Genomic DNA, 986,470 nt, shown 5'->3' with positions numbered 1-986,470 from the left:
CGGGATTCAGTTTGAGTTGATTCTGGCTCATCCACTGGAGAGTGTGGGACATAACCGCCTGAAGATTAGTGATAGCAGAAGAAGAATTGAGAGGAAAGATGAGTTGCAGGTCGTCAGCGTAGTTAAAGACGGTGACGTCCCACTGCCTCAGAGAAGAGGTCGAAGATACAGGTTAAAAAGAAGGGGAGATAAAGAGGAGCCCTGGGGAACCCCCCGCAATGTGTTCGTTCCTTAGGTGCCCTGAAGGTGCCTAGACTAACTGTCTGAGACCTCCCGGTCAGAAAGGATTCGACCCATGCCAACGCCAGGCCCTGGATGCCGGCCTGCTCGACACGATGGAGAAGGATGTCATGGTCCACCGTGTCGAAAGCGGCCGACAGATCTAAGAGAACCAGGGCCTGGGGGTACCCCTGTCAGCGCCGCCTCTCAGAGCATCCAACACGGCCAAGATCACTGCCTCCGTGGAGTGGTGGTCTGAAGCCAGCCTGGTTGGCTTCAAGAAAGTTGGAGCTCTCGATGAACTGTGAGAGGCAGGCGGTGACGTGGGCTTCCAGAATTTTAGAGAAATAGGGCAGAAGAGAGATAGGCCGGTAGTTCGCCAAAACTGCGGGGTTAGCTCCTGGCTTCTTCAGTAGAGGCACCAAAACGGCCTCCTTGAAGGAGCTGGGCACCGTGCCAGAAGAAAGAGAAGAATTCAACAGAGGTAGAATGCAATCAGGTAAGGTAAGGCAGATGTCCCGTAGTATAGATGGTCCGACAACAGTCGTCAGGTGAGCCAGACTTGACACGAGCGGCCAGTCTGGCCAAAGATTCTGGATCAAGAGGAGGGAAATGTGTGAAAGAGAGTGCATTATGAGGGGGACAGACAGTGTCAGTGCCAGGAAAGGTGACCGGAATAGTATCCTTAATCATAACAATTTTTTCTAGTAAGACGTACTGAGAGCATTGCATGATTCCTGAGTAGGAGCCTGGTTCGGGAGCGTCCTAGAGTCAGAGGTAAATTCATCGAGGACTTTAAAAATCTCCTTCGACTTACAAGGGGCTGACAGAATTCTCTTGGAGACATATGCTGTTTTGGCCGCAATGATGGCTTTTTTATATTTATTACGAGCGGCCACGTAAGTGTCTCTGCCTGTGGTGCAGTAATCTCTCCTCCACTTACGCTCCAATTGGCGTAGCTCCAGATGTTGGGTTTTTAATTGGGAGTCAAACCACTTATGGGAGTTGCTATGCCGAGAGCGGGGAAACTTGGTTAAACCTGCCACCCCTACCTGTCAAAGGGTACAACCGGTCCAATAGTAACGAGAGCAGTTACGATATCTGGAGTATTTGAATCAATCAGATTTAATGGAGCTTACATTTCTGTTCTCCCAACTACAGGAGAAATAGTTATTGGTTCTTTTAATGCTTCAGGTATCAAGGGAGCATTCAGTCCCAGATGTGTAGTTATTTGCATCAGGTCTCTATTTGGAAATTAATGAGATGGTAGTGGACGATTTAAACAAAAACATGTCAAATGGCTATTCCTTAATGGCCATCAACATCATTATCTCAGATGCCATCTTAACCTACTTCCATCATCTGTTTGATAGTTCTCTATACCTTTTGTTCAAAGTGTATTAGGTTTCTCATCACGTGTCCGTTTGATGTATTGCTCTGCTGGCACTTTGAAGGTCCCACTAGATGGGCTGATTGAAATGGATCACATTTACTATTTTATTATTATGTGTCCTTTTGATTTATTGCTCTACTGGAACCTTACAGGTCCCAGTAGATGGGCTGATTACAATGGATCACCTTTATTATTTTGTTTTCCCTGTGCTCCCCTATACCTTGTTATTTTTCAGGTACTTAATATGCTTTTTCCGAACTATATTTGCCCTTCTTTGTACAGCGCTCTGATATCCGCATGGGTCATGTTTGCTTTTTATAAATCTTTTCAAATACATTTTACAAAATAACAATAAATAGTTTTAAAGTTTGTCATCTATGTCACTCTCTTCTCCCTCATTTACTACCTCTCTTTTGTATGGTTCTAAATGCTTCTTTTTCTCTCTTCTCTTGTCTCTAGAATCTTCCTCAACCTCTAACACTGGATACAGTCTTGTTCTCTGTATTACATTTGCTTTCCACAATTTCTGTTGTGCATCCCATCTAGCTTCTGAATAATGATCTATGGTACTCCTATTCCTCCCTTGTATTTCTCCTTGTCATTCTTATGAGCAATATGCTCCCAGGTATCTAAAGCCTCGTTTATAGTGGTTCTAACAGGATCTTTCATTTTGTAAAGTCTCCTTCTTAGATTTTCTAAAATTTTCAAATGAAATGTCCCATAACGAGGAAACTGTAATTGCTTGTCCTTCTCAAGAAGTGTGTGCCTCGACTCGAGCCATAGACATGGATGTAATGTTTTGTCCTTCATAACAATATTTCCTGGTGCACCCTCGGGTGGTACCTCAACCTTTGTTTTGGCAAATGCTGTCTCATCTTTCTTTACCAATATTTGGAAAACTTGGCAAAAAATCATTTATATTCAATCTTGTATTCACAATCTATTTCCGTAAATTCAAAAAATGTTATTCTCCCACCATCAACCTGCTCTGTATTCTCAACCAATAACTGTTTGACTTTTATGATGTAGTCAATTAGTCACAGCATGACTTTACACCAACCAACCAACCGACCAATCACAGCGCAACACTCTGTGACATAAAACTCACTCTTTGCAGCAGCTCACTCTCCTTCACGATTTCGCCTGCGCAATTTCTCCAAAATTACTACACAATGCAAGCAACAAATAAACTGTTTACAGCACTAAAGGATATCTGTACTCACAAAGTAACTACATCTTTTAACCCTTTCACCACGGTGAAACCTCCACTAGCGGGATTCCACCCTTAATTGATGTATTTAGTCACTGCACTTGACCCCAATTACATCAATCATTTACTACTAACACACAAGAAAACCGTTACCAAAGTTTTGTCAATGACATCGCATGATCAACTACACAACAAACAATGAGAGGAGGGTCTAAGGGCAGGTTTAACGACCAACCAGGTACACACCCCAAACACAATATCATAACACTAGATAATACCTGGGGGTCAAAGAAGGTAAGTCATTCAACATGGATCACAGAACCAATATCATGCAGATAACACCAGTGAGAGAACACCATGCATACTAATTTATGCTGGCCAAGTAAAGACTCAAGAGCATATGGAGAAAAATATTCCCATCAGAAGCCACATTGTACCGCCCTCTTTCTCATCATTTGGGTTCTCCTTACCCAGGAGACAAAACGGCCGGTCTGATGTTACCGTGACCGATAGATGTGGCAAGTGGGTAGTATGTGTTGTTACAAGGAATGGCTACTGAAGAAAAGCAGTGTATAGTGATAGGAGTGAAATAGTGAGGGGTTATACTAAAATTAGGTGAATCGGGTAGAAAAACAAATTTTATTAGTATCTCCCAATCCCTAAGGTTAAAAAACAAGTGTAAGTGCGGGTTTGAAATAATAACCGTACTTAATGGTGGTCAACATGTTTCTGCATCTATAGAAAAAAGTTTCAAATGCATTCTTCAGGACCTTGTTATGTTAAAACTAATGCTTTATGTGAAAAGTAATAAAATGATATCACCTGAGGATTCCAGGTAATGTGTTCAACCATATACTGTTACCGCATCATACCAAACGGTATTGGATCCAAACAGAAAGACAAACAAACAAGAAAGAAAAAGGAACATGAATGTGTCATATTCACGTGGTTTTTGTCAGAGTTAGAACCACAGTGCGATCGTTGCGCATTCACACATATCAGGAGGTGAATTCTAATATGGACACTCACCCATACATAGTGGTTGAGAAGCTTCACCCCACCTGGCTGCGGCTCAGGTTTATGGAGCACCGCTCTAGAAAATGAGTCGTTTTTTGAAAAGAGTTTAAGTAAAGGGAAGAACAATTATGGCTCAATTGCTCCATCAAACAGAAAGTGGTTTGCTAAGAAGTAACCTTGCTTATACCGATCCCCAACAATCGGATGTTTAACTACGTTGCTCAAATTAAAACTCAATGTGCCGCGCAAACGTCCAGTGGTGTAAAGAACATATACATGAGCTGGACTCAAAATGTGTATGAGACGGACTACCTGCGCTGCCTGTCTCATTCGTGTAGATTGACGAATATCGTTAGACGCGTGCTAACTTGCATGACGCGAGCATGGCTCGACAGATTGATCAAAGGTGTCTTTGAGGATGTGATGCAATTTAAAAGCGTTAATCCACTAGACATTGTGACAGACCAGGCTTAGAAAAATACTCATCACGGATTTTAACAATGTCTATGAGACTTACTGCCTACACTGACTGTCTCATGCGTTGAGTGACGAAGATTCGTCAAACGCGCGCTAGCTTGCAGAAATCATATAGCCAGCTCACCTGACCGTCGGTGTCTCCTGACAGTCGTCCCAGCTGTCTGGGGGGGCACCGCTTGTTGCAACGAAGAGATGTTTATGCGTTCGCTCTCAGTCAATGGAATCACATGATCAGATGCGGTCATGTGATTCGGGGAGCGCTGGGAAGTGTAGTTTCAGAGTCGATGTTTTCGAAAACAATGCTTTGGAGATATAACATCGCGCTGAGTGGACTGTATTCGTCCATGAGACGCTGTAAATGTGTCATAGGAAAACAAATTGAGAGTACTCATTGGTTTTACAATGGGAGATGGTATTAGGATTTTTTTTTTAAAAAGAGAGTTATAGCACTAGATGACCTGTGTTCGTCCATAAGACATTGTAAATGTTATTATTAGAGGAAACTGTATTAACTAACAGGAAATGGACTCTTACTGATGTACTTGTTTGTAGGAGTGCGTATTTGGGTATTCTAAGCCTTTAGCATAGGTTATGTATACGGTGTTTTAGTATATAACATAACCAAGCTGCAAGAATGTTATACTAAGGCAGACCAAATTTAAGACTGTGAGTACTGAACAGAATGAGAAACTGGTCTAGAGGGACTTCCAGGGTATTGGCTCATTGAGTCCCTCTTTGTCACTATTTAATCTGTAGACCCATTTCTGTTCAATCTTGAATACAAAACGACTGATGTCAGTACAAAGTTCGGGAATTTGTGGTTGTTCAAGTACTGTCCAGCAAAATTCATCAGGGCCATGTCCTTTCTCCAAGAAGTGTGCAGTTAGGCGAGTAGCCTGTTTCCGACATCGTACTGTGCTCTTATGTTCTTGTATTCGTGTCCTTATTTTTCTTGTAGTCATGCCAACGTATCGGAGTTGGCACGGGCATGTTATCAGATAAATGAGGTTACTACTATTGCAGTTAGTAAACCTAGTTTGTGTCCATGGTCTGTTTGTCCCTATGTCAATGCTGGTGGATTTGCAAGTCTGGGGACATACAGTGCACGCCCCACAAGGATGATGACCTACGACAGGTGGCAGGTCCCACAATGTGCCCACTTGTCTTGATTCTTTGTTCCGTGGACGTGTGTGGACTAACTGGTCCTTGAGATTTTGTCCTCTCTTGAAAGCAAAAATTGGTAAAGGGATATCATCGCCTCCAGATTTTAAAATCGACCAGTGTTTTTTAATGATCTTTTGTACTTGGTTCGATCTGCTGTTAAATGTGTTCACGAAGGCGATCCGATTGGTTTTTTCTTTTGGAGGATGTATCTCAAGTAGAGACTCTCTGTTATTATTGGATGCCCCCTTTTTGGACTGACGGATGATCTTCTTTGGATAGTTCTTCTCGCTCAATTGTATTTCCAAATTCTGTGAGTGGATCTTAAAGGCCTCTTTGCTGGAACAGTTCCTTTGCACCCTGAGAAACTGGCCAAAGGGTAAGTTATCTCTTAGTGCCCGAGGGTGGCAGCTGTCGTATCTCAAGAGTGCATTCCTGGCCATCGGTTTACGATACAGTTCTGATTCTATACCGTTTGGAGTTGCATGAATCTTCAGGTCAAGGAACGCCAGGGACGTCCGGCTGGGTTCAATAGTAAATTTGAGATATACATTCCTGCTGTTCAACCACTCATGGAATGACACGAGATCTTCTTCCGTGCCTCGCCAAACCACCAAGATGTCGTCAATGTATCGTTTCCATACATGCAAAGATGGTAAGTAGGGGTTGGCGGGCGTCAGGACTTCTTGCTGTTCAAAATTATGAACGTAAAGATTCGCCAGGCTCGGCGCGAAGACACTGCCCATACTGGTACCAGATGTTTGCAGGTAGGTAGTGCCCTCGAAGCGAAAGTAATTTTCTTTCATAGCAATTTCTGCTAAATTCATAATGAACTGTATTGGAGTAATGGACTGGTGATCACTCTGTTCAAGTAGATTACCCACTACCTCCAATGTTTCAGTTTGCGGAATCGATGTATACAAAGACTCTACGTCAAACGATACAAGAATGTCAGTGTCGATGTTGAATTGTACAGTTGGAAGGAGTCTAAGGACGTCCTTCGTATCCTGAAGGAACGTAGGCATCGCCTTGACCATGGGATTCAAAAAGTGGTCGACAAAAGTCGATAAAGGTTCCAAAACAGAGCCAATGCCTGAGATAATGGGCCTTCCAGGTGGCGGCCTCAAAGGTTTATGGACCTTAGGGAGGCAGTAAAAGTAAGGAATCGTAGGATGTTTCGTCAGTAAGTATTGTCCTTCTTGTGGTGTTATCCAACCCTCAGAGGTTGCTTCTTCTACTAGGTTGCTTATTTTGGTTTGTAGTTTCTCTGTGGGGTCTTCCTTAAGTGGGAGATATGATTTCCGGTCACTTAACTGTCTAAGACATTCATTCCTGTATGTCTCGATGTCCAAAATAACAATTGCTCCGCCCTTGTCAGCCGGCTTAATGATTATCCTGTCATTGGATGTCAATGAACGCAGAGCCAACTGTTCCTCTCGTGAGAGATTGATGAAGGGCCTGATCTCTGTTTTGTAAAGACGCGTGATGTCATTCTCCACGGCTGTTTCGAAAGTCAAGACCTTGGATGGTAGACCAGCACTGGGTGGGTTAAAAGTGGAAGGCTTTTTGAGACCAGTATTTTTGTCTTCAACGGCTGTTCCAACGTTTCCTGGTTTAGAAAAGAAATAATGCAGTCTTATTTTCCTAAAAAGTTTAGCTAGTTCAACTTGGGCTACGAAAGGATCCCCTTTCTGGGTAGCCACAAAACCCAGGCCCTTGTTTAGAAGGCGTTCTTCACTGGGAGAGAGAGTGTGTGAGCTAAGATTCATCACGAGGCTGTCTGGTTGCTTGTCCCTGCAGCTTCTTGTGGGACTTTCTTCCCGCTGCGAAGGTCCATCGTGGACTTCGGCGTGGTGTTCCAATGTACCTGTGGTGTCATGGTTCCTTGTCTCCTCCTGCCCCTGCCTCGTCTCTGGCCAAACCCTAAAAAAGGAAAAGATCCAGGGCCTTGTTGCATTTGGGGGGGGCCAAAAGGTCCCATTTGTGGAGGATAAGTTGGACCAAACATCCAAGGATTAGCCGGCCACCATGGTTGGAAGTTATTGAAGTTTTGTGATTGTTGTCCATTCCTCCAATTCCTTCTGTTTCCTCGACCTCTGGGAATTTGATTAGCCGACCCATTCTGTGAGGTGTCTGAGTCACTGGAGGCTCCGTCTGAGCTTGATGTGCCACATGACGAGCCACCCTTTTTGCCACCTCAATTAAATGTTGGTGCTGTGTATGAGTCGCTCGTGTAAGGATATACTCTTTCCATTGAGAATTTCGCTAAATCTTTTTTAAACTTTTCTAATTTGGTAAAAAGGATAGATTCCTTGAAGTCTTTATTATTTTTATCAGTGTCATCCTGTCCCTTTTTAAACATACCACTTTTAAGTGTAGTTTTTATTTGGCTTTCGAGTACCTGAATCTCAATCAGTATATTATCCGCTACTCTTTTTGCGGTTTTGATGATTAGGACCAGCCAGTCCCTTGTGCACCTCCAGGCTATCATTGACCAATCTTTTAGAAAGTCTTTATCGTCAAGAAATAGCCGTGGTGCATTGTTAACAATGAGGCCTGAGGGTGCACAGTTGTCTCGGAGGTATTGTGCCATGACTATTCCATGGACTGTTGTCCTGGAATGTGATTTTTTAAGGACCAAAACTTTTGCCCAACCCTCATCATTACTTGTCACTTGGACTGGAATGCTGTCTAAGAGACTTGGGTTTTCATCTAGAATGTTTTGAACCTCGGCGCTCTCAAATGCCAAGCCCCAGTTGGTAGCCATATCAAAGGCCCGATAGTAAGAATACAAGTATAAAGCAAGGTATCCACAATGATGGGAGCCAAAGAAACTCAACTCACAATAAACTCAGTTGTGAAGGAGACCAAAATGGTCAAACTGTATTAAAAAGACCCACAGCCTTGGCTGTACTGTTCACATACACAACAAACAATGAGAGGAGGGTCTAAGGGCAGGTTTAACGACCAACCAGGTACACACCCCAAACACAATATCATAACACTAGATAATACCTGGGGGTCAAAGAAGGTAAGTCATTCAACATGGATCACAGAACCAATATCATGCAGATAACACCAGTGAGAGAACACCATGCATACTAATTTATGCTGGCCAAGTAAAGACTCAAGAGCATATGGAGAAAAATATTCCCATCAGAAGCCACACTGTACCGCCCTCTTTCTCATCATTTGGGTTCTCCTTACCCAGGAGACAAAACGGCCGGTCTGATGTTACCGTGACCGATAGATGTGGCAAGTGGGTAGTATGTGTTGTTACAAGGAATGGCTACTGAAGAAAAGCAGTGTATAGTGATAGGAGTGAAATAGTGAGGGGTTATACTAAAATTAGGTGAATCGGGTAGAAAAACAAATTTTATTAGTATCTCCCAATCTCTAAGGTTAAAAAACAAGTGTAAGTGCAGGTTTGAAATAATAACCGTACTTAATGGTGGTCAACATGTTTCAATAAATAAACAAAGTGGAATCCACTCAAGGTGGTAGTGATCCCTAAAGTGATGGGGAAACACACAGTGTTGTTTAAATGCCCCTCACACACCAACAGGCCCCTTGGTGTCATGCTTCATGATCGGGGCCTTCGCACCCCTCTACGGGATGCGGCGTGCTACGACTCGCGGATACGCAGGAGCACTTTGAAGTGAACTATGTGTGGGGGTGTGTGTATAGAACCAAGGTGTGAGTGAGGTGAGGTGAAAAAAGTGAAAGGTTAAAAAATACCTGGCACGTGGGAGGAAATTTTTTTTAATTTATTCCCCGGCTGGTATTATTAAAAGAAGTGCAGGGCGTGGTTAGGTAGATACGAGTTAAGGTATCGAAAACCACTATTAAAGTGTCAACATGTTTCGGAGGTCACAGCCTCCTTCTTCAGGACAAGGGTTATGCACTTACCCTCCCCTTACTCACATGCAGAATGTTAAAGTGTATTAAAAATTTACAAAATTACCACAATGTGTAATATTCCTAACAGTGTTTTTAGTGTTAGCGAATGCAGTTGCGCCCAGTTGGCGAAAAAAACCTGCGAAAAGAAATGCATAGATAAATACATGCAAATGTCACAGACAAATCAATGGAGAAGAAGAAACCTTCTCTGAGTATCACCAGGTCATACCAAAAATAATGGGACCCTGTGAGGAAAAGAAAAGACACAAGTGGACATAACAATGCTGACACACACATATACAAAACACAGAATTACTCTCTGCTCTGATGGAAAGAGAGCACATAATAAGAAGGAGAAAGTCTTACTTAGAGTTCTAAAGTATAAGACCTCATGAGCCTAAGCGTATATTGGGGATCCTTCCTTCCTGCTCAGAAAAGACCTAAAACAACATTAATGAACGAGGTTCAGTTGGAAAAAAGCATGATACTGAATCTACCAGACTGATGGAAAAAGCTTGTCTTTGTCACCCATAAACTCACGGTTACTGCAATGGCAATTCGCCTGCCTTCCCTCAACGCGGCTCCGATGAAGTGAGCCTGTGTAGCGTCAGGGCCCTTATATACACTATCCCTCACGGTAATTGGTGATGGTTAATTAGTTGATATGGATCGGTATATGCCCAAATACGGAGATCGCAATCACCTAAGGTCCGGTGTTGCGCTCCTGTTGAACACTAAAGGCGCGCATGCGCACAACAGCCTGTCTAATACGCATGCGCGGCCAAAAAAGGCGACCGCGCATGCGTGGAGCAGAGGCGCTACAAGTGATACCGCGAAAGCCGAGGAGGAACAGTATACAGTGCCTCCGCCTTGCTTAAAAGAGCGTGTACTCCAGGGCTGAACTGGGTTCACAGACGGGCAAATATTTACTGTTACAATACGGAGGGACAGCAAGATATGCTATTGAATAGGTATTTGTTTAGCACAATACTATAAATTAGAAGCGTGTACTATACAATAGTGCCTATACCCCAATAAATATCTAAAAGGGGCTCACGTTATCTAATAGGTTTCAAGGGGAAAAAAACTAATAGAATTAACGCACAGATGAGTCTCAGTTGCAGGGCATAGAGGCCATGTGCACGTGGTGAGGTGATGGCAGTATGACCTAATAGACCAAATGCATCATGATTTAGGATATGGACAACATAATGTATCAGAGACAGTTATTATCTCAAGAGGCTCCAAGGGATGGAGTCATTAAGCCCCGTTGTGTCAGTTCCCAACCTGAACACCCACCGTTGTTCTTTTTCCAAGAGACCCACCTCTGAGGGTAATTGTTCAATAACCGTCCACTGCAGCTCATTCACACAGTGTTGGTGTTCGATGAAGTGGGTTGACATTTTGGTAGTGAGTTTCTTACATCTGATGTTACTTTTGTGTTCATTTAATCTCACTTTAACAGGTCTTGTTGTCATACCAACGTATTCTTTTCCACAGGGGCACGTGATCAGATATACAACATTCTTGCTGTTGCAATTTGTGAACACACGTTGCTCCCATTGTGTCCCATTTGAGAAGGTCAAGGTCAGGCTTTTTTTAGTGAGGTGGCAGTTGTTACAGTTACCACATGGATAGTGACCATGTATGCCCTGAAGTCTTGTTTGATCCTTTTTCGTGGGAGGGGGTCTTGTGTGGACAAGCATGTCTCTCAAGTTCCTGCCCCTTCTATGGGCAAACAATGGCTTCTCCAAAGTTAGACCGCTACTCGTCAGAGTGCGCCAGTGTTTGTTCACCAACTTGGTCACTTGGTTGGTAACTGGACTATATGTGGTGACACATACTGTTCTTTTTTCGGCTTCCTCCCTCCGAGGGTTATCCTCTAGGAGGGCCTCACGGTTGTTGTTCTTGGCCCTTTTTGATGCTTTTCTGATTACAGTTTCCGGGTATTTCCTCTGTCTCAGTTTCATACTTAGATCCTTAGCCTGAGATTTATACTTAGCAATGTCACTGCAGTTCCGCCGAAGACGCAGGAACTGTCCATAGGGAAGGTTCTCCCTCAGATGACGTGGGTGGAAGCTGTCAAATCTGAGGAGGCAGTTCCTAGCCGTTGGTTTGAAATGTGTTTCTGTTTTGAGGACTCCTGCTTCGTAATAGATGTTTAAATCCAGAAAGACCATGCTTTGGTTAGACACCTGGTGAATAAATTTTAAGAAGGCATTTTGGTTGTTAAGCCAAACGGTAAAGTCAGTTACCGTAGTCATATCTCCTTCCCAGATGACCAAAATATCGTCTATATACCTCCGCCAGGTACGAATCCTCGTCCTGTATGGGTTGTCTGGGTGGAGGATTCTTGTGGACTCTAGGTGATGGACATATAGTCCGGCCAAGCTCGGGGCAAAAGTACTGCCCATACTGGTCCCATGTTTCTGCCAGAAGAGGGTGCCCTCATACTCAAAAAAATTCTTGGTAAGGGCCAATGAGATGCATTCCAGTACTACATTTCGTGGGGTATGGTATTCCCAGTTTGTAGAGTGTAGTACCTCCTCAATGATTTGTAAAGTCTCCTCGTGTGGGAGGCTCGTATAGAGGCTCTCCACATCAAGACTGAGGAGCATCTGGGAGCTGGGATCAAAAGTCTGGTTATTCAACAATTGGAGTACTGCCTTTGTGTCCTTCAAATATGTGTCAGTGGCCTGCACAATTGGTCTAAGAAAGGCATCCGCAAATTTGGACAATGGTTCCAGAATAGATGAGATGCCAGAAACAATGGGGTGACCGGGAGGATTATCAAGGTTTTTGTGCACCTTGGGTATGGTGTAAAAATATGGAGTCCGTGGATTCTTTTGTATCAGAAACTCCAACTCCTTCTTGGTAATCCAATCATGGGTAAGTGCCTCTTCCACCATGCCTCCTATCTGAACTCTCAGTGATTCAGTTGGATCTTCAGTGAGGATCTGATAGTTCCTATTGTCAGAAAGGAGCCTCCTGCACTCTTTATCATAGGCTAAGGTGGTTTGGATAACTACTGCCCCACCCTTATCCGCGGGTTTTATGATCAGGTTCTTATTCATCCTCAATTCCTTAATGGCCTCACTTTCCATTCTTGACATGTTCTGAAAAACCATCTGTTTATTTTCTAGACATTTTAATTCTTGCATTACGGCTTTTTTGAAGGCCAGAACCTCAACCGGGAGTTGATTATCCAACGGTGTAAAAGTTGATCTCGGTTTTAAACCGGTGTCTGAGGTCTCTGTGGATGGCTCCTTATCTTTGAAAAACGCCCGCAGTTTAATAGTTCTAATAAACTCCTGCATTTCTTTGTGCAATAAGAAAATGTCTGGTTTGTTCGTGGGGACATATCCCAGGCCTTTGTTCAGTACCTCCCTCTGTAAATCAGTAAGGGGCCAGGGAGTTATGTTAATGCAAGAATTAAAATGTCTAGAAAATAAACAGATCCAAACAGAAAGACAAACAAACAAGAAAGAAAAAGGAACATGAATGTGTCATATTCACGTGGTTTTTGTCAGAGTTAGAACCACAGTGCGATCGTTGCGCATTCACACATATCAGGAGGTGAATTCTAATATGGACACTCACCCATACGTAGTGGTTGAGAAGCTTCACCCCACCTGGCTGCGGCTCAGGTTTATGGAGCACCGCTCTAGAAAATGAGTCGTTTTTTGAAAAGAGTTTAAGTAAAGGGAAGAACAATTATGGCTCAATTGCTCCATCAAACAGAAAGTGGTTTGCTTAGAAGTAACCTTGCTTATACCGATCCCCAACAATTGGATGTTTAACTACGTTGCTCAAATTAAAACTCAATGTGCCGCGCAAACGTCCAGTGGTGTAAAGAACATATACATGAGCTGGACTCAAAATGTGTATGAGACGGACTACCTGCGCTGCCTGTCTCATGCGTTTAGATTGACGAATATCGTTAGACGCGTGCTAACTTGCATGACGCGAGCATGGCTCGACAGACTGATCAAAGGTTTCTTTGAGGATGTGATGCAATTTAAAAGCGTTAATCCACTAGACATTGTGACAGACCAGGCTTAGAAAAATACTCATTACGGATTTTAACAATGTCTATGAGACTTACTGCCTACACTGACTGTCTCATGCGTTGAGTGACGAAGATTCGTCAAACGCGCGCTAGCTTGCGGCAATCATATAGCCAGCTCACCTGACCGTCGGTGTCTCCTGGCAGTCGTCCGAGCTGTCTGGGGGGGCACCGCTTGTTGCAACGAAGGGATGTTTATGCGTTCGCTCTCAGTCAATGGAATCACATGATCAGATGCGGTCATGTGATTCGGGGAGCGCTGGGAAGTGTAGTTTCAGAGTCGATGTTTTCGAAAACAATGCTTTGGAGATATAACATCGCGCTGAGTGGACTGTATTCGTCCATGAGACGCTGTAAATGTGTCATAGGAAAACAAATTGAGAGTACTCATTGGTTTTACAATGAGAGATGGTATTAGGAATTTTTTTTTAAAAAGAGAGTTATAGCACTAGATGACCTGTGTTCGTCCATAAGACATTGTAAATGTTATTATTAGAGGAAACTGTATTAACTAACAGGAAATGGACTCTTACTGATGTACTTGTTTGTAGGAGTGCGTATTTGGGTATTCTAAGCCTTTAGCATAGGTTATGTATACGGTGTTTTAGTATATAACATAACCAAGCTGCAAGAATGTTATACTAAGGCAGACCAAATTTAAGACTGTGAGTACTGAACAGAATGAGAAACTGGTCTAGAGGGACTTCCAGGGTATTGGCTCATTGAGTCCCTCTTTGTCACTATTTAATCTGTAGACCCATTTCTGTTCAATCTTGAATAGAAAACGACTGATGTCAGTACAAAGTTCGGGAATTTGTGGTTGTTCAAGTACTGTCCAGCAAAATTCATCAGGGCCATGTCCTTTCTCCAAGAAGTGTGCAGTTAGGCGAGTAGCCTGTTTCCGACATCGTACTGTGCTCTTATGTTCTTGTATTCGTGTCCTTATTTTTCTTGTAGTCATGCCAACGTATCGGAGTTGGCACGGGCATGTTATCAGATAAATGAGGTTACTACTATTGCAGTTAGTAAACCTAGTTTGTGTCCATGGTCTGTTTGTCCCTATGTCAATGCTGGTGGATTTGCAAGTCTGGGGACATACAGTGCACGCCCCACAAGGATGATGACCTACGACAGGTGGCAGGTCCCACAATGTGCCCACTTGTCTTGATTCTTTGTTCCGTGGACGTGTGTGGACTAACTGGTCCTTGAGATTTTGTCCTCTCTTGAAAGCAAAAATTGGTAAAGGGATATCATCGCCTCCAGATTTTAAAATCGACCAGTGTTTTTTAATGATCTTTTGTACTTGGTTCGATCTGCTGTTAAATGTGTTCACGAAGGCGATCCAATTGTTTTTTTCTTTTGGAGGATGTATCTCAAGTAGAGACTCTCTGTTATTATTGGATGCCTTCTTTTTGGACTGACGGATGATCTTCTTTGGATAGTTCTTCTCGCTCAATTGTATTTCCAAATTCTGTGAGTGGATCTTAAAGGCCTCTTTGCTGGAACAGTTCCTTTGCACCCTGAGAAACTGGCCAAAGGGTAAGTTATCTCTTAGTGCCCGAGGGTGGCAGCTGTCGTATCTCAAGAGTGCATTCCTGGCCATCGGTTTACGATACAGTTCTGATTCTATACCGTTTGGAGTTGCATGAATCTTCAGGTCAAGGAACGCCAGGGACGTCTGGCTGTGTTCAATGGTAAATTTGAGATATACATTCCTGCTGTTCAACCACTCATGGAATGACACGAGATCTTCTTCCGTGCCTCGCCAAACCACCAAGATGTCGTCAATGTATCGTTTCCATACATGCAAAGATGGTAAATAGGGGTTGGCGGGCGTCAGGACTTCTTGCTGTTCAAAATTATGAACGTAAAGATTCGCCAGGCTCGGCGCGAAGACACTGCCCATACTGGTACCAGATGTTTGCAGGTAGGTAGTGCCCTCGAAGCGAAAGTAATTTTCTTTCATAGCAATTTCTGCTAAATTCATAATGAACTGTATTGGAGTAATGGACTGGTGATCACTCTGTTCAAGTAGATTACCCACTACCTCCAATGTTTCAGTTTGCGGAATCGATGTATACAAAGACTCTACGTCAAACGATACAAGAATGTCAGTGTCGATGTTGAATTGTACAGTTGGAAGGAGTCTAAGGACGTCCTTCGTATCCTGAAGGAACGTAGGCATCGCCTTGACAATGGGATTCAAAAAGTGGTCGACAAAAGTCGATAAAGGTTCCAAAACAGAGCCAATGCCTGAGATAATGGGCCTTCCAGGTGGCGGCCTCAAAGGTTTATGGACCTTAGGGAGGTAGTAAAAGTAAGGAATCGTAGGATGTTTCGTCAGTAAGTATTGTCCTTCTTGTGGTGTTATCCAACCCTCAGAGGTTGCTTCTTCTACTAGGTTGCTTATTTTGGTTTGTAGTTTCTCTGTGGGGTCTTCCTTAAGTGGGAGATATGATTTCCGGTCACTTAACTGTCTAAGACATTCATTCCTGTATGTCTCGATGTCCAAAATAACAATTGCTCCGCCCTTGTCAGCCGGCTTAATGATTATCCTGTCATTGGATGTCAATGAACGCAGAGCCAACTGTTCCTCTCGTGAGAGATTGATGAAGGGCCTGATCTCTGTTTTGTAAAGACGCGTGATGTCATTCTCCACGGCTGTTTCGAAAGTCAAGACCTTGGATGGTAGACCAGCACTGGGTGGGTTAAAAGTGGAAGGCTTTTTGAGACCAGTATTTTTTTCTTCAATGGCTGTTCCAACGTTTCCTGGTTTAGAAAAGAAATAATGCAGTCTTATTTTCCTAAAAAGTTTAGCTAGTTCAACTTGGGCTACGAAAGGATCCCCTTTCTGGGTAGCCACAAAACCCAGGCCCTTGTTTAGAAGGCGTTCTTCACTGGGAGAGAGAGTGTGTGAGCTAAGATTCATCACGAGGCTGTCTGGTTGCTTGTCCCTGCAGCTTCTTGTGGGACTTTCTTCCCGCTGCGAAGGTCCATCGTGGACTTCGGCGTGGTGTTCCAAAGTACCTGTGGTGTCATGGTTCCTTGTCTCCTCCTGCCCCTGCCTCGTCTCTGGCCAAACCCTAAAAAAGGAAAAGATCCAGGGCCTTGTTGCATTTGGGGGGGGCCAAAAGGTCCCATTTGTGGAGGATAAGTTGGACCAAACATCCAAGGATTAGCCGGCCACCATGGTTGGAAGTTATTGAAGTTTTGTGATTGTTGTCCATTCCTCCAATTCCTTCTGTTTCCTCGACCTCTGGGAATTTGATTAGCCGACCCATTCTGTGAGGTGTCTGAGTCACTGGAGGCTCCGTCTGAGCTTGATGTGCCATATGACGAGCCACCCTTTTTGCCACCTCGATTAAATGTTGGTGCTGTGTATGAGTCGCTCGTGTAAGGATATACTCTTTCCATTGAGAATTTCGCTAAATCTTTTTTAAACTTTTCTAATTTGGTAAAAAGGATAGATTCCTTGAAGTCTTTATTATTTTTATCAGTGTCATCCTGTCCCTTTTTAAACATACCACTTTTAAGTGTAGTTTTTATTTGGCTTTCGAGTACCTGAATCTCAATCAGTATATTATCCTCTACTCTTTTTGCGGTTTTGATGATTAGGACCAGCCAGTCCCTTGTGCACCTCCAGGCTATCATTGACCAATCTTTTAGAAAGTCTTTATCGTCAAGAAATAGCCGTGGTACATTGTTAACAATGAGGCCTGAGGGTGCACAGTTGTCTCGGAGGTATTCTGCCATGACTATTCCATGGACTGTTGTCCTGGAATGTGATTTTTTAAGGACCAAAACTTTTGCCCAACCCTCATTATTACTTGTCACTTGGACTGGAATGCTGTCTAAGAGACTTGGGTTTTCATCTAGAATGTTTTGAACCTCGGCGCTCTCAAATGCCAAGCCCCAGTTGGTAGCCATATCAAAGGCCCGATAGTAAGAATACAAGTATAAAGCAAGGTATCCACAATGATGGGAGCCAAAGAAAGTCAACTCACAATAAACTCAGTTGTGAAGGAGACCAAAATGGTCAACCTGTATTAAAAAGACCCACAGCCTTGGCTGTACTGTTCACATACACAACAAACAATGAGAGGAGGGTCTAAGGGCAGGTTTAACGACCAACCAGGTACACACCCCAAACACAATATCATAACACTAGATAATACCTGGGGGTCAAAGAAGGTAAGTCATTCAACATGGATCACAGAACCAATATCATGCAGATAACACCAGTGAGAGAACACCATGCATACTAATTTATGCTGGCCAAGTAAAGACTCAAGAGCATATGGAGAAAAATATTCCCATCAGAAGCCACACTGTACCGCCCTCTTTCTCATCATTTGGGTTCTCCTTACCCAGGAGACAAAACGGCCGGTCTGATGTTACCGTGACCGATAGATGTGGCAAGTGGGTAGTATGTGTTGTTACAAGGAATGGCTACTGAAGAAAAGCAGTGTATAGTGATAGGAGTGAAATAGTGAGGGGTTATACTAAAATTAGGTGAATCGGGTAGAAAAACAAATTTTATTAGTATCTCCCAATCCCTAAGGTTAAAAAACAAGTGTAAATGCGGGTTTGAAATAATAACCGTACTTAATGGTGGTCAACATGTTTCTGCATCTATGGAAAAAAGTTTCAAATGCATTCTTCAGGACCTTGTGGTGTTAAAACTACTGCTTTATGTGAAAAGTAATAAAATGATATCACCTGAGGATTCCCCGTTTGGTATGATGCGGTAACAGTAACCTGGAATCCTCAGGTGATATCATTTTATTACTTTTCACATAAAGCAGTAGTTTTAACACCACAAGGTCCTGAAGAATGCATTTGAAACTTTTTTCTATAGATGCAGAAACATGTTGACAACCATTAAGTACGGTTATTATTTCAAACCCGCACTTACACTTGTTTTTTAACCTTAGGGATTGGGAGATACTAATAAAATGTGTTTTTCTACCCGATTCACCTAATTTTAGTATAACCCCTCACTATTTCACTCCTATCACTATACACTGCTTTTCTTCAGTAGCCATTCCTTGTAACAACACATACTACCCACTTGCCACATCTATCGGTCACGGTAACATCAGACCGGCCGTTTTGTCTCCTGGGTAAGGAGAACCCAAATGATGAGAAAGAGGGCGGTACAGTGTGGCTTCTGATGGGAATATTTTTCTCCATATGCTCTTGAGTCTTTACTTGGCCAGCATAAATTAGTATGCATGGTGTTCTCTCACTGGTGTTATCTGCATGATGTTGGTTCTGTGATCCATGTTGAATGACTTACCTTCTTTGACCCCCAGGTATTATCTAGTGTTATGATATTGTGTTTGGGGTGTGTACCTGGTTGGTCGTTAAACCTGCCCTTAGACCCTCCTCTCATTGTTTGTTGTGTATGTGAACAGTACAGCCAAGGCTGTGGGTCTTTTTAATACAGGTTGACCATTTTGGTCTCCTTCACAACTGAGTTTATTGTGAGTTGACTTTCTTTGGCTCCCATCATTGTGGATACCTTGCTTTATACTTGTATTCTTACTATCGGGCCTTTGATATGGCTACCAACTGGGGCTTGGCATTTGAGAGCGCCGAGGTTCAAAACATTCTAGATGAAAACCCAAGTCTCTTAGACAGCATTCCAGTCCAAGTGACAAGTAATAATGAGGGTTGGGCAAAAGTTTTGGTCCTTAAAAAATCACATTCCAGGACAACAGTCCATGGAATAGTCATGGCACAATACCTCCGAGACAACTGTGCACCCTCAGGCCTCATTGTTAACAATGCACCACGGCTATTTCTTGACGATAAAGACTTTCTAAAAGATTGGTCAATGATAGCCTGGAGGTGCACAAGGGACTGGCTGGTCCTAATCATCAAAACCGCAAAAAGAGTAGCAGATAATATACTGATTGAGATTCAGGTACTCGAAAGCCAAATAAAAACTACACTTAAAAGTGGTATGTTTAAAAAGGGACAGGATGACACTGATAAAAATAATAAAGACTTCAAGGAATCTATCCTTTTTACCAAATTAGAAAAGTTTAAAAAAGATTTAGCGAAATTCTCAATGGAAAGAGTATATCCTTACACGAGCGACTCATACACAGCACCAACATTTAATCGAGGTGGCAAAAAGGGTGGCTTGTCATATGGCACATCAAGCTCAGACGGAGCCTCCAGTGACTCAGACACCTCACAGAATGGGTCGGCTAATCAAATTCCCAGAGGTCGAGGAAACAGAAGGAATTGGAGGAATGGACAACAATCACAAAACTTCAATAACTTCCAACCATGGTGGCCGGCTAATCCTTGGATGTTTGGTCCAACTTATCCTCCACAAATGGGACCTTTTGGCCCCCCCCAAATGCAACAAGGCCCTGGATCTTTTCCTTTTTTAGGGTTTGGCCAGAGACGAGGCAGGGGCAGGAGGAGACAAGGAACCATGACACCACAGGTACATTGGAACACCACGCTGAAGTCCACGATGGACCTTCGCAGCGGGAAGAAAGTCCCACAAGAAGCTGCAGGGACAAGCAACCAGACAGCCTCGTGATGAATCTTAGCTCACACACTCTCTCTCCCAGTGAAGAACGCCTTCTAAACAAGGGCCTGGGTTTTGTGGCTACCCAGAAAGGGGATCCTTTCGTAGCCCAAGTTGAACTAGCTAAACTTTTTAGGAAAATTAGACTGCATTATTTCTTTTCTAAACCAGGAAACGTTGGAACAGCCATTGAAGACAAAAATACTGGTCTCAAAAAGCCTTCCACTTTTAACCCACCCAGTGCTGGTCTACCATCCAAGGTCTTGACTTTCGAAACAGCCGTGGAGAATGACATCACGCGTCTTTACGAAACAGAGATCAGGCCCTTCATCAATCTCTCACGAGAGGAACAGTTGGCTCTGCGTTCATTGACATCCAATGACAGGATAATCATTAAGCCGGCTGACAAGGGCGGAGTAATTGTTATTTTGGACATCGAGACATACAGGAATGAATGTCTTAGACAGTTAAGTGACCGGAAATCATATCTCCCACTTAAGGAAGACCCCACAGAGAAACTACAAACCAAAATAAGCAACCTAGTAGAAGAAGCAACCTCTGAGGGTTGGATAACACCACAAGAAGGACAATACTTACTGACGAAACATCCTACGATTCCTTACTTTTACTGCCTCCCTAAGGTCCATAAACCTTTGAGGCCACCACCTGGAAGGCCCATTATCTCAGGCATTGGCTCTGTTTTGGAACCTTTATCGACTTTTGTCGACCACTTTTTGAATCCCATGGTCAAGGCGATGCCTACGTTCCTTCAGGATACGAAGGACGTCCTTAGTCTCCTTCCAACTGTACAATTCAACATCGACACTGACATTCTTGTATCGTTTGACGTAGAGTCTTTGTATACATCGATTCCGCAAACTGAAACATTGGAGGTAGTGGGTAATCTACTTGAATAGAGTGATCACCAGTCCATTACTCCAATACAGTTCATTATGAATTTAGCAGAAATTGCTATGAAAGAAAATTACTTTCGCTTCGAGGGCACTACCTACCTGCAAACATCTGGTACCAGTATGGGCAGTGTCTTCGCGCCGAGCCTGGCGAATCTTTACGTTCATAATTTTGAACAGCAAGAAGTCCTGACGCCCGCCAACCCCTACTTACCATTTTTGCATGTATGGAAACAATACATTGACGACATCTTGGTGGTTTGGCGAGGCACGGAAGAAGATCTCGTGTCATTCCATGAGTGGTTGAACAGCAGGAATGTGTATCTCAAATTTACTATTGAACACAGCCGGACGTCCCTGGCGTTCCTTGACCTGAAGATTCATGCAACTCCAAACGGTATAGAATCAGAACTGTATCGTAAACCGATGGCCAGGAATGCACTCTTGAGATACGACAGCTGCCACCCTCGGGCACTAAGAGATAACTTACCCTTTGGCCAGTTTCTCAGGGTGCAAAGGAACTGTTCCAGCAAAGAGGCCTTTAAGATCCACTCACAGAATTTGGAAATACAATTGAGCGAGAAGAACTATCCAAAGAAGATCATCCGTCAGTCCAAAAAGAGGGCATCCAATAATAACAGAGAGTCTCTACTTGAGATACATCCTCCAAAAGAAAAAAACAATCGGATCGCCTTCGTGAACACATTTAACAGCAGATCGAACCAAGTACAAAAGATCATTAAAAAACACTGGTCGATTTTAAAATCTGGAGGCGATGATATCCCTTTACCAATTTTTGCTTTCAAGAGAGGACAAAATCTCAAGGACCAGTTAGTCCACACACGTCCACAGAACAAAGAATCAAGACAAGTGGGCACATTGTGGGACCTGCCACCTGTCGTAGGTCATCATCCTTGTGGGGCGTGCACTGTATGTCCCCAGACTTGCAAATCCACCAGCATTGACATAGGGACAAACAGACCATGGACACAAACTAGGTTTACTAACTGCAATAGTAGTAACCTCATTTATCTGATAACATGCCCGTGCCAACTCCGATACGTTGGCATGACTACAAGAAAAATAAGGACACGAATACAAGAACATAAGAGCACAGTACGATGTAGGAAACAGGCTACTCGCCTAACTGCACACTTCTTGGAGAAAGGACATGGCCCTGATGAATTTTGCTGGACAGTACTTGAACAACCACAAATTCCCGAACTTTGTACTGACATCAGTTGGTTTCTATTCAAGATTGAACAGAAATGGGTCTACAGATTAAATAGTGACAAAGAGGGACTCAATGAGCCAATACCCTGGATGTCCCTCTAGACCAGTTTCTCATTCTGTTCAGTACTCACAGTCTTAAATTTGGTCTGCCTTAGTATAACATTCTTGCAGCTTGGTTATGTTATATACTAAAACACTGTATACATAACCTATGCTAAAGGCTTAGAATACCCAAATACGCACTCCTACAAACAAGTACATCAGTAACATCCATTTCCTGTTAGTTAATACAGTTTCCTCTAATAATAACATTTACAATGTCTTATGGACGAACACAGGTCATCTAGTGCTATATCTCTCTTTTTTAAAAAAAATTCCTAATACCATCTCCCATTGTAAAACCAATGAGTACTCTCAATTTGTTTGCCAATGACACATTTACAGCGTCTCATGGACGAATACAGTCCACTCAGCGCGATGTTATATCTCCAAAGCATTGTTTTCGAAAACATCGACTCTGAAACTACACTTCCCAGCGCTCCCTGAATCACATGACCGCATCTGATCATGTGATTCCATTGACTGAGAGCGAACGCATAAACATCTCTTCGTTGCAACAAGCGGTGCCCCCCCAGACAGCTCGGACGACTGTCAGGAGACACCGACGGTCAGGTGAGCTGGCTATATGATTTCTGCAAGCTAGCGCGCGTTTGACGAATCTTCGTCACTCAACGCATGAGACAGTCAGTGTAGGCAGTAAGTCTCATAGACATTGTTAAAATCCGTAATGAGTATTTTTCTAAGCCTGGTCTGTCACAATGTCTAGTGGATTAACGCTTTTAAATTGCATCACATCCTCAAAGACACCTTTGATCAGTCTGTCGAGCCATGCTCGCGTCATGCAAGTTAGCACGCGTCTAACGATATTCGTCAATCTAAACGCATGAGACAGGCAGCGCAGGTAGTCCGTCTCATACACATTTTGAGTCCAGCTCATGTATATGTTCTTTACACCACTGGACGTTTGCGCGGCACATTGAGTTTTAATTTGAGCAACGTAGTTAAACATCCGATTGTTGGGGATCGGTATAAGCAAGGTTACTTCTAAGCAAACCACTTTCTGTTTGATGGAGCAATTGAGCCATAATTGTTCTTCCCTTTACTTAAACTCTTTTCAAAAAACGACTCATTTTCTAGAGCGGTGCTCCATAAACCTGAGCCGCAGCCAGGTGGGGTGAAGCTTCTCAACCACTACGTATGGGTGAGTGTCCATATTAGAATTCACCTCCTGATATGTGTGAATGCGCAATGATCGCACTGTGGTTCTAACTCTGACAAAAACCACGTGAATATGACACATTCATGTTCCTTTTTCTTTCTTGTTTGTTTGTCTTTCTGTTTGGATCCAATACCGTTTGGTATGATGCGGTAACAGTATATGGTTGAACACATTACCTGGAATCCTCAGGTGATATCATTTTATTACTTTTCACATAAAGCAGTAGTTTTAACACCACAAGGTCCTGAAGAATGCATTTGAAACTTTTTTCTATAGATGCAGAAACATGTTGACCACCATTAAGTACGGTTATTATTTCAAACCCGCACTTACACTTGTTTTTTAACCTTAGGGATTGGGAGATACTAATAAAATTTGTTTTTCTACCAGATTCACCTAATTTTAGTATAACCCCTCACTATTTCACTCCTATCACTATACACTGCTTTTCTTCAGTAGCCATTCCTTGTAACAACACATACTACCCACTTGCCACATCTATCGGTCACGGTAACATCAGACCGGCCGTTTTGTCTCCTGGGTAAGGAGAACCCAAATGATGAGAAAGAGGGCGGTACAGTGTGGCTTCTGATGGGAATATTTTTCTCCATATGCTCTTGAGTCTTTACTTGGCCAGCATAAATTAGTATGCATGGTGTTCTCTCACTGGTGTTATCTGCATGATATTGGTTCTGTGATCCACGTTGAATGACTTACCTTCTTTGACCCCCAGGTATTATCTAGTGTTATGATATTGTGTTTGGGGTGTGTACCTGGTTGGTCGTTAAACCTGCCCTTAGACCCTCCTCTCATTGTTTGTTGTGTATGTGAACAGTACAGCCAAGGCTGTGGGTCTTTTTAATACAGGTTGACCATTTTGGTCTCCTTCACAACTGAGTTTATTGTGAGTTGACTTTCTTTGGCTCCCATCATTGTGGATACCTTGCTTTATACTTGTATTCTTACTATCGGGCCTTTGATATGGCTACCAACTGGGGCTTGGCATTTGAGAGCGCCGAGGTTCAAAACATTCTAGATGAAAACCCAAGTCTCTTAGACAGCATTCCAGTCCAAGTGACAAGTAATGATGAGGGTTGGGCAAAAGTTTTGGTCCTTAAAAAATCACATTCCAGGACAACAGTCCATGGAATAGTCATGGCACAATACCTCCGAGACAACTGTGCACCCTCAGGCCTCATTGTTAACAATGCACCACGGCTATTTCTTGACGATAAAGACTTTCTAAAAGATTGGTCAATGATAGCCTGGAGGTGCACAAGGGACTGGCTGGTCCTAATCATCAAAACCGCAAAAAGAGTAGCGGATAATATACTGATTGAGATTCAGGTACTCGAAAGCCAAATAAAAACTACACTTAAAAGTGGTATGTTTAAAAAGGGACAGTATGACACTGATAAAAATAATAAAGACTTCAAGGAATCTATCCTTTTTACCAAATTAGAAAAGTTTTAAAAAGATTTAGCGAAATTCTCAATGGAAAGAGTATATCCTTACACGAGCGACTCATACACAGCACCAACATTTAATCGAGGTGGCAAAAAGGGTGGCTCGTCATATGGCACATCAAGCTCAGACGGAGCCTCCAGTGACTCAGACACCTCACAGAATGGGTCGGCTAATCAAATTCCCAGAGGTCGAGGAAACAGAAGGAATTGGAGGAATGGACAACAATCACAAAACTTCAATAACTTCCAACCATGGTGGCCGGCTAATCCTTGGATGTTTGGTCCAACTTATCCTCCACAAATGGGACCTTTTGCCCCCCCCCAAATGCAACAAGGCCCTGGATCTTTTCCTTTTTTAGGGTTTGGCCAGAGACGAGGCAGGGGCAGGAGGAGACAAGGAACCATGACACCACAGGTACATTGGAACACCACGCCGAAGTCCACGATGGACCTTCGCAGCGGGAAGAAAGTCCCACAAGAAGCTGCAGGGACAAGCAACCAGACAGCCTCGTGATGAATCTTAGCTCACACACTCTCTCTCCCAGTGAAGAACGCCTTCTAAACAAGGGCCTGGGTTTTGTGGCTACCCAGAAAGGGGATCCTTTCGTAGCCCAAGTTGAACTAGCTAAACTTTTTAGGAAAATAAGACTGCATTATGTCTTTTCTAAACCAGGAAACGTTGGAACAGCCATTGAAGACAAAAATACTGGTCTCAAAAAGCCTTCCACTTTTAACCCACCCAGTGCTGGTCTACCATCCAAGGTCTTGACTTTCGAAACAGCCGTGGAGAATGACATCACGCGTCTTTACAAAACAGATATCAGGCCCTTCATCAATCTCTCACGAGAGGAACAGTTGGCTCTGCGTTCATTGACATCCAATGACAGGATAATCATTAAGCCGGCTGACAAGGGTGGAGCAATTGTTATTTTGGACATCGAGACATACAGGAATGAATGTCTTAGACAGTTAAGTGACCGGAAATCATATCTCCCACTTAAGGAAGACCCCCCAGAGAAACTACAAACCAAAATAAGCAACCTAGTAGAAGAAGCAACCTCTGAGGGTTGGATAACACCACAAGAAGGACAATATTTACTGACGAAACATCCTACGATTCCTTACTTTTACTGCCTCCTTAAGGTCCATAAACCTTTGAGGCCGCCACCTGGAAGGCCCATTATCTCAGGCATTGGCTCTGTTTTGGAACCTTTATCGACTTTTGTCGACCACTTTTTGAATCCCATGGTCACGGCGATGCCTACGTTCCTTCAGGATACGAAGGACGTCCTTAGACTCCTTCCAACTGTACAATTCAACATCGACACTGACATTCTTGTATCGTTTGACGTAGAGTCTTTGTATACATCGATTCCGCAAACTGAAACATTGGAGGTAGTGGGTAATCTACTTGAACAGAGTGATCACCAGTCCATTACTCCAATACAGTTCATTATGAATTTAGCAGAAATTGCTATGAAAGAAAATTACTTTCGCTTCGAGGGCACTACCTACCTGCAAACATCTGGTACCAGTATGGGCAGTGTCTTCGCGCCGAGCCTGGCGAATCTTTACGTTCATAATTTTGAACAGCAAGAAGTCCTGACGCCCGCCAACCCCTACTTACCATCTTTGCATGTATGGAAACGATACATTGACGACATCTTGGTGGTTTGGCGAGGCACGGAAGAAGATCTCGTGTCATTCCATGAGTGGTTGAACAGCAGGAATGTGTATCTCAAATTTACTATTGAACACAGCCGGACGTCCCTGGCGTTCCTTGACCTGAAGATTCATGCAACTCCAAACGGTATAGAATCAGAACTGTATCGTAAACCGATGGCCAGGAATGCACTCTTGAGATACGACAGCTGCCACCCTCGGGCACTAAGAGATAACTTACCCTTTGGCCAGTTTCTCAGGGTGCAAAGGAACTGTTCCAGCAAAGAGGCCTTTAAGATCCACTCACAGAATTTGGAAATACAATTGAGCGAGAAGAACTATCCAAAGAAGATCATCCGTCAGTCCAAAAAGAGGGCATCCAATAATAACAGAGAGTCTCTACTTGAGATACATCCTCCAAAAGAAAAAACCAATTGGATCGCCTTCGTGAACACATTTAACAGCAGATCGAACCAAGTACAAAAGATCATTAAAAAACACTGGTCGATTTTAAAATCTGGAGGCGATGATATCCCTTTACCAATGTTTGCTTTCAAGAGAGGACAAAATCTCAAGGACCAGTTAGTCCACACACGTCCACGGAACAAAGAATCAAGACAAGTGGGCACATTGTGGGACCTGCCACCTGTCGTAGGTCATCATCCTTGTGGGGCGTGCACTGTATGTCCCCAGACTTGCAAATCCACCAGCATTGACATAGGGACAAACAGACCATGGACACAAACTAGGTTTACTAACTGCAATAGTAGTAACCTCATTTATCTGATAACATGCCGGTGCCAACTCCGATACGTTGGCATGACTACAAGAAAAATAAGGACACGAATACAAGAACATAAGAGCACAGTACGATGTCGGAAACAGGCTACTCGCCTAACTGCACACTTCTTGGAGAAAGGACATGGCCCTGATGAATTTTGCTGGACAGTACTTGAACAACCACAAATTCCCGAACTTTGTACTGACATCAGTCGTTTTCTATTTAAGATTGAACAGAAATGGGTCTACAGATTAAATAGTGACAAAGAGGGACTCAATGAGCCAATACCCTGGATGTCCCTCTAGACCAGTTTCTCATTCTGTTCAGTACTCACAGTCTTAAATTTGGTCTGCCTTAGTATAACATTCTTGCAGCTTGGTTATGTTATATACTAAAACACCGTATACATAACCTATGCTAAAGGCTTAGAATACCCAAATACGCACTCCTACAAACAAGTACATCAGTAAGAGTCCATTTCCTGTTAGTTAATACAGTTTCCTCTAATAATAACATTTACAATGTCTTATGGACGAACACAGGTCATCTAGTGCTATAACTCTCTTTTTAAAAAAAAATTCCTAATACCATCTCCCATTGTAAAACCAATGAGTACTCTCAATTTGTTTTCCTATGACACATTTACAGCGTCTCATGGACGAATACAGTCCACTCAGCGCGATGTTATATCTCCAAAGCATTGTTTTCGAAAACATCGACTCTGAAACTACACTTCCCAGCGCTCCCCGAATCACATGACCGCATCTGATCATGTGATTCCATTGACTGAGAGCGAACGCATAAACATCTCTTCGTTGCAACAAGCGGTGCCCCCCCCAGACAGCTCGGACGACTGTCAGGAGACACCGACGGTCAGGTGAGCTGGCTATATGATTTCTGCAAGCTAGCGCGCGTTTGACGAATCTTCGTCACTCAACGCATGAGACAGTCAGTGTAGGCAGTAAGTCTCATAGACATTGTTAAAATCCGTAATGAGTATTTTTCTAAGCCTGGTCTGTCACAATGTCTAGTGGATTAACGCTTTTAAATTGCATCACATCCTCAAAGACACCTTTGATCAGTCTGTCGAGCCATGCTCGCGTCATGCAAGTTAGCACGCGTCTAACGATATTCGTCAATCTAAAAGCATGAGACAGGCAGCGCAGGTAGTCCGTCTCATACACATTTTGAGTCCAGCTCGTGTATATGTTCTTTACACCACTGGACGTTTGCGCGGCACATTGAGTTTTAATTTTAGCAACGTAGTTAAACATCCGATTGTTGGGGATCGGTATAAGCAAGGTTACTTCTAAGCAAACCACTTTCTGTTTGATGGAGCAATTGAGCCATAATTGTTCTTCCCTTTACTTAAACTCTTTTCAAAAAACGACTCATTTTCTAGAGCGGTGCTCCATAAACCTGAGCCGCAGCCAGGTGGGGTGAAGCTTCTCAACCACTACGTATGGGTGAGTGTCCAAATTAGAATTCACCTCCTGATATGTGTGAATGCGCAACGATCGCACTGTGGTTCTAACTCTGACAAAAACCACGTGAATATGACACATTCATGTTCCTTTTTCTTTCTTGTTTGTTTGTCTTTCTGTTTGGATCCAATACCGTTTGGTATGATACGGTAACAGTATATGGTTGAACACATTACCTGGAATCCTCAGGTGATATCATTTTATTACTTTTCACATAAAGCAGTAGTTTTAACACCACAAGGTCCTGAAGAATGCATTTGAAACTTTTTTCTATAGATGCAGAAACATGTTGACCACCATTAAGTACGGTTATTATTTCAAACCCGCACTTACACTTGTTTTTTAACCTTAGGGATTGGGAGATACTAATAAAATTTGTTTTTCTACCCGATTCACCTAATTTTAGTATAACCCCTCACTATTTCACTCCTATCACTATACACTGCTTTTCTTCAGTAGCCATTCCTTGTAACAACACATACTACCCACTTGCCACATCTATCGGTCACGGTAACATCAGACCGGCCGTTTTGTCTCCTGGGTAAGGAGAACCCAAATGATGAGAAAGAGGGCGGTACAGTGTGGCTTCTGATGGGAATATTTTTCTCCATATGCTCTTGAGTCTTTACTTGGCCAGCATAAATTAGTATGCATGGTGTTCTCTCACTGGTGTTATCTGCATGATATTGTTTCTGTGATCCATGTTGAATGACTTACCTTCTTTGACCCCAGGTATTATCTAGTGTTATGATCGCATGATCAACACCATAAACCAGCAGCCAACTTTCTCAGTGTCTTTTACACTGAAACCAAAGTAAGTAAATATCTTGAGGTCCTAGGCCACGACAAACCCGTATACAACTTTAACTTTGTAATAAAGTGCCATACTCACACATGGAATTTAACTATGTGGAGGTTAACCACTTCACTCTGCTCAACAACACACAGCCAATCTTTAAGCATAGTAAATAGCAATGCACATCCTTATTGCTACTCACACTCCTTTGCTGCTAAACGATGACTCTATCCAGAGCGATACTCACATCCGTGTTCCATCAGTTCTTCTTCTTGCCAAACCAAAAATTGTGGAATCTTTGGGATTGGGCAAACAACTATTTTAGAACCATAACTCTTTTGTCAGATTTAATGCAGCATAAGCGTGTATATGAAATTTATTTTCACATTTTATTCTTAATCCACTCCCATATTTCTTCTCTAACTGTACTGAGCCCTTTACGACTAGATGATCAATTCAATTTAATTTACCTCTGAGGCAATGATCCTCTGATGAATGTTTCTCCACCGATAGGAGGGGTGGAAATTAGGATGACCAAAACACACTGTTACCTGTCCAATGAGGACCATTAATTGACAGTCAACTCTGGTTAGGTTTCAAATTTAGATACACCGCTCTCAAGACCATACTGTAAATATATGGAATATCAACTGGAAGTCCCAACCGCTTAAGAAGTTAGGATGAGTAAGGATCATACAAACCAATATCTCTTTAGTTGCTACACATGATAAAAGAAGCAATACTTGATGTGCAGTCAGAGCTTACTGATTCTTCCTACAATGCATTTAAAGCATTAATCAAAATCAAATAGCGAATCAATAAGACTCAATAATAGGCTCAGACAAATTTGGTTATGGTATTAGAGATGCAAAATTCATCATAATCAGCAATTGCTTAAGAAGATCAGTTAGAAATAGAACAGTTTTAATAATAGTGCAAAGCATTTAAGCGGGCCTTCAAATCAGCAATAGCCACACAATTACAGAGTCCAATCACCAAATAGGCAGAAGGATAGTTCGTAGACTAACAGCTCAAATTCAAAAGGGATAGAAAGGTTCAATTAAAGTCTATTAAGGAGAAGGTCATAGGCATAGTCTGAATTTTTAACTAAGTAAAGTTCGGCAAAGAGGCTTAGTCTGTATGCACCTGACTGTAGAATAGACCAGTCAGTCCAAAGTTAGTAAAGAATTCAAAAATCGAAAATCATTCAAGACCTCAATGAAATATATTGTAGTGTGGTTCAAAAAGAATCTCAAAGAAGAAAGGTTTGTGAGCTGTGTGCATTGATTGTGTGTACGTGTGTTGCATTGCGGCCTGCCCCTCCTTTGGGTTTCTTCTTTTATATGTTCTTTGGTAAAGTTCTAGAGGCGTAGAATCACACTACCATCGAACGACCATCACATGGCTATGGTCACATCATGTCACCTGAGATGGTTGAAACATCGAGCCAGTTCCCAATGCCTGTCATGAGAAACTTAACTTTGCAAGGACACACAGGTCTAATGTTACTAGAAAAGAAATACAAAGTTGCAGCTTACGGTCATAGCTAAAATTCTATTCCCGCAGGAACATTTTGCTTTGAACATTTGAAAAAGTAATGAAATAAGTCAAGTCAGTAGTGTTCAGAACAAACTAGTTGCATTTTGCAACAAAATATCCATTGTATTAAATCCCTGCAAAGGTCAACCCCAGAGAAAAAGCATCTCGAAAAGAAGGCCCTTAAGTTAGCATTGCACAGTTAAATGAAATAACCCTTTAAACTCTACCTCAATTATAAAGAAATGAAATGGTTTCACACAAAAATGCATAAACTGTGCAAAATATCATTACATGGAAATAACTAATGTAAGAAATATCCTACAGCCACATATTTTTGTACTATTCATATAAATGCATGTTTTTCAAGAAACATATTTCTAATATCGTTAAAAGGTCTTCATAAACTATATCTCTAATATCATTCTGCAAAAAAACACGTTTATACTTAATTGTTGACACAATTTTGCACGGTTTTTGTCCAACTGGTGCATATTAGCAAAAAGCATCAAAACACTAGGACACTTTACTTTGCTTAAACTCCATTAATAAGCCTAAGTTTCATTAGTGCAACTTTGTTTATATGCATTAATATTACCTTATGTATGTTTTCTTCATCTTACATTTTAAAGCCCACGTTTGCAGTGCTTCTACTACACTTGTCTGTTTCATGTATCACTGCATCTGCCGGGTCAACATATACTTTCAACTTTTTGTGTTCTCTATGTATAAATTTGTTATGGTTTTTCATAATCTAACCGGATCACTATTATGAATAATCTCAATACAATTGTGTTCCAGACTTGACTCTAGCCCCAGTCACCACAGCAAAGTTTTCAGGACAGGTGAGCACATTTAAGTCTGATTGGGGCAATTTTGCTTATGTGGAAAGTCACGGTAACTACAAGGAGGAAGACTATCTCCAACTCGGGGTGAGATAAAAAGAATATATATATTGACACAATGATCTATGGCGATAACGTTAAAATTTGTGGCACTAAGTTAATTGGACTACTGCGCATAAATGTGTTTTAGTTTCTGTAGAAAAATAAAAAAACATTTTTATTTTTCTCGCTAGAAAAATCAATGTCCCTCCCCTCATCGGACACCGTAGCGCGTGCATTTTAATGCGGCATTGACTCCTCCTTTGCTGATACCATGATTAGATCAGGCGAGAATCGCTTGTATATGGTAGATGATAACCATTAAGCGTTTGACGTATGCCTGACCCCAACATGTCCGTCATAGTGGAGTCGCTACTGGCCATGCGCCGTAGCACATGCGCAGTTCGGTGCGAGTGATGTCCTGTCGTTCTCTGGATGTGTGGAGTGGTCTCTGTTAGCTGCTTCTGAATCTTCTAGCAGTGCCCGAGTAACTACTGCCATGGCGGCCCCTAATGGCAACGGGGCACATGAGCCCCCAGAGGAGACAAGCAGTGGGCCGCAGAGGCGTAGCCGTCGTAGGGCGGCCGCACGTCGGGACAGCGAGAGCTTGCAGGCCCCCGGTGATAGGAAGGAGCTCACCGCGGTGCACAGGGATGTGGTAGAGGAGGCTGGTCGTTCTTCTGGCAGCTTAATCCTCGGAGAATGCTGTCCTCACAGCCCATCCAGCAGCAGGCAAGGCAAGGCAGAGGGTCTGCCGCCACCATCAGGGAGGAACGGTGGAGATAATGAGGAGCACAACGGCACCGGCCCGGCAGCCTCTGGTGGAGACGATGGTTACGGAAGTGGAGGAGGAGGAAGCGGTGGAGCCCAGCATGGCAGAAGAGCTAGTCTTGAGATCTCCTCTGACGGTGAACCACTGAGCCGCATGGACTCGGAAGACAGGTCAGTGGGGGCGTGCCAAAGAGAGCTGTGCGCACTTAATAGTAGCTCTGCACCCAATGTGCCGGTTGTGACCCCTTGACACTTGCAGTGGCTATCTCCCAGTTGGACACTCTTACTATACCTACCACACCTGTGCACGCAGAAATAGGATGAGAGCAAATTGCACAAATAAAGGGTGACTGTGCGTGGGGGAGAAATCTGACCAGGTGTGAAACTGTCCTCGACACCATTGGAACGCTCGTTTAATCCGAGCTAGATGGTGTACTTGAATGCAGTTTGTTTCCGAATGTGGTTGCAAGATGTGATCAGTCTGTATGTGCAGATGCATGAGACTGATTTATGTAAATGTTGTTCATGCAATGCTTTTTATTTAGCACTGTATGCAAATGCTGATAATGAGTGTCAGGAAAAGTCTTAGGCTGTTATTGATATTTTAAAAAACGTATTTAATATGCAGTGTGCTTTGACGCCTATAATGACGCCTCTTGTTATATAGATACACGAATTACTGGAAACATATTCCCTCTAATCTCTCATATATGTATCAAGAATACTCCTGTTTTCCATCAACAGTGAATAAACGCAAAAAAAAAATATTAGAAGGGAGCATGTTGGCACTCCGAGTCTACGTTTAGTTTGCAAACTGTTTCTTAGATGACCACGACCCTTTGATGTTCCAACACAGCCGAGCTGGGCTCTTAACTTTGGTCCTGGATGGGCCTTTCATCTTTTACCTTATGTCTTGCAGCTGATTTAGTGACACGCCTTTTTTGGTTGCACCAAATACTGCAACCTTGTACCCTGAGAGGTTTTGAAAACGTGTGCTGTTTGGGTGAACAGCGATTAGCCTTTAATGCATATTTTTGTATTTATTTACTACTGTTTCATTGGCATAAGGTGATAAACTAGGTATGTATAGTATGCGTTTTTAGAGTGCAAAATGAAGTGCACATGTCTTTTTTTGTTGCTTTTTAATCTATCACCTAACCCTTTTTTTTACCTACAGCCACAGTTCAGTGCGTGCCCGATAACATTTCTAAACGCCCAGGCATCGTTTTCCTTTGATTCTGGTTTTGTAACTAGTATATGTTTTTGCTGATCAAGCTTTTACCTTCAACGAGGGATCGACATGGACGTACGCTTTTAGTAGTTGTACTATCGCAATATTTGTTTTCAGCCCGCATGTAATTAACAATTCATGAAGCCACTTTTTTAGCTGCTTGTAATGTTTATTTGAAATGGAAATATGCCGAAGGATCCAACGTGCCTTTGCCTTCTTCAGTCACACCTCATTCAATGATTTGCCGAGAATATAAATTCGCGTCTTTTTTTTTTTTTTACTTCGGCGCCACAGTTCCTTTCTGTATTACTGTATTAGAATATTTGAACCAGGCCTCTTTATTTTTTTTTTGTTTTTTTTTGTTTAGGAAGCATGTTTGAAAGTACTGAAATAGGCAGGGTTTGCATCTACTGTAACATTTACATATTGCTTAATTACATGAAACTGAATACATCCTTCTATAATGCTTCAACCCTTTAAATGTTAATGTTTTCCGGGGCTAAGCATAAAGAACCACTTTGGTTTTTTGGCTGTTTTTTTTTTAACGAAGTTTGCATTGCTGTTTTTTAATACATTCTTGCGGGCTAAAATAGTGTTGAAAACAGTGTACGCCTGACGACTTACAATATGCGGGCAGTCTTTTTTTAACCTTTTTATTAACTTTTACATTTACCTCGTTGCCAGATGCAGCTTTAACTCGCAACGTTGCGATCTAAATTTATAACGGACCTTAGGGGTTTTCAGGCCTACTAACCACTGTTCTGTAATTTAACACGTTGTAACCAGTTGGTGCTTTTATATTATTTTTTGTAAGTAATAATAATCTAAAAAAAATCTAAGTGGTGCAAGTACGCTCGAGGCAGTCTAAGAACCGTAAACTGTTAAAAACTCGTGCATTTCTAATGCGGCACTCGCTAGAGATGCCCGTTCGTTCAGAAGTGTTCCTATTCAAGACAAAATATTGTTTATGAACAACAACTGTCTGTGTCAGGTGACAGAAGAGTAGACGCGACTGCTACATCTTCAGAAGACCATGCCCTACCCGAACTTCTCCGTTCTACTTAGACGTGATTGGAATTGCTAATAAATGTCATGCACCAGGATACTTTGTGTAGTGATGCTGCTCTTACTTGCCCCGAAAGAAAATTAGACCCGTTCTTCGTGTACTCTGTACTTTGGTACTGATCATTTACTTAGCCAAACCTGCCTTCCAAACATGCTCTTGCCTGTTTAACTCTTTTTGATTAATGGATAAGCGATAGCTAGAAATCGATGCGCATTTAATTTCTTTTTACATCGTGCACCTTCAGCGTAACATACTGTATGAATATTGCACATTTCCTATTGGAAAAGTTGGCACAATTGTTATAGTTAATATTTTAAGTTAAGCATATCTCGTGGAAAAATATTTAATTAAGCATGTGTTTAACATGCTGAAGAGCATTAGCACTTGAACATGTACATTGTTTTGACCTTCACAGGTTCGATTTCTGGTAATTTTCCACGAAACTCGGTAGTGGATTTGTGTGGCTTGATTGCTCAGTTGTATGTGAAAAACTGTTTCCATTGCTTTTAAAGTATACATAACCGTGGGCAGTGATTCCTCCCAGAGAAGTATTACTTTCTCTCCTCATACAGCCTACTGTTAGTGTTTTCATCTGTCTCCCAAGGAAGTCTTGGGTTGCAATGCACAAGGGACTATTTTACATCTCAAAAGTACATCGAAGACGCACATTACATTATTTTTCTCACAGATGTAAGTGTTTTTTGTTTTTCCACTGCGGAAGGATTTTTTATGTTTTAGTGAAGCCTCGATACAAGCTAGATCAATTAGTTATACTACGGCTTGCTTATTCAAGGAAAAGAGATGTGCTTACAGGTCACATTAACAGGCTTCATTCCTTTCTTTCAAGACGAAATCATTTTCGTCTTCGGTTAGTCTGTTGCTGTGTGTTTACACTAATCAACACTAAAGCAAATGAAAGTCAAATTAGCAATGTGGCTTATGTCTTAAATTTATAAATGGTAAGTGAAACGTGTTTCTTGGTCATTGCCATTCATCAGCAGAGAATTGAAATTTGAGTTTGGCGATACTTGAAATGCTGCTTATAGTCTTTGTTAAAATGCCCCTTCAGTCATGGAAGTACATCTCATGACTCATCAGTTTCTCAGCGAGTTTGCAGAATAACTTAAACCAAATTCCCCTTTCTCATGTAGTTATTGGACACATTTATAATAAGATACATCATACATTTTTTGCATTTTCAAATTCTAATTTTGCCTATAAGCAGATAATGTTGAATAAAAATCGTTTTAATATTTTTACAAAGGTTTAACAAAAACAAATGCTCTGGAGCTCCCATTATCTAAAATAGTCCAGCATGTCTTGCAGTGCAGACTTCATTATTCAAATACATGAGGGAGTTTAAATAAAATATTAGGCTTTTGCAAGCACCTATTGTGGTTCTTTGATTCTAGGCTTTCCTTAGTCTCTATCAGCATAGCTTTTGGAATTTGTGAAAGTTTATTAACATTAAAACTGGCCAAATTCTTGGGATTACGCTTTTTTTTCTGCTCTAGAAGGATGTCTTCTCACACAGAAAGTGTTCTTGCTATGTCATTCCTTGTAAATAAAAGAACATGGTTTACCTGCATGGTTGATATTAGCTTCGGACCTAGTTCCTGCTTTGTTGTACCTTATGTCTGCTTATCTAAAAATCTTGCGTACGTTCATATACTGTCTTTTGAACCGGTTTTTATAAAGAAACATCTCAACCTGTGTATTGTAATGAACACGACGACGTAGGATAGTGCTCACATGGTTGTGTGAGAAAATTGACTTGGAAAAATATAGTCTATGAAAAATCATTGAAATATAGGCTACCAATATCGCTCAAAAGTGTCTATTTACAAAAAAATGACCTGTTTAAGCTTCCTCAATTTATCGACCAACTATATAGCTAGACTGGGTTCTCAATTATTATTCTAATTCTACCTTAAGAAAAGTGTAGGAAACTGCTTTATGGTGATATTAGTTACATAGATATTTTTGTCATGCACTGTTTTGTGACAATTGTTGTAGTCTTTTTAATTTCCAATGTTTCTCCCCTATTCGGACACAATGAAACAAATCACTGAATTTAATTTACTTGTAGTTGGCTTTGTGCCCAATGGTGTCAACTCCATTTCATGATTCAATGGATGTGGCTAACAAAATGTCTTCACCTCTGTTGTATTCCCACACATTTCCTTCAAACATACAAAATACAATTTGTAGTAGCACCTGAAATTTCATACCACCATTGAGGACATTTTCCCTTCATTGGACCGAACAAGCCACCATACAACAGTTTACTGTAAGCGCCCAGTAGTGTTCATAAATTATAATTTTGTTGCTAGTCTAGATTGTTTTAATTATACCAGAGGATGTCATGACGTGACGTTCTTCTGTGATTGGCTCGCTTAGTAACCAGTTGATGTGTTTGGGGTTTTTGCAGTGTCAAAGAATGTCAGACATTAGAAAAACTGTATATTGATTCAAAGCATAGTCCGGCTTGAAAGATGAGACTACGTGGCTCGGCCAGGTCTAAGCTGTGTCTGATTGGTAATTTTAACAAAAGCATTTTATCTGGAGAAAGGATCATGGGGAATTTTAACAAAGCATTTTAATCTGGAGAAAGGATTGGTGTTTTCTTACTGCGTATTTGCACATTGCTCTGCCCAGGCACCCCGGTCCGTCACAGCAAGTGCCGATTGAACGGAGGGTGCAGAGGGAATAGAGCGTTTTTCACACTTCCGGGCTGGGGGCATTTCCGGCGCTCCTCGCTCTAGTCGCTCGCCGCCCAATACTGCTTAAAAGCCCTGGGGTAGAGCTGACGCGAGTCAGATGAAAGACTATGTGGCTCAGCCTGGTCTAAGCTGTGTCTGGTAATTTTAACAAAAGCATTTTATCTGGAGAAAGGATCATGGGGATTGTAACAAAGCCTTTTAATCTGGAGAAAGGATTGGTGTTTACTTACTGCGTATTTGCACTTTGCTCTGACCAGGCACCCCGGTCCGTCACTGCAAGTGCTGATTGAACAGAGGGTGATGAGGGGATAGAGCGTTTTTCACACTTCCGGTCTGGTGGCATTTCCGGCACTCCACGCTCCAGTCGCTCGCCGCCCAATACTTATTTAACCCAATGCCAGAACAGACGTGCAGCGGACGCGTGCAGCGGATGCGCGCAGTGGGCACGCCGTTGGCGGGCCTGGACCGGGCCCAGGGTCACAAACCTTATACAAAAAGAGACCGGCCCAGAGAGGATTAGATATTCTAGTCTTGAGTTGCTCACACTCAGAACTAGGTCATGTTGTCCCACAATTGTGATGCGGATGGAAACCAAACAATGTCCAACCTGCCAATGTGCTTTCAAATTTTCACCTATTGAGTGGCGGATCACACCCCAGACACATCTTAATAGGTTAAATAAAAATATTACTAAGGCGGGACTAATCAACTCCAGATCCTTAGTTAAGCACAACACCGAAATGGCAGAACTAATAGAAACCCAAAACCTTGACCTCATATTCTTTACTGAGACTTGGGCAGATGAGACCTCGGATATAGATTTATCCTTAGCCATTCCGGAGGGTTCTCTATAAACAGAGCAGACAGAAAAGGGAAACGGGGGGGGAATGGCCTGGCCATCATATTTAGAAACAAACTGAGGGTTAAGGGCTCAGATCATGGCTGTGAGACTCTAGCCTTTCAGATTAATATCACTAGCAGCTATACCTTTAATGGCCTTTTGATATGTAGACCTCCTAGGGCCAAAACACCTCTCATCCAACTACTTAGCCCATTTCTAGAATCCAGCGTGAAGAGCTCAGACTTTACCATCCCGGTGGACTTAAACCTGTATTTGGAAAAAAGCTCTGGCACAGCCACAACAGTACTTAGGGATGCATTGACCAACTTAGCCATGGATCAGTTGGTCAAGCAGGACACTCATAGAGCAGGTCACACTCTCGATGGGATCTTTACTTCCTTTAGTGGCATAGAAATAGTGGAAACCTTGCAAGTCCCGTGGTCAGACCATAAGGTGATTACTTTCTCCATAGAGGTGAAAGAGGAGGCAACCGCACCCGCTCCACAATCCAGGAGCGTCACATACTGTGGCTGGTCTAGGACCAACTCCCCGAAATTAAAGGAACAACTTCTTCTATCAGTCCCTGAACTGGCTCCAGACAGTAATACGGCCACATATCAAATTACAGACTGGATAAACTCAGCAGTTAGAGTTGCAGTCCCTCAAAGAAAAAACATTTTTAGGAGGAAAACCCCCTCTCAACCGTGGTTCTCTGAATCTCTTAAGACGCAAAAACAAAACTGTAGGAAGGCTGGAAAGAGATGGAGGACAAACTACGACCAAGGACTCAAAGAAGACTATAACATCTCCCTTGCCTTCTACTAAAAATTATTTTAGCAGAAAAAAGTAGATATTTCACTCGAAAAATTAATGAAGCAAAAATCTCCAGCAGAGAACTCTTTGCCACCGTAAAAAAATTAACAAACTGACAGTAACAATGTGGTGGTAATGAGCTCCGATTTTTGCAATAATCTGGGCCAATTCTTCGTCAATAAAGTGACCTCAGTCTATGAGTCTCTTTTTTAAAAGCACCGATAAGGATCTACCCGTACGGCAAAACACTGAACCTAACAAGCTAACAAGGGACCTCTTCTGATGAAACAGGATCCCTGGTTTCATTTCTCGCAACCCTCAGTGGAACAGATTCTGCAGGTGGTTAAGACCACCATATCTGGCGGTCCAATGGACCCATGCCCACCGAAAGTGATGCAGTTATTTCCCAAACTGCTGAGCGAGCAATTAGAAAAGATATTTCTACAAATATTAAAATCAGACCTCTTCCCTGATGCATGGAAAACAACCTCAGTGATGCCACTATTAAAAAAAATCAAACCTAGACCCCCAAGAACTTGGTAACTATAGACCTATTACAAGGATACCCTTCGCTGCAAAAGTTCTAGAGAAACTATTGAATAAACAGCTAGCCTAATTCCTCTCGGATGGAAACGCATTTGACCACTCGCAGTTTGGTTTCCGAGAGGTACATGGAACTGAAACAGCTCTGCTTATGGCAGTGGAAGAACTTAAAAGTGTTCTCGATGCCGTCGGAAAGGCCGCCTTGGTTCTTCTGGACCTCTCGGCGGCCTTCGATACGGTCAACCATGGAACACTCCTGACCCGGCTGGCCGGAGCCGGAGTTCATACTTCGGCAGGTACACTACTGGCATCATATCTGTCTAACAGAACTTTTACAGTTGAGCTGGGGGAGGCAAAATCCAAACCATTCAACTTACCATGTGGTGTACCCCAGGGGTCTTCCTTAAGCCCCACCCTTTTCAACTTGTATGTAGCACCTTTAGCGGCAATTATAAGGAACTGTGGTTTCCTTCCGGTTTCCTATGCCGACGACACCCAAATAGTGGTGTCCATTGCTAAGAATGCTAAAGAGACTGCTGATAAATTTAAAGACTGCATGACGCAAGTCATTCAATGGATGCAGAGTAACTGCCAGAAATTAAATGGAGACAAAAGTGAAGTAATGTTACTTGGGTCAGATCCAGACATCTGGTCCTCGGAGTGGTGGCCAGACAGTCTGGCCATTTGCCCATCTCCAGTAAACAAAGTGAAAGACCTAGGTATGACACTGGAGAACAAACTTTCATTTGATGCCCAGTCAAAAAAAATGGTATCCTCGGTTTGGTACATATTGAAAATGATAAGGAAGCTCCTCCTATTTATTCCTCTTGATGCACGGAAAACGGTGGTAACAGCTCTGGCCTTATCAAGACTAGATTATAGGAACGCCCAATACCTAGCAAAACTTCAGCGGTTGCAAAATGCAGCAGCGAGAATGGTGCTGGACGTTCCTAAGTATGAGCCAATTGCACACAGAATAAATTCCCTCCACTGGCTCCCTATTGACAAGAGTGAAGTTTGAATCTGTCTGCCTGGCCTATAAGGCTCTTCATGGATGTGGCTCTCAGTTTCTAAAAACTCATCTTAAACTGTATGAGCCTTCCAGGACTCGTAGATCCAGCCAAGCCACATTGATTCAGGTCCCAAAACACAGAAAGGCCAGGTGGGGAGGAAGAAGCTAACTGTTGCATACAGCTAAGGCCTGGAACCTTCTCCCAATTTCTATCAAAAATAGTCCATCACTGCTCTCCTTCAGGAAAGAAGTGAAAACATGGCTTTTCACTGCTATCTAGATCTTAATCCTGTCGGATCCAGAGTCTCTTTGAATCTACCCAACGCGAAGACGCCCATGGGCAATCGCGCGCTTTATAAATTTATAAATCAAATCCTCTTTAAAACTTGAATAGGTGCATTTTAGGAAGCTTCCTAAAAATAACTGCAGCAGAACCAATCTGATTGATAATTCAGTGCATAGTTGATCTTTACAATTATAAGCAGTAGCATTTATAAAAACGTATAGAAAATTTCTTCAATGAAGTTGAAGGAACAGGTCAGCTTTAAAATGCATCCATAGCGTGCACAAAGGACATATTAAAAAAGTTGGAAATGTTTGATCTATCAGGACTCTTGTTACACCAAAATTTGTACATTATTAAGTAAACCACCTGAAGCGTTCATAAATTGTATAGGAGAGCATTACATTTTGAAAAGTAGCACAACACTGCTTGCAATTGGATAAAATGTTGGGAACCAGCAAGAAGGATGTCTTCAAGATGGTATTCTATGAAAGGGATATATCCCTCTGTCTGTATCTCTCCTTCGTATTTCCAAACTTAATTGCTAAGTTTCAGAAAGATGAGCCACACGATGAGTTCTTTTCCATAATATTTTTACTGGCACCTGCAGAGAAAACACAACGTGTTTCGGCCGTACTCTGTCTTGATTAAGACCGAGTGCGGTCGAAACACGTTGTGTTTTCTCTGCAGTTGTCAGTAAAAATATTCTGGAAACAAACTCATCGTGTGGCTCATCTTTCTGAAACGTAGCAGTTAAATTTGGAAATATGAAAACGGCTTGATGTCTACCGTCGGAGCCCTGGTTCGTAGGCTGGGCGTCCATAGGCATTTATTTTGTTGACTCCTCTATCTGTATATCTATGTGTATATCTATCTATCTGACTTTGCTCAAATACTCAAGTCAGGAGCTGAAAGATCTACATCATTAATTTCTTAGACATTTAGCTGCACTAGGAGATACAACAACCAGCGGGGTGCAAAGAACATTAAGTTGTAACACATTAGCTCCACTCAGAAAAACTCAAACATCATGTAACCCTAATCACACCAATACCTCCGAATCATTAACTCGTTTATTGTGGCCCCGATTTTCCCGCAGTGCTGCACTTCCGCCAAACGGGCGGGGCCGCGTCGGCCATTGGCCGACGGCAGCACTGGGGAGGTAGTGCTGCCGTCGGCCAATGGCCGACGGCAGCAAGGAAGGGGTTAAAAGCAATATATTTCAACACATGTTCTATCCCTAAACATGCAGTTGAAATATAGAGCCTCATGGATACTGAATTACCAGTTAACTGTTTCATTACTGAAACCTGGTTACATGAGTATTCCTCCACAGATGTGAACACAGCCTTTCTGCCACAATACAACATAATAAGAGTGGACAGAGAAAAGAATAGAGGAGGAGGCCTACTCGTAGTCACTACCCCTGGCGTATGTATTACCTCTCTAGACACCATAAGTACTGACAAATTGGAACTATGTGTCTTTAAAGTGGAGGGTCTGTTAGGAGGGGTATGGAGAGAAGCATTAGTATATAGACCTCCTGGCCCGAAAAAGACTTGCCACACAAGGGGAAACAGCCATTACAACGCAACTAAAACACACTACCATTAAAACAAAACTTTTACAACGCAGATCCATTACAACGCATGCCATTACAACGCAGGATCCATTACAAGGCAGCTGCTATTACACCGCATGCCATTACAACGTAAGTATGGGTAAGTATTTAATTAAATTTTAACCGCTACACCATACAACACTTACCCAACTATTGCGCCCCCCTGGAGTTAGAATAGTAATTTTAACCCCTACACTATCCAGCACTTACCCTACTATTACACCCCCTGGCGTTAGAATAGTAATTTTAACCCCTACACTATCCAACAATTACATTCCCATTAATTAAAAAAAAATACTTAGCCATACTTACGTTGTAATGGCATGCGTTGTAATTGCAGCTGCGTTGTAATGGCATGCTTTGTAATGGATCCTGCGTTGTAAAAGTTTTGTTGTAATGGTATGCGTTGTGAATGTATGCGCTGTAACGTCATACATCCCACACAAGCTACTCGAGACAATTGTCCCATCGGTATTGGCCTCCAACCTTTTCCTTTTAATAGGAGATTTCAACTACCACAGTGAACTTTTACATGATCCCGACACAGATCAACTAATCTCAGGTGTGAGCACCTTAGGACTAGCCCAATTGCTAACAGGACCCACACACATCGCTGGTCACACACTTGACCTGCTGTTAACAAGTTCTACAGAGGTTAAGGTTGAGCCACCAATACGATTATTATGGTCGGACCATGACCTACTCAAATTCGTTATACCGGTCGACACCATTAAAACGGCCCCCAGGAAAGAACCAATCTGGCGAAGATCATGGCGTCAAGTCACCTTACCCCTTTTTACTGCCCACTTTAGCTCCACCAAATTTAGTCTAACAGATAACATTGAACAGGTAGCAATTTCCTTTGAAACAAGCATTTGCAATGCAATAGGTCTCGCATTTGTAAAAGTTTGAGCTATTGGCATTGCTACAAATAATGCAACGCCAATAGCGCAAACCTTTAGTAATGTGAGACCTATTGCTTTGCAAAAGCATTGGGGAGCGGACACAGGAGTAACCGAGGAGAAAGACATTTTAAGTAAATGAAAAAGTATATAGCGCAAACTCGACCCGAAGGTATCTGAGCGCTACAGAGCGGGCCGGCAGTAAAAGGCAGCCACCAGTTAAACCTAATAACATTGCAAATATATAATTTCTGGCCTATTCTCCATTTTATTTTCACTGTCTACGTTACATTTCGTTGAAAAGTGCAAATTTCATGCTCTCCCACAGACATGTGTTGTTGTGTACAGTTCAGTTGGTTGCGCTGCAGCTGTAGAGGTGTGTGAATGTGTCTGTCTGCCCCCAGGAGGTAACATATTTAATCCCGCCGACCCAGCTTTTCGTCCCCTACAGGGGCATGTAAGACGCTCACTCTCCCAGTGTGTTGTACATGTCCTTTGGGACAACATTTTGTATAAGTATCATTGTGAGTAAAAGCTGTGGCATATGCCCCTTTCAGCTGTGGTAGTTACAGCAGACCCACGATAGTGAAACCCTAAGTTTGATTTGCCAGAATTGAAAACCCTGTTCTCTGGAGTGAATAAACGAGGGCGGGAGTTATCACTGTTTCACTTAATAAATGTCTAATAAAAGAGAGAGGGACCCTCTACCAAAGGGATGGGGTACCAACTATTGACTTTGTCAAGAAAGCAATTCCCTTTGGCCACATTAATCAAAACAACATAACATACAGCAAAAATGCAGGCAAGCTAAGAGCAGTGCAGTAGTGACCCAAATTCTGAAACAACAAATAAATTTCCAAATGCATAAATTTATTAAAAATATAGTTAAAAACTGAATTAAAATTGTATTAATCACAATCAAGGGAAAACAGACAATATAAGGAACAAATAATCTTCACAATTCATCACACAAGTTCCTAAAGTTCAAAGAAAGGAGGAACTCAGAAAGGTTATATTCAGCTTCAGTCAGAATAGTCCTTTGTTAATACTGTGAATTCTCTCCCCCAATCCTCAACGCGTTTCGACGGGCCAGAAAAAATGCAGCCGTCTTCTTCAGGAAAAATATTAGCTGTCTTCCCCAGAGATACTTTAGAGAGGACTTGATATAATGATAAGGGGCAAATAGCTCCCGCTGTGTTAAAGGGAAAATTTCCTCTTCTCTTTGCCGAAAATACGTGCAGGCGTAATATCAAATTTAGTATGTATAATACACTCCTATCAAAGGGAGACGCACATGTTCTTTTCAGTGTAGACCAACGACTGGTTATTCATAGTGTATTGCATCTAATAAAAGTCTCGAAGTCTTCTAAACACGCGGTAGTTAGAATATGTCGGTATCAAAAATCCCATTAGGGAAGCAATTATCAGCTGATAGTACTCCAAAAGAGAAGACACGCGGGAAGTTTACCGGTTCCACCCTAAAGGAGCAGCATCTACTAGTGAGTGGGAAGACGAAGGCAGCCCCATTTCATCTAGGAGTTGGTGTAAATATCAAATAATTGCTTCCCTAATGGGATTTTTGATACCGACATATTCTAACTACCGCATGTTTAGAAGACTTTGAGACTTTTATTAGATGCAATACACTATGAATAACCAGTCGTTGGTCTACACTGAAAAGAACATGTGCGTCTCCCTTTGATAGGAGTGTATTATACATACTAAATTTGATATTACGCCTGCACGTATTTTCGGCAAAGAGAAGAGGAAATTTTCCCTTTAACACAGCGGGAGCTATTTGCCCCTTATCATTATATCAAGTCCTCTCTAAAGTATCTCTGGGGAAGACAGCTAATATTTTTCCTGAAGAAGACGGCTGCATTTTTTCTGGCCCGTCGAAACGCGTTGAGGATTGGGGGAGAGAATTCACAGTATTAACAAAGGACTATTCTGACTGAAGCTGAATATAACCTTTCTGAGTTCCTCCTTTCTTTGAACTTTAGGAACTTGTGTGATGAATTGTGAAGATTATTTGTTCCTTATATTGTCTGTTTTCCCTTGATTGTGATTAATACAATTTTAATTCAGTTTTTAACTATATTTTTAATAAATTTATGCATTTGGAAATTTATTTGTTGTTTCAGAATTTGGGTCACTACTGCACTGCTCTTAGCTTGCCTGCATTTTTGCTGTATGTTATGTTGTTTTGATTAATGTGGCCAAAGGGAATTGCTTTCTTGACAAAGTCACTTAATAAATGGAAATGTGACACTTCTTTGATTTGTGTGTGTGTGTGTGTTCTGTATTCTGAGAGCCTCTGCCTTCGGCAGATAATTGCCACGAGAAACACGGATGAGGTGCCCAAGAGCACACAGTTTGGTCATGCATGATGGGGAAGTAGAGATTTGGGTCCAGGTCTCGTGGTTGCTTGGTTCACGCTGGGGGCTATCTGCTCCAGCCTGTGCCCTTTTCAACTCTGTTCACCTGTCGAGTCTGCGATCTGATAAAGAGAGCTATTATGAGCACCACGGACACCCCCACCATCACACGCGCTAGACACGGAAGGCCACACACAATCCTTACTTACCATGTGTGTTTGAGTACCCGCAGAACAGAACACACTTGCAATGCAATCCCCCAAAAACTCAGCAAATGCCTGCTCTCCTATCACAAACCACTGTTAACAGATCACTTTAAACAACTGGTTTCAGTGAAGCAACTGAATACTACAAGTACCAGAATGCACCGATTTGTGACATAAAATCCGATGTCTCTAGGCATGCTGTCATGTCAGCAACTTTTCCAAACCTCAGAAGCCAGTCTGCATGGCTCTCCGGAGCTGCTGCTGGGAGAGATGAGGGGGGATGGCTTGCTTGCAGCCACATCTTCATGACAATGAGGAGGTGGTGGAAAAGGGAAGGGGTGTTTAACAATGACAATGACCTGTCACAGGCAGGAGCCGCAGGATTAGCTTGAAGTCCCGTGAAGAGGCCTAGACCCTGAGGCCCTGAGAGGCAGGCTAACAGATGGGGGAAGTGTGTGCCCCCCTTCCAAGGAAAGGTAATGCAAAAGGCTATCTTCACTCTGAGGCCCTTCCCCAAGGGTGGGCAATGGCCCTGCCAGCTCCGGGTCAAGGGATCACTATCTGTGTAAATCCCGACCGGAGCGACCCCAGTGCAACCCCCCCGGTACATTGAAACAGGCTGTCTCCGGCTGCCCCTGGGACCCGGAAAAACCGTCAGACGGGGCAGCTTGATCCATCGAGCAGGATCGGCTAGAAGGACGCAAAAGTCCTTCACGATCTCCTGGTTCTTGCTCTGGAGCACCGCCCCGCACCCCCACACCGCAAGCAGTGAATGCCCCCCCCTCTCTTACCGGGGGTTAAGCAGCAGCGGAGAGCCATCCAGAGGCGGTTCCACCGGGACACCCAGGAGCGGTGCCGAGCCGCGAGTGGAAGTGCCCGTAGGCAGTGGCAACAAAGGGACGCCTTCGCATCACCCAAGCTCCGCCATTTGACATCGTCGAGAGGCGGCAGACCTCACATCAGAAGGCGGACCTCGCGCCAGTCCCTACGAGCATCACCAACAGGGCTGCCTGGCCCCAAGATAGCAGACCGCCCACAACTGCAATCCTATTAAAGCCACAGGGGAGCCCTAAACCGGAAAAAAATGCCCCCGCTCCACGAGACCGCTGCCGCAGCTAGTGGTCCCTAGCGTCATCCCACAGGGGCCCTCCACGCTAATACCTAACACTCGCTCTCATTCAGGGCTGCCTGACTTTAATATGGCCGCCACCCGGGACATCGCTGTAGCAGAGAAACTGGACCTGATTCGCCCGTTCTAACCCCTTTCTGGACTTGACTCGACCTAAATATTTGAGCAGGGCTCATGGACCTGCTCTACCCATTTTAGTCTCTTAGACCGCTTGCTTTACCAGCTCCAAGACTTTAACTCTGGTGAGCTAAGATCACTCCGGTCAGCTAACTGAGCAGAGAAACCGGTCTGACAAATGCACCTACATCAGCGTATCAACTTCTCACAGCCTAGGGACCTCAGAGGCCCTAATTGACAGTGCCTCCCACCAGTACCGGCAGCAGACCACTCACAACATTCACCTGGCCTCTCTCTCCAAGGGCCACCTGTCCCCCACCTAACTCAACACCACGCCAGTCTTCCTATGCCACAGCTCGCCCCGGGACATGCTGACCACTGCTCTCTGACTCCTAATGTCCCCAGGACCCCGGCGCTAACCCTCTACTTCACTGGACAGCCCTCCCCTACCCCCCCTCGTGAACACCGACCACACCCCTTGCAACCATCCCCGATACACTATTCCCCTAGCGCACTCCCGCTACTCCGATTCTACCTCTACACCGATTCTTTCAACCCTCCACCCCTCAGTCTTAATCACCCCCCTTTCCTGCCCCGGAGGTCTCGCCTCCCCCTCAGCCCAGCTAAGATGCCCCCGAACGCACAACTGGACACGCATCTCTGCCCGTCCTCTAACCACCTATCTTCTCAAGGGCAGAACACCTTCGCTATAACATTCCCACGCAGCCTCTCCTATAAAGCAAAAAAACGCTTCAAACTGAATATAATTAGGCTACACCCCGAAACGCTAGTTGTTGACACTTACCACTGCACAACTAGAGGACAGAGGAAAATGGACTTCATTTTCCACACCAACAGACCTGACGTTTGGGCAACCATCTTTTACTCATCCCTCCCCGTCTCCAAAACCACCTTCACCGAACATAATCTCAAACTAACTATCGCCCCTCTGATCCAACATTCTCTGACCGGAGACATCTCCTTCACCATCTATGAGAGTGGCACCATTCTAATTCAGGCGAAAGACGAGAACCTAGAGTTCTTAGACTTTCTCTTCCCCACACTTAAGATGGCTACTATCCATTACCCCACAAAATCCCCCTCCCCACCTATTGGCTCCTTACAAACTCCCAGTCCTCAGAGCATGCCCCCGCCACCCTGACGTACTCTCACTACTCTACTTAGTCACTCTACCAAACAGACAACACCATCAGCCCTAGCTACCCCATTTCACAACTCCCGTCCTTCACCCTTCACTCCCAACCTCCCACTATTCAGCCACCCTCTCATCCCCAAAGGACCTCCAACTCCCCTCTCCCCAGCTCCCGAAGCACCCTAGCTACCAATCCTACGCCCTAAGAGATCCACCCCAGTATCCCCACCCTTCCTTGCTCTTCTATTCTGCCAATCCTACGTCCTCTCCCGCCCCAGCTCCCCCTTTCCCCCTACCCCCGTCCTCCTCCCATCACTCCCTAACTTCCAGTATACAGCCCCCACACATCCCCAAAGGACCCCCACCCCCCCATTCCCTAGTTCCCAAACCACCACTAGCTCTCAGCCTCCCCCCCCCCCTTAGAGATCCTCCCCCCCACAGAGGTCCTCCCCTCCTCTCCCCCGATCTGTCCCATCGCCTCGACCTTATTGAAGCGCAGATTGTGACCCTGATCCTTGGCCTGAAGGAAACCCTATCTGCCCTAGGGAATCTCCAGTTGCCCTCCCATCCCATCCCCACCACTCCACATCCCTCCTCCTCCCCCTAGGAATGACTATCCCACCACCAACTGGGTTCATCCACACCCAAGGTCCCTGCCTCCTCGCATTAACGGCCTGATGGAACCGCGAACAGTCAATCCCCGAAGAATTATAACCTCCCTCTCCCCCCAGGAAGTGAGCGCACTTGTCGCCTCGTACGAACTCCCCCTGAACCAGTCAGCCCAGGCCCCACTCACGAACTCGACTCTCACCTCTGCAATACAAGTCATCACCGGAGTAGGTAGAGACCTCCCCCCCCCCCCCCCCCGTAGAGCCACTAGACCTCCACTGTTTCTTTCCTCCATACCCAGAGCCAAGCCTGACAAGTTAAAAGCGAAAGAAGACCCCCCACATGAACTGTATGCTTATCAACAGCCGGTCCGCAGTCAAACATGCAACGGAAATAGCTGAAGCCATCCTCTCTCATGACCTGGATGTAGCCTTCATCACGGAAACATGGCTAAACACCCTATCTCTCCCCATTCTGGACATGCTGGTCCCACCCGGTTTCTCAATCATCCGCAAAGACAGGCCCTTACACAAAGGTGGGGGCATAGCAATTATCCACAAAAATGCCCTCTCCATCTCCGAAGCTCCCTCCTGCCTGTACAGTTTCTTTGAATGCCTGTCGGTCAACATCAAATCTCACTGCCAGAGCTCACGTCAATGCCATCTCCTATACCATCCCCCAGGCAATTCCAGCAAATTTAGAACTCAGCTGTCGGATCTCATTACCCAATCAGCACTTAACAGCGACAACAGTTTAATTCTAGGTGACCTCAACCTCAGATGGAATGAATCCAATAACCCGCTGATTCAATCTCTCAACACCCTTCTGCAAGACAACGATCTGAATCAACACTGCTCAGAGGAAACGCATTACAGAGGAGCGACCCTGGATGCCATCATTGCGAACAAAAATGCAATCTCGATTGACCACATCATCCCGGTGGACTGGTCAGACCACCACATCATTCTCTTTAATATTATTCAGCCGGCCCTATCCCTCTCACCCTCCCAAGCCCCCTATAAGTGGGTTAGGAACACTTCCAGAATCCCCCGAGACAAGCTAAAAGAAGGTCTCAGCACACTCCTCCCGAACACGACTGAGTTCCTCTCAACCTCGGATCTCACCTCGCTCTACCATTCCAAACTGGAGCTCACCCTGGATCAGCTGGCACCTCTGAAACTAAAAAAACCCAGAAGCATCCCCTCTAGGTCTTGGTTCTTGACTGATATTAATGAGGAAAGAAGACATCTAAGATCCTTGGAAAGAACATGGAGGACCAACCCCACCGCCCTCCATCGAGACCAACTCAATACAGGACTCTGTTGGTGCCTAGCTTAGCCTTGCCGACGGATGCCGCAGCCCGAGGAATCGAGTGCAGAGTTGATCTTCAGCGTGTGACCGCCACGCACGCGAACGGAGAACGGGAGACGGCGGGCAATTCGTGGGGGGTATTGAGCCCCGAACATTTTGGAGACCTGTATTGTCTCGTGTGCCCAGCCACCCCTCAACCACCCCGCAGCCCCGCGAAAAAACCCAAGTAGCGGGTGAGCTTATAGGTGCACAGACGGGAGCTACCAGCGCTGCCAGGGGGAGGCAAGTACAGTTTGGGTGCATCATTTCCGACGGCGAGATAGCACTCGAGGAGCCAAGGAACGAAGGCTACAAACCCTGGGTATATAAGCGCTGCTGTAAGGAGGAGTCTATTTGCCCATAATACAGGGAAAAGCAGAAAAGCCCCTGAAAAGCCCCTGGGAGAGGATAATAAGTGCGGCAAGGCAGGCTGGAGGACTAAAGGCACAACAGAGGTAAGTGAAAGAATTAGCATATTTACAAGTCAATTCTGAACTGTGAAAACAATTACAGCAGCACCGGAGATAAGTGTATTACAATTTTAATAGATGGCCCGAAAAGAAGGCAAAAACCGCGCAAAGAAGAAAGCCCAGGGAGGAGTGGGTTAATGGAGGGCTCAATGTCACCAGAAGAGAGCCAGGAAAGCCAGGCCTCTGCCGTGGATAATAGTTAGGGGCGACGTAAGAAAAGAAAAGTTAAAAGGGTCATTAAAAACGTCCCGCTAGCCAAAAGGGATTGTACCTCAACTTCCAAGCGGAAAGACAACACAGCAGTCTCAAAATCTATAAAGGACTTTGTAGGGAAACACTACAAATCTGCAGAGCCGGTAATAAATTTGGGACACGAGGAAGATGAGGAGGAGTGTTGTGCGGAGAACAGAGAAAATAGAGAAAACACGGGGGTAGAGGAGGAGAAGTAGATAAGGAAAGAAATGGGAGAATACCCCGAAGAAGAAATAGAGGAAGGAAGGGAGGACCCCATACTGATAAACCTCACCCTTTTGAGTCAAAATCTTCAAATAGCAGCCCCTTGTCTTTCATCATCGCCAAAAATGTACTCGCTGCAAACCTCAGAAAATGAAGGGCAAAAAGGAAATGAAAGTCAGAGCCCGAGCTTTGTCTAAGGGGGGTGCATCAGATCAAGCTTTGCAGCATCATCCTTGCCAAAGCCGAGTACTACGAATCCCGTCTAAGTAAGGCAGTCAACGTGCAGAAAGAGACTTTTAAGATCCTGTCGGAGTTGACCAAAAAACCAGACAGCGTTCAGTCTCCCATAAACTGCAATTGCTTTCAGGATTATTTCTTGGAGAAAGTAAGAACCATCATCCAGGACATAAAAAATGGGCCGCTTAATGGAATGGCTACACCTATAATCCCCCAAAATCAAACTGACTGTGCTATCACACTGTTTCCAGAGATTGACATCTTGAGCCTGCAGCAGTTGATGGCCAGAATCAAATCTGGATCTCCAGCGGACCCTTGTCCACCTAAAGTTTTTCAGGCAGCCCGTCCACTATTGGAGGAGCAAGTCATCCATCTCCTAAATAGATCCCTGGAATTAGGACAACTACCAGCAGCACTTAAGGAAGCGCGGGTAAGACCGCTGTTGAAAAAACCTGGTGCAGACCCCGCAATACTAAAAAACTATAGGCCGATCTCTCAGCTACCATTCCTCTCTAAAGTACTGGAGCAACATGTATTAAAATCTTTGTCCATGTACTTGGAGTCCCACTCCCTGCTTCACGAACGACAAGCAGGGTTCCGAGCACACCACAGCACCGAGTTGGTGATGCTCTCGGTGCTGGATGAATTGAGAGGCTTGGCTGACGGTAAAAAACCGAGCGCCCTGATTTTATTAGACCTTTCAGCGGCGTTCGATACCGTCAGTCATGCGCTGCTACTGGAAAGGCTGAGTGACTTTGGCATCAAAGGCCGGGCTTTCGAATGGTTGCAGTCCTTTCTGTCAGGAAGGACACAAAGAATACAACTCGGAGAAGAAATCTCCGCAGTGGGAGAAATAGAATGTGGGGTACCTCAGGGCTCGGCCCTATCCCCACTGCTGTTTAACCTATATCTGCAGCCTCTGATTGCCTCCCTGGCGAGTATGGGCTGCACAGTATAGAACTACGCAGACGACACGCAGCTGCTGCTGAGTTTTGACAATACAAACACCGCCCAACTCCACACTCAGAATATCTTGAGACACACGGTCCAGTGGATGACAGGAAGCCTCCTAAAAATCAATCCAGACAAGACTGAGGTCTTGGTTATTTCATCTACCACCTCACCATGGTGTGACCTCTATTGGCCCGCAGAGTTAGGTCCAGCCCCAAAACCCAGTTTGAACGTGAAGAGCCTGGGGATCAAACTGGATTGTGACCTCTCTATGGTCAGCCAAATCTCTTCAGTGGTGGGCAGCTGTACTAATATCATCCGACAGCTACGGAAATTAGTGCCTATCATTTCCCAATCTATGCTACGTTCCATCGTCGCAGCTACTGTGATTTCACGCATAGATTATGGAAATGCCCTCTACCTTGGCCTACCAAAAACCTTGATAAATAGGCTACAGGTGGTGATGAATGATGCCGCTCGTCTTATCTTCAGACAGCCAAGACACACTAAAGCATCCCCCCTGCTACAAAGCCTCCACTGGCTCCCTATTAAGGAGCGAGTGGAATTTAAAAATCTGTGCATCGCCCATAAAGCCATCTATGGCATGGCACCTGCTTACATCAAAGATCGCCTGGCAATGTATAGCCCAAAGAGAGCTCTTAGGTCCTCAGACTCTCAGCTATTAGTCTGCCCTCGGTACAAACTTGCCACCAAGGGCGGTAGAGCCTTTTCGGTGCTGGTTCCGCATTTATGGAACACACTACCTGAGCCACTACGAAAGGAAGGAAACCTCCTACGTTTTAGAAAGGGGCTGAAAACGCTGTTGTTCAGGAGAGCCCTGTGAGCCACGTAGGCTAGTGGATGCCCTCTGTACTGTCAAAGTTGTTGTTTACCATCGATTCCCAAGCGCTTAGAGGCCTGTAGGTGATTGAGCGCGCTACAAATCAAAAATAACAATAACAATGACAATCTAACCCAGCAGGACGCAAAAAGAACTGAAAGTCAAGTTAATTCAGAAAGAAATAAACCACAGGACTCTGTCCTCTCTGTAACGCCCACAGCCTCCTTGATGGATTTAATATTGATGTTACAGAAGACATAACAAGGAATTCTGGAAGTAACGTTATCGAACAATGGAGTGTTAAAAGCACAAACTGTTTTTAAAAAAGATTGAAGAGGAATTGGTGGGAATTAAGAGTCAATTGCCAAGTATGACAAACCAGTAGACACCCCCCAGCCCATAGAAGAAAGCATAGAGGATGAATCTGCAGAGGCAAATGTAGCAAAACCAGTAGCTACCCCCCAGCCCATAGAACAAAGTATAGTGAGTGAATCTGGAGAGGCTTTAGATAATGTATATATCTCTAGACGCCCAATGCTGATAAAAAGGCGTGGTGTGTATGTAGGGGTCCCCACTAAGAATAGGGTAGGCAAGAAGCGGGTCCCGAACATAGTCACAAAGAAAAAAGGGAAGTATTTGGAGGGGGAGACACAGGCAGGCCTAAATGCATCTGCTTTGACCTATGTACCGATTGGACCCTTGCAATCGGAGAGTAAAATTACAAAAACCCCAATAGCACCAAGGAAAAGGCGGAGTAGAAAGGAGTTGAAGGAGAAACCCCTAACAACCCACATCTTAAACCAGAAAGTAAAGATATTCTCAGGAGAACAACCCAAAAGTCGCCAAGAGTTAATAACTCACAATTTCGAGAACCAGCAGGTGGGGAAAGCAAAGGGAGCCCCCCAGTGAGGTCAAAGGGTAGCCAGTTAAAACACGAAACCCCCAAGAAATTATTAGAGGTGGATAACAATAAATGGGTGTACCTGGAACAGATACAGGCAGTTCAAAGGGGAAAGCAGGTGAGAAAAATTAACCCTTTAAATAGGACACAGATTCTGACCTCCTTCGCCAAATGCAGTAGCCTGTGTGGGATCAGTACAAACGATTTGAGTCAGGTAGGCTTTGTTGAAAATAAAAATGGTAAGGAAATAACAAAAGTGTCACTCCATTCGGACCTGGTAAAAATGGCAATTTTAAAAGCTACTAGTGAGATAACCCAAGTGGGAATAAGGGTAATACCAGAGAGGGAAGTAAAGGGCCTCTCAGGCAGTTCTTTTTTAAAGTACCACGCAGGTCTAGGGAGGAGACAAGTGAAGTTATTAAGAGACAACGAAGAAGACAGTAGCCGCCTAAATATAGTGATAAATAATACAGGAAATGATGCCTCATGGGATAACTGGAGCCTAAGTCGAAGCTATATGGGGGACCCAACGAGAGATATACGGATGAAGGGGCCGAAGAGGGTGGCTTAAGTGAGGTAGAATAGGATTGGGGGGTGCCGCAATGTCTAAGTCTCTTAACATGGAATGTAAATGGCCTAGGCAATGAGTTAAAACGAGAATATATAAAGGAAGTAGTAAATAAAGTGGAAATTGCCTGCCTACAAGAGACTTGGACATGCGACGAAACCCCACTCATCGAGGGATATCTACAATTGAGTCGTCTGGCCAGGAGAAAAAGGTTTGGTCGCCCATCGGGGGGGGGGGGGGGGGGGGTTAATGACTCTCGTCTCAACAAAAGTATTGAGAGAAGTAACATCGTTAAAAATGAAATGTAAATGGCTACTGGCTTGTAGACTAGAATTATTGACTTTGGAAACGAAATATAAAATGTTGACTGTGATAAATGTGTATATGCAGTGGAATAATGCAGCATAGTATGAGACTGAGATGGGTCATTTTAAAGAGGATGTTGACTTTTTATTAGGAAAATATGTATCGGATGTAATGATAATTATGGGGAATTTAACCACAAGCTAAACCCTAGAAAGGCCGATCTCTGGAATAAAGAAATGTTAGAAGTATATGGAATAAACCACGCTAGCTTTCCAGTATGTGAGCCCTCGAAACAGGAGACAGAATTAGTAAATTTTCTAGGAGGTAGGGGTCTCCTCTGTCTGAATGGCAGAGTGAAGACAGATTGCCCAGCAGGGAAGACCTTCAAAATAGGTTTACAGAATTGCCCAATTGATTACATATTTATGCCAGCATGGAATTTCCCTCTGGTATGGGAATTCAAGATAGAGCAAAAAGAATTCAGTGACAATAATCCACTGCACTTAATGATACTTGGGGGAAGAAAGATGCTTAGAGATAAAGTGATGCCACAGGATGTTGATTACCCTAAACGTGTAACGACACAATTTACTGAGGAATACCAGGAAAAACAATGTTTTTCAACTTCAAGTTGAATCAGAAGATTTAGAGAGTAGAAACTTGGAATGGTTTATAGAGAAGATAGACCAAGTAGTTCAGTGCCTAAGAATAGAATTAAAAAAAGGACAAAAGGAATAGTATAAAAGCCCCGGTCAGTCGAGTAAAATGGTTCTTCGTCGAGTGCCAATCTAAAAAAAGGGAGATAAGGGCAGCACAAAGAAGGCAAAAAAAGAATTTCACCCAAGAGAGATATAAATGTATAAATAAGCTGAAAGCAGAATTTAAAAAAATGGTAAATGATGCAAAAAGGTCATTTAAAGAGAAATGCTGGTTAAACCTGTTAGAAGCAATTGAAGATAAAAATCTAAGACAATTCTGGAAAATGGTAAAGGCAGCGTCTGATCCAATAGACTGAAAAATGAAATGTGTTGTCAGTGAGGCAGCCTGGGAGGAGTACATAAGGGAACTGAATGGGGCACGAGTTCCCCGAGGACATGTAGAGCCCCGACAATGGCAGGAAATATCTGAAGATTTTAAATCAGACTTTAACGAAAAGCAAGTAGAGCATATAATAGAACTGAAGCTAACTCGAGCAGCAGGCCCAGACAATCTTCCCGCAATAATACTAAAGTCAGAGGTAAAGTGGTGGGCAAGATTCTTTGCCCAGATGTTCCACATAATACTATCAGAAGGCATAATGCCATCAAATTTGAAGGGTGCAGTAATCAGGCCAATCCGTAAGAAAGGGAGTATGGATGCACCACTAAACTACAGACTGATTAACCTCCTAGATATAGGAAAGAAGGTATTTTCAAAAATCGTGTTAAATCGACTTAACTCATGGGTTAAGGAGTTTCAGATCGTACCCATAGAACAGGGAGGATTTAGGGAAGGGCACTCCACGATAGATCAAGGCTTTGCATTGTGGGCAATGGCAAAGAAGTCAATTGAACAAAACGGCAAGTTATGCTGTTGTTTCGTTGACTTCCGAGCAGCCTTCGATTCAGTAGATCGGGACTGCCTATGGGAAACACTAATGAAGGAAAAAATTCCCGAAGACCTACTGACAATAATAAAAGAACTACACAGAGGGAACTGGGCCCAAGTAATCCGGGAAACTGTGGGGTCATTGACACAAAAAATACCCATTGCAAACGGCCTGAGACAGGGTTGCGTTTTGGCCCCACAGCTATTCTTCATATTCTTGTCAGACCTACCTGCCTACTTAGAGGCTGAGGGTAGTGCAAGCCCCAGAATGGACGGAAAAAAGGTCCCCTGCCTACTTTATGCAGAAGATCTGGTAATAGTAGACCAGACCGAGATAGGCCTCCAAAGAAAGTTAAACTTATTTAACCCCTTCCATGCTGGTGACGAACCCCAGCCGTCACGCTCTGCGGCGCTCGTGTGCTGATGACGGCTGGGGTTCGTCACGGCCCCGCCCTGTTCTTTTGTTTACCGCACAGCGGCGGAAACGGCCCAGCATGGAAGGGGTTAATGTATACTGTGCTAGGAAATTCTTAACAGTAAACCTAGACAAAACAAAAATTTTATGCTTTGGTAAAAAGGCAATTAAGTTCAATTGGTTCTTAGGTGATATTAAACTGGAAACGGGTAAGGAATATCATTACCTAGGGATATGGTTCGATAAGACACTAAACTGGCACACTCATTTGGAAGCCCAAAAAGCAAAAGCTCATACTTCAATTTGTGGGCTAAAAATGTTTAATCGGGATTTGTCACACCGACCACTATTAAAAGCTTTTAGTGTAATGATACCCCCACAAGTCCTTTACGGAGCAGAAATCCTTTATCTGAGCTGTAAGGGAGACTGGGACTCGTTGGAATGTAAATGCCTGAAAAGCCTCCTATCTCTCCCCCAATCATCCATGGCCCAAGCAATAAGAACAGAAATAGGAACAAAGTCTTGGGAGGTGCAAGCACAAATTGCGGTAATCAGACTTTGGAAACGATTAGAGGATATAGAACGTCAAAATGTTGCACAATGGTGTAGGAAAGAAATTCAAAATAGTGACCTAAAATGGGCAAAAGCTTGTAGGGAAAGAATGGTGCAGGTTTGTGAAAGGCTAAAGGTGGAGGTGAGCCAGGAAACACAACAAATAGTCTGTACTAAGAGTGAGTTGAAATTTAATGGGAAAGAAGTATCCAGAAAGACTGATATGGGCTATTTGGCAAAGAAAAATCAGTAGAATTCATGAGGAACTCCTGGTCAAATGAAAATTGGTTTCCCTATTTAGATATCCTACCAAATCGCTGGTACAGGCAGGAGATATTCAGGTTACGGATTGGGATCAATCCATGGTTAATAAATAAAGATCTTAAATTAAAAATGTTAGATCACAAAGGATGTTGCAGGTGTAACCTGGGCACCAAAGGAGATGTAGCGCATATCCTTCTCGACTGCCTAACATTATTAGAACAGCGTAAACTGTGGTTGCACCCAATATTTTTAAAACACAATATAAGAACAAGGGCACAGGCGGCCAACCTCCTAACAGAAATGCCCACTATTGAAATAGCTATTGCTCTAGGGAAATACATAAAGGCGGTCCAGAGCCTCCTAAGAAGCCAGGAGTAACTTTTAGGATTTTAGGAATTTTAAATTAATGAACTATGTAACTTGTCAAAGGAAAAGTGGTTTAATGTAATAATACGTTTTAATATAAGTGCCATTCTACTGGTGGTGTTTTGTAATGTATAAGGGTGTGTAAGAGTTTTAATTGAAAATTGAATACTTTTTAGAAAGTTTTTATCACCTTTTATGTAGAATATTTTAAATTTGTGGTACTGCCTCTTACACTTGTTTAAAGATTACGATCATAATAAACATATCTTTTGACTTGACTTGAAAAAACTGAATACAGCACGCAAAAACTATTATACCCACATCAAAAGCAAAAAGTCATCCTTCTTCTGCTCTGCCCTAGACAATGCCAAAAACCGCACCCAAAGAACTCTTCGACATCATTAGGAACCAAACTTCCATCCCTAAGGCAGCCAACCTAGTAGCATCCAAGACCCTGTGCGAAAACTTTGCAAGCTTTTTCAATGAAAAAATCGCCAAAATTGAACGCTCATTCAGCACGAGTCCTACACCCAACCACAACCCCCCAGTAACCCCGTCTATCCACTGGTCATCCTTCCAGCCGGTTAAGGAAGAAATGATAAGCAATGTTATCGCCGCTGCTAAACCCTCATCCCACTCCTTCGATCAGCTTCCCTCGAGACTGATAAAGGATTTGAAGCTCACTCTAGCCCCTATCTGGGCCAAGATCATCAACAGCTCCTTGAACGAGGGCTTCAACCCCGACTGCCTCAAACTAGGTCAAGTCGCACCACTTCTAAAAAAAACCTGGACTTGATCTCATGGACCTGAACAACTTTAGACCGGTCTCGAACCTTCCGTTCCTAGCCAAAATTCTTGAAAGATGCGTGCTTTCACAATTAACCCAACATCTTGAGAATTCTAATCTATTGGACCCACACCAGTCAGGGTTCAGGAAGGTCTGCAGTACTGAAACCGCAATCCTAAATGTCCTAGATGATCTGCACATGTCACTCGACTCCAACCAATGTAGCCTTCTCATCCTCCTTGACCTCTCTGCTGCGTTCAACACTGTGGATCATACCCTCCTACTTAATGCCCTCTGAGAGAAAGCGGGCATCGAAAAGACAGTCTTAAAATGGTTCTCCTCTTTTCTTAACAACCGCACTCAAAAAATAAAGATCAACAGCTTCGAAACTGACCCCCTCCCCATCAGCAGAGGAGTCCCTCAAGGGTCAGTACTCTCTCCACAACTCTTCAACATCTACATGGAACCCCTCACCTCACTTCTAAGGAACTCCAACATCCCCTTCCACCTTAACGTGGATGACACACAAATATATTTAAAAAACACTTCGAAGCCAACCACCACAAACTGAATGAAGAAAAAACGGAAGTTCTCCTAATTTCGAAAAAAGATGAAAACCCACAAATAGTAGAATGGCTCAAAGCCTTAAATGCCCTCAATGTCTCTCTAACGCCAACGGACTCCGCAAAATCCCTAGGAATCACTCTCGACCCCAAACTGGACATGAATAAACACATCTCTAAAACCGCCAAAAGCGCGTTCCTGAATCTTCTATACAAAATTAAACCCTTCCTCCCCCCCCCCCAAAGACCTGAAACGGGCCACACAGGCACTTGTGCTTTCCAGAATTGACTATGGCATCGCAGTGCTGACTGGAACTGCCAAGCCGCACCTGGGACCTCTCTCCTCCACCCTCAACGCAGCAGCAAGAATGGTCACAGGAACAAAGAAATTTGACCACATCTCCCCAGCACTCAAAGAACTGACATGGCTCCCCATTGACCAACGAGCCAACTTCCGCACAACTTGCCTCACTCATAAAGCCCTGCATACAGGCAAACCGGAATACCTGGCCTCCAAACTCAAAAGGGCGGGTCAGTCCAGAAACCTCAGAAGCTCCAAAAACTTCAAATAAATCCTTTGCGGGGAATGCCCCCGGATTTGGAACTCCATCCCCCCCATATCAGAATGACTGCCTCCTTCCCCCTATTCAAATCACTACTCAAAGCCCTCTTCCTTGAACACTCTGGTGCCTAAGGAGAACCCCACGTCTGACGGTGGAAGTCCGCTTTCTCTCTGAACCCAGAGCCGGTTGATTCACTCCAGATCTCCGTCCCTTATTGCGCTCAAGTTACTGTCGCACAGACTCTATTTCCTGCTTGTTGTTCTTATTCTTCTTTTTTTTTTTTTTTCATATGCTTATTTTTCTTTGCTGCATATCTGTATTTGCTGTGAAGCGCTCTGATACCCCCGGGTCCAGAAAGCGCTATACAAAACTTGTGCTGCTTTTTAGTCGTGCGGACTTCCAAGACCTATTGATACTTGCATTTTACACTGCCTTATTTTTATTGTGAAAGATGGTGCACAAAGCTTGTGTGCACGTGCGCTAGTGGTTGTGAAAGTAGGCATTACTGTGCATGCGTGAGAGTGGCCCAGAACAGAGAAAAGGGTACATGTTTCGGATGACGAGTTTCCCTACTCCGGCCCACGCCACTGATTCCTTTACCCTCCTAATGAATCCACTGATGTCCTCGAAGGGTGTCCAGACACGGCAGGGGTCAGGGTGTGGGGTTGGCAATGAAGCAGAGAGTTTCACCATCTGAGGCTACAGCCTTAGTGTCGGTAGCTTTGTTTACCTTCAATAATACAAACCTCTCCTCTCTTAGACTCTGCTTGGAGGTCGTATGATAAACTAGCCCACCCTTGCACTCCTGTCACTTGTCCTCTGTTAACAGCCCGGTGCGAAATGACCACCTTCCTGGTTTAGAGACAAATACAGTCTCGCCCCTTGCATCCGGGCTTCGTTGTGTTAACAAAGGTACACAAATCCCAGTGCTGCAGCATTGTCTTTTAAGGTCGCTAAAAAGTCAAAGCATCTGCCTGTCACTGTGGCTGCCAACCGGAATCAGTTTTCAACAAATTTCACAAGGAGTATTTTTGTGTGTGGACGTATTCAAACAAAGCCTGCCCTCTCCTAAAGTATTGTGCATGATATATGAAGCACATCACGGGTGGCTAATTACTGAAACTATCTGCAGTTCTACACAAATCTTGCGCGCACTAGGAAATGAAGTGCATTTATTGTTAATGATGTATGCTGCCATGGGTACCTTGTAGAGAAATGCAACGAACCTGCACACGTATCGGAAATTCACTTTTAGACCAAGGGCGCGGAAGGTCATCTGCCAGAATGCACAGGTTATTGGCATATTGATGCTTTCCAATGCAAACCTTCCAGCTGGGGATAAGATATAGAGAGGGTTGAGGGATCTGAGTGGCAGGTGACTGCCAAGCCCCAGTGGCTCCCAGAAGATGCGTGAAACAGTGTCCACCTAAGGGTACACACGGAGCCACGTCCAGACCTGGCAGGATGTTGTATCTGCCAGCAAGTGGTGTCTGTTCGCAGCTGCTGCTTGTCCGGGAGTGACGGTGTGACGTGTGTGCTCGGCTCCAGATTGAACTCTCAAGGGTAACATTCACCCTGCGACCACCCCGTCATTTTATTTTTTTTAAAATTCTTTTTATTTTAGATTAGTGAGAACAAACGCGGCCAATGAATTACATGTTAGTCTGTTACAACACCGGAAATACAATGACAATATGGTACATTCATGACATATACAGCTGTGGAGAACCAGTTTTCATTCTACATCTTCTACGCCAGTCTGTTGGGCCCGCGGGGACTCGCAGATGTTACCTCTGAAGTCATTCCAGCATGACCACACCTCCCCCCATTTCCGAGGGCACCCTCGTGCCGCGTACACAGTCTTTTCCTGCAGCATGCACCAGTCCATGTCATTTTGCCAGTCTACCAGTTTCGGCGGGGTAGGGGCACCCCAAAATCTGGCGATGTTTCTTTTTGCCACCATTTGTCCAAGTGTTACCCAAATTTTCCCTTTTGTAGGCAGGTCTGTAGGCTCCCAGACGTTCAGGAGACATCTCTTAGCCTCTAGGCGTATATCTACCCCCCATACTTCTTGCATGCATTGCTCCACCGGTCTCCAGAATCTTCGCACCTTTGGGCAATCCCACAGTATATGGAAGAAAGAGCCCGTCTCACCACGACCCCTCCTGCAGAGCCCCTCTAAACCCCCTCCCCCCCTCCCCCACATCAACTGTAGTCTTGTGCAGGAGAAGTACACCCTGTGCAATATTTTCAGTTGGATTAGCCTCAGTCTGGCCGAGATCGCCACTTCCTTAGGGGAGGCCAGCGCATACATCCATTCTTCTTCGTCAATCTCTAGCCCATCAGCAACCCACTTCTATTTAAGGGGAAGAAGCGAGTCAGGGGGATTATTAATACATTTTTTGTATGTGAGGGAGATGGCGTGTTCTGGCATGTGTCCATCTAGCAGTCTGTCTTCGAGCGGGGAGGCTTGAGGTAGTTTTGTCCCTGGCAGAATGTTTGACTGGAGGGAGTGTGTTACTTGCATGTACCTGAAATATTCAGTTTGTGCTAGTTCGTGTGTTTCTTGCAAGTGGACAAAGGAATGAATCCCTTTGGGGCCCCATAAGTCTTTAATTTGCGAGATACCTATAAGGTCCCAGTTGTGGAACCCTTTAGCACTTCCCAAGTTGCCTAGTTTTTTGGACGCCCATAGTGGAGTAGCCATGGTAAGGATATTTGACCAACCATGCTTCCGCTGTGCTATGTGCCTATTTGCACTGAGTGGTTTGTCGGTCCCGTGAGTTGGTATTTACCAGGTTTGGAGTAGAGTGCAGCTTCATAATTCCCCCCAGGAAGTAGCCATCTGTCCATCCCATACCCGGGGTCGTTACCGTCGCTATATGTCCCTTGGTTAATCGCAGAGAGGTGAGCGGCCCAGTAATATTTACGGATGTCAGGGAGGGCTATCGTACCATCCCAGCGTAGCAATGCAATTCTAGGAGCACCTGCCCAGAGGAGGTCCCGCTGCGCCGCTTCACCCAGTCATTTCTAATTCCTGCACCCCCTAATCCAGTGTCAGCAAGTCCATGCTCCTGGCCTCTTTTCACAGCTCCTCTGTAGGCTGAACTCCTTGATAACAGCCGCCGAAAAACTGGCGAGTATTTCACGAATAGCGTGATTTACTACTAAGCACTTTTTTCTATAAAGCAGCAACGCTGTGATTGAATAATCTTTCAATTGAAACCCTTTTACGGATTGCAATGATTGAAATGGGGTTCTAACCTTAAGTGTCACATAATGAGAAAGCAAACACTGCATAACAAGCGAGGCCTAAATCGCTCTCAAAGGAAAAACAAGCCTATAGCATTGCAGATATTCACAGTAGAAAAGGTCCTATTGAAAGGGGCGCGTCAAGTAGAAACGAGTGGTGCGCGCATGCGAGCCGCTGCAACACACATGACCACATGGCCTATTGGTGTCTATTACGCGCACCAAGAGCGTAATAGACACCAATAGGCCATGGGCGGAGCAATGCGCCCGACTGGCCTATTGTGTGCAGTCTTTCATTAAAAGACGCACGCAAAGGCCAATATCTGCCCACAAAAGGAAAAGCACACGCACGAGCGTGTGCGATTCCTAGGGCAGCTTACAAACCCCGTTTTTCAATTACTAAATGCCTCGCGATGCACGAGCACTGCTGCGCAGTGCAACACACAGGGCGCGAGCCCTAAAAACAATAACCGAGGTGCTTGATAAAATTCACAAAGGTAATAGCCGCTCCTTGGTTCACAGAATAATTGAAGTCGGCAAAGCTCTCCTGTAGGACAGCGGAGCGGAAATGGAGAAAAACCAAAGATCCAACAGAACGTGAAACATATAAATGTATCCACCACAGTTATGTGGAAAACATCAGACAAAACAATTTCTCCTAAATCGAATTGAAAAGGCAGCAAACTCTTAATAAGGAGCTCTATGAAATCCTAAAAGAATTCACAATTCCACCCGTTCAGACACAAGCCTCTATCTCACAAGACTGCATAGATTCCCTCTCTAAATTCTTTGAAGACAAAATCATAGCAATCCATAACACCTTTCCCCACAAGACATCGTTAATGTCTCAGGAAATCCTCCCTCGACAGCCTCAGACCTCCCCCCCCCCCAAATCCCCCCCCCCCCCCCCCCCCCCCCCCCCACACACACACAAAGACATTCTGGATGAATTTACCCAGTGTAATTCAGATGTAGTGACCAAAGTTATGTATAAAATAAAATCTGGCCCGCCCTCGGACCCCTACCACCGAGATTTCTTTCAATCCTAGCCCCAGTGTTGCTAGATAACTTTACAGATCAATTTAACAAGTCATTGTCACAATCTGAATTCCCTAAGATATGGAAAACAGTCAGTTAGGCCAATACTAAAAAAATCTACAGCAGATCCTAAACTTCTTTCCAACTACAGCCCAATATCGCTGCGCCCTCATCTTAGGAAGGTACTTTAGTCGGTGATTAATCAACAGCTCGTTGTCCATCTTGAGAGCCATGGATTGCTAGACACCTCATAATCGGGTATTAGGGCAGTCCATAGTACTGAAATTGCTCTGCTGGATGTAACTGATAACATCAGACTGGCATTAGACGGAGGGCAGTCACCTATCCTCGTCCTCCTAGACCTTTCAGCAGCGCTCTACACCATCTCCCACAGCATTCTTGAACATCGGCTCTGAGAGATTTGTGTAAGGGGGAAGGCCTTACAGTGGCTCAGAAGTTATTTAACACCTTGGCTGCTAGGTGTTTTCCCCTCCTGTGCTGGAAATTGCCATTCTCCTGGATTCATGACGAGCTCAGCTCGTCATCAGCACAGCTCAACTGTGCATCATGACGAGCTGAGCTCGTCATGAGCATCGAAAGGGTTAACTGATCGAACTACAATAGTACAGGTGGGAAACACCATCTCGTGCAGCAGATCAGTCAGGATGGGAGTGCCACAGGGCTCAGTTTTTAGCCCGACACTCTTTTAACCTATACGTGACCCCACTGGCCAAAGGGATCAGGTCCTATGGTTTTGATGTTGTCATATGCCGATGACACTCAGATCCTGATCACTCTTGGCCCAGATCCTATGGAAATTAAGTCCTGTTTCAAAAACTGCATGTCCCACATTGAAAAGTGGATAAGCACAAATCATCTGCAACTAAATGGAGGAAAAACTGAGGGCTTGCTTTATAGCAAGGCTGATGAGCATTGGTCAAACGACTGGTGGCCTTCAAGACTTGGCCCCTGTCCAACCCCAACACAGACCTAGGCTTCCAAATGGAAAATAAACTATCAATGAAAAACCAGATTAATAAGACAATCAGCTCCTGCTTTGGCATCATGCGTAACTTCCGCAAAGTCTTTAAATGGATTCCGATGGAGGCGAGAGAACCCCTAGTCCAGGGACTGATTATCAATCAAATGGACTATGGAAATGCCCTGTTGGCGTCAATAAATGAAAACCTTTTTCAAGGCTGCAGGTTCTGCAGAACACCGTAGCCAGGTTAGTACTCCATCTTCCACCAAGATCCGCCTCGGCACCTAACTTGAAACTTCTACACTGGTTGCCTGTAAGAAAACGCATACGTTTTAAGATTGTATGCTTAACGCACAAGAATATGTTCGGGAGAGGCCCGGGTTTTTGGGCAAAAAAGTTACGTTGGTACTAACCCGGCAGAATTCTTGAGATCTAGTAACCAATCACTTTTCTCATCTCCCAGAATTCGCACTACCACAAACTGAGGGCGATCTTTCTCCTTCCTTGCTCCGACTCTCTGAAACAAACTGCCCCAGCACCTATGCATCATCAATGACCATAACTGTTTCCACAGGAAGTTAAAGACATGGCTGTTTGACATCTAACTGTATCAAATCAGACTTATCTTTAAAGTCATCCGCTAACGCCATGAGACTTTCAAGTGATATGTGCGCTAAATAAATATCCAATGATTTGATATGTAGTAGATAGTATCTTTTCTAAGCAGCGTAGAGTTATTAGAAATAATCATGTCAGCATGATAATTTCTTCATAACTTAGGCTTTGTGCACCAGGTATATTAACCTATGTACATGTGCCTGTTTTGCTTGAGAAGATGGGCTATCTTTTAAGTGTTTACCACCGTATGAAGGGTTCAGGTAGTATGATGTTTAGCACCCTCAGACCTTGATTATCTTTTTTTATCGATTGGTTCATAGAGAGTACACCGTTCTTGGTAGATACTTTTTAATACTCTGTTCTTTCAAACCCGCCACCTCTTTTACAAAAACAGCAATTTTTAAGACCAGTTCCCTCATTGCTATATTGTTATGGCTACATTGTTGTGCAAAGCTCAACAGTGTAGCCATAACGATATAGCAATGAGGGAGCTCACCTCGAAAATTGGCGTTTTAGTAAAAGAGGTGGCGGGTTTGAAATGAAATCCTTGATGGCTTCACTTGAAGGACAAGAGGGTAACATTACATAGCAAGAGCAGGGAGGTGACCTGCAGCGTTACCTAAATCACTTCACCCACAGAGACCAGACCCACCTTCTATATATTTCAACCAGTTGGCAAAATCTGCCCTGCTGTGTCCTAACTCGTCCAGACTCTCAACTAGCAGGCATGGCGATCGTAAACTGCAGCACCGCTTACAAGAGGGACGCAACAAGAGGGAAACATAAAACCAGTGGGCTGTAGCGCCCTGACAAGCCAATGCCACTTATGCAACCGAGACCCCAAATACTTATCAACACCTATGCGACAAATCAGAACTGAGAAAATATTGCCTAGTACGGCCCTGTTCTCTAGGGGCTCCAATCCTAACACAAGCTACTTTAGTGAACACGCTGGCAAAGCTGGGTAATATAGAGTGTACATGGTTAACATCCCCCAAGATAATACAAGGGAGCTGGGAGGATGGGGATTTGTTAAAAAAACAAGATGACCCACTGCATTGGGCACAGCTGACATTGCCTGTTGGTGGTGTGTTTGTATATAGTCAAAGCAGAAAAACTACCCACTGGAGATGGAATCAATGATAGTATTGCTCTCAACGTTAACAGCAAGACCATAGTTGACAGTTTAATCAACATGGACCTAAGATTGTGCCCATTATTAAATTCATCAATAAGATTCAAGCTGAATAGACCAACCACCAGGGAGATTTTCTATTGGGCAATCCTTCGACCCGGGCCAATCATTCCTCAAATAGTCACAACATGGTAAATCTCAAGGCTGTATAGTTCCTGCCTGAATCCTTCTCACCTCTGCACAGTGATCTTAATAGCACGTGCCAAAGGAACTAAAGACATAAACTATAGTAGGGCTATCAACCAGGTAACTTGGGGGGTGGTGTAACGGTAAGCACCACCCAAACATCAGTATGGAAATGGGACCAGAGTCTGTGTTACACAGTTTAGACAACCCAAGGTTGGAATCCATACACTTAGTTTCCTGGAATGTGGCAGGACTAAGGCAAAAGTAAATAGACTCAGACAGGCTAGAGTACCTCAACCAGTTTATCTTCCTCTTCCAGGAGACTTGGCTATTGGAACAACCATACAAGTTAGGTTATAACACCTTTGATATCAACGCAACTGCCTCAGCGAGTGACAGGTCATTGGGGTGGGTGGGTGGTTTTGGTTCTCTAGATTAATATCTCCCTAAACGACTCTATAGCGTGCTTCCCATAGACTCATTATGCCTATTGGGCACAAGCATAAAAAAGGTAATGGGAGCCTAGCCCACTTTTTTAATGTTTCCTAGACCAAGGAGAAGCCGTTTGTCATCCCAGGTGGTAGAAACATTAGACCGTGCCAATTGTTCTATAGTGCCCAAAGATACAATCATCATAGGTTTTGATTTTAATTATATGTTCAAGCCAATCAGTGGTATGGACCAGATCCTGGTGGAAGAAGACATGGTAAGAGACAGTCTCACATTAGCAACCGGCCCACCGATACCTAGCCCAGTAGCAGCCATGCACTCATACTAGAACACAGACTGAGAACCTGCAATGGAAGGATGACCTCTGATCTCCCCAACTCATACACATTTAAAAGAGGCAACACACAATCAAAAATTGATTTATTTTAACATAGTGTAGCAGCTTGAAATAGGTTAATTGATTTTAAAAGAGATAGTCGGGGGGAGGAGCTCCGACAGCAAACAAGATCCTGTCACCCATCCTGATTTTCCGCCACATATCCGTGTCCATGAACTAATCTGCAAATTTGTTTTGCTTTTATTGTTTCTATGGCCTTTTTTTTTTTTCTCTTTTGTTTCCTTTCTTTGTCTTTTCTTTCGTTTCTTCATTTTTCGGGTCAGCATAGTGGGTCCACTCTTGTGTTAATTATCGATCCTTCTTTATTTGTGCCTATACTTTCTACAGTATAATCAGTGTCAATGGGCGGGCGTTTAACTGGTGCGAACTTGTGACTGTATGCTTGTTTATCCTGAATCATATGCCTAAGCGCCACTGTTCTAACTACGATCGTTCTAACTGTGGATGTTTTGCTATTTTGCCCGCCCTTTCAGCGACTCTGTGTTATTGTATGGCACCTGATCCTTTAATTTTTTATATTATAAAATGGAGCCTTTTTGAATTCTGTAATTTATTTGGTACGCTCATTAATACATTTTAACCGAATCTATGGTACCTCCGATTCATGGGCTGCCGAATCGTGTCAAAACTGACTTGCTGTGATGGAACTGATTAGCGGCCGGCCCTGGTGGTTGTAGGCCCATACTTGTAACCGTTTGAAGTAACAATAAAGGTTTTCCAAAAAAAAAAAGATAGTCGGGATGATAGTGATCACTGCTTGCTGTGCCTAGGGATTTTCAAGATGTCTCCCAGAGTTGCGTGCGAATAATGAAGGGGATCCATCTCTAATACAGCCATCAATTGGGAACAACTGTAGATCAGATAAGTGTCCGTACATAGTGAGCAATATGTGGAATATGGCTAGCATTTACAACACTTTTTCTACTTCATTGAGCCCATTTGTTAGTTATTCTCCATCCCAGAAATTCACCATTCCCTGGTTGAAAATCTAAAGCTGCTATTAACCAAGTGACCATTCCAAAAGGTAGGGCAAGGGACAAACTGCCGCTCCTCGTGTAATCCGTGGTACATGAAGGATTGAAGGGAGGCTAAGAAGTTATTAATGCCTTAAAATCTAAAAGAGCAAGAGCTGTGCAAAAGGCTAGGACTAATTATAAGAAATAATTACATAAAGCTGAGAGAAGCTGGGAAGAGACAAACAGGTCCGATTTGGTTCACGCAACCAATTGTAAGGACACCATCACTTTATAGAAAATTGTTGCACGCGGAAGTAAGTGCCACCAATTGCACAAAGCACTACCTTTACCCATTCACTCGGTTCCGGCATTTCTCCAATCTTTACTCTGACCCTGAGAAACATACTGTAGATCTGCAATGGCTCCGCAATTTCTACCCTTATAATGGCATGGAATACACAGTCCATTTTAGTTTACAAGAAACAATGTAAGCTATAGATGCCATAAGGTTGGGAAAAACCGCACGACCGACCAAAATCCCAGATGACCTACTTAAGCACTACAAAGACGTATGTGTACAATACGTTAATTTAATCTGCAATGCTGTGGCCTCAGGAACACCAGTACCCTCAACATGGAGAGGGGCAGAAATAGTTCCATCCACAAGAAAGGGAGTAGACCGCAGGGATGTGTAATTCTTATAGCCCGACACCCAGGACACATTATGTTGGGTCAAGGCAAACAATTTGTCAAGTGTATTTTGTCCTTGAGACAAGTAAGCCCACCCCCCTGCAGCACAAACCCTTTGGCTGCCAGTTTGCACCACCGCATTATGGATCAGGAAAGGGCACTATCTGCAGTTAAGATAATATTTTTGTTCATATGTTAATGCTGTTCAAATTTGTATTTATAGTTCATTAATTGAAAGCCTTTTTTTAAGGGTCATTGTTCTAAGTAAATGTTGTAAGCTCTTGACTGCACTACTGACAGTGGTTCCAGTATAAAAATGTGTACACACGTTTTCAAAGTTTAGCAACATGAGGTTATGTATAATGCTCCCAGAATGCTCTCTGATTTGATGCAAATATTTGCAGAAACATGAAAGCAAGATTGATGATTATTTACTTTCAAAATAAAATGTTCATAAAAAGTGAAAGCAGGAAAAAAACATTTAGCTAAACTACTGTAAAACGTCAGGTACCATTTCAGCATCATTTAGTAACGTGTTGATGCATGCTAGTGTTTCCCAACAATATTCATAATGGAAAATTAGTGTAACCAGTTTCAATAAGATTAAGGGAAACGAAAATAAACATACATTGGCAAAGCCAGTAGGTCTGAAATTGGTCAGCTTTTTAATATTGTCAACGTGTGACTTGATTTGGCGTGGTGTTAGTAAATCCTAATTGGTTTGGGAGCTGCCGGGCTTTGGCAAAAGCAAAAATAGTTTTGGTCTCAAAAAGCACACACTGCCACAGTAGTTACTGACACTGAACAAAACTACTTTGTGTGCCGATATGCTCCTTGTAAAAGAGCAGAATGTTGTCATTCACAGTGAAGCCATCTGATAACAGAGAGAGAGAAAGAGAGACTGGATTTTAATAAAAGCAAAAGGTCATAGTGTGCCAGTCCAAATTAGGGGCACAATTATTAAAGAAAGTCTCAAAAGTGCACCCATGGTATATGTCCTTGCATTAAGTGCAGCTATATGGTTTTGTGACTTCTAAAGAATTTACAGAAGTTGGACAAGAATTAGTACTCCTAGAAAATATTTGTGAACCCCATTTTAGCATGAGCAAATATGCATGTGTAGATTTGCTCATGCGAAAGTGTTTGCAAGTTCACTTTCTCCCCAACAACTTTTTTCCTAAATCTGGAAGAAGGTTTACATCTGCCATTGTCAGGAGTAAATTTCGGGGACAACTTTGGACCGAGCTGAGCCGGTACCGATTGCAGTAATCCATATTGCATTTCCGGGGAGCACGTGATTCTTTGACACGTTGCCCTTTGACGACTGATGGTTGCTGGTATGCAGCTTATTGGCAGCCATCAGGTCATGTGAAAATTAAGAAAAACAGAACCCGAATTAGTAAACCCCAACTTTGCCCTGATGAATTTGCTGAAATAATAGCAATGAAACATGTCCGCATCATTCAAGCATGGGATAATTTGAAACATTTTTAATCGGGACCACTCGCAGCAACAGAATAAAGTCAATACAGCTAGCAAGTGGTTCCCAGTTTTAACAGCATTGGCCATTTTCCTGCACGTTGGCCATTGCAGGGATTCTAGGTGCACTCACTGATCTTTGGTCACTTTTAGGAGACAGACGAGTGGTTGACCAGATCGTTTATTTACACGGCACTTTTTGATAGTTTGTACTCCCACATCTACAATTATTTGGGTGTCCTTTTCTGTTGTTTCTCTGTTTGTTTTGTCACAACAAAGAGAGAGCGACCAATGATGAGAAGTGGGTAAATTGACAATACCAGGTCAGGAACCCCCTCGGGTGTTACTACAGTGAGGCGCTCTCTTTTTGTTTCCACACGTTTTTGTTCCACGGGTGGGAATGAGATAAGACCTTATTAAACGTTGCAGCATTTACACCACGACCTGTGGATTAGTGTTAAGGATACACTTTTTTGAGTAAGAGTATGACCCCTTGTGCTACTCTGCTTCAGGTCTGCTTGATTTGTTGGTGTCTGTTGGAGGAGGTATTCTGTGTTTGAATACTGATTTAGTGGGGGGCTGCCTCCTCCTCCTTAGTACCTTCCCCCTTGAGCTCCTTTTGTTGGTTATAGGAGTAAATTTCCAACATTTCTCAATAAGGGAAAAGATTAGAGAAGAGTTTTTTTAAAACCCTGAAAACTTTCAAGTTAGTAGGTTTGCACAGACTCAAAAGGGCATTCTAACCCTGAAACTATTGCTTACCACTACCTTCAGTCCCAATATGTGGATCTGCGGAAACGTGGCAACATAAGGGGATTGCAAGTATTCAAACCCTACTATGGTATGAGTCCCTGCATAATCAGAGAGGCTATATCGAAGCTCTTATATAATGAGATTGCTACCATAAATTGTCGCCTCACTTCATGGCACCAAAGGGACAAGTGAATTTTGTTACAGGACAAGTAGATTTATGAAGCAACCTTCCCCATGGACAAGTAGATATTTTATTAAATTCCACACCCCTGAGACAGGAACCCGGCAACTATAGGTCAGTAAGCCAAATAGATACATTACAAAAAGTATATGCCAGGCAGGTCCCGAATAAATTTAATGATAGGATGGATGAAAACCACATCCAATTAGCTTATCAAGAGGGATTCAGGACACGTACCAGTGCAACTAACCAAGTCTTTAGGCTACTATTCGTTTTGTGGAAATGCATCAATCTAAGGGGAGGGCACATGTATATTGCATTTGTAGACCTAAAGGTTGCATTCAACCTTTTTCCAAGAGGTCTTCTTTGGGCCACACTAAAATAACTAGGTGTACCTGTTGAACTGTTAACACAGATAGCAAAGCTACACCAAGGAAGTTAGGCCAAAGTCTACTTGGGTCCGCGTGGGGAAATCACAGAACCCATCCCTATTAAAACAGAGTGAGGCAGGGATATGTTCTTGCGCTTACCCTGTTCTCCCTCTATGTTAACGATGTTTTAGAGTACTTGAAGGAATGTAACCATAACTCCTCAAAGCGCTGCGGGGCTCCAGTTCCTGCACTATTGTTTGCAGACTATACGATTCTGAGGCCTGCAAAAATTACTTTACAGTTTTCATGAGCATTGCAGAGTCAAAGGCCTAGAAATCAACTGTAGTAAAATTAAATACATGACTACCAGACCTCATTAGGCCTTTAAAAAAACTATTACAGCTTGGGAGCAGAAGCTTTAGCTAATTAGGTATAGTGATTCCCAAACATAAATAAAGCTAAAGCCACCCTTGCTCACAGCTTTGGGCAAGGGCTGCTATCATTAAAAAACTCCACATCTAAAGTAATTTCACCAGCCCTTGAGGATATAAACACAAGGCCCAAGCAGCAGCTCTGAATGGGGCAGAACTATGTGATGTAGATAACCTCAATCAACTAACATTAAGCAAAGCAAGTTCACAAGGAGACTTCCCACGTCAACACCATTAATACCCATGTATCAGGATTTTAATCTTAAAAGACTAGGTCAAATAGCTTTCCTGAGATCTTTGCTGTACGGGTAAGACTATGTGTCACGCAGGAGCTGGCACACTATAGCGAGAGCCTAAGGGAACTAATGGGTCTTGATAAATCCATTATATTTCCCTGGTTTCGTCATCTCCAGAAATGGGTCGAAAAGGTAGGCCTATCCTCTTTTTAGAGTGATCCTCCTGCACGAACACCTCAGTCCTAAAAACCTCTAAAACCGATATATTGGGAGCTCGCTTTGGATACCCTCCATCAAAAACCTAGATTAAGCAGGTTGACCATACAATTTCTTACTGCTAAACCAAACCCAAAATTTGAAGAGTATTTGGATGTCATTCAACCTCACTTGGCAAAATGAAGTGTATGAAGTTTCGTTTTGAAACTCTTCAGATTTAAGATTCTGTAAGATGGAAACCTAATAACAATACTGTTAATGAAGAATCCATTTGTACTATGCACGTTGGGTACTACTGGAAATGTTGCACAAGTTTTATTCAGCATGTGTTAAGTTTAGTAGGAAATTGATACGCCCGAACTGCTGTAATATTGGGTTTAGAAAATATTCCGATGCCATGAGTTCTAAAGAATGACACAACCCAGCATTTAGTTTTTTTGCTTAAGTAGATATCTGTTTTATAAGTAGGCTGTGTACGGAAAAAATGGGGATTGAATTGTAACTGTTATGCTCATTATTTAAATCATGGTTTTATTGTTTAACTTTTCAATTGATTGTATCTTATTGCACAAAGGATTGGTGTGAATGCACTTTATTAATATCCTTGGATTTTGCATTGTGTGTTGTTACAACTGTTTGTTTGCTTTTTATGGCTTTTAACCAAAATAAAAGCTAATCAAACTGAAATACTGTGTAGTGTATTTTTCATGAGTTTCTCTATCTCCAAACACAGGGTACAGGGTAAACTCTCTCCATAGAGTGAATACTTATTTTTGCAGTACCCCCTTCTCTACTCATATCGACTTCATTTCTCAATGTAGGTTTGGTGAGTGTCAGGGATTTTATACAGATAAAAGCTGTCCATAGTAGGACATTCGTTTTGGAACACTATTTTTAGAACCTCAGCTTTGGCTGAACAGTTGTTATACCATACTCAGAGGGTTTCACATAGATGTGCGGATGATTGATAATGGGAACTATGCTACATGTGCAGTGTATGGTAAATGGTGCTCATAATGGTTGTTTTCTATACGTAAGCGAGTTGTATCTGTGATGGCAGTAATGATGCCTGATGGTCTTCTGAGCTATTTTGTACTTCCTGTCAGGGTTCTAATGCCATAGTAATTTATAGAGCAATATGCGGGACAATGAAGCTTGGATTATTTCATCAGTGATGTCATTCTAGATGTCATCAGTGATGTCATAAATGATATAACAAGTCATGAGTGATTTAATGTGAGGTCATAAGCAGTGCATGGTGTTAGTGCTGCTAACTATAACTGGTGAAAATCTGTGTTTTTAGTTCAAAATATTAATGTTGTCACCTATTTGTTTTTACTTTTCAGTGAGTGTGTGTACGTATATGTGTGTGTGTATGTATGTATGTATGTATATGTATATATATATTACCTACTGGCGGTCGCCAGTAGGTATATATAGTTAGGATTTTTTCTCTATGGGATTTTTGAAAATTCTATGTCTAATAACTTTGGCGTTTGTGGACGGAATTGGCTGAAATTTTCAGGAAAATGGAACATTTTGTTTCTGAGCAGCCCCTGACAATTTGGGGGGGTTTCATCAAGGGGGGCCGAGAAAAAAGGGGGGTCCCAAAACGCGTTTTCCCCATGTTAATTTCCATAGGGCGGTTGGCCTCACTTTTAGCTCGAACGGCTGAATGGATTTGCACGAAACTTGACAAAATTGTAGGGACTGGTAGCCCGATGTGCCTTTGCTAGGTCTCAATATATGTGCTCCAGTGGATTTTGAGTAATTTAGGTTCAAAAAAAGATATATATCTGGGCGGAGCCTAACCACACATCTGATCTGATTGGCTGTCAGCACTTCATCCAAGAAGTGTTGGCAGCCATCTTGGGACCAATATACATGATAGCACCTCATTAAAAAGCATTGTACTTAATAGAGGGTTTTAGGACTTTAGTTACATTATAAATCATTTGTTGATGGTACCATACTCGTTTTAGGAATTGTGGTGGGTTCTAAGGTGATTTTACCATGTGAAAAAACCTTCTGCTGTGATATCATGAATATTGTTTGAAAGAAAACTAATATCTCATGATTTTCCCACAGTGGTTTGGAAGGGGATCTATAAGCTAAACTGAAAGCATATTTTCTGTAAATTCACATTATCTTTCTCAGTCATGTGAAAATGAAGTCTGACATTCTCAGTAAAACATGTACATCCAACAAGGACAGAGACTGTCAGTTGATTCCTTTGTGTTCTACTGCAGCCTCCTAGAGTGTTCTAAAGAACAACTAGAGCGCTAACAGTCCTACTTATTACAAAGGTATGGCACACCTGAAGCCATCTTGATTGGAATAAAGTGGTAACTCTTAAAACATTTAATTTAAAAAGAAACAACATGAGGGGGTATATTTTGCCATAGAAAGTATGATTAGTGCTGCAGAATGAAAAATTAGGGCACATTTTGAGTGACTTCTCAAATCCTTTTCTATTTCATTAAAACATTCTGACATGCAGTCTCCCAAAATGGCCACCAGAGACAAAAGAGCCCAAATGTAGCCCAAATATCACCCAGATGTAGCCCAAGTATAGCCCAATGACAGAATGTCCCAGAGTGTTCTAAAGAACAACTAGAGCGCTAACAGTCCTACTTATTACAAAGGTATAGCACACCTGGAGCTATCGTGATGGGAATAAAGTGGTAACTCTTAAAACATTTAATTTAAAAAGGAACAAAATGAGGGGGTATATTATGCAATAGAAGGTATTATTAGTGCTGCAGAAAGAAAAATTAGGGCACATTTTGAGTGACTTCTCAAACCCTCTTCAATTTCATTAAAAAATTCTGACATACAGTCTCCCAAGATGGCCACCAGAGACAAAAGAGCCTAAATGTAGCCCAAATATCACCCAGATGTACCCCAAGTATAGCCCAATGACAGAATGTCCCAGAGTGTTCTAAAGAACAACTAGAGCGCTAACAGTCTTACTTATGACAAAAGTATGGCACACCAGAAGCCATCTTGCTTGGAATGAAGTGGTAAGTCTGAAAACACTCAATTTAAAAAGGAACAACATGAGGGGGTTAATTTTGCCATAGAAAGTATGATTAGTGCTTCAGAAAGAAAAATTAGGGATCATTTTGAGTGACTTCTCAAATCCTCTTCTATTTCATTAAAAAAATTCTGACATGCAGACTGAAACATGCACTTTGAATACCAGCAGCAGACGTCCCTGGTGAGCAGTAGCTTTACTACAGTGATCTAATGTGCAACTAGAGTGCTAACATTCAGAATTTATGGCAAATGTGTGACACATCTGAATGCCTTCTTGATGGAACCAAAGTAAACAAGCATTGAAAATGCAATAGATCTCGCCCTCGTTTAAGTTAAAGCCATTCTGTTTGTAATGAGGTGGCTTTTTAGCTTTGCTTTTATTAGTGTTTTTTCAACTTTCATGTAAATAACATGCATCTGTATGCATATAAGTATATGTATGCATGCATTTATGTTTGTATTTATATAGATATACAGATGATATATGTATGTATATATATATATTCACTGAAAAAACCATAGGTTATAGACCATATATAGTTAGGAATTAGCATTTACAAAACCTTGAAAATTCACTGAAAAAACCATAGGTTATAGACCATACATAGTTAGGAATTAGCATTTACAAAACCTTGAAAATTCACGGAAAAAACCATAGGTTATAGACCATATATAGTTAGGAATTCGCATTTACAAAACCTTATTTTACTCACACAAAACCATTGAAATTCCATATATAGTTAGTTGCACTAACTATATATCGCGCACCCGCAATCCACTGCTGATGATGTCACATATTACATCATTCATGACATGGTCAGTGACATCACTGATGACATCACTGATGACATCTCAAATGACATCACTGATGACATCACTGATGACAACATCCAGTGACTGTATGTTTCTGTAAAGTTAAAATATGTCTTACATATTGAAGAATGAGTGGATGTATAAGTGTCTGGATGAAGGATTTAGTAGGTGCATGACTGACTGTATGAGTGAGTGATTAAATGTGTCTCACTGAGTGCATGGGTTAGTGACTAAACTGTCTTAATTTGTGCATCATTATGTCTGTTGTTCTGTAAACTGTTGCATGTGTTGATAAGTAGCTATATGAGTAACTATATGGGTTATTGATTGGTTGCCCAAGTATTTGTATGGGAGACTGAGTGTGTGTGTGGGTGGCTGGGAGGTGTATGACTCTGTGCATAGATGTGTGAGCAGTTGATTCACTAGATGTATGGTTTCAAAAGTGCATGTGGAAACAGCTGTATGGGCGGTTGACTGTGTGCATGAGTGTATTGGTGAGTGAATGGATATCTCAGTGCTACATGTCAAAGTAGGTACATATGTAAAACACAGTACATGTGAGAGTTGACATATATAAATAACTGTGCATAAGAGCCAGTGAATGTGTGAGTGGCTGTATGGATCATTGTGAACTTGTATCAGGGATTGTATAAGAGAGTAAATATGTGTTAGTATATGTTTGAATAAGTAAAGTTTGTATAACTGTATAGTTGAGGAAATGGAGGTGTGATTGATTTTTTGCATGACTGACTAGGTGTGTGAGTAACTCCATGGATGAGTGACAGTCTGTGAGTGTCTGTTTACACTGATTGTATCTAAGGTTATATTAGAGTCTGAAGAGGTTCATCGTATTATCACATGAATGATATCATCAGTGATGTGATCAGTAATGTCAAATGAGATGTCATCAGTGATGTCATCAGTGATGTCACTGACCATGTCATGAATGATGTAATATGTGACATCATCAGCAGTGGATTGCGGGTGCGCGATATATAGTTAGTGCAACTAACTATATATGGAATTTCAATGGTTTTGTGTGAGTAAAATAATGTTTTGTAAATGCAAATTCCTAACTATATATGGTCTATAACCTATGGTTTTTTCAGTGAATATATATATATTTATATATATATATATATATATATATATATATATATATATATATATATATATATATATATATATATATATATATATATATATATACATATACACTGAAAAAAACATAGGTTTCACACTAGTTATAGTTAGCTGGAAATTTTACTGACATAAAACCATTAAAATTCCCACGTTATAGTTAGTTGGACTCACTATAACTTGCGCGCCTGCAATGCACCGCTGATGACGTCACATATTACATCCCTCATGACATCACTGATGACACCATCCAGGGAATATGTGTCTTTCTGAAAAATCAATATGTTTTATATTTTAGTTTCTATTTTTGAATATGTGTTTCAAGGGTTACATTACACTGAAAGGATGTCTGTCACTGGGTCACAAGGATGGTGTCACTGTTTTTTTTATTCTTTTTTGTTTTATATTTTTTAGTATCAGTATGAGTGTCTGTCTGTATGGTTTGGTGGGGGTATTACTTAGCACATAGATGCATCAATGACTGACTCTCTGTATGTGTTTTGAAGACAGCATATTTGCAGGACTGTATGGGTAGATGAGTGTGTGTATATGTGTATGTTATTAAGTGAATGACTGTCTCACTAGTGTCTTTATCAGTAACTACATATGTTTTTAATCTAGTATATGTGAGTATTGATGTATATAAGTGAGTATATGTGAGTGAGAGATTGTAAGAGTTCCTGTTTAAATAAGTATGTGTTTCTATAAGTGATTGTTTAAGAGAGTAAGTATGTGTAAGTTTCCTTAGAAGTAAGGTGGTAGTGTGTGTATAGCTGTATATGCAAATAAATGGATGATCAATAGTTTATTTGCATGTGTGATTGTGTGTGAGTAACTTTTGGATGACTGTCGGTGTGTAACAGGATGTATAGGTGTTTCACTACATATGATGAGTGAATATATGTATGAGTGACTATATAGAACTGTTGGTGAATGAGTGGATGTGTATACAGATGGTGGTATTACTGAATTGGTTGTTGAAACTGGTATGGGTATCTATTTTTTTGAAAATTTTAGTTTCTATTTTTGAATATGTTTCAAGGGTTACATTACACTGAAAGGAGGTCTGTCACTCTGTCACAAGGATGGTGTCATCAGTGATGTCATGAGTGATGTCACTGACCATGTCATGAGTGAAAGACACATATTCCCTGGATGGTGTCATCAGTGATATCATGAGTGATGTAATATGTGACGTCATCAGCAGTGCATTGCAGGCGCGCAAGTTATAGCGAGTCCAACTAACTATAACGTGGGAATTTCAATGGTTTTATGTCAGTAAAATTTCCCCCTAACTATAACTGGTGTGAAACCTATGGTTTTTTCAGTGAATTTAATAGGTTTTTTAAATGCTAATTCCTAACTATAACTAGTGTGAAACCTATGTTTTTTCCAGTAAATTTCATAGGCATTTAAAATGCTAATTCCTTTCTATATCGAGTTTGTAACCTACAAATCTTTTATATTTGCTGTTTTGTGTGAGTATTAATTGTATTATATTTTTTTTATAATAATATTTTTAAAACATTTTTTTAAATCATTTTTTCTTGGGGCGCTCTGGGTCCGCGCACCGGTAAGCTCTCCGGAAAGCGCACCCAGAGCGCTACTTGCGTTCGTGTAAAAAAATATGAATGAAAAGTAAATAATAACGCAAGACATTTAGTACCATACATATAAAAGCAGTTTTTTTGAATAAGGAAATGAAAATAATTTTGCATTTCCATGAAACTATCAAAATGTCACTTTGGCGCGCCGCGTAAGCGCCTATGTTCGCGCCGCATATGCGGCTCAGAAGCGCCTACGTTCGCGCCACGTATGCGCCCTGGAAGCGCCTACATTCGCGCTGCGTATGCGCCCATGTTCGCGCCGCGTATTCGCCCCGGAAGCGCCTACGTTTGCGCCGCGTATGGGCCCCGGAAGCGCCTACGTTCGCGCCGCATATGCGCCCCCCGGAAGCGCTCCGGTGCGCGCAGCGTCAGCGCGTCAAGTCCTGTGACCTTAAAATAACACTTTTCATTGGTTGCTAAGTTTTTTTTACAAAGAATGAAATCCCCACCCATTTTCTTCACTTCTTATTTCACTTTTGTGACTGAAAGACCTGCCTTTTTTCTCTTCGATCTTTCTTGGATAATCATGGCTGCCAGACCATCCAGTAGTGAAGATGAGCCTGAATTCATTGATGAAGAGCCTCCTCAGCCGAAGGTCAAAGAGCATTTCATCTGGAATTTTTTTCCATACCAGATGACCAAAAGAAGGTCAATGCTCCAAAAGTGGAGTGCAGGATCTGCCACACAGTCCTGTCACGGGGTGACCCCACAAAGAAATATTCTTTTAGGAACTCCACAATGCTTCGCCATGTGGAGAGGAGGCACCCCCAGAATTTTGCCCGGGAAAGTGTCAGGGCTCTGGCACAAGAGATTCCCAGTGATGGGGCCTCTAGATCCACCAGAGGAGCAACTACTTCAGTGAGGGGGCGATCGCAAGAGCTGGTTCCAAACATTCAGCCTGCTTTCAACAAAGGCGTCCTAAAATGCAGATACTGCGATCAGCTACTTACCTTTGGGGAGCAACGTGTTCTGCTCATGGTTCGAGCATTGGAGAACCATCGCTGCCGTTCCCAGCCCTAATTTTTTTTGTGTTTTTTTTTGCTCCTGTTGAGCAGTTTCCATTCCCTGTTTTTGTTTTTGTTCTAAAAAAAAGAAAAAACAAGAAAAAATAAGTTCTTTTAAGAACTACCTCCAATTCTCATCAAAGAGCTATATTCTTAAAAAAATGAAAAAGAGTAAGTGAAGTTGAGTGCATTGATAAAGGAAAGGAAAATGAGTAAGAAAGGACATAGGTATGAGAGGAGAAAGGAAGTGAAGTACGGGGACTGAAAGAAGGTGAGTGTGGGGAAGGAGAGTGAGGAGAAGGAGAGTGAACATGGGGAATGTAGATATTCAAAGAAAATGTAGTAAAGGAACGGGGGTGTGGAAGGGTAAGAAAAGAGCAGTGATATCTGGCTGATATTTGGGCTCTTTTGTCTCTGGTGGCCATCTTGGGAGACTGCATATGAGAATTTTTTTTTAAATGAAATATAAGAGGATTTGAGAAGTCACTCAAAATGTGCCCTAATTTTTTCTTTCTTCAGCACTAATCATAATTTCTATGGCAAAATGAACCCCCTCATTTTGTTCCTTTGCAAATTAAATGTTTTAAGTGTTCACACTTTATTCCAATCAAGATGACTTCAGGTGTGCCATACTTTTGTCATAAGTAAGACTGTTAGCGCTCTAGTTGTTCTTTAGAACACTCTGGGACATTCTGTCATTGGGGTATAGTTGGGCTACATCTGGCTGATATTTGGGCTACATTTGTTTTTTTTGTCTCTGGTGGCCATCTTTGGGCTACATTGGGCTACATTTGGGTTCTAACATATATATAGCCCAATGTAGCCCAATATATATTTTTTCAAAGTTAATTTTCGTAAAAACCACTGGAGCATATATCTTGAGACATAGCAAAGGCACATCGTGGTACCAGTCCCTACAATTTTGCAAAGTTTGGTGGAAATCCATTCAGCCGTTCGGGCTAAAAGTGAGTTCGACCGCCCTATGGAAATTAACATGGAGAAAACACGTTTTGGGACCCCCCTTTTATCTCGGCCCCCGCTTGACGAATCCCCCCCACATTTTCAGGGAAGGTGCGGAGCGGGCCCCGAACTTTGAGAAATTTGGTGAGTGTGTGGATGGGTTTGTTAGTGAGAGATTGGATGTCTCAATGGTACATATCCAAGTAACTACAAAAGTAAAAGGCAGTGTATGTGAGAGTTGAAGTATATAAATGACCATACGTGAGAGTCCGTGATTGTGAGAGTGGCTGTATGGATGAGGGTGTACTTGTATCAGTGAATATATAAGAGTAAGTATGTGTTAGTATATGTTTTAATAAGTGAGGTGTTGTGTGTATAACTGTATAGGTGAGGAAATGGGAGTGTGATTGATTCTTTGCTTGACAGACTAGGAGAGTGAGTAACTTGATGGATGAGTGGCGGTGGGTGAGTGTATAGGTGTAGGAGTGCATATGATAGTGTTGTATTGATGAGTGACTGTATGTATGAGTGATTGTATGGGTGAATGAGTGGATGTGTGTGTAGACATAGGTATCAGTGCGTATGTAGTAACTGGTATTGGTGTGTCGATGGTTTCGAAAACTGTAGTCTGTATTTTACAGTGGTTGTATCAAAGGTTATATTAGTGTGTGAGGTGGTGCATCAGATTTTGACGTCGATGATGTCATCAGTGATGCCACTGACCATGTCATAAATGATGTAATATGTGACGTGATCAGCAGTGCATTGTGGGGGCGCGAGTTAGTTAGCTGAAATACCTATATCTGATAGACACCTAGCCGCAGATTCCTTTTTCCACTGGCCTCTTCAGTTGCCATTGGGTTATCTCTCAAGGGGGTTCAAATTGGGTTATCTCTCAAGGGGGTTAAAATTGTGGAGTGGTGTGGCTCACTGGTTAGAGGCGGCAGACCCGGAAGCAGGAGTGGTCCCGGGACCAGGGTTCAATTCCCGACACGGCAGGGTCGTGGACCAGGGTCAGCGGACTCGATAATTCTCGCCTCGGTGCCTACTCTAACCAGGGGTCCCACTCGGCAACTCTGGGCATTAGCTTGCCTAATCTCCACAACGGCCCCATCAACGCCAGGGAGGCCTGGCTCCACCTTGGGGACTCCCAGTAGGGACCATCCCACAGGAAATGCCAGGACGGGTTCAGCTCGTCATGAGCATGGAAAAGGTTAAACTCTCGCAAAAATGAGACCTATTGCATTGCAAATGCTTGTTTAAAGGACGCCCCAGACACTACTTCCCCAACCTACCAACCTTCAGCTATAGGACAAAACTGCAAGCTTATCTTAACAAGTCCATACCTGAATACATCGTGCTTCGAAGAGCAGCACATGCGCTGCTCAGGAACGACCTTAAAAGACTCTGTTTTAATAGCATTATACAATATGGTCGGGTATACAGGGAAGAGCCGATTCTGCAGCTAGGATGGCTAGAATGTTCAGGCAGTGTTAGATAGTTGTCAGGGGCTATTCATTCGTTGCCTTTTAGAGGATAAAGAACATTCTTTTCTGCTCCTAAAAAATGTAATAGGTGTCAGTTATAAAGGGCTTTTATGTTAATCACTACACATGGAACATTGTTTAATGTAATGGATATCTAGTGTTCCTTTTTTTCAGTGTCTTTGTGTGCATGCGTGTGTATGTATGTGTGCGTGCGTGTTTATGTGTTTGGGTTTGTTTGTGTGTGTTTGTATGTATGTATGTATGTGTGCGTGTGTGTTTGTGTGTGGGTGTGTTTGTATGTGTGTGTGTGTATTTATTTATGTATTTGTGTGTGTGTTTTTTTCTCCGCAGATTATAGGTTCACATCTCTGCTGGGCAGCCTCTGCCTTTCATCCTTTGGTGTCATTGTCCCTCTGACACGTCATTGGTTTTACACGAGGAGGGACTTAATACCACTCAATCTTTAAAATCATTTCAATTGATGACTAATCGTCATGGTTACTTATTTGCGAGGGAATCACGTTAAAATATAATGGCCTAAATCTGCCAAATGATGAGAAATGGCACTGTACCATTAAAAGTACTGCGTTCTTGTTAAGAAATGTTAGTACTGTTAATCAAAAGTATACCAGGCTTCTTGAAACGAGCCGACTGCAAGATGGCTGTGCTACGATAGCTTCTTAAACTTAACTGTACCTGTCAAACTGCCTCATATCACGTAGCCCCATCACCTATCCTCTCACAATGTCAGTGAAGTGCACCTCCATTTTATTAGTACTGATAGCGCAGGACATATTCCTGGGCATACTTAAAGCTCCTAAATTACAAAAATATAGGAAGTAACTTGCCCCTCTAACCCTTAAAGCCAGAATTAGATCAAATCCCTGTGCAGTTTCTTGCTTTCCATTCCACAGTATTGTGACAGGAAAAGCATCGCCAAGAATGTGAAATGTCTTTGTGTGACACAAACCTGTATGTCTCGGGTTTGCAGTGCTCCAATAGGGCTCCCAGGGGGGGCATGTTCGCGCTCTCTCCAGGCACTGTCACTTAAAATTAAAAATTAATAATGGCCAAATCAGCACGTGGCTGTAAGGGATGGATTGACTGGTCGATTTGAAGGTTTCGAGGCCACGCTGCGGGCCCACACAACTCGCCCTTTCACTTACTACTCGGAAACGAACAAAGGGATTAGTGAGGAAGTCGCAACTGCCACACAGAATGCCAGAAAAATGACAAGAGAATGTAAAAGCCATTTTCTGGGTTGTGGGATATATATGCGTTTCCGTGGTAACTCCTGTTTGTTTACAATAACACCACTCAAAGCCCCTTCGCATACAAGCAATGGTGGATTTGCTCCCACCTCCTTAAGATGGTTAAATGTCTTTATTAGAACACCAGAAAACATGGTTACAAAAAGAAGCAAGCCATTTACTGTATACAACAGTGCCTCGCAAGAGAGACGCATGGTCTCGCTGACTCGAACCTAAAAATAAGTGACCTATACTGAAAAAACAGTGACTCGACTATCGAAAAAGATAGTGACTCGAAATCAGTATTTCAACTCAAGGAAACTCCTTTTACAAGAAGCATTAGTTCGGAAAGTTATTCAATCCTTGTACTGTGAACACAAATGCTACAGGTAGTCAAACTATTTACTTGACTGGTAAAAGAGACTATGCAATGGCCGAACAATGCATAAGCTTAGAAGCAACTCGGATGCCCTTATAGGCAGCAGGAACACACTCAGACTACAAAGCACATGCAGCTGAATAATGCAAAAGGGTGTGTGCTGATGTCCTTGTTTGTTTTCGAATGCACCCGTTATTGTTATGTTCGCATGTGATTTGTAACACACTCCTCCCACAGCACGAATCAGAGTATAGATTATTAGTGACTGACAACAGATCTGCAGAGATTTGAATGGCTCGGCCCACATATGCCCCTGCATATTAATAATGTTCGGGAAGAGAAGCTTCGAGGTATGCATACCGCTTGATGTATGTACACTCGTGTCCCAGTCACATTCCCTGATGACATTCCACAGAGCCAACTCCCTCCTTCGCTTAGGTCGGTCGCCCTTCGCTGTCTGCCCCTAGCCCGCTCCCTATCCGAGAGACCTGAAGAACAATCGACTTAGGCTGATCCTCGTAGCCCCACAATGAGGGGGTCTTTACCTGGTCTATGGGCAGCTGCACGGCGTTGCTGATGGGCTGCAGGAGCGTGGACCCGGTGGTGGTCGTCACCATGGTGATAATCCCTCCGGTGCAGGAGGCGGCTGAAAGATGCAGGGAAAGACGACGAGGAGCTGCGCTGGAGGTGACATTAGAGGGCGACGTGCTTACTTCATGCTGGTCCCTGAATGGAACGGTCGGATCGCCCATGCAGAGTGCTCCCGGGAGCTGGCGAGTCCCTGCTCTGCCGAACTCTTGTAAATCAAAAGGCAGGCAGCCAGGGAAGGCAGAGCAGGGGGCGGGCGTGAGCCGCGGCTACAGGAGCTCGCGAGGCACATTTCCAGGAAAGACGATTCGCAAAATCCCTCTGCTATCTTTTTAGCATATATCTGAGATATTCAGCGTTTGCTTTGTTATCCAAGACTCGCAAAAACAGCCATAACAAGTTTCGTATGGGCCAGGTGCGAGGAGGCGCAGAGCTGCTTTGGCTGGAGCGTCTGGTCACTGCGCATGTGCATTTGAGCCAGTTCCTTTGGGCGGGACTTCCGTCTTCGTAAGTCTCGCGCACGCGCCCACGGAGTGCCTGAGAGCGGGGCTCCCATGCCCGAGGGAGAGCCCCGGCTACCGAAGTCCCGAATGGCGGTAAGTGGGGCTTAGTTCTAGGGGGGAGGGGGTGCGCTTGTGTGTGTGTGTGTGTGTATGTGTGCGATGGCGACGGGGATCTTTGTATGTGTGCGTGCGTGTGTGTAGGTGCGCTGGTGTGTGTGTGGGCGGTCTCTCTGTGTGCGTGTAGGTGCGCTAGTGTGTGTGTGTAGGTGCAGCGGCGACGGGGGTGTGTGTCTGTGCCGGTGTATGCGTGTGGCTGTGTATGCGTGTGGCTGTGTATGTGCGCATGCGTGAGTGTGGGTGCGCGTGCACGCAGTCAAATCCAGCAAAAGAGAAGTGCGTGGCACTTTCTTGTCCTTCATTCCCCCGAGTCAGGCAGCTATAAGTCTCCAGCCTGGACGCATCCTTCGGATGCTAATTCCAGGCGAGACCTAAAAGGGAGCAAGCAAAAAACAGAGATTGTAGGCCAATTAGCCTAATACATGCATTCCAAAAACCTTATGCTAGGCCAAATAAATGGATAGACAGTAATAACATATTGTCCCCATACCAGGCTGGATTTAGAGCTCTCACAACCACAGTAGACCAAGTTTTTAGACTCCTGTGCATCCTTTGGAAATATACCAAGATTAAGGGGGGCCATATCTACATAGCATTTGTAGATCGAAGGGCAGCATTTGATCTTGTACCTAGAGGATTATTGTGGGCCATACTGGAAAAACAAAGAGAATCCACAGATATCCTAGAACAGATGACAAGGTTGCACCATTATAACTATGTGAGAGTCTGCTGGGATATCAGTGGAGAGCTCACGGAACCAATACCTATAGATAGAAGAGTGAGACAGGGATGCATGCTTGCGCCCACCTTGTTCTCACTCTAAATCAATGATGTGGTCGATTTACCTTAAAAAGTCCAGAAACGATCCCCATAAGCTCAGTGGGAACTCTGGCCCAGCGCTACTATTCGCAGACAATACAAATTTTGATTTCGCAGACACCGAAGGGTCTACAAAATCTACTAGATGATTTAACCATGCATTTTAAGGAAATAGGCTTTGAAATAAATATTGGGAAAACCAAATACATGGCCATAAATCCCCATAAGGACTTTAGAAGGAAGCTTAGGGTGAGTGACCAGAAACTAGAACATGTATCAAACTTTACCTACCTAGACAGAATACTTGATTCAAAGCTGTCCTGGAAAACACAGAAAAACCACTATACAATGGCCATTGCACAGGGGTCTAGGGCCAGCCTCAAAAAGTATAGCCTATCCTCAAGTAAACCAATTACACCATTGCTAGATATTTATAAATGTAAAGCACATACAGCTGCCCTATATGGATCAGAACTGTGGGGAAACTAAGCAGACAACAACCAGCGAGAACAGGGTTGTGAGAAGAATTCTGGGGCTGCCATTTGCAACACCACTTATCCCAGTGTCCGTGGCCTAAATATAAAATGGATAAGGCGAATTGCAGCATTACGTCCACTGCTTTATTGGATTGGGCTATGGACAACACCAGAGTTGATGCCCTATAGAGCGGGTATCCAATAACTTTTAGTTATTGACAGATGCCTAACCTTCCTCTGTCTTAGATATGTTAAGAAATGGCTCCTAGAACTAGGTCTTCTCTCCTATTGGACTGAGCCACACCAGCTGGTGCACAGCTCCAAGAATATCCTGAAGCAAGTATATTGGGGATATGTCTTAACCCCTTCGCTGCTGATGATGAGCTCAGCTCGTCATCAGCTACGGCGCTCGTATGCTGATGACGAGCTGAGCTCATCATGTAAAGTGGGTTTTTTAAATCTGCAGCACACCGCGGTTAATCGTACCGCGGTTAAGGTGTTAAATGTCTCTTATCAGGACCCTAATTTGGGCAAAAGAACAATGCAATTCCTCAATGTTAAACCTAACCCATGCTATGAAGATTTCCTTGACATTATCCAGCCACATCTGGCAAGAATCTTGTACCTGAAATTCCGGTTCAAAGTTCGCCAGATCAAGATCTATACTGCAAGTTGGGAATCCCACAGCATGAATCAGAGTATAGATTATTTGTGACTGACAACAGATCTGCAGAGATTTGAATGGCTCGGCCCACATATGCCCCTGCATATTAATAATGTTCGGGAAGAGAAGCTTCGAGGTATGCATACCGCTTGATGTATGTACACTCGTGTCCCAGTCACATTCCCTGATGACATTCCAAAGAGCCAACTCCCTCCTTCGCTTAGGTCGGTCGCCCTTCGCTGTCTGCCCCTAGCCCGCTCCCTATCCGAGAGACCTGAAGAACAATCGACTTAGGCTGAGCCTCGTAGCCCCACAATGAGGGGGTCTTTACCTGGTCTATGGGCAGCTGCACGGCGTTGCTGATGGGCTGCAGGAGCGTGGACTCGGTGGTGGTCGTCACCATGGTGATAATCCCTCCGGTGCAGGAGGCGGCTGAAAGATGCAGGGAAAGACAACGAGGAGCTGCGCTGGAGGTGACATTAGAGGGCGACGTGCTCACTTCATGCTGGTCCCTGAATGGAACGGTCGGATCGCCCGTGCAGAGCGCTCCCGGGAGCTGGCGAGTCCCTGCTCTGCCGAACACTTGTAAATCAAAAGGCAGGCAGCCAGGGAAGGCAGAGCAGGGGGCGGGCGTGAGCCGTGGCTACAGGAGCTCGCGAGGCACATTTCCAGGAAAGACGATTCGCAAAATCCCTCTGCTATCTTTTTAGCATATATCTGAGAGATTTAGCGTTTGCTTTGTTATCCAAGACTCGCAAAAACAGCCATAACAAGTTTCGTATGGGCCAGGTGCGAGGAGGCGCAGAGCTGCTTTGGCTGGAGCGTCTGGTCACTGCGCATGTGCGTTTTAGCCAGTTCCTTTGGGCGGGACTTCCGTCTTCGTAAGTCTCGCGCACGCGCCCACGGAGTGCCTGAGAGCGGGGCTCCCATGCCCGAGGGAGAGCCCCGGCTACCGAAGTCCCGAATGGCGGTAAGTGGGGCTTAGTTCTAGGGGGGAGGGGGTGCGCTTGTGTGTGTGTGTGTGTGTGTATGTGTGCGATGGCGACTGGGGGAGGGGGATCTTTGTATGTGCGCGTGCGTGTGTGTAGGTGCGCTGGTGTGTGTGTGGGCGGTCTCTCTGTGTGCGTGTAGGTGCGCTAGTGTGTGTGTAGGTGCAGCGGCGACGGGGGGGTGTGTCTGTGCCGGTGTATGCGTGTGGCTGTGTATGTGCGCATGCGTGAGTGTGGGTGCGCGTGCACGCAGTCAAATCCAGCAAAAGAGAAGCGCGTGGCACTTTCTTGTCCTTCATTACCCCGAGTCAGGCAGCTATAAGTCTCCAGCCTGGACGCATCCTTCGGATGCTAATTCCAGGCGAGACCTAAAAAGGGAGCAAGCAAAAAACCGAGATTGTAGGCCAATTAGCCTAATACATGCATTCCAAAAACTTTATGCTAGGCCAAATACATGGATAGACAGTAATAACATATTGTCCCCATACCAGGCTGGATTTAGAGCTCTCACAACCACAGTAGACAAAGTTTTTAGACTCCTGTGCATCCTTTGGAAATACACCAAGATTAAGGGGGGCCATATCTACATAGCATTTGTAGATCGAAGGGCAGCATTTGATCTTGTACCTAAAGGATTATTGTGGGCCATACTGGAAAAACAAATAGTATCCACAGATATCCTAGAACAGATGACAAGGTTGCACCATTATAACTATGTGAGAGTCTGCTGGGGTATCAGTGGAGAGCTCACTGAACCAATTCCTATAGATAGAAGAGTGAGACAGGGATGCATGCTTGCGCCCACCTTGTTCTCACTCTAAATCAATGATGTGGTCGATTTTACCTTAAAAAGTCCAGAAACGATCCCCATAAGCTCAGTGGGAACTCTGGCCCAGCGCTACTATTCGCAGACAATACAAATTTTGATTTCGCAGAAGCCGAAGGGTCTACAAAATCTACTAGATGATTTAACCATGCATTTTAAGGAAATAGGCTTTGAAATAAATATTGGGAAAACCAAATACATGGCCATAAATCCCCATAAGGACTTTAGAAGGAACCTTAGGGTGAGTGACCAGAAACTAGAACATGTATCAAACTTTACCTACCTAGACAGAATACTTGATTCAAAGCTGTCCTGGAAAACACAGAAAAACAACTATACAATGGCCATTGCACAGGGGTCTAGGGCCAGCCACAAAAAGTATAGCCTATCCTCAAGTAAATCAATTACACCATTGCTAGATATTTATAAATGTAAAGCACATACAGCTGCCCTATGTGGATCAGAACTGTGGGGAAACTAAGCAGACAACAACCAGCGAGAACAGGGTTGTGAGAAGAATTCTGGGGCTGCCATTTGCAACACCACTTATCCCAGTGTCCGTGGCCTAAATATAAGATGGATAAGGCGAATTGCAGCATTACGTCCACTGCTTTATTGGATTGGGCTATGGACAACACCAGAGTTGATGCCCTATAGAGCGGGTATCCAATAACTTTTAGTTATTGACAGATGCCTAACCTTCCTCTGTCTTAGATATGTTAAGAAATGGCTCCTAGAACTAGGTCTTCTCTCCTATTGGACTGAGCCACACCAGCTGGTGCACAGCTCCAAGAATATCCTGAAGCAAGTATATTGGGGATATGTCTTAACCCCTTCGCTGCTGATGATGAGCTCAGCTCGTCATCAGCTACGGCGCTCGTATGCTGATGACGAGCTGAGCTCATCATGTAAAGTGGGTTTTTTAAATCTACAGCACACCGCGGTAAATCGTACCGCGGTTAAGGTGTTAAATGTCTCTTATCAGGACCCTAATTTGGGCAAAAGAACAATGCAATTCCTCAATGTTAAACCTAACCCATGCTATGAAGATTTCCTTGACATTATCCAGCCACATCTTTCAAGAATCTTGTACCTGAAATTCCGGTTCAAAGTTCGCCAGATCAAGATCTATACTGCAAGTTGGGAAACCCAGGGAGAGTTAACCTGCACTTTAGGCAACATCAAAAACATTGCGCTTACCCTCTTCTCTTGTCCAGTATATGCCAGGGAAAGAAAGAAATGGATTCGCTTACTGTGCAACAGGCTAGGGTTCAGGTTCATGACGCCCTTAGAGCGTTGAAATCTAATACCATATTTAAGATTTGCTATATCTAAATCCTTCTTAGCAGTAGGATTTGCACAGAGCAAGATGGGGTAGAAAAAATTTAAACAATTGGTTACAAATGCCATTTTAAATTATTGCACTAACAAGTCATGTGGAAAAAAATTAATTATATGTCAATTTCTTTTGTACAATTATACATAGCGCTTAATTTTCATAAATTTTTCCTCCTTGGTGAGATGTACATACATTTTGTTACGTATTTTTTTTACTTTTTTTGCACGTTATCTTAAAGTGTTTTATCTCTCTGGAACTTGAATTGTTTGCGTTGTTTGACTCTTTCTTCATGTTTTCTAGATTTCTCATCTCTTATTTTAGTTTGTTTCTCAAAGTCCTATTTTCTCCAGAGACTCTTCTAGTCTCTTAAGATCATTTTGGATGTCACTGGGCGCTTTTTTGTGAATAAATATATATATATATATATATATATATATATATATATATATATATATATATATATATATATATATATATATATATATATATATATATATATATATAGTTATAGTTAAGACCTATTTTCCATAGGACATTCGCAACATTCTATTCCCAATTACTTTGGCGCCGGTTGACGAATCTTAGCAACATTTTTTTTTTATTTTTTTTTAATCCTCATCTGCCCGACACACGTCCCTTAGATGCGGAAGGAACCGACCAACCATCTCACTGCCTCTGGGAGCAAGGCCCTGAAGATTGAGCCGCTTCACAACTTGGCAGAGAATTTTATGAGTTGATAGGAACAACCATACATCTTACGACGATGTCTCAAAGCAACTTCGTGCCTAAATATTCAGTATATATATGTCGAAATCTGGGCAGACCACAATACTGAACTATTGAGTGGGTGGGCTTAATCATCGGATATTAGGGGGGAAAAAAAAAAAAAACCCAAAAGGACCTCACTTCCACTCTGTTAAAAGTTTCCAAAATGTGAGGTTCTGGGCTCTACATGATCTTCTCAGATCTACCTTTGAGGTTTCATATAATGAATTTAACCATGCTGAGTGGGTGGGAGGGGTGGTGTCCACCCAGTGCATGCATATCTGCCGTCTTGCCAGCAGAATAGCGTAAAACAGAAAGGATCGTGCTGACCCAGTTATGTTCTGGTCTACACCAAGAATGACAAGTGGTAAAGATAAGGGGATGTCGGTTTTGATAATTGAGTCCAAAGTAACATTGATCTCTGTCCAGAAAGTAGCTAAATGGGGGCAATCCCAGAACATATGAATGTCAGATGCTGAGGGCAGTTGGCATTTGTTACAGCATTTCCCCTCTTGAAATTTGGATAGACGTAAGGGAGTGAGATATCCCCGATGCAGGGTGAACAGATGGTTTCGTCTAAGCCAAGCGGGTTTTACCAATTTATATAAAAGAGTAAAAGATTCTGTCCAACTGCCCTCTTCTATTGCCGCAATTTCTCTCCCCCATAGCTGTTCTGTTCGTTTTATCCATAAATAGTTGGTATATAGGACCCATCTTAGCTCTTGATTTAATTGCTTCCAAAATTTCTATATTGTTAAGTGTAATCTGATTTTGTGTTATTTTCTGCACTATAAAACTCCGTAACTGAAGATATTTGAAAAAGTCAGTTCTGATTAGTTTGTATGTCTTCTGTAAATATTCAAAGGATGCCAGCTGGTGCCCCTGAAATAAGTCTCCCATATTACTTATTCCAGCACTATACCATCTAACCATTACCTGATCTCTAAATATCTCCAGTAATAAAAGACAATCCTTAAATGGATTATAGAAATTCAGATTAGTACCAACTCCCAAATATTCTTTTGTTTTTCTCCATACTTCTGATGCGGACATAACAACTTTGAATTTTGTTCTCTTATAGTAGCTGGGGTCGATAATCCGAGTAAGACATTGCCTCACCTCTGATCCCAATAACATCTCGTATATAGAAGGAGCTGCACAGTTTTCTGTGGGATCTTCCCGCAAAATTAACACCCCCATGTGCTGAAGAATAGCAATCCAATGATATAAACGAAAATTGGGAACACCCCAGCCTCCTCTTTCTCTGGGTAGCATACTGCATTTGAGGGCTCGCCTAGAGCGATGATAGCTCCACCAAAACCTCGAGCACATTCGCTCAATAAGGAATAGCACGAAATAAGTATAAAAATTTTGGAAAAATAAGCATTTTTAAAACATTACTACACCCGTAAAAAGATAAATGTAAATTATTAATCCTCTCTAATGTCTTGTTGACTGAACCTATAATTGGGTCCAAATTTATAGGAATGATATCCTCACCTTTAGCAGTTATTTTGACACCTAAATAAACTGCCTCAGATTCAAAAAGCAGAACATACTACCAATTCCATCCCTACATTTTTCAACAATCCCCTATTTGCCCAGGCCACATGTGTTTCCTGTAAACATAATAAATCAGTATGTAACAGCTGCACAATTTTAGCCAAGACCTGCCTCTTCTTGGGATCATTAAGGCCACATACATTCAAAGTACAAATCTTTCATTTTCTATCCATAATAAAAAATAAACAGTACACTATATGCCCTCGGTCCATAGTGTAGAGAGTCGGCTCTCCTAAATCTTTCGAATAACCTACCCCCTTGCCTAGTCTTTGATATAAACAAAACGACTTTCAGTTTTGCCTGATCTGTTGCTGAATTTTCACCCCCCACCACCAAACCCCCAAACCCAACACCTTACCCCAAAGACCCCCCCTTTCCTCTCCCACCCAGCCCAGCCACCCTACCCAAAATATGAGACCCAGGGACTAACAGTCCCTGCAATATATGGAGTGCCGTACCCTCCCACTCCGGGAACCATAGAGGAAAAAATATATTAGAAGAGGAATAACAACCCACCCTATATCATAGATGCAGAACAAATTACAAAACCTGCTATGACATCGTTAACCGTTTTTACAAAGATTCCAAAAATTCTTTAGCCTGAATTTCAGACAAGAAAAATAATTTTTTTTAGCTTTGCAGGATTCTGCAGATACACAATAGCCCCCTTTTTTCTTTTTTTTAGATCCGGTATCAGCTGGCGCAGATGCCACCGTTTAGTCACTGTGGCCTGACAAAAATCTGGCCTTACAAAAAAAACCCACCCCTTAGCTAGGGCTAATTTCTCAGGCCTAGCTAACGCGTATATCTCTTCTCTAGCAAGAAAGTTATTAAAGCATACTAAAATTGCCCTTGGACGTTCTTCCTCACCCTGGCGCGTCTTCCTTACAACAAATGGAAACCAATGTGCTCTTTGCACTTCTCTTAACCAATCCCATGATGTCAACTCTGAAAAAGCTTCAGCTAATAATTCGGCGATAAATTTCCTCACATCAGCCTTCTTCTCAGGAATTCCTAAAAAACGCAAGCTATTCTTATGGGCTTGGTTTTCTAAATCCGACAATTTGTGATAGAGATCGTCCCGATGGGCTCTAATAGACTCAAGTTCTAATTTTTGGGTTATAGTCTCTTCTTCCAATGCCAAGATCCGTCTCGGTTACTCTATCAGCTGTTTCAGTACAAATTTTAATTGCTCGTCTGACAGCATTCTTCACTTTAGAGCAAGTTGCCTGTGTACGTGAATTTTCCGCTTTACTTTCAGCACGGTGCCTCATCATTGTGTTGTAAATTGTTGTCAGAGTAATCTCTGTAGGAGTTTTTGAGTCATTATCATTCGTCTCTACCTCAGACCTATTTCAGGTCTTCCTTCCTCCGGTGTTTTTCATTACACCTCCTACGTTTACCTTTATATCTTCAGGGATAAACTCTGTTTTTAGACTTAACACGGTGCAACCCTCTTTTCTTTCGTCTTCTGACCGTAGAGACACTGACATTTGGCGAGGTTGAATTGGGTCTTAACTCCTCCTCCACGGAGCTGCTTTCAACACTATAATCTGCCCAGTCTTTACTCAAGTTGGTGCTCTCATCTGATGAGGGATCTGATGGAGAATAAAAATTATCTCCAGTTTCTTGCAAGCCCATCACTTCTCGTGTAAGACTGCCTTCCATGAAACCCGGCACATTCGTTTCCAACATGAAGCTGTCCGAACTTCCAGCCAGATCAACATTATCCTGAACTCCATTTCCCATAATGCCATTCTTAGCATTCGCATTATGTATAACGGTACTTTCCGGATTTATAGTGGCTTCAGAATTTATATTGCTCTCCTTAGACTTATCTGTACTATTAAAAGACGTGCTCATCTCCACCATGAGTATGTTCAGCCGTCATCCTATCTTTATCTCGTAGTTCTAAACCGCTGGGCTGAGTCACAAGTTTTTTTTTGCTGACTGCTGCTCAAACATCGCCGGGAGGGTGTGAGTTCCTTGTTTAATAGTACGTGGAGGTGCAACTGACTTTCCAGAGGACTCACCCCCCCTTTTAACATTACTAGAAGCACCAATTTGTAAACAGTTCTCAACTCTTTCGTCAGTCCCCCTGACCGCATTCTCGGTCACTTCCTTCATTACGGGTTGCTCCTTTGTTTTGCCACTCAGAGTGCCGGTTTTTGTTTGCGTCTTCGGCTGCATTTTTTTCGCGGGCACGTGCTCCTCCTTGTCCACGTACAATACTCCTCTGCCAGCCAAACAACAATGCAGGGAACCGCCACAGCCAAGCTCGCTGCCGAGGAAGCAAAAGACCAGCCAGCATCCGCGGAACCACACAGCCCCCACAGGTGCACCGCGCCACTGAAAATCTCCTCAGACTCGAGCTCTAAACACACGCCGGGGAAGAAAGTGTCTCCTCAGCCACGGATGTCTCCGCTAGGGAACCAACACTTTGCCGTACTTCAGTCCTCAGCCCTCCGTACCAGCCGGCACTGTAGTGTCCTCTGCAGCGTCTAACTTTCCAGGAGTTACTCGTCGATTTTCCACCGCAGCAATCAGCACGAAGAGGAAAAAAGAACAGTCTCGGTCTTAACGTGCACTATGGAGCCGCCTTAAAACCACGGGTAGGTCGAGCAACACATGTAAAGCAGACTCCTCTTGGAACCCGGAGCTAGGGACTGAGCTTCTCACACAGCCCACGCCACGGCCGCCATCTTGCCTCTTGAATTGTTGTTAATTGTTTTTAAAACTGTTCTATGTGAGGCCTCGAAATTCGAACCGCTCTAATGTCAACACTGGTACTGTAACTGTGTAAAAACAAGGGACCGCTAGACTAGCGCTCGCTCTCCCTTGTCCTCTTCTCTTTTATCTTTCCTCTTTCTTCTTTACACCTCTCCTCTTTTCTGTTTTATTGTTTACTGGGGTTAGGCCCTTTATACTCCGATGCCAGTAATAACCTCACCTCACCTCACGTTTTGGTATACGTTATGATTGCCTCACAAATATATTATGATAAACCTGGTACAGTATTACTTTATGTATGTTTCTTTTGAAAAACCATAAAAATATTTTTGGGAAAAAAAAAACCTGTTCGATATGAAAACTTTTGTGTGTAGAATATAGGGGTTGCAGGACTGCATTTTAGACTATTTGAACAGGGATCATGAATGCCAAGTGTGTGTACCAAGGTTATAAGTTTTAACATTTTGTTTAGGAGGCTATCTAGAGAGTACACTCAATAGGACGGTATGGTGTGTTGCATTGTTTGTGTGCAGGTTTTCACATTATTTTAGGGCCATATGATGTATCTAGAACCAATGTATCAGGCCTCTTTCCACAGATTGAATGTAGAATCCACCCGACGCTCCAGGGTACCACTTAGACTTTACTGGCAATTACATTTTACTTGTTGTTTATTTTCATGACTACATTGGTCTGCATCAGATCTTTCTTTTTCTATGAAAAGAAGGCATTGCGAAATCCTGGGCTGGATTTGGTGCCAGTTTTTAACTTTGACAGTTTAACACCATAATGCACATCTGGTGCTATCCCTTTACCTCATGGATTGAATGCAAGGCAGGACGGTGCTATTAACAAAGATCATACAAAAGATGAACACCATACTTAGTTCACACCCAAACAGAAGATTGATTTTTAGGTTTCCCCTGGCGACCAAAGCGCTGTCGCCAGCGAGATTTATTGCTACTGACTTGCCTCGGAATGGATACAGGAGAGTGGCACGTGCATGCCGGACTGGAAATGTGAACGTGCCGTGCACATCTCCTGTCCCCCTTCCTCGCAAGCCTCCTGTAGTTTCACTTTTGTTTTGTAGGCGCATGTGCGCTCAACTCTGGATGTGACCCCCGCACAAATAAGTTCCAATACTTTGTAATACTTAGCTTTGGGTGGGGAGGAAGGTGTCGCCGTGTGGAAAAAAAAGGAACAGCAATTGCAAATGCAAAGGAAGCGCGGGACGGGTCAGGGAGGACTTCAAAGGAAACTTTGAGCAAGGAGTGCAATAAAAATGTATGGCGGATGTAATTATTAGCGCCAAGCAAACAGCAGCTCGTAAATCTCCCGGCGCAAGTTCCCTTTAAACAAGTGCTGGGGAGGGATCCCTGTAGCCCGGGCCGCCAGCAGGCGGGGTTTACTTACGCGTGGTGACATGCACATTCTTCATCCAGGCATAGACCATGGGCTCCTTGCCAGGGGGAGCTCGGGTGCATCAGGGGGGTCTGGCTGCGGCGACAGCGGGCTCGGGGTCCCCGACTCGCAGAGGGGGCTTGCTAGCGCCCAGACACGAGGAGTAGCTCTGCTCCGGGCACGCCGGGCAGAAGGACACTGCGATCGGCTGCTGCGGGAACCTGCTGCCGGCGTCTCGCCTCTGACTGCTGTACAAGTACGGACTGTGGCTGCTGGGAAGGTAATCCATCTGGCAATATTCCTCACAGGGAGGGATCTTGGGGTCCACATAGTTGGATTTGACCGAAAACGAGCTCATGGCCATTAATTTGCCTCGGCATGGCACGCACACAACCCCCAAAATGCAGTAAAATGTATTCCTGGACCCTGCCTCGTTTTCCCGTTTACCCTAAACCGTCCTCCCTGCACTTTCAAGTCAAGAAAGTTAGCTTTGCATGTAACGGCGGGAGCCAATGGCAGCCCGCCTGCAGTCCCGGATCAGGAAGCAGGTTGGCGAACACCACAGGTCCGAAGGCATCAGCAGGCAGGGCAGTTGTTTTTTCCCCAGCAATATTTACATATTTTCAGGCTGCTGAATGTCAAGGGGAGGTGGGCTGGACCAAGTCCGTGCAGGGGGCTCCACTGCAGGTACCAACAACTTGTAGCTCTCCCTAGGGGGACCTGAGCGAGTACGGCCCAGCGAAGACGCCTCTCTATTTCCCATTGATAGCAATATTCACAGAATAATCTGTCCAATGCAGGGAGCTCTGCAGGGCGCACAGCTGACTCCACGCGCAAGGTCGGGCTTCTCTCCCTGGTGAGGGTTTACAGATATAAAACACCAGGACTGGGGTGCTACCTGCTTCCCAGCTGGTGGCCTTGCACAGGGGACTCGGGGGTTTCTCCCTGGTGAGGGTGTACAGAGATGAAATCCCAGTGTCCCAGATATTTCCAGGATCCACGAAAAGGTAGGAGATTGCTGCTGGGGCCTTCTACCCCCACCCCCCTTCCCTCCCCCAGCATTTATGGTAGTTTAGACCCCTCTGTGGTGTGGGCAGTCTGAAGACTTCATCTACAGTTGTGAGATCCATTGTGTCTTCGCTCTTAAAAATGAGGAATGCTTGTGGTGTGGTGGGCATACCCACCTCTCCATGTCTGTGTGCTGCACACACTCGCAAAGCCTGGATTGGTTTACCCATCCATAAAAGGAACAGTTATAATTAAGCAATTATCCTTGCTTAATGAGAGGCTTCCCTGTAATAGCTATGATATATGTATGAGGTCTTTTTCCTCTTTTTGTTTTCTAAGGAAAATTTCACACACACGCATTCTCTTTCAGCACCCTTTTTCTCTTCTCTCTCTCTGGAGCGACCATATGTAAATATTGGGAATTTCACAGTCAAGTTGCACATAAATACAAAAAAAATCAAATGCATTGACTTCTATGTGTGTGATAAGTACTGATATCATTTAATTTTCTCTTCCACATTGTTGAAAGTAATACCTTACACACTACCTCTAGGTTGAGGAGTCTGGTTTGTACATATACAATTCAGGATACATTAATTTGTTAAATCTTGTCCTTCCTGTTGGCCTATCTGCTTGGACCATTGTTTTCGGGTATCCGGTTTAGACATGAGCCCTTATTATTAGTGGCACAGAAATTGATTTTATATTTATTGCACCCGGTAAGAATTCGAATTTATCTGGTGCGGTATATACCATCCAATTCCAAGATTTTGAGGAATAGCATGAGGATCTTTGTGCTTACTACACCAAAATTTGCATGTTCTGGTTAATAGGTGTAACTTTCCACCGATGATTATTGGCAGATTTTTACCTGCTAATATATGTACTACAAAACTCATAATTGCGAGATTTCAAAATAGCACTTATCGCACATAGTTCAATTAACTGGGCTGGTCGTGATGAGAGCAATGGGTGTGCTGGTTTTCACATTCTGGTGCATAAACTAGTGCTGTGTATCTGATCTACAGTAAGTCATCAGGTGGGCAAAGTTTTTGTCAAATATAAATGCTTTTGATTAGCCATTTGATAATGAAAAAGGAGTAAACTTTTAACACCTTTCTTTAATGCTCTACTCATGATATGGTATTAGTCTACTATAGAATAGACAAACGTTATGACCTCTTTGACTGATCCTTAGAATTGTCTTTGCTGATGGACACGATGTCTCCACCGAAAAGACAAGAAAGCTGAATGCTTTCTCTCCATATCCACAGTATCTTTGGAGCCTTTCACCCTCCCTCGTCAGGTGCTATGTCATAAATTGGGTTCCTTAAAAAGCTGCAGGGTGCCCACATTTGTTAGTAAATAGGATGAACAAATAACGCCCCAAAATCCTGTGCTGTATGTGGAACAAGTTTACTTATTAGAACCCCTGGGGTAAACTATTGCATCAGTGAGAAATGGGATGGGAAGTGACAAAATGCTTCCAGCCTATTCCCAACAGCAACAAGCATTTGCAATGCAATAGGTCTCGCAATTACGTGAGTTTGAGCTATTAGCATTGTAAATGATAATGCCTTTTATTTTTGTTCTGGTTTTTAAAACCTAAATAAAAGGCTTTGTTATTTATAATGACAATAGCTTAAACTTGCGTAAATACGAAACCTATTGCATTGCAAATGCTTGTTATTTCTTTTTGCGCTAGACTGGAATTGGGGATTTAACTGTTGTTAAAAAAAAAAAAACACAATGCTGGCAAAGTTCTGTTTAATTTAACCACTTGGCTGCTAAGGCATTATTCTTGTGCTCATTTGTTTTCCATTGAAATCAATGGAAAGTCCATGACGAGTTACCCTTGTCATTAGCGGCGAAGAGGTTAAGCATTTTTACTTGGTTTGACCCAAGTGCTTCTCAGACGAGGCTTTGTATCACTCTTGGCTTACTATTAATCCACTATCATCTTTTGGAAATGTAAGGTGCTAGTGAAATGCATTTTTTCTTGCTCTCTGTCTTCTATCACAATGATACAATACACTTGATTAGATCGACCTTCTGTCTTAATAAATAAAATATGATATGGAACTTGCCTGGCTGCGTTGAGTGATAACAGCTAAGTTAGTCTTCTAATTTTGACTTCGGTATCCTTCTAACGGTCTATTCAGTACGACAGGACACCACAAGAAAGATTCTCCAAAGCCCAACGAAATGAACATATCCTGTTTTTTTTTTTGTATGAGCAATAGTTTATCATTGTTTTAGTTCTCGTTTTAATAAATGTAAATAAAAGTAAGCATGTAGATTCTATAGTGAGGCACTATTGCACCGCAATGCCTTTAAACCATCCATAAAGAATGATTTATGTACTGCTACTTGAATGCTACCATTTACTCTGTTCAACATCCTGAGGGTTTCTGCAGTTTGTCCTCAATGTTTCTTTAAAAGTTACTGGATAACAGAATACCTTTGAGTATCTTTTCAAGATCTGTTTAATCCCCAGTGTTGCAGTTTAAATAAATCAATGTTTTAAAAATTGATCCTAGCATCCTTAAAGTCTGTCTTCCAATCCAAGGCAACTGAACCTATTAATTATACATATAAAGCAAGGCCAGAGCATTTCATGTTGACAAGTCGGCCCTTAGAAGCCATTAGCCGCATACGTTACTGTATGCATGCCTTTATCTGTATGGGGTCAAATTGACAATTTATTCTACAATAAGCAACATAAGGAGTTTGTTACTTCTTTGGGGCTCTGGAGTTTACTTTTTTAGCGCTTTCTCCTGCGTAAGTCATGAATCTCCCAATCAGAAATATTCATAAATCACTGATTCATATAAATAGGAGTAGGAGACTTAAGCAGCTGTTTAAAATATATATGAAAGCTCAGTTATTTGAGAGGCTGAAGATGGTCCAGTGACTTTACTTCATATCTTATTATTTGAAATTTTCTTTTGGGGGGGTGGGGGGGAGAAGATAGGGAGATATTTTTAAAAAAAAAACTGCAAATCCATCTTATGCAGTATGTCAGTTGAAGTTTCCTTTAAAGCTCTACAACATTTGTCAGAGGACAAGTAGGAGAGGGATGAGGCTTTTAACTTATTGTTGGACAGGCCACATGAAGGGCCGCTCTCCTCCGGCCCAACCAGGCCTGAGTCCAGTCCCGCAAGTACCACACACCACCATTGCACGTCCTCCGTCCCCTCAGGGACCCCTGCCCTCGAGCCTGTCGACCTCGTGGGTCCGATCCACTGCCGGCCCACGCGCCCAGCCTGGGGCGCCATCTTGGACACTCCACCACGAGGCCGCCTGGCCCCCGATCGACCTCAACCCTGGGCCTGGCCCGGCCTCAGACATTCCGGCACCACCCTCCACCCAGGAGGTGAGCGGGCTACTTGGCAAGTCAATGGGAGAAAGAGGTGCCGATGGCTCTCCCCCACCAAGTGCCGCTCGCCCATCGCCTCCCCGGGCGCTGGCTCCACCCCCCTGCTGGGTGTCTGGACTCCCTCATCCCGGACCTCCCGACCTCCAAGTGCGAGGGTCCGGACATCAAAGCACGCCAGCCCTATAACTGGGGCAGCTCCAGAGCAGGAAGGCAGTTGTATCTTGGAGTCGAGAGACGTAAAGAGGAACTCATCCTAGACAGACTACTGGCGCTGCCATAGCTCTGTCCTGTGCACCATCGTCCTGCCTGTTGGCGCTGCCACAGCCTTCGCAACCTTCATCACCTTCATCGTCGTCGGGACCTGCTGGCGTGGCCGCGGACCGTTGTAACCGTCATCTTCACCGGGACCTGCAGGCTCCGCCGCGGACCGTCGTTTTCCTTCGTCCATCTCGGGACCTGCCTGGCTCCGCCGCGGCCCGATCATCTAGAACGCCGAGCTCGAGGATTGAGAGCTATTTTTCACTCATTGGTAACAAGACTGTCCCGCTACCCTTTCCCCAAACCAGAGACTAGAATCGAGGGGACCCCTGAGTCCAGACCTCCTTGTATCATATCATCGTAACCTAAGAATTGCATATAAAGTCTCGTTAACCTTCAACCTTGTGTGGTGTCCGTCTGTGGGGGGGAAGTTACTTGTCTGTACAGTCGTTGGAGACGGCTCTCCCTGGAGACCTCTCCCCGTAACCTCGGCCGACCCTCCCGGTCCGTCTAACACTTATCAAATCTATGCCCAGTGTAGACAAACAAACAGTGCATAATGTGCCATATGTGTGGTGCAGACAAACCAGCAGTGCTTAATGCTCCTGATGCACTACTGGTTTATGGGATTATTTTCCTGATGAAGGTTCAATGGCCTAGTCAGAACTGTTAAGTGGGTGAACCCTGCCACCGTTACGAGTTCTACGTCCTGTAATTTTGTCAACAAAGATGTCATATGAGTCACTGTAGATCTAGAGTAAATTGTAGGAATTTTTTCATGATAATGGACATACACAAAGGGCTCCACATCCGAGTGCCAAAGACCAGAAGCCGTGGGGGTAAAGTGTTGTTTGTGGTGGTGTACCCTAATGAAGTGGGAATCTAGGGAACCTGGTCAAACTAGAGCTGCTTGTAGGGTGAATGCAACCCGTAAAATTGTTTTCCAAGGCAGAGGGACAGAAACCCAAATAAGGGGGCTATCTCAAATTATTAATTAGTCCAGCTTTCCCATGATTTCCTTAATCGAACAAGCATTTGCAATGCAATAGGTCTCGCATTAGGAAAGTGTGTGCTATTGGTATTGTAAATGACAATTTTTTTTAAATGTGTTGGCTTTGAAAATATATAAATTAATAGCATTGTTATTCACAAAGCCAATAGCTTACACTTTCCTAATGTGAGCCCTATTGGCTATGGCAATGCTTGTTGATAGCAAGCAAGGACAGTGCTGTTGTGGTGCTGAGCGATGATGTTGTAGGGCTGAGTGATGTGGTGGTGTATTAGAGATGTGGTGGTGTATTAGTGAAGTGGTGGTGCCCCCGAGTGATGTGGTGGTGCCCCCGAGTGATGTGGTGGTGCCCCCGAGTGATGTGGTGGTGCCCCCGAGTGATGTGGTGGTGCCCCCGAGTGATGTGGCAGTGCCCCCGAGTGATGTGGCGGTGCCCCCGAGTGATGTGGCGGTGCCCCCGAGGGATGTGGCGGTGCCCCCGAGGGATGTGGCGGTGCCCCCGAGGGATGTGGCGGTGCCCCCGAGGGATGTGGCGGTGTCCCCGAGGGATGTGGCGGTGTCCCCGAGGGATGTGGCGGTGTCCCCGAGTGATGTGGCGGTGTCCCCGAGTGATGTGGCGTGTGAGGGTGAGAGTGTGTGGAGGTGTGAGGGTGAGAGTGTGTGGAGGTGTGAGGGTGAGAGTGTGTGGAGGTGTGAGGGTGAGAGTGTGTGGAGGTGTGAGGGTGAGAGTGTGTGGAGGTGTGAGGGTGAGAGGGTTGTGAGGGTGAGTGGTGTACCCTAATGAAGTGGGAATCTAGGGAACCTGGTCAAACTAGAGCTGCTTGTAGGGTGAATGCACCCCGTAAAATTGTTTCCCAAGGCAGAGGGACAGAAACCCAAATAAGGGGGCTATCTCAAATTATTAATTAGTCCAGCTTTCCCATGGTTTCCTTAATCAAACGAGCATTTGCAATGCAATAGGTCTCGCGTTAGGAAAGTGTGAGCTATTGGTATTTTACTATTTGTTGGCTTTGAAAATATATAAATTAATAGCATTGTTATTCACAAAGCCAATAGCTTACACTTTCCTAATGCGAGTCCTATTGGCTATGGCAATGCTTGTTGGTAGCAAGCAAGGACAGTGCTGTTGTGGTGCTGAGTGATGATGATGTAGGGCTTAGTGATGTGGTGGTGTATTACAGTGATGTAGTGGTGTCTTAGTGATGTGCTGGTGTCTTACAGTGATGTGGTGGTGTCTTACAGTGATGTGGTGGTGTCTTACAGTGATGTGGTGGTGTCTTACAGTGATGTGGTGGTGTCTTACAGTGATGTGGTGGTGTCCCCGAGTGATGTGGTGGTGTCCCCGAGTGATGTGGTGGTGTCCCCGAGTGATGTGGTGGTGTCCCCGAGTGATGTGGTGGTGTCCCCGAGTGATGTGGTGGTGCCCCCGAGTGATGTGGCGGTGCCCCCGAGTGAGAGTGTGTGGAGGTGTGAGGGTGTGTGGCGGTGTGAGGGTGAGGGTGTGTGGAGGTGTGAGGGTGAGGGTGAGGGTGTGTGGAGGTGTGAGGGTGAGGGTGTGTGTGTGTGGAGGTGTGAGGGTGAGGGTGTGTGGAGGTGTGAGGGTGAGGGTGTGCGGAGGTGTGAGGGTGAGGGTGTGCGGAGGTGTGAGGGTGTGCGGAGGTGTGAGGGTGTGTGGAGGTGTGAGGGTGAGGGTGTGTGAGGGTGTGTGGAGGTGTGAGGGTGAGGGTGTGTGGAGGTGTGAGGGTGAGGGTGTGTGGAGGTGTGAGGGTGTGAGGGTGTGTGGAGGTGTGAGGGTGTGTGGAGGTGTGAGGGTGTGTGGAGGTGTGTGGTGGTGTGAGGGTGTGTGGTGGTGTGAGGGTGTGTGGAGGGGTGAGGGTGAGGGTGTGTGGAGGTGTGAGGGTGTGTGGAGGTGTGAGGGTGTGTGGAGGTGTGAGGGTGTGTGGAGGTGTGAGGGTGTGTGGAGGTGTGAGGGTGTGTGGAGGTGTGAGGGTGTGTGGAGGTGTGAGGGTGTGTGGAGGTGTGAGGGTGTGTGGAGGTGTGAGGGTGTGTGGAGGTGTGAGGGTGTGTGGAGGTGTGGAGGTGTGAGGGTGTGTGGAGGTGTGGAGGTGTGAGGGTGTGTGGAGGTGTGAGGGTGTGTGGAGGTGTGAGGGTGTGTGGAGGTGTGAGGGTGTGTGGAGGTGTGAGGGTGTGTGGAGGTGTGAGGGTGTGTGGAGGTGTGAGGGTGTGTGGAGGTGTGAGGGTGTGTGGAGGTGTGAGGGTGTGTGGAGGTGTGAGGGTGTGTGGAGGTGTGAGGGTGTGTGGAGGTGTGAGGGTGTGTGGAGGTGTGAGGGTGTGTGGAGGTGTGAGGGTGTGTGGAGGTGTGAGGGTGTGGAGGTGTGAGGGTGTGTGGAGGTGTGAGGGTGAGGGTGTGTGGAGGTGTGAGGGTGAGGGTGTGTGGAGGTGTGAGGGTGAGGGTGTGTGGAGGTGTGAGGGTGTGAGGGTGTGTGGAGGTGTGTGGTGGTGTGAGGGTGTGTGGAGGTGTGAGGGTGAGGGTGTGAGGGTGTGTGGAGGTGTGAGGGTGTGTGGAGGTGTGAGGGTGTGTGGAGGTGTGAGGGTGTGTGGAGGTGTGAGGGTGTGTGGAGGTGTGAGGGTGTGTGGAGGTGTGAGGGTGTGTGGAGGTGTGAGGGTGTGTGGAGGTGTGAGGGTGTGTGGAGGTGTGAGGGTGTGAGGGTGTGTGGAGGTGTGTGGTGGTGTGAGGGTGTGTGAAGGTGTGAGGGTGAGGGTGTGAGGGTGAGGGTGTGAGGGTGAGGGTGTGTGAAGGTGTGAGGGTGTGAGGGTGAGGGTGTGAGGGTGAGGGTGTGTGGAGGTGTGAGGGTGTGTGGAGGTGTGTGGAGGTGTGAGGGGGTGTGTGGAGGTGTGTGGAGGTGTGAGGGTGTGTGGAGGTGTGAGGGTGTGTGGAGGTGTGAGGGTGTGTGGAGGTGTGAGGGTGTGTGGAGGTGTGAGGGTGTGTGGAGGTGTGAGGGTGTGTGGAGGTGTGAGGGTGTGTGGAGGTGTGAGGGTGTGTGGAGGTGTGAGGGTGTGTGGAGGTGTGAGGGTGTGTGGAGGTGTGAGGGTGTGTGGAGGTGTGGAGGTGTGAGGGTGTGTGGAGGAGTGAGGGTGAGGGTGTGTGTGGAGGTGTGAGGGTGTGTGTGAGGGTGTGTGGAGGTGTGAGGGTGTGTGGAGGTGTGAGGGTGTGTGGAGGTGTGAGGGTGTGTGGAGGTGTGAGGGTGTGTGGAGGTGTGAGGGTGTGTGGAGGTGTGAGGGTGTGTGGAGGTGTGAGGGTGTGTGGAGGTGTGAGGGTGTGAGGGTGTGTGGAGGTGTGGAGGTGTGTGGAGGTGTGTGGTGGTGTGAGGGTGTGTGAAGGTGTGAGGGTGAGGGTGTGTGGAGGTGTGAGGGTGTGTGGAGGTGTGAGGGTGTGTGGAGGTGTGGAGGTGTGAGGGTGTGTGGAGGAGTGAGGGTGAGGGTGTGTGTGGAGGTGTGAGGGTGTGTGTGGAGGTGTGTGGAGGTGTGAGGGTGTGTGGAGGTGTGAGGGTGTGTGGAGGTGTGAGGGTGTGTGGAGGTGTGAGGGTGTGTGGAGGTGTGAGGGTGTGTGGAGGTGTGAGGGTGTGTGGAGGTGTGAGGGTGTGTGGAGGTGTGAGGGTGTGTGGAGGTGTGAGGGTGTGTGGAGGTGTGAGGGTGTGTGGAGGTGTGAGGGTGTGTGGAGGTGTGAGGGTGTGTGGAGGTGTGAGGGTGTGTGGAGGTGTGGAGGTGTGAGGGGTGTGTGGAGGTGTGAGGGTGTGTGGAGGTGTGAGGGTGTGTGGAGGTGTGAGGGTGTGTGGAGGTGTGAGGGTGTGTGGAGGTGTGAGGGTGTGTGGAGGTGTGAGGGTGTGTGGAGGTGTGAGGGTGTGTGGAGGTGTGAGGGTGTGTGGAGGTGTGAGGGTGTGTGGAGGTGTGAGGGTGTGTGGAGGTGTGAGGGTGTGTGGAGGTGTGAGGGTGTGTGGAGGTGTGAGGGTGTGTGGAGGTGTGAGGGTGTGTGGAGGTGTGAGGGTGTGTGGAGGTGTGAGGGTGTGTGGAGGTGTGAGGGTGTGTGGAGGTGTGAGGGTGTGTGGAGGGGTGAGGGTGTGTGGAGGGGTGAGGGTGTGTGGAGGGGTGAGGGTGTGTGGAGGTGTGAGGGTGTGTGGAGGTGTGAGGGTGTGTGGAGGTGTGAGGGTGTGTGGAGGTGTGAGGGTGTGTGGAGGTGTGAGGGTGTGTGGAGGTGTGAGGGTGTGTGGAGGTGTGAGGGTGTGTGGAGGTGTGAGGGTGTGTGGAGGTGTGAGGGTGTGTGGAGGTGTGAGGGTGTGTGGAGGTGTGAGGGTGTGTGGAGGTGTGAGGGTGTGTGGAGGTGTGAAGGTGTGTGGAGGTGTGAGGGTGTGTGGAGGTGTGAGGGTGTGTGTGGAGGTGTGTGGAGGTGTGGAGGTGTGTGGAGGTGTGGAGGTGTGTGGAGGTGTGAGGGTGTGTGGAGGTGTGTGGAGGTGTGTGGAGGTGTGTGGAGGTGTGTGGAGGTGTGTGGAGGTGTGAGGGTGTGTGGAGGTGTGAGGGTGTGTGAGGGTGTGTGGAGGTGTGAGGGTGTGTGGAGGTGTGGAGGTGTGTGGGTGTGTGGAGGTGTGAGGGTGTGTGGAGGTGTGAGGGTGTGTGGAGGTGTGAGGGTGAGGGTGAGTGGAGGGGTGAGGGTAAGGGTGTGTGGAAGGGTGAGGGTGTGTGGAGGGGTGAGGGTGAGGGTGTGTGGGAGGGTGAGGGTGTGTGGAGGGGTGAGGGTGAGGGTGTGTGGAGGGGTGAGGGTGTGTGGAAGGGTGAGGGTGTGTGGAGGTGTGAGTGTGAGGGTGTGTGGAGGTGTGAGTGTGAGGGTGAGAGGGTTGTGAGGGTGTGAGGTTGTGAGACGGTGTCAGGTTGTGAGGGTGAGGGTGAGGGGGTTGTGAGCCGTTTTGGTAGACTTTTCTTTTCCGCTTACTGTCATCTCGCCGGAGCAATGCGCAAGCGCATTGGCTCAGACGAGACCTAAAAAGTAGAGCTCCCTCATTCTCAGAGGGTTAAAACAAAGAATTCCAGCAGGGACTTATTTAATTGGTGGCTGCCAATGAGCTGCAAATTTCTCCTATTAACCCTTTCGATGCTGATGACGAGCTCAGCTCGTCATGATGCACAGTTGAGCTGTGCTGATGACGAGCTGAGCTCGTCATAAATAAAGTAAAACAGCAATTTCCAGCATAGGAGGGGGAAAACACCTAGCAGCCAAGGTGTTAATAGTTAATCTGGTGACTTACCTGTTCTATAGACCAAGTCTACAAGAGTCAATTAAATGACAGAGAAATGTTGGGATAATAAGCTGCTTGCCTGCGCCCATCATATGTCGTACTGGGCTCTAGTCAGCCTTTGCCATGCTTTCTAGTGTTCCTGTTTGTAGTCTCAGTAGTACAGTGCATTGGTTGTGAAGAATTGTAACCCTAATGTTCCTTTATTATGGCCCAGGACGTCTTTCAGAATGTTTTATAACCACGCATGACCATGATATATGTATAAAGATACAAGCAGCTTAGTAACATCTCCAGAAGTTTGTGGAGGCTGTGGGTAATGTTTGCTCCACTTACGCAGAGGTTAATCACCACTGATAAATCATCTTATAAGCTAATTCCCTGTTGGAGAGGCTTCAATGTATTCTTCGGATACCATGCCACAATTGTACACAGTGTTTTTCCAGGGGGGACTCCCCGATGATCTGCTTACCAGCGAACCTGAAATGAGTTTTTATTGATGGATTTGGACTCTTGAAGAGTGCAATATATTTTAGAGACATGTTCATTTTTGTCTCCTCAAATGTTCATATCAGCTTTTCAAACGGTGTAAGGGGTCTCATGGTATGTCTAGTGAGAGTGCAAAGCACAGTGTCGAAATTGGAGATATTGTTTTTTTTCCGAGAGTTGAAATTCCTACTTCTATTGTCTAAATGATTTTATATGCCCACCCTGGAAGGTAACACTCGGTGGCCTACAATCACCCGAAACGTATTCTGAAAATGTCATAGAGGCTGCTGCTGCGGTGAAACTTGGGTTCTGAGAAATTGGGGTGTTTGGTGAGGGAACCCCTTTTTAGCAGAAATTTGGTCCAAATGTCTAATACTGTTTTTATTGGTGTGGCGATGTATGCTGTCTTAGGTTTTCTATGTGGTGAGAGAGAGAGAGACCAAATCCTAAAGTGATCTGAAGGCTTCCGCTCAGTCGAAGTGAGATCATATTTTTTTGCTCTCCCCACTACACATTCTGAGGTAAAGCGAAAGTGCGCTGCTCTGTAGTAGTCCCATAGGTTTTGACAGGCAAATCCCTCTTTTTCGCTTGGAAGCATGAGGTTTTTGGTTGCAATGTGCGGTTCTTTCCTCCCCAAATAAATGTTCCTTTTCAATTCTGTGGGTTATTTACATCTGATAGATGGGTGGGGGGTTGGGAGGAATTGAAACAAGTATCCTCAGTAGGGCATTCATTTTGATTACATTGATGCACTCCATCCACAAGATTTAAAGAAAGCCCATTGTCTGAAGTCATGCAGTGTGTTTTTGCAGTATTTAGGCCAGCTAGGTCCACCTATCGAGTAACTAGTTATCTTAAGGCCATGATGTCTGATGGTGCGGTTAGCCCTTTGAAAGGGGCCGAAGTCTGTAACTGCAGGAGCAATTGATGCCCCACACTTTTGGGGAGTTTCTAATATTAATTGCCAGAGGTTCCATGACGAGAGCAAATAAAAGGGGGAATATGGGACACTTCTGTCTGGTTCGCTTGTGAGTTTGACAATGCAAGACCATTAAAAATTAACTCTGATTGTTGCTGTGGGGATGTACATTCTGTCTTAATCTTTTTTCATCACTGGTCCTAGTTGAACTTTGTCAAGAATGGTGTGTAGGAAGGCCCAGCTAACCTGATCAAATGCCTTTTCAGCATCTAAATATAGAATAAGGGCTAGGACAGAATAGTTACGGACCTTCTCAGTTAGATGTGCATGTCTCCTAATACTGTCCCTCCCCTGACAATTGTGAATAAACTCGATTTGGTCCGGTTTAATCAGGCCAGTGAGGAGGAGGAGGGGGTGGGGGAAATCAATTGGTAAGGCAAGAATTATAGTTTACATCTTTGCATCTGTATTAGGGAGTGCTATGGGCTTATAGAAAGCACAGTTTGTCGGGTCTTTGCCAGTTTCAGATATTAAGTGTCTCTCTGCTTTGCACGTAATTGTTGTGAGTCACGTGTCCTGTTAAAGAGTTCAGTGGTGTTTTCATACGAGCTGGAGTAATCGTCTGTAAAAAAACACACTCGGATGCCGTAAGGGCCTAAAACTGATTTAAATGCTCCAATTACTTTCCTGGGATCTATGGGTGTCTCCTTTTCCTTCATTTGTAAGCTTATTTTACATTCAAGAAGAGAGCCAACCTTATCTCCTTTGCTGTAAATAGGTTGCTCTAGAGAGAGTAGGGTGCGGTCTACCCAGTTAATGCTATGTGTTTGAAGTTGCTCTCTAAAAATAGCTAACTGTTGTTGGGTCTATTTAGTAGGGGCCTGTTTATATTTCGTTCCAAGAGATTTAATGTCAATAGTCGGGTTTTGCTCCAAGAGACAGGACTCTTATGCTCCATCAATCTCAGTGGTCATGAGGACATCGTTTACAGTAGCATTGAAAGCGTCCCAGAATAAAAGTGGTGAAGTATCCGGTTCAGTGATAAGAGAGAAACATTCTTTGATTGAAGTTTCGATTGTGACAATATTTACGTGTCTCTGAGTATTATATTTCATATGTCAACTTGTTTGAACCAGAGATGACTGTGGATCATCTCACCCTGTAAGTTCCACGTCTGTGATATGAGATTGAGATGTCCTGAAAGACCGGGTCCAACGAGCGACGCAAGAAATAGGTAACAAATACATAATCGATACAGCAGTATGTAGAGTGAGCGTGTGAATAATAGTCCAAAGATCGTGGTGCAATATCGGCAGGCATCGACTTCACCTAGTTCAGCTTTTTCTTTTATGAGGATTGCTGACATTGCTTTATTCTTCAAGTATGTGATGTGGTTTCTGTCCCTGTCTTGGCCCCAAGCTAAGTTAGAAATACCTGCTTAGTGTTATTCCCCCTTGAATGTTGCTCAGTTGATTTTTAAGTAGTGTACAGCATAATCAATGATGTTCCGTTGTGTTGAACATGGATTTTCAGAAATCTCTCCTCTTTGTTCATATTCGCTACTTGGAGGTTTTGACCATTGCTAAATATGCAGTAGATAGCAACTCCAACAGTTTTGTTTGACATGGATGCCCAGCATTGGTGGGGGTATTTGACGTGTTGTATTAATATGTGATCTTTCGTCAGTAAATCGGTTTCCTGTAGAAAAATAATGTTGGGATCTTATTGCAGCAGGTAACACCATATCTGGTGTCTTTTGTTAGGAGAGTTAGGACCTCAAATGTTTAGTGAGAGGAGTTTAAGGCACGATATGTTTCCTGTCATGGCACAGTGGAGGGTTTCGGAGTAGTGCTAATGTGGTGCTTTGTAATAGATGGTAACCTGTATTTTGAATCTTCCTGTCTCCCCTCACTCTCATGATAGAAAATGTAAACCATATTAAAGAACAAGGAAGAAACAACATACCGGCCAAAGTAAATGTTTCCATCCATTGTGCGAGGATGAACACACTGTGTTGCTTCCAGTGGGGTAGCCCTTACCAGTGAGTGAAAGAATAGGAGAGGGCGATCCACCAGGTGTATAAGCATGACATATAAGATTTTGGTGGTCATATGTGATAAACTTGAGTGTACCATACCCATAACCCTCTTCGGGCCTGCCCTTCGCCCCTGAATGGAAAGAACTGTACCCGTGGCATTTTAGGTGTCAGTTGGGTTCCCCTCTTCATTACTTTCTTGGAAGTGTTAAGGAGATGTCACCACTCATTCTTCAAATGAGTGATGACATCCACCTTCGCTGCGTCAGAGGCTCTGTCCTGACCTCTCTTAAGGCAAGATGGGCGACCACCTGTCTACCATTCGGAACGTAGTTTGTTGCGATCCATTGACGTACTCTTGCAAGAATCCGGTTATTCAGCATCTTTAAAAAAAAGAAATGTCTATTGACTTTTCAGTAATACAGTTAACAACATTGTTGAGTCGTACCACATCTCCATCACAATATACATCACATATCTTACAATTTCCTTAACTGATCCCCATCTGACATGTCTTCTCCCTCTCGGTTGTTTCCGGGTTGCACATTGCTTGGGTTTGCAATGTTTGAGTTTTCCAACAGAAAGGTTGTTAGTGGTTCCCAGAAGTCTTTTGGCCATGACATTATAGGCCGTTATTCCTCCTATGTCTTCAGTGTGTCCCTACAGTACACCATGTCTTTTATCCATTTCTGGCAGGTAGAACTTAGTTTGCTGTACCAATATTTTGATACTCTTCGCTTGGTCATCAGCAGGGCTATTGCCGTTAGTTTCCTCTTTGCTGGTGGTATCTGGTTTAGTAAGCAGACTTTAACTGAGCACTCTAGATCACATTTCGTGATATTCCATAGCATTTTCACAACTTGCTCCCAGTATTCCATGACTTTCTGACAATTCCAAGTTTGGTGTGCAAAATCAGCTTCTCTTGTGCCACATCTGCACAGTTTGCATCTGCCCTCAGACCGTATCTACATAATTTCGCAGGTGTGTGGTATGCTTGGTGTATGTGTTTATAATGTATGATGCGTAAATTTCTGTTCGGAGTAAGCATTACCGTTAATGTGCAGCAGAACTGCCATTCATCTTTATCCAGGGGTGTCTAAAACGCAATTCCAGATTTCATGTGCCTTAGTGGTGCTTTGAGCCAGCTCCACGTGCATTGCTCTGTATAATATGCCAACTATATGTTTGTTCGTGGTATCTCTTATTATCATTTGTAGTGGTACCAGTGTGGGCGGTTCTGCTGGAAAGGTTGGGTATAGTGCCTAAATTGCTGCCTTTAATCTATGGTATGTGAACTGAAATAATAGTGTTTGGTTGCTCACATATTTTTGGTCAGCAGCCTCTATGAATTTCCCATCTATACATGTCACCCATGGTGCTCACCCCAACCTGACGTACCTTTTCTATGCTTCCTTTATCTTGTGCGACAGATATGGCTGGGTGGTTTGCTAGTGGTAGCGCTGGCGCGTATAGTGGCCACTTTCGTGCCATGTGACCCATTTTGCGCCATGCCTCTGTTGTAGCCTGCACTGTGTTTATTTATTTGCGCGCTACTTCTGCACGTTTGTGGGCCAGTATATTGCTTAGTGGGGTAGGATGCAGGTCTCATGCTTCTACCGCTCGATGTGGCATGTACCGTACTGGATGGTACTAGTAGTGCGCATATTGCGCTTCGCTTGTGCACACAGATAGTATAGCTGCATATCTGGTGCTGCGAAGCCCCCTTGTTCATGCATTCGAGTTGGTGTCTTCCAGTCCATTCTCGGTTGCTTTCCGGCCCATACTAGTCTGACCATCTATGTTTGTAATTCTTTGAAGACGGATGTAGGTAGTTGTATTGGGATGTTATTAAATAGATATAAGAATTAAGGCAATGTGACCATTTTAGCTATGGATATCCTATCTGCTAGTTTCAAGGGAAGCTGGTGTATTGTTGTCCCGTAGTTTTTCATGATCACTTCTGTTGGGTCCCTGTGGACCCATATTCCTAAATATTTTACTGGGTCACTCTGCCATGTGAGAGGGAATTCCAGTGAGCATGTTTTGGGGTTTTCAGTAAGCAGAATTACAGTGGATTTGATCCAGTTTATACTAGGTCCGTAGTGTCTACTAAACTTTATATTCCCTTAACAAAGGTGACAAGTTATTCTGGGGATCCGGGACATAAAGCACCATATCGTCTGTGTATAGTGATATACCTATTGGGCGTTGATCGAATCCAAGTGCTGTATTTGCATATTTCTGCCTTACTTTGCATGCCAGCTGTTTGAGTGCGATTTGATATAATAATGGGGAGAGCGGGCATCCCTATCTTGTGCCCAAAACTTGCCCATTGACCCTGATGCGTGCTACCGGGTCAGTGTATAGAATATGTATCCATTGTATTAACACAGCTGGCAAACCCATTCTCTGCAGGATTGTGAATAAATAAGCCCATTCTATAGAGTCAAAGGCTTTGGCGGCATCTTACAAGACAGCCGCTTCCTCTAACTCTGGGTTGAGTTGATGCTGGAGTGCAGATATAGTGCGAATGTTGTTTGTATTGCCTTATCAATCTGGGTTTATACCTGACAGATCAACATCAATCTTTTGCATTAGTGGCGTTAGTCTCGTAGCTATTATTTTGGCCAGTATTTTAGCATCTGTGTTAATAAGCGACAGCGGTCTGTAGGAGTCCCATCGGTCCTGTGGCTTGTCCGGTTTTAGCAGCGCTATTATCAGGGCTTCTTTTAGGGTGGGTGGCAATATCCTTTTTGTGTACGCATCTTCATACATGCTCACTAGGTGTGGGCTAAGCAACTCGGCATACTCTTTATAAAACTCACCCGTGCAACAGGTCCAAGGAGATCTGTCATTCTTGTTTTGTTGTAAAGTGCTCAATCGATTCCTCCCACTCTTAGGGCATGGGTTTCGAATTGGTAAGCAGGGTCAGCTTGGGGGAGTGGAGCTATTGATTGATTACGACCAGCTGGGAGGCCCAATAATACGTCTGTACGTTTGGGAGTGCAATGCCACTGTTGTACCAGCCTTTAACTAATTTAGCCATTCCTATCCTAGCCGGCTTCCCACTCCAAAAGAGACCATTCACCTCCATCTCTATTGCTTGAAAATATGATGCAGGAACCCAGAATGGGGTATTATGTGAGGCGTAAAGGAATCTGGGGCGTGCCATCATTTTGAAGAGTGCCGCTCTTCCTAGCAGGGTGAGGCGTAAGGATTGCCAGTGTTTGGCATCTCGACGCAATCTGTTCAGGGGTTCTAGAAGATTTTTGGTCATAAAGGCATCTGGGTGTGATGTAATATGGATCCTGGGTATTTAAAGCTGCCTGCTACTACCTCCACCTCACATCCTTTAGGCAACGCAGGTGGGGGGGCGGGCATTCAGGACACAAAAACTGATTTACTGCAATTAATGGTGTATCCAGAGTATCTTCCGTATGTTTTGCTTATATTTAAAAGTCTATGTAACTAGCGTTTTGGGTGTGCCATGTATAGCAGAATGTCATCTGCATATAAGGATATGTGATCCTCCCATCCCTCTGTCCAACAGAGTCCTCGGATAATCTTGTCTTTCCTTATCCCGGCTGCTAGGAGAGCCTCTGCATTATTACTGTTTATAAAATGTACCGTTATTTTATACTGTATTTTGAAAAATCATGAGGTCCAGTCAACTGTTGCGAATTCTGAAGTTCATAATATACTTCATTACAGTTCTTTAAAGCAAGTAATTCAATTTAATAAAATTTCAAAGTTTGATGGAGCAGACCTTGAAAGCCACCTCTACAGGAAAGAAAATGGACTTACACTTTAGATTAATTTTCAAGATCTGCATTTGATAACATTTTTGTTATCAGTCATCTTAACTCCTTCGCTGCGGCGGTAATTCCGCTGCAGCGCTAGGGGTAGGGGGGTCCGCGAGGCGCTCCCATGCTGGTGACGGAACTGCTCCGTCACAAGCCTCGGGCGCGCTGTGCGTGTGACGGAACGGTTCCGTCACGGCCCCGCCCGCTCAATAGAACGCGCTGCGCAGCCGCGAAATCGCTGCCGGGCGGGCCGTGACGGAACCGTTCCGTCACCAGCACAGCGCGTCCGAGGCTGGTGACGGAGCGGTTCCGTCACCAGCATGGAACCGGTTAAGATCGGTACAGGATCACCTGTTGTGAATTTCAAGATTTACAATATAAGTCATATTGATAGAGATTTCAGAGGCTAATATACTGAGCAAAGCCGGTGAGTCTCACCTTTTGGTTTTGCTGTTTGTTGATGCAATGCATCGGCCAAAAACTCGCCTGGAAAAAAAGCAAAAGCAAAAAAGGTGTGATAAAGCCTACGCTGTTGTTTGTCTCGTCATTCTGTTGCTGCACACATTCATCACCATACTAGTACGCACTCACAGAATGATTGGATACCATTTGAAAATTTTTTTTAAACATCTAAGATTGCAGATGCAGCTTAGATTGGTTTTTAAAAAAAAAGAATGTTACGTGTACAAAGCACTTTATTTGTAGTACAGTGGCTGACAGCAAATGGCAGCTGCTGGCCCTCCAAAAACAGAAATAACTGTATTTGCTCTTAAGGAGTGGGAGAACAACAGAGGGGCACGACAGGGGAGGACATTGGGGCATGGGAGGAGGGGTTTGGGAATAAAAATAAAGCCAGGTGAGGGCAGAGGAGACCAGCAGCACATGGGCTGATAACTTGGAGCGTGGGGGTACAAGCATATGAGGGCGAAGCAGGCAAGGGAGAGGGCAACAAACAACACATTTTGTGGGCAGGGAGTATGGGGCAGGGAGTAGCATACCAGAAAGTAAGAACACATGGTCTGCAGGGTTGGGGGGGGGGGGGGGGAGTCCGGTGTTAATAGAGGAAAGCTGCACACGAAAGGGAGATCAAGAAAGCACATGCATTCTTATAGAGTGCATTAGGAGAAGTTAAAAACTAGTTAACAAAAAAGTCAGCAGTGGAAGAATACAAGTCTGCCAGTCAAAAGGATGATAACGAGGCTATGCACCAGATGAGGGCCAGACATGATGTAGAAGGCAAGTAATCGAATGAGAAGTCACCAAATGAAAGTGACCATAAAGCCATCCAATGCTAGGTGGAGCATTTAATTTAGTTCTGCCCATTTAGTCCACCAGGATTATTTTCTTGACTACCCGGTTTTCGGGCTGTTGTGGGTGAGACTCACTCACGGTAAATTCACAAGAATTGGTCTCAGCATGTTAACTGCCAATGCCTGCTTTTTAAGGTGAGGCTGCTGTGTTGCGCTTAAGGTAAGAGGCACTGGGCATGTTACACATGAACATTTGTGCATACACATATACAGGTTGCATGCGTGAAACAGTCTTGCACAGCCCTGTATCTGCACACACTGAGTTTGTCGTTGAAGGGACTCTGCAATGATTGGTGCTGACCTTGTGTAGGCCTTATATTATGATTGGGCATTCATAGTGTAGATCTGTACGCTTAATGGAAAGTCTTTTCTGTTTTCACTGCATTATAAACATAGGCGAAATATGCCCTAAAGTACCGTTTTGCTCTACTTAAACCTATAGGGTCCACCAAGGTACTAAACTGGGGGTAATACACTCATGTCGTGTATGAATTTGCAGTCCCGAACACATTTCATCCACATCTTGTGAGACCTCAGGAGATATCCCATTTCTCTAGCTCCGCTCCAAATCAGATTCCAGGCCTGTCTCCCCCACACCAGCACATTTCATCCACATCTTGTGAGACCTCAGGAGATATCCTCTTTCTCTGGCTCAGCTCCAAATCAGATTCCAGGCCTGTCTCCCCCTCGCCCCGCCCCCCCACGTTCCCCCCTCTACTCCCAGCTGGACTCTGTTTCCCAGTAGAGGGGATAAAGATCTCTTCACACAAAAGGAGCAATTACCAGTGATTGACTCAGTTCCTAAGAAGAAAGGGATGAGGAGGAAATCGGCATCAGATAATTATCCTGTCTCTGGGACAGCTCGGCCCACTGGAACAAATGAGGACCCCTGAAGCCAACACAGAAGGGGCTCGCCTTTGATGTTTTGGAGGGAAGAGATTAGGCAATAATGTCAGTTGGGGGCTTAGCTGATGCCCATTGAGCACCTCTTTCCAGAGAAAAGTTGAAGAAGCCATCTTTGATTGTCCCAGAATGCTGTGCAGCAGGGATGGGTCATGGGTTGAGGAATGATGTTTCATTTTAGGATTGGCAACGGGTGCCTTGCCCCTATTACTTAAACCAAAACCTGCTCAAGGGAGGGGACGCAGGATCTTGGAAGCAGTGGTGGCTGAAAGGATGCCTAGCTGAAAAGAACAGCTACCTGACTAAAGATTGTGACTCCGCTAAACCCTGGGACTAGGATGGGTCTTTCTAGTGCCAGTGATGCTGGAACCTATTGAGTCTTCACCCCCGAAGGACCAGTTGGGGGGGAAAATAGATAGACTACAATGCCCACCTTAGCCCCCACCCCATCAGGTGCCCTGCAAGACAGTCAGATGGCTCCGGCTAAGGCAGTGAGAGAAATAGGGTGTTCAACTGGCTGGTGGCAGTGCAAGATATCCCCAACAGCAGGAGAGGTGCAACAGGACCCTGGCAGAGGAGAAGGCTGTCGCAGGGAGGCAAAAAAATCTAGCTCTACCATAAAATGAGCCCTTTTAGAGGACAAGAAACCTGATCAAAATGCTACTGGTAGTTAGGCCTAACCACCAGGTACAAAACGAGCCCAAGAGTAAGAAAATGTTCCCTACTGGGCCTGAGATATGCATTAGAAAATATTTACTCACTTTAAAAGACATAACAAAAAAGACTTCACTGCAAGAACTTAATTATCCTCCCAGGGTAGGCCAGGGTCTGGACGATCGGTGCTCATTATTTTCACAGGAAGGTGGAATGCGTTGGGCCCCTCTCAAATCTAGATTTCCCCTGGGGACTCTCAAACTCCTCCGGGGCTGGCGCATTGATGGCTGACCCTGGGACCCAGAAAAACACAGGAGGCTAAACGTTGGAACTTCATACTGCTCCCGGGGAGGCCAGAGACTAGGGTGGATGTGTGCTGCCTCTTCTACCCCCTTCATGTTTCTCGGGGGATGGCACAGAGGGCCCAGAGCCGCAGAGAGGGAATGGGCAGGCTGTTGGTGCCCCAGGTGGGAGTAGGGCACCAATAAACTAAAAAGAGGTAATACTGAAAAGTACATGTTGGAGTCCGCTTTACTTGCTGCTCCTCATTAAGTATTCAGAAATGCCGGCATGGAGTGCTCATAAATCCCTGCAAGGTAGGTTGGCCTATTTCTTTTTATGTGTGATGCAGCAATGTGGGGCATGAGCACCACCAAAAGTATATACACAAATTGTTGGGGCTGCCAGGAGTGCAGCAGCCTCCCTAAAGAATTCTTAAAGAACTAACTCTAAATCTTTTGGGGCCTTGTGCCAGGACCTCAGGAGAGGGTTTCCTTGTAAGTAACACTCCCAGAGCTGGAGCTTTTGGTCTGGGGTGCGGGCCCCTTGTCTTCGATCCTATGGAAACATTGTTTTAAATTGAAATGTTCTTACTTTCATACTGCTAATAAACAGTGCTATATTTATGCTTAGAATGAATGCTTATGTCTGGTAATAGTGTTACTGTTGATGTTAATGGTATTTTAAGGTTCAAAACTGACATGTGGCTGATTCTGTTAATGTGTCACTGTCAAAGCCTGTAGTCCTGCCTCATGTATACAGACGCCCCTTGTAATGTGTTAGTTTCATGGGCAAAGTATAACATGTAGTTATTATATTAATGTGATGATTCATTACTGTGGCTCAATGCTCGGAGTCCTCGCTAGTTATGAAGGGTTGTTATTTATTTTTTTATTTCTCTACTTCCAAATTATTGGATATATTTTTTGTAATGGCTATTTTTTGTTTTAGTTTTCAAATCTATGGCTCCATTTATTCCACTCGAAGCACAAGAAATTTCAAAAGTAAACAAACATCGTCTTATCTGTTCACTCAACGATTTTAGCATCATATCATATTATTGTCTGCAATATATTCTTTCTCCTTTGCACCTCCATATGAGGTTTCTGAATTTTCTGTAACTAGTCCTGTTACCTGGTCTGTCTGCTTTTTGTGTGTCCGTTCAAATTCAAGTGTAACACTGCCTACGATGTCTGCAATAGAAGAATAGAAATGGTGAAAGCACATGGTTATGTTCCAAAGTCTAAGTTGCACCACAAGGAAAAAATTACTAAATAAGTACCTGATCTTTCTGCTTGTAGTCACGTCTGCCATTTCTAATCTAAGAGTAGCACTGTCTAAGAAGCCTGCAAAATAAGAAAGATGGTTGAAGTACGTTGTCATATTACAATGTACAAGGTGCACCACAAGGGAAATCTACCAAATAATTTCCTGATCTTTCTGCGCCTACTCCCGTGTGCCTATTCTGATCTATTGGTAATAGTGTTTGAGATACCTGCAATAGAAGAAGATGTTGTTAAAGGATGCTGCCAAATGACACTGTACCAGGTGCCCCACAACGGAAATCTGCTGAATCAGTGATCTTTGTGCTTCTAATCATGTGTTCATGTTCACGTCTATGTGTAGCAGGGTCTAAGATGCCTGCAAAAGAAGACAAGCATTTGCAATGCAATAGGTCTCGCAGCATTAAAGTTTGAGTTATTGGCATTGTGTATGACAATGCGTTGCATAAAATTTTTAGCATACTTTGAATCACATCGCTTAAGCGCTCTCGGTTGTGCAGCCACCGGCGAAAGAAGTGGAGCGTTTGCATTGAGGAGGAGAACGGGACAAACCGGGAAAAGAGATGGCCAGATGGACAGCAGGCGCAGCACGGCCTCCATCAGGATGGTGAAGCAGAGCGCGGTCAGGAAGACGGCGTTGCTGAGCGCGCCCACCACATCGGCGCGCGTGTAGCCGAAGGTGGCGGCTGGACCGCGCAGCACCCGGTGAGACACGCACGAGGCCGTGATGCCCACGCACAGCGAGATCAGGTCGGACAGCATGTTGAAGGAGTTGGACACCAGCGCGATGGAGTTGCCCAGGTAGCCCACCACCAGTTCCACCACGAAGAAGACGGCCGTGATCACCAGCTTGAAGATGAGCCGGCAGGTGCGGCCCGGTTAGCGCCCCATGGCCCGGAGCTGCGCGCAGCGCTCCTCTTTCTAGCTCCTGCCCTGCTGTGCACCTACCCCCGCCGCTGTCTGTGCATACACCGCAGCCCCAGCCCCGCGGGCTCTGCACTGCATAGCTGCCAAGACCTGCTGGTGCAACAGGATACCTGTCAGTGCAGCGCGCTCCTCCTCGGGCAGTATCCTGCTCTGGAGACCGGTCAGTGCAGTGTCCTGCCTGCTCCTCTGACCGGAGAGCGCCCTGCCCAGCTCCTCACTGTGCCCAGCTCCTCGCTGCAGTGTTCTACCTGCTGCTCTGTCCTGAGGGTCTATTCTGCTCCCTAGTGCCTTGCCCCGCTGCCACAGACCTTCCAGTTCCCTACCCTGCTCCCCAGACCCTCCAGGGAAGTGCCCCCCTTCTCTGCTCTTTTCAGTGCAGTTCCCTGCTCCTCAAACCTTGCAGTGCCCTCCTTCCCGGATCTTTGAGTGCAGTGCCCTCCTCCCCGAGCAGTTGGTGGCTCTCAGGCGCGCTTTGCACTCCTCCACCATAAGTGCATTCTTCTGCAGCTTTAGTGCACCGCTCTAAAGCCACCCCTGGCACCGAATGCCCCTTTTGTAATAGCCTACCTTCAGGTGGATGACCTGCTCATAGAAGTCTTCTTTACAATAGATATCCTTGTCGCCTGCGCTGCCCTGCAGTGACCTTCTCTCCTGCTTTACCATGGATGCCCCTTTCTCCTACCCCGCTATACAGTGAATGCCCCTCTCTCCTGCCCCGCCTCACCGTTGGTTGCCCTGTCTCCTACCCTGCTTTACATCGGTGCCCGTGGCCGACATTAGTCTGCGCCTCCCCCCGCACCTGTTTTGCTTTAAATACCTCCTCCCCTGCTTTGCTTGAAGGTAAATACTTCGTTTCTGCAATAAAAGCCCTCATGCCCTGGTAAACAACATAAGCCCCCTCCGTCAGCGCGAGTATGCCCCCGGGTTGCCGCTGGCCTCCTCGCCCGCTGGATCCGACGCTCTAAGAGCTTCCGCCGCCTCAGCGATGCCCTTTTAAACGGTTGCGATAAGATGCCCGGATGCCAGGTTCAGCCTCCCTCGGCCGTGCCCACTCCTGGTCACCTGGCAACGGGAAGTGAATCTGCTGTGTTCAGTCTCAGGAGATAGTGTCCTTTACGGTGACTCACACGGCCGAAAGTCACGGGGCATCACGTAGGCACTCACATAACACAATAAAACCCTACAGTTCGAACTAAGGCCTGAACTTCGAGATTGACATTCGTAAAAAGAGGTTTGCAAATAGCGCAACAACTTTTTGCAAATGGAAAAAAAATGTTGGTTCTTTAAATTCAAAAAAGATGGGAATCCCAATCCGACCCGTTGCAGCAGTATTCTTGTGATCGGGTGCAAATCACAGATCACCAAGCTTGGATGCCATTACTGAGTTTGTGCGCACGCAAAACGAAACCTAGCGTGGGGCGGGACTTCCGTTTTGTGAAGCCCGCGCCCACGGAGTGCCTGGAGGAGCAGTGGTGACGCGGGGCCGATCGCCTTTTGCGAGATGCGCGCGGCCAGGTATTGTCTCCTGGGAAGTACAGTCAGTAACAAAAGATCTCTGGCGAGACAGCGCTTACGCGCTGTTATCGCTACGAGACCTAAAAAAATGGTTATATTATCTGTTTGTTACATTGTTACAGATGCACCACAAAGACAAAGTAGGAATTAATTACCTGCTCTTTCTGCTAAACTACTCTTGTCTGCCTCTTCTAATCTATGAGCAGTACTGTATGAGATGCCTGCTATGGAAGAAAAGTGGTCAACAGTAGGTTACAGCATGTTGTTATAATGTGCCAGGTGACTCAAAAAGGGGATCTTCCAAATAATTGCCTGGTCCTTATGCTTCCATACACTTCAGGCCATTCAAATCTATACTTGCACTGTCTGCCAAACCTATAATAGAAGAAAAGGTGTGGATCATGAACTTGATTTAACAGGAGGCCCCTACTCCCAACTGGAACGTCTACCGATTCCGTGGTCTTTGTACTCACTCCTGCCCCTTCAAATATAAATGATTACCGTCTATAATTGGAAACCAGATGTTTAGCGTGGGTTCTAGATGTTAACAAGCAATATGTATGACAGTTACAGAGGATCCACTAGAAAAAGCAACTGAATAGTTACCTGAGGTTGCAGTTTAGACCAACTCAGGTGAGTGCTCAAATGATTCCATATTATCATCTGTTTAAAAACCTGCATCATACGTTAGACCTTCTGTGGTGCAGCCTTTACAGACCTCAAGTGATCTGCTCGCCCACTCGCTATGACTTATCCGATATTATGTGGGTGAGCTAATTTAAGGCCTGCTGACCTGTTCTGGCGAGCTGACAAAAACCAGGTGTTCTATTCATTCGGAACGTGAACAAGCAATAAAGGTGCATTTAAATCTTGTTTTTATCTTGTCACATTTGATGTCGGCTTAAAGACCGAAATCCATGCCAACTTAATTTTTTTGTTTTTACAATTTGCTGCTTACTTTATTCTAGAGATTACTTGTGCAAACTTATTTAAGAAAATCTCTGAAAATACAATAGCTAAACGCATCTTTCCATCCCTAGAGTAAAGCCCTTACATTTATTTGCATTTATTATCAGTGCCGGCTTTAGTGCTGGTGGCACCAGGTGCAACAATGTTTGTTGGCACCCCCCCAATGGCCACCTCCACCACGGATTCCCTCACTCCCACCCCTTAAGTCTTCAGAATCACTGTCTCTCACATGCATTTAATTCATTTTATAGTGCCACTCATACCAGCGAATGGTGTCAGAGCACGTTACATCACACACATACATTCAACAGAGACAATCAATGATATGTTTAAATCCATGGTACATAAGGCAGAGGACTACACGGTGAAGAAGTCACATGTTGTTCATACTGGTAGGCAGTATAGTTAAGAATGCTTCGTCTGTAGAAGCACAAACTCCGAATTTAAAATGGAACACCATGGTTGGAGGTTCTCTCTAATAATAAGTATTGATTTCTACACAAATGAACCCTTTTTGCAACATAAGTATAATGGAAGACTGGAAAAAAATCATAACTCTCTAATCTGTATCTTGCAATTTACTTGCAGCTCTTTGATTAAAATGATTAGGTTTCTGTTCTGTATAAGTATTGTGACTTAAACGGCAAGCAACAAAAGGATCTCTCTGAAAAAAGCAGTAACCCACTGAACTTTTTACATTACTTTGTGATCTTCATGGTACACATTCTTTGCTGCAGGCCTATTAACCCTGTGCAATGAGTAAGAACTTCCACTAGACAAAGCTCCATCTCTCTCCAGGAAGAACATTAATCACCGGAACTATCTTGACATTTTTAATGTTGCCTGAAAATTGCTGGAGGCTAGGAAAGCAGCAGCAGGTGCTTTAAAAAGCATAATATACTGCGCCCTCTGACAATCTGGGGGAACGTGTGTGAGGGGGAGAGAGAGAGTACTTGAACAACGTTATGGGGTATGAGAGGAGCAGTCCTCAGCTGGACACTGAGTTGACCAATACCGGGGGCAGAACAGGGGCAATTAGGAAACGCTAATATCTCCAGTGCTAGGCGGGGGAAGAAGATGGGGTATGAGCTCTCTGCCGAGAGCACGCCCTCCCCACTGCTCTCCTAACTCACCTGGGCCACCTGTGAACGCCGCACTGTTGCTCCCGACCTGTTGCAGTGGTGGCGACTGCTTTTAGCAGCGTTCCTTCCTGGTTTGGTATCATTGGCTCCGTGCAGGTGGCTTAGTGGGCATTTTCCCGGCCCACTCGCTCTTTTGCGGATGCTTGGCAGGATTCACCACCGAGGTGGGCTGAGCTTACTGGCAGGAATTCTCTTGCCGGTCCCTGGTCTAATTGCAAACGCTGCCGATTTTGCTTCATAGTAGTGGCTCTTATTGACCTTGATTAGCGTGACAGTCAAGGCACCCGATCTCTGATCTCCCCTACTGATAGATGTGGCAGCTGTTTCAGTTGGGTCAACGTAATTTCCTGCCCCCTGTGTGGATCTACTGCTCGGCCCCTCTTACTTCTTTTGTTGCTGGGGGTTGGTCTCTGTGTTACAGAGCCATGGCATCCGTGCGCCCCTGTGCTTCCCTTGGAGGACGCAGCACACAAAACACAGTAAAAGGACCAGCAGAAATCAGCGGTGAGATGGAGGTTGGCCCTTTGGGGCCAGCGCAAGAAGGTTCATTGGTTGGATGTCCTATTTTGAGGCTGGTTTGGTCTGGCTCTGCCATTAACTTGCTCCAAGCAACCCCCCTGGAGACGGAGATGCCGACGGAAAGGGTTGAGACTCTCCTGGCAGATAGACTAATGGCAGCCGCCACAAAAGGTTAAATAAATTATCCCCTGCTGACATGATGCTTGCATCGTGTAACAGTCACAGAACTCCCAGAAGACATCACTCTTCAGCCAACAACATTGAAATGTATCTCTCTCCCCCTCCTTTTACTATTAAGGCTGCACCTGATCAGTACTCCCTCGATTTTATGGTCCCCGGCCTCACTGATCACAATGAGAGTACTCCGTGGGGGGCTCATTTAAGTGCCTTCGCTGCAACAGGCCTCTATTACACTACCAGGGTGGTGTGACTCCAGTGTGCACACTCTTCTATCCGCTATCTGGTATACCTGCTTTGATATTTATACTGTCTCCTCCATTACCATCTGTTCGTACTCAGTCTGTGCTGAACACAACGTGGGCTTACACGTAGTTTGTGAGGAGATGATGGGGGATATGCGCTGGTAGCTGCTTCCCTACTACAATGAAACATAATAAAAATCCAACCTTGGGTGCTGCTTATACAGTGCAGGAAAGATCAGGAGCTCCTGATGAGGGGCATTTTTTGATGGAGATCTTTTTCCAAATAGCCGTTTGGTGATATATGTAGTGAGTGTAGATGAATACGTGGTGTGTGATGTTTATGCAAGTTAAAACAAGGTTGGGAGCACCAGCAAAAATAACTTTAAAATATTAAAATAAAGAGGAAAGGCGCAATGCTAAGTTAATGTCTTAGGTGTGGCGTTCTTCTGTGTGGTTGGTCCACATGTATCTTCACAATTCTACAAGTCTAGAGGTGATTTGTCAGGACCTAAAGTTAAAAAAACTATCTACACTGAAGTGGCGCCGGCCAGAAGAGGAGCAGCCCGATGAGGAAGCATGACACCCAACTGGGTGTGTGAGGGCATTACATTCCAAAGAAATGGATTTCCATCTCTTTGACTCTGTAGCCTACTGTCCCTTGTATATTGCCAAATTCTAGATCATTCAGGAACAGCACAACTTTAATTTTCATATTGCGTTTGGGCAACTGTGCTGGACCTTATGTATAAAAGCCCTTTGTCCCTCTATTTGGGAATATTGATGAGCACGGGTCTCCCGTGGGACTCAATTTGATGTTTTGGTGGGTAAATACTATAATTTGTCCTCCTACACTTTCGGTTGGCAAAACACGTTCGGTTGGATGTTTGCCACTCATTATCTTTCCTAAGTTTAAGTTTAAGTTTAAGTTTAGGAATTTGTATAGCGCACTACTCACCCAGAGGGTCTCAAGGCTTTTTGGGGAGGGGGGTGCATTATTTATCGAATAGCCAGGTTTTAAGTTCCTTCCTGAAGGAAATGTGGTTCTGGGTAAGACAGAGGTGAGTGGGGAGAGAATTCCAGGTCTTGGCCGCCAAGTAGGAGAAGGATCTTCCTCCCATAGTGGATCTTTGGATGCGTGGAACTGCAGCGAGGGCTTGATTGGAGGATCTTAGTTGGCGGGTCGGTGTGTAGAAGGACATTCGTGTGTTGAGGCATTCGGGTCCTAGTTTGTAAAGGGCCTTGTGTGCGTGGGTGAGGAGACGGAACGTTATTCTCTTGTTGACGGGAAGCCAGTGGAGGTCTTTCAGGTGACCGGTAATGTGAGCTTGGCGCGGGATGTCCAATATGAGTCTGGCTGATGCGTTTTGGATGCGTTGAAGTTTTTTCTGTAATTTGGAAGTGGTTCCGGCGTAGAGGGTGTTTCCATAGTCCAGTCGGCTAGTGACCAGAGCGTGGGTGACAGTCTTTCTTGTTTCGGTGGAGATCCAACGAAAGATTTTTTTTGAGCATACGAAGTACGTTAAAGCAAGAGGATGAGACAGCGTTGACTTGTCTGGTCATCGAGAGGGAGGAGTCTAGGATGAAGCCTAGGTTACGTGCGTGGTCTGTGGGTATGGGTGCTGTGCCCAGGGCCGATGGCCACCATGAGTCGTCCCAGGCAGATGGGGATGATCCTAGGATGAGGACTTCCGTTTTGTCTGAGTTAAGTTTTAGGCAGCTGTTCCATCCATTCGGCTACTTCTTTCATGCCTTCATGAAGATTTGTTTTGGCGGTGTTAGGGTCTTTGGTAAGGGAAAGGATCAGCTGGGTGTCATCGGCGTAAGAGATGATGTTGAGGTTGTGTTGTCGCGCGATGGATGTGAGGGGGCTCATGTAGACGTTGAAGAGGGTGGGACTGAGTGATGATCCTTGTGGTACTCCGCAGATGACTTCGGTGGCTTCTGATTTGAATGGGGGGAGTCTGACTCTCTGGGTTCTTCCGGCGAGGAACGAGATGATTCAGTCTAAAGCTTTTCCTTGTATGCCGATGTTGCTGAGGAGTTGTATGAGGGTGCTATGACTGACTGTGTCGAAGGCGGCTGAGAGGATGAGGGCAACTGTTTCTCCGTTGTGCAATAGTGTTCGGATGTCGTCTGTCGCTGCAATAAGGGCTGTTTCGGTGCTGTGTTTGGCTCGAAAGCCGGACTGTGAGGAGCCGAGGGAGTTGTTGGATTCAAGGAAGGCGGCGAGCTGTCTATTGACGGCTTTCTCAATGACTTTGGCAGGGAATGGGAGGAGGGAGATGGGGCGGTAGTTCTTGAGTTCAGAGGGGTCCGCTGTGGGTTTCTTCAAGAGGGCGTTGAGTTCGGCGTGTTTCCAGCTTTCTGGGAAGGTAGTGGAGTTGAAGGAGCAGTTGATGACATCACGGAGATGGGGTGCGATGATGGAATCTGCTTTGTTGAAGATGTGGTCGGGACAGGGGTCGGTTGGCGAGCCTGAATGGATGGAGTTCATTAGGCGGGTGGTGTCTTCAGTGGTGATTGGGTTCCAGGCGTTAAGGATGTTAGGAGGCGGTTTAGGTTCGGAGGTGGTTGGAGTGGACTGTTCTTTGGAAATGTTCTCAAAGCTGTTATGTATGTTGGTGATTTTGTTGTAGAAGAAAGAGGATAAGGAGTCGCAGAGTTCTTGGGAGGGAGTGATGTCGTTTGAGGCTGCGGTGGGGTTGGTAAATTCTTTGATGTTGAATAGTTCCTTGCTGTTTTGGGCGTTGTTGTCGAGTCGATCCTTGAATGCTGATTTCTTGGTGGATCTGATCAGTTGGTGGTGTTTGCGGGTGGCTGTCTTGAAGGTGATCAGGTTGTCAGTGGTTGGGTTTCTCCATGTTTTCTCGAGAGTATGGCATAGTTTCTTGGATTTCTTAAGGTCCTCGTTGATCCAGGGGGCTTTTTTGCTACCCTGTTTGGTTTGGTGGTTTTTCAGGGGTGCTAGTTCGTCAGCGCTGTGAGTGATCCATTGTTTGAGTTTGGTGGCCGCTTGGTTTGGGTCCGATGAGAGGGCGGGAGGGTTTTGATTGAGCGATGTGAGGAGTTGCTCGGTGGTGATTTTGTTCCAGTTTCTTCGTGGAATAGTTTGTGGGGGGTTGTGGGTCGAGGTGGTTTTGTAGTTGAAGTGAACACAGCTGTGGTCCGTCCAGTGGAGAGCTGTGGTGTGATCAAAGGAGATGTGCTTACTGGAGGTGAAGATTGGGTCGAGCGTATGTCCGGCTATATGGGTGGGGGTGTCAACAAGTTGTTTGAGACCAAGATTGGCCAGGTTGTCCAGAAGGGTGGAGGAGTTGCTGTCGTTTTTCTTTTCCAGGTGGAAGTTGAGGTCTCCTAGTAGAATGTAGTTCTCGGAGGCGAGGGCATGTGGGCTGATGAAGTCGGTGATGTCTTTGTTGAATTGTGTACGGGTTCCTGGTGGTCTGTAGATGAGGGTGCCTCTAAGCGTGGTCCTGGGGTCGGTGAGGATCTGGAAATGAAGGTGTTCGGTGGTCGCGAGGTTATCGTCGGAGCTGGTCGTGATTCGGATGGTGTTCTTATGGACGATGGCGATGCCTCCTCCTGTTTGGTTGGTGCGATCTTTTCGGATGATCTTATAAGCGTCCGGGATGGCTATGGCGATGTCGGGTGCTGAAGAGGCGTTCATCCAGGTTTCTGTAAGGAAGGCGATGTCCGGTGAAATAGTGTCGAGTAGGTCCCAGAGTTCTGTGGTGTGTCTGTGGATGGAGCGGGTGTTTAGCAGGAAGCACTTCAGGTGATTAGGGTCGGAGCTGTGTTTGGAGTTAGTGGATTTCGTGGGGGTGTTGATGCAGGCGAACTTGCAGGAGTGGCAGGCGAAGGAGCCGTGGGTACGTCCTGGGGCAGCTTCCTAGCATTGTGATGTGCTTCCGGGGTTAAGGGCTAGGAGGGTGGCGGTGTCGTACGTTATGCGGGATGAGTGCGGGTTGCGGGGGCGAGGGGGTCTGGCGCTGGGCGCGGTCCAGGCGCGGACGGGCGTAGACTGGTTTACCTTTGGCGCACCTTCGGCGCGCATGGGGCGCGACCGCTGCGCGTGAATGCTGCGCGAAAAAGCATCTGTCATATGTGGACAGTGGAAGGGTAGGGGCGAGGGAGGAGCAGCTGGGAGGCGGGAGGCGGGGTGGATAGCCGGGGAGGGCAAAACAACAACAAACAAGGTAAAATGGCACAGCCAAAAGCGATGCAGGTTTGGGACACAAATGGTAAAAACGCTAATATAATGACACAGTCAGGCACACAGTGAAAATAAAGGCAGCACAGATTACAAGAGCGTTGCAGCGCGCTATGGGCGACTCGCGCTACGGTGATATGCTAATTAGTCAGATGTAACAGGTTTAAAGGCGATGTCTAGCGATCTGGCGTACGATGCTGATTATAATATTATAATATGCGTCTACAATGCAGGCGGAGGGCTTGTAATAACGATACCAGTCTCGAGTCAGGTCAGGGAGCAGCGTGAGGAGGAGCGACCGTGTCTGGGGAAGCACACCTATATCCTCAGCATCATGGAGGAACAAGGACTAAGCTTCAGGGATGATCAAGCTGCAGAAATTTTACGAGCTCCCTCTATTTTAGGAACAGAGAGTAGCGCTGCCACAGGGAGCCAGTCTGAAGACTGGCAATTTCTGTCCTCTTTGAAACGCAAATGGGTAACAATAACCTTACATGGCGCATTGATGACGGAATATCTGAGGGCCAATATAGCACCTAAAGGCCTTTTTGTACGTAATTTACCCCGTCTATTCCTGGAAGATGGGACATTCAAGAAAGAATGTTCCTGGTATCGTGGAAGTGTACTAGTGATCTTTTGATCTTGATAATCAACACCGCAAAAAGATTAGCGGATGTGCGATTTATTGGCCAGAATTCAGACAGCAGAAGCAGCCCTTAAGAGCACCATGTCTACTACTGTTGCCTTCAAGCTCAAACTAACTGAGCTAAACAATTAAATAGTAGAACACAAAGAATACCTAATGTAGCAGAAAGTAACTAAGCTACAAAAAGATATTCATAATTTCGATAAGGAGAAGGTTTATCCTTATCTAAAAACAGATTGTCCTCCCAGATTCTAACAACACCTCTGATGCGAGCTCCAGCTAAACTAGAAGAGGGTCATCTACTAACAGCGTCTCAAGTACAGAGGAGTGGGGCCTTAACCAGAGTAGAAGCGGAGGCCGACAAGGCTTTGCAGGATTCCAAGTACACCAATATCAGGGCCCTGGATTCTAGCCATAACCCATGTACCCTCAAGGACCCCCACCGTTTTACCCTACTGTCAACAATCAGCCTTTTTTAGAAAGAGGTTGAGGCAGAGGGCGCGCAAGAAGAGGGAATCGGCAACAACAGAAGAAGACAGTCCAATGGCGGGAATCCAACCAGAATGTGCTGGAATCCCTGAGCCACACCAAAAGGAGACCCCGATGGTCAATCTCTCTCAAAGGACTCTGACAGATATTGAGACGAGTCCTAGAAAAGGGTCTTGGGTAGGTTCCAACTCCCAGGATAGACAGGTTTCAGGAACAGTGTGAACTACAAAAATTCTTTAGGAAGGTACGCTTTAAAGCCTTCTTTAATGAGACACCGACATCACAACAGACTGATTCGGGCTTACATAATGCCTCGACATTAAACCCCAACAATGGGATGGTATCCAACGAAGTCTTGACCTTCCAAAAAGCCGTGCTTAAAGAGCTTGGAAGCGGGGTAACCAAGAAATACTTTAAAAACCTCTCTAATGACGAGTAGTCGGCTTTTAACTCTCTGGCCAATGACCCCTCCATAACCATCAACAGGCAGATAAAGGGGAAGCAAAAAAACAAAATTGAGGCTACCCAAAGCACACCTTATCAGTCTCTTTCATATTTCAACTAAGTAATAAATCATTCAGGATCAATAAACCCTCTACTGGACAATAGGACAAAATGTAGCAAACAATCTTCAGATGCAGAGATCCAGACGATTCAAAAGTAAGTTCACTGTCAATCTTCTTGTAATTTCATCAGTTCTTTATTGAAAAAAAAGTATTCATATAAAATCTCCCAGCACGTGATTTGCCAACACGCGTTTTGTCTTGCACTAAGACTTTTTCAAGGCATGAGTACTGGTGGTGAAAATCCCAATTCAGATGAAGAATAGACGCTTAATCGGTCCACTCGTCCGGACCCAATTGGAGAAGTCCTCACCGGTTCCCAATAAGGAATCTGATTGTGGGTGGTGGAGGATATAGGTTCAATCTCCACGAATGCCTGCTGTAAGTCACACAGACTATAACACTTTAATCATGTAAAGCAGAAGCCCGCCCCAACTGTATACGTGAGCCGGCCAAAGGTCAAGATTGATAACTTGCAAATATGGCAAGGTCGTGACGTAATTTCCAAGGTAGGAAAGGAATATGCGTTGCAAGGTTTAATTTTAAAAACCAGAATTAAATGTAGAGTTCCGGTAAGATAAACCAAGAGAAACTGCAAGTTCGTTGTTTTAAGTAGGAACAGTAAAACTATCCGGTACCACAAACATAATAAGTTGTGAGCAGGATTGATACGACGACCACTACAGATCCTCCAGTAATAGGGACCTTGCAGTATCAGATAAAGGGGAAGCCACTGTGATAATGGCTACACGTGACTATGACCTAGATTGCCAACGGCAATTCGAGAATCGACAGTCCTACACGCCTATCGCTAGTAGTCCCGAGACACAATTGCACCAAACCATAACATCAATGGTCTTCTCTGCAGAAAGCCATGGGTGGCTAAGCAAAAAGTAGGCAGAATTTTTGGTTAAAAAGGATTCTAAAACTCCATATTTATATACACTGCCAAATATCCATAAGAGCGTTCAACCAGTCCTGGGTCGTTCCATAGTATCCTCGATAGACTCGATACTTGAACCCCTGTCCAAGTTTCACGATCACTTGTTAGAGCCATTGGTAAAACAGTCACATATCTACAGGACACCACAGAGATGCTACTTCTACTAGCGAACTTCCTGAACGCCAGTAACATCAGTTTATTGGTCACCCTAGATGTAGAAGCCCTCTACACTAACATCCCGCAGAGGGACACTTTAGGTGTGATTGAGGAAGCATTCAACAAAACAGCCTGGGACTCATCCATACCCAGCAGTTTTGTTTTGGAACTAGCAACACTGGTTTTGACCGAAAATATTTTTGAAGTCAAAGGTCAATTATACCATCAGACCCAGGGAACTTCCATAGGGGGGGCACCATGACCCCTAGTGCAGCTTGTTTGTACATGGCCTCTTTTGAAGAGGAATTAATTTTAAACCACTCCAACTGATACCAGGAAAATCTATGCCTCTGGAAGAGGTTTATAGATGATATAATCATCTTCTGGCGAGGCAATGTGGATACGTGTAATGATTTCTGCGTGTGGATTAATAACTTTAATCCATAACTAAAATTTACAAGCTCCATTTCAGACAACCAAATTCCGATCCTTGATCTCTTGATAAGGCTAGATAATGGTACCTTGAGCACAGCAATATATAGGAAGCCAACGGTCGCAACATCCTTCTACCTTAAAGAGAATCTCCCTTTGGGACAGTTTCTGAGACTCCACAGAAATTGTAGCCAACTGGAGGACTATAAAACAGAAGCAGAAACATTGGCAAAAAGTCTTGCACAACATGAATGTCCCGCACGCAGTATTGCCCTTTCTAAAAAACATGCAAGAAACAATAACCGGGAGGCTCTATTAGAACCCGGGACAAAAAGTAGAAATAGAGATGTTGACATGTGTAACAACATATACTCCAGCCTCCAATAGGATACAAAATGTCATCAGGAAACATTGGGGCGTATTAAATAACGGGAGCATGACCCTTGAACAACCACGCTTTGCCTTCAAGCGATCAAAGAATCTGAAAGACCTACTGATCCATACCAGGCCTCAGACACGAACGGTTAACACACAAAGACAACTGTGGGACCTTCCGCCTGTTCAGGGTCACTACCCCTGCAGCCCTTGCACAGTCTGCGCCCTCACAATTGTGACGAAGAATGTCATCTTCAATGCAACCTTCACATGGGAACATCGCAGAAATTTCCATTGTCATAAAGTGAATACCAATATGTGCACCCACTTCTTTAACACCCAACATTCACCAGACCCTTTCGTTGGGTGATTCTTGAAACACTCACTAAAATCTGCAAATAAGCTTTGTTTTACAAAGAACAAAGATGGGTGCATTGTCTTGTCTTCTGACAGACAAGCACTGAATGAGGACATTCCTTGGAGCGCTTTACGCACTTAAAAACTCCCTTGGAATAGCATCTTATCACTGCATTACTGACATCTATTGCCCTTCATTAGACCCAGTACACTAAGATTCACATTTATGCGATACTACATATTGGGGACACTTTGCAGGAGATGATAATGAATTCTTATTGTGACCTTTACTCCACTCCAAAATGGCCCCCAAGTTCTCCAAAGATTACAAAATGGCTCTCATCCATCTTTAGTAGCCGAACGTCCAATCACCATGTATATAACTTTTATTTAAAATAAGATGGATGCCCTTGCAGTTGAGTGCTTTTATTAATTCCACTACCTCCAAAACCCTGTACTTGATCAGGGTTGTTTCCATAGCCTGCAAATGTAGAAACTGACTAGCTGCTCAAGTCAGGGTACCCACTCCAAGATGGCGCCAGCCGTAAAATGAACACCACAATGGCTGTACTCTCTCACGCGAGAGGTCCAGCAACAGCTGGTAGCAATCAGGAGTTAACGAGGAGGAGCAACTGGTATTTAAACCGGGCCTTTTCACTACACCATACCTCCCGGTTTCGGCAGCAGTGGGTAGGTCCTTGGACACATTTCGTACTACTGTGAGCACTATGTTAATCTTTATGGTCTGTTGATGTTCTGCACTCCCAACCTCTGTTAAAGGGTTTCCCAGCCAGTTTAAAACATTCTACTAGGTACATGCACTTTCCCTACCTCCTCTACCATTTTTTGTTTCTTTATCCCAACTTCAGTAACCAATATGAAGCCTGTGTTCCACCATAACTGAGATTATTTTTTAATGATGTGGGCAATGTTAATGAACTACCCCTGAATGATGTGCAGATAGTGTGATGTAGGAGCATGTCACTATATGTTCTAAGGAGGCCCACATATCCAATCCTCTAGTTTATTCAATTAAAACGCTATTAACTTTGCATGCTGGCAGCTTTTAACTGTTGCTTTTTATCTGCATACCCCTGTATTATATGGGGAAGTTCCTCATAACTTGACCTGCCGGGGATTGATGAAGCAGTAGTATATCCCAATTAGGGTGAGTTTTGTGCTCTTTCTGCAGTTTTTGGTTTTTAATACATGGATGTGGTCACTACACACATGAGTAATAATGTTACCACTTCAATATTTGGCACCTGGTGTTTATATGCCTGTAACACCTCACCACTGTGTGCGTGATTTAGATCTACAGGTAACAGGACAGTAGTCTTTGGTACTTGTGATATTGGTTTGATATCATACAAGTGATTTTCTCTCCATATTAGGTAGAACTAGCACAACCAGCTATTAGACAGAGTAAGTCATGGTGGCTTAAATCCCAAACATTAATTCATTATTGTTTTCCGGTCCACCTTAGTTTAGATAGTTTTTTAACTTTAGGTCCTGACATATCGCCTCTAGACTTGTAGAATTGCAAAGAAACATGTTGACCAACCACACGGAAGAGCACCACACCTAAAACTTTAACTTAGCATTGCGCCTTTCCTCTTTATTTTAATCAGGGTAGGAGACTCCACAATTAAAGATATCTTTGCTGGTACTCCCAACGCTGTTTTAACTCACATAAACATCACACACCACTTATTCATCTACACTCACTAAATATCTCACCCCCACGGCACCAAACGGCTATTGGGAAGAAGATCTCTGCCAAAGTGCCCCTCATCGGGCACCCGTCAGGCGCCGGCCAGACGAGGAGCAGTCCGATGATGAAGCATGACACCCAACTGGGTGTGTGGGGCCAAAGAAATGGATTCCCATGTCTTTGGCTCTGTAGCCTACTGTCCCCTGTATATTGCTAAATTCTAGATCATTAAGGAACAGCACCACTTTAATTTTCATTGCATTTGGGCAACTGTGATGGAAAAGCCCTTTGTCCATCTGTTTGTGAATAAAGATCATGAGCTACCAGAAAGCTCAAGGGCTTCCAAAAAATCACCAGTAGGAAAGTCTGCGCCACTGCAAGGGAGAGGATGGGCCCTTAGTAGCGGTCCTAAAAGCAGATTTCTACGTGCTTGTGTGATGTCAAAAGGAAAGGTAAAAACATTAATCACGAGACACTAATCTGTTACTGCTCATGCTCAAGAGGGAATGCAGACTTAAACAAAAGGAGATAAGCAAGGCAGGTATGCTCACCAATGCCTTGATATACCATCATCTTGCGTCTCATGCTGCTATGACGACCCAGATCTATCCAAGAACAGCCCCAAGTCTCCAAACAATGTTCCTAACAAGAGCCCTCATTGCCACACAGTCTCAGAAGTCTCAGAAATTTCCCCAGGTCCCCTTTCCTTGAATCATGAGCAGGACCCTTCACTGATTTCCATCTTCCATCTTTTACAAGCACAGCATGCAGAGGCTCTGCAACATTATGCCCAAGTCAGGGAGGACAGTGCCTCTATCCAGCAATCACTCGCCGAGATCACCAGCAAGGTCTCCACTATTTGTACAGATAGGGCTGAACTCCAGCAACGTGTCTCCAATATGGAGCTTTTACAAAAAGACTATCGAGGGTCATGACAGGCATTTGGATCAAATTCATTTCAAGATTGAAGACTTGGAAAAACCCTCAGACATATAATAATCTGCGTGTTCTTGTTATACCAGAGGTAAAAGAGGGTGATGACCTCCGACAATTAATTGTGAAACTTTTTGGGAGTGCATTTCCGGATCTATCAGACTGGGACATGGATTCGTAAATTCAGAGGGCACGCCTCCTCCCCCTTAGTAGATCTAACAAAAACATGTTCTTTTAGCTCCAATCTTAGACAAATCAATCCAAGACCAATTTTGATCCTCATGATTTTTTTTACTTAGGCAATTTCAATCATGGCACATCCATCCTCTCCAGTGGCTATTGAGTCTGTTAATATCTGTTCGCTCTAATTTGTGCAAATCTGCTATGGAAAGACATTGGAAATTTAGGCAATTAATCGATCACTCTAAAGCTGCTTGAGCCCAGGTCTTACTCCAGTAGCCAGCTTGGCTCAAGATTATCAAAAGTGGACCAACCCGGTTTTGTTTTACTGATCAGGATGCTTCACAGATCCTTGATTCCCTGAGAAGGGGGACTCTTAGTCTGCATCAGACTTTTACTGTCCTCTTACAGTGAGGGAAGCGCTCTTCTCTTTTCTCAACCCCTTCTTTGGCTCTTTTTCTCCATGATTGGCTGATTTGTTCTTGTTACTAGAAGGGAGCCATCTGCTTTTCTTTTCTTTCTTCTTTCCTTTTTTCTATGGTTTCTTTTTCTTGGGACGGTGGCTTGGTTGCACAGCATTGTATGGTCTTTTGGAGAGCTTGGGGAGCTCTGCTCTCTAGCCTGCTAATTCCAGCAGCAGCTTGGGCTGGGGATGATTCTCCAAGCCAGAGAGGTGTATTTTTTGGGAGGAGGTGGGGTTTGGGTTTATGGTGGGGTGACTGGGGCTGACACCCGGGGGTAAAATAAGTCTGAATGGTGAAAAAGTACTTCTTAACTTCAAATATGGGTTGCTATATCTTACAATTGTTGGACAATCGATACAACAGAACGGAACTTCTAAGCCGATTACTTTAAGTTTAACATATGGGGAGATTCACTTGTCTATGTTGGAACGTATCCGGTCAAAACTTTTCTAGCAAGCGACAATTAGTTCGCAAAGAAATAAGAACGTATAAACCCTAGATGGTGTTTCTGACAGAAACTCACCTTTCCTATAAGGATTGAACAGTTTGATCTCCTCAACCCTCATCAATCAGGCTTCAGAGCAGGACACAGTACCGAAACTGCTATGACTCGCATAATTGACGACGCCCTCCAAATTTAAGATCAAAATGATACCTGCCTCCTCATCCTTCTTGATCTCTCCTCAGCATTCGACACGGTGAAACATGAGAACTTACTCGAACTCCTAAACACAAGAATGGGTCTTTCTGGGACTGTTCTTCAGTGGTTCACCTCCTTTCCACACAACAGGACTCAGAAATTTAAGAGCAATAACCTGATGTCCTGTCCTGTACCTGTATCGTTAGGTGTCCCTCAAGGATCCTGCCTATCCCCCTACTTTGTTCAACCTAGTTATAAAACCTCTCACCGCATTGCTACAAGCATCCAATGTACACTTTCACATGTACGCCGATGACACTCAACTATATCTCAAACTACAATCACCCAAAGACATTATGCGTCTGAACTCGACAATCAGAAGCACACAATCCTGGCTGGCCGATAACCACCTCAAACTCAATGCTATGAAAACTGAGTTCCTTCTGATCTCACCTCCCGCGAAAATCGCTACCACTCAAATGTGGCTTAAACACCTAACTGCACTCAATGTCCAACCGACCATAGTGGATTCAGCAAAATCTTTAGGCATAACACTTGACGCCAATCTCAACATGCAGCAGCATATCAGCAAGGCAACTAAGAGAGCAAACTTCCAAATAAATACCTTGAGGAAACTTAAACCCTTCCTCCCAGCCGAAGACTTCCAAACTGCAGTACAAGCACTAATCATCCCTCGCATAGACTACGGCAGCATCGCCCTCTGCGGTCTCCCCCTATCCACAACTGCACCCCTAAGAGCTTCACTAAACGCGGCAGCGAGACTCCTCACTGGATCAAAAAAACACTCGCATATCTCCCCTGACTTTAAATCCCTGAATTGGCTGCCGTTTGAAGCCCGAATTCATCTGAAAATTGCCTGCATGACGCACAAGGCTATACACCTGAACTCTCCTGGCTACCTCACTCAGAAGCTGACAATTTCCGGCGGCTCCAGATCAACCAGAAGTACAAACAATCTTCTGCTGAAACCTCGAAGATTCCGGAAGGAAAGAACTTACAAACACTCCTTCTCAGGAATGGCGCCTAGGATCTGGAACTCACTCCCTCCTGAAATTAGACTAATCCCCTCCACTTTTCTTTTTAAGAAAGAAGTTAAAGCTATCCTCATGACTAAACACACTTGAACTACTACTGCTGATCTTTGAAGACTGTGCGTCGATCTGTACTACTTGTTTGATCCCTTGCGCATGTGTATTACCGACCCTACCCGATTACTCATGCTCCCTCCCATTTGTATTACTTGCATTACCCACCCTACCCCTTACCCCTTGCCTGTGTAAAGCGCTCTGTTATCTGCAAAGATCTTGTTCGCGCTATATAAAACTTTCAAAATAAAAAAATAATAAATAAATTGAGTACTATTAAAGCACTTAGGTTATAACACCATTGTATGTACCTCCCAAGCAGTCTCCATCCAGGAACTGACCATTCTCGCAGATAGAATTCTACAATATAAGGTACTTAAAACCGCTGCGATCCCGAGAGACAGATTGACCATTGCCCAGCTATCCCTTTTCGGATTTAAAATTGTGTTTTGTACAGTTCATGATACAAATAAGGACAAACCTAGCTTGATTGATGGCTTAACATAGCTATTGGACTAGCCTGGTTGAATCTTAGTTATGGATGACTTTAACTACATCCTTGATTAGAATATCAACATCACTAACCATGGTGCTACACCCCAGATGGTGAAAAACTCGGGCCCCTATTTTGGAGCTTGCCCATTTGCATCAGCTGACAGACACTTGGTGTCATATAGATATACATTGCCTATATGCTGGGTTAAGTTAGCATGAGCTTATTAGGAGTTTAAACACCATTTTACCTTTCTGCTGCTTTTGCACACGATACATAGCTGTTGCTTTAGCTTTGAGCCTAGTAAAATGTTTTCGATTCATAAGAGAATAATATGTTACACTAATATCAGCCTTGCTTGACGAGCTGTGTCTGTACAGTGAGTGCCGAAACCTTCAAGGATATCTCAACACAGTGGTTGTTGTGAGGTCTGATCTTCGCACGTTCCTAGACATAACATACATGCAGCTGCCGCCAAGTTCTGGCTTTAGGCGTGTTTTATATTGCTTTGCACAAGAGCATAGAAACACACTTGATGGTGCTTCGCATGCAGAGAGCTGGTGGAAGATGATGTGATCCCTTACCACTAGGATCTTGAGGTATGGGGCCGCCCTGCTAAAACCCAAAAAGACCTTCTTAGATATAATATAATATACTAGCTAGGGAGGGTGAGAATTCGGTGTTACTGAACCCTATTCGTTTTAGCATAATACCATGCTTTCACCTTTTGTGTTCTACGGACTAGTGACTATGCTGATTACTTTGTTTCTTATTATGTTTGCTTGTACTAGCTAAGATACTGCGTTTGAGAACACTGCATTAGTGAATACATATTTCAAATATGCACGTGTCCTCTTTTACTCCTTGTTCTGGATTGGAATGATTGTATAACGAAAGAGTGTTCATGTGTTCCACGTTACCTGAGGTGTACTAAGTCCATGTTCTGGTTTGTCTAAGCATTGGTAGTTTGTGATAACCAATGAGACACTGTAGCTAGTCTGATAGGGGATTTTTTTTACTAAGGTGAATTTTGGCACACCCTAATTCACTGAGGTTCCAAGTCTCTATGCACAGTTCTGTTTGAGAACGGAATCCCTGTGACATTGGAGGGCGTTTATAACCGACTGAACCAGGCTACACCTATTATTCTGCACCCCATTGACATTAGTCAAGGATTGACATGATCTTTGCTGGTTGTAACTACTTACAAGCTTGAGCTATGGAAATATGCCCCCAAGTTAACTTCTGATAATAACTCCATAAATTTTCGTTTAGTTTACAAGCCGCTAGTACCCAGTGGCGTCCATTTTCCTTTCCGTGCGACCCACTCGATAATCTGGACTGGAATTTATATTCATAAATGACTGCACAGCTTCTCCGCCAATAGTTTGGGATGAGATGAACACCTTTACTCGCAGTTCTACACAGTTGTTTGTTCTCTCTCCAAACAATATGCAACAGCTCGGCAAGTCAATTACAGCAATAGAACTATCACTTGCTTCCAATAAGACAATATATTTTTCTTTAATCGAAAAGTGGTCAATTCTGTGGCAGGTACTGCGAGCTTCAGTATGAAACGGGCCTCACAATATGAGTATGGGGTGCAGGTTGGAAGTGTTAGCCCATCAACTATCAGATAGGAGGTCTAGCAATCTCATCCAGCAATTAAAGGGAAATCGATTTTGTCCACACTAAGTGTGGGAGGGTATACTCAGACGTGAGTCCCTTGCTCATTGCACCAAAATAAAACAAGCATTTACAATGCAATGGTTTTGCCTTTGTTAAAGTTTGAGCTACTGGCATTGCTCTTGACAATATTTTTATTTGTTTTTTTAACATAAATAAATGGCATTGTCATTTACAATGCCACTAGCTTTATCTCTCGCAAATGACACACACAAACACCCACAGAGAGCCCCCCCAACACACTCAGAGGCCTCCCCACACACACACCCACACAGAGCCCCCCACACACACACCCACACAGAGCCCCCCACACACAGCCACACAAAGACCCCCCACACACCCACAGAGCCTCCCTACACACTGCGAGCCCCCCCACACACTGCGAGCCCCCCACACACTGCGAGCCCCCCCACACACTGCGAGCCCCCCACACACTGCGAGCCCCCCACACACTGCGAGCCCCCCACACACTGCGAGCCCCCCCACACACTGCGAGCCCCCCCACACACTGCGAGCCCCCCCACACACTGCGAGCCCCCCCACACACTGCGAGCCCCCCCACACACTGCGAGCCCCCCCCACACACTGCGAGCCCCCCCCACACACTGCGAGCCCCCCCCACACACTGCGAGCCCCCCCACACACTGCGAGCCCCCCCCACACACTGCGAGCCCCCCCCACACACTGCGAGCCCCCACACACACTGCAAGCCCAAGCGTAGTTACAGGCAAATAGAAGGGGGTCACGTAAATGAAAAGGACGAGAGTTCGTAATGATACAAGAATAATAATAACAAATCACTGTTGAAGTGAAGGAGAGGTTATTGGCTGATGCGTCTGTTTCTGCCCACCACAAAGACAGACTACATTTTAACACCATCCCTGTGACTGTTCCACGCCAAAAGAAGCTGGGCCACGAATCAACATTAGTCTGCACAGATGAGGCAGTTTCATAAACACAAGGCTGTACATCATTTACATACAAGCAAATCAGCAAAATAGTGTGTTTTCAAAACAATAAATTATTTGCGTACTCTGCACATTTGCACAGATTAGGTCAGTCTTACTCGGCTGTAGTGGCTCCCGAGATCTCCGTGTCTGCACACACTTATTTCAGGGTGGAGGTTTCCAAATGTACAGGCCAACCTTATGTTTCACAAGCGGCTAAAGACAGGATTACAGCACGGAATATTAATGTGACCCGTGCCTTCAATGCGCACAAATGAGTTACAAAGCCGCAATCCTACACCAATTAGAAAAGCATTACACCTTCAACAAATCTCACGTGTACTGTCACCTTGGACTCCTGGATTCTTACACTTTAAATTCTGAATGCCAGTATTTAAATGGAGAAAGAAAACTTAAACACACAACAAACAAGTAGAGCAAATAATTAGAATGATATACATGTGGAAAACCAGTGGACTAGACCACGATATAGTGGCGTTCATGCTTGTGGGCCATAACAGCTGTTCTTTTCCCTCCCTTCAGTTATAGGCCGGAGCCACAGGTGAGAGTATACAACAAGGGAGGTAGTAATCTGCTGTAGCAATAACACTATCAGCAACACACTACCCAAACAAAAAGACCGTTTTTTTACGTTTTTCTATTTGTCTTTGGATTCAATGAGCATCAATCTCTTCAACAGCAAGAAAAGGAACCCTGAAAGCTGTGCATATGACCCAACGGCTGGTTGTGTAGAGCAGTGGTCCACGGCGTGTACCTTGGGAGTGCTCGTAGCACCCTACATACTGCTCAATATATGGTCCACACCTCTGTTTATGCAAATGTCACACTGGGTCGTAACTTCTTTCCTTTGAGGGAGCGAATAAGGAGGTCTTCCTCTGTACCACTACTCTCCTAACAAACACTTATTCCACATGGATTGTCCGGCACAGCGGCAAGGCACCAAAGCACCAAGATCTCGGCTGGATCCTCTTAAAAGACATGTTGTCCTATCTGCAGGGAACTGCAAGCTTCCTGAATAAGGCACCACTGGAGTCATGAACATAAGGCATAAAGCGCCCACTGACAAGAGACAGAATACCTCTCTGTCCACAATGCCCAGTCCTGCCAGTGCTGTTCTGAAAGCAAAGGGAAGGTAAGTGCAATGCATGGTCAGTACTAGACTCCATACATACCACTAAGAGTTGGATACTGTTCAAGTCCCTTTGTACAGTGACACAGGTCTGTCTATCCAGAAACACTGTGCTAAATTGAGCTTTTCGAGCTTGAGAAGTGTACGTACAATGTGCTTTTCTTATAACAGAAGCCTGCTGGAGTATTTTGGAAATCTGTAAAAGTCGTGCAAATGAGGAACCTTGATGAGTAGAATAGCTTTCTACTTCTTAATCATGAACTGGGTTAACGGAGCATTATAGAACTGGTAAATACTCCATTACAATTGTAGAGGTTTTTAAAATTAAATTAATCTGAATTATGGAAACATTAAAAGCCGTAGTATTGGCATTTTTGAGAAATAACGATGTGTGCTAGTTGAGGGCTGCAGACAAATGAAACGCTTATTGGCAAAAGCAATCAATCTCGATTTGTCTGTGCACGAAGAAAGATAGCAAAATACACCAGAGCCTCTGAAATGCTGGGGACAGCGCTGCGCTAGAGCTGCTGAGCCCGGGCCGATGACAGGGAGGGAGAGCCACGGGGTCCTAGCGCCGGGTACTTCCGTCCGAGGGACGGGGCATTCCAGCAAAGAGCAAGCACTGCCGACCACCAGAGAGCCGGGCCTCCACTGGAAGCTGGCCTGAGTCGGGACGAGGCTGCAGACGACGACAGCCGAGCTATGCCAGCCTGCAGCAATGAGGCGTGGGCACGGAGGGCTGCGAGCAGAGCGAGGAATGAGGGAGCAGCGTCTGGCAGGCAGGGTGACCATGCCGGACCAGATTCGGGGGCGTTCCCGGCTTTTGGCTGACGTAGCGTGACGTCGCCAAAAGCCAAAAATTCTCGGGAACGCCCCCGAATCTGGTCTGGCATTGACGCACAGAGCCCTCTCCCAATGGCTAGCCTCCATTTATGGAGCTAGCCAATGGGAGGAGGGGAATGGAGGGGGCGTATACCCGACCCCACACACAACTCATAAGGTTTTTTGGCGCATGCGCACTACGTGCGCATCGCCAGTCAAGACCTAAAAAATCTTGGTAGTTTGGTTTGCCCTGTTCCCATCATGCACTGGGACAGGAACAGACTAATTTGCATGTAGCCAGGTTCAGAGCTGGGATGGTGCAGTGAGCTAAAAAACGGTGATGGATCAAGCCCTGATCTCTTGACTGGGTAGGAGTATTCTGCATCATTCAGAAACTCTGTCCATCACCACACCCTTTTCCAAAACAGACCCACACCAACCTACTCGCAATCACAGAACAATTGTTAGCTTTTTATCAGGACCTTTATAACCAGCCTGACGATTTTGATGCTGTGGGGTTTGGGCGGTTACTTCAGGGCTCCTGCTTACCTGTGTTATATCCGACTCATTCCACAGCCCTACAGGCAGAGATCAGTTTGGGTGAAATTACCACTGCTCTGGCCATGCTTCCCTCTGGTAAGGCTGCTGGGGCTGATACCATACCCTTTGGAACGTAATTTTTTTAAAAACTACATTATTAACCTTCCACTTCTTTGTGTTATTCAACATAACAATGCTAGTTGTGAAGTCCCCGAGTCTTAGAATATGACCTATATCGTTATTTTTATTTAAAAATTCTAAATCACCAGAAAAATGAGGTTCATACTGCCTGATCTCTCATCATTGCTGGCGCAAAAATATCCGCAAATATCTTAGCAGTCCGCATTGCCCGTCTTATTGCTGGTCTGGTTACACAGCAGCAGCATGGTTTTATACCTGGGTGGGACACCACCTGTCATGTTGATCCTGTATTTTCCGCATTTGATGCAGCATCAACATCTGGCATGAATTTTGGTATGTTTCCCTAGGACTCTGAAAAACGTTCGACTGGGTGGATTGTGCATGTCTCTGGGCAACAATGACTGCTCTAGGTATCAGGAACTGCTTTCAAAAATGGTCATAGACCCTATATAACAACCCCAGTGGCCAATTACTTTATGATGGGTGTTAGAACCGGCTGTCTCTAGTTGGCAAAGGTGTACACTTCTGACAAATAGGGACACACCTTTTCTAGTCAGGGCAAGGGGATCACACCCTTCGATAACCCCTGCTCACCCCCTTGGTAGCTTGGCAGAGCAGACAGGCTTATCTCAGAGGCTGTGTGTTAAGCAAGTATGACCACATTCAGTAATAAAGTGAATACACTACAAATGGACACGACACAGTAGTATTATAAAAATAAGTATTTTTATATAAGGCTTAGCACAAGACCAAATAACGGCAAAAATGTACACAATCTTAATAAATACTCTGGGAAGGGAAATAGGATAGTTCAAAGGTAGGTTCTTCTTTAGCACAAAAGTCTTTAGTATCAAGCAAATCTTCTTCTTGGCAATACAGTTCTTAGCAACAGGGTAACCCACACGGAGGCTACACGACGTCGAGGCAAAGTTAATCCAATGGTTCGGCGTCGACCGCGAGGAGCGCTACGTCGAGCCCGGAGTCACACGGACCCCCAACAACACAGTACCTTTAGGAAAACGAAGCACACGATGATCAGCGGCGTCGAGCAATCCGGCGTCGCGTCTTCGGTGCCGATAAGGCCTCAGCAGGCGTCGTCGTCGATGATGCGGTTGCACAGAGTGAGCAGCGCTCACGGCGTCGAGAGGGCACGAGGGCGATGCGATCAGCAGCGGTGCAGACACGAGGTCCCTTGGAGCTGGAGCCGTACTCCCACTCACTGGCATTGCTGCTGGCGTCGGTCGGGCCCGGCGGCCGGTCGTCGAGGAAGCGGGACACTGGGGCCGTTACCCACTATGTCGAGCTGGATTCGGCGTAGTCCGTCGGCGTGGAGGTTGCCGGCTCTTTCAGAGGTGCTGGATTCACAGGTTCCAGCGAATAGCACTTTAAGCAGATGAAGTCCTTTAGCCCTGTGACTTCAGCAGGAGACTGGCACTCTTCCAGTCCTTGGAGATTTTCTTAGCAAGCGTGAGAGTACACACACAGTTCCTCTCTCCTGGTTTCCTTGGCAAAAATAAAGAAGCACTGCAGGATTCCCCCCAGCAAACAGCACACTGGCAGAAGGGGTAGGCAAGTCCTTAGATCAGCAGGCCTCTTGTCCTTGGTTACAGGGTTCCTTGTCAGAAGTGATCTAAATTCTTGGTTCAGGGGTCCTTCTCTTATACCCCTTTTTGGCTTTGATCCCTTTGTCCATGCAGGGGAATTTCCCAACATCCTGGGTCTGTTGTGGGTGGAACCAGGCAGAAGCATCTGGCCTATTCACTGAGCAGGGCTGGGTCCTCAGACGCCCAGCAGGAGGTGGAGCCAGCATTGACACTGGCAGGAGCAGCGCTATCGGCCTCCTGGCAGGAGGTGGGGCTAGGATCGTCCATGGCAGGCACAGAGCCATCAGCCGCTTGGCAGGAGGTGGAGCCAGCATTGTATCAGGCAGGGCAGGCTATCAACAACTACTCTTCCCCCTACTCTCAACGCAAATGTCCCACTCATCCCACACTGACTCATCCAGACCTGTGGAGCCACCCAGCTCCTGTCACACACACGCAAGACCAGCAGAAACCAGAAATGGTTAGACAAGAAAATAGACACTTTCTAAAAGTGCTATTTTCAAACCCAGAGTCCAAAAACCATCCACACCAACGGATGCGTAATTAAACCCCGAGTTCAGGGATACCAAACTCGACATTGCACCATGCTCCCCGAGCCAGCTAGGATCATAGCATTAATAATCCCGGCGGCCCATTCTAACTAATGGAGAGCAGGCTACCTCGCAATAGTGAAGAACGAAGATGGTGGTAGTTCACTATTAGGACATGCCAACTTGGTCAGGCGTGTCCTACCTTATACTTACAATGCACCCTGCCCGTGGGCCTACCATAGGGGTGACTAACATGAAGCCAAGGGAAGGTTGGGGGACTGGCAAGTAGGTATACTTGCGCAGCCGGCGTGACAGCACTAGGCTGCACGTGGGTCTCGCAATGACCGACCCGTAGACATTCTTTTACGAGGCCGCTCCTGTGGGTGGCACAACACGTGCTGCAAGCCCACGAGCGGCATTTGTATTTACAAGCCCCGGCACTCTTGGTGCACTAGACTAGGGACTGACAGTAAACCAAATAGGCCAAACATGGATACAATCGATACATCAATTTAACATAGGAAGCACTTGCGCTGTGGCACTGATCAGCAGTGACACCGCGCCCAAAGCATATACCAGCAAAACATCGTAAAACAGTGGAGGCAAACGGAAAAAATGGAGGAGAGACTCAAGCCAATGATGTCAGGTCTAACACGTGTCCCCTCCAGCTGAAATGTGGGGAGAACTACCCTTGACCGAGGGAGTCCTCATCACTAAGGCGGAAAAATCTGGACAGACCATCAGCATTGGTGTGATCGGTACCAGGGCGGTGTTCCACCGTAAAGTCCATCCCCTGTAGGGAAATGGACCACCTCAACAGTTTCGGATTCTCACCCCTCATCTGCATCAACCATCTGAGGGGCCTGTGGTCTGTCTGAACCCGGAAGTGAGTCCCAAACAGGTAGGGTCTCAGCTTCTTCAGCGCCCAGACCACAGCAAATGCTTCTCTCTCTATCGCACTCCACCTCGTTTCCCTGGGAAGTAACCTCCTACTGATGAAGGCTACAGGCAAGTCTCGGCCCTCTTCATTTACCTGAGCTAGAACAGCCCCCACGCCATGCTCTGAAGCGTCCGTCTGGACAATAAATTATTTCGAAAAGTCGGATGCCTGGAGTATAGGTGCTTTGCACATTGCAGTTTTCAGGGTGTCGAAGGCCGTTTGACAGGCATCAGTCCAGATCACGTTTCGTGGCTGCTTCCTGGAAGTCAGCGAAGTCAAGGGGTGCACAATGTTACCGTAATCCTTGACAAACCTCCTGTAGTAACCCGTGAGTCCTAAGAAGGCTCTCACCTGAGTTTGGGTTTTGGGTGGTGCCCAAGCCAAGATGGTATCTATCTTGGGTTGCAGGGGGGCAACCTTGCCGCTCCCTACTTGGTGCCCCAAGTACACCACCGAACCCTGCCCAATCTGGCACTTACTGGCTTTGATTGTGAGGCCTGCTCCGCGCAGGGCCAACAACACTTCCTGGAGGTGGCGCAAGTGTTCCTCCCAGCTGGCACTGAACACTGCGATGTCGTCCAGGTAGGCGGCACTGAAATCCTCCAGTCCAGCCAAGACCTGGTTGACCAACCTCTGGAAGGTGGCAGGGGCATTCTTCATCCCAAAGGGCATCACCCGGAACTGGTATAGCCCATCTGGTGTGGAGAATGCGGACCTCTCCTTTGCCCCATCAGTCAAGGCGATCTGCCAGTACCCAGACTTTAGATCAAACGTACTAAGGTACCGGGCAGCCCCCAACCGATCGATGAGCTCATCAGCTCTGGGGATGGGGTGCGCGTCAGTCTTCGTGACCGAATTGAGTCCTCGGTAATCCACGCAGAACCGGAGTTCTGGTGAAGCACCAGGCGTTGCAGCCTTCGGGACCAAGACCACTGGGCTGGCCCAAGGACTGCTAGAGGACTCAATCACCCCTAACGCAAACATTTTGGAGACCTCCTCCTTAATGTATGCTCTAACCTTGTCAGTCACCCTGTAAGCCTTCACAGGAGGGCTGTCTCCGGTGTCAACGTCATGGACACACCAATGAGTGACACCCGGAACCAAGGAAAACAGATCCGGGAATTGTCCCAACAGGTGGCGACTATCCTGTTTCTGTTCAAGGGTCAGTGTGTCAGAGAGGACAAAACCATCCACTGACCCATCTTGCTCTTTAGCACACAGGAGGTCAGGAAGAGGCTCACTCTCCTCCTCCATTCCAGCATCTGTAGCTAGGAGCATGCCCACTTCTGACCTCTCTAAGTGGGGCTTCAAACGGTTGACATGCAGGACCCGCAAGGGGTTCCTGGGAGATTTCAAGTCCACCAAGTAGGTGACATCGCTCTTCTTCTCCACAACCTTGAACGGTCCAGTCCACCTGTCCTTGAGCGCACAAGGTTCCACAGGGGACATGACCCACACTTCCTGATCAGGCTGAAGCTCTACTAGAGTGGCATTCCGGTCGTACCATCGCTTCATCTCCTCCTGGCTGGCCTCCAGATTTGCCTGAGCAAGTTCTCTGAAGCGCCGAGTCTGGTTCCGAAAGGCCAGCATGTAGCTGTATACATCCTGGGGAGGTTTCCTGGGAGATTGCTCCCAGCCTTCCTTGACCAGACTCAAAGGCCCTCTTACCGGGTGACCGTACAAAAGCTCAAAGGGGCTGAACCCTAGAGACTTTTGCGGCACCTCTCGGTAAGCAAACAACAGGCATGGCAAGAGGACGTCCCATTTCCGCCTCATTGGTTCTTCAAGACCCATAATCATGCCTTTAAGGGTCCGGTTGAATCTCTCAACCAGCCCATTTCCCTGAGGGTGGTAAGGAGTGGTGAACTTGTAGGTTACCCCACACTCCTTCCACAGAGACTTCATATAGTTCGAAATGAAGTTGGTGCCTCGGTCCGACACCACCTCTCTGGGGAACCCCATCCGGGAGAAAACACCCATCAGTGCCCGTCCCACCACGGGGCCGTCACTGTTCTGAGAGGGATGGCTTCCGGGTACCGTGTGGCGTGGTCCACCAAGACCAGGATGAACCTGTTGCCCAGGGCTGTCTTGGGGTCCAGGGGCCCAACAATGTCAATACCCACCCGGTCAAAGGGGGTGCTGACCACTGGAAAAGGTTGGAGGGGAGCCTTCTGCTTCCTTCCGCTTTTCCCACTTGCCTGGCAAGTGTGACAAGTCTTGCAAGGGATGTCTACATCCCTTCGCATCTGAGGCCAATAAAAATGGGTGACAAGCCTGTCATAGGTCTTGTCCTGCCCCAGATGTCCAGCTAACGGGACGTCATGAGCCAAACCCAGTAGGAAGGCTCTGAAGCGCTGGGGTACCACCAGCACACAGGCTGACCCAGGTTCAGCAGCCTTAGGCTCGCTATACAGGAGGTCGTTCTCCCAGTACACAAAATGTGACCCTGACTGATCACCTGAGGATTGGGCTGAGGCCTGCTGCCTCATGCCCACAAGAGAAGGGCATACTTTTTGTTCCGCACAGAATTCCTCCCTGGAGGGACCACCATCCTGCTGCCAATGGGTCAGCTCGGGCAGGTCTCCCAGTTCGGCAATTTGTTCCCCTGTGGGCTCCAGGGCATCCCCCTCAGGGTCTACCTCCTCCTGGACCACGGGAACTACGGGGGACGGTTTCCCGTGCCCCCTGCCTCTTCTCTTCACAGCTGGGTCCTGGGCCGTACTTTCAGGCTCCGGGACCCCATCAACACCCTTACTCGCTGTCATCGATCGAGTGGTTGCACACACCCACTCTGGCACGCCCAACATTTTCAAGTGCGCCTCTCTCGCCACCTTCACCCAGGGGGAGTCTTCTAAATCATTGCCCAGGAGACAATCGACAGGCATGGCGGGCCTCACAGCAACCTGAAGAGTACCTGAAACTCCCCCCCATTCAAAGGAAACCTGAGCCACCTCACACTCTTTCTGGGAGTTGTCGGCAGCTATCACGGGGTAGAATGCGTGGGGAACCACCTGCTCTCGGGACACTAAGTGACACTTGACAGCTGTCACACTCGCTCCGGTGTCTCTGAGAGCTTCCACTCTATGGCCATTAATGGTCACCCACTGCCTATATTTACTAGTGTTACTAGGCAGAGGGGGTGGAGGGACCATTTGCATGTCTCCTAGCGAGACCAGGGACATCTCTGCAGGACCCCTCCCACCATGGACAACTATCTCCTCCCCTCCCAAGGCTACACTCGCCAACTGAAGGGGGGGTGCACGCGGCGGTGCATTCGAATCCTTTTTGGGACACTGGGGGTCGTAAAACCGGTGTCCCACCTGCCCACAACCGTAGCAGGTTAGGGGGCCCCTATGAACAGGTTTACCCGTCGGGGCCCCTGGCTTCTTCTCAGGGGGAGGCTGGGAACCTTTCCCTTGGTTCCCTTGGGGACTACTTTGGGGCCCTTTCTGAGACTCCTTCTGTTTACCCTTGTCCCCCCCACTCTTCTGCTGGGGACCCTGCCCACCTTTGGCTGAGTCTCCCACTGGACCCTTGTGGACCCTGGTACTGACCCAGCGGTCCGCCTCTTCAGCAAGTTTTCTAGGGTTAGATATCTTGCTATCAATCAGGTGCTGGCGCAGCTCTGGAAAACAGTTATTAGACAAATGCTCCCAAGCAAATAAATCATAAAGAGCTTCATAACTTTCCACTTTGCTGCCCTTTACCCAACCATCCATGGCTCTGCAAAAATAAGACACATATTCAACCCACGTCGTACCAGGCAACTTCTTACATTCTCTAAAAGCTTGTCTGTACTTCTCGGGGGTTAGGCCATACCGCAACATTAAAGCATCCTTCATATAAGCATACGACATCCTATCCGCAACAGGCATGTCTAACAAGGTATCTCTCCCCTCATTCACAAAGCGACCCCACAACCCCGCTCCCCAATTCTTCTCAGGGACCTGGTGGGCCAACAATGCTAGCTCATATGCTTTAAACCACTGACCAATATCTTCGTTCCTATGATAATCTTTTATCACATCTTTGGGAAAGTAAAACTTACTTTCTGCAGGCCCAGATGGAATGCTGCCACCAGAGGGATTCAATTCTAACTTTTTAGCCTGGATGTCCAACTCCCTCAACTTGGTATCACGCTCCAAAGCTAACTTCTCTCTTTCAAAATCTAACCTTTTGGTCTCCAAATCAGCTTCTCTTCTACCTCTTGCATTTTCTAACTCCAACTGCCCATTTATCTTTAGCCTTGCCATCTCCATGTTGTATGCTCGCTCCTTCGCCCTTTCTTCTCGTTCTTCAGGGGAAAGACCTTTGGAGGAAACACTGCTTCCGGGAGAGGACTCGGGCCCATTCGCTGGCGCCTCCTCATCCCCTTCCACTGGCGGTACCACCACCCGATCAGTGGGATCTCTGGACTCCAACCAAGCCTCCAAAGCTTTGAGATATTCCTCCTTCAACGAGAGGTCCTTGGTGGGAACTTTAAACTGCTTGCAGAAGGATTTCAGTTTCTTCAAGCCGTAGTCGTTTATTTTCGCTCTGTCGAATTCCTCCACCTCAACAACAACAACAGGGGCAGTGACTCCGTTGTCACTCATGGTCAAAACTGGCAGTGTTAAAAAAATCAAGCTTCAGAAAAGCGGAGAACCAAAAATAGGATCCTTCCAAATTGGATTGTGACTGCGTTATGGTCTGCTTTCACTATGTAGCGCACACTAATCACTGCACATGGGTCATAAATGCAAGGTCCAAATCCTCACCGCTGCATCCAATGTTAGAACCGGCTGTCTCTAGTTGGCAGAGGTGTACACTTCTGACAAATAGGGACACACCTTTTCTAGTCAGGGCAAGGGGATCACACCCTTCGATAACCCCTGCTCACCCCCTTGGTAGCTTGGCAGAGCAGACAGGCTTATCTCAGAGGCTGTGTGTTAAGCAAGTATGACCACATTCAGTAATAAAGTGAATACACTACAAATGGACACGACACAGTAGTATTATAAAAATAAGTATTTTTATATAAGGCTTAGCACAAGACCAAATAACGGCAAAAATGTACACAATCTTAATAAATACTCTGGGAAGGGAAATAGGATAGTTCAAAGGTAGGTTCTTCTTTAGCACAAAAGTCTTTAGTATCAAGCAAATCTTCTTCTTTGCAATACAGTTCTTAGCAACAGGGTAACCCACACGGGGGCTACACGACGTCGAGGCAAAGTTAATCCAAAGGTTCGGCGTCGACCGCGAGGAGCGCTACGTCGAGCCCGGAGTCACACGGACCCCCAACAACACAGTACCTTTAGGAAAACGAAGCACACGATGATCAGCTGCGTCGAGCAATCCGGCGTCGCGTCTTCGGTGCCCATCAGGCCTCAGCAGGCGTCGTCGTCGATGATGCGGTTGCACAGAGTGAGCAGCGCTCACGGCGTCGAGAGGGCACGAGGGCGATGCGATCAGCAGCGGTGCAGACACGAGGTCCCTTGGAGCTGGAGCCGTACTCCCACTCACTGGCGTTGCTGCTGGCGTCGGTCGGGCCCGGCGGCCGGTCGTCGAGGAAGCGGGACACTGGGGCCGTTACCCACTATGTCGAGCTGGATTCGGCGTAGTCCGTCGGCGTGGAGGTTGCCGGCTCTTTCAGAGGTGCTGGATTCACAGGTTCCAGCGAATAGCACTTTAAGCAGATGAAGTCCTTTAGCCCTGTGACTTCAGCAGGAGACTGGCACTCTTCCAGTCCTTGGAGATTTTCTTAGCAAGCGTGAGAGTACACACACAGTTCCTCTCTCCTGGTTTCCTTGGCAAAAATAAAGAAGCACTGCAGGATTCCCCCCAGCAAACAGCACACTGGCAGAAGGGGTAGGCAAGTCCTTAGATCAGCAGGCCTCTTGTCCTTGGTTACAGGGTTCCTTGTCAGAAGTGATCTAAATTCTTGGTTCAGGGGTCCTTCTCTTATACCCCTTTTCGGCTTTGATCCCTTTGTCCATGCAGGGGAATTTCCCAACATCCTGGGTCTGTAGTGGGTAGAACCAGGCAGAAGCACCTGGCCTATTCACTGAGCAGGGCTGGGTCCTCAGACGCCCAGCAGGAGGTGGAGCCAGCATTGACACTGGCAGGAGCAGAGCTATCGGCCTCCTGGCAGGAGGTGGGGCTAGGATCGTCCATGGCAGGCACAGAGCCATCAGCCGCTTGGCAGGAGGTGGAGCCAGCATTGTATCAGGCAGGGCAGGCTATCAACAACTACTCTCCCCCTACTCTCAACGCAAATGTCCCACTCATCCCACACTGACTCATCCAGACCTGTGGAGCCACCCAGCTCCTGTCACACACACGCAAGACCAGCAGAAACCAGAAATGGTTAGACAAGAAAATAGACACTTTCTAAAAGTGCTATTTTCAAACCCAGAGTCCAAAAACCATCCACACCAACGGATGCGTAATTAAACCCCGAGTTCAGGGATACCAAACTCGACATTGCACCATGCTCCCCGAGCCAGCTAGGATCATAGCATTAATAATCCCGGCGGCCCATTCTAACTAATGGAGAGCAGGCTACCTCGCAATAGTGAAGAACGAAGATGGCGGTAGTTCACTATTAGGACATGCCAACTTGGTCAGGCGTGTCCTACCTTATACTTAGAATGCACCCTGCCCGTGGGCCTACCATAGGGGTGACTAACATGAAGCCAAGGGAAGGTTGGGGGACTGGCAAGTAGGTATACTTGCGCAGCCGGCGTGACAGCACTAGGCTGCACGTGGGTCTCGCAATGACCGACCCGTAGACATTCTTTTACGAGGCCGCTCCTGTGGGTGGCACAACACGTGCTGCAAGCCCACGAGCGGCATTTGTATTTACAAGCCCCGGCACTCTTGGTGCACTAGACTAGGGACTGACAGTAAACCAAATAGGCCAAACATGGATATAATCGATACATCAATTTAACATAGGGAGCACTTGCGCTGTGGCACTGATCAGCAGTGACACCGCGCCCAAAGCATATACCAGCAAAACATTGTAAAACAGTGGAGGCAAACGGAAAAAATGGAGGAGAGACTCAAGCCAATGATGTCAGGTCTAACGCTGGGATATCTCATTCTCCTTTTCGTATCTACCTTGGCACCCGGCAGGGTGCCCAATATCTCCATTAATATTATTACATCAGTCACAAAGCTGATACTTTTGGAGAATTTTCTGACTGTAGGCTTAATACCACCAAAACACAACTTCTCCTCAATTTTGACCCCAAAGGTCTGATACCAGGGGTTTGCTCATCTGCCACTTATCATGGCATCCATCTGACATTGCAAGTGGCACACACCATAAAGTTAAACAACGAGCCTCTTGTAACATTTGTTCAAAAGAAACGTAGGTCTTGGAATTGTCTATCTCTATTATCGGCAGAATTAATACCATCAAAATGAATGTCCTGTTTACATTTTAAGACCTGTTTCGGTCTGTTCCTCTATGGGTTCCTAACTCCTGCTTGAAAATTCTTGATGAAACGATCTGTCATTTTATCTGGGGCTACCAGCGCGCTAGGCGAACAATCAGATTCATTAAGTTATAGTATAATCAAGGAGGTTTTCTTTTCCCTGATTTGAAGCTCTATTTTTGGGCGGTGTTTGCTGGACGAATTTGAAGACATTTGATCACCGGTAACCCTGACCCAAATGATTCTTTTTCCCTTTTTGTACTAGGATCAGATTTTAAGATTGTTCCTCTCTAGATTAGGGGATCCCATCTATTTTAAACGGGTTAGATTTAGGTTCATTCGGGATATAGTCAGTATATGGGGAGAAATTTCCATTAAATACATGTTTACGCTTATACATTCGGATACACCATTCTGGGACCACCCGATGTTTCCCGCAATATTTAGTGAGCAGGTGGGCAGAACCTGGTCCCAGTACAGCATTAATTGGCTTGGCCACATATATGATCTCAACGGTTTTGGTATATTTATAGGGCTTCGGGCATCTTTCAATCTTCCAAACAGTTTCTTCTTTGAACATCTACAGATTAGGGATTATTTGATGAATGGCTGCAAGCTCACAACTTTGGCTGTGAAATAAGATGCAGGAACCGGTTCTTAGAAGATGAAGCGTTTATTGGTACAATACCCCACACACTACACGGAGCAGCCTCCTAGTCCAGTGATTGAACGGCAATTAACCAAATGCCATTCGAACCCCGACCACTCCATGCGTGAGCCACATTCAAAGATGCACAAGAATATGGCTTTAATGCAGATCGCTCTAGCCGCGCTATGCAATATCACCAATACTACAACACCTTCCCCCTTGCAAAAAAGAAACAAGAACATTTAATATCACAATGGCAAAGCATTATGTAAACAAAACATCTAAACAAAACATTAAATTGATGAAACAAAACTTGAGACACTATAATCTTAATAGCTAATAAAATCCTCAAACCTTTTTGGTGTCTTAATGACACGCCCCCTGATTGAACTGCCAATATACGTATTAGTGTCTGCCTGAGATGGGGCAGAAACTTGAGGTGGGAGTAAATCGGATGGGATCCATCCAATTGCAACCAATGTCCCCAATCAAGATAGTCTTCACTACTTTTCCTACGATGATGCATGATCTCAGCTTGCTCAGGGGACACTTTTACCAGTTATCTTTTGTTCCACAATCCTTTATTTCCCACGAAAGCAGCCCCCTTACTGACCTTAGTCACCCATTCAGGCATCAAAAAGGTTGACTCTCCTTTCTTTATCTTGTCTTGCCTCTCAATAAGAACCCAGTCCCCGACCAAAACATCCTCACAATTCAAACTTCTTTTCTTTTCAAAATTTTTCTTCATGAGGGTCTGTTTCGCAGTCGCCCTGTTGGATACTTCCTTTAAGTTGATTTTGCCACTACTGGATATCTCACTCAACCACATTGGAAACAGAGGGGTATGTGCCTCTCTGCCTTTCAACAAGGTAAAAGGAGATGCTTAAGTCGTTCAGTGAGGAGGCGTATTGCAAGCCAGACGCTAATGCAGTCTGAATTCCTTCTTTTACATCCTTGTTCCCTCTTTCCACCAGACCATTAGATGTGGTACAATGCAACTTTTAAGTGTTTTATATCTGTCTTACTCATAAATTTGCACATTTTCTCTGAAACAAAATGTGTGCCATTGTCCGTAACAATAACTTTTGGAGCCCGAAAATTGTAATATATCAGTTTTGAAAAATAATCAACAGCTAAAATGGCATATTTCATTTTGTGATTGAGTACAGAACAAAAATCTAGGCCTACTTTTTCCCATGGCATACAAGGGAACGGCGTTGGATGTAAAGGTGTATTTAATGCCCGCTAATCGGAAAGGAGACATTCAGACTAATTGTCAATTCCACTTTTAACCTGAATATCCAAAGAGGGCCACCAGTAATGTTGTTTTATCTTCATACCAGTCTTGATAGACCCAAGGTGTGCCTTGTTTCAGATGTGGATCAAAGAACCATATTGGTAATTTTGCAGGTTGTCCGGCTATCTCTGTAAGAAAATAGGTCATTTTCAGGGGGTGTGTAGAAACATAAAAACCTGTAAATGTAGGCTATATTGAATCTGATGTGGAGTCATGTGCGAATTCATTTAATTTTATATTAACTCTAGATTGTGTGGGAGATCAAGGACCTATAAAGGGTCCTTTGTGTTCGGCTTCGATTGATAACATACCTCTTCAAGTAATGGCCAACTCTGGTTCGCCAATTACCATTTTAAGGGACACCACATTTAATGACTTTTGGAAAAAGAGGGTTAAGTTATTACAATCTGACATTAACTCTAAAGCTTTCAGAGAGAAGGATATCAACATGATTAGAGATTTCTTAGGAGTGCTGCAATGTTTAGGAAGAGAGACTGAAACCAAGGTTCATGTGGCTGAAAAAAGGAAGAACATTATCGGGTGGAGAGATTTGGCTCGCATGGGTCTGTATTTAGTTGCAGGGGACGAAAATCCAATCAAAGTGGGGGAATTGCCTGTGTGCCAAGTGGAGTGTACTAAAGCGGAAGTTGGTGGCGATATATTGAAAGACTTATTTTCTGAGTACGAATCTGTGTTTAGTGAGCAGGTTGGTCTGGTCAAAGGAATGGAACACCACATAAGATTACTACCTGATGCCCAGCCTGTGGTGCATGAAGTACGTTCCGTCTCCATGAGTGTCCGGGAGAAGTGAAGTGGTACGTTACAAAGCTTATGTGCGCAGGGCATCATTAAAACCACAGATTCATCTCAGTGGATGGCTTTCATTGTGGTAGCGCACAAGAAGTCTGGTGAGATCAGACTTTGTGCGAACTTGCGCGCTCTTAATAAAAACATAATCGTGGATTGCCAGTCACTGGCCAGAATACATGAATTATTGGCAAACCTTGAAGGAGCAAAGTGGTTTTCTTTGATTGATCTAACATCAGCCTACCACCAAGTAGCTTTGTCGGTCGAGTTGCACGACCTGACCATATTTGTGACTCCTTTCGGTGCCTACTAATGTTTGTCTACCTTTCGGCTCGCATCGGCTGGTAGCGTGTTCCATTAACTTATGGACACGTTATTTCATGCTATTAAGGAGTACAAGCGTACTTGGATGATATACTGATTAATGCTCAATCTTTCAAAGAACATAATGTTATTTTAAGACGAGTGCTATCTATTTTGAGGACTAGTGAGATGACAGTGAGGGCAGATAAGTGTAAATTTGCCGTACAAGAGTTAAAATACCTAGGCCACACCGTGTCATGTCATGGAATTAAACCACATTTTTCAGTGGTAAGAGCAATTGAAGAGGGAAAAGCACCCACAGACAAGTACGCATTACGTTCATTCCTCAGCCTGGCTGAATATTAAGCCAGATTTGAATGTTACGCACAAACAATATAACCTCTATGGGTATTACTTAGAAAAGGCAAAAGTTTTAAATGGACAGAGGATTCCGATGAAAGCCTGACAGGCCCACTGGCCTCGATTTCCTGTTGAGCCCGGCAGCAGTGCACGGCCCACCTTAAAGTTGAGGAGTGCCCCTCCATTCACTTATCTCGGGTGCCCCTGGCCCAGCAGAGCACTGGGACCCCCTGTTGGCGGGGGGCTTCCACCATCCTTCCAGGCCCGCTTGCACCTTCTGGCGCCCCGTAGTGGTGGTGGATGACCCGGGTCCCTGGAGGACCTTTCCTCCGGAGTGGACACCTGGCAGGGCCAATGGGTGCCCCTGTGCTTCTCGATCCCGAGGCAGGTGCTGGGTGGTCCCGCGCCACACAGAGGGGTCGAGGTCCCCTTCCACTGTCCTGGTGCTGCTGCGGGGTCTGCAGGCCGGAGCTTCGAGCCAGCACCAAGGACCACAGCCTGCCCCGAGTCAAGGACGTCCCGAGGGCCTTCGGGAAATGTGAAGCAGGCTCAGCTGCCTACCGGTTCTCTGGCGACGCAGCTGGGGAGAGTGAACGTTGCCGCAGTTAGTGGGTGGTCATCGAGAGAGGGCTGCTGCAGCCTGTGGAAGCGGCCTAGCAAATCTGGGTGCGGTTTGTGGGCTTGCTGCGGCCCCAGCTCTCGCTCTCCTTCACAGCAGTGATGCATCTGCCCGTTCCGTGAGCGACTGACACCTGGACGACTATCGACCGGCAGCCAGCCGGCCCTCAGCTAGGACAGGCCGCGGAGGCCAGCTCAGACAGGTACGGAGTTGGGGGTGGTTTGGCGCGGGCTGTGGTGGCGCTTGCCGGCTGAGGCCAGCTGCGGGCTTGAGTGGCGCTGCTGGACTTTGGCATGACCCCACCTGGCCTCGTACTCTTGGCACCCCGCTGTGCGAACAGGGGGTCGGCAGTTGCCCCTGGGCACTGAAATAAGGACTGCGCATCCTCACAGTGCTATGGCCTCCTCTACGACCCTGCACCTGGGGGCAATCCACTCTCCACCTCTGTCTTACGGGATACACCCGCTCAACGGGCTGTTAACATCCTGTGACATAGATACCATCCCGACCCATACCTGGGGAGCACTGCAGGAGGAGTGGGCGGCTGACACCCCAGAAGGAGCTGGGCCCTTGGCACCTCGGACTCACTGGTCGGATTCGTAGCCGCGTTCCTCTCCTAGCCAGTATCCAGACCTTAGACCTCCTTGCCCTGCACGTTGCCAGTCCTGTCTCGTCATTCTTAAGCTGCCCTTCAATCAGTCCCCACGAAGGGTGGAGGGGCATGGGGCGCAGGATTATGTCTGTCCTCCACGAGGGCAAAGAAAGAAAAATTACTGAAGGACATATTTGCTCGCCAGCTGAGCAGCTCCACAATGGCGGAATCCGTCCTCTGTACGTCAATCTCCGCGAAGAGCATTGGCTCTGGTGAGGAATCTGTAACACAGACCTTCCTGGAGTCCGTCTTCTAAGAACGTGCATAGGGACATGGATAGCATTGGAGAGAGGGTTGCAGCCTTGGAGGGCAGAGGACACAGCGGAGAGACAGAGATGTCCACCCTCCAGCAGGAGGTGATGCGGATCCAAGACCAGCACCTTGACCTGCAAATCCACCTGGAGGATCTCTAGAACCGCTCCCAGAGGCACAACATCCGAATCCAGGGAGTGAGGGTCACAGCAGACACCGCTGACCTTCACATTCTCCAAAGACCTATTTAATCATATCCTTGGTGACCCCCCCCTGCAGTCGACATAAAGCTAGACCGTGCCCACAGCATTGGTCCTTCTCGGAAGGGTACTGCCCCTCCAGCAGACATACTTGCCTGTGTACCCCCACACTCACAGCGTTACCTTACTCCCTATGAAAAATGGCACTTTACGAGCACATCCGTTGTTCATAGCTATCTCTACAAAATGTTGCTTTCCAAGCACACACACACACACACGCACGCACACGCACGCACACACACACACACACACACACACACACACACACACACAGTAGTGTGGCTCACTGGTCAGAGGCGGCAGACCCGAGAGCAGAGGACGGCCCGAGACCAGGGTTCGATTCCCGGCGCGGCAGGTTTCTGGACCAGGGTCAGCGGACTCGATAATTCTCTCGCCTCGGTGCCCACTCTGATCAGCGATCACACTCTGCAACTCTGGGCATTAGCTTGCCTCATCTTCACTAACGGCCCCACCAGACCGCCGGGGATGCCTGGTCTCACCCTGGAGATACCCATTAAGGGACCATCTCTCAGGGAAGCCAGGAAGGGTTTCGCAGCGGTCGAAGCGCCTTGGGACCCTCCGGGTAAGTAGTGCGCTATATAAATGCCTATACATACATTTACATACACTTACAATGCTAGTCGCACGCGTTGGGAGCGAGAGCTAGGTCGGACACTTAGCCATAAGGAGTGTGGGAGGGAGTGTACCATAGGGCTCGCCACTCTGCATATCACCTGGGGCTGACTGAAACATTGACGAAGGTAGCCACTTACCGGTACTACACTCCTGCTCGCATCCACTAAGCGGATCCGCGGCCGAGCGTTGACTGTTGGCAGGGATGTGGGAAGCCAGGCACCTTAGTTCATCTCCTTTGGGACTGTGAGCACCACCTAGTCCTACTGGTCTCAGATACTGAACTAAAGTTGATAAACACCTAGATACCCAAATACCGAGACTACCCGCCTATGTTTTGTTAGGCATCCCAAATCCCTTAACATACCCCCTTAAATCCAGAAGGGGCCGCCTGATAGCAATCGCCCTTGGCTTAGCGACCCAAAACACACTAACCCATTGGCGAACCTCGCTGATCCCTACGTTCACGTGCTGGCTCCTGTGCCGGTGTCATGTTTTGGGAATGAAGAAAATTACTCTAACGTTAGTCTGGAAATGCTCCGAGTTCGGAGAGCTTTGGTAACCTTTCATGTCCCTGCTTGCCTCTGAATTTCGAGAGGTTACCTGCCCACGGTATTTACATCTCTTACGTCTTTCCGAGCCACAGACACCAACGAATTAGGTCTCCCAGTCGCACAATCTAAACAAGCCAGCATTCAGGGTTTTTCCTTGGTAGTGGGTTAAAAGGTAATCTATTTAATAGTAACCAAACAAACCTGAAGAGTCAGTGTTTTAACTGAAAGAACACCAAAACCAGAAGAGTAAATCTCAATCGACTACCAAGTTTATCGTTAAAATTATTTTTATTGTCATTTTAACTTCACCAGCATGCGTGAAAATTACACTTACGTTTAGTAATCCTGGCTGGCTGTGCACTAACAACATCATTTTAATTCCTCTTCCCTAACGGCTGTCTTTGTTTCCATTATAATCGAAGTGAGGTATTTCTTGTTCTTATCTATATCGTATTTTTGTTATGGTTTCCTCCCGTCTCACACTGTAAGCTGCAAAGGCTGATGTTTCTATGCTGCAGGAAGGTCTAAAGCCACATTTAATTTTTTTTAAACCCCACAGCAGATCATTGGATTTATTTTTGTTATATACTTAGTGTATTGTTTTCTTGCCATTTTTTATATACATATTTAGAACGTGATCCAAAGGAGTTACAGCGCTAAAGAGATAGTTAAATTGGTACAGTGACGAGGTACATATATGTATGTAAGTTAATTATAGATTCCAAATTATAATTGCAAATGTCATTAAGGGTGACCATTTGAAAGGAATATTTTACCCAGGCTGGGAGAAAGCAATAACAAGTAACTGAAAGTGCAGTAAACAAGACTGAAATATGTAAGAGGCATAAGGTGAGCAAAGTTAGATAAAAGGAATTAAAGAAGAGGTAGTAACTGCTATAAAGTATCATAAGAACGTGGTGATTAGACTTGCAGTTAGAGGGATACATTTCTCAAATGTATTTAAACAGCAGTGTAGGACGTTCTTGAAGGTTTCAAAAGACGCGATGATACACAAGAGTAAGATGGTTCCAAATTCTAGTTAGCGTTCCTGTTAAAGACTGAGTGAAAGTGCACATTGTGGAATATCAGATGTTCTAGCAGTAGGAATTCAGCACTCCTTAAAATTTCTCCAGAGATTTTCAGCTTGTTCGCCAAATACACGAGAGTGCAGGTGTGCAACACTTTGAGTAAACCAAGCCTTCCTTTTGGGTGATCTAGCTTCAGTGGGAAGAGTTTGACAGGTATCTAAGACGCGATTTAGAAGGTTATTTTTTTGTTGCTAGCAAAACCCCAGCTCACTACATTCAGCACTGCCCACTTGGTGTGAGATGCACATTTGCCAGCCAAATTAAGAGTTAATTGCCATGAACTATTTTACATAGAACAAGATATCAACAATGCCCTTTCAGTGATCTTTTCCAGGAGAGACAGTTGTATGTTGTCATTTGACTATACACCATTTAATTTTAATTAGTGCTGACATACTTTAGTAGAGAGACAATTTCAGGCTGATTTTGAACACATGAAAGTGTTATGTACAAGAAATGCATTCACAATGTTCAGTAGTGAAATGACTGCTGCTTTCAATATCATCTTCAAGATATGGGAGAATGATGTCTTTGTAAAATATTGTTTATCAGTGAGTCGGGTAATGTGAGGCAATGTAGACATTTGGATGAGTTTCTTTGCTGAATTGTCGTTTTAGTAACCAGAGCAAGGGTGGTGTCATCAATATGATGGATCTTGCAGGTTGTTCTTTAAGGTGAAGGCACTATAATCCTATATTCAATACATAATCTACTTGTTTATTTATATTGCTCTAATTCGGCCTTATAGTGCCAAAGGCATTCAGAACCTTCTCGCCATGATTTTGAAGATACTTTCATGTCAGATTCTGGTCTATCAAGGTTGTAATTTCTTGAAGAATTTGTAAAAATTGATTCGTTTTTGGCGTAAATTAGCTGAGGTGTTTGTTAGCTAGGATGGTCCAAATTCTAGTCAAGATAATTGCTTGCACTTTAATTGGTTATTTGGCTTGCACATTGGTAAATTAGCATTTTAGGAGAACGTTGTTTGTCTTTTATGTTTTATAGATTCATTGTTTCTGATGGATTAGCAGAAATTGACATTACTATACACATTTGTTTAACTTTATTCTATGATTTGGATGGTGTCGAAGTAATAACCAGCAATTCTTCTTTTATTTCCACAGCATAAGCAGTACTTTAATGGATGTAGACAGCACCATTTCCAGTGGCCGTTCAACTCCAGCAATGATGAATGGCCAAGGAAGCATAACTTCGGCATCAAAAAACATATCCTACAACTGCTGTTGGGACCTGTGCCAGATCTGCTTCAACTCCAGCCCTGATCTTGCCGATCACATTCGTTCAATACATGTGGATGGACAGCGAGGAGGGGTCAGTTTTTATATATTTTTTAAAAACATATTTATTAGCAGAAATATTACTCCATTCCGTATACAGCTGTGGTGATATGAAGTTTGTATGCAAGTTCATATACAAACGATATCATGGAATACCATTACTTAAAAACCATATCACCCAATCTGTTTAATGGAAATTTTCAGAAGGAATGGCATTCACCAATTCATTTAATGTCTTTTTGTTTGAAATTGACTTTTACATGCTTACTTTTCAAGGTGTAAATGCAATGAGTGAACGTCATATTTTCAGAAAGAAATAGTATTGTTTGAGGTTTTTATTTTGAGTGCTTTATTGCGGGCAAACCTCATACCAGAGTAGTATCTTTTCCATTGTCAAACAGTTACTTTGGATGCTTGCTGACCCCTCACAACCCCTAAACACCATCCATCCTCACCTATCGCAATCCCAAATCACCATCCATCCCTACCCCCAAAATACCTCTTGTCATGCCTAAACGACACCATCCCTGAAGTCTTAAAAACCATTTCTACCCCTAATCTCCACTCATCCCAGAAACCTAAAAAACCCTCACTACACCTAAAGTGCACCCATCTATGAACCTTAAAAGCTCTTTCTACCCTTTCACCCCACCATTTCTGAAGCCTAAAAACCCCTCACCACCCCCTAACTCCACCCATTCCTGAATCTTAAAAAGACACACCACCTTTAAACTTCACCCATCCATGACCCCCTAAAAACCTCTCACCATCCCTAAACTCTACCCATCCCTAAATCCTAAAAACTCCTTTCTACATTCAAACTCCACCCATCCTTGAACCCGTAAAAACCTCTCTCCACCCTAAACTCCACCCAGTGCTGAAACCTAAAAACGCTTTACCATCCCTAACTTCTGCCTACTGAACCTTAAAACCATGCACTAGCTTAACACTCCACCGATCCCTGAACCCTTAAAACACTTCACCAACCATAAACTCCACACAGCCTTGAACCCTAAAAACTCCTTACCTATCCCTAAATTCCACCTATTTCTGGACCCTAAAAATGCCTTTCTATGCTTGATCTCCACCCATTCCTGGCCCCTAATCACCTCCCCCTCATCACCCCTAAACATTACACAATCCCTGAACCCAAAAGCATTTCACTAGTCCTGAAATCCTACCAAGTTTATTGTTATTGCAAGTGTGTAGTGACTGGTCCTGTTACCGGGTTATGGATCCTGAAGATTATTCCATGCTCTGAACTCGCAGAGGGTTAGGGGCTCTTTCCTGTGGGGAAATGTTAGGCCGAGCCAATGGCCACAGTCTCTTAAGTCGACTTGGTCCGGTCGGTCAGTCTGGAGAGCAGATTGTCAGATTTTACACTTTGTGTTTTTATGTAGAGTTCAATATTATTCGTGTTGGCAGTCGATGCACTGCTACCTAAATTATTACTGTGTGTTGATGGGAAAGAGACGTTGACTAATTTTAACTTGCCATGTAATATAGCTAATCGTAAATCTGTGGTTTTGAAAGTAAGCATATATTTATGTAATGGAGACTGAGTAGACTGCATTAAAGGTACATGCAACTCTTGTTTGATCTATGAATATTAACATTGAGGTGCAAGGGCTGATGCAGGTTAAGCTGGCAGGAGCGGCAAACGATAACAGTGGGTTCTCAGCTATGTTAAAACTCCAGCTCGGAGAGGTAAACTTTCATGGGTGATATTGAGCATGAGGTTAGGAAGAGGCTGCTTTCAAATATCATGGAAACATGTTCCATGAAATGAGTCCAGGAGAGGTGCACAGTTTTTTTCCAAGGGGAAGGAGTACTGGGGAATGGAAATCAGGAGACTATTACCGTAGTTAGGTTTACTCATTACCAACATATTAATGGATGGTAAGGTTAGAACTGATCTTTTAGATATTTAATACCTGCATCTTAATTAGTGTGCAGCCACAGTTCCTGGTCGTGGTGGAAGGAGTTAGAATGTCGGGTGCAAAACAAAAGGGAGGTTTTGGGGAGCTCAATGTAGTGAAAGAAGGACATTCCAGTGTTTGACAGCTTCTAAGTAGTCTGAGATTTGTGTCTGGGATGAAGTAATGGGAGGAAAATAGGACGGATAACTAGGTTTGCATATTGTCACCATAGGAATGGAAGATTCTACTGATTACTTGGCATGTACAGAAATGTGGTTTAAACCCAGGAAGGAAGAGTAAAATGAGATCAAATTCAGGTAGGATTAGGTGATACTTTGAGAGGTTATGTTTGATACCAGGTAGGGTGATTGCCCACACTGACTCAATTCAATTCAGTTGTCTTTATTTCGATGATTTCATCATAAAAGACTTTGTGCATATAAAAATACATCCATGGAGAAAGGAGTACAATGAGTCATATAAAATAGAATAAAATACAAATTCATGAGCATTAAAAAAGCACTAACTTTAAATATTTGGTATTAATGCGATAAAAACATAGTAAAAATACAGTGGTTACAATGGAAATAAAACTGAATGGAATCACTACACAACTATGGCCTGGCCCGAATGATCCAAACCCAACCTAGAAATGTTGCCACAGCAATTACTATCGGTTCGCTCGTGTCGTACCTCAGGATCCTTAATGCTACAGACCCCACCCTTGTGCCCAAATTTCTACAAATGGGTTTTAGCCATTTAACACGTGGGGCTTCATAAGCCGGACATTCAAAAAATACATGACCAATGGATTCCCTACGGTCAGTGCGCCAACGACAGAATTCGGTCACCTGTCCCTTCCAGTTTTTGGTGAAAGCTCGAATGGGTAGGGAACCAACCCTTAGCTGGTGATAGTTTCCTGTCGCTGGACCTGGTAATAATGTCCCAATATTCTTCTAGCGAGGGGTCACTTTTGAACTCCAGGAACATACCAGTAAGCGAGGTAGCTGACGATTCTTTGAAGAGATTCTGGCCTATCAAGGACCAGTATAAGCTTTTGTATAGTTTTTTGGAGGGGAAGGGATTATTAACAGGATCAGACCACAGATTACCCAAGCCCATTGACTCCAAGAGCAACCTAATTTGCTTAAACCATGGTAAATTTCCCGAACCCAAAATAGATCTAAAGTCTAGTATTGCCTTAGCGTAAGGTGCTAGTTCAGGGGTGGTCCAGATCCTCCTCCATAGGGCCACTGGTTTGAATCGTGCAATGTCATCAATAGAGTGACAGCCTAAATCTATTAATAGTGGACCAGTGGGGCTAGAACAGGGAAGACCTGTAAGAGTCCTTTAAAATGTGTTTTGTATTTTGACCAGAGAGGATAGGTCCCCAAATCCCCATAGGTCCGCTCCGTACAGGATCGCTGAACCTATCCTGGAGTTATAAATCTTCAACGCGGGGCCAATCCTTTTGGTCTGGGACATTCTCTGTTCTTTAACCAAACACCCTGAATGCTGGGAAAACTTGAGGGATAGAGTATCAATTTGGGGCTTCAAACTCATCTTGCTCTCTAAAACTATCCCAAGGTAGGTCATTACATTAGTCTGTTCAAGCTTGGTGTTGTTCAGCATGACATGGCCTACCACGAGTCTCCCCTTACTAAGGACCATAAACTTGGTTTTGGTGACATTAACCTGGAGCTCATGGTCTTGGCAGAAAACATCAAACCTATCCAAGGCAGCTTGCAGGCCCCTCTGTGTCTGCGAGAGTAGGAGGGTGTCATCCGCAAACATTAGTAACGGATACGTTATGCCACCCAAAGAAGGGGCGTCTGTCGAAAAAGAAGAAAAATACTGCACAACCCTGTTTATAAATAACGAAAAAAGGGTAGGTGCCAAGACGCATCCTTGTCTTACACCCCGTGACACTGCAACTCTGTTAGTTACCTGCTCTTGTTTGCCCCAACAAACTTGGGCGTAGTTTGCCTCATGGAGCCTAACTATGACATTTAGAAGGTCCGGAGGCATCCCCAGGCTATCTAGGACCCCCCATAGTTTGGCCCTGGGAATAGGTCAAATGCTGACCTAAGGTCAACGAAGGCAGCAAACAGAGTGCCACCACCTAGGCTGACTGTTTTACAATATATCAGCTGGAACCTAAGGACCAGCTCGATGGTACTGATACAGGATCTAAACCCGGCCTGTAGGGGTGATAGAATATCCTCCAACTCTATCCAACTCTGTATTCGAGCCAGGACCATCCTGGCCACAGTTTTTTTTAATACAGTTGATTAAACTGATTGGGCGATAATTCCCAGGGCTAGAACAATCACCCTTCTTATATATTGGCAGTATCTCGGCTCCTCTCCATGTGTCTGGGACAGCAGCCCCCCTGGCAATGGCGGTGGCCAAGAAAGCAATGTAGAGCACCCAGTTGTTTAGATCGAATTTGAAGAGGTCCACCGGGATGCAGTCAATACCTGGAGCCTTTCGGCTGGGGATCTTACTCAAGGCTTCCTCGACTTCTCTACAGTCAAATACGAGGTCGTACGTGTTAGCCGTAGGGCAGGAATCTAAAAGAGAGCTTTCAACTTCCAATTGAGGGCCACGAAACTGGGACTCAAAGTGCTCAACCCAAGTCTCCGCTGGGACATAGTTTAAGGGAACCTGAAAGTTGGAAGGGTAGCCCCATTTAACAATGTGCCAGAACTTGGTCAGGTTTTTTTTTGTTTGCTGGCAACAAGAAGGTCCGGCCAGTGTTCATTATCCCATTCTTTTTTATTTTTGTATTTTATTGAAGGAAAAAACAATACACAAGGCGATAGTACCATTCGCACGGACATGTGTTCATAAAGGAGGGACTTCTGAGTATAGTGTTATACAGTATATAAATAATACAGGGAGCGAGGGGGGTCAGTGGGGAAGCAAGTTGATGACGACACAAAGCGGAAGATACATGGAATGTCGGATCATGGGGAGAGGGAGACATCTGGGATCTCAACGAAAGGGGACGTACATATGTTTCCACGGTAAGCATTCCACTGGCTCCAGATCTTATTCCATTTCCTGGGTTTACCCCTTGCTACATATACAGTCTTCACTCTAAACATACACCAGTCCATATTTTCCTTCCATACCGATACCGTGGGCGGCTGCTGGGAACCCCACAACTGTGCTCTCTCTTAGCAATCATGTTTCCAAGGGTCGCCCACTGGGTCTGAGCAACATTATAATCATTCGGCTCCCACATATTCAACAGGCAGCGCCTGGCTTCAGGCAGTAATACCACTTCCGTGACCCTTTCCATCACTGCATGTACACGGTTCCAGTACGCAACCACCTCCGGACACTCCCAAATTAAATGAAGGAAGGTTCCAACCATTCTACAGCTACGCTTACATAACCCATCGGGGGAATAACCCATACGAACCAAGCGCGGGCCAGTAACATACACACGGTGGAGGATTTTAAGCTGGACAAGGCGGAGACGGGCAGGTATAGCCACCTCCTTGGGCGAAGATAACGCAGATTGCCAGTCCTCGTCGTCCAGCTCCAAACCGTCACCAGTCCAGACCTCCCTGAGACGTACAAGTAGATCAGCCCGATTGTTGATCAACTTCTTGTATATTAACGAAATCGTGCTATCGGGCACATGACCATCAAGCACCCGATCTTCGAGCGGGGAGGACTCAGGGATGTCGGCGCCCGCAGTGAAAACCGAGGTCAAAGCATGGTGAATCTGCGCATACCTGAAAAACTCCCTGTCACTCAACTCGTATTCTATCTTTAACGCCTCAAAGGTCTTTATTTTTCCCTTTGCCCAAAGGTCACCCACCCTGCTAATACCAATCATGTCCCATTTCTCAAAGCCTTTCGTTTTCCAGAGACATCCCAATCTTTCAGACGCGTATAACGGGGTTGCACGTGTCAGTCGGTCTCTCCATCCCAAAGCCACATTCGCATCATGCCAGACTCGTACAGCAATCTTGGTAGGTCCAGATAATTTCCCCCCTATTGCCTTAGAATAGAGCACTCTGTTGTAGTTCCCGCCCGGTAGCAGATACTTGTCCATCTCGAATGCTGGGTTAGGACCAGGAAAGGGGGGTGGTGATGAACAGAGTGTCTGAATTAAGCAGACCACGCTTACCCAGTCCAAAGATCAGGGCTTGATCCATCACCGTTATTTATCTCACTGCACCATCCCAGCTCAGAACCTGGCTATATGCAAATCAGTCTGTCCCTGGCCCAGTGCATCATGGGAACAGGGCAGACTAAACTACCAAGCCAATTCTTCACAACCCCTTGTTGTTAAATATTTTGTCCACCATAAGCGTGGAAGGGTATACTCAGATGCGAGTCCCTTGCTCATTGCACCATCAGGATTCAAGCAAGCCGGGCTGAAGACGGCTGTAATGCCAGAAACCGGTCCCCGGAAGCTTGTTTCCTTCCCAGTGTAAGAATTGGCTTGGTAGTTTGGTTTGCCCTGTTCCCATCATGCACTGGGACAGGAACAGACTAATTTGCATATAGCCAGGTTCTGAGCTGGGATGGTGCAGTGAGCTAAAAAACGGTGTTGGATCTAGCCCTGATCTCTTGACTGGGTGAGAGTATTCTGCTTAATTCAGAAACTCTGTCCATCCACCCCTTGTTGTTAAATATTTTGTCCACCATAAGCGTGGAAGGGTATACTCAGATGTGAGTCCCTTGCTCATTGCACCATCAGGATTCAAGCAAGCCGGGCCGAAGACGGCTGTAATGCCAGAGACCGGTCCCCGGAAGCTTGTTTCCTTCCCAGTGTAAGAATTGGCTTGGTAGTTTGGTTTGCCCTGTTCCCATCATGCACTGGGACAGGAACAGACTAATTTGCATATAGCCAGGTTCTGAGCTGGGATGGTGCAGTGAGCTAAAAAACGGTGTTGGATCTAGCCCTGATCTCTTGACTGGGTGAGAGTATTCTGCTTAATTCAGAAACTCTGTCCATCACCACCCCTTGTTGTTAAATATGGGTTAGGACCAGGTGCCTACATTGCGTGGTTTATCGCACTCAGCTCAGAGGCCCAATAATAGCTCCTGATATCCGGAAGCGCTATACCTCCGTCGTACCAGGGGAGCGTTAGCTTAGCAAGGGCGATACTCGCACGTCCGTCCCAGACTAGCCGCCTCTGTAAGCTCTCCACCTCTCAAATAGCTCGCAGGAATAATATCGAACGTATTCTGGAGAGCATACAAAAATCGTGGCAAGGACATCATTTTCAATTTTCAATTCAATTCAATTCAGTTGATTTATATAGCGCGCTACATACCCAGAGGGTCTCCAGGCGCTTGAAGAAGGGTGGGGAATTACTTGTCGAATATCCAGGTTTTAAGTTGCTTTCTGAATGCTAGGTGGTTCTGAGTGAGGCGGAGGTGGATGGGAAGTGAGTTCCAGGTTTTAGCCGCCAGGTAGGAGAAGGATCTTCCTCCCATGGTGGTTTTGTTGATGCGAGGTACAGCAGCAAGGGCTTGGTTGGAAGAGCGTAGCTGGCGGGAGGGGGTGTAGAAGGAAAGTCGTGTGTTGAGGCATTCGGGTCCGAGTTCGTAAAGTGCTTTGTGTGCGTGGGTTAGGAGGCGGAATGTTATCCTCTTATCGACGGGGAGCCAGTGGAGGTTTTTCAGGTGATCAGAGATGTGGTCTTTACGCGGATGTCTAGTATGAGTCTGGCTGATGCGTTCTGGATGCGTTGGAGTTTTTTCTGAAGTTTTGCGGTGGTACCGGCGTATAGGGTGTTTCCGTAGTCCAGGCGGCTTGTAACCAGTGCGTGGGTGACCGTTTCTCTAGTTTCGGTGGGGATCCAGCGGAATGTTTTCTTGAGCATGCGAAGCGTGTTGAAGCAAGATGATGAGACGGCGTTGACTTGTCTGGTCATCGAGAGAGAAGAGTCTAGTATGACGCCCAGGTTCCGTGCGTGGTCCGTCGGGATGGGTGCTTTTCCAAGGGCCTCTGGCCACCAAGAGTCGTCCCAGGCGGAGGGGGAGGTACCTAAGATGAGGACTTCTGTTTTGTCTGAATTCAGTTTCAGACGACTGAGCTTCATCCAATCAGCTACTTCTTTCATTCCTTCATGTAGGTTGGTTTTGGCGGTGTTAGGGTCTTTGGTGAGAGAGAGGATCAGTTGAGTGTCGTCTGCGTAGGAGATGATGTTGAGGTTGTGTTGGCGAGCTATGGCCGCGAGGGGGCTCGTGTATACGTTGAAGAGGGTGGGGCTGAGTGAAGATCCTTGTGGCACGCCGCAAATGACTTCAGTGGCCTCTGACATGAATGGTGGAAGGCGGACTCTGAGTTCTTCCAGCAAGGAACGAGGTGATCCATTCCAGTGCTTTTCCTTGGATTCCAATGTTTGAGGCGTTGTAACAGGGTGCTATGACAGACTGTGTCGAAGGCTGCGGAGAGGTCGAGGAGGATGAGGGCGACTGTGTCTCCATTGTCCAGTAGAGTTCGGATGTCGTCCGTTGCTGCGATGAGTGCGGTCTCAGTGCTGTGTTTTGGCTCGGAAGCCGGACTGTGAGGAGTCGAGGGATTTGTTGGTTTCGAGGAAGGCGGCGAGCTGGTTGTTGACAGCTTTCTCAATGACTTTGGCCGGGAATGGAAGGAGCGAGATGGGGCGGTAGTTTTTGAGTTTGGTGGGGTCAGCTGTGGGTTTTTTAAGAACGGCGCTGATTTCGGCATGTTTCCAGCTTTCCGGGAAGGTGGCGGAGTTGAGGGAGCAGTTGATGACGTCTCGGAGGTGTGGTGCTATGATGGAATCTGCTTTGTTGAAGATGTGGTGAGGGCATGGGTCTGTGGGGGATCCTGAATGGATGGAGTTCATCAGGCGGATGGTGTCCTCAGTGGAGATTGGGTTCCAGTTATTAAGGATGTACAAGGGGGGTGAAGGTGCGGCAGAAGGTTGGGTGGGTTGGTCTCCAAGTTGGTTGTCGAAGCTGTTGTGGATGTCTGCGATTTTGTCGTGGAAGAACGAAGCTAGGGAGTTGCAGAGGGCTTGAGAGGGAGTGATGTCGTTGGAGTTGGCAGTGGGGTTGGTAAACTCTTTGATGAGTTTGAATAGTTCCTTGCTGTTGTGGGCGTTGTTGTCTAGTCGGTCTTTGAATGCGGCTTCCTTGGCGGACCGGATCAGTTGGTGGTGTATGCGGGTGGCGTTTTTGAAGGCGTCCCTGGTGCTGGTGTTTGGGTCTTTCTTCCAGGCCTTCTCAAGGGAGCGACAGAGTTTCTTAGATTTCTTAAGATCATCGTTGAACCAGGGGGCGTTTTTGCTGCCTTGTTTGATTTGACTTTTTTTCAGAGGTGCTAGGTTGTCGGCGCTGTTGGTTAGCTAATGAGTGAGGTTAATGGCTGATTGGTTGGGGTTCGAAGAGTGGGCAGGGGGGGGTTTTGAAGAAGCGATGAGGAGATCTGGTCGATGGTGATTTTGTTCCAGTTTCTTCGCAGAGTAGGTTGAGGATGGTTGTGGGTTGTGGTCTTTTTGTAGATAAAGTGAACGCAGTTGTGGTCCATCCAGTGGAGAACTGTGGTGTGACTGAAGGAGATATGTTTGCTGGAGGTGAAGATAGGGTCGATTGTGTGACCTGCGTAGTGAGTGGGGGTATTAACAAGTTGTTTAAGTCCGAGGTTGGCGAGATTGTCCAGAAGGGTGGTGGTGTTGCTGTCGTTGCTTTTTTCCAGGTGAAAGTTGAGGTCTCCCAGTAGAATGTAGTCCTCGGAGGAGAGAGCGTGTGTGTTAGACGGACCGAGAGGGTCGGCCGAGGATAAGGGGAGAGGTCTCCGGGGAGAGCCGTCTCCAGCGATCGTACAGACAAGTAACTTCCCCCCCACAGACGGACACCACACAAGGATAAGGTTCAACGATACTTTATAGGCAATTCTTCGAGTACGGTAAAATGATACAAGGAGGTCTGGACTCAGGGGTCCCCTCGGTTCTGGTCTCTGGTTTGGGAAAAGGGTAGCGGGACAGTCTTGTTACCAGTTGAATGGATGAAATAGCTCTCAATCCTCGAGCTCGGCGTTCTAGATGATCGGGCCGCGGCGGAGCCAGCAGGTCCCGAGATGGTTGAAGGTAGCGACGGTCCGCGGCGGAGCCAGCAGGTCCCGATGAAGATGGTGGTTACAAACGGTCCGCGGCCACGCCAGCAGGTCCCGACGACGATGAAGGTTTATGAAGGTTGCGGCAGCGCCAGCAGGCAGGACGATAGTTCGCAAGGCAGGGCTACGGCAGCGCCAGTAGTCCGTCAAGGATGAGTTCTTCTCTGCGTCTCTCGACTCCAGGATACAACTGCCTTCCTGCTCTGGAGCTGCCCCAGTTATAGGTCTGGCCCCCTTTGATGTCCGGACCCTCGCACTTGGAGGTCGGGAGGTCCGGGATGAGGGAGTCCAGACACCCAGCAGGGGGGTGGAGCCAGCGCCCGGGGAGGCTGGGGGCGATCGGCACCTGGCGGGGGAGAGCCATCGACACCTCTTTCTCCCATTGACCTGCCAAGTAGTCCGCTCACCTCCTGGGTGGATGGTGGTGCCGGGATGTCGGAGGCCTGGCCAGGCCCAGGGTTAGGGTCGATCGGAGGCCACGCGGCCTCGTGGTGCAGTGTCCAAGATGGCGCCCAGGTCGGTCGCGAGGGCCGGTAGGGGATCGGGCCCATGAGGTCGAGATGTTCAGAGGCAGGGGTCCCAGAGGGGACGGGAAACGTGGAGTGGTGGTGTGTAACACTTGAGGAGCCGGCCTCGGACCGGGTCGTGCAGAGGGGGAGCGGGCCCTTCATGTGGCCTGTCCAACATGCGTCACCCCCAGCTGAAGGCGGGGAGAGTCACCCATCCTCTTGGGGACTCTCCTCGTCGAGGCGGAAAAAGCGTGACAGGCCATCCGCGTTGGCGTGGTCTTGCCCAGGTCGATGTTCCACAGTGAAGTCCATCCCCTGTAGGGAGATGGACCAACGTAGTAGTTTCGGGTTTTCCCCCCGCATCTGCATCAGCCACTGCAGGGGTCGATGATCGGTCTGTACCCGAAAGTGTGTGCCGAAGAGATAGGGCCGGAGCTTTTTGAGGGCCCATACCACGGCGAAGGCCTCCCTCTCGATGGTGCTCCAGCGTTGTTCTCGGGGCAGGAGTCGCCTGCTGATGAAAGCCACTGGCTGATCAAGGCCTTCGGGGTTCAATTGAGACAGGACCGCCCCAATGCCATGGTCGGAGGCATCCGTCTGGACGATGAATTCCCGGCTGTAGTCGGGGGCCTGGAGCACAGGGGCGGAGCACATGGCGGCCTTCAGTTGACCGAAGGCTGCTTGACAATCTGGGGTCCAGTTGACCTTCTTGGGTTGATTTTTGGACGTGAGTTCCGTGAGGGGCCCCACTATGCTACCATAGTCTTTCACGAACCGTCGGTAATAGCCTGTGAGTCCCAAAAAGGCGCGTACCTCGGTCTGGGTGATGGGGGGCTGCCAGGACTGGATGGCGGCGATCTTGAGCTGCAGAGGGGCCACCAGGCCGCTTCCCACCTGATGTCCGAGGTAGGTCACGGACCCCTGACCAATTTGGCATTTGCTGGCCTTGATCGTGAGGCCAGCTCGCTGAAGGGCCTGTAGCACCTCTCGGAGGTGGTGGAGGTGGTCGGACCAGTGGTGGCTGTATACAGCGATGTCGTCTAGGTAGGCGGCACTGAATCCTTCGAGTCCTGCCAGGACCTGATTAACTAGTCGCTGAAACGTGGCTGGGGCATTCTTCATGCCGAAGGGCATGACCTTGAAATGATAATGGCCATCAGGAGTGGAAAACGCAGAACGTTCCTGGGCCCGGGATGTGAGGCCGATCTGCCAGTAGCCCGCCGTCAGGTCGAAAATGCTGAGGTAGCGGGCAGCGCCCATGCGGTCGATTAGTTCATCTGCCCGGGGGATGGGATGTGCATCCGTTCTGGTGACCGCATTCAAGCCCCGGTAGTCGACGCAGAACCGGAGTTCCGGTGTGGTGCCGGGGGCGGCCGCTTTGGGGACCAGTACTACTGGGCTGGCCCAGGGGCTGTCTGAGGGCTCAATGACCCCGAGCGTGAGCATTTTGGCCACCTCCTCTTGGATGCAGGCCCGTACCCGATCTGGTACGCGGTAGGCCCGGTGGCGGATAGGGGGACTGTCCCCCGTGTCCACGTCGTGTACACACCAGGAGGTGACCCCTGGGGTGAGGGAGAACAGGCTGGCGAATTGCAGCAGAAGGTCTCGACATTCTTGGCGTTGTTCCAGGGTGAGGGCCTCCGAGAGTCGGACCCCGTCCACGGAGCCGTCTTTCTCCCGATTCCGTAGGAGGTCAGGGAGGGGTTCGGAGTCTTCCTCGGCTCCATTGTCTGTGGCCATCAGGAGGCTGAGTTCTGAACGCACGAAATGGGGTTTCAGTCTATTAGCGTGAAGAACCCGGAGGGGGTTCCGTGAAGATTCCATATCGATGAGATAGGTGACAGGGCCCTTGCGCTCGATTACTTTGAAGGGCCCCGTCCATTTATCTTGCAGGGCGCATGGTTCGGTGGGGGACATTACCCATACTTGTTGGCCGGGTTCAAATTCGATGGAGGAGGCATTTTGGTCATACCACCTTTTCATGTCCTCTTGACTGGCCTCCAAGTTTGCTTTCGCCATCTCCCTGAATCGTCGGGTCTGGTTGCGGAGAGTTAGGAGGTATTTGAAGACATCTGGAGGGTTCTTTAGAGGGGGCATTTCCCAGCCTTCCTTGACTAGGCTGAGCGGCCCTCGTACCGGGTGTCCATACAACAGTTCAAACGGGCTGAAGCCGAGGGACTTCTGGGGGACTTCTCGGTAGGCAAAGAGAAGGCACGGTAGCAGCACATCCCACTGGCGACGGAGGGGCTCTTCCAACCCCCCAATCATCCCTTTGAGCGTGCGGTTGAACCGCTCAACGAGTCCGTTTCCTTGAGGGCGATAGGGGGTCGTGAATCGGTAGGTGACCCCACACTGTTGCCAGAGGGACTTCATGTATTTTGAAATAAAGTTAGTGCCCCGGTCACTGACGACTTCCCGGGGGAAGCCCACCCGGGAGAAGATCCCCATCAGGGCCCGGCCGACTACCGGAGCTGTCACAGTTCGCAGGGGAACAGCCTCAGGGTAGCGGGTGGCGTGGTCCACCAGTACCAGGATGAACCGATGTCCTTGTGCTGTACGGGGGTCGAGGGGCCCCACAATGTCTATCCCCACCCTCTCCAACGGGGTGGTGACCACTGGAAATGGTTGCAGGGGGGCTTTCAGTTTGCGGCCGCTCTTCCCACTGGCTTGGCACGTGGGGCAAGATCGGCAGTGCTGGAGTACATCATTCCTCATCTTAGGCCAGAAGAAGTGGGTCACCAGGCGGCTGTAGGTTTTATCCTGACCCAGGTGGCCAGCCAGGGGGACATCGTGGGCCAGGTTTAGCAAGAAGTCTCTAAAACGGAGGGGCACTACTAGCACTCGACTGGCCCCTAACTCCGCGATTCTTTGTTCACTGTAAAGCAGATCATTGTCCCAATAGACCCAATGTGTTCCGGAAGTATCCCCTGCGCTCTGAGCGAGGGCTTGTTGGCGGAGTCCCTCGAGGGAGGGACAGGTCTTCTGTTCTTGGCGAAACTGCTCCTGGGTGGGCCCCCCCTCTTGATGCCACTGATCCAGGCCGGAGAGGTCCGGAGGTTGAGCGAGTCCCTCGGGAGCTTGTTCTGGGGGGACGGCACGGTCGGTGTCTTCTACTGGAGCGACCGGGGGAGGAGGTGCCGGCCATTCAGGTTCTTCGGGTCGGAGATTGGCACGGGCGGCCATGGACCGGGTGGTGACGCACGCCCAGTCCGGGATGCCCAACATCCCCAGGTGTTCTCTTCGTTCTACGGCTGTCCACGGAGAGCTTTCAAGGTCATTCCCCAGGAGGCAGTCTACGGGAGCGTCATCTCGGACTGTCACCTTCAACATGCCGGAGACTCCTCCCCATTCGAAGGGGACGCAGGCCATCCGACACAGACTCTCCGAATTATCGGCTGAACGGACAGGGCAGAGAATGTTTGGTAGGATCTGTTCTGGGGTCACCAGGTGACAGCGGACGGCTGTTACGCTGGCCCCGGTGTCTCGGAGGGCTTCGGCCCGGCGTCCATTGATGCTCACCCATTGACTGTACTTCCGGGTGTTAGCGGGTAGGGGGACCCGCGGGACCATGTCTTTCCCCCCTAAGCATGCTAGAGCCATGGCGGCTGGCTCCCATTCTTGGTGTTCTTGCTCATATTCTTCCTGTTCCTCGGAGATCTGTTCTTCCCCCAGGGCAGCAGCAGCCACCTGGCGGGGTCTCGGGCTCTGGTTCTGTGGGCAATTTGGGTCGTTTGCGTAGTGGCCGACTCGCTGGCATCGGTGACACGTGACATTGGCTCTATATCCCGGTCGTGCCGGGGTGCTGCCCCGGTTGGCCGGGGGGGTGGTGCTGGTAGTGGGGGCGGCCGGAGCGGTGTCTCTTCCTCGTCCTTGGCCCCCTCCTCCTCCTCGGGGACGGTTCTGACCGTGGTGGTTCCGGTTCTGTTCATAGGACCCATTTCGGCCCACTCTGGTGATTTCCCACCGGTCAGCCTCGGCTGCGAGCTGCCGTGGATCAGTCAATTTGCTGTCGAGGAGGTGCTGCCGGAGCTCGATGAAGCAATTGTTTGACAGATGCTCCCATACCATGAGATTGAAGAGCTGTTCGTAAGTTGTGACATTGCTTCCTTTGATCCAACCCTCGAAGGCTCGGCTGAAATAGTTCACGTACTCCACCCAAGTTGTACCCGGGATGCGGGTGCAGTCTCTGAACCTCTGACGGTACATCTCGGGTGTGAGCCCATAGCGGGTGAGGAGGGCCGCTTTCATGTGGTCATAGGAGGTCATCAGATGGTCCGGGAGCTGTAGCAGGGCATCGCGGCCCTCATTGAGGAATCTCCCCCATAGACCGGCTCCCCAGTCGCTTCGATCGATCCGGTGGGAGGTCATAGCTATTTCGTAGGCCTTGAACCATTGTTGCATGTCGTCCTCTCGGAAGTATTCTCGAACGACATCCTTGGGGATGTGTACCTTCTTATCTGTTGCCCCTGGGGTGCGGGGTTGCTCGGGCACCCCTAATTCTTTGTTCTGTTTGCGTAAGTCTATCTCAGCTAATTTGCGCTCATGTTCATATGCCAGTCTTTTTTCCTCGAGCTCTCTTTGTCTCTGTTTTTCCTCTCTTTCTTCCCGGAGCCTCAGATGTTCTAAGTTCAGTTTCTGTTCGGCCAACTTGAGTTCACCATCCATTTTGAGCCGGGCCATTTCTAGTTCATGTAGTCGTGTTCTTTCTCGTTCCTGGATCTCGTCTTGCGAGAGACCCGTTCTTCGCTCCTCGGGAGCCGTGGTGTCTTTTTCTACTGCTGCGATATTTTGGTCCGGGGGTCTGACGGCCCCGGTTTCTGCCCAGGACTCCAGGGCATGCTTGAAATCGTCTTTGGTACTTAGACCGGTGGTAGCGATACCTAGTTCGATGCAGAATTGTTTTAATTCACGATGGCTGTATTCTTCCAATTTCTCCATCTGAAATTTCTCGGTGGATCCGCTTTCTTTGGTTGTCATCGTGATTTCGTCGTGGGGTGAGCTACTCTCTGTACGATTATGCGGTGATTCGGATCGCGCCGCTGGCCACCAATGTTAGACGGACCGAGAGGGTCGGCCGAGGATAAGGGGAGAGGTCTCCGGGGAGAGCCGTCTCCAGCGATCGTACAGACAAGTAACTTCCCCCCCACAGACGGACACCACACAAGGATAAGGTTCAACGATACTTTATAGGCAATTCTTCGAGTACGGTAAAATGATACAAGGAGGTCTGGACTCAGGGGTCCCCTCGGTTCTGGTCTCTGGTTTGGGAAAAGGGTAGCGGGACAGTCTTGTTACCAGTTGAATGGATGAAATAGCTCTCAATCCTCGAGCTCGGCGTTCTAGATGATCGGGCCGCGGCGGAGCCAGCAGGTCCCGAGATGGTTGAAGGTAGCGACGGTCCGCGGCGGAGCCAGCAGGTCCCGATGAAGATGGTGGTTACAAACGGTCCGCGGCCACGCCAGCAGGTCCCGACGACGATGAAGGTTTATGAAGGTTGCGGCAGCGCCAGCAGGCAGGACGATAGTTCGCAAGGCAGGGCTACGGCAGCGCCAGTAGTCCGTCAAGGATGAGTTCTTCTCTGCGTCTCTCGACTCCAGGATACAACTGCCTTCCTGCTCTGGAGCTGCCCCAGTTATAGGTCTGGCCCCCTTTGATGTCCGGACCCTCGCACTTGGAGGTCGGGAGGTCCGGGATGAGGGAGTCCAGACACCCAGCAGGGGGGTGGAGCCAGCGCCCGGGGAGGCTGGGGGCGATCGGCACCTGGTGGGGGAGAGCCATCGACACTTCTTTCTCCAATTGACCTGCCAAGTAGTCCGCTCACCTCCTGGGTGGATGGTGGTGCCGGGATGTCGGAGGCCTGGCCAGGCCCAGGGTTAGGGTCGATCGGAGGCCACGCGGCCTCGTGGTGCAGTGTCCAAGATGGCGCCCAGGTCGGTCGCGAGGGCCGGTAGGGGATCGGGCCCATGAGGTCGAGATGTTCAGAGGCAGGGGTCCCAGAGGGGACGGGAAACGTGGAGTGGTGGCGTGTAACACTTGAGGAGCCGGCCTCGGACCGGGTCGTGCAGAGGGGGAGCGGGCCCTTCATGTGGCCTGTCCAACAGTGTGGGGTGATAAAAGCAGTGATGTCTTCACTGAATTGTGCACGGGGTCCAGGTGGCCTGTAGAGGAGGGTTCCTCTGAGTGTGGTCTTGGGGTCGGTGTGGATCTGGAAGTGAAGGTGTTCGGCGCTAGCGAGGTTGACGTCTGAGCTGGTTGAGATGCGGATGGAATTCTTATGGACGATAGCGATGCCTCCACCTGTCTGGTTAGTACGGTCTTTTCGGATGATTTTGTAGCCTTCCGGGATGGCAATGGTGATGTCTGGGGCTGAGGATGCGTTCATCCATGTTTCTGTTAGGAAGGCGACGTCCGGAGAGATGGTGTCTAGTAGATTCCAAAGGTCGATGGCGTGTCTGTGGACCGAACGGGTGTTAAGCAGGATGCATTTAAGGTGGTTGGTGTCAGATCTCTGTTTGGTGTTAGTGGATGAGGAGTTGGTCTTGGTGCCGTCGTACTTGCAGGAGTTGCATGTGAAGGGTCCGTGGGTGTGTCCAGGAGCGGCTTGGACGCAGTTGGGGAGTCGACCGGGGTTAAGGGCTGTGAGGGTGGATGCGTCGAATGTAATGCGGGTGGGGTGGGTGGGACGAGGACCAGGGGGTCTGGCGCGGGCTTGGCGCGGACGGGCTTACCTTTGGCGCACCTTCGGCGCGAAAGGGGCGCGGTCGCTGCGCGTAAACGCTGCGCGTGGGTGCATCTGACATAAATGGGGAAGTGGAGGGGGGTGGAGCGTGGGAAGGGGAGCTGGGAGGCGGGGGCGTAGGGGGAGGGACGGGCTGCAGGCACAACAAAATGGATACAATAACAACAAGGCAATAGGACGCTGCGGGCGCCGCGCGCCCGAGCGGTGACACTGGCAACCTACGCCAGCGCATAACATCCAGTTTCAGCCTCTGAAGAGGGGGGAGTAGATTGCGCTCGTAGCGAACCGCGGGGTCCAGAGATATGAAGATCCCAAATACTTGAAGCCAGTCTGCGAGACCTGGATGGGAAATCTACGAGGCAAAGGGGGGAGACCACCCGAAAGCACATATACACAGGATTTAGTCCAATTGATAAGGAGACCGAAGTTCTTTCCAAACGAAGTAAGCACGTCAAACAACACAATCAGCGATTTTCGGGGGGCGTGAGGTACAACAAGATATAGTCTGCGTAAAGCGATACGCGATCCTCAAAATCCGGGGTCCACTGGATACCCTTTATCGATGGCTCCCATCGCAGCCAGTGGTTTCAGAGCGAGGGCAAAAAGCAGGGGGGACAACAGGCACCCCTGCCTCGTGCCCCTCCCAAGGGCAAAGGAGTCTGATACTCGGCCATTAACAACTACCTGAGCGTGCGGCTTCTCATATAAAAGTTTCACCCACCCGATGAACCCGGAACCAAAACCAAATTTCGCGAGGGCGGGCCAGAGATACTGCCATACTATTGTGTCGAAGGCCATCGTGGCGTCCAAGGAAGCCAAGATGGCCGGCTCATAAAGAGACGCCGCCCTCGCTAGGACGCCGTGTAAGCGCCGCAGGTTAAGTGCAGTGTTGCGATGCGGGATAAAACCAGACTGATCCGGGTGGATCAGGTCACTAATTACCTTGATCAGTCGGTTGGATAATAATTTGGCTAGAATTTTGGGTTCGGCTTTTAAAAGCGAAATGGGCCTATAGGAAGCGCAGCGATCCCGCGGCTTCCCCTCCTTGTGGATAACCACGATGGTAGCGAGACTCTGATCACGAGGAAGGGGGCCGAAGTCTCGCGACTCCAGGAACATATCCCGAAGATACGGTGCCATTTTGTCCGGCCGCAGTTTGTATAGTTCAATGGGCAGACCATTGGGACCCATAGCCTTGCAGGAGCACATGGAACGGATAGCGGTGGCAACCTCATCCGCCGAAAGTGGTGAATCCATCAGGTCTCTATCGACCTCCGAGAGGCGCGCAACAACAGATGAGTCTTCCTCTGCCCTATCAGAGACCGGAGAGTACACCGTTCGAAAATGTTTCACAAAACACTCCACAATCTCAGCCGGGTCCGTCACACACACTCCATCAAGTTTCTAAATCACGGGAACGACACGACTCGCCCATTATTTCTGATCAAGCCACACGATCAATTTACCAGCCTTGTCAACAACATCATACAATCTGCCCTGTTGCTCCCTATTCATCACTTTGACAGCGTCAGTCACCAGGGCTCTAATCTAGCTGCTTCAGGCTGAGGGAATGAAGTTTAGCACGAGTCACGCCAACCTCGAGGTCACTCTCTAGCTCGGCAATATCTGTCTCAAGACGAACAATTTCTTCATACTTAGTTTTCTTAGCACCAGCAATTAGCGACAGAGCCTGTCCACGGATAACCGTCTTGAAAGCCTCCCACAATGACACAGATGAGGACACAGACCCCACATTTTCAAGAAAATAGTGATCAAGGGACTTTATCCAATCAGCGCGGGTCTTAGGATTGCGAAGATACCAAGGGTTTATAGGAGCGACCCGTCCTTCGCTACACACTTTAGTGTCCATGCAGAGCCACAAAGGGGAATGGTCTGATATACCCCGGGCACGGTGTCGAATTTCTCTAACAGAGGAGGATTGCGCCGCCGACATCAGAACATAGTCAAGTCTGGAAAGACTGCCGTGGGTCCCAGAATGGAAAATGTATTGTATCTGCTCAGGGTGCATCTACACACAGTCTACCTCACCAAAAGTTTCCAAAAACCCACTCAGCCATGATTGAACTTAGTAAGATCTCTGGGGGGGTGGCGATCTACGCTGCCAGGGACAACAGAATGGAACTCTCTACCCATCACCAGGATGCCATCAGGAAGGCCCAGCACAACACGCCCAATATCTGCAAAAGTAGAGGTCTGTAGACCCGGCGGGACATATACGGTGATGAGTGAAACAGTCCTTGCCTCCCATCTGCCAGTGAGAGCGGCATAGCGCCCCCCTGTCGTCAACGATAACATGGTCTATTTCCAAAGGGAGAGAGGACCAGGCCCAGCACAACACGCCCAATATCTGCAAAAGTAGAGGTCTGTAGACCCGGCGGGACATATACGGTGATCAGTGAAACAGTCCTTGCCTCCCATCTGCCAGTGAGAGCGGCGTAGCGCCCCCCCTGTCGTCAAGGATAACATAGTCTATTTCCAAAGGGAGAGAGGACCGCACAAGGATGCCCACACCCCTAGAACCAGAAGTAAATCCTGAATGTGCAGCAAGACGATAGCCCCGCCTGTTCATAGCGTGACACATGTTCCCAATCAAATGTGTTTCCTGTAGGAGAACGACATTGGGGGGAAAAGCGTCGCAAGAACTGTAGCACCACCCCCCGTTTTATCCTATCACCCAAACCATTGACATTCCACGACATTAGCCTCAACCCACTACCCCCCATCCCGGTAAGGAATGCAGAGTCCACCCCAGAGAACACAATGACCGGTTCAAAGAAGAAAACAATACGTTGCCTTGAGAGAAAATAACAAACACACAAACCCCCCCCTACACCCTCCAACTTGAACCCGTTACAACACTCCCCACCCTGCACCCCTGCGTTAGACTCAAAAGCCACCCCAACTTGCAGTGTGCCTGTCGCCCTGACATTAAACTAGTCTACGAAAAGAAACCCGGAGGAGGAAAGAGTCTTATTCCCCCCCGCCACACTCGGGCATACATCAGTGAAACTCAATAGTAGTAGACTCATCGAACCCAGCTGTGTAATAAGTCAAATGTTCGGAAGTCAGGAACCACAGTGTCATTCTTGCTCCGGCACACCACCCTCAGCACTACCAGGGTGCTCAGTTCGATCGTTCTGAGTAGGTAGAGCATCCAGCCAGTCACTAACACTTTCAGGGCGGTCAAAGAAAAACGTCTAGTCCTCTTATTCGACACGAAGCCTAGTTGGAAATAGCATCACATATTTCAGGCCCACGTCTTGCAGTCTTCGCTTCACTCCCTGAAATCCCATCCTTTGCCTTTGAACAAGGTGGGTGAAGTCCGGGTAGAAGCTCACTGTTGTGTTTTCGAACTTTACAGGGCCGCTCACCCTCGAGGCCTGCAGGATAGCGTCTCTGTCTCTGAAATGAAAAAGCCTGGCAATGATAGGCCTCGGAGGGGCACCCGGCCTAGGTTTCCCACCTGGCACTCGATGGGCACGCTCCACAGCAAAGAATTTGCTCAGACCTGTAGGGGCGAGGTGATTTAGGACGAGGTCTTCAACAAGGAGATCTGTTGCGGGATTTTCGGGGGTTTCAGGGACACCAATAATGCGTACGTTGTTGCGTCGAGCCCTGTTTTCAAAGTCTTCCATGTTGGTTTGGATCGGTCCCCCGCATAGAGGCGTCTTGGTTTTCCGCTTCTCATTGTCAGCTCTGTTAGCCATCTTGGAACGTGCGCCCGAAGGGGCCTGCGAGACCTGGTGAAAATGGGCGTTCACGAGCAGACCACCAGAGTCTTCAAAAGTGGGCACAAGTGGCAAGGGTAACAACGTAGCTCAATACAAAAGCACTCAAGACCGCCGGCACACGATGAAGAGGCAGAGCCGGGCTGGGCCTCGGGCAGACTGGAACCGTCTTGTGATCTGATAGTGCCAGGACCCAAAAAACGAAACTGAAAGTTAGTGCGTGGCTGTTGGGCGGAAGTCCCTCAGGCTGTTGTTGTTCAACTACTTCCCGGCGTCTTAGCTGGTCGAGCCCCCCGGCTTTGCCACGGGATGGGCCTCAAAAGTTCAGATCAACGTAACTGCGGTTCCCCAAGTCCAAATTAAATTTTTAAAAGAGCAAAAGTGTCAGCCGAAGTTCATCTCCGATAACCCATATACAGAATCAGGATATCTTCCAGGATATGTGCGAAGGGTGGCGAGGGTCTCTGGAGCCCTGTGCTCACGCGGCCATCTCGGATGCCCGCTAAGCCCCTCCCATCCCATTCTTGTTTAGCTCGATTTATAGCTTTACGGTAGTTAAACCTAGCTAGTCTGATATTGGCCATGTTCTTGGTTTTAATTGCAGAGGCCAGTTTACCATAGAAATCCCGGCACAGTTTGTTGTACCAATGTTTGCACCTTGGTTAACTGTTTTTGTTGTTAGGGGTTAATGGGTCTGGAAAAGTGTGTTTTAAGGCCAGAAAATAGATCTTCATGAAGTTTTGTGATCTCTCTATTAATATCTTCCTGGGTTGGGAGAGAGTGCTAAACTACAAGGGCCCGTGTGACTTCCGTGCTAATCTCTGCTAGAGCCCCAGGGTCAACAGCGACCCTTGCCCAGCGAACCCTACGTAAGTTGTTGGTGAGTAGGGCATCAGCAGTGACTAACACTGTGTGAGCTTCACGTCTGGGGGCACCGTTTAGCTGGAGGCTGACTACAAGCCGGTTGTGGTCACTTTCCAGGCGGTCCAAGATCTCCATATTCCTTAAAGTTGACCAGTATTCGATTTTTAGGAGGGCGTAGTTTATTCGGCTTTTACGTAGGCCGTTATCAAAGGTGTTCCTGCCTGTTTTGTCGGAGACAGTCCGTCCATTAGCCGCCCTTTAACCGCGCTCTAAACAGAGGCCCATCCACTGTAGGGCCGATACGGTCCATTTCTTGATGGGTATAAGATCAAGGATGGGGATGTTCCATTGGGCATCCGTTCTGTCTGCAGAGTTTCCCTGTCTACACTTCGAGGCTCGAAAGAGCAATTTAGGTCCCCTACTAATATTACATTAATATCGGTGCTAACTGAATCCAAGAACCCATCCAGTTTTAGGAAGGTCTCCGTACCACGCCCTCCAGGTTGGCCTCTATTGTATACGTTGACGATGAGGATATCAGGACAATCCTGGAAGTGCAACTGAAAACTAAAAGTCCAAACTGTCAATGACTAATTCTGTGGGTCTGCAGTTAATACTTCGCCTCACCCATATGCTAAGGCCACCTGAGGGTCTGCCCTTTGCCCCTCTAACTGCTGCTTTATAAAAGTTAAGATAACCAGGTAAGTACACAGGATCCACTGCCCAAGTCTCCTGAAAGGCTAGAATGTCGTAATTCTCCACCCAGGTAGACCTCTCTTCTATGGGAATTTTACTCCTTAACCCTGCAATGTTCCATGAAACCACAGTGAGCAAATGGGCGTCCCTGTCAACAAGCTCTTGGGGCAGAGACGTAACGTGTTGAGTATTCAAATCGTCGATGTTACCATAATTTAGACACCCATGCTCGCGAGAGCTGGGTTCCTTGGACATATGCTCTCCCATTTTCAAGGGTCCTCCCCAACCAGTGGAACTATAACGGGGTTCAAAGACAAAGAGCTAAATGGGTTCGTACCCAGAGCGCTCACTGAGGGAACAGAGCTGGATTTAGGTCCCAGTCTAAATTTCGACACAGGGTGTAGAGGCGGGGCAATGTTGGGACACTCTTTCCCTACACACAATTTCCTCTCCTTTAGGCTGCTACTAATTAGGTTCTCCTCCACGACAGTACAACCTTTCCCCCGAAGCCTAACGGGGCGTATGCGTTCAATGCTCACCACAAAAAGATTTGGGGTAAAAATATCGCCAATCAAGAGTAAGAATTCCTCTAACACTCAGATTTCTAGGGTGGTGACAAATGTGCCTAACCACTCTAGGGTCCCTAAAATTTATAATTATACAATCGCCCTCCAAATCCTTTGGTCTTGTACCCAACCAGTTCACCCTTCTACAGAGCAAAATTTCTGCGCTTGTGTAGGGAGGGAGAGACCTGTTTTCATTTAACCAAAAGGTGACCTTATTCTTGAGCTCCCTATGGGACTCTAGCTGCTCTTGTTTAAGCTCTGGGACTCCTGTCATAGTTACGGTATAGGGTGCTGACTCTGGGGGTAAGTTAATACATCGGGGCTTTGATGATCCCTCTTTTCCAGGGGGCTTATTCTCTCTATTTTGATCGCTACTATAAACTGTGGTAACCGACTTCCTTCTGCCATCTCTGGCAGGAGGTGTAGCTGCCTCATAGTGGAGACAGTGACAGAGGAGATTTCTTGGCCTTTGGGGGTAGCTGTATGGTGGTGTTGGGCAAGTTGACTAGGTGGAGTGGGAATGGGTGTACCGGTCGTTATATTCTTAGGAGGTACAACCACGCCTGGGGGTGGAGGGGCCCTGAGACCAGAGGGGAATTCTACAGCTTTTTCCAAGATAGCCGTGTTTGCTAGGACAATTCTTTCCAACTTCCCAACGTTCTCATTAAGTTGTTTAACTCTCTCGAGTAATGGAAGCAATAATGATTTCAATAATTGTTCCAGGGATTCCAGTATTCCTATAGGGAGATCGACTTCTACAGAATGGGAAAGAGTTGACTTATGGGTCCTACATCTAGAATCGTTTGTGGGTATTGGGTGCTGTGCTACTGGAGGAATAGGATGTGGCTGGTGTAGTTTTTTGAAACTTTGGCACATCTCTCCTTTTGGGACCCTCCCCCACGTTTTCTTTTACCAGCAATCGACTAGGATGGGTTTCCCTTTCCTATAGGTGGTGCCGATGGTGTAACTACTTGTGGCGGAATGGACATGACGTTAGGATTTGGTACAGAAGATCTATTCCCTAATATGGAAATACTATCTGAGGTGGAATCTAAAAAAGATCTGTTAGAAATATCATCCCCAACCTTCGCCAAGCTAGGGCATGAACTAGATTCACTGTCTAACTGCATCTTCTTTGTGGAAACAGCTGCCATAATTTTAACCCAAGAGGATCTCTTCGCCAATAGCTCTAGAGACAGCCTTTTTTCTGTAAGTGCAATTTCGTGCTCAAGGACAACAGCTGCTCTTGACATAAATTGGTCGAGCGTTCCTGACGAAGGAGCAGGGGGGCGGAGCCAAGCCTTGCCGTGGGGAGAAGACAAGGGAGCCAGAAGACGACACCTCAGCACAATCGAGGGAACAGCAGCAACCAATAGTCACTATCAAAAAGGAACCAGAGTCAAACAGTAACAGGCCGCTCCAATGCTGTTCAATTCACAGCAGGTAAGAGCAGTGGCGGCTGGTGACATTTGAAAGCAGTGGGGCGTAAAATCATTCTCATACTGCACTGTAGCAAGCGAGCGGGAACAACCCAAGGGGTTTTGGTGGGATAACCCCCCAAGAAATTTTTGACAAAAGAGTGGACAAATGTTGCATTTTCAAGCAAATTTGATAAACCAGGGAGGTCAAAGAAAGCAATTGTGAAAGTGCAGTTATTAAATTAATAAAGAGATGTCATAACATGCATAGCTGCGTATTCAGTATAACCACAGAGCTTCTTAACAGACTTTGAGATACAATGCATTTTTGAGTACAGACCCAGACATAGAAACTGCACCAGACTATGGGCCCCCAGACCAAACTACCATGCAGCAAGAATGCATTTATTTCAATTTATATCTAGATACTAAGCTGAGCCGTCCAAAAGAGACTACAAAAGTTACAAATTACTAATTTAATTATACCCTGTCAAGTCTCTTTTCTCATTCCATTACCATGTTTGTTCATGACACCTCAGGCATTCAAATTTCGGGGTGCACACATAGAATATTGCAAAGGAAGACTGTGCGAATGAAAACATAGCTTATTGCTGGTCTATAAGGAATCTTCCTCAAATAGTGCGCGATGGCGCGCTGTTGGTTACAGACAATGTGGTGATGTTAGCGTGGTTTCCATGCGATTGAGGGCTCGCGTGCTAAGTGCCAGAGTCAATGCTGACAACACCTTTGTGAGGGGAAGTCATTTCATTCCTTCTAATTTCCTGAAAACATGCAACACAGAAATATTGGGTCTCTCGCACAACTACACATTTATTATGCTACCAGCAAAGTTTAAAGAAACGAGTACCAACTCTGAAGGTATAGCTTCAATATCACAACCCATAGAGCTCAACAGAGGTTTTCATGCATTGGTGTGGCGTTTCATTGTACAGTTTTCACCAGGCATTATTTTGATACATTTCTGTTTTAGAAAAAAAAATTGTACTTTCACTTTACTTGTAAATCCCGATTCAAAAGCAAGCACCTGTTGGCGCCTAAAAAAGGATTATCGAGCCCAATAAAATATTGACCTATGAGTCGAAATAACTTTCAAATGGAGCTACATGTGTCAGTGTCTCCCATACAATCAGTTGACATTCTAATATACCAACAACTTTCAGAAAGTGCTTCAATTTAAGTAGATATAAGCGGAGAAGCCTATTAAAAAGCAGTTTCTCACTCATCGGATGTTGGTGGATATGGGGACAGCAACAGGTATGATCAAGGCATGACAGTGCTAAGCTGCACAGTTTGAGAGAAGCCATCAGTGCTGTGTTTGTGATGACGGCCTGAACATATCGCTAGTGCTCCGGTGTACGAAAGAACTGGCAGTATGTGGATGGGCTGCTAGGAATCGTAAGTCTTCAGCTCTGACTTAACCCGACCGCACTGTCAAGACAGCCATAACAAGAAGACTGTACACAGTTACATGATGACCAGAAATTCCTGAATATCACTCAGGGTCAAGGATGTCAGCCTAGTTCATTATTAATATTCACTCCCAGTCCCACTCATTACCGCAGCGCTGACCTTTCCACCTGTACTCGTTGTAGTTGCTCCTCACATCTCTCTGAACTCAGATCTCCGACTCTAAGATTAATAATGCATCGCCCGGCACCCTATGCAAAACTGTCTCGTCTCCATACATGATTTCAATGAATGTGGTCCCGGAGCAATGCATGATGCTTGCAGGGATTCAGGATAACAGCCAGGCCAGACTTACTTTGGACCTAGGGGGAATCAGTATACTGGAGTATAGGTAAAGAAACGCACGAGTCAGATGATTTACAGTACGGAACGAGTGAATAAGTATTTGATTGCAAAAAAAAACTGAAATATGAGTAAGCAGAACTGTAGCCAGACTCAGACACGGTTCATTCAACAGATCGGCGAGTCTCGCCTACGCACAGACAAGACGAGCATTGCATCACAATTGCACAACAATAGCCACATGGCTTACTACTGGGCCAGACCCCGCCACATAAAATATATATTTAAACAATCCTACCTGAGGTCCGACTCCTGAGCAGGCCGCGGGTCCGTTGGCGCCACTACAGACCCTCTCAGCTATATGACTTTCAGTTTCACACTTACTCTCTTCCGAGCAGCCAACACCCACGCGCTGCACCATCCTGCTGCAGCAGCCAATCCTGGCGCCACGTGAACAGCGCCACTGCGCCAGGATTGGATTACGAGCAGGACACTATCTGCCCTACATGAGACCGAGGCCCCGGGTCCCCCTATGTATCTGAGTGCTAAGGAGGGAGGGTGAGGGGAGGGAAGGTCTACTGTACGCTTGCGCGGGTCAGTCAAAAAATTGACTACTCCGGGATTCACAATGCGCAGTCAGCACCTCGCTGCCTGTCTGTGTGACCTGCCTGCCTGTCACTCTGCTGCAGCCCCGCCCCCCTCGGCCCACTTCCTTATGGATGCCAGATTCGGCCGGGCTTTTCCCAAAGCAGGTAGCGCGCAGTGCGCTCGGCTCAAATTTCATTTTAAAAAGTCTGATTTATTTTTTTAAAGTCATTATTCATGGCAGTGCAGTCGTCCATGGCTAGTGGGGCAACGCCCCAACGCCCCCAATGGACGCACCGCCACTGGGTAAGAGCGTGTTCATAGAAAGGTTCCTAACGCTGTATTTTCCAGCACAGCGTGAAGTTAATTACAGCCCCACCCGGTTCAGGAAGCCACTGGAGGGTCTGCTTACTAAATGCGCTGCGTGCAAGTAGCGTGCACAAGCAAAATCCAAAACCAAAGCAATATTGCAGGAAAAAGTACTCGAGAGAAGCGTTCTGACACTTCTCTGTATAAGCTAACATGGTACCTGAACGCCGCCCTGCAGGATAACACACGGGTGCTCCTCTGGTCTTTTGAAGTCCTCTGCTCGTTAGAAAATGCGGCTCTGTGGGGTGACGGTTGGTAGACGGTCCGATTCAGAAGAAGCACGCAAGTGCTTAATGGGTCTTTTGAAGTCCTCGGAGAATCCCAAAAGGAATGCTGATACCAAATCCCATACTGACTCAGTAAGGTGGTCAAGGTGCATATGGATGGCCTGTGAGACATGGGTGATGATTGGATGGAAAGGAGTGTTCAGTTACAGTTTGTTGAGTGAAATATGACTGTTGCAGGTTTGAAACATTGTAGGCATGTGCCAGAGAGGATGGTATGGTTGCATTTTGAAGTGAGTCAGAATAATACTCTCGGAGATGGTGAGCATAGGCTTGATTTTTAAGAGTTGTTGAAAGATGTAGGGCTGAAGGCAGGCTTAAATATGATGTCATGCTGCCTTTGCTATGCCCTGGAAGTGATGAATGGAGCCACATATAAGCGCTACCTATGTGCGCACATTTCAGTTTTTCTTTCTGCTCCTTCATACTCTGATACATAGCTTGCTCCTGCTGTTTTCTCATCGGAGTTTTCTTCTCTACAATTTTTCTAAAAATACGGTTCAAGGTGAACCCCCCTGGAGTTTGATCCTTCTCTGGTCATTTACAAGCAAATCTCTGTGACAGACCTGCACAAGGTATACTTCTTGTGTTTGGGCTCAGGGCACGACTCCATGTTGTGTGAAGTGTGCTTTCATGAATACAAAAGCGATGTGGGGAGTGTGAAACAAAGGTGGACATTGGCGAGCACCGTAAGAAGAAATGTAAGTCCCTCTAGAAGTTGAATACACAGACCTACTCCTGCTCTCTGGCACTCTGTATAACAGGTCCTCGTCGTAGTCTAAGTCTTCCTATAAGTTGAAGTGGATGCTCAAGAAGGCTAAGTGGGATTTGTCTCAGTCATGCCACCTTCTGCTAGAAAAGTTGTAAGGATGTCAGGGTGAATAAATTACGCAGCTGATTTGGGCCGTCAGTGACATGGCAACCGATTGCGGTCTTTACAGAGAGGTAGAATTATTGTAAGATTCGTAAGATCCTCCCTTTTCTCTGGGAGAAAAGGGAGGATCTTACGAATCATTTTAAGTATAAAAAATACTGATGATGCTACAGCGTTGACCTGGGGCCTAAAGGTAAGTTGGTCGTCAACTAAGACGCCTAGGTTGTTCACCTTGGTTACCGGTAGCGGTAGGGAACCCATCTCTTCCGGCCACCAGCAAGGGCTCCAGAAGTTCCCCTTTGCTCCAAAAATAATGACTTCCGTTTTAGCTGTATTTAATTTCAGGCAATTATCGGCCATCCATCTCCCTACTGACACCATACATTCCTGAAATTGCATGGCTACTACTTCTTCCTTGCCAGGCAGCAGTGACACCACAATCTGTCTGTCATCTGCATAGGAGGTTACATCAAAACCGAATGACCTAACAATAGGAGCCAGCGAGGTAACATATATATTGAACAGTGTGGGGCTAAGTGAAGAGCCCTGCGGAACACCGCAGGGCAACACAAATGGTTTGGATACAAAGGCACCCATCGCTACCCGCTGCTCTCTATTGGTTAAGAAAGCTTTCAAGATGTCCCATGCTTTCCCATGCATCCCACATTTCTTCAGCCGATCCATCAAAATCCCATGATATACAGTATCGAAGGCAGCGGATAAGTCCAATAGGACCAGAGCCGCTCTGCTTCCGAGGTCTAGTACTTCTCTAATTTCCTCCATGGCTTTGATCAGCGCGGACTCAGTATTGTGTCCTGCTCTGAACCCATGTTGGCCCCTAGAAATGCGCTAAGTTGATGGTTCATAATTTTTCCATTAATTTGGCTGGTAGTGGAAGCCTAGAAATGGGGCGATAATTATTGGGGTCAATTAAATCCAGATTTCCTTTTTTCAGCAAAGGAAGAACTGAAGCTTGTCTCCAGCACGAAGGAAACTGTCTGGACCTAAGCATGTTGTTAAAAATCGTGGTTAATACTGCAGCAATGGGTGCGGATGCCATTTTGGCTACCGTAGACTGACACAGGTCATGGGGAGAACCAGAGTTTGCTGTAAGAAGCAATTTATCTCCTCTGTGCTTACCGGTGTAAATTTCTGCAACTTGGGTCTTCGAACCTCTCCCTCTCCCACTACCACATTCTGGCCAAGGGTAGATAGGACGCTCCTGCCTGCGTCCCCAAAGAGTTTAAAAATAGTATTTATTTTAGTCCGAAAAAACTTGACCAGGGTCTCGCACAACTCTAAACTAGGTTGGGATCCCGGAACTTTCGGGGTAGCAAGGCGAGCAACTGTTCTAAATATTTCCTTTGAAGAATTACTGGCCGAGTTAATCTGGCTTGTAAAATACTCTTGTTTCGCCAGGAATATCATTTTCTTGTATTCAAGGAGGCTCTGCTTTAAATTCAGCTTATCTGATTCATTATAATCTTTGCGCCAATCCCTCTCCAACCTTTTACAGCCTAATTTAAACCTTCTAAGGTCATCCTTATACCAAGGAGCCGAAGGTGCAGCTCTGTGGGAGCGACCCCTATTTAATGGCACAAGCGTAGCACATGCTTGTTCTATTCATCCCGTGTAGGCCAAAGCGGCTTCCTCCACTTCTGATGGTAGCTCGTCCATGGATGCCAGCAGGAGAGTCTCCAAGCTCAACCCTAACAGCTTCTTCCACGCTCTCCCTCCTTTTTCTCCATCTTGGGGGGTTTCTTGAGTGTAATTTCAAACCTAACGGCCCTATGGTCAGACCATGAAACTGGCCATGTTCCCAAGAAAGCAAGTGATGGATGGTTAGAAAATATACCATCCAACAGATGTCCTGCGCTATGGGTGGGTCCCATCACATGTTGCTTTAGATCAGCTCCTGCCATCAGATCAAAAAGAGCAATGATCTTGGGGTCATTTACATTTTCTAGATGGAAATTAAAATCCCCTATCATAGTAAAGGCCTCCTCACACAGCCCCACCTCTAACATAGTTCCCACTGATGTTAGAAAAGCATTTTTTGGCCCTGGGGGTCTATATATCAGACATCCTTTAAATGAATGGTGGTTCGTGAGAAAAAAAGTTTCTAAGGAAAGGGCTTCACAGGTCTCTATCTGAATATATCTGAATATGCTGGAATGTAGCCTTTAGGGAGTTATGATATATAACCGCCAGACCACCTCCTACTTTCCCTTGCCTATCCTGCCTGTAACATAGGTAATCTGCGGGAGTAGCCTTGATTATATCCGGGCCAGAGGCTGCGTCCATACATGTTTCAGTGATGAATGCAATTTCAAGTTCTTTCTCAATTAACAGGTCAGCCCAGTCCAGGCTATGTTTCGCCAGCGACCTGGCATTTATAGATAGACATTTATAGATTAATGCATCTTCTCCTAGTGGCCCCTGTTTTACCCTCCTTCTATCCTGAATAGGAGTCATTAAGATTTTGGGGAATGCTCTATTACAAGACGGGCAGAACTCAGTCATAGTTGCACACCAACTGTCAGGATCGTATCGGATACAATCTACCTCCCCGTCAGTTTTTCTAAGGCCAATCAGGGTATCCCTGTCATAGGCAATGACGGGGGCCTTACCGGTTAATGAGTAGTCAGGGGTCCCGGCGCCGGGCGCAGACGGGCTCACCAGCTGCGCTTTCGCACCAGCCGAACTTTATTCTCTCCTAATGGAGAAAGACTAGAGCGCTACCCTGGTCGGTCATCAAAATGGCTGCCCTCCGCGGTAGAACATAAAAAATTACTCCCTGAGGCAACAAGACTATCTGTAGGTGTCCCTCTAAGCAGTTAACAAGTTGGTAGACTAAATAAACATTAAAAACAGGTCGCAATTAATCTTGACCAACAATATGTGCAAAAAAGCATTTTTCCTCCGACTGTGTGCAAAATCATCAATGTAAATTTTTGAAAGAACGGGACACTAGCTAGGATACTGCCACCTCTCCCGGCTCACGCCTCAGGGTATTCAAGGCTGCGCGTTCGCGCCAGCCCGAGATTTATTCTCTCCTAATGGAGAAAGACTAGAGAGCTACCCTGGTCGGTCGTCAAAATAGCGGCCCTCCGCGGTAGAACATACAAAATTACCCCCCGAGGCACCAAGACTATCGGTAGGTGTCCCTCTAAGCAGTTAACAAGTTTGTAAACTAAAAAAACATTAAAAACAGGTCGCAATTAATCTTGACCAACAATAGTTCTAAAAAGCCACCGCGATTTGTTGGAAAACTCTGCTTCAGCAGTCACGCCTCACACTGCTGCACGCCACACACTGCTGCACGCCACACACTGCTGCACGCCTCACACTGCTGCACGCCTCACACTGCTGCACGCCTCACACTGCTGCACGCCTCACACTGCTGCACGCCTCACACTGCTGCACGCCACACACTGCTGCACGCCACACACTGCTGCACGCCACACACTGCTGCACGCCACACACTGCTGCACGCCACACACTGCTGCACGCCACACACTGCTGCACGCCACACACTGCTGCACGCCACACACTGCTGCACGCCTCACACTGCTGCACGCCTCACACTGCTGCACGCCTCACACTGCTGCACGCCTCACACTGCTGCACGCCTCACACTGCTGCACGCCTCACACTGCTGCACGCCTCACACTGCTGCACGCCTCACACTGCTGCACGCCTCACACTGCTGCACGCCTCACAACACCACCACATCACTCAGGGACACCACCACATCACTCAGGGACACCACCACATCACTCAGGGACACCACCACATCACTCTGGGACACCACCACATCACTCTGGGACACCACCACATCACTCTGGGACACCACCACATCACTCTGGGACACCACCACATCACTCTGGGACACCACCACATCACTCTGGGACACCACCACATCACTCTGGGACACCACTCAGGTGCACAACCACATCACTCGGGGACACGGCCACATCACTCGGGGACACGGCCACATCACTCGGGGACACGGCCACATCACTCGGGGACACGGCCACATCACTCGGGGACACGGCCACATCACTCGGGGACACGGCCACATCACTCGGGGACACGGCCACATCACTCGGGGACACGGCCACATCACTCGGGGACACGGCCACATCACTCGGGGACACGGCCACATCACTCGGGGACACGGCCACATCACTCGGGGACACGGCCACATCACTCGGGGACACGGCCACATCACTCGGGGACACGGCCACATCACTCGGGGACACGGCCACATCACTCGGGGACACGGCCACATCACTCGGGGACACGGCCACATCACTCGGGGACACGGCCACATCACTCGGGGACACGGCCACATCACTCGGGGACACGGCCACATCACTCGGGGATACCACCACATAACGGGGATACCACCACATAACGGGGATACCACCACATTACGGGGATACCACCACATTACGGGGACACCACCACATCACACGGGGACACCACCACATCACTCGGGCACATCACTCGGGGACACCACCACATCACTCGGGGACACCACCACATCACTCGGGGACATCACCACATCACTCGGAGACACCACCACATCACTCGGAGACACCACCACATCACTCGGAGACACCACCACATCACTCGGCATCACAACAGCACTGTCTTTGCTTGCTACCAACAAGCATTGCCATAGCCAATAGGACTCACATTAGGAAAGTGTAAGCTATTGGCTTTGTGATTACCAATGCCAATAATTTATATATTTTCAAAGCCAACATATATTAAAAAAAATTGTCATTAACAATACCAATAGCTCACACTTTCCTAATGCAATACCTATTGCATTGCAAATGCTTGATTTCTATTCCTTTCTCTCGCGTCTTCTCCGTCTCTCTCTCTCTTCGCAACATCAACCCAGTTAATATTTGGCATCCCCAAGCTTCGCTGTCATATTATGATACATCCTTCCTTTAGTTGTAAGCAAACGGTTTACACTTTGCCACTGCTCTGTAATAGACAAACCGAATGAGTGAATTCTGGTATTATATTTGACATGCTTTGCAGTGCTTTACGGTTATATCCTCTTTCTCTTCTAAAATAATAAAAACCTGTTTGAAGAAAAATGAGCTGATCACCACGGCAGTCACCAAAGCGCTCTCATATTTCCTAGTTTGTTGCTTCTCTGTAACATGAGTTCTCATATTTGGGCGCGCTTTGCAGTTAGGTGTGACAATCAGTCTTTTCAGAATAATGTGTTCTCCTTTACTCTTTATAATGGGATGTGGGCAATTAGTTCTTAGTGCGTTTTATATAGATTATATGCGATGATGGAATTTGTTATATTCATGCCGAGAGTTTGAACCAATTACCGTTAATAATGTCCCTTGGTTATTTTGCTAACACAGTTATTAAAATGATTCAGACATTTTTCATGCGTGTGAATGATAGGTTTACGTCTGAAATCGTTGTAAAGTAATTGCTAGAATATCGAATTGAAAATAAGCTCGTAAATAAAAAATAGTTAATGTAAATATTTTTTCTTTACCAGGTTTTTGTTTGTTTGTGGAAAGGGTGCAAAGTATACAACACACCTTCAACGAGTCAAAGCTGGTTACAGAGGCATATGCTGACCCATAGCGGGGATAAGCCATTCAAGGTAAATTGTATGACTGACTCTTAGTGTGCTATAATATTAAGTTGGTCCTTTTGTAGCTTTCTTTCAAATTGTTGAAGTATTTTTTTCTCTTTGCTATTCCCAAAATATTCTTTTGTAAACAGTGAAAAAGTGGAAATAATAGTCTGATAAAATATGAACCAAGGGAAATGGTGTATAGTTGCTTGAAAATAGACGGTGGCCTACTTAGAAATAATGCAACAAACTATACCACAGCTGAGACAGTCCTTCCTAATGACTGTCGCAGGGTTCTCTGGGATAGGTTTCTGGAAGATCCTGGTATTATCGATAATATATCAGTAGAAGTTTCGGCAGCGACCAAGAAGGCAGAGCCACTACTGGATGATGTGGGGTCACTTGAACAAATTGGCGTAATCCAGGAGTCCCTTTTTACCAAACTTAAAAACTTTTTTATTAAACCAGGTAGTTTTAGAAAAACTGGTATGAACCACTTAGGAGCCAAATGGTATGACAAGTCCTGCCGTAAAGCACACAGTTCCCTGATAGCTGCCATCAAAACCAGGGTAACAATGGATATTAAAACAGAGAGGGCAAATTACAAAAAGGCGCTAAAACAAGCTAAGACAGAATGGGATGATCAACGCTGGCTAGACCTATATGAGGCTAGCCTCTCTACCAACCAGCTCAAATTTTGGCAGGTAGTGAAGTGGGGTGGGACAGGGGACCTGCAAGCCCCAGTTAATCATGTTGCAGCCGAGATCTGGGTTGAGCATTTCTCGGCCCAGTTCAGCAGTAAGGAGATGGGAATCCATATTACAGGGGGGAGTAATCGGCCTCCGACACCTGTTGCTTTTTGTGAATGCATAGTCTTTAAGGAATCTGAGACAGTGAATGCCTTAAAGCAGGTCCAAAATGGTAAAGCCCCCGGTATGGACTGCGTCCCAGCGGATCTTTTTAAGTATGATATGGAAAATTGGGTCCCCTACATAACCATTCTGGCTAATGCTATTGCCAAACGCGCTAGAATACCAGATTCCTGAAAAGGGTCTGAGATCCTCCCTGTGTATACAAAAAGGTGACAAGACTAATGCGGTAAATTACCGCCCCATTAGCCTTATTGACGCTCTGCAGAAGGTAATCGCTAGAATGTTGTTGGGCAGAATTCAGTTTTGGATGACTGAAAAAAATATTCTGTCCCCACTGCAGGCTGGTTTTAGGGTCAATATAAGCACAGTCGACCAAGTGCTTAGATTTGTTATGATCTATTGGAAGACTGTGTATTTAGGCGGAGGCACACTATACGCAGCGTTCGTGGATCTTAAATCTGCGTTTGACCTGGGCCCGAGAGAAAATATGTGGGCAGCGCTAAGGAGAATGGGAATACCATCTGACCTACTTGAGTTTACTATCAGGCTACATGAACAAAACTTTGCCAGAGTAAGATGGGGTAGCCAGGGTCAGGTGACAGAATCCTTTCCAGTGACCCGAGAAGTGAGACAAGGGTGTGTCTTGGCACCAACCCTGTTCTTACTCTTCATCAATCAAGTAGTACAGTTTCTCTCAGCTACACCGACAGATGCGCCAGTATTGGGTGGGACCAGGTTTCCTCTTTTAATTTTTGCCGACGATACCCTAATCTTGGCAAAAATGCAGGTGGGTCTCCAGACAGCAATAAATAAGTTCGTGGATTTTTGTAGTCTAAATGACCTCGAAATTAACGTTTCAAAAACAAAATTTATGGTTCTGACCAAGAACAAACCATCAAGGGGTCATGTAACCATGAATGGGACCACTTTGGAACAAGTAGAGGTAATGACGTACCTAGGGGTAGTAATAGACTACAGGCTACGCTGGAAGGAACAGATCGAGGCACTTAGCCTAAAATTTGCCCGTTTATCAGGGTGTCTTGTGAAAGAACAGCGTTGTTCCCAGACAAAAAGAGTTTTGCCTGCGCTTAAAATCTATAACGCAAAAATTAGCTCAGCCATACTCTACGGCTCGGATTTATGGGGAAACGGCGATCTAGTTGTTCTGGATAAAATCCAGAATACGTTTTTTCTTAGTTTGGTTAGTCTCCCTTTATCGACACCATCACTTCCCCTTATGTTAGATATGGGTTGTCAATCCATCAAACATCATGCCCAATATAGGACGGTTGCTTTATGGAGACGTATCTGGTCCACGCCGGAACTATCTATGTTTGCCAAGGAGATTCTGGATGTGAGATCGATACAAGGGGCAGGGAATATATCCTGGTTCACAACAATAAAGACTATACTTTTTAGAATGGGTCTCCATATGCAGTGAACAGATCCTGGAAATTATACTTTCCCGTCTAAAAAAGAATTTAAACTTTTATTCTGGGCCACAGTAAAAGAAGATCTGGTCTTGCTCTCACAGAAACCTAATTTGACAGGTACATTCCTGGTCCACAAAGTGGTTCCGCACATTGAGACCTATTGGGACACTATTACTAAAAGTACTGACAGGAAACTGTATCATCAATTTCGAGTTGGGACGTTGCCATTAAGGGAATTTACTAATAAGTGGCATAACCAACCGTTTCTGTACAGTTCCTGGTGTAGTGAGCAAAGCGAATCTTTAGGCCATTTTCTTTTTGCTTGCCCAGCATATTGCGTACCACGCCGGAAATGGCTAAAGCCCATATGTAGAAGGGTCAATACACGAGTGTGGGAAGAAGCGCTGTTAATTCTAAGATCTAATACAGCAGAATGGTTGTCCATAGGTATGGCAAAATATCTTGGATGGGCTTGGACCATCAGAGCCAGGTATCTACACGGTGATAAATGAGATATACTATTACTTCTGTCCAATTGATTGAACTTCTGTATTTTTATTAATCAGGAAAAACGTCTTTCTATGTTATTTAATTGACTTTTTTTAAAAGGATATGTGATTGTTTATATTGTATTTTTAAGATTTGTACTTATGTGTTTTACTTTTGTATACATTTTATCTGTTGTCTTTTATGAAGAAAACTTCGAAAAAAAGACGTTAAAAACTGGAACTGAACTGAAAACTGTGTATAGTTGCGAATATTTGAAATCACATTCTACATTCAACACACGTTAATAAGGGTTTCATATTAATGTGAATTTCAGATGTGCAGAAGTGGCGACTGGATGTCTGATTTCAGCATTTTATTAAATAATAGCGAGTTTACAATCCTCAATAAGGAACCACAAAACTAAATCTACTGCCACCCCCTTGGAGCACTATGATTTTTTTTAATAGCGACGGGCATTTAACAATTGTGTTATAAAATATTTTTTGCCTTTTTTCGTTTTTTCCGTTTAGATTTCTTAGTAAAATTTGTCATTGTCATTTTATACTAGTACTTTCATTTCTTACACAGTGTGAATTTCACATTTATATATGGTATGTTTGATTAGTGCTTCTGTTGGCACAGCTAACTTTATTATAAGTTGTATCCTAGTCTACTACAATGGGTAATTTTCTCTACGAAGCGTTAAATAATGTTAATATACAGTTCTAGTGTCTTCAATATCTGGAAATAATATTAATGTGCTTTTTAAAATTTTTACCTGCTCTTTCTTTTTTTACTTACCCTACTTTTATTCCGGAACTACGTTGTCATTGCAGATGTTGCAGACTAATGGTTTACCTCCTATCTCTCTGAGCCTTCTTTTTACGTCGAAGCCTGGCGTTCACTGCGCAAGCAGTGTCGCGCAGGTGAGATTTTTTGATACCCAGTATGGGGCTTTAACACGCCTCTCTCTTCCATTGGCTAGCTCCATAAATGGAGACTAGCCATTGGAAGAGAGATATGGTAATCATTCTCGGAGCAGATTCGTGGGCGTTCGGTTTTTTTTTTAAGCCCAGCGCCTTTTTTCCGTCATGAAGTTCTGCTGGCCGTTTTGCTTTTTTTTTTTTTTTTTTTACACCGATGTTTTTCTTCATTGTTAACCTCGTGGTTGTATCCTGACCACCTTCCTGCTGTTCGTCCCCACTCCCGCTGTCCTTGTCTTTGTTCCCGCCCCCCTCGCAGATCACTACAGTCGCCGCTTGGGCAAGAGGTGTCTTTGTTCCCGCCCCCCCTCGTTCCCGCCCCCCCTCGCGGATCACCACAGTCGCTGCTTCGGGCAAGAGGTGCTGTTAACATAACCGTGCGGGGAAAGCGGGGGGGGGGGTTTGTTTTATCCCTGCTTTCTCCCTATGTTAACGTTTTACCGTCATTCTCTTTATCCGTCCTTACCCCTTTTCTCTCTCTTATTCTGGGTGGAAGGCTGGCGTTAAAACAATAATAAGTGCGGGTTTCCAAATATGAGCGCTGGCGGACCCCTGCAACCAGCTCAGATGCTCAAAGTAAGCACGGTATAATCTTCACATTAGAGAGGAGCAGGAGCCCGGCAGCTCCGTTAAGTCTGGCTGGGCCCTGCCTATGACCTTCGGATCCAGAGCGCGCTTGCTTTCAAGTGACAGCGTCATCATTGAAGACGCTATAGTCAGGCCGACTCCGACTGTCAACAGGTAGAAGAGCAACAGATTCGCGGGCGTTCCGTTTTTTTTTTTTAAGCCCAGCCCCTTTTTTCCGTCATGAAGTTCTGGGCGTTTTGCTTTTTTTCAGTATATAATAAATACCAGGTACAACTTTCATTGTGACACTAATATAACCCGATCTTCTTGACCTGATGGTGACAAGAGTCTGACGGAGAGGGAAGACAATGCAGGCAGACACGTGCAGCGTGAATAAATGCGCCATCTTAACCACACCGCGCGCCATTATGCTGTGAGTAGAACTGATTTATTCATACCACATACCAATTGCTGTCCGTAAAAAGCACGTGACTTGTTGGAAGTTGCATTAAATTCCGAGTCCCATTCATAGCAATAGACCCGATTAATGCCTCGCCCTCAATGGAAGTTCGATGAGAGAAATACATACAACGGGTACGTTTTTTTTTTTTTTTTTTTTTTTTTTTTTTATCTCCCGCTTTCCTTTTTTAAAATGTTAACATGTATGCTCTAGGGACAAAAGCAAGTAAAACTGGAAAACAGGTGAATAAAAATCTGCACACCTCATTTTAAGGGTTTTACCCGAAGCAGCATAGAAAAGTTGCATCTCTAGTAGTGCCGAAGTCGCCAGTCAGCAGGCAGAGACTCCCGCCAAGTCTGATACGCTTACAAAATACCCACAATCCCCCTTAAACAAAAACTCAAAACAAGTACAGCCCATAAAAGACGCGGACTACAAATGCAGCTCCATATGCTAGCGAACAATGGTTAATGATAAATGAATGTATTGTTGTATAAGACTATGAGATAGACAACACTACCCAGCCATGTTTTGTGACTTAAATACAGACGGAAGAGAAGAAGGACATAGACAAGTGATGACAAAAAGAGAAAAGGGAAGCTGAAAGACTCAGTAAAATGGCAACGATCTAAATACAGAGGGAATTGTAATTTGTCAATTATTTTTCGAAAATCTAGTTGGCTCCTGCGATGTATGTATTTGCCATTTTAAACTGTGTTCGCCAAACGTCCATTGAATGGAAAAACCCATCCATCATGGCGCAAGTTTGTTTGTAAAGTAAAGGTTTCCATTCTGAAATGGCTGCCGTCATCGACAATGAATATAACGTCCACTGTTCCAACATGGACGCGTTAATGTGTCAAGAGTGAAAAGTCTGCATTATATGAAGGTCGCCATGGCTAGCCCGGTTGCGACAGAAGGCGAGCCTCGCAGGTCGTCCCTTAGCAAATGTTGGAGCTGTTGATTGTTGGGAGCCGCAGGGCTGTATGCGGCAGCGGGGTACGTCTTCCAGGCGGCGCGCCGGACCATGGCGAAGGGGGCGGCTGTGGGACCAGCACAGTCACTCAGATCGTGTTTAGTCTCTGTGAGTATGAGGGACTGCTAAAATGGGAAGGCGGGAGGATGGGAGGGACCTATCTCAACCTGATGGCTGTAATGAGGGTGATGTCGTGTGTTGCCTTAGTTTGCCATGTGTTGCTTGTCGTAGGTTCTCTTGTGTTGTTTTACTGACCCCATTAGTTGTCTGTGTTTGCCGTGTCGCTTTATTCAAGGCCTGCAATACCTTAGGTTGCCCTGTGTTACCTTAGCTTGACTTGTTGCTCTACTTTTCTATGTGTTGTCTTTAATCGCTCAGTTCTTTCTGTGCAATATGGCTTTGCTGGTCTTATTTTGCTTAAGTGAGCTCTAGTTTTTGTTATGTGCCCCTAATTTGCAGATGTTTGTCTACTGTGCTATATGGCGCCATCGTCTAAGCTTGCATTGTGTGTGTGTGGAGCTCTCTGTGTGTTTGTGTATGTGGGGCTCTGTGTGTTTGTGTATGTGGGGCTTTGTGTGTGTGTGGGGGGCTCTGTGTGTGTGGGGGGCTCTGTGTGTGTGGGGGGCTCTGTGTGTGTGGGGGCTCTGTGTGTGTGGGTGGGGCTCTGTGTGTGGGGGGGGCTCTGTGTGTGGGGGGGGCTCTGTGTGTGGGGGGGGCTCTGTGTGTGTGGGGGGGGCTCTGTGTGTGTGGGGGGGGCTCTGTGTGTGGGGGGGGCTCTGTGTGTGGGGGGGGCTCTGTGTGTGGGGGGGGCTCTGTGTGTGGGGGGGGCTCTGTGTGTGTGTGGGGGCTCTGTGTGTGTGTGGGGGCTCTGTGTGTGTGTGTGTGTGTGTGTGGGGCTGTGTGTGTGTGTGGTGCTCTGTGTGTGTGGGGCTCTGTGTGTGTGGCTGTGTGTGTGTGGCTGTGTGTGTGTGGGGCTGTGTGTGTGTGGGGCTGTGTGTGTGTGTGGGGGGGGGGCTCTGTTTGTTTTGGGGGGCTCTGTGTGTGTGTGTGTGGGGCTGTGTGTGTGTGTGGGGCTCTGTGTGTGTGGGGCTCTGTGTGTGTGGGGCTCTGTGTGTGTGGGGCTCTGTGTGTGTGTGGCTGTGTGTGTGTGTGGCTGTGTGTGTGTGGGGCTCTGTGTGTGTGGGGCTCTGTGTGTGTGTGTGCGGGGGGGGCTCTGTGTGTGTGGCTCTGTGTGGGATATGGATATGGTTCTCTTATCACCTTTGGGCTGACAATATTCCACATATTTTTCCCCTTTTCGACTTTTAACACCTGCTTCAATCATGTATCATAAGCTGTCTCATAGACTTCGACTTTAGATGATGCACAAGTCACACTCATGCTCAACTTTTCAAAAAGAGAAGTGTCGTATTTGCTTTAACAATTAGACTCTCCCATACTGATTTCATCTGCTTTTGCTCTGCCTCCTCGCTGAAGTACAGCTATTTAGCCAGAAACCTTGGAGTTCTTTAAAGCCCATTCATGGAAATGAATTCCTAAATTACAGCTATTACTACACAATTTCAACCACTAAATGTGCACATTTACACAATTAATAAATTCTAAAACACTAATCTACTCATTGGCTTTCAGGGGAGATGACTGCTGTAATATTCTTAGTGGCCTACTCAACCAAAATGGTGCATGAAATCTGTACAGTTTACCCAGACATACCACCATCAAGCAATACACATGGATGAGATCATGAGGCTTTTGTACGATGTTCCAGTGTTCATGGTTGTGCCTTTTGACGGGTTTTGCCTTTTCAGTGAGAAGGCCGGCTCCTCCCTCGAATGCTTTAAAGAGAGTAGAGTCACTGCGTGCCCCCTGGGTCTTGCCACACCCACAAGGCAAAATCCACTACAATTTTGGCCCTTTTGAGGCATTGATAGGGACTTCAACTACAGGCAACGTCAAGGTCAACCACCCCGACAACATGTACCCCAGCTCATTAAGAGTCAGGATAGGGGATCCAGAAGAAAAGGCAGGTACATCAAACCTCCTGTGTCCAGCCCCTTCAGCAGAAGCCACTTTACCTTGCCCTTAGCAGCACACATCCATTCTGTGTGAGGCAGGGTCAGACTTTTTCTCAAAGGGTGGCGGGGGCAAACTATAACATCCAACAGTTGGGTCCTACAGATAGTCCGACTGGACAATGCCCTGCCATTCCTTTCCTCACGCTGCATCATCCTCCCACATCAGAGCATCTGATGTGGGAGATGACTATTTGTTCATTTTGCTGTAGGAAGTTGATGCTCTTATAGAGAAAGGAGCCATAGAAAGAGCCCTAGCCTCGGAGATTGGAACTGTATGTTATTCCTGGTATTTCCTAGTGCAGAAAAAAGGCAGAGCCTTTGTCCTATTTTAGATATTTGACTTCAGTTTATTCTTGTAGAAGGACAAATTATAAATGCTCACACTGGCCCAAGTTCTGTCTGCTCTGGATCCCGGAGCCTCTATGGTGGCATTGGACCTATAGGAAGCCTATATCCATATACGTGTACTGCAGGTCACAGATATTACCTGTAGTTATTGGCATGCTACGCTTTTGGTATCGTATGTGATCAAGAGAGAACTGGCCTATTAATATGTGGTACAGGACTCAGGACTGTATGCGGAAAGGAATTTGTTGTGTTTCCTTATGAAGCCCTCACCCACCAACCTAGTTGGTGGCATGCTTCATCATCGGGCCCACCCAGTGACACCGAATGTGTCCCGGGTGTGCTTTAACGCCTGCGTTACAGCGGAGCAGGTATTTTTACTGAGTGTGCAGTGATAGTGAATTGAAACGTGAAAGAGCTAAAAGCTATCCATTGGTCCCAGTACCCACTGGGTTGTCTTTAATATCTGGGCCTCTGGTAGCAGTAAAATAAAGGCAATGGATGAGCTGCTGCAGCCCAAAAGGTTTCACACGGGTCCTGAACATCAATGCTGGTCTGAACCTCTGCCGGAAATCTCTATAGGTATGCAAGAGAGGGGTCCCAATTGTAGGAGAGTAGGGTCTGCTATCCTATGATCACCCCAATTTTTGCTTTTTGCTTCACTGGTTTTCGACTTACTGAGGCTGTGGGCCTGCTAATCCGACCCCCAGCCTGCTGTTTTCTCTCTAAATTCGTAATACATGTGCTATAGGTACATACCACAATTGGAAATGGACTCCTTGTCAGCCCCTGTACCATGCACTATAGGTGCTCAGGGCATAGGTGCCACCAAGGCCTACCAGGGGCTGAAGCATAGCTTTTGCAACCCCTGGCTGGTTCTTAAAATTGACACAACTGGCTGATCACTCAGCTGGGGCAAGTGGGTGTAATCACCCCTTGCTTAGATATAGTATACCTATATCTAACCCTATATCTGGACACATATAAACCTGTGAGCCACTCCTATGGGAAGGCCTTACCAATCCTGGAGGCAGAGTGCGTGGTTTAATGTGAGATGGAGCTCTGGCATGAGCTGAGCCTGTCTGCAGCTGTCGGGAACAACTCCCTAAGCTGATCCGGGATAATGCCATACCATATACTATTAAGTGCCTTATAATCCTCGCGGTTATATAGCAACTTTGGTTTGGCTTTATCAAAACATGTTGTGTAAGGTGTCGTACGATTTGGAATACTATCCCCTCGACAGTTCTGTCGACTGGGATAGCATTCCACCCCTCTAGAGGGATAAGGCATGTTACGTGGTTGATTTTTAAAAGAGCCTCAAATCCACAAAATGGATGCTTCTGCCACAGACACAAGTCTGACCTCCTGCTGACGACCGAAACTCAGCAGAGGAGGCCTGGACAAAGGGTTTCCTGTCGCAGGGCGGTGTTACACCACCCCAGACAGGAGATGGTGGATTGTAGCAGGGAGGTTTGAAAGAAACCAGACACTGCCTGGGGAGTACAAGGCTGCCCCTTGCATAATCCGGCCAAACCGGTTCTGGGGCACACCAGCCCCACTCCCAGCGCGGCCTGGATCAAAGGAAAGGGGTGTATCCACCCCCTTCCTGAGTCCCACCCATAGGAGGGGACCTAGCAGGTAATCCAGCCCCCTAGATTGGTATAAGAATGGGAGCAGTGCCAACGCACTCAGATTATCCTGATGAAACATTTGAAACGAAACTCTGGACCCTTCGACATCCTACTCAACGTAGAAGACTGAAGAATCTCCCTTGTGGTCAAAGAGTGACCACCCTGTGCAAACAGGCATCATCCAGCACCTCGACGTCTGCTTTGTTGCAGTTCCCGCCGGAACTCGAGCGACAGAGATCGACGAGATCAAGCTTGCCTGCCTTCTTACAGCCCGATCCACAGTCCCTGCAGAGCTGAGACCCGTGGAGGCAACCGGAAGCGTGGGACACGCCATCTTGAAAAGACCACGAAACTCTGACCGTGCAGCCCACGAGTGACCCTCGAAGCTGTACACTGGGGTTTGAGAAGCCCCAACCCTGAGCCACTCTTGCACCAAAGCTCACCCCTCTACACTCGACGAGTGCTGCGTGGGGCCCTTCTGCTTTCTTTGGCTCAACGCGTTGGCCCGGTCACTTGCCAGCTGGCTTGTGGACTCTGTGCCGACGAAAACCTAAAACCGACTTGCTATTCTGGCTGCTCCAGACGTGCACCAGCTCCTCTGAAAAGGAGCACCCGCTCTGACCCTCCTGGTCTGCGTGAGAAGCAATCCCCCGCTCCTGCGTGGATTGCTCTTGCCAAGTTTTGTTTGCTCCAATCTTAAAGCTGACTGCGCCGACGGTGAGAGCCTGCGTGGGACAGATCGCGACCTGCTCCTGGACGTCGCAGATGCCCCAGAGCCCACGAGACAGGGGAGAGAAGCTCCTCGACAACCACCTGATAGCGCCCGACATTGCCTGGTTCCGTCCTGGTTCCACCCTGGTCACTGCTGAGTGACCCAGACTCTGTCCCGTCTGCTTTCAGGTACTTTTCTACTCTGATCCACCCTTGGATCCCACCGGACACTTCTCCTTCACATCGCCTGCAGCATCTTCAGCTTCAAGCATCAAGAGCCTGCGTGTCAAAACCCGACGCCACTTCGACCCTATTCACCCGCTTCCTGTGGGTGAGGTAACATTGCAACGCCGGTGTTCCCACACTGGTACACACCTCTAGGGTCTGTGTCTAAAGTTTGGTTCCTCTAGGTTCAGCGGAAGTGTCCTTAAACTCTATTTGTGTAACTTTTACGCACCATTGACATTGCATTGGTGCAAGCCGCACTTTAAGTGCTGCACCCGAATCCCGCGGGCTTTTCCCGACTTCAGCATTGCTTGTCCCGACTGCTTCCAGCGATTCCCTAGGCCTAACCACTGTTCGATTGGTATCTCTTATACCACTTTCTTAATATATGGTTTGAGTGGCCACCCGCCCTCATCCATAATTGTGCAACTTTGTATGTTATACTGAGCTTTTGATTTAACGCTTGTGCCCCTTTGCTCATAAAGAGTACTGGGGATTATTTTTAGTAATAAACACATATATTTTTATAATATATACTTGTGTGGTGTCCTTTCATTTGATATTACAGGATTGTGATTGGTAAAACAGCTCGCTTAACACGACTTCTTGAGCTAAGCCTTTAAGGCTGCTTAGTCCATGCTACCCCAAGGATAGCTTGTCTAATAAGGTTGACTTACAACCAGACACCATAAGGGATTGTTTGGACTAATACAAGGTGGTTCCAGAGTTGGAAACATCATATATCAGGCCAACTTCTCACACCAATGTGTTGAAATATTTACATAAACAAGGGAAAAACATAAATCAAGGAAGTTTTCAACAGTTTCAAAAAGGCGAAAGGGTGATAAATTTACAGCCAATGTTTAATCACATCGGTGGAAGCATTTTTCTCAAATATGAATTCACGAGAGAACAGCATCACATAATTGATCAATCACATGAGTGGTGCCCAGGAGGGAAGGGTGGGAAAGTGTAAGGTAGTTAGTGATGGGGAAGAAAAGTTGAGTGGTGGCGACATCATATCACAAACAGTTAAGGTATACAAATCCTTATATACCAAATAGCCGAAGTCTAAACATCATAGACATATTGCCATATAACACACGAAAATTCAGTTTTTTAATCACTGTTGAACGGTTGTTGGCAGGTATTCTAAAGTCGACGTTTCGACCCCTTGTCCGTAGTTGTCTTTAACCTTACTAGTGGGGTCTTCATCAGGACTAGAGTGATGTGAGGGGGACAGGGGGCACCTGGGGAGAAAGGACGGTGTTAAAATACCGGACTCATAAGGAAAAATTAAAAAAGAAGTCCCAGTAGGCTGGGCAGAACCAATCTAAAGAGGAGCATAAAACCAGCTATGATTGTCTATTATAACATAATTCCCAGTAGGGAAACAGTAATGATAATGCGTGAGTAGGGTGGCCTGAATGACTAGGCGATGGAGTGAACAAGCAGAAGACTATGGAGTGACTGTTTTAAAACCAAAGTTGTTAATGGTAACATAACGGAAGCATAAGGGTGTTTCAACGCTAAAGGAAATGTCAGTGTCACATGCATGATCCCTATTCTTAAAACGAGGTGTGGGCGAGTGACGCTGCGGGTGGTACTAATACTAAAAAACGGGTACCAAGGGCAACCTTCCTGGAGTTGCTACTAAAAATGTTCCAATGAGGCACAGGGTCAGACTGATTTGCATATAGCCATGTCTGAACTGTGTGGCAGAGTGGGCTAAAGAACGGTGATGGATTAATCCCAGATCTTTTGACTGGGTGCGAGTGTTTGATTGATTCAGATGCTCCGTCCATCACCACCCCCTTTTGTACCACTAAAAACACAGCGCAGGCAAAGGTGAATATGCCCTATGTAGAAGGCGATCCACTCGATATGCGGCAATCAAATGAAATAATGCTGTCAGTTAACAAAACGCTTGTGAAAGTCAGGTAAATGAAATAAATCGCGATAATCGGTTCAGTAAGAATGCCGGAATGAGCATAGCTAAGTCCTCTGTCTGTAAATGGCGAACCAATCTATAGGCAACAGTCGAGTGAAGTCAAAAGCCAAGGAGCTGAGTGACCGAAGCAAATCGGAAATAGAAATTTTACATAGAAAAGCAGAATCAGCAATAGTTGGATGCGACGTATTTAAATTATGCCTAAAGCCGGGTCGCCATTGTGTGTCTAAACTGGGGAAAGCTTGATTAACTCAAGGAAAGGACCAGCGTGCACTAGAATCCAGTGGTGAATATTTCATCATGTGACTTGAATGAGGATGAAGAAAAGGTGCTGTCTAAAGGGCTAACATTTGTACCTACTAATTAGCCGAATGTTTTTAACATCAAAACGGAACTCTGTGCTTTGTTCAGAAAAATCCGCTTAAAATATTTCTTTAGGAACACGGATACTCCTGCTTAAAATCGCTTACTGGCCTCAGGGTTCCATCAACCTTTTTTCCACCGACCTATGCCATGTCTAACACCATACTGGCCTATGAACATATTGTGGCCAAGGATGTCCTAAAAACACTGGAAACATACAAGCACACAGTCCAGAATATCAGTAAATTAGAGAAGGCAGCACTCACCAGCCTTAGGAACAACAAAAACATAGTGATAAAATCAGCAGAGAAAGGCGGAGCTATTGTGGTCCAGGATACTACAGCGTGCAAGTTGGAGATTCCAAGACAACTGTAAGATGGGATCAGCTACATCCAACTAAGAACCGATCCCTCAAAAGATCTGGCTAATGAAATTTTGAACATCACTTCTGAAGCCTTAGACCTCGGTTTCTTGAGCAAACTAGAGTTTGAATATTTGAACCAGTTGCACCCACGCCTACCTACGATCTACACGCTACAGAAGATCCACATGATATGTCTAATCCGCTCGGGAGGCCGATAGTATCTGGATGTGGTTCTCTCCTTGAACCCCTCTGCAAATACATTGACTATTCCCTCAAGCCTATTGCAGAGAATACGATGGCATACCTAAGGGACACTATGCAAGCTATAGCGCTTATCGACGAATGCCCATACAACCCTGCGAAGCAGTTGCTAGTAACCTGCGATGTGGTCTCCCTTTATACTAGTATCCTGCAGGATCCTGCACTGGAGGTCATAACGAACTACCTTGATAGACGCCCTGCACCGGTGGAGGTGCCCACCAAATTCATCATCGACCTGCTTACCATAGCAATGAAGAAGAATTTTTTTGTATTCCAAGGCCACTACTACTTCCAGACTAAGGGTGTGGCTATGGGGGCAGCCTTCGCTCCAGATTTGGCCATTATTTATATGGACCATTTTGAACAATCCTTCATTTTTTCCAACGACCCTCACCAACAAAGGATAAATCTATGGAGATGATACATAGACAACATCCTGCTGATATGGACAGGAAATGAAACTGAGCTTGATATCTTGTACAAGTGGCTTAACCAGTGTGACACTGACATCAAATTTACAAAGCAGTCAGGCCCCAATGAAATTGCCTTTTTGGACATCAAGATCTGTAGTGAAAACAACTAACTGTACACTACTCTACCGTAAACCAACGGAAAGAAACTCACTGAGTTTCAGCACTCATCACCCCAGGGCACTATGGGACAATCTCCCAGTGGGCCAGGATTTGCGCATCAAAAGAAACCGTTCCAAAAAAAAGATTACTTAAAGGAATCAGATGTCCTTAGCGCCAGACTCATGGCCAGAGGGTACCCAAGAAGAATGATCAGGAGGGCGCAGAAGAGGGCGTGGTTTAGCCCACGGGATGACCTTCTGACTCCACGAAACAGACCGGATCCTGCTATACAAAGACAATTCTGCGTGACCACCTTTTCAACAAAAAGTAAAGCTATAAAAAAAGTGATCAACAGACTGGGCGTTGGTGGCGGATGACATCAAACAACCAGAGCCACCGATGCATGCTTTCCGTAAAGCGAAAAGTATTAAAGACCATGTAGTCCACTCGGTTTTAGCTACAGACAAGAATCCCACAATCCAATCAATGTGGAATCTGCCACCTTTAAAAGGCCTTCATAGATGCGGGCAGTGTAAAGTGTGTGCCACTACATTACAGACAAAAAGCTTCACACACAATGAGCAAACACTGGACCTAAAAGAATTCACAAACTGCAATTCCATAAATGTGATCTATGGAATCCTCTGCCCGTGTTACCTACTATACGTGGGCCAAACCCAACAGAAAGTCAAGGCAAGGATACTCCAGCACCAAAGCAGGATACGTTGCCAGGTGCCGGGAGCACCCCTTGTCGAACACTTTGTTAACCAACTGCATTCCCCAGATCAAATGAGATGGCTTGTTCTGGAAAAAGCAGAGTTAGGTCCCAGAGGAGGTGACATAGGTTCCATCCTCAATGTAAGAGTCAAAATGGATGATAACATTTGATTCTATTACGAATGGGCTCAACAAACAAAACACTATCAATGCCCAACTGGCGTGTTTGTTGGGCTTACGTTAAATACTCCTATTAGGTTGTACAATATAATGTTTAGGAATTCAACATCTGTATTTACCTGTTGGAACTTGTCTCTCCACTATGTCCTTGTCTGAACCAGGTACCCCTGATTCCTAATAGATGGACATTGCTATTTCTGAAATTGACTTCCAACCATGGAGTTGTTACCAATGACTTTAGATTGCAGATGAGATGCAAAGTTGTATTTTTTTTTCTCTCCCAAGGTTCTATGTATACAATACTGTATATGATTGCAGACGTCAGAAACAAAGTTTTTCAATTTCCACATGTGAGACTGTATGATGTCATTATTATTATGTTTTTGTTAAAAATCCCCCCCACCTTGGGCACTGCTGGCACGATAAAATGAGGATATTATGCCCTATTTGTATAGACTAGATAGTAGCCTGAATGGGTTAGGTTTTTCTCACTGCAATGGTGTTTCCAACCCCCTTTGGCTTTAAGCGCTGCTTCAACCTAGTACGGCCACCCTAAATGCCACACTCTATGTTCCCTGAAAACACACTACACGAGTGTTTGGAATTCATTCAAGTTCTCTTTTTTATTAACCAAACAGACGCTTTTTCCAATCCTTCGGCGGTCCGTGAAGTCTCTTCACTTTTTGACCACGCTTGACGCATCATGCTTAATTCGAGCGTGCACACCAGAATCGTAGCTTTCCCTACATTAATCAGCGATGCTTGCAGCACTGGCTGTTGTGTAGGACGCCGCAACGCCGACAAGCAGGTAAGCCAAAGCGCGCACGCTAGTCCTTTCCTTGAGTTAATCGAGCTTTGCCCAGTTTAGACACACGATGGCGCCCCGGCTTTAGGCATAATTTAAATACGTTGCTTCCAACTATTTACGATTCCGCTTTTCTATGTTAAATTTCTATTTCCATTTTGTTTTGGTCACTCAGCTCCTTGGCTTTTGACTTCACTCGACTGTTGCCTATAGATTGGATCACCATTTACAGACGGAGAACTTAGCTTTGCTCATTCCGGCATTCTTACTGAACCGTTTACCGCATTTTATTTCATTGACCCGACTTTCACAAGCATTTTGTTAACTGACAGCATTATTTCATTTGATTGCCGCATATTGAGTGAATCGCCTTCTACGAAGGGCATATTCACCTTTGCCTGCGCTGTGTTTTTAGTAGCAACTCCAGGAAGGGTCCCTTGGTACCCGTTTTTTAGTATTAGTACCACGCCGCATGGCCAGACCTGACAGCGCAGCGTCACTCGCCCACACTTTGTTTTAAGAATAGGGATCATGCATGTGACACTGACACTTCCTTTAGCGTTCAAACATCATTATGCTTCCGTTATGTTACCATTAACAACTTTGGTTTTTAAACAATCACTCCATAGACTTCTGCTTGTTCACTCCATCGCCTAGTCATTCAGGCCACCCTACTCACGCATTATCATTACTGTTTCCCTACTGAGAATTATGTTATAATAGTCAATCATCGCTGGTGTTATGTCCCCTTTAGATTGGTTCTGCTGCCTTCCCTGGATTCATTCCGGATTTTATGATTATTCGACCTATCCGTCGAGATTTCGTTGTCCAATTAAGAAGGATTACTGTACCTAAATGTAAATGTAAAATGTAAATGTAAAATGCCCTTGTGCACTTTCTTGTTGCACTTCCAGTAATTGCATTTTGGCTCATTATTAATATGCAGTTTATCTCTGCTGTGTGCTGATTACCCTGGCTAACAGTCACCTTTATTATACAGGTGACGCCTCACTTCTACCTTTTACCGCACTTTGGAGAGCCTTGGAGACCCTTTTTCTCTCAACGGTTGGACTGTGAGAGTTCTCCCCTCCCCGTTGCAACACTCATGGTTATAACAATTAATTCTGCCCAGTCTACTGGGACTTCTTTTTACATTTTTCCTTATGAGTCAGGTATGTTAACACCGTCCTTTCTCCCCAGGTGCCCCCCGTCCACCTCAAGTCACTAGTCCTGATGAAGACCCCACTAGTAAGGTTAAAGACACCTACGGACAAGGGGTCGAAACGTTGACTTTAGAATACCTGCCAACAACCGTTCATCAGTGATTAAATAACTGTGACTTTTCGTGTGTTATATGGCAAAATGTCAATGATGTTTAGACTTCGGCTATTTGGTATATAAGGATTTGTATACCTAACTGTTTTTGAGATGATGTCACCACCTCTCAACTTTCCTACCCATCACTAACTACCTTACACTTTCCCACCCTTCCCTCCTGGGCACCACTCATGTGATTGATTAATTATGTGATACTGTTCTCTCGTGAATTCATATTTGTGAAAAATGCTTCCACCGATGTGATTAAACAACATTGGCTGTAAATTTATCACCCTTTCGCCTTTTTGAAACTGTTGAAAACTTCCTTGATTTATGTTTTTCCCTTGTTTATGTAAATATTTCAACACATCGGGACCCCTCTCTTGCATACCATTTAGTACGCAGGTCCCAGTGATTCCGGGTTTACCCTTTTTTGAAATCTCTAGAGGGGCATTTGCTGCAAATTGTAAGCTTATGCTTGGAGAGGGAATCCCCCTCCCACAAGTATGGCAACACATTTTAGATCACACACTCACTGTAAGTGCAGATCCCACTTTCACATAATTTGAGGTCCTGAGGAAAGCCAGTTTAATGAAGGCCTGGCTGAAACATGTAGACCTCACTCCACCTACATCCATTGCCTTTATTTTACTGCTTCAAAGGCCCAGATATTAAAGACAACCCTCATGGGTACTGGGACCACTGGATAGCTTTTAACTCTTTCACGTTTCACTTCACTATCACTGCACACTCAGTAAAAATACCTGCTCTGCTGTAACATAGGCGTTGAAGCACACCAGGACACATTTGGTGTCACTGGGTGAGCCCGTTGATGAAGCATGCCACCAACTAGGTTGGTCGTTGAGGGCTTCATAAGGAAACACAACTAGTTCCTTTCCTCATATAGTCCTGAGTCCTGTACCACATATTAATAGGCCAGTCTTCTCTTGATCACATACAAATAATTTCGGGGATACGGATTGGCAACCCAGTCCCCTCTCTCCGTGATAATTGATTACCCTTTTGGTATCACCATTCTCCCCTTGTGTGGTCACAAATGTGATGGCGGTGAACGCAGCATAGCGTTGGGGCTACCAGTCTTTCCCTTCCCTGACTGGCTATTGAAGGTGGGCTTAGCTTTGTCCGTCGCAGCCCACCACTAAGATGACTGCAAACCTCCTTACATTGCTTGGGTTGCTGATCAAGGTGTCGAAGTCACACTGGACTCCTCCGCAGAGGCTCCCTTTCATCAGAGCCAACCTGGTAATGGTTCAGATTTGGGCCTTCCCTCCAGATCAGCTAGTCCAGGGCTACGATACAGATGTTTAGGCCTCTGTCCTGGTTCTCAGTGATGATTGTTCTGAGAATTCTTGGCTTACTGGGCTACTGCATCGTTCACTTAAACTACACCAGGTGGCGCATGTAGAATGTGCAATAGAATCAGAAGTATCAGTGAGCCCATCACCAGGTGAACAGGTCTAATTCTGTCTAGGGTTTGGAGGAAACTGCTAAAAATTTGCATTGGTTTCCTTTTAAACCCAGTTAGACCAGAAGCAGACCTCCTCTCTCTACACCTCCCAGAGCTGACTATGGTGATTGACATGTGACTTCTTGGTTGGGGAGGTAATCTGGAAGAGATGGAGATGAGAGGCCGCCACATGCATTTGCTGGTGTTGGCAATGAGCATTTGTCCTCCTAGCAGGCTGCCGCTTTGGGAGGATATCCTGTCACAGCAGCAGCAACGCAGGGGCCTGTAACCAGGGCTTCGCATTCTGTGTCTCCATGCGTGGAGATAAAGCAGCTAGGAGATTCTTCCCCTTCGCATAAAACCCAAAGATGGAAGAGCGGCACAGATGAGGCACGGAGTACAATCCTAGGTAGAGAACAAGCAATAAACAATAACCTTCAGAGCAACCAGGAGATACACATAACCCAAAGAAGGAAGAGCGGCATAGATGAAGCACCGAGTATAACCCCTGGAAGTAAAAACCTCCCGAGTAACCAGGAGCCAGATCGCAAGGCAAGCACCCCTAGCAAGGATCTACTAACCAGTAAAGCACCAACTAAAACCGACCAACACAAAATAATGAAGCAATTTAGCCACACGCAGGACGAATCAAAAGAGTTCTACCACCTATTAGATCCAACCATTCAACATGGTGCAATGGCGCTGAATATCACCGGGAAATCTAAGGAGACAACACTCCTGCTGCAACATAGCACCGATCATAGGATATGCAGTATCAATAATATAAGGCCAGAAGAGCACGTAACTACTAATGGGGAGCTCCCTTTGTATTCAAACTATGAACTCAATAACGTAGAAGACATAGACACCATCATCTTTTCCCCCCATTACAAATCAAGGGGTCGTGGAGACATTTTAAATAGAGGAAATGTACTAAGACTTCTGCAGTTAATCCCCAACCTCACGAATATTAACACCCAGGATCTATTGTCAATTGAATTCCAGACAAGCAGCACTGTGGCTAGGACAGAGGTCACAAAAACCAGATGGAAAACACAGGAGATAGCGAGGAGAATAATACAGGAACTAAACATCTTCTAAAGTTGGGGGATAGTCCTGAAACCAGTACCTAAACCTACTTACCCAACCCCCTTCTTAAGATCAGCTACCAATAATGAAAGCAATAAGTCTTCCTCCATTCTAAAAGGAGCAAGGAGCAGCTCTCCAACTTCAGATCAATCGGCATTAACCCGCCTTTCCCCTAGGAGCAGCTGGCAGAGCATACAACAAACAATAACATCGGCTCACCCAAATTGACATGGGAAGTCTAATTAAATGACGAAGAAGTCCTAAATTACTTAGACCGTTTCAACTTCATTTTTATTCAGGAAACCGGGGAAGAAAAACCAGCTGAGTTACAAGGTTATACCTCTAGCTCTATCCCGCCAATACAGAGGAAAGGCTTCGGACGTCGATCCGGGGGGCCTACATTCCCTATTCTCAATAACACAAATAAACGAAGCCTTACCCATAAAGATCAGTATGACTCCTCCCATTTGCATTCAGACTTCAATAGTAAAACTGTTCCTGGATCATACGACACAAAGTAATAATGATAAACATTTATGTACATCCAAAATATAAATTAAAAACAGCTAAAGAATTGAGTAAAGAACTAAAAAGAGTAATGGAGGAAGAGGACACCGAACACATCATTCTGGCCGGTGATTTCAATATGTATCTCCTGGGGCGAGATTATGATAACGACACGACCCAGGAACTCACAAATGCATGGGGAGTTCCAGCCCAAGGCCTCGTAAATAAAGTGAAGCAAACACGGTGTTCCAAACTTCTACATCAGGAACTGGAACACTTAAATGTAAGATCAGTGAATGGTCGCTTTAAGGAGGACAATCCACTAGCGCCCACATATTATTCAGCAAAAACATCATCCCATCTGGATTTACCTTTATGTCCTTCTCTCTGTTCAAAATAATAGCCACTTTCAAAATAGGCAATAATGTAGCAAGTAACCATATGACACAGGAGTTGACGCTAAAAACGAAGACAGATCTACTACTGGAGGCTGATAAAAATATAGTTTCAGCTGAAGCAATAAATCTCAAGCGACTAAGATGTAACTCAATCAACATGGAGTTAGTATCAAGCACAGCAAAAAATATACTTCTCTTCCAGGGGATCCTCATCAAAGTCATAAGCACTGAATATTCCCGCCCATGTGCGGGACCCCGGAAACAATATAAAAATATATATGTAAAAAACACATATATATCGCTCCACATATATGTATGTACATATATTATTTTTCTCACAACAATGCAGCTCCATAACTGAGGGTAAAAAACAATGTAAACACATATACATGCACTGCAATTATTTAGGAAGCAAAAGAAAACCAACACATTAGGTCAAATAATCTTTGAACTTTGTGTTTTAATGAGTAAACCACTCATAAATCCTGAAAATTGCTTATAAATAGACATTGTTAGCCCTCAGGCTGCATTGTAAAAACACCATTTTCAACAAAAACTGGCACCGTGCCTTTAAGGCAGCCATGACCCCAGGCTTCCCATCATGCCTCAGGGGTGACAGTTAGGTCAGTTGTTCTTTCCGGCTCCTTCAGTCAGGACCCTGGTGAAACAGCTCCTTTCTTTTTTGACTTTCTGTCAAAAAATATTACAGCTAATCTACAATTTTTGTTTTCACTCGACGTCTCTTAGACATAGGGTGTTGCTTGAACCTTTTTTAGACTTAAAAAATGTGTTTTTCCTGTCAAAGATGCCATCTCTCTTTGACAAATGTCCTTCGTGTGGAAGGAAGATGGCCAAGACAGACACTCATTCTGTCTGTATCCTGTGCTTACCAGATTCTCATTCCTCTAAAACCTGTGAACACTGCCAGGTTTTAACTTCCAGGACACTTAAGGAACGTGAGAGGATGTGAGTTTATGGGCTTTCTGAGAGAGGAAGATCTCCCAAGAAGCAGAAAAGTCGGAAGGCGCGGTCGACGTCGAGAGAAGCCCAGACTGGTTCACATTCGACGTCGGGATCGGCGTTGGAGAAGCAGTCGACGGCGGCGAAGAAGATGTCTTCAGCGTCTACATCCAAGGTGCCTCCGCTACAGTCAGCGTCGAGGGATAGATCCCCGTCGAAGCGGAAGAGCTCGACGGCGAGTCATATGACGTCGAAGCAGCATCGTCATGCTATGACGTCGAGGCATTCTCCTTCTCCGCCGGGCCATCGGCGTTTGGCGTCGAGTCATCCTCCGTCGACGACTAGTTATGGTCGTTCGGCGTCGAGGGAGCCTCTGTCGACACATCATCGGTTGACGTTGATGCAGCCAACGTCGACGCCTGGTCAAGAGCGTTCGACGTCGAAGCGTCATTCGGACTCGAGGCAACGGCGATCGGCGTCGAAACAGCCTCCATCGACGTCGAGCAAACAACCTTCAACGTCGAAGGACAGTCATCGCCACCCGAGGTCGACTTTACAGAAATCACGGTCAACGTCGAGAGAGTGTCTGCCTGATCAGCGCTCGACGTTGTTACGACCACCGTCGACGGATCAGCAACGATCCAGGGAACGGAGCTCTTCGCAGCCAGAGAACATTTCTCCTGCAAGATCAAAGGAGACGTCACCTTTGACACAGGTGGTCCAGGACAAGGAAAGTGGCGCATTGGACCAGGCTCAAGTCCTAGGACCACAGTTAGGTTCTCCAGGTTCAGCATCGGCTGCGGAGGTGGAACAATCTCCAGTGCAAGATCCCCTTGCCAAGAGACGGAGGGTTGCGGAAGAGAGATCTCGGTCGAGGTCTTCCACTGGGTCTCTAGTGAGTCTTTCCTCATCTTCCTCATCATCTCGCAGTAGCGGATATTCGGATGGACAAAGCTGCGCATCGAATAGGGAGAGGCCCAAATCTCCTGCAAGATCGCAACAGGAGCGAACGGATCGACCCCCTCGGTCACGTTCACCAGTGAAGGATCCCATCTACAAATCTCCTTCTATTCATCTTTCCCCAAGGTGGAATAGACCTCTTCACCACTGGGCAAAGGACAAGGAGACGGCAGATTGCCTAAAAAGATATCGAGACCAACCTCTTCCCCGCAGAGAGCGGTCTCGTTCTAAGCATTCAAGTAAGAGACATTCTCGTCACAGAGCGCGTTCTCGTTCTAAAACACGTTCAAGCAGAAGATCTAGGTCCAGGAGGTCACGTAGTTCTTCAGGTTCGTCGAGAACACGTTCTCACAGAGCTTACTCTCCGACCCTGACAAGCAGCCCACGCTCGAGGGTATCGCCAATTGAAGATATTTTCTCATTCCAGGATATCTTGGGCAGGGGAGCCCTGAAGCTGGGAGTACCGATGACAGCTCCACAAATCAAGACGACTGTCATTTTTGAAACACTGCAACACAGAACAGCACCCAAACCGTTGTTGCCGATGGTTCCGGGTATAATGGAACCTGTGAACGAAGTCTTCCTCACTCCGGGAACGGTGAAGTCCGTTCCAGCGAGGATTCTCAAAAAGTATCGCCCTCCGGAGGAGGATCCTCTGTTCCTCAAGGCTGATCCCCCGCCAGATTCAGTAATCATTGCGGTGGCCAGAAAATCCAATGCGGTAGCTTCCTCGTCCACGGTACCTCCGGATAAGGATAGCAAGGTGAAAGACTCATGGGGGAGAAGAGTTTGTAACACCTCAGCCTCTTTCCTCAAAGTCTCCAATGCGGAAGCACTACTCAGCAGGTATGATAGAGCTCTGTGGGACTCTCTTCAGAGATTTACTGCTAAACTTCCTCAGGAAGATAGGAAGGATTTTGAGGAGGTTCTGATGGAGGGCGGTCAAGTCTCCAATCAGATTATAGGAGCGGCGGCAGATGGGGCAACGCTGGCTGGGCATGGCTATGTACATGGAATCACAGCAAGGAGAACCTCTTGGTTACGCCTCACAGCATTGAAACCAGAGGCTCAAGCCAGAATCCTAAACCTTCCTTTTTCAGGCACATCTCTTTTTGAAGCAAGTGCGGATGAGGAGATGCAACACATTAAGACTGAGTTGGACACCCTCAAAGCTGTGGGGCTTGAGAAGAAGAAGGAATTCAGGAAGAAATTCCGTTCGAATAACAAGGGGTCTTCGAAGCAGAGGGTTCAAACCCCTCACTGGCAGAAAGGCCAGAACCAGCAGAACCAACAAAAGTCTCAATACAAGGGCAAGGGCAATTCCAAAGGAAATGGAAATCAGCGCCAAGGCAATAACTTCGGTAAATCTCAGCAGAAGCAATGAGTATTCACTTCCCCCAGCGCCGTTACCCACTCCAGTGGGGGGAAGCATTGCGCATCACAGGGCAGAGTGGCAGGCCATCACAAAAGATCAATGGGTGTTGTCTACGCTGCAGAATGGGTACTGTCTTCGTTTCCATTGTCTACCTCCACCCGTTTCCCCGATGTCAACATCAAGCCACCCGTTACAAAGGTTAAAGAAGGAAGTAGCTACACTCCTCAAAAAAGAAGCCATCGAGAGAGTGCCGGTATCCCAAAGGGGGAAAGGAGTGTACTCGAGGTATTTTCTGGTCAGAAAAAAGGGCCAAAGGAAGAATACAGGCCCATTCTGGACTTGAGAACACTCAATCTTCATGTACAGAAAGAAAAGTTTCGCATGTTGGCGCTTCACCAAATATATCCACATCTCAGGAAGGGGGATTGGATGTGTTCGATGGACCTTCAAGATGCATACTTTCATGTACTAATACGGCCCGATCACAGGAGATTCCTTCGGTTCCGGGTGGGGACCTCCCACTACCAGTTCAAAGTCCTTCCGTTTGGGTTGAAGTCGGCTCCCAGGGTGTTCACGAAGTGTGTCGCAGTGGTGGCGGCAGCTCTACGCCGCAGGGGAGTCTTCGTATACCCATACTTAGACGATTGGCTGTTGAAAGGTCCAACTCCAGACAACGTAAGGAATCAATTCCAGACATGCATAGAACTGTGTCAGCGTCTCGGTCTGCATGTCAATTACAGCAAGTCTGTTTCTCAACCCACTCAGAAGATCCACTTCCTAGGAGCTCTGCTAAACTCCGAGCTAGGAAAAGTGTTTCCTTCGGAGGAGAGACAGTTTTCGATAGCCCTCAAATGCCAGACAATGCTTCACCGCAGGTCTCAGAAGGTGCGGATGATAGCCTCACTCTTGGGGTCGATGGCGTCCTGCATTTTCGTGGTACCGAACGCCAGACTTCGGATGCGTCCTCTTCAGCAGGATCTGGAGGACAAATGGGACCAATACTCAGATCGATGGGACGATCAAATCTCTTTGTCGGAGGTTGCTCAATCTTCCCTCAAGTGGTGGACGAAGAAACAGAACATGCAGGTGGGGATTCTGTTCCATCAACCTCCCCCCCCCCACACAGACGATCATCACAGACTCATCGTTGCAAGGATGGGGGGCGCACATGGGTCCTCTACAAGTGCAGGGTCTGTGGTCTTCCAAAGAAAGCACATATCACATCAACTTGCTGGAATTGAGAGCGGTTCACCTGGCTCTCAAAGCGTTCCTTCCCTCGCTTCAGGAGAAAATGGTTCTAGTACAGACGGACAACACCACCACGATGTACTATTTGAACAAGCAGGGAGGAACACGCTCAAGGACTCTGTCTTTGGAAGCTCAGCGCATCTGGCATTGGCTTCTGGCTCGCAAGTTGTCTGTTAAGGCAGTCCACCTCCCAGGAGAGCAGAACGTGAGGGCGGACGCACTAAGTCGGCACTTCGAAGACAAAGAAGACTGGGTTCTCAACGTCGAAGTGCTCGCCGACATTTTCCAGTCATGGGGTCATCCTTCCATAGATCTCTTCGCGGACGACGAAAACACCAAATGCCCAAGCTTCGCCTCCAGGTTCTATCCACCAGGAACGAGAGGGAATGCTCTTTTAATCGACTGGTCAGGGCAGTTTGTGTACGCCTTTCCACCACTTCCGCTGATCCCAAAGGTGGTGAGCAAGCTGAACAACTCGTGCACAACAATGATCCTGATTGCCCCCGACTGGCCGTGGCAATGGTGGTACACGGACCTACTTCACCTGTCAGTGTCTCCTCACAAGAGGCTTCCATGCAGGCAGGACCTGTTATCGAAGATGAACGGGAGGATTCACCATCCCAACCTTCCGTCACTGAACTTGGCAGCATGGCTCCTGAGGTCATTCAGTACGGCCATCTAGGACTGCCACAGGACTGCATGTCCATTCTGAAAGAAGCACGACGGCCTTCCACAAGACATTCTTATGCATGCAAGTGGAAGAGATTCTATATGTGGTGCAATCAGAATGGTCACAATCCGGTAAAGAGTCAGGAAGAAGCAGTTCTCCAATACTTGTTGTACCTGACTAAAGCAGGTTTGAAGTTTAACTCCATTAAGGTGCATTTAGCCGCTATAACAGCTTATAGGCGATCACCTTCACAAACTTCTTTTTTTCAGCTTCTGGCAGTAAAAGATTTCCTGCAAGGTCTGAAAAAGGTGTACCCTCCTGTACGGCCTCCGGCTCCGCCCTGGGAGCTGAACCTAGTCCTATCAAAATTGATGGGCCCTCATTTTGAGCCCATTCATAAAGCTACTTTACAGCATATTTCCTGGAAAGCGGCTTTTTTGGTAGCGATTACGTCAGCCCGTAGGGTGAGCGAAATTCAGGCTCTCTGTACTAAAGAACCGTATACAGTTTTTCATTTGAATAGAGTGGTGCTTAGAACGCACCCTTCTTTCCTGCCGAAAGTGGTATCAGATTTTCATGTCAATCAGGCTATCTCTTTACCCACTTTCTTTCCTAATCCCTCTACACCAGCTGAGAGGGCGTTACACTCTTTGGACCTGAAAAGGGTTTTAAAGTTCTATCTGGACAGGTCCAAGTCTATTCGACATTCTGATCAATTGTTTGTTAACTACGGATCGATCAGAACTGGTCATGCTGCCTCGAAACGTTCTATCTCCAGGTGGATCGTTTCGTGTATCAAGCTTGCTTACCAATTGGCGCAGAAGCCTTTAGGGGGTACTCCTAAGGCGCATTCCACTAGAGGTAGAGCAGCCACGGCAGCTTACCTACATGATGTGCCCATGTCTGAGATTTGTAAAGCGGCGACCTGGAGGTCCGTCCATACATTTACCAGACATTACTGTCTAGATTCTGACACGAGAGCAGATACCCAGGTGGACCAGGCCTCCCTGAGGAATCTGTTTAACAGCTGAGGATTTGGCTGTTATAATTTGGTTGGGTCATGTACTTCTCATTTACCTACAGGTGGTTGATGGGCTTGCTATTCTATTCAGTGCTTATGACTATTGATGAGGATCCCCTGGAAGAGAAGGATAAGTTACTTACCTGTAATCCTAGTTCTCTTCCAGGAGTATCCTCATCAAAGTCATAAGCAACCCACCCGCCTCCCCAGGTAAATGAGATTTGGTACTGTTTTTCAATCTTGTGGTTGAGCCCTGTCTTCAGGGTTATGCAAAGAACAACTGACCTAACTGTTACCCCTGAGGCATGATGGGAAGCCTGGGGTCATGGCTGCCTTAAAGGCACTGTGCCAGTTTTTGTTGAAAATTGTTTCATTTTCTATGCTATTGTTTTTACAATGCAGCCTGAGGGCTAACCATGTCTATTTATAAGCTATTTTCAGGATTTATGAGTGGTTTACTCATTAAAACACAAAGTTCAAAGATTATTTGACCTAATGTGTTGGTTTTCTTTTGTGTTTACATTGTTTTTTACCCTCAGTTATGGAGCTGCATTTTTGTGAGAAAAATAATATATGTACATACATATATGTGGAGCGATATATATTTAATATATATTTTTATATTGTTTCCGGGGTCCCGCACATGGGCAGGAATATTCAGTGCTTATGACTTTGATGAGGATACCCCTGGAAGAGAACTAGGTTTACAGGTAAGTAACTTATCCTAATCCGTGCTACGGAAAACTCAGAACACCCGATGGACAGTTGGGAAAAATTCATCAAGTCGCTTGGAGACAAAACTCAATCTGGAACCAATCAGAAACAGAGCGGCAAGGCTGTCAATTTAACAAAAAAGGCCATGAGCCTAGTCTTAAAAAAAAAAAAAAAAAAACGAAACAGACCATAAATTCCACCTTAAGGCTACTTCGTAAATCACCTGCTGATCAAAAATTGCAACAATCTCTCCGAGAATCTAAGGCTCTCCTAAAACGAAGGAGATGGGACAGGAAAAGATCACTGAACAACGACCTATGGGCGAAACTACTTTACGAGTCAAGTTTGAAAAATAGCGCCAAGTTTTGGCAATCAATTAATAGATTACAACGCCCAACCCATCATGGAATAAACTCTAATATCTCCCAAACGGTCTGGGTCGATTTTCTTTATGATCATTTTAATTAAACCAGCTCAAAGCGTCACCCTGTGCACTGAGAGAGTGATCAGTTCGACGAAGGAAATCCTACATCAAATCCCCCTCCACTCAGACGAAAAATTCTCCGAAATTTCTATCCGACTACCAAGTAAATCTGACAGAACTTTGTCCAAAGGTAATGTTAAAGCACAAAAGAGAAGACCAATAGCCTTGAAACTACCTTGATTCGGAATCAAATAGCAAGGGGGAGACAGGCAGGGGCCCCCGGCCCCAATGGCATTCCACCAAAGCTGTACAAACACAATCCTGAATTTTGGAGCAACGCACTATAACCTTTCTTCAAACACGCATTAGAAACATATACAATTCCACAGTCCTGGAGAGGCTCAATCATAAGCCCGATTTACAAACTAGGGAAGAGGTCTGAGCCAGAAAACTATCGACTGATAGCCCTCCTAGACACCGAGGATAAATACTTTGCGGGGCTTATTTTAAATGACCTAACAACCTGGGTGTCAGACTACCATATCATTTCACCTACACAAACCGGGTTCCGACAAGATATATAATGGCCCTAACTTTACTAATGGACTCAGCAAAACAGGGGCAATAGCCCCTGTACCTCTGCTTTATCGACTTTACAGCCGCCTTTGACCATGTGGACAGAACAAAGCTCTGGCTAAAACTTCAAGGGATGGGAATAACACCTCCGCTTCTGGACCAGTTAAGAAACTTGCACACAAACACTTGGATAAGGATAAAGCTAGGAGCAGGGACCCTCTTATCAAAAGAAATCCCAACCACAAAAGGGCTAAAACAAGGGTGCGTACTTGCCCCGTCACTTTTTAACCTTTATCTTGCGGACTTACTAGGGGAATTGTACAAGTGCAATAATCACGCACTGAAATTAGGAAATATAACCTTATCTAATCTGTTATACGCCGATGATTTGGTACTGATAAGTCGAACCCCTATTGGATTACAACATCTACTGAATGTGACTCACAGCTTCTCAGAACGGAACGCCCTGAAAATAAAATACACTAAGACAAGAATAATGGCAGTAAATAGTCATAGGAAGAAAAGTTTCAATTGGTTTCTGGATGGGCATCGCTTAGATCAATCACCCAGCTATAAATACCTAGGATTAATATTAGACCAAAACAACTCATTTAAACCTCAGATAGAATCCGTGCGGAGGAAAGGGGTAGCGGTGTATTTGGCCATAAAACCTCTAAAGAAGCAACTGCCGGACCTAACACTCGATCCCATAATAAAAGTCCTGCAAGCAAACCTTCACCCTACAATGACATACGGTAGCTCAGCAATGAAGGGCAAAGATGCAACAGCAGTGGAAAATACAATAACTAATGCATATCAATCCATTTTTCACCTCTCGAGGCATGCTTCCCCGGCCCAAATTCGGCTGGAGTTTGGGCTACAAAAACAATCAATTGAAAGAAGGGGAGCATACGTAAAATGCTGGCATAAAATCAAAGAATCAGCAGAAGGATCCCTGAACAGTCATATTTGGGTTGAGCTATTCCGTCCAGCAAAATCACCAGCTAGAGAGTACTTTCAGGACTCAATTAAACTCTTAGGGCTGACAGACCTCTGGAGCATTACAGTGTCACATGCAGTATTAAAAAAAAACAGTAACAAAGGTATGCCGACAACTGTCAGTTGTAGAAGATAAAAATACGCTATCCAAACGATCACACGGATGGGTAGTACCGAATACTTACAAAGCTTTAACACCGCAATCCTTTTTGAAAATTGGAATAAAAACTACCACAAAGGGAAAATTCTTAAAACTTTGCCTGGGGTTTGACGCAATTAATCAGTTGCTTCCCCCCTAGGAGAGAAAAGGCGGGGACCAGCCTTGTCGCCTATGTGGCTGCGGAGTGGAGGACTTATTACATGTTATTTGTACCTGCAACAACCTAAGGGACATAAGAATAAATCTTTTAAAACCAGTATTCAGTAAGGACCCGTAGACAAGCGGCTTTGCTGTGTTTCAACCCAGAGAAAGTGCAGCTAAATTGTCGACTAACAAAGTTTTTCGACATAACAGCTAAGCGACTGGAAAATCTACGTATGTTGCCCTTGGAACATTCAACTACAGAAGCCTTGCCAAACGGTAACACCCATTAAATAGAGCAAGTGGGAGAAGACTCACTAACGGAGCCAACGTCCTATAAATCTCTTCCTATTTTCACCACACCTAAAATAGTAACTGGTGATAAAAAAAGGAAGCCTCCGTTTTGATCTACATTACAGCCATTTGGTTGGGGTTTTTTTCTAACGAAGCGTGCCAAGTTGTCGTTGGAAACTAAGAATTAAGGCAATGACTATGATGAGAATCCCTTCAACGGGGCAAGGCCCTCTTAACAACAACATTGCGAACCACTGGGAAAAGACTACATGGCACACTGGAGGAGGTCAAATAACAGTGGCATCTGCCCTCCTCTATCTTCCTTTGAGTAACGGAAATTAAATAAGCGGACAATACAATAGTATTTTAATTACATATGAACAGATATTTTAAACAAGTTTTAATGTATGCAACGGTTTTAATTAATCATACATAATAAAAATTAATTTCATTTCATTTCATGGTCTGGTGGCCAACTTGGTTGGTGGTGGGTAAGTTAGCAGTGAGTTCTCTGTGGTTGGGTTGAGGTGTGAAGTTTCTGTAGATGTTTACTATTTTGCTTTGGAAGAAGTTGGATTGGGAGTCGGAGTTGTTAGGAGGCAGCAATGCTGTCGACAGTGGTTGAGAGCGGGGTGAAATCCTTAACTATCAAGAATCTTCTTGCAGCTGTTGGAGCTTCCTTCGATGAGGTAGACTAGTTCTTTTTTCTTGATGTCTCTTATTTGCTGCTGATAGCATCTGAGTTGCTGCTGATAGCATCTGAGTGCAGCCTTGTAGGTAGTTCTGTCAATGGTGTTGTGTTTGGCTCTCTGTTTCCTTTCTAGCTGTTTGCAGTGTTGTGTGGTGTCTCTGAGGTCTTCTTTGTACAAACTGGCCTGCTTGTTTGATCTACAATGCTTGTTAAGTTTTTAAGTTTGATGAATGCAAAGGGGTCCACGCAGTTCTTGATCCAGTTGTTGAAGTTGTTAATGTCATTATCGAGGTGGTTGATGTCCTTGTTGAGGTTGTCTATGGGGCTGGGTTGATCCATGCTGAGGGCGCAGAGCAGTCTTGCTCCTGTGATTTTGCCGCAGCTGCGGCTTGGCATGCTGAACCTGGTAGGGGTGTGGGCTTGAGGTGTGTTGGTTTGGAAATGAATGATGGAGTGGTGGGGCCATGAGAAGAGTGGGGTTGAGTTGTATTTGATGCTGTCGCTTGTGGTGAAGATTGGGGCCAGTGTTTGTCCTGTGGTGTGTTGATTCTTGTGCGAGCAGGGTGAGTTCGATCTTACTCAAGCTTTTGTGGAGTCAGGTCATCGGTAGGAGTGGGTTGCATTCAGGGTGAAGTTTTCGGAGATTTGCGACTTAAGTGCAGTTGTTCCATGAATGATGTTGTGTTCTATGGGAATGGTGTGCATTTGATGGATTCCTTGTAGATGCTAATGAGTTCTCCTAACTTGTGAAGTTGGTCCTGTCAAGTGATGTTGTAGCCCGCAGGGATTGCTATTGTGATGTCAGGAGCTGATGAGGGGTTGAGCCAGTTCTCTTTGATGAAGTGACTGTCTGGTGCGTCACTACTCAGCTGGTCCCATATTTCGGTAGTTTGTTTGCTGAGTGATTGTGTGTTGAGAAGCATGCATGTGACTGGGTGTTGCCATGCAGGGTTGTTGTATGGTGGGGATGTGCGCATCGTTGATGCTTGTGTGGCGTGGGTGTTGAGAGGGGGTGTTGAGGCCGATGTTAGTATTTGCCGTGGGGGTGTGGGTGGCTGCTGGAGAACCGGCAGTGGGTACACATGAAAGCTCCTACCGTGGTGTGAGGTGCTGCACAACAGCAGTTGGGGGAACGGCATCTGGGTCTAGCGACCTCAGGAGTGCTGCAGAGCATCTCTGGGCAGTGATCAGACCAGTGTTTTTGGTGCTAGGCTCAGTCCAGATGATGGCGGGCTTGCCTTTGATGCGACTGCTGTGCGTCCACTGCGGGTCCATGTTGTAGCTGCCATTAAGTAGGTCCTGGGAGGAGGGAGGGCTGCCGGTTGCCATGATGTAATTTCCTGTGCTGATAGGTGATGGTAAATAATGCCCTCTTGCATGGCTTTTTATTTTAAAAATGCATAACCCCTTGCACACCAGTAGATGGCGACATACGTAGAAAGACAAGGCAGTGCAGAAATGGACATTATCCCCGTGGATAGTCCTCTGCATCTAGATCTACAACATGTTGGACCAGAAGCAGCCTTCTGAAGGATTGAGGCCCTCTCCACCAGGGCAATGATTGCTATCACTGGACTGACATGCAGAGTGCCTGTCCTGGATATTAATAAGGCTGCAACATGGGCTTCAGTACCTGTGTTCAAGAAGCACTACTACCTTGACATCCAAGTCCGATGGGAAGGGCAATTTGGCCGTTAGGTCCTGCAGGACATTTTGCTCTGAGACATTCCACAATTGTACCACATTGGGAGAGGTACTGCTTTGGTATTTATTTTGCAGGTGATGAATCTGTGGTTCGAAGTAGCCATTAGAAGTTAATTACCTACAGAAATGCGGTTTCTGGTGTATACTTTAACTGCATATTTTTCAAAGTCCACCCTCCCCACTCTATGGAACAGACACTTTTCCATCTAAAATGGTCCCAAATTATAGATCTACATATGGGCAAGGAAGATTTGTTTTATGTTCCACCTATCAGGATGCAAACAGGCTCCAGAAAGAAGCTGTTGTCAGCGTAGTCGGGTGGCGCTTATATGTGGGTCGAGCCAGTACTTTTGGGGCTGAGTGGAGTTGACACAGCTGCACAATGTCACCTACTGGTGTGCAAGCGCTATGCTGAAAGATTCTGGATCTAGTCTGGGTATATTCTAAGGCGAGGTATCTGCAGTTAGAGTATCCAGCTGAAAATCTGTTACAGAAGGTAAATAACTTGTTCTATTGGGCACACAGGTATTATGGTACATGGTCAGCTGCAGATTCCAGAAGACCAGAAGGTCTTGCTGGCCCAAGCGATAATTAATGGGCAGCATGCTGCAAAATGCCTGTTCCTCAACACTTCTGACTGTATTGGCTGAGCTATTGACACCATTGTCATGTTCAGAAGGTATGTCCGTATTTGGTTGTCTGTTTCTGAAGATGTGCTAGCATCTCTAATGGATATGCCCCTTGATCAGTCCAGACTCTTCAAAGAAAAATATGATTTAGTGCTAAAAGCATGAGCTGTGTGACATTTGGAACAAGTGAAGCATTTTCACCACTTGTTATGGAAATTTAGAGACTGGCTCTGTTATACAACAGCCCGTCATGCTTTTTTTTTTAGTCTTAGTGTGGTAATATCTAGACTCGTACAGAGCAGCAGGTATTACCGTCATCACATTCATCTTCCCCTGCTGCAACAGCTACCAAGCTGCTTTAGGATAGGAGGTAGGAGCCAACATGTTCCCTCCAGCTGGAGGTCCATGTCTCACAGGTGAGTCTTACAGATTCTTCAAAAGACGTACACCCATCTCTTTTATTTCCTTCCCACCTCACCTTCCTGGAGCAGGTCCTCATGGACAACATGGCCACCTTGTTATATAGTAACAAGCAAGACTGAGTGGGGCCCTGGATCATTTGCCATGGGGACTTTCATCTCGGGAGGTGGCTGAATCAGCAGTACATCTTCTTGTTACCCAATAGGGTCCTTGAATGCCAAACTGAATAAACTAAGCGGTAGTAGTCTGTCAGTTCATGAGTGGAGTTTCTACCCCTAGTCAAGAACAGTGTCAGCAATTTTGCATGCTGCAATTTCCTCTACGGCATTCATTAGGAGACTCATTCCAGCTGGAATAAAACAAGGGGCGCCAATACGCATTCCCACTGCTACCGCTCATTCCTTCAGGTCTGAAGTAGATCATGACAGGCCAAGCCAAGTCAGTCTAATTGCTCTGGAGTCGGCCAGGAGATTGTGGTACCTAGAGCTACTGAGCATTTGTCTTTCAAGCAGACTCCTCTTCGGGAGGACCTTCTGGCTCAGCAGCAGTCAGGGTCCTCTTCTGAGTCTCCACAGCCTACACAACCATGTATGGAGATTGGTGGCAATTGAATGTGTTTGACCTTTCAATGAAATAGTTGATTTCATCTTTGCAATCAAGCATTTGTGGAAACAAAGTCCATATTTGAGGAGGGCAGTGAGAGAAATGTATTCCCTGGTGTGGTGTCTGAAAATACCGACCCCTTAGATGCCAAACTTTCTGATGTTCTTTCGTCTGTGTTTTACATTAGCCTGGCAAGTCTTGCAGTGGGTATGGTAGAAGGGTACTTAGCTGCCAGTTGAGCCTTTCTATGTGTAGTTGACCAGCAATACTTGCTTAGTTCTCCGGTTGTGATAGGCATGATTAAAAGTTTGACCCACATTTTTCGGCCACGTCATTTGTCATGCCTTATTGGGACCAAAACCTGTTCTAGAAATTTCCTAAGTCCACTCTTTTTGACCCAATTAATAGTTACTCCCTTGCCGTCATTTCACTGTCCCGCTTGAGTGAACTTCAGGCGCTGTTACGCCACCTTGCCTCACCTACTCGCAAGGCAGTGCGGAGCCGCAGCGTGCACCTATAGGCATGCGGACCTGCTGCTTAAAAAAAACAAACAGATCCAATCTGGAGTCTGAGGACATCTACAGGTGAGGATTATGCTGTTTGAAAGTGCATCCACCCTAAAGAGCATTATCGTAAATTGTCCCGTCCCTCCTCCTATCTGAACGGCCTGGTATTATCTGTTCGCCAAGGGTACATACGAATATGTGACCACAAGTATCCTCATTCGACTGCTGGTTCAATCCAGGACTCAGTCATAAAATACATGCATTTCTCAGCACAAAATGTTATTTGTGTGCAGCACACTAGCCAAAAGCTATTACACAGACACACAGAGAATCTTTTTTAAATGAATTTTTGTTAAGCCGCCAAATTACTCTGTCACTAATACTACTCAGTCTTGTATCTAAAATATGATTTAAAGAAAAGATGTTCTTTTCTCATACTTAAATTGTCGGCCATAAACGTTTCTTATTGTATTTACTTGAAAATGCAAATCAATGAAATACCTTCTGGAACGTTCACAGGGCCTTTAAACTGGACCGTGCTTTTCATTTTAGTTTTGAAAACAAATATATTTTTCTCAGAAATAAGTCACGTTGTCAACTGACTCTTGTGAAGATTAACAGCCAACTTGAAGTTTCTTTCTTTCCCCAGAAAACTGCTACATCACTGCAGTATGCAGAAAACGAGCTCCACTTGAAATGATCAAATCTGTGTTGTCTTACAAAACACAGACGTTTTTCTTTGAACATTAGAGTCATTCTAACTCTTTAAACATTACACAGAGGACAATTTTTATTAAGACTCTTAAATACAACCACATATTAAAAGACTTTTCTTTCCCCATGTTCAAACCTGCAACATTTTCACGTGCATTAATTACATGAACAATGCATCCTTTTTAATGCGAACTTTTTTGGTGAAGCTTAATGTTTGAATGAAAAAATGTGTTTACTTCCATTAAAATTTACAAGCAGGTGAAACAAAGGCCATTCGTACTTTATTCTGGACCCGTATTCCCAGTGATCCAGCGTCACTACAGAAATTCTGTCTCTCTATAAACACCAATCCCTACCTGATACTCACCTTACTAACAATACTAAGGCCCATTAAACAGAGACAGAAAAGTGAACCGACTGAATCATGTGGCCTAATTAATCACACTAGCAAAACTAAATATGTACAATATATACAACTGCAGTATAACATTTTATTCATAGATAATCAAGAAATCATTTAATTAGACCACTATGGCCAATGAATCAGCTAATGGTAATGACTAAAATAATCAAGACCAGCTTGACGTTTAAAATCTTTTATTTTTTAAGTTTCAAAATTTCGGTTTCAAAATCTTTATTAGCTCATTTATTAATTTCAAACATTTTTATTAAATCAGTATTATCCATTAGTTTATTGGCACAAAAGGTCTGGCACTTCAAAATTGCACAAAATTAATGAATTAAAATCAACATCAACCCTAATTCCCTATGTTAAGCTTTCTGACCTGAAAAGGAAAAACATTTAATATGCAATCAGTATCTTACGTGTCCAAGGGAAAATCGGACAACACTTCGCCCTCAGGAACAGTCAGCCCCGCTCCCCTCAATGGGCTAAGTTTTTATACTTTTTCTAACTCACTAATCTAACTAAACGATATATTTTATTAGTTTTCAGCACCCTGATTGGTTGCTGTCTGTCAGACCACCAAAAGGCCACCGCTTCCGAGTTTTAAAAACGTCACGGTTATTGTCCATTGACATGAAGCGACACCGGCTTCCGAAAGAATGATACAGTATTCAAAGTCTTTTACTGTTTCCTCCATAGCTCGGCCAAACCCTCCCTTGTCACTTCCTTGGCCTTGGAGAAATAACATCCAGAGCACACTTCGCACAAGTCTCTTTGTTTAGACTTCAGTTTATTTCCAAAGAATAGTTTTTGTGAAAAAGCTTCAACATAGCTGTGCTTCTCAGTCAGGCTAACCATAGTTTTCAAAACTAGGCCTCAAGCCTTTCTCTCGGGCTAGTATGCAAACAAACACAAAAGAATAATTAATGCAAGAAAAGAAAGTCGTTCTGTTATCCAACCTCTATTACTAATATCATCCCATTAGTACAAATCACCTAGCAGAAGCACATTAAAAGCAGCACATTTATAATTTACCTTTCTTCATAAAATCCAGCATAAATCTGAAATGATAAAAAGAAATACAAACACAACATAGATAACAAGACAACATAGACAATAGCACATATAAATTAAGCACATGCCATCAATAAATCAGCCGCATTAATGTTTACAAAGACAATAGGTCAAACAGAACAACATTAGTAATGTATTATTAAACGCACCAGCAAATGCAACAAGAGCACATTTATCATTAAACCCACGTGTAATGCAATGATGATCTTTTAATCTAAATTGATTAAATACAACAAACATGCAGTAATTCATTAATATATTAGTTCATGTTACAAGGGATTAACTTCACGAGCCAGAATAAAATTATTTCTGAAACTCGCTCCATCACCAGCAACTAAATGCATATGAAGGATCTCGCCTTTACTTTGGGCAATGTTACATTCATCTGTGTCGGATCGCCGTAACTGCCACAGTGCTGCCGCATTCAGCAAATTCAGCCATTGTGCTCACAGCGTGACAGATTGGGCGACTGAGTTCATGATTATGCTCACGTTTTCGAGGTTTATTGTTATTTGAGAAATTCAGCCTACAAGAAGGCTCATACAATTATTGCCTAACGTAAGGACTTGTGCAACCACGGCCATACGGAAACCACGCACATAATTTATGTGAAGTAAATGTAACAAAAAGGCATAGTGTTAATAATTCTTGCTCAAGACAACAATGTTGTTATTCCTTGTCCTGATGATGATGCCCCAAATGTAAAAAGGCATCGAAACGTCGTCGACCATAACTACCCCATATGCAAAACATTAATGTAATAATGAGTAAATGCAATTGTGTGTTTTTATACAATTTAAGTCTGTTATACTGAGTACAAGTACACAGACATATTCTTTGCTTTGCCCTGTTTGGCCACCTGCTTCGTTGTTCTGTCTTGTATGTTGAGGGTCACGGCTGTGCCTGCTTGACATCCAACTGTTCTTAAAAAAGCTTTAAAATTCATCTTGATGAAAAAATAAAATTCTTGTCCGGACGGACAAAAGACATATCACTTTTTAGGTATATGATTAATGATCTTGTATATACTGTCCACATATAGGGACCACTGTCCTGTAGAATATGATAATGCCCAAGGTCCCTATGGCATACCTTCAGGGTTCCCTTGTTCTGTTGAAAAAGGGACAATACATGTGTCATTTTAAATAGGAATTGAGAACATTGATTCCTATTGCAGATGATTGTTGCAACATTTGAAAACCAATTCACCCCTCCAGCAAGCTTTGCTTTTAAATTCTAAGTGCATAAAAATCCAGTTAGTATTTCTTTTTGATTTCCCATGTTCTTTTCATATTTACCTCTCCTGTGGAAGAACGTTCTTTGTCAACCCCAGATCGCAAGACCCACCCATTAGATCTACAGAGAGCCAAAGGCAATCTATGTTCTTTTTTCAGATCCCCTTCCTACTCCGACACTTTCCCCATCTCATTTCTTCAACTGCTGCTCCAACTGAGATCCATGCACTTACTACCTACCCGCGGTTCTCAGAGTCTAATATGTTGTGTTAATTTATAAAAAACATAATAGAGATGTGTTCCTCACAGTGTGCAGCTGTGGGAAATAATTCCCTATTCAACACTCTTTATAGACCGTAAGTGTCTGGATACCAGGTCTGTATAGCTGGATTGTGGACTTAGCAGTGCAGATGGAAACTTCAATTTTTATGCACTCTGATGTAGTCCTGGGGGCTAATAATTTTTATCATGTTGTAATAAGAAAATATTTTTTAACATACACGTTTGAATGGGAAAGCATCTATGTGCAAAAAAAAGTTAGTGTGTGCTTTTTCGCCAGACAAAGCAAACATTACTTGACTAAAAAGCTCTTTTTTATCTTAAACGCATACATTTCTGAATATGTCTATATCTATAATAATGAGGCCTTGAATCTAAGACTAAATGCAAGTTCGATCTGGACCTACGCTGAACATCTGCTAAGCCAGAGCTTCCCAAACGTTTTAGAACCACCACTCCGTTTTTAGGACAACAAACGTTTGCACCAAGCCTAGTGTTATTGGACCTGAGGCGGGACCATTTTTTAAGTGTAATAATAGCAACTGTTTGTAAATGTCACGACCCTGACCATGCTGTTCGATATCGCACTTGGGCCAAGATATTGATCGGCCCATAAAATTGTCAGATAGTACACTGAACTGCAGCCTGCAAATGTAACACTTTTCAGAGGGGGTATGATGGCTTGTGGTATCTGTTCACTTAAATCCCAAGGCTTCTGAAAAACCTGGTGTTGATACTAGCGATTTTAGCAAATTGGAGAAACCCCTTCTGCAGAAGAGTATGGGCTAAGGCACATACCATTTTTGTGTTAAAACGAGGCCCAGTGGTGTACTTTGGACTAGATGCGTATGTGTGTGTGTGTGTATGTATATACATATGTGTATATATATATTTATTTATATATTATCTACTGGCGGACGCCAGTAGGTATAGTTAGGACCTAGTTTCCATAGGAAAAGCAGTTTTTCTTTTCTCGATAACTTTGGCACCGGTTGATGAATCTTCGCGAAATTTTCCAAAAAAGTGTCCAGCTCCGGTCAGCTTCTGTCTTGAAAGTTTCGGGGTGATTCGTCAAGCGAGGGCTGAGAATAAAGGGGCGTCCCAAAACACGTTTTTCCCATGTTAATTTCTACAGGAAACGTTAGACAAAGCTGCATCCCGAACTGCTGAACGGAATTGCACCAAATTTGGCAAAACAGTAGGTCTTGTTTCAGAAAGAGCCCTTTTATTTAAATGGTGTAAATCCGTTCAGAAGTTCCTGAGCAATTAGAAAAAGAATGGGTTCGATATCTATCCTCCATAGGAAACTTTAGACAAAGCTACAGCCCGAACTGCTGAACGGAATTCCACCTAATTTGACAACAAGGTAGCCCTTGCTAGAAAAAAAGCCCTTTTTAAGTCTCTCCTGGCGTTGCAGCCCGCATGTGCTGCACGCTCTGCGAAGGCCTTTTGGAATCAATACGGTTTTCGAAGTTCGCTTTCAGCTCTGCCCGTAATTTCCATTGGTCTGTGCCATTTGGCGTCCCCAATTATGCTTAACAGGGTGTTTTGATTGTCCCCGAGGCTTTTTAGTCCATCCTGGTTACCACCATGTCCACTTTAGGCCCAGCCCACCCGGACTGGCGACCGCCATCTTGTTTTTTAATTGTTGTTGCGCCGGTGAGTGACACCTTCTTATCTCCAAAGACCTGTTCAGAAGGCAGGGAGGCCACAAGAGGAGTCTCTCTACCCCCGCTCCCGCAGACGGGTGGTGTTGGGCCTCGGGGACCTGCTGGCGGACTGATCCTCAACATCTAACTTGTGTGTGGATGGGGGTGGGCACACACTCCTAGATACCAAGTGCCCAAAGTTTTGTGTGATTCCCCCTGCCACTAGTGGCCGTGCTTGCATGCAAGGGTTTTAGACCCTTACTTCCAGCAATTAAAGAAAAACTACAAAACATAGATTGGAACATCACTGCAGCCTGGAAGGACGGAGGAGCAAAGCCGTCACATCAAGCCGCTAAGCTGCAGTGCACTTGAGGTTAGTGGGGGGCATGGGTGGTACCTTGGTCCATATTTCCTGTCTTTGTTGTTTACTCTGAGCTAAGCTGCTTCTTAAAGGACCCCGACCAGCAGCTGTCCAACATCTCCCTCAAAGGCTCCCTCTCGTCTTTGCTCACATGTACCGAAAGGGTCAGCTGGAAGAAACGTTACTGGGCAGCCTGCAGCCCATTAAACATTGCCAATGAGAGGCGGATGCATGTGTTTTAATATTGTTTTATATCAGTTATTGGCTGTCCTATTCAGCTATTACAGTACTCAACCGTCCCTGTACAGCAACCCAAGCACCAACCAGGCATTGACGGCGGTAGCTATACCACATACAACCAATTTAAGCATTGACACCAAGATAATGAAAATATTTAAGAGATGGGTAAACTGCAGCGCTATGAAATGTGCACAGAAAACAGGCGAGACATACAAATCATCAGCAAAGAACCAAAGACACAGGTGGGCTACATTCACCTTAAGGATAGTTATTGGTCTTGCAAAGCAATGACAAAACAGCTCCATGTAACTTAGGGTAACAGAAATAAAACTTGATAGCGTGAGGAGGCTGGTTGTCAATTAGTGAATGAGGGAAAGTAAAGTATCAGGATTTCCGGGTAGATGTGTTAAATGGGTGTGTTTGGATGACAGGGAATGCACATCAGTCGAATTCAGTTTAGGTTTTAAAAAAATTGCCCCGTGCACCACTGCTTCCTAGAAATTTGTATCTGAAAGAGACACGTTAGTGATAGATTCCTTACCATAGAATAGATTCCTTACCTTAGAATATCCCCAGGCGTCAGACTGGATCCGGAAACGTTTAGTTAGCAGTAACCCGGCGTGTCGGAAGGTGACGTTGTGCGGCTCCGCATCCGTTGCTGGTGTTGTAGGCGCCGCGAAGATGTCACAGAGACTTAGACGCTACCCATGCGCGCTGACCTCAGTTCTTTTATTTTTTCCACGCTAGCAAGCGAAGATCCGGTTAGAGCACATACCCTAGTCATTTTTTGACTAAACTTTTGAGACTTTTTGTCTTCCATATTTGAGTCTTTGACTCCTGGTGCGATGTAGGGATGCCTGGGCATGAATCCTGCGGGGCTTATCTCTGTACGATGTCTGTGGCTGACCCACATGGCGTCTGTTTCTACAGTCTGGGGCGCGACCATGACTCCCGGTCATGTTCCGACAGTATGGCCTTACGGGAGCGGTCCCGCAAGCTGCTGGAGGCCTAGCAGTCTTCTCCGAGCTGTTTAAGGTCCAGGAGTCGATCGAGGGACCGCCCGCAGAGCAATCACCATCGCTCCTCGTGGTCGAAGTCTTCACACTTGGACCCGGATAAGAGATGTTGCAAGAAGAAGTCGAAGAAGTGTTTCCGCTCTCCGACGTCCCCTGGTGGGTCCCCGGACGCAGACGAGGAGGTCGGGTGGCCCTCCCCGCGGCTCCTTTGGAGCCTGTGAGTCCTGTGGCCTACCCACCTTATGCAGGTCAGTCGGCGCCTCTACCCAGGTGCAAGATTTTCTTGATGCTATGGACTGTCTTTTCAGACCTCGGGCTCCCGCTGGTGCGCCTTCGGCCCCCGCGGTCCCAGCTGAGGGCACTCCCTTGCCGGCGGCTCCGGCCCAGGCGCTGCAAGCTGCTCCGCTGGCGGCTCTGGCCCCGGCACCTCCCGTGGTTCCGCCCCCGGCACCTCCTGTGGCTCCGCTCCCGGCGCCGCAGTGGGTTCCGTTCGTTCCACCACCGCACTTGCCCGGGTTCCCGGACAATTTTGTTCCTGGTTGGGAACTTAATTGGGACACTGAGCCGGACCAGCACTGTTCGACCCTCCCCCACCGCTGCAGCCTGTTCCACGGGCAGTGGAGGAAGGCGACGATTGGGAGGGGTCTGAGGACCCTCTGGCACGGCAGTGCGTGTCTGAACAGGAATGGACAGAAGAGTTGGAGGATGCAGGTGGCCTTGACCTCTCCTCTGACTGGTTTTCTTTCTCCTCCTGCTGTGGCTATGGAGGAGAGCGCCACATACACTGTGGTGCTCCGTAGAGCAGCTGAGGCCCTTGACCTTGACCTGCCTATAGTGACCCTCAAAGCTAATCTCCTCACTGACGTAATTCAGCCGGCGGCAAGCTCCATGGAGCCCCTGCTACAATTCAATGAAGCATTAACAGATGTATTGATGGGCACCTGGTCTAGATCAGCCACGGAGGTTCCCGTGGATAAAAACGTAGCCAGACTTCATCGTCCTGCCCCGGGTGACCCTGCTTTTTTTGTCAACCCACCCTATCTCGGAGAGCCTGGTCATCCAAGCCTCCACTTCCCATAGCGCATTCCCTACTGCTCCTCGGGATAAGGAATCCAAGAAGCTGGAACAGTTTGGCAAGAAACTGTTTTCATCTGCTAGCTTGGGGCCGCTGTCGGTGAACACTGCATGCCTCTTGGGCCGCTGTTCCCACGCTGTGTGGGACACGGTTGCACAGGTTCTGCCTCAGTGTCCGGAGGAGGTTCGAACAGTGCTTTCCCAAGCTGTTGCAGAGGGGAAAGATGCAGCAAAGTTCGCCATCAGGTGTGGACTGGACACCGCGGAATCACAATTTCCACAACAGTGGCCCTACGTCGCCACGCCTGGTTGCGGTCCACTGGTTTTTCAGGGGATGTACAAAGTTCTCTTATGGACATGCCCTTTGATGGTACTCGCCTGTTTGGTGATAAGGCAGATAATGCACTGGAGCGTTTTTAGGACTACCGAGCTACGGACTAGTCCTTAGGTCTCTCCACCACGCACCCGCCACGTCTGCTTTTCGTTCCTTCCATGGCCACGTAAGGGGCACCCCGCCACGTTAGTTCAGGCAGAAGCCTGTGCAGAACCAACCTCTGCGAACCCGCGGTACACCCCACCGGCAGGATTTGCCATCACCTTCCTCACTGGCGTTCCGTTATCTCAGACAGGTGGGTGCTGCAAATCGTCCGAAGGGGCTACTCTCTCCCCTTCGAGTCTGCCCTTCCAGCCATGCCACCTCAGTTCCACCGCATGTTGGGGGACCATTTTTCGCTTCTCCAGCAGGAAGTCACAGCCTTTTGCCCAAGGGGGCCATCAAGCGCGTTCCTGGGCCAGAAGTAGGACGTGGTGGTTGTTCCCACTACTTTCTGGTCCCCAAGAAGAACAAAGGGGGCCTGCGTCCTATCTTGGACCTCAGGAGCGTCAACCGCTTCCTCCGAAAGGAGAAGTTCAAGATGTTGACTCTAGCTCAGGTCTTGGCTGCCCTCGACCTTGGACACTGGATGGTCGCGTTGGACTTGCAGGACCTATATTTTCATATCCCCGTCCTGCCGGCCCACCGGCTTTATCTGCGGTTCACGGTATGCCAAGAGCACTTTCAGTTTGCCGTGCTACCTGTAGGCCTTACCAGTGCCCCTCAGGTGTTCACGAAAGTGATGGAGGGGGTCGCGGCTCATCTGTGCAGATCAGGGGTTCCAATCTTCCCCTATCTCGTCGACTAGTTGTTAAAGGCGGGCTCGCCCCAATCAGTCATCTCCCACCTTCAGACTACGGCCGACCTCCTGCACTTGCTGGTCTTCTCCATAATTGTGCAATAGTCGCACCTGAGTCCCTCTCAGAAGCTCCCCTTCATCGGAGCCGTTCTGGATTCAATGAAGTTTCGGGTTTATCCTCCCAAGCAGCGAGTCCGGGATATTCAGGCTATGATTCCGATCTTTCAGCCTCTCTCCCGGGTTTCAGTCAGGATGACCCTCCGGCTCCTCGGCCTAATGGCCTCCTGCATCCTGCTAGTGCAGCATGCCACATAGCACATGCAGGCTCTGCAGTGGGACCTCAAGTTCCAGTGGGCACAGTATCAGGGCAACCTTTCTGATCACATCCAGATCTCGGAGGGCACTGCACGGCAGTTGCAGTGGTGGCTCCCGAGTCATGATTGGGTCAATGGCAGATCCCTCTCCCTTCCCCAGCCGGAGCACAAAGTGGTGACTGATGCGTCCCGCCTGGGATGCGGCGGCCACATGGGAGAGGCGGATATCAGAGGCCTCTGGTCTCCGGCGTAGTCCTGGCTCCATATCAACCTTTTGGAGCTTCGACTTGCACTGAAAGCATTCCTTCCCTCTGTCTGGGGAATTGTAGTGCAGATGTTCACGGTCAACACCACCGCCATGTGATATTGCAACAAACAGGGCGGGGTGGTGTCGTGGACCCTATGTCTGGAGGCTCTGCACCTCTGGACATGGCTGGAACATCAAGGCATTACCTTGGTGGTTCAACACCTGGCAGGTTCTCTGAACGCCAGGGGGGACGAACTCAGCCGCCGGTGCATGATGGATCACAAATTGCGTCTGAACTCTGACGTGGACCAAGGTCTCTTTCTGCAGTTGGGAGAGCCTTGGTTAGATCTATTCGTCACCGAAGAGAACGCACAATGTCATCAGTTCTACGCATTGGAATTTCCAAGGCGGCACTCGCTCGGCAATGCTTTTCAGTGTAGCTGCAGTCTGTTGTATACATTTCCACCTATACCACTTCTGCCCAGAGTGCTAAAGAAGATTCGGCGCAACCGGGCCCAAGTCTTCCTTGTGGCTCCGGATTGGGCATGTAGATACTGGTATCCCGAGCTACTCAGCATGGCGATCGATCCACCGATCCGACTGCCTCTTCGGGAGGATCTTCTGTCTCAGCAGCAGGGGACGGTCCTCCACGCGAACGTGTCCAGCCTCCACCTCCATGCGTGGAGATTGAGCGGCGACATTTGACAGCTTTCGACCTTCCTCCTGAAGTCTGTGATGTCATTCTGGCAGCCAGGCGTCCCTCCACTAAGAAAGTATACGCCTGCAGTTGGAACAAATTTGTGGCATGGTGCACCGCAAAGCCTGTGGATCCCCTTTCTGGTCCTCTTTTCTAAGTCCTTTTGTTCCTTCTCTCTTTGGCCCAGCAGGGCTCTGCACTGGGCACTATCAAGGGCCATCTCTCTGCTATTTCCGCCTTTCTACGGCTTCCAGATCCGCCTTCTCTTTTTAAGTCCCCGGTTGTTAATCGCTTCCTGAAAGGCATTACACACACGTTTCTTCCTGTGCTTTGCATAATGCCTCAATGGGACTTGAACCTTGTCTTGACCTTTCTAATGTGCCCTCCCTTTGAGCCCCTTCATAACTGCCTTCTCACTCTAAAGACGGCTTTCCTGGTAGCTATCCTTTTCTCTGTTCATCCGGACGTCCTCCTTTCTTGCCAAAGTTTGTCACGCCCTTCCACATCGGGTAGTCGATCACTTTGCCCACCTTCTTTCCGCATCCTTCAAAAGAGTAAGCGAGTCCCCACCGTCTGGACCCAAAACGTGCGCTATTGTTCTATCTAAAACATACACAACAGTTCCGGGTGGATGACAACTTTTTGTTGGCTACGTGGGCGCCAAAATAGGTCGGCTGTGCAGAAACTGACCATCTCTCGTGGGTCGTTCTGTGCTTCAAAGCCTGTTACTCGTTGGTTAAGAAGGAGTCTCGTTTGGGGTTGCATGGCCATTCTACCAGAGCAACAGCAGCCACTACTGTCATGGGATGCGCACTCCCCTTGCAGGACATCTGTCGTGCAGCAGGCGTCAGACTGGAACTGGAAGACTCTTGCTCAAGCAATACCCTTGCGCGCCTGTCAGCTCCCCCTGACGTCGTCCACGCCAGAGATGACGTCCACATCACCTATATAGGCAATACCTCAGCTTGCTCACGTCTGTTCTTTTCTTTCCATGCCAGATGGGGAGTCCTAAGTACTCATCCTTCCACTTAAAGTGATTGAGTCGGTCAGGTAAGAGGCATAAGAAGCACAAGAAGATGAAGCATGTTTCAACGTCTCCCCATCTGTTGGCCGATGTGATGGAGGAGCTTCCACGCCCTAGACCTTGTTCTGCGGAACGTGCTCCTGTGTCTGCTCCATTCTTCCTTGCCTTTCCAGGGACCGGTGTGACCCCTGCCAAGTCATAACAAATTCTATGATGCTATGTGCCTCATGTTTGGGCGACCTGACTTTCCTGTCGCGCCTTTGGGCCCCAGAGGCTCATTAGGGGCTTCATTGGGTTCCGTGCCGGCATCTCCAGTCCTGATGCACATCCCCAGGTGAACTGGTGGCAGATCTGGACCAGCACTGGTTGTTCCTCTGCAAACTTCCCAGTGCTGGCCCCTGCGCTGAGACTCCCGGTGCCACCAGCCCCATTCTAATAAGCCGGATCAGAGCCTGTCAACACAGATGGCTCCCTTTGGTCCTAGGTCAAATCTTCAGCCTTCTTTTGAGGGGCTGGGAAAGGCGGATGATTGAGAGTGGTCACTGGACCCTTTACAAGACCAGCCTGAGCATGAAATGGACTGGTATGAGGAATTGGGTGAGGCCAGTGGTCTCGATACCGCCCCAGATTTCTGGAATGCTTTGTTCCCCTACCGTGGCTACAGAGGATGGAGCTTCATGTGCTATGGTCCCCCTACCCCGAGAGTTTGGTAGTCCAGGCCTCTACCTTACAGGGTGCATTTCCCTTGGCACCCCCAGACAGGGAATCCAAGAGACTGTCTAGTTGGGGCAAGATGTTTTTTCTTCCACTAGCCTTGCGTTATAGTCGATGAAAACTGTATGCCTATTGGGCTGTAACGCCCACTCTTTATGGGAAATAGTTGCGGAGGTGCTGCCACAGGTCCCAGGGAAAGCCTGGGCCATTCTGTCCCAAGCTGTATCAGACTGCAGGCATGCAGCAGAGTTCACTATTCGTTGTGGGCTTGACACCACCGATTCTCTGGGCATATTGAAACTGGATGGTGACGTTGGACTTACAGGACACCTATTTTCACATTCCCGCTGTGCCTGCCCATCGGCGTTGCCTGCGGTTCACGGTAGGTCACAAGCACTTACAGTTCACAGTGCTCCCCTTTGGCATTACCTGCACCTTTCTGTGATGGCAGTGGTCACTATTTATCCGCGCAGATCAGGGGTATAAGTCATCCCCTATATGGACAACTGACTGTTAAAGGCGAGTACGCCCTAGAGTGTCCTCTCCCAACTCCAAACGACTGCACATCTCCTGCTTTCGCTGGGGTTCACAATCAACTTGCCGAAGTCACACCTAACTCCCTCTCATACGCTCCCTTTCACCAGAATTGTTCTGGACACACTGCAGTTTCGGGCCTATCCTCCCGAGAGGCGATGCCAGGATATTCAAAGTGAACACCGGGCGGGAATACCAAAGCAAATTTATTTTCTTTTTTTAACTCAAGTTCTTAAAGATTCAAGGGCACGAAAACAAACAAAACAACTGTTACGACAGTGAATTCATGATAACAATATCTACAAATATACAAATTTTACAAATGTACAACACTTACAAAGGTCAATCGTTTGACACAATTGAGCAAGACACACCAAAACAATACAAAATTCAGTGAACAATATAGATTGTGATAATATACAGTGCGAAAACTTTAGAATTTAAAGCAAATATGTGACCAGTCCATCGGACTATGGAACCATGGGACAGGCGGAGGAGATGGAAAGAAAAGCCTGCCTGTCAACCAAGCCTGTGGTTAAATGTTTATGACGGATTGCTCAACTAGGATCCAAGACAATCGGTAGAGTTCTATCCTAGGGGCACCCTTGGTGTTTGCCACAGGGTGGAAATGTCGACGCGTTTCGAACCAGCGTTATTACAGGTTCTCTTCAGGACAGGGACGGGGGATCGTGATTCTGCACAATGGCATAGAAATAGCCGTGGTGTCGGTAAAATCTCAACCGGACAAAATTTCTGTACTTCACCCAGGGATTAGGCTGGAGGTTTAGTGCCCGCGAGGCGGCGCACGGTCGAGGTTGGAGACGGCTCACACGTTGAAGCAACTGTGTATTATAACTGAAGTCACATCCATGCTGGCGTGGATGTGACTTCAGTTATAAAACACAGACGCTTCAACATGTGAGCCGTCTCCAACCTCGACCGTGCGCCGCCTCGCGGGCACTAAACCTCCAGCCTAATCCCTGGGTGAAGTACAGAAATTTTGTCCGGTTGAGATTTTACCGACACCACGGCTATTTCTAGACTGACTGCGCTGCCTCTCGAAACGCCGGATTGATTCCCTCCAGAGTCCCAGCACAAGCAACTAACCGCTTGCTGGCGTGGATGTGACTTCAGTTATAATACACAGACGCTTCAACATGTGAGCCGTCTCCAACCTCGACCGTGCGCCGCCTCGCGGGCACTAAACCTCCAGCCTTATCCCTGGGTGAAGTACAGAAATTTTGTCCGGTTGAGATTTTACCGACACCACGGCTATTTCTATGCCATTGTGCAGAATCACGATCCCCAGTCCCTGTCCTGAAGAGAACCTGTAATAACGCTGGTTCGAAACGCGTCGACATTTCCACCCTGTGGCAAACACCAAGGGTGCCCCTAGGGTAGAACTCTACCGATTGTCTTGGATCCTAGTTGAGCAACCCGTCATAAACATTTAACCACAGGCTTGGTTGACAGGCAGGCTTTTCTTTCCATCTCCTCCGCCTGTCCCATGGTTCCATAGTCCGATGGACTGGTCACATATTTGCTTTAAATTCTAAAGTTTTCGCACTGTATATTATCACAATCTATATTGTTCACTGAATTTTGCATTGTTTTGGTGTGTCTTGCTCAATTGTGTCAAACGATTGACCTTTGTAAGTGTTGTACATTTGTAAAATTTGTAAATTTGTAGATATTGTTATCATGAATTCACTGTCGTAACAGTTGTTTTGTTTGTTTTCGTGCCCTTGAATCTTTAAGAACTTGAGTTAAAAAAAGAAAATAAATTTGCTTTGGTATTCCCGCCCGGTGTTCACGTGGTATATATTGACTACGTGGCAGAAATTTGTTTTGTTAACTTTCCTGTCCAGCCACCCTGTTCTGTTTTCCCTGTTGTTGAGATCCGGGCTGGACAGACGTTGGATCCAAAACCTTCACTGTTTCACAGGATATTCAAAGTGGTACAAAAAGGTGGTGGTGATGGACGGCGCATCTGAACCAATCAAACACTCACACCCAGTCCATCACCATTCTTTAGCCGGTCCCAGGATGCTTGTTTCCGGTCCAGGGAAGACATGGCTTGGCAGTTCGGGCTGGACTGTTCCCATGAGGCACAGGGTCAGACTGATTTGCATATGGGCATTTCTGAATTGGCAGGCTGAGTGAGCTAAAGAATGGTGATGGATTAAACCCAGATCAGTTGATTGGGGGTGAGTGTTTGATTTGCTCAAACGCTCCGTCTATCATCCCCTTTTGTCTTGTCGACCAGAGGTCCGGAGCTTTGGATCATTTACCTACTTTTATGTATAGCTTGCGACCCTTTGAAAGCTAACAGCATTGCATCGCTCCATATATTTAAGCGACAGGATTTATTGCCTAGGACTATATTACCCTATGCCTGTACACTTCATTCTTGGTCCTCGATACCTGCATTATTTGCCGTCCTTCTTAGGCTCTGTGGATGTTTATATCAATAACTCTCAACCTCTGGAGTCTAAGTGCAGACCGGGCATATATATTTTTTCATAGCTATCCCATATTGGCTGTTGAGACAGTCCGTTCAACCCTGCTTAAACACTATACATGTATATTATGTATTACTTTGGTTGATGGCCTCTTTCTGGCCACTTTGAAAATAAAAATTATGAAGGCTATGCCCTGATGAAGGAAAATTGAAGCAGTGGTACTTTCCGAAACGCGCGTCGGCACTTTTCACCCTTGTCGTTTTATATGTGATGTATGTATTGTTCTTCTATTGTGTATTGTTTTGCATTGTGATGTTTTTTTATAGCTGTACATGATTATGTCAATGCTGTAAATGTTTGATTTATTTGCTAATTAGTTGGATTTCTATATAATGTGTACCTCTCTTGCATATTATTTTGTGGGTTGTCTTTCTGTCTCATGATTATTGATGTAGATTATATATTATTGTGTGTTGGATGTATGTTCATATAAAAAAAATCTACTTTTTATATTCTATCTTTATCAAAAAAATTAATGATGATAAATAAATAGTATCTGAACTGATCTGTGGGTGATAATTTCTTATTTTTTGAGTGATTTTCCCATTTTTTGCTAATTTGTGGTGGCATCCACACATGTCCTTTGTTTGTATTTTCTCTGGTTTGGATGTTTCCCCAGAACGAGTTTCTCAGGGTCCCTGTTATATTTATGTCATGCCTCAGTGTGACCATAATTTGGTTCTCACCTTCCTGATGTGCGCGCCGTTCGAATCTCAGCACAACGGCCCCCTCCGACTACTTTCCATCAAAAGAGACTTTTTAGTGGCAATAACTTCCTGCAGGAGAGAGTGCATTTGAGGCTTTTGCCATCCAAGCCTCTTTACCTGACCATCTTCCCTGATCAGTTGGTGCTTCGCGCTGGCCCTCTTTCTTACCGAAAGTGATAACACCATTCCGCGTCGGGCAGTCTGTCACCCTTGCCACTTTCTATGCTCCTCCACACACATCTAAAGAGGAGGTGTGACTCCACCATCTGGACCCAAAAAGAGCGTTGTCATTCTACCATGACTGCATTAAAGAGTTCCAAGTGGACGACCAACTCTTGGCGGGGTACGTTCGATCAAAGAAATGTTGTGCAGTGCAGGACTATCTCGCAATAGGTCATCCTGTGCATCAACATTTGCAACACTCTGGCCAAGAAACAGCCTCCTGAAGGCGTAGGAGTTCATTCCACTAGAGCTAAGGTTGCGACCACAGCGTTGCAACGTGGTGTTCCAGTCCATGACATTTGTTAGGTAGCAATGTGGGCGTCACTGCACACGTTCACTAAGCACTACTGACTGAACCGCCAAGTCCGCCGGGATGCCTTTTTAGATGCTCTGCCCTGCAGGACTTCCTGGTCTAAACGTGTCCGCAGTCCCTCCAGCGGGGATAGTATTGCTTGAGTATCTGTTCTAATGTAAGAAATCTGCAGCTAGATGTCTCTATCAGAAGGACAGGCTTAACTTTGATAACGCATTATCTGGTAGAGATGCATTCTAGCCGCAGATTCCTTACTGACCCAACCACCCTCCCCGCGCTGCGGACAGGATTTTAAGGCCAGGGCTGTTTCCTTTCAGAGTCTAAACTCACCACTGTCAGTGCACTTCGTGAGTCCTCATCCCTGGTGTGGAAATTCGTGAAAAGTAACTGACGTCGGCGTGCTGCGAGCGCCTATATAGGTGACGCCGATGTCTCTTTCGGCGTGGACGACACGCGGAGCCGCCCGACACTTCGTACCGGCGCGCAAGGGTATTGCTCTTGAAAAAGTCTTCCAGATCCCAGTTGATGCTTGGGATATTGTAAGTTAAGAAATATGTGGCTAGATTATGTCTCTACCAGATAGGGCGTTACCGAAGGTAAGTAATTTGTCCATTAGGTCGATAGTAGGTGTCTGTTTGTTCGCTCTTACATAGTTGTTTATGACCTCTTTGGTCTGTCTCAGTATTGCTGCATCAATCAATCAATCAAAGCATTTATATAGCGCACTACTCACCCGGAGGGTCTCAAGGCGCTTGGGGAGGGGGGTCCACTACTGCTCGAACAGCCAGGTCTTGAGTTGCTTCCTGAAGGTGAGGTGGTCTTGGGTCAGGCGGAGGTGGGTCGGGAGGGAGTTCCAAGTCTTGGCGGCCAGGTAGGAGAAGGCCCTTCCTCTTGTGTTGACTCTTCGGATGCGGGGGACGGCGGCGAGGGCATGGCTGGTCGATCGAAGCTGACGTGTGGGAGTGTAGAAGTTGAGGCGGCTGTTGAGGGCTCTTGGGCCTTGGTTGTGTAGGGCTTTGTGTGCGTGGGTGAGGAGACGGAAGGTGATTCTCTTGTTGACCGGGAGCCAGTGCAGGTCTCTCAGGTGTCCGAAGATGTGGCTGTGTCGGGGAATGTCGAGGATGAGTCTTGCTGAGGTGTTCTGAATCCGCTCGAGTCTCTTCTGGAGTTTGGCAGTGGTTCCGGCGTAGAGGGAGTTGCCGTAGTCCAGTCGGCTGGTGACGAGGGCCTGGGTAACCGTCTTTCTGGTCTCGGTGGGGATCCACCGGAAGATCTTACGTAGCATGCGCAGGATGTTGAAGCACGACGAGGAGACGGCGTTGACTTGTCTGGTCATGGAGAGGGAGGAGTCCAGGATGAAGCCCAGGTTGGTGCTTGGTCTGTCGGTTTGGGTGCGCTGCCCAGGGCAGGGGGCCACCAGGAGTCGTCCCAGGCGGAGGATGAGGAGCCCAGGATGAGGACCTCCGTCTTGTCTGAGTTCAGCTTCAGGCGGCTGTTCATCATCCACTTGGCTACGTCTGTCATCCCTTCGTGTAGGTTGGCTCTGGCGGTGGCGGGGTCATTGGTGAGGGAGAGGATCAGCTGGGTGTCGGCGTAAGAGATGATGTTGAGGTTGTGTTGGCGTGCGATGGCCGCGAGGGGGCTCATGTAGACATTGAAGAGGGTGGGGCTGAGCGAGGAGCCTTGAGGAACGCCGCAGATGACTTCGGTGGCTTCTGATCTGAACGGGGGGAGGCGGACTCTGTGTTCTTCCGGCGAGGTAGGAGATGATCCATTCTAGTGCCTTCTCCTGGATTCTGACGTTGCAGAGGCGCTGCACTAGGGTGCGGTGGCAGACAGTGTCGAATGCCGCGGAGAGGTCCAAGAGGATGAGGGCCGCTGTTTCCCCATTGTCAAGCAGGGTTCGGATGTCATCAGTGGCGGCGATGAGGGCGGTCTCGGTGCTGTGGTTGGCCCGGAAGCCAGACTGCGAGTGGTCGAGGGATCCGTTCGTCTCGAGGAAGGCGGCCAGCTGCTTGTTGACGGTCTTCTCGATGACTTTGTCCGGAAACGGGAGGAGCGAGATGAGGCGGTAGTTTTTTGTTTTTTTTTGAAAACCTTTATTCGAGAAAGTAAGGAGATACATGCGCAGGCCCACAACCATCATGGCCGGCCGCAAAGACAGTCATTAAAAAAAAAAAAAAAAAGGAGAAATACAGGCCAATCAGCAATCAGGACATGTTAAGGCACACCAGACGCGGATATGAGGTTTTCATTTTTAAATTTTAAAGAAGAGTAGGGGCTGCAACAACAAGGACATAACACCTTACATGAAAGATACACAGAAGAGACAAGGGGGACGTACCCCATTGGCAGTATGAGATAGGCTACGACTATAGCAACTATATAATCTAGGCAGCAGTAGCGACGGTAATGCTAAACAATAGGCAATGTCACAGTAAACAATGTTCCTAAATATCACCCCAGAGAGCCCACCCCCAAGAACAGAGAAACAGAGGCTTGTGAAGATGCCGGAAAAAGAAATAAGGTGCAAGACCAAGAGACAGCCAACCCTACGAAAGAGGAAAGAACCCTCCCAAAGCCAGAAAAGAGCGATAGGGACCATAGAACAAAACAAACTAAAATAACACCTCCCCCCCCCCCCCGCACCCGCCACCTTGCACCCCTGTAATGGCTACGGCCTAACCCACTAACAGCGTGCCTGTGGCCCCGAAACTGCCCCACAGAAGGGAAAAAGTACAAGAAGTGGAGGAGGGGAGAAACAAACACACCCCCGGACACCCGGTACCCCCTGCCGGCAGTGCCCCCCCCCCCAGGCATATTCATCAGCAATCAAAGCAACAGTCGGTATTATCACGGGGAGGGCAGTCACCATTAAACCCCCCCCCCCCCTATCCCACCCCTGGCCCGGTGAGATACTCAGTGCAGTCCCGGCAAAAATGAGCTAAGCAATCGCAGGAAAGTAAAAGTCAACCCTGCAATCCCCATGAGGAGATCCACTGCCAAAGTCATGATAAATGCAATCCAAGGGAGCGTCTCAGGTGGTCCGAAGCAGTGGCGAGGAGCATGAACAAACCAAAGTCAGCCCTGACCAGTGCGAATCCGTACCGGAGCACATTCCGACCAAACCACATCCGTCCTGAAGCAGACCAAGCGTCCATGGCAATCCAAGGCATTGAAGGAGGAACAGAGTCCGGGCACAAAATGGCGGCCTCCGTTAAACAGACGGGCCGAAACAAAGAAAAATGGCAGACCCCATCGACAGGACCCCGAGGCTCGGCATTGACGAGCAGGACCTCCAGCGACGACACACCATCGGATGGGAGACTTGAAGGGAAGACCAGGCACTGTAGCAGATGAAGGAGAAGTGGGGCCGACTCCCCAAGGAGCGACGTCGGGCTGACGCTCGGGCACACCAAGATGGCGGGTCAGATCGTTCGACTGGACCACAAACTGTTGTTCGGGTGTAGCAGCGTCGGCGGCCGGTGGCGAGCAGACATCATCCAACTTTGCAGCCAGGGAGACACAAGCGATGGTGAATTGCGAGCGGAGCGACCCAATCGCTGTCATGACAGAACTCAATGAATGTGCGCTATCCATCCCCTCCATCCCCTCCATCCCGGGGCCCAAGGGATGGAGGGGGACACAATCTCCAGCCCACATCTCCGGGCACACATTTAGCGATCTCAACAACGGGGGCGCCCCGAGCTGGCACACTCAACACAGTCACCGGCCGTGGGTGCAGCCCGCCAGCCCCCGGACTGGGGAACGGGGGTCAGGCACACAGCCCACCAGCCACGGTGCAGGAGGACCGCAGCACGTCACAATGTGTCTACTCCGGCACCATCCATCAACGTGGTCACACATCGAAGGCAAAAAGAATTATTTCAAGCTGGAAGACCGGCCACAGTCGCGGTCCCACAGCCGATGTTGATCGGTTCCCGCTCGGACCGTTCAAAAATCGAGGTCCTGGCGTCAGCCCGGGAGTAGGCCGAAAATGGATCACGACATAACTTCGTCGCTGAATAAGGTAGAAAGTCCCGGACAGCACCGTTGGCATCAGGTAACCTTCATACACCCGGGCACAGGGCGTGGGTAGAGGATAAACAACAGGATAGACGAGCCGCCGGCGGACGTCGGCGGAGCCGGGAGCTTATGCGGCCATCTTGGTTCGCGGCGTGAGGCGGTAGTTTTTGAGTTCGGTGGGGTCCGCTGCATGTGTTTTAAAATACAGATTTAGTATGATGAAAGTGGGTTAATAATTGTGAAAGGGTTATTTCATAATGGAGACATGTACCAGCAGATTCCTCATCTTTTGAATCTCCTCAGGTGCCTTCTGAGCTGCAAAAGTTGAAATAGCTCCCCCATGGCAGCAGGTGGCCGGCCACTCCACCTCCCTGCCAGCAATCTCACCAAACTCAACATTACTGGATAAATATAAGCACCACTGGCGACAGTTTCTGGTTTTCATTCAAAGTGGAACCAGATTGCTCTCCTTGACCACTTTCTCATTATCAAACTTTCAATTCTACAGTGCTGACAGATTGTTACCACTTTAAAGCTAAGGATCAAAGAGTGCCAGTCCTGCCATAGACAGTTGTCCCTTTTAGATCCCTACTAAGTGGATGTCTGTGGTGTCTGGAGCCGAAACATAACTCCAGGTTGTGTGGCCAATGTCCCCTCATAAACCCCAAGGCCATTGCGGAGAGGGAGTTCAAGCTGTTCAAGGCAGGGATCCATGATGCCCATTGAGCCCAGAAACCAACCCCATCTTGTTCCCACTCAGTTAGTCTCGTTTGCCATCAATAAGCAAATCTTGCAAGATGTTGATTGAAGTCATTAATTAAACATAATATGCACTGGAGGGAGGTCTCTGACGCCATTGCACAGCTAATTTTCTGGTGCTGCAAAATGTAAGTATCCTATATGCTTCCCTAAAAGTGGACTTAAAATCCCGTCCGGGCCCTCCTCAGAGGAGGTGGCATAGTTGATGGCTGTTATTTAAAAGGGTGCAGAAGTGTTAAAATAACTTTGTCCGCAGTTGATAACAAACACAAATATCGTGACAGATGCTATACCCAGCATCTCTAGTGTCTGAGTGTGTGCTGCTAATTAGTGAGCTGTTACTAGAGTGTACTTATGGTAGCCTTTGAAATCAAAGGCCTTTGGTCCCCAAAGCAGCAGAGATGACAAATCAATGTGCTCAAGCTCCGAGCAATCCATCTAGCCTTCACAGCATCCTTGCTCTCTATCTGCGGGCAGTCAGTGCAGGTCATTATAGACCATACGTCTGCTGTGTGGCAAGCCAAAAAACAGGGAGTAGTTGGCTTGTGCCCGAAAGCACTGAAGTTGTATGCTTGGGCTCAAGCTCACATGCTCTAGCTGATTTTCAGCCACCTGGAGGGCTCCTTGCGTGTGAGAGTGGTTAACCTTAGCATTGCTTCCTAGCTCACTATCATTTGTGGGTTTATTGTGAAGTAGCTCAAAACATCGTTTCTCTTGGGTGCATTCATCCAGCAGATTTCTTCTTCACAGCAGTAAACATTCTGCGCTCTAAAGTTTCAGCAGGGAGCTGTAGCTAACGTGTTCTGTCTGACGGAACCGTTCCATCACAACCACGCCCGTTATTTAGAACTTTCAGCACAGCGCGAAAATTCGTGCCGCGCTCAAGGTGTTAAATGTTTTCTGACCACCAAATGAGTCTTGTCCATTTTTGTTTGACTATTTGAAGAACAGAGACGAAAAGTGGAAGAAATAGCAAGTCTTAAATCTGAGACTGAAACTAGGACTCGCACTCATACCTCATCTAACATCAGAAAACCAAAATTGCTTGAAGTATTTTCAAATATGCTGAAGTCTACCTATTTGGTTAAAGTAGAAGACATCTGGGCTGAAATGTGTTTGTTGGGGATTAGGCATTAAAATATATTTGCCCTTTTTGTCTTCTGTTTTCTTTAGTGTGTGGTTGGAGGTTGCAATGCAAGTTTTGCCTCTCAGGGGGGATTAGCACGACATGTACCAACTCACTTCAGTCAACAGAATTCTTCAAAGGTTTCAAGTCAACCAAAAGCTAAAGAAGAATCCCCTTCCAAAGCATCTATAAATAAAAAACGAAAGTTAAAGAATAAAAGAAAACGCACATTACGTAAGTGTTTAGAATTTATAGTGCCAATATGTAATGCTTTTTCTGTAAGGTAAGTGTTTAAAACAATCTGGGAATTCAGTCACTGAATTAATTCAAATTATTTTATCCAGTATATGGAAGAGTTCCTACAAGCTAACTTGTTCTTTCAACTGTTCACAGGTGGTTGTTGTAGAAATGTTTGATTTTAGTACATAACTTAGTACCTTGCCCCACTTTTTTGTTTTTAAATTATACCCGTAGTAAATATGTAGATGTAAAGAAAATACCAACCCTTGCTGAACCCTGAGGCAGTAAATCTGTTTTAGTGCTGGTGGACAGTGGCACATGCAGCAGCAATCAGAGAGATTTTCCAGGGCTGGCGAAGAAAAAAACAAGAAACCAAAAACTGTAGGGTATGCATTACTGAACAAATTCAAGCATTCAGTTTACTGCTTCAGTGCTCAAAGCTGGAAGAAGCAGTGTTCCTGCCCTGAGGGTCTGCCTACCTACCTACCTGCAGCAAAGCAAGGCAGCAGCTGAAGGTAAGTTTAAAAAAAAAACCTGAAATATTTAATTGAGCGTATGTGTGAGTAACGGGGAATAGGTGGCAGAGTGAGAGTGAAAAATAATGCATGAGAGTGACAGTGAGTGAGAATGGGTGTGAGGAGATGAGAGAATGTGCAGAGGAATTTGAGTGAAGGTGTGAGATAAATGTGAGTGAATGAGTGTTATGCGTGTGAGTCTGCCAAGGATTCTGGCTTACAGGAGGTAGTTCTTGGTCGTGGAGAGACACCAGTGGCAAAATGCTGAGGCATTGGAGGTCATTCTTGTCAAGTGGATTTCTTTGTGACATATTGAGTGTAATTCTTGGGTTATGGGACACCTGTGGCAAAAGGTTACTGCTAGTATACTAGATGTAATTATTGGCATAAGGAGAACCTATGGCAAACTTCTTGAGCTGGCATGATGGAGTTAATTCTTAGTGTATGAGACTTCAATGGCAAGATGCTGCCAATAATTCTTGGCTTTCTGTAGTAGGGGATCTCTGTGTATAGTCCTAATCTAGTGAATAGTCCCACCCATGTGCGTGGACCCCGGAGCAATCAAAAATAATCTCTTAAGGTGTCGAAAAAATGCAGAACTGCACAGACACTTAAGAGAGAATTAAAGACAGATAATGCAGCCTATAAAACCAGGCTACACTGTCCAGTACTTCAACTAGAAACTCAACCAAAAATCCACAAACAGCAAAGTCTGTCCAGATTTCCCTTGCCTCAGCAGCAAAAACCCTCTGGAATGATAGAGAGGAAGACCTGGACAGACAAGCCCCATAGGCTGCCATTATGTGGCTCAGAACAGGATACTGTGCCTTTAAGAGAACTTTCCAGAACTTCACAGTATCCCAGAATGCACTGCAGGTCCCTTTTACTTTCAGTTATTTTTTCCGGCTCCTGCAAGCAGGACCCTGGAGCATTGAGATCTCCCTCTTCAAGGGTTTATTGGTCATATTTCACTTTTGTTTCAAGTTGAGTGCTTTCTAAAGTACTTTGGTGCCTTTCTTCTTGTTTATTGCACCCTTTTGATGTCAAATATGCCTGCATTATTTGACAAATGTCCGGAGTGCTCCAGGAAGAAGGCCAAATCAGATCCCCATGAGGTGTGTATCCTCTGCCCTCCCTCTTCCCATGTCCCAGAGGAGTGTGTGATTTGTCAGGGCTTCTCTGGCAGGACCCTGAAGGACAGAAAGAAGATCAGGCTTCAGGGCCTTGAGGAAAGAAGGCTCAAGGTGGGTCTGGAGGGGCTTCCTCTGCCCGTGCTGAGGCCTCTGGGGGGCTCCCCAGGGGCAGGAAGACCAGCAGGCGTCCCCATTCTCCATCTGGGTCGATTGCACCGACTCCGGCGTCAAGAGGGATGACTACAGTCTGTTCCCCGTCTTCTCGGGCGAAGCGACGTCGAAGGAACTGAACAGACCGCTGTCAAAGTCTCCTGTGACGATTTCGTCGTCGTCGTCGTCGAGTGATCGACGTCGAAAGGCCCGGCGTCTGCGCTTGCCGTCGAGGCATCGGCGTCGAAAGGCCCGGCGTCGGCGCTTGATGTCGGCGAAAAGGAGAAGATCGTCGTCGAGGGGATCCTCATCGTCTAAGAGAAGATCGCCGTCGAGGCGCAGGAGGTCGCCGTCGAGGCGCAGGAGGTCGCCGTCGAGGCGCAGGAGGTCGCCGTCGAGGCGCAGGAGGTCGCCATCGAGGCGCAGGAGGTCGCCGTCAGGTCGCCGTCGAGGCGCACGAGGTCGCCGTCCAGGCGGACGAGGTCTCCGAGGCGAAGGCGCTCGCCGTCGAGGGAAAGACGGTCGACGCCGAGGGACTGACGCTCGCCGTCCGGTCGCCATTCTTCTACGCCGAAGAGACGTGGAAGGAGGTCTGGCACCATGGGAGGGTCGCCAACGTCCCAGGCTGGAAAGGAAGGTCGATCACCGGGTTCGGTGTACTCCGTGGTGTATACCCCGTCACAGAGGCAGGTTACACCCCCGCCTCCATTACCGAGGGGGCTCCCTCAGAGGGCCCCTACTCCTCTTCCTCTAACACAACTTCCTCAACCTATACCTCGACCTCCGCAGACAAGCCGCCTCCGGTCCCTCCGAGGTCGGTCTCACTGCCCAGGCTTCCGACTCCTCCCAAGGGGACCCCTAAGCCGAAGGCCCCGGCTAAACCAAAGTCGCCCGCTCTGGTGGAACCAGCGGATCGACCTAAGCCAAGGAAGTCACGATCACGCTCCGGACGGAGAGGAAGATCGAGGAGTCGATGTAGATCCTCCACCAGGTCAAGACGTTGCCATAGGAGGCGTGGATCTAGGTCCCGCACGGATTCCTCCAGGACCAGGCCCTATTCACCGACCTTGTCGGAATCCCCAGGGACAAGGGTGTCTCCGGTGGACGGCATCAGCACGTTCCAGGATGTTCTCCTGAGGGGGGCAGCAAAATTGGGAATCACGGTGACGGCTCCAACACCCACGACGTCCGTGATATTTGAGACGCTTCACAAGAAGCATTTGTCTCGCCCTCTACTACCACTAGTGCCTGGTTTGGTAGAGCCTGCGGAGGAGCTCTTCCTCACGCCAGCGTTGGTGAAGGCCGCTCCCTCCCGACTTCTGAAGAAGTACAGGGCCCTGGATTCGGACCCGGCTTTTCTGCGGATAGACCCGGTGTCTGACTCTGTTATAGTAACGGCGGCTAGGAAGTTATATTCTACCTCCCCATCCTCAACCGTACCGCCCGATAAGGAGAGCCGATGGATCGACTCAGCTGGTAGGAAGGCTTGTGGGACTGCATCCACGGCCATGAAGGCGTCCAGCGATGCGGCGTTGCTAGGGCGGTATGACCTTGCCCTGTGGGAATCCCTGCAACAGTTCACGGAACTTCTGCCACGAGACAAGAGGGAGGACTTCCAAGAGATACTCAAAGAGGGGATGCTGGTTTCAAACCAGGTCATCCGCGCGGCTGCGGATGTCTCTTTTGGCTGCCCATGGGTACTGTCATGGGATCAACCAGCGGCGCCATGCTTGGCTCAGGCTCACATCACTCAAGCCGGAGGCCCAGCAGCGGGTGGCCAATCTGCCCTTTTCCGGGGAAACCCTGTTCGGAAAGCATGCCGATGATGAGATGGCCCGAAAGAAGGCGTAGGCAGAGACTCTGACAGCTGTGGGCTTGGAGAAACCCAAAGAAAAGAAGGCTTACCCGCCCGTTCCAGAGACGGTTCGGTGCACAGGGAAGAGGACGAGGGCAGTCTTCGGGACAGCAGCAGCAACAACAGCAGCATTTTCGGAGACCCTTCCAGAAGCGCCAGAAGGGTAGAGGGGGACAGCAGTCCTCTACAGCGAACAAGGGCCCGGGCGGGTCTCGACCCTGAGCGGTTACTTCCCCTACATCCGTTACCCGCTCCGGTGGGGGGGAAGCGTTAAATTTTTTCTGGCAGAGTGGAGAAAAATTACTCAGGACAAGTGGGTGCTGAATATTGTTTGCAATGGATACAGTCTTCGGTTCACCAGCCCGCCTCCGTCAATTCCTCCGGTCAGCAGTTTCAACTGCTCGAGCTCCAGGCGGAGGCTGATATCCTGTTAAGGAAAAGGGCGATAGAAGACGTACCTCTGTCTCAAAGAGGAAGAGGTCTGTACTCCCGGTTCACAAGAAGGACAAGAACGAGTTCAGGCCCATTCTGGACTAGCGACAGGCAAATAAGTGGATTCGCAGAGAAAAGTTTTGCATGCTGTCGTTGCATCAGATTTAACCTCAGTTGCAAAGGGAGACTGGCTATGTGCAATAGACCTACAGGATGCGTACTTCCCTGTGCCCATTGCACACAAACACAGGAAGTCCCTGCTATTTCAAGTCGGCACCAATCATTATCAGTATACAGTACTGCCATTCGGGCTGAAGTCTACGCCAAGAACATTCTTGAAGGACATGGCAGTGGTAGCAGCACACCTAAGGAAGAACAAGGTGTTTTTCTACCCGTACCTGGACGATTAGTTGATCAAGGCCTCCTCCTTCTCGGAAGCTCAGGCACACTTCCAGAAGATGTGCGTTCTCTTGAACAAGCTGGGGTTGCACATCAACATGTCCAAGTCTGTCCCGACTCCGGTCCGGTGCATTCAGTACTTGGGAGCCACCATCAATACGCTGTCAGCAAGCGTGTCTCCTTTGGAAGAGCGACAATTATCACTCCTTCGGAAGGCTCAGGCTCTTATGACCACTCCATCTACAACAGTGAGGACGGTGTCTTCTCTACTGGGATCGAGGGCCTCTTGTATCTTCCTAACGCCACATGCACGGCTGCACCTGAGACCGTTGCAGGAGTGCTTGGAGGATCAGTGGGATCAGAGGAAAGGGTCTTGGGACGACAAGATACAACTGTCTCTGCATGCTCTTCAGTCTCTGAAGTGGTGGAGTTCAGCGGAGAATCTCCTCAGAGGGGTTTCCTTCCACAAGGACATTCCCACTCAGACTATCGTGACGGATGCTTCTCTCCACGGTTGGGGGGCGCACTCGGGAGACTTACAGATTCAAGGAACGTGGTCCCCGATGGAGTCCACGTATCACATCAATTTCCTGGAACTCAGAGCTGTTCACTTGGCACTGAAGGCCTTTCATCCGTCCTTCCAGAACAACTCTCTGCTTGTACAGACAGACAATACGGCCACAATTTATTACCTCAACAAGCAGGGGGGCTCGAGATCACGCACTCTGTCGCAGGAGGTGCAGGCGATCTGGCACTGGCTTCTGGCCAGAGGACTAACGATAACGGCTACCCATCTGCCAGGTGAGCAGAATGTTCAGGCGGACGCACTGAGCAGACTGATTCAGGAAAACCACGAATAGGTCATAAATGACGAAGTGCTAGGAGAAGTCTTCGCAAGGTGGGGGACTCCAGACGTAGATCTGTTTGCCACCGCCGAAAACAGCAAATGCCGAGACTTCGCCTCCAGGTACTACCAGCAGGGGACGCCTGGGAATGCTCTATGGATCAACTGGTCGAACAGCTTACTGTACGCTTTTCCACCCATTCCCCTGATTCCGGCGGTGCTCATCAAGCTGTCCCAGTCCAGGGCACGGATGATCCTGATTGTCCCGGAATGGCCCAGGCAGTGGTGGTTCACGGACCTGCTTCACCGGTCTCTCCTTCCGCACATACGGTTGCCGTGCAGGCCGGGCCTTCTCACGAAGTTCAGGGGGCAGATGTTGCACCCCAGCCTCTCATCTTTGAGTTTGGTGGCATGGTTCCTGAGATAGTGCAATATGGCCATTTGAATCTACCAGAAGATTGCATGGACATACTGAAGGAGGCTAAGCGACCTTCCACTTGGACTTCCTATGCTTACAAGTGGAAGAGGTTCTGTATCTGGTGCAAGTCCAAGAACTATGACCCGACGACGTGCAAGGAAGACGTTATCCTTCCTTACCTTCTACATTTGGCGCAGTCTGGCCTTAATGTTCATTCCATTAAGGTTCATCTCGCTGTATTGACTGCCTATAGGAAAGGCCCTTCACAGACTTCCTTCTTCCAGATCCCTGTGATCAAAGAGTTTTTGGAAGGCTTGAAGAAAGTATTCCCTCCTGTCTGGCTTCCTTCGCCTTCATGGGAATTGAATGTGGTGCTGTCCAGATTGATGAAGGAGCCTTTTGAACCTATTCATAAGGCTTCATTGCAGCACCTGTCCTGGAAGGCGGCGTTCCTCGTGGCCATTACATCGGCCCGCATGGTGAGTGAAATTCAGGCGTTGTGTTGCCAAGAACCTTGTACTGTATTTCATGCTGCTAAGGTTGTTATGCGTACTCCCCCTAAATTTCTTCCCAAAGTTATTTCTGATTTTCATGTCAACCAGACCATAACTTTGCCTACGTTTTTTCAGAATCCTTCATCTCCAGCGGAAAGGTCTTTACATTCCCTGGATGTTAAAAGGGTGTTGAAATTTTATCTGGATAAGACCAAAGATATTCGTAGGTCAGACCAATTGTTTATTAATTATGGGTCAGTCCGGACTGGTCTTGCTACCTCTAAACAGTCCATCTCTAAGTGGATTGTGTCCTGCATACAACTGTGTTACCAAAAGGCGAATAAGACCTTAGGGGGTAAACCTAAGGCTCATTCCACCAGGGACAAAGCTGCCACGACGGCTTTGCTCCGTAATGTTCCCATTGCAGAAATCTACAAGGCGACCACTTGGAAGTCGGTTCATACCTTTGCTAAGCATTATTGCCTGGACACTGATGCCAGGGCAGACGCTCAGGTTGGGCAGGCCTTGCTGCGAAATCTGTTCGCACAATAGTGGTTATTTCTCGTTTCTTCACCGCCTCTTTGGTGTGGGGATGGGCTTGCCATTCTATTCACTAGATTATGACTATACACAGAGATCCCCTACTACAGAAGGAGTAGTTTCTGTCCTGTAACTCCAGTTCTGTAGTAGGGGTATCTCTGTTATAGTCATAAGCGCCCGCCCTCCTCCCCAGTGGAGAGAGATATTCATGTAAGGAATGCTACAGGTCTGGCGTGTTACGCCTTCAAAAAGAACTGAAAGTAAAAGTGACCTGCAGTGCATTCTGGGATACTGTGAAATTCTGGAAAGTTCTCTTAAAGGCACAGTATCCTGTTCTGAGCCACATAATGGCAGCCTATGGGGCTTGTCTGTCCAGGTCTTCCTCTCTATCATTCCAGAGGGTTTTTGCTGCTGAGGCAAGGGAAATCTGGACAGACTTTGCTGTTTGTGGATTTTTGGTTGAGTTTCTAGTTGAAGTACTGGACAGTGTAGCCTGGTTTTATAGGCTGCATTATCTGTCTTTAATTCTCTCTTAAGTGTCTGTGCAGTTTTGCATTTTTTTCGACACCTTAAGAGATCATTTTTGATTGCTCTGGGGTCCACGCACATGGGCGGGACTATTCACTAGATTATGACTATAACAGAGATACCCCTACTACAGAACTGGAGTTGCAGGACAGAAACTACTCCTTAGGATGGATAGCCCTGGCATATGGGAGGGAGGCCAGGTAACCATCGCAAAATGCTGGCCGTTTGGGTCACCCATGATGCATGGATGCAGTCGGTGGCAAAATTATGGCATTGCATCTGGAGGGATGCACACCAGTTTAATTTTCCATTCATGTTTGTCTTACTCATCTTGTCCAACTCGTCTTTTCTTATTGTCATTTGTAGTGTTCCCTGATGAAGGGCAGTGTGTTGCCCAAAATGCATTGGAATTTAATAAACATTGCTCTGGACGAACCTCTGCATTTGTCGTGTTTGAACCTGAGGTCCGGAAGACACAGTTTAAACAGTAGAAACCTTGGAAAATGGCAGAATGTATCCCGTGTGTGAATTGGAGCTGAAAGCTCATTGAGTTACTGATAAACAAGAAGGATTGAAAATGGAAAAATAAGTAAAAAACCAACAGGACAAAATGGAGTACTGTGTAAATGTAGTCAAAAGCGGCTAGATGTTGCTGTGAGAGTTACTTGGGGTAGCAGGTGTTGCCCCACCCGTCTTCGTTGTAAAAATTATGGCATTGGCATATTGTGTGAAATTATTGACAGAAGGAGCATACAAGGCTCATGTGGGGGGGACATTATTTACAACAGTGGTTCAAAATCGTTTTACTTCTGTGGGGCCCCATTTAATCATTATTGGAATCACACATGTTAACAATTCAACAAGTTCTACCTATTTTGCAAAAGGGCGCCTTACTTTCTACTCAAGACTTGAAAGACTTCAACTTTCATATTCCAATCCATCTGGCTCACCTCAAATTTCTGACGTTCATGGTAGCAGGCCAACACTACCAGTTCAAAGTACTCCCATTCGGGGTCACCACTGCCCCCAAAGTCTTTACAAAATGTCTGGCGGTAGTAGCTGCGCATCTAAGAAGACAAAGCGGACATGTCTTCCCCTATCTGGACGACTGGCTCATCAAAGCCGGCACGTACCAACAATATTGCAACCATACTTCTGTAACCATTCAGTTACTTCACCACCTAGGGTATACAGTCAATGTGTTAAAATCACATCTTCAGCCAAACAAAATCCGGACTTCCTCGGAGCCACTACTCAAAAGGCTCTAGCATTTCCCAACGCAGCCAGAATTCGAAACATTCTAGCGCTAAATCACAAATTTCAAACAAGTCGATCACTTCCAGCTCAAGTGTTTATGCAACTGTTGGGAATGATGGCATATTGCATCATGATCGTTCCTCAAGCCAGACTGCACATGCGTCCACTTCAGGAATGCTTACACAGTCAGTGGAATCAGTCACAAGGTCTATTAACCGATCTAGTGTTGGTAAGCGGCTGTACACCTCGCTCTTCTGCAGTGGTGGAGCACCCAAAATCTGTCAAAAGGACGGCCGTTCATAGACCCAGTTCCACAGACAGAACTAACACGGACGCTCATCTTCAACAACACAGTACAAGGGATGGGGAATCGCCAACAAAAGTTGCTCCACATCAATCACTTAGAGCTCATGGCAATCTCTCTAGCCCTCAATGCCTTTCAAGATCACCTGTCTGGCAAAGCTGTGTTGGTCCGAACAAACAATATGACAGCTATGTATTACATACAGAAACAGGGGGGACACTCTCTCAGCTGTCCCACTTAGCCCAAGACATCTGTAGGTGGGCTATTCACCACAATATCTATCTCCTATGGGAACACCTCCCAGGAGTCCACAATCAGATTGTGGACCTACTCAGCAGGCAGAGGTATCAAATACATGAATGGGAACTTCACCCTCAAATTCTCCACACATACTTCCAAGCTTGGGGAGTCCCTCGCATAGTTTTGTTTGCACACCCCAAAATGCAAAATGCCAAAGCTTCGACTTCAGTTATCCACACCCGTTGTCCAAAGGCAATGCTATATGGATTAACTGGTCAGGGATATTTGCTTAAACGTTTCCGCCTCTCCCACTCATTCCATCAGTAGTTTGGAAATTCAGGCAAACATCCCTCACACTAATACTGGTAGCTCCAACATGGTTCACAACCCTGTTGGAACTCTCTCTGGTACCTCATCAAAAATTACATTTAACTCCTAGTCTCCTCACACAGAGCCATGGAGAAATCAAACACCCAGATCCCAAACAATTGAACCTCGCGATCTGGCTCCTGAAGTCAGAGTTTGGTTATCTGAACATACCACCAGACTGTATGAACATCATTAAGGGAGCGAGAAAGCCTACCACAAGAGCCTGCTATGCAGCCAAATGGAAGCGATTTGTTATCTATTGTAATAACAATAACATCTACCCTCTGGATGCCTCCATACAAAACATTATCTGCTACATTTATAGTAGTCGTTGTTGCGTATACATCCATAAGACTGCATCTCGCTGCAATTGCAGCTTGTCTTCAAAATAGACAACATCTATCGCTCTTTAGAGTGCCTGTAATGAGAGCATTTATGGAAGGACTAAAAAGATTGATTGATTAATTTATTTATTTGTTGATTAATTTAAAACCATTACAACAAAGAACAGAAATAAATACAAACACAACACATTATCTAATTAAATATTCCAGGATACAATGCATAAAGTTGACCACAATCAATTAACTTTTTCCAGTTCCGGGTAATTTAAAATTATTATTTCATTTTTAAAACAGTCTATAGGGCTTGGCATTTTTCAGGGATAAAGTGCACGTATGTCATTCGATAAAAATAATAAACATAATAAATAGAACATTATCTAAAAAGTAGTACTCTAAAAACAAAGAATTAGTACATTAAAAAGAGCCATAGAAATAATTCATCATCACCTTATAAACAGCAACATCCTCATTTCACAGCCGCAACAAATTTAACATATACTTTGGGTGTCAACCTTACATAATTTCATTTCCACTGTAAGCATACATTTTACAAATTGGTGTATTATATGGACGTTGACACCGCTTAAGCAAAATATTAATGCCGATCTACAAGTCCTAAGTCCCATTTCTTTAAAAATAGGTTTTAAAAGTGTTTTCCGTTCCTTCATCAATTTTGGGCATAGTGTTACCATATGCAGCAAGGTTTCATCATATGCAGCAAGGTTTCATCATATTGCCCACATAGCCGACAAATATTTGATGCCCATTTGGACTTCCATTTGGGGGTTCCATCTTTGGTTGGATAGATTCCAAACCTTAATAACATAAATTTGTACTTAATTAAGGGTTTTTGATGAAAAAGTAAATAGGGTTGAACCATCATTTTGTCGAAGCAATTGGCAATGGACCAAAAGTGTTTTTTTTTCCCCAACTCATATTTATCCAACACTTCTGACAGCAAGGCAACGGTTGAATTAATTAATTTTTTATAAACCATTTTACTCCTTGTTTCATCTTCAAATTTGGGACATTCGAATTTTAGGAGACGCTCGGCTAAATAATCCTGCCAGCTTCTAGAATATTCGCTGGTCGAAATCTCGCTCCAACACATATTGGCCAACGTGCCCTTCTCGGCTCGAGATAATGCCAATAGTGTTTTAACAAATGCAGCTTTACGCACCAAGAGCTGATGCCGTAAGCCAAATTCCAATCTTAAATTGGCACATGAAATCTGCCTAGGAATCCTAAAAACTGATTTATAAGTCCTTGCAACTATGGCCTCCAATACTTTCACGTCTCTACCCTTAAAAATAATGGACCCATAGTCCAGGGAGGGAATAAGTTTTGCTTTCATGACTTTAAGTAGGCGGTCGTAATTGGGGCATACTAATTTATCTCTTAATTTACGAAATACCAAAGAAAGTGAGGCACCTTTAGCCTCTAAGTTATTGAAATGCTGTCTAAATGATAGTCGATCATCAAATCTAATTCCCAAATATTTATAAGTTTTTACACAGTCAACAGTCAAACCATTGATATTCAATTCCTTTACTCCAAGTTTGCCTTTCCCTATTAACATTATTTTTGTTTTTTTTATATTAATTGTTAAGCCATTTTGGGTTACATATATATTAAAAGAATTTACTAATCTTTTTAGTCCTATCATAGTTTGGCTAAGTAAAATAGTATCATCGGCATACTGTAAGTATTTGATTTCTTTACCCATTACAGAAGGGGAATGTGAATTTACATCATTAAAATGGGTTGGGAGATCAGACATAAATAAATTAAAAAGACAAGGAGCGAGCACACATCCTTGTTTTAAGCCAAGATTTGTTTTGAGGCGGCGGGTAGTATGTCTACCATCGCCAATTTTGACCTGCACCCAGGTATTTGAGTACAATAATTTAATCATTTTTATAAGAGTTTCTGATATACCCCAATTCATTAGCTTTTTCCAAAGAATATTTCTGGGTACAGAATAAAACACAGCTTTTAAATCAATAAAACAAATGTACAATTTTTGTTTCCTACATATGGCTCTTTCTCCTAGTAAAGACAATAAAATCAAATTGGTAAGAGTCGATTCTCCCTTTCTAAATCCTGTTTGAAAGATTGGGATCAATTCTTCCCGCCCAAGACTCCAACTCTTCTAACAGACAACTTGCGAATATTTTAGCATATACGTCTGTGAGGGTAATTAATCGATAATTTGCAGGGTTCTCCTGGGGCCCGCTTTTGTAGATCGGCTGTATTATACTTCCCCTCCATGAATCCGGGATACAGCATGTCTTAAGAATTTCATTGAAGAGGGCCGTTAATAACTCTGGGCAATACGCAATTTTAGCTTTAAAAATAGCGTTCGGCATTCCATTAGGGCCAGGTGCTCCATTTGATCTAATTTTAAATAAAACTTTTTTTAACTTTGTCTACCGACCAGAACTTAGTATTCGTAGAGCCTGGTGTATCCCTTGTGCCAAGAGGGTCGCACCCTTCACGTGACTCCAATTTACGTTTGGGGTCAGGACATTCAAGCTCCTCTATAAGTTGGCTTCGGGAAGTTAATTTATTATTAAAAAAATGTATCCAGCTTTTATTCATCTATATTGGCACTTGTATTTCTAAAATTTCCATTTTTTAAGTTATTAATTACACTCCAAAACATTCTTAGATCCTTAGATTTACATGCGTAATGGATTTTGGCCCAAGTCTCTTCATAATACAATTGTTTAGCCCTCCAGATTTCAATCTTATAACCCCTCTTTAGATTTCTGATTTTAAGCGACGTTAAAAAGTAGGAAAATCCCTTTGCTTTTTTATACACTGATCTTATTGTTTTGTTGAGAGACTGTTTCAAATATAATAAGTGGTGGGAAAACCAACCTGGGTTCCTAGGATTCAAAATTACACCCCCAGTTGGTTCCCTATTGGGAAATGTATTCAATAGGGAGCCACATAAGGTGGGCCATAGGGCAATCATTGGGGTTCCATCAGAGTATTTGACCTGCGCATCAAGGATTAGAAGAGAGAGAAAGTCAATGATATCTTTCTCTGTTTTCTCATTACATATTAACCTTTTTAAATTAAAAGCGACCGCGGCCGTTCCTAATTTTTTAGTCTCTGGTAAATACTCGAAGGGTAAATTGATCGCAATAACTTGCGGATTATGGTCGCTATCAATCCTTTGCACAACATCATAACTTTGAACTTGTTCTGAGAGTTTATCTGACAATATCGTATAGTCAATTATAGAAAGACAGTCAGCTTTATTAAATGTTGGAAAGTGCTCTCTATCATGTAACATTGTTAAATTGTATTTAATAAATTCACAATTAGACCATTGGGATAAAAGATCTGAATGGGTTTCCCGCTTTTTATACGATAAAAGATGAGTGTTAAAATCTCCCGAAATGATCATCTGAGCATCCCTATGATCATAATATAGCACGTTCACCATTCCCCATAACTGAATAAGTTGAAGTGATCGCACCTTTTTTTTTCGAACTTAAATAAACATTTAAAATGATCAACGATTGACTGGCTATTAATTTAACACATTGAATCCATTTGACTTGAAGGTCTATTTCATAGTGTTAAACATTAAGACTTAAAGAAACATAAATTGGGAGTCCCCCACTTGGTCGACCATATGCAGCGTCCCTGCATTCAAATATTCGTAATAGCCGATCAGCGGAGTGTTGGCCAAATTCCACGTTTCTTGCAAAAGTAACAAATCAAACAATTTTAAAAAACCTACAACATTTACATCTTTTACAAGTGTGTTAAAACCATTTGTATTCCAAGAGCAAATTCTAACTGCTCAGTTTTTGCTGATTTTTTTCTAGATAGAATAGCCGGGAGCCAACTCCAATCATCCGCTGCCGCATGAACCCATTTTAGTTCCTCACACACTCGTAACCCTGGCTGACAGCTTTTGATTTTAATGCCACCTAGCCTATTTAGGGCTGAAGATGGACCTGAAGCGCCTTTCAATACTCTAAATTGATTAACATCGGTTTGTTTTGGAGTCTCCTTCATCACTATGGGTATTAGTGGGGTCGGATATTGCAGACCGTGGAGTCTCCATTCTTTAATCCCCCAACTTTCAAAGTTGTTAGAATTCGCTAATATTTTCTTTACAATATCATCCTTTAACCACGTCGTGATGGTTGTCTCCCTATTACCACCATCTATCTTAAACTCTACAAAATCCAGGTCCTCGGTTGCAACATCCTTAAGATCAGGAGTTGCATTTAGTAATTTCAGAATGTTCCCTCTATTCAAAATACCATGTGAACCTCGGGTCGAGTATTGGGGGCAGAAAACCACTTTTCGATTTTCAACCTGCAGTTTGGGGGATTCAATATTACTCCTAGGCCCTGGACCGGATCGATCAGTATTACTCCTAAGCCCTGAATACGATCGATCCATATTCCCAGCAGTCACCAACAGGGGATTATCTTGCAGTTTGGGGGATTCAATATTACTCCTAAGCCCTGGACCGGATCGATCAGTATTACTCCTAGGCCCTGAATCAGATCGATCCATATTCCCAGCAGTCACCAACAGGGGATTATCCGGGCGATTTAAACGATCAGGCTGCTCTGGCTTCGATTGAGCCAGAATACTGGGACCCTCAACCTGTTCATTCCTGTTAGGATGCAAAAGGGAGGGATTTACTAATTTTCCATGAGGCAGCTTCTGGTCTTGTACACAGGGCTGTGCTCCCTGACTAATTTGATCGTTATGCGTAAGGGAAGGGTTTACAATTGTATCAATGGCCATATATTGCTCTCCTTTTGAGACTACTCCATCATCTCCAGACCAAGCGGACCCTATTTCTTTTGGATAGGTGTGTATATTATTATTAGACCCTATTAATTCTTGAACTGGGATAATCTCATTCTGGAAAACGTTTTCAGTAAACTGATAAGAGTGTGAGTCTTGCATTGGCTTATCTTGCCCTACCCGGTTCTCTCGGATCGGCAGTATCTGGATTTTAGTCCCCACATTAAGAATAGGCTCTTCCTTTGGCCCTTCACCTCCAACTTTACTGCATGGCTTAACCTTTTTATTGGCTTGAGGTGCAGTCAAAGGTCTAAAAATTGCGAAGAGAGCCACGGGACCAGAATTCAAGTTTAATGTGCCACTATTGTTTGCTACCCCGGTAACAATTTTTTTATCCCGGGCTGCCTTATGTGCCTTTCTCAATCTTTTTCTCGCCCTTTTTGATAAAACTTCAGGTTCTCCTGTTACTTCAGTGGCCATAGTTACTATTGAGCTACTCTTATTTGACTCCCGATTTATCTTTAATTTAGGGGAGTGTGATGCCTCTAAAGGTACATCTGTATTACCAGCTACTGGTCGGGGGGGCACACTTTTAATCCTAGCCGTCCGCGGGGGGAGAAAGTTTTAGGACCAGAGTATTTTTTTCTATAGTATTTCTAAAGTCTTCACTCCTCCCATCTTCCCTACCGGATAATAGTTTTACTTTGTGGACCATAGAACTAACAATTGATGGCAGGTCAGAGATTTTATCAATCAATTGAGCACACAGGCAGGATATTAACTGATTTGGTTTATCAGATTGAACTTTAGAAATCAAATTAGTTAGTTGAAGAAGCTTCGCGTCAATTCCTACAACGTGTGTCGCCAGAGTATTTAGAATATCTACCTGAATGTCTAACTTGTCAGAGCTTTTGTTATAGAATCCATTGTATTAAGCAAACAATCCCATACTCAGAATTACTAACGTTATTTTCCAAGGTGTCAAGTTTTACCTGAAAATTTCCATGAAACTTTGTTAGAAAAGATAAATCTGCGGAGTTAAAAGAATTACAATGCTCATTAATATCCAACTTAACATTATTGCTCCTACTAGCCACACCTGGAATCAATTCAGACTTATTGATACAAAAGCTATTTTCCAAAATTATACTGGATTTATCCAGATTAATAGGATTAATAGGACGAGCCTCCCCAGTTAGGGAAAGATGATCAATCGGGCTTAATACTAAATCATCACCGCCACCCTTAATAAGTGGTTTAAACACATTATAATCAGCCTCTACGACCACATCACTGACATTATGATTCGAACCCGAAGAGATTTCAATTACCGAGCATATAACAGTTCCACTCTCTATAGATCTTTTGTTCGACTCTTCCGTTCCTAAATTTTGTTGATTCTCCACCACAATTAGATCAGTTGGCTGATCGGTTGGCTGATCCGCCGTATTATGACGGTGAATTTGTGCCTGCGCCTGCAGCCTTCCGATGTGCACTGGTAAATTTTCCGACGGGTTATGCGCTGGATCTTGTGTGTCTGTAACCGGCTTTGGAAGCTTTTCCTTAGGGCTACTCATTTCAAACGCTTAATTTGACCCAGAATAGTTTTAGGATCTTTCAATGGAGATGAATGGCCAACGATTAGGTTCGAAACCAGAGAGACCGCTCATCGCGGGCCTTGGTAGAGACGAGGCAGATTTAGGCTCAAGGTCTTCCCCCAGTTGAGCACTATTTAAACCCGGTGACGATACAAGAGAAGTAAATGAAGATGATCTACAATCAACGCCAGAGTTGCCATTATCCTTCTTAATTTGAGTTCGATTTTGCTTTTGAGTATGGTACTTAAAAAAGTAACTCTTGATTGACGGTTGAGCTTCGACGTTGGAAATCTTCTAAATCTTCCCAGGGACTACGGGGGATAAAGGTGATACACTCAGCTCAGTTGATTCAGTCAGGCAGTCCCTTGATGTAATAGCCCCCTCATTTTTTTCATCTGATTTTGACTGTGTCCCTGCTTTGGTTGAAGCATCCAGTCTTTGATGCTGTTTTAACTTCGGCGGAGCACCGCGTTGGAGACCTGATCTCATCGTTAACCAGCACCTTGATGTAACTTCAGTAAGTTTTAGTAACGTAATAATTGATGATTAAGTAATGATGAAGGATTAAGGGGTTAAGGGATCCTCACGCCACCCAAACAGGTCCTGTTATTCCTTTGTTGCTCTTTGATGGTCTTTTGCCCCCTCTTATACCTCGAGGGTTGCCTTTCACCACCACCTTTATGCCTGCCTCAAGCTACACCAAGAAAATAGGCCTCAAGAATAGAGACACAGCTCCTTACCACTGCAGCTCACCTCCCAGGCCTGTCTGCCCCAAGTCCTGTGCCGAGCCAAGCCGAGCTCCGAGCTCCGAAGACACCGCAAACCGCCAAGACCTCCAGCCGCAGAGACAGAATGGCGGGGGAGGTGCAATGACGGAATGCGGAAACGCGGCGGCGGCAGTCAAGCACAGGGTCAGCGGCAGCAGCCGTCAGGAAAAAGCCGGAAAAGACCGCAGCAGCGCAAGCGGTAATGGCAGCTTTGGCGGGGGGGGGGGGGGGGGGGTGGTCGTCAATCGACGTAGCAGTAGCGACGTAGCGGCAACACAGGATCACACTGGCTCGCAGCACGGCCCAGCTAAGATACGTGGCTCCACCTCTTCCGTAGGACAGGCGCCCACAGGATATGCGACTAAAAAGAGTTATACCACCAAGACTTCCACCTGCCCCAGTGTGGAATCCTAATATAGTCCTCACAAGGCTCATGGGCCCACCATATGAACCCATGCACAGATCTGAACTATAGTTCATTACTTGGAAAACAGCCCTTCCTCATTGCAATCACTTCATTGAGGAGATTGGGTGAACTACAGGCACTAACATTAGTATAACCCGTTTTCCAGTACACAAAGATAAAGTAATTCTTCGTACCAATCCCAAATTCCTACCTAAGGTAGGATCTGGATTTCACTTTCATCAGTTGGTTGCATTACCTGTCTTCTTACCTCAACCTGACTCTGTTGCAGAAAGAGCTCCACACACCTTAGATGTTAGAATAGCAGTTCGTAAGACCAAACAACTTTTTGTTGCTTTTGCACCACCTCATAAAGGCATTCCCGTATCCAAATGATTAAAAAAGAAAGAGAGTACCCTTATGGTCACACCCACAGGAACAGGGTAATAATGCAAAAAAGGAATAGAGTGTTCCCTGGGTTTTTGCTTCAAATGGGGAACCACGTCATTCACTCATCTCACTATGTTGTCACTCAGCCTATTCATCAAATCTGTGCTATAGTAGAACCACAAAGACATAAATTATGTGTACAGACACTTCAGAAACTTTATTATAAAAAAAAAATGTTGTTTTAAAAAATTATTCGATACATTATAAGACATGGATTCATCACAAATAGGTTAAGAACAAAAGGTTAAAAACAAAATCCGTCTATTTCAGTGATGCCTAGATTTCGGTGTTTTTTTGGTCAAATTCATAGGCAAAAAGATACACAGATCAACACATTTTCCAAGACATCAATTGCAATAAAAATGATAATAAAATATACACAATTAATACATCCCCAACGGGGTAGTCGACGCGTTTCGGTGGTTATGGCAATACGCCCCACCTTCCTCAGGACAATTCTGATGTACACATATATCTCTTAAAATATCCCTTTCTGTTCAGGACATCTATGAGAAGTAAAGCTTCTTTGACGGCTTATTGAAGTCTCGCTCTTTTATTCTTTAGGCAAGGTACTTAATTTTGCTCCCGGTGTATATCCTTTTTCATTGCTGGCAGTTACGTTCAATTCTGCCCTTAGTTAGGGTAATCAGACGTTTACATCGGTGTAGTCTTCTATTCAGTTGTCTCAATGAGTTTGAATTTATTTATTCTATTTTTTCTTGAGTTCTTTCAGGAATTGGTTTTCTCAGTTAACCGTTTTTTGTTTTAAAATGTTGCTGATTCCAACTCTTTTAGTGTCAGGTCTGAGATCCTGATGTGGATAAACCCACGATGTTTCTGCTTCAAGTTGGACTTCCTTCAATTGTCCTTCTTGCAGGGGCTCGTGTTGCTGGTTATCTCACGCCTCCACCGATGTGAATCCAAATCTTAATTACCGGAATTAACCACCGAAACGCGTCGACTACCCCGTTGGGGATGTATTAATTGTGTATATTTTATCATTTTTATTGCAATTGATGTCTTGGAAAATGTGTTGATCTGTGTATCTTTTTGCCTATGAATTTGACCAAAAAAACACCGAAATCTAGGCATCACTGAAATAGACGGATTTTGTTTTTAACCTTTTGTTCTTAACCTATTTGTGATGAATCCATGTCTTATAATGTATCGAATAATTTTTTAAAACAAAATTTTTTTTTATAATAAAGTTTCTGAAGTGTCTGTACACATAATTTATGTCTTTGTGGTTCTACTATAGCACAGATTTGATGAATAGGCTGAGTGACAACATAGTGAGATGAGTGAATGACGTGGTTCCCCATTTGAAGCAAAAACCCAGGGAACACTCTATTCCTTTTTTGTATTCCCGTATCCAAATCCGGTATTGCTAGCTGGATTGTTAAATGTATCCAGAGTTGCTATGCAAAAGCCAAAAGGACTCTAACGGTACCTCCTAGAGCACATTCCACTTATAGGCTAGGAGCTACTATGGCTTTCTTAGGCAACATCCCTATTACTGCATTTGCAAAGCTGCAAAATCTTCCACACCACACGCATTCACCAAACACTATTGTGTAGATGTGTTAGCCTGACAACAGGCTAATGTGTGGGCCAAGCAGTACTTAAAACACTATTTCAGATTCAGACAACTTCATCAGTTACAGGATAGCCACTGCATTGGGGCGACTGCTGTATCGTCTATGCATAAGCATGTGATATACAGCTCACATGCCTCGAATGGAAAATGATACTTACTCAGTATGCATCTGTTATTGACATGTAGAGCTGTAGAATCTCATGCGCCCACCCAACTCCCCGGATACCTGTAGCTGCTGTAGTTCTCTTGATACTATTCATACTTACACATGTAAATCCGTATTTGTAAAGCGCAAACTACGCACCCTTATGGGTCTCAAGGCGCTGGAGGCCGTTGTGGAAATTAAGAGAGCTATTGCCCAGAGTCAGATGGTGCTGAGCTGAGCTGAGCTGCCGCCGGGGATCAAACGGAGAGCCCTCTGCTCCGAAGTCAGCTGCCCTGGCCACTGCACCACACCTCTCTACCATCTCTATTCTTTGCTACTACTCTATGCTCTCACCCTCTGCGGGAAAACAATCTGAAGATGGAGTCGATGACCATGTGCACTATCACTGAAAGGAGGAGTGCCCTACCTCGTGACTAGGAAGATTTCTTCGAAGAAAAACAAATTGTAAACATCTGGACCCAACACTAGATGGCAATCTATCATAAGCATGAGATTCTACAGCTCTACATGCCAAAAACACATACATACTGGGTAAGTGACATTTTCCTTTCTAAGCAATTGAGGACCCCCTGAGAAGGAACACCAGAGGTCACTGGACCACATGTAAAGAACCACTGCATTAGAGAATTTTGGCCCTGCCATCATGAACTTGCCATATGCAGGCACCCACTGCACATTTTACAAATCAGATCAGCTCATAGAGAGTGAGGCTTCATTGACTTGGAACATCTCAAAATCATTAAAATATTTAATGCTTATCCTTTCAGATCCTAAGGTAGTGAGCAACATTTAACCCCTTCGCTGCGGGAGTAATGCCCCCACGGTGCGGGGGTCCAGGGCACCTCTGTGCTCGTGACGAGCCCAGCTCGTCATGACTCACAGTGGAGCTGTGCTCATGACAAGCTGGGCTCGTCACAACTCCGGCCACTGATAAATTCTCCAGCACAGGCGGGGAATTAACCGCGCGTGGACGGAGTGCGACCGTTATGACGAGCTCAGCTCGTCATGAGCACCGAAGTAGTTAAGAAGTTAGGCACAACAACTGGAATCCCTGACAAATATTATGCCTCAACACTTTAAATGATCAACCAGCTGCCACTAGTGTGTATTTGCCTACATTTCGAGCAGACCAACTCTGTTAATGTGAGGCTATAACGGTTTATGCTTTTTAATTTCCCTTTCTGCTTACGGATGATGAGCTTGTTGGTGAGATATTTTGTGCACCAGGCCGGAGAAGGTTTTAATTTGCAATTTAGTGTGACAGTCTCAGAGGCTTACTTAAACCGATGATGGGGCTTTCAAGGTCCGAACGAAATTAGTTCATCTCCTTTCTCCACAACAGAACTAAAAAAATCAAGGTTGACCAGTCCCCTGTCCAATGCCGCACGGTTCACCTTAGGGGTCCCACAAGGGTCCTGTCTCTCACCAACGCTCTTCAAACTTTTTATGGAGATCCTAGCTTAAATCTTGAATGCCTCCTACACCCATTATCACATGTATGATGATGACACCCAATTGTACCTGAAAATCACTTCCCCAGAAGATATTGGGTACCTCAATACAACTCTGCTCAAAACTGGCTAGCTCAAACCCCCTCAGCAGAGCTGTAGTCAAAGGTCAAAGACCTGGGCCCTTGATTCTGAGAGCGTGTGCACACTCTGGGCCTCGCAGATTTTCCAACCAACAGGCTCAAGAGCGCTGGCGATCACACAAGGGGACCCGCCGGTGTGTGGAACACGTGTGCAATGCGTTCGCAGAAAGCCAAGGGATCAGAACGAGGCGCGCCGCCCAAACGCTACCAAAACCGCCCAATTAGCCCAAATTGGTAAGCGTGAAGGTAGCGCGCGTCGGCCGAGAGCCACCCGGAGAAGCGTCAGGGCGTACAAGGGAAGCCTCTGCGCGCCTTGCGGCTGCCGGTAACGGGCTCGTATGCGTTAGCGCGGCGGTCCCCTTGCCGGCCAAAGACCGTTGTCCTGAGCGCTAGAAGCGCGAGGATCGAAAGACTGACGTCCAAAGTCAACGGCTCTGAAGTGGTTCGTAAACGGACAGAGAAAAGTGCAACAACAATTCCAACAGAAATAATAAAACAATTCAATTCGGAGCTATGGCTCAATCATACAACACATATTAAATCAATACAATTTAACCCCAAAGGAACAACCCAAACACAAGCAGAGTGAGGGGACCCAGGGGAGGTGCACTTAACTCTGACTTGAGCAGCAAAGAAAGAGGATGTGTAACGCACGCAGAGGGTTCTTATGGACTATGGGGGCGTGCCTATAACCATGGTGTTCATGGGAAATGTAGTAATTTATTGTTTGTTGCGAAAATAATATATTTTCATTGGCTGCTGTGTTGATGCAGTAAAGTTTGAGAAGCATAATCTGAAGCCTCCTGTCCTGTAATAGAATCATTTAACCGCTCCTAATGGCTCAACACACATTATAGACTCCACGAGATCTCTGGGAATAACTTTGGGCAAGTACCTGAACATGCAGGAGGACATCAGTACTGTCGTCAAAGGAGCGAACTACCAAATGAACTTTTTAAGGAAACTAAACCCTTCTTTCCTCAGGATGACTTAAAATCAGCAGTCCAGGCCCTAGTTATTCCCAGGTTGGACTGTGAAAGTGCAACCATGTGTGGCCTTCCTAGATCGAAGTTGGCAGCTCTAAGGGCCTCTCTGTGCTGCTGCAAGGCTCATCACAGGATCAAAAAGTAACAATCACATCTTTACGAATCTGAAAAGCCCTTAACTCGCTCCCAAATGAGGCAAGGATACAGTTGCAAATTGCTTGCCTAACCTATAAAGATCTCTGTCACAACACCCTAAGGTACTTGGCACAAAATCCAGAATTATCTGGTGGATTCAGATCCTCTAGAGCAGAGGTCTTCACACTTTTTTGCTCTGAGCCTCCCTAAGCAAAATGTTTTGAGGTCAGGCCCCCCCTCCAAAACTTTATGGCCCAGATTGGGAGAGCAGGAAGGACATTGCTGCGTGCAGGAGGCGTGGCTAATGAGATGATTTCAGCAGTACTTTTTTTATAGTTCATAAACCACGCTGACTGACCCTTATTAAAAAGCAAATGCATCAAATGAAAACCTGTATTGTCCCAAGAACTGCTCCCCAGAATTGGGTTTGTTTGTGAGCCCCTCACACCCTTGGACCCCAATGCAACTACATCTACTGTACTAATGATAACTGCAATCCTGAGTAGGAAAAAGAAGGATCCAAAAAAGGTGCAGATAATGAGTCTTAAAACTAACTAAGGGAAATCCTAATAACAATTGTATTCCTGGATTCCCTTGTCAGGGTTAAAAAAGGTAATTCATACCCTTGGATGGTGGTGTAATGTGTATTATGCACCCTACACCCCTCCGTTCTGCATAACGGTCGACAGGTTTCTGCCGGAATCCGTGTCTCTACCGGATTTCATCAGGACTGTAGGATCCCTATGCTTGATTCCCTTTCTGCTGCTATGCCCCTAATATATCAATATACGTAAGGTTACTGCACTTGTATTATGTGGTGTAGTCCAGTACACATACTCTTATTTGAGAACTGTAAATGGAGAGAATAAAAATACAAGTGAAGAGGATTTGTGCATAAATGAACAAACAACCCAAAAAAGTGATTCAATTGACTGAAGTGCTATATATATGCTCAACAATCAAATGGAGAATGGATCACTTGATACTACAGCGCCAGGTTTTTTTTTGGTTATTGGTGACCTTCCTAAAAAACCCTCATACACGCACGCGAGCGATGTGGTGGTATATCTTGGTTCTCCACCAATTTACATAGCGTGGGTGCATCATCATAGGGTTTTTATAGTCGTATGCAACCTCTACCCGGAGGTGACTATTGGATATGTAGCAGTGTCCAGAAATAGTGCTCCCAAAAATATGTTGGTGATTTAAAAAAATCCTGTTGGATCATCACAAGCAAAAATAATTTTTATTAAAACATGTGATTCAAGAATTATTAAAAACAAGGTTTTGGTGTAGATTTGGATCGCGTTACTAGATCCTCTATACATAAAGGTTGGTCGACATGTTTCGGCCCGCTATGCCCAGCCGGGTCTATGGGGCTTTCTTCAGGACCGAGAGAGGGGGGTGTACTCACACGATTTGTGTAGCACAAAGGTGATTCGATTCGCCACCTTCTTTCTATTGAAGCCAGTAGTACCTGAAAACAAACAGTCAAGGAATGAACGATGAAATACCGTGGTATTAAAAAATTGCAGTCTGGTAAGTTTTGTAAGTATGGCTACCCTGGGTCCGGGGAGACAGATTAGCTTCCTCCTATGCCATTGGAAAAACTCACTGGCCCTTCATATATATTGCGTGCTCCCACCAGCTGCAGCTGTCCTAATGCACATTTAACAATCCCACCTTCCCATCTCCTTACGTTGCCAAGGGTGGTGCGCCACCACTACTATGGTCCCTCCTGGTGCTGTGCAGGTACCCGGCTTCAGGTCAAGCTGGCCCTTCTATGCCGATCGGCTTCCCGCCACGTGTGCCGCGTCACCAGGGTGCGTGCTCGTGATGTAGTTCATACGCGTGTGATGTCATCACGTTCGAGCACCAAAGAGATAGAGCGATGACTAGCGCTTTGGGTCCCACATAGTAGAGTGGTGATCATTATACGCGCTAAACAATATATTTGCGTAAGTCAAAAGAAGGTGTAAAAAACAAAATGGTCAACATGGTTCATTAGTCATTTTGGTTTATTTTGTGGCTTGACAATTTCTCTGAGCTTTTCGCCTACTTTGTGCTATGTATATTAATTACAATAAATCCCTCTCTAATACAGTGAGGGTACGGACCCCTTGTGCTGTTGGTCCAAGGTAAATGTATTTTTTGATATATGGCCCTCTATGCTCACAGCAAACGGCCACCTCTGAATATGCAAGGGAACGATGTCTTCATAAAACCTTATTGACAAACATTCTGACCCTCGTATTAATATGATCAGAAGACTTCATTTATTGGCATCCTGTCCCTCATGAAAGTGTGATCAGCCCTAGCCTTCCATACTGAGTTTAACAGTTGAGGGGTTTTGCTGTTGCCTATTTTACCACGGGTGCTCATATAGTTGTTTTGTATTTCTGGGTGTGAAGTAAAAATTGTTGTTAACATGCATAACCTGTAGTTATGGCATTGTGTCAAAAAATCATGCATGTCTCTTCACCCCAAGACCCCCTTAAGTATAAAGCAGCCGCAGGCATATTTTTTCTATGTCATGTTGCCCAGGCTTCTCCATGGGATGTCATCGTTTAGGCCTATTTCATGGCCCTGTAGCTTATAGACCCATTTCTGTTCACGTATGAACAGGGTGCGCCTGGGATCCCTCGTATTGGGTGAGATGTAGGGTTTGTCCAATGCTGTCCAATTGAGGTCCTCCGACATCTCAGCATTGTGTGTTGTGAGGAGTGTGGTAGTCCTTGTACAGCGAATGTTGCTCCTATACTCCATTATTCTCACTTTCACTTTCCTTTATGTTATACCTACATAGATCAAACCACATTGCATTTGATCAAGTATATCACATTCACAGAGTTGCAATTAGTGTGCTTTTTGTTGTTCCCATGGGTAATTCAAGCCCACCTCTACGCTCTTAGTGTGAGCAGTAAGTCTGCAAACATCACATGAGCCACATCTAGTGTGATCTGCGACAGGAGTAAGCTCCCAAGCTCCTTGTGGTACTGCTTGAGGTGTAAGGCGGGGTCTTGTGTGGACCAGAGATCACTAATGTTGGAGCTTCTTCTAAAGGAGAATAAAAGTTTGACCAGATGAAGGCCACTAGAGTTAAGTATACGCCAGTGTTTCAAGATGATGCATTTAATCTTGGTGGAGACTGTATTGAATGTAGTCATGCAAATTGCGTTTTTGTTCTCTGGGCTTTCTACCTTCTCCAACAGGGCTTTCCTATGGCAGTTCAGTGCACTTTTCTGGGCTCGTTGTACCACTTTAGTAGGGGGTACCTCCTCTTTAGCAGTTTCACTGACAAAGAAGCTACCTCCTCTCTAAAGGTTTCCAGGTCCGAGCAGTTTTTGCGCAAGTGCCGAAATTATCCCACTGGGAGGTTCTCCCTCAAGGGTTTGGGGTGGAAGCTATCAAAGAGCAGCAGTCCATTCTTATCAGTGGGTTTGTGATACACCCTAGTCATCAGTTTTCCTCCATGTGGGATGATTTCCAGGTCCAGAATGGGTAGGTATTTCTTGGTGATGGTTGAAGTAAAATGTAAGAAGACATTCTGGCTGTTGAGCCATTGCATAAAGTTTTCAATAGATTGTTCGTTGCCTTTCCAGATGAGAATTACGTCGTCAATAAAGCGTCTCCATACCTAGATGTTTTGTGTCTATGGGCTCTCCGCGTCAAAGATATACTTATGTTCAAATGCAGAGACATACAAACCCGCTAGGCTCTGCACTGTGGCTTTTTTGAGGATGATCTTGAGGTATTTTTGGGCTCTTTGTTGTGTGACTGTCCAGATGGCACATGCAGACCCAGAAATGGAACCTAAAGTGTCAGTGGGCCCAGCACTAGGATTGCTTTCCAGATTTCATAGGCGGCGACTCAAGACTTGGTGTGGTCTCAGACAACATTTAACCTGACATATTGACAGGCCACTCACTTATGTCACAGTTGTAATGGATGCTTCATTATTTGTTTTAGGAGACCATCTGTGAGAGGTGGAGATTGGGGGAGGTGGCTGTGGCTATGGTCTCCAGGGAAGTTACAGCCCCACATCATCTTCTAGGCGCTTTTGTGATCTGTCTCGCCCTCAGTCTTCCAACTGACCATCAAGGAAAGGTTGGTTTTGGTCCTAATGGACAATACTACTTCTCTGTGGTACTGCAAAAAGAAGGGTAGGGTAGGGCCTGGATCTGGTGCTAGAAGGCACTACGTCGCTTGAGGTGGCTGGACCAGCAGATGGTTTTTTGGTAGCAGCCACCCAGCAGGTCCTTTAATGCTATTTATTTATTTATTTATTTATTGCAATTTTTAAAGCGCGCAAATACCCCTACGGGTGTCTCGGCGCTAGTGTTTACAGAGCTCGCTGATGGTGTGACGGGGGAGTTTAGGACAATGAAAACAGCCATGTTTTAAGGCTCTTTCTGAATTTGAGGAGCGTGGGGGCAGTTTTAATATGAAGTGGTAGGGTGTTCCACAATTTGGCCGTGGCGGTTGTGAAACATCTATCTCCCCAGCTGGCCTTTCTTGTCCTAGGGACGTTCAGCAGGTAGGCAGAGGAAGATCGAAGGGTCCTGCGTTGTTCCAGTGGGCGGAGAGCTCTTTTTAGAAACTGTGGGCCTGCATTGTTCAGAGTTTTATAGGCTATGCATAGAGCCTTAAATTTAATTCGGCTCCTAACCGGAAGCCAATGTAGTTTCTTGATATGAGCTGAGGTTGAAGTGAACTTAGGAATGGATAGTAGGGTTCTGGCCGCCGCGTTTTGTACTGTCTGGAGCTTGTTGAGAACCTGCTCTTGGGCATTCAGGAGAAGAGAGTTACAGTAATCGGTTCTCGAGAACACTAAGGTGCTGATGAGTGTTTTGCCCGCGGACTGTGGTAGGTAAGGAAGTAATTTTTTTATTTTTTTTAGAGTGTAGAAGGCAGATGATACAACAGTGTTGGCGTGGTGTATGAAAGTAAGTTTATTGTCAAAAATGACTCCGAGATTTCGGACCTTGACCACCGGTTGGGGGGGGGACCCCATCTGAGGTGGCCACCATTGAGGGGACCATGCTGGGTGCAAGCTCCCGAATGTCATCACCTCCGTTTTGTCGGAGTTAAGTTTGAGGCAGTTTGATGACATCCAGGAGCTTATGGCCTTCATTCCTTCCTGAAAGTTGGCGGCTAGAGCAGTTTATCTGAGCAGCCGTCATCTGGCGAACAACAAGCGACTCGGGCATCTTACATAATTGGGGCGTGCACAGGCTAGATTGATTTGCTACTGTTGAGAATGTGCAATGTCAAAGCTTCTATGCACTGGAGTTTCCTCCAAAAAGTTTATTGGAAGACTTATTCTGTCTGTGATGGGACGTAGGTCTCCCATATGCTTTTCCGTGCTTCCTTTCAACCTTCGAGTTCTGAGGAAAGTCTGTTCAGATTGTGCCCAAATCCTTATAATAAAGTTGGAATGATCCAATAAAGTGTTGTACTCAGGGCTCCTGAATATTTCCCATTCCGGAACCCAGAGCCTTGTGATTCACATTCAAGGGGTTTACAGAAGGTCCAACACCCGAATCTCAACAATGATAAAATCTGTGTTTGGAGACTGTATGGTGGCAGTAATTTTTTTTTCTCCACTTGCTGCCTGAAGTGGTTGATGTCTTCTTTTCTGCTGCCAAATTCATGTTCACGACTGGATTGTGCCCTTGGACATGAGGATGTGTACTTTTGTTTGCCAATCTTGCACTCCCACAAGCAATGCCTCTGGTTTGTGTGGGGTCGGAACATTTCCACTTAATCATCCTGCACTTTGAACTCACCAAGGTGAATTGGTTCGCACTCCCAGGTAATAGAAAACACCGCCATCCCACACAGAGGCTCAAACACGACGAAGCAATAAAAATAACACACCACCTGGAAAGGGATTTCACTTTTATAAAATGAAACACATCAAAGACTGTTTTCAGAATAAGGCAAGGGGTTTTCTTAATGCAATACTCTAACAAAAAGGCTTTCCCGGATGTCAAATGAACAACATTCAAATGTATATAGAGAGATATATGTATATATGCAAGCAATATTATGACACTTCTAAGTAATGCATGGATAATATGGAATGCAAGCAGATAATATAATATGAAACTTAAGCAGATAGACGTCCTGCAAGAAATCAGACATATATATACCAATCCAATCCAAAAATTCTTTATTTCGGTCATTTAGACCATAAAAGATACAATACAAAGACACAATGAATAAAACTTAGCTATTAAAAACACATTTCATACAATTCATACAATTGATTTCCCACATAATCAAGGCAAAAAGGGGTTAAAAACAGTTCATAACATTGTCCACACATTAGAGGATTTTTTTTCTTCCTAATCTGCCAAATAGCCATTAAAAATTTGGCCACCGCAAACACAATATGGGACAGAGTGCTGGTTTTCATTACTCTGTATGCATGTGAATAATTCCTGAACCCCAGATTTCTGCAAAGCGGCGCCAACCAATATTTTCTGGATTTGCTGTAGGCAGGGCAGACTAACATTATGTGAAGTTCATCTTCCTCGAAAATGTTACAGCATGGACAGATTTTGTTGTTACCCTTTAGCCATTTACAAGTGAAGGTTCTGATAGGCAGAGTGCCTAGCCTCCACTGTACAAACAATTTCCTCGCTAAAATGGGAAAAATAAAATCCATAAAACTTTCAAATACATAGGAATTTTTGGATTCCAGGAACCGGTCTGTTAGAGTGCCGCTATTTTGTGCAGACAACAGCAATGCTAGTCTGTTATCTTTATAAATTTGGACCAGACTTTTGCGAGAAACCCTTCGACAGCCTTGTTCAGGGTCCTCCCATAATTCGGACAGATTCATGGAGTACAGTTCTTTTTTTACAAAAGCGAGCCGGGGGATTCTATCGCGTTGGTTCAGGTTCATGATGTGAATAAGGTCCTGCCTGTAATGAACAAGTTTGTTAGTGGACCAGAGCCTATACCAGAACCTCAATGGCTTTGACTCTAGCTCCTCAGCAATAGAAGGGAGGCCCATGTCTAATCTCAGGGGCAAGAGCGGTGTGCCTCGGGGAAGGGCCAAGAGGCGTGTAAGAAAGTTATTTTCCACTCTTGCTAATTCTTGTCCTGCTTTGTACCCCCATAATTCACTCCCATAGGTTGCGGCCGCCTTGGCTTGGGTTTGGTACGTTTCGACTGCCGGACTGATACGCTTGTAAGTTGAAGTGTTTACAACCTTCAAAATTGCGCCCGACAGCTGAGACAACTTAAGCCAAGATGTTACTATCTGGGGGTCCCAGGATAAGTTTTCCTGTAGCGTTACCCCCAAGTACAGAAAAGTTGTTTCCCTCTCAAGGCTGGCTGTACCCAAAGTGGGGTTAGGTCTGGCTTTTTTGGGAGGATTAAATATCATGAATTTGGTCTTTTCTGTGTTGATCTCTAGACCATGTTGTCTGCAGAAAAGACCAAATCCATCCAGAATCCTCTGAATCCCCATCGGGGATTTGGAAAGCAGGAGGGTGTCGTCAGCAAACATAATGGCCGGCACCCTTCTGCCTGCCAGACATGGGGCATCATTGTCCTTAACATTGTCCAGGTGGGATATAACACTGTTAATAAAAAGGTAAAACCGGGTCAGCGCCAAAACGCAACCCTGCCTCACCCCTCTATGGACAGGGAACCCCGATGACAGGCTACCATCCCTCCCGCACCTGACCTGCGTATAATTATTGTCGTGGAGCCTAATTATAATGTTTAGTATCTGAGCAGGTACCCCCAGCTTTTTCAGGACCTCCCACAGTTTCTTGGGTGGGACTAGGTCGAAGGCTGACTTCAGGTCCACGAACACCATGTACAGCCTTCCCCCCTCAATTCTCACCGTTTTCCAGTAAAGCAGGACGAGGCGGAAAATCTGATCCATGGTGGACGTGTTTTTCCTGAAGCCAGCCTGGAGGGGACTCAGAATATCATTTGCCTCTACCCAGTCTAACAGGTGGTTCAGGACAAGGCGAGCGAATAGCTTTTGGGGGACATCTATAAGGCTGATCGGCCTGTAGTTGGCTGGGAGCAGAGGAGAGCCCTTCTTATATATAGGGACAATCTCCGCCCCCAGCCAAGAATAGGGGAACGCCATACCTCCTAGGATGGCATTAAAGAGGATAAGGAGGTACGGGCCCCAGATCTCTGGATGGTGTCTAAAAAGATCCCCAGGTAATCTATTTAAACCAGGGGCCTTCCCCATCGCCAATCTCTCTATTGCACTCACCACCTCGCCAAGGGTGATTTCCAGACCAGCTTCAGAAGAAGCAGAGACCTCGAAGGCCACATCGTTAGACAATAGGGTGGTGTCTTGATAGAGTGTCCCGAAATGGGCCTCACAGAGGAGGTAATATTGGGCTCCACTGCTGCTTTGGCTTCCCCTGTCCCAGTATTCACCAAGGACCAGAATTTCCTACAATCTTTTATTTCTAAGGCCTCAAAGGTCGTGCCATCGATTCAAATCCCACTCCGCCCTAGCAGTCTTCATTGCCGCTTTGTAGTCCCTCCTAAGTCCAGCAACCTTACCCTTGTTAGAGCCTGCTTTAATAGTAGCAATTAGCTCAGTCTTGATCTTCTTACAAGAAGAGTTGTACCAGGTCGGGGTTCGAGTCTTTTTCTTGCGTGTTAGTACCACTGGATAGAAGACCTCAGCAAGACCTCCCACTAGTTCATCGTGGATTTGAGCTAATTTCTTATTATAGTCTATGGGTCTCGGTTGATCTAAAAGATCGTCCACTTCTTTAAACCTGGGGAGTGCTATTTCATATATTTTATTCATGCTACCTTCCGCATTTAACAGCTTCCCCCATTTATCACGACGCCTATTTGAGGTGAGAACCAAGTTCCCAGGGTCGTCGCTAAAAGTAGAAATTGACGACCCAGCTACAGGTGCGGGGTGTTGCATCTCCAGTAGGAGCGCATTGTGGTCACTGTCTATTCTAGGTAACACCTTGAAATCCTGGACTTTGGGCCACATGCTAATGTCTATAAAAATATAATCTAGCCTCGACTCATGGTCCTTCCTATTGAAGGTACACAATGAGGGGGTATCGGACGGAGTACGTCCGTTGCAGGCCCTTATTGCAAAATTTAAAGTAAGGGACATGATTTGTACTGCAAGCGGGGACCAGGTTTTAGGGTGGGGGGATAAACATGGTGGAACTCCCCAGAAATCGTCCTCAGTAGTGAGGGTGCCCTCCGTTAATCCTTCTAAGGGTTCGAAGTGACAATTGAAGTCCCCACCCTTCACTATCTTATAGTCACCTGACAATTGGCCCAGAAAGGATGATAAGTCATCAAGAGTGGGTGATTCCGTGGCCACAGCAACTGGGCAAGAGTATACGTTAATAATTGCCAGAGTTATTGGGCATTAGGCATATTTTCCGCATGGCATCCAATGTGGCTGGCTACCCAAATCACCAGCCCACCCGAGGGACTCCCCTTGCCACTCCACCTGGCCGGAATTTCAAAAATTTCATAGCCCGTTCTACTCAGGGGTTCCCTCGCCCACGTCTCCTGGAAGAGGCAGACATCACTGCCTTCTATCAGGAGATCCCAGTCAGTTGTGTGTACCTTGTTTGCAAGCCCCGCCACATTCCATGAGAGGACCTTCAAACATTGAATACATGCCCTAGATCCTGCCCATCAGATGTATTTGATACAGTGTCTATAGGCGGGTCGAGAATTTCCGGGACAGTTAGGGCAGCTGGTGTAGAGGTCGGGGCACACACGGCTACATATATCGAATTAGTGCCCGACAATCCCTGAGATAAAGTGGCTACTTGGCCCCTGGGGCTTTCAAAAATTAGACTGCTCCATACAGGGGATTCCAGTACCCGGGTGGTAATCTCACAAGCAGCTCTCGCCATCCCCGGACTTGCATTCCCATTGACAGTATTTTGGGAAACCTGTGGGATCGCACCCTTTTGTGGTCAATCTACATGATCAAGGCAGGAGAATCTGTTTGGGTGAATGAAGTTGCCATAAGTAGGGAAAACATTATGCTTGGGCCTGAATCGTGAGCCATCCACTGCAAAGCCCACTCTGGTCCAGCCATCGTCCCTCCTCATAGCTGAATTGCGTGCATTTGGATAAAAATATGAGAGGGGGACCAATTCGATAGAGGTATTGCCTACACCACCAAGCCAACTACAAATGTAGGGGGCAACCTGTGGGCTCTTAAAGCTGACAATTATACAGTCCCCCACACATTTCTTGGAAGTAAACCCAATCCATGGGACCCTTCTGACCATGAGAACATCTCCTTTTAAATTGGGTGGAAGTGGCCTATGGATATTTAACCAACTGATTACCTTGTTGCGTAGGGAATCCTGCGGTTCCGTTGCGCCACCGGTAAGCTCTAGTACTCACATCAGGATCGCGGTATAGGCTACTGCCTCGGGGGGCACATTTACTGCCCTACGCCTAGTGTTAGGGCTAGTAGGGCAGTTAGTTGGCCCATTAGTTGGTCTCTCCTGTCTAGGTTGATTTGACGGAGCGGGTTGGTTTGACCTCCTGGGAGTAGGTACCGGGGGCCTCATCCTTTGGGGTGCTAGTGGTACCGGTTGGGGGACTGATACAGTGCTTTTATTGGGGGGTTTCCCCAGGCTGGGCTAATGGAGGGTTTGGAGCCTGGGTGGTTGGAATGAAAGCTGAATGAATAATCCCAGCACTAGACCCAGGGGCCCTTTGTGAATTTACTCCCAACCCAGAATCAACACCATTATTAGTACACAGTTTTTCTATAACTGTCAGTCTGGCCTCGATTGAGTCCAAGTTAGCGGACAGGGGATTCAGGAGATTTTTGAAGATATCTGTGAGTGAGCTAATGAGCAGGTCTGTGGTATTGGAGGGGACCCCACCAAAGATGAATGGCCCAGTGCACACAGGTACAGATGAGGCAGATGGGGAGCTAGATGTTTCCGTCGTATTCCTAGTGGGTGATGCACCAGAAGAGGCCACATTGTCTGTGTTGTCATCATGGGTGGGCATTATTATATCAACTTTAGCCCTTTTGGCGCCTTTAGGCCTCCTTGACCTCTTCCTTTTGGACGCGTGATCCCCGCGTGATGAGGAAATATAAATTTTATGGTCAAGAAATGTTCCCTAACGTGTACCCCACCGTCTCCATGTACCAGCTTAAAGTGCATGTAACTTCCCTCCTGTGCCAGCTAAGAAGACGCAAATACATTTGCGTCCAACGTTAACATGTCCTCTTTCAGATCCACCCTGAATGGGTTGAATATTCCGTTCCTAAGTATGCCATGCCAACGTCTTTTTGTGGTGTACTTTACACGTTTTTCAGCTCTGGCGAAGTAGGCCCTGAATTCTGCCATCGAGCCTTTTTCTGCTTTCTGACTCTGAACGCCTCGGCCTGGGCTGCCTCTGTACCCGTGACCTCTGCCTTACTCCCTGTGCGGCTAACGGTGCTTGGCTCAGCCTGCTGCCTGCCAAAACTGTATTCAACCTTCGAATTATCTGTTCCGCTCCTCAAACATACATTCCTGCCTACTAGTTCAAGTAAACATCTTTCCAGCTGCAGAGCAAAGGGCCCGGCCTCACTGTCTCCGTGCAAGTAATTCATAGCCTCTGTTACCATGGTAGGCCCATGCCCCCTCGCATCTCATGCAGACACGTAGACGCTTATACACGCACTCACAGTCAGTATAGAATAGCCTCTGCCCAAGAGACCTTTCCCTCTAGATAAAATGGTTCCCAAACATCAGATATCAGATATGATATAGGTACGAGTTGATCTGACATGCCAGACTTCTGTCTCTTTCCGCTAGTGTAAATGTCAAGTCCCCTGCACCCTCCAGTTCCACGTCAATCACGCGTCATGCAGCTGCGCGCGCATCCAGGCCTCAGATTTCTGCTGACATTGCTAAATTCTGCTAAGTACCCACCTACTCGTGACACTTACATGTGATGTTTCTAGCGCACACCTCTATGTTCCCGCCTAGTTCACGCCTTTTGATTACGTATTGCTAACACGTGTATGCTGTTATCTTGTTTCTCTCAGCTGTTACGCCTACTATATTGGTATTCATTATATGGTTTAAGTATAAAAGTTATGTCTTGTCAATAAAGTATGCTCTATCCCTTCCTGCACCCCTGTGGTGGCAGGAACCCGATATCCGGTACTTGTACCATTCCTTTTTAAGGAATAAAACCCCTAAGAACTCTAACACCACGGACTCTGCATCTTTCTTTCCGATTGAGTTATTTTTGTTAAAGTACTTACCTGCATAGAAATTAGGACGGTAAATCAAATATTTACCACATTATTTTGGCGCCCGAACAGGGACCCCTCCCCCACCTCACGCGCCGGTTGGTGCGTTGCAACCTTTGCCCCCTGCCATAAGTCAAGACGGAACTACGCGTACCCGCAGGATTTCCTGTATCTCCCTCTGGCCCACGGAGGTGACGGAGACTGCGATCAGCACCCAGACGAGGCGGTGTGGAGTGCGGAGGATCCCGACCAGAGCCTAGCCGAAAGAAGCAAGGTCCGAGGTGTCAAGAGGCCCACCAGTTTCCGAAGTATCCACGTGTCGAGTCGAGTCGAGTCGAGTCGAGTCCAGTCCGGTCCAGTCCAGTCGAGTTTTCCGAGGCCTTCTGTTCCGTGCTTCCCGGTGAGTACCATTGCTGAGACGTATCTAGACGGGTGCATTATTATGTATCCGGTAAAGACGTGTTTGGGTACACAAACGCGGTCTGCACTGTTTTAGACAGTGTATCTGTACTGTTTAGCAGTATATCAAGCATACAAGTTCTTGCACTGTCCTCGACAGTGTATCTGTACTGTTTAGCAGTACATCTAGTATCCAGGGTAGTAATATATGTCCAAATGTTTTCAATGTGATTAATGTCGTGGTATGAGTGACTGTTTGATGTACATTATTGTGTTTTTGTGTAACTAGCTGTATTCAGAAGTAAGTAACAAGTATCGAGTATCCAGTACTAAGCAACAAGATGCCGTTCTTCAATAAACTAAGACAGATAGGAACTAGGAAAGGGATACTAGAGGAAGAAATTCCTATCCCCCCTAGGGACACTCCTGGAAACTTCATGTATCATAAGCATGGCTTAGATGCCATACTGTATCTAGATTTATGGGCCGATTATACCAAGCATCTAGACGAGAGACACAGATGGCCCGTTACAGGAACATGGGATGCCGAGTGCATCGTAAAGGTAGAAGAAGCGCTATGGAAAAAGAAAGCCAGACAATCTCAGAAAGACGCCATAGAATTTTGGCGTAAGGAATCACATAAACGTGCTGAAAGAGCGCTCCGTAGAGAAGATAGACATAGAGAAGAGTCAGATAGAGCCCGAGAAAACGAATTAGTTAATGAAGGGATCAGAGTAAAATCGGAACAAGTAGACCGCGCGCGAAACAATCTTGTAAATGGCATGTATCTTGTGGCCGAGGGTTCGCCTGAAGCCACTTCAGACATACCGAAAAATCTGCCGTCACCATTGGTTCCGACTAAAGTAAATCACAGGACCACCAAAGACATATTCCTTGCTTCCTATCTAGACGATGTAGCACCCGCTTACACCAATCCACGTGCCCGCGTCCCGCCTACTGACGGTGACGGGGACGGAGGTGGCAACCCGCCTCCAGACCATATTCCGCCATTACCGCAACAAGGTTCCCCCGTTCGACAGCCTGCTCCACCTGTTCCTCCACCTCCACCACTTCCCGCACCTAAGATTAATATACCAAATCCGATTGTGCCCGATCCCAGTAAGAGACAAGTTCAGGTACACATACAGACTCCACAGAGAAATAATGCTCAAGCCTCTGGCTCAGGAGGTGCGACAGGGGGTCTCCAGACCCCGCCGACAACACACAGATTACACCTTAGAGACGTGCTGAAGCAACACACACCCCAATCACCCCGTCTCGACAGACTCAAAGAACCCCTTCCAGTTTGCAGATACGATCCAGTACCTTGTAAAGACGATAGGATGTTGATAGCATCACTACGCTTGCGACAAGCTACAGATTATCTAGTGTTATTCCCAGGGATGACTGATCACCTAGATAGAATATATCATTTTGTCCAGACTGGAGAAAATCCCGATAGTATTAAGGAGGCCCTGGCACACCAGAAAGTTGACACTCAAGCATATATATTACGTTTTTTCATAAATTGCTTAATAAGAGACCGAGACAGGCCTGGGGTAGACCAGGATGAAATAGAATCACTAAACAAGTGGGGTCAAAATATAGCCGAAGGAAAGCATGATAAAATGAATTGTATATCAAGCATGTACAAGAAAATCAGAAAGGCAGTAATAGAAATACATGAAAACGAAAAAGAAAGTGACAAGAATGCCTCCTCTGAGGAGGAGGAAGGACCTGTAGAACCAGAAACGACTACAGATACGATAGCGTATGTAGGTAAGGGAAATTACCTTAGGAAAGGCATTCGTCCAGAAAGCAAGAGAGTTTTTCTCTCTGGCATATTAAAACCAAAATCGCCTGAACATCTGTTTCAAGTTACCGATAAAATACTCCAAGAACAAATGGGGTACCATGTACTCAATTCTATGGATGAACAAGAACTAGCCCGGTCAGCAGTACTATGGGCTGACAATTCTAACACGTACAATGATGATACAGTAGCACAGACATTTCTGAACCTTTCCCCAGATGAGCAGAAATTAGCTGGTATATACATGATTCAGCATCTCATGACGTTATACATGCAACAACATTCTGATCCAGGTCCCTTACCCGATACATTAGAAGCCCTACTCATGAATAGATGGAGAGGCCTAAGTACCAGATTAATTCAAATAATTCTAGAACAACGACGTAAATATAACGCTTTCTTAGGCCCACAATATGTTCCAGCTCAGCCACCCGAAAGAAAAATGTGTCACTTTGAGCATTTTGACAGGCAGAATCCGTTACGAGAAGTACACCCAGTTATGGGCACCGATAATACCCTGAAACGTGTGTATGTATACACACCTCTGACCAAGTTAGAACTATTAGAAATGAAGAAACTAGTACCCTGTCATGATAAAGACCCTGCAGGTTTTCACCGAGAACTTAAAGACATGTTACTCATGGGAGATTACACATATACAGATATTATGAAATTGTTAAAGGTACTGCTGCCCACCGGCATCTACGAGAAACTCAAAGAAAAGGAATGGGAGGTGGGAGATAAAAAGATTATATGGACAGAAATAGAAGACGAGGAAAGAATTCGTACTCCAGGGCTAGGCCTTGGGGATAAAGCAAAAGCATTACCAGGTTTAATAGTACAGGTCTTGCCAAGATTATTGGCAACTAAAAAGGAAGACTGGGACGCCATCTCAGCCTGTAAACAGAAACACGATGAAGATACCAGTGACTTCTATTCAAGATTCGAGAAATGTTTCATTATTAATAGTGGCCTAAAACCAGGTAGCGAGTCGTACCCGCATCTTTTTGTATCAAAGTTAGTCGAGAATTCCCTGACCGCAGTTAAAAACCGTGTATATAAAGTTGAAAGTACATGGCAAGCAAACACGCCATCCCAGATGTTACAAATGTTACAATACCATCAGAACAGAATTAGAGAAGAACAGAATCACGAACAGAGACGTATGAAAGACACGAAAATGAAAATGTTAGTGGCCCAGTCGTTTCCTGCCGACGGCCAGAGAAAGGGTACGACCCAGACAGGTAATGCTGCAGCTCCCGTTAAAGGGACATGCAATTATTGCAAGCAGCCAGGTCACTACGTACATGAATGTCCAGTCCTGAAACACAATATAGCAACAGGTAAAACTAAAGAAAGACCGCATCCGTCTAGACAAGACCAGGTCCAGCAACAGACTTCACAGAATTCACAACCTATGCATGCTCCACCACATACAGTACAGACAGCAGCGGTATCACAGCCACAGCCCATTGCCGCGACACAGCAAGTTTCACGACAGATGAACCAGTATGCCCAATCTGATTATCCCGATTATCAGCGATACACATGAAACAGCCTAGAGAGGGAGGTTGGCTTGCCTCTTATTGAGATTCCTGTAGATCAAGAGGGTCCTTATGTACACAGTCAAGTATTGGGAAAAGACAGAAAGTTTTTAATTGACACAGGGGCAAGCCGCACAACAATCAGCCATAATGAAGTCCCAGGGGCACCCCTCTCAGACTCACAGAATGTTTCCCTTGGTTTTTCAGGACAGCCTATTGTAAATGAGGTATCGAAACCAGTCCCCCTGGCTGTGGGTCCATTATCACGTGTTACAGACTTGTTACTAACGAAATCATGTCCAGAAAACTTGTTAGGTATCAAAACATTGAAGGCTCTAGGAGCTGTGATATGTTGTTCTCCGGAAGGAGTTAGACTTTTCTTGCGTGACTTTAAGGGTCACTATGTATTACGAGAGTTTGATGTCAGATTGAAAAATGTACCGAAACACCTGTGGGCACAAGGCCCGACCGACGTAGGTTGCATGCACATCACACCATACCGTGTTACACTCAAACAAGGAGTTGTTTTACCGAGAATAAGACAATACAAGTTACCACCCGATGCTGTAGTGGCTTTACTGGAAATCATTGAAGAGCTCATTGCCCAAGGAGTGGTCGTAGAGACCGACTCCAATATCTGTAATTCCCCTATCATTCCGATTCTTAAACGTACTGATCCCAATGCACCGCCAGTATATCGGTTGGTGATTGATTTACGAGAACTAAATAAATGCATTGTTCCACAGTATCCTGTGGTTCCCGACATCTCATCCTTATTGACAGCTATTGATTCAGAAGCCACGTTCTTTACTGTAATTGACCTCAAGAACGCCTTCTTCAGTGTGCCCATTGATCCAGAGAGCCAATACCTCTTCGGATTCAGTTTAAATGGACGAAGTTTCAAATTTTCACGCGCACCTCAAGGATTCACAGAAAGCCCCAGCATCTATAGTCAAGCACTGAAAAGACAACTTGATTGTATCCAAATGCCAGTTAACACCGCCTTACTACAATACGTCGATGATCTGCTGATCACCGCACGAAGTGAACCCGAATGTGAACAAGCATCACTGACAGTTTTACATTTTCTGGCCGACAAGGGACACAAGGTGTCTCCTTCGAAGCTACAATTCTGTGTTCAGCAAGTTGTGTACTTGGGTCACTTGCTGTCCAAAGTGGGGAGACAGCTCACTCCTGACCGTATCCAGTTAATTGTAAATATGCCACAACCCCAGACACAAAAGGAAGTGCGGGCCTTTATATGCCTTACCTCGTACTGCAGACAATGGATTCCCCAGTATGCATTTCTAGCTAAACCACTCATTCAGTTGACAACACAGGAGGCAGCGACTTCGACTGCCCTTCCTTGGACTCAGGAACATACACAGGCCTTTGAGGAATTAAAGAAAACTTTATGTCAAGCACCAGTTTTAGCAACACCATGTTACAGCAAACCTTTTACACTTTTTATTACAGAACGTGATGGTACAGCGTTGTCTGTCCTCACTCAAGATCAAGCCGGTTCACATAAGCCTTGCGCTTATTTTTCAAGTACATTGGATTCAGTAGCCGAGGCACTCCCTGCGTGCTTAAAGTCAGTTGCAGCGACAGCCCTAGCAATCAGACAGAGCGATTCAATTGTCTTAGGACATCAATTAACAGTACAAGTTCCACATTCTGTAGAGGTTCTTCTAAACCGAACCCAGACTCAACACTTGACTATAGCACGACTGACAGGATATGAACTGACACTATTCCAGCCACACATAGAAATCAGACGCTGCAGCATTCTGAATCCTGCAACATTGTTACCTTCGAGTATGACTAATTCAGCCCCGCATGATTGTATAGAGATCATTAATGCAGTAACAAAGCCCCGACGAGACTTAACAGATGTTCCACTGACAAATCCAGACCTGACACTTTATGTGGATGGTTCATGTATGAGAACAAACACAGGAGAATTAGTGGCCGCATATGCAGTGACCACTGAAACTGAAGTTAAAGAAACATATCGTATTGATACACTGTCCGCTCAAGCAGCAGAGCTCATCGCTCTGACCCGAGCTTGTATACTAGCCAAGAACAGAAATGTTAACATATACACAGACTCACGTTATGCTTTCGGAGTCGTACACGACTTCGGAGTGTTGTGGCAAGAACGAGGTTTCCTGACCTCTCACGGCGCCAAGATCCAACACGGTCCCCTCATTCAAGCACTGTTAGATGCAATACATCTGCCTTCAGGCATATCCATCATGAAGTGTAAAGCACATACTAAAGTTACAGATTCCATTTCCCAGGGTAACGACCTGGCAGACCGAACAGCAAAACATACAGCATTGACTCACACCCAGACAACTGATATGACAAAGACAATAGTACCGACACATTGTATGACAGTTAGAGATCCCACACTAGATGTAATCGATATTCAGACACATGCTACTCCAGATGAAATCAAGAAATGGACTGAACTAGGAGGGATCCAGACAGATCAAGGTTGGATGACGAAGGGAAAATCTACATGGTTTCTCCCCGACTCTATGGTTCAAGTCATAATAAATACAGCACATAGTCCAGCACACCTAGGAGAAAAAGCTATGCTAGACAGTTTACAGAATCTCTGGTACAACAAACATTTACGAGCAGCAGCAAAACAAAGTGCGTACTTGCATGATCTGTTGTCAGTTCAATCCAGGTAAAAGCGTCCCTGTAGAGCAAGGTGGATTCCATCCTCCCGATCACCCTTTCGAAGTCCTCCAGATGGATTATATCCAGATGGACCGTTGTCGAGGATTCAAGTATGTCCTCGTAGTTGTTTGTGCACTTTCCCGTTGGACCGAAGCATATCCAGTTCCAGATTACACTGCCCCGACCACTGCCAGGCAGCTGGTTCGAGAATTCTTCCCACGGTACGGCTTGCCTCGTGTCGTGTACTCAGATAACGGACAGCCATTCTCATCCGAGCTCATGAAACAGGTCTCCCTTCTGCTAGGATATCAGTGGAAATTCCACTGCGTCCGACATCCCGAGGCCGCTGGCCTTGTAGAGAGGCATAACCAGACACTGAAAACACGCCTTGCTAAAATCTGTAAAGAGAAAGGGGTCGACTGGATAGTCGCCCTGCCAGTTGCACTGTTCTATATGAGAATGGTCCCCCATTCGAGATCAGGACTATCACCGTATGAGGTGGTCTTTGGCAGACCACCGAATATGTGGGGGACGCCCATGCCTAAGAAAATAACCGATGTTGATTGTAATATGCTGACAGATTACTTTGCCTCCTTGATGTCTGCACTCCAATCATGTCGTTCACAGGTTGCCGCAGCCTTCCCTGACAACACTGATGTAAAGCCACATGATGTCCGTCCCGGGGATACTGTGTTGATTCGCAACTTCGACAGGAAAAGCCCGCTGGAGCCCCGCTGGAAGGAGCCGAAGATCGTCCTTCTGACCACGAGGACGGCGATCAAAGTTGAAGGAAGAAAGGGGTGGATCCACACGAGTCATATTAAAAAATGTAATGAACTGTTGCCAGAGACTGACTCGTCCACCCCCTCAAAGGACTGCCTCGATGCTAGAGACTTTAAAGTTCCCAAAAGAGAGAAAACTCCCCAAGAGGAGTACAAAGAGAAATTACGGTCTAGCAAGTCAGACAGTTTAATTGTTTAAGTCCTCCCCTAGGTGAATCGGTTAAATAGTTTCTGACATGTATCCCCTAGACCGAGATAGAGAGAGAGAGAGACGACTCAAGAAACATGCATATTGTAAATCACTCCGTAGTCACTGTATAGTGACATTATTGGTTATGTTTTTTCTAAGTCTTTTGATTATTGTTGCCAGTATATTATTGCCTATATACTACCCTATTTTCAAGCGTGAACAATCTGCTTACAATGTTACTGCCGAACATTCTTTTAGCGAATTACCCCCTCATGAATTGTCATACAGATTTGCGCTGCGCAACAACACCTTCATTAGTATGTTACATCACTCCCATCAGACTAATAATGCTACAAACTGTTGGATATGTGGCCGACTCCCTCCCTATCAGAAATACAAGGGAGTTCTGCCCCTCTTTCCGTACCCGTTCACACACAATGGCTCATGTGGAGCATGGTTTAGAATAATTAATTCCTTAGATCCTGATATTGCTGTTTTCAAAGGAAACTGGGTTTGGGGAAACTTGAACTTAGTTCTGCTTAACGCTTGTTATCCTGACAAAAAGGGACTTCCCACTAGAATAGGAACTGATCTAGAAAATTAAGTATATGGATTAGGTAATTATACAATTAACCTTATGATTCTTACTGTCGAATCCGAAGCTGCACCAGTGCTCCCTGCTATGTCAGTATTACCAGTCACAGGTGACTTATGTGTCAGAAAGAAAGGTTCAGTACACTTAGGTCATAGCAAATGTACTACTGTGGTCGAATTCAGTGATCAAGGCAAATCTTCCTTTAGAGCTACTCGACATTCCTACTTTGTTTGTGGCCATACCGCATACATACGCTTACCTCCAGATTGGGATGGTACCTGTTACATTGCATTCCTTCTGCCACCTGTTTTTCTAGCCCCTCCTGATTATCATAGAAATACAAATCTAGTAAAGAATAGACTCCGAAGAGATCTCCCGATTGTCGACTATACTGAAACGGCATGGGAGCAATACACAGATTTCAATAAAGGATTCTTTTTCTTCACAGGTCCCGTCCAAAATAGTAAACTGATACGAAGATTAACTAGAACACTCGAAGCAGTAGTGAATGAAACTACCTCCGCTCTAGGCAACTTAACAGAGGAGCAATCTGCCATGCGGGTTGTTGTTCTCCAAAATCGTCTTGTTATTGACGTCATCCTAGCAGATAGGGGCGGAGCTTGTAAGGTCATCGGGTCAAGTTGCTGTGTTTTCATTCCAGAAAACGCGCCGACAGTATATAAAGCTATTACACGTCTTCATCAAATTGCAAGTTTGATACATCAGAATCCAGGCACCTGGACTTGGTCCGGTTGGTTCTGGACAACGTTGACCGCTTGGGGATGGAAGATCCTATCCTTCCTAGGCATTGCCCTTGTCATAGTATTCAGTTGCTGCCTGTGCCTACAGTGTGGGCCAGCGATTTGTGGTCTGTGCGCCACTTCATGTATTCCACATTCCAGTTTTCACTCAAAACGCGAAAAGAAGAAAGAAGAGCAAATGATGTTACAAGAACAGACTGATCGGTTCATGAGAATCGATATATCATGAAGGGTCCGTAGGGAACAAGGAGGGAATGAGGAAATATAAAATTTATGGTCAAGAAATGTTCCCTAACGTGTACCCCACCGTCTCCATGTACCAGCTTAAAGTGTATGTAACTTCCCTCCTGTGCCAGCTAAGAAGACGCAAATACATTTGCGTCCAACGTTAACATGTCCTCTTTCAGATCCACCCTGAATGGGTTGAATATTCCGTTCCTAAGTATGCCATGCCAACGTCTTTTTGTGGTGTACTTTACACGTTTTTCAGCTCTGGCGAAGTAGGCCCTGAATTCTGCCATCGAGCCTTTTTCTGCTTTCTGACTCTGAACGCCTCGGCCTGGGCTGCCTCTGTACCCGTGACCTCTGCCTTACTCCCTGTGCGGCTAACGGTGCTTGGCTCAGCCTGCTGCCTGCCAAAACTGTATTCAACCTTCGAATTATCTGTTCCGCTCCTCAAACATACATTCCTGCCTACTAGTTCAAGTAAACATCTTTCCAGCTGCAGAGCAAAGGGCCCGGCCTCACTGTCTCCGTGCAAGTAATTCATAGCCTCTGTTACCATGGTAGGCCCATGCCCCCTCGCATCTCATGCAGACACGTAGACGCTTATACACGCACTCACAGTCAGTATAGAATAGCCTCTGCCCAAGAGACCTTTCCCTCTAGATAAAATGGTTCCCAAACATCAGATATCAGATATGATATAGGTACGAGTTGATCTGACATGCCAGACTTCTGTCTCTTTCCGCTAGTGTAAATGTCAAGTCCCCTGCACCCTCCAGTTCCACGTCAATCACGCGTCATGCAGCTGCGCGCGCATCCAGGCCTCAGATTTCTGCTGACATTGCTAAATTCTGCTAAGTACCCACCTACTCGTGACACTTACATGTGACGTTTCTAGCGCACACCTCTATGTTCCCGCCTAGTTCACGCCTTTTGATTACGTATTGCTAACACGTGTATGCTGTTATCTTGTTTCTCTCAGCTGTTACGCCTACTGTATTGGTATTCATTATATGGTTTAAGTATAAAAGTTATGTCTTGTCAATAAAGTATGCTCTATCCCTTCCTGCACCCCTGTGGTGGCAGGAACCCGATATCCGGTACTTGTACCATTCCTTTTTAAGGAATAAAACCCCTAAGAACTCTAACACCACGGACTCTGCATCTTTCTTTCCGATTGAGTTATTTTTGTTAAAGTACTTACCTGCATAGAAATTAGGACGGTAAATCAAATATTTACCACACTACTACTCTTGTGTTCTGTTAAAGCTACTTCAGGTCCCTCCTCCTGTGCCTCAGACTGTGCAGACTCGGTATTAGGGGAGGGCTCTACAACCTCAGACAGGCGTAATGAGTCTCTATCCCTATGCGAAGTTGAAGGTGTCCTTAGTTGTTGTAGGACTGACTCCATGGTCTGGTCGATGCTATCCATAAGCGACAAATGGGTAGCATCAAGCAGTAGAGGTGTACTGGCATTAATTGAAGAGCCCGGAGAAGCCAAAGACAAATTATCTGCACCCTCCTCAATTTGTCTTTCTTTTTTTTTTTTAATTTTTATAAACCTTTATTGTGCATAAAGAAGCGAACAAATACGGGCCCACAACCGTCAGGCCGGCCACGATACTTTGAAGCACAAATGCGAGCAATACAGTTCCCCAGCGGCAGCAGGCGACATATCAACAATCAATTGACGTTACACTGGGTAAATCCTGTCGCCGAGGAGAAGGAGCATTTAAGGTTAATTTTTAAAATTTTACCCCCCCTAAATATAAGTCGGTGAAGAATAGAAACCAAGGAGAACTGAGTCCGTACAGTAACTTCACAACATGAACAGGCAGCAACATCACCAGGATCCAACAATGGAAGCGAACATCCCAGATAGCATAGCGGAGCAAGGCAAATCACAAGATTATCAGTCAGCGTTTGTGCACCACTAACAACGCCACCCACTCCCTACTAACCCCTATCGCGGACCCAGAATAGAAGCAAGGTAAGAAAAGCGCAGAGAAATATAAAAAATAAGGCCCATAGAAACGAAATGTGGAAAATGAAATCCCCCCCCCCCCACCCTACACTAATGCGGATGGCTACGGCCTACCCCCCCCCCCCCCCGGCAGTGTGTCTGTCGCCCACTAAAGAACCCGAAATATAGATCAGGTAGAGGAAGTAAAGAAAAAAGAATGTAGAGAGAGAAGAAAGAAGCTTATAACACTTGAAATATAGGGAGTAAGAAAAGAATAAACTAATCTAAGACTCCCAGGAAAAGGAAGGTGGGGAGGAGCCCACCCAACATCAGAACTCCCGGACTCCCCAGCCGTGAATAGCTCCTACGCCGTGTACAGCAATAAATTCGGAAGACATTGGGCCCAAAGAGCCAGAATCAATAACACCCAGAACCCCGGGCCAACACAAATCCGCCCCCCATCAGCAAGAGTAGACAGCAGGACATATCGACTGCAATATGATGTAAGAAAAAGCAGGATATACAACGTAATAAACATAGCAAAAATGAAGTTCAGTTCGGGTCTTCGCCAGCCAATCAATCAATACCCACGAGGAGGACACCTCCATCCCTGTCCCGAACGCTGAAAACCCTCTAAGCATGTCCACCACTGCGAGTCTCCCTCGGGCAGGACAAAGGAGCAAGATGGCCGCTCTCGACAAAGAAGAAGCAGAGGAGGAGGAGATGAGAGTCTCAAGACATCAACCAGTACAGTGTCCCAAGTGACGAACTCACCCTTCATAGCAGGATGATACACACTCCCCTCATGCAGAAAAGAAAGCGTTCCACCCCGGGTCCCCGTCAGCCGAGTCAGGCAAAAAGAAACGAGAGGACCAGCAACAGTACCCAACCTCAGACCCCCTTCCCGCAAAAACATACAACCCAATGAGGAGAATCAACAATCGAGCGCAACAATTGCAACCTGAGATGAGAAAAGACCATTGCGAATAGCGAGTGCAGAGGTTTCAGGATAGCGTCCCAGTCCAGGTCTCCACCAATCAAGTAAACAAAATCATTGCGAAGTTCGGCAGTCCAGCAGCACGACTCAGGCAATTGTCACAACAGGCACACGTAGTTCCAGGGATCACAACAAAAAACGTTCCGAATCGAGTATCCGCCCGCCAGGCCATATCAAGCACTAGAAAAGATTCCCTCAGCCCTGGCCAGATCGTGTTAGCCTCCTCTGACATGGCCTCCGGGGGGGGGGGGGGGGGGGCCCGATCCAAACAAAGCCGAAGGACAAAATGGCCACCACAAAGAAATGAAGGGGAGGTAGAGACAAAATGGACGACTCCAGTCACTCGCCGAGTTGCAGGCACACAGAAGTAGCACCCTCAAACACATAAGACGATGTCCAATCCCTCGCCAGGAGGGAAACAATTGTGAGGCTGCAGGTTCCAACGATGTCTGCAACGGCAAAGTTCGAAACAGGAATCTCCCCGTAGACAATGTCTCAATCCTCGGCGAGGGAGGAAACATTGTAGCGCTACTGGAGCTACTGGAAGGCCGTTCACAGGCATCACGGCAAATAGGGAAAGGCAATACCTCCCCGCACTCGCTCCGCAATCCGGTGTCACACACAGAGATTGTCCAAGGCAAATCAATAAGACGCTGGTAGCTGGCCGGTCCCGTCCGCCCCGTCTTACAGACACCATCGAGCCGGTCCTCTAGCTCGCCGGAGAGGGCATGCCAGTCACTGCGGAGCTCGGCAAGCGCGGACAGGATGGTCCCGTAGGTCGGCATCGGCTGTAGATGCTCCAGCTCCACAGTTGAGGATGGTGCACAGAGTGTGGCCCCCTGCTCACTGTCGGGCAAGGTAGTACAGTTGCGGTACAGGGTAGCACTCGCCGCGTCAGGGAAGGCAACCGCCATGTTGTCTTCCCCAGGAAGTGGACGCCAAGAAGGGAGCGGGGACGGTACCGAGGGACCGCAATCCCGGTCGCCGTTGCAGGCATAGTAAACGGCATTGGAATGGTGCACAGGGAGCGGCATTGCCGCTCCATCTTCAAGCAAAGGCGACCCCATATTCAAACCACAAGATGGGGCGGCTTAGGAGAGTCCAGCGCCGCCCAGGGAAGTCGTCCACAGCGGGCACCCACGTCTCCACGACGAGTCGTCCTCATGGAGCGAGGCACTCGGGTGTACAAAGGGTTCCGTCAGATTCCCCCTGTGACGGCGGCGTGATTAAGTGCACCGGTGCACCTCGGGCTCCGCAGACTGTTGCCGGTCCAGCGACCGTCGGCGAAGAGGCGACATGGATCCCAGAGCCAGGGCTACGGAGGTCGTCCAGTCAGCACGACGATAACTCCCCCAATACGGCATGCAGGGACCTCGGAGGAACACAGGTAGGGTCAGCGCGGCGACAGCATTGCTCCGCTGCGACCCAAACGCAGGATAGAAGGCAGGATGTAGGTGCGGAGTGTCCAGGCTCACGGAGCCGGGAATCAAGACGTCCGTTCAGGTCGCCATCTTGGCTCCTCCCCCAATTTGTCTTTCTAATACATTAAGTCCCTTATTGACCACTGAGTTGGCCTTGGAGAGAAATTTGTCCATAGTACCAGAGACCAAATGAGCAGCCTTGCTTCTGGATTCTCTGTTGGCCATTTTTGTGTAGGGCACCTTCAGGACATGAACCACAGGCAGAAGAAGAAGAGGACTGAAAGGGCATGGCGTCAGAGGGGTGGCCCGGTCCGGTCTCTGCCGTCCTTTAACGGCCTAAAACGGCCCGCCCTTTGCCCGGGCTTAGCCCGGCATACTCCTGCGCGCGTCCCGCGATGCGCGTCTGTGGGCGTGGTTTTGTAGCAGCTCAGGGCGGGGAGGCGTGTCCAGCCGGGAAGAGTCCCCAGGTGCGGCATTTGATCAGCCGCTTGGAGACCTGGGACTCGCAGTCCCGCTGGTATGCCGGTGCTGGTGTTTCCTGCCCTTGGAGTCCCCGCTGCAACCTTCCACAAATGGGGCACAAGTAGGTCCGATTTCCTCCTTCCACCTTCCTCGTGTCTATATACACTAAATACATCAGACGATTACAACCACTGAAGACTTGGATGTGCACACAGACATTTTCACATCACAAAGTCAATACTCCAAGAAATACCTCAAATGATTATAGCCACTGGAGAATTGAATGTGCACACAAGACACTTGCACATCACTATGACAATTATAGACTCTGGACTTGAATGTGCACACAGACACACATCACAATGACAATAATCAAAAACAAGGTACATCACGGGTTCCAAACTTCATCTTGGCCTACTCCAGACTGGGGGGATTCACAGCTGGGGTCAAGAGACTTTGCAAAACCGGGAGCTGCTGCACTGTAGACGCATCCGTCGTTCAGGCTTAAATCTCAGTCTCTAAATCATCAAACCATCAGCTTTATAATCTTAAAACACACTAGAAGGTTCCAAGAATCCTTCCTCTATGCCAAGGAAGCTTACTGGAATTGCCACTTTCCATGCAAGCCTCCCAAAGGCAAAGGAGTTTTCGCATTCCTTCTGCATTCTCATATGTTCCAGCCTTTATCTTAACAAAGCTTACGAAAGTCTGGCAGTATAGTCAACAAAACAACCCTTGAACGTGAATAACTTAAACAACTTAATCTGGGGACCTACTTGTGCGAGCAAAAAGCTCAAGCAAAACAGTCATAATTCAAGATGATATGAGGGCATGTCAAAGCCAAATGTAAGAACTTCGTAATACTTTCCAATGTACAACACCATGCACATTTGTGAACAGGGTGCCCTGTGCGACAATGTTGGTTGGCGCCCCCCCCCCCCCCCCCCCACCCACCAATGGCCACCTCTTCCACTGATTTCCTCACTAGCACCCTTTAACAGTGCCCCTTAAATCACAATAACCCCAGTCTCTCAGATTCATTTAGTTTTATAGCACCACTCATACCAGTGTAAGGTGTCCGAGCACTTACCATCACATACACCTTGCACAGAGACAATCGTGTTTAAAGCAGTGTATTGGAAATGTCAGACAGGACTGCAAGGTGTAGTGTAGGAGTGACATGTAATCGATACTGGTATGCAATATAGTTTGAGTCTTTATTCTAGAAAAGCACATATTCAGAATGTAAAATGTAGCACCATTGTTAGTGGTTCTCTTTAATAATAAGAATTGTTTTCTACCCAAATGAACCCCTTTGGAAAGATTAGGATAATGAAAGTCTCTGCAAAACAATTCATTGCTTTAACATATACCTTGTAGTTTGCATTCAGGTCTTTTATGACAGTTAATAACTCAATGTTCTATATTTGGATTTTGATTTATAAACTACAAGTAACAAAAAGAGCTCTTTTACAAAAGCAGTAACCTACTGACCAATTTACATTATATGCACTTTGTGACCTGCATGGTACACGTTCTTAGCACCAGGCATTTTAACCCTCGAGTAAAATTTTCCACTAGACAAACCTCTGGTCTCTTTCCAGGAAGGCAATTAATCACTGGAGTTATCTTGACATTTTAATGTATGTATGAAAATTGCTTGAGGCTAGGAACACAGCAGCAGGTGCTTTTGAAATGTTGAAATGTTGCAAAAATGACACCCCCCACCCCAAGTCAGCGCCCAGTGCAGTGGCACCGATCGCACCGCCCTAGAGGCGGCCTTGTTAGTGCACCACTGCCTATATAACTGCACACTTCATCTCCCAATGTACAGCATAATGCACATTTGTGCACCACTGCTTATAACACTGCACTTCGAGACCACACCTCTTTCTCTCATGCTTTCAAATGCACACACGTTCTGTTCCTGACAGGCTGTTCTACTCTGTGAAAGCTTCCACTCTAAAACTACAAAGAGAGACAAAAGAAATCTTCAAGGGAAAAAAGGTACATGCAGGGAACATAATGATGTCGTGCATTCAGGCTAGGGTAAAGTAAAACCCCAAAAGTCAATTAAAATGACGGTAGTCAAAGGTCATCCCGGAGTTTCAAAACATAGGAGTGCCTCTAGCACTACACATGGCGCTCAGGGTGTTCACAAAAGTCATGTCCGTGATTATATACTTTCTATCCTGAACATGGTCGCATTGAACACCTTTCCAGCTCCTCAGAGTGTAGGCTATAATCCATACGTTTACTGCACAATCCTTTGTTCCTGCACAAATGGAACTGAGGTTTCTCGATCTAGCCTCATGCATTTAGTTGGTGCCTCTTGCTCGTTAGCACATGTGGATGCCTTTCCCGTAAGATCCGCTTTTTAAAAAGAGGCAGGCCCAAGACCTTCAAGGGTGAATGTCAGGTTCCAACAGGACGTGTGACAGGCAATTCCCCTTACATCATCCAGAGCTCACTGTAGTTATGGACAAGTCTTTTTGGGCTGGGGAGGTCATTAGTGCAAAGAGGAGATCAGTGGACTCCAGTTTCCGATGGAGCACCACCACCACTTTAGCTTTCTGGAGTTGAGCACCATTCATATGGCCCTCAAGCCCTTTGTGTTTCCCATCAGGAGCAGGTCTATCCACGCCCTAATAGGCTACACAGCTACTGAGTGGTGCATAATAATTAAGGCAGTGTGGGGATCTATACCCTTTGCCTGTAGTCTGTCTCCTGGCGTATTCCCTGACTATCAGAGGGAACGAGTTCAGCTGGTCTCATCTTGCTGATCACAAGTGGCACCGGTGTCTTAGCCCAGTGGACTGTCCCCTTGGTAGATCTGTTCCTGCTTCTGAAAATGGTGAATGCCCATCCTATTTCACCCTGGAGGGCTCTCTCCTTGAGGATATTTAGGAGACCTACTTTCTCTTCGATGGAACTCTGATCTCCTATTTATTCAGGAGAAAATTGTTTGCTCAAAATATGATTCAACTTAAAATTAAAAACTATTAATGTTTTAACATTTTAGATCATTGTTGAAGAATCATGACTATGAGTTGGCGTAACTTGCGGAATTTGCTGTCGTGTAATTACTCTTAATTACAGCACAATTACACAAGGCTACATGGAATCACGTTAGGGGCATACCCCTGCATTTAGCCCTCTCACTCTCTCTCCGAATACTATCTGCCAGAAGGGTTATAAACTATCGAAGTTGGTGTTTTCTCCATGTTAGTACACCTTTTCTTAGAGTCCATGTCCATGATTCTGAGCTAAATTTGGACTGGTGCAACACTTCCTCAGTTCAAATGTAAGCTTTCTCTCTCTTCCTTCTCACATCTTGCATATTCATCTGCAGGGTATGGTTCCATTGTTTCACCTCGGTCTCGAGCCTTTTGTAGCATTTGCACATGTAACTACTAATGCACAACACTGGAGATCGGTGTTTTTCATACATAGCTCTTCATTGGGGTCTGCGAAAGTTGTTCACCACATTTCCATGCAGGGACGGGACGAGATCTGAACTCCCCTTTCACCGAGCAATGGTACTGCTGCTGAGTGCTCAGACAACAGGTTTCTTTAAATAGCAGACATTGCATATGTAGGCTGCCCTCTACAGAATGAGTTTATTTAGCCCTGATACCAACACATCCGTAAGTGTTATTACCTCACCAGGCACACTTTAGGGATGTCTGGCGTTACACTCCTACGGCCCTTGAGTAGGGAAGTCACCCCTCTAGCCGGATGCACTATACCAGTTATGAGGCTACAGGTGCATTGTGCCCAAGTCCATTCTTGGACATTGAAAGTGCAGTAATGACATAAGGAATATATGTCTGGGAGTTAGTCATTACGTACTCCACAGGTCCATAATGGCTTTACTGAAAACTGGGAGGTTTAGCATCAAACTTCTCTGCACATAAAATCCGAACTGGTACCAGTGTGGGATTTAATGAAAAATGCATCCAGAGGGCATCTTACAGATGCCCCCTGAAAAATGACCTTTTTCTAGTGTCCGAGCTGAGTGGCTGCTCGTCAGCTGCCATCACCAGACAGGTTTCTGGACCCCTGGGTCGAGAACCTACCTCTCTCGGGGTCCTGAAAGAAAGCACATCCTAGGACGAGGTGCCAAGCCTCTTCCCCCAGGATGGGCAGGGTTCACAAAGGGGAAGCTTCAAAGGCTTGCAGCCTTTGTAAGCTACCCCAGCCATTTGCTGCTCCCAGCAACTGGCCCCCAATGGGTTTAGCCCCCACTGTGGGTGGGAGAATCGGCGGGGCAACCAAGTTAGGAGGAGAGCTTTTCCCACCTTTGCCAACCCCACCCCTCAGGTGGGGGAGGCGAGGTGAAGCACAACTCACAGCCCCCCTCCATCTTTTGGTTGGGGGGACCCAACCAGAGTGAGGCTTATGCCCCTCTCCCACTGGAGGGTGGCTAAATAGGGGATGTGCCCACCTCAAAGAAGGGGCCCATTGGTCCCAACCTGTACCTATCTGTAACACCCCAAAATTTAATTTTTTGGGGCAACCCTGAAACTTGCCTCCTCAGACCAGAGCCAACAAGTAGAAAGAAGTACCGAACGGCCGCGCTGGGAGAAAAAGAGGACACCAACTTACTTGACCCCAGCCCTAACGGCCTGTTCCAACATCAGACTCATCCATCAAAACCTCAGTGTGTCCTGGAGCCAGCAGCCCTCAAGAACCCGGAGGTCCTGCCCTGCCTTCGCAACCAAAGACTTTGTTTCCCGTGATCACGGGACTTGCTCAAGACCAACCGACTCTGACTCCGGCCGACTCTGTGAGTCTCCTCCCACTCAGCAGCCTGAGCCCGAACCCGAGTGGCCCAAGGAGGTCCCCCAGTGATGCTAGCCTGGGTTACTGTGACCCCAGAACCCCCACAAGCTTCTAACCTGAGCCTGCAGCCATTATCTGGGAGGTTCCCTCCAACCGCGACCAAAGGAGACACCCCAACCCTTTCTGACTGAAGCGGTCCAAAGAGCCCAACCGCAACTGCCTAACCAACTCCGAGCACTTGCGGCCACAAAGCTTCAACTCCCAAAGACCCCATTCATTAACCCAGTCGCTGAACCCCTTCCAGGAATCCCTGACCGAATCTGCTGCTTGGACCAAAGCCGAAGATCTCCATTGAGAGACCCTGGGATCCCGACAACCGCCTCATACTCCCGGCCGCCTCTGTGCCGCTAGCTATGTTGTTCTTGTTATGACCATTGGGCCCTTCAATGCTCACCTTGACACCAGAAGATTTTTGTGTTCTTTTTAACCAGGTGTCCTGCTGGTCTGCAGTTCCCAAACCAACTACCTTGCTTAGCCCGTGGGCTAATGTGTTGTCCCCGCACTCTGCACCTAGCTGCCTTTGTGCCGCTGGCAGTGCAAACTGAGTGTCCATCTGACCGAGTCCTACTCACAAACTGTAATCTTATGTTCGAGGCATATGAGCTGCAGATCTCTCACTAAGCATTAGATCGCCATCTGGTGTTGGGCTCGGATGATTGCATGTTGTTGTCTTGGAAGAAGTCTTTGTAGTCACAAGATAGGTGAGTCCTCCCTTGGACGATAGTGCGCATGGGCATCAACTCCATCCATTTTTTTTCCGCCATTGGGTTCGGATGTAATTTTTTGCTCCGGTTCATGGTTCATAATCTACTTTCCAAAGTAGTTTGACGCGAAAAAAACTTCCTTAAACTCTTCAGATTAACTTCTAAACATCTTGACCTTCGACTCTACTTAATCAGCTCAATTCCGGTCGTCTACGCAGGCCGTTGGGCCTATCCACGCCGTGAGGCCTACAGCTCATGGAAAGGACGTCATTCAAGAAATGCCCCCAGTGTGGAGCAAAATTCCCGCACAGTGACCATCACAAGGTCTGCAACCTGTGCTTATCACTGGAACACGACGAGTCCATCTGTCCAGCATGTGCATCCTTTCGATCGAAGAAGACCATTCGAGATCGAAGAGCTCGTCGACACATCATGCAAAAATCAGTTCCGGAACCGGTCGACCTATTCGATGTTTGCCCAGACGTCCCAGAAGAAGATTCTGAAGATCTCGAAATCGTGTCAGAGGTAGATGACTCCGATGACTCCATCACTCTCACCAAAATCGAAGGCAATGGGCAACACTCCGCCTTCGAGTCCGGCTCCGAAGAAAATCGAAAAGCCTTCCGGTAGCTCGGGACCGAGCAAACCGCACATGCCAATCCCACCACCACCTTCGGCACCAAAATCAAAAGAAGTCCCGGCTCCAAAACCTGTTCCGACGCCATTGACTTCGAAAGACAAACCGGGCCCGAAAATGCCCAAGCCCGTAAAAAACCGGCTTCAGACACTTCAATACCTAAACATTCACCTTCGGCTCCGAAACCAAAACCCTCAGAGCCAAAACCTATGCCAAAGGACTCTTATCACGCCTCCTAAGGCTAAGGACAAAAACAAACACCAACCCTGCTCGGAACTGAAAAAATCGGCGCCGAAAGCGGTTCATGAGGAAGAGGAGTCTTTTTTGGCCAGATCCTAAGTAGAAAAAGATCTATATTGATCCAAAGACAAGACATGTCACCACTGGACCATATAGAAAGAGGAAGTTAGACACAGCACCTGTTCCTCCAGTGCCTGTGAAGGAGGACTCTGCCACATCGCCTATGCACCCTTCTTCTCCTATACTTCCTTCTAACCCACTTCCTCTACCTAAACCTATATACCTCAGACTTCTCCACCACATTTTTCTCCACCTCATACACCTCCACATAACGATGATGATGACATAGGGGTAGGGGGTGACCCTGATGACCCTTTTACGTACCCAACTATCCCTGATTGGGAGTACCCTGTCCCACAAGACCTACTTGACATCCCAGATGCACATGCATACCACTCAAAACCATCTCGTCCAGAAGACAATATTGGTTTTGGACACTTAATAGTGCTGCCATCTATCATGGTGTCACAATGCACTCAGACAAGGCAGAAGAGGGTTTTTTATTAGATACATTTGAACAATCCCAAAAGTCAGTACCCATGATTAAAGGAGTCATTAAGCATGCCTCCGAAGTGTTCAAAAATCCTGTATGTGCCAGGATTCTAATAGAAAAGAAGTATAGGCCTGCCCCGGCAGGTCCTGCTTACATTAAGGGACAGCTGCCCTTAGATTCTCTGGTTGTTTCCAATGCTAGAAAGCACGCTAACTCCCAAACGTCAGGTGAAGAGCCACCTCCTGATCAAGAGTCCAAGCTGCTAGACGCTTCTGGTAAAAGAATAGCTGCCCAAGCAGGCAATACCTGGCGCATAGCAAACACCCAAGCACTGCTCGCAAGATATGACCGAGCCCATTACGACCAGTTAGAATCCCTACTACATTTGCCTGACCAATATAGAACACAAGCAAATTATCTAATCCAAGAGGGTAAACTAATTTCAAATGCATCAATAAAATGTGCAGTTGATGCGGCAGACACTGCCTCTCGAGCAATAAATAACAGTGTCCTCCTTAGACGTTACGCATGGCTATGCATCTCTGGTATTCTGCTGGATGGTCCAGTCTACTATCCTTAATCAGCCATTTAACCAACAACAACTTTTTGGCCCGGCTGTGGACACTGCATTAGAAAAAATGAAAAAAGACACTGAGACTGCAAAATCCATGGGAGCTTTACAGTCCCCACAAACACAAGGCATCTTTCGTCGCTCCTTCTACAGAGAAGCCTCCAAACCGATGGGAGCAGACAACTCATCTTCCTTTAAAGACACTACACAAACATCCCCCAATAGAGGATATTTTAGAGGCAATACAGAGGAAACTGCAATAAAGGAAGAGGTCGAGGTAACAACACCAATCGTACCTCTCCCACCACAAAACAGTGCCACCCCCCCACACACAACATCCCACTCCAGTCGGGGGGAGATTAGCACAGTTCCTACCTGTCTGGAATTCCATCACAACAGACAAGTGACTGAGACAAATTATCCAGTATTTTTACTGCCTAGAACTTAAATGCCATCCTTCCACATATACCACCCAGGCAGCGTCCCATGTCCGCAGAACATCTAACGCTACTGAAATAAGAGGTTCTCCGATTGCTTCAAAAGAACGCAATAGAGATTGTTCCCTTACAACATCAAGGAACAGGGGTTTACTCGCTTTACTTCCTAATACCCAAGAAGGACGGGACACTAAGACCAATTCTCGATCTCAGGCCCCTCAACCTATATATACACTCATATCATTTTCACATGATCACTCTACAACAAGTGCTCTCGCTGTTACAACAAGGCGACTTCCTTTCCACACTAGATCTCAAGTACGCCTACTTCCACATTCCCATCCATCCTTCTCACAGGAAGTATCTAAGATTTGTACTAGACGGACAACAATATCAGTTCAAAGTCCTTCCAGTTTGGGTGACAACTGCACCCAGAGTGTTCCCAAAGTGCCTTGCAGTAGTAGCAGCACATCTCAGGAGACAACAAATCCATGTCTTCCCATAGCTAGACGACTGCCTGAAAAAAGCCAGGTCATTCAATCCGTGTGTTTAACAGACTCATCAAACCATTCAGACATTACACAACTTGGGGTTCACGATCAACTACACCAAGTAGCATCTCCAGCCCTCTCATATACACCAATATCTGGGGGCCACAATAAACATGTCTACAGCTCTAGCATATCCCAGTCCAGCCAGCACAGCGAGCATTCAAGCCTTAGTCTCAAAATGTCAAGACAAACACTCTCTCCCAGCCAGAGTGGTCATGCAACTCATAGGCATGATGGCATCTTGCATTTTTATTGTACCATATGCAAGGCTTCAAATGCGTCCATTACAAGAATTTCTAGCACATCAGTGGAATCCGGCTCAAGGACAACTTGCAGATCTGGTGTTGGTGGACAGCCGCACACATCGCTCTCTGCAGTGGTGGAACATCAAAAACTTGTCCAAAGGGCGGCCATTCTCGAACCCGTTCCACAGATAGTACTTACAACAGACTCATCGCTCACAAGATGGGGAGCCCATCTCCTAGGACATACAACGCAGGGGAGATGGACCACTCAACAAAGAGTGCTCCACATTAATCACCTAGAGCTGCTAGCAATATTCCTAGCACTAAAATCTTTTCAAGTACATGTACAAAACAAAGCTGTCTTGATCCGGACGGGCAACATGACAGCCATGTACTACATACAGAAACAAGGAGAAGGAAAATATATCTACTGGCCAAACACCTTCCAGGAGTTCACAATCAGATTGAAGATCTGTTAAGTCGACAGACACAACAGATTCACGAATGGTAACTACATCCACAAGTTCTTCTACCATTTTTCCACAAGTGGGGCCAACCAGATATAGATCTGTTCGCCACACACGACAACGCAAAATGTCCAACCTTCGCCGACAGGTTTCCACACCCGTTGTCCAAGGGCAATGGGATATGGATGAACTGGTCAGGCAGATTTGCGTACGCTTTCCCGCCACTCCCACTTATCCCACTAGTAGTATGCAAGCTCCGACAACAGTCTCTCAAACTAATCTTAGTAGCTCCTACATGGGCACGCCAACTGTGATTCACAACGCAGCTAGAACTCTCACTAGTTCCACACCAAAGGCTGTGCCTGTCCCCATCCCGGTTAACACAGAACCGTGGAGAGATCAGACCTCTAGATCCAAATCAACTGAATTTCGCGATCTGGCTCCTGAAGTCTTAGAGTTGGGTTACCTTAACCTGCCACCAGACTGTATGAACATCATTAAAGAAGCCAGACGACCCACTACTAGAGCTTGCTATGCTGCAAAATGGAAAAGGCTTGCCATTTATTGCACCAATAATCATATTGATCCACCGGATGCTTTCATCCAGAATATCATTTGCTATCTACTGCATTCACAAACATGTAATGTAGCATACTCATCTATACTTTTACATCTTGCAGCACTTGCAGGCGTACTTATAAAATAGACAACATTTGTCACTACTTAGAGTCCCTGCAATTAAAGCATTTATGGAAGGACTGAAGAGAATCATTCCTCCTAGGTTACCACCCTCTCCAGTGTGGAACCTAAATATTGTTCTTACCAGGCTCATGGGACCCCCATTTGAACCTTTACATAAATGTGAACTACTGTTTCTCACATGGAAAACAGGTTTCCTAGTTGCCAGTACCTCTCTTAGAGGAGTAAGTGAGATTCAAGCCTTCACTATACAGGAACCATTTTTACAATTACTAACAAAGTGGTCCTCAGAACAAATCCAAAATTCCTTCCTAAAGTAATCACTCCATTTCATTTTAATCAATCAGTGGAGTTGCCAGTGTTTTTTCAAAACCAAGACTCTGTAGCAGAAAGAGCTGTACACACCCTATATGGGAAAAGAGCCCTTCTTTATTACATTGACAGAACTCAATCCTTTCGCAAGACAAAACAATTGTTTATAGCTTTCTCTCCACCACATAAAGGCAATCCCATCTCTAAAGCTGGTATTGCAAGGTGGATTGTAAAAGGTATCCAAACATGCTATCAAAAAGCAAAACGCACATTATCAATTCCTCCTAGAGCGCACTCCACACGCAAGCTAGGAGCCTCTATGGCTTTCTTAGAAAACATTCCCCCATAAGACCTCTGTAAGGCAGCAACATGGTCTACAACACACACCTTCAGTAAACACTATTGTGTTGATGTGAAAGCCAAGCAGCAAGCTGCTGTAGGCCAAGTTGTCCTCAAAACTCTTTCAAACTACTGCAACAGATACAGGTTACCACCGCTGGGGGAAATACTGCTGTATAGTCTATGCTAAGTTTGAGATCTGCAGCTCATATGCCTCGAACGGAAAATGCTACTTACCAGTATTCATCTGTTCTTGGCATGTAGAGCTGCAGATTCTCACACGCCCACCCGCCTCCCCGGGACCTGTATCTGTTCCAGTTCTATCTTACTTAGATATACACACATGGACATTATTTTTTCTTTCTATTTACTCCATCATTTCCCATTATGGCGAAAAACAATCTAAGGATGGAGTCTATGCCCATGCGCACTATATCGTCCAAGTGAGGAGTCTCCTATCTCGTGACTACAAAGACTCCTTCCAAGACAACAACATACAATCATCCGAGCCCAACACCAGATGGTGATCTAATGCGAAGTGTAAGAATCTGCAGCTCTATATGCCAAGAACAGATGCATACTGGTAAGTAGCATTTTCCTTTTGTTCTTTCAGGACTAAGAGTGTCTTGTGAGTAACCCAACTTTAATTGTATTACCAAACTGCATTTATTTACCTTTATTCAGAAAATGTCCCAGTGTGGTACCCAGGTATACCACACTGTGTAAGAAAAATAAACCGGCCAGGTAAGATACCAATTCTCACAAAGTAATTATAAGGTCTATGTACAGTAATTCCGTTTTTTTGTGTGTTCTTTTTACTAGTGATTTATCCGTAATCAAAACCAAGTACATACAATTGCATTCAACTGTATTGTTTCTGCAAAGTATCATTTCACTTACCTGTACCAGGCTTGGCTTGGTTCTAGGAAATAAATAAGACTTAATATTTTTCTACAAAACAAATTGGTCAGAATTTAGTCCCCGAGTGTGTGAAACCATTTCTTCCCTGAGTGTCTACACAAATGCTTAGCACTAACCTCTGATAAGGCCTTACTGCTCGCTCACACTACCACAAGATACTGTCTACTTTAACCTCTGCCTACTTTTGGAGATCCACTGGACGCTGTGCACACTATATCTCACTTTGATAAGCTACCTTCCTACAGACATTGCATTACTCCAAAAGGAAATTAAACATTGTAGTTCGCATGTACTGCAAGGCTAATGGCTTTGACAGTGTCAGGCATTGCTTGATCAACCCAAGACGCCCCGATTTGTACACAGCCATCGGATTGCACCTGTCGGAAGAAGAAATCAAATTGTTCTGGGCCCACCTATGAGCAACCATGGCAATGGCAGGCTGCACATAATGGAGTCAGGTGCAAACCCCTAAAGCAGAAGGGGGAGCTGGCTGGAGACGTGAGTCCCACAGGTGGCGTGGTGGAAAAAGGGTCGGAAGTCCACTTACCTGGAGATACCTTGCAGCAGGGTGAGTAGAATGATCGGGGGATTAAACGGAGCACAGCACTTGCAGCCCAGACCCGTCAGAAGGCAGGGTACAAAATGGACAGAAAATATAGTGAGTTGAGCCTAACAGCAGGGAGAGGCTACCCCCCGCGATCAGAGGAAAAGCCCACAAAAACCCAGAAAACGAAATTTATGGTTTTCAACAAACCAAAGAGTACTCGCCCAAACCCCTTACTTACTGGTGACCCCTTGGAAAGAGTAACATCGTTTATGTATCTCGGCATCAACATCACTGAGACCATGGACTGGGGGAAACACATAGCGAAGTCAACCTTAAAATTAGCCCAGTCAACAGGGGGAATTTTGAAGGTCTTTAATAAATCAGACATGAGCGCCGTTAGCCCGGCGCTGGAAAGTTATACGGTACAGGCATGTGGGGGTGCATTTTATGGTGCAGAACTCTGCCTAAATCCTTATTGCAGATTGAGAACCAATATATTGGGAATCTTTTTAGCCTGCCACGTAGTACTCCTCTAGTTCCACTCCGTCTAGACCTGGGACTGATGGAATTGGAGGTAGTACTATGCCTCAGACCCCTTTTATACTGGCGCTGGCTATGGTCGACACCTGAACTCCTTTCATACAGAGAGGAATTGTCCGAAATTTTGTAAATTAGGGGTGCTGCTAGACTTCCCTGGTTTTCCCATATTAAACATCTGTTAATTGACATGGGTCTAGGGGAATGCTGGTTTGATCCAGAGGTAGCCTGCCCCGAAATTTGCAAAAAACACATGAAGGCCAAATATGAAAACTATAGAATGGCCCTGTTACATTCTAATTATAATATAGGTAAATTAACCTTAACTTTTTTGGAAATGAAGGACAACTCTGATTTTTTAAGGGTTCTCGACCTTATTAAACCTCCGGCAGCCAGAAAACTTTATCTGCAATTCAAATTTGGGGTTCTGCCTCTCCGCTATTTTACATTAAAATGGAAAACGCAAAACCAGGATAGATGCCCTGCTTGCAACCATCCCGAGGAATCTGAGCTTCACGCCTTTTTTGGATGCCCGGGTTACAGTAAAATGAGAAAAAGATGGTTGGTACAGATCTGCAGGAACCTGGGAAGTAGATGTTGCATTGACGTGTTCAGGATATTGAAATATGATCTCAACATCCCAATTGTCTATTCAGTTGCAGGGTTTTTGTTTGCCATGTGGTGTGCAAGAAGGGTCTTTCTTAAAACACTAATTGAGCCACCAGATTAGAACCAGTATTGACAGGTCTAAACTAATTGACAAAACCTCCTCTTACAATGTGACATATTATTCAATTGAAGGGTTTTTGCTCCTCCACTGTACCAACGTCTTAGCCTGATCTGTTTAATTTTAAAAAGTACTATGCACTTTAAATGAAATTTTTTATGGATGTGTGACATGCCCTTATTGTATACTAGCTGTTTAAAAAAAAATAACAAAAAAAATTTGATTTTAGCTATTTATACATTGCTTTTTAAAATGTCCTTTTAATTCTTATAAATGTTGCGAGATTTTACTTAAATTCCTCTGATGTATTTTCGTGAATGAATGCTGTAAATTCTGTACTTTCTAGGCCATGTTGGCCGAAATAAAGTTACCTTGACTTGACATTTCACTTACCTGTACCCTGCCTGGCTTGGTTCTAGGAAATAAATAAGACTTAATATTTTTCTACAAAACAAATTGGTCAGAATTTAGTCCCTGAGTGTGAAACCATTTCTTCTCTGAGTGTCTACACAAATGTTAAGCACTAACCTCTGATAAGGCCTTACTGCTCGCTCACACTACCACAAGATACTGTCTACTTTAACATCTGCCTACTTTTGGAGATCCACTGGACGCTGTGCACACTATATCTCACTTTGATAAGCTACCTTCCTACAGGCATTGCATTACTCCAAAAGGAAATTGAACATTGCAGTTCGCAAGTACTGCAAGGCTAATGGCTTTGACAGTGTCAGGCATTGCTTGATCAACCCAAGACGCCCCGAATTGTACACAGCCATCGGGTTGGACCTGTCAGAAGAAGAAAGCAAATTGTTCTGGGCCCACCTATGAGCAACCATGGCAGAGGCAGGCTGCACCTAAAGGAGTCAGGTGCAAACCCCTAAAGCAGAAGGGGGAGCTGGCTGGAGACGCGAGTCCCACAGGTGGCGTGGTGGAAAAAGGGTCGGAAGTCCACTTACCTTGGGATGCCTTACAGCAGGGTGAGTAGAATGATCGGGGGAGTAAACGGAGCACAGCACTTGCAGCCCAGACCCGTCGGAAGGCAGGGTACAAAATGGACAGAAAATATAGTGAGTTGAGCCTAACAGCAGGGAGAGGCTACCCCCGCGATCAGAGGAAAAGCCCACAAAAACCCTCAAAAAGCAGTGTCTAGGGGGGCGTGGCCAAGATGGCGTCGGAATAAGACGCACTTTCTAGTCTCTCCGGCGCCCGACCAGCTAAGCATTGTATAGCATCGCCCACGGGGTGCTAACCGACCTTCGGATACCCGCAGAGGCCACTGACATCGAGTGGAGCGGTCTGGGGCTGCCGGCGGGGCAGCAGGAGACCGTAGAACGCCATTGTGGGAGAGTCGACATCCGGCCTAGTAAGCACCGGCCTTGCGTGAAGGGGAGGCCGACCCGTGAGTGCAGGGGCGCCGACGCCGGCTGGGCGTGGCATCGCGAGGCTCCGGATCGCTCCTGCCCTCCCTATCGCACGCCAGTACTGCGGCACACCATCGAGGCACTGAGGCGGTATTGGGCGCTCTGTTGCAGCTGACCAGAGGGACTTGGTGGCCGACCGGCCACGTGGAGAGTGCACCTCGGGCTATCGGCGGAGCTGTGAGAGACCGGGAGCGGCCATTAGTGGAATGCGCCGAGGAAGCTACTTGCAGCCACTGTTGGAGAGGGACGTCCCCACCGCACCTGCGAGCGACTTAGCACTCTGATGTACTGACCGTAGCGTGAAGCGGCTAAGGGCCGAAGGAACTATCCCTGCACTGTGGACCCCGATCCGGCGAGAGGGCGGATCTAGACCTTGGGGACGCCGCAAGGCTCCACGATAAGACGTCTGCCACGACCTCAGGCCCTCTGGTCGAATTATAAGCCAACTGGAGTCGAGGTACGGTCTGTGATTCCCTGGAGGAGCTGGGAGACAGGAGCTGGTGGATCCGGAGACCAGGGACACGGCGAGTGGTGGTGCGGCCTATTTCGCCTTGCGAACTGACAGACTAGCCTGCTCTGTTCCCTCGACGGCGGCTGAGACATAGTCTTGAGAGGAGTGCGGGGGAGCGTTACTGGAGCCGGGGGTCCGATCTAGTGGCCCCGATTTACAGTGGCGGAGAACCCGGGATCGGTTACCGGACGAAAATGTCCTTGCATTGACTCTGGAGGGCGCTTTTTGGCGGGAAGCTTTTGTGACGCCATCTTGGCCGGGCAGCCATTGACTGTGGCGCAGATACGCGGAAACGCGGAGCTGCGCCTGAGCACTCCGTGCCCCTGGAGAGGGTACGATAGCCTTGGTCCCACGACAAAGCCGGACCTCCATGATGTCCACCACGCTTCGCAAAGGAAGGCCAGGTAAGGACGGTGCCTCCAAGTCCTCGCAGCAGCCATCTTCCCCCCGGGGCCAGTGGTTTGTCCAGGCAGTCGGACGATGAGGCGCACGCCACCAAGGCCTTCATGACGGAGCTGTTCACCTCTATTAAGGAGGACATTTCTGAGCTTCGCGCCCAGTTGGCGTCAGATCTCCGGGAGGTGCGGAGAGATGTCGATGGAATTGGTGAACGGGTTGCGACCCTGGAAGATCACGACTTGAGTGTGGCAAGTGATGTGCACCAACTACAACAGGACATTATTCATCTCACGGAACAGAATTTGGATCTGCAGGCCCACGCGGAGGACTTGGAGAATCGTTCCTGAAGGAACAACATTCGTATTAGGGCGGTCTCATGGGACGGAGAAGCTGGAGACCTACGAGAGTATGTCCAGGCCCTGTTCTTACAGATCTTAGACGAAGAGGACGTGCAGGAAATTAAAATGGACAGGGTGCACAGAGTCGGTCTACCTAGAAGAGGGGGGGGGGCCCCCTCCGGACATCCTCGTCTCTGTGCATGACTTTCAGATGAAGGAGCGTATCCTACGGAAGGCTAGAGCCATCTCTTCCTTACAATTCAGGGACCACCATCCGCAGCTCTACCAGGACTTGGCGGCATCGACGCTCCAGAAGAGGAGAGAATTCCGTCCGGTAACTGCCTTCTTGCGGGAGCGCAACATCTCGTACTCTTGGGGGCACCCCTTCCGTATCATATTTCGATGGCAAAATAGGCTGGCGCAAATCAGCTCCTTGCAGGTCGCGAAGGATCTTCTGGGCCTAGAGGACGTTCCTCCCTCCCAAGCCGCACATCCCTCCCCGTTGAGGAGACGACATCGATCTTCCTCATGGCATAGAATTGGTTCTTCCCCGAACCGGAGGCGTCCGGACCGCACTGCTAGCTTGCATGAAAGAGGTGCTGCGGTGGCGTCGGTGGCCTCGGCCACATTAGCAGATTCTCAACAGAGCTCTGGAGCAGCGTGATCCCCGATTCCGTGATGGTTGGGCGCCGGAGGGTCTCTGGCCCTAAGGTCCCGGGGTACTATGGTACTTTTGGAGAAGACACCCCGGACCGTGGCCCTGGGGGTCCCCGAATTGGTGCCCCCACCCCGACCCCAGTCTGATGTGGACCTTGTGAACCGTGGCCCATTGGAACTGCTGAGTACTTTGTTCAGGTTTAGTGCCTTGAGTTATGTCTTATTGACTCTTCGTTTGCAGGGTGGGGGGGTAGGAGGTGGGGAGTTCTGGGGGTCGGGATGCAGGGGGCATGTTGGGGTTGGGGTCGGAGGAGGGGGGAGTGTGATGGCGACCAAAGACGGTGTGTGTGGGGTGTTGTTGGTGCTAGTGGTGTTCTCCATTGCAATTACTATCTTGTGCTGTGCTGAGGATTATACAATTTCTGCTGTTTACGTGGGGGAGAACTGTTTGGAACGCTGGGGAGGGGTGGGTGCGGTTCCCCATGGACGGAGGGTGCTTGGGACATTGCACTTGGTGTCTCTATCCGATTGTTCTCAGTATACAGAGCTCAACGTGTCATCTTGTCTGAGAGGCTTTGGGAGGTCCGGTAAATTGGAGTTGCTGGAGGGGGGGGGGGGGGGTGGACTAGAGTTTGGAGGAGGTTGTTCGGAGATGGGCCTGATCCAGGGGTGTGTAGACTGGTGGCTGGCGGGGACCGGGCTCTGAGTATCTTAGCAAACACACAGAACGGAGTCTCATGCCATCATTATGCCTGTTAGTATAGGTACCTGGAATGTGAAGGGTCTCAATTCCCCACAGAAACGCCAGAAGCTCTGGAAGCATCTATCAGATCACCATCTGGATGTAGTTGCCCTCCAGGAGACCCACTTGGCCAGGAGAGATGAACTGAGACTCCGGCATAGACATTTCCCCCTTATCTATAGGGCGTCAGCATCCACTAAGCATAGAGGGGTGGCCCTCCTATTCCGGGCCTCTCTCCACTTTCAGCCCTTGGGGGTGAGTGGTGATAAGGAGGGTCGTTGGCTAATGGTGAAGGGGTCATTATATGGCCGCCAATGTACGTTTGTGGTGGTTTATGCTCCGAATGCTGGCCAAAATGGTTTTTTACAATGCTTGATGGACAAGGTGGGGGACTTTGTGGAAGGGCACTTGATACTGTTGGGGGACTTCAACATGGTGTGGGACAGGGATTTGGATAGCTCAGGGGCGCGCAGAGCAGATGGTGGTACTTCCCAGCTGCGAAGGGCTATAGGAGATTTTTTCGCTCTTAACCCACCTTCCGATACGTCAGTATATACCACGTGGGATGCGTGCAAGGCCTCTATACTTAACAAGCTTCGACGGAAGGAGAGGGAGGCTCTGGAGACGGAGCTCGCTACACTGGAGCAAGCGCACAAGTCGAACCCCTCTAGGGTGACCCTCCGTCCGCTTACAGCGGTACGAGGGAAATTGAGAGCCCACTACAACAACCGGGCTGAATTTACCCTCCTGCGTCTCAGACGCGTCTCCTACTCCCAGGGGAACAAGGTGGGGCGTCACCTGGCCCGGCAGCTTCTAGATAAACGCGAGAGGGATTACATTGGGGGCATACAGGACCATACGGGTTCAGTCCGGCATAAGGATGCAGACAAGGCGGCCATTTTTGGCCGCTTTTACGCAGATCTCTATTCGAGCGACGCCCTGGATCCAGAGGCCCAGTCTGCGTTTTTGGGTGGTCTTCCTATCCCACAGGTCTCCAGGGAATGGAACGATTTGCTGTCTTCCCCCATCTCTAGGGAGGAGGTACTGGATGCCATTAAGCTCTGAAACTCCACAAGGCCCCGGGTCCTGACGGTTACACGGCCCTGTTTTACAAGACGTTCGCGTCGGACATCTGCGATTACCTGGTTTCCCTCTTTAACGCGATGGCATCTGAGGGAAGAACCTCGGACACTATGGCTGAGGCTCTGATTACCATCCTCCCCAAACCGGGGAAGGATCTTACCAAATGCGCATCTTATCGCCCGATAGCGCTCCTCAACCTGGACGCTAAGTTGTACTCATCTATACTTGCTGGCAGGTTACAGGGTTTGATGCTGGCTCTGGTCCACCCGGACCAGTCCGGGTTTATAAAAGGTCGACAGACTCACGACAACTTGCGGCGCGTAATCCATCTGATTGAGAAGACTGAGCGATTTCGCATACCGGCGGTGTTAGTAGGGCTCGACGCAGAAAAAGCCTTTGATCGCGTTGATTGGGGCTTTTTACATCGCACTCTGGAAGCCTTCGGGTTTTCACCCCAATTCATAAGAATGCTTGAAGCCAATTACAACAACCCCACCTCCCGGATGCTGATTAATGGACATAGGTCCGGGAGTTTCCACCATTCCCGCGGAACGGGTCAGGGTTGCCCGCTCTCGCCACTTCTCTTTGCGCTAAGCATAGAACTGTTGGCTTTAGCGATTCGGGAGAACGAACAGATCTTGGGCCTCCCCTTTACGGGTGAACAACAGAAGATTTCGCTCTTCGCGGACGACGTATTACTTTCGGTTCGGGATCCGGCGCTATCGTTACCCCATTCCATACAGTGCTTTCTGATTTTGAAACGGTGGCAGGGTTCAGAGTCAACTTCGATAAATCGTATATTCTGAACCTTACTCTACCACCTGAAGAGGTGCACCGGATTCGGTCGCTTACTCCACTCTCATGGTCGACCTCATCCCTGTTATATCTGGGGGTGCGGCTGACCTCTACCCTGGGCGCACTGTTTCAGGCCAACTTCCCTCCGATGCTGGCGGCGATACGTGCGGAGCTGGAGAGATGGAAACCGAAATATATCTCGTGGTTGGGTAGGATTCATGCGCTTAAAATGGTCCTCCTACCTAAACTCCTATATCTCTTCCAGGCACTGCCCATTCCGATAGGGGTGGATTATTTCCGCCGGCTTAAGACCTTGATGTTGAAATTTGTCTGGCAAGGCGGTCGGGCGCGACTTTCTTATGCGGTTCTTCCACGTCCGCGAGTGGAAGGAGGGGTAGGGTTCCCGGACATGCACTTGTATTATAGGGCTGCCCAATTAAGAGTACTGGTGGAATGGTCCCAACAGCTTTCAGAGAAGCACTGGCTCCATATGGATCGGAGTGTGGAAGGAAGATCCATCTGGGACCTAGCCTGGAAACCTAAGGTGGACCGGCCCAGAAACGCGTATATTAGCACCCCCACCAGCACGGTGTTGAAAATCTGGGACACGGTCAGTGGCGACGATCGATGGACCACATTCCCGTCCCCATTTACTCCTATCCATTTCAACCCGGCCTTTCCTCCGGCATTGACGGATGGACCCTTTGGTGTCTGGAGAGAGGGTGGTTGTAGGGCCTTCACCCACCTGTTTCACGGTACAACGCCTCTTACCTTCCATAATTGTATGCGGGACTATGGTGTTATGCCTACTGAGCACTTTCGTCATCTTCAGCTCCTCCATTGGGCGACGTCACCTGGGGTGGTGGATGCCGCTACTAGACCATTGACGAAGTTTGAAACCTTTATTCTTCGCACGTCCACCATGAAGGGGACGATCTCCTTCCTTTATGGGTTGCTACTAGACACCGCGGTGTCCCCCCGACCTCGATATATGGACCACTGGGAGAGTACATTAGGGAGGGACATTTCTGACAACGAATGGAGGAGCCTCTGGCGAGATGTGGCGGCACATAACCATTCCACAGATCTTAGAGAGGCTCATATGAAGCTTATATTTGATTGGTATCTGTATCCATCCAAATTACATCGGATATTTCCAACGACCTCGGATAAGTGTTGGCGAGGCTGCGGGATGTTGGGTGACTTCAGCCACATCTGGTGGGATTGCCTCACCATCCGGCCATTCTGGTCAGAGATCCTCTCCCACATCAAGGATATGATGGGTTACCCAATCCCAGATTCAATGGAATTTGTCCTGTTGGGACTTAGAGATCCGCAGCTTGAACATCAAACGAGAGCTGATAAACGCATTATATGGCTGTGCCTGGGGGCGGCCAAACTGACTTTGGCAGCCACTTGGAAAAGCCCAACAGCTCCGGCCATTTCTTTATGGCATGCACGGCTGTGGCGCCTACTGAGTATGGAGAGACTTTCAGATATCTTTATGGGGAAATTTAAAAACTTCATGTTCAACTGGGGACCCTTGGTTAGGTTTTTGTCTCGAGGTTTGCCTTCAGCAGTTTGCCCCTCAGCACTTCGTGCGCTACACCTCTTCCAAATTTAATCGCCTGTCTGTATGATGATGTTCTGAATGCATGATGGTCGCCACCACTAGGGACAGGGCGGGGATGGGGGGGAAGTGGGGTGTGTGGGGTGTTGAGTTGGGATTGTTGATCTTCTTTTGGTTGCGACACAAATCGCATATGAAGACGGACGGCCCGGCCTTCCTCTATGATTGTGATCATGATTGGGACACCCTTTACTTCTGAGAACCTTGCACTAGCTACTGAGACATGGGTGCACCTCCCGATCGATGGGGATTGGCGAACAATAACACTTGCATTGCTTTTGACACCGCTAGTTGCCGTCCCTTTTGATGTAATTTTGGTCTTTTTCTTTGCAGTAATGTTCTCCAGCACCCCCTGTGTGGGGTTATATGGCGGAATGTCGCCTGTTCCTTTATTCTCATTCTCCTTCTTTTCTTGTCTTTTTTTTTCCTCCCTTTCTTCTACTTAAAACCTTGCAAAATAAAAATGTTGTTAAAAAAAAAAAAAGCAGTGTCTATGATAGATGGAATCAACAAGTAAATGGTGTCATAAATGAAACAAAGAAATGACCGGACTTGATTTATTTATGGCAGATCTGGTTTAAGACCCGTTTCCTGTTTATGATCTTGTCAGAATGATTTATGACCATGGAAAAATTATTTATAGCCCTGTCATCATGATTTATTACGGGTCAATGTGATTTATGAATGCCATGACATAAACGATCATACATCTTCAAAAAAAGGGGTCCAAGAACTCCCATGAAAACACAAACTTGCCTGGTGTAATTGTGTTATACATGAGTATTGTATGTGGGATGTGTACTGTTTGGAGTGGGCCAAGTGCGGAGGTTATAAGAAGCTTGGCAGTGTAAACGTATCGGGTACAAGCCCTTTTGCTCTTCTTGCATTTTTGCTTCTGGGGTGTAGTCTTTTTGCATGTACCCGAGTCTTTTGTAATAACTTTCACCCCATAAAGTGATTTTGGGTCGTTGGTATTCTGCCTAGCAACTGCTATGTCGGCCAATCCGAAATGCATACATTATTATTAACATTGCTGGGGGCTATACTGATGGACAGATTTCTTGCTTCACTCTGACATCGGCCTCGCATGCTCCCTGCATGCATTACGGCGTTGAGAGTATCGCCCTTTTCGGAATTTCGCTCCCTGATTCCTCTGAGCTTCGGAAAGTACATTCAGATTCCTTCTGTAGAGCTTTAGACTGGTGCTACTATTAAGCAGTAGAAGGCACTGAACCTTTGCAACAGCAGGCTCCCCCAGAGCCACATGGAGCCTTCTCAGTGGCAGCAGTAGAACTTCGGGCTGTGTTTGTTAGCAGAGTAACTCCAGAGAGTTGGCAGGCTGCAAGTCTCGGACGCCATTGATGAGCTGTGGAGGGCATCAGATACAGTGGAGAGTCTCCAGAGTGCGAATCGTGGCAAAAGCAGCGATGTAAATGCATTGAGGTGTTTTGACCGCGCTGTTAAGGTCGTTTCCCTTGCTGGACACCATGCACGTTGCCATTAAGCAGCAACATTTATTTCAGTCGATTAGAATAAGTAGTAACATGTATACAGTGAAAATGCCACTAGATGGAGCTGCAAGCTCAGCTCAAATATATTATGCTAAAACCAAAATGAAGCGTTGAAAATATGTGGATTTCCACGCTTCTTCCTGTCAAAAATGTGACTAGAAGTTATGGATCACGGGGGAAACTCACGTATCCTGTGGGATGCACAAGGTCCCGGGAATTGAAATGCAGTCAACCCCATATCAGACTGCCAAAGTAATACCAGAAACTTGCAGAAGAAAGTGACGTTCAGATTACTACTCCGAACCAAAATCCTAAATATTCACACCCAGGACCGACATCAACTTGTGATAGCATACCAGGTATTTCACGCCAATCAGTCTGACTCGCACACATGTATCACGTATACATGTGCAGGCAAGCATACATACAATGGATCATGTTTCCCGGCACACATAGTCTGCTGGCACAGACGTGTTATTATTATTAACACACAAAACGTATTTCGAACCTTCCGAAGGCCAAGTATTTTTATCATTCTGGTCCCTCTCAAAGTACCACAAAAGCAAAACCCTTATAGATTCACGCTACGTTGTCGTATCTATGCGCTAATTAACAATAAAGCTACTATGCGCCTGTCTCACTCGCCGGTCCCCTCTTGAAGCCTGGCGGCAACCCACCCGCTTCTGCAGTGACCAGCGAGGCACAGGTCTGCGCTCTTTCTTCAGTTTGGCTCCACTAGAGGATGCGGCCCTTCAGCCGCCCTTTTCCTACGTGTGTAGGTTAGGGTTGTCGGTATCAGGCAGAGCGCACAGCTAGACCATCGTGACACTTAAGCTCCCTCTCCTAGGCTGGTGCGTGAAGCACGCCATGCCTTGTTTTGTTGTGGTCAAGCCCTTCCATCCCTCACCTTGGGTGCCGAGAGCTTCGACGCTCTTGCATTCACCGAGCCCCAGCCGGTACAAAGCTTGTGCCTCCGGCGGTCAAACAGGAGGCTGAGGGTGAGTGAAAACGAATGGAAAGCTTTTATGGGGCGTCCAGCTGTATGTTCCCTCATCAACCTTTCCTTGGAAACGGGAGTTGTTCCAGCTAAGTGGAAGCAAGCCGTGGTGTCCCCAATTATCAAAAAGCCCACCCTGGACCCGTCCAAGCCTGAAAGTTATCGCCCCATTTCGTTGCTACCCTGGCCAGCCAAGATCACTGAGGCCCATGTCAATCTGGCCCTGTCTGAACATCTGGTACGGACCAATGCCCTCGACCCCACACAAAACGGATTCCGTGCTGGGCACAGCACGGAAACCGCGTTACTTGTGATGGTGGAACATCTCCGGGTAAGGTTGGATGCTGGTCAAACGGCGGCGCTTATTTTGTTAGACCTTAGCGCCGCCTTTGACACGGTGGACCACAGCATCCTCCTGCATCGGCTTGAGGAGACTGGCATTGGCGGTCAGGCGCTGCAATGGTTCCGCTCCTTTTTAGATGACCGCTCCTTCTGTGTTGCCATCCCTCCCTTCAAGTCCAATTACCAACCGCTGGCCATGGGGGTTCCGCAAGGGTCCTCGCTGAGTCCCACGTTGTTCAACCTTTACGTGAGACCGCTGGCTGATGTCGCTAGGCAGTGGGGCCTAACTTTGGTCTCATATGCCGACGACACACAGCTGGCGGTTACTCTCAGCGGGGATGCGGAGATTGAGGCCCCCAGGTTTCAGTCTGGACTGAAGGCGGTGGCTAGCTGGCTGACGGGCAATTGCCTTCAGCTAAATGCCACAAAAACGGAGGTGATGGTCGTCGGTAAGGGAGTGGAGCTGTGGGGTGCCCAATGGTGGCCCTCAGAGCTGGGACCTACTCCGATCCCGGTATCGGAGGTGAAAAACCTGGGGGTATGGCTGGATGCGGGCCTCTCCTTTGTAGGGCACACTAAAAAAACTGCGGCCTGTTGTTTTGGACTCCTAAGGGGCTTGAGACCTGTTCTCAAGTTCTTTGACGCCCCAACCAGGCAGCTGGTGATCCAGGCTACTATCATCTATCGCCTGGACTATGCCAGCTCTCTCCTGGCTGGGGCTAACCAGGCCGAGCTAACCCGCTTGCAACGGGTTCAGAATGCTGCGGCGAGGGCGATTGTTGGCCTGCCCAGATTCAGCTCGGTGGCAGGTGTCCTTCGCTCCCTACATTGGCTTCCTGTTAGGAAGCGCATCCTCTTTAAGGTTCTTTGTCTTGCCTTTAAGATCTTGAGAGGTATTGGCCTGGAAATCTTATCGAGCTGTCTTTCCTTTTATGTTCCCACCCGTAGCCTCCGTTCCCAGGGTTTGGCCCTTGCGGTGGTCCCCAGATTTAGGCTCAGTCGCATGGGAGGCCGCTCGTTTAGGGTAATGGCCGCGTCAGCATGGAACTCCCTGCCTGTTGAAATCCGTCTGATGGAGGACCTCTTGACATTCCGGAGGGCTATAAAAACCTTCTTGTTTTAGCTGTTTTTGTTTTACTCTCCTGTTGTGTTATGTTCTACCTTGTCTCTGCGACGGGACGCTCCTTGGCTGGAGTATCTGTGCGCATAATAAATTATCGTAACATAACATAACATTTCCTGGCTTGCTACAGAAAGAGACAGGTACAAAATATTTATGCAGCGGGCGGGCGTGGGTAGGGCAGTTTGTTACGTACATGTATTTATTTACCTCCCTGGTGGAAATCAGGTCATCTACGGGTAGTAAGAACGGTGTGCTATGTCGCGTTTCACAAGCTGTCTCTCTGACCGCCACAAGAGAAAACCTTAGGAGCAGCATACATGCCAAAATTTCAGAAGAGCAAATAGGGAGATTAAAAAAAAAAATCAGGAGAATGGGGCCTTGAATCGGGTTACTGTCATGTATGAGCTTTGGAAGTGTGCTGCTGCAGGATTGGACATTTGAAACACAAATGCACGTTTTTTTTTTTACATTTCCGAAGCATGCAGGGCAATGGCAGGCAGAGAGAGGGGGCTGGAAGTGTTGTGCACTGGCCTGGCAGGTTGCTGGCAGTGCATGCTCGCCCCCCTCCCCTCCCCTCCCCACCCCCCCTCCTGTGACAGCCCGGGCTCAAACAGCTTCCTGTGCACACACACAACCACCCCCCCCCCCACGCCCCTCCTCCCAGTACTTCACAGGTCTTACAAAGACCATTCCCTTGTTAATGACGCTTTGTTGATTTTTCACCCCTTCTAGAGCACCTGCATGGTTACTCTGACTATTGCTGAAGGAATTGGCACTTTATACAATACTAAGCGCTGTCAGCTGAAACTCCGAGGAATCAAGTTTTTGCTTGCAGGAATCGGGAGGCGGGAGACTAGCCCTGAAATCGGTAGTCTCACGCCTGAATCGGGAGTGTTGGCATGTCAGGAGCAGCATAGTGAAAAAATCAAGACTGTGCTTCTGGTAGGAGTGAGCGGCGCTGTACCTGCCGGGCAAACTCCACTCCGCTGGCGAATGGCAGAGTTTTTTGTTGAACTTGGCGCTCCGCGTGCCAAAATCTGTGAACTCTACTGGGGGAACGCAGTTTACTGTTCACTCCTCTGCGGTCCAGCAGACGGAAGCCAATAACAAAAGTCCAACAGCACAGGATCTGTGAGACTATAGCATGATGGGAATACCCGGAAGGCTTGCAGTCCTCCTTAGGTCTCGGCTATCGTAGGCTGTGCACATGCCCAGTCTCGCTGGCGAGATTTAATGACTGAGTAGCGAGGGTAAACCCTGCCCCTCTTCTCAATTGGCTGGCCTCCTAAACGGTGGCCAGCCATTGGAGAAGAGGTCTCAGTGATGTCATTCTTTCCATCTAAGCCCCGTCCTTTTCAGATTGGGGGGCGTGTTTTTTAGTTTTGTTCTACCCTCTTCTCCATTGGCTTTAATGTAAAAACAGTCAAAAACACACCCGTTGTTTACATTCCAGCCAATGGAGAAAAGGGGAGAAAGAAAAACACGCCCCCCCAGTCTGAAAAGGACAGGGCTTACAGACATGGCGAGCGCTTGTCTAATGTATCACCAGAATCAAGTTTGTGACTACTTTCTTCTCCCTGTTTCTTGGGACAGACAAGCAGCGTGGGCCAAAGTTGCACGATGGGAGTTGTAGTTTTTACTTTATTTATGACGAAGCCCCGCTTGGGTGTGGGGGATGGGGCCTCATCCATGCCATGCCTGCGCGGCCGGGAACGAAGCCCGTATTCCCCCCCCCCCGGCATAACTTTCGATGCTTCATGCTCTGCACGCCGCGTCCCGAGAAATCCCCAAGACACGCCCCACTGCCACACCAGTCTTGAACCTGGCCTAGCAAAGTATCGCTGACAGGGGACTGGTCTCCTGCCCCTGCAATCAGATTAACCCACAGGACACCAATGAGCCCCCCAAAATTCAACTGCCCTTGACAAAAGGCACGCGCCTCCAACATCTCCCCTGGTCCGAAAATTCCCAGCCTATCTGGCGCAAGACAAACCCCAGCTCTGATGAACCTCTCCAGCCAGCAAGATGAAGAAATGGTGGAGCGCGTGACTGGTGGCATTTGGGCTGACTGGCATGCAGAGAGCATAAGGACAATCGGGTGGTGCAGGCACATGTGAGTGACTTGGAATCAAGGGCAGCCGCAGCCTCCAGGCAACTTTCCGGCGTCTCCTGTAAAGCCCTTTAAACCCTCCCGCTCTCCTCGCGTTCAATGGCTTTGGCTGGGAACGCAGACTGGGGCTTGCTTTCTTTCAAGTTGGGAGTACACCCCTTCTTCTCAGCCTTTCTCGCACTGTAGGGGAGCTGCAGGGGTTGTCTTTCCAGGTATTACTTGCACCGCCAATGCCACAGCTATTAGCACGCCAGGGCCCCGCTTTGCCGGTCCAAACGCATCCTTCCCCCCCCCCCACCGAGGGGGAGGGGGTGCCAAACGCCCACTGCAAGCCCCCACTATCCCACGGCACACTCCCAACTCCACCAACCACTGGGCCAGCGCCGCCCATTTCCTTCCGACCCGCTGCAGTCTTATGAGAAATGCCAGTCCTCTATCAGTACCGCCCAACCGCCATCTCTCCGCACTCGACGCCCACAACCAATTTGACGCGTGAAACTTCCTTGCATACTTTGTAGTGCGGACTTTGGCACTTTCTCCCCGGGGGCCCCCGCCCTCTCTGTTGCTTCATCCTTGGATCGCTCGCACGCCTTATTTTGCCTACTGGGAGCTGCGCAGTGAGGGGGCTTTTCTTCACGGTATTTTGCCTTGGTATGCCGTCCTGTGCTTGTGGTGAATGCCCCCCCACCCACTCATTACCATTTGCTGCCTCATGGCCCCCGGCTTCTCCACTCTGCTCGATCTCATCCATCTACTTATTCCATGCATTTACTTCCTCAAGCACGACGACCCCCACTCCTTAAGCCGCCCTTCCGAGCTCACGGCCCCAGGAAGCCCCTGCCCACCGGCTGCCCCCCGAATTCCCCCCCCCACCCTCTCCTCTATCGACCGCACTGCAACCCATCCACGCCCCCCATCCACCCCCACCTCACCTCACACTTTGCCGCTGCGGCACCTCCTCTCCTGACAAAATTCCCCGGTGTGTGTGTGTGTGTGTGTGTGTGTGTGTCTGTGTGCGTGTGTCTGTGTGTGTATGTGGGGGTCTGTGTGTGTGTGTGGGAGGGTCTCTATGTGTGGGGGGTCTCTGTTTGCGTTTAAAGAAATAAAATGAAGGTGCACTTTTGTGTAAAGATTTTTCAAAAGAACTATTGAACTAGAACAGGATTACATAACTTTGGCCCCTGGGGGCAGATCCATAGCAGGTTTTCACGATAACTACTGACTGCGCGCTCCTATCTGAGAACTCTGTGTGTGTGTGGCTCTGTGTGTGTGTGGCTCTGTGTGTGTGTGGCTCTGTGTGTGTGTGGCTCTGTGTGTATGTGTGGCTCTGTGTGTGTGTGTGGCTCTGTGTGTGTGTGGCTCTGTGTGTATGTGTGGCTCTGTGTGTGTGTGTGGGTCTGTGTGTGTGTGGCTCTGTGTGTGTGTGTGTGGCTCTGTGTGTGTGGCTCTGTGTGTGTGTGTGTGTGTGTGTGTGTGTGTGTGTGTGTGTTTGGCTCTGTGTGTGGCTCGCTGGGTGTAGTGAAAATGCAATAGGTCTCGTATTTGCGAGAGATTAAGCTATTGGGATTGCAAATGGAAATGCCATTTATTTATCTGTTTTCAAAACCAACTCATTAATAAAATGTTTGTCATTTACAATGCCAATAGCTCTAACTTTTCCGAAGGCGAGACCGTTGCATTGTAAATGCTTGTTTTTTAAGCAGGCTAAGTTAACATATTGGCTGGCTCCTCTCTGATGCAGAGCAGTCTGCTCAGCCTTCCGTCATGTTGTCTACCCCTCCCCCCCCTGCCCTGAGCAACAGGTTCTATGAGCTTCTTATAATCTGGTGGATGCATGTCTTGGTTATGAGTAAAGATAATTATTGCAGACGTACACTATAATAGTTATTTGAGTTTGGACACAATCTCAAAGTTTTCGTTAAATGACAGTTGTTTATTCCTTTTCTGTGCAGGTTTTATTCTGTTTGAGAAGTTCCTTCGATCGATTATTCAAAAGAGCTCCTCGTTCTTAAATGAATGCACTAGTATTTGTCTGCATGCAACCATTTTGAGTATGCCTCAAAGAAAAGGGGCATTGAAGGACTACTCAAAAAATAAAATGCACAATAGGTTTTGGACGATATGTGGAAGTCTCCCATCATAATAGATTGCATGCTTGTTTTTTAACTTAATGGAGAATAACCTGGCTATAATAAGAGAAAAAAACTCATTTGAACGTTTACAGATCTGGAAATAGTTCTGAACTTTGTGTATTTATTTTCTTATTATAACCAAATAAAATCTGGTGTAATAAAAAGAATAATTTACCAGGCTTGAATAAGGATAGAGTAATTGGTATTTATTGGAAAACAAGTTTTCAATAACTCGCCGTGTATGGAGGACCTGGTGGCAAAGAAGATATTTGTAGCGAATATGTGGTGATTATTTTTTCTCTCTTTAAACGTGGCTCTAGATTATTGTTATGATTGTATGATGTAATGATTACGTTACCATGTTTAACTAAAAATCGCATTCTCTACAACTTATGAAGAACTTTTAAAAGTCTCGGATAGAAAATTGCTTCAGTATAACACTTTCAAAATCAATATATTAAGCTCTTCTCCATATTTTCATTGATTTCAGCGGCAGCGCTGGGAACATCTCCATATTCTGCTGCTACAATACAACTCAAAGGTAGATCATATTTTTCTAAATGCCTACCTAACAAAATATGCCTTTTGTTTTTTAAATAACAGATTGGTCGAACAATGAGAATAAGCTCATATTAATGTTAGTGCTTGTTTGAATGCAGTCAATAAGACTATACAACAGTGTTGTCTTTATTCAAGTGTTTCTTTTCATTACCACATTCAGATCTCATTGCCGCATTCAGAAGTTGAAGTAAATAAATAGGCACCAATGCTTGGGAAGGCAAAGGCATTAAAGCGGTTTAACCTCTCCACTCCCAAGCCCACTCCCTTGCTCTTCTAGCAACCAGACTAAAGAAAGAGTTTTTACCCTCTGTTCAGGCTGTTCCTCACAAGGTCTTACTCCACGCATGAATATTCAAACCGAATTCCCCTTCTGTGTTCTCCCTGTGATCAGAGATTCATGTGATAGTTAAACAGGTTTTCCAAAGGCCTCCATATGCTGCAAATCTTCTACAGAGTATAAAGATACTGTTCGCACCAAGGGACCTTCTCAAGGTAAGTGAATTGATTATAGTACTGCCTTCCTTAATTAATCTGTATCATTCAGGTTTAGGGATAGCTCTCTAGTGATGAGGAAAATATTGATATCGGGGTGCCCAAAATTAGGGAACTTACTGGAGCTAAAAGGAGGGTATGTTTGCCCAAGGATCCACTGGACCCAAGGTGACTTCATCCCCCAGCTAGCAGTGTACCTGGAGGTGTGTTTGCAGAGTAGTGGAGAAAGGTGGCATGGGCTTTGAAGACCTCTCAGCAATCCTGCTGTGTGGGCCCCATACCAGTACTCACACAATCAATCACTTATCTATAGAGCCACTCAGACACCTACTCACTCACTCATATACATATAGGCACTCCCCCAACTGCCCACTCAACTATAAAGCTACTCATACAAGCAGTCATTTAACCATACGGCCTCTAACGGTCACACACAGCCACTCATTCACCCATATAGCCTTTCAGCACAGCCACTCAATCACCCATACAGATGCTTACTCTACAACAGTCACTCACACCCCAACTTACTTAGCCAAGCCCCCACTCAAACAGCCATTCACTCGCCCATGCAGCCTCTTACACAATCACTCACTCATACAGCCAGTCATGTAATCTGTAATGTCATTGACCATGTAAAAAGTGATGTAATATGTGATGTCATAAGCAGTGCATTGCGGGGCGTAAACTCTAGTTCGCTCAGGTAACTATAACTGCTGGAATTTCACTGGTTTTGTACAAGTGAAATATAAACCTAACTGTAACTTCTCTGTAACCTTTGGGTTTTTTCAGTGAATATATATATATATATATATATATATGTGTGTGTGTGTGTGTGTGTGTGTGTGTATATACATGTGTTTGTGTGTGTATATTTGCGTGTGTATATATATATGTGTGTGTGTGTGTGTGTGTGTGTATGGTCTTTTCTGCCTTTCAACTGCAAGTGCCAGTTTATGAGTCCCAGTCCGCACTGGGGGTTCTCTGTAGAAATTTACACGAGCTGTCTTTAATGAAGTGCACTCTTGTGTGTCAAATTTATAGTCTACGCTTTCCAGGAGTTTTTCCTTAAAAAGCAATTACTCTGGTGGGCATCTGCCTTGTGTCTGTCTTCGTGACTGCTGCATTGTTTCCTGAGATAATCATCCATCTCTGGCCTTATGCAGCCTATATACGTTTGTATGCATTACACAGTGGCAATTGCTACTTTATAGTTGGAACCTAGTTACCATGGGGAATTGATTTTCTGATTTGCTAATAAGTTTGACGAATCTTTTTCTTTAAACATTCTTTTTATTGAAAACAAGCATAGACAACATTAGAGCAGTGCAGAAAGTTTCATCACAGTACACACTAATGGAACATTAGACAATTCGATTTACAGTACAGGGAATGTGTGTAGGCCTACGCCGGGGGAGATGGATACCTCCAGGTCTAGACTACAGGGTGGGCAGCATATACCCCCCCGATAATCATTCCACTGACTCCATACTCTGGACCATTTCTGGGGGCACCCCCGGGACACGTAAGCTATTTTTTCCCGGAACATGCACCAATCTAGGTCTTTCTTCCAGTTCTCAATTGTAGGAGGCTGCGCCGCACCCCACTTCTGAGCGATATTACGTTTGGCTCTGGCTAATCCCAGTGTGGCCCATTGAGTCTGAGAGGTGTTGAGGTCGGTTGGCTCCCATACATTCAGGAGGCATTTACGGGCCTCAGGCTGAAGGGTGACCGCAATGACCACGCTGATTACACCATGAACACGTCTCCAAAATTGCTGTATCAGTGGACACTCCCATATAGTGTGCATGAATGTGCCTAATTGACCACAATTAATTCTACATCGACCCTCCTCCGATTTGCCCATTCTAATTAGGCCGGGACCTTGATATATATCCGATGGAGGATCTTTAGTTGTATCAATCTGAGTCTAGCTGGTATTGCCAATACTTTGGGGGAGGAGACCGCCTCATCATCCAAGATAATGCCATCATCTGACCATTTTTCTCTTAATTCTCGGAGGGGATCCTCCATGTAATTTATTATTTTTTTGTATATTAGCGATATGGTTTTATCTGGCATATGTCCATCTTAGGACTCTGTCCTTTAGTGGAGAGGCCTCCGGTAGGGTTGTGCCTTTGCGGATTTGGGAATAGAGTCCATGGCGAACTTGCAGATAACAGAAGCGCTCTGAATCAGCTAAATCTTGCTGTGCCCGCTGACTATCAAAGGACTTGACCTTCCCATTTTCCCATAGATCTTGATTTGCAAGAGCCCGATCAGGTCCCATCTGGCAAACCCTTTCGATCTCCAGAGGTTACCCAATTTGTCAGTGTCCCAAATGGGGGTGGCTAGTGTTAGCTTACGATCCCAGCCAAGGGCCTTGCTTGCTACATGCCAGACATGGACTGAATGGCCAGCGGGACCGGTTAAAGTGTAACTTCCAGGTTTAGAATAAAGCGCTCTATCGTTCGTTCCCCCAGGGAGCAGCCACTTGTCCATGGCAAAGCCGGGATTATCGGACTGATCATAAGTCCCCTGATTTATAGCAGCAAAATTTGCAGCCCAATAATATTTTTTAATATCTGGCAGACTGATGCCTCAGTCATACCAATTCAGGCTTAACTTTGTCAGAGCGATTTGCGGCGTTCCATTTCACAATAATGTCCTCTGCAGACATTCAATCTCTCTGAAATATGCCGGTAGTACCGGGTCCTACGTGTTCTGAAGAGCATAAAAAACCGAGGGAGGGACATCATCTTAAATAGCGCTGCTTTACCCAAAAGGGAAAGGGGAAGCGTTTTCCAACGCGCAATATCTCTCCGCAACTGTTGCAACGGGGGAAGAAGATTCTTGGTGTAACGGAGTGTCTGATCAAGGGTGACATAGATACCAAGGTACATAAAGCCCGCCTCGGCAATCTTAATTGGGCTCCCTCTAAGTGGACCAGGAGGGTCGCCTCCGAGTGTGTTTAAAAGAGACTTATTCCAAAGAAACCAGAGTATCTGCCAAACACCTCCAAAATGTTTAGTGCCACTGCAAGGTATTTCCTGGGGGTCGCTAAATATAATATGTCATCTGCGTAAAGCGAGATGCGGTCTTCCCAGTCCGGGGACCAGCACAACCCCCGAATTTCAGGTTCCCATCTGATCCTTGCAGCCAGTGGCTCCAATGATAGGGCAAAGAGAAGCCGTGACAATGGGCAACCCTGTCGAGTGCCACGGCTCAATATGAAATTCCGGGAGAGTTTGTTGTGAACTACTACCTGTGCCACAGGGTCTTTGTACAGGAGGCGAATCCATTGAATGAAATTTGGGCCAAATCCCAGTTTAATAAGCACTGCCCACAAATATGCCCATTCTAGCGTATCGAAGTCCGTTGCTGCGTCTAATGACACTATTATGGTGGGCTCCTGTGTTGTAGCAGCTCTACTTGTTACCCCATGGAATCTGCGCAGATTTAACACCGTATTGCGATGTGGTATGAAGCCTGACTGGTAAGGGTGTACCAGACTCCCTATTATTTTGTTCAGACGATTAGCGATGAGTTTAGCAAGGATTTTTGGCTCCGCATTTAGGAGGGAGATGGGCCTGTAGAAGGAGCAGGAAGTCTTAGGTTTGCCTTCTTTGTGTATAGTTACAATGGTCAAAACCCTCTGGTCTTCTGGAAGTGCTCCCTGTGTCTTGCTTTCTTCGAACATAGCCTTAAGATAAGGAGCCACTCTGTCTGGTTTGAGCTTATACAATTCTATGGGGATGCCATTTGGACCAAGACCCTTTCTTGTGTTTAGCGATCGGATCGCCAGCGAGATCTCTTCCGCCGTCAGGTCACTATCTAAGAAGTGGCGGTCGTCGGCGGTGAGCTGGGGGAGTTTTATGTCTCGCAGGAGTTCAAGAGAATCTTCCACTGTGTAGTGTTTCATGGTGGAATATATGTCTTGGTAGTGTCGAGCGAATCTATCTTCAATGATCTGGGGGTCTGTGAGAAGGTCCTCTCCTTCCTCAGCTCTGGGACTAATCTATTCGCCCACTCCTTTGTATCCAGCCATGCCAAGAGTTTCCCAGCCTTGTCCCCCATTTCATACACTCTGCTCATCTTGTCACTTTCTAGACTTTGGGCTGTGGCGGTGAGAAGCGCTTTATATTCACTCTGTTTGATTCAATGAGTGGAGCAACTCAGGCGTGAAGTGCGTGTCTAGGGAGTGCTCCAACTGGCCAACCTCGGCCTCTGCCTCAGCAATGGCCGCCTGTTTCTCTTTCTTCCTACCCAAAATTTAGGAAAGGGCGTGCCCACTTATTACTGTTTTGAAGGCTTCACAAAGTATTCGGGCCGAGTCTATGGTTCCTTCATTCTCTGCATTTGTAAAGCGCACTACATACCTGTGGGGCTATCCTTCCCACCCTTACGTGGTTGAGTACTAAATGTTCCCAGATGGGAGAGTGGTCCGAGATACCTCTGGCGAGGTGCCTGATTTTGTGTATGTAGGAGAGGTGTGTGGCAGGAAGCAACATGTAATCTATGCGGGAAAGGCTACGATGGGCTCCGGAGAAACAAGTGTGCTGAATTATATCTGGGTTAAAGGACCTCCACCCATCCACCAGTCCCATTGTGTCAGTCTGGCAGCTACTGTGGGGGGAAGAGCCGCCCTGTCAAGGGGGATGATGGTCAAGTTCAGCCGAGACTACCGAGTTGAGGTCACCCCCAAGCACCAAGAGCCCCTCCAGCAATGCAAGCAGGAACGCGCTCGGGTCTTTCAAGGTAGCTGCTTGAAGCCCATGAGGGACATATACTGACATAAGCGTGATCGTATGGCCCTCCCAGGTCCCAGTGACTCCTATATACCTGCCCCGGTCATCTGCTCACATTGAGTTGACTGCAAGGGGGAAGCGTTTCCGTGCCAAAATTCCAACCCTGTGAGCCCGTAGTAAATTCTGCATGTGTGAGCATTGTGTACCCTCCTCTATGTAACGTTTTACAGGTGTTCCCTACCAAATGGGTTTCCTGAAGTAGGACAATGTGGGAGCCTGCTGTCTAATATATTGGATCACAATACTTTGTTTCATTTTGTCCCCGAGTCCGTTCACATTCCAACTAAAAATATTATCCACAGCAGATGCTTCCTTGAAAGTTTTTCAAGCGGGGACTGAGAAAAAAATGGCCCCTGAAACGCAATTTCCTCATGCACTTTCCATATGGATTATTGAATATCCCGACAGTACAAATGGGTGAACGGAATGACACCAAATTGGGCAGAAAGCTTTACATAGAAAGCATGCTTTCTATGATTTGGTGTAAATCGGTTCACTAGTTTTTGACAAATGAAGGGTCAAAATGTATGTATATCTGGACGGTTGGGGTTGGTGGAATCTCGCCGCCATGCAACTTTAATAATAGAGCATTCTGATTGTCTTGGGGGGAGGGGACTTTCTTCCCATTAGGTGCCTTGTTCCTGTGGGGGCGGAATTCTCCCTTGGGAGTTCAGACTGCCTGGCCGCAACATGAAGTGAAATATTTTGGCCGCCATTACAGAACTCAGCCCCCATGTCCTGAAAATTAGAAAAAGGAGATAAGCGGGCAATAAAGGGGTACCCTGAACCCTTCTACCTTGAAGGCTGGTCCCAAAGGGGTCAAATATATATATATATATATATATATATATCTTTTTTAAATACAAATTGTGTGTGTGTGTGTATATATATATATATATATATATATAGTGTGTTAATATTTTTTCTTTTTCGGGGGGCTCTGCGATTCCACTGGAATCCCATGGGATCATGTAAATAATTAAAAAATAAAATGTGAGGGGGTTAGGGTTGACGTCCATTCAGATTAGGGGGCAGGGTGGCTGACCCCATGCAGCGAACTGCCAAAGGACGTACACTGCAGTGGTTTGGGTGCACTGCTTACAATCTACACAGAGGGGTTTCCAACTGAAATATTCTTATCTACACGCATCTCTACTTATAAGAATAGACATTAAAACTGCTTCTTCTCCTTTGGTTAATCCAGTGTTTACCAAAAGAAGAGTTTGACTCCTTATTTTCAATTACCACCTTGTTTTTAACCCCAAAATTCATGGAGGATGTTAAAAAACGGCACAAATTACTTTAACACTATCCATATTTAAGAGTAAATTAAATGCCTGATGAATTCGTAATTCATAAAGAGAATTGTACTTGTTACGTATAACCAACCCAACCTCCATTTCAGCTTCGAGACATGAGCTTGTTTTATGCAGCAAACTGATAATACAAACGACTCTGTCTAATCTGAAGGATCCTGGTGGTGTGGTTGGTGTTGCACAGCATGGAATTTAAGATCTTCCTTCTCGCTGTGCCTCAAAAGATTGCTTTTTAGACCCTCATGAACTATTTCAAATCGAATGTCTGTATGCCAGTAATCTACTAAATCCTTAATCTACAATGAGCATCAACCTTTAAAATAAGTGTTACCGCTTAATTACCAATTTATTTAATTCATATTAATTTTGGATAAAGTAGTAAAGCGCTGCATGATGGGGTTATTAAAATTGTACTAATTGGAACTGCATGATGAAGTTTTTAAAAGTGTATTCATTGAAACAGCTTAATAACATGGCTGTACCCTCTTCACGTTTTATAGTTTTGACAATTGTTTCCTTAACCTTTTGATTCCAGCAAGACCCCATGATTTTTTTGATGCACAAACGCTGGACGCTATTCGACATCGTGCCATCTGCTTTAACCTGTCTGCTCAAATTGAAAGTGTAGGAAATGGACACAGTGTTGTCTTTCATAGTACCGTAAGTAATGTGTATTACAACTGAAAGACTTCTTTATTTGCTTTAAAACAAATTTTTATGTGACACAACAACAGTGTTTTAGATGTGTTATGTACGCGTGTTGGTAAACTCTGGCCCTTGCACAAGTTAGTTTCTCTGGTAGCCGTTTTTCCAGCCTTCTCACAGTTAATTCTCTCCTTAATTTAACTGGCAATAGCTTTACAACAATGTCTTAGCCTTCTACATAACCATTTATGGAAGAGCATAGTATAAAAAGTCTCTCATTCCAGTCAATGATGTTGATCGTCTTTGACAGATTTTAGGCTCATCGGATTTTCCAAATATTGGAATTTAGATGGTCAAACTTTAAAATATTCATCTAAACCTGCCATAATAAGCAGTGGCAATCCACTATTGGACATTAGAGGAATTTAAAGCTGTAAGTAGTGCTAGTTTTATAGCACAAACGCATATAGGGCAGTTACATGCTACACATTAATAGGGTCCAATGAATGACGATACAAGACTGGGCCGTTCATTGGGAATTTGCAGTTATACTATATGCTGGGTGTTATGTCACAATTCACATGTATTTACACTGCACTGTTAGGCACAGGGATTTTAACTGAGCTTTCTAAAATTCTCACTAGAATGGGGTTAAGATCCAGATCTCCAGCTTCAATTGCCAGCAGTTTAGCAATTGGACAATATCTCCTTGCCAGTCGTTTGTGGTGTTAAAAGGACATCAGATCATTGACTTTCTAGGTGATTGATTTCCCTGCAACTTTAGCAAGCCTAATGTGGAGCCTAGCAGCTCTATTCCAATGTAACTTAACTCCGTGATGAATGGATAGGCTTGAAAAAGTGAAAATCATGCTATTCAAAATCAATTGTTTTGGCCTAGATTATCTAAAACAAATATAATGACTGAGTAATGGATCCAATGTCTTTAAATCCTTTGAATATTATTCCTAAAGTGCATCACTCCGCAAGTCAAGGAACCTTGACATTTCAGGCAGGGTGGTGAAGTGGTTTTCAGAAACTGCGGACTGGTAAGTAAGAATAGGTACACAGTTCCCTTCTGCGTAATAGGCAAACCGTTGCCTTTAAGTGTAGTGAAAAGGTTTACTTGAAAAACAGTGTTTAAGGCATGGCCTCAAGGCCACCTTGAGGGTCAATCCTTAGTGACAAAGGACGCTTATTTCACAGTTTAGGGTGAGTTTGGATTGAAGCCATTTGCAGGAGCTTGGGTATCTTTACTGTGAATGACTTTGTGGGATAAAAACAATTTCACACTGTTGTGTCCTTGACTTGTAACAACTGCAACCTGCATCTGTCATTTGACACATGTTCCTGTTTATCGACGCATATTCTAAGCCTTACTCAAAAAATGTTTTAAACTCACTGAACTTAAGAAAATTGTGTTATATTACCCCCTGATAATGGCTGTTGGCATAGTCTAATCAGAACGGTTACCGAACCTACCATCATATGCCTTATTGTACCGTTTATAGGTGTGATAAAGTACATTCTTTTAAATAACATGAACATTCACATATTTATTTGGAATTCTGTTTTCACCAAGAATGTATTTTCTTAAAAGTATTTTTGTATGTTGGCGTGATGTTTTGACCTGAAAAAGCAAGGAATCCTGCTTAGCTGTTTTACGTTTATATTTCAACGGTACCCAGCTGTGGCTTGCCCAGGATCGATATCTTAGGGACACCTTCCTAAATTGCTTTATTGATTAAGGGGCCCATGCAGCATTGACTGCAATATTAGTGTTGTCCGCAAAGTCTGAAAACTGAGATCCTTCTTTTTATTGAAGGTTAACAGTGGCTGATTGTATATACATAAATAGCATAATTGGTATGCCTCAGTGTATGCTAGTTAAGAGGCTTAATGGGATTTTCCACCCTCCAAAATATCCTAACCAAGCCAAATAAGTACTTGAAATGTTGAACTTTTAGTAACGTATGATTATCCAGATTACCAAATGCAGGTGATTGGTCCTGCAACACCGCAAAGTTGTTGGTACAAAGGATATTTTGAGTATATCCTGTAATATGAAGAAGTCCCACCTCTGTACTTTTATGGGGACCCATCTGTGATTTTAACATATGCTAGTGTCAAGCTGATTCAAATGGTCCTGCAACTTTGTTTCCCTAACTTCTCACTGGAAATCCATCAGTGGGGGCCAGCTGCTTGCATTTTCTTGGTGCCAGATTTTTCCTATGGGTTGGTAAGTGTAAAAAACTGGGTTTTTGTTGCAGTACTCGTCCACTTTTTGCATGGTATCTGGTGCAACTTTGACTGAAAATGTGCTGAGTTCCTGCTAACCAGGTCCCTGGCACCATTGTACTTTCCTAAAACTGTATAATTATTCCACACTTGGCGATCCCTTTAGGATCCTTGTAAGTCACTAGTAAGTGGTACCCCTGGTACCCGGGGCCTTGGAACTAAAGAGGGTCCCTAAGGGCTTCAGCACAGATTGGGCCACCCTAAGGGACCCCTCACCAAGCTCATGCAAACTGCCATTGCAGCCTGCGTTACTCTGTGTAGAGAGAACCGAAGATTTGACATGGCACACCCCTCTGTGGGCCATGCCAGCAAAACACTGCATGTGGTATAGGTAAGTTACCCCTACAGCAGACATTACAGCCCTATGGCTGGGTGCCTAATACCCATTTGAGGACATATCAGCAAGAGTGGATATGTCCTGGTGATAACTTAGTTCACCCTTAGATTTTACCAGGGCTCAGGGAAGCCATGATGAGTACATGGTCATTGACACACGTAATTACGAGTTCCCCAGCTACATGACGGATTTACTGTACCTCAAGGTGTTTGGTACCAAACACATTGTTTTAATAAAACCACACTGATGCCAGTGCTGGATTTATTAATAGATGCACTGTGCGAGCCCATCAGAGGTGCCCCCTAAAAATCTAATGACTACTAGTGTGTTAACTGAATGGTCTCGACCAGCCAGCCAACATAGACAGGTGAGAGCCTTAACTCTCAGAGGCCAGGAACAAAGCCTTCTCTGAGCGGAGGTGTTCACGCCTTGTCCAAGCAGGATGGGCATTCCAGGGCAAGGAGCTTCGTAGGCCCTGCCGCCTTTGATATGCGATCCGGGGCCGCTCCAGATGGTGGAGGTGCCCACCCCTCTGTCCTGACCCACTTTTTGGCAGTAAGGCAGGCAGAAAAATTAGTTGGGTAGATAGCATATTGACTACTACCTGTCACTCCCTCTAAACGCCCCTAAATTAAGTACTTAGGTGACACCCCTGAACCCATAAACTCCGATTTGACGGATCAACAGAAGGAAGAAGACGAGTCACTGCCTGGTGAGAAAAGCAGCTGAACTTTGGACTTTTCGCGAGAAACACTGCCGTCCTCAGCCCTCTCTAAAAAATCGTGACAGAGTGACTCGTCCTCAGAGCTGATGAACTACCAAAGCCTTGGATAGCTTGCCAGCACTTCAACAAACACCAAAAGTCTCCCTTGGTGTAGAGGACGTACTCCTCTGCAGTGCACAGGCACTAACAAGCGAGCCCGGACTCACTACACCAGGACCAAGCAGCCCTTGAGGGATGTCTGCATTACTTAGACCACCTTTGAGAGTGGCCCAGCTCCTTGTCCCTGACCACGTGGTGCATCTGTACACACCCAGCTAACCAAACACTTCTGTTCCTGAGCCCGGGTACTAATTAATCTGCTGTGATCAGCACGCAACAAATAGTGAGCAACTTGACCTTGGCTGTCCGGGGAAATCATTCCCTAGCAGTGAGTACATGCTCAGATTGAGACTCACCATTTTACCACACCTCTAGAGACAGTGAGGCCTGTTTTGCTGGGGAAACGCATGCTTTACTTATGCAGTGGTCATGCTCCCGGTGGACCATGAACAGTGAAACATACACCACCCTACATCTACCACCTGAAGGTGTGTGGAGGAGGTAGTCACTGGGAGAAGGTCACGGTTTGGGGTAACAGCATCAGATAACCCTGGCCTGATGCACACTCACTTGGCCCCGCCAGTCTATAAGGTAGTACCATGGGCAAATCCGACGTTAAACAAACAAAACTCACCTTTGAGAGTACCAGGTAGGGGTTCGCTAGCTCGTCAGAGAGCACAGGACCTACGGATTTCTCTGAAGTGCATGAGATGTCGCCACCCTTACCTCACAACATTTCCGATATGAGACTACTACCTTTAGAAATGAGGTGCAGCCTAGCCACAGTAGATTCAAAAATAGACACCCTGACTTGCAGATTGGATGCAATACAGGAAAGGTTTGACAAACAACTTACAAGAATAGGTATGACTGAGAGACGTTTTTCAGCATTAGCCATGAGTCGTCGGAGGGCTGTGGGTACGTGTTCAACATAGCCCAGCAGTTCCACCATGACAGTAAAAGGTAGGGAGTGGTTAGTGATCGCACATATGATTTCAAATACCTTTGCCCAAAATTAAAGTACTCTTGTACACTGCCATGTATGATGTAAGAATGTAGGCTGTAGTAAGCCACAATGCATGCAGTGTGGATCAGTGATGAGCCCCATTCTGGAGAGATGCACTGGCGTGCAGTAGAGACAATGTAGGTATTTAAAGTGGATGAGATGCAGTCTGTAATTTGGAGACAGGAGTGTCAGCTGACTGCAACAGAAAGTCTATTGTTTGTTGGTAATGTGTTGATGTATGTCTGCGTTCCACATGTCAAGCACTTTAGGGGATGTGATAGGTGAGTATAGTTGCATTTGATTGTATAGGAGAGTGATGAGTTGGCGTGGTGATGGTGAGGTGAGCATGTGTTCAAATTTTGAAAGGGTCGGCAGAGGGAATGGGAAAGTATCATGCACCTCTCTGCAGGTGGCCCTCAATTGGTACTATAGCAGCGAGTCAAAGTTGCATGTTTGTGCTGTGGTGTTGAATAAGCACGATATGATGCAATTGGGATATAGATCTGAGAATGTTCTGATATTAGACTTGGGGATGCATGCTATGGCCCCTTTATCCTGCAGTGGCTTTATGGCAAGGGAGATAGAGGGAGCATTCAAAATCGCCTGTCCGGCCTGGTTTTTCAAGTCCTCCCAGGCCTATCTGACGCACTCCATCATGTCGATCTCAGTCCTGGAGAGCTTGCAGGATAAATAAAGTGCAGTTTGTAAAGGCCACGGGGATGATAGATCTGCCTATATTGCCACATGAGGTTGGAATGAGGTCTGGTAGATCCAATAGTGTAGGAATTGAGCTTGAGTGCATAAAGCTGCATATCTGGAGATCCCAGCCCCACCCTATCTAAGAAGTAGGGTTAACAGTTCACAAGAGGCCCGTGCTTGCTTACCTGCCCAGATTAGCGACACCAGGTTTGATCTCAATCAATTGAAAAAGTGATTAGTGAGTATTATACAGATGTTAAGGAAGAGGTAAAGGAACTTTGGCAGTATGACCATTTATCCAGTATTAGGGGATCTTTCATAGATTCACATACCTGAATCATTCCCCATCGTCTGGATGGAAGTCCCCCGGTGCATAAATAAAGAAATTTACCATTAGACATATAGAGTCACATTAGTAACATATCCAGTTCCTTTTGTAATAAGGAACAAACTCTAAAGAGCAACCAATCAGCTGCCACCACCCTCTGGAACCTCCCTGGAAGGAGGTCTAGTCCCTCAGATTTTCTACTGCACATCGTGCTACGGGAGTCTCCACTGAGCTCTGCTCAGGTTTTTTCCTTATCTTTGGATTTAAGGTATTTTCTTCGGATATTTCTCCATCTGAGTGAAGTCTTTACTGTCTTCATGTTGGATACTCCTAAGAAAGGCCTTTTTAGGCCCTGTGATACTTGCAAAAAGAAGAGATTGCTTGTCGATGGCCAGCATAAGGACTGCCTCTACTGTCTTTATCCGGTCATACTCCTAAAGACTGCAAAGTATGTCATACTTTTTCAACAAAGACTTTAAAAGATCGTGGAATCAAATCACAACGGATCGTTGGGTTCTCCAGCTGGTGCAGTTTGGACATTCTCTGGAATTTGTGCAAACTCCAACGCCAACACCTATGAATCACAAACATTTACACCTCTTACTCCTGGAAATATCATCAATTCTCCAGAAGGGTGCTATAGAACGGGTACCTGTTCGTCAAAGAGGACAAGTTTTTTACTCCTAGTTCTTCTTGGTGCGCAAAAAGGAAAAGAAATGGAGACTGATCCTATATCTAAGAAGTCTAAACAAGTACTTGAAAAGGCAATCATTTTGCATGGTTACTGTTAGACCTGGCACCATTGGCGTGGGTCTCCCTTCCATTTTTGCTGTTGCCTCATGTGTTTTTGCTGGTATTAGATGCTTTGGGCGCTGTGCCACTGCTGTCCAGTGCCACAGTGCAAGTGCTTCCTATTGTAAGTTAATGTATTGATTAGTGATTCCATTAATGACTTGTTTGGTTTAATTGTCAGACGCTAGTACAGTGCACTGTGTGCCCAGGGCTTGTAAATCCAAATGCTGCTGGTGGGCTTGCAGCATTGGTTGTGCCACCCACAGAAGCAGCCTGGTAAAATGTGCCTAAGGTCTGCCATTGCAGATCCTGCGTGCAGCCTGGTACTGTCAGGCTGACTGGCAAAGTGCACCCACTTGCCAGTCCCTAAACCTTCCCATTTCTTCATATCAGGCACCCCTATCGTAGGCCCAAGGGCAGGGTGCATTGTAAGTATAAGGTAGGACAAGCCCTGATGTGTGTGGCATGTCCTAATAGTGAATTACAGCCATTTTCGTTTTTCACTATTGCAAGGCTACCTGTTCTCCATAGGCCAGAATGGGCAGTTAGATTATTACATTTTTATAATCCTAACGGACTCAGGGAACATAAAAGAAATTAGAGTTTAGTATGCCTGGATTCAGAATGATAAAATACATATTTTAACATTCTGTGTTTGAAAATATCACTTTTAGAAAGTTGGTATTTTCTGGTCTAACTATCCAAAGCCTGCCTCTGCTAGGTTGTGTATTCCTCGTCTGGTGTTTGTGAATGACTGGACTGGGGGATTCCAAGAGACAGAATGGGTCTGCCCAGTGGTGAATAGAGTGATCTGCATCTAGATGGGAGGGAGGAGTTGCACCTGAACCTTGAATAGGGCTGTGCCTGCCTTCCACAATGCTGGCTCCACCTCCTGTGGTCCGGCTGATGCCTCTGCCCTGCACAGTGAATGAAGAGAAGGAATCTTGTCAGTAAAGTGCTCCAAGGCTGTGCTTTCCCTCCACAATGCTGGCTCCTCCTTCCGTGGGGCATCTGATGTTTCTGCCCTGCACTGTGAAAGGAAAGAAGGAGTCCTGTAAACGGAGTGCTTCAGAACTGGCTTGGACTGGGCAAAGGCCCCTCTGCCCTCAGAGGACAAATGATTTTGGCGTATAAATATTGGGACCCTGATCCTAATAAATTAGATCACTTTTGGACTACATGATGAAACCTCTGCTGAGGAGAGGATCCTGAAGAAACTGAGGAGAGACTATTCCTAAGCTGAAGTGCTGCTTAGGGGATTGGCCTGCAATGGTTGCCTGACTGCCAAAGAGAGGAGAAAGAACTTTGTGTGCTTTACTTTCAACTTGTGAAGGATCTCCAAGGGCTTGGAATAAAGCTTGCCTCCTGCTGAAGTCTCCGGGACAACAGACTTCACCCCCCAGATCCCCAGAGTTCTTTGGAAGTGCCTTCTGCTGTTTTGGGTCTTCTGAGGGACTGCATGTCTCAAGGTGCTGGAAGCGCGACTCAATGAGGAAGAAGCAGGTCGCTGTTGCTGCCGTCGCATCTTGAATATCTGCTCTGTAGCTGTCGTATTGCACTGCATCGAGGAAAGCGCCTCGCATTCCTTGTAGCAGGGCGCCACCGTCGGAGCTGCTGCGTCGCATCTCGGATGTCGGCGCTGTAGTTGTCGCATTGTGTGGAAGCTTCTCTCAAACGTCAAAGAAGAGTGTCGCAGCTGAAGCTGTTGCCGTCGCATCGCTTAACAAGGGTGTCGCCGCTGCAGTTGACGCATCGAATCGAGACTTCTCGCATCATCTGAGAAGCGTACCGCATCTGGAAGATCTTCACGTCTTTATTTCTTTGCACCGGAACTTTGCCACATTTCCATCGCTGCAACATTACTTGTTGTGGAAGCGCAACGCATCGTAAGGTACATTGACGCACAGTGTTGCATCTTAAGAACTGAACTCAACTACGCTAAGCTAAAACTACCATCTTAAGTATAGTATAGTGTGTTTTTGTTGTTTATGGTCTTGTGTTAAATCTATATAAAGAATACTTATTTTTAATATACAACTGTGTGGTGTCCATCTGTAGTGTTGTCACTGGGTTACTGTATGTGGTCACAAATGCTTTACACACTGCCTCTGAGATAAGCCTGTGTGCTAGTGCCACGCTACCAAGGGGGTGAGCAGGGGTTATTTTAGGAGTTTACCCCCTTACCCTGACTAGAGGCAAGAATCCCTATTTGTCACAAGTTCATACCTGTTCCAACTAGAGACCCTCAAATCTTACAGTCACTATCCAGGAAGTCCTACAACTTCTCAATGCGACCGACTACATGGTATCCTTGGACCTCCAAGATGCCTACTTTCATATTCCTATCCACAGAAGGCACAAGAAGTTTCTGAGGTTCGCTGTGGCGGGCAGACATTACCAATTCCGGGTCATGCCTTTCGGGCTCATATCAGCCCCACGCATCTTCACAAAATGCCTATCTCCAGTGGCTGCATACCTCAGACAACATCACCAGATCTTTCCTTATCTCGACGACTGGCTCGTCAAGACACCGTCTCTCGACAGCACGAGAAGGTCTTCCAGGCCTGTCTGCGGCTTTCCAGAAGATTAGGCCCTTACCCTCAACCCAGACAAGTCAGTTCTACAGCCTTCTCAGCGGATAGCATTTCTGGGAGCTGTCCTGGATACGGTCCTGAAAAAAGCTTAATCATCGCAGGAGCGACAACTAAAACTCCTGCGTTTGGCAGAACGCGTACGCGCAAGACAATCTCTTTCAGTGCGCCTAATCAAATCCCTCCTCGGAATGATGTCTTCCTGCATCCTTCTAGGTCTTTACTGTCGTCTCCGCATGCGTCCTCTTCAAGAGGCTCTCTCCGCTCAGTGGATTCAAACCAGCGGATCTTTCGACGACATTATACAGGTGACTCCTCAGATGGTCGCCGCTCTCAACTGGTGGATTTAGCCCAAAAATCTGTCTTGAGACCTATCCTTCCTAACTCAAGCCTCCCCTCAAGTTATAACCACCGATGCGTCTCTGGAAGGTTGGGGAGCCTTCCTTTAGGAGCTTCGGATCAGCGGTAAGTGGTCGTCTTACAAGCAGAAACTGCACATAAACCTCCTAGAACTCAGAGCTGTCTATCTAGCCCTCCTGGTTCTCCTTCCCAGAATAAAAAGTTCACAAATGCCTGTCAGAATGGACAATACTATGACCATGCACTAGTTGAACCAGCAAGGAGGGACTCGTTCACTCTCACTCTCTCAAGAATCTCAGAAAATTTGGAACTGGTCTCTTCAGCACAAAGTTTCCCTGTGAGTGGAGTATGTTCCGGAAAAGACAATGCATTGGCAGACTCGCTGAGCAGAATGCAGACAACCTGCCACGAGTGGGAGTTAAACCAAGATACTCTCAACAGCATCTTCTCTCTGTGGGGCGAACCACTGTTGGATCTGTTTGCCACGCCACAGAACGCCAAATGCCAACACTTCACAAGGTGGAATCCCCAACAGGGATCTCTGGGGAATGCATTTTCAATAGCATGGTTCGACTTATTCGCCTACGCCTTTCCGCCGATTCCCCTGATTCCCAGGCTCCTCAGGAAGATGAAGGCAAAGCCGTGCACACTGATTCTAATAGCCCCAGCATGGCCTCCCCAACATTGGTTCACGGAACTTCATCTCCTCTCCCTGCAACCTCCAATTCCGTTGACACTGTGCCCATCCCTCCTCACAATGGATCACGAACAAGTCCAACACCCGGACCCAGCATCTCTCAAATTATCGGCCTGGCTTCTGAGTTCCACGAATTTTAGGATTTGAACATTCCTCCTGACTGCCGAGCTGTCTTATCTCGCGCCCGGGCGGATAGTACAAACAGGACTTACTCCTTTAAATGGAAAAGATTCTGTCCCTTTTAAGCCGATACCAGAGTTGACCTCAAGTTCCTTTCCTGGAAAACTGCGCTTCTTCTAGCCCTTGCATCCGCAAAACGTGTTAACGGCCTTCACGTTTTCACAATACAAGATCCCTTTCTTCAGTTCAAGAATGACCGGGTAATTCTTCAAACTAATCCAAAATTTATTCCAAAAGTACAGTCGGACTTCCACCTAAATGAACCTATTGTCTAAAGACTTTCTTTCCGAATCCTCAAACAGCAGTTGAAAGAGCTCTACATTCTATGGATTTGAAACGCTGCCTTAAATTAAACTTTCCACAAGTCCAACCAACTTTTTGTGTCTTAGTTTGTCCAGGAAGGGTTTCCCCCTCACAAAGCAAAGTATTTCCAGATGGATCTCTGGTGCTATTGTCTTCTGTCACCAGCAGGCTGGTCAACCTTTACAATCAAGAATTCGTGCCCATTCCACTAGGGCAGTTTCTACTTCTATGGTACTATTTGCAGGTGTGCCCATCACAGACATTTGCAGAGCGGCAACATGGAAGACTCTGCATACATTTACCAAACATTACTGTTTGGATACAGAGCTAACAAAGGATGCTGCAGTGGGACAGGCGGTGTTGCGTTATCTATTTCGATAGAGGTGAACCTTCCATTCTTCCCACCAGCCTATCTCTTATTTTTCCGCGCACATTTCTCTCACTGTTGTACCTTTTGCCAGACTTGCAACTTATTGCTTTGCATTTTAATGTTGTGATCTATATATATATATATATATATATATATATATATATATATATATACTAATGCTTTTATGTTCTTTATGCAGAAGGAAATGTGCTTATCATTGCTTTCTATTGTGATTCAGGATTGTGAATCTATGAAAGATACCCTAATATTGGATAAGAAATGCGTTACTTACCTGTAATTGCTGTTATCCAGTATTGGTATCTTTCTTAGATTCACATGCAACCCACCCGTCTCCCTTGAAAGGACTCACCTAGTACTCTCAGTTGTACCTCTATATAGCACTGTGCTTACGAAAATTTGAGGGACTAAAGCTCCTTCCAGGAAGGTTCCACAGGGTGGTGGCAGTTGATTGGTTGCTCTCTAGAGTTTGGTCCTTTATTACAAAAGGACCTGGATATGTTACTAATGTGAGGCCTTTGACCTATTACTCTATGTCTAATGAGACAATACTTTATTTATGTACCGGCGACTCCCATCCCGACGACAGGGAATGATTCAGGCATGTGAATCTATGAAAGATACCAATACTGGATAACTGCAGTTACAGGTGAGTAACACATTTCTTTTACTACAGTGATGCAGCCCATAGTAGACAAAGGCAATTTGAACCAAATCTGTATTCTATCCTCTAGCCATTCGACAGTACAGCTGTAGTTGGCTCTTCAGAGTTTCTCCAGGTCCCTGCTGAGCCACATACCTAGGTATTTTACTGGTTCTGTGGACCACATCAATGAGCATTCAGTTACGAAGTGTTTTGTACCATCTGTGAGGGGGAAGATAATTGACTTGGGTCAATTGATCTAAGTAACCCCCAAACCGCACCAAGTCTGCCTGTCAGAGCCAGATTTTCTGTGGGTCGCATTCATATAAGGTGACGTCATCTGCATATTTTAAATACTTAACCACAAAGGTAGGGATACTATTAAACTCTCCTGAAATAAAGTGCCAATTCAACTCGACAGAACTGTGATCTTTTTTTTCCACTGCTTTCATCTCTACAGGAAGCCAGGAGGAAATACCTCCCAACTGAAAAAAAGCTACAAGGACTTGGTGTTCAGTACGCCATGTTATACCCAGCTAGAGTCCGGATTATACACGCTGGCAGACCCTGCATTTTCACTACACTGGATAATGCAGAACTAAAGAAATCTGCTGTATCCCCGATGTCTTAGACCGATAATCGTGAATCTGACTGCCAGTTTGAGACTAGTCAGTGCACTTCATCGCATCATGATGGAGTCCGCGAGATCCAAGGCCTTTTCCAAAATTGGGATGAATGCTACGAATAGTGAAAGAACTGAATGTGGGAAAGGTCACAGAAGGCCAATAACTCCTGCACGTTGGCACTGATCCATCCTGAACACAGTGACAAATGCAGACTTTCTATCTGAACATTACTATCTAAGGTCTATTAGCACTCGATATGCTCCCCTAGCGCCATGACTGAAAGTCGAACAAGTGGCATCTTGCTGGGCAGATTACTACACCATGCCTGCTCAAACAAAGTTTAAAGGGAAAATGTATTGAAAAAATTGGGCTTGATGGGGATACAGGGCAAGGGGTGTTAATGTAATTTCACATGACTGCTTATCCATGCTTACTGAACCACATACTGAGCACAATACTCCCTGGGACGGTGAGCACAGCCTACTTAGACTGTACACATACATCAACTGCTGCTTGTAGAAACCCACTTAAGCATAAACTCAATCTCCTCACCTGGAACGTAAGGGGCTTAATGAACATCGTAAAGCCCACAAAGTGCGAGCCTACTTTAAGCAACATCCCATAGACGTCATACTGATACACAAAACATATTTTGCTGCATCAGAAAGCAGCAGCTTTGCTTCTCTTGGTGGCGAACATGATCAAAAGAGTGCTCCCATTCGACAGGTAAATATAGCTTGTGATGCATACATGTGTCATCTGATAGTCCAGGGGCTGCTCGGCGCTGAGCATGTCACTTAAGTGAATATGTACAGCCCCAGTTAAAATGAACGGGTCCTTACTGATATCTCAGCGGCACTGACCGCATCCAGCCTGTGTACAATACTCTAGGCAGGAGACCTAAACACCGTTCTTGTCCCTAGAATAGGTAGTTCAACTGCAGAAGCTGACTGACACAACCAAGCATGTAGGAAACTCATAAATATTATGCAGGGCAGCAGGTTGGTAGCTATATTCCGGGAAACACAGTCAACCACTAGAGTCAATTCATATTACTCAGCAATGCATGCATTGTCATCTCATCTAATTCCTGACTGGGGAAATGGGATACAGTGGGCTGACTGAATCACATTTACTACCTATGACATATGTTGTTTGATCACTCTCCAGTACAACCTGCACTCAACATACAGACTAACAAACCAACACGGACACTGAGCCCTGAAACGCTATTAGAACAGGTGTTTCGAGAGGAAATTTGTCAGGCCATAACATTTTTCTTCACTTAAAACAATGACTTGGTGGGAACATATGCCACCCTCTGAAAACCCTTCAAGGCTTTGATCAGGGTTGAGTGCATCTCTAATTGCCACAGACTCCTTAAAGCACTATGTAACATCATGGGTGGCCTGGAGGGAGACCTTAAGAACAAGTGGCTCAATCTAAAAGGCTGGGATTTTGTGAGGCCGCAGACAAGTGGAAAAATTTCTTGGCAAGTATGCCCCAGCCAGACCCTACAGAGAAGGCAACTGTCCTGGCTGCACCCTAGCTGGCCTACTCAGACCACCTAATAGGAGGCCTTTGGCCTATTAGTCTATGTCTAATGAGACAATACTTTATTTATGTACCGGGGACTCCCATAACGACGACAGGGAATGATTCAGGCATGTGAATCTATGAAAGATACCAATACTGGATAACTGCAGTTACAGGTGAGTAACACATTTCTTTTACTACAGTGATGCAGCCCATAGTAGACAAAGGATCAACTGATATGATTCATATTGAAGCCTCCACAACTGGAGTAGTCCACAAACAGGAAGACATCCTTAAAGAATTTGTTGATTGCTATACCGATCTTTACCTGTCTAAAATAGACACCCCTAATACAGACATACATGAGTATTTAAATAAAGCTACACTCACCTGGTTGGAGACGAATCAACAGTAGCCCCTTTTTGGCCCCATCACACTGCAGGAATTAAGGGGGGTGATCAAGACCCTAAAGAATGCCTCGACCTCAGTTAGTGATGGACTCCCTTCAGAGATCAACAAAGAATACTCAGTAGAACTGGTCCCTCTCCTTCTGGAACTCCATAATGAGACATTCAATACCTGTATTCTCCATCCATCTCTTCGTGAAGCAATAGAAATTTACCGGTTAGAATCAGGCAAGCTATCGTTCTCCTGTGACCCTTTTCCTCATCAATATAGATAACAAAATCCTAGCTAAAATCATGGTCATTAATATCTTGCCACTTCTCTCTTCTATGGTCCGACCAGGTCAGATGGGATTCATACCAGGCAGGTTAACTTCGGAAAGTCTACAAGCCATTTTCACCCATACGAAATTAATAGATTCCTCTCTGAAAGCGATGGTCATGTTATTAGATGAGACAAAGGCTCTCAATCTCCTAGATTGGGCTTACTTACTTTACTTCATAGAACGAATGGTCTTGGGGAAAGGGTTATTAAAATGTGACCCTCCTATATACAGAACCAACAGTTATATAAGGGTAAACAACATGTTTTCACCTCCTATGCCAATGCCATTTGGTTGTAGAACTGCTGGCCTTCATCCTGCGGGAATATCAACATCACAGAGCGATACAGTTTAGCACATGTCGGCTCATCCTCTCACTGTATGCCAACGATTTTCTGTTACGAGTCAAGAAGCCCTCCCTTGCCTGTGTAAAGCGCTCTGTTATCTGCAAAGATCTTGTTTGCGCTATATAAAACTCTCAAAATAAAATAAATAAAATAAAACCTGGATCCACTGATTAAAGAAATCATTACTTTTGGTGTGTGGTCTTTGCTTACTATAAACTGATTGAAATCTTTGTTGGTCGCGTTCACCATAGCTACCACAGCTCCAACCATTCAATACCCTCTAAAATGGCAGGCAGGCCGCATCCGATACCTGGGCATAAAATACTATTAATCTGACCACTCCTCAATTAAAACTATGGTAGATGTATAACATCTGTATCCCAATCAGTTGAGAATTGGGTAAAGCTGCTTCTGTCAGTATTGGGACAGGCAGCAATAGTGAAGATGGTTGTATTTCCTAAACTACTGTACTTGTTCCAAAGCCTTCAACTACCTGGGCTCATTGACTCTGAGGCTGATCTGGGCTGGCAGACAACTTCATATTGCTTAGCATAAGCTCCAGATGCCCTATAAAAGGGTGACTTTGCTTTGACACTTGAGCGGCCAGTGTACTGGGTCTATTCCTTAGAACTAAAAAACACAAGATAACTTCTTGATTCCTTAACTTGGTTTTTTTTTTAACCGCCAAGAGGTTCATTACTAGCAGGTGGAACTCCCCAGACCCTCCCTCAATCGAGGCTTGGCTATAATCATTCCTTGTGTGGGCGCTAGCAAAAGTACAGCACTACAATGGGAGGATGCCCTAGGGTAGCGCAAAATATACACAATGCTGGCAGAATTCAGGTCATCGATACGCTTTCCTCTTCGTCAGTGGACGACACGCGGGAGAGTGGCATTTCTCTAACATCCACAATCATAGACACATGCCAAAGCTGCTGGATGTGGGTTGGGAGAACAACACAGATGCAAAATACCGTGCTTGTAGACTGCTATGTCAGAACATAGTTTTGATGATTGCTCCACACATATATGTACACTGGCATGATTATACATTTGAGAGAACTGCACCTCAGCACCCTCATGGGTAGTTGTAACCATAAAAGTAATGGGTATTTATAGACATTAACACAATACTCATACGAATCTTTTACTGACCTGAACGGACTGTTGTTTTGGATACTTCTAGCGGTAAACCGGCTGAAGAGCTTACTATGGACTCCCTGCATTGTTAAAAGTGGCAGCTCGTTAATACCTCTTTTCCATGATTTGAGAATCGACTTATAAACTCGATAATAGCGCGCCGATTTATTCAGTTTTTCTTGGACCTAATTTTAGAATCAGGAGTGTCAGTTTTACTCTGAAATATTTGGAAGAGCGGAGTAGCTTCAGTCTATACATATGGGCACTTATGACTATTTAAACAACGCAGGAAGATTACTAGGATCAAGAATACTGATCTGCCTTGAAAAAGTCTTAAAAGATAAATCGCTTGTTGGCTGATCTTTTGCTCGAAGTGTTATTGCACAGAATAAAACAGTGCAAAGGCATTGGCATCCGTGAAAAAAGTATCTATTTGTTCCTTTAGAAGAACTGTTAACTTATACTGACTACTGTGTTCGTATCTATGAGTATCCATTACTACCACAGTGTTCTCGCCAACAAACTGATTCATATGAGTATTGTGCTCATGTCTATGAATATCCATTACTGTTGTGGTTAGAACATGGTGCTGAGGCGCAGTTCTATCAAATGTTTACTTGTTTTACATTAGGTATCTAGTGTACAGGGGCCACCTCTGGTGGTAGGGTACCGGAACTGCAGGAGCATATATATATATATATATAAGTATTTGTACGAGGTGCGGTCATTTTCCCATTTTGGTCCACTACTACTGCCTTTATTTTGTACTGGCATGATTATGTAAACGGGAAGGGGCAATCACCTTTTTTACTCCTGGCTCTATGCTGGAACTGTCATTTGTTGGTGTTGACAAATCAATAATACGCTTGATGTCGTCTGCATCTGGAGATATGTCTCCTGTTGTATTGTCACATGAGTTGTCAATGTACGATATAATTAACAAAATGCAATAAAAAAATTTTTTTTTAAAGGGTGTCTTTGCTGTGCACAATTTTCAACTCTGTTATTTGAATGCCCAGGCCCACTGTGCGCACCACTGGATCCATCCCAAATGCTTACCCCCTCGCCGCAACCCCGAAGCATGTCTGATCCCCCACAAGCCATTAAACACTATATTTTTGCGGAGGTAAGGAACCCTGCAAAGGAGATACAGATGGTGGAGTGTGCACGATGGGCCTGGAGTAGACTAGCTACACTGATGGGCACCATGATAATTCAATCACCACTTGCACCCCTACCACACCACCGAACCTACCAGTCACATCAAGGTATGGGATACGTAAACGTCTTCTAAGAAGAAGTGTAAGATTGATGGGGAATGTATTACCTGCAGGCCAGTACTGAGCTGCGCAGAGTTCTTTGACAACAACCCCTAGCACTTTGATGGATTTGCTTGTTTATCGCAGCCTACAAGGCTCAGTGATAGAGCTGTTCCCAAAGGAGTCTCCTGAGTGGCCACTACTCGCACTTATTATCGCTCACCTCGATAACAAAACCTGATCTCTAGAATGTATAATTTTGTCATGCAATCCTGGAACCATGGCAACCTCACCATGAAAACATAAGGTGATGGAGGGAGTGCTGAAACTTTTCAACCACTCACCTCCAGTCAAGAGATTTGGGTTGAATCTCAGATCTCCTACCCGCATCTTTTCTAATCCCTTTCACTTCCTCTCTCTTGTTCTTATCTTTTTCCCCCCTTTTTAGGTCTAGCCTCCCACAGCGTGCATGCGCTGCTCTAGGAGATGACCTCTTTGAATCGGTCTGCACTTTTCTGAAAAGCGCGCATGTGGCTTTTTTTGTTGTTGCAGTAATTGTACTAGCCTTTGCGTTTGACTTTCAGAAAAGAAAGCCCGAAATTGGCCAAGAGCTGGTACATGTCCCACCTTTTTCTCTAAATGTTGACTCCCACGGCATCCACCTTGCGAGAGCGAGTAGCGGCGCGCTGGGGCCATCAGTTTCTAATTAGCGTGGCAGCGCTTGTTTACATTTGCCTATCTCGCGGTCGCTTTCACTTTCGTGCCGTGCTTGTTTTTTTCAGTCGCTACACTTCGAGCTTCGTTGCGGTATGTTATTTGTCTTTACATGTTGTGCAAACCTTTACCAAGCCTCGGCGATGCTTTTCTTTAAAGCTGAGTTGTGAAGGAGGCAGTTACACTGTTGTGGTGACGCATCAATATTGCTGCCACTTTTATTATGCTCAAAAGAGTGAATTTGACCGACAAAGGACAAAATAAAATACAAGCCAGCGCAGTCTAAAGTCCTTTCTACACCCATCAATGTAATGTCATCCGGACATCTTTGCCTGCTGTGCGTGCATTCTTTGTGTCTGCTCCGCAGCAAACCTTTCTCGTTTTGCAGAAGAATAACAAATCTTTTGCAATTGACCAAGCTATGTTAAAATCAGACGAGCTCTGCGTAGACTGCTAAGCACCATTTGTTGTGGACTGCCATCACTCAGCGCCAGGTACGGCATTCCTCCGGTGCGCCTACAGTGACTGCCAAATCATTGTGCGCGTAATGCGATTCTCCACCTGAGTGTCGAAATGCAGGCCATCCTTGATTAAAGTATGTTTTCAGCAATCATGTATTCACAGGCCCTGAAAGGGATCCTGATCGATGAAAAGTTGAGTGATTGTCAAGATCAAGTTCGTACTTCAGAACGTTATTTTCTGTGTTTTTTGCCTCTGCTGATTATTACTAATTCTTGCAAATTCTACAATTCTCTATTGAAGCATACTCCAGTTTTTTTCTCCCTCTCTTTAAATGGTATGTCCCTTCCTCTTTGGCACCGGGACAAAAAGTTGTCAGAACTCCTCTAAACACCTAATATTGCTATATTTTATTACTAAACGGGCAGTCAAATTGCAGTTACCTTGCAGTTGAAAGAGGCTTTATTTAGATGGTGCAGCAGGGGTAGTGACACTGGAGCCCAAAGCTGTAGGGGCCCCTCTAACCAACATCTATTGCAATATTTTACTACTAAACAGGCAGTCACAAGCACTCCACAACATAGCTTAAACACATTAACCAATAGCTCTAGTAAAACACTTACAATGTATCAAAGCCAGACCTATTGGCTATGCCAATGCTTGTTAAAGTTTTTGTGGTCACATTGTGCCTCTTTATCTTCCCCACTTTTCTTTCTCCCTTTCCTCCTCTTCTCCCTTATCGTGCCTCTTCTCTTCAATCTACATCCTACCATTCAGTCTTCCCTAAACTCTCTCATCTCCCTGTCCTCTCTTTCTTTCTACCCTTTATCTATCAAATCTATATCTTGCTATGCTTCTCTCCTACCCATTCCTGTCATTTTCTATGACCTCCTTGGCTGTCACCCATGTCTACTTATTGCCTTAAAAAAAATCTGTTGTATTCAAGTTTTCAATTTGTAACTTTCGAAGAACATAACTACAAAATAACCCCCTCCCTCGGATGACGGCTCTCACCCAGCAATCACGGCCAAAGCCACTTAACTACTGTACTAATGAATTTCGTTTCCTAGGCACTTAATCCCCAGTGGTCAGGATTGGGCCCAGTAGTTAGAGGTTAGCTTTACTAAGAAGACTCTATTTCCACCATAAGAAACCCTTTTTAGCAACATTAGGCTAATGAAAGACAGGGAAAAAAACACCTATACCATGCAGTTAGCAAGCAGCTCTTTGATAACAATTCATAGGTCACTGTGTATATTTACGATTGTAGCTTATGAATTGAAAGTAACAAAATGATCTCTGTGACAAAAGCAGTACCCCACTGAACTATCCAGATAAATACAGTTCTGTGATTTGCATGGTGTAGCCGGCATATTAACCCTCTGTACTACTTTATTATAACTCAAAACTGCCACTAGACAACGATTCATCTCTCTTCAGCAGGAACATTAGTCACCAGAGTTATCTTGACATTTGTATTGTTGCCTGAAAGCTGCTGAACACACAGCGCAACCCTAAAACCAGCCTAGCTCCATAGGCATCCTGAAATCAAATATTTGAAGGAGCTTGAAAGAATAAGGCACGCAGTAAAAAAGCCATTAGGAACCAATGATTTCACTGTAACATTACTTTAAAAAAGTTGGCATGTGCTGGCACTTTGCCGCTTCTTTATTTCATTCTTTTCAGCTGCTGTGGGTAGATAAGACTTACTCTTTGATTTGTTTTCTCACAGAATGTGTGACTCAAGAGACCAGCACCAGGCATCTCTGAAATCGGGTTACACCCCTCTCCTGTACATTGACTTGAGATTGTTTCAGACACTGCGTCGCTCATCCCAATGGAGTATACATCTCTCACCTCATACTTTAGGGTGGTTGGTTGTACCCTTTCACCATCACTCGAGTGCTTGCATGGAACAATATGAGGGACTACTACAGCCCTCTCTGTCTTTTCCCCCTGGCTTCCGTCAGTGTGTCTGATTCTGTCCCTAACCCGCTCCCTTCTTCCCCTGTGCGCCCTTCCTTCCGCTCACCACTCTCCTAGGGCGCTGATGTTCGTGTGCTCTCTTCGTTACCTCAACTTGCCACCCTTTTGTGTATTTCTCCTGCTACTCCCACCATGCCGTCTGCTGCGTGTTCCTGCTTTAGTATCATGCCCCTCCCCTTTGAGGCCCTTGTCCCCCAACTTACCCCACCCCCTCTCAACCCCCTTCCCACCCAGGGACCTCCCTTAACCCCTTCCGTGCGGCCGCGATTTTTCCCGTGTGCGGCCGCCGGACGAACACGGGCGGGGCATGACGAACCCCAGCCGTCATCAGCACACGAGCACCGTAGTGCATGACGGCTGGGGTTCGTCACCAGCATGGAAGGGGTTAAGCACAACCCACACCAAGCGTATTTTTGTCTTCCATAAATGAAAGGCGGTCTATACTAAAAGCTTTCTCACCTTTAATACTGTCCCATTGGTTTTTGTATCACCAAAATGTTTGGGTGTCAAAAGAGCTTTCATTATAGTGCTTCCTTCTTTCCGGTTTGTGTCATAGAAATTAAAGAAGTAGTATAATAAAAGCTACCTCGGCGATTTTTTTAAAATAGAATTACACATTAGATTATAATAAGGTGAAGTGAAGTTTCGTGTCCGTCTTTAATATGCTTGCACAGCATGTGTTAACACAGTAAACCCAAAATTATTGCCTTTGACATTGTTTATTATAGCCTTATAGCCCGCCGTAGAGGGCTATACCAGCTATTAAAGGCCCTCTCTAGCGTTAAAGCCCCCGAGCCGAAGGCGAGGGCCTTTAACAAGGGAGAGGGACTTTAATAGCGGTATAGCCCATCTACGAAGGGTTATAAGGCTATTAGAACATTCTGTCACTAGAGGACAGAATGTTCTTACAAAAAAAAAACAAAGCGTGAGGGGATTGGAATCCCCTCAGGTTCCCTGAAGCCTTTGTTCGCAGCCAGAGCTGTTAACAAAGAAACATTGGAATGTTGAAGCTCCAGGCTTATACCAGCCATTATAAGCCCAAAGCACTCCATTGTTTTCAATGGAGCTCCCAACATTCCAATGTTCTAATGGTCTTTAATGACACTTGCTCTACTTGTGGATGAATCGAAATTTGCCTAGCTTACGTAACGGTAAGTTTCAATTCTATTAAGGACACGGAGGCGAGGATTATGCTATATCTTCCTTCGCTTTATTAACATAAAGAAACCACAGCAGCTTAGGAAAAGATATAATAAGAACAAAAAATGCTTTAAACATAAAGCATTGACGTAATGTGCAACAAAAATCAACAACAACTCCCAAGAGTCTCTTTGCTTATAATAATAGTCCACAGTCCTTTGTCTCTGTCCATCATCCCTATATAACCGGACTTCCCATCATCTTCCTCCTCTTTCTTCGCGTAGATCACGCTTAAGCCTCATTGGTCCTGTTTAGCACCGTCGTTGCCTGTCGAAAAAGGAACAGTATCAGCGAGGTGGCCCAGTAAAATGCGACAACAAGGCGAGGAGCATTCAGTGAACAACACAGTACTGACAACGTAAAGGAAAAACGCTTTACTTACTGCCATACGGGTGGGTAGAGACACCACTGTAGTCCGGGTGGGATAATCCTCGCCTCCGTGTCCTTAATAGAATTGAAACTTACCGTTACGTAAGCTAGGCAAATTTCGATTCTATGTCAGGACCGGAGGCTTCAGATTATGCTAGTTTAAAGCTTACTTACCACCAACTGAGCTAAATCCACCACCGGCTTAAAATAAAACCTCTTGAAGGTGGAATCCGAGGACCAGTCCGCCGCTCGCATAAGGTCCTCCAGACGAGCACCCACCGAGAATGCCTTAGAGGCCATGGCTCCCCTGGCGGAGTGTGCTCCAAAGAGAGAAGTATTGATGCCCGCTTCCTGCATGACCCAACGCACCCACCGAGCAATAGTGGGGGAGGAGACAGCTTTGTGTGGCTTCCGCAGGGCAATCAACAACTGACGCTCGCCCGGAGGGCGCAGATCCAAGGTCAGGTCCTCATATGCTTTGAGGCATTGCACGACACACAACTTAGGAGTGTCAGTAAAGGCTGGATAAGAAATGGAACGCGACGATGTCTTAGTGCGTCGGCCCACCGTAAAAGTAACCCCATCCGGGGAAAAAATGCGTGCAGAAACATCCAGCGCGCGCACGTCCGAGACGCGCCTACAAGAGACCAGACATAACAACATGGCTAATTTCGCCGAAAGCTCCTTAAGAGACAGATAAGAATTCGCTGGCCACGATAGGAACAGGTTCAGAACCAAATTGACGTCCCAAAGGACGGAGTACCTGGGTTCTGGCGGCAGTGCGAGGCGAACCGCTCGCAGAAGCCGGCACACAAAAGGGTGTTCCCCTACCGGACGGCCATCGATGTTATCATGGCCCGCAGAAATCGCCGACCGGATAGCATTGATCGTTCTATACGCTAAACCCTTGTCGGCCAAATGAGCCAGGAAATTCAGCACGGAAACAAGGCCGGCGACCATGGGATCCAAATCCCTTCGTAAACACCAACGCATCCACTTAAGCCAAGCGGATCTGTAACGCTTCGTCGTACTATCGGCCCACGCTTTGGAGAGCAAGTGCTCAGCTGACCCCGAAAGGCCCGGGAGCGTCCAGCGTCTCCTGAGAGCCTCCACGCCACGAGGCGGAGAGTGTTCTGCATGACGAGAGGGTGAGGTTCCTGATCCGGGCTCGTCAGGAGCAGAGGAAACAGGGGGAGTAGGATTGGAAAATCCCAGGAAAGTTCCAGAAGAACCGGAAACCATACTTGAGACCTCCACAGCGGTGTAACCAACACCAGGTCCGCACCCTGGCGGCGTATTTGAGCCGCCGTTCGCATGATCATGGAGAACGGGGGAAACGCAAACGGCTGTTCCCGACTCTAATCCTGTAAGAACGCGTCCGTGGCCTCCGCCAGAGGGTCCGGCCTCCAGCTGTAGAACCGCGGCAGCTGGTGGTCGAGACGGGACGCGAAGAGGTCCACCGAGAAGGGGCCCCAAAGGGAGTGTAGCCACCGGAAGACTCCCGAATCCAGTTTCCACTGGCTGGCATCCCTGAGATGTCGAGAGTGCCAATCCGCTACTTGATTGGACTGGCCTGGCAGATACTCCGCCGTCACCGCAATGTGACGAGACAGGCAATAATCCCAGAAGTCCTTCGCTAAATCCGCCAAGGCGCGGGACCGAGGACCTCCCAGGTGGTTCACATATCGGACCGCCGAAACATTGTCCATCCGTAGCAGGACACAAGCCTTGACCGAATCTTTGGTCCAACAGCGAACCGCGAAGGAGCCCGCAAGGAGCTCCAAACAATTGATATGCAATTGTTGTTCCAACCTCAACCTTCTTGCAGTTCCCAGATTTAGACTAACCACAAAAGGCGGAAAATCCATCGGAGTACTGGGAGCCAGAGCCTGGAACAAGCTCCCACCACAGATGCGCCTGATACAGTCAGAAAAACTGTTCCGGAAAATGCTCAAAACTTGGATTTTCAATACAGAAGACTCATCCTGCTTAGCCCTAATCTAATTCACTTCTCTCCACTCATAGACCGTCCTACATTATTAGGACACACCCCTGCAGCTGCCCTTTTTTCTTCTCTGTGGAGACAGCGATGTCTAGCGCCAAGATGCTCCCTGGAGTGTAAGTGCGCTTTAGAAAAACCCATTCACATTCACACATTCTGACGACCAGGCGCCGCCGGTGGAAAAATCCCCGCACCGGGCGCCCCAGCCCGACCTGCTGGCGTCGGACTCTATGATCAAGTCCGGAGCCGACCCGAAGATCGCTCGCCCATTCCATGCCTCCATGTGAGACAGCCACCATGACATCTCCTCCTTCACTTCGTCCGTGAGGGGAACCCACTGATCGTAACACATCCCACGGCGCAAATGCTGCGCCTTCAGGCGCTGAAGAGCCCTGTAGTGCAGCGGGCCTGGGAAAATCGCCTGGATGGAGGACGATAGAAGACCCACCACCTTGGCGACATGTCGCAGTGACGTACGATCCCTCGCGATCGTCTGCCGAAGCAGGTGTCGTATCTTTGCGACCTTCCGACCCGGTAGGCTCAAGACCGCCTGTACCGAGTCCACCACGAAACCTAAAAAGGTGATCTGCTGAGTGGGAACCAAGACCGACTTGGAGCCGTTGACGACGAACCCCAGTCTCTGAAGCAGGCCGACAGCTTGACGCAGCTGTCCTGCCAGTACCTCTGGGCACTGCCCCATGAGGAGGATGTCGTCTAAGTATACAATCATACGGACCCCCTGGCTCCTGAGAAACTCCACCACCGGGTGAAGGACCTTCGTGAAGCACCACGGGGCCGAAGAAAGACCGAACGGCAGGGCGGTGAATTCGAACACCTTGCCGTCCCACAGGAATTGTAGGAAACGACGATGAGGGGGGTGGATGGGAACGACCAAGTAGGCATCCTTGAGATCCAGTCGCACCATCCAATCCCGAGGGAGGAGCACGTCCCGAAGGAGGTGGATCCCCTCCATCTTGAAGTGACGGTAGACCAACCACCCATTGAATTCCTTGAGATTGATCACAGGCCTCTTGCCCCCATCCGTCTTGTCTACCAAGAAGACGTTGCTGAGGAACCCATGAGGGTGGCGCGTTGATAGACGGATGGCTCCCTTGCGCAGCAAGTCTGAGACCTCCCCGTCTATCAATCGCGCGTCGGATTCTGAGAAAACCATCGGGCGCGGGGGCCTCACCTGAGTCGGTTGGTCGTGAAACTCTATATGGAAACCTCTCACAGTTTGCAAAACCCAAGCATCGGCAGTGAGCAATTCCCACTCCCCGTAAAAGCTTGCCAGCCGCCCCCCAATCGGAACTTGATCCAAGCAAAGTACACTTACCGGGGGCATTTCCTTGTCCGGAGTTCTTCTTGAATCCTCTGCCACCATAGCGCTGTCCCCTCGTGGGGTAGAAATTGGTGTAGTTGGCCGAGGTCTGGTACTGACCTCTTCCGGAGCCTTGTCCACGGTTGTTGGTCTGCTGACCACGGCCGATCGCGCGGCCCCTGCCGCGACCGGCCCCTCCAGAAAAACGCTGGTGGAACACCCTCTTGATGCTGGACTGGGCCTTGTCCAGCGACGTGAACGTGTTCACGAACTTTCCAAGCTCGCGGATGAAAGGCTCACCGAAGAGGCCACCCTGGGCCACGGCACCTGCCTCCGACGAGGCCAGGTCCCCCAGCTTCGGGTCCAGCTTGATAAGGAGCGACCGCCGCCGCTCCGTGGACAGGGCACAGTTGGCGTTGCCCAAGAATACGATCACCCTCTGGGCCCAGTTGGAGAGCACCTCCGGTGAAATGGCGGTGCCATTCGCTCGAGCCTCCTCCGCCATATCGAGGATCTTCGTGGCGGGCCCGACCGCATCCAACAGCTTGTCCTGGCAGGCCCGCCAGGACCGGTCGATCCCCTTCCTGGGGTCCTTCATGAATTTCGCCAGGAAGGTGGCCATCTTGGGGTCCAATTCTGGTGTCATGGCCACTTTCCCTTCCGAAGTAGGCCGAGGGCATTCCCCGCGCAGGCAACCCCTCGCCTCCTTCTCCAGGGGCTTACGCAGCCTGCCCGCGACAAACTTCGCCACCGTCTCCCCCGGGGCCCAGGCCGCGGACCGGGGGTGGACGATCTCGTCCGGGTCCAGCATGCCCGACTCATCTCGGGGCATCTCCTTCCCTGAAGGCGTCGGGAGCCAAGAACGGGTCGACTCCCCGTCGTCATCCGTGTCCGGAGAGTCGTAGATCGGGGAGGCGGGCGCCGTCGACAGGCCGCCCGAAGTGCCAGGGTCCACCAAGGGCGTCGGAGGCACCGCCGTCGCCTTGGCCAGGAAGGCGTCACGAAGACGCTCGAAAGCGCCCTTATCCACGCCCTGGGCCTCCGATGAAGGCCCCTCACCCTGGGGTCTCTTCGGAGCGGGCAGCAACCCGCCGGACGTCCCCGGGAGTTCGGGGGACGGCGGCACCTGCGCCGCTGCCAGCTTCGCACACTCCTCCACGATGCGGGCCGAAAGGCGGTCCTCCATGGGCCCTACCACCTCCGTCACACAACGATAGATGGAGTTGTCCACCGCTTGGTAAAACTCATCATCCTGCAGATAGGGGCAGGCCTCCTCATCGTACTCCCCTTCCATCTCGGAACCAAGGGGCAAATGCGGGGCACCCAAGAGGGCGGCAACCGAGAAAGTTCTCGAATGTGGGCAGGCCCAGCGGCTGCGATCACGTTTTGGGCCAGCTGACGTGGCAGGTGGGCTGCACCAACCCCCAAGCGCGCAGACCCTCCTCGCCGGGACCGGGTCTACGTACCCCTCAAGCGCGCTAGGCCACACACGGTTAAAGAGGTGCACAGATCTCGCCCGAAGGCGATTCACGCGGTCCAAACCGCTATACAGACCCCAGAGGGCGTCAAAATTGTGAAAGTACAGACCCGGAACACCAGGTGTCAGAGGGGTACGCGAGGGTCGGCCCCTGCGCAAGCAGACCCCACGGCGCGGCTCCTCGTACTGCGGAGGCGCGCCGGAGGGTCGGCGAGGCGACAGGCCGCCCCCTTGCGGTCTATGTACACACCGCACACAAGTGGGAATAAAGTCGCGTAGGAACGATAGAACGTTCCCGCAACCAGGGACTCTGAAAGGGAATAAACCATGCAAGGAGTCCCCAAAGACCGCAAGACAATCAATCACAATAAGAGAAGACAAAATAGAAAAGCACTTATCTGGCTGCGGGAGCAGCGAAGAAAGAGGAGGAAGATGATGGGAAGTCCGGTTATATAGGGATGATGGACAGAGACAAAGGACTGTGGACTATTATTATAAGCAAAGAGACTCTTGGGAGTTGTTGTTGATTTTTGTTGAACATTACGTCAATGCTTTATGTTTAAAGCATTTTTTGTTCTTATTATATCTTTTCCTAAGCTGCTGTGGTTTCTTTATGTTAATAAAGCGAAGGAAGATATAGCATAATCTGAAGCCTCCGGTCCTGACATAGAATTTACAGACAATATTGGTTAGGTTGTTTGTCACCATGTTCAATTAATGTGTCAAAGTGTTACTAACTTATAACTTGTTTTTTGTAACATTCCTTCCTGCTTTTCTGTTTAATTACATCCACGGAGTTCACAGGAATATAAAGTGATGACTGTTGGTACACAAATGCTTTTTGACCTTGTAATAAAAATGCACTGGCTATTTAAATTGCTTCGTAACGTGATTCTGGAAACAGGTGGAAGTGTTGTATTTCACAAACAATGTGAAGTCGTGTGTACTAGGAATACAGATATTATATTCGTAGTCTGAGTTTCTATTATGTTTCTAATTTTTTCAGGTAATGGCAAAAAGGAAGGAAGACACTGGAAAGGTCAAACTTCTTCTTCATTGGACTCCAGAAGACATGTAAGTACTGAATGATTGGAATCACAGAATTGCTATTGGGTTCGGCCATTGGAAGGAAAATTGTCTGCCACAATGCTGAGTTTTTAATATCTACCTGCAACACAATTAAGTGCAGAATATGTACTCCCACTATATTGTTAAGGTATGTATTCAGAGTACTTTTAGATTTACCATTCTTAACTCCAAGTCTGGTACCTTGTGTGTGTGTGTATTTTATATCCATCTCTTTTTGTGTTTATATATATATATATATATATATATATTTATTTATTACCTACTAGCGGTCGTGAGTAGGTCTAGTTAGGACCTTGTTTCCATAGGAAGAGCGATTTTTGTTTTCCCAATAACCTTGGCGCTGTTTGATGAATCCTCGTAAAGTTTGAAAAACTAGTACAGCGCTCACTTCTGCTGCTGTCGTAAACATATTGAGGTGATCCGTCCATAGGGGGCCCAAGAGTAGGGGGGAGTCCCAAAACGCGTTTTACCCATGCAAATACCCATAGGGATTTTAGACACGACTACAGCCCGAACTGCTGAACGGAAATACACCAAACTTGGCAGAAAGGTAGCTGTTGGTTCACAAAGCGACCTTTTTGTGAAATGGTGTACATCTGTTAAGTAGTTTTTGAGATATTAAAGGAAATCCAAATTTAGATATAAAGGAACGCAACACAGATCCTCCGAGGATCCGACAGTCCCCATGCTCAAATCTGATTGGCTAACAACATTTCAACCAGGAAGTGTTGGCATCCATCTTGGGACTATGTTTCCGCTGAGTCCCACAAAAAACGTTAAAGAAAAGAGGACAGGGTAGGAATACCCTGACCCCTAACTAGGTCCCTGAAGACCCCCTGCGACGCAGACAGGGCCATTATGCACTTTAAAAAAAAAAAATCTTTTTGCAGCGGGAACGCAACTTAGCCATCAACCTGTGGGAAAAAAGTAATGTGTGGGCTCCCCTGCTTGTTTGGATTAGATCCCCCAGGTGGGCTAGGTCCCTGGAGCATTTATAAAAATAAAAAAACTTCAAAGTATTAATTTTGAAGTCAAACATGTCTCCAAAAACCTCTAAATTATCCAGTAAAGTTGTCAGGATTTATATGGGCTCCAAATATAATCTGCGAAGAGGCTTAATTTAAGCTCCTTACTTCCTAAAGTAACACTGGCTATATCCCTTTTGCATGTGAGCTCCATAGACTTTACTAAGTGCACTCTGTGGCATAACTTCCACCCTGCATGCAACCATGCTAGGACTCACCATGACCCAGTCTAGTAGGTCATGGACTTTACTCCGATTGCCTGGCCTCTTCTCTTCTGTGTGTTGCCTCCTTGCTGCTCATGATGACCCAGTTTACACCAAATCGGTAAAGGCATCTCTTCCCGTCACTGATTCATACCATCCAGGCACATAATTGTAGTATGATCCCATGTGTCCACCTCTCCACAGCATGGCTTCTGGCCTCTGATGTCACTGCCCATTTCACGAGCACCGCAGCTCCTGAAAACACTGCCAGTAGATCATTTGGGCCACATACGTTCCCAACTTGAAGCTGGGTTATCTCCTTCCCAACATCATACTTCTTCAAGTTCATACCCAACAATATCCCATCAATATGAAGCCAGTTCCTCAGCCAATGCTTCCAGATCATCTCTACGTCTGCAGTTTCAAAAAATTGAAACTAAATCAAAAAGGAATGGGCCATCGCCATGTCCCCTATGTCACCTTCCCATTAAGATCTTGTAACTGTCCCATCGATTTATCTTCCATCCTGCTAAGCCATGCTATCCATTTCCTACAATTTTGTATGAGTAATTAAGTTGCCCACGCCTCAATGTGCATTTTTCTATGACTCGTTTTCTTCGCTTCGGTACATGACGACTCACTTGGTGGTTGATTATCAGGGCCCCACACACAAATTCACTCACTCCCTATAGTAATTTTCCACTCTCTGCAGTTTCCCCCTACATTCCTTCAAACCTACCTGATCTCTCTCCTTTTCAGCGCAATTCTTGGCGTGCTATGGCTCCAAGCAAACAATGTGTATACTTCCCACAGCATAGCTTCCATCTAAGGTTTCCCACAACAAATTGTTCAGTTGGATCCACTTATCCCATAACTCGTTTTGAATGTTTCAATTCCCAGATGTCTTACTTTGACCTTTCTGTTCTGCACACCTTCATTGTTTTCAGCACTCTCCACATTGGAGAATGAGCTGACATGCCTCTCACCAACTACTTTGCATTTCTAAACCTACCCACCATACCATGGGATTGACAAAAATAATCTGTCCTTGAGAATCAGTCATGAGCCCTAATTAATAAATGTGGTGCATCACGTGAGTGTGTTTTCCTTGACGCATCCAACAACCCCATTGAGAAGGAAAGCTAAATTGTGCATAGCCCAGCACCCCATTGTGCCAATCTTCAAAATCGCACCTAGATATAGAGGACCCAAACACTTGCATAGCTTTCACACAACATGTACACTCAACCTTGTACACATCCCACTAACTAATACACACACTCAAATTACACACATTTCAACTCCTGCTCATAAGCGCTTTGTCTACAGTACCCAATAAATCAGACATTGCAGACCTCATCACGTATCACAAGCTGGACTCCCTCTACATTACAGGAATATGTTTATCTCCCACATATGGCACAGAAACGTGAGGTTGCACTGTATCTTTTGCCAGTGTATCGGTTATTGCACAGAAAGACATGGGGCGGGATTGGGGGTGGGTGGGTCATGACTGTGCCTTAATTGTTGGGGTGTTTTTGTACGTATGTTATGATTGCAATGCTCATGTGTATGCCGACATGGGCTTGATGTACCGATTGAAAACAATGAAAAATTGTTGTGGAAAAAAAACATTACGACTCACTTGCCAGAGACCGCTAGACTCACCAGCACTTACTCAGCACAGACACAGCAAGCACCAGCAATATCCCACAAGAAAGGAAAAACAAACGAAAATTACACACAAGACAACACAATACACATTGTGCACAAATAAAAGGAGAATTTCACACACAATTGAACAGAAGCTAAATATGCTGCTTTTATTTCAGTACTTCCCCAAAAAATCATTCATGCAGGGCAATGATCATTATTTGGAGTAAACAGTACAAAAAACATTTCCTTACAGGCAGGAGAAAGGCATTTAAGAAAATAGTGCTCACAAACTAATTAAAACATATTGAGTAACAACACATATAACGGGGGCAGTCTTCATGGGAGGTATCGAGAGAAAAAGAGATACTAAGGAGGGACTACTAAGCCTATTCACAAATCAAACCCCACCATTTACAAAGAACAGTAACTGGAGTGAATTGAAAAGATGGGCGAAAAATAGGCAGATCTTGAAGTCAATACCTGAATACAGCGTGTCTCGAAGAGACCTCGCAAGGGCTGCCTAGGTGAGACTTAAAAAATACATAGTCCGATAAGGAAAACTATCGAGAGATGATGAGGCAGTACCATTCTGAAATTCACTTTACACAGGCCTCCTATTATGAAACCAACATTCTGGGGGCAGCCAGCTCTCACGAAATGTTCAGAATTACTAGGTCACTATTAGAGCCTTCTTCCAGTGGCCCTATTTCCGGCCCCTCGAATGCCTGATGAAACAATCTGTCTCTCTCTTTAAAAAAAAAAAAAAAAGAAAGAAATGGGTGTCATTTATTTGACCTGTCAAGACTCTGGAGGCGATCTCGAGGAAGAACTTTTCGGAAATGGGGAAGAAGAATATGTAACTAGATTCACAGAATTCCAATGCATCTCACATGAGTATTCTGTTTGAATCTTTTCCAAAGTCAACTCAGGCTCCCCTCTTGACCCTGCTCCAACCCACATTCTGCTCAAAGCTGCTAACCGCTTTTCCCCCAGTCTTGGCAGATATGGTGAACCTCTCCCTTGAGACGGGAACTTTACCCATAGTGTGGAAGCACGCAGTGGTGAGCTGTATTTAAACAAAAACTAACCTCGTTGTCAGGCGAACTTCTGACCTATCTCACTTCTCCCGGGACTGAGAAAGGTGCTTGAAAAATGTTAATTCGCACCTCTCGTACTTCATAGAATCCAATAACAGCCTTCATCCCACCCAGACTGCGTTCCGGCTCAAGCATAGCACTGAAACCACCCTTTTGGCGGTTGTGGAAGAGGCAAAAATGAAACTGGCTCTAGGAGGTATGGTATCTATCACCCTCCTGGACACAGTGGACCACAGGATCCTTATTAAGAGTTCAGAATGCAAAAGTATCAGGTCTGGCCCTTAAATGGGTCAGCTTGTTTCTAGCTGACAGATCTTTTCAAGTCTTCGAAAAAGATTATGTTCCTCAGACATTTTTCCTCTGAGATGCGGGGTTCCACAGGGGTTTTTGAGACCCACATTGTTTAACCTATACAATCAACCTTTGGTCAATATTGTAATTCCTTTTGAGATCTCATTGGAATCCTATGCGGATGACATCCAGTTGGTATTCTCCCTTACCATGAGCAGCAGATCCACCGCTCCCTCTCTTGCAACGTGCCTTGATAGGGAAGCCAGTTGGATGTACAAGTCTTGTCTGAAGCTCAATGGAAAGAAAACCGAACAGATGATATTTTGGGAATAATGCAAATCCTCATCTACCCATGGGTTGGCCTGACTTCCTAGGTTCGCCCCCTGCCCCTAAAATGGCTGTCTAGATTTTGGGAGTATTGCTTGATTTAACCTTCTCCTTAGAAACCCAGACAAAAAGCCCCCAGCCGTGTTATCAAGCGTGGGGACCCTATCTTCCCAAGACTACGGCGGATTTAGTTTGTATACTCACCTAAATGCACGTTCTTTGAATACCCGGGTTGCACTTTATACTGTTTTACTTAAGATTGGGACGTTATCAATTCGGACTTTATGTATGCACATTCTGGTTTTACAAAGGTTCACCTTGGAGCATTTGTATCTCGACCCTAGAGGGGATATTATACTAGAGGAGGCTCTACATAACATTGGAGCCTTATCCCCGTCCCGTTTCTACGTTGGGCCTCTTTGCTCTAGCCCATCATAAATTCCCACATGTTTTGGTTTCCGACCTGTCTATCTTCAAGCAACTTGAACTATTTATGTTACCTCTGACCGCCTTATAGCCTTGAGAAAGTCTGAGTACCAACAATGTACAGACGAAACACGTGTTGGCTGCATCTCACGCTTGAATTTGAACAGTGAATTAAGAACACTACACACATAAACACCCTGATTTGGTCATCTTGGCCTGATGAAATTGGAAATTTGTTTGTGATTGATTATGTCCTGCACTTTTATAACACAGGTTGACTTCTTGATTAAATAATCTTGAGACTATCAAGACCGTACACATTTGCAATTGGGTTGTGCTTCACTGACCCTATTTTGACAAAACAAAATATCAGCCTGCTGTAATAGGAACCTTAGAATGTTGCAGAAAATTCTGCACCTGATTCCTCCACTCTCCAGGAGGTTAGTAGTCCAGCGTTTGATTCTCTCTCACCTGGATTATGGAAACTGCCTTTACTTCGAAGCTCCCAAAGATGTGATTGGTAAACTTCAAGTGGTGCAAAATGTGGCAGCAAGGACCCTGTTAAACATCCCTAGACACCACTCAGCATGTCAGGTCCTGGCTGACCTACATTGCTTCCGGGTCATGCAGAGGATCAGGTTCAAGGCACTGTGCATCTCGTACACATCCTTGATCCCTCCATCTCCAGACAGCTGATTGCTCCCTATAAACCTGGTAGAGCTCTTAGCTCACACCCTAAGGACTGTATTCCCATCCGTGAAGAGGGTGAGAAAGGAAGGAGGAGCCTTTAGATTTAATGTGGCAAAACTTTGTAACTCCCTACTGTTGTGGGGATTTAACACATAAACAGAACTATGCGCAGGAAAACAGGACATCAGTGTGTAGGCGCAAAGCCTTTCTACCGCCTCAGTACCCAAAATCCCCGAACCAACTAGCTATAGTGTCGCATTCGTTCTCCTCCTAATATCACTGAGCTACAAATGATTAGACAACCCTAAAAACAACACTCCCGACTCTCTTAGGAATCGCAGTAGCAAGATGTAACCTTTAGCTCACTCACTCGTACTTGTCCACAATAAGAATAGACAGAGTAACTGTTGTAGTCGAAATGTTTATTTTAACTATAGTGCTCTATAATGCAGTACATAAGCTACTACTAGCAGTAAAACTCCTAAACCTAAAACAGTTAGCATTGTAGCAAGTCCATAGACTATGAAAGGGGATGTCATTGTATACAGACAATATATAAAGGACTCTAAGGCCTAACCACCCTCCCCTCAGCAGTCCCCATACTTTAGTGGCTAGATGGTAGCTTTACATCATCATAGGAATTGCATAGCTCTTCTCCCTTCAAAGGTTCCTCTCCAAGTGGGCGTTAAACCAACATGCAACCCCGTAATATCAAAGCACGAGTTTCCAGCAGCCCCAGCTGTGTAGCATGTTTTGTCTAAGTGCCAGGGATTGAACAGAACAGAATAACAAGGGGCATTGTTTATCGACTTTGTACTCTGTGTTCAGACTAAGCTCCAGGAAAGACCGAGAACGTGAAAAGCAGCCTGTTCTCGTGAAAGGTACCAACAGATTCTTGAAAACACAGTCATGAATTAACGTGTGCAAAAGCAGCATCATGGCAGCAAAGCTCATGCTAACTTAATAATGTTGACATTGTCCCTAAGGGCCATATAACACCCTCCCCTTGGTAAGGTCATAGGACATAGACAAAGGACCAAACAGAGTTCAAAAGTCAAAAAGAATTCAAAGCTTTTGAAAAAAAAAATTGGAAAAAATCGAATTTAAAAATAAAACCCATTGTGGGCCATACAAGTACCGACTTGCACCCACCTGGGTGATCCACTGAAGAACTGCAAGTACCAGAGTCCCGAGGGGCGATCCGGAGGAGGGGCTAGCGGTGTGCGCTCCATTCATGACCATTATGGGCCATATGTAGGTAAAACACAATTTTCGAGTCCTTAATAGCGATGTTTACCTATTCACTATTAAGAACTCGTCGATGTAGGTAATAATTCGTTAAAAAATAGCGAATCGGTAAAATTAAATACTGAGTCTGATTTACTGATTAGCAAATAGCGATTACGTATTACCAAATCGGTATTAACGAATCAGTATTTTAAGAAATCGCTAACTATTTAAACTGCCATTCCGGTGCATTCTGATGACATCATGAGCAGGAAGAGGCCTGACACCAGCTGCTACACTGTGGCTGAAGCTGTCGGAGAGGCAGGGAGCTGGAGGTGCTGATAGAGGAGGTGACAAATGGCCATGAGAAGCTCTTCGACAAACATTCCCTGCAAGTCCCGGAACCCCAAAAGAGGCAAATATGGCTGGTGATCCAGGAGAGGATAAATGCTATTGGTGTAACACAGCGCTCAATAGAAGAACTGAAAAAGCGCTGGTATGACCTCAGAAAATGTGCAAAAGAGAGGTTGGCTGAAAGACTCAAGCAAGCCAGGCAGACAGGTGGTGGGAGATCTACATCGCCTGCACCAACTGCCCTGGATCTTTTGGGTGAGTCCACCCTCCACCCGGAGAGCGTGAGTGGGATTGGAGACGCAGACAGCTCAGCCAGAGCTGGCAACAGGCAAGGTAAGATTCATGCACAGCATGCTGTGCCCCCCACTCCCTAACCCCAATCCACACTCCCCAATGAGGCAGTATGATTCCCACTCAAGTACTTTTTTCCAAATGGGAGATGTAGTAAGAAGTTATACACATATCAATACAGTCAGTCCTCTGAACCCAAAGGCATGTGACACACATCAGTAATAAGCAAGCTGAGTACAGTCAGTTTGATTGGCAGTCATGAAATGTATTAGTACACCAATGCTGCCATACAAGTTAGTAAATGTACATTCTGTCTCCACAGGCGAGACAGCGCGCCTGGCAGCTGAAGGGGACACATGAAAGGCACCCAGGAGAGACAACACACAGGATGAGGAGGTCTTGTCACCTCCTGAGCACACACCACCACCACCACCATCACCACTGAGAGGCAGGAGGCATACAGTGGCTAGCCTCCAGCAGATGGAGGGGTCCGAGAAGGAGAGCATGGGAGGCCAACATTCCACGCTGGTAGAGGATGAGTGCAGGGACACAGTCTGCCACAGAGTTCTCCCACACAGGTTTCAGACGCCGCTGAACGAGGGCAGCCAGTCCTGTTGCACAGGGCGAGGAGTCAAGCGTATTCACCGGTCTTGAGGGGAATATGCTGAAGGTACAGCGCCTGCAAGGCAAAGCCATTAGATCAGTGCAACGCCAGATGGTCCATATGAACAGACACATGCTGGAAATGAAGGAGGGCATAAACAGCATGAACAACACTGTGGCTGAGGGCATGAGGGACATGTCAGAGGCTGTGAGGCTGCTGTGCAGAAAACTGGATAAAGATCGTGTGGCGAGGCGCAGGGACCGACCAAAAATTGAACGGCTACACTAAGGCGGTGAACCGCCTCTCCACTGACACCTCTGTGCTCTGCAGGCGCTCGGTGGCCATGCAGGAAGACATGGCCCACTGCAGCTGTGACGTTGCAAGGGGGCTGGTCACTGTTACCAGTGCTCTGGAAGTGCTCCAGACCACCCAAAAAGCTGCAACAGGTGCAGGGGATGGGCTGGGATGAGTGAGGAGGCAACTAGCCGCAGCAGCATCACACCCCGATAACTGAGTCCAGGAGGTGCAGTGAAAGGCATGGTGCTGCCTCAGGACAGACCGCCAGGGAGGACAGAGTGCCAAAGGAACGCGACAGTGCTACGCGTAGGCGCAGAAAGTAATGACAGCCATCACCTGGCATTGTGAGATGGGTGATGTAACCCATTTCACCTTTTGAATGTTTAGTGCATATTGCCATGGCATGTTAAGGCCTTCATGGTGTTGCGGTGTGCTGTGCTATTGCTTGAGTTAAAGTTAATAAAACACTGTCACGCAATTACAGTTACTGGCTTTGTCTCATTACTTACTCAGAAATAGTTGTGTGTGATCTCAGCCCGTCTGTGTCTCTCATAGGTGCTGCTGCCACACCTCCTGCGCTGTACCCTGGACAATCCTCATTCTCTGAGTCAGTTAGTTCCACTGCTGTTCCTTTCTTTGTGGCACGGGTATTCAGCATGGCACATGTTTCTATTTTTTTTTACAGCAGATGATCGGGCGGTACTGCTGTGCACCTCCACTTATGTGGAGGCAACGGAACCTGCTTTTTAAGAGGCCAAATGTGCGCTCCACAAAATTGCGCGTAGATCTATGTGCCACATTGTATCTCCTCTCACTTGGGGTAGATGGGTTGAGATATGGAGTCAGGATAAATGCCTGAACGGCATATGCGCTATCACCTGAGTGACAAAGGAAGAATCATTAACCAACACATGCATCCAAGGTATACATCAGGGTGTGCCATATTGATTTACCTAGCAGGTATCCTTCCCCAAATTCACCCCCAGCAAGTCGTGTGTAGATCCCACTGTTCCTGAATATGTAAGAGTCATGGGTGCTCCTTGGAAATTTGGCTACGATGTCGGTGATGATGTGGTCCGCATCACAAATTACCTGCACGTTGATGGAATGTGTAGATTTGTGGTTCCGATATATGTACTCTGTAGCTGCAGGTGGGCAGATTGGTATGTGTGTCTCATCAATGCACCCTATTACGTGTGGGAACTGTGCCTTTTGATAAAAATCCATCTTGGTTTTATGCAGTTCCACCTGTGTGCTGGGGAACCGTATGTAGTGGTGCATTGTTTGCGTCATGGCATCCACGGAAGTGTTGAAAAAACGCGATAGGCAACTCTGTGATACACCACCTGCCACAGCTATCACCCCCTGTAACTACCGGATGCAAGTAGGTGCAGGCTACAAAGCACCTGGACATGTGGTGGTATAGCGTGCGCCCTTGGTGTCTATTGCTCCAGGAGTGGGTGCAAGTCCCGTATCAGGTCTAGGATGGTTTGGGGGTGAAGCCTGTACCTCTCATGGATTTCAGCCTCAGTCAGTTGGAATAATGTAATGCGCAGTCTGTACACGCGTTCCTCCCGTCTCCAGATCCTCAGTCCTGCTGCTTACATCTGAAGCCGCCTTACAGTGACATAGAGGGCCGCCATTGTGTTCACACTGTTGCATTTTGGGGCTGTTTAAATGCAGTGCACCTGATTACCACCTGCTTTGAGTCGTGGTAATTTGCGACTCCTAAATAAAGAATATTTGAAAAATTGGTAATAGCGATGTTTGGTACATCAATTTGCTAATTATTTTAAGAATTTCTATTTTAGCGATTCAGTATTTAGGGATTCGGTGTGTACTAATCGCAAATTAAGGAATCGATAACTGGTTTACCTTATTTTTAGCGATTCCTTATTTTGTGATAGTTTGGTATTACCTACATTGTACATGGCAATTTACTGGTCGGTAACTCTGAAATTCTGCGAATTTCAGCGTTCGCGCTTGGTATTTGGCCACCTACATCTGGCCCCCTATCGTTATTCCGGGCCTACTGAAAGAGTGCTGTCTCCGGGATAATAAAGTTACTATGAAGAATTTATTATGAAGGAGGTGGTGAATCCATCAGGGTGTGTGAACCGAGGATTGCAATTCCCTCCAACAAATCATTCCTGTCGTTGGTAGAAAAGGGGATGCCATCTGTGAGAAGGTGGCCTGATATGCAGTGGTCACTATTCTAGTGAACACTATGTATCAGTCCAGCAACCCTTATTGATGATTGGTTGTAAGTCAACCTTATAGACCAGCTATCCTAGTAGCGTGGATACGAGCAGTCTAAGGCTAAAGACTCGAGAGGGCGTGTTAAGCCAGCTGTTATACCACATATACCCCTTGAACACCAAGTGAAAGGACACCACACAAGTGTTATGAAAATAAACAGTTATTTATTAAAGATCACAACAGCCCTGTACTCTTTATGAGGACAGGGTACTAAGCACAAACCAAATCTCTTACAAAAATACTTAAGTTAGCACAGTATATACAAATGCCCGAGGGGCACGGAAAACCATATACTTGAAAAGTGGAATGCGAAATTACTAGCAGGTAAGTACAGTACTAATAGCCTTTGGAATCGCTAGAACTTAACTATAGAATAGTTAGATTACTTCTAGGAGACCCAGGGGACTCGGGTGCAGTGTGTGCACTCTCACGCGAGATGCGGGACAAAGTCTATGGTAGCTAGAATTTGCAAAGTTAGTGTTCTCGGGCGAACCCGACCTGGTAGGGATTGAACGAAAGTAGATTCTGACCCTTGGATAGTGAGGCTATGCTGGGGCACAGAAATGCCGAAGTTACCTAGCCCAGGGGCTGCAGCTGCATAGGACTCAAAAGACGTCGGGAATCCTCGTTGACGGACCAGGAGCCTGGAAGAAAGAAGTTGCTGGCAGGCGACCAGTGAAGAAAGTTCGGTGGATCCAAGCCTGGATCGATGGAAGATGACACCTGAAAGCAGAGGGGACCAAGTTCGAGACTACTAGCCAGTAGTCAGTGGGCACCAGGAGGGCACCGGATGGTAGCCACCTCGACAAGGCGTGTGGGTGACGCTGGGCTCGGAGATCTCACGGACCAGGAGGCGTTGTCGGCGACCAGGAAGGAGGATCGAGCTGTCCCACGAAGATAGAAGCTGTCGGCGTCGCTGGACCCAGGATTGGGCAACAAAGCCTTGGCAAATTCAAGCCCACGCGGTGGACCTAAAATGGCGTCTGGAGTGGACCAGAAGGGTCCGGGGTGCCTCTCTTCAAGAAGGAAGCAAGGGCCAGTCTGGAGCAACCAGACCAGCAGCAGTGATGTCGTCGGGCGTCGTTCAGAAGGCCACAAGCCAGCCGGCTAGTAGCCAAACAACGCGGTGCACAGCAAACAGCAGAAGGGCCCCACGCAGATCGTGGAGATGCTGGGAGGCTGATCTTGGGTGCTGGAGCTGCGCAGGGTCGGGGCTTCTCGGACCCCAAAGCACTCACCCGTGGAGGACACGGTGGGCTTGCAGTAAAGATGTCGTGCAGTCTTGGCGATCGTCGGTCCCTCGAGGTCTCGTCGCACTCACGGTTCTCAGCTTGGCTGTAGAGGTGAGTAGAGGTCAGAGGTGCCAGGGAAGCCGGGTCTCGTCGAGCTGGGTCGTCGGATTCGTGATGAAGGACTTGCAGCAGACCGCAGTGTTCTTTAGGATGGTGCCTGCGGATGCAGGGTGACTACTCCTTAGCCACAAGGGAGAATCTTGATGAAGAAATCGTGAAGTCCTTTCGCAGAAAGTCGTGTCTTGATTCCAAAGATGATCTAATTTGAACAGGGGGCCCGCTCCCATCTTTATACTAAAAAAGGGGGCTGACCCGGTGACTAGGTCCTGCCTATGGGTGGGACCAGGAGGGGGGTGGTTACACCCCTCTCCCCTGCCGGACATTCCCCAGGCCAGGGGCTGGTGTGCCCCTGGAACTGGTTCTGACTGGCCTATGCGTAGTGAGCACCGGGGTGCCACTCAGCAGTCACCTTCCTGTAAAGCCCTGCCTACCCAGGATACACAAAACCATGTCTGGGACGGTGCTAGCACCGCCCCTGACAGGAAACCCTTTGTCCAGGCTCCCCTCGCTGGAAGGACTCCCAGCTGCAGGGGGTCAGACTCGTGTCTGTGGTGGCAGCATCCATTTTGTGGAGCTGAGGCTTCAATTAACTTTAACCGGGGTTCACAGTTACATACATGTCGTGTCCCTCTAGAAGGGTGGAATGCTAACCCCGTCGCCAGAATTGGCGAGGGGTTAGTATTCCAATTCGTATGACACCTTACTCGACATGCTTTGATAAAGCAATACCAAAGTTAGCATTTAACCGCGAGGATTATAATGCACTTAAGAGTATATGGTATGCGATATCATGGAACAGCTATTAGGACTTGGTTCCGCAAGCTGCAGACAGGCTCAGCTCATGCCAGAGCACCATCTCACACGATTCCAAGCACTCTGCCTTCAGGATTGTCAAGGCCTGCCATAGGAGTGACTGATAGGAATCTGTGTGTCCATTTTAGGGTTAGGTATAGGTATACTACACCTACAGCAAAGGGTGATTACACGACTTTGCCCCAGCTGTCATGCAGCCAGTTGTGTCAAATTTAGGAGGCCAGCCAGGGGTGGCATAATACATGCTGCAGCCCCTGGCAGCCCTGGGTACACCTATGCCCTGAGTTACAGGGTCTGATAAGGTGGCCCAGTACCAATTGGTAAATGCACCTAGGGTACATGTCGTAATTTAGAAAGAGAACAGCCAGGCTGTGGGTCTGATTGGCAGGCCCACAGCCAGAGAAAGTCGTAAACCAGTGAAACAAAAGCAAAAAATCTGGGTGATCATAGGATTGCAGACCCTACTCTCCTACACCATCTAATTCAGTAGGTCGAAGGAACAAATGTGCTCCCCGTAAGCAGATGCCTCTAAAAGCATATTTGATGAAATTCTGTTGCAGGACGTTCTGCGCAGCCGCACAGATATACTCCAGGTACAGCTGCACACACCATACAGCCATCCCCAGAACAAGCCCGGGCATGAGCCTCTATGGGACCCATCAACTGGTTAAATTCCGGGGCTGGACACAACGTGTTGGAGAGGCATAAATCCATTGCCCAGTAGAAGGGGCATTGCCGACAGTAAAACACTGGTTGCACGCAAGTAAAGTAGGCAAAGTGAAAAGTTAATCCACAACTGACGCCAAGCGTTGCTAATGGCAAGCATCCAAAAACGTGTTTAATGCAATCACAGTACAGCTGCAATTGGCCTGGTCTATGCATTACCACAAGATGAGCAGCCATTACGCAGCAGGAACAGGAGTATCAGGATTCTAGCACCTAACGCCATATCGAATGATTAAAAGCCGGTATTACTCCAAATATTGTCTGAAAAGAAGTCACCAGGCCAGATCCCACACGTGTAGAAAAAAAAAGGTGCAAGGCTTTTGGTGTCAGACGCATAAAAAATGTTGTGTATAAGCTCCCCAAAATGAAGTGGGAGGAGTGTATTCATAAGGGACTTTATCTCACTGGAATCCGAGCCACCTGTAACACGAAGGTCTCGGGCCGGAGTGAGAGCCACCTCTTGTTGGAATAATAGCGCTGTGAGCCTGCTCAATTTGTTCAAATCTGTTTTCAAAGTCTGAATGGAAGGCCAAATTGAACTATCTAGATTCCCTTGTGGGGGTGGAAAAAGTGCATTGCTACAACAAGTTACGCGCTGGGAAACCGTTACTAAATACGGGACTCCTACCCATAAACCACAGCAGTCTTGGTTGTTAAAAATAAGATAGCTGCCATTTGAAGCAATGTAAAAGAGGGAATTATTGAAGGTACTGTGGTCTCTTTTAAAAAAACAAGCAAGATTTGACGCTGACACATTACAAGTGTCGTGCAATTTAACATGTTTGCAAACCAGGGAATGTCCTACTGTGGAATCACAGTTCTTCTCTGTAAGAAAAACTCTTACCCTCCCTCTGACATCTGGAAGTGAAAGGTAGGGACCACAATTCATGTAGAAATGCAGTACCCAGTGGTTCAACACGGCCAATCGGAAAATGTTGCATGCATGATTTAAATTGAAACAGCGAAATAGGGAGCTATATATCCCCATGAATTAACCAAACAGCAGAGTCTGTTTCCACTACAGAGAATGGCAAGGGCTCTATTTGTTCAATATGCAATAGTTGTATGTGCAGCATGTTTCATGGACATAAATTGTTGTTTATCTGATAGATTAAATGGCAAAAAAAAGCAGTGGCATTCAAATAATCCCAAGGTACTTTTCCCATTTTAAGAGTCTGTAGTGTCCAAGCAAATTGCATAACAGATCTTAATTGATTTTGACCGTGATATAAAACAGAAACATCACTTTGAAAAATATCAATAACAGATGAAACAATAATATCCAACGTAAAAATACGTGAGTAAAGTGTGTTTATGCTGTTGCTTACAACGGCAAGGACTTTTTCTAAATTGGGTTGATCAATTTGGAGCAGACGAAAAGCAGTCTCAATCTGCAAAATCTTCCAAATTTCATTGTATGCGGCATAAAGAAATCACTTAGATCTAGGATTCCTAGGTCCTAAGATGAAATCAGCCAGATTGATGTGACAACAGAGAAAGATGTTGTTTCACTGCCAGCGTGGAATGTTCCAACTATTGTTGGCATAATTTACCCACCGAATATGTGGTGGCCGAATGTGTAAGGGTATAATAAGGATCAGGTCTAGTCTGAATGAAACCAGGCGTAACATTATAATAATGGAATTGGCATGCAGTTGTATTAGTTTGCCACACCAACCACCCTGAAGAATCAATTTCAGAGACCTTGAAATTGTCATTTCGAAGCAAAGCTTGCAGTGCCTCAATGGTATAATTTGTGTGAGTGTACCAGTCGTGATATTCTGCTAAGGACGGAATGTATGGGGTATTTACATTTTTGCCAGTCGCCAGACCAAACCAAGTGGTTCGGTACACCCGTATTATTTAAAAATAAAATTTGAGCTGGGATCAGGCAGGCACGATGTAAAGCCTCAGTTCCCTGAACCTGCCAAGGCTTTGTGTCCCAGATTGATTTTAAGTCAACGGGCTCTTTCCAGTGATCATAACCCTGTGTAGCCAATTTTGTTCCAAACAAGTTGAGGTGAATACATTTAGTGTGGGTCAACATAAATTTGGATTGTGCAGAAGATTGGAGTTTTAAAAAATAGGATATAAAATATGTGAATTTATCTATAAGAGTTTTAGAACTCCCTTCTACAGGAGTAGGACAATGTTCTCATTGTGTATAATTAAAAATAGGTCTTAACGTGTTTGTTTTGTGTAAAAAAATGATACCCATAATGTTTTTTGCAAAATAGACCCCCATATTTTGCAGAATTTAAATACAAATCTTCAGCATCAAAAGCAGCATATTTTAAATCTGAAAACAATGCATGCACTGCTTGCACATCCCAATCATGAAAATGTATGTCTTGTGTTACCACATCTCCTAACGAGACGCGAAAAACGTATGGTACCATGAGAACCTCAGTCGGACCGTGGATTTTAAAGGCTGCTTTATCCCAAACGATGCCATCTGCAACGGGGAATGCTGAAATGTTAACAAGTGTCTGATCACGTTTCATGATATGAGACGATGTGTGAGGGGCCATAATTCCATCGACCAAGCTGACAGCAGAGCGTTCTGTCAAGTAATCACTATTGATGAGCAAAAAGAACACTGTCATAAATCCAATTCACATGAAAAGGAAAATGAATATAATTTCCTACCAAATGAAGGAAGCTTAGAGCGACCAGGTAAGTCTTTTTGAACAAAGAGAAGAAAATACTTAATTTAGTCTGTGTGAGGAGGACGAGCCATAAGAGAGGCTGGCATGATCTCCATAGTAGCCACTCGGATGATTAATTAGAGGTGGAAGTGTCTGGTCTGCCTGATGTTCTCGAGGAGTATTCGACACCTCACTCATGGACTCATCAGGATAAGAAGTATACTTGACATCCATAGTGGAAGATAGAGTTCGGATAGGTGAAAGATCAATTATAGTCTCCATCACTTTCTTAGCCACACGAGGACCAATGGAAGATGATGACGTCAGTGGATCTGGTGGTGCACGAAATTGCAGGAATGACACTATTCAGAATCGGCCATACGGTGTAACTTGACATTGTCCACTGAGATGTATCTGTTGTCTTAGCGTAGTACAAGTAGGGAGGGAGTGCCATTAAGGGACCTGTTTTGAATCGATTATGTAAATTGTTCTCTGAATTGTCATAATGAATATGTGGTTGGAAAGATATATTTTTCTAATACTTATGTTACTGATTTGTTATTATTATTATTTTTTAAACTATGTTTTTCAGACAGAATTTGTGGCTCCTGAAGAAGGCGTCCTTTGCAACGCCGAAACGCGCGTCGGAAAATATTGATTGCCACTGTTTTATATTTTTTATTAATTGATTGTATTGCATAGAAATTGAATATTTTGCCCTTTTTTGTAATTTTTGTTCTAATTTATGTGGAATTAGTGTTTGGTTTTAACATGAATATTTGTATACTTATTAAATGAAACAAAGGTTTTTTTTATAATTGCTTGGTATTGTGGTTCCTTTTTGTATCTACCTCCCTCATGTCTTGTTAATATTATGCCATGATGTTTACACTCTGTTGTCTTAGCGACCAGATATAGGTGGTAAAATGATTGTACGAGTACCCTTCAGTCCAAGCACTGGGACCGGAGTACACAGTTCCGCCAATTGTGCCTTACAGTCTCCATGCGCCTGAGTGTGCACAATGGAGGACTTGAACTCTCCTTTAACAATTGTGCCAGCAACAATTGCCCAAGCCACGGAATAAGCATGTTTGGAACCTAATGGCCGGTTGAGCAAAGCCATCGGTATAAATGATGCAATTGTACTCATGTAGAGGAAGCAGAGACAAGGGAGGAGGATGAACGTGTTCATACTGTAAAAACTCATGTGTCTGAAAGATAAACGTGACATCAGCGATGTCAAAGAAGTAGCCCATTCTATTCAACGGGGGTGTAGTGCTTTTGAGTTAGGTACACTCGCCTTAGTTACGGCTTCCAAAGCAGGAAAGGGCATGACCATAAGAATGCGTTTACCTTGTGCCAGCGAGCGTTGTTTCAGAATCGCCATCTGCACCGCTGTCAAAATCTTTTCAACAGTGGAGAAACTCATTTACGCCTCAGTGTGTAAATGTGATTTGTATGCAATGGGTATTATCTCCTTTATTGAACCTTAAGTAAGTGAAACCCACTGTCCCTGAAACTATACGTCCTACCAGGTTTGTGTTTTGTGGTGTTATCACGCGTCAAGAAGCAGTTGCCAGCAAGTCAAATTGCAAAGAATGTAGGATAGTGGTAGGTTCCGGAAGCCAGCTGGCAGAAGAAAAAGTGGGTTGCTTCAATGCATAAAGCGGTTTGATATTGCTGAGCATAATCTGGAATGTATGTCGTCTCAAAATTCAAAAATCCCATCAAGGACTGACATTTCTCCAGTGTAGAAGGGGGTTGCAATTGTGCACATTTCTCCAAGAAGTCTGGGGCTAAGCCCTTTCCTTCATTATTGATCTCATAGCCCAAAGAGAGTACCACCAAATGGGCGATTTTGCAAAATGAAATTTATATCCATAGTCGACAAAGTACAAGATAATCCTGTCGTATCGGACAAAATGCAGCATGAGTTCATTGTCCATTATATAAATTTAATCTACGTACGAGAACGTATCTGGGTCTATGTCATTCAACAAAGACACAATACGTGCTGGAAATGCCCCGGGGCTATTCTTATACCCCATAGGCAATGTGTACATTTTTTCTGATTCCCGACGGCAGTGAATGCTGTCAAGTCACTGCTCTCAGGAGCAAGATTGTGACTGTAGAAGCCATTAGAAATATCAAGTGTAGTTTTGAAATTTTTTACGAACAAGATTGTTCACCAGCGCTGAGCTGTGTGTGTTTTGCACTGCAAAAGTGCGACAATGACTATTCAAATTTCGGTAATCCAATACAATCCGATATGAACCATAAGGCTTTGATACCGTAAAGAGAGGATTATTCATCGGTGATGTACATGATTCAATCACTCCTTGATACTGTGTGCTAGAATGTTCCAAACAGAAGCTTTTGCTTCATGTCTGATTGGATATTAAGGTTGTGGCTGTGGCATAGAGCGTAAAGGTATTTCATGAGCCGGTGAATAAATATCCCAACCCACCTGGTTACGATACACCGCCGGGGCAAGGGCCCAAGCCCACCACGCTGCGAAAGCCAGTGCATGTTCCTCAGGGGTGCAACATGAAAAACTCTAAAGTATCATGTCCTCCCCTCTGGAAGCGGTTAACACAAAGGGTGGAGGCAAATCTGCCTAGGCTTACAAAATGTCATATGAGAAGGTTAGATTCTCCCAGAAAACAGCCTTGATTGGACCAGGTATCTCACTCAATCAAATTAGGCATGAAGGAGCTACACTGGTTACCTGTGGCCCAGAGAATAGCTTTTAAAACCTGCTGTATAACCTTCAGAGCCTTAAATAATTGTGGACCAACTTTTATTAAAAACCTAGTGACAAAATATGTCCCCACACGACACCTCCGATCTGCCCAGAAAACACTAGTGGTGGTGTCTCGATTCAAAAGGAAACGACAAGGGGGCAGCTGCTTTCACCACCTCGCTGCCACCCTTTGGAATTCGTTACCTCTGCCACTCAGACATAGTAAAGATCTGCTCACGTTTAGACATGCCTTGAAGACCTGGCTGTTTGAGCAAGCCTATTTATAGTAGTCTTCACAGCAACATGTATTATTTCCTCCTTCCGACAGCGCCATGAAGCCCACGGGCGTACGAGCGCTTTAAAAATGGCATATAACATAACATAACATAACATAGGTATATCACCTTCAATTTGGAAAATAATCTCATAGAGCCTATCCGGGGGGTGGGTGGCAACCGTGGTATCTGTAGTCTGTACTGTAATGAATGTATCAGTTGCTGTCGTCTCCAGACAGGTTTTTGGTGTTATCACGCGTCAAGAAGCTATATGATAACCTCCGCTGCGCTGTCAAGCAGAATCCCTGCCCATGTCCAGTCCAGGAGTGGCGTCCTCACTGTCTGTGGCATATCTCGCTGTTAAAGCGGCAAATTTTTTCTTCTGAAACGGGAGTCGAAATCAAGGTAGATCCTCTTGTTTTCCTTAGACTTCAAACTGTTGAGGCTGTCAACGTCCTTGTGGTGCAGGTTGACTTTTTGCCACGATCTTGACGTTCCCCTCCACCGACTTGAGAGCCTGATGTGTCCTGGGAAGAACGAGTAGAACGCTGATCAGGGACTTGAAATCAGGAGTCTTAATTTTCGCACTGGTCATAAGTACGCTCAGAAGATATCGGTGAACCTGCACGCGAACCTTGCTTCTACTGTTGCTGCCCCTGTTTTTTATCCTTTCAATTCTTTTTAGGAAAGAACGGACACCCATCTTTATCAGTCTGGGCTTTTTGTTGAGATTATGATTGATTTTGCGTTTGAGTAAAAGGCTTAACTCCCAGACTATTGCTGTCTTTTTTTGCAATAACCTTTGGTAATTTGGTTGGCTTGTCCACATCAGGGACAGCCTCCAGGCGATTTGCCACTTGAAAGCTTACTGCATCGCCCATGACATTGGCAAGGATCACATCTGCAACCACGTCGAACACCCCCACCAGTTTCATCCCCAAATCTACAGCCGCTTTGGCACCGGGTTCATCTTGAACACACTTAATCATGGAGGGGAGAACAGTCATGGAGGGAGTGCCCAAACACTTCGAATATACAGCTGCAAACACCTTGCCCCAGGTGTTACAGTCCGCTAACTCGGGATCTAAGTCTTTAGGCAAACTAATAGTCAGTATCATGTGTTTCTCCACAGAAGTGGTATTTGGAAAAACAGCCTCTAGTTGTCCTCATTTTTACGCAAGCCAATAAGGTAACTCATCCTTATTCGGTGGATGCTTGCCCACTACTTAATTACCCATAAGGGGACTGATGGTCACACCACCAGGCCCCGCAGGTTGTGCAGCAATGCCAGGTGGTCCCACATGGACTTTGCGCGTTATGTACTGTATAACAGCCCTTTGTACGGGTATCAATGAAGTATGCAATATGCGGCGGTCTGCAATTGCAACAGCCAAATAACGTGTGGGGTCCGGCCACGTGGCCCCATCTATTGATAAAGGACCCCAACGAACTGGTTATACTGGGTGAGGAAGGGGAGCCATTAAACCAAATTTGGTGTTGCCAAGCTGTAAGCGGACCTTCAAGAGCGCTATACAGCTGATAAGGGGGAGGAAGGGCTGTGGCAGTATATTCATGAAACAAATCATCAGTTCATCCACCACCGGAAAGGTGACCCAAGAATAAAACACCTCGAAGTGGTAAGCAGGATTCGCTTCCACCACAAATATATGCGCAGCACCCGCATCAGGCACTCCTTATTGAACCAAATATGCCTTGAGCGGGGCGCGATTATGCTGCGTAAAATCAACCGCCATCACGAAAATCAAAGCGTAACGACCTAAAACGCAGCATCGCAATAACAAGTCAAGAATAAAGAGAAAAAACTCTTTAAAACTTCAAGCTTAAAAGAACCTATAAATTCATCAATATAGGAGGTTACACCATCACAGCTATCTCTAAAAACAGAAGTGAGAGTTTTGTGGACAAGCACAAGCGCTACTCAAGCATCTCGCAGATAAGAACCAGACCCAACATTGATGACGCCATGTTTCAGGGATTCTGCACATACACAGAACTGTGAGCAGGAAAAGAGGACCTCAGTGTATAGGGGTATACCAACCTACCACATTAGTACCCAAAATCACAAACCGACTAGCGATAGTGTCTCATTCGTTCTCCTCCAAATATCACGGAGTCACAAATGATTAGACAACCCACAACACAACACTCCTGACTCTCTCAGGAATCGTGTGAGCAGGACATACTCTTTCGCTCACTCTCGTACTTGTCCACAATAAGAATATGTAGAGTCACCTAAATTGTTCAGAAAGCTTATTTTAACTATTGTGCTCTACAATACAGTATACGAGCCACTACCAGCAGCAAAATGCATACTCAGCACAGTTTTTACAATTCCATAGAATACAAAGGGAGAAGTCATTTTATAAAGACTGTGTAAAAAAGGGCAATTAGGCCTAACCACCCTCCCCTTGGCTAGAAGAAGTTTATTTTATATAAAGGAAGATCTCTGGGCCTTGACAGCAGACCCCATACCTTAAAGCTTGGATGTAAAGTTTACATCATAGAAACAGCGGAGCTCTTCTCCATGGAACGGCTTACTCCAAGTTTTTTAAAACAACATGCAACAACGTAATATCAAAGCACGAGTCTTCAGTACTGCAGCTGTGTGTAGCATGTTCTGTCTAGGTGCTAGGGAATGACTAGAACAGAATAACAAGGGGCATGGTTTATCGACCTTGCACGTCATGTTCAAACTAAACTCCAGGAAAGACAGAGAACACGAAAAGCAGCCCGTTCTCATGTGAAAGGCACAAACAGATTTTTGCAAAAACATGTAGTAACGTGCGCAACAGCAGCATCATGGCAGCAAAGCTCACGCTAACTTAGCAATGTCGACAATGTCCCTAAGGGCCATATAACAAAAGGAACCCTAAAAATACCTCTCCAACCTAAACAAAGCCTGAACCCTAAAACACCCCTGCACCCTAAACCCTAAAATTACCCTGTACAGCCCAAAACCCAAACCCACCCTGATCCCTAAAAATACCCCTGCACCCAAAACCCGTAAAATACTTTTATTTGATCTGTTAAAATCATAAAAAGAGTAGAACATACCACCATGATGAAAACGTCATAATTCAGATACAGATATAAATTACATTAAAACATTTTTAGTTGTCGTAACCCTCGTGTGGTATGGAACCAAAGAGCAGCGGATTATCATAACAGCAATGTAAACATGTCCATGCTTCTTGTCAACGGAAAATGGGGGAGGGAGCAAAGTTCAAAACTGCTATGCATCTTTTTCTATTCAGTTTCTTAAGTCACTATAGTTTCATATCCTGGAACATTTACTCGTAAGATCATGTTTGTGCCTAGGGCTTGTCATCGAAAGGGGCTTTGGAAGAAAGGGAGTACAGAAACAGGTCTGAAAAAGACTTAGGCCAGCTACTTTATACCCTACTGCAAGGTACTTATTTTGGTGTTTCATTCTTTCCAAGATTTTGTGCTGTTTCTTTCTTTTCTAGTTTTTGTGCTGCTAGGGACAAAAATTTGACGGGGTTACAAGACAGTTGAACCGAAGAACCGCCGAGGCATTTTATGGCGGGCCCTCTGCAAGTCCGGATTTGAGTTTCTCTTAGGATTGGCCTTAAAAGTGACGTCCTTAGGTTATCTAGTGCCGGATAGATGCATAATAGATGTAGTAGTGACTCTGCTCCGTTGCTTCAGAGGCGGCAGTCCTGGGTTGTCCAGGTCTGTAGCCATTTTGGGGTGAGATCTTTGTTTGAAAACAAATCCAATCTCAGTCCTGGGTTGTCCAGGTCTGTAGCCATTTTGGGGTGAGGTCTTTGTTTGAAAACAAACCCAATCTCAGTAAGGTTAGTTTCCGCTTGTAATGGTCTCTGAAGCATTCTTGCAGATAGGGTTGTGGTTTCATATGCTTATAGGATGGAATCACCGACCATGCATGACTTTTACCAGCAAATATGGTTTTATTGGTTTGAAACAATAATTTTTTTATTGATTTGTTTGATTTTTTTTAAAACAGGATATGACATGGGTGTTTGACAGGCTTCCTCCAGATTTAGCGTTTGAAACACTGGTTTTAAAATTTGGCATATCGAATGGTTTTTCCTTGATTGTATTTCTACCTCCTCCCAGCAGTGGTGTGCAAGCGTGTTGTCTTCCGCAGCCCTCATATGCCAGTAATATTTGGCCTGGACACCTTGTCTGGCCTGCGTCTGGTTCTTTAACACCTTGGCTGTCGGGGAGATTTTTCTCCTGTGCTGGAAAATCCCTGCTGCCATATATTCATGACGAGCTCAGCTCGTCATAAGCACACGACCAGTGTACTGCATGACGAGCTGAGCTCGTCATGAGCAGGGAAGGGGTTAATCCATGTCTCAGGCGTATTTGCTCCTGAGAGATGTCGTGGGATTAAAAACTGTTTTTATACAGTCTGGACTGAGCTAGATTTAACATTTGGGAGTCCTTAGTATTTAGCATTTCCGAGCAGTATGTTATCGCTGGCTAAAATTTTGCAGCCACTACCTTTAGGAGATGATTTGTTGAGCTACCGCTTAGGCTTTTCTGCAAAGTTTTGAAAGCAAAGCATAATTGTTTGGTTTTTGTGTTGGCATGTTCTAGGTGGTGTTTGAAACTTAAATGGCGATCTAAAAGAACCCCCAGATATTTGTATATTTCTACAAGCGATAAAATACTTGAGTTTATCCTCTAGATGAATTTGGGGCGTTTTTTATGAGTGCTGGGAAAACATAAAACATTAGATTTTTTTCAAATGTTTTCAAATTGATTATCAATTGTTCGTTTGAAATGTATATTGCTAGTTGAGAGATCAGGCACTGTAGACCAAGCGAGGTTTGAGAGAGTAACACAATGTCGTCCACATATTGCAGACTTGCTATTGGTGTCTTTCCCAATTTGGATGGATCTCCATGAATGAGACTAAGGTTGCTTTCTAAATCCGCCCTGTAGATGTTAAAAAGACACGGCGCCAGAACGCATTCTTGCTTTACCCCATTTTTTGTTGCAAATTTCTTGGTTAAACTCCGGCCATCCCCTTTTTTTATCTGAACCCAGGATTCCCCAAGATTTCATTTTAGCCCATAGCTTGGCTCTTGGCACTTTATCAAAGGCTGCTTTGAGATCTACGAAACATGTGTAGAGGATGTTTGAATTGGCATTCGCTTTCTTTGCTAAGAGTGTAAGTGCTGAAATATTTGTTAAAGCCCCCATGCCGGCTCTGAACCAGTCTGTGTTTTCGGGATTAGACTTTTGCAGCTTACCCATTTCTCCAAGTCTGCGTAGATTTGTTGCGTAGATCTTTGCCTCTACATCGAGAAGGGCTATCAGTCTGTAATTGCTGGGGTTTGAGTGTGTTCCTGACTTATAAATGGGTTGAAAAATACAGCCCCTCCAGGAGTCAGGAATGTTTCCAGTCTCTAAGCTGTTGGCGAACAGAGGGGTTAGATAGCAGGACCAAAACTCAGGGTCGTAACTGAACAGTGCATTCAGTAGGCGATTGGGGCCTGGTACCCCGTCCGATCTCAAGTGTTTTATTGTATGAAGAATCTGCTTTTGTGTTATCTGTACGGGTTCTACTCTTTGCGCGTGCCTGACAATAATGCTGCTATCTTTCTGTACTTCTCTGATTCCGGTATGGAGTTTGGGGTTGGATAAATTCTTTAAATCGGTGACTGATGCGTCCACTGATGACCATTTTTCCTTACTCTGACTCGTAGCCTCTGATATTTTCTCCAGACTGGAACATCTTTTAGCCTTGTTTGTGTTGTCCCCGGTGCTGTCTGTTCAGTTCTGAAATTGTATGTCTCTTCAATAGGAATGCTCCAAGATTGTTCTGTTATGTCATAGGTAAATTGGCGATGTTTGCCATTAAGCAGGAAATTGATTTTTGCCCAAAACTGTTTCTATATTCTCTGCTTACTAGCATGGAGCAAGTTGGCCTCTAAATTTTCCTCGTATGTTCGTTTGGCCACCTTTATTTCGTGTTTTAGTTCCCTTTTCGTCTTTTCTATAATTGTGAGTCTGTTGTGAGGGATGGGGACCATTAGTTCGAATTAACCTTAGTTGTTTGTTCAATTGCGTTTTTATTGCCTATATGTTTGGCGTATACCATGGCCCTCCTCCGTTTCTGGGTGCTTTATGATCTCTGTTGGTAGGTTGACATTTTTTATTGATGTTGTTTGTAAAAGACTCCCAGAGGCACGTAATATCTCCAGCGTGGACTGCGTCTGTAGGTGTTAACAACGACTGGCATGCCTCCATTATTTTGTTGATGTTCTTTTCGTCCCATATTAGCTGTTTTAGATTGTAAAGTTGTGTCCTTAATGTAAGGGGATTTGCCTGCTCTGACCCAATTGCAGCGATGGTTAATGTAAACGTTTGAGGGTAATGGTCGCTTTCAACTCGATCCTGAATTTGAAAATCAGTTATGTATGGAAATAGATCGGGGTCGGCTAGCGTAAAATCAATTGTTGATCCTGTTTTAGATGTAACCCATGTGAATGCGGCTGGACTTTCCCAGGGGCCTCTACCGTTTAATGTGTGTAGGAAAAGGTCGTCTAATTTTGCAGAACATTTCTTGCCCATAAGGCCTTGTCTACTTCGGTTACCCTGCCTTGGCTGTATGAAGCTCGGTAGGTTGCACTTTTGGCCTTGGATTAAGTTCATATTAAAATCCCCTGTTATTATTATGTTGGCTCTTGGGTAGGTGATTTTCAGTGTTTTAATTGCTGCTAATAGTTTCTTAATTCTTTGGTCCTTTTCCTTTCTTGCTGGATGAATGTGAAGGTGAAGGTGAAAGATCTACTTTGGGACATTGCATCCATGAGGAGTCGAGGTCGATGCTTGTATCTCCCCAGGAGAGGTCCGTAGATATACAAGTCGACAAACCCCCTTTGCCCCTTCCATGCTGTGTCTCCTTTTTTGCTGGGATGATATTTTCTTTATAGCCCACTAATGGAGAGTCTTGAAAAAGGAGTAGTCATGATTTTGGATACATTCCACAAAATCTTCTTCTTCTAACTTTGCACTTATGCCATTAACATTTCAAGAGCAAATCCTAATACCCTTTGATTTCCTTGGTGGTTTGCTTGAACTGGTTCATACTTTTCCCCGCTGCTTAGGTCCCAATGTTTTTTGGGGAAGTGCCTCGAGATCTACTGCTTCTCTTTGTGCAATTGTAATTGTTGTTTGTCTAATTAGTTGACCTGACCCTCTTCTTCCTTGATGCAGGTTCGATCCGGGCCTTTTGCGCCTTTTAAAAGGCTGTTTCTGTGTTTGTTGTTGTTGTTGTTGTAATGGTCTAGGAGCTCGACCTTTTTTAGTTCTATGCCCCAATTTAAGAAGTCTTCCCTATGCTGCAGGATCAGGTCTGTGAGGCTATAATCGGTACATGTTAATATTGTGGAGTCTGGACCGGATAGGAGAGGGTTTGGTTTACATTTTATACTTTCTAAGTCACTGGATTTTATATGACTCATAGAAGGTAATTCTTCTAGTAATTTTAGAATTGATCCCCTGTTCAAGGTGTTGTGTGGTCCCCTTGAACTGTATTGCGGGATAAGCTCTACTTTATTGCTTGTGGTTAAGCGTAGTGAGTCTGTGTGATGTTTTGCCCCGTTGCTTGATTTGACAGTTGCAGCGCAGATTAGGTTTTGATCTGGGGGGGGCAGGACTTTGTTGGTAGTGGGAGCTGTAGCCTGTGGTGCCCCTAGGGATCGAGGCAGGAACAACCTTGATTCCAGTCATCGACTCCTCCCAGTTCCCCCCTCCTTTGCACGTGCTGCTCTCAACTATATCCACTTGTCTAGTGATTGCTGTCTCTTCTGTGTTGGCACGTCCACCCGTTTTGGTATTGGAGGGTTTTTCTGAGAATCCAGGCTGGGTGGTTTGACCTTTTCTTTCCCTGCCTGAGGGTAGAATATACTGTACATTTTCATCAATTGTTGATTATTGCAGATGCGTTGAATTGGGCTCGCTGTGGTGTTGTCCTCCTTTGTGGTGGGGTTGTAGGGGATCTTTGACCCTGTCAAGGGCCTAATGTTACTTTCAGAGTTTTCTCTCTCTGGCGGACCCTTGTCTTTTGTCTCTGGCTTAATTTCTTGATGGAATAAATCGATCGACCTTCCAATTTTTTGTTTTACTCTTTCTCGCTTTTCTCAGGCGTTTTCTTTCCCTCTTAGTGAGGGGAAATGATGCAATGGATTCTTTGGGGCTAGCTTTATCAAACAGGAGGGATTGTTTTGGGCTTGCGTTTTTAGGCATTTCTAATGATTGATTAAATAACTCGGCCTCTTGTACTCCAGGGTGCACTTGTTTGATCGGGTCTTCTAGCCCCCTTAAGTCATTTATAGGGGTGACACTCGAGGGCATTGTGGTTGGTGGTCCCTCTTCTGCACTCAGGACTCCATCAGTGCTGCCATTCCGCTGCTGGCCATTTTCGTCTGATGCCTGCTTAGGGGTTTTGTTGGGCTCTTGAGGGGATTGTTTAAAGGTAGTTAGTATCTGTCACTTCAAGATGGGGACTGTTGCCAATTTGTGGCAGTGGCACGTATGGTAAGTAGTATCCCTGTCTTGTTGAACCTTCTTAATCATTGAGTTCTGGTCATCAGGTTTGCTTCTATCCCTTGCACATGGATAGCTAGGAGATTTAACAGTTCGACTTGAATGTCAAGTTTGTCAGCATGATGTGTCATTGCTTTCCCAATCGTGTCCATTGTGTTTATTAGTTGGGGCCATGCGGAAACCGTAGGCTGGTTCATCTGTACTTCTTGGAGCGTTTGACTTAAATGAGGTGAGTACTCGAGATGCTCCATATGTTCTTTGTGCGCGCTCTGCTGTCTGTTTCTTTGTGAAGTTTGATGTGGCATATCCTTCACCTTTAAGATACTTGGCTCAGCGGTATCTTGGGGCTGGCGCCTGCTTTGAATGAAATGTTCGGGTTCTTTGGGATCTCTTGAGAGGCTGGCTGTGCGAGTTATTGAGCCTGCTGGCAAGAAAAAGTTGTTACATTTTTCCACCGACCCTCTTGTTCCAGTGGATGCTGTTCTGCCATTAACTAAGGAAAATGGACTATTGCGAACAGGCCTGAGGCATGGTCCTGTTGATCATGATCTTGAATTCAATTGTCATTGTTCAAAGAGCTGCCTTTAGATCCTGTATTTGCATTTTGCAGTGATTGCAAATAAATTTGTTGTTCAAGAAGGGAGACCCAGCTTACGTCAGGCTCCCTTTGGACTAGAACGAGTGCTGGCTGGTGGTGATGATCTTCTTGAGCTTGAGGAAGTGACAGTTGCAAATGAGGATCTGACCCTGTGAGTGGTGATGGGTTGATTCGGTCTTCTAGTCCGGATGGACTGAAATCAGTACTCCCTGAACTTGCCAGATATCCAATGTCATAATTGATACTGATCTTGCTGCTGCACTCTTTATCTTTGCATAATATATATATTTTTGTATTGCTAGGTGTGCTTTCCTTAGGTGTGCTTCCCTTGGGATCCTTGATGTCATCTCCTTCTGTGCTTTTCATGTGGTCTTTAAAGCTTCCTGAGGATAGTCTGCGACAGACTTTTATAAAATCTGTTATTAGAGCCTGCTTGCTGGCTTTAAGCCCGATGTTGTGGGTGGAGAGTGCACCTGGTTCATCTACTTTTATTCCTGCTGGCATTTTTACTGAACTGCCTTCTGCGCTGGCTGCTGGGAAATCCTTAGCTGCAATGGGGGCAGGGCTCGACTCCCCTTGCTCCTCTTGAAATGTTTCGGAATTTTGAAATTTGTAAGTTAAGTTTCCTTGGACTGATCACAGACTCTATTTCTGTTTCCGTTTCGGTCACTGGCCGGGATAGATAGTTGGGAGATGCCATCCACCTGTTTGTGACCGTGTCTGTGTTGGTGTCTCGTGGGCCCCCTCTGCTTTTTTTTATCTTACCCACGGGTTTCAAGTCTCCGGATTTATCCGATCTCATGGTTGGCACTCTGGAAGAAGGCCTCCTTTTTTTTCCCCTTTTTTTTGGAGACAGAATATTCTGGTGGTTAATAGTGGTCAGTGGTAGTTAAAGATGGTAATAGGTCACTACCCCAGTTCCCTAATTTTGCTGCTTTCCCTGGTTTGCTGGGAGCAATGGGGGAACAATGCCCACAGGGGGGCCACCCAATCTCCTCTCCGCACTCTCCATGTCTGCGTATGTCTTTTGTGGCCTGGACTAGGCTGGGCTGGGCTGGTCAAGGCTGCACAGGGCAGGGCAGGGCAGGGCAGTTGAAACCTGCCGCCAAAGAAACACCCCCCCCGCCCAACCTCCCCAAAAAAAAAAACCCACTGGAGGGCTGACGACTGATGGCTAAAGTCTGAAAATTACCTTCAGGACTTGACAGGCGCGCCAAGATGGGGCTAAAGCCTAGGTGCGCTCTCTGTGGCTGTGCTAGTCAACACACCGGCTATGCTAATCAACACACCGGCAACACCGCTACTCACTGCAGTCGGGCGCTGGCACGAGGTGTCAGGTAGCTGCGAGTTAGCAGGGGGGCCCGTCCTGTGCTTTTACCTGCTCCAGGCCTCGGAAACCACGGGGTATCACAGGGCTTCACAGATGCACTCCGATGCGGGAAACCCCCTGCTGCTGCCACCGCCACGGCTCTGCTGCTCCAGGGTTCAAACTAAACCAAACCACGGAGGGGATTGCCGGGAGTCACTGGTCACTAATCATTGGATACTCCCCATTCTCCCAGGCCCCGCTGAGACCCGTCACCGCCAAGTCTCGAGATCAGCGCGGCAGCTTTTTTCACTGATGTGGAGAGGGGTAGTGCGCTGTGGGTGAGCAGGGCAAAAGCGAGTGAGCAAAGCGACAGCGGCAGCCTGTGCAATGCCTAGTCCTGCTCAAACTCAAGCTCCGTACTTCGAGCTTCACGGGCTTTGTGCGCAAACTCCTCCAGTGGACGATGAGCCAATTGAGCAGAACCCTACAATTACCCTGGGCACCCCAAAACCCAAACTCACCCTGAACCCTAAAAATTCCACTGTGCACCCCAAACTCACCCTGAACCCTAAAATTACCCTGGGCACCCCAAAACCCAACCAAACCTGAACCCTAAAATTACCCTGGGCACCCCAAAACCCAAACAAACCCTGAACTCTAAAAGTACCATGGGCACCCCAAAACCCAAATATGCCGATCATGGAATCACCATTCCATAAACATAATTTACAGGGAGAGCATAAGCAATTTAGCACTGATCAGCAGTGGTAAAGTGCCCAGAGTGAGGGGATAAACCTGCTGGAAAAGCCAGGTCCAACAGGGTGTATGAGTGTTCCTGGGTGTGTCAGTGGCTTTATCGATGTGTGTTCGGATGTGTCATTGTCTGTAACAATGTGCGCCAGGATTGTTAGTGTCTGTATTAGTGTGTTTCTAGTTGTGTCAGTGGCTGCATCAAAATGTGTATTTTCGTTTGCGAGGCTGTATCAGTGTTTGGCTGAATGTCTATGTGGCTATATTGATATGTGACTGGATCTGTCATTGGCTGAGTATGAGCCTGAATGTGTCCGTTTCTTTATCGTGGTGTGCCTGGATGTGTCAGAGGCTTTATCAGTGTGAGCTTGGGTGTGTCAGGAGCTGTATCGGCCAGTGTCTGGGTGTGTCAGTGACTGTATTGGTGTGTACATTGATGCATCAGCCTCTATATCAGAGTGTGGCTGGGTGTGTCGCTTCCTGTATCAGTGTTACCCTGGGTGTGTCAGTGGCTGTATCTGTGTGTAAATGGGTGTGTCAACGTCTATATCAGTGTTTGCCTGGGTTTGTAAGTGGCTCTATCTATGTGTGAGGGGGTGTGTTACTGGGTATATAAGTGTGGCTGAGTGTCAGTGGCTATATTGGTGTTTGCCTGGGTGTGTCAGTGTCTGTAACAATATGAGCCGTGGTGTGTTAGTATTTGTCTGAATGTCTATGGGGTTGTATTGATATGAGTGGCAATATTGGTCTGTGAGCAGGTATGTGAGTGATGTGGGTGTGTGTGGTGCTGTTTGTAAGTAGGCATGTAAGTGCCTGTGTGGGTCTCTGACTGGGGGTGTGAGGTCCTGTATAGGTCTGAGTGCGCGAGTCCCTGCATAGGTCTGTGAAGTGGGTGTCTGAGTAGATCTGTCAGTGGGTGTGTATGGGTCATGACTGGATTTGAGTTCCTGTGGGGGTTCTGTGTGTGGCTTTGTGAGTATCTGTGAGTTTGTGGCTGTATGAGTGGATGTGTCTGTGAGTGCCTATTTGGTTCGAGAGTGGTATGGGAGTGCCCATGTGGGAATGTGAGTGGGTTTGTCAATGGCTGTTTAGGTCTGTGAGTGGGTGCGTGACTGCCTCTAAATGGGTGTGAGAGTACCTGTGTGAGTGTCTGAGTGGGTCTGAAAGTTTTTTCTTTTCAAAATCCGTCCAGATTTGTGGATTTACACAGAGGCCACGCTGAACCTCGTAGGGGATGCGTGGATTCCTGAAGTGGAAAAAAAACGATCTCACTCCAATTCGTACCCAACATAGGGCCCTCTAACATACCCATGGCATCAGGGTATCTCTACCCTGACCCCTAATAATTTTGCAGATGACGTTTAGGACCCTGGGACCGAATACTGGCTGGCATCCGTTTTTTTTGTTTCACGCCAGTAAGCGCAGATCCGGTTAGAGCACGTACCCTAGTCATTTTGTGACTATCTTTTTGAGGCTTTTGTCTTGTGTTTGTTTTCTCTGGTGCGAGTAGGGATGCCTGGTTTTAAGTCTTGCGGGACCTGCCGTTGCAATATGTTGGTGGCGGTCCCTCATGACGTCTGTCTCTATTGCCTGGAGCGCGAACATGACACCCGGTCCTGTCTGGACTGTAGGGCTATGGCCCCGAAGGCCCTGAGGGAACGGTGGCAGAAGTTGTTCGAAGTTTGGCACTCGTCCCCGCGCCGTTCCAGATCCAGGGATCGTTCCCGTGACCGCTTGTGGAGTAGTCACCACCACTCCTCTTCCCCTTCGGATTTGGGTAAGAAACGGCACAAAAAGAAGTCAAAGAAGTGTTTTCGCTCTGCACCCCCCTGTATGCGCCATCCTGATGGCTCCATGGATACCGCTGGTTCCCGGAGGGATTTGTACCCGCCTGGGATCCGAATTGGGAACCAGCGCCGGCTCAGCCCTGGCTTCACCGGTTCCTGACCCGCTGCTGAGGCCTGTGCCTTCGGGGCTGGCGGAGGAGGATGACTGGGAAGGGTTTGAGGACCCGCTTGCTCGTCAGTGTGATTCTGAGCAGGATTGGGTGGATGACTTGGAGGAGGATGGGGGGCCTTGACGTCTCCTCTGATCCAGGACATGCCTCTCCCCCGCCCACTATGGAGGAAGGTGCCTCGTATACGGTGGTGCTCCGTCTGGCTGCTGAGGTCCTTAACCTCGATCTCACCACGGTGACCCTGAAGACAAACCTCCTCACTGAGGTTCTCCAGCCGGTGTCCACTTCTTCGGAGCCGCTGCTGCACTTTAATGGTGCCCTCACCAATGTCTTGTTGGGCACTTGGTCACGGCCCGCCACGGGGACCCTGGTGGATAAGAACATTGCCAGGCGTCATCGCCCTGCGCCGGGTGACCCTGCCTTTCTGACCACTCATCCTACACCGGAAAGCCTGGTCATTCAGGCTTGTACGTCACAGACTGCCTTTCCCTCGGCTCCACCGGATTTGGACTTGAGCAGTTTGGCAGACAGTTGTTCTCTTCGGCCAGCTTAGGACTGCAGTCAGTGAACACTGCATGCCTTCTGGGCCGCTATTGGACACAGCAGACTCTCTTGGTAGGGCAATTTCCACGACCTTGGCGCTTCAGCACCACACCTGGCTGCGGTCCACTGGGTTCTCCCTGGACGTTCAGAGCTCGCTCATGGACATGCCTTTTGAAGGCACTCGCCTGTTTGGTGAGAAGACCGACACGGGACTGGAGCGTTTTAAGGACTCTCGAGCTACGGCCAAGTCCTTGGTCCTTTCCACTACGCGACCGTCCACGTTTCATTCCTTTCATGGCCATGGCAGAGGCACCCCTGGTCGTTCGTTCAGCCAAAGGCCTGCGCAGAACTAGACTCAGCGGGCTGGGCGGGCATGAGGTTCAATCCACCTCCGGCCGCGACGTCTACCTCGAAGCCTTCCTAGTCTGAGCTTCGGGTTGCATCCTACACCAATGGGTTGCAGGATTTGTCACCACCTTCCCCGTTGGTGTTCTGTCACTTCCGACAAGTGGGTGTTGCAGCTTGTCCGGAGGGGCTACCCCCCTTCGAGTTTGTCCCCCCCCCCCCCCCCCCCCCCCCCCATGCCTCCTCAGTTCCACCACATGTCGGGGGGATCACTTAGCTCTTCTCCAACAGGAAGTCGCAGCCCTTTTGGCCAAGGGGGCCATTGAGCGTGTTCCTGGGTCTGAAGTAGGACGTGGTTGTTATTGCCACTACTTTCTGGTCCCCAAGAAGGTTTCGGGTCTATCCTCCTGAGCAGCGAGTCCAGGATATTCAGGTTATGATTCCGATCTTTCAATCTCTATCCCGGGTTTGTCAGGATTACCCTCCAGCTCCTGGGCACGATGGTCTCCTGCATCCTGCTGGAACAACATGCCAGATGGTATATGCGGGTTCTGCAGTGGGACCTGAAGTTCCAGTGAGCACAGCATCAGGGCAACCTGTCCGATCACATCCAGATCTCGGAGGGCACTGCACGGCACTTGCAGTGGTGGCTCATGAATCGCGATTGGGTCAATGGCAGATCCCTCTTCCTTCCGCAACCGGAGCACACAGTGGTGACGGATGCGTCCCTCCTGGGAAGGGGAGGCCTCTTGGGAGAGGTGGAGATCAGAGGCCTCTGGTCTCTGGCGGAGTCCCGGCTCCTTATCAACCTTTTGGAGATTCGGGCGATCCGGCTTGCACTGAAAGCATTCCTTCTGTAGTAGGGGATCTCTGTTATAGTCATAATCTAGTGAATAGTCCCGCTCATGTGCGTGGACCCCGGCAATCAAAAATAATCTCTTAAGTTGTCAAAATAATGCAGAAACTGCAAAGACACTTAAGAGAGAATTTAAAGACAAATAATGCAGCCTATAGCCACAGGCTACACTGTCCAGTACTTCAACTAGAAATTCCACCAAAAAACACTACACATAATACAGCCTGCCAGTTTCTACCATAGAGAAACTTGCCTCCCCCAGTAAAAGACTCTGGAATGATAGAGAGGAAGGTAGGGACAGACAAGCCCCATAGGCTGCCATTATGTGGCTTAAATAGGATACTGTGCCTTTAAGAGAACTTTCCAGAACTTCTCCCAGTATCCCAGAATGCATAGCAGGTCCCTCTACTTTCAGTTCTTTTTTCCGGCTCCTGCTTACAGGACCCTGGCATTGAGCTCTCCCTTGTTTCAAGGGTTTATTAGATATTTTGGCACTTTTGTGTTCTAAAAGTGTTTCAGTTTACTTTCTTGGTGTTCTCTTTCTCTTTTTTGTGCTGTTTCAGGCGTTTTAGGGCTCTAAAATGCCTGGCCTTTTTGATAAGTGCCCAGCATGTGGGAGGAAGAAGGCCAAGAGTGATCCCCATGATGTCTGCATCGTCTGCCTCCCTGAAGATCATGTCCCTGAGGATTGTGTCATCTGCCAGCAGTTTACTGCTCGGACTCTGAGGGACAGACTGAAGATCAGGTTTCTGGCCTTGAGGAGAGGCGTCTGCAGGCTGCAGGTGGGTCTGGGCAGGCTGGGAAGGTTCCCTCTGCCTCTGCTGAGGCCTCTGGGGGGCTCCCCAGGGGCAGGAAGTCCAGCAAACGGTCCCGGTCTCCGTCGACGTCGATTGCATCGACGACGTCGAGAGGGATGACGGCGGTGTGCTCCCCTTCTCCCCGGGGCTCCGGGTCGAGACGGCGTGACGGCTCGACGTCGAAGATCATGGAGAAGTCTCCGTCGAAGCCACCGTCAACGTCATCGTCTTCGTCGACGTCAAGGTCTTCCTATCGACGCCGAAGGCGAAGTGACAAGCATCGACGCTCGCCGTCGAGGCGACACCGTCGATCGCCGTCGAGTCGACACCGTCGATCGCGAACAAAAGCACCGGTCGAGGTCGAGGGGCTCCTCGACGTCGAGAGCATCAAGAAGGCGGCGCTCGTCGTCAAAGACGAACGCTCAACGTCGCGGAGGCGGCGTACGACGTCGCGGAGGAAGAGGTCGAGGGATCGGCGTTAGACGCCGAGGAAAAGAGGGTCGACGTCGCGGAGGCGGCGATCGACGCCGGAGTCAGGGAAGCGTCGTTCGACGCCGGAAAAGCGACGCTCTGCGTCTAGCAGAAAGCGGTCGGCGTCTAGGAGTCGTTCAGCCTCTCCGAAACGGCGCAAGAGGGATTCTAGTCCCAGAAGTCACGCTGCTTCTAGTGGAGGACGCAAGAGGAAGCGATCACCTGCTGATGGGGCTGGCTCTCCGCCCCCTTCGCCTAAGGGGTCACCGGGCTCGGTGTACTCAGAGGTGTACACGCCATCTCGGCCACGGACTCCGACTCCTCCTCCTGTTCCTAAGGAGGATCCTCCACCCAAACCCCCACTTACTTCAGGCGACCCACCACCACCTCCTGTCCCTCCGCATGGCCCCACCCCGCAGCCGTAGGTGCCTCCGCCGAGGTCCACTTCCCTGCCGTCTTTGCCTGTGCCTCCTAAGGGGACCCCAAAACCGAAACCCCGTGAGGAGCCAAGGAAGACCCCGCCACGAAAGCCGGCGGAGCGGCCACGGGCTGGCAGGTCTCGCTCTTGCTCTGGGAGAAGGGAGAGATAGCGACGCAGATCATCCACGAGGTCGAGACGCCGTCATAGGACGCACGAATCTCGCTCACACACAAGGTCCTCTGGGACCCGGGACTATTCTCCTCCCCTGTCGGGGTCACCAGACACGAGGGTGTCCCCGATTGATGACCTGGTGGCGTTCCATGACGTCCTTTTAAGGGGCGCTGCGAAGTTGGGTATATCCCTGACGGTGCCTACTCCGAAGACTTCAGTCATTTTTGAGACACTGCATCAAAAACACCTGTCTCGTCCCCTCCTACCTCTGGTGCCGGGCCTGGAGGAACCGGCTATGGCCCTGTTTCTCACCCCGGCAGTGACGAGGGCGGCTCCATCGAGGTTGCTGAAGAAGTACCGGGCTCCCGATTTGGACCCAGCCTTTCTGAGAACGGAACCCCCTCCTGACTCCGTCATTGTGACGGCGGCCCGCAAGCAACATGCCACCACTCCGTCCTCCACGGTTCCCCCGGATAAGGAGTCCAGGTGGATGGATTCGGCGGGGAGGAAAGTCTGTGGAACTTCCGCTACCTCCATGAAAGCTGCGAGTGCCACGGCGCTGTTGGGCCGATACGACCGCGCCCTCTGGGACTCCCTCGAGCGGTTTGCTGAGCATTTACCTCGGGAGAAGCGTGAGGACTTCATGGAAGTGCTGAATGAGGGGATGCTGGTGGCGAACCAGATTATCAGCGCTGCGGCGGACTCTTAACTGTTGGCTGCTCACGGATTTTGCCACGGAGTCAACCAACGACGCCACGCATGGCTCCAGCTTACGTCCCTGAAACCGGCCGCACAGCAGAGGGTGGCCAACCTACCATTCTCCGGTGAGACCCTCTTCGGAAAGCATGCGGACGATGAGATGGCCCACATGAAGGCGGAGGCCGAGACGCTAACGGCTGTGGGCCTGGAGAAACCTAAAGAGACCCAGAAGACGTACCGCCCTTTCCAACGGCGGTTCGGCGGGCAAGGCCGAGGACGAGGCCAGGCTTCGGGGCAATCGCAACAGCAACACCAGTTCCGTAAGCCGTTCCAGAAGCGCCAGAAGGGCAGAGGAGGCCAGCAGTCGGCCCCGGCGCCCAAGGGCCAGGCTGGGTCTAGGCCCTAGGAACCTACTTCCCCCGGATCTGTTACCCACTCTGGTAGGGGGAAGCATTCAATTTTTTCTGGCAGAGTGGAGAAAAATTACTCGGGACAAGTGGGTGCTGAATATTGTTTGCAATGGATACAGTCTTCGGTTCACCAGCCCTCCTCCAGCAACTCCCCCGGTCAGCTCGCAGTTTCAGCTGCGCGAGCTTCAGGCGGAAGCGGATATCCTGTTGAGGAAAAGGGTGATAGAAGACGTACCTCTGTCTCAGAGAGGAAGAGGTCTGTACTCCAGGTTCTTTCTGGTTCGCAAGAAGGACAAGAACGAGTTCAGGCCCATTCTGGACTTGCGGCAGGCAAACAAATGGATTCGCAGGGAAAAGTTTTGCATGCTGTCGTTGCATCAGATTTACCCTCAGTTGCAACAGGGAGACTGGCTATGCGCTATAGACCTACAGGATGCTTACTTCCATGTGCCCATTGCACACAAACACAGGAAGTTCCTGCGGTTCCAAGTCAGCACCAATCACTATCAATACACAGTACTCCCATTCGGACTGAAGTCTGCGCCGAGAACATTCTCGAAGTGCATGGCGGTGGTAGCAGCACACCTGAGGAAGAACAAGGTGTTCGTCTACCCGTACCTGGACGATTGGTTGATCAAGGCATCCTCCTTCTCGGAAGCGCAAGCACACTTCCAGAAGACGTGCGTTCTCTTGAACAAGCTGGGGCTGCACATCAACATGGCCAAGTCTGTCCCGACTCCGGTCCAATGCATACAGTACTTGGGAGACTTCATCAATGCGCTGTCAGCAAGCGTGTCTCCTTCGGAAGAGCGACGATTATCACTCCTTCGGAAGGCTCAGGCTCTTATGACAACTCCATCTACAACAGTGAGGACGGTGTCTTCTCTACTGGGATCGATGGCCTCTTGTATCTTCTTGACGCCACATGCACGGCTGCACATGAGACCGCTGCAGGAGTGCTTGGAGGACCAGTGGGATCAGAGGAAAGGATCTTGGGACGACAAGATTCGACTGTCGCTGCATGCTCTTCAGTCTCTGAAGTGGTGGTGTTCGGCGGAGAATCTCCTCGGAGGGGTTCCCTTTCACAAGGACATTCCCACGCAGACTGTCGTGACGGAATCTTCTCTCCTGGGATGGGGAGCGCACTCCGGGATTCTACAGATTCAAGGAACGTGGTCGCCGATGGAGGCCACGTATCACATCAATTTCCTGGAACTCGGGGCTGTTCACTTGGCACTGAAGGCCTTTCTTCCGTCCTTCCAGACCAACTCTCTGCTTGTACAGACGGACAATACCACCACGATGTATTACCTCAACAAGCAAGGGGGCTCGAGATCACGCACTCTGTCACAGGAGGCGCAGACGATCTGACACTGGCTCCTAGCCAGAGGACTGACGATAACGGCCACCCATCTACCAGGTGTGCAGAATGTTCAGGCAGACGCACTGAGCAGACTGGTTCAGGAAAACCACGAATGGGTCATAAACGACGAAGTACTAGGAGAAGTCTTCGCAAGGTGGGGAACTCCAGACGTAGATTTGTTCGCCACCGCCGAAAACAGCAAGTGCAGAAACTTCGCCTCCAGGTACTTCCAGCAAGGGACGCTGGGGAATGCGTTGTGGATCAACTGGACGAACAGCTTTCTGTACGCCTTTCCTCCCATTCCCCTGATTCCGGCAGTGCTCATCAAGCTGGCCCGGTCCAGGGCTCGGATGATACTCATTGCCCCGGAGTGGCCCAGGCAGTGGTGGTTCACGGACATGCTTCACCGGTCTCTCCTTCCTCACATTTGGTTGCCGTGCAGGCCGGACCTTCTCACGAAGTTCGGGGGACGGATGTTACACCCCAACCTCTCGTCTTTGAGTTTGGCGGCATGGCTCCTGAGATAGTGCAATATGGCCATCTGAATCTGCCCGATGATTGCATGGACATACTGAAGGAGTCTAAGAGACCTTCCACTCGAACTTCATATGCTTACAAGTGGAAGAGGTTTTGTATCTGGTGCCAGTCTAAGAACCATGACCCTACGACCTGTAAGGAAGATGTCATCCTTCCTTACCTTTTACATTTGGCGCAGTCTGGCCTTAATGTGCATTCCATTAAGGTTCATCTTGCTGCATTGACTGCCTACAGGAAATGCCCTTCACAGACTTCCTTTTTCCAGATCCCTGTGATCAAAGATTTTCTGGAAGGATTGAAGAAAGTATTCCCTCCTGTCAGGCTTCCTTCGCCTTCATGGGCATTGAATGTGGTGCTGTCCAGATTGATGAAGGAGCCTTTTGAACCTATTCATAAGGCTTCGTTGCAGCACCTGTCCTGGAAGGCGGCGTTCCTCGTGGCCATTACATCGGCCCGCAGGGTGAGTGAAATTCAGGCGTTGTGTTGTACTGAACCTTATACTGTGTTTCATGCTGCTAAGGTTGTTATGCGTACTTACCCTAAATTTCTTCCCAAGGTTATTTCTGATTTTCATGTCAACCAGACCATAACTTTGCCTACGTTCTTTCAGAACCCTTCATCCCCAGCGGAGAGGTCTCTCCATTCCCTGGATGTTAGGAGGGTGTTGAAATTTTATCTGGATAAAACCAAGGATATTCGTAGGTCTGACCAGTTGTTCATCAATTATGGATCGGTCAGGACGGGTCTTGCGACCTCTAAGCAGTCCATCTCTAGGTGGATTGTGTCCTGCATACAATTGTGTTACCAAAAGGCTAATAAGACCGTAGGAGGTAAGCCTAAGGCTCATTCCACCAGGGGCAAAGCTGCCACAACGGCTCTGCTCCGTAACGTGCCGATTGCTGAAATCTGTAAGGCAGCCACTTGGAAGTCGGTTCATACCTTTGCTAAGCATTACTGCCTGGACACTGACGCCAGGGCAGACGCTCAGGTTGGGCAGGCTTCGCTGCGGAATTTGTTCGCACAATAGTGGCGTTATGTATTTATTCTCCACCGCCGCTTTGGTGTGGGGATGGGCTTGCCATTCTATTCACTAGATTATGACTATACACAGAGATCCCCTACTACAGAAGGAGTAGTTTCTGTCCTGTAACTCCAGTTCGGTAGTAGGGGTATCTCTGTTATAGTCATAAGCGCCCGCCCTCCTCCCCGGTGGAGATATTTCATCATGTAAGGAATGCGACAGGTCTGGCGTGCTTCGCCTTCAAAAAGAACTGAAAGTAAAGGGACCTGCTATGGATTCTGGGATACTGGGAGAAGTTCTGGAAAGTTCTCTTAAAGGCACAGTATCCTATTTAAGCCACATAATGGCAGCCTATGGGGCTTGTCTGTCCCTACCTTCCTCTCTATCATTCCAATGTCTTTTACTGGGGGAGGCAAGTTTCTCTATGGTAGAAACTGGCAGGCTGTATTATGTGTAGTGTTTTTTGGTGGAATTTCTAGTTGAAGTACTGGACAGTGTAGCCTGTGGATATAGGCTGCATTATTTGTCTTTAAATTCTCTCTTAAGTGTCTTTGCAGTTTCTGCATTATTTTGACAACTTAAGAGATTATTTTTGATTGCCGGGGTCCACGCACATGAGCGGGACTATTCACTAGATTATGACTATAACAGAGATACCCCTACTACAGAACTGGAGTTACAGGACAGAAACTACTCCTTCCCCCTGTCCGGGGGAGTGTAGTGCAGGTGTTCACGGACAACACCACTGCCATGTGGTACTGCAACAAACAGGGCTGGGTGGGGTCATGGACTCTATGTCAGGAGACTCTGTGCCTCTGGACATGGCTGGAACATCAAGGCATTGCCTTGTTGGTTCAACACCTGGCAGGTTCTCTGAACGCCAGGGCGGATGAACTCAGCCGCCGGTGTATGATGGATCACGTATGGCGTCTGAACTCGGACGTGGCGCAAGGTCTCTTTCTGCAGTGGGGAGAGCCTTGGTTAGATCTATTCGCCACCGAAGAGAACTCGCAATGTCATCAGTTCTGCGCAATGGAATTTCCAAGGTGGCACTCGCTCTGCAACGATTTTCGTCTTGAGTGGGGCTGCGGTCTGTTGTACACCTTTCCGCCCATACCACTTCTGTCCAGACTGCTGAAGAAGATCAGGCGCGACCGGACCCAGGTCATTTTTGTGACTCCGGATTGGGCATGAAGGTACTGGTATCCCGAGCTACTCAATATGGCGATCGATCCCAAGACCCGACTGCCTCTTCAGGAGGATCTTCTGTCGCGGCAGCAGGGGACGGTCCTTCACCCGAACCTGTCCAGCCTCCACCTCCATGCGTGGAGATTTAGCGGCGACATTTGACAGCTTTCGATCCTTCCGAAGTCTGTGATGTCATTCTGGCAGCCAGGTGTCCCTCCACAAAAACGGTATACGTCTGCAGGTGGAACAAGTTTGTGGCATGGTGCACCGATAAGTCTGTGGATCCCCTTTCTGCCCCTCTTTCCAAGGTTCTTCTGTTCCATCTTTCCTTAGCCCAGCAGGGCTCTGCTCTGGGCACTCTCAATGGTTCTTTTTCTGCCATCTCCGTCTTTCTGCTGCTTCCTGATCAGCCTTCTCTTTTTAAGTCCCTGGTTGTTAACCATTTCCAGAAATAGGCATTATGCACACGTTTCCTCCCGTGCCATTCATAATGCCTCAATGGGACTTGAATCTTGTTTTGACATATCTGATGTGCGCTCCCTTCGAGCGCCTTCGTAACTGTCCCTTGCGTCTTCTTACTCTAAAGACGGCTTTCCTGGTAGCTATCACCTCTGCCAGAAGAGTGAGTGCGCTCCAGGCTCTTTCATCTAAACCTCCTTTACTGTCTGTTCATCCGGACAAAGTGGTTTTAAGGACCCCTCCTTCTTTCTTGCCATAGGTTGTTACGAGAATAGAAATCACATGGTGTCCCACACTACAAGTCCCAATGCTCAACTAAAGGACTACTGTATGGATATTGTTATGAATCTTACAGTAAAACACAAACGGACCGGTCTGGGACTACGCCGGTACGGAAAAGGCAAGAGGTAAGAGGTTCTGGTACATCAAAATTGTAAGCTCCCACAAGTTTATCTATCGTTTTTACGCAATTCTAGCACAAAATGGATAAATGAGGCTGTTCTCAAGAGGTTTTTTGTTCAAAGCGTGTACAAATTTTTATTATTAATATCTCATACAATTTGATTTTGCAATATATTAAAAACATAGATGAGTGCACATCTCAATTAAATACACAATTTATAAAATGCAAAACATAATACATAAAACAAGAATCAGAAAAATGTTGACACATCGTTTCGGCTTTTTTCTTATACAAACACCTTCTTCAGGACTGATTCTAGGTTAAAAGAACACAGAATTACCAAACATTGATTATCACAGTGTTGTCTTTGTATACACATTGTCACAATTTTCCCTCATACAAGTACAGCTGTTGAGTTCACATGCCCTCATTCCTTTTTATATGTATACACAATTGATATAATTGCCCATTTATAGTCTGTTACCTCTCCCTTTTTCCCTTGTCTTTTTAATATATGTTTATGTAGACTGGCCCCTATACTATTTTATAATTATAGTAACCCCAAGGTGTCGCATACCTCAAAATTAAAATAATTTGTTCTGAACTCCATGGTATATTGGAGTTCATGCTGCCTCAGGATCCCTTCAATTATGTGGGTCTGTTGGCTATCATTGCTTCTTATGAGGATAATGGCAACTGACTGTGAGGTAAGAAGGAAAAAACAGTTTATTATCTACTTCATTTATTTGTGACCTTCCTGTCTTTCAAGTGGGAAACCTTATATTACCTTGAGCAATAATAAGTGCGGCGATGCACGCTGTCCAGTGGAGCCACCGATGTGAAAGAGAATACTTCTAATAGTATTTCTGTAGGTAAAATGATGATTGGTGTTATTGGGTGGTCTTGCTGTTTTTGTTTAGTGCGCATCTAGTGATAAGATACAGGACCATTCATAAAGTAAGCGGATCACTGAAAACACAGACCTTCTTCTGCTGCATTCACTGGCACATAAGGACTCGGGAGGTTGAACTCCCGTCTTTATAAGGATTCAGACTCACTTCTGTAAAGAAATTTTTGGTATATTGTTACCTCCCTGTATTGAGCAGACAACTAGGGATTGTCATAATTGATTGTTCCTTATTGACTGTTTGGATGTTTATTTATCGTCATCCATAGACTTGATGCGCTATACTACTCTCTTATTTTGAGTGGATTTGGAGTCACAGGTATTCTCGTATTGGTTATTTATATTTATATTCAGTGTGGTTTGGACCTTTCTGGGTATGTCCCATTTCCAACTTGTAGTCCTTTTCTTGGTAACTGTTCTGGTATTTGTATTGGCTTAGTGGTGGCCAATCTATGGACAGTCCTGTATATCCCTTTATTTTTTCGCATTATGTGCGTGAAGTTTAGGGGACTAATTCTTATTTGTTAGGTTATTTGTGGCCTTCGCAATGCTTAGCTTTGTATTTTCCCATCTATACTTGGAGGCTGATTATACCCAGTTTTATAAACCTCCTCTAATGTTAGACATTCGTGGTCAAATGTTGGATCAAACTCCACGTGGTATATTATGATGTGCGGAGAGATCCATTAAAAAAACAAAACGGGGGATCTATTGCCCTGATCAATACGCCTCTTAGTGCTGTGGGTATATCTTGGTTACTTAGGCCAGCTTCTAATTCTATATGGGGATGCCATTAACTTGCATGATCTATTCGCTATACAAAGACACTCATGGAGCTTCGTTTTCCTGTATCATAACAACTCGTAAGAGAGGGTCCGAGTGAGGTGTTTAACGACCAAACAGGCAAATACCCCCTGTGTAGCTACTTCAATAACAACGAAGCCTGTAGGTCGAGTGGTGCTGAGATACACAAATTAACACTGGTGTGATTGCACAAAAAGTAGAATTACTATGATGAAAAAAGTCAAAATAGGCTATCAACAATTGCTGATTAAGTCCTATCAGCCCACCTAATGGCGGAGCCTCATCATGTAGGACTTCCGGACCTAGGTCTGTGTGCGATCGCCCTGTTGTATTTTAGCAACGCATCAACGGACCAAGGTACGGTCACCGCAATCGTTTGTACAAAAGGTGAGGCTGATGTGTGCAGTGCAAAAATTAAATCAGGTGAAGTGTCATTAAAATGGCTGTCAAAGCAAACAAAGAACCTTTAATAGTGTTTGCCTGGACGTCAGATTAAAAGATAGTGAGATGACAGTGTGAAAAAATCACTGTCTAACTTGCTTGGTAGAAATCCAAAAAGATCTATATAGGGCCAACATGTTTCTGCCTTTCTGTGAAAAGTCACTGGCATTCGTCAGGGCCAAGCTCTTATCTGCTACTGCAATAGCACTATCATGTGTGCTAGAATAATGAAAACAAGAAAATAAAATAAGAGTGATCATTCAAGACCATCCTACCACATCTTCTTGGTATTGCTCTGTTGATGCAATAGGTCTTTCCTGTATAAGAACAAGAGAAAAAGGAAGAGAACCATGTAGAAATTGCATGTACTTAATTCTCAATGTTACATCTTAAGCAAGTGCTATGTGGAAGGTGCTATTACTGTGCAAAACCAGTGATAATTCAAAATAAACTCAGACTGGACCATCACTGCTTTGTGATAGCCACATTCAAAGTGCATTGTATTATGTCACCAAAAGTTAATCAGTATACAAAAGTTTAACACTTACCCATCAGTATGTGGGAAGTAAACCTCACCTCACCCGGCAACTGCTCGGACGAATGAGGCACCGCTCTAAACATGTAAAGACAGTCTCTGTATTAGATGCATGCCTTAAGGATAAGACCTCAATGTACTGTTTAGGAACCCAATTATTTTCTTATGTGTCTAAAACATATACCCCACCGGTGTACCAGATGGCTGCATCGAACGACTAAGGCAGGCAACCCCCTTAAATACATTCAAAATGGTGCTCCATAGTTGTACAATGGCACCTACTATTGCCCATGACAACAGCTGTGTGATATTGCTGTTTCAAACTAGTGGGAAACTACCCCACACGCTGTTACCAATTCCTCAAGTAATATCAAGTGGCCAGCCTACAAACTCTATACCTCCTATATCCAAACACCCTGGTCCATTCTTACCTGTCCGTCGGTACCTCACGGCAGAATCTCGAGCCGAAGGGGAGGCACCGATGGGCAGGGCGGACGTCTATTTATATTGCAGCTAAGTGGCTGATAATTTTCAGCTGGTCCACTCAGCCATCTCGATGCGTGTGCGCGGTGTAGAAACACTACACTCCGCGCATGCGCACATCATTACGATCGCCCGACGCGTATATGCGTGAGTCAGTTAGTCTGCTCGATGTCAGGCTTTAATCTAATGCGCATGCCCATTAGTAATATACTAACTCTGCCACCCGGGCCGGATAGCGGGACACTATCGCCTAAACTCGCGCCTGCGCGATAACTAGATATTCAGTGCTGTTTGCCGCGTGTGTGCGGTGACAATTTGAAACACCAGTGTTTTTTACAAAAACCCGCTGCATCGCGACTGCCCTGAGAACAAGGAAATGTACAGTTTCTGATTGTCAGTGAACGGCGATGTTGGCTAATAAAAACCACTAGTTTGTTAACTCCATAGTTAGTGGGAATTATGCTGCGTGGCCTCAATCGGCAGTAACTGGGTGTATACTGGGGGAATAGATAGAGTCAAGAAGTCGAGCCTCCCTAGACCCCTGGTCACTATCTTGAGGTATTTACTTGAGGTTGGATATATGGATTATGATCAACATTGATCGTGTGATCAAGGTCCCTACTGTTTCGATAAGTAAAGAGATTAGTGGAAAATGTGTGCCAGTGGACACCAGAATTAGAACCTAAAAAGCAATTTATAAGGCGCCCTGTAGGTGGAGTGAACACAACGGATTTGTGGAGGTCTCAATCTCAACAGGTTAACACACCTTATTGTGATAACAAAGAGCACCCAATGACAAATGTTGCACTCAAATAGACAACCATGGAATGTTGTCATTCAGTCCATTGACATCAGATTTCAATCTGTAAATCCATCGTTGCTCCTTAACAAACAGGAAGTGAGACACATCTGCGATGTGTGACGGGATGTATGGCTGTTCCAACACTACCCAGACCAAGTCCTCAGCTTTGTGATTTGCTTCCAAAAAGTGGTTTGTGAGGCCTGTAGATTGCTTCCTGCACCGGATTGTGCTTTTATGCTCGCTGATGCGAGACTTAATCATCCTCGTTGTGTGGCCCACATACTGCTTCTTGCAGGGGCAAGTGATCAGATAAATCAATTTTTCTGAATTGCAATTTGTATGTCTTGTCAGTCTCCATGGTCTATTAGTGCCAATGTCTATTATCAGAGTCTTGCGTGTCTGTGGGCAGGCAGCACAATTCCCACAGGGGTAATGGCCTTGGACTGGATTACTGTTCCAGAGAGTGTTAGTAGTTTGTTTCATCTCACTGCGTGGTCTGGTATGAACCAAATTATCCCGAATGGATGGTCCTCTCTTAAATGCAAACAACGGGCGAGGTATTGCACCTGTTGCTGTATTTAAAATTTTCCAATGCTTAAGTATGGTTTTTTTCACTTGATTGGAGGATGTGGTGAAAGTTTGTACCATAGTCATCCTATCTCTTGTCGCCTCTGACCCCTTATGTTGCAAAAGTGCCTCCCGATTATTATTGAAGGCTCTCTTCCGCGCTCGGCGTATTAGATGGTTGGGATAATGCCGATCTCTCAGGTTGAGTGCCAGTTCCTTAGCATGGTGCTCATATAAGATGTTAGATGAACAATTCCGTCTCACCCTGAGGAATTGGCCTACAGGCAGATTCTCACGGAGTGATTGAGGGTGAAAGCTCTGGAATGACAACAGCGAGTTGCGTGCCATCGGTTTCTTGAAAAGTTCACTATGTAGGCCTCCCTCTGCTGGAAAAATCTGGAGGTCAAGGTACGCCAATTTTTCTTTACTGCTCTCCATGGTAAACTTAAGAAACTGATTCCTAGAGTTTAACCATGCGTGAAAGGACGATACCTCCATTAGCGTCCCTCTCCAAATCACCAAGATGTCATCAATGTATCTTTTCCACAGTACCACCTGATGGATGAAGGGTTACTGTGGTTCAATACATGATCTAGTTCGAATTGGTGCATGTATAAGTTAGCCAAACTAGGCGCAAAGACGCTCCCCATTGAGGTCCCTGAGACCTGGAGATAAAGATCATTTTGATACTGAAAGAAATTTTCCATTATGAAAGCAACTGGTGTTATCGTGTCCATTTGTTTGGCCTCGAGGAGGCTCCTGATGCAATCCAGTGTTTCCTGTTGCGGGATTGAGGTATACAACGATTCGACGTCGAAGCTCACCAGTAGGTCTGTCTCAACGTTGAACTCGGCATCAGCCAAAAGTCTGAGCACATCCCCAGTGTCCTGCAGGTACGTTGGTGTTTCCTTCACGATGGGTTTTAAGAAGAAATCTACAAAAGTAGATAAAGGCTCGAGTAACGAATCTATACCCGAAATAATAGGCCTTCCAGGAGGCGGCCTCTGGGCCTTATGTATTTTAGGAAGGCAGTAGAAGTAAGGAATGACTGGGTGTGTTGTAATTAGGTATCTCGCTTCATGAGGAGTAATCCAGCCTTCTGCTGTTCCTTCTTCTACCAGACTCTTGATGTCATTCGAGATTCTCGGGGTGGGATCTTCATTGAGGCGGCAATAGGCTTTGGTGTCATTTAATTGTCTTTGGCATTCTTGATGGTAAACAATGGTATCCTGTAGCACTATAGCTCCGCCCTTGTCAGCGGGTTTGATAATAAGAGATCTATCATTTGCCAAGGTAGAAAGTGCTGATTTCTCCAAGTTGGACATGTTGTGAAAAATCTTACGTCGTTGGTCGGTGTTCATCACCTCATGCGTCACTGCTTGCTCAAAGGCTAGGACATTGGCTGGTACTTGTTGATTCAAAGGTGTAAATGTCGATTTAGGTCTGAGGCCGGTGTTCTGTTCACCTTGGTCAAACATATTTGACTCATTCGTATTGGGACTAGGTGTTTTGAAGAAGAAATGCAAGCTTCGTTTTCCTCACCTTTAAAATGTACACAGGCCTCCCTGCTCCTTGCTTGGACAGGGTCGCCTGTTTCGACTTATTGCTGTCAGAAAAGCTAATAACATTGCAGTTGACGCTGCGTCTTTTGTACTAGCGGCGTTCTGATATGGGGTATTTTTTTAGCTCTGCGGTTGGTCAGTTTATAGCCAATCTGAAGCCTGTTGCCCTGGTGACATGAACGCATAGCACCTGATGGTTAGGCTGCCTATGGTTTTACGCAATTGGATGGGTTTTAGCCAATCCAGAGCTTGTTGTCGCGGAAACGCTAATGCACTGTTATGTCGTTGTTAGGCTGTGTGTTGCACTTGGATTCCGCGTGTTTTCTGTTAATACATTGATTTGGCTTTTGAGCATGAAGATAGAAGAAGTTTCCAGACATGACAATACTTTGGATGTCATATTATTGATGAGTCCTATAGTTTTTTTTGGAGCGCCGCGATTGGTCGATTTGTAGCCAATCCAAAACCTGTTGCCCTGGTGATATGAACGCATAGTACTTGATGAATAGTCTGTTTATGGTTTTACGCGATTGGATGGATATTAGCCTCACCAAGGCCTGTTATCATGAAAACGCTACCGCATTGTCTTATCCTTCTTGGGCTACGCGCACCACTTGGATAATGCGTGTTCTCTGATTCTACAATAGATTGACTTTTGAGTGTAAAAATAAAAGTTACAGGAAATGACACTTAGACTGTCCTATTCTTTATTAATCCTATAATTACGTTACGAACTAATGTCTTCTCATTGGTTGACCGGCGGCCAACCACAGCCTTGTTGTTATGGCAACAAACACGCGCTGGGTGGTATTGATATGGCGACGTTCGCTATGAATATTTCTGTGTGGACCTTTCTTATATTATCTGTATATTGGTTATCCCCTCGTTATCTTGTTTTGAAGATGAGGGTCTGCTCATCATTAACACGATTTCTGTGATTCAGTATTTATTAACATCTTCTTATGCTCCACATTACTGGGGCAATGATAATGATTATTTATATTAGATCACAGGGTGGGAAGGTAGATCGATCTGTTAAGGGTACTCCGCTTTAAATTTGATTTAAACGATAAAGGTGGTATTAGCTAGTACCTGGATGCCTGATATATTCATCTCACTCCACTGTGTGCAGTTATAACAAGATCTTAATTGAAACTCTCAAACTGGACTTACAACTCATTGCACTATCCGTTCCCAATCCTCTCTGCTATTTAAGCCGCATCTGACGCTATTGAATCGGGACATATAAAATTGTTCCAGTTTTTTCCTTTTAATGTTCAAATTGCCGCTTCTTACATTAATTTCTACTGTTTCTAAGCCGCACCATTTGAGATCCTCAATACTATGGCCTGCTGTCTTCCAATGCTCAGTCAGTGGGGCACCCTTTTTGTTGTTCCTAATTGCCGACCTGTGTTCGTTTAGGCGGATCCGAACCTCCCTGGATGTCTCGCCCACATAACACAGTTGGCAGGGGCATTGTATTAGGTAAATCACATTTTTTGTTCGAAAGTTTATAAAGCTTTTAATTTTCAGTGTAACATTACTATTTGTGATATTGCTTCCTTTGATAATATTACCACAGTTGACACATCCTGTGCATGGAAATGTACCCGTGGGTAGAGGTGCATTATTAATGCAAGGTTGTGTCGTATTTCTGTTCTCTCTGTATGTGTGGACCTGACTGTTTCTAATAGTCCGGTTCCTCCTAAATGAGAAAATTGGTTTGGGCAATTTCTCGTGTTTGTTATTTGTGACTAAATGCCAATTCCTATTGACGATGTTTTTTATTTTGTTACTAGCTTGGTTGTAGTTCGTCACAAAAATTATAGTTTGTGGTCCATTGAAGGATACCTCTTTTTTTTATTGAATAGGTTCTCTCGATTGAAATATTTCGCCCGTTTGTCGGCGTGATGAATCATACGTCGCGGGTATCCTCTTTCTAGGAATTTTTGCTTTAGGACCTGGGCATGTCTATAGTAGTCATTTATGGTTGTTCAATTCCTTTTCAGCCTTAGAAATTGCCCAAAGGGGATATTATTCTTTTGGCAAGGCGGCTGATTGCTGTTGAAATGCAGCATGGTATTTCTATCGGTCGGTTTGGTGTACAATTCGACGCTTAGTGAACCTTCTGTATGTTTGATTATAATATCAAGAAACTCACATTGCTCCCGGTCTTTGTGTGAGGTGAATTTAAGATTCTTATCTCCTAAGTTGAGCCACTCAATAAACTCGGTAAGAGTGTCCATACTGCCTGTCCAAATAAAAAAAATATCATCAATGTATCTTGACCATTCCGATACATTTTCACAGAAAGGCGCAGTTTGATTAAATATATGTTTGTCCTCAAATTGGGAGACATACAGACAGGCCAGACTAGGAGCACAGGTAGCCCCCATGCTGGTCCCTTTGACTTGTATGTAGAGGTCTTTCTTGAACAAATATATATTGTTCTTAAGTACCAGGGTTATGCAGTCCACAATAAAAGTTTGATGAGCTGTCAGGTCTCTGCCATCAAAGCTCAGGAGATTTCTAATCATGTCAATTGTGTTATCCTGGGGGATATTCGTATAGAGTGCCTCTATGTCCAATGTTACCAGAATTTGCGTGTCGGGGTTAAAACTGGTTGTTATGCCCTTTCACATCGGGCATACCATCACTTTGCCCACCTTTTTTCCGCCTCCGCATCCCTCGAAAGAGGAAGAGAGACCTCACCTTCTGGACCCAAAAAATGCACTCTCGTTCTATCTGAAGCGCACACCACAGTTCCGGGTGGATGACCTGCTCTTTGTTGGCTACGTGGGCGCCTAAAATGGTCGGGCCGTGCACAAACGGACCATCTCTCTATGGGTCGTTCTCTGCATCAAAGCCTGTTACTTGTTGGCTGAGAAGGAGCCTCCTGTGGGGCTGCTTGCCCATTCCACCAGGGTGACGGCAGCCACTACTGCTTTGGGACGTGGCGTTCCCTTGCAGGACATTTGTTAGGCAGCTACATGGGCCTCGCTGCATACGTTTACCAAGTATTACTTTCTTGACAGTCAAGTCCGGAGAGACGGCTACTTTGGCTGTACTGTTCTCCGTGACTTTCTGGTGTAATCTTGTTCGCAGACCCACCACCGGCATTGGCATTGCTGGGGTATCTATTCTAAGGTAAGGAATCTATCACTAACGTGTCTCTTTCAGATGCACAAATTACTACCTGTGTAACAATATATCTGTAAAAGACATTAGTGATATATTCCTTACCGCTCCTCCCATCCTCCCCATTCTGCGATCTGACTTCTAGGGTTGCGGTTATCCCTTTCAGGGTCCTAGTTTCAATGCACCAGTGGTCAGTATCTTGCATGGCTCTGTGTTCCTGGTGCGGAAAGTCGTCTACAGAACTGATGCCAGCGCGCATGGGTGGCGCCGAAGTAGTCTCTGTAACGTCATTCTGGCGCATACGACGCCTGCGACGGGCGCGGCTGTAGGATGCCACCTACTGACGCGCAGGGGGACTGCTAAGCAAAACTTTCCGGATCCAGTCTGACTCCTGGGGATATTCTAAGGTAAGGAATCTATCACTAACCAATGTCTCTTACAGAAATATTGTTTCACAAGAAGTAACATGCATTTACACCTAATCACAAAATGGCTTCTGTTTGGGACTAAGAGCTACCTCTCTGCCATATGTAGTGTAATTCCGTCGTAGTTCAGTGTTCAAAATCCCAACGGGACGTTGCATGTGAAGCGCACATTTTTTGACCCCCACCCCTTTTTTCCTCTATGCCCGCTTGACGAATGACTCCGAAACTTTCCCTGCAGAATATACAAACGGGGCCACTTTTTTGCCAAAATTTTGTGAAGATTTGTCAAATGGCACCATAGTGATAACTCTTTTCCTATGGAAACTAGGTCCTAACTATTACTAGGTCCTAACTATAACGCTATATATATGTATATATATCTTAGCCGAAAGGTTGCCCCCATGGAGATGCCGCACAACGAGGAGTTATCGCACTGACAGCACCTCAGAACACCAAACGCGTTTCGGGTGGTGAGCCCTTGATCACTGGTAAATACTGAGACACGGAGGCAGCAGCTGCGTGCAAGTACTCCCTTTATCTAAAAGTAAGAGTCCCGCCCAGTGGGCGTCAACATGCACAGCATTATGGTAGATGCAGTCTTAAGGCACCAACAAGACTCTCGAAGTTTCTAATTACACCCCAATCGGTGTCACTGTCTCGGTTACAAATATGAAAGTGAGCGCAGTGCAGCCGCCTTGACACCAATCCCATCCGATGTTGGGGCCTCCTCGATTCCTGGTGGTGCTCGTGTTATCAAGCACCAGGATCCGCTAACGCAAGCGGCGGGGTATCTCCGCGGCCCGGTCGGCCGCAAAACATCTAAGCACAAAGGTTGACACCATGGAGATGCTGCACAACGAGGAGTTACTTCACGGACAGCACCAGTGGCGGCAACTTGGCTGTTCTGTTCACTTCCCTCATGACACCAAACGCGTTTCGGGCGGTGAGCCTTTGATCACTGGTGAAACCTTAGAAATGCACTTAAAAAAGCATAGGTTTCTGGGGCGTTCTAGTTAGTTGGGCATTTTACTTGTACGATTGTTCAAAACCATAGAAATTCCACCGTTATAGTTATAACTCGCGTGTCCGCAATGCACTGCTGAGGACGTCACATATTACATCACTCATGACATGGTCCGTGACATCACTCATGAAATCACTGATGACATCTCAAATGACATCTCAAATGACATCATCCAGTGAATGTGTGTTTTTCTGAAAATTAAATGTTTTATATATGTATAGCTCAAGGTCGATGAAAGAATAAATGGGTATATAAGTGTCTAAATGGATGATTTATTTTTGTAAAATTGATTGTATAACTGTTTGATTAAGTGTATCCTAGTGAATAAAGGGGTTAGTGAGTAATGTTTAAATATGTAAATATCTGTATGAGTCACTAACTTTCTGTATAAGTGGCTGGATGGGTTGGTGAATAGCTACATGAGTGTCTATATGGGTTTTTAGTTGGTTTGAAAATCAGTCTGAGTATCTGTATGGTTCGGTGGAGGATATTACTTAGTGCATAGATGCATGAATGAGTGAATGTATGTGTTGAAGACAGCATGTGTGCAGGACTGTGTGGGTGGATGAGTGTGTGTATGGGTGTGTTAGTGCGTGAATGACTGTCGCAATAGTGTCTTAATGAGTAACTACATATGTTTTAAACTAGTATATGTAAGTAATGGTGTATATAAGTGACTATATGTGACAGTGAGAGACTGGAAGAGTTCCTGTATAAATAAGTATGTGTTTCTAAGTGATTGTTTGTGAGTAAGTATGTTTACGTTTCTGTAGAAGTAAGTGTGGTGGTGTGTGTATAACTATATGCAAGTAAATGGAAGTTTGATACTTTGTTTGCATGTGTGACTGTGTGTGAGTAACTCTATGGATGAGTGGCGGTGTGTAACAGGATGTATAGGTGTATGAGTACATATGATGAGTGAGTGCATGTATGAGTGACTGTATAGGACTTTGGTGAGTGAGTGGATGAGTGTGTGTAGATCTTGGAATTAGTGAATTGGTTTGTTGTAACTGGTATTAATGTGTCTATAGTTTTGAAAATGATATTTTGTATTTTAGAGTGTGTGTATCAGAGGTTATATTAGGGTGAGAGGAGGTCTGCCACTCTTATCACAAGGATGATGTAATCCGTGATGTCACTGACCATGTCATGAGTGATGTAATATGTGACATCATCAGCAGTGCATTGCGGGCGCGTGAGTTATAGTTCGCTGAACTAACTTTAATGGTGACATTTCTATGGTTTTGTACGAGTGAAATGTCCAACTAACTATAACGCCCCTAAAACCTATGGTTTTTTCAGTAAATTTCAAAGGTTTTTTAAATGCTCATTTCTAACTATAACGTGCCTGAAACCTATGGTTTTTTAAATGAATTTCAAAGGTTTTATAAATGCTAGTTTCTAACTTGCCTACAGAGGTAGGGCATAAGAAGAAAGAACACACAGAAAGAAGCAAATGAAATTCAGAAAGAAGCAACAGAAGTCCACAAAGACGAAGAAAAGTGCAGGAAGAAGCAAGACATGTGCAGAAAGAACCAACAGAGGAGCAGAAAGTTGCCTTGTTGAAAAATCATCCTGTGCCCACAACTTTTTCTGACAGGTACTGGTGGTAACTGACTCTGACTAACCAGGCCTACAGCCAGTGCTATGCTAAAAGACACTTAGAATACAGTGAAAACACCTACATACACTAGAAAAAACACTATTCGTTGGGGTACCCCTGTGATTAGCATGACCTCCTCTGTAAGCCCCTAGTACATAATAGGGCAGGGGGATTAAAATTACCTGTAAGTCAGAGGAGCAGAAATAAGCTACTTTAACTAGTAGTCGCGTTTGCAGAGTGATGGCGAAAGGGTGCTGGTCATCCAACCAATCCTCAGGAATTCCGCTGCGTAGGACTTACAGGAGGTACCAGGAGGGATTCTTGGCACCCAAACTCCCTTAGGACTAAATTGGACTTCATTCCCCATCCCGTAGTCTGCCACGAGGCACGTTTGAGGTAGAGAAAGGGGGCCATGGCCTCCGAAGACGTCTTAGCAAACCCACTGTGTGGGACTTACTGTAGGTAACAAGAGGGGTAGTTCGCCCCAAGGACATCCTTGGGGGCCAACTTCCCAAACTATTACCTCCAGTCAGTCCCACACAGCAGCATTGTTGAGTACTCGTACCAGGCCATGCCCACTTTGTCCACCACCTACAAACTGTCTCCCTGGCATGCTCTTGTATGGGGATGGAAGTCCCCTTCACTGCTGGGGGTCCTTTAGGGGCCAACTAGCCTACCTTTTACCTCCAGTAAGCCCCACACAGTGGGATTGGTGAGAGGTAGACAAAGGCTGTGCTCCCTTTCTCCACCACTCGGCAAACACGCCCTCTGGCACCTTGTAAGTTGGGGGATTATGTTGCCTTGAATCCTGAGGATCCCTGGGGTCCAACTAGCCCTCCGGGTACCTGGTGGGCTAGTTGGCCCCCAGGGACCCTCAGGATTGAAGGGGAATTAATTCCCCAATTTAAAACTCGCCACAGGGCTTGTTTGCACACGTCACCTCAGGCCCCCCACCCCCTCGCTTCACCTGCCGCTCCCCGTGTGGAAAAGCAATCTGCTTTGGTTTTTGGAAGAGAGAGCGGGTTTCCTGCTCTCTCTTCCAAAAACCAAACCAGAGTTTGCTATGACAGGGCGGGAGCCACGTGGCTCCCGCCCTGCCATAGCAAACTGCAGTGTCTCGGGGGTGGCACCCCGGGACTCTGCATGAGCCGACCCTGGGGGGTGGCGGTCCCCAGGGCCATTACATGCTCCAATCCTCCCTTCAATTGCAAAGCCCCAGAGGGTGGTGGTCCCCGGGGCTCGATGGTCCGTTACGGCCGCCTGCATTTAAATATTGGTGCATCGGGGAGTTGGCGGTCCCCGGGGTGTTTGGGGGGGCGAGCCCCCCACACATGTGTATATATATATTTTTTATAAAAAGCCCAGGGGGTGGCGGTCCCCAGGGCTGCAGGGGGGTTGTGTGCCCCCGCGATTATAATTTATGAAAGCCCCGGGCCGTGGGGTTCCCCAAACTTTAAAAAAACAAGCCCTGGGGGGTGGAGGTCCCCGGGGCTGCGGGGGTGCCGTGTGCCCCCGCAAATATTTATGCAAAACCCCAGGGGTGGCGGTTCCTGGGGTAGTGTGGGGGGGACTGGGCCCCCCCAACACATTTTTTTTACTGCCCCCGGGACCTGGCCCCCCCGGGGGCTTCAATTAAACAAAGCGCGGGTGCCCGCACTTAGTTTTTTTAATTTTCTCGTCCGGATTCGCGCACCCAGCGTGAATTCGGCCCATTTCTTTTTTTTTTTTTGTATTGCTTTTTTGGTCACTGGGGGTCCTTGTGGGACGCCCTGAGCAGGCCTAGGCAGTCAGGGTGTTTATACCCTGCCCCCTTTTCTAGTTTTTTGCGTTTGTTTTTCCTTTTTCTTGTGCCTCGGTTCTACCGAGGCACAAGATGGCTGCAACACTTCCTGGTTTGAAGTGTTGACATCCAATTAGAATGCAGCTCGTTATCTGGAGGGTGCGCGGATCCTCCATGCCTCTATATATCGAAACTTTTATTTTTTGATTTTCTCAGCAACTACTGAACGGATTTACACCAAAAAAAAAAAAAAAAAGAGTGCAATCTGACCCAAGCACTATCCTTTTGCCAAATTTGGTGTAATTCCGTTCAGCAGTTCGAGCTGTAGCCGTGTCTAAAGTTTCCTATGGGAAATAGATTTTTTCACCTCTTTTTCTTGAATTTCTCAGGAACTACTGAACGTTTTTTACACCATTCAAGATAAGGAGTTCTTTCTTAACCAAGGGCTACCTTTTTTCCAAATTTGGTGTAATTCTGTTCAGCGGTTCGGGCTGTAGCCTGTCTGAAGTTTCCTATGCAAATTAACATGGAGAAAATACGTTTTGGGACCCCCCTTTTTTCTTGGGCCCTGCTTGCCGAATCACCCCGAAACTTTTAAGGTAGGAGCTGACCGGAGTGCCCCACTAGTTTTGAAAATTTCGCGAAGATTCGTCAATCAGCGCCAAAGTTATTGGGAAAAGAAAAAAACACTGTTTTAATAGGATCAAGGTCCTAACTATAACTACCTACTGGCGACTGCCAGTAGGTAATATCCTCCACCACCCTCTCGATTCTGTGGCAAGACCAAAGCAGATATATCATGTTTTTTTCTGAATTCTGGAAGAGTCCTGAGATGTTTGCCACAGCATATTCTACATATTGTGGTGAACCATTTAGGATCCACCATTCAACTTTAAATTGCCCATTCAAAGCTTACCAGGACAACAATGCTGCCTTAACTTTTTAACAGTGTTAGCCCCTTCATTCCCCCCTGGATGCTAATTTCTTGAAAACGACTGAACAGATTTACACCAGTTAACAAAAAAAGCACGCTGCAACTTTTTGGCAAATTTGGTATTATTTATTTATTTATTTTTCGATTTGTTAAGCGCGGTTGCTGCCCAGGGGCGTCCAAGCGCTAAGATTAGACAGAGCTGAGACGGAGCACAGGAGGAACTAAGAGGGCTTCCTAAATAGTATGGTTTTCAGTTTCCTGCGAAAAGGGAGTAGGTCGGGTGTGGATCGAAGATCAACGGGAAGTGAATTCCACAGCTTGGCGGCGTTCAGTGAGAACATCCTGCCCCCTGACCTAGCTCTCCTTACTCTGGGCACCACTGCCAGAAAAGTACTGGAAGACCGGAGGTTCCTGTTAGGGTGGTAAGGGATAACAAGGCTGGTGTTGATTGCTGATCCAGTCTTCCAAAAAGCTCGATGTGTGATACACAGAGCCTTAAAAGCCACTCTCTGTCTCACCGGTAACCAGTGTAGGCTTTTCAGTCCCTGTCTAACGGACTGAGACCGTGGGATTTGGAGTATGGTACGTGCTGCACAATTTTGTACCACCTGCAGCTTTCGAAGAGTCATCTCAGGCGCCCCCAGATAAAGGGCGTTGTTTGAGTCTAAACGGGACTGGATAAGGCCTTGTACTGCCACCTTCTTGGCATCCAGAGGTAAAAGTGAAAGGACCTTCCTCAGTGTTCTTAAAAGGCCAAAACAGGTGGCAGACAACTTAGTGGCCTGAGTGGAAAAGGAGAGTTTATGGTCTAACCAGACTCCCAAACTCTTGACACTGTCCTTAGGGGTGGGAGGTGCCCCTAGACCAGCAGGCCATAAGGAAGAGAAAGGTAGTGGTGAGGGTGGGCCTAAGAGCATGAGTTCAGTTTTCCCACCGTTCAGTTTGAGGGAGGAGTTAGTCATCCACTCCCTCACGCTCTCCAGGCATTTCAGCAGGCCGGCCGAGGCTTGTCCACCGTTCTCCTGGGCCAGTGAAACCACCAGCTGGGTATCGTCGGCGTACAACACGATTTTAATGCCGTACGGTTCTACTACCCCAGCTAGCGGTTTCATATAGACGTTAAACAGTACAGGGCTCAGCGATGAGCCCTGCGGCACTCCACAGCTGAGAGGCTTGATGGTAGATGTTGTGTTACCATCAAAGATCTGGAAGGATCTGTCGGCCAGAAAGGACCTAAACCACCTTAGTGCGTTTCCCGAAACTCCGATGTTCTGGAGACGGTTCAGCAGAGTGATATGGCTGACCGTGTCGAAGGCGGCACTCAGATCAAGGAGGATCACTGCCACTGATCCCCCCTGATCCAGTATCCTTCGAGACTCTTCAGTCACTGCTAGCAAGGCGGTTTCAGTCCCGTGGCCAGGTCTGAAGCCTGTCTGGGAGGCGTGCAGTAGGGAGTGATTCTCCAAAAACTGGACCAGAAAGGCGTTGATGTGTTTTTCCAGCACCTTACCAGTCCATGGAAGCAGTGAGATGGGGCGATAGTTGGAATGGTCGTTAGGGTCCAGATTAGATTTTTTTAAGAGCGCCCGCACCGAGGCTTGCTTCCAGGCAGTGGGCACTGTACAAGTGGACAGAGATGAATTTAGCAGTTCCAGAACTACAGGGAGGATGACATCACCTGCCTGCATCAGGATTTCTGGGGGGGCTGGGTCTCGAGGGGATCCCGACTTGACCTGGCGGGCCACTTTCTCTAAGGTGACAAGATCCAGGAGAGGGAAGTGATCCAGAGTCAACTCAGTAGTAGGCAGGTCTAAACAGGGAGAATTTTCCGAGTTGGATGGGTCGGGCGCCTCATGATTCAGAGCCATGGCTGGGAAGGTGGAGTATATGTTCAGCACTTTGTCATGAAAAAAATCCGCCAATTCATTGCATTGCTCCTTGGTCTTGGGTAAGGGGGGAGCAGTGGGGGCACTCGTGCATTGCTTTACTATGTTAAAAATTTCTTTAGGTTTTGATCTGGCTTCCAAAATTTTGCCGGAATAATAAGTTGCCTGGGCTGCCTTGATCCCTTCTTTGTAACTTTTGATCGTCTCTCTATAAGCTGCCTTCTTTTCTGGAAGAAAGTCTACGCGCCAGGCTCTCTCATGTTGCCTACATCGACGTTTTAGCTCTCTCAGCGAGTCAGAAAACCAGGGAGCTGATGTCTGCACTCGCTTAGAGGATGTTTTGCAAAGAGGCAAGAGAGAGTCTAAAGAATTGGTAATCCAGCTAACATAGTTTCCATATGCCAGATTAGGGTCTGAGCAGGATGGCGGACGAGTAGCGTCTAACTCATCCCTCCAGAGGTCGCCGGGGAGTTTTCTCCAGTTTCTTCTCAGCGAGATTTGGGGGGATAAATGGGGGGCTTTGTAGGTGGACCAGGTAAACGGCACCAGGTAGTGGTCAGACCATAAGAGGGGGATAGGTTGGGCAGTTATTAAATCCATACTGTTGCTAAAAATAGGATCGAGAAGGTTCCCTTTTTCGTGGGTTGGGGATGTAACCAGCTGGGTCAGTTGAAGGGCTTCGAGGTCATCAACTAACTCTTTCGCAGAGCAGTCGGACGGCGAGTTAAAGTGTAGATTGAGATCTCCCAATACTGTGTAGCTAGCCGCCGATAGGGATCTTTTTGCTATGATCTCTGGTAGTGCTCGAAGGAATGGTTTTGCGGATTCAGGGGGGCGATAGATCAGTGTACCAGAGAAGGAGTGGTTGGCGTTAAACTCTATACAGAATTCCAGACTCTCACAGCCAGGGATGGTCGATGTTATAGTGCGGCAGTGATACTGGTCCTTTACGATGATGGCCAACCCACCCCCTCTCCCTTCTGGTCTGTCGAGCCTACAGATGTGATAGCTAGCTGGTAAGGCTGTAACAATATCGGCCTCCGATTGGGCCGTAAGCCATGTCTCTGTTAAAAAGAGTGCATCTGGCTTGTGCTCCTCAAGTAGCATGGCGATTTGTGTACAGTGCTTGGGCAGTGATCGGGTTAGATTCGAGCTCTTGAGGCGGAAAGCCGAGAGCGAGGGAAACTCCTGAAAAGCTGTTTTTAAAACTGTACTGTGCTTACTTGTGTTTTTAAAAAAGCTAATTTGCACGTTGCTCTCCTGATTGCTCTGTCTCACTGCTCAGCCGAGTGAGGCGCTGAAGCAGCCAGCAGGCAACCGCCGCGACCTCCCGGGCTCCGCCCACCGAGTCAGGCCACGCCCCCCTGTCTATTTCAAGGCGCGCTCTGGTGACAGCGCTGTTTAGATTCGAGCTCTTGAGGCGGAAAGCCGAGAGCGAGGGAAACTCCTGAAAAGCTGTTTTTAAAACTGTACTGTGCTTACTTGTGTTTTTTAAAAAGCTAATTTGCACGTTGCTCTCCTGATTGCTCTGTCTCACTGCTCAGCCGAGTGAGGCGCTGAAGCAGCCAGCAGGCAACCGCCGCGACCTCCCGGGCTCCGCCCACCGAGTCAGGCCACGCCCTTCCTTTCGGATATTTGAGAATGTGCTGCTTCCGGAGGCGCAGCGGACGGGCGCAGCGGGCGCGCCGGCGGTGCGCCGAAGGCGCGCCAAAGGCAAGCCCGTCTGCGCCCGTCCGCGACCTGACGGGACCAGGGGCCACAATCCCTGGTTCACCGACCTCCCAGGGCAGGCCATACAGCTCGGCAGCCCTACATAGTATAGGAAGAAAGGTCGCTGCTCAGTGTATGCATATATATGTTCCCACAGAACTTCCCCTCAGCTGTCCAGACTGTAAACATCCCTTCCGGAATAACCCCACGGTTATTGTTCCTAAATACTGTATGTATGCACTGAATTGCCGATAATTCCATTCAGCCCTTTTTCCATTATCCTAGAGAAAATGCTCCTATAGGAATGAAAATGGGAAATTGTACCTCCATATGCCTCATGTCACTTTTTATTGCTCTGCAACATGGACCAAGTGCTATTGGATTACTTTTGATTAGTGTCCTCTTGCTGATTTTTTTTTTTTGTTGTTTTTTTTTTAAATTAAAAATCCGCCGCATACCAGTGGCAAAACCGACTTCACTCCAGTTGCTGCCCTCCCGTTGTTAAGTAGAGGGTGGTTACACTCTATACAGGATTCAAGACCGAAACCAGTAGCTAGACAGGCCGCCAAGTTGCAGCTCTTTTCCAGCACAGTCCAAGAGTTTCACTGAGGCTTAATCATAGGACAACAACAAAAAAAACTCTAGACCAAATTCCACTTTAGCAGACTAGTCCAAATGGCGCGTTTCTTAGAGGTCTTTAATCGGGCCAGATCAATTTTGGATGTTTTATATACGGAGGATAGCCACTCTGCTTGTTTAGGGGGTGTTGACTCAACCCATCTTCTACATATTTCCCGCCTGGCCAACGAAATAGCAAAGAATCGAAAATCTCTATCAGGGCCAGTAATGTCACTGAATACACTGAAGATAACAGGTTTCAGGGAAATCTGTATTGAACGCCCCAAAATAGAAGTTAGGCAGTCTCCAATTTCCCTCAAATTCCGAAAGAGATGGGCAAGACCAAAACATATGCACATCCAGGACACTTTCCATATTGCATTTCTTACACCTTGCCAGTGGACCCTTAGAGATTTTAGAGAGCCTTGTCGGGGAAAAGTAAGCTCTGTGTCGTGAAATAACGATTCCTCCTCAGCCATGCTGGTTTCACGACTGAGAAAAGAATGTTATAAGACGTTTTCCACAGGTCCTCCAGATCTATCTCCGAGATGACTTCCCCCCCCCCATAACTCCTCGACTAACTTGAACTCACTATCAATAGCCTCTTCAATAGCCCAATAAAAGAAAGAAATCTCCTTCTTGCCTGCAGGCTTGTTGGTTAAATGATCTTCCAGGGAGTTCCCCCGACCGAACGAATTCCTCAAACTCTGGGACCAACTTAATAACTGTAAATACTTAAATTTAGATATTCCTCCCTCCACTTTATCCCTCAATATGTCCCACGGTAAAAGAGATCCGTCCACCGCAAGGTCCCCCCATACTAATAGCCCTGCTGATTTCAAAGGGACTGCCAGCTGATCTTTCAAACAACTGGGAGTTCCTGGACTATCCCACATGGGAGCCAGTCTTGAATAATACTCGAGACCTATTAGTTTTTTTAATCCTAGCCCATATCTGAGCTGCGCCACTTAGGTCTTTCAGTCTAACTTTTTTGAAAACATTTTTGTCCCCATATTTAAACAAAAAGCCTTCAGATATAAACCCCAGCTGTTCTAAATGTAATGTAATGTTGGCTTCTTATATAGCGCACTAATCACCCCAAAGGGTCTCAAGGCGTTTGCTTTGGGAACCTGTCCTGGTTTTTTCCCTGTGAGATAGCCCCTACTGGGCACCCCCAAGGTGAAAGCCAGGCATCCCCCTGCGGGGGGCCGTAGTGGAGATTGAGCAAGCTATTGTCCAGAGTTGCAGAGTGTGAGCCCCTGATTTGAGTAGGCACCGAAGCGAGAATTATCGAGTCCGTGGACATTTTGAGCTCAGGACCCTGCCGCGTCGGGAATTGAACCCTGGTCCCGGTCTGCTCTCTGCTTCAGGGTCTGCCTCCTCTAACCAGTGAGTCACTAGCATAGCTAAAAACATTTTGCCCTTCCCTGATGTATCTGGAGATGATTTGAACAGCATTCTGGAGTGTTTCAGCTGGAAAGCCCAAGCGTAATATTGGATATCGGGGAGTGCCAAACCCCCCTTCACCCTTCTACGTTTAAGCTTCCTCCATGATATACTAACTGCCTTGGAGGCCCAAACAAAAGAATTAATGGATGGCTGGAATTTATCCAATAATGATTTCTCAAAATTCAACGGAATTGTTTTGAATAAGTACGTTACCTTTGGCAAAACTGTCATTTTTATTAGGTTAACTCTACCCAAGAAGGATAACGGGAGATGAGCCCAGGATTTCATGAGCTCTTGGCACTATTTCAAGATGTTGACCAGGTTAACCTTAGCAATTTTTTCTATTTCTGGGACAATTTTAATCCCCAGGTAACACAATTCTTTTTTGGTTTGGTATCGGCATCCCGGGAGCTTACATGTATTTATTTATTTATTTATTTTTGGCATTCATACAGCGCTCTGTTACCCTTATGTGTCCTGGCGCTAAGTGTTACTCCTGAGGTAGAGGCAGATCGGGAATCAGTTGGTAAACAGCCATGTCTTTAATGCTCTTCTAAAGGCCATGAGGTCCGTCATTTTTCTGAGGGCATGAGGCAAGGCATTCCAAGCTTTGGCTGCGCCCAGCACAAAGCTTCTGCCTCCCCAGCGCGCTCTCCTAGTACGAGGCACAGTGATCAGCCCCAGGTCAGCTGATCTAAGATTTCTAGTCTGACGATACCAATGAAAGTACTGCCGGATGAATAAGGATCCCCTGCCTTGTAAGGTCTTAAATACTAGGCATAATGCTTTGAATAGAATTATCTTTCGCATTGGGAGCCAATGATGTTTAACCAGCTCCTGGGACACAGGGACACATTTTGGAATTCCCAATATGAGCCTGGCAGCCGCATTTTGTAATACCTTCAATTTATTTAGTACCCCCTGTTGGGCACCGAGAAATAGACTATTGCAGTAATCCAGCCTTGCCATGACCAGCGTCGTGACCACTGTTTTTCTGGCACTGCCTGGAATAAATGGAAGGATCTTACGGATGGATTTGAGCAAGTAGGCCACAGAGGAAGATAGTGCATTGACCTCGTGACGAAAGGTGAGTTGATCATCTATCAACACCCCCAGGTTTTTCACCTTAGCCACTGGGATGGGGACCTTGCCCATCTGCTCTGGCCACCAGTTTGGGCTCCAGAAGTTAGTGTTTGACCCAAACACTATAACTTCAGTTTTAGCTGAATTTAAGTTGAGGCAGTTAACTGCCATCCAGTTTCCAACCGCCAGCATACAGTCCTGGAAATTCCTTGCTACTCCTTCTTCCCTCCCTGGTAGTAAAGACACCACAATCTGGGTATCGTCAGCATATGATGTAAGATCAAAGCCATATGCCCGGATTACTGGTGCCAATGAGCTGATATAAACATTGAATAACGGACGAGCCCTGAGGAACTCCACAGGGCAAGATTAAGGGTTTTGACTCATAATCTCCTAAGGCCACGCTCTGGACTCTGCCGGACAGGAAGGCTTTAAGTATGTCAAGCGCCTTCCCTTGTACTCCGCAGGCCTTCAGACGGTCGAGTAAGATCCCATGGTGGACCGTATAGAAGGCCGCGGAGAGGTCCAGTAGCACTAGGGCAGCCCTCCCTCCCGCATCGGTCACTGCTCTGATCTCCTCAGTTGTTTTAATGAGGGCGGATTCCGTGCTATGGTAAGGTCTAAAACCATGTTGGGAGGGGTCCAGAGTTTGAGTGGCCGCAAGGAAAGAGCTTAATTGAGTATTCAGGGCCTTTTCTATTAGTTTAGCTGGTAAAGGGAGCCTGGCTATTGGGTGGTAGTTATTTGGGTCCCTGATATCCAGGTTAGGTATTTTAAGTAGGGGCAAAATCGAGGCATGTTTCCAGCATGCTGGAAAACCTCCTGTCGCAAGCATTTTGTTAAAGACAGTCACCAGCGATGTGACTATCGGTTCTGGGGCCATTTTTATCACAGCCACCTGGCAAGGATCTGACGGAGCGCCTGATTTTGCCGCTAACAGTAGCCGCCTAATTTCTTCACTATTTACTGGTGAAAGACAGTCCAAATTTTGTCCTAAGGTTAGCTCCATTACCTTTTCCTTTTCTGGAGAAGCCGCCTGGCTATTCATCCTCTCCTGACTGGAGAAGGCTTTGAAAATGATCTCCACCTTTCCTAGAAAGAATTTGGCAAAATCTTCGCATAATTCATAACTCGCGGGGATGGCCGCGGGAACCGGGTCAGCCAGAGCAGACAGCGTAGTAAACAGTTCCTTCGCAGAGTTCTTAGCGAGGTTTATGCGATTAGTATAGTAATCTTGTTTTGCCCTCCCCACCGGTTTTTTTATATGCTAGGAGGTTTTGTTTAAGAAGCAATCTGTCACTATCCCTGTATTCCTTCCGCCAGACCCTTTCCAGTTTTTTACATTCCAATTTATGGTTTCTTAATTCCTCAGAAAACCACGGTGCTGAGAGCTGGGCTCTAGCCAGGTAATACAGTTTAGGTGGAACGAGGAGGTTGCAGGCTTTATCAATCCAATAGTATGGGCAAGGGCCGCCGCCTCCACCACTAATGGAAGGGGCTCCTTGGAGGAGAGCAAATGATCTTCCAGTGCTCTACCCTCAACTTTGTTCCAGGCTCTGCATATCCTAGCTACTTTAGGTGGACACCCCCCACCTGGGGATTTTGTCACGTAGATGGCAAATAACAGAGCCTTGTGGTCGGTCCAGATGACCGGTATAGATTTAATAAAGACCAGCGTGGGGTGGTTCGAAAAAATCCCATCTAGGGTATGACCAGCCTTATGCGTAGGGCCCCTAACCAGTTGTTTAAGCTTGGCGCCATCCATCCGATTGATAAGAGCGTTGGTGTCCGTGTCCAGGGGGATTTCTAAATGGAAATTGAAATCCCCCAGGACCGTAAAGTCCTTAGAGCAGAGTCCCTCCTCCAGTATGCTTCCCACAGAGCTCAAAAAGATATTTTTAGAACCAGGGGGTCTATAGACTAAACAGCCATTAAATGAGTGATGATTGCCCAGAGTAAAGTTAAATGCTATCGCTTCACATCCAGCCACCGTTAAAGGGTGAAAGAGGGCGTTGAGAGAATTGTGATATATCACTGCCAACCCCCCACCTTTTCTCAGTGGCCGATCTCTCGTGAAACTAAGGTAACCAGGGGGAGTGGCATTAACTAAGTCCGGGCCTGAGGCTGCATCCGTCCATGATTCGGTCACAAAAGCAATTTTAATATTTCGTTCCTGTATTAGCATAGCCCATTCCAAGCTGTGCTTTACCAGCGACCTGGCATTCAGGAGGAGGCGGACGGGCGCAGACGGGCTTAACTTTGGCACGCCTTCGGCGCCCCCGCTGCGCGCGTCCGCAGTGCGGTCACGTCATCGCAACCTTTATGCAGCAGGGGAGGAGAAAGACTAGACTGCTCAGCCTTGGCCCACCACAAGATGGCGGCCGTCCAGGCTAGCGTCTGGTCGCAGTTCCCCCTCCCTGTCTCCGACCTTGTACCAGGCTAAGGGCACAGAACTCTTAAATCAGCCTGCCCCTCCCGCCACTGAATCGGTAATGGATTTAAGGGTAAGCTTGTAAAATCCCTCCGTTAAAAGGTAGCAGTGCACACGACCCGATAAAATCACAAAGATACAAATTAAAGCTAAGACACAGTAAAATCAATATGTCCTTGCTAGCTCCCGGCTCACGCCTCAGGAGCAGTCAGGTCGCGCGGTCGCGTCATCGCGACCTTTATGCAGCAGGGGAGAAGAAAGACTAGACTGCTCAGCCTTGGCCCACCACAAGATGGCGGCCGTCCAGGCTAGCGTCTGGTCGCAGTTACCCCCCTCCCTGTCTCCGACCTCGTACCAGGCTAAGGGCACAGAACTCTTAAATCAGCCTACCCTCCCGCCAATGAATCGGTAATGGATTTAAGGGTAAGCTTGTAAAATACCTCCGTTAAAAGGGAGCAGCGCACAGGACCCGATAAAATCACAAAGACACAAATTAAAGCTAAGACACAGTAAAATCAATATGTCCTTGCTAGCTCCCGGCTCACGTCTCAGGAGCAGCCATGACATAAGCTCCGTTTTATCGGCATTAACGTCATAGCCAGAGACTGGACCTAAATCTCTCGCTAGTTCAATCATCCGAGGAAAGGAGGATTCCAAGTCCGACGACAGAATGAGATTATTGTCTGCATACAGAGCCACCGTCCTCTCCCAAGAGCTGCTCTTAAAAGGTGTAACCGCTGGCTCTTCCCTAAGACGTTGGGCGAATGGCTCTATATACAAGTCGAAGAGGAGAGGGGAGAGGGGGCAGCCCTGTCTGGTTCCCCTTTTGATTTTAAATGGTCTAGTCGTTCTGCCATTTACCACCAATCTGGCTAAGGGCACATTATAAATACGGCCTATGGTCCGGCAAAAATTTTGCCCAAGGTTCAGCTTCTCCAAAACCGCTATAAGGTATTTCCAATCCACCCTGTCGAATGCTTTAGTTGCATCCAATGTCATAGCCGCCAGGGGAAGGGAAAAAGTAGACGCAAAATCTATCGCTCCAATAAACTCATGGGTCAGGTCAGACAGATTCCTACCTTTTACAAAGCCCTTTTGATCTGTGTGTAAAAGCCCACCAGCCACACCACCTAGTCTATCCGCCAATATCTTAGAGAACACCTTATAGTCTGAGTTCAACAAGGATATTGGCCTATATGACCCGCATTTTGTGGGAGGTTTACCTGGTTCTAAAATTAGGGTAATAATTGCTTCCCTCCATGAAACAGGTGGTTGCGCTCCCTCAATCAAGATTCTATTAAAAATCTCAACCATGAAGGGAATAATTGTTTCCTCCAGCTTCTTATAGACTTCTACAGGAAAGCCATCTGGCCCGCAGCTTTACCCTTTTTACAGTCCAAAAGAGTCTTCCTGACGTCTTATTTCTGCCTCCAAACTTTCCCGATGCATTGTAGAAAGGGACGGTAGCTGGATTGGAAGGAGCTAGTCTTTTATAGATAGACTATCCGTATCACAATCCTCCTTATGTAGCTCTTCAAAATAAGCATTTAAGATTTCTCCCATCTCCTCCTCCCTGCTTATTAGTAGGTTAGAGTGTACATCCTCTATTTCTTTGATGTGATTCCTTACTCTATCTGATTTAGCCTTCCAGGCAAGTAACCTGCTGGCTCCCTCCCCATATTCAAAATTAACTAACTTGTTCGATTCCCATCTACTGGAGATTCTTGCTTGAATTATATTCTCCAAGGAGGCCTTTAATAGATCTAATTCTCTCCCTAATGTTTCTCTTAAGTCTTGCTCCTCATCGGTCAAGCCATTGATCCTGTTCTCCAACACCTTCATTTGGCCCTCTACAGATGCAATTTCATGTCTGTACTGTCTGTTCTTATAAACAGTTTTATTCGTGATCAGCCCCCTTAAAAAGGATTTTGGGGTATCCCAAACAATCATCTTGATTCTGTGGCAAGACCAGAGCATATATATATTTTTTCTGAATTCTGGAAGAGCCCTGAGATGTTTGCCACAGCATATTCTACATATTGTGGTCCACCATTTAGGATCCACCAATCAACTTTGAATTGCCCATTCAAAGCTTACTGGGACAACAAAGCTGCCTTTACTTTTTTATCAGTGTTAGCCCCTTCATTCCCACCCTGGATGCTAATTTCTTGAAAACGACTGAACAGATTTACACCAGTTAACAAAAAGCACGCTTTTTGCTTACACTGCAACTTTTTGGAAATTTTGGTATAATTCCATTCAGCCCTTTTTCCAGTATCCTAGAGAAAATGTCCCCTATAGGAATGGAAATGGGAAATTGTACCACCATATGCCTCATGTCACTTTTTATTTCTCTGCAACATGGACCAAGTGCTATTTGATTTCTTTTGATTAGTTTCCTCTTGCTGCATGTGCTGCGATTCAAAGTACTTTATTTTTTTCTTAATTTTTCTGTCCATCATTTTTACTTCCATGCTATACCTTTGGGTTGCTTTTAACTTCGTTCCACAGGTTTGTTTGTTATTGTCTCAAATTGTTTTGGAATTTAGCGCTTCGTTTTACAGCACCAAACAAATGGCACAGACTATTAGTGTTTCATGACTTAGTTGTGCAGTTCTGCCCTTCCTTTCATAGCACCACAACGAATGGCATGGAATATTAAAGCAGATTGTGTGTCTGCATGTTGGTAGGCTGTACCTCTGCTCTCCGCATGCAAAGTATATGTCTGTTTAAACCATACACTACTCTGAAACCGGGCTCCCATAGTCTTTCCAGACAAGCAGTTCAGCCACATCCTTCAGGCCATGCTGCAATTAAGCAACATAAACATTGTGGACACATCTCTGCCTTTTCAAACACAAAGTATGTGGCTATTTAAAATAACTCAATTTTGGAAAGTGTTGCCGTTAATCCATTTGTACTTAAAACCTCTGTCTTCAGCCTCATATATGTTCCACCTCTTCTCTGTGAATACAAACTGTCTGTTTAAAACTTTTCCGTTTTTTGCAGCACAACAACTACTTCCGTTCTCCTCAAAATATGTGCTCAGTACTCATTCTCGTATATATATTCCACCTAAAGGTCTTTCAGGCGCCTTATATTCATATGCACTTAAGTGCCAAAGATGGAACTTTCTGGAGCTAACAGTAGGGTTAGTTGGCCCCCAAGAACTTTTTTGGGGGCCAACTACCCCTCCTGTTACCTCCATTAAGTACCACACAGTGGGACTGCTGAGACCTGGTAGGAGGCCACGCCCCCTTTCTCTACCACTCTGCTAATGTGCCTCCTGGCACACTACTAGTAGGGGGATGAAGTCCCCATGGCTATTGAGGGTCCTTACGCGCCAACTACCCCTCCTGTTACCTCTAGTAAGCCCCACACAGTGGAATTGCTGAGAGTTTGTCAGAGGCCACGCCCCTTTGTCCACCGCTCTGCAAACATGCTTCCTGGCACACTACTAGTTGGGGATAAAGTCCCCTTGACACTTGAGGGTGCTTGGGGGCCAACTAACCCTCTTGTTACCTCCAGTAAGTCCCACACAGCTGGATTGCTTAGAGGTGGTCAGAGGTCATACCCCCTTTCTCTACCAGTCTGTAAACCCTTCTCCTGGCGCACTGCTGCTTGGGAGATGAAGTCCACTTTAGTACTGAGCCCTCAGTAGGCAAGGGGACTTCATCCCCCACCAACAGTGCACAGAGAGGCGCGTTTGCAGAGAGATAGTGGTCACTGGGGTTGCAGTGGCCGCGCAGCCCCGTATTTAATTTTAAAGACATGCCCCAGGGAGGTGGCAGTCCTCGGGCTATGTTGGGAGGAGAAAAGGGGGAGGGGGGGACCAAATTAATATTTTGTTATAGGCCAGGGGAGATGGTGTTCACCAGGGCTGCGGGGGGGCTTTTACCAAGGCCAAGAGGGGGAACCGCATGAGCCCCCCTCCTTCATGCCCCCAGGAGTTTGCCCAGCTGGATGCTTTAACCGCCCCCCCTGCCATATCTGGGGGGGGGGGGTCAGGGTATTCCTAGCCTGCCCCCTCTTCTTCTTTATTTTTTACTTTTTTTATGGGACTCTGCTTCAAGATGAGTCCCAAGATGGCTGCCAACACTTCCTGGTTGAACTGTTGGCAGTCACTCAAATTTTAGTATGATCTGCAAGTCCACTACAAGGACTCTGGTCCCCAGATAGCTATATTTTATAAACTTTTATTTCTCTGAAACTACTAAACGGGTTTACTCAAAATCACAAAAAACACGCTTTCTGGACCAAAATCTAGCTTTCTGCCAAATTTAGTGTAAGTCCGTTGAGCAGTTCGGGCTGTGGTCATGTTCAAAAAATGAAAAATTCCCATAGACTTAAAATGGGGAAAACACGTTTTGGAATCCCCCCCCTTTTTTCTCGGCCCTCGCTTGACAGATCACCCCGAAACTTTCAGCACAGCAGCTGAACCAGAAAGGAAACGTTTTGTGAAAGATATTTGGTGGAGAGTTGTCAAACAGGGTCAAAGTTATTGGCAAAACAAGAATAAAATTTCCTATGGAATCTTTGGTACTAACTATAACTACCTAATCGCGACCATCAGAAATCTGTGATTTGGCTACCTGAATAAATAAAAATAAAAAAATAAATATATATATATATATCTCCCAGTGGTGGTCGCCAGTGAGGAGTTATAGTTAGGAAATTCATAGGATATGCATAACTGTGGTGCCTTTTCACATATCGCCATGAATTTTCCCCAAAAAGTGTCTAGTTTGTGCATGGAAAGTTTTGGGGTGAACCATCAAGCAGGCGTTCATAAAAAAGGGGGTTCTCAAAATTTCAAAATCCCCATTCACAGACTTCTTTAGGCAGGTCTACCCCTACAACCTCTGAACAGAATTATTCCAAATTTGACAGGTAAGTTGCATCTTGCCCGCAGATAGTGCTTTTTTTGATTTGATGTAAGTCCATTCAGTAGTTTTTGAGAAATAGAGGTTCAAAAATAATTGTATATCATGGAGAGTTGGCTTCAATGGACTCTAGCGAGAGTCTCTGGAACCCAATTAAAAAAAATAGTGTTCTGATTTGCCCAAGGAGCTTTTTTCCTTCAGCCAATTTTCTCCTGCAAAAGCGCGTGTTTTGTTTGGCTGTTAGCAACACGAGAAAAATGTTTTTGGCAGCCATTGCAGAACTCCGAGAGTTCGTTAGTCCCCTGTCCTGAAGTTTAAATTAAAATATCCATTAGGGTGCATGGTGGGGATACCCTGCTGCCCTAGGCCTAGGCCTTGTTGAGGGTAACCCAGAGGTACCATCCCCTCCCGCAACCCATGGGCCAAATGAAAATTTAAATCTGCAGATTTTGCCACAATCCTGTGGAAAAAAAAGAATAAAATGGCAGCTGCCATTTTTGAATAAATATATGTGGGTATGGGGGGTTAGTAGGACCCTCCTCCCAAGCCCTCTTTGGGGTCCATAGAACCCATCTCCTGGGCCGGGTATGTCAATTAAGGGGAGGGAAGCCGTGCTGCCCCTCTCCTAACACAGTTGTAGGCCCCAGGGACCCCATCTACCGGGGCTGATGTGCAAAACAGGGAGGGGCACCAGGTGGTTCCCCTTCCCAACCCTGAATAGGCCTCAGGGTACCCCATCCCCATGGCTCAATCAATCAATTAGGGAATTGTAAACGCGCTACTCACCCATGAGGGTCTCAATAAAAAAAGGGCAGGGGACAATGGAGCCTCCCTCCCCGAGCTGCAAAAGGCCCTAGAGCCCTATCTGCCATGGCTGCAAATATCTTTAAAGCGATGGGGGACGCGCTATCCCCGCACGAGCATTTAAAGGCCCCCAGGCCATCTCAGTTTCCCTGCCGACCCCAGCTCAGGCAGGGAACCATGTGGTTACTCCTGCCTGGCTGGAGCATTTTAAAATCTCCGGCCTGACGGTAGCAAACATGGAAGTCTGCTGCAACCCGGTGGGGGATTTAAACATGCTCCCTCGGGCTGGGGGCAAACTTGTGTTAGGTTTCCCTGCCTTCACACCTGCGGGCAGGGAAAAATAACAGGTATTGCTCCTGCCTAGAGAGAGCAAGCAGAAAACAGCTGCTCCCTCTGGGTGGGAGCAATGCCAGCTCCTGCTGCCCCTGCCATGGTGGTTAGTTGGTGCCTTGGGTGGGCACCGTGGTACCCACCTATATTTTAGACATGCCTTGAGGGATGGGGTCCCCTGTACCAAAATAGTGCTCCTCCGCCATATATATAGTGGGAAACAAAGGTAAAGGTTCTACGAGAGCATTGCAGAAAGTCAACAGAGAACCATTTTTCAAAATGTAATGCATCTACACCTTAAAAGCTACGCTTGCAATAGTCAGTTTTGAAAACATATTCTTTCTATGAATTTGTTTCTATGAAATGGTAAATTCAGTTCATCTTGCAAATCATATTTAAACACTGCTACACCTTGGTTTCATCAAAAAGTACCTTTTCTTCCCTCTTATGTTTCAGACTGCCTGATGTATGGGTAAACGAAAGTGAACGACATCAATTGAAAACAAAGGTTGTGCATTTATCTCAACTGCCAAAGGACACAGCCCTGCTTCTAGACCCAAATATATACAGGTAATATTTTTTATTTTGAATCAATTTTCAATGCAATATAAATACTTTTACTTGCCTGCTTGCAAGATTTCTCAGCTCGTTATCTATGAAACCTGCTAAGTAATAGAATTCCGTAGTTCTTTCAAAAAGGTGCAGACTGGGTTTTTGGTTGTTTTTGTAATCGTTCTACATCCAAATCGGTGAACTCTACTAGATGCATTAAACTAGGCAACGCTGTTATTCACAAAGTGTTATTTTGCTTTTTTATGCTTGGTGTCCAGAAATTCTAGTAAGAGAAGTCCATACCGTGGAACCCTGAACGATCACTTCTGTTAGGATCATACACTGGTTTGTATACCATCTTTTTAAAACCAGGTTTGTAATGCATCTCGTTTTTTTGTCTTTGTAGACATTAAAGTATTTTGAAGCATGTAGCTCTTTCAAAATTAACAATTCCAAGCCTGACACTTGGTGGAGGGGTTATGTTCGTAACAGTTTCGAATAGTTTTTAATCACTGTGAAGGAAAATTATTTTTAATAAATTATCTGAATTTAATTACCTTCTGTTGGTCATGTGAGTTATTTGACATCTGATTTCAAATCATCCTGTTGTCTGTATGTTTCCCAAATGTTAAATCTTTGCTGATGCCATTTTGCTTCCAATATAGGCGAATCTCGTTTTACATTTTTTTGCTATTTCGTAAGTATAACTGAACTACATTACTTAATTTATCGGTGAAGCTGGAAACTTTACAACTAGTCTATTTTGAAACCACAAGTGCGAGTCAGTACGTGTAGTTCTCCTTTGGTTTTCATTTGTGTTTGAAAGGTTTAAGGAATGTAAACGTTTTTGCAGCAGCATCAAACGCAAAATGTCAAAACGGTAGAGATTCGTTTTTCTTTTTGAGGTCTATGATAAAAACTGTGGTTGGAAAGATTTATATATCTAATATTTAAAATGTTCTAAGTTATCATTCCAGCAGCTTAATTATGCATAATTGAAAATGTATGTAATTTCGTGAAATTTAAGGGTTTTCAGGAAACTTTAGGAGCACAGGAATTGCGTGCATAGAACAATTATTTTGTTCATTCTCTTTTAAAGGTAGTGCTCTTTACATGGTAATCTGCTCTATGATGCCACAACGAACACAAACCACCTCAATAAAACCATGTTCTTTCATTACACCATTAAGTGAATGAATTAGTTATTATTGATCAATTCGAATTAGACGTATTTACTCAGTAGCTATAACAATATCTTTAGAAATTAAAATGTTTTCACTCCTAAAGGCCATTCTCTACCCCTTCACAGCTCATTTTTTCAGCACTAGTGAAGGCGCTTCATATTACATCTATAACTGACAGTTCCCTTTTTTTCTCGTTCATCTTTTCGAATCAGTTTGATTCTGTTACACAAATGGGCTTCACACGTTGGGCCACAGTTTTAAAACTTGCCTACGTACTTGGAAAAATACCGATTGTCATCCAGTATTTATTTTATTTGAAAGTTTTATATAGCGCGAACAAGACCCTTGGCGGGTATCAGAGCGCTTTACAAGGTAAATATCTTAGATACATAGGTACATGGTAAATAACATATAGTTCCATGTCAGTCAATGATAGTGTAATCACCATGCTTGATCTATAACCTTAAGTGGACTACTGATACACCCATTGCACATGATGGGTTAACTTTCTTGTCTTTATCAATTGCCTGCTCTGGGTTTGATGGTTCTTCTAGCCATTCCTCTGTTTGTTTTGCCCATGAACCATTTTGGTCTCACTATCTTTTGGATGAGTAGTAGCCTTCCATTGCTGACACGAGAGGACTGTTTTCATTTTTTTCCTGCACTCCCTTTTTATTTTTATTGTGTTTGTTATTATCACTTCTTGGATGTGTATTGCTTTTCTCTCTTCCCTTTCTTTTTTTTTAAAACAAATTTTATTGACAGATCACGTACATTTCGCAGAACTCTGTACCCCAGTGGTATCTACAGGTCAAGTATGTCACAGCAATGAACTCGCAATCTGCTTTTTTCCAGTAAACAAGAAAATATGAACTATGCATTAACCACCCTCTTCCCTTTCTTTTTTAAAATATTTGTTTAATTTATTTTAGTTTTTGTGTAGGCCCAGCTACTACACTCCTACTGGGCAGCTAACATTTGCTCCTTATGCACTCCCCTTCTCATTCACACTTTTTCCCCATTATTAATAGGGCTCAGTATCTGCACACTGCACTCGGACCGCTGGCTTTTGTTCCACTTTCCTCTTCGCCCATTACCTATATAGTTCTATACTTTAAAAAAAAAAATCATTTTCGTTTTTCAAGGGTCTCACAGCTGGACAATGCTTCAGGGTCTTTTCGCTTGCCGCAGCGCCTGTGGAATCGTGCACATACATTATGGCCACCATATGTGCTCATGCATATGTGGCAATCATCATTGAATCTTTTTCTTTCGGTTTAAAAAAAAATGCTTTTAACATGTTTGCTACACCTGGATGCAGACACACAGAGACAATATGGTTTAAAAAGCATTGACAAAGTCAGTAGCTTTAATATGGAAAACGTTTTGGCTTGGCCATTGCTTGTTTGACTGTATTATATGCCATTTCTTGCTTTTTCACTCTTTTATCTCCTCCTCTATTCGGATAGCTTATACTGTCGCAATGTGTTATTGAGTTGTGTGCAATTGAACCTGCCGGTACATCAGCTGACCTGTCTAACTGCTGTATCTCGTGTTTGTTGGACAGTCATCCAGTTCATGCCAGTGTTGTGGTGGTCCCATCAGTATGAGGCCCCTTCAAACCAAGAGATGAGATCGGGGGCCTGGTGTCCGTGTGATGTTACAAGTACCCTTTCTGTCTGTAAGGCATGCTTCCTCTGACCATGTGGGACTATTTTGATTCTTTTCCTGTACTCTTCCCCTGAACTCCTGATTTGTTTAATTTTCAATTGTGGTAAGCCCTCCATGAATACATACTTTTTGCAAAGGCCCAGCTACTACACTCCTACTGGGCAGCTAACATTTGCTCCTTGTTCACTCTCTCCCTCATTCACCCTTTTTCCCCATTATTGCTAAGGCTCAGGATGGATGTGCTGCTACTGTAGCACTGGTTTTTGTTCCACTTTCCTCTACGCCCTTCACCTATAGTTATATACTTTCTAATTGGTTTAGGTCTTGGCCTGCGAAAGACTGCGCAGTCGAGCTGGCGAGATCTTATGTTAGAGGGTACATTTCACTAGCAATGTTAAGCCCTGCCCCTCTTTTCCATTGGCTGGTGTCACTGTTCATACTAAACGATGGCCAGTCATTGGAAAAGAGGTCCTAGTGACTTACTCTTTTCTCTTTTCAAGCTGTCCCACATGGACTAGCTTCCTTGACTTACTTCTGGCGTAAAAGCTTTCTTATCTTCTTTATGGGTCCAGATGGAAGGCTAGCAAAAGTTTGACCCTGCATGAGGGTGCCAGCATGGGAAATGAATTCAAACATTAATTCCTGAGCCAAGTTTAAAAGACATCACCCTGTGCGCTGTGCGAAGGCTAAAAGTGAAATACTGTGTTTGGCGGCTGGGGAACCACGCGCTGTCTAGAAAACCCTGGGAGAAGAGGCCGCGGGGTAGCGGTTGCGGGCCGTGTATAAAAACAAACAATCCTCATGTCAGTTAGTGCGTGATGCATACAGATAGCAGGAGAGAAACGAAGTTAGCATTTCCCACATGGGGCCTAGAGTCACAAAACACATAAAACATCATGAGGGGCCTTGAGTGAGACACATATAGAAAGGTGCACACAAGCTAAAGCTGTGACGGGAGAGACGCGATTTACATATCTCAATTGAAGGGAAGGCCGGCATAGCCCGTAGCTGCAAAAGTGCTTTAAATGATAGTAAGAGGGAGGCAAGGCATTAAAAAATCACTCCGGAGGTGGATGTTTGAATAACAAGCCACATGCGCCCGAGGAATTTCGAAATTATGAAAATGTTTCATGTAAGCAATCTGAAACCTTAGCAACTAACGTTCAGGTGTACTATAAAAAAAATATCCGCCCTGTACCTGTTATAATAAGCATAATAGGCATTGGGTATAGAGAACTCTGCAGCATAAAACACGCTGCAGTGAAGAGTATTAGTCACACAAAGCAAGCATACTGTAGAGTAATTCATTAGGCGCAAAGCTTGCTCCAATGAGTGCACAGAGGACCGCAGCTAAAAGCATAGGGACTGAATACACTGCAGTCAAGTACACCAGACACAATGAACACTGCAGTCAAGTAGATTAGACACCGCGCACACTGCTGCGAAGTACAGAATCCTACTACATTGGAGTACATTGGTAACCAGGCACAGTGCAGTGAATTAAATCGGAGAATTCACTGTGATCAGATCACAGGGACACAAATATCGCAGATAAACACCAATCACAGCACCAACAGAAGTCACGTTTTCCTCAATCTTCTACAAGTAAATCAAATTAATAGAATTTCCTATATTTCAATGCTTAAGACAAACAACTGCAAAATCGAAGTTAGAAGAGTGGCACATGAAAGAGAATGAAGCGCCGTACCTCTATTTTGATTTCCAGAAATGGGGTCCATCCATTTTCCAAAGCTTGAAGGCTCACAGCAGACAGCTAGGAAACCTGCATCTCAAAATTTCCAGAAGTGTCACAACCTGTAGCGTGGCTCTTTACAGGAGGCAGTTTGCTGTGTGGCCTGTGGATCTTTCCTACTGTATGGGCCTGCAGCAGTACTCCTTCCTGCCAGGTGTGAAGACCCGGCTATAATTTAGATTAGCGCCCTCTATTGAGCAATGAGATGATCTCAGAGGCTTACAGCCTAATTCATGAAGCCGAAATCGGCTCGCAAAGGGCCAGATTCTGAGAATCTGGCCCTTTGCGAGTGCGATTTTTGCATTTGGGATTCATCATCATATCAAATGCAAAAATCGCTAATTGCGATCTCGCAATTTTGCGAGGAATTACATTTAAGGAATCTCTATTTGAGATTCCTTAAATGCAATTCATCATCCAATTTTGTTTTGCGAATTCGCAATTTCTGGCCGCAATTTACCGCGAGGTCAGACCTCGTGGTAAATTGCGAAAACTCAGAAAAATGCTTTTAAACGCATTTTTCTGAGTTGCATGTTACACACACACATGTCCTTTGGACATGTGTGTGTGCAACACCTGTGTAAAATTTCATTTGAGGGGTGCTACAGGGTGTCCTTTGGACACCCCTGGCACCCTTCAAATCGCTATCTTATTTGCGATTAGCTAATTGCTAATCGCAAATAAGGAATACTCCCCATTCATTCCTATGGGCCTTTTGGCCCATAGGAATGAATGGCGAGTTATTCCTTATTTGCGATTAGCAATTTGCTAATCGCAAATAAGGATTATGTAGGAATCGCATTTCTTTATGCAATTTCTACATGAATCTCGTTTTGCGAGTCCTTAATAGCGATTCGCTATGAATCGCTATTAGGGGCTCGCAAAACGGGAGAATGATGAATCAGACTGTTAGAGTATATTGTACATGTAATTTAACAGCCATGATATCAGGAATACATTCTAGCTGAAACGTTACACTTACTTACATGCAGATAAGATTTAATTTGTCAGACAATAGTTTGCAAAAATATATGTAGCTTATCGTTATCGTTATTTTGTGCTGTTTAATTTTTCATCGAATTTCAAAAAAGCAGTAGGATTCTACTGTTTTTTTTGGAAATGTTCAGAGTAGATTCTGCTGCGATGTCTTTGTTAGGGAAAGAGTATTGAAGATTTAAAAGCAACTTGTGTCATTAGATTAAACAAGCATTTACAATGCAATGGTCTCGGCATCATTAAAGGTAGAGCTATTGGCATTGCTCATGACATTTCTTTTTTTTCCTTTAAATCATGAATAAATAGCATTGTCATTTACATGGCCAATACACAGCACTCTGCACTCAACAGCACACACCACTCTGCACTCAACAGCACACACCACTCTGCACTCAACAGCACACACCACTCTGCACTCACTACTCTGCACACACTCACTACTCTGCACACACTCACTACTCTGCACACACTCACTACTCTGCACACACTCACTACTCTGCACACACTCACTACTCTGCACACACTCACTACTCTGCACACACTCACTACTCCGCACACACTCACTACTCCGCACACACTCACTACTCTGCACACACTCACTACTCTGCACACACTCACTACTCTGCACACACTCACTACTCTGCACACACTCACTACTCTGCACACACTCACTACTCCGCACACACTCACTACTCCGCACACACTCACTACTCTGCACTCAACAGCACACACCACTCTGCACCTGCACTCACACTCTGCACTCAACAGCACACACCACTCTGCACCTGCACTCACACTCTGCACTCAACAGCACACACCACTCTGCACTCACACTCTGCACTCACAGCTCTGAACTCACAGCTCTGAACTCACAGCTCTGCACTCACAGCTCTGCACTCACAGCTCTGCACTCACAGCTCTGCACTCACAGCTCTGCACTCACAGCTCTGCACTCACAGCTCTGCACTCACAGCTCTGCACTCACAGCTCTGCACTCACAGCTCTGCACTCACAGCTCTGCACTCACAGCTCTGCACTCACAGCTCTGCACTCACTGCTCTGCACTCACTACTCTGCACTCACTACTCTGCACTCTGCACTCACACTCTGAATTAACGCCTCCCTGCAGTTAATGTACGTTTTCCCCATTTTGTTGCAAACAAAACCCTTCAAATGTCCTAGGAGGCAGCGCACTACAAAAATAATAATGGTGTGATTACAAGTGCGCATGCTTCTAAGGCACCCTACCAGCAGTGTGTCGCCCTGTCTGGTCCGGGGAGAGCCCTGCTATCTTATCGAGCCACTCACTCTGTCAGGTCTGTAAGAATGGTCCTGGAGGTGAGACATGCACACAGACGTTTTAAGGCATGGGCCAAGTGGCCTCTGGCCCAGTGCCCCTGCCTTTTAGGGGCCTCCTTGATAGAGGCAACCCTGTTCTACAGAGTCTTCCTTGATGACCCACACAGACAGAGCCCCACACACAGAGCCCCCCACACACACAGAGCCCCACACACAGACAGAGCCACACGCACACGGACAGAGCCCCACGCACACGGACAGAGCCCCACGCACACGGACAGAGCCCTACGCACACGGACAGAGCCCTACGCACACGGACAGAGCCCCACGCACACGGACAGAGCCCCACGCACACGGACAGAGCCCCACGCACACGGACAGAGCCCCACGCACACGGACAGAGCCCCACGCACACGGACAGAGCCCCACGCACACGGACAGAGCCCCACGCACACGGACAGAGCCCCACGCACACGGACAGAGCCCCACGCACACGGACAGAGCCCCACGCACACGGACAGAGCCCCACGCACACGGACAGAGCCCCACGCACACGGACAGAGCCCCACGCACACAGACAGAGCCCCACACGGAGCCCCACGCACACACAGGCAGAGCCACACACGGAGTCACACACACACACACACACACAGACAGAGCCCCACACGGAGCCACACACACACAGACAGAGCCCCACACGGAGCCACACACACACAGACAGAGCCCCACACGGAGCCACACACACACACAGACAGAGCCCCACACGGAGCCACACACACACAGACAGAGCCACACACAGAGCCACACACACACACACACAGACAGAGCCACACACACACAGACAGAGCCACACACACACACACAGACAGAGCCACACACGGAGCCACACACACACACACAGAGCCACACACGGAGCAACACACACACACACAGACAGAGCCACTCACGGAGCCACACACACACACACACAGAGCCACACACGGAGCCACACACACAGACAGAGCCACACACGGAGCTACGCACACAAGGCAAGAAAAGCGGCACAATCAAGGGGCAGAAGGCAAGACAAGCACCAGTGTATTAAATAATTGCAGTCACATGTGAAAATGTAACAGTCCCCGTAAAAGGCAAAAGAAAAAAAAGTCTGCTACTGGTTATTGCAGCTGGAGCAATGATAAAACTGTGAGGCGATGCAACCACATCAAGTATGAACTGCAAACACAAACTCTCAACAACCACGAGCATCCGGAGATTAGATTGGGGTCTGTCTTTTGTGAACTTGCATATCAGGCATAGCTTTGGCTAAAGATGTTAAAGTTCTCTCAGTGGTAAGATCCTCCAGAGAAACTCACTCTCCAAAAAATGCTATTTCCTTCATCTTGAAAGCAATCAGATGCAGGAGTCTATGAGATCAGGTTTCAGTGACATCTTCTGGAGGGCCGACTTCAAAGCATTTTTAACGGGCTCCATAAAATCCTAAACTGACTCTAAAATATCCAGAGTAAGGAAAAGTGTTTCTGGCACACGCTCCTGAACACATCCAACTCACAAAGCGTGTCGATAGATAGCACAGTGGCTTTCTTGCGCGCTGCTGTGGCATGGGTGCCACTTTTTAGGCCCCCAACCAGGTTAAGCCAGTTTTTCATATTTCCACTGTAGAAGACATAGTCCCAGTGAGCTCTGTGATAACTATATTTATATTAAAATGATAAACAGCACAGCGGTTTACCCGGCACAAAAAACGCATTTACAGGTCATTAAAAGAAATTCACTTCTGCTACAATTCATCCATATATTATCACAAAATTTAGATAGTCTGAAGGAATGTTCAGCGTTTTGAGCAATGTCTAACCTTTCACCCCTTGAAACTCATTTTAGTGTTGTGGGAATCAACTGTGCAGCATAATAGATGATATCAGGTGCAGCGTTAACTTTACACATACAGTCCTAGGATTAGTGTTAGAGTGCTGGGGTGGGAGACCTGCCAATCTAAGTAATTGTATTCACTTTTACCACGTCTTACCTTATTTTGTTATTATGTAAGCACATATTACCTCAACCTGGCACACATCTAGCCAGCTACAAAGCTCTGATAGTTAATGAATATTTATTGGCTGGATCTGCAAAAAACACACATTTGCAATTTTATACAAAAGTTCAAACGTAAATAATAATGCAGGAACAAATTAGCATGGAATTTGTCTAAACAAAAGTGCAGAGGCTCAAAGTTTTCTTAGAGGCGTGTTGTTGCCAAATGCCGGGGTTGCCGATTAAGTTGATTCCACCTAAAGCAAATGTTTCTCCCTTTGTCACCTTTTGCTTATCTTTCTCTTCATCCTTGTCTTCCACCTTTTCTGCCTTTCCAGCTTAGACCAACCAAAGTCTGACGATAAAAAATGCCCTGGTCTACAAAAATGAGCGTCTCTAGCCACCGGCTAAAATTAAGCACTGGGCGTCATGGTGTACAGTTCACAGAATACAGCAGCCAGCAAAATAGTTTAAAACGCTGCATGTAACTTTTGAGACCAAGGAGAGCTGCGGGCAGAGGGAAGGGGGGGCGAGGAGAGACGAAGGGGGGTGCGACGAGAGACGAAGGAGAGCTGCAGACAGAGGGAAGGGGGGTGGGGAAGAGAGACAGAAACTCTGGATCTGGCTGGATGCTAATGCTAAGAAACAGCGAGGTGCAGCAAGGAAACAGGGACATCTGGGTCAAAAGTAGGGAACAGGGACATCTGGGTCAAAAGTCGGCAAAATGGCAATATGCCCGGGGCGGATGCAGGGTTTCTGATTAGAAAGCCTGGGGGCAAAGAATCCCTAACACAAATACATGCTATGCATACAGTTCACAGAATACAGCAGCCAGCAAAAGAGTTTAAAACGCTGCATGTAACTTTTAGTCCGCCTTTCACTGCGCCAAGCTCGAGGTTGCATGCGCCAGCAAAGTGTCAACAAAACTCGGAGTGACGCCCCTAGATGCAATTACAACAGCACACTCTGAACTTACCCAGGGGATGAGACTTCTAAGTCGCGTTCACCGCTGCACCTCCGGGCTCGGAACCCTGACGCGGGGCAGGCCAGGTCAGACCCTACCCTAGCTCGGGGGGCTTCTCTTGCGTCCTGGGGCTGAGGTGTGTGCTCCACGGCGTCGCGACTGCGGGACAAGGACCAAGAATGCTGCAAGGCGTCTCCTGGTAGGAAGGAGGGAGTGTCCTTCAGAGCTAAGTAGACGAGAGAGATGGGAGCTCCGTGGGGAGAGAGTGGAGGGAGGTGAGCAGCGGAAACGAGAAAAGGGCACGCCGAGAAGGCGCGAGGCGACAAGGCGGAGACAGACGGAAAGAGATAGGAACCTGGGAGGAAAACGTAAAAGAGAAAGAAGTAAAGAGCGGACCCCGGCCTTCAACCACCCTCTGGCACAGCAGTGATCTCCGGGCACCCAGGGGACAGGAGGGTGGGGGACTGAGTAGAAGAGGCTGCGGCAGGGTCCTGCGGCATAAGACGATCAATCCTCACCTCACCGCAGACGAGAAAAAATGGCGCCCGCCAGCTTCCGATTTTTTCGGATTCGGGGGCTTGGTTTTGCTGTTTTGAGTGACAGACAACGTCACTGTCTAAAGAACAGCAAAACTTACGCCCCCAAATCTGAAAAAGACGGGGCTAAATCGGAGTGACACATCTCTCCTCCAATGGCTGGCCTCCGTTTAGGAAGCCAGCCAATGGAGGAGAGACAGGGCAGGGAGGCGCGTTTCAAAGCGCTACTAAGGGTCATTTAATCTCCGGCCCCAGACTGCGCAAGCCCAGCCTTTGGGTCCGAGACCTAAAAATAATTCACTCGTCACCTTCCACGCATGCTGATGTGGTACCTTGGTTGCAACATTCGCGTATGTGTCCTTTGGCCGGGCACTGAGCGGGGACGCAATCTCTCACAACTTTTGTTGCCTCCCGCAGCGTGGTGCTGAAGGCGGACGCAGTGACATCAGCCTCATTAACATTCCACAACGCCACTCTGCTAACTAACTGCAACCCTTAACTGCCTGTGATGTAACTTCAAAGAAACTCGATATAGTTCTTTCACAGGTTCATACTTTTAGAACTGTAGCATTTTCAATATTATATACTATTAAGCTGTAGTAATTACCTTTTTATGTTATGCAACTAACAACCATTGGCAAACCCAATACTCTTGGTTTGCTGTCGGCTTATTGTTACTTGTTGTATATTATATACAAATACAAACATGCAGCAAAGTACCACTTGGGTGGCACCCTATACTAAGTACAGATTTTAAGCTGTTTTTTAAGCCACGCAATTAATTATATCGGCCACGCCCCTTTGAGAGACGCCCCCCCCCCCCCAGGTTTTTCAGTCCATTTAAAGCCCAGGGTATCAGGACAATAACATTGTCACATTCTTCTCTCTGAGATAACATGAGTATCCTTGAGTTGGGAAATAAATACTATCTCTTATCAGCGCCCAGAGAACAAAGAGACAGCTCAGAAGGTAAGAGTAGTACTCATTTTGTGTCCTTAGTCTGTAGGTTGCATTTGATAATATAGCACTACTTGTAGGAACACGTCATCCTAACAGGGCTTCAAAGGATTAGACATAGACAACAGGAATGCATTCCTTGTACGCATTTTCAACCTTTTCTCCCTTTTAAAAACAAAAATGCATGTTTTTAGGACCAGCTGATGAGGATTTTTGTTAACAAGTGACAAGAAAGATGTCCGCTTTTGTGGCCGAGTGCTGCGAAATTGTTATAGCTGAGTTAAAGGGGTTGGTACTGAGGGGTGTTAATTGCAGGCAAGCATAATGTGCGCCTTATTGATTGAATAACAGGGCACTGCAATTACTGCTCAATGCTATTTGGGAGGTGGTAGGAGTGTTCTTCATTATTTAGTACGCACATTTTAAAAACAAGAGAGACTTGTTGTCCAAGGGAAAATAGTTGTACTTACAGGATGCCTACTCACAGCGTGCCGCTTCTTATGCCCTGCAAGGCTAAACCAGCACTAGTTTACTGAAAGACAACATATGGCCGCTCTTTTAGATGAACAACGCGGGTGCATGTGAACAGTGGCGGCCGCAGCCCCTCCCGCTGCACTTTAATTGAAGTTAAAAAAATGCACTGTGCGCCCGTGTTAATCTAAAAGGGCGATTTTGTGGCCTCACTCCAGCAGTAGAAAAATACCATGGAATCGTCATGTGATGCAAAATTAAACACAAACAAAAAGCATTGAGCGCCTTATTAAATAAGTAACTAATAGGCCAAGGCGCAGGCAAGCATTTCGGTTGCCTTAATAATTAAGTAATTAAATAACAGGGTACGGCAACTGCTGCTCGATGCTATTTGGGAGGTGAGAGGGGTGTTCTTCATTATTTAGTACGCACATTTAAAAAACGAGACCCGTGTGCAGCTGGTGCCTTTATTTCAGCAGCTGATGTGTGTCCCCCCCGCAGCGCCCGGAGATAAAACGGCTTGGGAACATACATTTTGCACTATCGTGATTTCCCGTGTGCGCGGTAGAGGGCCCCTAGCTGTTACAAGGCGAGGCAGCGAGCGAGCGGGCGGAGGAGGCCCTGCAGCTTCCTGGGGCTGCCTGTGAGATGCGTCTGAAGTTAATCGCAGCTGCTCTACCTACGCACACCAGGAAGAGAGCATGTCATGGCGTACCTGCCGTTGTGATTAGGCTACGCACCAGAAGAAAGCGCGGGGAGTAAAGGGGCCACTAGCCTTGGAAGGATACATATGACGATATAATCGTCATGAGGAGAGACTAACAAGCCTTAAAACAATGGGAAGCCAGCATTTACTAACCTAAGCCAATGACAAAGATGGGCGGAAAGTGGGCAGACCTTCCCCCACTATACTATATACAGCATCTCTCTGACGAGACAGCACATGCGCTGCCTAGTCCGAGACCTAAAAAAGGATTCACCCCACCTTCGTAGGCTGACACATTTTTCTGAGGCCTACCTCTGCGTTTCCATGTATAAGAGACTGTTAGAGATTTAGACTTCATTGGAGGCTCCTTTCGCGTGGAGACTGTCGCGTGACGTGCAGTGCCATGTTAAATCTCCGGTAGATCACCAGTTAAGCTGATGTTACTTAAAACAGTGTCTTGTAAATGCAGTGATGGATACCTGTCCATTTGTTGCAAACTGCATACATTTTCCTTGAGAGCTTTGATTGTTTTCAGGACAGCATCAGCCCACATGGAACACTCTCTGAAGTTAAACGAGGTCCAGATTACTGGAACATGACTGTATTAACGAAGCCAGGGGATGGCTGTCCAGGAAGCACCGAGCTCTGCTGAAAAGCAGAAATCTGAAACAAGGCCAGCAGAAAGAAATACCCATCGGACGTGCTAACCCAGGGCTTGCTTTTTTAGGCACAAGCTCTTATTCTAGAGCCCGCACTTGCAGGATTAAAAGTAAAACTGCAAGTCCCACAATGCAACGGGCTGGTGACATACAGGAGGAATGCAATGCTCAACACTTAAGCGGCTGTGCTGTCTCAATATCTAAAAACAGTCACGGCTACGTTTTTTTCAGCGTCACCCTTTAGAGCACACATTGAGGGGCAGTGAATATTCCCTCAGCGCAATTTCGTTCTTAAAATTGGAACAGGGTGTTCGCCTTTCGTGGTTGTGTTTTCCTTTCTTTTTGTGGACACGGACCAGTTTCCTTGTGTGCAGCAGGCAGGGACTGATTGCAAAGAATTGACAGATGAGATATTTCCATATCTGCTCTGTGTGCTTCCCGAAAATAATACAGCGCAGGGAAGGGGCGTAGTGTTACAGGTTAAGTACAATAATTAGGAGGGGCCTGGAGTCACTGCACCTGCTGCACCATCAGAATATACGCCTATATATAGTCAGCCCCGGGGCTGTCGGTCCTTTGCTCAGTCACTGTAGGCGCGCGCTGTTGTCATTAGGGTGTCCACCTCACTCCATGTCCAGGTGATCACGGTTTACTTTCCTTTGCTTTCAAGACACCGTGAGGCATTCTGGGTGTTGCAGTCTGGATTTGCTTCAATTGAAGAAATGAGATGTGAACACTTGATAGCTGTGATTTGAGGGTGAAAACATAATGACTGGAAACAGCGTCTGTGATCACATAGAGTGCAGTTGTCCGCCTGACTCATATCACAGGGGTCATCACATCTGTGTCACTCAGAGATGTCACTGCGTGGGCTGCCACCAGTCCCTGCTCTCTCTAGAGGTTTTGTTTTTTCTCTGTGCTGGGAGTCTCTTGGTGCTCCGCGCACGCACTCAAGAACCGTCACTTCTGTCTGTCCAGTCCAACCGCATGTGCCGTCACTGCATGGTGCTGTCTCAGTTCTATCAAGGGTGTCTACTCTGACTCTGCTCTCACCACCGTTACTGTTCTACCCACAAAATGGAAACTGGCCGCTTTCTACTTGCACTCATGGCCTCTTTTTACTACCTTCACACCCCAGGGCTGTCAATGACAGCCTCTACTCTCAAATCACTATACTACTCACTCTCTACTACTAACTCTACTACAACTCTATACTACTCACTCCTACTCACTCTAATACTCACTATTACTCACTCTCTACTACTCTCTAGTACACGGAACTAACTCTACTACTCACTCTCTACTACTACTCTCTGCTACTCACACTCTACTCCTCTCTACTACTCTCTAATACTCTCGTCTACTCACTCTCGACTACAGACTTTAAGTACTCTCTACTATCTACTACTCACAACTCACTCTATTACTCTCTCCACTATCTACTAATCACTCTCTACTACTATACTACTCTCTACTACACTCTACTACACTCTACTACACTCTACTACACTCTACTACTCTCTAGTACTCACTAACTACTGCTCTCTAATCTCTACTCAATTTTACTACTCATTCTCTACTACTCGCTCTACCAAATCTACTATCTACTACTCACTCTACTACCCTCTATTACTATCTAGTACTCTTAAATAATCTCTACTACTCACTCTCTACTACTCACTCTCAATTACTGCCTACAACTGACTACTACTCTACTCTCTACAACTCTACTCTCTATTAGTCTACTACTCACTCTCTACTAACTACTACTCCCTACTACTGCCTACTGCTCAGTCTCTACTACTCACACTACTAACTCTCTAGTACTCACTCTCTATTACTCTCTAGTACTCTCTAGTCACTATGTACTACTCACTCTCTACTACTCAATCTTCAAAAACAGCCTAACCTTACTCCAAACCTTTACTCTTTGCCTAAAGGCACTAGTAAACAAAATGCCATAGGTCTCATCTTTATTACACATGACGCAATTCTGTTTGTAATCAGGTGGCTTTTTACCTTTAGCTTTTAGTGTTTTTCAAACTTTCAGGAACATAACATGCATATATATGCATAGATATATATGTGTGTATATATATATATATGTATATATACATACATTACCTACTGGCGGTCGCCAGTAGGTATATATATTTAGGACCTAGTTACCATAGGAAATCCCCAACATTCTATTGGGAATAACTTTGGCGCCGATTGAGGAATCTGCGTGTAATTTTCCTTAAAATTGCTTCGCTCCGCTCCTTCCCTGAAAGTTTCGGGGGGATTCGTCAAGCGGGGGCCGAGAAAAGAGGGGGGTCCCAAAACGTGTTTTCCCCATGTTAATTTCCATAGGGACCTTTAGACACGGCTACAGCCCGAACGGCTGAATAGAATTACACCAAACTTGGCAAAATGGTAGGGCCTGGTATGCAGATGTGCCTTTGCTATGTTTGGTGAAAATCCCTCCAGTAGTTCTTGGGAAAATTGATTTTGAAATTTTTCAAATGGCATTTTCTATAGGGCCTTTAGACACGGCTACAGCCCGAACGGCTGAACGGAACTACACCAAACTTGGCAAAATGGTAGGGACAGGTATGCAGTAGTGCCTTTTCTATATTTGGTGAAAATCCCTCCAGTAGTTGTCGAGAAAATTGAATTTGAGCAAATTATATATCTATATGCGCTCAACATTCTATTGGGAATAACTTTGGCGCCGATTGAGGAATCTGTGTGTAATTTTCCAGAATTTTGGCCAGCTCTGCTCCGCTCCTTCCCTAAAAGTTTCGGGGGGATTCGTCAAGCGGGGGCCGAAGGGGGGTCCCAAAACGTGTTTTCCCCATGTTAATTTCCATAGGGACCTTTAGACACGGCTACAGCCCGAACGGCTGAATGGAATTACACCAAACTTGGCAAAATGGTAGGGACAGGTATGCAGTAGTGCCTTTTCTATATTTGGTGAAAATCCCTCCAGTAGTTGTTGAGAAAATTGAATTTGAGCAAATTATATATCTATATGCACTCACCGTACGCGTACCGTACGCGTACGTGCGCGGACCCTTACGTGCGCGAGCGAGTTTCTGATTGGCTGGCAGTCGACTGTCAACATTCCAAACTGTCCAAACCAGGAAGTGTTGGCCACCATCTTGTTTTTCAGGAGAACTGAGGCACAAGAGAGCCCAAAACAAGAGTGGAAAACACGAAAAGGGGGCAGGGTAGAGACCCCCCAACCCTCTAGCCCTTCTCAGAGGGTCCCAAAAGGACCCCCAAGGGCAAAAGAAAAAAAGAAAATTCAAAAAAATCGCGGGGTACGCGCGATTTATAAAAGTAATTTTGGGACCCCCTGAGAAGAGCTAGGAGGTCAGGGGGTCTCAACCCTGCCCCCTTTTTGCGTTTTCCACTCTTGTTTTGTGCTCTCTTGTGCCTCACTTCTCCTGAGAAACAAGATGGCTGCTCAGGTGGTCCCAGAAGGATAATACCATATATAAACGTTATCCGCTAATAGAATTAGCATTTACAAAACCTTCGAAATTTATTGGAAAAAAATATAGGTTTGACGCCTGATATAGTTGGGAATTGGCATTTAAAAAACCTTGCAAATTCACTGAAAAAACCATAGGTTTCAAGCCTTATATAGTTAGGAATTAGCATTTAAAAAACCTTGCAAATTCACTTAAAAAACCATAGGTTTCAGGCCTTGTATAGTTAGGAATTAGCATTTAAAAAACCATTGAAATTGCTCCTATATAGTTAGTTGTACTAACTATATTTCGCGCACCCGCAATCCACTGCTGATGATGTCACATATTACATCATTCATGACATGGTCAGTGACATCACTGATGACATCACTGATGACATCTCATTTGACATCACTGATGATATCATTCATGTGATAATACGATGCACCTCTTCACACTCTAATATAACCTTTGATACACCCAGTGTTAAATACAGACTACCATAGAATCACTCATACATACAGTCACTCATCAATACAACACTATCATATGCACTCCTACACCTATACAGACACTCACACACTGCCACTCATCCATGGAGTTACTCACACACCTAGTCAGTCATGCAAAGAATCAATCACACTTCCATTTCCTCAACTATACAGTTATACACACAACACCTTACTTATTCAAACATATACTTACTCGCTTATACAATCACTGATACAAGTACACAATGATCCATACAGCCACTTGCACGTTCACTGGCTCTCATGTATAGTCATTTATATATGGGGCTTTAAAAAACACTAATAAAAGCAAAACTAAGAAGCAACCTAATTACAAACCGAATTGCTTAAACTTTACTCATTTCTGGAATGTTTTGTTTAGCTCTGTGTGTGGCTCTGTGTGTGTGTGTGTGGCTCTGTGTGTGTGTGGCTCTGTGTGTGTGTGTGTGGCTGTGTGTGTGTGTGGCTGTGTGTGTGTGTGGCTGTGTGTGTGTGTGTGGCTCTGGTTGTGTGTGGCTCTGTGTGTGTAGCTGTGTGTGTGTGTTTTTCAAACATAAATAAAACACGTTGGTATTTGCAATGTCAATAGCTCAAACTTGCGTAACTGCACAACCTATTGCATTGGAAATGCAATAGGTTGCGCATTTGCGAGAGATTCAGCTATTGGCATTGTAAATGACAATGCCATTTATTTATCTGTTTTCAAAACCAACACATACATAAAAATGTTGTCATTTACAATGCCAATAGCTCTAACTTTTGCAAAGGCGAGACCGTTGCATTGTAAATGCTTGTTTCGTTTTAGTTTAAGGGTCTCACAGCTGTACAATGCTGCTGGAACATTCGCTTGCCACAATGTGTAAGGAGTCCGGTGCATACTTTATGGCTACTGTGTGTGCTCATGCATATGTGGCAATCGTCTTTGAATGTTTTTTCAACATGGCTGCCATATCTGTATGCAGACGCACAGAAACAATATGGGGTAAAATAAATACATTTAAAAAAAAGCTTTGACAAAGCCTGGAAGTTGTAGATGGAAAACGTTTTGGCTTAGCCATTGCATGTTTTTGCAGTCTACTATCTCCTCTTCTATTCTAATAGCTTATATAGCCACAAAGCGTTTTTGAGATTGTGCAATTGAACCCGCAGGTGCCTTTGCTGACCTGTCTAACAGCTGTATCTCTTGATTGTTGAACAGTCATCCAGTTCATGCCAGTGTTGTGGTGCTCCCATCAGTATGAGGTCACTTCAAACCAAGAGGTGAGATAGGAGCTCAGTATCTGTGTGATGTTATAACTACCCTTTCTTTCTGTAAGACACACTGCCTCTGACCATGTGCAGATCACTCTGACTGACCATATAAGCGAGTGTATATTATTTCAGGGTCAGAAACCAGTGCTTAATTTGAGCTGGTGGTTTTCAGTGCTCAGCACCCGCACTTAATGGTCGGCACCTGTACTTATGAAAGTACACCACATGGTAGTGCTGTCTAATTTTGAAATGCACACAATAGTTGTTTAATAATTATTTCTACATTAAATATGACTAATCCCAGCCGCCAAATCCATTTTTATAGCTTTGGGTGACCTGGAAAGTCCAAATTGTCACCCTTGTAGAAGTGTTATGGTATTAGCTGTTGTCAGTGCTGGCAGGGGCAATGGGTGGTGCAAGCTGCAGTGGCCTCACAACAAGGGCCCTGGCACTTTTTTTTTTTGTATGAATGTAACACTGTCAGCAACCAATTTTCCCTGTTACTTGGCAATAGTATTGTGAAAATCATGAGAAGAGGGAGTGGGTGCCTGAGAGGGTCCTGCTCCAATTTTATCCTCCCATTCTCTGCTTCATTCCTGCTGCTTTTAGTGCAAGGAGCTGTTGAGAAGGCCAACAAGTCCGCAAGCAAAAAGCCTCATCACAGGTAGATGCTGAAAAAGACCTGCGTCCTCCAGTGATTTGATCCACTCACTGCTCCCTAGGCAGCAGAGTTGTAAAGATAAGTATAATAACTGAAAGTCACAGGTCTCGACTGACTCTACATCTCCGGTCAACAATCAGCACCAAACCTATTAAAGGGTTGCTCCAACACTAGATCAGCAGTACATGACAGAGACTGCCCTCCTCACTCCCTTTCCAACTCGCAGAGGAAGAAGAGTATGCCCTAGAGTCTGATACTGGTCTAAGTGTTAAGTGTTTGGCCCACCAGTATCCTAGCCTTTACAGATACTGTTTCCTCACTGTTCAGTCACTACAGACATTATTTCTGGCTGTTCCCCCTCTTTAGGATGGATGACTTCATGGTGAAATCTCCAAATAGGTTGGATCAGAAGCCGTTCAGTTGACTTAAGCCTGTTCTTCCTACCTCAGATCCAAGCACACAGCTTGCTAATGTGCTGGCATCGCTTCTCAGTTCATACTATTCCCGGTATCTTTACAGTGAGCAGGTTGGCCAGGGAGACTGCTCAACAACTTCAGCAACTCCACCTGCCTAACTTGGCTCTCCCTTTCCTGTATTTGCTGGTCCTGTCAATGCCAACCCAACCAGTCTCACCTGTATGCCACTGCAGGAATTACCAGTTGATGCGTCATTGGACCAGTCCCCAAGGCTGGCTCCTCTAAAGGGATCTCTCTTGAGAGGCTCAGACACAGGCTTGTGCTGGCAGTCGTCAATACCTATGAGTACTAGTGATTGTAGGCTCAGTTGAGTATTAAGGCATCCATGCACTCATGTAAACTTTGGCTTCCCACCCAAAGTGGCTATTTTTATCAACCACCATGAAGGCCTCGGATGTTATAAAAAGCCACATTATGAGCCAGCGATCATGAAGATTGTCGACAAACTATATCTAGAACCCATCGTTGTGGCCTGACCTTCCAACATACCCTGCTGTGGTGGTCAGAGCATTTTTTAAGAGCAAGGCTTCATCCTTTCCATGGGCATATATGCAAAATATATGATGGCAAAATAATACTTCAGTCCAGATGCATTTCACTTACACAGACTAATGCCAATGTGTAATTGCAAGCTGCAAGGCTACACTGGTGGTTTGAGTATGATGGTACACCTCTTTACTCTGAGTCTGTTCCCATGAGGAGTATAAAATTTGGCTTAACATGGATAAAGAAGGTCTTGAGCAGAAACTGCTGATGTCTCAGACCTCATTGTCACCATCTCCATGGCTGTAAACACTGACCTGAACATGCACAGGCAGGTGTAAACCGAGTCTTCTGATCTTACACCTAAGGCTTTAGTGAAAGTCTTTGACTTACTATTCCATGGAAAACGTTTGTTCATTCCCTCCATTGGGAATATTATTCAACTGTAAAGTTGATTTCAGTGACTACCAAATTGCTGATTGCCAACATAGTGGTACTGGTCAGACTGCAATCTTCATTCTAAGTTTTCTGACTCACTGGCACAGACTTTTCTTACACTACCACAACCATATCCATTATCACAAATGTATAGATTCTACTGGTGATAGAAAATAGGTATGCTCTGCAACTTCACCTATTGCATCTACACACAGAATCTTGATTCTAGTTGACATCTTAAGAATTCCTGCATAAAAGCGAGGAGCTCTTTTTGTAAGTGATGCTTCCTGTCCTGCCTTCAAGATGAGGCAAAGATATTACTCCCACTACTTCCTTGTTTTGAAAATTGGAAGAAAGGCTTAACCCTCCCAGAATATTATCATAAACAATACATTTCTTCCAATTCAGAGGTTCCAGATTCTGACTGTAGCCCAGCACCTCACAGTGTTACAAAATAATGTCTGTTCTACTGTCAAACCAAATGTTTTTGTCTTTGATCCTTTATTAGAAGCCAGAACTGTCCATATCATAAGACATGGTGTGGCCTAAACACCTCTCCTCAAGTATTCACCAAAATTCCGTCTTTGGTGGTTTTCTTCATACTTATGCAGAAAGTCTACTTCTACGATAGCACATGAGACCTTAACGAAGTGGGGGTCTGCAGGAATAGGCTGGCCCAGACTTTCAGGATCCTTTGTGTTTAAAGGTTCCAAAGACGCACCCATGCTCTCAAGTAGGATTCATCGACACTGCCTTCACACCCCTGGACAGAGTATTGGCAGTCAGCAGGCTCACATCCCGAAAAAACACTAAGATCTGTTCCTAAATAGTTAGTCAAATCTTCTCCTAGTTAGTAATCTCTGGTACTAATTCTATAATTCTCCTACCTGCCTGCTCAGGAGCCCTTACCTCCTACTGTAAAGTCACATCGTAGTCTGGGCTCCAAAAGCGCAGGGAATCAGTCCGCTCCTTTTTAAAAAAATATATATGTTTTTTATTACGAACAGTATCAACATGGCATAACTCTTCCAGCTGGTATAAATACACATTGTAAATTAGCAACGCACATCCCGAATACATTACTACATTGGTAGTCAGAGCATCATATTGGTCAACAGTACCCCTCATGTTATTCACGCCTCCCTCCCTAGTGTTCCTCATCTGTACTCTCATCTGCCTGTTCTTGCGGTGGTTCACAGATATCACCCCTGAATATATTACACGCCCCCTAGATCTTGCTCCATTTCCGGGGACAGCTGCGATTAATGAACACCGTTCTCTAGGTTACCATGGCCGTATTCATGTCGTTACACCATGCGGCGAGTAGTCCGCTCCTTTTAAGACATATCCCACACATCCATCTCTATACTTATTCTGAAGCTAATGGTGTTCTTCCTGGCTCGATACTCTTTATTTAAGTGATCTGAAAGAGACACGTTAGTGATAGATTCCTTACCTTAGAATATCCCCAGGCGTCCGACTGGATCCGGAAAATTTTGCGTAGCAATACCCCTGCGCGCCGGCAGGTGTCGTCCGCGGCTCCGCGTTCGTAGTCTGCGTTGTTAGCGCCGGAATGACGCCGTCGGAGTACTTAGACGCCGCCCATGCGCGCTGATGTCAGTTCTTCTTTTTTCCGCGCCAGCTAGCGCAGATCCGGAGAAGCTCTACCCCTTAGTATTTTTTGACTAAACTTTTTGATCTTTTTGATCATTTCTCTACTCGAGTCTTCGACTCCAACGGTGGTGGTAGGGATGCCCCTGTTCCAAGTGCGACCGACTGATGTCGGTTACCAACCCCCATCGCCGGTGCCTCAAGTGTTTATACCTAGACCACGACACCGCACCTGCTCCGACTTCCGGGCCCTGGCATCTAAAGTTAGGCGGGAGCGGTCCCGCAAGCGACTGGAACTCCGGCAGTCGGCCCGCGTCGCTCCAGGTCCCGGTCCCACAGGAGGTCGAGAGACCAGTCGCGGAGTCGGAGCCCTCGCAGCTCCGGGAGTGGATATCGGTCGTCAGGATCCAAGTCCTCAGGTAAGAGGCATGAGAGGTTGGAGAGATGTCATCTTTCCTACGACCCACACCGGCAAGCGGACGTCGCCACCTGCCCCACACCTTCGGGTCCCTGGGCATGACGCGACGCCTGAGGAGATCGAGCGGTACCTCATGGCCATGAAGTCCCTCCCTCCTCAGCCGGGTTCCGTGGCGCCTCCAGGCCCAACGGCCTCGGGTGCTTCGGCTCAGACGCCGCCGGGTACTTCGGCCCCGGCGCCGCCGGCCCTCCTTGGATCCGCTTCCGGATCCGGGTCGTCGCCGGTCGACCTCACTACCTGACCGGCGCCGGCCCTGCGGGTGTCACCCCCGGCGCCTGCTATGGGCGCCGTCCCCGATCCTACCCTCGGTCCAGTTCTGGCGCCGAAGCGGCGCCGCTGGGCACCGCTCCCGACGGCCTTTGGAGATTTCTATTTCCATGAACAGGCCCCATTTGTTGACCCTGAACTACAGGAGATGAGTGACGAGGGTGATTGGGAGGGGTCTGAGGATCCTCTGGCACTGGAGTTCCAGTCTCAACAGGACTGGACATATGAGCTTGGGGAGGCCAGTGCACTTAGCACTTCGCCAGACACTGGATTTGTCTCCCCTCCCACCATGGCTACGGAGGAGGGGGCTGCTTATAGTGTAGTGTTGACGCGGGCAGCCAAGACCTTAAACCTTGAGCTCCCTGTCGCGGCCATGAGGACTAACCTCCTCACTGAGGTCCTTAAACCGCAGGCAAGCTCCAATGAGCCTCTGCTGCCGTTTAATGAGGCCTTGTGTGACGTTCTTGTGGGCACTTGGTCCAAGCCCGCCACAGGTCCGCCTGTGGATAGGAACGTGGCCAGACGCTACCGCCCGACCCGGGCGACCCTTGCTTTTTGTCCATCCATCCCACCCCCGAGAGCCTGGTCATCCAGGCCTCCACTTCCCAGACCGCATTCCCGACAGCTCCACCCGATTGGGAATCCAAGAGTTATGAACAGTTGGGGAAGAAGGTGTTCTTGTCCCGGAGTTTGGGACTGCGGTCAGTCAATACCGCATGCCTCTTGGGGCGCTACACCCACACCCTGTGGGACACGGTCGCAGACGTGCTGCCACAATGTCCGGAGGAGGCCCGGGCAAAACTCGCCCAAGCCCTTGCGGAGGGTCGAGATGCAGCGCGGTATTCCATCTGGTGTGGGCTGGATACCACGGACTCACTGGGCAGGGCGATGGCAACGACGGTGGCGGTTTGACGCCACGCCTGGTTGAGGTCCGCCAACTTTTCGGCCGATGTCCAGGCCACTCTTCTGGACATGCCGTTCGATGGCAGTCGTCTATTTGGCGACAAGGCAGACCATGCGCTTGAGCTTTTTAAGGACTCCAGGGCTACGCCAAGTCCTTGGGCCTCTCGGCCCGACGCCAGCAAACGGGTGCCTTTCGCTCCTTTCGTGGCCATGGAAGGGGCGCCCCCACATGTGCTGCCAGCCACGCGCCGCAGAATGTTCAACAGCGCGGTGGCGGCCGTGGAAACCGCCGTAGCAGCGGTCGGGGACAACGGCGAGGCCAGTCCACACCTTCCCCCGCAGCACCTGCCTCAAAACCCTCCTAGTACGTGCTTTCAGGCCCATGTGACGCCAGTGGGGGGCAGTGTTCGCCATCACCTCTTCCACTGGCGCACTGTCACGTCGGACAGGTGGGTGCTGCAAATCGTCCGAAGGGGCTACTCCCTCCCCTTCGAGGCGACCCCTCCAGCCATGCCACCGCAATTCCACCGTGTGTCGGGGGATTGCAACTTCTGCAAGAGGAAGTCACGGCCCTCTTGGCCAAGGGGGCCATCAAGCGCGTTCCTGGGCCGGAAGTAGGGTGTGGTTGTTGCTCCACTACTTTCTGGTACCCAAGAAGGGCAAAGAGGGAATACGCCCTATCTTGGACCTTCGGAACGTCAACGGCTTCCTCCGAAATTAGAAGTTCAAGATGCTGACTCTGGCTCAGGTCTTAGCTGCCCTGGACCCCGGAGACTGGATGGTAGCGTTGGACTTGCAGGATGCTTATTTTCACATCCCCGTCCTGCCGGCCCACCGGCGTTACCTCCGGTTCACGGTAGGCCACCAGCACTTTCAATTTACCGTGCTCCCCTTCGGCCTTACCAGCGCCCCACGGGTGTTCCCGAAAGTGATGGCGGTGGTCGCAGCCCATCTGCGCAGGTTAGGGGTGTTAGTCTTCCCCTACCTCGACGACTTGTTGAAGGCGTGCTCGCCCCAGACAGTAGTCAGCCACCTCCAGACTACGGCCGATCTCCTGCACCTGCTGGGGTTCTCCATGAACGTGCCGAAGTCACACCTGTGTCCCTCTCAGAAGCAACTCTTCATCGGAGCGGTTCTAGACTCGGCACAGTTTCAGGTTTATCCTCCCGAACAGCGGGTTCGGGATATTCAGGCTCTGATTCCGATCTTTTAGCCTTTTTCCCCAGTCTCGGTCAGGTTGACGCTGCGGCTTCTGGGGCTGATGGCCTCCTGCATCCTTCTGGTGCATCACGCCTGGGGGCGGATGCGGGCTCTGCAGTGGGACCTGAAGTTTCAGTGGGCCCAGCATCAGGGCAACTTGTCTTGATCTCGGAGGGCACTGCAGGACAGTTGCATTGGTGGCTCACGGACCGCGATTGGGTCAGTGGCAGATCCCTCTCCCTAACCCACCCGGAGCACGTAGTTGTGACGGACGCGTACCTCCTGGGCTGGGGGGGGGCCACATGGGAGAGGCGGAGATCAGAGGTCTCTGGTCTCCGGCGGAGTCCCAGCTCCACATCAACCTTCTGGAGCTGCGGGCGATCCGACTTGCACTGAAGGCATTCCTCCCCTCTGTCCGGGGGCGTGTAGTGCAGGTGTTCACAGACAACACCACCCCCATGTGGTACTGCAACAAACAGGGCGGGTGGGGTCGTGGACCCTATGCCAGGAGGCTCTGCGCCTCTGGCAGTGGCTGGAACATCAGGGCGTGACCCTGGTGGTTCAACACCTGGCAGGTTCCCTGAACGTCAGGGCGGACGAACTGAGCCGTCTGTGCATGATGGATCACGAATGGCGTCTGAACTCTGTCGTGGCGCAAGGCCTCTTTCAGCGGTGGGGAGAGCCTTGGTTAGATCTATTCGCCACAGAAGAGAACGCGCAATGACATCAGTTCTGCGTGTTGGAATTTCCAAGGCGGCACTCGCTCGGAGACTCTTCATCATGAGTGGAGTTGCGGTCTATTGTACGCCTTTCCGCCTATACCACTTCTGCCCAGAGTGCTAAAAAAGATCAGGCGCGACCGGGCCCAGGTTATCCTTGTGGCTCCAGACTGGGCACGAAGATACTGGTATCCCGAGCTACTCAGCATGTCAGTCGATCCCCCGATTCGTCTGCCTCTTCGAGAGGACCTTCTGTCGCAGCAGCAGGGGACGGTCCTCCACCCGAACCTGTCCAGTCTCCACCTACAGGCTTGGAGATTGAGCGGCGACAGTTGAGGCCATTTGACTTGCCTCCCGAAGTCTGTAATGTCATTCTGGCAGCCAGGCGTCCCTCTACAAAGTCGGTATACGCCTGCAGGTGGAATAGATTTGTGGCATGGTGCACAGCAAAGGCTGTGGATCCACTCTCTGCATCCCTTTCTGAGGTTCTCCTCTTCCTTCTTTCTCTTGCCCAGCAGGGCTCTGCTCTGGGCACTATCAAGGGCTACCTTTCTGCCCTTTCCGCCTTCTTAAGGCTGCCTGATCAGCCTTCCTTGTTCAAGTCCCCGATTGTAAATAGGTTTCTGAAGGGCATCACACACATGTTTCCTCCTGTTCCTTTCGTGATGCCCCAGTGGGACTTGAATCTTGTACTTACCTACCTAATGTGTGCTCCCTTTGAGCCGCTCCATAACTGTCCTCTCCGTCTTCTTACCTTGAAGACTGCTTTCCTGGTTGCCATCACCTCTGCCAGGAGTGAGTGAGCTCCAGGCTCTTTCTTCTACACCTCCTTTCCTCTCTGTTCATTCGAACAAGGTTGTGTTGCGGACGAGACCCTCTTTTCTGCCCAAGGTTGTCATGGCCTTCCACATCGGGCAGTCCATTACCTTGCCCATCTTCTTTCCGCCTCCGCATCCCTCGAAAGAGGAAGAGAGGCTCCACCGTCTGGACCCAAAACGTGCACTCTCTTACTATCTTGATCGCACATGCCAGTTCCAGGTGGATGACCAACTCTTTGTTGGTTACGTGGGAGCTAAGAAGGGAAAGGCGGTGCACAAGCGGACCATCTCGCGGTGGATCATCTTGTGTATCCATGTGTGTTACTCCTTTGCTAAGAAGTAACTAAGGGACTAAGGGCTCATTCCACTCGGGCCACGGTGACTACCACTGCCCTGGGCCGAGAAGTGCCCTTGCAGGACATTTGCCAGGCAGCTACGTGGGCCTTGCTGTACATGTTTGCAAGACACTATTGCCTGGACAGCCAAGTCCGGAAGGATGGCTTCTTTGGCCGTTCTGTCCTCCAGGACTTTCTGGTGTGATTATATTTTCGCAGACCCACCACCGGGGTTGGTATTGCTGGGGAATCTATTCAAAGGTAAGGAATCTAGCACTAACGTGTCTCTTTCAGATGCACAAGTTACTACTTGTGTAACGATATATCTGTAAGAGACATTAGGTAGTGATAGATTCCTTACCGACCCACCCATCCTCCCCGTTCTGCGAACCGATATCTAGGGTTAATGTCATCCCCTTTCAGGGCCCTAGTTTCATGGCACCAGTGTTGGTTCTATCATGGCTCTGCATATCTGGCGCGGAAAAGCTGTGTATCAGACTGACGTCAGCGCGCATGGGCGGCGTCTAAGTACTCCGACGTCATTCCGGCGCTAACGATGCCGACGACTAACGCGGAGCCGCGGACGACGCCTGCCGGCGCGCAGGGGTATTGCTACGCAAAATTTTCCGGATCCAGTCTGACGCCTGGGGATATTCTAAGGTAAGGAATCTATCACTAACTAATTTCTCTTACAGATATAGCGTTACACAAGTAGTAACTTGCGCAACAGTGCCATAGTGGTTAACTACCACTCAGCCTTAGGTAGGATCCAGAGCTTTCTTTTGCCCACCTCTTCCTCTGTGATGAAAACCTAGATGGCCTGGTGCCTGTCAAGAAGTTCTCCACTTGAGCACAGTATAGGAGCTACTGGCTAAGTCTCCACTAATGGGCTTGCTAAGGAATGTCATCTCCCCCACCTCCATCATTAGCTAAATCATTTATCCAAATATGACTAGTGGAGGACCTAGTTAGTGGCCTTTAATAAATGCCGAAACGATTCAGAGAGATATTATCACACTTCCTATCAGGGTTCTCATGTAACTGATCCCTAGGTTCTGCGCTCTGGAGTCTCATGAGAGCTGATCATGATTCTAGCCATAGTGGTGCAGTAAATGTTTGAGCCACTTGTGACTGGAAGCTCCTTTCTTATTATTCTTCTCATTCAAAGGCTCCTTGACTAGACATATTTATGAGTTTCAGAGCCCATGTATGTTCCAGAAGGTTCACCCAGTGGATGTTCCCAAGCTGTTAATTTCCACTTGAATGTGCTGTAAATGTAAAATGTAAATTGATAGTTGTATAGCGCACTACTCACCCGCAAGGGTCTCAAGGCGCTTGTACGAATACCGCTGTGGAACCCATCCTGGCTTTCTCTGTAAGGCGACCACTCCTGGGCACCCCCAAGGTGGAGGCCAGGCATCCCTAGCGTTGTGGGGGCCGTTGCTGCTTGTAACCACAAGTTTCTTCACCAGATGTGACTCTACACAATTCACCTCAGAAGCCCATTATGTTTTTATTTAACTAGATTGTGGGATCAGCATTCCACAGACAGATATGTGACCTTTTCAAGCTACGTGAAGACGGTCTTAGCTACATCCAATGTAGCTAAGACCATAATTTCCATATGGAGCCCCTCTTTTATCTCCCATTGCTGTAATCTGCGTGGACAATTCCCTACATCTCACAGTCAAGTATACCGGGTCTGGTATAGGCCTGTGTTCGACCTCATGGTCTTGGGTTCAAGTCCCGGTGGATCCACTCAACCTTTCGTCCTTCTGAGGTCGATAAAAAGAACACCATTGAGTTGGGTAACAATAAACATCTGTTATTTAGTGCCAAGTCACCCTTGGGTGAACGTTTGCTTTACAAATATCCATGTTGTATTATGTTATCCTCCTTCATAGCTACGTTGGAGTCAATGACATGCTCACCCACCTGTCAGAAATAGATGCATGGTGACTTTGTGTGTATTTGGCAGACACTACGCACCTAAATAGTCCTCCCTAAGAAAGGCTTAATTGAGCGAAGTTTCTACATAATATATTTGCCTAAGCCGGCTACCACTTCCATTTGCTTTGCTTCATCTACCTAACTGATGATCTACTTTTCTTCATTCTCATACACCCACCCATCTTCCTTGACTTGGTGTTGTCTCCATCACTTGTATTCACTTTTGAAGACCATTAATATGGACCTGCTCGTAATCTATAAAAGCCCTAGCAAAGTTGTTTATGGTCACTCGTGTGACACTCCCTACTCGCACCCCTGTGTTTTTTCATTCATGTCCTTGCCTGGTCTGTTCATTTTTACTCTACCAGTGTACATGATGGGAGGTCTGCTTGATTTTATCGCATTAGATCCGCACCTATTCCCTTTTCCTCTTGCTCTTCTTGGAAGCTTTGTACGTTGGGCACCAGATTCTCCATGTTTGATGATTCAACTATAGGTATTCACTCTCTTGTGTTCTTTCTATATACTTTATCTTATCTTTATTCTTTCTTCCCCTGCCTCCTTCATTAGTCCTACATATCCTATTGCATTATTTCTTTGTATCCTTATGATTTGCAATGAAAAATTGTTTCAAGACAAATAAGAAGGGGCCTGGCAAATTTGTTCACTGACGAGGGCATGCAACAGTGTGATAGAATGCAAGTTCCACATGGTGCTTCGTGCTCCGAAATATTTTGAGGAGACATGGAAGCTGTTTTTGCTCCTGCTCTTCTTTGCCTGCTACGTAAAAGACAAATGTGCCTAATGATTATGGAGAACGATTGTCACCATAAAAGGTATCTTTATCCTTTTTATGGGTAAACCTAGTCGCAACCAGTCAAATGTTGAGACATTCAGACATGGCCACCAGAGATTCTTCCATTGTTCAATGTATGCAGAAAAATGTATTTTGATAGGGACTAATTAAACTGTTAGGCAGGACTGGGAAATAAAAGCAGCTGTTACAGACTTTGTAGCACCATCTCCATGGTTCACCTGGTGCGTTTATATGTGAGCCTATGCACAGCCTGGAGCAGCAATACTGCCCAACATGCTTGGAGCCCCCAAAGTTTGTTGTCTCAGTCGGCCATGGTACCAGATAAAGGAAAGTACTTGAGAATGTAGTTCACCCAGGAGGTTCAGGTTCTATTCATGGTCGTCTCTGAACAGATAGTTATGCTCTCTTCTTAGAACTAAAATGTTCAGGTCTGCTGATTTTATCAATATAAACGTGCATAAATGTGCCACTCATAGTATTACTTGCAGACGAGGGCACACTCAATTGATATGTAAGAAAAAATATTAAATGAATGAAGTAAAATAATAAGGCATAGGCTCTCCGCATGCCGCCCTTAATTTTAACTGTCACGCTTGGAAAAAGCTGCCAAATTTGATCATTTTGGGGTTGTGCTGCGGAGAAGGTGATTTTTTTGTGTTGTGCGCCACAATTGAGTACCTACCCTCGGTCCACCGCAGCTTGCTTGATTGAGTGGAAAGTGTTCGGTGCTCTGGGAAACTGTTGGTACTGCTCCACTTCCTGATTGATTCGGCTATCTTGGTGGTTAGCGCTCTAGCGCTCCCTCCCCATAAGGCTATATGAACAGCATGTCAGCGCGGACAAGCAGCCAGGTATAAGCCCTCTGCGCGCCACCCTTCATTTTAACTGCTACACTTGCAAAATACTGCAGAATTTTCTGTTGGGGTGAGTTGGGGGGGGGGGGGGTGCTTATTTTGTGTTGTGCACCGCAATTGAGAACCTACCCTTAGTTCCACCGCAGCTTTCATCATTGAGCAGAAAGAGTTAGGTTCTTTGGGAAACTGCTGGTACCACCCCACTTCCTGGTTGATTCCGCCATCTTGGAGGTCAGCACTCTGGCACTCCCACCCCATTAGGCTATATGAACAGCTTGTCCACTCGGAGGCGCATGTGACACATGCAGCAGGCGTGTCAAAGGCAAACCCATCCGTACCTGAACGGTACTAGGTCCAGGACCCCTGGTATTTTTGTGCCAGCCCTACATAGTACTCTAAAATTGAACTACTGGTGTATGTCAATTCCCTGACTAGAACTTGCTATCTTGTGATAGACCTCGCCATTGCTGGGACCTGCTGTAAGCACTGCAGGTTTTCACTCTCGGACTAACTAAAAACTGACATTGAAGTTAAAGTAACGCATACCTTAAACCTTGGGTAAGTTTTTGTTTTCTATTAATTGCAGGTCGTTAGAGTTTTACTTTCTGGAAGAGACCTGGCATATGGAGGACTCTTCCCTGACCTTTTACAAGCCATCCCTAAAGGTTTTGCCTTCACAAGACTTAATAGGCAAGTGCACAGAGTAGGTGGGACTGCAAAAATTGTAAAGCAATCATTACAGTGCACCTTCTCCGAGCTTGGTATTGAGGGATGTGAAGCAGCCTTCTTCACTCTGGCCTTGACCAGCAATTGGTCGATATCAGGAAGTCTGATTTATCTTCGCTCTGGTAATACTGCTAATTTTGTTTCTTTGCTAGCGGATGTTTTTTCTCCCAATGGTACTCTGGAAGTCACATTTTACTCTGGTTGGCTATCTTAATCTCCATTTTGATAATACCTGTGTAGTAGCTGCGACTTTGGCTGACGATTTGGAGGGTATGCTGCGCCTTCAACATGTTTCCTCCCCCACACAGACTGGGGCACATCATGGATCATATTTTTTCAAATTTGGCTGGTATAGTGACTGATCACCCTATTCCACTTACGCGGTCAGTCCATTTTGACATCCTTTTTCGGTCTCTTATAAAAAAGTCATGAACCCGCTCATGGAGCACAGGCATGGCGGTGGGCCAAAGTTACCTCTCCAAAATTTTGTGGTGCTCTGACCTCTAGGCAGCCTGTTCTGGATAACTGTACTGAGATAGCCGACGCACAAATGGATAGGTGGATTAATGAACATTAAATCAAGTTCGAGGCATGTGGGCTGCTGAATTCATATCTGTGCATAGATCGCCGCCTAGTGTTGGGTCCGGATGATTGCACATTGTTGTCCTGGAAGAGTCTTCGAAGTATCACGAGATAGGTGGCTCCTCCCCTGGACTACAGTGCGCATGGGCATCGCCTCCATCCCCAGATTGTTTTTTTCCGCCATTGGGTTCGGATGTGTTTCGGTTCCCTCTGTCGGAATCGATGGTTGTTTAACTTTCCTAATTTGAGACCAAAAGGTCTTTAAGCTTGGCGTCGGTATAGTCTTTCGTTCGGGTTTATCTGTTCTTCAGCTCCGAACTCTTGCTGCCCTTCCGCGTGCTGTCGGCGCGGACGGGCCTACACGACGCTCCAGACATGGAACGAACTCCGTTTAAGAGGTGCCCGGTGTGCACCTCAAAGTATTCACACCTCGACGTGCACCCGGTGTGCAACAAATGTTTGTCGCCGCACCATGATGAGGCCAGGTGTATGGCCTGCTCAAAGTTCCGGTGTAAGAAGACTCTCAAGCTTCGGCGGGCCGCTAGGCTCCAGGCCCAGTTATCGGCGCCCCCGCCAGACAACATCTTCGAAGAAGACGTTGGAGACGACAATGTCTTTCAAGTTTCGGACTCTAGCCCGGCGTCGGAAGAAGAAAACTACGACGCGGGAGACGAGGAGTTTGATGAAGTCGTCGGTGAGGTAGGGGACGACGATGGGGCCATTGCCACCGTGGAGGATAGCTCGGAGGAGGAGCATCCTCAAACTGACTCTGGGGTCAACCCCCACTATACGGCCCAGGTCGAGGGATCGCCTTCGGGCCTTACCCAAGACCTCATTAATCGTCCCACGGCCCCGCCTCCGGGCCCGGCCACGGACATTTCTGATGCGCCACTCCCGTTGAAGAAAACGAAAGTGAAGCCATCGGGGTCCACACCAACGGTTTCGAAACCGAAAGTGAAAGTCGCACTGGTGGGACAGAAGGCTACAGAGGCCTCAATGTCTAAGAAATTCAAGATGGCCGACATCAAGAGCCGCGCCAAGATGGCCGACCCGAAGAACCCGGTGTCGAAGGCGAAGACGACCGACGCGGCCGCGTCGGCGCCGAAGGTGGTCGAGGTCGATGACCCGAAGAAGGCTCCAAAGAAGCGTCAGGACGACTCCGAAGCTCTGGCTGCGCCGACTCCGGCCGTCAAAGCCAAGGATGGTGATGTGTCGGCTCCGAAGACCGTGCCTTTCGCCGACCCGACTCCGGACTCGGGGAAATCGCTCGAGCCGGTCCAGCCCTCCCCGGCCTTAACGAAAAAGGTCGTGGAGTCCCTGCAGCGGATTCGGAAGGACGCTGTGGCTCCCGAACCGAAGGATGTGGTGCCGAAGCCTACGCCAAAGCCGGCAAAGGCGCAGACGCCTATCCGCTTCACGCTGCCGCCGAAGACGACGCCGAAGGCTTTCGCTCCAAGGCATGGGGACGGGGTGCCCGTGAAGGTGGTGTCAACGCCCAAGGCGTCATTGGTAGTGCCGAAGCCTCGGCTCCAGCCACTCGCGGATGAGGAGCGTCGAGAGGTTATCATCGACGCCAACACCGGGAAGCTCTCTCTCCTTAAAAGGAAGATCACCACGGAGCCGGTGTTGGAACATTTCCGTATTCCACTCAAGAACAAAAAGGACTCTGCGGGTACTTCTGCCCCTATAGAGCCTGCATCTCCACGTAATTTGGAACTTTCACCGACGCATTCTAACGCTGGGGAAGGTGACGGAGATGAGGAGGACGAGTACAACTATCCAGCATCCTCGGATCCGGAGGAGGTACATGAACCTTGGTCTGCTGGAGGCGACCCTGAGGACCCTCAGTCGGGTCATGAACCGCAGCTTTTTGCAGCGAAGACTTCTCCAACGGAGGACTCTGCAGCCTTCAACGCTCTGATTGAGAGAGCTGCAGCTAATCATGATGTAGACCTACATACAGATCCTGTGGATGTCGATTTCCTGTTTGACACTTTCTCAGTAGCCGAAAAGTCAGTCAAGACATTGCCTATGCTCAAGGGAGTGCTGAAGCACGCGCCAGAGGTTTTCAGAGAGCCCACTCGGGCGCGAGTCATCAATCCTCGTATTGACAAAAAATACAAGGCAGCGCCCTCGGATCCAACGTACATCAAGGGACACTTGCCACTGGATTCTTTGGTTGTATCCAACGCACGTAAGCGGGCGAACTCGCAGACCACGGGGGACGCTCCTCCCCCAGACAAGGAGTCAAAAATATTTGAGGCCTCAGGGAAACGCATTGCTGCGCAGGCAGCTAATATTTGGCGCATTTCAAACACGCAGGCCCTACTTGCACGCTACGATAGGGCGCACTATGACACCCTAGAAACACTTCTGCAGCACCTACCTGATCAGTACAAAGAGGCAGGTGAAATGTTGATTCAGGAGGGGAAGCTGATCACCAACGCTTCCATCAAATGTGCGCTGGACGTGGCTGATACCGCCTCCAGGGCGATAAACACTAGTGTGTTGCTGCGGAGACATGCATGGCTTAGAATATCAGGCTTCAAACCAGATATACAGACAACCATACTGAACCAAACAGTTAATCCAGACCACCTGTTTGGCCCCGAGGTGGATGCGACCCTTGAAAAAATGAAAAAAGACAAGGACACTGCTAAGTCTATGGGGGCCCTCCAGTCTCAGCAGTTTCGGGGTGGTTCCTTTCGCCGCTCCAATAACAGAGGCACCTCAAGGTACTATAAGGGCAACACCCAAACCTCATACACCAACAAAGGTAGAGGTGGTTACAGGGGCAACAACGTCAAAGGCAGGGGACGTGGAAACAACAGCTCCAGGTCCTCCTCCACCAACAAACAGTGACGCCTTGTCACTGCCCCCCGACCACACAACACCGGTCGGGGGAGACTCCAGCTGTTCCTGCCCGCGTGGAAATCCATCACCACGGACAGGTGGGTCAAATCTCTTATCCAGTACGGTTACTGTCTGGAACTTACTTCCACTCCACCAAACATACCTCCAAGAAACCGTCCTATGTCCGGCGAGCACTTGCACTTGTTGCAGCAGGAAGTTCAAGTCATGCTGCAAAAAGGAGCAATAGAGCTCGTTCCACTGCAAGAAAGGGGAACAGGAGTTTACTCTCTGTACTTTCTAATCCCCAAAAAGGACGTATCACTCAGGCCCATCCTGGACCTCAGGCCCCTCAACTGGTACATCCTGTCGGAGCACTTCCATATGCTCATGTTGCAGCAGGTCCTCCCTCTGCTTCAACAGGGGGACTTCCTGGCTACGCTGGATCTCAAGGATGCATACTTTCATATCCCCCTGCATCCTTCCCACAGGAAGTACCTCAGATTCACGATTCAAGACCAGCACTACCAGTTCAGGGTTCTGCCTTTCGGGGTCACCACAGCGCCAAGAGTCTTTACAAAGTGCCTGGCGACTGTGGCGGCGCATCTACGACGCCAGAACGTCCACGTCTATCCCTATCTGGACGACTGGCTCATTCAGGCAAAGTCAGAACAGCAGTGCGCCGACCACGTGTCCCGCACCATTCATCTCGTGCACGATCTGGGATTCTCGCTGAACTATCCAAAATCCCATCTCCAACCCGCCCATATACGGCAGTATCTGGGCGCGACAATAGACACTCTGGCAGCCACTGCGCAGCCAAATTCAGTGAGAATCGCCAGTATCCAAACGCTGATCCAACGATTCAGGCCTCAGCACTCGCTTCCAGCGAAGGTGTTCATGCAGTTGATAGGCATGATGGCCTCCTGCATCTCCATCGTCCCGCACGCGAGACTACATATGCGTCCGCTTCAGGAGTGCCTAGCACGTCAGTGGACTCAGGCTCATGGGCAACTAACAGACCTAGTGTTGGTGAGCGGTCGGGCATACAACTCTCTGCATTGGTGGAATCCACAAAACCTTTGCAAGGGCCGACCGTTCCAGGAGCCTGTGCCACAGATTATCCTGACAACGGACGCTTCTCTCCAGGGATGGGGAGCGCATGTACTCCACTACACAGTGCAGGGACTATGGACACTACAGCAAAGGAAGATGCACATCAACGTTTTGGAACTGATGGCAATCTTCATGGCCTTGAAGGCATTCAAAGTACATCTGTGCAACAAGGTCGTGTTGATCCGGACGGACAACATGACGGCCATGTACTACATTCAGAAGCAGGGGGGCACACACTCTCCGCAGCTGTCTCATCTGGCTCAGAGCATGTGGAAGTGGGCCATTCAGAGGAACATCTTCCTCATGGCGGAGCATCTCCCGGGCAAAGACAACCAGATGGCGGACCTGCTCAGCAGGCACAGCCACCAAATGCACGAGTGGGAGATACATCCATCAGTACTCCAACCGTACTTCCAAAGGTGGGGTCATCCAGAGATAGACCTGTTCGCCACAAAGGAGAACGCAAAATGCCAAAGCTTCGCCGCCAGGTTCCCACACCCGCAATCGCAGGGCAATGCGATGTGGATGAACTGGTCAGGCAGATTTGCGTACGCTTTTCCCCCAGCACCTCTGATTCTGCTGGTGGCACGCAAACTCAGGCAGCACTCGATGACTCTCATCCTGGTTGCTCCAACGTGGGCTCGCCAACCATGGTACACCACGTTTCTGGAACTCTCCGTGGTACCGCATCAAAGGCTTCATCTCACACCCAGCCTTCTGACGCAGAGCCATGGCGACATTCAGCACCCAGATCCGCAACAGCTCAACCTGGCGATCTGGCTCCTGAAGTCCTAGAGTTTGGCTACCTCAATCTTCCCCCCGATTGCATGGACATCATTCGGGAGGCAAGAAAGCCCACTACTAGAGCATGTTACGCGGCTAAATGGAAGCGGTTTGTCGTTTACTGTGTAAACCACGACATTGACCCGCTGGATGCTTCCATTCAGAATATCATTTGTTACCTGTTCCATCTGTACCGATGCAATTTGGCGTATTCTTCCATCCGCATTCACCTGTCTGCTATGGCCGCATACCTCCAGAATAGGCAACACCTTTCACTTTTCAAGGTTCCTGCTATCAAGGCATTTCTGGAAGGACTCAAAAGGGTCATTCCACCATGGACACCACCAGCACCAGAATGGAACCTCAATGTGGTTCTAACACGGCTGATGGGTCCTCCTTTTGAGCCACTGCACTCTTGTGAGCTTCAGTTTATGACTTGGAAGGTGGCTTTCTTAGTAGCAATTACATCGCTACGGAGGGTTAGTGAGTTGCAGGCACTCACCATCCAAGAACCATTTTTCCAAGTACATGCTAACAGGGTGGTGCTCCGCACTAACCCTAAATTTCTTCCCAAGGTTGTTTCTCAATTCCACATAAACCAGACAATTGAGTTGCCAGTGTTTTTTCAAAACCCTGAGTCGCTGGCGGAGCGGATGCTCCACACCCTTGACGTTAAAAGAGCCTTAATGTACTACATTGACAGGACAAAGGATTTTCGAAAGACCAAGCAACTTTTCGTTGCATTTGCCTCACACCACAAGGGTAATGCTATTTCTAAAGCTGGTATCGCTAGGTGGATCGTGAAATGTATTCAGATCTGCTACGCTAAGGCTAAACGCACTCTCACTATTCCACCAAGAGCCCACTCCACCAGAAAGTTGGGGGCCTCTATGGCTTTCCTTGGGAACATTCCCTTAGAGGATATTTGTAGAGCAGCCACATGGTCTACCACACACACTTTTACTAAACATTACTGTGTAGACGTGCACTCTAAACAGCAGGCAGCTGTTGGCCAGGCTGTTCTCAGAACACTTTTTCAAACTGCTGCAGCTGGCACGGGCGGCCGCCAATAAGAGGGGGACTGCTATGTATTCTATGCACAGATATGAATTCAGCAGCCCACATGCCTCGAACTGCAAATGCTACTTACCAGTATGCATCTGTTCTTGGCATGTAGGGCTGCTGACATTCATATCGCCCACCCTCCTCCCCGGCGCCTGTAGCAGCTGCAGTATTCATATATATATATGCTCATAGCATGGTCATCACTCACATACTTCACTCCATCTCTGCCAATGGCTAAAAACAATCTGGGGATGGAGGCGATGCCCATGCGCACTGTAGTCCAGGGGAGGAGCCACCTATCTCGTGATACTTCGAAGACTCTTCCAGGACAACAATGTGCAATCATCCGGACCCAACACTAGGCGGCGATCTATGCACAGATATGAATGTCAGCAGCCCTACATGCCAAGAACAGATGCATACTGGTAAGTAGCATTTGCAATATCTTTGGTAGAGAACCAGATCTTTCACAGACAAAAACATTGGCCGACTGGTTTAATAAGGATCTGCTAATATTAAAAAGAAGTGTAAGCACCTTGAGCACCGGTGGCTCAGCACGTATGCTCCAGCTTGTAAAATAGATCATATAGCAGCACTTAAAATTTACCACTGTCATATAAAGAAATCCCTTTGTGACTTCTACACTAATAAAATTCAGTTTGCTCAAAACTCGTTCCGCAAATTTTTTACTATTGTGGAATTGCTGACTTCGTTATCTCTAGTCTGAGCTTCAACTTCACCATCAGAGTAGGGCTGTAATGCCTTAGTCCATTTTTTCTCTGGAAGGGGTGGATAAGATGTATGCCTCCTTTCCTGAAAAAGTTAGAGATGCCTCTTGTTTAAGTGCTTTGTTCGACTGTTCGAAGGATCGAGCTAAGTTGCTGAATTTCAAGCCCATTGAGCCTGAGGAACTAACTATGCTACATGCTTTGGGGGAGTCATGTTCTCTTCTGGATCCTGCGTCCCCGTCTATTTTGGGGCGGGGTGGTCCACCCAGTTTTAGGTGTGCTGATTATCAGCTTCCTGGCACCTGGTCCTGGCACCTGGTCCTCGGCGATGGAAGCATGCTGTGGTGGTTCCTCTCCTTAAAACACCTTTGCTGGATCCCACCAAGCTGCAACATTATCAGCTGTTTTCGCTGCTACCACTCTTCTCCAAGATTATGGAGAAGTTTATTAATAGGTTTTCGAGCTTTGAGAGCAATGACCTACTTCACAGGACTCAATTGGGCTCTCATCACTCATACAGTACTAGGTGAGCCTTGTTGCTGGCTACAGAGTCAATCTGTCAGATTGTGGACACTGGCGATTCAGTGGCACTCTTACTGTTGGATCTCAGTGCTGCCTTTGACACTGTGGCCCATAACATCTTTATTGATAGACACTGAAACTCTGGTGTGGGCCATAAAGTGAAGTTTGGTTGCTTCTTTTTTGCAGGGCGCACCTTTCTGGTTTCGCAAAAACCTTATCAGTCAAAAGTACTTATACTGAAGCATGGAGCACCCCAGGCTCCTCTCAGAGTCAAACCTTGTTTAATGCGTACATGCGCCAGCTGGATGAGGTCATCAAACGCTATGGGTTTACCATCATCTCATATGTGTATGATACACAGCTTAGTATCACACTGTCACAAAAATCTGAAAGAGACTATTAGTTATAGATTCCTTACCTTAGAATTACCTCCAGACGTCAGACTGGCTCCAGAGAATTTTTCTTCAGCAGTACCCCTGCGCATCGGTTGATGGCAATGGCCGCCTCCAATATCGTTGTTGGCGTTGTGATCGCTGGAATGACGTTGCGGTATCTACTTAGACACCACCCCTGTGTGCTGATGTCAGTTCTTTTTTTTTTTCCTCACCAACCTGCGCAGATCCGGAGAGTGGGGCACCCTTAGTCAGTTTTTGACTAGGGTTTTTTGACTTTTGTCTGCATCTTTTTTGAGTCGTTCCAACTCGTGGTGCTCGGAGGGATGTTACATCGGCAGACCAGCTTCAAGCCTTTTGACTCTTGTCACAAGCTAATGTCAGTCACAGATCCACACCTTGTGTGCCTTCTGTGCCTGGATTGCGACCACGACCCGAAGTTGTGCTCCGACTGTCAGGCCATGATCCCGAAGTCTTTGCTGGAGCGGTCCCGAAAGCTTCTGGAGGCCCGGCAGTCAGCTCTGCGCCCCTCGAGGTCCCGGTAGAGAGGAAGGTCGCGAGACCGGCTGCGGAGTCTCAAACATCAGTACTCATCAAAGTCTTCAGGTAAGTCGAAGCACAAGAAGGCGAAGAAGCATTGTTGCTCTTTGCCTTCTCCCTGTCCGTTGGCTGACACGACACAGTACGCGGAAGGTAATCGTCCTTCGGCTCCACCCGCAGAGCCTCCTGGGGCGGCTGCGGGCTTCCCTCCCTTCCCAGGAGCCGGAGGTTCCCCTGCCCAGCTTCATGCATTTTACGAAGTTCTCCACTCCATCTTTGGGCAGCCGACTCTGCCGGTGCACCTTTGGGCCACGCGGACTCGGCTGGAGGTTGTAGGCCTTCGATGTCGGCGGCTCCGGCCTCAGCGCCACAGGGCCCCCAAGGATCCAGGCCTTGAATCGGATCGGTGCCGGTCGACTTCATGGCGCCTCCTCCGGCACAATTTCTTTGACGATGCCTCCACCACCTCCAATGCTGGTTATGTCCCCGGCTGACGTCAACCTCGGCCTCCCCCTTGTCTTGGACACGAAGCAGGACTGGCGCCATCCGGTACTTTTGTACCACTGTTCTCCCCTGGCGTTCCCCATCACCCTCAGTGGCAGCCAGAGGAAGGTGAGGAGGACTGGGAGGGGTCTGTTGACTCTTAGGCAGACCAACTGAAGGAGCCTAACTGGAGAGAGGAGTTGAGGGAAGCCAGTGGTCTGGATACCTCCGCAGACCTTGGCATGCTTTCTCCCCCTACTGTTGCCATGGAGGAGGGAGCTTCCTATGGTGGCAGTCGGGACGAATCTCCTGACTGACTTGCTTCAGCCGACAGAGGCCTCTTAGGAACCCTTGCTGCCGTTTAATGAGGCCCTCACAGACATCACTTGGTCCAGGTCTAGCACAGGGGCTCATGTGGTTAGGATGATTCACCAACGCCACCGCCCAGCCCCGAGCGATCCCATTTTACTCTTCCAACCTCCTACCCCCGAGAGCTTGGTGGTCCAAGCCTCTGCAATCAAGGGCAAGTTCCCTTCTTCCCCAGATAGGGAATCCAAGAAGCTGGATAATCTTGGGAAGATCTTTTCTTCCACCAGCTTGTAAATGTAAATGTGTGTATACTTGTAAAGCGCACTATCACCTAGAAGGTATCTTCGCACTGTATACCGCTGTGAAACTCTTCCTGGCTTTCCCTGTGAGATGCCCCTTACTGGGCACCTCCAAGGTGAGGCCAGGCATCCTAGCGCTTTCGGGCCGTTGCTTAGGACTACGGTCGATGAACACTGCATTTCTCTTCGGCTGTTACACTCACTCTGTGTGGGATACGGTTGCGCAAGTGCTGTCACAGTGTCTAGAGGAGACCTGGTTCATGTCATCACGTGCAGTTGTAGAGGGGAGAAATGCAGCAAAGGTCAGCATCCGCTGTGGGCTGGACACCGCCGACTCGCTGGGTAGAATGATTTCTATGTCAGTAGCCCTAAGATGCTTCGGCTGGCTGAGAACCTCTGGCTTTTCTGGAGATGGCAAAACAACTATTTTGTAGTTAAGACTAGCCAGAGAGCTAGTCCAGTCACGCACTGTTCACTTGGTGCTATCTCACACCTTTAACAATATCCAAACTTAATCAAATGTTTTCCAATAGCTTCACATTCATTTAATTTTCATAATCACATCGAAAAAATTCATGTTTTAAATCGCATATTTTGGTTCAGTGCCAATACATTTTGTAAACACTGCTTTTTCATAAAGTCAATTATCATAATATTTTTCAAACATTTCAATCCACATTACAACATAACACATCTTTGTTGCTTGCCCGATGCATTTCAGTACCCAGGTGGTACCTTCCTCAGGGGCCACTCTAAAATGAAAAAATAAATAAAAATGTAATTGTTTTATATGCCCATGGGTGCTGGTGTTGTATTTAAATGCAATATGTGATCATACATGTGGTAGAGAAAATAGATGTGCTGTGTAAACCGTCTGTAAAGAAGAGAAACCTAAATGAGAATCCTAGTGCTATATGCTATTTACTTATCATGAATAGATCAATGGTCTCTTAACAGATAGTTCACGGTTATGCCAATGGTATATGCTGTGAACAAAAGTAGACAATCAATGTCTTGTATACATAATGGGACCAACTGGTCTAATAATAACGAACTGTGCATGAGAAGTAAAGATATTTAACTCGAGATACCATATTTCATACCTGCTTGTGCTGATTGTTAACCCTCGACCTGAAAAAGGGTAAAAAACGATAAAAAACAATGTCAACTACCGAGGTTGTACTCCATGATCGTAACTATGCCTGGTCAATAATAGATACACATACCTGTTGTATGTTCTCTGTTCACGAATCTAAAACGTGAAAAAATACGAGAAACCAACATAAGTCTCCCAGCTCAATGCTCTAAATGTGCTATTAGGCAATACGCTCTTTGCGCTCTATTCCGTACCTTAAGTATCGATAATCAAGCTCTGCAGCTACCGCCGCGACTCATCAAAGATCGACTGTCTTCCGCCTTCCGATGGATGCCGGTTATACGTCACCGCCGTGCATGCAATGAACAACAGACTAATCCCGAACCGTCCTGCTCACCAAACTCCACCGCGGGCGCCATGATTTAATGTTGATGAGCTAATGAAAGCTCTACGCTAACTATACTGAGTCTAAAGGAAGACAAGTTTTCAATGGGTCTAAATAATATTCCGTTCCCATCTGTGCCGAAATAAAGTGCTCCGCAGAGCGACAATCTTAAAGACAACAAATACATAACGTTAATGCGTTCTTAAGTGATGCACTATGAAAAGATGATGTTTAAATTTCTGCCTGATCGAATGGACCGCCGGTACATGCAAATAAACTAACGGGAACGACCCGTGTAAACTATCGGCGGTCTAATAATGAGTCTAGAGGAAAGTTACTGTGCCTGTAAGCTGCATATGGACATGTAATACTATGTTGTGAACTTCCTTATGTTATGGGGTTTCAAACTATGTCAGTAGTATGCCTACAATAATCATGCCATAAGTTGTTATGTAATGCCTTACAGTAAACTTCATGTTGTGTACACTTAATACTGTGGTACATTAAAGAAGCCAATTACTTAGATATTTCAGATTGTTGTTACAATTGAACACTGCATTATTAAAGCATGACTGAGAAACATTTACTGTCTCTTGTCGAATGTTCCAAGTCCTTCCAGTGTACTGCTAGTGGTGATGCCAACGACTGGTTCCTAATTTTACTTTTATGTTCTGTGATTCTGATTTTCAACTTTCGTTCCGTTTTGCCTACGTACATCATGCCACATGGACATTTAATGCCGTAAATCACATTCTTGGTGTTGCAAACGCTCGTGTGTCTTAGTTTTACTGGTTTGCCAGTTGTTGGATGAGTAAATGTGTTACCAGTAATAACATAATTGCAATGGATGCAATTCTGGCACCGAAATGTGCATTTGTATGTAGTCTCATTGCTGCCAATGTTGGACCGTTTCAATAGTTCCTTCAAATTTTTGCCTCTTGTATATGCGTGAATTGGTTCCTCTTGAAATAAGCCTTTGAAATCAGGTTCAGTGGATAATAGTTCCCATCTCTGGTTGATTATTCTCTTAATTGCCTTGGACTGGGTGGTATACTTGGACACGAAAACCATCTTATTACTAATAGTCCTAACTTTAGTTTGTAAGAGATCCTGTCTATTGATGTTCATTACTCTGTCCTTGCTTTGTTTCAATATCTCTTGTGGATATCCTCTGTCTTTGTATTCAAGCAGATGATCCTCAATTTTCATCAGACAAGTTTGTGGTTCAGAACAAATCAGCTTTATACGTATTAGTTGTGAGAAAGTTACATTTCTAATTAGGCTTCTCGGATGAAAGCTAGTGTAGGCCAATGCATTATTCCGATCCGTTGGTTTTGAGAACAGTTCAGTCTGGAAGCCCATGTTAGTTTTGATAATCCTCACATCCATAACTATTTTGGACATGTCTTATGATGGCCGTCGTCTGTTTGGGACGTCAACCGCTTCCTCCGGAAGAAGTTCAAAATGTTGACATTAGCTCAGGTGTAGCCTGCCCTCGACCATGGAGACTGGATGGTAGCATTAGACTTGCAGGACCCTTACTTGCACGTTCCCGTCCTGCCAATTCAAAGGCGTTACCTACGGTTCATGGTAGGCCACAAGCCTTTTCAGTTTACAGTGCTCCCCTTTGGCCTTACCAAAGCCCCTCGGGTGTTCACAAAGTGATGGCGGTGGTCGCAGCTCATCTGCCCAGATCGACTGGCTGTTGAAGGCGAGCTTGCCCCAGGCTGTCTTCTCCTACCTCCCGACTACGTCGGACCTCCTGCATTCGCTGGCGTTCACTATCAACAAGCCATAGTCGCACCTGACTCTCTCTCAGAAGCTCCTTTTCATCGGAGCAGTTCTGGATACAGCTCTGTTTCGGGCTTATCCTCTCGAGCAGCGAGTCCGGGATACTAGGACTATGATACCGATGTTTCAGCTTCTATCCTGGGTTTTGATGAGATTAACCTTGAGGCTGCTGGGCCTCATGGCCTCCTACATCCTGCTGGTGGATCATTTCCAGTGGCATATGCAGGTTCTGCAGTGGCACCTAAAGTTCCAGTGCGCACAGCATCAGGGGAATCTGTCCGACTGCGTTCAGATTTCGGAGGGCACTGCTCGACAACTGCAGTGGTGGCTCACGGACCAGGATTGGATCACGGCAGGTCCCTCTCCCTTCCCCAATCGGAACATACAGTGATGATGGACGTTTCCCTTCTGGGATGGAGCGGTCACATGGGAGAGGTGGAGATCAGAGGCCCCTGGTCTCCGGCAGAGTCGGAGCTCCATATCAACCTTCTGGAGCTCCGGGCGATCCGTCTTGCACTCAAGGCATTCCCTCCCTCTGTCTAAGGAAGAATAGTGCAGGTGTTCACTAACACACCACTGCCATGTGGTACTGCAACAAACAGGGGTGGTGGGGTCGTGGACCCTATGTCAAGAGTCCCTCTGCCTCTGGACATGGCTGGAAAATAAGGGCATATCCCTGGTGGGTCAACACCTGGCTGGTTCAATGGACCCCAGGGCTGACAAACTCAGCCGCACGTGCATGATGGATCACGAATGGCGTCTTCACTCGGAGGTGGTGCAAGGTCTCTTTCGACAGTGGGGAGAGCCTTGGTTAGATCTATTCGCCACTGAAGAGAACGTGCAATGTCAGAAATTCTGCGCGTTGGAGTTTCCAAGGCGGCACATGCTAGACAATGCTTTTTGTCGCTAGTAGAGCTGCGGGCTGTTATACGCCTTTCCGCCCCTACCACTTCTGCCCTGAGTGCTGAAGAAGATCAGGCGTGACCAGGCCCAATTTATCCTTGTGGCTCAGGAGTGGGCCTTAAAGAGTCCGGTAGCCCGAGCTGCTCAACATGGCCATCGATCCTCCAACCCTTCTGCCTGTTCGGAAGCATCTTCTGTCGCAGCAACAGGGGACGGTCCTCCACCCGAACCTGTCCAGCCTCCATCTCCTTGCGTGGAGATTGAGCAGCTGCAGTTGATATCTTTTGACCTGCCTCCCAAAGTCTGTGATGTCATTCTGGCAGCCAGGCGTCCCTCCACTAAGAAGGTATACACCTGCCGGTGGAACAAAAATATTGCATGGTTCACAGCAAAGGCTGTGGATCCCCTCTCTGCCCCTCTTTCTGAGGTTCTCTTGTTCGTCCATACTTTGGCCCAGCAGGGCTCTGCTCTGGGCACTATCAAGGGCTATCTCTCGGTCAGCTCTGCCTTCCTTAGGCTTCTAGATCAGCTTTGCCTTTCCAGCCCCCGGTACTAAATTGTTTCTTAAAGGGCATAGCGCATCTCTTTTCTCCTATTCCCTTTGTTATTCCTCAGTTGGACTTGAACCTGGTTTTAACCTATTTAATGTGCACTCCCTTTGAGCTGCTTCACAACTGTCCTATGAGGCTTCTAACTCTTAAAACTGCATTCCTGATGGCCATCACTTCTGCCAGACGAGTGAGCTCCAGGCGCTTTCTTATAAGCCTTTTTTTCTCTCTGTGCATCCGGACAAAGTTGTCCTCAGGACTCGTCCATCCTTCTTGCCAAAAGTTGTCCCTGCCTTTCACATTTAGCAGACCATCACTTTGCCCACCTTCTTTCCGCCTCCTTCGAAAGAGGAAGAGAGAATCCAAAGTCTTGTCCCAAAACGGGCGCTTTCCTTTGACCTGGATCGCACCAAACAATTCTGGGTGAATGACCAACTCTTTGTTGCATACGTGGGTGCCAAGAAAGTTCCGGCCGGACTATCTCCCGATGGGTCGTCTTGTGTATCAAAACATGCTATTTTCTTGCTAAGAAGAAGCCTCCATTGGGGTTGCACTCCCATTCCACCATGGCGATGGCAGCCACGACTGCTCTGGGAAGGGGCGTTCCTCTGAACGACATCTGTCAGGCTGCTACGTGGGCATCGTTGCACACGTTCACTAAGAACTACTACCTGGACAGTCCAGTCCGGAAGGACGGCTTCTTTGGCTGTTCTGTTATCCAGAACTTTCTGGTGTGATCTTGGTTCGCAGACCCACCTCTGGGGTTGGTATTGCTGGAGTATCTATTCTAAGGTAAGGAATCTATAACTAACATGTTTCTTTCAGATGAACAAGTTACTTACCTTCGGTATAGATATATCTGTAAGAAAGAATAGTTATAGATTCCTTACTACCCCACCCATCCTCCCCATTCTGCGAACTGAATGCTATGGTTAAGGTTATCCTTTCAGGGTCCTAGTTTTGTGCATCAGTGGTCAGTGTCTTGCATGACTATGAGTTTCTGGTGCTGAAAATTGTGTACAGAACTTAGACGCGAGAGAGGCGTCTAAGTAGCTGCCGCGACGTCATCCTGGCGACACAACACCAACCATGGACGCGGAGCCAACCACGCCATTTTCCAACTCGCAGAGGTACTGCTGACGATAAACTTTCCGGATCCAGTCTGACTCCTGGGGGTAATTCTAAGGTAAGGAATCTATAATTAACTAATGTTTCTTACAGATAGATCGTTACCGAAGGTAAGTAACTTGTTCGACACTGTGAAGCTTTGGTGCGGTGAGGTTGTGGAACACAAAAATGAGACCGAAGTTATACCATCCTGTGCTAGGCATTGGGGTAAGTATATTCAAAGAGACAAAAACGTTTGAGTTTAATACTGTCACCAGATCGTCCGGCTCCATAGACTGTCGGAAGAGCCTGACATTTTATGATAACTACTTTTCCTCACCAAGTCAGCTTATGGCGGGTCATCCTCCAACCTCATATCCAGGTTTTTATGTATGTCTTAAGTGGCCTCAAGATCTTTTCATATTTAGGTATTTTGTCGATGAGTAGCACTATCAAGTTTTCCATTGCATTGATGTGCCAAATTTTCAGCACCCAATTAAGCTACGTGGGGTGCTGTTGTCTGTTTACCATGATGTGCTCTTGTTGCTTTGCCTTCCAATAGGAAATGTGTGATTCGATGAGGCATAGGGGAATACAAAGGATATATTCTATCCTCGCCAAATGGACTAGTATTATGACCGAAGCATCTAATGAGAAGATAATTCCAGTAATAGGTTTTATAACGTTCAGCAGGGTCACCCAATACGACTGAGCCTACAGGAATGACCACCAAATATGTAGCATCATTCCTCGTTGTTGACAGACCCACCAGCAGGTCACGTTTTGAATATGGCCTAAGGTACAAGAGGAGCAAAATTACATTGGATAAGGCCCTTAAATTCCCTTTGTTTATACTTAGTGCAAATAGAGGTTGTTGCAGCCCTAGTCCATACTGTCCCCATGCTTTCCCATTTATTTTAGTCGCCAATTCCCCTTCTCATTTACCCACATAGGCATGTTGCATAGGCTCAGTGTTCAGATTCAGGGTCTGATAGAGACGTGAAATATCTCTCCAACTCAAAGGCTGATTAAATAGTGTAAGAAACAATATTAGCTGCTGCCCCTTCAGTGAAGTGCCTCTTATCAACTTAAATCTATCCTTTCTGTATAGTGAAAAGGAAGCTTAGTGTTTGAGGCATGTGAGCTGTAGATCACATGCTTTGCATACTGCTGTCATCTAGTGTTGGGTCCGGATGTTTGCAAGTTGTTTTTCTTCTAAGAAGTCTTTCCAGTCATGAGGTAGGTTACTCTTCCTTTCGGTGATAGTGCGCATGGGCATCGACTCCATTGTTAATTTGTTTTTTTTCTGCCATCGGGTTTGTACGTGTATTGCTGCGCTCCGCTTCAAAAAAGGTTGCTTTGGGTTTCGCTTGGTGCGCAATCCACTCTACCAGTGTCAGTATTGTTTCAAACGAGTATCCCACTTCTCTGCATATTGTATCCGTTGAGGAAAACCTCTATATCGATCGAAGATCTTTGAGAAGGTCGTCCGGCCTAACTGCTTCGGTCCACTTCACAGTAGATGGAACAGACTCCATTCCAATTCTGCCCTTGGTGCCAAGCCAAGTATCCATGCACCGACTCGCACGAAGTGTGCAACTTGTGCTGGTCTCCGGAGCACAACGAACATGATTGCGATGTGTGCAAATCATTCCCATCGAACACAACTCTGCAATCGTCGGGCTCAATATCTCAAAATGCAGAGTCAAAACGTTAAATACATGCCAGACAACTTTGGCGAAGGATCTGAGCACGAATTGGGCGCACAAGGGGCAGAGGACGAAACAAGAATAACTTTCCTCCAATCCAGAATCAGACTCAGAGATGGAAGAAGACTTGCCACAAGGTCAACGTTCCGTGAGACACAAACTCCCCTTGGCCAAAACTCCAACTCAGCCAAAACTAAAGGCTTCCGTCCTACCCTGGCCTTTTGGCGATAGTCGGCTCCGACAAAATGTTTTTGACACTCCGGCTCGGCAACAAAACTCTTAACTAAGCCTTCTGGCTCGGGATTGAGTGGGCCAAAGTCTGGCACCGAGCAAAAACCTTTAGGCTTGAAGCACAAAAATGCGTCGGAGACCACATCTTTGACACCAAAAACAGAGCCTCCTTCGGCACCGAAGCCTTCAGCTCCGAAAAGTCATTCTATTCCAGCACTGAAATCCTCAGTGCCGAAACCTAAAACTGTCCCTCCAAAGCCGTAGGATCTTATTTGCGACGCCCCAACACCCAAATCTGACCCAAAACAAAAGGAACTTTATATAAATCCAGATACAGGATGTGTTCTTACTAAATCACCGCAAACGCAAACCTGAGTCAGAGGATACCCTTTACCATATTCCCTTGAAGAGACTGTAGGTACTAATCCCTCCCCTCCTCCACCACGTTCCCCAAACCAACTTCTCCACCTTTGCAGCATTTACTGATTACACCATCTAACTCTTCACCACCTGATGATGATGGATATGGGGGGACAATATTTTACCAATAGGCCCCTGGAATGATTATAACACTGATTCATCTACAGATAACGACCCAAATGTTTACCCTGCAAAGTGTTCCCCTCCTGACGACAATGTAGGATATCTAGAATTAGTCGCTAGAGCTACAGAATATCATGGGGTGCAGTTACACAAGGAATCTCTAGAGGAAGATTTCCTATTTGAATTGCTCAGTAGCACACAAAGGGCTAGTCACACTCTACCTATGCTTAAAGGTATGATGAGACGTGCCAATGACATCTTTAAAGATACAGTATGTGCTCACATTCTCACCCCCAGAATTGATAACAAAATATGTCTGCTCCCTCAGATCCAGTCTTTATTAAAGGACAGTTGCCACTAGACTCCTTGGTGGTCTGTGATGCCCGTAAACGGGTCAATTCACAGACCACAGGGGATGCTCCCCCTCCAGTCAAAACTATTAGACACCTCCGGTAAGCGAGTAGCCGCCCAAGCAGCAAATCATTGGTGCATTACCGAACACCCAGGCCCTGCAAGCCAGATATGATATGGCACACTGGGACGAAATGGAGCAGTTGCTACAACACCTCCCAGATGAACACAAAGCAAAAGCTCAGGATTTACTCCAGGAAAGGAAGCTCATTTCAAATTCCTCAATTAAATGCGCTTTAGATGCTGCAGACACCGCAGCTAGAGAGATCAACACTAGTGTCTTATTAAGGCGACGCATGGTTGAGGATTTCTGGTTTCAAACAGTCTATTTTAAATGCTGCTTTAAATACTTGGGCCCGAAGTAAATAAGTCATTAGAAAAACGAAAAAAGGCAGAAGTTGCCACGTCTATGGGAGCTCTGCAGACTTTCTCTAATCATTGCTCCTTTTTTTGCTTTTTCTACCATGGAGGATCAAACGATGTCTTCAGACAATACTGCCGCCTCCTACAAAGGCAACAGCCAATCTATCTCTACAAGGGGCTTCTTTAGAGGAAGATACAGAGGCAACAACAAGGAAAGTCGAGGCAGGGGTTCCAAACCACATAATTGCCACTCCCCCAATAAACAGTGACTTGCCTACACTTCCCCCGATCATTTAACACCTGTCTGGGGACGTCTTCTACAATTCCTCCCCATTTGGCAATCTATCACCACAGACAAATGGGTGTTCCACCACGTTCTCACAAAATGTCACAAGAACATTTACATCTACTTCAGCAACGGGTCCAGGGTCTCCTGTCCAAGGGAACCTGTGCTGTTACAACATCAAGGGACAGGCGTGTACTCCCTGTACTTTCTCATCCCCAAAAAGGAAGGCTCTTTGAGACCTATTCTAGACCTCGGAGAACTAAAACGCTACATACTTTCAGAGCATTTCCAGAATGTGACACTTCAAAAGGGCTCCCACTACAGCAGGTTGATTTTACATCTACTCTAGACTTAAGACACATTTCCACATTCCAATTCTTCACGCTCATCGCAATACCTCAGATTCATGATAGCAGATCATCATTACCACTTCAAAATACTACCTTTTGCGAGTCACCATTGCTCCCAGGGTATTTACCAAATGTCTGCCAGTAGTTGCAGCACACCTGAGAAGACAACACATCATCCATCTCTTCTCATACCTGGACGACTGGCTCATCAAGCCCAGCAGTTACCAAATGTGTCTCCAACATACTCAAACCACTTTTAACTTACTTCACCAACTAGGGTTTACAGTAAATACATTGAAGTCTCAATGTATTTACAAATACAAATACAAAGGAGGGAAATATATTAAAAAGCTTATTCGTGCTGCCAAAATCATCTATGGTGCAGGCAGCACGACTGGAGCTGGGAATAACCTCCTGGGCTATAACAGCTTGTATGAGCCTTGAACGCTTCTGGCAGCATTTGGGAGTAGGGGAAATCACTAAAATATCCCAATGGGCCAAGGAGGAAATTACCATTAATGAGCTTCCCTGAGCAAAAGAGGTGAGAGCTTCAATAAGTAAGGCTTATGGGGTGTTAGATTTGAAGGTACGCTTGCCGCAAGACCCCATAATATTTGGGAAAAAAGAATTAAAGATTCAAGGGGTCAATATGTCCCGTAGTTATGATCGGGACTACCTTGCTCAAAAGTCCTCGGTAGCACAAATGAAAGTGGCTTGGGAGAGCAGCCAACACTTCCCTTATGTGGATCGGCTACCCAGCCATAGTCTGAGGCGAGAAGTCTTGAAAATGCGATTTGGTATAAACCCAGGTTATGCGAATAACGGGGTTCGTAACCTAATAATAGGATGTAATGGGAAATGCACTTGCACTTTAGGAACCACCTGTGATATTTTACATATTTTATTAGATTGTACAAGATTTTTAGACTTTCGAAAGGAGTTTTTATGTCCGATTTTTTAAAAATATAAGAATACGCACAGAATGCAAGCTGCTACCCTTTTGGTGGAAATGAAAAATTTAGATATAACCTGTGCGTTGGGGAAATATATGAATAAAGTTAAGTTGTTCCTCAAATGCGCAGAAGAACATGTATAGTGCAGCCCTTGCCTCCAAATAAAGGTATAACAGTAGTAAAAACTGCATTCTGAAGAAGTTATGTATTGGTAAAATGTTTGCGATTTTAACAAATAAATGTTATAATACTCCGTTTTAAAAGAAACAAGAGAAGTTAAACTACACGTATCTTGAGGTATAATTGTAGTTGTAATATTATCATGTTTTTTTTTGTTTTTTTTTGTCCTCATTAGCCATATAACCGATCCAACTGCGCTCCTAGCCGCAACAACACTAGGCCCGACCTCCCCTGTATCACCAAGGAGCCTAATACTAAGCTCCCGGTACCCAGAGAGGAGGATTAGTGTTGACCCAGTTTTTGCAGATTTCTCTTCTTGCTAGTAAGATAGCATAGAATAAAAACTCTCTCTCTAAACCTTTGATATTATTATTATTCAGGCCGAAGATGATTAAAGGCCATGACCAGGGGATAGATAATCTGAGGATAGATTCAAGTGTTATCCTGACTTCTTGCCAAAACTTGGCAATGCTCGGGCACTCACAGAACATGTGGAGATCTGAGGCTGCTGGAAAGAAGCATTTGCAGCAACACTTCCCTGGTTGGAATTTCGAAAGCCTTTTGGGAGAGTAATACGCTCTGTGCAGAGTGAAGAGGTGATTACGCCTCAGCCATGCTGGCTTAATGATTAATGATTTTATAGAGGAGAGTAAAAGAATCCTCCCATATGTCCTCCAAATTTAGTTCACCCTCTGCACCCCAAAGTTTTTCCGGGAGATTGAAGTCACGCTCTCCATCTTCTATAATGCACCAGTAGAAGAGTGCGACCTCTTTTCTTCCCGCAGGTCTCTCAACTAAGATATTTTCTAGAGGGCTATGTTCTCCCATCATTGCTTTCTTCTTGGTTTGAATCCGAAGCCAGCTGCCTAGTTGTAAGTATACTATCCAAGCAAGTGGTGATGTTACCCTGATCTTAAAACTATCCCAACCCATAAGTACTCCTTCCGCCAGCAAATCGCCCCACTGTGTTATACCTGCAGCTAATAGCACTCTTTTAACTACGTTGGCTTCTTGTGGTGGTAGCCCAGGTAAGTCCCAGATCGGAGCATGTTTGGATAAGTATCCTATCCCGGCCTTGGATTTTATTTGAGACCATTCTTTTAAGGTGCCCCATAGTGTCTTTAGTCTGATTTTTTTAAAGAACTTCTGGTGGCCAAACTTAAAGAGAAAACCGTTCGTTGGAAGGTCCGAGCCCAATAACATTGCCTTGTACATAAGCCCGTTTGCATTTTCCCAGGGGATCTTGAGTAGCATCCTGGAGTGGGACAAATGAAATGCCCAGGCATAATATTCCAAGTCTGGTAATGCAAGCCCCCCTTTTTCTCTTCTCCTTCTCAGTTTTTTCCAGGCCAGTCTGCTTGATTTATATCCCCAAATAAATTAATTGATATTTTGCTGACATTTTGCAAGCTGTTTGGTATCAAAGTTTAGCGGGATGGTGTTAAAAATGAAAGTAAACTTCGGGAGGATACTCATTTTTATCAGGCTGGTTCTCCCGTAGATGGTAAGCGGGAGAAAAGACCAAGCTTTCATCAGGGTTTGTGATTCTCGGGAGATCCGGGCTAAGTTGTTTTGAGCCAGATGTTCTAAATCTTTGGTTATTGTAACTCCCAAGTACCTCATTGAGGATTTTACCGGGAGTTGAAGATTGTGAATGTTCCAAACCATGATTTCTGTTTTCCCTGCATTTATCTCATATCCCGAAAATTTTCCAAAGTCCTCCGCTTTCTTTATAATTATAGGGAATGCCGATGCGGGATCAGTTGTGTAGATGAGTATATCATCGGCATAGAGGCCGACCTTCTTTTCCCAGCCCGAGAAACTGAAATGTGTAATATTAACATCCTCCCTGATAGACTGAGCAAACGGTTCTACATATAAATTAAAAAGAAGGGGGGATAAAGGACAGCCCTGCCTTGTTCCTCGGCTAATTTTAAAAGGGGATGTTCGCGTACCATTTATTAGTAGGGAGGCACTGGGGTTTTTATATAATAAACCTATGGCCCTGCAAAATTTGGGACCAAGATGGAATTTTTTCATTACTAGATTTAAATATTCCCAGTTTACCCTATCAAACGCTTTGGTGGCGTCGAGTGTCATAATAGCCAGAGGTAGACCAAAAGTTGAGGCGATATCCGCGGCTCCCACCAAATCATAAGTTAAATCGGCCAATTGCCTGCCTCTGATAAACCCCTTTTGGTCAGGGTGGATAATCGATCCAATCTCGCTTCCCAATCTCGCTGCCAAAATTGACGTAAAAATCTTGTAATCATTATTGAGAAGCGAAATTGGGCGATATGATCCACACTCGGCTGGGTCCTTACCTGTTTTCAATATTAAGGCTATATTCGCTTCCCCCCAGGAGCTTGGTGGTGACTCCCCTCTAATCAGTATATCATTAAAAAGATTCGTAAGGACTGGAGTGAGATTAGAATTGAGTACCCTATATAATTCTCCTGGGAGACCGTCCGGTCCCGCGGCCTTACCCTGTGTAAGTTGTTTAATAGTGTTAGAAACTTCTAACTCCGTTATTTCTTTATCTATATTCTCAGTTTGAGAGTTTTTCAATTCAGGGAGAATTATATTATCCAACCATTCGTTCCTATCATCCAAATTAACACTAAGTTCCTCTGTGTAGATATTCCGGAAGAACTCACTGAAGGCATCACCAATGTCCGTATCTGTTGACCTACTATTGCTTTCCCCAGTGACCCTGACTTCTTTAATAAAGTTTCTGGACTGATCAGCTTTGATTTTCCAGGCCAGCAATTTTCCGGCAGATTCGCCATATTCAAAGTGCGCAAGTTTGCTTGCCTGCCATCTTTTATTTAGCCTCTCTTGCAGTAGTGTATCTAACTTAATTTTTAATTCTATTTTCTCCTCTTGATTATCTGAAGGGTCTTGATCTGATGATTCCAACCGGGTCAATTCTTGCTCTATATGTAGAATTGCCTCCCCATATTTCTTCCTCCTGTATGAGGCCCTGCCAGTAATGCAGCCCCTTATAAAGGCTTTCCAGGTCTCCCATACAGTGACCAAGCTGGCAGATCCTAAATTTAGCTCTAAAAAAGATAAAGTTTCCTGCGTCAGATAATCTTTCTCCTCTTCTTCCAATAGAATTGTTCGGTCAAAGGACCAAGATGGATGAGTGGATTTCTGCTCTAATTTTACTAAAAATAGAATAGCAGAGTGGTCTGACAAATGTAGAGGCAAATATGTTATGTTTTTAACCTGATCTTTAATGGAGAGGCTGAATAGGGCATAATCAATTCGTGATTTATGTTTATATTTGTAATTATGATAAGAGACTCCCATGGCTTTTCCAGCTCTTTGTCTCCATATGTCCTGTAGACCAAGGTTCGACATACATCTAAGCAGTGTATCCCTCATATTACTGTGCGCTACGGCCCTAGAAGTGCGAGATTTGTCTAGTTTTGGATCTAAGACAAGATTAAAATCTCCCACCCATATTATGGGATCAGAGCAGGTAATCAAATGGTTCTGCAGGATATTCAAATAAGAAGGGTCGTCTTGATTAGGTCCATAGTAGCTAATGATAGTGAGAGCCTTCGAGGATAATTGGACATTGACTATCAACCATCTACTGCTCGCATCTGTTTTCCAGTCCGTAATCTGGGCCCTTACTGCTTTTTTGAAGATGATGACATTACCTCGAATACTAGCGTTATGGTCCGTGCTAACAAATTTATCCACCCATTTAAGCTTCTTAAATATATCTGTGATCTCTTGATTGTTTAAATGTGTTTCCTGGATCGCGATGATCTGCGCGGGTGAATCTCGTAGGTATTGTAGAATTCTGTTCCTTCTTGCCCTAACGCGCAGACCATTTACGTTCCAGGATAGGAATTTAATATCTAACATTGACTTTTAAACTCATCCACATAATTTCCCAAGCCTCAGCTCTGATACTTTTTTTGCAAGACAGCTTGTCAATTGCTTCATCTCTTTCTATTTTAGGCAAACAGCAGCTTTGAGACAACATTGGATCCATATTCTTCGTGATTATAGAATTCGGTTTATGAGGACTTTTATGTTTTGCCTTTCCCTTCCCACCCCTCCCACCCCTGGAAAACCCCCCCCAACTTACTCTGGCATGATGTATTGCCAGCTTGTCGTCTCTGACGTGTTCCTATTCCGTGCCCTAATATCCCTCTTATCGGTCATTATGGTAAAAAGTAGTGATAATTGACGATTGGTGAATCTGTAGTTTAATCCCTTATCTAGTAGCTATTTTATGTCTTATTGTTGCTATTAATATTCCTCGAGTAACCAAGAGCGGATTTGGGCGGTGATATAGGGGTTAAGAGTTGAAAATTGGAAATAGGTGCCATTACAACCTAATGAAACCTTTAACTTTTGACAGTAAGTATACTGGGGGTTGAGGTTTATATTGGAATTCTCGCATTGGTACCCTTTTATCTATTCATATCTCACCCAATATTATTTTGGTGACCTATGTTTTGTGAAAACAATGTATATTTTTATCCTTCCCTTCTACTTTTTATTATTTTATTTATTTATTTATTTAATTATTTATTTTTTACCCCTTCTTTTTCCCCCTCTCTTTTCCTTTCTTTCCCCTTTTTCTTCCTTCTCTTTTTCTTTCCTCACCCAAGTGTTCGTGTTTTCTTCCCCCCACTTTTCCCTTTTCCCGCTTTTTTTTTTTTCTTTTTTTTAATATATATTTTTTGTTTTTTTTAATTTATTTATTTATTTATTTATTTTATTCATTATTTTTTTTTTTTTTTTCCTTATAGATTCCTCAAGTATTTTACCAATATTTTAGCCGCGGTCAGGGGGGTTTGCGTGTTCACTAATAGTAACAAGTAGCTCATCAGCTTCGAAGGGAGACTTGACATTGTACATTTTGTTATTATACATTATCCTTAGGAAGGCAGGGAATCTCATTTGTACGGTAGCACCTAAACTTCTGAACTTCTCCATCCGTTGGCCTAACTCCCACTGCCTATCTAGTGTGGTTTTAGACGGGTCGGACCTCACTTCAAAAGAAAAATCTAAGGCTTTCAAGGTCTTCGCTTTCAGGGCTGAAGTCAGAATCTTCTCTTTAAGTGAGTATGTTAGAAAATTCACCAGGATCTTTCTTGGTTTTTCCCTACCTGGTTTAAGACGAAATGGATCCCGGTGTACCCTCTGAATATCTGTTTCTATCTCAGAGAGGGGTTCATCCAGATTTAGAGAGTCTTTTAGTATAGTTGCTACAAAATTCCTTAAGTCTCCTCCTTCTTTCCCCTCCGGAATTTTTAGAAGCCTCAAGTTGTTCCTTCTAGAAAAATTTTCGAGAGACTCAACCCTCTCTTTGACTGTATTGCCTTCCTGTCGTAGTGTCTGAATCTTCACCTCAGCAGACTTCAATTTCGCCTTGAGATCTTCCACACAGACCTCTAAACCTCCGGTTCTTAGTGAGAGACCATCTACCTTAGACTCTAAGTTTTCGCACATTGTGCGAATTTCTAATTGAGTTTGTCTAGACTCCTCGAAGCTTTTTTTCGACTCCTCAAACCCATTTCTGATCTCTTCTCTCAAGCTGAGAAGTATAGCTTGAAGGGTGTTGTCGCTACCATTTTCTTCGCAGCCCCCACTACATTGATCCAGCTCTTTTGTCCCACTTCCCACCACTGGGGTGGGGGCTTGCTGATCCGGAGGGGAAGCTGCATCAATAACTCGCTCGACTGGATCCCCCATCTTTACTCCGTTGGGTAATTCTCCTGCCCTTGTTGCTTCCACCTCTTCTTCCCCCGAATTGCCAGATAAAGATGTAGAAGTAGGTATAGTTTCGATGTCTTCAACTAACGTAGGTGCAAATTGTATGTTAACAGATTTTTGCGGCTCTTGGTTTATATTTAGTATCTGGGGCAGGACCTTGAAATAGGACTTCAATGAGGGTGTAATTCGGGAGAATTTACTCGCTTTTATTTTAGAGTCCCCCTTACTCAGGCTTGTCTTATGTGGTAGCTCTTTCGGGGCGGTATACCTTAGCTGATGTCCCTTACCCCTTCTCGAATCCCTTGAGATTGGGTGTTGTGATATGTCTGTCTCTAGCTCGAGCTCACGTTCTGACTCCGACTCTATGAGGGGCTGTTCCCCTGGGCTCCTTTCAATTGCTTGCGCTTGCGCTTGACCAGTGTCCCTGAGACCTGAAGGGGCAACTGATTCTTTATCTTTATTACTACCTTTCCCTTTCCCCTTAGCCTTCCGCTTCCCCAGGGTTCTGGTGGTAGTACTATATAGAGTCTCGCTGGGTGCCTGGTTAGAGTCTTGAATTTGTGCCTTAAACCTGGAGACTCTGGGTGTAAGGTCCAGATTCTGCAAAGGGTGACAATCCTGTGTATCTGCAGAGCCCTGACTGTCAGTAGACTGAGCCTCCCCCCTCAATGCTCTCAACACCTTCGCCCCCTGCTGGCCCGCCTTACCGCACCGAATGATTGTTGTCACTCTATTTGCAGAGACACCATACGCTGCTGCCCTTCTGCTTCTTCGGAGCTCCACAGCTGCGTCGCCCCAGCGGTGGGGTGCAGGGAGGTAAACCTGTCCCCAACACATCAGGAGCTCAGTCCGCCTTTATTTAATGCAGCACAATTGTTTTCGGAAGGGCTGCCTCCACATAGGCGTAATTTGAATCCTAGGTCAAGGATCCCAAGCTCCCTTCTGCCCTCTCTTGCACTTGACCCCACTCAGCAGGGAAACAATCTTGTATATCTGAAGGGCCTCAGCTCCGTCTGCCTTAAATCTTAATTAAGCACTTTTATCTCCAGCAGCAGCTCAGGCTGCCTCCTTGCCACCGGACTCGAGTCACAAAGCTCCCAGGCTCCCGTCTGCTCCCGTCTGCTCTCTCTCCACTATCGGCACAGTGCACCATCCACCGCGCTACACAGCGCTACACAGCGTGACCCAAGCCTGCACTGATCCGCCTCCGATCCGATCCTGGCATCAAAGTACCTCTGCAGCACTATCCGACGTCTTATACTACCCTATGGACATCAAAAACCGCCACCGATTTGAGCAGCGCGCTGATTTCCGTGTTGACTCAGCCGAGCGCGGAGCTCCCGGATCCCCCGGAGCCCCGCCTGCCTGCTCACTCTCACTCTCCTCCTGCTGCTCGGACCCAGGCCGTCTTCGTCTCGCCTTCTCACCGGGTAGGATCTCCTCAGTCGCCCTAGCCTGCCATTTCACCACACGCCTGTCGGCAACAACCAGCACGGCCGAAACATCCCCAGGGGCACGTCAGTCGGAACTCTCGTTCAGGACGAGCGCGCCGCACTAGCAAGCGGCCGCCATGTTTTCCCTCCGTGGTCCTATCCTGTCTAACAACTGTTAACCGTAATATTATCATGTTATGCTGCTGTTCTTTCTCTTTGCTGAATATTGTCATGTTATGCTGCTGTTCTTTCTCTTATCACGGAATGTGGAAAATGTACTTTTAAGGTTTTAACAAATAAAATAAAGTTTTGTTTAACTGACTGACATTGAAGTCTCATCTACAGCCTTCCGAAAACTCAAACGTATCTGGGAGGCACAATAAATGCTCAAAGCTCTAGCCTCCCCCAATACAGCCAGGATTCACAGTATTTGGTTCATTCTCACTCCATTTCAGCCCAATCAATCATTACCGGCAAAAGTGTTCATGCAACTGCTAGGAATGATAGCTTCTTTCATTATAATTGTTCCCTACACCTGACTTCACATGTGTACCCTTCGAGAATGCTTAGCAAGTCAGTGGAACCAGTCGCAGGGTCAGTTGGCCAATCTAGTGTTGGTAGATGGCCGCACTCTTCGCTCTCTGCAGTGGTTGAACCCACAAAATGTATCCAGAGTGTGGCCCTTTCTCCACCCTGTTCCACAGACAGTGCTAACAGCAGACTCATCGCTCGTGTGTTGGGGCGCTCAACTACAAAGTCACACAATCCAAGATTATGAACTCTAAAGTACAAGAACCTCCATTTAAATCACCCAGAACTACTAGCAGTGCTTCTAGCGCTCAAAACCTTTCAAACTCACACCTCTGGGTATTGGTTGTGCTATATAAATATATATATATTTATAGTTAAACAGGCACATCTGTCTTAGTCCGCACAGGCAACATGACAGCTATGTACTATATTCAAAAACAGGGGAGGGATAACTCTCTCCAACTGTCACGCCTAGCACAAGCCATTTGGAAATGGGCCATACAGACAGCAAACAGCAAATTCTTGAGGTGGGACTTTACCCCCAGATTCGTCTTCCCTCCTTTCAGGAATAGGGCTTTCCTCACATAGATCTATTTGCTACTGCTCAAAATGCAAAATGCCCAAGCTTCGCCTCCAGGTTCCCACACCAGCTCTCCAAAGGCGATGCCCTATGGATGGCCTGGCCAGGGACATTTACCTACGTTTTTTTGCCTCTACCACCCTGCTAGACCTCTCAGTAGTTCCAAACCAAAAGCTGCATCTCAACTCCAGTCTCCTCACTCAGAGCCATTTAGAAATCAGGCATCCAAATCCCAAGAAACTGAACCTGTGAATTGGCTCCTGAAGTCAGAGTTTGGCTATTTACAATTACTACCAGACTGAATGAATATCTTAAAGGAGGCTAGGAACCCTACTACTAGGGCATGTTATGCAGCAAAGTGGAAACGATTTGTTATAATACTGTAACAATAGCAACATCAATCCACTTGATGCTTCAGTGCGAAACATCATCTGTATCTCTTACACTTACAGCAATCTGGATTAGCCTACGCATCCAATCACATTTAGCAGCAGTAGCTGCATACTTACTAAACAGAAAACACGTATCTCTATTCAGAGTACCAGTGATTAAAGCCTTTATGGAAGGACTAAAAAGAGTAATACCACCAAGAGCTCCACCTGCACCAGTATGGAACTTAAACATAGTCCTTACGAGGCTAATGGATCCACCTTTTGAACCAATGCACAAAAGTGGAAACTACAATTTCTCTCATGGAAGGTTGCTTTTCTTATTGCAATTACTTTCTTAAGGAGAGTTGGTGAACTCCAAGCACTAACTATACAGGAGCCTTTCTTTCAACTTCACAAAGACAAAGTGGTTCTTCGAACCAATCCTAAATTTCTTCCTAAAGTGGTTTCTGCTTTTCACATCAATCAATCAGGTGAGGTACCAGTGTTATTTCCTCAACCTAATTCTGTATTAGAACAAGCTCAACACACACTAGATGTTAGAAGAGCTCTACTATATTATGTGGAGAAAACAAAAGATTTTTGTAAGACAAAACAGCTCTGTTCGAGGCATGTGGGCTGCTGAATTCATATCTGTGCATAGATCGCCGCCTAGTGTTGGGTCCGGATGATTGGACATTGTTGTCCTGGAAGAGTCTTCGAAGTATCACGAGATAGGTGGCTCCTCCCCCGAACTACAGTGCTCATGGGCATCCTCTCCATCCTCAGATTGTTTTTTTCCGCCATTGGGTTCGGATGTACTTTCTTTACTCAAGTTCGGAAACTTTTCTAAAGGCCAAAAGGCCTTTGGGGTCGTCGGTATTGTTATTTCGATCGGTGCCGAGTACTTTGTTCCAGTTCTTTTCGAGCAGGATGCCGAAGAGTCCCGCGTGGCCTTTTGGACACCAGAGGCCCGATCGTCGATGGAACGGAGCCCGTTCAAACGATGCCCCCTTTGTAATTCTAAGTACCCACACATCGATGTACACCCGGTGTGCAACAAGTGCCTCTCTCCGGAGCACAATGAGGCCAACTGTCTAGCTTGTGCTCAATTCAGGTCGAAAAAGACGCTTAGACTTCGACGCGCAGCGAGGCAGACAATAAGGAACCCAGCGCCCGACCCGTTGAATATCTTCAATGAAGAAGATGATGAGGTCGTCGAGACTGAGGATCCAGAACAGCAGTCAGATCCCGGTTCGGAGCATGACCCCAACTATTATGAAGACGGCGAAGAAAATGTTGAGGATGAAAACGTCGTCGAGGTAAGGGACGACGCATCAGCCATCGGAGCCGTCGATGACGACTCGAGCGATGAACCAGGCCCAACAGTGAGTACGGGGCCCGGAACAGACACTGAAAGACTTCCAAGGGCTCAGGTCGAGGCATCGCCAGAAGGCCTTAGCCAAGATAATGACTAACATTCTATAGCCCCGCGTCTCGGCCCGGCTAAGAATATATCACACGAGCCATCGGTCGAACATTACCAGTCACTAGTTAAATCGAAACCGAAAGCAATGGAGTCGAAAACGTACCGAAACTGCTGGAGGCAGTCTTCGGATCGAAGAGTTCGAATTCATCGGATTCAACAAAGAAGAAAAGTGTTGACGACCCTGCGGGGTCACAAATAAGGGGTGTTGAACCGAAGATCGGTACGCTAAAGTCCATGACTAAAGTCAAGCACGTTGAACCGACGACGTCGACGGACAGCAACACAAATAAGGGACTCTAGCCTCGGAAGGTTCTCGATCCGAAGCATCGAGTCGACAGGCACAGTTCATCAAAGGCCTCGAGCCGAAGTCCAAGAGCGGCTCAAAGGAGCACGTCAAGTCGAGGCAGAAGAGTGCGCCTCCAACGCAACAGGCGCCTAAGTTGACGCAAGGCCAAAAACATATTGGCGAAAAGACAGTCGGTCGGACCAATGACGACGCCGGCCCCGAAGAAGTTCAGTCTGTCTACAAAACCTATGCCACCGATAAAATTTGGACTGCCCCCGACTGCACGGCCTAAGGCGTTCGATCCGAAAACTGGGATCGAAACGTCCAAGAAGGTGTCGATGGGGAAAAGGAGTCATTCTCTAGAAGAGGACATTGTGTACCAAGAGCCCTCCTATGATGAGCAGTCGTAGCTACATATAGACTCCGACTCTGGCAGACTTACTATTTGTCAGAGGAAGATCAGGTCAGAAAATCCTCTTGAAACATATAAAATTCCACTCAAAAAGAAAAGGGATTCTTCCACATCACCTGTCCTTTTTGAAACTATAAGGTACCATGGCCAGGACACTTCTGCATACTCACCCACACGCACTAATGAGGATATGGGGTATGACTACAATGAAGAATTTAATTACCCTGCGGACACGGATCAGGATGACCAGACTCAAGCCTGTACAGACCCTGTTGACCCGGGGGAGTCAGACTATTCCTGACACTCCTTCTTATTCTGCCAAGACTTCGCCAACAGAGGATACAGCTGCGTTTAACGCATTAATAGAAAGGGCAGCGCACAATCATGATGTGGAAATGCATGCTGACCCAATTGAAGAGGACTTCCTATTTGACACTTTCTCCACTTCAGAGAAATCAGTCAAGACTTTGCCAATGTTGAAAGATATCCTTAGACACGCAGGAGACATTTTCAAGGAAACCACAAGAGCAAGGGTTGCTAACCCCAGAATCGAAAGAAAATACACTGTGGACCTGTGGACCCTACATATATTAAGGGACAGCTGCCATTGGACACTTTGGTGGTATCAAATGCTCGTAAGCGTGCCAACTCACAAACAACTGGTGATGCTCCTACTCCAGACAAGGAGTCTAAGATATTAGAAGCTTCTGGAAAAAGGGTGGCTGCTCAAGCAGCTAATATATGGAGAATTTCTAATACACATGCCCTATTAACCAGATACGATAGGGCTCATTATGACACACTAGAGCAACTGCTACAACATTTGCCTGATGTCTACAACGAGGGAGCAGAAACACTGATACAAGAGGGAAAACTCATATCTAATGCATCCATTAAATGTGCGCTAGACGCAGCAGACACCGCAGCCAGGGCCATCAATACAAGTGTCATGCTCAGGAGACATGCGTGGTTACGCATCTCTGGGTTCAAACCTGAGATTCAAACCACATTATTAAATCAACCTGTGAACCCTGATTATTTATTTGGTCCTGATGTGGACACAATATTAGAAAAGATTAAAAAGGACACAGAGACAGCTAAGTCTATGGATGCCTTGCAGTCACAGCAATTCAGAGGAGGCTCCTTTCGTCGCTCCGGTAACAGAGGAGCTACACGAGGCCAGGCATCTCAGCAGACTCCATACAATAAAGGGAGCACGCAAACCACCTATAATAAAAAAATAGAAGTGGATACCGTGGCAACAGCAACAAGGGCAGAGGACAAGGGAATAACAACACCAGATCCTCCGCCAATGCTAAACAGTTACGTCTTGTCACTGCCCCCAGACCATGTAACACCAGTCGGGGGACGATTACAGCAGTTCCTGCCAGCCTGGGAAAGCATTACCACAGACAGGTGGGTGAGACAACTTATCCAGTACGGCTATTGTCTAGAGCTAAGCTCCACTCCACCCAACATACCCCCAAGACACCGTCCTATGTCCGCAGAGCACATACACTTATTGCAGCAAGAGGTCATCAGCATGCTGCAAAAAGGGGCCATAGAACTTGTACCTATAGAACAACGGGGTACAGGGGTATACTCGCTGTACTTCTTAATTCCCCAAAAAGACGGGTCTCTCAGGCGAATACTGAACCTCAGGCCCCTAAACCAATACATCTTGTCAGAACATTTTCACATGCTCACATTACAGCAGGTTCTACCATTACTCAGTCAGGGAGATTTCCTCGCAACACTAGACCTAAAAGACGCATATTTCCACATACCAATACATCCGGCACTCAGGAAATAACTCAGGTTTACCACACAGAATCAGCACTACCAGTTCAAGTACCTGCCTTTTGGGGTGACAACAGCCCCCAGGGTGTTTACCAAGTGCCTAGCGACAGTAGCTGTGCACCTATGGAGACAGCATATTCACGTCTACCCATATCTGGACGACTGGCTTATCCTAGCAAAGTCAGCCCAGCAATGTGCCAGCCACATGTCCGGCACTATTCACCTCCTACACAGCCTCGGATTCTCATTAAACTACCCAAAGTCTCATCTTCAACCCGCCCACGTACGACAGTACCTGGGAGCGACAATAGACACTCTGGCAGCAAAGGCACAGCCAAACTCAGCAAGATTCCACAGCATTCAATTACTGATTCAGAAATTCAGACCTCAACACTCACTCCCAGCACGGGTGTTTATGCAGTTGATAGGCATGATGGCCTCCTGCATCTTCATAGTCCCTCACGCGAGACTACACATGCGTCCGCTTCAGGAGTGCTTAGCACAGCAGTGGAATCAGGCTCAAGGACAATTAATAGACCTAGTGTTGGTGACCGGTCGCGCATACAACTCGGCATTGGTGGAATCCACAAAACCTTTGCAGGGGACGACCGTTCCAAGAGCCTGTACCACAAATAGTGCTTACGACTGACGCATCTCTCCTAGGATGGGGAGCGCATGTCCTCCATTACACAGTGCAGGGACTATGGACGACACAGCAACAGAAGATGCACATCAACCTGCTGGAACTGATGGCAATCTTTATGGCAATGAAGGCGTTCAAAGTACATTTGTGCAACAAAGTCGTGTTGATCCGGACGGACAACATGACTGCCATGTACTACATACAGAAGCAGGGAGGGACACACTCTCCACAGTTGTCACATCTAGCGCAAAGCATGTGGAAGTGGGCCATTCAGAGAAACATATTCCTCATGGCGGAACACCTCCCAGGCAGGGACAACCAGATGGCGGATCTGCTCAGCAGACACAGCCACCAGATGCACGAGTTGGAGATACATCCCTCAGTGCTACAACCGTACTTCCAGTGGGGTCACCCAGAGATAGACCTGTTCGCCACAAGGGAAAACGCAAAATGCCAAAGCTTCGCCGCCAGGTTTCAACATCCGCAGTCTCAAGGCAATGCGATATGGATGAACTGGTCAGGCAGGTTTGCGTACGCTTTTCCCCCAGCACCGCTCATACCACTAGTGGCACGCAAGCTGCGACAACACTCTTTGACACTCATCCTAGTTGCGCCAACGTGGGCGAGGCAACCGTGGTACACCACGTTCCTAGAACTTTCCGTGGTGCCTCATCAAAGGCTGCGACTAACACCCAGTCTTTTAACGCAGAGCCATGGAGACATTCAGCACCCAGATCCGCAACAGTTGAACCTTGCGATCTGGCTCCTGAAGTCATAGAGTTGGTTACCTAAACTTGCCTCCTGACTGTATGAATATTATCAAGGAAGCAAGAAGACCTACGACCAGAGCATGCTATGCGGCAAAGTGGAAACGATTTGTCATTTATTGTAACAACAATGACATAAATCCACTAGATGCATCAACTCAAAACATCATGTTATCTGTTACATTTACACAGATGCAACCTAGCCTACAGTTCCATACGTATACTTTAGCTGCGGTGGCAGCTTATCTTCAAAACAGGCAGCACCTTTCACTCTTCAGAGTGCCTGCTATTAAAGCTTTCATGGAGGGACTCAAACGAGTAATTCCTCCAAGACACCCACCTTCACCTATCTGGAACCTGAACGTGGTTCTAACCAGACTGATGGGACCTCCTTTTGAACCTCTACACTCGTGTGAAATACAATTAGTAACGTGGAAAGTTGCTTTTTTGGTTGCGACTTAGAAGAGTTAGTGAGCTGCAAGCCCTAACTATTCAGGAGCCATTCATCCAAATTCACGTAAATAGGGTAGTGCTACGTACAAACCCTACATTTATGCCAAAGGTGGTATCCCAGTTTCACATCAATCAAACAATAGAACTGCCAGTGTTCTTCCCAAATCCAGATTCAGTGGCAGAAAGAGCTCTACATACACTAGACGTTAAGAGAGCTCTCCTGTACTATATAGACAGGACCAAACATTTCAGGAAAACTAAGCAACTGTTTGTTGCCTTTTCACCACAGCACAAAGGCAACCCCATTTCCAAATCAGGTGTAGCCAGATGGATTAAGTGCATACAGATTTGTTATCAGAAAGCTAAACGCACATTAACAGTTCCCCCAAGAGCGCATTCAACACGCAAGTTAGGGCCATCCATGGCTTTCCTAGGAAACATTCCTCTAGAAGAAATATGTAGAGCAGCCACATGGTCTACCATACATACATTTACCAAACACTACTGTGTAGATGTACACTCCAAACAGCAAGCAGCTGTAGGACAAGCTGTACTCAAGACTCTTTTTCAGACTGCTGCAGCTGGCACGGGCAACCACCGCTAAGGGGGACACTGCTATACATTCTATGCACAGATATGAATTCAGCAGCCCACATGCCTCGAACGGAATATGCTACTTACCAGTATGCATCTGTTCTTGGCATGTAGGGCTGCTGACATTCATATCGCCCGCCCTCCTCCCCGGTGCCTGTCGCAGCTGTAGCACTCAGAATTAATCTCTAGCATGGACATCACTTACTGTATCATACTCCATCTCTGCCACAATGGCGAAAAACAATCTGAGGATGAAGAGGATGCCCATGCGCACTGTAGTCCTGGGGAGGAGCCACCTATCTCGTGATACTTCGAAGACTCTTCCAGGACAACAATGTGCAATCATCTGGACCCAACACTAGGCGGCGATCTATGCACAGATATGAATGTCAGCAGCCCTACATGCCAAGAACAGATGCATACTGGTAAGTAGCATATTCCTTGTTGCTTTTTCGCCACCACACAAAGGCAATCCCATTTCTGAATCTGGTTCAGAAGTGTACTGTAGAGTTGGTGCCTTAGGTCCTTTTTGTCTATACAGTTGTGTTTTTGAAGTGGAGAGAATCTTCTAGAGGCATGCTTTTGAAGTGCTCAGAATCCCTCCCTTCCTGGCCCTGGCACCAGACGAACTACATGGAGTATGCAGCCCTTTGTGTGGAGGTTGGACACAGCCAATTGAAGTGTAAATGGTGCTTGGCCCAGCTCCTCCCACCCGTCCTGCTAGTGATGGCCCATCCAGTCACATCTGAGCGCCCCATTGTGCGTGGCTGTCTAGGAGGAAGCTGCAAAGCCCAATTGTCAGCTACACCCAGTCATGTGATCAGGGACAGCCTACAGGCACCAAATGGCAAAGGCTAGAAAATGACAAACTAAATGTGGCATTTTTTGAATTGCAATTTAAAATCCGACTTCACCATAAGTTAGAATTTTAAATTGTGATTCCTGAGACACCAAACCGGAACTGGTGATCTCTTCCCTTTTGGAAATGAGACACTGGTTTTATTTTGCCAGGTCGAAATGACAGTTTAAACTACACACACACAGGCTCTGTAATGGCAGGCCTGAGACCTGTTTACAGGGTTTCTTAAGTGGGTGACACAACCAGTGCTGCAGGCCCACTAGCAGAATTTAATTTACAGGCCTTGGGCGCATGTAGTGCACTTTACTAGGGACTTATAAGTACATTAAATATGTCAATTGGTCATAAGTCATTGTTACCATGTTTTAAGCAGAGAGCAGAAGTGTTTTACCACTGGTTAGGAGTTGTAAAGTGCACAGAGTCCTAAGGCCAACAAGAACTAATTCAGCAAAAAGTGGAGAGCAAAGACAGAAAGTTTGGGGATGGCCCTGCAAAATGGGCCATGGCCCACAGTTGGTTTTAAACTATTCAGTTAAGTTAGCCTCTACTTTCACAAACAGGAGCCATGTAAATAAGTATTTTTTGCATCTATAATTGTCAGTGAGAAATATATGGACCAAATATTTAGCTAGGACCACAGTTTGCCCCCTTAAGTAATAGTTTGATGGCCTCCTGTATGTTTCAACTACCTTCCAATTCATCTTTGCAGCACACAGATTGCTTATGGCTACAGCATATTTCGCTATAGTGTCACTGCTAGTGGTTTGCCTTCTCAAACTACTGAGAATTTTAAAGCACTCATAGAACTAACGGTCACCATTGAGCACCAAGTGTTAATAGCATTTAACTGCTTTATTTCTTGGCCACCTTCCACACAATATACTCTTACTGCCTTTGTGCATTACTCTTGGGGTGATCAGAAAGTAGTGCTTTGGCTTACCTCTGCAGGGACCGTGCTAAGCATTCCATACACAGCAGTACTCAAGCCCCAAATTGTGTTGGTGATTATGCTCGGCATTTCCACACTGTGGCTATATTCTAGCATTTAATCTGTTTATTACCAGTAGCAAAAAAAACAAGAGAGTCACAGAACAAAGTTGAATGTTGAGCCACGATTCTCCAACAGGAGTTCTTTCATCCAAATATTCAAAAAGATCCACTACTGTACAAGGTGAAGATAACCGATTCAAGGCTACGAATATTTGTTTCCCCAGTTAATCGAGATTAAAGGGAACTCTGTGGCTCATACAAGGAGGGAGAATGAGAAAGCAGAGCAACAAGATAGGAAAATAACAGCAATGCAAAGCAAGTATAATCCTCCATTATCAACTCCAGGGCGAGAATACTCAGGCCTGTACCAACTTAGAATTTAAACACACTGTCACTCGGGTACCACAATGTGCATTCAGTCAGTCATCCTGGGTTACAGCCCAGTTCCTCCAGCAATAAATATATCCTTGCCAACTCAAACTAAGAGAATTATTTTGTTTTCACTCTATTAACTGAACTGCACTATTACAGAAATACCTATGTCTTTTGCAGATATTGCATGTTTATGGAGAGTGGAAACCCCTGGTGTCCATCCAGATGAGGCCCCAACATCTCAAAGTACTTCCTTAACAAAGATTCCAGCAAAGAACCCCACAAGACATCCACCGGAAACGCCAACTCTCGAAGTTGGGCACTTTTCACATTTCCTAACTCCTCACTGTTCCACCAATTTCGCCATGGCGTCTGTTGTGGATGTCTTAAAAGATTCAAAGTCTGTTACATCAGCAGCAGCCTCTGCCACTATGGTTTCTAATCTCTGGAAAGACGCCGCCACCTTCTTCTCAGCTAACACAACTCTACTAGGCAAATCCAACTACTGCTTTATGTCAGGGACTGAATGAGCATTTCTGTAATTTCTTTCCTCCTAGGTTTGTGCACAGCACATTTATAATTAAGCGGCGGTCACTTCTTTAATGCCAGCACTGTGTCATCCAGAACTTCCCATGAAACACCTCACCAATGATTCCACCTCGATGCTCCTTTTGGTGTTAAAATGTCCTCCTGGCTAGCTTTTTTCCTGATTGCTATATTGACCAGGGATACGCACTCCGCTAGTTAAATAATAATAATACTCCACATTTGTAAAGCACGAACCATCACCCGTTAGGGTCTCTAGGTGCTGGGGGCCGTCGGGAAGATTAAGCAAGCTATTGCCCAGAGTCACATGGTGCTGGGCTAATCTGCCGCCGGCCCCGGGGATCAAACCGTGATCCCCAGATTCCGGAGTCAGTCACCCTGGTGGCGGCGACAGTTGCAAAGTAATAGTTGTATTTCCGCTCACAGACCTAGCCTCCCACTCAGTAAATTGAAGGTTTTTTATAGGGGCTCTCACCCTTCGCCCCTGTCCGGGGCCTCTCACAGGTTGATTTTCAGTGAAATTGCTAATACGGAGAACTGGCCCTGATGTCCTGGGCCGCCACTCTATGGGAACTAAACGCTGCCTTAAATGGCTTTGTTATCCCATCTCCACTGCCACTAAGGGCCATCATACCGGGTAAACAGCACAAATGCTTCCAGGATAAGCCTATCAACAGCTGACTGCTCCAGTGTCTATCAATGATGGGTGCTCCTGGGGCCGTCCTCTGTCTGGCACTCAGTAAACTGCTTACTACCATTTGCCATCACCAACCGCAATATAGTAACACCAGCAACAGGCCAATTTAGGCATCCCCCAGACCCTCCTCTTTAACCCACGTCTTGCTCACAGAGCGGTTTGCTGACATCCTGGAGCAGACAGAAGACCTGCCAAATAGGGTGCGCACCACGTAGCCCAGAGGTTTGCTCCATCTTGGAGCCCATTCAGCCCTGCAGTGCTATTCTAAATTTGTGCCAGTAACTCCAGCCACTCTTCACCCTCTTTAGCACTTACATACTGCACAAAAAAACGACAATCGCAGTTCACATTACCCTCCCCTCTTTAGTGAGTGCATCTTTTTATATTTATTGGTCACATTGTAGTTAATGGATTTCATGCACTTAAATATTGGGAAAGATAAACCTATACTCTCATTGAAGATCTAAACTTAGCAGACATCTCTGCTAAGGTTCAGTTACTAAGAAGTTTTTTGTAGAGTCTTTTGAGGGCTTGGCTGATCTAGAGTGACAATTTTGAACTGGGGCTGAGAGACAATGGCTTGCCTTGTCAGGAAGAACAATTGCTTAGCAGGGAGCATGAATGAAACTGGAGGCTGGAAAGTTGGACTAAAGCAATGCAGATAAAAACTGCTGAAACAAACATTGCTCATGGAGGCAGCAGACTTGTAGACCGGAATAACTTGCACATACTTAACAGTAGAACCCCTCTCAGGTTGCACTAGTCGTAGTGTGATGGGAAGGAAGAATGGCAAAACAGCCCCTGGGGTCAACTGGCAGTGAAGGGTTTGAAGTTCAGGGATGAAGAAACTACCTCTGTTTGGGCAACTCACTATTATGCTTGCCCTGTTCCCCATGGATCTTGAACGTTGAATTACTCTATTCCTGACATTCATGTGCCTTTTGTTGTAACAGCTCTGTAACCATACACCCAAATCAACTTCTTCCAGGTCCCAATTGTCATAGTAATCCACTACATAAAAGAACTCCATGCATTGTTTTGCATTCTTCCCCCCAAAAAGCTGCCTTTAATTGGAAACTATGTGATGTGTAAACCCCATGTGGTGCCGGCTGGATCATTTTGAACAGGGTATCACAATCTCTCACCTGAGATGAACAGTGGTGTTGTACACTGCTGTAGTCCCGATCTGAGTGGGTATGACAGGTGCATCGAGTGCCAGAGAAAGAAGTTATTGTCTTCTACTTGAGCTCCCTGAACATAGTAGGTTTTGTGACCCCCTGAATTGCTGCAGTCAGCTGTAGAGCCCCGTGCCCCCACCTCTCCTTCTGACAGACAAGGATGAGGAAAATCATGAACATAATAAACCCAAGAGCCAGCGGAGATTAAAAAAGTAGATAACCAATTGGAGGGCTGCAAGGATCTGGGAAGTTTGAAGCATTGTATTTTGAAAGCCGTAAATAAGAAAAGCAGGCTGCGTAGAGCGTGATGGCTCAGAGAAGGCGGGCGGGTGTACGGATTGAAGGAGGGAGAAAAAGGTAATGTAGAAGGGCAAGGATGAAAATGGAAAGAAAGGTTGATATAGGAGGAAAGAAAGACTACAGTGAGTAATGAAGGTGCAAGTAGGAACATTTTTGCCATCACAGCTTACAGAAAATTGCTTGTGCACAAACCTGCACGAGGGAGAAGTTTTCTTTTAATGAGTTGTAATGAGGGATTCCCATGCTCTACATTCAATGTAGCTACCGATGGCAATACCTTAATGAAACACATTTTAAGCATTTCTCCAACTAATAATCGTATGGCGTTTACTGAAGCGTGGCGGCCGTGGTAGTATCAGGGGTGTGAATCGGGTGTGGTGCTATGTAAAAAGAAAAGTTCCAAAGATAGGACACACAGTAGCACAAGTGGAAGAGGACAAGTCCTGGGGACGATCCATTGGTAGTCAACACTTGGAGAAAAAAAAGGTGAGATAAGCAGGAATCATTATCCAATTAGAAGCAGTGGTTTTTGAAGGACAATGACAAAAGCCAATCAGAAGCTGGAGGCGGACTGTAAGCTCACTGAGTGAATACAGCATGTTGAGAGAAAGTGCATATGCTGAAAAGGAATTAAGAAAGCGAAGGCGGTTTTGATTGGGCAAGATGGCAGCCGAACTCTCGGCCGAGTGAGCCGACCATTCAATCCCCCCAGTGCAGACCTATTCAGATAGCGATGTGAACGCCGCACTGACCTGAGGGGGAAAGCGATTTGAATGTCCCGATAAACTGCTCGCAAGTTTCGGTGCCCAGCCGGTTGATTTTGCTGATGTTCTGGAGACTCTGGGGAACACGGAGCGTGGTGCTAAGGACTCCGCTTCCCTGCTGGCTGGTATCTCGAGCACTCAGCTGTTCTGCAGCTGCCTGGTTTGTGCCTCTCAACTGGAAGGAGGGAGCTGTCAGGATGCCACAGCAAACAGGCAGCAAGGGGTGAGAGGACGCGGAGCGGCTTCGGGCTCCGAAGACCACTGCAGAGGTTACGAGCAACTCAGCAGGAGGCGACTCCGGGGTAACAAGTCCCAGACATGGTGTAGATAAGGTGATTGCAGGAGATCAGCAGAGAAAATCATAAAACGGAGCCATAACAAGCTTAAAGCAGTCAGTATAAGACTCCGATGGTAAAAAATAAAACGACAGGCAACGCTGCTTATTCCGCTAATCCGGTGGCTGACAATCTGGGCTGGTGGCTGACAATATGGGCCAGTCGCCTTCAGGAAAAATCAAGGCTGTTGCACCTGAGGCACAAGGGGAGAATGGGCTGAAAGAACCCCGGAACCAGGTGGATGGCATTGAGGGAGGTGGAGAAAGTGATAGCGCTCACACCCCCTGGCGTTAGGGAACCGGCTCCAGGGGACCTTAGCACTGCAGCTCTGAAACACAGGACTGACCCTGTTCAGGCAGTTGTCACCTATGCGGACGACACTCAGCTAGTAGTGGCTCTCAACCAACTACACACCTCGCCTAACCACCTGAGAGACTGCTTAGAAGCAGTGACCTCATGGATGACTTCATCGTGTCTCAAAATGAACCGGGACAAGACCGAGCTGATGCTCCTAGGTAACTCCCCTAATCTTAATATCAACTCCCTATCGCATTCCTGCCTGGGACCTGCCTGCACACCCAAGGACACAATTAAGAGCCTAGGCATCTGGCTGGATAAGGCCCTTAACTTTAAACTTTAAAGCAACTAAACTCTCAGCCACCTGCTTCGGTCTATTTAGGCTTATCTGGAAAATCCTTCCCCTATCACCTTTCCAAGCAAGGCAGATCATGATCCAGGGTCTAATTCTGTCGCGTCTGGACTTTGGGAATGCCCTCTACCTAAGGTCCCCTCAGGCCACCCTGCTTAAGCTTCAGGTTATCCAGAATTGTGCAGCACGAACCATCCTCCAAATCCCCCGTCAACTCCCTGTCAAAACTGGACTGAAGAATCTCCACAGGCTTCCAGTCAGGGAAAGAATTTAGTTCAAAGGCCTATGCATTGTCCAACGAACCTTCTGGAAAACGGGCGCCAGCATCAATCATTCACTGATCACCCCCTATCTCCCGAACAGACAGCTCAGATCTTCCTCTTCCTACCTTGTTTCAGTACCCAGGATCAAGAGTCAGATGTGGGGGTCGTTCGTTCTCCTATAATTCGGCCAAACTCTGTAACTCTCTTTCTCTCCATCTGCAATCAGAGCCCAAGCTACTCTCCTTTCGCAAACAGCTAAAAACAATGCTTTTTAATAAATCAAATCAGACTAATAGTCAGCTGCTCATCCATATGCCTGTCCGTAGCGCTAGGATGCATCAGGGTAGCTACCACACTTTACAAATGATCTTTTCATTTCATTTCAGTGTTAATATCAAAAACAGATAATTCTAACGACGAGCCAAACCTAGGGTATCTTTGGAGATGAAGTCCAAAGAACAAATAGCACGGGAGGAGACATTGAGGACTTGGAATTAGCTATGCAGGAAGACCTCCCTATCCAGAGAAATAACAATGACATTAATTGCCTAGCGGAGGATATTACTGCTAAATTATTTTCACTTTCTAATCCCTCTAACTCCTCAGAAGACGTAAGCCAGGGCAAGGACTGGGCTGGAGAAGGAAGCGATACTAGCAGTTTACACTGGGAAGAAGACAATTCTTCGTCTATTACTGGTACGATTAAAAAGGCTTCTACCCTCCCTTTGTCTGCTGGTAGGTCTGATGGGGCTGCCGGGAGCATGACATGGGACTACTCCTTCTCGCCAAAAATAGGAATAAATCCAGATACTGGGAGAAAGGGGAACCCCCGGTAGAGACTGGCAGCACGACGCAATGCGCGGAAGAAATAACACTAGCTATGATCTATCAAGTAATCTTGGCCCATCGCGTGGAGACCAGGGCAGAGAGCGCCCAGATGCAAGGGGCCTGCAGAAAACTGCAAAATTCAATTAGGAGGATTGCTAAGACTTGCGCAGACTCTGCTGTTAAAATCAGGGAGACAGAAACCAGGATATCCCAATTGGAGGATGTACTTGATACACAGAAAAAGAAGAATGAGTGTATGCAAATGTTAAAGGATGACACCTTAATGAAATTGACTGATTTAGAGAACTGCGCAAGACTGAATAACCTGCGAATACTGGGCTTTCCCGAGGGGAAAAAAGGGCCCGATATCCATCCATTTGTTATAGACTTACTTAAAGAGGCCTTCCCGGACTTGCCACAGTGGGATTGGAAGGTGCAAATTCAAAGGGCACATCGCTTCCCTTTTAACCAAAGGAGAGTAGCTGGACAAACTGACAATCGCCCACGCGCTATTGTGACTTCTCTAAATAATTTCTTAGCCACGGAATCCCTATACGACCTTGCTAGACCTGACCGCAAAAGATCTGGGAAGGGGTGTGAGTTTTTTGTGCGCCCCGACTTTTGCCAGAAGACGTTTTAGAAGCGTTGGCTTCTCCGACAGCTGATATCTGAATTTCAGGAAAAAGGGGCTCAGGCATTCCTTATGAATCCAGCCAAATTGAAGGTGATCTTCCAGGGTCGTACACAGTACTTCCAGTCAGAAATTCAGGCTAAAGAATTCTTATTGTCAATGATTGTGTCTTAAAACTCTGTTAGTGCAATTGAAGGGAAGCATCGTCGCATAAACATAGTGGGAGCTTAATTTCCATTTCTTCTTATTTTCTTTTTTTTTGGGTTACTTGCATTGTGTCCTCTCTATTTCCTTTTGCTTCTTCTGCATCTGCCTCCTCCCTTACACATGATCGTATTTGTGGCTTCGGAGTGCTCTATTCGCGAATGGAATTCTAATCACTAAGGTACATAGTTTAGGTAAGGTCTCACTGTCGGGAGGGATGAGTTGGGTTCGCTCTGCATCACCAGGGACAGTGGGTTCCATGCCTTGTATATTGGGGAGGAGGGCTGAAATTGGAGGGGGAGGGTTTTTACTGGGGAGGTGGAGGGAGGGAGATATTCAAGTATACATTTAATGTGTAGTTATGACAAATACAGCAATTGTGATAAGATGAAATCTTACTATTAAGATCTTCGCTTTTGATGGGAAAGATGGTGGCCAAATCTCATGGCTTCTCAGGCTGCTAGAAGCAACCTCCTGTTATTGCAGGAAGTATTAGGAACATCAGGATTGGCTCTTTAAACTGCTGTGGCCTTAACGTTGGGAAAAAGAGAGGGCTATTGGCCAAACTTATCAGGCATATGAAGTTTCACGTAGTATGTCTACAAGAGACCCATATTTGTTGGAACAACCGAATGTGGTTAAAGGAGATGGGACTTGATCTTCTTGCATGTACTCAGCAAGCCATTAACACGCGCGGAACAGCTTTAATCGCAAGCCATGGGCTCTTAACCTGTAACCGAGATAAGGAAGACAGTTTAGGGAGGTGGGTAATTATTGAGGCAGACATCAGGGGAACAGTTTACACTACATGTTCCTTTTATGGCTCTAACTTAGATGATAGTATTAAGACAGGAAAGAATCCCTGCTTGTAGGTAGCACTGTTCCTGTGGCAACTAATGCCAAAAATATTTTAACAAATATTCAATTCAATCTAAAGAACTTTATAACAACATTTTTGACCAACTAATGTTTTTTTACTTCTATCCGTGTTCACCTCACAGCATTAGAAATTATGTTCATACATGGAATTATAATGCAAATCGTGTGTAAACATTGTGCTTTAGTGGATTACAACTCCACCCATTTTTTCCAAAAACCATTTACAATATGCACCATCTGTTGTAAACATTAAGATATCATTTGCAAATTTTAGCAGACATGTAGAAAATTAGCCCAATGCATTTCAGGACATGGGTGGTCCCTTCGTCAGGGGCACATCTTTGAACAGATAAATACACTTTTGTTATGTACATTTAAACAGAGGAAACTGCCTCAACAACAAAAAAAAGATTTTGCAACAGGAAATTCTTTTTTAGTGGTACCACATCCAACGTGTGACCTAGTCATATTCATGTGCTCACACGAATTGAAAAACCATCAGCAAAATCCTTAATGCCAATACCTCACACGAGAAATGCTGTGGTGCAAAATGTGCCAATCTGAATCCGTGAAACGATGTGCTATTCTTACTAATATCAAATGTCGAATACAGTGATGTTAACCAAAAGAAGGTGGCAAAAGTTCGATTAGTATGTTGAAGCATTGTAGCTCACCTGCTGTTTAATGGAGCAATATGCTCTGTCCTGATTGGGTGCACTTCATGAATGGCGAGAGTGATTATTATATAAATCAAAAAACTCTAATTTTATCCTTTGTGCGCATTCCCATATTCTAAAACACCCTTAAAATAAAGATTGGAGAAACTCTTACCAAGGGAGATGTCCCCCTCTTTTGTGAGCCGTTATCGCTTATGAACTCCTGTAAAAGGAGAAGAAACCTCATGAAATACGTGCAACATACCGCCAAGATTGTACCAGTTTGTGACCAAATCGTCATTTACCGAATACTATGAGTATGTGGAGTTTACAAGTTTGAAGATATATCGCCGTAAACTGTGGAGGCAATAATGCTCACAGTTTTAAAAACAATTCACACATAATAATTATAAACTCCAAATTAATCTGTGCACCGGGTTCTCTGCTTACCCGAAATTACCGCGAGGGTGCCGTATCGCCCGATGTGAATCCGCTCTGAAGCTTTGGGTGAACGCGCGACGCGAGTTGGGGTTTGAAATAGGACTGATGGTATTAGATACAGAAAGAGGACTCGTAACAGCGTCCCTGTGTAGTAAGAACATTTGTGCCATATGCATGCACAAACCAATATATGGAGAAAGTGTTATAGTGCATATACTCAGTACATCCAGTGCGCATCATTATCCTTAGCGTGCCTGTGACTGATTACGCTCAGTGAATATGTCAATATTATGCGATGATGAAAAAAACGCAACCGTGTCAAACTATGTCGAGACAGTGCAGATCGATGAAATGTGGACAACATTTTTTTTTAAAAAGAGAGAAACGTGATCAAAGAATCATGAATATAAATCACCAAATTCATCCTGTAGACATAAGTCAGCGTTTGTTCTCATACTGCACAATATCTGTTAAGACACATTGCATTAAACTGTGACAATACAATACAATAGCTTGTGTCATTGAATAATAATTGTCATATAAAACAGATGCAAACCTCTGAAATCCTCAAAGAATTACATTACTGAAAAACATTACAGGAATCAACTGTAATCAACCCGATCATTTAACCTTTTGCGAAATGATGTGCTGAGGAATTCTATCCAGTAGACCTCCCTCTGCAATAATCACTTGTGGTTGTCAACACCATCTAAAAGTTTTACTACCTCGACTACCTGACTCCGTATTTGGGAGATGGTGTGCTTGGTGTCCTGCCAGTGTGTGGCTATGCTAGATGTTTTATTGTGAGGGCGAATGGTACTCTTGAGCTTTGTCATTCTTATCTTAAACTTGCGTTCTGTTTTCCCGGCGTAAGCTAAGCCGCACAGGCATTTTAAACAGTAGATTATGTTTGACGTTTTGCAGTCACCTGAATGATGAAGTTTAATGTTTTTCCCTGAGTGGGGCTGAGTTGAATATTGGCTCACTATAATGTTATTGCAGTGGATGCAGTTTTGACAGTGGCCAGTGCCTTTGTATTGTTCTTGAGACATTACTTTAGGTAACAAAATCAGCTCCTGAAGGTTTCTGCCTAGAGTATATCCAAAGGTTGGCTTATCATGAAATAGCCCCTTGAAATCTTCTTCCTCATCGAGTAACTCCCATCTCTTACTTATGATTTGTTGTATCTGTTTGGAGCTTGTGGAATATCTTGACACATATGTTGGAGTTTTAGATTGAGTTGGTCGGGATTTTGTGAATAATGACATGCAATCTTTATCCACCATTCTATCCAGATTCCTTTGGACAATTTCTTCTGGTTAGCCCCTTTCAATGAACCTTTGTTTGAATTCAAATTATTTAGCTGTGGCAGTTGCCGGATCTGAACAAATTCTTTTAATTCTCATGAATTGTGAGTATGGCAGGTTGTGTATGAGACTTCGTGGATGAAAGCTGGTGAAGTGTAGTGAACTGTTTCTTTAAGTAGATTTGGTGTAGACTTTAGTTTGAAAACCCTTCTGATCCATGTCTCTTTTTACTAGGACATTAGTTAAGCTGTGAATAACTGATCGTGTGAGTGGACTTGATCTTAGGATCCCTGGTGTTAAGTTGATCGATGAGATTTTGTAGTTGTTGTTGTGGTTTTGTCCAGAGTAAGAATATGTCGTCTATATACCTTGTATACTGAGCGATACCTGTGGTCCAATCTGGGTTGTGGAGTATATGATCATTTTCAAATTTGGCCATAAAGATGTTGGCGTACGCTGGTGCTCCCGAAAATCCCATTGATGTACCTGTCAATTGGGAGTTGTATTCAGATTGCCATCGGAAATAACTGTGGTGTAAACAAAAATGTAAAAGCTATAACAAAAAGACTATCCATGTCAACGTCCTCCATTGTGAGGAGAGTCCATTCCACGAATTCAAGACCTGCTTCATGCGGAATTGAGATGTATAATGCGGTGACATCAATGGTGCACATGCACCAGTGTTTTTGCGCATATGGTTGAATGAGTTCTAACTTTTGTAGGAAGTCTGTTGTGTCCCTTGTGTAGGTGCACCACTTCTGTACAAACTTTTGCAGATAATGATCTAAAAATCTGCCCACTGGGTCAAAAAGTGACCCGCATTCTGATATTATCGGCCTGAAAGGTGGATCAATTGGATTTTTGTGGATCTTCGGAATCATATAAATTTGCGGTCTCCTGGGGTTGTTGGTTGTTAAAAATAGTTTACAAGATGTGTCGATATGGCCCATTTCTTCAGCTTGATTCAAAAGATCCTGTATCATGGTTTGTAATTGTACCGTTGGATCATTTGCCAGTTTTATGTAAGTTGCCTCATCCGAGACATGTTGATCAACCTTGGATATGTAATATGTAGTGTCCATCATGATTAAAGCCCGATCTTGTCAGCCGGTTTGAACGTCAGAGTTGTATTGTTGGTAATAGATTTGCTAAGATTTCTTTCATGCACATTAATGTTGCAATGTTGTGTCTTCTTGTAATTTATTTTGGCACAGATCCTTCTTTACCAAATCCTTGAAGGCGTCCAACATTTTGTGCGAAATGGGTGGCTGATAATTACTTTGTGGTTTAAACTTAGATGTATCATCACAGAGATCTTCAATTCGAGGTGCCACGATGTTGGTAAAATGTTTGAGGCGTAATTTGCGCATGAACGTGTAGAATTCGACTTCAGTGTCGAGTTTTGTTCGGTCAGTGGTTGGTACGAATGACATGCCCTTGGATAATAACTTTGATTGCTGGAGCGTCAGGGTAACTGAGGAAATGTTGATGGTTAGGGTTTGGTCTTGCTCCGCAGATTTTTATCCCCCCTTTTCCTCGCCTAGTTTTGTGGCTGGTTCTGTTTTTGTTTGGCTCAATGATGGAGGATTGCTTGAATCCAGAGCCTGAGACAAAAAAGCTGTTGAGGAAGGTAACGATTTCTGTGGAAAACTGGTCTCACCGGATTGAGTAGACGGTCCTGACACAGATGTGACAATATCAGTTACTGGTGGACCATTGGTGGCTGCATCCTGTTCTGTTACTTCACTTTCCTCTGAAGATGTGTGAGCTTTCGGTTGATTAAATCTGCGTCAGGCATAGATCTCCGCCCACGTACACACCTCATTTAATTTATAGTCGATGGTGTCAACGAAATTTCCGTATTTTCCCCTCTTGCAATTCCTTGTTATACTTTTCAAGTTTTTGATTAATTTTGATTCAATAAGCTTTATTCAGTTCAGATAAAACAACCATAAAAGCACAGTTAAAAACAATTGTTAAAAGCCAAAAACAATTCAATAAATAAATGGAATACAGTCATAGTTATTAATACAGCTTAAAACAACATACTTTTCCTTGCATAAATTGATCTCAGAATTAATGTTGCAGTATAAAAACAGATATCGGGCTCTCGCATTGTAAACAGCAAACTCATAGCAGCTTCCGTAGTCAAAGTGCAATATTTTTTTGAACAAGGGTTTTAAAAAAGCAATACGGAGGTTCAGATACAAATCACATATGAGGAGAAAGTGCAAAGTGCTTTGTTTAGTACGGCCGTCACATGGACAAGGGGAAACAGAATACTGTTTTACACAAGGCAATGCTACCAATTGATGAACAATACCTAATCTCATTTGTGTAAGGACAAAACGGTGCGAGGATCTGGTTACCTGACTCAAATAAGATTGGAAACCCTCAACTTCCAGATAGGAGTAATAGAACTGGCAAGTTGCTAGCTGCCCTACGTTTCTCTGGCGTGCATTCTTTCTGTGCCACAGAAACGTGTTCTTCATTTCTACTTTAGGCAGTTCTATTACTTCATTAGGGTTATCCAGGATACTTGATTTAAATAGATCCTTAAAAGTATGTGCTATTTAATTGAGACAGGGGATCTTAAGACAGTTATCTAGTCGGAAACAATCTTTGATAATCATTCTATTAAATAAAGTCTCTTCCTTCAGCAAAATTGATCTCCAGACCAATAGTGGTCTAAGCGCAATTAAGTCCGTCAGGTAATTAATCCCCACATCGCTGTGAATTAATTCATTAGACGCTGAAGTAGGTAAACAGAGCAGGTTTTTAAGAAACATATTTTCCTCTGTTTGCAATTCACCGTTAGAGTAATGACCCCAAACCCACGCACCGTATAGTGCGATTGAGGTACATCTGGATTGGTAAATATGTGTCATATCTTTAATTCGCCGGTCCCCTAATTTTGCCGCAAACCTAAAAACCCTGTGTACACTTTTTGCCATCTTAGCCCAGACGTTCGTCCTCTCTTACGACCATTTACCATCACCAGAGAACGTTATCCCTAGGTAACATAACTTGTCCAGGGTTTGTATTTTGTGCCCTTCTATAAAAAAGGATTTCGTTCTCCCTGGCCTCGGACCACAGACCATAGTATATGTTTTAGTCTTATTGATCTGCAACTTCCTTCCCTTGATAAAATCAGCAAACTTATATATTAACCGCTGTAGGCCTATAGGTGTTCTAGATAGATGTACGGCATCGTCTGCATAGAGCAGAACTGGCACATTCTGGCCCTCCGCCTGTGGTGCATCTGAATTTACAAGTTTAAGTGCTGCGTCAACTTCATTTATAAAAAGTGTGAAAAACAAAGGAGCAAGGACGCAGCCTTGTCGGATGCCACATTTAACATTAAATTTAGGGGTACACTCACCCCTTTGGCCATACCGTACTGATGTTGATAATTTTTCATAAAGCCTTGCCAAAAAATAAATAATGGACTCTGGGGCTTCAAGACCAAGTAAAATCGGCCAAAGTAGAGCGTGAGCCACTAAATCGAATGCGCTGCTGAGGTCAGCGAAACATAAGAAAAGTTACCCTTGCTTAGCACATGTATATTTTCCGATTAATAATTCTAAATTAATGCACTGTTCAAGGGTTCCCCGCCCTTTCCTAAAACCATATTGGGTCTGTGTTAAAATCCCATCGTCCTCAGCCCACTCCTCTAATCTGACAAGTAGGACCCTACTCATAACTTTAATGTACGAATCTAGAAGGGAAATTGGCCGATAGTTTTTGGCTTCAGATTTAGTCCCCTTCTTATAAATGGGAATAATGATTGATTCGCCCCAGGTAGAGGGAGCCCCCTCCGTTACAGCGGCATTAAATACTCTATTTAATATGGTGCCCCATATAAACATCTATTGGAAAACCGTCCGGGCCAGGGGTTTTCCCTTCCTTACTGCTGTTAATTCCTTGTTCCACCTCAGCTAATGTGATATTTAGAGGTACAATAGGTCAAATACTTGAGTCAATAGAATCAGTTGTAGTTAAATTTCCTGGGTTAAAAATGCTAGAAAAATATACAACCCATGCCTCACTACTAACATGGGATGTCAATTCAGGGACTACCTCGTTTTTTAAAAAGGGAGAATTGACTGTTTCCCAGAACAGCTGGCTGTTTGATGTGTCTGCAGCCAAGGCTAATTTGTCCCAGGCCTCCTATTGGAGCTCTCTCTTTTGATTTTAATTTATAATCCAGTCTTAAATTCTTTACAAGCAACATATCCCTATTACTACTAGACAGTGCTTGTTTTAACTGGTTCAGTGAGAGGGTGCAATCTGATGAAACCATCCTCTGTTCTGTGTAAGTTTCTCATTAGATGTCGTAATCAGATAGTGTCAATGGTTCCATTTATTTTACAAAAAATTGTTGAAATCTGTGCTGGTTCAGCATTAACATCCAAAATTTCAGTATAGCAGTTAGAGACAATATTTTTTAACACCTTATCTGGATTGACCCCTTTCCATTTTATTCTGGTGCCGTTTGGTCTACTCGGGGCAATATTACCCACTATAGTAGTTTGTGTTACTGAGGATATATTGCCCCATACAGCTAATGGCATGATAATGCAGTTGTGATCACGAAGTAGTAACTCTTCAATCCATGGAGTGGTGCAAAAGCGGACAATATTTGCAGAAACCAATATATGATCAATAATAGCATTTGCATTTCTGCCTGTGAAAGTTGAGATCAATTTCCCAAACCCATCTCTTGTACACTGCATTGTATCCAGGTCAAGTTTAGCCAGAACGGTGTTTAATATATCTCCATATGAGTTATGCGGGAAGTGCACACAATCATCTCCTGTATCATTCCTTAACCCACAAACCTTAGTCATGGACAGAGGGCATGTTCGCGTATTGAAGTCTCCAACCCATATTATATCAAAATTGACATCTTCTTCGATACCCAATTTACCAATTACATTCTCCAGTTCCATGACTACTTTATAGCGTGTGCAATCAAACAAGTCATTATAGAAGTTAATTAACAAACCATCCCAGCCATTTTTTTGATGTAGCCAGAGTACCTGTGAATGACACCCAACATTTATAAACATTTTAACTTCTTAAGGCAGATTGTTTGACATGCGTATTAACAGTCCACTCTTTGCTCTACCTGCTGTGGAGCGCAATGCAGGTAAATTGTTGGAAACAAACTCCTCAAAATGGACATGATCTACACACCGAGTTTCCTGGAGACCTATAATATCATGCTTATGGAGAAAATCCGTCCATCCTAACATATCCCTTTTTTTGCCAATCCAGCTATGTTCCAAGAGGCTATGGTAAACCCACTAACTATGGGTCTCCCCAAGTTATCGACTAACTGAGTCATTGTAGGCTGATCATCCCCTGTCATCAATTCTGGAGATCACAACCTGGGGGGCGAGATCTTCTAATGGCTGGCCTGTATTTCCACCAGGGGTCACCCCTTGCTCTTTACTAAAGTACGTTTCAACAGTTGTGTTTGTGGCCTCCAGTGCACTTGGTGCCTGTCCTACTAACATCTGTCCTACTAGCCTCTCTGCCCCTTGTTGACCGTAACTCCTAAGGTCCGCCGTTCCTTTAATATGGCGGGCAAAACTTTGTCAATCATTCATCTCAAGGGTACTGAGTGATTGGAATCTATTATATGTAAATGTGCTGGACTTGTAAAGCGCACAGCTGCCCGTAAGCGTCCCGGCGCTTGCTTAGGGAACCCGTCCTGGTATTCCCCTGTGAGAAACCACGGCAGGGTGTCCACAAGGTGAAAGCCAGGCATCCCACCGCGAGGGGCCGTAGTGGAGATTAAGCAAGCTATTGCCCAGAGTCGCAGAGTGTGACCCCGTGAGTTGAGTAGGCACCAGAGCGAGAATTGTCGAGTCCGTGGAATTTTGAGCCCGAGACCCGCCGAGGCGGGGAATCGAACCCTGGTCCACGGTCGATCTCAGCTTCCGGGTCTGCCACCTCTAACCACTGAGCCACGCTTCTCCCATATGTGGGAAGGACAAATTCCTACAAAGGTGGTATTGCCCAATTTGCTCTACAATGTTCCTGATCTACTCCCGTGGATGGAACTTGTCTTAAATGGCTATAGAAAAAACCAAGTGGAAGGAGTAAGGGGCTAGAATCGTTATCTCGCAGAGCAACAGCTCTGTCCAAGGAAATCCTAGCATAATGTGGGTTCTTGAAATTAATAATAACACAGTCACCCTTTGTTGATTTCCTTAAAGGGCCAATCCAATTGACTCTTCTTGTTTTGAGGATCTGGTCTGCATGATTAACAGGGTAGCCACAATTTCGATTTAGCCAGTCCACCACCTTGTTTTTAAGGGATGCATGTGTTTCCATTTGACATGGACCAAGGTGGGGGGGACAATCACCAATACTGTCACAAACGGACAGCAGTCCGGGGGTAAATTAATAGATCTATTACTTCTTCCCTCCTCTGCTTTATTCTCTATCCGATTTATAGGCGCCTGTAAAGTCTCCATATTTCTAATTCCTTCGTTTCTTACATCACAGGGATAGTTACTCCTCGTCAATTGCTTTCTTTGGCCTAAAGGGGCTATATTGACTCCTGTGTCAGGTACACTAAGATTGGAGCTTGCCACTTCTCTAGCCCTCCCGTTCCTAGAGGTATCAGATGTAACACCTAAAGGAGATGTTGTTCCTATATTACTACCGCCTTGTGATCCTTCCTGCTGCCTAATTGTGTTTTCTTTGGGTAGCTCAGTGGGGTGGTTAAATACCCCACTAAGTCTAACAATTTCTCAATTTAATGTATCTATTTTATCGTGGAGTGGTTTAAGATATGTTTCTAGTTTAAAAGTTATGGCAGCTATGATCTGATTAACCTGCACATCACACTAGATCCCCGTTCTAGAAGGATGCTCCACTGTAGGGTTAAGGGATGGGACTTTTGTGCCTTTACTAGCTGTCACTTGTTTTTGCTGGATTTTCCTACAGCATCTTTTCCTTTTTGGGGTAGGTGACCCATTGGATGGCGGTGGACAACAAACTTCTCTAAGTTCGGGGGAATCTGAGACAAGGTCTGAACTTAGTTTTCATAGTGGTGGCAATATCTTGCTATTTACTTATATTAGACTCTACTTGCGAATCTGTCGCATTTACAGGGCCAGATACGCTACCTAAACCTAGTGAGAAGCGGCGTTCTGCCCTATCTATCTCAACGCTAATGGCGCTAACTGCCTTAACGAGATAAGAATCCATGGTGGAACCTGGGGGCTCAACTATATTATTATTTCCTTTTTGTAATTTGCGTTTCAACATATTGATGATGATGTGTTTATTATGGTAAAATGTTGCAGAGATCAAAGAACCCCCAGTGGCCAAATGCTAGCCTTAAGATTTGCTAGGTAATATTTACACAAGAAAATTTGCACAGATACCCCTATACAGAAAATAATGTGGATGCAACAGTATCCAGCACCGTACTAATATAAAACAATCACCTGAAAAATCGTACCTTGAGTCCAAATAATATTGTATAAACAGTACAATAATAAGATATAATAATGAACATATATATCCTAATCACTTAATCGAACCTGAATGAATCTTAAAATTGTAAAAAGCTTATTGATCGCCTCAATTTCGAAATATGACATTAGTTGGTATCACAACCACTGGAATTCTAGGGTAGCATATAAGCGTGACCGGTTGCCTAGTAATATGGAGTAAACTATGCAATTCAGTTCATTTCTGGCTACTCGCAGTTTCTATAGTAGTCCATAATGGTTGAGTTGCAGAACCAAAGGGTATGGCCCAGCCCAGCCTCGCACAGTCTCAGACGGGCTCAGACGGGCCCGCCCTTGGCCCGGGCGCGTCCCGCGCTGCGGTGAGCGCTCGCCAATTTCTAGCGCCTCCGGGCGCAGGCAGAGGCGTCACGGGTGCGCCTTGGGTCCCTGGGGCTGCTGGGAGTTGTAGTTTGCCCCAAGTCACGCTGGCCGTTTCCCTCACGGCGTGGAGTAGAGGAGTGCCCAGCCGTTTCCCTCACGGCTTCCTGGCTGGTGCTGGTACTGCCGGTAAGTTTACTGCTGTCCCGATTAATGTTATCCAAAGTTATTTTCCAAGTGTCTTGTTCAACCCGTCTTTCCAACTCCTTTTTTTTTTTTTTTTAACTTTATTTTCAATTTTGCTAAATACAAAAGACAAAACCCCCCACTCCCCACGCAGGCATCATTAAAAACAGTTGTATATGGATTGACTGACTCATTATGGCACATCACGGAATAGGACAACATCTGAAAACAAGGAGGTTCATGTGGCACAGTAGCATATTGAGCAGCACATTCTGAGACTCGTGAGGAATACAGGCCAGGTCTCATGTCATGCACCCCGCAGGCAACACCACAGTGGTCTACGCCCCCCTCTCCCTCAGGCTCTGAGTCAGGTGCTGAAAATAATTTGCCACTGGTCCCCTCTGAATCAGTGTGTGTCTCTGCGGCGAGTCCCACCATACACATAGTACGCCATGCAAACAGATCATCCTGCAATTTTTCATCCTTTCTAGTGTGTTGCATGTGTGTTTCCTCTGCGAGTGTCCATTCCCTCACATCCTTAAGCCAAGTAGCTACCTCAGGGGCTCTCTGTCCCATCCATGTGATAGCGACCCTGCGCCTAGCCAGTACTAACATCAGCTGCAGCAATTTATATGGAAATTTCCTTTTCCTGGGCTTGGGTACCAATCCCAACATACAGTGTAAGGGGGACAAATCAATTCGGAGGCCAGTAGCGGCCGCTACACGACCCCCGACTCCCGTCCAAAAGCTCCCCACCAACGGATATTCCCAGGCCATATGTAGAAATCCGACCCCCCCCCCCCCGTGCCACACCTGGGGCAGTTATGCCGTCTGTCTGCCGAGTAACGACTCAACGTTTTCGGGGTGAGGTAGGTGCAATGGAAGAAATTGAAGTGAATGAGCTTGAAACGAGCATTGCAGGACACTCGCCGTGTCAAGATAACTATGCGCTTGCGCACCCAGGTCGTCCTCCCAGGCCACTCATGACGGTGGGACTGGGGGGTGGGGGGGGGGGGGGGGGCGGAATCAGGTTTCATTGTGCATATAGTAAGGCAATCAATCTACGTCCTCTGCCACAGGACAACAATATATGTAGAGTATTGGTCATCTGGGGTGTCTCTGGACACTGCGGCCAGACCGATCGCACAATGGAGCGCAAGCCCTGGTATTGGAGATATTGTCTGCCGCTAAGACCAAATGATTCCTACGCCTGCTCATATGTCAGGAAGCTCTCAGAGGGGTACAGGTCTGCAAGGAGCTCACAATCCCCCCTCCCTCCATTCACGAAAGGACATATGGTACTCCACATCCACCATAGGGGCCAAGATCCAAATCAGTAACTCTCTATGGAATGGCGCTGAATGCAGGACCCTTTTCCACACCTCCGTGTCCGCAAACCATCTAGCTGCCGGGAGGAGCTGTGCTGCGTGATAATAGATAACGAATCGCGGGGTCTCCAATCCCCCTTCCTCAAAGAAGCGCACAAAGGTGCCGAGGGCCACTCTGCTACGCCGTCCCGCCCACAGCAGGGATGTAAGCAGCGCGTTGAGGGTTCGGAAAACCCTCGGTGGAAGAGGGCACAACAAATTCTGGAGGACATACAGTGTCCTTGGCAGCATCACCATTTTCGCGATGGCCACCCCCCCTTTAGGGAAAGTGGCAGTGTGTTCCAGAATGTTACCGATTGGCACAGAGATGTAAGCACCCTATCCGCGTTACGAGCGAGGGACTGCTCCTCTGTCGAGGCCACGTGGATGCCCAAGTATCGGAAGATGGTTCGTTCCCATCTCAACCAAAGCTCCGGCAAGTCCTCAAGAGGTACCGTGTCAAAGCCGGAGAGCGGGAAAATTAGGGACTTACTGCGTTTGTGCCACAAGCCAGACGCCTCACCAAACCAATCTAGGAGATGTAACAACCGCGGGAGCGCCTCCCTTGGGGTGGTTAGGTAAAACAGTGCGTCATCCGCATATAGCGACAGGACATTGCACGTGTCCCCCACCTTGATACCCCATTGCCGCAGTTCAGTGCGAACCCTGACCGCGAGCGGCTCTATAGCTAGGGCAAAAAGTAGGGGCAAGAGGGCGAATCCCTGTCTCGTTCCACGCCCCAGCCGCCACTCCTCCGATCTCGCACTTCCCAGACGCACCGGGCACATGGGGAGTTATATAAGATCCCGACCCAGCGAGCGAAGTTGGGCCCAAAGCCCATCTTCCGAAGGACCTCCTGCAGATAGCCCTAGTCGACAGTGTCGAACGCCTTGGCGAAGTCTATTGAGACCAACACCGTCTGTTCGTCCCTGCCGTTCACCTCATGCTGAATGTGATTCAACCGTCTTAAGTTCATCGCCGTGTTCCGTCTAGGGATAAAACAGCACTGGTCCTGGTGCACCAAGTGCTCCATGTGAGGTGCCAGCCGGGTGCCAACAGCTTAGTCAGAATTTTTACGTCTGTGTTTATCATAGTAATTAGCCGATATGAGGACGGGTCATGCTTGTCCCCCCCTGGTTTAAGTATCATACAGATTTCTCCCTGAGCCATGCTCTGCGGAAGAACCCCTCTTTCAAAGGCCTCAAGGTCGACTTGTAACAGGAGCAGAGCTAAATTATCCCGGAATTCATGATAACACTCCTGAGGGAACCCATCACTCCCCGGCGATTTTGTACGCGGCAATCGGGCTAGAGCCCCTTTGTAAGAAATGGGGGTTACCCAAATCTCCAAGGGGGTAGCATGGCATCAAGCGGGCAGGCCAAACTTCGAGGACATGTGAAGCATTCACGCAGTACCCACAGACGACACACCAGGCACACTACAAAAGAGACGCAACTCCACCTTTGGTTGGAAAAGAAGAAGTTTAGTGATATCTCCAACCTGTAAGGTAAAAAGGAAAAATACACTGGTAATCACAACAAGGCGCCAACTGGCACCCAAGCCAAGTACTTCAGTGGGGGATTATTTACATGGGACAAAAAGGGTTGAGTCCAAAGTCCATAGCTGAAATAAAAATGGTTGGTTAAATGAACATTAGACCAGGGGCCAATCTGGTGGGGCCAACTCAGGCTCTCATCCTCGGGGGTAGGCTGTAATTGCAAAATCCAACATTATGCATGAATACACCTCAGGCGTTATAACGCCAAACCCCACCCCTGTAAGGGAATAACAACAGGTTATCACAGTATACAACTTACAGGAACACCTGGAATAAATCAGTTCAACAGCTCATAAATCTGGGGCATAGACAGGGGCCTGAGATAACTCGTCAGGCCAGCTTAGTGGCACCCTTGCAGTAAAAGAGAACACCCAGATTTACTCCACCCTCCACCTGCGGATATAAAACAACAGGTAGGAAGGCACCTGGCATTTAATAATAACTGAGGTATACACCTTAGGCATCAAGGGTAACCTGGGAACATGGCTTTTCAGCCCCCAACCAGCAACATAAACTTTAGGCAGTGCGTTGGCAACAACTCTTCCCGGGTCACCTTAGAGGAGACAATATCCCCAGGGCATAGAACCAAAGGCCTACAAACCTCAACATAGGGTAGACCCTCCTCAGGGCATAAAGGTATAGATTGAATGTTAAGCCTATCCTCTAGGGACCGGAGCACCTGTACATGAGCTTCACGACCTGTCTGGGACCCTATGCACCACAGGTAACAGGCAACCACTAGGCATCACTGTCAATTCACTCTTCAGATGACTGCCCACTCCAGGGTCCACCTATACGGCCCGAACTGGAAGCACCTACAACCTTGTGCCCTATCACAAGGTGTCTTAAATGTACCAGTCATGGGTGGGGGCGAGCACCGACCCTGTGCCCCGCTGCCCTCTCCACCCTCTTCATAGGCCCCACTCACCGGCTACTCCTGGTTTCTGACTCCGGGCTCCATCCATACTGCTGGCCCCTTTGTCAAGGGGGGGGCGATCCGGAGGCTCCACGCGGCCTTCTCCCAGGCCCCTCTTATCTGGTGGGGACCCGGGCTGCAAGGCGGAGGGGGCAGGCACCGACAATGTGCCTCGAGGCCCCCTGGCGTAGCGCACGCAAAGGGAACTTCTCTCCCCTCTGGGGGAGTCACCCGGCTCCTCCTCCTCACCGGGGGCCTGGGCGGCTCAATCGGGGCTCCCTCGTCCTCACGGGAGCCTCGCAGCTGCTCTGCTCCGCAGAAGACGGCGCTATTCACAGCGCACTGCTCCTCCCTCTGCCCACAACCTCAGCTCCTTCCTCAGACCACGCAGAGGGGGCAGAAATCTAGCACTTCCTCAGCGCTTCGCAATTATCGCGCCTGACAGGCAGGCTTTACAGCACTAGGGGGCCACAACAGTCCCAGGGCCCAGCGCCTTCACAGGGCCTCACAGCACCTCAGCCAGCAGCATTTCTTTTGGGGGCACAATCTTCCCCATGGTGCTTCAAAGGGGCAGACAGTCCCACAGCAATTCCTCAGGGCCAACAGCACTTCGGGGGCCACACCAATCACAGGGCACAGTCCCTTGGGGGCACAATCCTCCCTGGGCAGCACCTCCCCGTCCAACGCTTCCACAGGGGCCACAACTTCCCTGGGGGCATCAACCTCCCCAGAATAGCACTTGCCGGGCAGTACCTCACAAGGGGCAACAGTTCCTCCAGGCAGCTCCTCACGACCCAGTACTTCCACAGGGTCACAGTTTCAGCAGAGGGAGTGGACAATCCTATTTCTCACCTCCTGGGCGCTTCTTCATCGCAGCGCTGGCGTGACTCCCGGTTCCCACAGTGTCAGGGACCTGGGTAGGGGCCCTCCCTTGTCAGTGGCCCATGGGGACAGCAGAGGGGGGGTTTATAGGGGTGCAGGGCCCAGCTCACAGGCCCATGTGGCGGTAGCACCTCACAGCAGGTCCCCTCTCTTCCTTGTCCCAGCGCTGACTGACTCTCTGGTGACACTTCTCCCTATTTATACCCTCCTCCCAGGCAGTGCCAGGACCTTCTAGAATGTTGGCAAATCTAGCCTAAACTGGTTCTAGGGGAGGGGGTGAGCACCCTGGGTGCCAGGCTTTCCCTCCAAAAGCTAGGGGTAGCTGGGTAATATTAACTAGACCGCCAACCTAACGCAGTCAGGTGGCACTACCCAGGGCCATGGCATCCATTTTAAAATCACAGTACATTTTAGTCAGGTACATTTTCAAAATGGGGGATATTTTCTGTACACCATTTAACAACATGTAATTTTACATCATGGTAACTCTTACCACACATGGTCCTTATATGTTTAATACCATGGGGGAGACATTCAATTTAGGGGGGCAAAAAGCGAAAAATTTGGGGGGAAAAGGCCAAGTCCAACACCCTTGTACCTCAATCAATGACAGGCCCGCGTCCAGGTCCTCCCGGTCCGAGCCCGAAAGGGTCGGCATGGGGAGATAAGAGGCCTCGGAAATATCCGGGTCCGCCTCGTACACTTGCTGTAAATGGGATTGGAGAACCCCAAGGAGGGCTCGTTCTGAGTAAACCACTTCACCATTCCGGTTCCGGAGGGCAATGATACATTCGGGGTCTGCTCCCTCCTCAGAATCCAAGCCAGAAGCCTCCCCGACTTATCCCCCTCCCTGTGGAGGCGCTGCCTATAATGGCCCAGGGTATACTTGTCAAGCCTATCAAGGACATCGTGCAACCGGGCTCGAGCTGCCTGCTTTTCCTGCATCTGGGGACCGCTAGGGTCCACCACCAGTTGGGCCCGCAGGAGAGTGTCCTCCTCTCTCTGGAGATCTTGGAAGAGCTGCTTCCTGACGCCATACGTAAGCCCCATACAGGTGCCGCATACTACAGCCTTAAAGCCCTCCCTCTTGGTGGCCAAGGACATATTTCTCTCCCCCAATTGATGTCCATATAATCCCTGATCGCTTTTTCCACGTGCGCCCGTCCTACCAGATCGCGAAGGATATCAACCGGGAGCCTTCAGGTACAAGGCCGGACAGCCTGGGACCCCCACTGAACCACACAATCCACTGGAGAGTGGTCGGATAAGAAGCGGGCCTGGTGCGTTACGTCTACTGTCAGACCAGACCCAGCATTTGCCACTAAGATTCTATCCAGGCGACTATAAGTGTTGTGCGTGGGCGAAAAACAGGTGTACAACTTTTGAGTTGGGCTCCCGAGGTGCCAAACGTCCACCGCCCCCACGTTGTCCATGACCTCCCTAAGCTGAGCAGTCATACGGAGTTTCGTGTCCTCTCTGGGTGAAGACCTATCCAGCACTGGGTCAAGAATGCAATTAAAGTCCCCAAACCAAAGGATCGGGGTCCCCAGATCATGTATCAAGTTGTCCTGCAAAGCCTCGAAGAATGTCGGGTCGTCAGTGTTGGGTGCGTAAGAATTTAAGACGACCATCTCCCTGCCATCGAGCTTGGCCCTAAGAAGCAGGTACCGACCCTGAATGTCCGCTTCCATATAGTGCATAGCGAACGGTACCCTTGGCGCCACCTAGATCAGAACACCCCTGGCGTAGGTAGAAAAGGACGCATGAAACTGTCCTCACCACTTTTTCCCCAGCTTTTGTGCCCCTTCATCTACCAAGTGGGTCTCTTGTAGACAAGCAATGGATATTTTATGTCTTCGAAGGAAGGAGAGGACTCTATATCGTTTAGTGCATGTACCCAGCCCCCGCACGTTCCAGCTCAAAAACATATACCCCATGGTTTCCAATAAGGCCTACCCTGCCGTACCCTTCCATGTACAGAGTAAGTCCCCTCCAGTGCCCGACCTGTAATACAAATGATGCCTAAAACATTGCCCCTCAACTTCCCTTTCAAACAGTCCACCCGCCCCCTCCCACGAGCAAGATATCAGCAACAACCACACACGCCAATCTGCCCTTACCCTGCCGGTGCCAGGACGTGCACAGCCTCCCCATTCGCCCAACGAGGCAAACCCACTCAAGAAACAATAGAAAACTATCCCCCCCCCCCCGACCCATTGTCAATACCATAAGTTAGGGCTCAACTAACCGGCTCAGGACCGTACACACTCATCCTCATTCACGCTCTTACCCCCCTACATGCATACCTTTCTTAAAGAGAACAAGCCCCCCCCACCCATCCATTTACAGTCCACTACATGGCACCCACACACTGGAGGCGACCCAACACAGTTCAAACAGACCCCATCACGCGGCAACCATGCTGCTCATTCAATTTACCGGTCCCCTCAGGAAGGACACCCCGCCTCTGGAGTCACAATCCCTGCAGTCTCTGGGATCATTGGAGCAGTAAGTGGCGCGCCCTCCGCCGTTTCCTGAAGTGTATCTGGGACCAGGATGACCTCAGGGTCATGGGGCTGTGAGGCTTCCGCCTCATCACCTGCTTCAGTCGATTCCAGATGCAGGGCCCCATCGTCTCCGACCATAACTCTGCTTCGTTCCTGACTGTCCGCTGCCTCAGAGCGGCGTCGTCGTCTACTGGTGCGCCTCCTCGGCTGTCGGGTTCCCCACATCCCTCGGGGTACTCCACGTTCACCCAGCGGGAGAGCATCTCCCCTTATCTCCAGCCATTCCCAGACCTCTGCCGGGGACTCGAAGAAGCGCGCCCTGCCCTGGGACAGGACCTTGAGCTTGGCTGGGTATAGGAGCATGTTTTGCAAGTGCATATCCCGGAGTTTCTGCTCAACTCCCAGAAAGGACTTCCGCTGCTCTTCCAAATCCTTCTTAAGATCAAATATCTCTTCGTCCAATTCTCGTATTGTTCTGGACAATTGTTCAATGATTACCAAAATTAAATCCAGCAAGCACCTGTTTAGAATGGAAAACCACTTTTCCATAAATTCCGGGTTAAGATGTAGTCCGAATAGCATGGGTCTACTAGATAGCCTTAAACTTCTCAGAATGCGCTTGGCGCGATGATATTGCACAAGTGTTGACGCATGTAACCTTTGATTTAATTGTCGGCGAGTCAAATATTCCAGTTGTGTGATTTGTTGTGAGATCGATCCTCCGTGTGTGCCCGATAACTTAACTTCTTGTATAAGTGTATATTTTTCTGTTGCTTCCTCATTGGTGTATGCCAAAGTGCTGGCACGGTTATCCGTGATGCTTGAAATAGAATTAAATGACATGTTGACTTCTAATGTGTCATAAATTAAAGTGCGTGCTATCCCCTGTGTTTTGGTCAGCAAAATGACTAGTGTGGAGGTGGGGAATGCACTGCCTGATAATCTAATTGTTCTCTCTAATCTATTAGCCAATGGTGTATGACAAGGGGTGTGTACCCACTCTGCCTGACGCGACCCTGAAGGCTATAATCAATAGTATTACGAGCTATTTAAGTGATCCCACAAGCTTGGATTATCTAAACTAGCTTTATGGTCTCCACTGAAGGTGTTCGGTGGGTATTTTAATATTCATTTGAATGCCTTTTTTAATCTTCAAAATAATGGCCCTTATCTCGGACGGAAGGTAAACTTTTTTAAGGCTCTACAAGGGCTATGTCAGGAGCACGGGTTAATTGACAATCTGGCATAGCCAGCGTCAAGGGTAATCTGGCTATACGATCTTTTCAGCTCCCTATAAAAAATGTGTGCGCCTAGATTATTTTTTTGTTACTAATACAATAGCAGGAAGGGTCACTTGTGAGCTTTTCCCTAGACTGATCTCTGATCATAATCTGTTAGTGATCCAACTCCAGAGTGTAAATTCTGCACAGACAACTACAACGTGATCTTTTGACAGAAAGTTACTTCTTGATGTAGGATATTGCCAACATATTTCAAAATGGATTGTCGAATTCTTTGAGAGGAATAGGGGGACCGCTCTGAGCTAATAGTTTGGGATACCTTTAAGGCGGCAGTAAGGGGCGAGACCCTGAGCTTTGCTCTGTACCAGCAGAGGAAAACAAGAGAAAAGGTCAATGGCAGGATTGATCAGCCTAAGGAAGCTGAATAAGAGCTTATATAGGTAATTGGGGATCTACAGAAGAGTGAGGGCTGTCAAAAAAAGATAGCAATATAGCAATATTTAAAACTAAAATACATGAGCACTTTGTTGAAGATCTAGCTATAAAATGTAAGCAATATAAGGCTGACCTATATGAATTTGGAGGAACACCAGCAGACTGCTAGCCAAACGAATTCAGCAAAGAGCAGTCTCGAATAGGATATGCATCATAAAAAATTCTGGGGGACAGATTCAGGATCCGGATGTCTTTCATGAATTTTATCAGGGACTTTATACCACAGAAAAAGAGGGTTTAGATTATGCAGGTGAGGATTCTTTGTCTGACTCTGAGGCGGGTCAGATTACTCTTGATCAGAGGGAAACGCTGTCTGCCCGATCTCAGGGGAAGAAATCGAGTCGGCCATAATATCACTGGCGGCAGGTAAAACTGCGGGTCCCGACGCATTTCCCCTAGAATTCTACTGCACTTTTAGACCAGCCTTTCTGGGGGAACTTGAACTGCTGTTTCTAAAAGCTCAGAGTGGCTATACTCCTGATTCCTGGAACTACACCACTATAGTAGTTTTATTTTTTAAAAAGGATAAGCTGGAACTAAACCCATCTTAATATCATCCCATTTCTTTAATCTGTAAGATATACTCTAAAATAATGCTGGGAAGGGTCATTACCCCTCTTGTTTCCATAGGGCAACATGGTTTTATCCCTGGGCGTGACACATCGGACCATGTCAGGCGGGCAATAACGCTGTTCGACTGGGCTCAGGCCGCGAGGAAGCCCCTGGAGATGATCCTGTTGGATGCAGAGAAAGCATTCGACAGGGTCTCCTGGGGGTTTCTTTGGCGGATGTTGAGGATCAAAGGATTCCCGCCGGAATTTGTCACAGCTGTACAAGCTCTATGTTTCACCTAAGGCCTGTGTTCGGATTTCTGGGCAGGAATCTAATCTATTATCTATCAGCAGAGGAAGTTCCCAGGGGTGCCCCTGCTCACCACTATTGTTTGCCTTGTATATAGATCCGCTGCTCAGCAAGTTGGATGCTGATCAACGGATCGAAGCTGTCACGGTAAATGGGTACTCGTATAAAACAATGGCCTACGCTGACGACGTAGCTATATTTATGGAAAACATAAGTTCTGCTTGCCCGCGGTTTATGATATAGCGAAACAATTCGGTCTTACATCGCCTATAAATTAAAACTGAGGTTATACATTCTGATACTGCCAGACCGCAGGAGATCCCAACAGTACCAGTGACCATTTATTATATAATCACGAACGAGTTGGAGCGAATCCCTGAGATGAACATGTTACCTATAATAAGCCTAAACTTTTACTCCTACTTATGCAGACTTAATGTAACTAATGCTTTGTTGGCAGTACAGATGAAAAGGAAGCCACAGTTTACAGTGTAACAGTATGTAGAGACGCTAGGCACTATAGAGGTTATTGTTGCCGTTCAAAATTCGAGTCTAATTAGTAGAATCTTTGTATGTGGGGAAACTTTTACAACTTTACCGAAGAATTTATTTCACAAGAAAAGACAGCCGTTTTAAAAATATTAAAAATACTAGCTGATTGAATGTAGGACACATTTCAACACATTTGTCATTAATCACAACAGTTGATGTCGTGGTTGACATCAAGATTTAATCTAAAAAATCAATTTTGGTTATAAATGACTATTGGTTTTGGAGAAAAATTAGAGCTGACAACAGGTTGGTAAAACGCAATTTTGATGAATTCCATAATTGGAAAAACAAACATTTTTCTTAAAAAAACAAATGTGAGTAACATACGATTACATAAATATGGGACACCCACAATAATATATCACACAAGAAAACAGTTCCTATGAAAAAGGGGCACGAGTAATGAATAAGAGGCAAGGAGAATAGATGCGAAGGTTTAGTTAAAGGTGCTAAAGTATTGGAATGGGTTAAGATACTAGGTAGGAGCAGAGGTACTAAAAATATAGATGCAGTATTACTATTGAATGGATAGACCTGTTCTGGTTGTGATACGGATAGAGGTACCATGGTATAGGTAAGTATAGAGATACTCCTATTTAGGTATAGGAAGCATCACAAGTTATCCGCAAGGGTTAATGTATTAATTGCCCAGTCAGAGTTACTAGGAGATAGGTAGAGGTAGAGGTTCCATGATGTAAACGGATAGAGGTACTAGAATATAGGTAGGAGTGAGACCCTACTATAAAGGTAGGGTTACTGGTTACTAAGATGTAGTTAGCGATAAAGTACTTTGGTATAAGTATATGTAGGGGTACAGTTACTAAGCTGCAGGCATGCATACACGTACTATGCAAGTGTTTAATATACTATGGTATCAATAGGAGTGAAGGTACTAGGGTATTTACTGGGCAGAGAACTAAGGGAAAATATACTTCAGGTACATTGTACCCATAGAAGACATAAATCTGAATTTCATTGGGTTTCTGGAGGTCTAGTAAGCTACTACAACCTTTAGATCTGACGACTTCATCAGCAGGATTTTGCTTGGCCTTCTGGGCACGTTGTGTGAATTTCTAAAAGAAAGTAACTTCTAACAACAGTTTTTGCATCCTCGTATCTAACAGTTTCATGTGACCACACCGGACTTCCGAAGAAATTGTAATACGTGCTTAAATAATAGAGACCTTAGAACAGATATATATGAAAGTAGTCGTGCCTTAAGTGTAAAACTATGATGTATCAAACAGCTTTCCAATCATCCTAAAGAAATGGTTTCTAAAGCATTACATATTTTAACGTTCTATTTTCATGCATGCTCGAGGAGAACGCCAAACATCTTAAACCTAACGTATAAAAGAATGCCCCTCGCAGTCCACCTCTAGTCGGCAAGATAGTGCCCATTTCAGTTTATAACCGATTGCAAAACTGTTGTTTCATCTAAGTAACTTTTTGGCCACCCAGTTAACACAAATTCTTCAGATTGTAAATGTACTTTTTTCTTTTTTACCAGAGCAATGCCACAGAAGATGATGAAAAGGAGGTAAAAGACAGCAGTCTGAATACCGGCAGTCTTCGTCACTGACAACGAGTTTAGATTGCAAGTTGCACCATGGCCAATCGAACCCTGCCCCCTTCAATCGTATGATGTTATTTATACTTGCTGTAAACATTTTGTGGAAAATGTAGGTGCCTGTTTTCAATATAATGAATCCACACTTGCATGGGATGAATGTACTGTTGGAGATTGGGAAAACTTCTGGCGTTCTTGTTGAATTGTCTAAAAGCTTTGCATGTTTGCTGCTTTACGTTCTTATGTGCGTGCAGTGACTTTATCTACTGAACCCAGAAAAACAAAATCATTTTATAACCCTAGTTCTGTCACGTTCCAGAGCGACAAACTTAAATATATTTATTTTGGAGATGGTATTATGCATTTCCAAAATGAGCACACAGTAGAAATTAGGTGAGCTGCTCGAAGAAGGGTTAAAAACATTAACATCTGAATATGGTCGACGGGTCATAATTTTCTGGCCACTATACCATAGTAAACAACTATTTCAGGTGTTGTGTTTTTTGCCATTTAAGGTGTGTGAATGGAGTTGTGACATTGTCACTCAAATATTTAAATCTGAAGGAAGTGTAGCCAAAATCATTTTGTACAGATTCATTGTCATGTCTTTAATACGGCTCCTAATAAATGCACAGAGACCAATTGAAAAAGTAACCTTGTTAGTTAACAAGTAAAAAATTAACTTAATGAATATATTTTCAAAAGCTGTTCACTATGAGTCACTCTGGTACATATCATTACTTACGACATTCAGCTATTTTGTAAAAAAGAATTGCTTCATTTGGCCTAGTTTTTTCTAGATGTAAGGAAGCCTGTATTTTTGTGCACTTCTGACGTAATGTTTTATGCACCAAAGTTTGCTTTAAAAAGGATAGAGGAAACCTTTTTCTTGCGTAATGGCAAGAAGTCATTGCTGTATTTTTTGTTAAAGAAAACATTTAAGACTTGTCTACTTTTGTTAGTCTTGTATGAAAATAAAATATTGTTGCAGATAGTTATAGAGCAAAGCTTGTACATATGTCAGCAGATTTGTAATATATTTTTATATTATAAGAGTACTGTAGATTTCATTTTTTTAGAGGCATGAAAATATAAAGTGTATATATTATTGTAGAAATAATCTTGAAGGATTTTGTGATTCGCTAGTGCTGCCAGAAGATTTGTTTCTATAAAAGAAAATTAAGCACCTTTTAACATTGAAATGTTTTGCAGATTTAAAACTTACTACTGTTAATTAATCTGTTAGATTTTAACAGAAGTTCACTTGAATATCCATTTGACAACTTTTTTACCGAGGGTTCCTTATAATGCCAGCTAAACAAATCCTATATTGTGGGTTGCTGCATACGTCCCTAATTAAATTAGCTTGCAAACTTAAATTGCAGATTTTCCATTTTAAAGTTTCAGAACTAAGTTTGGTTATATTTTTAGGAACCTTGACCGTTGCTCCAAAAGGCACCCCTCTTCATTAGCATTGAAAAATAAATCGGACTAAACTCAGTTAATAGTGACAAACTCATCGAAAAACTTTCACCTTGGATAATAAAAGCTAAATTAAAAGTCCGAATTCCCTCATCACTTTAATTTGTATTGTGTAGTGATTGGCATGACTTTGAGGCAATGCCTACAATGTTGCTCCACATCCACTGTAATGTAAATCGTAAAAAATTGTCCTGTGGATATTCACATGAATTCTTGTGATGTGATAATTGTTAACTTAACCAAGCACTTCATATTAGATTACTTTACTTTGTATATGTAAAGTGATCTACATTCTTTATTTGTATTGTCTTTCAGTTTGCCAACTGTTTCCTGTGTAATTTTTATGTTTCCCTTTAATCTTATTGTATTTTTTGTCAAGATCATGTTAATCATTCATATTTGACGGATGATTGTAGGATTACTGGTGGAGTATTTTTTTTATTAAAACAAAAGAAAAAGTGTTAATATGTGTGTGTTTTCTTACTTGAGTGCGTTGGAAGTGATTTATTTGATTTTTCTGAATGTACTTTGTTGATCAGATGAAATCTTGACTTCTCCGCCTGTCTCCACTCCTCCTCCAGTTTTTTCTGTACAAATAAATCCTTTCTCATTATTTCAAGATTGTATCCAATCCATATAACAAAGCAAAAAAGAGCATAACATATGTTGCACAAGGTGCATTTCGTGGCACGTTTCAATTTTATTGGACCTATATTCCTTTTACTGACAGTGCATTCACATGTGGTACTTTGCAGCACACTCCTACACATGAACACTGCCTATATTCCTCTGCCACACAGAACTTTTAATTTCATATTCAAAAAGCATATATTTGTATGTTTATTTGTAACATGTACACTGCATAAATTAAAGTTTGTAGGTGCTTAAAAGAGATACATTCCTGAGCTAAGGGGTTGCTGTTGGAGTGAGTGACCCAGGCCTTGGGGTGTCAAAAAGAACATCAGTTATACTAATAAAATGGGTATTGTCCCAATTTCATCAGACCATCATGGATACAAAACAATTACAGGCATATCCAGAGGGTGCTATTTACAAAAGTACAAGAGTCGGCTTGAGAAAAGATCAGAAGTTGAAATTGTTGAAGGAGAGCAAGGTGGAAATTATTGAGGGAGAGGTTACAGGGGAGAGGGAGGCCAGGTCCTTGAGTCTGGATGTAGTTGGGAACGTGGGCTGTGATAGTGTAGTTGCAGCCTTGTTTTTAGTTTGTTAATGAGGTGCATGAGGGACAGTGAATTGTCTGTCAGAGGTAAAATTGTTCCAGAGGCGAGGTTCCGCCACTGTGAATCAACTATCACTTCTGTTTCTGTTTTTTTTTTTCCAGAACAAAATTTTATTTTGGCGTTGATAAATTGCCTAACAAGCACAGCACCCCGGGAATCGGAGGAGCTGTGAGCATTAGAGTAGTAATCACATTCAAGCAATTCAATCAACAGTTCAGGAGGAAAAATGCAACCCTGGCCCCCCTCCCTCCACCCTCCCACTCCCCCAACCCCGAGCCTCCCCCCCCCCCCCCACCCCTTGCACAGCGTCTAAACAAATTCCACATACAGATACAGTAAGAAGCGTACAGTGTGTATGTTTCATGGCCCGGACTCAGCGTCTAAGTGTCCTTCCACAGGCCGATCAGGTGTTGGCGGTTCCAGCCATAGTCCACAATAATCCGCCCATCTCTTCCAAATTTTATAATGTTTCCGAGGGCAGCCCCTAGCTGCGAAGATCGGGCGTTCCAGTCCCATGTAAAAGTCCAATCCCCTTTTCCACACTCCCACCAGAGGGGCCCTAGGGTCTTTCCAGGCACAGGCAACGTCTCTCTTGGCCACAATAAGGCCCAACAATAGCAGATGTCGTTTGTAAATATTCCCCCCCACCTGTTCCATGACATGGAGAAGACCCAACTGTGGCGAACGGGGGAGCTCCCAGCCCAGCACCTCAGACAGGCAGTCCCACACTCCAGACCAAAACCTCTGCAGCCCGGCACACGACCACACAGTATGGAAAAAGGTGCCCACCTCCCTGCCACATCTCAAACAATCTGGGGACACAATCTGGCCTGCTTTCCACAACCGTTCCCTTGTATAGTAGGCCCTGTGGAGGTACTTGAATTGAATGAATCGTAGGCGTACCGCAATGGCAGCTCCTCTCGGGGCTTCAAGCGCTTCCCTCCAGTCTTCCTCCTCAAAGGGACCAACATCCCTCTCCCATTTATTCCCTAGGCCATCCAGGGAAGTTGAGCAATGTGTCACCAGTGTTTGATAGATAGTGGATATCTTTTTACTTTCAAACTCTCCCATGAATACCTTGGCCTCCGGTGGGCTGAATTCAGGTAAGGAGTCTAGGCCCTTCAGGGTGGGTGTAATGGCGTGCCTAAGCTGCAAATATCTAAAAAACTGGGTCTGGGGCATATCCTATTCCTCGCGTAGTTCCTGGAAAGACTTGAGGGTCGTGCCCCTGACAACGTGTCCCAGGGCTGATATTCCAATCGCGTCCCAGCCCCGAAACCCCGGCAGGGACGCCAACGACGGTAATAGCCCATTTCGCCAGAGAGGAGTCTCCCTCGTAAGTTTGTTCCACCACCCCAAACGGCGGAGGGCGTCGCGCCATATACGATACACTATTTGAGTGACTACTGGGAGTCCCTTTTTCCTATTCGCCGAGTAAAGTATGGTATGTAGCGTGTCCGGGTCCATCGGGTGCCTCTCCAGGGCATAGGCCGGGTCGCCTCGGTCCCCATACCACCACTCGTTCAAGATCAGAAGGTGGGAGGCCTGGTAATAGGACAGAATATCTGACGTCACTAGGCCGCCACAGTATGTGGAAAGGAAGCATGTGCGTAGCGCCACTCTCGCCACTCCCCTGGCCCAAAGAAACTGACTGAGTGCTGAGTTGACCTGTCCGAACTGTGGTAAATAAAATAATTACCCTGTCGGAATTTCTATACATGAACAAGGATCATGCATATAATGAGAGGCAGAGTCCGTGGTGTCCGATTCAGAAGGGCTTTATTCAGTAACTCGAGTTAAGGGAGAATCGGGTTCCATCACCACTAGGGATCAGGAAGGATCGTCATCTCGACTTTATTAACAGAGTGCATTATTTATACTTAAAACATACATTAACTTGCATAGAGAAGGCGGAGCGCTCCAGGCGGAGCAAGTGAAAGAGAGAGATAAGAGCACATGGGCGTGAAAAGAGGCGTACACGTGGGTGTTCACTTGAGTCATAGGTGTGTCATAGATGGGTGGATACATGGAGGGGGTCTGCATGGTCAGCAGGAACCTTTACCCTACTTGTGCGCGCAAACTTGGTCATGACGTAGAATTGACGTGTAACTGGGGGAAGCTGGGGGGAGCTGACTTTCGTGCTAGTAGAGGAACCTTGTATGTTAGGGCGACCTGCACCTCTGGTATTATCTGATATCTTGAGTTTTGGAGAAAGTATTATCTGACTTAAAGGTCGCTCGAGCAAAGGCTGCTCATCACTAAATGCTAGTGTGTACATATATTTCTTCGTGCATTGCGTGGGGGCCATGAGCCTTCTATGGATTCGGGTACTGTAAATCACTTGAATGGAGACAGAAAGGCTAGGCCCTATCTTCTGCAGGCGGAATATGTTTACCCTTTTCATTAAGCAGGAATGTGTTTCTGTGGAGCAGAGCAGATAGCTGTAGGCAAAATACTGTTTTGGCAGGCCGAGTTGGGCACCTCTCGGCTGAGCAGGAAGTATGTGAGAGGTCAGGGATACATAGCTAAACTAAACTGTAGTTTTCAGAGTGTCAGGAGGCATGGAGCCTGAATTCGGGTCCTGGCTCGGCTGAGCCACAAAAACGAGTTCATCTCGACTTTCAAACGTGTACCGTGTAAATGCATTGGCCTCAGTACAGAATTAACGTTTCTTCCAGGGAGGGCCTGGTAACTGACATGTTAACATTGGACGGAAATGCAGAGGCATTACTATTACAGACATGAGAAGGGAATTGCATGGTGACATGGACATACATGGGGTTTATGTATATACATAGGGTGCATGCAGGGGACACACTGGCCACGTAAAATTTCTATTTCCTCATTCCCTCCTTGTCCCCTACTGTGCCCTTCAGGACACATCTATATTCATGATACCATATATCTGATCATACAGCATCATCTGCTCGTCTTTTTCTTTTGTATACGTGGATGGGGAATGCAGGCAGTGGCACACAAGCCGCAAATCGCTGGGCCACATTGCATACAGAGACAGCAACTGAATATAACTAATAGTATCACCCCTAGAAACGACAATACTTTCCATCCCCATGCTGATATTATATTCCAGAGCCAACCGGACCAAGTCCATGTGCCTGGGTTTTGGTGTATCTCGTGAGCTATCTTATGGAGTCTTGTTATTGCTGCGTACACGGATGGCGCGTTATTAGGAATAAACACGCAACAACTGGAGCCGATCACTCTACAAGCCCCGCCCCTATCTGCCAGGATGACGTCAAGAACAAGGCGATTCTGAAGAACAACAAGTCTCGTAGCAGACTGCTCCTCGGTCAAGTTAGCTAGGGCAGAAGTAGTCTCATTCACTACTGCTTCAAGAGTTCTTGTTAACCTACGTATTAATTTACTCTTTTGGACGGGACCTATGAAGAAAAAGAATCCTTTATTGAAATCTGTATATTGCTCCAAAGCTGTCTCAGTCTGATCGACAACTGGGGAATCAGTCTCCCTCTTGTGTCTGACATGTACTAGTCGGGAATCTCGATGATAATGGGATGGGGCTAGAAAGACTGGTGGCAGTAGGAACGCTATATAACACGTCCCACCCCAGTCTAAGGGCAGACGTACATAGGCTGTCTGACCGCAAATAAAATAGGAATGGCGGGAAGCTTTGAAAGTAGATTTTCCTTTATCATTGAACTCAACCACAGTATTACAATCACTGTGTCCTAAATGCACTGATCCTTCCTTTCTAACGCATAATTAGTCCTTTACTGGTAGGACTCTTATGAACGGTGGACCTGTATTTTTCTCGGACTGGACATTCAGGATCATAAAGTTAAGGGAAGCATTTCCTTGTTCGTACACTTCATTTTCTAGATCTGTTCCTTTTCTCTGGGGAAGACCATCTTCGTCTGGAAAACATGCCTCATTCATTACTTTATTTAAATCTCCCCAAATCCATTCACTCTGGGAATCTGTGAGCTTTCTGTCTTGTGATGACATTAAAGCAAACCATGCTCCGCACGAACCATTGTGCGAAAACGGGAAAGAAAAGAGGGGCAGAACTCCCTTCGTTTTCTGATAAGGTGGGAGTCGGCCACATACCCAGCAATTCGTTACATTGCTGGTCTGATGAGAATGGTGCAACATTCGAATAAAGGTATTGTTGCGCAGTGCTAGTCGATATGACAGTTCATGGGGTGACAGATCACTGAATGTGTGCTCTACAGTGTCGTTAAAGGAAGAGTGTATATGTGAACCAATAGGAGGAAAGAAAACATGTAGCGTTAAGCTGATACATATAATCGATATACTTAGAAGAAACATAATGATCAGAGTTACTATACATCTGCTGCGTAAGGTCTTGCAGTATTTCTCTTTCTTATCTCTGTCTGCTATTCTGGTCTACGATCTTATACATGTCAGTAACCTGTCTAACCGATTCACCACAGGGTGGACTTAAACAATTAAACGCTGTCTGACTTACTAGACCGTAATTTGGACCTATACTCCTGTTGCGGAGTCTTTTCTAGCAAAGGGGGCTTTGAATCACTGGTTTCGGGGCAGTCTTTAGTTTCGATCACAGTTCCTTTATGTCCATGGAATTTCTTAACATGCTGGGCATGGATCCAGCCCTTACGTCCCTCGACCTTGACGGCAGTCCTCGTTGTAAGCAGTACTAACTTCGGCGTTCGCCAGCGGGGCTCGAGAGGGCTTGAACGATCAAAATTCCGTACCAGCACTATGTCTCCTGGAACGACGGTGTGCTCTTTGACTTGGGTGTTGTCGGGGAAGGCGGCTGCAACCTGTGAACGACAAGAGAGGAGTGCAGACATCAAGGAAGCCAGGTAATCTGTCAGCATATTACTGTCAACATCGGTAATTTTCTTTGGCATAGGCGTACCCCACATATTCGGTGGTCTACCAAAAACCACTTCGTAAGGGGACAGTCCTGTTCTGGAATGAGCTACCATACGCATGTAAAAGAGGGTAACCGGCAAGGCTACCATCCAATCCACGCCTTTTTCTGCACAGACTTTCGCTAACTTTGTCTTAAGTGTCTGATTGTGTCTCTCAACGAGTCCTGCTGCCTCTGGGTGTCGTACACAATGGAACTTCCACTGGTACCCTAACAGAAGAGATACTTGTTTCATTAATTCAGAGGAGAATGGCTGACCGTTATCTGAGTACACGACACGGGGCAATCCATAACGTGGAAAGAATTCTCGAACCAACTGCCTGGCAGTGGTTACAGCAGTGTAATGTGGGACTGGGTACGCTTCTGTCCATCTAGATAGTGCACATACGACTACTAGGACATATTTGTATCCTCTACATCTGTCCATCTGGATATAATCCATCTGGAGGACTTCAAAAGGATGATCAGGGGGGTGGAATCCACCTTGTTCCACCGGAATGCCTTTGCCTGGATTGAACTGGCAACAGATCATGCAGGTACGTATTTTCTGTTTAGCTGCTGCACGCAGGTGCTTGTTGAACCAAATATTCTGTAAACTGTCTAACATAGCCTTTTCTCCTAAGTGTGCTGGACTATGTGCTGTGTTTATGATGACTTGAACCATAGAGTCTGGGAGAAACCATGTAGCTTTGCCTTTTGTCATCCAACCCTGGTCAGTCTGGACCCCTCCTTGTTCAGTCCATTTCTTTATTTCGTCTGGAGTGGCATGTGTCTGTATATCAAGTACATCTTGTGAGGGATCCCTGACTGTCATGCTGTTCGTCAGTGTTGGTACTTCTGTCTTTGTCGTGTGGGTTGGTGTCTGGGCTGTAGCTTTAGCTGTTCGGTCTGCCAGGTCGTTAACCTGGGAAATGGTGTCTGTGACTTTCACGTGTGCTTTGCATTTCATGATGGCTATGGCTGTAGGCAAGTGTATTGCTTCTAACGGAGCCTGAATAAGGGGACCATGCTGAATTTTGGCCCCATGAGAGGTCAGGAAACCTCTCTCCTGCCATAACACTCCGAAGTCATGAACGACCCCGAAAGCGTACTATGAATCTGTGTATATGTTTACTTTCAATTTCTTGGCTCGTATGCAGGCTTGTGTCAGAGCAATGAGCTCTGCTGCTTGTGCTGACAGTGTGTCTATTCTTTGTGTCTCTATGACTTCAGTATCAGTGGTCACGGCATATGCGGCCACGAACTCTCCTGTGCTTGTTCTCATGCATGAACCATCCACATATAGTGTCAGGTCAGGGTCTGGCAATGCAATGTCTGATAGGTCTTGTCTAGGTTTCGTCACTGTATTAATTACTTCCACACAGTCATGTGGTGCAGTGTCTGCTGTGCTTGAGGGCAAAAGTGTAGCAGGGTTCAGTATATTGCATCGTCTGATCTCTATGTGTGGCTGAAATAATGTCAGTTCATATCCTGTCAGTCTCGCTACAGTCAGATGTTGTGTCTGTGTCCTGTTCAAGAGAACTTCCACTGCATGTGGAACCTGTACTGTCAGGGGATGTCCTAACACTATGGAATGACTCTGTCTTATTGCTAGGGCAGTTGCTGCAACTGATTTCAGGCACGCAGGCAGAGCCTGGGCCACTGGATCTAATGTACTAGAAAAATAAGCACAAGGCTTGTGTTTTCCTGCTTGATCTTGTGTGAGAACAGATAATGCTGTTCCATCTCGTTCAGTAACAAAAAGCGTAAAAGGCTTGCTGTAACAGGGAGTCGCTAAAACTGGTGCTTGACATAGGGCTTTTTTCAATTCTTCAAATGCAAGTGTATGTTCTTGTGTCCAAGGGAGGACAGTCGAAGACGCTGCCTTCCGTGTTGTTAACTGTATGAGTGGTTTGGCTAGATATGCATACTGGGGAATCCATTGCCTGCAGTAAGAAGTGAGGCCAATGAAGGCCCGTACTTCCTTTTGTGTCTTGGGCTGTGAAAGGTTAGCAATTAACTGAATACGATCTTGCCAGCTGTCTACCCCTCTTGGACAGCAAGTGTCCAAGGTACACCACTTGCTGTGCACAGAATTGCAACTTTGAAGGGGACACTTTGTGCCCCTTGTCTGCCAGAAAGTATAAGACTGTCAGTGATGCATGTTCACAGTCTAGTTCTGTACGTGCTGTGATCAGGATATCGTCTACATATTGGAGCAGTGCGGTGTTGGCAGGCATGTGAATACTGTCTAGTTGTCTCTTTAATGCTTGACTGTAAATACTAGGACTTTCTGTGAAACCTTGAGGACCTCTCGTAAATTTAAAGCTGCGTCCATTTAAACAGAATCCGAAAAGGTATTGGCTCTCTGGATGGATTGGGACACTGAAGAAGGCGTTCTTTAGGTCAATTACAGTGAAGAACGTCGCCTCGGAATCAATTGCAGTCAGTAATGAAGAAATGTCTGGAACCACTGGATATTGTGGTATTATGCATTTGACTCATAAACAACAAGAGAGATAGGGAGAGTCATGGACACTCTTAGTCCCCAAACTATATTATACATCAACAACAAAAGAGTGTTCCTATTCTGTTTGAGGTGGAAAAAAGCACAGAGCACAAGGAACCAACAAAGCCCATTTAGTTTGTTAGGAAAGCCCTCACTCACCGACCTGGTCGGTGACTTGCTTCATCATCGGGCCCCACCGGGTGTGACCGAATGCCACCCCGGTGTGCTGCGACGCCAGAATTACTGCGGAGCTGGTCTTGTGAGGGTGGGAGGGCTATGTGAAAAATTACGTGGATAGTGTGAAGTGGTGACTTAAAATTGCCTTGTATGTATCAAAAAATTAATTTAATCAAAGATCATCAAGGACAAAGTTAAAAAATGTGATGGTGAGTAGGGCCAGTCAACAAAAAAGCAGCACCTCTTTTGCTGCTTTTTTGTTGACTGGTCACTGGCCATTTGGCCCATTGATCGCAGAGTGATTTAGTGTTGCCTGAATGTTCTCACTGCCATTCGCCTCCTTTTTCACCTATCTAACCCCCCCTGTGCACTCACACCGCTAGATTCTGCAACTTGGCAATCTACCATGAGAGTGTCACTGTATAAACTATACTACCTATCGTTTAGTCTCAGCCACAGGCAGAGCCACGCACCTCTGCTATTATGTATGAGTTGTGCACCCTGGCACCTTGAGCACAAGTAATTAGCTTGAATCGGCTAAATCTATCGACAAAATATTCTAATTGTTTGTTTGTCTTGTTTTGTTTGTCTGTTTTTAATCCCCGCAGGTGCTTTTAATTTTTTGTCTCTAAATTTTAGAGACAGGAGGTGTGTGCGTCCTACCTTCGGGTGGTGAAGCCCGCCCCCCTTGTTTTTGCACTTCACAGACTTTTTAACTTTCAAGTCCTCTGGTTGGGTGGGCCTTAGAGTGCCCATACCGCCGAGGTTTACACTCTAGGTCCTGACGAATGCCAGGTTAATTATACCACACCGGCTGAAACATGTTCATGTTGACCATTCACGTTGTCACTTAATGTTAGTGGGAGTAGACCATTCAATTAGTTGGCCCTACTCACCATCACATTTTTTAACTTTGTCCTTGATGATCTTTGATTAAATTAATTTTTTGATACATACAAGGCAATTTTAAGTCACCACTTCACACTATCCACGTAATTTTTCACATAGCCCTCCCACCCTCACAAGACCAGCTCCGCAGTAATTCTGGCGTCGCAGCACACCGGGGTGGCATTCGGTCACACCCGGTGGGGCCCGATGATGAAGCAAGTCACCGACCAGGTCGGTGAGTGAGGGCTTTCCTAACAAACTAAATGGGCTTTGTTGGTTCCTTGTGCTCTGTGCTTTTTTCCACCTCAAACAGAATAGGAACACTCTTTTGTTGTTGATGTGTATTATGCATTTGTTCAGTTCTTGAAGGTCAATCACTAGTCTGTAGACTGGTGGTGCATTAGGGTCTGTTCGTTTAAGAATAGGGATGACAGGTGAATTACATACATTCGAGTCAGTTTCTACTACCACTCCTTGTGCAATGAGCTAGTCAACAATTTTCAGTAATGCTACTACAGTATCAGGTGGCAACTTGTATTGTCGGATTCGTGGCAGTACTACTCCTGGTTTGAGAGTGACACGGTGTGGTGTAATGTGCATGTAACCTACGTCAGTCGGGCCTTGTGCCCATAAATGCTGTGGTACATTCTGGAGTCTGTGATCAAAATCTTTCAACACATAATGTCCTTTAAAATCACGTAAAAACAATTGCACTCCTTCAGGAGAACAACATATAACGGCTCCTAGTTCTTTCAATGTCTTTATACCAAGCAAATTTTCTGGACATGACTTAGTAAGTAACAAGTCTGTAGTACGGGACAATGGACCGACTCCTAGGGAAACTGGCTTTGACACTTCGTTAACAATAGGCTTTCCTGAAAATCCCAGGGAAACATTCTGTGAGCCTGAGAGGGGTGCCCCTGGAACCTCGTCGTGACTGATGGTAGTTCTGCTCGCCCCTGTGTCAATCAGAAATTTTCTGTCTTTTCCCAATACACGACTATGTACATAGGGACCCTCTTGATCTACAGGAACTTCGATAAGGGGCAAGCCAACCTCCCTCTCTAGGCTGTTTCATGAGTACTGTTGATATTCTGGATAGTCTGACTGTGCGTACTGGTACATTTGTTGCGTGACCTGTTGTGTGGCAGCTATTGGTTGGGGTAAAACTACTGTCTGTTGCGCGTTCTGTGGTGTGTTCTGTGGGGTGCTATTCTGTCTAGGAGGATGCGGTCTTTCTTTTGTCTTGCCTGTAGCTATATTGTGTTTCAGGACAGCACATTCATTTACATAGTGACCTGGTTGCTTGCAATAATTACAGTTCCCTTTAACAGGTGCCGTGCCCTTTTTATGCCCATCAGCTGGTACCGATTGTGCAACTAGCACTTTCATTTTCGTATCTTTCATGCGTCTCTTTTCATGTTCCTGTTCCTCTCTAATTCTGTTCTGGTGGTATTGTAACATTTGCAACATTTGGGAAGGGCTATTTGCTTGCCAGGTACTCTCAACCTTCAGTACTCTATTCTTGATCGGGGATAAGGAATTCTCTACTAATTTGCTCACAAAAAGATGTGGATATGATTCACTACTTGGCTTAAGGCCACTATTGATAGAAAAACATTTCTCGAATCTGGAATAAAAATCACTAGTGTCTTCATCTGGTTTCTGTTTACAGGCTGAAATAGCATCCCAATCTTCCTTTTTAGTAACCAATAATCTTGGCAAGACCTTTATCAAGAGTTCAGGTAGTGCTTTAGCTTTTTCCCCAAGACCAACACCAGGGAGCCGTCCTTTATCCTCATTTTCCAATTCTGTCCAACTTATCTTTTTCTCTCCCACCTCCCAGTCTTTCTCTTTAAGCTTTTCATAAATACCTGCAGGTAACAGTACTTTCAATAATTTAATAATGTCAGCGTACGTGTAATCCCCTATGCGGAGAATGTCCTTTAATTCACGGTGGAACCCCCCCGGGTCTTTATCATGGCAGGGCAACATCCTTTTCATTTCCAGTATTTCTATTTTTGTCAAGGGTGTGTAGACGTATACTCGCTGGAGCTCACCCGATGTATCTATAACCGGATGAACCCCTCGTACGGGGTTCTGTCATGGTGTGGGGCAGGAATCATGCATGTGGTCAGAAAAGTCAAGTACTTATGTCGTTGGTCCAGAATGACATTAATTAGTTCGGTACCTAGGCCTATCCATCTCTCTAGGAGTATATCATCCAGTAATGTATACAAGGGACCTGGATCAGAATGTTGACTCTCGTACAACGTGATCAGATGTTGGACTATGTAAATACCAGCCAAACGCTGTTCGTTCGGAGGAAGGCTCAAAAAGGTCTGAGCCACTACGTCACTGCTATATATATTAGAATTAGTCACCCATTGAACGGCAGACCGTGCTAATTCCTGTTCATGTACGGTGTGGGGTCTATCGCACCCTACTCGTCTTTTCAGTGCGTTCTCAGTAGCTTGGAATAGATTTTCGAGGGAATATCTTTTTTTTATAGGAGGTCCCTGTTGGGGTAGTCAAGGCACTTAGGCCTGTCGAACTGTCGAGCTCTGCCTACATAATTTATTTTACTCATTTCCTCTGTTTCATGCTCAGTATCTTCTGATGCTGAATCCTCTTTTTCGTCAGACTCTTTCCTGTGTAAGTTTAGAATCTCTTTTCGTATTTTCCTATACATGCATTCTGTCTTTCCCACTGTATCATGTTTACCAGCAGCTATGTTGTCACTCCAATCAGTCATACCTTTAGTTACTCCTTTATCTGGCTGGTCTTGTTCCCTGATCAGACAGTTAATCAAAAAACGTAAAATTGCGCGTTGAACCTCCACCTTTCTTTGTTCCATGGCCTCTTTTATACTCTCGGGTCCCTCCCCTGTTCTAATGAAATGGTAGATTTTGTCTAAATTGTCCTTCATGCCTGGTAATGTGATCAGATACTCTACAGCGCGTCTTAATCGTAATGAGAACACGAGCATTGCACCCACACCTGGTACGGGATCGTATATACAATGTGAAATCGTTACATTATGCTTATAGGGTGATGCTGTCATTTGCGGCGTTCGTTGTAATCCTAACTCTTGCAGTGCTCGGGATGCGGGCGGTGTTTGTGGCGTATTTGGTAGCCCCCCTCCTACTGCCCCTTGTCCTAAGTCGTCTTTCACGGTCGGTGGCGGAAGCAGTTGTGCAAGCTGATCCTGTGATGTGGGCAGAGGGAGAAAAGGATTGTTGACAGGAGGAGGAGGAGGGAAGTCTGCGTTAACATAATCCGGAGCAGGCTCCTCTAAATAGGAGGAAATAAAAGCCTCAGCTGGTGTCTGTTTATGCCTACGTACTTTAGTCGGTATCAGTGGTGGCGCTAAATTACCAGGTACTTCGGAGGGGGTCACTTTAGCTAGTCCTTCAGCGAGGATGGGATACATACCCGTGATGAGGGCATTTCTTTCTCGATCTGCTTGTTCTGCCTTGACCCGTTCCCCCTCTTCCTTTAGCTCTTTTTCTCTGGCTTTTTCTGCTGCTTCTTTACTTCTCTCTGCTTTGTGGAATTCTTTCTCTGCTCTCCTATGCGCTTCTTTACGACATAACTCAATGACATCTTTCTGGGACGGTCTAACTTTCTTTTTCCATAGTGCTTCCTCTACTCTCATAATGCATTCAGCATCCCATGTTCCTGAGGCAGGCCATCTATACTTTTCTTCTAGACCCTTCGTGTAATCTACCCATAAGTCTAAAAACAGTATGGCATCTAGCCCATGCTTCTGATACATGAAGTGACCAGGTGTGTCTCTAGGCGGGACGGGAACTGACTCTTCGAGTATCCCTTTCCTGGTCCCTATCTGATGTAATTTTGAAAACAGTGGCATGTTGGAACTTACTTTAACGAACACAATATACACAATAGACTGAAAACAACCATTCACACTACAACATTAAAACATTAAGAACAGATACATCCTAACTAGTACATAGAAAAAAAAACATGATCCTGAAAAACTGTTTACTTTATGCACTGCAAAACAGTACAACCATACCGGTCTCATAAAGAGACACGTCTTTACCGTGCCCACTGAATGGGACACGTCTCTACCGTGTCTGTGTACCCAGACACGTCTTTACCGGGCTCAAATAAATGAACCCGTCTTTATGCGTTCCCAATAACGGTACTCACCGGGAAGCAGAACTGAAGGCCTCGGAAACTCGATACTGCGTGACTGCTACTGCTGCTACTCATGCGCATGCGCCTCGGAACAGGTGGGCCTCGGGATACCTCGGACCTTGCTCTCTCGGCTTGGGCTCTGGTTGGATGGTCCGCAATCCTCACCGCCTCGTGTGGATGTCTGGTCGCAGTCTCCGTCTCCTCCGTTGGCCGGAGGGAGTAGGCAGGAAGTCCCGCTGTCGTGTACGCTTGAAGTCCGTCACGGCTGTAGAAGGGGGCAGGGGGCTGGACCTACATCGCCGGCGCGTGGGGAAGGGGACTGGTCCCTATTCGGGCGCCAGATTATGTGGTAAATAAAATAATTACCCTGTCGGAATTTCTATACATTAACAAGGATCATGCATATAATGAGAGGCAGAGTCCGTGGTGTCCGATTCAGAAGGGCTTTATTCAGTAACTCGAGTTAAGGGAGAATCGGGTTCCATCACCACTAGGGATCAGGAAGGATCGTCATCTGGACTTTATTAACAGAGTGCATTATTTATACTTAAAACATACATTAACTTGCATAGAGAAGGCGGAGCGCTCCAGGCGGAGCAAGTGAAAGAGAGATAAGAGCACATGGGCGTGAAAAGAGGCGTACACGTGGGTGTTCACTTGAGTCATAGGTGTGTCATAGATGGGTGGATACATGGAGGGGGTCTGCATGGTCAGCAGGAACCTTTACCCTACTTGTGCGCGCAAACTTGGTCATGACGTAGAATTGACGTGTAACTGGGGGAAGCTGGGGGGAGCTGACTTTCGTGCTAGTAGAGGAACCTTGTATGTCAGGGCGACCTGCACCTCTGGTATTATCTGATATCTTGAGTTTTGGAGAAAGTATTATCTGACTTAAAGGTCGCTCGAGCAAAGGCTGCTCATCACTAAATGCTAGTGTGTACATATATTTCTTCGTGCATTGCGTGGGGGCCATGAGCCTTCTATGGATTTGGGTACTGTAAATCACTTGAATGGAGACAGAAAGGCTAGGCCCTATCTTCTGCAGGCAGAATATGTTTACCCTTTTCATTAAGCAGGAATGTGTTTCTGTGGAGCAGAGCAGATAGCTGTAGGCAAAATACTGTTTTGGCAGGCCGAGTTGGGCACCTCTCGGCTGAGCAGGAAGTATGTGAGAGGTCAGGGATACATAGCTAAACTAAACTGCAGTTTTCAGAGTGTCAGGAGGCATGGAGCCTGAATTCGGGTCCTGGCTCGGCTGAGCCACAAAAACGAGTTCATCTCGACTTTCAAACGTGTACCGTGTAAATGCATTGGCAACATAGGCCTCAGTACAGAATTAACATTTCTTCCAGGGAGGGCCTGGTAACTGACATGTTAACATTGGACGGAAATGCAGAGGCATTACTATTACAGACATGAGAAGGGAATTGCATGGTGACATGGACATACATGGGGTATATGTATATACATAGGGTGCATGCAGGGGACACACTGGCCACATAAAAATTCTATTTCCTCAGAACCACTGTGGTGAAATGGGATATGGGTGGTTTTGTAGTTGGTACAACAGGCGCGGGAGGGCCACCATCTTAAATATGGCTGAGCGGCCATACACATTCAGAGGCATGCGGGACCAGGTGGTCATATCTGAAAGCACGCGTTCCCACACTGGCTCAACATTGCGCGACCAGGAGACTCCACTCAAATCTGTCAGAAACACACCTAGGGATTGATGGCCTCCCGTCGCTTCCTGCAACGTCCCCGCCCAGGGCCCTAGGCCACTGCGCTCTCACAGCACCCACAGCACAGATTTACGTTGGTTCAGGTGGAGGCCCGACGCCTCTCCAAATATCCGCATTATGTCTAGGACCCGCGGCCCCGATTTGTTCAGGTCTGTAAGGAAGAATAGGACCTCGTCCGCATATAGTGCGATTCTAGCGGAGGGTCCTGCCTGCCACTCGACACCCCGCATCTGAGCGTCAATTCTCACCCATGCTGCCAACGGCTCCATGGCTAGGGCGAATAAGTAGGGCGACAGAGGGCATCCCTACCTGGTGCCCCGTCCTATAGGGAAGGGGTCGGACACCGCTCCAGCGACTCACGGACGCAGTCAGGTCTGTATACAGTAGATGCAGGTATGATAGAAAGCGGGGCCCGAGGTTCAGGCGGAACAGAAGTGCACGAAGGTAGACCCAGCTCACTGAATCGAAAGCCCTATCTATGTCGGCCAGCAAGAGCGCCGCAGGAATCCCCGCTGCTTGGGCCGCTTTCTCCACCACCTGGGCGCGTCTGATGTTATGTCGTGTTGCTCTATGGGGCATGAACCCGGCCTGATCAGGATGAACAAGGTCGGTAATGTACGGGAGATGACGATTGGCCAGCGCCTTCGCCAATATTTTCGATTCGGTGTTTAATAGCGATATTAGTCTGTAGGACTCTGGCAGATCAGGGGGTCCACCGGGCTTGCAGAAAACCACAATCTCCGCATGCCACCAGTCCCTCGGGAGCCGGCCACACTCCCTGGCCGCCTCCAGAGCTCTACCGTAGTATGTACCCAGCTGGAGATGGAATTTCTTGAAAAATTCACAGGGTAACCCATTGGGTCCAGGGGCCTTGCCCGCATTTAATTCACCGAGGGCTGTTCCCAGCTCCTCTGCCGACAACGGGAGGTCAAGTCGAGCGCGCCCTTCATCTGAAATTGCTCGTGGCGGGAGGTCAGCGAGAAATATGTCTACTTTCTCCGCCTGAAGGTGTTCCCGGGGGGCATATTGGGCCGCATAATATCGTGCAAAGCTGGCCGCCAGGGCCGCTGGGGCTGTCATGGGCGTACCCTCCTCATCGCGAAGACAAGGCAAGTACTGTGGATGGAAGGTGCTCTGGCAGAGTCTATATAACATCGAGCTGGATTTATCGCCCCATTGGTAGATCCTACTTTGAGTCGCCAGCCACAACTGCCTGGCCTCATCCATCTGCAGGGAGGCGTATGACTGCTGCAACAGTAGCAGTTGACCCACGTCCTCCTCACTCCCACCTACGTTGCAACGTTCCTCCTGATCACGAACACGGTCTGCAGTATTTACAACATCTTCCATACGCGCCTTACGGGCAGCCGCACACCAAGCGATGTCTACCCCTCGAAGTGTAGGCTTCAGGGCGTCCCAGAGAGTCATGGCATCTGTGTCAGGGTTATCATTTTCATTCCAGTAGTGTGCAATAGCCTCCCTCATGTGAGTTTGATAGGGTTCTTGCTGCAAATGCCACGTGGAGAGACGCCATCGGAACGGCTGTCGTCGTTTGTCTATGAGTAGGTCCATCGCTACTGGGGAGTGGTCCGACAGACCTCGTGGCAATATAGATGTGGAACCCACCCTCCCGACCCAGACGTGAGGGACGAATAGGCAGTCGATCCTAGAGAAGGACTTGTGCACCGCTGAGACATAGGTGTACTCACGACTTTGGGCGTGCTGGTCGCGCCACACGTCTACCCATCCCATCCCTCTCACCATGCCATACAGTTTAGTGGGTGCATCCGGGGGCAACTCACCTCCTAGCCTGTGTCTATCCATCCGTACATTCATTACATCGTTCCAGTCACCACCAACCACTGCCATAACATCGGGAATCCCGGCCCACACACTGAACAGTTTTTCAATAAGGGCTCCTTGCAGTGGAGGCGGGGCATACACACTCCCAAAGACTATTGGTTCAGTGCCTATCTTACCCTGGATGAACGAATATCTGCATTGTGTGTCAAGCCATTGAGTTTCATGAACGTAGGACAGCCTACGGTGTACCAAGACGGCCACTCCACGAGATCCCCTCGCAAACCCGGCATGGTACACCTGCTGAAAGCCGTACCGCTGCAGGCTAAGGGTCTTAGTGCCCATGAGGTGAGTCTCCTGTAACAAGAAGACATCCGCCCCATCTCTCTTCCCCTGTCTTAGGACCGCCCCTCTCTTAATCCTGTCTAGCATCCCCCGCACATTCCAGCTCCCAACACGCATCAACGCCCTCTGCAGGCCTGATTCAGGGGTATTAACCGCCATCTACGGGCAGAAAAATGAACAGTCTGAGCATACGAGACCACACACACATACCTCGCTTCAATAGTACATGAAAGAACACTGTGCAATTCAAAGCCTCCCGCCACCCCGTACCCCTCTTCCGCAAACCCTCAACAAGCCCCCCAACTCCTCCCAAGTCCCACCAACAACAGCCCCACTCACCCCCCCCCCCCCACCCCATACCGCAAAAACGTTGAAGTATCTGTTGCGGTATAGGTCAACTCCGGCCCCCAACGGGAGGCCAGAGATCCACTATCCTAATGGATCCCCATGAACTTCCAACTTCGTTCCCACTTTACCCCCCCAACAAAACTCCTCTAAAATGAGGGGTTACCGCCTTGTAGTCCATCCCCCCCCACCCAACCCGCATCCCGTGACTGTAAATCCACCAGTATTTGCCAGTGTTAGTGTTACCATAGGCGTAGATCATCTCCATTCAGGCCTGCAATCGCCACTACGCAGCCTGGACTATGATAGGCAAATCAAACAGGTACCCCCCGTCTCTTCACTCCTCACGGATCTTCTGTCGGAGAGTCTGGGGCATTAGTTGCTTCTGCTGTCCCCTTCTTTGCTGGGGAGCGTTTCGTGGAGCGAGATCTCCAGTTGCTTCTGCTGCGCGATCGCCGGGGCGTCCGCAGCAGCGCCGCCGAAGAGAATGAGTCCGAGTCTCTAGCCGGCGGCGTGTGGGGTCGGACACGTACAGTTTCATCCGTCCATGCAAAGACTTCTTCAGGGGAATTAAAGAAGAGAGTGCGGGATTGAAGGATCACTCGTAGCCGAGCCGGATAAAGTAGAGCATATTGGATCTTGAGGCCCCGCCGGCGGGCTTTAGCGGCCGTGAAGGACTGCCGTTGTTGCTGCACTAACCGTGTGTAGTCTGGGAAGATCATGATCCGCTGATTATTCCACAGGAGGGGCTCTTTCAACCGGGCTTGCTTCAGGATCGTGTCCCGATCATGATAGTTGAGCAGCTTGGCTATCACTGGCCGCGGTCGTTCACCAACTGGTGGCTTCTGAGCAAGCGCCCTATGAGCCCGCTCGATAATGAAGCAGCGGTATAGGGACTCCGGCGGGATCCAGCCCTCCAACCACTCAGTAAGAAAGGCTTCCATGTTTCCCTTCTCACAGTCCTCTGGAAAGCCGACAAAGCGCAGGTTATTGCGTCGAGCTCGTCCTTCGGCATCCGCAGCTCGGAGAGCTAGGCCCTTTTGTATGCCCTCCATATTGGCCACTCTTTTCTTCAAGGCCGCCATTTCGCCCTCCACTCCAGTAATCCGGATTTCTGCCTCCGTGATGCGGGCCACTGCGTTTCGCAGATCTTGTCGCAGCAGGGTCACATCAGCTCCAACTGCCCCAATTTTTGCGTCCAATGTGTCTCGGGATTGGGTGATTACCGCCAGGAGAGCGGCATTGTCCGGCCCAGCGGCCTGCTGTCCTCCCGAAGCTCCAGAGTTTCCACTCGGGCCCGTGAATTTGTCGATTGTTCCTTGTTTCGAGGTCCCACCACCACTCCCGCCTCTGGTCATGGTGGACGATAGGGAGGGTAGTCGTCGGGTCACCACCGCAGCCCCTCCACAGGCCCCGACAGTAGGCAGCAGGAGGTCCGGGCCACGGCCGCCTATCGCGGCCTCAGGATCTGTCCGTGGCGTCCCTCCTCCGGACTCGCCAAAATTCCCACGGACCGGTGGGATTTGGAGTCGTGTATCTAGGGCTCCGTGGGTAGGTGGGCGCAGGCCGTCACTGGTTCGTCAAGTACCCCTCGTCTGCTGCCGCTCAGCCATGTTCCCTGCAAGATGGCCGCCTCAGGGGCCCGACTCCGGGCACCCGCCACTGCCACCCACCGCCAGGTGAGGCCTAAACGTGGAAGCGAAGGTCTGCTGTCCACCGCCAGTTTCGAACGCCACAGTGTCGGGCCTCACAGAAAAGGGCGCCAGTGAACTCCACCCGCCACAAGTTCAGCACACTCACTCTTCGAAATCAAGGGCCACCGCGGTCCGATCTGACCACCGGGTCCCCACAGTCCTCTCGTCGCTCTGTCGCTCCTCGGGGCTGCCGCCGCGTGCTCCAGCGCACACCCACCGCAGAGGTCCCTCCGCTGGGCGTCCAGCCTCCCTTGGGGACCTCGCCCCCACCTCCGGACAGTCGGCCGATGTCGTGACTGCAGCAGCCGTCCAGCAGCAAGTGAGCCCCCTCGGTGCAGCACACTGCCCAACACAGGGTATCGACGGCAGGCACCCTCCAGCAGCTACGCCCCAGGAGGGGTCGGTCTGCCGCGCAGCCCCGCTCCGCCGTCCGATGGCGCCCACCCCGGGCGCCCTCTAAATCGAGGTCCCGGCGTCACCTCGTGGTGTAGGCCGCTCCGCCTCCGGGGCCGATTGCACCTGCGCCGAGTCACCGGAGCGGCTAAAAGTCTCGCCACACCTCCCGGACACCCTCCGCCACTCTTCTCTGTCACGGGACGGGCCCTGGCGAGGGGGAAGGCAGGATAAATGGTCAGTGGAAGGAACGGCGGGACGGAGCTACTCTAGGCTACGGCCACCATGTTTGCCTCCTTGGCCACGCCCCTGTTTCTGGTTTTTGATGTGATCAGTAGGGTTTCTCCCGTGGGTTATTTAGTGGGTGATTTAGTTTTTTTTAATCTTATCCTGGAGGTACTTGGGGCAGAGCTCTTAGAAGAATCTTGAATTTGATTCCTTCCTGCAGAGGTTTTTTTTTTTTTTTTTTAGACAAAGCCATGTGGCCAACTGCATTTCAGGCTTTTCGTAATCTTTTTCTGGTATGCAAGGAGACCAGGAGGTAAGTAATTACTAAAGTTGATGCAGGAGTTCTCTTGTCTATCCCAGCTGTATTTTCATCTGCATCATACAATAGGATTCTTTTGAGTAGTTATATTTGAAAAAATGTAGGTTATATTAATGCTCTTATCTCAGAGTTGAGACTGAGGTTACCATCTGAAATTTCCCAATTTGGATTTGATTTGTACAGTATGGCAGAAGACTGAGGAGAGAAGGGGCACAGTTAAGGGCTTTTGCATGAGCAAATGTTGAGCTCAGGAATTTTATTTTCTGACATAAATTTGAGGCTGTTGTGGCTTCCCAGCTTTCAATGGAGTGCAATCCATGTGATATGGCTTAATTGTTTGAGCTCCTATAACATCATTAAGGAGATTGTGTGGCTGCATAAGAGTGAACGTGGAGGTAATGGGTGCGGATGATGTCTGAGGGATTTGATGTTGTGTATTGAGGGTGAAGGGGACCCTGCCAAATCAGGTAGTTAGCTGGGCAGGATGGGTAGGAATGGTCTTCAAGTCTTACTTTGACTGTGGTTGGACAGAAAAGAGGTGAACCAATGTAAGCATCCTCGGAGGCATGGCCACTCATTGTAGTCCTTAATGGAAGACTTTTTAACACCTTGGCTGCTAGGTGTTTTCCCCTCCCATGCTGACTTTTTTAGATGATCATTTTGCATGACGAGCTCAGCTCGTCATCAGCACAGCTCAACCGTGCCTCATGACGAGCTGAGCTCGTCATCAGCATCGAAAGGGTTAATCATCAGTGTCAAATACACTAGGAAGGTGAAGGAGGATAAGCATGCTGAAAACATTCAGGTCTGCTATTTTGAGGATGTGGTGTGAAAGGTGGGCTCAGTCCTTTGTTTTGAAGCTTAGGTTGGTGGCACTCTAACAAACTGTTTTTTGTCTACGTAGGCTTTTATTTTAGCCGTTACCGCTTATTTTCGGACATAGGATATCCATCAGAGCCAAACAATCAATTTGCAATGGTTGCGGTATGCCGGGTTAAGGGTGACTTTTTTTTTTTAAGCGGAAGAAAGGGTCAGTAGTTCATGTTTCACTGACTATGGGACATTTTTGTTTTTGAGAGTGCTTTTGTGGAAAGTTGAAACTGGTGTTGAATTTAGCCTGGGTAGCAGTGACTACCAGTTGTAACTTATTACCTTAACACTTGCTTGCGCTAAGATCTTTCATTTATAGGCAGCATGTTTTGAGGTGTCCAAGGTTGAGAATGTGAAATATTTTAATCCTCTTTCTCACAGTGGTAGCTTGTCGATGAAGCAGTACATTGTCGTCCAATATTTCCCAAATCGTCAGTACAATGTAATAATGGTACATTCCAGTTTGCCAGATCCACTGTTAATGAACTTGATTAGACTAACTCTGTTTTTTGTTTGTTTTTGCATTCAGTCACCGTCTCCTGGTGATAGTGGTTCATGGACTGGCTAGTGAAGTCATCAGACTCCTTGTCAAGCCTATTCCATTATTTGAATTTATCGAAGCCAAAAAGTTGGCTTAAGTTGCCTACATCAAAATTTTTGCATTGACTTGCTCAAAGACATGTACGCTCTTGTGTGACATCTGTAGCAACATAGTATACATGTTACTGTTGAGGCTGAATTAGAAGTGGCACTAATTTTGGCCTTGGTTGCAACCAGCAGAATCATCACAAAGTGTTTGGGACAGGCTGAATCAGGGCAGAGAAAGTAGTATGCACCTCTCACAAGATTCACACAACGTGGAAGATGACAAGTAGTTTGTGTCTATAATGATACAAGCATCTTTGAAAACAATTCTGACACTGGTTTCAGAGCCAGTGACTTTGACCCTGAATAATACACCAGTTAAATCTCTAATGACCGATCTAATTTTGAAATTATTTTAGAAATAAAACCAACTGATTATCTGAAAATTATAGTTGTGACAAAGAGAGCCCATGACAATTCAGAGTTGAAGATGACAACAGTGAGGCTCATAACGTTTTAGTTCCAGGACATCTGGACATATAGTTATACCAGGACCTTAAAATGCTATTGGTTTAGACACCTCCTGAAGGAGCAATCCTTCTCCAGTATTGGGGTGTCTTTCATAGATTCACATGCTTGAATATTCCCCGTCGTCAGAGTGGGAGTCCCACGGTACATAAAATAGTAAAAAATTATATATATAAAAATATGTCATAGTAATAATAACATAGAATTTAATAATAAAATGCTTGAAAGTAGCATAGAACATTATTAACACATTAGGAAGCATCGAGGGAGAATCACTTTACTGGCATATCCATGTCATTATGATAGTCTGAATTCCAGCCAATCAGGCTGTCGCACTCTCTAGAACCTTCTCCTCAGAAGCTCAGGCCCTCAGATTTTCTACCGCATGTCGTGTGAAGGGAGTCTCCCCGAGCTCTGCTCAGTTTTTTCTTCAAAATTTCTACATCCTGCAAGTATTTTTACTTTTCTTCAAAGAAGTCTTTATTTTTAACTCTGCTTCACCTGTGGAAAGCTTCGCCCTTTTTCTAAGGACCCTCACGGTAGTCCTGTCTTTTTCTGAAATTCAGGTGAGGAGTCGAAGGTCGGTGGAACCCTTTTCTCAAAGGACCTTTGAGAACAGAGAGGCCCGTCTCCTTCTGTGGCTACAGGAGTTGTAGACTTTCTGACACCCCTGTCTCTGACATGGAGAGTGTTTCTTCTGGACATGCTAAGTCCTCTCTAAGAGTGGGTGTGGAACTGAGATTCCTTCTTCTTGGCCTCCAAGGATGAAGTAGGATCCTCTGGATTTTTGTTCCCCTACTGAGTCTGCTGGCCTCCACGCCTACGGGAACTGGTCTCCGGCGTTTTCCGACTCTGACTGCCACCTTTACCCTATAGAAAATTGCCAGTTCTTCGACGGGATCGTCGACACGCCCGTCGACGATGAAAGACTCTGTCGTTGACGTTGAGTGTGTCGACGAGTCTAAAGGCCATCTCAAACTTCTAATTTGCTGTTGTCGACGGCCTCGTCATCGACGGTGGTTCAGTCGTCGACGGTGAGGACAGTGCCCTCTCGTCGATGGTAGGCTCGTTGATGGCAGTATAAGCCTCGTCGACGGTGGCCTTGACTTCGACAGTGGCCTCGTCGTCGACGGAGGTCTAGTCGTCGACTGTGGCTTAGTCATAGACGGTGGCTCCGTCGACGACAGTGAAATAAGCCTCGTCGACGGTAAGCCTCGTCGACGATAAGGCTAGTCGACGGTTGTCCTCGTCGACGGTTGGCCCATTGGCGACAGCTTCATAGACAGTGGGCTCGTCGGCGGTAGCTCGTCGACGGTGTACTTCGTCGACAGTCATCCTCGTCGACTGTAAACTTCGTTGATCATTGGCTTCGTCCACGATTGGCTTCCTTGACGACAGAGCTGCGTCAATGGTGGGCTCGTCGACGGTCCGCTCCATAGACGGTAAAATTCGGCAATTAATTCATCGACTATCAACTTTATCCAACAATGGCGACGGAAAGCTTTGCCGACCGTTGGCTTCGTCGACGGTTGGCGTTGTCGCCAGTTAGCTGTGTTGACACAGATGGCCTCGTTTACGGTTGGCCTCATGACGGTTGACCCCAGCAACAGTTGGATTCGTCGACGGTTAACCTAGTTGCCAGTTGGCTATATGCACAGTGCTTTTGTAGCCTATTTATTAGTCGTAAACTGCTTTTCCGCTACATCAATGTGATGGCGTGATGGCTCCTTACTCAATTCCATAATTTCTTGGACTGGCAAAAAACTTAGCCAGACTCTCAGCCTCTGGTTCCTTAAGACCAGAATTATGTTTTTCTGACGGCGAGGCTGTCCTGTCCTGTTCCATGGTGAAGTTATACCCTATCTTACACCTGAATCTCCATTACATTACCCTCCGGTGGATATTGGAGGATCAAACCTCCTCATGGAGAGAGTGGCGACTCGCTTTCATTTTCCCATCGTCACGAGGAAAGAAGCAGACCGTTTTTCTCTTTGATTTTACAATTAATTACGAACACAAGTGATACCTTTTATTTGACTCTTCCTGAGCCCAACATCTGCGCTAGCGGTTCTTTCACGCCTCAAACACACATTTAAAACGCCAGACCATTCACCTGCTTGTCTTGTCTATCAACTACAACCTGACTCATCTTGTGCTCGGGCGGCCCAGCGATGTCCTCGCAATTCTTCTTCTTTGACAATTTTCTCTCGACCGGGGAGGCCGATGCCTCGTATTATTGGGGAAAAAAGTTCTCCACAATGGCTGCAACCACAGTTTCAGCAGGCAACTCTTTAGCCATTTTGGGCAGGTACCACTGTCTGAGGTAGTCTGGCATGTTGGCGCAGGTAGCCCTTATTCCCGAATCCTCCTCGCTGACGCTTCAAGGATCCGGCAGAAGAATGTAAGAAAAGTACATCAGAAACAATAAACCGTGCAGTGCACATTGCATCTCCAAGTTTTTAGACAGCTCGCAGCAGCGGCAGTATTGCATTGACAAGGTTGGCAAAGCGCTCGGTTTTTCGCCCAGAGGTTCAGACTAAAATAATGAACGTATCTTTTATGGGTAATTCCTATTTGGCAACATGTTGAGCAGACACTGCAGACACTATCCACGCCTTTGGTTATCTCCAGTACAGAAAGCACCCCTTTCGTGGTGCCCGAGGTTGCAGCTCCACATCCTCTTTTCCAAGGAGCTCCACCCAGTATCACTCCTACAATCAGAACCAACTGCATTATTCGAGTCCAACTCGTATACAGGAGGTAATTCTTCCAGGAAACAACGACTTGCCTTAGAACCCACCCTTAATCCATCCCAAAAAGGCTGACGGTGGAATTTCTCTTTTATTCCATTTGGTCAACGATGCCATTTGTCTGTTGGGGGTTCTAATAGTTCTGTCGAAAGGGCACGCTCTAGAATTTGGCAAATTCCCTCTTGCTACACCTTCAAAGGTGGACCTCTACCTCCTCTTCTACGCGAGTCCTTTGCACAAGTGTCTATATTGATACACAAAGGGACCGTCGGAGTGGTTCCGAATCTCCAACAACAGAGTTAGGGTTTACTCTCAGTTCCTCATCAACAAGCAAGTTAGGACGGAGGTGCCTGATTTTTGATCTTTGCGCAAACTTTTCAAATGTTGTACAACAAGAAGGTCCTTAAGTTCTACTGCCAGAACAACTTTATAATTACACTCGACCTCCAGGATGTCTGTTTTCATGTGCCAATCCTTCCACAGCACAGGAAGTGGCTACACTTTACAATAGGTACAAACCTTTCCAATTCAAGGTCCTACCTTTGGACTTTGGTCCGCTCCACTTGTCTTTACGTGGATCCTATCACTAGTGGCAGCCTGTCTACGTCTGCAAGGCATACAAATTTATCATTACTTAGACGACTGTATAATAATGGCTCACTCTTACCAACAGGCAGTCCAGCACAGACAGACAGACTTGTCAGTCACTGTTTCAAAACCTGATTTTCGAAAAATCATGACAAGTCCCAACTAGTCCTAGCTCCGATATGAACATTTCTCGGAGCATCAATCAATACAAGCCTAGCAAAGGTGTTTGTCTCACACGAAACAGGCCTGCATCTCCCACTTGGTGGTTCTTCTATGTACAAAAAAGGTCCATTTTCAGTAGATCCTCCAAGTCATTCCTGACCATGGCCTCCACCTGCTTTTTGTTGGTTCCCAACTGCAGATTACATATGAGAAAATGCTAGAAGAGCTGGCCACGCAGCGGTGACAGCTATCTGGCCCATTCGACAACAACATCTTATTAGCCTTTCGAATGAGGACACCGCTGGGCTGGTTGGCCCACACTCCCAGTGTCGCAGCAGGCCACTCCCTTCTCGGACGCTCCACTGCTCACCCAATGATGCCTCTCTGGAAGGTTAGGGAGTGCACCTTCAGGGTTTTTTCCATCAAAGGCCGATGGACGCCTCTCCAACGCACGTCGCACACTAACTGCTTGGAGCTGTTATCCAGTTTCCTGGCTCTAAAAAGCCTTCCGCTTCATAGTGCGAGAGGAATCAGTGTTAGCGTGTGCAGACAATACTATCACTATACACTATCTCAACAAGCAAGCAGGTACGCGATCACTGTCGCCCAAACAGGCACAACACATTTGCGAATAGGCCATGCACCATCGCATTGATATTTCTGCAATACATGTTCCAACCGTCTCAAACGTCATGACGGACTCCCTCAGCGGATCCGCCTAGGACAACCACGGGTGAGATCTCCACCAACAGACCATGGACCACATCTTATGCCTGGGGGGCCAACAAGACCTGGATCTGTTTGCAACGCCTCTCAACCGCAAATGCTTATACGATGCTATCTCCCTTCCCCACAAAAGATTGTGCGGAACTGCATTCGATGAACTAGTCAACAGTATTTGAATCCACTTTTCGGCCGATTTTGTTTGTGCCTTGTCTCCAGCGGAAAATGAGATTCGAACCATGTCACATCCCACTCTTTGTGCTCAGGGGGCTTCGCCGACCGTGGTGCTCGGGTCTCCTCCTACTACCTTGCTGCAAACATATCATGCTTCGCCCTCTGCCGACCTTCTAACAGTGCAGTACGGAACCTTCTGACAGTGCAGTGCGGACGTATTCACCATCTGCATTTCTCAGGCCTCCAGCCTGCGGCTTCAACCTGTGCACTCTGAATTTGCTCACTTGTGCATTGCCTCAGACTGGAGGGAGGTTTTCTCGCGAACGCAAGAGCCCCTCCACTACTTAGACATATGAACTAAAAGGTAAACGCTTTGGTAACTGGTGCGAGTCTGTCTGCATCAATTCCGTGCATGCTACACCAGAGCAAATCCGACCTGTTTTTCTCCTTATGGCAAAGTCAGGTCTTTTCTCATTTCGTCTTGAAAAGTACTGGCTGCACTTCTCGTTTTCGCCATGATTGATTCCAGTCTCTCTATTCCTCGCGGATTATTCGCAAGTTCTTTTAGGGCCTCTACAGGATGTGCCCTCCCATTGGGCGTTCCCCTCCTACTTGGCGCCTCAACGTCGTATTGGCCCAGCTTCTCTAAGCTTCTTTTGAACCAATCCATTTTCGGGTTCGACATTTCTAACATGGAAAGTTTCCCTCCTACTCACTCTCACGTCTTCTCGACGTGTGAGTCCTATTCAAGCTTTTACCAACAAACATATTTAACTTCAACTTCCAAATGACTCTCTGGTGGTGCGCACCAATCCACTATTTATACCACAGGTTCTATCTGACTTTCACCTTTATGGACCAGTCATCCTATGAAACTTTCTTTCCAAACCCTCAGGCTTCAGCTGAGCGCACTCTACATTCTTTAGATTTCGGACGATGTATTAAATTCTACATACAACGGACAGCTGCCTTCCCAAGCCAGACCACCTTTCTTGTGTATGAGTGGATGCGTTTAGTGCATCTAGTACCAAACAAACCATTGCCCCATGGTTTGACATCAGCTATCTTTTTGTCATACAAAGATGGGCAAGCCCTTGCCTACTCCGGTGAGGGCCCACTCGACAAGGGCAGTTTCATACTCCACTGCCCTATTCGCTGGAGTGCCTCTCCATCAGATCTGCAGAGTGGCAACGTGGTCCAGCAGACGTATGCTACACAAGGCACTACTGTCTGGAGGTAATTGACAGCACAGAAACTGCTGTGGGTCAAGCGGTGCTTCGGAATTTTTTCAAGTAAGGTGAGCCTCTGTTGCTTCCCTCCTCCTGCTATAAAAGGTTTTTGCATTTTCGCATCAGTGTACCATTAATAGTGTTTGTTTAAATATGCGATATGTTCATGCATTAAAGTTGTAATCTTTCTGTGGATATATTGGCTATTGCTTGCTATTCTATTCAAGCATGTGAATCTATGAAAGACACCCCAATACTGGAGAAAAACAAAAGTTACTTACCTGTAAACTGTGCTTCTCTAGTATTGGTGTCTTTTATAGATTCACATGTGACCCACCCTTCCTCCCCTCAGAGGCTTTCTTCTCCTCATCGACTTTTGTCACTCTTGTGCTACGAAAATCTGAGGGCCTAAGCTTCTGAGGAGAAGCTTCAAGAGGGTGCAACAGCCTGATTGGCTAGAATTTGGACTATCATAATGACATGGTTATGCCAGTAAAGTGATTCTCCCTCAATGTTTCCTTATGTGTTAATAATGTTCTATGGTACTTTCAATGGTACGTTCTATGGTATTCTATTATTAAATTCTATTTTATTATTACTATGACATATATTTTTATATATGTGATTTTTTACTACTATTTTATGTACCGTGGACTCCCACTCCGACGATGGGGAATATTCAAGCATGTGAATCTATGAAAGACACCAATACTGGAGAACCACAGTTTACAGGTAAGTAACTTTTGTTCTTATTTTGAATGGTTCCACATAGTTGGATCAGCCTGGTTTTGCTGTTGTGCGTAGGAAAACAGCTAAGACTTTAGCCTTTCCTTTCCTTACAGATTACCATTGTATACTTAAATTCTCATGGGTACTTCTAACAGCAGATTCCTTACCTCTAGATTATCCCTAGGATCCAAACTGAATCTGGATATTTTCAGACCAGTGATTTCACGTTCTGCTAGGTGGCAACACAGGTCTTCGCTTTGGCTTTGTTTCACCTTAGAAGTAATGGAGCAACATATAAGTTCCCCCCTGGCCGAACTATGTCAGTTCATTTCGTTCCATTCCTTTAAACTCATATCTGAACTCAAACCCTATTTTAGTTGCTTCAACACTAATTTTCCTAATTCAGATCCAGTGTGCAAGTGAACAATGTCTCCACCTAAAACTGCAGGGTTCAGGCTGTGCAGTAACTGTTAGAAACAGATGTTGGTGACGGACCCTCATGAGGTGTGCCTTTGGTGTATGGGCTCGGGGCACAACTCCAAGTCATGAAATGAATGCGCCTTAAGCAATCCGGGACGGTGACACAAAGCTGTACATCACTAATCATTGAAAGGAGTCAAGGACCTGGTATAAGTCCTGCTCTCTAGGCCAATCCCTTTACAGACATTTTTCATAGTTAAAAAGCTCAGGTAAGGTGAAGAGAAAACATAGAAAGGAGCAGTGGGACTCGACTCCATCCCGCCACTCTCTGTTGAAAGAGAAATCGTGAGAGCGTCATTGTACCAATCGGTCTCTCTCTTGATACCCAATCGAGGTGCTGTATTGCTCAATTGATCCCGATGTTCTTCTAGTTCCTTGGTCTGTTGGCAACGCTGCCGCAAGTCAAGACATTTAAGGAGGCCATGCTGTGTGTTGTTGCCACTGCTTCGGCTCCCTATGGCCCGCCATTGGGCCCCAAGGATCCGAAGGGGCTTTCAGTCGGTGTTATCTACTGTGGATCTGTTCTCTGTGCCGCGTACGTCTCTCAAACCCTGTCTCCTTGGGCTACGCACCGACTGAGATGCCAACTTACATTCCTGTCCCAAAACCTGAGCTGGTTGCTTTTTCATTGACACCGATACCAATGTCGTAGGGACCGAAGGGGGGTCTAGGGGAGACGCCGATGTCTGACCCCAAACCGACTCCATCTCAACCCCTACCGAGGTCGTGCTCCAATTACACTCCAGTGCACCTATTTCCTGTGAAACCTGATTCTGACAATAAACATTCACTGATGTTGATGTGTCCGCAGAGACTTCATCACCTTTTGGACCAAAACTTACCTCCCAGAGATGAAAGTGGTTATGACGATAGTGCTTCTTTTACAGTTGTAATACTATGTGCTGCTGAGGTACTAGGGCTCCAATTGCCTTCTTTTTAGGTTAAAACAAATATCCTCATGGGGGCCTTCTCATGGGCCTGCTTCTTCTTACTTCCATTCAACAAAGACCTAGCATACTTTGATAGGCAGCTGATCTAAATCTTGTTCTTGCCATCTGGGGAACAGGCAGGTGGCCAGACGCCACTGACGGGCGCCAGGTGACCCTGACTTTCTGACACAGCCTTCTACTCCTGAGAGTCTGGTGGTCCAGGATTTTGCAAACAAGGTACCCCCTACTCATTCCCTACAGCTCCCTCTTTGACGTGGAATCAGAGGATTGAGGCATTTGGGAAACAAATGTTTTCTACTACTGACTTGGCCTTGATCGGTCAAAAATGTGTGCCTACTAGGGTGATATACACATGCCCTCGGGGACAAGGCCAGCGAGATCTTGCCAGTGGTTCTATAAGAATTTAGAGCCTCCCTGGCTCAGACCATTCAGGATGATCAGGATGCAGCCAAATACTTCATTTATGCTGCGCTGCATACAACCAATTACTTGGGGAGAGCAGTCTGCACCAGTGTACTCTGTCGCCATGCATCAATGTGGTTCACAGGGTTGTCAGAAGATATGCTGGCATACCTTATGAATATTACCTTTCAAGGATTCCTCCAGTTTCACTAAAAAGCTGACTCCACCTTGGAACATTTTAAGGTGAGTCTTACCACGTCATTTTTCTTATGGCTCTCTATCCCAGCCTGATCCTTTGCTCACGACTTTCAATCTTTCCTGAAGGAGTTGGAATACAAGCAGCACCAGGCCCCTGCGCCCCCACAAAAGTCACTGCAGTCTTAATATGGTCAGGGATGGGGATTAAGCAGGCACTGTACAAGTCCTCAACAGCACTGATCCTCCAAGTCGTTCTCTCTTTGTACATCAGCTGCAAGTGTAGCTACTTTGTCCTTAGCAGTGCATACCCACCCTCTCAGAGGCAGGATCCAACCCTTTTTCTCCAAGCCATCAGGTCCAACAGATAGTTCCTCCAGATCATTCAGTAGGGCTATGCCCTTCCATTCCTTTCTGATCCATCACAGAATCCTCCCACATCAGAAAACCTTTCAGTCTTTCTACAAGTGATGTTTGCTCTACTTTCCAAAGGTGCCTTCGAGGGGGTTCCTGTCTGAGATACAAATGGTTTGATAGTCCTGCTATTTTCCAAAATGGGTGGAGGCGTCCGTCTTATTTTAGAACTTTGCCCACTGACAGCCTTTCTGAAGAAGGAGAGATCCAAAATGCTCACACTGGTACAAGTTCTCTTTGCCCTGGACCTTGGCGACTGGATGCTAGCCTTGGACCTGCAAGACGCGCATTTCGGTATGCGCTTTTTGCAGTCCCGCAGATCTTATCTGACATTCAAGGTAGGCCATGCGCATTTTCAGTCAATCAGTGAGTCAGTCAAAGTAACTTTATTTTCGGTCAACATGACCTAAAAAGTACAGAATTTAAAAACATTTCAATTACGAAAATACATCAGAAGATTTTAAAAATCATAACATTTGGAGGCATTTAGAAAGACACTAAAAATATCATTAAATAAATACATGTAATCAAGTTTAAAAAAAGCTAGGTGGCAGATATACAATAGGAACACGTCGGACGGAGCTAGCCGAGCTACGGAATGGCGGCGCCTTGAGCGAGCTCCTCCGGGAGACAAAAAACAACATCCTTATCATGCACGAGCAACACCTTATTAACCCGTTACAAATGCTCGCATCAGCTTGGCGCCGAGTCCCCCGCATTCGCTGCAAATTTCAAGGCGATCGGCTTTGTGGAAGCGCCAAAAGCAGTATCCTTTGCCTCAGAGGCCCAGGGGTTACTGGGCCTGTCTGCGCGTTGGCCCACAGTGAAACAACGCGCCGCGAGGCACGCCAGATCCCGGCCGGACTGCCGTCGAGGCGAGGGGGACGAACTCGGCTAGCCGGCAGGGCGCGCAGATGACCCGGGCAGCCTGCACTCACAGTGTTTAACAGAGGCAAATGCGAGCTAGTTGCCCAGAGCCCCAAATCGATGAGCTGATGACCAATATAGATGAAAAATAGCACGTCGCACGTCTGAGCTCACTTCGAAGGCGAACACGTGGGGGCCAGGAGCATTGCGAAACAAGGTATTAATGCAGTACAGAAGCCAATCCCATAAAAGGTAATTACCAAGCCCACAATAAGTCCCTGCGAACTGGCCACTGGAAAGGAGTAAATTCCGGCAACCCTGTGGCCTAGAGCCTGGAGGAGGCAGAATACTGGAGACCAGTGCATTGCTTCCTGGCTTCCATAGTCACTTGTGGGGGCAGAGTCAGGAGACCAGAGCCATTGGCGAGTGGAGGTAGATATCCGGCTCTGCTGCCAACCTGGGAGGCGGAGTGTGGTTGGAGTGTCCACCGCCTATTGTGGCGCTGCAGGGCCCCCCCACCCTGCTCGGGAACCACGACGGGAATTGGCTGGCAAACGCCCACTTGAGAGTCAAGCTAACCTCCAGGTGAGGAGCGCGTGGGGCACGGAAAGGGAAGATCATCCATCGCGTATAGCGGAACAAATGTTGAGGGACTAGCGAAGCCTCAACACTTAAATACCTAAACTGCCCACCACTGAAGATACGCTGCATTGAAAGCCAGGGGACAGAACTGTGCGCAGAGACTTTCGGTCTCTGGAGCCTATTCATTGGGGATTGAGGATTGAGGACTTATAATACCACACCGTCCCTCACGCGGGGTAACCTTCTTGACCAGAAATACGCGCAACCCATTTGCCCATAGCACTCAACCTCCTGCCTGCACAAGGGTAGATCGGATTTACTCGGCATAACGAGGAGGAAACCGGACAAGAACCAACCGAAACTCGCATTCGATCATTCCAGGAAACGGGCGGAACAGTCCGGAGAGGAACAACAAGTTATCCCGCCTACGACAGCCTCGACCAGTGGGAACTTGGCGGATAACATCCAGTCCATGTTCCAAACCATCCAAACCGCGCTGACAGATATTGACGGTAAAATTCATACTCTCACTCAGAGTAGATCGTATGTCTGAGAGATTGGACAGACACACAAAGAGACTTGATATGGCTGAACGCAGGATCTCGGATGTAGAGGACACTACCAATCGGATTACCACTAAACAATCCAGTGTAGATAAACAACTAGCTGCGCTCTCTGCCAAAGCAGAGGATTTGGAAGCCAGATCCCGAAGAAGCAACATCCGCTTGATGGGTATTACGGAAACCACAAATACAGGCCCTATGGAAAGATATGTGGAGCAGCTTCTAATCGCGCTAATGGGCAGAGACACTTTTTCGGACGTGTTCCTGATCGAAAGAGTGCACTGCTCTCTTGCTCCCAAGCCTCCACTGGGCACCAGACCGAGACCCATCATAGCTAAACTACTGAATTACAGGGGCAGGGATGCGGCACTGCGTAATGCATGAGAATTAAGCGCATTACGACATGAGGGTATGGACATTGCGATATATACAGACTTTACACATACTGTACAGGAAGCGCTGAAACAATATGGTCAGGCGAAACAGAAACTCCGTGACCTGCAAATTTCCTACGCTATGCGATATCTGGCCTGACTCAAGATCACAGATGACGGAGCCACGAAGATCTTCAATGAACCAAAGGACGTCATGAAGTATCTGCAGCAATGGAAGCCGAAAGAAGAACGCAGGAGATCACCCAGGGAAAGACCTGCAGAGCGCGAGACTTTATCAGATGTGGAATGATATGCTACTCCAGAACTGGACGTTTTGCAATATTAATATGTGGTTTTGCCTCTCCGGATCGCATGAGCCTACTGAGACGCAAATAAAGGCCTGATCGAGCTGTGATCTACAACTCAACACAATGCGGTTGGGGCTTGAAAGCCGAGATGAAGACATGCCACACAGATAAGTGACTAATGAAGGAACTGCATTTACTAATAAGGGAACGGGTTAATTTGACAGGGTGCAATGGTGTTCAATGGTTTTTATCACTATGAATAGAATGTACTATGCTAATAGGAAGATTCTATGGGGTCGGTTGTTGTTGCAGTGCATAGCCACGCTCTCACACAGTCTCCCCCCTTTGCTCATCTCCGCGAAGGGACAGAGCTTGGCAGCTTCCGCCCACTTGTGCAACACACTTGGTTAATTTTTCCATATTTTGTTGATTTCTACTCGGGGGCGGGGGGTGGGGTGGAGAGGGGATATGGTAGGATTGCAGGGTAATGTCTTCGTGTTATGGGAATGACGGAGGGGAAGGGGGGGGGGGGAACACAGAAAACCGCCGGGCAGTGGCAGTTGGGTACATAGTACGTGTTTATGCTTTTCATTTAGGAACCTCATGCTCCACCATGTATTCATTCTGATTTATTGTTATGTTATATTATTATTATTATTATATTCTTATATAGCGCCAGATTCGACCCCCGAAGGGGTATCTCCGCGCTTGCCTTGGGAACCCGTCCTGGCTTTTCCCTGTGAGATAGCCCCCACAGGGCATCCCCAAGGTGAAAGCCAGGCATCCCGCCACAGGGGGCCGTTGTGGAGATTAAGCAAGCTTAATGCCCAGAGTTGCAGAGTGTGAACCCATGATTAGGTCAGGCACCGAAGCGAGAATTATCGAGTCCATGGACATTTGAGCTCAAGACCATGCCGCGTCGGGAATTGAACCCTGGTCCCGGGTCTGACCTCTGCTTCAGGGTATGCCTGCTCTAACCAGTGAGCCACACTTCTCCACATGGCAACAGATGTAGGACAAGTTAGAAAGTTGACTTTAATGTCCTAGAATGTACGGGGCCTGCACAACCCACAAAAAATATGCAAAGTAATTGCCTATTTAGACAGGCACAAAATTGATGTGGCCTGTCTCCAAGAAAAACATCTTACACCGCAGCGGGAGACTAGAATAGGGTACAGATGGGCACAATATCAGTTGGCGTCCTCCTACTCCAATTATGCACGGGAGGTCCTGGTTAAGCGCACTACTCCATTTGCGCTTATACATGCGATTACTGACGACCAGGGTAGATATGCCATTATACGGGGTTCATTTGCTGGCACGGATCTTACGATTATATCGGTATATGGTCCTAATGTGGATGACCCAGTTTTTTTTAAGACATTTGGTCCAAACTCAGGAATATACAGCCCACAGCTATCATATGGGGTGGGGACTTTAATACATGCCTAGACCCCGCACTAGATAGATCATCAGGGGCTGAGAAATATGGCCGGCGGGCAGCCAAATCCCTGTTAGAAGGCATCATGGACTGGTCCCTAGTGGATGTATGGAGGGAAAGAAACCCCGGGCACCGGGAGGGAACGTGCACCTCGGTGACCCATAATACTTGGTCAAGAGTAGACTATTGGCTGACTACACAGGAGGTTAGTACCTGGGTTACGACGGTGGAACACTTACCAAAAACATTATCGGACCATTCCCCTGTTAGGCTGGAGCTAGCTATCCCCACTCATACTCCCAAGCAGTTTACATGGCGACTCCAACACTCTGCCTTGAAAGATCAAGTTTTCCGCAGTGAATTGAGGCAAGCCATTGTGGAATTCTTCAAAGTTTATACAGGATCAGTAGAGAGCACTCGATCCCTGTGGGAGGCGTTTAAAGTCACTATATGGGGCCATTGTATTAGTAAGCGTGTGGGGATCCTGGGGGATATACAATAACAGTTGGCCATGGTAGAAAGGGACATTAAGACCCTAGAAGAAGAATGCACTAACACTTTGAATACATCTCTTCTTGCGGATATACAGAGTAAGGTGGACAAGTATCATGAGTTTGCAGACTCGGAAATAAAATACCTGTCAAAACGATATACAGCACGACCATACAGTGAAGGAGGTAGACTGGGAAGGGCCTTATCCACTAAGATCAGGCCCACTCATGCTAAGACTTTATTAACGCGCATCACAAAGCACAGGGCGTGCTGATCTATAACACCCCCTCCATTTTAGAAACCTTTATGATCTACTACTCTACATTATATACCACAAAGACAGTAAAATCCTCATCAGCTATACATGAATATTTAGATGATATCATACTGGCATGGCTCTCTGGCACACATACGGAATACTTCAGTCATCACATAACAGAGGACGAATTTAGGGAGACGATTGACTCGTTACCAAATAATAAAGCCCCGGGACTAGATGGCCTGCCAGGCGAATTTTACAAAGAATTCAAAGACTTACTGATACCGCACCTAAATCAGATGTACGAGGAAGCGTACGAGGAGGGACTTCTTCCACCGACACTACGCGAGGCGCTGCTAATAACTCTCCCTAAACCGGGCAAAGATCCCCAGAAATGCAAATCATACCGCCCTCTATCACTCATAAAAATAGACATAAAAATCCTGGCCAAGATCATAGCGAATAGAATACAACCATTATTGGGCTCCCTGGTCCTGCCAGATCAAGCGGGTTTTATACCCACAAGATCCACAACGCAGAACGTACGTACTATTTTTGCTTTATATCATAACCTGAATCCGGAACTACCTGCTGCGGCTGCACTATTGGACGCGGCGAAGGCATTTGATTCCGTGGAGTGGGAGTTCATGTTTACAGTTATGGCAAGAATGGGATTCCCACCCCCATTTATGAAATGGATAGCCCTATTATATCACAAGCCCAGTGCCAGAGTGCGTATTAATGACACTACGTTGCAACCCATTGAAATCAGCCGAGGAACACGACAGGGATGCCCTTTGTCCCCTATCCTCTTTGCGCTCACTTTAGAGCCTCTAGCGTGCAAGATTAGACAACGGCACCCTGAAGCAGAACTACAATTCGGCCTTCGCCCCATAGGTATCTCGCTTTACACAGGTGACATGATGCTTTACACCAGATATCCGGACGTGAACTTGAATCCGCTGATAAGAGAATACATTAAATTTGAGAAATACTCGGGGCTTAGTATAAATTGGGACTAATCAGTGGTGATACCCCTGACTGCTGTGACCCCACAGCCCAGCTTAGACTACCCATTACAATGAACAGCGGACCCAGTGAAATACCTGGGTGTCTGGATCCATCGAGACCCTGAGGTAGTGATAAGAGAAAATTATGTATATAGTAGCCATGACCAAACTAGACGAGCAAATCGAGAAATGGATCAAGTTTCCTCTATCACTAGTGGACAGGATTGCCCTTCAGAAAATGTTATGTTATGTTACGTAACGCTTATATAGCGCATGGCTACCCCAACAACGAGGCATCCCAGCGCTTGCAGACAGGTCCAATCACATAACTGCCGGAGGAATGCGGCAGGATATCTATTCACCGCGGAACCCTAAATAGAAGAAAACAGCCAAGTTTTTACTTGTTTTCGAAAATGTAGGCGGTTTGTGATGGAACGTACACCTAAAGGAATAGAGTTCCAGAGTTTTGGGGCCCGAAACCTAAAAGAACGGCCACCAACTCTGCACCTCCGAATCTTGATGGTACAAGCAAGGAAGAGGTCCGCAGACCGGAGTGCACGCTGTGGAACATAGAAGGAACAGATTCCTTGCAAGATTTTAGGACCTAGACAATGTAACATTCTATGCATAACACACAAGGTTTTAAATTGAATGCGTTGTTTAACGGGCAGCCAATGGAGCCTTCGCAAAACCTGAGAGGTATGGCAACGTTTTGGTAAGCCGAACAGGGTACGAGCTGCCGCGTTCTGAGCTTTCTGTAGTCTATTGATGACTGTCAGATTGGACCCAAGCATTAATACATTGCAATAGTCTAGATGGGATAAGACCATAGCCTGGACAATTGTCTGACGGATGGAAGGTTCAAAGAAGCCAAGAATAGGTTTCAGAGAGCGCAGGCGGCCATAGCAAGTACCAGCTATCCTCTTCGCATGGGAATCCAGGGTGAGAGCAAATGGTCATATTGCCCCGTTTTTTATATCTCTTTTGGAACATCCCGATATGGCTCACACAGGCCTTCTTTACCTGACTCCGTACAGCACTACAGCGCCTCACATGGGCTGGGAAACAGCCCAGAGTGGGTTGGAAGACACTCACGAAGCCATATCACCAGGGTGATTTTACGGCCCCCGACCTACAGCTATATTTCTACTGCGCACAGGACCAACATGAACACTATTGGACACAACCGCACTTTCATATACCACATATAGCAGTGGAAACAGACCGCGTTCTTCCAAAACACTTAATACAATACATATCAGACCCCATCAGCTGCTATCCTAATGATTCAATACGCCCGGTAAAGTGTATGTCTAGGGCTTGGCACACCTTAGCGCTGAGAGTGCGGAAGATACCGATGTATGCCCCGGCGCTTCCGCTGACACACCATCCCAAAATATCGGTGACGCAGGAAACTAAGATGAGATCAGTGCTAGGGGACATGGGTTTTGTGACAATGGGTACACTGTTCCCGAACAATACTTTCATCCTGTTCAACAGCCCATCTCTATGTGCACACCAAAAGCCGCTAAAAATGTTCGCATATTTAAGATTACGGGCAGCTCTTAAAGATTTATATGAAACATTCCCAGCTGCACCTGAGCCGTTGCGGTCCCTACAGGTACTAATGACTGCTCCCACACGCAAAAATCTAGTCACACGCCGATACACAGCTTCCCAAAATGAACAGAACCTAGGACCTGATCGATTCCTACAGAGATGGGAAGAGCTTATAGGAGAGACCATATTGGAGGATAACTTGAGCTATAGCTGCGCACAATTACACTTACTCACATCGAACTGTAACCTGAAGATTATTCATTCTAAGTTTCTACACCAAGTGTATTATACACAGGTCAAGTTACACCGTTACTGCCTTAGAGCAGATGATAAATGCAAACGCTGCTCTATGCATGGGGCTGATTTCCCGTACATGGCATGGGCCTGCCCAGACCCGCACAGCTACTGGCAGGAAGTAACAGCCGCACTTGCCCACATGTTGAAAGAACGGATCCCGAACATACCCCTAGTATGTCTACTAGGTATATATAAACTCAAACTGGCCAAACGACGTAAGCTATTGGCACTGCTGCTTGCGAAGCGGCGAGTGGCAATCAAGTGGGGCAGTAAGCGCCCACCTAGATTCAAAGACTGGATAATTGATTTGCTATATTGTAAGGAGACCCTAAGCGCTTATGCAGAGGATATACCTCAGGCCTCCAGACCTAAAGACTTTTGGCAACCACTGGTAGATTACTTACAGCAAAATGATCACGTTTCATAGTTGACTAGCGAAATACGATGTACTGTTGGGAGAGCGAGATGGCTACTGTGTTGGTCCCCGTTAGTGCAATACCATAAGTGTAACAAAACACTTTGTTTTTTGTTGTGAACAGGAGATGCAAATTGTATGTTTATTTGATTGTACTTTTTCTTGGACATAAGCAAAGTTAAGGGCTAATAGTCGCTATATATCTTCACCTTGTTCCTATGTACTGTTCCTCACAGATGTTATCAGCATGAGATTTCGAATCTGTACATATAGCTCTATGATGTGGTGTGTTTACTCTATACTGCTGCCTGGTGAATAAAAAAAATTAAAAAAAATACAATAGGAACACGTTGCATATTCATAATAGTTTTGTTGAAAGTGCACAGTACTTTGTAAATAAATGACTCAGACTAAAAAACTTTAATAAAAAGAGCAAAAACCCTTCAATTTTAAAATATGTAACATGATATAAAGGGAGATTTTACCAGATGGTAGTACTAGGCTTGACATCTACTAATTCTTATCCGGTGGCTCATTTGATGTTTTCAGAAAAACCCTTCTTGCACACCACATAGAAAACAGAAATCCTGCAACTGAGTAAACGACTGTAATATTAGAGATCATACTTCAATATCCTATACACTTGAACACAGTGTCTGCTACCCAGGTTTATGCAGATCTGCACCAACCATCTTATTCTCACTTTGTTGTATCCCGGGCAACCAAAAAAAACATGCAGCTCTGATTCCTCAAAATAATCACAGGCAGTGCACTTATCCTCGTTCTGTGCTCTCCACTTTGATGTAAAGCAGCGGAGGGGCAGAACCCCAAATCTAAATTGTAGATAGTTTTTTGGCAGTCGCTGGTTTAATGAGGTCGAGAACATTCTCATAGACAGAGTTATCCTTTATTTCCAAAAAGGCTTTAGTTAATCTACTTATATTGGAATTGGAATGCAATAAGGCCGTTCTATAGTTCTCATATTGGACCTTCATTTGTTTCTTAGAGATTTGGGGGCATGCTAGCTCTGGATCAGACCAGCATTCCCCCAGACCCATGTCTATTAACAGATGTTTGATATGGGAAAACCAGGGCAGTCTAGCACCACCCCTAATCTCTAGAACTTCGGACAATTCTTCTCTATATGGGAGGAGTTCAGGTGTCGACCATAGGCGGCGCCAATATAGAAGGGGTCTTAGACACAGGACTTCTCCTAGTTCCATAAATCCCAGATCTAAACGTAGTGGAATTAAAGGAGTACTACGTGGCAATCTAAATAGGTTCCTGATATATTGGTTCTCAACCTGTAATAGAGATGTAGGCTTACAGTGACCCCAGAGTTCTGTGCCATATAATGCACCCTGCGTGCCTGAACCCTATTAATTTCTTGCGCCGGGTTGACAGCGCTCTTGTCTGATTTATTAAAGACCTTCAGGATGCCCCCCATTGACTGGGCTAATTTTAATGTTGACTTCACTGTATGTGCCCCCAGTCCATGGACTCAGTGATGGTGATGCCTAGATACATAAAGGATGTTACTCTTTCCAAAGGTTTACCATTGAGTGAAGGATTTGGACGAGTACTCTTTGGTTTGTTGAACACCATAAATTTCGTTTTCTGGAGGTTGATCTCAAGGCCTCTTTCCTCACAGAACAACTGAAATCTGTCCAAAACCCTTTGGATCACCATGGGTGATTTAGACACCAAAAGGGTATCATGAGCAAACATCATAGCCGAGATCCTGCGTGAAGCTAGTTTTGGGCATCTAGGTCTCTTTCTTGTGATACAGCGTTTATCAGACCGTTAATATAAAGGCTAAACAAAGTTGGGGCAAGCACGCAACCCTGACATACGCCACGTTTGATAGGTATGGGTGTTGTCAGTTTTCCATCCCTGCCATAACTTATTTGTGCAAAATTATTTTCATGCAAGCGCCTGATGAGATATATTAGATACCCAGGGGCCCCCAGCTCAAGTAAAACCGACCATAGTTTCTCCCTTGGCACCAGGTCAAAAGCTGACCTCAGGTCTACAAATATTAGGTAAAGACTACCCCCCTCCAGGCAGACCATCTTCCAATGTAGTATTTGTAATCTTAATACTTGATCCAGGGTAGACCATTTTTCCCTGAACCCTGCCTGGAGCGGTGAAAGAACACTCATCATCCATCCAGGATTGGAGCCTGAGGAGTAGGACTCGTGCGAATTTTTTTTTAGGGATATCAATTAGACTGACGGTCTATAATTACTAAGCAATAAAGGGGAGCCCTTTTTGAAAATCTGAATTATCTCCGCGCCCGCCCAACTTGCAGGAATCTTCATACCCATCAGTATTGTATTAAAAAGGACTCAGAGGTCCCAGATGGATGGCCAGGGAATTTACCTGGGGCTATTTTATCTACTGCACCCTTTATTTCTTGTAAGGTTATAATCAGCCCTGGGCTATCATCAGAATGGTGATTGGCATCATTTAGTACTGGCAGATAATAAACTTGTGTGGGAGGTCCAGATAATGGGAGCACCTCAAGTCTCTCCTCCTCCTTGTAAAGGGATTCGAAGTACTCCCTCCAGACCTCTTCTTCCAGGTTAGGTTCCAGCGCTCTTCTGGGTATAGTCGAGCCAGAGTTTACAACTTCCCAAAATGTTCTCATATCTCTTTCCCCTAGAGATGTTTTTAGTAGGTCCCAGTTTTCCATTTCCCGCCTGTGTTTTGCTTCCTGAACAGCTACTTTATAAGCCCTTCTCAGAATTTTAATTTGGGGGCAATCCTTTGCTTTAATTGATGCCACCAATGCGCTTTTGGCTTTGCAACCGGATGTATTGTACCACGGGTGGGGCACAGGCCTACTAGGTCTGTTAGGTTTACTGTGGAAAAAATAATCTAATAAAATGTATTTTAATTTGTCACGGTTTAGCCCGATTGCCTCTTTATCCATAAGGTCCCTATTATGGTTATATAGGGTAGAGGCTTCTAAAAACACCGGTAATAAAGCATCATAAAGGGTGCTCAAGTTTTCCTGTGATAGGGTAAAATTAATCCATTGTACTCGCCTCCTACAATTTGAAACAATTAACCTAGGATCATCTGGGATATCGTCACATTGCAATCGCCCGGAGTTCATTATTTGGTGGTCCACTACTAGCGCATCGTGATCACTATCAATACGGGGAAAAATTCTGAAATCAGACATCCTGTTCCAGAAATTAGTATTTATTAAAATGTAATCCAATAGGAACCCTCGATCCTTGCTATGGAACGTGTAACCACATGATATTTCAGAAAGTGATCTTCCGTTACACGCTCTAAGTGAGTGTTTAAAGGCAAGGGAATTCATCTGAATTACCAAGGGTGTCCATTTTGTCACAGTTGGGCAACTGGATTCCGGTATTTCAAAAAGGAGGTACTCCTCAAGAATACTGTTAAGATACAAGCCCTCAAGGGGCTCGAGCTGGCAGTTGAGGTCCCCTCCTACTATAACCATGTGTTTTGAGGAGATACTAGATAAAACTATGTCTAGTTCCTCAAGGGTGGTAGACTCCTTTCCTCTGGGTGTGGGCCTTGAGTATACATTAATTAAAAAAATCGGAATGTGAAGAGGTAAATGCAATTGTACACATAATATGTCACTAGAGCCTGTATCAATTTGCACTGCCGTGCAACCTAAGTGGACACCTACTCATGCGATTAATCCTCCCGATGGTCACCCCAGGCCAACAGAAATTGCTGGGATGCAAAATGAGGCAAAACCCAGCATGGTAACCTCTCCTCCTGAAACATAAATATGTTGTATTCACCAATGAATGATCTCCACTCAGGGTCATCTATTTTGCTATTGATGCCTGCTACGTTCCAGGACAAAGTTCTTGTGGTCAGTTGATTAGCGGTTATCTTATTATCAATTTCCAGAAACTGGGGATAGCAGTTCTTAAATCCTGGTTGTAATGCGGTTTGCGTAACTGCCTTCTCAGTACTTCCCACAGCTATAGGGCAGTGGAGGCCTACTGACTGTGCTAGTCCACCCCCATTATGCAGGCTGGTTCAGGAACAGCTCAAGTACTCTCCGACCAAACCTTCCTTTCTATGGGTGTGTGGCCCAGAAAGACATACCCTATCATCAAAATTACAAAAGTTAATAGGGTTATCCTCCTGAACCATTTCTGGGCCTTCCATTAGTCAATCCACCCCTTCATGGGGGCTAACCCTATTCCCGATAGGGATGTTAACCCGTTTGCTGCTTTGAACATTCCGCGCTGGTGCGGAGTATTCTATTAAGCGGGCGGGCCGCGTCGGCCAATGGACGTGCGCAGCACTACAGAGGTAGTGCTATCGACGGCCGTTGGCCGACGGAAGCAGCGAACGGGTTAAAGATAGGTTGGTTTCTCCAGTTTTGACCTATATTTCGAGAGAAGTAATTGTTATTGAGAGATCTCCATCCCAATTGGTGGCAATGATCATACTGCTGGGGAGCTTTTGGAGGATAGAAAAAACCCAAAGGGAGTAAAAGAATATTACCCATGTTCATCCCAAAAACCAATGCTAAAATTCTTTGTGTGATTACAGGATTTCTAAAATAAATGACTATGCAGTTTCCATGAATCTCCTTGTGTCGTGCACCAATCCAACCCACCCTTCTAGTGAATAAAATCCCTTCAGAATTTTCGTATCCGAAATAACTGTGGTTGGTTAACCAGTGAACACTTTTGTTTTTTAATTCTTGGTGGGATTCTGTCTGACCCTTCCTTAGTTCGGGTACCCATGCCAGAATTAATACATAAGGAATTGACGCCGGGGGAAGATTTATAATTGGTGGGCTGTATATTTGGTCATTATGCTCGTAAGGTATATGCGTTACTGCCAGTCCCTGTCCAGGATTCTTTTCAGATTCCGCCGCACTTCCGATTGCTAAAGGTTGGCCTGTTATTTCCTTTGTTTGATTTACGGTGGACTTTACTACTCCTTTTTCCTTAATAATCCTCGCCTGTTGAGAGGCATCTGGAATTATATTTATTATAGGTGAGAGGACTCTTCTGTTTGTGGAGATATTGGGTTTGTCTCTAATGGGACTGTTGGCAGCATGTTTACTTATCTTGTTCTCAACGCTAGACTTGGCCTTAGTTTTTGGCCCATCATTCATGATCGCTTTGAGTCCCTCCAAACTTTCTATTATAGGACTAAGTTCCTCTTTGATAATAGCTCTCATCTGAAACTGTAGATTTATTACCAAAGATGTCACCCACCCAGGCTGATCGTCAGCTTGTACAATGGAATCTGCCGCTGAACTAGCCACCAGGGACTGTTCTATATCTACAGTACTGTCCTGCATTTTTTTCCATTTAACTGGCGGCATTACTTTTGATCTTGCTTTTGCTTTGATGTTTCTATCTAGCCGTGGGCGGACACTGGAGTTCTGGGGCTCCCTATATGTCGTGTCTAAATTTGGCGGTAAATCATTTAGCAACTCAATAGATGATGCTTCTATTTCGCCAGGGGAGTGGGAAATCAATGAGTCAGTATCTATATTAGGTGTAATAGATAGACGCCTTTCCGTCCTTTCAATTTCAGAAGCTACAGCTCCAAGGGCTTCCTCCAGCACCCTGACTATTGATGTTGGTTTAGGAACAGGTTTGTTCAGGGGTGGCGACGGTTTCTTAGTAGGACACACCTTTTTACCCATCTTGTAATATTCCAGATAAGAAAGAAGGAAAGGGAAAAAGAAATAGTAGGAAGAATTGGGAAAGCAAGTAGATAAAGACCAATATAATATACACAATAGTATTTTTGTGGTTTTTACATGAACATGCTGGGGGTAAAGATGGTAATTAACTGCACCAGGGATTTTCAGTCTGCTAGGGCCAAGCAAAAAGCAACAGTACCTTAGTAGCCATCCATCCTCTTTGTAGACGCTAAGAGAGGAGGCCCTGCCCGGCCTCTTCTAGCCCCTGACGGCCACAGACGGCCCGCCTTTTGCCCGACCTTAGCCCGGGGTCCGCCCGCGTGCGTCCCGCGTTACGTGAGGACTCGTAATTTAAATACACCCTGATGTAAGGGGGAGGGGCCGGCAGTCCGGTCCTGGCCCCGTGGCAGTCTGGGAGGTGTAGGCGCTCCTCGATATGCCCCCCGCGCTGGCTCACCGCTTACTGTCCCAGCGATGCGTCTCCCGTGGAGCGGGAGCTGCGAGAAGTTCTTGTAATCCCCGGTGCAAGGGGGAGGGGCCGGCAGTCCGGTCCTGGCCCCGTGGCAGTCTGGGTGGTGTAGGCGCTCCTCGATATGCCCCCCGCGCTGGCTCACCGCTTACTGTCCCAGCGATGCGTCTCAGTTATAAGCACATAGGTTCTGGGTTTGTGCTATATAAAATTGCATTAAATAAATAAAAATAATAAATTACGTTTGCCCCCCAAGCCTCCCTAGACCAATGCTAGACACTTCCTCTTAGATAGCCTTTTAATTAGCTGTGTTCCCTTTTGGCCTCACTAGCACCCATCAGGTGTTCACTTAAGTGATGGCAGTGGTCGCCACCCATCCTCGGAGTTAAGGGTACCAATGCTCCCCTACCTAGATTACTGGCTATTGAAGATGGGATCCCCATATTTAGTCATGTACCACCAGCAGACAGTAAACGTCCTGACATCATTTGGGATCTAGAAGAACGTGCCGTCATGACACTTGAATACTTTGCAGAGGCTTCCTTTTTTGGGAGCTGTGTTCACGGCCTTATCCTACCACATAATAAGACAAAGATATTTGGGCTATGATCTCGATGTTTCTGCATCCGGTCTGGTTCTAGTTTGAGTGGTTCTGAGACATCTTGACCTACTGGCATCCTGCTTGCTGACAATGCAGGTGGCATGTGTGGGAGTGGAATCCCTCCCTAATCTACAATGACATTTTAAGTCTCAGTGGGCCCAGCACCAAGGAAACTTTTTGGATTTCATCCAGGTTTCAAGGAGTTTGTAAGCTATCTGCAGTGGTCGATTCTCAACTGCAGTTGGACCTGCAGCGGAACCTTCTCCCTGCCCCATCCAATGGTGACGGATCTGTCACTGCTGGGTTGGAGAGGTCATCTGAGGGGCGCGGAGAACAGAGGACTCTGTTCTGTGACAGAAAACCGGCACCATGTCAGTCTGTGGCAGTTGCGGGCCATTCGCCTGGTGCTTTAGGTCTTCCTGTCGTCATTCAAAGGGAGGTTGTAGTAGATCCTGATGGACAACGCTAACGGTCAGACCTGATGTCTTTGGAACTGGGCAGCCAGATTGTGAACCACCTGGTGGAATCTTTAAATGTAAGGGCGGACAAGCACCTGGGGATCACGAATAAAGGTTGCACCCCGAGGTAGCACAGGCCATCTTCCAACAATGGGGAGAACCATGGTTGGAGCTATTTACCACTGTCGAGATCGCACAGTTTTACATGCTGGAGTTCACATGAAAGCTCTGACTCCTTCTTGCTCAAGTGGAGCATGGACTCCTGTACGCCCTTCCACCCCTGCCCCGAGTTTTGAAGAAGATCAGGAACACAAACCAAATTACCTTAGTGGCTCCAGATCGGGCAAGGAGAGTGTGTTACCTGGTACTTTTGGGCATGAGCATCTGTCCTCCCATTAGACTACCGATGCGGGTGGACCTACTGTCACAGCAGGGCAGGATTCTTCACCGGAACCTGCGCAATGTAAACCTCCTTGCGTGTAGCTTGAACAGCAATAGTTGACTGTTCATCTACCACCTGAGGTTGTAATTGGTGTCCTTGCGGCCAAGTGTCCCTCTAGAAAGCCCATTTAAGCCAAGCATTGTTACAAATGTATTGCCTGTGTTGGAAATGTGGGTCTCTAATTGGCAGAGGTATGCACCTTCATCCAAGTAGGGACCCTTACTTCTAATCAGGGTAAGGGGCATGCACACTTCAGATAACTCCTGCTCTCACCCTTGGTAGCTTGCACGAGGGGACAGGCTTATCCCAAAGGCAATGTGTAAAGTATTTCTACTCAAAACACACAGTAATACAATGTTAACACCGCAAATTTACACTACACCAGTTTAGGAAAATAAAGTATCTTTATCTAAACTCAACAAGCCCAAATCGACAAAAATGCAACATGTAGTAAAATAGCACTTTAAAATAGTAATTTCAAGAGTAAAGGCGAGCGTTGTGTCCGCGAGGAGGCGATGTGTCAAAACCAAGACTGGGAAAGTCGGTTCCATCGGCAGTGAGGCATCCGTTCCGGTGAGGTGATGCGAAGTCAGCAATTTTGTGGAGTCACCCTCACCAATTATCGGTGCTGCGATAACAGGGTGCAAATGCTGGCGATTATGGAGTCGATGCGATCGCTGGTGTCAGGCAGGCCAATGACTGCAGGCGTCGGAACTGCATTGTAGGCCCGGCAGTGTGTTATGCACTTCCCGAGCGGTGCCCCTGGCCTTGGTGCAGGTCGCGGCGTCACAGCAGCGCCGCTGATGGCGTTGGAGACCGGTTTTCTGCTTCCAGCTCCCAACAGCAGGAACAACCTCCAGAGGCCCCAAACTGGAATAGGCACCTCCTGGCAGGTCATAACTCTCAGCAGTATAGTTCAGGGGAGCTGGTTGTGAAGTCTTTGTGTCCCTGAGATTTCAGAGCCGGAGCCAGCACACACAGGCCCTTGGAGATTCTTCTTCAAGCAGGTTTAAAGCAAAGTTCCAGTCTTTGTCCTGTCCTTGGCAGAAGCAGCAACTGCAGGCCAGCCCCACACAGCAAAGGGGCCGTACTCCTCTTCACAGCTCTCCAGCTCTTCTCCTTGGCAAAGGTTCTTCTTGAGTCTAGAAGTGATCTAAAGTTCAGGGGTTTAAGGTCTACTCCTTATACCCCATTTTGTCTTTGTTCGTCTTTGAGCAAGGGTCTCTGAGGCCAGTCCAAACCAGTTCTGTCCTCACTGATGCATTATGACCACGGGGGGTGGAAACAGCATTGTGCAAGAAGACAGGCCCTATTCAAGTATCTTCCAGGAAGGGTCAGGCAAACATCGTCCCCCTCTCTGCCCCACCCGTGGCTGTCCACAGTGAATGCATATCCCCAGCCCCTGTCACTCCAAAACCAGACAGTCAATCCACAAACAGGCAGAGGCACAGAAGGGTTAGATAAGAAAACGTGTGCTTTCTAAAAGTGGCATTTTCAAAAACACAATTTAAAAAACATTTTTATTAAACGATGTGGTATTAAATTCTGAGTTCAGCGAGCCTAAACGTTTTTCTTTCATCTTGTCCCTATAGAAAGCTGTACTTGTAAGATGTTACAAAGTATCTCTAACGCTATCCTATGGGACAGATGACCTTTCAATAGTGAAAAACTAAATTGGCAGTATTTCACTATCAGGACATGTCACACACCAGTACACGTTCTACCTTTTACATGCACTACACCCTGCCCATTGGGGTACCTTAGGTTTACCTGAGGGGGTCTTATATGCAAGAAAAGGGAAGGTTAGGGCCTGGCACGTGAGTGCACTTGCCAGGTTGACATGGCAGTTTAAAACTGTGCAGAGACACTGCAGTGGCAGGTCTGAGATAGCTTTTCAGAGCTACTCATGTTGGTGGCACAATCAGTGCTGCAGGCCCACTGATTTACAGGCACTTTACTCAGTGCACTTTACTAGGAACTTACCAGTAAATCAAATATGCCAATTTGGGAGAACCAGTGGTAATAATTTACACAGGGAGCATTTCCACTTTGACACTTATCAGCAGTGGCAAAGTGCTAAAAGCATCTACGCCAGCAAAAACGAAATCCAACACAGCATCAAAAATGCAGGAGGTAGAGGCAAACCAGACAGGGGAAACCACACCAAAATATGCCAGTTTGTGGAGTCTTCCAAGACACAATGGTCCATTGTTAATTTTTTGTTTTTTTCTTTGGCCCAGAAAGGTCTTGAAGTGGGCACTATTAAAGGTTATTTGTAGGTCCTGTCAGTCTTTTTGCCTTTGCTGGACCAAATGTCCTTGTTTAAATCCCGTATTGTGATGCAGTTTTTTAAAGGTTTGGTACACATGCTCGCTCACAAATTGTTTGTGATGGTGCGGTGGGACCTTAATTTGATCCTGCCATTCCTTATGTGCACCCAATTCTAGCAGATGAACTGTTGCTTGTTATGTCTTATGCCAGTCAAAATTTTCTTCCGCGTTTTGATCACTTAAGCTTGTCACTTGAGTGTACTTCAGGCTCTTTTGGTACAGCAGCCCAACACCTCCTTTTTCCAGGCAAACTGGTGCTGAAGACCTGGGTGGCCTTCTTGTCAAAAGTAGTGACTCCTTTTCATGTTGGACAATCCATCAATCCCTTCCAACATTTTTGCCCTTTATTCCTCGACAGAGTAGGAGAGTCCATTAGCTCGACTCTAAAAGAGCTTTAAGCTTTTAAACCAATTGCTCAATAGACCATCAGGTGGATAGGCTGCTTTTCGTAGGGTTCACTGGAGCAAAGAAAGCCAAGGTGTGCAGATGAGGACTCTGCCAAAGTGGATGGTCCTTTGCATTAAGATTGGCTATGCATTAGCCAAGAAGCAGCCTCTGGAAAGACTGAGGGCCCACTCCACAATGGTGAAGGCTGCCCCCATTGCATTTGTGTGTGAAACGCCTGTCCGGGTGCAATATGGGTTTCAATGCATAAGTTCACAAAGCACTTCTACCTTCACAACAAGGTCCATCACTAAGGGCCTTTAGTTAGAAGTATCCATCAGAATAAGAGGTTACTTACCTTCAGTAACGCTCTTTCTGGTGGATACTCTAGCTACAGATTCCTTACCACCCTCCCTTCTCCCCATTCTGTGGAGCAATCCCTTTTTACCTTCTGAAAACGGCCCAAATTAGAGATTTTCAGATTGGTATTGACAGATGTTTTTGCTCAATGTTTGAGGGTGCGAAAAGTCAAGCAAGAAACTAAAATCTGCATGCTGGGGTGACGCCAATATGCAGCTCTGCTCCATCACTGCGTGGGAACACTGCTGAAAATGTTTGGATCCAGTCTGGCACCTGAGGATATTCTAAATGTGAGGAATCTGCTGTTAGAGTATCAACCAGAAAGAGCTTTAAATGTTAAATGTCGTATACTTGTAAAGCGCACAGCTGCCCCAGCAAAGGGGCGTCCCGGCGCTGTATACCGCTGGGGAACCCATCCGGGCATTCCCTGTGAGAGGGTCCCTCCTGGGCATCTCCAAGGTGAAGACCGGCATCCCCAGCGCTGATGGGGCCGTTAGTAGAGATTAAGCAAGCTATTGCCTAGAGTTGCTGAGTGGGACCCATGGTTGAAGTAGGCACCGAGGCGAGAATGATCAAGTCTGCTGACCATGGCCCAAGACCCTGCCGCGTCGGGAATCGAACCCTGGTCCCGGGCCAACCTCTGCTTCCGGGTCTGCCGCCTCTAACCAGTGAGCCACACCACTCCACAAAGGTAAGTAACTTATTATTCTGGCAGACAGGAGTTGCCCTTTACTGGGCCGCTTGTGGATTTCATTTGAGGAGTGTGGGAAATGTTCTGTCTGCACCTAGATTTAGGAGAAAAAGACCTTTACCTTCTGATGCTTCTGTTTCTGCTTTACCTACTTTGGAGAGTCTTATGATACAGGCATTTTTAGTCAAGTTTAGATAAAACACACTTCATACAGCTTCACATGAAAGAGAACCAACTATGAATGCTTGTACTATAACTTGCTAACTGGAAAGATACACCCATTTGTTGCCCTGCCTGCTCCTAGCAGATTGGAGCTAACTCTCAGTGGACTACTGCAATATGGATTGAATGCATCTCAACAGTCCATGCCATCTGGCATGGACAATGTTATTGCTGTTGCCCATTCCCTCATCTCTGGCACAGTCCTACAGTCCATTCATGGATTCCCGAAAACTACTTAGAAAGGATATATTGTTCTATTAGGACATATAAGTGGAGTAGAGTTTCTCCTTGTAGTACATCTCATCCACCACCTAGTAAGTGTCAAAGCTACAGCTACCAATGCAATAAACACAATAGACACAACCTCTTCCTCACCATGATTTCTGCTTCTCAAGGGAAGATGAATGGATATAGCAAATCAGCCACAATCTTCTAGAGACTTCTAGCCACTGATTCCTTACCTTAGCATTGTCCCCAGACATCAGACTGAATCTGGAAATTTTTCTTGAAGATTGGCTTTGGAAAAGCCTTTCTCATTTTATGTGTGTCAGGGACTTTTGGCCCTGATACACATAAAATGAGACAGGCCGTCTTGAAGTATTGGCACCTTTTGGAGGGCTTGGACTGCCCTTTTCCAAAGCCAATATTTGCCTACAGTAAGAACCAGAGTATAGGCCAACAGATCATCAGGGCAGACGTGGCATTGCCATGGCCAAAGATTGATTTGTTATCACAGTGGAATATGAAACCGATTGAGGGCCACCATAAATGTGGTAAATGTGTGGCGTGTCCCAACACCATTGAAGGAAAAGAATTTTGTCATTTAGGTATAAAATGGAAGCACTTGGATTTTTCAAACTGTAGGACTAAAAATGTAGTCTGTGATACTGTGCCCTTGCAGGATGATTTATATTGGCAAAACGAGCCAACAAGTCAACTTGCGAACCAGCCAACACAAATCACGGCTAAAAAAGAAAGTGATGACCGCCCCAATGGTGGAGCATTTCATCGAAAAAGGACACAACGAGCACGAGTTCAAATGGTCCATCTTATTCACAGTGAACCAAATGAATCGTTCCTTAGATGTAGAACGAATGCTACTACAAAAGGAGGCTTACCTCATTTTGAAATTCAATAGCGCTCAGTCAGGGTTGAACAATTTATCTGAGATAGCGAGATTGTAACCCCCTAAAAACTAGGAGCTTGTCCACCAAATTGGATTTCAATTAGCAATGCTCCCTTTCGTGGGCACGCAATTGCGTCATAGAGAAGCCACTGATAAATGTGGTGTAGTTATTTGTTTTCTCTGAGTGACTTGGTTGCCAGTATACATAGACTTGGCAATTTGTAGAATAGACTTAGATTAGAGCCAAAGTAATGATCCTCACCACCACACTCATAAGTGCGAATAAAATCTAACCACATGACTTAGATATCTTCAAGATTTTGCTTAATAAATAAGAGGTGCGTCCATTCAATGAGCCCATATGCTGCAGAACAAAAATAAATAAGGCTCAGGAGCTTATTTTACTTATTGTATGAGAGCGCCGCGTTTACATATGAAGTGTGCGACTAGATGTCCCACAACATCTGCAGACATCACTTGTAAAGAAAATGGGCAGTAAATACCAAGCAGCCATCTCGAATCGGGATTGTGTTTAACCCCTTCACTGCGGCGGCTATTCTGCAGCAGTGCTAAGGGGGCGGGGCGGCCGCGCGTCGGCCTCATGCTGGTGACGGAACCGCTCCGTCACCAGCGTCGGTTGCGCTGTGCTTCTGACGGAGCGGTTCCGTCTAGGCCCGCCCCGCTCAATGGAACGCTCAGCGCAGGCGCGAAATATGCGCCGCGCAGGCGCGCCTAGCGGGCCATGATGGAACCGCTCCGTCATCAGCACAGCGCACCCGCAGCTGATGACGGAGCGGTTCCGTCATCAGCGTCCAAGGGGTTAATAAAGAATGAGTGCGATTGCTGTTTTAAAGACATCCACGCTGCTGAATAAAAATGATTAAGCATAATGGCTTAGTGTATTGAATCAGCCAGATTGTGCATGAGCGCGCTAGGTTTTACACACCAAACGCATGACATGTCCCAGAATCCCTATTTACAGTTCTTTGAAATAAAACGAGCAAAAACACCAAGCCGCCATCTTGAGTCGATTGGGATCCAGACGGCGGAGACACTCGCGTAAAAGGTAACATGGCAGAGGCACGATTAAGTAGATTTGAAAGACCAGTGCTTTTGAATATTATTCTAAAACATCGGTAATATATTATTTTCATAGGACTGTAGCGCATCTTAAATATTACACTGAGCCAATATATGGAATAAGACAGGTATGTCCCTTTCCCTTGCACGAGTGGTGCGCTACATGGTAACGTGGCAAGTAATACTGACAATTTACAAATGTTTCCCCTCCTTGTAGATAGTTTCTTTGAGATGCAGCATGTTGGGCTAACTGGCCCGTTTGCCAATGTGTAAACGAATATAAGAGCTTTAAACACTACAGAGAAACATTAAAAGAACAAGCACCATAGGAAAGGTATGTCGAAGTGCGGACGTTTCCTTTAAATCAAGTAATGATACGATCTATTCAAATGACTAATACTCGTCATTTTTTTTAATTATAGTTGTGTGGCTTATACAACAAGGAGTCAGCGCATATCGCTTTTGAATCTAAGAGCGAAGGTTTTTTGAGAACAAGGAAAGCTTCCCCACAGTCTCCCGCCTAAAAAGAACTCGGTATGTAGATATAGTCTGAGTCAGAGTTTATAAGGACCTTTGTGCAGCATAAATGGAGGCGAGAATCGAATTGTGTAAATAAAACTTTGTTTTCTTTACATCACCTACAGACAAACAAAAAAGCCCTGATGAGATTCCAGGAACTGGTTTCCTGGTCTCGAAACGCGTCGGAAAATTTGGAGGAATAAATGGTTTATTACAGTAGAAACTAGCAGTAGCTAGTCTAGAGAGTATGGACTAGTCTCATTCATCTGACTGTATTCCTCGTCTTTTGATTTTGTCTTTCATGTCCTGATCAAATATACATGAACATAGTATGTGTTGTTTTTGTGTAGGAATTGTTTTTGGTATGGATGATGTTATAAATTTTCTTTAGTGAAAATCTTTTTGATTCATGTTTGTAAATTGTCCTGTACAATAGTGTAAATATATGAATGTGCAGTTGTTCCTTTTTTGGGAAATCAATATGAAAAAATATTTTTGAAAGAAAAAGGAAAAAAATGAATGGTATAAAATAAAAATCCTAGGTCGAAATTCAATAAACAGTTTTTGACCTATATAAACTGTGTTATGTAAAAATAAGGGTGGTGTAGGCACGTTCTATGTTGTGTACTCTTACCATCATGGGCACCTAGTGAGAGGCAGGCTTTGCCATCACCTGCCTCCCTGGTGGTCCATAAAATCGGACAGGTTGGTTTTGTAGATGTTCCGAAGGGGCTAATCCATCCCCTTTGTGACTATACCTCCCCCCTGCCACCAACTTGTGACCGGCTGACAGAGGATCACCTATCACTTATGCGCCAGGAATTGATGGCTGTCTTGGCCAAAGGTACCATAGAGAGGGTGCCAACGCCAGATGTAAGTCATGGTTATTCCCACTACTTTATGGTGCCCAAAAAAGACTGAGGCCTACGTCTTTTCCTAGACCTGACCCCTTGCAATTTCTTCCTCAAGTTCAAAAGAAAGAAGAACTTCAAAATGCTCACGCTTGCTCATGTCCAGTCTGCCTTGACCTGGGAGACTGGATGGTAGTGTTGGACTTGCGGGCGCATTTACTTGCATATCTCCATCCTGCCTGCCCATACGGGTTACCTGCAGTTCAAGGTGGTCCATGAGCATTTTCAATTCGTGGTGCTCCACTATGGCCTCACCAGTGACCCTCGGTTGTTCTCCAAGGTGATAGCAGTGGTTACAGCTCATCTGCAGAGATCAGGGGCGCCATTATTCCCCTAGTTCATCAATTGGCTGTTGGAGGCGGGCTCACCCCAGGCTGTCATCTCCCACCTCCAGACTATTATGGACATCCTGCAGTTGTTGAGGTTCACCGTCCGGGAGCCAAAGTCACACCTGACTCCCTTTCAGATGCTCCCTTTCATCAGAGCCGTTCTGGACACAATGCAGTTTTGGGTTTATCCTCTGAGCAGCGAGTCCAGGATATTTAACCTATGATATCGATGTTTCAGCATCTAACCTGGATTTGGGTGCGACTGGGTATGAGGCTGCTGGACCTCATGGCCTCTTGCATCCTGCTGGTGATGTATGCCCGCTGGAATATGCATGCTTTGCAGTGGGACCTGAAGTTCCAGTAGACTCCAAGTCAACCTGTTGGAGCTCCGAGCAATCCAATTGCCATTGAAAGCCTTTATACACTCCATCAAGGGAAGGCTAGTGCAAGTGTTCATGGACAACATCACTGCCATGTGGTACTGCAACATACAGGGGTGGGGGGTGGACCCTTTGTCAACAGGCCCTGTAACTCTGGACATGGCTGGAAGATGAGGTCATATCCCTAGTGGTTTAACTCCTGGCGGAGTCTCTGAATGCCGGAGCTCAGCTGAAGATGCATAGGGGAATCAAGAATTGCATTTCTATCTGGAGGTAGTTCAAGGTCTCTTTCAGCAGTGGGGAGAGCCTTGGTTAGATTGCTTTGCCACCACCGAGGATGCGCAATCTAGCCAGTTCTGTGCACTGGAGTTTCCAAAGTGGCTCTCCCTTGGAGATGCTTTTTGAGGGGAGCTCAGGTCTCCTATACGCCTCTCCACCCATACCACTCCTGTTCAAGAAGATCAGGAATGACCACGCCCAAGTCATCCTTGTGGCCCGTGACTTTGCACGGAGAGCTTGGTATCCTGAGCTATTGAGCATTGCCATTGATCCTCTAACCAGGCTGCCCCTTTGGAAGGCTCTTCTGTCATGGAAGCTGTCATAGCAGCAGGGGAGGGTTCTCGACCCTAAAGTGCCAACTCTTCGTGTTCTTGTGTTGAGATTGAGCGGTGACAGTTGACAGCATTCGACCTTCCTCCCGAAGTATGTGGTGGTGGCAGCCAGGCATCCCTCCATCAAGATTTAAGTCGTATGCAGAGTTGATCGCCCTCCTGCCCCTCTTTCTCAGGTTCTCCTTTTCGTTTTCTCTATTACCCAGCAGGACTACAGCTGTTGTATGTTTTTTTTATTTAAAAGGCCCCACTGTACATTGGCCAAAAGTGAAAGAAACCATGGTTTTAAAAGGGAGGGCAAAGCGCCTGCAAGTGTCAGCACACCAACATCTAAAAACTTTTGAAAGCTTTCTTTCACAGTCGTGCGAGAGTTCAAGCAGTTGCGGTTTTTGCACTGCCGCTATTTAAATATTTAAAGCCCCATCCATACCTTTTTTTTATTCAAATATTTTTATTGAAAAAGAAAAAAGGTACAAATACAAATAAAAAATAAATACATGAGATAACGGAAATAAAGGAATTGAAACGAAAGGAAATTAAATGACAATAGAAATGGGTCCGACTAAAATAATACATACAAGTTAATTATTGCATACATGTAGGCATAATCAAGTGCCTTTTGGTTACACCCAGTGTCTACATGAAAGCCACATGATGAGAAAACAGCAGTGAATAAAGATATTGCTTACAAGTGACCATATAAACAAGCAGAGTGGTTACCTACAATACAGCAAAGTTACAATGAAGTTGCATATATTACCACAATAGGATGGATTCACTAAGGGTCAAATGAGAATGATGAGGCGTCTAGGGACATCCAGAGTTTCCGGTTACTCTGACGCCAAGGAGAGGTATGAAGGGCCGGGTTGTCCGCTTCTCTCAAGGACAGCCATTCTTGCCAAATTCTAATGGATACATCCTTAGCATTCTTCCATTTGCATAATATGACTTTACAAGCTAAGGTGAGCAAGAGATCCATCAAGTGTCGGCCATTATCGTTGACTAGTGTTGGATCTAGGACGCCTAATAAAATATATGAAAATTCTCTAGGGGGTTGATGTTGAATATGTGTTCTATACATTTATAAATGTTATCCCAATAAACCTGTAAGGTGGTGCAGGTGAAGAGCATATGAGCGAGCTCTCCAACAGCAGAGTTCCAGTTCCAGCATGTCGGGTAATCTTTTAAGCGCAGTTTTAAAAGTTTTTCAGGAGTCCAGTATGACCTATTGAGTAACATATACTTAGTCTGAGACAGAATATGGGATATTTTATTCGAGAAGGCCGTGCTATATGTTTTTATCCCATTCAAGCAAAATATTGGTGGAGTTTGGTTCTGATTCCCATTTGGCCTCATTGTATTTATGCGTTTTCCAAGGGTTAGGTAGAAGGATTTTGTATATTCTGGATACAATATGGCCCGCTTTCAAGATTCGTGATAGTTGAGAAGTGAGCGAAGGGGCACTCGGTTTAATGGTGCGTGCTGAAAGGAGAGCTTTCAGTTTTAGAAAATCGTATAAATCCATGGGAGTTAAATTGTGTTGGCTCTGAAGGGTTGAGAAGGGTAACGGGTGGGGGCCTGCATAAAGGTCTTTTACTAAGTTTATACCTTTCTGAGACCAGAGCTCCCAGTAGAGCATGTTACCTTCAATCCTTAGAGAGGGATTTCTCCATAAAGAGGCTATATTAGACTTTTTTACTCTTAATTTATGTAGGAGGTCTAATCTCAGGAGGGCTCGTCTGGTGTTGAGGAGAACATACCGAGAGTGAGGGAGATGGGAGAGATCCATGGTGAGTAGGGCAGATGAAGGCATTTAGTCTATGAGTGACTTCTCTATATCTAGCCAAACAGGTGTATAGTCCGGGTCTATGGTCAACCAGTTGGCACCCTACTTGCATAGAAATGCTGTTTGATCATTCCCGAAGTTAGGGAGACCCAGACCGCCTTTTTATTTAGATAGCTTTATCTTAGTCAGTGATATTCTGGGTTTCTTCCCTTGCCAGAGGAATGTATTGAAGAGCTTATCAATCTTGTTTAGAAAGTCAGAGGAGAAATTCATCGGTAGCATGCTAGCTAGATAATTCACCAAAGGAGTCACCATCATTTTCAGCATTTCAGCTCTGCCCCACCATGAAAGATATTTAGGGGACCACCCTTCCAGTAATGTGGAGATCTTTTTGAAGACTAGATTTTCGTTAGTGTGAAGGGTAGAGAGCAAATCTTTGTCAAAGTCAAGGGCCAGAAACTTAAAACATTTTGGTTGCCATGTCAGGCCGGAATCCCCCATAATCTTTGTTATCTCGATTATTAATGAGTTTCACTTCAGTTTTATCTTTGTTTAGCTTATACCCGGACACACTAGAGAAGTTTTCAATTGAGGACATGAGAGCAGGAATGGCCTCATCAGCCTTTTCCGAAACCACTAAAACGTTATCAGCGTAAGCGGTAATCTTGAAAGTATAGTCGTTAAAGTGGATCCCTGAGATACAATCATTGTTCCTAATGTGGAATAAGAATGGTTCAATGGTGAGTAAAAATAGTGAGGGAGAAAGGGGAAAACCCTGTCTGGTTCCTTGTAATTGGAAGGATGGTGAGATCGAGCCTCCTGCCCGGACCCTAGCCGAGGGGCTGAAATATAGCGACAGTACCATCCGCGTGAAACTTTCTCCAAGCCCAAACTTATTCAGCGCTGCTTCCAAGTACGTCCAATCAACTTTATCGAAGGCCTTTTCAGCATCAAGCGTGGGTGAGTTAGTAAGTTTTGCTTCTCTAATACATGGGCTAAGATCCTGGTATTATCGCTGTAAAGTCTATTCTTTAAAAAACTACCCTGTGAAGGGTGAGTAAGTTTGGGCAGGAATTTTTGTAGATGGTTAGCTAGGATCATTGCAAAAAGCTTACAATCTATGTTGATGAGGGAAATCGGTCTGTAATTTTTGGTAAGTGTTGGGTCTTTCCCTTCCTTAGGTAGGACTGCAATGATGGCTTCAGCCAGTGTTCCTGTGACTTTATCTGCTTCACTGAATTTGTGGAACAAGTGTAAGAGTGGCGGAGATAAAAGCGAGGGGAAACACTTATAGAATTTTGCGCTAAACCCATCAGGGCCAGGTGCCTTCCCACATTTAAGTGATTTAATTGTTTTTTCAATTTCCAGGGCGGTTATAGGGCTATTAATTTCTGATTGCTCCGATTCGAAGAGAGCTGGCAGGTCACACGTGTTTAGATAATCCTGGATTTTAGCATAATCTACATCTTTGTTTTTAGAATATAAGGTGTTAAAAAAGTCTTTGAAGATTCCCGCAATCTTTTCTGATTCAGAATATGTTACGCCATTGTGATCCTTTATACTATTAATTGTGTTCTTCTGTACTTTAAATTTTAGGTATGCAACTAGGCTCTTACCAGCTTTATTTGATTCACAGAGCCTGAATCTCTTTTGCCTGTTTATCCAAACCCCAGCTCTATTGCTTATTATTTTATTATATTCATATTTTTTCTTCACCAAATCATTAGTTATTAATTCATCTCTAGATGCAATGTGTTTACTTTCTAGGGTTGAGATCTCCTTTTCTAACTCGTCGAGGGCCTTGTTGTATTCCTTATTTATGGCTGATCTGAGTTTAATAATTTCACCCCGGATAGTACTTTTCAGAGCTTCCCAGCGATTTAGGTCAGATGTGTCGTTCCTTTTAGTGAGCAGCAGGTAAGACTGGATTGCATTTTCTATGAGTTTCCTATGCTGTTCCTTTTCCAACACTTCATCATTTAATCTCCAGATGGACTAGTCGACTGGACGGTTTTACATTGGATATGGAGAGCGAGATACAAGAGGGATCTGATACCACACTGGGTTCTATTGCTGTCTCTACGATTCTGGAGGTGGCATTACTTGTAATAAAGAGATAGTCAATACGTGTGTAGGAATTATGAGGTGGTGAATAAAAAGTGAACTCCCTGCCTGTGGGGTTTTGTAATCTCCAAGAGTCCAGCAAATTAAAACGTGAGCAGAGGTTAGTAAAGGCTTTATGGGACTTGTTGCTGCGACAAGTGCACCTTGAGTCCCTGTCTAAAGGTAGATTAAAGTCTCCCGCTAGGATATGCATAGCGAATCAGGATAGTTTCAATCTGTTTAGTTAAATCGTTCCAGAAGTCCAGCTCGCTAGTGTTGGGAGCATAGATATTGGTGATATAGAACTCCGTGTTGTCCTTAATCAATTTGGTTGTGACCCACCTCCCATTAGTGTCAGCTGTGTATGTTCCTATCTCAATGTTTGATTTTTTTTGCTATGAGGGTCAGAATACCTTTTTTCTTCCCCACTGCCTCAGAACCTACAACTTCATAGTAAAATCTATTCCTGACTGTATTGAATTGTTTGGCATCGATCATTGTTTCTTGTAAAAGAACAACATCTCCTTTCTGTCTCTGGAGATAATCCAAGATCTTTCTTCCCTTAACCGGATGGTTAAGACCTTTAACGTTAAGCAAGAGTATTTTCAGGTTATTCAGCATAGAATTCCTTTAAGGGGGTTTTGATCGTGGTGTGTGACATCATTTATGTGTCTTAAATATGACCCAAAATAGATCAGTGCCAATGCTGCTGTTGAGGTCACTGAGCTCTCGTCTCATGTGAGCTTTCAGCGTGCATATGGCTGAGATACCCGCCACCCCCTCTCAACACAATCCCCAAGGATGGGAAACCGGAAACGTTCTGAACTTTTGGAAGACGGGAGGGAGTGACCCTCCCGGCCGTATTTATTAAAATATGAAACAAAATTAAAACGTTAAAATAACAGTTTCATATTAATGTACAATTTCATTTCCACATTTGCGATGTTTGGCTAACCTTAACATATACTCTAATACAGAGGTTCTCCTAGCCGAACTAACATCCTACAAAACTTTAAATTGAAATTGTACATCCTAACGTTTAAGGGCCAACGGCAAGGTCGTAACCGGTGTCAAGATCCCTAAACCAGACATATCCCCCTCACTTGTGAGGGGCGACCGCACAGAGGCGTACCTCAAGTGCATTTACCAATTTCCCTTGACTTGACGGGGGCCCCAATAAACTCGACGCCATTTAAAGGTCGTCCGAGGACTCGTGTGAGGTATCTAGAAGGTAGCGTAGACCCCCTCCCAAACCCCACACAACTTACCACATCTGCCGTCGCAGATGTCCTGGCCCCGGGAAATTCCCCAGGAGGGGGCTGTAGCCCCTCCTACCCAGGAAGGGGCCTTGACCGCCTTTCCTTTCCTTTCGGCGGCCCATCCTTAGAAGGGACCGCCTCCCCGTTGAGGGGCCAATGGCCACCTCCCTCGAGCGCTCCCATCCGTAATGGGTGACGCCCACCCATAGGGATCTTCCAATTACTGCTCACCAATCATGACCTTACCACCACAGGCCGGATAGTTGACCGGCTATCCGGACCCCCCACAACACTCCTGCCTAAAGGTCATGTCATAAAGTCCTTAGCCAAGCTATCAGATCTCCTATGAGTAACTCGTTCCCCACCCGGGACAAATGAACACCATCCCCCAAATACATACTGTCCCCTTTAATACAACCATGCGAAATAGAATGCAGTGTACTTGAACGGAACAATCTACTCACTTTATTATTAATTTTCCTTACTGAATGATTCAGAGCAGAAACCGAAAGAGCCCCCCGCCACACTTTCCGTGGGATCATATGGGACCATGCAATTGTGCACCCTGGAACTCTCCTCGCTAACCAACTTACAGTGGAAAGCATTGCCTCAAGAAGAAGTCGTCTACCAGTGGTCACCAAATCGTTGCCCCCAAGATGTACTATGACTATAGACGGCGGTGACCTCGTCCGCCCTAACAAACCCTTGAAAAATGATCGAAACTGGTCAATACAGAGCCCGCCCTTTCCGTAGAAGGACACACTGTACCCGTATTCCCCAGCCACGTGAATCATGTCACCTGCTTTGAATACGTCCGCGGCACGCCTCACGTATGAGTGGCCCACGACCCACACCTCCTTTTTCACAGCCGGTGATGTCTGACCGCTGGCCCGGTGTTGGGTCGACTGCACAGTCCGCCCCGCCTCGTAGGCTTGCGTAACTGAAAACCAAACAAAAACAAGAAGCGTGAGTACATCATTACAGCTTCACAACATGTGCAACCGCACATACCTTTTATAACAGTTCGAGGACCAACGCCCCACACGTTTAACTTGTTCGACATTCAGACCCCTGGCTGTAGCCTCTGTAGCAGCCCCTATCCGAAAGGAATGGGTCCCAAACTCGCCGGGGTTCAAGCTCGCGGCAGAAATCGACATCGCAAGCACCCGCTGAAACTGAAACCTCGTCAGTGGGGTGGCGTCAGCGTGTCTCAACAAGGTCCCCCCCCATGATGCCACCCTTTGCGCTAAATATTCCTCTACGCAACTCACCGGGCACATGGAAGACCCGGGAATCCTTTGTATGATTATGCAGTCCCCCATCGCACCCTGATCGGTCTTGGACCTAACAAACGAGACAGTCATTGTCTCCCCCCTGACCTGAACGTGCTCTCGGCACAGTCCCCCCATGGTATCCTGCTTGTTGTTTGCCACTAGTTCGCTTACCCGCATAGCCCCATGGAATGCTAGCACAAAGGCGGCTCGGAATAACCTTGTTTCATACAGGGATGAACATGTTGCAGGGAGTACAGATAACAACAGAGCTAACCTATCCAGACCTATCGGACGCCTTGCATCTACTTTGCGACCCTCAAGGCGTTGCCACCCACGTAGCGCTTTTTGCACAACAAAAGACGCAGTCGGGTCCTGAATCCCATGGGCCCTTGCCATAAAGGAAATGGCGGCCCGATGCCTCTGGGCCGTAGCCACTGATTTGCCTGCCTGATGTAACGACAGCAGAAAGTCTACTACTAGTTCTTCCTGGCCCCAAAGCTCTCTCCTAGCAGCCCCCACAAAGGCCCAATAGGATCGGAACGCCCCTTCATATGCCTTCCTCGTCCTGGGTGCTAAACTCTCTCCCACGAGGTTCTGTAGTTCGGGGCACCGAGAGACCAGAGAGCTTCGGGAAAGGGTGCCGCCACCGGGTCCGCTGTGGGCAGAAAACCCCAGAAGGCCTGCATACGAAAACGAGAAAGCGCATCAGCCGCTTTATTCATTACCCCTGGCACATGTTTTGCCTTAAGTAGCACGTTCAATTGCATACACAGTAACACAATTTCTTTGAGCAATCTCAGAATCCATCTGCATCGTGCTGCCTGGCTATTGATACACTCAACCACGGTCATGTTATCAGACCAAAAAACCACAGAGTGATCTCTGAACCCCTCAGGCCAAGTTCTCAGGGCCACAAGAATGGGAAAAAGTTCAAGAAAGGCAATGTTATTTGTCAGCCCACACTCATGCCACCATAACGGCCATTTTTGAGCCGACCATCGTGTGCCGAATATGGCACCAAAACCAGTGCTCCCTGCCGAATCTGTCCACAGCCCCAGCTCCTCGGAGGACACCGCCGGTTTGTTCCAGACAATTCGACCATTGAAATCCGCCAGAAATGCCAACCAAATGCGCATATCCTGACGAACCTCTGCCGATAACCTTGTGCGATGATGACCCTCCTTCAGGCCGACCATGGCCTGAGCGATCGAGCGGGAAAAGGGGCGGGCCATCGGCATGACTCTTAGGGCAAAATTCAGCTGTCCCACCAATTGTTGCAACTGGTGCAGCCTGACCTTGGACTCGCTAATACAAGCTTCCAGGGAAGCCCTGAATCTTATCACCTTCTCTTTAGGTAATCTAAAACAACCTTCCACAGAGTCGAGTTCGATCCCCAGGAACTCGAGGCACGTCGAGGGACCCACAGTCTTACCTGGTGCCAATGGCACACCGAAATGCTTCATTAAAGTTCAGAATTCATTCAAAGCCTGTCCACATTCCGGACCCCCGGCCGCCCCCAGAAACAAAAAATCATCGAGATAATGCATGACATGCTGTAAACCCGTCTTCTTTGTGAAGACCCATTGCAGAAAACAACTGAACTGTTCAAAATATGCACAAGAAATAGAGCAACCCATTGGCATACATCTATCCATGTAATACTGACCCTGAAACATGAAACCAAGGAGACGCTGATCGTCTGGGTGTACCAGGAGCAACCGGAAAACTGACTCAATATCTGACTTTGCCATCAGCGCCCCGGGCCCTAGGCGATTCAACATGGCCACGGCCTCATCGAAAGATGCGTACCGCACCGAACACACATCCGGGTCTATTGCCTCATTTACGGACAGACCACGTGGGGCTGATAAATTATGTATCAGTCGGAACTCACCCGGGTCCTTCTTAGGGACCACCCCCAAAGGAGAACAAACAGAGTTAGCACACGGAGGCTCCTCAAATGGACCGGCGACTCGACCTCGAGTAACCTCCTTCCCAATCTTTTCTTGTACCACGGTCGTATGTTGCAAGACCGATATTTGATTTTTACATTTTCTTACACCCCGAAACTCCCCCACTGGGATGCGGAAACCATATGAAAACCCGCTCCTCAACACCCCAGCGGAAGCGTGATCCGGGTATCCGCTGAGCCAAGGAATCATTGCCATGGTATCAACCGGAGTAGGTAAAGGCGCCCCTCGGACTATTTTAGACCTGTTTGGCGCCTCCTCTCCCCCCGTTATCACCCGTTTTGGCTCTGCACATGGACTCCGGATGGGATGGCTGCCCACACCCTCCACATTCGTGACGGAATTTACACGACCCCAGGGGCCTCGTACATTTACCTCTGTTGAAGTTCCAACAAATCCCCCTTTTACCTGTGTTGCCGTTCGGCCTCGAGTTGTATTCGTTACCTGTACCTGATCGAAAGGGGGTCCCGGCATATTGGCGGGAGGATTCACCCCGCTACTCCCTACTAATGGTACTTTTAACATACCAGTACTCTCCATTTTTGACCATGAAACAGAATCGTAACAATCCCAAGTTAAGTTTTTATCGTGCTCCTTTGCTTTTCTAAAAATATTATCGTAACAGAACCACTGATTGCCCCCATATGATACGGAATATTCCATGATCCGTGTCTGATAGATCGGCAATTCGGACAGCAACTCGGGTCTACGTTCGCCCATGATGGAGGTAAAAATTCCCCACGCCTTCCCCCAAGTGCCAATGTTTTCATCAACTTTAAAGGCGGCCATCTTTGCGCGCCAAACACTCGGATGCATGAGCTCCTTTTGGCTCTTAACATGCTCCATCTCATAATGATCGGTAAGCAACGAGAAGATGTTTATATACTCATTTGCCCATATCTTCTCCTTAATAGCCAGAGGGACATGTTGACCCAACTTTTCCCTTCGTGAAGGTGCAGACTCATCCCTTGCAATCGGCAATGGCCGCTTACCTGAACCGGAGGCTGTATCTGCGGCTGGACCTGTTCCTGTTGGCTTTTCTACTGCCGCAGCCGGCGTGATAACAGGCGATGATGCCTTCGCCGCCTCCCTCGTTTCACGCAGTTGCTTCATCAACACCCGTGCGTCGTCAGCCGTGGCGCCCTCGCTATCTTTCCCCAACCACGCTGCTAATTGTGCTGCCAGCTCGGGCGGCATATCCTCCCCGGACACGGGGGTGATCACCACGGGAATCGGATTCCCCTCTGCCGGCACCGGAGTTGGCTCTTCGAGTGGGGCACAGGGAACCGGGATGTCCCCCCCAGCTGCTCCCCTTCTGGGCCTTTTGCCTTTTCCTCCCGGAGCTGCTCCTGCCAAAGGGCGTTTCGGTCCCCCTTCCCCGTCTCTATCCGCCACCCGCTTCTTCAGATCGGTCACTTCTTTCATGAGTATACGCAGCATCTGGTCGGTAGTCATTCGCTTTCCGACTTTCTTAGGCATTCTCCGACAGAGTATCTGTAAGACAAAAGAAAGATTACCACACTCAAAATTGGCTCTTCGTTCCGTCTCGAGCTCACGTGTAGCGAGGAGGTGCAGCTTCAGAGCACAGGAACAAGAGGATGCTTTCTTGGCTTGTTGCTCCTTTTATCCGTCTTCAGGGCGGGCGTAAACCCGCCCCTGCCTGCCCCGAAGGGCGTGGCCGGCCGCGTCAGTGTCTAGGCCAGCCCACTCCAGGGCGGGAAAAGGCGCGCCCCGGCTACGCCGCTTCGGGCATACCAGCCGAGACTCGCCTCCCGCCCAAGATGGCTTTCCGGGGGGATCGTGGTACTCCGCCATACGTTCGGGGGGACCGAATGGTCGCCCCTTTCCACAAGATGTGTGTAGAGGTATAAAACCAAGGAATATCAACTACGCTGTTGGTGTGAACACTATTAGTGAGTCTTACGTAACTACTGAACCGCATGTGCCAAATGCACTGCATGTACCAAGGGGGCCAGCGCATTTGACCCAAACAGATATGTTGTGTTACACATTGGTCCATATTGGTAGACATTTGAGTGCTGGAGCACCCTTTCGGTATGAGACACGGGGCCCTAGTTATACAATGGAAATTGGCACTTGAGCAAAGAAAATGATAACATACAGACAAAAGTAAGCAAAATGTAATAGCAATACATAAAAATAACCAAGTTGAAGTCGGACCCATACCCATCCCACTCCTCCCCCCAACCCCACCCACCCCACCCTGAAAGAAGCTAGTGGACATGGTGACAAGGGGAAAATAGCTCACCTCCCATGGCAATTAACAAAACCATGGTGAGCTATTGAGTTTAGTCCAATATTCAGAATAGTGGATGCTAAATGTTTAACTATTATTAGCTAAGTAACTAATGTTAACTAATTGTGAGACAGACATTAAGATGGTCTAAAGGAGGTACCCAGCGTGTCACTGTCATTTCTCTGACTGTTAAACTGACAAATATAATATCTAGCACTAGGATGATGTTTATGTATAAGTGGGAGACTGTCTGATCACACGTGAGTAGGAAACGAGGGACTAATATTGTCCCTAACTAGTATTGGTCCTACATTAAAAAGTCTGCAAAAATATTTCAAGCAAAAGTGAAACAGCTCCAACCAAACATAATTACGGACACATCACATAGTAGTGAGCACCAACCCTGTAGTGAAGAAATGTTTAGATGGAAAATCCAGGGCCTGCAGTGAATGCATCAGTTATTGTTGTAATCACAGATATCTCATCCAAAAGTTTGAAGACCTTTCAAAGGAAGGACCTAGTTGAAATTCGGCTAAGACAATTCAGGCAATTGTGAGACATTTCAAGTAATTGCAAGACAGCTACAACAAACATAATTAAGAATACAGTACAAAGTAGTGAGAGCACAACCCTTTTGGCCTTGTATCTAGGCCATTTTAGAAGGGTACTCATGTGTTTGCAGCGGAAGGACCAGGTGTTGTCGTGTCCATAGAAAGTTCCTCTGGGCCATCAAGGAATCTTTTGAGTCTCTGGGGATCCGTAAAAACCTGGGGAACTCCTTGGATGACCACACGGAACCTTGCTGGGCCTGCAAAGCCAAACTGGTAGCTTAAGGAGCGTTTTCTGGGTCGAAGAGCAAGAAAACCTTTTCTTATGTGTACTGTCTCCTTACTGTAGTCCTGAGAAATGAAGATTTTACTGGATTTCCATAGGATATGGTTGTTTTTACGCATGAAGGCCAAGATCTGTTCGACATGTTGATAACGCAGGGGCTTGCATACGATTGGTCATGGACCTTTTTGGTTTGGAGTGATTCTGGAGGGAACCCTGTGAGCCCTGTCAAATTCAAGTGACTAGTGGAAGGTTAGGTTAGTTGCTTGTGAGAACCAGGATTCTAGGAAGGCGATGCAAGAACTAGAGGCATCCTCCGAACCCTCCGGTATTCCAAAAATGCGTAGGTTTCCTCTCCGATTTCTGTCTTCAAGCTCAGATAGCCTCCTAGTCAGGGAATCCATTGTGATTGATAAATGTTTGAGGGATTTGCAAACTTTTGTCACAATATCTTCTAGGTGGCTTATCCTGGCCTTCGTTTCGGTTAGCCTGAAGGTGGTGTCTCTGATGACCTGTCTGATCGTTGAAATTTCTTCTTTTGTAGACTTCGCCAAGTCATGTACTTCTGCTAATTTATTCAGTAGTGTGTCCATTGTGGCATTAATGTATTTTTTACCTTTTGTAGGTGAGTCAGGATTTGGTGGATCGGCTTTAAGTCTCTTTCAGTTTTTTGCTTCTTTTTCACCTATGTTGAACAAGCTGGGAGAGCCGAGTTGTGATGCAAGCAGTATTTTCCTAGGGAAAATCCGTCCTCCGATTGCTCCTGGCAGTTGTGCAGCTACTCCTCGGAGCTAAATAAATGAAGGTTAGTGACTGTTGGGGAGAGCACTCCACAGAAAGATCTCAGCACTAGTTAAGTGGTATATTTATGACAGGCGGAGGAACCACAGTGTTCAATCAATCAATCAATCACTGCATTTGCAAAGCGCGCTACATACCCGTGAGGGTCTCAAGGCGCTGGGGGGCTGCTACTGTATAAGCTCAATATAAGATCGTTACAAAAACACCATTTGGAAGTTCACAAACTAATAATTAACCACTCCTTAGATATCCTATCCCTCACGGAAACCTGGTTGCAAGATGACATGCACTCGGTCATCAACCTAGCCACCCCCATAGGGTATTCTACATACACGCTAAACGGACAAGCCAGGGGAGGAGAAATAGCGATGATAGCCAAGTCCTACTACTCATGCCTATTTTCTAAACTAGACATAGTAGGCAGTGAATCTGCCCGGTATAATGTCAAAATTAACCCACAGTTTACTCTCACGGGCATCCTGATTTACCGACCCCCTGGACAAGATAATAGCTTTGTAAAATCACTCCTTGACACGGTGTGTTCCCTGGTGACAGGAACAGCAAATTTTAATATAGTGGGAGATCTAAAAAAAAGAAAGGCTCGCCTTGAAGAACTTCATGCTCTACTCATAGCCGACCCCCTCAAAGCCAGTGCTGATCCGAACCTGGGGTATGAGGGCTTTTGCAGCTGGATCAATCAGGCTCTGGATGCCCTCATACCAGCTAAATGGATTAGGGCGTGCTCACGGGAATCCAGCCCCTGGAACAATGAAGAGCTCTCCTCCCTTAAGAAAGAGTGTAAAATCGCCGAGCGCAAATGGAGGAGAGAATACGATCCCGTGTTTAAAGCCCTTTACGTCCAGGCACAAAAAAACTACCATCGAAATATTTGTAGAACTCGAGCCGCATATTATGCGAAGGAGATTAGCAGCAGTCAGAATGCCTCCAAAACTATCTTTAAAATACTAAAAGAACTCGGTACCAAAAAAAGGTGGAAAAGTCCAATCCATCGTCCACGCTGTGCGAGAATCTAGAATCTTTCTTCATGGATAAAATTCAGAAGATTTATAACTCTTTTCCAACATCACCGCACATCAAAGTATCTGAAGCTATGGCCACTCCCAAGCTCACTAACATACCCGCGCTTAGCCAAGAGGACTTTCTCAAACTTTGCAATAAAATCAACTCCGGCTTGCCTGCTGATCCCCTAAAACCAGCACAATTCAGAGCAGCAGACTGGACAGTACTGGGACTTCTCTGGGATATCATTAACTCGTATTTTTCCACTGCTAAGATACCCGCCAGGTGGAAACAGGCATGGGTCTCCCCCGTCATAAAAAAACCTACGCTAGACCCCACTCTGCCTGAAAATTTTAGACCTATATCGCTGCTTCCCTGACCAGCTAAAGTGGCGGAGTCTCATGTCAATAACATCTTGACAAAATTTCTTGTGACCAATTCTATCCTTGACAGGTCTCAGTATGGCTTCCGTGCTGGCCACAGCACCGAAACAGCTCTCCTGAGTGTGACGGGCCATATTAGATTCTGGCGAGACGGCAGCACTGATTTTGTTAGATCTCAGTGCTGCCTTCAATACGGTATCACACGAGGTGTTGCTGTTCAGGCTAGAGGAGGCAGGAATATCGGGACAAGCCCTTAACCCCTTAAGTGCTGCGCACGTTCACCGGCCGACGGCACCACTACCTCCGTAGTGCTGCCGTCGGCCGTTGAACGTTCGAACTGCACCTGCGCAATGGAACGTCCAGCACTGGAGCTGGACGTTCCATAGCAGCTATGAGGTTAATTGGCTTAAAGCATTCCTCTTTGAGAGATCGTTCAGGGTGTCTATCCCCCCATTTCTCTCTAAAGAGCGCTCCATCAGACAAGGAGTCCCCCAGGGTTCGACACTCAGCCCTACTCTATTTAACCTATATGTCCAACCACTGGCGGAGGTAGCCAGGAGAGGGGGGTTGTCGTTGGTATCCTATGCTGATGACACCCAGCTAGTGGTGACATTAAGGGATGAAGATGGGCTGAGTGCGCAGAACTTCAAACAGAGTCTCACCGACCTAACCAGCTGGATGACATCTAACTTTCTTCAGCTTAAGGCTGGTAAGACGGAGGTATTGGTGGTGGGAAAAGAGGCGGTGGCCTGGGGCGACAAATGGTGGCCGGAGTCACTTGGCAAATTGCCCGAGCCTAAAAGCCATGTGAAAAACCTTGGAGTATGGGTGGATTTCGCTCTTAACTTCACTCATCAGACCAAAATGGTTGCTGCCACGTGCTTTGGGATCTTACGGAACCTTAAGCTGATCCGTAAGTTCTTCGACCCACAGACGCGCCAACTCGTAGTGCAGGCAGCCATCCTCTCCCGGCTGGACTATGCAAGCTCGCTTCTCCTAGGAGTAAACATAGCTGAGAAAGCAAGACTACAACGAGTCCAGAATGCAGCAGCAAGAGCCTTGACTGGTCTCCCTCGGCGTCAATCAGTGGCAAGTACGCTAATCAAACTCCACTGGCTTCCAGTAGAGAAGAGGATACACTTTAAGACCCTATGTCTTGCTTTCAAAATCCTGAAAACCGCTTTTCCACCCATGCTAAGTTCACTATTAACACCGTATACACCTCGGCGCACTTTGCGCTCTGAAGGACAGAATCTCGCAGTCGTTCCCCGTGTAAAGCTGGCACGGATGGGCGGCAGATCCTTCCAATACTTGGCAGCCAAGCTTTGGAATGGGGTACCCCCCCAGATTTGCGGTCTGAATGATCTTCTGTCCTTTAGGAAAGCTATAAAAACCCACCTCTTCTGCTAAAAATGTTTGTTATGTAAGTTGCAACCAACATCCGCAGCAGTCCTCTCTCCTCATTTGGTGCAAGTGCCGGGACGCCCCTTTGCTGGGGCAGCCGTGCGCTATAGAAAATTATTTAACATAACATAACATACTGATCGAAGAGCCAGGTCTTGAGAAGTCTTCTGAAGGCCAGCAGGTTCTGGGTCTGTTGTATGCAGGTGGGGAGAGCGTTCCAGATCTTGGCGGCGAGGTATGAGAAGGATCTGCCGCCGCCCGTGGTTTTCCGGATACGAGGAACTGTGGCGAGGGCGAGGTTGGCAGAGCGGAGGCTGCGGGTGTGGGTGTGGAAGCTGAGACGGTCGTTGAGGTATGTAGGTCTGGTGTTGTGTAGTGCTTTGTGTGCGTGGATGAGGAGTTTGAAGGTGATCCTCTTGTTGACGGGGAGCCAGTGCAGGCCTCTCAGGTGGGTGTGATGTGGCTGCTTCGTGGGATGTCGAGGATCAGTCGTGCTGAGGCGTTCTGGATTCATTGTAGTTGTGTCAGGAGCTTGGTTGTTGTGCCTGAGTAGAGGGCGTTCCCGTAGTCGAGTCTTCTGGTGATGAGGGCCTGGGTGACGGTCTTTCTCGTGTCGGGAGGGATCCTTCTGAAGATCCGGCAGAGCATTCGGAGGGTGCTGGAGCAGGACGTGGAGACGGCGTTGACTTGCTTGGTCATCTAGAGGGCGGAGTCGAGGATGAACCCCATGTTGCGTGCGTCGTCTGTGGGTTCCGGGGCTGTGCCTAGCGATGTGGGCCACCAGGAGTCGTCCCAGGCTGATGGGGTGGGTCCGAGGATGAGGACCTCCATCTTGTCTGAATTCCGCTTCAGTCTGCTGTCCTTCATCCAGTCGGCGAGGGCCTTCATTCCTCTGTGGAGGTTGGTTTTGGTGGTGTGGGGGTCTTTGGTGAGGGATATGATCAGCTGGGAGTTGTCGGCTTAGGAGATGATATTGAGGTTATGCTGTCGAGAGACGTGGGCGAGCGGTGCTATGTAGATATTGAACAATGTTGGGCTGAAGGCGGATCCCTGTGGGACGCCACAGATTATCTCGGTGGTTTTTGAGCGGAAGGGTGGGAGGCGGATGCTCTGGGTTCTGCTGGGGAGGAAGGATGTGATCCAGGCCAGGGCCTTCTCTTGGATTCCGGCGTCATGGAGGCGTGCTGATAAGGTGCAGTGGCAGACCGTGTTGAAGGCTGCTGATAGGTCCAGGAGGATGAAGGCGGCTGTTTCTCCTTTGTCCATCAGGATCCTGATGTCGGTGGCGGCGATGAGGGCGGTTTCGGTGCTGTAGTTGCTGCGGAAACCGGTCTGGGAAGGGTCCAGGATGTTGTTGTTTTCAAGGTAGCGGGTTAGCTGTTTGTTGAGAATCTTCTCTGTCACTTTTGCCGGGAACGGGACCAGGGAGATGGGCCGGAAATACTTGAGGTCCTTGGGGTCTGCCTTGGGTTTCTTCAGTAGGGCGTTGATCTCGGCGTGCTTCCAGCTTTCCGGCAAGGTTGCTGTCTCGAAGGAGATGTTGATTGTTTTCCGGAGGTGAGGCGCGATAGTAGTGCTGGCTTTGTTGAAAACGTGGTGTTAAGAACCCTCCATCTGGTGGCCATCTTAGGGTGAGGCAAGGCTAGTGTTAGAGACAGGTATTTTAGGTGGCAGTCATTTTAGAACCAGGCATGAATGAAGATGGTAAAGTGCATTTCTCAGATATGAAAGCAGAATGAATGAAGATGGTAAAATAAAATTCTCAGATATCACACTGCATAAGGATCACGCATGCCAAATACATGATAGCAGAAGGACGCCAGTAGCCTGCATCTGCACAAAGACACCTGTATCTAGCTTAACAGTTGCCCTCTGAGTAGATTCCACCAATATAAAGCACAGGCAATACACTGTATTAGTTATGTGTTATTGTCCATCATTGGGATAAACTTAGACTTGGAGGTAGCTGTTGTGCGTCATTAAAGTCAGCCTGCTGCTCGCCTGATCAGATCTCTGCTTTTAAGCATTAATACAGACAGTAATGTGTCCCAGCATTTTTAGAGCCATCGAGGCTACAACGCAAAAAGAAGAAAGGGCATCTGTTGTTTGGATCGTCCTAGTGTAAGCGCCGCCGCAGAGGTTATTTATGTTGTGCAGGTAATCTGAATAGTTGAGATCCCTAATGAGCGCCGAGTCCGCCTGCCATTTTGGGAGCAAGCGCGCGCTTCAGCCAGTGGTGTCGGGCAGTCCGGGTGGTCCGATCTGCATCAACGGACTGCAGAGCTTGCCTTAAGCTCATTGCACTGGGCTCCGGACACCTCACCTCAAAAGAGTAGGGAGGCAGTAGCTTGGGACTGCAGAAGATCGTCCACTTCTCGTGTTTGTCAGACGGGATCCGACGTGAGCGGAGAGGCTCAGTCGCTCAGAGTTTGAGGCCGATCGTTCTCACATGGAACAGACTCGCAGCTGCATCGGAATTCTTAACAAAGCAAGTCCTCACATTCCGACAGCGATACCTGGTGTAAGGGTTGCCGCTATCTCGGAGTTGCACATAGAAATGCAGATTGAAAGCAGCGCCACGGGAGGAGGTTATAGCTTATGCCGCCATCTTCTTTGGCGTCTAAACCACGCCCCCAAGCCCCACCCATTCCTGAATCTTCTCTTGCTGCCTGGGCTCTCACAGCGGCACAGTGCGTCTTCCTTCCAGCATAAGCGAATCCCCGGCTTGATTCTTCGCGCATCTGAAAAGGACGAACGACAGAGTGCAATTACCTTCTCAGCACTGTTACAGAGGCGGTAAAATGCTGGGTTATATGCGCGCTTGAGTAGACTGTAAAATTTTGCTAGTCCTGCCGTTTTGACTTGTCTGATTTGTTTTGCAGTTGTGCGTTTGTACTGCATACTTACCTGATTGTACTTTATACTTGCCTGATTATTCTGCACAATTGTATAATGTTGCAGGCTCCTTGCATTGCCTAATTAGCCTGCGAGTCTAACACACTTATCTGATAGTTCTGCAGACCAGACCCTGTGTATTTGCTTGATTAATCTGCAGATTGTTACTAGTTATTTGTTGTTCACCTGATTATGTAGACGCATGGTAAAGCTTATAATCTTATACTAATGTTGCATATTATGATGTGATACTGATGTGACACTAATGTCCTAACTTCTGTGCACTGGTGGAACTTAACCTGTGACCAAAATATAACTAGTTACGCATGCTTCTCTTGTTGGATGATCATAGCCTGATTCTCATTGTGTGCTTATTTAACACTATCAGTGATACATGTATCTCTAGCTTCATGGACTAACAGATCTGGATATACTCAGAGAGGCGTAACGAAAATATACTAACATGACTAATCTCAATAACACTGGTAGGTGTAATTCTTTGCGAGGGATGATGAGGGGAATCCTACGTCAAAACACAAATACCTTCTTTTTCATTAATTCACGCTAGAAGATCTATGGACGTCATTTATACTGTATTTAGAGGTAGGATTCTACGTATCTAGGGGACAGGATTTAAGCACACAAACAAAGCATTATTGTTGGAACTGGGGTCACCAGCTCCCCGAGGGTAGCATGGCACGAGCGGGTAGGCATCCGAAAGCACATGTGTTAAGCGATCATGCAGCACACACTCACACTGAGACAGAAACCTGGGCACGCAATAAATGACTCCACTTTAGAGCTTGTATAAAAACAAGTGATTTGTATTAAGATAAATAATCAGGTAGATAGTGCAGGATCAGGTAAATCATAAATTCATTTAAAATACATGTGTCTCAAGACTTGCAATCAATATTGGATGAATAAATATCCGTTCTGCAATAAATATTAAATATTGGATCAATAAATAGTTAAATACATTTTTAGTGGGACACAGGCCCGACCTACGCCTTGCTTCTTGGTCAGTACCTGAAAGGAATACATCTCAAAGTCATAAGAACAACACTGCATTAAGCATCAATATCCATTTCCTCAGGTAAACAAAGGGACAGTTCCATAACAGAAACATCTCCCCGCTGTAGGAATAAACAATTCGTTAAGTGTAGTTCAAACATTTCCTTAAATATGAAACATTTCATTTTGCCACAAAAGTATGTGGACGTAACTCTCCTCCTGTAATAGGAATTAAAAATTTCATTAAGAATAATTATTCCATATAACAAGGTTGGGCATCCCTTTGGGAGAACTTCTCATTGGGCCCAGCTATCCATTGCATTAGCCAGCACTAACTAGGAGAAAACATTGCAATCTAGGTAACCATCCCCTTGTGCAGGTTTAACTGTATCAGGGCTACACCAAGATTCCATCAGGGAAGTAGAAATCCCTACATTGAGCAGGTGTAAGTAGATCTCTTTTATAGCAGGGGTATGAGACCCTTCCCTGGGCAGGAGTAAACATTGCCTCAAATGAGGACAACACCTTTCATTAGGCATAAAGTATTTCTTTAGGCATCACACACCATCCTATTACCTGATGCCTGAACAGGCAGGGCCTTCCCCCTAGTAATCAGGAGCTTACAGGTAAAACATTTCCTGCAATAGAGATAATCAGTTTAGCAGAAGTAAAACACTTCACTGAGGGTAAAACATTTCATTAACCATTTCCTTAGGCAGGAATGAAACTCCTATGGCAGGAATAAAAACACGCCACTGCGGATAAAACATCTCATTAGGCAGTGTAACTATATCCTTATAGCATTAACGTTCCCCTACTCAGCAATCAACAGTTAACAACTCTTCAAGGCAGAGATAACCATTTTTAACAGGCAAGCCTGAGCTTAGAAGACTTGATTTATGCATGTAAAGCCTTTTAGTAAATGTAAACATTTATTTAAAGCAAGGAGCACCTCACTCCATAACTGTGGGCATGTGCTCCACCCTTCAACCAACATGAATAAATGTTTCATTAGTCAGCAGACACAGTTCATTATGCAGCTGTTGGCGTTTCCACCCCCAGGCCAGAATCAACATTCTAATTCCTACATTAAGCAGGCATAACCCTTTCAGCACCCAAGAGTAATCCTGTAAATAAGTAGAGGTTATAACACTGGGGCAGGGGTGTAATAAAACTTATATAGTTCAGAATAATCCTGGTTCCAAGCAGGAATAACCACTTCAAAACTCTTTCCCAATCATAGGTAACATCCCCCTAATCAGGAGTAAACATTACAGGGAAGGAATCAGGCATAGGCATTTCATTAAGTAACTTATAAATAGAACATTACTCATTGCTAGAGAGCAACATCTCATTAAGCAAGCACAGGCCTTGCTTTAGACAAGTAAAACATTTCTGTTAATTAAGGTGAACATTTCAATAAGCAATTCAGTAAAGCATCCTCAATGAGCATTTTACTATGCCTTGGACTCCCCTATGCAGGGCTAAGCCATCGCAGGTGAACTCAGTATGTCTTTAGGCCTACGCCGGAACCAGGGCCCAAACAGTTAATGAATGTCAAGCCTGTCCTCAGGCATAAACAGTACCTTAATGGCCTCCAAGTCACTAGAGGCACATAGGGGCCAACAGGTGGGCACTTAAGGTCAAAAATACAGCGTTTCTCAGGGGCCTACAAGAGAGCGATTGGAGGCACAATTACAGCGCTTCTATGGGACATTCAAGAAAGCGCTTGGAGTTAAATTACAGCGCTTCCCTGGGCACTACCTCAGTTCCTCACATGACAGCGCTTGGCCACAGGCAATGCTGGGGACAGCGCTTCAGGCAGGAATCCGGTTTAGATAATAGCACCCTGCAGGTACAGCACTTCACAAGGCAACCCCCTTCAGTACCTCAGCACTCTTCACAGGGACAGCAAAGGAGCGTTGGGGGAGCAGGGAGTGAGCGCTTCAGAAGTCAGCAACTTCTAAAGCCACAGAAGTTCTTGGTGACACAGCGCTTCAGGGGGATAGCACTTTTCAGGATTCACAGCGCTACGATATAGCAGGCAATTCACAGCAGAGGTAGCGCTCGGCAGACAGTTCATTCCAGGTAGCGCTGCTGAAGGGCACCACAGAATATAGCGCTTCAGGCAGGAATCACGCCCAGGATTCTAGCACTTCACAGACAGCAGGGTGCAGGGCTATAGCGCTTTGGCCCACACGAGGTGGGGGCAAGACCAGCAGGTCTAATAACATTCAGTTCAGGGTGCTGCAGTTCAGGCAAATATAGCGCTTCAGAAGGCAGCAACCCCCTCCATTACTTCAGCGCTCTTCACAGGGTCAGCAAGGGCAGCGCTAGATATACATGACAGGTGACACCCCAGTAGCAGGTTAGCAAGGGAGACCCCAGGTGACATCAGGAATCGCAGGGTCAGTACCGCGCCAATACCTGTTTGCTTCTTCAAAAGTCCTGTGATGATTTAATTTCTTCTTAGCGCTTTAGGTTTCTTGCGCCCTTGTAAATAGAGGCTTAGTTTCTTCTTGGCGTGATGTTTCTTGCGCCCTTATAAATAGAAGCTTAGTTTCTTGTTGGCGTGATGTTTCTTGCGCCCTTGTAAATAGAAGCTTAGTTTCTTGTTGGCGTGATGTTTCTTGTGCCCTTTGGTTTCTTGTTTCCTTGAAGGGGGTTAAGTTGGTGGCTGGTGTTAGATCTCCTCAGCCAATCCCCTCAAGTGGTCCCTGGGGGTTCCCTGCCACGGGGCTAGGTCAGAGGGGGTGGGGGGGTACAGAATACCTCAACACTTGAAAGGCAGCTCCTAGGCCCTGTCTCTTCTAGTATCATAAGTCCCTGTCCTGACCCTCACTGCCTATCCTCCTGCGTAGGTTCTTCCCCAGGTCTTCCCCTCAGTCACTCTGACAGGAAAGTTTTCCTCCCTTTCCTTATATACTGCCAGTTGACAGTATGTAGTGGCAGTTGGTGTCACCCCACCTCTTCCAGAAGGTTCCAGAGGCTTCCAGGAGGTTCCACCATTCTACCTGTGGGCAGGCTAAGTCGATACATTGTTTGGAGGGTTCCAGCCAGGCCCTGGCCACTAGAATGCGCCTACTAAACCCCGCTGCAGCAGCAGTGGTCAGTGGCAGCCATGTTAGGGGTATAAGACACCTGTATTTTAACACTAGTTTTAAACTACACAGGGCATTCTCCACCACACAAGGCCTATACATTGTTGTTACCATGAGGGCATTCTGATTTAAAAGGGGAATAAAAGGCGAAAAATTTTGGGGAAAGGGCCAAGTCTCACAATTATGAATAGGTAATTTTGTTGTTCTTATTGCAGCAGAATGTGACTAGGTCTTTGAGGTTATCCTGCTGAGTTGTGCAGAACAGGGCCAGTGCTAACCACCATCTCGCTCTCCATTCCATCCCCTTTCCCCCGGGACTCCTCTGAGCTTTCCATGTATTGTTTGTGGGTAGGGTTTGGTTGTCCATGTGGAGTTGGGACCTAGCTGCTTGGACCTCCAGTGTGTCTCAGTGGGATAAACAGGTCCATGCTTGACACTCGCTCTCACTTTCCTTATTTGGGCTCTTTGTAAGCCCATGCACAATTGTCCAGTCAGGCTCTTTACCATCAAGACGGTATTTCTTGTGGCAGTAACATCTGCCTGGAGGGTCCGTGAGCTTCAGGTCCTGTCATCCAAGCTTCCTTGTCTGAGCATCTACCCAGACAGGCTAATGCTTCGTACAAGAGCTTCCTTTATCCCTAAAGTGGTCACTCCCTTTTACATAGGCCAATCCATCACTCTGTGCTTTTTACGCTCTGCCGCATCCCTTCAAGGAACAGGAGAGACTTCACTGTCTGGACCCAAAAAGAATATAGTCATTCTACCTTGTCTGCACAAAAGTGTTTTGGGTGGATGGCCGATTCTTCGTGGGGTATGTCTGAGCGGGCCTTACTGAAGAGGACTCTCTCCTGATGGATTGTATCAAGATCTGCTACACATTGGCTAAGAAACAACCCCCCTAGGGGGTTGTGTGCTCATTCCGCCTGAGCTAAAGCTGCAACGTCTAACGCCAACCAAGCAATGCCGAGCCGAACAAAGCCACCTACCGGTGTTAGGGTGTACAGCTCAAGAAAAATGTCCGGACCCAGTCTGATGCCTTGGGATAATTCTAAGGTAAGGAATCTGTGATTAGATAGTATCACCAGACAAGGTGTTACCTAAGCTAAGTAACTTGTTTGTTAATACCATTGAGAGAGCGCAATTTGAGTAAAATGTAGAAGTGCACCATATTTACAAGCACGTTGCACGAGTTTAGTTAAAGGAACATTTAAGAGTGTTGAATATATAGAGTGCATACACATACGAGTGTTTAATTAATATAGAATGCATATATCCGTGTGAAAAGCTAATGTAGTAATGTTTAGAGATGTTAGAATGTTATAAATTTCCATGTTATGTGGCTGTTGCAGAAGAGAATGTAATGCTGCCAAACGTAGAAATGTGTAGGCCTCATGGCAGTGCATTAAGAAAGAAAAGTGCTTTTACATTTTCACATAAGATGGATTACTGTTATAATTCAAAGTATTATCGATCATAGACTAAATATATATCTTTTATAGAAGTGTTTCCTATAATCAGTGTGTAATAAGTTAGAATATTGTTTTAAGCTGAGAAATAAAGGTTCATAGAGTGCACAGGCCTGTTTCATGTAATCCTAGTAGGCCTGGAAAGATAAAGTCGTTTCTTTTGATCTGCATGTGCTAGTTAAAATCAGGTCGTGTTAAGCATAAATTGTGGACCATGCTCGAAGTTTTACGACTTGTGAGATAAGCTGTAGGCCGGAATTTGGGGCCACTTCATGGGTATCTGTTTGCAGGTGTGAGGGGGTTCCAATCAAGAGAGTGATGAATAGAGTTCTGTTCTGGGAGACAGGCACAGGCCTGGAGGAGGCTTCAGGAATTTCCTGGGGGGTACCGTCGTGCCGAGAAGAGCCTGAGAAGCAAGGTCAATGCAAACAAGAAGCCCAGAGGAGTATCAGCATGGAAAAGCCCAGAACCGACACCACGTGAGAGGTGTACGTGAGGGGCGTCTCTGAGGGGCGTTAAAACTGTAATTGTGATTTTGTATTAGGGACAGCACCCCTGGGTGGAGTTAGAGCAGATGGCCTGAGGAACCTTAGAGAGCGGATGGGTAGGCAGAGAGGGCAACTGCGATGCACAGATTTACAACAGAGACTAAGGGAAAGTGACTGAACTTCTTTGGAAGTCATCACGGCTGACACCTTTTTAGGTTAAGATCCTGCTAAGTAGGGATGTCACTTAGTCTAGTGTAGGGACAATCTAATCTGGATTTTCCTTTCTTTTTTTTGTAAATGACGCTCAAGTTACAACTTGTCTATTCTTGCAAACTTGCTGATCTCTGAATTAGTCTTGGTGATATTCTTCTGTCGCCTAAGAGCATTTTGAGAATTCATGTTTGTATTGATGCCAGTATATCTTTTGAACCTTATAATGAGATGTTTGTATCTCCAGTTATCTTTGGCTTTATAATAAAACTTTAAAACTTATTTGTGGTAAGTGGTTCTTCAGAGTCGTGTAAAGTCTTGAGCTGACTAACCTAGTAGTGGATTGCTTTTTTTATTCTATGACAGGTAACAAAGGTTCAGTCGACCTGAGTTGGGATCTAGATCTATAGCAATCAGATAAGAGATCAAAAATCCCGCCGTAACAGTTGGTAGCAGTGTAGGATGGTTACCTTCTAGAGGAAGGTGATCTAGACTTGGTTAAGATTACCCCGAGGCCCCTAGAAATCGAGAGATGAGCAACAGAAGAATCGCCTGCCGAAGAAGGTGCTGACGGTGCGAGAGAAAAGCAGCAGAGTCGGTCGAGAGTGAGTATAATAAGGGTCATGCGTTGTCAGATTGCGGTGTTCTGTGTTGTATTTGTGTTGTAATGTCATTCGGAGTTGAATGCCTGTAGTGTGATTGAGGCAGGGTTGTGAGCGCGCGCAACCTGGTAAAAATCTTAAGTTCAGAGAAGAGCTTAAGTGGTTCGGGTGTATCGGACATCCAGAGTAATTGTCGACCATTGTAAAGGGGGTCATGAGGTACCATTGATCGCCCGCAGGACCGTGATAGGGGGAACGCAAGAGTGAGTGTATGGGTAACGGACGCTGGTCGGAAGTTACCGTGTGTAAGTAACCTATCAGTTAAGGCGACTGTCTGGACGTTCGCGGAAAGACATGTCAGTTAAGGTGACAATTACAGTTAGACTGTGGGCGTACAGTCAAGGAAAGTGATCGCTTGGTCGGAAGTAATCATTTTTCAGATTATGAATGGGACGCGTGCATGACCGGGAGACGAGCTGAGAAAGGAGGGGAACTGCTGCGAAGGGAGACGAGTGACGTCATAGAGAGCCGCGCTGTGATAAGCCGGTTGGTGTGAAGCCGCGCTGTAATAGGCCGGTTGACGCGAACCGCGCTGTGATAGGCCGGTTGGTGTGAAACCGCGCTGGGATAGGCCGGTTAGCAAGAACCGCGCTGGGATTGGTGGATTGTCATCAGGAAGTAAACAAACGCAAGGAAATAGGAAAATCTTGTAGATTCCGAACATGAAGTGTTTTAAATGTTTTAGAGCGATCTTTAGGAGAAAAAGGAGAGAATCGTATTACGGGGAAGAGGCCCCGCCAGAGGGTACACCAGCTCATTATATGGCTACGAATGTTGGGTTGCATACTATACTGTGGCTTAGCACTTGGAGTAAGATTACAGAAGGGAACGAGGAACTGACGTTTCCGAAATACGGAACGTTTAGATTAGAAGTGTTGCACCAGCTAAAAGCAGTTATGTCTTCATTGAGACCTTTGCCTAGACCAACACAGTTTGAAGCCCTTAATGCGTGGATTAGGGCGGCGCATGACAGGAACCAGAACAGACGTCAAGAAAGAGTGAGACGATCGGTAAGAGCAGTACAAGATGCCAAATGGGATGCGGAAGCCAAGAAATGGAGAGTGCAGGCTATTGAAGTGGATAAGTTGTACCCAGTGATAGAGGTTACAGGAGACAAGAGAACACCAGAGGAGGATGACGAGAGCGAGACAGAGGATAGCCTATTAAATAGGTTGTTGATAGATAGACCGCCTCCGTACAATAGAGAGATGGAAGGTACCGAGCTCCCAAGGGAAGATAGGGTTGGCATAGGAGAGTATAGACCACTCCCTATAACGGATTGGGAACCCACCAAAGGTGAGGAAACACCTCAACCTAGTCCTGTACAGAGAGTAGTTGGAAGGTTTGTGGTGCGGAAGGTGCCAGAAACGGAGTGCGTTGAGTCTTCTGGATTGCCAGATGCTCTTCAAGTACCCGTTACCATAGGTCCTATAGTATCGATTTATAACCCAGAGAAAGTACGAGAGGAGGAACAGGTACGGCTAGACAGAGAAAGAGCAGAAATGGAAAGAAGGAACAACATGACAAATGCCCGGAGGCCGTTGCCAGGACCAAGAGAATGGAGCACCCCATTAAATTCAGCAGTGGATCCCATAACAGATCAGGGGGGTCAGTGAGGACCGATGGATCTGAGAGGACCACTGCCGAAATCCTTTAAGGAGTTGAGAGCTGACTTGAGAGAATGGGATGCTGATACAGGGACACAGAGTAACAGGTCAAGAGCGGAAGCTGAATGGGGAAGTCAAGGCAATGGGACATTGTCTCACTGTGGGGCTAGCGAAAGCGGCCAGGAGTGGGACGGTAAGAGTCAGGAGAGTAGAGGAGTTACCCATCATATCCACAGTGGAAGTAGGCAGGAGCAAGAAGGTAGAAGTACAGAGTGTGGAGGGGTGTCCCGTCTCATTCATAGTGAGGGGGATCGAAGGACGCAAGAGTACAGGGATAGCTTTAAGTGCACTCACCATGCACCTGGCGAAATCAGACGGCATTGGAATCGCGGGAACATGGGGAGCCATGAGGTGTCTCACCATGCGTCAAGCGATCATGGACAGGAGCGGGATCGCGGGAACATGGGGAGCTGCGAAGGGTCTTACCATGTGTTGAGCGATAATAGACAGCAGGGGAATTGCGAAAGCATGGGGAATAATGGAGTGTCTTATCATGCACCTAGAGAAACCAAGCAGAATGGGCAATGTGGGACTATGGGGAATAGAGCAGTGTTTCACCACGCACCAAGAGGGGATGGAACTGCATGGGACCTGGAGAGATGGGAGCATGGGAGGACTCCCCATAACACGCCTGAGACCAGACGTAGGACTCAGAGCTGTGATGGGAGAGACGTAGATGGGCTCTCTAGAGACAACACACTGAAAGCTGTGATAAAGGCAAAAAGGCTCGATGTGACCAGTTTAAAATCTGACCTGGACGAGATAATAGATGGTACGTTGCCTTTAGAAAGGATTGACATGTATGAGCAAGATGAGGTGCTGTTTATAGCAAAGGATATTACTCGGAAGGCGAGAGCAATTCACGAGAAATTATCTGAACTGGCAGACAAGTATATGGTAGACTTGTCGAGAACAAAGGCATTACAGGGTAACCATAGGTTGCATTATTCTGATCAGGACCTCGATGAGAGGAGGACAATCGGATTAAAAACACACATTAGGGAACTGATCACAGGAATAAGGACATGGAGAGATCTGGATAAATGGGAAGAAAGGTGGTCCAAGAAAGGGACTGTCAGGCGGAGCACGATTGTGATGTCCCCGGAGGGAGGGCCACTGCGGATGGAGGCATACCCTTTGCGAGAAATAGCGAATGGGAGTTATGTACATGTGCCCTGGAGTAGGGGAGATTTGGCTGCATTTACAAATTCATTTCCAAAGTTAAGAGAGAATCCCGTAGAGTGGTACAAGCAGGTAGAGAGATTTGTGAAAATCTCTAAGGTACTGTGGATTGATTTGAACACCTTATTTGATATTGTGGTCCCAGGAGACTTGTGGACAGCATGCAAGGTTAGTGTCGAATGGCCCACAGCAGAACCAGAAAGAGATGCTCATACTAATGGACCGTCAGATAGAGTAATGGAAAAATATGAAAGGGTGATGACATGGCTGAAAGAGAAGGTGCCACCGCAGGATATAGATTGGGTGAAAATAGACCGAACTAGACAGGAACCCAAGGAGACAGTCCATGAATTTTATGAGCGATTGCTGAAAACGTTCAAACAATACAGTGGACTAGATGTAATGGATCCCAAAGACACAGGACAGTTTGTATCGAAATTCGTTTTGGGATTGAGACCTGATATTTGTTTGATGATTCAGCAACATTTAATTTGCTGGCAAAACAAACCATTGGATGAAATTTTGAGATACGCAAGGTATTGAAGTGACGAAATAGATTTCAAAGCAAAGAAACTTAAGGAGAAGTTGATGATGGTTCAGATGCAATCGGCTGGAAAGGGTGGACAGCAGCAACAGGGAACAGGGACGATGGGAAGGAGATCAAATAATCAGAATAAGGACAACGAGGAAAATCCGAGACCTAGAGTAGACCTTGCTACCTTGAAAAGGACGACAAAGTGTCACCAGGTGGGACATTGGAAACGCGAGTGTCCCTATAATCCTGAAAACAGAGAACTGGAAGTAGAGGAGGAAGAAGTTCAGACCATTCCAGTAAAAGGGGTGACAGTACCTAAGGGTAAGGTGGTCAAAGGGGGGGACATTGGCTCCTTGAGCCCAGTTCCCTCAACCACCAAAGATTGCGACAGGAGGAAAGATCTATAGACAAATGCCTCTTTTAGTAGGAGGGGAAGAGTGTTACTACGTTGATCCACTAACTGGACGGCGAGTGAGTAGAGAGGAGGACTGTACCCTCGGGGCAGTTCTAGAGGTGGACCAAAGGGGACCGTTTGTTGAGGCTGAGGTGGCAGGGTGTCCTACGACATTCTTGGTAGATACTGGGGCTACTCGATCAACTTTGAGATCAGCAGTGGTTCCGGACCTGCCAATGTCGGGGGAAACCATTCAAGTGGTAGGAGTCGCAAATAGGAGAATGACTAACCCTTTGACGGAACCAGTGCTAGTGAGAATAGGGAAATACAGCGATGAACATCAGCTTGTAGTATGCGATTCTAGCCCTGTGTGTCTGTTAGGAAGAGACTTATTGTGCAAACTAAATTGCACCATATACTGCACGCCTCAGGGAGTAGAGGTACAAACTAACGACGATGATGCCACCTTTAAGGTTGCAAATTCAAAAGTATGTGTAGAGCTGTATCTTACCCTGACGGTGGAAGAGCTCCCTTGGGACTTAAGGGATACTGTGTCATCTGAGGTTTGGGATTTCACTGGAGAAGAGATAGGATTGATTAAAGGAGTAGAACCAGTAAAAATCATGATAAAACCAAATGTTGAATATCCAAGAACGCCTCAATATAAATTGACCCCGGAAACTATTGCAGGAATAAAGCCCGTGATCGACTCAATGATTAAGCAGGGAATACTGAAGGAAATCGTGGGTAGTCCATGTAACTCCCCGATTATGGGTTTGCAGAAACCTAGTGGGAAAAACAGAATAGTTCAGGATCTCCGAAAGATTAATAACATAGTTGTTTCATGTTGTCCAGTGGTACCTAATCCATCAGTGATATTGTTTCAGATACCATTCCAAGCTGAGTGGTTCACAGTGATAGACCTTTGCCAGGCTTTCTTCTCAATTCCATTAGATGAGGAGAGCCAGTTCCTTTTCGCATTTAAGCTGGAAAATCGCGTCTTAACATGGTGTCGTATCCCACAGGGGTATACAGAAAGCCCATCGATTTTTAATCAGCTGCTGAAGAAAAATCTTGAAAGTCTAGTACTGCCACAGAACTCGGTTCTAGTTCAGTACATAGACGACCTACTTGTTGCGTCAGAAACAGAGGAAGCTTGTAAGATAGACACCATCACCTTGCTGAACCATTTAGCTGAAAATGGACACAAGGTGTCTCCGAGCAAATTACAGTACTGTCTGACAGAAGTACAGTACTTGGGTCACCGAATTGAAAAAGGAAAACGGAAGGTGTCACCAGACAGGATAGAGGCGATAATGAAAATGAATTCGCCCACGACACAAAGAGAGGTCAGGATGTTCCTAGGAATGGTTGGTTATTGCCGACAGTGGATAGCTAACTTTTCCCTGAAAGCAAAACCCTTACAAAAACTGACGCACAAGGAGGTGAGTGATACGGTACCATGGGACAAGGATTGTTTGATGTCATTCCTACAGCTGAGAGAGGACTTGTGTCGTGCTCCAGCTTTGGGAATGCCAGACTACGAAAAACCATTTCTACTTTACTGTTGGGAAAGAGAAGGTTGTGCTTTGTCAGTCCTAGCCCAAATTCATGGAAATGCCCGTAGACCATTTGCTTATTTCTCGGCTACTTTAGACCCAGTAGCCGCAGCGTTGCCCGGATGTCTCAAATCCGTTGCTGCAACGGGTGTCAGCATTGAGAGGTGTGAAAGTATCGTAATGGGACATCAATTAGTGGTGTATGTACCTCATTCTGTGGAACTGTTAATGACCAGGACCAAGACACAGCACTTGACTAATAATAGGCTCACGCGCTACGAGCAAGTTATTCTTGCTGCGGAGAACGTGACCCTTAAGAGGTGCTCTGTTTTGAATCCTGCCACTTTGATGCCACTCCCTAATGATATAGAAGACGAGGAATGTGAAGATCACGATTGCCTTGATGTGACTGAACTATGTACCAAGCCTAGACCAGATATTGTGGATGAGCCGTTGACGGACCCTGACGAAATATTCTTTGTTGATGGCTCATGTGTAAGAGACAATATTGGTCAGTTGAGAGCAGCTTATGCTGTTTGCACCATTACTGGAGTTGTGGAAGCCGCCTGCCTGGAAGGAGTACACTCCGCTCAGGTAGCTGAAATCATTGCATTGACACGTGCCTGTTTAGCAGGTAGCAAAATTCAAATCACCATTTACACAGATAGCCAATATGGTTTCGGTGTAGTTCACAACTTCGGGCAATTGTGGTCTCAGAGGGGTTACATGACTTCCTCAGGTTCGCCTATTCGAAATGGGGAGTTTGTGCGACTATTGTTAGAAGCGTTACAAGGTCCGGCAGCAATTGCCGTTGTCAAATGCGTAGGCCATACCAAAAATACAGATTTTGTGTCCCAAGGAAACAGGTACGCCGATGAGGTTGCTCGCTACTGCGCAGAGCAAGGATACTCTTTCACGGAAGTGGAAGTGGGTGGGACACAGGAAAAGACAGAGTTAAACATGATGCTAGAAACAGTTGATACTTGGGATGATTTAAAAGGTATGCAAGAGAACGCATCAGATTTTGAGAAAAAGACATGGGAAACTGCAGGTTGTGTAAAAAGTTAAATGGATTTGTGGATTTCAGCAGATGGAAGGGCAGTATTACCAAATGAACTAGTGAGTCCAATGGCACGTCAGATACACGGTCCAGTACATTCAGGAAGAGATGCCATGCTGCGGGTATTTAGGCAGACTTGGTATAACCCCAAGTTTAGAGTAGCCGCAGAAGCAGTGTGTCAGAGGTGTGTAACATGTCAGCAATTGAACGTAGGGAAAAGGACACCAGTTACATTGAGTCACATTGGGAGGTCTGGTGGGCCTTTCAACCGAATGCAATTAGACTTTATTGAGATGCCAAAATGCAACCGTCTCAGGTATGTTCTGGTGGTTGTATGTATATTTTCCAGATGGGTCGAGGCATACCCTACACGCAGGTGCGACACACTCACAGTAGCAAAGTTGTTGCTTAGAGAGTTAATACCGCGCTTCGGGGTGCCGACCTCTTTGGAATCAGATAGAGGAACACATTTCAACAATGAAGTTGTGAAGATGCTGTGCTCTGCATTAAATATTGATCAGAAGTTGCACTGTAGCTATCGACCAGAGGCTTCGGGAATTGTGGAGCAGATTAATGGGACGATAAAGTCCCGAATTGCCAAAGTGTGTTCATCGACATCCTTAAGCTGGCCTGATGCCCTGCCATTGGTACTCATGAGTATACGTAGCACACCAGACAGGAGAACAGGTCTCTCTCCACATGAGGTTCTAATGGGGAGGGCAATGAGACTTCCATCTGTTCCAACTGCAGCTTTGTTGAATATCACAGATGATCTGATCCTGGATTATTGCAAGGGACTTTCTGATGTCATTCATTCTGTGTCTCTTCAGGTGCGGGCTGCTGAAATTCCATCTTCCAGAGACCTATGCCACGACCTGTGCCCTGGTGATTGGGTGGTGGTGAAGAAGCACGTCCGGAAGAACTGCCTAGATGTGCGCTGGAGAGGACCCTACCAAATAATCCTGACAACGAATACTGTTGTCAAATGCGGAGGGCTGCCAAACTGGATACACGCCTCCCACACTCGAAGAGTTCCAGCACCCCTGGAAGAAACAGCTCCTCTCACAGATGAAAATCCAGCTGTGGACGACGAATCAATAGAGGGGACCAGTCAAGCTGTGGGGGTGTCGGAAGAAGCTGGGAGCGAGTCAGATCAAGCGGAAGAAAGACAAGACGACAGTGAAACTGACGTTGCCACAGAAGGAGAAAGTTGCTGTGAATACGGCTCAGACACTGATCAAACCACAAGTGATCAAGAATTGAGTGTGAGGACAAGAAATAGGAGAACAAGGCGTGGAGAAGCTAGTTGGCCTGAAAGGAAGAAGAGGTCGAGCTTGAAGCCAACTCCAGGAAGAACCCTTGCTCCTATATCCGAAGACTCAGATCTGGACGAAGGTGCACAGAATCAGGAACAGGAGGGTCCAAGAAGATCAAGGAGGGTGCGCGTGCCCTGCAGAAGATACGCCACTCCTGAGTGGACCTACCTGGCAGCAGATGTCTTGTGCACGCAGATCCGGGAGGGTGAGGGAAGTGACAGTGACTAGTACTGATCCAATCATAACGTTGGAAGTGGCGTTGTTGGTACCCGGAGTTGAGGCTGAAGGGTTGCTGACACTCACTGTTCCCAATCCTCCTTACCTGAGCAGAATAAGAGAACTGGTTTTAAACGGAGTAGAATTTCCAACTTTTGGTTCAACGGGACCAGCACTCGAGGAGATCATTCTTCGCTTAGAACTTTTAGAATACGTAATTAGAGCTGCTGGAACACGCATGATAGTAGACACCTAAAGACTTTGTAAATAAACAAGATTGAGAAGACAACCTAGCGCTAAGTGGAATAAGAAGAAATTTAGGGACTCTTCCATTTAGTGGAAGGAGAAGGGCTAGGGTTGTCTGTTGCTATAATTCAAAGGACTAATTTTACAAGAAGGATTGTCAGCTTCCAGGTGTGGTTCTAAAAGATTGAATAAGCAAAGCAAATATTGTTGAAGGAGCAAAGAAAGAGACTTTGTGTTGTAACAGAAAATTAGAACTACACTGTCTTGACATCATGGAGGCCGGCAACCCGAACCGCAAAGCAAAATACATAGTAGGCACACTTTTAGCGGGAGTAATTTTTCCTATAGTTCTAGTAGTTACCGTATCTTATATAGTGGGACATGAAAATGAAGTGAAGGCAACAAATGAAGCAAAGGTTGTAGTAACATCGAAACCTACTACTGCTGGTAAAAAGGGGGACAATACAGAGAAAGATAAGGCTTTACTAGCAGTAGAAGCTCGTAGGTTGCACGTAGATGAATCACAGGGAAATTTCAAGTCAAATGCATATGCTAAATTACTGTATGAATACATTGATGCCATGGATGCAAAAGGCTGTTACGTCTGCATGCAATTGCCAGCCTCTGTAGACGAAGGTATTAGGTATCATCATCTTCCATTGACTTATGGAATTACATGTATTTTGTTGCTTAGTATATTTTATGAACGCGATAGCTTTGAGTATTATTTTTCAAACTTTGACGCTGTTTTACCAGAGGTCCCGACCTACAAGCATATGAATAAATGGGACTATTACAAGAGTGAGGATTGATTAAGGAAATTTGTCATTCCTTGGAGAAAGCTAGATACTTCATATGCCCAAAGAAATAATTTGACTTGTAAAGTGTCAGAAATTGAGAAAAAGTTTATAGGGCATGTGGATGATCGATACAGGAGGCAGAAGATTCTAAAGGCTTCAGGCCAATGGAAAACAGAGTGGACCGAGGAGGAAAAGTCACACAAGAGGAAGGGTAGTAACGGTCCAATAGCTTTAGATCTAGAGCAAAGAGGGAAACTATGTATATACAGGGGTAAAACCTACTATGAGAATGTGTTTGTGGGAGAAGTAAGTTGTGAACATGCTTTCCAAATAGAATATTATACAAAGGATTTCTTGAAAGGAATGCAGGTGATTCCAAATGTATATTTTGTCTGTGGAAGAAATGCATACGTGAAATTACCGGATAATTGGTACGGATCATGTTATCTAGCAATTGTCTTCCCCAAAATATATCATGCTAAGGATCTAGAAATCATAGAGGGAAGAACTCAAGCCAGAGGGAGAAGGGATGTACGCAATGATGAGGTAGTTGGAGACGTATTTGGTGCTATGTTCCATCTTTTAGGGTTAATACTGAATGATGTCAAGATCAGGAGATTGGCAACAGTTGTAGATAGATTATCTGCCAGTACTGCTAGATCATTAATGCTGGTAGAGGGAGAGATGCAATCGATAAGGGCAATGGTTCTCCAGACCGACTTGCTTTAGACGTTCTGTTAGCCAAAGAGGGCGGAGATTGTAAGGCTTTGAAGGTCCAGGAATGTTGCACTTACATTCCAGACAATTCAAAACCTCTTGAGAAATATATACAGAATATCACTGAAATTCATCAAGAAATTGAGGATTTGACAAAGGTGAATGTGTGGGAAAAAGTGGGTCATGGAATGGGTAAAGTTGGAGGTTGGTTTGCCAATCTAGGGAAGAGTTCATTTGGTACATACTGAAACCTATCATCATAATAGTGATTTGCGTAATCACACTGTGGGGATTAGTGTTCAATGGTATAGGTCAAATAGGTTGCAAAGATCCATGAGAGAGCAGGAGCAGAGGTTAGCTGCGATGCAGGATAACCAGTACAGGAGTCTGAGGGCTCTAGAGATGATAAAGCGAGGGAGCGTTGCAACGAGTTCTGTTTGATTCAATTCATTCCTTCAGGGATGGTGTTGTGATGGTGATGACCTCTAAAGTTCATCAAAGGGGGGAACTGAGAGAGCGCAATTTGAGTAAAATGTAGAAGTGCACCATATTTACAAGCACGTTGCACGAGTTTAGTTAAAGGAACATTTAAGAGTGTTGAATATATAGAGTGCATACACATACGAGTGTTTAATTAATATAGAATGCATATATCCGTGTGAAAAGCTAATGTAGTAATGTTTAGAGATGTTAGAATGTTATAAATTTCCATGTTATGTGGCTGTTGCAGAAGAGAATGTAATGCTGCCAAACGTAGAAATGTGTAGGCCTCATGGCAGTGCATTAAGAAAGAAAAGTGCTTTTACATTTTCACATAAGATGGATTACTGTTGTTATAACTCAAAGTATTATCGATCATAGACTGAATATATATATTTTATAGAAGTGTTTCCTATAATCAGTGTGTAATAAGTTAGAATATTGTTTTAAGCTGAGAAATAAAGGTTCATAGAGTGCACAGGCCTGTTTCATGTAATCCTAGTAGGCCTGGAAAGATAAAGTCGTTTCTTTTGATCTGCATGTGCTAGTTAAAATCAGGTCGTGTTAAGCATAAATTGTGGACCATGCTCGAAGTTTTACGACTTGTGAGATAAGCTGGAGGCCGGAATTTGGGGCCCACTTCATGGGTATCTGTTTGCAGGTGTGAGGGGGTTCCAATCAAGAGAGTGATGAATAGAGTTCTGTTCTGGGAGACAGGCACAGGCCTGGAGGAGGCTTCAGGAATTTCCTGGGGGGTACCGTCGTGCCGAGAAGAGCCTGAGAAGCAAGGTCAACGCTAACAAGAAGCCCAGAGGAGTATCAGCATGGAAAAGGCCAGAACCGACACCACGTGAGAGGTGTACGTGAGGGGCGTCTCTGAGGGGCGTTTCAACTGTAATTGTGATTTTGTATTAGGGACAGCACCCTGGGTGGAGTTAGAGCAGATGGCCTGAGGAACATTAGAGAGCGGATGGGTAGGCAGAGAGGGCAACTGCGATGCACAGATTTACAACAGAGACTAAGGGAAAGTGACTGAACTTCTTTGGAAGTCATCACGGCTGACACCTTTTTAGGTTAAGATCCTGCTAAGTAGGGATGTCACTTAGTCTAGTGTAGGGACAGTCTAATCTGGATTTTCCTTTCTTTTTTTTGTAAATGACGCTCAAGTTACAACTTGTGTCTATTCTTGCAAACTTGCTGATCTTTGAATTAGTCTTGGTGATATTCTTCTGTCTCCTAAGAGCATTTAGAGAATTCATGTTTGTATTGATGCCAGTATATCTTTTGAACCTTATAATGAGATGTTTGTATCTCCAGTTATCTTTGGCTTTATAACAAAACTTTAAAACTTATTTGTGGTAAGTCGTTCTTCAGAGTCGTGTAAAGTCTTGAGCTGACTAACCTAGTAGTGGATTGATTTTTTTACTCTATGACAGGTAACAAAGGTTCAGTCGACCTGAGTTGGGATCTAGATCTATAGCAATCAGATAAGAGATCAAAAATCCCGCCGTAACACCATCCTCCGTTCAGACCACACCAAAACATTTCTAGGTACTTGATTCAACAGAATCACAATTCCCCAATATGGAGACTGGGTTTGAGTTGCTTTCAAGATTAATATATATTTGAACTTTTTAGTCATGCCAACAGTAATATCCGTTTAGCATCTCCTCTTTAGATAAAACCTCCATCAGTCATCTCGGCCTCTCTGATCACCTCCTTCACACACAAATCTCTTGAGAAAAGAAGTTCAGTTTGTGCTTCTAAATGGGAAACAATGAGGCAATCTACGCTACTCTAAGCACTGTCTTTTCCACAAAAAATGGAAGAGGTTTCTGGGCTATTTTTATACTTGTCCTCCGTCAGTAGTGTTTCTAGGGCAAAAATTGAAAGATGATGATGCAGCACACTACTTAGTTCAAGTTTGTGATGTGGTGCGAACACTTAAGTTTTCTGTCTTTCATCAGTCCTTGATGTCCGATTGTAGCACATTGGCAAAGTCATTGTGCATATCTGCGATTAAGTAAAGGATAGATATTCATGATTTAATAGTCAGCTCACAGAATTTATTGAAGCAGAACTTGAGATCTGTAATCATCTTTTTACACAAGTGTATCTTTTCCATTAAAGAACAGAAATCTCTTTTGAAACCATCATTAATACGCCCATTTCTTGTAGCAATCTTAGAAACAAAACATAAATAAGATTACCTTCCAGCCAACAGAGTTCTATAAACTGTACATGGTGACTCTTACTATATAACTTTAACTTCTGTACATGGTGACTCTTACCTAGTTTGCTCATTGATAAACAATTTCAGGGTAATTTATACCTTTAATGAATCTGGTTTTACAATCAGCTGCTGAAGCTGTTTTTTCTTTCACCAGTCTCGATACCAAAATCCCAGTGGTGTTATAGCCCTATAAGGTGTTAAAAAGGTACCTTTCAGTTCCCCTTCGGCTCAGGTCAGATCGTTGGCTTCTGTTTCTGTGTTTGGGGAGCTCACTTTGAGCATTTTCTCATCAACAGTTTATGGTTGAGCTTAGAACACCAACTTGATAAAAGCTGTTGGAGCTGAGAGCAGTTTGGTTAGCTCGCAGGTGTCTTCTGCATTAATTACAAAGGGAACTCTGATATTGACGGACAGCATGACAGCTCTTACTTTAACAAAAAGAGCAGATTAGGTTCGAAAGTTCCTTATGAAGAAGCGATTAATATCATGTCCTGGGCCAATGACCAAGAAATTGATATTTCAGCAGCTCGTAAAACGGTGCCTTAGAATATGTTCGGTGTCCAGCTAAGCAAAATTGCAACAGCAGACTATTGTAGTTTGTGTTTCTGTCTTTCAGATTTTGAGAATAGCAACACATGCTATTGTAGCTACCAATGCCAGCAGAAAATCACAAAGGATCCTTTTATTAGATATTTCAGTGAAAGGCTCGATGGGTCACACTTTCTTCAGTTGGCGTTTAGCCTTTATTGCACTCTGTTTAGTTACCCCAGTTCAGAAGGTCCAGCAGAAGATATTGTAGCACTGAGCTGACACTTCGAAGCCTCGATCTATCTAGAGCTCACATAGCCTTTCTTGCAGGTAGAGACCTTTGTCACAGCAAAGTGATTTTTCAGCCCAGGCTTCACAGATTGGCTTGATTGCATAGTGAACTCTACGTTTTGTCCAATTGTGGTGTACGTCTTTGAGGCGATGGCTGTTCTCTTTTTGTTTAGAATGCGGTCATAAAATTTGGTATGTGCTTCCTCTATATGATGATGGTGCTGTCATGGGACCTCGACAACTTTAGTTCTCTCACCTAGCAAATTCTCCCACTCCTACACTACTGAAGCTCAGCCGCTTAACCTATATTCCCACAGTGTCCAATATAGTCCCTTGTGAAGCGTGAAGTGGCAAGGGCTATTCCCCTGGCTCTGAATTCCACTCATTAATTCTCATCCTGCCACACTCCTCCGATTTTCAATTCTACCCCCAATCGATTATTAACCCTCCTCAGCACCACCCTTCCACCGACTCTACTGCGGTTTCCTTATGATTGACATATAGACATCATTCAAAATTTAAATTGTGATTTTCTGCCTCTTCACACCTCATTTGAACCCATATGGCACAGCCTGAAGATCTCATTGAGCTGAATCTGTTTTTTTTTCTTTTCTTCGTGTGTGGACTATACAGCATAGTGTTCGCTTCTTTCATTAACAGTCTCACTCTGTGGGTTGTTGCTCTTTCGCTCCTGTTTTAATCCTAGAGGCCATACTCTGCATTTCAGTCGTTGCTTTTGGCGAGGTGCTGCACTCTCCCCTACACTAAATGGGTTGCATGTGGTTGAATAGAAAGTGTTCAAGTTGTGTGTGGACCCTGTAGGAAGTGTTTTGTATGTATGTCAGAGAGTACTCAAACTACTCCTCAAGTATGTATAGGAGAAAGGTTCTAAAGGTGCCGTCACCCGTGCTTGACGATGCCTGCCAGTGTTTTGTTGGTCTGTATCATACAGTTTAAACCACATTAAATATGAGAAGTAGGGAGTTCCCAGAAGTGTAGGACTACCCTCGCAGCGTTCAGTCTTGCATTAACTATAGACTATGGAGCTGGAGCTACCCATAGGAATAGGCATTATACAACCAGCCGTAGTACAAGCCCTGATGTGTTCACAGTGGAGCAAGATTAACCATTATACAAGAAGCCACCGTATGTGCTTGAGCAGTCCACCCAGAGTTGTCAGGGGACAACTGTAGGAAAGGCTCATACCCGCCGCTGTATTGTATACATTTATGCATGAGGAGGCCACTCACTTGTAACAAGAGACAACAAGTCATAGTGTGACCTCTGATAGGTTCACTGTGAGGTGAAAAAAGGTGTAACCAGACGTATTTGCGTCTTGTGTGCATAACCATGTGTGGCCAATAGCAGTGCACAGTAATTAAAAGTTGCCTAGTATGGGTCCAACCTGGAGCTATAAGACACCATTTTTTTCTAGCCATATTTTGTGCTTGTGGTTTCCACCCAACACTTTGGCTGCTAAGCTGTGCTATAGTGTGACGAGCAAGATTGTTAATTGTTTTCTGAATGTAAGCACAATTGACTGGGCATGTAGGTGTGCGACAGAGAATTTCCAGAGTCTGGCAGCTGCCAAAGCGAACACACATCAACAGACTGCTTTGCGCGTCACAGGAATATGCAGCCGAAACAAGTAGAGTGGTCTTAAGTTTAATGAGGGTGCATGCCGTTTGAACTTTGAAGGTAAGAAAGGGGCCATGGCTGCAAGGACTGCCTTGTGCTCAATCAGCAGAGATTTAAATACAAGTTATAAATGTGCAGGTAGTCATTAAGGTGGCGGACAGTCAGTGAGTTATGTTACCAATTTATGAGCCTGTGGTTAATCTAGCTGTGACATTTTTATTAAGGTGTAAACAAGCCTAGATTTTTGCTTTCACATCCAGGTAGACGCTATGACACTATGGATTGGACAATTGTACTACATTTCTGTGATGTGATGTTGTGGATCAAAGATGTCTAAAGTAACGGCAGTCTTCAATTTCTGAAAGCAGCCAGTACTCTTAATTTCAGCCACGATGCATTCTAGGGCAAGATATTCATCCAGTAAAAAAACTATTTCCCAGCTGCTTTAAAGGGTCTAGATTCCACGCAAAGAGCCCATTCAGTGATAATAATGGAGGCTGGGAAAGTCTGCTCTATCCGAAAGTACCTCTGTTTTTATGAGGTTAAGCTTTGCTTTTGAAATTTTCTGTCATCCATAACCACATTGGAGTGACAGGAGAAGCTAAATTAAATGATTCGACCTGTAAAGAGAACGTTGAGTGGATCAGAGTAAACACTAGTTGCACGTCTTCTGACAAAAACTTATAACTGCATTCTGCATTTTTTTCTGAGGTCTCTCAATACCTTTGGCTTTTGTGGTGGTACCCTCTAAGATACGGCAAGCAAAATCTTGCTTGAGGTTCGGTACTGATTTGATCAAACAGTTGACAATGGACAAGATGTGGTCAGGAGCATTTTGTGGACCGAACTGGACTCCAGGCTCTGTTTTAGCCATGCTGTGGGCACCCTAGTGGTGATCCGACGCAAGCACCACAGGTTTCACTAAAGATGTACAGGTGTCCCTTATGGATAAGATGTTGGATCCCTCCAGACTCTCTGAAAAAAAATGAAGCTCGGTCTTGGATCGTTTCATAGAAAGCCAGGCTAGGTCTCACTCCTTTGGCTTATCTACAGGCTGCCAATTTCACGAACAGGCCCCGTTTGGGTGAAACGCATTGTCTGAGGCTGTGTGTATTCCTTATCTTGTGGAACTAATGAAGTAGATTCCTGCACACTGAAGACTCTGAAAGATTTGTCATTGATTGCATATTGTATTATATCCCTTGCTGCCATTTCTTTGTTGTAAGAGAAATCAAACGATCTTGGGAGAGAGGGGGCAGGAGTTCCTCTGCTGGAGAGTGGAACCCCGTCAGGGGATAAGGAGGGGTGAGGGGAAGGTGGGACTGATCGGGAGAGTGGGGGAAATCCCAAGGGGGCTAGGCAGTTGGGTAGCTGAGGGATTTTGACTCCTTTCAAAGAGTAGATAGGGTTGGACCTTTGTGGGATTCCTCTGACTTGGCAAGTTCCCTCAGCACCAGGGCAGAAAAACTCACCAGACATCATTTGGTCAGCCATGAGTGGAGTCTGTACCTAGAGGTGTGTTTCGAGGGACATTCACCCTATGAGTCATGCCTTAGGTGGATGTTTTCACCACCACCGAGAATGTTCGGTGATGCTCCATTTGCATCCTAGACTCTGGTCTCTGTGGGAGATGTGTTCCCCATTCATGGGACTCCAGTCTGCCTTATGAGTTTGTGCCTCTGATTCACCAAATTCTGCAGAAGGTCAGGGAGGCCCAGGTTGAGCGCATCTTGATAGCCCCGGACTAGGCTAAGAAGGTATGGTACGCAGAACCGCCAAATCCATGCATCTTCCCTCCACTCTAACTACCTCGTCGATAGGACCTGTGTTAGAACCGGGACCACCGGCCCACTTAGGGTAGCATGGCACAGAGTGGGAAGGCTAAATCCTGAAGGCAATTGTGACGTACTTGCGCAGCACACACTACAACACCCCAGCGCAAACCCACCAAAAATTACACCACACCTTCTTAGTTAAATAGAAAATAGCGAGGCTTTATCCTTTTGCATTAGAAAAGGGTGAAGTTTTCAACAGTTAATAAATTAGGACTTCGGGCATTCCATTATTGGGTTAACTACATCAACTTAAACAGTACATTGCATTGCATTACCTTGCAGTATTTAAAGAAAATAGGTACTTAAACACATTAAATAGGCAATTTTTGGTGGGTTTGTTCACTAATGACCCTAGACTTTCAGCTGGTCTTTCGGTGCCTTTAGTTTGGTCAGACCACTTGGCAGTACCCCTTGAATTAGCATCTGACCCGGCAGAGCTGCCTGTTCCGACTGCTATCACTAGAGGTCCCAAAAGGAGCTACAGGAATATTACCAATGAAGTCCTTGCTCCCTATATAAAGACCAGCGAGCACTCTCTTCTGAGAGAAGCTAACGAGGCAGCCCAAGAGCTTGCTAATTCCATCACCAAAGCTGTTGATGAATTAGCTCCTGCATCTTATCGATACTCGGCACGGCGTAAACCCTCTGCCCCCTGGTTCACAGAGCCGTTAAGACTTTTGAGACAGAGTTGCAGAAGACAGGAGAGAAGATGGAGGAAGGCTTGGGACCCCATAGAATGAGATGCACACAAGCGCCTGTTGAGAGAATATAAGGCTAGTGTAATCAAGGAAAAACAGGAGTTTTTCTCAAATCTCACTACATCCCTTACCTTGTCTAGGGAACTTTTTAAGATTGTGGATTCTCTTTGTTCCCTCCAAGTGCCTGATCCAGTTGTGGGCTCACAGGAGCTGTGCAACAACATCTCCGAGTTTTTCCATACAAAAATTGAGGATATATATCTTGCTTTGGAAACTCAGAGAAACACTTTGGGGGACTTTTCCTCTCAAACTCTAGCTAATCTAGAGTCTTGGTCGAGAGACTCCACCAAGATCTTCACGCATTTCCCGCTGCTCTCCCTTGACGGGCTTGATCTCCTGTTGGATCGGACAAAGTCGGCCTCACCTTTGGACCCATGTCTTTTGAAGGTTCTGAAGGAATGTAGGCACATGCTTCTTCCGCCCCTTCTTGAAGTGATGAATGGTGCCATGGCTCAAGGTACCTTCCCTTCGGTGTGGAAAAGGGCGATAGTAAAGCCCCTTCTGAAGAAACCCACCTTGGACCCAGAACAGTTTAAGAATTTCAGACCCATCTCCCTGTTACCTGCCCCTGCAAAAATGCTCGAATCACACCTGAATTCTCATCTATCCACTTTCCTGGATTTTTCGGGGTTCTTGGATAGCTCCCAGCATGGATTCAGGAAATCCCATAGTACTGAATCGGCACTTACTATGGTTGTGAATAACATCCGCCTGAAGGTGGATTTGGGCCAAACCACTGTGTTGGTCTTACTTGACCTCACAGCAGCGTTTGATACCCTGTCTCCCTCTACGTTAACATCGCGTTTGAGGGAGGCAGGGATTGCGGGTCCGGCCCTGAGCCTTCTGCACTCTTTCTTACATCTAAGAGAGCAAAGAGTCATGCTCGGAGAGTTCCTCTCCCCTGCTAAATCCTTGCAGTATGGGGTGCCACAGGGGTCGGCCTTGAGTCCGACCCTATTTAACATCTATGTGGCTCCCCTTGCCAGGTTAGTAAAATCGCAGGGGATGGAGGTTGTGTCATACGCTGATGACACCCAAATCATGGTGTCCCTGGCTCACTCTGTTACCACTTCCGCCGTCAACTTTAGGACTTGTATGCAGAAAGTCTCGGAGTGGATGATCCAAAACTCCCTAAAGTTGAACGGCGACAAAACAGAGATCCTGGTCTTTGGCAAGGACCAGGATGTCTGGTCTAGCGAGTGGTGGCCTTCATCTTTGGGAACTTGTCCATCTCCCTCCCAATCGGCCAGAAATCTCGGCATTATATTTGACACATCACTGTCCATGACTCTACAGGTCTATAGAACAGTGGCCACTTCCTGGGGGGTCATTAAGATTCTTAAAAGAATCTTGCACTATCTTTCTCCCCAAGCACGCAAGCAGACTGTGGATGCATTAGTGGGATCCAGGTTGGATTACTGTAATGCACTTTATGCAGACTCCAACAAGGGCCTCATTCAGCGCCTTCAGGTCGTCCAGAACGCGGCTGCGCGATTTGTCCTGGCTCTACCTAATGCATCCTCTGCTACAATGGCCAGAAAGAGCCTGCATTGGCTTCCTATACAACAGAGGATCTCTTTTAAGATCTTGTGCCTGGCCTATAGAGCTCTCGGAGCTGGTCCTTTGGACCCCCTGGGTTCCCTGCTAACTCGCCATGTGCCCAGTAGAACCCTCAGATCATCGGAAATGAATCTGCTTGTGGTTCCCCGTGTTAGGAAGGTCCGTTGGGGCAGTAGAGCATTTTCCATCGTTGCCCCTAGGTTGTGGAATTCACTCCCACTGGAGATTAAGGCTCAACCGTCCCTGTCCCTTTTCAAAAAAGCGCTCAAAACTTGGTGCTTTATCAAGGCCTACCAGTAAGAGAGTATATTTGCTCCAGCTAGCTTCTTTTTGGTTAGGCGCCTTGACGGCCATTGGGCTTAGTAGCGCTTTATAAATTTGCTTTCATTTCATTTCAAGTACATTAAGCATAGATCAACAGGTACATGCAGCAGTTTATACCAAGCAGGTAGGTACATTAGATACGGAATCAGCAGGTATATGCAACAGATTAAACCAATCAGGTAAACACATTAAGCTTAGATCATTAGTGGCTCTCTAGTCAGGGTGCTCTGTCTTGACCCAGCTCCTGCGCAAGAAAGTGCTCAAAGGTGCTTAATTTCATGGGGGGGGGGGGTCAGGTACCCACTCCCTTTATAGTATCCGGTCACGCTACCATGGGAGAGAGAGGATCCACTTAGGGGCTCAGTTCTTAGTAGCCCCAACCATTGCAGTTGCCCCTTCTCTCTGAGAACTCAGCTTCTCCAACACAACACTCAGTCAGGCCTTCCCCGATACCTTTGGACCCGTCCGGCGCTTCTGATAATCTTCTCAGGACGAGTCTGAAGGGCCAATGTTCCCCTGTATTCCCGCTCAGGCCTTACAGCACTTCGCCTGGGGCGGGGGTAGGGACCTGCAGTGAAGCCGTGACGCCGCTGTCAATGGTGGTCCCACCGCCTGTGGGCCTCCTCTCGCTTTTTATCCTGTCCTCCGGAACCCTCGGAGGGCAGTTGGACCGGCCCCCTGAAGGGCCGCAGTGGTTTCCCCTCTCTTGAGGAAGCTCTGACTTGGAGACAGGGAGGTGACACGCTAGGCGGGATTCCGGTTGCTAGGCGACCCCGTCCAGCGTCTACCTCAGACCTCGCGTCGTTCCTCTCACAGCACGGCTCGGCCCCACACAGCATTCTGGCCAGCGGCAGTGATGTAATCGACAGACTCAGTGCTTCAGCGCTCAGGAAGGGGGGGGGCTGATCAGAGCAGCACTCGCAATAAGGTGCGCTGACAGGACACCAGGCTGGTGACAGTAACTCAGGGCAATGACAGCGCACTGACGCCAAGTGGCAGACAGGCGGCAAGGGCAAAGGTTGGGTCCCGGCCTCACTTCAGTGGTCGCAGAAAGGGACCCCTGCACAGCGTTCACCCTCCCCCTTGTGGACAGTCCAATGCCCCCTCAGCACACAGCGCCAACCCCCCCTAGGTTCCCGGGGCCGGTTCAAGGTCTCTCTCACCAGCTGACCAAAAGGAGCAGTCCGCCTAATACGTGGACACACTGGGGCGTTGTTCTCTCTGTTCTTCTCTAAGACAGGGCCAGATGTACAGGTAGGAGGGCAGCACCCTCAGACCAGCCCGCAGCCCCCGAGAGCAGTCAGTTTAGCCTGTGACACAATCCCCCTGACGCTGTAGTCCGCACTCCAGCCAACCCAGCAGCGTGACAAAATGGCCGGCCAGTACCCTCCCTTATATAGCCTGGGCCCAGGTCACTAGAGCGGTCCGGAAGGTTCTGGAACGCCCTAATGCTATCCTATGGGCTAGAGCTCGGAGGTAAATTCTGACAGGGGACCATTTTATGAAGCTCACGCATTCCACCATTTCAGAAAGGCGCACCTGCGCTTCAGCACTGATTGGCAGTGACGAGGTGCCCGGAGACCTAAGGCCACACAAAAAAAAATTGGTGGGAAAAATGTGAGGCAGAAAGAGAGAAAAAAATAGGGGGAGACCACCCAAAAACTAATTGGTCTAACAACCAGATGTTCTAAGATGACAGGGTTCTTCATCCCAACCTACAGAATCTAAAACTCCATTCATGTAGATTGAGAGGGACTAGCAGAATGTTTTTTACCAGTCTGTTGAAATGTTAGATGTGACTGGCCACATGTTATCTGACCAGCAAGTCGATCTCTTCTGGTTGCTGGGCAAAGTTTGTGACCTTTTATTAATCCACTTCAAGCCAAGTTTTCTGATGTAGTTCTATTTGCTCTGTCCTTGGACCAGGATGGTCATGGCAAGGGCACTGTTCAAAGACATTGTTGGGCCTCTCTGCCTTTCTTCATTTGCCTCATTAGCACTCCTTATTTGTCACCAGTTATTTAATTTTTTTTAAACAAATTTTATTGTATTTTCAAAGGAAAGAAAGCAAGAAACTGAAGAAAGAACATCGACAACGCAGTATCTAAGTGCAATCTGATCACAGGGCTAGGTTCACTAGACACTTTGTCAAATGGCATGCAATAGTGCAAACCCTATTTCATACAGAGGAAGACATCATGAAATAACGTAGTTTAAAAAAAATAATCTGGTCCAGCTTTGCCGATGGGTAAGGCAACAATACAGTTATCATATAGTGTGTGTATCTATTACAATGATATATCAACAAACACCCCACCCACTAACCAACGAGCGCACGCACAGTATCAGACAGTAGCAAAAGAGAAAAGAGGGGGAATCCCTATCTGGCGACAGTGGTAGCTGGCATAGCTTGTAAACTCTAGTGTGCAATATCCAGGAGAGGAGCAGGTGTGTTCAGGTATTGTTGCCACCTCGCAGCTCTAGTACCGTAGTTCATCCAGGCGTGGTTCTGTATGTGGCTGGAAACATTGTTGACTCTCAGGTGTGGCTCCCTGTGGGTCATCTGTGTGCAGATGGAATGCATCTACGTCTAGCACTTTGAAAGGCTACATTAGCAGATGCCAGGACATGGTGATGGGCACCTTTTGCAGCGCACAGTATTCCTCTCTATGCAATGCCCTGCTTTCAGCGAGTCCTCACTGTTCCATCTCCTCTCTCCAGGCCAGTAATGCAGGTGGAAGCGCCGACTTCAAGTGCCTAGTGATATAGCGTTTTGCCTGTATAAGCTCCAGATCAGCAAACTTCGTCTGCACTTTGTAACCGTTGGGACATGGGTACAGGCCCAGCAGGCAGCCCTCTGCCATGGTTCATGAGTGTCACCCAGCTCCCTCCCTCAGTGTGACCGCTATCTGTGTCCAGTAGGTGGAGAGGGAAAGGCATGACCATATCATATGTAAGAGGTCAGCATCTTGTTCAGTACATCTCTGGCAGTTAGCTGCCACCGCCGGAAACATCATGTGTAGTCGATGAGTTATGAGGTATGCTCTTTGAGTTATTATATATTGAATACATTTGAGCCGGGAGTTCCAGGAAACCACCCTTTGGTAGGTGAGGAGGGAGGCCCAGTCTTTGTCAATGAGTACCCTGCCCATGTCCCAGTTAACCCATATAGTAGGTAGGGCTGAGGGTATGTGTGCTAGTATACCTCTGTGCATCCACTGCGTCAGGTGCCTACAGTGTCCATCAGGTGTTCCAAATGCACCAGTTTGTGTGATGATTTTTTGGCCCTATCAGGAGCCCAGCCCTGCTTGATATATTGTATTAGACTAGCATGCAGTCGGAATAGCGTGTTGGGGAGCCCTTGTTCCTGCACTTAATCAGCATGGGTGAGTAGAGTGCAATCTCCGCATAGTGCACCGACAATGGACACTCGTGCCCGCTCCCACTTAGAGAGTTGTCTATGTGTCAGTATCCTGGCAGAAGTGGGAAGTCCCAGGAGCGGAATGTTGGCTGCATATGGTGTGGAGGGTGTTATGTATTTTAAGGCTTGCCTCCTGTAAGTCTGCTCCACTTTCAATAGTGGAGGGGTTGCAATTAGAACATTTGCCCCAGGGCATAGCAATTTATGTAGCGCCTTGTGCGACCATACCTGGAGTGTATGCTATCTCCTGTAGGGTGTGGCCCGCTAGCCAATAAGAAATCCATTGCAATAGGATTGCTATGCAGTAGGCCCTAAAGTCTGGAGCTGCCATGCCACAAGGCGTCAGACAGCAGTTTTAATTTTGCCAGGTTCACTCTGCCCCTACCCGCGCCCCAAAATAAGTCCATCAATAGCGTATTCAGTATTTTGAAAGTAGCAGATGGTATCACTATCGTTAGTAGTACCGTTGTCCAAAAGTGATTTGGGATGGCAGGGAGGTGATCGCTTTCTGTACATTTCCATCTTGTATATCCTGTTGGGTTCTATACACTTGGATTCCTAGGTATTTGAATGTGACAAGGCAACCACATCTCAGCCTCCCCGAAGCTGATCACCCGTGGTGCGAAATCCTCCTCAAAAGAGTATCCAAGTGATTTTTCAAAGTTAATGGCAATCCCCGAGATTGAGTTAAACTAGAAGAATATCTGGGCCACAGTCTGGAAACTGCACCGGAGGTCCTTGGGGTAAAGTCTAACATTGTCGGCATATAGAGACCACGCATAAGTCGTCTTCCCTATTGGGATACTCCAATTTACCGCATCGTCACGCAGCTTATAAGCAAGGGGCTCTAAAGCCAGCACGAAAAGAATAGGGGATAGTGGACACCCCTGCCGAGTTACCCGCTGGATCTTTTAGGGACCTGAGATGTGTGCCCCTGTGCAAGACCGTCCCTTTGGGAAATTATACAGTAGTTTGACACATCAGAGAAATACTTGAGGGATCCAGACTCTTGAGGGCTGCTAGCATGTATTCTCTCACACAAAAGGGGGGTTCAATTGGAGTATTGTCCACCCAATTTCTATCGTACTACTCCACTAATAATAAACACCATCCACTCCGGATCCCTGTCAGACTCTTGCCCACACAACCTCTTCAACAAAGCCAGCACCACCATCGCACCCCATCTCCGGAAAGCCATCAACATCTCCTTTGAGACAGCGACCTTCCCAGAGAGCTGGAAGCATGCGGAGATCAACGCCCTACTCAAGAAACCCAAGGCGGACCCCAAGGACCCTAAGGACTTCCGACCCATCTCCCTGCTCCCGTTCCCGACAAAGGTCATCGAGAAGGCAGTCAACAAACAACTGACCAGCTTCTTTGATGAGAACAGCATCCTAGACCCTTCCCAGTCCGGGTTCCGCAGCAACCACAGCACTGAAACTGCCCTCATCACCGCCACTGATGACAGCAGGACCCTGCTAGACAACGGAGAAACTGCGGCCCTCATCCGCCTGGACCTATCAGCCGCCTCTACGATGCTGGAATCCAAGAGACGGTCCTGAACTGGACCACCTCCTTCCTCTCTGGCAGAACACAGAGCGTTCGCCTTCCCCCCCCCTTCCACTCCGAAGCCACCGGAATCATCTGCGGCGTACCCCAGGGCTCATCCCTCAGCCCAACGCTGTTCAACGTCTACATGACACCGCTCGCCCACGTCGCACGGCTGCACAACTTCAACAACATCTCCTACACCAACACCCAGCTGATCCTCTCCCTTGTAACAAAGTTAGAATATGATGATTCTATCCTCAGACGCGGATCGCATTGTCGGCCCGTCGCTGCTTTATCCAGCTAATCCTCTCATTACAGAGCTTGTACTGTTGCCCCATCTGGTAGCTCCTATACTCCCAGGATAGTGACTTCTGCGCCATCCCTGCAGGGGCTGAGCAAGTTAATTCTAATTTTGTTACAATTCTTTAAAAAAGTGAAAGGCATATATGTAATGTCCTGAGGATGAACCTGTATTAACCATAGGTTCGAAACGTCGTCGACTGTGCCACATTATATGCAGTTGAAATGTACTTATTGATACCAGCAATAGTGTGTTTGTATTATCGTCTGACTGTGAATTAACTACACAGACTGTTTAGTTGCCTTGTTTGTTCCTTTCTTTAGTGTGTCAGTTGACATCGGCTGGTGTCCTGCTGTTAACACTTTTTAAAAAAAATTGTAAAAATTGCTTATTACAAAATAAATCTGTCCGGCTGGACTAAGAATATAGTGTCTATTTAGCCTATATTTATTTGACAAATTTGCTCTGTCTAGGGACCACTGTCCTGTTTATAGATATAACTACCCTAAGGTCCCTAGCATACTGCTTCCTTGGGTTCCCTTGTAAACCAAAATGACTGGATGAGGAACAGCCAACTAAAGCTGAACTTGGACTAGACGGAGGTCCTCATCCTCAGATCCACCCCCTCTGCCTGGGACTCCTCCTGGTGACCGACTGCTCTAGGAACACCCCCAACACCTGCCGACCACGCACACAACCTAGGGGTCTTCCTCGACTCCATGACGAAGCAGGTCAACGCCATCTCCTCCTCATGCTTCAACACCCTCTGCATGCTCCGCAGGATCTACAAGTGGATCCCCACCAAAAAAGAAGGTCGGTCACCCAGGCCCTCGTCAGCAGCAGACTGGACTACGGAAATGCTCTCTATGCAGGAACCTCGGCCAAACTCCTGAAACGGCTCCAACGCATCCAGAATGCCTCCGCACACCTGATCCTAGACATCCCACGCCGCAGCCACATTACACCCCACCCAAGAGACCTGCACTGGCTCCCTGTCAACAAGAGGATAACCTTCAAGCTCCTCACCCACGCACACAAGGCACTCCACAACACCGGACCAGCGTACCTCAACAGCGGACTCCGCTTCTACACCCCCACCCGCCAGCTCTGCTTTGCAGACTGCGCCCTCGCCAGCGTCCCCCGCATCTGCAGAGTGACCGCCGGCGGCATATTATTCTCCCACCTCGCCGCCAAGACATGTAACACTCTCCCCATCCGCCTACGGCAGATCCAAGACCTTCTGACCTTCAGAAGACTTCTCAAGTCCTGGCTCTTCGATCAGTAGCAGCCCCCCCACCCCCCGCTCCTTAGTGCCTTGAGACCCTCACAGGTATGTAGTGTGCTTTACAAATGCTATGATTGATATGATTGATAAAGAGCACCAAGGGATTTCAACGTTCATACCTCTCTGATGGCTCCTTAGTCTGAAAACCCATCACTGTTCCCTCCGGAACAGAATTTTATCAAGCGGAGTCATCCCCTAGGAGTAGTAGAGTTTGTCTAGAACTACCTAATTGATGTCATCTTCATTATGTCCAGCTTCCAGGAAATGTCTGAAGATTTTTGAGTTACACTTTTAGCATCTAATCGAACTCCTATGTTCGCCAATCTTTGTTCTCTCCTTGCAGGTAATCATGCCCACATATACCAAGTCACATGGGCACCTAATCAAGTATATGACACCCCATGAGTTGCAGTTTGTATGACTGGTCAGCAACCAGTGGGTCCTTAGGCCAAAATCTGTGTAATCTCTTGTGCATACAGAGCAAGACCCACAAGGAAAGAGGCCTCTGACAGGGTCACCCGTCCATAATGCCTGTTGGGTTTCATGGCTTTTGGAACAGTCTGGTCTTGTATGGACGAGAATATTACCTTAGTTACTGCTCCTTTTCAAAGCAAACAGGAATTTCTCACATGTATTTCCCTTATTTAGAATGTGCCAGTTCTTATTGAAAGCCCTTTTTTCTGTATCTGTGAGATGACTGAATGTGCTTACACAAACCAATCTATCTGTTTTAGGTTTTGAATGTGTTTCCAGTAGGGCTTTTCGGTTGTTGTTACGTGGCAGCTGCAGATAAGGTCTTTAGGATATTGTTGTGATAACAGGTTTTCACTTGGGTTCCTGGCATGCTGTTTATACTTATCTATGCCTGTACAGTTTCTTTTAAGTCCAAGAAACTAGCCTAAAGGGAGATTATCCCATAGGGCCAGTGGATGCAAGCTTTTATAACTGAGTAGTGAGTTACAGGCCATGGGGTTCTAGTACAGTTCAGTGTATATACCACTTTCCTTTGGATGGAGTAGAAGTCAAGAAATGGAAGTTGGCTCTTACTATATTCGTATGTGAATTTCAAGTTGGTGTTCAAAGTATTTAGCCATGCTGAAAACACATCTAAAGCTGTGGAGTCACCCTCCCAGAATGAATGAATGAATGAAGCTCATTTATAGAGTAAACGGCTACTCAACAAGAGTGTCCTGGCTCTAATAGTCACCAAATAACATACCTAACAACCACACCTAGCACTGAAAGAACCAGGTTTTAAGAAGTTTCTTACAAACTGCCAGGTCCGCTGTAGATCTGAGAGAAGCCGGGAGTGGGTTCCTCGCTTGAGCTCCCAGAAGCCTGAAGGATCTTCCTCCAGCCAAGGCTAGATGTATGGGGACGCAGGCCCATGGAGGATGACCTCAGAGATCTGGCAGGCAAGTAGTGGCTGACTCTTGCCCTGAGGTAACCGGCACCCTTACCATGAAGGGCTTTGGAGAACAATACTAGGGCCTCAAACTTGATCTTTTTATTCATATGGAGCCAGTAGGCGCTGGAGGAGGTAACCTGGAAGGCCCAGGTACAACATATTTGCATAGTCCAGTCTGGAAGTAACCAGAGCCTGGACCATGGTTTTTCTGATGTCAAGTGAGAGAAGAGGTAGAAACTTTCTCAACATATGTAGCATGCCAAAGCACATGTTCACTAAGGATTGTACTTGAGGTCTCATTGAGAGAGTGTTGTCAATATAAATGCCGAGATTTTTTACTGTGGATTGCGCTGAGGAGAGGCGGATACATCTCCTCCGGCCACCTTTGTCTCAAGTTCTCCACGGACAGAGAACGATTTCCGATTTCTCTGAATTCATTGTCAATTGGTTGGTATTGAGCCAATTAAACACCTTAGTGAGGCATGATCTAATCTTCTCACCATCAAAATGTGCTCCCTTCTCATAGGTGAAAATCAGCTGCATATCATCGGCATATGATATTATTTTGGCCCCTCAAGCTTCTGCCAGAGATGCGAGGGGTGACATATACAGGTTGACGAGAGTGGGACTTAGAACAGAGCCCTGAGGGACCCCACTTTCAGATTGGGCATGGGGGAGCAAAAGGAGGTGCCCAGATTTCCTGGCTTCTGTCCTAAAGAAAGGAAACTGGCCATGCGAGCGCAGATCTGCATACACCATGATCACTAAAGCTCTCCAGGACCTCTGCCATGTGGGACCGTATCGAAAGCTGCTGACAGGTCCAATAAAATAAGGATAGCTCTGTCACCTTGATCAAGCTTTTCCTTGATTTGATTGTAAAATGCTCAAGGGCGTCTAGGCGCTGCGCGGAGTTGTCTGCCAAAATTTCAGTGGAAAATGGTGAGAATTAGTTGTTAGCAATTTTCTAAAGGAAAGTAGCGTTGGGCAACTTTTTATATCTATTGGGAGCGGGTTTCACAGTTTCACTGTGCTCAGGATAAAACTACTTCCTCCCCATTTTAAATTTGGGTGTCTGGAGAAGTTTGCTCTGAGCTGAACGTAGGTTTCTTAGTGGGTGATACCAGGTGATATGTTGTTTCAGGAACGCTGGTCCTGTTCCATGCATAGCTTTGTACGCTAGACAGGAAGATTTAAATTCTGTCCTCTTTTTCACCGGAAGCCAGTGGAGTTTTTTTAAGCCTTGGAAATAGACTGGAATTTGGGGAGATCCAGCAGCATTCTGGCGGCTGGGTTCTGCACCTGCTGGAGTTTGAGCATGTGCTGTTTTTGTAGACCCAGATATAAAACATTTCCGTAATCTAGTCTAGCCATGGCTAGAACCATCGCCAGTGTTTTAACTGCTTCAGGGGGAATAAAGGCGTGCACTTTCCAGATTGACTTAAGAGTTAGAAAGACCAGAGAAGCAACCTTGTTGATCTGATGTTGGAAAGTTAGTCTGTCATCAAAGATGATGCCCAGATTCCTCTCCTTATGGACTGGGGCTGGAAGAGTTCCCATGCCAGGAGGCCACCAGTTCTGTGACCAAAAAGAGGTGTCGGATACCAACAGGAGAACCTCTGTTTTGCTTCCATTGAGCTTTAGCAAGTTTGCACTCATCCATTGGTCTACATGGGACATACATTGGCTAAATCGATCAGCGGTTTCCTTCGAGTTGCTTGAGATGGACACCACTATTTGAGTGTTGTCCGTGTAGGAAACCAACGAAAAGCCAAACTGCCTGATGATATCAGCTAAGGGGGTCACATATAAGTTGAACAAAGTGGGGCTCAGTGAGGAGCCCTGCGGCGCCCCACATGGAAGCGTGAACTGCTCTGAGCAAGAGTCACCAATCTGAACGTATTGGAACCTATTGTTCAGATAAGATTTAATCAGATTTACAGCAGACTTCTTGACTCCTACTAGCAAACACCTTCGAGTCAGCATACATATCATCTATATATCTCTTCCACAACTACAAATTCATCAGGTAGGGATTATCTGTCAAGTAGATGTGTCATTTCAAACCAATGCATGTACAAATTTGCCATGCTAGGAGCACAGGTGCTGCTCATTGATGTCCCGGTTACTTGCCAAAACAGTTGGTCTTCAAAAGAGAAAAATATTCTCTTTCATTGCAATGATGGTGCATTGCATGATAAACGATGTGGGGGTGAAATCATCCAGTGGATGTTGTTCTAACAATAGTTTTATAGTATACAATGTATCATCCTGGTATAAAGGGCTTCCACCTCATATGTAACCAAAAGAAAATTTCCAGAGCCAAACTGGACCGTAGTAGGGAAGGACAGGACATGTTTTGTGTCTTGCAAGTATGAAGGCAGATTGTGACATGGGTTTGAGTACTGAACCTTTGCCGGAGACAATAGGTCTCCCTGACGGAGGTCTCTGCACTTTATGGATTTTAGGCAAGACATAGAAGGCTAGAATCCTGGGATGGGTTTTGACGAGAAAGTATGCCTCACCACTAGTAATCCAGCCAGACTCTTTCCCTCTGCCTACTAAAGCCTGAAACTCATATTGTAGTCTTGGTGTAGAGTCACAATATATAGGTTTAGAATATTTTCTGTCACTCAGCTGTCGCAAGCATTCTGTACGGGTGATAATGGTGTCGGGGATCACAGTGCCCCTCCTTTGTCTGCCGGCGTAAAAACGATCTCAGGATCAGATCCTAATTGTTCAAGACACAGCTTCTTGTCTTTCGTAAGATTGAAAAAAGGTTGTCTGGCTCGGCTTTTATGAGCTACAAAATCCTTTAGCACTGCCTTTTCAAAGGTAGCCACCCCTGATGGCACTTGTTGGAGGGCTGGAAGAAAGAAGGATAAGCTTATATTCCGGAAAACTCTGCTAACTCTTTCAATGTTGGGAAGTCATCACTCATGCAGGTTGGGACAAAGCCCACACTTTTACCCAGGATCCTGGCTTCTAGGGTAGTCATAATCTTGCTGCTAAGATTAGCTATGAGGTCATCACTTCGCTTGTGGATGCCAGCGGGTCCCCCGTCATGCTCCTGGTTATGCGTTGTTCCAATGTTGGGTCCCATTGTACATGAGATCCCTGGAGGTCTTTGCGACCCTTATGTGTACGGCCCCCATTTCCTCTTCTCTGGCTTCTTTGTCCCCAGTGCTGCCCAAAAAAAGGCTTATATCCAGGACCACCAAAGGGAACTGTTTGAAAAAGATGAACTATGAAATCCCATGGTTGTGGGGGCTACCAGGGGTTGCCTGGTGGGAAAATGGTTGTAAACCTCCTCATCCTCTGGCTGTCCCCTTACTCTTCTTGGATGAGCTGTCAGTCACTCTATACTGAATCATCAGAATTACTCCACTTTTCAGAGTTTGAAATCCTCTTATACAGGTTATGGCGCCACCCCCTTGCACCTCTCCGATTATTTTTCTTAGATTGTTGTGTTTGATAATCATCTGATGGACAGGGGTTTACTTTCTCCAGAGAATCCCTTTCCAGATCTTTCTCAAGTTTATTCACTTCATAAGGTCTTCTTTGGTCTCAATGAGAGTTTTTTTAAAATAATTTTATTTTTGGTGGCGAGGATAATAAAGAGGCACACTCAATGAGAGTTTTAGTAATTTTTCCCAGCTTTTTTTAAAACGTAATTTGTACCCAGCATTTCAGTTGATTCTTTATAGAGTCTGAATGTCTACCGTGAGAATCTCTGCTGTTTCCTTAGCTGTGTTGATCAATAACATCAACCAGTCTCTTGTCCATTTCCAAGCAATTTTAAGCCAATTTGTCTTTAAAAGCTTATTATCTAGGAAAAGGTTAGGTGCATTGGAAACCATGAGACTTCGTGGGCAATGTTGCCCCGCAGATACTCAGTGAGTATTGCCGCGTGGAGACTTGTCCTGATATGATGTTTTTTTTAATTAAGTTTCGTCCATACTTCTGATTGTGATAATGGTTCTGTGACGTGTATCTAAAATGCTGGGCATTTGTAAAATAGCTTGTACCATATCCTTATCAAATGCTAAACCTGTATTGTCAGTCATGATGGGTCAATAAAATGTAGGGAACCACAAGGGGTTAACTAATGTTGATTTGTTCTGTTTGAAAAGCACATATTCCCAGCTAAGGGTGTCGAACGTCTTGGTTAGATATAAGGAGAGGCATCCTGTATTGGGGAGACAATCCGGAAGTGCCCACATCACTTGATATAGCCAACAGATATTTAGAGATGTGCTCTGGCGAGGCACAAACCCACATGGATCTACATATACAAGCTTTGAGAGAAAGGGGAGGAGGTCGATCACCAGAACTTTGCTCAATATTTTATATTCTGTGTTTAGGAGCAACAAGGGCCTATATGTCGTGATGCCTGTACAGTCCCTGCCCAGTTTCAACAGTGATGTTACTAGGGCTGGTACTGTGGTTGTGGTAGTGTGCCCTTCTCTATTAAGACTAGGTATACGCACCCCAACTGGGGTGCCAGTTGCGTGGCATAGACTGCATTAAACCCCACAGGGAGGCTATCTAACCCTGTGGTTTAGTTGCGTGGAAGATCCCTAATGCCTTCTGGATCTCGACCCCCAAGATCGGTTTTCCAAGAGGTCCTCTGTCAGCTGCGGATAGCGGAGGCAATTGCATTGCATGAAAAATCATTTAGCGCATGTGGGTCAACCACTCGTGGGGCCACGTATACATGTTTGTGATATTCCTGGAAGGCTTCATTTATTTCACATTGAGTGTCTGAATAGTGGAGAATGAATTTCAAGTTTGGGCGACATTGGGGTGGTCCCTAATCAGTCGGGCAAGAATTGCTCATACTCCATCTGCATGTACCATTTGTGTGCATGCACTATAGTCCACCACTCAGAGAGGCTCCAGCAGGTCTGCATATTCGATGCGTGCCTCCTGCAGACTCTTCAGGCCTGACAGGGAGGCCGAAGTGTCTCGCTCCAGAGTGCCCAAGTGTACCTCTACGTGTTCAACTTGTGAAGGATAGTATGTTGTGCTCCCACCACAGAACCAATCACTGCCTCCCAGGTGCGACCTTTCAAGCCCATCCCCTCGAACTGCCAGGTGACTCCCAGCGACAACGCTCCCACGTGCAGGAGCCCGGGAGGCAATGAAGGCCCACCCAGCAGTCCGCAGTACAGTCAGCGGGTAGATGGCTCAATCTGAATACCGGAGAGTCCCGGAGGGCCCAGCAGGCCCCTCCTCGCAGCTGCACCAGCAAGGTGTCAGCAGGCTAGCCCGCCTCACCGGCCGAGCCACTGGGCGACCTCCAGCGACGCTGTCCACGGCTGCAGGGGACCGGCAGGCAGTAGAGGTCAGCCAAGGGGGTCTGCAGCACAGCCAGCTGCAGGTGACTCAATCCAGGTGCTGGGTAGCCTTGGAGAGCCCAGTAGATTCCTCCACAATGGGTTCAATGATGCGCCTGTAGCAGCCTCATTCATGTAGGCCCAGCACCGGCCAAGACCAATTTGCGGCAGCGCCTCCGGTCAGGTGCACACGGCAGCCAGTGAAAGTCCGTAGTGGGTCCGCCAGTGCAATGGAGGTAAGGGAGGGGTAGGGATATCGGGGGATTAGGCAAGGATAAGTGGCCCGGGAGCTACATTCTTAGGCGTCCGCCATCTTCCTTAATTGGCCACACCTCTCTAGGGCACCAGTTATGTGTTCTTTTGAAAGGGCTGACATGTTTCCTTTTTAGGTTTAAATCTTTTTTATTGATTTGAACGTCAGAATGTATAATAAATCAATGCATCTGGCAGTAATACCCAGTACACCGGCCATAGACAGTTGAAACGCTACAGGATGCAATCAAAACACTCAGAAAAGAACTACCCAACCACCCCTTAGCCCCTCCCGTCCCTCCCTTGCCCCCCTCCATGCCCCAGTCCTGAAATTGCCATTGAGGTGTCTGGAGCCAATTACCATCAAACTAGTGGCCTTGTGATTGAGTGGAGTCTTGCGATAGTGCGGTGAGTCGCAAGAGGCGCATGTACCTAGGGCATAGAAGGCGATAAAAGGACGCCACAGATCTGGCAAAGAAGCCCTATCATCCTGGAGAGAAAAGGAATTGCGCTCCATACCTAACTCGTACCAAAGCCTATACAGCCACCCCTGTATCGAAGGTGCTCTATCATAACCCCAACCTTTATGTGATTTAAGGGGAAAAGTTAGTCTATCAGAGATGACTAGGATGATGTACTATGGAAATCGTAAGATTGTAGTGTCGAAATGAAGATCTATGTCGTCGAAGACTTGGGTCCAATAGGGCTTGAGAATGGGGCATTCCCATAGTATATGTAGCAGGGTGCCATCTGCTCCGCACCCCCTCCAGCAGCTGGTGGAGTGGTCAGGGTGTCTCCTGTGCAGCCTATGGGGCGGTAAGGTACCACTATCTTAGTAGCAGACTCTACACTACAGATGTTTTGTGCGGAGTGTCTGGCCCTGTAGTGTATGTCGCTCCACTCCTGAGTCAATACTCGCCCAAGTTCCACCTTTTCTGACCGGCGGATTTGATCTCTGATTCGGGGGGGGGGGGGTGTTTAGGATGTGGTAAAGCTCTGTGATGAGATGTTTGGGAGGTTCTTGGATAGTAACCATTGTTCGTATGGGGTAAGCCTTCTGTTAGCTCCTTGACGTACCTGGGGCTGCATCACCCAGTGCCTTATTTGCTGATAGTAGTATGGTTCCGATTTGGGCATGTCAACATTTACTCTAAAATCTACAAATTACATGGGTCCCTTCTCAAAGTGTCCTATGGATCTGCAGCCGGCCTTCTCCCAATGGGAAAAGGCTGCCTGCCAAGGCCCGGGGTGAAGTTGGTGTTGCTCCTAATAGGAGTGAGGGGTGACTGGAAAGTGGTGAGGCCATTGCGAGTAGCTGTGGAGTCCCAAGCGGTAAGTGTAGCTCGTCCTATCACATGTTTCCTTTTTTTGCCTTTTCTTATGCTACAGTGGGATCTTAATTTGATTCTTCTGTTCTTGATATGCATGACCTTTGAACCCATGCACAGTTCTTTCAGGTTTCTGATCCTTAAGACTGTTTTCCTTATAGCGATCACTTTGGCACACTGCTTCAGTGTGCTGAAGGTGCTGAAACTATACCAATTGCTTATCTGACAAGTTGGTGCTTGGGTCTCGTGTATCCTTTGTTTTAAAAGTTATGTCCTTCCTTTTGGGGCAGTCCATCTTTCGCTCACATTTTCTGCTCTCTCTCCATCACATCCTTCTAAGGAGCAGTAGAGACCTTGTCAGTTAGATGTTAGAGAGTCCTGGGTTTCTTTACAGATCGAACAAAGGAGCAGCAGGCGGACCACTAAATCTGTTGGATTCATCTGTTTAAAGAAGGGAAGGGCAGCACGAAGCAGAGTTGATCAAAATGGTTGATCCTGTGTATAGATATGTATGCTGTCCTTTAACCAAGAAGGAGCCTTGTGAGGGCCTTCTTTTATTTCGGCTTGAGCCAATGCTACCACTACAGCTTTGTAGAGATGTTCCAGTGCTGCATATCTGCATTGCGACTACCTGGAAGTCCAACCGCAACTCCAGGCACTATTGTATTGATTCTCAACTATGAAGGAAGGGCCATTATGCTAATTTGATCATGCAGGGCTTCTTAATGTAAAGTCCATCACCTTTTATGGGTATGCCTTGGTATCTTTTCAGAAGGTAAGGAATCTGCAGTTAGAAGTATCCTTCAGAAGAACAAGTTACTTATCTTCAGTCACACTCTTTGTGGAGATGTCAGACTACCTCACCGTTTTGTATAATTGACTTCTGATAGGTCATAAGGTCCTATTCAAGCCTCAACACACTGTCCAATAACTCATTGGTCTGTTGCTAAATATCTGAGGATAAGTAAGTCGCATAAAAAAATATTTCAGTGCGTGGAGAGTGGCACCAATGTGCAGCTTTGTGTTTTCATTTCTGGAAGTGGACAAGGCTGCCACAGAGTGTAAGGGTGCCACCTATCAGTGCATGAGAGCTACTCGAGAAAATAATCTGGATCCAGTCTGGTGCCTGGTCGAAATTTAAAATGCGAGTCAATTGTTGTCAGACACAGCATCCACCAGAAACAATGTTACAGAAGGTAAGTAACTTGTTCATCTTAGTATATGTATAATTTCTCCCCTAGTGAATATGAAAGGACCACTAACGGTTGGGTGTAGATGTTAATTGACAGTAATGACAAAATAGTACATTTCGGGACACCTGATTTCAGTGTGCGTGGTTACAAAGCAAACATTTTCGTTGTTTGATAGAAAAGATATAAGCCATTTTAAATGTGTCCAAGGCAGTAGATGCGTTATAGTGCCAAATAGAACAGACCAATCTAACATCAGTGCACCAACATACCTGTGTTCACCTCCAGCTGTAGATCATTTTTTTAAATGTTATTTAATTTTGGATTTGTAATGGGCATGGCTGCCTCAGCAACGAGGTATCCCAGTGCAAAAAGAGACCAGAAACTGGAGCCAAAGGAGAGCAGCGTGAAAGATTAAACAACCAGCGTAGGGAAAAGCCAGGTCTTTAAGGCTTTTCGAAAGGCCAAATGGTTCCGAGTGCTTCTCATGGAGGCTGGGAGCGAGTTCCAAAGTTTCGCCGCCAGGTAACAAAAAGAGAGACCTCCAGCCCTCGCTCTCCAGACTTGAGTAACGCAGACTAGATAATACAAGCAATTTAGTGCTGATGCCCTGTTGGAAGTTCACTTGAGTTGGATCCTAAATGATCTGCGATTCAACAAAATCCTGTCAATATGTGGCAGTTACTTCCTCAAAAAATGGTAGAAATGGGTTAGGTCTAAAATTTGACATCTGTGCGCATCTAAATTAGGTTCTTAAGTGATGACCACTGTTTTCCATGCCTCTTTGCTATTACTACTCTTTTCCCCTTAATCTCTTGAGCAGGCCGAAGGTTTAAGGGAGAACCAAATGGTAGGGCAGCAGCCATAACGTAAACCATCTCTTGTGCAGATACAGGGTCAAAAGTTCCCAATAGGGTTAGGGGATTAGATGCAACATAGGGATGACTAGCTCAAGTTTGCTAGAGTTTTTTCTCTGCGACAATTGTTGCCCGAACGGTGGACACCGTTTCCCAAAGTAAAGTGATGGCTCACATAATTCCTGTGAAAGGGCCAAGGGGATCTTTAAACAAAAATTATTAACACATCATGAGATCATCCTTAATAGTTATTTTGCCAAATGTGGTGACTGAGTGATTTGTCTAGACCAACTGTGTTTCCAACTGAATTTGGTCGCATCCCCCTTTGGGCACACTCCTTGTCCTTTATTAAGGTTGAAAAAATTAATTGCCACAACTTTAGTAGTTTCCTTCATTAACTTCTTTTACTGAAATTATTCTTCCTTTGCATTATTTATATTCATGAGACTCCAATGCATTTCAAGCTTACTCGCTCTTCATCAGGGAGTAAATCCTACAATGAAAGCATTATACACTATTTATATGCACTTCTTTATGTCAGCATTCCAAAAATGTATATATTTGTTACATAAAACATTGCCTCTGTGAACAAACTGATGTACCCTTTTTGTGCATTAAAGTGCTTGTCGTGGAATACGATGTCTATGTGTCACACTGATGCATTCTATTAATTCGAGTTATAAACTCGAGTTTCATACTCACGAGTTCGCAAATTCCCTGTTGGAATGGGGATCTATGCGGATAAAAAGATATGTGTAAAGGCAACTGTTCATGAACAAATTCACTTGTGAACTTTAAATAAAGTTTTTCACCGCGATTTAATACATGCGCTAGCTCGCGTCATAAAGATCTTACTCGAAAAGTCGGTGTTACACGCTGCAGGCAGGAGGACCCTAAAAAAGAGTAAATTCACAAGAAGGCCTCTTCTCAAATACGGTTGCGCGTATAGCTATCATCATTCATTGATCAATAAACATTTCCGTCCACCAGCCTACAGCACACAGAAACAAAAATAAAAAATGTCACACGAAGAAATTACCAAGACTACAGATCAACGAGCGGAGACATTTGCATTCTCAAGCGAGGAAGCCACTTGGATTTATGCACTTATTCAGGAAGAAACATTGTAAAACGTGAAGGCAATCAACGAACGAAATAACCTTAAGTATTGCCCGGCGATGTCGCCTCTTAACCCACAGAGTATTGATCAATGAAGAGGCAGGCGCTGGAGACTGGAAGGCAGGAAACAAGGGTTTATTCTCTCCGGAGGAGAACACATCAGATCAGACCAACAGGGAATCTTCTTGAGGTGCTCTAACTGCATCTCTGAGGCCTGGCCTCTTATACACGCATTTATGGCAGGAAGACATTCTTTATTACAATAAAGGTACTTTGAAGTATGAAAGACATCCTCGGAATCTTCTGCTTCAGGCCCGTTCCCACACACCCTTCAGTGAGAATCCCCTCCCCAATCACAATACAGGATCGTTGTAGGATGGTAGGAACAGCGGGGCATTCCGCCGATTCCCGGAACGCGTGTGGTGTGACAGATCTCATGGGGTGGGGGCCTTGATCTACTGTAACTCCTTTGAAGAGGGGTGATTCATTACAGTTGGGGCCATAAACTGCATCCGCAGGGCTAGGTGATAGCCTGGGACCGGCCTGGACTATCGGACACAGAGGAAGAGGAGTGTCAGAGGGTGTGATAATGAATAGGATGAAAGGGAGGTGTCGGGCAGGCACGGGATGTGATTCTCAGGGAAGAGCAGCGCAGATGGAGGGGGTTTATGGCCCATGCATGAGAGAGAGAGAGCGGGGGTGACCAGTGCGTGGGGGAAATGCTTGCGAGGGTGGGGAGCCGCGCTGGAGATCGGCGGCGTGCAGAGAGAGAGTCTGACCAAGGCATCTAAAATGGCTGCCGTGTGCGACAAAAGTGTGGCATTGAAAAAAAAAGGGCAAGGTGGCGCAGATAATGTTTAGTAATACAAATCAATTGTCCTCCCTTTTAACATTTCTCGCCAACTTGTTAATTCGGATCGATCCCCATAATGCCACGTATTTCTGCATCATACAAAGCTTTCATGTGTTCGGTCTGTAAGTCCAAAGTCTTTGGGCAAATACAATTTGAAAATAATGAACACAGAGGAGGCAAACATTGAATACCTAAGCAACACCCGCATAGCACCACAATCGGAATTAGAATGAATGTGAACAACCTCCACCCCCAGGCTTTCAGTGAGTCCCAGAACCAGCTCCCAAGCGACCATCCTTCTTGTTCCTGGTGTACTTTGGTGGAGAGTCTATGGAGGTGTTCAATGGCCTTGTAAACAGAAGGCGAATTGTCTGGCACGTAGGTGCAACAGCTGGACCCAATGATGCGGCATGCTCCTCCACGGTCTGCCAGAACCACATCTAGAACGAGGCGGTTCTGAAGAGCCACCAGGCGGACTGCCTGAAGCTCTGCGGTGTTATTGGTCAAGATGCCAGCTGTGATGTTCATGGTGGTTTCAACTGCCTGGGTCAAATGCCGGATGGCACGGCTGTTCGCCATTGGACCCCAGAATGGCACAAGTCCCTTCACGGCATCCAGGAACTGTGCTCCTGTAGAGTCGGCCTGGTCGATGTCCCTTGTACGCTTTTGCCGGTGGTGGCTTGCCGGGGCCACATACGTAGGTGGAAGAATGAAGGCAATGTAGCAAGTGCTCCACCAACCTTTGGGGAGCCAGGTGTATGCTTTGGTGCCGCAAACAAAGTACATGTTTGGAGAAGTAACAAAGGAGGGAGGGTCAGATGAATCCAGTGTCCTGGTGATGGCGCAGGTGCTGTGGCCCAACAGTTGCGTTCCCAGGCCTTAGATGCACACAAGGCCTGAGACGTTGACGACAGACAGGGCCACAGTCAGGGTGGCGGCTGTTCGTTTCCGGAGGTAGGAGAAAGTGGGTCTGGCTGGATTATGGAACACCTGCATTTCCACTCGCTCTTTGGCAGGGATGTCCATGTGAATAGAGGCATCAGAGGTCAGTGGGCAAAAAGGAGCAGCGGTTCGCCCAGTCTTATTCAGCCATACCCCGTGGTAGAAATGCGAAGCAGTTCTCTCCGAAGTGGCATTGTCTTTAAAGCTTTCTTGCAGAAGGATCAGCCAGGCAAGACAGGAGCCGTGGATGGAAAAAGGCAAAGGAATGAATGGGATGGAGTTTCCGGTGGCATGGGGCAGCAGCCCGCAGATCCAGCAATTAGTGGCATTGGCGGCAAGGTTGTGTTGGTGCAGCAGTTGTACAAAGGAGTTATTCCAGAACTCCCTGCGCCTTTCTCGGAGCTGTGGTGAAAGGGCAATCAGGAAGTGTTCTTTGGTAGTCATCGGCAGTTCAGTGGGGAGCAATGTTTTGTGAGCGGGTGTGCTTTCTTCGACGATCCAGAAGGTTGTCATGAGGAGGAGGCAAAAGAGAAGGGTAATGAAAATGGCTATAGTCTGTGCAGCTTGTCAGTCTTTGCGTTTCGGTAGGTCATCTTCGGATATCCGGTTGCTTCCATCATTGGGGAATCGGGCGCTTCCATCATCTTCAGAGTGCTCGGTAGCGGGCAGAACCACCAGCTTCCTCTGACTTCTCTCCTGGCAACCTTGAGTGTGTTAGGCTACCGCTCTGAGATTTGACTTATCCAGTGGTCTGGTTTGCCGAAGCTCCTCCCTTTTTACGTAGGTTGTACCCTTCCCTGGACGGCACAGTGGGATCGGGAAACTTTGCCAGTTCGAGTGTCTCTGTGTCGGTGTAACAGCTCAATGATGGTCTGTCTTTCGTCAGGAGCTCTTCTTGAGTCGCGATGTCTTCTTCCGTTGTCAGGGTTGATGGGACGCGTTTACAATGGTGCGCATGCACCCAGTGACGCTTGCCTTTCACTCGAAGGGCCGTCCGTGTAGTGATCAGGACTTGCCAGGGGCCCGTCCACCGAGGTTCCAAGCTTCTGGCACGCTGGAAGTTGCGGATCAAGACGTGATCCCCTGGGCGAATGTCGTGTCCTGGGCCCCTGGAAGCGTCTGGGATGGTTTGCAGCACCTGCTGATGAATGACAGTTAAGGTTTTAGTGAGGGTGTACAGATAATCAGACATTAGGACGTCTGGGACATCATGGATCGAAGTTGGTCTAGGCGCGGCCCAAATGTTCATAGGTCGCCCGAATACTACTTCGTAGGGGGTCAAGTGGTGCTTAGTGGGGGTGGAACGCATGGATAGCAATGCCAGTGGGAGGGCATCCGGCCACTTCAGTCCGGTGGAGGCAACAATCTTAGAGATTTTTAGCTTGAGAGTGGCGTTGTGTCGCTCGACCAGGCCTGCAGATTGGGGGTGGAAGACTGCGTGAAATTTCTGTTTTACACTCAACCCCTTTAGGATAAGTTGGATAACTTCAGCTATGAAGTGGGGGCCGTTGTCACTCCATAAAATCCGACAAAGGCCATATCGGGGGAAAAACTCTTTTAACAGGACTTTGGCAGTGGTCATGGCAGTGTTGTCGCGTGTGGGATAGGCTTCCACCCATTTGCTAAAGGCGCACACGACAACAAGGATGTACTTCAAACCCAGGCAACGTTCTAGCTGAATGTAGTCCATCTGTAGGACTTCAAAGGGATGGTCGGGGACCCCGAACCCACCCCGAGGGACAACAGTTCCTTTCCCTGGGTTGTGTTGCAAGCAGATTAAGCATTACTGAACTAGGCGTCTAGCAGAGTCGGGGATCTTGCTGTTGTGCCAGACTCGGGTAATGAGTTCAATCATGGGGGCAGATCCTATGTGTGCTGGGGAGTGTGCCATGGTTAGTATGGGGATCAAGTAGGAATTGGGTAGCAGCCATTTGTTCGTGTCTTTTGTCAGCCAGCAGCCTTCATCATCTTTCAGTCCCACCCGTGCCCATTCAGTCAGTTCTTGGGGGGAGCAGGCCATCTGTATGTCCCTAATGTGTTCTCTGGCGTCCTTCCATTTCTCCGTCCGTGACCTAGTCACGTACATGTGTGTGGTCGTCCTATTCTCGGCTGTGATTCGGGCAGTGAGGTCAGCTAGTGCGTTTCCTTGTCCAATGAGATCTGTTACCTTCTTGTGCGCAGTGTGATGTGGGGTGCAAGCAGAGTCAATTCGAAACCAGTCAGTCGTGCGCTAGTCAGGTGCTGAGTCTTAGTCTGGTTCAGGAGGGTGTCGACAGCATGGGGGACCAGCACTGTGAGGGAATTCGAAAGTACAATCCCTTCACTTTGTCGGATAGAGACGGCAGCGGCAGCTACCGCTCGAAGGCAGGCGGGCAGAGCTCTGGCTACGGGGTCGAGAGTGGCAGAGAAGTAGGCACAAGGGCGTTGCTTGGGACCTATGGGTTGTGTTAGGACAGAAAAAGCGCACCCCTCCCTTTCGTGGGTGAAGAGGGAGAAGGGTTTGGTGTAGTCGGGGGTTCCTAGGACAAGGGCTGAACAAAGGGCATTTCGTAGTTCTTGAAAGGAGGATTGGCATTCAGGGGTCCAAGGGAGTGGGAAGGGAACATCTTTCGCTAACAGAGAGAGTAGAGGTTTGACAATGAGACTAAAGTTTGGTAGCCACTGCCGACAGAAGGATGTGAGGCCTACTAAGGAGCGAACTTGTTTCTGAGTTTTGGGAACAGGGGTCTCTAGGATGGTCTGGATCCGATCGGGTGTGAGCTTCCTCCCGTCTTTGGACAGGAGGTGGCCTAAGTATGTCACCTGGGGTTGGCAGAACTGCAGCTTCTTCTTGGAGACCTTGTGACCGTTCTCCGCGAGGAAGTGCAGGAGTTGGATGGTGGCTGTGATGGCAAGTGGAGTGGTGTCGGCTGCCAGGAGAATGTCGTCGACATACTGGATTAACACCACTCCGTCCGGGAGCTGGACTGCGTCCAGCTGTCTCTTGAGAGCCTGGCTGTAGATGCTGGGGCTCTCAGTGTAGCCCTGGGGTGCTCTACAGAATCTATATGAACGGGCCTTTAGGGTGAAGCCGAAGAGGTATCGGCTGTCTGGGTGGATGGGGATGGAAAAGAAAGCATTTTTGAGGTCTATGACGGTGAAGACAGTGGCAGTGGAGGGGATCAGGGTCAAGAAAGTGGTGATGTCGGAGACTACTGGGTATTGAGGTACAACTACTTTGTTCACCTCTCGGAGGTCAATGATGAAGCGATAAGCCTTCTCATCTCCCTCGCCTTGTTTCTTAACAATGGGTAGGATAGGGCTGTTACAGACGTTACTGACTACTTCCTCTACCACTCCTGCATCGACTAAGGACTGAATGATTTCTACCAATGCCTTCTCGCCCTCGGGCGATATCCGATATTGTGGGAGCTTTGGGAGCGTAGCGTCTGACCGTACAGTGATGTGTACAGGGTCTATCATCATGCCTCCTACGTCTGAGTCGGTCTTGGCCCAAAGGTACGAGGGTAAAGTGTCGAGTAGGGACAAGTCAGCGTCAGTGATGGAAAACATGCGTCGGGTGGGACAAGGCCTGAACAGATTCTGGTTATCGTACAGTATGACTCGTACTCCGTCTGGGGAACACCGAATGGTGGCTCGAAAGTGTTTCAGGAGGTCAAGACCCATAATGCCGTCAGGGGTGTTGGAGGATAGCAGGAAGGTCGTGTCCGTGATGTTGTTCTGTAAGTCAAAGGGAATCGGGATTAGTAGAGGGCGTTCCATCAAAGCCTATTGATGTCACGTGTGAGCCAGACAAGGGTGCCCTTGGATCAGTCGTTTGGATAACGCACTACGTGTTGCCCCAGTGTCCACCAAAAATGGGGACTTCGTACCCAGGACCTTAGCAGTGACGTAAGGACCTTGCTGGTCAACACAAAGCTCGACTGGATCTCTCCCTTGTCCCTGGCTGTCCTATGCGAAATTGTGGGCGTTCTCGCAATCGGACTGCTGATACTGATTCTGTCGGGGGCGGTGAAATGTGTTAGGTCGGCTTGATCTGTCATAGTTAGCGTCATTGGTGTGTCCCCGTCCCTGGTCCCTGTTCTTTTGTCCGTTTGTCCCGCCCCTAGCCTCTCGGTTCTTGTTCGTTTCATGAAGGACCGGGCACTGCGACTTCCAGTGACCGTATCCCTTACAAAACGCGCATTGGTTTTCGTCTAAGTCCCTTCGGCCTGCATAGGGTGCGGACGTTCGTTCTCTGGAGGGTTTATTCTTAGGGGCTGTCGACTGGTAGTTTCCTTTGGAGGGTTCCCTACATATTGTCACCCCCTGCAGCTGAGCTATCATGACCCTCTCTTTCAACTCCTTTTTACGTTCGGATGCCCTGTCGTACTCATTTTTCTGATGCTCATAGTATTGGGCCATCTGGAGAATCGCCGCAGGTTTAGAGGCTGCCCAGCTGCTTTCGCTCGCCTGCAGCTTTTGAGAAACCTCTTGCACCAGACCCTTCACAAAGTTCTGGACGAACAAGTGGTGTCCGGTTGCAGTGGTCATATCTTGGCCGCTGTAGTCGGAGAACACCGTTTCGAACCTAGAAAAGTATTCCGAAGCGTCTTCTTGTGGTTTCTGTCTACAGGCCGTCACTATTGACCAGTCTATTTTCTTCTCGGGAATCAGGGTCTTGAGTTTCTGGACGATCTTGTCCGGGAGTTCAAGAATAACTTTTACGGGTTTCTGTCCGGCACCTCGTTGCTTGTCGATCTCATCGAGTTGTCCCCAGGTATGTCCGAACAGCTCAAGGTGGTCGACCTTGCGGATCTGCTTCCACACATCAGCTGGCAGACATAACCTGAAGAACAAATCGATGTCCGCTAGGGTCATGATAGTGGAACCTAAGGCTGTACCTAGTTCAGTGTAGAAGGCAGTGTGTTTTTTTCGTAAATCAGGCAGGGATTTTCGGAACGTCAGAATATCCTGCCGATCCCATGGTTGGTAGACCCAGTTGTACACTACCCTCCCTCTTGCATCCTGATGGTTAACATCATCGTGTGTTCCCTGACCTCGTGGGGGAACCCAGTAGGGGGCAGCCTCTCTTATTGGCATCATGGTGCTAGGTTGTTCTACTCGTGGTTCGGTCGCTACAGGTGTCGTAGGTTTAGCTTCCAACCCTGGTTCAGTGAGGTGGCGGAAAACCTCAAGCGTACGCGCAAGGAGGTCTGTCACGTCACACTCGCCCTCATCCCCGATATCAACCTTTCTATACAGAGTCGTTAGGCTCTCAGGACCTTTGTCTCGATATCGGTCCTCATAGGCATTTAGGGCATGATAACACAGTCGTACGACAAAGTGTCGTCTGTGGCTTCCCGCATAGGATTTGAACATATCCATGATGTGCTCCTCACTCTCCTTTCATTCTACCAGTATCCTGACTACCTTGTCAATCCCTGCTCGCTCATCTTTGCTCAACCTGTTCGTCCTCGTGGAATCTGTCTTTCGGGCCTCATGGTCATCTAACATTGTCGCTTGTGCTGTATCTAGTACAAGGGGTTCGGCCGGCGCGGAGGCCATGGGGACCGAGGCCCTGGTGCTACTCTCGCCTGTGCTTGGGGGCAGCGGGTGTTGTACTGAAGGTTGGGAAGGGGCATATGGAGGGGGCATGTAGATGATCGGGGGACCTAATAAGAGATCATCGTTGGCTCGCTGTTTCGAGGGTAATTCAGGGTAGAGCGTAGAGGGTGTTCTAACAGGACACTGACTCGATGTTTCGGTTTCTTGTTTTCGCTTAGCTTCCTCTCTCTCCTTTATTTCTTCCTCTAGTTTCTTTGCGGCTAAGTGGGCTGCTTTACGGAGCTCCTTGTCTAGCCTAGCTTCCTCTTTCTTCTTTCGCTGTACAGCTTCTTTGCGCCACAGGCCAACGCTGTCTAGCATGGTCGGTGTCGTTCTACGAGTTTTTAGAACTTCATCTAATGCATCTAGTTTGCTCTCTTCAAAGGATCCTATCAGTGGCCACTGACTCTGGGGTTCCTTCTTCCTATACCTGTGCCATAATTTGCTATATGCTATGGCGACTAGTCCATGCTTTGTGAACATGTCCTTGTTAGGGGTGCCTTCCAGTGGGACTGGATGATCCACCTCTAACAAGCGGTCCGGGCTGAACCAGCTACCAACCAGTGGGGAGAAGATAGGCATGACCGATTACAAAGGGGGACAAAGGTCCGCACTACCTATCCTTCACTACCTGCAAAGACTAGACAGAATATTGCTATTCTACGTTGTTTGCAAACAGTGAATATCTCAAAAAGGAGCTACTCTAACAAACAAAACGGGAGCTACCCTGACAATCAATCAATCAAACAAACAGTGGGGAGAAAAGATAGGCATGACAGATTACAAAGGGGGACAAAAGTCCGCGTTACCCACCCTTCACTGTCCACAAAGGAAGATAGAGTATTTGTACTCTTCCTCATTTGTAAGCAGCGAATGTCTCAAAGAACCATCATCGTTTCGCAATTTGTCGTTTTTACACGACATTACCCGGACCGCATGGGCTGTTTCTCGGCTTCCGCTTCCAGCGCCCGATCGTCCTCCAATCTCCGATATTGCCGCGGCACTCCTGATGGTTCCCAGTCAGGAACGTAGATCACTCGAGAGAGGTCGTTTCGGAACCAGTGAAGTTCGGATGATCGGCTGCCAGACGAGGGTCTATCGGGCAGGAGCTCTTTCCCGATCGTTGCAGTCGTTCACTCTGTCGTCAGGACCTCTCCCACTGGATCCACGTGTCGCTGATGGGTCCCACGTGGGCGCCAATTGTAAAACGGGAAGGCAATCAACGAACGAAATAACCTTAAGTATTGCTCGGCTATGTCGCCTCTTAACCCACAGAGTATTGATCAATGAAGAGGCAGGCGCTGGAGACTGGAAGGCAGGAAACAAGGGTTTATTCTCTCCGGAGGAGAACACATCAGATCAGACCAACAGGGAATCTTCTCGAGGTGCTCTAACTGCATCTCTGAGGCCTGGCCTCTTATACACGCATTTATGGCAGGAAGACATTCTTTATTACAATAAAGGTACTTTGAAGTATGAAAGACATCCTCGGAATCTTCTGCTTCAGGCCCGTTCCCACACACCCTTACAGTGAGAATCCCCTCCCCAATCACAATACAGGATCGTTGTCGGATGGTAGGAACAGCGGGGCATTCCGCCGATTCCCGGAACGCGTGTTGTGTGACAGATCTCATGGGGTGGGGGCCTTGATCTACTGTAACTCCTTTGAAGAGGGGTGATTCTTTACAGTTGGGGCCATAAACTGCATCCGCAGGGCTAGGTGATAGCCTGGGACCGGCCTGGACAATCGGACACGGAGGAAGAGGAGTGTCAGAGGGTGTGATAATGAATAGGATGAAAGGGAGGTGTCGGGCAGGCACGGGATGTGATTCTCACGGAAGAGCAGCGCAGATGGAGGGGGTTTATGGCCCATGCATGAGAGAGAGAGAGAGCGGGGGTGACCAGTGCGTGGGGGAAATGCTTGCGAGGGTTGGGAGCCGCGCTGGAGATCGGCGGCGTGCAGAGAGAGAGTCTGACCAAGGCATCTAAAATGGCTGCCGTGTGCGACACAAGTGTGGCATTGAAAAAAAAAGGGCAAGGTGGCTCAGATAATGTTTAGTAATACGAATCAATTTTCCACAACATCACAGGCAACCACGAACCGAACCAAAGAACAGAGCATTAAACAGCTCATATATCTATCGAAAAGAGAGATTAACCAACTATTGCACGCGAGCACGCTGATAAAATATCATAGGGCGCAGCGCATACCCCTCGGGCTGAGGATAGCACTAAAACCATCCCTCTGTAAAAATGCACAAAAGTTCCAATAACGATGGAATGCTATGGTATACTATTTTAAACAAATGCTCTCTTGATTTAATATTTATCATAGTGGATGATTATCAAACATATTGGAAGATGTATCCAAGGAGATCGTGGAAGTTACTAATGAATTGACTGATATGATGTCAGCTGAAGATTGGTCAAAAATTCTGGAAGACATTAACACACAAATATCTAAACATTCTCAGGAAATCAACGAACGTAAAATCTGAAAGTTTAGGAGAGACACTCTGGATTATAAATTGGGGGAGGTGTGTACATGGGCCGAAGTATATGCTCAGAGACGAAGAAATCGCCCTTATTCTGTTACATCTTAATCCGGAAGCGAAAGCAAAGATAGAGTACAAATCTCCTAGAAAAAAACACCCACATCGAGTGGACCATCACAAGGTCAAAGGGATAGAACAAATGATCAATCTTCTTCAGAACAGCCGTTTTTTAAAAACAGAGCAATTAGAAAAAGGAGACCCAGGAGGGGAAAAAGAAAGGGAACACCCAAATACCAGGAGCACTACAATGCCCAAGAAGGACAAAAAGAAAACTCAGAAGGAAACCTAGTAATCAACATTTCCGATTATAAATTAAAACCAGTTAAATTAAAGTATTACAAAAAGGGACATCTTTTGTTCCAACTACTAAAAAAATTCTCTAGAATTGGAAGTAAGTTTATTTAAACTTATGAGGAAATTGCGGTTAAGAAACCTTTTTGACATCGTCCTACAAGACCAGAGACAAATAGAATCTGATGAATTACGAGGTTTAGTATTAAATCTTTTTATTGTAAAAAGTAAGGCTCTTTCACAAAGCAGAGAAGTTTTGTTGTACAAAACATGTGGCAAGCTGCCGATTATCATAGCAATATTAACGAAACACCACTGTAGGGTACATCCACACCGTCCAATAGTCCTCGGAAGCTGCCGGCCCATCAGTTGGAGCCGACCCATTGTCCACAGAGCCGAAACAAGAAACAATCCCACAATCATCCCGCCCCCCCCCACAACTTCTTCCTGACCTACCCACCCCCCCTCCCTCATTACGTATCCAACGTCCTGCACCAAGCATACAACCATACACACCTACACAATTCAGTCATCCGCGTGTGATAAGCAGAGTAATCGTAAATATCTTCGGCAAGTCACCTCTCAAAATTCAGTGGCCAATAGGGATATGAAGGGCTGCCACAGCTCTGCATATTTAGCCCCCTCCCCTGCCTTCACCAGGGATAGTTTCTCCATACCCAGGAAAGACCAGAGCCGACCCAACCAACCCTGGAAAGTGGGGACCTGCGTAGTGCGCCACAAAGCCAACAGAGCCTGAATGGCAGAACCCAGCGCTATCGCAATTAGTCGGCCCCTGCGTGCTCTCAAAGGGAAGGTAAGGGCATTGGGAAGCCCCAACAGGACATAGGCCGGGAATCGCGGGATCTCAGTCTTGAAGTGAGTGTTCACCTATTTGTGAGAGGAACCTTACTTGGACGCCACCATTAGCAGACGAAGCACAGTGGGAAATCGCCATCTAATCCTGCAGCCTCCCCGTGTCCCAGGAGGGATTGACCGCCATATCGCCGCTTAACAACTTGCAGCACCCGCTTCGCGGTGCCGCTGCGCGGCGTTTGGTGTGGGGTTGAGGCAGCAGGAGCGCCGGAGAGCAACCGGGAGGAAGAGCGAACTGCGTGAGGTAACTGTGGGCGCGCGGTGCAGGGACTCCATAGACCAGTAGTCCCCGCGTTGCACAGGTGTGCACGGCCGCGCCCCCAGCAAGACACGCCCCCGGCCGGCCAAGTCTTTCTTAAGAGCGAAGACGCCCTGAGAGCAGTGGGACCTATTTGTGAGAGGAACCTTACTTGGACGCCACCATTAGCAGACGAAGCACAGTGGGAAATCGCCATCTAATCCTGCAGCCTCCCCGTGTCCCAGGAGGGATTGACAGCCATATCGCCACTTAACAACTTGCAGCACCCGCTTCGCAGCGTTTGGTGTGGGGTTGAGGCAGCAGGAGCGCCGGAGAGCAACCGGGAGGAAGAGCGAACTGCGTGAGGTAACTGTGGGCGCGCGGTGCAAGGACTCCATAGACCAGGAGTCCCCGCGTTGCACAGGTGTGCACGGCCGCGCCCCCAGCAAGATACGCCCCCGGATGCAACGCCCCCTTTAAGAACAGCGCAACACCGCTTAGCGGGACGCGAGCGGGACGCCGAGCGAAGCCCGGGCAAAGGGCGGGCCCTCTGTGGCCCTCAGAGGCCAGAAGAGGCCGGGCTGGGCCACCCTCCTAAAGCCGCACACCGCATTTTGTATATCAGGCTATCATCTGGACTGACTCGTATTAGTCAAATCCACTCTCGCACTTGGTGTTGCAGACCATGAGGAAGACCGCCAAGAAGCCCAAGATGCCTACTCTAAGATCAAGTACTAAAGCTAAAATGGACCCACCCCCGCCCCTACCAACAAGTCATAGGGGCGGTATCTAATGCCATCGCAAATACAGAAAGAAGAATGTCCCTACCACCCGTGACAATCATCCAGGAAACCCAGGAATCCCTTATCAACTTTTCTGAGGCCTCCCGAGAGCTGGCAGAGGAACTTGATACTAGCCTGCCCCTCTCCCCTTCTTCTTTCGTCGACCTCCCTTGTGCCCAGGCGCCAGCCGAAATTAGTAGCGAGAGATCTGGCGCACAAACAAACAATCATAATAATAACCCTCATAGTACAGAGAAATTCTTGCACAAGGAAGGCCCCAAACGTGGGGGCAAAAAAGGATTATCAAAAACTAGAAACCACAACCTGGTAACGCCTATAAACCCATCCACACCGGGAATACCCTGTTGGATCACCAATATGGTGGCTGACCTTAAAACGGACCTCGAGCATTCCATTACCATGTTGCTAAAACCCCTTATAGCCAAAATAGACAGATTAACATCAATCGTAAATAACAGGGGGAACGGCCCAAAAACCCACCTAGCACAAGAAGGTGGCCCAACAAAACAGAATGATGCCATATCCAAAAGCCTAACCAAAGACAAGGTCTCTACAATACCTGACGTGGCAACAAAGATCTCCAACAGAGTCACACAAAAAAGCTTCAAAGACCCGCAAAAGGCTGCTACCACTCCGAACATAGGTAAAAGCAATAATCAAATAACCACTGAAAATAATAAATTACCTCCGGGACCCTCCGAAACACTGGAAGGAAACCAGGTTCAAACCCCCAAAGCGAATCCAAAGATTAACCCGACTCCCTCCACAACAACTACCAAAGAAAACAAAACAGCTACTCGCTTCAGGACAATTAACCTTCCACCTGAGGCATTGCCCTTTGTAGTTGTTCTAACAGAGTCCCTCCTCTAAGGGAGGGCCAACGGGAATCACAAGTAGAACTGAAAAACAAATGTGCACAATGGTTACAAATACATAGACCCCTGCCCCCTAACATTTATGGGAAATCCTATCTGTAAGGAGGGGGGAGTGGATTGGCAAAGGCACCAAGACCATAGCAGGGGACATTATCACGGTAAACTTTAGAGATATGGCAGCAGTCAATTTCATTTGTAATGCCCCCCCCGAGCTATACCCGCTCACAAATTCACCCGGTACATTTATCTTACTTTTATCCCTTCGCGTTTCAAAGATCTAGGCAGAGCAACAGACCACCACTGACCAGTATACCCCACATGGGCCCTCAATACGGACCACCCCAATGGCAAAGACCAAACTTTGTCATGCCAAATTATGACTCTTCCCTAATGCAGTATGCACACTGGAACAGGTTCAGCACACTCGAAGAGGTTGACTGACAGGGACGGGACAACCAATCCCCTAAGATCGCAAGGTGGAAGGAGGTAAGCATACCTTCAATAGGAAGGAGAAAGGGGGCAGGCAACGGACCAGAACTTGTGCCCGGTAAAGGAGACAGTATTAAAACACCGAACACAAGGCGGGGAAAAGGAGAGTGGACAAATCCACCAAAACATAGGACAATCAACAAACAGAGCAGATCAGCTGCCCTTAGCAGATTAGGTGCTCCCAGTAGCATACATCCCAGCCTTGTCATCTCAACGGAAGCGGGAAAACACGCAATGCTTCCATTAGGAGTCCCAGAAGGAACCCCAAAGGAAATGACCCAAGTAAACTTACTAGCTGTATCCTGGAATATCGCAGGATTAGCGGCCAAATTTGAATCGCAGGAATGGCTTAGCTACATAAACAAATTCCATATAATATGCCTGCAAGTAACCTGGGCTATTGAACTAAATGATTATAGCTTGGAAGGCTACAAAAGCTTCTCTGTTCCAGCTAAAAAAGTAACTTCCGGGAGAGCCAGTGGGGGACTCGCTATATATGTCAACCTAGACATTAAGGGCACCTGGTCCAACATCAAATGGGCCTCACATAATCTTCAAGTTCTGAGGTTCACCTCACCAAGATTAACCTTTTTCCTAGTTAACTGGTACAATGCTCCTGCAACGACGGAGAAGGGAATAGCTGTAAATGAACTGGAAGAATGCCTAGGAAATTTGAACCTTTTAAATAAGACACCAAACCTCCCAAGCTTAATATTAATGGGAGATTTTAACTGCCATCTATGTGATAAATTGAAACCCTTTAACAAAGACTGGTCAAGATGCACTTTAATGAAAGGCCCACATTTTGCACATTCAAAAGAGGGATGGGATTTAGAGAGACTAACGAAAAGGCATATCCTAACTCAAACTCTAGACCTTGTGGTACTGGGCGAAAAAGGAGAACTGACCCCAACATACAAAGGAAGAGGTTGCCACTCCTACATTGACTTTATTTTAGTCTCCCCCATTCTAAAAAGAAACATCAGCAAAACTATTATTGAGGCCAGCAGCTTTAGTGATCACAACCCTGTCATCATCACAATTGAAGGTTTTGATTTTAACTCGTGACCAAAGAGATCTGACATCTTGGAAAAAGCAGTGGACCAGGGAAGAAGAATTAAATGGGCCAAAATTGATGGGGACAGATTTTATAAAAAATTATTAACAGAGGCCTCAGTTGCAATAGATAAATGCCTGGACCAAAGTGTGTGTGGTGCTCGGGTGATCAAGGCATTCGAAGAAATTGCGCATCACGTAAATAACTCCCTAAAGACCACTGGGCCTAATAAAACGTCCTCAAATCCCCGCTGGTTTGATTCGAACTGCACCAAGGCGCTCAAAATACTAAAGGACAGCCTCCACTCTAAACCAAGATCATGGTGGCACAGAACAGAGCTGAATATAAAAAAGCTCTGAAGAAACGTAAGCAAAGTCTACAAAACCAGGCCTGGGAGGACCTAAGGGATGCTGCCGAAAGGAAGGATTCTGCAAGTTTCTGGAAAGTGATTAACTCCCCATGTTTCCAGGACCAAGGGGCACCAAAAATTATGAACATCATCTTGCCGGAACAATGGCAGAATCACTTCCAGAGTCTGTATAACCACTCAAGTCACCTAACCCTGGAGGATGCACCTAGGGATCATCAGCCGGCCAAGTTGGACTTCTCCCTGAAAGAAGTCGAAATGGGAATAACTGGGCTCAGTAAAAACAAGGCTCCGGGTCCGGACGGAATTCCACCAGACCTATTCCTAAGCAGACCGGACCTGTGGGCACCGTTGCTCACCAGGGTATTAAACGAGGCAGTGGTGGCAGGACTGCCCCAGTCCTGGTCAACGGCGGCCATATTTCCAATCTACAAGAAAGGGAACCGTGATGACCCCCAATGTTACCGACCCATTTAACTCATAGATGTGACAGCAAAGGTACTAGGGCGAGTCATCCTACAGCGATTGCAAGACTGGGCCGAGGAGCATCAAGTCCTCTCGGAAATGCAATATGGCTTCAGGCAAGGTAGATCTACCACCGATCAATGCCTAAATTTATACCTCCTGATAGCCAAATACACCATCGCCGGGAAGGAGTCCATTCATATGGGGTTTATAGACCTTTCAGCGGCTTTCGACCGTGTAAACAGGAGAAAGCTCTGGACTATGCTATTAGAATTAGGAGTGGATCAACCGCTAGTCGACACCCTGCAAAATCTCCACCGGAACACCACTGCAAGTGTGAGGTACAACCAAGAGGGTAAAAAGACCGACCCCTTCACCTGCACGAGTGGAGTAAGGCAGGGATGTATCCTCGTGCCCTTTCTTTTTTCCATCTATATCAACTCGCTGGAAAAAGACCTACTGAAACTCAAGGTGGACTCACCCCAAATCGGTCATCGTGCTGTACCTGTACTACTCTACGCCGATGAAGCGGTTTTGCTTGCCAGAACCCCCCTAGGATTGCAAAAACTGATTGATGGGTTCGTCATGTTTATGAACAAACTGGAGCTGGCAACTAATCTGGAAAAATCTTACATCATGTCATCAGGGCAACCAACAAAAGGGTCTTTCACCTATCATATCGGGTCACATAAAATAGACCAGGTCAAGACCTTTTCATACCTGGGGGTACTATTTGACCATCACCTCACTTTTAAATCCCTGGTAGAAAAGCATTCTATGAAATTGGCAGCCTCAGTAGGAGCTATCATGGGGTACGGGCAAAGACTAGGAAAATGGTCTCCGGAACAAATATTGAACTTGTATAGGTCAATCTGCTGTGCGAAAGTTTCCTACGGTGCAGAAGTGTGGGGCTTCCTGGATAATAAAGTACAGCAGATCCAGACAGAAGAAAACAAATTCTTGAGGAGAATTCTGAAAGTCCCCCAGAGTGTATCGGCCCACATTATCCATGAAGAAGTAGGAGAAACCTTCATAGAAGACAGGATTAAAATTAAACCTCTCCTGGCATGGGTCAAAGTATGGACCAATCCAGAGGCGGCCCTAACAAGACAAATCATAGGGGACTGCCTCAAAAGAGACAAAGGTCAAACTATCCCCTGGCTGAAATACGTCAAGAAATCTCTAGTAGAAATTGATTGCACCAACCTCTTTACATCCCCAGACTCCATAACATCTGAGAGCAAGACCCTGGTGAAAAAACTCTTCTCAGCACACCTTAAGGCGTCGAGGGCAGAAAAAGAAAACCATTAACCCACTAACCTTTTTTATAATGAACTTACAGTGAAGCATGGCATGGAACCTTATTTGAGGGTCATGTTCAACGCTCAGGATTGCTTCGTCATGACACGTTTCAGACTCAACATGCTCCACCACCTCCTTGCGGTCCCGGCTGGGTTTACTCACACACTGGAGGAGAAGGGTACCTGCGGCTGCGACCACAGGTCTCCGCAGGATACCCTTCACTTTATTTTACTGTGCCCATTTTATACTATGCCAAGACGCAAGCTCCTGGTGGGGATCCTGAAAGACCTAAAGTTTAAACATGCAAGATTGGCCCTGAGGTTCTTAAAGGAAGCGGAGGATGCCCACACCCTTTTTTGTACCATAAACTTTATTCGAATGGCAATAAGACTGAGGAATACTAGAGAAATTGGCCCCTAACATCACTCGTTCCCTTGAACATTTAAATTTATGATCCCCTTGTCTTCTTAGAGTGTCAGATACTTTTAAACATTTATACCTTTTTATGGAAAATTATTGACGTTTTTAAATATTTTGTGTGTACTCTGTACTTGTGCTTTTATGGTGTCTTTTTAAGAACCGAATAAAGATTACAAATTGAATTGAATTGAAATTGAGTGTTCACCTCGTCGAGGATCGCTTTCCAGTAGTCCTGGATGTGCCTGCAGTCCAATAGGAGGTGTGTCAATGTGCCCCTCTTCCCGCAGCCCTGCCAGCAGGAAGCATCCCTGGTACGGTCCATCTCATGCAGCCGTTCAGGCGTATAGTACCAGTAGGTCATTAGTTTGGTAAAGGTATCCATCAACCCCATGTGGTAAGCCGAGTGTCAGGCGTGGTAGTAAATGTCGTTCCATTCCTTGTTACTCAAGTTCCGCCCTAGTTCTCTCTCCCACCTCACCCGTTATAAACGTGTGAGTACCTGTCCAAGAGTAGTCGATAGATGTCCGAAATGAGTCGTTGTCTGCAGTGCGCGAAAGAAGCCAATATTCATATTTACTACGCTTGCGATTCGCTTCTCCACAGGTTAGGGGGTGGAGCGCCCAGTGTCGCACCTGAAGATACCGAAGGCGCTCTATTTCCAGCAAGCCATAGATCCTCAAAAGGTGTCACTCCATCACCCGAATACATGTGAAAAAGGCATCTGCAGCCCGCGGGGCGCCAGCGTGCGAATGCTCGAACATCTCTACCCGGGCCAAAATCAGGGTTCTCTAACAAGGGCGTGAGGGGTGACGGAAACGTCGTCAAGCCGTGCCAGGTACAAGTTTGATCCCAAACCTCAAGCGGGACTCTCGGGATAAACGAGGCGTATAAGTTGGGGGGTCGGTGGTGTCGACGAAGGAAGGGCACCTCCTGTAACGGACGCCCCACCACTGCCTGATCCTGGAAAAGCCAGTGTCGTTCTGATTCCCATTTACTCCATTCCACAAGGGTCCGGAGTTGGGTCGCCTGATAATAGAGTTGCAAGTCCGGCAAGCCCAGGCCATCCCTCTCCGGGGGAAGCATCGCCAACCTCAGCTTAATCCTAGGCCGTTTCCCATTCCAAACAAACTGCGCCGACTCCGATTGCGTACAGCGGATCCAGCTCTCAGGGGGGCGAAGCGGGATAGCCCGAAAGATGTACAAGATCTGCGGGAGGATCGTCCTCTTCACCGCCGACACCCGACCTAGCCAGGAAAGCGGGAGATGTTGCCACCGTCCCAATTCCATGCGAATAGTGCGACTGAGGTTGGCGTAATTAATACGCACCGTATCCTGCGGCGTGGCCTCCAGCTGTATCCCCAGGTAGGGGACGGCACCATCCGCCCCAACGGAAGGGGAACTGCTCTTCCGACGAAGCACGTGTCTGTGTTTCCATCAAGGGCCAATGATTTTGCCATATTTACTTTAAAGCCGGAAGCCTTTGCAAATGCATCCAGGACCGCCACGCCAGCCGGTAACGAAGCTGCAGGGGAGGCGAAGGAGAGAAAGACGGCGTCGGCGTATAAGCTGATCGTGTGGATATATGCCCCCAATTTAATCCCTCGCACCTTGGGGTCCGTTCGCATAGCCTGTGCCAGAGGTTCCATATACAGCGCGAAGAGCAGGGGGGAAAGCAGACACCCCTGACAAGTTCCGCGCTCAATGGGGAATGTGGGCGACGAGCAGCCGTTAACTCGCACTGATGCTGTGGGGAAGGTGTAGCAATTCAGGACCCATGTGCGAAATTTAACTCCCAACCCCGCCCTGGTAAGCACTTGTTCCAGGTATGGCCAGTGGACACGGTCAAACGCCCTCTCTATGTCTATCGCCAGCATCATGAATTCGCCTGGCAACCTAGTGGCCCGCTCAACCAGGTGGAGCGCCCTTTTCGTGTTATCGACCGTCTTTCGCTCCGAGATAAAGCCGGCTTGATCCGGGTCGACCAATCCCTGCATGAGCGGACCTAGCCGCGCCACCAGTATGCTAGTATATAGTTTGAGATCTACATTAAGGAGTGATATAGGCAGGTAGGCTCCAAATTGCGTTCGGTCCTTCCCTGGTTTGGGGATAACTGATATCGTAGCACCCATCAGATCCCTTGGGATAGCACTGAATCGGAAAAGGAATTAAAAAGGGCGGTCAATAACGGGGCTATCTGGGAGCAGAAAGTCTTGTAGAAGATGGCAGTGAAGCCATCCGGACCGGGCGCCTTAGCAAGTTTGAGGCGCGAGATTGGCGATATAACCTCTTCGGGACGGATCGCCCTCTCTAGTAGCTCCGACTGATCTGATGACAAGGACGGGGGGGACACCGAGTCCAAAAAGGCCGTGCTGTCTGCGGGGTCAAGGTGAGCCCCCGGATATAACGTGGCATAAAAGTCGCTAAAGGCTTTTGCTATGGCTCCGTCTTGGGTCTTTTTCTCCCCTCCCGGTGTGTGGATCTCCTGCACCTTGTGTCGCTGCTGTAGCTCACGGAGGGCGCGCCCCAACAGTCGCCTGCACCTATCACCCCCTGTGTAATACGCGTGTCGCACTCGCAATGCCGCATATTCCGCTCGGTCCTTGTCCAATGCTGCCAGCTGTTGACGCGCTAGGCGCAGCTGTCTCCAGACCCACGGCGCCCCCGTCCGTTGATGTATCTGCTCCAATTCCTTCGTGCAGGAAAAGAGCTCCTCCCTCTTACGCGCCCGCTCCGCATTTTCTACTGCCGCGATCACTATGAACTCTCCCCGCAGGACAGATTTGAGAGCCGCCCAGTGAGTAGCAAGGGAGGTGTCCGACGGCCGGTTGTGCGTTAAGTAGTCAGTTATAGCTCCTTTAATTTTGGCCACTACATCCTTTCTATGTCATAAGGTATCGCGCTATCTCCAACAACGCGCGCCGCGCCTAAGAGGTGGAAAGGTGAACACTACAGAAAGAGGTGCGTAATCAGAGAGCGCCGCCGCCCCTATCTCTATGCTAGACGCTAGCGCTCGAAGCGAGGCAGATGCTAGGAAATAGTCAAGGCGCGCATAGATCTTGTGGGCGTTGGAGTAGTATGTGTAATCCCGGACTCCCGGGTGAAAGCTTCGCCACAGGTCAGTCATTCCTAGTTCTTCCAATCTGCTCCGCCCCCCCCCCCCCCTCTGAAAGGGTGCCCGCCAAGAAGGTTGTCCAATACTAGATTAAGGTCCCCCCCATCAAAATGTGTCTGTCAGGTGCAGAGGCTGGCTCATTAAGCGCCTGGTGGAAAAACTTCTCCTGCGCCTCATTTGGTGCATATACCGAAATAACCGCGAAGGTGTCTGTTCCTAGTGAGGATCTGCAGGACAGTAAGCGCCCTTTAAGCTCGGTTCCCCTGTGTAACACCATCCCATCCCCTTAAACCGCTGGGACACCAGGATTGCCACCCCTGCCGTCTTTGTGGGTGCAGAAGAAAAGAATTGTATTGGGAAGTGACAGGACTTGAGCCTGTGGCAATCTTTGGATAACAAGTGCGTCTCCTGGAGAAGACCGATATCTGCTTTGGAATTCTCCTGCAGGGACAACACAGCCCGGTGCTTTACGGGGTTGTTAAGCCCGCGTACATTCAGCGTGAGGATGCACAACTCAGTCGCAGGCATAAGGAAGCATCCCCCTCACTTGCTCCAACACACAGACCACTGGCCTACTCGCTGGCCACAGCCTGTCCCGCAGTTGTTCTGACCACCCGTGACTTCTTTGCCCCAGCTTCTCACCAACGACCCTCACCCTATTACTCTCACACACCCCCAGCCATACTCGGATCCGGAACCACCCCCCTCCCCCCATCACACCAAAACTGCCTGCCCAACCATGGAGTAAAACAATTATAACTATCCCCCCTTCAAAAAAAACCAGAGTCAATGTCCAGCATCCTAAGATGAATGGTAAAGTGTCACCTCAGAGAAGATCGACTGCACCACACTCACGAGTCCCGGTCTCCCGCCGACAGCAGGTCCATTACTACCAAACCCGCTGTGAGAAGGTGGCCTGATATGCAGTGCTCACTATTCTAGTGAACACTATGTATCAGTCCAGCAACCCTTATTGATGATTGGTTGTAAGTCAACCTTATAGACCAGCTATCCTAGTAGCGTGGATACGAGCAGTGTAAGGCTAAAGACTCGAGAGGGCGTGTTAAGCCAGCTGTTATACCACACATATACCCCTTGAACACCAAGTGAAAGGACACCACACAAGTGTTATGAAAATAAACAGTATATTTATTAAGAATCACAACAGCCCTGTACTCTTTATGAGGACAGGGTACTCAGCACAAAACAAAACTCTTACGAAAATACTTAAGTTAGCACAGTATATACAAATGCCCGAGGGGCACGGAAAACCATATACTCTGGAAGTGGAATGCGAAATTACTAGCAGGTAAGTACAGTACTAATAGGTTTTGGAATCGCTAGGACTTGACTATAGAATCGTTAGATTACTTCTAGGAGACCCAGGGGACTCGGGTGCAGAGTGTGCACTCTCACGCGTGATGCGGGACAAAGTCTATGGTAGCTAGTAAATGCAAAGTTAGTGTTCTCGGGCGAACCCGACCTGGTAGGAGGAAAACGAAAGTGGATTCTGACCCTTGGATAGTGAGGCTATGCTGGGGCACCGAAATGCCGAAGTTACCTAGCCCAGGGGCTGCAGCTGCATATGTCTCAAAAGACGTTGGGAATCCTCGTAGACGGACCAGGAGCCTGGAAGAAAGATGCTGGCAGGCGACCAGTGAAGAGAGTTCGAAGTGATCCAAGCCTGGATCTTGAAGAGAGATGACACCTGAAAGCAGAGGGGACCAAGTTCGTGACTACTAGCCAGTAGTCAGGTGGCACCAGGAGGGCACCGGATGGTAGTCACCTCGACTAGGTGAGTGGGTGACGCTGTGCTCTGCAGATCTCACGGACCAGTAGGCGTTGTCGGCGACCAGGATGGAGGAGCGAGCTGTCCCACGATGGATGAAGCTGTCGCCGTCGCTGGACCCAGGATTGGGCAACAAAGCCTTGGCAAATTCAAGCCCACGCGGTGGACTCAAAATGGCATCTGGAGTGGACCAGGAGGGTCTGGGGTGCTCCTCTCTTGGAAGGGAGCAAATGCCAGTCTGGAGCAACCAGACCAGCAGCAGTGATGTCGTCGGGCGTCGTTAAGAAGGCCACAAGGCAGCGGGCTAGTAGCCAAACAACGCGGTGAGCAGCAAAAAGCAGAAGGGCCCCACGCAGATCGTGGAGATGCTGGAGGGCTGATCTTCGGTGCTGGAGCTGCGCAGGGTCGGGGCTTCTCGGACCCCAAAGCACTCACCAGAGGGACACTCGGGCTTGTTGTGAAGAAGTCGTGCAGTCTTGGCGATCGTCGGTCCCTCGAGGTCTCGTCGCACTCACGGTTCTCAGCTTGGCTGTAGAGGTGAGTAGAGGTCAGAGGTGCCAGGGAAGCCGGGTCTCGTCGAGCTGTGTCGTCGGATTCCTGAGGAAGGACTTGCAGCAGACCACAGTGTTCTTGATGGTGCCTGCGGATGCAGGGTGACTACTCCTTAGCCACAAGGGAGAATCTTGAAGAAGAAATCTTGAAGTCCTTTCGCAGAAAGTCGTGTCTTGATTCCAAAGATGATCTAATTTGAACAGGGGGCCCGCTCCTATCTTTATACTAAGAAAAGGGGCTGACCCGGTGACTAGGTCCTGCCTATGGGTGGGACTAGGAGGGGGGTGGTTACACCCCTCTCCCATGCCGGACTTTACCCAGGCCAGGGGCTGGTGTGCCCCTGGAACTGGTTCTGACCGGCCTATGGGTAGTGAGCACCGGGGTGCCACTCAGCAGTCACCTTCCTGTAAAGCCCTGCCTACCCAGGATACACAAAACCCTGTCTGGGATGGTGCTAGCACCGCCCCGGACAGGAACCCCTTTGTCCAGGCTCCCCTCGCTGGAAGGACTCCCAGCTGCAGGGGGTCAGACTCGTGTCTGTGGTGGCAGCATCCATTTTGTGGAGCTGAGGCTTCGTTTAACTTTAACCGGGGTTCACAGTTACATACATGTCGTGTCCCTCTAGAAGGGTGGAATGCTAACCCCGTCGCCAGAATTGGCGAGGGGTTAGTATTCCAATTCGTATGACACCTTAATCGACATGTTTTGATAAAGCAATACCAAAGATAGCATTTAACCGCGAGGATTATAATGCACTTAAGAGTATATGGTATGCGTTATCATGGAACAGCTATTAGGACTTGGTTCCGCAAGCTGCAGACAGGCTCAGCTCATGCCAGAGCACCATCTGACACGATTCCAAGCACTCTGCCTTCAGGATTGTCAAGGCCTGCCATAGGAGTGACTGATAGGAATCTGTGTGTCCATTTTTAGGGTTAGATATAGGTATACTATATCTACAGCAAAGGGTGATTACACGACTTTGCCCCAGCTGTCATGCAGCCAGTTGTGTCAAATTTAGGAGGCCAGCCAGGGGTGGCATAATACATGCTTCAGCCCCTGGTAGGCCCTGGGTACACCTATGCCCTGAGTTACAGGGTCTGATAAGGTGGCCCAGTACCAATTGGTAAATGCACCTAGGGTACACGTTGTAATTTAGAGAGAGAACAGCCAGGCTGTGGGTCTGATTGGCAGGCCCACAGCCAGAGAAAGTCGTAAACCAGTGAAACAAAAGCAAAAAATCTGGGTGATCATAGGATTGCAGACCCTACTCTCCTACACCTGCCCAATCAGTGTAGGGCATGATTCGGCTCTCAGCTGGCTGGACCACCTCCGGAGTGGAGGATACCGCTGCCGCGGCAGCAGCTGCCCCTCTTCGATCGCCGCTGCCGGAGGCATGTTGACTCGGCGTCTTCTGCATTGCTGCTGCCATCTGGGCCTTCCATCATCTCTGTCCGGTGTGGGATCCACTTCTCCGTCAGTCTCCTCCGGTGGATCGATTCCCAATAATCTGCAAGCCTCTGTCAGGGATCTCAATTGGAACAGCGTGTTGTCCTTCTTGAACATCAGCCGGAAGGGGTGACCCCAGCTGAAAGGAATTTTGTGCTGCTGCAGAAAGGCTGTGAACGGCTTGAAGAGTCGTTGCTTCTGCAATGTAATGGCGGACAGGTCTTGATACAAGACTGGAGCTTGTCCCTTGTAGGAAAGAGGATGCAGATGCCTGCCCTTTTGCAGAATCTCCTCTTTAGTGCGAAAGTCCTGTACGCATGCCAAGATATCGGGCGGGGGGCCTTAGGAGAACGCTGCGGGCCCACTCTATGTACACGGTCGATACGTATCTCTTTCTCCGGCGAGCGTCCCAAAATGTGATTGAAGAGACCATTAGTGAAGCCCAGGAGGTCCTTGGTGTCTTCCGCCAAGGTCACTCCCCGAATGCGGACATTATGGCGCCGGGAACGGTTCTCAAGGTCTTCCATATGAGCTTGCAGGTCCACATGTTGGTCATGAAGGCGGCCCACTTCTTGGCGCAGCCCCTCTATTTCCAAGTCCCTGGAGTCTCTTTTAGTTTTGAGGTCCGCAACTCTTTCCCCAATACCGACCATGTCTCTACGGACCTCCTTAATATCGTCCGTGAACTCTTTCTTCAGGGATTGGATGTCCTCGCGTAAGGCGGAGAAGAGGGACTCCAGGAAGGCCTTCGTTATCAAGTCTTTGCCTTCTGATATCACGCTACGGGCTTTGGGGATCCTGCCGCCATATCCTTGGCTGGGGGTCTCACCTGGGCCGACGCGAACAGGTAATTGACCGTCTTCTCCTTCCAGTTTCTGGCCGCAGACATCGTGGACCTGCTATGGTCTCCCCTGTGTGTGCACTGTGGACTAGTCTTCTCTCTGGCCTCCAGCCTCTCCGGGAGTCGCTACCGTGACTCTCCAACACCCGCAGTCGTCTTCGCCCTACACCAGGAGAAGGGCCTCACTATCTCTGGCAGTCACGACTGCCACTCCCTGCTGCACGTCAGGCACTGTCTGCTCCTCCAATGCTCTGGTGGATAACCACCCTCCTCCGGTCCATTCACGCTCCCGTGGCTTACTTCAGGGCCCCAACCCCAGCATCCCGGGGCAGAGCCAGGCACCAACGCCACGCTCCGTCTCCGCTACCTCATTCGCCTCGGGGTCCTCACCAAAATCACGGGGCCGAACCCCAGTGTCAGAGCTCTCCAGGCACCCCTCTGCTTGTCCACAACAACGCCACAGGTCCCAGTTCCCGCATCGGGCAGTGTGTGGTGAAAGGCGCGGAACCGGCACACCCCGTCTGCTGCTGGGGACGCTCCTTCGCGGTCCCGGCGTGGGCCCGTCTCTCCCCGCGGAAGCAGCCGGGCTCTCCACCATGTGCCCCTCTATCTAGTCTCTGCTGCCAAGGCGCCCAAACCAATCCACAAAATGGCGGCACCCCTCGTCGCCCCCGCCGATCGGCCAGGAGCTCACCTCGTCCGCTGCTGTACCCGGCCGTCCGGCTCTCCAGCGATCCTTCTGCGGGCCTGTCTCCCCCGCGGTCAAGGCGCTCACCACTCGGCGCCGGCAAGGACCCCCGTAGGCTGCCGCCGTTGGTGCTCGTCAAAATGGTGGGCCGTCAGAGCGCTGCCTCCGTCTTCACCCTTGCGGCCCAGAGCACTGGCCGTCACTCCGCTGTCTGTTTGCGGGCAGCCACACACCACCTTCTGTGCCTCCGCAGGGACTTCACCTCCGCCAGGGCAGTTCCCCACCATCTCCTCGTCGCAGCTGCCTCGCCGCTCTCTGCTTCAGCAGCCATCTCTTCCGCCAGGCTGCCATCTCCCAGCCGCCGTGCGTCGCCTCCAATTCCAGAGCGACAGCTGGACACCCCCGATGCTCCCCGGGGCCAGGGCCACCACCGTCGGGCACCGACAGGCGCTATATCGGCCGAGGGCCCGTGCTGATAATTACTGTTGGCAGGAGCTCCGGGAAAGCCCGTCTGATCACGCCCCATCTTGGCCACGCCCCTGAATTACGAGGTTTAAAAGGTGAAAGTACCTTCATGGCCCTGGTGAGCCATAAAACATTGGATCTGTTTGAAACCTTAATAGAACAGGATTATCACAAATAAATCACAACAGAAGAATCACTAACAATCTCACGCAAAAGGACCGGGATATTCTAAAAAAAAATGGCAAACAACCCAAAACATCATTTGTCAGAAAGCTGACAAAGGAGGTGCACTAGTAATCATCAGCAAATCGCACTAAGAAAGTTCTGTAAGAGAACATATATCAGACCAAATCTCTACATGAAATTGGAGAGGAATCCCACAAAAGAATTTGCTAACTTGCTCAAAGAATTAGTCAATAAAGCTTTTGATACAGGTGTCATAAAAGAAAGACCCACTTTATTTTTGACCAAACACAACCCTAGGAACCCTGTATTATACATGGTTCCAAAAATTCATAAAGACCAAACCAATCCACCTTTAAGACCGATAGTGTCTACCTGCGGCGGTATACACGAGCCTTTAGGTCAATTTATTGACAAATACCTCCAACCTAGTGTTAAGAAGATGAATTCTTACACTAAAGATACTACCGACTTTTTGTGCAAACTGCAAAACATAGCTTTGGAGCACGAAACAATACTACTATGTACAGCGGACATAAAATCATTATACACTTCCATCCCACATTCCATGGGTTTGGAAGCAATAGAATATGCCCTAATGTGGAAAAAGGTAGGGCCGATGACCTTTTTCAGAGTTGCCCGGCGTTAACCGCCTCTATACCCACTCAAGTTACCAAACAAAGAGGCAGGCGCCGGAGACTGGAAGGCAGGAAACAGAAGTTTTATTCCGACGGAGCAGAACACATCAAATCAGACAACAGGGTATCTTCTCGAGGTGCTCTCACCGCATCTCTGAGGCCTGGCCTCTTATACACAGGTTTATGATCTTTATTGCATGTCACACATTCTTGCAATGCTTTGAAGTATGAAAGGACATCCTCGGAATCCCGGCTTTAGGCCCGTTCCCACACACATTTACAGTTGAAGTCCCCACCCCGGTCACAACAGGTGATGATTGTCGCGCAGCTGGACATTCCGCCGATTCACGGAATGTATGTGGTTGATCGGATCTCATGGGGTGGGTGCTGTGATCAACTCGTGGATCCTTTGATGGGAGAAGCTTCCTACTGTATAGGGGGCAATAAACAGTATCCGCAGGGCCAGGTGGCGGCCTGGGAACGAGTAAGACAAACGGGCACAGAGGAAAGGGGGTTTTTATCAAAGGACCCGGGATCATGAAAGGAATGGAGGGAGGTGTTGAGCTGGGAACAGGATGGGGTTCCGAGGCAGAGCTGTGCTGAAGAGGGGTTTATGACCCAAGGCATGTGAGAGCGGGGGCTGTCAGCGTGCGGGGGATGCTACCGAGGTCAGGAGAGAGAGAGAGACGCGCTGGCTATCGGCGATGGGCAGAGAGGCCATGGCATTTAAAATGGCTGCCGCTTACGCGCATTAATGGGCTCGAAAAGGGGGCAAGATAGCGCCGATAATGTTGACACTGCAGTCTAGGTTTTAACAGTCCTCCCTTTTCAACATATCTAGCCAGCTTGTCTACTCTATGTCAATCTTCATTAAATTCCTAACCTCGGCATCATATAATGCTCCCATGCGTTCTTTTCCAAAGTCCACAGTCTTAGGGCAAATACAATTTGCACATAACGAACACAGAGGCGGCAGGCATTGAATTCCTAAGCATAACCCACATATTACAACTACAGGAATCAGGATAATGGTAAACAGTCTCCAGCCCCAGTTCTTAACAGTACTCCAGAACCATCCACCAAGCGACCATTCTTCCTGCTCCTGGTGGACTTCTGAGGAGAGTCTGTGGAGGTGTTCGATGGCCTTGTACACTGAGGGTGAATTGTCCGGTATATATGTACAGCAGCTGGACCCAATAATGTGGCATGCTCTACCACGATCCGCTAGAACCACATCTAGAACAAGGCGGTTCTGTAGCGCCACCAGGCGGACCGCTTGAAGCTCGGCTGTGTTGTTAGCAAGGATACCAGCTGTGATGTTCATTGTTGTCTCGACTGCCTGAGTCAGATGTCGGATGGCACGGCTGTTTGCCATCGGGCCCCAGAGTGGAATAAGTCCCTTCATTGCATCAAGGAACTGTGCTCCTGTAGAGTCGGCTTGTTCAATGTCCTTGGCTCGTTTCTGTCTATGATGATTCGCTGGAGCCACATAGGTCGGAGGAAGGATGAAGGAGATGAAACAAGTGCCCCCCCAGCCTTTGGGGAGCCAGGTGTGAGCCTTTGTGCCGCAAACAAAGTACATGTTTGGAGAGGATACAAAGGAAGGTGGATCGGTAGAGTCCAAAGTTCTGGTGAAACGGCAAGCACTGCGGCCTACCAGCTGTGTCCCAAGCCCTTCTATGCACATATGGCCTGTGACGTTGATGACAGATAGAGCCACAGTCAGAGTGGCAGCTGTTAGTTTCCATAGGTAGGAGAAGGTGGGTCTGGTTGGATTGTTGAACACCTGCATTTCAATTCGTTCTTTAACAGGGATGTCCATGTGGATAGAGTCGTTGGAGGTCTGCGGGCAGAAATGTGTCTTTGTTTTGTTTCGCCAGACCTCATGAAAGAAATGCGTCATGGTTTTGCTGGAGGTGGCATTGTCCTTATAGCTCTCTTGCAAGAGGATCAGCCAAGCAAGGCAGGAGCCGTGAATTGAGAAGGGTGAGGGGATGAAAGGTATCGAATGTCCAGTGGCGTGGGGTAGCAACCCACAGATCCAGCAGTTGGTGGCATTGGTGGCAAGATTGTGCTGGGGCAGCAGCTGCACAAAGGAGTTGTTCCAAAACTCCTTTCGCCTTTCTCTTAGTTGAGGAGAGAGCGAGATCAAATAATGTTCCTTCATGGTAGTAGGCTGCGCAGTGGTTAGGAATGTTTCGTGAGCAGGTGCATTTTCTTCCACAATCCAGAGCGTGGTCATGAGGAGAAAGCAGAAAAGGATCGTGATAAAGTGCAATTGTCTTTGAACTATGGATTCTGTCTGTCTTTGGGTTCCTGTAGTGGATTTTCGGGTGTCCGGTTGCTTCCATCACCTTCTTATCGGGCGCTTCCATCACCTTCTTATCGGGCGCTTCCATCACCTTCAAGGGAGCTCGGTAGCGGGCAGAACCAAAGACCTCGTCTGGCTTTCTCTCCTGACAGCCCTTGTTGTGTTAGGCCACCGATCTGAGAATTATGACTTAGTCAATGGTCTGCTTAGCCAAAACTCTCTCCTTTCGACGCAGGTTATACCCTTCTTTGGATGGCACGGTAGGGTCAGGAATCTTTGCAAGTTCAAGGGTCTCTGTGTCTGGGTAGCAATTCAGCGATGGTCGGTCTTTGTTCAGGAGCTCTTCCTGGGTGGTCACGTCTTCGGTTGTCATCAGAGTCGGGGGAATCTTCTTACAATGGTGCGCATGCACCCAGGTCCGCTTTCCTTCCACTCGAAGAGCTGTTCGGGTGGCGAGTAGGACTTGCCAGCTGTTCGGGTGGCGAGTAGGACTTGCCACCGGGGTTCCAGACTCTTGGCGCGCTGGAAATTCTTTATGAGGATAAAATCCCCGGGTTGCAGGTTGTGTCCGGGACCCCTGGAAGCGTCAGGGATGGCATGCAGCACCTGTTGGTGAATGACGGACAGAGTTTCAGTCAATTTATGCAAGTAATCAGACATTAGGACGTCCGGGACGTCATGAATGGAAGTCGGTTTTGGTGCAGACCAGACGCTCATGGGTCGGCCAAAAACGACCTCGTAAGGTGTCAAATGGTGTTTGGTGGGGGTGGAACGCATCGATAGCAATGCCAGTGGGAGAGCATCTGGCCATTTTAGTCCTGTGGTAGCCACTATCTTGGCCAGCTTTAGTTTCAGTGTGGCATTGTGTCGCTCGACAAGTCCAGCAGACTGGGGGTGGAAGACTGCGTGGAACTTCTGCTTGATACCCAGCCCTTTTAAGATGAGCTGGATGACTTCGGCTACGAAGTGGGGGCCATTGTCGCTCCATAAAATTCGACAAAGGCCGTAGCGAGGGAAGAATTCTTTTAACAGTACTTTTGCAGTGGCCATAGCAGTGTTATCACGGGTTGGGTATGCTTCCACCCATTTGCTAAATGCGCACACCACGACAAGTACGTATTTCAGGCCTTGGCATCTGTCTAGTTGGATGTAGTCCATCTGCAGGACTTCAAACGGGTGATTGGGAACCCCAAACCTTCCCCGGGGTACCACAGTTCCTTTCCCGGGGTTATGTTGCAGGCATATCAAGCATTGTTGGACCAGACGTTTGGCGGAGTCTGTGATTTTGCCGTTGTGCCAAACTCTGGAGACAAGTTCAATCATGGGGGCTGATCCTATGTGAGCAGGGGAGTGTGCCATAGTCAGTATGGGAATCCGGTATGAGTCAGGTAGCAACCATTTGTTCGTGTCCTTTGTCCGCCAGCAGCCTTCATCGTCTTTCAATCCCACCCGTGCCCATTCAGTCAATTCGTGTTGTGTGCTAGCCATTTGAATGTCCCTAATAGTGTCCCTAGCGTCGGTCCATTTCTCTGCTTGTGACCTGGTCACGTACATGTTTGTCGTCGTCCTATGTTCAGCGGTGGTTCGAGCAGTGACATCGGCTAGTGCATTTCCCTGTCCAATAATGTCTGTCACTTTCTTGTGTGCTTGGCATTTGATAACCGCAAGTCTTTTGGGGAGAAGGATAGCTTCGATCAGGGCGGAGACTAAATCTCCATGTAAGATAGGGGTGCCGTGCGAGGTCAAGAATCCCCTTTCCTTCCAAAGGAGCCCAAAATGGTGAACCACCCCGAAGGCATACTGGCTGTCGGTGTAAATGTTCGCTGTGGTTCCTGCTGCTAGGATGCACGCTCGTGTCAGGGCAATCAGGTCTGCTGCCTGTGCAGATCGTTGCGTGATGCGGGCTGTCTCGACTACAGTTCGGGCCGTGGTGACTGCATAGGCAGCTGAAGTAGTGCCATCGGGGAGTTTGATGCAAGAGCCGTCCACCCACAGCTCTCCGTCAGGGTCAGGAAAAGCCGTGTCTCTGAGGTCAACCCTACTTCTAGTCTGTTCATCCGTGAGGGTCACACAGTCGTGTACAGGGGGCACATTGGGATCGTTCTCTGGTAGGGGTAACAGAGTTGCCGGGTTCAGTGTGGTGCATCTTTTCAGGGTGATGTGGGGTGCAAGCAGAGTCAGTTCGTATCCTGTCAGTCGTGCACTCGTCAGGTGCTGCGTCTTGGTTTGGTTCAGGAGGGTGTCAACTGCATGGGGTACTAATACCGTGAGGGAATTCGAGAGCACGATCCCCTCACTCTGTCGGATAGAGATAGCAGCGGCAGCTACAGCTCGAAGGCAGGCAGGCAAGGCTCTGGCTACGGGGTCAAGAGTGGCAGAGAAGTAAGCGCATGGTCGTTGCTTCGGGCCAATGGACTGGGTCAAGACTGATAAAGCGCACCCCTCCCTTTCGTGAGTGTAGAGGGAGAAGGGCTTTGTGTAATCGGGGGTACCTAGGACAGGGGCTGAACAGAGGGCATCTCGTAGTTCTATGAAGGAGGATTGGCATTCAGGGGTCCAATGGAGCGGGAAGGGGACATCTTTAGCTAGCAGAGAAAGCAGCGGTTGCACAATGAGGCTGAAGTTTGGTAACCACTGTCGACAGAAGGAGGTGAGGCCTAGTAGGGAGCGGACCTGTTTCCGAGTCTTTGGGACAGGGGTTTCAAGAATGGTTTGGATCCGGTCGGGAGTAAGTTTCCTTCCGTCTTTGGACAGAAGGTGGCCTAAGTAAGTGACCTGGGGTTGGCAGAATTGCAACTTCTTTTTGGAGACCTTGTGGCCATTTTCCGCAAGGAAGTGCAGGAGTTGAATGGTGGCTGTGACTGCTAGTGGAGTGGTGTCGGCCGCCAAAAGGATGTCATCGACGTATTGTATTAACACCACTCCATCGGGTAACTGGACCTGATCCAGTTGTCTCTTGAGGGCCTGGCTGTAGATGCTGGGGCTTTCTGTGTAGCCTTGGGGTGCTCGACAGAACCTATATGAGCGGGCTTTTAGGGTGAAGCCGAAGAGATATCGGCTGTCTGGGTGGATGGGGATAGAGAAAAATGCGTTTTTGAGGTCGATGACAGTGAAGGTGGTGGCAGTAGAAGGAATCAAAGTCAGGATAGTGGTGATGTCTGAGACCACGGGGTACTGGGGTATGACCACTTTGTTGATCTCTCGAAGGTCGATGATGAAGCGGTATGCTTTCTCATCCCCCTCTCCTTGTTTCTTGATGATGGGCAAGATAGGGCTGTTGCAAACGTTGCTAACCACTTCCTCTACCACTCCTGCGTCTATCAGTGACTGAATAATCTTTACCAATGCCTTCTCGCCTTCGGGCGATATCCGATATTGTGGAAGTTTTGGGAGTATTGCGTCCGGTCGAACAGTGATGTGCACTGGGTCAATCATCATGAGTCCTACGTCCGAATCTGTCTTGGCCCACAGATACAGAGGTAGAGTGTCAAGCAGAGACATGTCAGCGTCATTGATAGAAAACATGCGTCGGGAAGGGCAATGTCTGAGCAGAATGGGGTTGTCATACAGGAAAACTCGAACTCCGTCTTGGGAACATCTAATAGTCGCTCGGAAGTGCTTCAGTAAGTCAAGTCCCATAATGGCGTCAGGAGTATTGGCGGAAAGCAGAAACGTCGTGTCAGTGATATTGTTCTCTAAGTCGAAGGGGATCGGAGTGGACAAAGGGTTAGTGGAGGGCGTTCCATCGAAACCTATCGATGTCGCAAGTGAGCCAGACAAGGGTGCCCTTGGAATCAGTCGTTTAGATAACGCACTACGTGTTGCGCCAGTGTCTACCAGAAATGGAGACTTTGTACCCAGGACCTTAGCAGTGACATAAGGACCTTGCTGGTCAACATAGAGATCGACTGGATCCCTCCCTTGCCCTTGGCAGTCCTATGCGAAGTCGCGGGCATCGTCACAGTCAGACTGTTGGTACTGATTCTGTCTGGGTCGGTCAAATGTATTTGGTCTGTTTGATTTATCGTTAGTCGTGTCATTTGCGGGCCCTCGTTGCTGTCCTCTATTTTTCGGTCCACCCGCTACGTCCCTGGGGTCCCTATTCCTGATCATCTCCAACAGGACCGGGCACCGGGATTTCCAATGGCCGAATCCTTTACAGAAGGCACACTGGTCCTCGTTAATGTCTGTACGTCCAATGCGGGGTGTCGGGGTGCGGTCTTTAGGAGGTACGTTCCTAGGGGCATTTGTCTGATAGTTTCCCTTGTATTGCTCTCGTCCTATAGTCACCCCTTGCAATTGTGTGATCATCACCCTCTCTTTTAAGTCTTTCTTCTTTTTCTCTGTTGCTCTATCGTTTTCATTTTTCTGGTGTTCGTAATATTGGGCCATCTGAAGGATAGCCGCAGGTTTGGAGGCCGCCCAACTACTCTCGCTGGCCTGCAATTTCTGGGAGACCTCCGGTGACAAACCCTTAACATAATTCTGGACAAACAGATGGTGTCCGGTTGCAGTGGTCATGATCTGGCCGCTGTAATCGGAGAACACCGCTTCAAACCGGGAGAAGTAGTCCGATACATCCTCCTGGGGTTTCTGACGACAAGCCGTTACTATCGACCAGTCCACTTTCTTTTCTGGAATCAGGGTTTTCAGTTTCTGTACGATTTTATCTGGGAGGTCTAAAATGGATTTCAAAGGCTTCTGTCCAGGCTCCCGTTGTCTATCTATGCCATCGAGTTGTGACCAGGTATGTCCAAACAACTCAAGGTGGTCGACTTTCCGGATTTGCTTCCACACATCAGCTGGTAGACATAACCCGAAAAACAAGTCGATGTCAGCCAGGGTCATAATCGTTGAACCTAGGGCTGTACCTAATTCAGTATAGAAGGCAGTGGGGTTTTTACGTAAATCAGGTAGAGATTTCCGAAATGTCAGAATATCTTGCCGATCCCATGGCTGGTAGACCCAGTTGTACACAACCCTCCCTCTTGCATCTTGGTGGTTGACGTCATCGTGAGTTCCTAGACCTCGTGGAGGAACCCAGTAAGGGGCAGCCTCTCTTATTGGCATCATGGCGCTAGCTCGCTCAGTTTGTGGTTCGGTTTCTACGGGTGTCGTTGGTTTAGCTTCCGATTCCTGTTCAGTGAGGTGGCGGAAAACCTCAAGCGTACGCGTAAGGAGGTCCGTCACATCACACTCACCCTCATCCCCGATATCGACCTTCCGGTACAGAGTCGTTAGGCTCTCGGGACCTTTGTCTCAATATCGGTCCTCGTACGCATTCAAGACATGATAACACAGTCGTACGGCAAAATGTCGTCTGTGGCTCCCTGTATACGTGTTGAACATATCCGTGACGTGCTCTTCACTTTCCTTTCTTTCTACCAATGTCCTCACTATCTTATCAATCCCTGCTCGCTCATCCTTGCCTAATCTGTTTGTTCTTGCGGAATCAGCCTTTCGGGTCTCAGGGTCATCTAACGCTGCCGCTTGTGCTGTATCTAATACAAGGGGTTCGGCCGGCACAGAGGCCATGGGGGCCAAAGCTCTGGTACTACTCTCGTCTGTGCATGGGGGTGGTGGGTGCTGTGCTAAGGGTTGGGAAGGGGCATATGGAGGGGGCATGTAGATGATCGGAGGACCTAACAAAAGATCATCGTTGGCTCACTGTTTCAAGGGCAATTCCGGATAGAGCGTAGAGGGCGTTCTAACCGGACACTGGCTTGATGTTTCTACCTCTAGTTTCTGTTTGGCTTCCTCTCTTTCCTTAATCTCTTCTTCTAATTTCTTAGCAGCTAGGTGGGCTGCCTTTCGCAGCTCTTTTCCCAACCTACTCTCATTTCTCTTTTTACGCTGTTCGGTTTCTTTGCGCCCTTTCACCACGTGCAAAGAGAGAACCTGTTCTTCCCTGTTTGCAGACAGAGAATCTCCAGAAAACAATCCGCGAACAATAGTTCGGGCCAAACAATCAATCAGTGGGGGAGGAAGATAGGCACAACGGATTACAACGGGGACAAAAGTCTGCGTTACCTATCCTTCACTGCTTGCAAAGAGAGAGCCTGTTGTTTCTCCGTTTGCAGACAGTGAATCTCCAAACAAATCAACAAAAGAGTAATACTAGTATTTTCCAAACAATCAAACAATCATTTCGCAATTTGTCGCGTTTACACGACCTTACCATGGACAGTTTCTTGTCTTCCGAATCCAGCGCCCGATCGTCCTCTATTCTTCGTGATCTTCGCGGCACTCCTGATGGTTCCAGTCAGGACCGTAGATCACTCGAGAGAGGTCTGTTCTTGTCTTCCGAATCCAGCGCCCGATCGTCCTCTATTCTTCGTGATCTTCGCGGCACTCCTGATGGTTCCAGTCAGGACCGTAGATCACTCGAGAGAGGTCTGTTCGGAACCAGTGAAGTTCGGATGATCGGCTGTCAGACGAGGGTCTATCGGACAGGAGCTCTCCCGATCGTTGCAGTCGTTCACTCTGTCGTCAGGACCTCTCCCACTGGATCCACGAGTCGCTGATGGGCCCCACAGTGGGGGCCAATTGTGGAAAAAGGTAGGGCCGATGACCTTTTTCAGAGTTGCCCGGCGTTAACCGCCTCTATACCCACTCAAGTTACCAAACAAAGAGGCAGGCGCTGGAGACTGGAAGGCAGGAAACAGAAGTTTTATTCCGACGGAGCAGAACACATCAAATCAGACAATAGGGTATCTTCTCGAGGTGCTCTCACCGCATCTCTGAGGCCTGGCCTCTTATACACAGGTTTATGATCTTTATTGCATGTCACACATTCTTGCAATGCTTTGAAGTATGAAAGATCTTTTAAGTAATACAAGGGAACCCAGGACGCAGTAAGCTAAGGACCATGGGTAGAAACTTATTTTCAAAAGACAACGGTCCTTAGAAAAGGAAGGGAATTGAGACAATAAATATAGACTCGATAGAACTATATTGTTAAGAATGCCCAGCCGGACACTTTAATTTCTTGATGAAAGTAATATAAACAAAGGAATGAAGCACAAAGTGCGATGGAAGTGGGACACCAGCCGATGTCCAACCAACACACTTGGGGAACAAACAGAAAGGAGGGGATATTCAGGCAACAATAGGTTATCAAACAATTAAAATTGCAAAATGATAATCCACATTATACACATATGCATGTTCAAATAATATGTTAACTCTGCATTTAGTGTACTTATTGTCGACGACGTTTCGAACCACACATATTATTGGTTCATCCTCAGGACAAAAAATGATTGCCTAAAGAATTAATAATTAAGCTTGAACCCCTGAACATACATAAATTTGTTGTACATTAAAACAAGAAACGAACATAATACAAATTAGGGTGGGGAAAAGGGGAGACAAAAAGAGTTTGAACATGTCAATTAGTTGCTCGCTTGTCTCAATTGCATAAATAGTACCACACTCATCGCATGCCAGGGTGTTCAAGGTGAAGAGGTGCGGTACATGCCATTGACGCACAGTGAATTTTCTTAAAATTGGAGCGACAGAGTTGCATTTATTATGACTGACGGCAATAACCATGTTGACTGTGATAATAAAAAGGAACCAGTACCCTACGCAAAGTGCCCGCAAAAATGTGACTTGTGTCAGTTCAAAGTGTGACCGTCGCAATAGTGAGACATTATGACGAAGTGAGAAATTGACAGAAAGGTCATGATTATGGACACAACATGCAAACTTGTGAGGGAAGTGGAGCAGCTGTAGGTAAACAGATTACCATTCCGGATAAGCTAAGGATCGCTTTAGAGAGAGTATTGATCCTGGTGACTTTCTAAGGGAAAAAGAGGAGGGTATAGTTTGCTCAAGTTCATGGAGGGGCGCGACCATGCTGTTGCCCATGGAGTTGTGAACTTACCTAGGGATATAGTCTGCCCAATTACTATGGGGTCTGTGGAATATGAAGAAGAGATTTACTAAATGGTGCCTTGGGACAGAAAGATTAAAAGGATATGGTCATAAAAGCGTCGCTTACCAAGGGGAAAACGATGCCCTGGTCCAAGAGTCTGCAGGGGAAAAGACAATTTAAGGCCATTTAGTTAGAAGGTCATGGGTGCCGACCTGGTATTGTGCCAAGAAAGAGCCTGGCGGAAAAACCACTCGTTTGTAGAGCCGAGTGTTACCAGCCTGCTCTCAACATTCTGGTAACATGAAGCGCCAAAATTGCGGAGCGCTTACCTGAAAACCGAAGGGTGCAGGTCCACAATGGGGGTCCTTGCACAGCGTGAGGATATCTTCACAAGCGGAAAGACGTCCCGAGTGCCGGTGTTGTTGTGCTCGAGTGCGGTCACGTGATGCAGTTGACCAATCAGAGCGCGACTCGGTGGAGCGGCCATTTTGGGTAGGGCATCAAGTCAGAGCAACGGAGGGAAAGGAAGGACTTATTGCAGGTCCTTCAGTAACAAGAGTTTACACAGCTCCGCGTTAGGAAGCCAAAAAGTGACAAGGGACATGTTACAGCGGCCCTTTTGGAAGTATTGATTCAAGGACCCCCATTGTGGACCTGCCCCACCCCGGTCACAACAGGTGATGATTGTCGCGCAGCTGGACATTCCGCCGATTCACGGAATGTATGTGGTTGATCGGATCTCATGGGGTGGGGGGCTTTGATCAACTCGTGGATCCTTTGATGGGAGAAGCTTCCTACTGTATAGGGGGCAATAAACAGTATTCGCAGGGCCAGGTGGCGGCCTGGGAACGAGTAAGACAAACGGGCACAGAGGAAAGGGGGTTTTATCAAAGGACCCGGGATCATGAAAGGAATGGAGGGAGGTGTTGAGCTGGGAACAGGATGGGGTTCCGAGGCAGAGCTGTGCTGAAGAGGGGTTTATGGTCCAAGGCATGTGAGAGCGGGGGCTGTCAGCGTGCGGGGGATGCTTGCGAGGTCAGGAGAGAGAGAGAGACGCGCTGGCTATCGGCGATGGGCAGAGAGGCCATGGCATTTAAAATGGCTGCCGCTTACGCGCATGAATGGGCTCGAAAAGGGAGCGAGATGGCGCCGATAATGTTGACACTGCAGTCTAGGTTTTAACACTAACACAAACAGAAATTGAAATACCCATGCAAGTTTTCCTCATGGAATTAATCTATTTCACCCTATATCAAAGTTATTTTCAGTGGCAAAATGAATGGTATCTTCAGCTCACAGGGACATCTATGGGCAATTGCACAGCGCCGGCGTACGCTAATTTAGTTATGCAAAAAATTGAAGAGGAATATATATTGTCTAATCCCCAATGGAAGCCACACTTAAAGATTATTTCAGATATATTGACGATATATTTATGTTGTGGAAAGGCACTCGAAAAGAAGCAGAAAAGGCCCTGTCAAAATGAACCTGATAGACAGGTGAATACAGTACACTAGTGAAATCTCAGAAACCCACATAATCTGTAAGGAAACACTGTGTCGCCTCAATCTGTGCTCCCAAGTTTCAGTCCAGGACACAGACATTTGCGAAACCCAGCCGGGTTAACATTTGGTATCCTTTGTATTAGTAACCCTTCCCTCCCAAGTTGGCCGCCGCAGTGGCCACCACGCTATCCTTAGTAATCAGTGGCAGTCTTGTGGAGGAGGGAAGAGCGCGGCTTTAGAACTGCGCACTTCAACGACTTTCGTGAGGAAGAAGCACCCGAGTCCTGCTGCTACGCGTCTACTTGTCATGGCGGGAGTCAATAGGTAGCTGAAGAATACTGAACACCAGAGTTTTGCTGCTCCACATCTATTATCACGACGGGAGTGAGCGTTTTCCTGTAAAATTGAGAATTTAGTCACAAAGTTACCAACGGTCACTCTGCCTTTCCTCCATAGACAGAGTAACCGTTTTTGATATTGTTCGCCTGATTAGTGGGCTCTTTCAGCTGGTGAGGACAAATGCAGCGGAGAGCTCAGTCCTAGTGAGAAGCAGAGAGGAGAATCTTCGCGCTAAGACTGCATTGTGGCATACAACTTTTAGAAGCCGAATCTAGTACTGAGACAGTAAGACTGCGTATTCGCCAAGCATTAAGCACCGTTAGAGGAGAAGGTCAAGATTACCTACCCTTCTTGCGCTTGCCCTATCCTTTCCCCCCTTTACCTTACCCTGTACCTTTTTGTGCGCTACCAGGAGGATTTACGCTGGCCATAAGCTGCAAACTATTTAGCCTTTGGAATTCAATTGGACTATCACAGAACCCAGTTAAAAGGTCACAACAGAAAGTCTTTCAGGTATTAATAAGAGTAGCAATTACTTTGGAAGCAGCTGGTAGGGGAAGCTTAAATTAAGTTCATAGAGTCAAGTAGAGAAGTGGGTTTGTTGTCTTATTCCTTCCCTCTCCACTTCTGTGTATTAGGCACCTTGAAACCGTACGGGAGAGTCCTGCAGAAGAATCTAACCGTCCCGTGGGTGACAGCAGCTTACAGAGTGTCTCTTCTCTTTATCCACTTCCCCTTTTCCCCCTTACTGGTGACTTCGCTCTTGAAGCGTGGGCACTGGGAGGGTGGCGATTGGGACTAGCATCATTCTGCCTCTGCGAAGGGACTGGAGCCTTCTGACATAACCTTTCTGGATGTATTGGTTACCATAACTGAATATAGATTAGAAACAGGCATCTATCGGAAGAAAACAAACAGGAATAACATGTTACATTATAGCAGCTATCACCAATTATCATTGAAAACACATTTACCCACATCAGATGATGAGAGTGAAAAGGATAGTACCGAACCCAATGATATCACAACAGAGAATTACAGAAATGGATGAGAGGTTCAAACAAGAGGGCACCCTCAAACAATCTTGGAGAACACAAAAAAATGTGAATCTAATACACGGGAGAATCTACTCAAGTCCAGACAAAAACTGGAAAACACTAGAACAGTGATAGTTTCAAGATTCTTTACAGAAAGCCAAAATGTTCAAAAGAACCATTATTAAACACTGGCCCCTGTTAACCGCCGAACCTGACTTTAAAAATTCTTTTTCAGAACCACTGATCTTCGCATATACCAGAAGCAGGAATTTAGGTGAAATACTGAAACAACAACCCAGGACAACAACAAATCCGAAGGGTACATTACCCTGTTTTAATTGTAACAACTGCAATGGCATAATACGAGGAGTGAAAATCAATCACCCAATGAAAGGACATGCTATTAAGATCAACGTCACGGCCACCTGTGACACGTAAAACGTAATTTACATGTTGAAGTGCCGTTGTGGCAAGGTATACGTGGGTAAAACTGAAAGGAAATTTAAGATAAGGATGAATGAACACAAGTCTAACATCAGAACTAAAAACATGAAATTGAAGGTTGCAGTCCACTTCTTGGAGGCAAAACATAATATATCCCAATTACGTTTTTTGATATTGGAAGTCATTGAACTGGCTGAAGGAAGAGACATTAGAAAACATTAATTAAACTTTTGGATAATGAAAATGCAATTATGTAGCTAGAACGGTCTCAATGAACGCATACAATTTGTGTGCTACTTGTAAATAGCCACAGAACTGCTCTATTCTCTGGAACTGTGTGGTTGATTAAATATTGCATTATTAGAAAATATGTATATACAATGCTCTATTGTGTCAAAATACCTGCAATGTTATTCTACCATTTTCACTAAGAATAACAATTCCCACAGTCACACTGGTTTTACACCTAACATGGCCGCCACAATTAGATACACACATTAGTTTGTTTTCACACCTAACATGGCCACCGTACATGTACACACACATGAGTCTGTCTTTTAATCACGCGACGTCAGTTGCCGGATGTATAAGACACTAGTAAACACAGCGGTCGTTCGTTTAAAAACAACCGGAGCCACACGGAGTTAACCGGAGACGTTGCTGGAACCTGCGTGTAACACCGACTTTTCAAGTAAATTCTTTTTGACGTGAGCTAGCGCATGTATTAAATCGAGGTGAAAAACTGTATTTAAAGTTCACACGTGAACTTGCTCACGAACAGTTGCGGTTACACATATCTTTTTATCCGCATAGATCCCTGTGGAATTTGCGAACTCGTGAGTATGAAACTCGAGTTTATAACTCAAATTAATAGCATGCATCAGTGTGACACATAGACGTTGTTTTCCACTACGAGAACGTTAATGCACAAAATGGGCACATCAGTTTGTTCACTGAGGCATTGTTTTATGTAGCGAATATATACAATACAGTTTTGGAATGCTGACCTTAAAGAATTGCATATAAATAGTGTATAATGCTTTTTCAATGTAGGATTTACTCCCTGATGAAGAGCGAGTAACCACGAAATGCATTGAGTCTCATGAATATAAATGATCATTAATGCAAAGGAAGACATTTTTAAATGAAAATAATTTCAGTAAAAGAAGTTAATGAAGGGAACTACTAAAGTTGAGGCAATTAATTTTTTCAACCTTAATAAAGGACAAGGAGTGTGCCCAAAGGGGGATGCAACCAAATTCAGTTGGAAGCACAGTTGTTTTAGAGAAATTCTGAGGTTTCCCAGAACAGTAACGTCACTCCAGGAGCACCTTAAAAAAGAGTAAATTCACAAGAAGGCCTCTTCTCAAAATACGGCTGTGCGTATAGCTATCATCACTCATTGACTGAGTGATTTGCACATTATAGTAGATTTTCTCTAACCTCTTTTAAAGCACATGTGCATTGCTGTTTTTTTTTTTACTTGACTGCATTCATGAATCTCGTGTGACATTTTTGCACCAGGCTCTTTCTGCCACGTGGGTCTGCAATTTGAACATTTCACTCTTGTGAATACCATGGATTCTGATTATGGGCATTAGATTGAATATTGTTGTGTATTTGAATTAGTTGACTGAGGTTCACCAAATAGGAAGAAGGATCTTTATTTGGCCAAGGAAGGAGGATCTATATTTAGATCGTTCACAACTCCATTTTAAAAGATTTTGAAACTGCATTTTCTCTAGTTGTTTCCATTTCCTAGCGTATTTTGAAAGGGTAATGCTTTCTTTTTGGTGTCATAGTGTTACTGGAAATCAAGAAGCAAAGCAGTGTAACCATATTACAGGAACTTGTTCAAAGGCTTTGTGTAAGTTAGTAAAGATGGGATACAGTAGTATTAGTGTGGGTTACACCAAGGACCAAAAGAGCATGTTTCAGGTAGTTATTCTGTAGATTGAATGGATGTTAATTGCACAACAAGAGAGGATTGACTTGGTTCTAGGAAAGGTAACGTGGGATGAATATACTATGGCTTCTAGCCCAAGGGCCATCCCAGCCGTAGGAGGTCGACACAGGGAAGACCCCATTCCCACAGGAAGACATCCTTACCCTTTATGCCTTTTTAATGGTGCCCATTTTGAACAACCTGTGAGGTAAGATACTAGAGAACAGGATAAAGAGTTAAAATATAGTTTGCAGGAAGGGCTCTTGAGACAATAAGATATAACTCCCGGAACCATGGAATACCCATATTTTTGCTTACATCAGTTTGAAAATATTTTCTACGTATTTTTCACCTTTCCCTTTCGTTCCGACTTAGCTCTACCCCTTCTTCTACCCACCTATGCTGTTGTGGTGTTCCTTCAAATCTACAGGATCTGCGCATTGCTCGGATAAAAGAAACTGATTCCAGACACCTCCGCAGAATGTTAGCCTATAGACCAGCTAGCTCGCAGTGCCACTATAAGCCTGTGACGATCTAGAGTTTCGCGGGTCTCGGCTAAGACCCGGAAGCACCTACATACACTGTAGCACCTTCTGGCCAGGCGTGGCCAGAAGGCTATAAATAAAGGGACGGAGGTTGCTCGTGGCTTCCGGTCCAGAACACTAGTCAAAGTGTGTGGTGTCATTATTGATATGTGTGTAAGCCCCACATTGCAGTGAACCCTTACTCCCTTACACTGGCGACGAGGGTGGGGACGTTCCTCGGAGAAACCTGAAGGGAGATTGAGGAAGCCTTACCCACGCCGTCTTACAGCGTGGCCGCCGGTCTGCACGTGGGCCGAGAGAGTGATAGAGCTGTCGTCTGAAGAAGCCGCCGAGCCAGCGATTCCGGTAAGCAGCGTGAGGAGGGCTGCGTGAGGGACCGGCAAGCAGGGCCCCAGGACAGAGGAAGACGCGACGAAGAGTGGGCCGAGCAAAGCAAAGGCCCGGCTGGAAAGCTGCGTGGTGTGTGTGAGGCTAGCCCCAGCGTCCGAGACTCGTGAAGAGGCCTCCCCGTAGCGCTGAAGCAGCGGCCCCAGCGAAGGAGCAGAGAGGTGCCCCGAGGCAGTGTGAATAGAGCGGGCAGTGAGCCAAGGAAGACGAAGTGGCCGAGAGGGCAGATAAACAAGCATTGGCACGTACAAATAAAAGTACTAAGATGACACCGCAGTGAACAAGGCAGTAAATGTAAACAAGCATTGGCACATGCAATAAGAGGTACCAATTTGGAACCACAGTGTACTAGGCAGTGGGGAGGAGATAAGTGTGCCAGAACGCGAAGTAAGACGAACAACAAGCAGTAGTGTTGGCAAGGGAGGTGCGGAAGAAAGTCCCAACTAACGACAGCAGAAATGTCAGTTGTCCCAGGCAATGCAGCGCCAGGGGGGACGCAGCAGGCAGCAGCCCCAGCGCAGGTGGCAGGGCCGGCAGGGCAGCAGGCAGTGGGACCAGTAATCCAGCAGTCACCACACTCACAAATTAACCCGATTTTTTTGTTTTTTTTTTAACATCATTTTTATTGCAACACCAATATAATTGTACAGACAAGATAAGCAGCAATAATAATTCACTGTGTACAAGAACAGCATCAATTAGTTTTCCAGTCATCCGGGAGGTCCATCCTTTCCTCCGGTGTGGGTGACCACATCCATGGGCAGTTCCTGTATCACCTTACATTGTCCGTCTGTGGCAATAGGCAAGCATTTCAGGGTTGCTTTTGCAATTTTCACCCCTCCCCCACCCCTGATTTCGGTACCCCAACAACCCATCAATTCCAGCTTCCTTCCCACCCTCCCCCGTGGTCGCTCTGTGCCGTATTAACAGTATGTAAGTGCCTGGTGTGTTGTAGGAGGAAACAAACATTCGCTAAGGTGTGCTCTCCTGTACCGTGACAGGGCTTGTTCCCTCTAGCTCACCCTCGTCCTCCGACTCCTCCTTATCCATGTCGCGGAGCCCCTGCACCATCATCTCCCATGCAGTTGCCCTCTCCAGAGCCTTCTCGTCATTCATCCTCCATGCCACCTGGTATCTCAAGGTACTTTCACATGCGGCCCACCTCAGACATTCCCCATACCACCTTCTATATGTGGGCCCCACTCTCGACTTCCAGTTCCTCGTAATCTCCCGCTTGGCCAGGATAAGTCCCAAGTCTATAAATTTGCTAGTTGTCTTGTTCCTAGGCGTGTGCGGGAACCAATGGAGGATGCCAACCGCTTTAGTGTACTGGATATCTCTGTCCGTCGCGCTGTTGAGGGCCCGCCCAACTTCCTGCCAGTAGTCTCCCAGTGAGGGGCAATCCCATAGCATGTGACCCAGGTCTGCCCCGACTGTATGACATCTGGGGCAAGCAGCATTATCCACCCCGAAATACTGTTGTATTTTCCCCGGTGTGAGGTACGCCCTGTGAATGACATAGAAGTGGATTAATTGAAACCTGGCGTTTCTCGAGCTCTTTCGTGCTCGCCTAAGTAACTGACCCCAGGTCGTATCAGGTATCTCCACTTGCAGGTCCAGCTCCCACTTGGCCTTCAGTGCCGTCAGTGGTTGCAAGGCCTCCCGCTGCATCCTAGAGTACAAGCAAGTGACGGCCTTGAAGGTCCCCGCTGCCATCATTGTGTACTGACAGGCCATAGAAATGCTCGGCTCCTGCAACCCCTCTCCCCAGTGGGCTTGCATAGCGCCTGTTACCGCTGCATGCAACAAGTAGTCGCCCCTCGGCAGGTCAAAACGCTCCTGCAGGACCTGAAACTGTAGCAACACCCCATCTTCGTATAAATCACCCAGCATTTGTATCCCTGCCTCCTCCCAACCTAGTAAGCGCGACCAGTCCCCTCCATGCGGGAGGGCCGTGACCATTCCCAGCGGAATCTCAGGGGCATACATAAGGCGGACTCCCGCCCGCTTACGGGCCCGGTCCCAGCAGAGTCGGAACGTCTGTTCCTCGACCGTCAGATCCCCCACTCGGAGCTTCTGGTGCAACGTGATGTACGCCAGAACGTGCCGCGGGGTACCATCTGCTCTCGCATCTTCAGGGCCTCTATACACTCTCGCAACCTCCTGAGTAAAGATCTGTAGCTGCGCTGCCAAGTAATACCCCTCGAAATCCAGCACCGCCATCCCTCCTTCATCCTTGGGGCGCAACAGAGTGTCGAGCGCTATGCGCCTCCTTCCCGTGCCCCACAGGAACGCTATGACTAGAGATCTCAGGCGTTTAAAGATGGAACTAGGGATCCACACCGGAAGCGTCCTAAAATAATACAAAAGCCTGGGCAGGGCCACCATTTTGAGCAAGGAGATCCTACCAGCCAGGGATAATGGCAGGGTCGACCAGAAGTCCATGGACCCCCGTAGGGCATTAACACAGCGGGTGATGTTGCCTTCCAGTAAATCAGCCGGGGCATGATAAACATAGACCCCCAAGTAATGCAGGCAGCGCGGCTCCCATCTAAGTTCTTGCACAGTGAGTGGGCAGGATTCTCCTGATCTCAGAGGGAACAGGCAGGATTTAGGCCAGTTGACCTTCAGGCCCGACAACCGGCCGAACCGCTTTAGTAGTCGCCGTGCCCCCTCGAGCTCGGGGCCCGCATTGGCCAGAAACATCAACAGGCCATCCGCGTACAAGGAAATGAAGTGCCGCTTGCCCCTGAACGATAAACCCGCATAGTGGCGGCCTAGCCTGGCCTCCACAGCGAAGGGTTCCATCGCCAATGCGAACAGGAGCGGAGATAGGGAACACCCTTGTCTAGTGCCACGCCTGACCGGGTATTGCCTCGAGATCAGAGTGCCCACTCGAACTCTCGCTACCGCATCAGTGTACAGGACCTTAGTCCAGTTTATATACCCGTCCCCCAGTCCGAAGCGTCGCATCACCTCATACAGATAACCCCACTCAAGGCTGTCAAAGGCCTTCTCTATGTCAATGGAGAGGACAAATGGGGAAACGGCACTCGGCCAGTCCGCACCCATCAGCCTCGTAAGCCTACGAATATTGTGGGTAGTGTTGCGTGTCGGAATAAAACCGCACTGGTCCCTATGAACAAGGTCCGTCATGTGCACCAGCAGTCTGTTAGCAAGAATTTTACTCAGGATCTTGTAGTCCGTCGTCAACATGGACAGCGGTCGGTACAAGGACAAAGCCGCACCCTCCCTGCCCGGTTTTAAGAGCGGGATCATGAGGGCCTCACTCATGGAGGTCGGGAGCCTACCCTTCGCTTGAGCTTCATTGTATACCTCGCGCAGCCGCGGAGCCAGGTACTCCAGATATTTACTGTAGAATTCAATCGGGAGCCCGTCAAGTCCCGGGGTTTTGTTCCTGGCCATTTGCTTTACTGCACACCCTATTTCTCCAAGAGTGACGGGCCGACCCAACTCTTCCGCCTCCGAGTCCTCCACCCTAGGTAGTTGTAGGCCGTCCAAGAACTCTCCCAGCTCATCCTCCCCTCCTGTCTCACCACTCTCATAGAGCCCTTCGTAATAAGTACGGAACTTATTCAGGATCCCGGGCTGAGCGTGGCAGGGCTCCTCCCCCACCTCCTGGATCATCATGATCGGCACGCCCCTCCCGACGGGGTTAGCGAGCCATGCCAGCATAGACCCCGCCTTATCGCCCTCCGCATGTGCCCTCGTCATGTACGCCTTATGGTCAAAGCTGCGCAGCCGCTCCAGTTCTACAGCCAGCCCCTCCCGTGCCCCACTAAGCCCCTCCTGCAACTCAGGGCGGTTCGGGCGACCCTTCTCAAGTTCCCTCAGCCGTGTTTCCGCCTTATCCAAATCGTCCATCAAAGTCTTGCGGGCCCCAGCCGTGTGCCCAATACAGTGTCCCCGCACCACCACCTTAAACGCATCCCACTCTATCGCCCTCGTGGAGGCCGAACCACTATTTTCCTCAAAGTAGCTTTCAATACGGTCTCCCAAAGCCTCCCTGAACAGCAGATCATCCAGGGTGTCGGGTTGCAGGCGCCATGTTGGCACGCAGTTAACGGCCACCATCCAATTCAGAGATATCAACAAGGGGTTGTGGTCCGATAGCGTCCTGGCCAAGTATTCCGCCCCACCCACTGCAGGGAGCACGCATGGCGAACAAAGAAACGCATCTAGCCTTACGTGCAAATCATGCAGGTGCGAGTGAAAAGAGTAGTCCCTAGTGGTGGGGTGCAGCGCCCTCCATGCATCCCTGAGGGCCCAACTGTCCTGCCATTCCTTCCTGCGCCTGGCGACTCTATGCACTGGGGACGCGTGTAGTGGGGGATGGGACCTATCCAATAACACATCCTCAACAGAGTTGAAATCCCCCCCCAAGAGGACCGGCCCCGCCAGGTAGCCCGCCAGTTTACCCGAGATAGTGGACAGGAATGCGGGCAGATCCACATTAGGGGCGTACACATTGCAGAGAGATATCACCCTGCCTCTCAGCCTCCCCTCCACCGCCACATACCTGCCCTCCGGGTCCACCAATGTTTTTGTCACCTGGAAGGGGACCCCCGCCCTTATCCAAATCAGTGTCCCCCTTGCAAAAGCTGAAAACGTCGTGTAAAACAGCTGCCCCCTCCAGCGTCTCTGCAGAGCAGCCCCCTCTTGCTTATTAAGATGCGTTTCTTGCAGGAACGCTATATGAACCCCTCTCCGCTTGAGGTATGCCTGAACTTTATGCCTGCGTGTCATAGATTGCATACCCCGCACATTCCAGGACACACATTTCAATACCCCGGTACTAGCCATCCCTCCCCACACAGCTGGACCAGACAACAAAGAACAATTTCCTCACATGTCCCGCGACCACGGGCCACCCCACCCACCCGCTCCAAACAGGAAGCCAAACCCCCCCAACAACAACTACCCCCTGAGCAACCCCAACTGCTCGCAACGCCCACCCCCCCAGGACAGGCCCCCCCGCAACTGGAAGTACCCCCATCCAAACCAACACACCCAACCACCCCACAAAGAAAGGCAGTAATGGCCGCAGTCTCCACTGCGGTGACCTTAGGGGCCAGTAAGGCGTGGCTCGACGCGCTACATCCTCAAAGCAAATCAACCCCGCGCACTCCACCCCACAATCCCCACATTACAGCGCCCCAAGACCTCAAGTATCAGCGGTCCACTGCCATGGGCCCAATGCCCCGGTGTCCAACCAGCGAGTCCGCTCCATTAGTTCAGTTCAACACGCCTCAAGTATCTCCTCCGAAGTCTGCGGCGTCACAATAGGGCCTCGGGCTCCACCGAATTCCGATTGTCCCGTCTCCGAGCCCGTGCCGGGGTCCTCCGAGCCCGTACCCTTCCCGGACTGGCTCCTGGTTCTGGATAAGTCCACTACCGCCTGTAGGGCTGCCTGCCTCTCCGCCTCAGTCTGCGACACCGAGGGCTTGCCGGTCCTCCTGCGGTTCTTCCTGATCCGTTGGGATTGCCTGACCGGTCGCGCCACCTTAGCCTCCTCTTCTCTGGCCTTAGCACCGTCCGTTCCCGCCTTATATGTGTCCCACCAGGTCCAAGCGTCCGCAGAGGACGTAAAGAAGAGAGATTGTTCATCCACTACCACTCTCAGCTTGGCTGGGAACAGCAGGGAGTACTTGATGCCTTCATCACAGAGCTCCCGCTTGAGGGACAGAAAGTTCGCCCGTAGCCGCTGTGTCTCAAACGTATAATCCAGGAACATAGTGACCCTGCTGTTGTCCACTTGAAAGGGCCCTGCCTCCCTTGCCCTCTGTAAAAGCCAGTCCCTGTCCCGGTAGTGGAGCAATTTGAACACCACAGGGCGAGGTGGGAGGCCCGAGGCCGGCGGGCGCGCTGGGACCCTATGCGCCCGTTCCAGGGAGAAGAAGGGGGACAGTCCCTCCGGCGCAACCTCCGTCCGCAACCAGTTATCAAGGTAGCCCACCATGTCGTCGCCTTCAATTTTTTCCGGCAGGCCCACGAGGCGTACGTTGTTGCGCCTATTCCGGTTTTCCGCATCTTCGGCCCTCCGTTCCAGCACCTTCAAGCGGTCCATCACCTCCGCCATCTGCGCCTTCACCGCTGCATGGCCCGGGGCCAATTCCTTAACCGTGACCTCCACGGACTTCACTCTGTCCTTAAGTTTATCATGGTCGGCCTTCAGGAGGCCCAATCCCGTCGCCACCTGAGCTATATCTTGCTGCAAAGCGTCCCTTGTGGTGGCGATGGCCTCCAGGATACGGTCCTGCATCCGTTGCAACGCCGATTGATCACGATCCGCTCCTTCCGCAGCCTCTGTATCGGTCGCCCCTTCTCCCTTCTTATTTGGCTTCCCCATCTGGGCCGGCTCAGGCGATGGCCTCTAACACCGTCTCCGTTCACTCTCTGCACGTCGCCGGGCTCTGCCCTCAAGAAGGGTCCCTGCAGCCGCAGAGGAAAGGAGCCCGCCCTGTTCGTGCCCGGGGCGCTGCTCAGGTCTCCGGATCCAAGACTGTGACCAGGGATCAAGGTTTCCGGTCTACCGCTAGCCCGGATGGCGCCAGTCGCTCTCAGAGGCCCGGGGCCACCGTCCCTAGGCTATAGCCACACAGTCGCCTCCGCCACCAAGGGGCGGATCCCAATCACCCGCGGTGTGCTCAGGGTCCACTCCGTCACCCAGGGAGGGGTACTACGCCACCTCTAGCACCTCTGACCCGAAGGGGTGACAGTTCGCAGGGGGGCTCCGGCTCGGGGACTCCGTCGTCTCCGTATCTCAAGCCACCGCCGCCATTTTAGGTCGAGGACTTCGTGCCAGAGTCCAGTTTTCTGAGTCGGATAAGTGGCTTGGATTGGCCCGGTGTCGTCCTCCGTGGGTACCGGACCCTCCGTGGTACCTTCCAGTGTCGAATGATATCAATTACGCCGGGGTCCGATCAGATTTTCAGGATATTTTCCGGGATCGGGCGCGGAGCCCCGAGCTCACGCTGCCTACCTCCTCGGCATCCAAGCCACGCCCCCTCACAAATTAACCCGATACCTCCGTTTAGTGCACTGATTGACCCAGGAACGGCGGCACCAAGATGGACTGTGTGGCTGAGCCGATTGAACAACTATTTCACGGCAACAAGAGAAAAAGACAATGAGGTGAAAAGATCCCTGCTTTTGCACTTTGGTGGGGATGAGCTATACAAACTTTTCACACACTTGCCGAACACTGGGGTAGCACCGGACTATGATGCTGCAGTACAAGCGCTAAATGCACACTTTGACCCACAATTGAATCCCCATTATGAGCGTTTCAAATTCAGGCAATCAAGGCAGCGGGAAGGAGAAACGATGGACGCCTTCCATGCGCGGTTGACGGAACTAATAAGCACATGTCCAGACGATGACCAAACAATAGAGGTGACGGCGCAGTAGATTCAAGGCTGCAAAAACAAACATCTCAGGACACTGATACTGAGACAACCCCAAATAACACTAGATGAAATATTGATGTTGGCCAGGTCACACGAGCTGTCCGATGCGTGAGCCACAGCGATGGAGGCTGCCATAAACCCAACAGCAAACACTGAGTTCATAATAAAAACGGAAAGGGTAGATGCAGTGCAGAACAGTGGCCGAGGAGGACGAGGAAGATGGCTGACCAGAACGCCGTGCCGCACGCCATGTCGCTTCTGTGGATATGAAGAACACAACCAAGATGGCTGCCCAGCACGCGGCAAGGCGTGCGCCAAGTGCGGATGACTAAACCATTTTGCCAGTGTTTGCAGGGGTGGTGCGAGAGGAAGTTTTCGAGGACAAGGAACCGCAGGCAGAAAGACACCAACCAAAGCAGTCAGACAACTTGCCTTAGAGGAGGCACACCACTCGAAAGTAACCAGAAGACAGTCCCGCTATCCACAGCGGTTAGATGATTCGTCGACCAAGGATGAAGAAGAGTGCTACTACGCCTCGTTCGTGAGTGAACTCAAGAGAAGGAGGAGACCGCAACCGAAGTGTCGGATTCAAATTGACGGATCAACAGTCACTTGAGTCATAGACACAGGAGCCACGATTAATGTGATGGGCATTCAGCACTATAAGGCGCTAAAACCGAGACCACAACTGGTGCCGTCGAAAGCTCGTATTCTAACGTACGGCAGCAAGACACCGCTACCGGTGCGAGGGAAAATGACTGTACGAGTCAGAGCAGAGGATCAGGAACTGACGACATTTTTTACGTGATTGACAAAGAGGCAGACTTGCTGGTAGGAAGTCACACAGCAGAAGATCTCAATTTAATTGCTTTTGATAATGCAGTCAAAGCACTGCACATGGAGGAAATCCTTCAAATGTTTCCGTCATTGTTTCAAGGTCTGGGAACCATTAAAAGACCACCAGTCAAACTACACATTGACAAGGCTATACAACCTATAACATTGAGGCACCGGAGAATCCCGTTCCATCTCCGATCGACAGTTGAGCAGGAGCTGAGGAAGTTGGAGGAGCAAGGAGTAATAGAGAAGGTAACGGGGCCAACGCCATGGGTGTCACCGATGGTGATTGCTGAGAAACCCCGACAGCCAGGCCAAATACGAATATGCATTTACATGCGGATGCCCAACAAAGCGAACAAAAGGGAGAGGCATCTCACGCCCACGGTAGATGATATATTAACAGACCTGAATGGAGCCCAATGGTTCTCCAAACAAGATCTGAATGCGGGCTACCATCAGTTGAAGCTGGCTGAGGAGAGTCGCTACATCACGACGCGCACTTGGGCCTAAGAAGGTACAAGAGGTTAAATTTTGGTATCACCTCAGCTGCAGAAATTTTTCAAAACGCTATCAAGGCGATCTTGTCAGGGCTGCATGAAACACTAAACATCAGTGATGACATACTCATCCATGCAAAGACCAATGAAGAACACCATCGGAGGTTGAAAGCCACGCTTCGGAGATTGGCAGAATTTGGAGTCACACTACACAAAGAGAAGTGCCAATTCTTTAAGCAATCCGAGTTTTATGGGTATGTCTTTGACTCAGAGGGAGTCAGGGTAGACCCCCGGAAGTCGTCTGTCATAAAGTGTGCTCAAGCCCCAACAACAGCATCGGAAGTGAGAAGTTTCATGGGCATGGCGCAGTACTGTGCCCATTTCATCCTTCAGCTAGCCACCATAGCGGAACCGCTGAGGAATCTGACGAAAAAGTAGAATCCCTGGCAATGGTCCAAGATGGAAGATGAGGCATTCGACAAGGTGAAAGCAGCACTACTGGACAGCACAACGATGGCATATTTCTACACGGCTAGACAGACGGAGATACTGCTGGATGCCAGCCCGGTAGGCTTGGGCGCGCTCCTAACGCAGGAGGCAGAACCAGGAGTGTGGGTTCCCCTGGCGTTTGCAAGCAAGGCCCTTACGGCAACGGAGGCCAGATATTCACAAATTGAGAGAGAGGCGTTGGCGGTGAAATGGGCCTGCAACCATTTCCACCTGTATATAATGGGTCATCTGTTTCGGATGGTCACTGATCATCAACTGCTAATACCGTTGTTTAAAGGAACAGCTCCGCACCCCCCGCCTCGAATTGAGAGATGGGCCATCCAGATCCAACACTATCAAATGGACATAGTCTACAGACCGGGGGCAAAGAACCCAGGAGACTTCCTGTCAAGGCATCCCCCAGTCGACGCAAGCGTGGCAATAGATCAAGAAATGCTGACTGAAGAATTTGTGGATATGGTTTCTCAACTGTCGTGCCCCCAAGCGCTAGCGGCAGACGTCATCGTGGCCCAGTATGAAAATGATGCAGTAGTGACAAGAGTCAAGGGAGCGATAGAAGCTGGGTCATGGGAGAACTTTTTGCGCAATGTCAGTGGCTGGAATGAGGCAGACCGCACACGTTTGCCACAGTTTTGGAAGGTGCACAACGAGCTGAGCAGAGCAAATAATGGGCTCATACTTCGGGGATCACGAGTAGTAATCCCCATCACTCTACAGGACCGGGCGACCTTGCTAGCCCATGAAGGTCATCAGGGAACGAGAAGGATGAAGGCCCGAATGAGGGAGAAAGTGTGGTTTCCCAACATGGATGAGAAAGTCGATAATGTGGTACAAAACTGCCGAGCATGCCAGCTCTCCAGTCTACCGGATACACCCGCGCCCGTCATCACTGAGGACCCGTCTCCGGCACCGTGGGCCTGGCTAAGTCTGGATTTTTTCTGTTTTCCTGACGGGAGAGTGACAGTAGTGTTGATATACAGTTATACCAAATACCCTGTGGTCGAGGTGGCGTCGTCCACCAGTTTTGCAAATGTGCAGCCGATACTCAGCAAGATTTTTGAAATGTTTGGAATTCCCCAAGTGATCAAAACAGACAATGGGCCGCCATTTCAAGGTAGCGAATTCAAAGATTTCCTGCAAAACCTAGGGGTAAAACACCATCGAGTGACGCCTCAGTGGCCTCAGGCTAACGGCGAAGCGGAAAGATTCATGAGGGCTGTCAACAAGACCTTGAGGATAGCTGTGGCCGAGGGGACGGACCGGGAAAAAGCACTCCAGCACTTCCTGAGGGAGTACCGGAGCACTCCACATAGCACCACGCAAAGATCCCAGTGGTCACTAATGTTCGCGGGACCACGACAAGACCTACTGCCGATGGTCGACGAATGGGCGCCCGAACAGTATGTGCCAGCGGCCACCCAAGATCGAAGGAGGAAGACCAACGAAAGGGCAAGCCGAAGGAGGCGAGCACGAGAAAGAGAACTAGTCCCCGGAGACGCTGTGTTGATACGAACATGTAGACCTGGAGGAAAGTTCCGTACCCCATATGAAGCAGAGCCATGGACCATCAAAGCGACGAAAGGCACTGCTGTGACTGCACAGAAAAATGGGGTAGAGGTGACCAGGAATGTATCTTGGTTCAAACGCATCCCTTCGGTGCCTGAAACCCTGGTGGCTGATGACAGGTCAACCCCTGAAGTTGCTAGCCAGTCGGAGGATGCCGGTGACCCCAGTGCAGATGGTGGAGCTGCCATCATCCCGCAATCTCCGGTGAGGAGAGCACCTGAGCCCCAACAACCCGTGGTCAAAGTCACCACAACCTCCGGCCAAATCTCAGGCCGAGTCAGAGACTGGCCGATTTTGCATGTTGACTGTGGCAAAAGTTCAGGACAAAATACCAAGTTGGGAAGGGATGTGACGCTCCAGTGTTTCGCGGGTCTCGGTGAGACCCGTAAGCACCTACATACACTGTAGCACCTTCTGGCCAGGCGTGGCCAGAAGGCTATAAATAAAGGGACGGAGGTTGCTCGTGGCTTCTGGTCCAGAACACTAGTCAAAGTGTGTGGTGTCATTATTGATATGTGTGTAGGCCCCGCATTGCAGTGAACCCTTACTCCCTTACAAAGCCCACGACCCTTACCAAGGAGCAAATTCTTTTCTGGCAACCACTGAACATGACAACTCTCGAACCCCCTTAGGGATCTTTGAAACTGTTCAGTACTTTTAGATCAGTCACTCGTGCTTACTTATTCTCAGAGAGATACACAAAACAAACGATGGGGACCTTTTGAATAAATATTTATAGAACCAGCGTCATAGGTATCAGAAAATGTGAGGTAGACAAGCTGTTGTTAGCAAAAACTCTGTGTCAAATATATCCTAAAGCACACTGCTACTGAATGCACATTTCTACTCTTCCAGTTCTTTACATCTCTAACCTTCATGTTCTCATTTCCTATCATTAACAGATCTCCACCTTATAATCCTGTATTTCTTGATACCTTCTTAAATTTTAACTCCAAATTCACGTTAAAATACTCATTACTTTGGATAATGGGAGGCATCAGTAACTGTGAGACTTTGACAAACTGAAACCATACAAGACTAAATACCTCCTCTAATTTAGCATTACATAATCTGATCTCCTGCCATACCACGTGACCTAACATGCACTTGTTGCAATACTCACCTCTCATACCCTCATTACTGTAACAGAAAATTGTTCTCTTACTTTCATTCATCTGGATAACCAGCAGACCCTTGCCCGGCATATATATTAAATGACATTTTCATTAATAGCACAACAGCCACCTTATCCAGAGCTATCAATCAGCAATCACGGCTTTGAATGAGGACTGTCCCTGAATTCATTCACGCTCTATTTCAGATCTATTCGCAAAAAATATATATATAGGCAGTGATAAACTGATCCTTCTAACTATCTGCCAATTTGCAATGGCCTATTCCTTTGCAAACTCATTAAAACATCTGCCTTCAATAAATTATCAAGCCTTCGTCATAGAAAACAGTCATTTTTTCTAACAACCAAGCAGAATTTCACCCTGGTCTTGGAATGGAAGCTTCACTGGTTTACACATAGCACAACTCCAGACTACTTTTAATTCAAACGGAGTTGCAACATTTTTTTATGTATGTATATGTATTTGAAGAGTAGGACCCTAGTTAGAAAAGCATTGGGGCACTGAACAAGGGTAGAGGCCGTGAATTACAATTCAGGATTATTTTCAAGGAAACAGGCTGTTTTAAGTTGGTGAATCTAAGCCTATGGAGATGTAGTATTCTTTGAAGAGGGTCTTCACTCCATTCTGGATAGCAGAAGAGTTGAGAAGTTCTTCTGTTAAAAGGTACTTTGTTCCAGATCCTGCGGACATCGATGGAGATGACTTGTCTTATGATGTAGTTTTTTGTTTTCGGTCTGGCAATGTGCTGGCTTCTGCTGTACCACTATGCATTCGAGATATTTAATTTCTCTGGAGGGATGACAGTTCTGGCAGTTGTGTAGGTAATTCAGCCTATTTTGAAGATGCGGCAGACTTTGAAGACAAGCTGATGTAGTTCTACCAGTGTTAGAGTGATACGCTCAGTCTTCTTTATGTCTTTGAGACATGCTGCTGCCTTTAGTGTGCCTTTTTAGGGAGCGAATTTGGTGCCATGAAGAATGTCGAGAGGTGTGCTGCTCGCATCTAGGAGCCAGAGGAGTAGGTCTTATACAGTTAATCTGAAATGTATTTCCAGGAAGTAGGATTTCACTTCTTCACGTGGGAGAGTTGAAACCATGCTGTTTTGGTTTTCTTGGCAATTAGTCCTTTGTTTAAATTTGTTTTATTGTTGCCATTGTATTGCAGCAAAGCTCTGTATAGTTCGACTCGGGTCAACATTTGGCCTTGCCGGTTTTGATGCAACATTTATTACACATAAAATGAGAGAAGAAAACAACAAAAAAATCCCTAACTTCCTACCCTCTCTCACCCTCCCCCCGGGTGCCTGTGTCTCCTGTCCTCTTAGTCTCATCTTAATTCCTAGGTCTTCGAGTGTGTTTGTGGAGTGGGGGCCTTTGGTTAGTCTTAGTAGTCTGAGCTCAGGGGCAGGTGAGCTCAGTAAATTCTAGTGATAAGATTGTTATAAATGGGCACCAAATCTCTCGGAAAGTGCCTCCCTCCGACCTAAGCAATGAGGAGAGGCGCTCCATCCCCAAGAGATCCCAGACGCAATGTAGCCAGGTTGATCTTGTTGGACCCAAAAAAAATTGTATGTCTTGATGTGCTGCTCTAAGTGCTAAGGTTATATGTCTGCCTCTCCGCGATGTGAGTGAGTTGGGGGGACCCAATATTATGTAGGAGGGAAATCAAGGGAGCTGGGTCGTCAAGTGTGTATATGTCTCTGTTAGAATCTCCTCCCAGCAGTGTGTCAATTTTGGGCAGTCCCAGAGAATGTGTTATTGTTCCTGTCGGTGCACTGCACATGCGGGGTTGATTTAGATTTTGTGTAAATAGTCAAATACCAGTAGGAGACTATCTTCACTGCGGTTTCAACACTAGGGGCCCGATGTAGGTAATCCCAGATTACCGATTCTTAAATACCGAATCCTACCGATTCGGTATTTAAGAACAGGCAATTGGGATGTAGGTAAAAAATTACCGAATCGGTAAGTTTCGGTAATTACCGAATCGGTATTTACCGATTCGGTAATTGACATTCATTCCTATGGGCCTGAAGGCCCATAGGAATGAATGGCAATTACCGAATCGGTAAATACCGATTCGGTAAAATTGGGAAACATTGAAGGGTGGCGGGGTGTCACTTTGACACCCTGTTGCACCCCTCAATTGTGTATGGGTTGGGTGCACATGTTGCAGACATACATGCCCTAAGGGCATGTATGTCTGCAACATGTCACTGTTGGAAAAGCAAAAACAAATGCTTTTTCAGAGGTTTTCATTATTTACCACCAACTTGTAGTTGGTGGTAAATAACGAATCCTAAAATGAGAATATCACTCATTTGAGTGCTCCCAACATATCAGGATTCGGTAATTTACAGAATCGGTATTTAAGAATTCGGTATTTTACCGATTCCTTAAATTACCGATTTGGTAAAATACCGAATCCTTAAAAATTGCCACCTACATCTGGAAAGCCCAATACCGGTCGGTAACGGCCGAAATTCGGTAATTTCGGCCGTTACCGACCGGTATTTGGCTACCTACATCGGGCCCTAGATGTCAGAATGTTCAGTGTACGGAGCTTTCCAGAGGTCCAGCTCCCCGCTCTGTGGGTCCTATCTAGGTGCATTGTCTCTGCATTGGTGCCTCCAAGGATTTGTGTGAAAAGTTCTGTTACATACGTCTCAATACTGTCTCCTTCAGCTTTTCTGGCTGCTTCTCTGATGCGGATGTTATTCTCCTAAAACGATTATCCAAATCCCTGCATGGGCCTGGAGGTATAGTTGTTGCTCCGACAGACGTACGATTTCCTGCTGCAACTGATCAATTTCTTCATCGCGCGAGCTACCCCATCTACTCTCTCCCTCCAATGTCCATTACTTCCTTTCGGACTGCTTGTAGTTAGCTCACTAAGTCTCACTTAACTGCCAATAAATCTTCTCTCAAGCCTAGGAATAAGGCCTCCAAATGTGGACGCATGACCTGTGCTTCTGAATCTTCTGGTGATGGGAAGAGGCTCTGCTTTGTCCTCTGTTGTTCTCGCCTTCCTGATGGCCAATTTAGCGAACATGTCCTTAATGAAGCCCCCCTTTTTTGTCCTTCCTGATGCCATCGAATTCCTACTCTAAGCGGTGCCTTTAGGTGCCTTGTAATGGTGGCTGGTGCTTCCCGACTTGGGTGGGAGTATCTGCTCGCAGGGGACCTCGTGGTTCCTTTCGTGTTGGATTTTCTACTCTTGTGTCTCTTCCAATTGCTGAGAGTCTTCCTGATCTAAGTGAGGCGTGTACAGGTTATCCAGGCCTCACAGGCCTTGATTCAGCTCTTCAGTGATGGATCTCTGTCTGCCACTCCCCTCCAAAGCAGGCCTAGAGTACTTCTTGCAAAATTGTGGCTGCAGCGAGCGCTAGCCTTCTATCTTTTGCGGCGGTTGTGTACAATTTGAGAGTGATAGATGCGTCTCTTACCCCACTTTCTCCACCTATTCCCCGTTTTCTATGCCTCCAGGCTCAGTCCCATGTCACAGGGACCCTCTAGGCCCGACTCTCCTTTACACATTGGTAGGCCTCTGTGTTTGGGTCAGATCTCGATTCCGGACGGTTTATCTTGCGGTGAATGTCCCTGTGCTGGACCGGAAATAGTGGCCTGCACAATCCCTTCTCTCTGATGGGTTTCAGTAAGCCTCTCCTCCCTTCAGGCCTAGTGCCGTGCTCGTGGTCCCGCCCTCGGACGTACGGTGCTGGCCTCCCTGGACCCAGCCTGTATCCGACTCACCAGCCAGTGGGGAAGCTCTTCTGACTCCTGTTTGGGCCTCTCCCCTGGCTCTCGGGGTCCCAACGTGTCTCTGGTGGCTCACTCCCCTAGGCCCGATCTCATATGTTACTGCCAATCGTGTTGCCTCAGTATCGTGCACTAGCCTAGACACGTCATTCTGTGCTGTGATGAAAAGTTGCTTTGGCATCGCACCCTTGTAGTGCCGGAGCGCCGTTCCCGGAGTCGGGACCCATCGATCGCGGCTCTCGCCCTTTGCCTCCTGCTGCCTATTCTGCCCTCGCGGTCAGGCCCGTCTCTGCCACGCCTGAGCCAGCCTCGCTTGTTTGGTTAACTGCCAGCTGCACACTTTTTAGGTCTCACGCCTAGCGATGCACTGCGCAGCAGTGTTCGCGCAGCGAGAGTCCTTTTGTCCAGGGTTCTGAAATGGACCCTGGAATTGTGTGTATCTTTTTACTTTGGTGTTCTGTGATTGGGCTATGAGTGCGTGTTTTTTTTAAACAGACCACGTAATAGGCCAAAGGTGGGCGCGTTGCTCCGCCCATGGCCTATTGGTTTCTGTTACGCACACCGGGTAACATGTGGTTTGCATTATCGTGCCCAGACGCGTGCATAATAATGCAAAACACATGGCTCGCTGCAGCGCGCGCGCATCGCTCACTTGCTTGCCGCCGTCGCCACTCCCGATGTGTCCGAGGTTTAGGAAGTGATGGTAGTGTATTAAGGTTCAGAAAAGGGGATGGTGATGGACAGAGTATCTGAATTAAACAGAACACTCATACCCAGTCAACAGATCAGGGCTTGATCCATTACCGTTTTTTAGCTCACTGCACTATCCCAGCTCAGAACCTGGCTACATGCAAATTAGTCCAGTGCATCATGGGAACAGGGCAGACCAAACTACCAAGCCAATTCTTATACTGGGAAGTCCCTTGCTCACTGCACCATCAGGATTCAAGCAAGCCGAGCCGAAGACGGCTGTAATGCCAGAAACCGGTCCCCGGAAGCTTGTTTCCTTTCCAGTATAAGAATTGGTTTGGTAGTTTGGTCTGCCCTGTTCCCATGATGCACTGGGCCAGGGACAGACTAATTTGCATGTAGCCAGGTTCTGAGCTGGTATGGTGCAGTGAGCTAAAAAACGGCGATGGATCAAGACCTGATCTGTTGACTGGGTAGGAGTATTCTGCTTTATTCAGAAACTCTGTCCATCACCACCCCCTTTTCTGAATCGGTAGTGTATTAAGAGCGGAGGATTAAACGCTTGTTCCTATAGTTGATGCACTGGCAATACTTGCATTTCCAGTCATGACAATAAAACACGTATGTAACGATGTGTCACACTATCCGCCAACAGCAACCTAATTTATGTTAAATGGAAAGGGTGCTCTTTTAACGTGCTGCAGGGAGTGCATTGTTTTCGTAGACGCTCTGGCGCCCGCCCTTGCACTCAAGCACAAGCTTTAGCCTACAAACCCCTACCCCAAGCAGTGTCCCGTGACTTCTGTCCTCCCAGCGTCTGCCCTATTAGCTCCTGGTCTCTGGTCCTCCCAGACCCTCCATCCCACCGCCTGGCTTCTTGTCTCCTTTTCCTCAAGGTCCTATCCTTCTCTGTTTGTACCCTCTAGTTGTGCCCATTTTGATTAGGTCCAACCTCACGCAGTCTCCGCTGCGGTTGCCCAGATCCATCCCACCTGTGACCCCATCTTTTGCTCTCCCACACCCCGACCCAGACTCTCAGGTCCTAGCTCAAGTGACCGGAGTCTTCCCTCCTCGTCCCCGGCCCTAGCTCCGCCCTACCACTGCCTGATTTCAGACTCTATGGTCCTAGCTACCCATCTCAGCGTCCGCGCTCCGACTCGCTCACCCACCCACCACTGCCTGGAACCCGAGCATTATCCTTGTGCGGTCTAACAGAGCGTGTCTCCAGTCGGAAGCAACTGCAGCACCCCCCTCAGATTAGCCCTCTCCATTTCCACAGGCCTTCTTTCGCAGCACCTTCTGGAGGATGAGCGTAAACACTGTGCCCCCTCACACCTGCACCCCCTTCGATACTCTTCAAAGGGAGCCCCCCGGCCCGCGCTGGGTTCATGTGTGGGTTGTGAGGCAGATTAATGGCTAACCTCTTGGGCTGCCTGGCAGACCTGCAGCGTTTAAACTGCCAGCGCTAAGTCAATATTTAACTGGCTACCACAAATCCCAGCGCAGGTCCCACGAGAACCCCTCCTTAAGTGCTAGCAGGGCAGTTCACAGCCTCACACTCTGCCCAGTGTGACTGGATGGGGGCAGTAATGGGGCACCTCAAGCAAGCCACCCCACTGATACCAAGGGGGTCGCAATACACATGGACAGCGGCGCCATCGTGAGGGCTTGTGACATCTTGAACCTTTCCATGTAGACACTGTGGCTTACGTGGGGGGTGTCTCGCGGAGTGGACCTTTCAGATCAGCTAGCAGCTGCAACTGGAGCTTTTCTGCCCCTGTTGCTTGTTTTCTCTGTTTCCAAAACTGTCCAGTCGCTGCCGTGGCAAAGCAGGCCTCAAAAAACACAACCCCGCTAGTAGGACATTTATTGTTTAAAAAGACATTCTCTTTCAAGCCCCAAAGGTAGTTCAGTGTCTCCAGGGTTAGGAAAAGCTGGTTCTGCTCCAGTGAATGAATGATCCTGTTCCCCCTCCGATGCCAATAGACCCCCCCTTCCACTGGGTGCTTTCAGTTTTATCTGCCCACTTGGGAAGCTGCCTGTGAGGTTCCCAGCCCTAGACAATAGCGCTTTGCACTGAATGCAGAGAGGCTTTAGAAAGAAGACTAAGAGTTTCCAGGCACACTGCACTCCTAGAACAAAACAGGCCGGAGCAAGACGCATCGCCGTGCCACTCACCCAGCATGTGCACTCCCCGCTCCCCACTGTACCCTGCTGCCCGTACAACAGCCACCAGAGAGCTGCTCCGCGAGACGTGAAACACGGTACGTCTCCGTCACTCCAACACTTCACACACTATGGCTTACTTCAGTGTGCCCCGCCCCCGTTATCAGCCCCGTCAAAAGGAACCCTGTAAGTTTACCCCCCAAATGCAGCCAATGTTTAGCTGCCGGGCGCAGCTGCTGCGCAGATGAGACAAGAAGACAAGAACTGTGTGTCACATGTGAATGTCTGGAGAGAGGGTGATACCCCCTATCTTAGAAGTCATCACCAATGCAGATAGAGGAAAGTAAAAAAAACTGAACAAATTACTGCCACACTGTGTCTGAAAAGCGGGATCCTGCCTTGGGGCAAGCTTGCATGCATGCCGCGAGTGCGGTCTCATCGCATATGCCAGACGGAAGTGTGCGGAGCGAGCCGAGCGTTACATGAAGAAGGCGGCGGCCAGTCCACGGGGTGCATCAATTTCGGGGCTCAGTTGCGGGGTGGCCAGTCTTGTAATCCCGTGCCCGGTGCTTGCGGTGGCTGCGAGTCCAGTGCTTGGGGTGCCTCGGCTTTAGAGGGTTCCAGTCGGAGAGGGGCGCCTGGCAGATGCCCTCCTTCCCGGGTGAGTGTGGGTGCTGTGCGTCTGGTTCGAGCCAGGGCAGTGAGGGGTGAGCTACCGAGCCACTTTTGACTGCAAGTTCAAATGCGAGCTCTGACAGCCCTCGTGGATATATCAATCTGCTGTTGGTGCTGGTGGGGGAGAGGTGCTGGCACGAAGGAGAGCAGGGCTCAGCCTCGCACACCCCCTTTTCTCTAAGTTAATGAAAACAAGCATTTGCAATGCAATAGGTCTCGCATTATTAAAGTATGAGCTATGTTGCATTATTTAGCAATGCCAATGTTATTTTATTCAGTGGCCCTGGATATCGTCTCAATTTCCCGGTCTTCGGATCTGGCCGAGGCAAGGCTGGAACGAGTGAGGAAGGAGATGTTTGACCCGGTTGAGACAGAGAGAAAGAGAAATGTATCATCTCACTCTGTTGCGATCTTGGCCACGCTCTGGCAATTTGTTCTTTGAAGGAAAAGTCAGTGTTAGGGGTGAAACAGAGTGATTTTTCACTTAGTGTCAGCTGTGAAATTAAGCCATCAAAGGCCAAGGCTTGAACTTACAGATTTCTTTTTTTTCCAACTACTATTGGCAAACAGGAGAAATTGTGTTTTAGTTAATTAAAGTTTTATTATGTGCTGGAACTCTGTCTCATGATGCGATTAAGGCAGGCAATGAGTAATCTCATTTCATGAACTGTGGATATTTGTAGAGAATTGTCAGTGTACTAGCAGATATTGTTGCTGCTATCAAGTACAGACATCTCTCTCACTTTTTCTAGCGTTCATAACTCTAAATTATTTCAGAAACTAGAAAACCTAGGAATTCAGGGAACTATATACAGCAGATTGCTTCCTTCTCTTCTAACAGATCCCTCCTCAAATCACTCACTCCTTTCTCCTTTGCATCTATTCCCTATTAAGTCTGTGCCTAAATTCAAACAATTGCCATTTTTCTATGATTTATTTTAATTTTAAAAGTTTTATATAGTGCTAGCTTGACCTGTAGGTATTAGAGCGCTTTACATATACACTGTAAAAAACAGAAGGACATTACATTACACAGTAGGCCGGCAGTAAGGATGCAAACCAAAGATAAAAAATACAGCATGAAAAATAAATAAACAGTGCATCGGAGGGGGAGAGAACAATAAAAAGAAAAAGGTGATTAACATAGTCCGGTCACCAACAATCCTTGAATGTCGAGAGAGAGGAGTCAACTCGGATATTGAAGTCTATCTTAGTTGACATTGGTCAGAAAAGTATTTATTTTTTAAGGAGTGGAGTTTCAGGTCCCTTTTGAAACAGGGGAAGGAGGGATTGCATCTGAGGACTCCAGGGAGAGCGTTCCACATCCTGGGAGTGTTGCCAGAATACGATCGGTATTGGGTGGTTTTCTTTTTCAGTTTCGGAGGAATCAGAAGGAGTGAGTTGGAGCTTCTCACTGTTCTGGATTGACCTGCTCTTACCAGTTTGTTGTTCAGGTAGTTGGGGGCCGGAGAGTGAAGGGTTTTGTGTGTGATGCAGGCCAGCTTGTAAATACTCCTCCCTTCCATGGGAAGCCAATTGAGGGAGTTGAGAGCTGGAGTGATGTGTTCAAATCTTTTTACTCCAGATACGAGTCGAGCTGCCATGTTTAGCACTGCCCTAAGAAGGGCTAGGTGAGTCCCTGTAAGGATGGCGTTCCCGTAGTCGATTTTAGAGAGAACTAGGGAATGGACTACTGCCTTGAGGTCATAATGGGGAAGAAAAGGTTTCAATTTCTTGAGGTGTTTTAGAGACAAAAAAAACACTTTTTGCAGGGTTTTTGATGTGTGCCTCCATTGAGAAGTTCTTGTCAAGGGTGATGCCTAGAGACTTAACTGAGTTGGATAGGTCGAGGGGGCAGTTTAGGGCAACCAGATTCTTCATCCACTCTTGGATTGGACGATGGTTGCTTTTTGGAGAGAATAGGATTAGTTCAGTTTTATCTGGGTTGAGCTTTAAGTGGTTAACGTTGAACCAAGTTTGGATCTCCATTATTGGCATTGAGGTGTTGAATGTTGCTGGGAGACTTGATTTTGAAATAGATTTGGGTGTCATCCGCGAAAAGGTGTTAATTCACTCCAACTTTTTTTAAAGATGATTGTGAGGGGCTCCATGAAGAGATTGAAGAGGGACGGGAAGAGGATCGAGCCTTGTGGGACCCAAGTGTGACTCCTGTTGGCTTCGAGAGACAAGAGTTGATTTTAATTTGTTGCGAGCGGTGTTGAGGGAAGGAGGTGAACCATTTTAGTACTGTGCCTTTGATGCTGGTGCAGTTCGACAGGGTCTCCAGAAGAGCTGGATGATTTAATGTGTTGAATGCCGCAGAGAGGTCAATAAGATTGAGTAGGCAGGCATCACCTTCATCTAAGGCCTTGTGAATGTCGTCGGAGATGTTGAGTATAGCTGTTTCCATGGTACAGCCTTTCTTGAATCCAGACTGAATGGCTTTGAGGAGGTTAAACTCCTCAATGTGTTGATTGAGTTGGTGGAGAACACATTTCTCCAATGTTTTTGCAAGGAATGGGAGGTTAGAGATAGGTCTGAGGTTGTTATGATCATTAGGGTGGGCTCCAGGTTTCTTGAGAATGGGTGTGATTTGTCCTAGTTGAAGGAAGTCTGGGACACAGCCTGAGGTGAGAGAGGCGTTGGTGATTTTTGTCCAGAAAGGTGAAATGGTGTGGTTGTGTTATTTTGTAACTGTGGATGGGAGGGGGTCCATAATGTGGGAGGAAGGTTTTAGTTTAGAAATTATATTGAAGACCTTGTTTTCCGACATTAGCTCAAAGTCGGACCAATGCACATTGTTTTTTAGCTGGAGGCAGGTCTGATTATCCTTGTTAAGAACTCTTTCTGAATGGTCAAGGGTGGTTGAAGGTGGGCAAGTTAAGTTCTCTCGGTCTGTTTTTCACCAGATCTAGTTGGCTGCGGAAAAAAGACGCCTTTTCACTGAAAATTTGTATTATGTATGCCCGCCGAGGAGATCTAAGTTGAGTTAGGTGTAAGGTCGAGGGGTTTAGTCTCCAAGACCTTTCTGTTTGTCTGAGTTTACGCCTTTCATCATTCAGCTCCACGTTAAACCAGGGTTTAGATTTCGTTCGCCTCTGTTGCTTGAGTTTGAGTTGAGCTACTTGGTCTAAAACCTCTGTCATTTTTGAGTTAAAGTGTGTAGCGAGGTCATCAGCCGTCCATGATGAGGGTTGGAGTTGAAGATGGGGATGAATCTTGGATTCAAGTTCGGATAAAGGGACTTCTTTGATGTTTCTGGTCAAGAGTTTAGGTTTGACATCACAAATAGGTTGGTGGCTGACAAGTGTGTCAATCCTGAACAGAATGAGGTGGTGGTCGGACCAGTCAATGGAAGAAATCGCTCTCAGAGAGACCAGTTCATTGTTGGTAATGATCGCATCCATTGTTGCACCTTTGATGTGAGTTGGTTTATTGCAGAGTTGTTTGAGGTTATATATTTCCAGTAGGTTGGGTAGGTCCAGAACAGTGGAGTCTTCTGGGTCGTTCCAGTGGAAATTGAAGTCACCCAGAAACACGTCTTTAGTGTCTGTCAAGGAGAACCGTGTTATTAGGTCTGTTAGTTCTTCTGGGAAAATGGCATGCTCTCAAGGAGGATGGTAGATTGTGTGGAATTTGATGGGTGAGGTGCTCTTGGCAGTGAGTTCGACACCCAGGTATTCAAATGATAGGTATTCTGCAAGTTTGAGTTTGGTAATCTGTATTCCAGCTTTGTGAATGATGGCTAGTCCCCCCCAATTTTGATCGGCCTGTCTTGTGTGATGATGTTGTACCCTGGAGGGGTGGGAATGTCAAGAATGGGGTGGAGTGAACATTGAGCCATGATTCTGTGAGGAAAGCGATGTCAATTTCTTCAGCGAGTAGAGCTTCAGCAATGTCTGTGGCGTGTTGTACTGCTGATCTGCAGTTTAGTAGCATTTGAGAGAGAGGGCGGGGAGCATCGATGATGGGGGGAGTTAGTTGGATAGAGGAGTAATTGAGCAGGAGGTCTAGGCGAGTGGACAGTTTTAGGTATTCTGTTAGTGACGATAATAACAGGGATGTGGAAAGGGGCTGACTTCTGGTTCAGAGCATGGTAAGAGTCGTTGATCTCATCTAGTTTCGGTACCGAAAAGGGTTGGCTATCCTAGTTGGGTCGAAGTGCCTGACTCGCTCTTGGACTGGGGGGTTGACGGGTGCTCTGTGGGGCCATGGTAGATGTATTGAGTGAGGGAGGAGCAAAACTACCCGGGGGGAGGGAGCACGGTGGCTTGGTCCTGTTGAGAAGGTCTTGTTGTAAGTATAGGAAATCAGCAGCAAGGGAGTTAATTTTCAGCTCCATTCTGTTCAGTTGCTGTGCTATTGAGCTGAAAAAGTTTAAGGTTTTAGGCAGGGGTAGAGAATGACTTGGGTCTATGGAGGGAGATTGAACAGGGGTCAGGGATTGGATGGAGTCCCTGGGATTAGGAGAGGGGAGAGGGGAGAGGTTGGGTGCAGGAAGCCAGATTTGTAATGTTCCCATTTGAGGAGTTCAGAGGAGGAGAAGTGGGACTAGTGTCCAAGTGAGGAGGGAAAGAAATTCTAGGAAGGATGTCAGAGTTCCGGGGAATGTCAGAGAGATTAGCGGTGGAGGCAGGTTGTGTATGTGGGAGTGCGACAGCGGAAGGGGAGTGTGCAGTGGTAGAAGGGGGAGAGAGACCACTGGCTTGGAAATGACATTAGACAAGGGGGAAGTAAGGGTTGGGGGAACAGGGTCTGTGTAGGTGGTAGGGGAAGATTGTGAGGGAGGGTTCATATTATCAGGGGTAGAGAGGGGAGTGCATATGGGGATTTCAGTCGCAGGAGGGCTAATGTTAGAGACCAAGCTGTCAAGATCGGCCTTGAGGGGATTGTTAGTTGTGAGTTTGTTGCTCCTGGTGTGATCAGTTGATGTGATAAAAGTGGGTGTTTGGCGACGGAGAGTAATGATAGTCATAAGTCATGAGTCAAATGCTTTTGTATAGCGCACAATTCACCAAAAGGTCTCCGGGCGCTTTGCAAAGAAGAACAGCAACCTTGACATAGGCTAGGGACTGATGTAGCATCAGCTATTTGGGGAAGAGCCAGGTTTTCAGTTTATTTCGAAACTCCTGGTGGTTGGAGATAGACAGAAGATGAGGGGGTAATTTATTCCAGAGTAGAGGAGCTACGTAGGAAAAAGATCAACATCCATTTCGCGACGTCCGAACCCGTGGCTGCACTAGAAGGGATTTGGAACTGGGTCTCAATGATCTGGAAGGGCGATACCAGACCAATTTTTTCGCAAGGTATGTAGGCCCAGTGCTTTAAAGGAGTTTATGGGTCAGACTTAATATTTTAAACTGGCTTCTCTGACGGGTTGGCAACCAGTGCAGTTGTTTCAGGGTGGGAATAGTGGCAGACCTAGAGGGCAGTCCTAACACCAATCTCGCGGCAACATTCTGTAGCGATTGAAGTTTAGAGACTAAACACTCATTGATGGAAGTAAACAGGGCGTTTCCGTAGTCCAAACGGCTTATAATTAAGCCTTGGACCAAAGGCTTTCTAGTTTCAAGAGGTAGCCATTTAAATATTTTACGCAGTTTATGCCAGATCCCGTAGCAAACACCGGATACTTGGTTAATGTGGGTTTTCATAGAAAGAGAGCAATCAATCATGATTCCCAGGTCACGTACCACCTCTTTAGGTTCGGGGCAGGGTCCTAGTTTTTGGGGCCACCAATCCTGTGACCAGACTTCATTAGCCTTGCCAAACAAAATGATTTCCGTTTTGCTGTAATTAAGTTGGAGTTTGTTTTCACACATCTATTTGCTGATGTTAATCATACACTTTTAAAATCTAGCACTGGTTTCAAGGAAATCAGAGTTACAGGTGATAAGCACCTGAGTGTTGTCGGCATATGACAACGTTGTGAAGCCATGAGATTTTATTATGTTAGCCAACGGAGTTAAGTATAGGTTAAATAACATAGGGCTAAAAATTGACCCTTGCGGGACTCCTACAGTGAGAAAAAAACTGCTAGATACAAGAGTGTCAACCTTAATATAGGTAAGGGCAATCCGCAAGATAGTTCTCAAACCAGGATTGGGCCTTGCCTCTGATACCTATCTCCCACAGCCGATGTTTTAGAATGCTGTGGGATATGGTATCAAAGGCAGCCGATAGGCCCAATAGGATGAGAACTGCGGAATCGCCTTTATCTAGAGTGAGTCTGATGTTATCCACGATCTCAATTACAGCTGTCTCGGTCCCATGGGCAGTGCGGAACCCCGACTGTGAGAGGTCCAGAAGAGCATGCATTTCAATATGGGTGGTAATACGTTTATTCACCAAATATTCCAGTATCTTCCCAAAGTAGGGCAGTAAAGAAATAGGTAGGTAGTTAGACGGGATGGGGTCACTGGTGGACTTTTTTAGAATAGGTTTGACCTGAGCCTGCTTCCAACTTCTGGGTATAGATGCTTGCTTAAAGGAGGTATTAAAGATGTTTGTTAGAGAGCTGGCCAGTAGTGGGAGTATCTCCATGCACTTTCGGGGGGACAGCAGGTCGGTAGAGGAGCCAGATTTGATTTTCCTAAGACCTTCTAACACTTTTGAAGTGGTGATCAGCTCAAATTCTGTAAGATACAGTGTGCCTATGGTTTCGATGGTGATAGGCTTGAAAGGAGACTCCTCACCATGTTGGGATGAGTCTTGGCTGGTGGCTGAAAATGTGGAATAAATCAGTTTGATTTTATTGTCAAAATAGGATGACAGCGAGTTAACCCATTCCACAGTGGGTTTGAATACTGATTGTTCCACCTGAGGGGGCGGTAAATTCCTTCAGTATTTTGTAAAGCTCTTTACTGGAGTGGGCCGCTTTATTTATTCTTTGAGTGAGATAGTGTTTTTGCTGGTTTTATATTTTTTAAATAGTTGGAGTGTGCCAATTTGTAATTCTTACGATTTTCCAGCGTTCTGGTTTTTCTCCACAAACGTTCCGCTGATCTGCTGACCATTTTTTATTTTTTTAGAGCATCGGTGAACCAAGGGGACGCAATGGATTTTACATTAAAATTGGTTTCTGGGATGATTTTATCGAGCGTATTCCTAATGGATGCTTCTAGCTGGAATAGGAAGATGCAATAGGTAACATGCGCAGAAAGTAATAATGAGAAATAGGAGAAACTGCAAATATGAGACACAAAATAAAATATAAGCAATTTACATGGAAAATGAGGATAGAAGGGCTATCCTTTTACAACCATTTTAAATTCAATAAAGCATGGAAATAATGTATATGGTGGGAGAAAAGTTGACATCAAGAAGGTGTAAAATTCAAACTTATCTCCCATTTCTACACACCACGCATTAAAGAGGGCATTGTGCAGGATTAGGAGAATGGAGGACACCCCCGGAGTGTAAGTTCCATGCCATTCACACTGTTCTACACACCACAAATTTGTAGGGGAACCGGGGAACCCATAGTACAATTCAAATAATGTGTACATAATAATCAAGTATAGGGTACACTGCCCATTGCGCACAAAAAAGGGGAAACACTGCCCATTGCGCACAAAAAGTGTATGTATAGGGTACACTACCCATTGCGCGCTAAACATTTGAAGAATAGGGTACACTGCCCATTGCGCACTAAAATGTATGTATAGGGTACACTGCCCATTGCGCACCCAAAAAAATATATAATGTTTCAGGAACACTGCCTATTGCACACTAAAAATGTATGTGTGGGTACACTGCTCCTTGCACTCTAAAACTAGTATGAATAGTGTCAAAGGCACATCAATAAATATAGGGTATATCAAGTGTAAAGGGTGTGCACAATCCACTCTGAAAGAAAATAGGCATGAAGAGACCAGCTCCTACACCATAAATACCCTAAAGAGAAAAAGACTTAGGACCCAAAAAAGTATACAGAGCAGGTAACAAGTAATGACAAAAGATGTGATGGCAAAAGATGTCAAAAAGTCAATATAAAATATGAAATGCTCAATAGAACAACAAAGAAACAAGATGTGCATCATCATGGAGAAAGACAGAACAACTTCATGAAACACTCTTCCCAAAACATAGAAGAATGGCTGAGCATAAGATACACATAGTATAAGGAATAACACTTACGCAGCCACACAGCCAAATCTATGAAGAAGTGGGCACCAAACTAATAAATATAGCAAAGAAACATACTAGGTAAGACAAGAGCATGAAATATGCCTGTGATAGCATAAACGATGTAAGATAAAACAAGCCATCAAGACAGCAAGAGCATAAAAAAAAATGCATGTCAGACAGTAATGGTTTGAAGCAATGCAGGCAATGACAGTAATAAATGAAAGCGAATCCTTCACTGCAACACTCTCTCTCACTTGATTGCACAGCGTGCAATAGTTGAAGAAGACGTAAATGTGTCCAGAATATTGTAGATTCAAATCAGCAAGTGTGTCATTGAAGGTGTGCTGCTAAACTCCCAACTGTCTTACTTCAGAAATTCACAATGAACACTAACCGATGTGATGTCCAAAGTTGGGATGATGAATAGATTTCAGCATTTCTTAAGTCCAGGAACTTTCTTTGAAAAGATACGGAGATTGGCAGGAAACCGGCGTGAGTACGAATGACACGTTGGTGTTGCGTGGGAGAACCATTGGATTGGATGGCATCACTGAAGTACAGGGTTACAGTAGAAACAAAAGATGGCTGCACGTAAGGCAGTAAGGCGTCGAGTGGCTCACGACGAGGACGTGCTCCTCTGCCATCCGTGCACAGGGCAGAGTGAAAGATAAAACGCACTCCATTATCTCCGCTCACGGCTCCACAATGCTTAGGTGAATGGTGCATGGCAGCCTCACGATGGATTCAAAAGTTGCAGGTGCGCGCGGAAACGTTAAGTACAGGTTGTTTTGAATGGTTGGCGCTGCGCGCGACTCACAGCGAATATAATAAAGACAATATTATTCGCTAAATTTGTGCCAAAACATACATCGCCAAAAACTCACCAATGTTCAGACTCGTGGTGGGCTGCTCATTTTCTCAAAACCTGTGACAAAGCTGTCTTCACATTGAGAGCAACTGACACACCGAGCTCACGAGTGTAAGCTCCCTGCTTTTGGCGTACTTCTCGTTGAGGGTGAAAAAGATGCTAAATGCTCATCGCGGGGTGCGGAGGGTATCACGATGCATTGTACGTCGTTGACCAATGATCGTTGCACTACAATATGGTTGACGTGCCGAGTAATCAAATCAAAGCAACTAGGCAAAGTTGAATCAGGCAAAAGTGCATAAAGATTAGAAACTCGGTATTTTACAAGCGTAAACTCCCTGGATATAACAGACATCAAGTTGGGAGAGAAACGGCTGTCAGTTGCTCACCACAGGGTGCTTAGAGTGTAACAATGTACCGCATACGCTCGCTGTCAATGCTGGGTTGGCACCAGATAGGTGTTTAACCCCTTCGAAGCTAATGACGAGCTGGGCTCGTCATGGCGCTTACCTGCCGTGCGCGGATGACAAGGCCAGCTCGTCATGATTTATGGTGTTTTATATTTTTTAGCGCAGGACGGGAAAACGCCTAGCAGCCATGTGGTTAAGTATTCACAGCAAACTGGTTAAGTACACTTCATAAAAGGAATGTGAAGCGCGCAGGGCAGGCTGAGACAGGCATTCTTTTCCTTGGTTTTGAAGTAGTTTCACTTGACGTTGATTCCAGTATGCCTAGTTAGTTTCTTGTTAGAAGTTTCTTCACCTCATGTAGACTTGTAGATAGTTCACGCATGTTTTTTTCTCTTAAATCGTCGCCTATGTTGAAATGATGTATTGGTAAGTTACAGAATGGTAGTTACAAGTAGATACGTTGGTAATGGCCCACCAGGAGCGGCATCTTTGCTGCTCAGCCCACTCTCTCTAACTGTCATTCCCCCAGTCCACCAGGCACACCAACATTCCACACAGTTATCAGGCATTCCAACGTTCCATACATACACACATGCATACTAGCTGAGCAGCAGGAAATGTAAGTACAACATATCCTCTTCCCTTGAGAAAACAATGAACAAAAATTAGTTATAACCCTGTGTGAGGGTAACACAAATCTGTAGAAGAAATGATAAAAGACATATCAATGTAACTCTTGAGAAGGAACATAGTGAAAAAGAACTATGGAGAAGCAAAAGGTAAGTGCAGGTTGCAGAAGAACAGAGGATGGAAGAATAAGTGTAGTAGATAGACAGCAAGGAAAAGGGTGCAAACAAGAAAATCAGGACATAGCGTAGCACATCCCTTCCCTTAGGAACATAATGAAGAAAATACAGAAATAGGAAGATGCAATAGGTAACATGCACAGAAAGTAATAATGAGAAAGAGGAGAAACTGCGAATATGAGACACAAAATAAAATATTAGCAATTTACATGGAAATGAGGATAGAAGGGCTATCCTTTTACAACAATTTTAAATTCAAGAAAGCATGGAAATAATGTAGAGGGTGGGAGAAAAGTTGACATCAAGAAGGTGTAAAATTCAAACTTATCACCCATTTCTACACACCACGCATTAAAGAGGGCATTGTGCAGGACATGGAGAATGGAGGACACCCGCGGAGTGTAAATTCCAAGCCAGTCACACTGTTCTACACGCCACAAATTTGTAGGGGACATTGGGGAACCCATACTACAATTCAAATAATGTGTACATAATATTCAAGTATAGGGTAAACTGCCCATTGCGCACAAAAAATGGGAAACACTGCCCATTGCGCACTAAAAATGTATGTATAGGGTACATTGCCCATTGCGCGCTAAACATCTGAAGAATAGGGTACACTGCCCATTGCGCACTAAAATGTATGTATAGGGTACACTGCCCATTGAGCACCCAAAAATATATATAATGTATAGAGAACACTGCCCATTGCGCACTAAAAATTAAATAAAGTATAGGGAACACTGCTTATTGCGCACTAAAAATGTATTTATGGGTACACTGCTCCTTGCACACTAAAACTAGTATGAATAGTGTCAAAGGCACATCAATAAATATAGGGTATATCAAGTGTAAAGGGTGTGCACAACCCACTCTGAAAGAAAATAGGCGTGAAGAGACCAGCTCCTACACCATAAATACCCTAAAGAGAAAAAGACTCAGGACCCAAAAAGTATACAGAGCAGGTAACAAGAAATGACAAAAGATGTAATGACAAAAGATGTCAAAAAGTCAATATAAATATGAAATGATCAATAGAACAACAAAGAAACAAGATGTGCATCATCAGGAAGAAAGACAGAACAACTTCATGAAACACTCTACCCAAAACATAGAAGAATGGCTAAGCATAAGATACACATAGTATAAGGAATAACAGCCACACAGCCAAATCTAAGAAGAAGTGGGCACCAAACTAATAAATATAGCAAAGAAACATTCTCGGTAAGACAAGAGCATAAAATATGCCTGTGATAGCATAAACGATGCAAGATAAAACAAGCCAGCAAGACAGCAAGTGCATAAAAAAAAATGCATGCCAGTAATGGATTGACGCAATGCAGGCAATGACAGTAATAAATGAAAGACAATCCTTCACTGCGACACTCTCTCTCACTTGATTGCACAGCGTGCAATAGTTGAAGAAGACGTAAATTTGTCCAGAATATTGTAGATTCAAATCAGCAAGTGTGTCATTGAAGGTGTGCTGCTAAACTCCCAACTTTCTTACTTCAGAAATTCACAATGAACACTAACCGATGTGATGTCCAAAGTCGGGATGATGAATAGATTGCAGCATTTCCTAAATTCAGGAACTTTCTTTGAAAAGATACAGAGATTGACAGGAAACCGGCATGAGTACGAATGCCACTTTGGTGTTGCGTGGGAGCACCATTGGATTGGACGGTATCACTGAAGTACAGGGTTACAGTAGAACAAAAGATGGCGGCACGTGACGTAAGGCAGTAAGGCGTCGAGTGGCTCAAGTCGAGGACGTGCTCCTCTGCCATCTGTGCACAGGGCAGAGTCAAAGATAGACGCACTCCATTATCTCCGCTCACGGCTCCACAATGCATAGGTGAGTGGCGCATGGCAGCCTCACAATGGATTCAAAAGTTGCAGGTGCGCGCGGAAACGTTAAGCACAGGTTGTAAAAAATCTCTGCACCATGGAGGGACTTTTGAGAACATTCTGGCCAGAGGAATGCCCAGCTCGAAGAGAAAAGACCCCTTACTCCTGCAGAGGTGGACTCCAGGCCTTTTGCTGGCACCTAGGGACTAGGATTAGCTTCTCCAAGGCGCTATTGGCACTGGACCCCGCAGCTCTTTATGGTGGTAGTAGAGGGAATGACCTGCGGAGACCCTGGTGGATCTTGTGTGGACTGGTTCTGCAGGATGGTGGCCTCCAGAAGGACATTTGCTGCCCCAGGTGCTCTACAAGTGGACGAGGGGCAACACCAATTTGCAATGGCCAGGACTGCATACCCCTAACGAGGTTCCTAAGAAATATCACCCTAAGTCTCCCAAATTGGAGAAATACTGAACTAAGGATTTGAATTAAAGGTAGTGTGGAATATAGGAACAACATTCAAATGAACAGTAATTAGGACAACAGCAAATTGATCTGAAATATTTATTTTTGTTTATTTCGACACAGACATGGTCATACAAAAGTTACAAACGATCAAGTAATATCTCTAAATTGTTAGGCAATGTCCCATTTTAGAATAGCAACCTAATAAGGATAATACATCATCACCAACATATCATTTGAATAGTCAAATAGTTATATGCAAAAACTAGCCACAATACTGAAGTAGCCAGCACATGTTCCACTGACTTTCTGCTTCTCCAGGGCTACAAGAACAAAGAAAAACCAAAAAAAGAGAAATCTCAGTAAATCATATGACTCTTCTAAAGACATTTCTAAAAATACATTAGACATGACAAAAATACATAATTTGAGCGAAACTCCAAATTTTTGCTTAATTCAAACAACACACAAAAATATGAGATACATGAGGACATACTGTACAACAAAAAAGTGCTGGACCAGGGACTGTTGGAGGGCTCAATTACCCCTAACAGTAGCTTCTTGGAGACCTCATCCTTGATACTGGCTTGTCTGGCAACTTGTAAATATTAATTTTAACAGGTGGACTGTCTCCAGTGATAATGTCACGAATGCACACATGTGTGAGTCCAGGGGGGAGGGAGAACAGGAAAGCGAACTGCACCTGCAACTAGCAACAGTCACTCTTCTGGGCTCAAAGTAGGGGAGAGATTGACACCTTCCACTAACCAATCGTATTCCAGGACAGACAGAAGGTCAGGGAGAAGGTCACTCTCCTCTTCTACTCCATCTGCCATTAGGAGCATGTGTACTTTGGGCCTCGGTTTGAGGCGGTTCACATGTAACATCCTTAAGGGGTTCCTAGGCTTCTGGAGAACCACCAAGTAGGGGGACTCCCCCTTTAATCCCTTTCCTCCCATGGGCCTGTCTAGCGATACTGAAGAGCTCTGGGCTCCACAGGATCCATAACCCACACCTTCTGGCCTAGTTGAAACTCTACCAAAGTGGCCTTCTGGTCAAACCAGAGTTTCATATCCTCCTCACTGGCCTCAAGAGTACTTTCCACCTTTTTCTAGAAGTGGTGCATCTGGTTTTAGAGGGCCAGTATGTAGCTGACCACATCCTGCAGGGGTTTCCCGGGAGCTTGCCCCCACCTTCTCTCACAAGGCTTAGGTCCCCTAACAGGGTGGCCAAAGTAGAATTTGAAGGAGCTTAACCCTACTCCGTTCTTTGTCATCTCCCTGTAGATAAGGAGAAGGCATGGAAGGAGGATGTCCCTCTTAAAACTAATGGGCTCATGATAGGCCCATTTTAATGCCTTCCAAGGTATTTTTGAATTTCACCACAAGACCGTTGTTTTGGGGTTCATAGGGTGTGAAGAACTTGTAAGTCATCCCACACTCATTCCACCTGGATTTCATGTACACCGGCATGAAATCAATGCCTCTATCAAACACTACCTCTTTGGGGAACTCCACATGGGTAAAAATCGTCATTAGGGCCATGGCCACTGCAGGTGCAGTCACCTACCCCAGAGGGATGGTCTCTGGATAGCGAGTCACAGAGGCCACCTAGACCAGGATGGACCTGTTGCTAAAGGTTGTCTAGGGATCCAAGGAACAGGAGTTGCAGAATGCGTCTGAGGCCATCTTATCCATGGCCAAAAGAAGTGGGCAACCAGCCTTGCAAAGGTATTGCTTTGTCCCAGATGTCCTGCCAGGTGTATACCATGAGTGAAACCCAGTAGGAAATTCTTATAGGAGGACCTTCAGAAAATGGGCTGCCCTATATCCAGGAGACATAGTTTCGCTATATAGGAGGTAATTCTCCCAATAAACCAGGTTATCTCCAGAGGTGTCACCTGCTTCCTCAGCCTCAGCGTGCCACTTGAAGCTCTCTCGAGTAGGGCACTCTTTCTGCATCTTGCAGAATTCCTCCCTGTTGGGCCCACCTCAACTAGTCAACCAGCAAGCTCAGGCAGGTAATCCAGGGCAGCATTATTGTCTCTGGTTGGTTTGGGGCATCCACCTAAACTGTGGGAACTTCAGGGGCTGGTGTCCCACGCCACTTGCCCCTCTCGTTCTTGGCAGGCCTCTGGGCCATTGTTCCAGTCTCCAGACACCCTCGACTCCCTTCCTGGGCAGCCAGGGACCTTATGGTCATACATATTCATTCAGAGGCGTAGCTACGGGGGTGTTTGGGATGTTATTCTGCAGTAAATAGTTGGTTACAGGTCTTGTCAGATTTCACCCTAGATTTTCACATGCCCACTCTGACAAAAACACTTAGATACACACTCTTTAACAATCCACACTCATTTCCACTGCTTCTTAAGCTCCCCTCATGTCCTACTTCTCGTATGTTTTTACAAGATATGCAAGCGTGATTGTTGCTAAGCCTAAAGCTCACATTCCCCAATCTTGATGGCCAAGCTACGCCCCTGGACCCATGTGGACATGTCCCAACATCTCCAACTGTGACTTGAGCTCTACCTCCCTCCAGATAGTGTGCTCCAGGTCATTGTTGAAAAAAACTATCTACAGGCATGGCAGGACTCACACCAACATTTAGAGAACCTGAAATACCCCTCACCCCCACTCAAAGGGAACCAGAGCCACCGGTAGATGGCTCTCATGATTGTTTCTGACTATCACTTGGTGTTATGTGTTAGGGACTTTGATGACACCAGCTGACACCTTACATGAGTCATGCTGGCTCCTGTGTCCCTCAGAGCCTCCACCTGTTTCCCATTGATGGTGATTCACTGTCTGTAATTAGACGTATTGGGGATAACAGATGGTTTTTGCCACCATTTCCTTATCCCCAGGGAAACTGGGTCACCTTTGTGTACTCAAGTCTGAATGGGACTACCTCCTACCAGAGTGCTACACTCGCCTACCCTAGGGTGTGCCCACCAGTGGGGGGCTGTGCCCTTTTAGGACATTTGTAGTCACCCTTGAAGCACCCATACTTGTAGCACTCTGTGCATTGTGGTACAAACCTCCCTATCAGCTTGTCAATAAACACCTTCTTAGGCTCAGATGGAAACTGGTTACAACTCTTTCATGATGAATTATATTGGTGGCATTTAGAGAACTTGTTTAAAAAAAAAATCCCCCCCCCCCTTCTTTTTACTGGTGGAACCCCAGACCACACTTGTGGGAGTCGCCCCAGATACCTCCTAGGACATTCTGGAGCCTGCCCAGAGGCCTGCCTCCTCAGCAAGCTTCCGGGGGTTAGCCAGCTTGCTGTCTTTTAGGTGCTGTCTCAACTCTGGAAAACAAATAATGAGCATGTGCTCTATCAAAATTAGAATGCACAGCCCATTGTAGTCATCAACCTTGCTGCACTGCAGCTGACCATTCAGTGCCTTGCTGGAGTAATGCACAAAATGTGCCCATGATTGTTAGGGGGCGTTTCTGGCAGTCCCTGAAACTTTGGGTGTACTTTTCAGGGATCACCCCAAATTCAGCTATCAAGATGGCCTTCATGGGAGAGTACCTGGTTTGGTTCCCAACCTCCAAAGTAAGAAGTGTGCCTCACCCCACTGTAGGCATGTGTTTTTACATTCCACCCCACAGTGCTCATCTGGGATCTTGTGGCCCCTCAGGGCTACCCTGTAGACAGAAAACCACTTGTCAATGTCATCTCCCACCACTTAATTGGGCGCCAAATCCTTGGGGATGCAGACCTTTTTGTCTCTTTCAGACACTGCATATATGCTGCCACCATCACTGCTGGACTCTGCCTACTTGGCCTTGAGATCGGGCTCCCTCAGATTCAGCTCATGGGCCAATGGAAATGTTTTCTCCTCCAAGGTCCTCTCAGCCTTCTTTTATTCTGCCTCCATGACCAGTTTCTTCACTTCCATCCTGAGCCTGGCCATTTCCATCTTGAATTCTCTCTCCTCCCTCCTTTCTGCCAGCTCCTCTGGGGATAGGTCTTGACATGAAGCTCCAAATTAATATTGAAGTCATCCCCTTCAGTAGGCTGTTGGCCCTCAGGACTGAAATCCAATTTCTCTCCCTGGCAGTCCATCTCCCCATCTCCTTCAGTTGCTGTAGCACATAACTGGCGGAGTTCCACCTAGGCCCTTAGTGCTTTTCACAAATCCTGGTGGTGCTCTTGGTTGGAAGTCCTGTCTCTTTGCAGAACCCTTTGAGCTGGGCCACAGTGTAGGACTCCATGTTTGCCAGCTCAAACCACATGTTTGAAGAGGTGGATTCAGGTACAACAGACAGAGGGAACATTTTAAAAAATAAAAAAGGCCAACTAGGGAGAATTTATTCAAAATGGTCCTAGATTATTTATGTAGGGTGGTTGTTTAACACAAAACTACTGTATGGCACTGCACAAATGCATGCCCAATCCTCACCCCTGAACACCAGTGTAAGAAATTGGGTTGTTGGTTGATTGGGGAGTGGTCAAGCAGTAACCACAATCCTTGTCAGGGTGAGGGCACAAGCAATCCCCAAATTAACCTATGCTCACCCCTGGTAGCTCAGCACAGAGCAAACAGGCGTAACTTAAAGGCAATGTGTAAAGTATTTGGGCAGCACCTCAAACAGGAACACAGTGAAAGCTCACTGGAGAATGAGCATACAACAAATTCCAATTAGTTGAACCGGAGATATGGAATTTGAAAGTTTTTAAAGAAAATAGGGCTTGAAGCATATCTGGTCCCACCGGACCGGGGCAAAGTAACAAGTTCAGGCCTACCATTATGAGTGGTGTGCCTGCTACAGGGGCCCACTTAGGCCCATGAATAAAAGTACTTTCAAACCTGATTTGTGGAGCAATGCTTGGATCTGTGTTGAAGATACATTGTGCAGCCGAGGCGATGCATAGGTTTCAAGATGCAGCAAGGCTGCGGTTCAAGGTCCTCTTGCGTTGATGTAGAGGATCCCGTCGTCGGGGCTTGCAATGTGAAGTTCGGCGTTGGGGATGCGATGTGCAATTGGGGTGATGTGGCTGTTCCTGAAGAGTTGCCAGGCTGTGATGCAGAGTCTGGTATTGTTGAGGCTGCCATCAATGAGAGATGCGAGGGCCTGCACAAAAATGCGTGGTGCAGTGGAAGTTCTTAAGGCAATGTGGGCTGCAGCGATCCAATTCACGCTGCAGCAGAGATGTGTCGGTTCTGCTCGGGTTTGCGCCATGCAGCACAGGAGATATATTGGTTCTACTGGAACACAGGCTGGTAGAACACCTTAGGCCCACTTCCAAAGGTCTAGGACTGGGATAACACTGTTGGGCAGGGCAGACTCACAGATGGAGGAGTCCAGATGAGGAAGCTATCCAACTAGCCCTTGGAGTCACTATAGGTTCAAGTGATGCAGGTCCAGTCGTCTTTGCTCATGCAGGGGAACAGCAGGGCAGCAAGGCAGGAGTCCAACAAAGCAGCTGAGTGTCAGTCCGTCAGCAGCACAGAAGTCCTTCTTCCTGGCAGAGTCTTCACAGGTCCAAAAGTGTACAGACATCATGGTGTCAAAGGTCCATTACTTATATCCAGTTGGGCCTTTGAAACGGAGATGGGCTGCGGCACAAATCCCTATGAGCTGGTCCAACCACTATCTGGTATCTATGACATTAAGGGAATAGGTTCCTCTCAGGATGTCCCTCAGTTTTAAAGCACCCCTGGCACAAACTTGATGCTGACCACTTTCGTGACCTCCTCCTTAGCCACACACCTAGTCTTCCAGATAATCCTGAAAGGGCTGATAGCATCTTGTCCGACTGGCTCACGCACTCCCCTGATACTCTTATCTCTGCCAAGTTGTCTCAGAGTCGTAGATCCAAGTGTAGCCTGTAGTTTAACGTCAATCTGGCCCTGGCCCGGAAAACCTGCAAAGCCCTGGAACAGGCTTGGAGACGGCAATATGATCCAGCCCTGAAAGTACAAAATCGGGTGGCCATCAAAAAATATCATAAATCCATCCAGAAGAAAAGGGCTGATTATTTTGCAGACAAAATTATTAACAGCAGCAATCCTGCGAAGGTATCTTCTCCTTGCTTAAGGATCTCAAATCTTCGGGCAACCTAATACTTTCCCCCCTTTGGTCCAACATGCAATGTGAGACACTCACTGCATTCTTTATTAAGAAGGTCGAGGGTATTTACAAAACGTTTCCCCACACTGCGATTAAAATAGGCCCCTCACTTCAGCCTAGTGTCGCCCCTTTACTCTGCTTTCCCTGCGCTCTCCCAAGAAATCATGCGCACCATTTGCAAAGAACTTATATCGGGATCCCCAGCAGACCCCCTCAAACCGGTTCTGTTAGAAATGGGATTTCTGGTTGGCTAGGGCATGCGCCTAAGCCAGACAAAAACCACCACTCTAGTCAGGGCAAGGGAGTTACACACCGAAGATAACCCCAACTCAACCCCTTGGTAGCTTGGCACGAGCAGTCAGGCATTTCCCAGAGGAAATGTGTAAAGCGTGTCCACGCTACTCCTCTCATGTCCGGAATTACCTCTGAAACATATATCAGGGAATCCCCAATGCATTTCTTTTGAGAGGGCAGCCTCACAGTAGTGAGAAACCAAAATTACTATTTGTCACTACTAGGACATGCCACACAGTTAAGGCACATGTCCTACCTTTTACCTACAGTGCACCCTGCACATAGGGTTAGCTAGTACCTACCTTAGGGGTGACTAATATGGAGTAAAAGGGGTATCACTGAAGTGGCAACCACTTTATGTGCCATGTCTCAGCAGCAGTAAACTGCACGTGCAGACCCTGCAATGGAAGAGGCCTGATACAGGTTTGAAAGAGTACTTTGGTGGGTGGCCTCAAGCAGCGCTGCAAGCCCACCAATAGTATTTAATTTTCTGGCCCTGGGTATATGAGATACCACTTTACAAGGGACTGATAGGTAAATTAAATACGCCAAACAGGTGTAGACCAAGCTTACCAAGTTTACCATAGAAAGCACATGCACTTTACACTGGATAGCAGTGATAAAGTGCCCAGAGTCCTAAAACCACCAACAACAGGTCAGAAAAAATACCAGGAGGAAGGCAAAAAGTTCAGGGATGACCCTGCAAAAAGAGCCAAGTAGCCAAGTCTAACAGGATCAATTTCAGAAATTCCTACCTCCGCTCCTCTTCCCCCTTATGCGATCTCATAAATCTGGGAATGTCCTCTGCTGTAGTCCCCATCGCCCGGAAATACGCCAAGTGGTTCCTTTACTCAAAAAACCCACGCTGGATGATTCAAAGCTGGAGAATTTTCATCCTATCTTTCTCCTCCCTCTGGTGTCTAAGGTTACTGAAGCTTGTATCAACTTCATTCTTACCACTTTCATTAAGCTACCAACCTGTTGGACCCCTCCCAAAATGGCTTCCGCCCATGTCACAGCATTGGAACTGCCCTTCTGGAAGGTATCTGCATTGGTGGCTCGGCCCTGGGTTGGTTCCCTTCCTTTCTGTCTGAGAGATCATTCCAAGTGTCTGTCCCCCCCCCTTTTGTTCTCAGATGCACGCTGTGCACCAAGTAGTTCCCCAAGGTTCTGCCTTGAGCCCTACTCTATTTAATCTCTATATTCAACCCCTGGCAGCAGTCGCTAAGGAGAGGGGCCTAACTGTGGTCACCTATGCGGATGGGACACAGTTAGTGGTTGCGTTATCTGACAACTCCGCACAGGATGTGCTCAAATTTAAAGGTGATTTAAAAGCAATTGCAGACTAGATGACTTCTAACTGTCTTCAAACGAATGCCAGCAAATCTGAGTTCTTGTTGGTGGGTAAAAACTCTCATTTGCGGAGTGGACACTGGTGACCATCCACCCTAGGCCTCTCGTCTGCCTCTAAACAGATGGTTAAAAATCTTGGTGAATGGGTCGACTCTGCATTGACCTTTCATGTTCAAACAAAAGCGGTAGCCGGAGTCTGCTTTGGGATCTTATGCGGTCTTAAACCTCTGTTGGGTTTTTATCCAGGCCACTGTACTATATAGGCTGGATTATGCAAGCTCATTGTATTTAGGGGTCAATAGAGCAGAGATACACTGCCTACAAAGGGCACAAAATGCTGCAGTTCAGATGCTCCTTGGTCTGCTGAGAACCTGTTCTATTTCTAATTTCATCAGCAGATTACATTGGCTTCCGGTGGAGAAACGTATCAATTTCAAAGCCCTTTGTATCTCCCATAGAATTATGAATTCCCAATCCCCCGACATTTTAGCTAATCTCCTCACGCCCTACACACCCACCCGCCAGCTGAGTTCTATTAGTCAGTGCCAGGTGGTTGTGCCTTGGGTAAAGAAAGCAAAGGCAGGAGGGAGCTTTTTTCGTGCTCAAAACTCAGGAATTCCCTCCCTGCGAGCACCAGAAGCATCCAAAATCAATCATGCTTCATTCCGAAAAGCTATAAAAACAGATCTTTTCCCTAAATAATCTGCTCTTCTTCTTGTCTATTTATTTGTTCCTATGACGGTTTGAGATTAGCGCTGGGACGCCCCTTTGCTGGGGCAGCTACTTGCTCTACAAATCTAATACCATAACATAAGGCAATGCTATCCTATAGGAGAGATAGGCCTTGCAGTAGTGAAAAACGAATTTAAGGGGTTTTCACTACCAGGACATGTAAAACTTCAAAGTACATGTCCTACTTTTTAAATGCTTTGCACCCTGCCCTCTGGGCTGTCTAGGGCCTTCCCTAGGGGTGACTTATATGTATTAAAAAGGAAGGTTGTAGTCTTGCAAAATGTTTATTTTGCCAGGTCAAAATGGCAGTTTAAAACTGCACACACAGGCTCTTCAATAACAGGCCTGAGACATGTTTAAAGGGCTACTTATGTTGGCGGCATAATCAGTACTGCAGTCCCATAGTAGCATTTAATTTGCAGGCCCCGGGCACAGGTACTGCCAATTGGCGAGGGGCCAATATTACCATCTTTAGAGGAGAGTGCAGGCACTTTAGCACTGTTTAGCAGTGGTAAAGTGTGCAGAGTCCTAATACCAGCCAAAACAAGGTCAGAAAAACTGAAGGCAAAAAGTTAGGGAGAAGACCACCCCAAGGTTGACCGGTCTAACAGATACAAACTTTTAAAAAACAGCAAAGTAAGATAGTTTTTTTAGATGGCTTTCCCTATGCCGCAAACTTTATTATGAACTGGTGGGAGAAGATACTCTGTGGCTAAGTTTAGAGCCCGTTAACCAGGGGAGATGATGCTCCATCTACCCTCCTTATATAACTGACAGGTACTGGTGATGGATTTGGCCCCAGCTCCACTTGCTGGCTCTTCCACATTGTACAATTCCACTGCAGATACACCGTTTTTCCCCTTCCCTCAAGACAGCTCACCTAGGCGAGCCAGACAGTTATCTAGTGACCAATATTGACAATATAGAGGACTTGCAGTTGAGTAGATGTGACTGTGGTGTAATGGCTCTTGAGAACATATGTGAGCATGTATGCATCGGTGACAACAACAATTCTTCCACCAGGGACATCCTTGCCATGCATATAGCCCCACATTCTCAAGTAGGTTCTGGAGGTTTTTAGCTGTACTCTCTATTTCTGCATTGGTGGCCGCAGTCGGTTCCTTGAGCAAGATCTGCTCTGGTCATGGACCACAATAAACAAAATAATTTTTCATAGTAACTTGTCTTGCAGTTGAACTCCAGCTCATCCATAACCTCCCCTGCATACCAATGCAAAAAGGTTTTTCAGTGGAACATGGCTGTAAGTGGCTCAGACATTCGCTTGAATATCTCTTGTGCTCAGGTTCTCAAGTACTTTAAAAAGAACGACAGCTGCACTCTGAATATTGTGGGCATTTATGATTCGGTGGTCACATCAGTTCTCCCCCAAAGAGCAGCCCCGGGTTCTCAAGTAGTCCCAGAAGATGAGAAAACATTTCTCTGAACCTGCCATTCAAAGTCATCAAGTCCTGGCTCCCAAGGTCAGTCCAGCATTTGGATGCACTAATTATCGCACCCCATAAGATCTAACACTGCTGTGTTTGGAGTTATTGTGTGCAGTATTAACTTACAATACTGAGATGAGCTCATGAAAATCGGGAATAGCATGAAGAGCTTTCACCAAAATCCACACGTCCCAGTTCTTTACCCTGGTAAATATGACCTGCTTCAATCTATGCAGGGATGTGTACTTTTTTGCATCCAATGGATACCTGGAGCCCTATTATATTAGGGGTGTTCTGTCCCATCTAGTGCCACAGAGCAACTTTAACTGGGTACGCCAGGTACAAATTGGGACAATGAGTCCGGTTACTGATTATGCTTTTCCTCCAGGGCAGCTGTGAACTCACGCTTCCCTAAGGACAGCACATTGTTGCAAGGTGAAGCAGCTGCTTCACCTTTCACAGTACAGGCGGCAACTGGTCTTCCCACTCTAGTGGGGCAGAAATCCCCCTAAGGGACGAAGAGGGATATTGCACCAGCCTGCAAGGCAATCCCTGGTGGGGGTCCATTTTTTTTTTTTTTAGAATTGTAGAGCGCCTTATCACCCAGGGGTCTCTAAGCGCTTGTCAGAAGGTACACACTAGTTTGATGAAAAGGCATAGAACTGTTAGGATGTGCCCCAAGCCTCCAGGAAGAGGACGGTTTTAAGCTTCTTACTGAATGGTAAGAGGTTCAGGTTCCTTGTGCAAATGCACTGGCAAGTTACTGGATTCACATTGGAGAAAGCTCGCCCTCCCATAGCAGATAGTTTGAAACGGGGGCAAACCAGAAGGGTGGCATCTGCTAATCGGAGCGTCCTACTGGGGGCGTAGTGAACTAGACGCTCCTTGATGTATCTTGGTGCTTGTCCATACAGGGCATTATGTGTGGTACAAAGGCCCTTGAACATGATTCTCTGCCTAATTGGAGGTCAATGGAGCTCACGTAACAAAGGTGTAGCATGCAGAGTTCCCCAAGGCTCTGCACTCTCACCTCTTCTTTTTAACATCTATTTGCAACCTCTTATATTTGCATTAAACCAGATGGAGTGCTGGATTTATAACTTTGCCGATGATACTCAAATCATTATTCAAATTGATAATTCACCCTCGGCATATGTTAGATTGCAAAACATATTAAAATTCACGATTAATTGGATGTCCACCAATTTGTTAAAGATAAACCCGGACAAAACAGAGGTGCTGGCGATTACCACAACGTCCAGCCCCTAGAATGATCTTTTCTGGCCAAAAGAACCAGGGCCCTCTCCAGAACCAGCAGTGGCTGTGAAAAGCTTGGGCATTTATATAGATGCCAAGCGTTCTATGACAAAACAAGTCTTATCAGTTGTCGGCGCTTGTGTAGACCTATTAAGACAACTGCGGAAAATATCTCGACTCTTGACTTCGGCTACTCTCAGACGGGCGGTATCAGCCATGATCTTGTCGCGTCTGGACTATGGCAACTCGTTGTGTGCTTGCATTCTAGACACAACATTTTGGCAGCTGCGAGCCGAGCAAGATTCTGGCGCCTTTATCATACCACACTTGCCATGATTTCACACACTTGGAAGATTCCAGGGATGCAGAGAGACTACCAGATCCAGATGTAATTTACACTTCCTGAGTGGACAGGTAGTGGGGTCCCCCAAAACAAGCTCAAGAGACCTTCTTTAGTTTATAATACATAGTTCCTATATAGGGAGGGTGTTTAAACTAGGCGTTATATCATCTGTTTGCCCTATCATTGTAATATGATTCCTCCTTTGGTATTTTATGGCTTTGTAACCATGCTGACCATATTATTCTTAATCATATGTCTGCTTATGTTGACTAAAATACTGCGCATGAGATCTCGTCGTTAAATTAAATATTTTAACCTTACTGTGTCTCTTTTTTACTCCTGTTGTGGACTGGTAGGAGAGTATAACAAAAGAGTGTTCTCACTTCCCAACACTCCTGAGATGGTACTTAGTTGCATGTTCTAGGTTGTCTAATCATTGGTTACTTTGCTATATGACGAAGTGCTAGCTGGTTGGGGTTTTCTAGGTACTGAGGTGAGTTTCTGGTACACCACAATTCACTAATGTCCTAGGTCTCTGTGCACAGTTCTGTCTATAAGCAGAAATCCTTGCAACATGGCACCGCCAACGAGTGTGGTCTTATTGTGAGAAGCTTGAGTAGTGCTTATATCAGTCTACGACCCCCTCACTATTGTTTCCGGTTGACAATAGTGACGGATAAAATCTACCTATAGTTACATAGGTTTTGTCAAGCTTCATCATTTTAAAACAGTTTTCTGTTTGAATTACTACCCAGTTGAGCCTTATTCTATTACATTGTACTTCTCTATTACTGTTTCAATATGGCTGCAGTCGATATCCCAGCACACAGTCTTGTGGCTGTGCGGAATCATTTGCAGGAATACCTCGTTTCTATGGAGGGACAGGCAGTGGTTTTTGTAGTTTCAGCTGACGCGGCATTTCCGTTTCAGTTGTATTACTCATGGGTTACGTTTCCCGCGGTAGATGCTAATTCTGGTGTTTTTCACACTTACATCCCTGCTGATGCTCCAGCAGCGTATGCTCCATATCGGACAGTGGAAATTCTGATTTCTGCTTGGCAGCATGCCTTTTGGTTTAATGGCGCCATCCCACACGTTATAACAGCGGTCAGACAAGGGCCTTGTTTTTAAAAGAGCAGCACGCCGATATTATTTGTCTCCAAGAGACTTGGATCACAAAGAATTGGTTCACTGAAGATTATATAGTACTAAGCCGGCCTGCGTTTCCAGTGAATAGAGGTCACGCTAAAGGAAGTATTGCCGCTTTGTTAAGCACAAGCCCCAATTGGTCATATAAAGAAATTCACCATGCCTCCAACTTAATTCAAGCAATTAAGCTAAACCACAAGTATGACCAAGTCAATCTGGATTCTTTGCTGATCGTAAATGCATATCTCCCTCCTGTTAGATCTTATTCCTTCCAATTGAATGATTTATTTGCTTTTATTTCCTCTACTTTGGAGAGGAAAATCTGCCGGTCCCTTATATAAGTGGGAGATTTGAATGCTAAAATCTCATCTTACAGTATAAAGATATTTGCTAATTCTGAAAAAAATGAGGCCCTAAATATCCCCAAGGCTCAATTCCAGATTCAATGCAGGACTGACAACAGAGGAACCCAATTACTTGAAGGTTTGAGAAGCCTAGATCTCATTATTGTTAATGGGAGGCTAGAAAAGGATATTCCAGCAAATTTTACTCACCTGGCGCCATCTGGGAGATCTGTCATGGACTATTTAATTGTTTCACTTTGGAAAAAGAGGACCCCTATATACTAATAGTAATGTACTTGCTATACATAGGGAAACTAATTAGTTTGAGAACGGTCTATAGTCAAGTAAAAGTACAGAAACCATCAAACACTATATGAAACAATCACCATTAATTATTATGGTAGTAGCGTCCAGTAGTAAGTAAATTCACCACCCAAAAGAACAATGGAATTAAATTATTTCCTTTATTTATTCTGAAATTAGTATAAATATTTTATCTTTTTGTAACACTTTTGTTACATATGTATATACCTTTTTTCATTTTATATATTCATTAATCATATGACTGATTCACAGTTCATAAACATAACAATTTAAAATCATTTACAAACAAACATTAGGTATAAGACAAAACAGATGGTGTAGGCAATACGGCAAGGTAGTTCACAACGCGCGTTTCGGCCAGTTAGTCTTCCTCAGGTGGCCGTGTATTGCATTAAAATGTTAAAAACAATGCGGGTGAGAGTTAGACACTTTTTGGACACTGCACACACATTATACATTTGGTTATATACAATGAATCAACACAAACAACAATTTGTGTGCAATATATAGAAAACAATTATAAACAACCCACAGATATAATGCATTTGATGATATATGACAGACACATAGAAGACAGTTTGTTATGTACAACATAATAATTTACTTAGTCTATTTTCATGGTAATGAGTGTTTCTGAAAATTCAACAATACATTGTATCTGAAAATGTAACCATATACTAAAACAGGTCTCTGTCACATGTTATGCAATTTACAATTTATAGTACATGCAGGTAAGGTAATTCCCTGCACTGTACCTGGATTTTCTCTTGTTATGCTTTTTTTCTTTTTTTCTTAGGTTGATGAACTTTGCATTTTAATATGTACATTGCAGTCGGTAATATACCTAATTCCCTTCCCACACATATATATACATATGACAATAGTAGAGACTAGATTGTGGATGGTTGTGTCAACTAGCCATTTTCACTCACATTTTAACAAGATTGGGTCCACCATGATGAAATAGCACATTGCATTAAAACCAACGAATTATGCCATCTTGGTTTAAGCATATTAGTTTGTCACGGACAACAATAAAAAAACTAATTGTGGATAACTATACTTACAAAAACAAAGATATCCAAACCATATGAAAACGAAGCAGGGCTGCTAGATGTGATCTCTTAATTCTTGGCGATAAAACTAAAAAGAAAGAGGAGGAAGGGAAAGAATATGTATGACAGACAGATAATCTCATACTTGATCGTTTGCCAAGACTGCAGCAATTATTGATGGGTAAATGCGATCCTTTTCAATTGGATTTATTTGAAGTCTATTCCCACAATATAGGTTCCTTGGCCAAATCTTGTAAATTACCGCAGGCTTCAACTAAACGCAGAATACATTTCAATCCATTATTAAAATTAAATAGGGAAATACATAAACTAGTGAGAGCCCAGTTATTAAATTTTTCTCATGAACGAAGTAATTTATTAAATTTTCTCAAGAGGAAGACACAAAGGAAAACACGCTCTTTAAGATGAATAAAAGAAGATGGAGTATGGGTGCAATTAAAAGAGGCTGCATCTAAAAATCATGCCAAAAGATATTGGGAAATAATCGCCGATTGCTGTGGCACAAGAGTGAATTTGCTTCCTATCCCAATTAAAGAAGAGGATTGGAGAGTTCATTTATTAGAACTGTGCTCTGCTAATCCTAATTCCACTAATTCTACCCTTGTGACATCCAGCCAGCTTATAACTCCTGAATCTAACTATGTTTACACAATTATTGATGTAGTCGGAGCAATCAAAAAAATTAGATCCTCTGGAGCATTGGGTCCCGATGAAATCCCCATGACAGTAATTAAGAAAGAACCACTTCTGTGGGCTACCTATCTAACTCCCCTGTTTAATCAGTGCCACTCCCAGGGCAAGACTCCTCCATCTTTGTCCGGAAGTATTCTAGTCCCCTTATATAAAAAGGTTCTAGAACACACCCTGGTAACTACAGGCAAATAGCTCTTTTGGATGCTGCGGGAAAGATATTCGCCCGTAGCACCCTTGATCATCTTACAGAATGGGTGGAGAAGAAGGTTCTTCCTTTAGTGCAAGCAGGTTTCAGGAAAAATCATTCCACCTTAGATAACATCTTAATGCTAAAATTAATAGAGGAGAAATATACAATTATCTGCGATTCAAATGTATATATGGTGTTTATAGATTTCTCAGCGGCATTTGATAAGATAGATCGCCCTTTATTATGGAGAAAATTGCAAAAAAATGGGCTTGCCCCATCCTCTGTTATCTCTAATTATTGCACTAGATTCACAAACTTGGTGCAAGATACTAAGGGTGGAAATCAAGGCTTATCTGAAGCTATTCCTACTGAAAATGGCCTGAAACAAGGCTGCTTTTTAGTGCCGTTGCTGTTTTCTCTATATGTAGCTGATCTACCTGATTGTTTTAATTGTGCTGAGTGAGACGACCCAAAGATAAGTAACCGGTCATTTGCATGCCTGCTTTACGCAGATGATATTGTAATAATGGACTTAACCCCTATTGGGTTGAACAGAAAGTTGATTTCCTTTCAGAACTATATAGTCGATCACTTCTTGAAAATAAATGTTTCAAAAAGAAATAGAAAATTATGTAATTTCAATTGGCACATAGGTTCCTAAAAAAATGGAGGTTGTAGACTCATATATCCTTATTTAGGGAAAATAATGGTAGGTAGCACAAAAAACAAATCCCATATTGAACACAGCTCATCTAAAGCAGTAACACACACCAACGGTTTACGTATTTTTTATAATGCTATGGGTAGAAGGCATTTTTTACATGTATTAATGGTTTTTAAAGTAAAAATTCCATCAACACTGCTTTATGCCATTGAATCCATCCCGGTCAAAGATTGGAATTTTTTGGACAGAATCGAAGGTCAGATATTATGCAAATTGTGTAATTTTAATACTTTAGTTCCAACGGCTGCTATTAGGCTGGAATTTGGCTTTATAAGCTCCTACATTCAAGGTTTAGCTAGGGTTATACGTTGGGGATACCAGTTGAAACATAGCGAGCAAGACTCATTAAGAGGGGTCATGTGTCGAGATGTTTTTGGTGTTCGGGCAAGTAATTATTCCTTTTATCATGATTTTGTATTTGCACAAAACACTTCTCTGTACAAGAAAATTTAGTGAAGGCTCTTCTTTCTTCAGAATTTCTTAAAAACCTCTAGTGGTAAGATTAGTTTAATAGAGACAATGAATTTTGTAATTCAAAAAAGAGATTAGAGTTAATTGCAAGGACAAACACACCAAAAACATCCCAAAAATATGTATACTGGAATTTACAGCATGGAACACGAAGACTTCTCACACTATGTCACATGAATCATCTACCTTTAAACGATTTAACTGCGCACTGGTCCCCAAATCTGAGTAATGAAAAAATCTGTAATCTCTGTAATTTGAGTGTTCAGACCTTGGATCATGTCTTGTTTGCATGTCCTGCATTGACCTCGAGCCGCGGTCGTTGGCTACGGCCAATGTTCTTACAAAATGGTGTCAAAAATGTAACTTCAGCACGCGATTTTCTATTTTGGCCAAAAAATGAAGCCTTGTGTTTAAAACTTTTTAATTATTTTAAGGAGTTCATGTGTATATTTTAATCCGGTTTTCTGCTGCTGTTTGCACAAGAGGAAGATGCTGTGTTCTTTTTCCTTCTTCCGTTTCGCTGCTAGCTTAAAGTCTCAGATAACGTGAGATACTGGATTGCATTTTTTTTGCACATGCACTGCTGCTACTGTATTGCTTCTGGTTAGGATAGGGTATGTTTTATAAATTACGTTTGCTGCTAAAATCAAATACTCTGCTGAGGATGACTTCTGCATTTTATTTTGTATTTTAACTTGTTGACAGTTATTGCCCCTCGTACATTTTTGTACTTTTCAGGATACATCTTGCCATTTTATTCTGTTTGCTGTTAGTGGAATGAGTGTTGTTATATTTACATTTTCATGTATTAATTTGTATGTATTTTATGTGGACCTCATATGAGTTCCAAATCTAAATATATTTTGAATTGAATTGAATTGCCAGGGGCGCTTCAATGAGAAGGTATTTACTAGATTGCGGGCTGGCAAAATATCATTGATCAACATGGGAACTAGATAGTGATCAGACCAATCCAAAGGAACAGGAGGTTGAACCACAAGAGAGGGTATATTTGTGAAAACAGGGTCCAATAAATGGCGAGCCAAGTGCGTGGGGCCTAAGACCCGTTGATCGAGCTGACATGCTGCCAGATCAGCTAGGAAAGATGACACATCAGGATCAGAGAGTTTGTCTAGATGTAGGTTAAGGTCGCCTATAACAGAGGAGTTGGAGGCATTGACCTCCAGAGTGCAGACTGTCTCAGAGAGAGCATCTCGGAACCCTCTGGACGGACCCGGGGGACGATAAATCAGTAGACCTGACACCGTATAATTGGGAATAAGAGTAATTAAAAAAAAGGCACATTCGCAGTCGGTAACAAGCTGCTTAATGAAGGTACAGGGGTAGCCGGTTTTAAGAATGACCGCAATGCCCCCACCTCTCGTCGATCTATAAAGAGTGTGAATCATATATGTAAAACCTGAATTCATGTATTAGTCACATAATGCAGGCGATGTGCTTGCTTATGAGGAGCGAGGGTTACTTAATGCTGCTCTGGTATTTGTGTGCTGACTGATGTCACTTACGTGGTGACTGGGTGGTGCTCTTCTAACCATCAGAACAACTCTAGCATGTTATTATCAGAAGGCACAGAAGCACCACCATTTTGACTTTCTTGGTCCAAAATTGTTGTATACCAGACACTGGAGTTTTCCCCTTCTACCACAGATCAGAGGGTGACTTCCTAAACGGTCTCAGTTCAATACTCCGAGTCTTACCCATAATGTATTTTTCGTGTCTGATATTAAAATACCTGTTCCTGATGAGTGTTTGATGCTTCTCCTAATATTTATCTTTATGCTCAGACCATTCTCTTTTATTCTCTTTTCTACCCTTCTTTTCCTTGGATAGATAACTTTGTTTCTGCAAGCCTCCTCTTTTTCTTTTCTTCTTCGTCAAAAGAGAAACAATTCAAAAACCTCTAACAGCCAAAAGTAAAGTAACATGGCTAAGATCCCCTAAAAATCCCTATCTCCTCCACCAAAGAACATCAAGAGTTCCCAGCGTCCTTTACTTCAAAGTCCCACTGGAAGGCTTATGTGCAGGTCCAGACGGTGGCGGTATTGACCATCGGCATAGGTTGCTATCTCTCAATCCAAGTCTATAGTTTTTGACAGCCCTAGTTCTCAAATTATACTAGGCAGCTCACAATTCGGATGCTCAAACAGAGGTATTAGTATCAATTTATGCTCAACAGGAGTGAAGTTGATCAATGGATGCACTACTTCTCCTTCTTCAACCAGTTCCCCATCATTAAAAGGTACTTGCTGTGAAATTTGTTCAAATTCCAATTCGGGAATCCTTTGCTTCACGCATTGATCATAGGGCAAAGGCAATGGAACTTTCTTGATGTGGCTGGCATGTAGCCAGTGTTTATGGCCAGTACACTTAACAGCTGTCTGGGTGGTGAGTAGCACTTGCATATGACCCTTCTAGCGTGGCTCAAGACTGTGAAGGACTGGGCTAAATTAAGGCCCAGCGGTGCCAGGGCACAACACCTGAAACCTTTGTGGGGATACCTGTTCCGGCGTACAAATCACAGAGACACGGGACACTTCCTTCGGCGTCAAAGATCAGCGTTTATTTACTGCAGGGATACAGAAATCGCTAGAAGTACAGCAAAGTGTAGGTTCTGAGAGTCTGCTTCGAATTGCAAAAAGTGGATCGCACCTTATATACACATTTTCGCCATTGCACAACATACGAACAAAAGGTTACAACTCAGTTCCCACAGTAAACTTCAAAAGGGTCGCATTCATGTTTTCAGAAGCCCAGAACATAATTACAGTAGCACTGCCGGTTCCCAACTGTAAAAGCACGCTATCCCACCATTAGGCACATTCCATTCTGGTTGTAAACGAGCGAAGAGAAGGGACAGAAACAGGTGCAAGGAAAACAAAGACAGACAACAGATTGAAAAGAGTTTGGGGGCAATATCGGAAGCATGATCACAGGATCAAAGGACTCGAGCCTAGCGCATGCAAGACTGAAACAATAGACCGGCACGACAAGATGAGCCTCGAGCGGAGCCATCTGCCTCTGCCGTGTCATTCCCCTAGTCATAAAGACACACTCAAAGGGATATGCATCTTCCGCAAGAGCTTTGGAGTCCCAGGGTCACCAGGCGGACATTGGTCGTTCGCCGGCTATGTGAGGGCAAGAAACAAAATGGATGCCGTATCTAAAATGGAACCCAAGGGTTCAGATGAAGAAACCCGTAAATAAGACGAACCCCTTGGAGTTGTGTAGCGAAAACACGTACACCCACTAAACTCGTCATTTGCCGTTCGTAGATACCAAACTCACCCATATTCGATCAGACCCGAAACGCCATTACGATTCTCACGGAACCTCAACTGGATTTTCTTTGGATGCTACAGGTGAAGACACAGACTCCAGGTATAAGCCTAGTACCTGGACCTTCAAGACGAGGAGGGAGACTGGCCTTCAGCTGTGAAGGAATCGAACGCAATTCTTTAGTCAATTGGTCACAGTAATCGATAAGCAGAGGATATTCAATTTCTGAAAGTTTCTTTGGTCTAGGTACACCCCATACATTTGCAGTCCTCCCCATGACAATTTCATAGGGAGATAAACCCATTTTCGAGCAGTGCTCCGAATAAAAAACAAAGCAATTGGTAAAGCATCAAGCCATTTCAATTTTATTTCAGCTCATACCTGTCCCATTTTTCCTTTCAAGATACCTTGTATTTTTCCACTAGGCCCGCAGCCTGTGGATGGTGGGCAGCGTGAACATTTTGGCTTATCTGCAAGCCTTTGCAGACCAGTCAATCAGTAGGCCAATGAAGTGTGGCACTGTTATCACTCCAAAGAACTCAGGGCAAGCCATATATTGGGAAGTACTCCTTCAGGAGTACTTTTGCAGTACTCAAGGCTGTGTCATCCTGTAGAGGGTAGGCCTCCACCCACCTACTAAAGGTGCAAACCACCACTAAGACATACTTAAGCTTGTCCACTCATTCCATTTCAATTTAATATATGTGCAAGACCTTGAAGGGGAAATCTGGGGGGGAGAAATGGCCCGTTGGGGCAGGGGAACCTTTTCCTGGGTTATTAGTAGCACATATCTTACATCTCCTTACATGTGACTCGGCCACTTTATGAATCAGTTTGTTGAACCATACATGATCTAATGTAGTCCCTATTCCTTTGGCGCTAATGTGAGCCGAGCTGTGTGCCATGGTGACAATAGCGTTAACATAACAATTAGGAAGCATCCATCTTTGTTTTTCTGACAGATCTACCCAACATCCGGTATGATCTAATCTACCATACATCTGCCATGCCTCTCTCTCTTCTATGGAAGCTTCCTCTTATATCTCTCGAACACATTCTAAGGCATTGTTAAACATTGGTACCTCAGGGACCCATCTTATTGGTGCTGTAACATACATTAAACTATATTCAGATCTGGCTATTTGCTTGGTGGTTTCTTCTGCAAAAGCATTTCCATCAATAACCTTTTTATGGGCACTGCATTTAACAATGGAAACTTTTTGGGGTAAAATCAGGGCATCCAATAACTTTACTGTTAATTCCCCATGTTGTATCTTAATACCATGTGAGGTCAAGAGGCCTCTTTTTTCTATAATTGTCCCGTTGAGTGGGCAACGCTCAAGGCATACTGGCTGTCAGTATAAATATTTATAATCAGATCGTTCATCAATTTGTAGTGTTTTTATCTAGGAACCTGAATCAATATTACCATTTTATGCCCTTACACGGCTATAATCAATAAATATCCCTATAATGGCATAAGAAACAGATCCATATTTCAGTAAATCGCCCTTGCAGCCCAAGGCATGGCAAAAGCTACTTTCTTAGATTCTTAGAAAGCACAACGAGTTCTTTCAACACACCAAACCTGCAGCAACCTGGGAAATCCCCGCTTGCTTTGTTTTGATTTGTAATGGAACTCCTGCGAGTACTGTAAGAACGGCCAGTTCTTAGTGACATCTTTATTGACGTCTTATGTCCAAACCTTAGGTCAAACTCGACACCTTTCAGGTATAAATATACCAACGTTGCCTTAAGCAAACACATGGTGGTGGCTTTGGAGCAGAGCAGCTAATCTACTTGCCGAGAGCCCAGCAGACGCGGAGAGCCCACAGACGCTGCCCCTCCTCTTTGACGCGCTGAGAAAGACGCTGTCTTTTCTCCTGCCGAGAAAATCCAGCTCCGGTGTTTCCAGCCTACCCTTGCGGGTGACTGGGATATCGAGTCCTGAGAGAGAGATACCAGACCTCCTACATTCTATTCCCAAGGTACAGTGCTGACTAAACCCTTAGAGAGAATTCTTGAGTCAGATTCTTGGCAAAACCAACTTAACTTAAACTGCTACTTACTTACTCCTTCCCACGTATTAGGCTTAGGTCAGGTACACCGGGGTAGGCGTATTTTAGAAGCACCAGTTGAGCATGTTAGCCTATGTATATATGTATATGTATTTTATCCATTTTAAAGTGTCTTATGGCTAAGAAACCATATCAATCCTTTTATAGTATTATTTCATAATACTCCTTTTACTGTACGTACTTTACTTTACATTAAGTATTGCGATTGTGGCAATTCATTTCTCTTGCATGAGAAGGAAGACTGCTCAATAAATATTACCTTTTATTGAAAACGCCCGTCTCTCTATTCTCTGCACTAGGTGAAACTAAGAATGCACATCTGACTGAGTGAAATAGCTGTCTATTGTTTTCACACGACTCTAGAGATTGACTCTTATTCTGAGGGAGCAAAGTAGTCATGTTTATGCGGTTGTCGGAAGCTGAATCCCTTCTTGTCTGAGCCAGGGAAGCTGATCCCTTCCTATTCAGTCATGAAAGTTTCCAGTGACCTCTGAGCTAGCTGGCGCAAACCTAAATTAAGTCTAACATAGTCAGTAGAGACCTAGATGACCTCAGTCCTACGTCTACACTGCTGTTTATGTTATTCCAATGCGCAGGGCCTATAGGGAAAATAGAAACTACACTACAAATTCACATGTCCAAGTGAGGGCAATTACCTCTGGTGCTGAAATTTTAAGTATTTACATGACTCTACCACTGTTTTCAAAGTGGTGATGGTATATGCAGCAATGGTTGTACCATCTGGTAATTTAAAACATGAACCATCCACAAACAACTCACCCTGTGAGTCAGATATGGGGGCATCTTTCAAGGATACCTGTTCCTGGGTCTCTTTTTCAGTGGTAAACACACAATCATGTTGTTCTTCCCCTACAACACTGGGGAGGGGTAACACTGTGGCTGGGTTTAAAACATTGCAATGTTTTAAAATGATATTTGGAACAAAAGTGTTAACTCCTACCCTGTTAAGTGTGCACTGGTCAGATGCAGGGTCTGAGTTCTGTTTAGTACACATTCACACCGTACAGCACTATAACTGTCAAATTGTGATTTAGAACATATATTTGAGATTGTCTAACCACAGCAGCTGCTACTGTGCGTATACAATTTATTTGGCAAAGCCATAGCTACTGGATCCAATGTGGAGGAAACAATAGGCACAAGGTCTACTCCGCCCCCATGGGATTGTGTCAAAACAGACAAAGCAAAGCCATCTTTTCATGCACCAACAAGCAGAATTCATTAGCATCATCTTGGTTACCCATAGCAGGTGCATTGCATAAAGCATTCTTTAGTTGTTGAAAAGCATGCTCACATTCATCTGTTCAATGGAGTGGGTTACTAATATTCTTAGATGTTGGAGCAAGCAAATGTTTTGTAATAAAAGAGAAGTTAGGTATCCATTGCCTGCAAAAGGAATTCATACCTATAAAGGCACGAACGTCAGACTGGCTCGTGTCCGTGCTGCTGGCGCGCAGGAGGCGCGTTTAAGGCAAGCCCGTTTGCGCCAGGGCTTAGGGCCTGAGACCCTGGATCTCCTTGGCGAGAAAACGAGATTCGGCTACAATACTCAGGTGATTCATTGCGTGCCCTATGCCCTCCTCACCACTGTGACTGTCTACAACTATGCTTTCACGTAGAAGTACATTTAGGAGAGGTGCACTGTTTGCTGTGTAAAAAAAAATATAAATATTATCTCACATCCTAAGGGAGATTCCCATATTACTGATCTTCCACAGTCCGCTAGGATATCTACTAAGCTTCAGCTTGCCCTTATTAATGCCAGATCATTAGTCAAACACAAATACGAAATAGTTGACTTCATTATCGACGCTAAACTGGATGCACTTTTTATTACTGAAACCTGGAGTGGGGAAGCTAACAATCCTGACTTCTCTGTAGCAGTCCATTTATGTTTTGAACTCTTTAGGCTGGATAGACCGCTATAGAGAGGTGGGGACCTGGTCTATATCATGGTGAGATAAACACCCATAGTTTAGAGATCCCTGCAGCGGACTGTGAGACTTTTGTTTTTAAATTGAGTATTCTTAAACAATAAACTTTCACTGGATTGTTAGTCTATCGACCATCTGGCCCTAAGAATAATTTCCTGGCCAACTTTCACTCATTGTTAGAACCAGGTATTCAATCCAGCAGTTTTACTTTACTTGGAGACGTTAACTTTCAATTAGAATATACCACTGACAAGGACACGATTACCCTTTTAGATATGATCACTGAAATAGGCCTTAAACAAATGGTGAGTGATCCCACACATATAGCTGGTCATACTCTAGATGGACTTTTTTCCAATAATCCTACCATAACCAAAATCAAAACTCTCCCACTTGCCTGGTCAGACCATCGAGCAATACTTTTCTAGGTCGAGCATTCGAGACCTCTTGTATATACTTTAGTATATACTTATATGTGTATGTACTTTGTGGGCTCTGAAGATCAGTCCTAGGACTTTTCTGCTTCCGCTTAGTGACTTTTATTTCTGTTCAACTGCCTCTATTTAACTGTCTTGATAGAAAACGACCAGCAAAGGTCAGTAAAGTACCAGAATCACTTTAGCTTTCGTTATATTTCAGTTAATAGAAATTGTCTTCCAAGAGCACCCACAGATAAAATTGTTTTTCAAATCTTGTCTTTTCAGTGATATAACCACCCAAGGCCCTGCTATTATATTAAAAACAGAGCTTCGAACTATACAATTTCCAACAGAAAGGCAATATTTCTCTCCACGTGTTCCTATACCTAGGGTGTCATGCAGTTTGGTGCTTACTATCCCTCCATGTTAAAGAACAGTAGATGTTTCAGCACCCAGGCTAATGTGCTGCATAGCTAAATACATATAAGGTCCCAAAGTCGAGACCAATTGCATTGCAAATGCTTGTGATTATAAGCTGCCTCTACCATGTCGGACGTCAATAAAGTCTTAACCCACAATCTGGCACTGAGCCTTCCAGACATCCGTATGAATGTTAATTCATCAGCCACTCTATACTTCATTGGTTGAATCCTCTTTTACAAACCTAGCCCCTATTACATCAGTCACCAAGCATAGAGGAGAACCATCGGCCGCTTGGTTCTCCAAAGTACTAAGGACCTGAAAAACAAGCATGCAGGAGGCAAGAGAGTATCTGGTGCAAACATTATGAGGACTCTGAAAAACAAAGATATAAATCTGTACTTGCTAAGTACAAAAAGATAGTAATAAATAAAAAAAGTCTCTCCTACACCCAACAAATTGAAAATGCTGCCAATTCCAGCAAATAATTGTTTCAGGTCATAACAAAGCTTTTTACAGTCTCCAATAACAAGTCCAAAATGCACAGCCAAGATTTCTGTGACACTCTGGCCTAGACATTTAGAAAAAAGGTCAACCACATCTTTGACCTTTTTGATAAATCTAAAAATACTATGGGTAATAATGATCAGGAAGTGACAGACTATTACCCACTTACAGTTTTTACCCCAACTTCACCTAATAATGTAGGTGCTCTCCTTCTTGCTTGTTTTCCAGATGACCTGTGCCCCCCCAAGATCCTTAAACTTGCAAGTCAACCCATTGCATAAAATTTGTCAATGGTGTTTAATGAAATGTTTGAGCAAGGAGTATTTCCTACCCAATGGAAAGAAGCCTGTATTCTCCCACTCATCAAAAACCTACTCCTGACCCTGCTAACTACTGTCCAATCTCGAGACTTCACCTGCCAGCAGAAATTGTTGATGTGGAGCTATCCAATTTTTAATTGCGAACCTCAGAACATAGACCCTAGTCTATTTTGATTTAGAGCCAACCATAGAACGGAAACGGCATTGATAAAATCAACCGAGGAAATAAGAATGGCATTAGATAGCGGAGGTTCAACTGCTCTCATACTGTTGGACCTATCCGCAGTGTTCGACACCGTGGACCATAGTTTATTGGTCCACCGTCTGAATGCCATAGGAGTTAGATGTAAGGCTCTTGCCCTTTTAACATCTTTTTTCTTGGAGAGATCCCAAACTCTGAACCTTGGCCCCTTTAAATCCTCACCCTTCACAATGCTGTGCAGTGTTCCCCAGGGCTCTTCATTAATCCCAACGCTATTCAACATTTATGTTACAGAACTTGCCTCCTTAATCAAGAGTTTTAACCTAAAACCAACATCTTAAGCAGATGACACCCAATTGGTTTTATCTGCGGTGGACAACAATGTCAACTATTATGCAATATAACATGGCTGCAAGATTGCTCTTAGTAGTTGAATGGGTAAACATTGCCTGAAGTTGAACTAGAGCAAAACTGAGGTCATACTTTTTGGAAATTTCTCTCCAGCATGGTCCCCTGTCTGGTGGCCCAATAGTCTGGGCTCATCTCCTCATCCGGTGATTAAAGCAAAAAGCTTAGGCTTCATCATGGATGACAAGCTCAGAAACGACGCCCAGGTGTCTAAAGTAGTGTCATCGTCTTTCTGTACCATTAAAACCTTAAGGAAAATGTTTCCTTTTATTTCTAGAAACAACAGGAAAACTGTGGTCTCTGCACTGGTCCTGTCTATGTTGGATTATTACAACAGCTGATACATGAGCCGTCAAGAAAAATTACTTAGGAAACTCCAGATGGTGCAAATACAGCTGCCAGACTGGTTCTAGACATTTCCAAATATCAGTCAGTAACTTCAGGAATCCAGGGCCTACACTAGCTTCCGGTTCGTCAGTGAATCAAATTCAAGGCTGTGTGTGTGGCTCATAAAGCCTTGTGCAGAGAAGGCCCTGAATTTGTATGGGAAATGTTTAACTGGCATACCCCAAACAGATATCTTTGGTCTGCTAGTGCTAGACTGATCACTACTACCAGAATCAGGAAAGTGAATTGAGGAAGAAGGAGATTTTCCTGCAGCACAGCCAGGCTGTGGAATTCTCTTCCACTATATCTAAGGGCCATACCCACCCTCCTTCCTTTCAGAAAAGAACTTAAAACTTGGCCATTTAACACATGGCTAGTTTACCGCTCATTATGCTTAAGTTTTATTGATGCGCCAAGACACCCACGGGTAGATGCGCACTATATAAAATTATATAAAATAACATAACATCGAATCCAAACTCTACGTGTCCACCTGGATGACACAACTGACACCACCAGCTGCAACGACCTCCTAGAAAGGCTGGACAACATCAGACTCGAGCAGTTTGTCACGGACCTCACGCACCAAGCAGATCACTCGCTAGACCCCATATTCGCATCCAGTAACTGAATTAAATACCACCAAGCCTTCGAACTCACCTGGTCGGACCACTCCATTGTACACTTCGCTGTTGCCGGACCGTCCCATACCCCCCTAATGGACACAGTGCCCCTTTTGGCAACTGGTCAAAGGCCACCCAGCAACAATGGATAGACGCCCTCAGCACCACACAGCCCAAAGACACCACCAATGTTAATCAGGCAGTACAGAAATTCCCTATAAAGATCACTAGCGTCGCCAACTAAGTCACCCCCACCAGACCAGCCAGAACACACATACCCTCCAAACAAGCCAGGTGCTACACCCCAGAACTCCACACGTCAGAACGCAGGTGCAAACAAATTGAAAGAAGATGGTGCACCAGCAGAAATCTCACTGGCAGAGCCACCTTCAAATCCGCCCTCAGAGACTACCCCCGACAGATCAAAGCTGTGAAAACAGAGGCCCTAACCCATTGGATTGACACAAGCACCAACCAAACCAAGGAACTCTTCACCATCATCAGAGCGTTCAAATGCCCATCAGCCACTGAAAACGTTGTCCCCGCATTACAGGAACTTTTCGATGCCCTTGCCGACTATTTCCACAACTAGATTACAACCATCTATAAAAACTTTGAACCCGACCTCAAACCTCTTCAGTCACCAATCAACCACCACCACCGCGGACCACCCACTTACCAATGGGAACAACTCACCGCACTGAACACTACCACTCTAATGAACACCATTCATTCTGGAACACCCACCAACCCCTGCCTCCACCAGCTCTTCAATCTCGGAAAAGACAAAATCAGCTGCCATCTCAACACAATCCTCAATGCCTCGATGACCGCAGCAACCTTCCCCGACAATTGGAAACACACCGAGGTCAGACCACTCCTCAAGAAAACCTTGACTGACCCCAGTGAGCACCAGAATTACTACTTTATCTTGCTACTCCTGTTCCCCACTAAAGTCCTGGAGAAGTCCATCAACCTCCAACTCACCAAACACTTGGGGACCAACCACAGCACTGAGACAGCACTGATCACCGTATCAGACAACATCCGCACACTACTGCAGTTAGCGTCGAACAGAACTACTTTGTTATGGGGAACAGGTTGCTAGAACCAAACTGTTGTTGGATCTGTGGTGCTAAAATTGAAAAACGGAATAGTGAAACATTAGTTTTTTAATTAATTTTTAAACTTGTCACATTTGCACATCAGGACACTTGGATGCGCCATCTTGGTCAGTACTCCAGTGTTTCTGGGTCTCCTCCATAAAATGAGACCCGCTGTGCGGGCGCTCGGTTAGCGTCGCACAGAACCACTTTGTTACCGGAAATTGGTTGCTAGAAAACTACTGAATCTGTGGTGCTACAATTGAAAAATTGAATAGTCAAACTAATATTTTTTTAAATAATTTTTTTAACTTGTCACATTTGTACATCAGGACACTTTAAGGCGCCATCTTGGTCATTGCTCCTGAGTTTCTGGGTCTCCTCCATGAAATGAGATCTGCTGTGCAGGCGCACTGCTTGCGTCACACAGAAGTACTTTATTACGGGGAACAGGTTGCTAGAACCAAACGGTTGAATCTGTGGTGCTAGAATTGAAAAATTGAACAGTGAAACTGATTTATTTTTAAATTACTTTTTAAACTTGTCACATTTGGAACAATTGGATACTTGGAGGCACCATCTTGGTCAGCGTTCCAGTGTTTCTGGGTCTCCTCCATAAAATGATACCCGCTGGCACGCCAAAGGCAAGCCCATCTGCTCCCTACCAGGGCCAGGACCTCTGCTTCTCATCAAGTAAGTAGGATAATATACTCTTCCCCCCCACTGCTTACACTGTGGGAACCTTGTAAGGAATACTGTCTTCACTCCATTCGTTTAGTGAATGGGGATTCCTCTTGTATACGTTGTTCATTTACCTCCCCTCCCCCCCCCACTTGCCTCACTGCCCATATCTATTTCCAAAACTCCTTTCTCTTACAGAATGTTCTTACTCAATTGCAGGTCACTTTCTAAACATTCATAGAACATTTTACTTTTTTGGAAGAGGAGCAACCGGATGTCATATTCCTAACTGAGACTTGGTTACACAAGGAATTCGGCCCCAATCTTGTTCAAATCCTCTCCCCTGGATATTATATTCAATATAAAGATTGCGAAATCAAGAAGGGCGAAGGTATCGCAATCATTATGTATGATACCTTCAAATGCATCATTAAACCTGACCTGATACTAGACTGTGAAAGTATGACGTTTGCAATCTTATTTCCTCCTACTAGCAACTTTTCAGGGATTTTAAAATATAGACCACTTGGAACCTGTGGACAATTTCCACAATTCCTCCCAGAAATCGCTGCCAATTTGGCCAGAGTCTGGCCCAATTTCTCCCTTTTAGGGGATTTTCATTTACATTTTGATGAGCTGTTTTTCAGTTCACACAAAGGGTAGTAGGTCCCACCCATAATAAAGAGCACCTACTGGATCCTATTTTTTCGAATGATAAAAAGTTATTAGTTCTGGACCCTGTTCCGGTCAGATTATGTTCTGATCCCAGTTACCTGGGAAAAGGAGGCCCTACCCTCCCATCTCAATAAAGAACGCACCTGGCCCAGACTGCTGCTGGAACAATGGAAACCATTTCTTAGAGATTCTAAGCTCACCTTAGACTCTAATCAAACTCTAGCTAATGAAAGATTCATCCATTGGATTGAATCATCACTGGATCAAGTTATTCCCAAGAAAATTTGCACGAGGCGATCCAAAGAGAAAATCTCACCTTGGTACAGCCCCGTCTTCGCAAGCTGAAACAGAACTGTAAAAGAGCGGAAAGGAAATGGAGGAAAGATTGTGGGGATTTAAATAAACAGAAATATAGAGATTCGATAAAACTCTATCAGGCCGAAATCAAAAGAGCACAAGCACTTTATTTCCATGAAAATAATCACAGCCAATTCCTACACTCGAAATCTTTCGAATTGCTAAATGTTTTCTAGAACCCCTCTCTCCATGCACATCATTGGATGCTACACCAGTGTGGTATAATTAACTACCTGTATTCTTTCACAAAAAAATCCAAGATGTCTATGACAGATTTCATTATGACTCCTCTATTGGTAGTCTCTCAATTTATTATAATTATTCACCCTTTTCTGAGAGCATGCTGGAGGAGCTTCCCATTATGAACTCGGATAACGTCATAGAAATCTTATCTCAAGTAAAGTCAGGCTCTCCATCCAATCCGTCCTCCCTGCGCTTTTTAATTAAAGTCAATGTTTTGGTGTCCTCAATTTTGCTTGAGTTTATAAATCTCTCCATTACCACAGGTCAAGTCCCCTTGCCATTGAAACAGCCCATGGTTAAAGCTCTACTAAACAAGCCCAATCTTGATCCCTCTAAGTTAGGCAACTATCATCCTATATCCTTTCTCCCAGGGATAATCAAAATTCTTGAAAAACATGTCATTTGAACTTTGTCAGAGTTTTTAGGAAATCATAAATTGCTTCTTCCTACCCAGACTGGATATCAACCTATCCATGGCACGGAAACGGATCTTCTTACAGTCCTCGAAGAATCTAAAAAACTTCTCGAGTCAACGCCATCCCCTCAGCCTGCTTCTACGCTCTCTGCATGCTCTGCAAGATTTTTGAGTGGCTTTCGATCAGTGCCAGGAAGATGGTAATGCAGGCCCTCTTAACCAGCTGACTAAATTACAGCAATGCACTCTTTACAGGCACTACCTCCAATCTCATGCACAGACTTCAATCGATCCAGAACACAGTGGCCAGACTGATCCTCAACCTGCCCAAGAGAACCCACATCACCCAGTACCTAAATGACCTCCACTGGCTTCCAGTTCAGGAGAGATGCCACTTCAAGCCCCAGACCCATGCCTACAAAGACCTCCATGACCAAGGACACGCCTATATAAACCGCGTCCTGCACTTCCACTGACCAACCAGGAACCTCCACTCCGCACACCTCACCCTCACAGAGATTCCGCGTATACTCTGTAGCCGCACCAGAGGAAGATTTTTCTCCCAATTCGCTGGCAAAACCTGGAACACCCTCTCCCTCTGCATGGCACCCTTTCTCACTGATTCAGGAAAAGACTCAAGACCTGGCTCTCCAAATGAGCCAGGCAGCAAGCATATGGATACCCTCATGAGTGACACGCAGTGCTATACAAATACGACTTGATTGATTGGTTCTACAGCCTGCGTGGCCTGATGGCGCATTGCCTTCACTTCAGAGAAGCCCGACAACAATGCAGTGACCCGGTTGCATGGAAAAAATTAATGCATCGAGACCTCAGAATCAACGTTTTAATCCATCCAAGGTACTTTCTCAGCGGGCTTTGCAGGGGTCCTGTAGCCGACCTGCCCTTCATTGTGGTTGGCCTGAACCTTAGATTTGCACCCGTCCCTCGTAACCTCAAATAATCCTTTTGACCGCTAGTGAGGTCTAAGCACTGTTTTTACATTTAATCTTTACAAATTCATATCTTGAATTCTACTGATTGGATAGATTGGATATTTGTCGTTTTGCTCCTATTTTGCTCACATAAACATTCCCTATTGTTCTAAACATATGTGAAGTGTTTTTGTGGGGTATTTATTGTGTGTGTGTTGAACATATTCTTTACACATTGCCTCTTTAATTAAGCATGACTGCTCTGTGCCACGCTACCAGAGGGTGAGAACCGGTTAACTTTTATTGTGCATCTTGTTTACCCCGACTAGAATGGCGGTTACTGCTTGGCCTGAGTGTATACTTCAGCCAACCAGGAATCCCATTTCTAACATTGGTGATCAGCGCTGAGGCTAGGAATTGTGTTTTTCGCAATACCATATAGCAACTCATTGTGCACTACAGCTCTATACTTAGATGAAGTCAAGCCTTTTTCAATTCTCCTTGTTCTGACATCTTTTGATTTTTTTAAAGTCACATTTTTGTGGCCCTGCTTGGCACTATGGAATTCGAGCTGGACAATCTGAAGGCACAAACAGTGGCCCAGCTCAAAGGGTTGTGATAGGAGATAGGGATGTTCCACAAGGGAAGTGCCAAGAAGGCAGAGCTTCAGAAAGCCTTGAGAGAATGGGTAGCAGCCCACCCAGAAGGAGAGGTGGATGAGGAGGATGAATCTGTGTCTGAGGAAGGATCACAGCGGGACCTGACAGAGGGTCTTGTCATGCAGCCTACAGAGGGGGGAAACATTTTCTCCCAGGACTAGCAGTCCACTCTAGACCTGGTATCAGTGTGTCTTCAAAGAGCTTGTCCCCAGAGGAGCTGGCAGACAGGAAGGAAGAGAGGAAACTCAAACTAGAGCTTGCCAAGATGTGTTGTGTTTCAATTTAGATTCTGTATGCATTTCCTGATTCATGCCCTTATATAGGTATAATTCACATTGCCCTTATATAGGCATAGAAATCCAGCCCTCATTTAGGGGCCCATGCTACCCAAATACAGGCATGGCTACTTACGTCCGTTCATCTACGTCACAACAACTTCTTGGAAAACAAGACTCTTAAGCTTTAGGGACTTCCCCTTGCCTGGATATTGATTTCTCCAAGAACTCAATTATTATGCATGAACATCTATTCCTTAGGGGTTCATTCAGGACGTTCATATGCCCGACTTTTACGTCAATACTGGCATTCCTAAACATCTTTAAGGTATAAATATACCTTCACTTGCTATCGCAAAGCAAGGTGTGGTTCGGTGTAGTTCGACTACCTACTTGCACGACGCAGCTCGCTACAGCAAGTGCCGAAGGAAGCCAACTCCCCAGCTGACGCACTGGCCAGAAGCTGTCATCCTCCTGCCAAGAATCCAGCTCCAGTATTTCTGACTCCCCTTGCGGGTTGTTGGAAAATCGAGTACCGGGAATGAGATACCAACCTCTCTTATTCTAAGGTATGGAGCTGATTAGAACCTAGAGAAACCTTTGGCAATTCTTGGCAAAACTAAACTATAACTAAAACAGCACCTACTTCTTCCCTCGTACTAGACTTAGGTTAGGTACACTGGGGTAGGCGTATTTTAGAAGCACCAGTTGAGTATATTAGCCTGTGTTATTTATGTATGTATTTTTATATATATCATAGCAACAGACAATGCTATTACAGTATTATTTTATATTACTGTTTACGCTGAAGGCATTATACTTCTCATTCTGTCTAACGATTGTAGCAGTTCACCTCTCTTGCATGAGAAAGAAGACTGTTCAATAAACCCCTTTTTATTGAAACGCCCGTCTCTCTATTTTTATGCAACTCTGTAGAAACGAAGCATGCACGACTGACTGAGTGAAATAGTTATCTATTGTTTCCATGACTCAGAAGATATTGTTCCGACTCTAAGGGAAACAAAGTTGTCATGTTTATGCGGTTGTCAGAGACTAATCCTTTCTTGTTTATTCGAGAAAGTTTCTAGTACCTCTGAGTTAGCTGGCACACAAAATTAAGTTTAATGTACTCAATAGAGACATATTGACCTCAGTCCTATGTCAAATCTATAGTGTATATTATTCCAATGCGAAGAACCTAATAGGGATATATGAACTACACTACATGGCACCCAACGGTTTGGTAAGGCACTAATTTAACGCTAGATACGAAAGTAACTCAGTCGTGTTTTTCTCAGAGACACCCTACTCATAATACCCCAATAGACGTCTGGAGTGGGTGAGAGATAAATACCAGCCATAGCTGAGTAGGACGAAATATCCTATGTATTCGTTTTTGGTTTGTTCAACGTTGAAGGATACAGTGTTCCAAAATATTGTGCACCTTATCTTTGTTTCCTTGAAGCTTGCTCTGCAAACTTTCATTGAAATGGCTGACGAGGATAACGCCTTGGCAGCAGTTACGGGCGGAGACGCCGTACCAGTTTTTAACTTTACAGGTTTTAATGAAACCGACGAGAATGCAGTAATCATTCTTCCAAATTTAAGGAAAGCCATCACTATACAACTTATAAAACATGACCTATCATCAAGAGGTGGTAGAGCCATTTTTATGATAGAGGCATATGAATATCACCAGACAGAGGTATTCTATTAATGGATAGTATTCCCAGAATCAAATCCAGTAACACATTTGTTTCACTTCTACAAAGAAGATGAACCACTGGATGACTATATTCCTTTCGAGGATATTGGAATTCCACTCACATACCAGGAGCATGAGCTCTGGTTTAAGGGCACCCTAAAACATTTTAATCACATTACCAGGCTCGGTCCACTAGGTAGACCAGGAGCAACATGGTCGGCTTTAGCCGGCTACACACCTGACCCTGACATTGAAGCAATGTCGGATGATGAATGACTTAGTAATATACAAAGATTAGTGGAATTATACAATTAAAACCACAAGAACTAGCCAGAATAATTGAAAAAGCCTATGAAGAATTAGATAGAGACAGTCTGGGTGGGAAACCAGTGAATGCAAAAACAACAGTTGATGGACAGAATGCAGAACAATGTCATACATTCACCCAAGTCTTTACTAGAAACACTCCTACCTCTTCTAAAAAGAAGTGGAAAAATAGCAAACAAACTTCCAAAGAGAAACGTTCTCATTCCCGAGGTAGGTCTCCTCAAAAGGAGCCCTCTGTAAGGAGGGTACAGCCTCAGGAATAGGGATAATTCGAGAAAACCTGATAGATATCAAGATACCGATACACGTTCCTCTCGTAACTTTCAGACTTCGTCACGGAAATCCGAAAGAAGAGGACGGTCAGAAAACAAAGAAGAACGCGTGAAGTTCAAAGACGATCAACACGTTTAAAAAAGTAAACCAAAAACTCAATTCACCAAAAAGAAGGTAGCAGATCTAAAAATCAGACATGCCAAGGATCTTGAGGACACAACTCAAGAACGGAGAATGGGCTCAGACAATGTTGGACAGCGCAGCATAAGTAACAATAGCTCGCCAGAACCTGAGGGACTTCTGGAGACAGTGGACTTAAATGAAGATATTCAAGTTGAAACTGCAGACACCAGGGTTAGCTCTCCACATAGGCTATATGAAATAACACTCCGGATGGAGGGAGACATACCAAGAAAAGTGAAAGCACTCTTTTGGGAGCGAGTTTCCAAGGATTACGATATACTTCTGGCTGAACAAGACTGGCCCCCAGCATTTGTCAGGGAGTGCCCACATAGCGAAGACATCATTATGCCAGCCTTCTCTAACCAAATTACAATTCATTTAAAGTATACTTATACCAGGAAATGGGCAGTTGCCCAAGTCCCGGCATTATACAAAAATCAAGTAGGATGGGATGAGGACTCGCCTCACCATAAAATCCAGTTGAAAAGTCAACCAACTGCGCAAAGGCAGTACCAAGGTAAGCAAGAAGCTAAAAAAGAGGTCAGGGAGATATTAGATCAACTTGAATACCAAGAGGTGATTGAAACGCCCACAACAGCAAGGAATTATTCAACATCGTCAAGGAATTTACCAACCCCTCAGCCAACTCCAACGACATCACCCCCTCTCAAGCCCTCTGCGACTCCCTAGCCTCATTCTTCCACAACAAAATTGCAGACATCCACAACTGCTTCGACAACAGACCCGAAGACCAACCCACCCAACCCCCTGCAAGACCCCCACCCCCCTTGAACATCCTCAATGACTGGAAGCCAATCTCTACTGAGGACACCATCCGTCTGATGAACTCTATCCACTCAGGATCCCCCACAGACCCATGCCCTCACCACATCTTTAACAAAGCAGACTCCATTATAGCACCGCACCTCCGAGACGTCATCAACTGCTCCCTCAACTCCGCAACCTTCCCGGAAAGCTGGAAACATGCCGAACTCAGCGCCCTCCTGAAGAAACCCACAGCTGACCCCACCGAACTCAAAAACTACCGCCCTATCTCACTCCTTCCATTCCCGGCCAAAGTCATCGAGAAAGCGGTCAACAACCAGCTCTCCGCATTCCTCGAAACCAACAAATCCCTCGACTCCTCATAATCAGGCTTCCGAGCCAAGCACAGCACTGAAACCGCCCTCATCGCAGCAACAGACGACATTCGAACTCTACTGGACAATGGAGACACAGTCGCCCTCATCCTCCTCGACCTCTCCGCAGCCTTCGACACGGTCTGTCATAGCACCCTTTTACAACGCCTCAGAAACGTCGGAATCCAAGGAAAAGCACTGGAATGGATCACCTCGTTCCTCACCGGAAGAACCCAGAGAGTCCGCCTTCCACCATTCAAGTCAGAGGCCACTGAAGTCATCTGCGGCGTACCACAAGGATCTTCACTCAGCCCCACCCTCTTCAACGTTTACATGAGCCCCCTCGCGGTCATCGCACGCCAACACAACCTCAACATCATCTCCTACGCCGATGACACTCAACTGATCCTATCACTCACCAGAGACCCTAACACTGCCAAAACCAACCTGCATGAAGGAATGAAAGAAGTAGCCGAATGGATGAAGCACAGCCGTCTGAAACTGAACTCAGACAAAACAGAAGTCCTCATCCTAGGCACCTCCCCCTCCGCCTGGGATGACTCTTGGTGGCCAGAGGCCCTTGGAAAAGCACCCATCCCGACGGACCACGCACGGAACCTGGGCGTCATCCTGGATTCCTCACTCTCGATGAACAGACAAGTCAACGCAGTTTCTTCATCTTGCTTCAACATTCTTCGCATGCTCAAAAAAACATTTCGCTGGATCCCCACCGAAACTAGAAAAACGGTCACCCACGCTCTGGTCACGAGCTGACTGGACTACGGAAACACCCTCTACGCCGGTACCACCGCAAAACTCCAGAAAAAACTCCAACGCATCCAGAACGCTTCAGCCAGGCTCATATTAGACATCCCGCGTAAAGAACACATCTCTGGTCACCTGAAAAACCTCCACTGGCTCCCCGTCAATAAGAGGATTACTTTCCGGCTCCTAACCCACGCACACAAAGCACTCTACGAAGTCGGACCCGAATGCCTCAACAGACGACTGTCCTTCTACTCCCCCTCCCGCCAGCTACGATCCTCCAACCAAGCCCTTGCCACTGTACCTCGCATCAACAAAACCACCATGGGAGGCAGATCCTTCTCCTACCTGGCAGCTAAAACCTGGAACTCACTTCCCACTCACCCTCACCTTACTCAGAACCACCTAGCATTCAGAAAGCAACTTAAAACGTGGATATTTGACAAGTAATTCCCCACCCTTCTTCAAGCGCCTTGAGACCTTCTGGGTATGTAGCGCGCTATATAAATTTATTGACTTGACTTGACTTGACTTAATGAATAACTTTGTGCATAAAAAATATAAAACCACATTAGATATTTCTAACTGATTCTTTTGTCAAAATATTGCACCTGAAACTAGATAGTTGACCGCTTTCTCAATAATGGGGACACAGGGTCACTTCTGTCGTCTCCCTCAAGGATTCAAGAATAGTCCTGGGTTATTCTCAGCAAGGGTAACAGAGTTACTACAAACTTATGATGATGAGGCATTGTCATATGTTGATGATATCTACATTACAGACGATAACCTGTATAGGCACTTGAACAGGGTGAACACCATTATCCTTGGCTTCGCCTCAGAGGGGTATAAATTACATTATAAGAAATCGAGAATTGCCCATCTCAAAGTCCATTTTCTAGGATGTTAACTTTCAAATAAAGGCAGAAGCCTGGCAGCCAACTTTTTAGAAAAGTGTGCGCTGCTCCAACCTCCAAAAACACTGAAAAACTTAGTCAATTATAGGTTTCCAAAAATTTCGGAAGAACTTACATTCTTAACTACGCAGAAAGGGTTAAACTTCTCTACGAATTAATCAAACCCGATTTTAAAACAGTAAATTGGATACAGAAATTTTGCATTCGATACAAACAGACATGTTAGCAACTAAACATTTACAAACACGCGTAAACGTAAGCAACTTAATGGTCCGAATTATTCCGGGTCAATGCGGATTCACCTACTTAACTGTTAACGAAGGTGAAAAAGTACCAATCGCATACAAATTACATTTGTATACACAAGCAGAAATAAAATTCACTTCAGCAAAAAAAATTCTGACAGCTGTTCAAACCGCTGTAGCAAGAGAAAGAGCTCTAGCACAGGGGAAACACATTATGGTCGTAACTCCTGTACCTGCCTAAGAGGCAGTGACAAAAGCGAGCATTCCAAATGCTAAAGCTTTATAACCTAGAAGGATACAATGGGTTAATTCTCTTACTGCAACTGATGTTGGATACGTTTTTGATCCATATTTAAAAACAAGCATTTCTACAATACGAACAAAAATGTCCTCTGCCTACTGAAATTCTGCCTCTAGACCAGTATGAATGTATAATTTATTCTGACGGATCAACTCAACCCGCTACAATCGTTAAAGGTCGTATGCGCGTTGGCAAATTCAGACCGATGGTGAAAAAAATGCAATCGCTAGATTGTACAGCTCAGCAAGCTGAACTACAAGCATTCAAAATGGCTCTTGAAAATACGGATCGTGAATTACCCACACTCATAGGGTCGATTCTTTTTATTGTGTTCAATCCTACAATGAATATTTAAAGAACTGGCTTCAGAACGGTTTCAAAGATGCAAAATGTGGCACAATTAAGCATAAAATGCTTTGGGAACAAGTAGTTCAGTTACTAGAAGGACTACAAAACACTCACGTGATACACAAGCTGAGTCAATGTGATGGGGTTCACGTTGAAGGGAATCCATTGGCTGATGAAGCTGCGAAGGGGGCTGTGCAATCGGCTGCCGTAGCTGCAATCACTTGTTCAAAAACGAAAACAGACAGTAAAATAATAATGCTGGCTGTCAATGCCACATGCAAAGGCAGCGGTGCAATGTTACCTAAAGGGTTTCCTCTCAAATACTCATATATAACTGATGCAAACAATGTTCTGTTTGCTCGAATCCCTGGAGTGGGTGATAGGGTAATTCCAAACAAGGAACATAGATTAGGACTAATCCTAGCAGCACATGAAGGGATTGCCTCTGCACATGCAGGTGTTTCCGCCACAGTATCATTATTAGAACAGAGGTACTGGTGTCCAGGCATTAGGAAACAGACCAGGAACTATGTTTGGATTGTGAAATATGTCAGAAGATGAAAGTCTCAACTGTGAAACGTCCTGCGCAGACACCCCTGTTAATTTCAGATAAATCATTAGCTTGTGTTCACCTGGACCACTGCAGTCCCTTACAAAGGAATGGTAACTATAGATATATCATGGTCGCAGTGGACTCGTGTTCAAGGTTCCTTTGGATGTGGCCTCGGCGCTCGGCAGGCGCTCGTACTGTTATAAAAGATTTGCGAGTCTTTATCGGCACATACACAATTGGCACGCTACATTCTGTCCAGGGTCCTGCCTTTAGCTCTCGAGCTTACAAAGAGGCCATGGCCAGTTTGGGCGTTGCATTGTGGTCCTCTTCTCCATTCCAACCTGGGGGAAATTCAGTTGTGGAAAGAAACAAGACATAAAGCAGTCTATAACAGCTAGAATATTAGGTTTGGGTGATGGGTGGGTTAAACATCTAATAAGTGTCCAACACAGTCTTAACTTGCCAAGAAGTTCTCTAGGGGGTTACACTCCATATGAGGTCCTCTTTGGGACAAGAATGTTGGCCTCTGACCTTGATTGTCGAGTGGTGGAACAAAATAATTTTGATATCAAAGATCGTTTGGCTGTTTTACAGGACTTAAATGAACTAAGAATGAAACAAAGCAATGTGTTCCTGAAGCCAACCATCACTGGGGAAAAACCAACCGTTCCAGCAAGGTCTACCTGGATCCCAAAGCTTGGTGATCTAGTCAGAGAAAAGATCGCAGACAAGAAGGAATTTAGGCCTTCTTACAGACAACCAGTACCTGTCCTAGCAATCCACGGATCAAGAACAGTTTTGCTGCCGCCCCTTGCTGGTAAAAAGGAGAACAGGTTTGTGTCTATCGACCTGATCAAACCACACTCAAATCAAATTAAGTTTATAAAGCGCATGGTTGCACTAACCAGTGCATCCCCACGCTGCGACAAGGTCCCGTACCAAGCAAAAAACATAACAGTGAGAGATCAAACAATGGAATTATCAGATGGAAAGAGCCACGTCTTGAGCTCTTCCCGGAAGATCTTCTCGGATGATTTCAGCCGAAACCCCATTGGAAGTTTATTCCAATAGGAGGCAGCTAGGAAACAGAAAGAGCGGCCACCCATCCGGGCTCGCCTGATGGTAGGTATGCGAACCAGACCCGTACCACCACGGAATTAGAAAATCATGAAGATAGGAGGGGCCCTTCTTCTGCAGAATACAGTGGCTAATACACATAGCTTTGAATAAAACACGTTTCTTCAACGGAAGCCAGTGCAAAGAAGCAAGAGCCTTACTAGATGAGGCTGTCTTCGGGAGCATCAAGACTAGACGTGCAGCCGTGTTCTGAATATGCTGAAGTCTCTGACCACACTTGATGTTAGCTCCCAGATACAGAACATTCCCATAGTCTAAGCGCGATGTCACAAGGGCGTGAACGATCGACTTTCTTGCTGACACTGGGCGTACATCTAGGGTCTTCCGGAGAGTGCGTAGAACCCCCACACGGTTTCCCATCACTCACCTAGTGTGGTTCTCAAAGGATAGTTTGGGGTCCAGCAATACCCCCAAGTTCTTCACCTAATCCTTGGGAGATGGGATTTGGCCGAGAGTATGTGGCCACCAAGCATAGGACCAGATCGAGGGGGCCTTGCCTATGACTAAAACCTCAGTTTTATTACCATTTAGTCTCAAACAGTTTGAGGCCATCCAGGACGCCAGCTCCTGAAGACACAATGAAAGATTCTGCGCAGCCTCCACAGAGTCTTGGGTCAGGGTCACCACAAGCTGTGTGTCGTCAGCATATAACACCACACTAACTCCAAACTTCTCTGCCAAAGGGGTGATATAAAAATTAAAGAGAGTGGGACTAAATATGGAGCCTTGTGGGACACCCGGATCCAGCTTAACACTTTCAGAAAGGAAAGGTTTTTGTGACACCTGAAAACAGCGGTCACTTAAAAAGGAGCGGAGCCATCCCATTGCTTCACCATCTACACCGCCTTCATGGAGGGGCCGTAGTAGAGTGTGATGGGCAACAGTGTCGCCGTTTGTCCTGCATCTACTTGTTTACGGATAAGCTCAATGGACAAGAGCAGAGCCGATTCCGTAGAATAAGTAGCCCAGAAGCCAGATTGGGTAGGATGGAGGAGGTTTTGGTTATTAGCATGCACACTCAATTGAATATTTACAACCTCATCTGCTACCTTCACAAAATAAGGCAGAAGAGAGATAGGACGAAAATATTCCATCTGACTTATACTAATATTAGATTTCTTTTTTAGGGGAATAACAATGGCCTCTTTCCATTTCTTTGCGACAACGCCTGAAGAAAAGGAGAGCTCCAGGAGATGTCTAATATAAGGTTCTAGCACGGTGAGACTCCCACCTCAGATCTTTGGGGGGCCGGATCTCTGGGTGAGCCGGACTTAATACTGAAGGCAACTGCTTTGAGTCTATCCCCGCAAGGAACCACAAAATCACAGAGGCAATCCTCCTCTGGAATCCTGGAGACCCCTTCACTGCTGTCGCAACCCTGTTGCGCTGAGATGGGAAAAGTGGCAGAGATCTTACCCACTTTTTCCACAAAGAAATCCGCTATTTTATTACAGGACTCAACTGAGCTTACATCAGGGGCAGTAACTCTAGCTAAAGACCTGATCTCCTTGAAAATAGAAAAAAGCTCCTTAGAAGAGTTCTCAGCTTTTACAATCCTGTACGATACTTTCTTAAGTTGGATTTATATTCACGCTTTGACGGCGCATCAAACTTCCTCCTCCAGATTCTCTCTAGCCATTTACCGGCAGATTTGGCTGTTCTGAGTTCATTGCTGAACCAAGGCACAGTCTTTCCCTGCCTGCCTGATGCTCTTGAGGACTAAGGGGCCGTACTATCCAGTGCCTCCAGAATGCGGCTATCAAGTGCATCACAAGCTGACACAATATCAATGCCTCCAGGTGATCCACCCTTCTGAAGGGCCTTTTTTAAAGCTGGAAGTTGAGAATTTTGCCCATTTCCTAATCAATTTGGTGGTGTCCATTTTATGTGGTCCGGCCGACTGAGGCCGCATAATCTCAAAAGAGACAATAAAATGATCAGATCATGGGACCGGGGTTGGAGTATTAATATATAAGGCATCCCAGTTGGCAAAGACCGGATCCAGTAAGTGGCCAAGTTGGTGTGTAGGGGAGTCAGATTTAAGTATTAGATGACAATCTGCTAATGTCTGCCGGACGTCCTGTGCGCCGTTGTTGGATGGATCATCCAAATGCAGATTCAGATCTCCAACCAACATCAGTTTGGCGTAGCATAAGGCAAGATGCACTATTCGTTCGATCAGACTAGATGCAAAGCGTGTGTGAGGGCCCGGGGGTCGGTAAATCAGGAACCCCTTTATACAGCAATCTGGAGAGGCTGTGATGGAAAAAAAACCTGCTTCGCATTTGTCTATCTCAAGTGGTTCTAAGGTGCACTGGGTCGATAGCTTATGTATGATGGCTATGCCCCCGCCCCTCCTATGTATTCGATCCACCCAGACAGTGCCATGATAATGAGGAAGGGCTTCCAAGATATCAGGAGCCGACTTCTCATTTCCAGGTCTCTGTAAGAAAGAGCACGTCTGGCTGGACGTCCCTCAAATAATCATAAATTTCCAATTTACGTTTCTGCAGGGACCGGCAGCTAATCAAAGAGCAATGCAGGGCTTGATCGCCCTCTATGGTCTTCAATTCAAGCACTGGCACGAAATGTCTTTGTCTACAGTTATGCCACTGGTTCTCTGGTAGAATACTGTGTTTACACTGCTCCAGAATAGGAGGGCATAAGGCAGTGAGTAGTTCAGGAGAATATCTGTAAGCTCCCCTCATCCGGGCATGGGTTCTGGCCCAGGCACGGACGGGCTTGCCTTTGGTGCGCCTGTGGCACACCAGGGGCACTCCCGCTGCGCGTCCGCTCATGCATGCGCCATTTATGGCCCCCTCCCCAGACTAGACCGCTGACATGCCCCGCAAGGAAAGCAGAAGTGTGGCTCAGACCTTCCCTGTCCTCCGCGCAACGGCACTAACTGCAGTGTCGGACCGGGACAGGAAGGCAGGAAGACAGAGCAGCAACACCACAGGTAAGAGTCTGCCTCCAAGCCCCCCTTATACAATCACAGAAAAGCTTAAAAAGATATAAAAAAGCGAGTACAGACAGTAAATTTTATAAGATCACTGTAATGTGGGCAAAAACGGGAGTAACAGCCTCTCTCACAGGCTGCCCTTGCTGCTGCCCGTCCGGCCAGGCATGCACAATTTATGGCCCCCTCCCCAAACTAGACCGCTGACCTGCCAAGCAAGGAAAGCAGAAGTGTGGCTCAGACCTTCCCCGTCATATGCGCAACAGCACTAACTGCCCGTCGGACCGTGACGGGAAGGCAGGAAGACAGAGCAGCAACACTGCAGGTAAAAGTCAGCCTCCAAGCCACCCGTGTACAATCACAGAAAAGCTTAAGTCCGCCCAGGCATGCGCAATTTATGGCCCCCTCACCAGACTAGACCGCTTACCTGCCCACAAGGAAAGCGGAAGTGTGGTTCAGACCTTCCCCGTCCTCCGCGCAACGCCACCAACTGCCGCGTCTGGAATGCAGGAAGACATAGCAGCAACACCGCAGGTAAGAGTCAGCCTCCAAGCCCCCCTTGTACAACCACAGAAAAGCTTAAAAAGATATTAAAATGCGAGTGAAGACAAAATAAATTTTAAGTAGTAGAAGCACTCCTCTTGCTACAATCCAAGAGTTTCAAACTGAGAGACTCATCACCTTTAAAGAATCTGCAGTGAGAAAAGAAGGACTAAGCAATAAAGCTATGGAACTCGTTCCTCTTGAAACCCAAATAACAGTTTGTCATGAAACACCTGTCTACAACGAAGTAACAAGTGATCAACTGGTTCCAGAGATTTCAACCAATCCGGATGCTATTCCAACCATTGACAGAACTGCCTCTGCTATTTCATTAACTTTGATACGTTTTCTGAGGATCGCAGCAAACCTGAAATGACGCCAGCAGAAAGAACTTTCAAAGAACAAGCAAATGACTTTTTTCATTACCTGGAAAAGACTTATCTGATTTCACCATGGATTGAACTTTGGATTGTGTTGGGAATATTTGTTCTTCTACTTTGGTTAGCGCTGGTAATAACTCTGGGTATGCTGATAAATGGAAGGTATGTCAAAATGGACACAGCAAGTAAGAATGTCAACTTACTCCTCAAACCACACAAATCATCTCATTGTGAACAAAGAGACTTGTCAGCAGTGAACATCTCAGCAGTTCCTATACCTTATGGTATAGCTCGGGAAAAAACAGAATATGACATTTTTGGCCCATCTGAGTGAGCTGTTGAAGATTCCACACCAGTTCAAGATTTCATTAAGTGACTTTGTTTCATCTAGTACCTTTTGTGATTATTGGGACTTCAAGACTGTTAATAATATGATGTCAGGTCTAGAAATGTCTGCAGTATTCACAAATCATGAATATTTAGATGGTTCTTCAGACTATAAACAAATGTATTGTTATAACCATTATAGTCATCATTTTTTGCACAAATCTGCAAGTCCTAGAAATGTATTTATGTATAACTAATGCGAACATTGTCCTACGCCACCAAAGGGTAGCTCAAAAACTTGTGCAAATAAGTTCCCATTGTTTTCAGGGTTCAATGTATCCAATCCAGAATCATTTTACTTTAAGAATGTAAACAAAACCGGACTGAAGAGTATGTTAACAAACACCGAATTCCTTGACATTCTTGCCCCTTTTAAACGCAAAAATTGGTTTTATGTAAGGAAGGAACCGTTTGCCAAAATCTACGTGGGACAGACAACACAAAAAGTAAAAACAAGAATTCTGCAACATATGAGCCGTGTAAGGTGCAAAACACTGGGGGCTCCCTTGGTGGAGCACTACACCACTCATAACCATACACCTGATGATATAAAATGGTGGGTTATGAAAAAGGTACACATAAACTCTAGAGGTGGGTCCATTAGGCACTCTTTGAACTACAAGGAATGTCGCTGGATACATTCACTCAACGCAGTACAGAATGGGCTAAATGAGATTGAGGAAACCACAAGACAAATGGGACAGCTATAGCAACTGTTAACTATCCCTGACCCTGTATAGCCATTAGTAAGGTTTTTCCTTCACTTAAACACCCTACTAGTTGCCTACACAAATGAATGCAGTGGCTCAGGTTGATATTTCATCCGCAATGTCTAACTACCAGTATAACTTAAGAAGTGTGTTGATATTCAAATATGTGTCTGTTTACTCAAGGATTATCTCAGTAAATAATTTGCACAATATTGTATTGTCCTGCTTAGGATATGTTGAAGTTCTCTTCACATAATGTGTCAGTTACATTCTAATTTCAGCTGGATACATATATGATTCAACTTGACTCATTCATGTGTTATTAGTTCTCACCCTGATGATCTACTATGCTAATGTGGTTATCATCCTTGTTGTTCATTTGTGTTTTCTGATCCAGATTACGTCATCCATGGATATTAAATGCAAACCACTGTATGCTATGTGCAACCTCTACTTTTAGCCACAACCATGATGTTAAATGCCAACAATTTATGTAATGTGCGATACAATTGCCGGCCACAAACCCCCATTAGAATCCTTGGCGGCCCAATTTACGTAATGTATGATCCAATTGTCAGCCACCTCACTGACACGGTTATAACCGCATTATAATCTTTGGCGGAATAACGTTAATACCAGGCATGGCAGGGGTTAACCCAGAGTCTTGAAGAACCCTCACGTCACATATTCTACATAGCAACGTGTAACGTAGGCTGACGCTTATCTTCTTTGAGCCGCACTTCTGACTTCGTCCCGTATTTAGCCGCCATTTTGTGTCTCGTCGCCATTTTAAGTTGCCCTCACTCAGGCAGCACGGCGAACAGAGTGTTTTTGCTTTTCTCAGCTGCTACGTGTCTCTTCTGTTAAAGAGTAACTCCCTTGCCCTTGTTTACAAAACTGATGTCAGGGTCTGGCCGAGTTTGCTAATCCATGTCTGGGTTGATTGATCCCTGTCTCGACTGACTATTTGCATTCTCCTATTCTTTCCTTACATTATCTTATCTGACTGGCCTTCGCTATTCTCTCCTTGTATTCTCTTGTTACACAACTATCCTTTGAGGCACACAAATACGTCCTGCCACCTGAAAATTGGATTGTCGGTACTAGCACTGATTAATTTGTTGGGAGGGGTAACACACGGGGTCTGAGAGAGGGGCGTATTTGAGACACCTGATAGCATGTTTTCCAACTTTTCTTATTGGTTCGTTTTGTATGTGTAGGGAGTAAACTTTGTAAATATGTTTGCTATAAAAGACTGTGCGCCACGGATTGAAGTGGCAGTCTCCTCAGAACCTACCTTGTATGTAACTTCTGGGATAACTGTGCTTGGCTGCAGCTACTAAACCTGGCTTTCTATGCTCAACAGAGTGTCTCGTGTCTCTGTTCGACAAGGCAGGTGAACTCGGGGATTTAAGGCGTGCCCTGCACCGCCAGGCCCATAAGGCCGGTTCTCCACGTCACGTAGGTTGCCCAGCAACGAGCAACGCTGAAGCGACGGGAATGTACTCGCACTGCTTCAACCGGCTTTAACTAGCCGAGGGTTTTCATGCAATGTCATAGATGCTGTGAAGCCTGACCGGGACAGAGCGATCCTCGCCGCCGGTTTCTCCTGATGTTTCTCCTGATGTTTCTCGGATCCTTTCTGACCGCTTTAAGAGACAGCCAGCATATCAGGTAAGCGGAAATGACTTGCCCGCGCCCACTAATACACCCATTCAGCAATACAATAAGCTAAATCATGGTTTTCCTCCATAGCCTCGGCTGGAAGATTTGTATACGCTGGAAGGCATTTCACCAGGAAGCATCCCCTTTGAACTTAATGAAATAAAGAAATACAATATAGGTAAGCATGCTGAGTGCTTTAACCCTGTGATTCTTCCATTATGGTAATAACTGATTAGGTCATTTTTTACCTACAGAATTCCATATGGACAGAATTTTCTTACGCTGGATAGCTTTTACACCGAGAAGTAATCCCCACTGAATATTAAGACGTAAGATAGAGGTAAGCTTGGAGAGCCCCGCAGCTTGATGACGATACTACAAATTTAAAGAGTGCCCAATGAAGTTTTATTGATTAAGTCATATTCTCGCTTACAGAATCTTTTACTTAAAGAAGTTGTTTACCTCCTTCATCTCACTCCGTATGATATCCCGGCTGGGTCTACCAGGAGGTGAGTTTTTAATCATGCTGCACTAATCGTTTTAGTCTCAATTACCATGAACTTAGGAATCCATATCTGATATCTACCTTTGTAATCATTAGGCTGCCCCCCCCCCCCCACCAGTCCTGATGCAGACCTGCGTAGACGCCGAATTTGCGCCACTTTTGGGTTGAAATATCGACATTTAAACAACATTGAACCTACATTCTAAGGACTCCGTACCCAAGACTGACTATTGCCGTGTACAGAAGACACTTGGTCTAGAAAAATATTGGTAATTCTTTTGTTCCCCCTGTCCCTTTTTTCAAGACACTGTAAATCAGCATTGTATATACTATACATTGCACAGACACTATTCCACAGAGCACCAATTGTCACAATATACTCACTATTGTTCACCATTTTATTAAATTGACAGCCTATAGAATGTAAGTACTTATAAATGAATACAATTTATAAAGTATCTAGTAAAAAACTAAAGTAGGTTTGGATTCCTTGTTTTCACTTTTGTGAATTTGCATTTTGATTTGCTCCTTCTGCATTTTGGATTTTGGTTTGTTCCTCTGTAATGAATGAATCAACTGTATCAAAGAGATATAGGAAGAAATATAGTGCAGCCGAATGAACCAACAGTGTGTACATTTTTCATGTTGCAACATGGTGAGTCGCAACTACGTTCTATCATGCTATTAGGCTGGACGTTAAAAAACCTTCGTTCAGGCTAAGTGCCTTAATCAATACCACGTCACTGTTTTCCGAATTCAATCTGAGTGGTAAACAGATCAAATTGGCACAAAGGGGAGCAGACTATACAGTGCTGAGCATTGAAAAACTGGAAAGATTGCCATTTATGGTAGCTGAAAAACCAGCTACTGAATGGATAATACATGGAACAATCACTCTGCCTGTTACAATTTTTTGTATTTTCAGTATTGCCTAAAACACATACCAGCAGGCACATATGAAAGGTTGGGTAAAGAATACATCAAGATATCTTGGGAATTGCCTTACACACACAGATCTTTGAGTGGGGGCGTGAAGTGTTTCTTAGTGATACAAACTGTGAAAACGAACTAAGCAGTTCTCTCCTTTGTCAGGGTATTAATTTACACGGGGCCTGTGATGGTTCCTCTAACAACTTATCCTGTCACCTGCAAGGTTCACCAGCTGCGGTGATCGATCCAAATTTTGGACAACTTTTGAAAGGGAGTTACCTCATGTTGAACGATCACAGCTGCTGTGGCATGTTGCCAAGTATACCATATCTAGTAACTGTGTCATCCAGGGTCACTTGCTGTATGCAAATATTGTTATCACAAACCAAGACAGTCAGGGAGTCGCCTCTATGGCCTTCACTGAACATCTCTTCTATACGAATTGATACTCTAAGCAGAATGAAAGCCATCTTTTGCAAAAAACTGTGCCACTGACCTCGGCCAAAGAGATCTATGATCTACAAGTCGCAAGGACTTCTGCCGTGGTACATGCCCTTTTGAATACAAACTGCCCTATACATTTCTCAGAAAAGTTAAGTCATATCCTAAACATGTCTGATACAAGCGGTATTGTACATCTATTTAAGAACGTGTGTTCCAGACTGTTAGCACCTTTTCAAGCAGTCCTCTGAATATTTCCAAGCTTCGGACACTCTTATTTGGCGGACTGCCCCTCCTTTTAGACTCGTTGATACTATTTTTGCTGCTCCTGCTACGATATGGTAAGCCAAATCACCAGCGCCACTCTAAGCACCATAGAGTGAGCTCTATTAGAGATGAAGTGTCGTGAGCGCATCGTCCAAATTGGGGTTACCTCGTCTATGAGAATTAAATACCACATGGTTTCTGTCATTCAGACCAATCTGGCAAGATTGCATCTTACTTGTTCTACGCTGCCTATTATGCGGAGAAGAATGCGTGCTAGGCATCTCTCTAACACTCCCATCAGTAATGTCAATGGATGTTGATATTTAGCTTGAACCGGTAACGGCCCATGCTCTGTATTGTCCCCAGCGGCTACCAATTCTGATGACGGCATTCATTGAGATCTCACAGACGCAAATTGCTGATGCTGAGGTATGAGAGGAAACTACCGGCGCGCAGGTAACATCCGATTCGAACATTGCTGATGCGACCAATGCTGAAGGAGATGCTTCACATCTATGTACGGTTAATCTTCTAAACGCGGTAATCCAACTTTCGCCTATAATGATAGATGATATTTTGTCTACAGACATAGAAGATTTCATGTTTTCTCCAAGCCCTAACACTGACTTTTGAATTTGGCACACAGTGTTCTGAGAGACTTTGAATTTGACCTTCATTTTTGACAACAAAGAACTTTTTCCAATGATACATTTTTTTCCCCCAAAATTTGTATTTTTAATTTTTTGGCACAAGTAATCTGCTTAAAGTAGAACTATTCATAGAGAACAGGAATTCTTTGAATACTTACAGAGACAATATATGACCTTGTCCACAAACAAACAGTTTTATGTAATCTGACATGAAATGGTTTCGGCCCTTTTTTTTCTGTATTTACGAGCCATTTCATAAATGTATATTTCTATGATTCATTCAATGTGCATTTCAAATGTCTACATTTGATTAGAATGAAACATTGCTTTAATGTGTACAGCACCAATGCAATGTTATGCTTACAAACTAGTTTTGATACATTATTTACAATGTGTTTGAAACATGCTTTTAGCACTTCATGTGTAGATACATTTTAGATATGTTATCTTGTTTAGAAATTTAGTAATGTCGTTCACCAAAGAAAGTAGAGCGGGTGTTGTGTTTTTCGATTCAGATTCCGTATGCATTTCCCTATTCATGCCCTTATATAGGTATAATTCACATTGCACTTATATAGGCATAGAAATCCAGCCCTTATTTAGACATAGCCCATGCTACCCAAACACAGGCATGGATACTTACATCCGTTCATCTACATCACAACGACTTCTTGGAAAACCAGACTCCTAAGCTTTAGGGACTTCAGCAAGTGCCGAAGGAAGCCAACTCCCTGGCTAACGCACTGCACTTACCAGAAGCTGTCATCCTCCTGCCGAGAATTCAGCTCCAGTGTTTCTGACCCCCTTTGCGGGGTGTTGGGAAATCGAGTCCCGGGAAAGAGATAAGGTTCTAAGGTATGGAGCTGTTTAGAACTTAGAGAAACCTTTGCCAATTGTTGGCAAAACTAAACTATAACTAAGACAGCACCAACTTCTTCCCTCGTACTAGACTTAGGTTAGGTACACTGGGGTAGGCGTATTTTAGAAGCACCAGTTGAGTATTTTCGTCTGTGGTATTTATGTGTATATATTTTTATATATATATCATAGCAACAGACCATGCTATTACAGTCTTATTTTATATTACTGTTTACGCTGTGCGCATTATACTCCGCAATATGTCTAACGATTGTAGCAGTTCACCTCTCTTGCATGAGAAAGAAGACATGTTTATGCAGTTGTCAGAGACTAATCCTTTCTTGTTTATTCGAGAAAGTTTCTAGTGACCTCTGAGTTAGCTGGCATACACAGTTAAGTTTAATGTACTCGATAGAGACATACTGACCTCAGTCCTATGTCAAATCTATAGTGTACATTTTTGCAATGTGCAGAACATATTAGGGATATAGGAACTACACTACAGATGGACATGGAACAAGCCCTTGCTAAGCTTGAGAAGGAGCAAGCTCTAGAGAGAAGAGGCTGGCCATGGAGGAAACAAAGCTGGATCATGAGCGAAACCTCAGAGAGCTAGATATCCGTGCCCTCCAAATGGGGTCCTGCAACAGCAATATTGGTGGCAGCACGCCTGCAGTTTCTGCACTTGAGACCAGATTCCGTATCCCAAAAGATATGGTGCAAACCTATGTAGTGGGGGATAACATAGATAAATGGTTGGCAGTCTATGAAATGACTTTGAAAGTGCACAGGGTCCCAGAGGAGTTCTGGGAAGGGTAGTCTTTGGCAATACATGCCCAGGAGGGACACACTCCTTACACTCGAGGTGGGGGACCACACCAACTACACTGCCAATAAGACCATTTTAGTCAGTGAGTGTGGGTTGACACCTGAGAAGTACAGGCAACGGTTCAGGGCCAGTCACAAACATGGGTGGATTTCTTGGACTATGCTGGTAAGGCACTAAAGGCCTGGGTGAAGGGCAACAAAGTCAATGATTATAAAGGGTTGTACAACTTGTTTTTGAAGGAGCACCTTTTTTGATACTTGTTTTCCAGAGCAGCGCCAACACCTGGTTGATAGCAAGCTTATAGATTCCAGGAAGCTTGCTAAGGAGGCAGACCTCTGGTTCAGCACCAGAGAATTCTAAAAGGTATCTGGGGCACTCCAAAAAGGGAAGGAGGAGGGCGGGGGGAGATAAAAAGACTGAGTTCTCTAAAGCCTCCCAAAATGACTCGCAGGGGAAAGGGTCTGGCTCACATTCTCAATTTAGCCGCCAGAAGATAACATACCATGATAAAGGTCAGCAGCCCATGCCCATCAAGTGCTATGAGTGTTCTAAGTATGGACTGTACAAAGTGGATCCAAAGTGTCCAGAAAGAGCACTACCTCTCACTGGAGGAAAGATTCCAAGGGTGGCTAACATAGTGCTGTGGGAGGAGTTTGTACCAGTTAATAGGGGAAGTTTACAGGGGTTACCCTAGTGTCCCTGGGTGACAGTGAGATGGTTCATAAGATCCATGTGCCCTCAAATGCTACAAAGTATAGGCAAAGGGTCACCATCATTGGGCATGGTGAGGAGGCTCTGTGGGATATAGGAGCCAGTATGGCTATGGTAAGGAGTCAGCTGGTTCCCCCAGAGCAGGTAATTCATAGTGCATTCCACCTGGCTGTGGTAGCTGACAACAGAGAGGGTCACTATCCTGTGGTCCTGGTTTCATTTTAGTGGACGGGGGAGGGTGTTCAGGTCTTCTGAAAGTTGCAGTGAGCCCTGCCATTCCTGTGGACTGTTTGTTAGGTAATGCCCTGTTTAATATTTCTTGGCTGTTGTTGAAAATTAAACTAGAACATCTCATATCAGATTATTTTGACTAACCCTGGGCGTAGTTTGCGTAGTAGTGCTACGCGTAGCTATGCCTCGCACTACGCGAGCTACGCATAGCACTACACAACTGCGTAGTGTGGTAGGGAAATGCTGTTCGCAATGATTGCACAGTCCCGGATGCTTGCCCGCACTGTGCATGCATTGCAAACAGCATCTTGCACAGTGCAAGTGGTCGTTTTCTGCCGCTCGAGTAGATTTCTCCTCGAGCGGCAGCTTTCTCAACGTGGACTGGTAGTTTCTCGGTGAGAGTGGTCGCGAGCATACGCGACCACTTGCAATGATAAACCTGACCTCCCCGCATTGAGAATCTCGCCGGGAAGTTTATTTTCCACGCTCATAATCGGCAACTTGATGTTGCTGATCGCGAACGAGGAAAAGTCTCAGTGGGATGTCATTTTGCGCGGTCGCCAACTTGACGTTTAGGACCGCGAGCGAGCAAAAAATGCCAACTATGCTATGCTACGCGTTTTTGCATTGTGCTACGTGCAATTTGCATAGCGTGTAGTTGCACAAACTACGCAAGTGTAGCATACTTTTCCGCCCAGGCATTTTTGTGTGGTTTGGGAAATGTTGTGTTTGGTTTATTGACTTCTTAAATAATTTACACACGTTATCTGAGGCAGGCAGGACTCTTCAGTTATAAGCTACAAGGATGTGTTCCTGGGTTTGACCTAGATTCCTTCTATTACCTAATGAGGCATTAAAATAATAATCAATTGGAACTTCTCGCCCAATTAATACTATTGTCTCCTATAGGAGGTAACATATAAAACACCTCTGTGCCATTGATGACAGTTATGACATATTTACCCAAGTGTAAGAAGTGAAACATACAGCGAAAGACTAAATCACCTTGAGAGAAGGGATATACAATGGTAATATGGAGTCTGGAATAATTTACATATCAATTTGAAGCACAAAATTATATTTATGCTGACCGGTTACCAGTCGTCCATAGGGTCTTTCCTACTACAAACCTGTGAATATTCCTGCAACTCTAGTGATGGTACCAGAAACTACTTCTGTAGCTGTTGTAATTCAAAGCTATATGCTGGTATTGCATACATTTGTTTGTCCTACAAGACTTATCCTGTCCTTGCGGCTATTTCAGTTTCCTTCAATTTGAAAATGGAGCCAACCAGTATGTATTTTATGTCTGATAGTTGTGGGATCAGCTGAGTTATCAAACACTGGTGTCACTTTAGCATTGTCAGAGCATAAGCTATTAGTTGAAGGTTGTGCTCTAGGTACAGATTGGTTATGGGGGATACATGTTATCCATCTGGAAATGGTGGCTTTAGGTGCATTTCTGCTGGCATCATTGTACTCAAAGTTCACAAATAGTGGGTTGAAAGAACGCAGATCCCTGGTTGATGGCAGATTAAAGTGCAAGGTGTGCTTCATGTCCAAATTGTGCAGGACATACTCAGTCAATGAGAAACATAAATGTTGGAAGAATGATGTTATTTAGATGAAACTACAACAGCACTTTCAGGATGAAAGAAGGATGAGTCCACAGAACAAGTCTGCCCCTATAGAATATTGTGCTGGACAAAGGGTTTAACTAGGTGGCACTAGAAATACACCACCTCATCTACCAAACATGAGAATGAATGATGTTCTTCAGTATTAAGTGATACAACCAAAGCCATATGCTTTTCTGCAGATTTCCAAAGGAGGATTCCTCGCAGCTGGCACAGCATCTAGAATTCTCCCCAAAGAAAGAAGTCTAAATGCTGAAAGGTCAACTCTTCATGGGCTAAATACACCCATTTTTTATTGTGCATAAAAAGATGTAATTTGAAAATGTAATTGTACGCATATGTGTAGGTGTAGAAAGGCCCCTACTTTTATGAGCAATGAGGCTGACTTGACCTAAAAAATGTGGTTACTATACTCATTTCCACACATATAAAGAAGAGAAGGGCTTGTGTCCCACCCTCAACATCTACAATCCTTACATAGGTTCAAGATGTTGCTCAAGAGACTGTAATGTAGTCTCAGTTCTACAAATAGGATCTCTGCAAACATGCTGGCTCTAGTTGCGGTCTACCTATGCCAGCAGAAAACCCACTGTTAGTCTTACTTGGATGACTATCTCATTCAAGTAGGATCTAGTGTGGAGTACACTTCAACACTAACCTATTCCAAATCCATTTTCGTTTACCTCACAAGTCGACTCAGGTCATAGTGGTGATTCTTGGAAAATGCTCTCGGTCCTGCAAATATTAGCCATGCAATGGATCATTCTTAACATGCCAAGCTCCTCAAACTTTCCTCACAACTCCATCTCGCAGGGCATGCACACCTGCTGTGAGACTTTGAAACTCATCTTGGTCCATCAACCCTTGCTTCCAAGTTTGGAATGGTAATGACGTACTTCGAACTTTTGATTGGATGTGCCTTCTGCATTTTTTGCTCACAGCTTGCTGTAACATTTGACTAGTCTTAATATTTTAATTTGAGGAGCTCTAATCAGCACCTTGTGAGATAAATCCCTTATGTCCAGCACTAGGAAACAGGGCAGTGATGGTCCACAGTCACTTCATCTCATCCCCCTTTCACATCAGGAAGCAAGAGGCAACCACTCACAACTGCTCTGCTCTCCTGGCTGTAATTCTGTAGGAAAAGGCATCTCATGAAGGATCCTAGTAGCCTGCAACACAGAAGCAATCAACACAAGAACAACACCCTAAGCGGTCCTCTATCAGAAGTGAGAGTTCCTTCAGGAAGGCCTTGACCTCAAACTTGAGGCCTGTTTCCATCCTACCTCAACTAAAAGTGTAATCCAAGTGCTTCTTGGATAAGCTAAGCCCCACTGTTCCCTGAAGTGTTAGCTGATGTTGGTCTAAATGTGGGTGTGTTTCCTTATACTTTGCCATAGATCGCTGTGATTCAGAAAGTCCTTCAGGTGATCATAAAGATTCAAGAATTGCCCGTGATACTGGTGCCTGCTGCCTGGATGTGCTAGGTTTGTACTCTGACCTACTCCACATTCTACTGAGAGACAAAGTCTGTCTGCTCAAGCAAAGTGATTTCCTTTCCTTGGAAGGAGGGAGTGTGCGTCATCTCTTTTTACCACTGTTGCCTGTGCTTCCTCCTTTTTTCTTGTCCACCTCGTTCTCCACCTGTAACTGTCTCCCCACTTTTGCATAATATTCACTGTGAATAGGAGAAATTATTTCTATTTACTTTTTTTTTTACTAAATTCTGTTAATAACAACATTAAAAGATTCACTACTCTGCCTGTTCCGCTAAACAAAGGATAGATTCCAACTTATTTTGGAGACTCAGAATTGCTCCTCTTACAGTGCGAGTAAAACCTTCCGCTTACCCTTCATTCAAGCTCAAGATAACCTGTTACTCATTCAGTGTTACCCTTTCTAGGTGTAATAAGACCAAAGTTTCACCAGCAAACCCCTTTCACACTCAACTTTTATATCAAATAGTCCCTAATTTAGCACTGCCAGCCCGGTGTAGCTTCTCACTGCTACAACAGGCGATTAACCTTACTGCAGTATGGCTTCTATCACCACCCACTATTCATTTACCTGGCAACTTTTCCAGACAACATAAAACAAGACGCTAACTCATTTTGTTAAACATAAATCAATACTTATCACCAAACTAGTCAGTAATAACCATAGCTCTGCTACCAGAAAACTGATCCAGCGGCTTACCAGCAACAGGTACTCTAATACCATGTACTCACCTGGGCCCAAAAATACACATTCACACTACCTGGTAATAAACCGCTGGGGTCAATTGTTTGCACATTTTATCAGTCTCTTCTTATTCTTAACTAATCTTTCACTGATCAAAAAGTTCTTTCCTCTGGTCAATGGTGCAAATTAGTTGAACTAGTTGATGGTGAAATTACATAAATATATTGTTCTTACATTTGATAAAATGACCACAAACTCAGGAAATATTTTAAACTCTTTATCTAGATTAATTTCATGTCAACCACTTACAAAGTGAACTGTGTTGTGATGAGAGGCAGTGTGCTCCCCCCCTTTGTTTAAAAGGCTCCCATGAGCCAATGAGCTGACAAGCTCTCCTGGGATGTACCTGTGTGCCTGTGGAGAGTTACTGTGACCTGTGAAGAATTGGGCACCATTTCAGCAACCCCTGATGACTTTTCTCTGCTCCTTACTACTTTTGCTCTCTACTGATGATGGGCTAAGCCCAGCAACATGTGTCTAGAGAGAACAGCACTACCTGCGCCAACTTTGGTGAAAGACTACAGCAACTTTGAAAGTACGCGTACCAGGATGCAATGGGGTGAACTGTGCTGGGATGAGAGGCAGTGTGCTCCCTCCTCCCCGTCACTTACAAAGTACAGTACAGTCTCCGTCACTCATAGGAATGAAGATACAATTAATCAATAAGTCAAACAAATATATATCATTCTATGCAATGACGTTGCTAAGAAAGCAGAGGATAGACAGAAAAGCACATCTGCACATACACAAAAATATAATTACCAAGGATTGTGTGAAAACCAGCCCCCTGGCCATGTAGCTAGGAAGGGTCCCTCAGGAAAGATCAGGTGACAAAGGCTTCAGGACAGGAATCAGGACACAATAGATGACCTGTCTACCACTGACGCATGCGTAGCACCCCTCTCTGACACTCGCTTCCACCTCGAGATTCTTTAGCGATCTTCTTCTAAGTAAATTCATTTAAGATAAAGGGGCTCTACATTTGATTCTTCTTCAGCTTCTCTCGTCACTCCGGCAGTATCCCGAGCTCTGGAGCATTCAGCATTGACGTCTCTCTCTCGGGCAGCATCCCGGTCTTATGCTTACTAACTAGCTAAGAACTACCTCAATTATACCCTACAATGTTCATGAACCTCCCAATAATGTTTCAATATCATGAAACTCCGAACTCTGATTGGACAGGCAAGGGGGGATGATCATCACACCATGCTCATTTTCCAATTTAGTCTTACAATCCATTGTTTAAATATCACACCCCTTAATTTTTATTCACAACTTTTAATTACCATCCGTATTGACATCACATTAGAAACAAAAGTATAAACTTAATCTGTTTCCCATTCATCTTAGCGGGTTCCCAGGGTATGTATCCGTTTTGGCCTTGGACGACATTCAAGAGTCACATAACTTGTTTCAGCTCGGTCATTCACGCATTAGTGAAGAATCAGGTGACCCACAGACTTTAGTCTCATACGAGAGGCCCAAGACAGGCACTAATAATAGAGTCAAAAAGATGTATGTTAAATTTGAACATAAATGGTTTCACTGTATACCCCCTATCTCTACTATAATCCCATTCATTTATTTAAGCTTTCCCCGCATTAGCATTAGTAAAATAGCATCTTTTCGTTTCAACAAAGCAGATGCTGAGCATGTGAGCTTTCAGTCAGCCATATTAATAGCATTTGCGCAAGAAATTCCCTCCAAGCGACAGCTCGTCATACTGCGTAGATGCAGCTGACGCATGCGCAGTACAGTTTTTACATTAGCGGCCCTTTTAGAAATTCACTTGAGTTACTTCTTAGTAATACTCGTAGGCAAGCTTCTCTTTCTTGTATGTATAATGTTGTGCATATTAATTTATACAATACATGGTTAATACAATATTAGGTGTTAAACAAGAGGATTATTTCTGAGCAAGTCTCTTTTCTACAAGTCCTTGCTCCATCACCACCACTCTAGTCAGGGAAGCTAACTACACACTAAGGGCCAGATGTAGGTCGGTCGGTAACGGCCGAAAATTGGTATTTTCGGCCGTTACCGATCGGTAAATAGGTGATAGGTATGTAGGGGGCATTATTTTACCGAATGTGAGCCACCCAGATGTAGGTGGGACTCTTCAGAGTCCCAGAGGCCTTACCGAATCGGTATTTTACCATCAAATCCAATTTGATGGTAAAATACAGATTCCGGTGTGCATGCACATGTGTGCATGCACACCTATGCCATGTGACAGGCAGACCTGCCCTTAGGGCATGTATGCCTGCCACATGGCACCCGAGCCTGTTTTGGGGGTGCCAGAGGGTGTCAAAGTGACACCCCCTGCACCCTTGTGAAAATCGGTACTTACCGATTCGGTAAATACCGAATCGGTAATGCCGGTTCATTCCTATGGGCTTCAAAGCCCATAGGAATGAATGGGCATTACCGATTCGGTATTTACCGAATCGATAAATACCAAAATCATCCGATTCGGTATTCCAGCACATCTGGAATACCTACATGTCCACCCCATAGATTTACCGATTTTTAATTACCGAATCGGTAAAATTCGGTAATTAAAAATCGGTAAATCTATTTCACCTACATCTGGCCCTAAAAGATAACCTATGCTCACCATCTGGTAGCTTGGCACAGAGCAGTTAGGTGTATCTAAAGAGGCAATATGTAAAGTATTTGTGCAAAACACACACACACAGCCACCCACACAGCCACGCAAACTCCACAAAAAGACTTAGAACAAGTTTAGAAAAATTGGATTGAGCAAAATAAGACCAAAACAAGCAAAATCCAATCAGTAGAAGTTGAGATATGAATTTTCAAAGATTAAATACAAAAACAATGCTTAGAAGTCACTAGCGGTCAAAAGATTACTTGAGGTTGTGAGGGACCCATGCAAACCCAAAGTTCAGGCTTACCACGATGGAGGGCAGGCTGGCTACAGGACCCCCGCAGGGCTCGCTGAGTAAGTACTTCGATGGAGCAAAGCGTAGATGCTGAGGACTCGATGAGTCGATCTATTCCAAGCAATTGGGTAACTGCGTCATCGTTGAGCAGCGCAGGCCATCACTGTAAGGCCATGTAGGCTGTAGAACCACTGTCGTCGAACAGCCTCTGCAGGGTCGTCAAAGGGCAATGCGCTGGTTCCGATCGGCACAGTTGTAACAATGCGTCGGTTTTAAAGAAAACCGCTGCAGAACCCACTTCTGAGGCACAGAGCTTGGAGAGGCACCTCCAGCAAGGGTAGGACTGACAGAAGGCAGAGTCCAGCAGTACCAGTCGAATTGCAGGAAGCCTTTTGTGTCCCTGAGAAGTCAGAAAACAGGAGGCAAGCCCTTGGAGATCACTGCGAGAAGGCAGAGTCCAACTCTCCTTCAGCAGAGTGAGGAAGCAGCAGGGCAACAAGCAGAAATATAGTCCTTCCAGAATAGCAGTCCGGATGAGTCCTTTAAGCAGCAAGAAAGTTCTCCAGAGAAAGGTTCCCTTCAAGATCCAGAAGTGTCTGATTTTGTGGGGTCAAAGACCCATTATTTATCCCCAAAAGTGCCTCTGATGTAGGGGGTGACTCCAATACGCTATCTGAAGTGCACAAGGATCGCTTTCAACCCAGTCCTGTCTGCCAGTTTATCTTGGGGGGGGGGGGGGGGTAAATCAGTGCTTTGTAGACAGGACACTTATACAGTATATTTGTCAGCCCCTCCCTTTTCTCCCTGCCCAGGAAAACCCATCAGAAAACAGATGAGTGCTCAGAATGCAGATGAGCCCCACCTTCCTGTGTTTGTGGCTGTCTAGAGGGAATGCACAAAGTGTAGCCATCACCAACCCAGACATGTATTGGCGATAGGCTGCCAGGCACAGAGAGCAGAAAGTACAGAGAAATGTCCACTTTGTAAAAGTGTCATTTCTAAAACAGTAATGTTAAATCTGACTGCACTATTAAGGAGGATTTATCATTACCATTCAAAACATAGGAAATATGAACAAATCTACTCCTCTGTGATCAGGAATTACAGCTTAAACGTGTATTAAGGAATTCCCAATGCTTGTCTATGAGAGGGCTCGGCCTCACAGTATAAAAAAAAATTAGACTGTTTGTCACTACTAGGATATGCATAACATACATGTATATGTCCTAACTTTTACATACGTAGCACCCTGCTCCGAGGGCTAACTAGGGCCTACCTTAGGAGAGACCTAAATGTATAAAAGGGGAGGTTAAGGCTTGAGTAGTTTTAGATGCCAAGTTGAAGTGCCAATAACCTGCTCACATGGGCACTGCAGTGGCAGGCCTGAGACAAGTTTGAAAGGCTACTTCTATTGGTGGCAGTAGTGCTGCAGTCCACTAGTAGCATTTGAAGCACTGGCCCTTGGTATGTGGTATACAACTTTACAAGTGACTTACCAGTGCAGTACAAATTATGGCAATCGGCTATACACCAATATCATCATGTTCAGGGGAAAAGCACATGCACTTTCGAACTGGTTAGCAGTGGTAAAGTGCTGAGAGTCACAAGGAAAAGCAAAAAGAACAGATGATATGCTGAACAATGCAAACATTCATCCCCAGTCACAGATGTGGTTTAATCCATTGTTCTTTTGCTCATCATGCCACCCCAGTTTGGACCCAGCCATATGCAAATCAATCTTGACCCTGCTCCTCATGGGAACAGTCCAGCCCGAACTACGAAGCCAGGTACTCCCTGGACCGGAACAAGCATTTCCAGGAACAGTTTCGGGGTATCACCCCATAGCAACCAGGGTAGCTTGAATTCAGTGGCACAGTGAGCACAAGACCCATGTCTGGACATACCCTCCCCATTTAGGGAGACAAAAGCAAAATTAACAAATGATGGATGGAATGCTGGGAGTGAATATTTGCATTGTTCAGCATTCCTTCGATCATTTGTTCTTTTTGTCAGATTCATAAGGCCAACAAAACAAATCAGCAAAATGTGGAGGGAAAGGGCAAAAAGTCAAGGGGCAGTACACCCTAAAGATGCGAGGTCTAACGTGTCTCCCCGACCCCCCACCTCAGGTGAAATTGGGGAATATCTACCCAACCTCCAGGGAGTTCTCATCACTAAGGCGGAAAAACCTAAATAGACCTTCAGCTTTGGCGTGGTCTACACCAGGTCTGTGTTCCACCTTGAATTCCACACCATGTAGGGAAATGCACCACCTCAACAGTTTTGGATTCTCATCCCTCATTTGCATGAGCCACCTGAGGGGCCTGTGGTCAGTTTGAATCAGGAAGTGAGTGCCAAACATGTATGGTCTCAACCTCCTCACTGCCCAGACCACAGCAAATGCTCTTTTCTCAATAGCACTCCACCTCTGTTCCTGGGTGTGTTACCTCCTCTAGAGGAAGGCTACAAGTTGGTCTAGCACCTCCTCATTATGTTGGGATAGAACTATCTATTTGCCATGCCCTATGCCTTAACATTCTTATCTCATCTTATCTTAAGTGTCATTTGTAAAGCGCACTGTGGCCGAAGCTTCCTGGCGCTAGAGACAGAGTGAGTGAGGAGGAAGTACGAGATGCGCGAAGCCTAGCTGAGGGGGGGGGGAAAAGGTGTGTTTTTAGCAGTTTCCTGAATTTAAGAAGGGATGTAGAGGATTTGATTGAAAGGGGGAGGCGGTTCCAGAGTGCAGGAGCCAGATGGGAAAAGTCTTGCCGGGGTTTAGTTTTAATTGATTCTGGTTCATCCAGAGCTGGATGTGAATCATAACCTTGTGAAATGTTTTGGTGGCATGAGGAGAATTGAGGGAGAAGATGAGTTGCAGGTCGTCTGCGTAGTTAAAAACTATGATATCCCATTTCAGAAGAGATTGGATCAGTGGCCGAAGGTATAAGTTGAAAAGGAGCGGGGAAAGGGAAGAGCCCTGGGGGACACCACAGGAAGTGGGGGTCTTGTTGGCAGTGTAAGGACCCATGCGGACTGCCTGTGTTCTTCCAGTAAGGAAGGACTTGATCCACTCATAAGCTGTACCTTGGATGCCCGCCTGCCCGACACGGTGGAGAAGGATGTTGTGATCTACCGTATCGAACGCGGCCGACAGATCCAACAGGACAAGGGCCTGGTGACGTCCGCCGTCCGCGTTGCTTCTGAGTGTGTCAAGGACTGCCAAGATGACAGCCTCTGTAGAATGGGCAGGCCGGAAGCCCACCTGATTAGGCTCCAGGTGGCAGGAGGATTCAATGAAATTAGACAGGCACCAGGTAACATGGGCCTCCAAGTTTTTGGAAAAATAGGGAAGGAGGGAGATAGGACGATAGTTCGACGGCTCCGCAGGGTCGGCGCCAGGTTTTTTTAGGAGGGGTAGTAAGATGGCCTCCTTGAAGCAGGTAGGAAAGATGCCGCAGCAAAGGGATATGTTAAGGAGATTTAGGATGTCGTCGGGTAGGTTGAGACATACATCCCGCATAACGGATGGTGGGTAGCAGTCATTGGGGGAACCGGATTTGACACAGGTGGCAAGTTCCACTAGGGAGGTGGAGTCCAGAGCGGGAAGGGAGGAGAAGGTCATGGGGTTTGTAGAGGAAGTATCCGGTGGGGATGACTGTGGAGGGGGTGGAATGGACATTTTAATTTTTATGATTTTTTTCCAGAAAGAACAGGTTTAGGGTATCGCAGGCCTCCTGAGTAGGGGGCTGAGTCGGGAGGGTTCTATCATCAGTGGTTAGCTCATTCAGAACTCTGAACACCTCCTTGGATTTGTTTTCTGCCGATGAGATCCTTTTAGAGAAATTATCTAACTTTGCCGTTCTGATGGCTGCCTTGTATTCTTTATGCGGAGTCAGATAGGATTGTCTGGCTAGGTCTCAGTAGTTGCGTCTCCAGGTGCGTTCCGACTGGCGGGTTTTCAGTTTGTAGGCTTTGAGTTCGTCCGAAAACCACCTATGAGAATTGCGGTGCCTGGTGCGGGGGAATTTGACTAAGGGAGCAACTAAATCGCTGGCCGATTCTAGCCAGGAGCCTAGATTTTGTTCTAATTTGTCGATATCATCGGAGGGATCTATTCAAGAGTTAGTTAGAGCAGTAAGAAAGCCTTGAGCGTCGTAGGTGCTCCATTTCCGAGACAAGCCACCGGCCATCAAGGGGGCAGGGATCTGGCCGGCCAATGTTATGGAGGTGGTGGTCTGACCAGACACAGGGGGATATGTCTGGTGGGGACAGGGCTAGGTTGCAGGACCAAATCTGGTCCAAGATATGACCCTTGATGTGGGTGGGTTGGGAGACGTGTTGAATAAGATTCAGGTTGGTGAGGGTGTCGAAGAGTTCAGTGGCATGAGTGCCAGCGTTGGTATCATTGAACCAATAATTCAAATCGCCAAACATAGTGAAATCGGAGTGCATTGTTAGCAGAGAGGACAGTTGTTTGTTTATAGTGGAAGAAAAAGAAGGCATTGAGTGGGGGAGTCGATATAGGAGGAGGAGAGTGAGAGGGCCAGAGTCCGTTTGCACGCTAAAGAGTAGATTCTCCACCTCGGGAGGGGGAGGGAGTGAGAAGAGGTAGATATCAGACGTTTGGATATGATGGCTGCCACCCCGCCACCGGGCCGGTGGTCAGGGCGGTCGGTGTGAAGGATGTAGTAGTCAGGGGGGAGGGCAGCCAGTATATCAGGAAGGGACTCTGTAGTTAGCCAGGTTTCTGTGAGCAGGAGTAAGTCAGGGTTAGAGTTCGATAACAGTACGAAGATGTCCTCTGCGTGTTTCACTAGAGAGCGAGTGTTCAGATATAAGATCCTGATGGGTGTGGAGTTTTTGGTTGGCAAGGCTAAAGGAGCACGACCGCCGGAAAGGATTTTGTCGGGCGCATGAGGCCAACAGCAGATATACGACGAAGGGTCGTTGGCGACGTGGTGGTGGCGGAATTTTGTAAGTTCCTGAGAGTATTAGCTGAATACGTGGTGATTTGCCCAGCCTAGTGTGCCCTAGGGCCTGTCCAACATTAAACTCTTTGGACACAATCAGGGGCATTAAGCACAGGAGATGTGCACATGGCCTGCTTCAGGGAGTCAAATTCAGTTTGGCATGCCTCTGTCCAAATCAAATTTCTAGATTGCTTCTCAGAAATCAGCTCAGTCAAGGGGGCATCAATGGCGCCATATCCCTTGGCAAACCTCCTATAGTACCCAGCGAGGCCCAAGAATGCTCTGACCTCGTCTGGGTTTTGGGGGGCAGCCAGGCCATAATTGTTTTGGTCTTGACCTGAAATGGTTGCCCCTTCCCCCAACTCTAGCATTTTGGACTCTTGAGCCTTTATGCAGGACCTCACCTTCTCTGACATCCTGTAAGATTTTTTCTCGACAGGGTGGTTGTCTCCTGTGTCTGATTTGATTTTTATTAACAGTTTGATAGCATGCCAAACAAGGCAATACAAACAGTTTGTATACACACATAAAACAAAATAAACATACCACTTAAAAAAGAAACTCCAGTCATCTTAAAACGTATACATTTACACACAAAAAAATATGTTACTTGTGAGAAGTTGGCCTGGTATATGATGCTCACTAGTTCTAGTGATCACCCTGTACCATGCCAAGCATCCCTTATGGTGTTGGTTGTAAGTCAACCTTATAGACCAGCTATCCTAGGGTAGCGAAGGCTAAGCAGTCTTAGGCTAAACTCTGTAAAGGCATGTGAAGCAAGCTGTTTTACCATATAAACTCTCCTTGAATACCAAATGAAAGGACACCACACAGATATATATTGAAAATATATAGGTATTTATTTACTAAGAGTACCCCCTATACTTTTTATGAGCACAGAAGCAAATTCGTTAAAACAAGGCAGTGTTTAAATATACAAAAGTTGCACAATATGGATAGGCCCTGGTGGCCGCTCAAACCATATACTAAAATAGTGGTATAAGAACCACTATTCTGAAAGGGAAAAGGCCTAGGGCCTGGGGAATCACTGGGACTACAAGGAGCTAACAACAGTTAGTGACCAGGAGGCCCACGGAATGCGTGTGCAGTGCTGAAAGTTACACGCGGGCGCCTATTGATTTCAATGGGTGCGTAAAAGTCACAAAGTTAAAGAAAAAGGAACCTTCCGGATGACCTAGAACCTAGCAACTTAGGGGCAGCTTTATGACGGACTTGCGCCACGTTTACGCCGCCGTTGCGTGACGCAACGGCGCGGAAACGTGGCGCATCCCTGCGCCCTATTTACAACGTGACGCATCTAGGCAGATGCGTCACGTTGTAAAGCCCTGCGCCACATGAAACCTGCGTCAGGTTTCATGTGGGCGTTCTGTCGCAGGGTGGGCGTTTCCTCGTAGTAAAGCCCCGTAAAACTGACGCAGTGAAATCTAAAGGATTTCACTGAGTCAGATTTATGAGGCTGCGGCGTCAAATCCTTATGCCTGCTTGAAGCAGGCGTAAGGAGTGACGCACCACGTTATGTATGGGTGGCCTCTGTACATTGCAGGAGTTGCGTCGCACTTGCAACGCTACTCCAGCAATGCGCTGCCCGTACACCACAAGATGCGTCACGCATCTGCTACTCCTTGCACCATGGTGCGCCACATTGTAAAAGCGGCGCATCTGTGGTGCCGCAAGTAGGGAATTGTGTGACGCATCAGTTCTGGCGCATCCCTGCTGATTTGCAGAGATGCGCCAGAACTCATAAATCTGCCCCTTGGAACGTAGACACTAGAGGTGTAATTCTACACCGGAGCACCGGAGTGCCAGCTTTACCTCACCACAGGAAGCGGGTGCATATGTCTCAAAGTGTGTCGGGTTTCGTCGTGCTGTTCTATGGAGCCTGAAGATGAAGATGCTGCAGGCGGGTCGTTGAGAAGAGTTCCGGTGGACCCAAGGGTGGATCTGAAGAGGTGAAGACCTGAAAGCAGAGGGGACAATGTTCAAATTCACTAGCCAGTGACCGGCGAGGAACCAGGAAGGAACCAGGCGTTGTCGGGTGCAAACAGGTGAAGAGGTGTAGCTTCTCTCTGCAGCCACGTGGACACGAGGAGGTCAAGGATGTCCAGGAGTCAATCACGAGCTTTCCCATGCAGGTTCTAGACTCTCTGGGTATGTAGCGCGCTATATAAATCACTTGACTTGACTGACTTGACACAGGAGTCGAAGAAAGCTTATTACTCGGACCAGAAAGGTTAGAGGGGCTGCTCCTTTTCACAGGAGCAAGGGCCAGTCTGGAGCAACCAGACCAGCATCATTGATTGTAGATTTCATCACCAAGATGGCCACTAGCCAACGGGCCAGTAACTGGGATGACGCGTCGAGTGGCAAAATGCAAAAGGGCCCCAAGCAGATCTCGTGGATGCTGGAAGGCTGATCTTTGATGCAGATGCTGCTCGGTGGTAAGGCTTCTCAAACCCCAAAGCACAGCATTGAGGAGGCCTCGGGTGCTGTGTAATCAGCTTCTTGTGGATCTTCCAAGATGGCCAGTCCCACGTCTTTCGGTGACTCCACAGGTCTCTTCTTTTCAGGGACTGTGGATCGGGCTCTGAGATGTCTGGAAATCCAGGTCTTGTTGGGCTCCGGGCTCGGGCTCTGGCGGAAGGCGGCGGCAAAGCAGTCGTCGAGTTGCTGGATGGTGCCTGTATTCACAGGGTGCTCACTCCTTGGGCACAAGGAAGATGCTCTTCAGTCTTCTGTGCAGCAGAACGTCGAAGTCTAGTTTATCTTCCTATTTAAAGTCGAGTTCAGGATGATCTGAAGTCTTAGGACACAGCTCCAACTCTTAAACCAAATCTAGGGGCCGGATCACCTGCTAGGTACCTCCTCTGGGTGGGACCAGGAAGGGGGTGGTTACACCCCCTTTCCTTTGTCCAGTTTCACACCCGGACTGGGGCTGGAGAGCCCCAGCTCCGATTTGAACTGGCATATGCACAGGGACACCTTGTGTGCCCCAGGCATGTCTCATTCTATTCAGCCCTCCCTAACCCACTACACAAATTGCTGTCTGGGGTGGTGCAAGCACCTCCCCTGACAGGAAACCCTTTGTCCAAGCCTTCCAAGCTGGAAGGACTCCCAACAGCAGTAGGTCAAACTTGTGTCTGTTGTGGCAGCATCCATTTTGTGATGCTGAGGCTCATGTTTACCTTTACCCGGGTTTCAGGTTAGGTACATGCCGTGTCCCTCTAGAAGGGTGGAATGCTACCCCCATCACCTGAATTGGCGAGGGGGTAGTATTCCAAATCGTATGACACCTTACTCGATATGTTTTGATAAAGCCAAACCAAAGTTAGCATTTAACCGCGAGGTTCATAATGCACTTAAGAGTATATGGTATGGCAATATCATGAAACAGCTAAAGGACGTTGTTCCGAAAGCTGCAGACAGGCTCAGCTCATGCCAGAGCACCATCTCACATGAAACCAAGCACTCTGCCTCCAGGATTGTCGAGGCCTGCCATAGGAGTGACTTATAGGTTACCATGGTCCATATATGTTAGATATAGATATACTATATATAAGTAAGAGGTGATTACATCAACTTATCCCAGCTGAGTTGAACAGCCAGTTGTGTCAAATAGCTAGGCCAGGCCAGGCACATTACATGCTGCAGCCCCTGGTAGGCCTTGGATACACCTATGCCCTGGGTACCTAGGGTACACTGTTACAGGGGCCTATAAGGTGAACCAGTTCCAATTGGTAATGCACCTAGAGTGCATTGGTATTAATTTAGAGAGAGAACAGCAGGCTGTGGGTCTGATTAGCAGGCCCACAGCCACATTAAGTCAGAAACCAGTGAAGCAAAAAGCAAAAATGTGGGGTGACCATAGGATAGCAGACCCTACTCTCCTACATTACTCATGAACCCTAGTGACCCCCATAAAAGATATTTAAAATCAACAAGTGCTAATTTTTACCTACTATCTGATCAATATTTAAAACACTAACAGTTCTCCTGCTTGCCGTCCAAGCTCGAACACTCTACCCTAGACACATTTTCACAAAGATATTGCATTAATCATATTACTTAACAAGGTAAACTTTGTCATCGTTATTTTTATAAGATACACGATTGGGCAAGATACGTATTGGGTAAACAATTAACATTGTGAAAGGTACAATTTCCTATGTGCAAAATAAAGCACTGGTAATACAATTATAATTGAACAATTATTTGTATACTGTGCACAATAGGGCTAGAAGGGCATTGGTATTGTACTTACAGGATAAACAATTATCATTGTGCAAAATACAATTTCTTTTGTGCAAAATAGAGCAAAACATGGTTATAATTCTACAGAGTGCTACTAGGCAAGGTAAGTATTGACTTTGTACAAAATACCCTCTCTTTTATTAAGCTTAAAACTGTGACAGAGCAACATACAATACATGTATTTGTTCAAAAGAGCGATTTAAAACTGGGGGACATTAGTGTACCCTTCCATATCACTAATGCAGCGGACCATTGTGTTCAATTAACTGTTCGTAAACAACGAACAGGAATTTCCCTACTGCAGAGCACAACGATATATTGTCACATCTTAGAATTAATATAATTAAATCATTTGTACGGTGGACCTGTGGCATTCTAATAGCTGGTAATAGCAATTTTCTTGCGCAGAAAGGATAATGATACACCTTGACAAAAGGGACACTTAACAGTATCTGACCATGTCTGTCTGGCCAGCTTCCATCGTGTAAAGGCTGCAACCAGCCTAACCTTCAAAGCCCACCTACTTATGCAAGACCTTTTTATATCCAGCGGGTAAAGCTGAATATGCTGCCCGCATCGTGAGTTCTTTAAATGATACAAGTTATCTCTCTTACACACATCTGCTATGTCACTCCTCCTGGGCCCTCTTAGTAAAAGCTTTAATGTTTGTATCAGCTGTGAAACAGACAACCCTTGAAGTTCAAACCCTACTGCAACTTCTAGGATGCCTTAATATCGAGGAGATTAGCCGCCCAACTGTCAGCATACTTCTCCTTCTGACAAGGTTTAATGATTTTCCTTGAGGAGCCCTCATTATCTCTAAGGAGACTAAACCAGTAATTAAGGAGCCGCTGTTTGTACTTAAAGAGTACCTTAGTGAGGGCTAATTCTAGCCTGACTGCAGTATTTACGGTTCCTCTGGGTAGGCCAAACTATTTTTTCCAGACATTCACTTCTATGGTTCACACCCTCCTCCAGTTTTTTACGGACAGCACCTCACACCCATATAGCAACAGACTAACGATTTTAGCATTGCATGTCTCTCTAAGCACTTTGATGGATTTAGCTCTCTGTAATCCACACAAAACCTTAGTTTGGGTGTGGTGCCCGGTGGACCAGCTTTTGGTATCAGAGCCTTAGGCCTGGACCAGGGGCTACTGGAGGGATCTATCACACCATACTCCAGCATTGTGAACTCTTTACCCTTAACCTCACCTTATCTGATAACCTGTAAGATTTATTCTTAATATGAAGGTTGTCCCCTGTGTCCACATTATAGGTACATAGGTGGTTAGACCCAGCGATAAGGGAGAACAGACAAGAGTATTGCCCCAACACTTGGTGGCAATCTCTGTTGTTCAGGAGTTACAATGGGGGAAGGATTACTCCTTCCACAGACCCATCCTTCTCCTTGGAGTCCAAGAGGTTACGAAGAGGTTCACTCTCCTCTTGTCTATCAGTCACCAACCGCATGGTGAGTTCAGACTTTTAAAAAAATCTCAAAAGAAAAAGGCATCAGGCGACATAGTCAACATTTGTCATATGAACATTTCCACACTACAAGATAATGCATACAGGGATCTGTAGGAGAGTAGGGTCTGCTATCCTATGGTCACCCCAAAGTTTTGCTTTTTGCTTCACTGGTTTATGACTTAATGTGGCTGTGGGCCTGCTAATCAGACCCACAGCCTGCTGTTCTCTCTCTAAATTAATGCCAATGCACTCTAGGTAAGCATGGGCGGAAAATCCGTTACGCTCGCGAATTTTGCGGATTTTCGGGAAATTCGCAATCCGCGAGATTTGCGAATTTTCCGCAAAATCCGCAAATTCGCACGCAGCGGATTTTTTTTGCGGCGCGCGGCGTTGGTGATACAATTTTTGCGGCGCGCGGCGTTTATCATCGTTTGCCGAGTTGTTTTTCTCGATATTTTGCGAGTGCTGCGCCATTTTGGATCTTGCTGTGTGATCCCGCGGGAATTTGGCGAGCGCGATTACGTCATCGCGGCTTGCCAACTTGCACAGCGAGAGTTTGTCAACGCGAGTACGGCAAGATCACGTCTCGCGGTACTTCGCAATTGCGAGATTTGAGATGCAGCGAGCAGCAACAATCTCGCACAAGCAAAAATATAAAATTTGCAATTCTGCACAAGAAATCCACCAGCAAGCAGCATAAACCTTCTTGAAATGATGATTTTTATCTGAATAACTCCTTAGGTTGACATTTGCCTGCACTTTTTTAGCGAGGAGTCCATTTTGGGGAGGGGGGAGGGGGTGGGAGGAAGGAAGTGCCCCACAGTCTTCAACTTCCTGTTCCTGTCCAGCAGGCTCCTCCCAGTGCTTTGTCCATCTCCTGGTCACTTTTCATTTGGATCTGGAGCTGGAAAGATTACTTTTTGTGGATGCTGCTGGATATTTGGATTTGAGGCCTTTTTGACTTTCTTTGGATCACTGTTGGATTAGAAATTTACAAGTAAGTTTGTTTGGGGCATTACAGTTGCTGCAACTAAAATTTTGGAATTTTCGATTTTTGGGCTGTTTTGGGGCCTTTTGCCCAGGGGTACTCAGTGGTGGGTGGACTGAGTCTTTCTGTGGGTTGTCTTGAACTTAAACATCATGGAGGGCATGGATGGATTGGGATTGTGCTGATTTTTCAGTGATTTTCGTTTTTTGGGGCTGTACTTGTGGCCTTTTCACCAGGGGTATTTGAGTCTAGCATGGGCCTAGTCTTTCTGTGGGGTGTCTTGAACTTAAACATCATGGAGGGCATGGATGGAATGGGATTGTGCTGATTTTTCAGTGATTTTCGTTTTTTGGGGCTGTACTTGTGGCCTTTTCACCAGGGGTATTTGAGTCTAGCATGGGCCTAGTCTTTCTGTGGGGTGTCTTGAACTTACAGTTCGGGGGTATCGGGATGCACACCATTGTAATCCTTTTTCCACAATTAGTATCCATCATTTGATAAGAGTGCGTGCAGCCTGACATCGAGCCTTGCCCTGTGGCCCACAAATTAAGACAATAGGGTAAGATGAGGCGACATTTCGCCCCACGTCAGATGCACAGCTCCTAGAAGCCTTCGAGGCTATTTAACAATTAATCCATCATATAACTCTCTGTGACCTTTTATGCCAATAATCTACTGGTTTTTAACTTTATGTTCTCTCCGATTTCTTCAGTACTCCACACACGGGGTTGATTGCCAATTTTCCAAGCTTCTCATGCGTAAACTGTGCCCATCCGAGCCTCTCGCTTAAACACGACAGTAGCAAAGGTTCGTTCCACGCAGTGTTTATTTAAAAACCCAATGCATTTCGGGGCTAAAAGCCCCTTCGTCAGGGGACACTATAAAATAACAATAAACACATGTCACTATTACTGAACTCGACATTATTATAACATTTATAAAAGGTACTATAAACAGTATATCAAGTGTGCATCGATATTAATCTCTTTTGACAAAATACATCATCTATGAGTTACTGATTGACAGCAAGTAAATGGTTTAAATAAACATAGCTACCTGTTTACTAGACCCTCCTTTTATTATGATATTAAGAATATTTTACTGAATGTAGCATTCGATCTAAACAGAGCATACGAATCAACTCACCCCCTCTGATAACCCACATCTATTATCTAATTGGAGTGTAAGCCAATAATCTCCATCATGATTCGCCTGGTGTGTACATAGCCCCTGGTTGTTACATTGCCTGCACATTTTACCCAAAGCGTTGTGCTCAAACTGCGTGTTCCAGCGTATATAAATCTCATTTACCACTCATTATATTCCTCCCCTCCTTTCTCGAGAATGAGGAGAAGGTCCCTTAAAGTACCCCACCATTTTTATAAACAATTTATCTAAGCGGACATTCACGTACCTGCTTTAAAAGCTAAGCCTTCATGTTCCTCCCATTTCACATGGTGTGACTATTCAGTATGTCTCGATTATTTAAACCTTCCCCTTCCAATAAGCTATTCCCTGATTGGTACTGCTCTCGCTATGTTCCCGCCATATTCAAGAAACAGCACTACTTGCCGAACGAAAAAAACTCTAAAACCCACAATGCATTGTGACAGTACATTTACGGAATTTAAATAAGCACTCTCTTAATCTCCATCACTGCACATTTCCCTGTTATAATGTTCGTTCTTTCAAAGTAACATGTTGCTCCAGTTTCTTTCCCTTATGTTAAAGCAACGCTGTATTTCCCGAACCAAGATGTTCACTCCGTCCTTGTGGAATCTGTGGTTTGGTCCCTTTAATCTTTTTTATACGTTTTTTTTAGCGGGTGCTTTCCCGTGTAGGGCAATCTAGTGACAAACAGTTCGGGGGTATCTTGAACTTAAACATCATGGAGGGCATGGTTGGAATGGGATTGTGCTGATTTTTCAGTGATTTTCGTTTTTGGGGCTGTACTTGTGGCCTTTTCACCAGGGGTATTTGAGTCTAGCATGGGCCTAGTCTTTCTGTGGGCTGTCTTGAACTTAAACATCATGGAGGGAATGGATGGAATGGGATTGTGCTGATTTTGCAGTGTTTTTCGATTTTTGGGGGTGTTCATGGGGAGGGACAGGCCATGTGGCTGGGGGCCATTTTGAGTGCTGCTACAGGCCCTGGCCATGTGCTGGGAGGCAAGTGGCCATTTTGAATGCTGGCATTGTTGTTAGGCCTGCAACCATTTTGCCTACTTTTCAACCTTTATGCCCAGGGGTAGTGAGTCTTGCATGGGCCTAGTCTTTCTGTGGGTTGTCTTGAATTTAAACATCATGGAGGGCATGGATGGATTGGGATTGTGCTGATTTTTCAGTGATTTTCGTTTTTTGGGGCTGTAACTGTGGCCTTTTCACCAGGGGTATTTGAGTTTAGCATGGGCCTAGTCTTTCTGTGGGGTGTCTTGAACTTAAACATCATGGAGGGCATGGATGGAATGGGATTGTGCTGATTTTTCAGTGATTTTCGTTTTTTGGGGCTGTACTTGTGGCCTTTTCACCAGGGGTATTTGAGTCTAGCATGGGCCTAGTCTTTCTGTGGGGTGTCTTGAACTTAAACATCATGGAGGGCATGGATGGAATGGGATTGTGCTGATTTTGCAGTGTTTTTCGATTTTTGGGGGTGTTCATGGGGAGGGACAGGCCATGTGGCTGGGGGCCATTTTGAGTGCTGCTACAGGCCCTGGCCATGTGCTAGGAGGCAAGTGGCCATTTTGAATGTAGGCATTGTTGTTAGGCCTGTAACCATTTTGCCTACTTTTCAACCTTTATGCCCAGGGGTAGTGAGTCTTGCATGGGCCTAGTCTTTCTGTGGGTTGTCTTGAATTTAAACATCATGGAGGGCATGGATGGAATGGGATTGTGCTGATTTTTCAGTGATTTTCGTTTTTTGGGGCTGTACTTGTGGCCTTTTCACCAGGGGTATTGAGTCTTGCATGGGCCTAGTCTTTCTGTGGGGTGTCTTGAACTTAAACATCATGGAGGGCATGGATGGAATGGGATTGTGCAGATTTTTCAGTGATTTTCGTTTTTTGGGGCTGTACTTGTGGCCTTTTCACTAGGGGTATTGAGTCTTGCATGGACCTAGTCTTTCTGTGGGGTGTCTTGAACTTAAACATCATGGAGGGCATGGATGGAATGGGATTGTGCTGATTTTTCTGTTTTTTTTCCGATTTTTTTGGGGTGTATAACTGAACTGATGTTCCTCTGTCTTCCATTGTTTTTAGGTGCACAAGACTCAAGAGAACCACCAGTGCCAGGAAGAAGTCCTGCAGCGGTGTGTGTGTGCAGCATAACGTCACGCGACGTCACGTCTGGCCTCAGACAACTCTACAATTCGTGCAACTGCGGCCTGCTGTCTGACCTGCTCTGAAGAAGATGGCCCCAAAAAAAGGTCTCCGTAGCTCCTCTAGCAAGAAAGTTGCTAGTAAGGAGCAGAAGAAGCAAGTTACCAAGGAGGCTGGTGTGCCAACCGCCACGTTTTTTGGGAGCAAAAAAAAAAGTACGCCTGCAGCAGCAGGATCTGCTGGGGACCAAGCTGGGAGCAGCACCCCCGCTCCATGTGGTTCAGTGCCTCCACCACCACGCCAACTTAAGTCAAAGCCCTTGAGTGCTTCAGAGGCAGTCAGTGTACTTCTCCAATCACCATCGACCAGTGATGTTGGCTCATCGCAAGAAAGTAGCAGCAATGTCCCTGAATCAACACAGGTTGTTGTAACTCATCTGACAAGTGTTGAACAACCACAGCCGCAACAACAACATGTGGAAGTAGTACAAGCCCAAGTACATGTGGAAGGAGAGGCAGCACAAGGAGATGCGCAAGTAGAGGTGCATGGAGGGTCACAACAAGTTCCCACAATAGTTGTCCCTCCCGAAGTAGGGGCACATCAGGAAATCGACAATCAAGCCGAGGTATCATTGGAAGCCACTTCTCCTGATGATTATTCATTGTCTTCCACATCCCTAGCAAGGAAAAGATCAAGGTTGGTGTCTACATCTTCTTCAAGCCCACCGCCTTGTGATGATCTGGATGACGAAAGGGTACCACCACGGCAGCCTGAGAGTGAGTCACACCATGATCTGACAAAGATACCTAAGCGTAAAAGGAAGGTCGTCGACAAACTCATACCTATGGAGTGTGATGAGACTCAACAAGAAGTGACGCATACTGCTGCTGATGAAGCCCTTCACGACGACGAACCAGTCATCATAAAGGTCACTGCAGGCCCAGCGGGCATGCAGCAAAGAGACATTTTGACCCTATCCCGAGAAGCTGCTGAGCGTGATGATGATGTCGACGAGGAGGCAATGTAAATGGAAACACAACAATCATTACATTTGGAGTTAACTAGTACACCAACACCTACCGCTTCCATATTTCTTCCTCGCAAGAAGGGACCCACCTCGACCTCAATTCGTGGTGGTGAAAGTGCAAAACGTACTGAAGTTCGGCAATCCACATCCTCCACTTCATCTGGCATTAGCAGCAGGACCACCACCACCAGTATCGCCGCCTCCTCCGGCCCCCAAAGACATTTCAAGTCTCCAGTTTGGGACTTCTTTAGTGTTTGCCCAAAAATGGAAAACGTAGCCATTTGTAGCATTTGTAAGCTTCGAGTTAGTCGTGGTAAGTTTGGTACCAACTATGGTACCGGAGGCCAGAGAGGTCATCTTAGGAGAGCGGACCCTGTCCAATGGTTTCCGCACCTAGAGGCGGTCAAGGAAGCCGTTATTGCACGTAATGAAAACGTTGATTTTTCATCTGATGATGACGAGGAGGAAGAAGACGATTCAAACACTTCACTTACACCCAGTACCCCTGTCAGCAGCACACCCCATGTGAGGCACACTAAGAGTGTGGGAGAGAGTGAGACATCAATGCGGAAAAGTTCATCAGCGAGCGTAACTGGGTCGAAGATATCATCATCATCCCGTAAATCCTTGGTCCAGGGCAACATTAAAAAGATGTTGTTTACAGAAGCGCAATATGAACGCAACCACCCACTGACGCGTCTGTATAACACTAAGCTGGCTAAAATGCTAGCTCTGGACCTTCTCCCTTTTTCTTTTGTAGAAGGGGTTGGTTTTCTAGAATTAGTGGCAGAGCTCTGCCTAAATGGAAGGTTCCTAGCCGGTTCTATTTTGCCCGAGTTGCGGTTCCAGCACTACATGAAGATGTTCTGAAGGTGATTGGGGCAGCTTTGCAGAAGAGTGCTGTTCACACTATACATCTGACAACAGACATGTGGACCAGTGGCGCAGGCGCTGATTACATGTGCATCACTGCACACTGGGTCTCTTTTTCAGGGGCTAAAGCAAAGCTAAACACAGGTGTTGACACGGACATTGTTTTTAAAGCTGCTCGGAAACATGCAACACTAGCCATGTTTGGTTTGGAGAAACGTCACACAGCAGAAAACATTTTGGATGTCTTTAACACAAAGGTCCTTAACTGGCTGTCCCCACTAAAACGCCAGGTTGGTTATGTTTCCACGGACAATGGCGCCAATATAGTTAAGGCCATGAGGAAGGGTGACTATTTCAGAGTGCCGTGTTTGGCGCACTGTATAAACCTGGTTGTCCAAAAATTCTTGGGTAATAAAGGCAGTGCAGCGTACAGAGTATTGGACACCTGACGAAAAATGTGCAACCATTTCAGCCATTCTTTTAAGGCCCGGAAGCAGCTGAGGAGCCTGCTATATCAACGTCAAATGCCAGTGAAAGCACTCATCCAGGAGGTGGTAACACGTTGGAACTCAACCTTGTACATGCTTGAGCGTCTGTATGAGCAGTATACGGTACTCGATCAATATTTCTTGACAGAGGGTACAGAGGACCTGAGGATGGGTGCGGCGCAATGGAACATAGTTCAAAGCCTGACACGCATGCTTCGTCCTTTTGAGTTCTTCACGCGTGCAGTCAGCAAGGGGGACTGTAATTTGGGAAAAGCTATCCCATTGTTGTACATGCTGGAGGACCAACTGAAGGAGGTGTGTTCTGTGTTTGAAAAAGATGTAAAAAACCAAGACTCTTTTGTTCTGGCTGAGAAGTTATTAGAGCTCTTACAAGGTGATGAACGTCTTAAAACGATCCACTCAGAAGAGCATTACATTTGTGCTACTATTCTGGATCCACGCTACAAAAAGGCGCTGGCAGGCCAAGCATTCTTTCCTTTTGATGATGAACATGTTCCAAAGTACAAACATTGGCTAGCCTTGTCAGCCAAGGGGTTTGAAAGAGAACGGCTGAAAATTGAAGGAAATGGCAGTACATCAGCAGGCCATCCCCAGTCAAAACAATCCACTTCTGCACCTGTGGCTGTGGCACAAGTGACCTCTCAGCCGTTAAAGACACCGGCAACCGGATCATCTGCACCAGACACAACAGAAACATTGGAGGCTGAAGAGGATTGGCTAGCTCTGCGTGGGTTTGGTTCTCAAAAGGTCAGAGGCACAGCAAGAGCTAAGCAAAGTGGAGGAACCTTGGATGAGGACCTTGAGTCGATGGTGAAGGACTATCTGAATGACTCAACAGAGGTCTATGTTAATTCTGACCCATTGGCGTATTGGCATGGGAAAAAAGAATTGTGGCCACAGCTCACCAACCTGGCTTTAAACTACTTGTCTTGCCCACTCGCAAGCGTGTCTTCTGAATGTGTTTTCAGTGCTGCTGGTGGCATTGTAACTCCCAAACGGAGCCGCCTCTCGCCCAAAAATGTGGAGAGGTTAACAATGATCAAGATGAATCAGCACCTCATACCACCAGATTTCAGAGTACGAGAAATCGCGCCGGGTGAAGACGAGGTGGCCAGCAACATAGATGAGGGAATTTCTACTCTGTCAGGTGACACTGAGCTCACCCTGCCTGAATTCGCAGAGTATGGTGACGAAGCCTTATTCTCATTCCTGGACCGTGATACTGAGCCCTGAAAATGAGACAACGAATCAATAACTTTCTTTTTCGTCCTTATTCACTTTTATTCCTGTGTGTCTGTCTTTCTTTGTTGTGCACAGTTAATATATTTCAAACTTTAATCAGATAATCACAAAAACAAGCCCATCAGCAGAACTGTCTTCACTGGTTTGCTAATTGATTTGAAGTTGCTGCAGTCTGCATTCCTCAGGTTCACAAGTTCAAAAGAACATGCTCCTCTATCCTCCTCCTTCAGACTCCTATTTCCATCAAACCAGAGGGCTGGTTTACGCCCAATGAAGAAAGACTCAGCACTTGTGGGGGTGTTGTTCTACCTCTTTGCAGGTGAGTTGACGGCTCTGGGACCATTGTTGGTAAGCTCTAATACCGGATAAAAGTGTTTTGGACCAAATCCGAGGCGCAAGTTTTTTAGTGTTTTTGCTGACTTGCTTGCCTTTGAGGTGCTCTTAGGGGGGGTTCCGTCTGTTTGTGGGTGAGTTTCGGGGTCTGGGAGCACTGCTGGGACACTCTAATCTTGATTGCATTTGCTTTTCAGGAAATCCGTGGTGGCAACCCCGACTTATGGCCTAGCTACGCAGCGCGTTTGGACCGAAGGCCGAGAAATATTGCAAGTATGAGATTTTGCTTTTGGCCTGTTTGGGGGTGTTATGCTTCTTGGCGGGTGGGTTGGCGGGTCTTGGGGCATTCCTGGGAAGGTCTAATACCGGGTAGAAGTGTTTGGGACAAAATCCAGGCCGAATTTGTTTTGGCTATTTCTGACATTTTGCTCAATGTAGCGTTTTCGGGGGCCTGTTTGGGGGGCTTCCTGGTGTTTGTGTAGGTTTCGGGGTCTGGGCGCACTGCTGGCTATATATACTTTAATTTGCAAGAGATTTGAAGCAAATCCATGGTTGCAGAGGGAAGTTAGGGCCTAGCTGCAGAGCGCGCGCGGAGTGATTTGGGAAATTTGGAAAAAAATGACAAAGTCCCCATTTTTGTACTTTTGCTCTTTGGCTGTTTGGGGGTCTTCTACTCGTTTTCTCCTGGGTTGACGGCTCTGGGGCCATTGCTGGGAAGCTCTAATACTGGATAAAAGTGGTTGGGACAAAATCCAGGCCGATTTTATTTTTGCTATTTCTGACATTTTGCTCAATGTAGCGTTTTCGGGGGCCTGTTTGGGGGGCTTCCTGGTGTTTGTGGGTGAGTTTCAGGGTCTGGGAGCACTGCTGGGACACTCTAATCTTGATTGCATTTGCTTTTCAGGAAATCCGTGGTGGCAACCCCGACTTATGGCCTAGCTACGCAGCGCGTTTGGACCGAAGGCCGAGAAATATTGCAAGTATGAGATTTTGCTTTTGGCCTGTTTGGGGGTGTTATGCTTCTTGGCGGGTGGGTTGGCGGGTCTTGGGGCATTCCTGGGAAGGTCTAATACCGGGTAGAAGTGGTTGGGACAAAATCCAGGCCGATTTTTTTTTTGCTATTTCTGACATTTTGCTCAATGTAGCGTTTTCGGGGGCCTGTTTGGGGGGCTTCCTGGTGTTTGTGGGTGAGTTTCGGGGTCTGGGAGCACTGCTGGGACACTCTAATCTTGATTGCATTTGCTTTTCAGGAAATCCGTGGTGGCAACCCCGACTTATGGCCTAGCTACGCAGCGCGTTTGGACCGAAGGCCAAGAAATATTGCAAGTATGAGATTTTGCTTTTGGCCTGTTTGGGGATGTTATGCTTCTTGGCGGGTGGGTTGGCGGGTCTTGGGGCATTCCTGGGAAGGTCTAAGTGGTAGAAGTGGTTGGGACAAAATCCTTGCGGAAAAGCCTTTTGGCACTTTTTGTAACTTAGGGTTCGTTAGGGTTAGTCTTAGTAGCAGGATTGCATGTGTTTCGGGGTGTTCTAGATTTTTGCAACTGAGTTCTGGGGTCTTAGAGCACTCGTGAGAATGTGTAATTTTGGTTGCAAGTCATTTGAAGAAAATCCATGGTGGGAAAGGGGGGATTTGGCATAGTTAAAGAAAGCCTTTGCCACTATTCTTAACTTAGGGTTCGTTAGGGTTAGCAGTATTTCTATTGCATGTGTTTGGGTGGGGGGGTTTTCGAGTCTTGGAGCGATGCTGGCTATGGATACTTTTGCTTGGTTGCTTGCAAGTGGTTTGAATGCAATCCACGGTGGGTAAGGGGGTACTTGGGCCTACTTTTACTTTCAAAGTACGTTTTGTCACCAGTTTTCTGCTAGGCCTAGTTTTTTGAGATTTGATTGGGGGTCTTCTACATTTTTGCGACTGGCTTTAGTAAGGGTCTGGGTGGGAGCACTGCTGGGAAGATCTAATTTTGTTCTAAAACACAGTTTACAGGACACCTAGCTTGAGGGGAAAGATCCGCTACATTAATTTGCCCATACTTATTCATCCTTCAAAAGGTGACTCTGACAGAATACGCACTTTCAAAAATATAGTACTGTCTACTAGGAAAATCAAAGTGTGACTTTTTGCACTCCACAGCCTACATACCTTATATTTATTTATCAGTGGTGTTGTAATATTATATCACTTCCTGTTTTTCGTTGAATAATTACAGGCCGGGTTTCAGTCTGTGCAATGGGGAAAAAAGGATGGAGTCAGGCTTCACATTAGCGAGCCACAATTCAGCATCAGGCAGGCAGTGGACAGGGTGTCTTCTGGTCACCAACATCGATGGACGAAGCGTCAGCTGCAATGGAGGAGTGCCGCTAATAAGAGGATTTTTTTTCTGCAGGCAACTTACTTACCAAATTCAACAGGACAACTACAACAACATACAGATACAGTATCCTTTGTCTTTTTCTCTGACTGTGACTGCATTTCTTGGATCTCTCTCTGCTTCTAAATTGATCCCTTAACACATCACTTAGTCCACTCCACTATCACATCTGCACCACACATAGTCATTTGTAAGTGCTCCTACGTAATTCGCAAGTCGCAGCACGCCCCAGCCCGTAGAGGACTGGGATGGCCCCAATGATGAAGCATGTCACCAAGGGGCAACCATGGTGAGTGAGGGGACACCTAGAAAAAGAGCAATTTCTCCTTTTCTATCTACTATACCTTCCAGACCAACCCCATTGAGTGTTGTGAATGGATTTATAGTGACCAGCAAGGCTCTCAGGTATCTGGCAACAGAGACCTTATGTTGAATATAGTTATCAATAATTCCACACACGCCCTGTACTGTCGCATTCTTTCTTCCACAGTTGTCGAAAGTACTACTTACTTTTCACTGACATGCATCCAGTAGTGCATGCACTTTCAAAGATTGATGGATAGGTTTGTACCCAAAGATTTGTTTATGTTCAATTGTTTGTCCATGCTGTGCTTTTTTTACAGGGTGTCTTCTGGTGGTGACCAACATCGATGGACGAAGCGTCGGCTGCAATGGAGGAGTGCCGCTAATAAGAGGATTTTTTTTCTGCAGGCAACTTACTTACCAAATTCAACAGGACAACTACAACAACATACAGATACAGTATCCTTTGTCTTTTTCTCTGACTGTGACTGCATTTCTTGGATCTCTCTCTGCTTCTAAATTGATCCCTTAACACATCACTTAGTCCACTCCACTATCACATCTGCACCACACATAGTCATTTGTAAGTGCTCCTACGTAATTCGCAAGTCGCAGCATGCCCCAGCCCGTAGAGGACTGGGATGGCCCCAATGATGAAGCATGTCACCAAGGGGCAACCCTGGTGAGTGAGGGGACACCTAGAAAAAGAGCAATTTCTCCTTTTCTATCTACTATACCTTCCAGACCAACCCCATTGAGTGTTGTGAATGGATTTATAGTGACCAGCAAGGCTCTCAGGTATCTGGCAACAGAGACGTTATGTTGTATATAGTTATCAATAATTCCACACACGCCCTGTACTGTCGCATTCTTTCTTCCACAGTTGTCGAAAGTACTACTTACTTTTCACTGACATGCATCCAGTAGTGCATGCACTTTCAAAGATTGATGGATAGGTTTGTACCCAAAGATTTGTTTATGTTCACAATTGTTTGTCCATGCTGTGCTATTTTTTCTTGTCTCCCAAAACCTTTCCCAAAAACCCCCGTACCCATCCATTTTTCAAACCCTAACCCTCTTCCCCCGGGCTGTGTGGTTTTCATTGATGTGTGACTAAATTACAGCAATAAATCCACACACTTGCTGGGGAGGATAAGGTGATAGTAACAGGCTGGTGAAGAAATCCGAGGATATATTCTTACTCTGATTGACAAAGACCCATGGCTAATGTCAAAGAACTTCAACCGAATTAGTTATACTTTAACATTTGTTAAGCTACAATGTGGCACTGTTCTAGTGTACTTCTGTCACCTGCTATATTCTCTATTGTACCGTTGTATTGCTCAGGAGGACAAACCAGATTTCATTTTCTTTTTTTTCATAGGCATGCAACTGCCACTGTGTCACACCACTAGTACCACCGCTATGAGGAAATTTTATCCACCCAGGATTGCCAACCTTATTCGCTGTTTCCCGTGGACCCAGCCCTGGGCCTAGCCCTACTTGCAAACAGAAATTACAGGTAAGATAGGCGTTTGGTTGGAGGTAGTATAATGGAGTATTAGGAGAGACGAGAGATTGGATTGACGGTAGTACTACTAAAGTCCTAGGACTATTCAGGAAAACAAACTTACTGTTAAACCCCCACCCACCAGACTCAAAAGCAGTAAAAAACAGGTATGGTCAGATAAAGTTTCAAAAAGTATATTTTTATAGCCCTAACAAAAGAATCTCCCGCAAGACCCTCCCTAACCCCAACGATTGTCCTTCAAAAGTCCCCAAAAATCCCAACTCCCAATTCCCACCCCCCAAAAGTCTCTAAAAAAGGGGCAAGGGACACTATGGCAGGGTGCTGTTGGAATTAGCAGCCAGGGCATCATGCTCCTTGCGGAGGGTGGCAAGTTCGAAGCGGAGGCCCTCCACCACGTTCTTATAGTTATGGACCTCCTGCTCCAGGTAGGACAGTCTGAGGGATAAGCGGCGCCGGTGTGCCTTGCAAATCCTGTGAGGGGCAGCTGCTTTCTTTGCTGCTGGGCGGTGGCGTTTGGCTTTGGTAGCCCGGCTCCGTACCCCTGGAGCACTGCGCTGGCTGGTAGCCCGCACGGAGGAGGATGCAGCTGTCCCAGTGGACGTTGTTGTTTTACCAGACTGCGTCTCCTCCCCCTCCAGGGCCACCAGCCGCAGATATTCAGCGACAATGGCATCCAGCCTCCGTTGCCGGGCCATTCGAGCCAGCTCCTTCCATCTTGATGGTGTCTTGGATTTGGAAGGAGCAACTACATGAAAAAAGAAAGACATAGTCTGTAACCAATGCTCCTTAAGATTAACACAAAATGATTGAGCAGAAAGTTGTCACAGTACAAGTAGCAAATTGAAAGCACAGTACATAACTATTGAGGACAGTATCTATGTAACCTCCGACTTCTTCATCCTTGCTCTAACATTAGTGGGAGTTTCAGGAACAAATTCTACGAGCACTATGGACTTCCATTACAGTCGACTATGACAGTACACCACTCTTATTCTTCTTCTTCTCTCTTGTTTAGGAAAATTGGTACGTTATCTTATGCAAGCCGGCATAATGCCAGCGCAGTGAACTTGCACCCGAGAAAAACAGACGCACACCATGGTGAGTGAGACAGACTTGCGTTACTGTACCGGTCCAGTACATGCAGGTGGTGAAGCTCTTACTTTTCTATTACGGGTGGCACTGAGAATACTCTTTTAAAAGGGCTACTGCTTAATTAATTTAGCTTTCACCCTACAGTGCAAATGAGTATTAGAAAAGGAAAATGAAGAAGCTAAATTATCTGATTATCTATCATTTCACATGGGATGTATTTGATGACATATGGGATGACTTTAGGTGCTTTGCTTATTATTGAGTGAACAGTGATACCCCCACACATGAATGACGTACTACTACTAAACTAAAGTTATTAAGAGAGGTAGGGAGTGTCCACCGTAATAACCGGATATATACTGTGCTTGCAGTTGCAATACAAACTACTGCTACTATTCATGGTAGTATTTGAACAACGTTACAACTTCTTTTCCTTGCCTTTCCTACACTGGAACGGACGTGCAGGTGCGGTGTTACATGCTCTTCAAAGTAACACTTAGTTCATCCAGTGACCGTCTACTCTCTCTAGATACACATATGCTATCTAAGAGTCAGATAGTACCATGAATGATCCAGGCATCCATCCATTCAAAGTATATTGCACACATACAGTTTCTGTCTCACCCACCCAGGCTGTTTTCCTTCCACCCATCCTTGCTTCATCATTCACCCAGCCATGCACCATACCATTTTCTTACCTTCCCAGCCACCTCGGGGACCAAGCAAACACATATCATTCTTCTTTGCCAGTCATCATTACATTTCTCGTGCTTCCACACTTACTTACACCCTTCTTTCGCTTTTCATTCATCCCATCCATCAAGTTCACCTCAGATCTGATTGGGATTCTTCTCGCCAAAAACTTCACAGCTAAGTCGAAGTACATTTAGAGAAGGCTACTACCTGCTTTTTTTATAATACACCCGTGCAGAAAGCACACTCTGCAGTCTTCAATCTCAATGACTAAGGAATGTATAGCTTACCTCTGCCCGCCACCACCGTGTGAACCCTCACAGGCATGTCCATGTCCGGCACTTGCACCGCCTCCTCCCCAGAGTTGTCCTCCTCGTCCAATGCCACCACCACCTCAGCGCTGGCCCCGTCTCCAGATGTTCCACCTACAAAGTACATTTAATAATGTTAGAATACACCACTCACTACTATATAATATTTGGTCTAGGAGGAAGAAAGAAATGTGAAAAAAACAGTATACAATTTAATAATTTATGACTGTGTACTCTAGAGTAAAAATGTCCCTTTTTCCAGGGAAGGCTGTTGTCTTGCTGCACTTTTTGGCACAACTGATGAATGTTTGCTTTTTACTTTTTAACATGCACCACTTTTTCTCCTAACAGACAGAACCTTGACTTCTAAGAACACGAGCAGGATCAAGTTCAAACCAGGGGAGAGCTCTGCTCGACCACAAGAAATGTGTCCAATTAATCGTCAGCACTAAGCACTTTTCCATTTTCAGTTACACGTTCACTTTTATGACAAACTTGAATTTAATAAATGTGTTTACTTTTAATAAAGCTTTTAAACTTAAATAGACTCTGTGGTTTTTGGTCCTCCAGACTAGAGTGGATGAGCTAAAGGTTTTCGAATTTTTGCAAGCATGAGTCCGTGCCTCTGCCATCGGTGACTTTGGGAGCTAAATGACTCTGCCACACTATCTAGTCAGTAAGGAGATTGGGGGTTCAACTACAAAGTCTGTTATCACTGAGGTATGTGGAAAGTCTAACAGTTACAGCACCTATTATAATTGATAAGCTAAGCGATGCATTATTTAGTGTCCATAGTTCTGTTTGTGCAGATTTGTCCCTGCAACAGTAGTAGAATGGATTGTCCTCCTATCCAAACCAAAAGTAAAGTAGTATCTTATTCTTTCTTGGTGGTCATTCACCTTTTTATTGTTGGCAATGGTCAATGCATAAACATTTAGAATACTTGAAAAGACATTATGGACAATCCCAGAGGATTGCACTCAGTGCATAGAGCTATTGCTGACTAGAATGGGAGTCCAATGGAAATGCCAAATGTGCAATCTTCGTTAGCTACACAGACAGACTAATAAGAATAATCTAGTAATACCACACGGAGTCATAGTCGAGGCAGGATAAGAATTTAGATCCTGTCTACAAGAAGATCAAAGACGATTTAGAAAAAATCGAATGAGGAACGCTAGGAAAAAATAAGTACTCTATATTAAAATTAAAACTTACTGGGGCCAGCAAAGGAGCCCTCGCCTGCCCGGTCCTGGCCTGCATCGTCAACAGCACCCTCCTCCTCCTCCTGTGTCCTCCTCTTGCCCCTGGGGGAAGCTGATGTACAACATGAAAGAAAGAAAAACAGAAAACATGGATGATATTTCTCAACCAAATCAAACATTTCAAAAGTCCTAACAAAGTAACAAAATATTTTTGCGAAATAGCAAATAGGGAACGACTCCACTGGATATATTATTGACCAATCTCATGTGGTCGACTACGTCATTACTTTAGTATTGCTTGATTTGCGGACCGTCGAATTGGAAACTACCCTATGTAACTCACTAAACAAAGTACTAAAAAGGTTTGCCTAGGATTGGCAGGCAGCAGTCCGCAGCACGCAAAGTGACAGCCAAAGTCCATCGTGATTGAAGATCAGCGACAACACAAAAGTTTCCTACTACATTAACCAGTCATTAAAATACTCAAACTATTAATCCACCACCACTATTTCTTCTTATCGCCATGTGTACAAAGGAAGGACTGGACTTGAGTCTGTAGGGGCTGATTTAGAAGGCCCTTGCGGCTCTTTTGCTCCATTGTTGCGTGACTTTTGTGACGCAGCGACAGCACAAAAGAGGCGCAATGGTGCGGCGTATATTAACAACGTGACGCATATGGGAGATGCATCACGTTGTAAAGCCCTGCGCCAATAGGGGGCGTTCCGGCGCAAGGGAGGGCGTTCCTGCGCAGGAACGCATCCTAAAAGTGGCTGAGGGAAATCTACAAGATTTCAATCAGTCACTTTGAGGACAATGATGCGTGACTCAAACCCTGCTCCTGCTTGAAGCACACGTACGGCTTGACGCAGCATTGGGGAGATAGGGCACCCCAGAGCATTGATGGAGTTGCACCATCGTTGCGACGCAACTCCAGCAATGCGCCGCCTTTACGGCACAGATGCGTAACGCTTTGGTGACGTTTTGGGCCCATGGTGCGCCGCATTGTAAATACGGCTCACCATGGGTGATGGTGGCGTGACGCACAATTACTGGCGCATCCCTGCTACTTTGCAGGGATGCGCCGGTAATTAAAAATCTGAACCTTAGTGTGTAGCATTGCGCAGTTCTTTCAACTACACTCATACATAATTTCACAGGCCAATGAAATGAACACAAAATCTAAAACAAATAAGCATAGTAGCAACACTACTGAGAAGAAGGAGAGCAGTGTACCTGAAATGCACAGAAGATTTTGAAATATAATTTACCTACAATGTAATGAGCAGCATTATTGCTCTTGGAAAAAAACAAAAATTTGCAATATAATAACACAGCAGGAGAAAACATAGTAGTAAAGACATAGCTACTACTACTCACCAAGTCCGGGGATCTCAAGGCCAAGGAGGTCGAGCAGATGTCGCTCACGGGTCAGGACATCCGTCCAGCGGTGGGTGGCCTGGTTGTAGGTGCGCCAGACCCGAGAGTGGTGGTAAATGGCCTGGCACACCTTCTCCCACCGCTTCCGGCGCTCCCGGGCCCCGTACCCGGCACTGATCTTGCCGCCTCCCATGATGGTCCTGGGGAGGCGGCGCTGAACATAAAAAACGAGTTGGCCCACCTCCTCCGGGGTAAAGATCTCCCGTGGCATCACTAGCTCCCCCCTCAAACGCCCGCACGGGAGCCGGACACGGGTGCGGGACCCTTCCCGTTCTCGGGATGCTTCCCGGCTCCCTTCACCATGGTCTGGGCGGAAAGGAATAAAGAAAATAGAATAGGGAAGGGAAGAAAAGAAAAGAGTTTACAAAAGTAGTTTAAAATTAACCAAAAGTAGCAGTAAACACAAAAATATAGGGCTAGAAAAATAGAGGGATAGATAATAAGTAAAATAGATCAAAAAAAACTTCAAACAAGCAAAGGATGGCAGAGATTGACAGAGGATACAAAGACCATGCCCAGAACCATAGCAATGAATGAGAAACAAGATGGCCGCGCCCGTTCGCGACCGCGCGGGTAAGTTCGCGTGAGATTTTATTTGCGAACACGCGCGAAACTGTACTGGCAAGCCGCAGACTTTGCGAGATTACACTTCGCGCCCGGAAACGGAAATACGTCAGGCAAACAAGATGGCTGCCCCTTTGAACGACCGCGAGGGTAACTTCGCGCCTTGCGCTACGAGCGGCTCGCAAAAACGCACAAAACCTTGCCAACTAACACGCCGCAAAAAAACCAAATTGCATATTCGCACGAATTTGCGGCTTCCGAATCCGATCTTGCGCGTGTTCGCGCCCCGCGAACACCGCGAAATTGCAGAAAAACGAGTTTTTCAAAACTGAAAGCACTCGGCAGGGGCAAGAGTTCAAACTCATCATTAGTAACAATTCCCGGTAGTGCTTCTTGACTGGGGCCCCTCCAGAATTCAGTTGCTAGTTGCAACAATTGTATGACCCTGCTCTGACCCTCACAGCAGGCTCATAGAATAGCTACAAGTAGGCCACAAAGGTCCTGGGGAAAAAAAATGCACTGCAACAGAAAGCAAAATTACAGATAAGGAAGCAGGTGCCAGACTGGAATTTTAAAACAGTGACACATTAATAAACTAACCCCAAATTAATTCATCTCAGTTGAAGCAGGGCTGGTGTGCTTGCTTTTCCCCCCCATAATCTACAGTAATGATGAACCAGAGGGTGGCATTGATGTAACAGAGGGTTGTAGTGGTGAAACAGAGGGTGCTGGGAACCTGTGATGATGAACCAGACGTAGAAACAACATAATTCGCGACCGTTGCGCGCCGAAATGTAAGTTCGCAATTGCGAACTGGTACGAAACCCTCGCGAACTGGCAGAAATCCTTGCGAACACAAAAAAAAAATAATCCGCAAATTCGCAAGAATTCGCGGATTTTGCGGATTGCGAGTTCGCAAATCCGCAAAATTCGCGAACGCGAGATTTGCAAAATTTGCCCATACTTAACTCTAGGTGCATTAAGAATTGGAACTGGTTCACCTTATAGGCCCCTGTAACAGTGTACTCCAGGTACCCAGGGCATAGGTGTATCCAAGGCCTACCAGGGGCTGCAGCATGTATTGTGCCACCCCTGGCCTCCATATTTGACACAACTGGCTGATCACTCAGCTGGGGTAAGTTGGTGTAATCACCTCTTACTTAGATATAGTATCCCTATATCTAACCCTAACTGGACACATGTTAACCTATAAGCCACTCCTATGGAAGGCCTCAGCAATCCTGGAGGCAGAGTGCTTGGTTTCATGTGAGATGGTGCTCTGGCACGAGCTGAGCCCGTCTGCAGCTGTCGGGAACAACTCCCTTAGCTGTTCCGGGATATTTCCATACCATATACTCTTAAGTGCATTATAATCCTTGCGGTTATATGCTAACTTTGGTTTGGCTTTATCAAAACATGTCGAGTAAGGTGTCAGGTTCCTGCAGCACCGCGCCTACCCAATCTTTAGGAAACTACATCTACCATGATCCTTGTAGGGAGGAAGTATAAGGGTGGTGTTTCCAGGAAGAGAGTTGCTCGTAATTTTGTGTCCTTTCTTTGTGTTTTCGAGTTCCTGGGAGAAGACGGCGTCTATCGAGCTGCTTCAGCGTTTTGTGAAGTGAGAGCGCTGATCAAGCTTTTCCCGGCATTGAGGTATTGCAACATTGTATCCGCTGGGAGCCCTGTTCACGGGCGCTTGCCGGCATTGCAACATTGTATCCGCTGGGAGCCCTGTTCACGGGCGCTTGCCGGCATTGCAACATTGTATCCGCGGGGAGCCCTGTTCACGGGCGCTCGCCGGCATTGTAAGAATTGCAACTTTGTTTCCTTGGCGAAGGAACGCACCGTCTTGTGCGTGTCATTTCCAAACCCGGCTCCTCTGGGTTTTCTGTTCCCGGAGCTTGGCGGCGGCTGCTGCAAGTTACCGTGGAAGGCATATTTGAGTGGTATTTTCTTGTCCTGCAATGTCCGGAGTAGAGTGGTATTCCACTACCTACTGCCGGCTAGTTGTTTTTGTTTGATCTGAATCAGATTCTAATAGCGGAGCGTGGTGGTGGTCGCAACCACACGCTGCCGTTATACGGTTTAAAAGACTCTTGTTACTGCAGAAGTGTACACCAACGTATCGCATCTTTTGGGCTTAAAGATATCATATGCGAATTTAAGGGACAGTACTGTGCTTAATGGAGTGACAACGTGGGGGATTATACCACAAACTCTTTTAGAATAAATCCGGATGATAGACTTGTGCATTATCTCAAAGACTAATTTAGAGGAACAAGTCATTTTACCCGGGGGGGGTCTATTACAAAGGTTCTTTCTCCGCATAACACGGTGTGTATTTCAAAGGGTGCACTGCTGCTAGATCTTACACCTGTGTGTTATATGTTATGATAACCATTGTGTTTCCTTTCAGGAAGTTGAACTGATATCTCATTTAAACTTGCTGGAGGAAAGTGCACAGCCCTGCAAGGTATTCAGAGTTTGAGAGAGTATTACTGAGAGTAGCCTTGATATTTGATTGGTGTTATAAAACGTATGCTCTGTCGTTTCAGATCCCTTGTCCCTGCTGACCCCTTCCCGTCCCCGGTCTCTTTTCATTATTTATCCCTCGCCTGATGGTTCGAACCCCCTGTGTATACATTCAGGGTGTTGGTAACATCAGGAGGTGGACCCCTTTGTTCATCGATCGGATTCCGTGGAGCAGGCCCGGACAGAATTACGAGCCCACGATATATGCTCCACCTGATACGATTGGTGAACAAACATGGCTACCCTAGAGGAAGTGTTGCAAGCTCTTGTTATAGTCCAACAAGAGTTAGTGGCCTCTAGAGCTGAGGCTACGGCTTCTAGAGCAGAGGCTACCGCCTTGAGAGAAAGGGTGGATAGGTTAGTTGGTAACCCTTTTGATGCTGCTATGCTCAATCCCCGTATCCAAGTAACGGTACCCCCCTATACCGTTGGCAAGTCCTGAGAGGTACTCGGGGGATTCATCCAAGACGCAGATATTTCTTACACAAATCATGATGCACTTTTCTTGCAAACCCGCGTCCTTTCCCAACCACCATTCCAGAGTAGCGTTCGCCATCTCCTACATGATAGGGGATGCAGCAAGTTGGGCTGTCCCACTGGTAAGGAGAGATGATGCTATTCTTTCAGATTGGGGGGCCTTTAGGACCGAGTTTGAGAGGGTGTTTGATAGACGGGCCACCACATTCAGGGCTGACAGGGAATTGATGGAGTTAAGACAGGGACGTAATGAATTGATTACATACTTAACGTCATTTAACAGATTGGTGGCAGAGTCTTCCTGGCCTGAAGAGAAACAGATGTCCATTTATTATCAAGGGCTACGGGATGGGATGAAAGATGTCATAGCGCAAATAGATCCCCAACCGACTACCTGTGCCGGTATGATCAATCTTTCCTTACGACTCGATGGTAGAATGTCAGAAAGATCAGGGGACAGGAGAAAATGGGACAGAGGTTCCCCTAGGCCGGAGTATTTCAGCAAGAAGGGGCCATCATCAATAGGGGAGAGCCATGAACCCATGGAGATAGGAGCAGTGAGAGCTCCCTTAACTAGAGAAGAAAAGGAAACCCGTAGATCTCAGGGGCTGTGCATGTATTGCGGAAGAAAAGGACATTATGTGAGAGAATGTCCCTCCAAGCCAAAGACTACAGGGAGTTGGGTTAAGAAAAGGTTAGCCATATCTAGCACCGAGTCATATGATAAAGATAATGAAGGAAGGGGTGATCAGACTCCCTTAAAGCTACCTTCTTTGGTTTGTGAGGTTCTTCAGGATTCGGTATCCCACATCGTGTTGTCCATGTGTCTGGTGAGTCAGTTAGGGGGTCATCAAGTTCTGGTGATGATTGACTCTGGGGCCACGGGCAACTTCATAGACAGCGGACTAGTAACATCTTTGAACTTGAGACGCATACCCCGGATGCACCCAGAAGAAGTGTGGGCGGTGGATGGGAAACCCTTAAAATCTGGGAAGATCACTGAACAAACAGAAGAAGTGTTGTTGGTGATAGACTTACCCGAAGGGGAACACCAGGACAGGTTAAACCTCAACATAATCGAGGCTCCACAATATGAGGTGATTCTGGGCATGCCCTGGCTATCCTACCATAACCCAGATATTGATTGGAAAGAGAAGAAATTGAGGTTTCTTTCACCTGTATGTCAGGAACATATGTCAGCACATCCGGTTACTCAGGCTAGAGAGCTGTCTATTCCTTTTCAGGTGGCTACTGCGGCCGAAAAGGAGGTTTCATTACCTAGTGCATATCAGTCGTTTGCGGATGTATTTAGCGAACAGTTGGCTAATGAACTACCACCCCATCGTTCATACGACTGTTGCATTGATATGGTGGAAGGAGCCCTGATGCCCTCCTGTCGTGTGTATGCTTTATCTGTGCCCGAAACTACTCACCTCAAAGAGTATCTAACTCATTATCAAGCTATAGGTTTCATCCGCCCTTCCAAGTCCCCTGCAGCCTCTCCTTTATTTTTCATAGCGAAAGCTAATGGTGAATTGAGGGCTTGTGTTGATTACAGAATGCTGAACAAAAACACTGTCCGTAACAGGTACCCTCTTCCCCTTATTCCGGTGCTGTTAGATCAAGTAAGGAAGGCCTGCATTTACACAAAGTTAGATCTTCGGGGGGCGTATCACCTTGTGAGAATGAGGGAGGGCGATGAATGGAAGACGGCCTTTAAAACATGCTACGGGTTGTTCGAATATACTGTTATGCCATTTGGATTGTGTAACGCCCCGGCCGCTTTCCAATACTTCCTGAATGATGTTTTGAGGGATCTGGTGGACATCAGTGTGGTTGTTTACATTGATGATATCTTGATATATTCTTGTAATGTAGGGATTCATCACGACCATGTGTCACAGGTCTTACAGAGATTGAGAGAGAACAATCTGTTCTGCAAGCTTAGTAAATGCGAGTTTGGAGTAACCACTGTGGAGTTCCTGGGGGTCATGCTATGTCCAGAGGGGTTGCAAATGGCAGAGAGAAAGGTGCAAGCAGTACAATCCTGGCCCACACCGAAAACAGTGAAAGAAGTCCAATGTTTCCTGGGTTTTGCGAACTATTACAGGAGGTTTATTGATGGCTTTTCGCGCATTGCTGCGCCTCTTTCTCGATTACTAAGAAAAGGGGTGGTGTACGGTTGGTCGCAAGAAGCAGAGCATGCTTTCACTCATCTCAAGAGGGCGTTTGTCACCACGCCCATTTTGGCTCATCCACAACCTGAATTGCCGTATATTGTGGAGGCTGATGCCTCGGATGAGGCAGTAGGGGCTATTTTGTCTCAGAGACATGTGCAAACAGGTCAACTCCATCCAGTAGCGTACCTCTCCAAAAAACTGAGCCAAGCCGAGAAAAACTACACCATAGCAGAAAAAGAACTACTTGCTATTAAAAAGGCCTTCCAGGAATGGCGACAGTATTTATGGGGGGCCATACATCCAGTGACTGTGTTCTCGGATCACCGTAATCTGCAATACATGCGAACAGCTAGACATCTGTCACAGAGACAGATGCGGTGGATGCTGTTTTTTGCGGAGTACAATTTTTTGATAACCTTCCGCCCAGGTGCCGAAAACAGGAAGACGGATACTCTGTCACGCTTGGGTGATACATTGGAGGTAAAGGCCGATCCTCCAATGGATGCCATCATTGAACCTAGTAAAGTGATCTGTGTTCTCAATGCGGATGTCTTCCTAGAGACAATCAAGGGACAAAAAACCGAGGCTGCCTGGAGGTCATGGAGTAGCAAAGACACCAGACGATCCCTCGTCCGTGGTCTGCCCTTCGTAGAAAACAAACTATTTTTGCCTACCATGGAAAGCAGGAAAAAGGCTTTTGAGTGGTGTCACTCTTCGCCAATGTCAGGTCATCAAGGCATAAAAAAGTCAGTGCTCTTGGTTCAAAGACAGTTCTGGTGGGATACCTTGTCCAGAGACGTAACACTTTGGGTGGGTCAGTGTGAGGAGTGTGCACGGGCAAAGACATTGCAGTGTCAGAGCAAGGGAAAACTTATGCCATTGCCCACTCCAAAGAAACCATGGCAGAGTATCAGTATGGACTTTATCACAGGGTTGCCTTCTGATCATGGACATACAGCTGTGCTAGTGGTGGTAGACAGCCTTACGAAAATGGGACATTTTATACCATGCAGGAACCTCCCCACGGCCGGTCAAACAGCACAGCTGCTTTTGTCTAATGTCTTCCGTTTCCATGGGATTCCTGAAGTCATCATTTCAGATAGGGGACCTCAGTTCATCGCGAGCTTTTGGAAGTCGTGGTGTTTGGCGTTGAAGATCAAAGCCTCTTTGTCAACCAGTTTCCACCCCCAGACCGATGGTCAGACTGAAAGGCTCAATCAGACATTGAAGAAATATCTACGATGCTATGCTACTGAGGCTCATGATTCCTGGGTGTCCCTGTTGTGGCTAGCTGAATTTGCCTATAATAATGCCTGGCATAGTTCGTTGGGGGTGTCCCCTTTCTATGCTAATTACGGATTCGATGCCCGGGCCTTGCCTATCACCATTCCTGAAGAAGTGGGTAATCAACCTTCGGTGTTGGGTTCGGTCCAACGTTTGCATGCGGTCCAAAAGAAAGTGTCCAAACATTTGGTTCAAGCCAAACAAGAGTACAAGAAATGGGCTGATAAGCATCGAGGTGTGGGTCCTGTTTACCAGGTGGGGGACAGGGTGTGGTTGTCCACCAAAAACATCAGGTTCAAACTCCGTTCGGTGTTCCATCCTAAATATATTGGTCCGTACGTTGTTGTGAAACAGGTGAACCCTTTGGCGTATAAACTGAAACTTTCAGCCTCGCTTCGAATCCACCCGGTTTTTCACTGTAGTTTCTTGAAACCGGCCTTGTCTGCTCGACGGAGGGCTCCTCCTCCAGTGCTGTACAACGATGGACTGGATTATGTGGTACGCTGCATAAAAGACTCTAAACGTCGCAGAGGCACATTGTGGTACTTGGTGGCCTGGAAGGGTTACTCGGCTGAGGACGACTCCTGGGAGCCATCTATGATCCGATCTCGCGCGTGTTCGCGCCCCGCGAACACCGCGAAATTGCAGAAAAACGAGTTTTTCAAAACTGAAAGCACTCGGCAGGGGCAAGAGTTCAAACTCATCATTAGTAACAATTCCCGGTAGTGCTTCTTGACTGGGGCCCCTCCAGAATTCAGTTGCTAGTTGCAACAATTGTATGACCCTGCTCTGACCCTCACAGCAGGCTCATAGAATAGCTACAAGTAGGCCACAAAGGTCCTGGGGAAAAAAAATGCACTGCAACAGAAAGCAAAATTACAGATAAGGAAGCAGGTGCCAGACTGGAATTTTAAAACAGTGACACATTAATAAACTAACCCCAAATTAATTCATCTCAGTTGAAGCAGGGCTGGTGTGCTTGCTTTTCCCCCCCATAATCTACAGTAATGATGAACCAGAGGGTGGCATTGATGTAACAGAGGGTTGTAGTGGTGAAACAGAGGGTGCTGGGAACCTGTGATGATGAACCAGACGTAGAAACAACATAATTCGCGACCGTTGCGCGCCGAAATGTAAGTTCGCAATTGCGAACTGATACGAAACCCTCGCGAACTGGCAGAAATCCTTGCGAACACAAAAAAAAAAAATCCGCAAATTCGCAAGAATTCGCGGATTTTGCGGATTGCGAGTTCGCAAATCCGCAAAATTCGCGAACGCGAGATTTGCAAAATTTGCCCATACTTAACTCTAGGTGCATTAAGAATTGGAACTGGTTCACCTTATAGGCCCCTGTAACAGTGTACTCCAGGTACCCAGGGCATAGGTGTATCCAAGGCCTACCAGGGGCTGCAGCATGTATTGTGCCACCCCTGGCCTCCATATTTGACACAACTGGCTGATCACTCAGCTGGGGTAAGTTGGTGTAATCACCTCTTACTTAGATATAGTATCCCTATATCTAACCCTAACTGGACACATGTTAACCTATAAGCCACTCCTATGGAAGGCCTCAGCAATCCTGGAGGCAGAGTGCTTGGTTTCATGTGAGATGGTGCTCTGGCACGAGCTGAGCCCGTCTGCAGCTGTCGGGAACAACTCCCTTAGCTGTTCCGGGATATTTCCATACCATATACTCTTAAGTGCATTATAATCCTTGCGGTTATATGCTAACTTTGGTTTGGCTTTATCAAAACATGTCGAGTAAGGTGTCAGGTTCCTGCAGCACCGCGCCTACCCAATCTTTAGGAAACTACATCTACCATGATCCTTGTAGGGAGGAAGTATAAGGGTGGTGTTTCCAGGAAGAGAGTTGCTCGTAATTTTGTGTCCTTTCTTTGTGTTTTCGAGTTCCTGGGAGAAGACGGCGTCTATCGAGCTGCTTCAGCGTTTTGTGAAGTGAGAGCGCTGATCAAGCTTTTCCCGGCATTGAGGTATTGCAACATTGTATCCGCTGGGAGCCCTGTTCACGGGCGCTTGCCGGCATTGCAACATTGTATCCGCTGGGAGCCCTGTTCACGGGCGCTTGCCGGCATTGCAACATTGTATCCGCGGGGAGCCCTGTTCACGGGCGCTCGCCGGCATTGTAAGAATTGCAACTTTGTTTCCTTGGCGAAGGAACGCACCGTCTTGTGCGTGTCATTTCCAAACCCGGCTCCTCTGGGTTTTCTGTTCCCGGAGCTTGGCGGCGGCTGCTGCAAGTTACCGTGGAAGGCATATTTGAGTGGTATTTTCTTGTCCTGCAATGTCCGGAGTAGAGTGGTATTCCACTACCTACTGCCGGCTAGTTGTTTTTGTTTGATCTGAATCAGATTCTAATAGCGGAGTGTGGTGGTGGTCGCAACCACACGCTGCCGTTATATGGTTTAAAAGACTCTTGTTACTGCAGAAGTGTACACCAACGTATCGCATCTTTTGGGCTTAAAGATATCATATGCGAATTTAAGGGACAGTACTGTGCTTAATGGAGTGACAACGTGGGGGATTATACCACAAACTCTTTTAGAATAAATCCGGATGATAGACTTGTGCATTATCTCAAAGACTAATTTAGAGGAACAAGTCATTTTACCCGGGGGGGGTCTATTACAAAGGTTCTTTCTCCGCATAACACGGTGTGTATTTCAAAGGGTGCACTGCTGCTAGATCTTACACCTGTGTGTTATATGTTATGATAACCATTGTGTTTCCTTTCAGGAAGTTGAACTGATATCTCATTTAAACTTGCTGGAGGAAAGTGCACAGCCCTGCAAGGTATTCAGAGTTTGAGAGAGTATTACTGAGAGTAGCCTTGATATTTGATTGGTGTTATAAAACGTATGCTCTGTCGTTTCAGATCCCTTGTCCCTGCTGACCCCTTCCCGTCCCCGGTCTCTTTTCATTATTTATCCCTCGCCTGATGGTTCGAACCCCCTGTGTATACATTCAGGGTGTTGGTAACATCAGGAGGTGGACCCCTTTGTTCATCGATCGGATTCCGTGGAGCAGGCCCTGACATAAGGTGTCATACGATTTGGAATACTATCCCCTCGACAGTCCTGTCAACGGGGATAGCATTCCACCCTTCTAGAGGGACACGACATGTACATAACCTGAACCCCGGTTAAAGTTAAACTCGAGCCTCAGCATCACAAAATGGATGCTGCCACCACAGACACAAGTCTGACCTCCTGCTGCTGGGAGTCCTTCCAGCGAGGGAGGCTTGGACAAAGGGTTTCCTGCCTTGGGAGGTGCGAGCACCACCCCAGACAGGATTTTGTGTATTGGGTAGGACAGGGCTGAATAGATTGAGACATGCCTGGAGCACACAAGGTGTCCCCGTGCATAAGCCAGTCCAAACCGGTGCTGGGGCTTTCCAGCCCCTGTCCTGGCACGGAGCTGGACAAAGGAAAGGGGGTGTAACCGCCCCCCTTCCTGGTCCCACACAGAGGAGGGACCTAGCAGGTGATCCACCCCTCAGATTGGGAATAAGAGTGGGAGCAGTGCCATAGCACCTCAGATCATCCTGAAATCAACTTGAAACAAAGAAGAAGACTGGACTTCGAGATTCTGCTGCACAGAAGACTGAAGAGTATCTCCCTTGTGGCCTAGGAGTGGCCACCCTGTGAACACAGGCCCCATCCAGCAACTCGACTTCTGCTTTGCCGCTGCCTCCTGCCGGAGCCCGAGCCCAGAGCCCAACGAGACCCAGACTCCTAGACATCTCAGAGCCCGATCCACAGTCCCTGCAAAGAAGAGACCCATGGAGGCACCGAGAGACGTGGGACTGGACATCTCAAAAGACCCCCGAGAAGCTGACTGCGCAGCACCCGAGGCACCCTTGACGCTGTGGTTTGGAGTTTGAGAAGCCCCACCACCGAGAAGCATTTGCACCGAAGATCAGCCCCCCAGCATCTCCACGATCTGCATGGGGCCCTTTTGCACTTTGCCACTCGACATGCCATCCCGGCAACTTGCCACATGGCTAGCGGCCATCTTGGCGACAAAACCTACAATCAACACTGCGGGACTGGTTGCTCCAGACTTGCCCTCGCTCCTGTAAAAAGGAGCACCCGCTCTGACCTTGCTGGTCCGAGTGATAAGCTTTCTTCACTTCCTGCGTGGCTTGCATTAGCCAAGGCCTGTTTGCTCCAATCAAGTTGCCGACACCGCCATCAGCTAGAGCTTTTGTGGGACAGCTTGTGATCGACTCCTGGACGTCCTCGACCTCTTCGTGTCCTCGTGGCTGAGGAGACAAGCTGCACCTCATCACCTGTTTGCACCCAACATCGCCTGGTTCCATCCTGGTTCCACGTAGTCACTGGCTAGTGACTTTGAACATTTTCCCCTCTGCTTTCAGGTCTTCACCACTTCAGATCCACCCTTGGATTCACCGGAACTCTCCTCGACGACCCGCCTGCAGCATCTCCATCTTCAGACACCATCGACCTGCGTGACGAAACCCAACACTACTTTGCACCTGTGAACCCGCTTTCTGTGGGTGAGGTAACTCAGCAACGCCGGTGTTCCTACACTGGTACACACGTCTAGTTTCTAGGTCTTAAGTTTTGTCCTTCTAGGTCAGTCGGAAGGTTCCTTAAACACTAACTTTGTAACTTTTGCGCAACATTGACATTGCATTGGTGTATGCGTGCACTTTCAGTCCCTCGGGCCTTTCCCGACTTCTTCACTGTTAGTCCCCAACAGCTCCAGCGATTCCCCAGGCCCTAGGCCTATTTCCTTTCAGTTAGGTGGTTCTTATACCACTATTTTAGTATATGGTTTAGGTGGCCCCTAGGGCTCATCCATATTGTGCAACTTTTGTATATTTAAACTGTGTTTTGTTTTAACGCATTTGCTTCTGTGCTCATAAAGAGTATATGGGATATTTGTAGTAAATAAATATATATATATTTTCAATATATATATGTGTGGTGTCCTTTCATTTCGTATTCAAGGGGATTGTGCATGGTAAAACAGCTTGCTTCACATGCCTTTACAGAGTTTAGCCTAAGACTGCTTTGTCCACGCTACTAGGATAGCTGGTCTATGAGGTTAACTTACAACCAATCATCATAAGGGTTGCTTGGCATGTTACAAGGTGATCACAAGAACTAGTGAGCATCATATATCAGACCAACTTCTCACAGGATCAAGGGGACTAGTGTTTGCTGCTTCGTATTGAACAACTGAAGGAGCACAGATATCACCCCGATACCTATTCCAGGCTCCCCAAATCTTCTCCCACTTCGCAGGACAGCCCCGAGGCGTGAACCGATCTTTCCCTGTACATGCACCAGTCCAGTTCTTCCATCCGCCTCCCGATCTGGGACGCTGGCAGGCGCCCCACAACTGTGCAATGTTACGCTTGGCAATCATACACACCAGTGTCACCCACTGTCTCTCGTAAGCACTCAAATCTGTAGGCTTCTAGACATTTAAGCGATACAAAAGGCGGTGATGGACGGAGCGCTTGAGCAGATCAAACACTCCCCCCCAGTCAACTGATCTGGGTTTAATCCATCACCATTCTTTAGCTCACTCAGCCACCCCAGTACAGACATGGCCATATGCAAATCAGTCTGACCCTGTGCCTCATGGGAACAGTCCAGCCTGAACTGCCAAGCCATGTCTTCCCTGGACCGGAAACAAGCATCCTGGGACCGGTTTCGGATTCATAATCCTCATCAGCCAGGCTATCTTGAATCCAGTGGCCAAGTGAGCAAGGGACTCACGTCTGAGCATATCCTGCCAACATAGGGCGAACAAAGCGATACAAAAGGGGATGATGGATGGAGCACTTGAGCAAATCAAACACTCACCCCCAGTCAACTGATCTGGGTTTAATCCATCATCATTCTTTAGCTCACTCAGCCACCCCAGTTCAGATACGGCCATATGCAAATCAGTCTGACCCTGTGCCTCATGGGAACAGTCCAGCCCGAACTGCCAAGCCATGTCCTCCCTGGACCGGAAACAAGCATCCTGCGACCGGTTTCCGATTCATAATCCTCATCAGCCAGGCTATCTTGAATCCAGTGACCAAGTGAGCAAGGGACTCACGTCTGAGCATACCCTGCAAACTTAGGGCGAACAAAGCGATACAAAAGGGGATGATGGACGGAGCGCTTGAGCAAATCAAACACTCACCCCCAAGTCAACTGATCTGGGTTTAATCCATCACCATTCTTTAGCTCACTCAGCCACCCCAGTTCAGACATGGCCATATGCAAATCAGTCTGACCCTGTGCCTCATGTGAACAGTCCAGCCCGAACTGCCAAGCCATGTCTTCCCTGGACCGGAAACCAGCATCCTGGGACCGGTTTCGGATTCATAATCCTCATCAGCCAGGCTATCTTGAATCCAGTGGCCAAGTGAGCAAGGGACTCACGTCTGAGCATACCCTGCCAACTTAGGGAGAACAAAGCGATACAAAAGGGGATGATGGACAGAGCGCTTGAGCAAATCAAACACTCACCCCCAGTCAACTGATCTGGGTTTAATCCATCATCATTCTTTAGCTCACTCAGCCACCCCAGTTCAGACATGGCCATATGCAAATAAGTCTGACCTTGTGCCTCATGGGAACAGTCCAGCCCGAACTGCCAAGCCATGTCTTCCCTGGACCGGAAACAAGCATCCTGGGACGGGTTTCGGATTCATAATCCTCATCAGCCAGGCTATCTTGAATCCAGTGGCCAAGTGAGCAAGGGACTCACGTCTGAGCATACCCTGCCAACTTAGGGCGAACAAAGCGATACAAAAGGGGATGATGGACGGAGCGTTTGAGCAAATCAAACACTCACCCCCAGTCAACGAATCTGGGTTTAATCCATCACCATTCTTTAGCTCACTCAGCCACCCCAGTTCAGACATGGCCATATGCAAATCAGTCTGACCCTGTGCCTCATGGGAACAGCCAGCCCGATCTGCCAAGCCATGTCTTCCCTGGACCGGAAACAAGCATCCTGGGACTGGTTTCAGATTCATAATCCTCATCAGCCAGGCTATCTTGAATCCAGTGGCCAAGTGAGCAAGGGACTCACTTCTGAGCATACCCTGCCAACTTAGGGCGAACAAAGCGATACAAAAGGGGATGATGGACAGAGCGCTTGAGCAAATCAAACACTCATCCCCAGTCAACTGATCTGGGTTTAATCCATCACCATTCTTTGGCTCACTCAGCCACCCCAGTTAGGACATGGCCATATGCAAATCAGTCTGACCCTGTGCCTCATGGGAACAGTCCAGCCCGTACTGCCAAGTCATGTCTTCCCTGGACCGGAAACAAGCATCCTGGGACCGGTTTCGTATTCATAATCCTCATCAGCCAGGCTATCTTGAAACCATGGCCAAGTGAGCAAGGGACTCGCGTCTGAGCATACCCTGCCAACTTAGGGCGAACAAAGCGATACAAAGGGGATGATGGACGGAGGGTTTGAGCAAATCAAACACTCACCCCCAGTCAACGGATCTGGGTTTAATCCATCACCATTCTTTAGCTCACTCAACCACCCCAGTTTAGACATGGTCATAAGCAAATCAGTCTGACCCTGTGCCTCATGGGAACAGTCCAGCCCGAACTGCCAAGCCATGTCTTCCCTGGACCGGAAACAAGCATCCTGGGACTGGTTTCGGATTCATAATCCTCATCAGCCGGGCTCTCTTGAATCCAGTGGCCAAGTGAGCAAGGGACTCACGTCTGAGCATACCCTGCCAATTTAGGGCGAACAAAGCGATACAAAAGGGGATGATGGACGGAGCGCTTGAGCAAATCAAACACTCACCCTTTTGTTTCGCTGTTTTCCCAGACATTTAAGACACACCTTGAGGTTCTGTTGTAAATATATAATTTACCGTCTTAATTTCTATGCAGGTAAGTACTTAACCAATAATAACTCAATCGGAAAGAAAGAAACAGAGTCTGTGGTGTTAGAGTTCTTAGGGGTTTTATTCCTTAAAAAGGAATCGTTCCGGAACTGGATATCAGGTTCCTGGCACCACACAGGGTCCAGGAAGGGATAGAGCAATATTTTATTGACAATACATAGCTTATATACTTAATTTACACCATAGAAACCAATATAGGAGGCGTAACAGCTGAGAGAAGACAAGATAACAGTATCCACGTGTTACTAGTACGTAATCAGAAGGCGTGGACTAGGCGTGAACTAGAGGTGTGTGTTAGAAACGTCACAGGTAGGTGTCACAAGGGGGTGGCACTAAACAGAAATGTTGCAATGTCAGCAGAAATCGGAAGCTTGGATGCGCGCGCAGCTGCATGACGTGTGATTGACGTGAAACCGGAGGGTGCAGGGGGCTTGACATTTACACTGACGGAAAGAGACAGAAGTCTGGCATGTCAGATCAACTCGTACTTCTATCATATCTGATATCTGATGTTTGGGAACCATATTATCTGAACGGAAAGGTCTCTGGGGCAGAAGCTATTCTATACTGTCTGTAAGTGCGTGTATAAGCGCCTGAGTGTCTGCATGAGAAGCGTGGGGGCATGGGCCTTCCATGGGAGCATGGTAACAGTGGCTATGAATTACTTGCATGGAGACAGGCCGGCCCTTTGGCTCCGCAGCTGGGGAATGTTTACTTAAATTAGTAGGTAGGAATGTATTTTCGAGGAGCGGAACAGATAATTCGAAGGTTGTAGTCAGTCTTGGCAGGCAGCAGGCTGAGCTAAACGCGGTGGGCCGCGCTGGAAGTAAGTCAGAGTTCACGGGTACAGAGGCAGCCTGGGCTGAGGCTTTCAGAGTCGGAAGCCAGAAAAAAGGCTTGATGGCAGAAATTCAGGGCCTACTTTGCCAGAGCTGAAAAACGTGTAAAGTACACTACAAAAAGACGTTGGCATAGCATACTTAGGAACGGACTATTCAACCCATCCAGGGTGAGTCTGAAAGAGGACATGTTAACGTTGGACGCAAATGTATTTGCGTCTTCATAGCTGGCACAGGAGGGAAGTTACATGAACTTTAAGCTGGTACATGGAGACAGTGGGGTACACGCTAGGGAACACAACTTGACCATAAAATTTATATTTCCTCATTCCCTCCTTGTTCCCTACGGACCCTTCATGAAATATCGATCCTCATGAATCGATCAGTTTGTTCTTGTAACATCATTTGCTCTTCTTTCTTTCTTTCATGTCTTGAAAGAAAACTGGAATGTTCAATGCATGAAGTGGCGCACAGTCCACAAATCGCTGGCCCACACTGTAAGCACAGGCAGCAACTGAATACTAGGACTAGGCCAATGCCTAGGAAGGATAGGATCTTCCATCCCCAAGCTGTTAACGTTGTCCAGAACCAACCGGACCAAGTCCAGGTGCCTGGATTCTGATGTATCAGATTAGCAATTTTATGAAGACGTGTAATAGCTTTATATACAGATGGCGCGTTTTCTGGAATGAAAACACAGCAACTTGACCCGATGACCTTACAGGCTCCACCTCTATCTGCCAAGATGACGTCAATAACAAGACGATTCTGAAGGACAACAATCCGCATGGCGGACTGTTCTTCGGTTAAGTTACCTAGGGCGGAGGCAGTTTCATTCACTACTGCTTCAAGTGTTCTAGTTAATCTGCGTATTAGTTTATTATTTTGGACAGGGCCTAAAAAGAAAAAGAATCCTTTATTAAAATCGGTGTACTGTTCCCATGCCGTTTCGGTGTAGTCGACAAGCGGAATATCTCTTCTGAGTCTATTCTTTACTAGATTTGTATTTCTGTGATAGTCAGGAGGAGCTAGAAAAACAGGTGGCAGAAGGAATGCAATATAACAGGTACCATCCCAATCTGGAGGTAGACGTATGTATGCGGTATGACCACAAACAAAATAAGAATGACGGGTAGCTTTAAAGGACGATTTACCATGATCACTGAATTCGACCACAGTAGTACATTTACTATGACCTAAGTGTACGGAACCTTTCTTCCTGACACATAATTCACCAGTGACTGGTAATACTGACATAGCGGGCAGAACTGGTGCAGCTTCGGATTCAACTGTAAGAATCATAAGGTTAATTGTGTAATTACTTAAACCATATACTTCATTTTCTAGATCAGTTCCTATTCTAGTGGGGAGTCCCTCCTTATCAGGGTAACAGACGTTGAGCAGAACTAAGTTCAAGTTTCCCCAAACCCAGCTCCCGTCGGAAACAGCAATATCAGGATCTAAGGAATTAATTATTTTAAACCATGCACCACAGGAGCCGTTGTGAGTGAACGGATACGGAAAGAGGGGCAGAGCTCCCTTGTAATTCTGGTAGGGAGGGAGTCGGCCACATATCCAGCAATTTGTAGCATTATTAGTCTGATGGGAATGATGTAGTATACTAATGAAAGTGTTGTTGCGCAGTGCAAGTCTGTAAGAGAGTTCATGTAGAGGTAACTCGCTAAAAGAATGTTCAGCAGAAACATTGTAAGCAGATTGTTCACGCTTGAAAATAGGACAGTAGATAGGAAGTAATATGCTTGCAACAATAATCAGAATACTTAGAAAAAACATTATTAACAATGTCACTATACAGTGACTACGCAGTGATTTGCAGTATGTACGTTTCTTGAATTGTCTCTCTCTCTCTCTATCTCGATCTAGGGGATACATGTCAGAAACTATTTAACCGATTCACCTAGGGGAGGACTTAAACAATTAAACTGTCTGACTTGCTAGATCGGAGCTTTGATCTGTACTCTTCTTGGGGAGTTTTCTCTCGGTCGGAAACTTTAAAGTCACTGGGCTCGATACAGTCTTTGGAAGGGGTGGACGAGCCTGGGTCTGGTTTCAGTTCATTGCATAGTTTGATATGGCTCGTGTGGATCCACCCCTTTCTGCCCTCTACTTTCACCGCTGTCCTCGTAGTAAGTAGAACGGTCTTCGGTGCTTTCCAGCGGGGCTCCAGCGGACTTTTCCTGTCAAAGTTCCTTATTAAAATCAGGTCGCCTGGACGGACATCATGCGGCTTTACATCAGTGTTGTCAGGGAAGGCTGCGGCAACCTGTGAACGACATGATTGGAGTGCAGACATCAAGGAGGCAAGGTAATCTGTCAACATATTGCAATCAACATCAGTAATTTTCTTAGGAATGGGCGTCCCCCACATATTCGGTGGTCTACCAAAAACCACTTCGTACGGGGATAGTCCTGATCTCGAGTGGGCCACCATTCTCATATAGAACAGTGCCACTGGCAGGGCGACTATCCAGTCGACCCCTTTCTCTTGACATATTTTTCCAAGGCGGGTCTTTAATGTCTGATTATGCCTCTCTACAAGGCCTGCGGCTTCGGGATGTCGGACACAATGGAATTTCCATTGATATCCTAGCAGCAAGGAAACTTGCTTCATTAATTCGGATGAGAATGGCTGACCGTTATCTGAGTACACGACACGAGGCATGCCGTACCGTGGGAAGAATTCACGAACCAGCTGCCTGGCAGTGGTCGGAGCAGTGTAATCTGGGACTGGATATGCTTCGGTCCAACGGGACAGTGCACAAACAATTACGAGGACATATTTGAATCCTCGACAACGGTCCATCTGGATATAATCCATCTGGAGGACTTCAAAAGGGTGATCGGGAGGATGAAATCCACCTTGCTCTACAGGGACGCTTTTACCTGGATTGAACTGACAACAGATCATGCAAGTACGCACTTTCTGTTTTGCTGCTGCTCGTAAGTGTTTATTGCTCCAAAGATTTTGTAAACTGTCTAACATCGCTTTCTCTCCTAGATGTGCTGGACTATGTGCTGTATTGATCATGACTTGAACCATAGAATCAGGGAGAAACCATGTAGATTTTCCCTTCGTCATCCAACCTTGATCTGTCTGGATCCCTCCTAGTTCAATCCATTTCTTTATTTCATCTGGGGTAGCATGTGTCTGAATATCGATAACATCTAGTGTGGGATCTCTGACTGTCATACAATTTGTCGGTCCTATTGTCTTTGTCATGTCAGTTGTCTGAGTGTGAGTCAATGCTGTATGTTTTGCTGTCTGATCTGCCAGGTCGTTACCCTGGGAAACAGAATCTGTAACTTTAGTATGTGCTTTACACTTCATGACGGATATGCCTGAAGGCAGATGTATTGCTTCTAACAGTGCTTGAATGAGGGGGCCATGTTGGATTTTGGCACCATGAGAGGTCAGAAAACCTCGTTCTTGCCATAACATTCCGAAGTCGTGTACAACTCCGAACGCATAACGGGAATCAGTGTATATGTTGACATTTCTGTTTTTGGCTAATATACAGGCTCGGGTCAGAGCGATGAGCTCTGCCGCTTGAGCGGACAGTGTGTCAATACGATGTGTTTCTTTTATTTCGGTTTCAGTGGTCACTGCATACGCGGCCACTAATTCTCCTGTACTTGTTCTCATACATGAACCATCCACATAAAGTGTCAGGTCCGGATTTGTCAGTGGAACATCTGTTAAGTCTCGTCGAGGCTTTGTTACTGCATTAATGATCTCTAAACAATCATGCGGGGCTGGATCTGTCATATTTGAAGGTAACAGCGTTGCGGGGTTCAGAATGCTGCAGCGTCTGATTTCTATGTGTGGCTGGAATAGCGTTAATTCGTAACCTGTCAGTCGTGCTATAGTCAAGTGCTGAGTCTGGGTTCTGTTTAAAAGAACCTCTACAGAATGTGGGACTTGTACTGTTAACTGATGGCCTAAAACAATTGAATCGCTCTGTCTGATTGCTAATGCTGTTGCTGCTACCGACTTTAAGCACGCAGGGAGTGCCTGGGCTACTGAATCCAATGTACTTGAAAAATAAGCACAAGGCTTATGTGAACCTGCTTGATCTTGGGTGAGGACAGACAATGCTGTGCCATCACGTTCTGTAACAAAAAGTGTAAACGGTTTGCTGTAACATGGTGTCGCTAAAACTGGTGCTCGACATAATGCTCTCTTTAATTCCTCAAAGGCTTGTGTGTGTTCCTGAGTCCAAGGGAGGACAGTCGAAATCGCTGCCTCCTGTGTCGTTAACTGGATGAGCGGTTTAGCTAGGAATGCATATTGAGGAATCCATTGTCTGCAGTACGAGGTGAGGCCTATAAAGGCCCGCACTTCCTTTTGTGTCTGGGGTTGTGGCATATTTACAATTAACTGAATGCGATCGGGAGTGAGCTGTCTCCCCACTTTGGACAGCAAGTGACCCAAGTACACAACTTGCTGAACACAGAATTGTAGCTTCGAAGGAGACACCTTGTGTCCCTTGTCGGCCAGGAAATGTAAAACTGTCAGTGATGCTTGTTCACATTCGGGCTCACTTCGTGCGGTGATCAGCAGATCATCGACGTATTGCAGTAAAGCGGTGTTAACTGGCATTTGAATACAATCTAGTTGTCTTTTCAGTGCTTGACTATAGATGCTGGGGCTCTCTGTGAATCCTTGAGGTGCGCGGGAAAATTTGAAACTTCGTCCATTTAAACTGAATCCGAAGAGATATTGGCTCTCTGGATCAATAGGTACACTGAAGAAAGCGTTCTTAAGGTCAATTACAGTGAAGAACGTTGCTTCTGAATCAATAGCAGTCAATAGGGAAGAGATATCAGGGACCACAGGGTACTGTGGTACAATGCATTTATTCAGCTCTCGCAGATCAATCACCAGCCGATATACTGGCGGTGCATTGGGGTCAGTACGTTTAAGAATTGGAATGATGGGTGAATTACAGATATTGGAGTCGGTCTCTACGACCACTCCTTGGGCAATGAGCTCTTCAATGATTTCCAGTAAAGCCACTACAGCATCGGGTGGTAACTTGTATTGTCTGATTCGTGGTAAAACAACTCCTGTCTTGAGTGTAACACGGTATGGTGTGATATGCATACAGCCTACATCAGTTGGGCCCTTTGCCCACAAGTAATCTGGTACATTTTTCAATCTGACATCAAACTCCCGTAAAACATAATGACCCTTGAAATCCCGCAGAAAGAGTCTAACTCCCTCCGGGGAACAGCAAATTATGGCTCCTAGAGCCTTCAACGTTTTTATTCCTAACAGATTTTCTGGACATGATTTCGTAAGTAACAAGTCTGTAACTCGTGATAATGGACCCACGGCCAGGGGGACTGGTTCTGATACTTCATTTACAATGGGCTGTCCTGAAAAACCAAGGGAAACATTCTGTGAGCCTGAGAGGGGTGCCCCTGGGACTTCGTCATGGCTTATTGTGGTGCGGCTTGCCCCTGTGTCAATTAAAAACTTTCTGTCTTTTCCCAATACTTGACTGTGTACATAAGGACCTTCTTGATCTACAGGAATTTCAATAAGAGGCAAACCCATCTCCCTCTCTAGGCTGTTTCATGCGTATCGTTGGTAATCGGGGTAAGCAGCTTGGGCATACTGGTACATCTGTTGAGAAACTTGTTGAGTCGCGGCAATGGGCTGTGGCTGTGATACCGCTACTGTCTGTGCTGTATGAGGTGAAGCATGCATAGGCTGCGTGTTCTGCATGGGCTGTACATTCTGTGAGGTCTGTTGCTGGACCTGATCTTGTCTTGGTGGATGCGGTCTCTCTTTAGTTTTACCTGTTGATATGTTATGTTTCAGAACTGGACATTCATGTACGTAGTGACCTGGCTGCTTCTAATAGTTGCATGTCCCTTTAACGGGAGCTGCGGGGTGACCTGTCTGGGTCATACCCTTTCTGTGGCCGTCGGTTGGGACCGACTGGGCTACTAACATTTTCATTTTCGTGTCTTTCATACGTTTCTGTTCCTGATCCTGTTCTTCTCTAATTCTGTTCTGATGGTATTGTAACATTTGTAACATCTGTGATGGCGTATTTGCTTGCCATGTACTCTCAACCTTGTATACACGATTTTTGACTGCTAACAGGGAATTCTCAACTAACTTGGATACAAAAAGATGCGGGTATGACTCGCTACTTGGTTTAAGACCACTATTAATAATAAAACATTTCTCGAATCTTGAATAGAAGTCACTAGTATCTTCGTCGGGTTTCTGTTTACATGCTGAGATTGCATCCCAGTCTTCCTTTCTTGTTGTCAGCAATCTTGGCAGAACCTGTACTATCAAACCTGGTAATGCTTTAGTTTTGTCCCCAAGGCCTACCCCTGGGACACGTTTGTTCTCTTCGTCTTCTATTTCCGCCCATACAATCTTTTTCTCTCCCACCTCCCATTCTTTTTCCTTTAGTTTCTCGTAGATGCCCGTGGGCAGCAGTACCTTTAACATTTTCATGATATCTTCATATGTGTAATCCCCCATTAGTAACATGTCTTTAAGCTCTCTGTGAAACCCTGCGGGGTCTTTATCATGGCACGGGACTAGTTTCTTCATTTCTAACAGTTCTAACTTAGTCAGTGGCGTGTGTACATACACACGTTTCAAGTTATGATCCTCACCCATAACTGGGTGTACTTCTCGTAAGGGGTTCTGACTTTCAATGCCACTCAGACGTTCCATATGATACATTTTTCTTTCTGGGGGTGGAGCGGGAACATATTCAGAGCTTATGAAAGTGTTATATCTATGTCGTTGTTCTAGAATTATTTGTATTAACTTGGTACTGAGACCTCTCCATCTATCCATGAGTAGTGCTTCTAATGTTTCGTGTAAGGGACCTGGATCAGAATGTTGGTTTCTGTATTTCGTGAGGAGGTGCTGAATCATGTATACACCTGCTAATTTCTGCTCATCTGGGGAAAGGTTCAGGAATGTCTGCGCTACGGTGTCATCATTATATATATCCGGATTTTCAGTCCATAATATGACTGACCGGGCTAGTTCTTGTTCATCCATAGAATTGAGTACATGGTACCCCATTCTCTCTCGGAGCCTTTTATCAGTCTCCTGGAACTGATGTTCAGAAGAATTCGGGTTTGTTAAGGCAGAGAGAAAAACTCTCTTGCTTTCTGGACGAGTGCCCTTCCTAAGGTAAGTTCCCTTACCTACATACGCTATAGTGTCTGTAGTCCTTTCTGGTTCTTCATGTTCTTCTTCCTCCTCGGAGGAAGCCTTTTCTTTCTCTTCTTTGTGTATGTCTATCACTTCCTTTCTTATTTTCCTGTACATACTGGCTATGCAAGTCCCCTTGTCGTGTTTTCCTTCAGATATATTTTGACCCCACTTGTTCAGTGCATCTAATTCACTCTGATCTGTCCCAGGCCTGTCTCGTTCTCTTATTAGGCAATTTATGAAAAAACGTAGTATCTGTGCTTGAACGTCAACTTTCTGGTGCTCCATGGCATCCTTAATACTGTCAGGGTCTTTCCCAGTCTGAACAAACTGATATATTCTATCTAGGCGCTCCTTCATTCCTGCAAAGTACAGCAGGAAATCAGTAGCAGATCTTAACCGTAGTGATGCCATCATCATTCTATCGTCTTTGCCGGGTACTGGATCATATCTGCAAACTGAAAAGTTTTCTTTAAGTATGTCGAGGCGGGGTGATTTGAACGTGAAAGGACTCTGCATATCCCTAAGTTGTACTCTGTGTGTTAATGGCGGAGTCCTAAGACCCCCCATCGCACCCCCTGAGGCGGAAACTTGGACATTATCTCTCTGTGGAGTCTGTATCTGAACTTGACTTTGTCTTCTAGCAGGGTCAGGCAGACGTGATTTCGGTAGATCAGTTTTAGGTACGGGAAGTGGGGGAGGTGGTGGAACAGGAGGAATCTGTTGTGGTACTGGCGGAATATGATCTTGGGGCGGGTTACCACCCCCGTCCCTGTCGTTAGGCAGGGCGCGGACAGGCAGATTGGTGTAAGCGGGTGCTACATCCTCTAGATAGGAATTCAGGAAGATGTCTTTAGTGGTCCTGTGAGTTACTTTAGTTGGAACCAATGGTGGCGGCAGATTTTTCGGTATTTCTGAAATGGCCTCAGGCGAACCCTCGGCCGCGAGATACATACCGTTTACGAGATTGTTTCGTGCACGGTCTACTTGCTCTGATTTTACTCGGATCCCTTCAGAAACTAATTCGTTTTCTTGTGCTTTATCTGATTCTCTAAGTCTGTCTTCTCTACGTAATTCTTTTTCAGCACGCTTATGTGATTCCTTACGCCAAAACTCTATGGCGTCTTTCTGAGATTGTCTGGCTTTCTTTTTCCATAGTGCTTCCTCTACCTTCATGATGCACTCGGCATCCCATGTTCCGGTAACGGGCCATCTGTGTCTTTCGTCTAGATGTTTAGTATACTCGGCCCATAAGTCTAGATATAATATAGCATCTATGCCATGTTTGTGGTACATAAAATTTCCAGGAGTGTCCCTAGGGGGGATAGGAATTTCTTCCTCTAGTATCCCTTTCCTAGTTCCTATCTGCTTTAACTTGTTGAAAAACGGCATCTTGTTTACTTAGTACTGAATGCTCAATCCTTGCTACTTAATACTGAATACAGCTAGTTACACAAGAACACAATAATACACATCAAAAACAGTCACACTCATACCACGACATTAATTACACGAAAAGACATTTGAGACATATATGACTACCCCCTATACCGGATGTACTGCTAAAACAGCTCAGATACACTGCTAAAACAGTGCAGAAACTTGAAGTAACGGATGTACTGCTAAACAGCACAGATACACTGTCTAAAAACAGTGCAGACCGGACTTGTGTACCCAAACCCGTCTAGATACGTCCCAGCAATGGTACTCACCGGGAAGCACGGAAACAGAAGGCCTCGGAAAACTCGACTGGACTGGACTCGACTCGACACGTGGATACTTCGGAAAACTTCGGAAAACTTCGGAAAACTGGTGGGCCTCTTGACACCTCGGACCTTGCTTCTTTCGACTAGGCTCTGGTCGGGATCCTCCGCACTCCTCACCGCCTCGTCTGGGTGCTGATCGCAGTCTTCGTCACCTCCGTGGGCCAGAGGGAGATACAGGAAATCCTGCCGGTACGCGTAGTTTCCTTCTAACTGATGGCAGGGGACAGAGCTTGCAACGCACCAACCGGCGCGTGAGGTGGGGGAGGGGTCCCTGTTCGGGCGCCAAAATGTTGTAAATATATAATTTACCGTCTTAATTTCTATGCAGGTAAGTACTTAACCAATAATAACTCAATCGGAAAGAAAGAAACAGAGTCCGTGGTGTTAGAGTTCTTAGGGGTTTTATTCCTTAAAAAGGAATCGTTCCGGAACTGGATATCAGGTTCCTGGCACCACACAGGGTCCAGGAAGGGATAGAGCAATATTTTATTGACAATACATAGCTTATATACTTAATTTACACCATAGAAACCAATATAGGAGGCGTAACAGCTGAGAGAAGACAAGATAACAGTATCCACGTGTTACTAGTACGTAATCAGAAGGCGTGGACTAGGCGTGAACTAGAGGTGTGTGTTAGAAACGTCACAGGTAGGTGTCACAAGGGGGTGGCACTAAACAGAAATGTTGCAATGTCAGCAGAAATCGGAAGCTTGGATGCGCGCGCAGCTGCATGACGTGTGATTGACGTGAAACCGGAGGGTGCAGGGGGCTTGACATTTACACTGACGGAAAGAGACAGAAGTCTGGCATGTCAGATCAACTCGTACTTCTATCATATCTGATATCTGATGTTTGGGAACCATATTATCTGAACGGAAAGGTCTCTGGGGCAGAAGCTATTCTATACTGTCTGTAAGTGCGTGTATAAGCGCCTGAGTGTCTGCATGAGAAGCGTGGGGGCATGGGCCTTCCATGGGAGCATGGTAACAGTGGCTATGAATTACTTGCATGGAGACAGGCCGGCCCTTTGGCTCTGCAGCTGGGGAATGTTTACTTAAATTAGTAGGTAGGAATGTATTTTCGAGGAGCGGAACAGATAATTCGAAGGTTGTAGTCAGTCTTGGCAGGCAGCAGGCTGAGCTAAACGCGGTGGGCCGCGCTGGAAGTAAGTCAGAGTTCACGGGTACAGAGGCAGCCTGGGCTGAGGCTTTCAGAGTCGGAAGCCAGAAAAAAGGCTCGATGGCAGAAATTCAGGGCCTACTTTGCCAGAGCTGAAAAACGTGTAAAGTACACTACAAAAAGACGTTGGCATAGCATACTTAGGAACGGACTATTCAACCCATCCAGGGTGAGTCTGAAAGAGGACATGTTAACGTTGGACGCAAATGTATTTGCGTCTTCATAGCTGGCACAGGAGGGAAGTTACATGAACTTTAAGCTGGTACATGGAGACGGTGGGGTACACGCTAGGGAACACAACTTGACCATAAAATTTATATTTCCTCAGTTCCAGCGGAATCTCCATCCCCAACACCTCTCGCATCTTTTCATGAATTTTGACCCAATATTCCGGCATGTTTACACAGTGCCACAAAATACGCATGAAAGTTGCAAGCTCTCCGCACCCCCTCTGGCACCCCCCACTCTCCGCCCGACTCATGTGTACCACCCGGGGCCCTGTGACTCACGACCTATGAAGGATCTTTAGTTGCACAAGCCTAAGTCTCATTTGAATGGCCACTACCTTTGGGGAAGAAACCGCCTCCCTCCAGTCCTCATCATCTAGTTCCAAGCCATCAGCCACCCATTGTGCCCTAGTTCCTGCCAGTGGGTCTCCCATGTTGTTAATAAGCTTTTTGTATATTAACGAAATAGTATTTTCCTGGGAGGTGCCCATCCAACACTCCATCTTCCAAGGGAGAGGCATCCGGGAGTGCGATGCCTCTGGGAACATGCGCAAGCAGGGCATGCCTAACTTGGAGGTACGCTAATGCTCACTCTCCCATAGATTATACTTTTCCTGGAGGGCGCCGAACGTAAGTCCTTTCCCCAGATATCCTTGATCTGGGAGATCCCAATGAGATCCCACTTGTCGAAACCCTTTGTTTTCCACGGGCTGCCCAGTTTCTCTAAATTCCATAATGGGGTTGCAAGGGTGAGCCTTCGGTCCCACTTAAGATGTCGAGTCGCTGCGTTCCACACCTGCACCGCGTGAGCTGACGGTCCGGTGAGGGGATATCGACCGGCCCTGGCATATAACGCCCTCGTAAAGTCACCTCCAGGCACCTGTCCAAGATTGATCGCATATCCATGGTCTCCAGGAGACCCATAAATTGAGTGGTTCACCGCCGCCAATTGGGAGGCCCAATAGTATTTCCGTAGATCCGGCAAGCCGATCCCCCCATCATAACAGGGGAGTTTAAGCTTAGTGAAGGATTGCGAGGCTTACCCTCCCATAGTAGCTGCCGTGAAGGGCCTCGATCTCTCTAAAGTATGAAGATGGGACCGGGTCCATCACATTCTGGAGAGCATACAGGAATCTGGGAAGGGCAGCGCCCTCCACCTCGCCACATCTTTCCTAAGCCGAGTCAGCGGGGGTCCAAATTATTGGCATATCTCAACTTCGGGTCTAGCGTCACGTAAATGCCAAGGTATCGGAATCCTATCGGTTCAATCTGCAGGGACCCCCGGAAGGTCTCCACATAGGACAAAAAGCAGTGACTTCGACCAGTTGATAGCGAATCCGGAATATCTCTCAAATATAGTAAGTACATCTAAAAAACAGATCTAAGATTCCCTGAGAGTGGTGAGGTAAAGCAGGATATCATCCGCGTATAGCGAGATCTTGTCCTCCCAGTTCGCATCCACCGCAGCCCTCTAATGGAACGGTCCCATTGGACCCACGCCGCCAATGGCTCAAGAGCCAGGGCAAAAAGAAGTGGGGACAGGGGACATCCCTGCCTTGTGCCTCTGCCCAGCGAGAAGCCAGCAGATTTTCGGTTGTTCACTACAACCCTGGCGAGTGTATCTGCATATAGGAGACGGACCCAAGTGACAAACTCAGGGCCGATGCCCATCTTCCCCAAAACTGTGAACAAATAGGGTCACTCAACCCTGTCAAATGCCATGGTGGCATCCAATGACACCAACACTGCTGGCTCGTCTATCTTCAGGGCACCGCCTAGTATCCCGTGCAGCCTTCGTAGGTTAAGGGCCGTATTTTGACTAGGCATAAAGCCGGATTGATCCGGATGTATCAGGGTGGTAATGACCTTAGCTAGTCTCGTTGCCAGGAGCTTCGCCAGAATCTTAGGTTCAGCATTCAATAACGAAATGGGCTTGTAGGAGGAGCAATGCTCCCTAGGCTTTCCGGCTTTGTGAATAACTACAATATTAGCTACACGCTGATCATAGGGAAGCTTCCCCCTATCTTTACTCTTTATACCCATGACACGAAGAAACGGGGCCACTTAATTTGTACAGCTCTGTGGGGATCCCGTTTGGGCCTGTAGACTTCCCGGAGTGTACGCTTCTAACGGCCTGTGCCACTTCATCATTTGTAAGAGGGGAATCTAAATAGTTCCGATCCTCTTCCGATAGTGGGGCACACGAATGTCGTGTTTCATTGCCGCGTTGTCCTCCTCTGTATAGACACCTGCGGACGTATATACTGAACTATAATATTCTGCGAACTCATTAGCTATGCTTTGAGGGTCAGTTATACTATCTGAGTCGCTTTTCTGCAACTCTGGCACTAGCCTCGACGCCCACTCTCCTCTCTCAAGCCATGCAATCAGTTTACCAGCTTTGCCGCCTTGTTCAAATATCCTGATCTTGGTATCTGCGCGCTGTACTGTGGCTCTATCCCTAGCTAATCCCCTGTATTCATCTTGGAGGAGTTTCAACCGATGCATACTCTCCAGGGTCGGATCCCGGGATACATCAATCTCCATCTTGGTCCCTTCTGTCTCCACCCGGTCTACCTCGGCCCGACTCTCCCTCTTAGTTCCCGCAACTAATGATAGGACCTCCCCTCGAATAACTGCCTTATAGGCCTCCCATAGAGTTGATGCAGAGTTGACTCGCCTTTTCGCGCAGCGTTCACGCACAGCGGTCGCGCCCCATCCGCGCCGAAGGTGCGCCAAAGGTAAGCCCGTCTATGCCCGTCCGCGCCTGGCCTGCGCCTAGTGCCAGACCTCCTGGTCCTCGTCCCACCCACCCCACCCGCATTACATACGACGCATCCACCCTTTTAGCCCATAACCCAGGCCGAATCTCCAACTGCGCCCAAGCCGCTCCCGGACACACCCTTGGACCCTTCTCCTGCAACTCCTGCAAGTATGACTGCACCAAGACCAACTCCTCCCCCACTAACACCAAACAGAGTTCCAACACCAACCACCTAAAATGCATCCTGCTCAACACCCGCTCCGTCCACAGACACGCCATCGACCTATGGAACCTACTAGACACCATCTGTCCGGACGTCGCCTTCCTAACTGAAACTTGGATGAACGCCTCCTCAGCCCCAGACATCACCATTGCCATCCCGGAAGGCTACAAGATCATCCGAAAGGACCGCATCAAGCAAACAGGAGGAGGCATCGCCATCGTCCATAAGAATTCCATCCGCATCTCAACCAGCTCTGACGTCAACCTCGCTAGCGCCGAACACCTTCACTTCCAGATCCACACAGACCCCAAGACCACACTCAGAGGCACCCTCCTCTACAGGCCACCTGGCCCCCGGGCACAATTCAGTGATGACATCATTGACTTTATCACCCCACACGCCCTCCCCTCCGAGGACTACATTCTACTGGGAGACCTCAATTTTCACCTGGAAAAGAACAACAACAGCAACGCCTCCACCCTTCTGGACAATCTCGCCAACCTTGGACTCAAACAACTTGTTAACACCCCCACCCACTACGCAGGTCACACACTCGACCCCATCTTCACTTCCAGCAAGCATATCTCCTTCAGTCACACCACAGTTCTCCATTGAACGGACCACAGCTGCGTTCACTTTGTCTACAAAAAGACCACATCCCACAACCATCCTCAACCTACACTGCGAAGAAACTGGAACAAAATCACCATTGACCAGATCTCCTCTTCGCTTCTTCAAAACCCCCTGTCCACTCTTCGAACCCCAACCAAGCAGCCATTAACCTCAATCAATGGCTAACCAACAGCGCCGACAACCTAGCACCTTTGAAAAAACGGCAACTCAAACTAGGCAGCAAAAACGCTTCCTGGTTCAACGATGATCTTAAGAAATCCAAGAAACTCTGTCGCTCCCTTGAGAAGGCTTGGAAAAAAGACCCAAACAACAGCACCAAGGACGCCTTTAAAAACGCCACCCGCACACACCACCAACTGATCCGGACTGCCAAGAAAGCTGCACTTAAAGACCGACTAGACAACAACGCTCACAACAGCAAGGAATTATTCAACATCATCAAAGAATTTACCAACCCCTCAGCCAACTCCAATGACATCACTCCTTCTCAAACCCTTTGCGACTCCCTAGCCTCGTTCTTCCACAACAAAATCGCAGACATCCACAACAGCTTCGACAACCAACCCGGAGACCTACCCTCCCAACCTTCTGCCGTACCCTCACCCCCCTTGAACATCCTTAATGAATGGAACCCACTCTGCACTGAGGACACTGAGACTGCACTCATCGCAGCAACAGACGACATTCAAACTCTACTGGACAATGGAGATACAGTCGCCCTCATCCTCCTCGACCTCTCCGCAGCCTTCGACACAGTCTGTCATAACACCCTCCTACAATGCCTCAGAAACATCGGAATCCAAGGAAAAGCACTGGAATGGATCACCTCCTTCCTTACCGGAAGAACTCATAGAGTCCGCCTTCCACCATTCAAGTCAGAGGCCACTAAAGTCATTTGCGGCGTGCCACAAGGATCTTCACTCAGCCCCACCCTCTTCAACGTATACATGAGCCCCCTCGCGACTATCGCACGACAACACAACCTCAACATCATCTCCTACGCTGATGACACTCAACTGATCCTCTCACTCACCAAAGACCCGAACACCGCCAAAACCAACCTACATGAAGGAATGAAAGAAGTAGCCGAATGAATGAAGCACAGCCGTCTTAAACTGAATTCAGACAAAACAGAAGTCCTTATCTTAGGTACCTCCCCCTCTGCCTGGGACGACTCTTTGTGGCCAGAGGCCCTTGGAAAAGCTCCCATCCCGACAGACCACGCACGGAACCTGGGCGTCATCCTGGACTCCTCACTCTCGATGACCAGACAAGTCAACGCCGTATCAGCATCTTGCTTCAACATTCTTCGCATGCTCAAAAAAACATTTCGCTGGCTCCCCACCGAAACTAGAAAAACGGTCACCCACGCACTGGTCACGAGCCGCCTGGACTACGGTAACACCCTATACGCCGGTACCACCGCAAAACTTCAGAAAAAACTCCAACGCATTCAGAACGCATCAGCCAGACTCATACTAGACATCCCGCGTAATGACCACATTTCGAGCCACCTGAAAAACCTCCAACATTCCGCCTCCTAACCCACACACACAAAGCACTCTACGAACTAGGACCCGAATGCCTCAACACATGACTTTCCTTCTACACCCCCCGTCAACTACACTCCTCCAACCAAGCCCTTGCTGCCGTACCTCGCATCAACAAAACCACCAGAGGAAGATCATTCTCCTACCTGGCAGCTAAAACCTGGAACGCACTTCCCATTCACCTTCGCCTCACTCAAAACCACCCAGCATTCAGAAAGCAACTCAAAACTTGGATATTTGATAAATAATTCCCCACCCTTCCATGGGTATGTAGCGCGCTATATAAATTATCTGACTTGACTTATCTCCCACGCTGCTCAGCCCATGTAGCCGGGATGGCCAGGGTTAAGGAGTTCTCACCAGGATACCCGTCCCTCTGGACCCCGTGTTAAAACCGGCATGAGCCACCAACCTATATCCCCCCTGTGCAAGGCCATGCAACGATTACCGACTAAATGTGTCTCCTGTAGCAACACCACATCTGGGGCATGTCTCCTAATCAATTGGCTTACCATCCCCCTTTTAATTTTATCCCCAAGACCATTCACATTCCAACTCAGTACATTTATCCCCGATCCCCGTCTAACAACCGACATTGTAGTGGTGAGGAATCAGATCAATCCTAGCCATGTCACCAGATGCAAGAAAAAAAGAAAAACGAATTGAAAATGCAATTGCACACAATACAATCCCAATTGCAACCCCCCCACGCTAATTCCTCCTGCCCCCTCCCTGCACCCCTGCATATGGCTATCGCCCATCCCGAACTAGCAGTGTGCCTGTCGCCCAACGCTAATCTAAATACTAGCTCTCTTCATTTCTGCTGGGGACCCTTTCAGAAGGGTATAGCGATCTAGCGTATTTGTCTTATCGCTTCTGGACCCCTTAAAAGAACTGGAAAGGGATTTATCGGTTTCCGGTTTCATCGCCATCTCAACGCTGTTTCTTCCTGACTGTCGGGCACTGGACACAGGTTCTCACCCAGGGGCCCAGATCCCAGGGTTCCCTGCGTGTCTCACGGACACTCCGTCACCTGTTGCTGCACCGCCGAATTCCCAGAGGTCTCTGCAGGGCAATCTACAGGTCTCGCCCCCAAGTCTACGGGTGGGGCGGCCCCCACAGCCACCGGCCATCCAATTACCAAAGGGAAGAGCGCTGGTCTCCGATGCTCACACCACTACCATCAGTGTCAGCAGCTGGACTCACTTCTATTATTGCAAGGCCGAGAGATCCCAGCTGCGACCAAGTCACCCTGCTACAACTGTTCCACTGTCTCCGCATCTGATGGACCCTCCACTTGTCAACCCCAATCAGCACGATAGAACCGCAAGTGGCTGCACCTGAGTCACGGTGCAGACAAAGTCCACCCTACCCCGCGCCTGTTTCAGCCGGGCCCAGTGTAGTCATTCAGGCGACTCCGGGGCCGGTCCTTAGCGTCCTACTGGATCCCCTTTCAACACAGGGCATCTACAGCCTCACCACCACTTCACTCACTGTATGAGCAATAGGCACTCCCCCTCCCGCGCTTGTTCTCGTTGCCAGTTCCTTAGTGCAGCGCAGATCAGGCACTGGGGCCTGAGGGGGCCAGCTCCTCCAGGCAACCACTCACGGGGACATATTGGAGGCTCCCCGCAATTGCTCTGGTCACTGCCTTATTTCTTGGGCCGCCTGAGCTCAGCGCTCTGCAGGTCTTCCGGGCGCACCACTCTCGCGCTCCGGTCTACAGCCGCCTCTGCCCGTCCACACGTACTCTGGAGGGCCCACACAAAGCCCAAGGGGAGTTTCAAGATGTTCGCGGGGCAGCACCGGTGACTTCCGGTTCGCGGTCCGATGTTGACCAACTCGGCATCGGCCTCCCTTGGTACTTGAGCCCCTGGCCTCCAGCAACAGAAGGCCGTGAATCGCCGGACGACACAGCTCTGGCGTCGGGCGCCGTAGGCAGACCAAAAAAACCGTTGGGGTCTCCACTTCTGCTGCTTGTTCCGGGAGCGGGGTTTTGGCACAGGATTTTCAACAGGATACTAGGGCTGAGGAAGGAGGTCGGCGGAGCCGAGCTCTTCCTCGGCCATTTTGGTCTCGCGTTTGGCTCCTCCCCTTGAGTTCATACTTTTTAAAGTGTGATTTGAGGTGATTACATGCAGCACCCTATGGGGTTGCATAGGGGTCTTGAGGTCCACCAGATATGTTGCCTCACCCTTTCTTTCAATCACCTCATATGGCCCACTCCAACGGTCCTAGGGGCCCCTGACTTCTTCTGGCTTAATCACCCTCACTTTTTGACCAGGTTGAAATACTACAGTGGTAGACTTTTTGCCATACGACTCCTTTATGACTTCCTGGCTGGCTTCAAGGTTACTGAAATCTTGCTTCCATAACCTAGCCATCTACCTTCTGAAGTCCAGCATGTAGCTCACTAAATCCTAGTCTACATTCCTGGGGGCTTGCTGTCACCCTTCTTTCACCAGACTCAGTGGTCCTCTGACTGGGTACCGATAGAACAGTTCAAAGGGGCTGAAACCCACTCCTCTCAGGTGTACCTCTCTGTAAGTAAACAACAGGCATGGTGAGAGGATATCCCTTTTTTCTGCAGGGACTCAGGCAGGCCTCTGCTCATGCCTTTCAGGATCTTTTTCACACCAAGTCAATTGGTTTGTGAATGGTAAGGGGTGGGGAACCTGTATGTTACTCCATACTTTTTCCATATTGACTGCATATAAGCAGACATGAAGTTTGTGCCCCTGTCAGACACACCTTCCTTGGGGAAACCTAAATGGGAAAAAATACTCATAAGGGCTTTTGCCACTGCAGGTGCAGTAGTAGTCCTCAGAGGGATTGCCTCTGGATTCCTAGTGGCATGAGCCACCAGAATCGGGATTAACCTGTTGCCTGATGCAGTCTGGGAGATCCATAGGCCCTAGAAAGTGGATGCCACCTTCTCTAATTGTAGCTGACGAGGTTGCCTCGCCATGCTTCTTACGGCTACTTACTGCTGGGTCCTTCCCCGTTTTCATTCAGTCTCTTTTGTGGAGCTCAGAAACTATCAGCGAAGCAAGGCAGGACACTATGGGCAGATTCTCTGGCTGGGAGATCCTGCTGCAATTTTGGTGCCCAAAGCTCAGAGGGCACAAGCCAGAAATCAATCTCTCTGAAATCCTGTCATTGCTCCTTCTTTGGGTCATAATCTCTACCTTCAGATTGCCCCTTTTTTTGAGCTCAATGTCTTCAACTGGGAAAACGGTCAAAGCAGAAGTCGGGAACGTCTCCACAAGGTAAAACTTTGCCACCAAAAGATCTAGGAGAGATGAATCCAGAAATCCTGCCTACTGAGGTAACACATTTTTTGGTAATTTTGGCACCATATACACATACTCTGGGAGTCAGATTTTTAATGGACGCTGCACACTGCCTGAACCACTGCCTTTTTCAAAGACTGTAAGGCCACTTTCATATGTTATTCTACTGATTAACCTCAAACGTTTGTCTGATTTTAAAATCAACATTTTAAACAATATATCCGCATATCTTAATGCTATCTTTGAGTGTTATTCATAAACAAAATAGTGTTTGATTGCCACTGTGTCCCTGAACACATCAAGGTGTACTTACTTGAAAACATGGCCTATGCAAAATTACACAATGGACTCGTGTTCCGGCAGAAGTCCAACTGGGTTTCTAATTACATGTTGGTGCATTGAACTTAGTCCTTGCATCAGAAGGTTAGAGATCTGACCCCAGTTGCTCTGGGCACCAACCAGATTTTGTATCATTTGGAACTCAAGGGCCTCTGATTTTTCTGGACTTTTTAGATGTTTTTGATGCCATGCTCAAAAAAACAATTCTTACAAATACACAGAGACATCTGTTGTAAAATGTGTTACTCCCTTCAAATTATAGATGAAGCCCCAGTTTGCTGTAGGTTTGCCAAGCATGGCTCTTTAACGTTTTTTTCCCCCAATCTGTAGTTTCTACTAATGGATCTGGTGTTTATTGAATCTGTTCTCTAAAATGGCTCCAGTAGGGGTAGGAGTAAGTTACAATGCAGCAGTTACTACACATCGCAAAGATAAAGGGAACTGTGACAGGGTGCAGTAACATTTGTGGTCAATGCACATGCTGCATTCACATTCAAGGTTTTCTAGTCGGGTGAATTTTAATCCTATTGATGCAGCAATAGGATATTTTAACGCATATCCACCAGCAGGCATGCCTGCACAATATAGGGCATTCAGTACTTGGAAGTCTTTTTGACCTGCCAGGTACACCAGAATTGATTTGGTGGCCACTTACCACATATACATCAGAATGTCAAATTCTGTCATCTGAATAATGAAGAGACCACCTGCACTAGCCAGATATACACCTTTTCCTAATCCGCAGCAATTACAGCTTGGAGTGGTTGTAAGATTACTAAATCAAATAGTGTCTCTGTACAGGAGACCTAGGCAGTATGAACTACAGAATCTAACAAGCAGAGCTGTTCCTGAAGGACATATGCCACAAGCTATCAATGCAATCATTCATCAATCAATCAATAGTATTTGTATAGCCCAACCCTGTCACCCCTAGGGGTTTCAGGGTGCTGTGGTCGTGACATCTCAGTTGAACAGCCAGGTCTTGAGTTTCTTCTTGAAGTCTGCCAGGGCGGGTGCTGTTTGAAGATGGAAGGGTAGGTTGTTCCAGTTCTTGGCAGTGTTGTAGGAGAAAGAGCAGCCACTGCTGCGGCTGCGACGAATGTAGGGGATGTATGCACGGGCTAGTGATGAATAGTGTAGGTGTCTTGTAGGTAGGTGGAAGTTCAGTCGTTGGTTGATGTAGGCCGGTCCCTGATCATGTAGAGCTTTGTAGGTGGATGTGGTCCCATATGGTTGTGATCCTCCCGAAGATCAGTACCTCTGTCTTGTCGAAGTTGAGTTTAAGGCAGTTGTCTCTCATCCAGTTGGCTATTTTGGTCATGACGTTGCAAAAACATTGATTCTCCTGGTGGAGGGGTCTTCGGTGAGTGAGAAGATGAGTTGACTGCTTTCTGCTTAGGAAATTATTTTGAGGCCATGGGATCTGACGATGTCTGCGAGGGGGGAGAAATTATCTAACAAAGGAGGGAGGGAGAGGGAAAGTGGATTCGGTCTCCCCTGACAATTTACATAAACAGAATGGAATCCACTCAGGCAGTGGTAGTGGTCCCTACAATGGTGGGGAGCACACAGTGTTGTTTTGAATACCCCTCACACACCAACAGACCCCTTGGTGTCATGCTTCATCATTGGGGTCTTCGCACCCCTCTACGGGATGCGGCGTGCTACGACTCACGACTACGTAGGAGCACTTGAAGTGTACTATGTGTTGGTGTGTGTAAGGAAAATAAGTGTGAGTGGTGAGGTGGTGAAATGTGATGGTTAAAAGATACCTGGCTCGTAGGAGGAAAAATAAAATGTATTAAGCCCTCGGCTGGTATCGTTATAAAGGGTGCAGAGTGAGGTTGTTACTGTGTATTAAGGTACATCAACCTCAGAAAGTGCGTCGACATGTTTCGGAGTGTAAAAACTCCTTCTTTAGGACGAGGATATGCACAATTCTCCTCACCTTACTCACATGTGGTGTAGATGTAAAAGTGAATTCTACAAAAAATTTAAATAAACATTAAGTGTAATGTTCCTAATGGTCTTTCAATATATTAGTCTGTTGCGCTCAATTGGCGTTCATGAAACAAGACTTATATACTAAGGCTGGATGGCCTCATGAGCCTTTGCGTGGTATTGGGGGTTGTCTTCCGGCTCAATGCGGCAACAGTTTCAGCAAGACCTGGTAGGCTGCCTTCCCCTCAACGCGGCTCCGACGTAATGTAAGTAAGTACCTCTGTCTTGTCGAAGTTGAGTTTAAGGCAGTTGTCTCTCATCCAGTTGGCTATTTTGGTCATGACGTTGCAAAAACATTGATTCTCGTGGTGGAGGTGTCTTCAGTGAGTGAGAAGATGAGTTGACTGCGGTCTGCTTAGGAAATTATGTTGAGGCCATGGGATCTGACGATGTCTGCGAGGGGGGGAGGTCATGTAGGTTTTGAACAAGGTGGGGTTGAGGGATAATCCTTGGGATACGCTGCATGAGATGTCCTTGGATTCGGAGGTGAAGGGAAGCAGCCGGATGCTCTGTGTGGGTCCAAGAGACGATCCACTTGAGGGCGTTCTGCTGAATTCCGATGTAGAGTCTGTTGATAAGGATGTGGTAGGAAACAGTGTCGAAAGCAGCAAAGGTCGATAAGGAACAGGGCCACAGTCTCTCTGTGTTAGAGGAGGGTTCCCATGCCGTGTGTGGCAGCAATCAGGTTAGACTCAGTGCTGTTGCCATGGAATCGTGATTGGGAGGCGTTGAGTAGGTAGTTTTGCTCCTGGTATTCAGTAAGTTATTTGTTGATTGCCTTCTCAAGTACATTGACCAGATAGGCGGCAGGGAGATTGGTCAATAATTTTTAGTTTGATGGGGTCAGCGTAGGGTTTCTTTAGGAGGGGTCTGACCTCTGCATGTTTCCATCTGTCCAGGAAGGCTGCTGTGGTGATGGAGATTTTGATGATGCTGGTAAGTTCTGTGCTGATAGGTTTAGTTCCGAGGTTGAAAAGACAGTGGGGACAGGGGTCGCTGGGTGCCCCGAAGTGAATGGATAACATGATGGCCCTGGTGGTCTGAGTGGTGAAGTGGTGAGTGGAGACCAAGTGGTTATCAATCGGCTGGTGATCAAGACTATTGAGGTTGAGAGCAGTAGGTTAGGAGTCAAAGTTGTTGCAGATTGTGGCAATCTTGCTATGGAAGTAGTCTGAGAGGGTGTCTCAGAGTTCTTGAGAGGGGTGGAACGTGTTCTCTGTGACTGCTGCGTTGAAGAATTTCTTGACTATTTTTAAGAGTTCTTTCGTGTGGTTGGCCACTGTGTCGATACGGGCTGTGATGGCTGGTTTCATGACTTCCTTGATGCGCCAGTGGCTGTTGCTTAGGGTTGCTTTATGAGTGGCTCTGTTGGAGGGGTTCCTTGTGGCGAACCACTGTTTCTCGAGTCAGTAACAGTTGTGCTTGGTGGTTCTGAGTTCTGACATGTACCAGCTGGCTTGTTTTGAGGTTTTGTTGGTTTTTACTAGGATTATTGGGACGACTCTGTCGGCAAAGTTGGTTATCCATATGGGGAAGTTCCAGACGGCTTGGTTAAGGTCTGGATGAAGCTTCAGGTTGGGTGGTGCTGAGGGCTTGTGTCCACTGTTTCTCCGGGGCATGCCCCAGCTGCAGTGGGAGAAGCTGTGATGCTTTAGGATGGTGTGCTGAGTGCCGGACATGATGAAGTGAATGATGGGGTGGTCAGTCCAGGTGATTTCTGAGACGTGGCTGAATTTCATTGTGTTGCTGGTAGTGAAAATGGAGTCTAGTGTGAGTCCCGCTTTGAGTAAGGGTCGGATAACCAGTTGGTTGAGGCCGATGTTCTTCAGGTTTTCCAGGAGGGAGGTGGAGCTGGCATTGTTGGGGTCGTCAACATGGAAATTTAGGTTACTGAGTAGATCGGAGTAGTAGGAGTCAATGCTAAGGGAGCGATGAGGTTGAGATAGTGTCACAGAAAGCAGGTCAGGGTCCCAGGGGGTCTGTATACAAGGTTGCCTCTTATCATTGTCTTGGTGTTGGTCTGTAGTTTGACGCTGATGTGTGCCAATGGGGTCGTAGTTGGTAGCAATGCATTGGATAGTGATGGCGATGCCCCAACCGTGTTTGTTGGTGCGGTCTCGGTGTATAATCTTGTAACCATCGGGTGTTGCAGTGGCGATGTTGGTTTCAAGGAGGGGCTGAGCCAAATTTCGGTCATGAAGACAACATCAGGAGAGAGGGTGAGGATGCTGTCCCAGATTTCCATGGCGTGCTTGCAGAGGGAATGGGCAATGAGCAGGATGCTTGGAGCAGTTCCGGGTTGTTCTGGGTGGAAGTAGTGAGGGATCCAAGATGGGATGGCGGCCCTGTGATGCAATAGAACCTTCAGTGGCAGCAGATGAAATGTACTTTGGTGGATCGGAGGAAGTAAGTGCAGCAGATGTTATTTCAGTGTCCAGTTCACGGCCAAAAGCTTCTTGGCGGTGTAGCAGTGGGTGGAGAGAGGGCCAGGGGTTCTGTCACTGGGCACGGTCCAGGCACAGATGGGCTTGTCTTTGGCATGACACTAGTGCTGCAGCCTCCCTTAGGTAGGTCCTGGAGGGAGTGCGGGCGCTGGGTGGCAGGAGGAAGGAAATGACACAAGGAGGGAAATTGTGGGAAGAGGGAAGAAACGACCAGAAAAAGGCCAAACAGAGGGCAGAAAAGTGAGCACAAAAAGCAAAACAGAGCAGAAGAGGACAAAACGGAGAGCAGATTTTTTGTTGTTGTAGAAAAGGCAAAACAGAGGGCAGAAAAATGAGCAGAAAAGGCAAAACAGAGTGCAGAAAAAAAGAGTAGACAATGGGGAAACGGACCAAGAAAAGAACAGAGGAGGCACAAACAGAGGCAGCAGGTAGGCATGCAGCAGATGGTAGTGGACCTATCGCAGGGGGAGCTGGCACAAGGACCTGGGTATAGCACCTGTGAAACACAACATTTCTGAGCCACCAACCAGTTTGAAGTGGTCTATCCTTATTCAACTCCCCTAGACAAACATGGAATCTTGAAAATGTATCTTGCCTTCGGGAAGGTGCTACCGGCAAAAACGTGCAACACCGTGTGAAGAATGTTTGTTTTTATACTACTATGCATGCACGCCCTCTTTAGTAGTTCTTCCAGATGATTAAGACAAGTACATAATGAACACTGAGCTGCATTAGCTCTGGATTTAGAGATGACATTTTGAAATAGTTACCTCAATCAGTCTGAGTAACATTTGTGGAGAAGCAGCAGATCTTGCAATTCACCAGCTGCTTGCGGCTATTCCTGTTCAAGAGCATGACGGGGATTACCATTTCCATTAATGAAACATATGCATTTGTGCGCTATGATGCTCTGGGATCATGAACTGTCAAACTACACCTCAATACAGTGGAGTGTTCAGCATGGGCGATAATTCACCAAAATGCCAGGATAATGGAAAATGCCTCACATACCCTTTTGAACTTAATGACATCACTACAAGTGACATCATCTGGCCCAACCCTGATTTTTTCAGGAAGGCATGCCACATGACCCTGACATAACAACAATTGATGATCTGTGTTGGATAGTGTTCCAAAGTATTGCAAAGTTGCGCTATGCATTATTTTGTATCAGGGGGCATTCCATGGGTGTTTCCATGCAACCACACTTGGTTTTTGATGCAAATCCCTATCTGCAAACATTGGTAGACGGGGAATTTGCCCCAAAATATTACACCTCATCGTGGCAGGATTAAGGAGGAGACATGTTTTCATTGCTACTCATTTTTGCAACTGTGCTGCATTGTACAGCACACATGCAAAGTGGGAAAAAGCCTGAAAGCATAGTTTTTGTACTGGAAGGCAAACCTTCCAGTACAAAAACAATGCTTTAGAGAATGCACAGACCCTTGAACAATGGCACAAGGCTGTGTGTGTTTCTCTCTCTCTTTGACGCAAGGCAATGCAGCATCTTTGGTGCAACATTGCCTTGCATCAATGGATAGTAAATCTAGGCCTCAATTTCACACAATCTTACTCTCTTCCTACCACTTGACTCGCACTCACTTTCACTTTCACACACACACACATGCTTCCACATACAAACTCACTTGCCCACATATATGCATGCTCTCTCTCACTTAAACTCACCTGCAAGCATTTAAAACCATTGTACTTTCCACAGCTTCCAACAAAGGTCCTTAGTGTGCTCCATTTTCTATTATTCTAATAGTGCATGATAGATTATTTATGGGCAGACAGTAAAGAATTTGGAGCGACCCCTGTGTTCTTGGTGTTGATTTTGTCACCACCACTGAGGCAAAGGGTTGCAAAGACCATACCAGGGATTGCAAGAGGCAAGGCAGCTGTGACACCAGGCAACTCCTAAATTACATCCATTGAAGTAGGCCTACTCTAAAAATAAGAGTAGGCCTTCTCTTAAAAATGTGTTTTTCGCAATATTTTACCTTTTCTTTAATGGATCCCATTGTTTTTTAAGGAAAAGAAAGCTGCATTGAACAAAAACCATTGCTTTATTTAAAGCAATCACAGACATGGGGGTCTGCTGACCTTAGCAGACCACCCTCCCTGTAATGTCAGTGAATCATAGTAGGTCATAATATGTAAACTACCTCATAAATATTTATGAAGTAGCTCAAATTGCGACCTACTGTGTTAGAACTGGGGGTCTCTAGTTGGCAATGGTTTGCACCTTTGTCCAAATAGGGACCCTTACTTCTAGTCAGGGTAAGGGGGCTACACTCCTAAAATAACCATTGCGCAACCCTGTGGTAGCTTGGCACAAGCAGGTAGGCTTATCTCGGAGGCAGTGTGTAAAGCATTTGTGAACACATACAGTAATACAGTGAAAACACTACAGATGGATACTACACAGGTTTTATAAAAATAAGTATACACTTAACACAAGACCCAAACGACAAAAATCCACAATCAGTATTACAAAAATGACTTTTAAATGATAAAAATAGCTTAGCTCAAAGTTGATGGTAAATGCAACACGTTTCTCGCAAAAGTACCTTTGGATGTGTAACGCAAGATAAACAGAAGGTTCACAGAAAGGGCGATGCGTCGGTTCCTTGCTTCGGGGAGGCGATGCGTCTGTTCTTCAATTCTTGCGCAAAGTAGGCTATGCATCTGTTCCTTACTGGAGAGGAGGTGATGCGTCGATCTTTTACTGCGTTCCAGTACGATGCAATAAGATGGCACCTCAATGCGATGCGACGATCTGGTGCGATACGACATGGCATTTTTGATGCGGTGCGAAGACATGAAGGTGATGCGTTCATGCCCGACGGCCGTGCGGAGACTCGGGAACTTATGAGCCGTGACAGGCCCTGGGACATGCTTCTCCGGGATGCGGTGGCAACTCGCTTTCCGGTGATGCGACAACAAACAGGTGCGACGGAGACATTCTTCTTCTCGTTGAGTTGCTCCCAACAATACTCAGGCTTCTGCGGACGGAATTCCCAGCAAGGACATTCAGGGCGGAGCTGGTGGTGACGTCTTGTATCCCTGAGACTTCAGCAGGAGGCAAGCACACTTCAAACCCTTGGAGATTCTTCTGCAAGATGATGAATGTTCATTAAAAGTTCCTTCTCCTTTCCTTGGCAAATAAGTAACCACTGCAGGCCAACCCCAGAAAATAGCACAATGGCACAGGGGCAGTCAAATCCTTCAGCTTCCTTGGTTCCTCTCCTTGGCAAAGGTTTGTCTTGATTCCCAGAAGGGATTTAAAGTCTTGGGGTCTGGGTCCCAATATTTATACTACTAATGTCTTTGTTTTCTGAAGGCAGAGAGTTTCGATACCTAGCCAAAACCAGTTCTCACCTCACTGGTGCAGCTTTTTGGCAGGAGGTGGAGACAGCATTGTTGAAAGCAGACCCGGCCTAGGTAGCTGAAAGGAAATCTCCTCCACCTACTCTTTATTCTATGAGGGCTCAGGGGAGTGAAAGGAAATATCCACCCTCTTCTCTCTATTCAGCCAAGGTCCTATTCAGCTCAACCCTGACTCAGACTGCTGGAGCCCAAGCCCTCCTGTCACTCAAAAAAACAGACATGCAATACACAACCTATCAGAGGTAGGCTGGATGGTTAGATAAGAAAATACCTACTTTCTGAAAGGGGTATTTTTAAAAAACACAGAATGTAAAAATCACCTTCACTAAAAGATGTATTTGAACATTCTGAGTCCAGGCATACTAATTGTGTTTTTCTATCATGTTCCCTGGGTCAGTTAGTATTATAAGATGTTCTATTCTGGCCTATAGGGACAGGTAGCCTTGCAATAGTGAAAAACGAAATTGGCTGTAATTCACCATCAGGACGTGCCACACACGCCAGGGCAAGCCCTACCTTTTACTTACAATGCACCCTGTCCAGGGGCCTACCTTAGGGGTGGCTAACATGTAGAAAAGGAAAGGTTTAGGAACTGGTAAGTGGGTGCACTTACCAAGTCCACATGGCAGCACTACACTGCACACAGGATCTGCAATGGCAGGCCTAAGACACACTTTACAAGCTGCTTCTGTGCGTGGCACAATCAGTGCTGCAAGCCCACTAGCAGCATTTGATCTACAGGCCCAGGTCACACATAGTGCACTGTACTATGGTCTGACAAGTAAATCAAATAAGCCAATCATGGAGTCACTAATCCATTAGAACAATTTACAATAGGGATCACTTGCACTGTGGCTCTGAATAGCAGTGGCACAGTGCCCAAAGCATGTAAACAAGCAAAAACATATTAAAAACAGAGGGGATAACAGCGAAAAATGGAAGGCAGACTCACGCCAATGGTACCAGGTCTAACACACTGCAATTCTGTATTTATTTAACTTACCTATTAGTACATAGGTCAAGTTATTTAAATGGGCAGGTACTGTCTGGTAATGAGTACCTGCCCTTTTTTTGAAAGGGAGAGTACCTGCAATTGTCAAGTCCTAGGAGCCGCAGGTAGGGTTTGGTGCCTTCTTCTGCAGCGAGGCTTCAGTTCCTGCGTAGCCGGTCTTCTTTCTCCTGGTCTTCCCTTGTCCATCGAATCTGATGTTCAGGTCTTGGGATGCCACCTAAATACTGAATTTAGTGGCGTTAAAAGGGGAGACAGGTAGTAGCCAATGGGCTACCTAATTTTAGGGTGTCTACAACCTCAAGTAACCACTTCCTGTGGGAAGAGGCACTACCCTATCCCTGATCGGATGCTTTCTCACCATCCCAAGATGGTTGCATTTCACCCTGATCCACAATGTGGTTTAGGCTAAGTGGAGACCCTTCTCCTAATCTAACTAATTTTCCCATCTTTCCTCCTGCCAAAAGTGGAGCAGGAAAGGGGGCTTGGCTTCCCCCACTACCTGGAGGTTTCTGGGTTGGATTTCAAATGCAGCTTCGCATTTGAAGCTTTCCGTTCAGGAACACCATCCTGTCCTGGAGGAGGTGTGATGCATCTCACACCTATATATATAGGATCCACTACCCCACAGGTCTCATCTGCGCTGACACAACTAGTTTTAATATATACTATGTTACAAAAGAATGCAGTTTATTTATAAAGGGAAACTGCACTTTGTACTGGGACTCTTGACAGGCAAACATTCTATTGTACATTTTCCATAATAGGCATGAACACACCTTCTTCAGTTGAATATGCTTCTAATGCCAGACTAGTTCAATTTAACTCCTGATCTAGCTTACCAACCTATGGTTACACCTTTCTGCCTTTCTCCCCGAACTTCATGCTTTTAAATAAAGCAGGAGATTCACTGACAAAGCCACAAGACTTGCAGCCGACCCAGAGTCCATTGGCTTTGCCAATGCTTGTTTAAAAATGTTTTAGCTATTGCTCTACCTTGGATTGTCCTGTGACCAGTGAATTGCAAAGATTCGAATCTGTCTATATTTTTTTAACAGATACAGTGAAAACTGTAAACCTAAACTTTGTTAAAACGCATTTAGTGTGGCTTCAAAAGACTTACAATGAAACCATTTTTTTGTAAAATACCATGCAACCAAAAAGTGGATTGTAAATCTGACCAGAACCATCATATGACAAACTAGGAGCAAATTACTTGTTACCTATTATGTATTTTTTATATTGCATGTTTATTTTAGGGCACTTAGCTTGAAAAGGTGTTTTTTGATAAGTAGAAAATAATTAAGAAGTAGTGAAATATTGGACTATGCAATTTAAGTAACTGCAGTAAAAAGATGGGGATGGTGCCGTGGCGACAACACGGGTGGAGCCTTATTGATACCACACAGACCATCGAAATATGCTATACAACTTCAGTTCAAGTCACTCAGCCCCTCCAATTAACACATGACTTTTCAGTTGAACTCACAATGAGGGAACGTGTCAATCACAGTCACAGACAGAATGAGGGGCAGCCTATCGCAGCTACATATTTCTCAGCTCGAAAGGGATAGATACTTCGCCCAATTCTTTCCAACGAAGCGTCTTTTCTAGAGTACTGCAGGCTTTCACAAACAAAGATCTCGTAAAAGGCTGTTTCCCAATCCCACCAAAGGGCATTCAAAGGTTTAAGCCTAGTTGCAATATCGTCTGACACGACGGCGACACTAGCTCGTGCTCTGTTTTAAAAACGAAAACCAACCAACAGGTTCATTGAGTTTGCTGATTTGCCCACAAAGGGGCAGTGTTGCTTAGTGATTCGAGAAAAAAAGTAGCTGAACTATCCTGTAGCCTATTAAATAGCATACTGGGACCTGTATGGCTGTATGGTGCTTCATTTCCCTTGAATTGAAACAAAGAAATGAAAATGAGGAACCACACACTATTTGTGACTTATTGAAATTTGTGAACTGAATGTTAAAAAATTGTGGTGCACCTGTGCTGTTGTAATTTAGCATACTGGGACCTTTAAGTATTTCGTTTCTGCAATACAAGTTAGTCATCGTGAGAAAGTTGCTTAAGTTGTTAATTAATTGGATTTGCCCTTGAATAAGTCGATTAATTTACAAGTAACAATTATGTTTTGTTGATTATGGCAGCTCTAATTGTGGCTGAAATTGAAGAAATGGCAAGTTTTTTTTTATACAAACACATACTCCGTTTTGATGTTCTGTAATTTACAGATGTTACCAGTAGCCAATTTGTTGGTTCACAATTTCGGAAAGCTTTGAGGATTCAAATTTGTGAATATTGTGAGTACTTACGTTGAGTATTAACTGAGCGGTCTTAAATTTCTGTAGAGCGACTAAAACATGACTTAAAATTATTTGAACGATTCAGAAAGATAAGTATACGCACATGTATGCTACATATTTGGATGTATTTCGTGCACAAAATGCAATGGTATAACAACCCAAATTTCACAGTGAAATATGGGAAATATTAGGTGGATCTCTGTTGATGGAGCTTTGCCCCACTGAAGTGCAGATCTCCCTGTGGAAAAGTATAGGGAAACGTTTCAAAGCTTATTCTGTGACAAAATGCATGAACCAATTGTAAGCTATAATATAAATATACAATTATCAAGAATCTTTATTAACTTGAAAATAATACAAATGATTCCATCATATAACTAATCAAATTACATGGATAATAAATGATAAAATAATTCTAATATATTGATTTAATCTATGGATAGTAATTTTTAAACAATAATTTTAAAAAAACACCCCCAACTATAATTTTATTTTTATTTGCTATTTAGCAAACCTGGCTAAAGGTTATATTTAACCTTAAAACCTTTTTAAATGTCTTAAAGAATAGTCATTTGTAGTTAGATTTTTTCAAATAATTTTTTGTAACAATGAATTTATAGATGTATATAGTGTTGTCCTTATTTATAACTACTTCTACATAATTTTAAATATCACATATTTCAATTTATACAACAATGGTTCATATAGTGCTATTTTTTTTCCCTGCCTCCATTGTTTTCTATGGGCGTGTATTTGCAGTACCAGTGGTTGACTCTTGGAACTTGACTTACTCCCAGGCTGGTGGAAGTACTTTTGAGATTGTTTTGACACCATTGAGGTTGTAGTAACTTTAAAAGTGCATTTTGCAAATAGCATGTCATATTCTTTTATGAGTGTGTGATTCGTATTATCACATCCCTCTCAAACCCTGACTTAAATTTACCTAAACCACTACCATTTAATAGTAATCATTCCACATTTTCTGAACCCCGTCCCCCCTACCCCCCACCCCCGGTTTCGCCCACATTTACTAAAATGGATGCCTAGTGTACAAGCTCCACACAGAACAAATAGGAAAGGTGTAGACAGAGGCCTTCGTCTTTAAGTTTGTGAATTGTAGTTTGGAGTACTACTCTAGTACTACTCTACATACTACAAAAAGCAGTTTTTGATCCAGTTCCAGTGTTGGTAACCCCATTGTTAAACAGCTCTTGACATTTCTCCGTATTAAGAGCTGTTTAACACTTCTCAAGATTTTGGATTCTCTGTTTTATGATTTACTGCAACACTATGAATGAATGAAATGCCTATTTCTACTTAGTGAATTGGGCTCCAAACTAAAATATAGACAGAGAAGAGAGCTTTGAATCTGGCTGATTATAAGTGAATGATAGTGACAGGTGTGTTACCATAATCGTATGGGTTTCTTCTGATTTTACCACCATTCAAGTGGCTCTGTTTGTTTGTGCCTTCCAGAAGTGCCAGTATTTTGTTGCTTCACCTGAAACTAGTATGCATAGAAATATCCCGAAGTATTCAAGGAGAGTATGATTTACTATTTTAACTCAAATCCTTTGGTATTTAGGCAAAGTGTCTGTCTCTGGCCTTTCCAAAGTTGTGGGAACAGGGGAAAGTAAAAGTACAGCCCTGTCAGTGCGCATGTGTGAAGTGCCTTCAAATGAGCACCAGAGCTTGTAGGACATTGACAGACGGGGGAACTTAAGCAGATGAATTACTTCATAGGTGGTTAGTAAGGAGTACTTTAGTGTTGATTGAAAGAGCTGCCACAATGTTGTGGGTTACCCTTATCTCTCACAGGATGTGAACAACCAAGATTGACTTAAATGACAGGTCATATCTGCTGATATTTGTTGTAAGAAAAAAGCTAAAAAAGGAAAACCATGTAGCATTTGCACTGTTAAATAAAAATTCAGTATGGTATCTTTCATTTCCAAGTTGAAAACATGGAACAGGAGGTATTTACTACACCCAGGAAATAAATCACTCCACGGTAATGATATTTACAGTATGTGGTAAATACCCCACACTAATCTGCACAACTTGTCATCAGGGCCTTTGTGTTGTCTCTGTGCTTTTGGGTACTTAGGGACTAATTATGAGTCTGCCGGTCCATGGACTGCCAGACTTGGGGGGGGGGGCGTGGCAGTGTTCCAACTGCCCTATTACAATTTGGGCATTTGGACTGGTTTGGGACCACCGCAACCGCCAGGAATCATTGATCCCTGGTAGTGGCCCGACAATCTAGAGGCTGCAATATGCTTGGCGGGACTGCCGTGTCCCTGCTTTACAAATTATGAGTTTCTTCCCTGCTGTTGTTTTCTTGGCAGTTCCACCGCCATCAAATCCAATGCGGAGAGGAAACAAAGGGGACCCTACAGTAGGGTCCCTTGTGCCTCTGGGCCTGGGGATGCATGTCCATGCATCCCAGTATCAGCACGGCATGGACTTCAGCAGTCCATGCTGTGCAGATATTGATTTTGGCCTTCCCACTGCAGTGCTTATTTCATAGGCAATTCCGTGGGAACGCTGAAGAACCACCTGCCAGACCAGGAGAAAGCTTCTAATCTGGCTGGCGGTTCAACCATGGGTTTGGTAGTGCCAGAGTGGGGCGGTCCGACTCGCGCACAGTTAAACTCGTAATCAGCCCCTTAAAGTTTTTACGGAATGGTTTTATGTTTCTAAAAAATGAGGGCTTTTTAGGCTACTGGAACAATGTGTTCTTTCTTTTAGGTGGGAATCAGTTTTACACTTGTTACAGATTGTTTTCAATTTTCAGGTTTAGAATGTTTATGAACTAACTTCAATCCTGCTGTGCTTTTGTTTGCGTTTTGTCACACATGTTTAGCATATTTGTTTTTCAATAAAAAGTAAAATATTTGTCATCTGTTACGAGGTTTGAGTTACACACCTGTGTGGCAGGTGGTAACTAGTCATAATATTGAGAAAAAAAATATTGACTGGACAGAATATTGACTTTTTTATATAGAATAGACAAAATATCGAATTGCAAAAATATAGTGGTGCAGAATATCGAAATGAAAATAAGAAATATCGATTTCCACAATATCGAAGTTAGTTATCGATTTTTTTTAGTGTTTTAAGTGTTAGTATATGTGTTAAAAGTTTGTATTATTTTTGTAATGTATGTTTCAATTTTGTAAAAGTAATGAATTTTTGGTTAATTAATTTTTGCGTAATTTAAGTCTGTAGCGGGCTGTGGGTTTATAGGGGAATAGGGTGGGAAGTAATTTAATTGAAATTAATTCATTTATTATTTTATTACTTAATAATTTAATTGTGTTAATTTATTACTCGTTAATTATAAATTGTTTAACAACAATAAATAATTAATTGGTAATTATGTTAATTGTAAATTTTTTCTATTAATTAGTAATTAATTGGATATTAATTAACAATTAGTACATATGTTAATTGTGTACTTTTTTAATCAGTGGGTCGAGGGTTGATAGGGGAGTAGGGTAGGAAGTAATTTATATTTAATGTAATTTTTATGTGTGAATTAATTGGGATTTGATTGTTATTAATTATATTGTTAATTGTAATTTTTGAATTAATTAACTGTTAATTAATTATGTTAATTTATTAATATGTAACAATAATGTACGTAATGTTTATAGGGTAAAAATGGTGGGAGTTAGTTTTTAAAAAAATTATTAATTGTTTAATAATGTTAATGAAATTGCAGGAGTGGGTATATTAAAGTATTCCCCTACACTATCCAACACTTTCCCTACTGTTGCACTCACTGGAGTGGGAATAGTAATTGTTACCATCTCGCTATCCAACGCTTTTCCTACTGTTGCACTCACTGGAGTGGGAATAGTAACTTTTACCCTCCCGCTATCCAACGCTTTCCTACTGTTGCACTCACTGGAGTGGGAATAGTAATTTTTACCCTCCCGCTATCCAACACGTTTCTTACTGTACCACTTGTTGGAGTGGAAATAGTAATTTTATCTTTTACACTATTCAATCTTTTCATTATTGTTATATTTTAAAACAAATAATTTGTTTACTGAGCTTTTACATGTCCTGTTACAAGTTGTTATTGCATCATTAACATATTATACCATAAATTTGCAACTGTTTGAATATTATTTATACTAATGAATTCCACAATCTCATCGCACATCAGAACAACTTGGATAGGATATCTTACGACAGTCCGGGAGTTATCTTCTAGTTTAACTCGGAATACATTAGTATGTTATGTGATGTCTGGTTAGGTGAGTATCTCGGGGTTGTGGGTTGGTGTTTCGCCCTCACTTCTACCCATGTATGTCATCTTATATAGGGTTCATGAGTGCGTTCCCTGGTAGAATAATTCGGTTTTGGAAATCCCAAGGGGAAAACCGCTGCTGAGGGACTAGCTGGGGCTCGCCAATGCATGGCTATTCCCCTCTTTGCTAGAAGAAGGGTCAGGGATGCAAAGCGCCACTGTAATTTTTCAGTTTTCCTTTTGCGATAGATTCCTAGGGCACATGCTTTCCATGTGGATATGTTCGGAAGATTTACCGTCGCTCGGAGTGTCCACTGTACCTTGTTCCAATACTGTTGGATGGTGGGGCAGTCCCAGAACATATGCTTAAAGTTCGCCTCCTAGGCTTCACAGCGGGGGCATGTGAAAGGTGTGTTAGGGTAAAAACGGTGCAGTCGGTGGGGTGTTAGATATGCCCGGTGTAAGATATTGAACTGAATATTTTTGACATGTGCATTCCTAGAGACCTTTTTGGGATATTCTAGCACCTTTTCCCATTCTTTATCATGGAACACCCTTCCCACCTCATCCTCCCATGTCTGTCGTAAAGCGTCTAGGGGAGCACTGGTCAGCTCTCGAATCGCTTTGTAGTACCAGGTGACTAAGTGCCTGCCTGCGCCCATACGAAGGATCGTGTGTAACACCGGATGTGTCGGGGGTTCCCCCTCTTGAAGATCCCAGTAGTGTCGGCCATTATCTAAGAGTTGTCTATGTATTAGGAATTGTCCTGGCAGGAGGTCATAGTGCTCTGCCATTTACCTCGGTCACTTTGTGGTCTGTCCATACCTGATGGGCTCCTGTAGTATAGTATTTGTCCTTTCAGGGAAATCCCACTAGTGGGAGCAATAGGGAATACAGGGGCTTTCCTTTTGATATGCGGTATATTCGTAGCATACATTTGTGGGCTACAGATACCTGAGGGGGTGTGTGTGTAGCGGTTTGGAACCCAGCATTAACAGCCTCCGGATAGCTGGAAGGGGTATACGAGCTTCGTCGGTAATTGTTTCCCATATATGTCGTTCTGCTGTCCAGTGAGATAGCCATTGGAGTTGTGCCGCTAGGAAGTACGCCTCGAAGGATGGAGCTCCCAACCTTCCCCGGGTTGTGGATAAGTGTAGTGTGTTTAAGGCTATCCTATGCCTTCCATTCCCCCATATCAATGCTGTATGTAGTGTGTCTAATTCCCGAAAGAAGGAGCGCAGCGGTATCACAGGGAGGTTTGTGAAGTGATAAAGTAATCTATTTTTTTTATTTTATAAGTTTTTTATTTTACCACAGCCTTTTATACAAATTATAACTGAGACAGACACATTCTTCTTTAAACATTATAAAGTGGGCAGTGCGTCAATCCTAGACCGAGGGGGAAATAGCATCTATAATACAGATATAGAGAGAAAAAAAGAAATGTAATACAGATGATTTGTTACAAACACAGACACATACATAGGAGTCGGAGCCTAAGAGTGAGAGGGAATAACTATTTTCATAAACAGAATGTTGTTACTGCTGATTCTCCTTCCATCTATAGATGGGCCCCCAGATACGCTCTCCTAGTATTCTCACCTTTTTTCCCTTTCTCTTATATACACTTGTCTCGAGATTATATATAGACAATAATCTGGCGAGCCATTGCTTAAACTTTGGAGCTTCTTTATCCAGCCAGGCTGTGGCAATGCATATACGCAGTACTGCCAAAGCCAGAAAGAGAAAATATTGTGACGTGTCTTGTCTACCCTCATTGTGTATCCCTAACAGAATTACAATTGGAGTAAGGGACACTTTAATTTTGAATGTTTTATCCATAAACCGTTCAATCATGTTCCTCTAAGATTGTAGTCGTGGGCACGTTGCAAACATGTGTACTATTTCCGCCTCTGTGCTATCGCACAGTGGACACCTAGTTCCAGTCTAGTTCCAGTCTGCCCCTACCCCCCATTGCGCAATCTTTTGCTGGTGTATAATACAAAGTAAAAATTGTTTTATATTGTTGGGCTTGTAGGTTTATAGCCAAACACTAGAGAAGTTATAAAGCCGTTAGAGTCTACTCCTAGTTTATCAGCCCATTTCTTCTCGTACTTTTCAAGATCGTCATTTCTTAGCAATGAGAGTTCATCATAAATCCTTCGAATGGTACAGGTTTCCCCATATCTGATGACATCCATAATTTTATTTTTACTGAATCCCCTAGATCCCCCTTTTTTCCACACATAAAACTACGAATCTGTAGATATTTTAAAAAAACTCATTTTACAAATACCATACGTATTCTGTATATATTCAAACTGCCGGATTCCGAGATGCCCCATTAAAGCCCCCAGCCTCTGAATCCCAATCTCTTCCCATTCTGCCATTATAGAGTCTGAAAACATTTCCACAAGGAGAGTGGGGTTCCTGTATAGCTGTGTAAAGCAATTTAGTCTGCCTAGACCAGTCTTTTTGCGAAATGCCATCCAAATCTTGTGGGCAGCCATCAGGGTCTTAAATCTAGTTTTTTTTAAAAAATAACTAGGCTCAGTGTGGAAAATTAATACGATTTGGTAAACATTATCTGCGCCATCTTGCCTTCTCTCCCGATGCCACACTTTTTGTCGTGCACACCCGCCATTTTAGGTGCCTTGGTCGGAACCACACTCTGCATGCCGCTGACCCCTAGCACAGCTCTTCACCCTCACAAGCACACCCCCCGCATGCTGCCAGCCCCCGCTCTCACATGCCTTAGGTCACAAACCCCTCTTCCACGCAGCCCTGCCTCGGAACCCCATCCTGTTCCCAGCGCGACACTCCCCCCCATCCCTTTCATGGTCCCGGATCCCCTGATAACACCCCTCTTTCCTTTGTGCACGTTTGTCTCACTCGTTCCCAAGCCGCCACCTGGCCCTGCGGGTACTTTCATTGCCCCCTTCCTCCTGTACAGTAGGAAACACCCCCCCCCCATCAAAGGATCCTTGAGCTAATCAAAGCCCCCACCCCATGAGATCCGATCAACCTCACACATTCCGTGAATCGGCGGAATGTCCAGCTGCGCGATAATCATCATCCGTTGTGACCGGGGTGGGGACTTCAACTGTAAATGTGTGTGGGAACGGGCCTGAAGCGGGGATTCTGAGGATGTCTTTCCGTACATCAAAGGGTTGACAGAGATGTGTTTTATGCAATAAAGTAATAAACCTGTGTATAAGAGGCCAGGCCTCGGAGATGCAGTTAGAGCACCTCGTGACGATACTTGCTGTCCGAACTGATGTGTTTCTCCTCTGGTGAGAATAAAACTTCTGTTTCCTGCCTTCCAAGTCTCCAGCGCCTGCCTCTTTGTTGGGTAAACTTAAGTGGGTATAGAGGCGGCTAACGCCGGGCAACTTCGGAAAAGGTCTTCTGCCTGTACCTTTTTCAACAATTGGCGTCCCAAACGTGGGGCCCATCAGCGACACGTGGATCCAGTTTGAGAGGTCCTGACGACAGAGTGAACGACTGCAACGATCGGGAGAGCTCCTGCCCAATAGACCCTCGTCTGGCAGCCGATCATCCGAACTTCACTGGTTCCGAACAGACCTCTCTCGAGTGATCTACGGTCCTGACTGGGAACCATCAGGAGTGCCACGAGGAATACAGAGAAAAGAGGACGATCGGGCGCTGGATTTGGAAGACAAGAAACTGACCATGCGGTCCGGGTAAGGTCGTGTAAACACGACAAATTGCGAAATGATTGTTTGATTGTTTGAAAAATACTAGTATTACTCTTTGTTGATTTGTTCGGAGGTTCGCTGTCTGCAAACGGAAAAACAACCGGCTCTCTCTTTGCAAGCAGTGAAGGATAGGTAACGCAACCGTCGCGCCTATCTTTCTCCCCCACTGATTGATTGTTTGAACCCGAACTACGGTTCGGGGATTGTTTTCGGGAGATTTCCCTCTCCCACACTGATTAATTGATTGAACCCGAACTACTGTTCGCGGATTGTTTTCTGGAGATTCTCTGTCTGCAAACAGGAAAGAACAGATTCCCTCTTTGCAGATAGTGAAAGGGTAGGTGACGCAGACCTTTGCGGGCCTACTTATTCTCCCCACTGACTGTTTTGATTGACCGAACATTGACTGTTTGATATTTGTTCATGAGGTATTCACTGCCTGCAAACAACGTAGAATAGAAATATTCTGTCTAGTCTTTGCACGCAGTGATGAGATAGGTAGTACTGACTTTTGACCCCATTGTGATCCGTCATGTCTATCTTCTCCTCACTGATTGGTAGCTGGTTCAACCCGGACCGTTTATTAGAGGTGGACCATCTAGCTCCGCTGGAAGGCACCCCTAATAAAGACATGTACACAAAATATGGATTAGTTACCATAGCTTATAGTAAGCTATGGCACAAGTATACCAAAGCAAATCAAGAGAAACAGTGGCCACTGATAGGATCCTTCGACCTAGATAAAATAGAAACGTTAGAAATAGCCCTTTGTAGAAGTAAGACAACGCCTATTATGCTCGATAGTCTCGGTATGTGGCGCAAAGAAGCAACGCAATGAAAAGAAAGAGACGAAGTCAGAGTAAGTAAAGAAGTGCGACAGACAGCTTTCCAAGCACCTGATAGGCCAAAGGAAGGGATAGCGGCGACACGGTTCCAAGGAGTAAACACAGGAAGGGAACGGTGTAAAGGGATGTACCGACAGGACAACCCCAAGACACGATGACCCGAACGTAATCCCCCGACATTACGCGCAGGACGAACAGACTTAGGACAAAATCAATGTGCTTTTTGTAAATATTCCGGGCACTGGAAAGCCCAATGCCCGACTCTACTGAACACAGGTAAAAACAGAGAGCCGACAGAAATAACGGGCCGACAGAAAGGGAAAAAGCGAGAGACAAAGATGAATCAGACTGATACAGACAGGCCGGATAGAACCACCACGTTTGATTACGCCCGATGGCACAGATTTCGCCAGACCAATTTCAGCGACATGTCTGAGTTCTCATAGATCGAACAGCGCTAAGACGGGAGACCCAGTCAAGCTCTAGGTTACCCGGTGACGAACCCTGTACTACCGCTACTGTTTCCGAATACAAAAAGCCACCCTTTCGGATAACACACAGAAACGACACACAGAGTAGTTTCGGACAGATTAGTACACATTCCATTAATGAACTCAAACTTTGAGCGCAATGGGACTGATTACTCTCTGCTGCCCCCACTCTGTGAACAAAAGCAATTACAGGCCTGCATAGACAACCCCCCGTTCAGGAAAACTGTCCTTGTGGACACCCCACCCCCCATTACCCAGACATAAATACCTACCCCCACTGCAGTAAGGTTCTTGTAGTAAAAGATTCAAGGAAGCCAAGTCTCTGTCAATATAAGTTAAGATTTAATTCCAGTAAAGTAAAACCATACTAATAAGAGCAATACAATACATATTACGCCCACTCCGGAAGTTCCCAAAATGCAACAGGTCGCCGGTCACGCCCATCCGGAAGGTGAAACACCCAGCACGTGTGGGGCGGGGTCCTGCCGACAGCCAGCAATCACGGAGGTCGCCGGTGGGATGCCCAGAAGGCACCCTGGGCCCGGCATGTCCCATCCTCTTCTCCCATATGGTCTAGCGGTTAGGATTCCTAGTTTTCACCGCCACGGTCCGGGCCACGAATAGGGAGGGGGCGGATGCAGATGACCCCCTCCCTCGTATCTTCTGGTCCGGCCATCACGAATACCTCTGCTGAAAACTGGTGCAGGGTGGGCTGGGGGAGGGAGGCGACGCGAACGAGCCTCCCTCGCCTCCCCAGGTGGAGGTTTCCCAGCCCCGGCTCGGCACAGAAATCCTCCAGCCGGGCGACCACCCTACTTGCGCAGCACAGAACATGGAATGGCTGGCCACCCTACTTGCGCAGCACAGAACATGGAATGGCTGGCCACCCTACTTGCGCAGCACCGGACACAGAATGGCCCGTAACCCTACTTGCGCAGCACAAGACACATGATGGTTCTCAAGTGTACTGGGAGAGGCGCCACAGCTGCACCCTAGCGCCCCAAGCCGAATGTCTTGCTCCAACAGCACAGTTCCGTTTTTTTCGCCCTAAGAAGTCTATGTAACTAGGACGCTTGCCCCCCTGGGCACGAGTCCCCACCTCCGACAGCATATCCACGACCTTGAAGATTCTACAAGAGTCCCAGGAGCCCTCGGCCCCTACAGGCTTCCGGTGGGGAACAACTGCTTTGATCACTACCGACGTAGCCACAAAATGGTTGTGCCCTCGTGTCAGCGCCAGCTTCAGTCTGAACCATCCAGAAAGATTGTGGGCTAACAAATTCGAGCAAGTTCCGGCTGAACCTCAACGTGACCCGGTAGGGGAAATTTTGCTTCCCTCCCCACCCCCTTTTCCTTTGATTGATGCTCCACATTGCCTGCCCCTTCTGTTAGCACAAGTCTTTTTGAACCACCGAAAGGAACTCTGGTCCAACCGCCGGTTGTTGGAGACATTTTGTCCCTGATGCTGCTTCCGGACTAACCCGGCCTCGCCCAAAATGGCGCCGGTGTAGACAAGAACTCACGAACACCTCGTGGTGTTTTTTAGCTAATAAGACTCGATGTTCTGAAATATGTATATGATCCTTTATACACTTGACGAAAAAGAGGGAGGGTTCACTTGGCGAACATGTAAAATGATCCCGTTAAAATGTTGGTTTCAATGTACGATTATTTATGATATTATTGCAACTGATACATAACGTCGCTTGTGACACACGCCCACGGTATGCATCTAGGAAATTTGATTGCAACTAGTCTAACTATGCTTCCAATTACGAAACGAATACCCCCTGATCCCTCGACTATTGATAAGACGTGTTTATTCTCCTGCAAAAATGACAAAACAAACCCTTTTTACACGTTTTATTAATGCTGCAGAATAGCCCCCTACTGTACGTGCTTCAACCAACACCGTGCCCGGCCAAATACGATTGCACTCTCATATTTTACATGCTGATCAAATCGTGTAAATAAAGGTTTTCCAAACTATGAACAGGTATCGCATACTTTTGTGAATGTGGGATCAGCGGGAAGGTTTTTTCTGTACGACCTGTTTTGTTCTCTTTTTAAGGTTATTAGAAAATGGTCGCTCAGCCTCGGATTGATGACCGAATCTCAGACACGATACGCTGCCCCCAAACGTGCGACTAGCTCAGGAACAAACGCATGAAGAAGGACCTCGACTTCTGAGAACGGGTAGAGTGAAGCGGTGTAAATGATAAAATGTTATGAAGGTATGATACTCAAAGGTACTAGGGAACAGGGTTGGCCGAAGAGCCGATATGCCTTAGGACATCACCGCATGGGGACTGATTTAAGGATCCCGCTAGCTGGATACATCTACAAACTAGATACCTCGCACTAAGCGCCTCTTATTTTTTAACGTCTCCCTACACACGACCTATAATGCCACACTCGGACCGTCTCCCTCATGAACAACCTATCGCTTGCCATCCTTACCACACTGCCCGCCCCCCTGGCCTCGGAAACCAAGACCTCAGAGATTATATCCCGAGAGGATAAGACGAGTAGGTGGTAAGTAAAGGACTTTCGTGCCCGTACATGTGATATGCTCGAATGTTGTTCCCCTCCCTTCCCCTCTTCTCCTCCCTCTACAGGTTACATTGGAATCCCGACTGAGGTATAGTGAAGATCCGAAGTCACGCCATGTCTGATACATGAAACAGACGAACACAGCAAGGTGGCACCTAAAGACACCCACCCACTGCTCTCGTAACGAAAGAGCCAATCATTGTATGATATGATGAGACGCGATCACCCCTAACCTGTGTTGCGTGAATGAGCCCATGTCACGTATGCCCGAAACTATGAGAAAAGGTTTTCTGTGCGACTGAAGTATTGACTTAACTAGGCAAAGGACCGAGAGTGTGTGAAGCGCAACACAATGGTGCTTTTTACTCAATGCATGTCCCTCTGTACCAGACCTAATGCTCGTCCGTCCCAGACTGCATGCTTTCTATATTCTAACACAGATACGTAATGTCTCATGTTGTGTGAAGCGCTGAATAGCCTATCTTAGTACACGGCCACTCTCCATGTTGCACGTGTACTATTTAGCCTATTGTTGCATATCTCTCTCTCTCTCTTTCTCTCTCTCTCTCTCTCTTCCACACTCCCACTCTTCCTAACGACTGGCACCTAATTGGCGAACCACCATCCCTGGTGCACCACCCAATTGGCTCCAAATACCGCAAGTATTTGCACAAATTTGCCTTAACTAAAATTACATTGATACCATGTTACTACCTCTCCTTTCTGCTAAATTTTGGTGTGATCTAGATTGGCCAAGAAGGAAAGGACAGGTAAGACGACTGAGGTTCCCTAATCTGACCCGTAATAAGGGAACTACATGTCAGTGGCTTCTATGATAAAAATGCCTCAGGTAACTCGACCCTTCCCCGTCCCGAATTATCTCAATGTCCAAACAGTAAAGGTGATCGAAGCATCCCCGTCTTCCCAGAACGCCCCCCCCAGTCTTGTATCAGCTGCCCCGGACGAGAGTTTGAAAAATATGGCTCACCCCTGGTCGTAAGAGATGGGTCGACTTACGGCTGACCCAGGCCCACTGTTGTTCCTAGAAATGATTTTTGCTGAACAAGCTACAAAATTTAGGATTTAAGAAATGTCCCTGAACGCTTACCAACTGAACTGTAGCCCTCTGCTAGATAACGCACTTGCGACTCAAAACAAGACGGTAGTCCCTCACCTCAGTTTGCTATGTTCCTAGTTGTTTTTCATAAAACCCCGGTCACCCCAAAGATGAGTCGAATAGTTGTCGCAACGCCCCCCCCCCCCCGTTTTTATGAAGTAGCCAGGTTGTAAGAGACTATGTAGAAATTAGAATGATGCTTGCAAAGTTAAGATTAGATTGAAGTGAAGAAATTGTTGCAGTAAACCCTGTTGAGAATAAAATGTTTAGCTGAAAGATAGGACGCATCGATATAATGGAAAATTGTTTAGCCCATGTTCATTTCTCAGAAAGATATCCATCAGGCTATGGTGATAGCACGTTGCACTTTTTTCGTAAAATACACAGCCCTGAAGAACGGTATAGCTTTGTAAGACTCGTACTAGAGAAGTGGGTCTCTGCCAGTAGAGCTGGCGTGACAGTGATAAACGAATGCAATGAATAGGTATCAGACCTCGTACCACGACAATGAATGTAATACTGACAAATGCCAAAGAAATAGTTACGATGGAAAGTTGTAGAGAATCCAGCAAACCTATCATCAATTATCTATATGTTGGTTGCAATCCCCAATGTAACGGATGTTTCCCCAGTTGCTTGGAGTTGGGAGAGAAATAGACTTGTGTGATTACCTTCTACTGCCAATTCTCTAAAGACTGTCTTTTCAAACTCATTTAAGGGTACCGCCGTCGGAGGAGAGAGAGAGACCGGATGTGGGAGCACGCGGCCTGACTACAGATCGCGGAACACCAGCGACATCGACCAAGGCGGGACTGCAACAGTAAGGAGTCGCAGGACGAGGCACTGTTTCCGACAAAATGAAAGGAAAGGGCTGACCTGATGCCCCTGCTCGATGATCAACATGTGCCGAAGGGTCCCCGCCCTCTGAGCCCGGTCATGGGCCCACCTACCTGAAATTTTCCGTCCCCTTGGTCTGTTCCCGATCTGGCCCTGCTCCATCCCCTCTTCCTCCGACCTACCCCAAGGACTACCCACACCCCCCCTTCTTCCACCTGAACTCTTTGACAATTGACTCGAAAAAGAGCAAAAACTGCAGTCCGATTGACTAGGGTTTTGTTGCAAACTAAAATGAAACTTGGGTGCCCTGTCTAAGGTACCCATGAAAGAACAGTGAGGACACAGGGCGAAAAAGGACCTTTTTTTTTTACCAGAAAAACGAGGAAAAGGTCACGCCCTGCAACGCAGGACCCAGAATAGAGCTGAACGCATAGCTCCACTGCCAGTGCTCAACAGTGCCAACAGAAGACGACAAAGAATGCTGAGAACTCACTGATAATGGTCCACGACAATAAGACACTGGAAAAAGCAACACCCCTCCTCTTCGAACAATGACACCCCTGATTATCGTTTTTACTACGTCTCATTTCTCTCCCAGCTACCATTGTATTGATTATGCTCCAACCAAGTACAAAATGACCTTACATATGTAATCGCCTATCAGTTCATATTCCGAATGACTATAAGCATCTATGAAATGTACCCAACGCTTTCACTACAAAATCATTCTTGTCCGATATTGCATTACTATGACTTTCCTGCAACGGGCTCAGCGATGGGCCCGCCTCCTAAGATGAAAGATTTTAACTGTAATGTTTATGCATAGCTCCATCACCTGGGTTCCTACTTCTTTACTTATGATTGCCACAATCGACATGGTAGGAAATAGGCCAGCAAGATGTCTTAGTAATGTTAAAGGGAGGACTGTGGAAAATTAATACGATTTGGTAAACATTATCTGCGCCATCTTGCCTTCTCTCCCGATGCCACACGTTTTGTCGTGCACACCCGCCATTTTAGGTGCCTTGGTCGGAACCACACTCTGCACGCCGCTGACCCCTAGCACAGCTCTTCACCCTCACAAGCACACCCCCCGCATGCCGCCAGCCCCCGCTCTCACATGCCTTAGGTCACAAACCCCTCTTCCACGCAGCCCTGCCTCGGAACCCCATCCTGTTCCCAGCGCGACACTCCCCCCCATCCCTTTCATGGTCCCGGATCCCCTGATAACACCCCTCTTTCCTTTGTGCACGTTTGTCTCACTCGTTCCCAAGCCGCCACCTGGCCCTGCGGGTACTTTCATTGCCCCCTTCCTCCTGTACAGTAGGAAACACCCCCCCCCCCCCCATCAAAGGATCCTTGAGCTAATCAAAGCCCCCACCCCATGAGATCCGATCAACCTCACACATTCCGTGAATCGGCGGAATGTCCAGCTGCGCGATAATCATCATCCGTTGTGACCGGGGTGGGGACTTCAACTGTAAATGTGTGTGGGAACGGGCCTGAAGCGGGGATTCTGAGGATGTCTTTCCGTACATCAAAGGGTTGACAGAGATGTGTTTTATGCAATAAAGTAATAAACCTGTGTATAAGAGGCCAGACGATACTTGCTGTCCGAACTGATGTGTTTCTCCTCCGGAGAGAATAAAACTTCTGTTTCCTGCCTTCCAAGTCTCCAGCGCCTGCCTCTTTGTTTGGTAAACTTAAGTGGGTATAGAGGCGGCTAACGCCGGGCAACTTCGGAAAAGGTCTTCTGCCTGTACCTTTTTCAACATCAGTGAATTTCAGAAAGCAATTCTCAGCATCTTCTCCCACTAGTATTGCATACATTTCATTGATCCGGACTTAACTCCAGCGTCATTTGCGTCACTCCCAAACAACCCACTTATATACTGAAAGGCCGCTGCCCAATAATACATTTTAAAATCAGGTACAGACAACCCTCCTCTCTCCCTTGGTAATGACATAAAATGTAGTGCCCTCCTAGTTTTCCTGTGTGCCCAGATAAACCTGTTGACCATGTGCTCCAATGCGGTAAACCACTTTTTTGCAAACTCAAGCGGGATAGCCCTGAAGAGGATCGAATTTTTGGGAGGAAGATCATTTTCACCACGTTACACCGCCCCACTAACAACAGATGTAAATTAAGCGTTCTATCCAATCTCTTTTAGCTTTACTAAGTATTGGCTCAATGTTTCTTTCCACGGTCTTCCCCAAATATGCTGATATGGTTATAATAATAATAATAATCCCCAAGTACTCAGCTGAATTGAACACCTGTGAATCATTACACACCACCGCCGTTTTCTTTATTATCTGTGTTTTAGATTTATTTAAAGCGTACCCTGACACAGAACCAAATATTTGAGCTTTTCCCTCTATTGCAGCTAAGGCCTCTACCGGATTAGGGGTGACTAAAGCAATATCGTCGGCATATGCAAGGGTTTTATACTCTGGGCCATGGTATCGCATAGGTGTAATACCTTTGTTTACTTCCAGCTTTCGAATTAGGAGATCGATATATTGCGCAACAAGTAGTGGCGAGCACGGGCAGCCCTGTCGTGTACCATGCTTGATTGCTAAGGGTGCAGTATATCCCCCATTTACTCTAAGTCGTGCAGTTGGGCCTTTATATAAAGCCTGAATTGCTCTAACATAACTGGCCCCAATACCATACTGCTTCATCACTGTCCAGAGATAGTCCCAGGAGACTCTGTCAAATCCTTTTTCTGCATCCATTAACATGACCGCTATGGGGTCCCCTGAGACTTCAGCAGCGTTAAGAAGGGTTATGACTCGATGGACATGCAGCGTTGTTCCCCTCCCTGGGATAAAGCTATGCTGAGTGGGGTTAACCATTTTGCCAAATATTTTACTCAACCGAGTAGCCAGATTTTTAGAGAAAATCTTAGCATCACAATTCATAAGTGTTATCGGCCTGTATGATCCCGGCTATCTTGGAGGCTTTCCTTTCTTCAAAAAGATTACTATATTTGCCCCTGCCCATGACTCTGGAACCGCGCTACCCGCTTGAGCTTGGAGTGCTACGTCAATTAAATCTGGTCGGATTACCTCCAAGAAGATTTTTATAGAATTCTAGGGGTATCTGGTCAGGCCTTGCTACTTTACCAGAGGGAAGGCTGCTTATGGCAGCATATATCTCTTCCGCTGTCAATGGGGCTTTCAGTGTGTCCCTGTCTTCATCATTGACAGACTGTATCACCATTTCCCCAAGATACTTCTGCATCGCTGGAAGACCCCTCGCCTGTTCTTCATTATATAGTCTACCGTAGAATTGCTTAAAAATTTCTCGGATCCCTGCTGGATCGCCAACTACATTTCCATTACCATCCAATATCTCCCTAACCTTCCCAGCCGCATTCTTTTGTCTTAAACGCACCTCTAGAGTGTGCCCAATCCGCTCACTAAACTCATAGTATTGCTCCTTTTTTGTGAGGAACATTACTGCCGCCTTGGAAGCTATGATGTCTTCAGCTTCTGATTTCGCTAAGGCCAGTCTAAGCAGTATATCGTCAAGTGGCACCCCCGTAGCCGTTACCACGCTCAGCTCCTCCTCTATTCTCATTATTGCTTTACCAAACTTTTTCCTAGTAGCATCTCTTGCTTTTGCTTATGCAAACAATAACTTAGTGTCTCCCCATGCACTTCTGCCTTAAATGCATCCCAGACTACCACCAGGCTGGTGCTTCTTCTATGAATATTCCAGAAACTCTCTATCCAGGCCTTCAGATGTTGTACATAACCTGCATCCTTCAGCAGTCCTCTTTCAAATGTCCATACATATTCTGGTCTTCCCCCTCTTACTATGACTGCTGTTAGCACTAAAGGGTTGTGATCTGATATAATCCAGGGGAGTTTCTCGATCTCCAGCTGGTAACTACTGAATTTAAAATAAAAAAATATTCGAGTCTTACAACCAGTTTGTGCGGAGCTGCAAAAATATGTGCTGCCAGGATCATCCGGGTTTAATCGAGCCCAGGCATCTGACAACGAATTATTCTGAACATGACTAGAGATTGCTCGAAAACCCTTCTTCTGTCCCACATATCTGTCTCCCATCTCTGACCAGAGCCCACAAAGCCCATTTATGTTAAGATCTCCACATAAGATAACTGGCGTAGGCCAGGAGGCAAATTCCAAATCTAAGAACTCAAAGATATCTGGGTCGTCCTCTGTTGAGCCATACACTGAGCATGCAGTGAAGGACTCACCATATAGCATACATTCCAACATAACCCATCTTCTCCACTTATCCTCCAATTTTCTCTTAATTATTATGTTGGGTCACCCTCTGGTCCTAGTCCCTGTCTAGTATGTGCAATAAGAGGAAACCCCAGCTGTTCCATTAAACCGCCTCTTGTGCCCTCTATGTGAATCTCTTGGAGACACAAGAGATCTAAGAGCATTGCTCTTAAAATCACTGCTACCCGCTGTCTTTTGCCCTGGTCGTTAAAACCACAGACATTAACTGATGCAATTCGTAAGCTCATTAATGAACATCAAATTCCTTTCCACCCCAGTTGTCCTTTGGAGTTGTTTCCCCCTCTAATGTCTTTATTCCTACCCTCTCTCTTTCCTTACATTCCATTACTTTGCTGCTCACCTTATGTCTTACTGTGCGTCTCAGATTCCTCTTTGTGCTACTACGTGCCATGCTCCAACCCTCCCCCCAGAAGTCCCCTCCCCTTATTTCCCTCCCCAAGGACCACCCCCCTCCTCCCGCACAGGCAAATAGGTCAAGCAAGACCTATGTGAGGCAGCCAAAGCCCACAGTTTGAGCCGCAGTGCCCCACCTGCACCCCACATTGTGTGACCATGCTCTGTGTAAAAGTAGCTTAACGATACATGTAATCGTACACACATTTTGATTTTCCCATAATCACTTCAAACCAATGGAGAGTGCCCTTCATCAAACTATGTTTGCCATATTTGCCAAGCAATATTCCTTGTTGTGCCATCTATTGAGCTGTTAGGTCCCCCCAGCTTTTCCCCTCTTCTCCTGCAGCTCAGTCAGAAAAGCTTGTGCTTTAATCTCAGAAAAAAACATTCGAACTTGACCAGTGTAGATGACTTTAAGTTGGGCAGATTACAATAGGTAGGCCTCGCAGCCAATCCTCTGAAAAGGGGTTATCAGCTGCCTAAGCTGCCATCTCCTTTCAACGGTGGCATGGCAGAACTCAGGGCGAGTAAAAAATGTATTGCCCTCGAATGCTCGCTTGGAATCTGGTTTTTCGTTGTCCATAATAGCCTGCCTTAAAAGGAAGTTGCCACATACACCAAAATAGCCCTGGGCCGGTCTCCTGAGCCACCTGCGTACCCTTTCCTATGGGTCAGTGTAAACCTGTGTGCCCGCTGGAACTCGGCATCCCAGTTCCATGAAGCCAATTCAGGGAATTCACCTTTCAGGAGAGATACTACGAATGTTCTTACGTCTCCTCCCTCTATGTTCTCTGCCAGGCCCAACATTCTAATGTTATTTCTTCTTTGCCTATTTTAAAAGTCTTTGAGTTTCCACTGTAAATCCTTAGTTAGTTTTTCCTGTGCATCTTTAAAGACCTGCCATTTATTAACCTCATCTTCCAATTTGCTAGTTCTTTCTTCCACATAGGTGACCCTGTCTGCCATTTCCTCATACAGTTTGTTGACTTTTTGTAGTGAGCCCTGCAGTTTTTTGTTCGCTTGTTGTGCCCTACGGCTTTCTAACCTAGCCTCCCCTTTATCTGTTTTAGTGTGGCATACACTAGATCCATTGAGGGGGTAGGAGCCGCTTCGGTTGAGCTTGTATGTTTAGGTATGACCCCATCCTCCTGATAGAGCTGGGTAGTAGCAGAATAGTCCCATGTGAGCTTCAGAACTGTCGCAGTTAATGCTGCTACATCTGTTGTGGTTGGACTCCCTCTAGTTTTAGATCTAGATATGGGCCTGTGCTTATGCATGGTGACCATTGTAGCTGAGGAGATCTCTGTGGAATCTGACCCATCTGAAAGAATCTCATCACTAGAAAGCAATAGGTGAGTATCATCATTTAGTGAAAAGAAGCATTCCCCTACTGGGGAGCCAGTCACTGTTCTGAAACCTTTAGGTCCTGGTGCATGCTTCGCTACTTTCCCCTCCAGCGTGCTCACACTATGGGGCATCTTATCCTTGTTTTCTACTCCCACTTTATTTTCCACTCTTGAGTTTGGATCAGTTACTGGCGATTCACCGTTGAGGCTACTGTGTGGTGTACTATCTGGCAGCTCCGGTTGTCCTGCCAGTTCTTGCTCGTTTGTTCCATCCGCCCTTTCCACACTCAATTCCATTTGTCTGTCAGCCGGCTCCGGGTGATCCTGCAACAACATTGTATCACCATCGTGAGTGTTCCCGGTAGCAGTATCTGCTCCAATCTGGTCACCGGTTCCAGCTGCATTGGCTGCCCCCACTGATGTTACTGCCAGGAAAGTCTCAGTGAGTGTGGGTTGTTGGAAAGTGCTCTCCCGAACCCTACCCTCCCATCATGTCCCTCTTTCTGCTTCCTGCAATTGCCGCCATCACTGCTGACTCCCTCAGTTTTTTTCAGAGGGACTCACCGGGGCTGCACTGAGCCTCTCCCAACTGAAGGCGCGGTAGTGGTTGGGTCTCTCTGAGCGTCTTCAGGCTCCTTCAGAGGTTTGTTTGTCCATGGTGCCATCCTGCTGCCGGCAGCCACACAGCGTCACAGTACCTGGATAGAGTGGCTAATCTCCAATATGTCCATTGTCCCTGTCTTCTTGAGTGCCACCAGATCACAATGCCGCTGATGAAGATTACAGCTACGGAAACTCAACCGACTAATCCAGTGATCCAACAGGTAAGAGCAGGGTTGCATTTTTCATTCCTCCATGACTGGTCTTTAACTGTAGCAGGGGGGAGAGATTGACTGCGGCCATCTTGCCTCACCATGCCCCGATTTCCAAATTTGTAAAATATGTACCATAATCATTTTAGCTATGGCTACGCATCCGATGGGAGCCAGAGGTAGTGTTTTCCAGAAGTTTACCACCGCTCGCAGTCCCGCTAATGTCTTTCGATGATTTCCTATGTATAGGTCCTCGGGAGAGTGATACAGTCGCACTCCCAGATATCGAGGGGCTACGGCACACTAGGACATAACAGTAGGAACACGGACAATCGTCTGTGTTCCTACTGTTATGTCCAGAGGTGCCAGATGAGGGTTAAGTGGGAAAATCATAGATTTTCCCCAATTGACTCTGAGACCAGAGGTCATTTCAAAGTCCCGTAGCGTTGACTATATTGGGGTGAGGTCACTGGTAACGTTTCGGATGTAGATCAGGGGATCATCTGCATACAGGGATACACAGTGCACTGTGTCAGCTCAATTGCCCCATACTTCCCGCTCCCGTCTTAATCGTATTGCTAAGGGCTCCACTGCCAAAGCAAACAAGAGGGGGGACAGAGGCAACCCTGTAAGGTCCCTTGTTCCACCGGAAATTAAGTGGATATGAGTTTGCCTATCTTTACCCTGGAGGTGAGATCCCTATAGAGGAGTTGCGTGTACACCAGTAGAGTTGAGCCTACATTTATTTTCGGAGGACTACAAATAAATATGGCCATAGTAGTGTATCAAAAGCCTTTTCAAGGTCTACAATCAGGCACGCCGCCCGTGGGAATTGTTCTTTTGCTCTATCTTGAATGTGGAACAGTCTGCTTGGATTCTGCGAGGTGTTGCATCTTGGGACAAAGCCACATTGGTCTGGGTGCACCAGTGTTGGCAGAATTTGACTGTAACGATCTGTTAGTATTTTACCTAGTATTTTGCAGTCCCCGTTTAATAGTGTTATCGGTCTGTATGAAGCGGGGAGTGTTGGGTCCCTATGTGGCTTCGGGAATGCCACCAAAATCAATATGCAGAGCGAGCACGGGAGTTCGCCCCTGGTCAACGCATCCTCGAGCATGGCTGCCATCCGGGGTGTTAGCTGGGTCACAAAGGTGCTATAATACTCGAGTGGGAAACCGTCCATCCCTGTGCTTTGTTACGCGCTAGGGTTCTGATCGCGTGCGCTATGTCTGGTTGCTTGATTCTCGTCTCTAACTCCTTTTTGTCTGCGGGTGGGACGCTGGGCATAGGTGATGGGCCAAGGAACTGAGTCAGCTCTTGGTGTGTTGCCTGTGCCGGGGTTCGGTAAATTTCTGAGTAATAGTCTTGAAACACATGTAGTATTTCTATCTGAGAGTGTTTAGGTTTCCCTCTTTGTGTATAAGTTCCGTGATTGGTTTCACATCTGTGTCTTGCTTAGCTAGCCAGGCTAGGAGTGTCCCGGTTCTGTTACCTTCCCTATGCACTCTGGTTGCGTATGCTCTGAAGTTGTATTTACGGATGTCACGCATGGTTTCAACATGTGATGTTTTAGCTTCTGCTATTTGGGCTGAGGTGGCTTCCCCTTTATGAAGTAAAGAACAATTCCTAGGCAATTTTATATAATTGTCTAAACAAATATGTATGGGAGAATTAACGAAACAAATACATTTTATCTAAAAAACATTCATTTTAATGATTCATAAAAAACAATTCAATTAAAAATTGTGTAATAACACAATACATGGTATATATCAGACAATATAATCATAACATTTCATTTAGTCATGAACAAAAAAAGTGAAATACATGTATAAAATAAGTGGCAATATCTATAAATTCTATAGACGCGCGTTTCAGCATACTCAACGCCTTGTTCAGGAATAGCCACAAATTACCTGGAAAGTATAACAAACAGAAGTTCATTATGTCATTCCGATAATTCTTCATTAAAAAGATAAAAACATCATGTTTTTATCTTTTTAATGAAGAATTATCGCAATGACATAATGCATTGCTGTTAGCAATAGTTGTACAGATAATGTCAAGATGGCAAATTACGTTGAAAAACATAGGATAAAATTGTCTTTGAACTTCGTTTCCGGAGTAGGATAAGGTCTGATGCCCATTCTCCAAATGTAATTCCAAGGTTACTCTGGAATTGTCTATGGCTGCGAGTACCTTATGCAGTTTGTCCCACATGGATCCTGACTGGGGTGGTTCTCCTTCCGATCGGGTGCCGTTAGGGTATGGGAAGGTCACTCTCTGATAGCCCGGGGCTTGCTTTGTTCCTGTTGCGAGTTGGCAACCCATAGTGGTTGCGCCTCTCGCCGTCTGTAGTGGACGGGGTCTTGTGCCGTGTTCCACTATGTTTCGCCTTGGGGATGGCTACCTGCTGCGTCCAGCGCCTCTCGACCTGCTGTTGCCTCTCTTCGTCGTATTGAAGGACTCCTGTGCTGATTCTATCACCGGATAGAATTGTTTCGTGTCTGCTCAGGACTCCTCGCGTGTCTGATTGGTTGTATCTTCAAGAGGTTTCAGGGGGAATCTGTGTTCGCCTGTGTCTCCAACCAGTAGGGATGGGAGTTAGCGGTGGTCGGATAAGTGTTCCTAGTCTCAGAATCCACGTTCTTTCCTCCAATCACTCCCTCGCCAGTCCCTTTTCGCCCGCTGCCTTTCGCTGCCCCTTAGATTCGAGCCCTCCGCGGGGATCTGAATATCGCCACTCTCGTGGTATTCCTACTCGAGTTAACTCAAGTTGCTGTAGGCTGCAGCTCAAGTATAGCTGGATATCGTGCTTTCCGTTGAAGGGGATCAGAGTGGTCCCTGGAGCTTGGTGCAGTAAGTTCGTTATGTGTTTTGCAATCTGGTGTCTCTGGCGCACGTTTTTGTAGTTCAACTTCTTATTAGTGGGATCCAGGCTTCTGGGGAGCGGAGGCGCCCCGGTCATCGGGTTTTGCCAGGAGCCGTAAGTTATGCTGGTATGGGAGAGGTGGCCAGGCTGTCTTCGGGGAGCCCAGGCAAAGTGTCACCTATGGCCAGAGTGCGTTGTTTTGAGAATGTAGCGCATTCGCGATTCGGGGAGTCAGAGGGAGACGTTGGAGATGCCCGGTGGTTCCCAGTGCAATTGCGCCTGCATTTTGGGCCTTGGTCTGCCCCTTCATTGCTCCCGCAAACAGGCCAGAGTCTCTTGAGCACTGCGTTTTGCTCCCTGGATTTGGTACAAGTGCAAGCGGGCGTTGACACTTCCTCTTTTCCCCCTTTCCTTTTTTCCGCGCACCTCAAGTCCCTGTGCCGTGCGCAGGGGGCCCGCTGTGTCTCAGCTCCGGTTCTGCATTGTTGGGGAAGTTGAGGATTCACACGGGGCCTGTGTGGTACCTGGGTTTTCTCCCGAGGGGGGGTGTTTCCTGTCTGTCGCATGCACCCCGGGGGCCCTTCTGTATCTTCAGTATTGTAATATTTAATGTAGTGTAAAAAAACATGTGTTTTAAAAAACTATTTTAATGTTTTAACTTATATATAACTTATTTTTATATTTATATTATAGGCTTATTTATATATATTACATACTGGGGGTCGCCAGTAGGTAGTTATAGTTAGGATTGTTTTCCATAGGGAATCCGCAACATTCAATTGGGAATAACTTTGGTGCCGGTTGAGGAATCTGCCTGAACTTTTCCTCAAATTTGCCTCGCTGCGCTCCGCTCCCTCCCTGAAAGTTTGGGGGGGATTCGTCAAGCAGGGGCCGAGAAAAAAGTGGGGCCCCAAAACATGTTTTCCCCGTGTTAATTTCCATAGGGCGGTTGGACTCACTTTTAGCCCGAACGGCTGAATGGATTTCCACCAAACTTGGCAAAATTGTAGGGACTGGTAGCCCGATGTGCCTTTGCTATGTCTCAAGATATGTGCTCCAGTGGATTTTGAGTAATTTAGGTTAAAAAAAAATATATATCTATAACCGCGCCCCGGTACGCGCACCGGGGCGCGCACCAGCGCGCTACGCGAGTTCGCGCGCGGAAGGCTGATTGGCTCTCGGGTGTCTGTCAACATTCCAAACAGTCCGGAGCGGCCGCCATCTTGTTTCTCAGTAGGATCGAGACACAAGAGGTGGCAAAAACAAAGGGGGAAATGACCAAAAGGGGGCAGGGTAGACCCCCCCTGACCTCCTAGGTTTGATGTAGGGGCCATAAAAGGGCCCGGCGGGGCAAAAAAATAATAATCTTTTTTCCGATTTGCGCGGGGGGAGCGCCCGGTACGCGCACCGGGGAGCGAACCGGGGAGCGTACCATGGGGCAAAAAGAATGACAGATTTTTTAAAAAATGTAGCATTTTTTTATAAATTGGAGGTAGTTCTAAATATAACAGTTTTTTTATTCTTTCTGTTGTTTTATATTTTTTTATTGTTTTTTGGAACATTTTGTACTTTTTTTAGCTTTTATGAACAATTTTATATTTTTTTTGTTATTTTTATGGGGACAAACAAAAAACAGGGAATTGTAAACGGCTCAACTGGAGCAAAAAAAAATCAGGAAAAAATTAAGGTTTTTTTGGGCAATTGTGGCTGTCACCAGCACGTTTGATGAGTTTAATGCTTTGCTCATCATAGGTAATTGTTTTTCCACAAAATATACAAACGGTTTTGTATTGTCCAAACTAGGTTTGTAAGTTTGGGACCATCTCCCTTGTCTCTGGACCCGATGGAGTGGGTTGCTTACTTTGGGAGGTGCTGGGAGAAGATTGGGGAGTGTTTCTGGTCATTTCTCGGACCTCTTCAGCAGCATAGTTGTTAGGGTGCCGGCGTTGCATGTGGCGAATCATGGTGTTTTTGTTAGGGTTCCCCCTGGAAAGTACAGTGCCACAGATTAGACAAGTAACCTTTGGCGCATTTACTTTCTTGAGGTCCTTTGGGATTGAAAAAAACTCCCAGATAATGTGCTCCTTTGGCTTATATGGGGTAGTATCTTCAGGCAGGAACCTCCTCCTCTCCTCCTCCTCCTCCTCTTCTTCATCTCCACCACTGTGGTGTTGTGGTGGTCCTTGTGGTGGTGGTGGTGGCTGAGATGCTCCTGCTGTTGCTGCTTCTGTAGCCATTTTTCAGTACAAATTGGTACTAATAGATTTCCAAACAGGTCTTCCTCAGTCAAAGGACAAAGTGAGAATAAGGAAAAAAGGTGGGGGCTTTCATTATTTGGAAAACAACTGTCCTGAACTAATGAAAAGTGTTATTTTCAGGTCACATTTATTTATTTATTTATTTATTTATTTATTTACATATTTGTAGAGCGCTCTAATACCCGGAGGTGTCCTGGCGCTAGAAGGATAGACTGGTGTGATGGAGCGTGCTTACTGAGTGAAGAGCCATGTTTTTAGACCTCTTCTAAAGGCCATCAGATTCTGGGTTTGTCTGAGCGCAAGTGGAAGTTTATTCCAGGCCTCAGCCGCCCCAAGAGAAAAGCTCCTGCCTCCCCAGCGAGCTTTTTTAATTCTGGGGACCGTAACCCGAGCCAGTTGTCCTGACCTCAGGGTTCTTGCTGGTTTATGCCAGCAGAAAAGTGATTTCAGGTGCCTAGGGCCCGTATCGTGGAGGGCCTTGAAGACCATACATACTGCCTTGAAAGGGATTCTTTTACGGATGGGTAGCCAATGTAACTTAACCAGCTCCTGAGATACCGAGGCAAATTTGGGTGTGTCAGTGATTAGGCGGGCGGCTGCATTTTGCAGAAGTTGGAGTTTATTGAGTACGCTCTGCTGGGCGTTTAGCATCAGGCTGTTGCAATAGTCTAGGCGTGAGAGCACTAGACCAGTGACTATTGTTTTCCTGTGTTTCTTCTCCAGATAAGGTAAAATGTTTCTGATGGTTTTGAGTGTAAAGTGGAGGGAGGAAGAGAGAGCGCTCACCTGGGATTTGAAGGTCAGGGTGGTGTCCACCAGTATACCGAGATTTTTCACTTTGTCCACCGGCTCTGGGAGAGGTCCCATTTCGTCTGGCCACCATCTCGGGGACCAAAAGTTGTCTCTAGCACCAAAGAGCAAAACCTCGGTCTTCGAGGAGTTTAGCTTAAGGCAGCTTTGTGCCATCCAGCGGCCTACTTCAAGCATGCAGTTTCTGAATCTATCAGCGGTGTTTTCCGTGTTGCCGGGGAGGAGGGACACCACAATCTGTGTGTCGTCGGCGTATGCCGTGAGTTGAAAGCCGAACGATCGGATCACCGGGGCAAGGGTGGACACATACACATTAAAAAGGGTTGGGCTTAACGAAGACCCCTGGGGGACTCCACAAGGAAGTACAAAGGAGTGAGATTCGTAGCTGCCCAGTGCCACTGTCTGGGATCTATCAGATAGGAAGGCTTGTAAGATTTTTAGAGCCTTTCCCTGAATTCCACAGGCCCTCAACCGGTCCACCAATAGCTTATGGTGGACCGTGTCGAAGGCCTCAGAGAGATCCAATAGGATCAGGGCTGCTCTGCCCCCTGCATCCATCACCTGCCTGATGTCTTCCATAGATTTAATCAGGGCGGATTCCGTGCTGTGCTCCTCTCGAAAGCCGTGTTGGGAGGAATCCAGTACATCCGCTGATTTTAGGCAGGCGCAAAGTTGTGCGTTCAGGTAACCTTCTATTATTTTGGCAGGGAGGGGGAGTCTAGCGATCGGGCGATAATTGTTCATCTCAGTGATGTCTAGATTGGGTTTTTTGAGCAGGGGCCGGGCTTTCATCATTTGGAAACCAAAACTGTCTTGAACCAATGAAAAGTATTATTTTTAGGTCACATGACCCGACGCCCTTACGCTACGCGCACTGGGGCGCGCCCCGACGCGCCCCGGGGCACTTACGTAGCGCGATCGTATGCGCTCGAGTGCTTCCGGGTGCGCCGTGCGTATCACGCGGACGCGGCTACGCGATACGTCATGATGATGTTTTCGTTCGCGGCATTAGCGCTAACGGGACGCTCACCAGTACGCGCACCGGGGCGCGCCGCAAGACTGCGCATACCTGTGCGCTCACTGGTACGCGCACCGGGAGCGCTCCAGGGCAAAAAAATAAAATAAAAAAAACCATGAACAATATACATAAAGAAAATAGTATTACATAAATATACAATATGGGTTAGAATTGCTTTGGGTTTAAAAGTGAGCGATAGGTCCACTCATTCTTCTGACTTGCAGAGGATCTCAATACATTGCGAGGGGGGCAAGATGCTAGAGGTCTTTAACCTATATCTGAGGGGCGCCAGGAGCGGGACATCAAGCCTACCTCAGACAGGTCTTAGCAATGATCTAGCTGCTTGCAAGATTGACTCTTACATTCTCCTTGCGGGCGACTTCAATTGTTGTTTCGAACCGCTGGCAAAGGAGGATATTTTGAACTCCTTCGAAGAAGATGCAAGAAGGGGTATCCCGACCTTGTCGCTGGATCCGATTCCCAAATGGACACAAAGTGCGTTAGATATTAATGCACTCTGTCTGGAGCATAATTTGAGATCAGCGAATGGCCGCTCAAAATCGGACCTTATGGGAGCTCACACCTACAATAGACCGGGCCACTCCTCCAGAATCGATTTTATTATCCTGAATTATAATCTTTGGCCATTTCACTTGGATATGGAGGTTGTAGCATCTTGCGACAGCGACCACAACCCCCTTTGTTTAACCCTCTCTCCTAATTGGCAAAGTAAGAAGTACAAGCAAGCACCCACTTGGAAGTCATCCCATGAAATTGTTCCGTCCAATTGTGGTAGACGTTTGAAGTGGGCAAAAGTTAAAGCTGATGAGGCAAGGATGGCGCAAGCCGGGTCCATCTTGTCAGTGGTGGAGCCTCGGCTTGACGCCATATGCCCAGCCAGTACTAAAGTCTTACCACTTTTTATAGAGACTATAGTATCACTGAGTAAATTGTTTACTATTCAATGTACCAAACCTAGGGTGGGTTCCAAAAGTAATTCTAATGCCAGAGACAATTGGTACTCTCCTAAATGTCGTATTGCTAAGGGGGAGCTTATTGCTGCAGTAAAGAGTAGGGACAAGGTCGCCATTAGTTCGGCGAGGAATTCTTACAAAAAAATAGTGGTTGAGGCAAAGGAGGCTCATGATTACCACTTCTGGTGTGACCTAACTGAAGCTAGTTCCTTGAAGGATTCCAAACGGTTTTGGGATCTCCTAAGAGCAAGGAACAAGCCTATTGACCAACAAATAACCTGCAATATTCCGGGTGATGCTTGGTTTGCCCACTTCTCCAAGCTCTATTCTGTTGCACTGGACTTGTCTCCTCCATGCCCGGGATCTTTGGCCATTACTATAGCTAACTCTCTTCCTATAGACTTCCCTTTCACCAGTCAGGAAGTTGAAGGGGCTATCAGGAGCATTGTCCCCAATAAGGCTCCAGGCCCTGATGGTATCCCAGGGGACTTACTCAAATCCTACCCGGTAGTATGGAGCAGATTAATTGCTTTACTCTTAAACGAGGCTCTGCTAGGGGGATCCTTTCCTGATTCTTGGAGGGGCGCAGAAGTTGTGCCTATTTTCAAGAAAGGTAGCCGGGATGATCCAGCAAACTACCGCCCTATTAGCTTGCTGGACTCATCCCAGAAGGTTGCGGGGAAAGTCGTTCTGGGTAGGATCCTTCAATGGGCCGACGAGGAAAAAATTCTGTCTGATTTTCAGGCAGGTTTTAGAACAGGGACAGGCACCATCGAGCAAACATTCCGCCTTCTGATGATATATTGGAAGGTGGTGGTGCTGGGAGGGGGCACGTTCCATGACCATGTCATGAGTGATGTAATATGTGACTTCATCAGCAGTGCATTGCAGGCGCGCAAGTTATAGTGAGTCCAACTAACTATAACGTGGGAATTTCAATGGTTTTATGTCAGGAAAATTTCCAGCTAACTATAACTGGTGTGAAACCTATGGTTTTTTCAGTGAATATTTATATATATGTAATTATATTTTACATTCTGTTTTTAACATTTAATTATTAAAAATATTGATTGTTTTTTAATATTATTAAGTTAATATATGTAATAAAAAATAAAAATACATGTTTTTTTTTCTAACTTACATTCATTATTTATTAATTTTAGGGTTATTCAAGTTTTTTTAAGTATGTTTTACCTAATTATATTTAATATTTCTTAATTTTACATTACTTTTAAGACATTTATAAAAGTCGATATTTTAGCAAACTATCTTATTTACAACGATATTTAGGATTTGATATTTTTGTACTTACCTGTTTGGAAATAGGAATTCGATAATCTGGTAGTCAATATTTTGTCACCGATATTTTTGTAGGTCGATATTTAGCTCCTCAATATTCTGTCAGTGATTCGTGGCAGGTGCAGAATCCTTTGCATGGTGTTTGAATCTGTGAATGAACTGAAGTGGACCGAGTCCTCTGAATTACGTAGTTTCAGCAGTTAGGTCTTTTGGGCTCACTGATATTACACACACACACATGCTGGATTGGCCATTTTCTTTGCTAAATGCCCGAAAAGTGCTGATTTAAGGGTTTTGCCAGACGCTATTTAAATATTTTGAAAATGATTTTTAGAACTACTGAAGGAACATTGTTTTGGGAACTAGTATGAGGAAAGCAAAACATGCTGATTCCGTTGGTACTGAGGTACTTTTGAAGCACAATATTAAATTAATTATTATTATCAAAAATAAAGATTTGGTGAAAGAGGATTACCTTTATTTAAATGCAAAAAACGTAGGACGATGTAGAGGAGGAATATTTTTCTTTAACTAAGAATAAGAAGGGTGGCAAAAAGAAATCAGAAGGTAAGAAGTTTATGAGGAAAATAAAACATTTAAATTCAGAAGATGCAATTGTCAAAAAGATGATAGGTTTAGGATTTTAGGAGCCTGACTTAGTATATGGTGCACACTTATTTAAGTGAAGCACCTTGCACTAATCCATACAACTCTTATGGTGATTTTGCGAGTTTTAGACAACCATAGAAAGCTTTCTAAGTGGCAGATGTGGAGAGCAGCCTTCAGGTTTAGTCCAGAAGGAGTATTAAGCAGCTTGTTTTACTAGAATAAATCATACAGTGTATTTAAACAAAAAAGAACCACGCAGTGTAGTTCTAAAAGCAGTTATATTTATCATACACACTCACTACCACGTTGGTATATCTCCTACCGGGAGATATCAACACAATACATACAATATTTCAATTGTAAACAAAAATACACAGGAGTCTGGACTTGGACCAGAAGACTCCGAAGAGCTGGGGACCCTAGGAACAACCTGAGGTAAATACCCAGGAACTCCACTGAGGCGGTCTGCAGAGTGGAAACACAGCCACATACTCAATACAAGTCAAAGGCAAAGTCACGGTTGCAGTTTTTAAGAAGAAGGACCCTTCTCAGTGGACCCTGAAGAATCCCTGTGGAAGAAACAAGGTTGGAGAGTCACCCCACCTGTGGAAACCCATGGAACCAGAAAACAAAGTGATGTTGTAAACCGCCGTAGACCACAATGGAGGACTTCAGGAAAGATGCTGCTGACAAAAAAGGTGAAAGAGTCCGGTTGAATCCAAGGATGGGTTCTTGAAAAGAAGAGCCTGCAAGCAGAGGGGATAGAGTCTATGCCACTCAGAGGTGATCAGGAGGCATGGAAGACCAATGACTACCAATGATAGAAGATGCAGGGGTGATCACGGTGACCTTGTCACTGCAGCTGTGGGGACCAGGCGATGCTCTGGAAGACCAGGAGCCATTCACAAACTATCCCATGTCAATAGTCAAGAACCAGGGGGGTCAGTGAACAGCGGGAGCACCTCAAGCCTTGGCAGCAGCAGCAAAGTGGTAAACAAAAAAGGTGCTGCGTTAGGACCCGCAAGGTTCAGGGGACTCACCAAGTGCAGAAGAGTCAAAGCAGACCACGAACAAGCAGGGGAGCCCACTGAAGCCAAAGAAGACCATCAGGAGGCCCCACAGGCCAAAGGCACAGGAGTCGCAAGAGGACCTCAAGCAAGTCACCAAAGATGCTGTTGGACTTGGCCCTTTTTGCAGGGTCAACCCTAAACTTTTTGCCTTCCTCCTGTATTTTGTCTGACCTGTTTTTGTTGGTTTTATGACTCTGGGCACTTCACCACTGCTGATCAGTGCTAAAGTGCATATGCTCTCCCTAATATAAATGAATGTATGAATTGGTGATTCCATAATTGACAGATTTGTTTTACTTGTCAGACCCTAGTACAGTGCACCAGGAGTGCTCAGGGCTTATAAACCAAATGCTGCTGGTGGGCTTGTAGCACTAGTTGTGCCACCCACAGAAGCAGCCTGTAAAGGTGTGTATAAGGTCTGCCATTGCAGAGCCTGTGTGCAGTCTGGATCTGCCATGCTGACTGGGCAAGTACACCCACTTGCAAGTCCCTAAACCTTCCCTTTTCTTCATATCAGACACCCCTATGGTAGGCATTATAAGCATAAGGTAGGACAAGCCCTGATGTGTGTGGCATGGCCATAATAGTGAATTACAGCCATTTTCATTTTTCACTATTGCAAGGCTACCTGTTCTCCATGGGCCAGAATGGGCAGTTAGATTATTACATTTTATAATCCTAACTGACTCAGGGAACATGGTAGAAATTCGAGTGTAGTATGCCTGGACTCAGAATGATAAAATACATCTTTTAGTGAAGTTGGTTTTAACATTCTGTGTTTGAAAATACCACTTTTAGAAAGTAGGGATTTTCTTGTCTAACTATCCAAGCCTGCCTCTGCTAGGTTGGTTATTCCTTGTCTGGAGTTTGAGTGACAGGGCTGGGGGATTCCAGGAGACAGAATGAGTCCGCCCAGTGGTGAATAGCGAGATCTGCATCTAGATGGGTGGGAGGAGTTGCACCTGGGACCTGACTAGGGTTGTGCCTGCCTTCCACAATGCTGACTCCACCTCCTGTGGTGCGGCTGATGTCTCTACCCTGCACAGTGAAAAGAAGAGAACACATCATGTCAACAAAGTGCTCCAGGGCTGTGCTTTCCCTCCACAATGCTGACTCCACCTTCTGTGGGGCGTCTGATGTTCCTGCCCTGCACTGTGAAAGGAAAGAAGGAGTCTTGTCAACAGAGTGCTCCAGAACTGGTTTGGACTGGGCAAATGTCCCTCTGCCTTCAGAGGACAAAGTATTTTGGGGTATACATATTGGGGCCCTGATCCCAAAAAATTTGATCACTTTTGGACAAACAAGAAGAAACCTTTGTTGAGGAGAGGAACCTGAAGAAACTGAGGAGAGACTATCCCTAAGCTGAAGTGCTGCTTGAGGGATAGGCCTACAGTGGTTGCCTGACTGCCAAAGAGGGGAGAAAGGGACTCTGTGTACTTTCATCAACTTGTAATGGTCTCCAAGGGCTTGAGAAAAGAGCTTGCCTCCTGCTGATGTCTCAGGGACAACAGACTTCAACCACCAGCTCCCCAAGAGTTCTTTGGAAGTGCCTGCTGCTGTTTTGGGCCTTCTGACGGACTGCCTCTGTCAAGGAGCTGGAAGCGCTACTCAAGTGGAAGAAGAGTGTCGCTGTTGCAGCCGCTGCATCTCTGAACAAGGGTGTCGCCGCTGTAGCTCGCGCATTGCAACGCATCGAGAGAAGCGTCTCGCACCGAAGAAGAAACGTGTCGCCATCGCAGCTGCTGCATTTCTGAACAAAGATGTCGCTGCTGTAGCTGAAGCATCGCACCGCTTTGAGAGAAGCATCCCGCACTGAAGAAGAAGCTTGTCGCCATCGCATCCACCGCATTTCTGAACAAGGATGTCACCGCTGTAGCTGACGTATTGCACCGCATCGAGAAAAACGCCTCGCATCCACAGAGAAGCGTGCTGCCGTTGGAGCCGCTGTCGTCGCATCTCTTAACAAGGGTGTCACCGCTGCAGTTGTCGCATCGAGCGGAAGTGTCTTGCATCGATGGAGAAGAGTGTCGCCGCCAAAGCCGGCGCCGTCGCATCCCTGAACAAGGGTGTCGCCGCTGCAGCTGAAGCATCTAGCCGAGACTTCTCGCAACATCGAAGAAGCTTGCCACATCTGGAAGATCTTCACGTCTTTATTTCTTTGCACCAGAACTTTGCTGCATTTCTATCGCTGCAACACTTTTGTTGTGGAAGCGTCACGCATCGTAAGGTACATTGATTTAAAGTCTCATATTTTAAGAACTGAACAGAACTAAGCTAAAACTACCATTTTAGGTACAGTGTTGTGGATTTTTGTCATTTGTGGTCTTGTGTTAAGTCTATATAAAAAATACTTATTTTTCATATAAAACCTGTGTGGTGTCCATCTGCAGAGTTGTCACTGGATTACTGTATGTGGTCACAAATGCTTTACACGCTGCCTCTGAGATAAGCCTGTCTGCTTGTGCCAAGCTACCAAGGGGGTGCGCAGGGGTTATTTTAGGAGTGTACCCTCTTACACCGACTAGAGGCAAGGGTCCCTATTTGTCACAAGTACCTACCTGTGCCAACTAGAGACCCTCAAATCTAACAGATAAAGGCCCACGGTGCATAGGATGGGGTGAGGACAAAGACCTTGGTAGGAAAAGATGCAGGAGGCTGGAGCTTCTTCTAGCCCGAAGATCTCTGGAGGATAGAGCCAACAAGCCTTGGCAATGGCAAGTCAATGTGGTGCACAGGCGTTCTGTTCCAGCGGTTCTGACACTAGCCTCATGCTTACTGCGAGGACAGGTCAGGCCTCGAGGGAGTTGCAGAACCACCCCATGTGTTGCTGAGCCTGTCAAAGTCTGTGAGATGTCAGGAGCAGCAGACCTGTCAGCTTTGTTCCAGTGCCTGCAGATGCAGGGGAGTGACTCCTTCCCTCCAAGGATGATTCCCTCAGGTGTCCTTGATGCCCACAAGCCTGGAGAGGATCCTGGATAAAGCACAGGTGATGAAAAAGAGTTGCAGAACAGCGGGACCAGGACCAGCGGGAGTCTTCCTTGGTGCAGTCTTGGTTCCAGGAGAAGTCCAGCGAATTCCAAGGTGCCCAGACAGTTAAAGATGAAGTGGTTTTGAGCTTGAATCTTCTCCTAGGATGAATCTGAAGATTCATCCACAGGGAAGCCCTTAAGTACCCTAGGGAAATGGTTGGAACGATCCAAGCATCCCTCCCAGAGGTGTGACTGGACAGAGGGGAATATACTCCCATGTCCTTTGTCCAATTTCAAGCTAAAACGGGAGCCGAGGGTTCCCTGAACTGGCTCAAACTGGTGTATGCAAGGAGGGCACCTAATGTGCCCTTCAAAGCAGTCTGGTGGCACTGGAAAGCTCCCCCACCCCAGCACAATACACTAAGTCCTGTCTGGGAAGTGGTCACACCTCCCTGGCACATGAAACCTATTGTTATACCTTCCCCATCTCGAGTTTGGCTCAGCAGCATTAGGGCAAAATCGTGTCTGTGGTTGGCAGCAGCACTAGCTTGCTGTTAGACCCTGAAAGGTTGGTACTGGGAATACAGGGAGAACACTAGGGAAGGCCGCCAGTACATAGGATCCGACATCTAACACTGGAGTCGGTGTTGGGATAGGATTCCAACATGTTTTTTTTTTTTTTTTTTGAAAACCTTTATTAAGCTCTTCGTACAGTACAAATACGGGCCCACAACCATCCGGCCGGCCACGACACTTCTGAAGCTTGATAGCAAAGTATACGTCCACTCGGTGGCACGGCAGCACAGAAAAGCATACGACCCATGTTACATCAAATCTACGTGCACCGAGTGGCAGGAGACATTAAGGTTAATTTTAAAATAATTTTGTATGTAAGGAGATACAGAAGCAGTACGGATCAGTGTACAGTACAGACGATCATATGATAAATGGGTAACAGCCGACAGGAGAGTCCATTAACAGTAAACACATCTAAAATGGCGGCACAATACTGTAACATCAGGATATAGATACGCAGCGAGATGTGCCTCCCAACCACTACCCTTCTAACACCAGTCCCCACCACTGACCCTGGAAAAGACATAAGAAAAAGGACGGAGAAAGAGAAAGAAGGCCCATAGAAATAAAAACTTACTGAAGAAGACCCCCCACCCTACACGCATGCCGAGGCTATGGCCTACCCCCCCCCCTAGCTACGTGTCTGTCGCCCCAGAAGAACCCGAAATGTAGAAGTAAGAAAAGAGAAGGAAAAAGGACCATAAGATCACGATTGAACCCAGGGAGAAAGAAAGAGTGCACTACCCTACTACTCCCAGGAAAAAGAAAAGCGGGGAGGAGCCCACCCAACAATCGAACTCCCGGACTCCCACGCCGCGCATATATAACCTGCGCCAAGCACAATACAGTATCAAGGGACCCCCGCGAACTCGGTGGTCCCGAATCAATACCACCCAACACCTCAGCACTTCACAAATCCTCGACCCGACAGAAAAAGGAAACAGGAGAGGAGATCACAGCGACATGTAGCAAAACACAGGATATCAAAAAAACTACTCAGCCAATATTGCAAAACGTGTGTCAGTCCAAGTCCCCGCCAGCCAGTCCAATCAAAGCGACAACGGTCATGTCGTCACCCCTGTCCGGACCGGCAGATGTGATTCAGGTCCGTCCATTGCTGCGAGTCTCCTCCAGTCAGGACAAAGAGGCAAGATGGCCGCTCTCGAGGAAGGGGGACAATGAAAACGTTTCGCTCCGCGGGGCCCCAAACACAGCAGTAACATGCCACAGAAGTTCCACCAGTAGGTGCAGCCAGGGTAACATCGGGCAAGTGACGTGGAAAGTCAGGTCTCGACAGGTAGCTCAGAGGCAAGGTCACAGCATTCAAAACGAAGGGTGTCTCCGCAACTGTATCCGTGTCGATAGGGTGACGCGATACAATGTAGCCAAGAGGACTCCGCACCACCATCTCTCCGCTCTGCAACAGTGTTTCACCTCCAGAAGAATGCATGGGCGGCGGGGGATCCTCCAGCCGGGGACGTCCCGTTGCAGACAGTGCCTCATCGAGTCTCCGGGTCAGCGCCCGGCCAGTACTCTGCATCTCCACTTTTAAAGCCACGAGGGCGGCCAGCACATCCCCACAGGTCGGGTCTCTCAGTGCCGAGCTATGATCCGCACGTTCCCTCTGCTCCCTCGATGCGGCAATCAGCTCCGGGGCACAAGGGCGCGCAGGCACTGCGGAACCAGGGGCAGTCCGCGTCTCAGCATGATGAGCAGGCGCCATTGTCATCTCCGATGCGGGCGAATAATGGCGAGTGAAGAAGCCATGTATTCCGGAGACACTAGAATGCAGTCCCCAAAAAACTCCGTGCGCCACTCGGAAAATGCACAGGGCGAGAGCGCCCCACGGTTACATGAAAGCCAGCAGTTCACCGCAAAGGACACCTCAAAATGGAGTCGGCTCGCTTCTCGTCAGGGTGGCGGAGGAGAGTTATTATTAGAGGGCTCCAGCGTCGTCTATGCCACCGTCAGCACGAGGGGGATCCGACCCGGGTGGAAGGGTACGATAACAGTCGCACAGCCAGCGTTTTCACCCCCGCGATCACCCACAGTACTTCAGCCCAGCGCACCGTCCACAGCCCTCGGCATCCGGTGGCGACCATCTACGCGGGGACCAAGGGAAGCGTCGGAGGTCGAGGTAAACACCAAGTCTGCTACCAATCCAGCCGACCAAGGTGTCAGGAGAACGCCGGTCGCTTCAGTGCCGGAAATCCACGGCGATAGAGCGGCGCAGGACAGGAGAATTGTTCAGGATTGTCGAAGAAAGCCGGACGGTCCACGGAGCCGGGAGCTCAAACGTCCGTCCCGGCCGCCATCTTGGCTCCTCCCCCCGATTCCAACATGTTTGATACCAAATATGACCAGTTCCTGTGCAGCCACTATATAGTTACAAATCTCGTAGTTGACTTGATGTCCACTATATGTATTAAATGGCTGACCCCACTTACAAAGCCTGGAGAATTGACTCCGGAGTTTGTAGGGGCACCCTGCTCATACAGGGGCACCCTAACACTTGTAACCAAGCACCCTGCCCTCTGGATTGATGAGCCTGCTATAGGGGGGACTTATATGTTGTAAGTGTAGTGACCTCAGATATAAGGAAATATATCTGTGGTGAGGGGTGCAAGCACCCACTCAGACATGTTGCAATGGCAGACCTGTATTCACCGTTTGAGTAGTCTCTCTTGGGTGGCATAGTACATGCTGCAGTCCATGGGAGACTCCTGGTGTACCAATGCTCTTGGTACCATATACTAGATACTTACAATGGTATAACAGTAGCCAATTGTGAAGGTACCAAAGTACTTACCATTGCCAAGTTTAGGGAGCGTGCACCGTGACTGGGGTTCTGATTAGCAGGATCCCAATCAGACTAGTCAGAAAACAGCATAACACCAGCAATAAATGGGGATAACCATGAAAGCAGATCTTATTTTCCTACACAGATCATTGCAATGTACGTAGGCCAAGCCCACTGATTAAAAAGGTATATATGGTGGCACCCATAGGAAGGGTGTCCATGGTGAAACAAACAAGAAGCAGCTAATGACTGACAATAAAGTATTAAGAGATCAAATTTCCCTTTAAAAGCATGGAATACAGTTCACTGAATATACTAAGTATGTATTTGATATAACTCAGCTTGTTCTGACCCAGGCATTTTTATTTGACGGTGGTATCAAAACTCCAGGCATGATGAGTGTTGTGAAAGATCCTCACAGAAATATATGTTTAGTCCTTCTGCGACGTGTCAACCTAGGAATGCAGGATTCAAAAATATCCCATCCACTATATAATCTGCCACTAGTTCATCTAGATATGTATATATGTACTATTCTTAGCTCCACTTCTACTTAAACTGATGATACAGTAGCAGTCGATGTAGTGGATTTAATATTTTTATTATGCACTATATTGCATCCAATTTTGAAGTCTCGAATTGAGGAAAGATCTGTGCATTTCCTGATCTAAAATCAAATCTTATTTAGTTTTATTTAAGCTTTGCAGATTAATTACAAGGGGTGGCACAAGATATATTTAAAGCACAAAGTTTTGATATGGCAGAGTAAGCCCATACAAAGGCGTTTGAGGTAAATTCAGCCCTTTTGAGAGATTAGAGTATAAGGATTACCTATTTTTGGGTAACTCAAATATCACATTGAATGTTGACTGTAGGAAGGCTGTTCTTATACTGATTAACCAAATGTTTGAAACTATAGCTGAGAAAGAGCCAGGTGCAGAGGGAACAGTCTAACTACCATTAACAAGAATTTGCTTCAGCCACCCCCTAACATGTCTAACATGGATGACCTAACTGATCTCTACATCAATTCCATGTCAAGTATAGTTTTCTCTGTCGCTCCCATGCAACTCAAAAGGATTCCGAGCAAACAATCCAAGCCTTGGTTTAATGAATCCCTAAATGAGAAGCATTGCAAACTTAGGCTTTCTGAGAGACTATGTAGAAACTCTCCCTCCACTACAAGCCTCAATCAGTCAAGGAGGATGAGAAGCGCGTACAAAAAAACACATTCACAGTCCGAAATCAGATCACTTCAGGGCCCAGCTGGACAACGATAAAAGAAACTGTTTGAAATCATCAAACAAGCCAATCATACCACAAACCATATATCGGCACTCATGAACCCAGTGAGGAGTATTTCTCAGCTCACTTCTCGGAAAAGGCAAGGAAAATTGAACTTGAACTGCAATGTGCCGCACCTAACCTCCAGTCCTTGAGTTCCCCTGAATTGGCTGTACCTAAGGCAGAGATTGCTTTTTGCCACCCCATAGTCGGCTCTCTTAAAATCAAGGCTTCTTGGAATTCTTTCCTGCTCCCAGATGACGAGGAGCTGGCACGGTCCCAGGCATCTCTAAAACCCTCTAACCACTTCAACCATCCTCTTCCCGCTAAGCTTCTCAAAGATCTCAATTAAGCCCTTCTTCCACTCTGTGCTCGGACTATTCAAGAATCTCTTGTACGGGGAGGATTCCTGACTGCCTCAAGATGGGTCAATGCGTAAAGGGGAAACAAGGGAACCCTACTCACAGCGGAACCAGGGCAAAGTGTATATCCAAAGAACAATGGTTCCTGTGGCATACCAATTTATAGAATGTACAATACTAAACAGCTTAAATAAGCAATATTCACTTGTAGCAGAGAAGGGTTTGGCAAAGAAAGAAGCACACATATGCAAAATTTATAAGAAAGACTTCTTATATTTCAACTCATGAAAAGTGTCCATATTTACAACAGCAACACATATACAAAAAGTTATATGTACAGTGTAAAGTGCAGTGCGTCCCAAGTGATTTTGTGAACAAAAACAAAACAAACACAAATAATAAATGATCTATACAGTTTTGCGTTATGGGTATTAACACAGGGAAATGACCAAGCAATATGATACAATAATTGCTAACAGTGAATATATGTAATCATAAATCACTGTGCTAAAAGGGTTCCTTCCCTATGGCGTCGACGGCGTTTCGACCTGCTTGATGGAGGTCTCGTCAGGACTAAACAGTGAGGGACATCTAGGGAAAAGGTGAAAGTGGTTGTTAATATGTGTGGTTGCTGTACTCTGTAGTAGTGTGTGGACTTAAAATTGGGGAATATAATACCTCGTAGTGTCTCAACTTAACGCAACCCATGCGTGATAAAATGAATTAAATCGGACTTACAGTGTACCCAGCCGGGCACTGTTGAGAAAAAAGATAGAACATTTGTTAAGACTCACGAACGCTGTGGGACAACGTTACAATTGGGCCAGTGATGGTATAGAAAAGCCACTTACCACTGTGGTTGCTCGTGGTAATGGAGTCGGGCTCAGGTTGCAGTTTCAAAGGCAGGGTAATCCCTGGTGACAAAGGGCCATATGGTGAGAATGATGTTATATCGCGGGAGAGGGTGGTGTGGGGCAGGGTGTCTCAGAGCTTACCTGCTCTTCGGACGTGGAATCGCTCGATCGCACTTTCCCGGTCGGCTGTTTGGTAAACAGTGGAGTTCCGGGTTTAGTGCGTCAGTGCGTATTTAACGTGACATGTGCGCGCGCATCCAGAGGGGCGGGAGTAGTGTTAGCGCGTCATTGTTATGATGTGAGCTAGCGTATTTACATGGGAGGCGGGTGCGCAATCAAGTGGCAAGATCGTGTGATATGTACCAATTCCCAAGGCAATTCGCCACGCACTTATCATTGGTAATGAGGAGTGCCTTTATGTGGGTATTAGGATATTGTATCGTAAATGCACAACCTATGTCAACCTAGGAATCATAGATTAACAATCCAATTAACTTCTCTATATACAAATTTTAGTCAGTATCTAAAACGGTACTTATCGCTTTTTGGTAAAATTAAGCTACACATAAAGGTTATAAAAGTATTATTTGCTACCACATTTACAAGCTGTTTTAAGCATAATTAAGCCAGCGTACCATGTAAAGTTCACAATTATACCAATTGTAGTGATGTACTCTTCACAGAACAATGAATTCTCCTATGCATACAGTAAACCACCATACAATACATAGTTCTACCTCATGTTGGTACAGGGAAGTGTGGCTAGAAAGTTTGTCACAGTTAGTTTGTCAAAGTGGAGACAAATCCTCTCCATTCATCAGCAGAATTAAGCCCCTTGTTGATGGAATTAACTACACTTTTCATGAGTTGAAATATAAGAAGTCTTTCTTATAAATTTTGCATATGTGTGCTTCTTTCTTTGCCAAACCCTTCTCTGCTACAAGTGAATATTGCTTATTTAAGCTGTTTAGTATTGTATATTCTATAAATTGGTATGCCACAGGAACCATTGTTCTTTGGATATATCAAGATGGGTCAAGTCAATCCCATCCCGAAGAAGCCTAATGCTGACATAGCAGATCCCACTAATCTCAGTCCGATCACTAGTATCATGACGTTTGCGAAATTATTTCAGAAATGCGTCCACACACAGCTCTGCAACCACATCGAGAAATTACAGCTCCTTGACCTTTACCAGTCTGGTTTCAGAGCAGGGCACAGTACTGAAACTGCAATAACCCACATCGTTGATGACGTATTGAGATCCCTTGATCAAAATGTCCCTTGTCTTCTGATCCTTCTTGACTTGTCCTCAGCATTTGATACTATTAAACATGAAAACTTGATTGCTATTCTTCAACATAGGATGGGGTTACCGGGCCCTGTCTTGAATTGGGTTGCTTCTCTCTGCTATAACCGTACCCAAAGAATGAAAGTCAACCAATCACTTGCTGCCAGTACCCTGGTCACTATTGTAGTACCTTAAGGTTCTGCACTGTCGCCCACTCTCTTCAACTTCAGCACTGTCGCCCACTCTCTTCAACCTTTTCATGGAACCTCTTTCCAATATTCTGAATGGCTCCAACATTCAATACCATATGTATGCTGATGTCACACAACTATATTTGAAGACGAAAGGTGACAAGATGAGGTTAGCATTAGCTAGCATGGGTGCAAAGCGGAACATAGCGAGGCTATGTGGGAGCGAGGTGATACCAACAGTGGAAGACTGGGAGAGGGACCTGGATTGGTGCCAGAGAGCAGAAAGAGTCATTTATAAAAGTAGGGGATGCCCTAAAAAGTGGGAGAAGGTGTGGGCGGCATGGAGGCAACATAGAGGAGAGCTGGTGAATACAAAAGACATGTCTGGGTCCAATTAGTTATGGGGGAGAAATTGCCAGTTACTCCACACACTGAGACGGATGAGTGGTGGGGTGGTATGGGAGGAGGGAGCGAGGCGGCAGAGGTTACAGTGTCATCATAGTACCTGCAGGTATGCTCACGGTTGAGAGATCCACGGAGGGGGTGACTAGCGGGTTGGCTGTCGGGATGGGGGGCGCTAGGGGGGGCTTGATCTACCAATGCAAGCTTTTTTGAAGATGTGTTATGCTATGTAACATTGTCCTACCTGTATCACCGTTCTACTGCTGATGTCTGTATGGAGCCTGTTTATATAATAAAAATATATATATTTTTTAAAACTATATTTGAAGATCTCCTCTCCTGAGGACATAAAAACGCTAAATGATGCACTTTGGAAAACGCAACAGTGGCTAACACATAATCATCTATTAATAAATACCCTCAAAACAGAATTCCTTCTGATTTTCTCCACAACCACTCGGCTCCTAACCAAGACTGGATCAAACAACTCTCTGCACTCAACTGAACCCCTCTTGTTGTTGAATATGCTAGATATTTAGACATTACCCTGGACAAACACCTAAACATGCAAGCTCATATTAGTGCAACTAATAGGGGTGCCAATCGCCAATCATCAACTCAATATCGTAAGGAAAGTCAAACCATTCTTGCCTCCTGAGGACATCCAGTCAGCAGTCCAATCCCTAGTTATCTCACGCTTGGAATATGGTTAGGTAACCCTAGCTGGCTTTCCTAACGCTAGTCTGCCTCTGCTTAGAGCCACTCTTAATGCGTCGGCCAGACTCATCACAGACTCCAGAAAACATGACCATATAACTCCGGACTTAATTCAGCTTAACTGGCTATCCATTGAAGCAAAGATTTGCTTCAAGATTGCTTGCCTGACGCACATAGCTATTCATTACAACACCCCCGTCTACCTAGCCAAAAAACATGAGCTTTCGGGCTCCAAGAATTTGGAATGCTCTTCTTCCTGAGATCAGATCCAACCCATCTACTACCTCTTTAAAAAAACATTTCAAGTGGCTAATACTGAACGAACATCTACAGCAATAGCCCTGATGCCATCTTTAATCCACTTCCATTACTAGCTTGACAATCCTTTTACCGGTCGCTCTGAATTTGTTCTGTTTCTCTTCACAGGTCCTTTTTTGATGTATTGCCTGCTGTAACCTTTTTAGATATATATTTTGTTCCATTTTGTACTGCACCTTGTTTTAAAACTCTTGCCATGTACCCTCCTTTTTACAATGCTCCGATAACCTTTTTTGGGTCATGTTCGCGCTTTATAAACTTTTCAAATAAATGATAAACAGTCCTGTCATTTCAAGAGGGCTTGAAGGAGACTATGGATAACTGGATATCCTCCTTTGCAGCCATAAATAAGACCGTCTTTCCTGTGCAGAAAATTTGGAATTGCAAGGTTTTTTTTTTTTTGCATGTATAAAACAAGGGGACTTTTTGGTCATGTTTTCCAAATGTCCCAATTTCACTCTCAGGGAAAGGGGAACTTCTGATGGTTTTCAGATCACAACGGGTTCTGTACACAAAAGAGAAAGGTCATACGCAGCGGAAATTGCCAGATTTCTTGAGTAAGCATTGTGGTTTGTTTCCTATAAGAAACAGGGATATGAATTGAGAGGTGGTGAGTTCCCCTCCTAAATTAATAAAACCAACCCTTGTCAGGGTGCATCCTCATAATCACTAAATTAGCCTGAACTCAACGCCCTGGTATCTATGGTACATAGCAGACAGGCTTATCTTAGTACAATGTGTAAAGAATGTATATAGTACCAAAACAGCAGTGAAGTCAAAACACCAAGCAATAAAAAAAAGTAAAAAGTAATAAACAAACTGATTTAAACATCACAAAAATCCAATAAGGTGAACTAGATATATGAGGTTTTAAAGTGTATGTGAAAAAAGCTGATATCACGGATGCTAGTGAATGGTCGCAGTAGACCCAGATGTATGTGCGAGTTGAGGCCCACCACAAAGGAGCGCGGGTCGGATACACCAACTGGCTTGGTCCTGTGAAAGTCTTGAAGTTGAAATGTTTGAAAAAGTTTTTAAGTTCCACTTCAGTAAGGGATTGTGCCACATTTGTGGAAGAAAAATCCTCTATGCGAGTGATGTGGCAGAAACTGCTGCCACCACCGTGGAACTGAAGTCTGAGGGGCAGATTTACAAGCCCCTTGCAACACTTTTGCGCTGCTGTTGTGTCACTTTTGTGACGCAGCAGTGGCATAACAAATGCGGCTAGTTTACAAAGTGATGCATCCAGGGAGATGCGTCACAATGTAAAACCCTGCATCACATTATACATATCGGGTATAATGTATGCAGGGTCGGCGTTCACATGCAGGAAAGTCTTGTAAAAGTGACATAGTGAAATCTACAAGATTTCATTGTATCACTTCTAGGATGCCACTGCCTCAAAACCTTACGCCTGCTTGAAGCAGGCGTAAGGAGTTGACGCAGTGTCGTGGGAATAAGCCTCAAAATGCATTGCTGGAGTTGGGTCGTGCTTGTGACACGACTCCAGCAATGCGTGACTTTTGCCCCAACAGATGCATCAGAATTTCTGAAGCATCTGTCAATCCTTGCACCATGGTGCGGCGTATTATAAATACGGTGCATCCATGGTGGAGCAAGGGTTTCTCAGGGTGGCGCAGTGAAAGTGACACATCTCAACAGATGCGTCACTCTCTTGTAAATCTGCCCCTGGATACCTGAAACAGGTTGGTCCTGCTGACCATCTGGAGCTTTCAGATTTCTGGCTGACCGCTTCCTAAGTTCCAACCCAAAATAGTACTTTGTCATTTTTCTGAAACGTGGAGCTCTCTGCTTGGGACAAACCTGAAATTCAATCCGAATCTGTGGAACTGTCGGTCAGATGCTTATCCTGGTGGGTCCTGTTGACGCTCTGAAGGAAAAGGTTTCAAAAGTTTCTAGATTTTATTCTGGTGCCCACTCAATCACAGGAGTGCAGTTTTAAGGCCCACTGGACCTGAGGGGCAAAGTCCCATTCAGGTCCAGTTGCCACTGGTCTTTGGCCACTTCAGGTGAAATACTTCTTGCAGCTTGTTGTGTCACTGTAGCCACACAGGAGGCCAGCCACCTGACCTTTGGTGTCCACTTCTTTGTCCTGGGTTAAAGTGGGAGCAGGTCCAGTTCTTCAGTGCTCCTACAGGTCCATAAAGTGCTTTGAAGAGGGTACCTCATGTAATGTTTGCACTAGCTAGTGGATATGGGTTGTTATATTCCAGCGTTAGGCCCATGTAGCAAAGTAGCGTATTTCTTAATTTGTCCTAGAAAATAAAATTTCAGTGGTGAACTTTTGCACACATTTGCATGCACGACAATGTTGGATTAGTTTCTCTCAAAGTACTTTGTTTACACATCCAGCTTCGCACAACATTATCACAATGCCTTGAACATCCTGTACTAGGCCTCTAAATGCACTAGGTACAAATGTCGTCCTATCTTCATCCAAGGGGGCGACAGCGATATCTGCATATCCATAACATCGCTAATCTAACGTGCACATTGCGGAGGCTGCTTTTTATTATAAATAATCGGCATCCCAATAGATTGGTAGAGGACACTGAAGGTTCGTACATGCTGAGAATCCACCACGCACATGTCTGACATTCCGAGAGGGGTGTCCAACTCGAGAATAAGATGAGGTCCTGCACTCTATCCGATCAGGTAATGGGATTGGATCGTCCCTTGGGGAGATTCTTGGCTCTACACCCATACACACTCAAGTTACACTCAGAGTAGGGTCCACATCGTAGGAGTATGTTAGATTACCATATTGCATATATGCCTGAATATATTCTTTGCTTCAGCAACATGGTAGAACTGTATCTACTGTTCACTCTTTTGGTGCTTGTAATTTCCTTTATTTTCTTCCATCTTCTAATCATTGCAGCACATGTATTTTGTTATAAGAATAACATGGGTTCAATAAATATATTGAAAACGTCGCACTGTGTATTCTGTATACTTCTCCGAGAGAAAGTAAGCATGAGTGACTGAGCGAAAGATCCTATACTGTTTCCATGATCCCTGAATAATCATGGTTGTCAGTTTCAGTTGTTGTCAGAGTCTATTTGCTCCCTGTTAAGGTTAGGGGGGCTTATGGTGGCAGTTTGAGCTAGCTGGTCGATAGGCTAACATATCCTGTGGAGGGGAGGGGGGTTGGAATCAGTCTTGACACCAAGCCCTTAGTTTATGTTTTCCACACAATAGGCAGATCCTACGGATTAGTAGTAATTACACGGCAGGGAAACTCTTGGATGCTCCCTAAACAATAAGGTAAAAGTTCACAGCCCCTGGCCTACCTACGTTTTCAGTAGTTACTGTTTGACTACTGAAAACCCGGCCAAAATGCAATGTGATAGGGCAATTCCAATATGGCCAAAGTCTTCAGCCGCACTAAATATGGGCTCTGAGAGATGGGTGTGTTGGAAAGTATACTATGAAAATGACTGGCTTCTTGCTACCTCTAGCAATAAAATCCAGTTTGAAGCAGGCCCTGGACCCACAACATGAAAATGAGGACAGACAAAGCTGGTTCCTTCAGTAAAAAGACATGGGATACACAAGAATTGTGATCTGATCTTGTTTGATCCATCCCTTTCAAGGATGCAAAAGCTTTAGATGGGCCTCAGACAGGCCTTTTGAGGAGGATTTGAAACTGTTGTGTGAACAGGAAGGGCAGCAGCCCTCATCCTGAATGTCAAACTGAGCTCCGAGGAGTCATCCCCTCATATTCGAGTCGACCTTTCACATATCATTAACATCAAACACTTGATTGGCAGCTGCAGGAGAGCTAATGTTAATCAGCCCAAGGGACCTTCAGGCAGACAAAGGTATCTTTCAAAAAAGTTACTTTTCCAAAATATTTATTACAAATATAACTTCACCATTGAATAGGGAATTAATAAATATTAAAAAGAGTGGATGGTTCAATTATTTTTCTAGCTTGTCCCAAACCAGAGTAACAGAATTAACATTATAATCAGTACTCTGGTTTTCTGCATAGGCTAGCTAGGCCTGACACAGCAAAAATTGCTTTTAGGGCCTTGTCTCTGTAGGAGCACAGTGACATCAATTTTCAACATGTTCCATGTTGTAAATGCCATGCACCGTCCTTTGTGGGCTATAAGCCCTACATATGGATGACTTATTATTATTTAAATGAGAGGTTATTTTGACATTTCACACTGCTGGTTTTACACTGGGGCAGTCAATATGTAATGGCAGAACTAAAGCCATCTTTTGTAGGGCCATTTGTGTATGGCACAATAGGTGCTGCAGTTCACATATAACATTTAAATCTAGGCCCTGAGTGCATTTTCAACACAATGTACTGGGGACGTATAGGCAAATTAAATGTGTCAATTGAGAATGCCAATTTACTCATGTTTAAAGAGGGAGACAGAGGCACATAACTCTTGGTTAGCAAGGGTAAAGTGCACATAGTCCTAAAGTCAGCAGGATTAGTTAAAATATTGGGGGTAACAATGCAGAAAATGTGGAGATCCTGCAATGCTTATCGTATCTCAGAATGATGAAGTCTCTCAGCCATTACATCATCTCTAAATGAGATCTAAGTTGTAGTTGTCAGATTGAAGTAAAGATACTTATTAGGATGCTAATACTGATGATTGAGAAAATGTATGATGCTCAAGAAACAAGAAAGTGCGTGTGGGGAGCGTGGAACACATTTAGAGGTTATATTTGTGAACCACCTGGACTGGAGACGGACGACATATCCGAATAAGGGGTGAGGAGGATGGAGTGGAAATAACAAAATGTCAGCTAAAATGTTTATGTTGCAACAGGTATTGTTGACTAGGATTACTGCCTTATATGTATGTCAAGTGATTATACTATGCTCTGAATTTCGTGATAATCAAAAAAAGTAAAAAAGAAACAAGAAAGTGCATTGAAATTCAATAGCTACAATATTATTCAGAATGCAAAAGTGGAAATTCTAGATATCTCAGCGGAGCCACTTTACAATGCTTCGCTAGTTCAGGATCCCTGTTCTACTGACTAACCCCATATTACTCCGGTTTCCGAATGTGTGTAAAGATTAGAATCTGTAAACCTTTAGACAAAGCCTTAAAGAGAATTGGTTCAAACAGATTTCCTTCACTCTTCATTAGCACAAATAACATTGTGGCCACTAATGTTATGGATCCAATTATGTGAACTGACTTTTCGAAATCTGGTAAGGGCCCCATAAAGTAAATTAACTGGGCCTGTTAACCTTTTTCAGAATACGTTTTTGGATGTCATGGGGCCAATCAACAATGATTTTTTAAATGATGTGTCAGCTTCTTAGTGGGTTTAATACAAAAACCAATCACTGAGGGAGTTTAATCCAATATCTTTTATTTCGAAGTTTAAGAAAAAAAGTCTGGAGTCCCAAATTAAATCCTTACTTTAAGCCCTCAGAAGTTCCTGTTTACCGGTACCCTGAACAGAAATGAGAGTCCAGGTAAGTCACTGTGATAAAGGTGTTTATATTTTTATTGTGAAGGTTACTTTAGTGATCCTTTGAAGAATTTCCCCCAGAAAGTGGGGTTAACAGGAAAGGTTCTTCAAGCAAATAAGGTTGGGGAAATAGTGGAAAGAAGAAATATTCTGAGTGACAGGATAGTACCATTTTCCTGCCCCTCTCGTCCCCTCAAAAGAAAATCCTTATCTCCTTCTATTCCCACCCCTTCCCATTTATGGCTTTCCCTCTTGTTTTAAGACGATTCATCACAGTAGGGGATGCACACCAGTTTTTAACAAACATTTTTAATTCATTCAGTTAATCCATCCTTCGTTTGAATTGCGTGCAGATGCGATTTGTAGGCATGCCCTGCTGCCATCAGTTAAGAAACATATAAGAAGAGGGACTATACAGCCCTATATCCAAATGCACAGCTTCGTGCCGCTAGATTTGCGTGCACTTAATATTCACACTCCTTAGTTCATTTTAAATTTTTCAACCTTTTTCATCCATATCTTGACTCTTTTTTTTGTATGACATCTTGATTCATTTTTTCAATCCACAAATCGGGTAAGGTGCCAATTTTCAATCTTTAACATTCAAACCGTGCCATGCCAGGCCTTCATGAAAGAATGCGATAAATGCAAGAAGTCCTTCACAAGTGGTCGTTTATTATGTAGTTAAAAAACCCAATGCATTTCGGGCCTCCAGGTGCCCTTCTTCGGGGGTCACTACAAATCAATAATAATACAAACAAGATTAATCACATTCTGTATCTAAAATACTCCTGGTTACAACGCACTTTTAACACTACGATCAACTTACAATAATTGTGACATTTCACCCTGATGCGCTGCGTTCCTGTGTTTACCCTCCTTATATCTAAATCATCATGTACTTGATCATCAATATGCGGGGTGTGGAACCAAATGTTCATCGTAACAGTGCTCTTCCTAATTATGCCAATTCTTTTCTCAACTGACTTGCGCACAAACAGAAACCCTCCTGTGCCTCTCCGTTTGCAAACGCGATGCCTCTGCTGATAAAACTTTACGCGCTGCTTTATGCCGAGGTTTTAACTGTTCAACAAGAGCTATGCTTCACTATCAACTATATATTGGGAGGGAGAACACATGGGGGGAGGACTTCAAATAGCGTGGGCGGGAAATGATCTGTCATACCTGTTCGAGTAATCAAGATGAGGCCGGGAGATGTTAGCGGTTCGTTGATATAAGTAAGTGTCAGGGAGCAAGAGTATTGGTTTATGTGGCAATCTGTGTAATATGCAACATTAAAAATCGACTCCACAATCTGCAGCATATAGTTGATAGTGAAGCATAGCTCTAGTTGAACAGTTAAAACCTCGGCATAAAGCAGCGCATAAAGTTTTATCAGCGGAGGCATCGCGTTTGCAAACGGAGAGGCACAGGAGGGTTTCTGTTTGTGCGCAAGTCAGTTGAGGGTGAAATGTCACAATTATTGTAAGTTGATCGTAGTGTTAAAAGTGCGTTGTAACCAGGAGTATTTTAGATACAGAATGTGATTAATCTTGTTTGTATTATTATTGATTTGTAGTGACCCCCGAAGAAGGGCACCTGGAGGCCCGAAATGCATTGGGTTTTTTAACTACATAATAAACGACCACTTGTGAAGGACTTCTTGCATTTATCGCATTCTTTCATGAAGGCCTGGCATGGCACGGTTTGAATGTTAAAGATTGAAAATTGGCACCTTACCCGATTTGTGGATTGAAAAAATGAATCAAGATGTCATACAAAAAAAAGAGTCAAGATATGGATGAAAAAGGTTGAAAAATTTAAAATGAACTAAGGAGTGTGAATATTAAGTGCACGCAAATCTAGCGGCACGAAGCTATGCATTTGGATATAGGGCTGTATAGTCCCTCTTCTTATATGTTACCCTCTTGTTTGCCAGCTCTATTGAGGATCCTTCCACGCACCTCAGGTGACTAAGCCACGTCTCTTATGGAGCCTGGCTAGGGGTCGGACTCGACCGGTCATCCAAACCCATCTCCAGTTCACCGGCTGCAGCCGCGGTCTTCTTGATGCTCGCACAGGCCTCCGGTTCTTCCTGTCTCCACTCCTCCTTCTTCTCAGGCTCGGAGCCCGAAACGGGTAGCATGGAGTCTCCCGCCACAACCCAGCCTGGACCAGCACACAGCAGCTCTCTTCTCCAGCTTCCGGGCTCCTTTGCAGAGTCCGCTCCGCCTCCTCTTCTAGTTAAAACGCAAGTCCCAATGGAATTTCGGTTTCCCCAGGGTTGTCTGACTTCCGGTTTCACCTTATCTGCCCTTTAATACAAGAAGGGCCCAGTCGGCTCCAGGGACATAAATCGCCTCGTCTTCAGCCCCCTGGTTTGTGACATGGAGGTGAACAACCAAAAGAGGGATTAAGTTAAATGGATCCAGCATTGTTGTCCAACTGGATTCAAAGAGTGATCTGCTTTAATTATTCCCCATTGAGACCTTATTGGAGGAATGTAGTCCCCCCCCCTCCTCCCCCCGGCAGTTTCTAATGTACACAGCAATTACACATACATTACAAAGTACATGGGGCTCCAGGCATTTGGAACCACATCAACACAACTTGTTACAACTCCTATTTAGTCAAATTTCTTTTTATTGAGATTTACAGCATAGACAAGTTGCAAGACAGGCCTGTCATGCTCGAATTACAGAACCACAAGAAGTCATCTTGAAGCTATTGTAATGTACAGTTTTCCCCTATATTTCATGGATCTCCTTCAAACTTGTTCCTTGGCATGCATCACCAGCCTTCTGAGCCTAAGTAACTCAAATTTTTTCCCCTTCAACAACTCCCTCCCTCCCTGTCTTACTCCACCCCCACTTGTAAACAGACAAAAAAGAAAAGAAAACAAAGCTTTGCAAGGTACCCAAGTGTGTTTACCGTAGTGTTACGGTACGTATGAACATATCTGTTTGGTTAGGTGTACTGTTCAGACCTGGAAGAGGTGCAGTGTTTGTACTCTGGAGGGGCTGGCCACAAAAGGTATGCCCTTGGAGAGATATTTAATGAGGAGACCCTAAGCATATTCAAAATTCTTGAACTCATCTCTAAATATATCACTCATTCTTTCCATTGTGATTGCCTGCCATAGTTGGGCATGTCATTGCTTCAGTGCACGGGTCTCCTTTTTCTTCCAAGCTGGAGCTATCGCCAGTTTTGCCGCTACCAAGCAATGTCTCACCACACCTTGGTCTGTTTTTGTTTGATACTTCAAAGAGGAGTCTCTCAGGCCTAGTAGAACATTGTCTGGGCAATCTGGGATTGGATATCCCAACATATCTTTGATTTGTGCCAGGATCTCTGCCCAGAAAGGGGGAATCGTTGGGAAATCCCACCATATATGTCTGAAATCACCTAGCATGCCACAACCCCTCCAGCATAAACCTGATGTATTAGGGAAAAGCCATTTTAATTTGGTAGGCTATAAGTACCAATCCTAAAGTAGCTTGTAGTGGCTTTCCAGAAGGCCTACGTAGAGATTGTGACAAGTTATATCCCTCCATAAAGACCTCCAATGTCCCTTGTGTATTTCGTGTCCCAGAGTGTGCTCCTAAAATGCAATGTGCCTTGATTGTGGGGAAGGCAATGTGTGGAGAAGTCATGAGTGTAAGGAATATAATGTACCTTTTTTCGCTTTAACCCATTTTACAAAGCGTTCTTCCTTGGTGATTTGCAGTGTCACCACCTCCCTAAAGTGTTTCTGTAATGCCCAGTGACATAGTTGAAAATAATGGAAGTGTTTGGCATCCGAGAGCTGAAAGTCTTGTTGAAAGTGTTAAAAGGTAAGAATGTCCCAGTTATGAAATAGGTGAGATAATATGAGGCAATCCCCTTCTTTTCAGGCGTCAAATGGACTCTGTTGTAGTGCCGGTGCAAAGGCTGGATTGTAATGTATGGGAGAGATGGGTAAGGGAACCTTGTCCGGAAGGCCATATTTACCACCTCATCCCATACTTGTAAGGTTATTCTTTTGGGTGTGCTTGGGTATGCATTAGTTGGGCGGTCTACCTTTGGTTTTCATAACATGTCCCATATGACCCGCCCTGCTATCGCCCTGTTCATACGGAGCCAGGGCTTGTCTGACTCTTTCTGAGACCATTCTGCAATGATATGTAATTGGGCAGCTTAATAGTAGAGATGAAAATCCGGGAGCGCTAGTCCTCCTTCATCCTTCGGGTGCCAAAGCAGATTATATGGGAGGCGGGCTCTTTTGTTTTGCCAAATAAACATTATCAGTAGAGTGTGGATCGTTTTAAAATAATCCGTCTTCATGAAGATTGGCAGACTTTGAAATAAATGTAGAAACTTCGGCAAGACCACCATCTTAGTTTCAAGTATTCTACCTAGCCATGATAGGTACATTGGGACCATCTTTTAAGATCATTCTGTGTTTTGCGGAGGAGGAGGGGGGAAATTGGCCAGAAATAAAACTAAAGATCTTGGAAGTAAGTTTGATACTGAGATAGGTAAGTTCCCTCTTTGTCCATTGAAAAGGAGTCATGTTCACAAGCAACCCCATCTCTGAGTTTGGCAGTGTTCAGTTCAGGAGGGAGAATTTAGATAGATTGATACGGTAGCCCGCTACCTCCTTAAAGAGTTTGAGCTCTTCCAGCAGTGTGGACAGGAAGCTTTGGGGGTCTGTGAATGTCAGTAAAATATCATCAGTGAACAGTGACATTTTATGTTCTACTGACCTGAAGTTGATTCCGTTAATCACCTGTTGCACCATTATCCTTGCTGCTAGAGGTTCTATCCTCAGTGTAAAGAGGAGGGGAGATTGCGGGCACCCCTGTCTCATTTTGCTCCCCATAGGAAACATCTTTGGGTTTACTCCATTGGCATTTACTCTGGAACAGGGAGCTGTGTAGTTGGCTTGTACCATCCGATGAAGGACTCGCAGTGGCTGAATCGCTTTAGAGCGTGGAACCCGGTCAAACGCCTTTTCGGCATCCAGATCCAGCAGCACAGCTGGGACATTTATTTTTGGTCAACTTCTCGGTTAGGTGTATTACCCTCCGTAGATTGTTATGGGCCTGCCGGCCGTTAATGAATCCCGATTGATCTGGGTTGATCAATTTAGGCATCTGGTCCTCTATATGAGTGGCTAGGATTTTGTAGTAGAGCTTTGCATCAAGGTTAAAGAATTCTATGGGGCGGTAGGAACCACAGCTCTGTAAGTCTTTGCCAGGTTTTGGAAAGACCGTGATTATTGCATCTCTCATTGTTGGAGTTACTCTCCCTGTTTACACAATATATGGTTAAAGAGAGCAGTTAAGTGGGGATAAGCACCCCCCTAAATGTTTTATGAAAATGGTCCGTCAGACCATCCAGATCAGGTGATTTATGAAGCTTTGAGTTGATAGCCTGTCCAACTTCATCCTCGCTGATAGCAGCCCCCAAGTATTTTGTATTGGTGTCACTTGTGGCATATCTACTGTGTGCAAATAATCTTGTTGGATATGTGAGTCTACTGGGTCTGCCATGTATAGAGTTGAATAAAACTGCCTGAAGACTAATGCCTTTTCCTGTTCCGAGGTTTCCACTTCTCCTGAGGAGTGACTTATGTCCCCTATGTATTCGTGTTCCCTGCGTATCCTGAACTGTCTTTCTAGGTGTGCTCCCACCTTATTACCCTGCAAGTATGATGCTTGTTTCAGCCGTAGGATCGTCAGCTCTGCTCTATTAGTATATATTGCATTAACTTTCCCCATTTCTGATGGTTATGAGCTTGCTCTAGGGTGCATAGCTCCACCTCTAATGTCAATCTATCTTTGGACCTCTGCTTATTTAGTGACGCATTCAATGCCATACATTAGCATAGCTTAGCAGAACAGCCTTAAAGGAATCCCAATTCTTGGAAGGGAAAGTATCTTGCGGTTTGTTCAGCTGGAAAGATTCTCTGATGTTTTTGTGGAGTTCGTCTCTGGACAACCTGTCATGAAGCAAGGAATGGGGAAAGAATCATCATTTATATTTAGGCGAGGGGTTGTTCCATTCAAGTGTGATGACCACCTTAGCATGGTCCGCTATGGTAATTGAATGGATCTTCGTGTCTTGAATTTCGTGCACCAGAGCTTGACTAAGGAATACATAGTCCAACCCGGAACATGTACGGTGGACATGGGAGAAAAATGAGTAGTCCTTGTCTCTTAGATGTTGCACCCTTCACGCATTGAGTAAATCCAAATAGTGTATTGCGTGTTTCAGGCCTTTTGTGAAGCTATCTGTTGGCATCCTCCGGGGATGTGTACTGTCCAGACCAGAATGCCATATAAGGTTGAAGTCTCACATGAGAATGACATCTCCTTCTGCAAAGCCCACTTGTAGATTCAACAGAGATGAAATATGAGTTACTTGATTTGAGTTAGGAGCATAAGTCGCTGCCACTGTACATAGTTTCCCCTGATACAAACCTTCACCATGGCCACACTCCCCTCTTTATCCATTTTGTATCCCTCAGGTTAGAATTCGAATGTGGATTGAAATAGGAGGGCTACCCCATTGTGTGCATTGTTGGGGGAGGATTTGTAAATCAGGAGTTACATTTTATGTTTAAGCCTATGATCCCCTGAATGTTTAAAGTGGGTGTCTTGCAGCACCACAATGTCACAATGTTAGTCCGATAGATATTTCCACAGGTTGTTTCGCTTACCTGGTACATGTTCCACGTGAGAACTGTAACTACCATTGTGCCTCCCTGAGGGGGCCCCACCTACTTCTGGCTCCACTCTCTACCTGCATCTACTCCCCGCCTCGGTCCCCAACTTGTCTCCCATACTACGCTCTTGATGGTTCCTCCAGCCGTACACCCCCTGCCCGGAACTTCGGCATCCATTGTCTCAGCTTCTCATATAGATCTTGTGTACCTGCCAACAGAAAGAAAGAAAGAAAAAGACCTAAATACTGAACCAGTAGGGAAAATATGTTCTGAATGTCTTAGATTTCCATGGTAGGTGATGGCCATGGGAGACAATTCGACCAAAGACGCTACCATGTCTGCATTGTGCGAGGGACATCTTTTTTTACAAGAAAAAATTATAAGTGACGGTCTCCTAGTTGCTGTAGACTTGGAAGGCCAGAAAATGCCATTGAGGTGCCATCTTCCACCTCGAAGCCAGGGAAGGTACCTCCCGGGGTGTCGGTCAGACCCACTGTGAATGCGTAGTTCTTTGTATGCTCTGCTGCAAGGCTGAACTCTATGAAGTTGCGACCATTCCAGAACTGCAACACTTCAGCGTCTCCTCTGATTATTGGACTGTTGGGAGAGCCACTGGCCCCCTCCCTGAGATCGTGTGGCATCTGTTCCGCATGTGTTGCCGCCCTCCTGAATATACATCCCCAGGTGCTTGAAGGACTCCTTCAAATCTGTGACGTGATTGGCTCTATTATGAAATTTGAAGTCCGGGTCAAATGGGTATGTCCAGATTATATATATATCCAGCTAATATATATATATTCACTGAAAAAAACATAGGTGTCAGGTCATATATAGTTAGGAATTAGCATTTAAAAAACCATTGAAATTGCTCCTATATAGTTAGTTGTACTAACTATATTTCGCACACCCGCAATCAAGTGCTGCTGATGTCACACATTACATCATTCATGACATGGTCAGTGACATCACTGATGACATCACTGCTGACATCTGAAATGACATCACTGATGACATCACTGATGACATCATCCAGTGACTGTGTGTTTCTATAAAGTTTAAATAAGTTTTACATATTGAAAAATGAGTTGATGTATAAGTGTCTGGATGAAGGATTTAGTAGGTACATGACTGAATGTATGAGTGAGTGATTAAATGTGTCTTACTGAATGCAGGGGTTAGTGACTAAACTGTCTGAATGTGTGCATCAGTATGTCTGTCTGTTGTGTAAGCTACTGCATGTGTTGATCAGTAGCTATATGAGTGGCTATATGTGTTATTGATTGGTTGCCCGAGTATTTGTATGGGAGACTGAGTGTGTGTGTGTGGGTAGCTGGCATACATAAATGACTATACATAAGAGCCACTGATTGTGCCAGTGGCTGTATGGATCATTGTGTACTTGTATCAGTAATTGTATAACAAAGTAGTATGTGTTTGTATATATTTGAATAAGTAAGGTGTTGTGTGTATAACTGTATAGTTGAGGAAATGAAAGTGTGATTGTTTCTTTGCATGACTGACTAGATGTGTGAGTAACTACATGGATGAGTGGCAGAGTGTGAGTGTCTGTATAGGTGTTTGAGTGCAGGTGATAGTGTTGTATTGATGAGTGACTGTATGTATGAGTGATTCTATGGGTAAATGATTGGATGTGTGTATAGACCTAACAATCAGTGTGTGCGTATGTAGTAACTGGTATTGGTTTGTCAATGGTTTCAAGAATGATGGTATATGAAAGGTCATATTAGAGTGTGAAGAGGTGCATCGTATTATCACATGAATGATATCATCAGTGATGTGATCAGTGATATCATCAGTGATGTCATTTGAGATGTCATCAGTGATGTCATCAGTGATGTCACTGACCATGTCATGAATGATGTAATATGTGACATCATCAGCAGTGGATTGCGGGTGCGCAAAATATAGTTAGTACAACTAACTATATAGGAGCAATTTCAATGGTTTTTTAAATGCTAATTCCTAACTATATATGACCTGAAACCTATGGTTTTTTCAGTGAATTTGCAAGGTTTTTTAAATGCTAATTCCTAACTATATATGACCTGAAACCTATGGTTTTTTCAGTGAATTTGCAAGGTTTTTTTAAATGCTAATACCTAACTATATATGACCTGAAACCTATGTTTTTTTAATGAATTTGCAAGGTTTTTTAAATGCTAATACCTAACTATGTAAGGCTTGAAACCTATGGTTTTTTCAGTGAATATATATATTTAATATAATATATATATATAATTTTTATTTTCATGTTTTTTTTTATATGATTACAGGGTCCGCGCTCCGTGAACACTCTGAGCTCTTACCCCAACAAATTTTTTTAAGTTTCTAAAACATAATATCTACGTTTTTAACGTAGATTTTAAAGGTAGACAATATCTGCTTTAATGTAGAAAATGTTTTTTTAAAAACTTTTAACAACAGTATATTACTTTTTGAAGTAGTAACAAATCTCGCGAGGGTAGGTCACACGTGCACGAAACGTAAGAGCTCCGTCCGCGCACCGTGTAAGCTTCGAGCTCTTACCCCCGAAAGTTTTATAAACTTTAAATCGTTATATCTACGTATTCATTGCACAATATAAAGGTACACATTATCTAGGATAATAAAGAACATGTTAAGGTAAACTTTTAAAGACCATATATAACTTTATTTAAGGAATTATAAATCTCGCGAGGATGCGTCCTACATAAACGCATCGTAAGATTACGTTAGCGCTCCGTAAATAGACCATAAACGCAACGTAAACACAACGTAAGCTTACGTAAGCACCCCATAAACGCAACAAAGCGCTCCGTAAGCTTACGTTTAACCATGTGACCTTAAACCAAAATATTTACTTGGTTTATAATACTTCCTACTCCAATTGTTGAAAAACCCCTCCCATGTTCATCATTCTTCTTTGGCTTTCAGAGAAGCAAAACTTTTAAACAACATATATAACTTTATTTAAGCAATTACAAATCTCGCATGGGTGCGTACCAAACAGTTCTTTTTACAACCACCTTTACTGGTTAAAAAAAGAACTACATGTCTATGTTTGTATGTAAAAGTTTGTCATACTGAATGTCAAAGTGCAAAACTATAAGGATGTGGTAAAGCATAAAGCTATGAGGTGTTTACCTATAGTATACTGTACTACTTCCAAAGCACTGAAATGTAACATATGTATATAAATATGTTACAACTCAATAGGTCAGATGTACGTAATCTCGATTTACCTACTCATAAATACCAAATCATACCACTTCAATATTTAAGAGTAGGTAATTCAGATGTAGGTGATTTCTCTTTTGAAATTACCGATTCTGTATAATTCAGTCATTTTACCGAATCAGTATTTACCGATTTGGTAATTGCCATTGATTCCTATAAATCTTGAGACCAATAGGAATCAATGGCAATTAGCGAATCAGTAAATACTGAGTCGGTAAAATTACTGAATTGTCAAGGGAGACAGGTTGTCACTTTGACACCCTGTAGCACCCTTGATTCTCATTTGTGTGCCATGTCACACACATACATGGTTTTAGGGCATGTATAAGTGCCACATGGCACAAATGTACATGCACAGATATAAATGTACACAGGAATTCATTATTTACCTCTGAAAGTTTTATAAACTTTAAATCGTTATATCTACGTATTCATTGAACAATATAAAGGAACACATTACCTGGGATAATAAAGAACATGTTTATTTTAAACTTTTAAACAACATATATAATTTTATTTAACCCCTTCGATGCTCGTGACAAGGTCAACTCGTCATGGGTGTTACCTGCGCTGTGCGTTTGACGAGTTGACCTTGTCACAAACAATGGGATTTTGAAAATTGCAGCGCACAACGGGAATGTGCAGCAGCTTTGATGCGGTTAAACAACTAAAAATTTCACGAGGGTGCTAAATCATTATATCTACATATTCATTGTACAATATAAAGGAACATATTAACTGGGATAATAAAGAACATGTTTATTTTAAACTTTTAAACAACATATATAACTTTATTTAAACAATTATAAATCTCACGAGGGTGCGTACCACGTAAGATGACGTAAGCACTCCGTAAATAAAACGTAAACGCAACTTAAGCTTACGTAAGCGCTCCGTAAACGCTCCGTAAGCTTACGTCCAACCAAGTGACCTTAAAACAAAAGATTTAATTGGTTTATAATACTTCCTACTCCAATTGTTAAAAGACCCCTCCCATGTTCATCATTCTTCTTTGGCTTTCAAAGAAGCAACACCTTTTTTCTACAGCTCCTAGCTACAGCAAAAATACTTCAAAATGGCTGAACATCCAGAGTCTGACCATTCTTCTAATGAGGACTTTGTTGAAGAGGATCCTCACCCAAGTAAGAAGAAGGAGTCCATAGTCTGGAAGTTTTTCAGCTTTCCAGAACATCAGAAGAAAGTAAATGCACCACTGGTCATCTGCAAGATCTGTGATTTTGTTATCTAGAGGAAATCCTAATAAGAAATATTCATTCAGCACCAACAGCATGGAACGCCATGTAAAAAATATACACCCTAACAATTGGAGTAGAACTGTGGTGCAAAGACATCAGGAGCAGGACTCTTCTCCTAGTACATCTACAGCAAGAACCGGAGTACCACCAATGCCATCTTCAATGGTGGCGAACATTCAGCCAGAACTGAAAAATGTAATGATGCAATGCATACATTGCAATAAATTAGTAGCCTTCGGACAACAGTCCATTGTAATTTTGCAGAAGAACAGGAACCACAGATGCAACAATTGCTTTCTGTAAAAAGTTCATTCTTCTACTTCATCTTCAGAAGAGTTTGTTCCTGAAACCCCTAGAACACAGAGCGAGTCCATAGTACGGACATTTTAAAAAAAAAACAGAAAGAGAGAAAAAGGTAAATGCGCCTTTTGTCACATGTAAAATCTGTCAAACAGTACTTTCAAGAGGGAATCCACAGAAACAGTACAGCTTTGGAACTTATAGCATGGAATGTCATGTCCGGAATATACACCCAAACAATTGGAGTAAAGCTGTAATAAAAAGATCATCAGAGCAGCATGGCTCTGCTCCCAGCACTTCTTCTAAAGCAACCGCACCACCAATGCAAGCATCAATGGTTGCAAATATCCAAGTTGAACTTAAGAATTTCATGAAAATGCATTCATTGCCAGAAACTAATAACCTTTGCACAAGAGTCCATTCAAGCTATCCTGCAAAAAAACAGGAAGCACAGGTGCATTACCAGGAGCATTTTTTCTTTTCTCTGAAGATTGTCTTCTGGATGAATCTTCTAATTCAGTCCTCTTGATTGATAAAGTTTGCTTATAAACTCTTTGTTTGTGGTTCTTGGTAGGCATAATCTATTATGACTTTGTAGATATTTAAAATCTGTTGAAAAGAAAAATATTACATATTATAGACCACTACTAACATAACACATAGCAATTACATTAACTAAACAATATAAACACTAGTTCACATCTCTCTTTGTTTGTCTCATATCACTCTCTGCCTGCACCATCTCCCTCTTTGTATGCCTCATCTCACTCTCTCCTTCCACCATCTCTCTGTTTGTATGTGTGTGTCATCTCAATCTCTGCCTACACCATCTGTCTGGTTGTGTGTGTGTCTCATCTCACTCTCTGTGTCTAAAACGATTTTCCATTCTAAATGTTTTTTGGTTAAAATGTCTGGCTGTAAGTTTTTTGACAAGGAACACACTGAGTGTGTATGTGAATTAAGGAATTATATTTTCATCTTTTTCCATAATATTAGCTGTGTGTGCACACAGTTTGTATCTTTTAGCTTACAGGGTACACTTCTTTTTAAAGTGTTTCTCATGCTTGGATTCAATGCTGGTACAGAGATAGTGCTAATAGTTTAATTTTGCTTGTAAATATGCTCCTTTTTTACAAGCGCCTTGTGCAACCTTTAACATGGGTGCAAGCAGTGAATATATGGAGAGGGATAGGAATAGCAGACAGAAAAAAATATGAAATGGTGTGGGAGATGCATAAAAGATTTTACTAATGGCATCAATTGAGATAGAATATAAGATAAAGAGGGGCATATTTACAAGCCCCTTGCACAATGTTTAACATAGGTACAAGCAGTAAATGCATGCAGAGTATTAAAATTGGCACAGAGACAAGAATATGAAATGCCTTGAGAGATGCGTAAAGGATTTTACTAATGGCATAAATTGAGATCGAATATAAGATAAAGAGGGGCCATTTACAAGCCCCTTGCACAATGTTTAACATGGGTACAAGCAGTAAATCCATGCAGAGTATTAAAATTGGCACACAGACAAGAATATGAAATGCCATTGAGAGATGTGTAAAGGATTTTACTAATGGCATACATTGAGATAGAATATAAGATAAAGAGGGGCATATTTACAAGCCCCTTGCGCAATGTTTCACATGGGTGCAAGCAGAAAATGCATGCAGAATAATAAAATTGGTACTGTGTAGGTATCAAGGACCCCCTGGTTAGGATATGACTCCTGGGTCAGGGAAAACAATTTTTATGTAAAGGTATATGCCCAGGCAGACTTACAACACAAGAAACTGGCTATTAAGAAAACACATTATATAAACATCAATCAAGAAATTAGTGCAATGGACTGTAATGATATCAAAAATAATTTTTAATTCTGATATTAAAAAATGAATAAATACAAATAGATCTGTATACACGATATACACAATAAAAACTATTAATTCTTAGTGTGACCTTTCTTTAACACATCATAAGAAATCATAACACTTAACGATAAAACATTATCTTTGATTATGAAGAATTGGGCTGTGTATGTCAACGTGTTTCGACAATGTCTTTTGTCTTCATCAGGACAAATGAATATTCAGCCACTTTTTCTAAACAAAATAAAACAGTGTTTTAGATGACATCAAAGGAACAGTGCATTGCCTCTTTTTTAGTTATATATATCAACTGATTCTAAGACAAAATATCATTTGTTTGATAAAAATCTTCTTAGCCAGACTTGTAATTTTGTACGAACTGTTAAAAAAGAGAAGTTGGAAAACATATATATCTCATAATACTAATAGTCTCTGATATTTCTCAATAGTTAAAATAACAAGATGAGCATTACTAAACACGCATAAAGTACTAACTAGAAGTTGGCGTAACATTTTAATGTTTAGCATCAAAAGGATATCTGTATCAGTAATAGTAATTTGACGTGTTCAAAAAATTATTTTAAATTTAGTCCCTATTTAGTTTTCTGAAAGTTGCTAAGTTCTTTATACTAACAGGCCTACGTTTAAGAAAAAGATTTTCTAAAAAACGTCCTATGATCAAAAAAGGACTTCGTTTAAAAAAATATTTTTTAAGACATTCTATGAGAAAAACAGGGATCATTTAATTAAGAAACAACTTCATTTTACCAAATTTCTTGTCACTTGTCCTTTCTGAGTTCAGGGATCGAAGGAGGATACATTTTACTTGAACAGTTTAAAAAAACCTTCTTTAATTTATCAATGTTCGTTTCTTATTTCTTATTACTTTTCTCAAACATGATCTTACCTAAAAACAAAATTTGATATAAACCATTCAGACACGCTGATGAAGGGAGTGAGGCACCTTTCCTTTAATATTTGGAGTAGGCATGTGATATCTGTTTTGAAAGGAGAGGTAATGATTTATTATTTTGTAGAAAGATTCAAAAAGGTTTCTATTTCCTAATCACTGTTGTTCTCAAATTAATAGGTCCATATTTTTACCTTTTTAAACAGTATTCACTGCTCTAATCTCGCTTCTACCTTCATCTAATTTTCGCCGGTTTAAAAAGGGAACTTCAAGCGTTCTCCGTCATTTCGCTACTGCAATGCGTTGCTACTATAGTTAATCACCTGTTTAATCAGAGAATGTATGGGTTTATACCAATTAACATTTAGAACCTCCATGTTGTCAAGTTTATTTAAAATTGCCTCTATTTTTTGTTATTTACCTTTACTAAGTGATGGTTTCCCAAAAGGGAAAGAAAAACGATCTATATGTTAGTTAGTTGCACCAGTGTCAAATACAGACGGGCTTATTCGGGAGCCTGCTTATTCGGGAGCCTGCCTCCGTTGTAGGTGTGGTTTGTAGCCAATCCTAAAACACAGAGTTAGACGATATTATCAGTAACAGTTTGGTTTTCGGGGATCTAGCAGTTTTCTAGATTAAAGTCCTCACGCTTCTAGTTTTTTACCTCCGTTTCGCTTGCTGGTGAAAAGAGGATGGCTACAAACTTTTCGCGCTTTTTTCTCTCTCCACTCGATGATTAAGATGTTTGTGTTCAACGGGAATAACGTCCGTTAAAGGTACAGCACCCGCTAGGTGTACGAAGAACAGGGAAAACAAACTACGTTCAGAATTGGTCGTTAAGCAGATGGAAAATGGCTTCGCGGAGTTCCGTTTAGATACTGCGGAGTTTGTCGGACTCTTACCGTTTTATCTCTCAGTGGTAAGAGTCCGACAAACTCCGCAAAAACTCCGCAGTATCTAAACGGAACTCCGTTTAGATACTGCGGAGTTTGTCGGACTCTTACCGTTTTATCTCTCAGTGGTAAGAGTCCGACAAACTCCGCAAAAACTCCGCAGTATCTAAACGGAACTCCGCGAAGCCATTTTCCATCTGCTTAACGACCAATTCTGAACGTAGTTTGTTTTCCCTGTTCTACATACAGACCCCATGACAAAACCTGGGGGGCTCAGGAATCTCTTCCCTGACTCCTTGTCAACTATTACACTTCTGTTTACAACCACTAGCATCTGCCACAAAAACAAGTTGGCGGACAACACTTCCCCATTTCGACTGACTGGAATGTTGACAGACGTCCAACAGCCAATCAGAATTCCGCGCCTGCATTCGAAGGTCCGCGCACGTGCAAGTACAGTGCAAGGATGGCGCACGCCCGTGCGCGCACCGTCTCCTGCTTATAGATATATATTTTGAAAAAAGTCGATTTTCTCAACAATTACTGAAGGGATTTTCACCAAATATACAAAAGGCACTTCTGCATACAAGGCTCTACCATTTTGCCAAGTTTGCAGTAAGTCCATTCAGCCGTTCGGGCTGTAGCTGTGTCTAAAGGTCCTATGGAAAATTGCATTGGACTCAATTTCACATTCAGTTTTCTCAAAAACTACTGGAGGGATTTACACCAAACATACAAAAGGCACTGCTGCATACCAGTCCCTACCATTTTGCCAAATCTGGTGTAATTCCGTTCAGCCGTTCGAGCTGTAGCCTTGTCAGAATGTCCCCATGGAAATTAACATGGGGAAAACACGTTTTGGGACCCCCCTTTTTTCTCGGCCCCCGCTTGACGAATTCCCCCGAAACTTTCAGGGAAGGAGCAGAGTGCAGCGAGGCAAATTTAAGGAAAATTACAGGCAGATCCCTCAATCGGCGCCAAAGTTATTCCCAATAGAATCAGGAAGTTTCTATGGTAACTAGGTCCTAACTATATATACCTACTGGCGACTGCCAGTAGGTTACATATATATATATATATATACATATATATATGTTATGTTATGTTATGTTATGTTATTAAATTATTTATTAAGCGCACTAACACTGATTAGTTTCTTGGCGCTGAATTTGACAGTAACACAACAGGTAAAAAAGTAGGATTTAAAAAGCTTGTCTGAAAAGCCAAGTCTTCAGTGCTTTCCGAAAAGGTAGAAGATCTTGACAGAGCCGAATTTCAAGTGGCAAGGTATTCCATAGGCGGGGGGCAAGTGCTGCAAACCTACGTCCACCAGAACGTTTAAGCTTGAACGGGGGGATCTGGAGAAGGCCCAAATGGAGTGAGCGAAGGTTGCGGGGGGGAACATATCTGGTGATTATTTGGTTAATGAACTTGGGGCTTTTGCCATGCAGTGATTTAAAAATCATGCAGCCTGCCTTAAAGGCACAGCGTTGTGTAATCGGGAGCCAGTGCAGTTTAATAAGAAGGGGGGTCGCTGCTTGCCACCTTGGTTGCTTCGGTATCATCCTGGCAGCATAGTTCTGTACCATCTGGAGACGCTTGAGTAGAAAGACTGGAAGACCCAAATAAATGGCGTTCGCATAATCCAGATGGGACAGAACAGTGGCGATCACAACCTGGGTAGTGGCCTCTAGCGTTAATAATCGCCGAACCTTCCTAATTTTTTTTAGCTGATAGAAACACTTAGAAACCACCTGGCCCACTTGTGCCTTTAATGAAAGGTCACTGTCCACGATGACTCCCAGCGTTTTAGCCGATGGTGATGGTTGTGGAGCTTGACCCAGGTCTAAGGGCCAGTATTGAGGGCCCCAGTGCTTAGCGCTGTCCCCAGTCAATACCAGTTCTGTTTTCCCCGGGTTCAATTTCAATTGATTTTGGTCCATCCAGGATTTAATGAACCTCATGGTTGACTGGAAGTGACTGACGGATTTTTCAGAGTTATCAATGGTGAAGAGTAATTGCAGATCATCTGCGTAGTTAAAAACTTTCACCTGTTTGTCCCTCAGCGTTTGTATCAGGGGGAGTATATATATATTGAAAAGGTGAGGTGACAAGGAGGAACCCTGTGGCACTCCGCATGAGGTAAGCTGTTTAACGCCAGTTAGATCCCCCAGGCGTACCGCTTGTGAGCGGTCCTCCAAGGAGGATCTCATCCAGCAGGCCGCTGTGCCCTGTATGCCGGCCTGTCCGACACGGTCGATCAAGATATTGTGGTCGACCGTGTCGAACGCGGCCGACAGATCTAGGAGCACCAGTGCCTGGGGAGAGCGTCTGTCTGTGCAATCTTGGAGAGTGTCCAACACTGCAGTGACTACTGCCTCCGTAGAGTGCGCAGGGCGAAATCCAGTCTGATGGGGGTCAAAGCAGGAGGACTCCTCCAAAAAGTTGGAAAGTATTTTCGCCACGTGTGCCTCTAAGATTTTTGCTAGGTAAGGCAACAACGAGATAGGCCTGTAGTTTGCCTTATATGCCGGGTCAGCCTCAGGTTTTTTCAATAGGGGTATGACCGTTGCTTCTTTGAAAGCAGACGGGACTATGCCCGACAATAGAGAGTCATTAAGGATAGCAAGAACAGGAGTAGGATAGGCGGAGAAGCATTCTTTCAGGATGCGAGGGGGGCAAATATCCAATGGGGAGCCAGATTTGACTCTCGTCAGTAGCTCCGAAAGCTGGTCCTGAGTTATGGGTAAAAGGTTGGTGAGAGTGGTAGAACCAGTCTTGATTGCCATGCCAGTCGTGATTGGAGTTTTTGATTGGGGAATGCTAGCTTTTATATCTTTGATTTTGTCACTGAAGTAAGTGTTGAGTGAATCACACAGACACTGGGTGGGAGTTACTTTAGGATGAACATATATATATTGATTGCACACTGAAGGCAGTGTGTGCGTTGTTTGGATATGTGATGCGGTGGCGCCCGCAGAACAGGCCCCGGCTCGTGAGGCTGTGTCATCCGATCAGCACTGCATGCTTTGTGGATTTAATTGAAAGCAGTGCATTAAATGGAAAAAAAGTGCAGGTACTCATCAGATTTTTTTTTATTTTTATTTTTTATCATTTGCGTGCATAGCTCCAATCTATCAAAATCAAAAGACCGCCACAGAGCAAAAAGGCGAATGGTCGTGTTCTGTACTGTCTCAGCTTATAGCTGGTGGGAGAATTTATACGGGAGGGAGGAAGACCAATTCCCATCAGCACCATACACATAGGCCAGACATGATCTTGCTTAGGGCTGTGCCTTAGTAGATAGTGCCCGAATTATTGAGACCTCCATAACACCAAGACTGTCAGTCATGGTAGCAAGGATAAGCAATGCACACATTATTCATAGGACCTGGGGGGAAAAAAAAAAAAAAAAAGGGGCATATCTTAAATCAAGCACTCAAGCTAAAATCACAAACATTTAAAGGCTTTAACTTTCAGATTCGCTCGGATCTGTCCCGGTTTACTTTAGATAAACAGTGGGAACTGGGCCAGAGGATGGACGCTTTTCGTAAATGTGGCGCTACAGTACAGATGGGTTTCCCTGCATCTCTCAAGATTATGCTAGACAACAAAATGTACAACATTAGATCAGTGCAGGCTGCAGATGATCTCCTACTATCCTTTGGTAGCAGGAAACAGAGGGAGTAGAACTGAGATGAGTTGAAACAGCTAATAAGAACGCCATCAACTGTTAATCCCCAAATGCCTAAAATAATCTAATCTTCATTAATCTTTATTAATCAAGTAGTGTGGATAAAATACAGCATGAGTAAATGAAGGCATGAAATCACCGTGTGTAAAAGAAAAAAAAAAAAATGAAGAAAGGGCGAGAAAAAGGGGGAAAAAAAGGGATAATAAAAAAAAAAAAAATAATAATAATAATAATACTTGCCCATAAGATAAGCACAAAATCTAAAGGCGAGTCACACTATAAATAGACAAGGCGCACAGGGTCGAAATGGGGAAGAGCTAGGGGCACTTACTTCCGGAAAACTTTCCGGTTGGTGAGTACAGGGTTTTCCCAGGGTAGGGAGGGGGGTGGGGAGGGCACGGGGGGTGGTGGGGCAAAAACACATCTCTAAGAATGAGCTCCAATCTTTTTATGTAAATAAGTTTTTGAATATAATGTTCTTTACTCATCTCAAGCCAAACAGCATGAATTCGTATAAATTGTCACATAATTTACTAATCTTTTTGTCAGTCCTACCAAATAACCTAAACTTACAACACAATGAGTAAACTCAAACTATTATCCTGGAATGTTAATGGTCTCCACACCAAGCCTCGTGCTAATAGAATCATGCAATATTTACGAGATACCGATGTGGGGATCATTATCCTCCAGGTTTTAATGTTAGAAACACGTCACTTTTTTAACACTAATAACGGTACTGCCTCAATAGGAACTATATGGGATGCATTTAAGTGTACATTAAGAGGCCTCATCAAAAATAAAGTAGCCTATAGAAGAAGACAGTATACAGAGGAAGTAACCTCCATTGAAAATAATATTTTGGCAGTTCAGTCTGATATTGACAATACTGATTTAATAGACAATCACAACCTTGCCGAAAAACACGCAGAGTTGGACAGGCTAAAGCATACACTATCGGCAATTCTAGAGAAACGAGTCTTGCAGAGATGGGAGGCAAGTAAACTTTCGCATTTCCAATATGGGGAAGGGGCAGGGAAATTGCTTGCCTGGAAAACAAAATCTGACCGGGTCCGCAACAATATCTCCTCTGTAACATCCGCGGGGGGCACCTTTTCCAGGGACGATGAGATCAGAGTAGCTTTCAGAAATTTCTTTCAATCCATATATCAGGACGATCTGAATGTTACTCAGAATGACATCATGAGCTGGCTGGAAGGTATCTCTCTACCATCTTTAACATCAGTACAGAGCTGTTCCTTGGATGAGGAAATTACCATCACAGAGGTAGAAGAGGCTATAAGGAAAGCAAAATGTGGTAAGGCTGCAGGCACTGATGGTTTGCCATCTGAAATCTACAAAAAGCTCATCACAGAGGTCTCTCCATTCCTAGTTACCCTTTTTAATAAAATTCTAAGAGACGGCGAATTGCCACCCGAATCATGGGATAATGCCTCCATAACCCTTATCCTGAAGCCTGGCAAACCCTCCTCAGATTGCGGCTCATATCGGCCTATTTCTATACTAAACGCCGACTATAAAATCTTTACCACTATATTGGCCAATCGGCTGGGCCGGGTAGCGCCTGATATTATAGCTCTGAACCAAAAAGGGTTTATAAAGGGGAGACAGCTCTGTGAGCTCACTTATGAATTACTAGGCTCTATAGATATTGCTAGTAAAGAGGCTATCCCTTTGGTTGTCCTCACGTTGGATGCTACCAAGGCCTTCGACAGGGTGAATTGGCTGTACTTGTCGGAGGCCTTGAGGAGGTTCAACGTAGGGGACAGATTTCGGAGAACGTTAAATTTGTTATATCGGTGCCCATCTGCCTCTCTTTTGATAAATGGAGGTTTGACGGAGCCTTTCAGGGTTACGAGAAGAACTAGACAGGGTTGTCCCCTGTCCCCCCTCCTCTTTGATGTATACATTGAACCTTTCGCTCAAACCTTAAGAGACAGTTTACTCATTAAACCTTTTATTTTTGGTGGCTGGGATAAAAAGGTGGCACTTTATGCGGACGATATTATGATTTTTACTACGAGTTATGATGAAGCATACCCAGAGATAATTGAACAGGCCCTCAAATTTGGTAAAGTGTCAGGGTATGAAATTAACGCTCTAAAGACAGAGTCAATGTCCTGGAATATTAATATAACTGATAATAACGGGACATCCAAAACCCAAATTTGCTATTTGGGGGTAAACATAGTTAAAGACATCAACTCGATTGCTTCTCTAAACTTCACCAAAGTAGCTGCAGAGTGTCGGAAACTTATGAGAGACTGGTTCCATCTTCCGCTCACTGTTTTGGGTAAGGTCAATCTGGTGAAGATGAGTATCCTACCGAAAGTTTCTTTTTTGTTTAACTCAATTCCACTTTGTTTTGATTCAAAACTAATCTCAAAATTACAGAGCGCGATTACCAGCTTAATTTGGAATAGTAAGAGCCCAAGAATTTCGTGGAAAAAAATCAGGCGTCGCAGGGAGAAGGGAGGGCTCGCTGGTCCAGACCTTCAAATATACGCATGGGCGTTTCAGCTTTCGCACACACGCATGCTGCTTAAAACCCCTACATCAACAGGGCTGGGCCTTCTTTTTTCCACATTATTGGAATGTGAAAGAGTAGACCAATTTGGTTTTTTGTTTAAATTTGGCGACCCCAAATTCTTTAAGAAAATTAAATTGAAAATCTTACAAGGGATTGCATCTACTTGGTATAAAGTGAGGCAAGCGACAAAGGTTGGCTACTATTCTGGGAAGGCTCCTATATGGAACTTGCCCGCCCCCCCCCTCATGGACAATAGATGCCCTTACTAACCCGCTAAAAGAAGCTGGTATCAATAGTTGGGATGACTTGTTTATGGATGGGTCATTACTTCCATGGGACTATTTAATTAATAAAGTAGGCCCAAGTCTGTCGAGATTTAAATATATTCAGATCTCCAGCTGGACACAGTCATACAAAGAGCAGCCAGCACGGATTAGTAAACTGCCTATAGGTGGTTATAGTGATTTGGTAACTTGCCTTTTAGGCAGCCCAGTGGCAAAGAAAGAAATTTCATGTTGGTACAATAAACTAATCGATGAAATAGATGCCAACTTTCATCTACCCACATCACTATGGGCTGAACTAATGCCAGGCTTAGATGTGGAAGAGCTCTGGACAGCTTCTTGCTCAACGCTCTGGGACCTAGTTAAACCCGCGTGGCTTCGAAGGAACCACCTCTTTACTATACATAGGGCATACTATTCCCCCCATAGGCTGACTAAGTTTTCTCTAACAGGCCCAGTCCTATGCCCAAGATGCGGGTCAATCGCAGCATCAGACATCCATATTTTTTATGAATGTCCAAACCTATCCGCTTATTGGGAAGCCATCAAGAATAAGTTATCACAATCTTTGGGTGTACATATCTCTATAGACCTCGCTCTTGTTATCTTTGGTCTTAAAAGTAAAACCCGCAACGCCGCAACCAATCTGTTATTTTATTCCATTCTAGCGGCACGTAGGGAGATATGTAGGCATTGGAAAGATGCTCAACCACCTACAGTGCATGAATGGCGAGCGTCACTTCTTCAAATCTCCAAACTCGATCTCGCCAGAGCAGGAAATCCCAATAGGAGAGCTTTTTGGGCTATGCTTGGATAGCAGGGACAAACCTGGGGTACTCATCAGATTGAGCTGGGGGCGTGGCAAGGAGGTGCTGCTAGAGGCAGGACTATGGGCGGGGCTAATGAAAAACATTTAAAGGGCTCAAGGATTTTTTGGGGTGCAAATGATGACAACTTGCTTCAATCTTTACTGTATTGTTGGTGCCCTTGCATGTATTAAATTGTACTAGTTAACGGACTGTTGAAAGGTAACTATCAGGTTTCCCATTTTGCTAGAGGCACCTGTATATTAAACAAAACATTAAAATGTGCAGAGACTTTTTTTACTGAAAGATCAATGATCCTTTTCCTATAATATAGCATTGCATTAACAAGAGCATTCCAGATTGCTTACAGATGTGAGGTTGTTTAACTCTAGAGTTATGAGACAGAGAAGGACCAAATTATGCCGTAGGGTTTGCATCAAGAAAAGATAATTATGCATCGAAAAAAACAATTACGCATCAAGAAAAGACGCAGTATTACCTCACTATTGAATGATTTTTAAACTGCAACATTGGACTATTTTGCTGTTAATTTAGGACTTGGAATAATTCTGACCTTTCACTATCCTGTAATGCAGTATTTACTGATAGCCTTTATGGACGACCCCATCGTAATATTTCAATTTCTGTAATAAATGTTTTAAACGTATTCTGCTGATCTAGGGCTTAACTATTGATTGGGTCTTTACTGGATCCATTGTATTTTTGATGTGTGTGGAGGTGCCTTAAACCTGGGGACACATTGCCTCATGAAATTGAGGTTTAACACTGTTTCTGAATCATCAATTCTGTAGCCAAGTTATTGAGATACATTGTGGGGTGTTCACATTTGGGAGTTTCCCATGCCCACACCATAAAGAAGGTACTTAAGTAGGATGGCTGGCACATGGAAGTTTCAGACTCAGGTGGTTGAGAACTGTAAATGAGAGGAGGCATTCTATTTGGAGAAGTGTACCTGAGGGGAATAAAAGGATTGTTAAAGGAGTTGAAGGTTATCTGTGGTGGGAGTGGATAGTAAACAGCAGAGATTGAAGTTGCCTGTATGGAGTGCAAAATATCTGCCTGGTGTGGCAGACAACCTGAAAATGCAGTATATCCTTTGATGAAAGACAAGAGAGTGAAGGGCATAAAGTACCTGAGAGAATGTGTTGAATACATACCAGGTGAAAGGGAGGAGAGTATTAAGAGATGTACCTGACAGAGTGCAAGAGTAAGTAAAGAGCACCTCGGATTTTATCACTGATCTATATACCCTAATGCTCTTCTGCAAACTCATGTGCCATGCCTCTATGCCCCTAAGTAACCTACCCATCTGCCAATGAGTGCCTCTTTCTCATTATTTTCTTTATACCTGAACCCTCCAGTGCTCTTGGATCTGTTTCACCTGCACTATCCAGTGCCACTGTCCATGTGTTCTCTTGTACCCTCTGAAATCTCTCTTCTGAACCCTCACTGCACTGCATCTCAGCCCTTTGCTTCTGTGCCCTCAGTGCACTGCATCTCTACCCTCTGGTAATTTCCCCTATGTACCCTCAGTAAGGATGTGGATTTTACATTCAAAAACATGTATCAAAGTCTTTAAGCTTCAAAACTGGGGTGGTGGGAGAAATACAGCGAAGAAGAAAGAAAAGAGTTGGTAGTAGGAGCAGACAGTGCAGCATTAGGCCTGTAGTGACGTGGGTGATTTTTAGGCTCCCTGTATGGCCTGAAGTGTCTAGCCCTCTGGTCACATCTGAAATGACAGCTACATTCTTGGGACAATATTTACAGTAGTCTGTGTAGCACTTTGCCAAATCACTAATTTAACAAGGATGGTAATTCAGTTTTCATATTATGCTTTTGTCACAACACGGTTGGTGCAGAACTCCCAAGTTGGAGCGCATCCAGAAGAAGGTAGCCAATGAAGGAGAAATCACGCCTAAAATTGATGGTTTTACTTTAATTAGTTGAAAACTGCAATTATTGTCCCTGGAAAGATACTTAAATTTTGCTTCAGGAGGTGTAGGGCAGGCTGTATGTCTCCCTCTCACAACAGTCTTTGACATGCAGAAAAAAACGTATTTCCCTGTTTGTGATTATTGTAGGATGTCAGTAACATCCACAGTTTGGGGGATCTAGTCATTTCTGCATCTGTGACAGGTAACTGGATATCGGCCAGTCCTAGTATGGTAGGAGATCTGCCTCTAGAAATCCTTCCTTCCAGATGTCAGTTTCAGTCGAAGCCCTGGTCCTCACCCACCTGAATGGAGGCAACACTCTGCTCAGCAGCCCCCTTGATTATATTCAGATACCCATGAAAGCACTTTAACTGCTGTAACACTTGCCATCATGGTCTTGTAGAAGTTGGTCAAATCCATTCATATAGTCATCAGAAACAGAACACTTACATGAAGGCCAAGAAAAAAAACATTTCAGTTGGATAGTCCCACGAGACCAAGAGTAAACACAGTTAGTGAGTAGCACTTTTAGGTTGAGTACGGAGTAGAAGCTCCGGAGTACAGAGTAGAAGCTCTGCCCACGCTCTGCCCACTCTCCCCCCATATTTGCCATAGGCTTATGTCATTGTCTGTCCTAAATGCTGGCTTCTGGTTCGTCAATAGGCTTGTTAGTCCCTCCTTTGTACAGTCTCCTCTCCATTTGTCACCTCCCATGGCGACCGGCCCCTTTACATCGAGTGTCATAATACTTTTATTTGATTTCATTAAAATCATAAAAGGGTATACACCACTATAATACATTATAAATACAACTTGGGGAATGTTTGATAATGCTCAAAATGCGTACATCAGCCAATCAGGTGCTTAAGATGCGACAAACAATAGCTTCAGAAGTGTCTGATTGTGAAATAACATATTATTCTGTACATTTTTACTAACAATAAAATGCAAGATGGCAAGGCTAATAAAAAATTGAGCAGGCCGTTCAGTTCTGGACTGCTCCAGTTATTTCATTTGCTTTTTTATCCAGTTCCTTTGCTGCCATTTGCCAGAAGGTTGTAGCTCTGCAAGATAGTTGAATTGATGAGCCTCCGAGACATAGTATGACTGCCCCTCTGCATGTCCTTGATTGTGCCTTCCTCAACAACTCACGGAGCAATGTTTTTCTCATTTCTAGTAATGAAGGGCAAATACATAGCAGGTGTAGCAGTGACTCTTCTCCTTGTCCACAGAGGCGGCATTCTTTGGTCGGCCAGCTGCATATCCACTTCGGAGTTAAGTCTTTCGTGGGAAAAGAGCCCAGCCGCAGTAACGTCAAAAAGTGCTTTTTATGATGTAAAAAGTGTTCAGATAGTTATGCTTGGGGCTTCAGCAACTGATATGATTGTATCACGCCCCATGTGTGACTTTTCATGGCAAAGGTGGTGTTGTCGGTTAGTAAAGAGACCTGTTTAATTGCATTATTCACTACTGTTTTAAATCCAGAGTGTGTGGGAATTGAGAGCCAAGCTTCCTCTTGTTGAAGTGCCAGAAGTGACTCTTTTAAGATGGTAACAATTGAATTCTTTAGCCTGGCTTGTTTTTCTATCTCTTTCCAACAGAAGTGAGCCAGGATGTTATCATCGGCTTCCCTCATCCGCCAATAATATTTAGCCATTGCCCCTTGTCTAGCTGGTATCTGTTTTTTGTGGCCATATTCCAATCGAATTTGAGCCGGAGAGAAATATTGGGGAATTGAAAACAATCTCTTGAAGAGAATGGACTGCGCTAGATTTAGGACTGTGGCATCTTTTGTTTTCAAAATTTCTGACCCATAGGATATGGAGGGAAGGAATTTAGCAGCAATTACTTTAGCTTCTGAACAGTTTTAAAGGCGAAGAGGAGTTGTTTCGCTTTTGTTTTGCTGTGTTCCAGTTGTGACTTAAAATGTAGATTTTCCTAGTTATTATGACGGAAAGTCTTAATTTTATTAAAGACACGGAGGCAAGTATTATGCTTTCTTATCTTGCTTTATTTTTAACAGCAGCCAAGATAAGTGAATACTACACTTCCCAGGGGTCCAAGCAACAGGCTGGCCAATGGGAAAGAAGAAAAAACAACATAACTGACCAATGATATGTAGCCACAGTAATAAAGGTCACCACTGACTGCGCAGCTTCCTCTTTTCGCTGGCGAGCTGCTCAGATAATGTCAGAGAACAAAGGAACAATTGCAAACATCAGAGAAAAAGCCAAAGTCCAAGTACAAACTCCTTGAAGCCGAAGAAACCAAGGGGAAAGTGCAACTGGGATCGTAGTCGAAGGATCCGGACTGACAGGAAAGCAGATCCGAGGAGGAGAGGCTCGAAGGTGCTAGAGAGCTGTCTTCTAACGATGATGCCGGTGGAAGTGCTGGATTCGCTAAAGGGAGGGAGAACACAAGAGATTTGCAGTGTTGTGGCGGGATAATACTCGCCTCCGTGTCTTTAATAAAATTAAGACTTTCCGTCATAATAACTAGGAAAATCTCCATTTTATGGCAAGACCGGATGCTTGTTTAAAGCATGTCACTTACAACAGAAACGGCAGTATTAATCGGCTTTCAATAAAACATTCGAAACACAGTGTCATTTGACCAGTCTGCTGATCTCAGAATGTCCTCTAGGCGGGGCCAGCCCAAAAGGCCTTGGAGGCCATGGCTCCTTTGGAGGAATGAGCTCCGAAAACGGAGATATCGATACCCGCAAGGGACATAACCCAACGAACCCAACGGGCAAGGGTAGGGGAGGACGCAGGAAGGTGGGGTTTATGAAAGGAAATCAGGAGTTGAGAATGAGAAGCCGTTGTTCATAGACTTTTAAACATTGACCAACACATAATTTTGGATGAGCAGGAAAGTATGGATAAAACAGAATCCAAATGGGTTTTAGTCCGTCTGTGAATCTGAGAGACAACACCTGTGGGAGAAAATTGGCGAGAAGAAATATCCAGGGCTCTAACATCAGAGACCCGTTTGATGGAAACTAAGCATAACAACATCGTAAGTTTAGCAGACAAAATTTTGAGAGACAGAGCAGAATTGTCAGGCCAATCTAAAAACTATTTGAGAACAACAGAAACATCCCATAAAGAAGAATACTTAGCCAACGGTGGTTTAGCATAACGCACACCTTTGAGTAGACAACAGATCAGAGGATGGGAGCCCACCGGTTTGCCAGCAATAGGGACATGGTTAAGAGAGATTGCTGAAGATTGATAGTGTGATAAGACTTTCCAGCACTGGCTTCCGAAGCCAAGAAATTGACAAAGTTTAGAGGGGCCGAAAAGGGATGGATGTTCCTTTCCAGACACCAGCTTGTCCAAAGAGACCAAGCGGACTTGTAAGCCTTGGAGGTTCCGGAAGCCCAGGCCTGGCTGATGAAGAGCGCAGCTTCGTGTGAAATGAGGATGTCAGAAGTGGAAGGCCGGAAACTTTCCAAGCCGACAAAGTCAGAGAGTTTTCCAGAATCAGATTGTGATGGGTACCTTCGGGACTCAAGAGAAGATCGTTGCATGACGGGAGAAGAACTGGAAAATCCACAGACATCTCCAGAAGAGAAGGAAACCAAATCTGAGACTGCCCTAGAAGGGGGCTACAAAGACCAAGGAGGCCGACTGACGACGTACTTGGGAAAGAACTCTGCTGATCATAATGAAAGGAGGGAAGGCGTAATGGAGGTGGCCAGACCAGTCCTGGAGGAAAGCATCCATTGCCAAGGTAAAAGGATCCGGTTGCCAAATGAAGAAGAGGGGTAATTGAGAGTTGAGGTGGGACGCAAAGAGATCTATAGAAAAGGGACCTTAGTTTCGAGAAAGAGAAAGGAAAACCGACGGAAGAAGCTTCCAGTCAATGGAGTCCCGGAGAAAGCGAGAATGCCCGTCCGCTACGGAATTGAGATCTCCTGGAAGATACTCTGCTGTCAGTGACAGCTGGTTTGACGGACAAAATTCCCAAAGATTTTTGGCCAACTCTGCCAGAGGCTTGGATTTGGTACCGCCGAGGTGATTTATGTAACGGACCGCAGAAACATTGTCCATTCGAAGAAGAATGGAACAGCAGATCACAAAGGAACCGGCAAGCATCTCTAAACAATTGATGTGCAATTTGGACTCCTCTAGAGACCATGTACCTCCAGTCGATATTGGACCACAACGGGCGCCCTAACCCGACAGGCTGGCATCGGACTCTAATACAAGATCTGGGGCCGAAGCGAAGATAGTGCAACCGTTCCACGCATCTAAATGGTCGGTCCACCATTGAAGTTCGTTGTGGGACTCTGGATCCAGAGAGAGGAGATCGGTATAAGCAAGACCTTGGTGCAGATGTCTGATTTTTAAGTGTTGAAGAGCCCGATAATGCAAAGGGCCTGGAAAGATGGCCTGGATGGAAGAGGAAAGAAGTCCGACGATCCTTGCTAAGGTGCAGAGGGAAAGAAGAGCTGATTTGAGCACCTTGGCGATCTCCGCCTTGATTGTTGCAACTTTCGCCTGAGGGAGGCGGGAGAGGCTGCGGGCGAGTCTCATGAACCCCAAGAATTTCATGGTCTGGGACAAGGAAAGAGAAGATTTCTCGACGTTGATGAGAAAACCAAGATCCATCAGGAGAGATTGGGTTACCTGAAGATCGGAGAGCAGGAGTTGTTTGTCGGAATTCATGAGAAGAATATCGTCCAGATATATGATGAGGCGGATACCTAGAGACCGAAGAAAAGCCACAACGGGTTTGAATAGTTTTGTAAAGCACCAGGGTGCTGAGGAAAGACCGAAAGGAAGAGAAGTAAATCTGTACATCACTCCTGCCCACTGGAATTGAAGATACTGTGAATGAGAGGGATGAAAGGGAACCAATAGGTAGGCATCCTGTAAGTCCAGCCAGACCATCCAATCGTTGGGACGAAGAGTGTCCCGGAGATGAAGAATAGTTTCCATTTTGAAGTGGCGATACACTACAAATTGGTTGAACCATTTTAAGTTTATCACTGGACGGAGTTTTTTGTTTTTCTTTTGGACCAGAAAAAGAGAGCTGAGAAAGCCTGAGGAGTCGAAGGGAGAAATCTGGATGGCTTGCTTTCGGAGAAGAGACTGAATTTCATCGGAGATAAGAAGGGCCATGTCTGAGGAGAAAACGAGAGGAGGGGAAAAGACTGTTGAAGAGGAGGGGAATAAAACTCTATGAGATAACCTTGGACAGTGTCGAGAACCCATGGGTCTGCGGAGATTGTTTTCCATTTGGAAAGGAATAATTTGAGGCGACCCCCTACGGGAGGAGAAGTAAAGCTCACCTTGTTGGTTGGAGTTGTTGTGTCTGTAAGTCTTCTGTCCTTTGCCGCGGAAGCCTCTACCCCGTTGCTGGTAGAATTGGGGTTTGTAATCCTGGGAATATTTGGAAGCACCTCTGGAGCCTTGGTTAGGATAGGGACGGCCGGAAGAGCGACTCCTGCCTCTGCCGGCCCGTCCAAAAACCCGAGGGGTGAATACTTTTTTGATGGACTGCTGAGCCTTGTCCAAGGAAGCAAAAGTAGAAACAAACCTACTGAGGTCGCGGATCAGATTCTCCCCGAAAAGGAGACCATTCGCCTTGGAGCCGGGATCCAAAGGAGCAAGATTAGTCAATTTGGGGTCCAATTTGATTAGAAGGCCCTTGCGACGTTCGTGGGTGATGGCGGCATTGGCATTACCAAGTAGGCAAAAGGCACGTTGAGCCCCAGAGACACATCTTCCGCCGACAGGTCGGAGCCGTTGAGGCGGGCCGACTCTGCCATGTCGAAAATACGTGCCAGAGGACCAATCACGTCCAAAAGCTTGTCCTGGCAAGTGGACCAGGCCTTATCCACCCCTCTGCGGGGGTCCTTGCAGAATTTTGAAAAGAACGTCAGCAACGGCTGATCGATAGAAGGGACAAGGGTTATCTTATCAGGAAGAGAGGGTTTCCGACATTCAGATTTTAGACGAGACCGAACCGTGGTCTCCAGGGGAAGGCGGAGCCTTGCAGAGATATATTCTCCCACATGGGAAGCGGGCAGCCATTCGGTAGAGTTGGGATGACAAATAGAAGAAGGGTCGAACATGGGAAGACCTTAGGAATCAAATACAGGGTCGAAAGAAAAAGAGTCAGTTTTGGTTTTCTTGGGGGAGGGGGAGGGGTCAGTGTAATCAAACACAGTAAACAAATCATCTGCGTCAGGAATATTATCATCGTCATCAGTGTCCAAGATGGTGGATATAACCAACTTCTGCCTAGGAGATTCTACGTGCTTTACTTTATGTTTGTGTTTGCCCTCGGTACCAACAAACCCCTCCATGGTAGGAGGCCTGGGAGGAACTCTGTCCTCAATCAAATGCGAGGGGACCTCACCAGTCAGTCCAGACGCAGATTTAGGAGCACGAGAAGCAGAAGAGGCCAACTTACGTTTTCTGCTTCCCCCCGCAGATTGGGCCAGTGCTTTGGACATGATATTAATCATAGTGTTTTCCATTGTTTTCTACATCTTTTTCATGAAGACTTCCACTGCAGTCTCAACTGAGGAATTTATAAAAGTACTTAAGTCCTTTTTGAAGGCTTCGCCCTATTCGTTCATTTGAATTAGCTCAGGAGAGCTATCCAGTTCCATAACAGCAAAACTGTGGTAGAATTGGAGTTCTGAAGGGGTTAATAGAGGCTTAGGGGAATGGCCGAGCGTCCTGACGAACACAACTGGGCGGACCCAGAAGGAGAGAAGCTCCGGCGTGTAGGCGGCGCTCAAAGAAGGACCGAGGAAATGAGTCAGGCGCTGTGTCGGGAGAAACACGGAGGAAGCGCCGAACTGTCTAGGAGAGCTTGCGTCACCAAAAACCAGGAGGTGAGTGCCAATCAAGCAAGAGACAGCGCGTGCAACGCGCGCAGGCGGCAGAAACCACCGCAATAGAAACCGGAAGGGGGACAGAGCACAACGGACGCGCGAAGCGTCGGTCAGAAATAGCGCTGTAAGGCACAAGGGAAGCGCCGGAGGAGCGCGGGGCAAAGGGAACTCAAATGTTAAGACCAAATAATCAATAAATATCAACAATAGTAGAACAATATGTGAAATAACGGAGCACAAAAGATAAAGGCACTTATCTGACTGCGAGCAGCAAGAAAAGAGGAAGCTGCGCAGTCAGTGGTCACCTTTATTACTGTGGCTACATATCATTGGTCAGTTATGTCGTTTTTTCTTCTTTCCCATTGGCCAGCCTGTTGCTTGGACCCCTGGGAAGTGTAGTATTTCACTTATCTTGGCTGCTGTTGAAAATAAAGCAAGATAAGAAAGCATAATAGGAGCCTCCGGTCTTGCCATAAAATTTAGATTGTGATCAAGATGAAACCCCAGGTATTTATACGAATCGACCTGGGATATTGGGTTTGCATCTAAATTCCAAGTAAATTTACCTTTTTTCCTGTTTTTCTGGGGTTTTGAAAAACATAGCACCTTTTTTTTTTGATGATTAATAGAAAGTTGGGTGGAAGTAATGTAGGGACCTAATTGAGATATTGATCTCTGTAGGCCTATAGGTGTTTGGGCTAGGAGGACCATGTCATCCGCGTAAAGGAGCCTAGGTATCGATGTTTTGCCCACATCGAATGTTACACAGTAGGTGTTATTTTAGATCATGAGCACTATTTTAGTTAATGAGGTTCTCCTACTGCACGTAGGACGTGCTTTGCTGAATCTTTTACCCTGCCACGACCGGCCCTCCCCCTGTTGTCCGTACATTTCACTCCCCTCCTCCCGTTGTCCGTGCCTTTCACTCCACTCTTGTTGTCCTTGCGTTGTCCATGCCTTTTACTTCCCCCGCCCTCCCTCCTGATGTGTGTGCGCGTTGTCCATGCCTTTCCCTCTTTCTGCTCCCCCTCCAGTTGTCCGTGTCTTTCACTTCCTCTGCGCCGTCCCTCCCGTTGTCCGTGCCTTTCACTCCCCCGACTCCCTCCAGTTGTCAGTGCCTTTTACTCCCCCACTCCTCCCTCCTGTCGTCCGTGCATTTTACTCCCCCTCCCCTCCGGTTGTTTGTGCCTTTCACTCTCCCCCTCCCGTTGTCCGTGCCTTTCACTCCGTCGCCCCCCTCCTGTTTTCCTTGCCTTTCACTCCCCACTCCCCATTCCGTTGTCCTTGATACCCCCCCATTGTCTGTGATGCCTCCCATTTGTAATGCAATAGGTCTCGTGTAAATTCGAGACCTATTGCATTACAAATGCTTGTATTGAAGAGTTTGCGCCCTCTTTACACATGGCTATGACCTGCTCTCAGCGGCAGACACACAACCAGATGAGTTTGAAGTGTGTTACATGGTCACCAGTTACTTTATTTAAGGACATATTTCTTTGTAACAAAGACATGTGGGCATTTAATGGTTTCAAGGTCGTTTGATTTTTCTGTTTAAGAACTTAAAAATTAACTCCTATTAAGGAGTGTATACTGCCGTAAACTTCAATGACTTACACCCTTTTTGAGAAATTGTGTGTAGCTGTGCAAGCATGACTTTATAATTAAATTGGAGCACATTTGAACAGCTTTGTACAAATTCACTTCGATAAGAAATGTTCTTTTTTTTCACAGACCGCAGCGATTTCAAAGTACAAAACAACTGATTTCAAAGTACAAAACAACCGCTTGAGTCTTCACGTCACTTTCACATATGGTGATCTGGTGCAGTTTACAGTGCATAGGGTCTGTTAACTTGTCGGCTTCAGAATTCTTCATTGCACAAGATAACATATTTGAGATTAAAGTGCCAAGCAGCCTGGCTGCTACATTCTTGCAACAGGGTTTTGTTTCTGTCTTCTCACCTTGAGGTGGTATCTGTGATTATTAAAACACAAAAGCACTGTGTGATCTTGTGTAAAGATGAAAGAAATGGAATTTGTAAATGCATTTCAAAAGAAGTACATTCATTTGTTCATTTTCAGTATCTGTTTTGCGTTTTGGGATCCTAGTATGTTTGTAATCTGCACACATTCTTGGAGGGTTTAAACTAAGCATGGGCGTAAAATTCTTTCCGGTCGCGGAATTTGCGGATTTTCGGCAAATTCGCAATCCGCGAACTCTCGCGAATTTGCCGAAAATTTGCACGCAGCGGATTTTTTTACTTGGTGATACAATATTGCGGCGCGCGGCGTTCACTTACCATCATTCAGCGTTTGCAGAGTTGTTTCTCTCCATGTTTTGCGTGTGCTGCGCCATTTTGGATCTTGCTGTATAAAGATGAAGGTATTGGATCCTACAACTGACCAGCCTGGATCTCAACAATTGATAAACAGAACAAAGTGGCAGATCAGGATTATTTCAAGAAAGTTCAAGACCCACACAGCCAGTATGTACTGCGTGGCCAACAGTTGTATATTACAAACAAATTTATTTTCATTTATAATCCATTTTCAATAGTTGATCAAAAACATGACATCAAAGGAAATTTCTATCAAGACAGTCAGTTCAAAAACCTACAGTTATATGTACAATATATACAGATATACAGACATTTAAGTTAAATACTCAAGATTTCACAACACCAACAAGAACCTTCAAAGAAATTACATTACAAACTAATCGCGACATCGACAGCTTTTACACAAAAAACAATATAATGTCATGTTTTTGATCAACTAATGAAAATGGATTATAAATGAAAATAAATTATTTTGGATCTTGCTGCAGGATCCTGCGGAAGTTTGGCGACCGCGTTTACGTCATCGCGGCTTGCCACCTTGCACAGCGAGAGTTTGTCAACGTGAGTACGCCGTGATCACGCATCGCGGGAGTTCGCAATTGCGAACACGTAGATGCGGCGGGCAGCAACAATATTGTACTCGCGAAATTGCAAAATATGCAATTCTGCACAAGAAATCCACCAGCAAGCAGCATAAACCTTCTGAAAATGATGATTTTTATCAGAATAACTCCTCAGGTTGACATTTGCCTGCACTTTTTTTTGCAAGGAGTCCATTTTGGTGGGGGCTGGGAGGAAGGAAGTGCCCCACAGTCTCCAACTTCCTCTTCCTGTCCAGCAGATTCATCCCAGTGCTTTGTTCATGCCCTGGTCACTTTGATTTGGATCTTGACCTGGAAGGATTACTTTTTGTGGATGCTGCTGGATATTTGGATTTGAGGCCTTTTTGACTTTCTTTGGATCACTTTTGGATTAGAAATTTCACAAGTAAGTTTGTTTGGGCATTACAGTTGCTGCAACTAAAATTTTGGAATTTTCGATGTTTGGGCTGTTGTTGGGGCCTTTTGCCCAGGGGTACTCAGTGGTGCATGGACTGAGTCTTTCTGTGGGGTCTCTTTAATGTAAACATCATGGAGGGCATGGATGGCATTGGATTGTGGTGATTTGTGTGTGTTTTTCGATTTTTTGGGGTGTTGATGGGGCCTTTTGCCCAGGGGTACTCTGTGGTGCATGGGCCTAGTCTTTCTGTGTGGTGTCTTGAATTTGAACATGATTGAGGGCATGGATGGCATTGGATTGTGGTGATTTTTGTGTGTTTTTCGATTTTTGGGGGAGGTGATGGGGCCTGTCCATGTGGGTGGGGACCATTTTGAGGTCTGGTACAGGCAGGGCCTGGCCATGTGGTGGGGGTGTAGGGGCCATCTTGAAGCCGGCAGTGTGCTTTGTTGTGCCATAGGCCTGCACCCAGTGTGCCATGCTTTCATCCATTATGCCCAGGGGTACTCTGTGGTGCATGGGCCTAGTCTTTCTGTGGGGTGTCTTCAATTTGAACATGATTGAGGGCATGGATTGCATTGGATTGTGGTGATTTTTGAGTGTTTTTTCGATTTTTTGGGGTGTTGAGGGGGCCTGTCCATGTGGGTGGGGGCCATTTTGAGGACTGGTACAGGCAGGGCCTGGCCATGTGGTGTGGGTCTAGGGGCCATCTTGAAGCCAGGCAGTGTGCTTTGTTGTGCCATAGGCCTGCACCCAGTCTGCCATGCTTTCATCCGTTATGCCCAGGGGTACTCTGTGGTGCATGGGCCTAGTCTTTCTGTGGGGTGTCTTGAATTTGAACATGATTGAGGGCATGGATGTCATTGGATTGTTGTGATTTTTGTGTGTTTTTTCGATTTTTTGGGGTGTTGATGGGGCCTGTCTATGTGGGTGGGGCCATTTTGAGGACTGGTACAGGCAGGGCCTGGCCATGTGGTGGGGGTCTAGGGGCCATTTTGATGCCAGGCAGTGTGCTTTGTTGTGCCATAGGCCTGCACCCAGTCTGCCATGCTTTCATCCATTATGCCCAGGGGTGCTCTGTGGTGCATGGGCCTAGTCTTTCTGTGGGGTGTCTTGAATTTGAACATGATTGAGGGCATGGATGGCATTGGATTGTGGCGATTTTTGTGTGTTTTTCGATTTTTGGGCTGTTGTTGGCGCCTTTTGCCCAGGGGTACTGTGTGGTGCATTGGCCTAGTCTTTCTGTGGGGTGTCTTGAATTTGAACATGATTGAGGGTATGGATGGCATTGGATTGTGGTGATTTTTGTGTGTTTGTTCGATTTTTTGGGGTGTTGATGGGGCCTGTCCATGTGGGTGGGGACCATTTTGAGGACTGGTACAGGCAGGGCCTGGCCATGTGGGGGGAGGTGGGGGTCTAGGGGCCATCTTGAAGCCAGGCAGTGTGCTTTGTTGTGCCATAGGCCTGCACCCAGTCTGCCATGCTTTCATCCATTATGCCCAGGGGTACTCTGTGGTGCATGGGCCTAGTCTTTCTGTGGGGTGTCTTGAATTTGAACATGATTGAGGGCATGGATGGTATTGGATTGTGGTGATTTTTGTGTGTTTTTCGATTTTTGGGGGTGGTGCTGGGGCCTGTCCATGTGGGTGGGGGCCATTTTTAGGACTGGTACAGGCAGGGTGTGGCCATGTGGTGGGGGTCTAGGGGCCATCTTGAAGCCAGGCAGTGTGCTTTGTTGTGCCATGGGCCTGCACCCAGTCTGCCATGCTTTCATCCATTATGCCCAGGGGTGCTCTGTGGTGCATGGGCCTAGTCTTTCTGTGGGGTGTCTTGAATTTGAACATGATTGAGGGTATGGATTGCATTGGATTGTGGCTATTTTTGTGTGTTTTTCGATTTTTGGGCTGTTGTTGGGGCCTTTTGCCCAGGGGTACTCTGTGGTGCATGGGCCTAGTCTTTCTGTGGGGTGTCTTGAATTTGAACATGATTGAGGGAATGGGTGGCATTGGACTGTGGTGATTTTTGTGTGTTTTTTCGATTTTTTGGGGGTGTTGATGGGGCCTGTCCATGTGGGTGGGGGCCATTTTGAGGACTGGTACAGGCAGGGCCTGGCCATGTGGTGGGGGTCTAGGGGCCATCTTGAAGCCAGGCAGTGTGCTTTGTTGTGCCATAGGCCTGCACCCAGTCTGCCATGCTTTCATCCGTTATGCCCAGGGGTACTCTGTGGTGCATGGGCCTAGTCTTTCTGTGGGGTGTCTTGAATTTGAACATGATTAAGGGCATGGATGGCATTGGATTGTGGTGATTTTCGTGTGTTTTTCGATTTTTGGGCTGTTGTTGGGGCCTTTTGCCCAGGGGTACTCAGTGGTGCATGGACTGAGTCTTTCTGTGGGGTCTCTTTAATGTAAACATCATGGAGGGCATGGATGGCATTGGATTGTGGTGATTTGTGTGTGTTTTTCGATTTTTTGGGGTGTTGATGGGGCCTTTTGCCCAGGGGTACTCTGTGGTGCATGGGCCTAGTCTTTCTGTGGGGTGTCTTGAATTTGAACATGATTGAGGGCATGGATGGTATTGGATTGTGGTGATTTTTGTGTGTTTTTCGATTTTTGGGGGAGGTGATGGGGCCTGTCCATGTGGGTGGGGACCATTTTGAGGTCTGGTACAGGCAGGGCCTGGCCATGTGGTGGGGGTGTAGGGGCCATCTTGAAGCCGGCAGTGTGCTTTGTTGTGCCATAGGCCTGCACCCAGTCTGTCATGCTTTCATCCATTATGCCCAGGGGTACTCTGTGGTGCATGGGCCTAGTCTTTCTGTGGGGTGTCTTGAATTTGAACATGATTGAGGGCATGGATGGCATTGGATTGTGGTGATTTTTGTGTGTTTTTCGATTTTTGGGGGTGGTGATGGGGCCTGTCCATGTGGGTGGGGGCCATTTTGAGGACTGGTACAGGCAGGGCATGGCCATGTGGTGGGGGTCTAGGGGCCTTCTTGAAGCCAGGCAGTGTGCTTTGTTGTGCCATAGGCCTGCACCCAGTCTGCCATGCTTTCATCCATTATGCCCAGGGGTACTCTGTGGTGCATGGGCCTAGTCTTTCTGTGGGGTGTCTTGAATTTAAACATGATTGAGGGCATGGATGGCATTGGATTGTGGTGATTTTTGTGTGTTTTTCGATTTTTGGGCTGTTGTTGGGGCCTTTTGCCCAAGGGTACTCTGTGGTGCATGGGCCTAGTCTTTCTGTGAGGTGTCTTGAATTTGAACATGATTGAGGGCATGGATGGCATTGGATTGTGGTGATTTTTGTGTGTTTTCGATTTTTGGGCTGTTGTTGGGGTTTTTTCCCCAGGGGTACTCTGTGGTGCACGGGCCTAGTCTTTCTGTGGGGTGTCTTGAATTTGAACATGATTGAGGGCATGGATTGCATTGGATTGTGGTGATTTTTGAGTGTTTTTTCGATTTTTTGGGGGTGTTGATGGGGCCTGTCCATGTGGGTGGGGGCCATTTTGAGGACTGGTACAGGCAGGGCCTGGCCATGTGGTGGGGGTCTAGGGGCCATCTTGAAGCCAGGCAGTGTGCTTTGTTGTGCCATAGGCCTGCACCCAGTCTGCCATGCTTTCATCCGTTATGCCCAGGGGTACTCTGTGGTGCATGGGCCTAGTCTTTCTGTGGGGTGTCTTGAATTTGAACATGATTGAGGGCATGGATGTCATTGGATTGTTGTGATTTTTTTGTGTTTTTTTGATTTTTTGGGGTGTTGATGGGGCCTGTCTATGTGGGTGGGGCCATTTTGAGGACTGGTACAGGCAGGGCCTGGCCATGTGGTGGGGGTCTAGGGGCCATTTTGAAGCCAGGCAGTGTGCTTTGTTGTGCCATAGGCCTGCACCCAGTCTGCCATGCTTTCATCCATTATGCCCAGGGGTGCTCTGTGGTGCATGGGCCTAGTCTTTCTGTGGGGTGTCTTGAATTTGAACATGATTGAGGGCATGGATGGCATTGGATTGTGGCGATTTTTGTGTGTTTTTCGATTTTTGGGCTGTTGTTGGGGCCTTTTGCCCAGGGGTACTCTGTGGTGCATGGGCCTAGTCTTTCTGTGGGGTGTCTTGAATTTGAACATGATTGAGGGAATGGATGGCATTGGATTGTGGTGATTTTTGTGTGTTTGTTCGATTTTTTGGGGTGTTGATGGGGCCTGTCCATGTGGGTGGGGACCATTTTGAGGACTGGTACAGGCAGGGCCTGGCCATGTGGGGGGAGGTGGGGGTCTAGGGGCCATCTTGAAGCCAGGCAGTGTGCTTTGTTGTGCCATAGGCCTGCACCCAGTCTGCCGTGCTTTCATCCATTATGCCCAGGGGTACTCTGTGGTGCATGGGCCTAGTCTTTCTGTGGGGTGTCTTGAATTTGAACATGATTGAGGGCATGGATGGCATTGGATTGTGGTGATTTTTGTGTGTTTTTCGATTTTTGGGGGTGGTGCTGGGGCCTGTCCATGTGGGTGGGGGCCATTTTGAGGACTGGTACAGGCAGGGCCTGGCCATGTGGTGGGGGTCTAGGGGCCATCTTGAAGCCAGGCAGTGTGCTTTGTTGTGCCATGGGCCTGCACCCAGTCTGTCATACTTTCATCCATTATGCCCAGGGGTGCTCTGTGGTGCATGGGCCTAGTCTTTCTGTGTGGTGTCTTGAATTTGAACATGATTAAGGGCATGGATGGCATTGGATTGTGGTGATTTTCGTGTGTTTTTCGATTTTTGGGCTGTTGTTGGGGCCTTTTGCCCAAGGGTACTCTGTGGTGCATGGGCCTAGTCTTTCTGTGGGGAGTCTTGAATTTGAACATGATTGAGGGCATGGATGGTATTGGATTGTGGTGATTTTTGTGTGTTTTTTGATTTTTGGGGGTGGTGCTGGGGCCTGTCCATGTGGGTGGGGGCCATTTTGAGGACTGGTACAGGCAGGGCCTGGCCATGTGGTGGGGATCTAGGGGCCTTCTTGAAGCCAGGCAGTATGCTTTGTTGTGCCATAGGCCTGCACCCAGTCTGCCATGCTTTCATCCATTATGCCCAGGGGTACTCTGTGGTGCATGGGCCTAGTCTTTCTGTGGGGTGTCTTGAATTTGAACATGATTGAGGGCATGGATGGCATTGGATTGTGGTGATTTTTGTGTGTTTTTCGATTTTTGGGCTGTTGTTGGGGCCTTTTGCCCAAGGGTACTCTATGGTGCATGGGCCTAGACTTTCTGTGGGGTGTCTTGAATTTGAACATGATTGAGGGCATGGATGGCATTGGATTGTGGTAATTTTTGTGTGTTTTCGATTTTTGGGCTGTTGTTGGTGCCTTTTCCCCAGGGGTACTCTGTGGTGCATGGGACTAGACTTTCTGTGGGTTGTCTTGAATTTGAACATGATTGAGGGCATGGATTGCATTAGATTGTGGTGATATTTGAGTGTTTTTTCGATTTTTTGGGGTGTTGATGGGGCCTGTCCATGTGGGTGGGGGCCATTTTGAGGACTGGTACAGGCAGGGCCTGGCCATGTGGTGGGGGTCTTGGGGCCATCTTGAAGCCAGGCAGTTTGCTTTGTTGTGCCATAGGCCTGCACCCAGTCTGCCATGCTTTCATCCGTTATGCCCAGGGGTACTCTGTGGTCCATGGGCCTAGTCTTTCTGTGGGGTGTCTTGAATTCGAACATGATTGAGGGCATGGATGGCATTTGATTGTTGTGATTTTTGTGTGTTTTTTTCGATTTTTTGGGGTGTTGATGGGGCCTGTCCATGTGGGTGGGGGCCATTTTGAGGACTGGTACAGGCAGGGCCTGGCCATGTGGTGGGGTCTAGGGGCCATTTTGAAGCCAGGCAGTGTGCTTTGTTGTGCCATAGGCCTGCACCCAGTCTGCGATGCTTTCATCCATTATGCCCAGGGGTGCTCTGTGGTGCATGGGCCTAGTCTTTCTGTGGGGTGTCTTGAATTTGAACATGATTGAGGGCATGGATGGCATTGGATTGTGGCGATATTTGTGTGTTTTTCGATTTTTGGGCTGTTGTTGGGGCCTTTTGCCCAGGGGTACTCTGTGGTGCATGGGCCTAGTCTTTCTGTGGGGTGTCTTGAATTTGAACATGATTGAGGGCATGGATGGCATTGGATTCTTGTGATTTTTGTGTTTTTTCGATTTTTTGGGGTGTTGATGGGGCCTGTCCAAGTGGGTGGGGGCCATTTTGAGGACTGGTACAGGCAGGGCCTGGCCATGTGGTGGGGTCTAGGGGCCATTTTGAAGCCAGGCAGTGTGCTTTGTTGTGCCATGGGCCTGCACCCAGTCTGTCATACTTTCATCCATTATGCCCAGGGGTGCTCTGTGGTGCATGGGCCTAGTCTTTCTGTGGGGTGTCTTGAATTTGAACATGATTGAGGGCATGGATGGCATTGGATTGTGGTGATTTTTGTGTGTTTTTCGATTTTTGGGGGTGGTGCTGGGGCCTGTCCATGTGGGTGGGGGCCATTTTGAGGACTGGTACAGGCAGGGCCTGGCCATGTGGTGGGGGTCTAGGGGCCATCTTGAAGCCAGGCAGTGTGCTTTGTTGTGCCATGGGCCTGCACCCAGTCTGTCATACTTTCATCCATTATGCCCAGGGGTGCTCTGTGGTGCATGGGCCTAGTCTTTCTGTGTGGTGTCTTGAATTTGAACATGATTAAGGGCATGGATGGCATTGGATTGTGGTGATTTTCGTGTGTTTTTCGATTTTTGGGCTGTTGTTGGGGCCTTTTGCCCAAGGGTACTCTGTGGTGCATGGGCCTAGTCTTTCTGTGGGGAGTCTTGAATTTGAACATGATTGAGGGCATGGATGGTATTGGATTGTGGTGATTTTTGTGTGTTTTTTGATTTTTGGGGGTGGTGCTGGGGCCTGTCCATGTGGGTGGGGGCCATTTTGAGGACTGGTACAGGCAGGGCCTGGCCATGTGGTGGGGATCTAGGGGCCTTCTTGAAGCCAGGCAGTATGCTTTGTTGTGCCATAGGCCTGCACCCAGTCTGCCATGCTTTCATCCATTATGCCCAGGGGTACTCTGTGGTGCATGGGCCTAGTCTTTCTGTGGGGTGTCTTGAATTTGAACATGATTGAGGGCATGGATGGCATTGGATTGTGGTGATTTTTGTGTGTTTTTCGATTTTTGGGCTGTTGTTGGGGCCTTTTGCCCAAGGGTACTCTATGGTGCATGGGCCTAGACTTTCTGTGGGGTGTCTTGAATTTGAACATGATTGAGGGCATGGATGGCATTGGATTGTGGTAATTTTTGTGTGTTTTCGATTTTTGGGCTGTTGTTGGGGCCTTTTCCCCAGGGGTACTCTGTGGTGCATGGGACTAGACTTTCTGTGGGGTGTCTTGAATTTGAACATGATTGAGGGCATGGATTGCATTAGATTGTGGTGATATTTGAGTGTTTTTTCGATTTTTTGGGGTGTTGATGGGGCCTGTCCATGTGGGTGGGGGCCATTTTGAGGACTGGTACAGGCAGGGCCTGGCCATGTGGTGGGGGTCTTGGGGCCATCTTGAAGCCAGGCAGTGTGCTTTGTTGTGCCATAGGCCTGCACCCAGTCTGCCATGCTTTCATCCGTTATGCCCAGGGGTACTCTGTGGTCCATGGGCCTAGTCTTTCTGTGGGGTGTCTTGAATTCGAACATGATTGAGGGCATGGATGGCATTTGATTGTTGTGATTTTTGTGTGTTTTTTTCGATTTTTTGGGGTGTTGATGGGGCCTGTCCATGTGGGTGGGGGCCATTTTGAGGACTGGTACAGGCAGGGCCTGGCCATGTGGTGGGGTCTAGGGGCCATTTTGAAGCCAGGCAGTGTGCTTTGTTGTGCCATAGGCCTGCACCCAGTCTGCGATGCTTTCATCCATTATGCCCAGGGGTGCTCTGTGGTGCATGGGCCTAGTCTTTCTGTGGGGTGTCTTGAATTTGAACATGATTGAGGGCATGGATGGCATTGGATTGTGGCGATATTTGTGTGTTTTTCGATTTTTGGGCTGTTGTTGGGGCCTTTTGCCCAGGGGTACTCTGTGGTGCATGGGCCTAGTCTTTCTGTGGGGTGTCTTGAATTTGAACATGATTGAGGGCATGGATGGCATTGGATTGTGGTGATTTTTGTGTGTTTTCGATTTTTGGGCTGTTGTTGGGGCCTTTTCCCCAGGGGTACTCTGTGGTGCATGGGCCTAGTCTTCCTGTGGGGTGTCTTGATTTTGAACATGATTGAGGGCATGGATGGCATTGGATTGTTGTGATTTTTGTGTTTTTTCGATTTTTTGGGGTGTTGATGGGGCCTGTCCAAGTGGGTGGGGGCCATTTTGAGGACTGGTACAGGCAGGGCCTGGCCATGTGGTGGGGTCTAGGGGCCATTTTGAAGCCAGGCAGTGTGCTTTGTTGTGCCATAGGCCTGCACCCAGTCTGCCATGCTTTCATCCATTATGCCCAGGGATGCTCTGTGGTGCATGGGCCTAGTCTTTCTGTGGGGTGTCTTGAATTTGAACATGATTGAGGGCATGGATGGTATTGGATTGTGGCGATATTTGTGTGTTTTTCGATTTTTGGGCTGTTGTTAGGGACTTTTGCCCAAGGGTACTCTGTGGTGCATGGGCCTAGTCTTTCTGTGGGGTGTCTTGAATTTGAACATGATTGAGTGCATGGATGGCATTGGATTGTGGTGATTTTTGTGTGTTTGTTCGATTTTTTGGGGTGTTGATGGGGCCTGTCCATGTGGGTGGGGGCCATTTTGAGGACTGGTACAGGCAGGGCCTGGCCATGTGGGGGGGTCTAGGGGCCATTTTGAAGCCAGGCAGTGTGCTTTGTTGTGCCATAGGCCTGCACCCAGTCTGTCATGCTTTCATCCATTATGCCCAGGGGTGCTCTGTGGTGCATGGGCCTAGTCTTTATGTGGGGTGTCTTGAATTTGAACATGATTGAGGGCATGGATGGCATTGGATTGTGGTGATTTTTGTGTGTTTTTCGATTTTTGGGGGTGGTGATGGGGCCTGTCCATGTGGGTGAGGGCCATTTTGAGGACTGGTACAGGCAGGGCCTGGCCATGTGGTGGGGGTCTAGGGGCCATCTTGAAGCCAGGCAGTGTGCTTTGTTGTGCCATAGGCCTGCACCCAGTCTGTCATGCTTTCATCCATTATGCCCAGGGGTACTCTGTGGTGCATGGGCCTAGTCTTTCTGTGGGGTGTCTTGAATTTGAACATGATTGAGGGCATGGATGGCATTGGATTGTGGTGATTTATGTGTTTTTCGATTTTTGGAGGTGGTGATGGGGCCTGTCTATGTGGGTGGGGGTCATTTTGAGGACTTGTACAGGCAGGGCCTGGCCATGTGGTGGGGGTCTAGGGGCCATTTTGAAGCCCGGTGAAGGACTGGGTTTTTCTAAGACCCAGCGGTGCCAGGGGACAACACCTGAAACCTTCGTGGGTAACCTGTTCCGGCGTACAAATGACAGAGACACGGGATACTTCCTTCGACGTCAAAGATTCGAGGTTTATTACTGCAGGGAACACAGAAGTCATGAGAAGTACATAGCATGTAAGTTCTGGGAGACTGCTTCAAATTGCTACTGTGGGTCGCTCCTTTTATACACATTTCTCTCCTAGGTTAACATGATACACAAAGGTTTATAACTTGGTTCCCATCATAAACCACAAGGAGGTTGCTTTCATGCCTTCAAGGCCCGGAACATAAGTACGGAAACATTTGGTGGTTCCCAACTGTAAAAACCCATCTTCCCACCATTAGTACATTCCAATTGGCAGTAAACAGATTGAAGAAGGAACAGAAGCAGGTGCAGAGGAAGGCAGAAACAGTGGGGAGATTGGAAAGGGTGTAAAAGGGGTGGTATCGGGAAAACACGAGTTGCAAGCATCAAAGGGACGCGCCTAATGAGATGCACGGCTGAGACAATAGACCGGCACGGCAAGATGGGCCTCAAGCGGGGCCATCTGCCTTACAGTATCATCCCCCTCATCATAAAGACACTTTCAAAGGAAACGTGTCTTCCGCAAGAGTCTTGGGAATCCCAGGGTCGCGAAGCGGACAGTGTCCGTTCGCTGGCTACTTGAGGGCAAGAAACAAAATGGATGCCGTATCTAAAATGGAACCCGTGGGTACAGATATAGAAACCCACGAAACAGATGAACGGTTTAGGTTAGCACAGCGAAACTGCGTACACCCACTAAACTCGTCATTTGCGGTTCATAGATACCAGACTCGACCATATTCGTGCGAGTCAAAAACACCACTTACGATCGTCACGGAACCTCAGACGCTCCTTTTGCCCTCATGTAGGCAAGCACTAGTCAGAATCATAGTCGATATTCATCAGACCATCTAGATGTTGCTGTAGCATAATTCTATCCATCTGAGCTCCCTTGGCAACAGGCGGCTGTCTTATACACGTTGTAGCACAGAGGCCACATAAGGCAGGACCACACTGCACACAAAGGCAACACGTGAACAGAAACGCCGCAACAACTCCGATGATCATCAGAATCTTCCAACCCCAAGTCGACATTAGGCCCCAAAACCACCCAAGTAGCGTCCAATCCCCTACGTCCACGTGTATGGACTCAGAGATCTTATGCAACTTTGAGATGGCTTGATAGACAGTCGGAGCGTTATCTGGAATGAAAATACAGCAGCTCGAATGGATCACCTTACATACTCCACCTCGATCTGCTAAAACAACGTCTAAAACCATACGGTTTTGTAACGTCATGAGCCTATCCGCCTGAAGTTCTGCGGTGATATTACCAAGGGCACTGGCAGTGATATTAGCTGTCGATTCCACTACTCGAGTCAACTGTCTCAGGTTCCTACTATTAACCATAGGCCCCCAAAACGGAAAGAAACCCTTGAAAAAGTCTCCTGCCTCTTGACCGGCAGTGTCCTCTTCGCTAATCACGCCCCTCACAATTCTAGTCTTGTGATAGTCTGCATCTATGGTGAATGTCGGAGGCAACAAATTTGCGATGTAACATGTGCCCGCAAAGTCGGAGGGCAACCACGTATACGCACGATCATGACAGACAAAGTACGTACCCTTGGCAGTCAGACACACAGGGGACGAGAGCATCGGCAAGACATACGTCTCGGAGCAAGCACTCTCTCCAAGATGAGCTCTCGGTTTTCGGCCACGACCTGTTAGACAGAAATTACCAAGGTGGGGTACGATCCATATCGGAGAAGAGCTTCTGAGCTGTCTTTCACCCACGAGCGCACTATACTCAGCCTCACTCAGGTCCCTATAGGCTCGCACCTCTTCCTCTGGGATGAGCGACGGCTCATAGATATCCCTATCTAAATCAGCAATCGCTCTGGCCAAAGGCTTGTGATACGGACCAGGACCAAAGTTGGAAGGACGTGGCTCTCGATTGGGGTAGGAATCTAGTGCGCTTCGAAACATAGTTTGGAATGCTCGAGCTGAACCCTGGGAACTATAAGGAAGGACCAGATATGGAATTCCCTTATCCGTGGTATGTGGCATTAACCCACACACCCAACAATTAGTAGTATTAACCACTAACTGATGCTGATGTAGGAGTTGAATAAAGGAATTATTTCTGAATTCTGCACGTCTAGCCTGCTCGTGTTGAGGTAAGATGTGAAAGGAATGAGGGGACACAGTGGTGGTAAGTTTAGGTTCAGAAGTAGGAGTAGGTATGGCAGAAGGTAGGAAGTACTGTATCATATAATACACCCCACCTGCCAATAACGAGGAAACAATTAAAAACAGAAGGAACACCTGAAACATAAAGCATTTGGTACGGGTAATTTGTTGCAGTTTGAATCTTTGCGCCTGAGCTTTTTCCAAATCCACAAGTTTTGAAAACGCCATCCCCTAAAACCGTCTGCAACGTTTCTTGACGCACTTCGTTCTGTGTAGCAGTAGTCAATCCCTAGGAGTTCCCAGGAACCGACGGTCTTTGACCTAGTGTCAAGACCTACTAACCAGAAGGAAGTACACGCGCGGCCCTACGGTACACCTGGATGGAAGGTATCTTAATTTCACAAATATGCACAAAGTCTTTCAGCTGTGGAAGCAAAAACACAGATGTGGAAAAAAACTCAATATTTACAAAATCATAGTTATACGAGTGTTTTAGACTGATCGTGTTAATGGGGTAACGTAAATGTCGAGGAATAAAAGCAAATTTATTTGTCCTTGGTGTTAGATCGCAAAAAGTATCGGCTCTTTCCAGGACGTGTCTGTTCGTCAAACAATGGGTCCGATGAAGAAACAGAGTTCTGCTGATCAGTCAAGTTTTCAGATCTTGAGCTTTGGGGTGACAAATGTCCAACAATGTCGTTCTGCTGCACTGAGGATTCTCCGACAGGTTCGGCGTCGCTAAAAGGTACGAAGGTCTGTAATCTTTCCGTTTCAGATGAAGCAATGCCTTTCCTCACCCACGAGTCCGCCGGTAAAGGTATAGGTACCTTTTTGGTGTGGGTGGCATGCACCCAGTTCTTCCGGCCTTCCAAACGGACAGCAGTTCTCGTGGCAAGGAGGACCTGGAAGGGTCCAGTAAAACGAGGTTCGAGGTTTCTCTTTCTTCCGAAATTCCTCGTCACCACCCAGTCTCCGGGCTGGAGCTGGTGGCCTGGACCCTCCGTCTGCGTCGGCAGTGCTTCAAAGACCTGTTGGTGAATTAACCTCAGTTTAGCAGTCAGATCATGAAGATAATCGATCAACATTGGATACTCAAGATCAGAAAACACTCTCGGTCTAGGGACCCCCCAAACATTCGCAGGACGGCCGAACACTATTTCATAGGGACTGAGCCCTACTCGGGAGTGTACAGTCGCCCTTGTTGACAACAGAGCTAGAGGCAAAGCGTCAGGCCACGAAAGACCAGTCGTAGCCTGAATCTTCGCTAGTTTGAGTTTAAGGGTGCCATTATACCCTTCAACCAAACCTGCTGACTGGGGATGATTGGCGCTATGGAATTTTTGAGTAATTCCAAGGCCCTTACACACACTCTTCATCACACTCCCTACAAACTCACTTCCGTTATCAGACCATACAATTCGTGGCATTCCATACCGAGGAAAATATTCCTTCAGTAGGATTTTCGCAGTGGACAGAGCTGTATTGTCTTTGAGAGGGTAGGCTTTGATCCATCGGGAGAATGCGCAAACCACAACTAAAACGTATTTCAGGTTATTGCATCGCTCCATATGGATGAAATCTAGCTGAATCACTTCAAAGGGATATGAAGGGGGAGCAAAATGGCCAGGAGGTGTAGGTGTTCCCTTACCAGGATTGTAAATCATACATATCATGCAATTCTTCACCAATCTCTCAGCACATTTAGTGATACCATCATTCTTCCACACAGGGGACAACAACTTACAAATACCTTTCGCACTGATATGTGCTAACCCATGTGCCATCGTCACAACAGCTAGCACATACACATCTGGCAACATCCATCTCTTATGCTCTGACAAATCAATCCAACAACCATTCGCATCCAACTTTCCCGTACTCTCTTTCCACTTCATCTTTTCAGTCTCGGTGGCCTCGTTCTGTATCGTTCTCACACTCTCGATGGTGTCCTCGCACATACTAGTCTCTGTAGGCCACCTAACCGAACTCGTCACATACATTCTAGTGCTAAGGTTCCGGGCAGTCTCCTTAGCAGTCTCATCCGCAAACGCATTACCACGTCCAACATCGTCCGTCACCTTACGAAGCGCACTACATTTAACAATCGCCACCTGTTTAGGTAACGTAAGTGCATCCAAAAGATCATTCACAAGTTGTCCATGTTGAATCTTAGTGCCATGCGATGTCATAAAACCTCTCTCTCTCCACAATCGTCCAAAACTATGGGCGACGCCAAAAGCGTATTGGCTGTCGGTAAACACATTCACCCGTTTCCTTTTCGACAACACACACGCTCTAGTCAAAGCGATCAGTTCTGCAGCTTGGGCAGAGTTCTGATTCAATCTCGCAGCTTCCACAACAGTATTCAAAGTTACCACAGCATACGCAGTCGTCACATCACCATTCGGTAATTTAAAACACGAACCATCCACATACAAGGTCCCATCGGGATCTTCCAAAGGAGTGTTTTTAAGGTCCACACGACCTTTTGTTTCCTCCTCAGTCCGTAAGTAACAGTCATGAGGGGCTACTTCATCTGACTCCATACTAATGGGCAACAAAGTCGCCGGGTTCAGGACATTACAACGTTTTATCTGGATGTGGCTTGCCAACAGCGTCAACTCGTACCCCGACAACCTTGCACTCGTCAGGTGCTGAGTTTTTGTACGATTTAAAAGAGTGTCAACTGCATGCGGAACCATCACCGTAAGCATATTATCCATGACCAATCCTGCTGATTGTCGGATGGACACTGCAGCTGCCGCTGTTGCTCTCAAGCAACTCGGCAATGCTCTAGCTACCGGGTCCAAGGTCGAGGAAAAATATGCGCATGGACGCTGCTTACCACCAAAAGGTTGCGTCAAAACGCTCAACGCACAACCTTCTCTCTCGTGCACGTATAGTGTAAACGGCTTGCTGTAATCAGGGGTACCTAACACAGGAGCCGAACACAACGTGTCACGCAATTCAGAAAAACTTTTCTGACATTCTTCCGTCCATGGTAAAGGAGTTGGAACATCCTTGCACGTAAGAGCCACCAATGGTTTCGCGAGCAATGAAAAATTTGGGATTCACTGCCTGCAGTATGACGTGATACCTAAAAAGGCACGCACATCTCTCTGAGTCGTTGGCACAGTCATTCGGGCAATTGCTGCAATTCTCTCTGGGGTCAACCTTCTTCCCTCCTTTGACAATAAGTGACCTAGATAGGTTACTTCTTGACAACAATATTGAAGTTTAGAAGGAGACACCTTATGATGTAAGTCACAGAGATGTTGCAACAACGATACTGTGGCAATTTTGCAAATGTCCTGAGTATCTGCAGCCACCAATAAGTCGTCAACATATTGGATCAAGGCTGCACCAGCCGGCAATACAAACGCATCCAATTGGCCCTTCAAGGCTTGACTGTATATTGATGGACTCTCACAGTAGCCCTGAGGAGCACGTTTAAACCGGAAGCTGCGACCACCAAGAGAGAAACCGAAAAGGTCTCTACTTTCCTCAGCAATCGGGATGCTGAAGAACGCATTCTTCAGATCGATCACTGAGAACCACGATGCCGAGGCTGGAATCAGAGTCAGTAGCGCCGTGATGTCAGGCACAACAGGGAACTGAGGAATCACAATTTTATTTACCTCCTGTAAATCGATAACAAAACGATAAAGAGGCGGTTTCGAAGGATCAGTACGTTTTAGAATGGGCAACACAGGACTGTTGCACACGTTTCCCCGTGTCTCCTCGATAACATCTTTCTCAATCAGGTCATAGATAATAGCTAACAATGCTCGTTCACCATCAAGGGAGATACGATACTGGGGAATACGTGGCAATCGCACATTAGATTTCAAATGAACAACATAAGGGGAGATGTCAAGCAGGCCCACGTCATTGGGACCTGTTGCCCACAAAGATGCAGGAAGAGAACTCAATTCCGGTGGAAGCTTATCGAGAGACAGGTACATTGGAGAGATAACTCTCTCACCCAAGGTAAGCTTCACTCCCGCAGGAGAACAATACAAAGTCGCATACAGACGTTTTAGCAAATCCAGGCCCTAGAGATTTTCACCACAACCAGTGGTCAAAATCAGCGGAGCTTTTAGCTCACGAGGCCCAATTGTAAGAGGCAAAGGGCACGAAACCGGATTGCTAACAGGGGCGCCAGAGAATCCAACGGAAACATTTGTTAGGCCAGACAAAGGTGCGCCAGGGAGTTTCGAATGCATTATGGAACTTTTCGCTGCACCAGTGTCCAACAGAAAAGGCTCAACGACGCCCGAGGTGGCAACTGCGACGTAAGGCCCTCTCTGATCAACCGGAACTGATACTACTCCCTCTCCTTGTCTATGGCTGTCCTAGTAATTACCGTCGTCAGCATCCTGATCGACGTAATAATCATCCACATTATACTGAGCAGATCGCCCTTGTGATGATCCACGCTGATCAAAACAATTATTGGAGTCAGAAGTGTTAGTGGAACGATTGTTCTGAGCACCGCGACCTCTACCACGTGATGTCTGTTGAGAACCACCACGACCTCCTCTAGACGAATTACCACTATTACGCTCATTGAGGACCGGACAATCGAATTTCAAATGGCCCTCTTGCCTACAATAGGCACACTGATTGTACCCTAACGATGATCTCTGTGAAGAGGAATCATTTCGTGATTGTGACCTATTTGACTGGGACTGCGACCGATTACGTTGTTGCGAGTCATTCTGATTCGAACGCGGAGGATACGCCTGTTGCAACAACACTTTGGTTTTAAGCTCTTTCGTTTTCTTGTCAGCACGATCGTTCTCCTCTTTCTCCCTATTCTCATAATATTGGGCCGTAGCCAATATTTGAGCAGAAGTAGAAACAGCCCACGCACTTTCAGAATTTCGTAATTTGTTGCTCAAGTCAGGCAGTAAATTCGAAACAAATTTGTCCACAAACAACCTCTGACCGCCTTCGGTACCCATGTCTTGACCACTGTGGTCGATGAAGGCCTCCCCAAATCTCGTAAAGAAATCAGAGACGCTTTCATCTTTCTTCTGTTTGCAAGCGGACAACTTGTCCCAATTTACCTTCATAGCTGGCATAAGCGTTTTCATCAGAGCGATAATTCTCTGAGGCAAAGCCGTAATGAGCTGTTCAGGTTTAGCCTCACCAATTTGTCGTGTGTCTGCCGCAATAAGAGCAGCCCAATCACCGCCCAATTCTGCCACGTGGTTTTCTTGACGAATTTTTGCCCATACCGGTTGCGGTACGACATTGCCAAACAGCATATCAATATCGGCAAGATTCATTATCGTAGCCTCTACAAGCTGCGATAATTCTTTATAATACCCTGCAGGATTTTTGCGAGGGTCAGGCAAACTTTGCTTCACCTGGAGAACTTCCGATCGTTTCCACGGGAGATGTATCCACACTCTCTGGAAATGTGGCAAGATCGGAGGTTGAGCTGCAGCATTACCCGGCATCCACACTGGTGGAACTTCGCGCATGGGATACTGACCAGGTGCTTCTAGTGGTCCCTCAATGTCTTCTACAAACAATGCCCTCGGCATTATAGAAGGACGAAAAGATAATAACTGCTCAACAGCGCGTCGAACATTTGAATCGACTATCATTCGGCTCGAAAACTGGAGCTGCAGATTAGTCAAAGCAGTCAACACATCGTCCGATGCATCTGCCGATATTTGGTCACGTAAAACTTTACACATTTCTTCGAAAACGTATCTTTGTGTCGGTATATTGAATTGACAGAACGTGTCAAGCACCGCACGTGGTGGATTTCTAAGAGGGTATTTCATCCAAGCCATCGCCATATTATATAGTGCAGCACGTTCTCTATTACCGGAAGCTGACTACGTCTTTGGGGACCGTCCGAACCAGCGGACTCAAGAATAGATCCAAGAGAATTGAAAAAGTTAGCAGCAACAGAGGGGGTACGACGTCGAGTAGATGGAGAAGTATAACATAGAGTATTAACAAGAGAAGAGTTAGAAACAGACGAAACAGCAGGAGTAAGTAGAACAGGAGCAGCAGCGGGAGCAGGAGTATGAGGAAGTCCAAGCGGTGGAGCAGTAGGAACAGCAGTGGGCAAAGGAGCAGGAACAATTTGAAGAACGGGTACAGGTTGAGGAACAGGTTGAGGGACAGGTTGAGGGACAGGCACAGGAGCAGGTACAGGGGGAACCACAGGAGCTGCGGTACCCTGTGCGTACGGAGGTGGTGATTTCAAAAGATAGGACATTAGAGGGTCCTCAACTGATTCCTCCTTCTTATCCGACTCCGTTGGCAAAGCGGGGTAACATTTATCTATAGACATACGCTGAAGCCTATCAAAAACTTCCTTTTCCTTTTCCTCCTTATCTCGCTGAAACTGTTCTGCTTTCTTCACTATAGTAGCAACTCCATCTCTCTGATTGCGTTTTGTCTGTCTGACCTCTTTCTGTTTGGCTTCTTTGCGCCACAACCAAAAGGCATCAAACATGGCTGGCCTTGATTTTTTCTTAAACAATTTAGCCTCAAGGTTATCTAAAATCGGGGTCTCAAAACTACCATGAGGTGGCCAACTAAGGACACCGTCTTTTTTGGTATAACGAATCCAACATTCATTAAAGGTAATTGGACCTAACCCATGCTTACTATATAATTCATAAGTTGGAGTTCCAACCGGAGGTATCGGACACGAGTCCTCCAGTCGGGAATCCGCACCACAACGACCAAAACAACTGAACAAAGTACTACGGCCAGGCATCTTGCACACTGGCTGAGTTTCACAAACTTCAAGGGTTACGGGATTTACCAAGTCCCAGCAAAGAGCAAAAACCCTTGGTTTTTGGCGACTGCAGACGTCAAATATTACAACAAAGAACCAAGTACTAAGAACCACAAATGCAATGGAACCATGCAACAACTAAGCACCCACAACTAAGGACTCTGGGAGCGACCCACAAATACTTAACTCAAAGATCGATGGCGTCACCAGGAAGGCCCGTCAATCGTCTCGCTGTACCAAGGTCTACGCCAGGCGCCAAAACAGGTCTACAGTCAGGGCAGCAGTCCGTCGCAGCCGTCAGGAGGCGGGAATCTTCGCGGGAAAAGTTGTCGGGCCACTTGTTTCGACAACAGGATCGATGAAGCGGGGTGCACCTTCCCTCGGAGATTTCACACGAAGTTCCTCACGATCGTCGGGCTTGGACCGGTACCACTGATGCAGCCCCACGTTGGGCGCCAACTGAAGGACTGGGTTTTTCTAAGACCCAGCGGTGCCAGGGGACAACACCTGAAACCTTCGTGGGTAACCTGTTCCGGCGTACAAATGACAGAGACACAGGACACTTCCTTCGGCGTCAAAGATTCGAGGTTTATTACTGCAGGGAACACAGAAGTCACGAGAAGTACATAGCATGTAAGTTCTGGGAGACTGCTTCAAATTGCTACTGTGGGTCGCTCCTTTTATACACATTTCTCTCATAGGTTAACATGATACACAAAGGTTTATAACTTGGTTCCCATCATAAACCACAAGGAGGTTGCTTTCATGCCTTCAAGGCCCGGAACATAAGTACGGAAACATTTGGTGGTTCCCAACTGTAAAAACCCATCTTCCCACCATTAGTACATTCCAATTGGCAGTAAACAGATCGAAGAAGGAACAGAAGCAGGTGCAGAGGAAGGCAGAAACAGTGGGGAGATCGGAAAGGGTGTAAAAGGGGTGGTATCGGGAAAACACGAGTTGCAAGCATCAAAGGGGCGCGCCTAATGAGATGCACGGCTGAGACAATAGACCGGCACGGCAAGATGGGCCTCAAGCGGGGCCATCTGCCTTACAGTATCATCCCCCTCATCATAAAGACACTTTCAAAGGAAACGTGTCTTTCGCAAGAGTCTTGGGAATCCCAGGGTCGCGAAGCGGACAGCGTCTGTTCGCTGGCTACTTGAGGGCAAGAAACAAAATGGATGCCGTATCTAAAATGGAACCCGTGGGTACAGATATAGAAACCCACGAAACAGATGAACGGTTTAGGTTAGCACAGCAAAACTGCGTACACCCACTAAACTCGTCATTTGCGGTTCATAGATACCAGACTCGACCATATTCGTGCGAGTCAAAAACACCACTTACGATCGTCACGGAACCTCACCGGCAGTGTGCTTTGTTGTGCCATAGGCCTGCACCCAGTCTGCCATGCTTTCATCCATTATGCCCAGGGGTACTCTGTCAGTGGTGCATTTTATTGGTCTTTCCATTTTGGGGAAACTATTAATTGAAGCGCTACATATGCAACATATATTTAACTGATGTTCCTCTGGCTTTGTTTGCTTTCAGGTGCAGAAAGACGAATCATCAGCCTCATCGTTCCTCATCAGTGCCAGGAACAAGTCCTGCTGCGGTGTGTGCAGCACAACGTCACGTGTGGCCACAGACAAATTTGCAACTTGTGCACCTGCGGCCTGCTGTCTGACATCTGAAGAATATGGCTCAAAAAAAAAAGTTGCCCGTAGCTCCTCTAGCAAGAGAGTTGCCAGTAAGGAGCAGAAGAAGCAAGTGGCGCCACTTACCAAGGAGACTGGTGTGCCGAGCGCCGCATTTTTTGGGAAAAAAAAAGTACTCCTTCAGCAGCAGCGGGGTCTGCTGGGGACCAAGCTGGGAGCAGCACCCCCGCTCCATTGGGCTCAGTGCCACCACTACCATGCCAACTTAAGTCCAAGCCCTTAAGTGCTGCAGATGCAGCCAGTCTAGTTGTTCAATCACCATCGACCAGTGATGTTGGCTCATCGCAAGAAAGTAGCAGCATCCCTCAATCAACACAGGTTGTTGTAGCTCATCTGACCAGTGTTCAACCACCACAGCCGCATCAACAACCACATGTGCAAGTACAAGCCCAAGTACATGTGGAAGGAGAGGCAGCGCAAGGAGATGTGCAAGCAGAGGTGCATGGAGTGGCACAAGTGCCCACAATAGTTGTTCCTCCCCAAGTAGGGGCACATCAGGAAATCGACATTCAAGCCGAGGTATCATTTGAGGAAGCCACTCCTCCTGATCATTCATTGTCTTCCAGACCCCTAGCAAGGAAAAGACCACGGATGGTGTCTACATCTTCTTTAAGCCCCCTTCCTTCTGATGATATGGATGAAAATTGAGAACCACCACAGCCGTCTGAGAGTGAGGCACACCATGATCTGACAAAGGTAGCTAAGCGTAAAAGGAAGGTCCCCGAAAGTCTCGTCATTATGGAGTGAGATGATGACGCTGAACAAGAAGTGGCGTATACTCCTGCTGATGAAGACTATCACGACGACGACGCAGTCATCATACACGCCACTCCAGCCTCAGCGGGCTTGCAGCAAACAGACATTTTTACCCTAGCCCGAAATGCTGCTGAGCGTGATGTTGTCGACGTGGCAATGGGACCACCACCAATGCAGTTAACTAGTACACCACCCCCTACCGCTTCCATATTTTCTCTCCAGAAGGGACCTCCATCCACCTCGACCTCCATTGCGTCAATTAGTGGTGCTGCAAGTGCACAACGTAGTAAAGTTCGGCAACACACATCCTCCACTTCATCTGGCATTAGCATTCCCAGTATCGCCTCCTCCGCCCCCCACAGACATTTGAAGTCCGCAGTTTGGGACTTCTTTAGTGTTAGCCCAACAAGGGAAAACATAGCCATTTGTACCATTTGTAAGCTTGGAGTTAGTCGTGGTAGCTTGGTACCAACTATGGTACCGGAGGCCAGGGAGGTCATCTTGAGAGACAGCACACTGTCAAATGGCATGCGCACCTAAAGGAGATCAAGGAAGCCCGAATTGCAAGTCAACAAACTGTATCCGTTGATGTTTCATCTGATGATGACGAGGAGGAAGAAGTGTCAAACATTTCTTCACTTACACCCAGTACCCCTGTCGGCAGCACACCCCCTGCAAGATATATGAGCCACACTAAGAGTGTGGGAGAGAGTGAGACACCAATGCGAAAAAGTTCATCATCACCGAGCGTAACTGGGTCGAAGAAGTCATCATCATCCCGTAAAATGGTCCAGCCCACCATTAGAAGTATGTTGTTTTCAGATGCGCCATTTGAACGCAACCACCCAATGACGCGTCTGTAACAATAAGCTGGCTAAAATGCTAGCGCTGGACCTTGTCCCTTTTTTTTTTGTGGCAGGGGTTGGTTTTCTTGAATTAGTGGCAACGCTCTGCCCTAAATGGAAGGTTCCTAGCCGGTTCTATTTTGCCAGAGTTGCAGTCCCAGCACTACATGAAGATGTGCTGGAGGTGATTGGGCAGCTTTGCAGAAGAGTGCTGTTCAGACTATACATCTGACAACAGACATGTGGACCAGTTGCCAAGCCGTTGATTACATGTGCATCACTGCACACTGGGTCTCTTTTTCAGGGGCCAAAGCAAAGCTAAGTGCAGGTGTTGACCCGGACAGCGTTTTTAAAGCTGCTCGGAAACATGTAACACTAGCCATGTTTGGCATGGAGAAAAGTCATACAGGAGAAAAATTTTGCATGCATTTAAGACAAAGGTGTTACAATGGCTGTCCCCAAGAAAACGCATGATTGGTTATGTTTCCACGGATAATGGCACCAATGTAGTTAAGGCCATGGATAAGGGTAACTATTTCAGAGTGCCGTGTTTGGCGCACTGTATAAACCTGGTTGTTAAAAAATTCTTGAGTGAAGAAAGTCCAGTGTGCGAGTTACTGAACACCTGCCGAAGAATGTGCACACATTTCAACCATTCTTTTAAGGCCCGGAAGCAGCTGAGGTGCCTGCAACATGAATGTAAACTGCCAGTGAAAGTACTCATCCAGGAGGTGGCAACACGTTGGAACTCAACCTTCACGGTGTTTTCAGTGCTGCTGGTGGCATTGTAACTTGCAAAAGGACCCGCCTCTCGCCCAAAAATGTGGAGAGGTTAACAATGATCAAGATGAATCAGCACCTCATACCACCAGATTACAAAATACGAGAATACACGCAGGAAGAAGACGAGGAGGACTCCAACACCAACACCAACACCAACTTAGATGAGGGAAGTTCTTCTCTTTTAGGTGACCTACTCCCGCCTGAATTCGCAGTATGAGGACGAGCTCTTCTTCCCTGACACCGAGCCCTGAAAATGAGTCAATGAATCACTAACTTTCTTTTTCGTCCTTATTCATTTTTATTCCTGTGTGTCTGTCTTTCTTTGTTTTGCCAAATATATATGTAAAAAAAAACTTTAATCACCTAATCACAAAAACAAGCCCATCAGCAGAACTGTCTTCACTTATTTGCTTATTGATTTGAAGGTGCGCAGTCTGCATTCCTCAGGTTCACAAGTCACAAGAACATGCTCCTCTATCCTCCTCCTCCAGACTCCTATTTCCCTCAAAGCAGATGGCTGTATTACGCCCAATGAAGAAAGACTCTGCACTTGTGGGGGTGTTCTACTTCTTTGAGGGTGAGTTGACGGGTCTGGGGCATTGCTGTGAAGGTCTAATACCGGAAAAAAGTGGTTTGGAGAAAATCGGAACAGAAAAAGATTTTGAGCTTTTGATCACTTGCCTGTCTTTGGGGTGCTGTTTGTCAGGCTTTTAAGTTGTTGTGGGTGGGTCTTGGGGTCTGGGAGATCTGCTGGCACAGTCTAATGTTGATTGCATTTGTTTTTCAGGAAATCCATGGTGGAAAAGGGGAGTTAGTTCCTAGCTGCACAGCCTAGTTGGACTGAATTCGAGGTAGTAGGAACATTTTTGCTTTTTGCCAGTTTGGAGGTATTTTTTTTTGCATTTTTCCTGACTTGCTTGTCTTTGAGGTGCTGTTTGGGGGGTTCCAGGTGTTTGTGGGTGGGTTTTGGGGTCTGGGAGCACTGCTGGGTATGGATACCTTTGATTGCAAGAGGTTTGAAGCAAATCCATGGTGGCAAAGGGGAGTTAGGGCCTAGCTGCAGAGCGCGAGCGGAGTGATTTTGGAAATTTGCCTGAAAATTTCAAAGTCCCCATTTTTGTAGTTTTGCTTTTTGGCTGTTTGGGAGTCTTCTACTTGTTTCCGCCTGGTTTGACGGGTCTGGGGCCATTGCTGGGAAGGTCTAATACCGGCTCCCTTTACCATGGTCTGGGCAGAAAGGAAGGTAAATAATAAATAAGAAATAGAATAGGGAATAAGAAAAGAAAAGAGTTTAAAAAAGTAGTTTAAAATTAACCAAAAGTAGCAGAAAGCACAAAAATATAGAGCTAGAAAAATAGAGGGATAGATAATAAGTAAAATAGATTTAAAAAAACTTCAAACAAGCAAAGGATGGCAGCGATTGACAGAGGATAGAGAGAGCATGCCCAGAACCATAGCAATGAATGAGAAACAAGATGGCCGCGCCCGTTCACGACCACGTGGGTAAGTTCGCACGAGATTTCCCTTGCGATCACACGCGAACTTGTACTAGCGAGGCGCACACTTTGCGAGATTACACATAGCGCCCGGAAATGGAAATACGTCACGCAAACAAGATGGCCGCGCCCGTGTACGACCGCGAGGGTAACTTCGCACCGTTGCGCTACAAGCGGCTCGCTAAAACGCAAAAAACCTTGCGAACTAACACGCCACAAAAAACAAATCGCATATTCGCACGAATTCGCGGCTTCCCGAATTCGATCTTGCGCAAATTCGCGCCCCGCGAATCCCGCAAAGTTGCAGAAAAACGATTTTTGAAAAAGTGAAAGCACTCAGCAGGTGCAAAAGTTCAAACTCATCATTAGTAACCATTCCCTGTAGTGCTTCCTGAGGGGCCCCTCCAGAGTTCAGTTGCCTACGTGCAACTATTCTATGACCCTGCTCTGACCCTCACAGCAGGCTCAGAGAATAGCTGCAAGTATGCCACAAAGGTCCTGTTAAAAAAAATTACACTGCAACAGAAAGCAATTACAGATAAGGAAGCAGGTGCCAGACTGGAAGTTCAAATTCAATGACACATTAATCAACCCCTAATTCATTCATGTCAGTGCAGGGCAGGTGTGCTTTCCCCCCCCCCCATAATCTACAGTGATGAACCAGAGGGTGGCATGGGTGAGACAGAGGGTGCCAGTGGTGAAACAGAGGGTGCAATGTTGAACCAGACGTAGAAACAACATGGTCGCGACCGTTGCGACCCGACAAGTAAGTTTGCGAACTGGTAAAAAACACTCGCAAACTGGCAGAAATCCTTGCGAACACAAAAAAAATTCCGCAAACTCGCGAAAGTTCGCGGATTTTGTGGATTGCGAATTCGTGAATACGCAAATTCGTGAACCGCAAATTCGCAAAATTCGCTCATGCTTAGTTTAAACAAGTATTTGCAATGCAATAGATCTCGCATTTGCGAGACTTTGAGCTAGCGGCATTGTAAATGCCAACCTTTTATCAATGTGTGGGTTTTGAAAACCGATAAATAAAAGGCATTGTCATTTACAATGCCAGTAGCTCAAAGTCTCGCAAATGCGAGACCTATTGCATTGCAAATGTTTGTGATTAAAACACTTCATCCAGTAAAGGACGCTAGGCAGCCAGCCACATGCTCTTCTCCCTGCCCTGCCCCAGCTGCAGCATCCTGCATGGAGTGGAAGCCTGGAAGGTAGCGCTGTATCCGCCCCTGCGGCGCACACAGGCACATTCATGTTGTTTAGGCACAAGGAAATTGGGACTGTGCACAGGTCACTCACCTACGGAGTGGCAGAAAGCTCCTTTGGGTCCTCCATCGGATTGGCACGGGCGCTGATGCCAAACCTGCTTCTAGCTCGCTGGTGGAATTTTACGGCTGTTTTCTTTTCTGCTCTGCTGTTCTAAGAAGAAAGGGAAATCCAGAGCACATTGTGTTTTTTAAAGGGCTTCCCTTTCTTCCCGCCACACAGCTACCTGGCAGGTGACTCACACTTTGCTCTGATGTGGCATGACACTGCCGCCCCCTTCCTTTGTGAAATTACCATTACGTGAGCATGCGCCGAGGTGTAGAAATGCGATGCATGCTCACGTGACTATTTGTTACCTAAAGTGCCTCATTGCTACAGTGAGTACCGGTACTCTCCTTGATAACGGAGAAGTGTCGGTGCTCTCAGGGGGAAAAAAAAGAAGTGCCAGTACTCAGTCCGGCCCATTTAAAGCACTGATTGAAAGGGATGCCCGCCGGTGGTAAAAGAATACTGAAGGGGATATTTCGAGGAAGGTCCACTGTCTCGGAGGCCCGCTTGGTATTTCGTGAAATATTTGGGAACCACCAGAGTTCGTAAGGACAATGTAATCCTGCGCATACCAGTTATAGGTATTTGGACACAAGCATTATGTCTGAGAAAATAAACTGTGAATGTTTAACACTACGGAACAACAGGGTGTTATTTGGGACGACATAGACAATATGACAGTATGAGCCCTAAATGGAATTTGTTTCTCTGAGGCTGCATGATAATGTCGATTGAAATGAACCTCAAATAAATGCAGGAGATTCCTTTTAAAATCTTGAAGAACATGGGGACTAAGTGAACAAACAGTCAGTTGCAGTGCATTTTGGACATTGTAGTCTTTAGACAGCGCAATTATGAAAAACTACACATAGTCCTTCCCCGCTGTTGATGATTAGTGTTTAAATAACTGAAACAACTAACGTTCCGAATTTGCATCCGATTTAGACCTGCTTGTAGGTTGAAATGCATCATGCTGTGCTAAGTGGACCTGTTGCTGAATAAAAGCCTTTTAAATCAAACTGGAGGGAGGGCCTGATTGCACACTGAAGCAGTGGTCAAAGTGGGCGGGAACGGCAGGGCACGGCGTGCCCCTACTTCTTTAATTCTGTAGATTCCGTTCCCCTACTTTTTTATTATGAACATGCGTCCCTGGATGTCAGAAATATTCTGTTTGTGGACGGGCGGGGAGCAGAGAAGGAAAACGTCTCTGTCTCTTACTTCCTGCCCAGACAAGACTAGGAAGGTGTCCGCTTCTGCTCTGCCGCTGGCAGCTGCCCCCTCTTTCTTACTCTTTCTTACTCCTATTCCCTCTCGTTCTGTCTAACAACTCCTCACTTTTCCGAAAATCATGAATCAAGAAATGGTTCTCACCGTCTCTTCCTGTCGTCCATTTGTACCCCTGTGAAATGGATGCAAAGATGAAAACCACTTTTGCTGGAAATGCCGTTTTGACATTTTTCTCGGCCTCGGAAATAAAATGTTCAAACTCTGAAAAATAATTAAATAAAGCAAGATGGAGTGTTCTTAAAGTGGGCATATAATTTTTTTCAAACCCCAACACATTAGCCCCATTTTACAGAGTTTGCCAGTAAAGCGCGACTTTTGTTTTCCTGTCTTTTTTTGAACAGCATCGTTTTCCTCCAGTACCTCCTACCTAGAGGCAGGGCCTGCACTAGGCATGGGCAGTATGGGCAGCTGCCTAGGGCCTGGCACTCTGCCTGCCAGGATGGGACCCCCCACAATGGCAATTAACACCCCACTTCTCCTCGTGTATGTCTGCCGATCAGAGTGAAAGAAATGCTTCACAAACGGGCTCATGGGAGGGGGCCCCCCTCCCGGGTCCTCTAAGGGATGGTGTGGGAAGACCTAGGGAGGGTACACCTCTCCGGCAGCCAGTTCAGAGACTCGGCAGGGTGCCCATTGTCAGCACTTAAGCCCACGTGGAGAAGTGTGGCTCAATGGTTAGAGCAGCAGACCCTGATACAGAGGTCTGGCCCGGGACCAGGGTTCAATTCCCCGCCTCTGCAGGTCTTGGGCTCAAAAATTCCACGGACCTGACAATTCTCGCCTCGGTGCCTATTCCAATCATGGAGTGCCACTCTGCAACTCTGGGCAATAGCTTGCTTAATCTCCACAACAGCCCCCACAACGCTAAGGATGCCTGGCCTCCACCTTGGGGGTGCCCAGGAGTGGACGCCTCACAGGGAAAGCCAGGATGGGTTCCACAGCGGTATTCATACAAGCGCCTTGAGACCCTTGCGGGTGAGCAGTGCGCTATACAAGTATCAATTTACATATCAATTTACATTTACACACAGGTTTAACTCAGCCCCCAAGCAATTCTCACACCTTCAGTTCGAAATGGGCTGTACAAGAGTTGATTGGGGTGGCTGAGAAGAGGAGCTGTGGACCAAGTGGAGTCTGCACAAAGCAGCTTCCCCGAGATCAGAAGGTGTCACTTATGTAGATTTCAGGGGCCTCCCACATTCCCTTTTGCCCAGTGCCCCGAAAATCCTAGGACCGGCCCTGCCTGGAGGTACTGCAATACCTGGTTGATGGGTGGGTTGGAAAACAAAATGTGTACGGCATCTTTGTGTTCACAAATGTGGTCTTTTGAAACCATACTGCTTACGTTTTGTAAGCATGTAAGCAGTGGACATTGAAATGGGTCCTTTCTGGGCCCTGTAGTTATGTCCTTAACTTTTCAGGCAAAAATACTTTTCTGAATACTGACTGTAAAAGCGTTAAGTTCACCATGTTCCTGATTACATTTTACATGCTTTATTAAATCTTTCATTCCTTATGAGTGTTTGCCTTTTCCAGGATGTTGTTACCTTTTCTTTTAGGCAGCATATTGCTCTTGCCTAGTGTGTAATTTGAATTGAGTCGTATCCAGTTATTTATAGCAGGTCAAAATTGGATTGTAGCTGAAGGCAGTATGAGTTTCTCTCAGTGGGGCAGTATGGTGTTCAGTGAGGGAGCAGATGTAGCACTGGGGGCAGAGCTGCTAAATTTAGAACTGGGGAACCAGGTTCAGCCTTCATGAACAGTCCCCCAGACCACTCTCCTGAGGGAGCACATTCCCATGCTAGACCTTAGAAGGCACCAGAAAAGCCCTGGTGTGTTCGCACCAGCAGGTGGACCCTAGCAGTGGCAAGTGTGGGTTCACCTTGAAGGCTTGCCCACCACAATCCATACTGAAGTTCACCTCCAGTCTTGCGGGCAGGCCTACGAAGTAGCAGACCATAGAGCGACAGTGACTCTGTCACTGAGGTCACATGACCCCTGAGAAGAGCTGGCTCTTAGGCGGTGCGACTGTTGTGACCGCAACGGGCGCTGACTTTGAGTGGGGGCGTCGTATATTATGGTTCTAAAAGCACTAGCTGCCTCCTTCCTGGTCGCCAGCTATTTTCGGCAATATTAAAAATGTCATGATAACTCTGATCAATAAACTTCTTCCTCTAGCGAGATCGGAGACGGAGATTTGTCTAGTGGAAGTTTTGACTCATGGAAAGATAGCGCAGAGGGTTAATGTGCCTGCTGCAAAGAAAATTTACCAGGCCCATCACAAAGTGCACATATTGTAAATAGGTCAGTGGGTTACTGCTTTCGTCAGTGAGATCCTTTTGCTACTTGCAGTTTATAAGTTAAAATCCTAACAAAGAACAGTGAGCTATTAACTTTCATCAAAGAGCTGCATACAAACGGCAAGGTATAAACTAGAGTGTTATGGTTTTTTCCCTAAGCCTTTGATTATCCTAATGTTGCAAAAAGTGTTATTTTTGATACAAATCAATAATGATTTTTAAAGGGAACCCCCAATCATGGTATTAAGTTTTAAATTCTGAGTTTGTGTTTCTCCAAGCCAATCACTATTAAACTATACTGTCTACTAGTATGGTTATCAAGTGACTCCTACACCTTGTAGTCCTTTGTCTTATGTAACATTTCCTATACAGTCATTTACACACGTAAAATTGATTGTCTCTGTGTATATTGCTTACGACAGAAACTCCATGGCTCGGAAACAAATGTCTTGTGCTTCCAATTTTAAGCATTTTTGGGACCTTCTGTGATTAAAATAAATTCACAAAGTGGAATATGTTTCTAATGTCAATAGCTCATATTAATTGTTAAATAATCATGTGTATCCATTGGTTGAATTACATAACATAATAATCTGTAACTGGTCAGTGAAATGCCACACAAATACTAAAGATTGGGATGTTTTGCGCACCCTGGCCACACCTCTAACTCCGCCCACTGATCGAATCTTCAGGTTATTGCCGCCCTCTGATTCTCCGCCCACAGTTCCCCTACTTTTTTTCCCTCACTTCGAGCACTGCACTGAAGGCAGTGCGTGTTGTTTGGATATATATATCTCTATACTACTATTATAAAGAGAGAACACAACCCTTTGAGCCAGGTAAACTCGGGAACCACAGCGGCAATCCACACACCAGATACATCCTTGAAATTGTCAGGGTGTGTAGATGGACATAGGCTACATAAAATTTAAAAAAACGTAAATTTAAAAAAGTTACTTTAAAAACAAAGTAGTCCCCTGAAAGAAGCGCCGGCCGTGACGTCTACGTCATGACATCGGGAGCGCGGGGAGGAGCGGCGTTCAGGAGCAACAGGAAGAGCGGAGGACATGATTGCGGGGTGGAGCTGCGGACAGGCGGGGAGGAGCAGCGAGCGGCGGACAAGCGGTAATGACCAGCGAGAAGCGGAGGAGCAGTGGAGCAGTAAAATCAGCAGCGCGAGGAGGAGCGGCGAGTAAGGTAAGTGAGGGTACGCAATGAGGGACGGGCGGAGGGACGGGCGGGAGCCATGGGTGCACGCAAGCCTGAAATGCTACCCCCAGCCCCCTTCTGCCCCGGGCAACGCTGCCGCAAGCCTGAAATGCTGCCCCCAGCCCCCTTCTGCCCCGGGCAACGCCGGGGCGGGCTGCTAGTTATATATATATATATATATATATATATATATATATATATATATATATATATATATATATATATATATATATATATAATATATATATATATATATATATATATATTCACCGAAAAAACCATAGGTTATAGACCATATATAGTTAGGAATTTGCATTTACAACACCTTGAAAATTCAATGAAAAAACCATAGGTTATAGACCATATATAGTTAGGGATTAGCATTTAAAAAACCTTATTTTATTTGCACAAAACCATTGAAATTCCATATATAGTTAGTTGCACTAACTATATATCGCGGACCCGCAATCCACAGCTAATGATGTCACATATTACATCATTCATGACATGGTCAGTGACATCACTGATGACATCTCAAATGACATCACTGATGACAACACCCAGTGACTGTATGTTTCTGTAAAGTTAAAATATGTCTTACATATTAAAGAATGAGTGGATGTATAAGTGTCTGGATGAAGGATTTAGTAGGTGCATGACTGACTGTATGAGAGAATGATTAAATGTGTCTCACTGAGTGCATGGGTTAGTGATTAAAGTGTCTTAATTTGGCAATCATTATTTATGTTGTTCTGTAAACTGCTGCATGTTTAAATCAGTAGCTATATCAGAAACTATATGGGTTATTGAATGGTTGCCCAAGTATTTGTATGGGAAACTGAGTATGTGTGTGGGTGGCTGGGAGGTGTATAACTCTGTGTATAGATGTGTGAGCAGTTGATTCCCTAGGTGTATGGGTTCAAAAGTGCATGTAGAAACAGCTGTATGGACAGTTGACTGTGTGCATGAGTATATTGGTGAGTAAATGGATATCTCAGTGCTACATTTCAAAGTAAGTACATATGTAAAACACACTCCATGTGAGAGTTGACATATATAAATAACTGAACATAAGAGCCAGTGAATGTGAGAGTGGCTGTATGAATCATTGTGAACTTGTATCAAGGATTGTATAATAGAGTAAATATGTGTTAGTATATGTTTGAATAAGTAAGGTGTGTATAACTGTATAGTTGAGGAAATGGAGATGTGATTGATTCTTTGCATGACTGACTAGGTGTGTGAGTAACTCCATGGATGTGTGACAGTCTGTGAGTGCCTGTTTACACTGAGTGTATCTAAGGTTATATTAGATTCAGAAGATGTATTATCACATAAATGATATCATCAGTGATGTAATCAGTAATGTCAAATGAGATGTCAGTGATGTCATCAGTGATGTCATTTGAGATGTCATCAGTGATGTCATTTGAGATGTCATCAGTGATGTCATCAGTGATGTCACTGACCATGTCATGAATGATGTAATATGTGACATCATTAGCAGTGGATTGCGGGTCCGCGATATATAGTTAGTGCAACTAACTATATATGGAATTTCAATGGTTTTGTGCAAATAAAATAAGGTTTTTTAAATGCTAATCCCTAACTATATATGGTCTATAACCTATGGTTTTTTCATTGAATTTTCAAGGTTTTGTAAATGCAAATTCCTAACTATATATGGTCTATAACCTATGGTTTTTTCTGTGAATTTCATTGGTTTTTTAAAAGCTAATATCTATAGCTGTAAAATATATTCTTTATTAAGTGACGTATCACGTAGCCCGTGAGACGCCTCATGATGCATCGCATAACCGTGACGTATCGTCTCTGCAGCGCAAACCAAACCCAAAACGTAAGCGCGCCAGAACACGCTTAAAGATATATATATATATTTTTTAACCTTAATTAGACAAAATCCACACGTGCACATATCACAAACGTTCAAAAAACACAATATGTCAGACTCCCGTTACGCTGCCGGTTAGCTGCCCGGTTAACGTACCAGGAAGCACCTTTACCGCGAAAAATCGCAATTTTTTTTTCTTTTGCCCCGCAGGGAACTTTAATAGCCCCCTCATCAATCCTAGGGGTTCAGGAGGGGTCTGCCTTACCCCTTTCATTCATTTACACCTTTTTTTTTTTCCACCTCTTGTCTCTCGATCCCACAGAGAGACAAGATGGCGGCCGCTCCAGACTGTTTACAATGATAACAGCCAATCAGCTTCTCCTCAGACTCCCGTTACACTGCCGGTTAGCTTCCCGGTTAGCTGCCCGGTTCGCGTACCAAGACGCGTCTCTACGGCGAAAAAATCTGATTTTTTTTTTTTGGGCCCCGCGTGGCTTTATAATATCCCCCTCATCAATCCTAGGGGGTCAGAAGGGGTCTACCTTGCCCTCTTTCCTTCATTTCCCCCTTTGTTTTGGCCTCTTCTTGTCTCTCGATCCTACCGAGAGACAAGATGGCGGCCGCTCCGGACTGTTTACAATGTTGACAGCCAATCAGCTACTCCTCAGACTCCCGTTACACTGCCGGTTAGCTTCCCGGTTAGCTGCCCGGTTAGCTGCCCGGTTCGCGTACCAAGACGCGTCTCTACGGCGAAAAAATCGGAATTTTTTTTTTTTTTTTTTGGGCCCCGCGTGGCTCTATAATATCCCCCTCATCAATCCTAGGGGGTCAGAAGGGGTCTACCTTGCCCCCTTTCCTTCATTTCCCCGTTTGTTTTGGCCTCCTCTTGTCTCTCGATCCTACCGAGAGACAAGATGGCGGCCGCTCCGGACTGTTTAGAATGTTGACAGACACCGGAGAGCCAATCAGCTTCGCATCGCAAAGTTCCGTTACGCGAAAAGTACGCGAACCGGAGCGCTGCCTGGAGCGCTGTTACAGATATATATCTTATTTTAAACGTTAATTTCTCAAAATCCACTGAAGCACATATATTGAGACCTAGCAAAGGCACATCGGGCTAACAGTCCCTACAATTTTGCCAAGTGTCGTGCAAATCCATTCAGCCGTTCGAGCTAAAAGTGAGGCCAACCGCCCTATGGAAAAATGAATGGGAAAAACGCGTTTTGGGACCCCCCTTTTTTCTCCGCCCCCCCTTGACGACCCCCCCCCAAATTTTCAGGGGCTGCTCAGAAACAAAATGTGCCATTTTCCTGAAAATTTCAGCCAATTCCGTCCACAAACGCCAAAGTTATTAGACATAGAATTTTCAAAAGTTCCATAGAGAAAAAATCCTAACTATATATACCTACTGGCTATCGCCAGTAGGTAATATAAAATATTTTTTTCTTTATTTAGCAAAGATCAACAGTACAAAATTAAAAAGAAGAACTGTACTGCAGGACATCCTATGACATTCGTGTCACTTAACACATGCTCCCTCCCCATTACTATCGCCTGTCTGGTGGCAAAAGTAAAATCCCTTAATTACACACTTTAGTTATTTTCCG

The 986,470-nt window shown here is 46.2% G+C and overlaps 1 protein-coding gene across 3 annotated transcripts; it reads left to right on the top strand.

Annotated features, from left to right (window-relative positions):
* Positions 1-32,290: 32,290 nt before the first annotated feature.
* AEBP2 (AE binding protein 2) lies at positions 32,291-543,004 on the top strand. Of its 3 annotated transcripts, none has more exons than XM_086920582.1 (10): positions 32,291-32,967; positions 164,622-164,829; positions 198,799-198,906; positions 256,209-256,395; positions 334,423-334,473; positions 341,642-341,766; positions 369,363-369,430; positions 442,271-442,384; positions 442,645-442,711; positions 540,998-543,004. In XM_086920582.1, exons 1-9 carry the CDS (start codon positions 32,525-32,527, stop codon positions 442,697-442,699), a joined length of 1,359 nt encoding a protein of 452 aa, XP_086776708.1. In that variant the 5' UTR covers positions 32,291-32,524; the 3' UTR covers positions 442,700-442,711; positions 540,998-543,004. The 3 variants fall into 3 exon arrangements, with proteins under 3 accessions (XP_086776708.1, XP_086776717.1, XP_086776722.1); XM_086920591.1 differs by having other exon boundaries at positions 442,645-442,738; XM_086920596.1 differs by lacking the exon at positions 442,645-442,711.
* The last annotated feature ends 443,466 nt before the right edge of the window (positions 543,005-986,470 follow it).

The sequence above is a fragment of the Lissotriton vulgaris genome, chromosome 1_1 (assembly GCF_964263255.1).
Source record: "Lissotriton vulgaris chromosome 1_1, aLisVul1.2, whole genome shotgun sequence".
NCBI classification, from domain to species: domain Eukaryota; kingdom Metazoa; phylum Chordata; class Amphibia; order Caudata; family Salamandridae; genus Lissotriton; species Lissotriton vulgaris.
The sequence above is the reverse complement of the archived record's forward strand: the minus strand, read 5'-3'. Positions and strand labels throughout refer to the sequence as shown.

Bases quoted from the DNA above. Each gene is read 5' to 3' on its own strand.
- AEBP2 (XM_086920582.1), top strand. From the start codon at position 32,525: ATGGCGGCCCCTAATGGCAACGGGGCACATGAGCCCCCAGAGGAGACA. The intron at 32,968-164,621 runs GTCAGTGGGGGC...TTATTTCCACAG, and splicing joins CGCATGGACTCGGAAGACAG to CATAAGCAGTACTTTAATGG. The intron at 198,907-256,208 runs GTAAATTGTATG...TGTTTTCTTTAG, and splicing joins GCGGGGATAAGCCATTCAAG to TGTGTGGTTGGAGGTTGCAA.